The sequence below is a fragment of the Eumetopias jubatus genome, unplaced genomic scaffold (genome assembly GCF_037043125.1).
Source record: "Eumetopias jubatus isolate StellerSeaLion01/CBP00866 unplaced genomic scaffold, mEumJub1_p1.0 scaffold_10, whole genome shotgun sequence".
In the NCBI taxonomy this organism is placed as follows: domain Eukaryota; kingdom Metazoa; phylum Chordata; class Mammalia; order Carnivora; family Otariidae; genus Eumetopias; species Eumetopias jubatus.
The window spans coordinates 116,970,649-117,969,353 of NW_028274816.1; the positions used below are offsets into that span (position 1 = coordinate 116,970,649).

The 998,705-nt window shown below is 40.6% G+C and overlaps 6 protein-coding genes, 1 non-coding gene and 2 pseudogenes across 16 annotated transcripts; 2 read left to right on the forward strand and 7 right to left on the reverse strand.

Annotated features, from left to right (window-relative positions):
* Positions 1–81,572: 81,572 nt before the first annotated feature.
* TBX4 (T-box transcription factor 4) lies at positions 81,573–107,138 on the reverse strand. Of its 2 annotated transcripts, none has more exons than XM_028109390.1 (8): positions 106,938–107,138; positions 106,032–106,126; positions 98,115–98,234; positions 96,670–96,817; positions 86,476–86,628; positions 85,395–85,483; positions 85,016–85,251; positions 81,573–82,189 (listed from the first exon to the last, which is right to left on the reverse strand). In XM_028109390.1, the coding sequence occupies exons 1-8, from the start codon at positions 107,136–107,138 to the stop codon at positions 81,573–81,575; spliced, it is 1,659 nt and encodes a 552-aa protein (XP_027965191.1). The 2 variants fall into 2 exon arrangements, with proteins under 2 accessions (XP_027965191.1, XP_027965190.1); XM_028109389.1 differs by having other exon boundaries at positions 81,573–82,192.
* Positions 107,139–151,952: 44,814 nt separating this feature from the next.
* On the reverse strand, positions 151,953–160,113 carry TBX2 (T-box transcription factor 2). Its single transcript, XM_028109404.2, has 7 exons — positions 159,719–160,113; positions 158,317–158,584; positions 157,198–157,344; positions 155,905–155,981; positions 155,641–155,804; positions 154,549–155,186; positions 151,953–152,405 (listed from the first exon to the last, which is right to left on the reverse strand). The coding sequence occupies exons 1-7, from the start codon at positions 160,111–160,113 to the stop codon at positions 151,953–151,955; spliced, it is 2,142 nt and encodes a 713-aa protein (XP_027965205.1).
* Positions 160,114–167,592: 7,479 nt separating this feature from the next.
* Positions 167,593–765,987, reverse strand: BCAS3 (BCAS3 microtubule associated cell migration factor). 8 transcript variants are annotated; one of them, XM_088028353.1, is made up of 26 exons: positions 765,771–765,987; positions 764,024–764,111; positions 761,423–761,477; positions 755,504–755,579; positions 737,728–737,834; positions 715,523–715,604; positions 684,089–684,161; positions 636,287–636,394; positions 633,088–633,164; positions 615,782–615,858; positions 609,365–609,448; positions 593,988–594,158; positions 577,208–577,301; positions 554,700–554,833; positions 527,824–528,088; positions 500,124–500,274; positions 479,176–479,300; positions 476,646–476,811; positions 474,584–474,684; positions 443,138–443,238; positions 440,446–440,642; positions 421,479–421,576; positions 191,127–191,294; positions 180,735–180,800; positions 171,770–171,860; positions 168,268–168,403 (listed from the first exon to the last, which is right to left on the reverse strand). In XM_088028353.1, the coding sequence occupies exons 1-26, from the start codon at positions 765,805–765,807 to the stop codon at positions 168,367–168,369; spliced, it is 2,829 nt and encodes a 942-aa protein (XP_087884479.1). In that variant the 5' UTR covers positions 765,808–765,987; the 3' UTR covers positions 168,268–168,366. The 8 variants fall into 8 exon arrangements, 7 of the variants coding, with proteins under 7 accessions (XP_027964872.1, XP_087884476.1, XP_087884479.1 ...); XM_028109073.2 differs by lacking the exon at positions 180,735–180,800 and having other exon boundaries at positions 765,771–765,986; XM_028109071.2 differs by lacking the exons at positions 171,770–171,860; positions 180,735–180,800 and having other exon boundaries at positions 167,593–168,403; positions 765,771–765,984.
* Positions 553,414–553,551, reverse strand: LOC114214034 (U4 spliceosomal RNA). The gene has a single exon (XR_015769395.1). It is a non-coding gene; the product is annotated as a U4 spliceosomal RNA (small nuclear RNA).
* Positions 680,152–680,356, forward strand: LOC114213788 (NADH dehydrogenase [ubiquinone] 1 alpha subcomplex subunit 1 pseudogene; annotated as a pseudogene).
* A 9,801-nt stretch (positions 765,988–775,788) lies between the features above and the next one.
* Positions 775,789–839,611, reverse strand: PPM1D (protein phosphatase, Mg2+/Mn2+ dependent 1D). The gene is made up of 6 exons (XM_028109286.2): positions 838,936–839,611; positions 820,206–820,434; positions 811,630–811,754; positions 795,411–795,601; positions 780,170–780,412; positions 775,789–777,275 (listed from the first exon to the last, which is right to left on the reverse strand). The coding sequence occupies exons 1-6, from the start codon at positions 839,405–839,407 to the stop codon at positions 776,718–776,720; spliced, it is 1,818 nt and encodes a 605-aa protein (XP_027965087.1). The 5' UTR covers positions 839,408–839,611; the 3' UTR covers positions 775,789–776,717.
* LOC148163473 (large ribosomal subunit protein uL30 pseudogene) lies at positions 786,842–787,615 on the reverse strand (annotated as a pseudogene).
* A 68,198-nt stretch (positions 839,612–907,809) lies between the features above and the next one.
* Positions 907,810–968,215, forward strand: APPBP2 (amyloid beta precursor protein binding protein 2). Its single transcript, XM_028109278.2, has 13 exons — positions 907,810–908,231; positions 935,589–935,677; positions 937,693–937,844; positions 940,043–940,166; positions 951,347–951,515; positions 955,170–955,259; positions 956,601–956,668; positions 956,749–956,854; positions 957,555–957,679; positions 960,957–961,042; positions 962,551–962,741; positions 964,664–964,829; positions 965,844–968,215. The coding sequence occupies exons 1-13, from the start codon at positions 908,094–908,096 to the stop codon at positions 966,095–966,097; spliced, it is 1,758 nt and encodes a 585-aa protein (XP_027965079.1). The 5' UTR covers positions 907,810–908,093; the 3' UTR covers positions 966,098–968,215.
* A 13,769-nt stretch (positions 968,216–981,984) lies between these two features.
* Positions 981,985–990,584, reverse strand: CHCT1 (CHD1 helical C-terminal domain containing 1). Of its 2 annotated transcripts, XM_088027331.1 has the most exons (7): positions 990,513–990,578; positions 989,293–989,394; positions 988,883–989,058; positions 988,323–988,422; positions 984,675–984,841; positions 983,370–983,398; positions 981,985–982,070 (listed from the first exon to the last, which is right to left on the reverse strand). In XM_088027331.1, the coding sequence occupies exons 1-7, from the start codon at positions 990,561–990,563 to the stop codon at positions 981,985–981,987; spliced, it is 711 nt and encodes a 236-aa protein (XP_087883457.1). In that variant the 5' UTR covers positions 990,564–990,578. The 2 variants fall into 2 exon arrangements, with proteins under 2 accessions (XP_087883457.1, XP_027964822.1); XM_028109021.2 differs by lacking the exon at positions 983,370–983,398 and having other exon boundaries at positions 984,646–984,841; positions 990,513–990,584.
* Positions 990,585–998,705: the final 8,121 nt, after the last annotated feature.

Here is a 998,705-nt window from a genome sequence, read left to right on the forward strand (position 1 = left end):
TCTATAAATATTTGTATATAGTATATGGCTCAATGAGGTTTGTGAAATAACATTAGAAGGTATTTAAAAACAAAAGTTGAAGAGTTGTCGGCAATAAAGCTTGCCAACTTTAACCTAAGAACCTATTTAGAGCCTTCCAAATACCTGAGATTCTGCCATTTCCTCCCTTCCATAATGATGTCTTCAACCAAACCCCCTCTCAAATGAGTCCGAGATTAGTTTCAAGGAGTCCAGGTTTAAAAGTGTTTGACTGCTGATTCTTTATGTTTTCCTCCTACAGCTTTGTTTCAGATACATCTGTAAAATGAACATGAGTGGTAAGGTACAGGCTTATGCATAAACCGCAGTGTATATTTAGAGTATGTTGGCCATTTATCCATTCATTCATTCATTCATTCATTCATTCATTCTCTCACTCATTTTTCAAATATTTATTAAGTGCCTTCTTTGTTCCAGGCATGTGTTAAGCATTGAGGATACAAAATAAAATGAATTTTCTTAAAAGTAATAATATAGGAATGATAGCATTAAACCTAATATTCAGCAAGGTAAATGAGACTTAATAACTTTTTATGTTAAATATCTTTATTTCTAATAATTTTCTCTATTTTTTCTATTATTGATTTGAAATTATTGTTTCATTTATCTTCTGCTTTTCTGGCTTTGATTCAGTTTAAGCTAAGAATTATTTATGGTTTAAACACTGTATTGTATCAGAAAAATATAATCAGTAAATTCATTTAAATACGTTAGGAGAGTTTAGGGGCACCTGGGTGGCTCAGTAGGTTAAGCATCTGTCTTCGGCTCAGGTCATGATCCCAGGGTCCTGGGATAGAGCCCCAAGTCAGGCTCCCTGCTCAGCCAGGAATCCGCTTCTCCCTCTCCTCCTCATCCCCACTCATGCTCTCTCTCTCTCTGTCTGTCTGAAATAAATAAATAAAATCTTTAAAAAATAAACATTTTAAGAGAGTTTAGTGGCTCCTAATTGTTATTCCACTCTAATTTTTGCTCTAAAATAATTTTAGATTCTCAGTGTATGCTTAGGTCTTAGAGTCCCAGAAAAATGGAGGGAAATGGTCTCCACCAACAGGTCTATGGGGCTTGGAACTTGAATGTTATTTATTTAGAGAAGATTATAATAGGTATGAGCTCAGAGACCAGGAGACAGTACGCACGACAAAAGTAAATATGATTATTAATAGGACACATAATAGAAGGTTTAACTGTGTATACATCAGAACTGAGTAGTTGCTTTCCACCCTGGGAGGGACTGGTTGTCTTCTTGAAGGGTGTTCCGATTCAAATGTAGAGCGAAGTCAGGGATCAAATGCTTTCCTAACTAGAGATTAGCTCAGGTGTTTACTTGTAACAGTCTTTCTACTCAGGGCATAAAAAATGTCATGTGAAGATGAAAAAACATTCTATATACTGAAAGAAAATGTTGCTGCTAAATGGTAAGGTAATTCTTACTCAAACTAAAAATGTCTTTTTTCTTTCACTCATACTGAGTCATCAGAACATTTAGTGGTACACTTAAGCCAATAAAAGAAAGAAAGAATAAAATATTCAGAAGTAAAACATGTCCATACTTACATAGTTTCAAGTTAGAAATGGTTGGTTACTTATCTTATTAGGCTACTATCCACTACAATATTTAATGCTTTATATTTCTAAAGCGCTGCACAAATATTAACAAATTGATTCCATAACACTCTTTTAAAGTTTGCTAGTGTTGTTACTGCAATTTCTAAGGCAAAGGCAGAAGAGACCATTTTAGAGTGTGCTTTGAGCTGGAGGAATGACAGCATATTCAAACACCTATAAGTAAGTTAGTCTTGTTTTGGAAGCAAAGTATGCACTTCTGAAACAACTAGGAAATATTGAGCATTGGACATGATTATGTTTCAAAATAGACAGTAAGTGCTATAGATCTGAATAGAGAGGTAAAAAACCAGACCTATTATGAATCTTAGAGCAAGGGCTATTTTACTTCTCAGGAACAGGAAGTATTCATATACCATGATTTTGTCTTTACACCCTGACTACTTCGGTAACTACTTTGAGACCAGAGAAGGTAATTGCCCTTTCTCAGCTAATTCTGAACACATATGGAGCATACTATCATTGCACTCAAAGGCAGGTACTTCAGCATCTAAAAATGGGTGCCACCCTGCTTGTCAAATTTGCCCTAAACAAGAGACAATAAAAACTAGCCATTGCCCAGGAGCAGATCCTCAAAATTAGAAAAGTGACTGAAAGTTTGAAGGGGAAAAAAAAAGAGTTGGGGCTGTCTTCTACGTGAGCTCTCCCCACCATCCCCTACTGCCTTTTAAAAAAAATTAACTCATCATGAGATTTCCAAATGCATTCTTTTAACATATGGTAAGAGTGTAAACATACTGGATTTATTTCAGGGGAAGAAGTAACCTTATTGATTCAAACAGTACCTCAGAATTTATTCAGTAATGTCAAAAGTCACAACTTCTTTTTATCACTTTGGATTCACAAAATTGCATCAGAGGAAGATATATACTTGAGTGTGATTGCTCCCAGACATGCATTTTTCCTCCATCAAGGATCTGAAATAATACCAAAAAGCCAGCTTGTTTTCGTGTGGGTAGTGGCACTCATCCAGAATGATTTCCCACTGAATGTTATGTCAAACTTGTGAAACAATAAGGTTATATCCTGACACCAGTAATTTTCTCTCTGGCATCTAAAATTCAGATCCTTCTGTTGGCAAAACTGTTCTCGAAATTTAACGAGCTATCTTGTATTACTTTTGCAAGGTGAGGGTAAGAGTGCTGAGCAGGCCAGTATAGGAGTAAACATGTGAAAAAATTAGAAGAACGTAAGAAATTGCTTAATAATAAAAGAGTTCTAATACCAGAGGTAATGGTATTCTTACACTTATAAATGAACAATGCAAAAGTCAAAACACGATTAAATTGAATGTAGAGAAAGTATACATTGGGATGAAGTCAGTACTGCTAGGATTAAGTCTTCATTCCTTTTCATTTCTGGGAAGAGTCCCTCCCATGCACACATGTCACCATACTAATAGGCAGCAGGAGACACTGTTGTACTGTTTTCTTCCCACCATGAGAGGCCTGAGGATGAAATCAGAGATCATCTGCTTGTGAATATGGGAGGAAAGAACCCATTTTCACTGCAAGGCTTTAATGTGATGTTGATGGTAAGTGACATGATCACTGAAAACAGATGCCATATGGAGTCTCATTGATTGATGTGCAAATCTTTGACAGCAGAAACTCAGGTTGTCAGTTTGCCTCCATGGTTGTCTTATTGAGATCTAGTCAGGAAAGGATCCTCTTCATTTAAAATGTTGGGACATGAGTCACTCTGACAGAGAAATAAAAGTTTCTTCTATCTGGCCTTATGATTCTCAAGTGTAAGTAACGGGGAATTTTTCACCTCAGGAATTTTGAAATCCCCTTTAACAAATCCTCTTCTTTATTTTTTTTTAAAGATTTTATTTATTTATTTAATTGACAGAGAGAGACAGCAAGAGAGGGAACACAAGCAGGGGGAGTGGGAGAGGGAGAAGCAGGCTTCCCACTAAGCAGGGAGCCTGATGTGGGGCTCTACCCCAGGACCCTGGGATCATGACCTGAGCCAAAGGCAGACGCTTAACGACTGAGCCACCCAGGTGCCCCCAAATCCTCTTCTTTAAATGAAGAATATTTTCACTAAAGTAGTTTACTAGACCCTGTTTTCTTGTTTAAAGCAGCGTTTTTATGATCTTTTTAGAGGGTGGTTGTCACCCTTAAGGTGTTTGCTACCCTTCCACATCGATGTGTGACAACTTTGGTTAACTGGAGATTTTGTGAAATGAGGAATCACAGCCCCTCATGCTTTTGTGTGAGTTTGTATGCTGCCGTAGTACAAAAAAAACACATCACTTTACCATGTGCAGTAAAAAAGGGACTGCCTTGAATTAGGAAACCTCTCCGGAAGCAGCCAGAAGAGCCTCTCCACCTGAACTCCGTTTGGGAGGCTTGTGCACTTTGGTTTTAATTGGTGCAGTCTGATCAAGCAAATCAAAAAAGCTCTAGAGTGAATGGCATTTCTCAGAATCTCAAAGAACTATATATATATTTTTTTAGATAGTAATTATATGTGATGCTGTAAAGAAAAGCACTTGGCAACAACACGAGAAATGATGGCGTTAGATAATGTGTGTAGTGGAAAGGCATCTGAACCCAAAGCCTGCAAATAACTTTATTCCAATGGTAGATCCTAATTCTATTTTCTGAATTGCTCTTTCATTGGTTGGCTCATTTTTATGTTTGTTTTAATAACATCTATTAAAGATTTTTCTACTATAAAAGCAGTACATATTTTTAATTAAAACACTGGATAATATAAGAAAAAACACTCATATTTTTATTAGTTTAAGACAACCAATATATTTTTCTATGTACAGGTATTTATTTTTAAAATTTTTTAAAAGATTTTATTTATTTGCGAGAGAGGGCACAAGTCGGGGAGAGGAGCAGAGAGAGAGGAAGCAGACTCCCCACTGAGCAGGGAGCCCTACACATGGGGCTTGATCCCAGGACCCCTATATCATGACCTGAGCCAAAGGCAGATACTTAACTGACTGAGCCACCCAGGCGTCCCCTACGGTTGTTTTGTTTTTTTTTTTAAGATTTTATTTATTTGACAGAGAGAGACACAGTGAGAGAGGGAACACAAGCAGAGGGAGTGGAAGAAGGAGAAGCAGGCTTCCCGCGGAGAAGGGAGCCCGATACGGACTCGATCCCAGGACCCTGGGATCATGACCTGAACCAAAGGCAGATGCTTAACAACTGAGCCATCCAGGCACCCTTGGGTTTTAATTTTTTAAAAAATATACCACATATAGGGACACCTGGGTGGCTCAGTCGGTTAAGCGTCTGCCTTCGGCTCAGGTAATGATCCCAGAGTCCTGGGATCGAGTCCCGCATCGGGCTCCCTGCTCGGCGGGGAGCCTGCTTCTCCCTCTGCCTCTCTCTCTCTGTCTCTCATGAATAAATAAAATAAAATCTTTAAAAAAATAAAAATATACCACATATAAAATTTTGTATTCTGCTTTTTAAACTTAACATTCTACCACATAATTTTTGTGTGTAAAATTCGTCTAAATTTTTTTTTATTAGATATGATGATAATCGTCAAATGAATATACTATGGTGTTCTTAACCATTCCTTCATTGATATTTACCATTTCTTATCATGATAAGTAAGGTTGCAATGAACATTTCAAAGTTGTATCTCTGGATCTTAGTTTATATTTATGTAATTGGTTCCCAGATAAAATTATTAGGTTAAACTATAAAAACTTTTTAAAGGCTTTTGATTGAAATTGTGAAACCATTTTCCACAATGGTTGTTTCAATTTATACTCTCTCAAACAAAATGTGATAGTATTCATTTCATGGCTCATTTAGATGGCTGATTATTAAAACTTTCTTGGGGTTTCATGAGGCCCAATGAAGTTTGGAAAGATGTGATTGCTGTTGAACTCTTTCCTTAAGCACCCTTATTCTCTGCATGTTCAATTTTCTTCATTGATGAGATGAATTATAAAATATTTCACAAAACCATTGTGTGAAAAAAGTAAAATAAATGGAAAATAACTCATAATTTTAAAATATTTATTAAGTACCTGCTGTGCATGGGATTATTCTACATACAAATATGCTTTTTCAATTGAGAACGCCTAATATATTTTAATTTTCCCTAGACAAAAGTAGTCTAGGGAAGGAAAGGATGAAAACCTTTGGTTAAAGAATCAAGAGACCCATCTCTATTTTACTCTTTTACTGACTTGCTGTGTGACCTTGTATAAATTACTTAACTCTTTGGATCTCTATTTCTTCATCAAGGAGTACAGCGGATTTAATCAGATTATCTCTAAACTGCTTATGGATCTAAGATTCTTTGATGCTATCAAAAGTCATTTTTCCAGAAAAGAATGACCCTTCTAACTACTCCGCCTTTCAAAATCCAAACGGAGTGTGCCTGCAATATTTATTTCTAAAAACTCTCAGGGAGTTCAAATATATATGACTGTACTGGAGTAACTTTCATGTTTCTATTCAGGTTTACTTTAAAGAAATATCATGATGAGAGCATAACCTTTGCTTGATCCCTTTGTGAGTTAAACAAAAACAGATGAAAGTTATAACAAAGAATCCTTTAAAAATATAAGTATACTGCAGAATGTGCCAAATTATGCTCAAAGCTTTGTAGTATAATGGTCACTGTTTTCAGTGGGATTTTCATATAAGTCTTTGAGATTACAATTTGGTGCTCATTACTACAACACAGAAGATGTCTTACTCTAAACAGAGAGCAACATCTTATCTGGGCTACAGTGAGCACTTATTTTATTTCATTTTGTATACTCTTAAATATAGTGCTAACAAGGAAAAAATCACATTTTATTTACTAGCAGGATTTTGTTATGGAAAATTTACATTTTTTAAATAACAACCTTATGATATAATTCATAGTTTTAAAGTGTATAATTCAGTGGTGTTTAGTATGTTCACAGTTTTTTTTAAATTCTTTTATTAAAGCATTTTTTTAAAGATTTTATTTATTTATTTAATTGACAGAGAGAGAGAGAGACAGCGAGAGAGGGAACACAAGCAGGGGGAGGGTCAGAGGGAGAAGCAGGCTTCCCGCGGAGCAGGGAGCCCGATGCGGGGCTCGATCCCAGGACACTGAGATCATGACCTGAGCTGAAGGCAGTCGCTTAACCAACTGAGCCACCCAGGCGCCCCTAGTATGTTCACAGAGTTGTACAACCATCACCACAAGTGTGTTTTAAAACAAAATGGAAGTGTGTAGACAACACATTAATTGCTTCTGTTTATTAGATTTATTAATTTATATATATTTTTTCACTCAAGACCCTGTTTAGTTGTAAGAATTTAAACTATTCAGAGTTAATAAATAATTGGCTGTGTTATGAGCACATTTTCAGTTTAATTTGAAATCTACCATCTACCCAATCCTACTTGGAAATCTTTTGTTTACAGAATATAGAAAAATTAAAAGTGCACGTGTTTGATGGTTTTGCAATACAACTAAAGTGAATAAGAGGCTGAGAACAGTTCATGTGTTTCTGAATTTACTTTATTTTTTTTTAAAGATTTTATTTATTTATTTATTTGAGAGAGAGAATGAGATAGAGAGAGAGCATGAGAGGAGGGAGGGTCAGAGGGAGAAGCAGACTCCCCGCTGAGCAGGGAGCCCGATGTGGGACTCGATCCCGGGACTCCAGGATCATGACCTGAGCCGAAGGCAGTCGCTTAACCAACTGAGCCACCCAGGCGCCCTGAATTTACTTTAAATATTTAAAGTCATTTAAAAATTTTGCCTCCCTCTGTTGACTTAGAATTCTTATGGAGATTAAATATCATGCCTCAAGAAAAAACATCTAAAAAAACATCTGAAGGTGATAGAGGGATAATAGTTGTCTTTTCTCCTTAAGGCATGAAAAAAAATGCTTGTATTTTGAGAAATCATAGGTATGATTTAAAGTGATAGATAATAATATTTTATCCCTAACATTTCATAAGATTGATTTTGAAAGAGTTAACTAGATTTTTCTACTTAAGCCTTTGCAATAAGTTTGCTAGTAATCGTTTCTTAACTGTTTTATAAACAAGATGAATAATTTACTATTACCAAGTGAGTTTTTAGTAACCTGACTCCGGAAGCTATAAAAACATAATACTACCATTGTAAATTTAGATAAAACCTTTTTTCTTTAACACTCCAATCTAAACCTTCAGTATAGCATCTCGTTTTTCTTCCCTGTCCGTGCATGGGTTGTCATAAATTATTTTCTCACTGTTCAATTTGAGAAATTGGTGCTCATTTTCAAATAGAAACTTTATTTTTTATCCAAGTATAATTAACATACAATGTTATATTAATTTCAGGTGTACAGTGTAATGATAAGATGGAAATTTTGAAGTAAACTTCTCACTAGAGAGGTAAAAAAGGAGAGACCTAGCATTCTTGCTAGGACCTCAGTACAGACCTTTATAAGAACCTCTTCTCTAAGTGTTCATACCTTGAAATGACCTTGAATAAGTCATTTAACACTTATATGCCTTATTTTCTCATCTGCCAAATGGCAGTAAAGAGTGGTCTAATTGTGTGGTTGTATATGATAACCAAAAGTAGTTGTATAACATCAAATAGTTGTATATACGTTGTGTCGCTCAGAAAGACGTCAACAAACTAATATTTTTAAGATAACCTTTAAATTTTCTGTGATATCCTTATCCATATTTGGGAAACCAGTTGAACTCTTAATCTAAAATACACAGATGGGGCACCTGGGTGGCTCAGTCGGTGGAGCATATGACTCTTGATTTAGGCTCAGGTCATGATCTCAGGGTCATGAGATCGAGCCCCACAGAGGGCTCTGTGCTCAGTGGGAAGTCTGCTTGAAATTCTCCCTCTCCCTCTACCCCTCACCCTGCGCTCGTGCGCGTATGCGCGCGTTCTCTCTCTTTCATAAATAAATAAATTTTAAAAATTAAAATATACAGAAACCCTATCAGTGTAGTAACTCATATCATAATAACTCATTATGATATTTTAGAAAGATTATGAGCATTGATTTTTGTTATTTTGTCTTTAAGTGAGCATCGAGATATATGAGAAACAAACCTAGCTTGAGGAAAATAGGGTTGACTCATAATGAGACTTAAAAATTCAGAAAAAAAATGTGGGACAGTTAGCAGAGATCAAATAATTAGCTGAGAGAAAAACTTGGAAACAAGTTTGAGACTGGAAATAGTGGGTACGATTTTCATTTTTGTAAAATTGGTTATTTCTGGGAATATTCTGTGTTTTATAAATGTGATTTATATATTAGCTACTTACTGAGGCAGCATTGTTTTTTAGGGAAAAAAGACTTATGCCGCCTGCTGTCATCTTAACTTCCTTCTGCTTGCTGTCAAAACAGGAGGGAAAGGGGAAAACCCATGCAAAGTAGTCAGGGAGCAATACTGGGAAATTCTGGTATCTGCACTGCCCCAGACTGAATCACCTGCCTCTATCTGACCGTTTTATAACTTCACTCCAAAGTGAATTTCCAGCATTATTAGAGACAAACATAATTCTTTTTACAAGATTTCATAGTGATAGAAATGTATGCCTTTGAAATTCAGGAAAACTAATATGAAATGAAAGTATCATTTGTTTGAGATTTCTCCCAGAATGAAACTAAAATGGGTTCATTTGGCAATCAGAGGAAACCTCAGCCAAAAATTCTTTTGGAACAAATGAGTACCTCCTTCCTCAATGAAACAACCTAAAAGGTTATTTAAAGTATATGCTGACTGGACAGACCTAGAATTGTTATTTTTCACTCTTTTATTGAAGCATTTGGAAAATTCTGGCTGTAGATGGCAGCATCACCCTAATGCATCTGTTCTAAAGGCTCTTGGAAAATTTGTAAGATGCTAAAAGCTCTCTGGTGCTTAGAGGACTACAGTTCATTCACTAAAAACCAGCCTCTATTTTTTTTTTTTTTTTTGAGGGTGAAAACTTGCCTTGACTCTGCACGCATCCGCCTCTAAATTTACTACATTCAGACTTATCCCCAAAGTCTTTGAGCATATTCCTTTAGTTGTGGGGTTTGGAAAACAAAATGAATGTGTATTTTATTAGAGCTTCTGAAAATACCAATTGTAGGGCCTCTGAAAACACAGATTTGTCAGCATTTCACATTAATGGGTCTTTTATTTGTTTGTTTTTCTTCCTGATTTATAGACAGCACCCCATTATAGAGGCAATATATCTTAATTTAAATCACTTTCAAGTTATTTATGACTGGCAATGACTTTGAGGCTGGGGTGTTTTACTTTGTTTTGTTTTTGTTAACAGGTTCATTCTCGTGCTAGTGATAACAGTAGAGCCTAAAATAAAAGCAGTTTTACAGAGTTCTGTAGAGTTCTCTGAATGATTGGAATAATCTAGTTAATTGCATGAAAGACCCAAATTTTTCTTGAAAAATCTTTTTTCATTTCCAGCTATATTCTAACTTAAATGTTAACAAAAGAAAATTATAAATAGTCAATAAATGATGACAATTCATTATGTCACAGATACTATGTAAGGTTCTTTTATTTCTCATTTCACTTAACTGTTGTTGCAAACCCACATTATTCTTATTTTGCACATGAAGAAGCAAGGGCAAAGAGATTCAATGACTTGCCCAAGATGTCACAGCTAATAGTGGTGGAGCCAGGCTATAATGGAGGGTTCTTTTTTTATTCTAAGATCAGTTCATTCAAAGTGATGATAGCTGCTTCTCCAAGGAGAAAGATAGTCTGGTAAGTAGGACATGAGAGATTTAAGACAGGAAAATGGATATAATTTGTAGGCACTTGGAATGGGTGGTGGGTGATTTTTAAAATTTGGGTTTTTTCTTCATTCAATAAATATTCATTAAATGTCTGGTATGTACCAAGCCCTGGAAAGGAACCAAGAAAACGCTGACATAGTCTATTATACACAGTTCTTGCCCTTTCAGAGTGTATGGGGGGAAACCAACACACAAAATCACACAGTGATTCTATCCTTGTATTTAGTACATTGTAATATATGGTAATATGGGAACTTAGAGAAAGCAAACCTTACCTGGGGTAGAAGGGAAGAGAGCCTTCCTGAAGTAATTGATATTTCAGTTGAGTCTTACAGGCTAGAATAGCCAATTGGAAGAGATAGAGGAAGAACATTCCAAACAGAGGGGCAGCATAAACCAAAGACAGCATGGCGTGCACATTAAATAACATAGTTCTAATACTGAAGTGAAAAATTTGCATTTTTTAGAGGGGGGAGAGGGAGGAAATCTTAATCTTAGGCTTGATCTCACAACCCTGAGATCATGACCTGAGCTGAAATCAAGAGTCTGATGCTTAACCAACTGAACCATCCAGGCACCCCTGAAGCGAAAAATTTAGAAAATAGTTTTGTTGAGTTCAAAGGGAAGAGTCAGGGTCACTATTTTCTCATCAACCCTTAACTATAACCTAAAAATATTATAATAATACTAAATCTTAAGGACACTTACTTAGATGACAACCTCAACCATCAAAAATATAGTTAAGAACCTGGAAGGGGAAGGAAAATAAGAAAACTGACATTTACTGGGGCACCTGGGTGGCCTAGTCAGTTAAGCGTCTGCCTTCAGCTCAGGTCATGATCCCAGGGTCCTGAGATCAAGCCCCGCATCAGGCTCCTTGCTCAGCAGGCAGCCTGCTTCTCCCTCTCCCTCTGCTGGCTTGTGCTCTCTCTCGCTCTGTCGAATAAATAAATAAAATCTTAAAAAAAAAAAACTCTGACATTTATTGAATAGCACTCATGTCATCTCAATACTGCACATTAATTCTGTGATATTAATAGAAATGTGTCTGTTTTATGACAAGGCTTAAAAATATTGAGGAAGTTTCCCATAGCAAGCTGGGGAATGGTAGAGCCAGAGTTGGGGCTCTGATGACTCTAAAACCTGTGCTCTTTTTTATGCTTTTGTAGGAGAGGGAAAAATATTTCTTTCATCCTACCCTTCCAAGATCTTGACTAGAGCTCTATAACAAAAAACAGATTAACAAGAGAAAAGCATACAAATTTACCTTAATATAAATTTTATGTGACACAGGAGCCTTCATAAGGAAATGAAGACCCAAAGAAATGATTAAACCTGAGTGATTTTATGTTAGGTGTGATGAAGAGTGGAAAGTCATGGGAAAATGTGAGAGGACAAAGAGTGTAAGCTCAGAGTAGTAAACTGGGAGGAACTTAGTAAGGCTTGCTTGTTGACCCCTTGGTGTCCCTCCGTCTTCGGAGATAAGGATGCTCCTTTCCTCCAGGTATAGAGAGGACACCTCTCACATGAGGGTCTTATGACCTGATTCAGGGGAAGGTCAGAAAGTTCTTCCTGCATATGCTGTTTCTCGAATTCCTTCAGCTTAAATTATGCAATATGCCAAGGTTATTTGGGGGTTTATGAATATTTGGGGGTAGCATGTCTTGAACCCAGGCTTTCTTTCCTCATAGTAGCCAAAAGTTAAGCATCACAAAGTCTATACACTATGACTTCTTTATGCACTTTACTCATAGGAAAGTTCCTCAAACTCTGACTCAGGTGGTTTACTTTTATAAATCACAAATCCATTCCCATTGCCCACTCCTCATCATCTCATACACAGATTAAAAATTAACTTCCTAAGGTGCCTGGGTGGCTCAGTGGGTTAAGCATTCAACTTGTGATTTTGGCTCAGGTCATGATCTCATGGGTCTTGAGATTGAGCTCTTGACTCCTGCTCTGTGCTCAGTGGGGAGTCGGCTTGAGATTCTCTCCCCCTGCCCCTCCCCCAACTCATGCGTGTGCACTCGCTCTTGCTCTGTCTCTCTAAAATAAATAAATAAATCTTTAAAATTTGAACTTCCTAACTCTCTCTGCCTCAGTCTTACCACCAGCACCACCCTCCATACCACTGAAGTTGTTCTTCTAAAATAGAACTAGTCATATCACTTATGCAAACAAAAACCTTTACTGCTTTCCAATTGCCTTCATAAAGTTCAAACTGCTTAGCATAGTATTCAAAGCTATTTACTTAGCTCTGTGTTTTTCCACCTATATGTCTGTTTCTTTCCTTCTTCCTGCCCTGCTCCCTCTCCCTCTCTCTTTTTTTCCCTTCTTTTCTTCTCTCTCCCTCTGTCTTTCCCCACCTCTCTCTCATCCCCCCGCTGTCTCTTGCTCTCTCCCTCATCCCCTCCTTTTTCCATGACTAGTCAGACTGGAATATTTATTGTTCCCTGAACATAGTATGTTCTCTTTCCCTAAAACGTACTTCCTATCCTTTTCTATCTGATAAGAGCTGACAAAATCCAATTCATCTTTCAAGGTACAGTTTAAATGTGACCAACCTTGTGAAATCTTTCCCTATCTCCCAGGGTTAAATTAATACTTCCTACTTTATACTCCTGCAACACTATTCTTACCTTTATTTGTGCCCTTAGCATTTTATTTTACAATTAGCTATATACATATAGGCTTGTTAAATTGTGAGCATGCTCATACTTATCTTAGAATATGAGAGTCATAACTCTTCCTCAAAAAAAGTAAAATAGTGGATACTCAGAATGCTTATTGGATGCACAAAGCTCAGTTATCTGAATTCACAGAGGCATTAAAAATAATGAATTAGGAAGAGAAAGATGAGATTATAAATTATGATAAGCATCCTGATTGTAGCAAAAAAATGATGGCTCTGCACAAGGGTGAGATAGAGAACCACATAAAACACAAATAACTAAAAATGCCAATCTGAGCTGACTTGCTGTGGAGTTGAACATCCAGCTTATTTCAGCTTACCCTGAGGTGACACTGTTACTACACAGTACATTTTAATTGCTATTAAGAATAGTAATCCTGTATCATTTTGAAAGCATTTACAATTTGTTCTGTATGGTGTGTTTAAGAAAGCATGATGGCATAAGGATAGACATATAGATCAGTGAAACAGAATTGAGCGTTCAGAAATAAACCCATGTGTCCGTGGTCAACTGGTTTTTGACAAGAGTGCTAAGATTATTCAATGAGGGAAAAATAATCTCTTCAACAAATAGTGCTGGGACAACTGGAGAGCCACATGTAAAAGAATGAAGTTGGGTTCTGATTTCATATACAGAAATCAACTCATAATGGATCAAAGACCTACATATAAGCACTACAACTATAAAACTTTTAGAAGAAAACTTAGGTGTCAATCTTTATGACCTTGGATTTGGCAAAGGATTCTTAGATATGACACCAAAAATGCAGGCAACAAAAGAAAGAATAGATAAATTGGATTTCTTCAAGGTTTAAAACTTTGTACATTAACAGACACTATCAAGAAAACGAAAAGACAACCTGGCGAATGGGAGAAAATATCTACAAATCATTTATCTGACAAGGGTCTAGTATCCAGAATATATAAAGAACTCTTACAATTCAACAAAAGGACAAACAACCCAATTTAAAAATGGGCAAAGGGGGTGCCTGGGTGGCTCAGTCGTTAAATGTCAGCCTTTGGCTCAGGTCATGATCCCAGGATCCTGGGATCGAGCCCCACATCAGGCTCCTTGCTCAGCGGGAAGCCTGCTTCTCCCTCTCCCACTCCCCCTGCTTGTGTTCCCTCTCTCACTGTCTCTCTCTCTGTGTCAAATAAATAAATAAAATCTTAAACAAAAATGGACAATGGTCTGGAATAGACAATGGCCAAAAAGCTCATGAAAGGTGCTCAAAATCATTTGCCATTAGGGAAATGCAAACCTAGACCACAATAAGATAGCACTACACTCACACTAAGATGGCTATATTGAAGGGGGAAAAAAAGGAAAATAGTAAGTGTTGGCGAGGATATGGAGAAATTGCTAGCCTGGATATAAAATGGTGCAGCTCCTATGGAAAGCAATTTGGTGGTTCCTCAGAAAGTTATAGAATTACCACATAACCCAGCAATTCCACTTCTCGGTATATACCCAAGAATTAAAAACATGTATTCGTACAAAATGTTGTATACAAATGTTCATAGCAGCATTATACACAATAGCTAAAAGGTAAAAATAACCCCAAATTCCATCAACTGATCAGTGGATTCAACAAATGTTAGCATTTTGCTATATTAGCTTTAGTTTTGCTTCTCAAGAAATAAACGATTACAGGTACAGGTGAAGTCTATTTTGTACATTCCTTGATCCCATTTCCCTCTCTTCAACCCCCCAGAGGTAACCACTATCCTGAACTTGATGTGTGTGAATCTGCCCCACTTATTTTTGAAGTATTTTTACATGTTGAATCCATAAACAATATGTAGTATTGTTTCATTTGGTTTTTAGATTTTATATAAAAAGTTTCATATCTATCCCACTGCATTTTGCTTTCTTTATTCAACATTTTAAATATTGTAAAATTTATTATGTAATTTAAGCATTAAAAGGACTTTCACAGATTCTCCCTCCCTTTAGTATCCTACTGTCTCCAGTGCAGCCTGTTTAACTATTTCATCAGTCAAAAATTCTAATGAATCAAAGACAGCGGACATAAAAGACAATTCTGTAGTCCAAAAAGATAGTCTTACTATGTTCTGTGTATTTTTCTGTCACTACTGAGATTTCAGAATTTCAGCTATAAGACATAAAGCATTCAAAGAAAACCATAATTAGAAGATACAGTAAGTATCCAAGAATGTTGGATGCTTATGTTTCAATTTCTGGAGAACACTGGCCATATGCATAAGGCAAGAATTTGATAAAAATTAACACTATTGAGAAACACAAGTGCATTGAAAATACTCAAATAATTTGGAAATAAAACTATGTAACAACCATATAAAGTCAATAGTATGGGCTAGATCAAACTGCATTTAGTATTTACACATGGCACTGTATGTTTGTAGCTTTAGATCAGAACTTGCAACGGTTACAGTCTCAGACCAAGACTTAGCCTTCAACATATCTGCTTTGAGAAACTTATTTTATCAGGGGGTGAACTTCGGTGTTTGATGGTTTTATATGTTCTTCAGGTATCCCTACCCCTCACCCCAGTCTCATAACTCACATACGTGACAAATGTAACCTTTCCTTTGACCCAGAGAAGACGTATGTTGTGGCATGGGGTGTGATTGTAAGTCCCTGATCCACTCCTCCCCTCTCTCACTCTACCCCGTTTTTTTGTGTTCACCTCGTCAACTACAATAACTCAAAGATGGACCAGAGGTTTGGCTCCAATTACTATCCTCTGGCACCCGAGCCATTCGGTTGGCAATTCATTTATACATCTTTCCGGCTAACTCATGATCTCACTCAATAGCAGTATTTTTCTGGGTGGTATTTTTTGTTGTTGATCTTTATGCTTAAATATGGGTTCTTATTTTTCTCTGTGAATCATTGTGTCAACATAGGTGTAGTTTGGTTAGGTAAATACAGAGGAGATAAATGAACTAAATCTGAACCTGTAGAAACATTCTATTTTCAGTGCTTATAGTAATGACTTGCACATTTGTAATATTTCTTTCTGGCTTCTTTTCATGGTAGGTATTGAGTCTGGAAATAAAAAAAAAATGGAGAAGAACAGGGAATGCTTCTCACTAAGAGTTCAAGACATCTAAAATGAAAGTTGGCCTTTGAGTAACAAAAATGTACATGAAACCCTTAAAAGAACACAGGTACTTCATAGTTCTCAGGTGGAATTAGTCACTATAATTTTGTAATACCTTCCAAAATGTGCTTCTTTGAACTTTCAGCTGAAATGAGACCTGTATTAATTAGCATGCAGCTTCTTGTCTTGGAGATCAACACATTTAAAAACCCGGTGGGTAAGTCAATTTCAGCGTTAATCTAGGGTGTCTGACACTTCTCTTAGCTTTAAAATATCCAACTCTCTAGCTCTATAGAAAGATAAGTGTTTGTTAAGGAACTTTTCAGCTTGGTTTTGCTTCATTTTCATTATTAGTTTTTATAGAGATAATAGTTCCTAGTAATAATTGTTCCAGTGAAAAGAAGTTCAAGGCAGATTGAAAATCTTTTTGAATGAGCCCAAACAATTTGCAATTTATATGGAGTGCAGTAATCTCTTACTCATAGGTAATATTGTTTAATCATTGTTAACATGCTAGGTATAAGATCAATGATTTCTGCCTGATAATACCTTACACTTTAAAGTGTATTTAGTGTTTACTTACCATCTGGTTATAATGTGGTAGAGTCATAATACATAAAAGAGAATATGCACCAGGCCCATCTTTTGGGTTACACCCATTAACACAAAAGTTGTAATGTTTTCCAAAATGCCTTCATTTAATTACCAGTTATGCTGAACTTTTCACAAGTTGCTTCAATGGTGAGTCACGTAAATTAAAATCCACCAATGTGTACAATAGAACAAAAGAGAGGGGCAAAGGAAGTTTCAGCCTCTAGACAAAAGTAGAATTTTCAAAAGGTACAAAGAAATAACCTTTTGTCAACTTCGCATCCTATAGAAGAGCTGTAAGAAAAATACTAAAGAGTCTAGTACCATGTAAACATTAATAGAAACTAATATTTCAGCAGGTGTGCATGTTGCTTTTTAAATGGAACTCAGTAATCCTTTGATCATGTCTCTGAAAAGGTTTTCTTTCCCAGATATGTTGCAGCAACTTTTCTTAAAGGTATAGTTTCCCTTTCTGGAAATTTCTTCATATCATTATTTTTTGTTTAAAAACATTCCATAAAGTAGTAATTTGGAAGGTAATTTTGGCCATTCTGAGAATACTTGTTTTGCTTTTAGAATTTCTATTTAGATAAATTTACTAAATTCTGTTATTAACCATGTTATTAACTGATATTAAGTCTTATTATAATCAGAATTTACTTTTCCTTACAGTCTACTTCAAAGAGTGACGTTAACATATTTACATGGTATGTGTAGGATTAAAGATATACCTGACACCAAAATAATAGACCTGTAAACCATGAACAATTAGAAAAGTCATTTTAAAAAACTATAAAATTGGTGATACAGTAACGTGTTTTGAAGGTATCACCATTGCAAAAATGTTTTTAACAGTTTCACTTTTTTCCAAGTTCTGTCAATACCCTATAGATACAGCCTAAGGACAAACTTCTCCATCTCTGCTACTAATACTCTAATTCAAATCTGCATCATATCCTGCCTCCTAGCTAGGCTTCCTGCCTCTCTCTAATCTTATCTTCTCCTAAATCTGTCATCTATATTGCCCCCAGAACAATCTACCTACAACTTCCTACTTAAAAATTCAGTATTTCTTTAATATGCATGTAAGACCTCTGGGCCCTCATTGCCCAATCTCATCTTCTGCGTCTCTCCATTAGAATTTCATGCTCTAGTAACACTGGATTTTTTTTTTATTGTTACATATAGACATATGTTCTTTCATATTTTTGGTGCCTTTTTTCTCATTATGTTCCCTCTACCTGGATTGTGCTTCCCATGAATCTTTGCTTGGCTAATTCTTACTCATCTTTTTAAGAACCCAATTCAGGCATCATTTTCTCCTGAGGTCCTAGGTTGAACTAAAAAGTCCTTTTCTTTGTGACCCCATAATGATGTCTGCAAATCTCTATTCAGTATATTACATTGAAATCATTTATGTCTAAATGCAAGGTCTGCCTTACTTCTTTTTTATGTCATTAGTGCCTAACACTAAACTTAATGCATACATTTGCATGTTTTCTGAAGTAAACATATAATAGTTTGTAACAGTAGGTGGAGTTTTTTTCTTGTTTATAGCTTTACTACTTTTTAATTACCTTTGAGCAAATCAGTTGTCCCTTTGAACAGTTTTTTCATCTTTAAAATGAAGATAACAAGTGCTAATATTTATTAAACATTTGCTGTTATTTTTCTAAGTACGTTGCATGTACTTTTCTAAGTACTTTACAAAAGTGCTATGAGGTAGATATTATTATCATCTTTATTTTACAGATAAGAAAACTGCAGCATCAGAAAATAAATTTAACCATTTTGCATAGTTAGTAAATGGGGAAGCTAGGTTTCTATCCTAAGCAGTCTGATTCCAGAGTCTATTCTTTTAACAATTACATTATACTGTATAATAGGAACAAGGTTATAAGGAAGACCGAGTGAGATGCCAACGAGAACACTCCGTAGAGCGTGTAGTATTATGCAAATAATAGTTACTACCATTTTTGGAGCCCTAGTATGTGTTGCACAGAGTGCAAAGGAATTTCCAGTTAATTAATTAACATTATAATTAGTTGTATTGATATCATATTAATTATAATTAACAATGCTAATTGATTGAATCCTAGGTACTGTTGTAATCTCCCCTAAAGATGAGACAATTAAGGCAAAGACAGATTGTATGGCAATAGGTGGTAGAGCCTGAATTCAAGCACAGCAGTCTGAATTTGTAGCCAGCATGCTTAACCACCATGCTGTCCTGCCTCTCACATATCATTATAAATACAGTCACTGAGTGTTCCCTACACATGAATTTTGTCACATAAATCTTCCCATTTATATTGTATGTATCTGAAACTATATGCTTTAATCAAAGTGAATGTATTCCATTTGGAACCAAAAGGAGGTGTTACAAACCAAAGCATGCTGTCATGCAAGTGAGGGCTTTCAGGATTGGCACCTATAAATAACCTGCTTACTTCTTTAATATAGGCATGTGTTTAAAGATAGAATCACGCATACACTAAATGTACTTACACATAGGTTGTAATTGGTAAAGGAAATCAGTGAAAAATTCAATTGGGATTTAGAAATCAAAGTATCCAGTTCATTACTTCTTAAATAAGAAATACCAACATTATATCCTCTTCTGAAGAATTACAGCTTATGAAATAGTCAGAGACATTTTTAAAAAATCCTAAATTGGAATCCACTGCTTAGTGGAAATAGAGAGATATGAGCTCCAAACACCCTGACTTTGGTGGGGTTAGGTGAGAAAATAGAGTGATTTCATTATAGTGCTGGTTTTTAACATTTAATTTAAATTAAATTGTTAAAAGTATAAAAACTTAAACTTTTTATAAAAGTAGTTTGACCTTTGTGGAACATGGGAAATATAAAAAGACTGGAAAAAAAAGCCCAGAGTTTCTTTCCCATCCCTCTAGAACCATCTTCTCCAAAGGATCCCTAGACCAGACCACCTGCTTTAGCATTACTCAGTTGTATTCAGATGGAGAGACTTATATCTTCTAACAGCAAAAATGTAAAGTGAATCTCCTGCATGAGAGACCCACAAGATAATGTTGTCCCCAGGAGCTAAATACTTGGTATAATATGACATGTTTACCTAACAGCTTGCTATGTGCCTAATATGTGAAGTTCCTTTCCATGGCTGTTTGTTTCTGTTGGACTGTACGTGTTAAAAATAATATAAGGTCAAATTCCATAGAAAAGCATGGTTCTGATTGAATTTCCAGTCTCAAACTCTGGACCTAAGCCAGTAGAATCTGGGAATGTGGCAAGGATAGGATGTCTTACATTGCAACACTCAAAAGTGTCTACTTAGGTTGATTAAGTAGTACTAAGGATAGGTTTGGAAAGATATTTCAACCAGACTAATTAGCAAGCAGTTAGATGTGACAGAAAAGTAAGTAAAATATATGCCACCTCTCTGGTAGGGAGCTCAAAAAATGCACTGGGAAAAGATGGAAATAAGTAAATATATGCTGGAGCCATATAGAGAGAAAAGTTAGCTCCATTGCATGACTCATGCTGTTTAAAAATAGAACTGATAGCTCTTAAACATGACTTGAGTTAGACTAAGAGCTTGACCCCTAAATATATGTATTTAGCTATATAATTTTGATGCAATTTATTATAGACAATGTTGCCTTTAAGCCCATTTTAGGATTCAAATTAAGATATGAAATCTTTAAAAAATAAAAAAGCCATATGATGTCCCCAAAACTGTATTAGCCTAAATTTAAACTCTAAAAGGATCAGTTTCTTATCTTTTTCATTTCCTTTGCAAAATACCCAGTAAAACACATGTATTTATGTTGACACTTCTTGGAATTAAGAGTGGAATGAAATGGAATGAATGATCTGCCCAAGAAAACTACCTTTAAAAAATGGATTGTGATATGATAGCTTCTCTTAAATGGCTCAGTTAAAACTTTAGCCATTACTTGGTCACCCTCATACTCAATTTTTGTCTCTTGGATTTTGGTTCTCACTTATATTTCTACTCTGAAACACTTCCTTTCAGTCATCTGCCTGGAATGCCTTTCTCGCCTTTTTAGCTTAATGAAATCCTATTCATCTTTCAAGGAATATTATCTCCTGCAGAAATTCTCCATTTCTTACCCTTCATTCTTCCGAAACAAAATTATCCCCCATGCTCTATGGTTCTGGTACTACTTCTACCGCCATACTTGAAACATTATATTACAGTTAGTATGTGTCATTCTCCCAAACTTATTTGTAAGCTGCTTGAGGGCAGGAACTGTCTTATTTATCCTAGAACACCTACTCTTCATGAGCAAGAAATTAACACGAAGTCTTACACATTGTCAACCCTTCATATTTTTGAAACCAAAGGATATTCAGAGCAGGAATTCTACTTTAAAGTTTGGGTGGGGGTGGGGAATAGAGGGGGCACTGGGAAGCATCCTTCCAAACATTCTTTCTTATTGAACTAGGCTTGCTATTTGCCCACATTCTCCACAATGTAGATATGCGTTTCCCTCTTAAATCTGCAAATCTGTTTGTCAGTTGTTCTCAATATGAGATTGGACATGTTATTTAGGATCTATTTATTTATGCAGAAATTATGTGTTGACCACCCACTATGGCATTGCTGAAATTTTCATCCACATTAACTCCTCATTTTTCTCAGATGCTGATAAATAATAATGTCCACTACTACCATTGTTTGTATAGCATTTTATAGCTTACAAAACACTTTCACAGTCACCATTTCGTTAAGTTTTCCAAAATGTATGAACTGGATAGTATAATCTCAACTTTTAAGGCTTTTCTTAGATTTGCAGCTAACTTCATGAAAGAATGTTTTTGTTTAACCACGTCTAATTATAACATTTAAGATCTCTAAGGGAACTTAATGATCAAATCCTGCCATTTCCTCTTACATATGAGTAAAATGATTATTGGACAGGTGAAGTGACTTCTCTGTCACATATTCTTAATAAGTGGGCAGAACCTAAACTGCAATAGAATCTGTCTTCTGAATCCTAGTTCAATGTTCTAGCCACGACCTACACTGCCTCTAGGTGAAAAAAATTTGAGTACATCACCCTCATTTTTTTTTTTTTTTTAAGATTTCATTTATTCGTTTGACAGAGAGAGACACAGCGAGAGAGGGAACACAGCAGGGGGAGTGGGAGAGGGAGAAGCAGGCTTCCTGCGGAGCAGGGAGCCCGATGCGGGGCTCGATCCCAGGACCCAGGGATCATGACCTGAGCCGAAGGCAGATGCTTAACCGACGGAGCCACCCAGGCGCCCCAATCACCCTCATTTTTGAGAAATGCTATTTGTTCACTTTTGAGGAGTGTCCTTTCTGACACAGTTTTGTAAATCTCGCTCTCATCAGAGTCTTCTTCCTGGATTTGTACTCTCTCTTCCTCTCACTACTATTTGAAGTGGAATTTAGGCATTCCTACACCTATAACAACTTTTTCTATGCAATTTTCTCTCTCTAGTAGATTTTATCTGCAGATTTTAAAGTCTCCTAGCTTTTTGGCCTTTAGTTGTTGTTTTCAATGTTCAGATAGTTGGGTAGTTTTAGAACATTTACTCAAAGGGGCGCCTGGGTGGCTCAGTTGCTTAAGCGACTGCCTTCGGCTCAGGTCATGATCCTGGAGTCCCGGGGTCGAGTCCCACATCGGGCTCCAGTCCCACATCGGGCTCCCTGCTCAGCAGGGAGTCTGCTTCTCTCTCTGACCCTCTTCCCTCTCATGCTCTCTGTCTCTCTCATTCTCTCTCTCTCAAATAAATAAATAAAATCTTAAAAAAAAAAAAAAGAACATTTACTCAAAGGTCTGCTGAGAGACTTGGGTAATGTGGTCTCTGGGCACCATTGCCTGGTATTCCTCCTTTGCTGAAACCCAAAGTTTTAAACTGGAATAATTCTTAGAGCTACTTAGAGGTCTAATTCCATTGTTTTCCAGATGAGGAAAGTGATTCTGGTGAAAAACAATGTCCCTAAAGTTATATAGCCTGAATTCGAGTCCAGGGTTCTAACCATGGCCTTTCTACTACTTGTAGTGCTTGTTGAATGGAAATAGGAAATAAGGTCTCTGAACAAGGACCAGGGCATCAGCTGAGCACAGAGAAGGAAAAGCAAGACGTTTATGCGGACAAGGCCCCCAAATGTGATCATCCTAAACTGGCTAAAAATGTAAACGTTTTGAAGATTCTGTTACAATTCTGTAAAAATTGACCTTAATTTGCAACTAAACCTGGAGAAGTCTTCTGAAGGGCCTAGCAAACCTTATCTTCCTATTACAATTAAATTATTAGAAGTGTAATCAATTTTTCTTTTTCTTAAGATTTTATTTATTTATTTGAGAGAGAGAGAACACAAGCACAGGGAATGGGAGAGGGACAAACAGGTTCCCCGCGGAGCAGGGAGCCTGACGCGGGGCTCGATCCCAAGACCCCGGAATCATGACCGGAGGGAGCTGAAGGTAGATGCTTAACCGACTGAACCACCCAGGCATTCCTCATTTTTTTCTTAAGAAAATGATCTTCATGGGGGCGCCTGGGTGTCTCATTCGGTTAAGTGGCTGCCTTAGGCTCACGTTGTGATCCCGGGGTCCTGGGATTGAGTCCGGCATCGGGCTCCTTGCTCAGTGGGGCGCCTGCTTCTCCCTCTCCCTCTGCCTGCCGCTCCCCTGCTTGTGCTCTCTTTCTCACTATCTCTCTCTCTCTCTCTCTGTCAAATAAATAAGTAAAATCTTTAAAGAAAGAAAGAAAGAAAGAAAGAAAGAAAGAAAGAAAGAAAGAAAGAAAGAAAGAAAGAAAGAGAAGAAAGAAAGAAAGGAAGAAAGAAAGAAAAAGAAAGTGATCTTCATGGTGTGCCTGGGTGGCTCAGTCAGTTAAGAGTCTGCCTTCAGCTCCGGTCATGATTCTGGGGTCCTGGAATCGAGCCCCACGTCAGGCTTCCTGCTAAGCAGGGACTCTGCTTCTCCCTCTCCCCCACTCCTGCTCTCTCTCAAATAAATAAAATCTTAAAAAAAAAAAAGAATCTTCATGTGACAATTTCTTAGCACTTTACACCATTTAACCTTTGAATATAAGCTCCATTATCCTTTTCATGGCCAACATTATAGGGGAATACTGATAGTGTCACAGCTGAAACTAGCTGAGCTTAAACATAGTATGTGAACTCTTTATAATTTTTTAACAAGATTTGAGCATAGAGGCTGATTTTTGTAAGATTTGGTTCTGTGAAACAGAGTCTTTTGCATTGATTTAGGATACCTAAATTCAGACTGAAACTTTCCAGACTTGAGAGTGTTCACATTTTTGTAGCTTAATTGTAAATCATCTTTCATTTAGAAGATTTAAAGACAGGCTAAAGACCTAAATCTTTTCAGTCACCTTCCTAACTAGGAAAAAGCCTCTAGATGAGCCTTATTATGTTTTTTTTTCTTTTTCCTAATGGATTAGAACAAACAGTTTGATAATGTTCAAAAAGAACAAATACCATCACATGAGAAACAACTTTTTCCTCCAAGAGTTAAACGTAAAATTAGGTGTCATTATAGGGCATTTGGAAGACGTTTGAAAGCAGTCTAGCCCAAGCAGGCCAAACCGCTCAACTGTAATGGGCAGCAAATCAAAACCAGAGTGGTAGGCTTGTTGTTCCCCTATTTGTTTTGCTTCATTCTGCTTGATTATTTTGGCAAAGCCAAGCTGAAACGGCAATGCTCTGAAGTTCTGTAAATTTAAGCTTTTAATTAGGTAAAAGACTCTTTTGCAGCTCTTGTTGAGTGCTCATTTTGTGCTTGGAATGCTTTATTCCGTGCTTTGGTATGTTTTGAAAAGAGTTGTGGTACTCTGCTGACTCCCTTCAGTAGCCATGAAAACCCTCCTCCATGGATCCTTTCCGAGTTTTATCTGCTGAAATGTTGTTCTGTAGGTGCCTGGTGCATTTGAACATCTCTGGGATTTTCTGTCCATTTGTGCTGTTAAAAGAAAGTTGAATTCTGCTTAAAGATTTCCTACTTAAAATTATTTTTAAATTAAACAATGTGTAATTAGCCGTGTGTGTAAATGATAGATTTTTCTCAGAAGAGACTATTTTCTACTTTACCTTTTCACAGTATTTTCTCAAATGTTTAACTGATTTGCACGTGTTTTTATGTCTGCTGTTTTAACTTAAAAAATGAAACATATGAGAAAAATTGTTGTCAAATGATGGTACAACACCACAGCTATGTGGTTTTCTTTTAAGAAAAAATTTTTATGGTCTTTAAATTGATATTTTTCATTTGGATACAAAATGTCTTTAAATAATAACTCTCATATGCTAGAGTATTAGAGTCTGTCTTATAAAGAACTCATTTAAACAATCTAAGGATCATAAGGGAAATCTTGATCAAAATCAAATCAGTTAAGTATGTGTATGGAAACATCAGTCACTTTTAGTGTTTTTTGGTACAGGAAAAATCTCTAAATTGGCTTCCTTCTGAAATAGGAAATATATTGCTTATGAATTAGTAGCCACAGTTAGAGAATGGTCTATTTATTTTCAATTAAAATCCAGTCTACTTTTTACCTAAAATATAATATGTATCTACATTATAGAAAAAGCAGCCACCCTTATGAAAACGAATCCTAAAGTATGTGTGTCAATATTCAAATGTCAACAATGTCTACAGAAAATAATTGCTACCCATAGACAATCTTGTCACACTTGTGAAACAGGTGTCTGAACTGATTTGGGAGCTTTGGTTTTATTTTTGTCAGTGTTTAATTTCCTGCCATGCAGATGCACTTTGTGTTAAGGGATTTATGTGATTAAGTGGCAAAATGACAAACAAGGTTGTCTGGTGCTCATCTTCCCTCTTTAGTCGACTAATCACCTTTGGATTCTGGGCTCTGTCAATGAGTGTGTCCCTTACTCAAGTAAGCCCCATTTATCAATCTAAACATTTGATCTGCATATGACCACATTAGCTGGAGGTAAAGTCCAGGATAAAAGTTACAGTTTGGATTTAGGAAGACATTTTATTGTCCTGGGTTTGGAGAGGGTTTTCTTGGTTAGCGTTAAGTATCTTTCCTCCTGGTTATGTTGACAGCACAGTCCTGTACATGCACTTTAGCCTAAGTGGGAATCACAACAGTGTTGCCAAGATTTAAAGCATCAAGGGAGGTAAACTAGTCAAGACCACATTTTCTCATAGCAGTGAGGTGACTTAGAACTCAGAATCATTTTCTTAGAAGCGAAATGTTCACAGGGAAGGCTTGAGGCTTAGACAAAATCATTCTGACACCAGTACTGTAGTTTGCATATCTCTCACTTGCCCTTGACTTGACACACAACTTGAGGGATTTGAGGTGATTAATAGCTTGCTCTTTCTCTCTCTCTCCAAGGTGATGATTACCTCCCTGCAGGTACTATCATCCTAGTGTATTAGTGGTAATAATGACTGGGATTTATGTAACACGGTCTTAAGGAAGATTGCAAAGTATTTGATGCTTATTATCTCCTCCCATTGTGTTACCAGCCAGAATTGTTATTTAGAGCATTCTGGTGGGGAAACTGAAGCCCTGTATTTAGAGGATTTGTCCCTGGGGCCCAGTGATGGGCAGGGGCATAAACAAGGTTTAGATCCTTGATTTCCTGATTGTTAACCCACTTTTCCTTCAACCAGATTACTACTCCCTCTTCATTTTTCAAAGTGTATGGAAGCCATTAGATTTCCCATTCCACCCCAAGCATAGAAAACAACAAAAACCTCCTGGTAATGTGAAAATACATTTATGCACTAGCTTGAATTTGCATTATAGCATATGGTTTGACCTATCTTTTAACAAAAAAGTTTGTGACAGGATGACCTAACTCTGAGTCATCAAAGGTGAGGCATGGGAGCTGTTGAATTTTCTTTGCACAGACTGCCCCAGATGTACATGTTGCATGTTGTGAGTGTGATTGGGTGGTGGTGGAGGTGGTGTGAGCCTCCTTTATGTTACGGGCTTCAGTTTCTCTTGTTTTGATCTTTCACAGGATTCTTTCCCTCATCAGCCCCTACACCAAACCACATATTCACATGTGACTGTAGGAATTACCTAAACTCTTTTGTAATTCTATTGAACTCCTTGTACAAAATGGATTATGCCTTTGGTATTTTATGTGTACAACCAACCCTCTAAAACCCAATTCCTCTGGTCGGTATCAACCCAAATTTGCTTGCCTTTCTTGTGGTAAAAGCACAATCTGACGAAGAGAAAAATTTGGTTTGACTCACATTTGGCTTGAAAATATGTTGTTGATAAAGGACCCCACCTGGTCATATTTTAAAACACAAATAACTCTTACTTTGAAGTAATTATTTAAAATGTCCTTTTAAAAAGAAAGGGGAAGGAAGAGAAGAGAAGCAGATACATTGAGCCTTAATTTTGTATCAGTCTCTGTCATATATGTTTTCATAAATGCTATCTTACTCAAGCCTCATAGAACCTGTAAGATAATTATTTTCTCCCATTTTAATAGAAGAGAAAATTGGAAGAGAGGTTAAGTGACTTGAACAAGTTACTTAGTAATAAACTAACAAATGACAGAGCCCAAATTTAAGCTCTAGTGTGTCTGATAGTTATTATCCAAAATATGTCTGGAGAGGCCCTTGGGTTAGTTTAAATGTTATCAATGAATATCATGGAAATAATGAAACTAAGTCTCTCTGAAGGAAAAGCTTACTATATAGAGAGCCATTTCCATGCAAATATTAAATATAAACAGAAAAGAAACCTTTTCTAACCTTATAGCTTGTGGTATTTGAAGAAAAGCTTCTCACAAAAACCCCAGCTTAAAAAATAATTGCACTGTTTTAAAATCTTCTGAGATAATTGTGAGGAAATCTGAGGGAAAATGTGTGTTGTAGGCTCAATGGCTTGGCAGAATCAAACATCTTTTGGATTCAGACTTTATAGGGAAGTAAACTACAGGAGAATCTTTAGTGCTTTAAGTCAACATTTCAGCATCTGGGTAGATTAAAAGAAAAATTACTGAAAAGAGCAATATTTCAATTGACCATTTTGCATCTCTAAGCACTAAACGTTTTAGATGGAGCTCTTCTCTTTAGAGGCACAGTGTCAGAAACACTCTCCCCTTTCTAAAATAGATAATAAATTAGTATTAGGTAATAGATTACTTTCAACTCTTAGCATCAATGGATTTAAATTGTGTAAACATTAAATTTGTTTGTAATCGTGCCTCAGAAAAGCCTCAGAAAAACTACAGTAATCAAACTCAATAGAGATTCATAGGCCAGAAGACAGCAGTAGGATAGGGGACACCTGGAGATAAAGTAGCTCCAGGAGGTAAGGGGAGACCTAGATTCAACTTTATAAGCATTTCTGCATAAACTTTAGTGACTATCTGTGTGCTTCTGAAAATAATTTCTGAACTTTGGGCGGGGGAGGGGTAGATTTGCACATGCCTGGTTGATGTTTTTCTGAATGTTTAATCCTAACATTGAAGCCATTCATATTCTCAACAGTAGAGGTCCTCAGTACCCTAGTTCTTCAACTAAGATGCTGAAAATTTTTCCCACTCTTGAATTATTTGGCTTTATGATTGCTTGTGGAACTTAAATCATTTTATGTGTACAATTGTCTATTTTTGTGTCATTAATAAACGAAAACATTTTAGTCCTAATTGTCTTAGCTTGTCTTAAATTTTCACAATCTTTTGTAACAGCCGAGATAATGTGTCAAACATGTTATCCAGGTAGGTGGAGGGATGGGTGAAATAGGTGATGGGGATTAAAGAGTACACTTATTGGGGTACCTGGGTGGCTCAGTTAGTTAAGCATCTGCCTTTGCCTCAGGTCATGATCTCAGGGTCCTTGGATCCAGCCTCACATCAGGCTCCCTGTTCAGCAGGGAGTCTGCTTCTCCCTCTCCCCCCTGCTCCTGCTCTCTCGCACGCTCTCTCTCTAATAAGATAAATAAAATCTTTAAAAAAAAAATAGAGTACACTTATCATGATGAGCACTGATTAATGTATAGAATTGTTGAATAACTATATTGTACACCTGAAACTAATATAACCCAGTTTGTTAACTATACTGGAATTAAAATAAAAAATTTTTTAAAAAATGAGTCATTCATCAGTGGAATATTTGAAACCATTTTCTTGAAATTTTGAAATAAAAAGACTGAGAAGCTGTTTAGAGAGGATTTTAAAGGTTTTTGAGATGAAGGACAACAATGATTTGTCAGGAAGACGAGGGGGTCAGTTCTGGTTTTCTGAAAACTGCCAATTTACTTATTGTCTATTGTGTTTAGAACTATGAATCTACAAGCTTTGGGAGGGGTTATTTTTTGGCTTCTGTCTCAGGGATTTGTATTTTTATTTATTTTTATTAGGATCTTCTGCTATAAACATAATTCACTAAGAACATTCCTATTTACCCCCTCTTTTTAACCGAAATCTGACACTGTGCTTAACGCCTCCACATGCATCGCTCTTCATAGCTCAGTAATCACTAAACCTTCTCAATTCCACCTTCTATATATTGCTTGTGCCATTTCCCAACTCTTTAGCCCCCACAGCTCTCAGTTAGGCCCTAACTTAGCTATTGCAACCATCTTCTAATTAATCTAGCTCCAGTCTCCCCTCTTTCTAAACTATTCCCTGTATAGTTACAAAACCAGCTTTCTGAAATGCCATTTTCCTCCTGAATATTTTCAGTGGTTTGCCATCACTCCACAATAAAGCCCAAATTTTCTTAGCGTCACCTGCAAGTTCTTTTATAATTTTGTCCCTAACTACCTCCTTTCACCACAGCCCCAAACCTATGTTCCAATCATCCCCGGAACTATTTAGAGGTCTTCAAATGCATCACACTGTTTCAAACGTTCTGCCTTTACACGCTGTCATTTGCTCAAGTATTACCATTCTTTTTTCTTTTACTCCTTATTTGCATGACAAATACCTAATTCTTCCTTTAAGATCCAGGCCAAGTATAGTCCACTTTGTAAAACCTTTCCTGAATCTCAGGCAGGGTTAGCTATTACCTTCTTGTGCTGATACTCTACTGTATATATTCTTCCACTAACTCGCTCCCCATAGTGTTAGTTACTTCTCCTGCTAGACCAGTGGTTCTGGGTGGGGCGGTGGGGGGAGGGGGCGGGCGGGCAGGAGGGTGCCTTGTAGCAATGTTTGGAGGCAGTTTTTATGGTCACATAGGGGAGGGGGAATGCTACTGGCATCTAGTGAAGAAAAGCCAGAGATGCTGCTAAACATTATATAATGCCCAGGACAGCCTCCCACAACAAAGAGTTATCCAGCCAAAAAGTCAATAATACCAAGGTTGAGAAACTCTGCCAGACTGTAAACTTGTGTCTTTATTTTCAACTTTGGATCCTTACAATGTAGAACAATCCCAGGCAAATTAAGCACTAAGTAAATACCAGTTCAGTGAGTGCAAAATTTCACAGGAAACCATCCAAAGATAGAAAAACGAGATTCTTTGAGAAAATAGCCAAAGCCCAAATTCAATCCCATTCAAAGGTATAATTTGAAACTCACGTTAAAATTCTCTTAGTAATGCATAGTGAGGTTGGATTTAAAATCATGATCTGCTTATGTGCCTACTTCCCCTCCCAAAAAGTCACAAAATGTAAGAAAACATACATTAAAAAGAAGACACAGTTCAGCAGATTAGATATTTTGAAGAATATCTGGCAGAACACAGAGGATAAAAGGAAGGAAATAATCAAAGACATAAGAGAAGAAAGTTTCCTAGTTTCCTAAAGGAAAACAGAAGCCTTCAGATTGAAAGGACCTATATCAAAATACCAAGGATAGAGAGATGAAAAACAATCTACAAAGGAATAGATGTCAGTTCAGTATTATGTGTTTCATTAATAAGGCTGAATGCCAAAAGACAAAGAAACAATTATCTCAATATAAGAAGGGAAAACTATCTTAAAGCTAAAATCTGGTAGGGGGAGCAAAATGACGCCATTTTCAGGCACATCTGACTCTTGATCTCAGCTCAGGTCTTAATCTCAGGGTTGTGTGTTCATGTGAGTTAAACAAAGAAAAAGTTGAAAAAAGAAAGAGCAAATAAAACTAAAGGAAAATGAAGGAAATAGAAGATACTAATAGCAGAAGGAGGAATATAGGAGATAAATCAATGAAATTGAGAGAAATTCAGTGACATTTGGGACACGTGGGTGGCTCAGTCGTTAAGTGTCTGCCTTCCGCTCAGGTCATGATCTCAGGGTCCTGGGATCAAGCCCTGCATCGTGCTCCCTGCTCCTCCAGAAGCCTGCTTCTCCCTCTTTCCCACCCGCCCCCTGCTTGTGTTCTCTCTCTCGCTGTGTCTCTGTCAAATAAATAAATAAAATCTTAAAAAAAAAAAAGAATGAATAGTTAAAGGATTCCTCCCACCTGCATTTCTGTGCATGGAAAAAATTAAGTATCACTAATATTATTGTATCAATCACAGACTATTTAGAAATGGAAACCAATAAACACACAACATTATCAAAATCTAAAGGATTCGGACAAAGTGATATTTGAAGGAAATTTTAGAGCTTTTACTGCATTCCTTAGAAAATAATAGACAGGGGCGCCTGGGTGGCTCAGTTGGTTAAAGCGACTGCCTTCGGCTCAGGTGATGATCCTGGAGTTGGAGGATGGAGTCCCACATCGGGCTCCCTGCTCAGCGGGGAGCCTGCTTCTCCCTCTGACCCTCCCCCCTCTCGTGCTCTCTCTCTCATTCTCTCACTCGCTCTCTCTCTCAAATAAATAAATAAATAAATAAAATCTTAAAAAAAAAAAGAAAATAATAAACATTAGGGCACCTGGATGGCTTAGTTAAGTGTCCAGACTCTTGATTTTGGCTCAGGTCATGGTCTCAGGGTCTTGAGATCAAGCCCTGCGTTTGGCTCTGAACTGAGCGCAGAGCCTGCTTAAGATTCTCTCTCTCTAGGGCACCTGGGTGGCTCAGTTGTTTTAAGTGACTGCCTTCCGCTCAGGTCATGATCCCAGGGTCCTGAGATTGAGCCCCACATCAGGCTCCCTGCTCAGCGGGGAGCTTGTTTCTCCCTCTTCTGCTCCTCCTGCTTGTGCATTCTCTCTCTCACTCTGTCAAATAAACAAAAAAAATCTTGAAAAAAAAAAAGATTCTTTCTCTCCCTCTTCCTTTTGCCCCCCCCACACACACCATTTGCGTGTGCTCTCTCTCTCTCAAAAAAAAAAAAAAGGAAGAAGAAAGATTAAAGACAAATTCATTAAACATTCAACTATGAGAACTAGGGAAAAAAACAATAAAATAAACCCTAAATGGAGGAAATAATTAATCAAGATGAAAGCAGAAATTAATGGGAAGATAAAACAAGTAGATCCAATTAATAAAACCAAAAATTAGAGGGTTTTTTAAAGACTAATAAAATAAACAAAACTTCATCAAATCTGATCCCCCCAAAAAGAAAGCACTAATGAAGATATTGGAAAAGATTTGAAGTTGTACTTACATACCAAAAATTTGAAAGTCTAAATTCAATGGGGGGCGCCTGGGTGGCTCAGTTGGTAGGCATCTGCCTTTGGGTCAGGTTATGATCTCAGGATCCTGGGATGGAGCCCCACCTTGGGCTTCCCTGCTCAGTGGGGAGGCTGTTTCTCCCTCTCCCTCTGACCCTCCCCCACCACTTGTGCTTTCTCTCTATCTCAAATAAATACATAGAATCTTTTTAAAAAAACCTAAATTCAATGGAAAACTTTCTAGAAAAGTGTAACTTAGTAAAATCTATTCCAGAAGATAAACAGTTTAATATACTAAAAATAAGAGAAATTTTAAAAGTGGGAAGAAGTTGGGATGCCTGGGTGGCCCAGTCGGTTAAGTGTCTGACTTTGGCTCAGGTCATGATCTCAGGGCCCTGGGATCGAGCCCCACATCAGGCATCCGCTCATAGCCAGGAGTAGGCTGGTCCCTCTGCCCACCCCCCCCATGCTCTCTCCCTCTCAAAAAAATAAAATCTTAAAAAAAAAAGAAAGTGGGAAGAGGTTTTCCTCTGAGAAAGCATCAAGACTAGTTTTTTTTTTTTAACAGATGAGTTCTAGCGAGCCTTGAGGAATAACTGTTTCCTTTATTAGCTAAAATACTCCAGAACATAAAGAATGAGCTAAAGCTTTCTAACTCAACCTCCAAGCTTGAAACCAAATCTAGACAAGGGCAGCATGCATTTAGATATATATAGGCCAATGTCATTCATAAAAGATTAAAAAATTTAAATAACATATTCACAAATCAAGTTCAGTGATGTATTATTAAGATAAATGCATTATGTCTAAATAAGATTTATCTCAGGAATGCAAAGATGATTTAATAGTCTATAAATTATCAGATTAACAGAGGAAAAATCAGTAATCTCAACAGTCCCCACCTTAAAAAAGAACATTTAACATAACTCAGCTCCATTCTTCATTAAACACAAAAAAGCAACAATTTTTAGTAAATTAGGAATAGAAGTAAATTTCCTTAACTTGACAAAGTTTATGTGTCCAAACTCTACAGCAAACATATAAACATTCCCTTCAAAATCTGGAACAAGATAGGATGCCCACTATAACTACTTTTCAATGTTATACTGAAAGCCAATGCAATATGAAAAGGAAAAGAAATGAGAATTATAAATACTGGAAATGAAGACAACAGTGTCATTGTTTGCAGACCACATGATAGTCTGCTTAGAAAAATCAACGGTTCTAAAAACTACTAAGAAAATTTAGCAAAATAGCTAGCTAAAAATCAATATAAAAATGCATGGATTTTTTTATATCCCAGCAATTATAAGAAATAGATAAATTCCTAGGAATAAATCTAACAAGAAATCTGAAGGACCTATATAAACTACTAAACTTCAGTGAAAGTCATAAAAGGAGAATCAGTGGAGATAAATACCATGTTCTTGGATTGGCAGACCCAACATTATAAAGATGTCAGTTCTCTTCAAATTGCCCATAGGCTTAATGCAATCCTAATCAAAATCCTAGTAAGTTTTTTTCATGGAACTTGACAAGCTGATTCTCAATTATGTATTGAAGAGAAACTGAATGAGACTGTAAGAGAACTATTTGATACACTGACACAATGAAGGGGGAATTGCCCTACCAGATAGGAAAATACACTATAAACTTAGGATAATTAACACATTGTGACACTGGTACAAGAATAAGCAATTTGGTTAATGGAACAAATGTAGTGCTCAGAAACAGACACATTCACATGAATAAACTTAGTCTATGAAAATAATGGTATTTTAAATGAGAAAATACTGCTGGGGTAATTGTCAATTTAGAAAAATAAAACAAAATCATATCACAGTCTCACATCAAATACACAACCCAATTCTAAATAGATTAGAAAGCTAAATATAAAAAATAAATAATTAAATTTGGTCTATAGAAGTCCTTCCTAAGCATTATGAAAAATCCAGAATCCATAAAATAGATTGACAGTAAATAAATATGTTTGTATAACTGAAAACACATAGTTTTTTTTAAATGACATAAGTGTAAGCTTTTATAAAAACTTTTGTACTGTAGGGGCACCTGGGTGGCTCAGCTGGTTAGGCGTCTGCCTTCAGCTCAGGTCATGATCTCAGGGTCCTGGGATCGAACCCTGTGTTGGGTTCTGACGGTGGGATCTGCACTCAGCAGGGAGTCTGCTTGAGACCCTCTCTCACCCTCTCCCTCTGCTCCTCCCCACACCTGCTCATGCACACACTCTCTCAAATGAATAGATAAAATCTTTTTTTGAATAGACAAAATCTTTAAAAAAAATAAAGGTATTAAAAAACCCTTTTGAACTGTATACTTACCATATGTAAATTAGACCTCAATTTTTAAATTTCAAAAAATTTTTTAATTTATTTTTTTTAAGATTTTATTTATTTCTTTGACACAGAGATAGAGAGCACAAGCAGGGGGAGCAGCAGAGGGAGAGGAAGAAGCAGACTCCTTGCTAAGCAGGGAGCTCGATGCAGGATTCGATCCCAGGACCCTGAGATCATGACCTGAGCTGAAGGCAGACATTTAACCCACTGAGCCACCAGGTGCCCCTACTCAGTTTTTTTTTAAAAGGAAAGTAAAAACTGTTGGGGAGAAAATAATCACAACATCTGTAATAAATAAAGATAACATTCAAAATATAAAGAGTACTAAGAGCAATTAAAGAAATTATAAACCAAGAGTAAAAAGGGCAATTGACAGAAGAAATAAAAATGACCAAGTAACATCTGACAAGATGTTCAAATGCACTAGTAATCAGGAAAAGGCCAACACAGCAACAATAAGATGCCAGTTTTGCTCATCTGACTCACCAAAACAAAAAGGTAATATCCACAGCTGATGAGTGAAAGCAATAGTCACTCATGTGAATCACTGAGAACTCCAGAGCTTGAGAGGTGACTTTAAGTTCTCATCAACTATTCTCATCAATGTATCACTTGTTTCTTGCTTTGTATCCTAGATAAATATTTGCACCATATATATATATATATATATATATATATATATGCTGAAATATGTATGAGCGTGTTTATTGAAACATTGTTTATATAGCAAAAAAGAGAGAAATAGCATAAATATTAATGTAGCTAAGTAGACTATGGTTCTATAGATTCATGGAATAAGACCCTATTTGTAAACAAAAAATATGCACATATGTAAAATACAAATATTAGAAAAATGGTCAAGAAGGATGTATGAAACTAGCAATAGTAGTTAACCTAGAAAGGAAGTAGAATTGGGGATAGAGATGGGAAGGAAGAATAATTTTCAGTATTTATGGTACTGCTTACATATTTTTTTAAAATTTCATGAGAATACATTTCTTGTATAAACAATTTAAAATTTACATAAATGTTTGAAATGACATCCTTATAATAAAAGCAATACATGTTTATTATAGAAAACTTAAAAAATTCAGAGAAGGAAAATAGGAAAATAAAATTAGCCTGTAACCCAGGAATAACTGCTATTAACATTTTGATGCATAACCTGTAAATATTTTTTATTCACATACATGCATATATCCTCAGACTAGATTCCTAAATTGCTGGAGGTGTTGATGCTGGGTCAGATATAATACACATTTTCTAGGCCTTTGAAATGTATTTCCACAAGCCTTTCAGAAACTACTATTTAATGCCCCCCAGCAGTGCATGAGAGTACCAGGCTCCCAGGGCCCTAACCAACACTGGATATTGTAATTTTTTTAAAATATAAATTTGATAAGTAAAGTCTGGCATTTTGTGTTTACTCTTTGATTATGCATAAAGTTTAGTATTAAGGATATTAACCCTTTGAAAGTATGTTGCAAATATACATAAACTTTTCAGCCCCCAAGCCATAAACAGAGATTACATTTGATTGCCTTTAGAGCTCTCAGTAATATTTGTTGTTTAAACATGCTATTAAGCATGTATTATGTAGTGTGTGTGTGTGTGTGTGTGTGTGTGTGTGTGTGTGTGTGTGAAATACATCACTCTACATAGAAAAATAACATTACCATCTTGGCTGTGATTGACTCACATATTCCCTCATAAAAAATTAATTTATTTCAATCAATTAATAATGTTTTTAAAAATCAAAATGCTTTCTGGAAAACTACATTCTTTGGGAAAGCTTTCTTCATGAGAGATTAAAATCTGCCTTAGACTTTTACATGGATTAAGTTTTAAATTAGCATAGAAGAATAACAATATGAATCAATTTGATCAAAGAAAAAGTGTCACTAATTATTTAAACAAGACACTTACAACAGGGATTTAAAGGCAAAGAAGCGGATTTCCCTTGCATGTGGATCAAATCAGAAGTATCCCATAATTGACTCTTTACAAGACCCTGCTTCAGTATAATGGACTAGATATTAAAGCTCTAAGTATTTAAAGCTAGTTTCCGTCTTTCTCTAAATGGAGGCCCGCCACTAAGAGCTATTTTACAAGTCTGACACATTAGCTGCATCACGGGGAAATACACTGGCTCTGCTTCTAGGGTCCGGAATTTCAAGTGCTTTCAATAGTTAAATGGTGTGAAATGGGTAACATTGAACCTGTGAGAAGCAATGAGTGCCTAAAAAATAAAATCCAGATGGGAAAGTTGATGAAAAGGGATATAGATACTGTAATGGTTCTTTCAATGAATTAATTCCAAAAAGAGCCCATACATTTTGTGTGTGTGTGCGTGTGTGTGTTTTAGCTAACTTATTTGTGCACATTTTGGGAGAGGGACCCTGTAATTTTTCCCCTTCTATTATTTAACATTGTTTGGAAACAAAGGAGCTTTTGTAAACTATTGCTGTCAGATCAAACACAGGAGTAGAATAAGAGGAGTCATATAAGGAGTATTTTATAACTTTCTTAGAGCAGTAAAGTCAAAAGGGTCAAGTCAAGACCACAGCTCTTCCTTACAGTGTAATTTTAGTCAACTAACTAACTTTTTCATACTTTGGTATTCTCACCACGGGATGGTCGGTACCTACCACTATCCCACACTATCCAAGGAAGCATAATGTGCTTTAAAGTATCAAAGTTGTTTTGGTCTCATGGCATCTTTAGCAGTTCACGTTCAAAATAACTCTGAGGAAGCATTACAGGATCATGAAAAGGGTTTTAATATTTGACTAGATGTGGTTTCAAATTCCAAATTGCCACTTAGTAAATGCACAGTCTGGATCTGATTACTTAATCTCTCAGAGCCTTCGTGGCCTCATTTATAAAACGAGGATAGTAGTCATATCATTAGGGATGTTAAGGGAATTATACAATTCAGTGTCTGAAAAGCTCAAAGCAGAGTGGCTAACTTGGAAGTCCTCAAATGCATAGCTATTTTATTCATAGTAAAAGCTTGTGTTTGAATTAATTTTCTTGTAATTTTTCTTCCCAAAAATCAAAATAAAGACTAATTGGTACCAAAAAGAAGTCCTATTTTGATACTCAAATACTGGCCATTCTTTCTCTAGTACAGAATACAGAATATCGGAAAAATATATATTGGCTTCTACCATCTAATATAATGAATGGAATCGAGCCAAAGCAATATCCTCAGAGTGGGTTTTTTAAAGTTCTAGCTTCCTATCTTACCAACACAACTGCAAGAAACCAACAGCTCCGAGGTACTGCAAGTTTCCATTAGAGTGAGAGTCACACTGGCCAGTGAAGGGGGACTCTGCAGCTCCCCCAGCTCCATTTAGCAGAAACTAACTACTCATAAATGAAAGGTGCGGAGGAGTCAGGATAGGGATCTGGCTCTGACTCTAGTTAAAGCCCTCCATATTTTCATTACCAACTCCATTTTTACGGTTGAGACCCTGGCTATAGTAAGCTCCAGATTGAATAGATGCCTCAAAATATACATCTGAGCCCAGCATTTAGCCTTAAATAACAGTCAAGTTGCCTGCAGATGCATTTTTTGAAATGGAGCATAGAAAAGGTTTAAAAAAATGTCAGGCATCAAGCAGCCTCACAAATCATTTTTACGTGTCTTCCTGGATCTTTGTTTTTAGCAAATCCTTTAACGGGGGGATTGACTCATTTGTGCATTTCTTCAAAGGAAGGATTTTGCAGGTAGCTCTTCATGAGGCCTGCCACTTCTGGGATTTGGGAGAAAGAGAGTTTTAAAAGAGTAGAGATGTTTACTCTTGAGAAGTCATTGTTTGGTACCTGCAGCCATTAGCTCACTAACTAAACCACTGGCAATCTCTGGAGTAAAGTATGTGTCTGTGGAGGCCTGTAGTCCTCAGACTACAGAACTGAGATCCCAGGACTGAGCCGGAGACAGAGTGGTGATGTTTCAGAATCTCATTAGCATTATTAATAAATGGACATGGGTGCCATGTTAACCTAAGAGCTTCTTTTATAAATATAAATTTTATTGTAGGAGGTCTGTTTTGAAAGCAAAACCAGTTAAACACAGTGAAATTATTTTTTGTCCCTTCATGTTGAGTTTTTGAAATAAAAACATGTATGTAATTTAGATGGCGTGTGCCTCTAACTAAGTTAAAATATAAGCAAATCTACTTAGCCAAAAAGCCAAATTTATTCTCATTTTATTAGGCAGGTGGTGTACATATTAGATGATTTCCCTCTCGGGTTTTACATTTATTTCATGTGTTTTTCTCCAAAGAACAGGAGTTATTCTGTCAAAAGTGGGGAGGTGAAACCTCGGTTAAGGGGATACTGCAAATTCTACCCTTTCAGCAGAAGTAATTTATAGTTTCATAATATTCCAGAGTTTCTCTTTGTCTTTTCCATGACAATTTATGACCGAGCTATTTTCCTGTTTCCCTTACTCCTTGCTACAAGCCTGAACAAATAAACTGTGTGCATATCGGGTCTGTTTCCCCATGCTCGTTTCCAGGTATCATTATTTTTTTCTTTCCCTGACCTCAGGTGACATAAACTGGATTCTGCAATGCATTATTTTAATCCAGAAGGCGCGTAATGTGAAACTTAACTAGTGGGAATGAGATTTTGTGTTATTTTGTCTAAAACTATTCTTTAAAGCAATCCAGTTGTTAAAATCCAATATTCTGAATATAGAAAAAAATGTTTTGGCTGCCTAGAGAATATATATATTATAAAGAATGACTTTTTCAGGCATTTGCCCTTGAGTTTCTATAAAGTTTATTATGACATATACAAAACTATGTAAAAAAAATAATACAGCAAACACCTCTCTACTCACTGCCTAACTTAAGAAATGAAACATTAGCAATAAAATTGAAGCCCTTTTTGTGTCCCCCTCCCCAGTTGCATCCTCCTTCCAATTCCCTAGATGAGGAAATCTGGTGTTTATCATTTGCAGGCATTTCTGTATATTTTTACTGCATATGTATGTATTCTTAAACAATATACAGTAGTAATACCCATTTGAAAAACTTTATATAAATATCAGACTGTGTATTCTTATAAAACTTGCTTTTTTCCCTCAACATTTTGCATGTGAGATACACTCACATAGCTCTGACTTATTAATTTTCACTGATGTATGGTATTACATTGCATGGTTATACTACAACCTATTTATACACTTCCTGTAGATAGACATTTAGCTTGTTTAGTATCGTGTGCTATTATCAACATTGCTACTATGAACATTCTTGTGCATACCTTTTTGTGCATACATGCAAGAATTGTTCTAGAGCATATCCTAAAAATAAATAGATATTTACTTTTTCTATTTATTGCCAATTTACTCAACAAAGTGGTAAATCAAATTATACTCCCACCAGCAGGCTCTGCTTCACTATCTTACCAACACTTAGCATTATAAAGCTTTTTAATTTTTGTTAATCTGATGGATGTGAAATATCTCATTTCTTTGATTACTTAGTGAGGTTTAATATCTATTCCTTTAGTGGCCATTCCTGTTTCATCTTCTGTGCAATATAAGCTTATGTCTTTTGTCCTTTTGGGTGGGCAAGGGTATTACTTGTTTTTTTCATACAGATTTGTAGAAATTCTTTTTTTTTAAGATTTTATTTATTTATTTCAGAGAGAGAGCTAGAGAGTGAGCAAGAGTGGGGAGAGGGGCAGAGGGAGAGGGAGAAGCAGACTCATCACTGAACAGGGAGCCTGACATGGGGCTCGATCCCAGGACCCTGGGATCATGACCTGAGCCAAAGGCAGATGCTTAACTGACTGAGCCGCCAAGGCACCCCACAAATTCTTTATATATCCTGAGCATTTATCCTTTGTTGGTTCTATGTATTACTAGTATCTTTTCCTAGTGTGTTTCTTTTCTTTTCACCCTTTTTTATGGTGTCATTTGGTAAACTGAAGTTTTAATATTTAAAATAGTCAAACATCAATCTTTATAGTTTGTGTTTTTTGTGTCTTAATTACTATAGTTTTATAATGAATCTCGATTTTTGGTGGGACAACTTTCTCCTCCCTATTTTTCTTCATAATTATGTCCTTGGATTTTGAAAGTGTGCTTATTCCTGGCTTTTTTAACAGTGTGACTTTACTTTGAATATCTATTTCTAGCCATCTGATGATTTCCACAAATGGGCTGAATATATCTTTCCTGATTCTGTTCCTCCCCTAACTCCATCTCCATCCCAATCTTTCTTCTGCCTTCTCTGATTTTCAGAAAAGTGTAAAAAATTATGGTTATCGCTGTGTAGATTGCCAAATAAATGATCAGTTGCTCTATAAAGAACCAAGATTCATGGCCCCTGGGTGGTTCAGTCATTTAAGCATCCAACTCTTGATTTCAGCTCTGGTCATGATCTCAGGGTCATGAGATCAAGCCTTATATCAGGCTCCATGCTCAGTAAGTAGTCTGCTGGAGATTCTCTCTCTCCTTCTCCCTCTCCCACCCCATTGCTCTGTCTCTCTCTCTCTCTCTCTCTCATAAATAAATAAATAAATCTCGAATAAATAAAGAAAGAAAGAACCAAGATTCATAAACTTTTAATGCTATTTAAAATTTTTGATTCTAAAAGGAATCAAAGAAATTACTGATTAAAACCCCATCATAAATGGTATGAAGATGAGAAAAATTGAGACTAAATAAAATTTCTCTAAGCAATAGGAAACTAACTCATGATCAAGTTCAAAGGATATATGCTCTGGATTCAGGTAGTTCTTCCTCTTATAGATACATTATTCAACCTCTCTAAACTTTGGTGTGCTTATCTATAAAATAGTCTCACAAGATTTTTGTAAGCATGAAATGTTAAGTATCCTGCATGATGCCTGAAAGATGGTAGGTACTTGATATGATTCTCTCTGTACCCTCATCCTAAATCTTCCCCATGATGGTAAGCATAATGCCATGGGAGGAGGTAATGCCTCAGCTAAAGCCTGAAGAATATGTAGTAATTAAGGGTAGGGAAGGACCTTTAGGGTTCCCAGATTCACCAAATAAAAATAAAGGATGCCCTGTTAAATTTGAATTTCAGATAAGCAACGAATAGTATAAGTATGTCCCAAATATTGCATGGGATTTAAATTTAATTGGGCGTCCTGTAATTTTATCTGGTAGCCCTACTTCCTTTTCCAGGTCTCAATTTTCTCATAAGTAAAATGAAGAGTCAGGCTAAATTCCTATATGTCTACTCTTTTTTTTAAGATTTTATTTATTTATTTGAGAGAGAGAGAGAATCAGAGACAGAGAGCACGAGAGGGAAGAGGGTCAGAGGGAGAAGCAGACCCCCCCCTGCTGAGCAGGGAACCTGATGTGGGACTCGATTCTGGGACTCCAGGATCATGACCTGAGCCGAAGGCAGTCACTTAACCAACTGAGCCACCCAGGCGCCCGCTATATGTCTACTCTTGTAATGATGCTGGGCTGTGATGGTAAAATGAGAAAAATCAGCAATATATAGTATGTTTGGGGGCATGTATTGATATAAAGTTGCAAACTGTTCTGTGTTGAGAAGGCCTACCATTTATTGTGAGGTTATTCTTCTACCACATGAATTCATAGCTTGGATGTCTACCATCTTCAGCCCTACTTCCAATTCCATTATTCCAAATTCTGTTACTTTCTTCTTTAGAACCCAAAGTTTCTTCTCCCTCTAATACCAGCAGTTATCAAACTTTTTGGTCTCAGGGTGCTATAATATCTCTCCTCTTTTCATAAAATGACAGGTGTTGTTTTTCTAGTGTCCTTTTTTGGGAAAAATTTATGGTTAATTCTTAAAATTGTTTCAAAATTTTGCTTGTAAAAAAGTTTACTTGTATATAAAATCCAAAATATCAGAAATCACTACACTAGATGTTGTCTAAGTTTCTTCCCAGCTTTAACATTCTATGGACTTTGCCATAGACATCGGAGGCACACAGACTCTTCCACCTGACACCCTATGTGTCTCTAACACAATTTCTTTTCTAAGCCACATTTTCCTCAATATGTAATGTAGAAAGAAAAGCTCTCACTCTCCTCTCCTGCACTGTTACTGGAGAGTGAATGAAGTCATGTCTGGAAAGTGCTCCGAGCTCTTAAGAGAAGTACCTAGAAGGGGAGGGAGGTGCCATTACTCTGTTTTGGGAGCAATAGTTGAGTTTTTAGGGTGAACTGAAAAGCTGAAAATATGTTTAAAGTATTGTTTTTGATTTGCACATCTTCAGTTAGATCCTTAATGACATGTTTGCTATGATTCCAGGAATTTTGTGATCTTAGTTCAGTAATGACATTTTACATCCTTCCCAGGACTTTAAGTACTCTTTAAGGAATGCATGGCTAATGTAGTAGAGAGAAAAATTTTAAATCACACCATATCTCAGAGCCAAAAAGTCCAGCTTTTTATTGGCTTTCAATACTGACCTTAAACAAACATGACTTGTTTTTCTAGAAACACCTGTCAACTTAAAACAAGCAAAAAGGACAAAGCCAGAATTCTTAAGGTTCACTGAAGAGCTAAGTCAGACATCATTTCTATTCTTCCAAAGGTTGTGATTATTTGTTTTTCCATACAATTTCTTAGACTAGCCTTTCACCAAGAGTAAAAGCTAAGTCTGATGCATCATGGGCAGAGAATTCTTGATACATAGCCCCAGAGATTACCTGACTTGATTATTCCACATACTCTGTATTCTCAACCAAAATAGACTTCTTTTTAAAGAGAATCCAATTTCCAATGGGTTTAACCTAGAAAAACAGCAAAAAGCTAATAAAAGCTCGGAAGCTGGTCCAAGGAAAGCATTGTGGCTGCTACACATTTGGAGGCCTGGTCCAGTGGAGAGGTTTGGAGTAACTGCCAATTCCTCTAGTGAATTTGCTGTTCTCTGAGATGTGGGATGGGGCACCTGGTAGACTCCTGGCAAATTCTTGTCCAGGAATAAATTTTACTTGACTGCTTTCCCGTATTGCCAAAACTTGGAATAATTGAGATACTGGAGCTGTTAATAGAATCTTTGGAAAGAAAGATATGAAGATAAATTCTTCTCCAGATTCTTTCTATTCATTCTTTATCACTTAAATTAAGATCGTGGCCAATTCATATTTTGTGGTGCATCAGAGAACCAAACTTCATTAGCAAAGCATATTTTAAATGCCTGGAATAATGTCTACCACTCCCCTAGCCATTCTCTACCATAATATCCCACACTAGGAGTTTTTACTTATTTTACCAAAGAGGTATAACCTATAATCACTATTCAAAGTTGAGTTGATTTTTGTTACCAGTAGCTGGATAATCTCAGCAAGCATCAGCTGGGTAATGACCTTTTTTCTCCCCATACTTATAAGATCTCTGAGTGCAGTGCTCTAAGTTCTATTGTCAGGCTAAGACCCTTGTATCTACATATATCATATGTATTGTATTGTAGTGTAGGGTCTGACTAGGAATTTCTTCTTTCTTTCCTCCTGGGTTTCAAAATCAACCTGTTTTCCTCATTCTCAGCTAGATTGACTAAAGACAAGGAGCTCATACAAATTTGGCTGTCAGAGCTATTAAAATGAGGATTTTTTTTTTTTCCCTGGACTAAGGACCGAGTATGTCCCAATACTTCTCTGAGTTCCAGGCTTTTTGGCTGCTTCTCCATTATCTTAGAAAAACTGATTGCAGCCTCTCTAGATGAGAAGTTCTACCTCATCAGTAAGTTTAAAGCAAACAATTATGAAGCATCATGACCTCCAAGCAGACATCAAATACGAAATAGTAAATATTACTACATATAGAAATCTATTGAGGCATGGATTGAGGCTACCATGAGACGTCTCATTTCTAGGACATTATACACGTGGGATCCTAACAGCAGTTAGTGGCTTGGGAGGGCAAAGGCCAAACAGAGAAGTTTTTGTGTTAAATGAACTGAGCCTGTTGTGTTATGATGGGCCTGAATGACTGAGAAAGACAAATGATTCCAAACCAGCTCCTAAGACAGCTTCATAGAACATGCCTCTCTGATGCCAAGATGAACCTACTAGATCTCTCCCCTGGACCATAGAAAAAATTGACAACTATCATTATTTAAAAACATAACAAAATTCATTTATTGAAGGCTTACCATGTACCAGTAATTATGCACATGTCATTCTTATGACAACTCTGCAAATTAAGATTTATTGTCCCCATTTTAGAAATAAGGAAACTTGCTTCAGACAGATTAAAGGATTTATTCAAGCTACTAAAAGAACTGGAGTTTAAAATCAATCCTATGGTCTTAGAAGTCCTCTAGTCTAAGTGGTCCTCTCTATGCAAATAGGGACATTAAATCCCAGAGGGAAAGAAAATGGAATTCCAATTCCATATTGTTGGTTAGTAGAAAAACCTGGAGTTAAAACCCAGTTGGATGGTGCTTTTTCTATCATATTTGGATTCTCCATGATCTGATGGCTCTTCGGCTATAGCTAAAGAGGACCAGGATAGACCATATGGTAGACCATAAGACAAAAACTTCAATAGACTTAAAAAGAAGAAATATTACAAAGTATGCTCTCCTACCATGATGAAATGAAATTAGAAATCAATCACACAAAGAAATTTGGGCAACTCACAAATATGGGGAAATTGACACACTCCTTAATAACCAATGGATCAAAGAGAAACTCAAAAAGGAAATTAGAAAATACTTTGAGATGAATGAAAAAGAAGACACTACATACCAAAACTTATGTGATGCAGCTAAAGCAATAGATAGAAGGAAGTTTATAGCTTTAAATGCCTGTTTTTTTTTTTTTAAAGAAAGATCTCAGGTGCCTGGGTGGCTCAGTCGTTAAGTGTCTGCCTTCGGCTCAGGTCATGATCCCAGGGTCCTGGGATCGAGTCCCACATCGGGTTCCCTGCTTGGCAGGAAGCCTGCTTCCCCCTCTCCCACTCCCCCTGCTTGTGTTCCTGCTCTCACTATCTCTCTCTCTGTCGAATAAATAAATAAAATCTTAAAAAAAAAAGAAAGATCTCAAGTAAATAACCTAACCTTCCACCTTACAGGAAAAAGGAGAGCAAACTAAACCCAAAGCAAGCAGGAGGAAGGAGATAGTAAAGATTAGAGCTAAATTAATGAAACAAAGAATAGGAAAACAATAGAGAAAATCAGTAAATCAAAAAACCTGTTCTTTGAAAAGTTCAACAAAACTAAGAAAACTTTAGTTAGAATGACCAAAGAAAAAAGGAGAATACTCAAATTACTAGAATCTGAAATGAAAAAGAATTACAATAAGAATTATAATAAGAATAATAAACCTTACAGAAATAAAAAGAATTATAAAGGAATCTATAAACTATGAGTTATATGCCCCTAAATTAGATAATCTAGATGAAATGGACAAATTCCCAGAAACACACAAATTATCAAAACTGACTCAAGAAGAAATAGACAAACTGAATAGATCTATAACAAGTAAAGAGATTGAATTAGTAATAAAAAAACACAAAAAACAAACAAACAAACAAAAAAACTACCCACAAAAAAAAGCTCAGGACCAAATGTCTTCTCAGGTGAATTCTACCAGACATATAAATTAGAATTAAACCAATTCTTCACCAACTCTTCCAAAAAAATAGAAGAGGAGGAAACACTTTCCAAATCATTGTATAAGGCCAATATTAGGCTGATATTATAACCAGATGAAGATAAGACAAGAAAACTATAGACCAATACCTGTTATGAAAATGAACACAAAAATTCTCAACAAAATACTAGCAAACTGAATCCAGCAACTTATAGAAAGAATTATATACCATGACCAATGCGATTTACTCCAGGAATACAAGATTGGTTTAACATTTAAAAATCAATTAATGTAATACACCATATTAACAGAGTAAAAAACAAAACTTCATGACCGTCTCAATAGACAGAGACAAGCATTTGACAAAATTCAACACACATTCATGATAAAAAAAAAAGCACTCAACAGGCTAGGAATATAAAGCAGTTACTTCAATCTAATGAAAAGCATCTACAAAAATCCAAAGCTAACATTCATACTTAATGGTGAATGACAGAAACTTTCCCTCTTAGATCAAGAACAAGGCAGGAATAAGTCTACTCTTGCCATTTCTATTCAACATTGTACTGGTAGTTCTAGCCAGAACAATTAGACAAGAAAAATGAATAAAAGACATCCAGATTAGAAAGGAAGAAGTAAATCTATTTGCTAATGGCATGATCCATGTAGAAAATTCTGAGGAACCCACTAAAAACTATTAGAACTAATAAACAATTTCATCAAGAAAGACACATGATCAATTACAAAAACAAATTGTATCTATAATTGTATGTATAATTTACATATTATATAAAAATCAATTGTGTTTCTATATATTTGCAATGAATAATTCAAAAATTAAAAAAAATCAAGATTTTATTTATTTATTTGACAGAGAGAGACACAGTGAGAGAGCGAACACAAGCAGGGGGAGTGGGAGAGGGAGAAGCAGGCTTCCCGCCGAGCCGGAGCCCGATGTGGGGCTCGATCCCAGGACCCCGGGATCATGACCTGAGCCAAAGGCAGACACTTAACGACTGAGCCACGCAGGTGCCCTCAAAAATAAAATTTTTTAAAATTACACTTACAATAGCACCAAAAAGAATAAAATACTTAGGAATTAATTTACAAAAGAGGTACAAAACTTATACTCTGGAAACTATAAAAATCGCTGAAAGAAACTAAAGGAGACCTTAAATAAATGAAAAAAATATCTCATGTTTATGGGCCAGAAGACATATAATTAAGATGGCAATATTCCCCAAGTTGATCTACAGGTTCAATTCGACCTATATCAGAATCTCAGCTGGCTACTTGGTAGAAATAGACAAACCAATTCTAAAATTTACATGAAAATTTGATGTGAAAATTTCAATCTTGAAGAAGTAGAACAAAGTTGAAGGACTCACACTTCCCAGTTCCAAAACTTACTACAAAGCAACAATAATCAAGATAGTGTGATACTGGCATAAGGATACCCATGGAATAGAACTGAAAGTACAAAAATAAACTCATGTGTCTATGTACAAGAGTGTCAAGACCATTCAATAGAAAGAATTAGACAATTCAACGACTGGTTCTGGGACAACTGGATGATAGCCACATGCAAAAGAATGACGTTGGACCCTTACCTCATATCATATACAAAAATTAACTGAAAATGGATCAAAGACCCAAATATGATAGCTAAAAGTATAAAACTCTTAAGAGAAAGCATAGGGGTAGATCTTCATGACTTTGAATTTGGCAGTGGATTCTTAGATATGGCACCAAAAGCACAAGCTACCAAAGAAAAAATAGATAAATTGGATTTTATCAAAATTAAAAAAAAAATCTTTGTGCTTCAAAGGACATTCAAGAAAATGAAAAGCTAACCCACAGAATGGGAGAATATACTTGCAATCATATATCCAATGAGGGAATTGTATTTAGATTATATAACGGACTCTTACAACTCAGTAATAAAAAAGATAAATAACCCAATTTTAAAAATGGACCAAGGATCTGAATAGACAAAGAAGATACACAAATGTCCAATAAGCACATGAAAAGATGCTCAACATCTTTAGTTATCAGTGAAATGCAAATCAAAACCACAATGAGATGCCAGGTCCTATCAGCTAGGATGACTATAGTCAAAAAATCAGAAAATAATAGGTGTTGGTTTGGTGAGGCATAGAGAAAATCAGAGCCCTCACACACTGCTGCTGGGATGTAATATGGTGCATCAGTTTTGGCAAACTGTCTGGAAGGCCCACAAACCATATGTTACCAGATGACCCAGCAATTCTACTCCTAGATATATACCCAAAAGAAATGAAAACACATTTTCAAAGAAGCCAGTCACAAAAGACCATGTATTGTATGATTGCTTTTATGAAATGTCCAGAAGAGGCAAATCTATAGAGATAAAAGATAATTAGTAGTTGCTTAGGGTTAGAGCATGTGAGAAATATGGGGGCAATAGCTAATGGATACAGGGTTTATTTTTGAGGTGATGAAAATGTTTTAAATTGATTATGGTAATGGTTGACAACACTGTGAATATACTAAAAATCATTGAGTTATACACTTTAAATAGGTGAATTGTATGGTACATGAATTATATCTTAATAAAGATGTATCAGTGGCAGAGAATATTATAATTAGAGTATTTACTCAAAAATTTTCCAAAAGTTTAAAAAAGTATAAAGAAAAAATGAAAAAGAAGAAGCTTAAATCTAAAAACAAAAAAAGTTAAATGAGATACAAATCTGAAAGCTCACAAAATCAAGGCTGGCTAGAATCAAATCACCTACCAGGCTTTCATCTCATGTATTGGAATCTTTATATATATCACAAGGGTTTCCACTGTCAGTTTCAAGTCCTGTGTATCTTCACACTTCTTTCAAAATTTTTGACCAAAGGTAAAAGATTTAGTTAGCGATAACAATGAGAAAAGAGGGAGAATGCCTTCTCAATTTGTTGAGGGGGGCATGAAGAGGGTGATTAAAATCCACAAAGATTTGAGAGCCTGCTCTATGTTTTGTACTAGGTTTTGTAGGGAAAACAAAGATGAATATGTTCACATGGAGGTTACAGTCTCTAGGAGAAATTTGATTAAGTTACCAAGCTATTTGGGCTAGAGAGACAAGAGGGAGGAGGGAATATTTACCTTGAAGTTTTCTGGCAAGTTTGCATGTTTCACAAATTGAAAAAATTGAAAAATACTAATCTGGACTGGATATGGTTCACTACACTGTGATAGATGACCCTTTTTCATTTCTCTGGTCAGTTCGGTCTAAACTTTTAGAGTTTAGACCCTCTAACAGTGCAAAAATCTGTCGGCATTATATGGTTTCTCCTTTCCTCCCCTCCTGTTTTAAATTCATCATCTCATCTCATGTTGATCTCTCCACATCTAAGTGGAGGGCTCAGAGCAGAGTTCTTCCTGACCTTAATGATATCCAGCCCTATCTCCTAGGACAATCATAGTTTACCCGTTGGAGCCCCAAATTGGCCACTTGTTACACACAAGGTTTCTGTTGCTTTTTCTTTTTTTTAATAGAGCCAGTAATGTTCTGGATGACTCTGCGGTTAACTCTGGTCTGACCCTGCACCTTAGTGGTTTTATTAGCTGTGTGTTTGGCTCTGGGATCCTCTCTCTAGCTATTGTCGTTATTGAGACTATTTGTGTCTCCAGTGAATCTCTCCTAAATCCCCTGCTGTTATCTGGCTTGGGTATGTGTGTCTAAGAAGTGAGTGCATTCTTGTCTGAAGTATGTCCTGACTGCCTCTGATAGCAGCCATTTCTGACTTAACTTTACTGGGTACTCGGATTGATATGATTAAGATTAATGAGGCTAACTCTCAGTCATGAACCTACTCAAGGATAAACTTGTAAATCCAATGAATTCTGAAGATGACTAGTAACTACTTACCTTTCAACCTTTAGAGGATTTGAAGGATGATTTATAACTACTCCTTTTCCATCCAACAATGTCATTAGAAAGATGTCGTGAGAGATACTGCTTCACAGCCCACAGATTATCAGTCACAAAAAATGTGCTTTTGTTAACAATAATTCATAAATTATATTTATGTGTTTGTACAAACTCTACCAATGAATGGTGGTTCAATAAAGTCATCGCCAAAAAGGCAGGACAACACACACTGCAACTGAAAAGTGTACAGTTCTCATGAGTACTATGACAAAATCCTTGCTGAATTGGATTTTCTTCAAAATGTCCACTGAGATAACTCAACACCCAAAAAACAAATAATCAAGTCAAAAAGTGGGCAGAAGATATGAAAAGACACTTCTCTGAAGAAGACATACAAACGGCTAACAGACACATGAAAAAATGTTCATCATCATTAGCCATCAGGGAAATTCAAATCAAAAACACATTGAGATACCACCTTACACCAGTTAGAATGGCAAAAATGGACAGGGAAAGAAACAACAAATGTTGGAAAGGTTGTGGAGAAAGGGGAACCCTCTTACACTGTTGGTGGGAATGCAAGTCGGTACAGCCACTTTGGAAAACATTGTGGAGGTTCCTCAAAAATTTAAAAATAGAGCTAACCCTATGACCAGCAATTGCACTCCTGGGTATTTACCCCAGAAACACAGATGTAGTGAAAAGAAGGGCCATATGAACCCCAATGTTCATAGCGGCAATGTCCGCAATAGCCAAACTGTGGAAAGAGCCGAGATGCCCTTCAACAGATGAATGGATAAAGAAGATGTGGTCCATATATACAATGGAATATTACTCAGCCATCAGAAAGGATGAATACCCAACTTTTATATCAACATGGATGGGACTGGAGGAGATTATGCTAAGTGAAATAAGTCAAGCAGAGAAAGTCAATTATATGGTTTCACTTATTTGTGGAACATCAGGAAGAGCATGGAGGACACTAGGAAAAGGAAGGGAAAAAAGAGGGGAGGGGAATTGGAGGGAGAGATGAACCATGAGAGACTATGGACTCTGAGAAACAAACAGGGTTCTAGAGGGGAGGGGGTGGGGGGATGGGTTAGCCCGGTGATGGGTATTAAGGAGGGCACGTTCTGCGTGGAGCACCGGGTGTTATATGCAAACAATGGATCGTGGATCACCACATCAAAAACTAATGGTGTATGGTGACTAACATAACATAATAATATTTAAAAAAAAAAAGTCCACTGAGATGACTATATAAGATCATCTACAAGAAATACAGACATGAGAATTACAATATTGCACGAATGGTAGGGTAAAGTTGGGAAAAGTGTAAGGCTCCAGATTATGTAGTAACTCCTCTGTTATTGTATACCTGCTCATTCTGGAGAGCCAAGTCTTCCAGAGACCGGGGTGCTTGTACACTTTTCCACTAGTTTAACCAATACAATTTCCCTGAATTTTTCCACAGTTATAAATTCATCTTCTTTTGGGGCATCTGGGTGGCTCAGCCAGTTAAGCGTCCAACTCTTGATTTCATTTCAGGTCATGATCTCAGGGTTGTGAGATTGAGCCCTGAGTCATTGGGCTCTGTGCTCAGCTTGGAGTCTGCTTGTCCCTTCCTCTTCCTCTTTGCTCCTCCTCCCACTTCTGCTCACTCTCTCTCTCTTTCTAAAATAGATAAATAAATCTTAAAAAAAAAAAAAAAAATATATATATATATATATATATATATATATATATTAATCTTATTTTAATGACTCAGAGCCATGCCTATGAATGTGAAGGCAACATGACAGTGGAAAAACCACAGGCTCTGAAATCAGCAGACCTGCATTTGACTACTGGTTCCTGCTCTTCATAGCTTCATGACCTTGGGCAAATCTCTTAGTAGTTTTTGAGCTCCAATTTCTCATCCATAAAATGGGAATGGTAGACTCAAACTGAACAGTGATGGGGCACCTGGGTGGTTCAGTTGGTTAAGCATCCAACTCTTGATCGAAGCTCAGGTCTTTTTCTTAGGGTGATAAGTTCAAGCCCCACATCAGGCTCCAGGCTGGGCCTAGGGCCTGCTTAAAAAAAAAAAAAAACCCAAAAAACCGAAGAGTGATGATTTGATAATTAAGCGATACAATGCAGTGGTTTTTCAGTATTTTTCACCCCAAAATTCTTTTTACAAATGAAATCTTATGCAGAGCTGTGTCATGAACAAGTAAAAGTGGAAATGCTCTGCGTTTTTAAAATCGTGTCAGAGCCTGACACTTAGTAGATACTGTTTAAATGCAGCCATTTAGTATGAGCCTCACTTAACATGAAGCTTTTATTCATGTTTATGCTTTTATTCTGTATCTACTTTTAAATGTGGTTTTCTGTCTTGCCATCAAGCTGTCATTTGTCTTTTTTTTTAAGATTTTATTTATTTATTTGACAGAGCGCGAGAGAGCACAAGCAGGGGGAACAGCAGAGGGAGAGGGAGAAGCAGATTCCCCACAGAGCAGGGAGCCTGATGTGGGGCTCGATCCCATCACAATTTGTCTCTTCTCACTGTAATCATTGTACTTGCTCACAAAAACCCTTCTCCCATCTTTTAATTTGCTACTTCTTTCTAATCAGCTCTGGACTTAGAAACCAGAGAACCGTAATTTAGAATTTTGTATAAAGTAACAGCGATCGAGTTCTGCATGAGGGCTGTAGACTGCTTATGTGAGTATGATACATTATCACATACTTTGTCACACAAGCCCTGGTTATTCAGAGACCTTTTCAGAAAAAGTGTAGTGCAGGGGAAAGAATATGAGTTTGGAAGTTAGACCGACCTACGTCTGAATCTTAACTCCTCTCCTTGTTAGTTGTGTGACCATGGGCAAGTTACCTGATCTCTCTGAACCTTTATTTTCTTTAAAATACAAAAAATAAAACCTATATCATAGAATTATAATGATTAAATGTAGAAAGCATATAATGGAGCCCTAGATATCTCAGAGATGGTATATAAAATTTCATTTTCTTTGCTTTGCCCTTTATTTTCCTTTCTTCCTGGTTTTTCACTGTGTTTTTTAATAGATTAAATTGCTGACTGGCTCAGGTGCAGTATATGGTCTAATGGCATAAATTTTGAAGTATGTTAGGAAAGGGGTGGTGGTGAGACCGTAGAAGACTGAGATCATGAGAAGCTGCAACATGGAGGATAGCTATAATTTCCCACCCAGAAAAGAAAAGGGGAAGGGCACCTGGGTGGCTCAGTCTTTAAGCGCCTGCCTTCAGCTCAGGTCATGGTCCCGGGGTCCTGGGATCGAGCCCCGCATCGGGCTCTCTGCTCAGCGAGGAGTCTGCTTCTCCTTCTCCCTCTGCCTGCCACTCCCCCTGCTTGTGTGCTCTCTCTCTCTCTGACAAATAAATAAATAAATAAATAAATAAATAAATAAATAAATAAATAAATAAAATCTTTAAAAAAAAAAAAAGGGAAGAAAAATGCCAAGATGATAAGTCAATTTTGTGAAGGCCATAGCATAAAAAATAAATAATGCAAACATTAGCACACTATAGCAGTTGCAGGTGTGGTGCATCCCTATTCAGGCACTAGTCTGAGCTGTCTATCTTGCCTGCTAATTTGTCACATAAAATCTTGACTCTAGCTGTGAACTGGAATCCAGTTTGGTCAAGTGTCATCAATAGTTAAAGGGTTTTGTCTGTTTGAACTCAAGACTTCATAAAGACTTTTCAAAGTTTCTTTTGAGAATGACTAAAAACATATTATAGAATGAACCATGTTTTATCCAATAGTTAATTTAAACATAAGTCTATAAATACAACTATAGTAATAAAGAATGCAGTTCTGACCTGAAGCACCGGGGGGATGGCTCTCTCCCGGTCCCATTAACACCGCCTTCTTTCATTGTCTGCCCTGTCTACAATGCACTGTTTGCCCACCTTTGGTGTCCCACGCTGTCTTATAGTCATCCCTGTTCTACCTTGTCCAAATGCTTTTAGCCAATCGCAGAGAATTTTCAGCTTTTCTGTCTGCAATTGCTCAAAGTCTAGTCTTTAATTACAGTTCTTTTGAACTATAGTTCCACAGCACTAGCAAAACTGTTCCACATCTGCCCCTGAACAGAACCATTTAAAGCCGTAACATATGAAGGTTCATTTTCTTTTACTGTGCACCCTGCAAAATGCAAGCCACAACCATCCACTCTCTATCTTGTACAGCTGATATCTCTTGCCCTCACTTTCTTGTTTGTGTCCTCTCCCTTTCTCTTTCTCTGTTCCTTTTTTTTAAAGAAAGAGAACAGTTTCCAGGTTGTTACAATCTGAAAAGTCTTCTCCACTGTGCAGAAGAAATGATAGTTCTTATAGCACACCATTTCCTTTCTGGTTGTAGTGAGCTAGAGCTGTGTTGTTTAATTACTTCAGGCTCATATCTATATGGGCATCAAAGATCTAAGCACGTTTTACCAAATTATGAAAAATTTCCTAGCAATTTCCTTTGATTTCATGTTGTTTTACTCTACTGTTTTCTAATTAAATTCTGATCGTGGAGTGAAAGATTTTATAAGACAGTTTCTGAGGAAAAGAAAATGACTAAAACTAAAATTGGAGAAATTGTGAAAGAAAGAGGAATTAAGTTAGTTCCATTTAATTCCATTTAAAAACATGTTGGGAGGCACCTGGGTGGCTCAGTAGGTTAGGAGTCTGTCTTTGGCTTAGGTCATGATCCCAGGGTCCTGGGATAGAGCCCCACGTCGGGCTCCCTGCTCAGTGGGGGGACCTGCTTCTCCCTCTCCCTCTGCCTGCTGCTCCCCATGCTTGTGTTCTCTCTCTCTGTCAAATAAATAAATAAAATCTTAAAAAGAATATGCTGGAATTAAATAGAATAAACATATTCCATTTAAAAACATTTGTACCAATTGATTGTATCAATTCCAGGGTACTCTCTGGGGTTCTCGGTGATAAAGAAATGCGATACACTTTCTTTAGATAATGAGAGTTTTTAAAGGTGTAATGTCAACCTTTTAGAGTAAAAACCCGTAAGGTGGGGGCACCTGCGTGCCTCAGTCAGTAAGCAATCGATTCTTGGTTTTGGCTCAGACCATGATCTCTGGGTCATGATCTTAGGATGGTGAGATCGAGACCCGTGTCAGGCTCTACACTCAACATGGAGTCTGCTTGTCCCTCTCCCTCTGCTTCTCCCCCTGGCTCACACTCACGCTCTCTCTCACTCAAATAATAAATAAAAAATTAATTAAATAATTAAAAAAAAAACATTAGGTGATGATGACTCCACCATCACCATCAGCCATTCCTACTAGTTCCATGAAATCCATAGAATAGTGAAAAGAGCACCAAACTTAGTATCAGGACATGGTTCAAGCCCTGGCTTTTCACTTACTAGCTTTATAGGCTTGGCCAAGTACTTAACCTCTCTGAGCCTCAGTCTGTAAAATGGAGATAACCTACCTTACAAGGATGCTCTGATTAAATTATGAGACCATAAATGTAAAGCAAATCAAATTTTATTCTGAAGTCTTCAATTTCTATCTTCTCTCCCTTGGGTTCACTCATGTGCAATCCTCCCAGAGGCAGTCCTCTTCGTTCCTGACCCTGCCTCTTGATTCAGTCGTATCCTAGTGTCAAGTGCTTGGAGTGTATTACCTCACTGAATCTTCAAAACAATCCCGTGAGGTCGGTACCATGTGGACTTGAATCCAGGCACTTTGACAAAGTCTGCATACTTGAAATCATGCTGATTTGAGGTAACTTTCCGGCAGCCGTCAATACCTATCACTCTTGCTGCAATGAAGGAAAAAGTTTCGGTAGAGGTTTTCTTTCAGGATGATGCAAACTCAGCACTAGCCAAAAGCCACTGGTAAATCCAGGGGGAGTCCTGGATACCTCAGGAATGGTGGCCTTCTGCATCATGGGAAGGAATCCCAGGAAGGTGCTGGCCTGCCCTAGGATGGGAGCGCAATGTAGTAACCTCTCAGGGCCACTTGGGAGATTTTAGACTAGGAGGTCTTGTAGACAGCTCGGAGGCAGCACCACAGAGCTCTGAAATCAGGAAGCCTTCCACAGGCTGGGCTCTGCAGTCAGTCCAAGCATCACACTGAACATCTCCAGATGGGCCTGTATCTAAGCGGCCTTTCCTAGCTGGGCTAGGGGAAGGCTTGGGGAGATCTGAAAGGAGAAAAAGAGGCTCCAAAGTAAGGACAGCTGGACAGGAAGTCTCCTAGCACAGCAGAGGCTAGTAGCAACAAGGGGACAGCGCTACCCCCGCCACCACTCCACGGCCCACGAAGTGCAAAGATTGTGTCAGCATTTCCATTTGAAACCCCTCGTTTCATAGGCTTACAGCTCAAGTCATAAAAATTCACGCTGGGCTGAAGTTTGGCATCCACTCTCTTAGCTGTTCTTCAGCTGTATGCCCAAAAATAGAGATGTTTCTCGTTTCAGACATTTTGGGGACTTCTACAAACATCCCCCCAAAACTTCATTTGGTTAAAATAGGCTTCTAAGCTGTTGGTTTACGATGCATCAAAAGCTTGCCTCTATAAACCTGCAGGAAACATGTTTTGAAAAAGTAGTATCATTCCACCGGAAATAGAGATTCCCTACACCCTGGGCCTGGGCACTGAAAGTGCTGGAATCTACTGTTGCTGTTGGGAGCGCAGAGTAACATGTCACGTAACTTTCACGACCGCTCACCACCTCGGCCGGGAGCTGTTCTTGCCCTACAAGCAAGCCATTTGAATTTCCAACTGGAGGCAGCTTTGTAGACGTTTGGAGTCAGCAACTGATTCAGATTTTTACCGGTTATTGGACCTTGACCAACATGTATTTCAACCTCAATTACACTTTCCTTACAAGTTTGGAACGAACGGAAAAGATAATATACGTCAATACAGCCTGACATATAATAGACTGACCTTTATTAGGAGAAACTAATTGGTATTTTGGAGATGAGAAGGTATCTATAGTAGTCATTGGTGAAAAGTCCTTTAAAGTCTTCATTGTAAGATTTCCACCCATTCTCCTCTTCCCCTAATACACCTCACTGGCCACTGAAGCTATATAGACATTCAAATTGAAACATAAATTCCCAAGAGAAGACTCCCAAAGTTTTAGAAATCAGACAAGTGACAAGGAGCTAATAATTCTACCAGAATGGCAGGGGTGCATAAGAGCTGTGAGAACTCGAATCAGATGACTTCGCTCAGGTTAAGTAATACTCAGGAAACTCGGTGCATTGTAACAGCCTGATCAGAAGGAAATTTGAAGAGTCTGGTCTCCTGAAGTGTTGGGACTTCGGCAGCTAACAAAGAGCAGTAACAGTAACTTCGGCATACGCCCCGGCTGAAGGGAAGGTAGAGCAGGAGCCGGGCAGCCACCATACGGGACCTCCCCGTCCCCGGGGGCAGGTGGTTGCCCGGGATTCCCAAACAGTCAGCGAGACCTGGGGGAGTCAAGGCTTATCTCAGGGGTAGAAAGGGAATGTTTGGCCGTGGCGCCTGGTTTGGGAGCGAAGAGAGGAATCCATGGCTCTGAGCCCCAATCCCAAGCTGCCCATATGATACTATCTCTGGAAACAAAGATTCCATCAACAGAGGGATTTTTCAGAAACATCTTCTTCATTAACAGAGGCACCACTGAAATGTCCACGGAGCGTCTTAGGAGTTGGTCAAACCTGAAGTTTAACTTTTACTTTTTAAATGTCAAAAGCAAACTGCAGATCTACCAACAGTTAACAATTTTACCTACTGCTGTCTAATCCTTTTATCCACTGCAAATTCCATTCCAAAGGAAGTCATTAAGGCAAAGTAAAAGTGATGAATACTAACTGATTAGGGAGGGGAAATTAGTGAGGTCCCATTAAAACTAATGCATTTCTAAGCCCTTAATGCTATTTCTTTCTTCATATTGTTAAATTATGCACTCAAAGGAATGCATATAAAATATGTATCAGGCAGAAGAATAGTAAGATAAACACTTTTGTACCCAAAACACAGACTAAGAAAAAGGACACCATCCATACCACCAAAGACTTCTATGTACTTCTCCCCCATTTCAAATTCTGCTCCCTCTTCCCTGGAGGTAACCCTATCCTAAATGTCATGTTTATTACTCCTTGACTTTCCTTTAGTGTACGGCTCACTCATGGGAGTAAGTATTCCTAAACTATCCTGCTCAGTTTTTTTGTTTTGAACTTCGTAAGAATGGTATCATACTGTATGTATTCTTCTGCAGCTCACTTCTTTCATTCAACATGCTTACAGTATTCACTCATGTCGATATACATGGCAAAGTTCATTTTCACTGCTGTTTAATACTCCATTGTTTGACTATACTGAAATTTATTTAACTATCGTCCTCTTGAGAGATATTTGGGTTGATTCCAATGCTTTGCTATTGCAAACAATTCTGCTTTGAACATTATTGTACCTGCCCCCTGGGTAACATGGCAAGAATTTCTCTAGGGATTTCTTTCTTTCTTTTTTTTTTTTTTAAGATTTTATTTATTTATTTCACAGAGAGAGAGAGAGAGAGAGAATATAAGCAGGCAGAGCACAGGCAGAGGCAGAGGGAGAAGCAGACTCCCCCACTGAGCAAGGAGCCCGATGCGGGGCTTGATCCCAGGACCCTGGGATCAATGACCTGAGCGGAAGGCAGACACTTAACGACTGAGCCACCCAGGCGCCCCCTAGGGATTTATTTCTGCTGAGTCATAGTTTATACATCCTCAGCATCCCAAATCATGCCAAACTCTTTTCCAAATGGTTGTACACCATCGCCAGCAGTGTGTATTTCTTCCGGTTGCTCCATACCCTTTCTGATTCTTGGTTTTATTTGACTTTTCAAGTTTTGGCAATCTGATGAATGTGAAATGTTATCCTTTTGTGATTTTAATTTGCATTTTCTTGACTTCCAATGAGGGTAAGCATCTTTTCGTATATTTATCAGTCAATCTTATTTATTCTTTTATGAAGTGTTTGTTCAAATCTTTCAGTCAGTTTTATGTGGAATTTTTGTCTTTTTCTTACTAATTTGTAGAAATTCTTTACATACATTATATCTTTGTCACTTGATATGTTGCTCATATATTACTGACTTGCCTTTCACTTATTTATGCTGACTTTTGATAAGCAGAATTTTTAATACAGTTATTACTATCTTTGTTCTTTTTTACATAATTGTTTCTCACAGGAGGAAAAATAAGCTGGAATTTGGTTCATCCTTAGTGAGTGGCTCTCCTAGTCCCACTTGGATAGTATTGGTTGGGATGAATCTGGAGTTGATTCAGTTTATTTTACACATTTTTTTTTTCCAAAGCAAGAGTCTGTCTCTAGAGGCCCTCAAAAAGTATGGGCTTTTGTTGATAACTTTCACCTGTTTCTGGGGGAATTCTGCTTAGCATCAAACAACCATCAGAGTCTCATAGAGATTTTTTTGTTCCCGAGAGTCCGTAAGAAATTGTAAAAAAGAGTCTTTACCCTTACTTAGCGTTCATGGTAGTGTGGTAATAGAGAGGGTAATATGGAGCTAACAGACCTGGTATCTAAACCAAGTTCCATTCTGTGTTCTCTGTGTAAGCTCTCAGACCCTCAGACTTCTTGTTTGTTAAATGAAGATAATTGCACTTGCTTTATTCTCTTGTGAGAATCAATAAGATGATACAGTTCAAGTGCCTACATGACACACAGCTCTCAACAGATGTTTGTCCCCTTCGCCTTAGGAAGGAGAGACCTTTTACAGTCAGCCTGTTCAGTCTGTCTGTGACCTTCGGCGAAAAACCTTTCTTCCACGACTCTCCCCAATATCTGCACATTGGGCATAGAGGAAGACTATAGTGGACAAATAACTGTTGGCCAGGGCTTCTTATTTTTTTTTTCCTCTTCTTTAAATACTCAGGAATATTAGCACCACGTGCTTAAGCCTTCCAACTCAACTCAGTCACCTTGTTCCATATATTTGTCAAATGAAAAGCCAGTATTATTTTTGCAAGCACAAAATCTAGGGAGGAAGAACACTTATGACAAAGTACCTTTGGACATACTGATTTTCATTTTGTCAATCACAACGTTTCACTCACAAATGCCACATAGACTTTCATTTGTATTCTCTCCCCCCACTTCTCTTTCCCCCTTCCCTCCTGCTCTTCTCTCTCTCTCTCTCTCACACACACACACATACACACACGCGCACGCACATGCACACGCATGCACGTACCCACGCCTTCCTGCTTCCTGCACTGATATTTCTTAGTTACCATATTCAATGTTGAGTAGCCAGTTATGCCTGGGCATGAATCAGGAGCAGTTGCAGGGAGGCAGAGGTTTTGGTTAAAAGCCTCCAATTCCACCTTCACTGCTCCTCATACCAGAATTTAAGAAGCTTCTAAGGCCTTGATCAGTCTTCCTCAATTGACCTCATCCTGGCTGGCACCAGGGTTTGTGATCTTAGTAAAGGAAGGAGGTGCCCTAGCATCTATGCTGTTTATTCTTTCTTTAGTCAAATTTATTTTGTAGTCATGCACCCATTCAGGATCCCAGACACTCTGTAAGCCATTCATTCCTTTATTTTACAGTCTTTCCTGCTTGATCTGTTGCACTGGTTCATTTATCACTTTCCCATTCTGAATTACTTTAACAAATTCTTCACTCATCATTCATTTAATGAACAAATGTTGCATTAAGTTTCACTTTTAAAAATGTGATCTTAAATTTACTATTGCAGAAATCACCATTACAGTTTTTAGTAACTCATAGCACATTTATCTGTGTGTTGTTGGTATTCATGTTGCTTTTATTATATATGCACTCAGATACTTCTATCTCATTCTACTTTCATTAATATCGAAGACCTCCCTTGATGTGGTGATTTTCCAATGTTTCTGTTCTCCTATTCTGTACTCCAGTAGCTCTTTGTATATACACTAGTCTTATGGCATTTATTTTATAGCGCTTTTTTAAAAGATTTTATTTATTTATTTGACAAGAGACACAGCGAGAGAGGGAACAGAACAAGCAGGGGGAGTGGGAGAGGGAGAAGCAGGCTTCCGGCAGAGTGGGGAGCCGGATGCGGGGCTCGATCCCAGGACCTTAGGATCATGACCTGAGCCGAAGGAAGACGCTTAATGACTGAGCCACCCAGGCGCCCCTATAGTGCTTTGTATCATGATTTTACTCATGTTAATCTCCTTTCTAGAATTGTAAGTGTAACCTAGGTGCCTGCCTGGCCCCTTTCAAAGGTCACTCTCTTCTGATATCCTTGCTGAAGGGGGTTTTGTTTCAAGAAAATAGTCTTGAATCGTCCTCCCTCCACACGCTGCTGCTACCGGCCACATTGGCCTCGAGGAGGGGTGATGTAGCGAAAGCTTCGTTTCTTTTTATGGCCCACACCTCTAGTTTCCTTCAACACCGTTTATGCAAGGCTGTTATGGATAGTATACTTTTATGGGAGTCATAGAAGGGCTAACAACAGCACAACAAACAACTTGAAAATGAACATCACTGTCCTAGAGTCCCCAGGTCAGCCCCATTCCAGAGAATCTCTCAGAAAGAAAGGAACTTTCTTTCCTTTGGTTCTAGCTTACCGGCTATCTTCTTAGGCCCTCTTGTCTCCCCAGCCCCTCTTCGCATCTCTGGACATCTCCATCTGGTGGTTCCACCCCAACTCTTTCACAGTGACTCCTTATAGAAACTCAAATCTTACTCCTTTCTTCCCAGAAATACTCAGCTCTCTCTTTGTTTAGCACACTGAGGCTGTGCTTTCTCAGCCAAAAAGTTCCATCAAAGTACGATAGTGTTATGGACACTGAAAATCAATTTTGCACCTTTCCTGTAAGTAGAAGGGGCTGCGATGTGTGTGTGTTTTTTAATAGCATTTTTTCCTACCACTACAAATGTGAGGATCTTATTTTACATCATTCATAACGCCTTACATATGAGATGGTCTGATTTTGCTATTCCAACCCTTTTGACCTCATTTAATAAAAACACCTGCATTTCAATGGTATATAAAAAGGAGAGGGGAGGAAAAGGAAGGAGACAAAACTAAGTTTTCTTCCTTAGATGACCAGGTGATTGGTAAATCATCAGCTTCTGCTTAGGACACACAGGAGGAGGAGCTTATTTTGTGGGGAAAGGATTTCAAGATTTCAATTTTGAACATGTCAAGCTTGCGGTATCCATCGGGTAACAATACCCAGAAGGCAGTAGAAATACAGATGTTAGTACTCAGGACAGAAGTAATTTGTCTCTTGATTTGGAAATCATTAGCGTCTGAAGTACTGGTTAAGCTGTAAAAGAAATCACTCAGAATACTAAGGAAAAGAGAAAACGAGAGAGCACATGATATATATAGAAGTCAGTGGATAAATGATGCTCCTAGAAAGAATAGTACAAATGGGGACAGATGCAATAATCAGATGTATAATATAAGAAAACATAAGGATAAAATACCAGAAGGATTTCAGTAGAAGTCAGGGTCAAGACAAGAAGGCCCACTATCACCACACTTATTCATCGTTGTTGTTAACATAAATTTTATCCAATGAAAAGATAGAAAGGAAGGAAGGGAGGGAAGAAGCCAGGGAGCGGGAAGGGTTTTATTATTTGTAATATTACCAATATTTGCAAATAATAAGATTGTGTAACTGGAAAACCCAAGAAAATCAAAGCTACCAGAAACAAGAGAGTAATAGTACCCATTTACAAAATAAAAACAGTTTTACTACTACACCTCAGAAATAACCCCTTAGCAAATATAATGGAAAAAAATTGAAATAAATATCATGCACAATAAAAACAAAATAAGGAAAGAGCTATGTTTGGAAAGGCAGAGTAAAGAAGTTAAAGGGACTTCCATCTTATGGCCCATATTATAGGTGGTAATTATATCCCACGTTTTTGCTGTTTGCTGCACGTGTGTCAGTTCTGAGTCCCCAGTCAAATAACAAGCTCCTAGACTATAGGATCATGTCTTCCCTTCTGTTTCTTATCTGAAATCTACCAGAAAGGCTACAACTATCTGATTCATGCTGGGTTCTTTGTGCATTTTTTTCAATTTGACTTAAACTTTAATTAGAGACTTAACAGGAGGAAACTATCACTGTATCAAAATTATTCTTCTATCTCCCCCCACTGAGAACTAATAGTGCCTGTTAAATTTTCTTGCTTTAACTAAGCACATTTTATAAAAAGACCTTTTGAAAATGAATCTGCTAGAATAACCATGAGAACTAGCATTCTCAAATGACTACGGTCAAGGGAAACAGAAAGCAAATTCTTTCAAACCAGAGTTTCCACTCTCCTGTCATTTCTCTCTCCTCATCATCTTGCTGGCTGGGGGATTACCTGGTGCAACAAGGAAAACAATTAGTACATCTAATTCATAAGGAAGCGAGGCACAACAAGGAAGATAATTAACACATCTAAGGCAGACAGAGAAAGACAAATACTATATGATCACACTTACATGTGGAATCTAAAACAAAGAAACAAACAAAACTCATAGAAAAAGATATCAGACTTGTTACCAAAGTTAGAAGGTGGGGGCGGGTAGGAATTGGAGGAAAGTGGTCAAAAGGTACAAACTTCCAGTTATAAGATAAAGAAGTACTAGGGATGTGGTGTACATGATGAATAGCTAACTCGGCTGCGGAAAGTTAAGAGAGTAAATCCTAAGAATTCTCATCACAAGGAGAAATTCTTTTTTCCTTTATTGTTTTTTTTTTTAAATTGTATCTCTATGAGAAGATGGATGTTAGCTAAACCTATTGTGGCAATCATTTCACAAGATATGTAAATGAAACCATCATGTTTCATGCCCTAAACTTATACAGTGCTGTATGTCAATTATTTTTCAATAAATCTGGAAAAAAAAATCCCAGTAAATCCAGAGTGATATACGAATAATCATTTGTTAAGACTTTTTTTTTAAAAATTTACTTATTTATTTGAGAGAGAGAGAGGAAGTGCAAGTGGGGGAGGTGGGGAGGGGCAGAGAGAAATGATCTCAAGCAGACTTCCCACTGAGTGCAGAACCAGACAGGGAGCTCCATCTCACAGCCTGTGAGATCATGACCCCAGTCGACATCAAGAGTCAGACGCCCAACTGACTGAGCCACCCAGGCACCTGAAGACTTTTATAAATCACTGGTGTCCTTTGCCTCATGGTTGACTAAGTCGAGATCCCTGCTTTAATTAGAACAGAGTCACTTGAGAAGTAAAAATGCCTAAGGAAATGCAAACAAGTGGGGGTGTAATAGTGTTGTATTATGTTTATAATTTGCATTTTCCTGATGATCATTGCAGTCAAATACCTTTTCATAAAAGACTTCTGGTTTCGGCAATATTGTGTCCTAGAGAACCTGAAAAGTGTTCCTGCTCAAAAACCTTTTGAAAGATGGATAAGATATAATAACTTTCTGCTAAGAGAGTTGATCTTAAAAGTTTGCATCACAAGGGAAAAAAATTGTAACTATGTGTGGTGATGGATGGTAATTAAACTTCTTGCGGTCCTCATTTCACAAGACAGTTGACCCTTGAACAATATGGCTGTGAACTGCATGGTCCACTTTTACACAGATGTTTTTATAGTACAGTAGTGTATTTTCTCTTCCTTACAATTTTCTCAATAACATTTTCTTTTCTCTAGCTTACTTTATTATTTTTTTAATCTTAAGTTCAGTGTAGGTAACATACAGTGTTATATTAGTTTCAGGTGTACAATGCCGTGATTCAACAGTTCCATACATTACTCAGTGCTCATCATAAGTGTCCTCTTACCCCCCTCTGCCTATTCCACCCATCCTCCGACCCACCTCCCCTCTAGCAACCATCAGTTTGTTTTTTATAGTTATAGCTTACTTTATTTGTAAGAATATGGTATATAATACATATAACATACAAAACATGTATCAATCAACTGTTTACTTCATCAGTAAGACTTCCATCAACAGTAGGCTATTAATAGTTAAGTTTGGAGAGAGCCAAAAGTTACAGGTGGATTTTCGACCACGTGGGGATTGGCATCCCTAACACCCATGTTGTTCCAGGGTCAACTGTATGTACATATATCAAATAATTATGTTGTACACCTAAAGCTAATATAATGTTATATGACCATTATATCTCAATTAAACAAAAAAAAAAAAAAGCAAAGCAGAGGGGCACCTGGGTGGCTCAGTCAGTTGAGCATCTGACTCTTGATCTCAGCCCAGGGCTTGATCTCAGGGTCATGGGCTCAAGCCCCATGTTGGGCTCTACACTGGTAGGCAGCCTACTTAAAAACAAACAAACAAAACAACTTTCATTTAAATATATAACTGAGTTTTAGGAAAGTAAGAAAAATCCTCAAAGATGAAAAATGTAGGAAGGACTAAAGACAGAGTTGTAAATTGAAGCTGATGCTAGGACTACCTGGGGATAAAGAATATATCTTATTAAACCCAGGGGCCTGAATTTTGTTTTTCTCTTTTTGATTGGTTATGGAGTGTCTTTTTTAAATTAACTTTTTTTTAGTAATCTTTTTTGAAGTATGACATGCACAAATCATAATTGTATACTTCGATTAATTTTAGCAACATGAACATACGTATGTAAGTAGCATTTACACCAAGAAACAGACTTCTCTTGCCGGCACTCCAGTAGCCTTCCTTGTGTCCCGTTTAGTCACTACTCACCGCCTCACGGGAAATCCTACCTTCTAACAGCATCAAATTGGTTTTGCCTGTTTGGACTTTGTATAATGAAAACACACAGTATGTACTCATCTGAGTCTGGCCTTTTTGCTTCACATTATGTTTGTAAGATTTATCTACGCTTTTGCATTAAGTTGTAATTTGCTCACTCTCATTGCTGTATATGAGTGCAGTGTATGAATATATTGCAATTTGTTATCCTTTCTACTGCAGATGGACATTTAGGTTGCTTTCACTTTTGAGTTATAATGAATAGTGCTACTGTTAACATGCTATACCTACCTTTTTGTTAGCGTTTGAACATATTTCTTTTCTGTATATACCTAAGAAGGGAATTGCTTGGCCATAGGGTATGTTCCTACATTCCTCCTAACCATAATTGTAGGATGCTGACAATTCAGTAGATACTACCAAATAATTTTCTGAAGTAGTTGTACCAGTTTACATTTCCACCAGCTGTATATGAAAGTTCCACCAACACTCAGTATTGTTTGTCTTTTTCATTTTGGCCATTCTGATGGTGGGCGTATACTAGTATTGTATTATGGTCATAATTTACATTTTCCCGATCACTACTGAAGTTGAGCACTTTTTCATATGTTTCTTGGAAATCTGAATATCCTCTTTTGCAAAGAACCTGTACAATTCTTTTGCCCATTTATTTTTTTAAGGTTATTTGCCTTTTCTTTTTTTTTTAAGATTTTATTTATTTTTTTGACAAAGAGAGACACAGCGAGAGAGGGGACACAGGCGGGGGGAGTGCGAGAGGGAGAACAGGCTTCCCACAGAACAGGAAGCCCAATGCGGGGCTTGATCCCAGGACCCTGGGATCATGACCTGAGCTGAAGGCAGAAGCTTACCGACTGAGCCACCCAGGCGCCCCTTGTCTGCCTTTTTCTTGTTAACTTACAGGAGCTCTCTAAGTGTTCTAGACTTGAGTCCACATATATCCAAAAAATATCTTCATTTTTTTTCCTAATCTCTACTTGGCTTTTCATTGTCTTTTGATGAACATAAGTTTTTAATTCAATATAGACCAGTCTATCAGTTTCTTCCATTATGGTTAGTGCTTTTTATGTCTTCTTTAAGAAATCTTTGCTTAGGACAAGGTCATGGAGACATTCTCCTATGTTTTCTTTTAAATATTTTATTGTATTTCATATTTAGATCACAATCCATCTGGAATTTATTTTTTCTGCATGATGAGTCAGGGGTCAAACTTCATTTTGTTTCAAATGGATATCCAATTGACACAGTACCATCCTTTTCTACTACACTGTCATGTTCCTCATAATTTGGGTACCATAGATTTGCCTGGGTGGCTCAGTTGGTTAAGCATCTGATTCTTGGTTTCAGCTCAGGTCATGATCTCACGGGTAGTGAGATTAAGCCCCCTACATTGGGCTCTGTGCTCAGTAGAGAGTCTGCTTGAGATTCTTTTCCTCAGCCCCTCCCCCCCAATCACACACTTGCCCTTTCTATCTCTCAAATAAATAAATTTGAAAAAAAATAATTCAGGTACTATGCGTGTGTGTGTGTGTGTGTGTGTGTGTGTGTGTGTGTGTGTATTTCTGGACTCTCTGTTCTGTTCTATTGGTCTATCATCTATCTTTGCACCAGTACCATACTGGTAAGACTAGTAAGATAAAGACTGGTGTAGGATGAGTTCTTACAAAATTGCAAAACAATAGAAGAAATCCTATTGGGAAACATCAGTAGACCCAGTAAATGTCATATCAGATGCTTCCCCCAAAACCTCAGATAACAAAATTACCATCTAGAGATTATTCTAAAACATGTTTAAGGTACGTAAAAAGCAGAGATCTCAAACAGAAAAAGCAATTTTTTTAAAAGACTAAACTGATTTTAAAAAGAATCAGAATTTCAAGGAATGTAACATGTATTCCTTAAAATTGAGAGTATTCATTGATTCCGTGCAAGTGGCAAGTCTTAGTTAAATAAATGATCAGTTTTAACTGTGGAAGCATAAACATGACCCCTGATTATTGTCCTTTCCAACTGCAGGCATTAAGCAACCTTCCATCTTTTGTTGTTGCTAATGCCAGCAGACATGAAATAAGCAGGAAATACGCTGAATGGGCTGGGCATCCCTATGGATTCATCTCCAGGGTATTTGGTCTGAGTGACATTTAAACATTTTTTTTATTGGGCACCTGGGTGGCTCAGATGGTTAAGCATCTGCCTTCAGCTCAGGTCATGTTCCCAGAGTCCTGGGATCGAGTCCCGCATCAGGCTCCCTGCTCCTTGGGAGCCTGCTTCTCCCTCTGCCTCTCTCTCTCTCTCTCTGTCTCTCATGAATAAATAAATAAAAATCTTTAAATAAAAAAATAAAAATTTTTTTTAATTTATTATTTATTAGAGAGAGAGAGAGCACACAAGTGGGTGGCAGGGGAGGGGCAGAGGAGAGGGAGAAGCAGGCCCCTCGATGAGCAGGGAGCCAGATGAGGGGCTTGATCCCAGGACCCATCCGAAGGCAGTCGCTTAACCACCTGAGCCACCCAGGCGCCCCTAAATGTGGCATTTTTGTGAAACGCCACCAAGAGGGTAATGCTAAAAAATGACCCAGCGAATAAGCCCCATCTGGCTGATTCAGGCTTAGGCTGTGTTACAGGCAGCTGACATAATTCTCCATACTTACTTTCCCCAACTTGGATAGTGGAACCAGGTTTTGGAGTAAGATCTGTACTTAAATTCTGGTTACATTGGTTATTGCTATACCTGGTCCAGAGTGGGCATCCAGTCCCTGAGGCCTCCCTTCTCCTCCCACTCCAGAAGACTTAACAAAGCCAGAGGCCACACAGATTGTGCTTTTGCCCATCTGAGTCCTAATGACCCTTAGGAAGTAGGAATGGTAGCAACTGACCATCTCTGTGTCAGTCACTGCCCTAGATGATTTATATATGTTACTTCACTTCGATCCACACAATCACCCTGAGATAGATATAGACACAGATATAGATGATTTCCCCCATTTTATTTGCCCAAAATCACATGCTAAATTGTGCCAGAAATGAGATTTGAACCTATGTCTGTTCCCGGTTCTTTCCATAACACTAAATTGCCTGACTTGTGGCTTATTTCGAGGCTTTTTACATCCAGCTTCCTTCTGAACAACATATTTTCATAAAATTTTAAACACTGGCCAGTAAGCAAAAGGACTCGGCTGATTTTCTTCTAGGCGGCTTTGTGGTCTTCGACAGTCGTGGTTCTGTTGTAGGTCTGGCTGCTTCCCTATAGCCTGTGCTTGCTGCACGCTCTTATGTCAACCGCTCACCCAGGACAGGCTGGATTGATCTTTCTTGACGCTGCCTTCAAAGCCAGCATGAGGCTTTGAGAGGGTGGCCAGTAAAAGATGGGATTCTGGGGAGCCATCCCAGGTAGAGTTGTGTTTTCACGCACCAGCACATTCGTGGAGCAACTTTGGTGTAGTCGTAACGACAGCTAATGAGTACAAGTGAAGTTCAGTTCTTTGTGTAAACAGGGAGAGAGCATGTGTCTGAACGTAATTCCGACTGCATCGAGGTCATTTCAGAGCTGGTGGAGCTCTATTTGTCTTAGGAAATCTCGAAAACTTTTATAGGGAATTCGGAAAATATTTTCAGCCGGCAGGAAAGATAAAATCCCTGCTCACAAAGTACAGGCACGGGCCCAGAGACCGAACAGACAGACTGCTGTAAAAGGCCCGTTTAATAAGGCATTAAAATGCCATCGACCTGGACACATTAAAAAAAAGAGAGAGAGAGCAATGAAAACAAATACCATTCAAATAATTAGGATCTTATGCCTGAGGCCAGCCTGGATGCCAAGCAGGGCCTTCCCTGCAGGAATCGGCGCGGGGCCGATCCCCGGAAGGAGGGATCGGCTAAGACAAAAGCGGTTTTGCGCCCCGCTTTTTTTCCCCAGGCCCTCGCGACCGCCCGCCCCTTGACGCTGAAGGCAGGGCTTTGGAAGTAGTACCCCTCGCCGACCTCTCGGGCGGCTTTCCGGCCCAGTGGCTCCCCTGGGGGTCCGGGGCTCTTGGGGGGCGGGGATTGCCCAGCCGCCCCCGGGGAAGGGCCGGGAGCGTGCTCCCCACCCCGCGGCGAAGCTAGCCGCCTCCGGCTTGTGCCTTCCTGCTCCGCGAAGGACAAGGAGGCATTTGAAGGCCTACTTTATTGGGTAAATATGCTCCAAATTGGGGTGAGGGTTGGAGAGTGGACATTTGTTTGCGAAGGTAGCTGTGAGGGGGAAAAAAGCTGTCTTTTCACGAGCTCCTGCAAATACGGAAGCTGCCTGCGAGCTATTTCCTGCCGCCCCGCCTTCTGAATAGTGGAAGGCCAGGTGCGCAGGGGGCCGCACACTTCATCCCCGTCCGCCCCGAGGTAGTTCCCCGAGGGCTCAGCCCCAGACATGTAAAAAATAAAGGACTTGTCCTCTTCTTTCTGCAGGGACCCCGTGTGTGTTTGTGGCACCCGCAGGGTACAAGGCTGCCTGTTGCCAAGCCATGCCTAGCAGATCTTACCAGAGGAGCGGCATCCCGTTGCGTTTTCAATCGCCTTCTGTCTCTGGTACGAATTGAGAGGGCCTGGTATTTTTCGCCTTTTCGTGCACTTTGAAAAACTTCTCATCTGGATTTGTGTCACTGATCAGTAACTTTTGTTAAAGAATCCAGAAGAGAAACTTGTGACTCTCTCTGTTTCTAATGTTCTGTTTCTTCCTCTTCCTGTACCCTTTGCTTTTCTTCCAACAGATTGTAATTGCCAGCAAAATCTGACAGTGAGAGATGGGAGAGAGGGAGAAAAAAAGAGAGAAAGGGAAAAGAATGAAAGAAATATAATTAAAGTCTAAGCATTTTCTGGGGTTAATTTGAATTGGACCAGTTGGTTTTGTTTTGCCATACAAAAGAAAAATTGAGGCCTTAGGGCCTAAAACTTTCATTAAATTCAGCTTTGGTGAGTTCTAATAATACAGAGGTTTATTAAAAGCGTGAAAAATGTCATTGCCGAGGCCTTCCCTAGACAGTGGCCTCACCTCTTGGGTATGACTCATGCTTCCTCCATGGCCGCCTGAGCTGTAAAGTTGTGGGCAGGATATTTAAGGTCCAGTGAACCAGCTCCTTGAATCTTTCTTGCCATTTTGCTGGGATCATGTCCCAATTAGCAATCTTGCCATCCAGAGTGGTAGCCGGACAGCAAAAGCGAGAGAAGGGCTGGGGAGCTGTTGCAAATGATTAATCCAAAAGGGTAGCGTGCAATTTAGCACTTAGTCCCCGGCAGGAGTCTGCCGGAGGAAATGAAGAGATCAACAACATGAGAGGAGCACTGTGGCCGATTGTTCTGACCACAGCCACAGGCTTTTCTGTGTGTGCCGGAAATTGACCTCGTCAAAAGCTGAGGATGCAGGCGGGGCAAGCACACCGATAAGGCAGGTGATGATGCTAAATCATCCACCTCTCAGAGCCGAGGAGATTGCTCCATACCTTGCCAACCTTTCCCCCTCCTTAGTCTATAAAAAGCAGTGATTTTTTTTTTCATGAAAATGCAAACATGATGATGGACTGATACTAACTGGACCAACAGGAAGCATAATAATAAATGAAAATCCCTTTCATTTCTTTTTTTTTTAAGATTTTATTTATTTATTTGAGAGAGAGAGAGGGAACACAAGCAGGGGGATTTGGAGAGGGAGAAGCAGGCTTCCCTCGGAGCAGGGAGCCCGATGCGGGACTCCATCCCAGGACCCTGGGACCATGACCTGAGCCGAAGGCAGACACTTAACAACTGAGCCACCCAGGTGCCCCCCTTTCATTTCTTACTGAGTATTTTCATGCAGGGCATCTCATTTAGCCCATGAAGCAAGCCCAGGAGGCTGGCGGCACAGATAGTACTCATCTTTCTCCGTAAAGAGGAAATCGAAGCCAAGGAGGACTGGGGGACCCCCAACAAAATAGTGGCAGAGTTGGGACTTTCTTTCAGGAACAGAGTAATTCCCAGCGTCCCTGAGTATGGCAATGAGCTTTGAATGAAGGAGCAGAAAGCTCAAGCTGTCTCTTCCTGGAGGCACAGCTGAAGATGGCTAGCTTCTCCCCTGGAGGGATACCCTTTCCTAAATGTCCCTGAATGTTGTCCTGAATCCTAGACGAGCCCCATGCCCCTGGAAGTGTGAGGTGCTCAGAGGGCTGCAAAGACCAGGCCGGATTCTTCCCAGCACGGCCCTCCCACTCCCTTTGGCACTCTATACCTAACTGCTCATAGGCTTTGGCATCTGTTAAAGGAGGTTTAACTATGAGACAGGAGAAGCAATAAAGTCCCGAAAAGCAATAAAAGGAATTTCCCAGAAAAAAAAAAAAAAGTCTACATCTTTTCAGCATCTAAAATGAAACCTGTGCAGACTGGCATCCCATGTTGGGGGAGGGGGACATTAATTGAGCTCAGTTTTATCTGTATTATCTCATTTAATCTTTTCTATAACCTTGGAAGAAAGGGAGCACTTCATTACCCCTAATTAACATACAGGGGTACAGAGGCTCACAGAGAATAGGCATACAGCTAATAAGTGTTAGGCCTCCAGGCCCATTCTCTCTCCACTGCTTCGTTGGGCCTCTCCATCTCTGGTAGGGCATGTGGAGCCCAGACCATCACAGTGACTTCTGCAGCACCCCTTAGCTTCCATACTTTTTTATTTTTATTTATTTTTTTAAAGATTTTATTTATTTAAGAGACAGAGTGAGAGAGAGAGAGCACAAGTGGAGGAAAGGGAGCAGAGGGAGAAAGAGAAGCAGACTCCCCACTGAGCAGGGAGCCTGACACAGGGCTCCATCCCAGGACCCTGAGATCACGACCCAAGCAACCCAGGCATCCCTCCATACTTTTTTTTTTTAAATCTCACCTCCCTTCAGCAAAAAGCTTACAAGCACATACCCCAATGTATTATTTATTATTTATAAATTTATTTATAAATTAGACATATTTACTACTATACTAACCTAGACATTAGATATTTGAAAAGCATGAGATAAATATAAGTAGAGAAAGAAGTTTCTGTATTTCCTGTCATTACCCTTCTTTGGAGAGAGTCCTGCTATAGATTCAGACAGAGTCCTGAATATAACTAAGAAATTCAGGATTGCAGACATTATTCATGGAATTACAGACCGTCGGTGCTGCAAGGGTTATGAGGAGCTGTGCGGGAGAAGGGAAAGGGGGCTCAGAAAAAGGGCGAGTCACATAGCCGGTGAGGGACAGAACTGGGACTAGAACCCGCACCTTGTCACACCCACTCCCAAGCTCTTTTCACTGCTCTACACTGATAATAAGGAGCCAAAAGCTCATTTTCTTGGGCTAGAAAACTCAGGTCTCCAGTGTGACAGGCCATAGCTTAATGCCTGAACCTTCAGTGCCGAGTTTGGAGTAAATTTGGGTCCATCAACTGCCCTGAAGAGATAGCCCATGGCTTTGAGTCTGGGCCACGGAACATGTGGGCCAGGCCATCAGCACGTGGGGGCTAAGGGAAGGAAGACGGCGCTGTGCTGTGTTTGGTGTTATTAAAAGCAGCTCACATACTTTCCATCATGCCTAGTGGAACCACGTCATTTTACAGACCCAGCCCTTGCTTCAGGCACCCTAGCTAGGAATTCTTGGTGTAAAGAACGGTGACTCCAGAACGAGTCTCTTCCAGGTCATCCCGAGGAAGAACTTTGCAACGAGGAGTTACAAAGGCAAGGAAAAGACACCCCGGCTCTGCCACCCCAGCCAAGTGGGACTTGGGGCCATCCCCCAAACACTTTATAAATAGTTGTTTTAGAGTGACCTAGATTATTTACTAACTCTGCTAGTTTGGACCATGCTGTCCCAGCCTCATGGAGAGGATGAGACCTAATGCAGTGACAACTTAATCCCCCGGTAAGGTAGAGGGCAACAAGTTCATGGCCAACCTGTGGTGAGTGGTTGTATTTAGTAGAGGCAATGATAAATCTAAGTGCCACAAATTCTTTACTAAATTATATTTGGAGGAGTCTCCCGCTTCCTTAGACCTAAATCTAAGGAAGTTTCAGATTAGAGCATCCTAAGGAATTTACCTACTCAGGTGTGATGAATTGGCTCATCTGCGGCTGTCCAAGCTCATACAGGCACCTGCTAGGGAGACAAGGCCCAGCTTGCGTAGGGATGAAGGACTAAGGAGCACCATCATTTCCTAAGCATGCACCCTGTCCTAGGTACTTTGTGTAGGGAGCCATGTTTGGGGGCTTCTTGTCTTTGGCTTTGGGTTTTCTCTTCTTCTTTTTTTTTTTTTTAAAGATTTTATTTATTTATTTGAGAGAGAGAATGAGAGCTAGAGAGCACGAGAGGGAAGAGGGTCAGAGGGAGAAGCAGACTCCCTGCTGAGCAGGGAGCCCAATGTGGGACTCGATCCCGGGACTCCAGGATCATGACCTGAGCTGAAGGCAGTCGCTTAACCAACTGAGCCACCCAGGCGCCCTGGGTTTTCTCTTCTTAAGGGAGAGACAAGGCCAGTCCTATCTTGGCTTAGGCTGAGTGGTCTCCTGTAGAACGGCTTGGGAGAGGGGACAATTTGGAATCCCTGAAAAAGAAAGAGATATAAGGACCTGGAGGGCAGATGCTGGAAAGAGCCCCGATCTAGTACTCCTGGGGCTCATTTGCCCCTAGCAAACAATTGGATAAGACAACCTAGAGTTGTCGGTGTGAGCAACACACTCTCAGTGCAAGCCTACTGGGCAGGAGGGTGTTCAGATAGCTTGTGACCCGGGGAGCTAGCCTGTGACCCTACAAAATGAGCCGCAGGAGTGCCCTGCTCTCTCACCACACCAGCTGGCGGCCAGAGCAGGGCAATCAGGCCACACCAAGCCGAAAGCTGAGTCACCGGTGAAGGCAGTACTCCTATGCTTGAGCAGCCCCTTGTCTTCTGCCTGGGCAGTTCCCTGGCTCCCATCTCTGAACAGCCATCACCTCCCGAGCCATGCTTTAGTGCCCTGGAGTGCTGCTCCCTACAGCCCGAAGCTCTGCAGCCTCACATAGCCGACGCTAGAAAGTGCACGGCCCAGGCCCAGGGGTTTGGGGATTTGCCACGATGGCGGACACTGCCAGGCCGGATGGAAGAAAAAGGATACAGATGTAAGCGAGCTTTAGAAAACACAATCTGCCTAAATTAGCATGTGTTTGGGGGTGTGCAGGTAGGGAACTGGAGACTTTGGCTGGTGGTGCCATTTACCAAAACAAAGAAGGCAACGGGATGTTTGGAGAGCTCAGGTTTGAACTGGGGTGGGGGTGGGGGCGGAGGCGGGGCTTGGAGATCCTGACATCTCTTAAATGGAAACATCCAGGAGACAGTCTTGGGAGAGGGAAATGAGATTAGATTTGAGATTTGTCAGCGTATGTCGGTGAAAGACCTAGGAGAGTCCCTAGTGAGAAGACATGGCTAAAGCCCCAGGCCTTGAACAACAGCCGCATTAGAGGCCTGGACAGAAGAAAATATTTCTAAGAAGGAGAGCCCAAGAATCAGGAGGGAAACAAGTAGGGTGAAGGGGCCCAGAGTCTCTGTCCTCGTGACTGAGAGCGGCAACCACTTCCCGGAGTTCCTGTCATAGCACTCGGGCACAGTTTCGTTGACTCTTTTATTCCGGGCACTTCTATACTCATCACTTACTTTTCTTTGTTCCTTAAATGAAATCTTTTAGTTACAGAAGTAATACATGCTCGTGGTAACAAGGCAGATAAAACAGAGATGTATGGGGGAACTATCAGAAAAAATAACTCCTAAACCTCTTAACCCCTACCACACACACACACACACACACACACACACACACACACACACAACGTCACAGACTCACGCATCACACACACACACACACACATATACCATGCACACATATATGCACACACACAGAGGTTTGTTTTTTGCTTTACATTTCACACAAATGGGAAACCATACCTATTACGTAGAAAATTTTTTTCACACAATTTATCATGGAACTATATATTTATATATTTCATTCTCTTGTTGATTGCTATTTAATGATCTGTAGTTTGGCTGCACCAATGTCTTTTTCATTCCCAAATATTCTTGAGATCATACTCTATGTTATGATCCTCTTTTTTCACTTAGTATTAAATCAGTTCCCTGTGTTATTAAATAGACTTTGTAAATATAATTTCAATGACTACATCACAGTCCAGAATATGAGCATATCATAATTTATTTAACCGTAATTTGCTTTCTGCCAATTAAAAATAATACCATAATGAACATTAAGCTATGTCCACATTTCTGGTTATTTTCTTTAGGATATGAACACTTTTTAGAGTCTTTGTCCAAGTTACCAAATTGCTTTTTCTAGAAAGACTATAACAATCTGTTTTCCGACTGGCAATGATTGAGAGGTGCTCCCCACATCTTTTCTTAAGTGTTTATTCATTTGTTAGATAAAAGTGGTGTTTTGTCACTTTAATTTGCATTTCAGAAGATTCGTGAGGTTAGCTTTGTTCAAGTTCTTTATCCCTTTGTAATTCTTTTTTTTTTAAGATTTTATTTATTTATTTCAGAGAGAGAGAGAGAGAATGAGAGATAGAAAGCACGAGAGGGAAGAGGGTCAGAGGGAGAAGCAGACTCCCTGCTGAGCAGGAAGCCCGATGTGGGACTCGATCCCGGGACTCCAGGATCATGACCTGAGCTGAAGGCAGTCGCTTAACCAACTGAGCCACCCAGGTGCCCCTCCCTTTGTAATTCTTAAGAAGGAGCTGATCATGGGCACCCAGGGCCCTCCATTTCTAAATCAGTCCTTCCTCTTTCACCACCTGCCCTACTTCAGATGCTTCTTTCCCACCCTGGGCTCCAGCACGGCCCTCTCCTTCCTGGGTCTGCATCCCTTGCCATCAGCTCACAAGCCTCTCACTCCCTCCTCAGTGCCAGAGCTGGTCTCTGTCATGGCTTCTGTGCTTGGGGGTGCCCTTGCTCTGCCTCCCTGAGCCCCGCTGCCCTGGAGAACTGAACATAAGCCTAGAATTTTCAAGCAGGCTGCCAGGGTCCAGCATCAGACTGGGATCAGTGCTGACCTTGGGCAGACACAGCCAGGGCCCTTCCTGCCTTGACCTGGGCCCCGGGGAAATGGAGGGCCGCCATGGGGGCCTCACCCGCTGCGACTTTATACAACTCTATCTCATCTTTTCCTTTCTCATTTTCCTCCTCTCCCCATTATTCCAACTCAGGCTTTAATTTTCACAAATGATACAATTTGGTGGTTTGGGGTTTCTGCAGGAGAATTTCTGTGATCCTCCGAACGCTGGGACCTGTTTGCCCTTGTTAGAGAAGAGGGACTCTGGACACTCTGCAGACCCCCGTCAGGCTGTGGTAATAAGCAGGGGCTGTTTGAGCTGCAAAGTGTAAACCTGGTCCTTCTTAGTGAGACTTCGCAGAAATCCCACTGGAGATTTTTCTGCCCCTGCCCTGTCTACTTTCCTTCATAATGATAAATGGCTGAAAAGAAAACTATCTAATCTCCAAACTGCACGCTTTTTTCCTCCTCTTTCTTCAAGGAGAGAAAGAAGAACACAGTCACATAAAACAGAGTTCTTCATCGCCTGCTTCTCAGGAGACAGTTCTTTCCCTTTTCATCCCGGGCCTGTTTCTGATCTCTGATGGGCTCGCATTGAAAGCTCCGGGCCCGGCCTCTCTAATCAGCTGCGACAGACGACAGACGCTGCGGTTGCTTGGGTTGCCCATCGAAATTGAATTGATTATCCGGCCCCTTTGCCATTTTGTTCGGCACACAATTGCTTAATAGCTGTCACCTTGGCTTTCAGTCCCAGCCGGCTGCAGGCTGACTGGTTCCCATTACTCGGGATGGCCAGTGCAAGTTCATCACCTTTACAGGATGTCCCTGATTGATTCCGTATGCCTTCGAGACCTGTAATATATTTGCATAGGAGGGAGCACGGCGTTGTTGGGGGACAGAATAGAAGTCTCTCGGCTGCAGGAACTGCCAGGTTTAGCTGCAGGGCTCGCCATATTTGAATCATTACCAGGGCTTCTTGTCAGGAGTCTGGCCTCTGCTGACATAACTGCTAATGAATTTGTAAATTTTTTTTAAAAATACAAAACAACCCAGCCTGTCCTAACCTTTGCTGTCGCCACCTGCTGCCTGGGTGGGGACGGCCAACAGAACCATGCTTTTCCTGCCTGAGCTTGTGCTGCCCTTTTGAAATGACAGTCTCTCCCTCCCTGCTCCCTTCCCCTGCCTGCCAAGCGGGAGAACTGGGGCTCGGAAGGGGACATCTTTCAAGTGAAATCCTTTGCACTGGGAACTACTTCAATTAGACAGCAGGGGGAATGTTAACATGCCCTCCGGCCTTTTAAGTGGGTTTTAATTTTATGTTGTAAGATAAGACACTGCAAGGCTGGGGCTGCTACTTCTCCAGCAGGCTCCATTAGTGGGGCGAGCCGAGGCCTCTTGACCCCCTGAGGCCCAGCCAAGACTGGAAGTTGGTTTGGTTTTTTAACAATTTGTCAGTCTGACCCAGCTTCTCTTTCATTCTCCCTTTTGTTGTTCCAGGCTCTTCTGTTGTTGGAGGGCAGTTGGGTAGCCAAGCTGCAGCTGAGAGCCTAGCCCCGTTTCCCCAAGCGGTCGGGCCTGGGCCGGCGAGCAGAGCCCTGGTTGGGGCGGCGGGGGTGGGGGTTGCTGCCTATGGCCTCACCACTGAATAGTCATTTTTTCCCCCCCTTCCCAGGCAGGGCACTGGAGAAGCAGACACTTTTCATGTGGCAGGTTTCTGGCCCGATGATGTATGACCTGTTGGCGCTACTGAATGGTGCCCTTTGTTCCAGGGTATGCCATGTGCCCCCTTTTTATTGACTTGTTGATGCAGAGGGGCAGGAAAGTTCCACAAATCCCACTGCAGGCCCTGCTCTCTAGCCGTGCCCAGGTGGGGAAGCCCAAGAACTTCATGCTTCCCAGAAAGCTGGTAGGAAGATAGGGGCTGCCTAGAGGCAGGATATCCCTTAAGAGACCGTTTCTCTACCTTGGACTCAGGCAACCGTGTATCTGGAGAGAGCCTGGGAACCCACATCTAGCTCCCAGCCCTCTGTCTGGGGTTCTAGAAGGTGTGGGGTATCCCAGAATGCAGTCTTCACCCAGAAAGAAAAGAGCAGAGCAGGTGGGAGTTAAGGAAGAGCCCACCCCCTTCCCTGTCCCCTAAGCCAGGTTAAGTTTTTCTCTGTGACCAACGAGCCCAAGACAGGAACCAATAGCCAAGGAGAGAAGGAGCTTGGCCTCCTTCTGCAGGAAGGAGTCTCCCCTAGAGAGCAGCCTTAAAGCCACAGGGAAGGACTTGGGGGAAACAGATGACAAGGTTGACTTTTTACCCAGGAGGAAACCTCATCTTCATGAAGATGAGGTTTAAAGAACACCCTTATCCTTGCCTTCTCTTCTCCTGGCTTCCCAGACCAGCCTGCTGTGGAGATGGTGGGTGACAATGAGCAGCTTTGGAAAAGGAACGGCAAAGGGAGGAGGCAAGAGGCAAGGGGTTGTAAGGAGGGGGACCCAACACACCTTCCCACACCAGCTTCTCTTCTAATCTAATAGGGCGAACCTGGACTGAATTTCATCTCCCCTTTTTCCACTCCATCTTACGGCCACACTTTAGGGATCTGGCTGAGGAGTGGGAAGCAGAGGTCTCTTCCGGGCCTTGATTCCTTTCTCTGGGGTGCAGGTGCCTGATGAGCTCATACATCTGACCTCTCCAGGAAGCGCCAGGCTCTCCCTCCAACCTGCTCTTCAGTTCTTTGTCTGAAGAAGCCACACAAATCCCACCAAGAATTCCCTACCTGTAAGACCACCTCCCCCAAATCACCAGGCTGTGTGGTGACTACGGAAAGGGGACGGATTCTGGTGTATTGCCTGCCTTGCCCTTCTGGGGTCTTTGTGGGCCCTGGAATCCAGACCTGTCATCTGGGGAGTAGCACGAGATCAGAGGTACAATTGTTCCATTGGCTCTAAATTCCTTCACTTGAGGCTCAGAGGCTCCATGGTACAAATGCTCAGAGGCACAGAAAAAAATACCAGCAAAAGGGACGCTGAGACCATTGCTGAGCCAAGAAATGACAATTCAGTAGTAAAGAGCATCCACACACTTCACAGTTGTAAAATGGCTTTATGTTCCGGTATGTAAAATAAAATGTCCATGCTATATAACAAAACACTTGAAGTTCCATATCCCCTGTTGGCCATTGTGTCTTCTAATAAAATTTAAACTGTGGTGTGTGTGTGTGTCCGTTTATATATATATATATATATTTATTTATATTTATTTATTTATTTATTATTTATTTATATGTTTTATCTAAACCATTCTTAGTTTTTAACATCAAATGTGTAATAAAAATTTAAATAGATGTCTTTCCAAATACCCCCTCCAGCGTTCATTTTATTAAGTTTATTCGTTTGTAAAAAGCAAAGCTGAATTTGACATGTGGCCTGCATTTGTGTGTGTGTGAGAGAGAGAGAGAGAGAGAGAGAGAGAGAGATTTATTTATTTATATAATATATAAATAGCTATTCAGCATGCAAAGAGTTTAGTGATTTCCCAAATTTGATTACAGAGTTCACACCAGCCACATAGATGGTCTGGTGATATTCAATGCTAAAGAGCTGGGCTGGGGACTACACGATCCACCTCACTGGAGAATTATCCTCGCTTCTCTGAGCTCACTGGCCAAACGTACTGGAAGAAATGAATGTTTTCTCGATTCTTGTTTTTATTTCTGTTGGGCTTTCTTGCTCCAGAGCGAAGACTTTCTGGGAGCAGAACAGGCTCTGCCTGGCAAGCAGCTCCAATGTGGTCTCCTGGGGACGTTGCCAGGTGAAGTGTGTTTCATAATTGCCAGTCATCGGTTGCAGATGGTGCCTGAGAGGCCGAGAGTCTTGTACACCAGAGAGAGTGAGAAACTGCACGTCGGGGGCTGAGGGGAAGGGCTTTGTACCATTTAAGAAAACCTGAATGATGCCAGAGATGCTATTGGTTGCATTTTCCCTCCTCTTGAAGGAAAAAAAATTTTTTTAATACCCATCAGGGGGCACTTAGCACATGACCTTCTCTGAAAGTCATCCCTCAGACCTCAGGACTCCAGGGATCAATTTCCAGGCCACTGACTGAGCCGTGAGCTCTACTCTCAGAGCGCACTTTGTGGCTTAGCCGAGCGCATGTCTCAGATCGTCTCACGGAATCTCCAGGAGAGTGGGCCCCCTGCTCCCCAGACAAGATTTCCAGCTTCCCTTGCTAACAGAAGGCCAGGAACTCAAAGATGTGCACAGAGCCCTCCCACCCCAGCAATGCGAGTCTTCCCCCAACCTTCCCTGTGAGAGAGACCTCACCACCTGGCCCCTGAGTGAATCAAAGATTATATTATCAAAACCTCTGAGTAACTCACATGAACTCTCCACTGCCGTCCCATCCCTGCACCTGTCAAGAGATGTGAGCTAACAGTGGACCTACGTCCTGCAGCCCAAGTCACTTCTTAGATAATTGCGGTTCTTTCCCTTGTCGTGGCCTCAGCGGTACGTCCGAAGGCGGATGCTCTCCAAACGGGCGCGTGCACACACGCACACGCGCGCGCGCACGCTCACACACGCGCACACACGCACACATACACGCAGACACCCCACCCTTTGAAATACCTTCCTGTGTTTCTCGGTAGCGCAGGCCACCCACAGAGGTTAACACTGGATTAACATGGTCCTGGGGCTGTCGCCGGACATGGGAGTCATCCGTCAGTCCAGTTCTCCACAGTTCCCATTCCTGAATGATACTGTAAGGACGCTTCCCGGGACAGGGAGAAGCTCTGAGAGTAGAGAAACTCATTGGCAGCATTCAGGTGTGGCGAGGGGGGCTTCCTCTCGCACACGGCGGGGAGGCCGCGCTCCCTCGGGAAGGAGGCAGCGGGCCCCCGCTCCCGGACCTGAGCCTGTGAGAGCTGATTGTAGACGCTGAAGTGCGTGTTTCCCGGCGGCTGGGAGCTCTGAGCCGAGAGAGTGGGCAGCCGAGGCATCATAGTGGTGGCGGTGAAGTGGGCGGGGAAGGACTGGTAAGGCACAGTCTCCATTGTCTGAACACTGTAGCTTGTGTACGGGGCGACTGACGTCCACATGTTACAGCTCAGGGGGGGTGGGGGCAAGTCGTCCACCCCAGACACCCCGGCAATCTCGGGCCCCGAACCTGAGTACATACAGGCTTCTCTTGGGGTCACCTCACTGCAGTAGGAGGGGCTCAGCATCTGCTGGTCGTAGGGAGGGGGAGAACGGAAATAATGATCCTCTCCCACTGCAGGGGGAGCTTCCAGATAGGATCGCTTGCAAGGTAGGTCCAGATGGCGGGCACTGTCTGCTGGAAGACAAAGAAACCTTCAGGAAGAGCCATATTCCACCAGCCCAGGGCCTGGAACCCTCCTTTTGGATGCCAAGATGGCCTACCATTGTCAGGCAGGCCTTGCCCTTGCCCCGTGTGGCCGTGGCACTTCCAGAATCATTTTAATTAGGTACAGCTTTTATAAGGCGGCAGCAGCCAAGAAGTGGTCAGACCAGACTATGGACCCTGCTCAGAGGCCACAGGGGACACCACATCAGAGGACACCCAGTGATATGGTTAGCCAGGAGGCATATAGCTTTCATCCTTTGCCACCGTGACTCTTAGGGATGGGAAGAGGCCTTAATGTGCACTGGCATTCTTAGGCGAGGCCCACCCTGGCCAAGGAAAGTAGAGGCAATTGCCAGGCTGAAACAGGCCCAGAGGCCACATCTGTCTGAACTAGCCAGAAAATTAAAGCCACAATGTTTCTGCCTTCATCCTCAGCTCCCAGGGAGGCCTTAGCAAGCGAAAGCTACTCGCAGGCACGTTCCTGTTGCTTTTAGAAGAGGAAGTAAACCCTACATGTGTTCAAAGGAGTCCCAGCAGATTGTTATTATACAGAGTCCAACCGAACAGTGTTTACAAAATTAAGAAATGGAGCTGAGGGCGCCTGGGTGGCTCAGTTGGTTAAGCGACTGCCTTCGGCTCAGGTCATGATCCCGGAGTCCCGGGATCGAGTCCCACATCGGGCTCCCTGCTCAGCAGGGAGTCTGCTTCTCCCTCTGACCCTCTTCCCTCTCGTGCTCTCTCTCATTCTCTCTCTCTCAAATAAATAAAAAAAAAATCTTAAAATAAATAAATAAATAAATAACAATTATAAAAAAATAAATAAAGAAATGGAGCTGATAATAAGTAAAAGGTGACTTGGACTTTTAAGGCTCAGCTGATAACTCTCTTTGGGGAAAGATGACATCAGCTGCCCCAAACCACATATGTGTGTGTCTTTCGACATCCTCAACCATGACTGTCTGGAGTGGCACATCCTCCCCTGGGACCCAGGGATGACCCAGGCCTGAGAATTGGCAACAGCCCACTCAACAAATTGAAGGACACTCGTCCAATGGCTTCACTTGGCCTCCCTCCCCTTTCTCCAGGGATTCATTCTGGGAGCTGTGTGTGTGTGTGCACAGGGCAGGGTGGCCTGGGGAGTAAGTGGACTGAGTTTGAGGGCTTGCACTCACCTCTCCCCTCTGCCCCTCTGGAAGCCTCTTCCCTGAGGAGGAGGAACTTGCTTCTCCCTCTTACCCGGCTCTCTCGTCATCCCTCGTTCACCCCTCCTCTCTACCCCCCCTCCAAGTTCCTCCTTTCCCTCAAGAGCACGAAGCTCTTGGACTTGAAACGTGGCCCAGTCACTCTAGGTCAGGAGTGAGCAAACTTTTTCTGGAAAAGGCCGGATAGTAAATATTTTAGGCTCTGTGGGCTGTAATGGAATCTGTTGCAGCCATTTGACCCTGCTGGTGTCACATGAAAGTGGCTACGGACGGCAGGTAAACAAATGGGTATGTCTGTGTTCCAATACAATTTATTTATGGATATTAAAATTCATATAATTTCACATATCATGAAATAACCATCCTTTGATTTTTTTTCAACTCTTAAAAAAATGTCAAACCATTTTTTATGGCTCACAGGCCAGACAAAACCAGACAACAGTCCAGATTTGGATCAAGGGCCAGTTTGCCGACCCCTGTTCTAGGCCATTTGTTCTTTTTTTTTTTTTTTTAAATATTTCATTTATTTATTTAACAGCGAGAGAGAGCACAAGCAGGGGAAGTGGCAGGCAGAGGGAGAAGCAGGCTTCCCGCTGAGCAGGGAGCCCGATGCGGGGCTCGAGCCCAGGACCCTGGGATCATGACCTGAGCCGAAGGCAGCCGCTTAACTGACTGAGCCACCCAGGTGCCCCTAGACCATTCATTCTAATAGGACTGGAGCAGAGGGTACCCAGAGCCCTACCAGCAGCTCCCTAGGAGCTAGGTGGAGAGAACATTCTGGATTCTAAGGAAAAGTCTCCCAACTCATTCCCAAGAGAATTTCAGGGGCCCTGAGAGTTCTTCTGGTATAAACGATAATCATCTGTATTATAGATGGAGAATGTGACACCAGACCCGGTACCAGAGTAGATGTTCAAGGCTCCTCTTCAAAGAAAACGAAAACAGTTCTTTTGCCTGGCTTCCTGGCCCCCAATCTACATCCACATAGCAGATTTCCATTCATAACAATGGAATCTCTTTGCAGATCCTGGTATGATGAGGTGGCGAGCCTGTTCTCATGACTCTGGGTCACCCCTGTTTTAGGATTGAGGGTGCTTTGATAAATGACAGCCCTAATCCCCATACCTCTGGACCCTGAGGCTTCAGCCTCTTCCCAGGCTTAGAGACAGAGTCCACCTGATTCTGTGTGATGTGCCCACCCTGCAGAGGCTCTGAGCAGTGGCTATAAAGAACACCTGGCCCAGGCAGGGGTACCGACCGGGGTTCTGGGGACACCAAGGCCATAAGCTGTCCATGAGGATTCTGAAGGCTGCATTAAAATCAAGAATCAACATCCCTGCACTAAGCCGGGCCATGGCCTCTAACCCTCTAACCCTCCAGGCTTGTTCTCCCAGACCACACGATAACCAGGTGTGTGTGTGTGTGTGTGTGTGTGTGTGTGTGTGTGTGTGTGGTGTGTACGTGCACACATATGCGCACAGGTGTGTGCCCACACAGGCGTGCATGTTCGCACATATGATGGAGAGTGTTTGTAGGAAGGGCTTTACCCCTTGTCTGACCCTCTAGGGCTTCTGGACTAGGAGAGAGCTACCTCGTCTTTTCAGGCAGTGATAGAAGAGGCTTGAGTCCCTCTGGGCCGGGAAGGTGTTGAGGGGAAGGTCCTGTGGCTCAGCTGCAGCAAACTGCATGTGAGCCCCATTCTCATACTGGTAGTGCTGGAGCGCCTGGTGGGCACCATGCAGGGGGCTGACATCAGGCTTGGCTGAGAGCTGAGTGGAGACGAGCCTCTGCCTCACGATGCTTTTGGAGATCACAGGATATTCTTTGCTGGAGAGATGGGGAGGACAGGGACAGGGAGACAGGAAGAGAGTAAAGATACTTGGAGGGCTACCGGGTCTGTGGGCCTGAACCCAGTCTGTGCCCCACACCCCCTACCACCACCACCCCCCCACCGGGCCAGGCAGCCCCACCTCTGCAACCGGGCTACACGCAGGTCACTGTCGTCACTGCCCCGGAATCCCTTGGCAAAAGGGTTGTTCTCAATCTTCAGCTGTGTGATCTGTCAGGAGAGGACACACAGAGTCGCTGGGGTAGAGGACTGGGCTGGCTGCTGGCCCTCCTCCCCTGTCCCAGACCGTTCAGAGCTCCCAGCAGAGTCCCGGGAAGGTGCACGCCCCAGCCCTCAGCCAGCCGGCCGGCAGCCTCGCCACATCCTCCCGGCGCTCACCATTCACGGCTGGCTCCTTGCTGGCTTCTGACCATTCTACTCACTGCAGACCTTCTGATTCCGTCTCCTGTTCTCCTCCCCCACTGGGCTACCTGCATGCTCAACAGCTTCCCATCTGTGTCACCCCGTCCAGGGCATCTGCCACATCAGCTTCTGAGGGACCGTACTAAATGCAAATCTGTCACTCTGAACGCCTGAATGCCTGAAATCTGCCACAGCCTATGGCCCCTCCTCAGTCCCCCCCCAGCCCACCTGGCCAGTCCCTCGCACAATGTGACAAGCCCCCTGAGAAGGGTCGCCCGGGCAGAGGCAGAGAGACAGGGGCGAGTGGCCTGTGCAGGGATCCGGAGGCGGTTAGGGGTGGTCAGGCGGGGGAGGGGGTGTGCTGGGGAGGGAGGTGGACCCCTCTGACCACCGGCTGACCACAGGCTCAGTCTCCGGCCTCCCACACAGCTGACTATGCCCTGAGGCTCCCTTCCCCAATTCTTTCCCTTTTCCTGGCAGGCCCAGAGTCTGACCTTTGAATCCCACCAGGGCGAAGAAGGTTATAGAACAAAATGGCCCAACACTCAAGCCACAAGACAAGTTCCACACTCTTGGTTCTTATAGTTGCCAGCTTCGTCCAATCCCCATAATGACGTTGCCCTGGAGATTTAGGAGTCTGGTCTCTCTTCCTGCTCAGCATTTGCTTTCTCGCTGCTCTGAGGGACAGCCCAGGTGTCCCCGGCGCCTCCACCTCAGTGCAGGGCGGCTTCCCTTCCTGCCTCCCTACTGGCACAGAAATGCCACGCAGGGTCAGTGGTGGGGCTGGGGGGTGGCTGTACCTTGTGATTCTGGTAGGAGGTCACAGAGATGAAGGAAGTCTCTGGGAACACATGGGTGCAGAAGGCTGTGTTTTTGGAGCCGAAAGCGTTGTTCTCATCAGCCTTCACGATGTGCAGCCGTGGCTGGTACTTGTGCATGGAGTTGAGGATGATCTGGAAGAGAAGGGTCTCTTTCTGAGCTCCAGGTCCTCACCCTCTTGTCGCTGGTCTCAGTCAGCTGGCCTTGGGCTGGCTTTCATTCTCCTTAAAGGCCCAGGTTCCAGGGCCTGAGTCCTGGCACAGGCCAGAAAGGTGCTATACATAACTTATCTCCCTCAGGTTTCCTGCTCCAGCTGCCCGCCCCTTCACCCTGCTCCTCCCACTCCTCACCCCTCCACCCCCCCCCCACCCCGCTGCCCTGCGACCTGCCTTTCCTAGAGATGCCTGTCAGAGTATGCAGCATGGGGGAGGAGCTGAGGAAAGTGTCCCACTCCAACTTTTTTCATCTGTTTCAATGCTTGCAGAGGCCTGCTGAAGGGGTTCCCAGATGCATCCTGCCCTCAGACCTGCTCAAGGCAGCTCACAGCCCGGAGGGAAGCTCCATCATGGGCTAGAGTTCCAGGTGCCAAGGTAGGAGATGGCAAAGTTCCAGAAATAATGCCAGAGAAGGCCAGAAGCCCCCCGCACCTATGGGCCCTCGAGGCCGCCTGGGGCTGGGGAGGCGGGTCGCCCCACCCGGCCAGGAGAGCCCAGGAGGCTTGGCCCCGGAGCCCTGGGAGTAACACACAGTAGTTCCTGCTCCAAACCTGCTTCATTCGGCCGTGCCCCCAAACCTGCTTCATTCGGCCGTGCCCCACGGTAGCGGCTGCATCATGTGCCATTAAAATGTATTTTTTATCGTTGACATTTGCCAGACGCCCTCCCCATTGGAGGCAGGACCAGGAATTTGGGGCATTTTATCAGCACCGCTGCTTTTGTTAACCCTTTGGCTCCTGTCCTGGCTGGGCAAGTCTGTGGTCCTCTGGCCCCATTATTCTCTGAGCTCCTTTCTCTCCTTCCTTTCCTTCTAGGGGTGCCCCTTCCTGGGCTAGCCCTTCTGGCTCCAACCCTTCCCGGTTCCCAGGGATAGGCACAGGGCAAGACTAAACCCCTGAGGGACCAGAGTGCCACAAGAAGGGCCAGAACCAGGCTCTTCCACGGCTTGCCCAGGCAGAAGCGTTAGTCTGGGAAGGTGCCACATTTGGCACACCCTGGGGACAGAGACAGCCCAGAGGGCAGGCACAGCTGAGGATTAGGTGGGTCAGGAGCTGGGCTGTGGCCTCCGGCCTTCCCTGGGCTCCTTGGCTTGGCTGGGTCACGCCATCTAGCAGGGCTAGCTTTTCTGCCTTCTGCACTGGCTGCGCCCCCTTCCACCCCCAGTGACAAACCTCTGGATCCTCTCGGGGCAGGTACAGAGCACCCCAAACCCGCAGCCAGGTCCTGCAGCTGGGGACCTACTGCCCAACTGGAGCCTGCCAGATAGACAAACTCAGAGTGGACACAAGTCTTGCCCTGGGAGGCCTCCATGGAAATCTGTTTCCAGGAGCCTGGGGAATGGGTCTTGGGAAACACCTCCCAGTCCCTTTAGGTTACTCTGTCACCCCACACTGTCCCCCAGCTGCAGGAGTCCACAAAGGACCCAAGTCCCCAGAAGACCCAGAAACTACATCCCTGGGAGGGGGTCTAGATGCCTCCAGAAGTCTCCGGAGTCCCACCTCTGGGCCTTTTCCCATGCGGTTCCCTCTGCTTGATCTTCCTTTCCCCTTCTCTCTCACCTTCTAGGGTTATGATCTCAAGGCCCAACCCTTCTGGGAAGCCTTCCCAGATCACTGGGTCCTGTTGTGAACCCCCGATTCTGAAACTTCCTCCCCATGCACTGTCTACTGGGCTGTCGTGTTGCTTCCTAGTGGTTTCCTGTTTCTGCTTGTCCTTTCAATTAAACTGTAAACTCCTCAAGAGAGAAAGAGAAAGAGCCATTTCTTTTACTCCTTTTGTACCTCTGGGCTCCTTTACCCCCAGACAGGAACTAGTAAGTGCAAGGCAGGATTACAGGAGTGCGAAGACCTGGGCCATGACCCCAAACTCTCCATCCCTTCCTCTCCTATCTTCCTTTGCTCGCTAGAAACAAGGTAGCCTCTAAAGCATTTTTCAGGTCAAACCTCAAGGTTAAACCTGTGCACAGACAAGTTCTCCGTGAGCGTGGGCTTGCTGCAGCTCCCCAGCGGCGGGACTAGCCCTGGCCATGCGGGCTCTTGTAGGGTGGGGTGCACACAGACGATGGACTGACAGACCTCAGCAGATGCAGACACCTGCACAGAGAGGCTGGGCTGTCCCTTAAGGACACCGTCAGCCAGGTGACAGCAGCTGCCCTGCTCTTCTGCTACCTGGGGAGGCCTAGGCTGTATCAGTCCGGCCAGAGCCCTGGGTATCATCAACTCCCTGCTCCTTACTCACCTCCAGGTCCAGTCAGTGACCAAGTCCTGTGACTCCATCCACAAGATAAAAGCCTCTCTGTTCCCACTGCCCAGCCCCGATGCTGCCCGCCCCCCCAATCTCTCTCTGGGTTTGGGACCACCTCCTCCCTGTCTCCATCTCCATTTTCACCTGCTACATCAGATCATGTCACTCCCTTGCTTAGAACCTTCCAGTTCATCCAGGAAGACTGTCCACTTGCTAGTATTTCCTCCTCTTGCCCCCCAAGTTCTCCTCCCCCATCCCTGCCAGCATTTAGAGCTCAATAAATGTCTTATATTCATAAAGCCACCTTTGATGGTTTCCTCTTGCCCCTTGAGATAAAAGCCGAACTCCTTAGCCTATCAGGCAAGGTCCTCCATTGACTGAAGTGGAGAGATTGCCAAACACACCTTCTAGGGGAGGGACCCAGACTGGCTGGCTGGCAGGGAAAACTGGGAAGAAAGTGCTAGACCTGCAGGGGCAGGAAGGAGCCACTAGGGGAGTGCAATCCCAGACACAGAGAAGTCAGGAAGGGTCTAGAAGCTTCTGTGGATCTCTGCTCAGCAGCAGCCAGTCTTGCGCAAGCTCTTTCCATCCAGTCATTGGGGTGCCTATCTGTAAAGGGAGGCCTTCGACTAAGAAGTGGTCCCAAACACCCCTCCTAACTCGGACAGTCTGGAACCTGGACAGGTGTCTGGAAGAAAGTCCTGCTCTTTGAACCAACGCAAATTTAAACTGACGCCTCAGCCCCAACAGCCCAGCAGAATGTGAGACCAACTCCGTGACTCATACCTGGCTTTACTCGGAAGTTCCTCAGGCGCCACATTAATTTCTTTTGCCAGAGTCTCACATTTATATGTGTGGCAGAGGACGTTGGGCCAAAGAGACCAGCCACATCGACAAACCCCACTACATGACTGGTCCCATCATTGTTCTACAGAAATGGGATTCATTATATTCTGGCGACAGTTCAGAAGGCTGTTCTATTTTAACAAACTGTGATAGCGCCAAACATCCATCTCCTTGAGAGATCACCCTAGCATGCTTGGTCAATGAGGTTGAGATTTATCTGCATTAGAATCACAGAACGTTAGCACACGGAGAGGCAGACCTTAGAAATCATTCTAGTCCAACCTCCTAATTTACAGATGAGGAACAGGAGGCTTGTAGTGGGGACGTGACTTGCCCAATAACACATAGCTGGTTGGAGACAGAATCCTGAGAAGATCCCAGATGGCCTTTGAGAGAGCACACACTGCTCTCAACAACACGCTCAGAAATTAATGATCAAGTGTCAACCCAACACTGTAAGAGACAAGGATTCACCAGGCCCTAATGTCCATCACAGAACATAGAGTATCTGGATGCTAGCCACACAAATGTGGCTAATGTCCATTGTGTCATAGATTAAAACCAGATTTTCCCCTGTGTCATAATTTTACTTTCTAAGACTACCTTCTCCATCATCCTTCTTACCCTCTCCAGTCCTGCAAAGAGCTAAGGATGGGGACGGGATTCGTCTACAGCTTACAAAGAAAGAGGAGAAAACTGAGACCCAGAAAGGTAAGCGATTGGCTGAAAGACTATCCAAACTAAGACTGAGTCTGGCGGCCCATTAGCCAACTCGCGAGGCCTTGGCCAGATGTGCCTTAGGCCTCACTCCCAGGGCGGCAGCCCAGCCCAGGGGCCCAGAAAGCCTTCTGCTTTCTCTCAGAGACACTGCGGTGTTTACAGAGCATAGCCGATGTGCCAGGCCCTGTGCTGAGGAGCTAAGTACTCTTTACAATGGCCCTATAAAGTAGGCATTATTATTGGGCACATTAGGCACAGATGAGGGGGACTGTGGCTTGGGGAGGTGAAGGCATTTGCCCAACCTCAGACAGCCAGTGGGAGGCGGAGCTAGCCTGAGCTCATACTTGTACCTGGCTGGGGAGCACCAGACCTGATCAGGAGTACCTGGCTGGCGAGCATCAGGCCTGACCGGGAGTTGTACAGGGCAGGTGTATCTCCCAATGCACCCAGCAAGGGCTCGGCATTTTGTGCAGGGTGCAGCAATGTGGGAGAAAAGGAGGAAAAGAGGGAGATCAATAGCCCTGGGTCCCCACTGACACGTTGACAGCGTAAGCTTTGGAGGGACATCAGCCCCTGGTGGAGGACATGCCTTCTCTGGCTAAATCCCATTCCCATCAGCAGGTTCTCTCATTCCCTTACTGCTTACCAGCACCCACTGTGCCAGACCCAGTGCCAGGCACAAGGATACAATGGTGATTTAAAACCTCGTGGTTTCCTATCTAGTGGGGGAAGTCACAACAGTAATCCAAAAATCAGGCAAAAGGAAGTAGTGAGAAGATGTACTGGACCAAAGACTACATTTACCTTTTTATTTATTCATTTATTTATTCTTAAAGCTTATCTATTTTTATCTTTTTCATTTTTTTAAGACTTTTATTTTTTTTTGTCAGAGAGAGCGAGCACAAGCAGGGGGAGGGGTAGAAAGAGTAGCAGACTCCCCACTGAGCAAGAAGCCTGATGTGGGACTCGATCCCAGGACCCTGGGATCATGACCTGAGCTGAAGGCAGACGCTTAACCGACTGAGCCACCCAGGCGCCGCAAGACTACATTTATAATAGTGATGACCAAGATGAAATACCTAGCTGAAAATGTGTAGGTCCTGATGAAGGAAACTTGAGGACACTTTTGAAAGACAAAAAGCAGGCATCAACAAAGAGAGAGGCATTCCTATCCTTCCCTCCTGAAGTCAATTTATAATTTCAAGCGATTGTCATAAAAATACAAATAAGTTTCTTTTTCAATACTATACACTGATTCTAAAGTTCATATGAAAAAACAGATAAGACAAGCCAAGAAAACTCTGCAAAAGAAGAGCAAGGGGGGACCAGCCCTGCCAGACACTAAAGCCCATCATGAAGTCTCAACAGCAAAGGAACTGGCACATGAACAGACACAAATTCATATGGGGATTTGGTGTACAGAAATGAGGCATCCGAAGCCAGGGGGGGAAAGAGAACCAGTCAATTATTGGTGTGAGGACAACTGGATAGCTCTTTAGAAAAAAAAAAAAAAGTTGGATTCACACCTCCTATTGAATGCCAGAATAAATTCCAGAAAGACTAATGGTTTAAATGTAAAAATAAATCCATAAAATATTACAAGAAAACACATGAAATTTTCCTCCTTTTTTTTTTTTTTAAGATTTTACTTATTTATTTGACAGAGAGACAGCGAGAGAGGGAACACAAGCAGGGGGAGTGGGAGAGGGAGAAACAGCCTTCCCGCTGAGCAAGGAGCCCGATGCGGGACTCGATCCCAGGGCCCTCGGATCATGACCTGAGCCACCCAGGCACCCCAAGAAATTTTCCTTCTAAGTCAGGAGTGGGTAAGGGCTTTCAGTTACTCAAAACCCAGAATCCATAAGGAAAAGAGCAATATATTCAGTCAAAAACTTCTGTGTGAGAATACTACTACAGGCAAAGTCACAAGGCAAATGGCAAACTGGGAAAACATACAAGCAGTTCCTATCACATATACGGGCCAGATCTTCCTCATTTATACAAGTTTCTAGAATGGATAAGTGCTCGAAAATCTGCGAGAAAAATGAGCAAAGGGTAAGGACAACAGTTCACAGAAGAGGAAAAAAGATGTTTAACTGCACTCAGAATAAAGGAAATACAAACTGAAACTACAACCAGTATCTATAGTTCACCCGTCTGACTGGGAAAAGCCCAGAACGTCTCTCCCACCCGCTGGGGAAGCTACAGTGGTGGCAGGAGTAGCCATCAATACAACTCCGATGGAGGGCGAAACCACAAATTACAAATCCGAACACCCTTTGAGCAAGCAACTCGCCACAAAGAGATACTTGACACAGGTGTAAAATGATATAGGTACAAGTTTAATTGAAAGAGCAAAAATAGGCATCTTCATTTCTGTGATAAGGACTGCCCACATGATCTATGGAACAATCGCGCAATGAAAGGAATCAAAGGAAGCTCTAGATGAAGGGCGTGATCTCCATGTTATACTGTTGACAAAGCAAGGCGCAAAAAGCGTTTACAGTGTGCTACCTTTTGCATATAAAAGAAAGGATTTGAGATTCTGTATTCTGCTTGTATATGCAAAAAGAAATGCCAAAAACAAATTAGTAACAGTGGTTAGCTGTGGCCGGGATCAGAAGAAACTGGGTAGACGGGGAACCAGAGGAGAAAAATGGTTCATTACAGACATTTTTTAGTCATTGATTTATTTTTAAATCGTGGGACTGTATATTTCCTATTCAAAAACAAATTTGATTTATAAGTATAAAATTCTAGGGGTGCCTGGGAGGCCAGTTGGTTAAGCATCCGACTCTTGGTTTCGGCTTGGGTTGTGATCTTGGGGTCATGGGTGGAGCCCATCATGGAGTCTGCTGAGGATTCTCTCTCCCCCCCTCCACCCCTCCCCCCTAAAATAAATAAATGAATCTTTAAATAGATAAAACCCTAAGTGCGGTAAGTACTAGGACAGAAAGGTGCGTGGCAATGTGGGAGCATGTAATGGGGACCCTGAAGTGCCTCCCTGAGGAAGGAGCGTTTGAGCTTGGATCCCAAGGCTCACTAGGTAGTCAGAGGAAGAGGTGGCACACCGAGGGGACAATGCAAGTGCCATTCGGTGACCAAAGAGCTGCAGCCTACACCCCCAGCCTGGAGCCAACCCAGCCTCTGGAACAGTTAGACTTACTATGTCAGAAATCATAAGCTGGTCTTCCAGCTCAGCAATCTGCGAGTCCTGGGATATAATAGGTCTCTTCTCACACACACACAAACACACAGACCCCACCCCACTGCAGCCCTGGGCTCCCTGCCTCCAGATCAGGAGAAAAGTAAGACCCAGCTGTCTCCATGTCCTGCTGCGGGAGGCAGGCCCTACCTCGGTGAGGCCCTCCTCAATTTCCCGAAGCGGTTTCTCTTACCATTTCATGGTTACCTGGCCTAGGACCCTGGGGGGGTGGGCGGTGGGAGGGGGTACAAGTAGGAGGCAAGGGCCGCCTGCCCATCTCTAGGCAGCTGAACAGAAGTGGAGCTGAATTGGGGCCCTAGGGCAGCAGGTCAGTCCTGCCCAGCCCCTGTGATCCTTTCTGCCCATCCTCTGGCCTTGGGCTTACGCCCAGAAACCAGTGATCATACCCTGAACCTACCCCAGGAAGGAACAGACGGCCCTCCCGGACCACGGCAAACACCCACCAGGAGTTTTCTAGGCAGAACCCGGTCCTGGAACATGTGGGCCATGTGGTCCAAGGGGTCCCTGTTCCCTGTATATAGGACCGGCTGCCTAGCCCAAGCCCTCACTGGGACCCTGGACCCTTGTCCTGGGGGAGGGCTGCAAATGAAAGGCAACAGCTAAAATCCCTGAGACACTAGGAGACCCAAGGAAAAAGTCCAAAGCTCATTTAGCTGAGAAAGTTCCTCGAGGTCCAGGAGATTTTAGGGAAAACTGAAACACTGGAGGTGAGCAATGCAGAAGGAAGGGCTTGTTTGGGGGCAGACTCATAGTCCGACATGGCTCTTTCCCAGGCTCCTGCACCGAGAAGCCGGGCAGGGTGATGAAGGACTCAGCACTCCCGCCGGTGCAGGCCAATGAGCAGAAAGCCCTGGTCCACATGGCTTATCTAGGAATCCATCCTCCACAGCCCTTGCCTGCATGGTCAGAAGCTGCTCCCTCTCCAGGGATGCTCCAAATAGTTGCAGATCCGACAGCTCAAGCCCTGGGCACAGAAAGACGGGTGGAGAAGCTGAAAGAATGCTGGCCTGGGGACAGGTGTGGGTCCAAGACGGCTCCTTTACTCCCAGCCCCTGGGACAGTCACCTCTTCTCCAGGTCCTGCTGCTGCACACGGGGTGCTGTAACCAATAAGCTGCTCGTGCTGGGCAGATGCGGGGGGTGGGGTGGGGGGAGGAAGATGCTCTGCATCCCAACCCTCTGCAGAGGAAGCTGAGTTAGTATGGGGAGTATCCCTATGGCCAAGGAGAGGTGAGCTCCAGGCAGGCGTGGTGAGTATAGCTAGGGCTAATCCCAGCATCACGAGCCCCTCAGGCAGCCCCACCGGCTCAGACTCAAGACCATATGCGGGATTAAGGCAAACCCCTTATGGACTCCAGGAGAGGCACCGGAGAGGCAAGCCAGGCTGGCTCACGCAAAGATCCAGCTCTTGCCAAGCTCTGCCCTGTGCACAGTGGTAGGCAGAGACGTGCCTGCCAGCTAGTCCCAAACTCCCACCACAGAGGCCCTCGTTAACCTCTCCAGGTTGGTGCCATGACCTGGGCAAGCAGAGGAGGCCAGGTAGGAGCCAACGGGGAGCAAAGTCTTGGCCAGGATAGTGCCCAGTAAGACCCAGGAGGCCCTTCTGTCCCTTGGTTAAAAGGCCCCGTGCTCTGGGAGGTGGGGGCTTGGCCTACCCTTCCCATTAGATCGGTGGTTGCCTCCACCCCCAGGAGAAGTTGGGTCTGCCCCTTTCTGCCACACACCCCCAGCACCTGCCTGCCTCGCATGGGAAAACCTGGGCTCCTTGCAAAACGGAAAAATCAGGAGTTCATTACACTCATTAAGCTTTCTCCTAGTTGCTTGTTTATAGATTACCAACTCAGAAGAGAACGGAACAGACTCAGAAAATTAGAACTAAGGGCTGCTTGTCTTATATACCAATCAATCAGAAATGACCCATTGCTGGCATTTTCCATGAGGAACTATGATTCACAGGATTCTGATGTGCATGCAACTCCTCAGGAATAGAACTTAGGTATAAAAGAGGCACATCCCTGCACCCCCTCCTCACCCCTGCGTCCCCTACCACCAGCCGCACCCTGAGGATTACATGCGCAGCCTGGGCAACCGCATCTGGCAGCCTCTACGGCCCCTGTGCTCCACCCCACCCCACCCTGTACTTCCAGAGTAACGACGGGTAGCAGAGAGGGGCCAGGCCTGTGCCCTGGCGGATAATACCAGGTCCCCAGACTTCAGTTTGCCACACACTTGAGCTAAAAATTTCCACATAAAATGCTTTTTGTGGGCCTGCCAGAGCCAGATGGGGAAAGAATGAGCCTCAGCAGCCTGGATGGGGCGTCAGCGGCAGCATCCCTGGGGCTCCAGAGTCTCTCTTGTAAGAGCCAGGCCCCAGGCAAGGCCAGGAAGGAGCGGCCACCGGGGCCAGGGTGAGGCCTTCCCTTCCAGAGGGCAGGGGGTGCCAGGCCCGGCAGAAGGCACATGCCAAAGAGAGGCTTCAGAACTCATCAGTGACTCTTTCCCAAGAAAGTGAACGTGTGTTCGGCTCCAGCGAGGCCAAATTTGGGGAAACCAAAGTGGAGAGATTTGACCCATCATCATTGTCCTTGTGGATAGTTGCCATGTATTTAAAGCCTCCCACGTGCACAGTGCTTCCTGCATATTCTCTCAGGTAATTCTTACAACCACGAAATGTTTTTAGGTAGGGAAACCAAGGCTCAAAAAGGCCAAGAAACTTGCCCAAAGTTACCCAGGCAGCAAGTATGAGGGGAAGGATGTACTGCTGTGGGACTCAGACCCGGGGCTCCTTCCCCAGTCTGGCCCCGGCACGTGCCAAAGCCCGGAGCTGGATCCCAAGAGTGGATTCTCCACAACTCCATCCCTACCCAGCCCACCCCCAGCAGAGCACCAGGGCTGGCTCTCAAGGCCAGGCAGTTTCTTTCTTACATGGCCGAAGGGGTCCAGGTGGTTGTTTGTGAGCTTCAGCTTCTGGAAGGAGACCAGCTGCCGCATCCAGTGGGCCCCAGTGGCAGGAGAATCGGGGTGGACATACAGCCTTCCTGGCATGGCCGGCTCAGCCTTCCCTGCCACCATCCTGCCAACAGAGCAGACAGAACCACAGCGGTTGATTACTCTGGGGTCTGGAAAAGCCCAGATTCCCTGTCCCCTCTGAGAGCAAATCCCCATAAATCTGAGAGGGGGGAAAAAAAAAATCAATGCTCATCCTATACTCTCAATGTCGGGCATTGTGAGTGGGCGTGAGGGTCAGAGGAGAGTGTGCTGAGGAGGGGCAGCGATTCTGAATCTCTTTTATTTGCAGTAGAAAGAGAAAGGGGAGTTACAGACAGATGTGATTATTTCCTTCAAAGAATGGAGCTAATCACAAGTATATTGTGTGGAGATTTAGGCACTTCTGTGTACCCGTTATAGTTTCAATTTTAAAATGTTATAAATTATATCATTTGGAGGGAGCTTCTCAGAGGACCCAGACAACTTTCAAATTACTTGTCCCCAATATAGTGCTTGCCCCCAAAGAAATTACTTGGTAAATGTACCCTCAGCCAGAGCCTGCTTTGAATGATAATCCAACCCGAAGAGAGAAGAAATAGAAACATGGCCCTTGACAGGACCTGGCCACTGAATCCTGCCTCCTCAGCCCGGTCTCTGCTGACCCTACTACCAACCCACTGTGGAGCCCACATTCCAGCCGGCTGCTCATTCATTCAATCCCTCTCTCTCCTTGAGCACTGTCCTGGGCTCTGGGGACAGACAGGGTACAGAAGAGGTGGCCTTAGGAAAAGCAGCCCAGTGTTTATTTGCCTGGCCCCTGTTTTGCCCTACAACCCACTTGTTTCCCCCAACCCCTTGCCAAGGCGTCCTGTCATCCAACCACCAGGCGGCTGCCCTTCACTGTGGATCGACAGCTTAAAGGAAGGGCTCACAGCCAGACAAGGAGCAAGTGGAAAAGCAGCAGAAGATGCCACAGACCAGGTACCTGGGTGCTAACCATCCAATATCAAAGTCCCCCAAGAAAACAGCTCCCACCCTCCTCCCCAGTGCGGCCCGACCAGAGCCTGTATTCATCCAGTGTTGCTGTCCATCTGTCACCCCACAGCATAGTCACCAATCCTGTCTGTCCACAGCTGTAGGGAGAGAACAGACTCTTGAAAGCCACCAAACACTCAAACACAGCAGCTCATTTCCAGCCCCAGCCCCGTCTGCAGCAGGTGGGCAGACATTTGCCGACCCTGCAGCCCCTGCAGGCTCAGTTCCCAATGCTGCACGTCTGGGCAATCACTGGAACTAACTGGTGAGTCCCTGGACCAAACACCAGGTGGTGGGGTGGCTGTGGTGAGAGAAGAACAGGGGATGTGAGGGCCCCAGGTTCTTACCATTTGTTGTCACAGAATTTGTAGCGGTGGTCATCCGCAGGGACGATGTCAATCAGCAGGATATATTTGGTCTTGGGGTTCATGCCTGTGACTTTTACCTTGTAGCTGGGGAACATCCTCCTGGGGGGAGCCAAGGTGTGAGGCAGAGGCATACACAGAGCACCGGAAGAGATGGCACACAGGGGTGAGGGGACAGAAGGCCTTAGACACTGGCCCCTGATCAGACCTGTGTGAGCTGGGTAAGGCCCTTCCCTCTCCGGCCTCAGCCTTCCCCTACACAAGGGAAGGGCCACACCAGTTGCTCTGAGCCCCGGGGGCTGTGTCTAGGAAGAGGGCTTACCTGGCTTCCCCAGTGCAATTCCCTCTTCCCCACGATCCCCTAATATTTAGGCCTACTGGCTGTGAGCAGCTAAAGCATAGAAACCCTCAGGGTCATGAGAGAGGATTTCAACAGCAACCTGGCTGCTTGATTTCCCTCCTGCCCTTTGCCAGTCCATATGCAACTAAAGTTCTGGGCTGCCATTAACAGGGGCCAGAGCAAAAGACCTCGAAGTCCCTGTCAGCTGCTTCTGTAATCAATGGAGTGTCTCCTCCGGGCCTTGCCTCTGTGGAAGCCCTCAGGCCTCAAACCAACTCACAGGAAAACAGGAGAGCGCTGCTAGGTCTTTGGATTCCTTTGGGGTGTTCAGCAGAAGTGTTTAACTGTGTGAAGACCTTGCCTGGGCCTGTGCACACTCACCAGGGACCAGGGGAAGCCAGCTCAGGAGCCTCATGGAGAAAAGATTCTAGGACCACTGTGCCTGGGCCCCACCACTGACAAGTTGTGAGGCGTTGGGCAGCTTGCTTGGATCTCTCTGTGCCTTGGTTTCCTTATCTCTAAAACGGGCATATTACCACCTATCTCACAGGTTGGTGTGTGGATTCACTGGATTCACTGCATCCATTTGTGACTCTTGCCGCTGGCCCTCACAGCACTCCTTCCTCCACAAACCAGTGGGTGACCGACCTCTGTGAAAATGGACTCACCAAAAAACAGGAAGTTTTCCAGTTTCCACAGCCCATGCTAAGACCATCCAGGACCCCGAGGCTCAGTGAATATTCTAGAGAAGGACTTCCCCAGACCCCCCAGCACACACACATGAACAACAGCATGTACACACACCTGCAGGGGCACAGCTCTGCCCCCTGGTCACCAGGTCCCTGACACTGGACCTCCACAGAGGGGCAGACAGACCTTCCTCACAATCCTCTCAGACACCCCCACCCTCTCCTAGCTGATCTCCCACAAAGGTGTTTCCCCCAAGAGAGAGGCAGGATCCAAACCTAACTGAAGACACTAGGGCATCAGGAACCAAATCCCCTGAGTTGGGGACAGTGCCCAAACTGTCCCCTCAAGGAAAGCCATCAAGTGGTCCTCTGCCTCCTCATTAAGCGGAGAGAACCTCAAGGGAAGCTGTCCTAGACACCTCAAACAGATGATTGCAGCCCCCCATTTTGTCAACAGGGGTTCCAGCTTACCTGGACAGGACAGGGCTTCCAGAAGGGTTCAAGGCCTCCACAAGCCGGCAGACCCTACAGCAAGCCCCGGCCAGGACCCTGAGGTGGCAGGTTCAGTTCTACCCCTGGCCCAGCCCCAGTCCGCTCGCCCTCTCTCTTGCGGGAGGAAGGGCCCGTGAGAGCACTGCAGTGGGCCAGGGACGTGGGAGGTGTGTGGCCTGTGTATGCACGAGTGCGTGTACTTGAGTACACAATGGAGTGCGCATGTGTGCACGTGTGCCTGCCTGGAGGGAGGAGGGAAGTTCTAGCTGCAAGTCTAGGGACTTATAAACCGTGTGGAAGAATTTGTCTCAGATGTCAATTGAAAGCATTTTCAAATGTCCACCCCACCCCCTCTCCAGGAATGGGGGAAGTGAGAGGGCTCAGGAACCCGGTCCTGCCTGCTTACCAGCCCCTGCCCGGCCTGGGGGCACAGCTGGAGCCTGCACCACCCTCTTTCCAGGCCCAGCCTCTTCCCTGATAGGCCTAAAGCTGAAGCGGGGAGGGCAGCAGCTGCCTCACCTCCCCTCCTCCCTGGGGGAAGGCCAAGAATCCTGTCCCCTCCAAACCACCATTTTGTAACCGCTACAGAAACTGCCACAAGATGGGGCAGTCCTGGCTGTGCTTGCGCTGACCTGGCACCAGTGCCCCGTTCTTAGCCTGTTTGTCCTATAATCACTCCAGGTAGCAATGGCAGAGGGCAGATATGGCCACCCCCCAGGACAGTATCTACAAAGGCGGCCAGGAGAAAATGGCTCCCTGCCACTGGAGTAGTCTCCCTAACCTGGGCTGAGAGGAGGGTCAAGGACCCTGCCCTTCCCCTTCTTCTACTCCCTACTACGCTTTGTCTCAGCAGCTCAGGAGGCCAGGCTGACATGGGCTAGATGCTTTCTAGAAGGCCCATAAGCAGCCTGTGCTCAGCTCCCCAAGGCATGGAACTGGGGTCCTGTGATTTGGCTTCTCCTAGAAGCTGGCCACAGACTGGACTCCTGATGGAAAACACCCTCAGGAAGGTTTTGCCAGGAATTGGCACAGGGAAGGAAGGTATCCCCCAGCCTCTGCCTCCCCTGCCTACCAAGTCCCCTCTTCCCAGGGCTGCAGCCCTGAGGGGCAGGGACCAGGGATGCGACAGCTGGCCTGAGCCGGGAGCTCAAGAGTCCACTGCTCCAGGCCGAACTACTCAGGCTCAGGGAGCGCCACTGTTTTCGCTGGAATAGGTATCTCCCTATCTGTCAGGGGTCCAGTTTGGTGACTGCTTCTGAGAACTCGAGCGTTGGGGACCCTATCATTTCCCCACCTGCGGGGCTCCAGTAGAATGCAGGGCACACCCGGGTGGGGAAAAGGCTGCGTGTGCGGGAGAAGCACACGGTCCATGCAGCCTGTAAGCCTCCCCTCCCCGCTGAAGGCATCTGCCCTTGGTTCCAGAGGGGGCTAAAGCTGGAGCCCAGAGGCCCAGCAAGGGAGCGTTCCCGGGTGAGCGGGACTCCTGCCACGGCAGGCTGGGTCTGGGAACTGTCACCTCCTCTGGGCTCCCCTACACTGTGAAGGCCCTCTCTCCTGAAACCGATGGCAGGAGGGGGTGCGATGTAAATTGTTTCTGTGACTCAGGATGTAAATGTACCTGGAAACCACCACTGTGGGGGAAATGAACAGCTCATCGGGTCGGGGAGGGAGGGCCAGGAAGAGAGGTTAGGGCTCTGAGCCGCCTGGCTCCCACTCTGCCCCGCCACGGGCGCCGGCCAGGAATCCCGGGCTCGCCTGTCCCGGACACCCCGTGGCCCCCCCACCCCCAGTCCCGCGCCGTCGAGCCCTCTCCCCCACTCTCTCCCTGCGCCCCGCGGGCCTTCGGTCTGCGTCCCTGGCGCCCCCTCGGGGCTCCGGGCCCCGCAGGCAGAGGGGCGCTCTGGGCGCCCGCGGAAACGGCTCCGCCGGGGAATAAACAAGCCGCCCGCCCCGCCGCCCGGGAGGAGATGAAAGCCGGGGGTTTCTCCTCTGATCATGAAACAGGCTCTGAAAGGGTGCGGGCTGGAGCCTTTATCTACTTCATACTCGGAAATGGTTTTAGAATGAACTGCTAAGATAAGCTTCCTTGGACGTTTCTCGGCGTGGGAGGCTTGCGGGGCGCGGGGCAAGGGATTCGGGGCATTGTGATCTTGGCAACAGCCCCTCTAATGCTCGCTCGCTGCTGAGGGGGGACGTGCAAGTTCAGCTGGGCTCAGACAGCTGCGGGGGGCTCCTGGCTCCCCGGCCTAAGCCCTAGCCAAATTCCTGACCTTGACCTACGTGAGCCCCTCACCAATCCAGAAGGGGGGTGCAGGGAGTAAGCCGGACCTAGGAGACCAGCCAGATTCTCTCCACCTAGCCAGGACACCAAACCCCAAACCCGAAGGCACCCGACTTTCTCTGGGGCCCCGGAAACCCCAGGAGCATCTAGATGTGCCTTCCCTTAAACGTAGGCACAAAACCAAATCCAAGGGGTGCGAAGTCCGGAGAGGGGCTTGGGGGGGGGCGGGGAGTGGTGGTGGGGGTGGCACACAAGAGGTTCTCTTCTGTTTCTTTATCTGGGTGGTGCCATGATTGGGGGTACTCCTTTTGTGAAAGTCTATAGAGCTGTACAATTAAGATTTGTTCATTTTTCTGCAGGAATGTTCCACTTCAATAAAACGGACATTGAAAATTATACCCGTGTATATATCATATGTGTGTGTCCACACACACACACACACACACACACACACACACACACACAGTTTTCTAATTCACTCATAGCATTTTTAAGAAATATTTTCCCTGAGGTGGGGGGCAGGAGTGAGGGTGTGTGGAATGAATGCTGTTTTGGAAGATCAGTTGCTTCTCTGATTCTTTTTTAAAGACACTTCCTTCTGATAGACTTTTGCTTTCAGAAAATACTTTAGAAAGAGATCAAAGGACTCTCTCTCCAACCCACTTTCCCAGTGTCTTCAACCCTTACTTGTCTTATCACCCACGCCACTGGGTTCTGACGCTCTGTATACAGAGCGAGGGCAATTGGCTTTGAAGCCCCGGATTAAGCTGGGCCAAATCCTTGCCTCAGAATAACAAACAATACAGGTTCAACAGGAGTTCTCATCGGTAGTTCATTTTTCAAACGCAAATTCACTGTCACTAACACAAGCAACATTGAACTCAACAGGCTATGAAGGCTGATAGTGGAGATTTATCTGGTGGCAAAACCATGACCTAGGAGGAGAGCAGTCAAACGGTTAGGAAATTTTCATTTTGGGGAGGTTTATATTTAAATTTTTGTGGAGCTCACTTTTATCTATGTTTGGGAGAAAATGCAGTTTCTCACATGTTTCAAGCTTGGCAGGGATGTGAAGGAGGTAGAGACAGGAGGGGTCTGCTCAATGCCGTGAATGGCTTAAAACTCGTGAGTGCAGGAGACTGAGAGGGACAGAAACTGGCTGGGAGGGTTCTGGCCCCATTTTACACCTGACATCAGGGGTTACTGAGCATTCAGAAATCGATGTCTCCTGATGTGATTGGCATTTTATTCCCCAGATGGAATGGTTTACGAGAATCCAAAGCCACTGTCCAGTGAAGGAGATTATTCTCTCCTTGGCCTTAAGACCTTCAGGGCTTCAGGCAAGAGGCTTGTGACCAAAAACTCAAACTAGCTTGAGAACATTCTGGGTTCCCCTTTTCCAGGGCCTGCCTCTCCCTCAACCAGACAGCAACGACCATGCCCCTAACCAGCCAGGGTCCCTAGGGTAGAGCAACAACCCCACATCGAATGGCTTTGTAAATAAGCCATAAGGGGAATTTCTCAAAGTTGGGGTTTTGTTCTGGGGGTGGAGTATCATCAGCTTGGCTTGTGTAGACTTGCTTCTGTCTATAAGAACCAAGTGCCTTCCCTTTTCTGGGGTCAGGTTTATGTTCCCCTGGTTCTCCTCCAGCTCAAGCAGTCTAGGAATCTGTGACTCAAGGTTCAGGAGAAGGGTCCAGGCCATCTGCTAAGAAATGCAGGTGTCCCAGGAAGGGTGCTGGTAGAGACACAAAGAAAAGTGGGAGTCCACAGGATGTTGAAGAGCAACCGAGCCCAGGCAAAGCAAGCTACCTCCTGAGGCTGCCCAGGAGAGGGAGGCAGTGAAGGGGGGGTGGTCACGGGGATCAGAACCCTGAATTTGGTCTCTGAGGTCAGGGAGCAGCTATGCAGGAGGAAAGAGGGTCTGTGAGAACAGTGGGGAGGGGCGATGAGGCTAGTGACTTTCTTTAGGACTAGACCTGTTGCACAAATAACTTTCCGCCAGAGTGTGATGAAACCATAATTGGCCAACTTCATCACAGCCATTTAAAAATTATTATCATCATTCCCTGAGGCCCATCTCTAAGCCTTCACTAGGAATCGGGCACAAACATCTGCCCGATGTTGGTCACCTGTAGAAGTGTGTGTGTGTCTGTGTGTGTGTGTGTCTGTGTGTGTGTGTCTGTGTCTGTGTCTGTGTCCGTGTTGGGGGCAGGGAAGGAGGAGGACCCATGCAGATGCAGGAAACCCCACTGAGGAGAATCACAAATGTCTTTTGTTTTAAATGCCAGAGGCCAGGCTTGCCCCAAGAACATGCTGATCATTTATTTTCAAAAGACAAGGTTATTTCTGCTGCCTAAAAAGGGAATTCTGGATCTTTCTCTTTCTTCTTTCCTTCCCTCCACCCCGGCAGTCACCAGAAATAAATTCCCCTTCTTCACACCTATAATCCACTCAACAATTTACCATTCGTAGCTCACAGGACCCCTGGTTTGAGTCTCACAGCGACGGGGAAAGGAAGGATGGCAGGTAAGTCTACAGTCACCAGCTCTGTTTTAGCCAACACCACTGAGCCACAGGAAGCTTAGAGACGTGCCCAGGTGCCCTCAGCTAGGAAGAGGCAAGGCTTGTGACACCTGGCTCCCCACTGTCCTCAAGGACTCTTCTAAGTGGCACCCTCTACCAGGTTCCCTTCATGCATCCTCCTTCCCCATCTCCCAAATGCAGCAAATTCAGGCCCTGATATCCCCCCCCCCCCCCCCCCCCCCCCCCCCCCGCTTCTTCTCCTGATAGAGGCTCCAGGTGGCCTTGCCACCTACCAGGGCGGGGTGGCCAAGTGGCCAGACTTTACTCCCAACAAAACAGAGGAAACCTTGCAAGTCCTGCCAGGGAAAGGACACAAGGGACCACAGGACTACTCCACTACACACTGCAAACTACCAGTTTTTTATTTCTTTTGAACAGCCCACCGTTCGGCAGAGTTCTTTAAAAAAAAAGTAGAAGAAAAATGCTGAGCAGATGCCAGACATTTCTCTAATTACGATTAATTTTAGCTAGCATTTATGGCACGCTTACATGTGCCAGAGCTGTGCTAAGTGCTGTGCATACAACTGTATGTATGGTTTTGCAGAGGGGGACGAGGAGAGGGCAGAGACCCTGCAGCACCTAGCCTGAGGGTTGCACAGAGGCAGGCAGCTGAGGTCTGACTCCCCATCCCTGACCCTTAAGGCTTCACCACCTTATTCCTTGGAAAACCCAATCATGGGCCCGCGGCCAGACAATGGCACATTTTCACACCTTCCCTGTTCCCCTCAGGGACCAAAATCAAATGTGAGTAAGTGGAGAAGGGGTAGTTTCTACACCTGAACTTTCCAGCTTCACTGTCTGCAGCAAACCCCGTTCACTGATAACCGCTGGCCTAGCCCTTCCTGCCCTGCCCGCCCAAGACGCCCAACCCCATTGACTCTCTCTCCTCTCTCTTCTCTCTCTCTCTCTCTCTCTCTCTCCTCTTGCCCCGGCTGCATCTTCCTCCTCTCACGCTTTCCTCCAGGCTCTCTCCCACAGACACCAGTGCATTTTAAAGATGTTTCCACTTTATAAATCATTATTCTGGCAGCCACCCGAGAGCTGCTCCCTAAACAACACACACAGGGCCCTTTCCCTTGGCTGAGGGGGGATGCTGTCAATAGAGGAGCAGCACCCCTGGGTTGAGAGATCTGGGTGCACGCTGCCCCGGAAAAGTTATGGAAATAGGAAAACACAGGTCCCCTCCCTCCATCTGTTGAGGGCCATCTCCGGGTCCCCAATCAATGCAATCCTGAGAAACCAGGCAGGTCCCCAAAAGGAGGAGGACAAAGCAAGATAGTGCTGGAACTGGGACCTCCGACGCCGTGATCCTTATTTGCATTTTATTTGCATAGTGCTGCCCCTCCCATCCTTCCGCCTGCTGGGCTCCTAGAGGAGGATTCCGCCGGTGAAGTTCTGCGCCCAGTCGCAAACCCTGGTAGGACGCGGGGCTAAGGCCAGAGCGTCCAAGGGGATCCCCATCGTTCCCACCAGCCATCTTCCATCCCCCAAGTAAACGTCCCAGCGCTGACCTGCCCGCCTTGGTGATGATCATCTCGGTGCCTGCCTCGTGGAACTTCTTCCAGAGCTCCTTCTCATGCAGGCCCACCTTGATGTTCTCGATGGTCTAGGGATGAGAGGGAAGGGGACTTTTGTCGGCCTGGGCCACGGCTCCACGCGGAGCCCTCAGGACGGAGAACACAGACCCAAGGAACTATGCAGAGTGCTGCCAGCCCCGGGACCTCATGTCTGAAGGTTTCGTTTCATAAAATTACACTGTACCACTGGTAAATTTTTCAAAATGTAATCAGGAGCTGAAACCCACTCCTTCGGAGTTGCACCTATTGTGGTACGCAGAGGACACATCCTGACCGCGACAGCGTAGATGACACACTACACAAACATAAATACTCCACGTGGCGGGAGGTAGCCACAGGCTTTCGGACAGACACACAGACACAGAAGGGACACGCGCACCCGCAGACGCTACGCAGACCTATGCCGGTCGAGGGCGTGCACAGACGGATTCCTTTCATTGCGATCATCAGGTTATCACTGTGACACTCTGAGCGACGTCCCCGCGGCCGCTCCCCGCTCACACCCGGCTGAGATCCGTTCTTCCCTCCCGGTGCCAGGCTTTCGCCCCCCCACCCCCACCCTCTCGGCGTCGTCGGAGCTGGACACTTAGCCCGGGCTCGCCCCGCTGCCACAAGGGTGCCCTCCCCCGCCTGTCCCAGAGCATCCCCGAGGGCGCGAAGCCGAAGAGGGACGCAAGGCAGAGAACGCGAGCCCTGCCCCGCGGAGCAGAACACGCAGTCCGGGACGCAGCCAGGTCCCCCGGGAGCGAGTCCTGTCGTCTTTGGGGCAGACTGGCAGACGCAGGCGGCCCTGCAATCAGAACGACGCCCGACCTCTGCCCGACGGCCAGCGGGCCCTACCTGCTCCGCGGCGGCGGCGGCAGCGGCGGCGGCGTCGGCGCCGGGGCCCGGGGGGCTGCCGAGCGCGGCTCCGCTGAGGCCCGGCGCAGCCAGCGCGGGCTCGGGGGCGTTGGCGGCGTTGGAAGCGCTGGCCTCGCCGAGCGCCGAGCCCGGGGCCCGGAAGGCCTCCTCGCTCTCCGACAGGCCCTTATCCTGCAGCATCTCCTGCGGGCACAGCACACACCGAGTCACATGCCCGGGTCCACACTCGCCAGAGGCCCGGCGGCCCGCTCCCACCCGGCCGGGGGACTTCGGGCCCGGGAGGGAAAGGCGCACGTGGACACCGCCCCCTTCGGAGCTGCGGGAGGGAGAAAATGCGGAGGGTAGGACCGTGGCCTCCTCCCTCTGGGTTCTGGACCTGGGAGGGTCCGTGTGCGGTTCAAGGTCTGCCTGCTCCTGGGTGTGGGGCTGTGTGATGAGCAGGTCTGGAGGAAGGACCGCCCTCTCGGCATTGCCCCAGCTGCACCCCCAGTCCCTCCCTCCTGCTCGGCTCCAGTGGAGCCTGAGGCCTGGGTCTCTTTTCGCTGTTTCCTAATAACTGGGGTCCAGGCTCACTCTTGGGTCAGGGCAGCCAGGACACTTCCTGGGTAAGCACCAGAGGACAGCCGGGCCAGGAGGGCAGGGCCCAGGCTCCTGGGGCTCCACACCTGCAGAAAGAGCCTAGGGCTGGGCAGTCCCTCAGGCCCCTGCTCACCCATCTGCCCTAACCCACTCCCTTAGACAGCAGTCAGGTAAAGCCTTCCTGAACCAAAGGCTTTCACTCCTGCACATTCCCACTCCCACAGACACCTTGTGGGTCCCTCACACAGGCACACACAGCCTCACACCCAGACACAAGCACCCACACAGAGCTTTCTAGTCACTCAAGCAGCCACATTCTCCTAGGGCAGCTCTGATTCAGGCCTTGAACTCAGCCAGGGGCCTCACAGCCTTGCCCACACATTCACATTCGCTGGCTCACTCAGTCACACTTTAGCTCCAAAGGGCTCTGCTTTGGGGCAAAGGACTGAGACCCTTCCCAGCTAAGGACCAGGCCTGTTGGGTGGGTCCAGGTCACAGGCACAACCTAGACCTGCTCTCAGGCACAGCCATGCTTCCCCAAGTGTCTAGAACTATTCACCAGCCTGCCCCAAGTGCCTGCTCCCTTCTAGAAGTTGGTCCTGAGATATCAGGCCGAGAGCCCAGGCAGCAGGACCTGCCTTTCCTGCCTCCATCATGGATGAACCCCTACATTATCTCTGCTTCTCCTTTCCACCTCCCTGCTCTTCTCCCTTCTTTTGCATCTGGTGGGTCTTTCTATGTGCCTGGCTGCCTCTCTTCCTGTCTTATTTCTGTTCTCTCCTGGGTCTCCCTGAGCATCCCAAGGCCCAGGCCTCTGACCATCCTGCCCACTGGCCTCCCTATCCCAGGTCCTAGACATTGGCTCCCAGGGCCTCACAAAGTAAACAAGCCAAGTGCAACTGAGGGAGATAAAAAGGGGCCTGGGCGAGTTGGGGCTGGGAAAAGCCCATAAAGATAAAGCTGACAGCCCTCCCAGGCCTCCAGCCACAGGCAGCAGGAAACAAGTCTTGCCCGGCATGGCTAGCGCCAGTACCCGCCTTGGGCCACGTGCGGGTTCCGAGCCAGGCCTAGGAAACCCGGAGACCCGGGCCAAGGGGACACTGCTCGACGAGGGGAGTTGCACGCTCTGGCCCAACACGCTGGTTCCAACTGTATCTGGGGCCAGCGGGATGGGGCCAGCGGGATGGGCCCGCGCGATCGGCTGGTCCCAGGTGCGGCGGAGCGCGGGGCCGGGAGGACGCGCCGCCTGGCGCAATGCTGTCTTGGCCACTGGGTCCCCTACGGGGCACTTGTCACACCAGGAGCCAGGCAGGGCCAGCCGTCTGACTCACGCCCGGCGGTCTCAGTCCTGTGCACGGAGCACGGCTACGGCCGGCATCCACAGACGCCAGTCCCATGGCTCCGATCCCGGACGAGGGCAGCGTGGTGCTCTCCTTCGTTTCTTCCTTTTCTCTCGGCCCGGGAGACACATCCCGACATCGCGACAGCTGGCCCTCACCCTGGCTGGAGCTCCCCGCTAATTTCCTTTTCTCCCCGCCCGGCTGGCCCAGAGTGGCCGCCCCCATGGTTACCCTCGGACCCGGAGCCCCGGCGCGAACGGCACAGCCGGGTTCCGCACCAGCCGGAGCCCGCCGCCCGCGCGGCCCGCAGCCTCCGCGTTCGCCCCTCTCGCGGACCCCTGAGTGGACGCGGCCCGCCGGCTGGGCGCCCTTTCGCTCGGTCCGTCGCTTTCAGCCAACTCGTTTTCTAAGAAGAGCATTTTACTTTTCACTCTAGATTACTGGTGATATTTTTCTCGCACTGGGGGAAATTAACATTTTGTATTACTTTAAATATTTTAATTATCTCTATTATCAGAGCAGTATTCTGTTCAGTTCAATGACATTAAGGATATCCTAGCACATAAATTATTAGTACTTTTAATTTTTAATACTGTAAAATTAAAGTACTGGTTTGATTTAATTCATCATTATTAAATATGTTGTTGCTTTCCTGCCACTGCTCCGTCATTCTAGGGCCTCCTGGTACCTTAGTGATACTGTTACTAATAGTCAGGTAATTGTTAGATATCGTATTCCAATAGGTTATTGTAATCTATTGTTATTTTAATTTTTATTCTGTACCCCTAAAATGCTTCCATTGCTGGCTCCTCGGTCTCTGTATTTTGTCACAGTTTCAATAACTTGTTATTTACCATTACTTGTAATATTATTGTTCTCAATATTGATGTTAATTTTCTTCACATCCTTATAATACTTCTTGTTATTTTGTCATTTGTTCGAATTGTCCACAATATTCCAGGTATTCTTCATCACATCGTTACAATATCTTGTTACTTTGTCATTATTTGTAATTACGATCTTAATTCGCTGGCTATTTTTCATCACATCATTACTCCTTGTTACTTTGTCATAATTTGTGATATTGCTGTAGTTCCTAATACACTGATTATTTTTCATCACATTGGTACGATACTTCTTATAACTCCACCATTATTTATAATGTTGTTGGGACTATTAATACCTTGGTAATAAATTGTCCTGTTATTCCAGCAATTCTTGTTGCTGTCTTTGTATTAGTATTGCTCTAAAGATTTTGGTTATTATTTAATAATTCATTATAGTATCAATATTAAATTATATGATAGTATTCCATCACTACTACTAATATTAGTATTTCCCTTAATAGTATTTCAATTGTTCACCTTTCTCCTACAGTTTTGTCATTTGTTACTATTTCCTATACTATTATTATTGATTTTAATACAAGGATTCTTATCACATTGTTCCTATATTTGGAGTGACTTTGTCTATAATCCTTTTAAATCTGTGATTACAATTTTCACTTGGTTCTGAAAGTGACCACTATTTTACTCTTGTTTTAAAGTGTGAGCGCTGTTAGTTTTGCTGCTTAGCCCTGTTTCTTTGGTAATTGCTCACATTCTGATAATTCTTGATCATCGATAATTATTTATATATAATGCTCCTTGCTTTAATTTTGACAAGCCTGTTGCATCAAAGGCTCTGAAGTCCAGGTTTCTGATCACACACTCCTACATCGATATCGCTGCAAGTACCCAGGCCCTTTTCTTGGCCTTTCTTATTCTGCAAACACCAGTTTCAAGACCACCACTCCGCTTGTCACGGCTTAACCTTGTTCCTTTGGCGCCGGCGCTGTCGTTTCTTTGCCTTTGGGTCTCCAGACCCAATTCATCCTGTTATTCAGAGGAGATGAGGGCTCGCGCCCCAGAACACTGGGAGTCGGGCCGAGGCGGCAGCCTGAGCTGAAGCACATCTCGCCACCCTCCTGCAGCCTTGCGGGTCCCTGAGGTTCTTACCCCGGTTCCGTTACTCGCCTCTTTTCCAGTTCATCCTCCTCTGCCCTGCAGCCTAACCCTGGGCTCAGGGTGGCCCCTGTCCCGCACGCCCGGCTCACCCCCCAACCCCGCCGGAACCCACACTCACCCTAACTGCGCTGCCGCATGCGGAGGCGCCTGCGGCCCGAGGTCCACCAGGCTCGGGTGCGAGGGGCACAGGACGGCTGGGGCACCGACTCGGGGACGCTGGGTCAGTGTCCCGCTGCCCGCCGCGCCCTCGGGGCCGGACACATCCCGGCTCTGGAGCGGACCCTTGATCTCCGACGCTGCACTTTGGGGCCTCAGCTCCCTCCTCCCTCCCTCCCTCCCTCCCTCCCTCCCTCCGGGGCCGCCACCCCCCTGCGCTGACGTCGCCGCTGTCAATCAGTCTGCGCCCGCCGCCCCCCGGAGAGGGGGGCTCTAGGGTCCCCTGGCTCCGCGGCCCCAGGACCCCGAGCCCCGAGAGGGCCTCGCGCTCCCCCACCGCGCGGCTTGGTACCCTTCCTGCGGCCCTTGGGCCCCGCCGGCCGGGCCCGGGCTGGGAGCCCCGCATGGTTTAGATTAGAGGGGCGGGAAGAGAGAGAGCCGCCGGGCCGGGCCGCGCGGCTCGCACCGAGACTCGACAACCAGGACGGCACGCCCGGAGCTGCGGCGCGGCCCGCGTACTGGGGCGCGGCGCGGCGCGGCCGGGCCTGGTCGGGCCGGGGCCCACTGGCAGACAGCCGCCCTCCGCCGAGCCCCAGGCCGCGGGCGCCCGCACACACCTCCGTCCGAGACCCGCTCCCAGCCGTGCACGCTGCGGCTCGGTAAGCCCACGTCCCGGGGGGCGGGCGCACAGCGCCTCACAGCCCCGCACTCGTCCACCGACCATGCCCCTCACACATTCTCACACCTACGCGCTCCGGCCCGCGCGCTCCTGCTCCCGGGCTCCCCGCGCGGGCGCGACGGCCAGGGCGCGGCCCCTCTGCTCACCGGCCCCTTGCTCGTCCGAGCCTGGCGGGCAGCGGGCGCTGGACCGGGCCTGGCGCGCCTCGGAGTCCGCCGCGGAGGTCACGGGTGAGGGCAGGGCCTTCGCTCGGGCGGGGAGGGGGGCCCCGCGGCCGGGCCTGGAGCGGCGGCAGCGGGGAAGTGCTGGGCCGGCTTCTGAATCCGAGCCGAGGCCCGGGCTTCAAGGTGCCAGGGCTTGGCAGAGTCTCAGGGGGAAACTGCGGCGAGGGCCAAGACTCCGCCAGCAGCCTCAAGATCCCAGAAAGCTGAGGAGGAAGTCTGATGCCTGCTCCAGTCCGGGGAGCTTAGACCACTGCGCTGGGAGCTCTCCGGCCTCTGTGCCTCGGAAAGCGAGGCCCCCCTCACTGTCTAGACCTCCCTGCCCGACCTCTGACTCCACTCCGTCTCCACTTACCTCTCTTTCTCTATGTCTGTCTGTGCCACGCCACAGGACCCTTCAGCTCGACAGGCAGACAGACCCATGTGGACCTTAGCCCATGTCCAAGGCTCACAGCCTGTCACATGCCCAGGATACTGAGGCTCGGCTCGGTCTGCCCACCAGAGTCCCCCTGTCAATGATCCCAGATTAGCCTCTTGGTCCTCAGCATGGGCTGCATCCCTCCCTCCACTGGTGTCCCCAACAGTTCCAGTCAGCCTCTGTTCCTTTCCAGACTTTGACCTCAAGATCAATTTGAAAGGAACAGGACAGGGAAGTTCCTTCCCTGGATGGATCTGTCCCTTTTCTAATGCTAGCTAGCAATGGAGAGCCGGCATTGGGGCCTTCCCCACTACCCTGCACTCAAAGGTGGAAGCAAAACACCAACTCAGAAAAGCCAGCTGCTGTCAGGAGCCTGGACCCCAAGTCCACAGGGCCCACCTCTCAGGAATCCCTATCACCCTTAGCAGTACCAGATTCCGCTACCCTGTCTTCCCTTCACACTTGGTCTCATGGAGTCCCAAACCAGAAAGGGGAAGTAAGGTCTAAGGGATGGTGAAGCTTAATCCTCCCCCAATCCTGCCTTCTCCTGGAGCAGAGAAAGCAAAGGCTCTGGTGTTTCAGAGATGCCTGGAGAGTCATGTTTCCTGTGTTAGGGAGAACTGGATGACAGTCTCAGCTTCTGCTCCCAAGCCCCCTCCCATGCCTTCTCCAACAGCCTGTAGGGAAATCCTTTGCAAATAAATAGTGTACAGATGAACCAACCAACTACTGTGTGGAATGGTGAACAGGGAGGGCAGTGAATCACCAGGTGCCAGGGGGAGACTACATTTAGGCCAGACCCGGGAAAGAATTGGTTGACAATCATTGGAGGAAGTTCACAAAGAGAGCATCTAGAGTTGCTCTTTAAACAAACTAGAGTGGAGACTTTCTGTAAGTGCAAGGCTTTCTGGAGACTCACAGGAGATACTCCAAATCAGTATCACCTAGTTCCTGATGACATGGAGAAATGAGATACAGAAGGGACAGGCAAGGGTTTGGCTAGGAAAAGGAAGGAGCAAGCCTGCCAGCAAGTAGAGAAAAGGGAGGTTATGTATACACATTCTCTATTAGTAGAATGGAATTCTTTGCTTCATTGATTCTAACACACACAATTTCTTGCTACATTTTGACATCTCTGAAATGGGGATGCATTTTTTTTAAAGGTTTTATTTTTTTGCTTATTTGACCAAGAGACAGCACAAGCAGGCAGAGGGAGAAGGAGATGCAGGCTCCCTGCTGAGCAGAGAGCCTGAGGACCTGGGGCTCAATCCCAGGACCCTGAGACCATGACCTGAGCCGAAAGCAGAAGCTTAACCGACTGAGCCACCCAGGTGCTCTGGGGATGCATCCCACAATCAATGGTAGTTTAATTCAATGTAGTGTTGTAGTTTAATTAGTATTTTTTCTTCTTAGTGCTACCTAAAACAATAGAAAGGTATAGTACTTGTTGATAAATGGCCTATGGAGAAAAGAAAAAGACCAGTGGTTTGTTTGTTTGTTTTTCCAAAACAGATTTGAGGAGTTCAAAGTACAAAAACTCTCCTCAACCAGCTAAATGAATAGTTGACCATCTATCACACAAACTTGGGTTGGCTTAGGGGAAAGCCCTCAGGTTTGGTGTCAGGCTTACCTTGGTTTTGAAACATGGCTCTGAATCCTGGCTCATTATTTAGCATCTGTGTGACCTTGGGCAAGTCCCTTAACGCTTAAATAAAATGGAGATAATCACACCAACCTACTAGCTTATTGTGAGGTTTAACTAAATTAATGCATGTAAATTCCTGGCATGCGGTAGGTAGTTAATATGTTAGTTCCCAAGTATTTCTAAAATTTATTTTATCCCATCTCTTTTCCAAAAGGGCTTGAGATGGTTTATAACCAAAATAAGCTAATAAAAACACAAGTAAAAAGATGAAATAGGATTAAGGAAAAAGGAGTAAGAATACATGCTATCACTAAGTGTTGACAAAATTGCTATGATTGAGAGCAAATCTGGCTTATCAGCAGCAGGGCAAACTGTCGTTTTCCATTTCAGAAATGTGGAAACAGTATTTCTTTGGTGAAGGGTGGGGAACAAACTTTCTCTTGGCCCAAGTTTTTATTTATTTATTTTTAAAGATTTTATTTATTTATTTGAGAGAGAGAGAGAAGGGAGAGCACAGAGGGAGAGTGCGAGAGAGAAGCAGACTCCGGGCTGAGCAGAGAGCCCTATGCGGGTCTCCATCTGAGGACCCTGAGATCATGACCTGAGCCGAAGGCAGACGCTTAAGCGACTGAGCCACCCAGGCGCCCCCTGGCCCTAATTTTTAAAGTAGTTTCTTGTGTCAATTTTCATTCATATGTCTGTACAGTGTCTTACCATTTACAAAGTGGTTTCAGAGCTACTCTCCCATCAGATGCTATATTAATTCCATTTTATCTCCATTTGATGGATTCATCCATCCAAAGTAATATTTTTAATCAAGTGCTTACTATGTGCCAGACACACAAAAAAGGAAAGGCCAACTAATTGGTTAGTTTATTAGTTCTATTAGTTAGTCAACTGATTGGCTAACCAGTTACTAAGCACAAATTCACTAATGAATGACCTGCAAACTTACTAATTAGTCACCTAAATAATCAACCCCAAGGGGAGCAGGGTTACAGGGTAAACTGGAGAATCCCAGTCAGTGCAGTAAAGTGGCTTGCTTGGAGGCCATGGGAGGTTTGGTTGAAGATGACTACTTGAACTGGCTCCATAGTGTGGTGAAGAGCAAATTACAATTTTTTTTAAAAACCTAGGTTTTTGGAATATTTAACAAATACCAACGTCAAGATCCACCCCAGACCAACTGAGTCAGAATCTCTGAGGATAGGATCAAAGTTGGAAATCAGTGCTGTATGCCGATCATGGAAATCCTGTTGCTTGCTTTCCTAGTTTCCCTTGCAGCTGGGAGAGGTCACATGATCCAATGTTGGCCAACGAGGCCTAAACAGAAGAATGGCAGGAGGAAGGTCGGGAGGGAATTTTTTGCTCTCTTGATAAAGGGGAAGACATAATCTTCTTTTCTTCTAACGATGAGATCTGTGGAATTCTCACCCTCTCGAGACCCTGATGTAAGGACGAAGGCCAATATACTGAGGATATCCGAACAAAATTCTGATGGCATCAATGAGCAGGTAAACCAGTGCCAGACTGCTTCTTATAATGTGAGAAAAATAAGCCTATTTCTTGACATCACTGTTCGTCTTGGTCTCTGTTACTTACAGCCAAATACACTCAAGAGACATGTGTAAAGGTCCCAACTCCTTGTTGAGTGAATCTTTAGGCACTTCATCATGAAAGATACATATCTGAATGTTTGTGTGTATCCTTGTGTATTTGCACATACCTTCTTGTGCAAATCCAGGACACAAAATCCCTCCCTCCACACCCCGCTTTCCAGCCATGCTATTTAGTGTGTGCTATGACCTAAGGCCTGGGGTCCTTATTAAGTCCCCCAAAGGGAAAGGATGAGTGAGGCAGCATGGAATTCATTTGTCCCCTGTGGCTTTATCCCACTGTGTCCCCAGTAGCCCCAAATCTTGGTTCTAGATTTTCCAGCCCACATCCCATTAGGATTATCAAGCTCAGAACAACTGGGGTGGGAGTGGGAGCTTGAGCTCATTCTGGAAATTGGAGGGTTGAGCAACGGGAATGGGTAGTAGGTGGCAGCTGCTGCAGGTGCTTCCCCTCATACCCCAGGTGCAGTCCTGCTCACCTGACCTCTCACCCTGGCCTCCCAGGCTTTCTCCCACAAAGAGAATTAAGAAACTTGCAGTTAGAAGAAATTGAGGATTGGGCTGGCCTGATCCCTGTCCTGAGTGAAGTAGGCTGGTCTGAGCCCCCTCAAGCCTGAGGACAGAGGCAGCGATTTACCATTTACCAGGTGAGTCCTTCCTATAACTCTCAGTTGGGGCACTATAGAGGTAAGGAATGAATGATCAGATCTGGGTTTTGCGTAGTCAGGGCTAGCAATCTAGGCCTTCTGTTCCAGAGTCCTTAGCCATAGGTGGATTGTCTGCCGAGCTGACTTCCTCCCCCATAACACTACCTGCCCCGGCACTGCCACTTCTTTCCATTTCCTCCAATATGACTGCTCTGAAATACACGCTTAGTTTACTACCTGTCTGAGGAAGCTATCTCTACGAGGGTTGGCTTGGGTAAAAAATATGCCTAAGTCAGGGAATTTATTTCATTATCAAATCCCCATTTTCTTTCTTCCTCTTTCCCCCTCTATTCTTCCTAAGCACAGACTATCCAAATCTGGGTCCTTGGGGTTTTTTGAATTTGGGTCCTCTGAGGGTTGTTTTTGAATGAGGGGCTGAAACAAATTAGGATTTAGAATGAGAGAATATGTGAGCGATCAGCAAGTCCTTGGAATTTGAAGTTAAAAAACCTGAATTCAGGTCTTTAGCCGGCTGTTTACAGAGGGACCTAGAACATGATCTGCTTAAAGCCCGTTTCCTCCTCTGTAAAATGAATTTAAGAATAATAATAGCCACCTCAAAGGATAGTAGAAAAGATGAAGCGATATCACATAGATAGAAGTGCTTGAAGGGCTCACAACAATAGCTAACCTTTATTGAGCACCTGCAATGTGCCTGGCAGGATTCTAAGAGCTTTAAGTGCTTTCCCTCATTTCAACCTTACCAAATTATCAAGTGAGTACTATCATAGTCCTCATTTCAGCGATAAAGAAATTGGGTTATATGCCCAAGATCATACGACCAGGAAACGAAGTCAGGATTTGAACCCAGTTAGTCTGCATCTCCAGTGCCCATGCTTTTAAATATACTGCTCTATGGTCATTTCACCTAACAAAGCTCATTTCATTTGTTAAACAAGGATAACAGTACCTCCCCTACAGTATTGTCAAAGTGTAATATACTGCCTGACACAAAATAACCCTATTATCATTACTGTAAATAGAACTTGCCCAAGGTCTCATGGTTAGAAAAGAGGTCATTGGACCTCTAAGATTCCAGAGCCCAAGATTCTAACTATCATTATTGTTCATTTTCTAAAAAATAAAATACCTACCTAGAGACCAAAGACTTAGTCATCTCTCTTTAGATTCCCAAAAGAAAGACATAGTACAGCGGCACCTGGGTGGCTCAGTTGGTTAAGTGTCCAACTGTTGATCTCAGCTCAGGTCTTGATCTCAGGGTTGGGAGCTCAAGCCCCACATTGGGCTACACGCTGGGCATGGAGCCTACTTAAAAAAAAAAAAAAAGGCAGCCCGGCATTCTTCATGGTCCCAGGAACATCATGCTCTGTCTCCCACTGACCCCCACCAAGCTGGCCACTGGAAGACTCAGCAGGACTTACGGAAATGGGCTGCTCATTCACCAGGACACACTGGTGGTAGAATGGAGAGCACTGTATACAGACTCTACCGCAAGCTTTTCTTATGCAAAGATGGTGCTGATGGCCTCTTCAGCTGGTAACACCATCTTGGCCAAAAAAGGGCAATGTTCACTAAACCAGGCACAAATGGGGATAAGGATAAATGTACTTTCATCTGGAATAAAATCCTCGATAACCGGCCTTCTTCCTTGCTTCCAAGATCCATAAACTCCCTCCATCTAGCTAAGGTGTGGGAAGTGCCTCCTAACATCTAGCTTCAACCCGACTTGCTGCAGTTGGTCGGTTCCCTGTCTCTAAGGGATCAGCGGCTTTCTGGGGCTCTGTCAACTGGTCAGACCTTCACAGTAAGAGCTGCCATTCCCTCGTGTCAGTCACCAAAGCTGTGCGGATGGAGCTGTCCAAGGAGCCCTGAGCCTAAGGGCTATGCCCCAGGGGCACTGAACAGGGCACAGGCCTTGGTCTGTGTTCCTGGGAGGCAAGGCCTGAGGCTGTGGCTCCCCGAGAATTCAACAGACCCTAGAAGGGGAGGGCAGGAAGGAGTCCCTAGGTTCAACCCCCCATGTCCCTGCATTTTCTGAAGTTCCTCCTTTGAACACGTCCCTTTATTTATTGGGCCTCATTTAACCTCAGCCTTGTCCTCCTGAGATCATTTATTTGGTAACTGTCACTCAGCCTGCTGTGGCATTAACTTCATAATCCTATTGATTTCCTCCAAGCCAGTTGGGGGCTTTCTCGACATCTTCCTGGGTCGGTAGGGGCTGATTCCCAGTCCTGGTCATTACCGAGGAGGAGGCCCCAGACTGGTATGGATTTGCCCAGAGGACCATCTCGGCGTTCCTTTCCCACCCTGGCCCTTCCCAGGCTGCAGGAGACGGATTTGTGTAGACTGCCTTGGTTGCTGAAGTGTGAGGTAAAGCGGCCATGGGCCCGCTACCATCACTGGGAGCTCCCTGAGTGGCTACTGAGGCCGTCCTTCAGCTCAGAAGGCCTGGGCTTCACCAATCGCAGCTTTGCTTGGCCCGGAACCCCGCCCCCCTCCGCCATCTTGGATCTGGAGGGGTAAGGGGCCCAATCAGCACAGGGAAAGCGGGTGAGGGTGGGCTGAGGCCGCAGCTCTAGCCCACGTGGCTACCGACCTGCGCCTTCCCGCCACCTGCGGTGGGGGTCTGGCCCCTGTCGAGCTGCAGCTGCAGCTCCCAGACACCACCCCAGCCCGTCGCCAGGGGATTAGTGTCCAGTCTGTGGGTTGGGACAACCTCAGTGGGGGTTGTCCTGGCCCAGATGAAGGCTCCCCTTCACCCTTCCCCAGAACCACTTCCCCAGAGTCCAGTTTGGGCAGAGGGGATTGTGTTGGGGGGCCTGACAGCCTGGGGTGCTGATCTCTCCCAGAGCTGAGGTGTGGGGTGACGGGAGTCCCCCTCCCCACCAAGCCTGAGCCACATGTGCTGGGAAGTTCATTTCCCCTTGTTTTGCAGAACGGGCTCAGGGATTGACCCCAGGAGTGACCCCAGTGTCAGGAGGCATTAATGATCTCCATACGGGCAATAAACAGGCAGACCGGCTGGCTTGGTGTGGAGGTGCCCTGGAATAGGGCCGCCTTATTAGCCTCACATTCACTCATGGGTAGAGGCTTAATTAGCAAGGGCTCCCTCATCCGTCTCCCTCCCCTCCCCCAAACATCCTTGAGCTCAATGGGAACATGGTTGGAGACCCTGGAGTTGTCTGGCTGGTTCCTTTGCTCCTCATGGGCCTCCTCAAGAGGCTGACTCTTGAGGCGTCAGATCAGCCATTTGTCTGCCTCTAACAGGACTTCAGACTTAGTACTCCTGATAAAGTCTCTCTTGTTTTTAAAAGCCCCCAGAGGTCAAGTCCATGCATTCTGAGTCAGTTCACTTTTTTGTCTGTAAGAACCCAGGAACAAGAAGGCCTTACCCTTCTTTAACTTAAATCTCTCCTGACAATTCGAGTTTGAGTTTAAGCCCGTTTTTTCCAAAGGGAAATTTCCCAAGGGAATAAATAGGTAGTTACCAGCCTGTATGTGGGTGGGAGGTGGGGCTAGGGGAAAAATGGTCCTTAGAAACTGCCTAAACGATTAAAAGCACCATCTGTTGTATCACATCTCCTCCAAATCCATTTCCCTTGGGTTGGTTCCTTGTTCTAGTTGTGTGACTTAACCTCTTTGGGCTTCAGTTTTCTTATCTGTGGAGTTCATTTAAGATTCACCAAACACTATATGCTAGGAACAGTGCTAACTGTTAGAGAAATGAAGCAGAGGAAATCCCAGGCCCTCCTTGAGGTGGAGCTCCCAAACCAGTGGGGGAGACAGACTTGTAAAGAAATGCAGTAATAAAATGTGCTCAGGGTTGTCTGAGCACATTTTAGTCCATATTGGGTATGATGAGAGTACAAAAGAGTACAAAAGGGGGAGTTACCAACTCATCCTGCCTTGCTGAGGAAGGTTCCATGAGCAGATACCATCTGAGCCCATCTTTGAAAGACAAATATGTATGGGATCCTGAGGAAGAATGTGAAAAGGGTGTTTCAGGAAAAGGGGAGAACCTGTACAAAGCACCGAGGGCACGTTTGAGGAGCAGCGGGCCTGCTGTGGCAGAAAATGAAGATTTGTGGGAAGGTGAGGCTTGGGAAGGGCCTTATAGACCATGTTAATAACTTTATCTGGACAGCCGTTGCAGGACATTGATTTCCACGGAAATAGCACCAGGGCACTTGAGAGCCAAACAGGCACTGAGTGACTCTGAACCTCATGGAGGAAACATAATTAAACATGGGCAAAGGAGATCCTAAGAAGGATCCTGAGAGGCAGAAAACATCGTGTGCATTCTTTCTGCAAACTTGCTGGCAGGGACACAAGACTAAGCACGAAGATGCTTCAGCCAACTTCTCAAAGTTTTCTGAGTAGTGCTCAGAGAGGTGGAAGACATGTCTTCTAAAGAGAAAGGAAAATTTGAAGACATGGCCAAGAGTGACAAGGCTCCTTATGAAAGAGATATGAAAACCTGTATCCATACCCCCTAAAGGGGAAATAATAGGGAAGTTCAAGGATCCTGGTGTATCCAAGAGGCCTCCTTTGGCCTTCACCTTGTTTTGTTCTGAGTATCGTCCAAAAATCAAAGGAGAACATCTGGGCCTGTCCATTGGTGATGTTGCCAAGCACCTGGGAGAGACGTGGGGTAACGCTGCTGCAGAAGACAGGCAGCCTCACTAGAAGAAGGCCCGAAGCTGAAGAAAAAATAAGAAAAAGATATTGCTGCGTACCACGCTGCAGGGAAGCTGATGCAGCAGAAACGGGACTTGTCCAAGGCTGAAAAAAGCAAGAAAAAGAAGGAAGACAAGGAAGATGATGATGGTGGAAAAGTGAGTTCTAGGGCAGCTTTTATTTCTTGTCCATAAAGCATTTAACCCCCCTGTACCCAACTCACTCCTTTTAGTGAAAAAAATTGTAAGGCCGTGTAAGATTTGTTTTTAAACTGTACAGTGTTTTGTTTTGTTTTTTTTTAATAGAGTTTACACGCTACCGAATGTGTCTTTAGCTACCCTTATCCCCGTGGTATTTTCAATAGCTACTAACCTTGGCAGGAGCAGCATGGGCATGGAATTTTAAAGCAAGTTCCTGTTGGTGCACAGCCCAAATCAGATATATATGGGGATGATAGTTTTTTCATCTTCAGTTGTTTCTGATGCAGCTTATATGAAATAATTGTTTTTCTGCTCACTCTGTAGTTGCAAAAAGAAAAAAGTTGCAGCTGTTTTGTTCACATTTTTTTTTGAGGATTTTATTTATTTATTTGAAAGAGAGAGAGAGAAAAAGTGTGGCTCATGATCGGGGTGGGGGGCGGGGTGGCAGGGGCAGAGAGAGAAGGAGAAACAGGCTCCTGCTGAGCAGGGAGCCTGGGCACAGGGCTCAATCCCAGGACCCCAGGATCAACGACCTGAGCCCAAGGCAGAGACACTTAACCAACTGAGCCACTCAGGCATCCCTGTTTTGTTGATATTCTGAATGCTCCTAAATAAGTACAATTTTTTAAAACGTATTGTCCTTTTCATAGGTCTGAAATTTTTCTTCTTGAGGGGAAGCTATAGTCTTTTGCTTTTGCCCATTTTGGATCACATGAATTATTTACACTATTTATCTTTTCATATAGTTAGCTGATAAGAAACTTTTATCTACACACCTGCATATAACAAGGGTAATAAAAGTTGAAATCAGACAGAAACAAAAAACAAATAAAACACCTCTATCTAAGGGCAATGGGAAGCCGTAAAGTGTTTTTAGGAGGGAACAGGGCTTGACTGATCAGACTTGTATTTTAGAAGATGACTAGTGCTAGTGGGTGAGAAGATTTTGGGGTGAAGAGTGGCAGCAGGGAGACTGCTTATGAAGGCAGGGAAATTATTAAACAGTATTTAGGAGAAATGGAGTAGGAAAGAAGCAGGGCAGAAGTTAAGGACGTTTCTGGGCGGAAATATGATAGACATTTGTCATTTTCACCCCTTGGGTCCACTCCCCTCTCTCACGTTCAGAAAAGTTTATAGTTTTAGGGGAAAGAATCATTCCCACTGAGTATTTTGGTGGGACTGTCAGTGAAGGGGCTCTGTCCATTCCCAGCCAAGACCATGTTAGATGCTCTCTTCCCAGAATTCTAATCTTGAGCATAATGGCAGTAAGAAGGAAGAAATGCGAGTTTAATCATCCTCTTTGGGCCTCAGCTTCCTTATCTATACATATCATTTAAGATTCAGCAAACACTCCATGGTAGGTAACATTCTTATAGTACATTCTTCAGTCCTCATGCCCTGAAGGAGTCACTCACCTGCACCTACTGCTTGGCTCCCCGGAACTGCTCCAACCTCCATCACTTCTAAGCCTGGATCTTCAGCCTTTCCTGCAAGTTGGTGCGTGGATCCGTCCTTCCAATACATCTCCTCTCTGCTTAAGCCAGCCAGAGGTTCATTTCAATCATGACAAGACTGAAGTTGGAAATACAGGAGCTGAAGATTTGGAACACATTGATGCATGGTGGGGGTTTTTTATTGGTAGTTGATGAGGCCACTAAGGGAGAATTCATAGAAAGAGAAAAGAAGGAGACCAAGAAGAGAGTCTGGAGGGTGTGGAAAAGAAGAAAGGACACTGGCAACGCAACCCAAGAAGAGTCCATTAGAGTTGGCCAAGACAAAGTGCAGTCCTGGCAGAAAAAAGAACTTTTTCAAAGCAAAGGAGAGGTCAACAGTGTAAAATACTGGCAAGAGTGTCAAGGAGGAGGATGTAAATGATTAGGGAAGGGGGGCAATTTGAGGTCACTGGGGACATTAGGAAGAGCAGATCAAGTGCAGAGGAGAGACGTCTACCTGCTTCCCAGACTGTAGGAGGATCAATTGAGCTGGCTCTAGTAAATGAGGAGGGGCCACCAAATAAGAGAGGCAGGAGCTCTGGTTTCTCTGGGCTTCTGGAAAGAACAATAGTGCTAGCCTTCTATATCACTCTTTTGCACAGTGACTAAAATTTGCCAGCAAGCCCCTACACACCACTGGAGCCCTCACCCACCCAGAGGGCCTGTCCTGGGGGGCTCTGTCTCAGACTCACTTAGCAGCCCAGGGGCCCAGCTGAGAGACTGAAGACAGCCCTACCATCATCTACTCCTGCTGCTTTAGAGTCAAATATCCTCCTTGTAGAGCACCTGGCAATCACAGCCAGATGCAAAGGAAACAAAAGAGATAACCGCTGTCGACATTTTGCCAGATTACCTTCTTTTTTCCTTTACTTTTAAAAAATATTTTGATAAAAATTATGAAACAAAATAGATCTAGAAAAGCCAGTCTTTGGCTTTTCCGTTGAGGGTCGTTTTGATGAACACCATTTGTGTAACTTTAAGCATTGGTGCCCAATTTTTATGATTTTTCAGAATTTTCTTTTTTCTCCCTAATTAATATTTAACCCATTACTTACACTCTTGACTACTTGTAAGAGCAAAGAGTTGGAACAGCAGAAATGTTACTAAATTAAATTAGGGCCACTTACCATAGTGCACATATGGTGTGACTGAAATTTTTCAAACAATTAATTATATCTGCAGGGACCCACAGCCAGGTGTGATTGGTAGTTATCTCAGACAGGGTAAGATTATGGATGTTCTTCTTTATTTTCTTTGGCTTATGTTTTTCTTTGGTTTGCATGTAAATTTTTTCTACAATGAGTATGTATTCCTATTTTAATAAAAGAAATAGGAACAATAATGATAACTAATAGCTAACTGTAAACTCAGTATGCTAAATGCTTGATGTAAGTTCCCTTACTGAAAGCAACAACAACACCTAAACACTATTATCCACTTTTTATTTATTTATTTATTTTTTTAAAGATTTTATTTATTTATTTGACAGAGAGAGAGAGAGCGGGAACACAAGCAGGGGGCGTTGGGAGAGGGAGAAGCAGGCTTCCTGCGGAGCAGGGAGCCCGATGCGGGCTTCGATCCCAGGAACCTGGGATCATGACCTGAGCCGAAGGCAGATGCTGAACGACTGAGCCACCAAGGCGCTCCTATTATCCACTTTTAAAAAAAGATTTACTTATTTATTTGAGAGAGAGCGAGAGTGCATGTGCACATGAGCAGAGGGGGGCGGGGAAGACAGAGAATACCAAGCAGACTCCCCACTGAGCACAGAGCCCATTGCGGGGCTTGATCCCACGACCCTGAGATCATGACCTGAGCAGAAACCAAGAGTCGGGTGCCCAACCAACTGAGCCACCCAGATGCCCCACTATTACCCACTTTTTAAGATAAACTTTTTATTTTAGAATAGATTTACAGAAAAGCTGCAAAGATAGTACATAGGATTCCCATATTGCTCACACTAGTTTCCCCTATTGTTAACATCTTACATTAATATGGTGTCATTGTCACAACTAACGGATTAATATTGATACATTATTTTTAACTAAGGTCTACACATACTTAATTCAGATTTCCTTAGTTTTAACCTAATATCCTTTTTCTGCTCCAGGATCCTGTCCAGGATATCACATCACATGTAATCATGTCTCCTTAGGCCACTCTTGGCTTGAGACCCTTTCTCCAAGTTTCCTGGTTTTTGATGACCTTGACAGTTTTAAGGAGTGCAGTCAGGTATTTTGTAGAATGCCCCTTGATTGGAGTTTGTCTGATGTTTCCCTCCCGACCAGACAGGGCTTATGGGTTTGGAGGAGGAAAGCCTCAGAGGTGGAGTGCCCTTCTCATCTCATCCTACCAAAGATTTATATTATCGAGATGACTTCACTAATGATGTTGACCTCGACCACCTGGCTGAGCGAGTATTTGCTAGGTTTCTACTAGAAAGTGCCTCTCTTATCCCCTCCCCTGCAGTGGTTGGGAGGAAGTCACTGTGCACAGCCCACCGTCCACAGTGAGGTTATGCTCGCCTCCTTGAGGGAAGAGCATCTGCATACATTATTTGGAATTCTCCTCAATTTATTTATGTATTCAGTCATTTATATCAATACAACCTCATGGATACTTATTTTATACTTTGAGTTAAAATCTAATTCTATGTTATTTATTTTGTCAGTCAGATTGTTCCATTTCCGGCCACTGGGTGCTCTTTCTCTGGCTGGCTTGTTTGTCCCTTTGACATACCACTATAATTATCCAGCTCTTACAGATGAAAAAACTGAAGTCAAGAGAAGATGAATAACAGCCCCAGGGTTATACTACCAGTCATAGGGGGTCTCCTTCTAGCTTCCGGGCAGGAAGTATGACCACTATATTCCACTGCCTCCTCTAAAAAAAAAATATACACGCACACGTGTACTGATATAGTTGACTCTTAACATGAATTTGAACTGTGTAGGTCCACTTATACATGGATTTTTTTTCTTTGATAAATACAGCACAATACTCTAAATGTATTTTCTCTTCCTTACAATTTTCTTAGTAACATTTTCTTTAGCTTATTTTATTGTAAGACTACAGGATATTGTATATATAACAAGCAAAATATGTGGGGGCGCCTGGGTGGTTCAGTCGGTTAAGCGGCTGCCTTCGGCTCAAGGTCATGATCCCAGGGTCCCGGGATCGAGTCCCGCATCAGGCTCTCTGCTCAGCGGGAAGCCTGCTTCTCCCTCTCCCACTCCCTCCGCTTGTGTTCCCCCCTCCCTCTCTATCAGATAAATAAATAAAATCTTTTTAAAAAATATGTGTTAACTATTTATGTTATCAGTAAGACTTCTGGCCAACAGTAGGTTATTAATAGTTAAGTTTTGTATTTGAGGCAAAAGTTATTGGTAGATTTTCAACTGTGCAGAGGTGGGCACCCCTAACCCCCATGTAGTTCAAGCGTCCAAGGGTCACATGTGCTGTAGGAGGTTAGCCTGGGGAAAGAGGTGCTGGAGCAGGCTCTGTATAGTTGGCCCAATGCAGGTTGATTAGCAGCATGGCTGTGAAGTGATGAACACTTACACCCATAGCTGATGTTTTGGAAGTATTCATATGTTTAGTTTCTTTTGAAGTGATTTTGCAACATTTAGGTATTATTAAACATTTCTGTCCATCTTTTTAAGGTGTTTTAAATCTACTTTTATTTATTTATTTATTTTTAAAATGACTTTCAAAAACATTTTATTTATGGATTTATTTATGAGTACGAGTAGGGGGAAGGGCAGAGGGACAGAGGGAGAGGAGAGGGAGAGAGAATCTCAAGCAGACTCTGTGCTGAGGGCAGAACCTGACACAGGGCTCAGTCTCATGACCCTGAGGTCATGACTTAAGAGGAAACCAAGAGTCAGATGCTTAACTGACTGAGCCATCCAGGTGCCCCTAAATCTACTTTTAAATTTCTAATTTTTTAAAAAAGTTTTATTTATTTATTTGACAGAGAGAGACACAGCAAGAGAGGGAACACAAGCAGGGGGAGCAGGAGAGGGAGAAGCAGGCTTCCCGCTGAGTAGGGTGTCCGATGCGAGGCTCGATCTCAGGACCCTGGGACCATGACCTGAGCCGAAGGCAGACGCTTAACAACTGAGCCACCCAGGCGCCCCTCTAATTCTTCTGTAGCTATTTCTTCTCTATGTTGTATATATTAACACAAATTTGGAATAACTGAAATGTCCAGTAATAAACATTAATTGGAACAAAATTAAATATCTAACAAAAATTGGTGGGAACAAACTAGATGTTCTCTCCCACACACATGCATGAGAAGAAAACCATAGCCAAAGATTATAGATGAAGAGAAATTAGAAAAGTTTTGTAAGTGGGAAAAATTTTTTCCAAACTCCTCAATTCCTAAAAACTTCTGGACTTCTTTTTTTAAAAGATTTTTATTTATTTATTTGAGAGAGAGTGAGAGCGAGAGATATCACAGAGGGAGAGGGAGAAGCAGACTCCCTGCTGAGCAGGGAGCCCGATGTGGAACTCAATCCCAGGACCCTGGAGTCATGACCTGAGCCAAAGGCAGACGCTTAATCGACTGAGCCACCCAGGTACCCCTAAAAACTTCTGGACTTCTACACGGCTATGTAGGAGTTCCGCCTCCTTTGTGTGACAGCTATAAAAGAAAGCAGGATCCTCAAAGGAAGGCTCCATGTGCTGCCCAGCACCATGTTGCCCGCCACTCCCCGTCCCTTCCTCCATGCTCCAATCATACCTGGCTGTTTGTGACCCCACAAGGGTTATCCTCCTGCCTCCTGCTGGCCACCTGGGGAACCTGTATGTCCCCACACAGGAGACTACTCTGTGGGTTGGTGCTGTCTGACCTTTGAGTTTTCCAAAACCAGTCACACCCTTCATCTCCCTTGACCCTCACAGCAACCCTGTGAAGGAGGCAAGAGCAGGAACCTGTGCCCAGAGGAGAACCTGAAGAAACCGAGGCACAGACGTTAAGTGACCAAGTCAGAAGTAGAGTCAGCCAGAACTAGAACCCAAGTGTCCCCCTTCAAATCCAGTGTTCCTCCCTGACCCTTGCTGCAGCTGGTCCCAGCTCTGGACACTCCTCTGTGGGAGATACTGACTCAAGACCTTGCTTGACTCTCATCATGCTTGGGTTGGGGCCTAGGCACCTCTTCAAAGGCAGTTGTCTCCTTACATCTGCCGACAAGGGAGGAAGCAGAAGAGAGCAGAAGGGTCCCAAGCATCTCCCCTCTGATGACAATGTCAAGACCAGGACCAAAGTAGGTAGGACAAAAACCAATGCCAGGGTCAACACCGTGGAGTCCACAGGTACAGCACCACAGAGCCTAGACCAGGGTTTCTCGACCTGGACGCAGGCTGACCTTTAGGGCTGGACGATTCTTTGTTGTGGGACTGTCCTGTGCATTGTAGGATGTTTAGCAGCATTCCTGGTCTCATCCTCACCCAAGGTAAAAACCAAAAATGTCACCAAGTATTGCCAAATGTGCCTTGGGAGTCAAAAAGCACCCCTGTTTAGAACCACTGGCCTAGATTTTTCAGGACAGTGTCTACCTTGATTGCATTCTTTTCCAGAAATATAATTTATTCAGTATGTAACTGTGACTTGATTTACATACCTTTAAGGGACTTCTCACATCAATCAATCCACAAATTTTTTTGTCAGGAATGATGTCCTGATTTGGGATTTTAAAATATGGTCACCATGGCAGGTTCTCAAAGAGAGGACAGTGTCCTCTTCTAGGAGGAAGGACAGCAGCTAAGGCCTGAACTCTTGCCTTCTGCCCAAAGTCCTGGCATCCTGGGGAGGAACCTAGCCAACTTTGGGAAAGGCATCTAGTGGCTGCCCCTGGGGTACAAAGTGATTACTAACTGTGTCATAGACCTTTACTGAATGTTGTATCCCCACTGCCACCAAACATCCTCCTGTTGTGCTGAGGCTTTGCCCATGAAAACAAAATGGCTGCCTGCAGAGTAGAAATTTCCCCGGGACACTTGTTAAAAATAAAGATTCTCAGGCCTTTTCAGCAATTCTGAGTAAGTCAGGGATGGGGCCCAGATGTTTTTAGTACTTGGTATAAGCATCTCAGGCAAGGAAGCACAGGGGACACGAATTCTTATTCTTTGCCCCTGGCACATCCTTTCATCCTAGCTCATCTCTCTTTGAGAACTTGGCAAGCTGTGTTATAGCCTTGGGCCTCCTGAGGGCACAACCTGCCTTATGGACTTACCAGTGCCAACCAGATGCCCACACTGGGCTGGTGTTCAATACCTCTCTGTTGTCTAAATAAGTTCTCAGATAGACTTCTCCACATGCAAGATGCATATCCTATTTTTATTGAAATAGAGGATGTAGTACTCAGGGTCCACAGCTTCATAGAACCAGGAACTTCTGGTCTTCCTGTCACCATAGATTAATTTGCATTCTCTCGAATTACATGTAAATGGAATAGTATAATATGTATTCTTTTGTGTCTGGCTTCTTTCATTCAGCACAATGATTTTGAGATTTGTCTATACTGGTGGGTAGATCAGTCCTTTTTATTGCTGAGTAGTATTCCATTGTATGGATATACCACAATTTGTTTATTCAGTCACCTTTTGATGGGCATTTGTATTGTTTCCAGATTTGGCTATGGTAAATAAAGCCTCTCAGACATTTGTGTACAACTCTGTATATGGACATGTTTTCACTTCTCATGGAATTTTCTAGGACTAGGGTAGAGTGGGGACATCAGTAAAACCCCCTCCCTTATCCCTTAAGTCAATAAACTTTTATTTGGACAATGCTGTGGTAAGCCTGCACCACAGACCAAGCAGGACAGAGGGGGTTCTCATGACCTTTGTGGTGTGGTCAGCATTTTGGCAGAAGTATCCTCTGCAGGGTGAGCCAGCCCAGCCAGGGAGACCAAGAGGGCCTTGTAAATCTTCAGATCCGCATTCCCCCAAGAAGGCTTCATTTGGAAAGCAGGTGTGTGAGGGAAGGTTTTTAATGCTCAAATGGAAAGACTTTGTAGCTAAATTATCACTTTTTTCCCACTAAACACCAAGGTAGATTTCCCTGAGAGGTGGGAGTTTCTGCTAGGAGGAGAGAGAAATGTGAACAGACCCTTGCAAGAGAGAGTGAGCCTGGGCAGGGCCTCTGGACAATCAGAAAGAAAGGTGTATTCATTTCCCAGGGCCGCCATGACAACTCATCACAGACTTGGTGGCTTAAACTATAGTCATTTTTATTCTCACAGTTCTGCAGACCAGAGTTGGGAATCAAGTTGCAAGTAGAGCCACACTCCCTCTGAAAATTCTAAAGGAGAATCTTTGCATCCTCATTCCAGCTTCTGGTGGCTCCAGTTCTTTGGCTTGTGGCAGAATAATCTTGAATCTTCATATGGCCTTCTTGCCCACGTGTCTCTCTTTATGTCCTTTCTCTTGTGAGGACACCAGTCATTAGATTTAAGGCCCACTCTAAATCCAGGATGATGTCACTTTGAGATCCTTAACTGAGCCTATCCAAATAAGGTCCTATTCACAGGTACCAGGGGATAGGACTTCATATATCTTTGGGAGGGGGAGACACTATCGAAACTACTACAGAAGGTGAAATATCAGTAGTTTAAAAAAACTCTGGCCCATGGGGCACCTGGCTGGCTCAGTTGTTAAGCGTCTGCCTTCAGCTCAGGTCATGGTCCCAGGGTCCTGGGATTGAACCCCACATCGGGCTCCCTGTTCAGTGGGGAGCCTTCTTCTCCCTCTCCCTCTGCTGTTCCCCCTGCTTGTGCTCTCTCTCTCTCTCTCTCTCTCTGTCAAATAAATAAATAAAATCTTTAAAAAAATAAAAACAAAAAAATAAAAAACTCTGGCCCAGAAACTAATAGTAATAAAAGTCAATATTATTAAGAGTTTCCTATGTGTCAGGATCTGTCCTAAACACTAGCCATAAAATATCCCATGTAATCTTGGCAATTCTGAGGCACGTAAGATCATTAGCTTCAGTCTGACAACGGAGGAAACCATGTGTGGTACCAGGAGCTTCATGAACATATCCATGGTTACATGGATAAGCAGTCCAGCCCCAGAACCACTGCCTCATTTTACCTGCAGCAGGTATTGAGGAGAAGTGCATCCCAGGGTAGGCTCTGCCCCTACAGTTCTTGGAGCTCTTGGACATCTTTTAGGGCCTGGAAGAGTTGGGGGAGGGATGTAAGCAAGGAGAAGGGCTTCTCAGCCCAGGCCTGTGGGCTTGGAAAGGGGGCAGAGGTGGTAGGTGAATCTACTGGCTGGCTGGTTCTGTCCACCAGTCCTGTTCAACCCTTGAGCCTGGGGACTGCCACTGAGGCGGAAGGACCAGGCAGGAACCACCACAGAATCTCAGGAATAGAAGCTGAGGTGACATCTCAGTTTTGAAACATGCATCTCAAGAGTAGGGTGGGAAGCTCCGCATCTGAGGTGTGGCAGGAATGAGGATGCTTGGGGTGCGGCTGGCCTGCAGCTGTGGGGCTGCTTTGGGAGTCCCATCCATCTGGGGCAGAGGTTTTCCGTGCCTGGGAGCCAGGCTAGGCTGGGCACCCATTTCTTGACCTGATATCTGTGAATGGGCTGTGTAAAGTAAGATTCTGATAGCATCACAAGTCACCAGCTAAGAGCTAAAAGAGAAGCAGGAGTAGAGGGGTCCTTCTCCCAGTTCAGCCAGGGCTCTGTCCGCCCACTTGAACTCTTTATACTCTTCTCTTCATTCTTCCATAGTGAATCCATCTATTTTCTTCAGGTAACCAATTTTGAAGCCTACCCATTACCCAGGTGAACCCAAGAAAAGCTAAGAACCAGTAACTGACTAACCCCTACTCCAGTTTGCAGGTGCATGATCCAGCAGTGGTCTGTGAGCTGTTCAGAAGAACAGCCAGCACCAATTCATTACCAGGCGTATTACTAGGAGTCAGTGTTTATTGATCCCTTATGTGCTAGGCACCAAGCTGAGTGTTTTCATGCATTCCCTCTTTAATTCACAGCTACTCCATGAGGTGGGATTGTTATCTTGGTTTCAAAGAAACTGACGCTCAAGCAAGTTAAGGTCTACCTGACTCCAAAGCATTTGCTCTTGTACCTTATGTGGTCCCTGGACCAGGAGCCTTAGTATCACTGGAAACTTACTAGATATGCAAGTGCTGGGGCCCCACTTGGACGTCCTGAATCTGAACTCTGTGGGCAGAGCCTAGCAGTCACCCTCCAGGAGATCCTCGTGCATGCACAAGTTGGAAAACCATTGCCCCACATTATCCCCCTCCCTCAAAGATTCAGGCAGGCCAAAATGATCTCATTTTCTTTTGTAATAGGACGTCCAGACTGGCAGATGAAGGAGATACCCTGTCTCTGGAGTGCAGTAAAGACTTTGGTCTACTTCTTAAGAGATCTTTAAGGACAATGTGGGAAAATATGGAGGAGACTGGTGAGGAAGGAGACAGGACACAGCATGATGATGAGTTACTCCAGATATTCCAGAGGCACAGGTAGGATGAGTGGCAGTTAGATGGCTGTACCCCAAGAGTAAAATCTGGCAGGAGGTCTCTACTGAGGAGCCACAGAGTTCTGCCCAGTTTGACCTTTCAGTCAATGGTGTGGAAGAAGGTGTAGTCTCAGTCCAGTAGGTGTCACAGAGCTGGGGAGATGGCAAGTACACTGGATAACAAAATGAAGACCCAACATGATCTTGATCATCCAGAAACAGATATTAAATCTAAAATCGAGCATGTGGTCACCGCATATGGTTGTGTAATCTATTCCGTCCCCAAGTGCATCTTATAGGTTGAGGGACTAAACGAGCTGAGGGGCGCCTGGGTGGCTCAGTCATTAGGCGTCTGTCTTTGGCTCAGGTCATGATCCCAGGGTACTGGGATCGAGCCCTGTATCAGGCTCCCTGCTCCGCAGGAAGCCTGCTTCTCCCTCTCCCACTCCCCCAGCTTGTGTTCCCTCTCTGGCTGTGTCTCTCTGTCAAATAAATAAATAAAATCTTAAAAATAAATAAATAAATGGGAGCTGAAATGAAGGCACGCCACTCAATTTTGGCCACAGGAAGAGGAACGCTTTTTGAAGTTCACCTTGAAGGTATTTTATGAACTTGCAGCTCTGCTGACTGTTTTTTTTTTTTTTTTAAACTGGGGTAAAATATATACAACATAAAAATTGCCATTTTAATCATGTAAAAAATTTTTAATTGTGGTAAAACATCAATGATGTAAAATTTACCATTTTAATAATTTTTCATTGTATGGTTCAGTGACATTAAGTACATTCACATTTTGTGCAACCATTAGCAATATCTATTTCCAAAACATTTTCATCACCCTAAACAGGAACTGCACCTATTAAGCAATAATTCTGCATTTCCCCCTTCCCTCAGCCCGTGGTAACCTCTAGACTCCTTTCTGTCTCTTAAGAATGTTCCTATTCTAGATACTCTATGAGTGGAATCATACAATATTTGTCCCTTTGTATCTAGCTTATTTCACTTAGCATAATGTCTTCAAGTTTTATCCATGTTGAAGAACTTCATTTCTTTTTATGGCTGAATAATATTCTCTTGTACATATGAACCATAATTTATTTATACGTTCATATGTTGATGGACACTCGGGCTGTATCTACCTTTCAACTATTGTGAATAATGCTGTAATGAACATGGGTATGCAAGTGTCTGTTTGAGACCCTGTTTTCAATTCTTAGGGGTATATACCCAGGAGTAGGATTCCTGGATCATAAGGTAATTCTTTGTTTAGTTTTTGAAGGACTGCCGAACTGTTTTATACAGTGGCTGCACCATTTTAGATTCCCAATGGGTATGCAAGCGTTCCAGTTTCTCCATATCCTTGCCAACACTTGGTTGTGTTTTGTTTTGTTTTAATTCTAGCCATCCTAGTGGGTATGAAGTAGTATCTAATATGATTTTCATTGGAATTTCCCTAATGATTAATAATGGTGAGCACTTTTTTTCATATGCTTTTTGGTTATTTGTATATCTTCTTTGGAGAACTATCTATTCACAATCCTTTACCCATTTTAATTAAGTAATTAAAAAAGTCTTTTTTAGAGAGAGAAAGAGAGCACGTATGCACTGGGAGGGGAAGGGCAGAGGGAGAAAGAGAGAGAAACTTAAGCAGGCTCCATGCTCAGCGCTCAGTGGAGCCTGACGGGGGCCTCCATCTCACAACCCTGAGATCATGACCTGAACTGAAATCAAGAGTCAGATGACCTGAGCAAAATCAAGAGTCGGATGCTTAACCAACGAGCCACCCAGGTGCCCCTCCTTTGCCCATTTTTAAATTGGATGTTTGTTTCTCTGCTGCTGAGTTATAGGAGTTCTTTATATGTTCTGGATATTAAACCTTTATCAGATTTGTGATTTGCAAGATTTTTTTCCATTCTGTTGGTTGCTTTTCACTCTCTTGATAGTGTCTTTTGATGCATGAAAGTATTAAATTCTGTGAAGTCCAATTTATTTATTTTTTTCTTTTGTCACTGGTGCTTTGGTATCATATTGAAGAAACCATTGCCAAATCTAAAAGTCATGAAGATTCCCCCCATGATTCCTTCTAAGAGTTTTATAGTTGTAGCTCTTAAATTTAGGTCTTTGATCTATTTTGAGTAATTTTTATATACAGTATGAGCTAAAAGTCTAACTTCATTATTTGCATATGGATGCCCAGTTTTTCCAGCCCCATTTGTTGATAAGACTGTCCTTTCCTAGGGGAACCCTCCTACACTGTTGGTGGGAATGCAAGCTGGTGCAACCCCTCTGGAAAACAGTATGGAGGTTCCTCAAACAGTTGAAAATAGAGCTACCATATGATCCAGCAATTGCACTACTTGGTATTTACCACAAAGATACAAATGTAGGGATTCGAGGGGTACATGCACCCCAATGTTTATAGCAGCAATGTCCACAATAGCCAAGCTGTGGAAAGAGCCAAGATGTCCATCGACAGATGAATGGATAAATAAGATGTGGTATATATACACAATGGAATATTATGCAGCCATCAAAAGGAATGAGATCTTGCCATTTGCAACGACGTGGATGGAACTGGAGGGTGTTATGCTGAGTGAAATAAGTCAATCAGAGAAAGACATGTATCATATGACCTCACTGATATGAGGAATTCTTAATCTCAGGAAATAAACTGAGGGTTGCTGGAGTGGTGGGCAGGTGGGAGGGATGGGGTGGCTGGGTGATAGACATTGGGGAGGGTATGTGCTATGGTGAGCGCTGTGAATTGTGCAAGACTGTTGAATCACAGATCTGTACCTCTGAAACAAATAATGCAATATATGTTAAGAAAAAAAAAAGAAGAAGATAGCAGGAAGGGAAGAATGAAGGGGGGGAAATCAGAAGGGGAGACAAACCATGAGAGACAATGGACTCTGAAAAACAAACTGAGGGTTCTAGAGGGGAGGGGGGTGGGGGGATGGGTTAGCCTGGTGATGGGTATTAAAGAGGGCACAGTCTGCGTGGAGCAAAAACAAAAACAAAAACAAAAAAATGTCCTTTCCTTATTGAATAGTTTCAACACTGTTGTGGAAAATCAGTTGACCACAGATGTGAAGTTTTATTTTTGGGCTCTCAATTCTACCCCACTGGTCTATACCTCTATCCTAATGCCAATACCACTGTTTTAATCACTGTAATTTTGTAGCGTGTTTTGAAATTGGGAAACATGAGTTTTCTTCTTTTTTAAGATTGTTTTTGGCTATGTAGGGTTCCTTGAAATTCTATATGAATTTTAAGATGGGTTTTTTTCATTTCTGCAAAACAAACAAACAAACAAAAAAACAAACCACCATTGACCCATTACTTTTTTTCTTTTTTTTTAAGAGAGGGAGACAGGGGTGGGAGGAGGGACAGAGGGAGAGGGAGAGAGAGAATCCCAAACGGGCTCCACGCCCAGCATGGAGCCCAATGTGGGGCTCTATCTCACAACCCTGAGATCATGACCTGACCCAAAATCAAGAGCTGGACAATTCACTGACTGAGCCACCCCTGACCCACCACTTCTGATTTAAAAAAAATGTCAGTGTCACTGTCCACAATGGAGAGGTGATGTGGCTAAACAGCAGAACCGATAGAACCAATTTAAGCCAACAATGTTTCATGGCTACCAAAACCAAGAGATGTTGGGTTCTAGTTAAACCAGTGAAGGAGGAGAGAGGCCCCTGTGTTCTGTGCTCTACTCACTGAGGCACACATTTTTCTCGAGGGCTCTTGAGACTATAGATGCTGCCCCCAGGGATAGAATAATTTATTATTATTATTATTATATTCTCACTAATATTCTCATTAATGGAGAGCAGTTAAGGAAATTGGAGAGATGACTGGGTGGGTTAGAGGAAGGGGTGCCTGACAACTTTCAAATATTTGGATGGCTCCCCCTCTGCCTTTCTGTCTACTCTTCCACTTATAATGCAAAAGCTTTCCTACAGATGAATGAAGACAAACAGACAATCAGGGGCCAGCCCAAACTGCTCTGTCTCTAACCATTGGGGATGTTTTTAACCATTAGACTAGTTCACATCTGGAATAAGCTACCTCCTTGGGAGGTGGTGAGTTCCCTGTCATGGGCAATGTCCAAACAGAGGCCAGGTGATGGATTACTGATTTAGTATGGCAACAGGAGTTAATGACCTCAGAGACTCTTTCAATCATGGAGCAGGGCTTATAAAAACTTTTAATCTGAACGTGTGGCTGCCCCCTCCTACCAGGGCATCCTCTCTGTGACAGCTGCTGCAAGGGGTGCTGGGAAGAATCTACTTGTTCAGGTGATGTTTCAATATCACTTTAAAGGGGGGCAGGGGCACCTGGGTGGCTCAGTAGGTTAAACGCCCTACTCTTGGTTTCAGCTCAGGTCATGATCTCAGGGTCATGAGATCAAGCCCTGCATTAGGGAGTAGAGTCTGCTTGAGATTTTCTCTCCCTCTGGTCTGCACCCCTCCCAAATAAATAAATAAATAAATACTTTTAAAAAATAAAAGGGGGCAGGGTAATGTTCTGGGAAGAGCAGACAAACATAGGTTTGAATCCCAGCTGAATCTCTAGTACATACAGCCCTGGCAAGTTTCTTAATCTCCCCATGTCTCAGTTTCCTAATCTGTACAATAGGAAAATTATTCCAGTGATAGCTGGCCATGCAATCTGTTTGCTCCTTCCCAGTTCTGGTGGCACCACGACCCATAGGTCTATCCTATCTTCCGGCTGCAGGGGTAGGCATGTGACCTGGCCTGGCCAATTAGAGTTGCCTTTCTGTCCACTGAGTAGATAGGTGACCTTCACAGGAACCAGTCAGAGTCTCCTCAAGTAGTTTGCTCTACATACAGAGAGCAGACCCCTCTCTTCCCCTGGTATTGAGGGCTATAAAGGACATCTGGGTTTTGGATGCCTTGTGTATCTTTCCCGCTGTGCGGGCAGAATGTGCCTGAGCCAATACAGAGGGGAGTCAGGTTAAGAGCTGGAGCTAAGGGGTGCATGGCTGGCTCAGCCGGTAGAACATATGACTTTTGATTTCAGGGTTGTGAGTTCCAGTCTCGCATTGGGTGTGGAGCCTACTTTAAAAAAATTTTAAAAGAGCTGAAGCTAATGAGGGGCTAGCTCAGTTGGAAGAGCCTGTGTCTCTTGATCTTGGGGTTGTGAGTTTGAATGCCACAATGGATATGGAGATTACTTAAAAAAATAAACTTTTTAAAAAAGAATTTATTTATTTGAGAGAGAGAGAGAGTACAAGTACAGGGGAGGGGCAGAGGGAGAGGGAGAAGCACTCCCCACTGAGTAGGAAGCCTGACGTGGGGCTCAATCCTAGGACCCTGGGATCATGACCTGAGCCGAAGGCAGATGCTTAACCAACTGAGCCACCCAGGCTCCCCCCAAAATAAATAAACTTAAAAAAAAAAAAAAAGAGCTGGAGGTAGTGAGAGATAGCCCAGACTAATCTGACTCCCTGGATCCAGCTATGCCTAAAGTCCACTCCTGTTTTTATTAGTTATGTGAGCAATAAATTCCTTTTTTGGCTTAAGCTAATCTGAGCTGGGCTTCTGTCAGTAGGAGCCAAAAAAGGCCTGACCAGTATATTTTTCTGCAGGGTAGTTGCGTGGATTAAAAGAAATCATATTGCAAAAACCTAGTACCTAGCAGGTATTCTGTGAGAGACCAACAAGCCTGCCTGATTTTCTGGTGTAACCATACCAAAAATAGTGGCAGATGGGAATGGACTGTTGGTGCAGGTGTATGAGGGAAGTGAGCACGTGATCATAGCTGGGCCAAACTGTTTCTCTGGGTTGTTCTGAGGAGAGCAGCAGGGCCACTAAGCTGATTTCCATAGCCAAGCTCCCTGTCCCATGAAGAAGCCCATGTGTGGTAGGAAAGAATGAAACCAACATGCAAAGAAAAAAAAATGAGAGAGGAGAACAAGAGCGGGAGAGCCCAGGACACGTGTGTCTCTGGCTGTCAGCATTCTGAAGACTGGCTGCCCCCTCCCCTGCACTTCTAAGCACCATATGCTCCAGTGAACTGCTCCTTCTCTTCAGCTTGAACTGGATTTCTGTCCCTTGCCACAGAAGGATTCTTGACTAATGTGCCTTCAGAGGCCAGCTGAGATGAGGCCATAAAAGACCCACTGGGTCAGCTCTGCAGCTGGGATGGTCTGTCCTTCATTCCTGGTATGGGAAAAGCCAACATCCTTTCCTGTCAAGCAGCTCTCACATCCAGGGTCTGAGGCAGACTGGGTCCTGGAGGGGGACAGACAGGTCCGACGTGGGGCACTTGACATCAAGTCTACTGCCCTCTCCAATTGCCACCTTTCAAATCCTTGACTAAACTGTTCCCTTGCCTATCAACAGTGTCCTACCTGACAGGTGGGCCTATTGTAATGACTGCATGGGGAACAAACTTGCCTCCCCCACCTTCTGTCTAGCTTAGGGAAGAGGTTCGGTCCCTCTTCACTGTGGTTGGCGAGGGTGAGAGCATTAATAGTTTGGGCTGAGCCGCCGTGACAGATTTGACAGGTGGAGGCAGAGTCCAAGCTCGGTGACACTCGGGGCACCCCTCTGAGGTTTCACCATACTCTACCCTGTGTGCCTAGCACAGTGCCATCCATGTCTTCATTCATGTGTTACTCAACGAACATTTGCTGAGCAGGTGCTAAGTGCTGGGCGCTGTGCTAGGAACAATACAATGAATAAAACAAAACTCACATTCTAATGAGGGGAGACAATAAATAAAGTAAAAAATGCATAGTGTCAGTAATGACAACAATCAGAGAGAGGGGAGTGGAGAGGGTGGGGATGTGTTACAGTTTTGTAAAGCCTAGCTTTTCCAAGCAAGAAATTGGGGAGCAAGGAGGAGCATGTCTGGCATATTCCAAAAATGGCAAGGAATTGCTGATGGGACTATAAAATGGTACAGCCACTTTGGAAAACAGTTTGGCAGTTTCTCAAAAAGTTGAACAGTTACCATTTAACCCAGCAGTTCCACTCCTAAACATCAACTCCAAAAGAAATGAGAACACATGTCCACATAAAGACTTCACATGAAGGACCACAGCAGCATTATTCACAATAGCCAAAAAGTGGAAACAAACCAAATGTCCATCCAAAAGACAAATGGAGAAACAAACTGTGGTATATCCATACAGTGGAGTATTAGTCAACCTTACAAAGGAATGAAAGCACTGATACATGTTACAATGTGGATGAGCCTTGAAAATACTATGTTAAATAAAATAAGCCAGCCATAAAAAAAAACCCACAAATTGTATGATTCCATTTATATGAAATGTCTTGAATAGGCAAATCTACGGAGACAGAAAGTAGATTATTGGATGCCAAGGGCTGGGGGCAGGGGCAGTGACTGCTATTGGGTCAAGGTTTGGTTTGGGGATGATGGAAATGTTCTGGAATTAGATAGTGGTGATTGTTATACAGCCTTATGTTGTAAAACCCACTGAATTGTTGCACTTTAAAGGGTGGATTTTATAGTATGCAAATTATATCTCAATTTTTAAAAAGAATGAAAAAAAAACCAAACAAACCCAAGGAGACCAGGGCCTCTGAGAGAGCAAGGATGAAGCCCGGCATACAATAGCGTAGAAGCTGTTTAATACCTATTTGTTGGAAGTCATGTAAAAGCGAGAAAGTTAAACTCTTCATGGCCTCTGCCTTTTTCACCATGGCTCCCCACATGGTGAGAAGCAGGCCTGGCTAGTTCTGGTGTGTGAACGGGTGAAGGTTCTCCCGCACATCCCTCCTGCGGGGAAAGACCGATGAACTCTGGGGAGGAGCCACCTGAAGCAAGGAAGAGCCAGGTGATTTAGAATGAACCATCTCAAGCTCCATGTTCGGCTTCCCTGGGCTCGTCCTTCATGTTTCCCACTTGTGGAGCCCGCACTGGGCTCTCTGAACTCAGTGTTCCTGCCTGTCAACAGGGGAGAAGGGAAATGACCCCTCAGCCCTGGCCCAGGACTTACGAAGCAATGCCTTTGTGTGATGGGGCAGGGGACTTCTGAGCCTCTGAAGTGAAGCCTTGGGACCCAGGCCAGAATCTGACCCCCAGATGCTGAAGGAAGCTGCCAGCATGGCATCTGGGGGAGGAGACACAGTAAGTTGAATGGGCCCCCACGCAGCATGGCTCCAAGGGAGGGAGCCCTGGGAAGGGTAAGTTTCCACCAGTGAGGTGGGAGAGTGCGAAAGGTTTGGAAAACAGGCATTGTCTGGAAAAACATTTAGGAGGTCAGCATGCAAGGCTATGGGAGGGGGCCTGAGGACAAGCTATACAGATGCCACAAGCCAGCCCTAGGCTCAGGCTCAGCCAGGACCAGGGCCCAGCCTCTGTAAGGAAAGGCAGGGCCTGGGGCGGGGGAGGGCGGTGCAAGGAAAACCAGGAACCACCGTGAGGGGCAGAGCAGGGCAGGGGGACTAGGGACCAGAGTCTACTCCCGGGCCCTTGGGGAGGATAAAGAGTATAACCATTTTGGTAAAATGCATTGGTTCCTTAAACCTTAGGACAACCTGGTGGGGAGAGGGGGTTACTCTCATTACTGTTTCACAGGTTGAGGAAACACTCTGTTCAGAGAGGGGAGCCCCTTGTCCCAGGTGACCCAGCGGAGGGGTGGCAGAGCCAAGGGGACATCAGGTCCATCTGATTCCACAGTCCGAGCTCTTCCCATTCTGCCCCCTGGTAAACCAAGCTGATGAAAGAATTGAAAACTGCCCCCAGTGGGGCACACAGGGAGCCACCTGGCCTTCCAGCCTTATCACAGGTCTTGGCTTCACTGATTCCCCCCTAGGTGGTGGCTGAGGAGAAGATGGGGCATGGTGGGGTGAGGAAGGTGTGGGGATGGGGTCATGACCCCCCGAGAGAGGCTAGAGGAGTCCCAAGCCCTCGCCCCAGCACTGTGGCCAGACAGCGAGGAATTTCAGTTTGGGGTTTCCAAGGAGACCCTCTAAGGAACCAGTTCCTCTCCTCCCCAGGTCTTGCAGCTACCTCCGCCCTCCTGGACCTACCTTCCTCTCAGGGCTGCTTGCCCTGAGTAAGTTCACATCTTTTCCTGAGCTGGGGATGGCGCCCCCCTTCCCCACACCACCCCAGCACTTTGCCCCCGCGCTCTTGAAATGTCCTCCCATCTTTCCAAGTCACCTCTCCATGAAGTCTTCCTCATTTTCTGGCCATGTTTTCGTATGTGCATTAAACATCTTCTCTGTGCCAGAAGCCCAAACCCAGCTCCAAATCTCTGGCCTGAGGAGCTGTTGCCAGCAGAGAGGGATATACCGGGACTGTGGGAGCCCAGGATTGGAGCAGGGAGGAGTCAGATAAGGCATGATGAAGTGAAGGACTTTTGGCCTGAGCCTTAGAAAATAATGAAATATTCAGAGGACATGGGAGAAGGGGCAGAAGGGCATTCCAGGCAGAAGGAATGTGAGGTTGCCCTTTCTTGGAGGATGACCAGCCCAAAACCATTTATTCTCACCTCTCTGTGGACTTGCCATGTTCTTTTTTAAAAAAAAAATTTTGGGGGGGGCACTTGGGTGGCTCAGTTGGTTAAGCATCTGCCTTGGGATCATGTCATGATCCCACGGTGCTGGGATTGAGCCCTGCATCAGGGTCCCTACTCAGCGGGGAGTCCGCCTCTCCCTCTGCCTCTCCCCACCTGTTTGTGCGCTCTCTCTCAAATAAATAAATAAACTTTAAAAATAAATAAATAAAAGCTTTTATTTTTAAGTAATTTCTACCCCCAAGGAGGGGCTCGAACTTACAACTCTGAGATCAAGTGTCCCACGCTCCACCCACTGAGCCAGCCAGGCGCCCCCTGCTGTGTTCTATCCTATTCCTGCCTGTGAGCAACCTGAGGGAGGGGACGGGGCCATGCTTCCTTGGGACCCCACAGGGCCCTGAGAGCAAGGAGCTCCGGGGGAAGGTTGGATGAGGCAAATGGGGACCGCCTTGTGTTCAGTCCCTCCTGGGTCAGCTTGTGAACCGGAGCGATACAATTCCCCACCCTCTCTGTGTGGCAATCAGGGAGCCACGTTTCCTCTTGCCCTTTGCAGAATAAGTAGATACAAGGCCTTTTTTTTTTTAGAGATGAGGACACATGAGGTTCAAGGGGTCAAAGCCACAGAGCGAGACATGCAGCTGGAATTTGAACACAGGACTCTGGCTACACAAAGTCCGTGGTCATTCACTTCCCTCAGCCTCATTGGCTGGCAGCAGGACCTAGCCAGAAATTAGAATGGAGGCACAGGAAGTAGGCTTGGATCCCCCAGAGGCAACAGTCAGGCAGGCTGGGAACCCTTGATCTGAAACAGGCCTAAGGCAGGAGGGGCAAGGACTCTGGGCAGCAGAAGCCGGAGTCCTAGGCTCCAGGCCTGGACAACTCCAGATCTCCATCTAGTGGTAGGAGGTCGCCACTGCCACGTGGCCCAGGCAGCTGGCAGGCCCCACTGAGCAGTCAGGTCACCAGCAAACCACCCTCCAGCAAGAAACATCCCTTTCCTGGGCCTGGGTTCCGTAGGAGAGAGAGGAGGCCCTGTCGAGGGGCATGTGCACTGGGGTTCATGGCCCTCAGGATTTCTCTGCAGCAGCACAGTCGCCTGTGGGGGCTCTGTCCTCAGCCACAGACACCCCAACACACAGGCGCTCAAGTCTAGGCCAGCTTCCCCGGGCTCAGGGACTTGATAACCTGTCACCCCAGGAGGCCAGGTCTCATTGGCCTGTGCTGGCCTCCAGGGCAGGAGGGGTCACCTAACTTTGGTGGGCTGACCCCTGGATGCTGCCCAGGACAGAGGGGAATTGGCTCTATCTCTCGATGGCCCCCAGGACCCCATCCCCAGGAGCCCCTGGGCTCCTCCTCAGGAGGAGAGCAGAGAAGCAGCATTCACTGTTCCAAATAGCATCTCAACCAAAACCAGCCTCGAGCTAGGTACTCTTATCTCCATGGGGAGGAAGTGAAGGGGGAGGGGAAGGTGATTAGCCCGAGTCACTCATTCATTGAATACTAACTATAGAACATTGTGTGTGGGCACCTTACCCAGAAGGGAGGATGTCGAGGGGAAGCTTCCTGGAGAAGGGAGCAGTGGGCCAAGTTTTGAAGGAAGACAGGAAAAGATCCCAGGCAGAGGGAAGAGCGTGTGAGTGTGAGAAGGACGTGAGGCAAGATCGGCAAGATTAACCTAGGCCTGGGTAGGTGGACAGTGAGGGTAGAGCCCTAGGGTGGAGTGGGGGGAATAGAGGGGCAGGGTGGGGTTCGTAGGCAGAACTCACTGCCGGTTTGAGGATTCTGGACACCAAGATCATGGGAAGCCTTTATTTACTTTTTTTTTTTTTTTAAGATTTTGTTTATTTGTGAGAAAGATTGAGCAAGAGAGAGAGCACAGGGGAGAGCAGAGGCAAAGGGAGAAGCAGTCTTCCCACAGACTGGGGAGCCCAATGTGGGGCTCAATCCCAGGACCCTGAGATCATGACCTGAGCTGAAAGCAGACGCTTAACCAACTGAGCCACCCAGGTGCCCCCTTGGGAGGCCTTTAAATAGGGCAGTGACCCCTTCTCATCCGTGTTTCAGGAAAGTCCTGGCTGGCAGGAACCGTGGGCGGGCAGACCTGCTGGGAGCCTCTCAAGGGTCCCGGGTGGAGAGGCTTGCCCTGGAGTTGGGGGTGGCGGGTAAAGTTGTTACTCAAGGCAGGGGCTCAGCAGCAGCAAAGGCCCAGAGGCCGGCGGGCCCCAGAGCCTCTCAAAAACAGAGCATCCTCCAGCATGGCTGGAGAGAGGGGTTGAGGGCTGGGAGGGCTTGGGTGTGGACAGCCTTTAGTCCCCTTGGGCTGCTATAACATAATACCACAGACGGGGTGCCTGAGAAACCACACACATTTATTTCTCACAGTTTTGGAGGTTGGAAGTCTGAGATCAGAGGGCCAGCAGGGCCAGGTGAGGAACCTCTTCTGGGTGGTAGATGTGTCAGTACATCCTCACATGGTGGAAAGGGGAAGGGTCTCTTTTATAACAGCACTAATCCCATTCATGAGGACTCTGTCCTTGTGACCAAATGACCTCCCCAAAGTTCTACCTCCTAACACCAGCACCTGGGTAATGAATTTTGGGATGATACAAAAATTCAGACTACAGCATTCTGGAGTATTTTCCTGCAGAGGCAAGTCCTCAGGCAAGATGTATACCCTCCCTGGGGGTCAGTCCCTCAGGACAGAAAGGAGCCCCTGTTGGCCCTCAGGGGCTCTCTCTGGCCAATGCCAAGTGGACTTGGGGCAGGGGCTTCTGGGCCTGGGCAAGCATATCCTGGAGGGACCAGGTGTGGGCCCTGCTTCCAAAGGGTGTCTTCCTTCCTTCCTTCCTTCCTTCCTTCCTTCCTTCCTTCCTTCCTTCTTTCCTTCCATTCAGCAAATGCTTTATGTATGCCTGCCATGTGTTTGTTAAGCAGTTTTAGGTCTAGGGACCTAGCAATAAGCCCAACAGACACCAGCCTCGCCTTGAGGGAGCCAATGATCTCATAGGAGACAGAGACCTTAAACAAATATTCCCTTCCCAGAGCAGATGTGGTGATGCTGAGGGGTGGGGTGGGAATGGGCTTGGCTCCAGCAAACTGCCCCCCACCCAGGAGCCTCAGAGAGTCTGGAGAGGAGGTTTCTCTGTGGAAAACCACCAAGTGTCTTTGTGTAGGCATATCTCTGCGTGTTGCATGCATGTGTGTCCGTGTGAGTGTGCACGTCTGTGTATGTGTGTATGTATATCTCTGTGTTGGTATGTGTTGTTAAATGAGTGTGCCTGTTGGGGGGAGTCCATACATGTATACATCTGTGTGTCTGGGGGGGGTATTAGCACGCTATGTGTGAGTCTCCATGGATGTGCAAGCATGGCTGTCTATAGGAGGAATCTGTGTGGGTGTCTGTGTGTGAAAGGTAGGGTGCCTACTGGGTGACTGCTAAGGGGTTTCTCAGAACTCATGATATCAGTAATAAAACTAGAACTGCCATGAACACACCAGGACAGCTGTGGGAGGCCAAAGCTGGAAGGGTGGACAGGCCCTCGAAGAGGGAATAAGACCCAAAGTTGGGACAGGGCAAAGAAATGGGCCAGCCAGGCCAGGGCTGAATAAGCACCAGTCCCATAAGAGCCAGCTGCGTGGGGCTGGGCCCAATGCCTGGTGGGACTCAGAACCCCCAGGTTCTGTAAAGCAGGAAATCTGAGGCCTCCAGGAAAGAGCACAGGCTAGGGGGCAGCCAGACCTTGGTGTGGCTCCTGACCTGCTTCTTAGCAGCTGTATGACCTCAGGCATGTCCAAGCCTTGGTTTTCTCCTCTGTAAAATGGGAATAATCCTACCCACTGCCCAGTGCCTAAAACTAATAAGAAAATGTAAGCCCAGTGTGAAGCACACAGTGGGGACCCCACAGCTCCTCCCATCGGCTCCTCCCCTTAGGGCCTGAGGATATCTTATTCTCTTTGGGATGGAAATCAATAATAAGGAAAGCAAACCTGAGCCATGCCTGAGCTAAGCCCTTGCTAAGTGACATCTCAGGTAACCCATGGACACCCCTACTATGGTTTCACACAGAAGTCTCTGCCCCCACCAGGGAGGGGTCCCTGGCAGGCCCTGCTGGGCTGATGTGAAGCAGGGAGGCTACTCAGGCCCTGGTCTCCTGCATTAGGCTCTGAGTCGGGCTGCTTCTTTCATGGACATGCCTTCTGCTGGGTGGGAGGGCATTTGCCCAGATTCTCTGCCCTTTCTCAGCCGAGGCTGACTTTACGTCTGATCCCTTATCAGCTCACATTTCCAAGGATCAGACCCAGGGGATTGCGAAAGACCTCTTCCTTTATTCACTGGCTAGCCTGAGCATCTCCCTTTATTTCTCTGAACCTCAGTGTCTTCATCCCTGAAATGGGGGTTCATAGCCAACACCCTGCCAGTGAAGGTTCAGTGGGAGCCCATGGGTGCAGATGCTTTGAATAAAGCCTTCCACGCAGGTAAGGAATTAGCCTCTCGGGTATCCCAGGTGTGGGGGGCATCCTTCAACATGGGCATTAGAACGTCCCCCCTTGGTGTCCCCTGGTCTCCTTAGGAGCTCAACACACTGGTCCCAGGTGGCCAAGTCACCCTCCACCAGTCTGTGCCTGGCCTACAGTTTGCTCCAAGGTGGAAAGTAAGGGAGGAAGTAACCACGTCCCACAAGGGGTTGAGGCAGCTAGAACCAGTTGCTTCCCCGAGACTTTCAGGACCTGGAAAGCACTTCCCCAGTTGTGAATTCATCCTGGCCACCAGCCCCGTCCCCACACCAAGCACGCCAGCAACAACAGTACCCCTCAGGCTTAGGTTCCTCAAACACTAAATGGAAGTATAGGCCCTGCCTCTTGTAGGAAGAAGTTGAGGTTGGGGATCCCTGGGGATTGGACCCAGGTCGACGGGTCACTCACAGATCCAGTTGATTTTGGCCCAAACCACTTATTCTCAGGAAGAGGATTCTGGGGCCCAGAGAAGAAAGTCACATTGCCCACACAGCTGGAGCCAGAGCTTAGCCTCGTACCCGACTCCTCTGCTAGCAGTAGATGAATGTGTAGATAACTATTGAAGTACCAAAGGTTTGATCCTATCCTGTGTTAGACATTGAAGAGGAGAGAGCTGGAAGCCTAGTGCAGGGAAGACACCTGGCTGGGGTCACAACAAGCTGGTGACTGTGTCCTGTTGGAAATCACCCTAGCTGGTGTGGACTGGGCTGCTTTCTAGCTATGTGCCTTTAGTTAATAATAAAGGAGATGATCTCCCAGAGTGCCAGAGCTCATCCAGGAACGTTAAGGGTCAGCTGGAATCAGACTTCCAAAGCCTTCCCCCCACCCCAATCAAAGTAGCAATCTGGCCTCACATCTTTCCCCTCCCATTCAAACTTGACTCGGGCTGACCGCTGTGCTTTCCCCATTCCCCACCACCTCCCACTGGAATAATGCAGCCCCAAAGCTTCCCCAGGGCTTCTGGAGCCCAGGGGTTACAGCAGGTCACCAGAGCAGCTCCGCAGGGCTCGCCCCAGGGGCCCCATCCTGTACGCCCCCCCCCCCCCCCCCCGACCGCAGTGGAAAAGGTGAGGAGCTGGAGGAAGGAGCTTAGGCTGACTTCTGGGCGGGAGGAGCACTGGATCCCGCCCTTCGGCCACTGAGCTGCCTCAGCCTCCTATCCCGCACCGCTGCACCGTCCAGTAGGCCCCGCAGGCCAAAGCAGTTTTGTCGGGCATGCGGGGGATTCAAGCCCATAACCCCGCTTCTGAAAGGCATGGAAGGCCCCAGCCCAGCCGGGCACACAGAAGGCGGCCGGGCGGTTTTGCAGCCAGGGTCTCGCAGGTCGGCGACCTGGCAACCCAGGACAGTCGCAAGGGGAAGGAAAGAAGCGTCGCTCCGGGCGTGTGTCGGCAGCCCCACCACAGCCCCATTCGGACTCTGCGGAGCCTCTTGGTCCCTCTGGTGCTTGTGCCCGTCTGTAGGCCTGGAACTGCGTCAGTCGTGGCTCTGTCTTCAAGCCCGTCTCTGTGGATCTCTCCGGCCACCTCCTGCTCCAGCCTGGGGCCAGCCGTCCCGCCGCGGTCTGGCCCCTGGCCTGGAGCGCCATCTCGTGGGCACTTGGGGAGTTGTCGCGGCTCGCGGACCGGGCAAGCATCCGGTTTGCTTTGGGCGGGGAGCTGCGGAAGGTACCCAGGGGAGGAGCCGGGAAAAGAGCAGCGGCCGTCGGCTCTGGGAACCAGGTGCTTCGGAGTGGGTATGGGGTGGGGCGAGCAAATCTAGCCTCCGAGAGCTCCAAAGGAGCTCCAAGAGCAAATCAGAATCCCAGAATCCGACATTGGCATCAACGCATTCACCGAGGGGTGATCAGGCTGCACTCCCGAGGGCGCTCTCCGGGGAGTGCCCAGAGAGGACCCGGAGCTCAGGTTCCTTTCCCTTTGCCCTCTTCCCTCTGCTGTCCAATCCCTAGAACACGAGCGCTCGGCCCCTCGCCGGCCCCTGCCTGCTGGCCTGGTGCTTCAAACTTTGAAATCCAGGTCGGCAAAGGAGAGGAAAGAGTGGGGTTGGATGTGGGGTACTTCCCAAAGCTGGGAAGAAGGCAGGCTCAGCGTTTAGACTTCGGTCTCATCGAGACTCTGTCCCTCGAACCATCCCATATCCGGGAAAAGGGGTGTGGGGGGGAACTCGAGCCGAGGCATTCACCTATGTAGGTCCTGGGCAACAGGAAGCTGAACGTTCCCCTCCAGCTTCAAGGGATGCCCTGAGTGGGTCTTCACGGTACACAGGGGAGGCGGACCCCAGTTCAGCGCCTTTGGGTGGCGGGCAGGGCCAGACCACTAATGCTGTACATTTCCTCCGCCGCCGCGTGGCGGGGTCGGGGGGAGGGAATAGCTGGAGGGGCTCGGGAATAGCTGGAGGGGCTCGGGAGACTCGGATTAACCTAAGAGAAATTGAGTTGCTCTAGGTCTCTAGATCCGTGCTACTTCGCCGCTAGGGGTCTCACAGAGCCCCCGCACCCACATCCCCAGTGTCTAAGATCCCGTGAGTCACACTCACCATCCCGCACCCACAAGCACAGTTCCCTCTCTGACCCCACAGCCTCAACACACACGGCCCCGCAGCGACCCAATTCCCAACACCCGAAACAGGCCCTCCACACATATCCGCGCGCAGGCCATTCTGCCGTCTAGGGCCCCTGGTGCCAGGCCCAGAAGGGTTAGGAAGGCCTTCGGGCACCAGAGCGGCGGGACGCGAGGCGCCCGGGCTAATTGCGGATCCCGGGAACAATGAGGGATGTGAGGCAGGGGAGGCGGGTGCCTTAACTGGGCCAGAAAGAGGCCTGGCCTTCGTCTGGGGCAAGGCCCTGCTGCTGGTCGCGCGGTTGCCGCCGCCGAACTCAGGTTCGCAGCTGTGACCCAGTGGAGCGCCGCGAGGGCGACTCCGGGAGGAGACTCGCCGGTGGGGGAACGGGGGGACGACTCCCCAAGCTGCACTCAGGGCCTGGGGCCTCTCGAGGCCCTGCAGTATCACTCCACCCCATCTGGGACGCGGCAACAACCACGCGGCGAGAATGCGGCCGCAACGAGGCCGGCCGTCCTGCCTAGCGTTTGCAGCGACCCTCCTCGAGTTCCCCCCTCTGCGCGCGGCTTGAGGTCGGTGCTGCCCCCTGGTGTCAGCCGACTGCTGAGCCCTTGCCGCCTCTGGCCGGCTTTTCTTCCTAGACGTGCAATGAGAAACCGGAAGTGAACGCGCCCCTGCTCTTCGAATTTTAGGGGCGTTTTGAGCCCAAAGCGACCTCGAATTAAGCACACTGCCACGAGGGATTCTACTTGAGCTGAGAAAGTGGTCTCTCTGGCCCGCCCCGTTCCTGGACTAACCCTTCTCTGTCCTGCCCGCGGAAGGTCAGAGGCGGCGAAGAAGCAGCCTCTTCCCCCCCTCTGGGGGCCGGGACAAACTTCTGCGTCGATTCACTCTCTCACTGGCCAAGCCCCTCACTGAATTCAGCGTAGCCTGGGTCCAGCTCCCTCCCTGGGAGAGACGGACATGGTTCTCTTTCCTTGCGAGTGTGTTGGCCCGCGGAGGTGTCCAGGGCACTTGGAGGCCTGGATACTATCAATTCCAACTCCACCTTCACCCTCCTTCATCTCACCATTCCTGGTGTTCCTGGTGAGTTGGGGACCCGTGCTTCCCGCTCCCCCCCCCCCCCAAGTGCCCTAGGTGGGCAGGCAGCGTGTAAGTCCGGGGCTGCACGGACTCCCAAGGCTTAAAGAGGAGAGAACTGGGAAGGAGGTGGGGGCTCAGTGACGCATATAGACCCAAGGGTGGGTTAAAGGAGTGACAGCCCATCTCCCACCCCTTCCCACTACCAGGATTTGGGGCCGGAGACACCTGTCGGCTGGATGAAGCAGAGATGAGCTCAAAGGATGGGAGGCAGCTCTCCTTGCAGAAGTAGGCCGGGGGTGAGGGGGGGGGGTGAAGAACGTGCCTAATGGAGACTAACACAGTGGGACCCCTAGAGATACCCCAGCTGAGCCCGTTATTATACCAGGGAAAACTGAGGCAGGAAAGGTAGTAGCCTATTGACTCACACTCCCCAAACCTCCAAGAGAGATCTAGATGAGTTACACGGGAGAACTCTCAGGTTAGATTCTGCCACTCCAGTCAACAACCCTGACAAGGAGAAAAGTTTTTTTCTTCTTCTTTTTTTTTTTTTCCTAAGTAATCTCTACACCCACCTTGGGGTCCGAACTCTGGACCTCCTGATCAAGAGTCGCATGCTCTACCGACTGAGCCAGCCAGGTGCCCCGAGAATTGTTTCTTTTTGAAGTTCGGAAGGCAGAGAGATGGAAAAGGATTCTAGGGTCCGCGGTATCGGGTGCACCACGGCCAAGCTCCTCAGAAGGGAGAGAGGGAGTAGGGCAGCTCCACCTACCCAGAGGCGCTGAAAGGGGATGCGTTTCCACTCTGGAGCCCCAGAGAGGGAGCCAGGAGCCCCGGTGCGGAGGGGCTGGGGCGGCGGCCCGAGGCGAGTGGCCAGCAGAGGGAGCCCGGCCCCTGGCCTGGGAGGCTGCGGGCGCGGGAAGCGCGAGGGGGGCTCGAAGCGGCTCGGCGCCTCCCCGCCCAGCCCGCGGCCCTCGCCGGCGCCGCCCGGCCTCGCAGCTCCGCCGGCCGCCCCAGCCCGCTGCCGCCCCCGGGGTGCAGCTGCCGCCGAGCAGGGGGAGCCCAACGTTTTTTCCCGCCTCCAGTCCCTCCTTACGCGCTTGCTGCGCCCCTGCCCCACGCGGCCCACAGAGCGCACAGCGCCGTTCACTTCGCATTGCAGCGTTTTATTGTTTTCTCGCGTTTTTGTCTTTTCGTCTCGCTCCGTAGCGAAAAGTGAAAACCTGAGGTGGAGCCCGCGGGCCGGGCGAGCAAAGCCCGGGCGGAGGGGCCGAGGGGCTGGCGGGGTGGGAGTTCCTCCGGGGGTCGGGGCTTCTCCCGCAGCCAAGGACCCCCCCCTCAGCCCTGTACAATATAGATGCTCATGTAAAATGAAAAGAAATTTTAAATGCTATGAATTAATCTCTAGATATTATGTACACAGCAATGTACACCTTTGAATAAATTAATACCAATTTGCATATTCTGGGAACCTTAAAGCTTATTTACACAAATTACCATTTATTTCATAAATATCTTTTTTTTTTTTTTCCCTGGGGACTCAAGGCAGAAGTGCCACTCCCTCCGCTGACCCAGGGGTGGGAGGGGAGCCTGTCTTTTTGGGGGAAGAAGTGGGAGGACTAAAAGAACAGGTCCCTCCCAGCTCAAGTCTACACTGACTTCAGTCTTCACTGAGCCCAGCATCCCTCACTGCAGATTCTCAAGCGGTCCAGGCCCAAGGCTAGGGGCTCTGGGCTTCTCTCCGAGGCTCCCATCCCTGACTCCTGCACCTTCTGGCTCTGGAAGAGACCGCTGGGCGGGGCAATGAGGCCTGCCCACAGCGCCGGAGGACCCAGAGGGGCCCCTGGCCAATGCCACCTTGCCACTGGAGCAGATCTGGACCATGACCAATGGCTCCTAAGCGACTGCGTTCCCGGCAGCCGGGTTCCTTGTGAGGCCCAGGGAAATGTCCCAGGCCCCGGCTGGCTGGTCGGGCGGGCCTCTGTTCCGGCTGCTACAGCCCGCTTTTGCTCCTTTATGTAAATAAATACCCATTCTGTGCTGTACACGTGCCAAGCAGCAGGGGCAGGCAGCCCGGGAGGTCTGCGTGGCAGCGGAGCCGCTGGGCAGCCCCCTCACTTGGGCGACTCCCTGCCGGGGGAGAGGGCTCGCTGGCTCTCCAGCCCACTCACCAGTCTCTGGATGCTCTGCAGTTCACTGGCCGCCTCTTTGGCTGAGCCGCTGGGTGACAGGGCACCCCGGGAAGGGGCCCCAACCTTGCGGAGAGCCAGCTCCGGCAGCGGGCTGGGCTCCCGGCTGTTGCCGCCGGCAGCCTTGGAGCCCTCAGCCGCCAGCCCAGTGGTGAGGAGGCTCGCACCAGGCGGGAGCGTTACCGGGATCTGGTAGGGGCTGAAACGCAGGCGGGGCCGGGCACTGCCCAGAAAGTGGCTCCGGGACAGGGAGCCTGCGGCGGCGGCGGCAGCGGCCGCAGCACTGGTTGCTGGCAGAGCAGAGGCCGCGGCCGCAGCGGCTGCCATGTACGTGTAGGGGTAGGGGAAGAGGCCTCCGAAAGTGGGCATTGGGATTCCCTGGAAGAAACAGAACAAGACAAGGGTTAGGCATCCTGCCTGAGGTGTTCTGAGGGGAAGCTGGGGGCTGGGGGGTGGCGCTACCAGCACCCGACAGTTCTAGGAATATAAGCCCAGAGCTCCCGGAACTGTAACCCCAAGCAGCACAGGTAGGCATGAGCCAGTATGCTGCAGCCAAACCCCGTTAGAAGGGAGCCCACTTCGGGTGATGAGGCAGAGGTCTGGCGCCATCAAGCTCTGTGCCAGGTATTACAGTACAAGTGAGGGAAAGACATGCCAGGTGGCTGAACTAGCATGGGCAAAGGCCTAGAGCGAGGAAACTGGGCAGGCACAGAGCCAGGTGGCAAGCAGGCAGCTTTGGCTGTCTTGGGAGGTTCTGCTCACTTAGAACAGTGTCCTCCCCAGCCCTGCTTTCTGCAGGTGCCCCCCAAAGGACTGAGGAAGTGCAGGCAAGGGAGGGGAGGAGCTCTATAAATTCTCCTTTTACCTGCCTGCCTGCTCAGGGATCTCCTGCCTGGGCCAGGAGAAGGGCATAGATGCCAATCCGTTTATAAACTGGCCTGGATATTCTACAGAGAACTCCTGGTGGCACCTCAGTGGCAGCTGAGGAAGGAATGCAAAGTCTGCCTGTGGAGAGCACAGTAAGTAGCCAGGAAACCCTGGACAAACACCGTCTGAGTCCGTGAGGCCCGACTTTTGGATTATCTGACCTTTGAGATAATGGCTCACTCCCCAGAGTATGAAGGTATGGGGAGGAGTGCAGGGAGCTGACTGTGCTGGGCTTCCAGGGAGACTCAGGCCTGGCTCAGGCAGGGAGAAGGAAAGAAGTAGCTTAGTCAGGAATGAGAAAATATCCTTCCCGAGAAGGTCAAGCCCTACTGGGCTTTCAGTCCTGGCATCTCAGGTGGGGAGGAAGGAGGGAGGCTTCAGATCCCCCCAAAGCTGGCTCTACCTAATGGCCAGGGCCAGGCTACCCTGGCACAGGAACTTGACCACTAGCAGGATACCAAGTGATGCCTCCTGAGTGCCAGGTACTCTCAACCTGGTCTTGCACCTGTTGCCCAGGCTGTATCTAGAAGCCCTGACTTCCCCATGACCCATGCTGGGGAGGAGGCATTCGCATACACACAGAATCAAGGATGCAGACTAAACCTCCAGCCCTGAGCTCCATTTTCCAGAGGGTTCCTTGCCATCTCAGAGCCACAGATACACGTGATGTGAGTGCTTCACTCACTCGACACATCCCTGACACTGAAAAACCCATTTCAGAACCCCCTCCCCCACTTCAAAAGTATCTGCTTCTGAACCAAAGGAGCCTTCCCAGACCTGAACTCCTATTTTCCTTCCCTTAAGATAAGATCTCAAGGGTTCAATTTGCCAGAAACCTCAGAGGGAAGAAAGTGAATGTAGAGATTCCAAATCTTTCCACAGGGAATATTCCACCCAAGCAACCAAAGAGGCCGCTCTCCCCATTGGATCTCCGTATTTTGCTGCTGGCCAGTTTCATAAAGTCTCCCCTGGGAGCTCAGAATTTAAGCCTGGGCCTGGGGAACTGAGCCCCTCTTCCCTGAGATGTGTGGCTGGAGGAGTTGGGAGACCCAAGGTCAGGGGGAAGGAACAGTCCTGTTCTTTGTCAGGTCAGAGGACTTCCTGGAGGGCCTGAAAGGCGCCAGAAGTATCTGAGAGGTGGGTCATTGTGGCAGTCGATTGTCCAGAAAATATTGCAAATTTTCCTACTCCCTTTTTCCAGGCATCTAAGCCTTTCAGGGACTGACAGTGAACCAAGAGTTTTTGTTTCCAAGAGAAGTGTCCTGAGGCCAGGAAAGTGGACTTCACAAAAGCCAGAGGCAGATCCAGTTTGTCAGAGGAAGAGTCTAATGGGTGCCACTGGGTGCTGGAGGCATAGGGAAGGGACCCCCAAAGAGGGTCAGGGACTTGTCCAGAGTCACACACGAGTCAGAAACAGTGCTCTGACCAGACCCTAGACCTACAGTCTTAGTCTCGCTGCATCTAGGTGTCCTGGAGAGTGTCCATCGCGTCTCCCCAGGACAGAGTCATTGCCCGCGGGAAGCTCAGAGCCCCCGTGGCACCCTCGGGCCCTATGCCCCCCTCGCTCTTTCTCCCTCCAGATCACAGGCCTTACCTGAGATGCCAGCATATGCTGGGAGAGGTGGAAAGGGAAAGGCGCAGCGGTGCTTGCGGCGCTGGCCGCGGGACCCAGCCCGCCTGCGTCCAGCCCGGTGGCAGCCCCTGGCCCGCCTCCTCCACCACTGCCGCCGCCGCCCGCCACCGAGGCCAGCAGGTGACCCATGCCCATGGCGGAGAAGGCTCCGGGGCCCATGGCGAACTGTCCCGGGTGCAAGAAGAGCGGCTGGCCGGCCCCCAGCGGCCCGAAGAACTGCTGCCCGTGCAGATGGCCAGAGAAAGCCAGGCCCGGCAGGTGTCCGGCGCCCAGGGGGGACGCACTGTCCGTCTGCACCACCAGCGGCGCCAGGCCGGGCTCCTTGCCCTCGCCCGCCTCCTTGCGCCCGTCGTCCTTCCGCCTCGCTTCGGCGCGCTCCTTCTCTAGGCTCCGCAGGCCGAACGGGCCGTCCCCGCCGCTCTCGGCCGGCTCCTTGCCCCTCTCCGGGCTGCGCCGCTCCCGGGCGCGCTCAGGGTCGGTCAAGCGAGGGGGGCTGCCGCTGTCCAGAGCCGGGCTGCGGCCTAGCGCCGGCCCCGCGCGCTCCTCGCTCAGCCTCTCCGGCTCTGGGTCGCTGTCCGCGGCGCACGACTTCTCCTCGGCTGCGGGGAGAAGAGGACGCGCGAGGTCACAGGGGCCCGGGAAGAGACAGACGCGAGGCCTCCCCCGGCGTCTGGGCCGGGTCGGAGAGACTGGGAAAGGCCCGCTCTCGGGGAAGGCGCGTCCGAAGTTTCTAGATCCTCGTCGGGCAGGGGGCTGCTGCAGGTCACCTAATCTCAGGCCCCGTATTTACAGCTGGAGAAACGGAGCCGTGTAAAGGAAACTCACTGCCAGAGTCACACAGCGCCCGGGGCCTGGCTCGGAGTCCAGCCAGATCTTCTAGCTACCGGGGACCGCCCCTACCAGGGAAGGCCTGGGTCGGATGCCCCGTGCCAGACACACTGCTGACGGTTACCCGGTTACCCGACGCTGAAAAGAGCCAGCCCGGCGCCTTGAGGAGGCCCTCCCCTCCACCACCCCCCCACCTCCACCCCCGTCCGACCACCCGACCCTCACCTCGGGTCCGATGCAGGCGCAGGGGACTAGGCGCTGACCCCGGGGAGGGTGGCGGTTCCCGCGCGGGGGCAGGTTCGCAAGACGAGGCGTCCGACTCCGCGCCGTCGCGCTCGGGCTTGCAGTGTTCCTCGTACAGCCGCAGAGACGGCAGCGTCAGCTGCTTCCTGGGGATGAGCGGAGGGAGCGGGTCAGAGGCGCGCGCACACAGCCCCGCGTCCTGCTCTCTCGGGCACTCTCCGTGAAGCCGTATGGCTCACCCCTCACCTTTTCTCCCGCCGGCCATTCCCGGTGTCCCGGAAGCCCTTGGCAAACGGGTTGTTGTCGATCTTCAGCTGCGTGATCTGCGGGAGGGACGGAGGGGGCGGCGCCAGGTCAGAAAGCGGCTCCTCCAGCCTGGCCTGGGGCACCCCGAGGTCAGAGGAGGCCGGCCCAGAGGAGAGCCCCGCGAAGGTCCGCTTGGTACCCGCCCGCCTAGGATAGGACGCTCCCAGCCGGAGGACGAGGTGAGGCCGGCCGGCCGGCCTCGCGGGAAGCCACGGTGGTCTCTCCTCCAAAAACATTATTCGAGGCATATTCTCTTATCTTGTACACCCAAGCCCAAAGCCGTGCGTAGAGCCGAGATCTGCCCAAGCATGCACCCAGGGCCACTTCGTCACTCAAGTTAAACAAACGGGGCATCCGAGCAGGCGCGCACAGGGACAGCAGAGCACACGCAAGTCCACACCACAGGCACAGATCACACTCACGGGCCCGCGCACACGCAAGCACACACAGGCAAAACAAACAAGTGCCCACAGAACCAAACGAATCCGCACACCTCCACACGTATCCAAGGCGCCCAAAAGGTTGCCCGCATACCCACATACACATCGTTTCACAAAGACAAAAAGAATGACGGGTAGGGCCCTTGGACACTCTCTGGAGAGGGGTACACACGGGCACAGGCCCAGAGGGAGTGCTTCTCTGCCCCTCTAGAGAGAGAGCGTAGAAAGGCAGCAAGAAGAAAAAGCCCTTTAACTTAAAGGAAAAGTCTCTAAACACCTCCCAAGGGGTTGGGGGCCTGGACGGATGGGGGGGTGTTTTGGGAAGCTGTGTCACCTGTCCCGCCCTCTGGCACCCCCTGGGAGAGCGAAAACTTGGCCCTAGGTTCCTATCGCTGGTTTCCCAGCGGCCGGGAAACCAGGGCAGATTGCCTCAGGCTCCCTCTCTTCATTTAAATTCCCATCCCTGAGCCAAGAAATAAACGAATAAAATGTAAAAAAGTCAGTGCGGTCCCGGAGTCTCTGCTAATTGCTAAGTAAACATCCCCACCCCAGCGAGCGCCCAGCTGTTTGGGCTCCCGGGGAGCCTGTGTGTACGTGTCACCGACTTGGGAGGGAGCCTGGGGGATTTCGGTGGGTGCTGCGTTTACCGATGCAAGACTTGGTGCTGGGGAGTGAGCTGTGAGGGTGCAGGGTGGGTCCTGGGGGCTTGGGGCAGGTGTGAGTGAAGGGTTGGAGCCTGCAGGTGTAAGGGGGCGCCGGGGCAGGGCCTGGGCCCGCTGCCCACCCAGCGCACCTTGTCGTTCTGGTAGGCAGTGACCGCAATGAAGTCGGTCTCCGGGAACACGTAGGTGCGGAAGGTGCTGTAGGGCAGCTTCAGGATGTCGTTGGCTCTCACGATGTGGAAGCGCGGTTGGTACTTGTGCATGGAGTTCAGGATCGTCTGTGGGGAGGGCGCGGGTCAGCTGGAAGCCCCCAGCCTTTGGCCCTAGCACTTCTACTCCCTGGGGACCCAACCTCTTTGCAAGTCTCTGTCTCCTTCTTCGTCTGCCTCCTGCACCCCCTCCTCTGTGATTTTCTCCTGTCTTCTTTGCCCCCTTTCTTGCCTATATTTCTTTTTCTTCTATTTTTTTTCTCAGTTTTCTTTATCGCAGTTTCTCTTTCTCCACTTAAAAAAATTACGCCAGTTGAAAACAAATAAAACAAAATAAAAACCCCATAAAACTCCACTCTTAACCTCTCTTCCTGGGCTCATTGCTAAGCCCCTAGTAACTCCACGGAGAGAAGATGTGGACCTTCCAGGGGCTCAACGACTTCCCTAACTCTGAATGGGCAGTCCCTTTTGCCCCATCAACTCCCCCCTCCCATTCACTGGGGGCCTGGCTCAGGCAGAAACGGAGAGAACCCCCAAACTCCCTCCTCCTGGTGGGGCATCTGCCTGTGGGAGGAGGGAAAGGAGTCTTAGGATGTGAAGGGGGCTGGTTTGACTTTCGAATCTCCTAGTTTGGGGGGAAATGGGGACAGGGGTCAAGGGGAAGGGCGAGGAAAAGCTGAGGTCGGGGGCAGGACTTCCAAGCTCAGCAGTTAAAGACCAGAGGCTGCACAAATGAGTCCCGGTCGCACCTGCCTCCCGCTGGGCTCTAGGAAGAGCTTTGGCAGGCCTGACCCCAGCCGAGATTATGAGCAGCCTGGAGCTTACCGCCCCACAACCCCTTCATTCCCCAGGCCTGCGGAGCCCTGTGGGCCCAGGCTCAGCTAGCACAGGCCACAGGGCAGTGACCCGAGCAGGGGCACTCCGAGGGTTCGGCCAGCGCTCCCCGGAGGGGAATCCCGCCGCCTGCTCTCCCGCCCCCACCCCCTGCGGCACCGGATGCACAGTTTCCGACCCCCTTCCCTGCGCTCGCCCAGCACTCACGAAGCCATGCTTGTCGGAGATGTTGTTGGTCAGTTTCAGCTTGTGGAAAGCCACAGGCTTGGCCATCCACTGCTCTCCCGTGGCCGGGCTGTCCGGGTGGATGTACATGCGTTTGGGCATCTCAGGGTCGGCCTTGCCCGCCACCATCCAGCGCGAGTTATGGAATTTATACCGGCAATCGTCAGCGGCTACAATGTCCATGAGCAGGATGTATTTGGCCTTCTTGTCCAGGCCGCTGACTCGCACCTTGAAGGGGGGAAACATCCTCCTGCGGGAAAGGTGAAGGGGAAGACTCCATGGAACCCGGTTTTATGTCTGAGGACCCCACTCTCCCGGGCACGCACCACTGCCAGGAGCTTCCCCATCTGTGTTTCCCTGCTGTCCTCTGCCTCCATCTCAATGCCTGGGAGACCCCTCCTGTGGTTGTTATTCCTGGGGGATCCCATTTCCGCTTGTCAAACCCTCTCTTACTATAGGGTTTCCCATCGGCCCTATCCTCAGGTCTGGTGACTGTCTTTCTCCCTCATCTGAGATGAAAGCCGATGTCCAGAGAAGAAATCCAGGCCCCCTCTAGAAATACACCTGCTTCTTTTGAATCTCCCCAAAATTCATTCAGGGGATATGCCCACGGGGACTGAAACTCCCAAAAATAAAACCAGAAGATGTTTGCTTGGGGAACTGGGTTACAGCCGAACAAGAACCTTAAGTTTTGGGGGAAGAGGGTGAACCTGAGGCCTGGAATCTGGGTGGCTGAGTCGAAAGGTGGAGGGCTGGGGACTGTGATTTCCTTCTGGCTTTAAGGCCTGGAGCCGTGTGTGAGCTGGGAGCTCCTCGCTACGTGGGCCGGGACAAGGCTCCCAGCCCAGGTCAGGCGGCAGCCGGGCCCGCTCGGGGCTTACTGCCGGAACGGAATGGCGGGCTGGAATCAGCTGGCCTGCCTGGGCCTAGCGTGGTGCGAGTCTCATTCTGGGCTCCAGGGTCAGAGGACAGTCCGGGAGATGCTGCACCTCCCTGGAGCTCTGAGAGTCAGACCCGGAGGCAGGAGAGCGAGGCGGCAGGGCTGAGGAGCCGCAGCCGAGATCTCGGAGACCCGCCCGGGCCGAGCCGCGGGGCCTCCTCGGCTTTGGGACTCAGAAAGGTTGGGACTATTCTTTAGGAGCGTGTTTTCGTTTTATTTCATTCGGAAGATTTTGATGGTTTAGTTTTAAAAAAATTCGCTCGGTGCCAAATGAGAAAAGTCAACTTGGATGTCTGTGGGAGCTAAGCGTGGCGCCGGGGCCGGGGCCGGGGCCGGAGCCGGGAGCCGCGAGCCGCGAGCGGCGGGCTCGGCGCTGGTCGGTGCTGTCGGGTGCCCCAGCCCGCCCGCCCGCCTGCGTGCCCGCCGGCCAGCCAGCCGCCCTACCTCCCAGACTTGGTGATGACCATCTCGGTGCCCAGCTTGTGGAACTGGTCCCACAGCTCCTTGGCCTCCAGCGTCACCTTGGGGTCGTCCTCCACCTCGTCCTCAGGCTCCAGGCTCTTAAGCGAGCGCAGATGAGCGGCGGGCGGGTGCGGGCCGAGTGCCGAGACGTGCAGCCCCGCCTCGGCCGCTGCTGCCGCCGCGGCCGCCGCGGCCGCCGCCCCCGCCAGGCCCGGGTCGGGCAGCGGCTTGGCCAGCGCGCCGGGCGGCAGTGCGAGCGCCGGGAAGAAGGAGGGCTGCGCCGCCGCCAGGAAGGCGGACATGGGGAAGTCGGCCGGCCGTGGCGCGTGGAACGGGTGGTAAGCCATGGCGCTGGCCGCCAGCGCCGGCTCTCTCATCGGGACATCCGGCCCAGGCGCCCAGGGGCCGGGGCCGGGGGCGCGCGGCTCGGACCCCCGGCCCGGGCGGCGGCGCGCGCGGAGGAAGGGCGACCCGGGTGGCAAGCGCAGCGGCGGCTTCTCCCGGCTCCGCGTCCGGCGCACGGCGAGGGGCGCGGGGCTCTGGGCGCGGGGGTGGCGGGGGCTCTGCGCGGGGCTGGGCTGGGCTGGCCCGCTCCGGCGCCGGGGACCACGCGCGACTGGTTAGATCTTGTCGTGATCTCTGGAAAACTGTGACTATCTCACATGTCCTGCCCTGCTCGGATCCCCTGCGCTAACGAGCCAGGCCCCCCTTGATTGCTGATTTTACGCTTTTTGGACCAATTGTGGGTCTCCGGGGGCGGGGTTTTGACAGCTCAAGCCAAGCTCCGGCCGGGAGGGGGGCCCGGGGAGAAGGTGTCGGAAGCCTCAGCAGTAAGAAAACATGTCAACAGAATAAAATATTAACCAATGACGGGCCAGCGGGCCCCGAGACCCCTCCCCCTGCCCCGGCCCCCACCCCGCAGCCCGCGCCCGCCGCTGCCTGCGCCCGGACGGGAAAGCGCGGCGGGGCGACCCGACCCGCCGAAAGGGCCTGAGGCGGGGGGCGCCCGGGTCCCAGGGCCCTGGGGAAGGACCCCCAGCCGCACGCCGGCTCCAAGTGCAAAGCATTGACATGGCCCCGAGAGGAGAGGGGGCGCCCTCCTTCTCCCTCGCCCGGCGGCCCGGCCGCTCTGGCCCGCGCCCCAGCTTGGCCTCCGACCCGGCTCTCCGCTGCGGCGCCGCCCGGGGCCCCTGCACTCCGGCGGGGGCTGGAAAGAGAGGCCGGTGGGCGGGCGAGTCGGGAGGCGCGGGCGGCCGAGGTTCTGGAGCCGAACCCAGGTGGCGGGAGCCGGTGAGTGGAGCGGTGGTAGAACCCCGGTGGGGCCGGCGTGGGCGGGAGTGGGACGCGGCCTTGCACTCGGGAAACGCGGGTACCCCCTAGCCCGCGCCTCCCCCTCACAGGAAGACTCGGGAGGAACGTGGAGTTCCCGGCAAGCCCTGAACTCAGCCCAGTATCTGTCTGCGTCCCGGATCCAGTCCTGAGCCCTCCGACGACCCGGAGAGCCGGTCCTCGGGGCTAGGAAGGTGAGCGCATCCGCCGAGCACAGGGAGGCACGGCGCGGGCTGATCCCGGTTCCCAGATTCTTGACCCGCGACCCAACGAATTTTCGCCGCATCCGGTACCGGAGACCCAGGTCTCCCTCATCCTAAACAGCGGCATCGTCTCTCTGCTTTCCGCCACGTTCTTAGAGTCTGTTTCCGTCTCTCCGAAGCGTAGGTCTCCCAAGTTCAGTAGTTCGAAGCAACGAGTGTGGGGGTCGGAGGGTCTGCGCGCACCTGTGGTTGAATCCACTCGCCCCCCACTCCAGTCTTCGTTCTTCAGAAGACCCACTATTTCCTCCCGCCCCATGGTGTGTGTGTGTGTGTGTGTGTGTGTGTGTGTGTGTGTGTGTGTGTGTGTGGTGCCCAGTACGGTGGTGCCCACTGTGCACGGCGTGAGCCTCAATTTAAGGAGTGCGCTCAGGGAGTGAAGAGGCCACACACCTGCCTTGAATCGGGCCCGGGCGCTGACACTCAGACAGATTCCTGGTGGTCGTGTTCTAAAGGACAAGAAGGACCACATACTACACATGGGTGACACTCCTGCCCGCACAACCTATATAAGTGCGGGCGAGTTCGGCAGGCGAGGGCCCTGTGCCCGCGTGGTAGGCATGTACAGCCCACACCCAACAGTGACCCAGGCAACACTGCCCATCCATTGCGCACTCCCAGTCACAGGGCACCTTGTCGCTGCACACTTGGACCTGGCATGTAAAGCCTGATGGCTTGGAGCAGTGCGGATTAGGGACCGGCCAGAGCGGTTTGACCTCCGCGACCTTTTTTTTCTACTTTTCCAAGCCAGTCCCGGAGCCCTCGCAACTCCCTTACCCGGCTCGCGAACGAGCGCCGCCCCCACAGAGTTTCTCTTCACGACCCTGCTCGTGGCTGGGTCGCTCCTCTCTGAGTGGCTCCTCTCTGGCCAGAACGAATCTTCGACTCCGCGCTGCGCAGTCTACGCAGAAGGGGCAGGATCCGTTGCAGCTTTGCACAAAGTCCTGCAGGCTCCATTTAGGCGGCATATGGCCCCTCAGGGAGGGACGTGTGTGGGCAGGTTTGCGCAGTCGGTGAGGTGACCAGATAATAGGGCAGCGTTCCTGAGCCAGGAATTCGGGGACGGGCTCGGGGAATCCGTGAATACATGTGCAAAGTCGTGCGTGTACACATACTTTTGTGCTCGTAAGAATGTGTGTACACCTAACTGTGTGCAATTTGGACATTTTCCTGGGAAAGGTCCGTAGCTGGTCCAGGGGTCCAAGGCCTGGATAGTTCGAAACACGCCGGCCCGGGTTGTTTGCCGAAAAACCCCGGCGACGGTGCATGGCTGCATTTGGGGACCACGATCCCACCTGGCCACAGCCACTGGGTCACCGACTTGCCCTCCCGCGGCCACAGGCTCTTTCCGGCCAGGCCCCTGTCGTCTGCCCTGCCTTTCCGTCCCGCAACCAACCCGAGGTCTTGCTACAGGCGCTCTCAAGATTCTGAATCTACCCCCCAGCCAAACTCTCTACCGAGGAATATCCTTGACTCTTCGAAAACCCACGCAGGGCAGGCCCAGGAGGCCTCGGAGCGACGCCTTGAGGCTCCCAAGCTCCTGCTCGGCCCCTCCCCCACCTGGGTCTACCCCTCTTCCCCTTCCCGGGAACAGGCGCCTCTAGGGGGGTCCCGGGGCTGAGAGTTCGTGTCTCTTTAAGAGGCCCCGGGGGGGCGCCTCGCAAGCCGCCGGGGGCTGGAGGGGGGAGGGCACGGGCGGGGGCGGCTGGCGCCAGGCGGCCGAGGCTCCACAACAAAGCTCCGGCCCCTGTCACTTCGCATCGGCCGGGCCCCGCAGACAGGCGGGGGACGCGCGCTCAGCTGCCCCTCCCTCTCCCAGGCAGTCCTGGGTCCGGGCGTCGCGCGGGCGCGGGCCTCCCGGCCTCCCGCGGGTGGTTGCGCGCCCTCAGTACGCTCCGCGATTCCCGCAACAAGGAAATCGGGCGGGGGGTGGGGGGTGGTGGCCTGGGCCAGGTGGTGCCTTGGTCCCGAGCCTGGCTGGGCCGCCCGTCCGTCCTTGGCCGCGTAACATTTCGCGGGGTCAAGGCCACTGTTGGGACCTTCCCGGGGTTGGGCCTCGCCGGTGTCTTTGCTCCGTGTGACTGGGCGTGGATCTGAGTGCGCCCGCGTGGATGGCTTAGGGATAATATGGTCAGTGGCACAGGGGACGTGCGTCGGGTAACGGGGCGCTGTCGTGAGACGAGTACTAAGGATATGATTGTGCCCGGGCTAAGCTCAGGTGACGTGTGTGGCCTATGAGTGTGACCAGAAGTGGAGGTGCCACTGGGCGCCTGTCCCCATCGTGGCGCGTTGTGTATGTGTGTGTGGGGGGGGCGGGGGAAGACACAGAGTTGCTTCCCAGTCCCGCGCTTCCCGGCCGGACCCGCGCCTCCCGGAGTCTTGGCGCCAGCCAGCCCCGTTTAGCGGCCGGGCCCGGCTCCCCCGCGGTCCCGGCTCTGGCTGGGGTGGGGGCCGCGGCCTCGATGACCCCGGCCCGCAGCGGCCCGGCCTGTCCCGTCCACTTAGACAAATTGCGGCTGACAGGCGCGCAGTCTCTCTGGAGTCGCCGCCCGCCCGACGCCTCCCTCCCGACCCAATTACCTCGCGCGGGGTCGGGCCAAATGGCTGGGATGGGGGGCGTGGGGAGAGCGGGAGGCGCGACCTCTTCACGGCCCGCGTGGTGGCCCCGGCCTTGCTCCAGGAAAGGCGGCAGGGACACTTTTCCCGGTGAGGTCCCAGGAAGTGCCTGGGCAAACACGGCCCGTGTGGCCCAGTCCCCAGTCTTCCAAGCTAATGCGAAAGACGAGGCCCCTCCTGGCCGCTCGGGTACTGGACGTACCCGGCCTTTGAAGGGGAGTCGCTTTACACCCGAGGGCGAGGTGCGGCGGCCGGCAACCCAGGGTGCGTTCCCTCCGGCCTTTGGACGACTTCCCCGGAGTTTTGGGGACCCTATAACCCTGGGAGCTCCAGACTATTAGCTGCTCTGGGGTCTTAGTCCGCTGGTGGCCGCTGTCTGCTTGGGAGCTGCGGTCGGCCCAAGTGAGGTGTACGTGTGTGAACCTGCGAGTGTGTGGACGTGCACAGCTGTGTGTGTTGGGTTGGGTGTGGGTGCTTGGGATCACGGCGCCGAGAGCAGGCCATGATGCTGCGGGACTTGAGAGAGGGGGGCAAATCTCTTTTTTGGGGGGGGACAAATCTCTTAAAGGACCCCTAAGACCAGCCCACCTGAGAGGGAGGGGCGGGGCGGGGCTGGCCTGCGAGCGCTGGCCAGGATCTGGATTCGCTTTCCCAAAGGCTTTCCCAGGGAGCGGGCCCGGGATTTCCTGGTGCAGCGTCGTCGTCCGGGGCAGCACCCCACAATCAGGGTTCCAGCTGGGTCGTACCCGCCCTCCCTTTCCCGAGGTAGAGCTACCTGGCCTGTCTGGTCAGCCTCGAGGCCTCCAACCAACCTTTTGCCTGTTTAACCGGGAACTTGCTCTCTGCTGGCTTCAGCCTGGTTGCTCTTCTTGGCAGGACATGCACCTCTCCCCCTATTTTACAGATGAGGACCCTGAAGCCCAGAGGGGCAGTAATTTACCCAAGGCCACACAGCTACCCGTGGCAGGGCTGGGATGGGACCTTGGGGCCTTAAAAGAGAGCAAGGCCGTCTCCACTCCTTAGCAGCTGGCGATGTCACTGCTGTCTTGACTTACACAGCAAAGCAACACTGAGACTTCAGGGCCCCACCGTCAGGCTGGGCTCTTGCTTTGAATACAAGACAGACAAGACGCTCTCTCCCTTTGCCCCTAGAGTTTCCGGCTGTAGGTCTGCGGGAGGGGGCCGCCTTCCCAAGGGACAGGGAGCAGCGTCAAACGTCAGCCAGGGGCTGGGCGTGGAAGCTCTTAGGGGTAGGGGATGGAGATGAGTGGAATCAGAGTCTTGGATTGTGTGGGGGCGCAGGACAGGGAGGTCAGCACAGAATCCCGCCCTCGAAGGGAACAGGGCCGAGGCAGCAAGAAGCAGAACGAGGTCAGATTAGCTGTGGGACTTTGTAACCTTGGGCAAGGCCCGGGCCTTCTCTGGGGCTCCAGCTTCTCATCTGCAAAATCAGGACCAAGCAGTACTCTCTTAAGTACTTTCTAGAAAGTTTAGAAATTCTCTGGTCTGTGCAAATCACAAAAATCAGCCCTTGAGAAACCACTTCCAACCCCAGACTGGCAGCTGCCTGCCCTGGCCTCTGCTTGCTTCCAGAGCCCATACTACTGTTGGACAGAGCGCTTGTGTGCCTGGATTTGCCTTGGGACCACTGGGCCTTCTCTCAGATCAATCCCAGACACTGCCCTCCCTCCTTGAGCTGCCACCCCAGCTCCCATCAGCCTCTTCACAGACCATGAAGATATTTTTTCCTCCATCAAATTGAGAGAAAGTCCATGGTAATTTGCCCTTTGAGCAGGTAGCACTGTGAGAATCAGGGAGATCACATGGCTTCCTCAAGGTCACTCGGTCAGGCCACAATTAGATGCATGTTCTGATGGCCTCCTAGGTGATGGCATCATGGAGGTCGGCTGGGCTGCTGGCGGGGGGGGGGGGTGAGGTGGAGATTGCCCTTGGTGTTATCTCTAGAGGATAGGAGGCTGGCTGCTCCAGGGCCAGTGGGCAGTAAGGTCCCCCACCCAGGGGCCTAGATCTCACTTCCAGCTGATTACAGGCTGTGGCAGGGTCCATAACCTCCCCAATTAGCCAGGGGCCAGGCCCAAGGCCTCTCTGATAACCCGAGCCCTGTGGCAGCCGCCATGGGGCCAGCTTATCTGGCCTTTCTTATCCTCCCCCATCCCCCACATACTCAAAAGACTTGCCCTGGCTGTGAGCAGATGAATAACCAGATTGTCCTGCAAGCTCAGCCGGCAAGTCCAGCCCTACACCCACAACTTTCCCTGACTGGAGGAGGCCACAGATGTTTTGCACCCCCTGGAGGGAAAGGGCTGAGCCAGGGAGGACTCCTGACTCTAAGCTCCCAGCCAGTTCCCTGCATGGTTGGAGAGAGCTCCCGGCTCTCCATCTTTTCCCCAACCACGAACCCTCGTGGAGGCAGAGGGGCTCACCTTTCCTAGAGCTCCGGACCCATCCCCAGGGAGCCAGGCCACGGGGCAGCCTGGCAGCACCCCTCTCCCTGACCTCTTTTGGAAGGAAACACTGGTCTGGCGGGGGGTCGGGGCTGTGCCAGGCACATCAAGGTCTCTGATTCCGCCGAAATGGGGGAAAAGCTGCTGCTAGTCTGGCAGCCCCCGGGGGCCGTGCCCAGACCTGCTTATGTTCCCAGCATGCCTCTCTGCAGCCTGTGATTCCTTACCTACTACCATTGCAGGCCCCAGACAGGAGGGACTGGCTTCAGCCACCCTATCTATGTAAGGCCATCTACTCAGCCTGCAGAGCCCACTGTGATTCAGGTCCCGCTTTGCCCAATATGCCCAACTGACCGGGTGGCGGGCACTGACGATGAAATCTCCTCTCAGGTGTCATGGGGTGCACGTGAAGGGGGCACAGACCCCAGGAGCTACTTTGGCTCCAGCTGGTCGGTCGCATGGGAATCCCTGCTTGTGAACTCAACTTTCCCGAGGCTGTTACATTAAACTTTACCCCAAACCACACCTGGCTCATTGGGTTTCCTTTAATCCTCCCAGGCCTCTCTGGGTTCTCAGGGAAGAGGGGGGACTGGGGCTCACATTAATCTCCTTCCTGTTCGATACCCCTTTTTGCTCCTCCTGTTCCCATCTCCTTCCTGCCTTCCACGTCAGGTCTGGAATTGGGAAGGGGTGGGAGAACAAAATCAGGAACCTGTCACCCAAGGTTCCAACCAGGATTCATGAGACCTACCTACACCTGACCATCCTTCCTCCTTCTGAGTTGGAAAAGAGAAGCAATTACAAGGTGCCTGCCCCAAAGATAAGGCTAGCATCCTCAGGAGGCTCTCTGTCCCCCAGCACCCCCCCACCCCCACCCCAAAACATGTCAAGGACCGGTCTGGTCCTGACTGCTGCAGCCGGTGGGGGGGGGGGGGGCTCCTGGCCTGTGTGGGGCCTCCCGAACTCACTGGCTCTGGTAACGCACAAGAAGTTTGGAGAATGAATTTAAATTCGGCCCTACCCAGATTGCAGAGCAAACATTCTCTTTCCCCTTCCCACCCCCTCACTGACCCTCCAATCAGTTGCTCATGTCGAGGCAGGGGGTGCTGGGAGCGGGGACACATGGTCGGGTCCACAGGACTCTGCTCGGGGCTTGGAGAGGACCCTGACCCCAGCAACGCAGGGATGGACACCAATTATAGCGTGATTTATTGGACAAGACGTGCACTTTTTGACAGGGCCTTAATAACCACGGTTTCCTTCACTGGACAGTACAGGACCAGGGTGAAAGGGCTTACAGACAAGAACGACAAATCCTTCCCATGAGCCAAAGGGGAAAGAAAAGAGGAAGGGGGGCTTCTCCTTCCTTCCTCCTTCCTTCCCTAATACTCTGGGCCTCAGTTTACCTCATGCCAGAGGGAGGTTGGCCAAGGGAAACTGGGCAGTGCATCTCACAGCCAGGAGTGGGCTGGAGCTGTCCGCTCAGGGTCAAAACGCCCAGCCAGGCCATCCGCTCTCTCCCCTTCCAGGCCCCCCGTGGGTATGGTTAGAAAATACAAAAGCGGATCCAATGCAGGACATCATGTGCAAACGGAGGAGGGGACAGAGCTTCTGCAGTCTCCTTCAGCCACGGCCCCGCTGATGGGGGACAGAGGTCAGAGTGCGCCAAGGTGCTTGGGAGAAGGGGCTCTTCTCCATTCGGGGAAGGTGGGTGGCTGTTGTCACTAAGCTTGGGGAAGGTGGTTGGTGAAAGAGGAGCAGAGACTGAAGGGTAGGACCAAGAGGGGGGCTTCTCCCCCGCCCTCCAGCAGGTGAGAGGGCCAGCCAGTCAGAAGCAGGTTGCTGGTACTACGGGAAGCCGGTAGGGAAGAGGCTGAGGGGCTGACTCTCATTGGTGGGCAGTGGAGATCGGTAGCCATCGAAGTTTCTTGGGATGCTGCCGCTGGTAGAACCTGAGCTGTTACTCAGTGTCTCGATGCTTCCCTCTCGCTGTAGTTCTGTAAGACAGAGGACAGGACCAGGCCTGGTCAGAGCGGGGTCTGGGGGAGTGAGGCACACCCTGGGCCGGGCTGTCTGCCTGGAGGCACCTTCCACAGGGGGGATCCCTACCTGCTCCCCAGATGGGCCAGGCAGCAGCTCCGGTCACAGGGAGGTCAGCCGAAGGAGGGAGAAGCTCCCTTGGCTGGCAGAGTCCAATTTTAGGCCACAGTCTTTCCCTCGTTGTGGGAACCCCTTTAGGCCAGAAGTCTGGCCGCCCTGCTGATTGGTCTGGACCACACTGCCATACATGGGACACGTGCCCACACCTGCACACATACTCATGCTCAGCCAGCATGCTCCCCGATTCCGGAAGTGGCTCCGGTCCTGGATCTACAGGTCAGGCAGGCAGGAGAAAAGCCCGAACACGGCGAGGACTGCAGCTTCCCTGCCTGATCTGTCCCTGCCTCTCCTCCCTGGCCCTGCCTGCTCCCCGGAGCTTCCACCCTGGCTTAGCAACTCACTTGCTCACTCATTCTGACCCATACAGTCGGCCTGCTGGCCAGGCCACCACTCATCTCTGGCACCTCCTGGAAAGTATCCTGTTTCCCTGCAGGAGGGAATGCCTGGTTGGAGAAGGGCCTATTCCAACGGAGAGAAGGGCCTATTCCAACGGAGAGAAGGTCCCTGCTTGCCTGTAGTGCCTCCTTTCTCCCTTTTAGCCCCCAAGTGTCCTGGGGGCCCCTCGGAATGCAGAGTTGCCCTGGGAAGCAGGTGGGGAGGCTCCCATCCCCTCTGCCGCTCCTTCCCTGGCCCTCCCACAGCCATGCTGCCATCTTGGATACAGCAACTCGTCCTATCTCATTCAGTTGTGAGCACCTTAACTGGCCCCCCCCATCCCCAATCTCTTGACCTATGATAGGTACTGGGGCAGGTGGGTTGGGAATAGACTTCCTTGCATGCTGGATACAAGGAAGAAGGAATTACTATTTGGCTTTTTGCAAGTGGCTAGTTCCTATCCCCTTTCAGTCCCTCAGAGTGAGCTCTGAGATGTGGGCACACACATCCCCGGGAAGACTCTGGGAGCGTACCCCAAGCCAAGATGTGGTGATCTGCAATTTCTCCTTCTCCAAGGTGCACTTGCCTGGGACTGAGAGGGTCTTGCCTGTCCCCCTCAGGAGCTCAGGACCTCAAAGCAAACTTGAAACAGCAAAGTGTGCTTGAATGTTATACTTGTCTGGTCTGGCTTGAGCCCTCTATCTCCAGCCTGCACCCGCTCCCAGGCACCCTGCCACCATATGCATGCAGCACAGCTAGCTTTGATTAGGGAAAGAGTCATGGCCTTCACTCTTGGTCTGGCCATCAGCAGCCAGCCAGGAACTAACCACTGACTCCCACTCCCTACAGGCCACCCCCAAAGCACAGAAGCTGCCCAGCTGTAGCAGCCACAGAATGGGATGGGAGAATCTGTGCTGCCCTACTTCAGAGCAGGCGCCTGGACCCAGGAGTGAGGGGCCTTCAGGCGCACCAGCCACATCTGGAACCTCGACACTGGAACCTCTCAGTAGATAGGGGGCAGTGGAAGGAGGAGGCTGTGGACACAGGCTATGGGCCCGATGATGGTTTCAATCTCCAAGAGGCACTGGCTTCCCTGTTGGGCCAGAGACCCTGGGATATGTCAAGAGTTATCTAGATTATGGACAGAAAACAAGGCAGGTGGCTACCGCATGAGCTCTGTCTTCCCTGCTCGTTCTCTGGTCTCACCCTAATTTGGGAGTACAGACCCTGTGCCAAGAGAGGGAGAAGATGGGAAAGCAAAGAACAGACCCTGGGATTTCTACATGGAAGTGTCAGACTCCAAGAAATCTTCCTTCGTTCCTTTCTTTGCCCACAAGCAAGCCAAGGAGTGTGTGGGATCCCGGAGGCCCCGTTTGATTTCCGAGACCCTTGCCCTCATGCACAGCCGTCCTGGCACTAGGGGGCGCTGACAGCAGGGCCAGGAGGGCAGGAGAGAGGCGCACTGGCAGGGGCAAGGAAAGCAGGGGCTTCCTCAGGATCTGGACACCAGGTCCAAGCAAGAAAGCCCCAGATGAAGGAGCAGGAAAGGCCACTAGAATGGGAGAGGCTGGCCCCTTTCCAGAGCTGGGGGACAGGCCCAGAGTTCTTGATGCAGAGTGCTGACACATCCACGCTGCCAAGGAGGCGGAGGAGACTGGAGCCCAGAACCAAGCACAGCACCCCCGCTGCCCCTTGGCACAGGCCCAGGGCAACCCCCTCAGCAGTCTCAGTGGCCCCACTCCGTAAGTCTGAGTGGACGCACCTCATCCCATCATGTGACAGCGCAGGGACAGTGGCCAAAGGAACTTGCTGCTCTTGGGGGCCAGGTATGGCCTGACCGGCCCGGCTCCTATTTTCTCTTCACCAATCAGGCCTGGGTAAGACGTGAGTGGGCAGACTCTCCCACCAACCCCCCCACGCCCACTTAGGCCTTTGATTCCCACCTAGATGATTTCAAGAACTCCCTACCAGTCTCCCGACCCCCCGGCACCCCCTCTCCAACCCGCCATAGCAAACCAGAGTGGCTCATCTGCGACACAAACCTCATCTTGCTTTTCCTCTGCTTAAAAGCCTTCGTCGCTCCTCGAGTCCTCAGCATCAGATCTAAAGTCAGCACTACAATATGGCCTTTCACGACGGGCCCCCAAGACCCCACCTCACTAATGGCACGTTATTGAATTTGAAGAACCAAAGTAAAATGCCCTTGTGCAGTTTTGGGATCTCTCCAGGTTGCCTCAGGCCCTCCGGGGGTCTGTGCTTATGCCATTCCCTTTGACTGAAAAGCCCTTCCCAGGCTCCCCTGGCCCCCAGAACACCTACTCATCTTCCAAAGGTTAGCACAGGTGTCCACGCCTCTGTGAGCCTGTCTTGTTGCCCCAGCAGCGCTGGCCAGGCCCCACTGGGCTCCATCCTTACTCCTGCCCCAGGCCCTCTAACACTCTGCACCATCTGTCCACGTGTGTGTCCCTACCCGGGGGCAGAGCCCCTCGGGGGCTGCTTCTGGGCCTTAGCTCTGTTTCCCTCGTGCCAACCACAGGGCCTGGAAAACAGCTTGGTGCTCAAAAAACATTTCCTGAACGAATGATGTGGTAAGGAGAGGCGGGAGCTGCTCTTCAGCATGGACTATCAGTAAGAGAACCAGGGGCCTGGCTGGACTGGGCACTTTTCTATATGCCTTCTATCAACCCCCTTCTCTCTTCTGAGAGAGAACAATGAATGTGTGTGGAAGACGAAGTGGAGGAGGGGTGCGCACAGGTTTCCCCCCCCTTCGAGTCACCCCGGCCGCCCAGCCCTAGGAGCAAGCGGCAAATGGAAATGTGTGGCCTTACCTTCCTCCATCCCGAACACCTGCTTTGTTACTGTTGGGTTGCTCACGGACGCTGGGCTGTTGGCATTGTTTTTTTTTTCCTTTTTTTTTCCCTTTTGAAAAGAAAAGCATTGAGGAATCTTTTTGGAAAAGATATGGACAATGATTGAGAAGTACACTGATCTCTGCAAGCAGGTGGAGAGGTAGCTAAGGAGGTGTGGGGTGTCACGCCGCGGGGAGGGCAGGCTGGTGGCGAGATTCTGCAGTCAAGGACAGTGACATGCATGTGTAGGGCGGTGGGGGCCAACCCGTCTGGAGGGCCCCAGAGACTGGTCACTGTGGTGACGGAGCTGAGAGCCCCTCCGGCGTGGGGGTGGGGAGAGAGGAGCCGCACACGGAGCAGGAGGGCAGAGTGGGAAGGGAGAGAAGGGTGCTGGCAGGCACCCCATGCGGGCAGGCTGCCAGGAGAGGGAGAGGAGACAGTGGTAGGCTGCAGAGTTTTGGGGGACACCTCCAGACCTTTGGACTCAGGGGCCCAGCTTCTGGGCTGCTGCCCTCCTCCCCCATTCCCGAGCCCCCAGGTCTGGGCAGCTCTCCTACAGCCCAGGTGGGCTCGTGGGGAGAGTCCGGCAGCTAGCTGCCAGGGCCGCGGGGGAGAGCTGGGGGCTCTGCGTGGGGGTGGCTGGGAAAGCACACCCCGCAGCCTCTCTACTTGGGAAGAATGCAGATTCTGCTCAGTGGGAAAAAGCCAGCTCTAAAAGAGGTTGTTCCCCAGGCCTCAAAGCATGGTAGGGGATGAGGACTAGTTTCCAGCCAAGGGGCTGGGCTCAGAGAGAAGATAGCTTATTGTGCCCTCATATCCTCCAGGGACTCTGTGCACCCGGGAGTTGGGTGCTCGTCTCCCCGTCTTGCAGACAGCAAATCCCAGGAAGCCACCGGCTCTGGGTGTGCAGTCCCCCTGAGAGGGAACTGGGGCAGGTGCAGGCCCCGGGATGGAGATGTCGGCAGGCCCCGGGATGGAGATGTTGGCAACTCTGGGCATCGCTGACTGGCCCGCAGTGCTCCCTGCTGGCTGTGACCACCCACCCCGACTGCTTCTCATTGGGAAAGGGTCCTGCTATCCACAGATGCCCCTCGATGCCATGGCCAGGGTGGGCAAGCCACAGGGGGCAGGGGGACAATGGAAGGAGCAGCAACTATGAGGGAGGCGCCGAGGCTCTCCTAAGTGAAGGAAAGAGAATGCTAAATCCTCAGGTGGCCCCCACTCCCCATGGAGTCTGGCAAAATTCGAAGGTGTCAGAGGGGGCAGGGAGGTGGCTGCCCTTGTTAGGGAGAAGCAGCTCTGGCTCCCTGGGCACGTATGCAAAGGGAGAAGTCACGGTTAAGTCTCTGTGAGGAGGCAGGAGCACGGGCTGGGCCGTGCAGAGCAAGGGAGTCTCTCGGTGGCAGCTCACTCCCTCATCCCACAGCCAGGTACTGCAGCCCCCCTGCAAAGGCAGGGGCCGCGGAGACTGGCTCCTGGGAGCCGTGAGTGGGTGGGTGCGGATGAAGCTGGCAGGATGCACCCCGGGGGGGGAGGCAGAGGATGGAGGCAGACGGTGCCCGAGACGGCATCTGGGGGCCCGGGCACGAGGACACCCCCTCTGTGGCCTTTCCCTGTGGAGTGATGGTCCCCAAGGCTTCTTCGCCCTTGAGGTTTTCCCGGGGGCTGTCCTCTCCCCCGGTTACAGACCCTTCCCTCCCTTGAGGCTGCCCCACATGGCAAGACAGAGACTTCCAGGGACAGGCTGGATAGAAGCCTCTTTTCCCTCATGAGTCACTTTACTAAGTGCCACTGTCTTGGTTCCCCCACACCCTAGGAAACGCTGGGGACATGGGGACTTTGAGCCTCGGAGAAAGCGGGGGAAGCCCAGGTGGGCAGGGGGCCCCCAGTGGGAGGTCAGGAATGAAGTCCTACTTTGGGCTTGACTGTCTCCAGGCCTCTTCCAGGCCAGAGGGCAGTGGGGGCAGCTGGCCAGTCAGAGACCCTGAGGGAAGCCCCTTTGGCTTCTGGTAGGTGGCGGGGGGTGGGAGGGCAACATGGAGAGCCTGAGGCTCAGGACTCAGAGGGAGGCCCGTTTGTGGGATCCAGCGGGGTCAGTGAAGGCAGTGCCGTGAGTGTGTTTGGGAGGAGGGTGCCTGGGACCCCTGGTTCAGCCTCCAGGCAGCCGGGGCACTTCCTCCACCACCGAAGCACAGCATCTACCGGCGGCTCCTCTGGCGTGCTCCGCAGTCAGCCCTGTTCTGTACACTTAGAGCCTCACGATGCTGCTCATTAAAGGGATTAGCGGAGCACGTTTATTGGGCCCTGGCTGCAACCACACACCCCAGCCCTAAACTAACCACCCAAGCGGCTGTGGGGGCGGGGGGAGCATCAGACCTCAGGGCAGAGTCTTACCCTGCACCCACAGCCCGCTTCTGGCAGTGGGAAGGGAGAATGCTCCCCCCACCCCATCCCCACCGCCCCATCCCAAGGCCTCAAGGGCCCAGGAAGAGGGGAGGGGCAGTGTCTGCCCAGAGTGGGGAGGCAGTTTAGGGAAATGGTTGAGAGCCTAGGCTCCAGCCTGCTGCCACGTGGGAGACTTTGGGCAAACATCTCCTGTGCCTCAGTTTCCTGTGCACGAGGATAATAATGTTTGCTTCCTAGTGTGATTGTAGGAATTAAATTAAATAATGTAATGCATGTAGAGTGCATCACAAAGTGCTTAAAGCTTCCAGCCAGCAAATGTGAGTAACTCCTATTGTTGCAATCGTATTAGTGATTGTGATTACCCACAGGATCCTCTGGGTCCCTCTCCGTCTTCCCTCTCCAGCAGGTGCCTCTGCCAAACATGCCCCTATCAGCTGGCCTGCCACTGGAGCTTGGGAAGGATTCTTTCTTTTTAATCAAGAAATGGCCTGCTGAGGAAGATGGCAGATATGCATTTACAGCTTTCCATTTCCCTCCTTGCCTCTTTGTAAATACCCTTTTCCAAGCTGGAAAATAAATTTCCAACTCTGCTGACATGCATTGATTTTTCCCTCCTGCATCTACCTTCCTCATGGGTGGGGCCTGTGGTTAAGCCCCTTGCCTGGGTTGGGCTCAGTGGTACCCCAGGGGAGCAGGTGGCCCCAGAACACAGAGCTGCCAGCCAAACTGCCCCATCCTGCCCACTGCCTGGCTCAGGGGAGGTTTGCAAACAGAAATAGTTCCAATCCCCTTCTGGGCTGGGGAGGGGGGTGGGGGTGGCCTCTAAGAGGTGGGAGATTTTCAGAACTTCTCTGGATGGGCTATACGGAGAGGAGACCAGGGGATCACGGGACTGCTGCCAAGTTCAGCAGATGGATCCAAATGGGATCTGCCCCAAGCAATCCCCTTGGTCAGCCAGGGGCCTGCTGGGACCTGCTGGCTGGGACCAACCAAGCAAACTGGGACTTGGAGAGAGAAAGATGAAGCAGGTAGGGGACTTGAATGCATCCTGTGGGGCTGAGCAGGACTGGCAACCTCCTAATGCTGGGATCCTGAGAGACGGCCCGGATGCCAATCAGGAGGCTGCTTGCCTGACACCAGTCCTGCCCCTGGAAACTACTGCTCACTCCTCTAGAGTGAGGCAGAGACAGAGATGGAGTTGGCGAAAAATGTTTCCAGAAACCCTGACAGCCCTGTCAGAGTCCACACGCTGGGCTGGAGTCAGCCTCAGCGCTGGCCATTTTTAGGAGGATACAAGGCGGCAGGTAAATGGGGTGGCCTGTGGGGGGGCCTTACTTTTCTTCACACTCAGAAATGCCCACCTTGGAGGCTGCCCTGCCTCCCCGACACCCCACCCTGCCCCACCCGGCTCCCAGCCTCACCCTGCGCTGTGGGGCGCGTGCGCTCAGGCAACCCCACAGGCTGCAGAGCTGACAGAGATGCCAACAGACCAGCATGGCGGTCTTGGGAGGATGGGGCCGGGGGAGACAGAAGGATCGCCCTTCCCTTCCAGCAGGGCCTTTGTTCCCTTCCCAGGCATGCTTGTGGAAGGAAGGAGGGCAGCTTCTTGAAGCTGAGGGGCCGAGGATGAAATGGCTCCTCCACAACCAGATAATAGGAACCCCGGTTTGGGCTGATGGAATCTGGACGTAGAGGAGAACCAGGACTAATTCTGGCCTGGTTATCTCCAGACCTCGCACCCATGTCTGAGTGCAGAGCCCTGGCCCGCTGATGTTACATACCTCTGGTGGCCTGACTGCACACAGCCTGTCAGCCTGAGGGCAGGCACGCACCTTCCTTCCTGCCCGGAGTCCCTTTCCACCCCCAGGACTCCCACAACCGTGCTTTTTCTCCCCCTTGCCCAGCTCTCGTTCCTGACCCCCACAGGTACTGAGGCCCAGGACGTCACAGAACGAGGCCAGGACCACCTGGTCTGCCCTGCCCTCCACCCCTCAGCTCCGAACAATGAGGGGAAATATCCAGTGCTCTTGGCTCAGGAGACCAGGAACTGCTTCCCTGGGCCACCAGGGCCATGCACGTGCCTAATAACCTTAGGGTTTAGGGGGAGACCTGAGGCCTAGAGAAGACTTCAGGTCTTCCCAGGCATCCACTGGAAATTTGTGGTCAGTTGTGGAAAGTTGTAGAAAGGATGACGCTTGAGGAGACTAGGCAAGCAGACAGCCTCCATCCAGGAAAACTGGGGAGTAGGCACATCACCTCTCTTCCCCATCGCTCCTTCCCTCCAGTAGCCAAAGAGGAACCTTATTCACGACAGCAGGCCAATGAGGCATTAATGGCATGAGGTAGAGGCACAGAGGTAGCTAGATCCCCAAATTCCTGATGGGGCCAGTAGGGACAGGGGTGTGGCAGGAGCTGAGCATGCTGGAATGTTGGGGAAGGGAGAGTAAACATAGAAAGAGAGGGGGAGGAAGGCCTAATGAATGAGGAGGACTCCAGAGGCCCCTGTTCAAAAGACCAGACTCTCACCACATCCTGCACCCCCTCTCCACTGGAGGGGTGTGTGTGTGTGTGTGTGTGTGTGTGTGTGTGTGTGTGTGTGTGTGTGTGTGTGTGTGTGTTGGGGGAGTGGGGAGAGCAGTATCTGAGTTCCAACAGAGCAAGCAGCTCATGGCTCAGCCCCAGATTCCTTCACAGCCTTTGAACAGCTGATGAGCAATGGCAGTAGGTGGGGTATTAGTTGGAGGGTATGTTGGCCTGGTTGGGGGCGAGAGCCTTTCCCCAGGTCACCCCATAGAACAACCATAATAAGGCAACCAATCCCAGGTAGGGAAAGACTTGAACCAGAAATGCTGCCACACTCCACTCCCAGGAAATCCATGTTACCTAAGCCAAGTCTTGGCTTCAAAGCAGAAGAGAGCAGGAACCCCCACCCGGACCACCTCGACCAGTACCCCGTGTGCAGTGACCCTCTCAGTACCACTCTATTACTCTAACTTTATATCTTGACCTGTCACAACCTATTAGACATGGGGACAGCAAAGGCTGAGTGGACTGGGCTCCCGTTTCCCTGGTTTTGAGGTATTTGGCAAATCTGGCTGAAGCCACGCTTCGGGAACAGCCCTACACTGAAACTCCCTGCGGATGGCAGGAAGGAAGAGTCCTGTGGTAGGAGGCTGAGAGTCCTGCCACAGACAGACGTGCTGAATGACCCGCGCGAGTCACTTCACTTCTCTGCTTCAGCATCTGTCAGGCAGGAGGGGAGGGGCGGCTCCGGCAACCTCACAGGGTGTGTGAGGCTCTAAGAGAAAAGGATGCGACGGGGCTTTCAGAAGCAGAACACACACCGAACACATGGAGTGTCCCGGTTAGGAAATCCGTGTGGCCACCTCTGGTGTTCCAGCAGGCGGAGGCTCCCAGAGGAGAGCTCCTCATGCAGGAGGGCCTGAAAGGGCCTTTCTAGCTCCGGGTCATGGCACGACCCTGGGGGCTGAGTCTTGGCAGACGCCATCTGAGGGAGGCATGGGCGGGGCGGTTCGGAGATGTGTCTTTGGTAGAGAATGCCCAGCCAGGTGCTGTGCGTAAGCTCTTGGGGTGTGTGTGTGTGTGTGTGTGTGTGTGTGTGTGTGTGTGTGTGTGTGTGTCTGTGGGTGTGTCTGTGTGTGGGAAGGATGTGGGTGCTAATGAAGGCCCTGCAAACATGCCCACTCAGCATGACTATGAGGAGGACATGGCGCTTGGAAAGTCTCCTGTGGAAATGGTGCTTGGCAGCCCGCCTGGACCCACCTATCTCCTCTAGCCCAGCCTTGAGGCTCAGGAGACCCCACCGAGCTCCCAGGCGGGGTCTTCCCGAGCTGCCCTTCAGGGCTGAGAGACGGCACAGGGGTCTGCAGACCACAGGAGAGATGCAGCTCCTTGAACTTTGCTGGCCTGACGGGCCAGAGCCACATCTGGTTCTCATTCGAATGTCCAAACATAATTAAATTCTCTATGATGCAGCGGAAGAGTTTGGTAAGATGTGGCTTTTCCCCCCTTTCCATCAAGGTTAAGAAATCAGTCTCTCATTCCACCGGCCAGCCGACTCATTCTCCTCCCTGCCACTGGTCTGTCCCATTCTAGAAAGCAGAGGCCTGTGCTCTGATCTGATTTCTCGAGCTGACGGGGCTGAGGCCAGTGTGGGCTACACGGAGCTCCTCTCCCCCACTGTCTCACTTACCCACCTGAGAGGATTAACAGCTGAGGCCAAAGCAGCAGGCTGGTGACTGAGCAAGTTAGTGCACTGTGGGTTGGGCGGAGGTGGGGAGCTGAGCCGCCATGAGGAGGCAGCTGTTGTACCCAGGCTGTTCCGTGACAAACCAGTGTCCTCGCACTGACTAGATGCAAAAATCCCCTCTCTGTAGGTCCTCACAATGGGAAACCCTTGAGAGTCTCCAGAGTCTCTGGCCTAGCCCTCTGGTCCCTCTCTGGGAAATGGAGCTTTCCACGGTCAGGGAGGGGTGAGGCAGTCCCGCCCCCCGCACCTCTCACCTTGCAGCCTAGGGACGTCGGCAAGGCGGCACCGTGCCCCTGGCCCGCCTCCACATACAAAGGAGGGAGGCAGGGGGAGTGTTGGAGGCATGGAGAAGGCCAAGAGCAGCAGTGAGCCCTCTCAAAGAATCCCTGGGACCTCCATGTCTCACAGGATTTCTGGTCGTTTCTGGCCCGTCAAGGCTCTGAGCAGGCTAATGGGCAGCAGGGTCCAAGGTGCAGTCCTCGGAGATGGAGGGCGGCCTCCTCAACAGAAAGGAGGCCCACTAACCGGAGGCTTCGCTACCTCTGTTCAGCTGCCTGTCCAGGACTGCCCCGAATTCAAGCAGAATATCCTCTAGATGGGATGCTTTTTCTAGCGTCCCTTCCCGAGTATCTTCTGTTTATGGCTAAACTCAGGGATTTATGACTTTCATGGTAATGGGTTCCATTCTACTTCCTCTGAGCCTATTTTTCTAATCTTTGTGGTACAGGCTTTACAAGAGTTTCTTAATAAGTCAGGATATTTTTCCTTTTGAAACAAGTTGTCCTGCAAGTTAATGACTTACGGGTAGGTGTGGATGCTACCCAGAGACAAACAGGGGCTGGGAAGGGGATAACCAGGGTGAGCAGGGGAGAATCTTCTAGATTAAATAGAGCTATGTGGAGGTCCCTTTAAGACCCTTGGCCAACTCCTGTCTAGTGCCCTCCTGATGTTCGCCAACATCCCTATCAGATGGCTAGGACCACTTGCAGGTACACGTGGTGTTTCCATGCCAAAGAATGCTCAATGCTCACCCTGGGGACAGGTGCACGCACGCGTGTGCGCGCACACACACACACACACACACACAAGTTGGTGTGAACCAAACAACCCCAACATTGCTGACCTGGCTCTGAATAGGAATAATTCTGTGTATCTTTTTCAAATGGTAAACTTTTGTTTAGTAATGAATTTAATTAATTTCTTGGTGGCATCAGTGCCAAGGCCACGGGTCTGGTGCCTTCACACCCACGAAGAAGGCTTTAAGGAAACTTAAGCCAGTTCTTAGCCCAGGTGCCCGAGGCCAAGCCTAGCCAAGAGAATGGCGCAATGGGGCCGAGGTCCCCGTTGTCCCTGCTGGGGTCACAGCCCGTGCTCCGGAACCCTTGCTCCCCAGCTGGGAGGGCAGCACACGTCTCAATTAGCTGCTGTGGAGCCGCCTGTCCAGGGCAAAACGCTGAGCGGATGCCGCCTCTGCTTTGTGCTCTGTTCACAGACTGACTGCTGGAGCCGGGGCTCTATTCATTATTCAATTCAGCTGGCTCAGACGAGCCTTTCCATTTGCTCCTCCAGGAGGAATAACAAATCTAGAAATGCAATTCCATTTTGGTGTATTAAGATATCGATTCGCCTGGCGAGGGGAAGTGCATTCGTTCTGTCAGCCCTCCCGTGGGCAGGAAGGGGTTAACCAAATGTTTATCACAAGGCTGGCTTCAGAGTTGAAAGTAATGTGATCAGTAATGAATTTTGTGTTACATTAGGTTGTATAAATGGACAGACAAGCGCAGACAACAAGTGGCCAGGAGTCGGGGCTAATCTAATGATGTAAAAATAGAGACAGCACCAATTATACTAGGGGCCAGCTCCAGGCTCCTGCAGGGACTGCAAATGAATAGGTACAAATCAAATTACTCACTAATAGACGCACTACAAGAGGGGCAGTCAATGGTAAATGCATTAGAGCCTAGTGACCTCTCTGCTCTGCACAGCAGAATCCGAAAATTTGACTTCCATCTTAAAAGTGGGGGGCAGGGAATGAGGTTCTCAAAGAAACTCTTGTTGGGTGAGGAACAGCAACTACGGCGCCCCCCAAACCAGTCCGTTGCCAGAAGGTACCTCCTGTCTCTGCTGACCTCTTGTCCTCAATTCAAGGCCTCCTGAGAGCTTGAGCACCGGGGGATGGGCATGGGGTGTAAGGGAGCAACTTCTGGAGGGACAAACAGAGCAGTGGGACGAAGCCTTGCACGTAGGCAAAGACAGGAGGTTACATACCAACATACTTCACAGCCACGTGTCTCTCAGGGGTGGTGTGTTTTACGGCTACGTCAAGGACTGTGTCTGTATTGAAAATAGAATATTTCTTTAAAGAGGATCACAACGTGGACCTTTCAGAGAGCAGCAAGCGCTGAACCACGGAGAGCCCTGCAAGGGGTTTTCGTGGTCTGTTCCACGACGCAGCACATCCGGGCTTTCACGTAACGCTCACTAGCCTTGACTGCTGTCACCCTTCCCTCTGTTCCTCCTGCCCCGCGCTGTCCACTGAGGGCCTACATCCATGGATCATGGAGACATGCTCAAAGGCAGGAACCGTTCGCTCACATTCAGCTCTCCGTGGCTTGGGGAGGAACACAGTGTGAAACCAAAACATCTCCAAGCCTTCCGAGGACCCAGCCAGGCCCAGATGGAAACAGAACCCTGCTGGGCTTAGTCCACACTCCCCCCCACCCGCCTGTAAGGCCAGCACTATCGCACCCATCGAAGTCGAGACGGCATGCTGGTTCTGGCCAACTGGGGCCCAGAGATGATGGGAACATGCCAGCAGAATGAGCACAGGGAGGGCACAGAGTGGGAAAAGTCACCTGACACAAATGAAGCAACTGGATGTTGATCTTCCCCAAACCTCATTAAGCACATGGAGGGGTGGGAGAGTAAGCTATCAAGCTACACTAAATAATATGGGGGGGAGTTGGGGGAGGTCTGTGAAGCCTGGTGCTGGGGGATTCTGCCAGCAAATTAAAAAATTTATGCTTATGCAGTGGGCCTGCAGGTGCCTGGGGGCAGGGGTGGGTTCAAAGAGAAGTGGACAGGAAGAAATCACCCAACATCAGCGGTTAGGTGGCTGATTCTGACAGAGGTACTTGGCACTGCCTCCTTCTGCTACGTTCAGTCACATTGGCATGGCTTGGCCTTCTTGGTATAGTGGGGCCCTGGATTCCTGAAGGGTCAGAGGGTCATTTCCAACTTCATTTCCTGTGTGTATGTGTGTCTCTCCTCTGTTACCAGCCATCAAGCCTAGGGGCTGGTCCGTACACCGCAGACCATCTCCTGAGGAGGCAGGAGGCAGAGACAAGCGCAGCAGGGAAGATGGGTATTTAGCCATCCATGACTGTGTTCAACTTTGTTCAGATCTCACACCTCACAGAAAGGTCAACGGTTAAAGGTGAATTCTTTGGCAGAGAAGGAAGAACAGAGAGAAACACTCCCTCTGGTTAACCATTTACCTATGTTAATGTCTCCAGAGGAGGGCCCTCGTCTGGGGGTCCAACTGCCCTTCCCCGCCCTCTTGTCCAAGCCTCTTCATTTTCCACAGGAACTCCTGCCTCCATGTTGGGCCAATACCCGGAAAGGGGATTCTGAAGGTTCCCCAATGAAGTCACACTGGCACTTCCTCCTTGCTGACAGGAATTGGCGTGCTCTGGTTAAAGAATTCAGAGTACACTGGGCAACTGAAAACTGTGCAGCGGAACTTCTCAGCCCTAAGCTCCCATTATAGCTCTCCCTCTGCCTGGGACTTCTAGCAGCCTTGGGATATGGAGAGGGAGAGAGAAAGGGGGCGGGAGACAGGGAGAGAGGGGAGAGGGAGCAGGGGAAGAGTGGGGATGAGAGAGACAGAGACAGAGACAGAGGGAGACGGGGGGAGGGCGAAAAGATCTACCTAGAATCAGATTTGACAACTGGCCAGACACTAACAAGTGTGTCCTAAACATGGTAATTTTTCCCATTGCTCTGGCTGGCTCTCATTTACCTCTCAGGAGCCACAAAAACCCATGCAGTCATTCAACAAACATTAGCTGGGGCTCTGCTTGGCTCTTGTTCCCAGTGCTGGATGCTGGGCAACGAGAAGGTTGGTGGTTGGAAGTAACAAAGGGGAATCACACTCCATCCAAAGCACCAGAATCAGGTTAAGACATGCAGTATGGGCAGTGTGGCCGAGGGAGGGGCTGAAGGGACCCCCTCCCAGGGCTGAGGTCCCCCCCCACCCCCCACCCCTGGTGGCGCGTAGAACAGAATCAGACACTGCTAGGTAAAGGAAAAAGCAACAGACACTACTTGTCCAGGGCCAAGTGTCCAGTGAGCAGGTGGGTCAGAAGTTCAGAGGAGAGAGAAAGGGCATTTGGCTGCATGGTCAGGGAGGGCTTCACAGAGGGGGTATGATCAGAGCTCGGTCTAAAAAAGTGACTGGGCAGAGAGGGAGGCCGGAGGGGACTCTAACAGAGCCAGCTGAGCGGGGCACGTGCTGCGGACTATGGGATGGTTTTGACAGGGGAACGTGTCTGCGTGAAGGTGGTGGTGGTGGTGAAGATGAATATGAATAAGGGGTTATTGTGGGCAAGCGAGGGGGAGAGAAGGTTGGAAAGGAGGGTGAGGAGGACCTGGAACAAGCCTTGAAATCTCACTGCAGGAGCTGAGGTGGAAACGTGTGGGCCCTGAGCACGCTGTGAGTAGGGAAATAGGACAACAGAACAGGCCCTGAACGTGAGAGCCCCCTTCCTCTTCTGGGGGTCCCCTCTCATTCTGAATAGCGGGTGGGAGTCATTGAAATACCCTCTGATCAGGTGAGACTGTTGGGATCTTGAGAAACTCCTCCTAGAGAGATCTCTCTCCCTCCCTCCCTCTCTCTCTCTCTCTCTCTCTCTCATCCTGCTGTCAGCATTCTTGGGCTGTGTGAGCAGAGTCTCATTATTTAACGCTCCTGGGCTTCATTTTATTTCTTGTGAGGTTGCAGCTCAGGCTTCTTAACCTCAGCGCCCACTTTTTGGATGATGTGAATACATGGCAAACAATGTAAACTCTTTTAGAGACACTGTGCCTCTCAGACCTGTTTTTTCTACATTTCCTGAGTCAAGTTTATGAGAAGTTACTTTCCTTCTGTTTTGTGTGGATCCCAATTTCACAAATCTTTCTCATGGACAACTTTTATCATTTATATACACACGCACAACCTTATTTTCATTTTTATAGCAACAGCTAAAATAACTAGTATTGTAGGCCCTTGCACAATATTGCTTATTCATGGAGAATATAAGCTTTGTGAGCACTCCAGTGGCTGATGGGTCACTAAAGGGCCCCCACTAGGTGTGTGTTAAATCCCAGACGGAGGGTCACAGCTAGGACCCACAGGTGTGGGAGATCTAACCCAAGGAGCCTGAAGACCCATAGGCATGGGTGTGGGCACATCTGGCCAGGACTGGAAACCACCACCCAGGTTCAGAGCACAACCCCCCCCCCCCACCGCCGGGAGCAATATCCTCTGCCCAGTAAACCCCTGCAAGGAGGTTTGGTTCGAACACCCAGGAAAACATAAGTAGGGTTGCTCCTGAAGATGCTATTGCTGTTGTCCACAGGACAGACCCTTAAGAACTATTCTGATACCAGAATGAAGAAAACTCAGCTAATTCCACTGTTATATAGAGGCTGGGGTTCCAGCACCTCCTCAATATCTCATTTTGATCCTGTATTTTTTAGTTACGATCTGACTTCAAATCTTCCATCTTTCCTCCACTGTGAGTCGGAGAGAGGAACATCTCCCTGGCAGTGTTGTGATGATTAAGGGACATTTCTGTGGCTCGCCTAGAGTCTAAAACATAGAAGCTACTTGGGAGATGTGGGCATTATCATGGAGAGGAGTCACTGAGAAGACAGATACAGTGCTCCAAACAGCAGCACAGCGTCCAGCCCCTAATACACACGGCGAGCAGACGTTTCCACTTGGCCTGACTTCTCCCGTCCATGGTATTGGAGAAGAAACTGAACCAAGATGGGAGAGGAACCTGCCCAAGGTCACACAGGCTTCCCCCATTCCAAAGGCGGAAGGACTTCCAAATGCCGCTGAGAAGGAAAAAAACCAACATTCTTCCCGGTGTCAGTAGCGGGGTGCCTGGAACGGAAAGGACTCTCGGATCTGGTCTTTCCTACCAGTGGAAACTAGCGAGGAACAGGCCATCTGACATCGAACCAAGACACAGATGGCCACGCCAACAAGGCCACCCCCCGGATCGCGGGCAGCAGCGGCTTTCCTGCCACCCTCAGCAGCAGTGCTGTGGCCGCCCACGGTGCTGGGCTCTATGTCTGGGGGCTCCTACGTCTCTGGGGACCCTCAGCAACCATGGGCAGCTGTGACTGGGCAATCTGCAGTTTTGTCTTCACATCCTGAAAAGACCCATCCGGATTTCTGGTCCAGCTCTGCTATGGGTGGGCCCGCATGGGCAGCTGGAGAGAGGAGCCAGAGAGGTGCACACCCACAGCTCGGTCCTGTTGCCTCCTCTGGAGCTTTCACCTCTTTGAGGGTAGGAGGCATGCCTTACTTCTTCCCTACAGTCCAGGGGGGAGGAACCAGCAGGTGTCCACAGAGAGCCTGCCTGCCCACTGCGACCATGGAAGAAGGCATAGGCCCATTGAGGAGGTCGCTGAGAGAAGACATGAAAAGCATTTTGTAGACATACCGTAGAATGAGCAAAATTCCAGGGCCCAATTCGGTAAAGCAAAGGGAAGGACCTAAGCGACAGGCTAAGTTACTTGGATGAAGGTGCTTGCCAGAGAGTAGGGGTGTCTAAAGGATAAGAGCATTAATTCACTGCCCCATGCCCACAATTGTCACCTGAGCGTATGGCAACTTGAGATGGGACAGGGCTAGTATGGCCCCTACTGGAAATGCAGCTTCAGCACAAAAATGTTCCCAGCCCTCAGCAGTGGGGTGAGCGGGAGTTCCAAGGCCCATTGGAAGAGCTAATCTGAGAGGGAGGTGGGAGGGACCAATGCACTGGGTTATTTGTTTTGGGGTACACATCTGGTCAATTCCAATAACAATAGCTAACACTTATTAACATTGATTTCTACAGTCCTGAAATGAAAGATGGTATTAGCATGAGGCCACGCACACGCATACACACACACACACACACACACACACACAAAATGATCTTCGTTCCTCTTCTGCAGAACATAGGTGATCATCAGGTATTTATTAATCAACTTATTGAAACTTTCCTGTGACCATTTAAAAACAGTGTGCAATGTGCAAAATGTGCTTTTCACGTGAAGAAGGAAAAAAGACACAGCCCTTTCAAGAAGTAAAAGTAGTTTGACAAATCTTCGGAAGAGCATTAGTTGAAAATAATCCTAATAATTAATATACAAACAGGAAAACCGAGGGGATTTGGCCGAATAAATTAGAGCACTGTTTTCCAAAATGCAGACTGAAATTGACTGACGTATTGTGAAATCAATTTAGTGGGTCATGACTACGTTCTTAAAAAAATGTAAGAAAATAGAAAGTACTAGAATGCACTGCCTATATTACTGTTTTGTGAAAGTTTTGTATGTTTGGGTAAGGAAGTAAATGTATGTCTGACAGAAGGCAAGAGGCAAAGATTGAGCCCGTAGTGTGATCCCCTAGAGTAACTGTTTCTGAACAAAACAGTCCGTTGAAGAGATTGTAGACAGAAAAAGATGAAGCCTCTTTCCTACCTTTAGTGCTGTGATTATAAAGGAGAAACGGTGTTCCTGGGACTGCAGGAAGCCACAGTCAGGGGGAAGAGACAGTCCCTCTTGACCTTGAGAGCTGACTTAGTGAGCTCTTAAGAGTCAACAGCAGCAAAAGGAGGCTGCCTGCAACAGAGACGTGTCAAGCTGATCGGGGCTTGGGAATGAGTCCCGGGGCTTTTGCCGTTGGACGTGGGAGAGAGCAAAGAAGAAAGAATAAGCTTTAGCTAAAGATGGAAAGAGTTAAAGTCTAAAGAGAAAATGCACTTAATATGTATCCAGGTGTTTATGAAGATTTGTTGGTATTAGGTTATATCTACCTAGACACAAAACAACTGGAGTAAGTACATGTTTTGCTTATTTAAAAAATTCTATTTTTCTAGAAAAGGCAATATTGAAAGGAATGTCTGCTAAGCAGGAATTAGTCAGGTTGTTTTGAGGGGGGCGAGAGAGAGAGGAGGGGCTGTGGGAGACAGCATTCCGGGCAGGAGAAGTAGGTGCAGGGGGCCTGGCGGGCAGAGAGAGCACTCGTGCTTAGGGACCCTCCGGGGAGTTCCGCTTGGCTGGAGCTTGCACAGAGCAACAGGAGAGGAGCCTGGAGACAGGGCAGTGGCTGGTCATGAAGGGCTTTGTACACAGTGAGATGGGGTGGACCGGGAGAAGCCCAGGGTTGCGGGAGAGGAGCGCAGCTTTTGGACACATGGGAATGTCAGTAGGTGCCTGGATAAATGGTTCTGGAGTTCAGGAGAGAAAGCCAGCTTGGAGATTATTTGGAGACATCAGTTCAGCGGTAGTAACTGAGGCCCCAGAAGCAGAGGAGAGTGCCCTGTGCTGACTGAGGGCGAGGGAAGAGGGCCAAGATAGGGCTTTGAGAAATACACTTCAGGCCAACGGGGAAGGAAAACCCAGAAAAGGGACGGAGGAGAAGTAGCCAGAGGCAGAAGACAAAGCAGGAGAGCGAGGTGGAAAGGGAGCTACGGGAGAGCACCTCAAGATCGCAGGGCGTGGCTTCCGGCACTAAAGCCCCCAGCCCAGTGCTGACTTTGGGGGGAGTAGCTGTTGTGGTTGCACAGGCTCTGGAGGCTTGGGACGGCTCCTCCGCTGTGACAGGAGGAGAGGGGGAGCTTGTTGCGGGGACCGGTAGGATCTGGGTGCGTGGAGTCAAGAGATTTCTTGAACAATGACCACCATTTTCTCTCTGAGGGTGAGAGACAAGATGGTGGGGTAAGAGACCTGAGGAGAATGGGGGAGTCTGAAATACTACCCGTGCAGAAGGCAAGAGACTGATTTCAAAACGATGGACGGAGCACATGTGCCATATTTAAAAAAAAAAAAAAAAGCAAAAATGGAAGGAAAATATTAAAAAAGAAAACAAACTCATAGGGGACCAGAGATGCATGGAATCTTGAAGAGAAGGAAACCAGACCAGAAGCCACAGCAGGAGGCAGGGGCTGCAGCAGAACTGCTCACATCTAGGCTGAATGTAGAATTCACTCACTCAGCAAATAGTGACCACGGGCCTACTATGCTCCAGACACTGTTCTAGGTGCTGGTTGCTGGTTTTTGCTGCAAAAGATGAGCACAAACCGAGAACAGGAAGTGGGGCTACTAGAAAAATAGAGAAGGCCTCCCCTGGCTCACTGGAGAGTAGATGCCAGAAATCTCTAGAGGCACCAATCTGAACAGCTTGTGATTCTCCCTCAGCAACCTAAGTGTAAGAGCAGAACTGGACTGACCTTGATTTGGAGTTCTGCTGAGTGGGGACAATGGAAGGCTAACAGGAACAAGGGGCGTGATGATATTGCAAGACAGCAACTCAGCCAGTTATTTCAGAGCAGATTTGCAAATTACACGTGTGATCTAATTAGACTAACTGGTCAGCAGCCCCCACAGAGAGGAAAGAAGTAACACCTGTTTTAAGACGGACCTTGTCAAATGTGCATAGAGATCTTATTAGGATGCGGGTGCAGACTCAGCAGGGTTGGGTGGGGCCCGAGACTATGCATTTCTAACCAGGTCCCAGGTAGAGATGGTGCTGTGGGTTCGCCGACCACTCCTGGAATAGCCAGGCTTTAAAAGGTTTTGCTTTACTTTTGGGGGACCGCTAACTTGCCCATGGTAGCTTACCGGTGGGGTGCTGGAGCCAGCTGATGGCGACATTTTCAGGAATTCAGCTAGCCAACTGACACCGTGTTGATGGCTTGAAACTGGACATAACGCGAGTTTTTATACTATAGAAATGTCCAAAGGCTACCAAGCCGGGCCTTCCTGCTTCCCTCTGGAGAGCTGGTTGGTAAACAATTCCCAGCATGTCACTGGCGAAGCCTGTATAATAGTGGGGCATGCTCTAGAGTGGGCTTCGGTGTTGGGGGTCACGAGAGCATGCTCCATTCAGACCTCGACAAAGAGGCCATCGGTCATGGTTGCGGGACTACACAGAGTGCCTGATGGAAGGCACTACAGGACTGACTCTCTCGATTGCCTCGGAGTACCTGACACAGGCAAACATGTAATGTCACCTTCTCTGTAGGTCCTGTGAGCCACCGAGAGGAGCAGGGTGGTGGGAAGACAAGAGAGGGACGGGCTGCTATGGCAAAGGGTGGCTTGCTGGAAATTCGCATCCAAGTCACACCGCCTGTGCCAGGCCATTTCTGGGTGTGCCGGGCTGCCCCTCCGAGGCCCTGGACCACACCACGAAGCCCGGCACTTCATCTGGAGTTGCACAATAGGACAAGTGATTCTCAGCAATGGCAGAGAGGAAATGAGTTAATTTCCATAATATCTGCTTTACTTATTGACCTTTAAAATAGAGGCAGATTTTTAAAAATTGATACATTTAATATGGTCAGAAAACCCCAAATGAATCCCTTTTTGTGACAGTTTGGAGAGGAAAATGAAATCCCTCTGCTCAAGAAGGGCATCTCTTATTTTCTGACCTGTGGGTCATGCAGTTTTAATTTCCTCTCTCATCTCTTCTTTTTCTTCTTCTTTTTTTAATTTCACAAACCTGCTTAAGGCCACAAAGACACTCCGGAATCCCCCAGCTGTCTGGCCGATGAACTGCTGCCAGGTTTGTTCAGGGTACTGTTTGTGCCAGGCTGAAGTTCTCCAGCTCTGGCCCAGCGTACCTTTACATCTGTTCGCTGGCTGACACTGAGGGGCTCCAAGTACTGTCTGAGGGGAGCTGCCCCAGAGCTGCATGAGCCCCAGCAAGGGTGGCTCCTGGGAAGTGAGTCTGGTGACACCAGGCCCTGGTGTATGTGGCAGGGGCTGGCAGGAGCCCCAGGGGTGCAGGGGGAAGGCGGTGCTGGGGGGAGTTGAGGAAAGGGAAAAGCTTCCCCCCTTCCGCCAGCTTCCAAGGAAAGTGGGGTCAGAGCCCCTGTAAATGGCAGAACCCGCCTCATCTGCAGATGCCGGGAAAACAGTGGCATGGTGGGCTACCATCCACGAGTTGGAGGGCTGGATGACAGGAACAGTGGTGGTGTGCACACATCTGCGCACGTGTGTGCACGCGGGAAGAGGGCATGGCTGGTCGCCGCTTCCAAGGTCCATATCTCCTCTCTCTCCAGGGAAGGAGGAGGTATAGAAGGGGGCTGGCCCTCAGAGAGAGCTGTCCCCTGCGGCCTGGTAAGGCACTTCTCTATCCCCAGGCACACTCCTTCTCTCCCCTCCTCGAGTCCATTCTGTCCATTTGCCCGGTACTGCGCAAGCACCGTGGGCGGGCCCAGAGCTAGCATTGTGCAGGAACAGGAGGACTGAATGGGAGGGGAAGAAGAGAGGGAAGGGCTTAAGTGCCAACTAGCTAAGGGACGGGGAGGGTCCACACGGAAGTGAGACGGATGTGTGATGACGTCCGGCAGTTCAAGTCCTGCCCCAAATGCTTGCCTCTCTAAATCTTGCTGGTCCTGATTTCCTGCCCCAGGTTGTAAGTTTCTCCTCGCTGGGATCCTCTTTCCGGGTAGGCCGGTGCAGCAGGGGCAGTAACGTTCATGGTAAAGAACCAGGCGCCGGTCTATAGAGGCCTCGGGCAAGCAAGAGTGGGAAGGCCCACGGCCAGGATCTGCTTGACCCAGCAGGAAGTTCCTGTCGACCTCAGGAAATGGGGAAGAGGCCTGCTGGGCGGTCTTTCTCGGGCCTAAAAGCTGGGCTAGAGCATGCACAGAGATGGAGAAGGAGGAGGTGCTTCGGAAAAGAGGAGACACAGGCTGTACTGTAACTGTGTGGAGATGGAAGAATCGTGGTCTTTCCTAACTGCATGCTGTGTGTGTGCGTGGACACATGCATGTGTGCATGCATGCACGTGTACGCTGCTTGCTGGGGCAGGGCTCACCCATCTTCTAAGGACGTCTTCTGACTGCTCTAGGATTCGAGAAGCTGCCCCGGGCTCCGGCGGCTGGGCCCTCTCACAGGCGAGAGTGCAAGGGCAAAGGCAGCAGGAGAAAAAGCAGCCTGGGGGCTCAAACCAGCCCTGCCTGCTTCGCGCTTGCTCCCTCCAGGCTGGCAGGCCCCACTGATACTTGCTAGTCCACAGAGCCTCAAGCGTGACAGGAGGTGTGCGGCCTCCACACTCCGAGCCTTAGGGCTGCTGAGAACCTAGGGACGCCAAGGTTGTCCCTTCCCCTGGAGAAGGTGTCCTTCCGGCAGCCGCATATACGACACAGTTGCGTTTATCACCGCATTTTTATATGTGTTATTCCACGTAGGAGGGGTCACCAGGGCCCGGTGCACTCCTTCACACAGGGCTCTCCCAATACCAGAGACTTCCAAACTGAGGGCAGTCAGAGTGCTAACCAAAGAAACACACGGTTAGAACAAATGGACACCCTCTCCCGCCAGAGAAGGTCTATGCCCACACGGGCCCGTCCTGACCGCGTCAGGCTGGGAGTGTGAGGCCACCTTTACCTGTTCCGGATCCCACCACGTCCCGGCTCGGCGACTCGGCCATGGCATCGGCGAGCCGCTCCCGCAGGCCTTCCTCTGTGTGCTCCATGGAGGACATGTGCCGCAGCCCAAAGCCCTCGGGCCAGCTCCCACACACCTCCAGCAGGGTCACGCTCCGGTCAAAGGTACCTGCGGCACACACGGGATATCCGACCTTGAGTCCGTGCCTTCAGAGAGCGGGCTGTTCTTCTGTCTACCCACCACTAGCTGGCCCCACCCCACCCGCACCCGGCCAGGGTCCGCTTCAGCGCTTCTCCAGGCTGGACGCAGGAGATACCACCACGAAACCTGTGTGGAAGGCAGAATGAAGCAGCTCGTGCCACGGGATCAGACAGGGCAGGCTTTCCGAAAAAAGACCTCGGAAGTAGGTCAAGGGCAGAGCACCTCCTTGCCAGGTTCAACCCAAACACCTCTACTTTTCTTTCTTTGAGGCAATAGGGCTTCCCCTAACAGTTCATTTAAAAAACGGGCTACGGGGCTTTTAAAGCTTCAAAAAAGTTTTCCATACCACTCTATCCTCTGCAGCAAACCTCCTCATCTTACATCTGAGGCTCAGAGAAGTTACGACCCAAGATCCAACAGCGGGTTTGTGACAGACCTGGTTCAAGAACTCCTGTCACCTGATGCCTCAATCTGGAGCTCGTTCTACTCGCCGCACGCAGTCCCCTAGCTGCCCAAGGACAGACGGACAACGGGGGCGCCATTTGGGGGATGCCAGCAACGGCGTTGGGTGATAGAATCTTCAGCAAAAATTGTTCCTTAACCCGAAGCTGCTCTCCGATTCCAAGACGTACATGGCGCTCTGCTCAGTGCCAAGATGAGATTTTACATGCAAGATCACTTCAAAGTCTAAATTTAAATTATTCTCCTCTATTATACAGCAAGTCTTCTGTGAAAGCTTATTTCGTCTACTCTCTCTTGGAAGGAGATTATCGTCATGCTCTGTTGCTTTAAGCACATACCATTTTCCCAGTGATTAGGTAACTGAATCCACTGCATTTATTGGGCTAGGTTCCTGCCAGCACCAGGAAGATGGGGAAAAAATGCAAATGCCAATGTTTCCTAAAGTTAAAAGTACGCACAACACACACTTTTTATCAGGCCTTGCTTCTCCTCTTTGATCAGCCGTCAGAAACTATCTTCCCTAGGCGGTCAGGACTGGCCAGCGTCAGCACACACTCTCTGCCAATGACAGGTGGTAATAGAGAGGGTGCGAGCCCCAGCCCCGGCAGGCGGCCCTGCCTCTGATAATGGCCAAAGCATCGAGGTGATAACCGTTAGTAAACACTCCGACAGCCGGTGACTCCATACATCAGCAAAGAGGGCCAGATAATCCTGAGCTCTTCTGACCAGACAAAGGCCCTTGGCCAGCCCGCTGGGATTTATATGTGTGGCAAGGGTCACCACTGGCTCCTGAATGTCATCAGCCAAGTTTGGCTTTGATTTATCTCTTGCCTAATTGTGGGGTAGATTCCTGGTGCTGGGAGGATGGGTAACATCTATAAATGTATCTCCCCAAGAGAGCGAGGCCCACCTTGGGATTGGGTTGCCGGGCGTCGGCTTGTCAGGTGGGACCCAGGAATGGGGAGCTGCCTGATACCACCTTCTCTCTTCATCAAGTAGGGTCAGGATGGATCTGGGGAGCCAGGCACTGGTAGTGGGGGTGGGGTGCTCTGAGCGTCAGCCCTCCAAGGGCCTCAACTGTGCAGCCACGCTTTGGCAGTGCCAAGCCCAGAGCCAACCCCAGACCGGCATTAGCAACAACTCAAAGGTGCCCAGGTCCTAAGGACACACAGGGACTGATGACATAAGCTAAGCTTCTGATACCACTACCCACTCGCTGAGTGATGTTAGGCAAGTTCCTCTATCTCCTTTTTCCATCTCTGAAGTAGAACTAATAACCCTGCCTCGAAGGAATGAAAGATGAAGCCAGGTTCCTGCCTGGAGCCTGTGTTCTCCCCCGGTGCTGCCCCACTCTTAACTGACAAGATCAAGAGCTACAGCATCATGGTGCCTCTGAAGAGTCTGCCTGGGACATGTACGCCTGGTGATCGCCAGATGAGGGAATTAGTAATAAAACATGGACACGCCTCCCCCTTGTACCTTCAGGGCTGCCGTGGCAGCTTTCTTACGGAGAGACATGTCTCAGAGTCTGTCTCAAGAGCGGGGACGCCCTTACCTTCTGTCACTTTACAAGAGCAGCGTGCCTGCCCCTAAAATGTGCTCAGTCAGAGTTAGGACACGCCGCTCTTAGAGGTCAGGGCAGCCAAGCAGATAGCGGGGCCGAGAGGAAGAAGGAAACAAAATAAGCCAGCAAGATGGCAAGAAGCATTCAGGTCAGAGGGTGGGCCTGGCCTACGACAGACAGCAAAGGCCAGTGGAGCATGTGGTATTTTAGGGACAAAACAACAGTAGACAGGAGAAAAAGAAATCATGAGCTGGTGGAGAATGGAAATAGAGCTGGACTGAAATGTAGGCTCTCAACACATATTAACTGCATGGGTCTGGGCAAGTTCTTTACCTTTCTGAGCCTCTGATTCCGCATCCATAAAAATGGAAAACCAATACAACCCTATAGGGTTGTTGTGATAATTGCATTAGATAAATACGCAATCAATCCCCTGGCACATAATGGGTGTGTTCTTGTATACGTTAATAATAGCAAATACGTACAACTTTATACCATTGGAAGCATCATCATAAATGTTGACGGTCACAACAATCCTGAGAGGTAGAGTAGGTACTACTCCAATTATTATGGGAGAGGAGCTGGAAGCTCAGAGAGAGTAAGCGGCCTGCTCGAAGTCTCCAAGAGACAGGCCCTTAATTCTTAGCTTGGAGTTCATTTTATCGGTTTACACTTTGCTTCTCCTGGCTGCATCTGCAGTGGAGAATTTTTTTTTAATTTAAATTCAATTCATTAACATATTGTGTATTATGAGTTTCAGAGGTAGAGTTTAGTGATTCATCAGTTGCATAGAAAGAACACCCAGTGCTCATTACATCATGTGCCCTCCTTAATGCCCATCACCCAGTTACCCCATCCACCCACCTCCCTCCCCTCCAGCAACCCTCAGTTTGGTTCCTAGAGTTACATGTCTCGTAAGGTTTGTCTCCTTCTCTGATTTCATCTTACTTTATTTTTCTATCCCTTCCAGTGGAGAACTGTTACAGGGAGAAATCACCTTTATCTTTCCTAACTTCGGACTCTTGTCACCTTCAACTGATAGCTTCAAAAAATCTTTCCCACTCCCCACCAGCCCAGCTTCCTTGGAGTATCACCGTAATGCTGATGAGTCACCCTGTCTGTTGGATGGCACACGGGAGGGAAAAAACACTGATGGAAGATCTAATCTGTTCTCTCTTCACATGGGCATTGCTAGGAGGGTGCAGGTAGGAGGCTGGGGATACAAACGGTGTCCGGCAGGGGAGCACTGGATCGTCTCTACTGTCCTGAGAAGTCACAGAGAGGACCTATTGTGCTGGAAGGATCCCCTCAGAGGCTCTGCAGGGCCCCCTTCCATGTCCTTGCCTTCCACCCCTGCCGGTGCAGATGAGGGCAGCAAAGGAGCTCATGGACTGTCCCGGGCCCAGAGTGACAGAGCTGCAGGTGTGTGCGTGTCAGCAAGGGCTGGGGTTAAGAGGCCAAGCCCTTGGACAGTGAGGTCACCTCTGCGCTCTTAAGCAACTGTACATCGTGTCACCATTGTCGGCACGGCTATCATTCATCGGGTCGGCCCAGAGACACTCCACCAGATGAGCTGGCCCTCTGAGTCCCATTACGGGAGAAAGGGTCAGTTTCAAGGGGGAGAAGACACTTAGTGCAGGCTGTTTGCAAAGCACAAAATATACGTACTTAGCAACAAAGATCTTTTGCTGAAGCAATGCTCTGTGGGTTGCAAAGCCCCCTCACGTTTATTATTTCAATTAACTCACACGTTCCTCAAATATTGATTAGCATCCACTATGATGTGAGCTAAGCATGGCACTGAGGTACGGGGATACAGAGTGAGCCCCCCTCCCCCCCAAAAAAGTTCATGGTCCTTCACAAAACTCTGGGAAGCAGCAATGGTCACCATTTTACAGATTTGTATTTTACTGAGGCTGAGGGAGAGAGGTGAGGTAACTTAAGGGCACGGGTTTAGGTGTGACAATCTTGCTCTGAGGACTCTTGGGAGCCCCTTCCTTTAGGGCTGCCTCCCACCCTGCTATTCTCTGCACAGAATTTTCTAAGATTTGGTTCAAGTCTCACCTGCTCGGTGAAACCCTGAGTGACCACCCGAGTTATAATGAGAACTGTTCCAGAAAGTCTGTTTGCATGGCATGTTCTTTACCTTTCAGGTGAAGCTGATTAAAGTCCTGAACTTGCCCGAAAAATGTATGTTTGCATACATAAAATTATGTAAGCAATTTCACAGAACGTTGTAAAGCAATTATGGTTCTGTATGGTTCTCTGAAGTCCATCTTCAGATCCCAGGTTAATGGGATCAGTTCCATGGGGTCATTCCCATCCTGCCTTATGTTATTCTCATGATCTGCTCTCCAACCTAGTGTAGAAGCTCCTCGAGGGCATGGATTCCTCCATAATCCATCAGTCTGTAATAAGTACAGGACTTTGTGCATCATGCTTACTCAAAATATGTTTGCTTATCCACTCATTAGGACCATCTAAGAAATCTGACAGTCGCTTTGGAGTCAATACCCTTTGGGTAGGATCCCGGCGCCTAAACATCTAGGGCCAGGATTGGGAGGAATGAGCTGGATGTAGGCAGAAAAGGGAGCTAAAATTAAATAAGAGGAAGGAAGGAGGTTATAAGTGAGCAGAAAACAATGCCACGGTATCACTCTGCTGCCTTCTGTGCATTTATTTTAGATTGGAGACCCCGGGAACTGGAAGAACTGAACAACTTGCCTTGGATGGCACAGAGAGCCGGGCTCATACAGGTGAGCTTCCCGAATCCTGCTTTCCAGCTTGGCATCCTGTGTTACACTCTTTCCCCAGAGGAGAAATGGGTCAGGTTCTTGGGTTTCACAAACCCATTAAAGACATGCTGTGACAGCTGGTAAGCCTGCAGCTCCTGGGGAGCCTAGGGGAACACGTGCTCTGTCTTTTGTATACCATTGTTGAGGGGCAACGGAGCCTGAGGGAAAGAGGGGGCATGGGGGGAGGTGGGGTGTTCCTCTGAGCTGATAGTGTCTAATCACACCCTAGCTATTTAGGAGACTGTGGCACAGCCTTCCCTGTGCCTCAGTTAGGTTTAGCCCAGGATTTGGACTTTGATGAGAGCCTGCTGATCAGATCTCCAGCCACCTGCGAGGCCAGGTAGCAGGAGCAAAACACGTCATTAAACACAGATCTATACCCCTGAAACAAATAATACAATATATGTTAAAAAAAAAAAAAAAGAGAAGAAGAAGAAGATAGCAGGAGGGGAAGAATGAAGGGGGGGAAATCGGAGGGGGAGAAGAACCATGAGAGACGATGGACTCTGAAAAACAAACTGAGGGTTCTAGAGGGGAGGGGGGTGGGGGACGGGTTAGCCTGGTGATGGGTATTAAAGAGGACACGTTCTGCGTGGAGCACTGGGTGTTATACGCAAACAATGAATCATGGAACACTACATCAAAAACTAATGATGTAATGTATGGGGATTAACATAACAATAAAAATTAAAAAAAAATAAACACAAGTCCTTCTGGGTGAGAGCTCACGACAATAATCACATCCATGAGAGTAAAGAAATGGTTCCAGGCAGGATGGAAACACCACCGGAGAGCCTCCTTGCCTGTTCTCCAAACTAGCTCACTCAACAGAGCTGGGGACTGGTACTGTGGGGGAGAGTTCCTCTGCATTACAGGCTGGTTCACATAAGCATAGGCTGAGGACATTAGCTTTACTTGGTACCTGGATGTGGCCGCAGGCATATTTCACTATGCCAAGACTAACAGAGATTGGTTCGCTGTGGGAAGGTGAGAGAATATGAGGACCCTGTCTGTCTCTTTCAATCCCTTAGGGTGGTTCCCAAGGTAACCATGACCTGAGCTGAAGGCAGACGCTTAATGACCGAGCCACCCAGGTGCCCCAATAATTACTTTTTTAAAGTAGGCTCCATACCCAGTGTGGAGCCCAATGCAGGGCCTGAACTCATGACCCTGAGATCAAGATGTGGGCCGAGATCAAGAGTCAGATGCTCAATCGACTGAGCCACCCAGGTGTTCTGGGGTTAGGTCATTTTAAAGGATTTGGTACTCCACTGGGGCGCCTGGCTGGCTTAGTTGGAAGAGCATGCAACTCTTGATCTCAGGGTCGAGAGTTTGAGCTCTGTGTTGGGTTTAGAGATGACTTAATATATAAAACATTAAAAAAAAAAGGGAGGGATTTGCTACTCCAGGTAAGAAGTAAATTGAGCAAGAGAAAGGAAAGGTACCAGCAGCAGAGAAATGCCTTTGCTAATGTTGGCAAGCCAGGAGATGCTGACATGCCAGATGTGATGATGTTATGCACATCTGTTCTCATAGGCCCTTGGGGCCACGGCTGGGAAGGGATTATTCATCATTCATCATAGGTCCACGAAGAGACCGCCCTGTGTGGCCAACATATCAAGGGGTCCTAAGCCAGAGCAGAGGAGTCAACAGTAACTGCGACACCAAGATTTCTTTACAATTTAACAGAAGAGTTGTTCTGGCAACTGCGGTGCGGTGTTTGGCAACCACAAGTGCGGTGTATGATCACAACTCATACTTTAAAGAGGAGGAGACAGACCACAACTCAAGATACCAAGGTTATAACTGGACTTCTCCCATTAACTTTTCTGGCCACTCCAGGTCTTAATTTCCCCACTTACCACATGGACAGGAAATGAGTGACTCCCACATAAGAGGTTCATCACACTGGCATGAATAGTTTCAAAAGTAATTAATAATAAACACGCTAACAGAGTAATGGTGAGATGATGTTTGATCTATCCAAGGGTAAAAGGTACCATATTTCATTTTCCACGAACCAGAAAACATAATTAAGCATTCATACCATAAGTGGTTTTTGTTGTTGTTGTTGTTTTTTCTTACTTAAAGGTATATGGTAAGCAGAAGACCTGGGTTCACATGCCAACTCCTGCCATTTTCTCACTGTATGACCTTGGGAAAGTCATTTGGCCTCTTTGGACCTTGGTTCCTTTACCTGCCATAGTGGGCTGAATCGCACTTCCTCCCAAAATATGCTCACCTCAGAATGGGACCTTCTTTGGAAATAGGGTCTTTGCAGATATAGTTAAGGATCCAAGATGAGAGTATCCTAGAGTTAGGGTGAGTCCTAAATCCAGTGACTGGTATCCTTATGACAGAAAGGAGAGGGAGATCATAGAGCGAGAAGAAGGCCACGTGAAGACAGGCAGAGACTGGACTTAGGCTACAAGATGAGGAATGCCAGGAGCCACCAGAAGCTGGAAGCAGTAAGGAAGGATTTGCCCCTAGAACCTTTGGAGGGAGTGTGACCTTGCTGATGCCTTAACTTTGAACTTCTGGCCTCCAGAAATCTGAGAGAATAAAATTCTGTTGTTTTCAGTCACCAGGGCTGTGGTAATTTAGTATGGCAGCCCTAGGAAAGGAAGACACTTACAGAACAGGGAAATGACTATCTGCCTTCCAGGCCGTCATGAGCATCAAAGCGCACAGGGCCACCCGAACCCAGAGGACTACGCAGCATGGGACTACGTGAGCAGCTCCTCAGAGGGGCACTGGGATTCTGTGAAAGGCTCAGAAAGTGAAGACGGTGGTCTAGGGACACCTCTAGGCCGGAAGACAAGAGCTAGACGAGAGACACTTGGTGTGGGAACTCCATTATTAAAGCCGAGTGGTTCTGTGTGGGCCCTTGATGGGGAGTCCCAGCACAGAAGTGGGTGTGGGACCCCCACTTCCCTGAGGATGCCTGCAGGGGGCACAGGACGGCAGGGCAGGTGGCTCTTAGCTCCCAGGTTGGCGCCCTTCCATCCTCATGATGTCCTTACCTCTCCCTACACCTGCGGGGGATGTTTTGGCTTCTGAATTCTTTAACAAATAAACAGGATCATACTCAACATGGGTAAGGATAAAATGAGATGGACTGTTGCTGGTGGGGAATATTATTGTTAAAAACTACCTGAAGGGCAATTTGGCAATGTGTACTAAGAGCCTTTTAAAAACATGCCCACCCACTGATCTAGGGATCCACCTCCAGAATTCTAGCCCAAGTAAATAAGACGCCAACAAACCTTCAGGCATAAAGATGCCCCTTGCCACTTTAACACCGCCTTAAAATAGGGTATTTGTGAGGTAAAGCATACTTCCTTCTTGCAGTAGAATATTAGGTGGTCATGAAAAATCATGTTTATTATAGGGGAAATTCTTTAAGATACAATGTTAAATAAAAGAAGCAAATAAAACTGTACAGTTAGTATTACCAAGCAATGTAAAGGCAGCAGAGAAAAACGCTTTTAAAAAATCCATGGCAAAGTATTAATCATGGTTGCCTCTGGGTAGCTGGGTTATTGGTGACTCTTTTGTTACGTTATACCTGTCCATATGTTTCCTGTAACTTTGGCAATCAGTATAAAGCCAGTGAACAAACATGAAGAAAAAGCCCAGAGAGAAAAAAACACCCCATGCCAGAAACACGTGTGCTGGGACGCAGACAGTAGTAGCCCCCTGAGGAGCAGCTGAGGGGATGGCCTCCCCGAGCCTGGTCTTGACACGGCTGGGGGCAGGGGGGGCCTGCAGCTCCCCAGCCCGCATCTGACTCCTCTCGCAGTGTCCGTGGCCAGCCGCACGCGATGTTGACTCATCCCTGTGTACATCTGACATATTTCCTTTTAATTTGTGTCAGGAATGTGCACCAACCTGTGTGTGTGAAAACGGCAGAAACGATTCAACCTCTGTACAAATTCCATATATCAGATCAGAAAGGACCAGAAGAGCAATGCTGGAAGAAGTCCATTTTTAAATCCAGTCCCTTTACCTGTCATCTTTGTCCTGCCCGGCCACCCCAGCCCTCAACCTTTCGATAAACAGGACACGGCTTGCTAGGAGACACCCTTTCCTGATTGCCAAGGAATGTCTGAGCCCCTCACACATCATTAGGAGGTCATTGAGCCGGGCCCGTGCCTTTTGCCTGGGAGCCCAGGAGATCAGTCATCACTGCAGGGCCCAATAAGGAGAATTTCGATGGGCTCCCCACTCAGAGCAGACCTGGAGGTGCCTCAGACAGAAGAGCTTTCCCAGACACTGGCATTTCCCAGACAGAATCCCAGAGACCTTTTCCTCCTCTGCTTTAAAACAGACACCATCAAGATTTCTACCCCTCCAAGTGGGAAGAGAAGAATCATTTTGCAGTTAGACTACAACGAAAATATTCCCTGCAGGATGCTCTGCCCTGCTTATGAGGGTGGAGAGAAAATTTACACACGGCGCTCTGTTACAGGATTCCTATGGCAAGGCTCAGAATACACCGCAAGACAAACTATATCCTCGGAAACCTAACATCTCCTTTTTATTCCAACATCTCCCTGAATGGAAATAACTTCGCGGAACTGTATCTCTAAACACAAGTAAGCACACAAACTGGGTTTTCTAGAATAGGCCCGCTCCCAAATAATTCGTCCTGTGATCAGATCAGGTATCGGGGAAGGCAAGAGAACTAACATTTATTGTTTTGTGCCAGGCATGGCCACTTTACAATACATTACCTCACTGAAAGTACCCCCACCTATGATGGTGCTAACATTCCCATTTTATCGATCAAGCAACCGAGGCTGAGAAAAGTAAAATTTTGCTCAAGATGATGATGTCAAGGCTATGATCAAGATTCTGATTCTAGGTCCAAAGCCTGTACTTTCTCCACTAAAATTCATGCCGAATTTTCATTTTGAAAATATGGCTGCAGGACCAGTAAGGGGGTTTCCAGTTGAGCCTTCCTATTGCAGAATTTTTAAGTGGTTCTTGCAGTTGGGCAGTTGGGAGGCAGGACAAACAACCCAACCCAAATCCTGTGTTTGTCTTAAAAGAGATTTCAGTACTCTACAAATAAGCCAAATTTGAGGCTCTCAACTGAGGAGAACTTTGAAGTCTGAAACCTGGGGCTAAGAAGTCTTCTGTTTTTATTAATTAAAGAAGATATTTCAAAATCATGAGATTTATCACGATGACTGAACTTCAGATGTGAAACTCAATATACACACAGACATGCATGGCTTGTCCTTTTGGGTTATTTTTGATCTTCCCTGAGGATCTGCATTTCCTCAGATGAGACCTCTCTGCTTCCTGGGCTGGCTGACATGTCTGGAGGCCCAACTTTGCAGGCCTGAGCCGCTGCTGGCCTCAGGAATTTCAAAGGCCAGGGAGAGAACGGTGGGCAAGGTGGCTCCTACTGCCATTTGTTCCTCTATGCCCCCAAGGCAGTAGCTGTGGGAAAGAAGGGAGGAACCCACTCTGAGCTGAAGAAGGGTCCTGGATGCGCCTGCAGGTCCCGGAGTTGACTGGTTTGACGCCCTGCCAAGTTTTGGTTTTGTTATTTTGGTAGTCACCTAACCACGTGGGCTTTAAAAATGGTGCCCCCAGCTTGGGCAAGAGACATTTCCATTTGTAGCATGTGGTCAGCCTTCCGCTTCTTGCTGCCATCAAAACCCATCAGCTCTCACTCCAAGGGGCAAACCTGAACCAGATTTTCAGCCGCAGGGGTCTTGGGATGAAGATTTGTGCCTGGCCTGCCATTCTGACACAGGGTATATTATATAACAGGATCCCTACTTTCCAGGCCCTTACAACAAAGCTGTTCAGCAAAGACTTGGCCTCAGGGCCTAAGAGGAACAAGATGAGAAACAGCACTGTTTGGACAATGGGGGACACCCACTGAAGCTGGGGTGGTTGGGGACGGTTTCCATCAGTTGTGGCGGTTTGACGTGGGTGGAGGACATTCCACAGTAGGGGGGATGTCTGAGGACAAACACGAAGGCAGGGATGTTCCTCACGTAGAGGCAGTCGGGGGAGTCCACTGGAGTGGCGGGTCCCTCATGAAGAATAATACCTCACGTGGTTTCTCAGAATCGGTGCCTATTTTCACATAGTTATTTCCTTTTGACTGTGGGACCACAGCAATTTGTACCATGGGCAGGACAGATACTGTTGGTTCCATTCTATAGATGAGGATCCTGAGGCCCCCGATGGGAAAATGACTTGCCTCAGTCACCTTAGTTTCTTTACTTTTTTTCTTTTTACTGAAGTATAGTTGAATGTCACCTTACTTTCTTGCCTCCCAGGGTAGTTGTGGAACCATCTGTGAAGGTCCTCAGTGAACAAACTGGCACTACAGAAATATTATCATGGCGGCCTGAGGTAGGCACCAAAATGGGATCACAGGGTAGACTGGTGACTTACTTTGCTGAAATCTTAACTAGTGCTGGCTTGGGCCCCTTGTCCTACAAGGACTTCCTTGACTTTTGGCCTCGTTTCCTGGCCTTGCGGCCCGTGGGGGTGGGATTCAACACAGTTATCACTTGACCTTATCACACAAGGTGTGTCCAGGGCTTGTTCCACACCTGAAACAGTGGGGGTGCCTGGGAATTGTCATTTCCTGCCTCGACATGTCGAAGTGTTTGTTTAGCCTTGGCTGGTCACACTGACTCATCATCCTCAGCCCGGGCATGGAAACCAGGGAGGATGTAGGGAAAAGCGGAGAAGCTGCAGGAACACACAGCGGGATCAGTGAGGTGTAGAAATCTTAACAATGACAATAATCCCTTACACTGCACCCTGCTTTACCCTTTACAAGGTGCTTTCGCTGCCTTAATCCTCACAACACCCTCAGAGAGGAAAGCAAGGCAACTCTTACAAGTCCTGGTTTCACAGCTGAGGAAGTGAGGGCAGGGAGTTACGTGAGGGGCAGAGATGAGTTTGGAGAACCCAATCCCGCATGCTACCCCTTTGCTAGTCCAAGTGTGGGCCACTGGCTGGCACGGCAGTGCCGCCTGGAAGCCTGGGAGAAATGTAGCCCCTTGCAGGCCCTGCCCCAGGCTTAATAAAGCAGAAGGTGCACTTAAATCACTCCCCTCACCCTTCCCGGTCCCTTGGAGTATATCTGGCTCTCTTTACTCGTTTAAAGACCAGGAAATTGAAGCCCAGGGAGAGGATGGGACACGGCCTGTGACAGAAGCCGGAGCAAACAGAACCTTGGTCTTGCAAAGTGGTCCTGGGCCCGCTTAATCGGGCTGACATTCAACTGCCGTGCGCCTTGCCTTTCCTCCTCCCTCCCTGCCCCACAAGTTCAACCCTCAGACCGCTCTCAGCTGCCAGGCCCTCGGCCTCTCCCCTCCGTTCCAGCCCCGTGTTAAGTGTTAACACAAGTTCTAGGGTCTATGGTTAACACTCTATTAAAGCAAACAGGGAAGCTGAGACCTCCTGCAACCGGGGAAGAGCCAAGTGGGGGTGCGGAGAACCTGGCGGCTCCCTGGCACAGCTGCCGAGGGGCAGGCCTGCACTCAGCTGTGTCTGCGCTGCCCCCTGCTCGGAGGCCCTACTGCCTTCAGGAGAGGGCCGGGAACCCCCTGCTTACCTGCTTACCGGGGAGGAGAGGCTGCAGACGCCTTGTAAAATGCCCACTTCATTAGTAAGTGTGGAAAATGCCCAAATAACTGTGTTAAGCTGGTTATGATTTTCCCTGCACTCACTGGTCTCCCTGGGTGCCAAGTTTGGCACCTGTGGGTAAAAGCGATTCCTAGGCCACGGCTGGAGCTCGGGGCCAGGATTCCCCCACCTCCCCCCCACCCCCCACTTCTACTCCATCGAGGCCAATCAGGATGTTATTCATTTCCCTAGCTGAGACGCAAGTTCAAAAGGGCCAGGAGAGCTCCTTGGCCTGCCCCTGTGTGAGAAATGCCAATCTTTCCCTTGAGGAGGAAGCAACGTATTTTGTTTCTGCTACACTCATGCAAGGAGCAGCCCAGAATGAGTGTGTGTGTGTGTGTGTGTGTGTGTGTGTGTGTGTGCGCGCGCGCGCGCGCACACCTAGCTTTTTATCTTTGGACCTATGGTACATAATGGATTCAGAGGAAGATCAGAGTCATCCATAAGGAGAGAGGCAAAAAAAGCCAAGGCGCCAAGAGGCCCCTCGCAGGGGCCTGGAAACCTCATGTTACTATCTCAGATAGACACGGACCTGTCATCCAACCTTGAGTTAGGGCTAACAGCTGAACAAAAGAATTTCTCATTGTGCTTCATTTGAGTTTTAGAAATGCCTTTAGGGTTGAAAAGCTACTTAGAAGAGCTTTCTCACAACCCTCAGACTGTTTAAAAAAAAAAAAAAGTAAATAAAAACCAAGCCTATTTGTTGTAGAAACACCTACCAAATAGCTCAAAATGAACTTGCAAATTCACCAAAACTCTCCTGGGCAAGCCATTAACCCTTTCTGGACTGGACCCCCCTTTAAAATAAAGAGGCCTGGATAAGCGCACTGTAATCTTCAAATGTAGGAAGTGACTCTTCTGTTGTCAAGATCCAAAATGGGTGGTGGTGCCCCATTTACTGAGTGAACCATCCCCCCTCCTTCTCACCCTGCCTGTGGGGTCCACCTTCAAGGCCCAGCAGCAGTGGGCCCGCGCTCTGAACCTAGCTGCAATCCCTTCCTTCCATTTCGTATCTTCTTATATCTTATTTTAAAGACCATTGTGAGATGGGGGTAGGGATAGGCAGATCTCTTGGACAAATGAGGTGGTTATAAGGTCACTGAGCTCTCTGTCGGTAGAAAGAACACTTGATTAAGAATGGGAAACCGAGTGCTAGTTCTGGTGCTGGTGTGTTCTAGCAAGTCACCTCCTGGCCCCTCAGCTTTCTGCACTGTAAAAGAGAAATAATAATGCTAGTTATTAGGGGTGCCTGGGTGCCACAGTCGGTTAAGCATCCGACTCTAGGTTTCAGCTCAGGTTATGATCTCAGCATCATGGGATCTAGCGCCGCGTCAGGCTCTGAGCTCAGCGTGGAGTCGGCTTGAGATTCTCTCTCCCTCTCCCCTTGCCCCTCCCACTCATGCTCTTTCTCTCTAAACATAAATAAAAAAAGCTTTAAAACAATAATAATGCTACTTATTATTACTGCTAGTTATTTATAATCCTCAAAATCATGCTAAGATTCAAATGACAACATGCATGATAGAGCCTTCAACACTACGCTGTGTAACGGGTATGTGAAGTATTGATTTTACCCTTAGAAGCCAGAGGGCTTTATATTGGTGCTCTCACCATTTCCCTCCAGATCCTTTGAGACTTAAGGATATTATCTAAGCTGTTTGGTTTCTGGAGGTATGGGAATGTCCACACAGCCCAGCACACCACTCAACCCTAAAATGGGAATGTGAAGTCACCAATCGTGTCTTCACTGGAGCTCTAATGCTGCACAAGACACTTAACTGCTACCCTTCAGGGTCAAACAGAGCTTACCCTGAACTTATTCTGATGTCCCAGAGATATCTAAGAACCAAGAGCCTGCAGCACAGATCTTGCCACATAATAGGTGCCTAATTGGGGTGCCTGGGTACTCAGTCGGTTGAACGTCTGACTCTTGATTTCAGCTGGGGTCCTGGTCTCGGGGCTGTGGGACCGAGCCCCGCGTCAAGTCCCACGCTCAGCACAGAGTCTGCTTGTCCCACTCCCTCATCCTCTGCCCCTCCCCCTGCTTGCACACTCTCTCTAAAGTAAATAAAATCTTAAAAAAAAAATAGGTGCCTAATAAATGTTTCTTGAATGAATGAAGAAGAAACCTTCGCTATATTTTGATCTGAAGTGTGTGTCATGGGTCTGAAAAGGAGCGCATAAAGGCATTCCCCAGCTACCTTACCTCCAGGCGGCAATACCCTTAAATCTCTCATTCTAAAATAACTCCAAAAAGAAGGGGTCCCTATGCTCCTTGGAGTCACACTCCTTAGTATTCTACTCAGCCGGTACCTTCTCCCTATAATATTAAAATAAGTATAATTAATATCTCTATTTATCCTGGAAAGATAATGTCCCAAGATCAAGTGCTTAGGAAATATTATTTATCCTGACTATTCATTCATGACAATGTTTGAATTTCATAGATTTGCAATTTCACAGACCCTCTGAACCGCTTCTATGCCTAATAAAATACATTTAGTAGAGACAAAGCCCTTATTTATAAAATTGATCCTGAGAATAGTTGTATTAAACATGCCTCATGATGAGGGACAGTGAGCAGTGTTAGGTCTCAAACATATAAACAGAGCCAGCTCTGACCTTGGCAATCACCTAAAAATGTCTTTGTCTACAGATGGTGCCTCTTCCAAACTTCTTTAATAGCTTTTTAGCATATGGTGGGTTTTCTTTCTTTTTCTTTTTCTTTTTTAAATGCTGGATCACCTCCAGGCCCATTATTCCACAAAATGGAGCGGCCAATCAGACTGTCTACACCAGAGGGCAGTGAGGATGCTCTAGTCCAATAGCTCTCAGAAAAGCAGCGCTAGACCAATTATCTGTCTAAATGCAGGATTTCCACCGGACTCCTGAATACTCAGACAGTTGCTCAGAAGCTCTCCTTTAGATCAATGGGTGAGCACTTCCATTTCCATGAATCTGAGGAGAGCCACAGCACCAGTGGCTCAAAGGATGGGGGTTCTCCAGAACCTTAGGTGGAATCCGTCTGTGTGTAGGGTGGGAGGCGGGGGTGTGGTTTGTATAGTTGGAAAAGTTATTAATCAACAACCTCTGGTCTGGAGCCTCATTCCCAGATTTTCCTAATGGGAAGAATCACCTGGGGTGCTGATGGAATGAACGGATTCTCAGGCCTTTCTCCAAGATGATCCAGTGCAATGGTTCTGGGATAGGGTCTGATTCTTACCTGGGAATTTGGGGGACCACTGCTCTAGAGCAGCAGGCCCTCAAATCCAGCCTTATGGAAAAAGCGTGTGACCACCCTCCCCTGATCGTGGTAGCTCAGCCATAATCACGTGGTCCCCTCCGGCAATCCAGATACCACGAAGGACAGCCGACTGCGCTGGCAAATTGCTGACTACTCCCCATGCTTCCTCCTCCTTCCCTGACCGCCCCCCAGTCTCTCCGAAGCCTAGCTTTGCTCCCTTGCTCCTCAAATGGTCATGCTCCTAAGGGTTCCTCCACCTTCACCCTCCTCTCTTCCTTCTCTGTACATTCCACCTGGGTGAGCTCATCCACTCCCACAGTTACAGCTACCACTGGTTGCCCCCACGGCACTTCTGACCCGGTTCTTTCCTGGCCTCTGAATCCACCCATGTCAGACCAAACGTACTCCACAGGCACCTCCGACTCACTAGGTCCAAAGCAAATTCGTCACCTGACTTCTCTGAAACTTTTTCCTTCTCAAGATTCCCTAAGTGAATGGCAACACCCAGACCCCCTCGTTTCCTCACCCCCACTGATCAGGAAGTCCTGTGGGTTTTACTTCCTAAGCCCTGTCCAGTCTGTCTCCTACTCCACTGTCACTGATCTTAGGCCCTCATCAGTCCCCACTGGGATTATTCCAACAATCTCTATACCGGTCTTTCTGTCCCTTAATATAGCTTCCCTTCACTTAAATCTTCTTAGTGCCACCAGAGTGACTTTTCCTACAATGCGAATCTGAACATTTTACTTGTCTATCCTCAGGATAAAGCCCGATCTTCTTAGCACCACCGTCTATCATCCGGCCCTGGCCAGCTCTCCAGACTCCCTGCACACCATGCCCCACCCTGCGCTTTGCCCTTGTGCCTCTGAATCGGCTGCTCCCTCTGCCTGGAATGTTCTTCTGCCCTAGCTAAGTCCTATTGATCCTTGAAGACGTAGATCAGCTGGGGGAGTCTACCACCCTCCTTCTCAGTCTGACTTAGGTCTTCCAATAGGCCCCCCACAACACCCTGGCTTACCTTCCACAGAGCACCCTGGTATAGTCAACTCCACAACAAACACTTATTGGGTGTCTGTTACAGTCCAGCCACTGTGCTGGGTGCTGGCAGTTTTGGAAAAGGGGATGGACTGCAAAAAGGAACAATACCGTATTTTCTGGTCTACCTTTCTCACTAGACTGTAGGTTCCTGGAGGGCAGGATCTGCTGCTGTTTTTGTTTTTGTTTTTTTTTTAATCTCTGTATTCCAAATGTACAACATGTTGCCTCAGTTCTTGGCACTTAGCAGGAAGGAAAGAAGGGAAGGAAGAAACTGAGGTTGTCTAGCCTGGAGAAGAGATTAAGAGAGCTGAGATTCTAGTACTCAAATATCTGAAGCACAACTTTATGGAAAAGGGAATAGATGTATTTATTCATTCTGTGGCCCCAGGGGCCACAGAGGACACATAGAGAAAAGACAATGGGCTGATGTATTTCAGACCAACATGAGAGGAAGCACCAGCTGACAGGACAAGCTGCCTCATACTCGGACTCAAGAGTCAATCCACACGCAATCTCCTCCATGAAGCCTTCGCGGGGTCCTCCGGGCAGGGAATGGAGGGAAGGGTCCCTCTGCTCTCTCCCCACAGCACCTGCACAGCCTCTAGCATGCATACGTGACTGCAGTGACCCATTCTCCTGACTTGCCCTCAGCTTTGTGCTGTGAGTGTTTTGCCTTATTTTTGTATTCATATTGCCTTAAGATGCAGTACAGGAGATGGATGGTTAAAGGCTCAGGCTTTAGGGCTCTTATTCTGTCACTTAATAGTTGCATAATGTTGGGCAAATTAGTTACCTCTCCCGGTTCAATGAATACCTCTTTAAAAGGGACTAATAAAAAATATGAAGGCTTAAACGAATGTGCTCAGCACAGTGCCTGACACACAGTAAATGCTTACATGCACTACCATCCTGCTGGTCCTCATCACAACTTGGTGAAGTTCCTCCGTTTCACAAAGAAGCTGAGGTATAAAGAGACTTTGCGTCAGGCCACAGAGCTGGACCCTGGGGCCAGGATTTTGGATATCTCAGATAGTGTATTTCTTCCAGGCTTAAACTTTTAAAGAAAGTTTTCGCCCTGATTTTTCAACCATGCTGAAATGCGCTGACAATAGAAGGAAGTACTTTCTTCTACAACAGAATACAAATGTTCTTTGCGAATGCCATCATCTCTTCCAAAGGAATTATCAATCAGGAGAGAAGCTCAGAGCTCACAGGAGCTGTCGAGAACAGTGCTTCCCGTCCTTTTCACTCTATAGACCCTCTAAGTCCATCCCTTGACTTCAAAGAAGATTATGGCACGACACCACCATCACCTTCTAAGTAACGATCACTCCAGCCAAATGCTGAGAAAGTGTGATGCTCAGGTGCATGACCAAACCAACACTCCTGGCCTCACAATTCACTGACCTCCACACACCAATGACTTCACCTTCATTCCTGCAACTCACTCACCTGGATCTTGCAATTGCCTCTTCTAGTATTTGAAGCAAGAAATCCCACATCTTGATCATGAAACTTCCTATTTTTTCTCTCCCTCATTTCCTATTCTTCCTAATGATGCTTTTCCACCTCATTGAGCCTGCTAGCCCCTGGAGCCCTTCCTATCATCCCAATCTACTGGTGACACTTCTTCACTGTCCATCCCAGTATTCAGGTTCGTAAGTCCAATAACACTCTCAACACCCGCCTCCCCCCGACCCCGCCACTGCCATCACTGCCCCCCCCCCGTCAACCTGCCCCTCCTGCTTTCCCTGATGCATCCAGGATGATCTATCCACCATCCAGCCACCTGATTCCTCTGCTCCCGCTCCTGGGCTGCTGGGCTGTGCTGGAGAAAACCTCACACTTGCACCCACTGGCACCATGACAAATGTACCAGCTAGGCCCTCCCTGCTCCTCAGCCACCGCCGCCCCCATTCATTCCTGGTCAGTTCCCTCCCATACTTCCTCTTCTTCTCAAACCCCCCAAACCTGTCACAACTCTCTCCCACATTCTCAGCAGATGACCTGCCAACTAACGGCCTTTGGGATTTCCTTTTTAGTTCTTTCTTTTAAAGATTCAGAAGTCCACACATCTTAAAAGCGACCAGTGTAGGAGTGACAAACACAGATCACAGCCCCTGAAGAATCATCCAGTCAGCCAGTCAGGCATACTGGAAGTGGAGTCTCCTCTGATAAGAGAAAGCAGGCAAGGTGTCGGCTGGGAACCAGAGAACTGCTCTCTTCCCGCCTTTAGTTCCCCACTGAATACATTCTGGAAGGATTTTGATTTTGCCCTTGTCACTTCTATTCTTCATCAGGGAGCTGCTGTTGTGTGAGGCTGAGTGGCATCCTGAGGTGGGAGAAAAAGATGATTGCAGCAGGCGAGTGAGCCCGTGCCCAAGCAGATGGCTTATAATCCAGAAATGACCCTGTACTGCCTCCAAATGAGAAAGGACAGGGCAGTCAGCATTCCTGTGAGAGTTGCAGGCTCGCACATGTGTGTGGATGGGTATCTATTTCAGAGTCATCCCAGAAGTCAGAAAATACCTGTCCAAAGGGGCAGAAAGGTGTGAGAGTGACGCCTCCACGCCTTGCCATGGTTGCCAGGCCTCGTGATGACCTGGCCCCAGCTCACACGTCCAGGCTCATCTCTCCCCCTCCTTCCCTGTGCCTTGCAGGAAACATGAGGAACCTCATTCTGTTCCTCCAGTGGACTATGCTCCCTTTCATCTCTGGGCCTTTACATCTTCGTCTTGCTCATCCCTTGATGGCAGCTTAGACAGAACTTCCGGGGCACCCTCCCTGACCCTTCCCTCGATGAAGCCAGGGGCCCCTGCTATGCACCCCCACGGCAGAGCCCCCTGAAGCTACCTCCTCACAGTACACTCCATGAATATTGCTGGTGTGTCTGTTTCCTCTTCTAGAATAGAAGCCCCATGAAGGCAGAGATAGCATCTGTCTTGTTCTCTACAGTATCCTCAAAACTTAGGACCTACTTTCTCTAATAGCTCTATACTGATCCCAGAAAATCAAGGGGTTTAGATGTGGACAGAATACTAGTGTCAGTGCACAGAGGGAAGAAAGTCCCAGTGAAGATGAAGCTGGGCCCGAGAGGGAACCAGTCCTGACAAGACCCAGAGTCAACAGCTACAGGTTTCACAATGCAGTGGCCCCAACTCTCAGCACAAGGTCCTGGATGAAGAGGCCCACGTCTCTGATGAAGTAGAAGCAACTGGTAAGAGTTGGCCCTTGAAGACCAAGGGGACTTAATGTCAAAGGACGATGTGGGCAGGTGAACTTGGGTTCCTCTAAGTAACAAGGGCTTATGTGTTCCAGCTCCTTATGGGTTCCAGTGAGATTCTCCGACTCAGTTGCAGTGCCCTCTGAAATTAGAGTTTTGTGCTGCCCAGCCTGCTGTCCAGGCTCCTGGCCCTAGTCTCCTGCTCTCTGATCTTATTATGGACACTCATCTGTCTTAGCTCACCCAGGACCTTCTTGCCAACCAGATTTCATCTGGCCAGCTATACCAAAGTCTGCATCCAGCCGGGCCCTCAGTCCTGATGGAATGAGCTGACTTCCCCAAAGACTTTGTGGCAGGAAGAGAAAGTTGGATGGGGCGGGGGCAGGGCAAACAGAGAGGGTTCCCCATGGAGGCTGCAGAGCTGAACTGAGCAAAGAACATTGCCACGGATTTGCTTTGCTTGTTCCAGGCAAAATGCCCAACTGGCACTGTTTTCGGAAGAACTAAGCTGCTTTTGACTTAGACTGAGGATAATCACAAGTTCCTGGAGTATACTATTGAGAAGGGACCAGCTGGGAGAGACATTTGATCACACTCAGATCTGGTAGGGGAGTGGCAGGGACATGTTGGTTATCTCGCCATCCAGTTGTTTGGCAGAAATTTCTGCATACACTTCCTCAACCAGGACTTCTCAATGGGGGCTAGGGAGGTTTCCAAATATACAGAGGCACAGGTCTGATCCCAGATCACAATCAGAATTTCTGAGGCATAAGATTGGGGCCCAAGCATGTGTATCCCCAGGGAACTCTGAGGCACTCCTTGTTGCTCTAAGTCATGACCAGATCTCTGCTCCTGTCTAGGTCAGCGTGTCTGCCTTGGCCAATGTGCTCACAAAGGAACATGGCAGAGAGGGCTGACAGAGGCATTTGGTGCCTGCCCTCCATGAATCGACCCACCTCAGTGGCTTGGCAAGCTGGTCAACTAGGATGAGGTGGTGAAGAAGAGCTCCCTTTCTTGGAGTATGCAGGAATATTCTCAACTTCCTTTAAAAGGAAACCTGTTTATACAGCACATGGATAGAAACCCCCAACCATTCACTGTGCTTACTTCTCTAGGGTAGCACTCATCTCTATGTGCTCAATACTATAATGGGTGATCAACACGCACTTGCTAAGTGAATGAGCCACCGAGACCACCTTTGTTTTGTGGGGGGGCTCTCTGCCGAGGGGGGTGGCTGGCCCCATGAAGATGGAAGGATGGGAAAACTCAGCAGTTGGGAGATTCCTAGACTGCCATCCTGCCCACTCACTGTGCGTGAGAGCCAAGAAGGAAACATTCTTAAGAACCAAGCTCTGAACCACCATGGCTTAGGCATGTTCTTAGACACCTCAATTCCTTAAAACTAAAATACCATATTATTTCCATTTAGGAATTGTTATCCAAATTAGCCCTAAAAGGAAATGTTCACTTGTGTCCCATTCCTGGCTGCTAAGTTTAAGATCTTTTGGATATCACAGAGAACAGTCATGAGTATCTGGGAGGATCTGAGAGGGCAGACAGGAGGCCAGCCTGTCTTTGGGTGCTGAGTCCTCACGCCGTGGAGGCGGCTGTGACAACAACACTTGTGGCTTTGGATCCGGTATGGTGTCATGGGTTCTGTGGCAGGCCTACTGGCCTCCTACAGGAAGGCAGCATGATGCAGTGCCAAGAGCACTGAACTTGGAGTCTGAAGGCCAGAATCCACTGCCGCCTAGTTGAGTGTCTCTGCACAAATACCTCGCCTCTGTAAGCTTCGGTGTTCTCCTGCATCATTTGAGGGTAAGATATCCGCCCTCCCTACTTGAGGGGTTGTTGAAAGAACCAAATAAAATAGGAAGTGTATATATACTTCCCGTCTCTGTAAATTCTGAAGTGATGTATTTTGATAAAATACCAGGATTTCCTTTGGGGACACTGCCGGCCCAGAGGCCCTCCCCTGCAGCTGATTTCTCTCCTACACCCCTTCTCGCTCCTCACTGATGCAGACTTCTCTTCTTTGCTTCATACAACCCGCAGCTTTGACTCTGGTGGCCTAAGACTGTACTGCTCCTTGCCCCTCCTCGTCCAGCCTCCCTCCCTCCCTGCCTCACCACACCCTTTATTCTTCCAAGAGATGAGCTCCTGACTTCTAGCGCTCCCCTCCTTTGCTTCTGCCACTCACCGAAATGGCCATTCCTTTGATATAATTAACAGCTGCAAACACGGTCACAATCTGTTACCAAATGATCCCACCTCCACCTCTCCTTTCAGTACCACAATTCCAACAATGCCTTGACCCTACTAAGGTCTCTAATTCACTGATCCTGCCTGCCTTGGGTCCTTCTCCTCCTACCCTATGCAATTGTTTTATTTTATTTCACTTTTAAAGATTTGTTTATTGATTTGGGGGGGAGGAAGGGGGAGGGGCAGAAGGAGAGTCACAAGCAGACTCTGCACTGAGCACAGAGCCCAACATAGGGCTCGATCTCATGACCCTGAGATCACGACCTGAGCCAAACCGAGAGTCAGATGTTTAACCAACTGAGCCACCCAGGCGCCCCTGCAATTGTTATATGCAATCCCTCACACACACTGTACCCCTCTTTCCCTTTGCTATATACTCCCCTGGTGAAATCAAAACCTTGTTAATCTGCCCACTCCCTGTCCCCACGCAGTTACTTGTAGCTGGGAGAAAAGCACACCGTGCTAACCAGTCTTACTTCAAATTTATGATCACTAACTGCAAATGGGCTTTTAATGCTGCCCTCCGATCACATTTCCTCAGTCCATTTGCTCTCCCGCTCTCCTGGCCAGTGACTTCCCATACCTTCTCCATCACTCCCGTGTTCAGCTGAGGACGTCGCTTGCACTTCATCAAGAAAACTGAAGCAATCAGAAGGGGATTTAAGGTCCTAGCACTGCACCTACCCGTCCACCTGCATCTGAGTACATACAGTCTCCCTCCCCTGCAACCACCAAGGCCAATCCGTCCACCCATGAACTAGACCCCATCTCCTCTTGTCAGCATTATGCCCATATTTCCTCTATTAAAAGAATGTCTTGACCCCACTACCTTCTCTTGCTACCGTCCCATTTCTCTCTTTCCCTTAAAATTCCTTGAAAGAGATGTCTGGACTTGCTGTCTACGATTTCCTTCCTCTCTTTGAACCCAATCATGGTGTTGACCCCACCTCTCCACTGAAACCGCTCTTCCAAAGTTAATGACCTCCATATTAACTAAATCCCATGGCCGCTTCTCAGTCATCCGACCCGACCCATCAGCAAATCGAGTCACTTGGCTCTAAATGTTGAGACTCCCAAGTTCACAAGCAAAGGCTTGGTCAGGCCAAGGACGGATCAGAGAGAGTGTCCAGGGAAGTCCCAGTCTGCGCTCCTTCAGGTCCTCCCTTCCCTGTCTTCCTGCTGTGCCCTTATCGCCTGGGTCTCAAGTAAGCCGGTGCCTGGGGGGTCTACTCACTAAACCAAAACCTTTTCTTCACTGGATTTTAAGATATAACCCAGGGATGCAGGAGAGGAGGATGCTGGCGGTGAGGGCAAGGGGCAACTGCCAGCCGTGCAACATGGCTGCCAACTATCAGCTTCTGCAGGCTCCACAGAACGACCTTCCTAGGAGGTCACATGTTGCTCTTGAATAGACCGTAATAAAGTCCAAAAGAACATGAGAAAATGGGAGAACCCGACGGCTTTTTGCAACTTTTTTTTTTTTTAAACCAAGATGTTAAACTCTGGCTCACTGAGAAAGAGTATGAGGAGGGAGGGACGTGACTGCCATGAAGGACAGAAGCGAGGGTTCATTTAATTTGTTGTTTTTCCTTTCTTTTTTGGTAAGGGCACCAGACAGCCTTCCCATTTGAGGACTGATAAGGATTTGCCTTGGGACACTGAAAAAAATAAATAACTTTTCTCAGTGTCACAAGGGAAAATGTATTCTTCCTGGGAAATGGGAAAGGCATTAGTCAGGGTGAGGGCAGAAGGATCTACTCCCACGTAGGCTGGTTTGCCATTTCCAGTGGTGCCGGGTCGCCTCCCAGCCCGGAATGGGCCTTCTCCTCTCAGGCTGGGTTTAGCCTGACTCACAGCTCCCAAAGCCCCTACCTCCACTCGGCAAACAATGCCAGAAAAACATCTGCTACCCCCTAACCCTCCACTTCCCAAAAGAAATGATTAAAAAGTTAAAGAAACACTTCCATATGGAAGAACCCTATCCCAACAGGTCACCACAAAGATACTTCAAACACAATAAAACAGGAAGAGCTAAAAAAAGCAGAGAAGTTCACAGAACCCACACAATCTTTTATATGGGGGGTGCGGAGCCACCCTGAGTAACTACACAGTTCAGAACACCATTTGGCAGTTAAGTATGTCCTTAATCTGCTCAATTTGCTTATTATAGTAAAGGTTTAGGAGAATTTGAGAGTGGTGGCCAAAAATACTGCAATAATCTCTATTCCTAAAGTAAACTCACAGAGTGAATTAACTTCTTCAACTGAAATGCTGTGAAGTTGAAGTCCCTCCCCCCTCGACGTAGAGACTGTCCACAGGGAAGCCATGGTTGCTTAAAGGCAGAACCACTTCAGTGGACTTAGGTTATTCATCCCACAAGTATTTATTGGGTGCCCAAGACAAGCCAGGTCCGGTACTAGTCACCAGGAAACAAAATTAAGCGTAACATTGAATCCACCTTCCCGGTACTTACAACATAGAAGGGATACTGTAGTTCCTAAGTTAGAACTCAGACCTTCCATAGAAGGAGGGATAGAGTAGAAGCAGGGGGGAGAGGCCACCCGGCAGAGAGTGCAAGCTTTGGAGTCACACAAATCTGGCTGCTTCCTTCTTAATTGTGCCACAGAAGTGTGATGTGGAGCAAGGTCTGAACTGAGCCTATGGTTTCCTTAGCTGTAGAATGGGGATAGAAGGAGCTTCCTTGCAGGGTTGCATAAGAATGAACAGAAACGAGGCACCAGGGTGGCTCAGTCGGTTAAGCATCTGCCTTCGGCTCAGGTCATGATCCCGGGGTCCTGGGATGGAGCCCCGCATTGGGCTCCTTGCTCAGCGGGGAGCCTGATTCTCCCTCTCCCTCTGCCTGCCGCTCCTTCTGCTTGTTCTCTCTCTGTCAAATAAATAAATAAAATCTTAAAAAAAAAAAAAAGAATGAACAGAAATACACATAGGTATTCCACCGATTGTTGATACTAGGGAGACTTTTTCCATCTCTAAAGCCCTGTGAAATGCTGAAAGGCCTCAGCTAAGAACCCTGTAGATATTTAAGGCCAGAGGAACAGGGAATGGACAGAAAATGACCTCTAATGAGGGGAGCAAATAAGAAAAAGGAAAAAAAACAACACCAACAAAAAAGTCTCCCCCGGTATTTAGTTTAGGTGGATTAGAAATAGTGATTTTCTTTGGAGAGTAACAAAAACAGAGGTAGTTCACACGGAGTTTGGGCAAATCAAGGGCCAAGGGCAGCCTGTCAGGAGCTCGGCAGAACGATGATGGGAGCTTTTTCTTGCTCCAAGGGGAAGGCCTGGGGCTGAGGGCGCTGGGTAAGGCTGAGCCTCCCATCTGGGAGGTTGCAAGCTGACTTCTTTGGCTACCTCCCTTGGGCCTTAAATTGCTTCCTGAGGCGAGGACCTGGCTAATGGTTTATTAACAACAGGAAGAAGCAATTACCTTGGAGAACAAGGAGTCATATGCCCCAGCATTAGCCAGGAACACCGCACTCTCTACCAATAACCTCCAGAGATATATGAACCAGTGACTGCCCCCACTTCAAGAGTCCAACACCCCTCTCTCCTCCCTACTCCACCCGGGTGAGGTGATTTTAAACAACGTGTGACAAAGGGAGCCCGAGTTGAGCTCTGAGTTAGGAAAGTATAAAAGTTACTTTGGGTTCTGCTGCTGCCTTTTCTCTGTGACGCTGGGCCTTTTTTGTGAGACCCCTGTCCACTGTGGGCAAAATGACATGACATGTTCATGCCCCCAAACTACCTTCCCCCAAAGAATGCTGTGGGTAACATTAAAACAAACAAAAAGCGGATAGAGGAAAACTCCTTGTGGGTGAGTGAAACACAGCATTAGTACAAAGTACTCAGGCCCGGGGGGGTGTGGGGAAGCCAGACTTGGAACACACACACGGTGCACCTCCAAAACTCAAAGGCCAGATTATCCGTTAGGGAAAAATTGGCAAGGCTGCTGCCAAGGAAGCTGGGTGTGGTAGTAGTGTGGGGGGAGGGGCGGGGGGCGTAGGTGGGTAAGGTTTCTAGAAAGACCTACCGAGAATGGGAGGCAAGCTGGAAGCTCTCTATAGGAGGAGGCTGACAAAGACAATGGGAAAGAAGCCTAAGGAAATGCAGGCTGTCTGTTCTGATATTTAATATCCGAGAACTAAAGGCAGAAGAGGTGCAAAAAGCTTAATAGTATTTGTAGTTCAAATTAAAGTGTTCAAAGCCCCGTTATAGAGCAGGATAATGTATGCAATGACATCTGGGACTGTAATCAGCAAAGCGCTTTCAAGAGCTGCCAAAGCAAACAGCCAAATAACAAATCCACTTTACAGATCATCAATCTGGTCCCAGACTTGCCAAGGTAAATAGTACAAGGCTGAAGTTTGCTTTGCAAACCAGGGAGCTGGGAGTTTAGCGAGGCCTTGATCCAGAGCAGCACCGTTGGGGCACGGCCCCTGGAGCCTTGCTCGCATCAGGAAAGCTGACAAGCCCTGCATCTGAGCAGGACACAGAGAGGAGGTGAGAGTCTGGGCAGCCCCCCGGGCCCCTGAGCGGGGTCTGAAGACAGTTGTCAATCTGGGCAGCTGCCACAGCTGCCAGGCTAGGCGGTGACCTCTCCAGGGCCCACTCTCCAGCCAGAGTCTCCCAGAGCCTCGGGACTCTGGCCAGACTGGAGTTTGTGGGCTTCTGAGAAGAAAAAACAGCCCGAAGTTGCTTTTCCTCCCTTTCTTCCAGTCACCATGAAGGGCCATGAATTCCCAACACAATGATTTGTTTAATGTCTGTTTTCCCTCCCAGACTGGGCGGATAGCTTCCTGACTGCTTGAGCTTCTCACTGGGGTACCCCGGGGCCCACTGCAGAGTCTTGTCCACAGGAAGCCCCAGTCAATAGCTGGTCGTGGAGGGGGCAGATGAACGAGAACTACCAAGTACCAAGTACGGAGTACCTTGAATGTGTAGGGCTGCTGGTCTAGGTACGTGATTTAATCCTTAACAGGAGCTTTATGAGGAATTATTTTCCAGGCGAGGACATGGAGGCCCAGAAGGGCAAAGAGTCATTTAATTAGCCTTCCTTCATCACGTCAGTATTAATTAATTAGCACAAATCACTGTTGGTGGGGACATGGCCATTCAGATGGTCCCTCCTTGTGTCTCTGCATTTCTCATTGCATGGGATTCAGAGAAGCACCTAAAGAAACACCTGTCAGAAGCCTGGCAAAGGAGACCAGAGCCTACTCTGCTTATTTCTTATTATGTCAAGGATGTAGGGCAAGAAGAGCTGTTTTGGGTGACAGCGAAAGAAGAGGTATTTCCAAAAAAATCAGGTGCCTTGACTGGGGGCTTCTTGTGAACCAGCCCTGGGCAGCAGGGCTCGGCATGCTGGGCCATAAGGGCTTGTGCCCCCTCCACCTCTGCAAGGAATTTGCTGAGCACACACAGGCCTGAGGATTTTAATGACTAAAAGGGGGCCTCCCAAAGGGAGGTTTGCCTGTGCCCACTTGGTGAGAGAAAGAAACGGGCTGAAAATGCTGTATGTCTACAAGACGATGTGTCTGAGGAGGAACTCTGTGGCCTGTTGGTGTGACACTGCTGGGGCCATTAGAGCTTTATTCTTTCACTGTCTTTTTAAAGTTTATTTATTAAAGTTTGTTTGTTTGTTTGTTTATTTTTAGTAATCTCTACATCCAACGTGGGGCTCGAACTCACGACCCTGAGATTGAGAGTTGTACGCGCCAGCAACTGGGCCTGCCAGGCGCCCCTAGAGTTTTATTCTTGAGTGAGCTCTTGCACTGGAAGCAGGCTCTGGTTCTTTCTACCAACTTCTGCCCACTGACTTCTGCTCGGGAAGCCCAGAGTGCAATAGAGGTTTCAGCCTCAGGAACTAGGGCCTAGTCAGTCCCATAAATGGGCCAGGCATTTACTGGGCACTAATAAATACCACATGCTGTTCTGAGCTGTCCCTGTGACACTTACTTTTCAAAAATTTCAATTCAATATTCTTTGTGGCACCTTTGCTCTCTATGACCTGTTACATTTAAGGCATTGGCTCGATGCTTGAATACATTCTACATTATCCTTACAATAAAACTCTGTAACATAAGCTTTATCATCCCATTTTATAGATGAGGAAACTGAGGCTCAGGGAAATTACACCACTTGCCCAAAGTCATCCAGCTCACCCTTGTCTGTGTCCCACATGCTTTTCCGTGACTTCCAGAACGGAATGACCCCACATTCTCTTTCCTTCAACAGCCTTCAGTGCAGATCACTTTGACAGGAGCTGGGAAGCACTTTGTTGATGCTTCTACTGTTATCACGATCATCTGTATGTACATCTGTCTGCCCTGCTAGATTCTGAACATCTGGGGGGCAGAGAGATTGTATCTGATTACCGTTCTGAATCTCTAGGGCCTGGGGTCCTATAATTGGCATCATGGGGGCCCATCACATCATATGTTGAGTTAATATAAATCAATGACTTGATGAATGCATCTATGCATTCTGACCTCATTTCTCAATCGGGGAGATAAAGGACCAGAAAGGTTTGGGAACTTAATAGAGCTGGATAGCTAGTCTAGTGGTGGAAGAGGGGCTCTCAGGCTCAGGAGGAAGGAAGGGCTGTCACAACGGCGCAGCATGCATGGGACTGGCCAGGGCTGGGGGGCGGCAGGGAACGGGCCGAGAGGAAGGAATGCTACCGGGGATGATGAGGCAGACACCCATCTGTCTCCCCAAATGCCTCCAGTTTGTCCTGGGCCTGGCTTGAGGTCAGGGACAACTGTTGCCTGATAGGAACTGGTGCCTTCTGAAGATCACAGGTGGAGATTAGTGGCCGGGCACAAACCCCTCTGAAGATGGGAGCTTTTGCCAGAGCACCAGCCACAGCAGTGGGGGCTGGTGGCTCCCTGCGCAGTAACTGCTCTTGTTCCCCTCACCAAGATTTTGTTCTTGGTGGCAGGCTGCCCCCGACCCATGCCCACCCAGGTCCAGACACAGGTGTGAGGCGGCACCAGGAAGACAGAAAGAGCCCGAAAAAGCACCCTGACAGGACGCTCCCTCGAAGAGACACGAGACTGCGGGGACAGAAGTCTGGGGAGTGCTGTGCTTTAGAAAGAGCACTGAACTTGGGGTTAGGAAGCCAGGATAAGAGTCCTGGCTCTCTCACTGCCTCTTACTTGCAACGCGCCTCCTCTGTGTTGGAGAATAATTCCTACTTCACAGGGTGGTTGTGGGGATTCATGAAAGTCATGAATTTGAGAAAACTGCAGAATTAGAACACACCCTTCACATGAGTTTTCTTTTTCTGCTGTCAGGTTGTTCTCCCTCCTTTTGCTCTGTAGGCGTAAGCCCTATCAATCAATCTATTTGCTCTCACAGACCCGGTGAGCAAGGGCCCCGTCCTGCTGGGGAAGGAAGCTCATGTCCGGCATGGTGAAGGGACGGGCGGAGAGGACGTTGGTAGTCAGAGCAAGAAATTCAAGGCCTAGAGCATCCTTCACCACGCGCTGCTTGGCTGTAGCTGGGCATACCTGAGGCCCACTGTCCTAGTGAGACTCTGCTCCAGGTGGGTCACCAGGTAGAAGTTGCTCAAAGAATGCCCTCTTCTCATGCTCCTCTAAACTGCAAAGAGAAGCCCATCTGGGTGCCTCTCCACAGAGCCTCGCGGGGGCTATGCCCTTCAGAGAGCCAACCAACGGCCTAGCTCCAGAGCCAGGCGGGCTGGGCAGCAACTCTCCGAGCAACTCTGAGGCAGCCTCACCCTACTCATGGGAGGTCGGGATGCACATGCCAAACCAGACACACATGTGGAGAAGATTAGTCCAACATGCTAAAGAAACAGGCCAGCATAAGACGATACACGGAAAAGGCTGGTTTGGTACAAACCAAAAAAGTACCCCACCCAAACCCATCACAGGTTCAATTATGGGCAGACAAAGCTCTTGTGAGCACCAGCGATGAGCTGAGGGTTCAGAAGGGGACTCACTTTGGGCCGATAAGTACACCTGCTGTGTGCTGAGTACACGCTGATAAGCCACAGCAGATGCAAAGGACAGAAATGTGTCCTCTGTTCATGGATTTCTTGACAAGAATTCCCCTTTTCACCTTCCTTAACTCCTAGGCGTGGGATGTAAGAAGGGTTATATCGTTTGGACCTTTCCTTTCTGCCAAGGTGGGCAATAAGGGAACTCTAGCAGAAAGGGAGGGGGGCATCTGGCTGCTGTCCAGCCCCCCCCCCCCCCCCCGGCTTGCTCCCAAGGAGACTGCAGAAGCTCTAGTGTTCATACCCTGTCAGAGACTCATTCAGGGAACAGGATGCAGCGAAACAAGCCAATGGGGGCTTGCCACGCTCCCACCAACAGCGTCTGAACAAACGCTACAAACTTCAAAGAAAGTCAGTGGCCACAGTTAACCTGCTGTGAACTGACCATCTCTTCTGCAAGAGCTCCTTGGGCAGTTCTGTCTGCTCCATCCCCCCCCCGCCCCCCCCCGCCAGGCTGTCATCCAACTCCTAACACGAGCTCGTCTCTCTTCTCCAACACTGACTCTATTCACTTGTGAATATCTCCCTTGCTTCTGTAGTCCGGCTGCCTCTCCAAATACGTTACGGGATGCCTAAAAGGGACAGAAGGTATCTTTCCATCAGTTTATCGTCATTCTCCCTGTCCTTGTCCAGGGACATGCCTAGCCCAGACATCTCTTCTGTGAAGACCCACAGATCCAACTCTACGGATGTGGCGTCAATCTCTACACATCTCCCTGGAAACCCAGCGGGCCCGAACCTCCTTCTCCACATGACCGGCAACCCTCGGTGAATGAAGTAAAAAGAGCTAAATAAGTCAGAACACCTGGGATCACCCCTACCACCACTTCCTCTCCCACCCTCCCGTACTGACGCCATTACAAGGTCCTGATAGTCGTGCCTCCTACCTATCACCTGCATCTGTCTACTGCTATTAATCCCAGCCTAATCCACGCCATCACCTCCTACTGGACTTCCCTAACAGTCGGCTTCCTGAATGAGCTTTCCAGAACTCAAATACGACTCTCTGTTGTGAACACATTTCCCATCGCTTTTGGAATCAGACAGATCTTTCATGTGAACAGTAAGGCCCCACAGCCCGGCCCCATGCTGTTCTCCCCTCTGGACACCGAGCTCCAGCCACACAGGTCAGTCTTTCACCTGGACCGCTCTTCCTCACCTTCCTCACCCCTGCTTCCTTTGCTGACTTAACTCACCTCGTAGGGCTTAGGTGAAATGTGACTTCCGCAGGGAAACTCTCCTCAGATACCGCTTTTATCTGCTCTTACACCACATGGAATTTCTCCTCTATTACACTTCGCACAACTTATAATTACGTTTATTTGTGAGGTTATTTGATTTGTGTCTTTTTTCCTCCCTGGACCACAGACTTCACAAGCTCCACTGTGTCCACGCCTAGTGCACTGAATAGTACACACAGCAACATTTCAGAGATATTTGATGGATGTTGAACTCATGAATGGTGGGTTCTTGGTAATGTACGACAGCATGATTTTTCCATTTTTTTCTGTCAAGGTTCCCTTGCTCTATATGTTAACCAGATTCAATCAGATGCTGTGAGTTTTTTGGTGGGAGAAGCATTCAGCATGACTGGTTCCCATGTGACAGGCCCTGGGGACCACCCTATACCATTTATCCTGCCAAAGACACCAGGAGAAATGGAGACACTCTTCTCAAAAACCCCTCCTAAAAGAGCCCCTGCTTGGTAGAGTTGGCCTATCTCTTTCTTGCGGGTCAGGCCTGTTACTCCTGGAATCCAGCCAGTCAGTTTTTGAAAAGGAAGCCCTGTCACTTTAAGATTTTAGTCCCTTGCCTGGGCCATATATCAACGTTTCTTGCTGCAGTGGCTATGCTGCCTGTTGTTCAAATTTGTCCAATTAGACACAGCCCCACAGGGCGGAATTTAGTGTGAAATGTGCCTGCCACTGACCAAGAATGAATTGGTGTGTAGCCCTGTTGCTCTGCAAGGCCCTCGGGGGGAGCCAACGGAGGTCTTCCCAGGAATGGCGCACCACCCTCTGGGTAGTGCCCAGCGCCCAGGGCAGAGGGTCACCCTTCCTGCCCCTGTGAGGCCTGAGAACCAGGCAGGGCAGAGCAGGGTGAGGCTGCCCGAGTGAATGGGGGGCAGGGTGGAGGCTGGGAGTCAGCCCCCACAGACATGAAAAGGTCAGGGCGCTGTTTGTATGGCTGAGAGCTCCTTACCATGGTCTCTACTGGGCCCAGACACCAGGATTCTCCCACTCCAAAGGGAGCCTGTGGCTTGTGCTGTGGTCCACGGACACGGAGTCAAACATTCAAGAACCTCCAGCCAGTAACTCAGCTGCGATGGGTACTTCAAAGGCATAGGCAGAGTGCTCACAATGGGACCCTAGTGGAAAGGGGCTTTAAGATAAGAATTTAAAAAAAAAACATATATTTATTTATTTATTTATTTGAGAGAGAGAGAATGGAGGGGAGAGGCAGAGTGAGAGGGACAGAGCGCTCTGTGCTGAGCGCAGAGCCCGACACAGGGCTCAATCCCACAACCCTGAGATCATGACCCAAGCTGAAACCAAGAGTCAGACTCCTAACCTACTGAGCCACTCAGGCGCATGTAAATATATATTTAAATAAAAATATACTTAATCCCAGCTCTAGTTTCCTCTGCCTGATCAATACACACAGCAGCTGTGGGCTTTGGTTTACATCATGTGTACAACGAGGGAGGTTGGGCTGGAAGTACTCTAGGTCCTTTTCATTTCTAATTCATTCATTCATTGAAACATTTATTGAGTGCTTAGCATGGGTCGGGTCCTGGGGCGATGCAGATATGGAAGGGAGGGGTTGTCAGCCTGTAGGAAGAGGGAACCCACAGGATGCCCTGTGTGTTAAGAGCTCCAGCAGAGGTGGATGCAGAGTGCCCTGGGAACACAGAGGAGGGAGGGCCTCGCCGAAGAAGTATGAGGATTCCAGTTGAAAACTAAGGTGTACAAGATGAAAACACCCCAGACACCTTGCAGAACTAACAGTTCTAGTCTTGTCTCCCAACCAAGTTTTGACAGCGAGTTATCATTTTTCTCTGGGAGGAATATGCAAACGAGAAGGGAAAAGGCAGTCTGGGAAAGAGGAGAAGCAAAGGGCCAACAAACCCACACAGGGACCAAGGGTCCGAAGGGTAAGCGAGGGTTGCCTGCTTCTGCTGGAGAGCTGACAAGCAGTGGAGAACAGCAGACGGGCCGCCTCCTTCCTGACAGACTATGCACCGTGGTGATGAATGGTCTCTGAATCCTCGGAGGGAAGTGGGGTCTACTAAGGAAACGCAGACCGACCTTTTGACTGAGATGCCATATGGAGGAAGGAACGGGGGACCTTGGTCACCAAGACTCTCCCCAAATTCACCTCCCCTGCACACCTTTCAAGCTTGTAACTTTGAGAACATCTCAGATATTTCTTAAAGCCCTTTTTTACATCATCAACTATTTTTTTTCTCTCCCAAGCCGATCCTCCAAGGTAGGAAGGATTCCGTTTATTGCTTCATTTTTACAGGGTAGAAAACCCGAGGCAGCTCAAGGCCACTCCAGTGACTGACTCCCCAGCTTCCCTGGGAGTGTCCGAGCAGAGAACGGAACCCAGAGCTAGAACTCCCGCTAGCCAATCTCCTACTGCATTACTTATTTCCATGGTGTAGCTGAGTGTTCCACATATATTCATATTAACCAGTGAGGTTTAGGAGGAAAAAAATCATCAGAATGGGTTATAAATGAGTCCTTTCCCCTGGGGAAGTTTGGGCTCTAGACAAAAGTCTTCTCATCTTTAAAAGACTCCCTTTTGTGAAATGAACAATCTGGCCCGTGGTCATCAGCTGTCTAAAAGACTGCTGGCTTACAGCGAATTTCCCCATGTGATGCTAAGTCCATGTGACTATTATCCTTTTTCTTTTTTAAAAATCAACTGCTTAGCAGCTCAATCAAATTAATTGTGGTGCTTTCAAAAGGCATCAAAATAGCCACAACTCTCCCTGAAAAGAAGGAAGGCGCCTTGTTTTCAGGAAAAGATGTAAAGTCCTCACTCTGGGGGACTCAAACAGATATTCATTCCATGACAAATCCCCCCTTTCTCCCAGAGCCCTTTTTTTTTTTTTTAAGAGAGACTTAAAAATATCAACACCAATAATGAGACTATACTCTCAGCCTACTTCTGGCCAAATTTTATTTTCAGCTTTGAGTAACTGGGAGTTCTTTATGGTCAAGGACAAAAAAAAAAAAAAAAAGAGGCTGGAAAAACCTCCTTAGAAAACTAACTGACACAACTCACTTGTTTGAAATGAAGTGGAGGCTGGAGAGAAGGGAGAAGAAAGGAAAGCAGAGTGGGAAGCACAGCAAGGCCATGTTCTTGGCCAAGCCTCAGGCTGGAGAAATGTCCCAGCCAGATAATGGCTGAGTTACAACCTCGTTCCTAGGAGGATGGCGGAAGGCTTGGAGGGATGGGTGTAACCCCAGTAGGCAGTACTGATCCTCACCAAGAGTGATGAGAGGAAAGAATTCTTTCTGTTCTTAAAAACTGCTCAGTTTGGCAGCTCCCCTAAAACACCATCTTTTAGAGACCAGCACCTTCCCTCAGAGTGAGTCCCTTGCATTTGAGGGGGCTTTAGAATGAGCACAGTGCCTTTCACATGAGCTCCTTCTTGCCTCATAATAATAACCTGAGGAAATAAAGCAGGAATCGGTATGATTAGCCACATTTTACTGAGGAGTAAACTCAGCTGAAGGCTGTGAGACCAAACACCCAGCCCTCTAGGGGCTCTCGCTACTATTCTCCTCTTCCAGCCAAAGCCTGGACCAGAATGAAGAACACTAGACCAGGTTGATTCTCGTAGCCTAGAGTAGCCACAGGGACAATCTGCGGGTTGTTCTTCTGAGAGTTGCCCCGGTATGAAGAATTCCTGATAACAAGGCCTAAACACCAACCTAGTGACACTCAGCAGAGCAAGGTTTCTTGAAAGCACAGGGAGCCTACTGGTCTGCAGGGCTATCCAGATGGCCCCAGGACGAAAGGGCTGCCTGGCCCAAGCCTCCCACACCCTAGGCCAAATGGCCTTTTGTTGGGGGTAATCAGCCACTTACAACCACTGCTTTTGCTCATGGTGTTTCCTCCTGGCTCAGGACCACAACCAAGCTCTTTGAAAACGGGGGTCATGAGCTCCCCCAAAAGACAGAGGATGGATGGATACAGGGAGCGGAGGGTGGGAGAGGAAGGTTGTAGTATCTCTCAGTCAAATATAACCAGCATCTTTCCTCTTTTGTTACTGCTCCATCCTCCTCTGGGTGAGTGAAGTGTGGCCATTTAATTTCATACGTCTATCCAGAGTACTGGATGTTAGAAGGAAACTGACGGCCTACTTTAAACAAGTGAACACAAAAAGGGAAACTGGAGATGCTACAATTTTAGTTATGCTTTGGGAAAAATGACAGGAGGCCAAATACATTAGATTAAGGATTCAGAAGACATGAGTTCCAGTCTCCATTGATATGGGAAAGTATTAAATTCTCTGGGCCTCTTTTTAAAAATCTGTAAAATGAACTAATAGTAATAATTCCTGCCTGTATCACAGCATGCTTTAAGGATCATCGGAGATAATGTATGTGATAGCCTTCCATAAATGTTGAAGCCTTACACACATGTGATCTATTATCATTATGACTGAAGAGTTTATTACACATGTTTCAGGCAGATTAAAGAAATCCTCTCTGCCTATTAACAAAACATATGAAACACCCAAAGCAAATATTAGAAGAAGTTTAATTATACACTCTGGGTCCTCTCACTAAAGCAGGTAAAGGTTTTGTGACTTAAGAAGAGCAGAAGAGAATGGGGACGACAAAAGAATTTACAGTCCAATATTTTCCTTCACCAGTGTTCCCTAGCTCTGAGTCCCAAGGACAAATGAGGAACCCAAGACTTTTTGGGTTGAAGTGTAGCTGTCCAGGAAGAGATGGGCTGGTGCGGAAGAAGAAAACTGTGGTTTAGAGCCAAAGATTTCCAGCTCTGCCAAGTGCTAACTATGTACTTGGAGCAATCTGCCTTATCACTTTGGGCTTCAGTTTCTGTATCTGAACAATGAAGATGAACTTATCTATTTGTGCAGAGTTGCCATAAGGATTTGGAATTACACCTAGAAAGTGACCGGCACATAGCAGATGTTCATCATAAAGTGATCTTGCATCTTATGTATACCTTCTAAAATATCATAAAATTCTAGGGGCTTGCTGAAGAAGACGCTGGAGAGACGATCTAAAGACGACAGTAGAGCAGCGTGGGAGACAGGTTTTGAAGGCCTGGGGTTACTAGCTATGAGACCATGGGCAGCTAACAGCTCAAATTTCCTCCTCTGGAATACGGCAAAAACACTGTACTGTCAATGTAAAGACTACAGGAGACAAACTACGAAAAACTCTAAGATGCCAAGCACAGAATCAGAGATCAAAAACATCAGTTATAGGTACATCTTGTTTTCTCATTTTCCCCCTTTTCTCCCAGTTCACTATGTCTGGAATTTCCCTGTGCAGATATCATAAACATATTACATAGACTTTTAAATTTCATTTGCTAATTGTTTCTTGAGGCCCATGAAGCAAAGTATAGATGTACGAAAATGGCCAGTTGTTTTCCTGGTCTGCCAAAATAGAAAAGGTCTTATTTTTTCCCTTCTTTTGGGAAACATCTAGGGCCTTGGATTTAAAAATAATGGACAACTTCAGTGTAACAAATACAGTAGTTGGCTAATAAATGTATGCTTCTTTGCCACTTCTGTACTGAAGAACGGAACTGAAAGCTAGAAAAATTATAAAGATATATTTTTCCTTTGGAAAATATCTCATAATAAATGCATATAAAAATAGACTGTTCTCTGAAAACTATGAGTTCATACAGAAAGAGACGTTTAAAACCCCACCTTCAAAGATACACGCTACTTTTCATCTTAATGGAATTATAACTATTTAGTCTGACAAAAGGCTGAAAGAGAGATGGTACTGGACTAGAGAGGAAGAAGAAATTACTTTAGTCAATGTCAAAATGACAAGCCATCAAAAATTTGTGGTTTATTAAGAAAAGAAAAGATCTCTTAAACAGACCTAGATGGCCTGGCAAACTTTTGAATTTAATCCTGTGATATACTGTAACAACAAAAGGCCTCTACAGCATATCAAGCAAATTTATAAGAAAGTGATCAATACATTTGACAGATTATTTAATTATAATCTTTAGTGACAGGGCAATATGAAAACCTAGCATCAACATTCTGACAGTGGAATAAATAAATAGATATAATTATTCTTCATACCAATCCTGGCAGCATTGTAAACTATAAGGCCAGACTGCAGGTCTGAGTTCTAAGGTTTCCTTAATAAGATTGAATTTGATGTAGGGGGTCTCATATTGCCAATATTATGCCTTTTTATTAGAACAAAAAGCTCTGAGGAGTTCAGGTTCAAATCATCAGAATGACCCGAGGTTCCCTCTATATTACTAGTATCCACAGGGCATGCAAGATGTGCACATGGAGAAGAACCGTTTGGCGAGCGAAGCAGGGCCAGAGCAGAAGCAGGAATTAGAATAACCACGTTCTCCGATTCTTGGAATCTCAGACTTAGAGGTGGGAGGGTTTCAGAGTCCTGCTAGTCCTTCTCCATCACCACCCAGAGCAGGAAAATGAGGATCCAAGAAGTGAATGGACTGGCTCAAGGTCACACAAACCTGGCAGAACCAGGTCCAAACCCAAGTTCCACGAGGCACGGTACAAAGCTCTTTTCACGTCACCATGGGAGAGAAAGCAATTGCTGAGGTGGTCAGCTAGAACACAGTCCATAGAACTGTGCCTATTATCATGCCGACAGCAGGAATGCACTCTCCTGCAAGGGCCAAGAGAAATTAGAGTTAACATTTAACGTTATGGGACCAACTTCAAAGGCCCCCCAGCTGGACTCTACTAATGGGAGATGAATCTGCTAACAGCAGCAGAAAGTTGCAGGTGGACAACTGGCTGGAAACAGCACACGTCCTCTGAGCGGGAGGGCTCCTCCGAAACCCCACTCGGGGCTGCTGCCTCACGGCAGGATTGGGAGAAGTTTGGGAGAAGAATAACCTTCTGTCCGTTTGTGGTTCACCATGGTATTAAGCCGTCCGGCCCGTGTCAGTGCTACAATGGCCATGTTGGCCATCTGGGGAGGAGAGGAGGGTGTGGCTGCCGATGACAATGGGAAGGGGGCCGGTGTTGCCCTGGTGGGCTTCAAGAAAGACCACATTTCGCTGTGACACCAGGGGAGGAAGAGAGGGGGCAGCTGCTGCTCAGACGTCACCCAAGAGCAGAGACTGGACGCTGCCTGGCCTGGCGCCTGACAAGGGAGGTTCCCCTTCAGTTCATCGGGCTCAGCACAGGCCCACAGATAAACAGGTGATTAAGAAAGGCTTTTTGCTGATAGTGAAAATGACACCATCAGTGAATGAATGAGTGAAAGAGTAAAAGCACAAGACCTATTACTTAGGCAGTGTTGCCTTTATTTTGTTTTATGACATCCTATTCTATCTATAGGTGGGCTCTGGTGAGGAGGCCCCTCTCCCACTGGTCCACTGGCTTTGTCCTGAGCTAGTGAGGGTGGTAGGAAGAGGTGGAACAGAAGCTTCTTAGAAGCCTGGCAATAAATGCACACACTGAGCAAATACCTGGAGGAAAACGCCTAAATATAATATAATGGATTTCATATGTAAATATACTAAATTCAGAGAGAAGATGCTACTCGTAGGAAACCTGAAATTTTTAAGAAAATAAAGCAGGGAATGCAGTTTTTATACATGCTACACCCATCTCAGAATTGTACACGCGTCTCCCGAACTCGAACGGTCTCATGAGTGTCTGCGTGAAAAAGGCGTTTTGGATCATATCCGAGCAGTTTCACAGAAGGACTGGCAATGGCTGGAGAGTTGGCTTCTTGCACAGATCGATCACATACGTGAGGAATTCCTTAGGGGAAAATAGCTAAACATAATTAAAGTCGAAACTGTTAATTTAATAAGCCTAAATGGCAGGAATTGCTGTGTCTTACCCCGAGGAATCCAGCACAGCAGACTCAGGTTGGCGTGTAAGCCTGAGCAGGTGTCTGATGAAGAAGAGAGCCACACCATTCAGAGGGCCTGGAGTTCTTTCCTGAAGAAGTCACCTCCTTTTTTCTGTTTATTTTCTCATTTTCCTTCCCTCCCTCCCTTCCTTTTTTCTTTTATCAGACATTAAGTACATACGGCCCTGTGATTTTATCTTTGTTGCTCTAAGAATGACATCTTAGGTCCCCCCCGCCCCGAAATACATCTCTCATTCAGCACACATTGGCTAAGCACTGGCTATATACCAAACACTGTTCTAAGCCCCAGAGAATCACAGACAAAAAGATGGAAAGTCCTGCTCCCGAAGAAGTTCAGTGAAATAGAGAAATAGGTGGACAAGGGAGGTGGAGTCACCATGTTAGCCATGGGAACCCCTGAGCCTCCCAAGGCCTGAAGGAGGAGGTTGGGCAAAGGTGTTGCCATGGGGGTGCCTGGGTGGCTCAGTTGGTTAAGCGTCTGCCTTCGCCTCAGGTCATGATCCCAGGGTCCTGGGATCGAGTCTTGCATCCGGCTCCTTGCTCAGCGGGGAACCTGCTTCTCTCTCTGCCTGCTGTTCCCCCTGCTTGTGCTCTCGCTCTCCCTCTCTCTCTAACAAAAAAAAAAATCTTTTTTTAAAAAAGGTGTTGCCATGGAGGTGACTCCTGAAGGACAAGAAAGTGGCATCTGGCAGACAGAAGGGAAGAGACGGTGAGGGGAAGGGGTAAGTAGGGTGACATCGCAGGGAACGGTATGAGCAAAGGCAAAGGGCCATGAGACAGAGGTCAGGGAACTACAGGCCAAATATGGCCTGGTCAGAATCCAGTACCCACGAGGGGGAGTGTGGAGTGGGGGGCTCGAGAGGACTTGGGATTAGGTAGAATCATTGGTTTACTGGCCCGTCATCTTGACTCTGTCATTAACCAGTGACACTGTGCGTCTCTTCCATGGGCTCAGTTGCCCTCTGGGGTGAGAGCACGGGTGTCAGGGCCGAGAGTCAGATTTGAGGCTGCGGTGTAGGCCCTCCTGTGCCTCAGAACAGGGAGTGCACGCTGAGATGTGCACGAGTGCAGAAGGGCATGCCACTGGAATGTTTGGGAGAGGATTAAAGGCATTTCCTAGGCAAACCGTTCCTCAGATGGGTGAGGAGGAGTTCCAACATCAGACAAATGCAGTTATTGCTAATAGCATTCAAATCTGGAGTTCTTTCTGGTGGCTGAAATCAACGTTTCCCACAAAGGGAACCTGGACAAGTATGATCTGTAAAGAGCACTGCCCACTCCCTGTGTACCAATTTCTTGGCCCAGAGTATCAGGTTAGCAAGATGAAATAATTAAACCTCAGGCCAGCTGTTTTAGGCAATTAGGTAACATTTTTCATCTAGGAGACCACACAACAGAGAGGAGAGAATACGGAGATAAGACCTGTGTTTTGATTTACTGAGTCTCGGCTGCAGATAAAGCCCAGCTTTTTGGAATCCTTCAGGCAATTACTATTTCAGGCTTGGCAAGAACTTGAGTCTGAAAGCAACTATGGGGCTTGTCTTGGCAAGAGTCAAAGTCACTGTAGTTGTAAGGTTGTCCCAGGCAGTGGTAGAGGGGAAAGTCAGTGGCAAGAGGAAGCCAGGAACTGTAGAGCCATTAGGAGGGCTGTTGCAGGCTTGGAGCTCAGAGGAGGCCAAATTTGGTCCTCCCACAACATGTTCTTGGAGAGGGAATGTGGTCAGATGGTGAAGGCCCAAGCCTCCTGGTTGGGATTCTGCGGTTCCCTTTCTGGCATCTGTTCTTGTCAGTTCTTCGGGCATTACTTACACTCCCTTAGTCTCCTTTCCTGTAAAAGAGGAGGAGGGCTGAGCACTCCTGTGTTTGGGGGATAAAGGAAAAAGACGCGTGACTGCCATGTTGTCAAATGGCGGCTTAGTGCCCATGGGGGGAGGGGCGCGCTGCTAAGGCCATCGAAGGACCTCGACTTTAATCTCCTCCCTGCCAAAAAATAACCTAGCTGACAGAGTGACTTTGGTCAAGTCACTTCCCCTGTCTTGGGCCTCAGTTTCCACAGCATTAAACCAGGGAGCTTGCCTTGAAGAGAGGGATCTCTAAAGACCCTTCTAGTTCTGACACTCTCCACTTCTGAGATGCTAAAGAAGATAAATCGCTGGGCTGAAGGCAAGCAAGTTTTTCTTTGAATGGAAAAGAGAAAAAGCTTATGTGCTGCCAGCTGACATCCCCCACAAGATTCTGGAGCCAACGCTAAGTATGGGGCGGGGAGAGTGGGGCCGTCTGAGGAGACAGCAGGCCCGCGTGTGGTCACTGGCGACACTGTATTGAAACATCTCTTGCTCGAGCTCTTCCACTTAATTGGGAGCTTGCCTTTCCAGTTGTATATTTTTATCCTGCGCCCTGGAACCCAAACCATTAGGTTTGTAGCCAAAGGCTGCTTCTTGTTTAATCGTTAACTGCCTCGGCACTGTAGAGCTCCAGGCCAGCCGGAAACGTGCGCATCCAGATGCCGCACCTCTCCAGCCAGCAGGACTCAAGGGAGGATGCGGAGCTGGACCAGGATTCGAGTCCTGTCCTCCAACTCGGGAAATAAATCCCCTACACTGTCTGGCCCACAAAAATCCCAGTTCAGCCCGGTCTCTCCTGTGGGGTTATTCTGGTAACAAAATGCTTGAGATCAGCAATTCTTTTCTACTCTTACCCACTCTCAGTGAAGAGCCAACTGGGCTATTCCTTAGGCTCCACTTTCCACGTCTGAAATGTGGTTGAAAACTAATATTCCAGATGTTTCCTCATATTTTAAGTGGAACCACAGATTAAGCTTCCTGTAGGAAGGCAGTATGGCATCGTGGAAGGAGGACAGTTTTTGGACTCAGACAGGCGTCTGCAGGGTGGCTCCACCCTCTACTGCTGTATGGCCTTGAGAAAGTATTGATTTTTTGAACTTCAGTTTCCTCTTTCATGGATATAACAGCACGTACTTCTACTCGGCGGTAACCTCCATGAGTACAAAGACTGTCTGATTTGTTTCTCATTCTGTAGTCTAAGCCTAACACACACATTTCTCAATTAATACACACTGAGTCAGTGATTAAAAACCTCACAGGATTTTGAGGAGATGAACGAGATTAAAGTAATGTGAAGTGCCTGACCTCGTACTTGGCACCGAGAAAGTGCTTATTTCCTTGTCGGCCTTGCCTGGAGACACACTTCTGTCTGAAGGAAGTGGATGCTCAAAGAAAAATACTGGCCCTTGGTTATGCCCGCTTAAGTAATGAAGAGGCCAACTCCTGGGAGAAAAGACAGGCTCTTCGATTTGTGGATATTTTCCAACCTGACCAGTTGCGACCCAAAAGCCATTCGTAGCTCACCTTCTGGCAATGGGAGAAGCGGCCAATCAGATACAAAGTCACTGATGTCATGGAGGGTAGTAGGAGGTCCCTCAGGAATACCAATGGCTTCCTGGCCTTAGGGTCTTCCAAGGAGATTCACAAAACTAGACCCGGGCGTGGAAACTGGATTTTCGAGGGCCCCTGGTACACTAGACTATTGTTCCAGGACAGAAACAACTCAGAACGAAATGATGAGTGGGATTTTCCTTGCATTGGCCACAATACATATGTTTGTTCAAGAAAAAAAAGTTGGAGCAAGAAGACATGGACGTCTGCTAGTAAAGAAAAGCCCATTTGTGCAGCCACAGTGGTGAGATTGTTCGGGGAGTTCATCTTGAAAGTCCAATTACCTCAAGAGCATGGCCAAGATCAGTGTCATTATGGGGTGTGCCAACATGCCAGCCTCTCAGTACCAGGTGTGAGTTACACGGGGTATCTGCTTTGTGGGAGAACAGGCATCCACCAGACTTGCTAGCCCATCTGGGTTGACATCACCTTTCTCCCTGCTCCCTTCCATCTCCTTGGACACACCTGTCTAATGGGTACCACCTTAGATACCAAATAACTATGAGATACAGAATCCTGGGGTTGGATCCAGATCTGTTGTTCCTAGGGAGTGAATCAGGGAGAACACTAGCAAGGAAGGGCCAGCACCTCTTCCTGATGACCCAGGGCCCACATCCGAGGAGCAAGAGATCAAAAGATCCTCTTGCTTTGTTTCTAACAGAACTCCCAGACACTACACCAATCTGGAGAAGCACAAGTCTTATAAGGCTGACACTTGACTTAAAATGCATCTTTAAACACAGGGTGCCAAGTTCCCTTCCACCCTACGTGTCAGAAGGATTGAAGAGCAATAATTTACCTACGAGTTCTTCAAGCAGCCTAGAAATCAGTATACACTGATTTCTCCAAACAGTGAATAATGTGTCCTGATACGGATTTCAAAAACAAATACCTAAAATTCTCATAAACTAAATAGCCTGAATAGAGATCCTAAATTCAGACTTTGAAGGACGTAGGTTCATCAACCACAGCAAGATCCAATCTTGAAGAGGTGCCACCACATAGAATCTCCAATCTCTGATGGGGCGAGTCATAAAATTTCTCAAAAAAAAAGTTGATTTTAAGTTAATGTCTTAAGATAAATCTATATGTGCTGATATGGAAAGCAAGTTAGGCTCTCTGTATAGTGTGAGCTCAAGTAAGAAAAAAAGGATAGTTACACATAGATGATATTTATATACATTCACACAAAATACGTGAAAATAATAATAACAGCCAATATTTATATAGCATTTACTGTCAGGTAGTATTTTTTGTGTGGTGGGCAGGTAATATTTTAAGCATTCTGCACATATTAACACATTGAATCCTCACAACAACCCTAAGATATCGTTTATATTATTTTATGGATGAAGAAATGAGGCACAGAGAGGTTAAGTAACTTGTCCATGGTGACACAGCTAGTGAGAGGCAGAGCTGGGAATTGAAGTCAGTGTGGACTGTTCCAGAGTTCACGTTCTAATCTGCTGGGCTGAACTGCTCCTGGTGTCCTGAAAGATCCTCAGAAGCCATTTCGAACATAGCCTTCTACCCTGCTCCCAGCTGTTCAAAAGAACTGGGTGGGTTGTGGGGGGAAGCTTTCCCTCTCTCAGTATTTGCCACTTGAACCATTTGTTTATACAGAACGAGCCTGGGAGCTCTCAGAGGACAGGGTGTGGAGGCCTCCCTCTTGTCATGCATCTCACACCTCTAATATGTGGTTCATAGCTTGGCTTAATTAATGGGGTTCAGGGGAAATACTGGTTTCTGAGAGATGGCTCGCATGCAGGCTAGAGAGAGAGATCTGAGAGTTCTTTAGATGGCTTCATTCCTGATTACTCAAATGACCCTTCGAAAGAGGGATTCATGGGTCACAGACAGGGAAGCTCATATGCATATATGCATAACAGGGAGGAAGGCCTGGAAAACTGGAAGCTGGAAGAAGGAAGAAATATGATTTCTTTTGATCCATGCACCTGGCAAACCTATGGCAACTCCCCCTGATCACTGAGAACCAGAACCAGGTTCATTAACGTCTGAATTCTTGTATTTATTATTATTAACCACATGGACAGCAATGACTAATTCCTGACACATGGCTAGAATATGGCTTCCTTATTAAGGAAACACAAGGAGGTAGCCTAAATGCTGTAGTTTTGACAAAGAAAATAGCTTTGAGCATATAAGTTTTCCCCTTAATTTTATACCTCCATCTTTAACCACTGGCATTCTCATTCGCCAGTGCTCACGGCTTCGTTTACAAATTGTTTGACTTCACATCTGACGTATGAGGGTTGTATAGATTCATGGGAGGCTCCTTCCTCCTTAACCCATAAATAGGCCCCTACTTTCCCACAGCGGCTGCCTCACAATTCCAAAGCAGCTAGGGTCACCTCTGGAGCTCCAGACTTTCCTCAGAGGGCCTTACATATATGGAGGTAGGACACACTTTGGGAAGAGGAAGCGGCATCCATCTGAGATGAGAACTGTGCTTTCTCAGGGAGAACAATCAAATCAAAATATGCTTCCATGCTATGATGAAACTGGGAAGCAGAGGGTAAGTGAGGCAGGAAAGGGTCGGGTCCACACTGGCCACACCACAGTCCATCTGACACCCATTTCAGGTCCAGGTCTGCTTCTCTCAATGGCTCCCTGCTGCCTTTCCTACAAAAGGGCAACCTGGGGAGTGATGTTCTAGAGTTTAGTACTCAAACAGACTACTACACACCGGTTCCCTCCACAAGTTTACATTACCTTGCCATTATCCTTCATTATGGAGGGGGAGGAAGGAGACTCTGGATATCTTTTCCATCTTGAAAATTTTGAGAGACGTTTGCAAATCGGTAGAGAATTATCTAATTCCCCTATAAACATTCTCACACAGGCCAAGGTTCTTTTCTCGCCTGTCACTAAACCCAGGGCTGAAAGGAGCATTACTCTTTGTTGCAGGGGAGGGGGCAATGAACCCTCATTTGGGTCAAGAACCAAGGACTCCAAAAGGAAACAGGATTCCATGTTGAAAGCACTCAGGGGGTGGGACAGACAGGTCCTCAGCCTCTCTGCTGGAGGAGTCCACATAGCCGGAGAGAGGGCAACGCGACACACATCTAACACTCTCCGGGCCTACTTATACTTGGGTGTGTAAACTTCATTATAAGTACAATGTTGCCAGATTCCGGTGCATAAAAAACTGGCTGAAAAACCCAAACCATAAATAATGCCAAGTAATAAAGGAGGTGAATGTTTCTGTTATTAGATTCTTTCATTGTATAAATCTGTTTAATAAGCTGGCTAGGAATCACTGATAGAAAACAGACTTAGTATGGTGTTACAGACCAACCCGTTCTAAAAGGCCAGTATGGGAACTCATGCCAAGTTAGAGTTTTCTTTTCTTAACCAATGCAACTTAAAATGCAATTGTTGTTTCCCTATTCAAAAGTGGAAAATGTCTTTCGAGGCCGTGTCTAGCGGGAGTAGAAAAGGCAGGCTTGGTGCCACTCCTCGCCCCCCACCCAATGTTCTTCATTTGAAGGCACTTGACCGTATTTATAGATCATGCTGCCTTTTGTCTTACTCACTGAGAGGGGCTGGGGTGTGTGTATGACTCCTACTTTTTAGAGTCCTATTTCTCAACATTTACATGCGTGTGTTTAGAAATATCCCTCCAAATATCCTCCTTTTGACCCAAGAACCATAGCAACCACTTTGGCTAAAGAAATTCACTGAACATTAAAGGGGGTGGAGGGGGGTGGTAGTGGTGGTGGTGTGATGAGATGGTGGAGCGGCTGGAATGGAGGTCTCTGGGGTCACATTCATCTTCCAACACTATGGTTTCTAACGGCTTGTTGATGTTTTTCTGGGGTTGGTTACTATCATCATGATGGGCTGTAAAATGAAATGCTATAAACTAGCTGAGGGCTTAAGGAGAAATATTTGCCAAATGGCATAAACAACAACACCAGGAGTCCCCACATACTCAGTCTCACTCACAGGGCTTGGCCATTGTACCCAAGCTGCTGTTTACAGCACTGTGATGCGTAAACTCCACCGCCTGGCCAGGCTGCTTTCGGACCCCAGTTCCCAGGCCCCTTTTTAGGAGGCCCACACACAGCTAAATAGATAAAACAGAGGTAATTGGATGAAATAGGTATTTATCCGCCCAACTGAATTAGTGTTTGGAAAATTTAAGTCTCAGTGGTATCAAGGTACATCGGAGTTGTTTGTAACCATGTTGGTTACATTTATAACTATGTATCAGATGCTTTGCTATGCATTTTATGTAGGTCATATGGAAGTGCCTACAGAAGGTGCTCCAAAAAATTAGTTAAAAATTGGAATTAAATACTTTTGATTTGGTTATTTTCCTACAAGTTAGCCATTGATTCCTTAGTCAGGAACGTGACTCCTAGAACACTGTTTACATGGGATAAAGTAATTCAATGTAGAGCACTTGGGACATGAAACTAGAGGCTTTTCTGTAGTTTCTGGGATTCATATCATTCCTTTTGCTCTGAATATTAATTTTGGGGGACAACATCCCATTGAGGAAGATTGGGATTATTCCTATTTTACACAGGTTGATGCCAAACATGGAAGATGAAGTTTAAAAGGGCTGCTTAGTAATGTACAACATGATAACTATAGTTAACAATATTGTATATTTGTAAGTTACTAAGAGAGTAGATCTCAAAAGTTCTCATCACAAGGAAATAAAAAGCAACTATGTGAGGTGATGGATGTTAACTAATCTTATTGTGCTGATCATTTCACAATACATACACAGATCAAAACATTATGTTGTATACCTTAAATTTATATAGCCCTATACGTCAATTATATCTCAAAACTGAAAAAAGGGACGCCTGGGTGTCTTAGTCGATTTAAGCTACGTTGATCAACCTTCAGCTCAGGTCATGATCCCAGGGTCCTGGGATCGAGTCCCACATCGGGCTCCCTGCTCAGTGGGGAGCCTGCTTCTCCCTCTGCCTGCCGTTCCCCCTGCTTGTGCGCACGCTCTCTCTCTGACAAATAAGTAAATAAAATCTTTTAAAAAATTATTTAAAAAATTGAAAAAAAAATAAAATGGGCTGTTTACATGTTGGCTAGAGGCTAAAGAAAGTTAATTGCACATGGGTCATACTTGCAGCTGTGGGAAATGCAATGGGAGAGGAAAGGATGAGTTAGATGTGTCTGAGGTTACTTGCAAGGAACTTAAATAAAACGGTAGTAAATGCTAGTGAAAGCGGGGGGGAGGGCGGGGAAATGGGAAAAATTATCAGGAGTATTCTTTGTTCCCCAAAGAGCAAATGAAAACTGACAGGAAATTTTCCTTCCGGGACAGTCCCAGAGGAAGTTCGCAGCTGAGGTAGACAGCAGTGTGTTCTTCATGACCGCAGGGACAGCAACCAATATTCGGCAAGTGCCAACCCAAGCCCAACACTATGCTAGGCCCTCAGCTTCATCCTTCCTCTTCTAATTCTGTGGCTTATGCAGAGAGAAGTAAAAGAAAACCACAAGGACTCAGCGGGAATGATTCTCTGACAAACGCTGTCAGACTTGGGAGAGAATCACAGAGTCTGGGGGAAATGGGCCTGGAGGTTCTGACACCAAACTGGCTCAGAGATCCAGGGCTGTTCCTAGAAAGATCTGATGCCAGGAATAACAGAGTTAGAAATAACCATCCTACTTAAGCCTGGGGAAAAATCCAAAGTTCCATTAAGGGATGACTAATAGTGAAGATCTACGGGCTTATAGTCAAAGAAGTGTTTGAAAGAAAAAGAGCTTCTTGAATTACCTTTGAAAATTAATATCTGGTGATACTGATTATGTGGTGGGTTTTGCTTTTATTTTAAAAATGAAACAAAACCTGCTCATCTCTAATAGCTGTATTTAAGGCTGAAGTCTGACAACTAAATAGCTATAACCAAACCAGTATTATAGTGTCAGAGTACTCTCACTGTAAGCAAAGCGGCTACAGGGAAATAAAAAGCATCCAGCAATAGAAAGTTTCATCTATCTATAAAGAACTTATCAAACTCAACACCCAAAGAACAAATAATCGAATCAAGAAATGGGCAGAAGACAGGAACAGACATTTTTCCAAAGAAGACATCCAAATGGCCAACAGACACATGAAAAAGTGCTCACCATTGCTCGGCATCAGGGAAATCCAAATCAAAACCTCAATGGGATACCACCTCACACCCGTCAGAATGGCTAAAATTAACAAGTCAGGAAACGACGGATGTTGGCGAGGATGCGGAGGAAGGGGAACCCTCCTACACTGTTGGTGGGAATGCAAGCTGGTGCAGCCACTCAGGAAAACAGTATGGAGGTTCCTCAAACAGTTGAAAATAGAGCTACCATATGATCCAGCAATTGCACTACTGGGTATTTACCACAAAGATGCAAATGCAGGGATCCGAAGGGGTACGTGCACCGCAATGTTTATAGCAGCAATGTCCACAATAGCCAAACTGTGGAAAGAGCCAAGATGTCCATCGACAGATGAATGGATAAAGAAGATGTGGTATATATACACAACGGAATATTATGCAGCCATCCAAAGGAATGAGATCTTGCCATTTGCAACGACGTGGATGGAACTGGAGGGTGTTAGGCTGAGTGAAATAAGTCAATCAGAGAAAGACATGTATCATATGACCTCACTGATATGAGGAATTCTTAATCTCAGGAAACAAACTGAGGGTTGCTGGAGTGGTGGGGGGGTGGGAGGGAGGGGGTGGCTGGGTGATAGACATTGGGGAGGGTATGTGCTATGGTGAGCGCTGTGAATTGTGCAAGACTGTTGAATCACAGATCTGTACCTCCGAAACAAATAATGCAATATATGTTAAGAAAAAGAAAAAAGAAGATAGCAGGAGGGGAAGAATGAAGGGGAGTAAGTCGGAGGGGGAGATGAACCATGAGAGACGATGGACTCTGAAAAACAAACTGAGGGTTCTAGAGGGGAGGGGGGTGGGGGGATGGGTTAGCCTGGTGATGGGTATTAAAGAGGGCACGTTCTGCGTGGAGCACTGGGTTAAGTTATGCACAAACAATGAATCATGGAACACTACATCAAAAACTACTGATGTAATATATGGTGATTAACATAACAATAAAAAATTTAAAGATTATAAAAAAAATAATGTCCTACTTGGTAACATAGATTTTGGATAAAAAAAAAAAAAAGAAAGTTTCATCTACACGTTAATCTCATGGGATATTTACAACTCAGGTGCAGAGAGCCTAAGGGATGTACCTGACGCCATTCAGCTGCCAAAAAGAGAAACCAGCACCCGGACTCAGGGATACCACATTTTTTTTATACTATGCTGCTTTTCCACATACAGGATTGGGGGCTTTAGCCTGTCCTCACTGACTGTTTGAAAACTGGAAACGCATACTAGGATGTTGGAGGCCTCCTGAGTCAGAAGCTGTCCAGTGCTCTGGATTAGGGCACTGCGATGGATTTGGGGGATAAGCCTCAGGGCCAAATTCAGTAAAATGAGAGGGACACACACAGACCTTAGGGATTACCTTGTTTTCGATGCTCAACAATGTCTTTCTGGTGGAACCAAGACAGGGAAAATGACAACAAATCACCTACTATGTGCCGGTGACTCTTCTAAGCATAGAACATATATCACCTCATTTAATCCGGTGTGTAAGGTGTTATATGCATGCTTACCGGAGAAGGAAGGAGTTTAAGGAAGTTGCTCAAGTTTCTACAGTAAAGAGGGAAATAATGGGTCTGAATCCCGTGATTTGTATCTAGTAAGGCAGGCTTTGCTCCTGGCTGCCCTCAGCACCCCTTTCAGCACACCGCCCCGTTGGGCAGAGTGTGCCGTGCTCTGCTTTCTCCATTCCTCGCCCTAAACCTGGGAGAGACCGTCCGCCCAGCTGAGCAGCTGAGTCAGAGTTCACTTGATTCTTCATTCACCACTGGGTCATCTGGCAACCCCAAGATGCTTCCTCATCCACTGAATAAGGCCAGTATGCCATCGTTAGAGGAGCGAGGCCCTACAAAAATGGCAATCCTCTTAAGGTCACGCATACCTGTTACTTCCATCCTAATATGAATAAAAGCTTTAGGAAAGGACTGAGAGGGGAAATGGAGAGAATGTGAGAGTATTAGGCAACTGAAAGAGACATGTTGGAGGTTCAGTACCCTATGGAAGGGTCTGTCAGGGTCAGGTACACAGAGGTGCGCATGGGGTTCTATGAAAGCCCAGAGGAGATGTTACATATCCACCCTCCTTCCACCCTGCCTCCCTCCCTTCCTTCCTTTTTTCCTTCCTCCCTTCCTCCTATCCTCCCTCCCTCCCTCGCTCCCTTCCAAGGAGGCTTCCTAGAGGAGGTGACATTCGTGCTGCATCTCACAGTAGGCCTGAGAATGGAAAAAGCAAAAGTGAGAGAGAAATTCTGCGCATCAAGTAGTGTAACTAATACGGAGAACTACAAAAAGTCTGGTGATGCTGAAACATAAAATTCGAGGAAGGAAGTGGTCAGAGCTGTGGATCTAGAGGCAGGCAGAAGCCAGACCAAGGAAAGACTTTGTAGAGTAGGCTAAAAAAGCTTGGGCTTTTTGTTGTGGGCCAACGGGGAGCCTTGGCAAGGCTGTGGACAGAGTCGTGACACATCAGAGGAGCGATGTCACGGGACAGGTAGGTGGATGCCAAAGTGAAGACAGGAAGTCTAGGTTAATTCCAATGATCAGGCGATGAATTAGGTAGTGGTAATATGAATGAAAAGGAAGAAGGACAAATCTGAGAACCATTTAGAGAAGCAATCAGCAGAAGCTGGCAGTTTCTTTGTGCGGAGAAGCGAAGGAGAAGGAGGTAATGGTAAGGATGCCCCCCCCCCCCCGTATTTCTAGTGTTACTTATGGGGTGGATGGGGGTGCTACAAGGTCAGACCAGGAAATATGGACAAATGGCGCTTCTGGAAGTGGAGCCCGGTTAGGGTGGATCGGGCTAGGACAACGAGATCTACTCTTTAGCCAGCCATTCAACAAATATTAAGAGCACCTACTAAGTGCCAGGCACGGAATTTGGTGCTGGGGTCACAGAGACAACTTTTCAGCCTCTGCTGTCCAAGGGGCTTATAATCTAGAAGGGAATCAGAAAAGTTAATCAGGGGCGCCGGGCTGGCTCAGTCGGAAGAGCGTGCAACTCTTGATCTCCGGGGTGGTGAGTTCAAGCCCCATGTTAAGTGTAAAGATTACTTAAGTTAAAAAAAAAAAAAAAAAGAGGGGTGCCTGGGTGGCTCAGTTGGTTGAGCGTCCAACTCTTGGTTTCAGCTTGGGTCATGACCTCAGGGTCGTGGGATCGAGTCCCACATCGGGCTCTGCCCTCAGTGGGGAGTCTGCTTGAGAATCTCTCTCCCTCTGCCTCTCTGCCCCACGTGTGCTCCCTCTCTCTCTCTCTCTCTCTCAAATACATAAATACATCTTTTTTTTTTTAAAGAAAGAAAGAAAGGGAAATGTTCATCAGAAAACTAAAGCATGGTGTGCCAAGGGCTCGGTACAGAGGGAACCGAAGAGGATGGGGCAAACACCGATGGCACCTCAAGCCGGAGACAGGGTAGGGTGGAAGGGAGCCTGAGCGCCGACCCACACCCGGGCCCCCTTCCTGAGTGCTCGTCACTCCCCATGCACTTACTGCCCTAGAAAGAGGTCAAGGACAGAAATGAGAAATGACAGCAGGAGGAGAGAGCACCAAAGTCCAATTCACAACAGGTGGTAAGGCTGTCAGTTCGCATCGCCGTCCCGGAAGTCAAGACGATCTGAGGCTGAATCTAGAGCAGGATTCAAACTCCATTATACCTATAACACTAATCGCTCTGGGAAGCCCATGTGTTCCTTCTCAGCCAGCGGGTATTTCCCTGGCAGTTCAGAAGTTCCAGGCTGCTGCTGTGTTCCCCACACATAGGCATTCTTTCCCTAGTCTCACAGATGAGAGACTATTTTTTTTTTTTCTCTCTCTCTCTCTCCTTTTTTTTTTAGGCAGCTCAGAAGATGCCCACAGATGGGGTCTCCTGCAGCCGTATGCAGCTCTGGTTCCCCATAAATCCTCTCCATTTTGTTTCCATCAGATGACATTCAAATATTATTTGAAAAATCAATAATCTCCCTGGCTTTGCTGTATCAGCATTGCTGTTCAGCATACAGGCCAATGGCCACTGCTCCATCTCGGAGGTCCCACTGCTGGGCAGGTCTTTGCCTTTAATGGCCAGCCTGGAAGGCAGGCTGGGAGCTCATCCCAGGTTGGGCATTTTCAGCCATCCTTTGCTTTGAATATGCTAGAATTTCTGATGGTTACATGGCACTGGAAGGGGCCTTACAGAGGGTCTTCTCGCCCCAAGCCCTTATGGCCTAGATGAGAAATTTGGGAAATGATCCAAATACTAGATCCCCTGAGTTTATGGTCAGAACCACTCCATTTCACTGTCTTCCTCTCTCTTAGATAAAAAAAAAAAATGCCCAGGGGCCATAGCTAATCCTGTAAACGAAGGGTCATATAAAGTAAGGTTGTCTTTTCTTTCAAAGCTGGAAAAAAGATAAATGAAGTCTGGAATCCCCTCACTTATCAATGTGACCTTAACTCTGTATATCTTCGTTTTCTTAGCAGTAAAATGGCAATAGTGACATGGACCTTGTGAGTCTGTTGTGAGGATTAAATAAGATATCTTAGGGCTCCTGCTAAAGAGACTATTTAAAATTAGTGTAAGAACACAACACATTTTTATTTCCAGTTCTCAATTCATAATAAAGAGGATATTTCATTCCTTCAGAGTCGAAAAATGACCATACTGAAAAAAAAGAAGGGCAGAAAAATTTGCATTTCATTATTGGAATGGTGTGGTTAGCATGTTGAAGATTCTATTAGATGGTACCAATTTTCACATTAAGTGGACATGAGTTATTGCTGAATACTTGAGGCTGTCTCTGGAGAATAAGACATCATAGCCACATTAAATGATAAAGTCAGATCCCGTGGTATGTCTTGATGTGACATTAAGAGACAAGATAAGAAAAGTCAAGTTATATACCACAGAGGACAGGAGAAGCCTCAGAGGAGGGGGCGGGGAAATTCTGGCTCTTTCTCCTCGTGGGGCAGGAGTGGAATGGGGCAGTGGTAATGAGTGATTATATGTGTAGAGAATCTCCAATTTTTCTTAGCATTAGCTGACAGAACTAGCTTTTCCCAGAAAGACATCCCTCATTATAGGGATGATCTGACTTCTTTTTCATTTACTACCTAAAAATCCCTTATATGAAAATGAGAAGTTGCAATATATAACTTTGTAAGAGGAGTGGAGAGGGAGCAGATTTTCCACACTGCAAAGAATTCCTTCTTTCTGCCGAAAGTTCCTTTAAACTGTAATCCCATTCAGAGGTTTCTGGCCCTGGGGGCCACTGGTCCCCAAGGGATCCATGGACAGAATACAGGTGGTCCATGGATTTGGCTGGAAAAAAAAAAAATCCACCTACATTTTTGCCAACCTCTAACTGAACTTTAGCACTTCTGTCAATTATGAAAATTGGCAACATTAACCAGTGGTTCGAAGTACCTGTGACTGTCACCAAATAGAAATCTGCTTTTTTATTACACATTACTATTGTTGCAGTTTACACCAGGGATTGGGAAACTTTCTCTGTAAAGGGCCAGATGGCAAATATTTTAGACTTTGAAAGCCATATGATCTCAGTCCAACTATTCAACTCTGCTGTTGTAGCATGAAAGCCATCAGAGACGATATGTAAATGAATGAGCGTGGCTGTGTTCCAATAAAACTTTATTTACAAAAATGGTCTGTGGGCTATAGTTTGCTGACCCTGGTGTACACACATTATGACTTTAAAATTATAGTAGTAACTAATTCTGGTTATTTGTTAAAAAAATAAATATGTATTACTATATCATAAATGTGTGGGCACATAAAATATTTTAGTACTAGTGTTCTTATGCATTTTATTTTATGCATTGAAAAATATTCTGAGAAGGGTTCCATAGGCTTTGTCAGATTCCCAACAGTCCATGGCATAAAGATTAAGACGCCCTGTCATAGATATAGCGCTTGTTTACAAGTTACTCCTGGGTAGAGACTAGAAGTAACAGGGAAGACAAAAGCTGGCGAAACAAAATCAGAGTGGTAGATGGCACTGTCAATTGAAGCTGATCAGGCAGGAAATAAAAACCTCCCTGGACTTCTTAGGGCAATCAGTGGAAACATGGGATTCTTTTCCCTATTTTCAGCTACTGCATAGAGTTTCGCTTTTTGTACATTTCTTCTCTCTGGTTACAAAGGCACTCACGATTCCTATCCTGCCTTCCCTGCCATTACTTCTTACTGCCACTTATTTCTCTGAAGCGTTTACAATGCCCATCTGTTACTAAAGCACAAGACGTTTATATACCCCCAAAATGCATCTTGCCCTCCTGATGATGTCCTTCCCCAAATGTCACCTGAATGATGCCTTCCGGGATATTAGGGAGCAAGTTTTTCTCTTTGGAATTTTCTACATAGAAACCTGAAGTTGAAGGATGGGGGAGTTGAAGGAGAGGAGGCAACATGGGGACCAGGCTTCCCTGTGCCTCATCAAGGTCAAAGCTCTCTGAAAATATCCTTAGGGTCTCGGAACAGTGAAACCAACTGGGAATATATGCGACAAGTCACATCTTTCTCATGGAGGGGAGGCTGTTTTGTCTTTTAAGGGGAAGCCATATTTACTTCTAATAATACAACCGCAAAATATAATGTGAGGAGAAAGCACCTTCTGCTTCGTCCTGTACTAAACAGCTCTGGGTTACATTTACAATTTTAATAAACTGATTTGTCAAAACTGTCAGAATCAAGGGAGATCATCTGGATACCAGATGAACAAAAATATCTGTAATTATAAGTTGTCCATTTTTCTCTTTCATCTTCTATATATGTATCTGTGAGCGGCTACATATTTTCATGCACATACGTACACATAAATTTTAGATCATTTAAAAAAACCTGTCATAATAGAATTCAGGAGAGTAGAAAATACAGTTCTCCTGGGATAGCAATGGGGCCCAAAGGCTAAGCCGCACTCCCCATCCTAGGAACAATATCCTCTTGCTGAACTCTTCTGTCAGAGCAAAAACATTTCAGTATCATTACCACCTGCATTGTTACCAATGCTTGCTGATCACTCACTTGCTGTGTGACCACAGCCAAGTAACTAAACCTCTCTGGCTCTCTGAGATCTGTGTGTGAAATAAACATTTGGATACATGTTAACCGGCCCCCCCAACAACATAAGTGGCATAAATAGTAACGAGATTCTTTTGGGCAAGAACTCCAAGCGCTCTAAAGAATGCTATGAAATATGGCCATGAATTTGTCATGAATTAATGAGTGAGTTCAAATACGTATCCCAAGTTTAATCAGAATTCTGTCTTTTACAATGCAAGTGGTAGACTATGACACACGACGACTTTGAACTGGAAGGCAGCCCGCAGTTGAGGGCACTGGAATCTATTCCTGGGGAAGGGATGGGAGGGATGGATAGACAGACGACGGGACGCAGCCTGAAACACAAGAGACTGAAGGAGTGTGAGTGCCACCTCAGAGGCTGGGGGACATCCCTGCTGGGGGCCTGGATCTCACTCCCTTTGGGAAGTAGTTTGGAAAGGCAGTAGCAATAGTCATCAATGCTCTTTTCCGTCATTATTCCTGGGGTAGAGAATTTGAGGTAGAGAATCAACTCACACGGAGAATGAAGATGCTCGGAGAGCCAGCGTCAGCACAGGCAGAAAGATCAGGACATTTGGGAGAGTTTCCACATCTTAGAGCTCACCATCCTTTTCATTTTATTTTCTTTTTATTTGAAGATCAATAAGGAATGAAGCCTCTAGATGAGGCTAGCTAGGGAGCTGACTTTGGTGGGGGGGGGCAGTATAGATAGTTGATTTTTAAACCTGACATTTTAAATGACCCCTGATGGGTTAAGGGCTGCAGTGAGTGTCTCTATGGCAATCTTCCAGCCCTGCTACACACCAGGCATAAAGTGTGCTGGGAAGCACAATTTACTGAAGTATTTTGCTGATATCCAGGCCTGTGCCTTTGGTGAGTGAGAAGAATCTGCCACTCTAAACAAGCCTTGAGCTTGTTTAGTCCAGAAATGGATACAGATATGGAAAGATAATGCTAGAAGTGACCCTAGAAACCTGCTAGGATGTGTTACTTAACTTTCTCAAGACTCCACAGTGAGCTACTAATGCAGCTAGAGGGGGTCCCCACATCAGTCTCCAGACTGCTGATCCAGCACACATGCTGTGGCAAAATGCTAATCAATGGTCCTTCTTTGATACTATTCTGTCTGGACTACTTAGAAAGTCTGAAGGGATGAAACACTTGACTATAGAGCCAAGGGGAATGTGTTACTAATAATGGATAGAATAAAACATTTTTGGAAGCCTAGCCATTGGGCAGAAATTACTCTCCAAATGAACACAAACATCTGCACTTGTTCTAGACTCCCTTGTTTCACCCTCTTCATCACACCCGGCGCTTGCCTTGTTTTATCTCTGGCCATCAAGCCCTGGGGACCCACATCGCAGTGACCTTTCTAGCAAGAACACCTGGGCTTGGCTTTCTCTGTAGGCTTGCTCCTTTGCCCATCCCTACAGCAGGCTAGGTCTTTGCCGACTGCTGCTTTAATCATTTGTTAATTTGCTTAAACATCTGGTCAAATTGTGGAAATAATCTCAACAGAAGGGTTTATGCTAACTTCTCTTGGATGTTGAGAGTTTCCACATGCCTCTTCTCCCCCTCCTCCACCCCCACTCACATGCACAAACAAATCACTAAGGACAGTGGGGCAGTCTAAGGCAAGAAAGAGAAAGTCAAGGAACATGACTTTGGCCACCATGTCTCTTGGTTGTTCCTTGGGCTCTTTAAATTCAATAGGTTATGAAGTAAACATATCTTTTCTCCTCCATCCCCCACCCTCTTTCTGTATGAATGGTACTGCCTTCTACTCAGTTTGTCAGGCTTTGAGTATTGTCCCGGACTCCTCCCTCTTTATTACATTCTGGGCACAATATGCCATTAGCCCTCATAGAGCCCCCCTAACTTTCTCTCACATTTTGCACACTACCTCAGAGTTGGGACCTGATGATTTTCCTGAATCCAGCCTCACCCCAACTTTAACCCATTTTCCACACTGTAGCCAACGTGGTTTTTCTGAAGCACATGTCTGATCATATTGTCTTGCTTTAAATTCCACAAGAGCTCCCCAAAGTCTTCAGGCTCCTACCATGACATCTAAACTCCTTATGACCAACCTTTTCTTTCTCCCCACCCCATCTCCTATTTGTGACCTACATCCTGGCCTTCCCAAACTAAATGAAGCTCTACTGGTGCTCCGACCTCTCTTATCTGTGGACTTTGTCCATGCTGTTCCCTCTTCACTGCTGCCTGGCTAACTCCAACTTACTCTTCAAGACTTGGTTCAAGCCATCATTTCTCCAGGAAGCTTCCCCTGGCACATGGTTGGTGCTCAACACATTTTTTTTTTTTTTTTTGAGTAAAGGACTAAACAAAACAAAATGGTAGAAACATGTTTTATAAACACATCTCTTTCCTACAAAAGCATGGTAATAAATGTAAAGGGAAAGGAAAGAATGTAGGCTGGGAATGAGACTTTGGGCTGAAGTTGGCATCAACATCGTGGCGCGGGCAGAAGCATCCTGTTTCGCCTTTGTCAGAACTGCCTTTTCAAAAGTGAGATCGAATCCTAAAGGCCAGTCTTTCTATAGAAGCCCTGGAGCCCGGGGGGTGGGGGGGCGGTGAAGGAGTTGTGGAGGCAAATATATTGTTTCATATGGTGATGGTACACATTGAGATTCTGTGTCCCTGGGGGGAAAAACTGGGGGAATAGTTTACTAACTATCATCAGCAAAACAAAACCCATTTTTGGAAGAAAGAGACACTTTTCACGACCCTCTTGGGCCAATGCAGGAGCTGTCTCAGCAACTGTTAAGTTTGTTATGTTTAAAATGGTGACGGGATCTTCGGAAATTTCAAATGGTGACCACAGGCATCTCGATAAGATGAGTCTTGAACTGAGTGGTATCAGAGACCAGCTTTCCCATAACCATGTAGAGAACAGACAAAAGAACCTTCCCCTTGAAGCCACTGCGTTGGCTCTTGGTGGCAGCAATGTCACAGAAAAGGCACCACCTTGGAGACACAGAGACAGATACTCTTCTGAAAAGACTCTCAGTCTGTCCTTTGCCTTGGGAATAATGCTGGGCATTGTTAGTCTCAGAGATAGAGGTTCTCTACCCCATTCCCCCCCCCACCCCCCCGGGGAGCCAGACTGCTCTCACAAAAGTTCCCATCACCAACACCTCCTTGCCGCCATCACCTGCTCCTTATAAACCTCTTCACTTGAGAATTGAGTTTTAGGAAGGAGGCTAACGGGGCTGCCTAGTAATCCAGCAAGATCATTCCAGATGTTGTGACTCACTTAAAGGGAGCTCCTTGTCTGGATTGCCCATCTCAGGCAGCTTATTAGGGAGTGTGCCCTCCAAAGGCTTAGAGATAAGTCTCAGGGGGGAGCACATTCCCCAGTCAAGACTTCATCACCCAGCAGGGACTATTTAGAAGCTGGGTTCCTCAGCTTGTCTCCTCTGTAGAGCGACACCAAGACCTTCCTGTCAGCCACAATCTTGATCAGTGATGTCATCAAAGGTTTCGGTCATGTGGGTGGAGGCAGTTCTATGTTTTCCGAATTACTAAGGTGACTATGTGCTTAACTGACCTGCCATATTGAAAGCACCACAGGAGCAGAGAGAACTGGCTTCAGGGTGAAGACGTTAAGAGTAAGAGGTGGACCAGAAGTCTCAAGAGAGATTGTCTTATGCTGTTTGGAAAAGACTGATTTGATCCCCAAGCCCAGCTGCATTAAATGCAGGGGACTGGCCGGAGCCTGGCAAAAAGGAATGGCTCTGCCTGACTGGGTTGAAGTAACAACACGGTCCTGAGAATTCGGACCCACACAGGGACAGGAGAGGTGGAACAGAAGAGTAGTAGCCAATGGGACCAGGCCTCGCTGCCAGCCAGCCTCGGTCTGAAATTCAACCATGTTAATGACTCAAGCAAGGCCTTTCGAAGCCAGTTTGCCCACCAACACCTGAAGCAGAGCGTTAAAACAGCACTAGACAAAGCCCTCTATTTCTTAGCCCTCCTCAGACTTCCTGAACTCATACTACCAGTGTGGAATTTTTTAATAACAAAAGGAATTCCAAATACCATGCTGTGGGTAGCATAACTCTGTTTGCCCCTTGGATGGCTTAATCAAATGTTTAAAGACACTTAGAACAGGTGATTCTTCCCAGGCTGGTGAGAAGTTCCACGTGTCTCAAACGGGAGAGGTAAAGGGCTTGCGAGTGTGGGGGCATGACAGAACTTCCAGTTTACCTGTGGGCCCAGGGGAAAAAAAATTAATATTACATTCCAGGTCTCTTTTTAAACAGGACGAGTGACTCCACAGTAGCTGGGCATCTCTTGTATACTTTTCTTTTTATTTTTTTTAAGATTTCATTTATTTATTTGACAGAGAGAGAGACACAGCGAGAGAGGGAACACAAGCAGGGGGAGTGGGAAAGGGAGAAGCAGGCTTCCCGTGGAGCAGGAAGCCCGATGGGGGGCTCAATCCCAGGACCCTGGGATCATGACCTGAGCTGAAGGCAGACGCTTTAACAGCTGAGCCACCCAGGCGCCCCTATACTTTTCTTTTTTCAATAACAACTTCTCGTAGTGACTGGAAAATACAAGAATGAAATACTCTAGTCTCTGACTTAACTACTTTGACCACAGACACAACATCCTACCCTGCAGCAAAAGGAGTTGCTACTTCCAGTAGATCTCCTGAATCCGGCTGCACATCATGGAATTGAAGCTCATGACCATAGCTCTTCATACCATCTCACCAGTGACATGGTCATTTCTCTTTCCTGCTTGACCGCTGTTGACCCCAGGTTGGCTTAGAAGTGCCTGATTCAGGCTGTGACAGAACAAGAAGACCTCATTCTGTTTTCTTCTCTAGGGGTTCCCCAGGCCCTACTTTTCTCATCTGAAAAATGAGGTGTTTTTTTTTCCCCCTTCCATCTCAACGTATCTGAGAGATCGGCATCTCCCCCAGTAAGAGTTTGCAATTGGGGCGGGGAAGGTGAGAAATAAAAGTGATCAGAATCCCTTGGATAGGAGGGATAGGGGGGTTTTCTCAAACTCTAAGTGAGATTTCCAGCCAAAGGGTTTCTCATATCCCTTCCAATATGATACTCTGACCACCTCCACACCCCACCAACCCCTTAATTTTCTCTCCATTTGTTCCCCAGTGAGGCTGGGGCCACTTCTCTCTTAAGATTACATCAGTTAATATTTTTTGTTAGTGGTCTCTGAGCTTGCTCACAGAACATGAGTTCAGAGAAAGCCCTACTGGTTGCCAAATTTGAGCAGTAATTGGCATTTATACTTTGAGAATCGTTATCAAACATCTTATACATATATCAAATAAAGCATTTGTCAAAAATAACTCCCCATAAATGATTTTTTTCCTGGCATATATGATCATAGGTTATTGCTTAAGTTTATATGATTTAATTGGAGATCTTTAATCACCGAGGGTTCAACTTTGCAAATATTCTGTATGTACTGATGAAAAACAGACATCTCCGGGCAGATTTAAAAAAATGAAATCCACATACTTTGTTACTTACATGACATCATGTAAGTGATAGTTTGCAAGGCTATGGTAACTCGTTCGTCAAGTACAAATACTAGGGGCACAATCAGGGGGTCCTCCGTGTTCTTCCAGCTTGGCCTCATCTACGCAATTCCCAAGCACGCAGGACCGCCATCCCACCCCACTTTGCTTTCAATCAAACTAGGGTACTGTCCTTTTCTCTTAGTTCTCTGAAAACCTACCTGAAAAAGCGAGAAATCTAAGAACTGCTGTGAGAAGTTTCAGTGACAAAGAAGGAACGTGGGGGGGTGGTGAGGGGGTTGGAACTCATCTAAAGAAAACATTGGGGTGATCCTAGAATCCTATCCCCTAGAGGTGAGTGGGTGCCAAGTTCTGCATTTCTCCTAAATGATCCCAGCAGCTGCAGCACGTTATATGGGGCAACTTTTTTAGGATCTGAAAGGGTTTTCAAAGTCATGCTGGCAGCTGCCTCCTGTCGCCCCACTCTGTAATGATTGAACCTCTTGTTCCTTTTATAGAGTTGTTCTCTCCTAATAAAACACTAAGTGCTGGTCTGAGCAACTGTTCCAGGATCCCTCAATGCGATCCTCCCTCCCTCTTCCACCCCACCCTACATGCCTTTTCTTTTCTGGTCACAATGGACCCCTGTGTGAATGGTTCCAGGGGGGACTTACGGCAGCAGAAGCACGCACGCAAGCTTGGAAGTGCACGTGTGCGCGCACACATGAGCCCCACCAATCCCATTTCAACCAAACCTGAGCTCCACAGCCATTTTGGGCTATTTTAAGAGCGGCTACTTTAAAAAACCGGGCAGCCGTCCTAAACACATGAGAGCATGCATGAAGCACCAACTGCCGTAAATGAAGAACTGCAATTCACCATGTCAGGAGCCTGCAGACACGACACCTTCAAGCTGTCTGTCAGAACCAAAAGCTGTGACTTGTCAGCTTTTGGATGGGAAGCCCTGCAAAACAAGCTATTTTTTTTTCCTGGCAAATATGAACCATATTTTAAAGGTGTGAAGATCTTCCAAACGTCAACATGCAGATGGAAAGAGCACAGTGCCCCTCCAGGATTGGCTGGAAGAGGCTTCCTTGCTCATCCCAAATCTCAGTCCCTCTGCAGGCCACAACCTGGGAGCTACAGCAAGCAAGCACGATTCCCTTTCCCACATCAAGTACGGCAGCATTTCCAAGTGGGCTCTGCCTCTCAGGTTTCAGGCCTAGTTTATGTTTAATCTGCATTTTTATACTTCCATTGAAGATTGTAAAGCTTCCCAAGAGCGGGAGCCCAGGTTACCCGGCTTTTTATCACTGGCAGCTAGCAACGTGCCGGAGAGGTAGTGGTTGTTCAGGAAATGTTTGCTGAATACGTAAGTGAAATCCTGAAAACAAAATGAACTTGGATCATAGGTGCTTGCAAAACAGGCCGACTATAAAAGTCCCTAGATCCCATTTATTCCCAAGATTTGGAACGTTTTTTTGCTGGGCTTTTAATGAAGGAATCCTACCTTTTTGAAATAATTCTATTTAAGCAATGGCCATCTGACTATAAATGAAAAAAAAAAACAAAACAAAACAGAAAGAAGCTTCAATCTCTAATGGGTAGTACGCAAATTAGGGTGCCCAAATTTTCGGTGCAGCTTTTATCTTAAAGATCTCTCTGAAAGTATAAATAAAAATGCTGTAACTGGTGATTTAACATTTTGGCTTACAGTGGTTCGTGTGTGTGTCTTGTGTGTTTTTCTATTGAGTGCTAAGCATTTTACTAAAACAGATTTATTTATTTTCTGTTATGAAAACATTTTTAAATATATAAGCAGAGAAGATGGTATAACGAACCCCATCCGCATGTCACCGGCTTTAATGATTATCGATTCATGGCCCCTCTTACATCATCTATATAAATTAGTTTTTAACTTGGCTTTTGTGACAACCCAACTTTTGCCTCGAGCTCCCCAATTAGTTTATAATTACTACGAACTTTTTAGTTTTGAGAAACCTCCCACTCAGAAGGTGGAAGTTTTGAGCCAAAATATGACATTTGACATGGGTGCAGCTGCTTAAAATATGTCTTCATTAAAGTCAGATGAAGGGGATAAGCCCGGTCTCGGCCTCCAGTGGAACACAGTCAACGTTTGCATTTTTTCTTTTAAGTATAAAAGTAGAACTCTTTCTACCACCACACTCCCTCCCGGGCTCCCTCCCTCACACACACAGACACACACACACAATAGCTCACTTGCACACAGTAAATACCCTAGTTCTGAACAATTTCCTTAAGAGTGTGTTCCTAGTTACCCTAGTTCTGAACAATTTCCTTAAGAGTGCGTTCCTAGACTTTTTGGTCGTTAGCACCCACGCCTCCTGTTCCCAGTTTCTGCATCACACTCTGAAGGACCTGAAGGCAAGGACATGGGGCAAAATAAATGCTCAAACAAATTGATTTTAAGAAACAGACCTTTATACATCTTTTCATTTTTATGGCTTAAGATGGTGCAAAAATGTTACTTACTCCCTAAACAGTTATTAGCCTCTGTAATGTAACATAGCAGATACTTTCTAAATCCTTTTAGCCTTCTCCCCTTACTGGAAAGATCATCATTTTTTTTTTATTTCAAAGTGGATTTAATAAAGAAAAGGAGTGCTGTTAAAGTAATACGTGAGGCTTTGACATTAAGCAGCGCAACCCTGCGGAGTCGGCAAGAACAGGGTCTCTAATCTCCAGTGATTTATAGAGGCTCTTCCTTCATCTCTGTACTTGGGGAGGGCCAAAAAGTTTAGAGACAGCCTGGCGTCCCTCTTACTCCACACCACTAACTCCTGCTGGCCAGTCTGCCTGCTAAAACTTTTAACTCTTTAGCTGCTAGCTGAGAGCACATCCATTAAAGCCAGTTTATTTGCTTTCAGAGGACAGAGTGGTTTCATGTTGCAGTAATGCACAGGGAGGTAAACATCTACATCTGATACTGGGAAATTATAAGCAAAGAGTGGGAAAAAAAGCTAAAAACCAAACTGGGCTCGTTCGAAGATGTTTGGAAATGGTCACAAGAGAAGCCCCTTTCCATGAGTGAAAGAGAATTTACTGGGTTGGCACCCTTACCCCACCCCCACGACTTGGGAGCGAGCCTGCCGAGTTACGGTGGCTGCATTCTCTTCTAAGTAATGCTCAGTACTTGGAAATATAACTCAAGGTCAAAGTCAAAGTTCCAGAATATGATTAGAAGGATCAGACAACATTAAGGGTCTGAAACGAGTTGTTCTAACCAGCAGACTATGGGGTGAGAGGAAGGTATACTTGTACTGGGCCCTGCCCGGGAGGAAATGCACATAGACAAGGCAGCCGGGCCTGTGTGGTCCTTCTGGAATGGGAGGGACGGAAGGAATGATGCCAGGAAGCTGATACTAGTAATTTCAAACGTTCCATTGGCTGATAAATACTATGAGCATATTTCCTCACCTCTATCCCTAGCCTCTAAAACCAAAATCTTCGGGTCCCAGGCTCTCTTTAACACCAAGGTACCTGAAAACACCAGCCACCACATGGGCCTAAGCAGGATTCGATGGTTCTCAGTATAGTACTTTCACCCAGGGTTTGGGTGCAGTGCCTCTTGAAACGATTGGCAGGTGAGGGAGTAGCTCCTTTCTAGGCATCTCTGCATTAAACCCATCAGGGAAACTTCCTGGACCTCTGCAAGGCCATATTTTGTGGTTGCCTCACACTTGGTTCCCTGTCCTTACCACTGAGACAACGAAGCGATCCTCCTAACTCTTCAGGAGTGAAAGAGAACTTACCTGCGTCAAGGTCTTGGGCTGAACTGCATCTATTAAAGGATCAGCACTGCCTTTGTCAACAAGGCCTGACAGGGGATCTAAAGGAGAAAGTACACGCTGATCCAAAGCTAGGACACTGTATATCAGAGATATACAGAGATATCAGAGATGGCCCCAGGGCAAAGCCCTTGTACTTGATACCATCAGGCCCCTGCTGCCTGGGCCACTTACGACACAGAAAGGTAGAGGGCCCTATTTTAAGAGGCCTTCTGGAATCAAGTACACAGGTCAAGAAGACTGACAAAGATCAATATCACTTTATGGCCGGCAGATGACAAGTCAAGGTCACAAAATTCACAACTGATAGTAGCAACAGCAAACAGAAAAGACCTTACTCTTTCCCTAGCCACACCCCAAGTGTTTTCTGTGATTCAGGAAGCCGGGTGAGTGCCTCATTTGATGGTGAGGCTAGGGAGGGAACTGAGGCAGGGACAGGAAGCAACTTGCTCAAGAGCTCACTGCCTGTTGGTGCAAAAGTCAGCACCAGACCCAGAGCTTCAGAAATTTGAGTTCTGGTTCCTATCTCTGGTAAGTTACTTAGTTCCCAAGCTTCAGTCTACTCCTCTTAAAATAGGAATCATAAAACTGTACCTATATGATGATGTAAAGATTTGACTGAGAAAATGAACAAAAGCCCTTAGAATGGTAACTGGTACACAGAGCATACTGAACAAATGTTCTTAATTATTGTGTTGTTGTTGTTGTTGTTCTTACTATTTTTTATTTTCAGAAATTCCCGCTCAAGTGAAAGGGGTAACAAGTGCACTTTTTTTGGAATAGCACATGGCCCTCAAGCCAACTCCAAGCTGCTCTGAACCAATGCAGTATGGCAGACAGTCTTCCCCATGACAGCCCACCACCATATGCTTCCTTACTTCTGACACAGCACATACCACGTTTGGTTGTAATTTAGCTCTATCCAGATCCATTCCCCAACTAGATAGAGCTCTTCTGGGGTAGAGTCCATGGCTTATTCCTAGTCACATCCCCAATGTCTGGCCCAGGAGGTGGCCCACAAACATTTACTGGATGAGTAAGCGAATGGATGTCGTTTATAGGGCCTAGGAAGCCTTCCTTGTCTTTACTCACTCTGCCAGGATTTCCAGAGTGTAACTTGTCTAAATATGCTACCTTCTCACTCTAGTAGGCCCAGGGCAGAGTTTAGACACCAAACATATTTACAGTCTAACCTTCTCTGAAGGTGACACGGTCAAGGAGTCCCTCTGTGATGCTCTGGGCAACTCTTTCACCGGGCTGTGAAGTGGGTATTTAACACATCACACCTCTTAACAGCATTCCCACGGATCCTGGCATCCTGTTAGCGCTCTCTGTTAGTGTGAAAATCCCTATTTTGTCATGTTATTTTTTGGTCCTGTACCAAGCCACAGCACGCTAATGTGAGAAAATCTGGAGACACTCCTTCTAGGTCACAGTGCCAATGGCCTACAGGGTCATACACACCATGTCACAGTCCTTGTCTGGTGGCCCTTTCACCAGGCTCGCACCAAGCAGAGGCTCTGCCACATGCCAGACTTCACCAGGTCGGGACTAGGAGCTAACATCCATACAAATTCAACTGCTGCTGCTTCATCTCGTCATGGGGACCTTCAAATGCAGAAGGAGAGTTTGTGAGCAAGAAATGTGTCCCATTTCCCATCCAGGCTCACCAAGATTTCATTGAGAAAATGAACAAAAGCCCTTAGAATGGTAACTGGTACACAGAGCATACTGAACAAATGTTCTTAATTATTGTATTGCTGTTGTTGTTCTTACTTTTTATTTTCAGAAATTTTAAATTCAGAAAGTCTGCAAAGACTTTCCCCTTGAATACTACAGAGCAATCCTGGAGGAAGACGTGTACAGAGTGAAGCCTCGGGCTCTTGCCTCATACTCACACGCTGGAAACTCTTTGGAGAAAACTTGCCACAGGTTGTTTCCTTTTATGAAACATCTCTGGTCAACAAGTAACAAAGGTGTCACAATATTCTGACAGCCAAGGCCTGGTGCTGGTTTCAGGTCTGAACTTCCATTAGGCAAAGATCACTATTCACTTGACTTTTTTTCTTTTTTAAGACAAGCTTCCCAAGTCTTGAAAATCAAAAAGTGGTCAAGCTCGAGAATTTAACGGATTAAGCCGATTTGCCCAAAGTAGGGACCAGAAATGGGAAGGAAGATGTCGGAATCAGGAATCTTAGCCTCAGGCTCTTTACCTCTGGAAAACTGCAGACCCCTAGCTCCCCGCTCTGCTCCCTCGGCACCCTGGATAAACAAGGCTTATCGGCCACCCACACTACTTCAGTTAGTAAAACGGCTTAGGAATGTAAATCACACTGGAGTGAAGTGTGATCCTAATTTGCACTTAATCAAAGCCAATTAGAGGTACATTATTTACACAAAGCCCATGCATCTCAATTATGCCTCGCACAGCCCAAGACAGTTTTGAGTCCAGACCTTAATTCTGCTTAATTAGAGAAGTAAACATTTTCACTGAGTCAATCCTCCAGTCTAGTCTAGACGCAGAGCTCCCCACTGGAGGGCCAAGAAAGTGTAACTGACACCTGTTGGAAATCAGCAGAAAACAAAGATCAGTATTCAGACCTGGGCACTATTCTGCACGGAGCAAGTAGCACCGGGTTCTCTGTTTGACACATTTCTTAGCATCTCCTGTGCCAGGAACTAAAGAGCATATTTGTTTCTCCTCCTTTCCTGTATTTTAGCAAGATAAACCACAATCTAGGAGAATGGGAAAGCAAAGGACACTGTTCAACTCTTAGGTGATACTTTTCATTTCTCTGGTTCATGTGGTCCCTGGTCTCCTGAGGTGGAAGCAAACTCAAGGTAGCTGCTTTGAGTCAGGAGGGGGCACAAGAGGCCCTGAGGTCCAGGCAGGAAGCCAAGAGGGAGCAGCTTAGTCTGAGTAGAGACTGAGAACAGGGATTGAGGGCAACAGGGCTTCCAAAGCCTACAGGCCAGAGAGCCGGGAGAGGGTCTTGGTGACAACCGCTTGAGAATGTCACTCACCCAACCATTCAATGAACAGGTGCTCTGCACTGAGCTAGGGGCTGAGGAGGCCTCAGGTCACCATGCTGTGCCCTGCAGTGCCTGGACAAATGCTCTGACTTGCCCGGTGAGCCGAGGGGTGGGGGGCTCCCCCGGCACTGACCCCGATGGCACAGCGGAGGGGACACCCCTCTCCATGTTGACAACAGTTGGCATGGCCTCATGGGGACAAACAGATGCCTAGGCGGGCGGAAGAGCCAGCAGGGTGAAGCCTAAACAGCAAACCTCCAGAGCTCTGCCAGAGAGAGAGAGAAAAGGCGCAGAGAAAGGACATGCAGCTGTGGCCCACGCTGCGAATTCCAAGGAGCCCAACGTGGCAGAGCTCGACAGGCTTCTGATCGAGGCACCGAGGGGACGATGCAAGCTGCCCAGGTGAGTGAGGTCCAGTTCTAACTTGAACTATGGTTCTCAAGCTCTAACGGCTCAAAAATCTATTTATGTTTACGTTTCATTTTGGTACAGCTCCCCTCTCAATGCACTTGCCCATGCCTCTGCCACTTGCGTGGGATGAAGACAGGGAGAAGGCAACAAGGACCATACGCCGTGCCTGGTGTGCATCAGCTGTACGAAACCAAGACAAGTTCGATTCCTTGGTACTTTTCCAGCACCAACAGTCCCATGTGTATTAAAAAATAAACTAGATGGTAAAGCTGTTGAAAGAGCGAGGCAGCGCCATGGAACGTCCTGGTAGCCCAACTGTTCTCAACACATAAAGGAGCAAAGGGGAGTGAAGTAACCATCACAACTTCCAGTATCACAATAGCATAGTATTATTTAGATATAAAATGCCATGGGCTGCTTCATTTTTAATATTAAAGGGGGAAATCACAAATATATACATTTATATATTTATTTCCAATTGTTAGAATTTATTTAATTACATGTTTAAGACCTGTACATTTCACTGTATGAAAAATTTACCTCAATAAAAAATGCTTAGGTTGGGGTGCCTGGGTGGCTCAGTCAGTTGGGCATCCAACTCTTGATTTCGGCTCAGGTCATGATCTCAGGGTCCTGGGATTGTGCCCCATGTCGGGCTACGGGCTCAGCAGGGAGTCTGATTCTCTCCCTCTCCTTCTGCCCCTCACCCCACCATGTGGTGCATGAGCTCTCTCTCTCTCAAATAAGTAAGTAAATCTTCAAAGAAAAACACGCTTAGGTAGATAAAGGGAAGATGCAATTTGACTAACTCATTAAACCAGGATGGAAACAAAAATAATAGTGTTCCAAACAAAATAATAGTGTTCAATTCTTCTCAGACTGAGGTACAGAAACTTCTGGAACGATTTGGTCTACAGGACTCTGTGTCAACAGGCTTCCTTCTTTTTCATTCAAACCAGCTCTTCCATTTTATTAACAAGGACCAATCCAAACATAACTTTCTATAACTTGGGCCCTTAACATGTCCTGCAGCCTTGTAGGTCAAGCTAGGGAATTTTCCCTGGCTGACATAGGAAGTTACATCTATCCAAGAGTAAACCAACTTTAGTTCCCAAGAAATATTTTGCTTTTGAACTCTTTCAACACAACCCGAATGAACTGGGTTCTCTGTCCTTGCATATTAGCCAAATGTCCTGCCCACTTTTCCCAACCATTCAATTCTTAGAAATTACTAGTCTGGACACTTGGGGAGAACCTCTCACTAACGGCCCATTAGCCCCCTCTTTCAGCTGCCAACTCAGAGGCTCAGTAAAGACTTCACATTGGTAAGATATTCCCAAAGAAGCAATAAAGGAAATTTCACATTTATGAGGTTTGCTTTTTCCTAGAGACAAATTTTATTTCAAACCTGAGACCAATTAGGGAGGAAAAATAACAAAAGCATGCATCAAAGTCAAACAATCTACCCCTGAGCTATGCCCCCAACAAAAGCATGTATGAATGCGTTCACTGAGACACCATCCCGAACAATTCTTTTACAGTTGAAAAAGCTCTTTCTCATATTTATTTCATTCGATCTTATTAGATATTCACAAAAAATCCAAACGGCAGATAACATAGTAAAGAACTGGTATATATGTGGTACAGTCAGTCAATGAGGTCTTCCCAATCCAAATTCAATGTTTCCTCCTCTACCTGAAACAGTCTAGATTGAAACAGTTGACAGAAAAAAAGTTCTTGAGCATCTTTTATGTGTCTAACCTCTGAAGGAGGTAACATGGAAAAGAAAGTAAAGATATCCTACACATGAGCTAATATTTTACACTGTGTGTTAACTAACTGGAATTTAAATAAAAACCTGGAAGAAAAAAGATTTACCATGAAAACACAGGAGAACTTTTTAATCAGTAGAGAAGGAGAAAGTTATTCTGAGTATGATGCAAGCCCGAGAAACCATTAAAAATTGCTCATAAATTTAAACACATAAAAATTTAAAATATTTTATGACCAAAAAAAGTATCGCAAACATGTTAAAAGATATTGACAAACTGGGGAAAATATTTGTAATACATATGAAAAATAAAATGCTAGTTTACCTAGTATGGAGAAAGCTCCTCCAAATCAATATGAATAAGACTAATAACCCAATAACTTATAGAAACATGAGCAGAGACCATGAACAGAGAATAAAAGATAAGCAATTTAAATATGAGAAAAGATGCTCACAGCCAGTCTAAGAGAAATGCAAATTAAAATCACAATGAAATATCACACTGAATCTGGTAGACAAAACTAAAAAAATCTGATAACATGCCATATTGGAAACGTATAGAGAAATAAGTGCTATCACATATTGTTGGTGCGAGTATAAGTTTGTAGAGCAACTATGATGGGAAATTTGGCATTTGCTAATATAATTACAAATGGGTGTACTCTTTAACTTGGGAATTTTACTTCTAGGAACTAATTGTATGGTTTCGAATTGAACATTCCACAAATGTTCAAAGATATAAAAGGATATTTACTTTAGCATTGTTTGTAACAAAAAAAGATGAAAAACCATCTATACGTCTGAAAATAGGGGTTCTAAGTAAATTATGGTAAATCATTGCAATGAAAAACGATGTTGTATCTAAAAAGAACAAGGAAATTCGTAAATACTATAAAAGGACAAATATCCAAGATATATGATTAAACTAAAATACAAAAGAGTATGCATAGTAGGGTGTCCTTTTGATGGAAAGAAAAAAGGATGTTTGTGCACAGAATATCCTTGGAATGACACATGGGAAATTGGTAATAGTGATTACCTCTAGGGACAGACCAGGAGTTAGGGGTGGGAGACTTTTCACTCTACACCATTTTGTGCCTAATTTTCTAATTACTTCCTAATAAGAATTGCCATGCAATTTCCTAATTAAATTGCACGGCATGTAATACCTATTCAAAAAGCTGAGATAGCATAGGAATAAAGTAGACCAATGAGTTGAGACCTGCTGGAAAAAGCTTTTGATCTGTTAAAGGTCCAGATATTCCCATATGGCTCCATCTTTGCTGCCCAAGTGAGCAGGCATGTGTGAGGAGAGCTGGCAGAAGCCTTGGCTCTGGTCCTGCCCATGCAAACACTATCCTAAGAATGTACTTGGAGGCCACTTCTTGCTGAGCACCCGCACAAACACACACATCTACAAACAGTACCGATCTTTTCATGGGAATGCACCTTTTGTTCCGAGTTACAAGAAGCTTTTATATCCATCATTTCATCAAATCTTTACATGTTCCAAGGCAGGTACTTTTATTCGTTCCTGTGACATAAATCTGTACACTGTACACTGAAGTTCAGAAAACTTAAGTTCTCACCCCAGATGTAAAATCAGTAAGTGGCAGGGCTGTGATTCAAACCTACATCCTTTGATTCCAAATTGGACCTTCTTTCTGCCATAACGACTACCTCCCATTCCCTTCCAAAGATAAATTGTGATTCCTCAGTCCCCAAGCTGTGCTGATTACAAGCTATGAAGTATTTCTTCTGCCTCTACAACTCCCTGGTTTTGGGGCATCCAGTGGCCTCCTGGATTTAACAAACCACAACTGCCGTTCTCTGGGCATCCAGGGTGCTCAAGTATAAAGGAGGGAGCTTCGACTATAAGAATTCTGAGATTCCTTACATCTCCAATCTTCAATGAAATAGAATATTTCTTGAGTTCTGCTGACTGTGGGGAGAAAATTACCCCAGAGATGAGCATTTAACTAAAACAACAACAAAAAAAGAGTACTCCTAGCTCTGGAGCCAAGCTAGAGTTAACGCAGAGAGAGACTGGGAGAGGGAGAAAGAGTGAGCCAAAGGAAGCTTAGCAAAACTCACACCATCACAGTCATCTAGCCAGCATGGAACAGCCAAGCCCAACGTGGCTTGTGGTTACCTGCCCGGTTTTTTTCACTCAAGCAGAGGGGTCAGTGCCACCTCACCACAGAGTCCCAAGGGCTTGGCCCATTATTTTACATATGGTTTGTGGTCTATGCTAGGATGGACTGAACAAGTCTGTGTTCTCCAAGGGATTAAGAGCAAATGTAACATAGGCTAATCCCAACAACAGGGATGGGGACAAGTGAACAGACATTGGGCCACAACAACATTAGACCCAAAAATATCCTCTGCAAGGCCCCAGGGCAAAGTTTGCAAAATACAAACAATGCCTAGTGAATCTCTTCACTGCAACAAGCTAGGTAGAAGCTGCCATTTAAGAAGAACCCAAATGATGAGGAATGGAATATAATTCCCCATCTGCTCACACACCTGCCCACAAAGGGAATTACTGACTGAGGGAAAAAGGAGAAATAAGCAAGAGATTCTAATCTGTTAAGTGTATCAGTCCTAGGTCGCCTCCCACCCCTTGAAACAACAACAGCTTTACTGAGATATAATTCATCTACTGTACATTTCACCCATTTACATAGTACAATTCAATGGCTTTTAGTATATTCATAGAATGTGCAGCCATCACCACAATCTATTCTGGAACATTTCAATTATTCCAACAAGACATAGCCATCATCTCATCTCTCAAACTTCTCATCCCCCCAGCACTAGACAACCACTGATCAACTTCTGTCTCTCTAGATTTGCCTATTCTGGACATTTTATATAAATGGAACCACACAATCTATGGTCCTTTGTGACTGGCTTCTTTCAGTCATAAATATTTTTAAGGTTCATCTATGTCATGCATGTATCAGAACTTCATTGCTTTTTATGGCCGAATAATATCCCGCTATATGGACATACTATATTTTGTCCATTAATGTGTTGGACATTTGGGTTGTTTCCATCTTTAGGCTATTTGTGATACTGCTGCGATGAACAATGGTGTACAAGTTTCTGTGTGGACATGTTTTCATTTCTCTTGAGTATATACCCAGGTGTGGAATTGCTGGATCATATGGTAACTCTATGTTTAACCATCTGAGAAACTGTCAGACATTTTGCCAAAGGAGCTACACCGGGTTTACATTCCCAAAGGCAGTATATTAAAGGTTCTGATTTCTCTACATCCTTATCAACACTTATTATTATAGTCATCCTTGTGGGTACAAAGTGGCATCTCATTGTATTTTTGAGTTATAGCTTCCTGATTCCTTTTCACCTATTGGTGATTTGCATACCTTCTTTGGAGAACTGTCTAGTCAGATTCTTTGCCCACTTTTTTCTTTAAGATTTTATTTATTTATTTGACAGAGAGAGAGACAGCGAGAGAGGAAACACAAGCAGGGGGCAGCAGGAGAGGGAGAAGCAGGCTTCCTGCTGAGCAGGGAGCCTGATGGAGGGCTCGATCCCAGGACCCTGGGATCATGACCTGAACCGAAGGCAGACGCTTAACAACTAAGCCACTCAGGCGCCCCTCTTTGCCCATTTTTAAATTGAGTTATCTGTCATTTTATTATTGAGTTGTGATAGTTATTTCTATAGTCTAGATACAAATCCTTTATCAGATATGTGACTTGCAAAAATTTTCTCCCATTCTATGGGTTGTCTTTCCACTTTTGTGATATTGTCCTTTCTTTTTTTTCCCCTAAGATTTTATTTATTTATTTGACAGAGAGAGACACAGCAAGAGAGGGAACACAAGCAGGGGGAGCGGGAGAGGGAGAAGTAGGCTTCCTACAGAGCAGGGAGCCTGATGCGGGGGCGGGGGGGGGCGGGCTCGATCCCAGGACCCTGGGATCATGACCTGAGCCGAAGGCAGACACTTAACAACTGAGCCACCCAGGCGCCCCGTGATATTGTCCTTTGAAGCACAATAGTTTTTCATTTTGATGATGCCCAGTTTATCTATTTTTTATTGTGTTTGTGCTTTTGGTGTCATATCTAAGAAACCCTTGCCTAATCCATGGTGACAAATATTTATTTGTCATAAATACATAAGGGGACAGTAAGATTATGTTATGTCCCCAAAAACATAAGAAAACTTATGTTTTCTCCTAAGAGTTTTACAGCTTTAGCTCCTATATTTAAGTCTTTGATCCATTTTGAGTTAAGTCTTATATATGGTATGAGGTACAGGCCCAACTTCATTCTTTTACATGTGGCTATATAACTGTCCCCATCACCATTTCTTGAAAAGATCATTCTTTCCCCAAGAATTGCTTTGGCATCCTTGTTGGAAATCAGTTGACCATAAACGTGAGGGTTTATTTCTGGAGTCTCAATTCTATTCCACTGATCTATACGTCTAGCCTTATGTTAGTTAAGACGCCATCTTGATTACTGTAACTTAGTAAATTTTGAAACTGAAAAGCTGAAGCCTATGTTTGTTCTTCTTTTTCAGGATTGTTTTGCCTATTCTGTATCCATTGCATTTTTATGTGAATTCTAGGATCTGCTTGTCAATTTCTGGAAAGAAGTCAGCTCGGGTTTTTATAGGGATTTCCTTGAATATGTAAATCTATTTGGGGAGTACTGCATCTTAACAATATTGTCTTTCAATTCATAACATGCCTTTACATTTAAGTCTTATGTAATTTGCTTTTAACATTTTGCATTTTCCCAAGTATCAAGTTTACACCTCTTTTTAAAAATTTATTCCTAAATGCTTTAATCTCTTTGACGCTATAGTAAATGGAATTGTTGTCTTAGTTTTCTTTCTGGTTTGCTCATTACTACCATAGATATACAAGTGCTTTTTGTGTAAAGATTTTATTTATTTGAGAGAGAGAGAGAGAGAGAGAGTGCATGTGCATGAGTGTAGGAGGGGAGAGGCAGAGAGAGAGAAGGAGAAAATCTCAAGCAGACTCTCAGCTGAGTGTGCAGCCCAATGTGGGGTTCAATCTCATGACTGTGAGATCATGACCTGAGCCGAAATCAAGAGTTGGACGCTTAACTGACTGAGCCACCCATGTGCCCTGTGTATTGTTTTTATATTCTTTATCCTTACTGAATAAGAATTTGTTCCTAAGGCTCTTAAAAAATAATTAAGTATTGTGGTAGCTTTGTACTGAGTCAACTGATAAAAGCTGGAATGACATTTCCCAAAATTTCCTTTCCTATAGGACTGTGAGTTAGGCTTGTCTGCAAGAAAGATTTATGTCAGATTCAAAAGATGGGTGTGCGGCAGCCATCATTACACCCTGAAGGTTAAATGTTGGGCACATGGCACTGTGGCATCATGTGCGTACTACTGCTCATGTGCTGGCCAACCCACCAGGTCTGCATGTCCCCCCAGCTCTCACCAGACATCCTCCTTCAGATTCTTTATGTCCTGGGCCAAGTGCATGTGCAACTCTGTAATGAAGAATGTCAGCACCTGTTGCAGATTGCCCGTTTCATCACGGCTAACAGCCCTGAGAAACAGACCTGGGTTCCAGTTTGCCTCATGGCTTAGAGTTGGTCCTTTCCCTCTGTCACTTTACATTGAGCTTTCTTCCCAACATCAGCCCTGATCTATATTCAGGTCCATCATGAGACTCAAAGGCAACAGACTTCTTGAACAGCTACCACAATCACACAAGGTCAGACACAGATCTAGTCCCTATAAGGGATCCCTGATTCTATACCAGTGGTTCTGCTTCTGTGATGAAAAATTTCTGGAGATCTATTGTGCAACAATATGCATAAGGTCAATACGACTGTACTGTACACTTAAAAATGATTAAGATGATAAATTTTATGTTATGTGTCTTTTTTACTACAAAAACAATAATGTGTGGGGGCACCTGGGTGGCTCAGTTGGTTAAGCATTTGCCTTCGGCTCAGGTCATGATCCCAGGGTCCTGGGATCGAGCCCCGCATCAGGCTCCCTGCTCAGCAGAGAGCCTGCTTCTCCCTCTCCTGCTGCCCCCTGCTTGTGCTCTCTCTCTGTCGAAAAGATAAATAAAATCTTAAAAAAAAATAATGTAGATCTGGTAAAGGGAATGCAAAAGAAGACTAAAAAATGTCATGGTGAGGGGGGTGGTTGGTGGTGGTGATACAAAAGGAGAGGGAGGGACCAACAGGCAATATATTTCTGTCTTCCCAAATGGAATAAGGATATCCCTTGAAGAGAGAGTCTATGTCTTATTCATTTTCATGTCTAAGGAGTCAAGAGACTCTTTAGTTAATAAAAGTACTGACTGACTGACCGACTGACTGAATGAATGTAAAACAGGCAGGCGTGGAACAAGTGAAGGTGCAAACAGTTCCCCAGATCAAATATGACTAGGGATGCTGAATCTTCAGTAAATGATAGAAGATCTGTGGCTTGAGTGACATCTACAAGTGAGTAACAGTTTCTCTCCAGGCACAAAATGTAGGACATGATATTAAATATTTAAGAGATACATGACCTAGTTTTGGGAGGGGTGGGGGGGTGTTGGGTTTTCAGTGAGCTCTGAGCATACATAGACCTATATAGGACAGGTTTGTGGACACAGAGGAGAACAACAACAACAAAAAGAGCAGAATCTTTTACGCTATGGTCATGTTTCAGGTCAAACAGTCCTTTCTTACACAGCCCTTCCTGGCTATGCTCTGGAAAATTCCATGTTTCACCTCCTTGCCATCTCTGTCCTTGAGTTCAGAGTCAGTGGGCTTCCCGTGGTTCTTCTTCTTCTTCTTCTCCTTTGTAAAAAAAAGCATTTCCCATGCTTCTTGCCAAGGGTAACACTCTTGGGCAACACAGCCTTCACCCAATTATTCACTCACTCGCCCACCAACCACAGCTAAGTGTTGGGAATTTACAGTTCAGAACTGGTCCCTACCATTGTAGCTTTTGGTAAGGGCCCTGCACACGACTGAGAGACCACCAGTCCATCTCCTGGAGAAGTTTCCAAAGAAATAAAAGCCTTGACATCACTACTGATTCCCTTCTAAGTTACCAACCACTGGGGCAACTTAAAAATTAACTTCCCTGTCTTAGTAGAGAGGGGATAAGAAGAAAAGAACATTGCTTTTGGAATTCTGGCTTTATAAAGAAAATTTTGACTGTCCCCATTTAAATGTATCTCCGGCCGGAGATAGTTAATCTCTGGCAACAAACAAATGATGTGCGTGTGTGAGGACACTGTTTATTCTAGCCTTTCTGCAATTTACAAATCGAAACAAATAATGGTGGAGACATTTGCAACTATGGAAAAAGGGTGTTTACAAAGTGGGAGAAAACAGACTAAATAGGCTTAGACTACAGAAAACTTCTAACACGGCATGGGACGGACTCCACAACAACGGAAGGTGCAAAAGGCTATGAGTCACACTTATTGTAGCAATTAGATCTTCTCAGAGATTTCCTAAATATGTCAGTTTCAGAAAACAGTATCTACATGCAAGGTCGTCTTGGTAAACCCTGGGGACACTAGACGGGAAAATTTTCCTAGGCCTCCTGTTTCATCTCTCCACCCTTAGATATAGCTTCTCAGATACCAGGTCTTAGTTTAAGTGTTAAATCATTCAAGCTCAAGGTGCTTCTCACACTTTCCTTTGGAAACTAATTCTTCTTTCCCAAACCTTTCCTTAAATGGCATTGCTCACAGTGAGTTTCCTTGTGAGGAGCATGAGAGAAAGAAGATCTCCTTTAAAAATCCACACCAGGTCATTTTGTTTGCCCACGATCTTTCTCTCTGTTTTTAAAGCCATCCGTCTCCTTTACCATTGCAGTTTTTCTTCTTAACACTGAATGTCATATCTAACTCCCCAAATACTAGAGTAAAAAAGAGGTCAAATCCTAAACTGCAATTCTTAATTTGCTATCTTCATTGTCACATAAGTGTTCATATGAAAAACATCAAATGGCTTGTTAATGATCAAAGGGGATCGGCCTAGAATAGATAAAATTTTAATGACAGTGAGGACAAGTTTCCCCCATGTAGAAACTGACCCTGACTACACGGGCTTTCATATGGATTTCATATCTTTACAAAAACAATAATCAAACAGGAACTCATTAGAGATGAGGAAAGGAAATAGTTTAGTATCCATGAAAAGTAACACTGGGTTTTCACAAGATAAAGACATTTATCTTTTATGGGGCAGAGGGGAAAAATTATTCCCCAGCTCGGCTAGCGAGAGAAGGTGTAAGTTCACAAGTAACCTCTTACAAAAACAGTATAGTCAAAGATTTCTTAGGATAAAGGTAAGGATTGTGGTCATTGGCTCTTCCTCACACAAAGGAAGTACCTCCAAGACAGCACCACACACCCAGACGCTGGGAAATTTCATACTTGATGAACAACAACAACAAAAAAGAATGATGATTTTATGCAGTGAGATCCTGAAGTTCATTTCTTTATCAAATGAGCTTGTTTCACTAAGTTTGGGCATGAACTGACAATGCTTACTTAGAATCACCATGAACTGAAGCCAAGACAAGAGTGTGGAAACCAGGTCCACAGAAGCAGAAATACGGTCTAGAATATTTTCCAAGGAAAATGCTGATTAGACTTTTTCTTCCTTGTATGAGAAGGAAAAGAATGGAACAATTACTGAATGTCTCTTATGTATCAGGCACCATGCTATGTCATGTACAATATGCTATGCTATATTCAATATAAAAAATATAATATATTATGCTATTATACACTATATATGCTACATGTAGATCTCATTTAAGCCTCAAAATATCCCAGTGAGGGAGCTGACGTTAAGTAACTTACAGAAAGTTACAAATCTAATTCTTAAAAAAAGTGGAATGGAACCCAGGGCTGTCTGCCTACAAAGACCATATACTCTTCCCTCTACAAGGTAGTTTCTATCATACTTCTAGTATCTCTTTCATATTGTTAAAACCTGACCATGACTTACTGCTTAGCTCTCTTTCTTTCTGGTTCAGATTTCTTAAAAGATTGGTAAAGATATCAACTATTACAGATAGAGCTGAAACCTCCATGTACCTTACTCCCCCGCCTCAGTTCTCCCTCCCACTGCCGCATTGGTCCCGTTCCTCTGCCATCATTTTGTTCCTCAACGTTTTAAAGATTTATCTATGTTGCCACAGATAGCTTCTCTATATAAAAATGTACCATGATTTAAAGAAAAAAATCCATGCTTTTGTTCATCTGTAATGAACATTATTATATGAGTTTTCTTCTTTTTAAGATTTTATTTATTTGAGAGGGAGGGAGAGAGAGAGAGAGAGAGAGAGAGAGAGAGAGAGAGCTGGGCAGGGGGAGGGGCAGAGGCAGAGGGAGAAGCAGACTCTCCGCTGAGCAGGGAGCCCGATGTGGGGCTCGATCCCAGGACCCTGGGATCATGACCTGAGCTGAAGGCAGACGCTTAACTGACTGAGCCACCCAGGCGCCCTTATATTAGTCTTCTTTTATACAAGCCAGTACTTTTTCTGGATTATCAAACCTAGGGGTAGAACTGCAAGATCCTAGAAATAATAATACTGATAATATCTGATACTTAAATAGTGTTATTTTGTGTCATTGTCCTAAGTGCTTTTTATATTAACTCATTTAACTTTTACAATAACTTTATGAGGATTCCGTTACAGATGGGAAGTAGTCTGGCTCTAGAATCTTTGCAACTGTACTAGACATTGCAAATTACCTTCCGAAATGATTACATCAATTTATATTCCACCATCAGTGTATGAGATTCCACGTCTTTGCCAGCACAAAGTTTTTAGTTTTTGCTATCCTACTCTGAATTTTTCCTAATTTTTTCCTGTATGCATAACCATTTGTCCCAGGACAATTTATTGAGTAGTCTACTTTACAGCACTGATTTCTGCTGCAATCTGTATCATATTTCAAGTTTTCACATACATGTTGATTTTATCCTACTGTTTGTCTACCCCTATCTTAATTATCACAGTTTATAGTACATCTTGATATCTGACAGACAGAAATTAAATGAGATTCTAATGAAAATCATAATCGGTCTGTTCCCCAAAGCTTTGGTCGTCCATATGAAGTTGACTATCACCTTGAAAATATTTATGAGAAGACCTGTACTGGATATTCTCTGATTGCTCCTTCAGATTCACTTGCCTCTTTTCCATCTTGCTCTATCCCCATGAGGCTGTCCTCTAGATGGACAGCATACACTGGGTCCCTTCATCCTAGATGCAGCCAATGAGAGTCAATGACAGGAGAAAGAAGAGTAAAAAGAAAAACAGATACTTTCCCCCTGGGCTCTCTTGCTGTGACGCCGAGCGAGGGTAGCAGTGGCTATTTCTCTATGGAAGCTTCTCCAAAAGCTCCAGCTCCAGCACTCTCTGCTCTACCCCTTGCTGTTTCAGACCCAGGGGTGCTCGAGGCTTCTATCTTTTGATAGCTTAGGGTAGTTCTCCTTTCCCCCTGTTGGCTTCTTGGTTTCCCTAAGCTTTATCTAAACATTTGCAAATAGGTCCTTCATTAACTCTCATCAGTAACCCCTTCTGTGTGCACCACTGGTTTCCTGCCATGCCTTTGACTGATTCAAAACCTATAATGATTTTGATTAGAATTTCATTTCTCAATTAATTTGAGGATAACTGACAACTTTAATATATTGAGTCTTCTCATCCATGAGTATGTTCTATCCATTTATGTTTTCTTTCATCCCTTCAATTTACTTTTACAAATCTTCTGTAAATGTTTTGCATATTTTTTCAAGGACTACTCCTGCCTTCTTTGTGCTTTTTGATTGTTATTGCAAATAGGCCTTTTCTTTAATTGGCTATTGCTGGCATGTAGGAATACCATCAATTTCTGTATTCAGCAACCCCGTTGGACTCTTATTAATTCTGTTCATTGACTCTCCTGGATTTTCTTTTTAAAGATCTTATTTATTTAGGAGAGAGAGAAAGCAAGCAGGGGGAGGAGAGGGAGAGGGACAAGCAGACTCCACACAGAGCCGACGTGGGGCTTGATCTCAGGAGTCTGAGACCATGACCTGAGCCGAAACCAAGAGTCGGATGTTTAACCGACTGAGCCATGCAGGCGCCCCTCTCCTGGATTTTCTATGTAGCAAATCATATCATCTGCAAATAAGATCAACTACGTCTCCTTCTTTCCAATTCTTGTATCTCCTATCTTTGCTCTGACTTCATTCCGTCGGCGAATACTTCCACATGATGTTGAATAGAAGTGTTGTTAATGGGCATCCTTGCCTCATTTCCCTTAGCTTATTCTTCGCTAAGTAAAACCACTGTAAATCCTAAAGCTATGGCTCCCAAGCTTCCATTTGCCCTTAAATAATTATATTCAAATTCAAGTGCTCAGGAGTCACATTAGCCAAAAAAGTCATGTGACTACTGTGCACCCTGGAGAGTCTGCTATAACATTCTAATGTAGCAATAGCAAGTCCTGACAATCGTCGTCTACACGGAAAGAGCAGTATGTGAGTCGTGAGTTCTGGCTTCGGTGGAGCTAATTTAAACAATAAGGTTCAACCGATTCCTATATAAGCAACCATCCATTCACACACTAGAATTTGTGGAGATGGTCTTATCAAATGTCACATGATTTACCATTTTAGGCTTTTGAAACTGGGAGGAAAACATGCCGAAAAGAAATAAACAGCTTGCTCTCTCTTTTTTTTAATGAACGTAATAACAGAAGAGTAATGAGGTTGGAAAACAGATGTGGACAAAGGGAAAGCGCATGCTACAGTGTGGCCCACACAATCTGGAAAGGAATGATAAAAAAAAAAACTTTACAAGCTGTTCTGAGTCTTGAATTAAAAGAAGTAATCAAGCGAGCCTGACTTATAAAGGGTCAGGGGGTAGCATCCTGCAGCAGAGAATAAGCAGAACTCCTTTTCCTTAACTGTCCCCTGCCCAGCTAAGTACGGGAAGGAGGATTTTCCTGGGTAGCAGCCTCTCTGAACATATTCTTAATTCAGTGTTTAATAACTGCCATGTAACCTCCTTTCCCTGCCCACCCGCTCCCCAGGGAGGTACTTCCCTAATGGGTTGGCTCTTTTTAGTCTGGTTTTAGTCTCTGGCTCTTTATATTCTGACGGGGGCACCACAGTCTCTTTCTATGACTTCCAGGCAAAATGTGTCAAATTAGATAAATGTGTTCAATGCTGGTTTGGGAGAGCTCTCGTTCTCTAAATGATTTCTTCCCACACCCTCTGCACCATGTTTGCTTCCCAGAGTCAGTCAAAATGTGTTTCACGAAAGAATCCTAACTTGAGAGCATCTAAATCCTCAGAGAGAGGTTTGTTGTTGGTGTTGTTCTGTGTTGTTGTTGTTTTTTTTTTAAACTTCTAGAGAATGCACGCCGTAGAGCAACAACAAGAGGCAAATGCAGCATCCTGGTAAAAGGCAGATAAAGCCTTATCCTGTTTCCAAGGAGAGTAACCACACACAGATAATTGTCTTGCGTTCCTACGGGCACTGGTCTTACTGGTGTTTTATGGCAGAACTGTCAGACATCATCAGTGGACCAAACTATGTTAGTCTGTACAAAGTGTCTCTCGAAGTGGCACTGTGAGAAAGCAGTCTGCTGCACTTGTCTGACTCAGCCTCTGAAAGCTTTCAAACTCAACTACTGAAGTCCGGCCAGCATCTAATTTTACCCGTGAGTTCCAGGAGAGAGGAAAGCTGGTGGGAAGATTACAGAGTTCCTTGGAGCTCTGACCTACAACAGGAAGAGAGTTGTCAGCCTTCATGTCTCTCACCCTAAATCCCAAGGCAAACAACAGTGGCAGGGCGTTTTATAACACGTTCCCATTGTAAAATTGCATATTTCAGAAACATGCTGCTGGCTCCCTCATTTTCCACAGACTTCGTGTCAGTATAAACAGAAGACCTTAAAATGAGTATATATATATATATATATTTTTTTTTTACTTAAGCTTTTCAATTCCAATTTCTCCAACGGACTTGGGCTTCTCTGGGTTTTCTTGTAAAACTGTGGAAATCTACTGTTTTCAAATTGGCGAATGCCTCTACACATTCAACTTAGATCACTTCATTAATGTCCTGGGAATTTCTGGTAATGTTAGTATGAAATACCACAGGGATTTCAGAGTTTCAGGGGCATTTTGAGCTTACTGTAAACAGAGGAGAAAAATAGGGCTTTGAAGTTAAGTCTTGGCTTTGACATATAGTAACTTGGGCAAGTTGCTTAATTTCTCCCATACTTATCTATAAAATGGGTGTCATGATACCTACTCTAAAGGGTTGTTGGGAGGATTAGTGACAACCTATGTTAAGCGCCTTGCACAGAGCCAACTCACACAGCAGTTCAATCAACAGTAGCTTTTGCCAGTCCAAAGTGAAAGATAGCAAACCCACAGTTTGATTCAGTAAAGATGCCACAGAGGAAAGATGCCACCCCCTAGGGAAAAAATGACCTCAGGTGCCCTTAAAAGCACAAGGAGGATCAGCCAACAGGAGAGCAGAAGTGATAGCAAGTGTCTGGTGTCTAGGGAGATCTCCAATATGATTGTCCTAGGCCAATAATGATGGAAACTGCCCATTCTAAGGCTGGTTCCCTCAGAAAGAATATGAGCCTCTTCTTGGAGGTAGGCTGATGAAAGGGGGGAATAAACAAAAACCAAAAAATACAAGAGAATCAGCTCCTGTGGGTGGAAAACTTAAATGGCTTCATTAAAATTCTTATGCTGACCAACCTGCTTTCTGGAGTAGCAGTTCACACAAGAGCCAGTCACCTAAGAATGGACCAGACTTAGGCACCCTCAGCTTCTCCAGTGTTAAACAGGTGATCTGTTGTTCTTGACCCCTATGGATAGGACCTGACAATTGGTGTGCTATTAAAGTCAGAGCTGGACTCTAATAAGAACAAAGCACAAACCGTACCAGAACATTGACCATCTCTGGGTCATTAACTGGCTGAATGTCAGCATTCTCAAAATCTACGTGCCCTTGGGAAGAGAGATCAACACAGATTAGTTATGCTCACTACTCCCAACCTCTTCCAAAATAAAAGAGTAAATAAAAAGCAAAGATCATACTACTATTTACTCAGCAACTACAAAGTAGCATATACTACTACTAACACCACTCTTCTGTCTACTAGAAGGAAACCATTTTAGAAGGGGCTCAGATACTAGAAAGTTCCTTTAGTATCCAATAGAAAACAACAAGTTTACTTCTGACATTTAAATAAGCTGTTTAGGAGAGAAGGGCAGTGTATATTTAGACCTTTGGGTTTAAGAAGGAAACTCATCTTTTAATCAGGAATGAAATAAGAATCCCCAAGAGCTCAAGGCTCACCACCACATCTGTCAGTTTAGAATGGATTAACAAAATTAAGAGGTATGGTAAAATCTTATCTAGGGAGAATTACAAATACCAATCCATATGCTGGAATGGGATGGAACAGTCAGTTGTCAATATTTAGCTGGTGTTCTGTAATTCTTTTACAGAGCAACACCTGCCTTCCCAAATAAACCACAGAGCATGTATACCAGTCTCCATTACATTAGATGAATCTACTAAAATTATTACCAATAAATTCCTTGTTTAGAAAATCATGGCATGAGTGAGCATCACCCTAATTACTTAATCCATTTTTAAAATTGTGATTAAGGGAAAGAATCTAACATTTATTAAGTGTCTATTTAGTGGCAGGCACTCTAAATATTACTTCATTTAATCCATACAATGGTACCACGAACAAAGTATGATTACCTGCATTTTAGAGGTTCAGTTGGTGAAGTAACTTGTCTAAGGTCAACAGCTAGTCAAGAAATGGCAGACCCAAGATTCAAACCCAGATAAGCCTTCCTCTAAAATTTGTGCTCTTTTTTTTTTTTTTAAGATTTATTTATTTGTGAGAGGCAGGGGGAGGGGCATAGGAGAGGGAGAGAGGATCAAGCAGACTCCATGCTGAGCGTGGAGACGAATGTGGGGTGGTCTCATGAGCCCGAGATCATGACCTCAGCCATGAACCAAGAGTCGGATGCCTACCCGACTGCCCCACCCAGGTGCGCCTAAACTTTGTGTTCTTTTGACCATACCATACAACCTCTCAGGAATCATGCTATGTATTATGTGAGATATCTGGAGGCAAGAAGTTATAATCTCTTTCCACAATGAGTTTAAAGTCTGAGCAAAAGATAATCAAGGTACATAAATAAAGACAACCTAAGACAAAACACGGTAAGTGCCACATGAAGGCAGTGACTATTAAAGACACGGACATTCAGAGAGAGAGACGATTTCTGACTGCAACGATCAGGAAAGGCTACCAGGAGGAGTGGTATTTGATCTGAATCATGAAGGATAAGCCGACATTCTAGGTGGCGAAAGAGGAGTGTATGAAGGGTTACTCAGAGGAAGGGGACAGCGTATCCAAATATATGAAGGTGGGAAGACAGAAGGCATGCACAAGAGATGATAAATAATGAAATCTGGCATGAGCAGAGGGTTCATCTAAGGAAGAAATGGGAGGTAAGGTAGAAAAGGTCGGTTTGAACCCAAGTGAAAATGGGAAAGGAGCCTTCAGTTTATTATTCCGTATGCCAGGCACTGTGGTGTGTCAGTTCATTTAGACTGGTTAGAAGAAAGAGAGTAAGTGAAGGCCTGGCGTTTATTAAGGAACGGAATCATGTTTTGAATTATTTGATGGCTCCTAAATTCCTCTGTTTCTCCCACAGCACCATGTCACCTTAAACAAGAATTTAATGAATTTGGATTTCTATTATTTGAAGGTGGCAATACTTTGTTAAAGTTTTTGAGGAGGAAAATATTTCAACATGGTCAAAATATTTGTTATTTTGGGAAAAAGACTCTCCTGGGGCCACTGAAGTATTTCATTCAAAGGAAGGTAACTTGAGGGGTGCGCCTGGGTGGCTCAGTCGTTAAGCGTCGGCCTTCGGCTCAGGTCATGATCCCGGGGTCCTGGGATCGAGTCCCACATTGGGCTCCCTGCTCCACGGGAAGCCTGCTTCTCCCTCTCCCACTCCCCCTGCTTGTGTTCCCTCTCTTGCTGTGTCTCTGTCAAATAAATAAATAAAATCTTTAAAAAAAAAAAAAGGAAGGTAACTTGGTAAAAAGTATTCTTGAAGGAATGACTGAGGACATGGGTTGAATGCCAGAGTTCTGCCCTTTGTCAGAAATGTGATCTTAGAGGAGTTTCTTTCGCTGTAAGATGGAGAGGACAACACCTACCTCACAGGTTTGGATTTAAAAGGATATAATGTGGGTGGAAATGCTCTACAAGTATAAAGCATAATTTAAATTTTTAAAAAATCCAAATTCTTCATTTGTTAGAGAAAATATCTTAAGCAGAACTTGAGTTCACTCACAGGAATTGCTCAGAGACATACTTATATGTGCAATAATAAGGCCCACCCCTTACTTGTAGGTTTCTCAAAGTCCATCTGAAGGGTTTGGGGTTGATGGAGGCTGAGTAAATTACTTTGGGTTCTTGTGCCAGGGGATACAAACCATCTGAAAACCCTTAGGTCCCTTCTGAAATAGTTATTTTTGGGTAGCTCTTTCTCTTGTTCACCTGTATATCCTACACATCGCCCTTCAGCTCCAAGACTCAATGGTTTTAAAGGCAAGAAGTGGGCATCAACGTTGGATACACAGCACTTCATAAGCCAAGATACTACATTTTTAAAAAATTAACAAAAAAGAAAATACCCCTTGACTTGAAGATATAAGGCTGATGATGCCATGTAGTCTGGTCCAGCTCAGGGTCACTTTGAAGGCACTTTGAAATATAGTACTTTCATGTTAAAAAGGAAGCCTCAACTATATAATGATCCATTGGTCCCCTTATCCTATGACTACCTGTAGAGGTTGGCAGGGGGTAGGAATCATTTACTAACTGCAAAAAGTAAAAATCAAAGTCAGAAAATAAATATGATATACTTGTGCGAGTTTCAGAAAATAATCTCTCAGTTTGATGACTCACTTTTTAGGGGAAAAAGGATGGTGTGGCATCTCCTATTCCCAGAGTCTAGGAGCAAAGTTTCATAGAGTTGGCAAGAAAACCATCAATGCCTCAAACTCCCTTAGAGTCTAACCCGATCCACTTAGTAATTTATTAGGTGTTACTTAATGAACATCTAAACAATTGACAGGACCTTACTACAAAAAAAAAAAAAAAAGGTTCAGGGAAAACAAAGCTGTGGTAAGGTTCTCCACATGAGCAGCTCTATCAGGAAACCATTCATCCCCAAACCCTACACACAGCATAGCTAAGCAAAAAATGTTTATAAAAGTATTCCAAAGAATGAGTACTCTGACGAAAAAAACTTCACCTAATCCATATACTACACTTAAGCCAACTACTGCTATAGACACACAAAGCCAAGTCTACTTTGATTTCAGGACTCACACCAACACCAAAGGATGCAAGAATGTGTCTGTCCGCTGTGGTTCCTGAGAAGGGTGGGAAGACTTACGGGTACTGATGACATTCACCAGTCTTTGCTCATTGGCTGTCACCACCAGTTTCCCATGATGCTTTCTAGACATTGTCAAACTAACAAGAAATTTAGCAAAGTGACATGTGGAAACTAAAAGTATATTCTGGAAGTGTTTTAGAGGCTATATGGGAAAGAAACTCGTGTGCACACATCCAAGCTCTCTTACCTGGTCAGGTGACCTTGAGATGAATAGTTACCTTTCGGGCTTTGTTTTTATTCTTTGGAAAATTAGAAGTGTGATTAGCTGGGAAGGGTATTTCTGACAAGCACCAGAGAAAGGAAAACTTTGATATTTTCATCCAACTCTGGGGTAGAGATGAGGATGGAGAATCTGTTCCAATCTCCGGTGGCTTCAAACAGAGCAAAATCTGAAACTTCAATAAGTCATTGTGCTCTTTCTGTGACAATTACAGCTCTTTGAAAAATCTGCTTTAGTGCCTTCAGAACAAATTTAGATTAATGAGGCCAAACAGAGTCCTAAAGAGAAAGGTACCAGGCAGGGGAAAGTGGGATGACACACATGGGGCTGTTTCAACGTGAGCAGGCAATGCCAGAACTTAAAATCTTAAAAAGGAAAAGCTAAAATGTTCTAATTGAAGACTGGGATGAATTTATGGTTGATTTTTCTAGGTAAATAATCACTGGTGTTGTTATAGCACTGTTGTGGGTTAGTACACAAGACCTTTCCAGTAACCTAATACCAGACTTATTTTCTAATTTTACCAAGTACTTGATGAAACATTTTAGAAAAACAGAAAAACCAATTTGACATGAAGGCAAAGGAGAGTTAAAAGCTCAAGGAAAAGACAACCGAGGCATAAACTAAGAAAGTAATTTTACTGTCTAAACCAGGGAGCCTTATATTAAGCAAAGAAATGTGCTTGTCGTAGTTTTTAAAGCAATCTGAAAGTGTCTTTTGAGTTGTCCTGTGTGAGGCCTCCGTTGCTCACAGAGGACAGGGTTGTGAGTAAGGCAGTGATGGCCCAACAGGGCTGCATCTCTTCAAGGTTTTAAATGGAAAACAAACATCCACTTAACTTGTATAGAGGATTGTTCTCTATAAATACCTAAGGAAGGGGCTGGATCTCTTGGATTTTTCCCTGGGGTTGTCTCCATGCTCACTAAGGAATATAAGGTCACAACTGGGGTTTTAAATAAGGTGGCAGTGGGCCTGATGTAGAAGAAAGGCCAAAGGATTTAGGTCTTGTGGGTATCACCCTAAAGTTCTTCTCCTACAGTTTTCCTTTTATATATAAACAAGATGAGAGCTCTAGTCAATTGTGAAGTTAGGGTAACAAGACATAAGGCAAATCACTTTATCTTTCTGAGTCTCAGTTTTCCCACATGTAAACTCAGGAGACTGAACTATAATATATCATTACTCAGTCAGCTCTAAAGTCCCTTTCAACTAAAATTACATCACAAAGTTAGAAAAGCAACCCCCCCACCCTAAAACAAAAACAAACAACAACAAAAACACTTCTAAACCTCTGCTCTTCCACCGGAATGTGACAACAGGACTTTATGAAGCATTGGCCCAGGAGTATTCGTGACTCATCACCCCCTCTACTTTGCCCTTCCATACTGGGTGTGACAATCTACGAGTGACAGAGCTGATGTCCCTTCCCCCAGACCCCAATTCCGGAGGGTGATACCAACGTAGCAACTGTTGAAACAACAGTAGTCATGATAATGAAGCTACAAATGACAGTCACAGGGCCAATATATGCTATTATTAATGATAATACTAGCAAACATTACTGAGCCCTTCTCCAGGGCCAGGTACTGGGTTACATGTATTTATTCAGGCAGTCCTTCTAACAACTCTACAAGGACTGCACCCTGATATTATCCCCATTTTGCAGATAAAGAAACTGAGGCTGAGACATAGCGCAGTTAGGTGAGTAGTAAGAGCAAATGGTAGAGCAACAAATAATCGTTGGACAGCCAAAGTCCACGGAGGAGGGTGTCCACAGGGCCCCCAAAGAGTACAGCAGGCTGCTAAGGACAGGACAGAGTTCCGAAGACAGAAGGCTCAGCCCATTGAAGTGGGAGCTGGTGGGTTCAGCAGACCGAGAGCTGAGAGCTACAGACTCCACCACCAGCTCTGCCCCGATGGCTGAGGCAGGTCCATTTCCTCGTCTATCAGACGCGGGCAGAGGAGGAGATAACCTTTACAGCCCTTTTCAGCTCTGACATTCTCCATGAGGGAGCATGTTCCATAAGGACTCAGCAACTGCTTGATTCCCAGGCTTTTTTTTTTTTTTTTAAGTTCTTCATTTCTATTTTAAAAAATTGCATGTTCCCGTGGCCCTGGAATGCCTGCCTCCGGCCCCTTTGGAGCCCTGGGTTATGTGAAAGCAGCCGTGCCAAGCTGGCCCATGGGCGGGGCTGAGTCTTCCTGGCTGGCTTGTGACATGTTCCTGACGTACTGTGTGGTCAAGGAGCTGGAACTGGGGGGGCTGAACAAGGGCCAAGCCTTGCACTTCAGCTTCCTGACCTGGCAGCCATTCAGAGAGACCCCGCTAAGTGCTATTTCCTAAATACACTCTCTTTTCATAACAATCTTACCACATTGCTTTCCTTTACAAGCGCTCTTAAAAAAGGGAACTGGACTCCTTCTGGTTAATCTACACAGACTACATTTGGAAACCATCAGAAACTGAACTCTAAACAAAACGTTATTAATGCGTTGTAATCAGCCCTCTATGTTGCAGATGAAAAGAAAATGTTTTATAGTTTCAGAGCATACGTTTTAATTGCCTTTTAAGAGTGCATATACTTTTAGTACTTAGTGTTATAAAACCGTAGTATCTGTTTCTTGATAACTGTTGAGTGATCTCAGCTATTTTTATTAGTTTTTTTCCTTATCCTTTCCTCCCTTTTTCTCCTAAACTGCCACCCAGGCGAAGTTCCTTTAGATCAAGCTTGATACAGGGCTCACATATTTGAGATCTTCATTATAAATAGCTTCTTAACAACCTCCACCTCACTATAAAACACTTGTTCCTGAAAATGAGTTCTATAAACAAAGATGGAGTGGGTGGCTTTGTCTCCTAATCCAGTATAGCTGGGAACCTAGCAGTCGAACCTTTTCCCACTTGCTATGGCTTTTTTATAGGGGCCAGATGACCTACAGAGATCTGATGCTCTTGCTACTTTTCTCAACTGTACAGCTTTGTCCCAAGAGACTAACATATCAGTCATCAACCCAGAGGTTTCAAGGGCAGACTCTTGGACACACCAGGATCCGGTCTTCTTTTCAGCAAGGAATCCCAAATCCATTAGAATCGGGCCAAAGTTAACTGAGGGACTCGACTCTCCTGTAGCTTGTTACTACCAGGCTGACAAGCCCCCCTGGAAGGCCAGGTCACTGACAGACTCTGCAGAGGCCGAGGCCTCCATTGCTCACCTTCCAGTTGGGCAAACAGTGCCCAGCTTCAGTGATATAAGGCTGAATCACAGACTGACAGGAAATGAAGTGACCTTTCGAGCTAAGAGTCTGTTGGGCCAGGGGCAGAGGAGGAGGGTGTCTGGAGATCTGAATTCCTGGCTAGGAGGAAACAGGAGCACTGGGCACTGGTATCCCCGAATAGTCCAAGCTGTAAGTGCTCCCAATGATAGGAAGCAACCACAAATGATAAAACCTTTTCAGGTAAATCATCCAATGTAGGATACTGTTCAAAAAACCAGAAGAATATCAGAGGCTCCGTGGGCCAGAAGGGCCCAGAGAGATGATGTGGTCCATCACTCATTTTCAGGTGAGGAAATGGAAGTTGAGATGGGCAGTAACTTGCCCAAGGTCTCATGGCTGAGGTGAGCTTCAGAGCCCGGTCTCTCGCTCTCTGTTCTGGCACTCCACCATCTACAGGATGCCCATCAGTAAGAAAAGGAAGCATCACTAAAAGCAATTCCCTTTAGTTGTCCGAAAATGAGAGCTCATGCCCTTTAATTCCAGTTTCTTTTCAGAGATAGTTATCTTCCTTATCTCAAACATTAACTCCAATGTTTCATATGGTGTCTCCAGTGCTTCCCTAAAGCCTTCATGACTCACTGGCTATTATGGCCTGATACAGCACAGAGCGGTGCTCAGTTAAAACCTTGGTTTCTGAAGCAATTTTTATGAAAAACAAGCCTTCCCCTCAGCCCCCTTCTCATCAAAACTCACATGATATATTGAGAATTCTCCTAATGGCTTAGCAGGCCTTATATCCACAGTGCGTCAGAATTTACACTGTGTGTGGGGCGCCTGGGTGGCTCAGTCAGTTAAGCGTCTGCCTTCGGCTCAGGTCATGATCCCAGGGTCCTGGGATCGAGCCCCACATCGGGCTCCTTGCTCAGCGGGGAGCCTGCTTCTGCCTCTCTCTGCCGCTCCCCATGCTTGTGTTCTCTCTCTCTCATTCCCTCTCTCAAATAAATACCCTTGGGGCCAGGGTCTGAACTTTTCTAAAACTCTTCAAACCCATGGAAAAGACCTTCCCTTTAGAAAGACAAGGCCTTCCACAGTCTTCTCTAGTTCTACAATAGCTGCTGTGACTCAGCACCTTGTTTTGGGATCCTCTTCAAATCACGGATTCAATTCGATTTCTGATTCTTAATATTTGGGGCAGGTGACACTTGAATACCCCAAGAAATCAGCTGAAAAGAAAACTCTAAAAAATTGGTCATGACATTTTTGTCTTCCCTGGGTCTGTCAGCTCGATATAGCAAGTCTCTTCATTTCAACAGATCACAGATTAAGGAGTGGTGATTATAAAAATATCGGGCAGAGAAGAGCAAAATATCCCTGAAAATAACTCCCTCTGCCACCATTTTACAGCCACCTCTTAGAGAATTCTCTTCGGAGACACCAGAAACAGCATGAAAAAAAGAGTTTTCCCTTAGGTTAAGGGGAAGGCTTTTCATTCGGTAGCTTTTGTATTCATTGGTGCTCCTAAAACAAACCGTGTCTTTGGCCAGGGACACAATTCTATGTTGGGATAGGAGAGGCCATCTCTGCTGCTCAGATGTCCTTAAGATTTCAGCAATACAGTTTTTGGGTGTGTTTCATGACCTTTTGTGCTAGCAAATAAGCCTTTGGAGGATTAAAATTAGCTTTTCTCATCCTACTTTAAGGAGTGCTCTGCCCTGGGAACATTAAAGAAAAAGAAAAAAAGAATAAAAAAAGTAAAGCCCGAGTCCTGAGCCAAATACCCAGTCTAGCGGTACTGATAATGCTTTCAAGGTTCTTATTTTAAAAATAAATTTTTGAGAGAGAGAGGGAGACAAACTATAGGAGACTCTTAAGGACAGAGAACAAACTGAGGGAGATGGGTGGGGGATGGGCTAGAGGGGTGATGGGGATTAAGGAGGGCCCTTGCGGTGATGAGCACTGGGTGTTGTAAGTGATGAATCACGAAATTCTATTCCTGAAATCAATATTGCACTGTATGTTCACTAACTAGAATTGAAATAAAATCTGAGAATAAAAATGAAAATAATTTTTTTGCAGGACTACTCTAGGAAATAGGGAAAGCATATGCATTAATTTAAACAAGTTCTTCTCTTTAAGATCAAAGAAGAATGAAGTTTTATGCCACAGGTATTTGAGAGTATACTACAAATTTGAACTATTCCAAGTGGTTTGAAATATTAAAAGTGAATACATGGCTTCAAACTTCTTGACCTATAGATCTAAAGTAGTCACTCACCTTATCCTATGTACCCTTTTTTTTAAGATTTTATTTATTTATTTGAGAGAGAGAGAGAGAGAGAGAGAGAGAGCATAAGCACGAGTAACTGCACAGGGAGAGGGAGAAGCAGGCCTCCTGCCGAGCAGGGAGCCTGATGCGGGGCTCCATCCCAGGACCCTGGGATCATGACCTGAGCCAAAGGCAGACGCTTAACGACTGAGCCACCCAGGCGCCCCATGTTCTGTGTATCCTAATATGAACTAAATACAATATTCAATGAAGTCTACGTTATCATATGCATTAGAGGCCTTAAAATCAGGCTATCAGAATTGATCATCTGCCACAAAACTGGCTAGATACATTTCCACAGTGACACACCCCTGGTATGACAATCACTGCTACTTCTTCCCTGCTGAGGAAGGACAAAGTGGGCAAATTCTCACCATATGGCCTTTGCCCTCTGATCTTGTATCTTACCGGCCCTCCCTAGGCCCAAAGCTCTGTGGAAATTCAGGCCAGACTGGGGTTTAGACCCTCAAGTGCCATTATCTTTTGATTTCTTTGGAAGGTCCCAGGGAATAGGCTGCAATCACTGAATGGAGTGGTTCTTTAAATTTCCATTAAAAAAAAAAAAAAGTAGTATTAGCCACAACTGGAAAATCTATTCCTTTATCTCTGTACAAGGAACACAGAGAAAAACTGTATTAAATCACCCAATCCAACTCTAAAGCAAAACCAGGCCTTTAAAGTGCTTCGGTTTTCAGGCTCAAATAGGTACCATCCATGATAAGTACAAAGAGATGGGATCAGAAGAAGTTCCATTGGCTGTATTCATGGGGAAGGATTCAAGAAGTGCTCAGGGCGGCAGAAAGCGCTCCAAAAGAAGCTAATTCAAAAGAGATTTCCAAGTCAACATCCAAACCAAAGAGATGTGGAAAATTTCAGAAAAGCATCCTAACAAAATAGCCCAACAAAGTACCCTGACTCCTTTCTGCAAACCCACAACTGGTACGAGCAAAGTTCCAGTGTGACAGCCTTTTTTAAAGCAGCAAGTTGCAACCACAAGTGTGGTTCCTCTCCCAACATTATTATTACTATTATTATTATTTTGAAAAATTACATGGGTGGGTAAGGAAGCAAACCCAAGAGGACTGCAGTTTACAAGTCCCAAGGCCAGAAAGTGGGGGCCTCATGGTAGAGAGAAGGAACCTAACCTTATTGCCCAAGGTGGCTAAGATCTCTGGCCGCTCATCAGGCAGAGAATACTGCTCTATATTTGCAAAACTGTTCAATAAAATTTTACTGGCAAGGCAAAAGGAGAAACATCTGCTCTAGTCAAGAGCAGCTGTGGTCAGCAATACGGCAGAGCTGGCAGAGGGTCAATGCCGCTCTTGCTAGTAGGTGGTATTGTGGTCACCAGTAATGACTTTGGAGAATTTCATGGAGTCAAGGGTAACTAAATGGACAAAGAACATTTTATTTTACTTTCTATCTTTAGCCCAGGAGCAAAAATTGTGACATATTGTACAGGATTCAGAAGCCCAATGCAATCCATATTTTTCATGGCAGAACTTCTTACCTCAAAGACTGGAAACCCTTAAATGTAAGTATTTCAAACAATATGTTCTTGACAAGTGACCTCTCCACTCATTATTTCTGATTGAACAGTTCCTGTAGATTGCATTAGTCTTTGAGTGTTTCCTTCTGAAAGATATATTACAGACTACTATAAAGAAAATGTGAAAATTATATTTGGCAAATCAATAAATGGCGCAAGTTTTTAAAAACCTCATCTTTATCACATCTGCATGGTATCTGCAAAGTTAAATAACCACACTGAATGAGAATTTGGAGAGTAAATAAAAATCTGTTCAATGCATGCAGTTGTGATAATTTTTCATGGAATGATGAATGTCAGAAAGTAGCAGTTAAATTAATATACACTGTACTTAAAAAATTAAACACTTGGGAAATAACCTTTTGAGCCACTGGAAAATGACAAAGTCTAAGATATTTCAATCAAGTTAATTTCAGTACCAAAGTAATGCATTTTTCCCACCAGAAACTATATGAAAAAACAAATTAACCAAAATGGGTCTCCGAATGATGGGATAACATCAGGCTCAAAGAGAACTTCATGATTGCTTGTCAATTAGCTTATTCTACACACACACGCTCAAAAGCAAAACTAGCCACATTCATTTTAAATAATGTCAAGGCTGAATGGCTGATATTATATTAAAATGAAAGCATGACTTGCATTTCAAAGAGGAAAAGGAAATTCTTTTACCAACCAAGAGAGCTGACCTGCAACAATTGGTATAATTCAGGTACACAAGCTCCAATGAGGCCATGCCAGGTAAGCCATGCCCAAAGGTTACTGGATATGAAGTCCCTAGTCTATCCCTTGAACACTGGGGCTCCTAGAACTTCTTTTGGATAGTCTCGGAAGTGGAAGGAGAGACCCAGGGACTAATTTCAGCCTCTTTCTAACCTATTCTGACTCAACCATCTCCAGATTGCCACCTTAGACTCAAGCCGGGGTCATGTTAGGTACTGGGCTCTCCCAGAACAGATAAGAATCCCAGGTCAGTAGGTGAGGCAGGCCAAATATGGGTGTGGGAAGGCCGGCATTCTAAGTATCAGCTCTCTTAGTCACTGTGGAACCTTGGGTAGCTCACCTGAACCCTTAGAACTTAGGTTTCTTTCACATGTCAGAGGGGGAAGCCTTCCAGCTTTAACATTACATTGAGTCTCTAGACCCTAAAGAGCTGCCTGCCATTCATGACTTTGTACCAGGCAGTAAGAGGTACCTAACAATCTCCTGTTGTTTCTTCTTTCAATGAGACCTTCACTACCATTAAAAAGAAGTATTACATTTAGGAGTTCCCTTAGGAACTGCTTTTTATGATAGTCCAACATCTCACGTTGTTACATTAAAGCGTACCATCTGAAATCACTGAACAGCAGGCCGAGAAGTACTTTCTCTAACTTTGATTTGTACATACAAAATTTCCTACCAGAGAGAGAAACTGATTGACATTAGATTGTTTGGAAACAACTTTTCCACCTTTAAAAATAAACACCTTTCTATAGATCAATAATTTGCTTAAATACTGCCTAAAATATAATCCATCCCACTGTATTTGGGAAGGTGAACAGTGAAATCACACACTACTATGCAATTATAGTTAAGTCTTAAAAAATACAGCTTCTCCCCTGCATATCACATTTCGTAAAACAGAGAATATTCTAAGCCTGTGAACACTAGGCATTTTTAACACTAAAGTAAGATAATCGTCTGAATTTTACCTATTGTTATTCTTTTAGGACACATATTTTTGCCAACTTCTAGTCACCCTGCTTCCAAACTCGTATCTTTGCCCGTGTTATTTCCATAGACTGAATAGACTTTTCCTTATTTTTTTTTAACCTATTGAAAACTTACTTCTGTGTCTTCTAAAGACATGACCTTCTAAAGAACTGGCTAAATAAATCCTGACATATCAAATGATGGAATAGTATGTACCCATTATATGAGATTGTAAGTGAATTTCTCATGAGTCTGTTGAAAGAAATTGGGATTCATTTGTAAAGGCAGTGAGGGCCACAATAATCCTTAGAAAACTGCGATCAACACTATTCTTTGTACTCAACATTGGCTCAGAAAAAGTGGGATAAACCTCTTTGCAAACAAGCAGGGAGACTGGTATAAGAGAGGCTCTGAACATGAATTTTCCCTTTAGCTCTTCTTGAATTCCACACTTTGCATCTCATGATATTGTAACTATAGGTTCCGCCACAGCTCCTTGCAACAATTTGCATTCAGTGAGGTCATTCTAATTGGAGGAAGAGTCTAGGCATCACAGGCTAGTCAGTGAGGAAGTTCTTGTCATGTCTAAAGCATCAAATATAAAGAGAGAAGGGCTGGAGGCTAGGCCTAGCCACATTAACCAAAGATGGATTGGGACTAAAATAGACTTGAAAGTTACTTTAACACCACTATGAACATCTTTATGTGTTTTGAGGTATAGTGATCTGTCAAAGGACTAACCAGGACATATTAAAGGGTCACTTTTGGGTCAGATACTCTATACGATCTTCCTCGTGTGTTTGGCTTCTTCCTTTTGAATAACCAGGAGCCACTCTGGTGCTAGATATACTTATCACTGGGAAACCATTCCCTGTTAATGAAAACACACACACACACACACACACACACACACACACAGAGTGAACTTATTCCATTATCATGAAGGCTCTTGGTTTTCTTAGAAAATTTAAACATTTATTGAACAAACTTTTAAAAATACCTAGGTGCTAAATGCTATTAGTAGGGGGAAAAGTATGATTTTAAAATTGATTTTGCCTGAGAACTATTGTTTCATTAGGGCTTATTTACTTTCTCTTCTCTTCCATTATTAGCATAAAGAGATGGTTAAATGGTGTGTGTTTTAAATCATGGCATGAGATGACAAGTAGGGAACAGCAGAGCCAAAGGGAGGTGCAGGTGCTGGGTCGTCAAACAGACTGACCCTCTGGCTTTTCCGCCTGCTCCTACAAATCAGTAGCAACAGCAAATTCCTCACTGACTTTTGGAATCACTTTTTCAAATAGTCAAACGTCTAATGTCAAATCTACTGCTTCAGTGTGTCTACTCTATTGAGGGTCCCCTGAAGAAAGCCTAATTGTATTGTAATTTGGGGATGGATTCCTTTAAAGGGTAAGAGATGGGGAGGGAGCAGATGGTTTCTCATAGCGAGAATTCTCTCATGCCCGACGGAAAATTCCCAAGTAAGAGTGGCATATTGAAATCTAATCAAATGTCTAACCTATTTTTGCCCTTGAATTCATCAAAATCAGAAACCACCACCCTTGGTACCTCTTATGAATGCTTCTTTTGGCGGGGAAGGTTTTAGTTAAGATATACTTCAGTGTGTTTTAAGGCTGGTTTAAGAGAAATGAGCCCTTTAGTCTTAGGGCTCCCTGCCAGAGGTAAATGAATTTGGTCTGCTGAATAAGATAAGGTCGGTTTTGAACTGCTTAGGGTATGTGTGCTAAGTTTTAATGAGCATCAGCTACAACTTATTCGTTCTTAATATTAGGGTAGAGTGGGAAGAGTATGGACTGTGGAGTCAGAGAAACCTGGGTTCAAAGCCTGTCCCTATCAGTTATCGTCTCTTTGGTCAGTTCTCTTACTTGTGAAATAAAAATACTATTCTACCTGGCAAGACAGTTGTGAAGATAAGAAATTATGTATATAAAGTGACGATCATGGAGTAGGTAATTGAATAAATGGGAGCTCCTTCTATTACTATTATTTTTAAATTATTATTATTATTATTATTTGAGATGGCATGGGTACAGTTCCCAAGCATCCAAAGGTGTTGGCATGCTGCCTACGCTAAAATACTGGTCAGCAGGACAATGTAACCACCCTCACACAAAACTCCAATCAACATATTTTTATCTTATACCTACTTAAAACTCAAGTATAAGACTTTGAGAGTCCTGTAAACTTTCAACACAACTGTTATGCCTTCACATACCTGAGTGTGTTCTTTTAAAAAAATATATTCACATTTAAAAGGTCAAGTTGTAAAGCCATTTGATTAAAATAGTAATGAAAGAGTAAACATTAACTCACAATTTCTCCTTTGGTCTTTACCATGCCAAGTGGTACCACCTCCAGATTAAGTTGCACCTTAAGACATTTTAAGATTATCTTGATTAAAATCTTTAAGTCCTTAATTTTAAGTAGGGAAAACCTAATCTCCAAAAGCCAAGTTTAATACTTTTAGCATGATCTAGATCTTAACAGTAGCAAGTTATCCCTCTGCTGCTCCTGAAACATTAACACATTGAAACATGATCACCCAAAGTAAATGAAGTTCCCTTTTTATATTAATCTTATAGCCACTGATAAAATGCAAAGAATTAACATTAGAAAGGAAGAATTACTCATATATGGCTACCCTCATGTCCCAAAGCATCCTAAGTCATAGAAAGCTTGTCTCTAGAATTTCAACAGTTTTCTCAAAGGCTTCAGAGCTATCTGCTAGAGGCCTGGTGCACTGAATTAAAAAACAAAACAAAGCAAACAAATGACCCTCTTCCCCCTTCCCTGCCCCCATGTGTATGGCTTTCTTCTCGAGTATGTAACTATCCTTCATGGTGATGCTGTTCCAGCTAGTGTGTCCTATGCAGAGAATTTGTTTTAAGCCAAGCTAAATAAGGATGCTGGTGTCAATTAACTTCCACTATATAACATGCTAACCTGCTACTTTATTCACTCTTGCTTTGGTTTTTTAAAAACAAGCTCACTAAAGCAGTACCTGATCTTCCCATAAGAACTGTAAACCCAACCTATCTGCCATACATAGGAAAAAATGACACAGAAATATGCTATATTGCTTTCATTGTTAAAAATATCCACTAATAAATTTAAAAATCTGAAGTATCCCAAGCATTTGGATTTCTTATTTGTTTGCCTGGACGATCTGCAATATCCATTTCGATTTTTGCTATTTCTAGCCATGAAGCCATCACAGGAGTTGGCCTCGGGGCCCTGAGAGGAAATCTGGCTTCCACCTCTGGGACACACGTTTCAGTGCTTATGTCTGACTGACCCTGCCAATCACCCCTCCCAGAAGCCACAAACCGGGCTTACAATAACAGAGTATATCAAAGAGGACAGGAAAGAAAACAAGACAGTGGCAGGGTCAACAGAGGATAAGAATACGGTGAAGATGCCCTGTGGAAACTGGAAAGGGGGGAACCATATTCTAATGGTATCAAATGCATTTCTCAGAAAAGGCAACGTCATCAATGCATAAGACCTTAACTGCCAATGTCAGCTCTGTCCTACTGTAAAATTGCTGTCAGGAGTCACTAGGAGAGCAGATTGTCTTGTTGGATGGAATTGGTCAAGAAGAAATACTCTTGTTCACACGAACTTATTACAACTCATATGCTTAAACCAACTCAAAGTGTTCATTGTCACTGTATAACTGATCTCCGACATAAAAATCATCCCATGTAAAGTAATTCTCTTGACTCTGGCCATCTAAGTCAAGAATAGTGATAATCCATTAGATCCAAGCTTCTTGCTTCCATATAAAAATATGCCTAATCCATCTGGCATTACGATCATAAAGCCGGCAAATTAAAAAGGTGTAGAGAGTAGAACAGAAAAGTGGTTGAGAGCTGGGCCGTGGGGGTGGGGGGTAGCTGTCTATACTCAGCCTACGTTTGAATCTTGACTCTGCCACTTCTGGGCTGTGTGATCTTGGGAAAGTTCCATAGCTTCTCTGAATCTTAGGCCTGAGGAGAGTTATTGTGAGGACTCATGGTCCACAGATGGTAGACTTTTAATACATGTTAACTTATCATTAAAGGCAGCTATGTAAAAATGAAAGATAACTTTTACTGGCTTCTTTTTTTAAAATCTTTTTTTCTTTTTAAGATTTTATGTATTTATTTGACAGAGAGAGACACAGCGAGAGAGGGAACACAAGCAGGGGGAGTGGGAGAGGGAGAGGCAGGCTTCCCGCTGAGCAGGGAACCACCCGATGCAGGGCTCGATCCCGGGACCCTGGGATCATGACGGGAGCCGAAGGCAGATGCCTAACAACTGAGCCACCCAGGCACCCCTTTACTGGCTTCTTGATGTACCAAATAAAGGCCACTCTCCTAGCCCTGGCATTCTCGGTCTACTTTTAGTCCCAATCTACCTCTTCAGCCTTCTCTGCCTACTTCCCTTCACATCCGCTCTCCAACTCTCCTGCCTCCATTCTTTTATTTATGCTGTTCCCCTGCATAAAATCACCTTTAAAGATTCAAGCCTACCTTCCCACAAAGTTAGTTCAAGTGATACCTTCTTCCAAAAGCTTTTATCTTCCACATCGCCCTCTAGCTAAATTACTCATAATATTTTGTAACCTTTCCACAACTGATTGTTTTCTGCCATCTATGACAGCCTTCTAGACACAGGCAAACCGCGGAGATACTGCAGGTTCGGTTCCAGACCACTGCGATAAAGCAAGTCAAGTGACTTTTCTTCATGTCCCAGGGCATGTAAAAGATATGTTTACACTCCACTATAGTCTATTAAGTGTGCAATAGCATTTTGTCTAAAAAAACAACCAAACAAACCACTGTACATATCTTAATTTAAAAATACTTTATTGCTTAAAAATGCTAACCATCGAAGGAGCTTTCAGCGAGTCAAAATCACTGATCTCAGATCACCATAACTAATATGATAACGATGAAAGTTTGAAATATTGTGAGAATTACCGAAACGTGACACAGAGACACAAAGTGAGCAAATGCTGTTGGAAAAATGGCACCAATCGACTTGTTCCATTCGGGGCAGCCACAAACCTGCAATCTGTAAAAAACACAGTATCTGCAAAGTGCAACAGAATGAGATATGCCTGTATAAGCAGAGTATCTGGCAGAGGCCTTTGTCCATAGGAGCGCTTAATAGATGCTGGTTAAAGGAATAAATGGGTCACAATTATTCTCTCTCCAATATGAAGTCTAAGAAAATGAGCAACTTGCCTTCACCACTCCCCTACAGAACACCACGAAAATGCCACTGCCTATTAACTCTGGCAGGATGGGAGACAGAGGTGGCCGGGAGTCCAAAGCCGTGATAGTTGGCACTTTTCTCTCTGCATCCAAGGAGTTAAACTGAGTCCCAGGCAGATAAAAATCTCTGGTTTTATTGTTTAGTGAGGCTGCCTGACAAACGAAGATCCAGCTGCAATTGTAACATTCCAAGCTCATAAGGCGCCAAGTTTTACTAACTATAATTTAACTGGTCCAACTGCTGCAGTCCAAATTCTTGTTTGGATAATCAGCCTTTGTTTGAATATGTTCAAAAACAGCACAGGCTAGCATTAGCCTCTGGGTATGTCATGTGAGCTGATTACCCCGTGGCTCCCAGTAGCAGAAACTCATACACAAGAGGAGGGTTATTTTCCTAGTATTACTGTTACGCTAACATATAATCAGCCCCTCCCTCTCCCCCCCCCCCCCCGGCCTCCACAGCTCTTCCACAGCCTCCCCCGACCTTTTTTCTCCTGTCTTTCCTTCTTCTTTTTTCTTTCTTTTTTTTTTTTTTTTTTTATCATTCAAAAGTCTTCTTTCCAAGTTCAAACAAAGTTTAAAGGTGAAAAGGTCAAGAAAGTTTCATGGCTGAGGCTGTTTAGAATGGGTAGGACTAACTGGGGTCTCCAGCTCAGCCTCTACTAAAGGCTCAAGAATCTCATATTTCACTGTATTTCTGCAGCACCCAGTTGCCTTGACACAATCTGTTTGGAATGAAATTAAGCCCTTGTTAATAATTTTTAACATAATAGAATAATAATAACTCCACCTGCCAAGCAATCATTTCGTAACTAAGCAACTCAAGTGGCTCATTTGTTTAAAAAAAAAAATCCAGATTCTCAAAATTGTACATTTTCACTGAAGGGCACTCTTTTGGGATCTGCCCAGCCCGCCTGTCTACAAGTCATTTGGCTCTAACTAGCCAAGAAGGATTCTGGAAACTCTGCACCTATCCTGTCGCTTGGGCCTTGGTCTGGCCATTCTCAAAGAGCCCCCGTGAGTTAACACATTTAAAGTGCTTAGGACAGGTCTTGGCTGACAGAAAATGCTAAACAGTATTTGCTATTATTATTTTGGGGGAGAAATCCTGACTCAGAGCTACAGATCTAACAATCGGTGGAAAAACTGCTGGCTGGGGAAGGCCAAGGCTCAGAAGAGGCCGGCATGATTAGCTGTTGGTACACAGGTTGGCGAAATGCTGCAGACAGGGAAGGTAAGGTGGGAGCTCTAAAGTGGTCTGGAATTGTCCGAGTAAATCTGGCCCCAGAGGCTCCCGCATTGCTAGAGGGAAGCCCACCAAAGGAGAAGGAAAGTCTGCTCCCTGGGAGGGAGATCCGTTTATTTTGCAATTAACAACAGCAAAGGAACCCTTTCTGAAGTTTTTCCTGGAAGGCTCAAAGTTTAATCCTCTACAACAGTTTGGTACTGAATCTGCAAGGTCTTGGCGGAGATGATAGGTAGAAATCAGAGTGCTTTAGATGGGGCTCTGGTTAGAGAGAGAGAAAGAGACGTAGGGAACCAGGGAGAGCCCTTCTGGGGCCCAAATCCTGAACCATGCAGTCATCTGGGATTTGTGAGAGAAGAGGAAGGATAAAGAGGGGGCTGTACACGAGTACTCCACGGGAAATATATACAAGTGAGGCCTACTGGTTGAAGCTTTATCATTCATCTGCTCCTCTGCATTCTTGCTCCAAGCATTTCGGGGGCAAAGGAAGAGGGTTTCTATTGTGAATTTCCACAACTTGTAATAGTCATATGTTTAGACTTGTATTCATCTTTAATATCAATGAATTATATCTTCTACTAACTTAAATCATGCTGAAATTTAAGACCATTTTTTCCCCCTCCCTGCTGTGGGTACTAAGGGAGGGAATAAAAACCCAGATCCACTGATATTAATAATGCTCAATTCACATTAATTAGAATTATAGAATGCCACAGCTGGAAGAGCTCTTAAAGAAAGATCAAATAAAGTAGAAATGCCTCAGGGCCCAGAACTGAGGCCAGAGAAGGATTTTCCCTGAACCCTCCATTAACGAAACATCTCCACTTGTGTCTGTTTTATATACTGGGGTCCTGCCTACAATTTCACTAGAAAAAAGGCTCTGCCGTTGGTGAGGAAGGTTTAAGAGGGAGGTCTGAAAATCAAAGAGCTGGTCCAATCCTTTTATTTTAAAGTTAAAGAAACATGGGGCAAGGAGGTTATGACTTGTCCAAGGTCTCTCAGTGAGTTGAGGACAGGGTAAGACAAGACTCCCTTTCCAGACTTCAGTTTCTGTTACCCATGGTCAACCACAGCTGGAAAGCAGTTGACCCACTTTCTGACCCCAGCCTCACTCTATGCCACATGCTTACGTCATTCATCTCACTTCATCTCATCACGTAGGCATTTTTATCATCTCACATCATCACGAGAAAAAGAAGAGTGAATACAACCTAATGCGATATTGTGTGTGTGTGAGAGAGACCACATTCACCTAACTTTGATTACAGTATATTGTTACAGTTATTCTATTTTATAATTAGTTCTTGTTAATCTCTGACACTGTGCCTCATTTATAAATTACATTTTATCACAGGTATATATGTATAGAACAAAACGTGGTATATTTAAAGGGTTCAGTACTATCCATGGTTTCAGGCAGTCCCTGGAGATCTTGGAACATATCCCTCTAGATAAGGGGGGACTACCACATGCTTCATCTTCAAATCCTGTCTGTCTACTTCACCTTGTAGGGAAGCCCTCCGTTTACTATGTTTTGATTACAAGACTGCAACCTAAAAAGAAACACTTCTTAGAAATATTTTATTGGTGCCGTAAGTCACATTAACAATCATTTTTGGATCTGGACAAGGAACTATGACAAGTCTGGTTGATGGCCATCTTTAGTTGTAAAATCACTTCTGCTAAAGCCATTAGCCACAGAGTGTTCTGGGCAGCTCGCTTTTTACAACAAAACCTGTAAAAGCCTGGGGTCAAAACTCTTCCCTGGGGCTCAGAGGTGTGAAGCTTCCGAAATGAAGCTTGGGCATTCAGAACTTTCCCAACCAGTTCTAATCTTCACCACCTCCTTTCCGTTATCCCTCAAAGAGTGTCGTTAGATAATATGGAGGGAAAAAAAAACACACCAAAAAGAAGTATTTTTAGCCTCTTCTTAAGTGGTGACAAAGTTTATCACACTCCCACTCAAATTAGTCACACAGGTTAGTCCCAGGAGAGAGCAGTCTGGCTACAGATCATTGCAAAGGAATGACTTCTTGGAGGCCTAAAACAAACACTTAGGCACATGGTTCCATCTGGAAATATAGTCAAATAGAAGCAAATTCCATGAAATTCCCAACTGATGCAGGCAACATAATTTTGTATCTTACAATACCAGTTCAGGCTAGCTGCTGTGGTCTGCTAAATGGATATATGACCATGAAATACTAATAAGGAAAATAGTTATTTTTAATAATAATTATCATTGTTATTATTATTTCCAATATGCATAATCACAAGGGCTGAAGGTGCCAATAAAGCAGCAATGGAGAAGACAGAGAACAATTGAGAATAAAATAGGACTTGCAAAGAATTTCCCACCATTTTAGTTCTTTTTCCTTTTAAGAAAGAGAGAATTTGTCCCGGATCCTCAGGAGGAAACTCGGAACTTAAGGTTTTTAAAGATCTTCTTCGCAAGCAATAAGGTTTTCAGGGCAGAACTGGATCGGCTGTATTCAAGGGTCTGCCAAACTGCCATAAATGCAACGAAGATTTCAACTTGAGACTCTGTTTCTCTGTCCATAAAAGAAAAACACTCCCTACCCTTGCTAGATACTGATTTTGAGTGAAATTAGCCCCCTACTCTTGTTTGCCAAAAACAATGAAACATTACCACCAGTATCTACAGTTACATAAAACATACATGCTTATCCAAAATTAATCGTTTCCAAGCTATCTGGGAAACTAAATGCACTGCACAGGAATAACTCATAATCACTAACTTTGTGGAATATTTTAACACCTGCATTCTTATTTCTTTTGAAGATAGGATTCCTTAATACCCAGCATGGTTTTGTATTATAGCTTTGGAGCTCAAGAAAGACATGGGTTAAAAACAGCTTTGCTGCTTCGTAGTTTATAAACTGGAGCAAGTGCCCAAACTTTACAAAACCTCTTTCTTATCTATAAAATGGGAACAAAAAAAAAGCAATAAAAAAAAAAAAAACTACCAGTGCTTGTGTTGTTGCACTATTTCTGAGGGTATGCAGTGGTGGGCCAGGGAGAGCTGATTTGCTTGGAAATTTTAGGGAAAAAAGTGAAGTAATTTGAAAATAATTTAAATATTAAAACATATATATTGTGGAAGAGAATATAATACCAACACTAATTTGAAGATAAAACCCTAGCTTCCAGAAAACTTTTTGGCTGGTAACAGACAAGGCTGTGGCTCTAGAATTGGGGACTGCGTAAAGAGGACACATAAGCATCCCTCCTCTTCTATGCGATGCGCGCTTTTTTTTTTAAAGATTTTATTTATTTATTTGACAGAGACACAGCGAGAGAGGGAACATGAGCAGGGGGAGTGGGAGAGGGAGAAGCAGGCTCCCTGCGGAGCAGGGAGCCCAGTGCGGAGCTCGATGTGGGGCTCGATCCCGGAACCCTGGGATCATGACCTGAGCCGAAGGCAGATGCCCAATGACTGAGCCACCCAGGCGCCCCTATGTATGTGATGTACTTTAATGGAGAAGCTTCAGAAGCACAAGAGTGTGGTTCACCAACTTAGACTGGGACTGCCTAGAAAAATTATTGTATTTAGACACAGAAAATAGATCTGTGACTTCAAAGGTGACACCTTTCATTCTTTAGATGACATCCAGTGATTTTGGAAGAATACTGTAGTTATTGGACCTACTATTTTAGTACTTTCAAATCCTTTTAAAATATGCTGTAAATTATGGTTTCCTGTTAAGGCAGCTCCGCTGGTTAAAGACTTCAGTGTGTCTATAGTCTCCTTGATAATTTCTCAACACTACACAGCCTTAAAATCTCAAAGCAAAATAAGAAAGGCCTCCTGAAACTGTTCAAGAGCCAGAAGACTGGAGCTCCACACAGGAGTCACACTTGCCAAAAGGAGGAAGGTCCTACTGCCAGTGTTGACTGGGCCTGCGGGCAGGGGGTGGGGGGGCGTGAAGCTAGAACAGGCAGGAATGAGTGTAAAGGAAGAGGTATTCTTATGAAAACAAGATGCAAAACCTCTCGGGGTTGAAAATCCAAAAGAAGAGTCTCCAGGGGAGAAGGGAGTCTATGGCTACACCAGTGGCTAAACCTTTCTACTTTATGTCCTGGGGTAGGGGGTTGTTGACTCACAAGGAAGTAGAACAGTGCTGCTAACAACACAGGAGCTGTCCTTCCCTTAATAAAGGCTCAAGGATTGATTCGCCAAACCCCCCTTTCTAGGCTGACCTTAGTGCACATTTTACATAAAACCAAGGAGAAAGCAAAAGCAAATCATTATAGAAAATATGCACAGCAAAGCAAGTCATGTGTCCCAAGTATAGGTTTCTGATTCTGAAAATCTCTCCTCAGAGCAAGAACGGTCCTGAGTTCAGGCCAGTGTGCTCGAGCCTGACGGACTGGCGTTAACTCTACAGGACCTCTGCCTGATCTCTTCTTTCTTGGCTTTGGCCCTTCTCTCAGGCATGTGACCTCCAGGCACAAAAGGACTCCCCGGCATCTGGGATTGCCTCTACTGTCTCCTTGTTCATCGCGTCTTACTCAAGGGCAAATAACGAACATTACACCCACCCGCACCCCCCCGTTCAAAGCTAAAGCCTTTGTCTGTTTCAAATCTCCCACAGTCCCTACAGCTCCTCTGTCCTCAATGATCATTTCTGGTCTAAAGGTTCCAGTTGTAACAGCACTGGTGACTAACACCTACCCACAGAGGCCAAATGGACTATCTTAATCTGGGGTCCAGGGATGGATTTCAGGGGGGATCCTGGAATCCCAGACACCATATGTGACATTTGTATGAGTCTCTGTACATTTTTTCCTGGAGACAACTTGTAAATTTCACTAGCTTCTCAGAGCAGAACCAATGACACCAAAATACTAATAACTGATGGCTTCACCTTTCCACATTTAAGTTATGGAACATGCACCCTTCTAGAACAGGCTGTGAGGACTCATTCAGGTAATTCCTCTATCCCTAGGCGAAAAACTGTTACCCATCCTGGCTCACAGTATAACTCACTGTAGAGTGACTAACTGTAACCTATATAAAAGGGCAGGAGCCTACCCAGGTAAAACACCTCATGAATGCCCAACCTAGAACCCCTCTCCCGTCTTCACCATTCTTCACCCGGAGGCTCACGTCAGAAGGACTCATCAGAGGATACTTTATCATATGCATGACCTAGTTACCCAGACTTCTGGCCGCAAGAACTGGAAGCAACAAATTCAAAAGGAAAGGAATGATGGCAGCAGGTGCATGGACAGCAGTAAGAAAACAACTTCATCTCTCTGAGCCTCGATACCCTCCCATGTGAAGTGGATATGGGGACAGCTATCTCCTGGGGTCACTGTGAGGACTGAACGTCCAACATAAAGCTATGTGCATCTGGCACATGTTACATAGTCAATAAAAGATTTTGTCTGGCTCTCTTCCTCTTTCTCTAAGAGATAAGGTTATCAGTCTTGATGGCAGAAAAGCAAAGAAAAGTTTTTTTCTTTGAAAAGAAAAAGGGAATATACACGAGCACTGAAGCTATTTTGCATCTGAGCAAAGAACACAACATTAAAAAAAAAACCCTCAACATTTAAGATTTAAGCACCAGTACAATACTATAAGCTCATAACAATGAGTCACTCAACACAATTCCACAACTGAGACCTGCACGCATGTCTGTTATGGAGAGGCCCTGTCCTAGATCAAAGTGTATTCAAGAAGTAAGCAAGCATAAAATCCACTTGAGAAAGATCTTCATACAAAGGGTTACAGCATTAAGAAAAGTTATCTGAACATGTTCTTCTCCAACTACGCACAAAAAGACGAAGTGTTAATATAATTTAAATGCTTTAAATATTGTCAGTCTTCTTTCTGACAAGCTGGAGTTATCTGGAAAGTAGGTATCACAGGACAGATACTTCCTGAATTCTCTACAGAGAGGATTTGAACATAACAGCAAGAATGTTAAAATGTATACAATAGACACTATTTGTGACCAGCCGGCATTTTAGAAACCATGCTGTATTTTTGAACATACAAGTATCAAATCAGAATTAGCATGTGATAGAGAAAAAAGTGAACCTTAATTGGCAAAGGTAGAATCATATATTCTGTAGCTGATGGCTAGTAGTCTCCATAATACCACACGTAAAGGAAATAGATGCTTTGAACAATCACTAATAATTAAGCTCCCAACCTCATACCCATTTAAAATGGAATAAATATCCCCTACCTCACCATACTAGGTCCTGCTAAGGTCTTAGGTAGAAAAAGAAGCTGGGAGAGTAAACTGATTACACATGCATCAAGTACAAGCACAAAGACATGTTTCTGGATTGTAGGGATAAGATGCTGTGGGCTTATTACTGCTCCTTGATCCAAAGAGATTTAAAGATCTGGTTTCAATTAGATGCTTTAAGCTGGTAAAACTACATCCATAAAGATACATATAGAAGAACTTAAAATGAAGATAATTAAGATGCGGGGGAAACTGAAGAATTCCATTCTTTCTCCTTCTCCTTCTTTATCACCCATTTGCCATCCAATTGAAAGAGGGAAAAAAGTGCCTTATGATTTTATGAATTAACCAATGGCGGCAAAATTAAATAAACTAATCCAGAGGGATCCTAGCAAACTGAGCATTGATACAGTGAATCTATGGGGAGGAAGTGTACAAGTTCATGACCTTTGACACAGTGGTCACTGGCTAAAACCAACACAAGTATAAAAGGTAAACTTCAGAAGCAACTGGAATTAGATCAGTACAGGGGATTCGGATGGTCATGCCTTAAATAAAAAAGGGTAACTGCTATATTGAGCACATAATCTGTGTTCTTCTAAGGTTGTTAGACCTATACAACGGCAGGCTTGGTCAGGAAAGAATAAAAGGAGAGATGAGTCTTACTCTTCATGCCAGAGCAAAACTCACATGTCCCCCAGGATGGATTTGTACCAGCGACTGCTTTCATTCTAGATAATTGCTGACAAATCTCTTGTGACTGGCCAACTGAGAACAAAATTTATTTGGATTAACTTCTTCTGTCATGTCAAAATGTAAGTGGTAGCTATGGATATCAGCATGGAATGACTTTTGAGTTCAACTTGAATGTCTTTCTCTTTGTGTTCATAAAACCAAAGGCAGTAGAGAGCTGAAGAGAAGATTCTAAAGGCTGTGGACCTGTGCTGCCAATGTGTGGCTGTTGAGCATTTGAAACATGGCAAGTCCAAATTGAGATGGGCTGGTAAGTATAAACTATACGGCAGATTTCAAAGACCCATCATGGAAAAAAAAGAATGTAAAATATGCCATTAATAATTTTTATATTGAGTAAATCTTGAAATGGTGCTTTATGTAGACTAGGTTAAATAAACTATAGTATTAAAATTCATTTTGCCTGTTAGATTTTACAGACCAGGAAACTGAGGTGCAGAGATGCTAAGGAATATGCCCAAGGTCACAGTGTAAAGACGTGGTAGAAGTAAGATTCAAATCCTGACGGACCAATGGACTCTAGAGATGTATGAAACACTGCAAAGTATTTAAAAGCCCTACACTCTCTAGTCTTACTTTTCAGATGTTCTCTCCTTCTCCTCTCTCGGTCACACCCTCTCCTCCAGGCACGCCAAATCATCTGCTTTCCCTGTATGGACACCACGTTTTCTGAGCATTGTTCTTCCTGCCAGACCGACTTCCCTTTCCTGTTCCCATATAACAAAACTCAGCTCAAATGATACCTTCTACAAAGCCTTTCCTGAATTTCAAGTGGAAACAGATTTCCCTTCCCTCTGAATGCCACCCCCCACCCGCTGCTTCACCTGTACTTCAGTGTTACTTTAGAGTCACAGGTGTCTTCCGCCTCTTCCTGCTGATGAGAACTTTGGTTTATGCATCTTTAGATCACCTGTGGTTCCTAATGGAGAGAGGCACATGATAAGTGCTCGAAAATTCCTTTTAGGAATGAATTGAGCACATAATAAAGATACAGGATTAAAAATAAAAACAGTTTTCTATCCTCTGTAGGAATCAAGGACAGGAGGAAAGATGGACTATCAGACTGATAGAAAGCAAACGCTTCTTTGCCCTCAACTAGAGGTGGCTGAAGGGAACTGAAGGATGGCAACTTCACTCTCACCACCTCCCTACGTTCAAATCTCAGCACATGATGATACTTGGCAGACATCCTCCAGGCATGATCAGGCTATAACTGAGTTCTAACTATATTGCCTGGTTGACATCTGTAGCAACAACTTTACACACGGCAAGGAACCCAGGCTTAGGAAATGAGCTGTTTGGAAAAAACTTGACCTGAGTCTTTCATTACACAGCCACCTCACCAACGGCGCTCAGGGATGCAAATATCAATTGCTCCATGCGGTGTTCTGAGAAACCAAGACATTCCTCCTTTTAAGTGTATCCTAATTGCTTCTTTTAAATTTTTAAAAACTTTACATCATGAAAAGGTACTTATGCAGCCCTTTATAATAACTCATGGTCAAAGAAATCTTGTAGCTACACATTGGCAGGTGGTATATAAAATAAGGAAACCCACGTGCATGAAGAAAGACAGGACCTAGTGCAGATGGGAGAATGACTGAGTTCGGCGGCTCGCTAGTCCTCCAGAACCTGGTTACATGTGTCTCTACTAACTTTTAAATTGTTTTGAATATTTATAAAAACCAGCTCTGAAGCCTGTGTCACATACTGAAAGCAAAAATTTGTATTTGTGAGGGTTATACTCCACAAACCCCACCTCCAGTTATGATTCAAGAAAGGGAGATACCGCACTGGTATATAAGGCAATATTTTCTTTAATTTGCGACAATCTTATGAGTGGTTTATAACTCTCATAATAATTTTCATTTTAGAAATGAGGAGGCTGAGGCGGAGGGAAGTAGGTCTACGTGCTAGTTAGTGATGTGGTTAGCTTTCTCTCTAACACTAAAGTTTATATTTCACCATTCCACTCTCCCACAGGCCATTTTCTTATGGTTTTTCCTTTATACGATGCAGCCTCCTGCAGTTTTCTTCACTTAGTGCCTTACAGAAGATCCCAAATACAGGCACATCTAAGGAGCCTTTCCGACGATGCTGGTTCAGGTAAGAGTCCCGAAAGCAGGAGAGTGTCAGCAGGTTTAGGAAAGGTGTGTGGCAGTGAGAAAGCAAAGGATAAACAGGCTCGGGCCTTGCCAAGAATCCATTTCTGAATGTGTCGCAGAGGTGTACTGGCTTTTTCTCCCTCCCGACCCTGATAATCAGATTTATGCCTTAATAGCTAAAGTCATGCCTCCGCTGGTGACGAGAAGTTAAGAATCTTAAATCTCTGAAGGACACATGATAACCCAGTACTATCAGTTTGGTTTGGGAAGAGAAGGCTGTGAAATGGCTTTAAGTGTCTGATAGGAGATTCTTCTCAGGCAGCCTGAAAAGACTGTGGAGAGTGATGATGACAAAAGCCAATTCTAAGCAGGTAGAGCGTGAGGTGAAAGCAGCCTCTTTTTCCCATTAGAAGGAAGTATTCGCAGATCTCCTTCAAACAGGGCTAAGCAAACTACTGTTTCTCTGTCCCTGAGAAGGGAAGGCGATGGACAGAAACAGTTACCACGGCTGATGTCTGCACTGATACTTCCAGACACGGGGATTCTACTAAGAACTAAACTTTCGGGGTGCCTGGGTGCCTCAGTCTGTTGAGCGTCTGACTCTTGGTTTCAGCTCAGGTCATGATCTCAGGGTTGTGGGACTGAGTCCTGTGTGGGGTTCCACGCTCAGTGGGGAGTCTGCTTGTCTCTCTCCCTCCCCCCCTTCCCGCTCCCTACACCCCCCCCCCGCACTCTTTCTCTCAAATAAATAAATAAATCTTCAAAAAAAAAATCTTTAAAAAAAAAGTACTAAGCTTTCTAAATGGAACAGAGACATATTCTCCTCAGGGGGGCCCTCCTGATTAGTTCACTAAAAACTTTATTTTGGCTACCATTTTTTTCTTCCAGTCTCATCATGTCTCCTTTTGAGTACCCTCGTTGACCCTGGGCACAGAGATCAAGAGCTGTCTTGGCACCACAGCTGGGAGGTCAATGTAATGGTTTTTTTTTGGCCTCATTTTACTACTTCGTCTTAAGTAAAGAAAACTCTACGAAGAATGGCTATCCATCCCCTTTCATCCTAGGAATTGAGGTTTTAAGTTACTAGCTGGGAATCCAGTCACTTTGTTGCATCTATAGATCAAGTAATGGAACCAAAGTAAATGAAGGAGCATTAATTCACTGTGCTTTAACCCTTGAGATGTATTTCATAATAGTAGAGAAAATCCCAGGGTATCACAAAATAGTCCGAAACTGTCTTCATGTGCGGAAAGGGGCCTTCCTCGTTTGTGTGCCTGTCAGCAATTAAATAAAACTCGAAAATGTGGGAAAGCTAGAAAACAGGGGCTCTGGGCCTGGCATTCTCCAAATAGATTCTTGTGACTCCATCAGATGAGAACACTTTAGTTTTAACGACACACCAGGACTTTTCTCTAAAAGGTTCTGGGAATGGCAGACTTATTCCTGGTTAGACCCTCTCTCTTGCCCTACCCCCCCACAACCCGCCTTATTTTTCCTGCCCCCAACAGGATGGGAAGAAAATGTCCTTAGGAGACCTTTCCTTTTTTATATTACACAATCTCATCTCTGGAATTCAAGTCCTAGTTCTGCTCAGCCCAAATAAGAAGTGCTTGTCACCAGGAAGGCGGCCATCTAAACAAGCAGCAGCTGGATGAGAAAAGAGGGCATGTCAGCCTGGAGCAGCAGAGAGGGTTTCTCACGGCAGCTATTTGCAACCCTCCAAGGAGCTACAGAGGCTGCCCATTAAAACCCTGTTAAAACACTTCTGATGTTGTCAGCAGCAGAGAGCTGAAATAGCACAGTGATCACTGAGATGCTATCTGTCTCAAGCAATTCAGTGGTACTGTCAATACTATGAGCAAGAAGGTACAAGATAAGTAACAACCTAATTTCTACATCAAAATTTCATAAACTCCCTAAGCTGGCAACACCAGTGATGTGGGCACCCAGAGACCAAACAGATAGACCACCTTGGGGAGAGAAGGACCTTTAGATTGAGATCTGGGCCAAAAGTCCTGAACCTACACACTGCTCAAGTCTCAATATTCCCAAGGAAATCTGCCCAGAAAGGAATTACTGGAATGTTCCTCTCCGGGGCACCACTGGGCACCACATGAGGCATGGGAATTCTGGATAAGGTTCCCTTCTCAGAGGTTCTATGTTCAGAAGACAAACTGCTCCACCATCATCTATCCACCTTTGTCCCCCAAGAGTCAAATTTTATTGAAAAGGCTACAGAACCTGTCTAATTTCGTCCTTTGCTGTTTTCTGATTTCCTAGGAAAATATTAGAGACCAGAATCTTCATTCTAGAGCTCCTTCCTTTGTCAGCAAACATAAAGAAGAAGACACCTTATGATTTTGGGGGGTTTGAATAGAAAACAACAGGCTAATTCTAATGCTTGAGAAGCACCCATCCTGGTATCATTCCAGTTAGTGGCTCTTTCTTTTGGCTCCTAAGTCTAACACTGGGTGATAACCAGGGTGACCGTCATCCAACCAGCTACACTCATAACGGCGAAATGAGTTGCACTGATAATTAAACTGGCCCAAGTGAAAACAGGACCTGGGCAAATCAGGGCCTATGGTCACCCTAGCTAAGTTCCTGTCCTCACAGCAAACTGAGGCCCGAAAAGTTCTGTGATGAAACAGGAAATGAATAAGTGGCTATTTCCTCGGAGAACTAACAGGCAGCATGGAATGGAGATGCTCAGCCCACCAGCTGGATGTCTTGCTTGCTTAACAACAAACATCGGGTTGTTTGATCCATGGTGTTCTCGCACACAACTGTGCCGACAGGGCCCTGACTCCTTAGTGAGTGGAAGGAGGATTGACCGAAGTGATTACAACGCAGTTGTGATGACCCACTGCAACTTTATGTGCAGGCTCCCGGGAGGGCGAGCAACACATTTCTGTGAAATTCACCTGAAGCCAAGAGCATGCTGGTCTTAGGGTCCTTTTCTCTGGCTCTAAGGACAGACTCTAGAGGACAGATAGACTGTGGTTTGGACATTTGCCACTTCAATGGAAGAGAAGGGATGAATTTAAGATAATCCCCCCAATTCAGGATATAGTCTTCAGTTAGGGAAAAGAGTATTATCTAACCTTCTGCGGGCTTCTAATTACTGTGATAACAGGCTCATAGCAGCCTAGGGATGGGGTAGTATGGAGGGGACTTCAGACTGAGAAAGTCAGCACAGCCAGCTCCATGAGAAACAAGAAATGAAGTGCTCAATCTAATCTCTCACGATCCAACATTTTGCATTTCTTCCTTTAAACATCTCAGTTCTTGTTCTGGCCAGATCAAGACCGTGACAGCATAACTAGATTGCAAGTATAACAATATTAAATGAAGAGCCACCTGGAGAAGATGGGATAATTCTCAAGGATTCTGGCTACACAGGCTGCCCATGAAAACCCTATTAAAACTTTTTTTAATAAATATTGCCTTTTGTTTATTATTTATACCATGCCCCGGTTCCAAACAGGATATAGGGGAGCAAGATGGCTTGGAATAGCACTGCACAGGGAGCCCTAAGGCGTTCAGGTCCACTGAGAGATGCTGGTTTAGGAGCCTCTATCAGGAGAGAGGGGTGCTAAGAAAAGCTGTGGCATCCTGTCCTGCCTCATCTTCCATCTCCTCGCCTGTAAGCCCTAGCTCAGGAGGAAGCCAAAAACTGGTGGGAGGGCGAGGTTAGCAGTAAAGCAGGAGGGTTAATACCCAGAGAGGTACCCATCCCACCGTCCTTGCCTCCCCCGGTGCCTGCTGCAAGTAAGGAGTCCGATCTTCTCTGAAGGGCTCTGGTTGGGCCTAGGGTCTTCTGTGGAGAAGGGCCAGCTTGGTCAATCTGTAGATGGAGGCCCACTGCTAGCTGCAAGCTCCAGGCTCTGCCCCTCATCAGTCCCAACCTCTTCCTCATCAGACTGCTTTGATGAGGGCATGTCTGCTCTCCCGTCACTGGGATTTGGGATGCGCAGGTTGGTGGAGTCATCAGAAGACAAGGAGGAGGTGCAGGATGCAGTCCTGTCTGGCATGGGCATTGGCAGGCTCCGCTCGTCTGGATGGTAGTCCACCCCAGATGTCTGGGAGGCTGGTGGAGGGTCTTTGCAAGGCAAGAACGTGTCTGCTCCATCCTTGTCTCCAAGGTCAATAAGCTCTACCTGCTCCCGTGCATCTGGAGCATTTAGCCCACCTAAACTTTCGGGGGTCAATGACAGCAGTGTTCATGCAAAAGCATGAAGGCCTCTCAGAGGAGCAAGAAACTCAATCACCGAGACTATTCTAGAGGAAGTGTGGTATATTTCTCATACAGTTTATTCTGTGCCTGTCATTAGAAATGTTTTAAAAGGCAAGAAAAGGGTAAGGAAAAAAAGGCTAGAGGAGTGGAAGCACAGCAGTATGGGATGCTACCTGATCAAAAGCATTTCTCAAGCCAATGAACAAGTTATTAATAATCTGCTTAATGATATCAGGTCTATAAAACCTAACTCTGGAGTGAGCCTAAGTCCTGGGAATATGCCCTTCCTTTATTTATCCATTCACTAGTTCCAAATAACCATGACAGGGTAAAAAGCATTTCAGCCCTTAGTTCCTGTTTATCTTTTCCAAGAAAGGCTTCCTATAATTTACAGTACTGGAGCAAACCAAACTGAACCACAATGATTTCTGGGCCACAACATGCTTACCAAATGCTTCCAAACCATTGTAAGGACTGGAAATCATCCAGGTGGGAAAAGGATTTATTCTTTTCAGGAATTCAGATTTTTCACTATCACAAAAAGCAGAGGACACTTTAAATATAGTGTCAACTTTAAACTACACGTGGTAGGCAAACAACTTTGCAGATTAAGGACCTGAAATTTAGATAAAGGAAAACCTGCATGAGAGTGCCCAGATTCATCATTAACAAATGCACATTTAAATTCTGTATCTTGGTGGAGCAGTGTATTTGAAAATTAATCTTACTTCATATAAAATCAACAAATATTTAGCGAATTGCCAAGTCCACAGATACAATGACATATGCTATAATCCTACATGAGTTTTAATTTGGTATCTCCTTTCTGAACTGCTTTTTTCACTTTACTTTTAAAAAAAATTTTTGAAAGATTTTTTTTTTTTTAAGTAATCTCTGTATCCAACGTGGGGCTTGAACTCACAACCCCAAGATCAAGAGTTGCATGCTCCACCAACTGAGCCAGCCAAGCGCCCCCTTTTTTTTTCACGTTAAACTTCATTTTGGGGAATGCCAATTCTGGAAGAAAAAAGCTTCAAAACCTTGTATATTTGAGTGAAGGCAAATCTGACAAACAGTAACATAAGTCCATTGAGCAGTATCTTCTGTTGTAAATGAACACATATCGATACCACCTTAATCCACTCATGTGTCTCAGGCCACACAATTTCTGGACATCCCATGGAGTAGTAAGGAGTCCGAGCTTAATCACAGGAAATGGGAATAGAAAATTCATGTCATGTTGCCTCACCTGAAACCATGCTGTACCTCCAAAAGAAGGGAAACGGCTATCAAGAGAGATCAGTATGGAATAAAATATATATTCAGTAAAATACTTAACAAAATGTTCTGAAATATAAGAGATCCACTACTGGGAAAACCAACCTAAAAACATATTTTAATATATTAGAAGAATGGACTTTACATATTATAGTCTGAAAAGTGAAGAGATCCAACTAAGACTGGAGGTTTTCAAATTTGGTTGCTCGTTAGAATCATCCAGGGAATCTGAAAAATACTAATGCCTATACTCCAAGCTCAACTGCTCTGAGTATGGCCTGGGTGTAGAGATTTTTTGAAAGGTCCCCAAGGAATTTCTAATGTACAGCCAAGGTTGAAAGCCATTGCACCAGGAGTTGATGTTCACATCTAATGAAACCTGGATACCATGAATCGAGCAGTTGGCAAATTAAGGAGGTGAATGTGAAATAGATGGAAATTGGGAGAAGTTAATGTTAATCCAACACATTTCTTTTAATTCTAACAATTTTAATTCAAGCTCAAGTAACTTTTAAAATATGTAAAAATATGTCCCTTTGTATTTGAGAGCATAATAAGCGACACTGCTTCCCACTCTATGCAGAGGGAGCATCGCATGCAAGTGTTCGGGGACAGACATTCACATGTTGTCTGCATTTCTCAAGTGATGTATCAGTAAAATTACTACAGACCTACAGGAGAGGTTAGGAATCATCTAGTTCAGATGCTTCACAAAATATACTTCGCAAACGGAAGATTCTTGTCCCTTGTCCCCTACTCTCAAGAAGGTCTGAGCTGAAAAAAATTACATCAGGCCAAGAAGTAGAGTAGATTAAGAAAAACGATAGTAATAGACAATATGTGAAATGAATCCTGGTTAGTTACGTGTCCTGCTTATCTTCTCCAGCTATCAAAAGAGATCTGAATTAGTTCCTTAAATTTTATCTAGTGAGTGAAAGAGACATGTAGGCTGTATGTTTTTTTCCTTGGAGGGCAAGCCTGTGTATTAAATATACACAAGTGGTAAATTTTCTGAGATGAAACCAACAAAAATTTGTTAATGCTAGATACTACTTAGCATCTGTAGAGTGCGTTCACAGCCAGGGCATATCCTTTTGAATAGTTAGTTTGCAGTATTTTCCAGAAAAGGAGTGCTTCCACCAAAATAGTCCTATATTTGGAAGGAGCTTTGAAACAAGCCATCCGTGTGGTTAGTCAGAGTCTCTTGCGCGCAGTTATACATCAAGCAATCACTCACGGCCATCTTTCTTTTGTCTTTCCCTCTAGGAGGCATTTGGCTGCCAGAATTCCTTACTCATCCCTCTGTACTACATTACTATAACCGTTCTGTGACAATTATAAAAAGGCAGAAGGGAGAGTTTAATATCTCATTCAATTCTTCCCTGCCTGCTTCCTTCACAATCACATGCTGGGAGCTGCCAGAGTTTGGTATTAAAAAAAAAAAAAAATCACATCCAAAAACTTCAAAAATTGTGAGTTCTAATCCAGTTGCTACTCCAAATGTCTGTCCATTCATCCTCCATTTTTCTTCTACCACTTTCAAAAGCAATTGTGATTTAAAAAAAAAACATTCAAATGTAAGACAACTAAAAGTCTGGGAGAGAGATGAGTCATAACACAGAGGAGTGGCAAAGAGATCATTCTTCTTGACATAAGGTGGTTACTGTAGTACTGTTGCTTCAAATTTCCTGTCAACTAAACAAATAATAAAGTTCTCTTCCTGCTTTACTTTTCTCATATGGGAAATTTATGGATAACAATTAAACATGTAAAGGAAATTAACACCTATTTATGCCCTGAACAGTATGTTTTAAGGAACCCAGAAAAAGCATGACGTGGGTCCTGCCTCAAAGAAGTTAACAATCTTGTTGGGAGTCAATTCTAAAACATAAACACATTTGCACACAATATAATAAAACAGGTATTAACTAAATAAGAGATGAACTCTCAGGAAAGGGTTTTGGAAGGAAGGACCAGAAATATCTAGAGATACGGCAAAACTTCCCAAGGGAGCTCATGAAAACAATGCTAAGCAAATGCAACCAGCTAAAAATGGGACATCCACTAAGCCCACTTTATTTTCTAGTGTAATTTCAAAGAATTGCTGAGAAATGGAAGTTGGAAACTAGCACCAATGAGTCTCATAATTGTCCTGGTGACAGTTAACGGCTGGTGTAATCTCACTGCCTAAAACAAGGCAAGTGTGAAGGCGTCTTTGCTCCCTCCACTGAGCTGAATACACATACACACATATATTTTTGTATTAGTTATGTTTATATATTTATACATACATTATTTTACTATATTATTACATATAATTTTGTATGTTCAAATGCATATATAAAGTATATGGGCTGAAAAAATTAATATTGTTGAAATGTCCATACTACTCAAAGCAATCTACAGACTCAGTGAAATCTCTCCCAAAATACCAATGGCATTTTTCACAGAACTAGAACAAATAATCCTAAAGTTTGTATGGAACCACGGAAGACCCTGAATAGTCAAAAACAATCTTGGGAAAGAAGAACAAACCCAGAGGCATCACACTCCCTGATTTTAAGCTATACTACAAAGTTACAGTAATCAAAACAGTATGGTACAGGCACAAAAACAGACACATGGCTCAATGGAACAGAACAGAGAAGAAATAAACCCACACATACATGATCAATTCATCTACAACAAAGGAGGCAAGAATATACAATGGAGAAAAGACAGTCTCTTCAGTGAAGGTGGTGGGAAAACCAGATAGCTATCTGCAAAAAATGACACTGGACCACTCTTTTACACCATATAAAAAAAGGAGGCAAGAATATACAATGGAGAAGGAGGCAAGAATATACAATGGAGAAAAGACAGTCTCTTCAGTTGAAGGTGGTGGGAAAACCAGCTATCTGCAAAAAATGACACTGGACCACTATTTTACACGATATAAAAAATTAACTCAAAATGGATTAAAGACTTGAATGTAAGACCTAAAACTGTAAAACTCCTAGAAGAAAACATAGGCAGTAAGTCATTACCAATGACTTTTTTTGACCTGATTCCATAGGCAAGGGCAAGAAAAGAGTTTTTGCATAACAAAAGAAACTAGAAGCAAAATGAAAAGGTAACCTACTAAATGGGAGAAAATATTTGCTAATTATATACCTGAAAAGGGCTAATATCCAAAATATATACGGAACTCATACAGCAAAAAAACAAACTATCCAATTAAAAAAATGGGCAGAATATCTAAATAGACATTTTCCCCAAAGAAGATATGAAAAGATGCTCAACGTCACCGATTATCAGGAAGTGCAAGTCAAAACCACAATGAGATATCACCTCATACCTGTTAGAATGGCTATTATCTAAAACCCAAGAAATAACAAGTGTTGGCAAGGGCTGTTGTCATGCACTGTTGGTGAGAATGTAAACTGGTACAGCCACTATGGAAACAGTAAGGAGGTTCCTCGAAAAATTAAAAATAGAAGTACCTTATGATCCAGCAATTCCACTTCTGGGTATTTAGCCAAAGAAAATGAAAACACTAACTTGAAAGTTACATGAATTACATGCACCAAATTATATGCACCCCTATGTTCACTGCAGCATTATTTATAATAGCCAAGATATGGAAGCAACCTAAGTGTCTATCAATAGCTGAATGGATAAAGAAGATGTGGTATATATACACAACAGAATATTACTCAGCCATAAAAAAGAATCAAATCTTGCTATCTGCAACAACATGAAGGAAGCCTGAGGGTATTACGCGAAGTGAAATAAATTTGACAAGAGAAAGACAATACCATATGATTTTACTTATATGTGGAATCTAAAAATGAATGAAACAATCAAACAAAACAAAATAAAACCAGACTCACAGACACAGAGAACAGACTGATGGTTGCCAGAGGAGAAGAGGGTTGGGGGGTAGGCCAAATGGGTGATGGGGATCAAAGGTACAATCTTCCAGTTGTAAAATAAATAAATCATGGGGATGTAATGTACAGCATGGGAAATGCATACAATAATGTTGTCTTAACTCTGTATGGTGACAGATGGTAACTAGACTTATGGTGATTGCTTCGTAATGCATATAAATGTTGAAATTCACTATGTCGTACACTTAAAACTAATATAATATTGTATGTCAAGATACTTCAATAAAAAAGTAAAAATAAAAATAAATTAAAAAATAAAATGCGTGTGTGTATATATAAATACTTTATTCTATGCCTTGTCTTTGCTAATATAACAGGCTTTAGATAGTTCTTTAAAGGTATAGACAAATTCTTTCCCGAAGACAAAGAATTTAGGGGCTTATTATATATATCATCTTATTTTAAAACTATTTGTGCTTCAAAAGGGGATATCCTCACAATGGAACAGATCTTTTCACAGGTATGCTTTTTGTACGCAGGATATGGATAGATAGTCTTTAAGGAACAACAAGTTGAGGATATAAATCTGTCAAGTCTAGAATATTCCTATTGAGTTTTACAAATGACAGAAAACAATAGTGTACCAGTTCTTTCTAACATTAGCTGCTTTGTTCCTCCTCATAGCCTTATAGAAAAGATTATTTGCAACTCTTCACATCCTTACAAAATATTCAGATTCTTCAATGAAATGAGGTTCCCACATTGTGGATTCACCCACACAGCGAACTGCAACAGTGAATGAAACAGATTATAGTCAGATCTTTGACAATATTAACTTTATGCTACAGCCCTGCTCTGGTGGGCAGCTTTCCCTCCAAATCTATGCCTGAAAAATTTTACCCAGTAAACACACCCTAGACCTTCAGAGAAGCTGCTGAGTGGTGATCTGAGTCATAACATTTCATGTGTGGGAACAGCCTGGTGTAAGTACACGGATGGTTCCCCGGCTGAAATGTCAGAGGCATTCTTGGTAGAGAAACGACCTGGATGCAAGGAAAGGATCCCGAGTCTAATGATGCATAATTCCTACTACACCAATGCACATCTGCAAAACCAGCCTCGGGAGAGCCTGCCTACCTTCTGCGGCCACCTCTGCTGCTCTGGATAGTGCTCTTTTCAGCCAATAGCTCTTACGGGGAGCAACACTCACTTTAAATCAGCTTTCAAACAGCTATTCATCCAAGGGAGGCCAACTCAAAAGGGCTCAAATTGGGCAGCTAAGAAATTTGCGGCTAGAGATGTGATGAAAGAGGTCAGAAGGGACCCCGTGGGAGGGTGGCTCTCAAAGAGGCCGGGAAGTGTCTGGAGGTTTAAATCCTTGTGTAAGAAGTCTTCCAGGGCACAAATACAGTCAGTACAGAGGCGCAACCCCTTGGTGGCCAACTGGGCTCTCACGTGAACTAACCAGGCAATAATTCTTGATTCCAGAGGGGGGAAAGGTGAAGGGGAGCTGGTTCCAGCATTTCTTGTAAAGAACTTTAACATCACTCTGTTTCTTTGTCAGAAGTGAGAACCCTTCAGTCACCCTACCCCCACCCGACGGCCTTCTCTCTTCTTCTCCATCAGAGGCGGACCCTGGCTCCCAGAAGGCCACGGCGCAGCTAAGACTCTCTCACTTCCATCACCTCAGTGGCTGTGGGTCAGGCTGGGCTAAGATGAACTGGAGAGAAAAACCCTTTCGGTTCTGCTGAATGAGTTTTACTCATTCCTTCATTTCCCTGTGATAACCTACACCTACCTGCAAAGAAGAAAATGCCCAGGAAAAGTGGATTCCCTCTTTCTTTTGTGGCACTCCTGGCTGCAGAATGGGATCGTGTGTTAGTGGCTGAAAAAGCTCCTTCTCTTTCACTTCTCATGCGTCTGTGTTACAGCTCAGAGTTAGGAAAACACTTTATGATCTGATTTAATAGCTGCCTCTGAAATTGCTTCTGCCAAGTAGCTCATGATTACCACCACCACGAGGAGAAATCCCTGCTTAGCACCTGGTTACAGAGCAATTTCAGTGACAGATCCTAGATTAGAATTTAGTGAATCTGAGGCTTTCGCTGATATTATATTACTCCTGGCCACCAGGTATGAACTGGAAGAAGTTCAGAACCCCTACTTCTTAATGCTGGCCCTGTCTTTCGAGACTTCACTCCAATATTCACTCCGTTAGGAGTTCTGGATATCATTGAATAAAGGTAAAATAAATTGACTGTAAAGGTCAAACCTCTAAATGGTTCCAAAAGGAGTCTTCAGAGTTAAAAAGCCACTCTTTCACAAAAACTACAAATGTCCTTATTATGTAGCGAGATCAAATCCACTGGGTTACTGCACCTTCCGGGGTATAATTACTCCCATGCCTGTTGGGATGACATTAATTTCCCCAGCAACAACACTGTAATCACATATTAGGTCAGTAGGTGCCAATATTCCTGATGATCCACTTGATCAATCTGAACCTTCCTCATATTCTATACTTTTGCAAAATGTGACACTTACTCTCCGCATCTGAGGGCACCAATTCCCAAACCTGGTGAATCTCGTGTCTAATTAAAGCACTCCCCAGACCTTCCTGCATAGGCTGAGGACTGGACCACATTCAACTGGGTTTCTGTTCAGCCTCTTTAAGAAGCAGTGGCAGCAGCTCTCCTACAAAATGGTCCTGGGAAGCCACCTACAAGGGTGGGTGATCTTCATAAATGGACAGGAAACAGAAAAGACGAATGTTGGGCGGATGACAGATCCCTTAACTGGCCTTCAAGATACGAGCTGTTCTATTAAACATAGGGCCATTATGCTGGCCGGCCATCCACTTTAAACCCCAGAGTGATTAAAATGCTGGCAGGAAATGAAAGCTCTCTATTGAAGGTCCTTCCCTGAGGTCCTAATTTCAAACCAAATTTTACAGCACCGCACAGGAACAAAGGAAGCCCAGTCTTCCAAGTCTTCTTTTTGTCACTTTGGACAAAGACACCCCCTCATACTCTTCAAAGAACAATGGCCTCTGCAGAGCCACAGCCACGCCAAGAATGGGCACAAACCATACAGAAACACATTTTAAAAATACATTTTACACTGCCCTTGACATTTCAGATAAATAGAAACCACTGCACTAAAATTCCAAATATTTCATCCTTTCCCTCCTCCCTTCGCCTTTATAATGAGAATTTTCCTATTCTCCTAATCTACTTGATCTTTGACATTTTGGCCTCTGTGAATGGAGGACACAGTAGAGTAGCCAAATAAATTAATTATTCAGATAATTGCATTTTATTAAAGTAATCACTGTAACTGAGACAATCCCATGATTTTCACCAACAGAAGACAACGAGGGTGCCTACAAATCTTTTTTAATTGAAACATCTCCAGAGCCATTCCCGCTCCCCAGTCCACTAGAAGAAGCCAGGGAAAATACATTATCAGAACAGGGATTTCTTTTTTTTGACTTTACTAGCTGTTGTTTCGGGGTGGCCTTCCCCCCCCGCTTCTTCTTCAGCAAAAACAGCTTTTATGTTTTTACTGAACCACTTCAGATTCACTCTTCCACACAGTGGATGTTTACTTGGATTTGGCAGGCCGAGAACAGCTGGTTGTTTCCTAACGAATGGAACATGAGACCATATGTTTCAACATTTAAGCAATTTTGAACCAGAGGTATAATTCTGAGTGTCCTTTGTTGAAACTGTACATTAAATACCCAAAGGATCTGAGCTATACAAGAGATACATCTTCCCCTATGTCCCCCCGCAAGCACTTTTCCCTTAGCAAAACAAAACAAAACAAAACAAAAAAAAAACCCGTCCACACTACTTCTATCATAGACTCGTCCCAAGTTTGCAGGGAGCACTGGTGAGCTGACAAACGGCTCTGCTTCAGGGGCAGCTGTATTTTAAACAGGAAAAGACAGCTAAGCAGACTTTTTCCTTCTAATTCTGTTTGGGAACAAAATGTGTCTGAGGCCCTCTCTGGGGAGCGTCAACAACATGGATACCTGCTTTCCTCATAGAAGCACGAACCTAACAGATTCATAAAAGAAGGGCCTCTGATATTAGCATTTAGGCTGATCGTGCGCTTTGTTTCTCCCTCTGCCTTTTTAGAAGGTCCTCAAAGTTAAGCTAGGCTAATGAGATTCAGGCTGAACTTAAGCTGGAGATAAGAAACGGCCCAAACAAAAACTTCTCATGAAACTTACTATCTCGGCTCTCTAATGAAACTCTCGCATTTCCTCTCTTTGGTGCTTCAATATTAATCATTAATCGTGTTTAAAAAACAGAACTATGGATTTAAAGGCAGGCTGAGTCAGAGCATTAGCAAGGCATTAGCAGAGAGCATCAAGAAGAAAACTCTGTTCCTGGAAGAAGAGAGTTCAGTTTTTGAAAAAACAAACAAACAAACAAACACAGTGAAAAGTCAAATATACTTAAGTAGGCGATCTGGTCAGTGACATACCAAGCACAGGGAAGTGGAAAAGGAAGCCACCAGCCTCTGGAAAGTCTGGGAGTCCATGAAACCTCCCGGTGTTGAATTTAGACTTGAGGTAGTAAGTTGAAGTCAATAAATGTTTTTATAGATCATTTTCTAAAACATTAAATGAGAGTTATTTATTTAGATCTAATATGTAAGAGGTAAAACCATAGGTGAAGACAGGTTATTTCTACCCTAGGTTCACAGAGGCATTCCTCTGACCTTGTTTTTGAGTCCCTAAGTGTGCCGGTCTAAGTCCCTGCACCTATGGCTGGATATACTTTTGGAGGAGGATTTTAACAATAGCCTCACTTATTATCATGACTACGTATTTTAAAGATAACTTCAAGAGGTGATCAAGATGACCTCCTGTTTGTTTTTGTTTTCTATCGAGGTTCCTATGTAAAGAAGATTAATAATACCAGTAACACTTTTCTTTTTCTGATTCTACTTAAGGTGCAAGGACCTTATAGCGAATTTTATAAAGCCCATGTTTTCAGCCACTTTACTAGTAACATGTCAGCAAAACCAGAAACATCATCCCTCCCCACCCCTTCCCACCAAACAAGACGCAAATACATTAGTTGGTCTTAGTTTAAATCTTACAGCTCTACGAAAACTTTTTGAAAAATGGATCCTAGCTGAATTTCCTTGAGCCATGGGAGAGGACAGATTTTCCCCATTTCTGGGTCCTGCAGCAATGCAGGGACTGCTTGGGGTAGGAGTGGGAGGAGAGAGCGGTTATATCCACACTTTTAAGATTCTACTCAGTGCACAAGGAAATACGTACAAAGCTGCAGCTTTGCTTGGACAAGCAAACTTTTTGAAACAACTATGACAGAGAAGCAGTCAAATTAACTGTAACACCTCCATACAACAGAATACTGTCGAAAAGAGCTTCGTGGGCAGAAGTGCAGGCTAAGGAACCAGAGTGTCCTGTTTTGAATCCAGCCTTGGTTTTTAGTGTCTTTGTCACTTTGGACGTGGTTGTCACCTTTCTTTAACTCAATTTCCTCATCTATTGATACCTAGACCCTAAAGTTATGGTGCAGACTAAATGGAATAATACACACCTGAAATATTACCCATTATTATTACTATGCAGCCAGTAAAAAGAATGAGGTAGATAGGATGTAGAATCTGTACTGACAAGGAGATGTCTATCATACAAATGGGTGAGAGGAAAACATGGGCTGCAGAGCAGTAGGTAACAGCAGTGTGAGAGCAGGGAAGGGAAATCTGAATTCCTGTTCTTTCATGCACGTGGCAGATAAAAGGTTAAAGAACACCCCTGCCATTTTTTGGCACACTGCAAGTTTATGTGCAGAAAACTTGGCAAAGGTAGTAAAAACAAATATTAATATTGTATCTCCAAATGAAGAGATCCTCAAAAAACATACTCCTTTGGAAGCCTACCTGTCAACTATTCCCCTAATATGTCTGTCCCTTTCAAAACACAATTATTTTGGATCTATATAGAGTTCTTGGAGTTAAAAAAAAAAGAACTAGATTAAAAAAAAAAAAGAACTAGATAGAGTCAAAGTAAAAACTGGTACATCCATGCAGGAAACCTCCCCACAATTCTCTAATATAAAAAAGTAGTTTCAGGTAACATGGTAAGTCATTCACAGTGTCATAAAAGAACTAGAATAATTTACAGACACGTGGGGTGTGTGTGTGTGTGTGTGTGTGTGTGTGTGTGTGTGTGTGTGTTAACCAAGATAAGATATAGCCTTACTTACTGTAAAACACAAAGTGATTCCCAGCACTCAAGAATCATCTACACAGCCCCAACTCAAAACGTGTGGGAGCACTGTGGACACGACAGAGAATGCCATGGAGTGCCCTGAGCACGTCAGCTATTCTAACACGTAGTCACACACCAGGGTATGTCAAAGTGTACAACGGCACAGAAGTAATATATCAATTTTAGGCTAAAAATCAAAGGCACAATATAGATTGGAGGTCCTATTTTAAAGGTGACAATTTGATGGTGTTGAGTAAGGCTTTTGTCAAGATTATCACCTACTGTATACATCTTGAATTGTGCAGCGTTCACTCATTCATTCATTCACTCAGCATTTATTAAATACCTGTAACTACAGTGCTTGAAACAGTCAAGAGCCTATACAAACTTTTACTGGCTGAAACCTGTGTTCCCCAGATATATTAAAAACCTACAAAAGTAAAAGAGTAGTAGAATTCAGAAATATGCTCCTTTCAGTTGACTCTTTAGGTGGGAAAGAGATACTGTTTTTCCTTTAAAAGCACAGATTCTATTGGTCTGATGGATACAGAAAGTGTAAAGCGCTTTGGGGCAAAAATTATCTTTCTAATGGAGCATCAAAGCTGTCTTTCCGATTGTGTCAGCCTTAAACTCCGCTCCTAAAACAGTTCATACCCTAAGAATACAAAGACTATTCATCTATGAAGTACTTGGGTAAGACTAGATACGCTCCACAGGTCCTACAAAGCTTCTAGGCAACTTTAAATTAGCCATTTTAAGACTAACCAGACTGGGAAAAACACACTGGGCAAGGGGCTACAGAACATACAAGAAGCATATTCTCTGATGAGTAGCCTTTCTCCTGCCCCCTTCGCTCTAGACCAATGGCAGGGTTAGAAGGCACGACAGCATGTGGTAGCAATCACAAAGACCAATTTGTTCTGAGCATGTCAAGGTCAATGACATTATGGCTGAGGAGACGGTCTTGAGCACTGAAGTCTGCAATAGTTCCTGAATGTCACACAGGATCACCTATGGTGTTTGTTTGCCATTTCCTTCATACTAGCTCTCTTAAGAGCTATCTTTCCTGTAGACTTAGAAATATGCAGAAATGCAAAGACCTCATTCTGGTGGTCTTCTGTTGGTCAACAAATAAATGTTATTGATGTTGACAACGTGGGAGGCCCACCAGGAAGTCCAGATGGATTTGTTGAAATAAAACAATTTTTCCTTACTAAAATACATGTTATCAGGAAACTGGTCTCTGGCTGTATCCAGCTGAGGATATACTCTGTCTGTTCTGGCTCTAAAAGACAGAGGAGGAGGAAAGAAAATAATACCTGTTTGGTTTTTTTCTTCCAGTTTCAACCTTTTTTTTGACAGGTAAAAAAGAGAAACCTAATATTTCTTGCATTTCCCAGACAGGTAAGTTCCAAAGAAAGTCACTTTTGAATAAGAGAGTCTTATGACTTTGCCACCACTTTAACAGTGGGCTAGGAAAATGAACGGGTAGGGGAAATCGGTTGTGTATTTGTCAAAACTTGCTACTTAATCTCTTCTTAGTGTGAACCAGAAGTTTGCTTTTGATTTCTGATGGAACTGGACTTCCTAATCTTTATCCTATCATTCTTTCATTTTTCTTCACATTATTCTTGATGTTTATTAAGTCCCAAGGCATTTTTTTCCCTTCTTAGCCAATGTAAAGACTGAACAATACAATGGGACTTAGATTTAAAGAAAAAAATCCTGGCATTGTGTTTTCAAAGGTAATTATGTTCTAGATATATTTAATGTAAGGGCTCTAAACTCTGTTTTAAAGAAAGTTACAAAGATGAAGCAACAAGAAATTTTGTTATTTTTAACATGGGTATTTTAGTTTAGAAAGATTCCACTCAATGTTTCCCAAATTCAATGTTTCACATAATGGTCAGTCTTAATATGAATGTGGGAAAAAAAGACAAATCCAAACATGGAATATTATTTTCAAAAAACAGTGAACTAAATGTAAAGGTCCAGTAAAATGTGATATCTAGATTTTTCTGAACTCGTTCACATGACCTTCATTCTATTTATAGAAATGCAGCAATTCCCATTTGAATATAGAGCAATACCTTGTAGGAGAATTTGGTTTAGCACAAATAAACTCGGGGAAAGTGTTGACTTAAAAATAAAACGCTGGAAGAGGAGGGAAGGTTTTCTCCCCCACCAGCCTCTGTGAAAATTTCCGGAAAAGTTGTAAACAAAGGCAGGTTTGGCTCAGACACTGAGTGACTCTGGTGAGCTGAGGAGGATGAAGAGTATATCAAATCTCCCAGAGTGAGGAAATGTTTGTAAAACAGTTAGTAAATCACAGGCAGCCAGGGTCACCATGCTGAACAACCCAAAGGACATGCAGCCAAAACCCCAGCTGTGAAAGAAGGGGGCTGGGCACTGTTCACAGCTTGAACCCCATTTTGAATGATCTCTTGGATCATTCTTTGCCCTTTCCCCTCCGTCACTCAGAGCTCTGATGGCTACGCATTTAATTAGCTCTGGGCCACAGGGCAGTGCTGACTATCCCTCTCCTGATTGACAAGGTGAGGATACCAGTACACTGAAAATGTTCTCTGCAGAGTGATACTGATCGAGCCTTTAGTCCTAGGGACAAAGCTGAAAGTTCCAGCTGGGAAGAAAGAATCACACTCAACCTGAAAAAAAAAAAAAGTTGACAAAGATAAACAGAAGGCAAAATATGTTGCTGGAAGTTTCCATGAATTTTGAACTATATGTTCAAGCCCCCTTTGATCACTGTTCTCCTTAACTATTCTATGATACATCTGTTAATTATTCTTTTTCTGATTTTACACAGATGACAATGTGGAAACCGTTAAGTTCTTCATAAACCATCTCTTTTGTGCCCCCATTGTCCCCCAGAAGTCAGGAAGACAAAAATAAAATAAAAATAGGAACGAAGAACTGCTAAGGGAGAGGGAAGGGAGGACGCACTTTGGAAGCCTCTTCTCAACTACTCTGCACAGAAGGTTCTTCCTGACTGGATTTACATTTAGTTCTCTTCATTAATCTTTACTCTCCAAAAATAATTTTTTAAAAAACTCAGGTTCTTTCTCTACACCAAACTCAAGCTGCTCACACAGAGGATGTTACTATGCACTTAAACTATGGTATGAATGAAGGATAATTATTAATGAGTTAAAATTTTTCTTAAAAATGAGAAGTGTGGTGATAAATAAAAGTGTTTGTTTTTCTGTTGGCCAACTGAATGTAAATAAAAAGTAAATAAATAAGGAGGGCACATGTTGTGATGAGCACGGGGTGCTATATGCAACTAATGAATCGTTGAACACCACCTCCAAAACTAATGATGTACTATATGTTGGCTAACTGAGCATAATAAATAAATAAATAAATAAATAAATAAATAAATAAATAGTGTTTCAAATATTGAATGAAAAAAAGGTGGAATAGACAAAAGCATACACCTGCTGATTACAACCAACAGAGACCAAAGATAGGCACAGTAAGGTGTTTACACCGTAGGAAGGAAGGAAGAGAGGGAGGGAGGGAGGAAGGAAGGAAGGGAGGAAGGAAGGAAGGAAGGGAGGAAGGAAGGAAGGAAGGGAGGGAGGGAGGGAGGAAGGAAGGAAGGAAGGGAGGGAGGGAGGGAGGGAGGGAGGGAGGGAGGGAGGAAGGAAGGGAGGGGGGAGGGAGGGAGGGAGGAAGGAAGGAAGGGAGGGAGGAGGAAAGGAGGAAGGAAGGAAAGCAGGAAGGAAGGGAGGGAGAGGGGGAGGAAGGAAAGGAGGGAGGGAGAGAGGGAGGGAGGAAGGAAAGGAGGGAGGGAGGGAGGGAGGAAGGAAAGGAGGGAGGGAGAGAGGGAGGAAGGAAGGAAAGGAGGGAGGGAGGGAGGAAGGAAGGAAGGAAGGGAGGGAGGAGGGAGGGAGGGAGGAAGGAAGGAAGGAAGGGAGGGAGGAAGGTAGGAAGGAAGGAAGGAAAGCAGGAAGGAAGGGAGGGAGGAAGGGAGGGAAGGAAGGGAGGGGGGAGGGAGGGGAGGGAGGAAGGAGGGAGGGAAGGGAGGGGGGAGGGAGGGGAGGGAGGAAGGAGGGAGGGAAGGGAGGAGGGAGGGAGGGAGGGAGGGAAGGAAGGAAGGAAGGAAGGAAGGAAGGAAGGAAGGAAGAGAAGTCTTGAAATTATATAAAAAACTCTTCCCTTTTAGACTGAGGAGGTACAAAAAAAATTTTTTTTAAGAGAGAGGTGATAAACACAGGCATTACAGCAAACCTCGCCAGCAATCATACACAATTTTATATGAGCCCTGGTTCACAACAGAGGAGGAAGACCACCTTAGTCTCAATGCTGATGGTATAAATAGAAACCTGCTTAGAGAAAATACCTTGATTACTTAAAGTGAAACAGGATAGATACATAAGGGTTAGCTTCACTGCTGAAAAGCTACTGGCTCATTATAAGTTATTCAGGCTGTTTATTTCTACCACGGCACATTACTTTTATCCCTTTTGGATCCTCAGACCATGTAAGAGCAACAGGGCATGTGCCGCTGAGTTGTTTTTCTGGGCTGGCTGGCATTGAGTCAGACACACTCTTAGCTCATCTCTCACACTTCTGTCATAACAGCAGGTTGATGGTGATGCCATATAATTCTCAGTTTTGCTTTGTAAAAAATTCACTTGGCCCATCCAGAGACCAAACAAAATTTGGGGCCCAATGCATTCTTATTCTAACTAATGGAGTAATTAGCCGAGACAGCCTAGAGCAGAAAAACAAGGAAAATCGAGAAGGACTGTAAACCGTGTTGAGAGCTCTAGTTAATGCTTTCAGTAATACTTCAAGGCATTTGAGAAAAGCATAGGCTTTGGAACCAGATCTGGGATCAAATCCTGACTTCCATCTCATAACCTGTGTTACACTGGGGACACTATCTATCATAAGTTTCCTCCTCTGCAAAATGGAATAAAAAAAAATCACTACCTACTAAGCGTGCTGGTAGAATGAAGTGTGATACTTCTGAAAGTACCTGGAATGGTATCTGACACATTAAAAATACTCAAAAACATTAGCTTCCTTTTCCCAACTCTCCCCTCATTTCACTGGAAAATACAGAAAAGCTTTCTTTAAAAGTTCATGGCTTTTTCAGACAGAACGTGGAATGTGCTTCATGAAGGGAGCCACACCGTTCTCTCTCACCATTAACCACATCCTGGGCAAACTCTCCAGGACCTCGAGTCTCTCACCTCCTCTAGCACCACATCTGTTATAGTCTAAGTCAAAAGGACTCTGTTAAGCCTCACAGAAGAGAGTGTCCCCGCAATAATAAATGGGCTTGACTCAAACTTTGGATATTTAGCTATTTAAACATGTTGCTCACAGCTCATGTTCTCAGCTTGAGGAATTCCTCTTGGATCCTTTCTTCAGTGGCAATGGAAGGTTTCCACATTACATGCTTTGCCCCCTTATTCAGCTGGCAAGTCAGATAAAATAAAAATAAATTCAGAATAAATACACACACATATACACACTTCAGTGCTATTGTGAGTCAGATAAGTATGTGATTAATACAGGATGGATGTATGATTATCTTTCAGAAGGCTCCTCCCTCCGAATGTGATACTAGTAAATACTTGCAAACGTCAGTCTGCATCCGAGAAGAAATACTGCTGTCATGTTTGATTTTAGGTTTAGGTTAAACTTTATCTTAATTTTTTAAAAGCAAGATCTCATAACTTTAATGGGACTAAAAGACATCTGAATAATGACTTATAATTTTTTACCATCTGTCCTTTTTTGCTCTGTCTGGTGGATGAAGAAACAGTACTTCCTGAGTAAGGATCAAGGACAAATACCTGTCCTGTGAAATGACTCAGAGCTTCCACCTTGGCTTTAAAATCCTATGTGAGGGGTTTTTGTGGTTTTGTTTTGTTTCCTAGGGGGGATATTCATGGACTGTGGCAGGGGTGGAGAGAGGTATCCCATCAAAACAGAGCATGTTCCAATTCTCTTTGGAATTTCAGCACTTGAGTATTAGCTCAGAGAAGTTGCTTCATATGGAGAACCATAAATTTGGTCTACCTGTACCTGGCCCTATGGTGGCAAAGGAACAAAACCCAAATACTGGCTGAAACAGAAGCAAGATAATACTAAAAAGATACTAACATAATGAGAGCCGGTCAGTCACCCCACCCTAGCTGAGAATCGGAAGAAATCTGCTCTACTTCTAAATCCCCTCCAATAGGAATGGCTGGTTGCAAAGGATCAGGATGCAGGAGGCTAACAGTCCACACCAGCCCTGCCATGTATCTTCTATCTGGCCCTGGACAAGTTGAAGACCTTTTCTGAACCTCAGGCTCCTTTGCTATGAAATGAAGATAATCTTCTCTAAGTTGATATGGCTATAAAGTGATCAAGATGACGATGCTTTGTCAACAGTAAGGGCCATAGGGGTGTTAGCTCTTACTATTGTCCAACAGTATGCTGACCAGGAGGGCAAGAATAAGTGAAACAACTATGTTTATTAACCCAATTCTCACTCACTGAAACCACTCTGACTCCCTCTGATACCTCAAGCAAGTTGTGGTGACCTAAATAAAAACTTTATCATGAAGTCAACAGTAAATTCTAAGGTTCTCTGTTTTTCGTTTTTGAAAGGGAGCATACAAAATAAGGGCCTCAACTTCAAACTGGCTTAGACAGGATGCTGTAGTTAGTTCTGTTAAATTTTTCCCAAGCATGTTTCTATTTAAAATCATCCTTTTGCATTATTCTGGAATAGAGGGCAACCCTTATCTCATCCAAAATTGGTGTTTCCAATTTCCTTATATAACAAGGCTTGAATGTTGTGGAGGAAGTAGGCAAAAACTAAGGAACCAAGAAAGATCAAAAAGCAGGAGACCTATAACCTGTAAGGTTAAGAGGTTATGACCCTAGGGCCCTGAAGTAAGGTGGAAGTCTAGAAAGATGTTTTCAGGTACTTTTAAGCAACTAACTTTCCAGGGCTTTTTGAAAACGGAGATAGGATCTAATGTTTACGACAACATTACTGGCATGAACACACTTAGAAAGATCATAGGGATCCCATCAAAATTAACCTGTCACTGTTGTCTGAGGAAGGAGGTATAGTATTAGTAATTCATTACCCTTTGCATTCACTGTTTGAAATCAACATCTGTCCATCCTAGAAGTATTTCTTTTGACTTACTCATCATAGTTTTTATCCTAGTCCCAAACCTTTGGCAAGGCAGAGTCAGGCCACAAAATTAAAAGAATAAATATGATGAGATAACCACATTGCATCACATGCACACCTAAACAATGGTGTCAATCACATCCTAAGTTTGGTTGTGATAGGTACTATTTGCCTTTACACTATGAGAGGAAAGCTGCTGTCAGTATAATGTCAGGATGTCATCAATACAACACCACATAGTGGTCTCCTCCGTTTTCCTACTAGTTGATAGGGAAGTAGCTATAGCTGTGGCAGAATGGAGAGGAAAGAGTAAGGCTGGCTGGTGTCATATACATTCTGTCCAACAGAACAGATACAAACATATGTCTTAAATGGTTGTACATGGTACACAAGTAGCTAAAATAGGAGGAGGAAACAGAAGGAAAAAACACCTTCCTGGGATATCCCAGCAAGACCACAATGTATTATGGCCTGGGAAAGTTTTAAGAAACATAAAAATAAGATACAGAGTTGCTTTAGCTAAATTCAGAAAGCTTCTACCAAATAACCTTTTTTCACTAAGAATTACAAAATAGAGAAAATGTTTGTTTCAGTTATATAGCACTAGTAATCAAAGTATGGTAAAATATATTCATAGTCTTTGGAGCTTGTAAACATATATTAAAGACATCAGCCATCAGGGAAGAATCAGTGATTTCTAAGTATCATTATCTTAAAAGCTTTAGAAACATTCACCTTTCAAACTTCCAATTATGTTAAACTGATCTGCATCAATCTAAGGAAATGTTTAGAATCTCAGAGTCAGGAAATTGAACCACTAGTTCTTAAATTCTGAGCACACCTCTAAGCCTCTGTCTTGCTTTTATATTTCGTGTTTGTAGATAAGTGCTAAAAAAATGTTTCAGATGAACAATGTATTCAAATTAAACAGATTAACCAGAAGTAAGTGCACAGAAACTTCTAAAAAAAAGGGCCAAATACCAGCATAACAATGACAACTTGCCAGAAACACCTTCACCATACTCTCACTCTCCTACAAAACATAACCCAACTGGTATGTAAATTAAGGTAATAAAAAGTAGCTCCCCCAACAAAATTTAGCACAAAGTGGCTGTAGGTAGTCGAGAAAAAAACATTTAAATGACAGAATGATTTCAAAATCAACATTTCGTGTAACTTATTTAAATTTCACATCAGCCAACATCGACTAGACACTCATATATGCAAGACTCAGTGGATACAAACATGAGTAAGACCTAGTTTTCATGCCCTCCAAACGCTTAAAATCTAGTACTACCACATAGCAGGGATAGACTCCTAACACAGTCCTAACACACTTACTTTATTACTTATCCATGGAAATACCTGACTAAAACATAATCTAGAAGCCATCAGAATACTTAATAAAATGTTGATGCTTTAGCAACATTTGCTTTGATATTCTAGGGCCACAGAACAAAGTGGGAAGCAAGTGCGGTTGCATAGTAAATCTGGGTACATCTGGGATCAGCAGACGGCACTGATGATTTCAGGCTTCTGCAGGTCTTTATCCAGCGTGGCCTAGCCCACTCTCCTTCTTCAGTACAGGGTCTGTATGCACGCATACCTGACTAGGGGTCCGCAGCATCCTCCAGCTGCACATTCTACCTTGGTGATCTCCAATACTCTGGCAGTAAGATGAGAGGAAGTATATTAGATGATCACTAAAAGTTCCTTCTAGCTGTGACATTCTATGAATAGAGCTAAAATGTTTGTTTCAGGCGGATCATTACAAGAAAGAAAATGTATTATTTAACTTCTGCGTCAGACGAGCATTCTCTAAGACAACGTCTCCTTTTTGGCAAAAAGACCCTAATTTATGTCTCTTTATGGATTCCAATAGCATGAGCTCATCCTACACCTAAAAAATGTATTCATTATGTAAGCTTTCCCTTAAGCAAATAGAGGGCTGGAGAGGAGGAAAGTGCTGCTTGCCATTCAATTTGGCTTCAGCAGAACTTTCCATTATTAGGGAGGAGGCTGCCCATTTCTAGATAATGAGAACAAATTTTTCATCATCATGGTGGTGTCTTTTATTTCACTATGTCACTCTGGAAGAGTTTGAAAGTCATATACTCTCCACCTTTGCCTCTTGTAGCAACAACAGGTTATAAAAATAGTACTTTGTCTCCTGGTATGCAACCTTAAGATGAACTCGGGAAAATGGTATTCGTTATCCTGTTGGATATATTAGATGTGCAATAACGATGTATTATAAAGCAAATCAAATTACAAAAATGAACCCTATCCCTTGGATAAAGTTCTGGGAAGGAGCCAACACCACAATTATTATCTTCTCTAGCATTGAATGTTCTACATAAGTGTTTGGAAGATGTAAACAGGATATAAATCTGAGATCGGTTCTTCAATCTGTCTACAAATAACCATGACATTATATATAAACTCGACTTTAGAGCATATATGCTTTCTGTTTAAGCAGTTAAGAAGTGTATTAGACACTATGATAAACAGAAAAAAACTGAATACCGATAAATGCAAGCCTTCCGTCTCGGAAAGTCTTCCCTTATTTGATTAAGCTAGGTGAAAAACAGAGCAGTCATGCTTGTAGCCTTTCTTCCTTTTTCCTTTCCTCTCCTCTTTTCATTTCTAATGCGAATCGGAAGTCTATGTGGAGCAGTCTGGCTAGCCCCAGTCTAACCTCCCCATCTGGAAGGGGACTAACCAGCCTTGGGGCTACTTCCAACCCTTCCCAGCTGTTGGGTTGGGGTTTTTTGTTTTTGTGGGCTTGAGAAAGCATATTTATATAAATGATTGCCATATCCTTTGCCAGCTGTTGACCCTGCTCTTGTCCCGGTTGGGGCATGGTTTTCATTTTTAGCGGCCACAGACTGGAACTGACCCTGATAGAGTTAGCACGCTATGCAAACAGCTTTACGCGCTATTGCTGTGACAGTTCAGACAATGGATGCACAGTGTAATCCAAGGGACCGGTGTTTCCCTTTGGGCAAATGTCACAGAATCCAGAGCTGGAAGTATCAGTTGAAAAAATAAATTCTGAGATGCACTGTGTTATGGAATAGCTTCTCTTCAGTAATTCAGACTGCAGTGATCTCAACTAGGGTCAGAGCAAGAATTTATCAGCAGCAACATGTATGAACATGTTCATGTATGAACCCAAAAAGTTCTCTAGATGGATCCGGAGAGGCAACTGCCTGTATACTTATGTGAGAGGTAAAAAGAAATTGTATTTTCAGTTTGAAGACTATGTCTATCTGCTTCCGATGTTACGGTCCATAAATTTTAAAAAATTAAATTCTTGTACTTGAATAGGACAAAAAGAAAAATCAGTCTGGGTTTTTGATCATTACTATAGCCTACCAATAATCATTCCTAAAGATCCAATCAGATCACTTCTTATGCTCATAACCAACCAGAATAAATTCATGTTTAATCTGTGGATAACTGTAGACACAGTGAACTAGAAAGTTTAGAAATATTCTTAGGGAGAGAACAATTGGGAGAAGGGGACCCACAGGGATGAGGGAAGAGTATTCCAATTAAGGACAATTTATCCTGAACAACGAATATTTCGTCTGCAGTTAAATGGGAATAAGAGAATGAGCAGCGTATTTTTACAACTTTCATAAATTGTATTAATTCTTTCTGGCCATAAGGACCAATGGCATATGTGGAGAATGGAGACATTTAATTAAAAAGAACATGATTGTTGATGCTTCAAGTGATACAACTACCGAAACGAGTTTTCTAATATTTGATAATTTACCAGGTCATTTAGTCATTGAAACAGATTATTATTTAGAGAGTCTAACTGTAAATGAAAAGTAGCAAGATAGCTTGTCAAAAAGGTTTTCCCCTTCTCTGCTGTCAAGCCTGCAGGCTGGCTGGCTATGGCAGATGGAGACTGCCATACGTAACTGTAATTAAAATGTGAACCCCATCTTAGAGGTCAGAACAGAATAGTTGACAAATAGGGAAGCTGGGAGATGGAAAGAGAAAATATTTCCTGACATAGACATTTTCAGTCTTTGAAAAACAATCCAAAAGGAAATTTAGCCTATGAATTTAAGCGTCACATACTTAGTATATCTTTTTAAAATCCTCAGAAGCTTGAGGTCTGGAATTGCTTTAAAGGCAGCTCAGAATTTCAATCAGCTTTAGCACAATGAAAATTTCAAGCGCTGGTGGAATTAACTGATGGGATCTTTGAAGCTTCTATGAGCTCTGATTAACTAATGACAAAATCTGTGAAATTACAAGGCAGTATTTTCTTTCTCTGACATAAATCTATGTTGAATAATGAGGAAAAGAAAATGCAGCCATTTGTTGCTTACAGCTCCTGACTGAAATTTCACACCACTGGTATAAGCTAATGGCACAATCTCTGGATATACTTCTTTTGTAAGCAAAATATAATTCGATTTTTAAAAATTCAGTATTATATCTCCGGTCTTTTATATTAATTATTGATATATTTGGGCTTATTTCTACCATCTTATTTTGTATGCTCTGTTCTTCTGTGCCCACTATTATTACACTTTATTTATTTACTTTATTTCTATTGCAGTTTTCTATAATCATTTTTTCTCTATATGTTTGAAAGCTACAGACTTTATCTTTGTTAATGGTTTACCCTTAATTTTCATCATACTGCACACAACTATTAATTTCCCCAAGTTATTCAATAACACAGTATTTGTCCTAAATATGCTTTAATTGCCACTGAACAGCACCATGCCTTCCTTGTCATTTTGTCTGGGGTTTTAGTTTCATACCAATATATGATCACATGAAAGTTACTATTATTATATTACTAACATTCAAAGTTAATTACCAACATAATTCTCTACAGTGCATGTAACACTTTACCTCTGTATTCACATTGTTGTGGTGAAGTACTTCTTTAAAGGGTTTTCTTTTCAGCAAGACAGTGTGGAAGTACTGAATGATAACTTTAGCTGGGTATAGAATTGTAATTTAAGAATTATTTTTGCTCAGCACTTTGGTATATTATTCCACTGTTTTCTGGCATCTAATGCCATCCAATGAAAGTCTATGATCTATATAATTTTCATACCTATGTAGGTAATATGTCTTTTCTATCAGCTTTTTAAAAATCAATGGTCTTTAATTTTACTATAAAGTATATAGATATGAATTTATTTACATATATTCTGCTCAACACTCAAGTTACACCTTCTTTTTTTTTCTTAAAGACTTTATTTATTTATTTATTTGAGAGAGAGAGAGAGAGAGAGAGAAAGCATGAGCAGCGGGGAGGGGCAGACGGAGAGGGAGAAGCAGCTCTTCCCCCCTGCCCCTTACCCCCCCCCAACCCCGGGCAGGGAGCCCGACACAGGGCTTGACCCCAGGAGCCTGGAATCATGACCTGAGTTGAAGGTAGACGCTTAACTGACTGGGCCTCCCAGGCACCCTCAAGTTATACTTTCAATCTGAGGACAAAATCTCTCCAATTCTGTAAATTCTTAGTTATCATGTGAATATCGCTTCTTGATCATTCTATCTTATTATTTGGAAACTCTTATTAGGTATATATTGAAGTTTATAAACTCCTTGTTTCTTAACTAGTCTTCTACATTTTTTTTTAAAGATTTTATTTATTTATTTGACAGAGAGACAGTGAGAGAGGGAACACAAGCAGGGGGAGTGGGAGAGGGAGAAGCAGGCTCCCCGCTGAGCAGGGAGTCTGATGCTGGACTCGATCCCAGGACCCTGGGATCATGACCTGAGCCGAAGGCAGATGCTTAACTGACTGAGCCACCCAGGCATCCCAACTCTTTCACATTTTTTACCTCTGTGCTGCTTTCTGAGAACTACTATCTAAAGATACATTCTGAAATTGTTACTGAGTTTTAAAATGTCAATGTCTTTACTATTTTATTGCTAATATTTTGAAGTGTTTTTTAATATTCACTTGTTCTTATGTCTGCTGGCTTTGTTTTATAATTTCTTGTTTTATAAAGCTATTCTTTTATATTTTTAAGAATCTGAAATATAAAGAGTTTTTTCAGATTATATTATTTTCCTTTCATCTGAGTGAATTCATCTCTATCTTCTGACTTTATTGTCTGTCTTTTTTGGTATTAATGCATTACTTTATTTTATGGATTTTGACATTTGATCTGTAGGCTCATCTTCAGTCTGAGTTACAGTGAATTCTTTTCACTTTCTCTATGAGTATACCACTCCCTATCTTCCAGTTTAATGGTTACCTCTATGGAATTCCTAAAACTCCAGTCTAGAATTTGGTCTTATATTGAGTAACTAGGGATCAGATTCCTTGCTAATATTGGGGAAAATTAAAATCAGAAAATGAGTCAGTTCCTAAGGCTGTCATTGTCTTCTCACCTCCCTGGGCATTCAATTTCAAATAAGCCACAGCTCTTGGCAGCAGTCCCCAGCAGCTTTCATTAGACATTACTTGGTCCCAAATGGAGCACTCTGCAGAAGCCTAACTCCCAGCCACTTGAACCATCTTTCAGACATTAACACCCATACTCTCCACGTCTTGGCCCTTAACATTTCTGTTCCAACTTTGGTCCATGGAGATGTTTGTCTTATTTTTTTTTTAAGATTTTATTTATTTATTTGAGAGAGAGAGAATGAGAGATAGAGAGCACGAGAGGGAAGAGGGTCAGAGGGAGAAGCAGGCTCTCTGCTCAGCAGGGAGCCCGATGCGGGACTCAATCCCGGGACTCCAGGATCATGACCTGAGCCGAAGGCAGTCGCTTAACCAACTGAGCCACCCAGGCGCCCTGTTTGTCTTATTTTTGAGCTTTGTCATGGCTTATACGTTTTCTTTTCTGTTGTTTTCCCTCTTTTATTTTTCTAATAGTTTATCATCAAGGTATAGACTTATAACATCATTTTACTGAAAGAGTTCCCTCAACCAACTTTTTAGTAGTCTCTAAGTCATTAACCTTTTGATTTTCTTCTAAGCCAAGAGGGCCTTATTACTGCTATATCATAGATACTTAGATATGCAAGCCATGCTGAAAACTTCTTATAATTTATAATTATAATCAATTTCTTATACTCTTCATTATTCAAGTACTGAGTGAAAAACACTTTCGGGGTGCCTGCATGGCTCAGTCAGTTAAAAGTGATTGACTCTTGATTTCAGCTCAGGTCAGGATCTCAGAGTTGTGAGATCAAGCCCCAGGAGTTTAAGATTCTCTCTCCCTCATCCTCTGCCCCTCCCACTCCTCTCTCGAAAGAGAGAGAGAGCTACAAAGAGAGAGAGAGAAAGAAAGAAAGAAAGAAAGAAGAACGAAAAACACTCAAAATATATCCTCTTAAATGATCAAAACAAATAAAACGTATTCAACATCAAAAAAATGCAAACTTAAAGCAAAAGACACCACTTTTGCATAATGGGTTGGCAAAAAGCTCAAGAGAGAGAGAGTAAAGAGAAACCATTCTCTTACATTTATATGGCAGCACAAACCTGACAACTGTTTGAAAAGTGATTTGGCTAACATACATCACAAGCCCTAACAGAACACATACTTGATGGATCAGCCATTCTACTGCTGGAAAATTTATCCTGAGAAAATAATAACATAAATGTACCAAAATGTACAAGGAATTCATTGTTTATAAAAGCAAAAAACAAAGCTAACAATAGCAAAACAAACAAAAGCAAAGGAACAAATAAAGTATTTATTAACAAGAGACTGGTTAAATAAATTACAGAAGACTACATGGTCACTTTAAAAATATACTCATACACACAGATGAGAGGCGAAAGGTTATACCAAAATTTTAACTCCGGAAGTACGTTAATGGGTAACTTCTATTTTCTTTTTCTATGGCTACGATATTAAAATTTTTATTGTTACTGGACCATGTATGTATATCTCTATAAAGAGTAAAAATTAAGCAGAGGTGAGAGGAGTAATTACTCTTAAATGCACAGAAGGCAAGTGAAGGGAGATAATATGAGCTTGAGGCCAATCAACTGAATCCCTCGACTGTCTTTACCTGTAAATATATCCCCATCCACCTAGAATTATTTCTTCCTATTATATAAACCAGAGTTTCCTTCTTTTCAAGATCTCTAACCCAACCTCCTCCTGGTTGCTCAGGATCTTGCTCTGTCAGGCATCTGATCTCTCTTTCATTTCCAATTCACTGCTCAATTCTGCATCCTTCACTCAGACTATAAATAAACTCAAGTTTTTTCAAAGAAAAAAAAAACCTCTTGAAAATGACATCCCATGTCCTATTTTCTCACTCACTACTCATTCCAATTCACTCCATAATTAGTAGTAAGTGTGGCTCTCATTCTGACTGCTATACTTGAACTATTCTTGCTAATGCCTCTCATGACTCGCTAATTGCTAAATTCAATGTATATTTCTATCGTTATCATCCAGGACCATTGTACTATCCTATATTTAATGACACTGCTGGTTGAAATCCACTCCCTGACCATGACTTTCGGTGGTAACGTATTTTGGGTTTTAGTCTTGATTCTCTGACAGCCCGTTCTGAACAAATCATCCTTCGCAGGCCTCTAATATCTCGCTGATACTCAGGGTCTGCTTGTGACCCACTATTTTTCTCATTCCATACACTTTTCTCTTTCATCTACACTGATAACTCCCAAATTTTTACTCAGGGCCAGGTAGTCTACCTTGGTTCTTACAGGTACATCACTTTCAATACTCCTAAAATTAAAAATATTGAGTTCCCCCATTAATCTGCTTCTCCCCTTATATCTTCTCTTCCATTCAATTAGCGTAAACAGAAACCTGAGACTCATATTAAACTCCTCCCCCTTCCTCATGTCTGATATCCAATCACCATGTCTGACAATGTTTACTCCTAAACACTTCTCAACTTTCTACTCTTCTCCACTCTCTTTTCATTTCTGCTTACCACTGACCTAGGTCAGGTCAATACTATAGGTGGTCTTCCTGACTCCGGTCTTAACCTTTCTTCAAATCTGCCTTCTCTACAGCTACCAACTGGAGCGTTTTGTAACGTATATAAGTGCTAAATCATTATGCTGTACACTTGAAATGAATATATGTCAACTACAATTAAAGATTTTAAAACGATAACAAATAAATAATAAAATCAAAAAAGGTCAAAAGAAAAAACAAAATAAAATGCAAGCATGATTATATCATTCTTCTTCTGTTTGAAACCCTTCTCTATTCCTTATAAGATATAATCCAAACTTATTAACTAACACACACACACACACACACACACACACGCAGTTCTGGATTCATCTCTTTTAACTCTCTGCCTAGGAATTTATATTATGGCAACGTCAACCTCCTTATGAACCCTTTGAATACACTGTTACTTTTCTCGGCTCTATAACTTTACTTATGCTACATTCTCTACCTGGATTGCTCCTCATTCTGGGTATCTTATCTCTAGAAAGCTTTGCTTAAATATTCTCTACCTTCCTCAACACCAAGCATGTAACAGAACTTAACAACAAAGGGCCTACCAGATGAAATCTACTGTTCTTTACTGTATATCATATTATTAGAAATCCAGTGGATTTTAATCTCTTACCATAGGTTTGATATATTTGAAATTTTTATGTATATATGTTACCTCCTCTCCTTCTTTTTATACGTTAAGCTCAACACTGCACTCTGAGAAGTCTGCATTAAGGAACTTTCCCTGCTTGTTATACCTTTCACCCACAGTGTACTCATTATACGCTTATTCACAGGCTAAGACCTACGACTAAGGTTACAGAGAGAAACAAGCAAATCACCAGTAGCAATAAAGTTTTTTAAAGGCAACTAAAATCTCCTTCTAGTAATCAAATGAGCCAAGACATAAGAGAAACAACTTGGGTATAAAAGACCTAACAGTGACCAAGCAGCCAGAGCAGGCTTGTGGTTTATACCAAGATATAAACCAGGAATTGTGTGGAAATTCTCATGAGGAAACTCCACAGAGAACACTTATTACATGACAGTTGACGAAACTACATTATAACAGGTGATTCTTTTTGCTGAAGAGTAGAGAGAACAGGAAGGTTTCAGATATCAGGGCACCAATTAAATAGATCCCTAAACTTGAAAATAACAACAACAACAAAAACTGCCAGTTTAAAAGCTGGACATCATTTAATAGCAACAAGAGCAAGGAGAAAGGCTGTCTCAGGAGAGAACGCATCTCTGAAATCCTAAAATTCTGCTTTGTGTTGGTTAGTTTGATATGTAAATATGTAGGGGGAAAAAAACCTTAAAAGTTGAAAACTATAAAAAATAGCAGCATTTGTATGCTGGGAAATGGATGTTAAAGGATACAAAATTTTTTAAATCTTAAAAAAAGTTCACATTGCTTCATGGACTAGGAAGAGGGGCTAGAAAGAGATCTGGATAGAAAAAACACCTCTATGAAAACTTAAATAAATAAAATTTGATCAGAAAAGAGAGATTCTTTTAAAATTGGGAGAGATTAATCTGGCATGTTACACAAATAGGAGGAAATCTACTAAAAAGAAAAAAAAGAAAAAAAACTTAGCTGCTAATCTTAGGTTAATAGCAAATGACCCCATCCACTCTTAACCTCAAAGACTGACCTCTTGACCCACAGCCAGTGGCCCTGTTCAGAAACATGTTGCCACCAGAGTAAATAAAAAGAGAACATAACGTGCTGAAATTGTTACTGCTAATGACAAGTGACACACACTTTATCCTTCCAATGAGCAAAACCATCAATAAATAACCCTGAACATGTTTAACAATATTCTTCTGGATTTTAGTTTCCTCTCATGTGTTTGTTAAGTTTTTATTTATTTATTTATTTATTTATTTATTTATTTATTTATTTATTTATTATGGGGAAATTAGTATTCTTAGCCCTGGGCATTTCAGAAGGAAGTTTTTTTGAGTACAGACTATAAATGTAAGGGAAAATCCCCATGGCAGGATGTGTTGCTGATCAGTCTACTCAGTAATTCATACCCACGCTCTCTTTCACTGGGCATGGTCCATACTAAAAGATAAATAATAAGACAGGAGTTTCACAGACATACCAGAATTCTAGCCTAGAACACACGTCACAGACATAAAGTCCAGAGATAGGAAACTCTAAAAGCCTGATATTTTAAATTCTTAAAATTTCCTACTGAAGAGTCTATCTTGATGTCACCGATAATGCTTAAAAGCTTAGATATAGTTGATGTTGCCAAGGTGATTCTATAAAAATCAACATGTAGAAACTGAGAGCACTACAATATTTTTGAAATTTTGAACACCCCCCCATTTATAAATAAAGTTTACTTCAGTTTTTTTTCCGCTCACCCAAATATATATTGCATAAAACATTTCTTGAAGGATAAAGAAACTGATAGTATTGTTGGCCTCCAAAGAGAGAGGAATCGGGTAGCTGGGGGACAGGGGCAGAAGAAAGGCTTTTCATTATGTACTCTTTTGTATGTTTTGAATTTTGAACATTTAAATTAAAAACATGAAAAAATTTTTAAAAATTCAAATGAATAAATAACACAAACTATGAGCCTATCTATAACCAAATTCAGAGAGCAGGAAAAAACATATTTAAGTATGAAAAGATATGAATTCCAAACAGGAAGCAGGCTCTGAGCTAGGCAGTATAGATTCGCATGGGTAGACTAGTGAAAAACAGAGGTACAATATAGGGACAGATAACTCATTTTAATAAAGTTAAACCTTAATACAGGCCAACAGGTTAAAAATGACTTTATAGAATGTATATGAATCTGCACATAAGATGTAGTACAAAAAATAATAATTTAATGGAATAGAAAGAGTAGTACTACATTTTTCAAAGTAGCTGCCTCTTAGGTGGAAAATAAAAATTACCTTTCACCCTCCACCCTGTCCCCTCACCTCTCCACCAGGAATACTATGTAGTAAATGTACAGATGGAACCAAACTGTGTATATACAATTGTGAATGGACTATTTTCTTCTATTTTCTTCTTACGCAGTATTTCCAACTTGAAGATAAAAAAAAAAAAAATGAAGGCTTTTGACCACAGTTATAATTGTAACCAAACACGAACACATAAAGTAATATAATCCACAGTTCTCAGAGATAAAGTTATGTTTAACTGTAAAAAGCAACCAGTTTCTCTCCATTTCTCACTCAAATTTTTATTTTTGTAAAATGTTTTCTGCTTTAAAGTTGTTCAAGAGTGAAAGATGCTTTGACATGCTTTTAATTGATTCGTTTTACACTCAAAGGGAGGATAACAGTGATTTGTGAAAGGATTTTTTTTTTCTGTCTTGCACACATCTCTCATTTGTCCATCTTAATTCAATTAAAGGAAATAAGGACAGTTTGACCGATGAATGAACCATATTTTAACCGAGGACACTTCTATTTAAACTGGAGTGTATCAACCACTGTAATTGTCAGTTAGTTACTTCCGATCTCTAACTTTTGTTTTCAGAGGTCACAGCATGGTCATGGAAGAGAAGAACATACTAGAATATGGATAAGTATTTAAACCATTAGCCCATCAGCTATTCAAAGAAAGAAAAATTTTAATTATTACTGGTCTTACATGGAGATAACTCCACCCAACTAGTAGCTTTTGTTGTGCTAAAGGCCTATAAATTCAAATACAAGAAAACTTGTACTTGTTTTCATTGAAAAAAGTAGGCACAGTTTTATTATGCTGGGCCTTATAGTTTCTGGTTAAGTTTTGTTGTTGTTGTTGCTTTAATTAGCTTGAGAGGGGCATTAATTTACCTTCAATTAAACTTACCTGTTTTAAGTGTTGACTTTGATGAGGGTTTGTTTTTTTTTAAAGGGTATATAACATGTAATCCATCACCACAGTCAAGATACGGAGTATTTCCAACACTCCAAAAAGTCTGCACATGCCCCTTCGGAGTCAATTCTTGTCCCCCCAACTCCTGGCCCCTGCCAATCACTGATCTGCTTTCTATCTCTATGGTTTTGCCTTTTCTAGAATTTCATATAAATGGAATCATGCACTGTGTGTTTTATGTCTGTCTTTTTTTAACTTAACCTAATGCTTTTGCAATTCATCCACGTGGCTGCATGTATCATCAGTAGTCCCTTTTATTGCTAAGCAGGGACAGAGCACTGTTTGGTCTCTTCACAAACTGATGAACATTTGGTTTGTTTCGAGGTTTTGGCTATTATGAAAGAAGCTGCAATGAACATTTGAGTACAAGTCTCTGAATAAACATATGTTTTCATTTCTCTTGGGTAAATACCTATGAGTGGACTAATGGAATCATATGGTAAATGTATATTTATAAGGACCTACCAAACTATTTTATTAAGTGGCTCTACAATTTTTCATTTCCAACAATAATGTATAAGGGTTCTGCAGTTTCTCCACATCCTCATCAACATTTGGGATTATCAGTCTTTTAACCTTTAGCTATTCTCATAGTGTATAGTTTCATTTTCCTCGAGTCTAACGTCAGAGCATCTTTTCATATATTTGTCACTTTTTTATCTTCTTTGGCGAAGTCTCCTTGCCCATACTTCGAATTGTGTTTCTTGTTATTGAGTTATAAGAGTTCTTTATGTATTTTGCACATGATTCCTTTATCAAATAGAATAAATTGTTGTTGTTTGTGGGACTTATGTTCCAAAAAGTCACCTGAACACTAAATAGTGAATACTGAAATTTCCTAAGGGAAAAACACAGCAAGCTTCCTGTGAGCTTCTGGTCACAATATTTTCATTAAATAAAATGCCATTCACATTATATGGTTCATTTGCCAATGTCTCATCAGCATTGAAAACTAGTCTCAAAAGCACTGAATGGCCAACAGGCAAATAAAAAGGTGCTCAACATCACTAAATATCAGGGAAGTGCAAATCAAAACCACAAGATATCACCTTATACCTCTAAGTAAAGCAATTATAAAAAAGACAAAAAATAACAAGTGTTGGTGAGAATATGGAGAAGAGGGAACGCTTGTACACCATTGGTGGGAACACAAACTGCTGTAGCCACTGTGGAAAACAGTATGGAGTTAAAAAATAGAGGGGCGCGTGGGTGGCTCAGTCATTAAGTGTCTGTCTTCGGCTCAGGTCATGATCCCGGGGTCCTGGGATCGAGCCCCGTGTCGGGCTCCCTGCTCCGCGGGAAGCCTGCTTCTCCCGCTCCCGCTCCCCCTGCTTGTGTTCCCTCTCTCGCTGTGTCTCTCTCTGTCAAATAAATAAATAAAATCTTTAAAAAAAAGTTAAAAATAGAACTACCATATAATCTACCAATTCTACTTCTGGGTATTTATCCAAAGAAAGCGAAAACATCAATTTGAAGTGATATATGCACCCCTATGTTCATTACAGCATTATTTATAATAGCAAAGATATGGAAGCAATCTAAGTGTTCATCGATAAATGAATGGATAAGGAGGATATATATTCATATATACATGACTCACCCATAAAAAAGAATGCCATTTGTGACAACATGGATGGACTTAGAGGGTACTATACTATTTGAAATAAGTCAGACAGAGAAAGACAAACACCACAGGGTTTCACTTACATGTGGAATCTAAAAACAAAACAAACAAACGAAACAAAACAGAAACAGACTCATAGATACAGTAAACAAACTGTTGGTTACCGGACGGGTTGGGGGGGGGGCAGGTGAAAGGGGTTAAGAGGTACAATCTTCTTCCAGGTATAAAATAAAGAAGTTATGGAGATGTAAAGTACAGACTTCTGGTGGGGATCATTTCATCATATATTAAAATACTGAGCCACTATGATACACACCTGAAACTAACAGGATATTGTATGTCAATTACATTTTAATAATAATAAAAAAGCATCTGAAAACCTGCTCATCTACTTAACCTTTTCCCTAATACTTAGTGGATATTTTTTAAATTCTTCTGTAACCTTCCAATCTGCAAAACCGGCTTGATTACAAATTTAGCATTTTTGTGCTGTACAATCTTTTGAAATATGCAAGCCAGCCAGCACTAGTCAAAATGGCTGTAAGGTTTTCCTGCCCGTGGGTAACACGACTATAAAGCTCTTTTCAGTTTTAGCTCTTACTTTAGATTTAGATGATAGAATTAATATTTTAGAATTAATTTTTATATAACTGTACCTGTGATTCCCCAGGGGTAAATGACCTTTTAACAATACTGTCCACCACAATTTTTATCAGTGTCATCTCCTAAATCCACAACTTTAGCTGCTTGTCCATCTTTTCCAGAGCTTTACAAAGCACTATAGATGCCAGGGCAGTCGTACGTACTCATCAATGAATTCCTTTTCTTTTCTCAATATGTATTGTATTGTTAATTCGTTAACATTGTACTCATGGCCAACAGAACTATAACTCATACCTGAACCAAGTTTAGGTAACATACCTATTTTTTTCCAGAAGGCACCTTGCAGCCTTCTCGCTCTCAGGAACACTAGACAACACTTCAGCACTATGCTTGGGTGTTGTTTTAAACAGCAAATCCCCAGCAAAAGCACAAAAGTGCAAACAATGTGCCACTAAATAGATCAGAAAAAGGACACCTACCCATAGCATAAGAGTTCAAACAAGAAGGCAGAGCAAGTGTTCCATTGTTTGAAGTCAGCCAGGAAAGTGCATGTCAGGCAACTGAAATGTTTTGCAGCTTTACCCCATCTGCCCATGAAAGCACAGCAAACGAGTATTGTTATGGGGTTATAAATTAATTTCAGTAAGTAGGTGAACTCGCAAATACAGAATCTGTGAATAAGGGGACCAAATGTTTATGTTCTGCAAAGATTTTCTTCCAGTATGTGGCTTGCCTTTTCATGTTTTTTACAGATTGATTTATTTATTATTTTAGAGAGAGAGAGAGCATGCGGGGGGGGGGGTGGGGGGGGAGGGAGAGAGAGAATCCCCAAGCAGACCCCCACTGAGCCTGGAGCCTGACAAGGGGCTTGATCCCAAGACCCTGAGATCACCACCTGAGGGGAAATGAAGTTTAACCAACTGAACCACGCAGGTGTCCCACCTTATCATTTTCTTAACAATGGTTTTCCAAGGGCAAGTATTTGCAATTTTGCCTTATTATCAATTAGTTTTTCTGGTTCAAGGTTTTGAATCCCATCTAAAAATCTCCGCTTAATTAAGAATAAAAACATATGCGGGGCACCTGGGTGGCTCAGTCGGTTAAGCATCTGCCTTCGGCTCAGGTCATGATCCCAGGGTCCTGGGATAGAGCCCCACATCAGGCTCCCTGCTCCGCGGGAGGCCTGCTTCTCCCTCTCCCACTCCCCCTGCTTGTGTTCCCTCTCTCGCTGTCTCTTTCTCTGTCAAATAAATAAAATCTTTAAAAAAAAAAAGATTTATTTGAGAGAGCACACAAGCAAGAGAACGAGAGAGAGAGAGAGGGAGGACGAGTGTAGGGGGGAAGGGCAGAAGGGAAGGGCAGAGGAAGAGGGAGAGGGAGAAGCAGACTCCCCGCTGAACAGGGAGCTGGACATGGGGCTCAAACCCAGGACCCTGAGATCATGACTGGAACTGAAGGCTGAAGGCAGAGGCTTAACCACCTAAGCCACCCAGGTACCCCAAAGAGAAAGCTCTTTCTTACTAATATGAAATAACATACTGAAAACACATTTGTCTAACGGCGCCTGGCTGGTTCAGTGGGTAAAGCATGTGACTCTTGATCTCAGAGTTGTGGGTTCAAGCCCCATGTTGGGTGTAGAGATTACTAAGAAAATAAAATAAATTTTGGGGAAAAAAGAAAACACATTTGTCTAAAAAAATCACAGTTAAGACCAGGTTTAAGCCTTTGTTTCTATGAGGCTCTTGCCAATGAATTTTCCTATCATGAACACCTTGGCCACTGATACATGAAATGTGTAAATGTGCAAATAAGTAAAGTTTTCTAAAAGCCAGAAACTATACATTTTTAAATGAAGGAAATTTCTTAATGGAAAACAATAATAGCAAAAAATTTTAAATGACATTTAATACTTGAAGAGTAGGAGGACCTCAAAAGGTTCTTCTATTAAGGAAACATTTCCTTCAACAAGTCACAATTAGAACGAACACATGGAAAAGGTGAGTTCATTAAAACAAACACAAAAACCCAATCTCCTTTCCCTCTAAAATGACACTGAAAGTACCAGTATATGTTGGTGTTCGGCACACAGCCCGCAGACTCAAGCCAAGATAAAGGCTAAGAAAGCTGAAATGAACAGGGTCCACAGCCACAAGAGGAATATCTCAAAAAGTTAAGGGACCATGATGAGCGCGGAGTACAGAATTATTGAATCACTATATTACACACCTGCAACTAATATAACACTGTATGTTAGCTATACTGGAATTAAAATTAAAAACTTAATAACATTAACATTTTTTTAAAAAAAAAGTTAAGGGAACAAAGTACTTCTATATTGAACATAGATGAACCTCAAAGACATGCGAATAAGCCAGACTCATCAGCCTACGTATCATATGATGACATTCATATGGAATATCCAGAAAAGACAAATACATAGAGACAGAAATCAGATCAATAACTGCCTACAGCTGGGGGTGCGAGCAAGGATTCATTCTTAAGGGTTATAAGGAAGCAAATTAACTGAGCACACCTGTCCTCCCCTTCTGTTTCATACTTCACTTTTCATATGCTTTTTCTTTCCTTCATCCTCTCGATTATGCCCTGAACCTTTTTTCAAATTTTATGTTTCATTCATCTCTTGAGGCATCTTCGCAAGCCAGTGAATGTGTAGTCTACTCCCACAATGGGTCCCCTCTCTCTGAGCAAACAACATGACCTGAAGAAGCGGTATCTCAGACCAGCAGGAAGAAGGTGATCTTCACTGACTTCATAGTGTAACTCCCAGCTTTGTCATCACAAAGCTTCTCAAAAAGAAACACCAATTTGCAGATTTTTTTTTCCAAAGAGAAAAAAAAATTACTTTCGATCATAAGGAAATAATTAGAATAGTTAACTTTTTGGGTTGTGTCAGTACACAAGATTGTTTCTGGGTGTGCTGATCCATAAATGGTTGAGCAAAGGTTCAAAGAGAACAGACCTGGCAACAATGGATAGCTTCTCCGTTCTGAGTTGTGGTCAGCATCGTGTCCTGGCAACTCCATATTTTGTTCTGAGCTGCTTAGCATCCTTCCTTTGACCACCACCAGTGGGCCTGCAGTGTTCTAGGCCTTACCATAGAAGCATGGATTCAGGCCCAGATCTAATCATCTCTTGCCCCTCACCAGCCATACCAATTAATTAATTAAAATTCTATAACAAATTGCCATTTTCTGCCAGGACTGTTCCAACTGCTGGGAATTCAATGACAGAAGATAAGGCACCATGCAGCATATATTCTATCCTTGGGCTCTACATGGTCATCTTACTTCGCCCTCAATTCAAGCGCTGCCTGGCTAGGATAATTTTATTCTGTGCCTAAAGTACAAAGCTAACTGTGGGCAAAGCCATCTATGAGGTTGGACTGTTGCTGTTTGGTCCACTGCATGGACACACAGCATGGGACCAATGCTCCTGATAAAAGTAGCAAGCATCAGCCGAGACTGGCCATCAAGGCCCATCACTTGCTGTAAGAGCCCTGAGTTATCTCCTCATACTTGTAAGGCACACCTGTTCTTTGGTGATACCTGGGGGCACATGACAACTTTCACTGTTTCTCTCGCATCCTCTGACAAAACAGGGTCCAAATTCAAACCACATTATTTCTACCCAGTGGCTCCCTGGCTAACAGTATATTGGCTCAGTATTTACTTATTACAGCTTGTTGGCTGAATAACTTGATCTCTTATCTGTGGCCATAATCATTTTGTGTCTTCATTTATCTTTCAAGGTTTTTTAAATGAAATAATATATCTTCTCAGACTACTCATTAGGAAAAAAAGAGAGAATATTGTAAAGCTCTTGGGATTAATATAAAAATGTACAAAGGCCTCTCTGAGCTTTTAATCGGTCCCTCACTACAAGTCTCCTACACTAATGACTTAATGACGTTTGGCAAACCAGGGAACACTGAATCTGGTCTCAGACACTAGAAAATTCTCAATACTGAGAATTAATTCCATAGCAACTCCGTGCAAGTTAAGTGTCTCTTAAAAAAAAAAAAAAATCCTAGATAGCTACAGCTTGCAAACATGTTTTTATGAACTCTCGCAGCAAATACAAAGGGCTCTCCATGATGTATTACTGGATTTCCTGCTGGAAGTATCAAAAGTGAGCTCTTCCAGATGATGTATATGCCCCCAGGCCTGGACCAAGTTGGGCTTCAACAAAAGGACAGTGACATTTCACCTGCAAATTTCTAGCAAGGACAGACATCCCGCCTACCCTCCAGGGCTCAGAAGGTTATTCTTGTGTTAATGACCTCACACAACAGACAGATCCAGTCTTTCTGCTTCTCCTTCTCCCTAGAATGATTTCCTTAAAGCCAATGTTGGGCAAAATGCCACTAATACCACCATAAAGCCCCCACAGTGCTTGAAGGGGGAGGCAAGAGACAGAGGGTTAGGAGGTAATCAAGCTTACAGATTAAAGCTTACTAAAGCTACAAGATGAGCACAGCTCCTGGTGTTTATTGACTCTTCTAGTATTGAGCACCCCTCCCCCATCCTCATGGCACAAAACACAAAGGTCTTTTCATCAATTGACCTCAAAGGCTGGTATGCTTTAGCGTTAGACTTCCAAGAACAGCATCTCTACTGGGCTTTTCTTTGGTATCCACCACAATCAGGCAACCTTTCCTGCCTTTCCATACAACATTAAAATTATTCATAGCTGCAGACAATGCAATTTTGCTATCCATGAGCTGATATCTGGGAGGGCCGAGTATGTACAATATTCTACACACACACACACACACACACACACACACGTCATTTTCTGTGACAATAGGAGACAGGAATAGGAAAAAGTTAAAATAACAAAAATCAAAACAAAATAAAATACTATTTTAAGAGCAAAAAAAAGACTATATTTACTTATAATTCAATAGTTTATAGCAGGACCTTTTCTACTAATCTACCCTGGTAGAGGTGCTCTAAGGATTGATTTTTTTTCTCCATAAAATGTGCTAATGTTAGGCTGATTGGCTCAATCTACCTGCAACCCATCTCAGTCACTTAGCACATTAACCCACAACTCTTTCCTACCTCTTGAATTCCTCAACCCAAGCCCAGGAAAACAGTAGTCACTTAATTTTTAGAATTTAACAAACTACAGCACTTCTGTAATAAGCTAATGCTCATTACTTTGCAAACCTCCAGCATCTTCATGTAGGATATATAAACTTCTTTCATTATTTCCACTTTTTGACATCTTGGGGCTATACCCAGATTGCTAAATTTGGGAGTACTAATTCCTGAGGGATATTTATTTGATTTTAAGCCACGAAAAATATCCCACTGCTATTTGATAAATTATATTGCTTCACCCTTGCAACTAACTTAAAAGTTATGTAAATTATCCAGATGAACAAAAACAATTTACGATTATAACATTGTTAACCGAATTAGACAGCAATGACTACAGCTTCCCAATCGCAGTTTGAGACAGATAAATTTATACTTTATTGATAGCAGGAGCAGAAAGCCCTAATCACTAAACGCCGGCACAGTCTGGTTTCTGTAGGGTAATGACCCATCTCTCTATTCAAAACAACAATCTCATTCATCATAATTCACATAAAAAAAAGAACTCTAGTCAAGCTAATGGAGGAAACGTGTGAAAAGTGATTGGCTGGGTAAAACTCTGTATGCAGCTGGAGGGTCCTAATTGATTATATTGTGCTGCAACTAAGCCTTCTGCCTAGTACAACAGATCTTTATCTAACTACATTTCAATTGATTTTCACTGATAGTCTTCTTTCTTATGTCTAAGGCTTAAAGTACTAAACTAATAAAAGGATAAAAGACTTTGTAATACAGATTTTAAAATACAATGTCCAAGCAGGACTTCCAAGGAATAAGATGGCAGAATGGGTGTGTATAGCTCACCAAACATACAAGAGCCAGAACTGGTGAATTTGGGAGGTAATCTTTTTTTTTTTAATGTTTAGGATTTGAGTCTGTATTTTATTTAATTTATTTATTTATTTATTTATTTAAAGATTTTATTTATTTGACAGAGAGAGACACAGCGAGAGAGGGAACACAAGCAGTCGGGAGTGGGAGAGGGAGAAGCAGGCTTCCCATGGAGAAGGGAGCCGGATGTGGGGCTCCATCCCAGGACCCTGGGATCATGACCTCAGCCGAAGGCAGACGCTTAACGACTGAGCCACCCAGGCACCCCTTTGAGTCTGTATTTTAGAGTCCAAAAGCAAAACACTAACCTAAACATTCAAAGATACAGTACCTAATGTTCATTTTACTATAGGATGTAGAAATGTAAGACAAAAGATTACCCATTTAGTAGGTATTACATGTTTCTTAATATATCCATTTTATTGGATTAGTACAGAATCAAAATGCCCTGGATTTGGTTTTCTCATTAAAAATAGTGATGGGTTGGCACACCTGGGTGGCTTAGTTGGTTAATCATCTGCCTTCAGCTCAGGTCGTGATCCCAGGGTCCTGGGATGGAGCCCCTCATTGAATCCCGAGCCCTGAGCTGGACTCCCTGCTCGGCCGGGAGTCTGCTTCTCCCTCTGCTCATACTCTCTCTCTCAAATAAATAAATAAAATCTTTAAAGATAATAAAATAAAAATAGTGATGGGTTTGGAAAGAAGGCAAGTACAGTGGCTAGATAATGTTTACTTCCAGGTGAAAGAACTACTAGAATAACTGGAACACTAAACTAAAAATCTAAAAATAGCAAAACAAACAAAAACCCCCCTCAAAACAGCATTGTTGAACAGAATTTAGAGTGAGGGTATACACTGCCATCCTTGAAAATTTAACAGTTTAACTGACATACAAGAAACTGTGCATATTTAAGGTAGACAATTTAATATTTTGATATATGTATAACCTATGAAACCATCACTGCAATCAAGATACTGAACATATCCATCATTGCCAAAGATTTCCTTATGCCCTTTTGTGATCATCTCTCCCCTCACCCCATCTACATATCCAGGAAACCATTCATTGGTTTTATATTACCATAAATTTGTTAGCATTTTCTAGAATTTTATATAAATGAAACCATACGGTATGCATTTGTTTGGTCTGGTTCCTTTTATTTATTTGAGATCCAACCATGTTACTGCATTTATCAAAAATTCATTCCTTTTTATTCCTACATAGTATTCCATTTTATGGATGAACAGCAATTTGTTTACCCACTGACTTGATGGACATTTGAGTTGTCTGCAGTTCTTGGCTACTACAAATATAGCCACTGTTAAATTTTGATGTATGAGTCTTTGGGTGGACACATGCTTTCATTTCTCTTGGTTCAATACTTAGGAGTGGAATGGCTAGGACATATGGTAGGTATATGTTTAATCTTTTAAGAAACTGTCAAATTGCTTTCTAAAGTTTTTCTGTGATACTAGCTTTCCAGTCATGTGTATGCGAGCTCTAGTTGCTCTATGTTCTTGTCAAAACTTGGTATGGTCTGTAGTTTTCAATATCAGACAATCTACTAAATATGTAGTGGTATCTCATGGTTTTAATTCGCAATTCCCTAATGACTGCTGATGGTGATCATCTTTGCATGTGCTTATTTGCCATCTGTATTTCTTCTTCAGTGAAATCTGTTCAAATCACTTGCCCAATTTTTCTTTGGCGGTTTTCTTATTATTGAGTTTTGAGTTTTCATATATTTACATATTCTTTTATCAGATATATGATTTGAAATATTTTCTCCCAATGTATGGCTTTCAGTAATATCTTCTCCTAGTGTTGGCATTCCATTAATAGTATCAATATAAGAACAGATGTTCTTAATTTTGATGAAGTTCAACTTATCAATTTTTTCTTTTATGGACCATACTTTTAGTGTCAAAACTATAAAACTATACTTATATTGATTTTCTCTATTGTTTTTCTGTTTTTATTTATTTGATTTACACTTTGATCCTTATTCTAGTTTATCAAGATGGGAGCTGAGATGATTGATTTGAGATCTTATTTTCTAACATGGCATTTTCATGCTATAAATTTTCCTCTAAGTGCTGCTTTAGTACATCCCACAAATTCTGATATGTTGTGTCTTAATTTTCACCCAGTTCAAAATAATTTCTGATTTTTAAATTTCTTCTTAGATCTATTAGTTATTTAGAAGTGTTAGTTTCCAAATATTTGAAGATTCTTCCAAATATTGTATGGTTATTGATTTCTAATTTAATTTCATTGTGGTCAGAGAACATACTTTGTATGATTTAAATTCTTTAAATTTATTGAGGCTTGCTTTATGGTCTAGAATATGGATTATCATAGTAAATATTTTGTATGCCTTGAAAAGAAGGTGGTTCAGCTGGTGGTGGTGAAAGAGACATATACAGATAGACAGACAGACAGATGATAGATAGATATCAATTAGACTAAGTTGGCTATTAGTGTTACTCAAGTCTTCCATGTCCTTGTTGATTCTCTGTCTATTCTATCAATCATTGAGAGAGGGATGTTGAAATCTCCAACTGTAATTCTGTGTTAGGCTAATTTTGCTTGTAGCTCATTTTTGTTTCATAGGTTTTGAAGCTCTGTAATCAGGCACATAAACATTTAGAATTGATAGGTCCTCTTCATGAATTAGCACCCTTAGACTACAAATGTTCCCTTATGCTGTACTAATATTCTTTCTTCTGGAGTCTTTGTCTATTAATATAACCTTTGCTGTTTTCTTCTGACCAGTGTTATTGTTACTTCCACACCTTTATTTTTATCCTATTTGCGTCTTTATGTTTCAGTGGGTTTCTGATAGGAAACATACAGTGGAATCTTCCTTTTTTATCCAAGCTGATAATTTATGTCTTTTAATTGGGTATTAGGCCACTTATATTTAATAATGATTCTGTTTTAAATCAACCATATTGCTATATGTTTTCTATTTGTCCATATGGTTTCTGTTCCCTTTTTTTTTCTCTCTCTCTGACTTCTTTGGATTGAATATTTTTATGATTCCTTTTATCTCATTTGTTGGCTTATCAGCTATATAAATCTTTGGTATTTTAGTGGTTACTTTAGGGTTTATATCATATATTTGTACTTATCAAAGTCTGCCCTTAAGGAATATTATAACACGTCATATATAGTGTAAAAAGCTTAGGAATTTGATTATGATGTGCTTTTAAGCTTTGTTAGGCAGGCCTGGAAAATAGTCAAGGAAAAATTTTGCCCCACTGTGGAGACAAAATCCTTCTGAGTATTCTCCCCATTTGCCTGTAAATGATAAGATTTTTTCCACTGTGGCTGGTGGGAATAGAAACTTCTTTGCAGCCCTGTGTGAGTTCCAGTGAATAATTCCCTCTTTTTAGGTGGTTCTTTCCTGGGCCTTGGGTAGCTTCTCATGTGCCGAGCAGTTCTCAGCTGAAGGCTAGAGATCTCTGCAGATCTCTGGAGTTCTCTCTCCGTGCAGCTGTCTCCTCTCTGGTACTCTGCTCTGTGCATACCATACACCTTGGCCTCCCCAGACTCCCAGCTTCATCTCTTCCACTCAGAGAGACTGCTGTGCTCCACCTGGATCTTCCCCTCCCCAGAATGTGTATTGGCTATGAGCCAGTACAACTGTGGGACTCACTTCATTTGTTTCCCATCTCTTGGGGATCACTGTCCTTAACTACCTGATACCCAATACCTTGAAAGCCACTGTGTCATGTAATTGTCCAGTGTGTTTCAGGTAGAACGGTAAGTCTGGTACCTCCATTCATTAAAGGCCTTATAAAATTCAATGTATGGAATATCCAATTAATACTTAGAAAAATGAATGTTAATTATTTCACCTTTATTAAAATCAACTTACAGAAATTGAAAGGAACATAATCTATCTTAAACGAGATTAGGAAAAAATTGTATGATATCCACAAATATCCTTAGCTTTAAAAAACGCCAATTCATAATCTTATCACTAATACCACTCTCTGCTTCTCAAATGGTCTTTAGCATCCGTATAACAAATGAAAAAGTATATTGGTTTTTCGGATTTTGTGTTTCTTTATGAAGGCTGGTGTTGAGAATTTCTAAAGTACACTAGGAAATCCTTAAACAAAAAAATCCTGTCTCATAATACAGTTAGGTTAGCCACATGCAGAACCCCAAACCAAGTTATTATACAAAGGAGCAGATGCACAAAATGTTATCTTCATTCTAGATTTCATAAAAACTGTTAAGTTTAAAGTGATTTACCATTTTACTTCATGTGAAATATTTAAAAAGTCAGTTAAAAGTGGGCTTACTAGCAATTTATGGTCAAAACAACCTATGGTATTGTCTAAACATAGGAATGAAATGGTTATTAGAATTATTGAGAAAATACATTCCTTGATTGTGAGGTCTTAAAAAATTAGCATGAAATACATTCCAACTTTTAATAATGTATCAGCTGAGAGCACAATGAGAATCCCTGTATTAAAACAGATGACCACTTTATTTTTTTTTTCAGATGACCATTTTAGATAATTAGGTTAAGAGCAGGCCCCTGCCTGATGTGCGCCCATGGATGAGGACACATTTATTAACACACATCTTGAGGGGTGAGATTTTCTATTGGCAGGCACTAGAAAACTAGGCAAAATGACCAGAAATTAGCTTACACTAGTGTAGATCTTTCAACATCCTACATCAGTCTACGGCATTACTGAAGTGAACATAAGTCATTTCAAAACTGTACTGTATTATAATTAGAATATAAGGTATGAGAAGTCATATTTACAATGACTATAAGCCCTCAGAGGAAGTTAATGAACTGAGGCTGACCTTGATCGCTGACTCAGATCCTGCAGCACAGGGCAATACCTGCTCCTTCTCCCACATTTGCCAACCTTTGCTACAACAGTAATCAATTTGCTGTCTTGATCTCTCAAGCATATCATACATTTTTTTGATCCATCATTAAGCCTCAAACTTGTGGCCTAATTAAATTACTGAAGAAAGACACTTTGAAATTCTAGACTTTGGCAGGAGAAAAATTAGAGATAAATATTTGAATAAGGTGAGAAAATTAGGACCTAATCTCCATGCAGTCATTAATGATTCAAAATTGCTGTTTGAAATAAATTAACTTTTACTTGATTGCTTTTTTTTTAAAACACAAAATGATGTTAAACCATTTTGCAGCATGATAATTACATCCTAAATACAATATGTAAGAAGAGAGAAACAGAAAAGGCTCCAGGGACAAGACAGCTCCATGTAACAGGTGTAAATAGATATGGAGTTGGTGTCTAAGAATCATCAAAAAGATCTTCTGGACTGTAGAAGTTACATGGAAAAACTGTGGAGGGATAGGAAAAAAAAAAGGCCTAGAGTTAGAGAAATAAAAGACAGAAAAAGGAAGACAGATCAGAGAAAAGTCAAGCTTGATGCAGCCAATGAAATAAGCTAATGCTGAATTTTGTCAATGGGCATAAATTTCAGTTGTTTCCTATGAATGATAAAAGCCAATGGAGAAATCAAATTATTTCTAGAATCAGGAGACAGGCAGTGCCATATTATACCAAAGAGGAGAGAGAGTAAACTTCTAGTTACATCAAATATAAAAAAGTAGGTTCTACAAACAGACTCTTAAATACAGAGGACAAACTGGTGGTTACCAGAAGGGAGGTGGGTGGGGGAATGGGTGAAACAGATGAAGGGGATTAAGAGATACAAACATCCAGTTATACAATAAACAACTCATAGAAAGTACAGCATAGGGAATATAGTCAACAATATTGTAATAACGTTGTATGGTGACGGATGGTAGCTACACTTATCATGGAGAGCACTGAATAATGTATAGAATTGTCAAACCACTGTGTTGTACGCCTGAAACTAATGTAACATTGTATGTCAACTATACTTCAATTTTTTAATAAAGTAGATTTTAGCAAGGCAAAACCCCATTAGAAGCGGCTAAGATGGTGAAAAACAGGCATGGGGAACAGATGAGATTAGAATGAGTAAAGGAAAAGAGGAATTAATTGTGAAAGCACTAAAAAACAGAGAATAAATCACAGCATTTCTCTTTGCACAGAACGCCCTTCCAAAAATTACCACCCATTCAGACATATCCCCTACAAGAAGCCATAGTCCCATAAACAGGATTTCTCCCCTTACTTCTGGGCTCCCAGAGCACTCCATATATGTAAGGCTCTTGTGCGGCATTTGTGTAAGTTTATCTTGTAACCCAGTTAGCGGTAAATATTTCTACCCCACTGGATTGTAAACTACTTATGTCAGGGGCCTTTTCTTTAGTACAGTACCTAGTACTTCATGCCCAAGACGCACCGGGGTGGCTCAATGGATAGCTGCTTAAAAGCTACCTGTCAGAAGCTTAAAAATACTGATGGTGAGATTTCATTTCTCTCTCAAAAATACAAGTGATTACAGATCAGGGAGAGTGGAATTCTAGATATGGCAATATCTTGTTATATAAATTTAAACCTGTATATTAATCTCACTGAATTTTACCTTCTCTTAAGGTGGTAGGACTTGATAAGCATCCTCTCTGTGCTACAGTTCTAAGACAATGATTCTCCCTTCCCTGAATGCAAAGCATTTATTATCTGTACCATTAATTTCGCAACTGATCATTTAATGCCTTGTGGTATTTCTTCATCTTTCAAAGTAATTCATATTCATTTATGCCTCATCTTTCTCAACTAAAGCGCCCTGAATGGAGAAAGGAACAAAATTTTCTCATCTCCCACACTGCTAAGAACACAATAAAGATTCAATAAACATCCACCTAGTTCACAAAACAAGAAAATGCTCCTTGGGCTGCAAATTCCCATTCTGAGGCCCCACTGCAAATTGCCTTTTAACTAGAAGTACACAGTTGGAAGGGAAGACTGATGAAGCCATCAGTTATACAAGCAAGTTTACAGGACAAAAATATGACACAGAAGAATTCAAGGCTTCTGCTTGTTGATAACCTGCCAAAAGGAGCTCCCAGGGTTTTGTTTTGTAAGGATGAAAAGGAACTGAGCAGGGGCATCTCCTAAACCAGCAATAATAGGGGAAAACTTATCAGAGACTTAGTTTCTGTTGTTCACTGAGAAGCCCAAGGAGCAATTACCTGCTTTAGCCATGATCATTACCATCACAAAGAATCAGGTAGTGTCCTAGGGTGGAAAGACAGTATTTGGCTTTATAAAACTTCCATTTGACTCCCAGCTCTAACACTTGGTTACCAGGCTGAAATTCCTTAACCTTGCTAAGTCTAAAATCATCAATACAATATAAAGTACTAATTCCTGCCTGGGTTCTTTCAAGGATTAATTGAGGCAATATAAATGAAGAATGAAGAGTTCTCTATAAATTAGAATGTTTCAAAAAATCACATGTCATGCTCAGAGTGCATGACACCATTGAAGTAGGGGTGGCTAAGCTCAGTAATGGTGGCCAGTAAGGGTAAGTTATTTTCTGCAGGGCATCTGAGTTCTTAGGTGTGCCTGTACTAATTTCTTTGGATCCCAAGACTTCCTTTTTTTTTTTTTTTTTTCCCCACTTCCTTTGGGTAAAGGTCTCTAAGTACTCTGGAACCTAACAGGGCTTCTTTTGAAACAAATCAAGTAACTGAAAAAACTACAGGGAGAGAAAAGGCCATTGTAAGGAGTAAGAGGCTAGTGGGTAGAAACTGTCATGGCATGCATTCTTCCATGGAGGCCTGCTGAGCTCCCTGGTTCTTGGACAGACATCGCTTGGAGAACCAAGGAGGGACTGTTGCCTTTCAATCTCAATGCCCATGGTAGGGTTTATTTGTTTCAGCATTCTCAAAACAGATCATAGAAGTAGTCCAAACAAGAGAAAACATGTTGGGGTTAACAGAACATTCTTACTAATGAAGAGGTATCATGTCTATATGGATACAAGGTTATAAGGAATTGAAAAATTATGAATCATGCCTAATACAAAAACTATACTGAATATATTTTTTTGATGATTTAGAAGACAGTTCAGTATCATGTCACTATTTCAGAATCACTATACATGTGATTTCATGATTTTATTGCCTTCTATTAAGGGTTTTTTAATTTCCCATTATCGAGGTCTCCAAAAGTTAAAGAAGTCAAGTCCTTATCATCGATTTCAGTGTCTAAGGATACGGTCCCTTTAATTAAAACTTCAGGGTTTTTTTGTTTTGTTTCTTTGACTCCTAGATACATGGTATATTACCATTTCTTAAACTATATTCCAGAAGGGACTCTGGAATACAACCTTTAAACTGAATAAAGAATCTAGGGAGCTCTGCATTGGAATAACGTGCTGTAGCTATTCTTTCAAAACTAAAATATCTTGGTCAAATATTAAGAAAAAAGAAACCCTTCTATCTCCCGATACTTAAGAAGAGTCGACCCCCTAACTTTTAGTGTAGAAGAAATATGTTATTCAGTAATATCTACCATGTGTGCTATAGCGCTTCACTCATATGATGGAAACAACATCTACTCTGGCAAATTCATCCTAGGTATTCACTATCACATCACACAAATAGGGGTTCATTTATTAAATGAATGTGAATAGAACACTGCCCCGGTCTTTCATAAAGTAAGACTAAACTTACAGAACTATGTACAAAACTTGAACAAGATAGGTATGTAATTTTGAGGAAAAAATTCTAATACTATGATGGTCCCCTTGAATGTCTCCATAATAAGAAAAGGCAGGAACAATACGGATGTAAACAATACCCTGTTCTTTCTCATATTCCACCAGGGGTGGTTCCTCGGGTTCCAGCCTTGGCCAGAGATACAGCTCCTCCCCAAGGAGGGCACTATGACATGGAATCAGTTTCAGAAAGAGAAATATATCCCTGAGCTGGTTTACTTATTATTTTTGTTTTCAACAACAAAAAGCTGAAAACTGCAAAAAGCTATCAGAGAAGTCTGCTAAAATAAATGCAGAGTCCAAAAAAATCAGTGAACCATACTAAGAAGGTTTCTTACTGGGATCATCTTGGTCTTAGCTGCTGTATAACAGACTGTGGCACAGGAAAAGATAGTGAGGAATTCTGTCAGGACCTCTCTGAACAAAATACGGGGTGTGTATCTGCCCTTCCTCTGTAGCCAGATAATAGGAGAAAATATGCAAATGAAACCTCTATTTGTTGGAAATAAAAAGAAACCCCAGGGCTCAAGAGCACTTCTGCAATTCTACTGTGAGTTCTCCCTCACGAGATGATTCTCTACCTAACCCACCCCGCATCCCACTACGAATCACAGTCTTCACGGGGGGCCTCCCCTGCTTACGTGAACCATACACACAACTCCAAGGATGGCTGCCCCATGCACATACCAAGGAGATTTTCCAATAACAGATGAGTAGTTTTTACTTTTAAAAAAGGTACAGCACCAGCATACATACATAATTATTTGGGGTAGTAAAACCATCCACATACAGACTAAATAAACTATATATTCTAGCAACCACATCTACATTCAGCAGGTAAATATAAATCAGCTCTACATTTATCTATTATACACAGATTTAGGATTTCTTAGAAGGAATCCAATTTAGTTATGGCATCAAATATGTGCTTTTTTCCTCTCCGAGACAGTAACATAATTGAATTCTGTCCATCACGGCAGATCGGTGCTGTTCATCTTTGTCCAGCAATCATGTTTATAAAGGCCAGGGAAGGCAGTACTGATACTTTTCCAGCACAAGCTACTAGTTAAATATCAGCTGAGGAGAATGAGTTCAACCAACCAGACAGCAACTCAGGCACCATGAAACTGGATTTGCGGAGGCTGGTGTGTGTGTTAGGGGGAAGGGGTGGATGACTACCCTCAACCAGCAACCACCCTTGCCCTCAGCTGACATCACCTTTCCAGATGGCTTGCTCAACCACTGCTTAGGTGATTCAAAATAAAGGCATTGTCTGTCTTTTCACTCAGAAATGTGTACACTGAGGTACAAAATGTAAAAAAAAAAAGAAGACACTAATAAAATCACATGATCGATCAAATATTGCCTAGACCTATAGGCATATTCTGTCTCTGCCTTTTAACGAATAAATTGAAAAACAGTGTGCTCTGTGATAATGAAATCAGGACAACTGCTTTAAATTAAATATAACAAGTAAACCTTGTAACATGACCGAAATCCATCCCAGGCTTTTTCTAAATTCCAAAGGCACCAAATTCCTCCTTAACAATATTTGATAAGAGATGTTTAACACTTTTCATATATTTCCTGTAATTACACATTTATAACCAAATGTGGATTTACTTGGCAGCCACACCAAAATGTTTCATATTGCTCTTCAATTGCAACCCTTGCTGCTGAAATACAGTATACTAAAAATGAAATAACTTTTCCATTTTAATGTGGTTATAAGCTTCCTGCTAGGCAGCAACCTAATTGAGACTTTTGATGTTAGCTTTTTTAAGACATGCTATCCTTCATCATCTGTAGAGTATTTTAACTATAGATCTCTTGCAGTCTTCCTAAAGTTGACAGAGGGAAGGGGGATGGGGTGGGAGGAGGAAGGCCACTTTATCAAAGTCAATGGAAATACAAGGTATTAATTATGTTAAATGAAGAAATATGGGCATTTGGTTACTTTTGTGGGTCAGAAATATTTTAATCTGTCGCTGCCAGCCAGCTGCCTCTCCCTGAACACCCCTGCATTTATATCAGTTGCAGGAACACATCAAAGTTCCAAAAAGTGAGGAAAGCAGCCACCAAGTAGGGCCTTTCCCCACCCCCCTCCCAAGGTCACAGTTTTAACTAGCACAACCACAGCGTTATCCACTACAATCGTAATAAGGCCATGACCTTTTTTTACATTTTGGAAGTATAGATGTTAGAAAAATCGGTAAACCCTTGGCCCAAGGCAATTAAAAAAAAGGCCCTCGTGAATAGGAAATAAAACTTTTGTGATATTTAGAAAAGAAAACAAATGGTGTACTCAATTGCTCTCAGTCAAAGCAAAGTTGGCTCACACAGATGCAGCTGACTTCTAAGCTTTGCTAAGACAGCCAAGCACACGGTCCAGAAGTAGAGTTACAGGGAGGGAAACATAAATGTCGGCTTCCATGCCCAAATGCATTTTATTAAAGCAACACTTGGAGATTCTGCATATGAACAGTCAAGAAAGCCAATAGCTATTATGTAAATGCAACATATTCTCTATAAGACCTGGATAAGGACTTCTTCAAGGTCACCCAGCAGCATTTTAAAAATCCACTATTTTACAGTTTTTCTGATCAAGGAATCAGATATGCAATATAATATAGTGCAACAATTGTGCAAATAAACAACACAAAAAAACCAACCCAACCACCCTGCTTTTGACCCAAAAAGCAACTTTTTTGTGAACTATACTTCCCTGCACTCACTTTATATTTTTTAATCTAGTCACCTATAATGGTTTTGGACAAATGTATTTATAGATGATACTAATTTCAATATATATTTTTACTTAAATCAAAGATAACTACCAATTTTCTCTTCTACTTCAATTTCAGAAAATTCTCAAAGGAATTAATTTAACTACAGTACTAATTAAAAGAAGCGGATCCTTTCCAAATAATAGGCAAACAGAATTTACCTGTTCTAGGACTGGGTTTTGAGAGTTCTCAGGGTAGAATTTTTTAAAACAGGAATTCATCAGAATAAGGCACCAAAACCCTGTGATTGTCTTTAAGCTTATATTACATGATAGGTGAAGAGGGGGACATCGTTTAGGTAAAAATCCCCCCCCCAAAAAAACCCAAAACACAATAACTAAGCCCACAGCACTCAAGTGAAAAGACAAAGGCCCTCCCTCTCCCTGCCTCTGAAAAGAAACGATGAAGCCAAGGACCTTTTCACTATCGTTGAGTCACTGCGAACTTCCTGAAATGTGTGCGCTTCACTATAGCTCTCCTGCGTCCTCAAGGATGTTAAAAATACACAAGATTTCTATGTAAAGATATTCATTACAGAGTTGCATGTACTTTTTCTAATCTTAATTCAATAAAAATCCACATACCATGAGTCAGGCTTACCAACTGGTGTTAAGTCAGGAATCAAAGGATTTAGAAATACATTCACCTGCAATCACCTCACAGTTTTCTTCCTCATTTTACATACTACTTCTTGGAATAAAAACGGTGTGATAGGAAATTTTACTTTTGTTGATAATTAATTGTTGCTAGAGGTAACAACTCCCGCCACAAGGAATTTCCAAGTAAACGAAACGAAACCTCTTTAAGCTGACCCTGGCTATACCTTCTCTGATATTAAACCACAGCAACATTCAATTTTGAAAATAAGCAGAAGTAAACATATTGATTTTCTGTTCCTATGTGTAATTCTTATTGAGTAATCAAAGGCAAAAAAAATTCCTAGCTTAGACAGTGAAGACTATAACTCTATTCTCAGGCTCTAAAGGAGAAGATTTATGAATACATATGGATTTGTAACTTTGTGCTTTAAATGAGAAAAATTATGGTTACATATATTTTGATTTGTTGATGCTGAATTGTGTCAAGAAAATATGCAAGCTGATATATAAATAATTTCTCCCTATATATACATAAGAAAATAAATACATTTCTGACAATACAACATGTGAACTTCCTATCAAATTTCTGAGCTCTGAGCATTTTGGTTATCTGCTAACTTCTGTATTTGTTTGTATCTTTCAAATACATAAAACCCTTATTTTAAACAAATGTAGTCAGATTAGCCTGGCTTTTCCACTGATGTCTAAATAGAATTCCTTTACTGGAGCTTCCTTACCGTCTCACGTATACGCTACCCCTCTCTCCCTTTAAGCAAATAACAGTTATCAGTCAACCGGCTATTTGTGCAACTTGAATTTCATTGTTAGGAGAGGAGTGTGGAAATTATTCAAAAGTCTAGATAAAGACAGCCTGATATTTAATGCAATATTAATGCAATCTGTCTAATCTCAGTTGAAGATTCACTACTAAACATTACCAATTATAATAGCTACATGAATTCAGTAAAATACTTTTGAAAAAGGTACCAGCCTTGTATGTCTAACTTGATTTTCAAAATGACTCAGAGATTTAGCTTAACTACATGAAAGCGGCCGACGTTGGACTAAAACAAATACCAACCACAAAAAGCCATGCACATATTCTAGCACTCCTTCTTTAAAAAAATGCCTGAAACACTTGAAAAACTTGGCATAAGGTACAGTACTAACATTACAAGACATTTGATGGGTCATGTAAAGAGTAAGAAATCATCTCCTAGATTTGGAGGACAGGAAAATAAATCTTTCCGTGGATGTAGAAAAAATATCCAAGTATAAACAAAATATCCATGATAAAGTAAAACTTTCGGTGATTAAAATTGGCTAGCATTTTACAATATTAATGCTAATGGTTCATCATAGTCTTGTTGGTATGTTTAACAGCTCCCATAAAAAGAAAAAAAAAAAAAGAAGACGACTTGCAGGAAGGAGAAGCAAAGGGAAAACTAAAGTCATACATGGTTAAGGATGGAGATAGAAGAAATATCCCATCAGCCAGAATTAGACAATAGCAGTTTCCAATGTTGGGTCAGGAAATAAGGTAGTCAGAGAAAAGCTGCAATCTAAAGAGAAAACACTTTTAGGAAACGGCAAAATTAAAACAGAAGTAGATATGTAAAAGAGATGAATGAAGACAAGGTCTTCCTGCACCAAGGGAGTTGTTTAGGAGAAACAGTGTCCGTTTGTGGCCAGCGATAATACTTTCCATTCAATAGAGTTTGCAGCTTGCTGATTCATATGATTGCAGGCTGGCGCCCTGCTGGCGAGCCTCTCCACTGAAATTAAATCCACTCTCTTCAGTTATAAATTATAATGCTCTATAAACAACACTCCCATTGGGAATGGGGAGAGCGAGAGAAAGAAAGGAAGAGAAGGAGAGGGGAGAGTGGAAAAACGATGGAGGGAGAGGAGGAAAAAAAGGAGCTGGAGAGGGAGAGCATTTCTGCATCGTCCACTCACTGTTTAATGTTCTGCTCTTCTGCAAAAACAAGGAGAGCAAGTCTTCCACAGATAGCACTCCTGCGGTAATTCCTACACTGTTTGATGTAGAGCCCAGAAAGGAAAGGGGGATAGTAATGGGAGTCTACGAGGAAAAGCACTTAGAAATCAATGAGTATGCAAGGAGAAAAATAGATTTTAGACATGGATTTTTCAAACATATTATTGAATGTTTATCTCTGGGGTCCCAAAGGAGACCCAAAATAAAATTCCCCATTCTACTTAGATAAATTAGATCTACACGTTGTGCATCTTTTGATATCCAAATCCATCAGTGATGGTCTCTCAAAATGCAAGGGGGTGGGGAGCAAAGGAAACAGGAAAGTGAAGACAAAAATACTCATGCCTTCACGGCCACAGACAAGGAGTCTGGAGCAAAAAGAAAGTTCAATGATTTGATCACCCACAGCACCCAGAGATTAACCATACTTCTTGGTTTTGTTTGTTTGTTTGTTTTTTATGAATACCTATTTCAGAATTCAACGCTAAATTCACAGGAAAGTGAACCTCAGTTGTTTCATGTTGAAGAGGTTTTTGTTTTTGTTTTTTTAAGGTGGTTTCAAAAGGGAAAAAAATGGCAAATATTCAGTTTTGTCAATTAGCTAAATAACTCGGGGAAGAGCCCATCACAGGGCTGTTCCGAATGCAGCAGCTTCGGGGCAGTAACTTCTATCCGTAGTCCAGGTTTCTTTGGTGTGTGTGAATCTTCTTTAGGAGGGATTTATGCTGCGAAGCAGGGAAGAAACGATTATTGTCATATGCCAATCAGCATTCTGAGGAATCACGTTCACGGGTTACTCATCAACTATAAAAGGACATGGTTCTGTATGAAGAAAACATCTTGGAAATTCCTTACCAGATGATGAGCCTGGACATAAAAATGGAAGGGGAGGCAGGAGCTGAAGGGGTGAGAGGGGGAGGGGGGATGTGGGGAGAGGAAGCCTGTTCAAACCTAAGTCTGAATGTGAGTTAGGGAAAGCAGCAAACCTTCAAAGCCCCAAGGTGCGTTTCAGGTGAGGAAACTCCCGGAGAAACAAATCCTCCACAAACACAGCCTTCCATTTCTCTATCTCATTGAGGCGAACCGAATATTGCTCTGATTTTCCTTCCAAAGCAACACGATAAAAGCAAGCTGCAGCTTTTCTACTGAAATCACGGCGTGAAGAAGGAAAGGAAAGGTGACAGATCACAGCTTCAGACCTACAGTAATTTTACCAGGCAAATTCCAAACCCTGAGGAAAAAGGCTTCAAAATGGAAACACTGACCCAAACCTTAACTAGAGAATTAGGTTTAGGAACGACTCAAGAGTTTATTCTCTCTCTCTCTTTTTTTCAATGTGTCAGGCTGACTGTCTGTCTCCGTCTCCCTGCTTTTGGTTGTGGTGCATACCAAGTAAATTATTTGCTGATAGGTGAATCTCAGCAAATGCGTTTCTTCCTTTGAATGCCTGGTGAGCTTGTTGGGAAAAGTCATTTAAGTCACTTAAAACAATCCCATGAAAAGTAAAACTCAATTCTGAAATAAGAGTATAACTTAGAGCTTAAAAATAAATTAAATAAAGGAAACATTAAAAGATAAATGGAGCAGGATGCTCTGTGGCTGAGGTAATCTGAGTGGAAAGGGAAGAAGGAGGGTTACGTTAATAAATGATTAAAAGGCCTTAACAAGGGCCTATCAGGTTGACCAGGAAAGCATTCTTCTCTTCGGCTCCTCCTCGAGACCACCTTTTTTACATTTGTTCTCAATGCTGATCAATATGGTTTTCATTTGCTGATTTCCATAATGCCATATGCGATCTGCCAGCCTGACATAATGAAGCTGGAAAGAGCTGAAGTCATTTGAACATTCTCGCTTATATGACTGTCGCCGGTTCACCAAATGCCTGGTATTTGAAAGCCAGGATTTTTCTTTTGCTTATTGACAAGTACCAGAGGAGTTTGCCCCTAGACACATGTAAAAACTCAGCATTGGGTGGCAAATTTAAATTAAGATTCAAGTTAGGCACTACACTTTTTTCTGCATTTTTTTTCCCACCATGCTTAACCTGTAATTTAAACTTGATTAAACAAAGAAAGACAAGATTTGAGTGTGAATTATCCATTTTTGAGCACAAATGCTCCCTTTTGCTGATAAAGCAAGAAATCACAAAGAATAAAGCACAAATATTTTCTGATGCCACCAGAGGTTCAAGACATATTTTGTTCCTGTAAAGGAATCAATTTGGTTGGCCCGCTCTCTAAAAACTTTCTCTAAAAACTTTCCCCAAAATTCACATCAAACTATGTTGACTAATTTTTTACTCTGTCTTTTTACTCTGTCAAAGTTACTTGAATCCATGCTGTAGGATGCTGAAACAACTTTATCATGTATAAGTTTCTTACACTTTTTTTTTCATTGCACAGTAAAATGAGCTTGTTGAGGTCATCTAACAGGAGTGAACCACACAAACCTTCCATGAAGTCTGAAATGTCTCATTAAAAATTCTGTTTTGTTTATTGGGCACATTTCCATACTCAAAAGACCATTTCAGTGCAGACAGGAACACATTTCTGAAATGACTTTTTAAAGTCCTTTGCAAGCCAAAACCAAAAAAAAAACAAAAAAAGATTGCATTCAAAGGAATACTTCAAATTTACCTTTAAAAAATGAGATTATATTTAGTGCCAGTACCTTCATTCACAATAAATTGTATTCCTTTTTACTACACTGGACACATTAAGTAATAAATATTCCAGTGATTAACCAAAGTCATGTTTTAGTTCTCAAGAATGTGAAAAGTCTGTGGTGGGCAGTTCTGTCCCGGAACTATGAAAACAAAATCGCAGAATTTCGCCAAAAAATTTCCCTGAGTTTTCCCAAAAAGGTGAATATGTCATGACTGAGTCAGAGCCCAAAGTTTTAAAAATAGTTAGATATCTCCAAATATTTTATTTGTTCCAACTCTTAGTTCACAATCTCTGGTTGCTGTATTACATGAGTCCATCGTCCCTTCCTTCCTTCACCCTTCCCTTCCCTTTTTACACAAGCTCATCCAGCGAAGGGCATGGCTGGCTCAAAACAAAACAAAACAAACCTGAAGGAAGGCAGTGTGACAAAAATCTAAAGGAAAGGTTCTTAAAGAGAACCAAGTGGTCCTAGGGAATGAACAAACACCATGCTTCCTTACTCAGTCCTTGCTTCCCATCTCTAAAAGAATGAATTATTGTCTGTTCATTCTCCTTTCTCATAATTCCATTATCAATGAGAAAAGGACACTAAAATGATGAGCCCTTTAAACTGGCTAGTTTCAGAACATGGATTGTTCAAATTTGTTGATGGTGGTGGTGGTTGTTTGTTAAGTCCTTTGGAAAAGAGTAGCAGGGTCTACTCCCAAATGGGAAGACAGAAGTTCGAACATTGCTGTTTACTAAAGAATCTTATAAATGCTGTTGAGTTCTGATATAAACGTTGATAAGAGGTAAACAGTGAAGTTTAGCGAAAAACCAGAAAACAAAAAATATGAGGATTCTAAAGGCATACAGTCGTGGAGAGAATGCATTTCAGGGACCTTTCTCTGGGGCTCTGAAACTTTTGGATTAAGGTAAAAGCAAAGGATAAAAACATGCAGTCTGTCTAAAAGTACCAAGCTATTTTCTCTTACAAACTCTAAGGAAATACGAGAGGTCACATTACTTTAAGGGTCTGGTGAAGTCAGATCTTTTAAGCACACAGAGTCATTGCTTTCCCTCTGATATTCATAGTAAAATAACCTAGCAAGCAGACACAGAGAAAAGGTAATCTTGCCTACATATGAATGAAGAAACGCAGGAGTGATATTCTCAGTGGCAGACTATCCTACTAACATTTTGCTTTACTTGAACCATAATTACCACACTGAGAGGTCAGATTAACACTCTCCTACATCATAACATTATGGTAACAATAGGTTAGTCAGAATACTTTGAATAGACTCTCATAAAAGATGTAATCACAATCAGAATAGACTTCTAAAGTGAGGTAAGGGAGGGGGGAGGCAAAGGCCACTCGTATTTGCAGAAGCAACAGGAAGGGAAAGAGGGCTCCATGTACAATTGACAGGAGAGAAAACCATCCAGGTTCTTTTGAGCTCTAGTGAGCTCGGAAGGATGAGAAAAACTGAGTTAAGAAGAGGAAGACAGAAGAACGTTTTTTAAAAAAAGAAGGAAAGGAAATCTCTCCTGCAATGTCCATATAGCACAAATAACAACAGTTCAGTAGCAAGTGGTTCCCTTGCAGAGAAAAAAAAAGTCTCTGGGAGGTTGGCTGTAGATCCGTTGCCTCATCCAGGGTAGGGCAATCATACCTTTCACTGCTTTGTAGAAGAAGGTGTACTCATCAAACTAGAGGGCACCTTTCTTTCCAAAAGGAAAATGACCAGTAATCTGCAGTATTGGGATAAGTTGTGGTCTTTTATGATTTTAAACATACCCTCAAGATCTCATACTCTTCATAACAAAATGAAACATGAAGCCTAGAACTGGATGTCTGGGGGCGCCTGGGTTGGTTCGGTCGGTTGAGCATCTGACTCTTGGTTTCCGCTCAGCACAGAGTCTGCTTGGGATTCTCTCCCTTTGCCCCTCTCCCTTGCTCAAACTCACTCTCTAAAATAAATAAATAAAAATAAATCTTAAAAAAAAAAAAGAACTGGATGTCTGGCTCTTCTTTTTATCTCCTCCCAGTTCAAAACGCTTGCATCTCTTACTAGCCAACATCCTCTGAGATCTGCTCTTAGGCTCAACACATTCAAACCTCAGCACTATCGTCTTGGTTGAGTTAGCCTTTCCTTGGGAAAATCGACCTGGCCTCCCCACCATCGCCACTCTGCTTCCTGTCGTGACACCGCTTTCCATGGGCAGAGGATCCTTGCCCTTCCTGTGCTGTGTTGTGTCACTTTGTGGGGTGGGTGCCTGCCACACTTCTTACGGCAAGTCAGGCAGGCTTAGGACCGTTCACCATGTTCGCGGGAGCGCGAGCAGTGCACCCCGCTGTGGGCTGTTGTCACCACCGCCGTATCCGCGGCACCTGCAGGGGTGTCTAGAATAGAGCAGCCATTCAAAACGTGGATGCTGAACGACGGGGAGCTTTCGAAGCGATGAGAGGAGCTGCAGAAGTCCTTAATATATATTTTTTTGAAGTAGCAGCAGTGAAATTAAAGGAGCAGAAGAAACAGGAGGAAGTTAAGTCGTAGGCAGTGGTCCTTGTGGTTACCACAGCCTTCAGTGACAAGCTAGAAGTGGAGGTGAAATCCAGCGGTCTGGATGTGGCTACACGGAGTTCTGTGGCTCGAGGGCCTTATCATCAGTGGAGATTTACTCCCCTTCACCTGGGCTCCCAGGGAACTCTGAAGGGTGGGATACCAAGACCTTGAGTAACGGAAGGATTTATAGTCAAGTTTAGCGAGTGAGAAATGAAATGATGAAGTAAGTACCTTATTAGTAATGCTCAGGTCAGGACCAGGTCAGGGTTGGGTTAAGACAGAAGAGCCCTCTCTCAAGCTCCAGAAGGCGTCTCAATGGTTTAAGACATTTTAAAGCAAGGCCTCAGTTTCCTTAACTCTAAAGTACCAGTGACCCAATCTAACTATTAGAAGTCATACAAAAGCAAACCCTGGTGTTATCAACCAGCGTAAATTATGAGGAGATGAGAAACAAATCTGTTGAAGGCAGAGAAAAGAAAAGACTGCCGATCTCTGGAACAACTGTAAACACTCTGCTGGTAGTGGAATATCTATTTCTAGAGCAGGTAGGGTCCGACTGTTGCCACCTTCCAGTCCATGTGGGTGGTGGTTATTATTTTTAATGTATTCCTACTTCAATAAGTCATAAATAAGCTTACCTATTCAAATGACCATAATAAATGATGAGAAATAGCACACTGACCCATAAGCAGCAAAGACCCAGAAGGCAACACTTAAAACATAAACTGCCAACAGCAACCTGATCAGGTTTCATAAATCAGAGCAGCAATGGCCCTAAAGAGTGGGAATGAGAGCTCCGGTAATTGCAGCCTTCTGTCTGCGAGCATACTGTAAAAACAGTCACAGTAAGCACTCCTCCTGACCAATCAATAGACTCCTATTAACCTCCTGGCCAATTACAGGATGATTGGCTAAGCAAACAAAGAATTATTGGCTGTTTAGTTGGGACTTTATTCAGGCCTCTCTCTTCCCCTGTTTCTCATTCTTTTCCTGCTCTGCTCCCCACCCCCTTTCCTGTTAGGAAAAAACATCTGCAAACACCTGATATTCATCTACGTCTCTGCAGTTGTACAGTCTTGTTAAATTGTTACCACCTTTTCCACAAGCAGTTTTGGCAATTAACCTCATGGCCAGGGACTTCAAAGAAAACAACTGTTGAGTTTAACCTCTCTGAGCTACCATAGATTCTTTTATGATTTTTCCTGAAACACTTTCATCCAGAGGAAAAAATGCAGACTGATAAAATTAATGTTTATTTTAATATTTGGTTAATTTATTAAGAAGATAAACGCCTCAGACGTTGGCCGTAACATGGCGCACTTGCTTCTCAAAGTCTCCAGCAAGTGAGGTTTTATTTTAATTTACATTCCCAACACATGTGTGCTTTTCTCTGCTCTTCCACAAATCCTACATTTGCTGGAATCCAAGGATTTGATACATTTGACCCTCTCTTGCCCCTGTTCACAAATCTCTCATATGTTTCTCAAAACTGTTTAAAAGTTCAGAATGAAAAATGCATGTAAAATTAATGCTAAGAACCAAAGTTGCCATTAAAAATCTATTTTCATTTTATATTTTTGCCCTCATAGATACACTTTTTACATTAAAAGCAAGGCTAATCCCCAACTCTCATGAGAATAAACTACTAGCAATAAAGATCAAAATATATGACTGAACAAGCAATACAATTCTTCTTGAGTAATCTCGTGGCCTAAGTGTTTCAATGCAATTTATGCTACGTAACCAGCTTTTTACAGCTGTATATAATAATAATAATGGGCCTGATCTTACCAGCTGAAAGCAGGTTTGGGGAGGTGTGTTAACTCCTTCAGGCCACGAAGTTCATTTAGAATTTTAACAAAAGTGCTTAAATATTTAGTAGATCCTGAGAACTAATGATTTCTCCGCTCTCTCTGGCAAGGTCAGGCCTTGTAAAATTGCCACTAATACTTTTGCCACTCTTCGTGAAACTTGACGAACTCTATAGACGATTTAGTGTATTTGCGTAGCTTTTCCAGAAGTACCATGAGGTTGAAATAATAAATCAGCAGCAAAGGGCAACAGAGCTTTTGTTTGATATTTACAGTCGCCAACACCTTCATGTTATCATTAATCCCCCCCCCCAAAGGCATAAATAATTGTTCTCTGGAAGATGACACTCTGGTACACTACTATCTAATGTGATAATTTTGATAAGGGCCTGGCTTTAACCAAAGAGCACTTTTCTGCCAAAAAACTATCACCAGCACCACCCTGGTGAATCTACGGAAGACAGGAAAGAGCAGAGTAATGCTGCAGCTTTTGGACAGACCCTGGGTAGAGTTACACTTTTGCTGCTTATTAGCTGTGTTCAAGGTGGGTGAGTACAAATAATTATCCCTATTTTGCAGGGATGTTGTGAGAATAAAATGGAGTTGAGTATACAATGTAAAAGTCACAAACTTTTACTTGGCCTATACTGTTTTTAAAATCAGGAAATATCCATAAAAATGTGAATTTCCTGTCTCTCTTGACTAAATAGAAGGTCTGGCGACGCCAAGCCCACATTTCTGCAGCGGTGACATGGCACTGCAGTAGCAGGAACAACCTGAAACACACGTCATTTGCCATAGCCCCTACCGCTTAAACTCAGCCATCGGAGAATCTGAGTTTCTGAACCCTCCATGTTTTAAACCCTCCGTTTGAAACAGAGTTTGGAACAACGTCGGACACAAAATGTCTGGTACATAATAAACACTCAATAAAAGGAAGGTATTATAAGAAGAACTACCACACCAAAACTGAAGGAGGTTTCACAGATACCAAGTAAACATTTTATGTGGCAAACAATATATCGAGCTCTGGAAATAAAAAACAAAAAACTTCCCATGTGTCGACATATATGCATAAGTGTTGTTTTCCAAACCTTCCAAATAATATCTCTACTGGTCTACAATTCCTATAGCATTTACTTTTTCTAATGCTTCTTCTGGAATTTTGCAGAGTACTACCTTGTATTGGTATTTGCATCCCCAACCAACTTGTAAGCTCCTTAAGTGTGTATTCCCAAAGCATTGTTGAGAACATAAAAATACCTCTAATTCAGACAACTAGAGAAATGGCCGGTCTCAAACAAGGAAACAGGTGAGTTATACTTAAGAAGAATACTTGTTGAGTGGCAGAAGTCTGTTAGAGCTACTTTGAGAGAAAAAACACCTGCAATTAGCAATGCTGTATATAACGAGCTGCGTAAATAGAAGTGTTTGAAATGCTTTCATTTTCTTAAGTGAATGGCCTCCTCTGAAATATGATTTAAAATACCATTTGCATAACAAACTTTACTCACAGGTAGTTCAAAGATCAGCAACAATTGAGCATAGTCACATTCTGAATCAGTGGGATCCAAATCAGGAACTTGATTTTGTTATCAGCCATAATCCCATCCTTTTGCTGTGACTGTGAGGGTCACAAGGAAAGAAACCTTGAAGAACAAAGTCAGTGGAAGAGCAAAGCCTAGAATTCAAATCTGCCTCTCTAGCTCAGATTCTGGCGTTTTTGTTGTTACTGCTGTTGTTGTTGTTTTCTTTGGGGGGGTGGAGGGAGAGGGAGAGAGAGAATACTAAGCAGGCTCCATGCCCAGCATGGAGCCCTACATGGGGCTCAATCTCACAACCCTGAGATCACGACCCGAGCCAAAATCGAGTCGGACACCCAACCGACTGAGCCACCCAGATGCCTCCAGGATTCTGTCATTTTTACCTTAATTATAGTTTTATTTTCAAAGCCATGAAAACAACCTACCAATTTAATTAGGTCGCTTTAGACATCTGGGGAGAGAGTGGGTGGAAATACTAAGAGGTCAGTCATTTTAAAGAATCTGTGTTCGAAAGCAATTTTTGAGACTGACCCAAACTGGTACACAAGCACCTAAGTGACCTAGTGTTACGGCACAGTAACGGGCCAGTGCCTGCCTGGGGTAGACTGGCCACAGAGGGATGAGTCCTCGGTAGATGAGTCAAGCCGCTGCAAGGAAAGGAACAAATATATGTCTCTACCACGAGGAAGATAAAAGGCAAGCTCAAATTCCTGGAGTATCTTCGAAGCAGCCAGGGACGGTCTGGTGTTTTTTTGCGAACAAGTGGCCTGGGCTGAAATTTGTGAGAGAAGGGAAAAATGAAATATGTCATGTACATGAAGTTCAAATCAAACCTAAAACTTCCTCTGTCCACTCTTGTTAAGAGGACTTTCATACTGAACAGAACTCTCCAGAGAGGAAAGAGATTTCTGGTCATTCTCATTGCAGTATTTAGCTTTTTTATTTCATATATATATATATATATATATGTTCATTCTTTGTCAACTTAAGTAAAAGGGGAGGGATATTTGTGCTGAACATTTAAGCACAATTTTTAAAAGAAACATTAAATGACACAAGGTTCTGGTGCTAGGCTGTACAGTTCAATGAACTCCCGCACAGATCAGCAAGATGGTTGGAAATGCCTCTCTCCGTCTGTTTTTCATCTCCAAAGTCTGTGTACTCAGTAGAGTGTGAAGAGAGCCTCTCTTCTCTTCAGAACATTCTCCCAATGGTCCTGCCCCATCCCCCACTCCCTCTCCATAGCCCCTGCAGCAGAGAACAGGAACTAGAGCAAATGCTTTTGTGAATTAAGAGATCTTGTGAGCGTAAATTTGGTCAGGCTGCTCCTTTCTGCAGGCCAGCCCCTGCTGCTGCCCCAGGATGTGAACTGTCAGTTTGCATAGCTGGTGATGAGTTGCAGAACCATCAGCAAAGGTGAAGACGGCAGAAACAAGAAAGATTCAAGACTGGTGGAAATCATTTCACAAGGAAAATTTCAGCCATCAGTGGGAGGAAGCTTTGAAAAATGCTGCCATTTCCGAGTCAGAATGAAGGAAAAATTAAATTACTGCCGGTGAGGCGAGCCAAAGTTGCATCTCCCTCCAGGGAGAGTTTTGATAATGGTAAACATTTGACAGCTGGCCCGGGGTTGTTATCTTGTTCTAACAGTTGTTATGGTCTAAATGAGTATTTCTGATAAGGAAACTGAAAGAAAAATTTAAACACTTTTATATTTTTATGTTTTAAACCTTGTGGTGGCGAGCCAAACAGGTTTAGAGCAATTTGTCACTCAGGGCCTACTCGAAATCCTGTAATGATCCTGCTCTGGAAACCTTACCGGTATCCTAATTTCAGTTAATCTACATGAAGTAATTCTTTGATGTAAATCAACTTACTAAGAAATTATCTTTAACCTCTAGCTTCCTCAGCAACTCAAAAACAATTCCAACCGTTGATGTGGGGAAGCCAAGAAAATAAAGGGTTAATTAAGGCAAACTTAAATGCTCAAGAACTTAAAGCTCCAGAATGGGTGAAGAAATGCTGTGTTGTTAAAGAGCTCCAGGGTTTTTTTTAGCTATGGAGGGTCAACGTTAGAAAATTCTAATCTTTCACGGATCCTGTTATTTTCATGAAAAATGTTGGGCCAAACATTTCAGAAAGGTAACACATAAAGGAGCCGACATTTTAAACTTAATAAGGACTGCTTATTGGATGCCTCCTGAGGGTTTCGCATCGCTAAGATGTAGAGTGCATGCAGAGATACTTCATTATAAAACACTCGCTCGATTCCTAAATATAGCACAAGAAAACAAGTCTGAGTTATTGTCTGAAGTGTTCCAGGTCTTCACAGGCATTGGATCTATTATGGTATCTAGACATACACGTAAGGAGGCTCAGAAGAGGAGGGAGGGAGTCCCGTTGCCTTATATGGAGTTGTTGATGGATGTGTCTTCAGAGAAAGGACTGAAATCCTGAGAATATTAGAACCCCCTCAATCTACTTAAAAAATTATAGCTACCCTCCTACTTTACTGCCTCTGACATTCTACTAGATGGGAGTTTACCGGTGGCCAAAAAATAAAGACAAGGGCAAATGAGCAAAGAGAAGAAAGGAATCAGGAAACAGCCCCCCTCTGGAATGAACAAAAACTTAGAACTTATTTTTAGAAATTAGAAGATTTGAGCGTTGCTTGTCTAAAATATAATTGACACAATGTTATGGGCACTTCGCGTTTACCAGTCAGAAACAAACTCAACTGGTCTTTATCCTCAAGCGGTAGGAAGGCACGCAGGCCGTGGGAATCAGCCCCCCTAACTGGCCAGCATCCTATCTTTCTGTGACTTGCATACTTCAGAATACGTTTGCAATCATTATACCTGACCAAAGGAAAACTGAGCCCAAACTCTTTCCCGACTTTTAAAAAGCAAAATCAGAAAATCTACCTTTATTCCTATAGTTGTGGGAAGCAAGAGTTTCATTACTTTTTTTCCCCAGGGACGCTGCCCTGCTTTAATATGAAAGTATATAAATCGATATTAAAGTATGGTATTTTGAGAATGTTTCAAAGTAAGGTCAAACTGGTGTTAAAAACCCTACTAGTGAAGGCTAAAATAACAGTCTGGCGGAACAGTCTTAAGTGCAGCTGACTCCAATTACTAAGTACATCCTAGCGATTTTTTTACTAACAAGAACAATGCAAGCAAGTCTTTGAGTTCAAAAATAATGTCAAAGAGAAGGCACTCATAAGAGAAATTAGATAAATTATCCCAAGACTGCAGCCATGTAGGCAGCTGCCAGTTCACTTCACCTTCAGCACTGGCAACGTTGAGTTCTTTCTTTAACAAATAATCAGAAAAAGAGCTAAAGGACGTTCTAAGAGGGAACAAACGCTAGGAAAAAAAACGAAACAACTTCTTTTGACTAAAACATCCAAGAGAGTTTTGGATAAGAAAACATATACATCATCTAACCACTAACAAACTCATGAAAATAGTGCTTCCAAATAAAAATTTTAAAAACATTTTATTATGGAGAATTTTGAACATACACCAAAATAGCCAACAAAATATAATAAAACCCAAGCAGCCGTTGCACAAGCCAACAACCATCTAACCATGGCCAATCCTGCCCCATCCACATCCACATCCACTTCCCTCCTCCGGTATTATTTTGAAGCAAATCACAGACGTCATCAAATCAGACACAGTACATGAAAAAGCAGAGATCCTCCAAGTATGTGATTCCACAGACCGCCTCTTTCTGCCTTCATTTCCACCCACAAATCAGTTTTTTTCTGAAGATGACTACCTCCCCCACAACACACACACACACACACAGAGGATGTTGTTATTAGTACTAACTCTTACTACTCAGGGCACTGTATGAATCTAATTAAGTAGAGAGCACTTCTCAGATACACAGGACTTCTGTTTTACATGAGGTCTGGTGACTTCCATATACCCTTCCATTCTTAAAATTCTATGACTCCTCTGTGGAAATATCACTTTGGACCAGTGTTCCTCTATTACCAAAACGGGTCACAGCATCTGGCACCAAGGAAGGCACAGTGGTTAAGGAAGTATAGTGGTTAAGACAGTGGCTTCTGTCATTCAGGTCTGGTTTTAAATCTGGCTCTGCCAATTACTAACTTTGTGTCCTTGGGCAAGTTACCTACCTAACCTCTCTGAGTCTCTGTCTCCTAACGGCTAAAACTGGAATAATACTACCTCCCAGAATTGTCAAGAAGAGTAGATGAAATAATATGTACAGAATGCTTATTAGCCAAGAACCTTAATAATAAGTGATAGCTCGTTTTTAAAAATTAAGCAACAGACTCTTACATGTAATACATAAAATAATGAGAAGGGGTATGTATACAGTGAAAAGGAGGAAGGAAAGGAGAAAATGAGAGTAAAAATACTCCATTTTTATAAACTGTACTCTCAGCTAACTTTTAAGAACTTGAGTATCTCAGTATAATTGCTTAATGGGATTAAAGATTATAATTGTTTAATGGGATTAGATTAAGCTCATAATCGAAAACACAGGTGATTCAACCTGTCCATAAATATCGATCCTTAAAAAATCAAATGTCCCATACACCAACATAAAGGGCTTTGGTTAAAGAATGTAATACTGATATATTGATATAAAGACTCAGGGTAGAGGGTGATGAATACTCACTACCTTACCTAAATGAACGCGCCCCGTCCATTTGTGCAGGTGAGCCGGAGTAAAGCAAAGAGAAGTGATAGTGCTGACAATGAAAAGTAGCAGCGGCAGCCATGGGCCTCTCACTTGGCTTCACTCCTGCACCACTTCAGTATTATACTTTTGAAAAAAATCACTCAAATGAACAAAGGGCACAGGGAGGCATGCTTTTTGCTTACTTCACATTTGTCAGGACATTTGCAGATTAGGCCAAAATGTACCTTAAATCGCGCACTATCAAACCACTGCATTACCATCTGTAATGTGCCCAATGCCATATAGTCATTTCATAAGGAAAAGAACTGACACAAAAGTTGTATATAAGATCTATTTATTAAATAAAAAATCACAAGCTAGCGTTTCACTGACTTTGTAATGAAAGTGTTCTTCTCTCTCTCTCTTTTTTGCATCCCAAAGTTTTATAAAGGTACGCTAAGGTGGCCACATGCCAGAGCACTATTTCTCCGGGAGGCGGTGGGGGGAACGGGAAAGCCTGGCAACTTTTATGTGGTTTTACAAATTAAGCCTCAGTTGGTGTGATTACCTGATAAATGTTGGATTATGATAACCACTTAATGGTTTTCTTTAGTCCTTCCCACATCTATTCAATACTGCTGCTCAGATAAGCTTTTTTTTATTAAAAAAATTTTTTTTAATTTTATTATGTTATGTTAGTCACCATACAGTACATCATTAGTTTTTGATGTAGTGTTCCATGATTCATTGTTTGTGTATAACACCCAGTGCTCCACGCAATACGTGCCCTCCTTAATAACCATCACCAGGATAAGCTTTCTAAATTCATCACTCAACCCACCTCAACAACCTCTCATTCCTGGTCCCCTCTCCCAACTCTTCCACCAGCACGTTCCTTCCATGGTCTGTCCTCACCTCCCTAGATGGCTGGGTCTCCCACAAACTCCCTTTCCATAGCCTTTCTCATAAATCAAAGCCTTGTCTTCCATTAGTCCAGTATGTGTATGCCTTGGTGCCTTTGTTTCTTGCCAATAGGAGCCCGTTTTCTCAATCTTTACCTATCAAAATTCTAACGATTCCTCAAATTCTAGCTCAGATGGCATCTTTCCCACCCTCTCTGACTTACCCCAGTTAGAACTAGTTTTTCCCTCCTATGCACTCTAAGAGGACTTGATCTGCCTTCTATAGTCACTAGAATTTTATCCTTATCACCTGAATGCCGAGTTTCTGGGAGTCAAGAAGCATGCTTCCTTCATTTTTTGTACCCCCTAGAGCATAGGGTGTGGCAACTTTTAATCGCACTGAACTGTGCTGCATATTTGAGATCTGGGAAACTCGTCAATAATAGCATTTGCATCTTTTCTGATAAGCAGTCCACACAAGGAATTCTTTGAGGAAATTTCTTAATTGGTTCACCAACTCCTGGACATTGTGGTTTCTGCTACAGACAAAGCCCCTACTGAGCCCATCTGTTAATATGCACAGAATCCAAACAGAGCAGCCAATCCTCTCTGGACAGAGTAAGAAACTGAAGAAGGAAGACACATGTGTAAGAGGAAACACCAAAACCACAAATATGGAAACAGTATTTGTGAAAGTCTTTTGGCCAGATCACAGACATCTTTAACCTTATCATACTTCCTTAAAAGGAGCAAGTCAGGAAAAGGGAAAGGAAAAAAATATCTTTAAGCTTATTTTTAAGTCTTCCAAATTTTTAGATTAGATCATCTGTAAATTCTAAGGAGAATAATTAATAATCTTTAAGAATGCACCTACTGCTTCTCTGCCTTTTGGCTAAAATCAAGTGACAAATGTATCTATATTTCAAAACTTCAGTACTAGCAATTCATACAAGCTAAGTGCTGGGACAAAATGAGTGTAAATAAAAATTAACAGCAACTCTTGAAAATGCAAGAATAATAAAACTCATCTCTGTCTCCATTATAATTAAGTTGTTTTTTTCCTAGGTCCAATAGATTTAATAAACAAACACAGGCAAAGGCATAAAATGGGTTTAAATATAACTTGCCAAAAATTACAGATTAATTAATTTAAGATGGCCTTTGAAATATTTTTCTCCTTTTTAAGAATATATTGCTATGAAAATATATCAACGTAACATCATTTTTATCCTCATCACCATAAGTAAAATATTATGGACATGAAAAGAATATTCTAAAACACTTCATCTTCTGAAATACTCAGCAGTATACTCAAAGAAGAAAAATTTTGTTAGTTTCCTGCTGAATTTCTAAAAGTAGCTGTCATTTGGACCAAGAGCCAAAAAACAAATATTCTAGTAAAAAATTGTAGAATTTCAACAAAAAGTCCCTTACTGCAAAAATAATTCTTAAGCACCTAAAACAATCAAACACATCGCATTATTTGTTTTATTCCTCAATGTCTCAACATTGCTCCTTAATGGATAATTTATCACTACAGCAATCAAGTCAAGAGAAAAATATAAAATTGCTTACTAGAAGATGTTCATAAATGTTGAATTAGCACTGCAATGTGAGTTTACTCCCTACAGAGTAGTTTTCTCCTCTATGAGTCACATACCTGATGTATAACAGTAACCTTTTTAAATTGTACTGTGAAAATACATATCCTACACTCTTCCATATGTATTCAACACTGGTAATTTATTCAGTCTGAAACCGGGGTCTCTGACCCTGAAGATATTTGCTGGGTTTAAGCTTAGGTTTGTGGTTTTATTCAAGCTAAGACTTCTAAAGCTATGCTGTCCAATATGATAGCCACTAGACACGTACGGCTATTTCAATTTTAATTAACATTAAATAAAAAATTCAGTTCTTCAGTTATATCAGTCATGTTTCCAGTGCTCAACAGCTACATGTGGCTATCACTGGAGAGCACAGAGATCTAAAGGGCACATATCTATCACTGCAGAAAGTTCTACTGTACAGTACCCTCCTAAAGATTACCAGTGTGACAGGTTATATTTGCTTTAGCGCCATTGCTCCAAGGCAAGGTGAAAGATGGAACCCATAATGCCACCTATTAATTTTCTTTTCTTTTTCTTTTTTTGGATAAAAATTAGGTCTTTATGATGTTTTAGAATAGATTCCCCACCACCTCAGGATCTAAAGATGTGGAAGAAAAATCAGTGTCCCCTTGGTGTGCTCAAAGAAAACAAACAAACCAAGACAACTACAACAAAATAAAAAAACCCACCATAGAGTATGTGTGCTGTCCTACTGATAAGAAACTCACAGTTCAGTATTTTGAATAAAAATAATGCTCCCATTATTTAAACACTGTTCATATCTACTATCTACATGCATTGTCTTTGGTAGGTGCATGCATTTTCACCTGACCTAAGAAGTTAGGCTTCTTGTGGCTAACATCTGGCTTGTGGAAGCAACATGGTCAAGAGATATGAACACAGGTTTGGTTTTGTTGTTTTTTTAAAGAGTTTATTTATTTATTTGTCAGAGAGACAGAGAGAGAGAGCACAAGCAGGGGGAGCAGCAGGCAGAGGGGGAGGGAGAAGCAGGCTCCCCACTGAGCAAGGAGCCCAATGCCAGACTCGATCCCAGGACTCTGGGATCATGACATGAGCCGAAGGCAGATGCTTAACTGACTGAGCCACCCAGGTTTCCCTAAACACACGTTTAAAGCCAGACAAGAGCTGAGTCCTCTATTCCGTCATACATACTCACTAATTACATGACTTTTGAGTAAGTTACAAAATCTTTTTATGTCTGCATTTCCCAAAACAGTAACAAGCAAAACTCAGGTCAACTTCTCAGGCTTGAAGTCAGTACTAAATAAGATAACATATATTTGGCATCAACTAGTACTGTATATGACATTATCAGTGCACCGGCAACTCTTCTAGAAGACAAATAAAAACCACCATAATAACCCCATTAGTGATAACTATTAGTTATTAGTAAGCCAAATCTTTTTATTAAAAAATAGCTTTATTGAGAGATAATTAACACACCATACAAATCATCCATTTGAAGTGTATGATACGTAATTCAACATTTATTCAGTATTCACTATGGGCTGGTGACTGTGCAAAGTTCTAGGGCAGTGGTTCTTAAATGGGGAAAATTAGGACCACTGGGAGACATCTGGCAATGTTTGGAGACATTTTTGATTGTCACGATGGGACAGGGAATGGGGGAGGCTACTAGTATTTAGTGGGTAGAGGCTGGTGATACTGCTAAACATCCTACAGTCTCACGAGACAACCCCACAACAAAGAATTATTGAGTTCAAAAGGCCAACAGCGTGTAGGCTGAGAAACCCTACTAGGGCTACAAAGATGAACAGGAGGCAATATCTGTCTTATAAGAGCTTGCTGTCTGGTGAAGGAGCATAGGTGGAAAAGAACACAGAATGCTAGGTAGGGCTGCAGAGAAGGGGAGCTTAAACCAAAAGAATGGAAGACCAGTGCTAGGGGTACTCAGGATGGAAAGGAATGATGTCATGCAGAGGGAAGAGCATGTAGAAATACTTAGATATGTAGAAAGCAGGTCAGAGTCTTAAGAGGTTCTGGTAATTCAGAATGGTTAGTACAGAACGGTTAGACCTTAGGCTGCTTATCAGAGAGAAAGAGTACTAGAAGATGAAGCAGGAGAGGTATGCAGAAGCCAGATCATAAAGGTTTTGTACACCATGGAAAGAGTTTGGATTTGATCTTATAATCAGTGGTTGGCAAACATTTCTGTAATGAGCCAGACAGGAAGTATCTTTCGGCCATATGGTCTCTGTTACAACTACTCAACTCTGCTATCACAGTGAAAAAGCAGCCCTAGACAATACATAAATGAGTGAATATGGCTGTGTTCCATTAAAACATTATTTATAGCCACAAAAATCTGAATTTCATATAATTTTCAGGTTTAATAAAACATTCTTCTTCTTTTGATTTTTTCTACCATTTAGAAATGTGAAAACAATTCTTCACCCATGGGCTGTGCATAAACAGGTGGTAGCAGTCGTTTGCCAAGCCCTGCCAGAGTGAATACATAAGATGCCAAGGTGACAAGTTAGCTGATCCGATAAAAACGAAGCAGGGCATTTCCCTTCAGATCTCTAGAAGTACTGACCATCCTCTAGCCATCTCCTGCTCAGGAACAAATGGACGTGGGTCTCAATTTTGTCAATGGTTTGTTTATAATACTTACAATGAGATGGTATGCTAACTAAAGGAATAAATAGCTTATTTCAGGCTCCTGTGGTGTAATGACATTTATCTAATGCAGATACAAATTTCTTCATAATTAGTGGGCACCTGACACTGATGTAATCTGATTACTGCAGAAAAGTCATCCTTAAACTAGCTCCCCAGCACTAACGGAGTATGTCCTTAAATTAAGACAATTAGGGCTAAGAGACAAAAAGCACCAACTATTAAGAAACAGCTCTGTATTTATAATCATTTGTTACAATGAAGATAATACCAAATACCTGACAGTGTCACTATGAGAAACAGAAATAGGGTGCATGACATGTAGCTTAGGAGTCCTCACTATCTCAGATGGTCCTGATGTTATCCCCAGTTAGATTCTGAAGACTTCAACCTACCGAAAACTTCATACCTTTAATTTGGACCTCTTTTCAAGAGAGAAGTCTAATAACATGAATTCAAATTGTGAAGAAAATGTATCACTTTTAATCAATTTTTAAAATATTTTATTAAAAGAATTACCATATAATCCACTAATTGCACAACTGGGTGTTTACCCCCCAAAACCAAAAGCACTAATTTGAAAAGATATATGCTCTCCTTTGTTCACTGCAACATTATTTACAACAGCCAAGATATGAAAGCACCCCAAGCATCCATCAATAGATGAATGGATAAAGAAGCTGTGGTGAATACATATACTGTAGAATAGTACTCAGCCATAAAAAAAAAAATGAAATCTTGCCATTTGCAAAACATGCTGTATCTAGAGAGTATAGGGTAAGTGAAATAAGTCAGAGAAAGATAAATACCATATGATTTCACTCATGTGTGGTATTTAAGAAACAAGACAAACAAAGAAAAAAAGGGACAAACCAAGAAACAGACTCTTTATAGAGAACTGGTGGCTGCCACAGGGGAGGTGGGCGGGGTAGGGGGAAATGGGTGAAATCGATGAAGGGGATTCAGAGTACTCTTATTGTGATGAGCACTAAGTAATGTTTAGAACTGCTGAATCACTATATTGTAGACCTGAAATTAACAGAACACTGTATGTTAACCATACTGGAATTTATAGTTTAGTTAATTAAAAATATTTTATTTAAAAAAACTGCGTAAGGGAAAAGTACAGACTACTAACCTGGAGAAACATTTCCTTAAAAAACCTGTTGCTTCATGATTCCAATTTTTTATTACTTTTAGGAGTCACAGTGGTGTACTCTGATAACTAAAGCCATTTGAAATCTAAGCAACTGTCTTTTAAATCTTTGATATGGCTGACTCTTTATGAATATTTATGATCTTTTTTTTTAAGATTTTATTTATTTATTTGACAGAGAGAGCCAGCAAGAGAGGGAACACAAGCAGGGGGAGAGGGAGAAGCAGGCTTCCCACGGAGCAGGGAGCCCGATGTGGGGCTTGATCCCAGGACGCTGGGATCATGACCTGAGCCGAAGGCAGATGCTTAACGACTGAGCCACCCAGGCACCCTATTTATGATCTTTCTTAGGGACACAAAACCTATGTAAAAAGGATTGTTTTGAGGATTAATTGAGCTGTTTGTAAATTTAATTACATGGGGCCTGGTATAGAGTATACGCTGAATTGATGCTAGGTTATCATTAACTTGAAATGGTATTACAATCTCTACTTGAGTTCCTCTCAAATGTTTTACTGTGACGAGTTCTCCCAACTTTATAATACTCTCCTAGAAGTAGAACCAAAAGAATCTAGAAATTGTACAGTTCAACTCTCATGTTATCTAAATGGATCGACTGACCAAAGTCACACAGGGAGGTAGGAGAGCTTGGTATAAAAGGCGAGGGCGCTGGAGTCAGACAGGCTGGTTTTGAGTCCTGGCTCAACCAGCACATCAGCTGAGTTAATTCTGGCAAAACCTCATTTTTCTTATTTATAAAATGGGGATTAAATAAGATAATGATCACAAAGTACTGACCACAGTGCCTCACACTGATTTTTAAAAATCAATAAATAAATGTTCTCTATTATTACTGATCCTCCTATCATGTAATTATATTTCCTTGCTTTGTCTTTTGAAGAAAGGTATGTCAACTGCTGCGATACTGAACTTGACCCCTATCTAACCCTACTGGCTGACCATATTGAACTGAAGCAGACTATTTAAAATACGTATTTTCCAAATCAGGCAAACTCTACCTCCTCACCCTTTTCTGTGTGTGATTCCTTCCTTAGTACATCTCTCAATTTCAAATTACTTTCTAGTCTTCTAATGCTTCAGTCTCTCCCAACTCTGGTCCATGGATCCTGGGAATACATATGTGAAAGTCATGTGCTAAATATGTCTGTGAAATACTTTGTTAAAGATCATACAATAAAGAACAAAAGATGGTGTTTTGGAGATTCGGGGCAGTTGTGGGCCAATGAACGTCACAGAAAGCATCCTTCCAATTCGCTTGCTTCAAAAGGCTAAGGAAATAACCTATTTCCTTTTCCCTCTTTTCTATCTGATTTCTCTGATGTGTTCCCAGATACTCAAAAAAAGATTCAGATATCCATGAAATCTTAATATGCCTGTTTGAAGCCAGGAAAAATAAAGAACAGTATGCCAGTATTTAAGACCAGGAAGAGTCCATCAGTACTTGGGGGGAATTTGGTGCAGGCTTGGAAATTACTAAAAGAACCTTTCTTCCGCAGTTAACAGGGAAGTAATGTCAAATGGCTCTAATTTGCATGGAATTCTACTACCCTGGAGCATGCTCCTGAAGTAATCCCACGATCTTGGCCATCAGTCCAGCAACCTAAATCTTCATCTGTTGCCAGATGAGCTGCAGCAGTCTTTGGCCTTTCCTACAGCCCTTGTACTTGACATCATTTAGCCTAGATTCAGACCTTGACCTCGCCTTTATAGCTGGGGGAAGAGTTCAGAGGGACCGAACCTCAACAGAAACAACCTAAGTGTGAAAGGTTTTATCCAAGTCTTCTCTCAGCGAGTGCTCTTTATCTTCAGTGTTGATCTTTAATCTCATATGTTCATCAGAATGGAATAACCTCTAATACTCCCTGATATCTGAGAAACGTTAAGCTCATAATTATTTGCTGTTGTTGTTTGTTTCCTTGTTTTTGTCTTGCCTTAGGACAGAAGTAAAAATGCCAGAAAGGCCACAAGCGTAACTTTAAAAGGCTCTTCTTACACTAATGATTGTTTTAATCAGCTTTGTTCATCTGATAGGATTAGATTTAAATTTTCCTTTAACCTTGGATATTTGACAAGGTTCTCTAAGTACACTGAGACTCTCTCCGCCAAAAGGAATCCACTTGATTCAATGAGAAACCGCTACTTGCCTCTGGAAATCAAAACTTTTGGTAGGTCAAGTCAATCAGGGGTGGGCTGGCATTTTCTGAATTTTGCTCGGGTTCTTCGATATTTTCCTGTTCATGCATGGAGATCTGCTAAGGAGCTTCTTAATGACAGGGGCGGGAGGCAGACTCTGTCTTCTATGTCTCGCCCTTCCCTCTCTCCACCTTGAATACTGCATCTTCCTCAGCACTCAACTAAGTATGCAGCTCACCAACCAGGTGCATGCAAAGTGGTTTGCTCCTGCTCACTAGAACACCTCATAGCTTCCAAGGTACTTTATCTTTCTGTGTGTTCTGAATATGATATTCTGACCATTCAATGTGGTTCAGAGGCTCATTTTGTAAGCCTGTCACAAACAATCTAGATACTTAGCATTAATTCCAATGTTAGGGATTCCTCTGAAAGAAAACAGGATTTCGGTTAGGTCGGCCCAGGGCAGCTCATAGGGCCACAGATGGTGGGACCACTGATTCGGTCATGCCCAAAGACCCAGATCAAGTCATGACACTTATTTGCAAAGTTCCCACCTAGACTCAGGTAGCTCAGTAACAGTGTCTTAGGTTATGGACGTAACGCTGGATTTGAAACTTCTGATCTAGTTTTGATTAAAATTACCAAGTGAATGAGAATTTGTTTCTTCCACTGGCATTCCATCTTGTAAAAACAAGAAGAAGGGAAGGTGATTATAGGCACCTACCTAATATCAAATTTAGTAAAAATCATTGGGAAAAAAACAGAAGGGTGATTTAATGATCTGAGAAATTAGGCAAAAGTGTCAAGTCTGAAGAATTTAAAAATGGTGATAGGTCAAAGCATTAAAAACTTCTTCGGGGATGGAGTGGCTATAAGGGGAACCTGGTGAGGAATCTGCCAGGGGTTAATTGCAACCCTGCATGAAAAGCAGTTAACAAGTGAGAATTAGAACACCCAAGAGGAAAAGAAAAATGTTTCCAGTGCCATGAGAAATAAACAACAAAGGAGAAATATTTCCTTTGGCTACCACTACCTCCTTTTCAAAAGCTCAGAGGAGCTACGGGGAATGCCAAGGACTGGTTTTCTCTCAACTCCCTCTGAAACATTTGTCTTCATTACCACTCTTTTTAATCAGGGCTCCTTCATGAGTGTTTCTGCTCAGCCCCTAAGGGGCAGCTCTGGTCTGCGATAAATCAGAATCCACACCGCAAGTCACTAATCAGCACTCCCAGGGAAAGAAAAACAGAGACGTGCAGACCACGATGCTTTGAAAACCTAGGGGCTCACAGGCCTCAAGGAAGAAAGGCCTTTGTGGAGAAATAGTAAGTTAGTGAAGGTAGAACAGCACTCCTATGTTTAGGCTTTATTTTAAAATCTCAAAAATAAATTGTTCACACTTAATGGGGAGAGTCTGGGACGTAATTTTGTTTTCACAATGGAAAAGAGATTATGAGTTTGCTTAATGAATTGTAATTTGTACCCTACCTTGACGATTTTAATACCTAATTCAAAGCTGAGTAAAACCAAGGCAGAGGGACAGGAGATAAATTTTAAAAATTAAAACAAAGTCGGAAACTCCTTCCCGCTTCTGGTTTCAGGGATGTCATTAAGAAATGAAACAAAAAATGCCAGGTGAGAACTCTCTAATGTCTACGATATGACTGTTACTTTGCTTCAGTGGAATTAGGATCATAAAATCATAAACACATTGTAGTTTTTCCCTGGAAAGGATCTTAGAAATACTCTAAGAGAAAGATTAAACGGACTTGTAAAAAGTTAGCATATAGCTGGCTGGTAGCAGAGCTTCCTCTAGAACGTAGAATTCCAAATATCTTATACAACTACAGATCTCATGCACGAGGCAAATACTGAAATATCACCACTAACAGAGAGAGCAAAGTGAAGAGAATGTAAGTCAGGAAATGTGGGCTCTAGTCCTAGGTCCACCACTCACTGGTTTACCTTGGCAAAAATAGTCTGAGTCCCAATTTCTTCATCTGTAAAATGGGGTTTACATCTTTCCTGAATATATTATAGGGTTGCTGCAGTTCCCCATAAACTCGAGGTATTATTAAATTATTACAAACAATTTTTCCAAGAGCATTAATGGGCTGAAGAGCTAACAGAATTTACTTAAAACAGAGAAAATGCACTTTTCATGGGAAGATAGATCCAGATGATGGCAAATACTTGCAGGACTCTTGGATGCAAGTAGAAATAGGCAACCACACCTTAAATACAAGCAAAAGTTGAATCCATGGTTTCCAAAATTGATGCTAACTGTTCTACTGACAAAGCTAAAACCTACTTTTTATCTATCTGCCTACAACAGAGCGCATATGGCATGGACTCCAGAAAGAAATCATGGGTGACACTTGGCCAAATACATGATTCCATCTGGGAATAAAGGCAACACACCTGCCTGGGAGTCAAGAGCTACTACTGTTCCGGCTCTGCTGGTATTTTATTGCTTGTTGTGTGTGAAAGTTGATGACATAATGATATCATCCCATCATGGCCTGACCCATATGGACCCTGTCCTTACACAGAGGAGCCCCTCTGAGGCAGAGTCACATCTATCCCCAAATGCTAGTTTTCCAACACTCCAATAGTATTAAAATATAAGGAACCAGCATCCATCAAAGCGATGAACACTTCCTGAATCTAACGGCATAAAACAGCCTCCTGCTTTTCCTGTTTCAACCAGAGCCCTTGTCTGTCACCGACTTCATAAAGAAAAACTCTCCTAAGACCTCAGGAGACATGTTTCTTGATACTGACTTCAGGAGCTAGGATCTGAACTGCTTGGAGACTGACTGAACCAAAAAGGTCAATTTGGCTAGAGTGCGGGTGCTTCCAGAAGGGACAGACAAGAAGCATGGCCAGAATTGTGAATCTTCATTCATAATATTTAGACTTCATGTTGTAAAATGGGATGTAACCAAAGGTTCTTGAAAACAGAGTGACATAAAAGCAGTACGTGAGGAAGAAGATTCTATCAGCATTACGCAGGATAAACTGTAGGAAGCAGCAGGGTCAGAGACCAGCGTTTGTGGGACCAAGCTGGACCATGCTGTAGTGTTCCAGGCAAGAGGTAACTGAGAATCAGTTTTGTGCTATTCTGATGAATGGGCTTCTTCAGGTGGTACTACTTGTTCTTTTGGATATTAGAGAACTAATAATGGTAAGTACACCGTACAGATTACTTTCTCACAATTAACTGGAAATAAATTTTATTTGTTGGTTTTTAAGGAGCTTTGGAAATGAGCATTGAGAGAAATACTTATGCAATTATTATTAAGTATTAATAAGCATTTGTAAGAGTTTTAGATTTTAAAAAAAGTGCTTGCAGTAAATTTAGAATTAGTCATATAAATTTAGTAAAGTTGAATGTGGGTTTTTCAGCTGTCTACCAAATATGTGATTAGAACAACTGGACAGATGCTATGAGGGCATCATCCATATGCTCTCTCTGGGGCCTGCCAGATGTCTGAGCCACAGAAGCAGAGTGTGGGTGAAGATGCGGTGGAATACAACACTGCTTTACAAACAAACCAAGAATCACTCTCGGTCAAGAGAAAAGGGTTGGCAGCATTTGTTAAATACGGATACGGATTTTATTCTTCTTTTAAATGTTGCAATGAAGCAAGATACAATTTAATGATCTGCTGTGAGAAACAAACAGGTCTGCCTTATGCACAAAAATGGCTTCTGCAGACCCTGCAGAGTGGCTCAACAAAAGAAAGAAATCAAATTGCAGTCTCTAACATATGGGAACAGAAGAACGTGGAGAAGTTCATGGGAGAACGAGAGGTGTCACACAAAGGCTCTACACCTCCCTACACTGGACACTCAAGGTGCCACCAACGTCACACACAAAGCTCCTCCTCTCTGTTTCCAGAGTGCTTTAAGGAGACTCAAAGTCCTGGACGTTGAAAATCAAGTCTGGCTGCTATAAAGCAGCCCCTCTCAGACATATTCTCATTCCTGACAAATACCCACCCACCGGCAGGCCTGGGAGACACATGGCGACCAGAGCGAGTTGTCAAAACTTATCATTATAAAACGTCCATCTTCCAAAAGTACAACCTTTGCTCAATACAGTGTTTTCCTTGGAAGACAGCTCTTCTGAGAGCTATAAAAAGGGGGGGTCAGAATTGATGAGGTTAGCTCCTGAAGTCTCTGCTAACAATCCTGTTAAAAATGTAAAGGTGAATAATGATGGTGGAATGTTTTGCCAAAAACAAAAGCAACAGCAACAACAAAATCAATTATGCTCCCCTACTTCAAAGAATTTCATAATTTTTAGCATTCCTCTTAAGAAAAGAAAACCGCCCATGAGTTACATGGCTCTCCTCCTTTCATTTCCTTTCTTATCCTCTACCCTCAGGTGGCTAGCCTGGTGCTACACGGCCTAGGCTACGCATAAAGCTCACAGCCCTTTGCCTGATCTCATGATCCTCTATCAAAACAGCACTTTCAAAACAGTTTCCTGTCTAGCGCTGCCCATTGCATGAGTGTTTCCTTGGCTGGACCAGCTGCCAAATTAAGTCCCTTTGGTAGAGGACCGCAGAGAACTCGCTAGTGTCCTCTCCCGCCTCCACCTTAAGGCTTGACATCCGGAAGTGACTTAGGAAGTACTCTAATGGTTACCAAATTTGGGGGAACTGATTTAACTTTTCTGAGCTAAACATATGTTTAGGGGAGGCTGCATCACCAATCATCACTTGACCTTGTGACAGACCAAAAGTTGCTGAATTTCTTTTCCTTAAAAAAAGAAAAAAACAACTTTTCCCAGCTAGCACAGTGATGTAAATGCAAAGTCATGTTGTGGGGTGACTGCAAACACACTGATTTCCAGATGTTTGACAAGACCGTGCAGGAGCACCAAGAAGGCTGGTTCACAGTTTGTCACAAATTCGGCTAGGTTACTTGCATTCCGGAGATTTTGCATAGCTGTCAAACCACTTAGGATAGAGAAGCACTGAGGGTCAGTCTATTACATATCAAATTTTAATCCATCGATTATGGGTTAAAAAGAACTTTGTCTTGGAAAACAGAGAAAATGTTCCAAATCTATGATTATTACTGCGTTCCAGAAATAACTGTAGTGGGCTTTTGCTTGAACATATATTTACTGTTGCCCCAACATTCACTTAAATAAGCTTGTACACCAATCAAGTAAGATATGAATCTTGACAAAGCCCCGCACATTCCACTAAATATCCCCTTTGTATATCAGCCATAGATAAAATCTGATTTAAGTCAAAACATAATATGGCTCAGGCTGTCCTTGATGTATAGGCTTCTTTTTTATGTACTCATCCTTGATTCTCACTATTCCTGGTGGAAGCCTTCCAAAAAAAACCAGATTTAGTTGTCAGATTTACAGTATCAAGGAATCTCTAAAATGAATGGGTTCTTTAAAAGAAGAGCCAAACTTCGGGTAATTACATTCAAATTCCTTAATCACATTTTCTGAGCTCAATGGGAATTGTGGTGTTTCTTTCCAGAGTCACACGAATGTAGTACAGATTCTTCCTTCAAAAGGATATCTAACAGGAGGACTCCCCTTTGGCAAAATGTTAGTTTCAAGTGCATGTTTCTTATGTTTTCTTTTTCACGCAGTTAGAAGCAGTGTATGTGTGTATCTATCAATCTCACCCTTTTCACTTTTTACACACACACACACACACACACACACACAGGGAAAAAGGATTTAGAGCATCTCAGGGTGTATTTACAAGCATATAATTTACCAATGGTGGTAGACATTATTGCAGTTCAGTAATATCTGCTTCTTCCCCACCTCTGGGCACAGGACTGTACTTCCCCATCCCCTTAATATTCTACTCTAGTAGCCTCCAACAGAACTTCCTGTGATAATGGAAATGTTCTATGTTTCTGTTGTCCAATATGGTAGATTTATAATGCGGCTAGTGCAACTGAGGAGCTCAATTATACATTTTATTTAATTTTCCCTCATTCAAATTTAGATAACCAAATGGAGCTGGTGGCTATCATACTGGACAGCACAGTTCTAACCCATGAATTATGAGACATGACCAGAGTGAGACCTCCAAGTGTCTCCCCCCAGCCCCAGCCACCCTCATCACCTACAATAATTCATTGCTGAAGCCTCAGTTAACCTAGGTTCCTGAGTGGAAAGAGCATGAAGTTGACACCCCTGCAACCTGTAACGGACAGTCACTTAGCCAGAAAAGCCAAAAAAATAAACAAGAAAGAAAATACAGTTCAATCCGATCTTTGTGAAGAATGCATTAGTCGAAGATGACCCATGAAAATAATGTCAAGAAGCTCCTACTTCACATGTACAGGTGGTAGTGGAATAAGATAGGGAGATGTAGCTGTTTTAGCAGACTAAAATTATTGCATCATAATATAAAGGTGCATTGATAATATAAAACTTAAGCACCTGTGATAAGGGATAGATAACGTTGGGCACTGTACTACCAGCTGGAAAAATAACTCAAGAAGAAATCATAACACCTTTTATGTTGTTGTCACCATATAAGCCACTCTCGTATCCAAAGTAGTAAAGATATGTTTGTTAGCAATATTTTTTCCCACAAAGAGAAAAGTTCCCCGGTCGTGAAAGAGTTAAAAGGGACCAAAATTAGACACAGTTCATGTTAAAGGTTAGAAGAATAATCAGTCATTTGAAAAACACTACATAAACATTTTTCCGGATGCAATTTTCAGTCCAAGGATACATTTCCCAGTAGAAATCAGCAGCTAAAAAGGAAATCATTTCGTCTCCATAAGTGCCAAATTGTATCCTGATTTTTCCTGGTCTGGCTCAACTTTCAAAACTAGTGGTTCAACTTCTGCAATCTTTCACCCAATGACTATGTAAACACATCTTTATAAGACAGACATAATCCTTGGGTGGGCCAATTTATGTTGGATTATGAAAATACTTAAAATACAAAATCGTATAATGACTGTTGTCCTTTGGTTTTTCACTAAAAGGAAAGAAAAAGCCAGTTAACATAGGCAGTGGTTCAGCTGAAGATAGTAAGGGCACATATACATTGCTTTCTCTTTTTCTAATATCTTGGAAAATATTCCTGACGATTCAGTAAAGGATGGCCTCATATTTTGGCAGCGTGATATGTAAATTAAGAATTTGTAAATATGCCTCTGATATACTCATATCACATGCTATCCTGCACCACACAATCAGAATGAATTTGACTACTCACATGGGGCCAGGAAAAATTCTCACCCTTGCAAGTACTTTGGATCTTCTGTATTCGGTCAGAGGTTATAGAAACATTAGTTTTAAGGATAAAGTAATCTAAAGTAAAAACCCAAAGATTCATTCAGAATTTATTACTGCCTCTGATACATATATATCTTACATTATTCAGAACTCTCCATAACACAATTCAAGCAGAATCTCAACCCTATAGCTAGGAGAAATCATAAATTTTAAATCTTCATAGAGAAGTAAACTCTGCTTTTTCACTTCTCCCTTGAAATCCTAGAGCTTTTATAGTCAACTACAAAATGCATCATGAAAAGCCTATCTCCATCATTTAGCATGTGGAAGAGAAGAATTTTAACTTTTCCTCCAATGGATAAAGTTATGTAAAAGAAGACACTTGGGGAGTCTTTGGAGAGTGCAGAATAAGTTATAGCGGTAAGATCTAGAAAAGTCTGGTTGAACGTTAAGAGATTTTCACATCTGTGTCTATACACTCCTGTCTTGGGAATAATGTATCTCCAAAACCATTCACAGAAAAATGTTGTAAAGCACTCCTTCCTTCAGTAAGCAAAACCTAAGAGCTGCAATCAGAAACATTTCATCATATGCTGTTGACAATTACATCAAATATCTATAATTATATTCACATAAATAATTTTTGCCAATATGTTACTGCAAAGCAAAGAATTTAGAATAGCTTAACCTTAAAAATTCCTTACAATTTATAGTATGGCTCTGAATAATTTTCTAATGGCTAGATTAGTCCTTCATCTTTGTTCCCCAGAAAACAGATAAGATGTCACTGAAGCAGTAGGAAAAGACTATGGAAATGAACACGGCACAGCACACATTTTCCTTCCTATGCGAGGAGAGGCTGAGGAATGATACACTTTTTTAATTCACAGAATTTTAACTGAGTGCAAGGACAGATTAGGATTGCATATGCCTCTTCAAATGACTTCTGGTGCCCAAATCAGCATGAAGTGTTTAATTAAATATTTTCCTGTAAGTCTAATTTGAAAAACATAAAGCTTTTAACTTCTTTGCCAAAATTAGAAAATCTTCAGTTCTTCTGAATATACATCTGAAGACATTCAAAACTAAAAATTGAAAGTTGATTATTTAAATCTCGCCTTTAAATTAAAATATTTTGCATTCCTTTCTGACTTAAAACACTCTCCAATGAAAGCCACCATTATTTCTAAGTGAAGAAAGAAAAGGGAATTTGTCTTACTTCTCTCCACTCCTCACTTTGCCATTGTCACCTGTATCTATTTCCAGGAAGCCAATATTCATTAGGGTTAATCTGCCTACTAAATGAATAAACAAAGGATTTCTCTGTCACTAAGAGGCCAGGTGAGCCGATAGCATCTTCCAACACAGAAAATCATCTGTACCATACAGCTCAGGAAATTACCTGCTGCAACCCCACACCTGGGATCATTTGGCAGGCAGATCACTAATGTTGAGTAATATACGGAAAATGGGCAATGGCCATTTTTTTGAAAGACTGAAAATCTCACATATTTTAAAATAGAAGAACATTTTTATGTAATTAACTGTCTCACTCACCAAAGAAAATGAGTGGGGGAAAAAAAACCCAACTAGAGACCTTTTCCGTGTTTTTCCCCCTAAAAAACAACAGTGGATATAAGAACTAATGTCAAACTACCAATAGGCAATGAAATAAGAACTGGTACAACAGTACCAGTATTTCTGTGGATCACAAGATCTTTTTTTTAAAGATTTTATTTATTTGACAGAGAGAAAGACAGCCAGAGAGGGAACACAAGCAGGGGGAGTGGGAGAGGGAGAAGCAGGCTTCCCGCCGAGCAGGGAGCCTGATGTGGGGCTCGATCCCAGGAATCATGACCTGAGCTGAAGGCAGATGCTTAACGACTGAGCCACCCAGGCGCCCGGATCACAAGATCTTAAAAATAATCTAACAGTTCCAGAATAGAATATAGTCAACAAACTAAATAAGGTATATTGTTCTGATCCCTACCTTTATAGACTGAGAAATTCAGACCAAGCAAAGCTCAGTGGTTCAAGACTCTGAGGAAAAGAACCCAAGACCAATTTTTGGTTAATACATTAAATTGATATTATTCCCTCTGCATGTTTTCCTTCATGGAGCAAAATCCCGCTCTTGCTTCCCTGTGGAAATCATCTTTTTCCAGCGAAATCATCCAATAGTAAACCACTGGTGGTAAATAAACAAGCACAAAAGAAAAGAAAGGAGGTCAAAGACATCTCACCTCCCTCCATATGTGGAGGGGGAGAGTAAGAGAGAGAGATCCAAGATACTAGTTTTAAATAATATTTGATAGCCTGAAAACTATGTGATATAAGCAGATAAAAACCAACTGGAGGAGGATTGATCTGATTAGGCACATGACACTGTAGTGAGAAAACTCATTTGTGAAACATGAAAACAAATAGTGATTAGGGATTATGACCTTCTCAGAGTGATCCTACAGGAGGGCTGAGTTGTGACTCGGAATGAGGTAAGATTAAATCTATCAGCTTGTATGCCAATGAGAACCAACCAATGTGCTCTCCTTGGCACACAGACCAAGAAGTAGCTGAGCCTAGGGTTATCTTTATTCAACTTTTAATAATCTACTTGCACAGAAAAGGAGCCAAACTCCTGGGCAGATGATATATCATGCTCTAGAGGGACTAGAGATTGGAGAATGAAAAGACTGAAAGAAAGGGTTAGTCAACATTAAATGAGTGCCTACTGTTTGTCAAACCCCATATGAAACAGGACTGGGTTTGCTCAAGGGTGATTAAAAAACAGATCCAGTCTCTATACACAGTGTGTGTTGGTGGTGAATTTCTTAGCTTCACAAGTGTTCCCTGGCTGTTTTTAACTGAATGTGTCACATACATATCAGATCTACAAAACTGTGGGAGGAGGTGACCATGTGGGGGAACAGTGTTATCAATGGAGAATTAGCAAAAATGAGGAACCCTAGCCCCATGCACATTGCACCTAAGGAAATGCAGAATAGAAACAAATAAAAAGGCCTTATTGAAAATGTGGGATCTTTCACAGTTTTTATCTGTGGGCCAGGTTTTCTGAGATAAGCCAGTGAAACATAAATCAAAGTATATGTAGACTGTATGTGACTCCCAATAGCCATCAGGTTATATTGTTGTATTGACAACAGATGCTAAAGATATGAATGTCATATATACATATTGCTAACTTTATTTTTGCTGAGAGGGTTTTTTGGTGTATGTGGGAAAATTCAGCATGTCAGTCTAAGGAAATGTATATGATTTCCCTTTCAAGATCCTACAAAAACATATGGGAGCAAGATAATGTTTGTCCTGACCTGCCAAAATCCTGGGGAGATCATCTCAAATCCACATCACATTCCTGAGTACTAATGCTCACACTGGGGCTTTGCATTAGCAGATGTGTGAAAATGCATGTACTCAGAGAACTCCCTCATGGCTCCACATCTAAAGAAGCTCCTCGACAATAGCTACTCCAGCCAAAAGCTGAAATGGTATTTCCAACTTAAGTATACCTTCATTTAAGCCAGTGTCTGGACAGAAAAATTCAACTGAAGGGTTTGTGATTTGGCTCCGAACCAAGAAGAGCCTGAGTGAATGTTGGACAGATTTTCAAGAGGCCTCCCATGTTCTACTCCCAGACCTCAGATCATATCAAAGACTTCAGTAAATTTTTCCTCACTCATGTAACAATTTCTAGCAATCACATTTTCCCATTTCAAACCTATCACTGGAAGAGTCATGTGTACGCTTCTAGTTGTGATTCAAATTGGGGGGCGGGGGGCCGATGTGCAACACTGTCCCTAGCTCATTATTTAGGCTGTGGGAAGAAAATATGCTGAAAACATTAAGGAAACCAAACTACTTTGCATACTTTCTTTACAATTTTCTTCTGTAAAAATAATAGGTTTTTGAGCCTCATAAAAGTAACACAAGCTCACTGTAAAAAACTTTGGGAAGACTTTAAAGAAGAAAATTTAAATTACCTATAATCCCATCACACTTTTTAAAGGTTAAAAACTATTTACATTTTGGTCTGTTTCCTTCTAGTTTCTCAAATACCTATATCTATAACAGTGTCTATAAACATACTGGTTTTTTTTTTAGCATAATACTTTATACAGTTTGGTATCCTTCTATGTTCATAATAACAAAGTGAAAAGCAGTGGTCTCAATCTTAATTAAACAAAAGCACTACACAAGAAAAAAAAAGACACTTAGAAATGTTAAAAAGGATACCTAGGTATATTATATTTATTCTATAATGAATCCTAACAGTTATGCATATCTACATATCACATAACATTGACACTGTATAGAAAAGCTACATAATATAAGGAGAAATAAAGAGAAAATTAGTAGCATGAGACTGTAATTCACTTTTCTAAGTTCATGATAAGAGAGATGTGTGTGTGTGTGTTTGTGTATGTGTAAACTTAATAATATATACATATGGCATCAGAAGATACACAATTAAGGAGGTAAATCTAAGTAACATAAATGTAACTTTATGTCCAAAAGACAGAGAATATATCCTTTTTAGGTGCCCGGGACATAAATTCATAAAAAATAACTATTTTCTTGCCAAAAGTAAAATCCAATCTAACCAATCTTTTAGATGTAATTAACAATTTACAGGAAATTTCAGAAACCAAAGAACACCATGGGGATGAAATTAGCAAAATTCCGTCTGTGGGAAAGGAAACACTGTATGATAAATGGTCCTATTTCTTCAAAAAATATGAGGTGACAAAAGGAAATGGAAGAGAAACCTATATATGAAGAGAATCTTATGAGATATATCAACCAATTGCAATGTAAATAGGTCTTACTTGGAACGTGATTTTTAAAAATGAGACAATCATTTGACATGGAATTTGACATGGGTTGGAAATTTGATCTTAAAGAATTATTGTTAATTTTGCTGGCCTGATAATACTATGCTTTAAAAAAGGACTCCTTATATTGTGGAAATATGTACTGAAATATATAAAGGAAATAATATGATGTCTGAAATTTGCTTCAAAATAATCTGGGGGGATTGTGGGGTAAGGCTAGTTTGGCCAAGAGTTGAAGCTACCTGATGGTCAGAGGTTTGTTATGCTATTCTTTTTATGTTGTATATATTTGAAATTTTTTATAATAAGGAGTTAAAGAGAAGACACACGCACACAGAAACTGATAATAGCAAGGACAGATAATTCTTTTGAGGAGTTAATGCTTTAAGGGAAAGACATGGGTCTGTAGCTGAGATCATCCTTAAGACAGACCTCACAGTTCATTCATTTTTGTTTAAACTTTATTATGGCTAGAGAGTTATTATAAAATGTTGGCAACTGTTTAATGAGAATGATTACACATTTGTTGTATTAAATTTTTTCTGTAGGTTAGAAATCTTTCATAATAAAATGTTGTGTAGTAAAGTACTTACTCAGTGCCAACCTGAAAAATTATCTCAGCAATTCTTGCCTGTTTATACTTTCAAATGCACTAACAAATAATTTTGAGACACAAATAAAATCCATTGGTATTCTGACTGGGACTGCATGAAAGTTCTGAATTTTGGGATACCTGACATTTTTTACCATTTTTATGATAGTTTCCTTATTCAGAAACATGACATATTGTTAATGTATGTAAATAATTATATTTCTCTGAAGAATTACAGTTTCCCTTATTGTAGACTTTGCATACTTCTACTTAAGATTTTCCCAAATATCTTATGTTTTCTGGTACTATCAGGAGAGAAATTTTTTAAAGAATTAGCTCATTTAATTCATTTTTTATTGGTTCAGAGAGATCATATGGATATTTTGCATATTAATCAAGTATCTGGTCAATATCATCAGTTCCTTAAAAGTTGATGCTCTTGAATTTTTCAGATCAGAAGTTATATTGTCTATAAATCATAACTTTGTAATTATATCTTCTTTATGGTTTAATATTACTGCACTGTCTGGAATTTTCAGAGTAACTGTATAATAATGGGCATGGCATGATTGCCTTATTCCCGATATTAGAAGAAATGCCAATAATATTCCACATTAAAAATGATGCTGGTGGTTGGTTTAAGATAGCTATTCTTTATTATTTAAAAGATTTATCTTTCTATTCCTAGTTATCGCAGAATAAATCTCATGAACAAACCCTGAATTTTATGAAACGCCTTTTCTGCATCTAGTGAGATTATCATGTTTTCTTACTGGACCAATTAATATTATATATTATAACAATAGATTTTTCTAACATGAGATAAATCGTATCTGGTCATGGTAAGTGATTCTCTTGTTGTAATGTTCAATTTGGTTTGTTGGTATTTTATTTGAGATTTATGACTTGAGATTCTAACGTAAGACTGATGCCTAGTTCTCTTTTTTGTATGTTACGTTTGTTAGGTTTTAGTCATTCATTTTTAAAATCCTCCCTTATAGGGGGTTATAAAAATCCTGCCCTCAATAGGTGTTAAAAAGTTCCTGAATGCTAATGTTATTTGTTATGAAACAGGAAAAGGCAAGAGGCCCCAGCCTGCAAGTGCAAAGGTTAGATAATGCCCTCCACAGCACTTAACTGTCAGCCTTACTTAGTGTGAAGTGTTGTGTCTAGAGACTCCCAACCAAGCAACCATTTAAAAATACATAGAATATTAAAGTAATTGACAAACATAAGAACTGTCAACTTTTTGGAAGGTAATCTAAAAACCATAATGCATCTTTTTTCAATGTTAATATGGAGTAAGAAAAAATAAAACCGGGATAGAAAACAAGCAAATAATATATATTTCAAATAGTAGCACCAGAATTCTAAGAAGTTAGTTCCTACTTTGGGAAATGTTATTGAACATTTCTAGAGCTCACTGGAATCCTTGGACTTAGTACTAGTTTGCAACAGATTCTAGCAGTTTGTGATAGAATCTACACAGTGAGCTGAGGAAAGAAAATACTTTGATCTTTGGGATAGGTTCTTCATTTTATAAGGTGTACTATGTCCCTGAGTAATGACATTGCAATTGCAAGATATTCAGAACACAAAGGAACGAAACAGGGGCAGTAACTCAAATCACCTACCATATGAAAGAATACCATCTCATTTCCAAGGAAGCCGGAGTTTGAGATCTCTGCAGGTTTACTAGTAAAGTGTCTAGCAGAGAAGAGATTGGTCTACAAACTCTATTTTTAAAAGAATAAAGCCAGATAAAAGAAATGGAAAGAAAGCAAAGCTTCACCCAGACTTAGCAAGTCTCAAGATTCCACAGACAAACCCAATCTCATACTTAGTCAAGGCACATTCTATGGCCCTCATGGTTTCAATGTTTTTCTTTCCCCGTTTTTTGCAACATATTTCAAAAAGAGAAACAGTGTCGGCAAACTTTAGCTTATTTTATTGTAGATGAAACTTCTAGCTTGGTTTTCAGCTTGTGTAATACCGAACATGATGCTCTTAAATACTGGTAAACTAGAAGGAATCAAGGAAGAAATGAAAAATTCAAATGTAACCTACCATTATAGTATGGCCTTCAAAGTCTAAAATATCTACTGTATGGCTCTTTAGAGATAAAATCTGTTGACTCCTGATACTGACCAAATCAGGGACAAAAGGTTGACTTATAAGATATATGATCTTTTTCATATACATACAGACTGACATATACAGTGTATTTTTGCTGCAAGATTTGAGTAAATTGTAAAAGCTGATTCTACTTAAGGGAAGACAGTAGATGCACATTTCTCCTGCTAGGGAGAAACAAAAATTCTGGACATTACACATAAAACAAACATCAGATGATTTTGAAAGGTGGAGAAAAGAAGGTAGTCAAGCTAGGCTCTTCAGGACACAAGTAATGATACAAGGAACATGGAGTCCTTGGGTTTACTTTGTGCCTCAACTATCCCAGCCTTGGAGCTGCAGAAGCCAGAAACCTGAAAATGCCAATGGATAAGGACAAAAAAAGTCTAAACCGGGGCACCCAGGTGGCTCAGATGGTTAAGCACCTGCCTTCGGCTGAGGTCATCATCTCCAGGTCCTGGGATCGTGCCCCACGTCGGGCTCCCTGCTCAGCAGGGAGTCTGCTTCTCCCTCTCCTTCTGCCTCTCCCCGTGCTTGTGTGCTCTCTCTCTCATGAATAAATAAAATCTTAAAAAAAAAATGTGTGAACCAAAACCAGATCTCTCTAGCCAAAGGAATATGAAAGGGGCAGCCTCACAGGATGGAAACTTTCAGAAAATAATGCACTACTCTAGCAAACACCACAGGAAAAAAACTGGCTCTACCACTGCCCATGCCAGCAAAGGCCAAGTGGGGAACCTAGACATTAACCCTTGTGAGGCTATAATAAGATGCCCAACACCTCCATTGGGATGGTTTCAGAGCAAGCTAAGTAGGAGTGAGGAGGTTTGAAATCAGGAAACATGATGCCTCCACCTTGTTCTTCTTTCTCAAGTTTGCTTTGGATACTCAGGGTCTTTTGTGGTTCTATACAAATTTTAATATTGCTTATTCTATTTCTGTGAAAAATACCATTGGAATTTTGATAGGTATTGTATCGAATCTGTAGATTGTTTGGGTAGTATGAACATTTTAACAATATTAAATCTTCCAATCCATGAGCATGTACTATCACTCCATTTATTTGTGTCTTTAATTTTTTTTAATCAATGTCCTATAGTTTTTGTTTACAAGTCTTTTACCTTGCTAGTTAAAGTCATTCCTAGGTATTTCATTCTTTCTGAAGCAACTGTAAATGAGATTGTTTTATTTCTCTTTCTGTTAGTTTGTTATTAGTGTATAGAAACCAACTGATTCTTATATACTGACTTTGTATACTGCAAAATTTACTGAATTCATTTATTAGTTCTAACAGCATTTTGGTGGAGTCTTTAGGGTTTCTACACATAATATCTGTCATATGCAAATTATGACAGTTTTATTTCTTCCTTTCCAATTTGGATACCTTTTATTTCTTTTTCTTGCCTAATTGCTTTGGCTAAGTCTTCCATACTATGTTGAATCAAAGTGGAGAGGGTGGGCATCCTTGCGTTGTTCCCAATCTTGGAGGAAAATCTTTCAGCTTTTCACCATTGGGTATAATGTTAGCTGTGGGTTCGTCACATATGGCCTTTATTATGTTGAGGTACACTTCCTCCATACGCACTTTGTTGAGAGTTTTTATCAAGAATGGAACGTGAGGGGCGCCTGGGTGGCTCAGTCACTAAGCATCTGCCTTCAGCTCAGGTCATGATCCCAGAGTCCTGGGATCAAGCCCCACATCGGGCTCCCTGCTCAGAGGGAAGCCTGCTTCTCCCTCTCCCACTCCCCACTGCTTGTGTTCCTTCTCTCGCTGTCTCTCTCTTTCTCTCTAACAAATAAATAAATAAAATCTTTAAAGAAAAAATGGAAGGTGAATTTTGTCAAGTGCTTCTTCTGAATCTACTTAGATGATATGATTTTTGTCCTTTATTTTGTTAATGTGCTGTACCACATTGATTGATTTGTGGATATTAAACCATCCAAGCATCCCTGGAATAAATCCCACTTGACCATGGTATATGATCCTTTTAGTGTACTGTTGAATTTGGTTTGCTAATAGCTTATTAAGGATTTCTGTATCTATGTTCATCAGGGATAATGGCCTGTAATTTTCCTTTCTCATAGTGTCCTTATCTGGTTTTGTTGACCTTGTAAAATGAGTTTGGAAGTGTTCCTTCCTCTTCTATTTTTGGAAGCATGTGAGAAGGACTGATATTAAATCTTCTTTAAATGCTTGGAAACATATAAGCCAAAGATTTATATGTAAGAATTTTACTTATTCTTAATTAGTATGGTAAAGAAATCAGAAACCAAGAAGTTTAATGATAGAAGACTAGACAAATGATTCAAAAAAATGTAACTATTAAATTATCTATGTTTTGAGAAATATTTAATTATTTGAAGGAAATCTGATAATAAATGAGGCAAGTTAGAAAATACTGTTTAATATATTGCCCATTTTTAAAACCTTTTAAATAAAAAAGGAACTAAGAAGTTATATGCCAAAGTGTTAAGAATAATTACACCTGAGTTTTTAAATTTTATTCTTTATAATTTTCTGTACTTTCCAAATTTTCTAGAACGAACATATATATACAAGTAGGAGAAAATTTTTTTTAAAGATTTTATTTATCTGGGTGCCTGGGTGGCTCAGTTGGTTAAAGATTTTATTTATCCATTTGAGAGAGAAAGAGAGTGAGCACAAGTGGGGGTGGGGGATGGGCAGAGGGAGAAGCAGACTCTCGGCTAAGCAGGGAGCCTGACACAGGGCTCGATCCCAGGACCCCGGGATCATGACCTGAGCTGAAGGCAGATGCTTAACCATCTGAGCACCCAGGCGCCCCAGGAGAAACTTTTAAATAAAGCACCTATAAGGGACAAAAGAACTCAACCACACTTTCTTTGCTCCCTTGCTTTCCCAAAGTGGACCACCCCTAAAGCTCTTCCACCTTCCTCGTTTTCTTTTCTCCTGAACACTGGAAGCAAGTAGTGTCAGAATTCTGTCGCTTTTCCTCTAGTGTCAGCAGAGTCATGGCTTTTCACTGGTGGTCTTCTAGCCACACTCTACTTCACTTTTATTGAAAAACCTCACAAATGAAACTGGGTTCCTCCTAAGTTTTTCTGTGATGATTTGGTTTAAAGAAATTAAAAGTCTGAGTAAAGCGAACTCCAGGTTTCGGGGTAAACCAGCTGGCTGGAAAACTGGGCTGGTGCAAGGCAGTTTTTCAAAGTGCTATGCCCTGCGGCAGGGTAGTTTTCAATAAACGTTAAGTTGAGAATATTTAAATAGCACCCAATTTAATTTTTATTCCCATAAAAAGGGAGGGATGAAAGAGTGGAAGTGCAGGAATGGCTCCATTAAAATCCAGTTGAGCCAACAGCAAACGGGCAACCCATGGAGGTCACTGGAAGTATGTATTATACAGTTTGTGATGATAAAAAAATTCACAACTCTTCTTCTTCTCAGATATGTCTAGGTTTATGTTATATTCTGAAACCTTACTGAAGGACACTGCTTGCTTTGGCCAGGAAATCCTTAAATTTCTTCAGCGGTTTCTTGTGGACCCATCAGAAGCTTAGACCTATTGGGCTCACATTCAGAATGCTCTGCTTCAAGGCTGGACAAAGTAACTCTGATAAGCAAAATGTAAAGATAAAAGTATTTTAAGTATTATTTTCAGGGAGAGGGCAAATAATTTTCATTTCAGTTAAGCCTTCAGATACCTTGGGAAAATGAAGATGCTCACATCAAGTCCTTTCATGAAGCAGAAACAGGGGCAATGCAGAGAAACTCTCAAAAGGTGACATGTCATGCCTGATTTGGAGCTCAAGGCGCTGACCTGGATGCTGAGCAAATGAGGCTGGTATTTGATCCAATAAATGATGAGGTATGAGATTAAGTACAGATCTCAATTCCCAAAGGTGGCTTGAAATAGTAATTACTGATGTTCCAAAGCATTTGTCCTACATTATATAAATGAAAATAGTCAAAAACAGCCTGCAGTATTCTGTCCTTACTTCCATTTCGACCGAAAACATTTCTTTAAAGTAACAGCAGAAAAGTGTGTCTTAGTTATTCCTTGGTCAATGATTTGCCTCCCAGAAGTCTGGAATTATGCTTAAAGCTCTCAGCATTTCTGCCAACGTGAGAGTGTGGGTAGGGAAAGAGTGGGAAGGAGGACATCAAGCCCACCCAACTCCCGGAAATTTCAGAGAAAAGACAAAACTTTCCAAGAGAAATAATCATTTTGGTAAGTGAAACCATTTGTAACCTTAGAGGAGTTTTTTTCTTTCCCTCCAACATATCATAAGAAAATTCCGCACTGTGCACTAATAAGCTATAAAGCTTCGGTTTAAAAAGAAGGGTCAACAAGAGCTAAAACCACTAATGTCATACTTCAAGCAGGAAAAGTGGAGGGCAGTGATGCCCCAACACTTTCATGATCCCAATAAAAAGTCTCCCCCAGGCTAAAAACTATCTGCCAAATTTATGCCAAGAGCAAGCTTTACAGCCAAGCTAAAATCTTCTGTGCATTTAAGGAGTGCTATAAAAATAATGACATATTCAGCATCCTGGGAGAGTCTTTCACTTACAGAAATAAAGCAGAATTGTCCAAATAGGAAGACAGAAGCTAGGAGGGAGAAACAGAAACAGAAGACAAACTGACACAGAGACAGAGGGGGGAAAAGAGTGAAGGAGAGGCAGTGACGGTTCAAGACAGAGTCAAAAGCAAATGTAAATAGCCAATCTAACACACTCAGGAGTGTCATCTGCTCCCCTGGCACACAAGACAGCTCCATTTTTTAAGACTGAGCAAAATGTATTTACACACAAAAACAAGTATCACTTAAGTCAAATCCATTTGGGCAGACCTGTTTTGAGGTTCCTTTACCCCCGTCCCAAAGATTTATTTATTTATTTTAGAGAGCGAGTGCACCAGTGAGGGGCAGGGCAGAGGGAGAGAATCCTCAAGCCGACTCCCTGCTGAGTGCGGATGCAGGGCTCGATCCCAGGATCCATGAGATCAGGATCTGAGCCAAAACCAAGAGTTGGCTGCTTAACTGACTGAGCCACCCAGGCGCCCCTGACGTTCTTCTTTTTAAGGAGCGAAGAAGCTTATGGAGTTAATTCTGTAGTCCCCACCAAAAGCCCCACAAAATGGCTAATTTCAGTTCAGTAGAGAAGTCAACGTATTCCTTTTTAAGCCAGGGTGATGAATCCCTTTCCCTTAAAGTACTATCAGAGCTGCCTCAGAATACTGCAAATATAACCAAACAATATAGGATCACAGATTTTAGAATCAGAAGGGTCTCTGAATATCTAATCTAACAAACTTCCTGTAGGAATCAAGTGAGTATCAGTAAAGAAATTGTCAGATTGTCACAATCTAAAACTGGAAGAACTAGATGGGGGATGGGTGGGATAATCATTTCTGAGACTTAAACTGTTGCCTGAAATATCAGAATCTAACCTATTGTTATTGGAGCATATCCTCAAACAAAATCACGTATTAGTTCAGAATACAAGCTCTGGAATGAGACTGCCTGGCCTCCACCATGGGATCTACCACTTCTCTAAGTCTGTGTCCTCAATCATAAAATGAGGACAATACTATAACCAGTCCTCATAGGTATATAAACATATATAAAGAGCAAAACAAAAACTTTGGGATATAGTAAGAGTTATTGCCATTATTAATATTATTGAAATAAAGTAACAAGGAGAGAACATTTAATGAGTCCTTGTTACATACCTGAACTATGGCCAGAAGCTTTACAAATGTCATCTATTAATTTTCACAATATAGGAGACAGGTGTTCTTATATCCTTCTGAGGACAAAGAGACTCAAGGTCATACACCTGGTTGGCTATAAAGATAGAACCTACATTTGACCACAGAGTTCATGTGCTTCCACTACACACCTGCTTATTCTAAAAATGCATCTATCAAAAATATATTTGGGACGCCTGGGTGGCTCAGTTGGTTAAGCATCTGCCTTCGGCTCAGGTCATGATCTCAGGGTCCTGGGATCGAGTCCTGCATCAGGCTCCCTGCTCGGCAGGGAGCCTGCTTCTCTCTCTCCCTCTCCCTCTGCCTGCAGCTCCCCCTGCTTGTGCTCTCTCTCTCTGACAAATAAATAAAATCTTCAAAATACATAATGTATATGTTTTTTAATAAAGAGCTGTACAAAACATGTTCATGACAAAGAAATTCAGATGGCACTGCCAAAGTGGAAGGTAGTACAGTGTATGTAATTTTTATGAGCCATAGCTCCTTACTCTGAAGAAAAGGAATTATAGTTGACCTTGAACAACATGGATTTGAACTGCATGGGTCCACTTAAACATGGATTTTTTTTTTAATAAATAGAGTATAGACCTATAAATGTCTATTCTCTTCCTTATGATTTTCTTAATAACATTTTCTTTTCTTTAGCTTACTATATTGTAAGAGTAGAGTATATAATATAGATATATATATAAAACATGCAAAATATGGGTTAATTGACTATTTATGTCCTCAGGAAGGTTTCTGGACAACAGTAGGCTATTTGTAATTAACTTTTAGAAGAGTCAAAAATTATACGCGGAGGGGCGCCTGGGTGGCTCAGTGGTTAAGCGTCTGCCTTTGGCTCAGGTCATGATCCCGGGGTCCTGGGATCGAGCCCCGCATCAGGCTCCCCGTTCTGTGGGAAGCCTGCTTCTCCCTCTCCCACTCCCCCTGCTTGTGTTCCCTCTCTCACTGTGTCTCTCACTGTCGGATAAATAAAATCTTTAAAAAAAAAAATTATACGTGGATTTTCAGCTGCACCGGGGGGGGCCCAACACCCCTAACCCCCATGTTGTTCAAGGGTCAACTGTATAACAATACCTTTACCTCATGAGAATTTTGGGAAGAATAAAGAAGCTAATGTATGTGAAGTACTTAGCACAGTATACTGAGCAATCAAATATAAAAAAAACCAGTATTACTCATTATATATAAAATTTAATATGCAGCACAGGAACTGTATGGGCTGCATGTAACTCAAGATTTAAATAAAGATGTTAAATATCCTATTTATTATCTTTTAATGTTACAACTTTCCCTAAATACACAGTCCAGTTAGGTTTTCTTCGGAAGTAAGGATGCACGTAATTCAAAATGATGATAATTTTCAAGATCACAACATGAAAATATTGTTGTCTCAGTCAAGGACATCTACTAATTTGCCTCTATCTAGTTTTGTGAATGTGAATTGTTCTGTATTCACTAAAGTTCCTTAGTAACTTTTTTTATTCTTAAGACAATATTGTTAAAAAATAAACCATAATAAACCAAAAACAAACCATAGTGTTTATTCTTGAAACCACAGTGAACAAACTACAATGAAAATTCCACCATCAATAGAAGGAGCTGACGGGGTTATCAATCCAAAGCCTTTCAGTTTACTAGTATTTTGTTCATATCAACCAAATAGAAGGCAGTATTTAGTTACCATTTTCAAGATGAAAAAACGGAGGTACAAAATGGGCTGGTTAAAGACCCTATAGTTCTCAAGCATTAATGGACAAGGAAAGCAAGCAAATACATTTATCTCTCAAGTATACTTTCACATTTGAGCTGAGTTCTTCTTTCCACATCTACTGGAAGACCAAATCTTTTTTTTTTAAGATTTTATTTATTTATTTGACAGAGAGAGAGAGATAGTGAGAGCAGGAACACAAGCAGGGGGAGTGGGAGAGGGAGAATCAGGCTTCCCCCCGAGGAGGGAGCCCGATGTAGGACTTGATCCCAGGACCCTGGGACCATGACCTGAGCCGAAGGCAGACGCTTAACGACTGAGCCACCCAGGCGCCCTGGAAGACCAAATCTTATTTTTCAGAATTTGAAGTGGTAGTTATTTCTGAATAAACTATACAAAACAAACCAGAATAATTTAAACACGTGAAAACACAAGTCCAGTGGATGAGATCTGAACACCCTTATAAGTTTCAAAGTGGCTAAGAACTCTTAGATCTTTATAGTAATAAATATTGTAGTGTACAAAGGTCCTTTGGGAATCCCCACTCATATGGTATGCCATGATAGAAGATCAAGGTGTCAGGTCCATTTAGGATCAGGGCATTTTTGCCTTCTTTATGCTTTAATTCATATTTTGAAAAAGCAATTAAAAATATTTCTAAGAGAAATATAATCACTTTGTCTCCCTCTCCCCTACTCCCAAATATAGAATAAATTATGAATTTCAAACACTAATATTCTGTTAGTTTGCATTTGCCCACAAGTAGATGGAAAAGAAATGTGACCTTGGGCAATCACTACTCTTTAGTGAAAGCCTTTTTCAGCTTGAGAAAACATTACCTGATTGATAGTGGCTTTCCTAGCTGAAAATAAATGTCTACTGCTTAAAGGCTAAGAGTCTCTCTGCAAGCAGCAGGGATACCTAGGGGAGCCATGGGTAAAAAACAGTCTTCAGTCATCAAAACCCTATCAAGGAGGTCTGGCCAATGGCCCCTTAAAATAGACATGCCACTCAGGAGCGGAGGCGCTGTATTTGATGACTTCTATGATGTACACAGTATATACTATAAAGAATAAATAAGGACAGTTCCTAGGTCAGATATAATGCTGCTACTTGCTGATCATATGAATGAAATCAAGGTAGGTTACTGTGACCAAGATGCTGTTTAATATTCTGGAAAAATGAAGGTCTCACAGATTTATATCCTTGCTCCAATGCATGAGCTATATGACAATAGACAAGTTATTTAACATCCCTTAACCTTACCTGCAATGGTAAACTGTCAAATGCTGAAAAATATGTTTGGTGTTAAAAGAGTTTCATTTATGTTTTGTGGATAATGCATGCACATGTTCTAAAAGACTACAGTGGGGAAAAAAAAAATCTCCTTCTCATTTCTGTTCCCTAGCCACTCAGTTCCTCTCCTAGAAGGCAGCTACTGTGTCTAGTCAAATGCAAAAATTTGGTTTCAATATTCCATGCTGAAATGTTGAATTCATTAACATTTATTGAGTGCCTATTATGTGTCAGAGCCGTTCAGCGTGCTGGGGGGAGTACAAAGATGAGCTCACGGTCTAGAAAGGGAAATGGTTCCCAACTAACTTTAATATGAGGCGATAAACACAACAGTAAAAGTTTAAGAACAGCGGAGAAAGTAATTAATTTAATCAATGGGGTGAATTGGAATAAAGAGTAAAATTAAGAACAGGTTTCAAGGCAAATGAAAAGTTTCAGGCACCATACCAAAATTTTACTAAGGTCTCTCTAGCTTAGGCCCCCTGCTTCAGGAATTGGGATCCTACCATGGCTATAAAAACTCTATTTAAAGGTATTCACTCATGGCTAAAAATTTCTGACACAGGAAAAGTCAGCCCAATAGCAGAATGTCAAAGGGACTAGTATGGATGCTGTAAGTGTCCCCTTCAGGTAGAGAGAAACAGAAGGGTGAAACGAAAGTCTTTTCTCTTCCCAATCATGCACACATTCTTCATTTGAAAAGTATATAAACTCATCTAAAAAAGGCATTACTAACTGGGGAACTCAATTAAAGTTTCAAGGGTAACTTTGGTATTCTCTCTGATCTCAACACGGAGCATTTACAGAATAATTGTGGTCTTTCCAATATTCTTAGCACACCAAAGTAAAAGCAGTTTAAGACTAAGATACCATGTCTCGCAGGGCTGCCTGGAGCATAAGTACAAGTCACTGAACTGTAATGACATTGCCAAAATGGTGGCAATTCTTCAGCAAAATATTTTGGTTTAATGGAATTTAAGTCAGATCCCTATATGCTAATATCCTGGGTTCATGTATAAAATGGGCGAGCTTAAAAGACAGCACCAAATAACCATACAATGATATGTCTAAAAGTTAGCCTAGGACGACCAGAAAACAAAAGCAAGTCCATTCTCTTCGGTGGATGTTTGCCAAGCTTGACATCAGATTCCAGAAGATGGGAATTTGCTACAGTGAAGGCTTTATAAAGATAACCTTAAAACACAAATTCACATGCTATCCTAGTAACACCAAAACACAACTGATTTGAGGGCCATAATTCCCTTATTTTTATTATCTGGTGATGTAAAAGCTATCAAAGATAAGAAACATACTACTTAAACATAATGCTTCTTTTAAAAACGACATAAAAGATGATTTGAAATACTCTGCCCAGTATTCCAACTGATCACACACAGTTTACCAAAGGCCCAAACAAAGAAATAGTGATGATAAACATAGTCTAATAAAGGACTCTAGGCCAAGATCACATTTTCTAGGTTTAAGCGAGGTAATGGAGATATGAAGATGTGGCATTATTAAATTTTAATCAGTTTATGGTATATTTAAAGCCTTATGCTCTTTTTAAATTCTAGTTAGTTGACATACAGTTCAATATTGGTTTCAAGAGTAGAGTTCAGTGGTTCATCATTTACATATGACACCCAGTGCTCATCACAAGTGCCCTCCTTAATGCCCATCACCCATCTAGCACATTCCCTACCCCACTGCCCTCCATCAACCCTGTTTGTTCTCTATAGTTAAGAGTCTCTCATAATTTGTTTCCCCACCTCTCTCTTTTCTGTTCATCCGGTCTGTCAACAATGCAACAAATATTGATTATCTGCTCTGTGGCGAGCACTGATACGAGGCATGAGAACTATAAAGACAGCCCTTGTTCTTAAAGAACCTTTATTTCAAGGCATTACTTTCTCCCCCTTTTTCAAGGCATCCTATCCATAGGGTAATCCAACAATAATGCCAACCAGAGTTATCTTAAGCCAAACAGTGACAGAGCAATCAGGATCCACATCTCCTGTTAGGGCATTTCATGCCTCTTTTTCACTGTTTTCACAGGCAAATTAATCTTGATCATGATATACTTAAAAGCATCAGTACAGACAGTGACTTAGGAACTGCTACCAGTGTCATCTCAGACTCACTCCTGCCCAGCAATGATCACAGATGCTTACCCGGCTTCTGTTTTTCACCATACACTTAGCTTCCGGAAAATACCAGACTCAAATGTGTTATTATTTAAAGCTGCACTTCAAATCCAGGTCCTTGGACCAATGAAAAAAAAAATTCTCTTTTGGTATTCAAAAACTCACATGAGTCACAAGCTGCAAAACATTAAAGTCACAACTTTTGCAGGGTATTAGGATCACATCAGAGGTAAGATTTAAACTTCAGCACCCCAAATCCTGATGATACAATGTTCTAATCCTTTAAGAATACCCTGGTCTGTGATTACTCTAATAGCCTCCTAAATACTGTGAAGTATAGGAAAAGGGACAAAGCTCCTATTTTTCTTCTCTCCATTCACAACTTAGCCTCAAAGTTCTGAATATAAGCATTTTCTGTAACAACAAGCCACCTTTATAACATCCAGATAATTATAGGTTCAGGTCAAGAACTCTAGACCATATTGATTACATCTCTAGGCAATCAGGACCCTCCAGCACTGTTTGTATCCACGATAACAGGGGCAGCTTTTAAGTATCTGTGACACTAAGAATTTTCAGTCCTATCAATGCCAGAGCTGGAAAGCCAATGACCAGTCAGGCCTGTCAGTTGTTGCCTGAAGCAATAAGGACAAGCTGGGAATTCATCATACTGGAACCTCATCTGCCAGCGGCAGTCACACATTTTCACCACCTGAATAGTTGATTCTCTTCAACTCCCACGTGGCTCATTCCAGCATACAGTGTTTTGAAATGAATATTTGATCAGGCAGGGTAAAAAGAGGTTTGGACTTATCTGAGGTGTCACCCTAATGCACTTTACGTAATTCTAAGTATCAGGAGCTAGGTGTCTTTAGGTCCCGTGCTCTGCATATTTCTGAAATGGACCTGTGATCCTAATTAAATATGATTAAATGAGATAAGCCATGTAAAAACACCTGGCACAGTGTTGGGCACAATGCTGTTTATCAATAAACATTGGTTCTCCATATCTTTCACTTCTATCTAATGGTGAATACCCTGAAGATTCCTCCTAGATCACTGGGAGATGGGGATCTCAGAATGCCAAAGAAATTTAAGAATCACCCTAGTTCTGTCAAAATTCTAAACCCTCACCCAAATATAAACCTAAGAAATAAAGAAATATAGTAGAGTTATTAAAACTGCTTCATGATTTCAGGATATCAACAGTTTGACTCTGATATAGCTAGGTATAATTTTCTTTGTTTTTATCCAATGGGGTACACTGAGCTTCTTTTTTTTTAAGATTTTATTTATTTATTTGACAGAGAGAGACACAGCGAGAGAGGGAACACAAGCAGGGGGAGTGGGAGAGGGAGAAGCAGGCTTCCTGCCAAGCAGGGACCCTGATGCGGGGCTCGATTCCAGGACCCTGGGATCATGACCTGAGCTGAAGGCAGATGCTTAACAGACTGAGCCACCCAGGCGCCCCTACACCAAGCTTCTTGAAACTTTGAGAGTTGATGTATTTAACTAATTTTGGAAGATTTTCAGCCCTTCATTTATTTCTTTGCCCTTTCCCTCCTTGTCATCCATGTGTAATAATCACACATACATTAAACAATTTAATACTACTCCACACACTCCTCACACTGAGTTCTTTTTCTGAGTCTCTGATCCTTTCTTCTTCTGCATCCAGTCAGCTATTGAGCCCATTCAACAAATCATTTAAGATATATTTTTCAGTTTTAGAATGTGTTTTGTTCTTTTATGGATTTTATCCATTTCTTCCTAATTCCAATAAAGGAATGATATAATATTAGAATGTAAGTTTTCATTTTAAAAACTACATCTAACATTAAATTTAATAGAGAAATATTAAACACTTCTTTCTAAGATTGAGAAGAAGACAAGAATGTTTAATATCTTCACTTCTATTCAACATTGTACTGGAATGTCTAAGCAAGTATAATAAAGAAGAAAAAGAAATAAAAGGCATAAAGATTAGAAAGAAATAAAACCACCTTTATTTGCAGATCACAGGAGTGCATAGTAGAAAATCCAAAGGAATCTACTAGAACACATGAATTTAGAAAGGAGAGCACTTGTCATGATGAGCACTGGGTGTTGTATGTAACTGATGAATTACTATATCCTACACCTGAAACTAATATTACTCTGTATGTTAATTAATTGGGATTTAAATAAAAACTTGAAGATTAAAAAAAAACTTGGAAGGAAAAAAGAGAAAGGTTTCTGGATACAAAATCAACATGCAAATAAAATTATTGTATTCTATATACTATGAAAAAAGTCTGAAAAATGAAACACAATATGCTACTTGTACTAGCAACAAAACATCAAATAATTGAAATAAATTTTACAAAATATGTTTAAGACTTCTGCACTGAAACGTAACAAATATTAAAAGAAATTAAAGAAGGGCTAACTAAATGGATAGATACAAAAGGTTCATGTGTTGGAAGATTTAATATTTTTAGATGGCAATTCTCCCAAATTTGATCCACAGATTCAATGAGATTTCAATCAAATCTCATCTAAATTTCTGTAGAAATGAATATATATTTAATGTGTATGTGTATGAGGATATATTTATGGCTCAGTGGTTTTCAAACATTTTTTGAGTCAGGACCTCTTCGTGCTCTTAAAAATTGAGATCTCCAAAGAGCTTTGGTGTATGTGTTTTATAGCTATCAACATTGAAAATGTTTATGTACTAACTCATTAAAAGACAAGAAACTATGTATTAACATAAATGACATTTTTTACTTAAAAATTTCCAAACTAAAAAATAATCTTGAGAAAAATGACATTTTTAACTTTTTTGGACAATAACTTTTATAATAAACAACAGGTCGACTCTCATATCAACTTATGCATTCAATCTGTTGTGATATGTTGTTTTGGTTAAGTATGTGAAGACAAGTTGGCCTCATTCAAAAATATAATTGGAAAAGGATGGAGCATATGAAGATCCTGAGCCTTTTCAGATTCTGAGGATATTCTTCTTTGATATGACACTTAACAAGTTAGATGCAATTATACCTGAAACTATATCAATTAACTTTTGTTCTCTGTTACATGGAAATCCTTTGTCCTTTCTTGCACTTGGAATGAGTCTATTACTCATATATACTTTTGTGATATCATAAAATTGGTCTTTTGGAAAATATTTTAGATCTTCCAAATGTGGATTTATATTATTATATGATATGAAAGTATGACACTAGTTATTAACACCACCTATCTCATCAGAAATGTCTTTAAGTACCGGGAACCTGTTAAGCAATGGTAGATACATGGATACATGGTTTCCAAATTTCCAATTTGTAATTGAAAATAAGTTTTATCAGGGGCGCCTGGATGGCTCAGTTGGTTAAGCGTCTGCCTTTGACTAGGTCACGATCCCAGGGTCCTGGGATCTAATCCTGCATTGGGCTCTGGGCTCAGCGGGGAGTCTGCTTCTCCCTCTGCCTGCCCCTCCCCCTGCTTGTGCTCACTCTCTGTCTGACAAATAAATAAATAAATCTTAAAAAAAAAAAAGAAAATGAGTTTTATCATTGTTAACAAATATTGTCAGTTGTTTGACGTGACAGCTTATTTTATTTTTGAGAAAATTTCTGCCAAATACTCAAGTCTGAATAAACAAAGTTCATCAGTTGTTCTTTCCTGTAAAATGGTATTCCATGACAGATGCTAGCTCAGTTCACAATAATCACACAAGGTCATTTTGTCCAGACAACTATCATGCATTAATTCCACTGTGACATACAGAATACTAAAAAGAAGGACACAAGCAGCAAAATTTAATAAAATTGTCATATGTCAATGATTTTGACTGTATCATAGACATTCCCTTTTTTTTTTTTAAAGTAGGCTCTGTGCCCAACATGGGGCTTGAACTCACAACCCTGAGATCAAGAGTTGCAGGCTCTACAGACTGGACCAACATTATAAGTAACTGTAGTTTTTTTCTTTCTAACTATGAGTGAATACCCTTAGCTAGAAGCATAGTTTGGTGCCACTGCTCTTACTGTGCTAAGACACCATCAGTTTTATCTACCATTGCTTCTGCACCATCTGTACTTAATGTCAACACAGAATAAAAAAAGAAAGGCAAATAGTAATTTCACATTACTATAAAAATAGTTTTCACGCACAGACCCCTTCAAAGTGTCTTGGGGATTTCCAGAGGTCAGTGGACCATGCCACAAATTACTAGTACGTATACATATACACATGTGTTTGGAAATGCAAAGAACCTAGAATAGCCAAGACATAATGAAAAACAAAAGTGAAGGCATTAGACTGCTGGTGACTAAAAAGCTACAGTAATGAAGACAGTATGATAGTGGTGTAAAGACAGATACACGCACCATATATATCAATGGAACAGAATAGAGAATCTAGGAAAAATACGTTTTTTAAAAAGGCATCAATGAAATCGTTGGAAGAAAAGCGTATCTTTTTGATAAACAGTGCTAGAAGAAACTGCATGGAAGAAACTGAATCTTGATCCTTGCCTCATAGCATAATAAAAAATAATTTGAAAAGGATCATTTACCTAAATGCAAAGGCCAAAACTACACAATGACTAGAGAAAAGCATCACTTCAAGACTGGGTGAAATGGCAAAAAATTCTGTGCAAAACACAAAACATAAAAGGAAAAGCAATAAAACTGGACTTCTGCCTGTCAAAAAATACCAATAAGAAAGTGAAAAGGCAATAAACTGAAAGGAAATATTTGTCAAATATCTGACAAAAGACTATATCCAAAATATTTAAATAATTTAAATTCAATAAGACAACAGGCCAAATAAAAGTTGGTGAAAGACTTCATAAGTACATTACAAAAGAAGATATTCAACTGGCCAGTAAGTATATTCAAGGTGCCCAATATCAGTATTCATCAGAGAAAAGCAAATTAAAAACTACAGTTTACATTTACAAGAATGGCTCATACATTGCTAAGAATGAAAAATGGTACAGTTATCTTGGAATACTTTCTTGGAGGTTCCTAATAAAGCTAAATACATGCCTGCTTTGTGAGCCAGCAATTCTAGTCCTAGGTATATGCTCAAAATATATGAATTCACATGCAAAAAAGATGCAGAGTCAAAAAAAGACTTGTACAGGAAAGCTTATAGCAACTTTATTCATAAAAAGCTAAAAGCTGAAAACAATAGGACAATGGATAGATAAACTGTGTTATATTTATACTACATTGCAATGTAAAAAAATGAACTAATGTCACATGTAACATGTAGATCAATCTCAAAAACATTAAGTTAAATAAAAGAAGCCAGACACAAAAGAGTATCTATAGGATAATTTCATTTACATGAAGTTCAATATAGATAAAACTAATTTATGATGATAAAAGTCATAGTGATACAGGTCTATACCTCTGAAACAAATAATGCAAAATATGTTAAGAAAAAAAAAAGAAGAAGATAGCAGGAGGGGAAGAATGAAGGGGAGTAAATCGGAGGGGGAGATGAACCATGAGAGACGATGGACTCTGAAAAACAAACTGAGGGTTCTAGAGGGGAGGGGAGGTGGGGGGATGGGTTAGCCTGGTGATCGGTATTAAAGAGGGCACGTTCTGCGTGGAGTACTGGGTTTTATGCACAAACAATGAATCATAGAACACTACATCAAAAACTAATGATGTAATGTATGGTGATTAACATAACAATAAAAAATTTTTTTAAAAAGTCATAGTGATCACGTCTAGGTCAAAGGTAGTATATTGACTGGAAGGAGCATGAGGGAACTTTCTGGGATGATGGAAATATTTTAATTTGTTCTGAGTAGTAATATATACAGGTATAAAAATACATCAAGTTGTATGATTAAGAGATATATATTTCTGCTATATGTAAATTATACCCTCCTTAACTTAAAAAAATTCTTCAAAGGTGACCCAAAGTACACATTGATCGATTTTTCAACCTGGAAAGGGCTTTGGAAATAATCTACTTCAATTCCCTCATTTCTTATGGGAAGAAAGCCTTGGGTTTCGAAGCAATTTACCAAACAGGTAATTATAGGCAGAGTTGAGACTAGAACCAAAGATTCGTTAAGTTACTAGTCTCTATTCTTTCCACGACACCAACTTTCCAAAACAAGACTTTTCCGGGGAACAATTATTTTCACTTAGATTATTTGCTTTAGCTTTTCTCTGACAGTTTTCAACAATATCCAGGGGACTATCACGAGCTCTGGTTCCGACTAGTTGCCCGGGTGAGGTCCCAGGCTGCTTTTTAATTGCTCACTGGGCTTACATATTCAATGGAGAGAGACTCTTTTGTTTCTTTCTAAGTTTATAGATGGCACCTATAAGCATAAGCCTCTCAGGCTCTTGGACACAATTTAAAATAGTGCGGCACTAACCGTTTGACACTAATGTCACTAAGACAAATGGAATTCCCGGTTCAGACTTAAACAAATTCTAATACTGCCCCCAATATTGTCCCTCTGCCACCACAGTCTCAGGCAACAGACTACATAAACAGTCCGGCCTTGTATTAAAGATATAGTAATAAAGGTACAAAAAAGAGAAGTTGGGTCCTTTGGCCAAAAAGCCCCTTGTAAATATGTGGTACCCCAGTATATCAACAGTGGGGAGAATTCCATCAATTCCTTCTCAAAATGCTTAGGAAAGACTTAAAATCATGTCAAGGACTTGGTGCTTGCAATAGAGAAAGCAAAGGCGAGGTTTTAGTTGACACAAAGATTTATTCAAAGAAGAAATGTGTCATCAGAAAAAAGCTTTCCCAACAGCTTCTTCTACTTCTGTTTACAATTTCTTCATCTTCAAGTGGGGCAATCTTTTTTTTTCTTAATTGTGCTGAGCTAAAATTTTCCACATTGTTAACTTGAATTTCATCTTCTAACATCCTATAAATATTAGAAAGAAGAATGAGAGGAATATTTAAACCAGAAGGAGAGGGATGTGGCCGATCACCTTCCTCCTGGGCAAAATCAGGTCTTTTCCCTATACTCTTAATCTCTAACACTTATTTTTGATACTATACAGACAAGTAGGTGTTCGTTAGATTAAAGTTGAAATAATGCATAAATGTCCTCTCTTCTAATAAAAAAAGCCAATATTAACATCTGAGTTTGAATATTTGCTAACTGTTTCAAGTGGAAAGAGTGTCAAAGTAAAATTACTGACCTCCTTTTTCCCCTCTGAGGGACTGTTCACAGGTCACGACTAAGCCTTCTTTTAATTTCGCCCTCATCCATAATCCTCTTACTGATCCCACACAGGCTTTGAATACTCAAGGTACAAGTATGCCTGGGCTTTTCGTCACCTTATAATCACAAAGAATATCTGGAAGTCTACTAAATGAAAACCACATCATGTATTCAAAGAAATACTCAAAATTTCTAAAGAACTTGATATCCTTATATCTGAGAATTATTTTAAGGAATAATGAACACATCCCTGCCCAAAAAAGTGAAACAATTTTTTTTGCACAGGGAACCTTAAATTCTTTTCACAAATGCAGAGAAGATTGGATAGGTAGGAAACATTGCTTGTTGAAAGTTTCAGCCAAATGTTCAAGGCCATGATTACAAGGTCATGGTTCTGTTGTTCAACTCTAGTTTTTAAAATCATGGCGCTAAGTAACCTCACCATTGGATGACTAGACGGTGTTTCTTACAAATCTCTTTGCTTCTTACCACCAGCATCTCTTACGTCTCTGATGGCTGTAAGACACAGTGACTAAGTCTTTCTGCCTCAGACTGGAATGACAACTGTAGATACAGTGAAATATAATCCTTAGGGATATTCTTCCCCCAGCACTTCAGAAAAATCTCTGTAAAATAAAAGTATGCTTCTATATGAACGTCCCTCCAGCAGAGATTTGACTTAAATAATCTCCTTGTTCCCTACCCAATCATACTTCTTTAATAAGTATTATTTTGTTTTTTTAAATGTCCAGTGCACCAAATGCCAAATACATAAAGGAGGCATAAATGACCATTATAAAATTAGTCAAAGCAGGCATAAATGATCATTATAAAATCAGTCAAATAAAACCTGTTTGGTTTTTTTAAGTGTCTCATTTTCTTCAGTAAACAAATGATTTTGATAATGGGAAAAACTGGGTGCTGAAAAATATCTCCTGGATTAATGAATTTCTTAGAAATTATTTAGATTACTTCAATTGTACAACAAAAATAATATTTCTCTTGAGTCAAGAACAACAACAAATACCAGGCCTCGAGTTCTGTCCCTATTTATAGAAATGTTTATTGTAACACTAATTCCTGATTTATCAAAGCCTGCTCTAAAGGATAAGAACTCATTTTACATAACTGTCACATTTTTCCTTCTCCTACTATCATCTTCAATAGGAATGTACATAAATGCTGCCCCCACCACTTCCAATAACGTTTTCAATGTTACAATGTTTACTCTCCTAGAGTTTGACAAAGATGTCTGCTCTCTGCATGAGCCAGGCGTAAGTCTGTCTTTCAATCTCAGTTGCTTTGAGTTCTTTCTTGGTAAACATCAATTTCCATAGTAAAACCACAAACCAGGAGAAACAAACTTAGGATGAACTAGATCTTTCTAGGCTTTCTGTCTGGATGACTCAAAAGCGACCTCAGAGTTGTTATTAAGTTACCCAACAGGTACAGCTCACAAGTCTGGGAACAAGAGGATCAGTCACCAAGGTGGTAAACAAAGTTTGAATGGGGCATGCACAGCTATCTTTCTACTTTCTCTTCAGAGGTCCTACACACCTTTATCAAAAGGACACATGTTAAAGAACAAACAATGGGAAGAAATTCTTAGATAGCTAACCAAAAGGAATGTACAGAGAAAAAAAGTATTTTGTCTAGAAATGTTATCTATGATTCAGAGACACTGATGTTAATGAAAAATGGAATGGTTCCTTCAAATCTCCTTTGTTCTGGGTAGCCTGTGTATAAGGGTAAAATCCTATAAAGTATCTTTCCAGAATGGTCTTCTTCTTAGTCAAGAAGGGAACATCTCAATAATTATCTAAACTCAGAATTTTAGGTAGGATAGTACCCTTTTGAATCACCAAAGGTCAGATGTTATGGGAATGACATCCACTTAGAAAGCAGTTACAGATCTGCCTGTCTAAATACACATATTTATATAGAGACAGTAAGACGTTGGTTCATAGGTATCTAAAGGCATAGGATTTATGTCATGCCTAAATCACTGAAGTCAGTAAGTAAAAACACACACATTTTAGTAAATGTTCATCTATGTGAAGGAGTGAAGAACAGATATACTAGATGATCAAGAAATTATAATAACAAAATTTCTTAGCAAAAGTGGTACAAGGCTCTGCTGATCTCTTTTAGCTTCAGTAGAATAACAGTGCCAGCTAAATATATAGATATCTAAAACATAACAGGCTGGCCCAAGGTATAAATAAAATATTTTCATTTTGAACACTGTTACAACTGTCAAAAAATTTACTCACATCACATTAAATTTCTAAATTCTATGCCTCTGAAAAGTAATCACATGAAAAGTAATTATACCATCACTAGTTTAGACAGGTCAAGAGCTGTCACTGGAACAGAAGGACAGTTATAAAATGTGCCACAGGAACAATTAAAAAGGCAATACACTGAGTTGTATTGCATGAAGGTAAGACAAAGCAATGAAGCCCAATAAGAGGAGGTGCCACAGGAGTCGTATCTCGAAGCAAAAGCAATCAAAATGCCAGAAAAGCATCTTCGTCATATGCAGCTGACTCCAATGAATGGGTCATAATCAGAGAAGCACTTCCTGGGTCACGAGCACTTGTACAGATTTATTAGACTCTTCTTAATCGAAGAATCTAAAGCAGAATTTTCCCATTATTAACTTCTTTTTATAAGGAACCCAAACCATTTAGTCTCTGATCTTCCTAAATAGCAATAGAAAAGTCTGTTACAACAGTGGTCCTATCAGATAAAGTAGATTAAGTTTCCCCAACAAAACGTTATTCACTCACTTAAAAAAATGCGTTGAACAAAAGGGATCCAAACCATTGGAGAAGTAGAGAATTATTCGTAACAGCCCAATTCTTCACTTATAGGGTTTCTTTAGCTCAAAGTTAGGGAGAGCAGCACACACATTTCATTGCTCTGTCTCAAAGGAACCATGGCTTTCTGGAATGAAAATAGGCTTAGAAAAATAACAACAGAGCTTAGTCACCAAGAAGTCCTTTCTCTACTCAAAAGATTAGTACTTTCGGGCAGAGGCTCACAGCTGTAGAACAAAATCCTAGAATCTCCCTACAATGTGTCTCTGATGCAAATGTAAGTAAATCAAAGGCAAAGATCTAGTTCCTTTTTCAGGCATCAATTTAAAAACCCTTCTCGCAGCAGATTTACATCAAATGACAGTTGCCAATAGCTCAATGAAATTCCTCTCTGTGGCATGAGATGTAACTTTACAGAGAGCTAAAAGTGAGACAGTGCTACATGATAAATATGGAGTATTACCTCAGAGCAGAGTGCTGAATATGGCAACTTCTAATAACACCAATAACTGCTTTAGTGACATGTGTTTCACTTGACTGGGCGTCACTTGACTCTAAAACATTCATAATATGGTAGTTTAAGAATGTTAAAAACCCCCCAACAAAGGCTACTACTGTAATCTTGAATCAAATACTTTAGGTTACAATACATAGTTTCCAGAATGAACGATGGTTAAATGGTAATTCCAGATGAGCAGGATCTGTTAGCATTCTCAGATTGAAACCATCAAAAAGATTTATTGTTTAAGTTTCCCATCTCAATATTTCTTTCAATGCAGGGAAGCAAGGATAAAGACTTCACACATTTCTGTGCTTGTTTCCAGGGGACGAACCATGGTTGCCAAGAGAAAGCAGAGGGACAAGTATGAGCTTTCTCAAGTAAGAGTCTACATTAAAAATGAAGGCACAGTCCTCGATGTGGACAACTAAACCAGACACCAGGTACAATCCACTGACAAAAAAAATCAGAAAGCTAAGAAAACGTACCAAACCATTTAGCTTTCAAACTTCAAAATACATCCAGACACAGAATCAGAAACAGAAGCTTTGGTCTTTTAAAAGTGACCTTCACAAATCAGTTTTGTGTTTGTTTCCATTTTCTTTCACAGTTTAAGCCTCAATCAAATCAGCAGTCTCTGGGGATTTTGAAATTGCTATAGATTAAAATCCTCTCTGACTCAACTGTTTGACTAATGCCAAGTATTTAATAATTCTACTCATAAGAGACTTTTTCTTGATGAAACCCTGCTGTACGCTCTCTTCAGATGCTCTGCAGCTGCACCATAACAGAAAGCATCACTGTCCTTATTTTATCAATACATGCAGAGATGAAAAATGTATTACTATACACAGGTCTATGATTTGGCAGACGCGGCAGAAAACAGTTTGACAATACTAATGTAGCAACTATCACCTACAGAGGCAAAGATCTACTCCCAGGTACTAATGATACATATTCATGGCTTGGTTCCAAGGACAGGAGGTTAATAACTGTGATAGATAGACTAAAGTTAAGTTAATGAATTTCTAAACTTTATGCTTTCAATAATAAAACCATTTAAGCTACAGCATTTGGACTCTCTACTTCCACAGATCAGGCACTTTGATACTCAACAGGTTGAGTAAATTGAATCCATATATTGTATTTACGTTCTTTGTCAAGGTCGCTTCTCCACATTTGAGAGATCAAAGGCAAAACAGTCATCAACCCTGTAGCCTTCAATACTGTGTTCATTACATTTAATCAAGTGCCAACCCCACCGCATCATTCACAACCTTAACAATATTTAAATGCATAGCACTGTTTAGCAACAAATGTAGGCACAGTACTGTTTTAAAAAACACATACACGTATGCATGCACAGCATGCACGCACATCCCAAAACAAACAAATAAACAAAAAAAAGAGGAAGGCAAAAAATATCATTCTCTCCATTGTGCAGGAAAAGAAATTGAAAATGCACAGAACTATCCAGCACACATTTTGGAGGTGGTTTTCTACCTGAGGCAGCATCAATCACGGTGGAAATTCCCCTTCGATCAGAGACTGGACGGGATGACCCTGGCATGCTGACTGGGTCAGAGCGGACCGGCTGGATCCTGCAAGGCAATTTAATTTAATTCACATATGTTACTGGCATCAAAACTGTCGCGTGCTACAACAGACCTTAAATCAGGAATGCTGGATTAGGCCAATCCATTAAAGAACCATTCATTCTAAAACAAGACAAAGAGGGGAACTGCAGTCCCTAATTCTTGCACAAAGCTAACGCACTGCAAACATTCCCTACACTCCAGACCTCTTCTCCTCTTTGTAAATTACTCAATAGATTTTAAGTAAGGGGTTGAAAAATTGACATTAATTGAAAGGGATAAATTTAGTAGAATGGGAAAGGAAACAAAATACTTTACACCAAAACCTCTGACATTTCCAAGGGACAGATATGAAGAGTTTTGACACTCTTCAAATTGATGAATAGCACCATAGCTAGTAACACCTACCATAAAAAGCAGCATATACTAGATACAAAATTTTGAGGAACTCCCTTACAATCCTGAATGAAAGTTACTTTATATATGACAAGAAGCATAGGAATACAAAGCTGTGCTGGAATGTGGTGGCCACAGGTTTAGCTAGAATCACTATTATCTGAGTTACCTCCATAAAATTACCAATTAGTATGTAAGAATCAGAGTCTCAGCAAAACTGCAATTTACTACATATAATTTCAAGTTGCTTAGGAATGATAAATCTATAAATGCCAAGAGTCTCTCTCCAGCTGTATTAGATACATACTATTAACATAAAAAAATCTGTATGACTAGAAAATCTGAGACCCCCAAACAACTTAGAGGAAAAAAGACCTGTTATAGGAATATAAGCATGCATTTTTGGTAATTCATTCATTCAATGAATATTTGCTGAATATTAAACATGTGTCAGTATTATTCTAGGGACAGGCAGAAACAAAACATGAACTAGAAGGTCTATGTGTGGATATGTGGTCTAGCACATGCACATTCATGACTGATGCAAAAGAAAAGTGTGAAAATGAGTGAAACAGGCAATAAAAGCTCAGAATGAGAAAACGGGGTAATGAATACATGGTCCACAGCAGACTGGGAAGATCTTATGGAGGTGGAACAGGAATTGGATACGTATGCAGTAATAGGATATGTATATATGCAGAGGAGCAAGAAGTGTTCCTTAAGCATAGAATGAAACAAGCAGACCCTTGGATTGGTAACTAAGCCTGACAAATGCAGGGCAGCTTGAGGAGCATGATTTGGCTGAAGCATAGAGTTCCCAGTGGATCCTGGTGGACGATAAGAAGTTGATGAACGCCATGGGACAGATTATAGAAGCCTGAAATGCCAAGAATAGACTGCAGAAAAAGAGTAGTTCCTGAAAGCACGGTTTAAATATTTGTGTATTTGTTGTGTGAAAAAAAGAACCAGGAGGCAGGTGAAGGACAAAGCATTTGATCCAGCGCTGGAAGCCTGAAGTACTGAGAACAAAGACTCTCATTGCTGCTATTGCAGACATCATGTACCACCTAATCTTTGTTTTACCCCAGCTGATTTTGCTACACCAGTCATGGTAATCCCATCAGCTCACGGCAGAGATTAATTAGCTCCAGGATGGGTAGGCCTAAGCAAATTTGGGCCAGTGAGAAAAGAGGAGCCGTTTCTTTGAAATCTCTGGAGAAGATGTTTTCTGGTTCTTAACAGAAATAAGAAGGTAGACAATTACAAATGGTCAGTTCAACCAAAGTAAAGCCCCCTCCCGGTCTAAACAACTTAAGTGAACTAATAAATTTCCCATTATTAATTCAATTTATATCAGGGTTTCTGAATAATCCAGAGTTGTGGGTGAGGTGAAAGAAGGCTGGCCATGAATGGATGTGTTGAAGCTGGCAACAGATACAAGGGGGCTTATCCTATTATTTTCTTTAACTTTAAATATGTTTATATATGTTTGAAATTTTTCCATAATAAAAATGACAAAAACAAAAAACTGGTAGAGGTGATGGAAATGTTTTGGAATTGGATAGTGGGGATACTGCCCAACATAGTGAATATAATAAAAACCGCTGAATCATACAGTGAATTTTATGTTAGGTGAATTATGGATCACTGAAAAAAAATAACATGAATAAGGTCTGAGGATCAAATGATAACACGATGACTATAGTAGATGATGCTGTACTATATAACTGAAATTCAATGGAAGAGCAAAACTTAGATGTACTCACTAAAATAATCACAACACATATATACTAAATATGTGAGCTGAGGGGGGCGGAGCAAGATAGCGGAGGAGTAGGAGACCTGGATTTCGTCTGGTCTCAGGAATTCAGCTGAATAGGGATCAAACCATTCTGAACACCTACGAACTCAACAGGAGATCGAAGAAGAGAGTAGCAACAACTCTGAACAGAGAAGCGACCACTTACTGGAAGGTAGGACTTGCGGAGAAGTGAATCTGAGGTGATATTCGGGAAGATAGACGGCGGGGGAGGGGGCCTCCGTCGGCCGCTTCTGGCAAGTGACAGAGCCGCGGAGCACAAAATCGGAACTTTTAGAAGTCAGCTCCGGTGAGGGATGTTGCTCCAGTGGCTAAGCGGGAGGTGGAACCCTCGAGGGACAGTGTGGTCTCAGGACCCTCGGGGTCAAAGAAAGACGGGGTGCCTGAGTGTGGCAGAGCTCCCAGGTATTGGAGTGGGGAAGCCGGCTGCAGAGATGGAGCCGAGGCGCGGGCTCTCAGCTCGGGGTTGCCATAGACTGTGATCCAAGGCCCAGTGGGGCCACTGCTCCTCCAGCAGGGACCCAACAAGCAGCAGAGCTGGGGAGACTCTCCTTCCTCCCCAGGGAGGAGCGGCACGAGAGCACACTGCAGGGATCTGCTGGGTTTGGAGACTCCACACGGGGTCGGGTGCCAGAGATAGAAATGCTCGGTCACAGGCCGGGTGAGCACGGAGTGCGGCCGGAGACCAGGGAGACGGGAGTGACTGCTTTTCTCTGGGGGCGCACTGAGGAGTGGGGCCCTGAGTTCTCAGCTCCTCCGGGTGGAGATTGGGAGGCCACCATTTTCACCCTGGTCCTCCAAAGCTGTACCGAGAGTTGCAGGGAACAAAAGCTCCTGAGAGCAAACCCGAGCAGCTTGCTGACCCCGGACTGACAAGGGTGGGGCAATTCCGCCACCGGCAAAGACATTTGGGAACCACAGCAACAGGCCCCTCCCCCAGAAGATCAGCACGAACAGCCAGCAAGCCAAGACCAAGTTTACCGTTCAAGGAGAACGGGAGAAATCCAGTGCTAGGGGAATACTGCACATAGAATTCATGGCGTTTTTTTTTTTTTTTTTTTACCATGATTCATTAGTTTTTCAAAGTTAATTTTTTTAATTGTTTTTTTAATTTCTCTTTTTCCCTTTTTCAACCAACATCTTATCAATGTCTTTTGTAAAAAAATATTTTTTTATTTTTCATTTTAGAGTCATATTTTATTCCTTCATAGTAGTTACCCTTATTTTTGGCATATATATATAAGTTGTTCTCTCTTTAAAATTTTAAGATAGTTTCTTCTACCAGATCAAAATATACTCTAAATCACTAGTGTATGGCTTTGTTCTAGTCTCCTGCCTGATCACATTCTCTCCCTTTTTTTTTTTTTAAATCTTCCTTCTTTTCTCAAACAACTTATCAACTCCTTTTATAAACTCTTTTATAATTTTCATCTTTACACTCATCTTCCATCCCTTCATTGTATCAACCCTTGTTTTGTACATATATAAGTCTTTCTTCCTTTAAAATTTTAGGAGGCACTTTTTTCTAACAGACCAAAATGCACCCAAAATATAGTCTGTGGCACTGATCTATGCACTAGCCTGATCATATTTGATCATATTCGTTTTTTTTTGTATTCTTCTGTTTTTGTTTTTATCTTTTTCTTTTTGTTTTTTTTTTTCTTTCTCTTTCTTATTTCTATCTTTCCCTTTCTTTTGCCCTGGTTTCAGGTCTCTTCTGATTTGTATACAGTATATTTGCTGGGGACATTGTTAACCTGCTAGCATTTTGTTCTCTCATTCATCTATTCTCCTCTGGACAAAATGACAAGACGAAAAAAATCACGTCAGCAAAAAGAACAAGAGGTAGTACCATCAGCCAGGGACCTACTCAATATGGACATTGGTACGATGTCGGACATAGAGTTCAGAATCATGACTTTAAAGATACTAGCTGGACTTGAAAAAAGCATGGAAGTTATTAGAGAAACCCTTTCTGGAGAAAAAGAAGAACTAAAATCTAACCAAGTCGAAATCAAAAAGGCTATTAATGAGGTGCAATCAAAAACGGGGGCACTAACTGCTAGGATAAATGAGGCAGAAGAGAGAATCAGCGATATAGAAGATCAAATGATGGAAAATAAAGAGGCTGAGAAAAAGAGAGAGAAACAACTACAGGATCACGAGGGCAGAATTCGAGAGAGAAACGATACGATAAGACGAAACAACATTAGAATAATTGGGATCCCAGAAGAAGAAGAAAGAGAGAGAGGGCAGATGGTATATTGGAGCAAATAATAGCAGAGAAGTTCCCTAATGTGAGGAAGGAAACAGGCATCAAAATCCAGGAGGCACAGAGAACCCCTCTCAAAATCAATAAAAAGAGGTCAACACTTCGACATCTAATAGTAAAACTTATGAGTCTCAGAGACAAAGAGAAAATCCTGAAAGCAGCTCAGGAGAAGAGATATGTAACCTACAATGGTAGAAATATTAGATTGGCAACAGACCTATCCACAGAGACCTGGCAGGCCAGTAAGGACTGGTATGAGATCTACAGAGCACTAAAGGAGAAAAATATGCAGCCAAGACTACTATATCCAGCTAGGCTCTCACTGAAAATTGAAGGAGATAAAAAGCTTCCAGGAAAAACAAAAACTAAAGGAATTTGCAAACACGAAACCAGCTCTCCAAGAAATATTGAAAGGGGTCCTCTAAGCAAAGAGAGAGCCTAAAAGCAGCATAGATCAGAAAGGAACACAGACAATATACAGTAACAGTCACCTACAGACAATACAATGGCACTAAATTCATACCTTTCAATAGTTACCCTGAATGTAAATGGGCTAAATGCCCCAATCAAAAGACACAGGCTATCAGATTGGATGAAAAAACAAGACCCATCAATATGCTGTCTGCAGGAGACTCTTTTTAGACGCAAAGACACCCCCAGATTGAAAGTGAGGGGGTGGAAAATAATTTACCATGCTAATGGACACCGAAAGAAAGCTGGGGTGGCAATCCTTATATCAGACAAATTAGATTGTTTTTCTTTTTTTATTGTTATGTTAATCACCATACATTACATCATTAGTTCTTGATGTAGTGTTCCATGATTCATTGTTTGTGCATAACACCCAGTGCTCCACACAGAACGTGCCCTCCTTAATACCCATCAGCAGGCTAACCCATCCCCCCACCCTCCTCCCCTCTAGAACCCTCAGTTTGTTTTTCAGAGTCCATTGTCTCTCATGATTCATCTCCCCCTCCGACTTACTCCCCTTCATTCTTCCCCTCCTGCTATCTTCTTCTCTTTCTTTATTCTTAACATATGTTGCATTATTTGTTTCAGAAGTACAGATCTGTGATTTGACAGTCTTGCACAATTCACAGCGCTCACGATAGCACATAGACTACCCAATGTCTATCACCCAGCGAACCCATCCCTCCCACCCACTAACGCTCAGCAACACTCACTTTGTTTCCTGAGATTAAGAATTCCTCATATCAGTGAGGTTATATGATACATGTCTTTCTGATTGACTTATTTCACTCAGTGTAACACCCTCCAGTTCCATCCACATCATTGCAAATGGCAACGATCTCATTCCTTTTCATGGCTGCATAATATTCCATTGTGTGTATATACCACCTCTTCTTTATCCATTCATCTGTCGATGGACATCTTGGCTCTTTCCACAGTTTGGCTATTGTGGACATTGCTGCTATAAACATTGGGGTGCACGTACCCCTTCGGGTCCCTACATTTGTATCTTTGTGATAAATACCCAGTAGTGCAATTGCTGGATCGTATGGTAGCTCTATTTTCAACTGTTTGAGGAACCTCCATACTGTTTTCCAGAGTGGCTGCACCAGCTTGCATTCCCACAGGGTAGCAGGGTTCCCCTTTCTCCACATCCCCGCCAACATCTGTCGTTTCCTGACTTAATTTTAGCCATTCTGACTGGTGTGAGGTGGTATCCCATTGAGGTTTTGATTTGGATTCCTCTGATGCCGAGCGATGTTGAGCACTTTTTCATGTGTCTGTTGGCCATTTGGATGTCTTCTTTGGAAAAATGTCTGTTCATGTCTTCTGCCCATTTCTTGATTGGATTATTTGTTCTTTGGGTGTTGAGTTTGATAAGTTCTTTATAGATTTTGGATACTAGCCCTTTATCTGATATGTCATTTGCAAATATTTTCTCCATTCTATCGGTTGTCTTTTGGTTTTGTGGACTGTTTCTTTTGCTGTGCAAAAGCTTTTTATCTTGAGGAAATCCCAATAGTTCATTTTTGCCCTTGCTTCCCTTGCTTTTGGTGATGTTTCTAGGAAGAAGTTGCTGTGGCTGAGGTCGAAGACGTTGCTGCCTGTGTTCTCCTTTAGGATTTTGATGGACTCCTGTCTCACATTTAGGTCTTTCAACCATGTGGAGTCTATTTTTGTGTGTGGTGTAAGGAAATGGTCCAGTTTCATTCTTCTGTACGTGGCTATCCAATTTTCCCAACACCATTTGTTGAAGAGACTGTCTTTTTTCCATTGGACATTCTTTCCTGCTTTGTCAAAGATTAGTTGACCATAGAGTTGAGGGTCCATTTCTGGGCTCTTGATTCTGTTCCATTGATCGATGTGTCTGTTTTTGTGCCAGTACCATACTGTCTTGATGATGACAGCTTTGTAATAGAGCTGGAAGTCCGGAATTGTGATGCCGCGAGCTTTGCTTTTCTTTTTCAAGATTCCTCTAGCTATTCGGGGTCTCTTCTGGTTCCATACAAATTTTAGGATTATTTGTTCCATTTCTTTGAAAAAAGTGGATGGTATTTTGATGGGGATTGCATTGAATGTGTAGATTGCTCTAGGTAGCATTGACATCTTCACAATGTTTGTTCTTCCAATCCATGACCATGGAACGTTTTTCCATTTCTTTGTGTCTTCTTCGATTTCTTTCATGAGTATTTTATAGTTTTCTGAGTACAGATCCTTTGCCTCTTTGGTTAAATTTATTCCTAGGTATCTTATGGTTCTGGGTGCAATTGTGAATGGGATAGACTTCTTGATTTCTCTCTCTACTGTCTTGTTGTTGGTGTATAGGAATGCCACTGATTTCTGTGCAATGATTTTATAGCCTGCTTCTTTACTGAATTCCTGTATGAGTTCTAGCAGTTTTGGGGTGGAGTCTTTTGGGTTTTCCACATACAGTATCATATCATCTGCAAAGAGTGAGAGTTTGACTTCCTCTTTGCCAATTTGGATGCCTTTGATTTCTTTTTGTTGTCTGATTACTGTGGCGAGGACTTCTAATACTATGTTGAATAGCAGTGGTGATAGTGGACATCCCTGCCGCGTTCCTGACCTTAATTGAGAATGATATTCGCTATAGGTTTTTCATAGATGGCTTTTATGATATTGCGGTATGTACCCTCTATCCCTATACTCTGAAGAGTTTTGATCAAGAAAGGATGCTGTACTTTGTCAAATGCTTTTTCTGCATCTATTGAGAGGATCATATGATTCTTGTTCTTTCTTTTGTTAATGTATTGTATCACGTTGATTGATTTGTGAATGTTGAACCAGCCTTGCATCCCAGGGATAAATCCCACTTGGTCATGGTGAATAATCCTTTTAATGTACTGTTGGACCCTATTGGCTAGTATTTTGGTGAGAATTTTTGCATCCATGTTCATCAAGGATTTTGGTCTGTAGTTCTCCTTTTTGATGGGGTCTTTGTCTGGTTTTGGGACCAAGGTAATGGTGGCCTCATAAAATGAGTTTGGAAGTTTTCCTTCCATTTCTATTTTCTGGAACAGTTTCAGGAGAATAGGTATTAATTCTTCTTTAAATGTCTGATAGAATTTCCCTGGGAAGCCATCTGGCCCTGGGCTTTTGTTTGTTGGGAGATTTTTGATGACTGCTTCAATGTCCTTAATGGTTATAGGTCTGTTCAGGTTTTCTATTTCTTCCTGGTTCAATTTTGGTAGTTGATACATCTCTAGGAATGCACCCATTTCTTCCAGGTTATCTAATTTGCTGGCATAGAGTTGCTCATGACATGTTCTTATAATTGTTTGTATTTCTTTGGTGTTGGTTGTGATCTCCCCTCTTTCATTCATGATTTTGTTGATTTGGGTCATTTCTCTTTTCTTTTTGATAAGTCTGGCCAGGGGTTTATCAATCTTGTTACTTCTTTCAAAGAACCAGCTCCCATTTCGTTGATCTGTTCTACTGTTCTTTTGGGTTCTATTTCATTGATTTCTGCTCTGATCTTTATTATTTCTCTTGTCCTTCTGGGTTTAGGCTTTATTTGCTGTTCTTTCTCCAGCTCCTTTAGGTGTAGGGTTAGGTTGTGTATTTGAGACCTTTCTTGTTTCTTGAGAAAGGCTTGTATTGCTATATACTTCCTCTCAGGACTGCCTTTGCTGTATTCCAAAGATTTTGAACAGTTGTGTTTTCATTTTCATTGGTTTCCATGAATTTTTTTACTTCTTCTTTAATTTCCTGGTTGACCCATTCATTCTTTAGTAGGATGCTCTTTAGCCTCCATGCATTTGAGTTCTTTGCGACTTTCCTCTTGAGATTGAGTTCTAGTTTCAAAGCATTGTGGTCTGAAAATATGCAGGGAATAATCCCAATCTTTTGGTACCGGTTGAGACCTGATTTGTGACCTAGGATGTGATCAATTCTGGAGAATGTTCCATGGGCACTAGAGAAGAATGTGTATTCCGTTGCCTTGGGATGGAATGTTCTGAATATGTCTATGAAGTCCATTTGGTCCAGTGTGTCATTTAAAGTCTTTATTTCCTTGTTGATCTTTTGCTTAGATGATCTGTCCATTTCAGTCAGGGGGGTGTTAAAGTACCCTACTATTATTGTATTGCTGTCAATGTGTTTCTTAGCTTTTGTTATTAATTGCCTTATATAATTGGCTGCTGCTATGTTCGGGGCATAGATATTTACAATTGTTAGATCTTCTTGTTGGATAGACCCTTTAATTAAGATATAGTGTCCTTCCTCATCTCTTACTACAGTCTTTGGTTTAAAATCTAATTTGTCTGATATAAGGATTGCCACCCCACCTTTCTTTTGGTGTCCATTAGCATGGTAAATGGTTTCCCACCCCCTCACTTTCAATCTGGGCGTGTCTTTGGGTCTAAAATGAGTCTCTTGCAGACAGCATATGGATGGGTCTTGTTTTTTCATCCAATCTGATAGCCTGTGTCTTTTGATTGGGTATTTAGCCCATTTACATTCAGGGTAACTATTGAAAGGTATGAATTTAGTGCCATTGTATTGCCTGTAAGGTGACTGTTACTGTATATTGTCTGTGTTCCTTTCTGATCTATGCTGCTTTTAGTCTCTCTCTGCTTAGAGGACCCCTTTCAATATTTCTTGGAGAGCTGGTTTCGTGTTTGCAAATTCCTTTAGTTTTTGTTTGTCCTGGAAGCTTTTTTCTCCTTCAATTTTCAATGAGAGCCTAGCTGGATATAGTAGTCTTGGCTGCATATTTTTCTCGTTTAGTGCTCTGTAGATCTCATACCAGTCCTTACTGGCCTGCCAGGTCTCTGTGGATAGGTCTGTTGCCAATCTAATATTTCTACCATTGTAGGTTACATATCTCTTCTCCCGAGCTGCTTTCAGGATTTTCTCTTTGTCTCTGAGACTCGTAAGTTTTACTATTAGATGTTGGGGTGTTGACCTATTTTTATTGATTTTGAGAGGGTTCTCTGTGCCTCCTGGATTTTGATGCCTGTTTCCTTCCTCACATTAGGGAACTTCTCTGCTATTATTTGCTCCAATATACCTTCTGCCCCTCTCTTTCTTCTTCTTCTGGGATCCCAATTATTCTAATGTTGTTTCATCTTATCGTATCGCTTCTCTCTCAAATTCTGCCCTCGTGATCCTATAGTTGTTTCTCTCTCTTTTTCTCAGCCTCTTTATTTTCCATCATTTGGTCTTCTATATCGCTGATTCTCTCTTCTGCTTCATTTATCCTAGCAGTTAGTACCCCCGTTTTTGATTGCACCTCATTAATAGCCTTTTTGATTTCGACTTGGTTAGATTTTAGTTCTTTTATTTCTCCAGAAAGGGTTTCTCTAATAGCTTCCACGCTTTTTTCAAGTCCAGCTAGTATCTTTAAAGTCATGATTCTGAACTCTATGTCCGACATCGTACTAATGTCCGTATTGAGTACATCCCTGGCTGACGGTACTATTTCTTGTTCTTTTTGCTGAGGTGATTTTTTTCGTCTTGTCATTTTGTCCAGAGGAGAATAGATGAATGAGAGAACAAAATGCTAACAGGTTAACAATGTCCCCAGCAAATATACTGTATACAAATCAGAAGAGACCTGAAACCAGGAGAAAAGAAAGGGAAAGAAAGAAAAAAGAAAGAGAAAAGAAAGAAAGAAAAAAAAACCAAAAAGATTAAAAACAAAAAGAGAATACCAAAAAAACCGAATATGATCAAATATGATCAGGCTAGTGCATAGATCAGTGCCACAGACTAGATTTTGGGCGTATTTTGGTCTGTTAGAAAAAAGTGCCTCCTAACATTTTAAAGGAAGAAAGACTTATATATGTACAAAATAAGGGTTGATACAATGAAGGGATGGAAGATGACTGTAAAGATGAAAAGTATAAAAGATTTTATAAAAGGAATTGATACGATAAGAAGTTGTTTGAAAAAAGAAAGAAGATTTAAAAAAAAAAGGGAGAGAATGTGATTAGGGAGGAGACTAGAACAAAGCCATACAGTAGTGATTTGGAGTATATTTTGATCTGTTAGAAGAAACTATCTTAAAATTTTAAAGCGAGCACAACTTATATATATATGCCAAAAATAAGGGTCACTACTATGAAGGGATAAAATATGACTCTAAAAATGAAAAATAAAAAATGTTTTTTTTTAAAAAAAGGGATTGATAAGATGTTGGTTGAAAAAGGGAAAAAGAGAAATTAAAAAAAAAAGTTAAAAAAATTAACTTTGAAAAACTAATGAATCATGGTAAAAAAAGCCATGAATTCTATGTGCAGTATTCCCCTAGCGCTGGAGTTCTCCCGTTCTCCTTGATCGGTAAACTTGGTCTTGGCTTGCTGGCTGTTCATGCTGATCTTCTCGGGGAGGGGCTGTTGCCGTGGTTCCCAAATATCTTTGCCAGAGGCAGAATTGCCCCGCCCTTGTCGGTTCCAGATAAGCAAGCTGCTCGGGTTTGCTCTCAGGAGCTTTTGTTCCCTGCAAGCTTTCCGTACGGCTTTGGAGTATGACAGTGAAAATGGCGGCCTCCCAATCTGCACCCCAGAGGAGGCAAGAACTCGGGGCTCCGCTCCTCAGTGCGCCCCCAGAGAAAAACAGCCAGTCTCTCCTGTGTCCCCAGTCTCCGGCCGGACTCCGTGCTCACCCGGCCTGTGACCGATCGTTTCTATCTCTGGCACCCAACCCCGTGTGGAGTCTCCAAACCCAGCAGATCCCTGCGGTGCGCTCCCGCGCCGCTCCTCCCAGGGGAGGAAGGTGAGTTTCCCCAGATCTGCCGCTTGTTGGGTCCCTGCTGGAGGAGCAGTGACCCAACTGGGCCGCGGATCACGGTTTATGGCAACCCCGAGCTGAGAGCGCGCGCCTCGGCTCCGTCTCTGCAGCTGGCTTCCCCGCTCTGATACCTGGGAGCTCTGCCGCACTCAGGCACCCCCGGTCTTTCTGTGAGCCCGAGGGTCCTGAGACCACACTGTCCCGCGAGGGTTCCACCTCCTGCTTAGCCACTGGAGCAACATCCCTCACCGGAGCTGACTTCTAAAAGTTCCGATTTTGTGCTCCGCGGCTCTATCACTTGCCAGAAGCGGCCGACGGAGGCCCCCTCCCCCGCCATCTATCCTCCCGAATATCGCCTCAGATTCACTTCTCCCCACGTCCTACCTTCCAGAAAGTGGTCGCTTTTCTATTCAGAGAGTTGTTGCTACTCTCCTCTTCGATCTCCTGTTGAGTTCGTAGGTGTTCAGAATGGTTTGATCCCTATTCAGCTGAATTCCTGAGACCCGACGAAATCCAGGTCTCCTACTCCTCCGCCATCTTGCTCCGCCCCCCGACAAATTACATTTTAAAACAATGACGGTAATAAGAGATGAAGAAGGACACTAAATTCTACTTAAAGGGTCTATCCAACAAGAAGATCTAACAATTGTAAATATCTATGCCCCGAACATAGCAGCAGCCAATTTTATAAGGCAATTAATAACAAAAGCAAAGAAACATATTGAGAACAATACAAAAATAGTGGGGGACTTTAACACCCCCCTGACTGAAATGGACAGATCATCTAAGCAAAAGATCAACAAGGAAATAAAGACTTTCAATGACACACTAGACCAAATGGACTTCACAGACATATTCAGAACATTCCATCCCAAGGCAACGGAATACACATTCTTCTCTAGTGCCCATGGAACATTCTCCAGAATTGATCACATCCTAGGTCACAAATCAGGTCTCAACCGGTACCAAAAGATTGGGATTATTCCCTGCATATTTTCAGACCACAATGCTTTGAAACTAGAACTCAATCACAAGAGGAAAGTCGCAAAGAACTCAAATGCATGGAGGCTAAAGAGCATCCTACTAAAGAATGAATGGGTCAACCAGGAAATTAAAGAAGAAGTAAAAAAATTCATGGAAACCAATGAAAATGAAAACACAACTGTTCAAAATCTTTGGAATACAGCAAAGGCAGTCCTGAGAGGAAGTATATAGCAATACAAGCCTTTCTCAAGAAACAAGAAAGGTCTCAAATACACAACCTAACCCTACACCTAAAGGAGCTGGAGAAAGAACAGCAAATAAGCCTAAACCCAGAAGGACAAGAGAAATAATAAAGATCAGAGCAGAAATCAATGAAATAGAACCCAAAAGAACAGTAGAACAGATCAACGAAATGGGAGCTGGTTCTTTGAAAGAAGTAACAAGATTGATAAACCCCTGGCCAGACTTATCAAAAAGAAAAGAGAAATGACCCAAATCAACAAAATCATGAATGAAAGAGGGGAGATCACAACCAACACCAAAGAAATACAAACAATTATAAGAACATGTCATGAGCAACTCTATGCCAGCAAATTAGATAACCTGGAAGAAATGGGTGCATTCCTAGAGATGTATCAACTACCAAAATTGAACCAGGAAGAAATAGAAAACCTGAACAGACCTATAACCATTAAGGACATTGAAGCAGTCATCAAAAATCTCCCAACAAACAAAAGCCCAGGGCCAGATGGCTTCCCAGGGAAATTCTATCAGACATTTAAAGAAGAATTAATACCTATTCTCCTGAAACTGTTCCAGAAAATAGAAATGGAAGGAAAACTTCCAAACTCATTTTATGAGGCCACCATTACCTTGGTCCCAAAACCAGACAAAGACCCCATCAAAAAGGAGAACTACAGACCAAAATCCTTGATGAACATGGATGCAAAAATTCTCACCAAAATACTAGCCAATAGGGTCCAACAGTACATTAAAAGGATTATTCACCATGACCAAGTGGGATTTATCCCTGGGATGCAAGGCTGGTTCAACATTCACAAATCAATCAACGTGATACAATACATTAACAAAAGAAAGAACAAGAATCATATGATCCTCTCAATAGATGCAGAAAAAGCATTTGACAAAGTACAGCATCCTTTCTTGATCAAAACTCTTCAGAGTATAGGGATAGAGGGTACATACCGCAATATCATAAAAGCCATCTATGAAAAACCTATAGCGAATATCATTCTCAATTAAGGTCAGGAACACGGCAGGGATGTCCACTATCACCACTGCTATTCAACATAGTATTAGAAGTCCTCGCCACAGTAATCAGACAACAAAAAGAAATCAAAGGCATCCAAACTGGCAAAGAGGAAGTCAAACTCTCACTCTTTGCAGATGATATGATACTGTATGTGGAAAACCCAAAAGACTCCACCCCAAAACTGCTAGAACTCATACAGGAATTCAGTAAAGAAGCAGGCTATAAAATCAATGCACAGAAATCAGTGGCATTCCTATACACCAACAACAAGACAGTAGAGAGAGAAATCAAGGAGTCGATCCCATTCACAATTGCACCCAAAACCATAAGATACCTAGGAATAAATTTAACCAAAGAGGCAAAGGATCTGTACTCAGAAAACTATAAAATACTCATGAAAGAAATCGAAGAAGGCACAAGGAAATGGAAAGACGTTCCATGCTCATGGATTGGGAGAACCAACATTGTGAAGATGTCAATGCTACCTAGAGTAATCTACATATTCAATGCAATCCCCATCAAAATACCATCCACTTTTTTCAAAGAAATGGAACAAATAATCCTAAAATTTGTATGGAACCAGAAGAGACCCCGAATAGCCAGAGGAATCTTGAAAAAGAAAAGCAAAGCTGGCGGCATCACAATTCCGGACTTCCAGCTCTATTACAAAGCTGTCATCATCAAGACAGTATGGTACTGGCACAAAAACAGACACATCGATCAATGGAACAGAATCGAGAGCCCAGAAATGGACCCTCAACTCTATGGTCAACTAATCTTTGACAAAGCAGGAAAGAATGTCCAATGGAAAAAAGACAGTCTCTTCAACAAATGGTGTTGGGAAAATTGGACAGCCACATGCAGAAGAATGAAACTGGACCATTTCCTTACACCACACATAAAAATAGACTCCACATGGTTGAAAGACCTAAATGTGAGACAGGAGTCCATCAAAATCCTAAAGGAGAACACAGGCAGCAACCCCTTCGACCTCAGCCACAGCATCTTCTTCCTAGAAACATCGCCAAAGGCAAGGGAAGCAAGGGCAAAAATGAACTATTGGGATTTTCTCAAGATAAAAAGCTTTTGCACAGCAAAAGAAACTGTCCACAAAACCAAAAGACAACCGACAGAATGGGAGAAAATATTTGCAAATGACATATCAGATAAAGGGCTAGTATCCAAAATCTATAAAGAACTTATCAAACTCAACACCCAAAGAACAAATAATCCAATCCAGAAATGGGCAGAAGACATGAACAGACATTTTTCCAAAGAAGACATCCAAATGGCCAACAGACACATGAAAAAGTTCTCAACATCGCTCAGCATCAGGGAAATCCAAATCAAAAGCTCCATGAGATACCCCCTCACACCAGTCAGAATGGCTAAAATTAACAAGTCAGGAAACGACAGATGTTGGCGGGGAGGCGGAGAAAGGGGAACCCTGCTACACTGTTGGTGGGAATGCAAGCTGGTGCAGCCACTCTGGAAAACAGTATGGAGGTTCCTCAAACAGTTGAAAATAGAGCTACCATACGATCCATCAACTGCACTACTGGGTATTTATCACAAAGATACAAATGTAGGGATCCGAAGGGGTACGTGCACCCCAATGTTTATAGCAGCAATGTCCACAATAGCCAAACTGTGGAAAGAGCCAAGATGTCCATGGACAGATGAATGGATAAAGAAGAGGTGGTATATATACACAATGGAATATTATGCAGCCATCAAAAGGAATGGGATCTTGCCATTTGCAACGACGTGGATAGAACTGGAGGGTGTTATGCTGAGTGAAATAAGTCAATCAGAGAAAGACATGTATCATATAACCTCAGTGATATGAGGAATTCTTAATCTCAGGAAACAAACTGAGGGTTGCTGGAGTGGTGGGGGGTGGGAGGGATGGGGTGGCTGGGTGATAGACATTGGGAAAGGTATGTGCTATGGTGAGCACTGTGAATTGTGTAAGTCTGTTGTATCACAGAGCTGTACTTCTGAAACAAATAACACAACATATGTTAAGAAAAAAGAAAAAGAAGAAGATAGCAGGAGGGGAAGAATGAATGGGAGTAAGTCGGAGGGGGAGATGAACCATGAGAGACGATGGACTCTGACATACAAACTGAGGGTTCTAGAGGGGAGGAGGGTGGGGGGATGGGTTAGCCTGGTGATGGGTATTAAAGAGGGCACATTCTGCGTGGAGCACTGGGTGTTATGCACAAACAATGAATCATGGAACACTACAACAAAAACTAATGATGTAATGTATGGTGATTAACATAACAATAAAAAATTAAAAAAAAATAAATATGTGAGTTGATGGAAGTGTTAAGTAACTAGATGAGAAAATAAAATAATAAAGTAAAAGGAGCTAATCTTGAGTAGAGAACTAGACTTTCTATCTTAGCTTCTTTTACATGATCTCTTTCTCAGATCTAAAAATAAATATTTCATTGACCTTTTTTACAGTTTAAATCCCTGCTCCAAGTAAGGAGCTGTCATGAGTTTAAGCCATCCCTGATTCCCTTATGGACATGACAGTCAACTCTATACCTGCCTGCTCCCCACTTAGGTTAGGATATAAGGAGGCAGAATATCACAGCACCACATCATTCTTAATGATATCTTATGGAGTACAGGTCAGGGTACCAGGCAGGTGTAAAGGGTCAGCTGAATCAAAAACATCTAAATAAAGTTTTTTTTTACAGTCTGAGGGAGAAAGTAAGGCTAACAGCCATAGTACCATTGTACATAAACCTAAAGAAATGTAGAATAGAGGTGAAGCACTCAGAGCAATAGGAAAACAGGAATGAGGAGAATATAAATAGCTGGATTTCTAATTGGATGCTGGGCAGGAAATGGTACTAAAGAGGCCCCTTATAATTCAAATGATGTAAGTCAAATCTGAATTTCCCATCAAAACCGTGTTCTAATGGAGTTAAGGTTTTAACCAAGGGTCTATATGCTCAGATTTTTAAATATAAATTACAAGAGCAATCAAAACAAATGTATACGCCTGTGACCCCCAATAAAGGTATCTAAAGTTTAGATGTATCCAATAAACAGGACAATATTTGGGGCGCCTGGGTGGCTCAGTCAGTTAAGCATCTGACTCTTGGTCTCAGCCCAGGTCTTGATCTTGGGGTCGTGAGTTCAGGCCCCATGCTGGATGCGGAGCCTATTTAAAAAACAAAACAAAACAAAAAGGACAATATTGTAATCAAATATATATAGTTTAAAATCAATTAAATGACAAATACTGGGAATGGGCTTTAGCATAACAAAAAGGAAAGCCCCTGAGGAAAATTCTAGAATGAATTTAGGACAATAGCTGTCTGAAGAAGCAAGTTAGAGAGCTCTTAGATGAAGGGCTATGTCTGAAGTAAAGAGTCATTAAGCAAGCTGGAGGTCACAAAGCAAAGGAACAGAGTGGCATATATAGGAGACTAGAGATCCCCTCCAAAGAAGAGGGACAAGGGCTTATTTTAGTACCAGGTGACAGTCATCAGAGGAAAAAAAAAAAGAAAAGGATTTTGTGAATAGTTCGATAAAGAGAATAAACATAGTTTTATGGGCATCTATTTTAAATGCCTTATTATTAACATCTGAGTACCCAAATGACTTGTAAACATGAATGACTACACACTGAATCATTAAGTTGAGGACTGACAACTTCATGAAAATGGACTATCGACACCAGATTACATTTTACAGTTGGTACCAGTGAAAACTGGTCTAGCACTCAGTATTGTCACTATGCTTGACGTCTTGGGGGGAAAGTTCCACTTCTGAAAACGTGGAAGACATGCTAGGTTTAAAAAAAAAAAAAAAAAAAAGCAAAAATGTATGGAAGAAATAAAGTACAAAGCAAACAAATAAAAAATTAAGACACTGAAAAAGGTATTATAGGAGGCATCTTCCATTACATGAATTACTCTTTTATTTTTAAAGCAAGCTCTACACCCACTGTGGGGTTGAACTCATGACCCCGAGATCAGGAGTCCCATGCTCTACCGACTGAGCCAGTCAGGCACCCCATTATTACTCTTAAGGAAGAAACATCTAGGCCTAATCTACCTCTGCAACAGCTTTTGCATTGTTAGACAAACAGATACTGACAAAAAGATATATAAAAACATATTTCCAATATATAATTGGGACACATTTTTCCATAACTTTTAAAGAGATATAAGAAAAAGGTCTATTTTAGATTCAAGTAAGATACATTACAGAATTTTTTATAAGAGAAGACAAGGAAAGGGAGATTACATTGCATTAGACTGAGCCTTTCATTGTTATACCAGAATGTGTCAGGTCTGGATGTAACAAACTGGTAAGCAAACCTGAGACTACAAAAGTCAAAAAAGTTCTCAGCTTCATTAGAAAAAAATCTTTAATAACAAAAAGCATATTCTGTAAACCTTGTACTATGATTCTTACAAGTGAGGGTCAGAGAATATATATGATGATTATATATATATGATAAACTGTAAGTGAATTTATATCAATTCTTTCTCATCCAAAAACTTTTTAAAGCCTAAAAGAATAAGCAGGATTTAGATGAAGGTTAGTTGAAAGATGAAGTGTCAGTAAGATCAGGAAAGGAGGGTACCCTCAGACTTTAAGCAGTTATAAATATGAGGAACGCAGCATCAAATGAGATTTTTTTAAAAAAATGCACTGAATATTAGATTTGGGGAAATACAATCTGAAACACAAATATTTAATGTAGGGAGATCCCACATAAGACCCCCAGCAGTAATAATGAATCACAAGCTACAGTGGATGTATTTTGCACCATAAAACTGTGCCAAAAGGGAAAATGTCAATATTAGCTAAGATGCTCATTAAAAATGCATATATTAATCTAGTCAAATCACTCCCTAGTTCTTATTTCTTACCTGAGACTGTTGAGATCAAGATCATCTGTATCAAAATCCAAAAGGGGCTGTGGAGTATCACTTGGACCGTGAGACTGCAACACAGATGAACTGGATGATATGACTGTGGTTTGGCCTGAGGGATGGATGGTTTTGAACTGGAACTGGGGACCCATCCACAGACGTCTGTGGGGTCCAGTGTGTGTTACAATTTCTACCTGGAACAGATTACGAATCATGATTTAAACGTCTTATGACCTCCTTTGAAGAGCCTTTCGTGATCCCCCCATACTGTCTCCGAACACCCTCCAAGCCCATCTTAACCAAGTAGGAGAGGTACAGGGCATCCCCAATCAAAAGGCAATGATAGTCACAGCCTATATACACATTCTCTACATCCCTCCACTGATTTTTACCAAAATAAACAAAAAATTCACTTTGTGTGTGTGTGTGTGTGTATGTATTTATATGGGTGTGAGCATGCACACGCACATGCACACACATTCCACACATATACAACACTAAAGTCAAAGAGTAAAAGGACCAGTTGCCTGCCTCATATAACGAGCATCAACTCCCTAGGGGCTACGTTTTTTCATTCTAGACAGTACTTACCACTTCGTGGGCATGCACTGAATACTACACCTATCAATCCACAGATTAAAAGTAATTCCTTCACTGAGGATCAAGCTCATGACAAACTTGAAGTTGTTCTTGAACTATCCAAGGAAAAGAAAAGATCTGAAATAATTTTCAACACCCAAAGCCAGTTTCTTTCCAGTAAATATTCCATCATATTTACTATGCTACCCTCAAAAGCCCGTCAACTTTTAAATGAAGAGAGTATTATATACTTTCTCTCAGACTAGATTTGTCTTCAAAACACCATTATTTAATTAGAACGTTTCCTCCACTACCATGAACATTGACACAGGTATTTTAAGTGCTGCAAAACAGTGATACTAAAAGGTTTATGAATTTCATGCTCTATAGAGGGGATAGGGAATGGCGCCAATATTAAAGACTTCAACGACAGAGCAGAGAGTAGAGGATACAGAATGAAACCTGAAGATAAACATATCATATGATTTCATACATGGGCAACTTGATGAAGAGACTAAATATGCAAACGTTTGGTGAAAGACTACCTCTCGAAGTCCTTAACTGCTACATCCACGTCTGTATATACACTTTACAGAACTGACTTCCCCTGTGCCTTAGTTTTGCCCTGAGTTCTTTCATATTTAATCGCATTTCTCTGATTGCGGTGATTAATTCTTAACAAAACATAACTGAAAAGTTTCACAGAGTGCAGCTCTGCGTTTGGTAAGTCCTAAAGGGCAAAAGCATCATGGTCTTAGAACAACATTCGCATTCCCACTAATCACAGGGCGAAAAATACTCAGATTTAGGACAGCGATTTCTGATTCAAGTAGTTCTATCCTGAATGTAAATTAGGCCACAGATAAAGCATTCTGTGTATTTTAAGCTCAGAACCATCCGTGTCACAGAGCCGAGAGGTAAACAGATGCCTATACAGTTTCACTGAGGCGATGACCAGATGTTCCTATTCATTCTCCTAGTGTGTGCAGTACAAACATATTGTCTATACTTTCACACTGACAGCACACATTACCCCTTCTTCTAATTGAAAAGTTGAAGTGAAGGACAGTGGTTTCTTTGCCAGCATTTTTTTTTTTTTACTTTACCATGGTATCCTCAAGAAAGGAGGCACCTCCACAGACCAGGAATCGAAGCATCAACCCTCCTTCAAGGAGCTTCCCGTGAATGCTTCAGGTGTAATGAAACGTATGTCACCTACACACAATCTGATGCTTTGGCTTCCAAAATTCCCTTTAGTTTGTCAGACTACCCTCCCTGAGAAAGCAGGGAAACTGCAAGAGCCTCCACGGAGGCACCTGTCTGATGAAAAGCCGCTTGGATTGGTAATCTGAGACAGGTCATTAACTTCACCAAGTGATGTCAGACTTGAGGCAGACATAACAGCATTTGTAATGAAGTCATTCGTAATCTCATCATTTTGAAATCTGCCCAAGTATCTTTTATTTCAAAGCCCTTGCAATGAAGACAGCCTCACCTGGCAAGGGGAGGAAGGGTCAGCTGGAGCTGTCACAGGCCTGGCTTAGAGACCACTGGAGGCAGCAGGACGAGAGCCGAGGAAAGGAACCCAGCTGGGCACAATCAGGACATGGGCAGAGCAGAAGGCTGACCTCTTCTAATCCGAGTATGGGCCCAATCTTCAGAAAAGGTTGGCTCCACAAAACATAGCCCACACATTGTTGAAAGGCTTCACGGTTTCAACAAGGGCAATTCTCATTTTAATCCAAACAGTCCATCTAAAACCCAAAGGTTCTAAGGGATATACATGGATTGTTTGAAAGCTATGCATATTTTATGCCCTCTGTATGAAAGCTAATGTACACACACACACACACACACACACACACACACACACACACACATATACAATACATAAAAAGGATATGTATATGTATCCTTGCAGCAGGATTTATAAGAAATTCTTCGTATGGAAAGACAACTGATTAATTCTTGGTGATCCCACAAAGAGTTCCCAATTCTGCCCATTTTCCTCTAAGGAAAATAATTTTTAAGTTTTTAGAATTGAAGAATAAACACAGACAATGGATTTGTTTTCTTTCACTTTAATAGGCCAAACATTTTAGAGTTTTACCTGAGAAAGCCATTCTTCATCTTCCTGTCCACTGTGGTCAGAAGCTAAACTGTCATAGGACCCATGCCGAGTAATGGGCCCTGGACTTCCAGGGGGAGCCACTGTAGGAGAAAGAAAACATATTTAAACAACCTTAACCCATGCAGTGGAAACATTCACGTGGTTGCAACCATCCTGGACACTGTGTTGAATTTTAACATAAAATATGATGTTTAATGCACAAAGGCGATTCAAATAATTAATGAACAAGAAAGGCTGAATTTCTTAGGAGTAAGAAGGATCTCCAATTAAGAGTACCCTTTAAAAAGTACAGGAATTTCATCAGACAGATATCAGCGTAAAAGAAATAAACAACCAGCTGCACCTTAGCAGCCCGAGTACAGTAAGGAGCAGTGAAAATTCCATGACACCTGCTCGGGACTCAGGACATTTCAATCATCTCCAATTAACAAAGAAATTAATTTGACGCACTTCCTATAGTTTGGGGAGGAATTTTTAAAACGAGTGTCAAGATTCTCTGAGAGTCTATTTAGTAGTTTCATATCAATTAAAAGGCATAAATATGCATTTTTAACTTAAAAACACTTCTAGTTCCTGAAACATTTCATTCATCCAAAGAAATATTTCATTTTCTTGGATACTGTAGTTTCCCCAATTCTTAAGTGGTAGAATATAGTCTTAAAATACAAAGAAAAAAAATACAAGAGGCTATTTTCTTATATAAGGAAGAACCTTTGCTTCGTCAAAGCAATAAAATTATTCAACAAACATCTATTGAGTTCCTACTATAAACCAAATATTATCCCAATAAAAACTTAGCCTCTTCTTTTTAAAGTCCCATAGTATTTATTTGCTTATATTTATTACAAAATGGACTTTATTTTTTGGAATACTTTTTTTTAAGACTTTATTTGAGAGAGAGCGAAAGAGAGAACACAGAGGGACAGGGAGAAGCAGACTCCCCACTGAGCACAGAGCCTGACATGGGGCTTGATCCCAGGACCCTGAGATCATGATCTGAGCCAAAGGCAGACGCTTAACTGACTGAGCCACCCAGGCACCCCAATTATGTGGAATACTTTTAAGTTCACAGCAAAACTGAGCAGAAGACACAGTGATTTCTCATATACGCTCTGCCTCTATCTATGATTTTAATACCAAGAGAAATAAAGCAGTGAAGTACTGGGGAAAGTAGAAAAAAAAAGGCAAAAAAAGGAGGAAGTATGTGAGTATTAAAAACAGAATACAAAAGAATGAGAAACAGAAAATTATCTCATAATTTCCATCACCCAGAGATTTGTGTGTATGCATCTACATGTGCTACATTCCTAAAAATGAAATAAAAGGATATGCACATATTTAAATCTCTTAATGCTGATTAGGAGTTATACAGGTATATAGTTCCTTCCCGAGCAGTGACTGAGAATATTGCCAGACAAGGTATTCCGAAGACCTAAATCTGAGTGAAACAGATTCAAATCAAGTAGACAGAGGCAAAGAACCTAGGGCAAGATTTTAAAGGATGCGTGCTCAAAAAAAAACCTAACTTAACTTGCTGGCGGAGAAGTGGTACCTAAGCCATCAATTACCATTCAGAAGGGGGTAAACAATATTAAAGTGTTAAGATTTGCAGTGGTGAAAACGATTAGCCACTATTTTTTCAAAATCATAGTTCTAATTTGACAGGCATGCTGGCATTTGATCACCGAAGCAAAACATGTAATTTCTTATGATTCTGAATGGTTATCATGAAGAAAAGAGTATCATAATAATTATCTCATTAATATTTAAGCATCCTCTTGGGAATAATTTTGGTGTAAATTGCAAAACTGTTAAGTAAATTTATGTTTACAAAAGGCTGAGTTGTTCCTAAGCCATTTGTTATCTTTTCAATAAATAAATTTTATTTTTATTTTTTTTAAGATTTTTTTTAAGATTTTATTTATTTATTCATGAGAGACAGAGGGGGGGAGAGAGAGAGAGAGAGAGAGAAGCAGAGGGAGAAGCAGGCTCCCAAGCAGCAGAGAGCCCGATGCGGGACTTGATCCCAGGACACTGGGATCATGACCTGAGCTGAAGGCAGACGCCTAACGACTGAGCCACCCAGGCACCCTCAATAAATAAATCTTATATTGAATTCTTTTTTAAGAAGATTTATTTATTTCTTTTAGAGAGAGCAGGGGGAAGGGGCAGAGGGACAGGGAGGAGAGAATCTCAAGCAGACACCCACCCACTGAGCATTGAGCCCAACGTGGGGCTCAGTCTCACAACCCTGAGATCATGACCTGAGCTGAAATCAAGAATTGGATGCTTACACCGACTGAGCCACCCAGACGCCCCTGTATTAAGTTCTTAATACAAAACAGAACAAGTGGATCCTTCAAAACCTCCATAAATAGTAGTCAAGAAAGTGACTAAGGACAAATATCTAAAGGTTAGGACATACTTTGGAAAGGAATTGAGGGTGGAGAAGATTTTAAAGAGGTGAATGAATAGGCTATGCAGATATGTGAGGGGAAAGTGTTACAAAGAGAATCTCAAGTACAAAGATTCTGAAGTGGGAGCAAAAAGAAAATGTTTTGGTAATTATTAGGAGGCTGACATAGTTGGGTGTGGTGAGGCAGGTTGAAAGTGGAAGATGAGTTCAGTAAAACAGAGGGGGTGGGGAGGGAGGACCAGCAGATGGCTTAGGGCTTTTTTCCCCCAATAAAGCTAGGGTAATGTGATGAAAAGATATTAGAAAGTTGTAAAGAAAAGTGAGAAATTACATCCTTGTATAACTACCTACCATTTAATGAGAACTTTTCCAAGAGTTTATGTTGCATTCTATATATGCTGACCCCAGGCTGGGACCGTCACAGTATAAGCACTCTATTAGGTATTAAGTGAATGGAATTTTGGATTCTGGACTAAACGAGGAGACCAGAATGGTGGGGCATTTATTTATCCATTATCAAAATGGGATAAACTTAAAAAGAATACAGTGTCAGGGAAGGGGTAAGGAGTAGGATTGTAGATGAAACAAGATTAGTCATGAGTTGATCGTTGTTGAAGCTGGATGAGGGAACATGGAGAGTTATTATACTATTGTTTTCTTTTTTTTTAATTTTTTAATTTTTTTTTAAAGATTTTATTTATTTATTTGAGAGAGAGAGAATGAGAGATAGAGAGCACGAGAGGGAAGAGGGTCAGAGGGAGAAGCAGACTCCCTGCTGAGCAGGGAGCCCGATGTGGGACTCGATCCCAGGACTCCAGGATCATGACGTGAGCCGAAGGCAGTCGCCTAACTGACTGAGCCACCCAGGCGCCCTATACTATTGTTTTCTAATTTTGGCATTTCCCATAGCAAAGAGTTCAAAAAAGAAGAAGAAAAAAAGAATTCCCCTCCTCCCAACAGTCCCCCTACTTTCCAAAGTGATAAAAATACCAAATACATATCTATGAAACATTAAATCTGAATCCTGAATTCCTAAATAGAGATTTTAAGAGTTCCACACCTTATGTTCACTAAAAAATAGTTTTCCGATAACTCTGAAGCATCCAGAAGATTCACAATATAAAATACAAGTCAGATGGGATAACATTTTCAACATCAAATAAATATCCTTCCCTCTCCCTTACTTTGTGTTTAAAAATTTTCCTCAATCCAGGTGGGAAGTACATTCCACGTTCACTATGTTAAGGAAGCAATGACATACCAAGTCACAATGAAAAAGGAATTCAAAACCTTGACACTGGCATAAGAAAAAAAAACTGAAAGTACGATAATTAAGAGCAAGGCTTCCATAATCTCTAACCCGCCAATTATTAGGAAGGATTGAGATTAAAGCAAGAGTGCCATCAGCAAGAAAGGGGTAAAAAGAGGGTCCTTAAGGAAGGGAAAAAATGACTGAATCCCAGGAGGTTGCGGGATAAAACATCTGTGAAAAATCCTATCTTCGTTCTTGGGTAGAGCTCAAGGAAGTAGCAAGAGATCCCACGTGGTTCAAGAGAAGAAGAGGTGTGCACACGGTGTGTCTACACAGTCAAGTCTGTGATAACCTCTCCAAGTTCCCTGTGGACCAGCTGAGAATAGTATTTCATATGTGTACAAGAGGAACATGGACGAGAGCCAGAGAACTGACAGGCTTTGAAAAGGCTTTGAAGTAGAAACAAGGATGGATGCTGCAGAGACCTAGAGGAACCAGTGACCAGTGATCAGGCAGGGGAACTGGGACATCCCAGTGGTGACAATAAGGATAAAACGTCTCCAACTCTCCCATCTCTTACCTTTGCACTCTGAAAGTCCTATAGAATTTAGAAGCAATTTTGGAGGAGGTATAACTGATTGAGATTAATTTTTCCACACTTGCTAGAAAGAAGGCACAAAAGAGAATTACGTAAGAGAATTTGTTTATAGAAAAAAATTAAGTTCCATGTCTCATAAGCCTGAGTTTAATGGACCAACATAGACACCTTTCTATATAAAGAAAAATGTTTAGTATCTTTTACATGTACCAACTATTCTTAGATCATTAATAAACTTGAGACAGGAAAAGAATATGGAATTCTGTAATAAAAATCTCTGCCATGTTCCTTCCCTTCCTTAGGGACAGTAATTTAAAACAAACCTATCCACCTAACTAGAAAGGCTACCCTGCCAATTTACTTTAGAGAATACAACTTCAAAAGTACTGCCTCTACACACAGGCATTTGGTAAGTATAGATCAACAAGCAAGTACAGGATGAGCAGATCATTATGAGGTAACTGTGAGCCAGACTGTTTATACTGTGTTTTCGGGAAAGCAGATCATGCTTCTAGTGAGTAAATAAATGCTAAAAAAAAAATCACGAAGTGTATTTTGCTGTCTTACAGTGATATATGGGTGTGTCTATGTATACAAATGTGTGTTTCTATGTATATATTTATATATTTTAATATGTGTTTATGTGCAAAGCAAACAAAAACAAATCTGTTTCGGTACCGACCTTTGCAAATTAGTCCTGTTAATCTAAACCCCAAAAACTGCCAAGTCAGTAGAACAACATGAGTAAAATTATGAACAGAAAGATGAAATGCTACTTTGATAACGACCCTAAGTCTGAATCCCACATAACAAAATTCTCAATATTATAAAGTGGAAAAAGTCAATATAATATAACTTCTCAGATATGTAAATGGTTTGCACAAGTTCTCCGGTTTTGAAATTTTAGATGTCTTCTGCTCTACAATGTAAGGATCAATCAGTATAGAATTTTTACAAATTACCCATCTAAAATATGGTATTTCTGAGTTAGAGAAAGTTAAAAGTATTAATTTAGATGCTGTTAAACTAAGCTACAAAGTATTAAGCTACTCAAATAATAACGGCTAAATTAAAGAGTTATAAACATTGTATTTTTTTTAAGATTTTATTTATTTGGGGTACCTGGGTGGCTCAGTCAGGTAGGCGTCTGCCCTCAGCTTGGATCATGATCCCAAGGTCCTGGGATCGAGCCCCGCATCAGGCTCCCCGCTCAGTGGGGAGCCTGCTTCTCCCTCTGCCTGCCACTCCCTCTGCTCGTGCTCTCTCGCTCGCTCTCAAATAAATAAATTTATTTGAGAGCGAGCGAGAGACAGAGCGCCCGCGCGCGCACAGACAGTGGGGGGGGGTGGGGGCAGAGGGAAAAGCCAACTCCCTGCCAAGCAGAGCCCCAATGTGGGGCTCCATCCCAGGACCCTGAAGTCATGACCTGAGCCGAAGTCAGACATTTAAACCCACTGAGCTGCCCAGGCACCCCAAGAGTTATAAACATTGTATTAATAGACATCCAAAGACACTCTAAAGTCTTCTTTTTAACACTGGTTAATAGAATGAATATAGACTATGACTTGTAGGTTAGCATATGTAAGATTAAAAATCAAGGTTCCAAAAATGAGTTATTACTAGTCCTAGAGAAATTTAAACCTCTTGACATTTCAGGATGTTTCCCCCAAAACAAGAACAGTATAGCCTCAATTCCAAGGAACCAAATTCTTTCTAAAATATCCACAAAGTAATAACTAGATCTCAGTAACCTAGATTTGTGGGCAAAATATCTAGTCTTCCAGTTAGAAAATAAGTTTTTACCATTAGTATGTTGAGTATATTAGGGCAGGTAATTATTTTTCTTAGCGTATTGGGCATGGTTTAGATATTCAGAAAAAAAGCCAGATCTCTTTTAACTGTGGAGTTTACAACACAGTGCACAGAGTCTAGGTATTCTGTTAAGATGAAAGAATAAATGGAATAATTATTTGCTCCCACCATCACCTGCTTTTAAAGCAATGAAAGAAAAAAAGATTTGACAATGCATATCGAAATAGATAAACCACTTACACGTTATAAGCATCCTTTTTACATAAACTAACACAAAACATACTACTGAACAATGAGCAGTGCTTAAATGTGAAGCCAATGAAGGAAAAATCCATTTGGTTCTGTTCTGTTCTTGTTCTACTCTTCCCTGCATTTCTTGATCTCCCAGTAATAAATTCTCTTACACGGAGCTCTGGAAGCTTTGGAAGACATAGCTAATCAACTACAGGTTCTGTTGCCAGTGAACTCCACACTCCCAGCTCTAGGGGATGTTAAATAGCTATTCTCCTTGAAATGAACCTCAAGGCTATTGGAATCAGGGAAATCTGCTTCTCAAATAAGGGGCAAAATGCTAGTCCAACTGGTATCTAGTTTTTTATGTGAGATACAACTTTCTGCCTTAGCTCTTGTTGAAAAACCTACAGTATGTTCATAAGCTGAACATATAAATCTAGAAAGAGGCTTAGGGAGTCTTTTAATAGAAAGAAATGAAGGTGGATCCAAAGATTTTCATTTGGAGAAGTGAGTGCAAGCCAGGTCATACCGGCGGCTGTGTGGGCAGTGAGGCAAAATATTCTTCGCAAGATTCAAGACCAAATGCAGCTTGTTTCCTACTCCCTATCGTTACCCCACCAATCCGCCGCAAACAATAAAACCTTCGCCATGCTGAAGTCTTCAGTGGAGACCTGAGAAGTGAATAATGTTGTGCCGGCATTATTCAGTCCTTTTAGTTACTTAGGGGAACAACATTCCTTTTTCTAGCAAAAGAGAAATTTGTGAGTTAAATGACATCATGTTGCCTTGAATGAAACAGCTCAGGCTCAAAGTTCACCCAAAGGCCAACAATGATAAACTCTCATCCAAGGACAAATTTCAATACGTTTTTGGTACTTATTAAAAAACAGCATTTATATAGCAGCCATACAATAAGAGAGGGCTCTTTACCAAACTGTTTCTGATCAGAAAGCACTCGGGACCTGAGGAAGAAACGCTGGTTGGGAATGCAGTTTCCGAGCACAGAAACCAAAACTTGCCTTTTAAAACATAAGGCTCAAAAGACAATCTAAAAGCAAAGCAGTCGACGGCATTTCCCAATGAACAAGCAATTCACAAAAGAGGTAATACAACAGCCAAGAAGCGCATGTGAATAGTAGTAATCAGAGACTTGGAATTTAAACAAGTCAGGCTTTCCTACTATCAAACTGGCAAAAATTAAACCCTGGCCTTTTAAAAAATATTTTTTTTATAAAGGGAGAAGGCTCTCAGGTCAAAAATAACACACCTAAATACACTGAGAAATGGGAAGCATTCTTATTCTTATTAAGGAAGCAACTAAGCAACTCTATTTCTACTGAAGTCTAAAAGGAAGTTTTTCTCTGATTTACAAATGTTTCCATTAAAAGTAAAGTGATTCACTGAATTTCATACACAGAGGGGTTAAGACAGCAGCAGCACAATATATTACTGGCTATTCTGTTTATTAGGAGCCAAACTCTTGTGCCAGAGCAACAACAGCTGAAGTGTTACAATACATCAAAGGGAACAACTTTACCTACGTTATGTACTAAACGGATCGATGATTTTCCTTGCACCCTGACCCTGCGGCACCATAGATGTTCTCTAATTAATTATTAAAGTTTTCTAACAGTCAGTCATTGTACATCTCTGGTTTCACTTTCCTTTTATTCCACATTCCCAGAAGAACAGTCACAGGCAATATATAATGAGAAAAATGACATATCCTCATTGCCTATGAGATAATAGATTTCACTGAATAACCGACAACACTGGGTACATCTCTTCCCCGCCCTGCTCCATCTCCTTTTCCCTACCCCCACGGTATCATATAATATCCCCACAGAAGACATAAACTAAGGAGCTTTCATTTGTTATTCTGGCTGCCATAATGGTCATTTGACAAGTAGCATCTGGACAAGTTATACCTGGAGGTAGTCTGCAAGGGTTCACAATTTAGTTTTGCTCAACATCACCGTAAATACCGTAGAATGAAGAGAAAGAATAAAACATGCTGGCTTCATGCTATCAGCAAGATCAGTTATTCCACTAAAAATTTCACACTGTCCCAATATACTTCTGAGAACTAAAATGACTGCAACAATCCCTTCAAAACATTTGCAATTAACCTCAAGGTGGAGTTTATTTACCTGGAAGGATGAACACAGTGCCTATTTGATGTGTATTATGGCAACTCAACTCTTTTTTTTTTCCTAAAGATTTTATTTATTTGACAGAGAGAGACACAGTGAGAGAGGGAACACAAGCAGGGGGAGTGGGAGAGGGAGAAGCAGGCTTCCCGCCGAGCAGGGAGCCTGATGCGGGGCTCGATCCGAGGACCCTGGGATCATGACCTGAGCCGAAGGCAGACACTTAATGACTGAGCCACCCAGGCGCCCTGGCAACTCAATTCTTAATACAACTACATTATATATACATTAAAACAACAGATGGACAGCTTAAAAAGTCCACCCTCAGTATTTTAAAAGATCATATTATGACCATGTAATACCTTGCCTGTAGTTTATGGATAGCAACTTTGTCTTACTACAGATTGTAGAATCTAGCCAGACATGTAAGGCCAAATAACAACAAAACCATTCTTACCAAAGCCCACCTCTACAAAAGGGTAGAATACAAGGCACCACTTAGAGCAGTTGCCTCCTAGAAGGGGATGAGGATGGCTGGGGACAAGAACAGCTTATTTTTCAGTAAATACTCCTTGATACCTTTAATTGTATTTACCATGTCCTATTTAAAATTTGTATTTATAAAAAGTCACGGAATAAGCACACTCCAATTGCTATGGTTAGTGCAGTCAATCCAGGAAGTCAAGAAAGGAAAACCAAGAAATCAGATGCGTATCAATGAATGATGGAAACCAATGTATGAAATAAAAGTTGAGCTTACTGCATAATGAGTCATGTATTTCCCCCACTATTTTCTTAGGTTCAGTGATGCTTTCTTTAAGGGGGGGTTGTGGAAGTGCTTATATACACTCATTCTCCTACTCATTCCACATATAGCCATTTATCATTATCTCTATTTATACACACACATAGCAAATATAGGACCAGGTTTAGCAACTGCTCAAGGACACATGGTAGTATGTGTTTCTGTTGATGGAAATGACTATTTGCTGGAAGCCAGGTCTCCTAGTGCTAATTCTATGTAGAATTGTGAGCTGTAATCCTTCAGTAGTGGCAAATGTATTCTTACAGATAACCCTCTATGTTAGATGCATTTCTTTCAAGAATAATCAATTCCCCATTCTAAATTCAAGGAACACTATAAAATATAATACCTTTTACAAAGAGACTAAGATGAGTAGAGGATATGCAGAAAGTTTATTTACCTGGAAGGATGATGTCTTGAAGGTAAAAAAAAAATTCACGGTTTTTGGTCATTAAATTGTGTTCAGTTATCAACGTACCAATCTGTACAAGTAGGCAATAGGCCAGTTATTGTAAACTTACTGTTCTTGGTCCCATCTATAATGGCATAGTTGAAAAGCAAACACTCTAATGTAGTTAGTCCAGCCTCCACAATAAAGTACAACAAACAAAAAATAAAGGGGAGGAAGTTGATTGTAAATGTAAAAATGACAAATATTTTTTTAATTTTATTATGTTATGCTAATCACCATACATTACATCATTAGTTTTTTTTTTTTAGATTTTATTTATTTATTTGAGAGAGAGAGACAGAGATAGTGAGAGAGAGCACAAGTGGGGAGGAGAGGGAGTAGCAGGCTCCCCACAGAGCAAGGAGCCTGATGCGGGACTTGATTCCAGGACCCTGGGATCATGACCTGAGCCGAAGGCAGACGCTTAACCAACTGAGCCACCCAGGTGCCCCATCATTAGTTTTTGATGTAGTGTTCCATGATTCATTGTTTGCACATAACACCCAGTGCTCCATTCAATACGAGCCCTCTTTAATACCCATCACCAGGCTAACCCATCCCCCCAAACCCCTCCCCTCTAGAACCCTCAGTTTGTTTCCCAGAGTCCATAGTCTCTCATTGTTCATCTCCCACTCCAACTCTCCCCCCTTCATTTTTCCCTTCCTACTATCTTCTTCTTTTCTTTAACATATAATGTATTATTTGTTTCAGAGGTATAGGTCTGTGATTCAACAGTCTTACACAATTCACAGTGCTCACCATAGTACATACCCTCCCCAATGTCTATCACCCAGTCACCCCATCCCTCCCACCCCCCACCACTCCAGCAACCCTCAGTTTGTTTGCTGAGATTAAGAATTCCTCATAGCACTGAGAGCATATGATACATATCTTCCTCTGACTGACTTATTTCGCTTAGCATAATACCCTCTAGTTCCAACCACGTCATTGCAAATGGCAAGATTTCGGGTTTTTTGATGGCTGCATAATATTCCATTGTGTATATATACCACCTCTTCTTTATCCATTCATCTGTCGATGGACATCTTGGCTCTTTCCATAGTTTGGCTATTGTGGACATTGCTGCTATAAACACTGGGGTGCCCGTACCCCTTCGGATCACTACATTTGTATCTTTGGGGTAAATACCCAGTAGTGTAATTGCTGGGTCGTACGGGGGCTCTATTTTCAACTTTTTGAGGAACCTCCATACTGTTTTCCAGAGTGGCTGCACCAGCTTGCATTCCCACCAACAGTGTAGCAGGGTTCCCCTTTCTCCACATCCTCGCCAACATCTGTTGTTTCCTGACTTGTTCATTTTAGCCATTCTGACTGGTGTGAGGTGGTATCTCATGGAGGTTTTGATTTGGATTTCCCTGATGCTAGGTGATGTTGAGCACTTTTTCATGTGTCTGTTGGCCATCTGGATGTCTTCTTTGGAAAAATGTCTGTTCACGTCTTCTGCTCATTTCTTGATTGGATTATTTGTTCTTTGGGTGTTGAGTTTGATAAGTTCTTTATAGATTTTGGATACTAGCCCTTTACCTGATATGTCATTTGCAAATATCTTCTCCCATTCCGTCAGCTGTCTTTTGGTTTTGTGGACTGTTTCTTTTGCTGTGCAAAAGCTTTTTATCTTGAGGAAATCCCAATAGTTCATTTTTGCCCTTGTTTCCCTTGCCTTTGGCGATGTTTCTAGGAAGAAGATGCTGCGGCTGAGGTCGAAGAGGTTGCTGCCTGTGTTCTCCTTTAGGATTTTGATGGACTCCTGTCTCACATTTAGGTCTTTCAACCATGTGGAGTCTATTTTTGTGTGTGGTGTAAGGAAATGGTCCAGTTTCATTCTTCTGCATGTGGCTGTCCAATTTTCCCAACACCATTGGTTGAAGAGACTGTCTTTTCTCCATTGGACATTCTTTCCTGCTTTGTCAAAGACTGGTTGACCACAGAGTTGAGGCTCCATTTCTGGGTTCTCTATACTGTTCCATTGAACTATGTGTCTGTTTTTGTGCCAGTACCATACTATCTCGATGATTACAACTTTGTAATAGAGCTTGAAGTCCAGAATTGTGATGCCACCAGCTTTGCTTTTCTTTTTCAACATTCCTCTGGCTATTCGGGGTCTTTTCTGGTTCCATACAAATTTTCGGATTATTTGTTCCATTTCTTTTAAAAAAGTAATGGTATTTTGATAGGGATTGCATTAAATGTGTAGATTGCCCTAGGTAACATAGACATTTTCACAATATTTGTTCTTCCAATCCATGAGCATGGAAAGTTTTTTCATTTCTTTGTGTCTTCCTCAATTTCTTTCTTGAGTATTTTATAGTTTTCTAAGTACAGATTCTTTGCCTCTTTGGTTAGGTTTATTCCTAGGTATGTTATGGTTTTGGGTGCAATTGTAAATGGGTTTGACTCCTTAATTTCTCTTTCTTCTGTCTTGTTGTTGGTGTATAGGAATGCCACTAATTTCTGTGCATTGATTTTATATCCTGCTACTTTACTGAATTCCTGTATGAGTTCTAGCACTTTTGGGGTGTAGTCTTTTGGGTTTTCCACATAAAGTATTGTATCATCTGCAAAGAGTGAGAGTTTGACTTCTTCTTTGCCAATTAGGATGCCTTTTATTTCTTTTTGTTGTATATGCTGTCTGCAAGAGACTCATTTTAGACCCAAAGACACCTCCAGATTGAAAGAGACGTGGTGGAAAACCATTTACCATGCTAATGGACACCATAAGAAAGCTGGGGTGGCAATCCTTATATCAGACAAATTAGATCTTAAACCAAAGACTATAATAAGAGATGAGGAAGGACACTATATCATACTTAAAGTGTCTATCCAACAAGAAGATCTAACAATTGTAAATATCTATTCCCCTAACATGGGAGCAGCCAATTGTATAAGCCAATTAACAACAAAAGCAAAGAAACACATTGACAATAATATAATAATAGTAGGGGACTTTAACACGCCCGTCACTGAAATGGACAGATCATCTAAGCAAAAGATCAACAAGGAAATAAAGACTTTAAATGACACACTGGACCAAATGGACTTCACAGATACATTCAGAACATTCCATCCCAAAGCAACAGAATACACATTCTTCTCTAGTGCCCATGGAACACTCTCCAGAAGAGATCACATCCTAGGTCACAAATCAGGTCTCAACTGGTACCAAAAGATTGGGATCATTCCCTGTGTATTTTCAGACCACAATGCTTTGAAACTAGAACTCAGTCACAAGAGGAAAGTCGGCAAGAACTCAAATACATGGAGGCTAAAGAGCATCCCACTAAAGAATGAATGGGTCAACCAGGAAATTAAAGAAGAATTTAAAAAATTCATGGAAACAAATGAAAATGAAAACACAACCATTCAAAATCTTTGGGATGCAGGAAAGGCCGTCCTAAGAGGAAGGTATATAGCAATACAAGCAAGTCTTTCTCAAGAAACAAGAAAGGTCTCAAATACACAACCTAAACCTACACCTAAAGGAGCTGGAGAAAGAGCAGCAAATAAAGCCTAAACCCAGAAGGACAAGAGAAATAATAAAGATCAGAGAAGAAATCAATGAAATAGAAACCAAAAGAATAGTACAACAGATCAACGAAACTAGGAGCTGGTTCTTTGAAAGAATTAATAAGATTGATAAACCCCTGGCCAGACTTATCAAAAAGAAAAGAGTAAGGACCCAAATAAATAAAATCATGAATGAAAGAGGAGAGATCACAACTAACACCAAAGAAATACAAACAATTATAAGAACATATTATGAGCAACTATATGCCAGCAAGTTAGATAACCTGGAAGAAATGGATGCATTCCTAGAGATGTACAAACTACCAAAACTGAACCAGGAAGAAATAGAAAACCTGAACAGACCTATAACCAGTAAGGAAATTGAAGCAGTCATCAAAAATCTCCCAACAAACAAGAGCCCAGAGCCAGATGGCTTCCCAGGGGAATTCTACCAAGCATTTAAAGAAAATTAACTGTTCTAAAAAAGAGAAATGGAAGGAAAACTTCCAAACTCATTTTATGAGGACACCATTACCTTGATCCCAAAACCAGACAAAGACCCCATCAAAAAGGAGAATTACAGACCAATATCCCTGATGAGCATGGATGCAAAAATTCTCACCAAAATACTAGCCAATAGGATCCAACAGTACATTAAAAGGATTATTCACTACGACCAAGTGGGATTTATTCCTGGGCTGCAAGTTAGTTCAACATCCGCAAATCAATCAACGTGATACAATACATTAATAAAAGAAAGAACAAGAACCATATGATCCTCTCAATAGATGCAGAAAAAGCATTTGACAAAGTACAGCATCTTTTCTTGATTAAAACTCTTCAGAGTATAGGGATAGAGGGCACATACCTCAATATCATAAAAGCCATCTATGAGAAACCCACAGTGAACATCATTCTCAATGGGGAAAAACTGAGAGCTTTCCCCCTAAGGTCAGGAACGTGGCAGGGATGTCCACTATCACCACTGCTATTCAACATAGTACTAGAAGTCCTAGCCCCAGCAATCAGACAACAAATATCATTTTCTGTAAAGAATTAATGCAGCTTCTTCCCTGCTTCACTTATTTAATATCTAGTTACATACTGGATAAGTCCAGATCATTATACAGCAGGAAGAATTAAGTACAGATTTTCTCTTGCCTAAGCAAAAGAGGTAAAGTTCTCTTGGCATGGAGAGTTAAAAGCTTTTAGACATGGAAGACATCAACGTTTGCAACCTATACTTAATATAATAAAAATCTTTCCAATCATTAAGGATCCAACGATGTGTTCCACGCAATGGAGAAACTACAAGTTCAAATTTTTACCTCTAAATGAATCAGAAAATTCACAGAACCAAGAAGATAGGAGAAAAAATGAGACAGAGAATACTAGCCCACAACCACCACAGGGTTTTCTCTCTTTTCAAATGCAAGAGAACAGTTTCAAAGGCTTGCTCTCCCCTCTACTTCTCCACAGTGTAAAACTACTGGAAAGAGTTACCTCCATAAATCATTGCCACAGCGTAAACTCCATAATATGTAATGGCATAGTAGTTAAGTTTTTTTTTTAAGTCCTTATCATTAGATACATACTAAAGTATTTGTAGGTAAAAAGATACAATAGTGGGTCTCATAATACTTTATCTGCCACACATTAAGGAAAAAAAAAAAGATTTTGGGGCACCAACCTGGCTGTCAGTACAGTGTGTGACTCCTGATCTTGGGATTGTGAGTTTGAGCCCCACAGTGGTGTAGAGATTACTTCAAAATAAAATCTTTAGGGGCACCTGGTGGCTCAGTTGGTTAAGCGTCTGCCTTCGGCTCAGGTCATGATCCCAGGGTGCTGGGATCAAGCTCTGTGTCAGGCTCCCTGCTCCATGGAGAGTCTGTTTCTCCCTCTCCTTTTGCCCCTCCCCACCCCCCACTTGTGCACACTCTCTTTCTCTCTCAAATAAATAAATAAATATCTATTTATTTCTCTCTTTCTCTCTCAAATAAATATTTTTTAAAAAATAAAATAAAATCTTAAAAGATTTTAAAGGAACAGAAGAGACAAGAGAGGAACAGTGTTGTTAACTGTTGAAGCTAGATAATAGGCAGATTTGTTATACTGGCCACCGTCTTTCTGTGTATGCTAGAACATTTCTATAACTAAATTTTTTTAAAGACTGCTGTGTGAAGGCTTGAAAAAAAACTGGGCAGACATTTCTTGATCTGCAGACTGACTCAGAGTCATCTTGATTCTACTCTTGGCTAGGGTATGAGATGTCTGAAGTATTCAGAACTATGTTGTTTTCACACAGCATTGTATGTGTGAGAATCTTTCATGTTAATTCCTTTAGCTGTGGTTTACTGGATGACATTTAATTTCTATTCTCAATGACAAATTGAAATAGTCTGTCCCTCCTTCCTCTGTTCTTTCCCTTCCTTCTTTCTTTTCCTGCCTTCCTTTTTCCCTCCTTCCCTTCTCCTTCTTCATCTTTCTCAGGACTTTCCAAAAAAAGTTTTTTGAAAATCACCTAATTAATATTATATGAATACATGCTTATTATAAACCTCAAAGAACATGAAATAAAAAAAATGAAAGGTTTACTGGAATAGTGAACAATGATTCCAATGATAATCTTTCAGAAAATCAAATGTTCTTCTGGCATTTTAGAAGTCTTAAGGTTGAGTCTTACATTTTTAAGTAAAAGTTTCAGAGTCTTAAGGCAACTATCACAAAGGACTTCTGGGGTAAAGCCTTTTAGAATGCAGTGAAAACCCAGAAAAATTTCACTCCCTATAAAATTACTAAGGGAATGAAGATACTCAAAACAAATAGGTCTAAAAGAAATTTTCAATTTGCATCAATAAATTAGAATTGCTAAGTAAAATGTCTTTCTATAGCTTTGAAAATGTACACGTTAGAGTAGAGCCCCACTTACCCAGATGACCATTTAAGAACAGAAGAGATATGATCTAGCACAAATGTTTTATCTTCACTGTTGTTTGTTAACAACAAAGCATCTTTAACTGTGCCATCTGGTAGTATCTCAGTCATAAAGCACTTGGAATTGAGAGAGGCAAGAAAGACATCCAGAGGGAACAAGGATACCATTTCTATTAACACCAACTACAACCAACAGCTTTCTTTAGTGCGTTTTTATTCTATCCCAGATAATGTGTGAATATTTTTGGATAAATAATCTTATTTAATCTAACAACGATCCTGTAAAGCAGGTATTGTCAATTTCCCATTTCAAGGACAGGTAAACTAAAAAGCCCAGGGAGGTTAAGTTATTTGCCCAAATTCACTCAGCTAGCAGTTAGTAGAAATGGAATCTAGAAATGCAAACTCCAAAGACCATGATCTTAATCTGAAGTATAAACTGCCTCAATTTATCATGACCTTACCTAGTGAGCTCATTATTTTAAATTAAAATTTTCATATAAACATGTGAAAGATGCTTATCCCCAAATACCAACTATATCATTGATTCAAAGTCTCCATGATTCGTGTTCTATGTCTCCCTAATTTAATATAATCATTATTATCATCTTAATAAACACCTATGTATCCTGATCTGAGATACCATACAAAGCTATCAAACAGTGGAGAAAAGTTACCTTGAGACCAGAAGTTCACAACACAAGGAAGTTATAGACATTCAAGGAAACTTTACATATAGTGACAGAAACAAAGACAGTACTTTGGGTGACAGTTCTACATTCTCTGTAATATCCCTGAGGAATCAGAAGACTTCATTTAGAAAATACTGAATTGGTTTTATATTTAAAAGTATATTGACATAACCATGGAGGGACCACTGGCACCTGGACTATAGCCTTGGAAGGCAGCAAAGTGCCCAAGAGGGGAAAAAAAAAACACCACTAGCTTCAAAATACTCCTTATAAATCTCAGCTCTGACCCAGACTTGACATCATATAAGAGTGATTCTGATGTTCTTCATGTGGTCATAAAATACAAAGAAAGCATAGTAGAAAAGGCAAGAAACTGATGGTATAAAAGCAATGAAGGCAATTCAGTGTTTCTCGTCTCTCTACCAAGTTCCGCAAAATCACATGGCAAAAAGCCTCCTGTCATATGACAACAATAAGGAGAACAGATTCTAACTGTAGAGAGACAATCTATGGCATTCACCCACCTCCTTTATGCCTCGGTCACTGGGTGGTTACCTTTAGTAAGACAGATCATGAGAAAATTTTTTTCCTAAAAAGGAGAAATTCAGTGATGATAAAAAGCCTATACAGCATCAAAGCAAAAGTAAGGCTTTGACTTAAATAAAATGAGAATGCACACATAAGATGGACAAATAGAGATAAAATGAAGAACTGAGCAGAAAGGCTCAACTACAGAGTTTGCCTGGTTTTTTCCACTTTTCTGGAATAATAACTAAAAACTGTTTTGCAGTCAGTACAGCCTGAAACCTGTAACACAGCAGAAATTATTATTATTTTTGTACCAGTTAAAGGACAGTGGTAAGAGCAGTCCTTCTATTAATGGCAAAGAAGTGTATATACACACATAAGTAACACTACCACAAAGTAGAGTTTTTTGTTTTAACAAAATCCATATTTATGTGATTATATTTCCTATGGTTGAGAGCAGCTATAATTAATGGATTTCCCTCCTTCTCTTAACGCAGCCATTTGTCAATTCAAATACAGAATGTCCAATCAATTTTGATGTATTTAGTAAGCAATTTGTCAAATGGTGCTATAATCCAGTTAATATATTAATTCTTGTCATGGAGAGAGTTCTGACAACTACAGTTGACCCTTGAGCAAAACGGGAGTTAGGGGTGCCAAAGCACCCCCAGTCAAAAATCCATGTATAACTTTTGATTCCCCCCCCAACTTACTACTAATTGCCTACTGTGACCGGAAAGCTTACCAATAAATAGTCAACATGTATTTTGTATGTTATATGTATTATATACTGTATTCTTACAATAAAATAAGCTAGAAAGAAATATTATTAAGAAAATCAGAAGGAAGAAAAAATACGTTTACAGTACTATACTATAAAAAATTCACATATAAGTAGACCCATGCGGTTCAAACCCATGCTGTTCAAGGGTCAACCATATGTGGTTTTCCATAACTGGTTTGGAGAGAAAACTCTGTACTGGGACTCAAAGGTCATTCTCTGGAGATAACACCTCTATGTCCCAATATCTGAGAGCATGCTATAGCACATCACTTAACAGGAAAACTATTTTGCTGGAATAAAAACAGCTGGGTTCCCCTGGAGAGTGTGGCTGCTGATTCCTTGTAATCAGCTGGGTTTCTCTGAATCTCTGTGTATCTCATATGTTTTTAATAAAGTCAGCAAACCAATATATGTGACACTAAATGCAAGGTAAGTACACTTCTCAGAGAGGAACAAGGCTTTACCGGTGAAATGTATGAATTTTAAACTTAAAAAATATTTCTATAAACATTTCCATGATTCTAAAAATTCTTTGTATGGATTGCAAAGGAAGTACTCTCGATCCTTTATTTTTTCCTATCCCCACATTCTTCAGGCAAATACTCCTACCAGTACTTAACACAGACACTGTACTAAGGCCACACAGTTGGTTACTGGTAGTCAAGCTTCTTGGAAGGCTGACCTTCACTTTACGCAGTGTGAAGCTCTGGATAGGACAGTTTTCTTGCTCTGTAAATATATTTCATCCACTCATCACTATACTATCTCCATCTTTTTCCAGGTCTATCTATACTCCAGGAGCTAGAGATAGAACAAACAGATGTGCCAGGCTTTCTGGTAGGGGGTCCAAGTTCATATCACAGAAGAAATCTGGACTATAATGACCAAGAAAGGTCAAATCCTTTCCAAACTTTTCTTTTTCCTTCCTTCCTTCCTTTCTCCCTTCCTTCCTTCCTTCCTTCTTTCCTCCCTCCCTCCCTTCCTTCCTTTTTAGAGAGAGAGCGAGCCAGCGAGCATGGGGTGGTGAGGGGAAGATGGAGGAGAGAGAGAATCTTAAGCAGGCTCCACACCCAGCGCAGAGCCCAACGTGGAGCTTAATCTCACAACCCTGAGATCATGACCTGAGCTGAAATCAAGAGTAACTAACTGAGCCATCCAGGTGCCCCACCCAAACTTTTCAAAGAGAGATTTCACCACTACCAGTTTGGGCAGAGTAGAGGACTAGAAGACAGGTTTTTAACATGTCACAGATAACCCCCACAGCACCTGGGCATATCTGGCAAACACTTTCCAAAGATGATGGCCCTATCCATGTACTACATCCAAATCTCTACATTTCTCCAACAGAAAATACGAAAGCAGAGATGAAGGCAAACCCTTTCCAGAAAACAAAACTGAAAAACATGGCAAAAAAATTTTTGTAATTAATAAGAAAGAAAAGGAACACTATACTCATCTTCCAGGCATCAGACTCTCCTCAGCCCATTTATGAACCATGCAGGAGCAAAGAAAAAAAAATTGCCAAAGTGATTTGGTACAAGGCTGTGTATTTTAAAACCTGCAATGTGTACAAGGCCTCCAGACTACCAGACGTCCCATTGTTTCATGTGTCTGCTGAGAAAGGTGCCCTATGTGTCAGAAAAGCACACTGAATATTTTTCAATGACCCAGGGGGCAAAGGTCACTTATTATAAATGGATAATGAGACCTAATGCAGTGCTCTGAGTATGGACAAAGAAAGGGTCTATCTGTAGCCCCTGGTGGGTTGGTCATTCAGGCTTTTATTTCCTCTCCACACTTAATGGAGTCAAACAATTGACAGAAATTCTATAGAGAAGGCTGAAACTGAGAGAAACAACTGTATTCTAACTCTGATAGACAGATACAAATAGCAACCCTGAAATGGCGCCAGAACTCCTGTTCCCACTAGCATAACAGACGGCTGTAGTATTCCCCCTAAAGTCCCATTTAGTCATTTGTTAGCAATGAACCTTACTGATGGAAGCAATGGCACATCAAACCGCAAGCTCCTGCCAATATCAACCCATTACATTATCACAGGTAAGCAGACACAGATCATTCTGTTCTAGCTCCCTATTTTTGAAAAGGGCAAACAGATATCCCCATTCCCTCGCTACCCAAGTCACAAAATGCACATTCAGGGATATCAGTATCTGAATATATGAACCTTAAACTCAGATGGGATAGAATAAATGACTCCAGAAGCAGAGGTATGCATAGATTAGTGGCTTTATGACCTATAGATTATTTTTCTTTAATCTATCAGAATCCATGTCCTATCCTAGTCAAATCTGCCAATCCGATGCTAAGAAACAGTACCAGTATCAGTGGAAAAGAATGTGTACTCCCACCTGTACCTGAAAAAAAGCAACTCATAAAACAACCTAAAGAACATGAACATACTAATATCATTTACAATTTTGTAAAATACAGGATGACATTTAAAAATATAAAACAGCCCTTTATAAAAACTTTCCTTTTGGTTCTTTTCAATTTTAAGGACAATTAAGACTGGAAGGTGGACTGACATGTAAACTGTTTTTTTCCCCCAAATGGTACATGCTAAAGCAAATGACAGAAATGCCAAGATTTACTTCACAATGGAGCAAACAGGTCATTAGAGTGTAACAGAAAGGACTTCTGATGTTGAAACATCTCGACAATTAATCAGCAATGACAGAAAAACCCAATGAACTATTCCATAGATGTGAAAATCCACGTACAGACTTGGGTATCAATAAGAAGTATGTCTCTCTCAGACACAAAAAGGAAGAAGGGAAAAGAGTAGTCTAATCCAAACTTTTCAATCCATCATTTATAAAGTTTGCAGATTGCCAATGGTACTTTCATTTAACTATTCAACAGCTTTTCACTGAAGAAAAGGTATTTAATTTCATAATGTTCTCCAAGTTATACAACACATATACAGCTAAATTCAGGGTTACAAGGCCTTAAACTTTTAGTCTCTTAAAGAAAAACACCATTCATTACACTAAAATTATCTCGCTATGGATGGACATGTCAGTTGATAAAATAAGAGAAATCATCAAATATAATTCAGTCTGAAGTGGTTTCTTAACTACCTCAGATATTCAGACCTGGACAGAGCAGTATGACACACCCAATGGCCAACAATGGACTATAAATACTCTTTAAATAAGTCCTACATTACAAGTTTCCTCTACAAGAGAAAAACATTTCTTTTTTCCCCTTCCACCCTACCCACTCTTGGGCAAATATTTATTATGGACAATGCAAGGAAATATTGTTGAGTACCTCCATCATACTTGGTACATACCACAATAGCGATGCAATCCAGGATGTTAAGTTAAATCTAATGTGACATTCGAAGGAGAGCAGCTCAGAAAAGTGCTGCATATTTAATTGCTTTTCCGGGGCACTGACAATGACCATGGTAGATAAGACCAATGATTTTTTTTTCCTTTTTGTACCAATACGTTCATTGTAAAACCAATAAAACAACAGAATAGTAAAATATCTTCAAATACTTCATTCTAAACTCCAAAGTGTGACTTTATATTACAAGGAAAATATTTGCCATTTCTCTTCTCATGATTATAGCTGGTAGGACAGCAGTACAAAATTTAACTAGGAATCAAGATGTCTAGAATCCAATCTTAAGTGCACTGTTGCCTTGTGATTTTCATACTTTGATATGTAAGATAAATCTCAATACCAGCTTTAGTTACTATCTACTTCATTATGTATAAAGACTAATTAAAGTGCTAGTGAAGTCCAAGAGATTAGTAAAGCAATAACATTTTTTAAAAGCAGATATACCAATAGAGAGCCCAGCTATTCAAAAGAAACTCAGAACTGACTTAGTTCTCTTCAGGATAATAAAAACCAAGATTTTTGTTAAAGCAATACTAATACTTCAAAGTAAGGTTCTGGCTGGAGCTTTTAGAGTGATTAATACTGCCTCCTTCCATGTCATGCTATCTAGGGTATCATAATGGAGCCTCATCACTTCTTTCTATACTCTCTCTGGGATAAGATTATTTCATAGAAAGTGTGCTTGAATTACTAATTACATACCAAAAAAATCTCAGAAGGGAGCTGAAATCTGTAAACACACATGGAAGTTTGGGGGTTATTTCTAAAAGTCTACTGAACATTACTACCAGGATAGAGAACATGCACCAAAATAGAACCCACACTGCAATTACCAATTCTCTGTCTTACTCTAGGCAACAAAGTTCCCTTAATGTTGCAATGAATGGCATAACCTATTGCCCAAGCCAGTCCCCCTTTCCTCGTCGCTTTTCTTCAGTCACCTCACGCAGTCCCAAATCCCCAAAGGTGCAACCTCCTCAGGCACTGCTCTCCACCCTCACTAATAATTAACTTCTTCCTTCTTTGAATTTCTATACCAATTAATTCAAGCTATTAACATAGCATGTATCACAATGTGTTATAGACACTCACATGTATGTTTCTTATTTGTATTTATGTTACAGACAAAAGTAAAAAGAGCCAAAAATAAAACTGCAGAACTGGTGTAATGCAAGCTTAAGATAAGACATAGGATTTAAGCATCTGAGGTTTAAAAAATAATTATGATCCTACATTTCCAGTACCGGCCACATAAGAGAGACTAGATTTACATTATCTCCTAAAATAACTAAATTAGGCCTAAGCAAAAGGATATTTTGAACCCTCCATAATAAGGCTTAAGAATAAGCATGGAAAGAATCAAATTTATTCCAAGTAATATGAATGCATCCTAGGAATAAAGAACAATCCACCACTTAACAACATGAAACTGAAAATGCCCAGCATCCTATCAAAAATCATTAGGGATATAAAGAAGCAGGAAAACACAACCCAGACATAGGAGAAAAATCAATCAATAGAAAAACCTCTAAGAAACACACAGTGGTAAAAGTACTTAGAACATAGGGATTCTAAAACAGCTATTATAAAATAAATGTTCCATATGTTCAAACATGTACATGATAAGGAAAGAAATGAAAGACATAAAAAAGATCCAAATGGGACTTCTAGAGATGAAAAATGTGATATCTGAAATGAAAAAACATGTTGAATGAAATTAACAGCGTATTACGCAGAGTAGAAGACTTGATGTATCTAAATATGTAGAAATACAAATTATACAAAGTCAGAGAGAAAAGAAGAATTTTAAAAATTGAACAAAATTTAGTAAGCTGGGAAAATATCAGGTGGTCAGCATACATATAATTGGAGTCACAAAAGGAGAGAAGGGGAGTGACAGGAAAAAATATTTGAACATATAACTGCATAAAAATGTTCAGATTTCAGGAAACTATAAATACACAAATCCAAGCTTCCCACAAACCACAACAGAAGAAAACCACCCCATGACACTATGGTTTAAATGATTTTTTTCTGTTTTTCTATATTATTTCTATTTTTTCTATTGTTATGTTTTCTGTTTTGCTGATTTCTACTCTGATCTCTATCATGTCCTTTCTTTTGCTTTAATCTGCTCTACCTTTTCTAGTGTCTGAATGTGGAAGCTGAGGTCATTGCTTTCAGAACTTTATCTTTCATAACATTAGGCATTATTTAGTTCTATAAAATTGCTCTTAAATACTGAGGTAGCGCCATTCCACATACTTTTCTATTTTTCTTTAAAGTTTTTATTTTGAAATGATTACAGATTCATGAGAAGTTGCAAAACAGTACAGCTCAGTCTTGTACAGCCTTCACCTAGTTTCAAAACCAGGAAATCACCATTGGTACAATCCACAGACTTTATTCACCAGTTTTATATATGCAGTTTTACATACACTCATTTTGTGTGAGGGTGTGTGTTGTTTGTGTGTTTGTATAGAGTTCTATCCAATTTTGCCACAAGTTTATTTGTGGAACCTCTACTACAATCAAGATAGAGAACTATGTCATCACAAGGATCTACCTAACCCTTTATAGTCACATCCAACACCTTCCCTTCCATTCTGTCTCTAAGTCCTGGTCAACACTAATCTGTTATTCATCTCTATAATTTTGTCATTTGGAGAATGTTATATAAATGGAATCCTTTCTTCTCTTGGTGCTTTTAAGATCTGTAGTAAGCAAACTTTTGAGATTGGCCTTTTCACTTGGCATAATGTCCTCAAGATTCATCCAATTTGTTGCCCTGTATTTATACTTCAAACCACTTTTTTTTTCCTCTGAAAAAGTATTCTTAGTATTCTAAGATATGGATCTGTTCTGTTGTCATTTTCATTCAGTTCAAAATAATTTCTAATTTCCCTTTTGATTTCCTCTGTGAACCATGTATTATTTAGAAGTATGTTGTTTAGTTTCCAAATATTTGTGGATTTTCCAGAGATCTGTTATTCATTTCTTATTTAATTCCACTGTGGTCAGAGAATATATACTTCGTATGACTTGAAAGCTTTTCAATTTATTGAGACTTGTTTGATGGCCCAGAAGATGGCCTATCCTTGTCACTGTTTGCTGTGCACTTGAAAAGAATGTGTATCCTACTGTTGTTGGGTAGAGTAGTCCATGTAGTCTGATATTAATGTAGTAACTCAGGGTTTAAAGTATGTTTCTCCTAAGCAGCAATATAGTTGGGGCTTATTTTTTATCCAATTTGACAATCTTTGATTTTTTATTAGGATGTTTAGACCATTTATAACTAATATGAGTACTGATATGCTCAGGGTTACATCATCTTGCTTATATGCTTCCCTTTTATTTCCTTTCTTGGTGTAGATTGTTTTGGCTTCATTACATACATCACATACATTTCATTATACACATCACAGTTTACCTTCAAGTGATGTTATACCACTCACATACATTCTAAAAACCTTACAATAGTTCCATTTCCCATACTCCTGGCCTTAATGCTACTATTGTCATGCATTATACCACACACACACACACACACACACACACACACAAAATATATACATATATGCATGTGTATATACATCTATATGTGTATTTTAAAGACTTCAATACATGGATACTATTTTTGTGTTAGCAGTAAATTTTATGTATGTATGTATGTATTTAGAGAGAGCATGCTGGGGAGGGGCAGAAGGAGAGGGAGAGAATCTTAAGCAGGCTCCACAGCCAGCATGGAGACCGATGTGGGGCTCAATCCCACGACCCTGAGAGCATGACGTGAACCGAAACCAAAAGTCAGACGCTCAATGGACTGCACCACCCAGACACCCCAACAGTAAATTTTAAAAAGACATAAATCATTACCAAAACCCACATATTGACAATCTTTGATTTTTTATTATTGTATATTTTAACCATTTTCAGTGTTCTTCATTTCTTTCCAACTAGTATCATTTTTCTTCTGTTTGAAGGGACTTCCTTCAACATGCCATACAGAACATGTCTATTGCTGATCATTTTTTTTAATATTTTGTATATCTGAAAAAAATGTTCTCTCATTTTGAAGGATGGGGGAAAGGGCATAGGATTCTAGGTTAACAGGTGCTTCCTTTCAGTACTTAAATCTGTCATTCTTATTTTTGCCTTGGTATATAATGTCTTTTTTCCCTCTGGCTGCTTTTAATTTCAAGATTTTCCTCTTTTTAAATGATTTTGAGCAATTTGATTACAATGTACTTTGGTATGGTTTTCTTCAAGTTTCTTGTGCTTGAGATTTATTGACCTTCGTGGATCTGTGAGTTTATAGCTTGTATCAGGTTTGGACATTTTTTGGCCATTTCTCTTGTCACACCACCCCTCCTTCAGGGACTCTAATTTCAAGTATAGGTTATCCCACAGCTCAGTGAAGCTATTTAAAATACTGGTTTTTTCTGTGTTTCACTTAGGATAATTTCTCTTCATCTATCCTTGAGTTCACTAATATTTTCTTCTGAAATTTCTAATTTTTCCTCAATCTTACCCAGTGCAGCTTTCATATTTAGGCTTTCTTATCCAGAACTTTGATCTGAATCTTTAAAATCTCCCATATCTCCGCTTAACTTTTCAAATATACAAAATACAGTTACAATAGCTGTTGTAGAGTCACTGTTCCAGACCCTGTGGGGGCTCTAGGCTCTATGCCTTCTAGGACTCTCTGATGGTTGCTTCCTTGGCTTCAGGCATTTTCCTACAACCACCAGTACTGTGTTGAATACTACAGGAGGACCCTCTGCAGATCTTCAGAGTTCATATTCTGTGCAGATCCCTTCTCTCTGATGGCGTATCCAGCAAATTCTAGGTTAGGAGTTAACAAATAGTAAATAGGGCTTTGTGGGTCATGATGACTCAAATCTCTGGTTATAATTTTAAAGTGGCCATAGACAACATAGAAATGAAATGGTGTGGCTGTTGGAGTAAAACTTTATTTACAATAATAGTTCATAAGAGTTTCCGATGGGTGCTCTTCCTTAGTCTTACTAGACTCTCTGCTCCGTCTGCTCTGTATTCCACTTGCACCCCCACCCCACTGCAGCACAGTCCCCAATCTCTTTCAAGGCAATTGTAAGGCTTGCCTCATTTGTTTCCCATCTCCCAGGAATGACTGCCCCTCATTCCCTGGTGTCCAGTGACTTGAAAACAGTTGTTTTACGTATTCTGGTTTTTGTTGTTGTTTCAGGCAGAATGGGCAATCTCAAATGGAGCCTCAAGAAATACCCAATAAAGAATATTATTTTCACACACACAAAAAATTTTAAATCCACTGAAACGTACATGTGTGAAATATATTATGTTTTAACTATCTTCTGTGTTTTTCATTCCTTTCCATATGGTGTCAAAGGTTCTCCCCACCTTTCCTATAATGCTTTTAAAGGTAGAGGAAAACAGTTATATCCCCAGTGAAACAGAGAGGTTCTATGGATCCTGATCACCTTTCTATTGTATATCAAAGCTATGTTTCTGTTGAATGATCTCGTTACCATTTAACAAAGAAAACTCAATGAGTTTAGGGAGGAACTTCTCACATACGCAGGGATTACCTCAGAAGTTCAAAGTCTGACCTCCCCCCCAACAAAGCTAGTTAATGTCAGCAACTTAAAAATGCTGCTGCTGCCAAATTACCTGGAAGAAAAGGAGGAAACATTATTTCTCCCCTAAATAAAAATTTCCCAAGTCAACTCAGTAAGCCCTATCTTTAATTTACAATTTGGGAAGCTCTGAAGCAGACAAAAGAAAAAGTTACTGTCTATTTTGGGATCATATTCAAAGCTAGATGATATTTGTTAGTCTCTCCTAATGTTTATCTTTGTTTTCGGCAAAGTAATACACTGAAATAAAGTGCCTATTTTAGAAAAGGTAATTACAGTATGGAATTTTTTTCATAGGAGAAAAAACGGTGTTAACACAAAAATTACAAATCTCCTCTGCTACAGTCTTTTTATAAACTATTCCTGAGATTTCTTATGACCAAAGCAAAACATTTTTTTGGTATTAGATTCTTGACTTTTACCTTTACTGTGCTATACAGCAAGATTAGATTACCATTTGTACATTCACTTTGCACATTTAAATTAATCAATCTACTCAATTAAACCATATGAATTTGCTGATATTTGACTCCTGTTTTACTTACTCAAAATGGCAATTTCTATGGTTCAACCTAATAACAAAGAAGACACCTCGGCCTCCATTGTGTAAGGAACATTCCAGTATGAGTCAATTTCTGATAGACCAAAATGCCTTAATTTTGTATCATTCCCATTCAATTAATATAGGTCGGAAATGTGATGACAGTTAAGAACACAAAATTTGGGGCGCCTGGGTGGCTCAGTTGGTTAAGTGTCCTACTCTTGATTTCGGCTCAGGTGGCCATCTCAGGGTCGTGAGATCATAGCCCTGTTGGGTCTCCCTGCTAGGTGTGGAGCCTGCTTAAGATTTTCTCTCTCAAAAAAAAAAAGATTTTCTCTCTCCCTCTCTCACTGCCCCTTCCCCGCCCCACCCCACACTCTCTCTGAGAAATTAAAAATTAAAATGAAAAAAAAAAGAAAACAACATTTTGGAGTTTTTACTTCACTTTAAAATTAGGTGAGAAGTCTTTAGCGTTTCAGGCAGGTTTCTCTTCCCCTCCCCCAACCAGTTACCCTTTTGCCACATATGCAGAACTTTGTTTATCAACTAGCAGTGTATTTATTATGATTACAGGGCTGGAAGGGGAGTGGGGATTCCTTGCTAAACATCCTGCTCTCCTACTCTCTTCTCCCTGAGACAAAGTCTCTTTCCCATCTCCATTTACATCATGCTTTGTCTACTATTATTATAATTTCCGGAGTTTGTACAAGTCTGCTTCATTTGGTCCACAGATCCAAAACACAACACCAGTGAAAATGCTGGCAACATCTGAGAAGTTTGCATTAGAGTTTTACTCCAAATGGTTGTATCTGAAAATACTTCCAGTAATATATTTATCAACTCTTCAAGTTGAAAAATAAGAGGGGATTTTCAATATGGTTAAGTAAAACAAAAAACTTCCCGGCATCAGGTATGGTATACTTGTGTTTTAAGAGGTCACAGCAGCTTTTCAAATGGTTTCAGTAAGAGGAACTGGAGAGAAAGCAGGAGGGTAATAAGAATGTCTTTTTCTTTTCTTAACGAGGCTCTAACTTGCATAAAGGACTGAACAGATGGGCAGGTAAAGACATTCTCTCTAAACTGGCTCCAGCATTGCTTTTACCAATTGTATTTCAGGTTTTTACTCCCCTGACGCAGATGTCCATCTTTTGCATATTTAATCGCTTCAGTCCTGTAATATACAGCATGTCCAGGACTTCCAATCAAATCGTCTTTCTTTATCTAAGGAAACGGGGGACTTAAAAATCAGGCTAATTCTGTGTCTCTGCCATCAATGCAAAGAAGTAATATAATAATTATTACAGAATTACCTATCGCTTAGGTTTTTTTTTAAACCTATTAAATTATATCAGTGACATTTCACAAAGTAAGAGAAAACAAATTAATTACATCCATCACTTATATAGCAGATATTACAACATGACCAGAATCACATAGTCAGAATAGGCATTCCATTATTAACTCCCCGAAGTCTAGTATATGAAAACCAGTACTTTTGAGAAAAGATACAGAATGATGCTTACGCTGTTATACAGGTTTTTTTTTTTTCTTTTTCCTTTTTTTTTTAATTTAAATTCAAGTTAGTTACCATATAGTGTATTATTAGTTTGGGTGTTTAACAATTTTTACAGGACTTTAGCATCCCTTCATTCACCATAACACCACCTTTATAAGAGCAAGTATTGTTATTAATATTTTATATTTATCAAATTATTGAGAGGCGGTTTGGAACTGGAACTCAGGCCTTTCTATCCTTGTCCCAGTGCTAGTCCATCTGGAATGGTCTAACATGGAATGCACTCATATGATATATTTTAATTAGAAACCATAGGATCATCAGTGACTCCTTTCTTTCAAATTATCTCTAATTCTTTTCTATTCGAACTCTGCAACATCTCACAAGTTTGTCCTGTCTTCTCCGTAATACAGACTTAATTAAAGCCCTCTCATCTTGCTCCAGGATCACCAAACCTCCGCACCCCTCCCCTCCTCTGAATCTCCCATTACAACACTGCCAGAGCGATCTTTCTAAAATGCACTTCTGACGGTGTCACTCCAATGCTTGAAAACATTTGGCAGCTTGCTACTGCCTACAGTGGTGGTTCTTAAACTGTGCACCTGGGATCTCTGTAATTCTGAGAACTGGACAAAGGTGTTTAGAGCTGCTAAAATCAAGTAACGTCAATCAGCTTAATTTGCCGGAACACAAAAATTAAGAGAAAGAGCTGCATTTGATTTTTGCCCCTATCTTTGTCCTACATATCTGTCTGCCTACTGGACACAATAAATAACAAAACACCAAAATAACGAAACAAAGCAAACCAAGATTAATTCTGAGTCAACTCTACTTCATTCAACAACTAGTTATTTTCACCCCTGTTGAGAGGTAGGGGGAAAATGTTCTTATGATTTAAATTTGATATTATAGAAGTGTCATTTTTTTCTAATTCAAATGATAAGAACTAAATATATGCTTCAATAATCTAGAACCTAACAACATCTACAGACTCTGCTTCTTGAACCCAAAACCACTTATATATACCCCTCTGTGGGGGCTCTGGCAACTGAAGTTCTGCACTCATAGTTCACTGATATACCCATCTCATCTAATTTTACTTTTTTTTTTTAAACGCCTGTCTCCTGAATTAGTGAATTCACTGAGCACAGAAATGACATGCTATTCGTGTTTAAATCACAAGTGCCTGACACATAGAAGTCACTCAGTAAATCCATGCTGGGAATAATCAGTGAATTCAATTTTATAAGAGAGCAAGACTGCCAACTATAAGTTATAATTATGGAGTTTCAGAAATTTCGAGCAAAGTCGGTAAATTTTTCCTGTTTCCAGTATAATACATAACACATTACAAAAATAAAATAAAATAGTTTTAGAACTATTTCACTTCATGCTGCATAAAACAGCCAGGCAAGATAGTAAGTTCTATACAACAGAACTCCATTAAAAGCATGTCAGTGTTGATTTTTAGGAAGTTTCTTAAAAACATACAGCACTCACAGCCATCAAGTTAAATTAAGGATCCAGTCAATCCTACAAAATTAAATTATAATTGTAAAGAATTTTTAATTCTATGACCATAAACTGGCCAATAAATATTAAATTGTCTTTCCATGCCTCCCCTACAAAATAAGCTGTTTCTAGCTCAATGTACATGTTATCCTCAAGTGAAAAAAGAATGTGGATCAATTTCTATAAATGTTAGGGCTTAGATATGAAAGTAAACAAATACCCAACGGAGTTGCAATCATTACTTCATTGTTCCCAATAAAATCTACAGAAAGAAAAACCTACTGATACTTTTCACAGTGAAACGTGCTTATTTTTTTTTTATGTCAGAAACAGATAACAAGTTTTATGAAGTTTAATATATCCTAGTATCCTCATTTTTTTAAAAAAAACTTTTGAGACCACCAGGTATACCCCCATGAACTTGTATAACTGCAGGAGTATATCTCATGGCCAAGGAATATGAAAAGCCAGAGGCATACTTAATGTGTACGAAGGCTTGTGGTTTACATTTGTATTAAATATCTTACTTGCCTCAATCTGATTTTTATGGCCTATGGCCTGTGGACCCGTGGTAATATGCATGGCTGCATTAAAAGTGAGCATTTTAAGATGAAATCTCAAAACTGTACAGAAGGTAAAAAAAACAATGAGAACTACTTACGGCCAGCAAGCAGGAACTGGTAATACTGGACTGCATCTGCAGCGAGGAGCAGAGGGTGGTTTGCATTAAATGGTGGTTGCAATTCATTCCATTGAGGAGTTCTAAGGAAACGGCAGAAGAATATTAATATTTAAGCTTAAGAGATGCGATGTAAATCACCATCACTGTCACCACTTACAGACACTGATATAAACTCACACTATCTTCATAATCATTAAAGTGAACTTGTTAGGAGTGCTGAAACCTGAACTACAAGGCCATCTGATTAAGAAGAATAAAAAAAGGTGGCAGTGAGTCATACAATTACATAGAGCTGATATTAGTTTAATAGCAGAAGACCTTCCAATAGGATAGACAAGACATTCAAAGCACTGGACAGAGAAGAAGTACAGAATTCAATGTCACAACTAAGTAGCTCTAATTTTACCTAATTTCGGACAACTGTTGGAGCTCACTACTCTCAGAATATGTGTATATTTTAAAATAAAATAAAGCAGGTAAAAGTGCTTTAAAAAAAACCCACACAGTGGGTTTTTTTGTCAGATCCAAAGAGACAGAAAGTAAATTAATGGCTGACTTATTATAGACCTAATTAGAATGTGAGTTCCAAAATAAGCCATTTATTTCAACAGTGATGGTGCAGTAATTTTAATTAGATCTGCCTGTTCCTAAATAGCTTGATAAATAAGATATTGATCAGATCAATCTAGGCCAGTAAAGTAGTAGTAAAGAATGCTGGAGCCTCCAAAAATCAATATAAGAATATTTTAAAATGTCAAAAGGAGAGGGATCATTTTCATATCCATTTTTGTCTGTTTCCTTCCACACCTGTCAGGATAAATTTTTCTCTGCCTCTTCTGTGTTGAACAGGTTTTATTCTAGATTTTATTTCTCTCTCTTGATACTTGTTTATAAAGACTCTAATGATCATGTACTTTTGAGAAGGACTCTGATTCTTAATAAATATTTCTACAGTGTTTAGCCATTATATCTTGGGGAAACCTTCCAATCAGTTTATATTCATTTCCAGTCCCCTTAATGGCTATTCCAATGTACTCTCTATTTTCAGTGAACATGAGACTGGAAATAGAGGAAGCACTAAAGCTCTATATGTGGGATAGGAAAAAACCCCAAGTTCTGGAAAATGTAATACAAAGATGCAAGGACAAGGTAATTCAAAAGGAGGCATAAGGCAAAGACAACTGAAAACATGATCACACAAAAATTTGTACATGAATGCTCTTAGCAGCATAATTCATGACAGCTAAAAAGTGGAAATGTCATCTACTGATGGATAAACAAAATGAATAAACAAATGGACACAAAACATGGTATATCCATGCAGTGGACTATTATTTGGCCGCAAAAAGGAATGAACTTCTGATACATGTTACAACATGGATGGATCTTGAAAACATTATGTTAACTGAAGAAAATCAGATGCAAAAGGTCATATTTTGTATGATTCCATTCATACAGAATCTCCACAGTAGGCAGATCTGATCCAAAGAGACAGAAAGTAAATTATGGTCGCCTAGGGTGAAGGGTTTGGTGAAAATGGAGAGAGACTGCTAATGCGTATAGAGTTTCTTTTGAGGGTGATGAAAATTGAGTGTGGTGATGGGTACACAACCTACCAAAAATTCACTTTAGATGGGTGAACTGTATTACATGTAAATTGTATCTCAAAAAAGGAATTACTGATACACGCAATAACAGGGATGAATCAAAATAATTTTGCTGGGTGGAAAGAAGACAAAAAAAAAAGAGCACACATACTATGATTCCATTTATATAAAATTCTAGAAACTATAAACTAATCTCTAATGACAGAGAGCAGTGGTTGCCTAGGGCTCAGTGGGTGAGGCAGGGATAAAGAAGGGCAGGAGGGAGAGACTACAAAGAGGCACAAGAAAACATTTGGGGGTGATGGATATACTTGTAATGTTAATCACAGTGATGGTTTCACAACTGTATACAGATGTCAAACTTGATCAAATTGTACATTTTCAATATTTCACACTTCAATAAAGCTGCTAAAAACAATGGAAGGAGGTCCTACCTAACCAGAGTCCAGCTGGCTCGAGGTGAGGTCATCACTTCCAGTGGGGTGTCATCACTAATCTTGAGGGCAGTGCTGAGCGGCCGCGGCTCCATCATGTGCTCCACTAGGGTCCCATAGCAGCTAATAATGTAGAGAGACTCAACTACAACTTGTTTGGACTGATCTACAAACAGAAAAACAGATCCTGGTTGTGTGAAAATGGCATAAAATAAAATGAGAGAGAAAATACGGCAGGAAATGTTTCACATGGTGCCTGCCCCCTGCCTAAAGGTTGCTTCTTAGAAGTGGATGCTAATGAATATGAGAATCTCTGTACTATCAAACTATGTTTAAATCTTAAGCAATTTATTTCAAAAATGATGAAAATATCCTCAAAATTCTAATACAGTGAAACAATATTTCACAGCCTTTTGTATTTTTCTGCCATATAATTTGTTCCCCATTACAAAAAATGAATGCTAGCAGGTGGGATAGGGAAGGACTGACTGGAAAGGCACACCGTATGGACTAAGATGTAGTTACATGGGAGGTACCAATTCAACCGCACGAGAGGCTCCCTGTGTGCTTGCATCAGCTTAACTTCTCTACTTTCTCTCAGAAAACTTTATTTTTTTTAAAGATTGATTTGTTTGAGAGGGGGAGGGGCAGAGGGAGAGGGAAGGAAAGAATCTCTGGCTGACTCCCAGCTGAGCAAGGATCCTGACACAGGGCTCGATCTCATGACCCTGAGATCATGACCGGAGCCAAAAATCAGGAGTCAGACACTTAACTGACTGAGCTACCCAGGCATCCCAAACTTTGTTTTTAAAATCTGGATTAAAACAAATAAATGAAAAACATGCACGTCTTCCTCCCCCAAATCCTCTTTCCCCTCTCCTCTCCATGAATCACGGGCCTCTACGTAAATGAAGACCAATCATACTTTAAGGTCAGGTGCTGAATATGGATCTAATCAAATGACTTTATAAGGAAGTACACATGTCCTCACTACGAAAACAGGTTTAGTCCTGTATCTTGGGTTTTACAGTAAACCTAGGAGCATATAAAGTCACTCATGAATGCTGGGTGGGTCACCTTATCTCCATGCCAGAGGAATCAATTACAGCTGATTTGAGAAAATGGCTAACGACCAGTCAGCGGGACATAAAGGAGTAGTTAAGTTAAAAGGGTAATTAGAACAGAAGGGAGAAGCATTTGAAATCGAGCTTCAGAGAGGGTTTTAACTAGTAACAAAAAGTCACTTTGATAGCATCATTAAAACTAAGGAGGTAACAAAAAAATAGAGATGGGATAAGAAAATGGAAGGCTTGCATACTTTACTGTATCCTCTCCCACTTAGGCAAGGAACCTGCTGTGCCTGAGATCCTATTTCCAAGGAAAGGGTCACAGAAAGGCGATAACAACGGATAGGGCTGATGTCTGACTGCCAGTACTGAGCGTAAAGCAGGGCCATTTTGCCAAGAACAATACAGCCTGTGGAGCTGGGCAGAGAAGTGCCTCACTAACAACTCAGTTTGCGACCTACTTTAATAGTGCTGAAATAATAAGGGCACAATCTTAACATTCAAATTTAAGTACCAGGTCCACGAATGCTGGCACTCCTCTGCACACAAAAAATAAGGAGTAACATACTAAAGCAGTAATTATATAAAAATTTTTGGTATTAATCTTGGCTATCAAAGCAGGGATTTAAAAAAAACCACAATTCTATAAACTCAAAGGAGCAATGGTTACCATAAAAGATGACTCTTAAGGGTGCCTGGGTGGCTCAGTGGGTTGAGCGTCTGACCCTTGATTTTGGCTTAGGTCATGACCTCAGGGTCATGGGATCGATCCCCATGTCAGGCTCCGTGCTCAGTGTGGAGTCTGCTTGAGATTCTCTCTTTCCCTCTCCCCTTGCTTTTGCACGTGCTCTCTCTCAAATAAATAAATAAATCTTTTTTAAAAAAATATGACTCATTTCTGAGCAGGAGCCTGTTTTTATCTTATAATATGGCAAAGTTGGTGGTGGTGGGTTTTTTGTCTGTTTGTTTTTTAAAGTCAAGATGGAGCTTTAGAAAACCTGGATTCAAACTCGGATACCATCACTTCCTAACTGGTGCTTTTAGCTAAGATATTCAAACTCGTTGATCTCAAGCTCCTTGTCTCTAAAGTAGGGATAACAAGGGTTTTCCTCCCCACACCTCAGAGGCAATGGCATGGAATTAGCTTGTCAAAAATGTTTAAGTATAAAATAATGTAAAAATGTAGAATGGTATGGCATTAACAATGTTGAGGACACTGGTAGATTGTCACCAACAAAGCAAAATACAAACATTCAGATGGGCAATTTATTTCACATTTATAGTGAGAGGGTAGCCTTTCTCCTTAATAAGGCTTGAGTAGTTGAGAAGAGACATGCTAACTGAATGGAAAAAATGGGTTCAGAGAATACTGGGTTCAAGATTATTCAAGAAGAACCACTACGAATTTCCCTCAAGAAACAAAAATTACAAGTGGCAAGTTTAAGCTTCAGTAAGCTCCATACCTTTTTCTCTTTTCAGACCTGCATTATTTGCAAACCACGATCTGGATGTCCCGAACATTGCAGCCACACAAAATTCTCCGCCCATTGATTTGCTGGGTGAAATTTGTGGAGGTGGTTTAACTTTGCTTAAAAAATAAAATGATAGTAAAAAAAAAAAAAATTACCATGATGGAATCACAGACCTATTTTCTTTAAAAATTGTGACATTATTTTCTTTAAAATTCCACCCCTAAGTATTCAAACCCTCCAATGTGGACATGCATTTTGCCTTAAGTAATAACTGGTGGTGTGAGACTGTGTTCTGCAGTAAAAGTAAAATTAGTGCAGAATTTCAGAGTATTATCACAACAGTAACATATAAAAACAACAAAAATTAACCCCTTTTTGAAGTTTATGTTGGTGAAATCCAAGTCACTTCCTTTCAGATGGATAACATTTCTCTGGAGATTTTAAAGTGGAAGAATAGAACCAGGCTAAGTATCTCACAATAATAAAATTGTTTATCATTTCATTTTGATTTATAAGACGTGGGATCGACAGGGCAGTTGAATGGAGACGGCACATACGAAAATGACAAGATGATACAGAATGAAACCCTCTGAATGGTTCAGCCACAATGCTACATAGTTAGACAATGTATGGGGAGAAGATCGAATGCTCTAATGCAATTATATTCACCAATCCATTTGTTTATTTTTTCTTCTTGGGTTTGTGAAAATGATGTGTCTATTTCTGTTCTGTTCTTCACACGTTTGAGGATGCCTTAAGTCAATGATGTAACTCCCATAAAAAAGTACTTGCTTTCCTGTTTGTTTTCTCCAAATTAGCTTTTATACCATGAACTTCTAATATCAACCTTTCATCTTCTGTGAAATTGTATTATTTCTCTTCTCTTTTGATTTGGCAAAGCCTTCCCCAGAGCTCACTGGCAATTCTGCTGACCACCTCAGATAAACGGTGGTAGTTCACACACCAGAAAACAGCCTCACTGCATCCTCGTCAAGATCACAGCCCCTCTGGACACCAGAGTTCTGATGTTCCTACTCTGCTAGTCAGTCTCCAATGTCAAATGACATTATTTCTACCTTCTTTTGTTCACTGTCCTTTACCTCTTTATCTGATAATAAAGTATGATTAGGTGGAGAAAGATTGGGTTTGGGAGCCAGGAAGAAACCTCCATGCTGCCACTTCCTAGCTGTGTGACTTATTTAACTTCTCAGAGCTCAGACTGCTAATATGTAAAATAAAAATAGTAATGCCTACTTCATGGGGTTATTTTAAGCATTATTTGTTATTTGTTTTTGTTATGTTTGTTATTATTTGTTATTTGTTCTCTAAGTGGGCTCCCTGGCTAGAAGTACCACCTGAGAACTTCTTAGATAGACAAATACTCATCAAGCCACACCCCAAACTCTGGGGGCGAGGCCTAATAATCTCTGCTTTGTTTTAGTTTAAGTAATTTTTTTTTTTTTAACAAGCCCTCCAGGAGATTCTGGTACATGCTCAGGTTTAAGAACCACTGTATTGGGAAAGTGCGTAAAGCAATCAAGGCAGCGCCTTCCCGTATTCATGGTACTCAACAGGGTTAACTGTCTTCTACGTGGCACACCGCCATCACCTAATTTTCCAAAACATCAAACTATGCTTTGGTAATCTCAGTTTCCAGGTCCTTATGACACCTGAAATAGTCTTCCACATATTTTATTTCCCCAGCCTCTGCTCTGACATCTTCCTGCTTGGGAAAGCAAAAAGTTTGGGTCAGAGGCCATTGTGATTGGTCTCTTTGGCTCTCCCTTTGTGCCAAATCTATGGTAATGCACATTGCCATATATGAAAAGGCCTCTTCTTTCCATCATTAACATTTCTTAACCACTTCACATCATTACTCATAAAAACCACACCCTTGCCTAGCATATCAACACCAGTCACAGTCAGACTTCCACTGACAGGGAATAAAGACGTAGTTTTTAGAAAAAAGTTTCTGAGAGGAAATGAATCTGGTTCTACAAATAGTTTCACATCTTCCTGGTTGCATCTGCCACAACTACAATAACCTACCAACAGAGAAGAAGACTCCCCCACCCTGACCCCACCTACCCCAGAACAAATACACACCTTTCCTCGCCATCAGATTATCCTTCCCGGTTACGATGCTCTGCATTGTAATACCTTAGAGTGTAAATTCTCCTTCAAAGCCTTTATTTCTATCACTGAACTGCTATCACTGAGCTAATAAGTTCCTATAACTAGCATCTTTTAGTTCCTTTGGTCATTTTTAACCCTTAGGAGTTTGGGGAGGTTGGAGAGAGAAGGAGAGAAAAGGCCATTCTAGAATTTCTTGAAAGGTGTTTCCAATTATGTAACTATGTGTTTTTACTAGAATCACCAGCAGGGAACAATAATACTACAATGTACAAATAAGCTTCACAGGGACAAATTTAAAGCTCTTTGCAAATTACTGAATGCTATTTTTATTTTGTTTTTTTAAGGCATGTGGTAAGCAACAAGAGAGAAAACAAGTGGGTATGACACTTCTTCAGAGATACTATGGCACATATAGTGTGCCTCCTAAACAGACTTGAAAATCAGTTGCTATTAGGCAAGATAGTTACCTTGATAACACAGTAATAAAGAGTAGAAATATGGTAAGAAACCAATTTAGTCTTTGGCCATGCAAAAATATACTCTGTATGTGTTTATTAGCTTCTAGTCTAATCAGTCAATGTCAAAAGCTAAAACCTCTTACACTTCCATAATGTGACACATAACTCAGCTTCTGAACACACAACTAAAAAGCATCAACACAGTATTATTTTACGCAAACTCATTATCTCCTACAGAGAATAAGTATCTTATGGTAAAAGTATGCTTAAAATTATGTAAAGAATGATCATTTTCATTTTTATACACTATTTCTTCTCTTTCCTCTGATGGGGCCTTAATAAATCACATTAGTACAAGTTTGTGTTTAGTAAGTGATTTAAAAGAGTTTTCATCCCTTGAGCGCCTGGGTAGCTCAGTCGGTTAAGCGTCCGACTCTTGATTTCAGCTCAGGTCATGATCTCAGGGCTGTGAAATCGAGCCCCACATCGGCTCTGTGCTGGGCACGGAGCCTGCTTAGGATTCTCTCTCTCCCTCGCTCTCTCTCTCAGCATCCCCCCCCAAAAGAGTTTTCATCCCTGAGAATAACTTGCTATCTCCTACATGGTGCAGTGCTGTGTACTGGGGAGGGAGCATATTTGATGAACATACTCATCGCAAGTCATTTCTACCAGCAATCTACATTTGGAATGACTTTTAACAAAACAGAATATAAAGATATGTGTCTAGAAGACTTTCAGAAAAATTAAAAGGAGAAATAATCTAAAAAAAAGATTACTACTAATTAAGTATTCCTACCCAAGGGGAGACAAATTTCACTTTGACTCACTTTGCCCTTTATCCTAAGTTTTAAAAAGACTAACAAGGAATTTGGAATGGTGGCAGAATTGAGCTTTTTCCAAAATGACCCAGAACACTTCTATTGCAAAATAACCTTTTGTTGGCAGAAAACTAAAACACTGAAAAATGACACATAGGTGGAAGGAACAAAAGATAAAAGCACTAGCCTTGTAAACCATGCTCACTTCTATACTGGTGACCCAATCCTTTTAGAAAAGCATTCCAAAACTACCTTTTTTTTCTTTCTTCCTCTCAATATCTCCCTTTATCCTCCAAAAGGGGCTTAATAAATCCCCTTACAAAACCTTTGCAAGTTTAAAAAAGAATACCTCTGGGTGTTTGGAGTCCTTCCCACATTTATTAATTTATTAAATAGTCTGATATAAAAAATAAAATTTCAATGTATATGGCGCCCAGGAATTCAATTGTGTTGATCATGGTTTTCAAGAAGAACAAAACAAACTGATGGAGCTGATGGACTCCTTTCTCCTGGGAACTTCTTACCCCCCTGAGCCCATCATAAATAGCCTCATGTCCAAAAAGGAAAAGGAAAATTTGGCTTAACTTATGAGCAGTGTGTAAAAGAAAAATGGAATGAATTCAACTTGCACCCTATCAGGCAAAATAATGATCATAAAATATCATATTTACTAAACTTGATACAAGAGAACTACATAATAAAAAGTAAAACAAACATACAAAGAAACAAACAAACAAACAAAAACAAAACAGGGGCGCCTGGGTGGCTCAGATGGTTAAGTGTCTGCCTTCGGCTCCGGTCGTGCGTGATCCCAGGATGATCCCAGGGTCCTGGGATCAAGCCCCACATCCGGCTCCTGGCTCAGCGGGGAGCCTGCTTCTCCGTCTCCCTCTGCCTTTCCCCCTCCCCCTGCTCATGCTCTCTCTCTGTAACCCTGTGTCTCAAATGAACAAATAAAATCTTTAAAAAAAAAAATAAGGTACTAAATTAAAACTCAGGAGTTTCACTCGTTTTCACTCCTTTTGGGAGACTTAATCATCTAACTATAGCATGAGAATCATTTTCACTGCCATCAGAAGTTCTGGGGACGTTAACATTATGACGTCTTTCAAAATACTTACAAAGACTATTGAAGTTAACCATTGGCTTTTACTGTATTATGTAATCCAATCAGATTAACATACTGAATTTCTCTTGCCTTTTTTTTCTCTCCACCCTACTGCAAAGAGAAAAAAAGCAAAACTCTAATAATATCTGCTTTAAAATTACAGAAAAATTAGGTCCATCTGGGTAAACCTACTATGTCCCACAGAATAGGACGTGAGTGGGGTATCCGTGCAAGGCATGAAAAGCAGCAATGAGGTCCATTGCCTTGTTTAGAAGGACATAAGCATGGAAAGAGCTAAACTGAGATAGAAGCACCGTTTCTTTCGTTTTCCACTTTAAATGTTAGACACAATATTGCTGTAAGAATTACAAGTGGTATAATACCTTTGTGTATAAGAAAAAAAATCTTTTCTTTATATTCCTCACTGTGACTGAGCTTTTAAAAGGAATTTAGAAGTTTTCTCTCACTCTCAACTTTATTTTTCTAAGAGAAGAACTAAGAGGGAAACTGAAAGTATTTTATTTTAAAGATATTAATAATATACCTAAAATTATTCTATCATAAATTATTCTTAAAGATCTAACAGATTTATATAAACTTTACAAGTAAGAAGATTCTCCTCTTTATATAAGTCTTTTCTTTCAAAAATGAATTTATAATATTTTTAATATTCTCAAAAGAACAAGATTAGTTTAAATGAACTATTTACATATAAACTGAATGGTCTCAGCACTAATTAAAACTTTAATTATAACTTGAAATGTAAGTTTTAATTCTTATTTAAGATTAACCTTATATAATACAAACACAGGTTATGAGTATGGGATATATTCAAATGGGCTACTTTTGTCTACACTATTATGTATATATTTTTTCTTTTGATAAGCAATTAAAAAATAACAGCAGTTTAAACATAATACTACACGTACATTGGGAGCTCAATAAATACTTATTACTTATTTGTAATACTGAAAGCAAAATCAATCTTAAAAAATTCACAATGGCTATTTCTTTTAAAATTTCTATGTTAAAAAAGTATTATATGCGTGATTCTTTTACAATATTTTAAACAGTCATTCAAACTCAAATATCCTGGAGGATGCATAATCCCCAGAGTGGATAAAATGGCTAAAATGTCGAAGACGGTCTGAATAACTTTCCAACAAGCTTATTTTGTTATCAAAAGGAAAGACATTATTTTAAACTGACTCACTGCAACTGCATGAATTTAAGCAAACCAGTTTATCAAAGAATGAAGAATTAGTAGACATTGTGATCTACCAAAAGCAAAATCTTAGCTAAATACAAAGGTTGTAACTTGAAAGTAATAAAAAAAAATTGTATGAAATGTCCATTACATTTGAAGAGGAACTATAAAAATTTCATATTCTTCCAAAATACAAATATAACCCTGCAACTGGAAATACTATAAACATATTTATTTGGCATAATGTTTTATTTCACAAGGGTGAATAAAAACAGTCTCAGGTTGAATGCTAAATATCATGGAAAAATAGCGAAAACTGTTAAAACAAAGAAGCTCTTATAAACAAGCTAGGAGAAGTTGTCAAATTTATATTCATTTTGCTGCCTTAATTTGAGGTTTCATTAAGATCTTAATGGGAAAAACATGCACTACTAGTAAAGGAACGTATTTTAAAGGAGGATCTTTTAGGCTAGTATAAGTGACTAAAAACGAGTTTCTTGTGAGCTAACGATGGCATCAAACAGACCACAAAGCAGTCTTCTAAAAGACAGGCAATGATTTAAAAGTCTACTATATTTCATATATCCCTTTCTTTAATCTGGCTCTTTTAATCTTGTTTCAACCTCAAATCATTTCTGGTTGACAAGTGCTTTTGCTTAAATTTGAGGAGCACATAAGCTGTTGAAGGAGTTTTCTGATTTAACATACAACATTTGTTACTCCATCTTCTATGCTAAAACTTCAATCTCTATTAACATACTAAAACTCTTTCCTTTGTACTCAGAGAATGAGAAATTTATCCTAAGATGGAATCTAATTCTAAGTTTAGTCTACAAAGAAATTTTGTCGTATGTTGAATCTGGGGGCATTTAAAAACTGACTGCTCATCTAAGCCTCTAAGTAAGATCCACGTATCTTGTTTGTTTGGGGAAGAAATCTTGTTAACAAAAAGAATAAAGATTGACTTGCATGGAACTTTTACTCATTTATACCCTGAATTTCTTTAGAATAGTTTCACAATCTGTGTCCTAATTTTGAGGCTGCATTTCAAGGAGGAGGTTTTTATGATTGGTCGCCCTATTCTTATATGATAATGAAATTTTCAGATGTTCCTGTGGCAGATGACCACCGAAATTAGTTTGCATCAAATTATAGTGTACCTTCAAGAACTATTTCAGTTTCTTTTTGTCTAGGAGAAAAACGGTTGGAAGGTTTTTTTTCTAGGATAATGGGACAGTATGAACAATTCCCAGTAGCACTTATGAGAACTACACACACACACGTGCAAAACTCTTTTAAGTATTCCGACTACATTTATAAAATTGATATACTTTACATTCCCCCAAATTTCCTTTTGGCTCACTTAACTCTTAAAAGTAAAAAAAAAAAAAAAAGAAAGAAAGAAAGAAAGATCTAATTTAAAGAAGCTTCTTTTCAAAAATGGCATTTTTCCCTTAAAAGAGAAATAGTAGCAGAAGCATCTAATATTTACTGAGCTCTTACTGTGCGCCAGGCACTGTTCTAAGCACTATATTGTCAGTTCATTTCATCCTCACAATGAACCTATGCCGTAGGTGCTACTGGTAACTCCATTTAATAGATAAGGAAACCAAGAAACAGAAAGGGTTTAGAAAATTACACAAGATCATATAGGGAGGGAGTGTGTGAACTGGGGTTTAGGACCTTGATGGTCTGCTTCTGGAGACCTGACTCTTAGCCATATGTTAAACATACCAGCTCCTAAATATATTCTACTTCACATCTTTACCTAAAAGTATTAAATATGCTCTGTTTCTTTTCCATGACCATCATGTCTAAGACTGACAAAATTGTATTTTATGCATTGTAATATAAGAATTCACTAAATAAATAAGTTATGGTGAATAGGTGCCAATAACTCAAAATAATAAATTATTCAGGAGTTCTTATGTGAAACACAAATTTCCTCATCATGTAGATCTTTAAACACCTAAACTCTTCAAAACAGAACTAACTCTATTCCTTTGGTACCAAATAAAATGCAATAAAAATTTATAGGGTATTTTTAGTAGACCTTAAATATATTTATATTTCAAAATAAATCATATCTTTGAATGTTCAGCACAATGTGTAGGGAGCTTCTCTCCCTATCATACTCGAAGCTTTAAATTTGGGTGTTAGCCTTGTCTTATACGCTAGCATTATGAGAGAATCCTTCTAACTTCTTATTTTTAAATATTAATCTGTGATTTTTTTTTTTACCTGACTCTTCAAGAAATGAAGTGAAACCAAAAAACCTGCTCTTTTAAAGCTTAAATATCAACATTCATGTCCCATTCTACAAATTATTCAGTAATCTGGTGCATCTGTCTGTGATCAGGCCATGCAACTGAAAACAAAAGTACAAAACAGAGTTACTTTCTGAGAGTACAGCAAATGAATTAGGCATGCGGGACTGAACTGGGACTCACCATGGAGCTTTTATGGAAAAACACCCCGCTCCAAACAGATAAGGCCTTCATGGAAAAGGGGGGAAAATGCACAAAAAATTAGAGGAAATCTCATTTCACATTAACAAATACATGTATATCATACTGTTATAGAGTATGGATAAAATAACTGAAAAAATAAGTAATCATTTGCAATTCTACTGTAGATACTAACGAGTCTGATATAACCAATAAACAGAATGACGTGAAATAACAAGTCCCTTAATTTTCATAGGATTAGCAATTTCAAATGGTCTCTTTCTCCCCCTTTTCTGGAGTCCCCCTGTAGGGTTTCTAAAGTAAAACAAAATAAACTTCACTTCAAAGGCCCTTAAAACAAAGTACAGGTTAAATGGAATAATCAGATGGAGAAAAGAGTGGGATCAGTAGCAACAGATGTGTGGTTGTAGGACACAAAATGTTTAAAATCAGCTAGACAGAACACAATAAAAAGTTTGATAAGAATTATTCGCTCTTCACTGGTTGTAGCCTCACAGCCATGGTGAGAAAGCACGTCCTTTCCAAGCTACTTATGTAAAGTATGTTGAACTGTGTATTGCTGGCCAAAGGAATAAACACTAAATAAAAGTAGTATGATTTAGTTCCATGCAGGGTTGCATTCCCGAAAGTCAGCATTTCTCTTAATAGTGATAGAGGTTGGCTTCTTCCACCTGGCCTGCTTTGGGCTAGGTTGGAATACCGGAAATGACAGACACAATTGCTTATTTTAAATAGAACTGGGGATGCAAAATCAGACTTCATGGTTACACGTATTTCTTATTAATATTCTGTTCACAGCCATTTCAGACATGCTATGCATATTTGCACACAAAGAAGATGGGCTGATTTAATTGTATCCCAAACCAAATGTTGCTATAGCATCTGACATGTGGAGGTGAGACACAGATTGAGAAGGAAAGCACACTGGCAAAACCTGGATATTTTCTTCTTCAACTTTGGGGCTAAAAACACCTTAAAAATAAAAATTCCTGCTAAGTGATTAGCATTCGTCTGCCAGTGGATTGAGTTTCACAAACAGAAACTTGGGTAAAAGGTTTTCACAACACTGAGCACAATTCTGAGGATTGATGCACAGAAGAAACAAAGCAGGGAACAGAAAAGAGATACTAGTTAGAGAAGAGCAAGGTGGAAGAACTGAGATATTGAAGAAAAAAGAAAAGAAACTTCAGGAATGTTGTCAATGCAAAGAAATCTCTCTTGCAGTTAATACGACCACAACCAAAGATAGGATGTCGTTATCCACGTTGAAACAGTGGATGTTCAGACTTTTTTAATCATGACCCAGAGAAATACATTTTAAGGTGCAAGCTGGTGTATACATGAATATACATAAATTGAAACAGTAATTTAATGAATGTGGCTTTTGTCTGTCATCAACTTTACTATTTTCTATTTCAATGTATTATAAACATTAATGCTGGGATTTTGTTACAATGAAGATCATGCATACTCTGGCGGGGTAGGTCTGAGTGGGGCCTGAGATGCTGTATTTCTAAGAAGCTCCTATCTCATGCTAAAGCTGCTTGTTTGCAGAACCAATAGCAAAACTGCATTTCATTTTATTCCATTTCATTAATGAAAAAAAAGTTAGTCACAATCCCCTTATCTGATTTCATGATTCACAAATTATACTGGAAACAAAGTGTTACTGGGAGCTCACACTGCACTCTGACAAACACTGATTTAAATAACTGAGACCACTCGAAGACCCCAATCTCAATAACACTGTAATGCCATGCAGAAAGGATCAGAAAATGGAAGCTTCCATATGTTTCCATGTGCCCACAAATGTTTCTGAAATGAAGAGGTTATTGTTGCCATACAGTACCCAACATCCTTTAAGTTTCTTCATTAGGAAAGGGCACACAAAATAGTCAAACAGTTCAAATGATTCTGACACAGGCGCTGACCATCTGGAACATCTAGACATGAGTGGCTCTTCAGTGTATATTATGTCAACACTGAACAGTCTCCCATCTCATTCCGAATATCAGACTACAGCTAATTTGTTGTAAAACATTTGAAAGTTTTATCTTCATCCTTTATGCCTTAAAAGGCTTCTCTACCGACCCCCCAAAAACAACCAAACAAAAATGAAACAAAACCTTAAAGTTTCTACATTTCAAAAGACCAGCTGATGTTCCCTACCTACAGAGCCAGTAAATACCCTTTTCTAGGTTAAGGTTTCCTTATGTCTCAAAAGGAAACATGCATTTGCCAAACAAATTAAACACAAGCTTAAAAAAATAATAATAAAATCTCCTAGATCTTCCTTTCAAGGCAATGGCAGTTTGTGTTATCAACGAAAGATTTCAACAGCCATTTCCTTCCCCACAATCCTAAAATGCACGGTTAACTCTCCAGACACTGTAGTAAACAGGCCTGTACTAAGCAGCCTTGTCAGATTTAAAGACAATACAGTTCTCACTGTTCACAACCAAACCCAATTGTGTGAGTTAAAAGTAACCCTTCTTCAATCAAATAAGGATCAACTGGCTAACACAGCTCAGGGAGAAAACAGAGGGCTGGGAGGAACTGAATGAGGACCCACTTTAGTATACGCTTGGCATGTTCCCAATCTCCACTTACCCACTTCTTAGCCACCCCTACAAACTGGACCTCTGCCACATACATGTAAAAGAAGAGCCACAAACTCCAAAGAATTAGAGTGACTGACGTAATTACTGACTCTGTATGGGTAGTGTCAGCTGTTCTTTTGAAATGTGCCTGCTTCATCTTTCCTCAGTAGCAAAAGAATGAAAATATAAAGTCACAAAGGACAGGCCCATGATCCAGCTGTCTTCACCTATGACTTCCTTTCCCTCTTTAAAATCCCACAGTTGTAGTTTTATATGAGGGTAGTTAGAAGGAGGAAGATAGTATGTGAGTGGGAGTGTATGTTGAATTAAAATGGTCTGTATTAACATATGCAACTCCAATTATGATGTTTGGATATTAAGAATTTCTGTGTTTTCTAAGTACTATTAAGTTTCAGCAGGTTTAACAAGCCTGCCATATAAAACCTATTCACTCTGCCACAATTATATCCTTTTTGAGCTGAATTCTGATTGAAAAACATCAGGACTGGCCAAGAGATTAAAAAATCCAGAAATATTTTTTATAGACTTATTTATAGCACAACGTGAAACAACTTGACCATTAGTTCTCAACGGATTTCTTCTGGAGATTCTCAGAAGACAAGAAGGAATTGTGTTTTATATCATAACAGGAATGCCATGTAAGTCTTTAAACGCTGATTCATTTTGTTGAATGCCACATAATACCACAAAAGCTTTGTTCTTACTAGCCGAAAGGAAAGCAAACGTGAAGATTTTTTAAATGCAAGGGAAAAATAAAACTTGATTTGATTTTGAATGCACTGAAGTCTTCTATAACCTGACCCTATTGCTAAAAGGTATAAATGATTAGGTTCAATCATCTTTAGAGTTGGAGTCTAAGAGAAAAATTCTATGAACATACTCTGAAAGTCCTATTTTTCAACTGATCATATCTTACAAGAATTCAGACATTATCACAGAACAGACTTCAGAATGAGCCCATATTTACTATGAACAACTATATACCAACAAACTAGACAATCTAGATGAAAAGGAAAAAATTCTTAGAAATACAACTTACCAAGACTGAATAACAAAGAAATAGAAAATCTAAATAGACCAATTATTAGTACGGATATTGAATCAGTAATCAAAAATCCCCCAATGAAGAAAAGCAAAGGACGAGATGGCTTCACTGGCTTCACTGGCAAATTTTACCAAACTTTTAAAGAATTAACACCAATCCTTAAACTCTTCCAAAAAATCAGAGGATGGAACACTCCCAAACTCATTTTGTGAGGCCAGCATAATCCTGATATCAAAACCAGAAAATGACATGACTAGAAAAGAAAACTACACGCCAGTATCCCTAATGAATATAAGATGGAAAAATTCTCAAGAAAGCATGAGCAAACCAAATTCAGCAGCACATTAGAAAGGATCATTCACAATGATCAAGTGAGATTCATCCTGATGATCCAAGGATGGCTAAACATAACACAAATCAATCAATATGATACATCACATTAGTAGAATGAAAAAAAATCCTCTAACTGACACAGGAGAAGCATTTGACAAAATTCAACATCCATTCATGGTTAAAAACTCGTAACAAATTAGGCTTAATTAAGGAACATATCTCAACATACTAAAGGCAAGCACAGCTAATTTTATACTCAATGGAGAAAGGGTGAAAACTTTTCCTCTAAGATCAGGAACAAGACAATGGCACCCACTCTTACCACTCTTTTTCAATAAGTACTGGAAGTCCTAGCTAGAGCAATCAGGGAAGAAACGGAAATAAAATGTATCAGGGTTGGAAAGAAAAGAAGTAAAACTGTCTCTGTTTGCAGATGACATAACTTCATGGAAAACCCTAAAGACTCAACCAAAAAACTGTTAGATCTAATCCATGAATTCAGGAAGTTACAGGATATAAAATTAACATACAAAAATCAGTAGTGTTTCTATACACTAACAACAAATTTTCTGAAAAAGAAACAAGGGAATCAATCCCATTTCACATCAGGCTCCCTGCTCCTTGGGAGCCTGCTTCTCCCCCAGCCTCTCTCTCCCTCTCTCTCTCTCTCTCTCTGTCTGTCTCTCATGAATAAATAAATAAAATCTTTAAAAAAAAATTCTCTACAATAGCATCAAAAACAATAAAACACTTAGGAATAAATATAACTAACAAGATGAAAGATCTCTACTCCAAAAACTATAAGACACTGATGAATGAAATCAAAGAACAACACAAATAAATGGAAAGGGATCCTGTGGTCGTGGATTGTAAGAATTAAGGTTAAAATGTCAATACTACCAAAAGCTATCTATAGATTTGATGCAATCCCTATCAAGATTCCCCAGGCATTTTTTACAGAAGTAGAAAAAAACTTCCCTAAAATTTATATGGAATCACAATAGACCCCAAATAGCCAAAGAAATCCTAAAAAAGAACAAAAGCAAGAGGCATTGTATTTCCTGATTTCAAGTTATACTATAAAGCTATAGTCTTCAAAACAGTATGGAGTTGGCATAAAAACAAATAGACCAATGGAACAGAATCATGAGCGTACATGGTTCGCTAATATTTGACAAGGGAACCAAGAATACTCAATGGAAAAAATACAGTCTCTTCAATAAATGGTACTGGGACAACTGGAGAGTCACATGGAACAAATGAAACTGGACCCATATCTTACACCACTCACAAAAATTAACCCAAAATGGATCAAAGACTTAAATGTAAGACCTGAAACCATGAAACTCCTAGAAGGGAACACAGGAACAAAAGTTCCTTGACATGAGTCTTAGTAATAATTTTTTTAAATATGACACCTAAAGTACAAGCAAGAAAATTAAAAATGAATTTAAAAGCTTCTGCACAGCAAAAGAAACCATCAACAAAGTGAAAAGACAACCTACAAAATGGAAAAAAATATTTGCAAACCATCTACCTGATAGGGGGTTAATATCCAAAATATATAAAGAACACATGCACTCAATGGCAAAAAACAACCCAATTTAAAAATGGACAAATGACTTGAATAAACATTTTCCCAAATAAGACATACAAAAGGCCAACAGGTTCATGAAAAGGTGCTTAACATCAGTAGTGATTAGGGAAATGCAAATTAAAAGCACAATGAGTTACCGCCTCATCTCTGTTAGCATGGCCATCATCAAAAAGACAAGACAATGGACTCTGAAAACAAACTGAGGGTTCTAGAGGGGAGGAGGGTGGGGGGATGGGTTAGCCTGGTGATGGATATTGAGGAGGGCACGTTCTGCATGGAGCACTGGGTGTTATGAACAAACAATGAATCATGGAACACTGCATCAAAAACTCATGATGTAATGTATGGTGATTAACATAACAATAAAAAAATTAAAAAAAAAGACAAGAGATGACAATGCTGCCATGGATATGGAGAAAAGGGAACCCTTGCACATTGTTGGTGGGACTATAAATTGGTGCAGCTACTATGGAAAACAGTAGGGAGGATCCTCAAAAAACTAAAATGAGAACTACCCTATGATCCAGCAATTCCACTTCTGGGAATATACCCAAAGGAAATAAAAACACGAACACAAAAAGATATGCACCCCCATGTTCATAGCATTATTTACCACAGCCAGGACATGGAAACAACCTGAGTGTCCACTGATGGATGATGGATAAAAATGTTGTGATTTATACACACACACACACACACACACACACACACACACGCAGTAGAATATAATCCAGCCATAAAAAAAATGAAGAAATCTGACCACTTGAAACAACATGGGGAGACCTTGAAGGCAATACACTAAGTGAAATACGCCAAAGAAAGACAAATACTGTATGATCTTATTTATATGTGGAATCTTAAACAAACAAACTCATGGAGAAAGAGATCGCACTTGTGGTTACCAGATGCACAGGGTGCGAGAAGGGGGAACTGGAGGAAGGTGTCAAAGGTACGCGCTTCCAGTTATACGATAAATAAGTACTAGAGATGTGATACACAACATGGTGACTACAGCTATTACCCTGCCATGTGACAGATAGGAAAGCTGTAAACAGAGTAAACTCTAAGAGTTCTCATCACAAGGAAAAAGGTTTTTTCCTTTTTCTTTTCTTCTTTCTTTTCTTCTTACCGTATCCGTAGAAGATGGATGTTAGCTGAACTATTGTGGTAATCATTCCACAATATATGCAAACCAAACCATCACGCTACACACCTGAAACTTATATAGCAATATATGTCAATTATTTCTCAATAAAACTGAAAAAGGAATAAGCTCATATAAATATCGAATGTACTAAACACCAAAAAAATAGAGAAAATGCTATACAACACTGTGTAAAATTGTAAAGTAAAACCGTATTCTCTGCCAATATATTCTAGGAACTTTAATGACTCTGCTACATTCTGTGGAACCCCATAAGTAGCTACTGAAATGGACACACAAGTCCCACATGCATATGAGCAAATCAGTCCTTGTGTCATTTTTTCAAGTGTCACTTTTAAATTTTCATTCATCTAATTTTAATCATTCCCTACTAAAGAGACCAATAGTACTGCTAGCTCTCAAAGTAGTGGTCTGTAGGGAAAATCGAAGCTGAAACAGCTACACTACCTAATTTGAGAAATATTCAATATGCAAATTTAAATTACAAACTCAAGATTTTCATCAGGAAACATTAGATAATGTTCAAATTCTGTCAGATGTTGCAGAAAAGAGACTAGAGTAGCATAGACTGTCAAGTTTCTGTAGAAAGTCACACCTGCTGATTTTTAATAGTAGACTTCATTCAAAAACCACAAAATCCACAGATTTATGGTGAAGTGGAACAAACATATGCAAGTAAACATATGCAAACCATAGGTGGACTTTAAGTACTCTACTGATGGAATACAAAAATTGTAAACTCAAACTATGGTGAGTATATTGTACATGCAGATCTATCTATATCCATTCTAATGAAAATACACTGTTATTTTATATCTGGAACCAAAGATTTATAGCTTAGCAATCCAAAACTAACACCTATACAAGACAGGGCTGGGAAGTGGAGAATTATGATCTACTACTGTATCTGGTGAGTCTTTCTCCAAATCTTTCCCATTTAATCCTTGGAGCTCCCACTATAAAGTTTAGGGCTCAGGCCAAACTGTGTAGATAAGCCAAGGTAGACCTAACTGAATTAGAAGAAGAAGGAATAGACCTTTCTTCAAGGCCTACTATATGCTGATGTCATTTACTGACTTAGCAAACTCTACAGCAAATTTGGTCTACAAATTTCAAGTAGAGATAATCAAATAAATGCTATGAAATATTTCCATTTCTAAATAAGAACAATCATCTATGTTTTCCTAATGAAGCTCTCATTCAGCACTGGCCTAGGACGGTGATGGGGCTTAGAAATTTGGTCGTTAGGCCTGGTGGGAACTCATACAATGTACAGCTGAAAGCTCATCATCCCTACATATAAACTTGTATTCTTCAGATGAAGAAGCTTACCTAGGACACACTGGTTAATAGGTAGCAGAACCAAATGAGAAGTCAGGGCATCGCATTCCTAAGTCAATAACCTTCCCCTGCACGACCAAACCTATTTCTACAGAGTTGGTCCCAAGGTTCCTAACACCCACGTCAGATTGCTCCCAAAGAAATGAATAAATCTAAAGATGGGGAGAGAGAAAAGGAACAGGAGCTGCTCCACTTAAGAAAAAGGAAACTTATGAAAGACAAAAAAATCATCTCATGTTTACTTCACTAAAAATGGTCAGTTAGTTAAGAGCAAGGAAGTGACTTCATTACCAATGTCTGCATTTTTCATTCCCATGAAATTATTCTGATCTCTTTTTGAAATGTACTGCTGTTTGTGCCTAAAAAATGAGGTGTATATATTAATAACTTTAGGTTTGCTGTACATAAAACTAAGCATACTGATGAAAAATTACCTACTTAGTAAATTTTATATAGGAAGCCTTCAAAAAAATTTTTATCACTTACTTGATTCATTAACTCAACCAAACACCTATCAAATGCTGCTTAATAAAGCCCTACTACAAATACTTAACACTCCAAAATAATGAGCAATTCCTTAGCACCCAGTTTCACTTTACTAGATGAGACCTATTCTTATTTACATATCATAAAAACATGATGGAGGTCTTTCCAATCCTCCAGTCTTCGACTGGAAGAAACTGGACTCTGTTTGAATGAGTGATTGTTGGACCAAATGATTTCTAGCACTTCTTTTGCCTTCATCAGTGTATACTGTAGTCAGGTTAAGCAACAGCTGTTGCCAAAATAGGCCTTATTTCCTCTAAGTGCTGCTTCAAGGTACAGAACATGAAGGTGTAAATACATCTGTCTTTTGCCATTGGTAGCTCTACTAGCCTTGTGCATGTCTTGGAGTAAGACAGATGGTCCCTGACACTGCACAGGCTTCCAGGGATATATATTTCCAAAAATAAGAAGGCAGATGTGAAATATGGTAAGCACACGTTTTATCCCCTCAAGGTTTGAACTGAGGCTTCTATCTCAATTTGAATATTTAAACATAGGATCTTAGGCAATCCTTAGAAATCTCTGTGCTAGAAATATAACTTTTTATGCTTATTTTGCCTTTATGCCAAATATCTAGGACATGGAATAAATAAATGCTGATCTAACTGAGGTAGGGATATAATTTTATTAGATACATTATCAGGTATATTGGAAGTAGTCACAGAACTTACATGGCTATAAATGAGTCAGCTCTGTATTCTATTTCTACATAATCCATGTTAAATACTTCCTGTTAATTTTATTTTTAAAATGTTAGCAAAGGCATGCCATAGAAGCAAAGTTAGAGTAAACTGGAATTTCCAGAACAAAAAGAGACCTGGAAAATGAAAAGCCCATTTGCTTATCACTCTGGTGACCTTAATATGGCAATCAAAATTCTCATTAAATACAATAAAATTTAATGGAAATAATGCAAATTAGCTAACTGCAGATTTAGAATTGGTCATAGTAAAAAAATTTTAATAAAAATAAAACAAATATAGCCTTTAAAATCTAATGGGATGAAATCTAATGACATGAAATGTATGGGATTTGGTTCAAATCTCAGTATATATCAAAAACAGAAACTAAGAGAATGTATTTTGTTCTCATAAAACAAATACTACTTCTGGTAAGGCAAAATACATGTATTTCCATGAAAATGCTCAATTTTAAGATAATAAAAACCACAAATTGTATTCTTAAAATTCTATGACCAAATGTTGGGGTGACTTAGAGTAAAAGAATTATAAGGAAAGTCCCCTATAGCAATTTCCGGATATAATCAACAAACTCTTCAGAAGGTGGCTTAGGGGTATGAAGTCTTGTAATCTAGCAGTAGCCAACTATAAGTTACAAATACTATTCTCAAAGTGTTTATAGGTCACTGTGATCTGTGTTAATAGGAAGCAAGAGAAAGAATAGAGGGAGGAATGGGAAAAAAAGAATTGTAGGTAGGGAGGGGAAAAACAGTAGGTGGGGCAATTTGTGTGAACTAAAGGCTTTGACACAAATATAGAACTCATTACGGACAACAACTACATAAAAAAACGAATAGTGAGTTTTAAAATCTCTTCTTTTGATAACTATACTACGGTTACAGAAGAGAATATCCTTGTCTTTAGAATTTATATGTTGAAATTTGTAGGAATAGGGGTTACTAAGTCTACAAATTCCTTTGAAACAATTTAAGAAAAATATGGGGGATGTGTGTGTGTTTGTGTTGTGTGCCTGCACACACGTGGGCAGAATGAGCAAGTGTGAATGATAAGGCAAATAAGTTAGACTGTTAACATTTGGGAAATCTGGATATACAGGAATTCCTTTTACTGGTCTTGTAACTCTTTGTAAACCTGAATCTATGTGAACATTTTAAAAATTACAAACCAGGTATTCACCGTGGGACAAATATTATTCTCTTTAAACACTTCAGTACAGGACATGCTAAAAAGAATTCAAAAACTCAGCAAAAATAAAATGGTCTGAGAATTGAGATAAGAAGCCAAGTCAACAATGTGATATGTGTATCTTGAACTAATATTAATTTCAAAGTACGTAGCTCCAATTCACATAATTTATTAATCATTAATAAATAATTACTAAATTGTCTATAAGGGGGCATAATATACGTACTCTAGGAATTGAGGAATTTTGACTTTAAAAAGAAAAGGAAACAGAATTTATCTAAGTTCATAAAGTATGGCAGCGGAAGGAGACACCAGATGATTAATAGTTTCTGCCCTTCTAAGGGCATAGAGAGAGAGTAGCAAGAGAGTGTGAAAGAGTAAGTGAGAGACTTTTTATTGTGGAAAATTTCAAATATATACAAAAGTAGACTTAGTTTCCACTCCTCCCCACAACTATATTGAATTAAATTCTAACATCATAGGATTTTATACATAGAACCTCAGTCACTATTTTTATATATAGAAAAGCTTATTCGAAAAAGGGAGCTAATTCTTTGCATTATAAAAACAGCATAGCTCTTAAGTTTTAAAAACAACAAACACCAGACACAAAGCTAGAATTAATTTCAAGAAGACCAATTTTGCATATTCTTTCACTGAGATTCAGGAAACATACATAAAAACTCGTAAGTACTTTGCAGCATTGATAATGCTCAGTGGAATCAAGAAAGTACAATTACATACTGACTTCTATGAGTAAAAAAAATTATGACTCAAGATTTATCCAATTTTTATTTGATTCTACATCCCAAAAAGTAACATCATACAAAGAAAAAATGAGCTAATTGTAAATATAAGTTCATAACCTCTTTCTTATTCATAGACACTCCTACTTATTTTAAAATAAAGAAACTAAGAGGAAAGGGAAGTCAAAATTCTATTTAAATCACTGAACATAAAGAGTTAAAAAGCTGAAATCAATTTAAAAAGAAAGGAATATAAGCCAAATGATCTATATCATAACATGTCCGATTTGGGGCCTAGGTATGCTCTATTTTTCCTTCCCCCCACCCTTAACATGCCACAAACTCAATTTTATTTCTGCATTCAGCAATAAGATCATTTTGTATACAAATACTACTCCACTACGTAGAGTGTCCATTTCTGTGCCATGGTGAAATCTGGAGCTCAAAAGACTTACCCCTGAGAATGAGCATTTCTTCTCACAAAAGTGACTTCTACAAACACTTTACCACCCACCCAGCACAAAAATATTAAGACCTTTTGATATAGCAGCCAAATAATTTACTCTATTCCTTTTGTTGGAAAGACCTTTAAGACTATTTGAAGCCAGGACTGGGTTTTCTCCGGGACTACCTGAATACGGAATTTAAGACAATTGTTTCATTTCAAATTAGGCTAAACCTCAGGACTGCTTACTGATGAAATAGGTAATTTGCCGGTAGACATATATATTTTCTGGTACAAAACGGAATTTCAGAGTCATCACATGATTGATCATCTAATGATACTTTAGATATAGCACTTTATTTTCAGGAACCCAAAGCGGGGATAATTAAAAATTTTTTTAAATAGCTAAAATAAGCACAGACACATCAACTGAGTCATCAAATGTCTTTGAGGATGCTAATGACCAATCGTGAGTAAAGCCCAAATCTCAGGACTCTGGCTTTTGAAAACTACCCATAACATCACATTGTCCTGACACTAATGACAGATCATTATATGTAAATTACACCACAATATAGGTGATTTTTTAACTATTAGAAACACGGTTGTCATCTGAAGTTCTTTCCTTAGTATTTGGGCCAGTTAAAATTTGGTAGTCATTATAAATCCAGATGACAGTGGATTTTGTCCACAAAAGCAAGAAACTGACACTGTACTTTCAGACAAAGCCGCAAGGCAGCAAGTGTGACACCGAGAAGATGGATCTGGTTTTGATTAGCCAATACTAATTTTCACAACTTGTCACTGCTTTGTCTTTGCGATGGATATATGTGTACATGGTTGTATTCAAGTACGTTTGTGCATGTTCTATACTTTGTACTTAATCTGCTGCCATTAAGTTTCATGTGGGCTGGAAATGAGGAGCTAATTAAACCACCCAAAGGAAATGTATGTTTCATTTTTATGTATCCAATCCTCTGAAACAGCTATTTTAAAAAGTATCAAGCCTAAGGCCTTACCCTGTTCGTTTGGTGATAGTCCCCAATGTCATTGGCTGCTTGATTTGTGCAAGAGGCGTCAGTACCATCAAGCTTGGGAGAGGAGAGAGCCGGGGGTTGCCAGGGTTGTTGTTGGCAAAATTATTGTAGGAGTCTTGGCTGTTTAGTTTCCCTACAAAGAGAAAAACAAAGAAAAGCATCAGCAAGGGACATCTCCTTCTCTGATGGAGTCTGCACTCACCCCACTAATCATTTTAAAAAATTGTCAAAGGCAGAATTGATTTGAAAAGAATCATGGTTATATGGATGGGAAACAAAACACAGGATACTGATAACACCAAGTGTGACTTGATTATAAACAGAGACTGTAGGAGGAATGGAGAATACAGAATTGGATAGATGTTAAATGGTTATACAAATAATTAGTATAAAATTTAATTATAATTTTATGGTGTTATGAAGAAATATAGGATAGCTAAAGAAAATAAAAGAGGAAGATGTAAAGTAGTCTAGAGGAAGCATGGAGCATTTCTCTGAACAAGCTTGAGAGTAAGTGGGTAGAATATTCCAGCCACAGCAGCCTGTGAAGGCTGGGAGGGTGAAAGAAATGTGAGTCATGAGATGAGTATCCAAAGGCAGGAGCATGAGAGATACCGGATGAGACTAACAAAAGTCATAGGCAAAAACATCACCTTCTTCCCAATATCCACCACTCCTCACCACAAAATTTAAAAACATCAAATCAGGGCACCTGGGTGGCTCAGTAGGTTAAGCGGCTGCCTTCAGCTCAGGTCATGATCCCAGGGTTCTAGGATCGAGTCCCACATGGGGCTCCCTACTCAGCAGGGAGTCTGCTTCTTCTCTTTCTGCCTCTGCCCCTCCTCCCTGCCCATGCTCTCTCTCTCAAATAAAATCTTTTAAAAAAAATAAAAACATCAAATTAACATTTCCTTTTATTTTATGTGGGGCATTAATATAAAAAAATAACAAGAGTCATTATGGCTCACTAATAACTAGGAAAAACAAACTCATCTGTGATATAAAATCTGATCTGCAGAGGGAATAATTACTCTCAGCTCACCAGGAAGCCAAACTCCTCCTATGTACTTATCTTTTCTCCCTCTCCATGGTTTTGTATTTTCCAGACTGTCCTATAAATGAAATCACAGAATAGGGAGCTTATTGGGTCCAGCTTCTTTCACTTGACAATAAGCATCTGAGATTCATCCACTCTATATTTTCCCAAAAGTATTAATAGATCTTTCCTTTTTATTCTTGAGTATAATCCTATTATATGGAACAATTTCAGTTTGTTTATCTAGTCACTGGTAAAAGGACATTTGTTTCCAGCTTTTGGCTATTATGAATAAGGGTGCTATAAACATTTATATACAGGTTTTGTATGAATATAAATTTCCTTTTTGGATAAATCATCTAGGAATAGAATTGCTGGTCATAGTAAATGAATGTTTGCATAGACATCATGACTGTATGTTTTAAGGTTATAAGAAAATGCCAGTTTGACAAAGTAGCTGAACCATTTCGCATTCTCACCAGTGAAGTATGATAATTCCAGATCTTCCAAATTCTCACCAGCATTTGGTATTGTTACTCTTTTTATTTTAGCTATTCTGGCTTTTATTTGGATTTCTCTAATGCACAATAATGTTTAACACTTTTTCTGTTCATGCATTCATTTGTTATCCATATTTCTTTTTTGATAAAGTGCTCAAATCTTTTGCCCATTTTAAAAACTGGGTCACTGGCTGTTATACACAAGCAATGAGTCATGGAACACTACATCAAAAACTAATGATGTACCATAAGGTGACTAACATAATAAAAAAAAAACTGGGTCAATATTTTTTGCTGAGATATAATTCATATATTGTGAAAGTCACTCTTCTAAAGTGTACAATTCTGTGTTTAGTATATCCTACAGAGTAGCACAACCATGACCACTATCTAATTTCAGAACATTTTCATCACCCAAAAAGAAAGCCCATACCCATTAGCAATCACTCCTCCTTTGGCCCACCCCTCAGCCTTTGACAATCAGAATCTTCTTTCTGTTTCTATGGATTTACCTATTCTGGATACTTCATAAATCGATTCATACAATGTGGCCTTTTGTGACTGCTTCTTTCACTTAGTATCTCTTCAAGGTTCATCTATGTTGTGCCGTGTATCAGTAGTTTGTTCTTTTTTTATAACCAAATAGCATTCCATTGCATGGATATACCACATTTTATTTATCCATTTATCAGTTGATGAAAATTTGAGTTGTTTCCACTTTTAGGCTATTATGATTAACGTATCTATGAACATAATTAAGTGCACAGGTTTTTATGAAGACATGTGCTTTCAGTTTTCTTAGGTACATACACCTAGGAATGGAATTGTTAGGTCTATATTTAACATTGTGAGGAACTGCCACCCTGCGGTTGCACCAATGTATGAGGGCTCCAACTTCACATCTTCAACAGTACTTGCTATTGTCTCTTATTTTAGCCATCCTAGTGGGTATGAAGTTGTGTCTCATTGTGGTTTTGATTTGCACTTCCCTAATTACTAAGGATGTTAAGCATCTTTCTCATGTGCATTTCAGTAATTTGTGGAGCTTCTTTGGAGAAACGTCTAACCCAAAACATGTGCCCATTTAAAAACTGGATCGCCTTTTTATTGTTCAGTCATAAGCATTAATCATATCCTCTGGATGCAAGTTCCTTGTCAAATATATGATTTACAAATATTTTTCTCCTATTCCATGTGTTTTCTTCTCACTTTCTTCACGGTGTGCTTTGAAGCATAAAAGTTTTTAATTTTCATGGAGTTTACTGTGTTTTTTCTTTAGTTGTTTTTGCTTTTGTTCTCAGATCTAAGAAATCAATGCTGAATGCAGGGACACAAAGATTTATGGCTATGTTTTCTTCTAAGCGTTTTATATTTTCAGCTCTGATCTTGAGGTCTCTGATCCATTTGAATTAATTGTTATAAACGATGTGAGGTAGGGGTTCAACATCATTTTTTTGAATATTGGATATCTACTTCTTCCAGCACCATTTGTAGAAAAGACTATTCTTTCCCACCTCAATGGATTGTCCTGGCACCCTTGTCGAAAATCAAATGGCTACCAATATAAGGAATTATTTATAGATCTTACTCTCACATTTTAAAAGTTCTTTATATATTCTGGATATAAGTCTTTTGGAAGATACAATTTTCAAATATTTTTTATCACCCTGTAACTTGTCTTCTCATTCTCTTACAGATCTTTCAACAAGCAAAAGATTTTTTTCCCCATAAAGTCCACTTCATGAATTTTTTTTTTATATGTGGTGTTGAACTGATGAATTATTTGCCTAACCCCAGGTCAAAAAATTCAATCTAAAAACTTTTAAGTTTTATATTTTACATTTATGCATATATATGATTTATATTATATGATACAGTTAATTTTCTGTAAGGTATGAGATGTGATTTTTTATGTAACAATGAAATGAAATGAAACAAATGAAAGCAAATAAAACAAAAATCTCCAAAGCTTAAGTGAAGTTTATCACAACTTTACAAGCAGGGGTTTAGGATTTTTTTTCTGTTTATTTTTAAATCAGTGCCCTCAAAATATTACTGGTAATGTCTATTATTCCAATATTATGATACCTGAAGCCTGAGGCAAGGCAGGATCCATGATCTCTGTAATTCTTTCTACTTAACTGATATGTTGGCCAAATGACAAATTTTGAGCTAAATATTGTTGAACTGAAGTGTTAGGCCAATTTGTAGTGCTTTCCTGACACAAACAGAAACCACATATAGTCACTGGGAAAAAAAAAGAGAGAGAGACCAGCGTATCAAAAGGGAACATACTATATTCTGGAGTGGAAGCACCCACTTGGACTTTTATTATTTCTGTATTATTTGGTGTCACCACCTTGTGGCCTACAGCTACAAAATTCAAGTAAGTTACAAATCTCACAGAGAGTAGGGTATGAAATATAAAGGCAGAAATTGTTATTACATTGTCAAAGTCCTCTTCAAATTCAAGTCACACAGAATTGGAAATTTTAGGTCATTTTGTTTGTTTTTCTGAATTTCCATGTTTTGAATCTTAGGAATTAGGTTTCTAAACAATGTATAACTTCTAAAATAGACAGTACACAAATATCTGCCCAAATACACACAGAACTCACTGCAGATGATACTTTAATTTTCAAAACTCTGAGAACCCCTGTTCAGTCACCTTTTTCCAGGGAAGAATAATGATTGTGAAGCATCTTTGTAACAGTAAATAATGGTTGTTCAGAGGAACTAAAGATAGAATAGAGAAAAATCATTGAATTTCTTTTCTTTTTAAAAACAGCCAATGGTTTGATGCCCTTCTTCAATGGGCCATTATATCCAACAAAACTTGCTGCTTCCACCTATACCTTGTCATTATCTGCAAAAATGCCAGCTAGGATTCTGACTGGGATTGTAAGAAGTCTGCAGATCAGCTGAGGAACCACTGCCATGTTAACAGTATTTAGTCTTCCCAGCCAAGAACATGAGCTGTCTTTTCATTTATGTAGGTATTCTTTCATTTCTTTGCACATTATTTTGTAGATTTCCGGGTACAAGTTTTATACGTCTTTGGTTAAATTTACTATTTTTTCGATGCGACTTGTAAAAAGAATTTTCTGAACTGCACTTTTCAGATTGTTCATGGCCAATGTAGAGAAATACAATCAATTTTTGTACATTGACCTTGTATCCTAAACCTTGCTGAACCTGCTTATCTCGGTTTTTGTGTGTGCGTGTGTGTGGATTCCTTAGGATTTTCTATATACATGATCATGTCATCCCCAAAGAAGAAAGTTTTGCTTCTTCCTTTCCAGCCCAGATGACTTCTATTTCTTTTATTGCCTAAAAGCCCTAGTTACAACTGCCAGTACAATATTGAATAGAAGTGGCAAGAGTAGACCATGATTCATTTTGAGTTAATTTTTGTATATGGACTGAGGTATGAGTTGAGGTTCATTGCTTTGAAATTGGACATCCACTTGTTTCATCACCATTAAAAGGATGGTCCTTTCTCCATTGAATTGCCTCTTCATCTTTGTCAAAAATCAACTGACCATGTTTACGTGGATCTAATTCTAGATTTTGTTCCATTGATCCATGTGTCTATCCTTTTACCAATACATTTTTTTATTACCGTAGCTCTATCGTGATTCTTAGTAATTCATGCACATACACAGAAACTTTATAGAAAAATTTCCACACTTTCCATGTTATAAAAATGACTCCAGTGTTTATAATTCAACAACTCTTCCATACAGAAAACACCTGATTGACCCAATGTTTTTTTCAAATCATTGTTCTTGACTTCTTATAAAAGTTACCTGCCCTGGTTCTGTGGTTAACAATAAATACGGTATTTTATAAATAACAGCAACAGTAAACACACACTTTTTTTTTACTAATTTGAATTAAGGAGACAAATTTATATTAAAAAAAAAACCCAAAAGATCTTAATGAATATCTTATTTCTAAATGACATCCTGAAATACATTTTTTTCTTTTTTAAGTTTTTATTTAAATTCCCATTGGTTAACATAAAGTATAATATTAGTTTCAGGTCTACATTACAGTGATTCAGTACTTCCACACATCACCCAGTGCTCATTACAAGTGCCCTCCTTAATACCCATCACCTATTTAACCATCCCCCCACCCACCCTCCCTCTGGTAACCACCAGTTTATTCTCTACAGTTAAAAGTCTGTTTCTTAGTTTGCCTCTTTCTCTCTTTTCTTTTCCCTTTGTTCATTTGTTTTGTTTCTTAAATTCCACATATGAGTGGGATCATAAGATATTTGTCTTTCTCTGACTTATTTTGTTTAGCATAAAACTCTCTAGCGCCATGCATGTGGCTGCAAAGACAAGACTGCATTTTTTTTTTTTAAGATTTTATTTATTTATGTGACAGAGAGAGACACAGCGAGAGAGGGAACACAAGCAGGGGGAGTGGGAGAGGGAGAAGCAGGCTTCCCGCAGAGCAGGGAGCCCGATGCAGGGCTTGATCCCAGGACCCTGGAATCATGACCTGAGCTGAAGGCAGACACTTAACGACTGAGCCACCCAGGTGCCCCAGGACTGCATTCTTTTTATGGCTGAGTAATATTCCATTGTATATATATATATCACATCTTTTTTATTATTTTTTTATTATGTTCAGTTAGCCAGCATATAGTACATCATTAGTTTTTGATGTAGTGTTCGATGATTCTTCTTCTTTATGCATTCATCAACTGATGGACACTTGGGCTGTCTCCATAATTTGGCTATTGCAGATAATGCTGCTATAAACATCAGGGTGCATATATCCCTTTGAATTAGTATTTTTGTATTCTTTGGGTAAATACCTAGTAATGTGATTACTGGATTGTAGGGTGGTTCTATTTTTAACTTTCTGAGAAACCTTCATACTGTTTTCCAGAGTGGCTGCACCAGTTTGCATTCCCACCAACAGTGCAAGAAGATTCCCCTTTCTCCGCATCCTCAACAATACTTGTTGTCTCTTGTGGTATTGATTTTAGCCATTCTAACAAGTGTGAAGTGATATCTCATTGTAGTTCTGATTTGTATTTCCCTGATGATAAGTGATGTTGAGCATCACTTAGAAAAATGTCTATTCATGTCTTCGGGCCATTTTTAAATTGGATTATTTGGTTTTTGGGTGCTGAGTTTCATAAGTTCTTTATAGATTTTAGATACTAACCCTTTATCTGATATGTTATTTGCAAATATCTTCTCCCATTCTGTATGTTGCCTTTTAGTTTTGCTGACTGTTTCTTTTGCTGTGCAGAAGCTTTTTATTTTGATATAGTTCTAATAGCTCATTTTTGCTTTTGTTTCCCTCATCTCAGGAGACATACTTAGAAGTTGCTATGGCTGATGTCAAAGAAGTTACTGCCTGTGTTCTACGAAAGACATTCACTTTTAAAACAGCATGGATTCACTGAGTACAAGACTGATGAATCACGGATCTGTACTTCTGAAACAAATAATGCAATATATGTTAAGAAAAAAAAAGAAGATAACAGGAGGGGAAGAATGAAGGGGAGTAAGTCGCAGGGGGAGACGAACCATGAGAGACAATGGACTCTGAAAAACAAACTGAGGGTTCTAGAGGGGAGGGGGGTGGGGGGATGGGTTAGCCCGGTGATGGGTATTAAAGAGGGCACATTCTGCGTGCAGCACTGGGTGTTATGCACAAACAATGAATCATGGAACACTACATCCAAAACTAATGATGTAATGTATGGTGATTTACATAACAATAAGAAATTATTTTAAAAATAAAAATAAATAAATAAAACAGCATGGATTCAGTATAAAGGGGGCACTACCACACTGTAGCAAATGGTAGCTTCAGATGTAGTAGAAAGGTAAGAAGCTCTTTTTAAAAAAATCATTACAAGATGAAAGTATCTTTAGAGTTAGCATAATGGCTTAACCAAGTATGACTTGTTTGGGGGAACACAAATCTATGGAATCAACTTAAACACTTGATATCTCTTCAGCAAAATAAGATAACAAATGCACACAAGTACTTCTCTCTCTCTCCCCAATTTCCAAATCAGAATTCACATTAAAGTTAACTGAAGTGACCCCACCCTACTATAGGGATAATAAAAGGCAACAATCAGAATGTACATAAGATGCTTTAAGCCATTTAATAAATTACACAATAATATCTACACTCACATAACACAGAACCTTATAGGTAATATGAAAAGTGGAATCCCATTACAGTACTTGATATTTATAGAGGAATAACAGAAAAGTTTTTATAGTTAAATCATTCAAACTGATTTGTTATGACACTCCTTAAACCAGTGTAGATGTAAATAGATGCAAAATTCACCATTAGTCAACTACAGTAATACTAATTTGAATCTGAAATCAGACTGCAGCACTAAAATGTCACAAGCTAATGAAATTCAAGGACTGTTTATAACACACGCATTTCACAACTAGTAGTCAAATATTTGTTGAGTAACTTAGCCCAAGATTACATGCTGTGAAGACTTGCATTCCTTGTAATCACGAAGCTTATAGTCTAATATGCATGAAACAGGAATAATTTAAATGCCAACTGCCTAGAACTAAAAGGTAAGTATAAGTGGGATCAACTATTTGGAGAAGAGATCATGGACCAGATGGGACATAACCTAGGCTTTGAAAGATGCACAAAATATGGATATGAGTAGAAGAGAAGAAATATTCTGAGCATGAAGGATAACATAAATAGCAGAGAGTGTAAAGGGATACCACATTTGTGAGCAATAGTAAGGAATCTCTAACTAGAGGAGAAGATTATAATGGAAAGCAGTAGGAAGATAAAATGATTTGGTTTTTTTTTTTAAAGATTTTATTTATTTGAGAGAGAGTGAGAGAGAGAGATCACAAGCAGGGGAGGGTGGGTAGAGGGAGAAGCAGGCTCCCCACTGAGCAGGGAGCCCGATGCAGGACTCGATCCCAGGACCCCGGGATCATGACCTGAGTTGAAGGCAGATGATTAGCTGACTGAGCCACCCAGGTGCCCCAAATGATTTCAGTTTTAAAAGAACTTTTTAATTGAGCCAGAGGAGCAGGAACTTAGGTAAATTCTTTAGCAAGGGAACAGTACAGATTTTGAGATCACTGAACTTTATGGATAGGATGAGCGGTCTAGAAAAATGAAGTGATTCACTGAGAAGCTCCAAATCTTGTGATTTAGTTAGTCATATCTTAAAACCCTTCACTGGCCCACCAGGATGAAGTGCAACCTCCAAAGAACATGACAAGGTGCTTCAGACCTATCCCTCTCAGTCCCCTACTGTATTGGGTCAAGCAACACCCAAGTTTGCGGTCATTTACTCTCCGTGTCTGTGTTTATGATGTAGCTTCCAACACCCAGCCCATCTGAAAGAGTAAAGTAAACTGGGTAGATTTATGTTCACATACGGGTATCATCTGTCTTATATTTTATTGGACATGGCAAGCAATTTATAAAAATAGCTTTAATGAAAGAATAAATGGATTAACAAAACCCTCAAGGGTGACAAGGTTCAGGAAGGTGAACTCAGAGAGAGCTACTAACTCTGGTAATCTTCAGTAGGGTCATTTCAGACAAAAAGTGGGAAAGTCAGGTGGAAAGGGATAAGTAAAGGAAATGTTGATAGGAGATGATCAAGGGAATGGATATAGAACACAGAATTAAGAACTTTGAGGGCTGAAATGAAGACATTCTTTTGATGTCTGTAGACATCAAGATGAGATACTGTACCAAACAAAGGTTTCATCAACATTCATGCTTTCGCCTGACATTTTTTGAGCCTTATCAGTATGAGGCCCTGTTCTAGTCCTGGATGAGTAAGTCCAAGGTCCTCCTAAAGAGTTCATAACATAATGAGACAGAAAGTATATAAGTAAAAAATTTACAATGGGAAAAACATGGTAACAAAGATATTTGCAAAATGTTTCAGGAACAAAAAAAAAGAGATATTTTCATTGTTGTTTTAAAGGGACAACTTAGAAGATAGGTATACAAATTTTAGGCACAGAGGAAGAAACCTGTATCTTTATACCGTTACTTTTCAAGTAGAAAATAAAGGATAAGATGAAAGATGTGTGAACATCAGCAGTTAGTAAAATGAGGGAACTGGCTCAGACAAGAAATATCATTAGCTGACATATAAGGGATCTACATGTAAAAAATATAGGTTAAAGACACCAAATTTAAAAATGAAAGTTCATACTCAATAAATTAAACACACAAAAATTATGACCCTAGGGGCACCTGGGTGGTTGTCAGTTAAGCGTCTGCCTTCAGCTCAGATCATGATCCCAGGGTACTGGGATCGAGTCCTGCCTGGTCAGCAGGGAGCCTGCCCCCCCTTCCCTGCTCCCCCTGCTTGTGAGTTCACTCTCTCTAATAAATAAAATCTTTAATAAAAAAATTATAATGATCCTTTCCTTCCCTTTTTAAAGTGTTCAAAGTCTTTGGTTAAAAATAATTTTTCTCTATCCCTTGTGTCATGGATTTTCTTTGAAAACACAGCTAGAACTAATGAACCTCCAGATTTATCCTCCAGGAAATCTGGAGACTCTTCCAGACTAGGAGCAGTATCTTACTAATTGTTGATAGCTCAACAGTTTACCGAATGAATAAATCTATTTTTCCCATGTCCAGGAAGCACAGGAAAATACAGCCCCATGATCTATAGAAAAAATTCATTTTGGAGGGGACACAAAACTTCAGAAGACAGCCAGATGCTGGAATCCATGGCTTCAGCTATTCTGCTTAGTCTCATGTTGACTAAGCAGGAGCCTAGACTTGATAACTTTTGAACAGATCTTCAGACACTTCCTTATGGTTATATCAAGCCTAAATTTCCAAGCCAGGATTTTTTCATTAGGCCTAAAGCCTCTTAATATAATGAAGTTCAGCAGGAAGAAACTTGTAGTAGCCCAAGTCTTGGATGAGGATTAAGTCTGTCCCTCTGTTTTATCCTTCAATTTCCCTTTGGACAGAGAGAGATAGTAGCACTTTTTCTTTGCTCCACCTCTCAGGCATATATAGGACAGTAACAGTGAAATTAAAAATGTCCAAGATCAATGAAGAGTCACTATACAAATGTTAAATGTCATTTTCACTAACTGTTCTTTACTATACCTTTCTCTTAATTGTGTAAGTACAATGAAAATAGCAGAGGTTGTTTAATTGGAGTTTTAGTAGTGAGATTCATGAAACCTTAAAACACATATAATATTTCCACACACCATTATACTTTTGAATTCCAGCTGGGACAAGACCTGTAAGTGACAAATGCCATGAGAATGGATATTCTCACAGTATTTCTGGCACATCCAAACAGAGGAAGTCCCAAAAATCTCATGAGAAAATAAGCCCTTCTAAGACTCTCATCCCAGTTTTTTGGGCTTACTCTATATAGATAAACTTCTATAAGCCTTAGGCTTTTGGGTCTTTATCCAAATCCACAAGAGCTTTGATCCTTTAGAGGTTTACCAGTCCCCAAGATAGACAGAGTTCTCTTGGGAGAAAAAAATCCCAAGTTCCAACAAAATGGTTTCTCAATAAATTAAAGCAGGAATTCTACGTGGGAATAGAAAATCATTTAAAAATCAGAATTTATGAAACATCCCTTGATGCTTAAAGCTATGATATTTTGTTGTTTTCAGTTGTTTATTTGTTTAATTATTATTGTTTTTATTGTTAGAATACAAAGCACTAAACCAGAACAGTTCACACTGGGGTTTAACCACTGACTTTCTGTGTCTACTTGAACAAGTTTGCATTTTTGAAAAAGGAGTCATGAAAACAACCTCATGTGCTCTTTTTTTTTTTCCTTCTACCTTCTGTTAGAAGAATACTTGCAGGTACCTTATACTGAGGAACTCTCCATCCCCACGCTAACACATACATAGCACCACTGTCTGTGTGTCAAGTTGACTTGGTATAAGGTGCTTACTAGAAGTTTTGCTAACTTCAAAATGCCATCTTATCATTTAGGCATTGTCCCCAAGTACGTTTTCCCAGACATTCTACCCTATAAAAACACAGAGGAAAAATGGATTAAGTTGAGGATAAAAGTAAAGAGACAAAATAACAATGGGCTTTGTTGCTGCACTAAAGGAACAGCTTGCCAGGTCAGCTTTGCAGAGAGGCATATTCCCAAACCAGTCATCATTAATGGACTCATTTCCACAGGAAAAAAAAAAAAAAAAAAAAGACAGAGTCTGAAAACTCCGGACAAAAGAAATCCCTGCAGACAAAGTAAAAACAAATTAAAAGACCCATTATAAAACACAGATGCTACAAGGAAAATAAACTTTGCAAGATTTACTGGGCTTTGACAAACGTGAACATTTGTGGAAAAGACATCAGCAACAACTCTCAGGTAATGCGGTTGCAAAGCTAGACTCCTTTCTGTTTTATCTTTACCCTGTCTGCAGAAGCTGCCAGGCTGGTATTCTTAGCTTCTGAATGCAGTGATGTGAGAACATGTGAATGTGGCAGAGTGCCAGCTTCAAGAAGTTTCTGCGGCCAGCAAGATCCCGAAAGTGTTGACCATTTCAGATTACGCTAAATATTAAAGTTAATGTCAGTGTATCTGTGAGTGCATACGTTTCTTCTCAAATGCAATCAAGAAGTAAGACATAAATGTAATTATATGCCTTCTCCCCTACTTTAAAACATTTCCCTATCCTACCGTACTGTGAGCCAAGGTGAATAAAAGCAGTTAAAAGGACATTAGGCAATCAAGGAATCAGAGCTGTAGATCAGAAAATACCTTAAAACAGTCTCATTTCAGTGAGAAAGAGAAAACTTTTTAGGGTAGGTTTCTAGAAGTACAAACTTACAGTCTGTTGCCAGTGGCGGTCAAAGGAGTCTTCTAGGAACAGAAGGTGTAAGAGACTAAGAACTATAATGGAATGAAGCGAACCAAGTGGAGTTTTTGGAGGATAAAGGAGCATTGTCTTTTGTTGTCATTAGGGATGCAGGGCTAAATACAAAATGGCAAAGATACAGTTGTGAAAAAGCAAAAGGACATGCGGTGGTGTTGATGGTACCCTATGGGAAAGCACTGTGATTAGGAGGCCTGCATTTTCTTCTCACTTGTTGATCCTTACCATGGACACAGACCTTATTCATGCCAAGTACTCCATTTTTCTGCAAGTTAACCGTAAGAAACTTTCCTATATGTTGGACTCCTACAATAGTATCAAATTCTCTTCTCATCACCTCTCCACACTCATCTATAAGATCCACGCTCGGTCTAGGATAGAAGCCTCCCTGTCAGTGTCCTTGGTCTGCTACTATTTTCAACCACCACATTTTGTAATTGGATTGGTGATGCCCACTGAAAGCCGATGTCCATGTAACAACCTGGCACCCCCAAGAAGGCAATTCCATAGGAAGACCTCCATTTCCAAACATCCCATTATTATTGTTCTCGTTCCAATGATTTCCCTGTTCTCAGACCTCATATAGATGTTCTATCCCCTACATATCTTTCCAAATAAAAACCAGGTAATGAGTTTGTAGGGGGTGTGCACACACACACTCATGCTTTTTTGCTTTCCACAGACAACCAAAACTTTTGGTCTGCTTTTAATAACCTGCTGTGGAACTGACAGGGATAAAAATCCAAAATATACCCGTGAGTTTAACTAAGTTAACTCCGTAGTTGAAAAGCTCCCGACTTCTTCACTCTGTCAAAAAGAGCACAATGGTAGCTTGTTTTGAAACAATCGCTGGAAGTCTGGGTTCCAAAAAGTTAAAAACACTGCTTAGCTCTCGCTTGCCATCTAATTTAACATTAAAGCTTTCTCAGCCAAACACTCGATAATTATTTAATCAGAACCAAATAAAATCCTTTCTGAGTATATAAAAAGTATCCTGTGCAAATGGGAATTTCCTGAATGTGGGTTGTTTTGGTTGGGATGGGAGTCTCTATTTCTCTATTTTGTTCTTTCTCTTGTTCTTTTTTTTCCCCCCTTTCCTAGATGAGAACGACAAGCTTCCCAGCTGCCGTTCCAGGACTTTCACCCTCCTTTTTGACCTTTTCTCAGGCGTATTCCAGCATAATCCGTAATCTACTCAAGTAGGAAAAGGAAGCAGCAGTGCCCTGGTGAGGAACACTGCCTTCTGACCCACATACCAAACTGGGCGGAAGCAATGCTTGTTCACAGGAGCCAAGGAGAGTAGAACACACAATTAGAAGAAAATGAATAATATACACATATTTTTTTAAAAGACGTTAACAACAACCAAACGGTTTACAGTGACAAAGTTCAAGACAGAAAAAGAGTTCAAGGACGATTCTCACTGGGCATTGACTTGTGTCTCCCTGTAACATTTTTTGGGGGGAGTGACAGATGATGAAATAAAAATACTGCAAACCTGTATGCATTTCAAGCAAAAACACCTGTCGCTCTTCAACTAAACAGTTCGTGGCTACACAGACATAGGTATTTGGGGGAAGAGTGGGAAGGAAGAAGGTAAAAGAAGTCTCCCACAAACCGACTTGAAAACAAGACTGTAATCTTTTTTTTTTTTTTTTTGCAAGATGGGGGTTGAGGTTTTTAATGACATCATCATCACTTCATCCCACTACATACAAGGTAGCCTGCATGGAGCTCTGCACGAGTGCTTATGACACATCAGGAGAATTAAAACTTCATGTTCTGGAGAACTGAAATTCTACTAATTACTCAATAACTATTTATAAATTTATTTCTTATATATTTACACAAATTTATGTTTATAAATAATTAAAAATCTGCGAGGTGGTTTTCCTTTTGTAGTCTGAATACATTTTCACCAGTTTATTATCTTAATGTGCTCACAAGTATCATATGTAAGTCTGATTATTTTTCTTTCCTGAAATCTAAAATAAAGTCAATTAAATTTAAAAAGTTAAAACCTAAAAATTAAAAATCAAAAGGAATGAACTGTTGCTAAACTGCATGTACAGCAAGAACAATCTAAGCTACACTGAAAATATACCACAGCATGCTTAGAACAAGGAGTCCTGGAATGTAAAAATAAGCCTGGACAGGGAGATGAGATCAAGAGTTAGAAACATTGTTTGTAAGATGCAAGAATACAAACAGGGGAAAATTAAGAAATATGTCCGAAAAGTTTCAAAGATAAAGTAAGGTATATGGGACAGGCATTTCTGAAATATATTGTAGGAAAATCTTTTGCCTACATTTCTCTCTGCAATTTAGTCTCAATCACACAGCCAACCCAAATTTATAAAATGAATGAAAAAAGTCCCCCCCAAGTGGGAAATTCATTAGTTTATTGTTCTTGGAGCACTCCAAGATTTGAGATGAAAACTTATAAGAGCTGGTACTCTTAATATTTAATAAATTCGAGCAAGTTTTAATTCATTTTAAACATTAGGATTGCCTGCTACTCTTACAACAATGAAAAACCAAACAAAACAGTAAATAAACTATATTTAACACTAGAGATGACAAAGCAAACCCTTTTATAAATAAGGAGAATAAAAGAAAAGGCTCCTGGGTCTTTCACTTTAAGATTCAAATTAGTCCTAAATCTAATATAGTTAAGCAGCCTCAAAATTTCCCACTCTTCCAAAACAAGCTCAAATCGCGTTTTGAGATTAAGCGCTCAGAAGTGAAGACTTTTAAACCTGGTGAAAAATCTCCATAATCTAGCATCACTTAGACCAAATTTGGGGTGCCATGAATTTCCCAAAGTATAAATAAATCCTCACTGAAATTCTTTTGAAAATATACTACGCCCATATCCCCCCTCCTTATCTCACAATGAATTTTGCATCATGTCAGCAAACAGAAGGATGAACTTCGTTATCCAAAGGAAAAAAAAATACATAAACTTATCTGCATCATTCAACAAATACAACTTTATTACTGAAACTGTTGAACATATAGCATGTGGAAGAATTGGGAGTTGGCTCTGAAATAAAAACAAACACAAAACAAGGCAAAATATTAAATAAGTTGCAAGATTTAAGAAGCATTTGTTTCAGACCTGGAGGATTCAAAATGACTTAATTCAACATTTGCAAAACTTGCCTTTTTCAAATAAACATCGTATACTTCAGGAAAAATTAAATACAAGTCAAAGTATTTTCTGTTGACAGCATAGTAGTAAAATGTAAGCAACTTTCCTAATAATCAAAAAGATGTAAACTGGAATATCAATAGCAAAGATGCCCTTCTCCCTACAACGTCCTTCCTGTTCCCCACCCCCACCACACAGAAGCTTTCCTTCTTTTTACCCATGACTGTTAAGGATATTTTCTGGCTCTATTTCAGCATCATGACTCAGGTCATGAGAAGTGTCAAAGATGCATTTCCTTCAGATGGGAAAGAGCAACAGATTTTAACAACCATACAAAGTTGGGAGTACAGTGCAAAAGGGCCAAGTCAGCATTTTTGACAGCAGGGAAGATAAAACCTTTTATATTCACATATATTTTATTTCCAGCTTAAAAACATTTAAATATCTTTCTATCAAAATATGCTTACATGTCCTGCTCAAGAAGAAAACAGGAAACCCATACCCAATTTAGCTGCCTAAATTATCAACAATTTGTGAAAGAACAGTTCACCCAAAAAAAAAATAATAATAACCCAAAGTACACCATGTAAGTGTTAATAAACTGTTCAAGTCCTTGTCTTCAAAACTTATTTTTCCAAAAGCAAGACCAGGAATTTATCTGTGTACATAAAAACTCCCTTGATAGAAAGTCTTTGAGGGTGAGAACCACAAAGAAGAGTGATACTATGACCATATCCGGGCACCATATCCTTCCCTGTAATTCTCCTGCCTTAGCAGAAACACTTTTTCTTAATCAGCTGGATCATTTCCAAAAACCATATTCACAGTACTGTCATTTTATATTTTCTCTTATCCATGATTTTATCAAATGAGGACACACTTCAATCCACTCCAAAATTAGGCAAGGGTGAAATATTATTGAACATTCATTAAGCATTCCCTACTAAGGATGAAAATGGAATAGCCTGTCTCTTCTGAAGCTGCCAACAACAACAATGCCCACATTAATTCCAGTCTATCCATTCGGAAATAGTTTCACTCCTGTGCCTCATTCTAGCTTCAATATTCTCACCTGCAAAAACACATCATCCAATGTTAATAACTCTTTCAATGAACCTTAAATCCCTTTCCTTTTCTCATCCTCCTCCAAATTCTAAGCATCATTTTATGCTAAGAACTATTATGCTAAGAACCATAATAGTTTCTATTTCTCAGTATGTGTAACCCTGCCACAGCCCTAACCCCACTCTCCCTACCCTTTTGTAGCTTATAAACTATGGGCCAGCAATCAGATTTTTATTTCCTGCTCAGATTTTAAGTTCAAGAGTACTCACGGCTGCTACTCCCAACTCTGATAAATTTCTAAGTCTGTTTATTTGGGTCAATCATTCAGACACTGGTCATTATGTATCCTAAGAAGCCTAATTTCTACTCTCTTCTCCATCTCCATTTTTTTCTAAAACCAAATTTTGAAAAAAAAATGTTTCAATGGAATCTGAGCCAGAATTTCTTACTTAATTGTCTTCCTGACTGGAAAAGTAAGGCAATGGTAACATGCAAATGGGTATTTCAAATCCTCTTGTTATTCTAATCACTAGACTGAAGTAAAAGAACTCCCTCAACTCCCTGAAAACTGACTTCTAGGTTGATTGTCAGAAAGTCTCCACCCCCCCCCAAGCCCACCCCAAACAGAAGATTCCTTTCTGGGAAAACTGACCAGTCTAAGTGAAAAGATCTGCAAATACTACTGACTGGGGATTCCCTAATACAACTGCCAGTCCCACCTGAGGGATCAGTGGGAGCTAGAAGCTGGCATGACCTACTCATGCTCAAAGAACTCCCAATCAATCAGCTCTTTGGTATGGATGTGGTGATTGGCTGAATAAAAATAAAATAATGAAGTAAATTAATAAATAATAACATTTCAATAATAAAATAAAAATAAGAATGATCACCAAGTCCAAAAAAAAAAAAAACAACCAAAAAACAGAACGATTGCCAAGGATTCCTAGACGTTCAGGTTGATATTTTGGATTAATCAGTCTGAGGCTGGGCCTAGGCATCAGTACTTTATAAATCTACCCGGAGTAAATTATAATGTACAATCAGGGTTGAGGACCACTGTCCTAATAGGAAAAATAATGATCATAACAAAAAAACTGAAAAAGGAACTCATGTGAAATAGAGATAATGCAAGAAGCAAAAAAAATGCCTCCAAAACTGTATCTATATCTCAGAGAGATAAAGAATATTCCATCTATAAAAAAAGACATGGCTGTGATAAGAAAAAAAATCATTTGGAGAAAAGGATATTCTAAAATATGTTGCAGAAATAAAAATACAACAAGGTTAGAAGACAAAGTTGGGGATATTCTCATAAAGTAAAACAAAAAGACAAACAGAAAAATAGAAAAGGAAGTGACAGGTTCAATGTCGGAGATCTATCATCCAACTAACATGATTTCCAGAAAGGGGCAAAAAAGAAAACAGCAAGGAAGAAACTACGAAGAATGGAAAGAAGGAGCCTCTGGGGAATGACACCTAAGAATGGAGAGGGGTAGGGCAAGAGAGTGCCATTTTTCATTGTAAAATTGTGGTCTTATTTGATTTTTATAATAAATGTATTACTTTGATAAAAGTTACATTAGATAGGTAAAGAAAAACAACAAAACACCAATCAATGTAGAAAAGAGAAACAGAGATTAACTATAAACTCTAATAATGCCTCAATGGTAGAGTTTAATCACTCTGGTCCCATAAAGTATGGAGATAACAAGTCCTAGAACAGCAATATGTAGAGAATCGAAGAAAGGAATTTTTAGAACATACAGACCCCACTTATTCAAATGATTAAAAAGTTTGCCTCCACTCAACTACCTGAATTCATTCATAGAATCTAGGTATCTGGATGGAGTACTAAAAATGGATTTTAATTAATAGTAATATATTTCACAAGTCTGATTCTCTAAGAAGACCTTGAGGAATAAATCATAGAAAACATAATAAAAAGGAAGCCAGGTTATTATAAAATGTTCTAAGACATCAACATCCATAGCACACCAGGTTCATGCCAGGGTTGCCATGATTACAATCATAGGAAAGTTTAGAAAAGATCGCCCTCTAGAGGCATGTCTCATTAACCATTTAAAAGCAAAACTATAAAAACCTGTAGTTTGATTTGCCAACCTAAAAAAGAGAGAGAGAATGTATTTCATGAGCAGTAAAAAACAAAAGAACAAATTCCAGGTTAGTTTCAATAGCTAACCATGTTGTGTGGCACTTAAGAGAAAATTTTCACAGGGAAACAATGTGGCATATTCCAAATGAAATAGACAAAAAGATACAATGTTCTAGCAGAGTTCAATCCGTTTTTATAGCACTACATTTTTAACATTTATTTTAATGGCAATACAAGAGTTTTGAAAGATACGCCACAGGTCATTTTATTTACCTCAAAAACTATGCTATCTGAATCTCCCTCTCAATTTTGCTATGACCTAAAACTGCTCTATAAAATAGTCTATTAAAATAACTTTGCTATCTTTATTTAATAGATGGTGTCTTCAGTTAGTGCTTCTGAAATGAAAGCATCTTATTTTCAGTAAGGTACTAATTATGAGGTCTCTCTTTTCCATCCATTTTCCCTAAAGAACTCATCTGCTCTCTCTGAGAAACAATAGGAAGTGACATGAAAATATTTAAAATACATACGATTTTGGTGTACATAAAGGTAAAGACTAGCATAATATTGTAATTTTGCAACACCATAAAAAGGATGATAAAAGAACTTAAAAGAAAACAAATTCACTAGGAACACTATTAGATCTAACAAGAACAAATTAGAATGAAAACTTCAATCTGAACTAAAACAATAAAGTCCACATAACCAGTGAAAACCCAGGTAAGTAAACTAAGAGAGCCGAAAAGAAGGTTTCATCCAGTTAACATGTATATACCATGTATATATACTCTGTGTGAGATGAGGCATAAAATTTAAAGCAGAACTACGGTGCACATGATTGATTTTTCTTGGCAAAAATTAAAACATACAAATGGAAACTTCAATCCACAAGTAAACAGTGTTGTGGAAAGAGAAGTCAAGAAACATCACATTATTATTGATTGTCTTAAGTAGGTGAAACTGTATAAGGCTGAAATGTGTGGTTGTTTTGTATTTACAATTGTGATGTGGTCTGAATCGAGAAAACTACTGATCAACAAAAGCAAGTAATTACAAAACCATCAAATAAAGGCTATAAACAATTCCTGAGTGGTAAAAAGAATGCATCCTACAGATGCTTTAAAAAAAAAAAAGTGATGCTACCAGTTATTTAAAAGCACTTCACTAAAACCTGGAGGCTTCAAGTCCAAGAACTCGGAGGCCCCTCTAGAGGTCTCATTCTCATCAGCCAGCTCCATTTGGAAGAAGCAGAATCTGGAATTCAGATGCCAAAAGCTGTGACTCAAAGAGGACTCCTCTCCTGAGGAACAATGAGTTGATGGGAAAGGAGACACTTCCGGAAACTCTGGAGAACTGCAGAAGTGAATCCAAAACCCCTCTGTTAACTCAATGGAAACAGCAGGATTAAAAAAAAAAAAAAAAAAAGGCTAGCCCTATCACATAATGAATGCCATATTCCTGGACCTATATTGGAAAACTAGTTTGTAAAGTAAAGAAATGCAAAGACTCAAGAATAGGTGAATAAATCAATCAAATTGTATTTCCTGATGTAGGATATTAAAATGAGCAAAAACACATGCAAGAGAAGGAATGCTACTGCTCGTACTTTCAGGTTTGTGTTGGTATCTCCCTTCATTTCTGAAACAATATTAGAAGTCCACTTATCGGGATGCCTGCGTGGCTCAGTCAGTTAAGCATCTGCCTTCGGCTCATGTCATGATCCCAGGGTCCTGGGATCGAGTCCCACATCAGGCTCCTTGCTCAGCGGGGAGTCTGCTTCTCCCTCTGCCTGCCGCTCCCCCTGCTTGTGCTCTCTCTCTCTGTCTCTGTCTCTCTCTGACAAGTAAATAAATAAAATAAATAATATAAATAAATAAAATTAAAAAAAGGTCCACTTATCAACACTGAGTCCAATAATGCTATAAAAGCCTCTACATAATAGTCACAATTATATTTCATTTACTCATTATTCAGTGAATTATTCATTTATTCTGTCAAATTATTTATTTATTCATTTATTCTGTCAAATTATTCTTTTATTCTGTCAAATTATTTATTTGGGACTACACCAAAGTATGAAAAATGAATCAGTCCCGCATACCCCCTCAATAATAAACAGTATCAATAACAATAATCATAGCAGCTAATCTTTTACTGAGGATTTGATTATGTACCAAACACTACTTAAAGTTGCTGTGATCTGGACAGTAAATCTGTAAAGGTAGGTAATATTAGCCCCCCATTTTATAGATAGAAAATTAAGGCACGGGTATATTAAGCAAGATTACAGAGTTAGGAAGTCATGGGGGATATAGTCTATCACAGGTAGTCTGACTCCAGGTCTTCTAACTGCCTCCCCAAGCCAGTTACAACTTTGTAATGGAGATCATGGAAAAAAGAAGAAAAAAGGTAGAAAGTAGTAACCAATAAGTACAGATAAAGAGCATACAGAAGGAGTAAACACATAAAGTTAAACCCTTTATGTGAAGAGCGAGAAAGTGCATCATAGGCTGAGCTGAGCTTGACAGATGCATTCATCATTTACCTGAAGAAATAAGCAGAAAGCAGTTCAGGGGTAGGAACAAGGTGTCGGAGCTGGAAAGCAAAGGCAAGTCATTAAATTTGCATGGGGCGTAAATAATAGTGGAAGAAATGATTTCTTTATTCATCACAAATTTACTAACTGGTAGAAGAAATGCTGTTCTCCTAGAGGACAAATTTCTGACCCTTTTCTTTAAAGCTCCCAATACCTACCACCATCCTCACTTCCTGATTCTATAAAGAAACAAAAGCAGTCTTCTCTTTCCCCTCCAACTCTTCCCCCATTTCCTTGCTCCCTTTTATATCAGTGCTTCTTGAAAGACTTATCAATACTGGTTTCCCAATTTCTCTCTTCCTGTCCTACCAAAATCCACTCCCATCAGGCCCCTAACTCTACCAAACTGCTCTTATCCCAGTCACATGCCCTCTACGTTACTAAATTTAATGGTATTCTATCTTTTTCTCAGTCTTTATCTTAATTGACCTACCAGCAGAATTTGACATATGGTTCCCTCCCTTTTCTCAGAAAAAAACTTTTTTTCATTTGGCCTCCAGGATTTCTCATGTATGGTTTCCCTTCTATGTCACTAGCCACTTACTGGTGGAAGGCCCAGGGCTCAATCCTGAGACATCGTCATCTTCTTTTTTTTTCATACTCACTTATGCCTTCCAAACATTTATGTTCAGCCTGGTCCTTTCTACCAAACTCCAGGCTTCTAGGACCAAGTATCCACTTAATATCACTAGGACGTCAAAGACACATCTTAAACTAAACATGTCCAGAACTTCTGATCCTGACCCTATCCCCAAACCTGCTTTCTCACACTGTGTTCTTCATTTCACCTGAAGGTAACCCCGTCCTTCCAGCTGCTCAGGCCAGAGGCCTTACCAGTCATCCTGACTCTTCTCCTCTCATACCCGACACAACATATACCAGAATCAAAAATGTATCAAGAATAAAATTTACTACTCACAATCTCCATTATAAACAATTCAGTCTAAGCTTTGTCTTCTCTCACCTGGATTTTTGCAATACTCTCCTAACCAGTCTCACTAGGCTTCTACCCTTGTCAAGCTAAGACTATGAATTCTCAATACAGATCTCCGTTCCGATCCTGCTAGAACACAGGCTTTTTCTCAAAGCTCTCCACAGCTTCTCTGTCTCACTCTGAGTAAAAGTCCGAGGCTGACATGATCTGACCACATTTCCTCTGTGACCTCATCTTCTAGTATGCACCTTGCACACTGAGCTTCAGCCACACTGTCCCCTTTGCCTTTCCTTGAACACTTCAGGCACATCCTCAGTGCAGGGATTTTATACTGGCTGTTCCTTCTACCTTGAACTTGTTCCCCAGATACCTGCATGACTTTCTCCCATACTTCCATCAGATGGTTGTTCAAATGTTACCATCTCAATAAAGCCTGAAGGAAGCTTTCTAATTTCAAATTGCAATCCTCCTTCCATTCTTTACTTCTCTCCATAGCACATAACACTACCTCCCAATCCATTCTGTTCATTGTTCATATCACTCCACTAGAAAGTCAGCTTCATGGGAACAGGGATGTTTTCCTCTTTTGTTCACTGCTGTATTCCTAGGGTTCAGGAACAGTGTCTGGACATAGTAAACACTAATTAGTAGTTGTTGAATAAATGAATGTATCTCACAGCTGTTAAAATGAAAAGCAATGTTACCATGAATGAAAAGCTCTTCATTCTGACAAGTAATGATTTAAATCTCTATTGTCTTTATTAGAACGTCTAAAGATGTTTGAAAATTTTGGCTCGAAGCCTTAGAGTCTACATTTTACCAATACTACGCCAAGTGTCAAGATACAAAATACAAACAAGAAAAAGACCCTATCTTCACGGAGGTCAATCTATTGGGAGACACAGGCATGTCAATGAGCAAGTAACATATTATAATATGTTAAGAGTATCTTCAGAGTGCCAATATCAAGGCTGATACAGATGACACCACATCAAGAGATTTTTAAGAGAGGCTTAAGAGATGAAGTAGTATTTTTAGCTAGCTCAAAATGAAATGGGGTTTTAGTAGGCACTCAAGGAGGGGAGGGTGATAATTACTTCAAATAGAGAAAAGTATATAAATAGGAAAGGGGCCAAGAAATGAACACATGTGGCATATTCAGGGAAGGGTACAAAAAACTAGGTACGGTGGGACAAGAAGTTAGAAGTAAGGTGGGATCTTCTCTAACATTCTCAAAGAATGATGAGACACTGAAAGATTTTAAGCAGAAAAGTAGAAGATCATATTTATCATTAACAAAGGAAATGCTTGTGATAGTCATAAAAGGTTGAAGGCTACTGAAACAGATGAGGTAAGAAATGATGATCAGGTATTCTTAATCATTTTTGTGTCAAGGACCACTTGGACAGTCTGGGAAAGCCTGGGGACTCCTTTTCAGAATAATACTTATAAATACATGGAATAAAATAAATAGAATCACAAAAAAAAATTTTATATATATAGAAGCATAGTCATCATTATAGTCTAAAAATTAAGTTCTGCTATAGTATTATATGTAATAAATATTTAAATCAGTAATATTATTATATAACTACAAAGCAATGATGAGCATATTTCAAAATATGTTGTGTAATTTAAAACATTCCAAGATATATATTTTTTAAATATAATGTGATATGAAAACATGTGTTTTATTGGTGACAATGTCACAAATACAACTAATATTACTGTCATGTGTTATCTATATTCAAAATAAAAAGAAATGCTTAATTTTGGTTAGAGGATAGTAAACACAAAGATATAATTTCTCCCTATGCACATTCATGGATCTTAAGTTAAGAACCCTCAGAGAGACTAAAGTCCAGGCAACAAGATAGGAAATGAAGGAGATATTTAGAGAGAATATATTTCAAATAAATCAACATCCTCTGTTAAGTAAAAAAAAAAAAAAAAAGGCAAATAGATAAAATAATCCTAACCTAAACTGGATTGACTCCAGAGAGTAAAAAGGAAATATCCCTATATCAACTGTTATTTAACAGTTTCCTTTCCTTTGCTAAAAAGAGCACAAACAACGGTAATACCGCCAAAGCATGATTCATTTTCAAGATGAATCCCTCCCTGTTCAAAGGTTTACATTGTTTTTGACCAGCATCAGACTGTTTATCCACACAAACTGTAAATACATCATTTTTAGAACTAACCAACAACAATGCCCATTTTGTTTTGACATGTAAAACACAAAAAGAACATGGAGAAAAATGACCATCACTTGAATATCTACGCTTTAAAAATGAGAAATACTATACAGAATAATGGGGTGACATTCCAACATAATAAAATTTTAACACGTGATCAGGAGGAAAATGCCTCCTGAAATTCCTTCTTTCGAAGGGTCTGTTAAGTACAGCAGTACTGTCAAACAGTATAATCTCTTCTCTGAGACGCTTTCTGTTAGCTTCATGCAAGAAAAGGAAGAGAGCTGTGAAAGCCATCAAGCTGAGAGAAAATCATACATTTTTACTCAGAAATCAAGTATTGCTCTTCAACTATGTGTTCTTTCACAAATGACAAATCCTTAATTGACTGGCACCTCGCACCCTTCTACAAAAATACACTGAAAATTATTTATTCACAAAAATTTAGTATCTGCCTTTTCCCTTGGACTAGAAGATAATACACGAGAGCAGAGATTACCTCAAATTTTTGTGTACATTATAACCAAAGCCTAGCACAAAACCTGGTATGTGGTAAGCTTAAAAGGGAAGAAAGAACAGGAAGAAAAAAGAAGCTCAAAAGAAGACTTTCTGGATATATATAAATGTGAGGACTAAAAATCCTTCCTAATTTTTTACTATTATATCTGTTCTCTGGTCAACCCACATGCATTCTGAATCTTTCTCCATGAAGTGTTTGGTGAAATTTAATTGGAGAAAAATACTCAACACAAAGAGAAAGGTCCTCAAAGAACCAATACTATGAGCTAATTATATGACAAAATAGTTATACCTAAAAGTTTAAGTAATTATTTCTGAAGTAATATTTCTTGCAAATGGCTGAAAATACAAATATCCCATAGCTTACTAAGCTTTTTTTTTTTTAATTCCAAATGCTTTTTTAAATGACTGTTTTCACCTAGGACTGATTCTGAAAGATTTTCAACCTTGAAGATCATGGGTCACTAGTTAAATTAAGTAAAAATAAATAACAACTGTTCTTATAAAAATAATGGGGCCAAAGCATAAAGCATCATCTAAAGAGAAAACAGAAGTCTTGAATTTTTTTTGAGTTACAGAATTTCTCCCCAGGATCCATTTTCCTACATATGTTTTCATTCTATCTTAAAACTTCCTACAAAAAATACATATCTAGGATTGATTAGGTATTACAAAAGGATATATGTTTAAGCAGAAGCTAAAACAAATAAGGATGGGTATATAGCCAAAAGATCTACAGAAGTACTCAAACAAATACTTGCATACCCATGTTCATAACAGCACTATTCAAAACAGTAAAGAGGTGGAAACAACCCAAATGTCCATCACTGGAAGAATAGTTAAAACTGTGGTATATACATACAGTAGAATATTACTCGGGCATAAAAAGGAATGAAGTACTGATAAATACTACAGTGTGGATGGACCTCAAAAACATACCACATCATATAAGGCAGAAACAAAAGATCACATATTGTATGACCGCAGCTACATGAAATATCTAGAGCAGGTAAATCCACACAGACAGAAAGCAGATTGGTGGTTGCTAGGGGCTTAGGCGGAGAGGAATAGGTAGTAACTGCTTAAGGAATATGTGGTTTGGGGGCACCTGGGTGGCACAGTCAGTTAAGCCTCCAACTCTTGGTCTCAGCTCAGGTCATGATCTCAGGGTCGTGAGATCAAGCCCCACGTCGGGCTCTGCACCCAATGAGGAATCTGTTTCAGATTCTCTCTCTCTCTCTCCCTCTATCCCTTCCCACCACACATGTGCTCTCTCTCCCTCTCTCATTCAAATAAATAAAGAAATCTTAAAAAAAAAAAAAGAACACATGGTTTTCTTCTTGGATGAGGAAAACATTTTGCAACTAACTAGAAGTGGTGGTTCATTGTGAACACACTAAATGCCATTGAATTGTTAACATCTAAATAGTTAATTTTATGTTATGTAAATTTACGATCAACTGAATAAATAAAAATTGATTTCTGTAGTAATCATAATCTCTCTCTATAAAATTCCTTATTCTTAAAAACCTAAATTGGTCATCTGTCAAGGAGAACCTGCAACACTTTAGAAAAAATGTCATTTAATGTAAACAAATAATTTTTTGTCATTCCAGTGGAAATAAAATGGTACAACTATTCTGGTATTATCTTCCAAGGTCAAGATTCACATACACTCCCAGCATTTCCATTAAAAAATGAGTACACATTTGCAACAAGAAACAAGTGCAAAAATGTTCACTGCATCACTACATATAATAACCCAACACCAGAAACCTGTCAAATACATATCAACATCAGTAGTAAAAAGGATAGTTAAATAAATAAGTAGAAGCATATTTGTACAATGGACTATGTAAGAGCAATGGAAATAAATGAAGCAAACCTACACAGAACAACATGAATTAATTTCACAAACATAATCCCATAAAGACATATTTTAAAATAAAACGCAAAGGGTGCCTGGGTGGCTCGGTCAGTTAAGCAGCTGCCTTCAGCTCAGGTCATGATCCCAGGGTCCTGGGATAGAGCCCCGCATCGGGTTCCCTGCTCAGCGGGGAGCCTGTTTCTACCTCTCCCTCTCCCCCTGCTTATGCTCTCTCTCTCTCTCTCTGTGTGTCAGATAAATATATAAAATCTTTAAAAAAAATAAAAATAAAACGCAAATGCTGCTCTAAAATACACAACTCATGACTATTCTTCTCCAACAATGAATATTTCTTAATGAACTATAGTACCAACTCTGGATAAGACAGAGTTTTCTGGAAAAAAATCTATAGGTATGTGATTGAATCTATAAATTTATGAAAATAGTCTTGAACTTCATATTCCATACATATGACACAAAGTATGCCTTATATATTAAAAAAGTTAGCATGGCCAAGATCACCATTCCTATGTTGGCTTCAATTTATTAAATGACTTAATAAATTTAGAATGTTCTCGAATGAGGGGCGCCTGGGTGGCTCAGTCGTTAAGCGTCTGCCTTCGGCTCAGGTCACGATCCCAGGGTCCTGGGATTGAGCCCCGCGTCGGGCTCCCTGCTCAGCGGGGAACCTGCTTCTCCCTCTCCCACTCCCCCTGCTTGTGTTCCCTCTCGCTGTGTCTCTGTCTCTCAAAAAGTAAGGATAATAAGAGAAGGATGGTAGGGGTCAGTGGAGAGAGGAAAAAATTAGGTTTACCATGCAGAGGTGATCCAGAAGGGCTACTTGATAGACCTGGAACAGGGCTACAGCGACCTCCTTGCTTAGACGTCAGTTCTTGTTCAATTTCTTCCAGCCCAGCACTTTTCTGGAAACGGCTCATACGATTCACAACTCGTGGGGACATATGTGTTCGAACGCAAGGCTGGCCACCATAAGGGTTGATGGGGAAAACATGGGAAGTCCCCCGGAGAGTACTAACCACAACCCAGCGACAGTCGTGGCTGAAGCAGATGTCTTGTACCTAGAAATGGATAGGGAAAAACACAAACAGGACTGAAACTATTTGGATTAATATGTTAATTAATTGAATTTAAATTTTTTTAAAAAGGGGTAAAAAAAAGAAACCATTTGGATTTATCTAGTATCACACACATATCACCAGATGTAAATAGAAATACTTGTCTTGTTAGCAAATTTACCTTATATCAAGTTATAAATTAAAAATTTTATTCTACAGACGAGTTTCATGGTGAATATTGATCAAAAGACATGTACCATATGACCTCACTGATATGAGGAATTCTTAATCTCAGGAAACAAACTGAGGGTTGCTGGAGTGGTGGGGGGTGGGAGGGAGGGGGTGGCTGGGTGATAGACATTGGGGAGGGTATGTGCTACGGTGAGCGCTGTGAATTGTGCAAGCCTGTGGAATCACAGATCGGGTGCTCGCTTCGGCAGCACATATACTAAAATTGGAAGAATCACAGATCGGTACCTCTGAAACAAATAATACAATATATGTTAAGAAGAAAAAAAAAAAGAAGATAGCAGGAGGGGAAGAATGAAGGGGGAAAAATCGGAGGGGGAGACGAACCATGAGGGACAATGGACTCTGAAAAACAAACTGAGGGTTCTAGAGGGGAGGGGGGTGGGGGGATGGGTTAGCCTGGTGATGGGTATGAAAGAGGGCACGTTCTGCATGGAGCACTGGGTGTTACGCACAAACAATGAATCATGGAACACTGCATCAAAAACTAATGATGTAATGTATGGTGATTAACATAACAATAACAAATTTAAAGGGGAAAAAAAAACTCCCTATCAGGGATTTGATACATTTTAGAAGCAGAGAATTCTGTCTCTTGCAGCACTGAGTGCCAAGTCAAAAATCAGGACCTAGGCAGTTTCACCCTATAGAGCTACAAAAAATTTATATGAATCAGGTTTATTTTTCTAAATTAATTTGCCTCCTAATAAACATAAAATAGTAAAAATAAAAACAAACATTATATAATGTAGGTGAAGTTATTAATCCAATCCTTCACTAAACAAATATTCATGAGGTTCCATGCTAGGCGCTAGAAATAAAGAGGGTAAATAAGAAATAATCTTTGGGAAGAGTCAGAGGAATGAGCCAGACTTGGTCTCATGGTCTGGAGGAACAACCCTGCACACATCTGCTTGTTCTTTTCCGTGCATAAGATTTTTATTTAAAAAAAAGAAGAAAGAAAGAAAGAAAGAAAGAATCTTCAGGCTCACAGCCTAACAGGAGAAAAAGACATGTAAGAAATTTGTGAGAATGTAATAGTACAAAGTGAAGTAACTGTCTTATATACCAGGCACAGTGGTTAAGAAAAAGGAAGAAATATATGAAGTTTCTGTGAGAGGTAAAAAGGAGATGGTGAAGTTGGAGGTGTAGGAAGTGCCTGGATTCTGGAAATAAGTTTTGATGTAGGATATACTTACAGAGAAGGAGAGAAGGCACTCCAATTTAGATATATTCAGATATTCTACATTAAATATAAATGCATAGAGAGAAGATGGAAATGATGAGCAAGTAGTTCAGCATATCCAAAAAAAAACCATCAGACTTGGCAAAAGCCAGGGCAAGAGGTATTTGGATTTTATTTAAGAAATAGGGGAGTCAAGATTTCAATTTTGGAAGGATGACTGTGGGAGTGAAATGTAGGGGAGTGGATCTGCAGTTGGGATAAGGGTAGCTGAAGGAAAACTATGAAAAAGTTCCTTCACTAGTCAGGGATATAGGAGTCTGGAGAAAGGTGGGATGCAGAAGAGAAAAGGTATCAAAACACCCTAATCTCACCCACCCCCCTCTACCCCCTGCACCCCACACACAAAACTCATATATCTCTAGTGGTTGGCAAACTTTGCAGGCCATCCAGTCTCTATCTTCTGCTATAACTACTCAACTCTGTCCTTCTAGTGTGAAAGTAGCCATAGAAAATATGTAAATGAATGAGTGCAACTATGTTCAAAAGAAAACTTTATTTACAACAAGTGGTTGGCTACAGACTTGATTTAAGGAAAGTTAGTTCCCTAATTTGTATGACACTTAACAGGCGCTGAATACAGAAGTTCCATTATTTTCAAATTAGCAAACTTAATTTCCTACTTTCATCTTGATATCAGTATAATGATAACAACTTGAACAAAAATGGCCCCATTTACTTTTATCCTTAAAAAAGAAAGTCAAGTAGGGGCACCTGGGTGGTGCAGTCAGTTGACTATCCCACTCTTGGGGTATTGGGATCGAGCCCCACGAGGGGCTCCATGCTGGCTTGGGATTTTCACTGCCCCTCCCTCTGCCCCTCCCTTCTGTGTGCACGCACACTCGCTCTCTCTCTTTCTCATCGATAAATTTAAAAAAAGAAAATGTATGTATGTATATACCCATATATATGAATCCGTGGTATATTAGCTACCATTATAATATGAGCTAAGTAAAACTCCTTCAGTGGTCAGAGAAGCCCACACTTTCCAATACATTAGATCTTCAAATAAGCTTAAATTCAGATGAAAATCATGACTGATATTTCAGAAATATTTCACCAACAAAAGCTATAAGTACACATCAAAGTATAAGTCTTTAAAAGAGCCCAGAACCTTTGAAATAAAAAAAAAAAGAAATTGTAGTCTTATAGATCAAGAAAGGTACTTCATTGCTAGACTATTGCTAGACCAAAATTATCACTACATGGATAAACCCAAAATTCAACTGCATGCCTGTCCATTTCAATCACTGTGATATATGCCCTAATGACACGTTAATGTTATAATTAAGGAATCTCCTGAAAGCTGACAAATTTAACTCCCAGGGGTTCTAGAATTATGAATAAAAAGCCAGTCCACAAATGTTTTACCTCCATAGCTGGCCTATAGTCAGTTGCCTTCCAGCTGAATTGACTTATGGAAAAGCAAGAGACAGGCAAGGAGTGGGCCAAAAAAAAAAAAAAAAAAAAAGCGTAAATAGCAGAAGCAGGAGAAAAGAAAAACAGTTTCAGATAAGTTTAATATCGTACTACCAAATGCATTAACATAAGCCAGAATCAAATATATAAAGAAAAAACACCTGTAGACCTATGGAGTAATTTATGTCCCATCCACAGTGCAACTAAATCACATTATCTAAAACCTTGTTCCGAAACACTTATAATCAAGACTGCTTCCTGGTCTGTCAGTGAAAAGAAGTTTCTTTCTTTCATTTTAAAAATACTTCTGATATGAAGTGGTGCTAACAATCAGTATCAAGGCAGGAGGAATGCCACCTCAGTGCTTACTTAGAGAAGTGATTCTGCTCTATGACCTGGAGGACACATGAGGATACTTAAATGAACAGAGAAGATATTAGCTGTCAAGGGACGGAGAGAGTTTAATCCTTTAAATAACACAGAGGATAACAACTGACCTACTCAAAAATGCACAACGATATAACTGTCTGTGTTATCAAACAAGTTGGGTGGTTTTTCCCACATTATTGAAGACAAGAAAGACTATATATAATGGCAAACTAGTAATAAAATGATGACATCATCTGCATGATTTTTGGACCTCAATTTTGGAGTGATATTTCTAGTAAAGATTTTCTCATCACAAAACAGGAAAGCTACCTGGGAAGTGTATCTCTGGTTTAGTGCTACAGTACCAAATATCATGGCAAATAACATTTAACCAAGTACAGGCCAGGCGATTGTTAGAAACAGAAGTTTAAACTAAACAAGTACAGGTATCAAAAAAGTACTATCCAAATACCTACCCTCAAATTTAGGAAGCAAGCATATTTAAGTAATTGTGATTTTTAAGAATTATTTACTATATTCTGAACTCAGGAACTGACCCAATCCAAGCAGATCTGGACAGCAAAAGATAGACCATATGGCTCCGACTTAGCATTTCAAACTGGTATGAAGTTTGGAGCAGAGAATGAATGTGAACATGGGACAAGTACAGGTTTCTTCCAGAACAAGGGTCAGCAAACTTTTTCAGTAAGGGGCCAGAGAGTAAAATTTTAGGCTTTGCAGGTAAGAAAGCAAAACCAAGGATACTATGTAGGTACTTAGAATAACAAGAAAGAAAACAAATTTTGACAAAATTTTTACTGAATAGAATTTTTTGTAATGTAAGTCTACTAAATAAGAAGAATGGAATCTGTTTTTTTATAGGAGATAACATTTTGTTTATTTGGGGTTCGAAGCTAGCATTATTATCATCAAATGGATCCCAAGGCTTTATATGTTTATAAAAACCATTCTTGGCTCATGAGATGTACAAAAACAGACAGAGGGCCACATATGGCCAATGGACCACAGTTTGCTGACCCATTTTATACCACCACCATGGTAGTAAATGTAAACTTGTCAAATCATCATAAACTTCAAAGCAGAAAGGACCTTGGAAATCTAAAGTCAAAGTAAAAAACACAGTAAGACTCTCAGGTCAATATTATTTCTATGGTTTATAAGATACTCCACAGTAAAGAGAGGGAAAACTACAAAGAAAGCCTTCCCCATAAGAAGAATCCATGCAAGGTATTAGTTAGGAACATGAGACCAATGAGATTATAGTTCTTTTCTAAATTCAACAGCAAGAGGACGTTCTGTTTTGTCTTCAAGATGAATATAGCAGTATTCTGTTCAACATTAATACATAACTACTAGAGAAAGTCATCTGAGTTGAAAAAAAAAATCACACATACACACATAAACCCCACAACCCAGAGATAACTATATCAAGTTATCCTGGACATCTCAATGCATAGACAGGTATGTACAGATATTTATGTGTATATTTATGTGTACATATGTGTGTATGTATGTGTGTATATATGTATATATATCACGTAAACACAAATATAGATACATAAAGACATGTGCATGCACATACACATATTTTTCACTGGATAAGAATAACCAATTTGAAATATAAAATAATCATTAAACTTCAATATTATACAAGATAGTGAAAACACATGGAAACAGCACTATAAGTATAAAGACTTTACATGTGATTACAGGCTTTCCCTACAGGTAGCATGTAATGGTAAATATATCACTTACTAGCTACACAGCCATAGAAACGTTAGTTAACAACTCTCTGCCTTATTTCTTCATTTGCAAAATGGGAACAATAATGCAAGTCTCATGGGGTTTTAGGTTTAATGAATTACCATGTAAAGCACTTAGAACACTGCCTATCACTTAATAAGCACTGAACAAAGATGTTTGCTGTAATTATCATAATTACCATAAAAATACATCCCTACTCTGTTCAAACATCTCTGTTTTCACTGCTAACAACATAGACTAAACCACTATCATCACTTCAACAGGTTACTACATTAGACTCCTAACTGGACTCTTACTTAAGACCACCTACAAGCAATAGAAGACAAAGTAGATAAATTGTACTTACTCAAAATTAAAAACTTTCCTGCACCAAAGAATACTATCAAAAAAATAAAAAGACAACCACAGACTATGAGAAGATATTTCCTAATAATATATCTGATAAGGGTCCAGCATGTAAAATACTTAAATAAGTCTTTCAATTCAACAACATAAAGACAAATAATTCAATTTAAAAAAAGTAAAAAAAAAAATTGAATATTTTTCCAAAGAAGATATAGAAATGGCCAAAAAGCACATGAAAAGATGCTCAACATCTTTAGTCATTAGGGAAATGTAAATAAAAAACACAATGAGATACCACTTCATACTGAAAAGAATGGTTATAAAAAAAGATAAAATAAGTGTTGATAAGGATGTGGAGAAACTTGAACCCTCATACATTGCTGGGAAAAAGGAAAACAGTGCAGCCACTTGGAATTCCTCTAAAAGCTAAACATAGACTTTCATCCTTAGATACCCAAGAGAACTGAAAACATGTTAAACAGAAACCTACACACTAATGTTCATAGCAGTATTCCACTTTCCTTAGTGGAAACAACCCAAATGTCTACCAACTAATAAGTGGAAAAAAATGTGGTCTATACATACAAGGGAATATTATTCAGGTACAAAAAGCAATAAAGTTCTGATACATGCTACAACATGAGTGAACTTTGAAAACACGATGTAAAATGAAAGAAGACAGACAGAAAAGGCTACCGTTATCTGATTCCATTTATATGAAATGGACAAAATAAGCAGATCCATAGAGACAGAAAATAGGTTAACAACTGCCAAGGGCCAGGGAGAATAGAAGGGGGAGTAGCCGCTCATGGGTAACCAGGTTTCTTTCCAGGGGGATGAAAATGTTCTGGAATAAAATAAAATAGTGATTGATATACAAGTCTGTATACTAAAAACCACAAAACTGTACACTTTAAAAGGGTGAACTTTATGTATGTGAATTATGTCTCAATAAAGCTGTTAAAAAAATGAAAAAAACTAGTTAGGTCACTGAAAGGTAAGTTCTATAACCTCTTTTTATAGTTTGTGCTTTCATTTAACTGTCCTTTAGTTCTTTGAAATGTCTCTATTGTTCTAGGCTCAAAAGAAGATAAGCAACTGCTAAGAAGCCTAAGCTAGCAGTTTAGCTGTGTCCATCTTGGCTCACTTCATATCTGGGGTTGGGGTAATATGGGGAAACACTATAACCAGATGTTCTTATTATTAAGTTTCCCTCCATTCAGCAAAGAAGTGTGGCATAAAATGTTAGAAAAAAAATCAAGCGGAGTACCTGAAGTAGTATGGGACTCCTCATTAGACACTCACTGTAATCATTTAGAGCTTTCAAGTATACAAATGTCAGGATTCTTAACTAATGGGATATGAATTTAAAAAATACGGACTGCTTAATTAAACGTTTTGCAAATCTGTATTAGGCTATACAGTTTATTGTTCATTAAATGGTTCCTGTCTTGTTTGGAATATTGATAACATCTCACACTTGTTTTCTATTATAATGATGTAAAATTTGGCTATCAGAAACCATTAGGCCTCTAGAAAGCTAATATATTTGTTCCTTAAAATATAATGTAGCTATATTCCAATAATTCTAATTTATACAAATATTTTTTGACAAACTGAATTATCCTTAAGTATTTTGTTGATTTAATAATCCAAAACAATGATATTTGGAGTAACCAAATCCAATATAGCAGACATACACTCAGAACAATTATGTCCATTTTATCAAAACCTAAAAAAACCCCACCCCAAATGTATATTTAATTCACAAAACAGGTTGAATTCAAATTACATATGACACAAGAGTATTTGAGCACTAGAATTAAGTGGTACCCCATTTAAGCATCTAAGATATAGAAATCAGCATTTTACAGGGCTCCAATTTATGCCACAAATTCACCACCAAAACCCAATTAACTAATAATGGCGATAAAGGTATAGGGTTATTATTTTTTTCTTTTGAGAGGGAAAGCGAGGGAGGAGGCAGAGGGAGAGGCAGAGGGAGAGGGAGAATCCCAAGCAGGCTCCACACCCAGCAAAGAGCCCAATGCAGGACTCGATCTCACAATCCCAAGATCATGACCTCAGACGAAATCAAGAGTCAGACACTTAACCAACTGAGCCACCCAGGTGCCTGCCCCAAAGTTTAGGATTATTTTGACATCCTAAAATCTAAAGTGAGTTCCTCAAACTTTAGTGTGAAAAGAAGCACCTAAGTAACTTGTAAGAAGTGCAAATAAGTTGATCCCCCCTTCAGGATTATGATTCTGCAGGTATTGGGAGGTAAGAGAGACATGACCAAGAAATTTGCAGTTTCAGAACACTCAGCTGATGACTCTGCCACTAACCTAAAGTCTGTAATACAGAGCCAGAAAATAAAGTGACCAAAAATGGCAGTCCCCCTAATTCCATAGCAAATGTTAAAAAGCATAAAAAGATATATTTTTTAAAGATTTTATTTATTTACTTGACAGAGAGAGAGAGAGAGAGAGTGAGAGCAGGAACACAAGCAGGGAAGTGGGAGAGGGAGAAGCAGGCTTCCTGAGGAGCAGGGAGCCCGATGCGGGGCTCAATCCCAGAACCCTGGGATCATGACCTGAGCCGAAGGCAGTCGCTTAACCAACTGAGCCACCCAGGTGCCCCTAAAAAGATATTTTTTTAAAAAAACAAAGTAATATCAATGATTGCCTTAGGGTAAGGGTGAGGCAGAAAATTTTAAAAAGCTGTAGGAAGTTTTCTGGGATGATGAAAATGTTGTGTAGATTGACTGTAGTGATGGATATATGGATGTGACTAGTAAATGGCAAATCGAACACCCATCTCCAATGTTTCCTCCCTCACCTGACACCAGGAGCTTCATATGTGCTAGCCCAGCTTCTCCAATAGCCCAGGATGCTATTGCAGGATTCTGGGAAAGTATTCGCTTTCTGATATAAGAAATTAACATCACTGAGGCTGTCCATACTCCCCATCTTAGCGCCTTGAATTCAGAAATGATGCCCAGAAGAATGGCAATTATATAAAGCCATCACAAGGGAAAGAACAAAAAAGTCACAAAAACATTGCCAAACAAATGTACCAAACCAGCAATAGCCTTCTTATAACGTGACAAAAATAAACCCTGATTTTTTAAAACCATCGTTAAATGTGATTTTCTTTCTGTAGCCAAACATACGCCTAATGATTCAAATACCAATTTGTTCTCCAATTCTTTAAAAATTCTCTTTAAAAAAAAAAAGGAAAGAAAACCCAAAAGCAGACAGTACATGGATAAAAAGTCTACAATCCAAGACTATTATAGTTTCAGAAGCCTGTAAAAATGGCAACCAAAGCCATAAAGACAAGTCTCATATAGCAAATATTAACTGGCCAATGTCCAAGTCCTCAGATGATGTTATATTTAATGAAAACTTACGGGAAAATAAGAAGCTATCTGCTTAAGAATTAATATACGAGTTCTAGAGACATACCCAACACAACATTTCAACAAATTTTATCCTTCAAAATCGATATAGATACTTTCATTTAAAATACTGTAATTCTGACTATCATGACAAGGTTAATGGCAATAAAAGTTTGCTTGGGAATAAGTTGCTTAGAATGGAAATGTGTTGAAGATGGATAATCCACACATAGCCTCTAGCCTATCTGCCCACTCCCTCCCTATGAATTCTTCAAAATCATTCAGTCAGTAAATATTTATGGAAAGCTTCTTACATGTTTTACGCGCTTCTAAGTGCCAAAACTTAAAAAATGAGCTAATGCTAATAAGTAGCCTGCAATTATCCTCTGAACCAACAACTACACTTTTGGGCATCTACATCAGAGAAGTGAAAACGATGTTCACGTAACATATTCATTATAGCCCCAAACTGTAAATGGTCCAGGTGAATGTGTGAACAACCTGTGTGAGTTAGGTCTACTTATAAAAGGGCAACGTGAGGGAACTGTTCAGTATCCTCATGGACACACACACCTACAGAGGTGATTAAATCGTATACCTAAACACACACATACACACTCATTTCCACACACACAAATGCACAAACGAGTATAGGTAAATCTAGTGAAATCTGAAAAAGATCAGGGATTGTACCAATGTCAGTATCCTGGTTTGATATACTCTAGTTTTGCAAAATGTTACCCATTGAAATATACTGGACCAAGAGTACACGAGATCTCTTAGTACTATTTCTTACAAGTCCATATGAATCTACAATTATTTCAATAAAAATCTGAACTGAATATAAAGTGAATATGATGCTGCACACATACCACAGAGCCAGCAGGCTAATATGGCTGGCTCCTGCTGTGATCTGACCTTGAGAGGTAACAAGGATGGGGGGTATCCAAAATGCCAGAGGCTGCAGGGGTGAAACTTGGCAGTGTTGAGAGAGTGGGCAGAAAACAAAGGGGTGGTGATGCCTGGACACTCACTGGATGCTGGCAAGTAGCACTACTGGCCATGGGGAAATAAGTGGCACCCACCCTAGGGAACAATCACTTGGCAAGTGAGAGAAAGGCCAACACTTCTGGTTGCCCCCAGACTATCTACAGGCCAGCCTCCTCCGCCAACAAGACGGAGGATAACGTGACCGCCGGGCAGCTGTTACTAGAACAATGGACATGTGCACATTAAATACATTAGTCCATGTTCTCCTGTAGGGAAAAGTAGTCCACGTCCTGGTGGGGGATGGGGCGGAGAATATCCTGGAAGGACGTGTAAGCAAAGTCTGCAGTAGGGAAGAGAAGCTAAAGTGACCTGGTAGGAGGACTACTGCTGTGCTTCTCCTGATAAATGTGTAACTGGTATTAATGGTTTAACTGATTGTACTCACATGCTTTTAAGTGTCAGAGGGTATATCCTCTGCCATGCAGACTGAAATGATAATGCAGAAAGCACACAACAGACCACCTACTAGGCTTCCAGTTCCTTCCCATGTTATACAATAGAAACAACAGAATCCCAGTAAGAAAAAGGCAGTGACTTAATGGCTGCTGAAGTACTCAGGTGTTAGCCCAGTACAACATCGCCACCTGCCTGATCCAGCAACCAAATACACTCCCTTTTTCAGATGGTGGCTCCTAACCTGCTATTCAGTTCTTGTAAATGAACAACTGACCCAGGAGGCCTTGTGATTTTCCAGACCAACACTGGGTTGGGTCAACTCAAATTTGATGGTAAACATGGTGGTGAGGGCCCAACAGAGCTTGCTAAGTCAAATGGAAATGGTATGTTCCACAGTACGTTCCAGCCCAGCCCTCAAAGCATCTTGTTTTTACAGCTACTTTATCAGCTACTCCACTGCCTAAAGCAACGCCACTGGTTCAACAGACCCTTGGTTCACAGAACTTCCTCTGAACGCCTGCCTGTGCCTGATTCCCTGACGGCTTGGCTAAGATGAAGGCTGATGGTGCCCACTAGCCTGTGGCAGCTGCACAACCCCAGCAAAAACTCTGCTGGGACAAATGAAGTAAAGCCCGATCAGCACAGTAGGATAATGGAAAGCTGTCACTTCTGTTTTAATTGACGGGCCACGATAGCTGTGGGTTTACGTATTGTCTATGATGTTTTTGTACTGTAATGGCAAAGGTGAGTACACAGAATACATACCGTGCAGAGTTTAAATATTTACTACTAGCCCTTTACAGAAAAAAGTTTGCTGACCCTGCTCTAAACAAGACTGCTGACACTTTGGGAGCTGCCAATGGCCTAGCCAAACCTAGTGTGGGTTGCCATGAGAAAGACTACATACTGGCAGATTGCAGACGTCCCTTCTTTTAGGGCTAAGAGCTGCACAGACAAATCGCGGCTAGTAAATGAACAATCTGGGCCACTCTCACCCAAGGTAAGATGCCATCCACTGATGGGAAGGACTAGAATCAAGCTGCTCATCAAGACTGTATTGCCCTGCTCTGCAGTATGATTCCCAACTAAATCCATCAATAATAAATGTCTGTCTGGGGTTTACATCCCATCTATTATTCGCTGTTTCATAACCACTAATTGTATATATGATGTCATAGTTGAAAAGCATAAATATACTGAAGGTGTGTTATAAGATAGTGTAGTATATTATACTATAATATATATAAAATAATATATTATATATAATATAGTATATATAAAATATACAGTATATACATAAGTATACTATAGATTAGTTGCTTACCTATTAAGACAATATGGTTGATATGGTTCTCAGATATTTGACCTTTTTCACCCTATTTGTTCTATCAAATATTGAGAAAGTATTGTTAAACTCAGTTTTAGGTGTGTACATATTTTAAATCTTCCTGATAATTTGACTCTTGGACATTACTCTAGAAATAGGCTTTGTCTTAACCTATTTTACTTGATATTAATATGGCTGAATTTTCAACATTATTGTATTATTTGCATATCTTTTAACATGCCTGTACTATCATTATATTAATGTATCTATATGCAAAGTGAATCTCTAATAGGTAATTCCTTTAGACTAGAATACAGTAATATTTATTTTTTTATTTTTTTAATTAACATACAATGTATTATTTGTTTCAGGGGTACAGGTCTGTGATTCAACAGTCTTACATAATTCACAGTGCTCACCATAGCATATACCCTCCCCAATGTCCATCACACAGCCACCCCATCCCTCCCACCCCCCTCCACTCCAGCAACCCTCAGTTTGTTTCCTGAGATTAAGAGTCTCTTATGGTTTGTCTCCCTTTCTGGTTTCGTCTTCATTTTTCCCTCCCCTCCCCTACGATCCTCTGTCTTGTTTCTCAAATTCCTCATATCAGTGAGATCATACGATACTTGTCTTTCTCTGATTGACTTATTTCGCTTAGCGTAATACCCTCTAGTTCCATCCACGCCATTGCAAATGGCAAGATTTCATTTTTTGATGGCTGCATAATATTCCATTGTATATGTATACCACATCTTCTTTATCCATTCATCTGTTGATGGACATCTAGGTTCTTTCCATAGTTTGGTTATTGTGGACATTGCTGCTATAAACATTGGGGTACAGGTGCCCCTTCGGATCACTACATTTGTATCCTTGGGGTAAATACCCAGTAGTGCAATTGCTGGGTCGTAGGGTAGCTCTATTTTCAACTTTGTGAGGAACCTCCATACTGTTTTCCAGAGTGGCTGCACCATCTTGCAGAATACAGTAATATTTAATATAATTATTATACTGTGGTTGAATTTTCATGTACCATTTAATATTTAGTTTTTGTTTATCCTGTTCCTTGTGCCTCTGTTCCTCCTCGTCTGCCTAATTTGAATTAACTGAACATTTTTTAGAAATCCATGTTAACTGAATTATTGTCTTTTTAGGTAAAACATGTTGAACCTTGAAACAGTATAGTTCCATGTATCTGCTTCCACCTCTCAGCACTCTAGGTCCATTATGCTATACTTAACCATAAGTATTACATATACACATGATATAATCCCCAGAAAATAATATTAAAATTTCTTATACATAAATATTACAATTTTAACATTCCTATATATTTTTAAATAAATTTAAAATAGGGAGCAACTGGGTGATAGGCATTAAGGAGGGCACGTGATGTGTTGAGCACTGGGTGCTTTATGCAACTGATGAGTTACTGACCTCTACATCTGAAACTAATGATGGATGGTATGTTGGCTAAATGAATTTAAATATAAAAAAATTTTCAACAGGAAAAATCATCCTTTCCAATTAGAAACTGACCATTTCTCAGATATTTCATTACTTCTACAAGATCCAAGTTTGCTCTGGTATCATTTCCCTTTAGCATAATTTTTATTGTGAATGCACTGGCCTTATTTCTCACTCCTTCATTCTTGAATGATACTATTGCTGGACGGAGAATTTTTGATCATCTGTATTTTTCTCTTTCAGTCCTCTAAACATGCTATTCCACTGCCCTCAGACTTCCATGGTTCCTGATGAGAAGTAACTTGTTTGTTGAGATGTTATTTCCCTGTGTACAAGGGGTTATTTTCCTCTGGCTATGTTCCAGATTTGCTCTCTACTTTGGTTTACAGAAAGTTGACTATGATGTTCTTAAACTGGGGTGTTCTCATATCCAGTCCTATTTGGTGTTTGCTAGTCTTTTTGGAAGATTTAAATTGCATCTTTCAACAAATTTGGGGGCTTTCCATCTTTATTTCTTTCTATTTTTTTCTGCCTCATTTTCATTATATCATCCCTTCCCACACTGATCAAGGCAAATTTTGCCCCAGGATGGATCATATATAGAGTCTCAATCATACCTGATTTGGATGATTTAGATGATGACATTGGAGCTTTTGGGCTAATGATATTTTCAAGAGATTTTAGAGTATATGCTGCCATGCACTGAGACTTTTAGGGATGTTAGTATGGGATAAATGTATTTTGCATATGGGATGATCCTGAATTTGAGGGATCAGAGGTCAGACTGTAGTGAGGTTAACAGTGGCTTAAAAAAAGACATATTCCAATCCTAATCCCTGGAACCTGCATATAGTACATTATAGACCCAAAGAGTGACCATAACCTTATATACTAAAATGTGATTGAGTTATAGATCTTGAGAGTTTATCTTGGATTATAGGTGTAGGTACTATATGTATTCACATATAGTCTATAAAACACACAGAAGAGAAGACACAGAGAAGAGGAAGAGGAAATGTGACCACAGTGGCAATGGCTGGAGTGATAGAGATGGCTGTAAGGCAAGGAATGCTGACAGCCACTGGAAGCTGGAAAAGGCAAAGAACAGATTCTGCTTAGAGGTTCTAGAGGGAGTGTGGCCTTGCCAACACTTTAATTTTGGACCTTTGGTCTCCAGGATTGTGGGAGAATCAATTTCTGTTATTTTGAGCCCCTCCCCCAGTTTCATGGTAACTTGTTAAGACAACCGTAGGAAAGAAATATATAGCAAATGTGGATATCCAGAACAATGAGAATTCCATGTTGTGGACTGCCCAGGACTGGAGTTGCTGGGTGGTATGGTAAGTGTATGTTAAGACTTTAAGAAACTTCTATTTTCCGGAGCGGCTGTACCATTTCACATTCCCAACAGCAATGTATGAGAAATCCAGTTCCTCCAACTCACTGACTTTTGAGAGTTCCTTAAAAAGGTGTGGTAGGTACAAGACAGTTTGTGCCTTTTCATTCTATTACCAGTGTTTCTCAAAGAGCAGATATGTTTTGTTTTAATGAACTCTAATTTATCAGTTTTATTTTCATGGATTTTGCTATTCGAGTCATCTATGAGAAATCTGTGTCTAACCCAAGTCACAAAAGGTTTCTCCTTTTTCCTCTAAAAGCTTTAAAATAGTAGGTTTCACATATAAATCTACAATCCAATTTGAGTTCATTTTTGTATATGGGATGAGGTATGGATTGATGCTCATTTTTTTTTGCACATAAACACCCAAGTGGTCCATCACCATTGTTGAAAAGACTAGCCTTTCTCATTTTGCACCTCTGCCAAAAATCAATTGTTCATATGTACGGGAATGTTCCTGGGTTCCCTGTTGATCACTGTAGCTTTAGTAAGTCTTGATATCAGGCAGTAATATCCCCCCAAATTTGTTTTTCTTTTTCAGCATTATTTTGCCATTATAAGCCCTATGTATAGGGCTTTGTTTGTTTGTTTTTTATCCTGCTGGGCTTTTCATGGGGATTGCATTGAATATACAGATCAATTTGGAGAGAACGGACATCCTAACAATATTAAGCATTCCAACCCCAAAACATGGTTTAACTCTCCATTTACATCCTTACTCTCAGCAATGTTTTATAGTTTTAAGGGTACATGTCTTACATATGATAAGTACATATTACACACTATTTTTTACCTTTAACTCTTTTTTAAATTATCAATTACCTATTGTTTGTTCCTAGTATATAGAAGTGCAACTGACTTCCATATATTGATCTAATACCCTGAAACCTAATTAAAATCACTTATTCTGTTTTTGTAGAATTCCATTAGATTTTCTATACAATCATATCATCTTTAAATAAATATAGTTTTACTTTCTTCTTTCTGATATGCCGATGGTTCTTTGCAAGGCCTCAGATGTCCTCTGATCTCTCTCCAGCACTGTGTCCTGAGAACTCTATGATCGTACTCTTAGCAATACCTCATCAACAGAGGGAGTCTATCCGGCTCCAGTTGGGCTCCCCCTTCCTGCACGACGAGCTGGAAACTCTGTCAAGGCAGTAAGCTGGGGCAATCATAGGGTTTTTCTCATTTGTTTCCCATCTCTCAAGGATCACCATCCTTCATGGCCAGATGTATTATATCTAGAAAAACACTGTTCTTTGATTGCTTCAGGTAGGAAGGTAAATCCGGTCCCTCTTACTCTAGGTTATTTATGCTGATTTGAGTGTTATCTAGTTGTAGCCATAAGACAAAAGAGAGCTTAGCATCCTCCTACCCCACCCTCTTCCCACCAACCTCTCCCTCTTAATCTACAGTGACCCAAAGTGAGGTCATCGTATTAACTCTTTGTCATTTACGGTGCCAGCTGTTTTACTAAGTACAGTAAGACACAGTTTACATCTATTATTTCTGACATTTCCTAAAATAAATGCTATGAAATAGTCTTTGGCCCCATTTTACAGATGAGTAATTAAAGCTTAAGGAAAATAGAAAATGTATCCTAGGTAATAGAGTTACTCGGCAGCATCCAAGTATATATGGAAGTTGGGGATGGGGAATGGGAAGTGACTGCCAATTGGCAAAAAGTTTGTTATAAAAATGTTCTAAAAGTAGGTCCTGGGGATGGTTGCATAGCTCTGTGAATATACTAAAAAAAAAAAAAAACACCGAAATGCACATTTTTTAAAAATGAAATTTATATTCTAAGAATTATATCTCAATAAAGCTAACATTTTGGGGGGAAGGGAATTGACAAAAATCAGAGCACAGGGTTATATGTAGGATTGCGAGGTTTAGCAAATAAAAATACAGAGAGTCCAGTAAAATTTGAATTTCAGTATAAACCTAAGTAGGCAATATCTGGACATCCTCATACTAAAATTACCTGTTTTATTTGAACTGACCATTAATAATATTAAATAGCTAGATTCTTTTGGCATTGAGAATTAAACCTATAATCTTACCATTTTATAGGACTATTCCGATAAAAGTAACACTTATCTGATGTGCAAATGTTTCCGAAGCAAGTTGGCCATTTACTAAAATTAGCATGTTAAGTACTAAAATGACTTGTATCTGCTTGAGTAAGACATTATGGAAGTATATGACAAATATTGTAAGGTTTCACTATATACGTGTGTGTGTGTGTGTATATATATATATATATGTATATATATTCCTGTTGAAAACTACGAATATTTTTCTAACTGCATATGTGCCTTATGAGGAAAATTACTGTCAGATGCAGAGGATATCCCAAGTCATAGATCACAAAACAACTTAATTCAACATAATTAGATCCACATACTTGAATTTTTTTCCTTGCTTGATTAAAGTACCCTCAGAGTTTTTGGAAGAATCCAGAGTGACATGATTTTGAAGTACTCAAAGACAGTTAGATAGATCATATGCCATATAGATTTCATAATCAGTGCTAAATTTTATATATTGTTTCAAAATAATTTTCAGTAGAAGCTTACAGAAATTAATTTTATGGTCATTAGGTGAGTTTCCTTAGATCTTAATATTTGGTGTTTAGAAACTCCCAACCTCCTAAATTACAGAGTATGACATAGAACAAAATAATTTTAATAATTTCTATTTGGTTTCCCTACATGTTAAATAGGCATAGCATTGGCAGCAGCAAATATTTATACCTACAAACATTTGCCCATGCACAGGGCACTGTTCTAAGGATGACAGATACCAAGAAGGTTAAGCATGATCTCTATTTCCAGGTTGGATGTATAGGTAATTAAATGATAAATAATGCTGATGCAAATGAGTTACCAAAAAATAGGTATAAGCAAAAAAAAAAAAAAAAGAAAAAGAAAAAAGTATAAATATTTAAAATACTAAAATTCTAGGAAGTTATAGCTGAAGCAGAGCAGACAAGTGACTGGCGAGGACAGAATAGGTATTATAAAAACAGAGTTAAGAAATCAAATGTAGGGGCACCTGGGTGGCAGAGTCGGTTAAGCATCTGACTTTTGGTTTTGGCTCAGGTTGTAATCTCAGGGTCCTGAGATCCAGCCCCACATCAGGCTCTGCGCTCAGCATGGCGTCAGCTTGAGTTTCCCCCTTACTCTCTCTCTCTGCTCTTCCCCAACCCACCCCATCTCTCAAATAAATAATTTTTTTAAAAAAAGAAATAAAATGTGCCAGCAGCACATGAAATACTGAATCTTCACTAAAATGTTCATCCAACTGGAAACTTCCAACAAAAGAACCAAATACGAATGGTAACTAAAATAAGAATAAGCAAGTTTAGTTGTGCCAGAAGGTAAGGACGTTGTAAGAGAAATGGAGATATGTCAAAGGACACAGATGTCAAGTTGATAGGTGCCACTGGCCAAATCTGGGATATTCTGAGCTTTAAGATATATAGTTATTGAATAAATATAACCCACTGAATAAAATAGGACTCTATTAACCAAATGATATATATAAATAAAAGAAGTGTTACAAATTTTGGGGGGGGGAAGGGATATTTACATAATTTAAAATGACTTCCTGTATGAGCTAGCAGTTTTGGGGTAGAGTCTTGGGTTTTCCATATAAAGTATCATATCATCAGCAAAGAGTGAGAATTTGACTTCTTCTTTGCCGATTCGGATGCCTTTTCTTTCTTTTTGTTGTCTGATTGCTGTGGCTAGGACTTCTAGTACTATGTTGAATACCAGTGGTGATAGTGGACATCCCTGCTGTGTTCCTGACCTTAAGGGGAAAGCTCTCAGTTTTTACCCATTGAGAATGATATTCGTTGTGGGTTTCTCATAGGTGGCTTTTATGATATTGAGGTATGTACCCTCTATCCCTGAAGAGTTTTGATCAAGAAAGGATGCTGTACTTTGTCAAATGATTTTTCCGCATCTATTGAGAGGTTCATATGGTTCTTGTCCTTTCTCTTATTAATGTATTGTATCACACTGATTGATTTGCGGATGTTGAACCAACCTTGCAGCCCAGGAATAAATCCCACTTGGTTGTGGTGAATAATCCTTTTAATGTACTGTTGGATTCTACTGGCTAGTATTTTGGTGAGAATTTTTGCATCCATGTTCATCAGGGATATTGGTCTGTAATTCTCCTTTTTGAGGGGGTCTTTGGCTGATTTTGGGATCAAGGTAACGCTGGCCTCATAAAATGAGTTTGGAAGTTTTCCTTCCATTTCTATTTTTTGGAACAGTTTTGGAAGAACAAGTATTAATTCTTCTTTGAATGTTTGGTAGAATTCCCCTGGGAAGCCATCTGGTCCTGGGCTCTTGTTTGTTGGGAGATTTTTTATTACTGCTTCAATTTCCTTACTGGTTATAGGTCTGTTCAGGTTTTCTATTTCTTCCTGGTTCAGTTTTGGCAGTTGCTAGAACTCTAGGAATGCATCCATTTCTTCCAGGTTATCTAACTTGCTGGCATATAGTTGCTCATAATATGTTGTTATAATTGTATTTCTTTGGTGTTGGTTGTGATTTTTCCTCTTTCATTCATGATTTTATTTATTTGGGTCCTTACTCTTTTCTTTTTGATAAGTCTGGCCAGGGGTTTATCAATCTTATTAATTCTTTCAAAGAACCAGCTCCTAGTTTCGTTGATCTGTTGTACTATTCTTTTGGTTTCTATTTCATTGATTTCTGCTCTGATCTTTATTATTTCTCTTCTCCTGCTGGGTTTAGGCTTTATTTGCTGTTCTTTCTCCAGCTCCTTTAGGTGTAGGGTTAGGTTGTGTATTTGAGACCTTTCTTGTTTCTTGAGGAAGGCTTGTATTGCTTGGAAGAACAAATATTGTTAAGATGTCAAAGCTACCTAGAGGAATCTACACATTTAATGCAATCACTATCAAAATACCATCAACTTTTTTCAAAGAAAAGGAACAAATAATCCTAAAATTTGTATGGAACCAGAAGAGACCCCGAATAGCCAGAGGAATGTTGAAAAGAAAAGCAAAGCTGGTGGCATCACAATTCTGGACTTCAAGCTCTATTACAAAGCTGTAATCCGAAGGGGTACGTGCACCCCAATGTTTATAGCAGCAATGTCCATAATAGCCAAACTGTGGAAAGAGCCAAGATGTCCATCGACAGATGAATGGATAAAGAAGATGTGGTATATATACACAATGGAATATTATGCAGCCATCAAAAGGAATGAGATCTTGCCATTTGCAACGACGTGGATGGAACCGGAGGGAGTTATGCTGAGTGAAATAAGTCAATCAGAGAAAGACATGTATCATATGATCTCAGTGATATGAGGAATTCTTAATCTCAGGAAACAAACTGAGGGTTGCTGGAGTGGTGGGGGGTGGGAGGGATGAGGTGGTTGGGTGATGGACACTGGGGAGAGTCTGTGCTATGGTGAGCGTTGTGAATTGTGTAAGGCTGTTGAATCACACCCTGTACCTCGGAAACAAATAATACATTATATGTTAAAAAAAAAAAAAGAAGAAGATAGTAGGAAGGGAAATATGAAGGGGGGAAGTTGGAGGGGGAGACGAACCATGGGAGACTATGGACTCTGAGAAACAAACTGAGGGTTCTAGAGGGGAGAGGGTGGGGGGATGGATTGGCCTGGTGATGGGTATTAAAGAGGGCACGTATTGAATGGAGCACTGGGTGTTATATGCAAACAATGAATCATGGAACACTACATCAAAAAATAATGATGTAATGTATGGTGATTAACATAATAAAATAAAATTTAAAAAAGAAAATAAAATGACTTCTACCCAGGGCACAGAACAGAAGCAGTAGACAAAAATGCCCCTCTCCTAGACTATCCTTAAAGAGATATATTTTCATTCTTTAAAAGCTGCTGCCTGAGAGTCCAGCTTCCAATCTAGATGCTCCATCTAGATGCTGACTGAGAGCCACACATTAACAAAATGAAGGATAAAAATCATATGACCATCTCAATAGATATGGAAAAAGCATTTTAAAATATTCAACATCCATTCATGATGAAAACTCTCAACAAAATGAATATAAAGGAAATGTACCTCAACATAATAAGGGCCACCTATGACAAGCCCACACCTAACATCACACTCAACAGTGACCAGATGAAACCTTTTCCTCTAAGATGAAGAACAAAAACAAGGATGCCCATTCTTACCATTTTTTTCAACATGCTACTGGAAATCCTAGTCAGAGAAATTAGGCAAGAAAAATAAAGAAAGACATCAGTCAATGTGATATAACACATCAAGAGAAAGGATAAAGACCGTATGATCATTTCAATAGACACAGAAAAAGCATTTGACAAAGTATAACATCCATTCATGATAAAAACCCTCTGCAAAGTAGGTTTAGAGGGAATATACCTCAATATAATAAAGGCCATATATGAAAAACCCACAGCTAACATCATACTCAATGGGGAAAAACTGAAAGCTTTCTCCCTAAGATCAGGGACAAGATAAGGATGTCCATTCTCACCACTTTTATTCAACATGGTACTGGAAGTCCTAGCCACAGCAATTAGACAACAAAAAGGAATGAAAGGCATCCATATTGGTAAGGAAGAAATAAAACTTTCAAAATTTGAAGATGACATGATATTATATATAGAAAACCCAAAAGACACCACCAAAAAACTACTAGAATTGATAAATGAATTCAGTGAGGTCACAGTATACAAAAATCAATGTACAGAAATCCGCTGCACTTCTATACACTAATAATGAAGCGAGAGAAAGAGAAATTAAGAAAGCAATCCCATTTACAATTGCACCAAAAATAATAAGATAACTAGGAATAAACTTAACCAAGGAAGTGAAAGACCTGTATTCCGAAAACTATAAAACACCGATTAAAGAAATTGAAGATGACACAAACAAATGGAAAGACATTCTATGCTCATGGACTGGAAGAACAAATATTGTTAAAATGTCCATACTACCCAAAGCAATCTACACATTTAATGCAATCCCTATCAAGATACCAATAGCATTTTTCACAGAACAAGAACAAATAATCCTAAAATTTGTATGGAGCCACAAAAGATCCCAAATAGCCAAAATAATCTTACAAAAGAAAAACAAAGCTGATGGTATTACAATTCCAGATTTTAAGTTATACTACAAAGCTACAGTAATCAAAACAGTACGATACTGGCATAAAAATAGACACATAGGTCAATGAAACAGAACAGAAAACCCAGAAATGAATCCACAACTATATGGTTAACCAATCTTTGACAAAGCAGGAAAGAATATCCAATGGGAAAGAGACAGGCTCTTCAATAAATGGTGTTGGGAAAACCGGACAGCAATATGCAGAAGAATGAAACTGGACCACTTTCTTACACCATATACAAAAATAAACTCAAAATGGATTAAAGACCTAAATGTGAGGCCTGAAACCATAAAAATCCTAGAAGAGAGCATAAGCAGTAATTTCTCTGACATCAACTGTAGCAATATTTTTCTAGATATGTCTCCTGAGGCAAGGGAAATAAAAGGAAAAATAAAGTATTGGAACTATATGAAAATAAAAAGTTCTGCACAGCAAAGGAAACAATCAACAAAACTAAAAGGCAACCTACTGAATAGGAGAAGATATTTGCAAATGATATATCTGATAAAAGGGTAGCATCCAGGATATATAAAGAATTTATACACCTCAACATCCAAAAAAAAAAAAAAACCCACAAATAATGCAATTAAAAACTGGGCAGAAGACATGAAAGATATTTCTCCAAAGAAGACAGACAGACAGACAGACACAGGAAAGTTGCTTAACATCACTCAATATCAGGGAAACACAAATCAAAACTACAATGAAAGACCACCTCACACCTGTCAGAATGGCTGAAATCAAAAATGCAAGAAACAACAGGTGTTGGCAAGGATGTGGAGAAAAAGGAACCTCTTATACTGCTGGTAGGAATGCAAACTGGTGCAGCCACTCTGGAAAATGGTACAGAGATTCCTCAAAAATTTTAAAATAGAACCACCCTACAATCCAACAATTACACCACTGGGTGTTTACCCAAAGAATACAAAAACACTAATGCAAAGGGCTACATGCACCCCTATGTTTACTGCAGCATTGTTTACAACAGCAAACTATGGAAGCAGCCCAAGTGTCCGTCAACTGATGAACAGATAAAGAAGATGTGTCACACACACACACACACAGGAATATTATTCAGTCAAAAAAAAGAATGAAATCTTGTCATTTGCAAAGCCATGGATGAAGCTAGAGAATATAATGCTAAGTGAAATAAGCCAGTCCAAGAAAGACAAATACCATATGATTTCACTTATTTGTGGAATTTAAGAAACAAAGCAAATCATCATAGGGAAAAAACAGAGGCAAACCAAGAAACAGACTCTTAACTACAGAGAACAAACTGATGATTACCAGAGGGGAGGTGGCAGGATGGGTGAAATAGGTGATAGGGATTAAGGAGTACACCTGTCATGATGAGCACTGGGTTACTAAAATAAGAACTTAAAAATAAAAAGAGAAAAATCATAAGAAAGAGAAAATACATTTACAGTACTTACCAAAATAAATCCACATATGAGTGGACCCATGAAGTTCAAACCCATGTAGTTCAAGGGTTAGCTATATTTGTTGTAAGAATCAGGTCACTAGAAAACCCAGAAATGAACCCACAACCATATGGTCAATTAATCTTTGACAAAGGAGGAAAGAATATCCAATGGGAAAAAGACAGTCTCTTCAATAAATGGTGTTGGGAAAACTGAACAGCAACATGCAAAAGAATGAAACTGGACCACTTTCTTACACCATACACAAAAATAAATTCAAAATAGATGAAAGACCTAAATGTGAGACAGGAAACCATCAAAATCTTAGAGGAGAACACAGACAGTACCCACTCTGACATCAGCTATAGCAACTTCTTACAAGATATGTCTCCTCAGGAAAGGGAAACAAAAGCAACAATAAAGTATTGGGACTTCATCAAGATAAAAAACTTCTGGGTAATGGGTTTTAAGGGGGGAACTTGTGTAGAGCACTAGGTGTTACATGTAAGTGATGAATCACTAAATTCTACTCCTGAAACCAGTATTACCCTATATGTTAATTAACTAGAATTTAAATAAAAATTTGAAAAAAATAATAATAATATGGTAAAGTAAAAAAAAAAAAGATAAAAACCTTCTGCACAACGAAGGAAACAATCAACTAAACTAAAAGGCAACCTTTGGGAGGGGGAGAAGATATTTGTAAATGACATATCTGATAAAGGATTGGCATCCAAAATCTATAAAGAACTTATAAAACTCAACACCCCAAAAACAAATAATCCAGTTTAAAAATGGGCAGAAGGCATGAACAGACATTTTTCCAAAGAGGACATACACATGAAAAGATGTTTGTATTAGGGAAATACAAATCAAAACTACAATGAGACACCACCTCACACCTGTCAGAATAGCTAAAATTAACAACACAGGAAACAACAGGTGTTGGTGAGCATTCAGAGAAAGGGGAACCTTCTTACACTGTTGGTGGGAATGCAAACTGGTGCAGTCACTCTAGAAAACAGTATGGAGTTTCCTCAAAAACTTAAAAATAGAACTACCCTACAATCCAGCAATTACACGACTGGGTATTTACTCAAAGGATACAAAAATACTGATTCTAAGGGACACATGCACCCCAATGTTTACAGCATCATTATAAACAATGGCCAGATTATGGAAAGAGCCCAAATGTCCATCGACTGATGAATGGATAAAGAAGATATGGTATATATACACAATGGAATATTACTCAGCCATAAAAAAAGAAAGAAATCTTGCAATTTGCAATGAGGAGAATGGAGCTAGAGAATGTTATGCTAAGCGAAATAAGTCAGAGAAAGACAAATACCATATGACTTCACTCATATGTGGAATTTAAGAAACAAAACAAATGAACATAGAGGGGAAGAACAGAAAGACAAACCAAGAAACAGACCCTTAACTATAGAGAATAAACTGATGGTTATGAGAGGAGAGGTGGGGGGATGGGTTAAATGGATGATGGGGATTAAGGAGGGTACCTGGGATGAGCACCAGGTATTATATGTAAGGACTGAATCACTAAATTCGACACCTGAAATGAATATTACACTGTATTCTAACTAAATAAAAACTTTTTAAAAATCAGGTCACATTTTTAATGAAGAACATCCCACATTCTAGATTTGGCTGGCTGCATTCTCATGGTATTGTTTAACTTGTCTATCTCCGTCTTTTATGTAAAGTACTAATTATATCTATGGGCTGAATTAGATTCAGGTTTAATTTAGAGGATTGGGCAGAAATATTTCATAGATGATATTGTATACATCCTATTATATCAAATCAGGAAGTACATGATATCTGACTGTTTCACCATCAGCTAAAAAAAAATACAGATGATTATTGCCTAAATCCATTGTTACATTAGGGGTAGCAACAATGGTGATTCTTAAAATTCTGACTTTTTTTTTAATTGAGGTATAACTGGCATACAACTTTATATTAGTTTCAGGTGTATGGTATAATGATTCAGTATGTGTATATATTGCAAAATAATCACCACACTAAATCTAAATTCTAACATTTTTAATACTGGAATTCTTCCATAAAGAAAAACTTACCCTCACCAACTATTCAGTTATCTTATTAAATTGATATAAGAAAGACAAGTTAAATGCTTTAGTTATCAATTTTCAAAATGATGAGTTAGTAAACAAGCAACCTACAGTTATGTCCAATACTTCCTTTTTAAGTTTCATTATAAACTCGTGGACTTCTATATATTTAAGATGTTTCATTCCATTACAGAAAATTCTAATGGAAACTTATGATAAAAAGCATTTTAGACTAGTGGGAAAAGTTTTCAATTAGCAATAATCACACCCCGGATAAACCTCATTGGCTATGATACTGCCACTGCGCAAAGCTTAGACCAGTGGGAAAGGATGGACTAGCTAATAAATAGTGGTGGGTCAATGAACTATCTCTCAGGATAAAGGATATACAGTAGCATACTGGTAAATGCATTCTTTTGGGAAACAAAAGAATGAATAGTTGGAATTTTAGCCTATTAAGCTAGCTCAGTATCTACCAAGTGATATTAAGAGTACATGTAAAAGCACTTAGCATGGTGCCTAGTACAAATGCTTAGTAAGTCATGTATGTGCATGTGGCTGTGTGTGTGGATGTTGTGTGGATGTGTGTATACGTGCAAGCCCATACGTGCATGCACAGTGATGTGCTGCTAAATGTTAAAAACTGGCTCCATAGGAAAAGAAATAGTTCTGACTTGTAGTGTTTGTCAATTTCCATTATATAAACACTCCTAGCATAGATGATTTCATGCCACCAATGTAATGTCACTACATCCAGAGTTGGGGACAAACGTACACAACTCATTCTCACTAGCCACTGTGAGCTGTCTCCTGCATACCACTGAATATTACCCATAGAGTCATACATTATAAAATTCAATTATTTTGTGTATATGCGAACACATGTTTACATGCATATGTGTGTGCACGTGTCCATATATGCATGTATATAAAACCAAAACACACATAAAAAGACCGGGAGAGATATCCAATGGATGATAGGGTTTTCGCTGGGGGAGGAAATGGTATAGGGTAGGAGGAGAAGGATATATAGAACTTATGTTTTATCGGGGCGCCTGGGTGGCTCAGTTGGTTAAGCGACTGCCTTCGGCTCAGGTCATGATCCTGGAGTCCCAGGATCGAGTCCCACATCAGGCTCCCTGCTCAGGAGGGAGTCTGCTTCTCCCTCTGACCCTCCCCCCTTTCATGTGTTCTCTCTCTCCATCTCTCATTCTCACTCTCTCAAATAAATAAATAAATAAAATCTTTAAAAAAAAAAACTTATGTTTTATCAACTTCACTGACTTGTTTGCCTACTGCTTACGTATTTATTGGGTCAAAATAGGATATTTTATGTTCTCACTAATATTAACATTAAGCTCCAATATGACATAAATAACCAGCTAAATTAGATGTCATATTACACACACACATACACACAACACACACACACAAACACCTTCTAAAAAATACACAACTTACTTTGGCTTCAGTTTCTCCCCTGTGAAGAGTATATAGATGATGGACAGCACTTTGTGATGAAGACCAAGGATGAGTCAGAATTTGGAAGACGTGAAAGTCATGGCCAAGGGTGTCTGTTGTGACTAGAAGCATTCCTGAAAGACACACCAAAAAGAGAGTAAAAATAAAAACAATTATGTATGTGGATGAAATATTTTCACAAAATACTCATTATACTTTAAAGGAAAAAAATTACCAAAGATGTAAAAAACTTCCCCCAGTAAAAAAAATTAAAACACAGCATCTTTTTCCTGTATGAACACAAAACCTTCATGCCACATCAGTATACATCAGTATACATTTAGTAAGGACGCTAACTGTAGTTTTCTGATGTTCCCATATGACTAGGAGAGAAAGGTTTACCAAGAGTTCACAAGCATTTTAAAAACAGCCAATCTGATAACAAAGAATGTGAAAATGACTTCTCTCCATGGAACTAAAACCTGCTCCCACTTTTTACCATTTCTCAAAACCTGAATTTTGAGTTTCAGTTTATCTACTAATACCCTACCTTAATTCACCAGTTTAAAATGTGTCTCTACCCTAGCATAACATTTATCCAAACTGCCTACAGTGTCTCACGGAGCAAGTTTTTAATTTTGACAAAATGTCATAGCGAAGAATTCTTTGCCTAATCCATGGTCACAAATATTTTGTTTTCTTGTCAAAATTTCAGAGTTTTATATTTTAGATATAGGTCTATCATTCATTTTGAGTTAATTTTTGTAAAAAGTATGAGGTGTCACACAAATTAACATTTTTGCAAATGACGTCCAATTGTTCCAGCAAGATTTCTTCTAGAGACTATTCTTTATCCACTGAATTCTTTATCCTTTATTTTTTATCCATTGTCAACTTGTCAAATATCTATGGCTATATCCGCATAGGCCTTTTTCTGGAAGTATTATTCAAGTCCATCAATTTCTGCATCTATGCTTTCATTAATACCACACTTTTTTTTTTTTAAGATTTTATTTATTTGTCAGAGAGAAAGAGGGAACACAAGCAGGGGGAGTGGGAGAGGGAGAAGCAGGCTTCCCGCCAAGCAAGGAGCCCGAAGCAGAACTCAATCCCAGCACCCTGGGATCATGACCTGAGCGGAAGGCAGACGCCCAACCGATTGAGCCACCCAGACGTCCCAATACCCCACTTTCTTGACTATTGTAACTTTATAGTAAATCTTGAGATCAGGTAAGAACCTTTTCAACATTATTTTGGTTATTCCAATTCCTTTCCAAACACAGAATCAGATTTTGTTATAACAAAAATTCGTAGGATATTTTTTGGGAGGATTATATTAAGTCTATAAATCAATTTGAGGGTGATGGACATCTTAACAATATTGAGTCTTCTGATTTATGAACACTTCGTATCTCTTGATATGTATCTTCTTTGACTTTTTTTTCTTGTTCAGCACACAAATTGTAAATATATTTTCCTAGACCCATTATAAATGGGACTCTTTATTTTATCTTAATTATCAATTTTTCCGTGCTGGCATATAGAGACATAACTGACATTTTTTTATATTCTGCCAGTTCTAGGAAGGGTTTTTTTAGTAGATTACATGGAATTTTCTTTACAGACTATCATGTAGTATGTGAATAGACATAATTTTATTTCTTCCTTTCCAAATTACATGCCTTTTTTTTCTTTTTCTTCACTTACTACATTTGCTGAGAAAAACAGAACTGGTGAAAGCAATATTCATGCCTTCCAAATTTTAGGAGAAAGTATTCGATCTTCAAGTATGATATTAGCTTTAGGATTTTTCATAAATGCCCTCTATCAACTTGAGGATGTTTCTTTATACTCCTAGTTTGCTGAGAGCTTTTATAATGAACTAATGTTGAATTTTGTCCAGGGTTTTACACCTCTGAAGTGATTACGTGGTTTTCTTCTTTACTTGATTAATATGGTGAATTTTACTAATGAATGATAATGTTAAACAAGCCTTGCATTCCTAGGATAAGCTCCACCTGGTCAAAATCCTTTATTATATGCTGCCAGATTCAATTAGCTAATGTTTTAAGATTTTCATGATGTGTTCCTGAGGGATATTCGTTTGTAGGTGTCTAATCATGTGTCTGTTTTTGGAATCAGGGTAAAGCTAGTCCTGTTGTGAAATGTTCCTTATATTCTTATTTTCTAGAAGAGATTGGGGAAAACTGCTATTATTTCTTACCCTTAGATGTTCAGTAGTATTTGCCAGTGAAACTATGGGAGCCTTTTTGTTGTTGAATGCTCCAAAATCATTTTAATTTCTTTGTAATTTAAATTTTATTACTTTAAAATGGAAATTGGGGTGTTTAATTTAAATGTTCTTGGGTGAATTACTTTAACTCAAGGAAATGGAATTTTTAATATCTGTAGGATCTTTGGTGATGTCCACTTTTTCATTGAGATTATCAATAATTTGCCTTCTCTCTTTTTTCCCTTGGTCATTCTGGCTAGATGTTTTCAAGGAAATCTATTTTGGGTGTCACTGAGTTTTTCTTTTTTCTTTACTTTTTTTTTTTAAGATTTTATTTATTTTTTGACAGAGAGAGAGACAGCAAGAGAGGGAACACAAGCAGGGGGAGTGGGAGACGGAGAAGCAGATTTCCTGCTAAGCAGGGAGCCCGATGTGGGGCTTGATCTCAGGACCCTGAGATCATGACCTGAGGAGAAGGCAGACGCTTAACAACTGAGCCACCCAGGTGCCCCAACTGTCATTGATTTTCTTTCAATTTCACTGATTCATCTCCTATATTCCTCCTTCGGGTATTAGTATCTTCTGTTACTATTTCCTTCATTCTCCTTGCTTTAGTTTTATTTGCTCTTTGTTTTTTCAGCTTTTTCTTTGTTTAACTCACATGAACACACAACCCTGAGATCAAGACCTGAGCTGAGATGGGCGCCTGGGCGGCTCAGTGGGTTAGGCGACTGCCTTCGGCTCAGGTCATGATCCTGGAGTTCCAGGATCGAGTCCCGCATCGGGCTCCCTGCTCAGCAGGGAGTCTGCTTCTCCCTCTGACCCTCCCCCCTCTCATGTGCTCTCTCTCTGTCTCATTCTCTCTCAGATAAATGAATAAAATCTTAAAAAAAAAAAAAGACTGAGCTGAGATCAGGAGTCAGATGCTTAACCCACTGAGCCACTAAGGCGCACCTTTTTTCAAATTTCTTAAGGTGGAAGCTTAGATTACTGTTTCAGGAACTTTCTTCTTTTTCAGAGTAAGCATATATTGGTATAAATTTCTCTATAAACCTGCTTTAAAATGGAATGAATTCCAAAAATTTGATACTGCCTTTTCATTTGCATTCAGTTCTAAATGTTTTCCAGATATTTCCTCTTTATTCATGGGATATTTAATATGTTGTTGAGTTTTTCCAAGTATTTGGGTATTTTTCAGGTATCTTTCACATACTGAGTTTTAGTTTAATTCCACTACGACAAGAAATTTGTTAAACCTTGTTTTATATCTGAGACTAGATTGCAGTGACTGTTCCACACACACTTGAACACCTGCAGTGTTATAAAGGTCAGTTAATTCAAGTTTATTGAGAGAGTTGTTAGGATCTTCAATATCCTTACTGATTGATTGCCTACTTTCTTGTTCTACCACTGAATAGAACCAAACATCTCCAGGTATAATTGTGGGTATGTTTATTTTTTTGTTATATAATATGCTCCTTAAATTTTAGACCTTTTTTTTTTTAAGTCCATACACATTTAGGATTATTAGGACTGCTTGGTGAACTGCCTCTTTCATCGTGATGTCCCATTTTAACTCTGGTATTTTCCTTGTTCTGAAGTCTACTTTTTCTGATACTGATATCATCACTCTAGCTTTGTTCTGATTGGTGCACACATGGTATATACTTTTCCATTCTTTCACTTTTATAATCAATATAATTGTATTTAAAATGTGTTTTAGACAATAATTGAGGTCTAATTTGGGGTTTTCTTAAATTCAATTCTGGACTTTTTAAATTGGTGTCTATAGTTCATTCACATTTAGCCGAACTTACTGGTAGGGTTGAGTTTATAGCTACCGTTTTATTATTTTTTTATTATTTTTCTGATGGTTTCCTTGCTTTTGTTGTTTCTCTGTTCTTGCTTCCTTCCCTTTTCCTAGATAATTTCAATACTTTTAATATCCAATTTTAATTTTTCTATTAACTTTTTAAATCTCTCTCTTTATATTAAATTTCTGTCGGTTGTTTCAGAAACTATAATACACATATCTAAATTTATGTGTGTTTGTTTATATTTTGTCCAGAATTTATATTTGTTTTCTGTGGGAAGAATGGTTTATTAGCTCACTCTGCTAAGCCAAAAGCAGAATCACATTTTTTAACTCTTAAGACTTTTCTCAGTTGAAAAAAAAGATATGAAAGAATATTAAGCGCTAGTGGAAGATAAGGTCGGCATTTAAATGGAAAGACGAAGCATATATGAGTTTGCTATCTACTTGGCTAATATAAGGTACAGCTCTAGTCACTATGTCAAATTAAAAAATACCATACTAGACACCAGTGTCCTGACTACTTCCAAGAGAATACATTTTAGATGATGAAAAGTGTCATTTATTGAGATCTACTTCAAACACATAACAGTTTATACAACATTGCCTCCCATTCTGCACCCAGCTATGGTCATGGGGTCACTCACATACTTTATATTCTTTCCATATTATTGTTGTTATCCAAACAATAAATTTCTAAGGTTGAGCATGAATGCTTAGTTGTCCTTTTGTGGACAATATTTCTTCACTCCTCCTACTTTTTGCTGAGTTATACTAAGTCTGAATTATCACAATTCTGCTACTATGTTTTGATTTTACTTTTCCACGACAAAATGATTTTCTGCACATGAGAAACAATTCAATGGAAACATTCTGACAGGAAAATGATGAACTTATAATACAAATATATGACTCACCTTCTAAAGATAAACTTCATTTCTTTTAGAATCATATCAATATTTTACTCATAATAAGCACTGCAGTAAAAGTCCCTGTTAGCCAAATCAAGACAATTACTGTTTCTCATGTGAATGATAATCACAAATGAATACTTTTCAATTGGTTCCCAGCTTTTCAAACTGACATTAACAACTGTCTAGTTTCTAATATGTAAAACGAATTCAGATTTTTAGAGAAATAGGCCACTGAAAATTTATCTTCATTAGATTCTGTGTATCCTATCTAAAAAGTTTTCTTTTGGGGTGCCTGGGTGGCTCAGTCGGTTAAGTGGCTGCCTTCAGCTCAGGTCATGATCTTGGGCTTCTGAGACTGAGCCTTGTGTAGGGCACCCCACTCAGTGAGGAGTCTGCTTCTCCCTCTCCTTTTGCCCCTCCCCCTGCTCATGCTCACTCACGCACTCTCAAATAAATAAAATCTTTTTAAAAAAGTTTTCTTTTTCCACTTCCCCATGTAAATGTGGCTTCTATAATCCACCAATGAGCTTTTTTTGATAAAATTTTAAAATACTAAAAAAAAAAAAAAAGAAACTGAAAGAGCAGAAAGGAAAGGAAGAAATAAATAACTAGTATAGTACTATACAATCATGTGCTTTCTTTTCATTTATAATTTCCTCTCTTGCACACATTCTGCTGGGAGAAATGACAAGCTTTTTTTTTTTCCCCAGAACACAATTTAAAAAGCCGATATACATAAAAGGAAAAAGTCGTACAGAGTAGACTGTGGCTTGAGAACTATTTATGCAGCACCAGAAGACTAAACCAGACTCTAGCCTGGCCATAAACTAAACCCACGCCCCAAATGAGGTGCCAAGCCACAAAAAGCATTTGCGTCATCTCGGAATACAAGGAAAAGAAGGGCTTCTAATTATAGGGCCTGGAAGCGGAAGCTTAGAGTGATTAGCTGTTTAGGCACTGCTGTGTGTTTATCTGGAAGCTTCCTCTCCCTCACTCTCAGCCTCAAGTTTGATAGATGAGCGTTAGCATTAGAGGGTGGGGACTGAAGCTGCTGATGGTACATGGCGTTCTCCAAAATCCGAGGTAGCTGGAGACTGAACATTAAGGCTTTTGCGGCCTCATAAGAACATAAATCTTTTCAACTGGGCGTCAGCTGGTTAGCCCAAAAGGCAAAATTAAAGAGGAGCAAACCTCCACTGGGCATATGCTATAAAATCTTGGAAACATGAGTAGGTATGTCTTTTTTACCATATCCTATTTATAACACCTCCCTAATTGTATGGTTCTTTATCACATGCACACATATGAATTGGAAAACAAATTACCAGCTATTCACACTCTCTTCCAAAAAGAGATATAAACACTGATATGCTGGGGTAAACAGAAATCGTTACAGGAATTCAAAATATATCACTCATAAAATAATTTTACATTTTGGTATTAATTCTTGTGAATTTAATACTTCCCCATCAATACCTGTACAGATTAAAAATTAGAAATTATTTAATTCTCTTTTAAAGTTACTAGTCAGATTTGTAAACATAAAAGCAGAAAAACAAAACCTTAGTATTGATCAAAATCTTTTAGGTCTTCAAATTACATAAAACCACAGTAATAACCTATGAAAGTCTGATTAATAAAACCTTTAAAATAAATGTGAATACTTGAAAACAACGGTCTCAAAATTTCCCTGTGGGCAGCATCAATGTTAGCACATTTATGTTTGAAGATGCTGATAATCAAACTCATTGCTGTATTTTTCTACATTTATGGCCCAGGGTATATTAAGTCTTTCTTAAATTTAAGCTCAAAATCACTGTTAAAAGCACTGCGGTACACACTGTCAAACATACAAAAGACATGATTCATTTTATCCCTTCCTAAAGTTGCATATATCCACAACCAAGATAAATTAGACCAAAATCTCTGACATGGTTCTTACTCATTTGCTCCATGTGGGAAAATCTAAAATCAATAGTTGGTTTTCTAGCTCACTTATTTTATAACTTACTATTTCTATCTTCTTGCGTTTTTAGGAGTTTCAAGTTAAGTGTCCAAACATCTATACTGGAATAATTAATTTGTTTTCTTCCTTTCACTGTGCATCATATAATATTTAGGATTCTGAAGACATCTTTGGCCATATCCAATGGATTTTCATATTAAATTTTCTAATACTCATTGTTTTCAATAGTCTTTTCATCCAAGAGACATATACGAAAGTGGTGCATGTCTATGTATTTTTATTTTTCCAAGCGGTTGAATACATTTTTTGTCAGATGCCAAAATAGTTTTTAAGCTTTATTAATCTTCATTAATGTACAATTTATTTACAATAAATATGTACTCATCTTAAAACAGTTTGATGAGTCTGACAAGTACATCATCAAGATAGAGCACATGCGAAAAAAATTCCCGTGTGTCCACTTGCAGTCCATCCCCTCCCCATTGTGTGGCCCCAGGCAACCACTGACTGGCTTTCTGTCATTATGAATTAATACTGCCTACTTTAGAATTCCACGTAAATGGAGTCACACAATATCTTGTTAAACCTACTGCTGTGGGTAATAGTACTACCTTCGTTTATTTATATTACTGGGTAGTATTCCATTATATGGATATATGATCATTTATATATCCATTCAGCAGTTGTTTATAGTTTTTGGCTATTGTGAAACAAACTCCTGTGTGGACATATGTTTTTATTTTTCTTAGGTGAATATGTAGGAGCAGAACTGCTGGCTCATATGCATGTTTAACTTGATAAAAAAAGAAAAAACTGTAAAAATGTTCATCCAAAGTGGCTGTATAATTTTAACTTTCCCATGAGCTCCATAATTCATTAGCATTTGGTACTGTCAGTTTTTTTAAATTTTAATCATCTCAGTGAGTATTTGGTGATTTCTTACGGTTTTAGTACGCCATATTCCTTAATGATCAGTGATGTCGATTAGCTTTCCATGTGTTAAATGGCTATTTGCATATTTTCTTTTGTGACATGATTGTTCAAATCTTTTACCCAACATTTTTAATTGTTTTGTCTTTTCATTACACATGCATACTTACACATATGATCTATGACTATATGACTATATACATATATAACACTTTCTCCCAGTTTATTGCACCCCACCTCATTTACTTGACCATATCTTTCCCAAGGTCCTTAATTTAATGAAGGCCAATTTTATGGTTTGTGTTTTTGGTGCCCTATCTAAAACATCTCTCTATCCCTCCTGGGTCACAAGGATATAATTTTTTTGTTTTCTCTTTGAAGGCTTAGTTTAAGCTTTTAAGTTAAGTCTATAACCAATTTAGAGTTCATTTTTGTGTATGGTATTAAGTAAAAGTTTATTTTTTCCCCACGTGGATATTCCAGTTGTTCCAGTGCCATTGCTGAGACAACTATACTATCCATAGTGAGTTACTTACTATTTTGGTCCCATATCAGGTGACCATGTGCATGTGATCAATTTTTGGATTCTACTCCATCCATCTATAACTATATTTGCCCCAAACCATCCTTTCCAGATTACTATACATTTAGAGTAGGTCACCCACCTCTTTCCAGTTGATTTGACTACGGTAGATCCTTTGAATGTCTATATAATTTTAGAGTAAGTTTGTGTTGATTACTTTTGGTTTAACCATTCACTTTTAATAAAGCGAACCATTAGTGGACAATATTAACACAAAACACTAATAGGACATCAAGGCATAAAGTGATTAAATATTTTTATAAAAATATAATTTCTTTCATAACTGAATGATTTTTCTTACCCGACCATACTGTAATACCACAACATGGAGAGTCCTTACAATGGCAAAAATGTAAAATTTTTAGATAAAGTAGAAGAACTGGGAAGGTAAGGAAGTATTGTTTGGGAAGATTAATTTGACTCCTAACTTTATTCAGGAAAACAACGTATCATACAATTTCAGAGTTTTATGACTCTAAGGACCTTAGAAATAGCATGCCTGACTTCAATTAATAGATATGATTACTGAAACCCACAGTGAGAAAACCAAAATTAAAAGTCTAAAAAGTATTAGCTGTTGTTGTCTACTATTAGTACCAATACAACATTACTGACCACAGAGAAGAATTATAAACACAGATACACACACATACAACTATCACAGACAATCACTGCTAAAAGTTCATAATAAAATACATTTCAAATTGAGGCTAATAGGAATTTGGTAGGGGAGAGGGAAAAAAAAGTAAAATATCATGAAAAGCAGAAGACAGAAGGAGAAGTAAAGAGGATATGATACAATGCAGATCAGTCTGCTTGGAACAGATATTTTATGTATTAGGACTACAAAATATAATTTGAAAGGTAAATTTGGAAATTGGGTATTACCAAAGGAATGCCTTCTATGTACTTCAGAGATGTGTAAAACAGAATTTTTTAACTTTTTGGGTAGAGCTTATACAGGGGTGTGTTTGTGTGTGTGCACCAAACTACTTAATATATACTTAATATTCATGCAATCTACATTATGTGAGCTACAGCTCAATAAAAATGAAGACAAACCAAAACAAAAATAAGGGTAGGAGAACAAGATAAAATTGGTGGTTTTATAGAGAGTGAATGAATGGAGAGAGAGAAAAGACAGATGCTAAACAGAGCAGTTAGAAAGTTAAAATCCTGCCCCTATGGGGTAGGGGTGGAGGGGGACACAATAAAACCTAAAAACACAGCAGTCAGAGAGGGATGCATAAGAAATACAGATACATGGTGAGGGGTCAAGAAAGAGGTCAATGAGTCTCAGATGTGCAGCTTGGCCAAATGGGTGGTCAAAGCACCATGAATCATATATTCCAGAGCATACATATGACACTCTAACAGACTTCAGTCAAGGTTTGTTCTAGCGGGGGAGATCAGAAACTATGTAACAATAATTATTAGATGAAAAATAAAAGTGTTAATCATTTAGCATTTTTATTTTGGGTATATTTGCAAATAGGTCAAATATTAGCAAATTACCAAGTGTCTCTGGAAATTAGATTTCATTACCTATCTGCACTATTTCAAAACATGACTTCTTAATTACATTTCAGAAACTATTTATAAGAACAACCACTGACATACAACAAAGATTACTGGGCACCAAGGTAGGGATTCTTTGTACAACCTCACTCTACATATCTATATAGATAAATGTAATGGCTTCTTAGCCCATCAGAAAGATATGGCTTGTGGTGGCTCAGTCAGTTAAGCGTCTGACTCTTGATTTTCAGCTCATGTCATGATCTCAGGACTGTGAGATCGAGCCCTGTGTCAGGCTCTGCTTGAGGTTCTTTCCCTTTCCCTCTCCTTCTGCTCTCCCCCCGCTCTCTTTTTCTCTCTCAAATAAATAAATATCTTTAAAAAAAAAAAAGAAATGACTTGAATAAAGAGACCAAAAACAACAACCATCAAACGTCCCACAAATCAAAGCTGGGAAAACCAAAAGATCAGTTCATTTTAAATTAAATAATAATTTTATTCTCTTCTATACTGTTGGTACTCTAAATTGTTGTGGGTTTTTTTTTTTTGTAAAACCCATTATATTAATTCTGAATACTGATATGGACTACTGTTTTTACATGTTTCTTTTCATCATCCATTCCAGCACCCAGTCCCCATTCCCATCCCTTCCCATCATAAGTACTCACCCTACTGGGTGTAATGTATGTCCTTTGAAATATATGTATCCTTGAGAAATATTTGCACTGTTTTCAGAACAATGTTCAAAATAATTAACATATGGCGAGAGTATAGACAAATCTGAACCCAGGGAAGGGCCAGAGCATTCTAGAGGAGAGGAAATGGGAAGGGACCACAATTATTCAAGTACTTCACTGCTTAACAACCAGTGAAGTTGTCCTGATAAGCAAAAGTTTAATTCACCGTTGGCTACTTTGCATCTATGTACTTGGCTATAGATATTCTTCTTTACCTTCTTCAAAATTGAATCCTGGATTTCTACTGTTATAGTTACATCTGTTAGAGGTAGTATAGTGTTATAGGTATGTGTGGGTATATATATGTTTGCTTAACATTCTACATAGCATATATATATATATATGTATTCACATCTTTCATTAGTGTGTTTAGTGCTAACTGAGCACCTTTGCTTAATTAACTAAAAATATTATGGCAGTCATGGTGGGGAAGGAGAAGGGCTCCTCTTTACTAGTGGACACCAAGGACTCGGGGCTACATTAGGACTTTCATGGGCTCTGGGCATTTTTGCCTTTATGGGCCCCCTCTTCAATGAAAAAATATTTAAAATTATATTTTATGATTACAGTTGCTGGTTTTAAACATATATTAAAGTATCCCATTAGCTTGAAAGTTTTTGTAGGTTTTTTTGCTTTCTTAAACATTTTGGTGGGACCACAATACTAGCGTGGGCCCTAGGTATGATGCCTACCTACTATACTTTATGGTAAGTCGAACCTGCAAAGTTACCACTGACTCTCACACGAGTCCTGTGCCACAATGAACATAGAGCAAAGAGAACAAATTCTGCAGGGAGTAATCCATTACATGAGTAAAACACGTCATTTTATGAGATGATGACAGAGGAGAGTAACTACAAATCTAGAATGGAAACAGCTCCTTCTTCGGGGGAAAAAAAATAAAAGCAATAAACTCTTCAAGCTGCGTTTGCATTGTTAGTGATACAGTATAAGTGACTGGCAGTAATAAACCAGAAGCTGTCAGATGAGAGGAAAAATCTGAAGCCACATAATTCTGTAAATCTGTGAGGCATTATATATGTTAACAAAAATCAAGATAAGGTATTTTTCTGACCACTCACTGCGATCAATAGGGAAAACTGCAAAAGAAGAAAAAATCCAACCTAAACTTTTTAAATGATTAACCCAAGACCACCATCACCTTTCAATATATAGCATTTAATTAACCAGAAAAATTTCAAGTCTGTTAAAGATGCAGTCAAGCATCCAAAGAGGTACATGTTTAATCTACTTTACTACAGACCCAACATTCATTTTCCTCTTATTAATGGATGGAAAAGCAATTTCCCTGCCAAGGAAGGGCAATTATTTAAAATGTAGATGTGCTGTACTTCACAGCTCTCAGCTGGCAGAAATAACGCCTCTGGAAAACAGATCAATTATTTACCAAACTAAAGACAACAGGTCATTTTAGAAATGTCAGGCTTACTGCAGGGAGTTGAGTATTTCATTATTCTGTTTCTAATTTCCAATTAAACTAATAAAAAATACTTGCCTTCTTTTATGTCAAAGACAATATACTTAATAATATGCCAATCTAGTGTACTTAGTTACAATATGATACAATATGATACATACTTAGTTAAAATATGATACATTTTCCACAAGATATTTTTAACATTTATGTTATATATTTCAATCTTAAATTTAAGTGATATGTTTCTTCATTTAATACAATTTGCCCTCGGGGATCACTCCCACAATTGAGGGGAAAAGACAATTCTTGCTCAAACCACAAATGAGAAATAACTTGGTTTTATTCAACAAATGAGTAATTACATTGAATTAATGCCCTTATCTCTGCCCTGCCATAGTTTTTCCATGATTATAATGATAGAAAAAAATTAATGTAATTATTCAGGTGAAAATTATGGGCTATGTGAAAATTACCAGGCTAATAATAAATAATACCTGGGGACAAAGTAAAAGCTTACCTCTAGCAGAAGACATGTTCAAAGGATACTCTCGATGGGTATAAATAAATTTAAACTAGGATAAGGTAGGTTAATAACAATAAAAACAATGCCAGCTAAATTTTGTGAGGCCTCACTATGTTTTTGGTATTGTTTTAGGCACCATTATCACCCCTCATTTCATTGATGAGCAAACTGAAGTTCTGGGGGTGATCCAAGCAGATTAAGTAACTTGCCCAATTAAGTGGCAAGTTGGGAGGGGCATGACATTTTATTTAGAGTCAGGCAGGTCTTTACAAAATGATATTTAAAGTGGGACTCAAGAGATAAAGAGGAGTTATCCCAGTAAAAAGAGGATTTCAGGCAGATGAAAAAGGATGTAACATGATTAAGGAGAAAAACAGTGTGGCTAAATGTTGGAGGGAAAAGGTAGGAGAACAGGTTGAAGCAGTAAAGTTGTGCTGGGTTATAATACTTTTAGACAGCACAATACAAGATGACGGTCTCATTAACGTTTAACATTTCTTCCAAAATATTTGAGTATCTTAAAAATGGAAGTAAACACATGGGAAAAGTATGATACAACAATCACAAACAGAAGAACCTAGAATTGGGCTGTGACCAAATAAGATTTTTTAAAAACTAAGAGTAACTGAATGGTTCTTAGATCTACTGTTACGAACCCAGTATTTGTGTAGCCCCCAAATTCCAATATTGAAAGTCTTAGAAACCCAGGCTCTATTTGGAGATGGGATCTTTAAGGAAGTAATTAAGTTTAAATAAGATGATAGGGTGAGACCCTGATCTGATATGATTAGTGTCCTTAGAAGAAGAGCCATCACAAACCCTTGTACACTACTGGTGGGAATGTAAATTGGTGCAAGCACTGTGGAAAACAATATGGAAGTTCCTCAAAAAAAATTAATAATAGAACACCCATATGACATATGCACCCCTATGTATAGTGCAGCATTATTTATAATAGCCAAGATATGGAAGCAAACTAAGCGTCCATCAATACATGAATGGATAAAGATGTTATATATACTTATATATAAAATAAGGAATATTACGGGCGCCTGGGTGGCTCAGTTGGTTGGACGACTGCCTTCGGCTCAGGTCATGATCCTGGAGTCCCGGGATCGAGTCCCGCATCGGGCTCCCTGCTCAGCGGGGGGTCTGCTTCTCCCTCTGACCCTCTTCCCTCTCGTGCTCTCTCTCATTCTCTCTCTCTCAAATAAATAAATAAAATCTTTAAAAAAAATAAGGAATATTACTCAGCTATAAAAAAGAATGAGATTTTGCCATTTGTAGCACGGGTCTAGAGGGTTACTATGCTAAGTGAAATAAGTCAGAAAGAGAATTACCATACATCCCACTTAAATGTGGAATCTAAAAAAAATGAAACAAATGAACAAATAAACAGAAAACAGACTCTTAAATACAGAGAACAAACTGATGGTTGCCAGAGGGGAGGTGAGGGGAATGAGCAGAAGAGATAAAGGTTAAGAGGTACAAACCTCCAGTTATAAAATAAGTAAGTCAGGAAGATGAAAAATGCAGCATAAGGAATATAGCCAATAATATTGTAATAACATTGTATGGTGACAGATGGTAACTACACTTATCACAGTGAGCACTAAGTAAGGTATAGAATTGTCAAATCAAGATGTTACACACCTGCAACTAATATAACATTGTATGTCAATTATACTTCAATTTAAAAAAAGAACAAAAATTAAAATTAAAATTAAATAAAAATTTAAAAAGAAAGAAAGAGACCACAGAACTAACCTTCTTTCTCTCTCTCCCTGCTCCCCTGCACCAAAGAAAAGCTATGTGAAGACACATTGAGAAGGGAAGGTGACTATTTGTTAGCCAGGAAGAAACACCTCACTAGAAATCAAATCAGCTGGAATCTTGTTCTTGGACTTCTAGCCTCCAGAACTGTGAGGAAAAAAAATTCCGTTGTTTAAGCCACCCAGTCTATGGTATTATGCTATGGCAACCCGAGCTAATACATGTACACAGGTTACTGTCTACATCTAGTGGTCCTCGAGAACATTTTACCTGCTCCAATAACCAGCAAAGAGGATTTCGGGTTGAATGTGTGAAATCAAAAGACTGTTGCTGTTACCCTATAACAAAAACAAAACTGATAAAAAACAAAACCAAAGTTCTTTAAAAATCTACTTGTAAGTTCAATACAAAAAACATAAAGAAAATTAGTTTCTCTTACATCAGGCAGAACAGCAGAAGGAAAAAAAATCCACAATATGTGAGGGTAAGAAGAACTCAGCAACCTTTTCAAAAACTTGCAATGGCTCTATTGAGCTGACACCACAAATTAGAATGCTGCCCCCAAAAAGTGCAACTCTGTACCCAACTAATTGAGAGGATCAAGATTAATAATGCTAAATGGGACACCTGGGTGGCTGTCATTTAAGCATCTGCCTTCGGCTCAGGTCATGATTTCAGGGTCCTGGGATTGAGCCCCACGTCAGGCTCTGTGCTCAATGGTGGGGTCTGCCTCTCCTCTCTCTCTCTCTCTCTCTCTCTCTGTGCACATGGTCTCTCTCTCTCTCTCAAATAAATAAATCTTTTTAAAAAGATTAATAATGCTAAAAGCTGTGAACAAAGAAAGAGAGCTGACAGTTGCTAGCAATTAAATAGACAACTGTCAAACTAATCTATCCTATCTAGTTGAAACGTTCCTGAAAATTATGGGCAAAATATAGATATCTCCATACAGAAAAAAGCTAAAAAGTCATCTTCATCAGAGAATCCAGAAATATCCCACAGAAGTATGTTACTTTAATGAGAAAAGTGCAAAAGAAATTCAATGAAGAATGGGATCTTGAAAAAATGATGAAGTATCAACTGTATATCCATAGCCAAAAAACAAAAGCAGAAACAAAAAACAGATGAACCATGACCTAATCCAACACATTATACAAAAACTAACACAAAATGGGGGACCTGGATGGCACAGTCGTTTAAGTGTTCAACTCCTGACTTTGGCTCAGGTCATGATCTAAGGGTCATGAGATCAAGGCCTGCATCGGGCCCTGAGCTGGGCATGGAGCCTGCTTAAGATTCTCTCTCCCTCTTCCTCTGCCCCACCCCCAAAAAATAACACAAAATGATAAATTTAAATATAAAATGTAAAACAAGAAAACTATTAGAAAATCACACAGGAGAAAAATCTTCAGGTCCCAGATTGGTGCACATTTTTTAGGCATGAACACGAAAACCCAACTAATTTTTTTTTATTGATTTGACAAAAAATAAATAATTTTGCTCAGCAAAAGACCCTGCTAAAAAGATAAAAACACAAACTCCTCACTGGGAAAAAATATCTCCAAATCACCACTATTACCCATATCCAACAGTATTTATAAAATAAAAAATGGTGAGAATAGCAAATACCAGCAAGGATGCAGAGAAAGCATGTCTAGAGGATTAAAGGAAAGTATGAGAACTATGTCTCACCAAGTAGAGGATATCAATAAAGAGATAATATTATAAAAAAGAAACAAAGAGAAATTCTGGAATTCAAAAGTACAATAACTTCAATAGAGGGGCTCACATAGCAAATTTGAACCTGGCAGAAGAAATCAACTGAAATTATCTAGTTTGAGAAAAAAGAATGAAGAAAAATGAACAGAGCCCCTGAGACCTATAAGACACCATCAAGAGGGGCGCCTGGGTGGCTCAGTTGGTTAGGCAACTGCCTTCAGCTCAGGTCATGATCCTGGAGTCCCGGGATCGAGTCCCGCATCGGGCTCCCCGCTTGGCAAGGGGCCTGCTTCTCCCTCTAACCCTCCCCGCTCTCATGTACTCTCTCTCTCTCTCTCTCATTCTCACTCTCTCAAAATAAATAAATAAATCTTAAAAAAAAAAAAGACACCATCAAGAAGATTAATCGATGAGTAGCAAAGAAGGAAAAAGAGGCAGAAAAAATGTTCAAAGAAATAATAACTGAGAAGTCCCAAATACGATGAAAAACATTTAGGCAATGAAACTATTCGGTAGGATACTACAAAGGTAGGTATTTGTCAATTTTAATTTGTCAAGACACAGAGAATGTGTGAACACCAAGAGTGAACCCTATGGTAAACGACAGACTTCGGTCAATATACGTTCATCATCTGTAACCTTACTCCCACTGTGGTGTGGAATGTCAATAGTATGGGCAGTCTGGGGTGAGGGCAGGATTATATGAGAGTTCTCTGTACTTCCCAATTTTGCTGTGAACCTGAAACTGCTCAAAAAAATAAAGTTCATTAATTTAAAAAAAAAGCTCTCTAGAAAACGTTACTCATTGTGTATTTAAATCATTAAAAGCAAGAAATTTACACCACCCAAAGTGAAATCTGTCCAGATTTAAGCACTGCAGGTCTCTCTGGTACTTCCAACCAAATCATAAATGTTGCCACTAAAATATTTGTTTTAATTCAGGACTCACAGCCACAGCTAATAAACAAGAATGGGAAGGAGAAATTGAAAAACAAACTGCGTGCAGCTGCTGAACTACAAGTTTCACAACACTATTTAATGGCAGCCCTTAATTTCTTTGCTGAATAGGCCCCATACAAGACCAAATGGACCATGGACCAAATGATCATGCAGTCAAACAACCTACATTTTCTCCGTAGGAGAAATGGAGTGTTATTTCATTGTGTACATTTTACATTGCTTCTAAAACAACAGGTATGGTTTCTTCTCGAATTCTGATGTATGTCCAGGATATTTTAATAATTCTGTCATCCAAAAATATGCCTTTCCAAAAAAAATAAAAGAGACTAAGAAATTTATTTACATTCATAAGTATAACAGGGATATGTTCAGGTAAAGTTGTTAGAGAAAGATCAGGTTCAAAAACAAAAATACACCATCAACATTTTTGTTACGTTTTGTTTTGCTTTTTTTTAATGAACTTCCCTAAACTTGTAAAAAGTATTCTAACAAGCACTATTGTTATTACTGGCCACACCATATACCCCATGGAAAAGCCTTTAACCAAGTAAAAGAATTATTAAAGGAGTAAAACTGTTAAAACTCACTGATAGAAATAAATTTAGAAGCACGTATGGATACATGTAAAGAAAAACTGGAAGGTGTTACTAGAGGATCTACAAGTTATATTTTGAAAAGGCCCAATTAAGTAAAAAAAACTGTAAGTACTGTGTTAAGGCCCACTTAAATTACATACCTTTCCACAAAATACCAATTGATAAAAGTTCAGAAGCTAATAAAACTAATTCAACCAGAGAACAGAAAACTGTCTCATGTTATAACATAAGTAAATTTATTGGAGGATTTAAAGATCAATAGAAAATACATCATTTGATCTCCCAAAAATATTTTTTAAAACTGTAACATAAGTAACTAAAGGGGAAAATAACAACCACTAAGGTATCCATGCATTTACAAATGGCAATGCAGCCTCTTGCTTCAAACATGTCGTATGTATGTAGGTATATATGTCTCAATCTGAGAGGGTTAAGATAAAACAAGAAATGTAATACAGAAACTATACAAGCAAAATAAAATGTCACAATCACAGGAGCTGGATAATCATTAGCAGCCACAGCTGAATCCAATATCATTATATAAGAAACTCAGTCACCAGTTTAAAAAAAAAAAAAGTTGAGGCTTTCAAATCAGTGAGAATTGAATCTTTTATAGACACACTCACTTATACTCAAGCCATAACAGTCATATTCTGAGTAGCAAAAATACTCAGAGCTGAACAGTAAATAACTAAGATGAATTGCAAGCAGTTGCATGAAATCTCCACCATCTTCTATGAAAGATTTTGCAAACCAATTTTGTGAGTGGTTGCTGAGTTATGAACCCTCCATTTAATTCAAATATTTAAACAGGTACAAAGCATTTATAAAATGTTGCAGAAATGATGACACATTGAAAAATATATCTGCCACATAATAAACGGATGAGTCCACTGTATAGACTCTGCTCCACAATCTATGTCAAATGCGCCATATTTTTCTTGCCTCATTCATTCAACTAATATTTATTTATATACCAGACACAGAATCATTATTCCCTAGCTAACCATCTTTTAGGTTACAGATTAGAACTGACTTCCTTTGAAGAATGTTCCCCAGTAGTCGAAACCAAATTAATATTCATCTCCTGGCATCTGTCCTTACTCTACAAAGGATTTTCCTTCCTTGTTTTAAGTCTCTATCACATCCACAGATTCCATGAGTAGGGAATGTCACTTGTTAACTCAATCACCAAGCCTGAGCCAGGCAATGTGAATGGCATCTCCAGTGAGAGTGCTAGCTTCCAATGTGTTTAGCCAGGTGAAATCACACCAAACATAAACCTTTGGATAACAGGCTCTTAAACATTCTAGCGCCATGAACCTTTTTAGCAACATGGTGAAGCCTAGGAACATCTTTCTCAGAATAATATATTTTTAAGACAAAGTAAAATACTTGTGATTTTAAAAACTGACATGCAGAATATGTGCTTTTTGTCATATATTAAAATATAGGGTCTACCATAATTTTGAACCATAAGCAATATTGAAAGAATTATATAAATAAGATAGAAATGATATGAAAACATCTGTTATTTTTATTGCTCATAAACTCATCAGTACAACTAGTATTCCATTGGTTTATTTTACATATTCATAAGTGAAGGAAATTTTCATCAGAGATTAGAAAAAATAAAGATGTAGTTTTTTCCTAAGTCCACATACTCTCTGAATTCTATCCATGGACTTCCCAGATCTTAGATAGAAGTTAAGAAGCCTCATTTGAGATTCAAGAAAAAAAATAAAAGAGATCTTAAAACTCATAAAATAGTTCTCACAAAATGATCTTCCCTTCAAGAAATTACAACAGTCAATGTAAGATTGACTTAAGAATACAACAGCAGAAGAATGTCAATTTATATGTTTTAAAGAGGTTATATACACACCAAAGGAATGATCTATAAAAGAAATAACTGATAAGCTGGACTTCATTAAAATTAAATAATTCTGATCTTCAAAAACACTTTCAAGAGAATAAGAAGACAAATTAAAGACTGCAAGAAAATATTTACAAAACACATATCTAATACAAGACTGTTATCCAAAATATACAAAGAACTCTTAAAAGTCAACAATTAAAAAATGAATCACCCAATTAAAAATGGACAAAAGATCTGAACAGACACCTCATCAAAGAAGATACACAAATGGCAAATAAACTATGGTATGTCCACACAATGGAATGTTATTCAGCACTAAAACGAAATGAGCAATCAAGGCGTGAAAAGACATGGAGGAGATTTAAATGCATATTAGTAAAGGAAGGAAGCCAATCTGAAATAACTATATACAGTAAGATTCCAACTATGTGACATTCTGGAAAAACTGAAACTATGGAAACAGTAAAAGGATCACTGGTTGTGAAAGGTTGAGGGAGGGAGGGATGAACAAGAGCAAAGGGGATTCTAAGGGCAGTGAAACTGTTCTGTATAGTACTATAATGGTGGATACATGCCATTATATATTTGTCAAAACTGACAGAATGTAGAACACCAAGAGTGAACCCTAATGTAAAGCGGAACCCAGAGGTTAGGTAAGGAAACAAGTATTTAAAGAAATGATTATCCCAAGATAAATTATATCATAGAGTTATACAACTAGTGCGTTAGGAACACAAAAAAAAGTAGGTGTAAATATAAAAATTATTAATCTTACCATAAAAACACAAATTTGGGGATTCAAATAGAAATAAAATAAAAAATGTACATCAAAATTATGAAATCATAGAAAACTGGTTTTCCAGAACTCACTGTTAGACAATGAAAGAAATAACTAAAACATTCCTTAGGTTATATAGGATGTTCTTATTTTAATGGAAAGCCACAGGCAGGAAAAAAATACAGCTTCCAATGTCTGAAACATTCTGACTATGGTAATATGAAATATACATTAATACAAAGGAGATTTGACATAACAGATGGACTATCAAAATGGGTCATACTGGTTACTCCAAGTGGAGTGCTGTAAGTGACATAACTTCCAGATTGTTTCTTCAAATTTAACTTAATTCCCATAACATTCAGAGCATTTCCATAAATCTTTGTCTTCATTAATTAAATCAATCCTACTGATCAACAATCACTGCAAAATCTTCCTCTCTATCAAAAATGACTAATTAAGATATTAGAAGGGAGATTATTCAAAATACTCTATATTATCCTCTTACCATCATTCTTTATTTGAAAAGATGAAAAGGGAAAAAAGATGGGTCTTTCCATCAATTTTAACTAATAGGATCATTTCTGCAGAATAAGATAAAAATGACAATCTCTTTAGATCCATCAACCAAAGGGATAAGATCAGAAAAGATTGTAAGTTTATGAAGATTATTTCAGCTCTGAAAGCAAAAGAGCAATTTATCTTTCACTTAAAAACAAAGTATTTTAAAAATAGCTCCACTAGAGTGGAATTATACCACTCTAAGTATTAAATCAATTCCTAACCATGAAAATCAGTAAAGAGAAAGAATTAAACGTGTATCTTGCCCTTTACATACACGAGAACTATGGTTCATTCCTGGTTGATGAGAAAAAACTCTTTTTAATAGAAGAACAGCAGTTAATCATGCAGAAAACATGACAGAATTAGAAAAACCACCATTCTACAGCCTTCTACACCATTCTACAGCCCTAATAACAACACTATTAAATAAAAAGTTGTTTCAGAAATGAAGCCAAAATAACACTCTACAGATTACTTGCTAATCTCCACAAGAAAAACCTATCTCCAAAATGTAGATATTTTGATGGGCTACTAACATATCCATGTGATCAAACACAGTATCATATTACATTATTTTGCAGGACACATTTTTGAGATAATTGGTAAATTTTAGATTATGGCTTGGATATTAGATAATATGATGTGTTAACTTTCTGAACTACAGTATCTGCTTACATGGGAAAAGGTCCTTATTCTTAGGAAATGTATGATTAATTTGTAGTCTGGTGAAATGTCATCAAATATGTAACTTAAATTCAAATGATTCAACAAAATACAACATGCCTGTGTATATATATTACACATACACGGCTGTACAAGTATATTTATATATACATACGTATACATATATATTTATTTATTATACATATGAAATGTGAACACCTATTTATTCACAGGTCATTATTATATTATCTTTTAAATCTATTTTTTATCATTTTGATATATTTTTATTTTTTTTTATGTTATGCTAATCACCATACATTACATCATTAGTTTTTGATGCAGTGTTCCATGATTCATGGCTTGTGTACAACACCCAGTACTATCTTTTAAATCTATTTTTATGTTTGAAACCTTACATAACAAAAAGTTTGGAAAGAAAATGAAAAGTAGTAGGGCATTCCATATACTATAACATCTCTCCTTATCAAATGCCTTAAGAACAAGCAGAAAAACAGAAACTACCACCAAAAAACAGGGAAAAATACAAATAGTTTATAATATGTTACAAAATGAAAAGGAAACTTGAAGTTACAAAGAAAGTGCCACTTACATACATTAATATGTAGTCTGGAATATTGAAATTCTTGGCTTAATTATGATACAGAAATTAACGTAACTCAACAGCATTGTTTACCACCTTCTTGAGAGCAAAACTAATACTTAGAGGATTTCTAAATTTTTATTTTAAATTCATTCATTCAAGAACCACTTACTGAACACTACTTACTTTTTTGATATACACTGACCCATATAAGAAAAGTCAGATTCCATATTTCATATTTTCCATTTCTAAAAAAAAAATTGGTTGAAAAATCCATGATATAAATGGCAAAAAAAAAATTTTTTTTTAAAAGAACATACCACTTGTATTAAACGCCATACAGCATACTGGTTTTTCATGAGCAGGAAAGTGGGCCACAATACCATCACTGTCAGAATCCTCGCTCACAAGCACCTTTACAGAAAGAAAGAAGGCAAATGGAAGTTAAGCTTTACTCACCAATCACTGAGCCTGAAGATATACACAACTACCCCACGACACCCCTGACCAAATAACATGCTTCCACTATATTGGAAGATTATTCTTGTCACTATAAGGTGAGAAGGCCACTTTAGGACTGAGGAAAAGATATATGCCCCAGCAGATCAATCATAGAAACTCTAGAAACAGTTGACTGGCTTTACTGTAAATGACAGAGACAATAATTTCTTGAAGTAGAGGTTCAGAAGAAAACAAAAAGCATAAAGTCAGCCATGGAGAGCTTCATCCAAAGAACATACAGTTCTCATTGTGTTATGGCCTGCTGGAAAATGCTTGCTCATGACTAGATCATTATCAGGCCATGATATTCAGACATAAATAATTTAATCTAGAAATATTTTTTAAGATTTTATTTGTGAGAGAGAGAGCACGCGTGCGCGCAGCACAAGCGATGGCAGTGGCAGGCAGAGAGAGAAAGAGGATCCCTGCTGAGCAAGGAGCCTGATGCGGGACTTGATCCCAGGACCCTGAGCTGGAGGCAGATGCTTAACTGACTGAGCCACCCAGGCACCCCTAAATAATCTAAAGTACACCAGGAACTAATCCTACACCGGCAGCATTAATTTTCCTTTTAGTGTTAAAAGTTTTACAAAGGTATGATTCACATACCATTAAAGTTGCCTATTTTATGTTTATAATTCAATGATTTTATACAATACTATAACCATTACAACAATCCATTATACAGAAATGTCTAATTTGTCATCCTTTCCTATCTTAATGCTTTAATTTTCTTGCCTTATTGCTCTGACTCAAACCAGCAATTCAGTGAAGCCACAGATTTATCAATTTTTTGTGCACAGATCATTGTTGCCATCTTAACAATATCTGAGTGTTCAGTTCAGTATATTAAGTACATTCAGACTGTTGTGTAACAGATTTCTAGAACTTTTTCATCTGCAACACTGAAACTCTATACCCACCAAACTCTATACCCACCCAACTCTATTCTTTCTCCTCCCTTCCTAGCCCTTGGTAACCATCTTTCTATTTTGTTTCTATGATTTTGAGTATTTTAGAGAGTCAAAATAATGGAAAGAATAGAGTATTTGCGCTTTTGTTACTGGCTTATTTCCCTTAGCAAAATGTCCTCAAGGTCTGTCCATGCTGTAACATGTCATGAGATTTCCTTCCATTTTAAGGCTGTACAATATTATTATATAGTATGTATATATCACATTTTTCTTTATCCATTCACCCTGAGATAGATATATGGATTGCTTCCACATCCTGGTTACCATGAACATGCTGCAATGAACGTGGGTGTGTAAATATCTCTTGGAGATGCTGCCTTGAATTCTTTTGCATATTAACCCAGAAGCCAGATTGCTGGATCATATGATAATTCTATTTTTAACTTTTTGAGGATCAATTTTGTTGATCTTTGCAAAGAACCAATTTTGAATTTTCCCCAATATTGCACTGTTTGCTTTTTTTTTTTTTTTTTACTTCTGTTCGTATCTTTAGTATTTACTTCATTTGTTTTGCTTGGTAATAATTTGCTCTTTTTCAGATAAGAAAAAGGGAAAAGCAAAGACTATTAGTTTCAGACCATTTTTCTTTTCTACTGTAAGCATTTAAAGCTAAGAATTTCCCTCTATGCAAGAGAATAGCTGCACTTATAAATTCTGGTATGTTCACTTTTTATTTTCATTCCATTCAAAATATTTTCTAATTTCCTAGAGATTCCTTCTCTGACCCATGAGTTATTTATAGGTAGGTGTGTTATTTTATTTCCAAATATTGGGAGATTTCCATAATTTCATTCTATTATTGATTTCCATAGTTCACAGGGAACATACTTTGCATGATTTTAATTGTTTTAAAGCTATTTAGGTTTGTTTTACGTCCAACCATAAGGTCTATCTTGGAAAACATTCCAGATGTTCTTGAAAAGAATACAAATTCTACAGGTTTGGGGAGGGAGTGTTACACTGTGCTGGTTGATAGGGTTAATCAAGTCTTATATATCTTCACAAATTTTGTCTAGTTTTTCCTATCAATTATTGAGAGCAAAGTATTTAAATCTCAAGCTGTAAATGATAGCTATAATTTCTCCTTTTAATCTGCTGGATTTTGCTCAATGTTTGTTGGGCTATGCTGTAGGTGTTTACACATTAATATTTGTTTTATCTACCTATTACACTGGCCCTCTTTTTATTATGAAATATCCTTCTCTCTGGCACTATTTCTTGACTAAGGTATTTTGTCTGATATTAATATAGCCACTCTCGTCCTATTACGGTTATTGTTTGCATGGTACATTTCTCCAATCCTTTTATTTCAACCAATTATATCTTCAAATCTGAATGATTCTGGTCTAATAATCACTGTTTTTTAACTTGAATCCATTTATAGTTAATATAATTATGCACATAATTGGATTTAGGTCTGCCATTTTGCTATTTATTTTGTCTCAAGTGTTTATTGTACTTCTGATCCTCTTTTTTTGTGTTAATTATTTTTAATGTCACCATTTTAATTCCTCTGTTGATTTTTTGGAGTAATTTTTTAGTGGTTGCATAGGTTACAAGGTGCTACATGGATTACAAGATTGTCCATTAATTACAAACTTAATTGCAATAAATTATAGCTCCTTGCTCCAATATAGCTGTATTTCCTCCCCATTCCTTTATGCTACTGTTGTCATATGTATTATCAACTGAGAAACAGGTTATAATTATTCCCTAAAACAACTGTCAACTTTTTTTAAAAAAAAATTAATGGAAGAGAAAGATAAATATTTATATATTTCATTTCTTCAAATGTCCTTCTGACCCTTTATCACCTCTCTTTCTGAGATCCCAATTACACAATGTTGGTACCCTTGATATTGTTCCAAAGGTTTTGAGGCTCTATTTATATTTCACCAACATTTTTCCTCTCTGTTCTTCAAATTGGCCCCAAACTGAACTGAAATCTCAGGCTAGCCGAGCTACACATTATCCCTTACTCATCACCTACCAAGTTTACTACTTTTAATGGAAATATTTTTGGGCTTGGGTTTTAACATACTACTCCAAATCAAGTAAATCTCCTGCCTAAAAGAGAAATAGCTTGTTCATCTGGTCCACTTAACTCTGGTAAAACTATCACACTCACCAAACTCCAGGCAGATGTGAATAAGAGCAGCCTCAGGCAAAAAGGCCATTTTCTCCTTTTACTGTTATCAAAACTCTAGAATCTTTACATGTTTATCATTTCATTCTTAGTTTTTGGTCAATATCCAGAGTCCCCAAATAGTAATTTTTGAAAATTCTTTCAAGTAATGTACTTATTTTCTAGGGAGAAGATTTGCTTATCTCTTCACCATAACTAATAGTCATTCCCCAATCATCAGTAAATTTATACATTGAAATCACCCATTTAATACATTTTAATAATGTATAAATTTAATGCTCAGTAAGTTTATACAACTGCATAACCATTACCACATTCTAGATATAGAATTCTTCCATCACCCAAAAAATGTCTTCATATTAACCCTATGGTAGATCTCTAACCTTAAGCCCCAGGCAAACCCTATGTATATTTTATCTTTTTTGCCTTTTCTAAAATTTTGAAAATTTTTCATGTAAATAGAATCATGCAGGGACACCTAGGTGGCTCAGTCAGTTAAGCGTCTGCCTTCGACTCAGGTCATCATCCCAGGGTCCTGGGATCGAGTCCCACATCTGGCTCCTTCCTCAGCGGGAAGCCTGCTTCTCCCTCTGCCTGCCACTCCCCGTGCTTGTGCTCTCTTTCTCTGACAAATAAATAAATGAGATCTTTAAGAAAAAAAGAATCATGCAATTTGCCTTCTATTTTCTTTCTCTTATATAATTTTTATAGTCCAACCATGTTGTTTCAGGTATCATACATTTCTTTATATTGCTGAGTTGTATTCCACTGTATGGAGGTATCTCACAACATGTGGGTTCACCCACCAATTCTTGGCAATTTGGATTATTTCTAGTTGATTACTATTATGCATAGTCTGTTATGAATATCTATGTATACATATTTTTGTGAACATGTTTTTATTTCTCTTGGGGAGAGACCTAGAAGTGAATTTGCTCAGTGATACGATAAACATATGCTGAACTTTTAAAGAAACTAACAGTTTTCCAAAATAGTTACATCCTTTTATATTTCCACGAGTAAAGTATGAGGTTTCCAATTTCTCCACATCCTTTCCAACACTTTGTATTTACTCTCTTTAATTATGGGCAATCTACCAGAGGCAGAAATCAGAATGATGGTCACCAGGGACCGTGGGGCAGGGGGTTGGGGAGTTACAGTATAATGAATCCAGATGATAAAAAAGTTCTAGAATGGAGAATAGTGACTGTTGTATAGTACGGTGAATATACTTATGCCACTGAATTGTAAACTTAAAAATGGCTAAATGTCAAATTTTATGTTATGCATATTTTACCACAACTGGCGGAAAAACATGCATTGTAAGTTATTTTTCTAACCTTTCTTTTTAGTTGTTCGATTGACTTTCTTTTTTTTTAATTATTAACATATAATGTATTATTTGTTTCAGGGATACAGATCTGTGATTCATCAGTCTTATACATATTAAGTGAGAAAAATAAGAAAAGGAAAAGAAGTCTTATAGGAGTAGTCTCCAGGAAAGTGTGTTAAACCAAGTTTGTTAAATATACTAAGGGTTTACTCTGGGATATATGGTATATTCACATAATTGTAGAACCATCACAACAACCAAATCTAGAACATTTTCATCACCAAAAGAAACCCCATAATCATTAACAGTTTCCCTACATTTCCCCATTTCTTCCAAACTCCCAGCCCTGGGCAACTATAGTCTATTTTCTCTTTCTATTGATTTGCTTCTTCTGGACATTTCATATAAATGGAATCGTACAACATATACTCTTTTGTGACTGGCTTCTTTCACAAAGCATATTATTTTCAAGACTCATCCACATTGGAACATGCTTTTTATTGCAGAAGAATATCACATTGCATGTATATGCCACATTTTATTTATCCATCTACCAATCAGTTGATGTACATTAGGGTTGCTCCTACTTTTTAGCCATTACAAATAATGCTGCTATGAACATTCATGGACATGTATTTTCATTTCTTTTGGGTATATCTGGAAGACAAATTGCTAAATCATATGGTAACTCTTTTCCAAAGCACCTACACAAATTTACATTCCCACCAACAACATATGAGGGCTCTCATTTCTGCTTATTGGCCCTTGCCACAAACAGAGCTCTCCCAGCTTCTCCCGGCCAACAGCAGGGACCCATTGGGACCCGTGGATTCCGGGCCCCAACAGGCTTCAGAATAAAGTGGAGCCCAGGCCAAGATATGGCCCCTTCTACCTCTGGCCTTTGGGTTTATTTCCCAGTTTGGTGGGGGCAAAGAGGAGGGAAGTGGGAATGGTTGTGTGGGTGCAGAACAGTTATAAGTGTATCCATTGTTTACCTTCCTAATCACATGGCTCACTAGGGGCTGTGGCTGGGCCACTGCTGCCCAGCATCACAGGAGAGTACTACACATGTATCACTGAACTGGGGAAAATTCAAAATTCAAAGTACAGTTTCTACTGAATTTATATCACTTTCACATCATCGTAAAGTTGAAAAGTCATTAAGTCAAGATATTTTAAGTCAGGGAAAATTTGTATGTTTTATTTTTTTCTGTGAAATATTTGTCTTTTCCCCATTTCACTGTTTTAACTCAATTTTACAAGATTCCCTTTCCTTACATATATTATAACCCTATATATCTTCCTCTCCAACATAATTAGTAGTTAGTACTCTATTTAATGGTATCAATATAGAAGCTGTCTAGTAAAAAGGCACATTAATCTCAGGGCACAGCAAAGCCTCATAAACTGTGTAATATTCTTTGTATCTTCTCTTTATGAGCTTCACAAATACAACAACCAGATACTTTTGGAAGGATTCTCTCCATTGCATTATCACCTTACCTAAAACATCAAATTAGTAATAGAAAAGATACCCCCTACAATTGTCCTAAGACATGCACCTTTTACTCACCGGTTAACTAAGCAGGCTGAACTTAAGTATATGTAATAACAACTTGACTGTATTAAAATTCATCAAAGCACTTTAATTGATACAAGGTGGATAAGACTTTATCATGTGAACAAAAAGACAAAAACACTTCAGGAGCCATTAAATTATTATGAATAACAGCTGTACCCAGGGAAAGAAAGAGCTCAAGTTTATGTCATCATTCTGGAGCATTTTCCTTTGATTAGAGACTTTGCCACACTGCTAACTTCAATTATATAAATGTGTAAAGGCATATTATACCACTTAGTTTATCTTAGCCACAAAATGCTTTTAAATAAAACAAGTAACACAGATTTAAAAATGGATACGAAGTCAATCAAATCCACTCTTCCTTAATGCAGTTACCACACAATGATCCCGTCAACATAAAATCAAACTAATCAATTTAGCATTAGAAAGATGGTGAATCAAATTTTATACGATGCCACTGTAAACATGAAAATATCTTTATTAAAGCCTCAATGGATTTAAACAGCAAAAGTGAACATAATGTCAGCTTCAGCTCCTGAGATATATATGGAAAAAGAAAAACATTACAGCTAAGGTCAAATATCAGTTGGAAAGGGCTAGAAGTGATAAATCTATGACAATAACCCCTGAAGTCTTTTTAATACAATCCAGCATAACCTAAAAACAGCCCTGTACTCCAACTGAACTATGTATCAGAGACAAAAATGTCTTCTTGACAAAAAACAGATTCACATTAATAAAAGAAAGGAGGACAGTATTATACTCAGGAAATCTTGTTGCTTTAAAAAATATTTATAATTCTTTCAAAATGCACATAGCAACTTACCATTTATTGAACATCAATTTATTTCCTGCTTTATAATAGAACCTTAAAATCAATTAAAATTTCAGAACATTTTAAGTGGGAATGAAAAGAGATTATGATCTCAACAAATATAGAAAAGATAGCATTTTTCAGGTTGGGCAACACTTTTTAACTTTTAACTTTTAAAAGCTAACAATTCTGTAACACTTATTTCCTAATAAACAACTTTACTTGTTTCAAGTGTTAACAATTCCTTTACCAAGGAAAAATGAACTTTTGCAACTCCACAACCTCCAGTTCATTTCCATATTCGAAATCCAAGAATTCCATTTTAAACTTTAAAAAATAAAGAACGGGGGCGGGGGCGACATTTGATGACATAAGGCCTAATGCTATGCTTTTTAATATAATTAAAGATTTTCTTTTTACATGTTCCTACACTTAAATATAATAAAAAAAGTTGAGTTACACCTCTGTTTCATGAAAAATAATGAGATAACATTTTCTGCTTCTAAATGACTACAAATCTGTCTGTCAACAAATGGTAGATGCTTAACAGACTTCTTAGACTCACCGAACTCAACAATGTTGAGGAGGACTGTTACTATGCAGTAAATGTGGGTGGCCTTGGAGGTAAATTAATTAAGAATCAAAGGACAAAAGAAAATATTTTTTACCTTAACACTCATAAAATACTAAGGGTTTAAATATTTAATTCCAATTAAGAAAGAAAATTAACATTTGTGTCTATCAACTTGAGCTAATTAACACAACTTAAAAAAAGTCATTAGTCAACTGAAAAGTTTGCTAGCACATCTTTAAAAAGAGTTTTAAACAAGAATACAAGCCTGCACTACAAGGTATTTGGTGAACCACAAAGTTAACATGGGAGAGGTAGAAAATGACTATTATTCTGATTTCAAATAAAATACAACAGCTAAATTCAATAACCCAGAATTTCAAAGATTTTTTTTTTATCTTTTCACTGCAGTAGAGTTCACGTGCTTTTGAAAGGCCACTTGATCTTACTACAGGAACCAGTACATGAATAGTGGTCAAAGGTGATCTTTCATCAGATATAGAACCATATATACTGGAAGCAGATTTTCTAAAAACAGCATGCAATATTTAGGGTTAATACTTTTAAGACTCACATAGCTTCTAGACATTATGTTCTGAAAACAGAATTAAATATATGTTATAGATAAAATATTTTTTTAAAGATTTTATTTATTTATTTGACAGAGAAAGACAGCAAGAGAGGGAACACAAGCAGGGCGAGTGGGAGAGGGAGAAGCAGGCTTCCCGCTGAGCAGGGAGCCTGAAGCAGGGCTAGATCCCAGGACCCTGGGATCATGACCTGAGCCAAAGGCAGATGCTTAACAACTGAGCCACCCAGGCGCGCCGATAAAATAATTTCTATTTCACAAATGTTGCTCTACTCCTATACTATTCTAATAATCAATTTTAGGTTAGATTTTTTGTAGTAACGATCACAAACTATTAGAATTTTGAAATTAACTTCCCTTCAGAAATATATTTTAAAATTCAAGACTATTGATACAAAAGAAAATAATTTTTATGGGTGCATGAGGGGAGGAAACAAAACCCAACAGGTTTCTCGCCAGCAAGATTTACATTATGTCACATATTTTTCCATGTTTATAATCACTCCTTCTAAATGTTTCTGCATTATCTGAAGATATAGGATGTGATAATATGCATTACCATGAATGTATACTAATATACACTTTGCGACTTTGAGAATTTTTTCATACCTATAAATAAATGTGTAATAAAATTTGATATTATTTACATTATTGTCAATTGTAACCATCATAATTCATCAATAATTTTTTGTTTTGTTTCTATTTAATATTTTAAATTAAATTAGATGGTAAGTATGCTCACACCATTTTCTTCTCAATGACAGTGATTTTTCTGCATTGTTTACTAATGTGTCTTTTTTTTAATCAACATATAATGTATAATTTGATTCAGAGCTACAGGTCTGTGATTCATCAGTCTTGCACAATTCACAGCGCTCACCATAGTACATACCCTCACGGATGTCCATCACCCAGCCACCCCATCCCTCCCACCGCCCTCCACTCCAGCAACCCTCAGTTTGTTTCCTGAAATTAAGAGTCTCTTATACTTTGTCTCCCTCTCTGGTTTCGTCTTTCATTTTTCATTTTTGCTTCCCTTCCCCTATGATTCTCTGTGTTGTTTCTCAAATTCCTGATGTCAGTGAGGTGTAACTCCTATCACTTCTCTTTCTCTGACTGACTTACTTTGCTTAGCATAACACCCTCTAGTTCCATCCATGTTGTTGCAAATGGCAAGATTTCATCTTTTTGATGGCTGCATAATATTCCATGTATATACATCTTTATCCATTCATCTATTGATGGATTAGGCTCTTTTCATAGTCTGGCTATTGTGTACATTGCTGCTATAAACATTGGGGTGAACATGCCCCTTTGGATCACTACATTTGTATCTTTGGGGTAAATACCCAGTAGTGCAATTGCTGGGTCATAGGGTAGCTCTATTTTCAACTTTGTGAGGAACCTGAATACTGTTTTCCAGAGTGGCACACCAGCTTGCATTCCCACCAACAGTGTAGGAGGGTTCCCCTTTATCCGCATCCTCGCAAATATCTCTCATTTCCTGACTTGTTAATTTTTGCCATTCTGACTGGTGTGAGGTGGTATCTCATTGAGGTTTTGATTCGTATTTCCCTGATGCCAAGTGATGTTGAGCACGTTTTCATGTGTCTGTTGGCCATCTGGATGTCTTCTCTGCAGAAATGTCTGTTCGTGTCTTCAGCCCATTTCTTCATTAGATTATTTGTTCTTTGGGTGTTGCATTTGATAAATTCTTTATAGATTTTGGATACTAGCCCTTTATCTGATATGCCATTTGCAAATATCTTCTCCCATTCCATCAGTTGTCTTTTGGTTTTGTTGACTGTTTCTTTTGCCGTGCAGAGGCTTTTTATCCTGATGAAGTCCCAATAGTTCATTTTTGCCCTTGCTTCCCTTGCCTTTGGTGATGTTTCTAGGAAAAAGTTGCTGCAGCTGAGGTAGGAGAGGGTGTGGCCTGTGTTCTCCTCAAGGATTTTGATGGATTCCTGTCTCACATTTAGGTCTTTCACCCATTTTGAGTCTTTTTGTGTGTGTGCTGTAAGGAAATGATCCAATTTCATTCTTCCTCATGTGGCTGTCCAATTTTTCCAACACCATTTGTTGAAGAGACTGTCTTTTTTCCATTGGACATTCTTCCCTGCTTTGTCGAAGACTGGTTGACCATAGAGTTGAGGGTCCATTCCTGGGCTCTCTATTCTGTTCCATTGATCTATGTGTCTGTTTTTGTGCCAGTACCATACTGTCTTGATGACTGCAGCTATGTAATAGAGCTTGAAGTCCGGAATTCTGATGCCACCGACTTTGCTTTTCTTTTTCAACACTCCTCTGGCTATTTGGGGTCTTTTCTGGTTCCATACAAATTTTAGGATTATTTCTTCCATTTCTTTGAAAAAAGTGGATGGTATTTTGATAGGGATTGCATTAACTGTGTAGATTGCTTTCGGTAGTATAGACATACAATATTTTTTTCTTCCAATCCATGAGCATAGAACGTTTTTCCATTTCTTTGTGTCTTTCTCAATTTATTTCAGGAGTATTGTATAGTTTTCTGAGTGCAGATCCTTTGCCTCTTTGGTTAGATTTATTCCTAGGTATCTTATGGTGTTGGGTGCAATTATAAATGGGATCGACTCCTTAATTTCTCTTTCTTCTGTCTTGTTGTGGGTATATAGGAATGCCACTGATTTCTGTGCATTGATTTTATATACTGCCACTTTACTGAATTCCTGTATGAGTTCTAGCAGTTTTGGGATGGAGTCTTTTGGGTTTTCCACATACAGTATCATATCATCTGCAAACAGTGAGAGTTTGACTTCTTCTTTGCCAATTCGGATGCCTTTTATTTCTTTTTCCTGTCTGACTGCTGTGCCTAGGACTTCTAGTACCATGTTGAATAGCACTGGTGATAGTGGACATCCCTGCCACATTCCTGACCCTAGGGGGAAAGCTCTCATTTTTTTTCCCCATTGAGAATGATATTTGCTGTAGGTTTTTCATAGATGGCATTTATGATATTGAGGTATGTACCCTCTATCCCTATACTCTGAAGAGTTTTGATCAAGAAAGGATGCTGTACTTTGTCAAATGCTTTTTCTGCATCTCTTGAGAGGATCATATGATTCTTGTTCTTTCTTTTGTTAATGTATTGTATCACGTTGATTGATTTGCGGGTGTTGAACCAACCTTGCAGCCCAGGGATAAATCCCACTTGGTCGTGGTGAATAATCCTTTTAATGTACTGTTGGGTCCTATTGGCTAGTATTTTGGTGAGAATTTTTGCATCTATGTTCATCAAGGATATTGGTCTGTAGTTCTCCTTTTTGATGGAGTCTTTGTCTGGTTTTGGGATCAAGGTAATGGTGGCCTCATAAAATGAGTTGGAAGTTTTCCTTCCATTTCTATTTTTTGGAACAGTTTCAGGAGAATGGGTATTAATTCTTCTTTAAATGTTTGGTAGAATTCCCTTGGGAAGCCATCTGGCCCTGGGCTTTTGTTCGTTGGGAGATTTTTGATGACTGCTTCAATTTCCTTAGTGGAAATAGGTCTGTTCAGGTTTTCTATTTCTTCCTGGTTCAATTTTGGTAGTTGATACATCTCTAGGAATGCATCCATTTCTTCCAGGTCATCTAATTTGCTGGCATAGAGTTGCTCATAATATGTTCTTATAATTGTTTGTATTTCTTTGGTGTTGGTTGTGATCGCTCCTCTTTCATTCATGATTGTGTTGATTTGGGTCATTTCTCTTTTCTTTTTGATCAGTCTGGCCAGGGGTTTATCAATCTTGTTGATTATTTCAAAGAACAAGCTCCTAGTCTCGTTGATCTGTTCTACTGTTCTTTTGGTTTCTATTTCATTGATTTCTGCTCTGATCTTTATTATTTCTCTTCTCCTGCTGGGTTTAGGCTTTATTTGCTGTTTTTTCTCTAGCTCCTTTAGGTGTAGGGTTAGGTTGTGTATTTGAGACCTTTCTTGTTTCTTGAGAAAGGCTTGTATTGCTATATACTTTCCTCTCAGGACTGCCTTTGCTGTATCCCAAAGATATTGAACAGTTGTGTTTTCATTTTCACTGGTTTCCATGAATTTTTTTAATTCTTCTTTAATTTCCTGGTTGACCCATTCATTCTTTAGTAGGATGCTCTTTAGCCTCCATGTATTTGAGTTCTTTCCAACTTTCCTCTTGTGATTTGAGTTCTAGTTTCGAAGCACTGTGGTCTGAAAATATGCAGGGAATAATCCCAATCTTTTGGTAGCAGTTGAGACCTGATTTGTGACCTAGGATGTGATCTATTCTGGAGAATGTTTCATGGGCACTAGAGACGAATGTGTATTCCGTTGCTTTGGGATGGAATCTTCTGAATATGTCTGTGAAGTCCATCTGGTCCAGTGTGTCATTTAAAGTCTTTATTTCCTTGTTGATCTTTTGCTTAGATGATCTGTCCATTTCAATGAGGGGGGTGTTAAAGTCTCCTATTATTATTGTATTATTGTCGATGTGTTTCTTTGCTTTTGTTATTAATTGCCTTATAATTGGCTGCTCCCATGTTAGGGGCATACATACAATTGTTAGATCTTCTTGTTGGATAGACCCTTTAAGTATGACATAGTGTCCTTCCTCATCTCTAATTATACTCTCTGGTTTAAAATCTAATTTTTTCTGATATTAAGATTGCCACCCAGCTTTCTTTTGATGTCCATTAGCATGGTAAATGGTTTCCCACCCCCCTCACTTTAAATCTGGAGGCGTCTTTGGGTCTAAAGTGAGTCTCCTGCAGACAGCATATGGATGGGTCTTGTTTTTTAATCCAATCTGATAGCCTGTGTCTTTTGATTGGGGCATTTAGCCCATTTACATTCAGGGTACCTATTGAAAGATATGAATTTAGTGCCATTGTATTGCCTGTTAGGTGACTGTTACTGTATATTGTCTCTATTCCTTCCTGGTCTATGTACTTTTAGGCTCTTTCTTTGCTTAGAGGGCCCCTTTCAATACTTCTTGTAGGCTCGTTTGGTGTTCGCAAATTCTTTCAGTTTTTGTTTGTCCTGCAAGCTTTTTATGTCTCCTTCTATTTTCAATGACAGCCTAGCTGGATACAGTATTCTTGGCTGCATATTTTTCTCGGTTAGTGCTCTGAATATATCATGCCAGTCCTTTCTGGCCTGCCAGGTCTCTGGATAGGTCTGCTGCCAATCTAATATTTCTACAGTTGTAGGTTGTAGACCTCTTGTCCTGAGCTGCTTTCAGGATTTTTTCTTTGTCTCTGAGACTCATAAGTTTTACTATTAGATGTTGGGGTGTTGACCTATTTTTATTGATTTTGAGAGGGGTTCTCTGTGCCTCCTGGATTTTGATGCCTGTTTCCTTCCCCAAATTAGGGAAGTTCTCTGCTATAATTTGCTCCAATATACCTTCTGCCCCTCTCTCTCTTCTTCTTCTGGGATGCCAATTATTCTAATATTGTTTCATCTTATGGTATCACTTATCTCTCAAATTCTGCCCTCGTGATCCAGTAGTTATCTTTTTCTCAGCTTCTTTATTCTCCATCATTTGGTCTTCTATATCATTAATTCTCTCTTCTGCCTCATTTATCCTAGCAGTTAGAGCCTCTGTTTTTTATTGCACCTCATTAATAGCCTTTTTGATTTCAACTTGGTTAGATTTTAGTTCTTTTGTATCTCCAGAAAGAGATTATCTAGTATCTTCTATGCTTTTTTCAAGCTCAGCTAGTATCTTTTAATCATCATTCTGAGCTCTAGTTCTGACATCTTACTAATGTCCGTACTGTTTAGGTCCCTGGCAGTCAGTATTGCCTCTTGTTCTTTTTTTTGAGGTGAGTTTTTCCGTCTTGTCATTTTGTCCAGAGGAAAACAGATGAATGAGGGAACAAACTGCTAAAAGGGTAACAACGACCCCAGAAAAATATACACTAAACAAATCAGAAGAAACCCAAAACCGGGGGGAAAAGAAAGGAAAAAAAAGGAAAGAAAGAAAAATTAATATGATCAGGCCGGTGAATAGAACAGAGCCACACACTAGATTTTGAGTGTACCTTGGTCTGTTAGAAGAAAGTGCCTTTCAAAATTTTAAAGAGAGGAAAACTTACATATATATAAAAATAAGGGTAAATATGATGAAGGGATGGAATATGACTGTAAAGATGAAAATTAAAAAAGATTTTAAAAAAGGAATTGATGGGCGCCTGGGTGGCTCATTTGGTTAAGCATCTGCCTTCAGCTCAGGTCATGATCCCTGAGTCCTGGGATCAAGTCCCACACTGGGCTCCCTGCTCAGCGGGGAGTCTGCTTCTCCCTCTCCCTCTCCCTCTATGTTCTCCCTCTCTCTCAAATAAATAAATGAAATCTTAAAAAAATTTTAAAAAAGGAATTGATAAGATGTTGGTTGAAAAAGGAACGAAGAAAAATTCAACTCAAAAATTAGAAAAAGAAAAAGAAAATTTAAAAGATTAACTTTGAAAGACTAAAGAATCACAGGGAAAAAGCCATAAATTCTATGTGCACTGGAGTCTTGCAGTTCTCATTGATTGGTAAACTTGGTCTTGGCTGGATGTTCTTGCCGATCTTCTGGGGGAGGGCCCTGTTGCAGTGATTCTCAAATGTCTTTGCCTGAGGCAGAATTGCACCGCCCTTGCCAGGGGCCAGGCTAAGTAATCTGCTCAGGTTTGCTCTTTTTAGCTTTCCCTGCAAGATTTCTGTACAGCTTTCGAGGACGAGAGTGAAAATGGCGGCCTCCCAATCTCTGGTCCCAGAGGAGCCGAGAGCTCAGGGCCCCACTCCTCAGTGAGCCCTCAGAGAAAAGCAGTCAATGACTCCTGTCTCCCTGGTCTCTGGCTGCACTCCGTGCTCACCTGGCCTGTGACCAAGCATTTCTAACTCTGGCACCTGACCCCGTTTGGAGTCTCCAAACCCAGCAGATTCCTGAAGTGCTCTCCCATGCCGCTCCTCCCAGGGGAAGAAGGGGAGTCTCCCCGGATCTGCGCTTGTTGGGTCCCTGCTCGAAGAGTAGTAGCCCAACAGTGCCACGGATCACAGTTTATGGCAACCCTGAGCCGAGAACCCACTCCTCGGCTCCATCTTTGCAGCTCGCTTCTCCGCCCTGATACCTGGGAGCTCTGCCACACTCAGGCACCCCCAGTCTTTCTGTGATCCCCGAGGGTCTGGAGTCCCAATGAGGGTTCCACCCCCCCCACCCCACCCCTGCTTAGCCATTGGAGTGACATCCCTCAGCAAAGCAGACTTCTAAAAGTTCCAATTTTGTGCTCCACTGCTCTATCACTGGCCAGTAGCCAGCTGACGGAGGCTCCCTCCCCGCATGGTCTATCTTCCTGAATATCGCCTTGGATTCACTTCTCCACAGGTCCTACCTTCCAGAAAGTGGTCACTTTTTTGTTCATAGAATTGCTGCTATTCTTTTCTTTGATCTCCTGTTGAGTTTGTAGGTGTTCCGAATGGTTTGATAACTATCTAGCTGAATTCCTGGGACCAGAGGAAATTTAGGTCTCCTACTCCTCCTCCATCTTGCTCCTCTAGTCAATAATTTTTTAAATTCCCTCCAAAATGTGGAAGTTCCTATTGACTGCTTCTATGAGCAAGCCTCTACCTTAAAAATCAATTATTAGGGGCACCTGGGTGGCTGAGTCGTTAAGCATCTGCCTTCAGCTCAGGTCATGATCCCAGGGTCCTGGGATCAAGCCCCACATTGGGCTCCCCTATGGGGAGCCTGTTTTCCCTCTCCCACTCCCCCTGCTTGTGTTCCCTCTCTTGCTGTGTCTCTGTCAAATAAATAAATAAAATCTTAAAAAAAAAATCAATTATTAAAGGGTGCCTGGGTGGTTCAGTTGATTAGGCATCTGCCTTCGGCTCAGGTCATGATCTCGGGGTCCTGGGATTGAGGGGCATCTGCTTCTCTGGTCACGGGGGCATCTGCTTCTCCCACCCACTTGGCCCCTCCCCCTCAACTCATGTGCTCTCTCTCTCTCTCAAATAAATAAAATCTTTTAAAAATCAGTTATTAATCTTCTGATATAGGTTACAACAAGCATCATTTTTTTTAAAGATTTTATTTATTTATTTGACAGAGAGAGACACAGCGAGAGAAGGAACACAAGCAGGGGTAGTGGGAGAGGGAGAAGCAGGCTTCCTGAGGATCAGGGAGCCCAATGCGGGGCTCAATTCCAGGACCCTGGGATCATGACCTGAGCCGAAGACAGACGCTTAACAGCTGAGCCACCCAGGTGCCCCAGAACAAGCATCATTTTTTAAAAAATCATATTATGAACAGAACAGTATAAAGAGATATGTAATTATTTATTTGTGAAACAAATGTTCTGATGAAGAGATAACAAGAACTCCTTAGAACCTCAATTTTACCTTCAGGTTTGAAACATTAATAATGTTTGAAATAACAGGTTTTAACATGTTACTCATCATTTCTTGAAAAAAGAATTCTAATCTGAAATAACCTCAGTTGCTAGAATTCCAAATTAATAATCTCCAAGGCCAAGTGCATTTGGCTGTTCTTGATCACAAATGATATTCTTAGTCACCCCATCCTTTGCAGAAAAAGGACATTACCTATATCAGAAGTTCTTACCTGACCCTCTCCAACTGTTTCAGTGTCAATTACTGTGATGATGCCTGGAACCAAAGGACTCCGCCTGGAATTACTATGGAGGGCAACATCATCTTCGGTCACACCTGAAGGCAGTGTGCCTGTCAGCTGAGTCACCACTTTCCCAACCATTGTCAAGCCAGTTTTCAATGTCTATACAATGAAATGTAAAACATATGACTTCACATCAGTATTTGGATTCCAAACAGAAATATGCATCTCATTAATTCTCCTACCTTTTAAATTCCTTATTCTCTTACAAGTCTATATATAGCAGTGACTGTCACAGAAATTCAGTCTGACTTTTCATATGATCTTAAATTTTAGTTAGAAAATCAGTATTAATTTGAGTGAATGCTGTCAGTAGAATCCCCAAAGTCTTTATAGTGAGAATAAAGCCATAAGCAAATAATTTTTTTAAGCCATAAGTAAATCATTAAAGAGCTTTGTTTCACATGAGGGAACAATTATATTTTTATTTAAAACAAATATTTCTTCTCTTCCCTCTTCTTAATGCATATAACAATGGCAAGATTTCATTCTTTCTGATGGCTGAATAATATCCCATTGTGTATATATACCACATCTTCTTTATCCATTCATCAGTCAATGGACATTTGGACTCTTTCCATAATTCAGCTATTGTTGATAGTGTTGCTATAAACATCGGGGTGCATGTGCCCCCTTCAAATCAGAATTTTTGTACCCTCTGGGTAAAAACTTAGTAGTGCAATTGCTGGATCATAGGGTAGTTCTATTTTTAACTTTTTGAGGAATCTCCATACTGTTTTCTACAGTGGTTGTACCAGTTCACTTTCCCAACAACAGTCTAAGAGGGTTCCCCTTAGTCCACATCTTCACGAACATCTGTTATTATTTTTTGGAAATATTATAAATCTAATTTTAAATCTATTTCTTAGCATTAAAAAGACTTACCAATGGTAGAATGCCGTTCTACCAGTTGTAGAATGAAAAAGACTATGCTTCCAAAGTAAATCTATAATACGTTGTTATATAATATTGTGCATCAAGATCAGGCATGTAGATACCTATTCCTATGCCACAGCCACACATCACACATGGGCCAGACAAGAGCCCCACATACTCCCATGTCACAGCCATAGCCCTACCAGAGTAGGTGGGCAGACAGGTGCAGCTCACACAGGAGATACCCCTTGAGCGCCTGGCACTGGTGGCTAGGAGGAATAAGTGCTTCTGAGCCCCACAAGCTATCTCCTACAAAGGCCACTCCTTCAAGACTGTTAGAGGTAGCTGATGTGCCTAATACATAGAAACAAACACAGAAAGGCAAAATGAGAAGACAGAGGAGTATGTTCCAAAGAACAAGACAAAAGCTCAGAAAAAGACCTTAATAAAATGAGATAAGAAACAGAGTTCAAAATAATGGTCATAAAGATGCCCACCAAACTCAGAAGAATGAATGAACACAGTGAAAACTTCAACAAAATGAGAGAAAATATTAAAAAGTATCAAATAGAAGTTACAGAGCTGAAAAATACCCTAGAGGGGTTCAACAGCAGACTAAATGAAGCAGATCAGTGAGATAGAAGGCAAAACAATGGAACTCACTCAGGACAAAGGAGCAAAAAGAATAAAGATTTAAAAAATGAAAACCTTGGGAGAACGTCAAGCAGAACAACATTCACATTATAGGGTTCCCAGAGGAGAAGAGAGAAAGGGCCAGAAAAATTATTTTAAAAAAATAATAGCTGAAAATATCCCTAATCTGGGGAAGGAAACAGGCATACAGGGGGGAACCTCAGAGAGTTCCAAATAAGACAAACCCAAAGAGATCCACACCAAGACACATTATAATTAAAATGGTAAAAGTTAAAGAGAGAATCTTAAAGGCATCAAAAGAAATACATACAAGGAAATGATATAAGACTATCAAGATTTTTCAGCAGAAACTTTACAGGTCAGAACATGACCAGCATGACATATTTGAAGTGCTAAAAGGAAAAAACTTCCAACCAAGAATTCTCTACCCAGCAAAGTTATCACTCAAGAATTGAAGGGGAGGACGCCTGGGAGGCTCAGTTGGTTAAGCGACTGCCTTCAGTTCAGGTCATGATCCCAGAGTCCTGGGATCGAGTCCCACATCAGGCTCCCAGCTCAGCAGGGAGCCTGCTTCTTCCTCTGACCCTCTCCCCTCTCATGCTGCTTCTCTCTCTCTCTCTCTCTCTCTCAAATAAATAAATAAAATCTTTAAAAAAAAAAGAATTGAAGTGGAAATAAGAATTTTCCAGATAAGCAAAAACTAAAGGAGTTTATCATTGCTAGAATGGCCTTACAATAAATGTTAAAGGTACTTCTTTAAGCTAAAAAGAAATATTTAATATTTCATAACAAGGAAACATACAAAAGTAAAACTCTCATTAGAAAAGATAAGTCTATAGTACAGACAGTGGATCAATCACTTACAAAGCAATTATGAAGGCTAAAAGAGAATAGGAGTAAAATTAAAACTACAGGGGTGCCTGGGTGGCTCAGTCGTTAAGCATCTGCCTTCGGCTCAGGTCATGATCCCAGGGTCCTGGGATCAAGCCCCACATCGGGCTCCCCTGCGGGGAGCCTGTTTTCCCTCTCCCACTCCCCCTGCTTGTGTTCCCTCTCTCGCTGTGTCTGTCAAATAAATAAATAAAATCTTTTTAAAAAATTTAAAACTACAATTAAGGGATGCACAAAATAAAAGATGTAAAGTATGACATCAACATTACCCTGATACCAAAAGCAGATAAGGACACTAGAGAAAGGGATATTACATGCCAATATCCCTGACAAACATATATGCAAAAATCCCTAACAAAATATTAGCAAACCAAATTCAAAAACACATTAAAAGGATCATACACGATGATCAAGTAGGATTTATTCCAGAGATGCTAGGATGGTTCAACATCCACAAATCAATGTGGTACACCATGTTAACAAAACGAGGGATAAAAATCTTATGATCATTTCAATAGATGCAGAAAAAGCATTTGACAAAATTCAACCTCCATTTATGATAAAAACTTTCAACAAAGTGGGTATAAAGGGTACATACCTCAACAAAGTAAAGACCCTGTATGATAAACTCATAACTAGTATCATACTTAATAGTGAAAAACTGAAAGCTTGTCCTTTAAAATTGGGAACAAGATCAGAATTACACTTTCTCCACTGTTATTCAACATAGCATTGGAGGTCCTAACCACAACAATCAGGCAAGAAAAAGAAATAAAAAGCATCCAAATCAGAAAAAGAAGTGGTAAAATCATCACTATTTGCAGATACACAGAAAACCTCCATCAAAAAACTGTTAGAACTAATAAACAAATTCAGTAAAGTTGCAGAATACAAAATCAATATACAGAAATCTGTGGTGTTTCCATACACTAATAACAAACTATCAGAAAAAGAAATTAAGAAAGCAATGGCATTCACAACAGCATCAAAAAGAATAAAATACCTAGGAATGAATTTAACCAGGGAGGTGAAAGCCACATACACTGATGAAAGAAATTGAAAAAGAAATAAATAAATGGAAAGATAGTCCATGTTCATGGATTGGAAGAATTTACACTGTTTAAATGTCCATGCTACCGAACGCAATCTACAGATTCAATGCAATCCCTACCAAAATTCCAGTGGCATTTTTCACAGAACTAGAACAAATAATTCTAAAATTTGAATGGAACCATAAAAGACCCAGAATAGCCAAAGCAATCTTGAGAAAGAACAAAGCTAAAGGTATCGTGGTCCCTGATTTCAAACTATACTACAAACCTATAGTAATCAAGACAGTATGATACCGGCATAAAAAAGACACACATATCCATGGAACAAAATCAATAGCTGAGAAATAACTCCCCAAGTATACAATTAATTTACAACAAGGAGGCCAAAAACATACAGTGGAGAAAGGGCAGTCTCTTCAATAAATGGTTCTGGGAAAACTGGACGGTTATGCAATGGAATGAAACTAGACTTAGAGATGTATTTGTGGACCTGACTCCAAAAGCAAGGGAAACAAAAGCAAAAATAAACAAATGGAACTCTATCAAACTGAAAAGCTTCTGCACAGCACAGGAAACCATCATCAAAATGAAAAGGCTTAATGGAAGGAAGACATCTGCAAATCATATATCTGATACAAGGTTAATATCCAAACTACATAAAGAATTCATACTACTCAGCAACAACGATAACAACAACAACAAAAAAAATAAAATAAAAAAATGAGCAGAGGATCTGAACATACATTTTTCCAAAGAAGATACACAGATGGTCAAAAGACATGAAAAGATGTTCAACATCACTAATCAGCAGGGAAATGCAAATCAAAACCATGATGAGTTATCACTTCACACCTGTTAGAACGACTAGTATAAAAAAAAAAATAAGACAAATAGCAAGTGCTGGAGAGGATGTGGAGAAAAAGGAACCCTTGTTAGCTGTCGGTAGGAATGTAAACTGGTGCAGCCAGTATGGAAAACAGTATGGAGATTCCTCAAAAAATTAAGAATAGATCCACCATATGATCCAGCTATTCTACTTCTGGGTATTTACACAAAGAATAGGAAAACACGAATTCAAAAAGATATATACACCCCTATGTTCACTGAAGCATTATTTACAATAGCCAAGATATGGAAACAACCTAAGTGTCCACTGATAGATGAATGCATAAAGAGGATGTGTTTTATATATATATATTATATATATATAATTCTATACACTAATAACAAACTATCAGAAAAAGAAATTAAGAAAGCAATGGCATTCACAACAGCATCAAAAAGAATAAAATACCTAGGAATGAATTTAACCAGGGAGGTGAAAGCCACATACACTGATGAAAGAAATTGAAGAAGAAGAAACAAATAAATAGAAAGATAGTCCATGTTCATGGACTGGAAGAATTTACACTGTTTCAATGTCCATACTACCCAATGCAATCTACAGATTCGATGCAATCCCTACCAAAATTCCAGTGGCATTTTTAAGTAGTAACAGGAATAGAATACAAGGCAATACTGGATGGTGGTTGAAATCAGGCTTTGGAGATAGACAGTCTAATTGAACTGAAATATATATATAATATATATATAATGGAATACTACTTAGCTACACAGAAGAATGAAATACTGCCATTTGTGACAACATGGATGGACCTTGAGGTTATTAGGCAAGGGAGATAAGTCAGACAGAGAAAGACAAATACCATTTGATTTCATTTATATGTGGAATCTAAAAAAACAAACAAAAGAATATAAAAACAAATTCACAGAGAATGGATTGATGGTTACCAGACGGGAAGGTGACTGGGAGGTGGGCAAATGGGTGAAGGCAGTCAATTTGATGGTGATGAATGGTGACTAGACTTTTGGTGGTAATCATTTTGTAGTACATACAGATGTCAAATTATAATGTACACATAAAACGTATATGTTATATACCAATTTTACCTCGATTAAAAAAAAAAAGATTTGGCATGTGGAAATACAGTCTCCATCCAAGATACCAATTACTAGATGAATAAAACATCACAAAAGATTAGCTAAGAAGGTTCTTTTTTCTCTGGTAACAGAAAACAATTCAGCGTAATGCTTCTAATATACTATTTCAATTAAAGACAACTTAAGATGTTTTATAATTACGTTTTAGTTCCATTTCATTCGAAGCAAATAGACAAAACTAACTCATGTGAGTTTTTTCTTTTATGTGAATCTTATCTGATTACTGCTATTTGCATTAACAAACAACAATGTTAAAGTAATGGGTTGTTGTGGGGTTTTGTCCCACAAAGAGAAAAAAGCTACAAGAAAGAGAAATGCATGTAATTCATAAATACCTAAAAAAGATTTAACCAGCAGAGTGAAAAGAAGTAATCTAGATTACATGGACATATCAAAAATTATGTAGAATACACACATTCAGAAATAATTTTTTTCCAATTCTCAAATTGTGAGAAAAATTTTTTATTAAAATACTGCAAACTAATCTTTAATTAAATGACTCTCTCTTTTCAGAATAATCATGGAGAATATGCTCACCTATATTCTGGAATATACTCACCTATATTCTGGCATATGCTACAGCTAAATTTTAAAATGAAAATTATTATACATGTGGTATTTCAAATACTGTTTCATAAAAGATAGGCAAAGAAGGTACTTTATAAAGGCCTAAATGTGCTTTAAGCAACAATTAGATTGGAATTAATAAGGAAATGTATTTTCCAAGGAAATTTTCCATTAAGACACCATATAACTAACACTAGCAATATACATATTTTACTGTAGCTATGTCCCGTGGAATCTTTACTGTGAACTTGTCAAGGCTCCTAACATAAATGATCTCTACAGATTTCTTCGAACACCTCAGGTTTATAGAAGAGAAAATTGAGGCTACAGAAGTTAAGTAAAACAGCAGCTCAAACAGCTAACTGATGACAAAGCCAGAATTCAATCAATTCAATTCAATTAGACTATCTCCAAAGCCTGATTTCAGCCACCATCCAGTATTGCCTTGTATTCTATTCCTGTTACTACTTAAGATCTCACACTTCATGAATTCAGGACACCAATGTATGGGGGGGTAGGGGAGGGGGGAATAAGGAAAAATGAAGACTATAATAGTGTGTCCTAATAAATACTTAAATAAAATGACCATCAAAGCCATTTGCTGAACTCAAGCAAAAAGATATAACTTACTGCTGACTGAAACCATGAAAAAGCCACAGATCAATTGTAACTCTTCTATTTAGCGCTAAAAACTCAAACTGCAGTGATTATAAAACACACTAGCGTTCCTCAGTTAGCAGCCGAACAATTTTTTTCAATAATTCACAAGCAATGACTTACACAAAGTCTGTTAGAGCGTTGTCAAGAAGGCCTCTGAAGGACCAACAAAATCAGGCGCCACTGTGTATTGATGTCAAAGCTGGCTAGGAAGCCTGATTAACCTCTGAGATGCCTCAGCTGCAGTACTTACTCCATCAATGCTAATGGAGATGTTCCCACTTAAACAGAGCTATCCCTTTATCAAAGGAATCCGCCTTTCAGGTTTAAAGTCTGGTTGTATATCCTCCCCATTTGCCCTTGAGCCTATTATTTCATGCTTTTATATCAATGAATAGGAATAAAACTAAAAGAACTGGAGCACACAGAAAGTGGGAAGAAGTGTACCAAAAAGACCACAAGATAAAAAGAAAAGTCAATATAAGAGAACTAGGAAAAAAAAACTCCAGAAAGGGGGAAAAGAGTAGTATATTTCACAGTCAAAGGCTCACATCACATCAAGAGTTATTGATAATTCTCACACACATATACCAAGAAAACTTACAACTACCATTTTATTAGTGGACAAAAATTTAAGCCCAAAACTTAACAGTCATCAAATCTGCACTTTGTACAATAAGTGACAAGATAGCACTACCTATCATAGCTCATTAACTTTCAAAATAAGGTACAATGCAGGGGGTGAAAGGGGTCCTGGAAGTTTCTTGCATCAGTAAAGACCTTTGCTTCTAGAAGAAATTTGTTTCCATGTTAGAATCAAACACACTGATAAGAACTAGTGTCCAGAAGAAATATATAATGTTATTCAATAGTGTTCACCTACCATATTTAGATACCTAAATCACCTCAGAGTAATTAGTCTTTTGATTAGATTTTAGCCAAAAGAGCCTGTACGTACCTGATGATTCCCTCGACATACCAAAAAGGATGAAGACCCGGTAAAAATTAGAAATAAAAAAAATCTAATTTGGCCAAAGGGAGAATATTAAATTAGATTGAGTGTCTTCACAGTCTGAGGTAGCTAAAAAGTTTATTATCCCGACAAATCTTAACAAGACTTATTCACAGAACTAAATTTTATCTTGTAGGAGAGCTGAATGTAAGGCTATACCAACTACATCAGATAGTCCACTCTGATCAAAAATTCAAATGAGCATGGTACTTATTCTGTTCTGTGCAGACAGATTTGCCAAAGGGTCACTAGTCATCTTTAACTTTCTCATGTCATATCAGTTGTCTTCCCTGTCCATTAGCGCTAATGGTGCTGCTCTCACAAAAGCTGTTAGTTGTCATTAAGAAGTTATCAGATAACCAGGGAAAAAAGGAGGCATTTTTATTAAATCAATTTACCACATTGGCATTAAAACACATTAAAAGGAAAAATCAAATAGGACAGATATATGGTAATTAGGAAATACGGACCAAGATTTTATAAGTGTATCAAAATAATGCAATTTGAATTATTTCAGTATTAAACTTTTCCCCTTAGCACTGTCACAGAGAATTCATCACCATTATATTCTAAGGAAAGCCACATAAATTATTTGGAAAAGCAAAGGGAAAAATCTAAAACTATAAAGATTAATTTTAAGTGCTATTTGAAAATCCAGAAACTATAAAAAAGATTATTTCCTCTAAGGAGACTCAAGTACATATACAATTAATATATTTGTACTTACAACTATATGATGAGACAAAAAATAAGAATAAAAATTTAATAATTAATCCTTCTATATAACAAAGCAGTTAACCTCTTAGGAGTCATATAAGCAGGTGTCATCAGTGAGAGAAAAATATTAATGATTACTCTTTGAGAAAAAGGGATTTAACAAGCAAAGTGAATATTTTAAGATTAGTATTTTCTTAAGGAGCACATACGACATGGCTTTTTAAACATTTTCATGTTATATCTCAAAAAATGTATTATCTAGAAATGATAAAAATGGTAAGAAATATCAAGAAATTTTATTTTCTATTTTCAATAATGGCAGGCTAGGCAAATCAGGTCAACCCTACCAAAGAAAACAAGTAGGGTAACTGGGGAGAATTTTTTTTTTTCAACTCTGCTTAAAGGTACTAAATATGTAACAAGATAGTAAAGAGTTACTAGATCCAAATCCAAAAGAACAAGAAAATCCAGACATGTGATCAGGATAGTTAGGCCTAGATGCATCTCATGATTCTAGAGGAGGCTTCTAAGAGACTGAGTGGTGCTTTTGATGGACTTGTGGTACTAGGTGGTCATGTCCAAAGAAGTCTACCTGGTGACTTTCAAACCTCCATGTTTTTTGTTTTGTTTTGTTTTGTTTTAAATATTTATTTAATATTTTTCTTTAAAGATTTTATTTATTTATTTATTAGAGAGCGAGAGAGAGAGAGAAACAGCATGAGAGGGGAGAGGGTCAGAGGGAGAAGCAGGCTCCCCGCTGAGCTGGGAGCCTGATGTGGGACTCGATCCCAGGACTCCGGGATCATGACCTGAGCCGAAGGCAGTCGCTTAGCCAACTGAGCCACCCAGGTGCCCTAAACCTCCATGTTTTTGGCTAAGACACAAAGGAATATACAATAGAAATAAGAGTAAACCTGTAGCAATCAGGATCTCATAGCTATTTCAGGTGAGCTTTATTTAAATAATTTAATTAACTCAATCCCTGAAATTGGAATTAGAGGACTGATAGTGCCACCAAACTCTGGTATCTCAAACTCAAAATTGTTTCTAGGATCACTACATCAAAAACTAAGGTGACTAACATAACATAAAAAAATAAATTCTGGCAAGCAAGGAGTCAAGACATCATTAGTGACAACCAGCAAAAATACCAAACAATAAAAATACCCCCAAAAGAAGCCAGACACTGGAGTTATCGGAAACAGACTTTAAAATAACCGTGCTTAGTACATTTAAAGAGTTTGGTACTTTGAGAAAAAACTGAATTCAATGAACCAGAAACTATCACTATTTACTAAAAGATTTTATCAATGCATATGTTTGATTTTATCAAACCCTTTTTGTATATATATTAAGATATATTATAATTGTTCTCCTTTTATTCTGTTCATGTAGCAAATGATATTCATTGATTTTGAGTAATAAGCCAGCCTGTATTGGAATTATCCCACTGGACTGTGACATTATCCTTACAATATATGTTTAATTTTTTTCTGCTAATATTTTGCTTAGGATTTTTCATATTCATGAGTAAGACAGGACTATAGTTTTCCTTTTTCATAATGCTCTTGTCAAGTTTCAGTATCAAGGTGATCCTGCATCATAAAACAAGATTAGGCACTATTTGACTCTTTTATTCTCTGGAGGAGTCTTTGTAATATTGCCATTGTTCACTCTTAAATGTGAGCATTCTCTGGAGGTTTCTAGGTCTGAAGATCTTTGGTGAGATTGTTCTCTTCTTAGTAAACTTTTATATTCCCTTATACAGAAAAGTACAGGAATTATAAGTGTATATCATGATGAATTTTCACAAGTGAATATGCTAATAGAAGTATAATACATAATGTAATAGTAACAAAAACAAAAAATATATTTGTAATTACACTACTTAATTAGAGAAGTCATTTTGATGTACTTATCGTGGAAAACTACAATTACTTTATACCTCAGAAGGCTAATTTACCCACAAAGTTTCTTATATCTAATAACTTATTAGGAGAAATTATCATTTGGGAGGTAAAATCATCTCAACTTTCCAATCTTTCCTATATATAATATCCACACCTTGGAAGTGAAATGAAGGATCATTCTATTTCTGGGAAAATAATTAAATACTAAACACTAATACTAAATACCAAAATAATTTAATATTTTTAAAAGAAATGTCAAAATATTCATGCTAACACAAGAGTCCATAAGTACATAAACATTATATAAGAAAAATGTTTAAAAAAATTAGAAAAATGTTTTCAAAAATATTTCATGGCATGGGGCACCTGGGTGACTCAGTCAGTTAAGCATCTGCCTTCAGCTCAGGTCTTGATCCCAAGGTCCTGGGATTGAGCCCCAGACCAGGCTCCCTGCTCATCGGGGAGTCTGTTTCTCCCTCTCCCTCTGCCCCTCCCCTTGCTCCTGCTCTCTCTCTCTCTCTCTCAGATAAATAAAATCTTTAAAAAATATTTCATATAAGTTACACATAAGATTAAAAAAAAAAGCAGTATGTAGGGGAGCCTGGGTAGTGTAATCAATTAAGCATCCAACTCTTGGTTTAGGGTCAGGTCATGATCTTAGGGTCATGGGATTGAGCCCCACCTCGGGCTCTGCACTCAGCATGGCATCTGCTTGAGACTCTCTCCCTCCCCTTCTGTCCTTCCCCCCTCAAATAAATAAATAAATCTTAAAAAAAAAAGAGGTGTATATGATTGGATTTAACTATCCAGTAAGTCCAAAAAGACTATCAAGAAATAGGTGACTTTACAATGGAAAAAGACAGTCTCTTCAACAAACGGTGTTGTTGGACAGCCACATGCAGAAGAATGAAACTGGACCATTTCCTTACACCACACACAAAAATAGACTCAAAATGGATGAAAGACCTAAATGTGAGACAGGAGTCCATCAAAATCCTAGAGGAGAACACAGGCAGCAACCTCTTCGACCTCAGCCGCAGCAACTTCTTCCTAGAAACATCACCAAAGGCAAGGGAAGCAAGGGCAAAAATGAACTATTGGGACTTCATCAAGATAAAAAGCTTTTGCACAGCAAAGGAAACAGTCAACAAAACCAAAAGACAACTGATGGAATGGGAGAAGATATTTGCAAATGGCATATCAGATAAAGGGCTAGTATCCAAAGTCTATAAAGAACTTATCAAACTCAACACCCAAAGAACAAATGATCCAATCAAGAAATGGGCAGAAGACATGAACAGACATTTCTGCAAAGAAGACATCCAAATGGCCAACAGACACGAAAAAGTGCTCAACATCACTCGGCATCAGGGAAATACGAATCAAAACCTCAATGAGATACCACCTCACACCAATCAGAATGGCTAAAATTAACAAGTCAGGAAACGATGGATATTGGCAAGGATGCGGAGAAAGGGGAACCCTCCTACACTGTTGGTGGGAATGCAAGCTGGTGCAGCCACTCTGGAAAACAGTATGGAGGTTCCTCAAACAGTTGAAAATAGAGCTACCCTACAACCCAGCAATTGCACTACTGGGTATTTACCCCGAAGATACACATGCGGTGATTCGAAGGGGTATGTGCACCCCAAAGTTTATAGCAGCAATGTCCACAATAGCCAAACTGTGGAAAGAGCCAAGATGTCCATCGACAGATGAATGGATAAAGAAGATGTGGTATATATACACAATGGAATATTATGCAGCCATCAAAAAATGAAATCTTGCCATTTGCAATGGCGTGGATGGAACTAGAGGGTATTATGCTAAGCGAAATAAGTCAATCAGAGAAAGAGAAGTATCATATCTCACTGATATGAGGAATTTGAGAAACAAGACAGAAGACCACAGGGGAAAGGAGGAAAAAATGAAACAAGATGAAACCAGAGAGGGAGACAATTCATAAGAGACTCTTAATCTCAGGAAACAAACTGAGGGTTGCTGGAGGAGGGGGGGTGGGAGGGATGGGATGGCTGGGTGATGGACATTGGGGAGGGTATGTGCTATGGTGAGCACTGTGAACTGTGGAAGACCTGATGAATCACAGACCTGTACCCCTGAAACAAATAATACATTATATGGTAAAAAAAGAAGAAGAAGAAGATCGTAGAAAGGAAAAATGAAGGGGGGGGGATCGGAGTGGGAGATGTACCATAAGAGACTATGGACTCTGAGAAACAAACTGAGGGTTTTAGAGGGGAGGGGGTGGGGGGATGGGCTAGGCCGGTGATGGGTATTAATGAGGGCACATATTGCATGGAGCACTGCATGTTATATGCAAACAATGAATCATGGAACACTACATCAAAAATTAATGATGTAATGTATGGTGACTAACATAACATAATAAAATTAAATTAAAAAAAAGAAACAGGTGACTTTACAGATGGCTAACAAACACATGGAAAAATGCTCAACATAACTCATCATTAGGGAAATATAAATCAAAACCACAATGAGATACCACCTCACACCAGTCAGAATGCCTAAAATTAACAACACAGGAAACAACAGGGTTGGTGAGGATGCGGAGAAAAAGGAACCCTCTTAACACTGTTGATGGGAATGCAAACTGGTGCAGCCACTCTGGAAAACAGTATGGAGGTTCCTCCAAAAGTTGAAAATAGAGATACCCTATGACCCGGCAATTGCACTACCAGGTATTTACCCAAAGAACGCAAAAATACTGATTTGAAGGGGCACATGCACCCCAATGTTTATAGCAGCATTATCACAATAGCCAAATTATGAAAAGAGCCCAAAATATCCATCAACTAATGAATGGATAAAGAAGATGTGGAACAGGGGCGCCTGTGTGGCTCAGTCAGTTAAGCGTCTGCCTTCGGCTCAGGTCATTATCCCAGGGTCCAGGGATCAAGCCCCACATCGGGCTCCCTGCTTAGTGGGAAGCCTGCTTCACCCTCTCCCACTCCCCCTGCTTGTGTTCCCTCTCTTGCTGTCTCTCTCTCTGTCAAATAAATAAAATCTTTAAAAAAAAAAAATGTGGAACATACGCACAATGGAATATTTCTCAGCCATAAAAAAAGAATAAATCTTGCCATTTGCAGTGAGGTGGATGGAACTAGAGAGGGAGGAAAGAAAAGAAAGGAAAGAGAAAGAGAGAAAGAGAGAAAGAGAGAAAGAGAGAGAGAAAGAAAGAAAGAAAGAAAGAAAGAAAGAAAGAAAGAAAGAAAGAAAGAAAGAAAGAAAGAAAGAAAGAAAGGAAAGAAAGAAAGAAATGGGTGACTTTTTTTTATGTCCGTGGTTTTATTTTTACTTCATTTTGTAAATTTATAAACAGGAGGATGAATAAGCATTAAAATCAGACAAAAGCAAGTAAACAAAAATAAATATTAACTACTTTATTCAAGAGTTAATGGCAGAATTTTATCAACTGCTAGAGCTAACAATGAATTTCAATCAACACCAATTTCTTTAGGGACCAACTGCTTCTGGAAATTGATGGGATTAAAGTGCTGTCATCATCATTTCTGAGAGTTTAAATATTCGAGACATGAACTTATCCCTCACAGTTCTCAACATGTGGTGTAGAAAAGTGGGGAGTTCACACTTGTTCTTTTCAAAGCATATTAAGTCTAACCTCATTCCAGCATGACCACATTCAGCTAACAGTTAAACAGCAAAAACGGTTACTGCATGAAGCAGGTCACTTTCCTTTTATGTAGGCACACAAACACGTGATAGCAAAGCAAGCTGAAAAGTTGTCCTCCATCACGTAGGTGAAAATTATTCAAATGATAATACAATGAGCTATCCTGATGGAAGTATACGGCACAGATAAATCTGAAAGGACTCTAATACTTGAGAACTAGATCTACTTGGTATATTTTGTGGATCTATTATAAACTAACTGAATAACACTGATGCTGGCTAATTACTGTCTCAGATTTCTCTTCTTTGAAATAACCATGATAATTCTTGCTTACACAATGGAGGAAAGTAAGCAATTTTTATGAAGATTCTAAAATCTAAAATACACAGTGCTGTAAGCATAAAGACATTCAGCATTTCCTTTCTGAGTAAAAAATATGTAATGCTTCTCTCATCAAACCCAGGAACACATTCTAAAGCCCATCATGTAAGCACTTGTGATCAATCTTGAAGTATTTTTGTATTTGTTTTACACAAAACAGTGTGACCTTTCTTTCCCTCTCTGTGGTTTGCTTTAAACTGTTGTTCTTTTCTGAATAGTTGTGCTTTTTATTACATGCTGTCATTTAGATTCCCTATGTCATCCCTATTATTAGAATTGTTTTGTTGTATACTTCACAATTCAAAAGGATAGTGATTATAAGAATACCTTATAATCAGCATAAAGTTTACGAGCCATCATCGGATTAACCCTCGCGCGCACACACACAGAAAGAACTCACTTGACAAACACGCAGGGGGCAGCCCTGTGACATGAAAGAGTCTTTGAATGTGCCAGGGGTTTAACTTAAGTTTTCTTAAAGAATAATATTCTTTTTACGTCAAGAAGATTCACAAACGTTCAAAGATACAAAAAGATGTCAGTGTAGGTAGAATGATGCAATGCAGAGAAAAAGAACCCAGAAGTCAGGACTGAAAACATACAAAGCTTCTTTCAAAAGTCTTATTAATTAGATAAAAGACCTCAATCAAGCTAACAGACTTACATTTTTTAAATTGGATGACTACAAACCCTACAATCATTGCAACAGAAAATAATATATTATTTATGAACCTCAAGAGATTAAATACCTAATCATTTAGTCAGCAATCCTCATGACTGGCAAAATAATTCTGATTACTTAAGTGTATTCCGCACTGCTGAATGAAAAGGGAAGGGGTCGTTTCAATACAACTCAGGAGAGAAACCTGATAGTTACTCCACAGAATCACAGCTCCCAGGGACTACTCAGTACTTACTTTAGCAGCACTAATGACGGTGGCAGTGTAAGACTGAATGTTGTCTCCACAGGCTCCACCACGGGACTGATGACATCGAATCAGCTGGAAAACGAGAGAGAGAGAGAGAGAGAAGCCGGAGAGTCATTTCTATTAAACTGTTTAACTCTACAGGCTATTAAGACAGAGTTTATTTACCATGCACAATGATGGCGGTGGGTGGGAATGTTTGTACAAGTGTTTCAGACAAACAGCTAAAAGCTCTGCAGAGACACTCCCCACCTCCCCGCCACTTTTTATAATCTACTGGTGCCACTCAGGCAGTTTCATGCTCAAAATACAATTTTTAATTACAAGACGAATAGTTTTTAAGAATTCATAAACTCTGAAAGGGTAATATTGGGGATCTGGCCGCCTTTCCACAAATAAATTTTAAAAACATAATCAAAGGATTTAGACTTGACTTCCTAACATCAAATATTTAACATGCTAGCAAACTGGAGGTTTTGTCCTCTTAATTCCTCCATAAAGACTGTAAAATAAAACCAAAAAATAAAAAAATAAAAAAGAGAGAGAGAGACAAAAGAATTTGTCATATTTCCATTTTCAATTAACAGTGGAAAAGTAGCACAAATTATGCATAAATCAACCACGACACACAGAGTAGCTGTCCACTTCAGAGGGTTTATTAGTATTACCATTAGAATAAAAAAGACATGCCCTTACTCATGACTGACGTAAATAAATCAACCTGTCAATTTTCCAAGTGAATCACTAGTTTGACATGCACGACTGCCTCATGTGCTAAGTAACACACCAGAATTAAATTCTCCACTGCTCCTATACTTCCTAAGTTTAGGCTTTTCTTAAAAAAAAAAAAAAAACTCATTAGCCAGATTTTTACATTTAAAATTTTTTAAAAATAAAATGACAATAATAGAGTACTAGAACAGCTCCACATCATGTTATGAATTATTTTAGAGTCCTACAGAATTCAGATAGAATCTACCTCTTTCAAAACATAAAAACAAAAAATGCTTATATAATTTAAAACATGACCATCTGATAAACATTAATACATAAAATTTTTGTACTTTTATTCTAAAATCAAAATTTTGGGGGCGCCTGGGTGGCTCAGTCAGTTAAGTGTCTGCCTTCAGCTCGGGTCATGATCCTGGAGTCCCAGGATCAAGCCCCACATCAGGCTCCCTGCTCAGTGGGGAGCCTGCTTCTCCCACTGACCCTTCACACTCTCATGCTATGTGTTTCTCTCGTGCGCGCACGCGCTCTCTCTCTCAAATAAATAAATAATCTTTAAAAAAAAAAGGAAGAAAATCAAAATTTTCTTCATCAGTGACACTGTATTAAAAAACAATCCCTCAAAGCAATAATAATATGTTAAAATGGAATATCTTTAGAAGTCTGATATGAGATGTCAAACTGGCACATGAAGCAGATTTCAAGGTCAGTAGTGAGGGATTTTCCAAATGACAGGTGATCGCAAATGTGGTTTCACATAGGGGAAAAGAGAATTTGAAAGTGATCGTTTTAACTAATAAAAATCCCTCTCACTCATTCACTCATTCATTCATTCATTCATAAATACATATTCAAAGAATTATGAAAGTTATCCCTCTGCTGCCTCCTGCCACATGTGCAAGGAAAAACAGTATCTTAGAAACACTACCATTTTTTTCTCTGCTTCACGAATAATCAGGAATAAATATATGAAAGCAAGCAATCCTATCACTTTTTCAATTCAACTAAAACTGACTCAGCATTTCTACACAAACATAACTAAGTCCGAAATTTTTGTTTAAACTTTAGGCTTGTTAGAAATTACATTTGTATCCCAAGTCATCAAAATTAAAGATAAATCAGAAATTTCTGTAGTGCAAACCTCTATAAGATGGACTAATTTCCAGAAAATATAAGTTAAAAAGGCAATGTACAAAAGAGTACATGTGTTATATTATCTTTTGGAAAGAAAGGGAAATATAAATATATAACATAATGAAATATATAAGCATGTAAATAAAATATAAATATAAAAACATTATTTAAAAATTATTTAAGGGGTACCTGGGTGGCTCAGTCAGTTAAGCATCAGACTCTTGGTTTCAACTCAGGTCATGATCTCAGGGTCCTGAGATCAAGCCCCGCATCAGGCTCTGTTCTCAGTGTGGAGTCTGCTTGTCCCTCTCCCTCTGCTCCTCCCCCTTCTCTCTCTCCCCACCTCTCTCTCATAAATAAATAAAATCTTAAAAAGTTATATATCAAATGAAAGCTGTAAAAACAATGAAGGAAGGCATAAAGGGAGAGATAAAGGACAAACTAATCAAAATAATATACAGAGACAGTATTTGACTGTACATCTTCAGTTTTAGGCAGAATGGGAATGGACAGAACTGCAAGAAAATCCTGAACTCTTTTAATTTGGTTTGTTATTTGTAGTGGTGTGAGCAAGCAATTCTGGGATTACTTTTTCCACTATAGGATTCAACAAATGAAGTAAGTGTGCTGATATCAGAGTCTCCCATGCAAAACAAAGGACATATAAATAGGACATGGAGGATGAAATGAAAGAATCCTATGGAAATACCAATGTGTACTCTTCATTTCCAAAATATGTGTGTAAGTGCATAAGTATGTGTGTATATGTATATTTGCCAATTTATGTACATATAGAAGTATGTGTATGTATGTAATAATGCAGTGTTTCCAAACTTTGTCCACTGAAAGTGTCTAGAAGCAAAAACAGCCCCATAACAATGAGCACATCTACTGGGCAAAGCTTAGTATCTAAAGCCATGGCCCATTAAAAGGAACAGGGGAATCAGAAGTAGCAGATTCCAGGGCTGAGAAAGGACAGATACTAGATGAACCTGAACTTACGATAGCAAGTAAGGAAATAGAAAAAAGTTTAAGTAAAAAATTGATGGAGGCATGTCACTATGTCACAAGAACCAGCCTAAAGGGCTCTCCTTGGTCAACTGTAGGACAGTTTGAAAGCCACAATAATTAAGGACAAAAAATTACAAACCATTACGAAATAGGAACCCATGAGTCCATGAAAAATACAGATACAGAAAGACAGAGAAAGGAAAGTTCTTGATTACAATAGAAAGTCAAGTGCCTACTGGTTATGCGGAAAGTGAAAGTGAAAACCATTATTTTGCAATCCTCATAGTAAAGATTAGCTCAGGTAAGAATCATCAATGGATGCTAAAATTAGGCTAAAATTTTGATGAAAAGCAGGATATATTCATGGTCTTTCCAAATTACCTATTAGTTACAAGGGAAAAAATAGGGATTATTCACTTCAGAAACTGGACAAAATCTTGACAAAATTAGTATCACCAATAAAGGACAAATATATATCATGTGCCTCCATCTATGACACTATGAGAAATACAGAACAATATTCTTATAGTATTCTAGCCAAAAATATATAACCTGAATATAATCAAGAGAAAACATAAAAAAAAAAATCAAACTAAAAATCATTCTATTAAAAAAGGGGGGGAGAGGTAAAGGGTAGTGGTAGGGGGCTGTATTCTTCAAAATCATTGATGCTGTAAAAGACAAAGAAAGACTGAAATCTTCCATATTAAAAGAATCTAAGGGGACATCCCAACAAAATATAATACCTGATCCTAGACTGGATCCTGCACTACAAAAAAAAAATTCTACAAATGATACGATAGGGTTAACTGATAAAATTGGAATATGGATGGTAAATTAGATAAAAGTATTTTCTGAAGATTACATTGGCTGATAAGTATTTAGGGGTAATGTGATATATGCAACTTACTCTGAAATAATTAATAGGAGGTCATTTTGAGTAAAAGGTTCATGAGTGTGCTTTTTGTTATTTGTACTGTATTTATTCTTAGAACTTTTCTGTAACCTTTCCTAGTTAAAAGTACGTCTAAAGAGAGGCACTGAAAAACAAACCCCTTAAAAATACAGCTACCCTATGACCCAGCAATTGCACTACTGGATATTTACCCTGAAAACACAAATGTAGTGATCTGAAGGGGCACCTGTACCCCAATGTTTACAGCAGCAGTGTCCACAATAACCAAACTATGGAAAGAACCCAGATGTCTATCGACAGATGAATGGATAAGGATGTGGTGGGTGGGTGGGTGGGTGTGTGTGTGTGTGTGTGTATACACATACACAATGGAATAGTACTCAACCATTAAAAAAAATGAAATCTTGCCATTTGCAACAACAGGGATGGAACTAGAGGGTATTATGCTAAGTGAAATAAGTCAATCAGAGAAGGACAATTATCATATGATCTCACTCATTTGTGAAATTTAAGAAATAAAACAGAGGATCACAGGGAAGAGAGGAAAAAATAAAACAAGATGAAATCAGAAAGGGAGACAAACCATAAGAGACTCTTCTTAATCATAGGAAACAAACTGAGGGTTGCTGGAGGAGAGGGGCGTGTAGGGATGGGGTAACTGGGTGATGGACATTAAGGAGGGCACTTGATGTAATGAGCACTGGGTATTATATACAACTGATGAATCACTGAACTCCACCTCTGAAACTAATAATACATTATATGTTAATTAATTGAATTTAAATTTTAAAAATTAATTTAAAAAAACAATCAGTACATATGGCCTCTTGCTTAAAATTTTAGTCAAAGAGATTTTCATTGAAAGAGACTGATACTCCAAAATTCAATTAAATTTTGCAATTCCACACTCAGCCCAAAAACCAAAACAATCAGAAACTGTTACCAAAGCAATCAGAAACTATTAATAAATACTAGCATTTATGTAAATACTATGGAAAGACATTTATCTGAAGGTATTTCTTTCAAAGGATGGTACAGTAATCTGATTAGCAAACGCCTTGTGAATGCCATTACACTTTCTGGTGTCTGTATGTAATGTTAGATATTACTGACACTTATCTCAACAAAGGCAAGACAACTGGCACACACCCAGGTATGCATCTATGAAGGGAGTTCCTTCTGCTAGAAAACAATATATAACTATTTGCATAACACCTACAATTCTAAATGGGTAGTTTCCCACATGTGAGAATACATCTACAAGAGCCAAAGGACAATTTATACATCTTCTTCTCGGATGCCTCCAGCACTCAAGGAAACATATCAGATAAAAACATTAGAAGACACCATTATCTCACCACATTGAATTGTATGCCCCTTGTCTTGTTTGAAAAGAATAACTTGAAAAGAGCTATTTTTATGAGATATAGAAAATCAAGAGAAAGAACAGAATGGAGCATAAATATGGCATTCAGTAAGATGCAAAATACCTATCTGTAGCTAACAGAATTTCGGAAAAAGTATCAAGGAATTCATCTACAAAAATAACTTTTTTCAGTAGTTTCTTGATTTTGTGAATTCCAGAGACTAAAGATTTACATGCTCTGTGGTTTCTCCAAATATTTACTGTACTTGCCATACTGAGACTTGTGTCAAGAACTCTTCAATAAATATTATTTTCTATTCTTAATATGTAATAGCTACATAAGCAAGCGAAAATGAAACAAAAAACAATAATCTTCTCTGAAGGCTGTAATATTTTTTAGATTTCATTCCATATTCACATGCAGAGTACAACATGGCATAAAACAGATTTCACTTTTTCTTTCCGAAAATTCAAATTTGTCTTTGGCTTTGAATTGGACATAAAAAAAAAACTCTTCAACGTATAAATATAATATCTTCATTTACTATTATGACCTTAATAGACAAATGAAATTGATAAGTAACCGGAAAACTCAACAAAATGTGATCACCTGTGATTTAATTACTAAGACAAATGGCTGAACCCTTGTTTAGATTTAGCTGTAGACACATAAAGTCAATTAAATTATTCTATGGCTCAGTTCCCAATCTACCAATAAAAACAAAAGTCATTCCTGCCTCCTGATTTCTAGCTCCACAGAAACTACTAAGGTAATATCAATGCTGTGCCTAAGATTAATGGAATAAAGCTCTCTCTATAAAACTAAGCTTAGAAAATGAAGGTTGAGCCCAAATACTGATCCTAAGCAATAAGGGAAATAGGATAATTACTGGATGCCCAATTAAAATAAAAACCAGGGGCACCTGGGTAGCTCAGTCGTTAAGTGTCTGCCTTCAGCTCAGGTCATGATCCCAGAGTCCTGAGATCGAGCCCCATGTCGGGCTCCCTGCTCAGCAGGAAGCCTGCTTCTCCCTCTCACACTCCACCTGCTTGTGTTCCCTCTCCCGCTGTCTCTCTCTCTCTGTCAAATAAATAAATAAAATCTTTAATAAAAATAAATAAATAAAATCAAAACCAAACCAAAGAAAATAAACTAGTAAGTTAAATATTCATTATTGGTTGGTAATCACCTTTGGAAAATTCTTCAACACTTGCTCCATTACAAATAATCCAAACATGAGCCATGCCTTACCTTGTTTTCTGCATAAGCAAGCCATCGGCTCCCAAGAGCAATAGGATTCATGTTGGGCCCTGGACAAGGATAGCAGCCTGAAAAATTTGAAATAGCAATACTGAGATATTTCTTAATAAATTTTCTGTTGGTGCATCATATTTTGATGCCATAAAAACAAAAGAGCCAAATGGTTTTATTTTTTCAAGTCTCACATAAAATTCCCATAAAACCAGTCATTATTTTAATAGCTAAGTGAAGTTCATTTTTTTTCTCCTCTACAGTTTCCTTTTGGTTTGATGCTGTTCCAATAAGAAACAAATCTGCGAAGAACTGGTAATAACTTTTAGCAAAAATTGGGTATTTTATACAGTTATTCCTAGAACGAGAGAGAAGCTAAAAGGAAACAAAGTTTATAAGTCAAGCCACAGTATTGAGAGGAAAGAGAAAGGATACAATTGGTTCAGGAATTTAAAGGCAAAAGATAACAAAGACACCTAAAAGGAAATGATGATACACTGGTGGGAAGAGAAAAACAAAACAAGTACTGAAGTAAGGCACCAATGAAGCAAAGTAATTCACAAAGAATGCCTCCACAGAAAGATGATGGAAAACTAATGTACATACTCCTATGTATTTATATTAAGCACTCAATTTCATTCTTCTTGCTTTCATTTCAGTCCAGCCAATAACAAACTAGTAGGAAGGATTGTTTTGTGGTTCTCTCCTTTCAAGAAGAATAAATCAGTCATGACAGTGAACACCTTTGATGCATGGAAACTCCGATAAAATCTTCCTGAACTCTACTAACCAAGGCACAACACGATTCAGTCAAGTAAGTGATGCCTGTCATCCTAGAGGCTCTCCTTTCCCCTCCTGGCCAAGCCAATAAGGTCTCTGAGTCTAATGCCCTCATCTGTCAACTACACAAAATAATATTCCACTGTCTCACAAAGCTTTAGAGGGACTACTCAAAGGCAAATACAGAATCACACAACATAAAAAGCCTAACATAAAGAACTGGTTTCTCATTCCACAAGTATCTGGTGAATATTTTTACAAATGTTTTCCTCTAAAAGGTACACCAGAGGATCAAACTGAAGTATTCTATTTCACAGTTTAGGTCTCAATTTGGAATCTAAATTTGTACAATCATGAGACAGACAAGATTCCATAACAATAATCTTTTCTTCCTGTAGCAAAATAGACAAATTACATGAATCATGTGAGCATAATAGCAAAAAAATAGCATGACCTGAATTGTAAACTGCACACCTGACAATTCCCTACACAGCAGAAAGTCCCAGTCTATGTTACTAATCCTAAGAGGAACAGAATTATCAATGTATGATCATGTTTTATGCAAAAGCATACTTAATGAGTAAAAGAACAATAATGAACTACTTTAAGATTTACTTTCAAACAGTATGGAGGTTCCTCAAACAGTTGAAAACAGAGCTACCCTACGATCCACCAATTGCACTACTGGGTATTTACCACAAAGATACAAATGTAGGGATCCGAAGGGTATGTGCACCCCAATGTTTATAGCAGCAATGTCCACAATAGCCAAACTGTGGAAAGAGCCAAGATGTCCATCGACAGATGAATGGATAAAGAAGATGTGGTATATATACACAATGGAATATTATGCAGCCATCAAAAGGAATGAGATCTTGCCATTTGCAACGACGTGGATGGAACTGGAGGGAGTTATGCTGAGTGAAATAAGTCAATCAGAGAAAGACATGTATCATATGACCTCACTGATATGAGGAATTCTTAATCTCAGGAAACAAACTGAGGGTTGCTGGAGTGGTGGGGGATGGGAGGGATGGGGTGGCTGGGTGATAGACATTGGGGAGGGTATGTGCTATGGTGAGCGCTGTGAATTGTGCAAGACTGTTGAATCACAGATTTGTACTTCTGAAACAAATAATGCAAGATATGTTAAGAAAAAAAAAGAAGATAGCAGGAAGGGAAGAACGAAGGGGAGTAAGTCGGAGGGGGAGACAAACCATGAGAGACGATGGACTCTGCAAAACAAACTGAGGGTTCTAGAGGGGAGGGGGGTAGGGGGATGGGTTAGCCTGGTGATGGGTATTAAAGAGGGCACATTCTGCATGGAGCACTGGGTGTTATGCACAAACAATGAATCATGGAACACTACATCAAAAACTAATGATGTAATGTATGGTGATTAACATAACAATAAAAATTTTTTAAAAAATGGATGCTGTAAAAAAAAAAAAAAAAAGAATTTGTTGTGTTCACTGCTGAATCTCCACTGCCTAGAATAATACCCAAACACAGCTTAATAAATATATTTGAACAAATTAAGAAATGCACCTAAATTAATGAAAGCATGTTTATATGACACCGGCAAAAAAGTCATCTACATAAAAAAACTTTTCAAATACTCAAATAGTGTGCTCACCTAAAAGATCTTTCATTTTAAACTATTTTTTAAAAAATAGGAATCTTTTTAAAAAAATAGGTATCTTTCTCAAACTTGTATCACATGTTGGGTCACCTGGGTGGCTCAGTCAGTTAAGCATCTGCCTTCAGCTCAGGTCGTGATCTCAGGGTCCTAGGATCGAGCCCTGCATCGGGCTCCCTGCTCAGTGGGGAGTCTGCTTCTCTCTCCCTCTCCCTCTCCCTCTGCCCCTCCCCACTGCTCCTTCTCTCTCTCTCAAATAAATAAATGAAATCTTAAAAAAAAAAAAAAAAGCCATGTATCACATGTTTTCTGATTCAGAAAGCCTTGTGTGTAGCAATGGTTGGCATCCTAAAATGCTAGTGTCACGGTGTTCACGGGCACTAAAGAAGCACACACTGCTGCTGCATCCCTCACACAGTTTTCTTTCTTTCTTTTTTTTGGCTTTTCTACATTTTAATTTTATTTTTTAAGATACTACCATAGAGAAATGCAACTGTTTTTTTCCTTACAGCATTTTTTAATTTAAATTCAATTAACCAACATATAGTCCACCATTAGTTTTGATATAATGTTCAACGATTCATCAGTTGTGCATAACACCCACACAGTTTTCATTTGAGCTCCTTCAATTGCCATCTATTTTGAGTTTTCCTTTTTATTTTTATTTTTTTTAAAGATCTTATTTATTTATTTATTTGCCAGAGAGAGACAAAGCGAGAGAGGGAACACAAGCAGGGGAGTGGGAGAGGGAGAAGCAGGCTTCCCGCTGAGCAGGGAGCCCAATGCGGGGCTCGATCCCAGGACCCTGGGATCATGACCTGAGCCAAAGGCGGATGCTTAACAGACTGAGCTACCCAGGTGCCCCGAGTCTTCCTTTTTAAAGAAGATAAAGAACTTCTAAAGAAGATAATGGCCCTAAGAAAAAGTCCGTATGTCATATGAAATACAAGGTATGAGCTTTCTAATTTTTTACTCATCTTTTAAAAAAAAAAATTTTATTTCAGGGTTTAAAGGGTTCTGTTTGGGATGTTTTGGGTTTTGGGAAAACTGACCTCTAGGTACCTTCGATATTACTATATCCACTGATGCACATTATGGACACATATTATGGACACATACAAAGGATGAAGGCACACTAAAATAGTGCAAAGACAATACACTCTAACATATGTCGTACAGTATTTACATAGATTTCATTATTACACTCCCACTGAGTAACCTAATTCATACACATATTCCATAGATATTTTCAGAGCTGAAGAAATGAATATAAATATGGCCTATAAGAAAACTTCACCCTTTTAAATATTTTTTTGGAAAATTTCCCCCTTTTAAAATGTCATGAAAAGAAAAACCAAATGAAAAACAGAAATAAATACTTGTGAACTGCAGCATTACATTAGAGGTAACTAATCTCCTAAACTTTAAAGTCAATATAATCTAACTCTCAATCAATTCTGATATTCATCTCATCTCAATAGATCTTAGTAAGTATATTCTCTGTTCCAAATACTAGAAGATACTAAGGAAAAATGTAGTTCACAATTCATTTCACTTTTTGAGTCAATGTTTTTCGAAACTCAGTGGACCTCAAGAATTATAGTGTATTGGAATGAAAGCAAATTGTTTTTCTGCTCTCAAAAAAACATTTTACAGCTGGAATCAGCAGACCATCAGCCACTCAGCACTATCCCAACTTTATAAGCATGACTCCTTTAAAAATTAACCATTGCCTCCAGCTAAACTTCGAAACAAGGAGGGGGGAAAAACCCAAATCCCTATAATACTAGGACTTAATTCTAACATGTTTACAATGTTTGTGAATAAAGTAAGAGAGGTGGATATTAAAAAACAAAACAGAACAAAAAAAACCCTGAGATTTCTAAATTTAAATATAGGTAAGATCCAAGAAAAGCACACTCAATGAAGATTCCTCCATTGCCACCGAAATATTTTAAAAGGCACAAGAGACTGATACAATTTTCGATGGCATCCTCCCTTAATGTTGGTCCCTAGCGGGGAGGTGACCTGAACCTATTTTGAAAAACAAAGGACTCAACTACTCTCTGTAATACTCTGCCTAATTTTTCTTGGTAAAGATGACTCAAAAGGTTTCAGACTGTTTTGAAAAAACAGATGTCTGTATTTATGGTCATCTGACTCTCAACAAGGGTAGCAAGACAAGGAAATGGGGAAAGAATAGTCTTGTCAACAAATGATGATGGGTCAACTGCATATCCATATGCTAAAGAATATAACCCTGACCTCACAACTGCATACAAAAATTAACTTGAAATGATATCAAAGACTTAAATGAAAAAGTTAAAAGTCCTGCTCTCTTCCCCAGCACCACCTGCAGAGGTAGCAGCCATTTCCTACTTGGCAACATGGCCACCCTCAGACCTCTGGGGAAGCCCAAGATCGTTAAAAACAGGACCAAGCAGTTCATCCAGCACCAGTCAGACCAATATGTCAAAATTAAACTCAACTGGTGGAAACCCAGAGGCATTGACAAGAGGGTGCACAGAAGATTCAAGGGCCAGATCTTGATGCCCAACAATGGTAATGCGAGCAACAGGTAAACAAAGCACATGCTTCCCAGTGTCTTCTGGAAGCTCCCAGTCCACAATGGCAAGTGCAACAAATCTTACTGTGCAGAGATTGCTCACAACGTCTCCTCCAAGAACTGCAAAGCCCCCAGGGAAAGAGCAGCCCAGCTGGCCATCAGAGTCACCAATCCCAATGCCAGGCTGCGCAGCCCAGAAAATGAACAGACAGCTTATGTGCACATTGTATTTGTATTAAAAAAACAAAACAAAACATAAAACTATCAAAAAATGTTAAAGTACTAACCTCTTGGAACAAAACATAGTGGTAAATCTTCATACCCTGAGATTAAGCAATGCTTCCTTAGATATGACACCAAAAGTGTAAGTGATAAAAGAAAAAAAGGACAGGGGCGCCTGGGTGGCTCAGTGGGTTAAGCGTCTGCCTTCAGCTCAGGTCATGATCCCAAGGTCCTGGGATCGAGCCCCGCATCGGGCCCCCTGCTCAGAGGGGAGTCTGCTTCTCCCTCTCCGTCTGCCCCTCCCCCCCATTCCTGCTCTCTCTCTCTCTCTCTCAAATAAATAAAATCTTTTAAAAAAAAGAAAATAGATAAATTGGACTTCGTAAAACTAACACGTTTGCGCTTCAAAGGACATCACTAAGAAAGAGAAAAAACAGAATGGAGTTTTATAAAACATATGTCTGATAACTGACTTGTATCCAAAATATAAACAGAACTATTACAACTCAAAAAAAGAAAACACAAATAACTCATAAATTTTAACAAAGAAGATATACGTTAGTGAATGAACACATGAAAACATGCTCAATATCATTAGCCATCAGGGAAATGCAAAGCAAAGGTATAATCAGATACCATTTCATGAGACATCAATAGGATGGCTACAGTCGAAGAAAGGTAGTAACAATCAATAGTGGGAACGTGGAGAAACTCGAACTTCCATACACTGCAGGTGGGAATGGAAAATGCAGTCACTCTGCCTGGCAGTTCTTCAAATAGTTTAGGATAGAATTACCATATGACTCAGCAATTCAACTCCTAGGGGCATACTCAGGAGAAATGAAAACATATGTCCACACAAATACTTATACCCAGGAGAACTGAAAATACAGTTGACCCTTGAACAACAAGAGTTAGAACTACACATGTCCACTTATACATGGGTTTTTTTATAAAACAGTACTGTAGATATATCTTCTCTTCCTTATGATTTTCATACTAACATTTTATTTTCTCTAACTTAATTATAAGAACATAGTATATAATACATATGATATACAAAATATGTATTAATTGACCATTTATGTTATTGATAAGTCTTCTGGTTAACAGCAGGCTAAGTTTTTGGAGAGTCAAAAGTTGCAAATTTTTGACTGTGCATGCATTCAGCACCCCAACCCCCCGACCCATGCTGTTCAAGGGTCAACTGCATATGTCCCCACAAAAAACTTTCATTCATGAAAGCATTATTCATAATAGCCCAAAAGTGGAAACAAACATCCATCCCCTGATGAATAGATAAATGTGGTATTACCCATACAATTAAATATTATTCAGCAATAAAAAGAAATGAAGAATAACGTTCCATTGTCTGGATATATCATAGTTTATTTACCCATTCACCCACTGCTGGACATCTTGGGTGCAATGTGAATAAAGTTGCAATAAACAACTGTGTACAAGTTTTTTAAGTGGACAACCATTTAAAATCCCTTTGGATAAATACCGAAGAGTGTGATTGCTAGATTGTATGGTAAGAGTATGTCTAGTTTTGTAAGAAACTGCTGAACTGCCCTCCAAAATGGCTGTATCATTTTGCATTCCCACCAGTAATGTATGAGAGTTCCTGTTGCTCCACATCTTTGTCAGCGTTTGGTGCTGTCAGTGTTCTACATTTTGGCCAGTCTCATGGGCATATGGTGGTATCTCAATGTTTTAATTTGAATTTCTCTGATAACATATGATGTGGAGCATCTGTTCATATGCTTATTTGCCATCTGTATTATCTTCTTTGGTGAGCTATTAAGGTTTTTGGCACATTTTTTAATTGGACGGTTTCTTTTCTTCTTCTTGAGTTTTAAGCATTCTCTGTATATTTTGAATAGCAGTCCTTTATTGGGTGTGTCTTTTACGAAGACTTTCTCCTAGTCTGTGGCTTGTCCTCTCATTCTTTTGATACTGTCTTTTGCAGAGCATAAGTTTTTAATTTTAATGAATTCCACCTTATCAATTATTTCTTTCATGAATTGTGCTTTTGGTGTCATATCTAAAAAGTCATCACTATACACAAGGTCATCCAGGTGTTCCCTGGATGTTATCCCCTACAAATTTTATGCTTTTGTGTATTACATTTAGGTCTGTGATCCACTTTTAGCTAATTTTTGCAAAGGATGTATAGTCTGTGTCTAGCTTCAGTTTTTCGCACGGGAATGTACAGTTGTTCCAGTACCATTTGTTGAAGAGACTATCTTTGCTCCCTTGTACTATCTTTGCTCCTTTGTCAAAGATCTATTTCTGGGCTCTCTATTCTGTTCCAATGATCTAATTGTATATTCTTTTGCCAGTGCCACACTGTCTTGATTACTGTAGTCTGATAGTAGTAAATCTTGAAGTCAGGTAGCAAATGGCAGAAACTTGAATCATATTACTAAATAGAAGTCAATCTGAGAAGGCTATATACTATATGATTCCAACTGTATGACAGTCTAGGAAATGCAAAACCATGCAGATAACAAAAAGATCAGTGGTTGCTGGGGGAATGGGGAGGGCAGAGATGAAGAGGCAGAGCAGTGGGATTTTTAGGGCAGTGAAAATACTCTGTAATACAGTGTACAGATATTACAGTGATGGATATATGCCATTATATATTTATCGAAACCCACAGAAGGTATAAAACCAAGACTGAACCCTAAGGTAAACTATGAACTCTGGTTGATAATGATGTGTCAATGTAGCAAATGTACCACTCTGGTGAGTAACACTGAAAATGGGGGAGACTATGCAGGTGTGGGGATGGTGAAATCTCTATCTTCTGTTCCATTTTGCTGTGTGCTTAAAACTGCTCTAAAAAAATAAGCCTTTAAAAAAAATTTTTTTAAGATTTGTTTATTTTAAAGAGAGAGAGAGTTGGACAGAGGGCAATGGGAGAGGGAAAGAAGCAGACTTTCCACTGAGCATGGAGCCCGATAAAAGGCTCAATCTCACCACCCTGAGATTATGACCTGAGTCACGAAACCAAGAGTCAGATACTCAACCAACTGAGCCACCCAGGAGCTCCTAAAAAAATTTTTTTTGAAGAACTGATAGGGGTGCCTGGGTGGCTCAGTCGTTAAGTATCTGCCTTCGGCTCAGGTCACGAACCCGGGGTCCTGGGATCGAGCCCCACATCGGGCTCCCTGCTCAGCAGGAAGCCTGCTTCTCCCTCTCCCACTCCCCCTGCTTGGTTCCCTCTCTCGCTGTCTCTCTGTCAAAAAATAAATAAAATCTTACAAATAAATAAATAAATAAAATAAAGTAGAACTGATAGATTCTACAACATAGATGAACTATGATTATCTATATTCAGTAAAAGATACCAGTCACAAAAGACCACATATTCTATGAAGTCCAGAAAAAAACTACGAACACTCTCTCCAGAAAGACATATAAGCACATAAAATATTAAACATCACTTCAGGGATTTATTTGACTATCTTACAACTGATTAATGATCCTCTTAAAAAGTTCCATGAGCTTTCTGATTTATTTTTGCTTTATTCTTCATATACATAAACATATCATGAATTTTTTTAAAGATTTATTTATTTGAGAGAGAGAGACAGAGCGCATGGGGGAGGGGCAAAGGGAGAGGGAGAGAGAGAATCTCAAGCAGACTCCCCACTGGGCACAGAGCCCAATGCAGGGCTTGATCTCATGACCCTGAGATCATGAACTAAGCTGAAATCAAGAGTCGGACACTTAACCGACTGAGCCACGAAGGTGCCCCAAACAGCCAATGTGAGGTTCAATGGGTAGGTTATTATGTGGCAAGGATACGAAAATTACAAGTGATTTCATTGCACATATATTCACTGATTGTCCACTATGTACCAGGCACCTGCCCAGGCCATGAAACATTGTAGCAATATACAGATGGGAACCCAAAAGAACAGGGGTAGATTTGACTTTAACTTAAACTGGGCTCAGATCTCACATTAACCTGCCAATCTCTCCTAATAAATGTTACAAATTTGCTTCTAAATATTTTAAAAAGGAAACCTCCTCTTTCCAAAACTAAAAATAATTTTGCATTTTTAAGATCCTTTAAATTACTTTCTTGTAATTGTTATCAATCATTAACGTAAATGAAGAACACACATAATAACACTAAGAAATAGCATTAGGATGGTAAGGAATAAATTTTCCTCTTTGAAGTTAAAAACAGAGGCCACTGGAAAGAGTTACTCACTGCCCAATCCTTTGGTCTCTCCAGAGACTTCATATCTAACTTTCAATTTAAGCACACTGGAAATGACTGCTAATGACATCTATCGGTGTTTGTCTTTTGTTTTCTCCATCATACATGGGTTTTGAATTTCCACATCAGACAGCTGCTCAAGGCCACCGTTTCTATACAGGCAAATACAAAGGTGTCTCCTTTCTCATCATACTGGCTGCGTTCCCTTTCCAGTTCTCTATCAGCTCTCTTTACCTGATCCTTCCACCCTTTGGCACAAATTCCCATGATGCTTTCTCTGATGGACACAGCTGTCTCTACTTATTTTACAGCCCCATCATTGTATTCATACATAACTGAGGCACTCACAATTGTATTACAAAAGAGCTTTCCAAACAACGTTAGAAATCAAATGCCTGCACCATCAAAACAATATCTTCATTAAGTGGAGAATTTGTCATTCTGTGTGGGCTCTGGTCCTAATTCTTCAAGAACTAGAAACCAATCACTGGAGAAAAACTATGTGGCTTAATACTTTAAGGCAAATGGGCTACAACAAATGCTATTCTCAGTATGCCTACTGCCTCTGCAACATCTTTTTAGTGCCCCAGGCAAACTGGCTGATACACATGGGCTAGCCCAAATTCAGAGAAACACATAGAAACATGACTCGTTCCACCTGCTGAAAGTTTCAGTCTGTGTAAAGGAAGTGGGGAGGGGGGAGATGCTGTAATTAAAGAAAAAGAAGCTTCTTTCAAGTTAGGAAATGGCTCATTTGTTCCTTGATCTTAAAAAATTAGGCTATGTGCAATTTTGTTCAATATGTTGATATAAATCACTTTAGGTGAAGCTGTATCTCAGAGACAGGAAGCTAAATTCCTTCATACAAATATTTGCCAAATATCATCAATCTTACCAAGCCTACGTCACTCACATAAATCCAATCTCTAGGGTTTTCCAGTCAAGTAAAATAATATGTAACTAACAATGAGATACTTCTTAACAGAAGTACCCCACCATAGGTTGGGGTATTCACAGGTAAAGGGGTTGGGAAGAGCTGTTGTGGAATGCTACAAGAGACAGGACTCAGAGCATGAGAGAAATCACAAACTTGTGTTGTTGTTACTGCTGTTGATGCTTTCTCAACTGTTTTTATGTAAACTATATATTCAAATATAATAGACATCCAGAAGCACCCACATCAACAAGGTGAACATACACATACATAAGCAGTGCCGAAAACAAACAAACAAAACCCCAGGACATTACAGAATCCCAAAAGCCCTCTTTCATATACCTTTCCAGCCCTCTTCTCCCAAGGCTACAAACTACCCTGCCTTCTGACAACTATACTAAACATTTGTCCTCAAAAGACATCGCTGGGTTCTAATACACAGTTTATCACACTTATTTCCATCTTTTATCACCAGAAATGATAGTTGTACTTTTATATTACCCCATTTTTCAACATTTTAAGTAACATACATTTCAGATTTAATGAAATACACAATAAATAGATGTTATGGTATCCCCAAATCATGAGAGCCATTTTATAAATACTATACTGAAAGAAGAGGAGATAATCCTAATGGATCAGGTATTACTAAAAATTCACTTCTGGGGGCCTCAAGCCACTTGACCAGGACTTACTAATAAAACTGTATGTCACTCATAAAGCACCTGAGTGACACTCATAAAGCATCCTTCCAGATCTCTTCTTCTTATCATAAACAATTCACAGAATACGAGAGAGCTTAATACTTTAATAACACTTATTTCAATTATTGAGTGGGTCCAGCAATGCAGAGGGAAGCATTCAGGACTACATGACAAAGATGTCCCAAAGGGGGCACCTGGGTGGCTCAGTCGATTAAGCATCTGCCTTCAGCTCAGGCCATGATCTCAGGGTCCTGGGACAGAGTCCCACATTGAGCCTCCGCGTTGGGCTCCCTGCTCAGCGGGGAGTCTGCTTCTCCCTCTTTCCCCTGCCCCTGCTCATGTGCTCTCTCTCCCTCTCTGTCTCTCAAATTAAATAAATAAATAAATAAATAAATAAATAAATAAGATGCCCCAAAGGATATCAACCAAAAAAGAAAGAACAAAGGCATTAAGAAAGAGAAATAATGATTCACTCTCCCATTCATTTTTATCAAACTTCACTCATAGTTTGTACTTGCTAAAGGCTCATAAAACAGAAGCTCCTACTCCCAAAAGGGGAAACACTTCAGATACTGGAGAGACACTCAAGAGCTGATGACTACAAACATATAATTTTCAAATTTCAGATTTTCTGGATTTACTCCAAAACAACATGTAGGAGAAACTTCACTCATATATGCATACATATATTCACTTCTTTAAATATCCACCAAACACCATTAATTTCCAGCTCAGACCTATATATCATTTTTCCTAGAGATTAGTACTGATCTTATATTAATAATTTTTTCCTCATCTGATGACTTTTAACAGAGTTGCACTACATTCTAAACCATTTTGGCTAACTAAATATCTTGGAAAAGGACCGCTAATGCTTTGAAACCAGAAAATCATTGTGATAAATGTTTTTCATCTTCAGCAAATTGAGTTTTATTCTTACAAGAAGCAAAAATAAAGATCAGTAATATTTTTAAGTTAGCTAGAACATAATGGATATATTATACTTTCCATGTGAACCTTACTTCCTTCATCCAAATCAAGCTAGATAACTTTGCTCTCAAGGAGATCACTGTCTAGGTGGCAGAAACAGAATAAACAGAAAATGTGTACAATAACAGAGGCAAAGATTACATGTTATAAAAGTATTCCCAAAGGGTGTTAAGTAATAAAAGAGGTTTGTAATCAAATAAATATGGGGAATATACAAATGCAGTAAATAAATTTAAGCAGGTTAAAATGCTAGTCACCATCGCCATTTTCCAATAGAAGGCAGCGTTTCCTGAGTATATGTGACCAGGGCACCCTGACTCCCACAGCATGTTGAAGGTCTAGTGTTCTGCCAAAAGACTTTGGGAACTGCTATCTTTGGGGACTTAAAAGAAGGCGAGGTTGTTTTATTTTATTTTATTTTTTAAGATTTTATTTATTTGACAGAGAGAGACACAGCGAGACAGGGAACAGAGCAGAGGGAGTGGGAGAGGGAGAGGCAGGCTTCCCACAGAGCAGGGAGCCCAGTGTGGGGCTGGATCCCAGCACCTGGGATCGTGACCTGAGCTGAAGGCACACGTTTAACGACTGAGCCACCCAGGTGCCCCAAGGCGAGGTTGTTTTAAGTTAAAAGTGTCAGGAAATAGTTCACATAAGAACTAATACAGACACTCAGCCGAGAAAGATATACAGGATTAAGACATTCTGGGAAAGGAGGGTAGTGGTGTAAAGGCCAGTTCAGACAGGAAAACAAAGTGACAGTGCACCTGCAAAGAAATGAGAATAATGAATGGGGTTCTAAGTAAATGTAGCGTAAGCAGCATGAAAAGGAATTGTAGAAATAGTTAACAAGGATATTGGATATTGACAAAGAAGGTTTTTGTGTGTGAAAAAACTTGGTAATTCAGATGGTAAGAAATGTACAAGATACATTTCCCTGTTGTCCCAGGACATTTCCAGTATACATGTTGACCAGACTTGATCAGAATTAAATTAAGTATGGCAGTTGTTCAAATCGAAAGACCTCAGTTTAGATGATAAATTATATGTAGTCATTTGGAAATGACCTTTGGAAAGGTACAAATGAAAAAGTCTGTCCATGAATTGATAATTGTTGAAACTAGATAGTACGTGGTGGTTCATTATACTATTTTCTTTAAATAACGGTATGTACTTCCCAAAATAAAAAAAAAATTCTTCAATGACATTCATAAGAGATGAAACAGTATTTCTATGACATTAGTAATTTAATAAAACACATTATTTTCACCATATCACTCAATGTTTATCAAATAAGAAAAATCATTAAAAATCAAAAACACATTTAACCATCTTAAGGTGAGTAAAAATTCATCTTCTTTCTGTAAGAACTTGAAGATTTCAAGTAAGAATGAAAACTAAGAAGAATACATACTCTAGTCGCTCTTCTTTTGCTTAAAGATATTTTCATTCTTATTTCCACTATAATGGTTTAATTGAGAAATTATAATAAAATCCCAAGAACATGTGAAATTTCCTTAATTTTGACAATGTGCCACTTTCCATACTGATTCTGCCAACTGATTCAAGAGTTTTATATATTTGTTTTTTTTTTGTCAGACAGAAAATCTGTAAGTTGACCCAAGTTAGAACATTCCACAAACAAAATTCTATTGCAAAATCTCAAGTTGCAAAATACTCCTCCAGAAAATTGGCAAAAATTGTCAATGTACAAAAAACAAAGCTTTTTAAAAGATAAACTGTATTTATAGCCTACAGTATCCTAGGTTTTTAAATTCCTATATGTAGGTCCTTATTCAAAGGGATACATGCACCCCAATGTTTACAGCAGCATTATCAACAATAGCCAAATTATGGAAAGAACCCAAATGTCCACTGACTGGTGAATGCATAAAGAGGATACACACACACACACACACACACACACACACACACACACACACACACAGGAATATTACTCAGCCATCAAAAAGAATGAAATCTTGCCATTTGCAATGACATAGATGGAGCTAGAAAGTATTATGCTAAGTGAAATACGTCAGAGAGAGACAAATACCATATGATTTCACTCGTGTACGGAATTAAAAAAAAACAGATGAACATGGGGCGGGGGGCGGGGAGGCAAGCCAAAAAACAGACTCTTAACTATAGAAAACAAACTGATGGTTCCTGGAGGCGAGGTGAGCAGGGGGATGAGTTAAATGGGTGATGGATATTAAGGAGGGCACTTGTGATGAGCCCTGGGTGTTGTATGTAAGTGATGAATCACAGTTAACATATGTTAACTAACTGGAATTTAAATTAAAAACTTGAAGAAAAAATGAAACAAACACATTTCCATCCCTGGTTAAATAACAGACACATGTTAGAAGAAACAAATTTCACTCATTTGTAAGACATATACAATTAAGGATATAAGGTATATCTACATCATTTTATGCGAAATTTTATTAGACCATCTAAGCCTAAAAGTTACTATTATCATCTATAATTTTGCCCATTCTCCATTAAAACATAGTACTCTGAAAGGTCTATTCTCATTCTGGTGTATCAAAAATATTACAAAGCCCGTGTCCTTCAAATCTAATTATAAATTCAATACATAAATCTAGTGATCTTATGCTAAGTGAAACAAGTCAGTCAGAGAGGAACAAATATCATATGATTTCACTCATATGTGGAATTTAAGGAACAAAACAAATGATCAAAGAAAAGAGACCAAAAAAAAAAAGACTTAAATACAGAGAACAGACTGGGAGAGGGGAGGAGGATGGGGGAAATAGGTGAAGGGGATGAAGAGTACACTTATTGTGATGCGCACTGAGTCACGGATAGGATTGTTGTATTATTACATTGTACAGCTGAAACTAATATAACACTGTATGCTAATTATACTTGAATTTAAAAAAAATCTTTAAATCTATTGATTTTAAATTGTTCCTTTATGATAAAGCTTATTTTTTCTTTTAAAATTCTATCCTGGGCATTTAATTACTGAAAATCCACACTTTTTTATTTATTTACCAAAAAAAAACTACATCATAAATATGCTCCATAAAATAAAGACTTCTTTTATTAACTTATTTGTATTTATTAACTTCTATTTAGTCACTGTAACAACTGACTTTATACCCAACATTATTACAAAGAAAGGAACAGATCTATTGACAAGTACGATATTACTTTCAGCCTAACGTTTAAATAAGGTTTAAATTTCAAAACATACATTGCCACTGAAATAAACACCTTAACAAATAATGTTTGGGATGTTTTTCCTCCAATTTTACACTCAGCTGAGGAAGCAAAAGCTATCGTTATGTTTTAAAAAGAAAAAAGAAAGTAGCTCTAGGTTCCTAACCTTATTTTAAAAGGGAAAAAAGCAGCTACCAAGGAATACAGACTCTAAGTGTAAAATTAATACGGAGTCACAACAGAGATATCTGACTTTGCAGAAGCCAAGACACACATATCTTTGATTAATGATGAAGGGCAGAAGACCACTGATAAACACACTCAGGAAAACCTAGAATCTGAATCTGGCTGAAATGTTCATACTCTGTCCTGATTCACTGCTCTGTAGCCCACATACTACCCATAGACGTAATAGATTCATACATGGTTCCTTAGATACATTCTATTTCTCTAATTCTTTTAATTATAATAATGAGTAATATAAATATAATGTAATATATTAATGCATAAGACCTGTATAAGAAGAATATGCTAAAACAGGCCATGAAATATCCAAAGGTGCCCATATTATGTATAAAATACATTTGTGAATGCAGATGTTATTAACAAAAATATGTTCCTCAAAAACTTTTTAATTTTTTTACATGCAGATGTGACAATATAAGATCCTGCCTAATGATCTATATTTAATAATTATTAACCATAAATAAATTTGAGTACCATAAAGTCAATGATAGTTGTATTAATGTACTCATTTGTTCAAGAAATATTTAATGAGAGCCTACACTGTGCTAGTTCAATGTCCCAGGGGCTAGAGATATAAATGGTATACATTAGGGTTTGTGAGAAAACAAAAAATATCTCAATGAACATGATCTCCATTATTATCTTTGTAGATCTCTGAGAGACTACTGTAAGCTCAAGAAGACAAATTGTCGTAATTCTTCTTCCTAGTCTACCAAATTATAAACTATGCATTATAATGAATATATATATAATATATATATAACATTATGTGTTATGTATCATATATAATGTATACAATTACACATAAATGATAATGTATTAGTTATCTCAGGAACATGACCTTTTATCAGAAAGGATAATGTCTACTATCCAGGGCTTAATACATAGTAGATATTAGGTAAACACCTAATGAGTAAATATGTAAATAGTTGTGATATTTCAAGAGCGACAACAATATGAGTTGGATTCCCTAGTTATAAAAAAACTGAAATCTGTTCCAACAAAACTATCTCTACAGCACATGCATAATCAGACTCTGAAAAAAACAGCTAGAGCTTTGATGGAGAATTATAGAAGTTAACATCCAAGAATGAAAACTACTGTTTTGCTAGTGTGTAGTGAAAAACAAATTCTAGTATATGTGCTGCCGAAGCAAGCACGAAAAAAAATTCTAACTCCAGACTTTCTTTGGACTCCGTTCCTGCTGGAGTCTCCACCCTGTTGTTCTGCCCTACAAATCTGGGACTTGCCAGCCCCTACAACTGCATGAACCAATTCCTTTCAGAAAAAGAATCAATCAGCCAATCAGTGAGGTATGTATGTGGCTCCAGATTCCTGCACTTTCAAACAGTACTGGAAGTCGTGGGAGGTGGAGTAAGAAGGAGGGAGAGAAAGACAGACACTGGCACATTTCTCTAAGTTTCAAATCCCTCATGTATGATAATCCGTTATCTCTTCAAGTATGTTATGTTAATGAAATAACTTAACAACAGCTTTGAAAGTATGGCATGGCTACATGAACCTAAATTAATCACAATTACTCAAGGAGAATATGTAAGAAGAAACTGAGGCAACACAGTACAAGCCTTGCTCAATAACAGGAAAAGAATGTGTTGTGGGTTGTAAATACATACCATAAAATGAGAGTAGTAAGCAAGAGATCCACAGAAACACAGAAATATCATAACAATTGAATAACCATGAAATACTGATGTAACGATTACACTAAGTTTGCTGATTCTATCAAACAGCATAAGCTCAAAAGCGTATTGTAAGAAATAAACCAAGTTGATACATACTTGTGACAAAAAATTTTTTTGTGAAAGTACAGCTATCAAAGGCAGCAATTTTCTCCTGCAAGACTACAACGAGGATCCTAAAATCAGAGGAAAAAAACAACAAAAATGTGAACGTGAAATTCTGTAAATTAAATCATTAAATTTAAAGAAGTATCTACCAATGCAATTTAGGCAAGAAACATCAGCCTCTTAAAATGTAAAAGCAGAACCACAAAATCCTTACTGTAATCAAGAGAGACATGATTAGAAGAAGAAAAGTAACAGAACAAACTACAGCTCAAAACATTATTTTCCTCTAAATAAAATTTTATTTTCATTCATTATAAATCAAATAAATCTATCTTCATTAGGAAGGTATGAAATCAATAAACTGCTGGCTATTTACTAAAAGTGTTTTTCCAGTGCTGGCTCAAAGTCATGGAATTAAACACAAAATGGATTTATGTAACCTGTCACTTAAAAGGATTGCCGAATTTCCCAACACAAGAGCGAAAGAAAGAAAGAAAGAAAGAAAGAAAGAAAGAAAGAAAGAAACTCAGACAACTGTTATTCAGTATAATTGAGTAATTTCTGATTGACTTGATATATTAAAATTTAAGCAGGATATGTATGAACTATATTTCTCCCAAAGCCCAAGATTTATAAAAAATTAGGCAGTTAGTTATAAAATATTTTATAACCAAAATTTCTAAAATGCATCCAAAACTACATTATTTTATAAATTAATATTTTGAGTACTTCTCTTTGCATAACATTAGTGTAAAGACCCAAATTTCAAAGTTATTTTAATAATCAAATAAAAGATTATAATTGTTAGATATTTAACATCTCAGGGTATTTTTCCAAATTTGGGGGAGATAAATCTGAATAACATGTTAATGATGAGTGGGAAAAAAGAAAATGTTGTCTTTAACATGCATGCTTTATTAATCTTGTTCATTTGCTAATGCAGAACAAAATCCTTAACACAGCTGACAACACATAATAAATGATTCTGTCATGGCACTTAACATAAGAAACTAACCAATCATCAGACCCAGGTTAAAAGGCTTAGCGAATCCATAATAAGGTGACAAACTCAAATGAGAGAAAATGCAGAGAGACAAACAGAGATGAAAAGGTTTTCTTATAATCAAGCAGCCCCTCCCCATAATATAGTAACATACAAAATCATTTCCACAAGGACAGTTTAATTTATTACGAATATTGCTAAGTCCAGAAGACTGTACCTTACAGCTGATATGCAAAAACAAATGCAGAATTAACCAGGGAAAATCAGATTTGACATTTTATAGAGCAAAATCTAAGCAGTATCCTGACAACCACACAATAACTTTTCCTCTAACTTTTACCACATCTGAACTCATGCAACTTCTAAATGGAAAATCAATTTTTTAAAATTACATAATGTATCCAAATCAACAGATTTTTTGTTGTTGTTGGAACATATCTTCAATGGTTTTTCTTTATGAACCTTTGCTACATCAACCAATTTTCCGGAGAATTTCATAATCACTTTTCATTAATGACATCTCATATTCATAAATCACTTTTATCTGCTTTTACTCCTACTCAGAAGTTTCACAATCATTAATCACCTATGATGAGCACACAGATGACTATGAAAAGATTAACTGTATTAATTTTCAAGATAATTTATATATGTTAAAATATTAAATGTGCTCATTATTTCACAGCTAAAATTAAAAGTAACAAACACAAAAATATTTGTTATAAGAAAAGGTGACCTAACTGCATCATCCAGAAACACAGTACTTGGAACAAGTGCAGATTTACTATAAAAGTTTAAAAAAATAATGCAAGAAATACTTTTTTAAAAATTTAACTGCATTGTGTTGTTCTGTTTTCTAGCCTATTTGTGTATTTGTAATACAAGTAAATTATGACCTAAAAATCTTATTTGTACTTAATCTCCCTTTTCAAGTGTGTTCAATTTTCTGTTTGGCTAAATATGTACGTAATCTATTTTGTGGGAGCGGAAAGGACACTTGAAGAAGAGCTTTCATTATATTTTCCCAGGCTAAATATATTACTCACTGGATCCACCCATTCAATAATATTGATTTTGAATAATTTGATGTGTCACTGGATAATTACATTATCCCAGCAATAATATTTCTGTTTCCTATAATTTTGAGTTTGATATTATTTGAAGTATAAATATGCATAATAATTAGATCTCCACTATGAACTGCACACTATCACTGAACAGCTTTTCTTTGTCCTATTTCATGTTTTTGTACTTGAATTCAAAGACTTTTATCATTAGTATCAAAGCCCACATGTTCTTTTAGTTTGTATTTGTCAGGTATGTCTTTACCTTCTTTTTATAGTCAACTTTTCTGAGTCATTCTTTGAATCTCTTTAAAATCTAACCCGAGAGTCTTTTATTACAAAATTTATTTTATATTGACACAGCATAAATTACTGTGTTTTCCATGTTCCATGTGTTTGCTTTTTGATGAGATGTAAGATTTACAGTTTCCATCCGTGACCTCGATCAAGACATTTACCATTGCAAGGCTGCAGTTTTTTCAAATGTAAAAGGAAGTATTGAGTAATAGAAGATTCTTAAAGCCCCTATCTCCCCTAATGTTCAACGGCCATAGATTAATTCTTCATTATCGTTAGGTAAGGTTCAACCCAGATCTGAGTTTTCCTAGAGATATCAACAAAATAGAATTTAAAAATGGAAAATCTATCTAGTCCATGTTTTAGCTCTACTGTTAAATATAAAGAAATAACAATATTCAAAAGCCATTTTTATTGTTCAGAATTGCTTCATTTTGATGAATGCTAATAGGAAAGTTATACTGCATATCATAAACCACAGAAGCACATATATTCTATCTATTAAAAAGTTATGTTATACATGTAAAAAAGTTCTTCAAAGCAATATTTAATCTTTGTACATTTGCTCAGATACTTTTTATTCTTTTCCATTTCAGTTTTTAAATGCTAGTTATGACTCACTAAACTTAATTCATTCATGGGTCAAGACTGGAAGTTTGAAAACATTCATTCAGAAATCTTAACAGTTACTCCATTTGGCAGAATTCAGAAGGTATTTTGTGACTTCTTTACAAAATAAGTCAAAGATGGTAAATGATACTAGTAGAGCTCTACCTGCCCAGGAGGTATCTTACCTTGAACAAGAATCACAGGAAGAAATTCTTACCGTTTGTTGCAATGGAGATCATAGATAGGTGTTTTAAACTGAATAGACTTGACCATCTCCCCAGTACGAAGTGAATAGAGATCTACACAACAGTAAGGTGGACTTGTGCTAAAAAAAAAAAAAAAAAAAAAAGACAAAAGCCATTGTTTTTTAAAATGTGGGAGGGCCAGTAAACTCTACATTTTCCAATGATTCACTATATACTATACAGTGGCTAACTGAACATAACAAAAAAATTAATAAAAAATTTTTAAAAACATGAATTATTCATATGGATATGAATAAAATACATGATTGATCAATAAAAAACTCTACATTTTCTTATTAACCTGACTGTAAAACCCCTAATTAACAAGGAAATTGATATGAACTATTAAAAATCATAATATATCCCAATTAACTCATTTCAAAAATGCAAAATTTGGGAAAAAGAAAATTAAACTCATTCACCAAATTATTAATATAGAAAAGAAAAAAATCATAAGATTTTTAATAAATCTTAATAAATGCAGAGAAGTATTTGATAAACTTAAAAAACTGTTCATGATAAGAAACATTTCATTAATCTGATCAAGTACAGCAACCTTAAAACTAATAAAAACTATCAATCATATGAAATGGTAAAACACTGAAAATTGTCACCTAAAATCCGGAACTAGACAAGAATACTAATGAGTATTCTTTACTCACATGAGTATTTATTCAATACTCACTAATGAGTATTCTTCAAACCACATATACTCAACATAGTATGGAAGCTCTTGTGCATAAGGCAAGAAAATAAATTACTATATGGAAGAAATAAAGCTGTCATTATTTGCCGAGAACTTGACTGTAAGTATAAAACTCAGTAATACAAATCTGTATGTCAAAATATACATAAAGACAACCCCATAATAGGGGTGCCTGGGTGGCTCAGTTCGTCAAATGTTTGCCTTCAGCTCAGGTCATGATCCCAGGGTTCTGGGATGGAGCCCTACATTGGGCTCCCTGCTCAGCAGGGAGTCCGCTTCCCCCTCTGCCTCTCCCCCCACTCATGCTTGTGCTTTCTCTCTCTCTCTCTCTGAAGTAAAATCTTAAAAAAAAAAAAAAGACAACATCACAATAGAGATGAACCATTAATATATGGATTGTTAATATGGGTTGTTAATTAATTGATATATCAGTCTACCCGGGTCACTAATACAACAGCACCTGTATTTTTATAAATTAAGCACAAACCATTATAAAGTAAAATTTTAAAATATACATGTTGAATATATGAATATACTGAATATCTTGGAATAAATCTAAGACTTTGACATATTTACACAAAAAGAAACAAAACAAAACAAAGCAAAATAAACTGAAGTATATACCATAGGCTGACAGACTTTCTAAACTGATACAGTTCTACCCTAACAAAAAAATCGAAGAATGAGACCTCATTCTAAAATGTATATAAATACGCATTCCACATGATCAGACTTATATTGGAAAGGTATAGTAATTAAGACACTGGGTTCTTGACACTAGAACAGATAAAGAGATCAATGTTTCCATCTTAACAAAGTAGGAAAAGGAGAGCAAGTTAAATCCAATAGAAGTACAATGAGGGAACTAATAATACAATATGAAATGGAATGAAAGTGGTATAAGCAAAAGAAAAAAATCTATGGGACTAAAAACCTCGTTTTCTGAAACCAATCTAAACCAATCTATAAAGAAACAATCTGAATATCCCAGTATCTATAAAAGAAACTGAACTCATAATTTAAAACTTCTCACAGTGAAATCCTCAAAAATGGCTTCATTTGTAAATCCTATCCATCATTTAAACAAAAATGTTTAGATACCCTGCCAAATAAAAACTTAAAAAAATAAATAAAAATAGCACTATCATCCAGCAATTCCACCTCTGGGTATTTATAAAAAAAAAAAAAAACACAAAACACTCAAAAAGATGCACTATGCACGGCCATGTTCATTGCAGCACTACTTACAACAGCTAAGACATGGAAGCAACCTGTGTCCATCAATGGATACATGGATAGAGAAAATGTGTTAGATAGAGATACAGATATGCAATGGAATATTATTCAGGCATTTTATATTTAAAAAAAGGAGATCTTGCCATTTGTGACATGGATAGACCTTGAGGGCATTATGCTGAATGAAATAAGTCAGACAAATACTGTATGAACTCACTTACATGCAGAATTTTATTTTTTTAATTTTTTATTGTTATGTTAATCACCATACATTACATCATTAGTTTTGGATGTAGTGTTCCATGATTCATTGTTTGTGCATAACACCCAGTGCCCCACGCAGAATATGCCCTCTTTAATACCCATCACCAGGCTAACCCATCCCTCCACCCGCCTCCCCTCTAGAACCCTCAGTTTGTTTTTCAGAGTCCATCATCTCTCATGGTTCGTCTCCCCCTCCGATTTATTCCCCTTCATTCTTCCCCTCCTGCTATCTTCTTCTTCTTTTTTTTCTTAACATATATTGCATTATTTGTTTCAGAAGTACAGATCTGTGATTCAACAGTCTTGCACAATTCACAGAGCTCACCATAGCACATACCCTCCCCAATGTCTATCACCCAGCCACCCCACCCCTCCCACCCCCCACCACTCCAGCAACCCTCAGTTTGTTTCCTGAGATTAAGAATTCCTCACATAAGTGAGGTCATATGATACATGTCTTTCTCTGATTGACTTATTTCACTCATACATGCAGAATTTTAAAAAACAGAAAACCTGAACTCTTCAATACAGAGAACAGACTGGGAGTTGCCAGAGGTATAAGGGTATGCAAAATGGGAAAAGATGGTCAAAAGGAACAAACATCCAATTATAATATTAACAAGGCCTGCAGATGTAATGTACAGCATGGTGACTAGAGTTAACAATCCTGTATTATATATTTAAAAGTTGCTAAGAGAGTAGATCTTAAAAGTTCTCACCAAAAGAAAAAAATGGTAACTATGTGGTGACAAATGTTAACTAGACTTACTGTGGTGATCATTTTGCAATATATAGAAATATCAAATCATTATATCATATACCTGAAACTAATATAATGTCATAGGGCAATTATATCTCAATTTAAGGGAAAAAAGGTATTATGATACTGGTCTGAGCACAGACATACAGGTCAAGGGAACAGAATAGAGAGTCCATAAATAAACTCACACATATGGCCAAATGATTCTGATCAAAGGTACCATATAATTAACTGATGAAAGAACAGTGTTTGAACAAATGTTGTTTTTAAAAATTAGATATTTTCATGGAAGGATTTAAAATTTCCCCTAACTTATATACAAAAATTAACTCAAAATAGATCACAGTCCAAGAACATAAGAACCAAACATAAGGACCAAATAGGTCTAGAACAAAATTTAGGTAAAATTTATTGCTTAAACAAGAAACAGAAAGCCTGAACACAGACATAACTGACAACCCAAAATTATCAAAATCAACTTTTATTTTGTAATATATCAAAAAATGAACAAGCAAGTCCCATATTGTGAGAAAATATTTTCAAAAGATGTATCTGACAAACGGTTTGTATCCAGAACATAAAAAGAACTCTTATCATTCAATAATAATGAGACATACAATGCATGTTTTAATGGCCATAATATGTTACAAGACACTATACCAAGATATACAGATAGCAACTAAGCACTTGAAAAGATGAAGTGAAATGCAAGTTAAAACCACGAAACCACTAAGGGATATCACTACACTCACTAGAGTGGCTAAAATTTAAAAGACTGGTAATACAAGAATGCAAAGTAATTAAAATGTCATACATTGCTGTTGGGAATGCAAAATGGTACAGTCATCTTGAAAAATAGTTTAGCAGCTTTTATACATTAAAAGTACCCTTACCATATGTCACATCTAGGTAATTTGTTATTCATAATAAGACAACACTTAATGTAGATCAATAGATGAATGGACAAATGCACTGTGATATACTGAAGCAATGGAATATTACTCAGCAATTTTAAAGAACGAGTTATCCATATAACATAAATGAATCTCAGAACCATTATGAAGTGGAAAAAGGCCAGATACAGAAGTCTATGCACTGCATGAGTCCCTTTCCATGAAAAGGTAAAAAGGGAAAACTATAATTATAGGAAGCAGATCAGTGGTTGCCACAGGGCAGGGAAAGAGGGAAGTGCCGTGAAAAAATGTAGTGGATGATGGAAACATTGCTGTGTCTTGATTATGGAGGGTCCTTACACAACTGTATACAACTGGCCAAACTGGAGGTGGGGGAGAACCTAATTAAAACCTGAACTTCAATCTCTAAAACTGACACAAGGCAAAAATTCTTTTCTTAATGTTCCCAAGTAATTAATCCAGTCCTCCGCTGAGAAGCAATGAGTTAATAATGAATGAAATCTAACATTTTGCCAGACCAACTGGGAAGAAAAAAACAGTGTGTCACCTTCAATTAACAGCTCATTATACCAACAGTGCACTAGAAACTTGAATTCTGATCATTTCACTGGCATCCATACAATGTCACAACTGAGATTCTTCCTGCACAAAACCTTCAATAGAAGTGGACAAAACAAATGCTCTGAAGGCTCAGTGTAGAGTTGACCGAACGAGGCTTGGTAGAATTGAAAAATCTATTTATATACGGAAAAAAAAACTTATTCAATGCCTAACAGAAAAAGATAATTCTTTTAAAACAAGAGTTTTCAGAAAGTCACACATTCATAAAGGAGTCATGCTATTTGCCAATAGCACAGTTATGTACACGCCTGACATATCCTTTTGTTTTTCTCTCTTTTTAAAAGCCTTGACTATTTCCCTGGGACACAGCAAGACAATCTTAATTTTCCTCATGGATAGGCTGATGAGAAAGCTTTCCATAACATCAGCAGTATGCATGCCCCATAACAGAAAGGATACGTGTTAAACTAAAACTAAAATATACAGACATGAAATAAGCTTTTACTTTGCACTCTAATATGCACCAGATAGTGCCACAAGAAAGTTGTATAGAGAATGAGTCTTCATTAGATCTCCAGAACTCAAGTGGGTTAACATTTTTACAGGTTTGTGTCTGACATTTAAACATAAAGCTATCACTTAACTTTACAATAAACCTGATTAACTCCTTAAGAAAAAAAGTTCCATGTAAAAATGTTGAGAGCCAAATTTAAAATATAACTAAATATATTGCAAGCAAACACCAGAGGTTGGAGAGAAAGGAGGAATGATGCAATTTGTATTATTAAATGGTTGGTTTAGGAAGTCTAACTTATGGCCCCAGCACCTCTGTCTTTCCAATACATAGATATCAACATACATAGTATAAAGTTCTGTTGTACTTTTGATCATAAATATAAAATAGAAATAAACACAAACGGTCCTTAACTGACCTTCTCTTTACCTAAGTAGCTTGTTTTATGGTGAGTAACCAAGAATATTAGCTGAAAAATTTTGTATCAGTATAATCTGTTACCTATTGTACCCATGACCTATACCCATAAGGGAAATTACTAAGCTTTTCTTAGGGAGGAAAAACTCTTCCCACAGCCAATGGTACAGTATTTACACAGTTCATTCATTTCAGTGAAGAGTGTTGATGAGAACTATTTGAAGGGCAAATTTTTTAAAAAGTTTCCATTATTGAAAATGCAATGGTTAAATTAAGCAGTAAGGAACTATAAAACAAAAGAGATTTCTTAAAAGAAAAAATATTGAAAATATTATAAATATAGCAGATAAACAACAAGAAAACACTAAACATTTCCATCTAAATACCTTGCCTACTTCAGTACTTCTTACTTTCTCTGTCATACTTTTCATCACATTAAAAAATATTGTTAATATAAATATATTTAATAAATTTTTTTTATTTTTAGAGTTTTTGCTTCACAGCAAAATTGAGACGATACAGAGATTTTCCATATACTCCTCCCACCATTCATGCATAGACTACCCTTTATCAACATCCCCCATCAGAATGGAATGTTTGCTATAATTGATGAACTTACAATGATATATAATCACCCAAAGTCCACAGCTTACATAAGGGTTCACTCTTGGTGTTGTACATTCTATCGATTTGGACAAATTTATAATGACACATATCCAACATTATAGCATCATAAAGAATAAATTCATTACCCTAAAATTCCTGTATGCTTTGCCTATTCATCCTTCCTTCAACCACCCTGGCAAACACTGATCTTTTTACTACCTCCAGTTTTGCCTTTACCAGAGTAGAGTTGAAATCATAGAGGATGTAATCTTTTCAGATTGACTTCTTTCACTTAGCAATATGCATTTAATTTTCCTCCATTTCTTTTTACGCTTGATAGCTCATTTTAGTCCTGATTAACATTCCATTACCTGGATGTACCAAAGTTTCTTTATTTATTCATCTACTGAAGGATATCCTGATTGTTCCATGTTCTAGCAATTATAAATAAAGCTAACATAAACACCTGAGTGCACTTTTTTGTGCAAATATAAATTTTCAACTCCTTTGGGTAAATACCAAGCAAGGTAATTTCATGAATCAGATGGCAAGATTTTACCTTTGTATGAAATTGCCAAAATGTCTATCAAAGTGGTTTTACTATTTTGCATTCCTACCAGAAATGAATGAGAGTTCCTGTTGCTCCACAACCTTACCAGCATTTGATGGTGTCAGTTTCCTGGATTTTGGCCATTCTAATAGGTGTGTAGTGGTATCTGATTGTTGTTTTAATTTGAATTTCCCTGATGATATAAGATATGGAGCATATTTTCATATGCTCATTTGACATCTTTTGCCCAATTTTTAATCAGGTTTTTCATTTTCTTATTGTTGGGTTTTAAGAGGTCTCTATATATTTTGGATAACTGTCCTTTGCCAGATATGTATCTTCCAAGTGTTTTCTCCCAGTCTGTGTTTCATATTCTCATTCTATTGACAGTGTTTTTGAAGAGCAGAAATATTTTAGTGATATCCAACTTTTGTTCAGAAAATTGAATCTGTGAAGTATAGGATAAACCTCAGAAACACTTCCACAATGAAGAGGAAATGAATAAAAGGGATGAAATGGAAAAGAGCAGATAAAAAGAACTAAACAGAGATTCAATTAATGGAAACACATATTATTGAAGAAATTCTGCCTTAAGACTATAGCATCAATCCCCGCCTGATGTTTCCAGCCTACCAGCCTACACTATTTCACGGTAAGCCCCCACAATCATGTAAGCCAATTCCTTTAAATGAAAATCATGTTGAATCACTGTATTTTATACCTGAAACTAATATGACACTGTATGTTAACTATACTGGAATTAAAATAAAATTTTTTAAAAAGAAAGAAAACCCCAGAAAACAGTATTGCACTGTATGTTAACTAACAAAATTTAAATTAAAAAATAACAAAAAAAAAAAAGAAAATGAAAAAGACAAATCATGTGTGTGGGTGTGGGTGTGTACACTGAATCATATACTGGGTTATCAAGAATATAATACACATGCCCAGAGCTGGATGTTTGCTCAAAAAAGAACTGCAAAGACATGACTTGCATCTTTGGCTGGGCCTTTGAGTCTGCAACAAGCTGGAGATGAAGCCTAAGGCAGTGTTACAGATGCCATCACTATGCACTCATGGACTATCCCAGCTCAGTACCAATTTGCAAATGTTAAAGTTTTTATTTTTTTCTTGTTGGTGTCTGCCACTTAAGAAAATCTGTCAGGTCACTGCCTGACTGCCAAGATAATAGAGATTTCAGTAATCACATAAGACAATAAATATAGTCTTTACAAAAAGAGTTTGGAAAAGCCACTAAACAATGGGCGGATGCAGGCAAAAACAGCATAATCCGAGGAGGAGGACAACCTGATCTTCAGAGTTGCAGATTACAACATTCAAATGCCCACTGCTCAACAAAAAATTGCAAGGCACACACAGAACCAGGAAAGTATGGTGTATTGACAGAAATAAATGGAGAGAAACACTGAGAAAATCCAGATATTGTACTTAGTATACAAAGAATTTATATCAATTGACTTAAATATCATGCTCAAAGAGCTAAAAGAAAATACAGAGAGGAGGATAAACTAACAGATTGAGAATATCAATAAAGATCTGGGAATTAGGGGCGCCTGGGTGGCTCAGTCATTAAGCATCTGCCTTCGGCTCAGGTCATGATCCCAGGGTCCTGGGATCGAGCCCTGCAACAGGCTCCCTGCTCCACAGGAAGCCTCCTTCTACCTCCTCCACTCTCCCTGCTTGGGTTCCCTCTCTTGCTGTGTCTCTCTCTATCAAATAAATAAATAAAATCTTTAAAAAAAAATCTAGGAATTATGAAACAGAAACCACATAGAAATAATGGAACTGAAAAGTACAATAATTAAAATGGAAAACACCTATAATTAAAATAGAAAACACCTAATGGTTTCAGAAATCTGAATATCAGAATAGGCAGAAGATAGAATGTGCAAACTTGAAAATAAGACAACTGAAATTACACATCAGAGGAAAATTTAAAAAGGATGAAGAAAAATTAACACAGCTTATGAGCAACATTATAAATCAACTAAATGTAATCAACTTATAGAAGATTCCACCCAACAACAGAATACACATTCTGTGCACATGGAACATTCTACAGGATACACCATATGGTAGCCACGTAACGAGTCTCAATAAATTTAAAAACAATGAAAACAAGCTTTCTAACCAAAATGGAATGAAATTGCTAATCAAAACCAGAAGGAAAACTGGAAATTCACAAATATGTTGAATTAAACAATAACCTCTTAAATAATCGCTGGGCCACAAATATGTGGAATTAAATAATAAACTCCTCAACAATCAACACCACATTAATGGAATGTGGGGAGGGGAGGGGGAGACACATGTTTGTCTCAACTGATAGAGAAAAAGCATTTCCCAAAATTCAACATCCTTTCATGATAAAAACATATAAGAAATTAGGAATAAAAGAAAATTTCCAAATATGATAAAGGACATTTATGAAACACCCACAGCTAATAGTATTCTCAATGGTAAAAGACTGAATGCTTTCCCCCTAAGATCAGGAAAAGAAAAGGATGCCCACTTTTAACACTGCTATTCAACACTGTACTGAAAAATCTAGCAAAAGCAATTAAGCAAGAAAAAAAAAATAAAAAGCTCCTAAGTTGGAAAAGAAGTTTTACAAACTCACACTATTCACAGACAACATGATCGAATATATAAAAAATCCGAAAAATCCACAAAATAATACTAGAACTGATAAATTCCGGAAAGTTGCAGGGTCCAAGATCAACACATATAAAACAGCAATTATCAATCCAAAAGAGAAATTAAGAAAGCAGTTCCATTAACAAGAGCAATGCAATCTCTATCAAAATTCCAATTTCTGCCTTTTTTTGCAGAAATGGAAAGCAAACCTAAAAGCAAATGGAATTGCAAGAGGCCCCAAATAGCCACACAGTACTGAAAAAGAACAAACCTGGCAGACTCACATTCCCAATCGCAAAACTTACAACAAAGAGATTTTAATCAAAACACTGTGATATGGACATAACATCAGATATATAAAACAATGGAACAGAATTCAGATTCCAGAAATAATCTATGATCAATTAGTTTTCAAAAAAGGGGCCAAATCTATTCGATGGGGGAAAAAAAGAGTATCTTCAAGAAATGGTTCTGGGTAAACTGAAAGTCTACATGCAAAAGAATGAAGTTGGACTCCTATCTTATATCATAAATAAAAATTAACTCAAAATGGATTAAAGACCTAAATATAAGATCTAAAACTATAAAACTCTTAGAAGGAAATATAGAGATAAATCTTCATGACCTTAGATTTGGCAATATTCTTAGATATGATACCAAAAGCACAAGCAACAAAAAATACATAAATTGGTTTACATCAATATTGAAAACTTTTGTGCATCAAAGGACATTACCAGGGGCACTTGGGTGGTTCAGTTGGTTAAGCATCTGTCTTCGGCTCAGGTCATGATCTCAGGATCCTGGGATCAAGCCCCACATCAGGCTTCCTGCTCAGCAGGGAGGGGTGTCTGCTTCTCCCTCTCCCACTGCCCCTCCCCTGCTCATTCTCTCTCTCTTTCTCTCTCTCTCAAATAAATAAAATCTTTTTAAAAAAACAAAACAAAGGACATTATCAAGAAAGTGAAAAAACTGGGAGAAGATATTTGTAAATGACATATCAGATAAAGGGCTAGTATCTAAAATCTATAAAGAAGTTATTAAACTCAACACCCAAAAAAGCAAAAAATCCAGTCAAGAAATGGGCAGAAGACATGAAGAGACATTTCCCCAAAGAGAAGACATACAAATGGCTAACAGACACATGAAAAAATGCTCAACATCACTCGGCATCAGGGAAATACAAATCAAAACCACAATAAGATACCACCTCACACCAGTCAGAATGCCTAAAATTAACAATTCAGGAAACAACAAATGTTGGCGAGGATGCGGAGAAAGGGCAACCCTCTTACACTGTTGGTGGGAATGCAAACTGGTACAGCCACTCTGGAAAACAGTATGGAGATTCCTCAGAAAGTCAAAAATAGAACTACCCTATAACCGAGCAACTGCACTACTAGGTATTTATCCAAAGGACACAAAAATAGTGATTTGAAGGGGCACGTGCACCCCAGTGTTTACAGCAGCAATATCCACAATTGCCAAAATATAGAAAGGGCCCAGATGTCCATCGATGGATGAATGGATAAAGAAGATTTGGGGTGTGTGTGTGTGTCTGTGTGTGTGTGTGTGTGTGTGTGTACACACGCAATGGAATATTACTCAGACATCAAAAAGAATGAAATCCTCCATTTGCAACGACACAGGTAGAACTTGAGTGTATTATGCTAAGCGAAATAAGTCAGTCAGAGAAAGACAAATACCATATGATTTCACTCATCTGTGGAATTTAAGAAACAAAACAGAAAACACAGGGGCAGGACAGGAAAAATAAAATAAGATAAAAACAGAAAGAGAGGTAAACCGAAGGACTCTTAACTCTAGTGAAAAAACTGAGGGTCGCTGGAAGTGAGGTGAATGGGGGGGTTGGGATAATTGGGTGATGGGCATTAAGGAGGGCACATATTGTAATGAACACTGGGTGCTGTATGCAACTGATGAATCACTAAACTCTATCCTGAAACTAATAATACACTATATATTAACTAACTTGAATTTAAATTTAAAAAAAGAAAGTGAAAAGACAACCTAAAAAATATGAGATAATATTTGCAAATCAGAGATCAGATAAGAGTCTAGTATCCAGAATATATTGAACTCTTACTATTCAATAAGAAGAAGACAAACAACCCATATTTACAAAAGGGCAAAAGATACAATAAGACATTTCTCCAAAGAAGACAGAGATATGGCCAGCAAACATATGAAAAGATGCTTAACATCATTAGTTATTAGGGAAATGTAAATCAAAACCACAATGAGATACCACTTCTCACCCACTAGGTTAGTCATAATAAAACAACTGAAAAAGAACAAGCGTTGGCAAGGATGTAGAGTGGAACCCTGGTCCATTGCTGGTGGGAATGTCAAATGGTGCAGCCTCTGTGGAAAACAGTTTGATGGCTCTTTAAAAACCTACACACAGAACTACCATATGACCCAGTAATTCCATTCCTAGGTGTATATCCATGAGAAATGAAAGCATATGTCCACAGAAAAACACATACATGAACATTCATATCAGCATTATTCATAACAACCACAAAGTAGAAATAACCCATACATCCCTTAACTGATGAAAGCATAAATAAATTGTGGTATACATATATGATATTATTTGGCCTTAAAATGGAATGAAGTTCCAATTATATGACATTCTGGAAAAGGCAAATTTATGGAGACAGTAAAAAGATCAGTGCTTGCCAGAAGTTAGGAGAAGAAGGGATGAATAGGTAGAGCATAGAGGATTTTTAGGGCAGTGAAAATACTCTGCTTGACATTATAATGAAAGATACATGTCATTATCCAATCTGAGAAACATAGTAATATTATTGAACAAGACAGTCGGTGGGGGCATCTGTGTATATCTATTCAACCATATTGACAGAAAAAGCTGATAAATAAACAGAAAGGGAAAACTTAACCCAGAGAATAGAACAGAGGACGGAACCTTGGGAAACAAGGACATTTCAAAAATATTACAATATTTTATGCTTATTAAAATTATTTACTTTCAAGTCTCCAATATAGTGTGATCTTGTTCAAGCCACTAATGACAACATATCATTCATTTCTCATGCCCTCGTCATGTGCCTAGAACATAGTATCCCACCAATAAATATTTTTGAAGGAGTAATCAGAGTGGATGAAGGAAAAACAAGATGTTCAGCAATAGAGTGTAATGAGCAGTGCCCACAATTAGGGACTATAGGCATGGGGATTTGTGATCTATTTCACTGTATCACACTCAAAGGTTACCAACTTAAAAATCTATCTACTTTGCCATAGTAATCCTCCTAAACAACACCTCTAATTATTTATTCCTGTTTCAGAAACTATCAAAGACACCCTTTTGTCATAAAGCTCAACCTTTCATCTAAGCAAATAACGCCCTCCACGATACAGACTCAATTTTTTTTTAATATTTAGTTGACACTCTCTTCTTTCAACTTGTACTCTAGCCCATGTACCATTAGTGCCTTTTTTCCTCATGGTCTCTAACTACCTGGCTCTCTTTCATTACTATCTCTACACACCTATATCTCAAAAATTCTTCAGACTGATTACAATGGCATCCTCCAAGCTTGAAGTACTTGCTTCTTTCTTTGAAATCTCATGATACTTTTACCAATCAGGTCAATTAAATGATCTGCCAGCCATAATCAACTTAATAAGAAATGTCCTACTAACCATTTTATGAGTAGTCAGGAGTCTTCATGCTCTTTACTACAAAGGCCCTCCCCTTATATGACCAGAGAAGGTATCTAACATAAGGACAAGAAACTTATGGATAGGTATAATTATAAAACTGTATCCATATAGAGATATACCACAGCACCTTAAAAAGGAAAAGAAAAAAACTAACTATATTCAAAGAACAGAGGATTACAGGTGATGGCAAATATCCTAACACCTCATATATCACACATTTAAAATGGTTAAACAAAGACAAATAAATTTATAGAGCAATATGGAAGTAAACAATGAACAAAAAACAAAGTGTCAAAATTAGGTTTTACTCTCAAAATGATGGAAGAGAATCATTGCCTTTTATTTTTATTAATGAATTCATTAGATAAATTTAATTAGTTATCTCTGTGCTAGGCAATCTGAACAAAACAGACCAAAGTTCTTTCCCTCACTGAGCATATTCTAGTAGATGAAGACAAACATAAACACATAAATAAGTGAAATAAACCAAATGATAAGTATTGATGAATAGTATAAATAAAGAAAGGTTAAAAGAATAAGTGCAATAGGATCCAACAGTACATTAAAAGGATTATTCACCACGACCAAGTGGGATTTATCCCTGGGCTGCAAGGCTGGTTCAACATCCGCAAATCAATCAACGTGATACAATACATTAACAAAAGAAAGAACAAGAATCATATGATCCTCTCAATAGATGCAGAAAAAGCATTTGACAAAGTACAGCATCCTTTCTTGATCAAAACTCTTCAGAGTATAGGGATAGAGGGTACATACCTCAATATCATAAAAACCATCTACGAAAAACCTACAGCAAATATCATTCTCAATGGGGAAAAGCCCCCCTCCAATGGGGAAAAGCTGAGAGCTTTTCCCCTAAGGTCAGGAACACGGCAGGGATGTCCACTCTCACCACTGCTATTCAACATAGTATTAGAAGTCCTAGCCACAGCAATCAGACAACAAAAAGAAATCAAAGGCATCCAAATCGGCAAAGAGGAAGTCAAACTCTCACTCTTTGCAGATGATATGATACTTTATGTGGAAAACCCAAAAGACTCCACCCCAAAACTGCTAGAACTCATACAGGAATTCAGTAAAGTAGCAGGCTATAAAATCAATGCACAGAAATCAGTGGCATTCCTATACACCAACAACAAGACAGAAGAGAGACAAATCAAGGAGTCGATCCCATTCACAATTGCACCCAAAACCATAAGATACCTAGGAATAAATTTAACCAAAGAGGCAAAGGATCTGTACTCAGAAAACTATAAAATACTCAGGAAAGAAATTGAAGAAGACACAAAGAAATGGAAAAACGTTCCATGCTCATGGATTGGAAGAACCAACATTGTGAAGATGTCAATACTACCTAGAGCAATCTACACATTCAACGCAATCCCCATCAAAATACCATCCACTTTTTTCAAAGAAATGGAACAAATAATCCTAAAATTTGTACGGAACCAGAAGAGACCCCGAATAGCCAGAGGAATATTGAAAAAGAAAAGCAAAGCTGGCGGCATCACAATTCCGGACTTCCAGCTTTATTACAAAGCTGTCATCATCGAGACAGTATGGTACTGGCACAAAAACAGACACATAGATCAATGGAACAGAATCGAGAGCCCAGAAATGGACCCTCAACTCTGTGGTCAACTTATCTTCGACAAAGCAGGAAAGAATGTCCAGTGGAAAAAAGACAGTCTCTTCAACAAATGGTGTTGGGAAAATTGGACAGCCACATGCAGAAGAATGAAACTGGACCATTTCCTTACACCACACACAAAAATAGACTCCAAATGGTTGAAAGACCTAAACGTGAGACAGGAGTCCATCCAAATCCTAAAGGAGAACACAGGTAGCAACCTCTTCGACCTCAGCCGCAGCAACTTCTTCCTAGAAACATCACCAAAGGCAAGGGAAGCAAGGGCAAAAATGAACTATTGGGATTTCATCAAGATAAAAAGCTTTTGCACAGCAAAAGAAACAGTCCACAAAACCAAAAGACAACCGACAGAATGGGAGAAAATATTTGCAAACGACATATCAGATAAAGGGCTAGTATCCAAAATCTATAAAGAACTTATCAAACTCAACACCCAAAGAACAAATAATCCAATCAAGAAATGGGCAGAAGACATGAACAGACATTTTTCCAAAGGAGACATCCAAATGGCCAACAGGCACATAAAAAGTGCTCAACATCGCTCGGCATCAGGGAAATCCAAATCAAAACCTCAATGAGATACCACCTCACACCCGTCAGAATGGCTAAAATTAACAAGTCAGGGAACGACAGATGTTGGCGGGGATGTGGAGAAAGGGGAACCCTCCTACACTGTTGGTGGAAATGCAAGCTGGTGCAACCCCTCTGGAAAACAGTATGGAAGTTCCTCAAACAGTTGAAATTAGAGCTACCATTCGATCCAGCAATTGCACTACTGGGTATTTACCCCAAAGATACAAATGTAGGGACCCGAAGGGGTACGTGCACCCGAATGTTTATAGCAGCAATGTCCACAATAGCCAAACTGTGGAAAGAGCCAAGATGTCCATCGACAGATGAATGGCTAAAGAAGATGTGGTATATATACACAATGGAATATTATGCAGCCATCAAAAGGAATGAGATCTTGCCATTTGCAACGACGTGGATGGAACTGGAGGGTGTTATGCTGAGTGAAATAAGTCAATCAGAGAAAGACATGTATCATACGAACTCACTGATATGAGGAATTCTTAATCTCAGGAACAAACTGAGGGTTGCTGGAGTGGTCAGGGGTGGGAGGGATGGGGTGGCTGGGTGATGGACATTGGGGAAGATATGTGCTACGGTGAGCGCTGTGAATTGTGTAAGACTGTTGAATCACAGATCTGTACTTCTGAAACAAATAACGCAACATATTTTAAGAAAAAAGAAAAAGAAGAAGATAGCAGGAGAGGAAGAATGAAGGGGAGTAAGTCAGAGGGGGAGACGAACCAGGAGAGATGATGGACTCTGAAAAACAAACTGAGGTTTCTGGAGGGGAGGAGGGTGGGGGGATGGGTTAGCCTGGTGATGGGTATTGAGGAGGGCACATTCTGCATGGAGCACTGGGTGTTATGAACAAACAATGAATCATGGAACACTACACCAAAACAAATTATGTAATATATGGTGATTAACATAACAATAAAAAAATTTAAAAAAAAAAAAGAAGAATAAGTGCAGGGGAGGAAAGGATATGCATCACTGCCCAGAAAGTCTTACGAGGATTAGAGAGGAAGAATTAGAAATGACCTGGGAGTACTGGTTTCTTCTGATGACTAATATGAACCTATACAAAGGGCACAATCTGTCATGATGGTCACAAGGTATATAACAGCGGTGTGACTAAGAGCATAGAGAGAGAAGAGCAAGAGAGCACATCTCGTCTGGAGTATGGAAATGGGATCTCCTCTTAACTTCATTGAACAATGATGCAGACACTAGGGAAAGAGGAATTATATGTCTCAAGCCAATTAAAAAAAAACAAATACTACATAAAACAAAGCAATCCAAGAAAGCACATAAAAATTAATAAAACTAAGAGAGTACAAAAATCAAATTAAGGGAGTATTATTAGGAAATTTTGTCTTCTGAAAGAAAACCAGGCTGTAGATACAGAGGAATTTACTTTCAATACGATGGCGGAATGCAAGGATATAAAAGAAAAGAGCCTAGAAACTGGACACGAGTAGGAATAGGAAAGAGGGAGAGGGAGAGGACACTATATATCAATAAAAAAAAAAAAAAAACAGAAAAGTGGAGGAAGGAACTATGTCCCACCATGAGAAGTCACAGAGAAGCTCTATTCCACAGAGTATGTGGAATATTGGGAAGTAGAGGGGAAAAGGGCTTAGAACTAGCTATGGTCAGGTTCCTAAATAGAAAGTTGAAAAAATTGCTTTAGCACACTTTCTATTTTCTATAATCATATAGACAGGGGGCATCTTGGCCCCAGAAGTTAGCACCAAAGTAACAGGGGCCAATACCACTACGTATGTTATGAAGTAGCATTCTTACATTATGAATGATTACAAGATTCCTAATAAATTTACGAAATAATGTATGGTTGTCCACTACCAACAAACTGAAATTCCATTGCAATCAAAAAGGGAGGTGGGTGAGGGGGATGGGTTAAATAGGTGATGGGGATTAAGAAATGCACTTGTGATGAGCACTGGGTGTTGTATTTAAGTGCTGAATCACTAAATCGTATACCTGAAACTAATATTACACTGTATGTTAACTACCTGGAATTTACAAAAGAATTCAAGAAAGATCTCCTATTTTAAAAGGTTATTATCTAATGATCTGTGGTTAAACCGTGGTAGGATTTACCACTTGCTTCTATGAATAAGTCATATTGATCAAAGAATTAATTCCAAAGTAGAAAAGTTGAGGAATATGAGAAAAATAGGAAAAATGTTAAAAAATAAAAATACATTGAAAAATCTAGCAGTCACTGGAAGTTGTTTTATGTTTTACAATTATTTTTAAATAAAGATAACTGAGGCAAACATACATAAAAGAGTGTACAGTATGGTGAATTTTAAGATGAACATCTTGGTGAATTTTCAGAAGGTAGATAACATATGTAACTCTACATAGCATTTCCAGTATCTCAGAAATGTTCCTCATGCTCCCAACCATTACTAGTCCCATCCTCTCAAAGGTCATCACTATAGTCTTTCCTTGGTGGCCTGATTAAGTAATTAAGACGCCATGTGGGAGAAAGCCCCATGCCCAGGAACTGCAGATGGCCTCCACCGCATGGCCAGCCATACATCAGAGCCTTCAATCCTGAATCCACAAAGAAATGAACCTGAGTCAATTCTGGAGTGGGTTCTTTCCCAGTCAAGGCTGCAGATAAAAACCCAATTCTGCTGATACCTTCACAGCAGCCTTTTAAGACCCTAAACTAAGGGCCCATTTAATTTTGCCTGGAAGGCATCCATTTCTTCCAGGTTGCCTAATTTGTTAGTATATAGTTGCTGGTAATAATTTCTAATAATTGTTTCTATTTCCTTAGTGTTAGTTGTGATCTCTCCCCTTTCATTCATGATTTTATTAATTTGGGTCCTTTCTCTTTTCTTTTGGATAAGTCTCGCCAGAGGCCAGAGGTCCATGGGGGAAAGGGAGGGAAAACTGCAGGGGGTAGAAATCAGAGAGGGAGATGAACCATGAGAGACTATGGACCCCGAGAAACAAACTGAGGGTTTCAGAGGGGAGGGGGATGGGAGGATGGGGTCACAGAGTGATGGGTATTAAGGAGGGCACGTGATGTAATGAACACTGGGAGTTATACACAACCAATGAATCATTGAACACTATATCAAAAACTAATGATGTACTATACAGTGGCTAACTGGACATAATAATAAAAAAAATTGTGCCTGGACTGCCAACCCATAGAAACTATGCAATAATAAATGTCTATTGTCTTAAGACATTAAGTCTGTCATAATTTCTTACACAGCAATAGATAACCAATACAGACCTTCTCCCTCTTTTGCACACAATGATCTTTAGATATAGTACAAGCCCAGTGAAAGAGCAGTAAGATTTTTTTTCTAACTGGAATTTAAATAAAAACTTAAAAAAAGGAGGATTTTTAGTGGAAATATAAAAGTTTAAATTCTTCTGCCATTCATTGTACTACTTCAAAATAACATGAGGTTGTCTTTTCACTTACTGTATTTGAAGAGTAAATTTCAGCAATGTAACCAGAGTTATGATTTACTGTTTACTAGTTTATTAATTTCTTAAAGTAGAATATGGATGGGTTAGCCTGGTGATGGGTATTAAGGAGGGCACATATTGCACAGAGCGCTGGGTGTTATACTCAAACAATCAATCATGGAACACTACATCAAAAACTAATGATGTAATGTATGGTGACTAACATAATAAAAACAAATAAATATATTTTAAAAGAATATGAATAATTATGCTAAACCAATACATATTTAATTTTTTTAATTTTACCAATATAAACTATTCTGAAACAAATATGAGTGGACTTCCATTTCTCAGGTTCTTCTGTTAACACACTATCATTGTTGGTATCCTACTTACTTTCATTAAGACAACAGAGACAGTTTCTCAAATAATAAAACTGGAAAACTACTGAGCATTAAGCACTTTTAATCAAAAAGTTATTTTAATTTTCCGAGGTTATAGCATTAAATTGTTCTCAAACTGAGGTTGTACAGTTAGTAGATTTGGCCAAGTGTATATAACCATATCCTTTGGTTGAATGATCATCAGAACTCTCAACCCATTACACCTCAGAATTGTTTTATATACAAATAATACTACACACATTATAAACATGGGAAAACATTCTGACAGTCTGTTTCAGATTCAAAAATTACTACGTAGGGAAAAAGCCAACAATACAGTGAAGCCTAGCCAAATGAACCACTGAAAGGAGCATGAATTGGCCAAAGAGCAGAAATTAAATAAGATTTTTAGGTCTGTACAGTTAAGTCCTCCTCTTGAAATACATCTTGCCATGGAAGAATCAGTAATACCTTCCCCTGTCAAAAACCAGGTTATTAGCATCTAGAAAATGAGGAATGACCTAGGTATCTCAGGGTTTTGTGAAGATTTAGTAGGATACTGACTACTTTAGCATTTTTTTAATAATGCAGGAACAAATGATGATGTCACGACTTTATCTTTAAAACTTAAAGACTGACTAAAAATGGTATATTAGACAGATGCAAAAGTATCTATCATGCCTGATGGAAAATAATAATCACAAATAATACAGTATTAAGCTCCTAAGCTCAAATTTATAAACCTCTATCAAAAATATTTATTTTTAGTTTTAAATCTATTTAAATTCAATTTAGTTAACATATAGTGTATTATTAGTTTCAGGTGTAGAATTTAGTGATTCATCAGTTGCATATAACACCCAGTGCTCATTATATCAAGTGCCCTCCTTAATGCCCATCACCCAATTACGCCATCCCTCCACCCACCTCCCCTCCAACAACCTTCAGTTTGTTTCCTATAGTTAAGAGCCTCTTAAATTTTGAGTCTCAGAATCTACTTTCAATTTTTATAACAATACATTTTTTATTTTCATGTATTTTATTAGAATCATAGCCATCTCTTACCATGGACAATGTTTTCAAAATAGTTTTTTTGTAATGCAATACAATGAGCATCACGTTAAAGCAATGTGAAATATGGCTTTTGTGATTTGAAAATTCTAAACATTAATACCATTTTCCTTTACAAAGACTTTTATTATTTTTATTCATGATATTTAACAGATTGAACCAAAATTAGGAAAAGCGGAACAAAGTATTTGAGAAAGTGACATTTTCCAAGAATGTGCATGTATAAAGTGAAACACAAAATAGCAAAGACATTTTAAATCTACCACAAATTGCAAGAAGCATGGAAACACTTATTTTTAAATGGGAAAAAGCTGCACAACCTTCAACATGTGTTACTAAATCTAATCCTTTAAATATAAGAGGAAAATTTTTGATAGTATTACATTATTTGTATTCTTATTCAGCTCCTAAAGAACAAAAGCCAGCTGGTCACGTTTTTTATTAATTAAAAAGAAAAGCAAAGAAATGGAAACTTAACCATATTAAAAGCTAAATTTGTGATTAGCCTAGTTAATAATAACATTTTTCTTCTGTAAAGTGCTGAATAAACACTGGGTATTAAACCTTCCAACACTCCCATAAGTTGAGAGAGTGATATTAATGATGCTTTTACATGGAGAGGTAATCATGCAGGAAGGAATAGGAACTCCACATAAAAAATAGGAGGTAATGTTAGAATGAGGGTTGGAATCAGATGTTCTTCAATAGGAATCCTCATCTCACATACCATTAGGAGGAGGCCAAAGGCATAATACACTGTATTTTTTAAAATAAGTTTCTATTGGGGCGCCTGGGTGGCTCAGTTGGTTAAGCATCTGCCTTCAGCTCAGGTCATGATCACAGGGTCCTGGGATCATGCTCAGGGGGAAGCCGGCTTCTCCCTCTGCCTGCCCCTCCCCCTGCTCATGTGCACGCACTCTCTCTTGTTCACTCTCTGTCTCTCGAGTAAATAAAATCTTTTTTAAAAAGGAATATTAAAATAAATTTCTATTATTTGCACTTAATGAATTAGAAATACTCTACCTTCAAGGAGATGTTTAAATAGGGGCTCCTGGGTGGCTCAGTTGGTTAAGTGTCTGCCTTCGGCTCAGGTCATGATCCAGGGTCCTGGGACGGAGCCCCACATAGGGCTCCCTGCTACGCAGGAAGCCTGCTTCTCCCTCTCCCACCCCACCCCCGCTTGTGTTCCCTCTCTCGCTGTGTCTCTATCAAATAAATAAATAAAAATCTTAAAAAAAAGATGTTTAAATAATCAGTTATTTTTTAAGAAAGGATAGAGAATAAAGTTAGAATACAAGGAAATACATGAAAAATAAATATAAGGGAAATTCAAATTATGGAAAAGATATTACAGGAACAAGTCTGCAGTTTATTTCATATATTCATATATATATTTTATATACTTTTTATATACATAATTTATATACTTATGATACTATTTTCCACTATGCCTACACAATCTTTGTCCACTAAAGACCATTCATAAGGGACACCTGGGTGGTTCAGTCAGTTAAGCGTCTGCCTTCAGCTCAGGTCATGATCCCAGGGTCCTGGGATCGAGCCCCACATCGGACTCCCTGCTCAGTGGGAAGCCTGCTTCTCCCTGTCCCTCTACCCCTCCCCCATGCTCATTCTCTCTCTCTCTGACAAAGAAATTAAAATCTTTTTTAAAAAAATAAATAAAAACCATTCATAAATACAGCACTTAAAATTTTATTTAGAAAAAATTTTCAAAACTTACAGTGTGTAGTAGATAACAGCAAACTATGTCCCAAATCCAACGCCTACTGCTAGTTTCACTGGAACACAGCTACACCCATTTATTTATTTATTTATTTATTTATTTATCTATCTATCTATCTATCTATCTATCTTCTAAGGCTGAGTTTGGAAGTTGCCACAGTGACCATATAATCCACTAAGCTGAAAATATTTTCTATATGGCAAAAAAGAAAAACTTTACTGACACCAGATCTATAGTTTTTTTATTCTAATATAATTGAGCTGCTTTACACAGTTTTTCTCAAGGGTCTTAAATTATTTGCTTCAGTTGTTGTGGGGGAATATGAGGTGAGCCTGAGTTCCTGAAATATAGGAACTGTACAATGATATATTTTGGGACTCACCATTCTGATATTTGACATTTCCTTCATTGTCTTTGCTTCTCTTATTTGGGAACTATGCAAATGTTCTAATTTTCTTTCCATTTTGCTCAAGCTCCCATTTTTATTCAGTTTTCTATCTATTCTCCCTTCTGTACCTTCCAATTTCTCCATCAATCCTGTGATAAATTTGTGGGGGTTTTTCCTTCTATTTCTTCCCCTTCTATTATCTCACCCTGTCTTCCCTGAGTCCTTGTATTTCTGGTTTGTGCTCTTCCTTCAGAGAGAAACTTAGTTTATTAAATTATAAAAAATAATTGCAAAATATTTATTTACAGTTATCAACTGCTCCATTAGCAGCATTATGCTACTGATTGTTCTTCATTTACCAATAACTTTTAACTGAGTTAAGTTCTCCATAGTTCTCAAAGATAAAGTTGTTCATAGTATTGTTTATTATCCTGTAATGACTGTAAGATCTGTAGTAATGCCCCTACATATATTCTTGATATTGGTAATCTGTATGTTCTGTTTTTCTTGATCAGTCTCACTAAAGTACTATCAATTACATTGATGTTTTCAAAGAACTAGCTTTTGGCTTAATTGATTTTCTCTGTTGTCTGTCCATTTTCTTTCACTGATTCCCACTTCTTATCTTCCTCCTTTTAACTTATTTTAGGTAAACTTGCTCCTCTTTTTTAGATTCTTAAGATGAAAGGTTTTAGACCTTTCTCCTCTCCAAATGTGAAAACTTAGTGCTATAACTATCTGTTCGTCCCTGCTTTAGTTACATCCTAAATTTTTGACATGCTATGTTCTTTTAATCACTCAGTGCAAAATCAGTTCTATTTTTTCATGATTATGCTTGACCCACAGTTTAATTTCCAAACATTGTACAGATTTTATAAAGAGATCTTTGTTGTTGATTTCTAATTTAATTGCATTGTGGTTACAAAACACAGTCTTGCTTTATCACCCAGCATATGATCAGTCTTGGTAAACGTTCTATGTGCGCTTAAAAGGTATGTACGTAATATCAGTTCAGTCATATTGATACTGTAGTTCATGTCTTCCACATCCCTACTGATTTCCTCTCTATTTGTTACACTAGTTCCTGAAAGAGGAGTGTTAATCTCTAATTTTAATTGCTGATTTCTCTATTTCCCTTTCAGCTGTATTACTGCTTCATGTATTTTGAAAATTTGTGTATTCTGAAACACATATTTGGACAGTCACTTTTTTTAATATTTACATATTCAAGAAAGAACATAGGTTTGCCAGTCATCTCCCCTGGAGAAATAAATGTTCGGTGATCAGATACCTTTCAGAGATGTGATAAGCAGGTATTCCTTTATAATATAGGCATAAGTAAGTTTAGAGGCAGAGGAGAAAGAATCTAAGACAATTCCAAGTAGACTGGATTAAAGTTCTAGTGAAGTAAATAGGTGATGGGGATTAAAGAGTGCACTTGTTGTGATGAGCACCGGGTCCTGTATGGGAATGTTGAATCACTATATTGTACACCTGAAACTAATATTACACTGTACGTTAACTAACTGAAATTTAAAGAGAACAGGTATGGTAATCTAAATATGAAATGGGCTTAAGTTATGAATGTTTATAATAGCTAGTTCACCATCTTTTGTTAAATCTATTTATTAAATACATACACCTACTAATATGAGTTTCACCATCCAAACCTAAATAGTTCAACTTTTCTGGCATCTGCTAAAAAAAGGTAAAATTTCCACTAGATAAAAGGAAAGCAAAGTTAAAGTGCAATCACTTGAGAATAGAAGAAAATCCTCCAAATTTCCAAGAAGTTAACAAGTCTCATTTCCCAAAAACACAAAGTACAAGTTTATAAGCCTGTCAAATATCTCTCCTAAATTTAAAATCTAAGGATCTGCCCCCCATACATAACTCAACAATATCAATACAAATTAGGACATTTTAAAACTTCTCAACAGGTTTTAATTAGACTAATTAGGTACAAGTGAAACATTTTTTCAAGTGAAACATATTTTAATTACTTTCCTACATAACCTGACCTAATATGAAGTAGTATATAACTATGTAGAGATTATAACTAAAACCCTAGCACACAGGAAACATTTTATTTCAAGGCTATCATATGCCATTATATAAATCTAAAAATGATATATGATGATTCATTATATACATGTGAGATATTTATAAATAACATTAATGATTCATATTAATATCTGCAACATTTCCAAGGACAATAGAATTTTTTTAAGATTTTATTTATTTGTTTAACAGAGAGAGAGAGAGAGAGAGCACAAGTAGGTGGAGCAGAAAGTAGAGGAAGAGGGAGAAGCAGGCTCCCCGCTGAGCAGAGAGCCTGATGCGGGGCTCGATCCCAGGAGCCTTGGATCATGACCTGAGCCAAAGGCAGACGCTTAACCAACTGAGCCATCCAGGCGCCCCAATAATAGAATTTTAAACGTATAATTAGTTTATTCTAACAAATGAGGAAAATAACTGTCCACTAATTCTCCCAGAATATTTCATGTTTTTTTAATCATCCAGAGATATTAATACATTCTTAATGAAGGAATGCAAACAAAGGGACTAAACAAAGTTAGTTAGGGGCGCCTGGGTGGTCCAGTTGTTAAGTGTCTGCCTTCAGCTCAGGTCATGATCCCAGAGTCCTGGGATCAAGCCCCGAATTGGGCTCCCTGCTCAGCAGGAGGCCTGCTTCTCCCTCTTCCACTCCCCCTACTTGTGTTCCCTCTCTCTCTCTCTGTCAAATAAATAAATAAAATCTTTTAAAAAAATAAATGAAGTTAGTTAATGTCATCTGTTAGTTAATATTAGTTAATTTCATAGACATATCAGCCCTTTCATGCAAAAGAACTGTAAGTTTTGCAGAGATTGCATCTTGCTTATTGCTATATGTTGAACACAGCACTATTTGTTAAAAGAATCAATTAAGAATTAAGAAAACTGGGATGCCTGGGTGGCTCAGTCATTTAAACGGCTGCCTTCGGCTCAGGTCATGATCCCAGAGTCCTGGGATCAAGCCCCACATCGGGCTCTCTGCTCAGCAGGGAGCCTGCTTCTCCCTCTGACTGCCACTCTCTTGCTTTCTCTCTCTCTCTGACAAATGAATAAATAAAATCTTAAAAAAAAAAAAGAAACCAGCTAACTAAAAAAAAAAATTAAGAAAACTAATCAATGTTAACTACTTATTATCAATTAATTATTCTACATGATACTATAATGGTGGTATATATCATTACACATTTGTCCAAACCCACAGAATGTATAACACCCGAACTAAAACCTAGTGTAAACTATGAACCTAATGTAATTATGATGTGTCAATGTAGCTTCATCAAGTGTAACAAATGTACCACTCTGGTGGAGGGTGTTGATAATTGGGGAAGTTATGCATGTGTGGGAAGCATGTAAATGGGAAATCTCTGTACCTACCCTCAGCTAAAATTTGCTGTGAACCTAAAACTGCTCTAAAAAATAAAGTCTATTTAAAAAAAAATTAAAGACTAAATAAATTCAAGAGAGACTTGGCAAAATTCCATTTCTAAAATAAAGATATGAAAGTGTTCGACATTCTACCTTTTGTGAATCTTATTTTTCTAATAATAAGTCCCATGTTTGTGGCAACTCTGTTATTTTGATTACTGTGCGTTTGATAAATACCAGCTATTGTTATAAAGACATCACATGTATTATTTAATTTTAACCATTATGATGATCCTGTGATGTAGGTAAAATTTTATAGAGGAAAGCTTTTCTTTAAGCATTTATTTCATTCTTCAAAAACAATTTTTAATATTCAGCAATAAAAATACCATGGGAAATGTTTCTATCAACAGCAAAGATTTCAAATACTAAATAGTTAACATTTTAAGGTGCTGATATTCATTTACTGGTTGATTAGAAAAGTAACTTATAGACATAGAAGAGAACAAAGATAACAAAGATTGAAAGCTGCAACCTTGCTTTTATCAGTATGCTTCCAAAAACCCAAAAGAAAACAATAAATCTGCCTCTGGTATTCACATAGTAAATATTATAATTAGCCACAATTATATTATACTCTAAGTGTAATATAGTATTCTTGAAATTAATAGTTCAGGATATTAAAATCTCACTTTGTAATTACTTATGTAAAAAATTATCTTTCTTAATAGCAGAAAAATTAATAAATCATTCACTATTTTATAAATTTGAAAGATATATTAATTTAGTGAGTCTATTAAAAATTTTAAATGTAACTTCCTATTTTTTTCCTTCCCATGGACATTTTCCTCTAAAATAAGGGAAACCACTGAGAGAGGGATACAGAACAGAGGCAAACAAAAAAAAAAGAAGTTAAAAATTAAAATTTTATTTAATGATTAATATACCATAAATAAGTTCCCTAATATAATGAAACTTTGAGTGGTAACTAAAGACTGTATCAAGGAAAATGTATGTGTTGTTTATGGCAGAAGCAATAATGCTCCCACAAAACAAAGCAAAATCTTGCTTGAATTTTTCTCCCTAATAAGCAAGCTAAATTATAATTGCTTACCTGTTATGATAAACAAAGTATATACAGAATCACGGTACATATCAAAAGACATGTAAACCATAGCTTAGATGAGAAATATGGGATACTTGAAATGAGAACACTAAAGTCTGGCTCAATTCACAAAAAGATGTTAATTACACCAACTTCTGCCAAGCCAGCACAGAGGCCAAATACACTATACTGTGTAAAAGCATATCTGCTTTTATTATGCTGGGATTACCCCAAGACTTTATCAATGTGCATGGAATCAATACAAACCAACATATTAAACATATCAAGGAAACCAACAAATCATCACATCATTTGAGACACCTTGAGAAAATTAGGAAAACTAAAGTTAATAGATTATATGAAATCTATTTCTCAAAATCAAAGAACATGAAAATGTACTGAGATGTTTTAGAAAAGAATATGTGTAAAATCTATTACTTCTATGTTTTCCCTTCTCAATTCTTAAAATGATAACAAAAATCTGAGCATTTCTTTTATTTTTTAGAGGAAAACTAAATATATTGTCCTAAATCAAATCTTCTGATTTGACTTACTGAAGTTCAAGAAAATCATTACTTGTACACCACAGAGTGTGTTTGTTTGAAAGGTGAAAGGAATATTTACACTCAGTTTTGCTAAATGTTTTTATATTCCATAGTATGTAATAAAGCCACATTGTTGTCATTTCTTTTTCCTGAGGTATCAAATTTAGGCAAAAAGCAGATGAGATTTTAAATACTTCTCATAATAATATGCAAAGTTACTTTATAATGAAGTATAAATCAAATTGCAACAGCACTAAATGCCTAAAAATATAGACGTAGGTAAAACATAAGTGGTCTTCCAGTTTTAATAGTATTATTACAGTAAAAGATACCTTTATAGAATAGTTAGAAGAAAAATGTTTTTCTTATTTGTCTGTCCTTGTAAAGATAGGTGGAATGGGCAGGGGGAGAAGCAAAGGGAATCAAGCAACAAAACAAAAGTTGTAAAATACATATATTGTGGGTAATCATAATTTCAAAACAATACATTAAACTGAAAATGTATAATTGCCTTTCACTAATTAAAAAGTTTTTACAAACATATGTACTAAACAAAATAAAAATAAATTATTTGCAACATAATTTTGAAACTGGTAATTCAAAAAACTAACCCTCATTCACAATTCACAAATAAAACTATTTGAATGGTCACAGATGCAGTGCAATATACAATTTGTATACAATATACAAAATACTAAGGTTGTATTGGAGCAACTGTAACCACAGCTTAACCACAGCAAGATGTGAATTTGTGACACAGCCTTATAAGAGATTTTAGATTTCATTATATGAGGAATAAAAATTACCTTTATTGCCCAGGATCAAGAAAACTAGTAATATACCACCTTTATAAATTAAAGCTATTTCTATACAATACCTACTAAAAGACTGCCAAAATACATTTCTACCCATGTGAAACCACGAATTTATTTGCATTACAAAATAACAGTGCAATTAGTGTTTTCAAGAATTATCTACAAGGTATTTTAGATTAGTAAAGGGCTGGAGCTGGAGATACAAGTTATGCACAGATGTTCATAATTGAAATTTGGATTGTCTCAGAACACATAAAACTCAAGGTCAATGTATTTATCCTATATATAGTATAGAAACACTGATTCTAAAAGCAAAGGATGAAAAGCAGGTGGTTTTCACAAAACTTACTCTTTTCACTTCAAAAATATGTACAAGGAGCCAGAAATTGTATGACAGATAAATGGAATGATGTAAAGTTTCAGAAAAAATAAAAAGAAAAGTCTCAAAGGTTCTGGTCCCAGTCAGATGGAGAGTTAAAAAGGGAAACTGGAAATTCCCATTTCAACTTCCAGGATTAAGCAATTCAATAGTTATCAGTTCAATTCTACAAAAGTTGTTAGACTTCATTTTCAAAAACATACTTTAAAGATCCAAATTCTCTTAAGAAATGGGCAGAATGTTTTTTCCTCACTTATCAAAAATAACTTCTAAAAAAATAATAACTTCTTTACATTTGAACCTAGATTTTTAAAATAAAGGAGAAACAAAACAAAACAAAAAAAAGCCTACCTCAGGCAAGCCTCAGTTCACTGGATCTATGTCACATTGATTTATAACAGTTATTTCTTAGAGGGGAAAAAAGCACACACAGATGCAAACAATTACTCTATTTTTGTAGGCAACAAGTGAGGTGGGTGGTAACTGAGAAATTTTTTTAAAATCCTGTCACAATATTCTGCTTTTTCTTAAGAAACCCTCCTCACACAACAAACGTTTGCCACATCAGAGAATTTCCAGGGCCCGCAGCACCACTTTGATTCCAGACCGCTGCAGGCATTAGCAGGAGGTAATTAGGGTAAAAAGTTCAGCCACGATTCCATGTCTAGAGTCCTGCCAGAAATAAATTTCCTCTCTATTCACTGGTTTCTACTGTACCCTCCCTAAGAATCATATTGAAAACATATTTATCTTTGTAGAGTTTGTTCCTCTTCTAATTAACATTACGGCGTTTAGTGTTGAATAATTTCAAGCGGCCCCAAGCGCAGCAGTTTTGTCTGCGAGAGTGGAGGGGGAGCGTTACATTTTGCCTATATTGCTGCTTCATTTGACAAGGGACTCACAGAAGTATGCACTGCGACTGCTTTCGTCAAGCTATCTGGTCATCATAAACTTAACTTTTATTTCCTTGTTTGAGAATGGTGCCTGGACAAAACGGACAGATGCGTTCAGACTGTGTTCTTGAAATTTTTCAACGAAATGAGAAGATGCTAAGAAAACAGGGTTCAAAACGAAATAGGAACTGTTACTTACAACATACAAATTCCTTATATCTCACTGTTTCCCCAGAGAGAAACAGTATCTGCTACATTTGAATAAGTGATAGAACTTAAGTACACCACATGTTTAAACCACTTACAGCACTTAGAGGTTTAAAAAATAATAATAACTCCAAAGGGACACTCAAAGTATTGGCTCTTGTGCGTCTCTAACTGCACGCCCCTCCACAAGCACATTCAGCCACACCCAAGCAGGAGGTGCTAATTAATATGCCGGCTATCTCGCAGGAACTCTTCGGGCCTTCTTTTTATTTTTTTATTTGTATCAACATGTAATTTATTTATTATTGATACCTTTATTTTTATTTATTTTTTATTATGTTACGTTAATCACCATACATTACATCATTAGTTTTTGATGTAGTGTTCCATGATTGTTTGCGTATAACACCCTGTGCTCCATGCAGAACGTGCCCTCTTTAATACCCATCACCAGGCTAACCCATCCCCCCACCCCCCTCCCTCTAGAACCCTCAGTTTGTTTCTCAGAGTCCATAGTCTCTCATGGTTCATCTCCCCCTCAGACTCCCCCTCTCCATTCTTCCCTTCCTGCTATCTTCTTTCTTTTTTTTAACATATAATGTATTATTTGTTTCAGAGGTACAGGTCTGTGATTCAACAGTCTTGCACAATTCACAGCGCTCACCATAGCACATACCCTCCCCGATGTCTATCACCCAGCCGCCCCATCCCTCCCACCCCCCCCACCTTCTTTAGACACTGTGTTTGAAAAACAAGATGTTAATAAAATTACTTGAATGCCAAGAAAAACCACTTGTTATAACAATTGTGCCCAACAACAGATAAAAATCAGTTAACATTAAGATTATAATGCACTCAGAAGTCTTTAAAAAACAACAAAAATAAATCTTGCCTCTGGAATAGTATATTGATTGTGGCAACTACCTTACTGAGGAGAGAAAGTTTATTTTTAAATAATAATAATCTGTTTATAAACATAATACTTCAAGTCATTTGTAATTTTTTTCAAGTTTTTCAGCAGTTTTAGTCCAAAAGGAGTTTTTCCCCACCCTTCAAAGTATCCTAAGTTATGACTAACAGTTTTACATTTAGAAATAAACAAGAAAACTGTCCCTCTGTATGATCCTGCACAGATGACAAAACCCAGGATTTTAAAGCATTTAAAAAAAAAATTTCCTACCATTTCATTTAGCATGCCCTTTCAAAGTAACGAGCCAGGACTTCCTCTTTGTCCTTTTTCCCCCTCATGATCTGGATGGCTGGAAGGATTTCTGCCCTCTTTCAGGTAAGTTTTCCAACCAGACTTGTACAACAGTATCCTGTTTTTTACCATTACAATTAGATCTACATTTCTCAAACATAAAGAACTGCTACTAAGGTGTTCAAAGCCGCCTGGGTGGCTCAGTTGGTTAAGCGACTGCCTTCGGCTCAGGTCATGATCCTGGAGTCCCGGGATCGAGTCCTGCATCGGGCTCCCTGCTCGGTGGGGAGTCTGCTTCTCCCTCTGACCCTCCCCCCTCTCATGTGCTCTCTCTCTCTCTCTCTCTATTCTCCCTCTCTCAAATAAATAAAATCTAAAAAAAAAAATTCAACTACAATGCATTTAAAAAAAAGTGTTCAATAATCGGAATACTAGGAAGAGAAATTAAGAAAAAAAGGAAATTTTTTAAAGCACTAGAAATGGAGAAAAAGCAAATTCAAGATTTCAAATCCCAATATTTTAAGACAATCTTATAGGACCTGCGGTATCACCAATATAGGAAATGATGCACATTCTACTATACTGTCCTCATTAGATGATAATTCCATATACTGACATTAAATAAAGGCTTGTGGAATAATAAAAACCTAGCTTTTCATTGCATTTACACAACAGGCTATCATATATTCATGATATGCCACCAAATGAAGCAATTTTCTGTGTAATATTGAAACCAAAAGAATACAAATCTTTAGTCAGCATTTATTATGTTCTGTTTAGGGAACATCTGCCTACCTTAAAATCATGAAGATAATTCCTTTATCTTCAAATATTATGTTTTTCTCTTACATTAAGGTCCACAAGACATCTTAAGTTGATTTTTGCATGGTATAAGGTAGAGAATACAATTCTTCATTTTCCATATGAATATCCAAATGAACCATACATGAATCCTCAACTTTATCATAAAAATATGTGAATCTGTGTCTGGACTCTCTATGTATTCAACGAATCTAAATCTTCTCCTTATGCCAACGTAACTTATTTACTGCCACTTCATAAGCTGATATCAAGCAGCATAACCCCACCCACTTCTTCAAAACTGTCCTGGCTACTCTTGGACCTCCGTATTGATGCCCATGTACGTTTTATGTTCAGCTTCATTACCTTGGGGTAAACAGGATTCAATCATAAAAGCACTGACAGGGGGCACATGTTAAAAGGATTCCAACATGCAAGCTGCTGCAACCACTCTAGAAAACAGTATGGAAGTTCCTCAAACAGTTGAAAATAGAGCTACGATACGATCCAGCAATTGCACTACTGGGTATTTACCACAAAGATACAAATGTAGGGATCCGAAGGGGTACGTGCACCCCAATGTTTATAGCAGCAATGTCCACAATAGCCAAACTGTGGAAAGAGCCAAGATGTCCATCGACAGATGAACGGATAAAGAAGATGTGGTATACATACACAATGGAATATTATGCAGCCATCAAAAGGAATGAGATCTTGCCATTTGCAACGACGTGGATGGAACTGGAGGGTGTTATGCTGAGTGAAATAAGTCAATCAGAGAAAGACATGTATCATATGACCTCACTGATATGAGGAATTTTTAATCTCAGGAAACAAACTGAGGGTTGCCGGAGTGGGGGTGGGGTGGGAGGGGTGGGGTGGCTAGGTGATAGACATCGGGTAGGGTATGTGCTATGGTGAGCTCTGTGAATTGTGCAAGACTGCTGAATCACAGATCTGTACTTCTGAAACAAATAATGCAACATATGTTAAGAAAAAAGAAAAAGAAGAAGATAGCAGGAGGGGAAGAATGAAGGGGAGTAAGTCGGAGGGGGAGACGAACCATGAGAGACGATGGACTCTGAAAAACAAACTGAAGGTTCTAGAGGGGAGGAGGATGGGGGGATGCATTAGCCTGGTGATGGGTATTAAAGAGGGCACGTTCTGCGTGGAGCACTGGGTGTTATGCACAAACAATGAATCATGGAACCCTACATCAAAAACTAATGATATAATGTATTGTGATTAACATAACATTAAAAAAAATTTTTTTAATTTTTTAAAAAAAGGATTCCAACAAACAAATTAGAAAAAGACATATAATGCAAAAGGAAAACAAGCAAGACTTGGACAGGCACTTCAGAGGATACTGAAACAGCTTATAAGTACATGTTAAAGTACTAAGTTCATTAGTTATCAGTAAAACGCAAACAAAACCACATGTGATACCAATGTATACCCATCAGAATGGCTAAAATGAAGACCATCAATGCCAAGTTTTCACAAGAAGTACTACAACTGGAACCCTTATGGACTACTGGTAGGAAGGTAAAACACTTTAGAAAACTGCATGGTACTACCTAACAAAGCATAACTTATGATCTAGCAATCCCACTCCTAAGTATATATGCCAAACAGAAATGTACACCAAAAAATGTATACATGTGGACACAAATGTTCACATCAGCTCTATTCACTATAACCCAAACATCAGATTATCTAAATGCCCATCAAGAACACAAAACCCTGCCCTGTCCAACATTACCTAACCACATGATCTAGTAGTTTTTACATATCTCTTGCCACTATACTACTTTACTAATTTTTTTCTCTCTATGATAGAATGCCAGCTCAATTGGTGGGTAGATTTTTGTCTCCTTAGACACAAGTTTCTCAACCTTGGCCCTATTTATTGACATAGGCCGGATAATTCTTTATTGTCAGGGGCTGATCTCCACATAATAGGATGTTTAGCGGCATCCTTGACTCTACCCACTAGATAGGACTAGCTCCTCCCCATCTCAAGGTGTAACAACCAAAAATGTCCCCAGGCACTGCCATGTGTCCCTGGAATCAAAATCACCCCCCTTCTCCCCTCAGTTCAAAACCATTGCCTTGGATTACTACTGAATTCCCAGATACTGTAACAGTAGCTGAAATGATATTAAAAGAATATACAGGCGCCTGGGTCAGTTAAGCGTCTGACTCTTGGTTTCGGCTCAGGTCATGATCTCATGGGTTTTGAGACCAAGCCCCTCTCGTCGGGCTCCACACTCAGTGGGGAGTCTGCTGTAGGATTCTCTCCCTCTCCCTCTACCCCTCCCCTACCATGCTCGCACTCTCTCTCTCTCTAAAATAAATAAATAAATTTTTTAAAAATATAATGTTCCTTGTTAGAATAAAAGAGAAAAAAACATTAAAGCTTTCTTTGAAAATAGCAGCACAGGTAATCTATAGCAAACATTTTTTATAGCAAACATTTTTAAATCATACACATACAAGGTATGATTTACCCAGAAGCAAGTAAGGATTCCTTACATCTCACTGAAGTGTGTAGTAATTTACTGTCAATTATATCAACATAGCCCTTGATTAAAACATATTTAAAATATATTTAAGTCTTAAAGCAAATTACCTTTCTCAAATCCCAATACTTGGATTCAAGAAAATCACCAAGTAACACAACTAGTGACATTTAACAGGATTGTATTCTGGCTAAATACCATAGAGCTACATCAACAAAATGTTTTTTCCCAAAATTATGCAGGATTACTTGATTTGGAAACTGTCATGGTTCTTCATAATGAATTACTTAATTTTCATCATCAATTTTGTCTTTAAGACAAGCACAACAGAACAGTGATCTCTTTATAGGGCTGATTCACTGTGCACATGCCCTGTTCCACCAGAAGTACAGTAAGCGTGCCTGTATGGAATTCCACAAAGTCAGAATCTATGCAGATGTTCTTTCCCTTTTGGTTTTCCTTTAATTTGCAAATCTTGTAATCTAAGCCTGAAGTTGACCGAACCAACATTTAAACCAGTATAGAAATATCAGCCAAAAACTCAATCTGTTTTCTATTTATATGTCAAGACTGCATCCTTTTGGTGGCTGAAAAAAATTTGTTTTGAAATGATTACACAGAGAAACTGCAAGCCCTTTAGTAGTTTTATGAACTTGTCCTAGATAGAAAGCTTTTCTTTCAAAAGGCCTTTAGTTTCAAAGGTAGAGAAGAAAAAAACAACTTTGAATTAAAAACTCCTACCTTTATGTTTTTAACTATCGATTAAAGTCATCAGAAACTACATGGCAGCAAAGTACCTCCCAAAAAAAGACCCCAGTGATACTCAGGGACTTAATACATAAAAATGTGCTTCTTCTACTCCCTTCCTACTGGGAGGGGCAGCAAGGAAGCATTAAAAAGGAGCATGAGAAAATTATCGTGGGTGATGGATATGCTCATTACTTTGGAGTGCTGATTTCATGGGTGTATACATATGTCAAAATTTAGCATACAAGACACTTTAAATATGTGATTTGTTGTATTTCAGCTTCACCTATTTATATATTTATATGTAAATGTATAAATATAGCATGAGCTTCTTTGAGGAATATAAACAAATAACCATTTTCCAATGAAAGTAAAGGGCCCCTGTTCATCAGAAATATACAGTACTGGGCCGACATGAAGCCTGACAAACCTGTAGTACGAGTACTGGGTAGACTAGGCAGAGCCACATTTCTCCAATAGTCATACAGGCAAAGCTTCCCCAAAACACTACCTATATACATGCATGCATACGTACAAAGATTTGTCCTTCATATAGATGTATATATGAGAAGAAATTCCTGGTAGAGTATTCCCTGGCTCTTCATATCTTTCTGACTCAAATAATATGAGGTGCACCTAATATGCACCTGACACTATACTAAATACTTGAAAACATTACCTTATTTAATCCTCACAAGAACCAAGCACAGTAGTTATATATCAGCACCACTTTACAAATATGAAATTGAGCCTGAGAACTGTCGAGTAATTTACTAGTTTATGCAGCTAATAATTCAAATCTACATCAGTGTGACTCCAAAACCTTTGTTGTTTCCAATATTCTACACTTCTTTCCATGGGTTCTTGGAGTATCCGTGAATATTACAGTGCACCAACCTCAGCATAAATGCTTATAGAAAGGAAATTATAGAACCAAAAATGAAGACCAGATCCATTAATCACAAATATCACAATAGGCAGAGTCCTTGTTAGATTAACACTAAAAATGCTGCCACTGAAGGCTCAATGTCATCCAGAATACCATAAAGTCAAAGTTTGCTTTGAAGGCTTCTTTCTTCAACTCTACAGTCTAGACTACTATCTTCTGGCAATCTTTCCTGATACTACATTTCCAGAACTCTGTAAATACTCCTGGCTAACAGCTCAGGAGAAAAAAATTTATAGATCTGTACATGTAGCAAGAAACTGTGATGATTTTCCACAAAGAGGTCATCAGAAAGAATCCAAATGTATACTGTAGCCCAAAATAAGGTTAGAGCAACACAAATTCAGTAAAAAGATAAAGTGAGCTACACATCTAATGTTAAATTTTGTAGTAGCTATATTAAACAAAAGTAGAAATAAACAGGTGAAATTAATTGTAATATATTTCAACATAATATAGCCACAATATCAGCATTTCAATCGGCACCAACCATGTTTAAGTTGCTCAGAGCCAAATCTACTTGAATAGCTCAAGAAGAGAATTTCTAGTCAGTCAATACTTAAGTATACAGATCCTAAAGAAAAGTGGTAACACGTGAAAACATCCAAGAAAAAGAGGTAACATTCTCTCAACTCCTTATAATGATGGGATTTCAATACTTGCTTTCTGAATAAAGGCTCAAAACAGTATGGGTTCGTTCCCCAAGGACTTCTATTAAAATCAGGCAGAACCACCATGATAAGAACTAAATGTAACTCTTGGAAAATATACATGTCTGCAACACTGCTACATGAAACATACACGGTAGTAAAATGGCAGGAGAGATGGGTTCCATTTTATTAAAATTTGTGGCTAATTTTTGCTTTCGAGAACAAGCCTTTCATAAATGCTTTCTTCTTTGCCTTACCACCATTCTCTGACACAAAACCTTACAAAGCTAAACATGGGATCCTTAGACCTGGTGACAGCACATGATGGTCTACTTTAAGCTTTAAGCTTCCTATTTATGATCAATAATTTAAAATATATATATTAATGGAAGATATATACAACGAGATAATGTGCATGAGGTAACACTAATGATCACTGTTAAATGAAAACACACCATAAAATGTTAACAAAAGTAAAAAACAAGCAAGGTGCAGATAAGAATGGTGTGATCCAAATATTTTTACAAATGTGTTTGTGTGTGTATATACGGCCATCTCTCAATCTCCAAATACCTTTAAAAAATAATATATATCGACAAGGAAAGCAAATGAAATTGTTCCTGAATTGCACTATAGCATAACTAAGAAAAAGAAAAACCAATAAATTTAAGCAGCATTTACACAGGGGGATCAGAAATATTCAAAATCGGCAGAGCCTTCTCCTAAACTGGCCCAGAGCTGAGCAGGGATTACTTGGAAAACAAGTAGAGAGTGCAATGGTCCTATTAGTGGCAGAACAGAGATAAAATCACCTAGGATTTATTCCCAGACGCAGGGAGTCTCACCTAAGCAGGGAATTACTAGAAACAAGGTCTCAGATCAGTTGGAGCAAAGTGCTGGCAACTAAGGAATCAAAAGAAAGGGGCTGAGAACAAGTGCAGGACCAGAGATGCCAGTCAGAGGGAAAGTGTCAGAGAGGCATCAATCACAACAGACATGGTATGTGTCCTCAGGAACTTCATGAGAAAGGAAGGATGGAAGAAAGCAGCTGAAGGTAAAAGATCTTGTCAGAAAACAAGAGGAAGGACTGAGGCCATTGCCCCAACGTGCCATTTATTAAAGACTCCCTATACTACACCAAATCTACAGAAAAAGACACACTCCCACCAGGAAACCAGACAAAGCACCTGAACCCCTCCAAACCACAACCCCTAACCTCTATAAAACTGATTGTTAAAGCTGCCCCAAAAATATACTGAACAGAAAAAGGAATAATAACATTCACTCTAAACTACTAGAAGAAAAAAACAGAATTTTATCTTAATGAAAACATCCCCCCCAAATCCCACAAAATAAAAAACTATAACAAGTACAAGGTAACCGCCTAAACACGCGTGACTCACTCAGTGACTTTAATTTGTTCCTGAAAACTGCCACTAAATGGAAAGGCATCAGATGGAAAATCATTTCCATTACTTTTAATGGGAAAAACTGTAATGAGTTCTATTCCAGTCCATATTTTCACAGAGAAAAAGATATTAAATACTAAAAATGAGTTTACATGATAAACATTACTCTGAAAGTAAATATAGATTGTACTTTAATTATAAAACAATGAAAGGTTATCATACTAGTCAAAGAAAGACTTGTGTATAAGTGGTTGTTGATAAAGAAGGGCATCACGGTGTCATTTCTTTGAAGGTGAATCTCCTTTCTGGTGATCTACTTTCAGGTGGACATTCAATATCAAAATCAGGCATGTTTGATGAGAATTATCTTTTCCTTCATACTACGATACTAAAAATTTTTTAAAAGCCTGACATAGCCATAAAAGAGGACTCTGTATGTAAAAAAAAATAATAATAAAATAAGGTGTAAGCTTGACTGACTTCCGACAGTTTGTCTCCATTTAATATACCACATACATTTTAAGTTTCTCAAGTATCATGACTACTTCTCATGACATGATGTAATTTCCTAGAGTATACAGCCAGGTCAATCGTTAGCTAACTCTAAAGAAAATCCCCTTTTTAAAATTCTATTTCCATTTTCAATCCTCTTTATAAAAAAGACCATCTTTTGCTTAATGATTTACGTTTTTTTCCTTTGCTTCTCTTTTATCTACACCATTCTCCTCACCAATTTTTCAACCTTTTGGGGGATTCATGAATCCTTTGCTCTCAAATCACACATTAAAATAAAATCACAGCAGAGGAAAAACTGATTAGGACAAAATAAAAGCTAAAAGCAAAAGTGTTTTCAGACCAGCATGGCTGACGGGAGCCAAGTGCCCCGGAGCCGCCCAGAGAACACGCGGCTGGACAGCGAGTATAACTGGGGTGGCCTGGAGCCTAGTGACACCAGTTCTTGGCAGCACAGGAGCCTGGTGCCCAGCCAAGACCGAGACTGGATCTGTGGGGCAATGCCAACTCGGAGGGTTTGGAGTCAGAGAGCTGGCCTGGATGAAGCGTGCGGAGCATTAGCGGGAAATGGAGGCCAAACGCGCTAAAAAGAAGACAGCCATGGGCGCCATGAAACTGGGACCCCGGAAGCTGGACTGAACGGCTGGTGTGGGTGCTTCCGGCCGTGGAGAGCAGGCCCCGCAGATGTATTTCGGATGTATTTATCGTGTGAACCATGTGAGCCTGGCTGGCCCAGGCAGATGTATCTCACATGTTCATGATGGGAGCCACAATACTTTTTTTTTTTTAAGATTTTATTTATTTATTTGACAGAGAGAGACACAGCGAGAGAAGGAACACAAGCAGGGGGAGTGGGAGAGGGAGAAGCAGGCTTCCCGCTGAGCAGGGAGCCCGATTCAGGGCTCGATCCCAGGACTCTGGGATCATGACCTGAGCCGAAGGCAGACGCTTAACGACTGAGCCACCCAGGCGCCCCAGCCACAATAAATTCTACTTCACAAAATAAATCAAATAAAATAAAGACTATTCCCAAACATATAGAAGCAGTGACTGTGAACACACAAGAGTCATCTTCTCACTAGGTATATACATAAATGGTTAATATGGTTCATGTGTCTATTGCTGTATGACAAACCACTAGAAATCATAATGCTTTAGACCAATAACTGCTTTATTTCCAATGACTCTGTGGATTGGGTAAGTGGTGGTTCTGCCATTCTCTCCTGTGCTCATATTCCACCTTCTGAGGTGGCTGAGTATTGGGCTCATCTGGGAAAGTGAGAATGGTTAAGTGTCTCTTCCCATGTGGACTTTCGCCCTCATAAAATGTTGGTGACGGTGACTTAACATAGGAACCCCGGCAGGCAAATATCTATCAAGCATGTGATTATGGTATGTTTCCTGACAGATGAGTTAAAGCAAGTCCCACAAACAAGCTTGGATTCAAGTGAAAAGAATGAAATCTTACCAACGAGGTGGATGGAACTAGAGTGTATTATGCTAAGTGAAGTAAGTCAGTCAGAGAAAGGCAAATACCGTATGATTTCACTCATATGTGGGATTTAAGAAACAAAACAGATGAATATAGGGGAAGGGAAAGAAAAATGAAATAAGATAAAGGCAGAGAGGGAGGAAAACCATAAGAGACTCTTAAATATAGGGAACAAATGAGGGTTGCTGGAGAAGAGGTGGGTTGGGGGTGAGGTAACTGGGTGATGGGCATTAAGGAGGAAACTATTAAGGACTAGAAATTATTGTTTTGATTAAGCTGCAGTGGCAGCTTCACCTGAAACCATATGTAGAAATATTACTCTTAATTCATATTCAATTACCCTGTGTTGTGTGAAAGCTCCATTATACCAAGAACAAAAAGAAAGGAGAAAGTTGTATGGCTTTTCAAGAACCATTACATACCCTAAGTCAATACTGCTTATCGCTTACAAACAATAATGTTTATTTAGCAATTAAAGATTTGCAAGACAAATTTGTATTTGTACAATAAGCAATTACAGATTTGAAACAATACTATGAATCAGAAAGTCACAAACTCAGAATGGTCAAATATTAAGATATGAAAGAAGAGTTAACTGAATTGAAGATTGAGAATTTTTTAAAAAATTGGTAATGTATAATGTACATCTGGGTGGCTCAGTGGGTTAAGCGTCCGACTCTTGATTTAGGCTTAGGTCACGATCTCAGGGTCCTGAGATGGAGCCCCACATCAGACTCCATCTCAGTGGGGAGTCTGCTTGAGATTCTCTCCCTCTCTCTCTGCCTCTTTCCCCACTCTCTCTCTCTAAAATAAATAAATAAATCTTTTTTAAAAATTGGTAATGTACAAAGTGAAACCATAATGAGAAACCACTACATATTTCTCAGAATGACTAAAATTAAAAAGACTGATAAAGCCAAATGTTGGTGAGGAAGTAGAACTAAAAATCTCATATACTGCTGGTAGGATTATAAAAATAAGACAACCACTTTGAAGAACATACTCCTAACATGTGATTCAGCCACTCTACTCATAGGTATTGGTCCAAAAGAAAAGAAAGCATATGTTTATACAAATACTTGAAAATTATGTTCATAGCAGCACTATTTGTAAAAGCCAAAGCCTACAAAACAACTGAAATATCCATTAACAGGTGAATGGATAATCAATATTCATGATATGATACTAGTCAGCAATAAAAATGAATGAGCTATTGATAAATGCAACAACATGGATGAATTTCAAAATAAATAGGCTACATAACAGAAGCCTGACCAAAGATGCTGTATGATTCCATCTATATAAACATTCTAGAAAATGCAAACTAACCTATTGTGATAGAAAGTAGATCAGTAGTCATCTGAGGAAAAGGAGCCAAGAGGGAAGAGTTATAAAGGGACACAAGGATTATTTTGGGGGTGATAAATATGTTATCTTGTTTGTGGAGATGGTTTCATAGGTGTATACATATGTCAACCATAAAATTGTACACCTAAAGTATGTAAAGCTTATTTTATGTCAATTATACTTCAATAAAGCTGTTAAAAGTGTGTACACACAGGTTTTTTGGTACAATTTATGATTCTAAATGGGGAGTAACGTCAGTATATCAAGGAAACTGTGTTAATAAATAAAACTGACAGCATTTTAATTTTTTGTGCTACAATATAACAGCAATTGAATACAAAGTACATTAGCTCAGTTGAACACAGAAAACCAGGAGGAATCAGGTTCTTCGTGGCTCAGTTTGACCATGTGCTCAGGCTACAATGTACTTAGAACTTGTTTCTATATGGTCTTTGTCCATTTTGCTCTTTTCTCCCTGTCTCGACTCTTCCTTACACCCCTATTCCAACAAAGTATCTTCACCTTCCCTTTTCAGTAAAATTATTTACTAGTATTTATTTACTATTTTTTATTAGTATTAACATTTTTATTTAAATTCCTAACTTTTAATCAGGATTATTGCTCTGATTACAATACGGCATAAATTTCCGCCACACTTGTTTTCCCCATAAACTCTGCTTTAGTGTGAAATTTTACTGAATGTAAGCATGCTGTTCCTCCAAATACACTCTGTATCGTCTGCACCCTGCTCCCTGCCTTGGGAGACTGACCCCATACAGTACGGATTGCTTCAGTGGGATCTTGGAACCTTCAGAACTCAGCCTCTGGCTTTTGGCTGGGTTCAACCTGAGGGAGCCATCTACGGGAATGAAAGTATGGTTGGAATACCCTTGAGTGCTCCACTGTCAGGTAATTACAAGTACACCAAATCCTTCCACCAGAGGTTCTGCATGTGACCCTTTTGATAAGGCTCCCCCTTTGCAGGTTCTGCTAATGGCTCTCTCCCCTTGTTAGAAATGGTAAAAGGTCTCAGCTCCCACATGTTTCATTTTAACTTTCCTCAAATTACTCAATTTGAGTATTCATCTGTTTCCAGCCAGGATCCTAACAAAACAGGTTTTCAGGGATACATACAGCATATAATAGCAAGTAAGGAAGTTCTTTAAAAATTAAGTCAACATTCCTTTGGTTTCGTCACTTACATGCAACCATTTTGGTGGGCCTTTTGAGATTTGTACCAATTTCAGGATCACAAGGAACTATACAGGAATGTCTGTCAATATGACCTTACAACACACCACTTAGGAGTGTCCATAGTTCAGGTACTATTTTTTAAAATAAACATATTTTTAAAACTTTCCATGGTTAAAATATTACATAATAATATGTGTCTCAGTTTACAGATTTGTCCACCATGTGTTTTAAAACTTTGTGTGAGCCAAGTGTGTAATATTCTGGCTCTCTGCCTTCCCCCTATAGGAAAATTAAAAATTTGCTTTAAGCAAGTAAGTGAATATGGTAAATGCTGGATAATTAACATTCATGCTAGTGACTTTTGTTTACTAAAGGCAGTACAACATTTCAAGATATATAAAGTATATCTCTAAGCCACATGAGAGAAAGTACTTAAGTAGTAAAAGTAATGTCATCTTATTTCCTTAAGATTTCACTATATCCCCAATCAGATGAACAGGGTATACTTTGATTAATACTAAAGTCCAGAGCCCTATGAGCAATCCATGATATTGGATACCCAACAATGCTGACCCATTGCATTAAAAACTTCTGTGCCAATGTGGCAGCTCTGATAAATGGTATTTCGAAGATGTAAAAGCCCATTCTCTGAAAGCAATAAAGAGAGCCACAGAGCCATACAGAGAACCGGAAGAAAATGCAGAACACCCACAAGAGTGAAAAACACCAGAGATGGGCAAGTGAAAGACTTGGTCCTTGAAGGAAGGCCAAGGAACTGTTTGGAAAGCCCATGTATTAAAGCACTGAAAACTGGAAGAACAGTATAAATCTCGTGTTTGCGTCTGCAGAAGTTAATACCAGCCCAAAATGTGATTTCATCAGACCTCATGAACACAACAGGATGAAAATTAGTCAAAACTCAAAATACGTGCTATCATATATAACATCATCTGTGACATTTCATGACAAAAAGAAACATTGCATACCTATTATCCCAAGTAATCTCCCTTCTGGTTTTCATTAACAAAACTTTTATTTACTTTATACACAACTTGAAATAAAGTCTCTTCAGTAACACTTCAGGACACTGAAACAGTGCTTAACCTCTACCTAAATAACTACTGCTTTCAGGCAGTAGCTACCAAATACCAGTCCCATGGAATTCTGCTAATCCAAGATGACTCTAGCAGTCTGCAACAAAACTGCAAAAAATTAATACTGTGAACTAGCTGTATTATAGTTAATGAACAGTCCTTAATTTTCAAATTAAGTCTTTATTCTTATTTAGCTAGTACACTTACTTTCTTTTTCAAGGTGACTTTAAGATGATAACAGATATTTCTTTGAATATTAGTAGGGAACCTGCCCTGTCTTGTTATTACTTTGTTTTGGACAAAGGCTGGTACTGCACTTCGTTAAATAAGAGTGTTTCTTGGCCTTGGCAACCGCAGCACAATGTGGTTCAAGATTCTGCCCAAGATGGGTGTTATGGCTTGTTCATTCTTGGCATAGCCACTATGCACATCCACAGGTTCACTGATGGGGGCAAGGAAGAGAGGGTTGCCCATTATTCATATTATTGGAGTCTGATAGAAAGAGATAAGGCCTCTCTGGAATTCATCATTATTATGTGTCAAAGGACTTGGAGAACATCGATTAAGGAAGCATTTTCTTGGTTAATGAAAAATAATTCCTTTATGCTCATCTACCCCTTCTAGAAGGTTATGCAATAATGTAGTGCATAATAAAAACAACAAAAACAATTTTTAAGTATTTCTTAAATTAGCTAGTTCTATTTTCCAATGTCCATGTCCTTTGTATATGACTGCTATCATGCAAAAGAGATCCCCTTCGCATTTACTAAACAATGTGTTCAAATGAAGAAAAAACAAATCAGGGAGGTCCCTTTACACTCTGAAAAATTCCAACTAAGTAGCTGCATAACGGTATGTATCACACTATTTAAAACAATAAAAGTAAAATCAACAACAAAAGTATATTCCACTTCTGGGATGCCTGGGGGACTTAGTCGGTTAAGCGTCTGCCTTCAGCTCAGGTCATGATCCCGTGGTCCTGGGATCGAGTCCCACATAGGGCTCCCTGTTCAGTGGGAAGCCTGCTTCTCTCTCTCCCCCATTTGTGCTCTCTCTCCCTCTCTCTCTGACAAATAAATAAAATTTTAAAAAAATATAAAAAATATATATTCCACTTCTACAGAAATACTGAGACAAAATATGCACATAACAAAAAGTCTCCTAAGAAGTTACTGTTTAAGTAAGTATGTAAGTACAACTTACTTGCCACATTTTAAAATAATTCTTTATTAACTCTAAAAATAACTGGCCCGAAAACAGAAAAGTAAATTTAATACATGAACAGGAAGGTAGAGCACCCTAAATGCAAAGGCATGTTCCATCTATAGACCTGGCAAATGGGCAAAGGTCTGGGTCCACAACTGTGATTGAACCTCACTTAATTTTGGTTTCCTCATGGATAAAATGAGGATAATACAATCTCCTTCCAGGCTTGTTTTAAGATTAAATGATGTAACATAGTAGAAAATATTTAACAGACCTAATAACATAGTAGGCATTCAACATTTGCTTTCCATTCCCCAGTGCTATATTAGCACAGTCAACAAGCATATGCCTCATAAAAATTTTGGGTTATAACTTTTTTTTAAATCTCAGAATCTGGGAAACAGATTCTAAAAGAATTGACCTAAACTAGATTTCTCTGTTATTATATTCAACTTTGGAGTTATTAAAAAGTGTCTAGTCTATTCAACATTACCATCTGCTAACCTACTGCCCACTTAGAATAACTCTTAAAATATATACATACTCACAAAGCACTAGCTCAGATTAGAGGATATTCTATTCACCAACAATTGTAACACTTGCAAGAAATGTAACACAAGCCTACATGAAAATGTCCTTCTTGAGACTATAAACAGTCTAACAAAGATGCTACACACAACAGTTGTTTATTGTAATAACAATAAATAAGTGAAAACAATATGAGTATTTCCTGCCATTATCTTCCATTAGAAAGAAAGGTATAAAACAAGAGAGAAAAAAAGACAGCATGCAGGCAAGAGAGAGCTTATACCCAATAAAAACAGGATATATCATGCTAGAAGTTACAGTCCATGAAATGACTTATGAACTTAATTCAAAAGTATCTTTGCATTTATTCATCCATAACAACTCTTAAAACAACCCAGCAAATGATACTAACATATAAAAGTCTCTTACTAGAATGATTCCTCTACTATGAAATAATTTAAGGAGCAGAAATGAGAGGAGGAAAATAAATATCTACAATAGACTTTTTTTAAATAGGCAAATGCTATTTTAATTAGGGCTAAATTCACTGCCCTTGTGGTGATTAATTTTATATGTCAATAGGGCTAGGCCACAATAACCAGATTTGGTCAAATAATATTCTAGACGTTTCCGAGAAGGTAGTTTTTACATAAGATTAATATTTAAATCAGTAAAGTTTGAGTTAAGCAGATTATGCTCCGTAATGTGAGTGTGCCTCATCCAATCAGTTGAAAGCCTTAACAGGAAAAAAAAGCTGACCTCCTTGGAGGAAGAGACAATTCCATCTTTGCACTGGAATTGCAACTCTTCCTCAGTGTCTAGATTCTGGACTTGCCAGTCTTCACAGTCATGTGAGCCAATTTCTTAAAATCTTAATCTCAACCTCTCTCTCTCTCCCTCTCTTTCTCTCTCTCTCTCTTTCTCTCTCCATACAACCACATAGATATATACCCCACATCAGACTGGTTTTGTTTCTCTGGAGAACCCTAACTAATATGACCCCCATACCATTAAATTTATCCCCAATAAATGATCTCATCACCAAATGCATATAATCACCTTATCCTTCCTTTTTGCCTTATTTTTTTTTATAAAGTGATACCTCAATAAATGATTCTTGTAAGAACAAAAACAACCTTCTTAATCATACTAACATTAGCAGGGTTGATAAGGAGTGGAAAATCTTTCAAAAACTGCAAACCCAACTCAGCAGGTAGGTGAATGCCTTCCACGAACACATCTTCTCGTGGGGTTTCCACAGGTCTATATGCACCTGAACTACAGATGACTAAACATTAGGAAAACTGAAGTCAACAAAGTTTCCCTTTACCATAGAAGCTTACCCTCCTTGTGGCTCCCACTCTTGCTCAGCACCTGTCAACACATCAGTTCTCTAATTCTCATGCTGGCTTGACTATGGTATTGAGTCCCTCTAGTGATATTATTATTTCACTTTTTGCATCTTTTCAACTCCAGAATTTCCATTAGGGAGGGGCTCTATTTGTTGAGTCACTGTTACCAAACTTTCTTTAATTTTAGAAACACGACTCATCTACCTCTTAGAACATATTTTAAATCCTTATCTGTAAAATTTAACATCGAGAGACTAACAGAACAGTTTCTACTGCCTCCCTTTTTTCCTCAACATGCCACACTTCCTTGTTTCTTGGAATGTGTCCTAACTTTATGTTGAAAACTCGACATTAAAATTATATAAATATAATATGGTATTACAACTCTGTAAATGTCTTCCTCTACAACGTGCAGTTAGTTACTAATATCTCCGCTCAGTTTTACTTTTATTTCTTGTTATTTTAAAGCCTGGTTTCCTAGGGTTGCCCCATGTCTATGCAGCTCAGTGGTTAGTCAATGATTCAACAGAGAATTTACTCAAATACTCAATAAAGGCTGTCATCCTTTCCAAAAGGATGTGTGTGTGGGTAGGGTGCCACATTCAACATTCAGAACAGTTTCAAGGCTCCCAGATTTTAGTTTGGTCTCCATAAAAGTTACTAAGATAAAAAACACATAAACTAAAAAACATTTTTCTTAATGATGCTAATCTTTTATTTCAAGACTGAATTCTGAGAGGGGGAGACGAACCAGGAGAGATGATGGACTCTGAAAAACAAACTGAGGTTTCTGGAGGGGAGGAGGGTGGGGGGATGGGTTAGCCTGGTGATGGGTATTGAGGAGGGCACATTCTGCATGGAGCACTGGGTGTTATGAACAAACAATGAATCATGGAACAGTACACCAAAACAAATTATGTAATATATGGTGATTAACATAACAATAAAAAATTTAAAAAAAAGACTGAATTCTGATCTATTGCTTGTTTTCTTTTGTCTCTTGCTATCACCCTGCATATGAGAAAACAGTAAACAGAGAAATAACAAGGCCAGAGCCACAGGAAACCCTAAATATGTTTTTAATTCCTTTCTCTTCTCCCTTGTAAGAGCATTGTCTTATGGTAACAAAGATTTTAAGATACCAAAATTCACTCTCTGAAATAACAATACAAATTTTTAATAGTGGTTCAAAGAATTTTTTAATTTCCTTACCCAGAAGATCCAGCGCTCTTACAAACACCAAGGAGAGGCCTTTTTTCAGCAAAGTTGTCACACTTTTGAGTACCTGAGAAGGAACATAAAATAAAACTTTGAGAAGGATTCTTTTATATTTTCCATTATTTTCATGCTCTCAAAATATTTGCAGCTAAAGAGACAGCAAAACATTCATTACAAATTGACATAATACACTTGAACAAAAACAGAACAGCTTTAAATAAACCTATAACTATTTTTAAAATTGAACCAGCATTTAAAATATCTTTTTTAAAAAACTGGCACCAACTTCAATCTTATACACATTCTCCATGAGATCAGAAACCACCCCCAACTCCACTAACTAATTACCTAAGACTAGTATAATTTTCATGTCAAAATGAAAGGGAATTATTTAAAGGGAAGTAAGGACAGAAAAATTATAAAATTACAGGCCATTATCAATATACATAAATGCAAAAATCCTTTTAAAAATAGTAAACAAAATAGCAATATATTAGAAAAAAATCTCATAACAAAGTTGGATTTACCCAAGTAATAATTTCACATTACAAAACCTACTAATGTAATTCATTATATTAGCATTTCAACAAATGCCAAAAAAGCATTTGATTCTATACCTGGTCATGATAACAACAAAAGAAAACAACAAGAATAAGTTTTTTCCCAATGATTATTTACAAAATATTCTATAACAAAACTGTAGGTAATGCTTTAGAGCATTCCCATGAAAATCAGTAATAACACAAGGATACCCAATTAACTGTTCTTATTCAACCCTATACTGGAAGTCCTAGACAGGATAATGACAATAAATGAACTCAACAATATTACTGGATATAAAACCAATATAGTAGCAACAAGCAGAAGAATAAAGTCAGGAAATACAAAAAGGCTCAGAACCACATAAAAAGATGCTCAACCTCACACGTAAGAGAAATTCCACTTAAAACTAGAAATTCTACTTAGAACTATATTGAAAAACTATATTGAAATTTGCTAACTTTTTAGAAGTGAAAATGGTACTATGGTTATAATTTTAAGATTCTTTGTCTTTCGGAAATAAATAATAAAATATTAACCAATAGGCTGGTATGATATCTGGGAGGGAATAGTTCATAATATTCTGGTTGAAGGAGAATAGATGCTAATGAAATAAGATTAGCCATAAAATGATGGGTAATAGGTTCTTAGAGATTGTCATATTATTTTTACTACTTCTAATAAGTTAGAAATTCTCCGTTAAAAAACTTTTAATTATATTGATATACACTGACCTTTACATAAGATCTTCTCAAAAAAATCCAAAAGTTCTGTAAAATTCTCTGACCATATCAATCAAAATTCTAAATGCAAATAGTCTTTAACAGAGAAATATCACTGCTAAGATTTCACCCTACACATATACTCAGCCATGAGGAAAATAACTTGAATACAAAATTATTCACTACAGCATTGTTTGTAACAGCAGAACACTACGTTCCAAATATATAATGAAGTATTTCCTACAGCTATAAAAAAATAAATGTATACTCTATGAAAACATGAAATGAAATCCAAAATATAAAGTGGAAAAATACATATACAAAAATAGAAAGATACAGAATACTATTCCCATCTTTTGTATAACACGGAGAAAGAAAGACTTATTTGCATATATACATACCTACACACTCTCTAAGGATACATAAAAAATCCTAACTAATGGTCACCTATGGGAGGGAAAATGTAAAAAGCAAAAGACAGGGAACAAAAATTGGGAAAAAAGTTTTCATTGTCCATATACTTTGTACTTTTTAGTTTTCAAACTATATGAATATTATTAACTTCCCCCAAAATTTTGCTTTGTTTTTAAATAAGGAGACAAATGCCAGAAGAGACAAGTAAGTGGTTTCATCTCTGAGACAAGCTAGTAGACTGAAGACACACATTTCATTTTATCCCTTCTGAAAATTCCAGTTAAAGTACATTAAATCAAGCAGGGTTGAAAACTATATAATAAAATTTGTGGGCAACAAATTTTGGAAACAGATGAGTAATGACTAACTTAGCAGCCCTAAGTAAAAGTTCAAGCTACTGCTAGGGAAAAAAAATAAAATCTGAGACTCAAATGATTTGACAACTGATTACATTAGGTACACCTGAGATTTATCCTGATACAGTTAGGAGATTATAAAGGAGCTTGTGAGCTTTCTCCAGAGAATTTAACAAGTCAGTCCATGAAGAAAGACCAAAAGACACTGTCAATCAGAAGGCTCCAACAAAGAGCACAACCAAAGCACCAAACAATAAATTAAAAATTGACAAACGAAACACAGAACTTTTGATCAGGTTTTTAGTTTGCCACTTACAAATATGTGCAGACAAGGAAAACAATCATCTGCAAGGGGCTAACTCTATACAGGAAGAAAAACATTACACACACACACACACACACACACACACACACACACACACACACACCCCACTAATAATTTGTAAGATACAAGAAAAGATATTTTAGGCATGGAACAATATGAGAATACAATGAAAAATGGACTCTTGGAGAATAAAAGGGAGCTCCTAGAAATTAAAAAAAACAAGGTAGATTATTTAATAAACTCAACACAAGGGTCAAAGGTAAAATTCAGAAAATTTCTCAAAGAGTAAAAACACAAAAACTAGAGGAAAACAGCATTAATCTACACACACACACACACACACACACACACAAACACAATATGTTACAGGTGTTCCTGAGAAAAGGGGAAAAAAAAGAGAAGAAAATAGAGAGGAAGAAATCATCTATGAATTATTCCAAAAATTTTTCCCAGAACAAAGAATATAACTTTATAAGCCCTTTGAAGGTCTGGAACAATAGATTCAACAAACCAACCCCAATGTGCATCGTTTCAGGATAGTGGTAACAAGAAGTTTCTACAAGCCTCCATGGAGAAAAAAACAGGCTATTTACAGAATCAGGAATTCCAATAGCTGCTCTAGGTATTACATAATATCAGTATTATGTAAACCTACAACTAACCTCATATAGACTGAATGCTTTCCCCCTGGGGTCAAGAACAAGGTAAGAATATCCACACTCATCACTGCTATTTAACATACTACTGGAAGTTCTAGCCTAAGCAATAAGACAAGAAAGAAAGAAAAACGGTATACAGATAAAAAAGGAAGAAATAAAATCCCTAGGTACTAATAATATGACTGATACATAGAATCAAAACCAAAACCAAAATCAAAACAAACAAACAAACAAAAACCCTAAAGCTAGTAAGTGAGTTGGTCCAGCAAGGTCACAGGAGACAAGAGCAACATACAAAAATCAACTGTATTTCTTTTTTTGTTTTTAAGATTTTATTTATTTGAGAGAGAGAGAGAACACAAGCGGGGGTGGGGAGAGGCAGAGGGAGAGGGAAAAGCAGACTCCCTGCTGAGCAGGGGGCCCAATGACACAGGGCCTGATCCCAGGACCCTGAGATCATAACCTGAGCTGAAGGCAGACACTTAACTGACTGAGCCACCCAGGTGCCCCAAAAATCAAATGTATTTCTATATACTAGCAATAAATGTATGAAAAATGAGATTAAAGGTACAATAACAATTTGTATACCTGATATTAATATTACACTGTTATTACACCAACTGGAATTTAAAACTTTTTTTAAAAAGTAAAATAACATTTATAACTGTTCAAAAGAAAATTAAATAAATAAATCTAACAAAATGTGTAGGACATATAATGAAAACTGCAAAATGCTGATAAAAGAAATCAAAGAGAATCCAAATAAATAGAGATATTAATTGATATGATACACAGATTAAGGAAATAGAAGAGTACCCACAAACAGATCCACACAAATATGGCCAACTAATTTTTATAAAGGTGTAACAGCAATTAAATGGAGGAAGAACAGTCTTTTCAACAAGTAATCCTGGAGCAACTGGACATCCATAGGAAAAAAATAAAACTAGACCTAAACCCTACACCTTATCCAAAATTAACTCAAAATAGATCATAGATTTATATGTAAAGCTATGTAACTTTTAGAAGAAAACCTGCAGGACTTAGGGTTTGGTGAAGAGGTCTCAGACACACAGACTATCAAAAAGTATAATGCAGGGGCACCTGGGTGGCTCAGTCAGTGGCTCAGGTCATGATCCCAGGGTCCTGGGATTGAGCCCCGCATCGGGCTCCTTGCTCAGCAGAGAGCCTGCTTCTCCTCCTCCCTCTGCCTGCCTGCCACTCCCCCTGCTTGTGCTCTCTATCTCTCTCTCTGTGGCAAATAAATGAATAAAATCTTAAAACAAAAAAAAAAAAGGATGATGCATAGGGCCAAAAAAAAATCAATAAACTGGACTTAATTAAAATTTTTAAAAATAAGCAAAAAAGGGCGCCTGGGTGGCTCAGATGGTTAAGCGTCTGCCTTCGGCTCAGGTCATGATCCCAGGGTCCTGGGATCAAGTCCACATCGGGCTCCCTGCTTCTTGGGAGCCTGCTTCTCCCTCTGCTTCTCTCTCTCCCTCTCTGCCTCTCATAAATAAATAAATAAAATCTTAAAAAAAAATAAGCAAAAAAATTAATAATAAAATAAAAAGCTACACATTGGGCAAAAAAACACTTACAAAACCCATGTCTGACAAAAAACTCATACCCAGAAAATATAAACTCAAACACAACACTGAAAAAACATACAATCCAATTAGAAACTCGTCAAAAGACATAAAGAGATACTACACTGAAAAGAAGATATGGATGGCAAGTAAGACATATGAAAAGATTGTCAATATTACTAGCCATCAAGAAAATGGAAATTAAGACCAAAATGAGATGTAATTATATACCAATTAGAATAACTAAAAGAGAAAATCATGATAATAACAAGTGTTGGCAAAGATGCAAAGAAACTAAATCTTTCATACATTCCTGGAAATGTAAAATAGTATAACCCCTCTAGAAAAAAGTTTGATGTTTTCTTTAAAAACAGCAGCAGGGGCACCTGGGTGGCTCAGTTGGTGAAGAGTCTGCCTTTGCTCAGGTCATGATCCCAGGGTCCTGGATCGAGCCCTGCATTGGGCTTCCTGCTCAGCAGGGAGTCGGCTTCTCCCGTTCCCTTTGCCCCTCCTTCCTGCTCATTCTTTCTCTCGCTCAAATAATCTTAAAAAAAAAACAAACAAACAAAAAACAGCAACAACAACTAAACATATACTGACCATTCATCCCAGCAATCACAGTATTGGGCATTTATCCCAGAGAGCTAAAAACTTATATCCACACAAACCTGTACACAAATTTTTATAGTTTTATTTGAAATAGTCAAAAAGGGAAACCATCCCAGATGTCATACAACAGATGAGTACCTCTATACCATGTAATACTAATTAATACAAAAATGGAACCGTTCATATGCTAAACAACTTGGATATAATTCAATAACATTGTGCTAAGTGAAAAAGCCAATCTCAAAACTTCAAACGTAATTCCAGTTATGTAACAATCTTGAAATGACAAAATTATTGAGATGGAGAGCAGATTGATGGTTCTCAAAAGTTAGGGAGGGTGGAAGAAGACAGCATGAAGGAAATCATTGTAGTGATGGTCTAGATTTGAATCTTGCTTGTGGTAGTGGTTAAAGTGACTTACACGTGATAAAATGTCACAGAACTATGTGCACACATTCCACCATCGATTTCTTGGTTTATATATTATTCTATACTTACATATGAGGAAACCATTGGGAAAAACTAGGTAAAGGGTATGCAGTACCCCTCTCTAGTATTTTTGCAACTTCCTGTAAATATGTAGTATTTCAGAAAACTCCTTGCTAGGATTGGTTTATAAGTGTTTTTCTATAAATATTAAATAATTTGGGTTTTGCTCTTTAAAAAGTTGCATATGTCAAAAGAATGAAAAGACAAGCCACAGTCTAGGAGAAGTATTTGCAAAAGACACATCTGATTAAAGGACAGTTATCTAAAACATACAAAGAATTCAGACTGAACAATAAGAACGCAAAGAACCCAAATTAAAAAGTGGAAAAAAGATCTGAACAGATACCTAACCAAAGATGATATACAGATGGCAAATAGGCATATGAAAAGATGCTCCACATCATATATCATCAGGGAAATTTAAATTAAAACAACAAGAAATCACAACACACCTATTATAATGGCCAAGATCCATAACAATGACAATAACAAATGTCAGCAGAGATTTGGAGATTATTCACTGCTAGTAGGAATGCAAAACGGTACAGCCACATTGGAATACAGTTTGGCCAGTTTCTTACAAAACTAAAGATACTCTTACCATGCAATCCAGCAATCACACTCCTTGGTATTTACCCAAAGGAGTTGAAAGCTTTTGTCCACACAAAAACTTGCACACAGATGTTTATAGCAGCTTTGTTCTAGTTGCCAAAATTCGGAAGCAATCAGGATATCCTTCAGTAGGTGAATGGATAAATAAACTGATATATCCAGACAACGGAATATTATTCAGGACTAAAATGAAATGAGCTATCGATCCATGAAAAAAACACAGGGGAAACTTAAATGCACCACTCAGTGAAAGAAGTCAACCTGAAAATGCTACCTACTGTGCGACCATCATATGACATTCTGGAAAAGGCAAAACTGTGGACACAATAAAAAGTTCAGTTGTTATCAGAAGTTTAGAGGAAGGAGAGATTAATTCATAGAGCATAAATGCTGTTTAAGGCAGTGACACTATTCTGTATGCTATTACAATGATGGGTATATGACATTACTCATTTGTCAAAACCCATAGAATATACAATACCAATAGGGAATTGTAATGTAATCTATAGAGTTTGGGTGGTAATGATGTATCAATTTAGGTGTCAACATGGAAGGATGTGGATAGTGGGAGAGATGGGGGGTAAGGCAGGGTATATACAGGAATCCTCTGTGCTTTCCATTCAATTTTGTTACACAACTAAAACTGCTCTTAAAATATTAATTTAAAAAAAGATGTACCAAGCTCTTAAATACTCATGTTTATTGCAGCATTATTCACAATAACCAAAAGGTGAAAGCAACCCAAAGGTCCATCAATGGATTGAATGGATAATGAAAATGTGCTATATAAACACAGTGGAATATTATCCAGCTTTTAAAAAGAATGAAATCCTGTTACATGCTACATATGGATAAATCTTGAGGACATTATGCTAAGTGAAATATGCCGGTCAAAAAAGACAACTCCATTACTCTACTTACACAAGGCATCTAAAGTAGTCAAACTCATAGAAAGAGAAAGTCAAATGCGGTTACCATGGGCTGGGGGCTGGGGGCGGAGGGAGAGATGGAGAGCTGTTACACAATGGATACAGAGATTCAGTTTCACAAGTTGAAGAAGTTCTAGAGATCTGTGTACCTACTTCACACTACTGAACTGTACTCTACAGATGGTAAATTTCATGTGATTTTTTTACCACAATTAAAAATTTTGAAAAAGGTAGAAATAAGTTGAGCACATGTGTAGGTACACCAGTGCAAGCATGCACATGGATGTGTAGTTACATACATACACACATAGATATTTAGTTACATTACATACTAATCACATAAACATCAATTTCAAAATAGGGATATACCTCTTAGGGGGTTAGGATGAAGGTAATATTTGGAAGAGGTAGCCAGGGGACTTCAGCACTCTATTAACAATGTCTCATGTTTCCACTGGATGATAAAAACAGCTGTAATGTTAAGAATCCATGTTAACAGAACGCTCCAAAAATAATGGGGACTGATCCAGAGAAGACAGATTAACGGTTACATGTTAGATTGTGACATGATGTACCTAATATGACATTTTTAAATTGTGAATATAATTATACAAAATAGGTTAAGACAAATTCTATCATCCCTTGACAGACTATATTAACATCTGAATATGATAAAGATCAAAACTAAAAACACAATTAGTGTTTATGAATAAAGTTCTATTTAATTTTTTAGGAGCTTATAACAATCAATGTATAAGTCTTTACAAATTTTTAATTTACTATAGATTTGTGCTGTTACCCTTGCTCAACAAATAAATCAAATTTCACAATTAACAATACAACTTGTATGAAACACAAGTTAACAATTAACTGGTCCAAAGCCCACAATATTTATGTTCCAAATTAATTATAGCTGAACTTCATCTATGCAAGCCCAATTCTTCACTCCTACATATTTCACCTTCACCTGCAACAATAACCACTTTATTTCTGCTTCCTGGTGTCTAGAACATTTTTACAATTTGTACCTGTATTATACATAACAATTTGATATTTTGATGAATGAAACATCATGTCTTTAAAATGCAAATAATACTGGTGAGAATGGTTTGATTGTTTTGCATTCTCAAACCTGAATGGAAGAACTCCATTGATTTCAGCTACCTAATGGGTTACAATCAGTACTCCTAACTTTGCACTAGAAGGTCAGCCACCTGACACTTACTGAAGACTTACATTCTTCACGGATATTCAAAGAGAGCCAAACAAAAATTTTAAACACAAAATAAAATCATAACTTGCAAACAGCATAACTTCCAACACAACTACTACCAAAACCAGGCAAGCAGAAAAGACCAGAGTCAACAATAAGCAAACAAATAATAACGGAATCTCCAAATGTATTTGAGGCATGCACTTCAGTTCTAGAGGGGAGGGGGATGGGAGGATGGGTTAGCCTGGTGATGGGTATTAAAGAGGGCATGTACTGAATAGAGCACTGGGTGTTACACGCAAACAATGAATCATGGAACACTACATCAAAAACTAATGATGTAATGTATGGTGATTAACATAACATAATCAAACAAATTCTAATTTCAGAGTTGGAAAACTAGGTAACAAAATCTTAACTCTGCTTTAAATAATGTCATTGTGGATGGTTTGAATAAATACAATTTTTAAAGTGTTAGTATAAAAATTCTACAATCTCATGAACACTGTAGCTATTAACCTGATTTTTCATGCAGTATAAATAGGAGCATGTACTCTCCATGATGCCTAATGGAGTCATCACCCTCCCATAATGTAATCCTCCAAATTGTAGAGGATTAACTTTTTATATATAAAATTGTGTTTATTTGCATGTACAATAGAGAGAATGACGTTACACACACCTGTTCTACAGCATTTAACAGAATGTAGCATGAAGATTGAAATGAAAAGCGGCTAGCCAAATCCATCAAATATAAAAACTATTGCAATCCTGTTGCAAAGTCCTTTTGTTAAACTCCTTTTATTCTAAATCCTTTTAATTCTGTCCTCTAACACTAAAACATTTATAAAAAGCTTAAAATCCTAATAAATCGCACAATTAAAGTAATGAAAATGGGCTTGCCCACCAAGTAACAACTCCTTTTTCCCTCAACAAAAATCAAGACAGTTTGCATGTCAGAAAATGTTAAATAATATCTCTCACCATACATACCATTATAAACTCATCTGAACCAGAGAGTTTAAGCTCATAAATCAGCCTGAAAGATTTCAAGACATCAAACAGAAATCACTTCTGTGAGGATCCAAAAGAAGATCCAGAGGCAAATACAAATCCAACTGATAATGAAATATTCCAACTCTATTCTTGATATGGAGAATGATGTCTTAAATATAAGGATTTTATATAAAAGTATGCTAATACTAATAAAATTTAACTGAGAAAGTATTTTGCAGAAAGATCCCACTGAACAATTTAATTCATCTTATCAGTTAATTAAACCATTTACAAGCCTTCCACCACATTTTTTATTTTGTTGAAATAATTTTCTTTCAGAAAAGATTTAATTCAACCAGTTTATCCATGTCGTTTTCCTTATAAATTCTCTCAATGTGAGCTTCAAGTTGTAGTCACATTTTGCAGATCTAAATTTTAGCTAGAAAGTATGATTCCATTGTCATTGATAATCAAATTTTATTGTATGTAATTTTCGATTCTGTCAGGATCTTTTCCCACTAAAAGGTTCTATTCTCTTACAAAATTCCTTTATGCTACAAAAAAAAAAAAATCCCCATTATAAACTGGGTAATCCTCATTTTTATTTCTTACCTAAACAGAGAAAAATGCAAGGAATTTTTTAAGACAGAGAAGACAGAGATGGAATAAAGGGGAGATGAGGAAGGAAACAGATTCAGGAAACTAGACGGAGGTTGGAGGTCCATCAACCAACCACAAGAAGGAGAAACAAGACAGAAATTGTATTTTCTTGAACAATTTTCTCTAAATATGACCACCAAAGGCATTTTTGCCATTTGCCTCAAATATCCAAAATGTGTGTATACATTTTAGCCTCCACAGTTTCAAAAAGTTTAATATATTAAAGACATTTTTTCATTATTGCTAGCCTTACTACCTTCCCCCATAAGTTAAAATGTTCGATATGTGAAGTATCCCTTAACATTTAGTGGTATCATATTATTTCACTTTGATGATCTGGCCGTTGGGGCTCTTTCACAGTCTAGACTCATCAGACCTTAACAAGCACAAAGTACAAACCATCCACCTGACATCAGAGTTAACTGATAGGAAGAGAGGTTAAATAACTTGTTGAAGTTGTTGTGGTACTAAATGCCACATGTGAACCTGAAAAACAGTCCCAATTCTTTCCTGAATTGGCCACTGAAAAAAGCTACTGTCAGAATATTAGGATCAACTTCTCTGCTGAAAAATAAACAAAATTATTGACAAAGGCTAACGTATTTAATCCCTTAGTGCTTTAATTCTCTCATCTGTAAAGTGAGGATAAATAACATTACCTCACATAGGATTGTTGTGAGGATTTAAAAAGATAATAAATGCAATGGACTAGGCAAGGTGCCGCAACACGTAACAACTCAGTAAACTTGATGCAATTATTACTGTTGCTGGCAACTCTAGGATGGTGAATCCATTCATCTACCTTTCTGGTGAAAAAAAACAAAAACAAACCTGTTCACATCCTTGACTTCCCTTTCTCTTCTACCATGGGGCCAATATCTCTTTGACCTAACTCTGTCTTGTTCACCCATGCAGGAAAATGCCAAGCACACTTCTGCCTTAGGAATGCTGCATTTTCTGCTCTCTACTTAGAAATACTCGTTATGCCCTACTTATGTGCATAGTTCACTAGCATGCTTTTTTTTTTTAGGTCATGCTAAAACATTTTCCAATCAGAAAGACCACTACCAGTCAGGTTCTAGTTCCTTATCCCGATTTATTTTTCTTCAAAACACTTAACAGAGCCTCATATTCTACATGTTCTATTGATTTGTCTCAGCACACTCAAATGGGGACTCAAACTCCATGACACAAAAAGACGTGTATAAGAATGTTCACAACAGCTTTATTCCTAACAGCTCAAAACTACATTCAACCCAAATTCCATCAACAGAAAAACAGATAGTTTAGTATATCCATATAATGGAATATTACAATAATAAAAAGGAAAGATACACTGATACATGCAACATCATCAAGAACAGGGAAAGCTACTTCCTCCAAAGTGAGAGAAATCAGAATAGATGCCTCTGGAGGAGATGAGGGTGACTGTGAAGGGTGTGTGAGAACTGTCTGAGGTGATGGATATGACCTCCATCTTTATAGAAGTATGGGTTACAGGAGTGTATGCATCTGCCAAAACAAACTGTAACACAAAAATCTCTGCATTTCTCTATTGTAAATTATACCTGCCATTAAAAAATTGAAGCAAATGAGAAATTTGTTCAGTGGCAAAGGAAATAAACTGTGTGCATAACATTGATAGTGGTTGATTAGAGTGGTTGATTAGAAAAAGCCCACTAGAGAGAGGTGGGCTTTCTCCTCTTGTTTATCTAAAATGTGACCAAAATATTAATAATTAGTCAGAGGTTTATCATCCTACTCTTTCTACCTTTGTGGGGGCTTGATGTTTTTCAAAATAAGAAGTTGGAATATATATGCATTAGAATAAAAAGTAATCCACTTCATTCAAAATGTTAATTACTTCCACTTTAGAAGCAACTGCCAATACTACAAATAAGGATTTAACAGGGTGCCTGGGTGGCTCAGATGGTTAAGCGTCTGCCTTCAGCTCAGGTCATGATCCCAGGGTCCTGGGATCGAGTCCCGCATCGGGCTCCCTGCTCCTTGGGAGCCTGCTTCTCCCTCTGCCTCTCTCTCTCTCTCTCTCTCTCTCTGTCTTTCATGAATAAATAAATAAAATCTTTAAAAAAAAAAAATAAGGATTTAACAAATTTTACCCTGACCTTTTTAAAGAAAGGTTGCCTAAAAAGCCAAATAACCTCAGAATAAGCACAAGGGTGGGGCGCCTGGGTGGCTCAGTCGTTAAGCATCTGGCTACAGCTCAGGTCACGGTCCCAGGGTCCTAGGATTGAGCCCCGCATCAGGCTCCCTGCTCTGCAGGAAGCCTGCTTCTCCCACTCCCCCCGCTTGTGTTCCCTCTCTCGCTGTGACTCTCTCTGTCACATAAATAAATAAAATCTTTAAAAAAAGAAAAAAAGAATAAGCACAAGGGATAACTAATCTCTTTCATTTGAATTACTGAACCACAAATATTAATGTGATCATGTACAATCCCATATCAAAGTCAAATAATGTTTACAATTTTAAGATTATTTAAGTTAAATTCAACAGAATGGGAAGATAAATTTAACAAATCCTTCCCAAAATATAGAATAAGTGGAAATTTTTTTAAAAAATTAAATGAGAAAGTTATAGATGTCCAATATCTAACTTGTACGAGTCCCAAAAAGAGAGAATAGGGAAAACAGGAAGAAATTATAAATAATAAGAATTTTCCAAAACTGAAGAACATAAAGCCCTATACCCTACCCTCTATTCACACAGCAGATAGCATGAGTCTATAAAAATACAAGTCTGATTGATGTAATTGTCAAAATCCTCTAGTGGCTTCCTATCTCAGACATAGAAAGTAAAAGCCAAAAATACTTATAATGGTTTATAAGCCATACAACCTTTGGTACCTCATTTATTTCACTCTCGTCTATCTCTTAATACCCCTCACCCATTCTGCCTCAGCCTCACTAGCAGCCTCCCTCAAGTTACCCAGATATACAATCTTCCCTCCTTTGGGTCTTCACTCTGCCTATGAAGTAGAGGATGACTAATTTTTGTCAAGCCCTGGTTATCTGACATTTAAAACTAGGTATATGGGTGATTTATTTAAAAAAAAACCCTGAAATTTCAATAAAAAGGAACCTCTGTTGTTAAATGAATACCCATTTAGGATTGTCCTGTCCTCCAAAGAACTGGTGTTTTTTTTCATTATGAAATGTCCCTCTTCATCCCTGGGAATACTTACTCTAAAGTCTTTACCCAATATTAATATAGAATTTAAACTTTCTTATGATTAGTTTCTACACCTGATTAAATATATTGGTATCTTTATATTTAACATTTATTTTTTATAGACAGACATATAATTAGGTCTGGTCTTCTTCTGGATTAACTAAGTCTTGTTTAATATTCTATTTTATCCCTTCTATTGTCTGATGAACTCCACTTGTTTGGTTTTTGTTATCTGTTCCCTTTTCCTTCCTTGGTTGCTCTAGGGTTTGCAGTATGTGTCTAAGTTATTTCACTCATCATCAGGGAAATACAAATCTAGCTTCAAATAACATAGTATTTCACATGTAATGCAAGACTCTCCTAACAGTCTATTTGTTTTTTAAACACCGGTTGTCCTCATATGCTGCTCATTCTTAATTTTCAGTTTTTATTTAAGGCAAAAACAAAAACAAAAAGTAGCTGGTGTGGATTTCTTTTCCTTTTGTGAAGGCTAGCCTATTTTCTAGCTAGGTTATTCACCTGGTGTTGAATTCTTGACAGAAATTTCTATATGGAACATGGTAAAGGCAATGACAGAAGGAGGACAGAAATAATTAAAAATACGATATTCAAAGAGATAAGAAGACAATTTTCCAGAATTATATAAGGGCAACAATCCTGTGATCCAGTAAGCTTGATGAATCCGTAGTAAAATAGAAAGAAATTCACACCTAGGAAAAAGCCTGGAAACACCTACACCAACTGTTAATATATTCCCTCATGAAGAAAGAAATGGAATTAAGGAATACCTGTGCAAAAAATATTCATGTATAACTATATATAATTCATTTTTATAACAACATTTTTAAAGACTAAGAAAAAAGAAAGGTGAGAATAAGACAAGACAATATGAGGAAATATGTTCCAAATAAGTATAAGATAGAATAAAATCAAGAAGAAAAACAAGAAGAAGGAAAATTCTTTGGGAGAGAGGACTTAAAATTCCAAAATTAAAAAAAAAAAACTTTAGGGGCACCTGGGTGGCTCAGTCATTAAGCGTCTGCCTTCGGCTCAGGTCATGATCCCAGAGTCCTGGGATCGAGCCCCACATCGGGCTCCCTGCTCCGCGGGAAGCCTGCTTCTCCCTCTCCCACTCCCCCTGCTTGTGTTCCCTCTCTCGCTGTCTCTCTCTGTCAAATAAATAAAATCTTTAAAAAATAAAATAAATTTAAAAAAATTTAAACATGGTGGTAAAATTCTCTTAAAGGGCCAATATTTAGACAATTTCCATGTATGCCTAACAAAATATCTACAGATATCATATAATTAGCTTAGAAGTGTATCTCAAAAAATGCCACACTGAGCCAAAATTCTAAGAAAGATACAAAGGACCCTAACCTAGATACACAACCAACATACAGAAATCTGTTGCATTTCTATATACCAATAATGAAGCAGCAGAAAGAGAAATTAAGCAATCAATCCCATTTACAATTGCACCAAAAACCATAAGATATCTAGGAATAAACCTAGCCAAAGAGGTGAAAGACCTGTACTCTGAAAACTATAAAACACTGATAAAAGAAATTGAAGAGAACACAAAGAAATAGAAAGACATGGGGCGCCTGGGTGGCTCAGTCGGTTAAGTGTCTGCCTTCAGCTCAGGTCATGATCCCTGGGTCCTGGTATCCAGCCCTGCATCAGGCTCCCTGCTCGGCGGAGAGTGTGCTTCTCCCTCTGCCTTGGCCTGCCACTCCCCCTGCATGTGTTTGCGCTCTCTCTCTCTCTCTCTCTGTCTCTCGAATAAATAATCTTAAGGAAGGAAGGAAGGAAGGAAGGAAGGAAGGAAAGAAGGAAGGATGGAAGGATGGAAGGATGGAAGGAAGGAAGGAAGGAAGGAAGGAAGGAAGGAAGGAAGGAAGGAAGGAAGGAAGGAAGGAGAAAGACATTCCATGCTCATGAATTGGAAGAACAAATATTGTGAAAATGTCTATACTACCCAAAGCAATCTACAGATTTAAGGCAATCCCTATCAAAATACCAACAGCACTTTTCACAGAACTAGAACAATCGTAAAATTTGTATGGAACCACAAAAAACCCCAAATAGCCAAAATAATCTTGAAATCAAGAAAAAAAAAAAGAAAGAGAAGAAAAGATCGAGGCATCACAATTCCAGACTTCAAATTATATTACCAAGAACACTTTTTAAAGAGCTTTGAACCATCCCTGTATGATTTAGAAAAACTCTATTTGTGGTGATAGAATAATGCGGTTAGAATCAAGGCACCATGGAGACGAATTAAAAACATTAATACTGTATTAACCAAAAAGTATACTGTAAAAAAATATATTTAGGTGTTTATTCAATATCTGCCTAGAAAAAAAGTACTTTGGACACAAAGAAATTTCATAATAAATATGTGCTAACATGTACATAGTCCAGAGTTTATTCTGCCCACCCAACCATATGCTACTTATAACACACACCCAACACACATGCGTGAACCACTCAATTCTAGCCAAAAGAATAATACTGCCTGGTCAAATGCTAGGGTTGGTCTTTTTACATGATAGGTAAGTTATATACTCATAAAGGGACAGAAAACCTCTTATAACACCCAGGGATCAACTATATCAACTAGGAAATTTTGAGATTTATCCAGTTCCTTTAAGGATTTGCAGACTGCAGGGAAATAAATCTTGCTGAGCAACACAGAGTTCTTGCTGAGTAAGACCAATTTCCCCAAGCATAACAATATCTGAGAAACAAGAACCAAAATACAGAGTATCAAAGTTAATAATGTGTAGAAGGATCTCTATTACTCTGTGCCAAAATATTCCTGAGGAAATAATCTTTCCATTTGAAAATAAATGATTAAACTTTATATAAACTGAGAAGATGAAAAGATAAGCCACAGATAGAAAAAAAGCATTTGTAAATCACACATCCAACAACGAATGTGCATCCAGAATATGTAAAGAACTCCCTAAATTCAATAGTAATTGGCAAAAGACATGAATAGACATATTGTCAAAGAGATACAGGGATTTTAAGGAAGCATATGAAAGATGTTCAACACCTACTCTATTAGGAATCTGAAGAGTGGTACTACATAAAACCACACACACACACACAAAAATCTTCGAAAATCTGAAGGTAAAACTAAGAAAGACTGCAACATGGAGAAAGGAAAAGAACATTCTAAAAGAGGTTGGTTAAGGATATAGGGGATTTTGCAGATGACAGACAGTGACTTCTAGAGGACCCAGTCAAAAAGTTTCAGGAGTTGGGGTGAGTAGTGGAGGAGAAGGGGAATTAACAGAGAGATCTGAAAAGTCTGACAAGTGAATGCTATATGCCCAGAGTATAAGGATGAGAGAGGACCTTTAGGCTTCTCATGGTGATTGAGTTAGCACAAGGATAAAGGACATAAGGAATTTAGTTCCCATTGGCTCAAGATAGTGATGGCAACACTGTGAGCATAGTATGAGAGGGGCAGGGGGAAATGGTGATGCGGGAGACACTAAGAATTCTGGAGTCACTTCTTTTCTCCTGTCAGTAGTGGAGTAAGGGCCATGGGGCTCCCTTTTGATACCTGCTCAGTTTAGCCACTTTGTCAGTGAAAAAAATTGCTTTAATTATATTTTACTTCTGGAGCAAGTGGCTGGCTCAGTCAGAAGAGCATGCAACTCTTGATCTCGGGGTTGTGAGTTCAAGCCCCACACTGGGTGTAGAGATTACTTTAAAAAAATAAAATCTTTAGAAAACAATTATACTTTATTTTGTTTATCATCATGAGAGTTCTGTGAGGTAGGTTAAAACTTTGGTATATAGGTTAGAAGATCAATTTGAGATAATACTTCAGTGGCTCTTGCAATAAATAATGTGAATAAAAATACCAAGAGCAGACGTTAGCTCAATACATTCAGCATTGTTCTGGTTAGAGGAAGAAAAAAAAAATATATATATATACACACACATATATATACACACATATACAATATATACACACACATATATACATACATAAACACACACACTTTTAAAACAAAGAACTGATTTAATACTACTAAATTTAAAACATTAACAAATTAAGGGTGCCTGGGTGGCTCAGTTGCTTAAGTGGCTGCCTTTGGCTCAGGTCATGATCCTGGAGTCCCGGGATCGAGTCCCGCATCGGGCTCCCTGCTCGGCGGGGAGTCTGCTTCTCCCTCTGACCCTCCCCCCTCGTGTTCTCTCTCTCTCTCATTCTTTCTCTCAAATAAATAAAATCTTTTTAAAAAAATTAACAAATTAAGACATATATTCTTATGCAAAAAAATAATAAATCTCTCAAGGCAAAATACATAGAGAATTATCCCTTTTATTTCTTTACTCTAAACTTATAATTCTCATTTCTGATTTCCATTTCTGTCCTAGTAAAGACTGCTATATTCAGGTTCTCTTGCTTGCATCTTTCCCCACTGTACCCAGGGGACTGAGTACAAAGAATTAGACCATTAATAATCCCTGGTTTATTTCTCTTCGTTAATGCTTGAATCTCTCCTTTATGTTTTAATAACATACTAACCACCTATGAACCCACCACCCAAGATGAGAAGTAAAACGTTACCAATAATTCCCATTTACTTATATAGATTCATACATCCTAAACCCTGTTCACTCACCCACTACCAGGTAGCCATTGTCCTAAATTTTGTGTTCCTCACTCTTGCAGACATATACACCCAAAGTTGTATTTTTGTTTTTCACATTTTAAAACCAGAGTTTTGATTAGTTCATTGACAGGTTGCTGCTGTTAAATATAAAGCTATATAAATTCACTTGACTTCAAATTAGATTCTTTCCATGTTTACACAAGTGAAAATAATGGAATTCTAAAATATTCCCTAAGTAAACCCATATATACATAAAAACTGCAAGGTACAGTTACAGCAACAGGAGGGAAATTTTCAGTGAAACCTAGGTTAAACAGAAGGTGCCAAGAAGATACTTCAAATGATAACAACTGAGGCTCAATCCTCTTGTTTTTAAGACTAAAAGCATCACAAGCAAAGGGAAAAAAAAGATGCCATTCTCTGAAAGCCAAGAATCACGGTAGTCCCCTGGTGACAGTAAAAGGGGAAGGAAAGTTTAAGCCTCCTTTACCTATTCATGAGATCAAAAGAAATAAAGGAATCCCTTGGTATTTTTATCATTTTCTTTTGCTACTACATCAAGCACCAGAGAGAAGAAAGCACAATTAAGACTACAATACCTCTAAAAATTCCTGTATAATACCTGCAACTTTTAAAGGATCTGAAATTCAAGGTCTCTAAAGATACATTAAATTTTAAACTATCCTACAAATAAAATCCAAATCCAATTTATTTCTTTGCTTCACTCACAAAAATTCATATGGAGCTTTTGATACATACTAGACACTGTTCTAAACAATCTTTAAGAAAAATTATCCAAAACTTAGAATTTCTCCCTCTCCCTCTGCCCCCCTCTCTAAAAATACTTAAAAATAAAAATAAATAAGTAAATAAATTAAAAAAAAATTTTTTAAGAGGCACCTGGGTGGCATCAGACTCTTGATTTTGGCTCAGGTCATGATCTCAGGGTCTTGAGATCGAGCCGCATGTCAGGCTCCACACTCGGCATGAAGCCTGCTTAAGATTCTCTCTCTCTCTCTCCCTGTGCCCCTCCCCCCTCCCTCTCTAAAAAAATTAAGGAAGGAAGGAGGAAAAAAGAAGGAAGGAGGAAAAAAGGAGAAAAGAATTAAAGAGGCAAAATGCCGAACTTACACATCTAGCCATAATGAAGTAACAGGGAGTAAATTTACCCTCCTACTCTAAAACTAAGAAACAGATAAAATGTATAAAAAGACATTTTCCAGACATTGAACAATAGACAGCACAGGACAGTAATCCTTGAGACAAGGGAGTCCTATGAATGCCCCAACATACTACTCATTTATTTAGGTACTCCCAATAGCTGCTTTTGCACTATGATGGCAGAGATGAATAGTCATGACAGATACTATATGGCCCACAAGTCTACAATATTTCCTATCTAGCCCTTTACAAAAAGGTTTACACACCCCTGCCTTACAGTAGAGGCCAAACATACCAAACAAAAAGTCAAGTAATTTAAGCATCCTAGACCAAGGTCCCAAAATACTTAAAGGAATACAAAACACCAGCCATGAGCAATATAAAATCCATAATGTGTGGCATCTAAACAAATATTTCAAGACATGCAAATAAGCAAAAAAAAAGACCCATAAGTTGATAAAACAATCAACAGAATAAACTGACATTTAAACTGCTATGAGAAACATACTCTATTCAAGAAAGCAGAGGAAAGTGTGAGCATGTTAGAAACACATGTGAGATCTCTCCATACAGATAAACACACACTTCTAAAAATGAAAAATGCAGCATCTGAGGTGAAAAATACACTGGATAAGTTAACAATATATTAGATACGTTAGGGCAAAAGATGAGGAAACATGAAGAGACAGCAATAGAAATTACTAGAAACAAAAAAGGAGAGAAAAGACTGAAAAAAATGAACAGAGCCTTAGTGAGTTGTGAAATAGCATGAGTGGGCTAAAATAGAGAACAGAAAGAAAACATATTTAAATATGCTCTGGGAAAGATGCTGTCAAGAGAATAAGACAAGTCATTGGCTAGGAAAAAATATTTAAAAATATATGATATATCTATCACATATGATTTATATATATGATAAAGGGCTGTTTCCTAAAATATACAAAGAACTCTTAGAACTCAACAATAAGAAAATAAACAACTTGGGCTAAAGACTTGACAGATATCTTACTAAAGAAGAATACAGATTGCAAATAAGCATATGAAAAGATGCTGCTCTACATCATACGTTATTAGGGAAAAACAAATTAAAATGAGATACCATTACACAGCTAGATTCTACAATGGCCAAAATCCAAAACACTGACAACATCAAATGCTGTCAAGGATGTGGAACAATCCACATATATTCAGGAAATATATGGGAACTCTCCATACTTTCCATTCAATCTTTCTGTAAATCCTAAACTGCTCTTAAAAAATAAAATCTAGGAAGAAAGAGAAAGAGAGAGAGACAGAGAGAAAGGAAGGGAGGAAGGAAGGAAGGAAGGGAGGGAGGGAGGGAGAGAGAGAGAGAGAGAGAGAGAGAGAGAGAAAGAAAGAAAAGAAAAGAAAAGAAAAGAAAAGAAAAAAAAGAAAAGAAAAGAAAGAAAGAAAGAAAGAAAGAAAGAAAGAAAGAAAGAGAAAGAAAAAGAAAGAAAGAAAGAAAGAAAGAAAGAAAGAAAGAAAGAAAGAAAGAAAGAAAGAAAGAAAAAGAAAAGTCAGTCAGTCAATCTAGGGGCACCTGGCTGGCTCAGTCAGTAGAGAATGCGACTCTTGAATTTGGGGTCATGAGTTCGAGCCCCATGTTGGGTGTGGAGCCTACTTAAGAAAAAATAAAATAAAAATTTAATAATTTGATTTAAAAATAAAGTCTATTAAAAATATATATATAATATATATATATTTGGGGCACCTGGGTGGCTCAGTCAGTTGAGCGTCCAACTCTTGGTTTTGGCTCAGGTGGTGATCTCATAGGTTGTGGGATTGAGCCCTGTGTCAGGCGCCAGGCTCAGCAGGGAGTCTGCTTGAAGATTCTCTCCCTCTGTCCCTCCCCCTACTCATGCACACGCTCTCTAAAATAAGTAAATAAATCTTAAAAATATATATTCTATTTTTTAAATATTTAAATAAATAACTACAATTTTTCATAAATCCACTGTTTTTGAGAAACCACCATATCACTTTCCACAGTGGCTACACTATTTAGTGGCTACGCTTAAACACATGGGTTCCAATTTTTCCATATCCTCACCAACACTTGTTATGTTTTATTTTGTTTTTTAGTAATAGCCATCCTAATGGGTATGAAGTAGTATCTCATCATGTGTTTCTTTTTTTTTTAAGAATTTATTTATTTGAGAGAGAGAGAGAGAGAGAGAGATGGCTAGAGAGCACGAGCAGGGGGGAGGAGGGAGAGGGAGAAGCAGACTTCCTGCTGGGCAGGGAGCCCAATGTGAGGCTCAATCCCAGGACCCTGAGATCATGACCTGAGCCAGAGGCAGATGCTTAACTGACTGCGTCACCCAGGCGTCCCTCATCATGGTTTTGATTTGCATTTCCCTAATGATGAGGGTAAGCATCTTTTCATGTGCTTATGGGGCCTTTTTTTTTTTTTTGATGTAGCGTTCCACGATTCATTGTTTGCGTGTAACACCCAGTGCTCCATTCAATACGTGCCCTCTTTAATACCCATCACCAGGCTAACTCATCCCCACCCCCCCGCAGAACACTCTGTTTGTTTCTCAGAGTCCATAGTCTCTCATGGCTCATCTCCCCCTCCGATTTCCCCCCCTTCATTTTTCCCTTCCTACTATCTTCTCTTTTTTTCTTTTTATTAACATATAATGTATTATTTGTTTCAGGGGTACAGGTCTGTGATTCATCAGTCTTACACAGCTCAGAGCGCTCACCAGACCACATACCCTCCCCAATGTCTATCACCCAGCCACCCCATCCCTCCCACCCCCCACCACTCCAGCAACCCTCAGTTTGTTTCCTGAGATTAAGAATTCCTCATATCACTGAGATCATATAATACATGTCTTTCTCTGATTGACTTATTTCACTTAGCATAATACCCTCCAGTTCCAACCACATCATTGCAAATGACAAGATTTTGGGGGTTTTTTGATGGCTGCATAATATTCCATTACACACACACACACACACACACACACACACACACACACCACATCTTCTTTATCCATTCATCTGTTGATGGACATTTTGACTCTTTCCATAGTTTGGCTACTGTGGACACTGCTGCTATAAACATTGGGGTGCACGTACCCCTTCGGATCACTACATTTGTATCTTTGGGGTAAATACCCAGTAGTGCAATTGCTGGGTCGTACGGTAGCTCTATTTTCAACTTTTTGAGGAACCTCTATACTGTTTTCCAGAGTGGCTGCACCAGCTTGCAGTATGGGGCCATTTTTATACCTTCTTTGGAGAAGTGTCTATTCAAGTCACATGACCATTTTTAAATAAAGTTTTTTGTTGTTGTATTAAGATTTTTATACAACATGTGAAATGGTATATTACTCAAAAGTAGGCTACGATGAATTAAAGATACATACTATAAATCCTAAAGAACCAATAAAAACAAAACAAACATAATTAATAGACACAATAAAGGAAGGAGATAAAGTGGAGTTATAAAAATAGTCCAAAAGAGGGCACCTGGGTGGCTCAGTAGGTTAGGAGTCTGCCTTCAGCTCAGGTCATGATCCCAGGGTCCTGGGATGGAGCCCCGCATCAGGCTCCCTGCTCAGGGGGGAGTCTGCTTCTACCTCTCCCTCTGCCCCTCCCCCTGCTCATGCTCTCTCTTGCATGCTCTCTCTCAAATAAATAAAATCTTTAAAATAAGATCTTTAAAAGACAAATTTTTAAAGGCTTACTTTACAATAACTATACTTAGAAAATTATGAGTTTTCATTTTCACACCTAGGAATGTGTTATGATAAATGAACACAGATTTCTAAGACCACAACTTGTCCAATTCACTAAGACACCCACTTCTTCTTTACAATTCTACAGTAAAAAGCATTTAAGCTGTACTGATAATCATCAGCATCTCCATTACAAGTCTGTTTATTTGGGTCAGAATCATTAAGCTCACATGTAATTTAGTTGCTTCGTGTTACACCTTTGTTTTTATCTGATTCAAGATATCCGTCACTAACCCTTTTGATGTACTTTCAGGAGTTTATACCAAGTCCTGTAAAAGGGAACCAACATTTCTTTTCAACAGCTGACTTAATTTAAGGTGAATGTAACTTGAATAGACTACAGCTGTTTTTGTGACATACTCTATCCTGACAGCTTAAAATTTTAAATGTAGTTATATTGGATAACGGCTTTTCTATCTATTGGTGCTCATACTGACTATTTTAATTGCTCTTCACCCTTAGACTAAACAACCAAGGACTGCAAATACAATGAAGACACTAAGACAACTGAAGATACTTTAGACTTTCAAAATGGAAGAAAATACAGAGAAACAGAGCTACTTTTTACATATTTCAATGAATACACAACAGTTTGATTTCTTCCATAAGAGACGAAGCCTAGAAACACCTAGATTTGGTAAACGTGTTTCTCTGTAATCATGGAGACAGTGAGGCCTAATGATTAAGAGGCCAAGCCTTAAAGTTCAAATTCCAGTTCTACCACCCATCAGCTATATGTCTTTATGCCAGCCAATTACCCTCTTTGAGCTTTAAGTCTCCTTACCTATCAAACCAGGTAATGGTACTCACCTTTGCAGACTAGCAGTAAAGTGATGATAATGTATATAATCAACCTAGAATTTCATCTGAAAAATATCAAGCATTATTATTCACTTCATTTATAAATTTACTTCCTTTCTTTTCTGTTCAATACACTTCCCTCTCACTACAGCCCTCATAGGAAAAGCCCTTAACTGCAGGGTTCAAATGGGTATAAACCAAGAATACTCTTAGATCAATGTCTCAAATTGAACACCATGACATCACAAAACTAAAAAACTAAAAAAGGAGCACTTCTAAAACAGGTATTCTCTCCTGGAAACACTGTTTCTCCAACCAAAAACATTAAAGAAATTTAAGAGGAACAGAATATATGTTTCCAGTTATAATTTACCTAAATCACAGGCTTAGCAAAATTTTGTAAAAACCTAAATGATTCCAAGTAGTAAAAGCCCCAGTGATAAAGAGGTGTTATTAAAAAAAAAAAAAAAATACACAAGGCAAACTGAGAAGTAATTAGAGCAGAAAACATTAGGGAGGCCCTAAATCTCATAATTTGGCCATTTAAAATGTCAATAAGCCTGTTTCCTCTGCAAAATACTGGTGATGACTATAAGCAAATGTCAGTTGGCCTACTTTTGGAAGGTTGCTGGTGTCTTGGCTGAACAGACTGTGTGTGTGTGTGTGTGTGTGTGTGTGTGTGTGTGTGTGTGTGTGTGTGTGTGTGTGTGTGTGTGTGTGTGTGTTTACAGGATTTACTTAACATTAGAACTTTACAGCAAAAAAAAAAAAATTATAATAAACCCTTCTGGAGAAGTTAATCAAAATCCCTGAATTCACACAGCTGAAAAATCAAACAGCTCTTCTCTGAATGTGATAAAAACCACATTTACATCATTTGAAAAGGATGAAACTGGTAGTTGTACCTTATGAAAAATAATGAAAACTCGACACCTAGAAGCATGTGAAAATTTACAAAAATAAGCAAATGAAAAAAAGTTTAACAACTCTAAAATTATTCTGCTCATGTTTGTTTCTAGAAAAATAATTCTAACCATTCATATCATAAAAAAACAGCAACAACTGGTATTCTTGACTGCATGGGTGGGCTGTTTATAATGTTATAAGCTTCAGAAACTACTTGGCATTTACACTCCAGTAGGAAAAAATGGGTTGGATCTTAGGGGTTTTTCTTAAACCTTTTTTTTTATTTTATTTTATTATGTTATGTTAATCACCATACATCATTAGTTTTTGATGTAGTATTTCATAATTCATTATTTGCATATAATACCTAGTGCTCCATGCAGTACATGCCCTGTTTAATACCCATCACCAGGCTTACTTTGAGATATTAAATTGTAAATTCCTTATTTAACAGGATGATAAATAATAGTACCTTTCTAGCAATAAGTAATAATAGAAATAATCTAGAAGAAATAAGCCAAGCTGGCTACCATTGTGGATGAGTAACAGAAATTAGGCTTGGAGACATTTAGGAAACTTTATCTCCAGAGTCCTATTCTAGGACTAAGATCCTAGCTTATAAGAATTAGTTCTAAGACATTCTTATATGAAGAAAATTCAGGTACTCAGTGCACTGGACTCCTAAGGATAATGAATAAGATTGAATCTGCATTTCTAAGAAATCTGATTCAAGTCTGAGACCAAAATGATCATCTTTCTCCATAACCAATAAGGAAACAGCATGAGTATAAGGCTAATATAACTCCTAAATGAGTTACAAGCTCTATTAGAGTTAAAAACAGCGTTATTCATTTGGTCACTGATAAATGATAAAAATACTTTATACAAAAGCAGAATTCTGGTTTCTCTTCTGTCAAATACAGAATAAATTCATTTTGGGTCACTACTCATATTGCATATAATCAAGCAAGGCATTGCATAGGATGAGGTGATTAGTAAATTACTGTTCCCGTGATTCCAAAGAAATACACTGTAGTATGGGAAAGACCATAAAAAAGGAGAAATTTCCAAAAAAAAAAAAACTATGAAAATCAGAGGTTGGCAAGGAAAAATCAAGAAAATATAAAAAGAAAACAAATAACAAAAAATTAAATTCAACTTTAAAGGACAGTCATGATTTAGACATGGCTATAAAATACGCAAAGATTTTCTTTGCATGAAACTAAAGACATATAACATAAAATCTGATAGATTTCACCAAATAACATGACAAATAGCAAGCTATACATGAAGTATATAGGATACATATCCATAACAATGTATCACACTAATAATAATAAATAGTTCAATCAATAAGAGCAAAGAGTACAAACAAGCATGGTATTAATTAGAATAAACAGCAAAAACATGAATATTTTCCATTCTTCCTAGCACTCAAAAGACCAAAAATTACAAATGAAGAGGATTTTCCTCCATCAGATATGCAAAGACTAAAAAGATTCATAATAGCCAGTAGAGGACAGACTTGGAGAAAAAAGGAATTTTCATGTATAAATGTCAGTATACCCTGAGAAGCAACTTTACAACATTATCAAAATTTTACATGTATATATTCTTTGACCCAGTAATTCCCTGCTAAGAGTTACCTTAAGAAAATAATTCCTTATTTTTTTTAAATATACACATATAGATGTAACAATATAACTTGTTACAAGGAAAAGTTAAAATTAATATAAATGTTTATACAAAGGAATGACACACACACCCAAGAGCCAATACACGCAGCACATGTAAAGAACATGAATCAGGTCCTGGACATAATACAAGTTAATTTCATGCATGTTAAGGGGAAAAGACAGGAAATGTATACTCTAAGCTGTGAATACATGCTCAGTATCTGGAGGAAGGAAGAAAAGGAAGGAAAGAAGTAACCTAGGTTTATCTGTGATAACAAAGAACCAAGTGAATTTTCACTTTCTACTTTTAGTATTCCTTAAATTTTTATAATAAATATTTAACTGGTTAGAATTATATGATCTTTATTTTATATGATCTTTATTTTAAGAAATTAAAAACATATTAAAGTGAACGTGTTTTCTGATCCCACTCCTTGGAAATAACCATTATTAGCACAAAGTTTATAATCATATAAAATTTCAACTTGCACATTAACACATACATATATTTTATTTCACATGTGAGGTATTGAGATACTAAAAACCACAATGGCTACTGAGAGTAATGAATATGAAGAATTTGCTTTACTTGAAATAAGTTCTAGAAAGATTTGAAGGATAATAAAATTTTTATCTGATATAAGAATACTAATTGATTCTGCGTGGAGCACTGGGTGTTATGCACAAACAATGAATCATGGAACACTACATCAAAAACTAATGATGTAATGTATGGTGATTAACATAACAATAAAAAATTTTTTAAAAAGAATACTAATTGGTCATAGTTTTCTGAAGCACTGTCTAAAAAATTCTGAAAAGGTATAGGTTCATTAAGAAAGTAATCAATTATTGATAGTGACCATGAAGAAGTAGGAAACCATAAACTATGCTGATACAAGTAAATGCCCATTTATACTATATTTAATGATGATCTTCTGTGGAATAAGATGCTATCCAAATCCTTCAGATTTTCACTTTTAATTAAAGGACAGACCTTCCACAGAAATACCTAGAGAAAGGGAACTTGCTTTTCTTCCAGGTCATAATTTTCAAAAGATTACACCATTTAGCAATTTCAACAAATATTTATTAATACCTTGTAACAAGTACTTGGTGAGGCACTAAAGATATGAAGACAGACTACAAACCTAGCAAGAGGTATGGGGCCCTCAGCTGGCTCAGTCGGTGGAGCATGCGACTCTTGATCTCAGGGTTGTGAGTTTGAGTCCCACATTGAGTGTAGTGATTACTTAAAAATAATAAAATCTTTAAAAAAAAAAAATCCAGCAAGAGGTAAATGAGCAACAAAAAAAGAAAGAAAGAAAGAAAAAAGTCAGTAAGTCCTGGGGCACCTGGGTGGTGGAGTTGATTCAGCATCTGACTCTTGGTTTCAGCTTGCCTGGGTCATGATCTCGGGGTCATGAGATCGAGCCCCCACACTGAGCCCCAAGTCAGCTTCATGCTCTGTGTAGAGTTTGCTTGGGATTCTCTCTCCCTCTCCCTCTGCCCCTTCTCCCTGCACACACACACTCTCTCTCTCTCTCTCTGCCCCTCTAAAATAAATAAATAAATCTTTAAAAAAAGAAAACAGTAAGTACTGTAAGAGCATATACTATTAACATTGAATATGGAGCAAAAAGGGTTAGAAGGACATGAAAATTCTAGAAAAGGAAATAGCAATGAAATGACCTTAAAGAGGATGGATCATTTGAGGAAATGAAAGTTCAGTAGAACTATCACAGAGGAGTACTATTAGGGTAAGGAAGGGGAAGATGGGGGAACACTGGTTAAGGATGACTGAAAATGATGCTGGAAAAACACAGTGAGGGGATCAGTTCACAAAAGATCTAATGCACCTGGTATGCAACAGCTATACTAAATTTACTTATTAATTTTAACAGTTTATAGATTCTTTTGTATTTTCCATATACACAAATTATCAATGAATAAAGACAAGTTTACATCTTTCATTCTAATATTTACACCTTTTATTTATTTTTCTTGCCTTATTGTAATGGCTAGGACCTACAGTGAAAGATAAATAGAAGTTATGGTAGAAGCCATCCCAAATCAACAGGAAAGTAATATATCACTATTGAGTATGATGTTAACTGTAGATTTTTTTATAATCTTTATTATACTGAGAATGTTTCTTTTTATCTTAATTTGCTGAAAGTTTTTTAAGATTTTATTTATTTAGAGAGAGAGCGAGCGAGGAGGGGGAGAGGTAGAGGGAGAGAGAGAATCTCAAGCAGACTCTGTGCTGAACAAGGAGCCTAATGCGGAGCTCAATCTCACGACCCTAGATCACGACCTGAGCTGAAATCAAGAGTCAGACAACCGACTGAGCTACCCAAGCACCCTGCCGAAAGTTTTTTTAATCATAAATGACTACCGAATTTTATCAAAGGTTTTTTTCCACTTCTAATAAGATGATCATATGGATTTTCTTTGTTCTATTAATATGAATTACACTGATTGATTTTCAAATGTTAACCAGCCTTGTATTTCTGAAATATCCCTTACTTGGTCATGATACATAATTCTTTTTATATATCAATGCATTCTATTTGGTAGTATTCATATGTAAATTACACCAAGAAAGAAAAAAAAAGAGAGAGGGGAAGGGAGAGGAAGAGGGGAACAGGCTGAGAGAGAGCGAGGTGTTGGGTATGAGAAGGTAAGATTAAGAAAAACGCGATAATAGAAAGAATTATTCAATAGTTAGTAATCCACATTGAGACAATCTCCCAAAAAGAACATGAAAGAAATTATTTTTTTTAATTAATCATTAATCAGTCTGGGGGGGTCTAAGAGCCAAATAATATAAGTACCAAAAAAAGAGAACAAAGAAAACTTAAAAGAAATCATCAAAAAATTAAGAAATTTTCTCAAAACTACACGACTTGCAGGGGCACCTGGGTGGCTCAGTCATTAAGCATCTGCCTTTGGCTCAGGTCATGATCCCAGGGTCCTGGGATCGAGCCCCACATCGGGCTCCCTGCTCCACGGGAAGCCTGCTTCTCCCTCTCCCACTCCCCCTACTTGTGTTCCCTCTCTCGCTGTCTCTCTCTCTCTCTCTGTCAAATAAATAAATAAATAAAATCTTTAAAAAAAAAAAAAACTACACAACTTGCATTCTCACATTGAAGGGGCCCAGGACAATGTATGAACTAATAAACAACAATGTAAAGTTTCAGAACACTAGGAACAAAGACCAACATTCTACTAACTCCCAGAGAGGAAAAACAAGCCATAGAACAAAGAAAAAGGTATCAAAATGGCTTCAGACTCTTCAATCATAACACTAGATCAATGCCTTCAAAATTCTCAAATAACATCATTTACAAACAAGTATTTGTTACCCAGCCAAATTACCAAACAAGAATTAAGAAAGAATAAAGATGTCTTCAGACAAACAAAATTTACCACACATCCTTTTTCAGAAAGCTACTAAAAGACTTACTCCATCAAAATGATCACACAAAGCAAACTGGGCAAAAGAGAGAGATGGGGTGTTCTATTTTCCATTACAAATTTTATGTGATCAGCCACATGTAGGACTTCAGTAAAAACAAATCTTAAAAATTAATCAGATACAACAAAAGTGACATATATGTAACTTTTGAATAAAAGAACATTTAGCTATGTGAAATTATATTTCAAATCTAATTTTTAGAAGTATAGTAGAGAGAAATCTTTTTTAATTAGACAAAATAAATATACTCAAATTCTACTAGTAATATTAACTTTTATAGCTTTATACTCTCTCATGAAGTATTTCTGCCCAAAGTAGAAGTTGAGAAAAGTTGAACATTAATAAATGGCATAAACAAAAGAGCTTCATAAATGAACTGAAGGGAGAAAAATCGGCCTATGAATTACATACAAAAGAAACAAAGACATAGCAAAGTCTTTTAATAATAAAGTTGTTCTTGAGTCCAACCACCCAAAGAGAAAGCTGGCTATTCCATAAACCTTCTGGAAAAAGATGTTTCACAATCTTCCTCCTTAAAGGATTTCACCAAAACTCAAATGCAACAAAAAACAGAGCAAGAGAGAGAGAGAGAGCAGAGACAGCTGGACTCTGGATATACCATATAGTCCAATAACAAGGAGAAAAGTCTCTACATGACTGCAGGATGTTATTGCCTTGTTACCTTCACCTTTCCATTTCAATTAAGCAGACTTAACTACTAAAATAATCCCTGACATTACTTATGCATATGGTTGGTGCATAATGCACATGGTAGTAAGTTTTAACAAACAGCATTCTTACCAGTTTAGAGAATTAACTGCTCAATGAAGTATTATAAGGAAGATTACCCAACTTCTGGAAAAACTTTAAAATACAATAGAATTAAAATATTTTAATATCCTTTTTAAAAGATTTTAAAGTATGCAAACAAGATTTAATTGACTGTGTTTTTATTGCTCGTGCAAAAAAACATTACTGAGTGAACACAGGCAAGTTAATGAGAAAACACAACAGAAAGCTCAGATCATTAAAGAGCCAGGAGTTATTCAGGGACCCAAAGAGCAGGTTTAATTTAAACATGTATTTGATTTTTTTTAAATAAAAACAAAACATACGTAATATTTAAATACAACATTAAGCATTAAGAAGTATTCATTTTTAAAGCAGAGATCGAAGGTCAAAAGCCCGATACTGTACTTCTGACATCACTGGAAATGTAGACAGCAGACTCCTCTATGAGCGAGATAATGGTGAAAACCAAGCTCTCCAAGGCGAAGAGCAAAGACATGAGAACAAGAGAGACTTGGGGAATACCCACAGAAGAAAGCTAAGCCAGAAACGTAACAAAAGCAGCACAGTCAGCAAGGAAGGGATCTGGGAAGAGTAATGCCAAGCAAACCAAGAGAGAAGAAGGCTTCAAGAAAGAGCCAGCAAAGTCAGAGGCTAAATCGAGATCAAAGAGGATGAAGATAAATCAAAACCACAGTAGAATGTGAATGGCCATATTGAATTGGTTAAGATTACCTATTTCCATCTCAACTGACAGAACAAGAGTTTATCTTGTGGGGAGGAAGGCAAGGGCATGGACACTTGGAGGAAAATAGACTTTAGTTAGCATTCTTGCTGTCGGTAGTCCAGGACCAATAAAAGAGAAACTCCTGAATGATTTGTTTCTTAAGGGCTACACTCACCAAGCTGTGGAGCAGGCAAGATTCTAGCCGCTCGAATGGGGCCATGTCGGACAGAAAAGAGCTCCTGTGCTTCCCCACTGATCTGCATGAGAAGACAAAAAATTTCAGTAAATGAAAACGCAGGTCAGAACATGATCATAAGAAAATAAAATCTCCTAAATTTTGTCACAATTTTTCGTCTGAAATACAAGATATGCACACACGCACACAGACACACACATTTATGATTGTTCATACACATGAAGTAATATTCATGTTTAAATTACCACAAATATTTTGAGAAAATGGTAAGAGCACACACTTGATATAAATAGGAAAATGAATGATCTGTTCTTAAAATCTACAATTCTTATCTTTAATAAACTACTATAAGTCTGCTCAGTTCTGCATGATTGCCTTTCATTTTAGAGCAAAGCAACTATGATTTTTTAAATTAGTATGAAGTTTTCCATGTAAGAAAAAGGTAAATATTCTTAGTATTCTGAAAAGCAGAACTTAAATGTGGTACTAACTTTTGTAAATGTGTTGTAAATGAGAAAAAGCAAAACATATTGCAAAAAACACTGCAGTAAATGTGAATAACCTGTGTACCCTGTCAGGGTCCTGCAACTACCTACCTGTTAACCACCTTGAATAATCATTTAACATCTATAAACCTATATTTTTTTACCTTTTAAAATATATTTTGAGTGAAAATTGTATTTATTTAAGGTGTATGACATGATGATTTAACATACATACATGATAAAATGATCACTGCAGCCATCTCCTCAGTTACCTTGTTTGTATGATGAGAGCACCAGTTTTCCAGTATTCAATACAGTGTTATTAACTATAGCCATCACGCATGAACATTAGCTCCCTAGACCTACTCATCCTACATAACTGCAACTCTGTACCCTGTGACCAACATCTCCCCACTTCTTCCCCCACCTCCCCTCAGCCTGTATTCTTCTGCATTTATAAACTGAAAAGGTAAAGGAGCTAAAGGACCTCAAAGATACTTGTAATTTCGATATTCTTTTTTTTTAAGATTTTATTTATTTATTTGACAGAAAGAGACACAGCGAGAGAGGGAACACAAGCAGGGGGAGTGGGAGAGGGAGAAGCAGGCTTCCTGCCGAGCAGGGAGCCCAATGCGGGGCTCGATCCCAGGTCCTGGAGATCATGACCTGAGCTGAAGGCAGCCACTTAAGTGACTGAGCCACCCAGACACCCCAATTTCAATATTCTATGAATTACAAAAGTAATATGTAAGCATCTTTAAATGTCATCATTTTTATTATACAACCAGATCAAACACCGCGTGAATGTTCATTTTGAGTCATATCAGATTTATTCCTCACATATAAAGAGTACCGTAGTCTATTAGTCCAAAGGTAAAAGGCATATGACAATATATGTGTTGAGCGTGAAAACAATTGCTTTTCAAAACTAGTGGCTCAAGGAAACACTCTGCTGCTACCTTTAGTTTTGAGCAGATTAAATTAGAATTAGTTAAGAAAGGCTTTCCAGACTGCTTTAAGTGGTAATGTAGTTCAAAATACATTTTCCTAATTCTCAAGTTTTTGACGGAATATGTAATATCAGACAGGGAAAATGGCAAAAAAGATAAAACTAGTTCTAAATACCCAAGAACTGACAACAGATATAATAAACAGTCAATAGAGGAAACATGCTGATGGCAGTTTTTTAATAGGCCTGCCAAACAAGCAGTTTAGAATATCAACAATACAAGATAAATGGCTTCTAAAGCTTTCAATATTTGTGTATTTGCAGAGCTGTCTTTAAGATTAACTGCTTGTTCAGATCTTCAGCTTTTCTTCAATCCATACTTAAGAGCTGCAAATCACAAATATTTTGTTTCTTATAAATGTTAAATTATGATGATACCTAAAGATACATCATAGTCATTTGGCTTATAAAAATTATTACAACTCATTCACGGGCCACAGTGGCAAATCCTTCTGGAACACTTGGGATGCAGAAGATCTGAGGAATGCTAGGCTCTTCACACTAACTGTGCAACAACAGCACCACCTATCACCGATTAAACATACCAAAGCCATACACTCAGGACAGCCAAAGATAAGAACTGAGCTCTCTATAAATTCCTTTGTGAACATTAATTTTCCACATGGAAAACATGGCCATTAGATACTGTAGCTCTTAAGTCTATAGTTTACTATTAGAGAACAGAATTTAAAATCTAGAAAAAGTCCTAAAAGGTCACTTTGTTCAACCTCCCACCCAGTACAGGAATCATACATTCTCTGAAATCTAAAAATCATGATCTCTTTGATCTTACGCACACTTGCACTGAAAGGTATATCGCTAATGTAATCCAATTATATTATGGAGTTATTATTGGCTATCTCCATGAAAATGAAGATATAAGAATGGATAAATGATATTCTTCTTCAATATACATACTATTTCTATTAACAAGGAAATAAAAAATAAATTATAAAACAACACCGTAGAACTTGCACTGAAATTGTAATTCAGAGCAACGAAAAACACTTCTCACTATAACAGATATAAGTTCATACCTATAACATCATAGTATTCTGACACAAAGTCTGCTCTGTACTATTATTGCCATATGCCACAGGTCTAGCACTTAGCTTTTGGTTCTATAAAATAAAGTTAAATAATTAAAGTTTAAAAAAGTCTAATGTTTAATTCAGCTATGTACTAAATTACACTAAATAATAAAGAATAAGGCAAACTTGTCTTGGCATTCTCACAATATGATAAACGCTTGTTAACACTGGATTTAATGTACAAGAGCTTACTCTGACATCGAAAAACATTTTGAAATCAGAACACACCATGCTCCTCAGCGTAACAGCTTTCAAAACAGACCTAAATGCTCTATTCTATTCCTAGCTTCTACTCTATTTTTTAATTTAATCCTATTTTTAATTTTATTTTATATTATTATGTTACGTTAGTCACCATACAATACATCATTAGTTCTACTCTAAATCCCTCTTCAAATGTACAGCAACAGGTAAGAAAGAACATGAGGAATGATTACAAAATGCATCCTGCGTTGGTTACCCATCATTTATTACCTCTAAGTTAAATCCCAGAATCTTTCATTATAACACAAGGGAAGGGAGGGATAAAGAAACATCCTGTCGCCATAGATATTTGTGAGTATGTTAAAAAGATTGTTAGAAGCCTAATTCTAAAGTACCATAAGTGAGTCACAAATGTCAAACTTCCGAGAGGAGCGAACTCTCCAAACTGTGTGTGCAACTGCTACATTGGAATACTATTTCAGAATAAAAGTGCCAACAAAGTATATACAGATAAAGACATGATGTGTGCACATTTTAGAAAGAACACAAGATGGATAAGTCCTTACAGGCTCGGCTTTAGCTGCCGCTTTCAATTGCCTCTAATAATTTTATACAGTATGTTCACTGGTAATTCTGCTCTCAAATAAATGAGTGTCAAAACTGATTAACTTTTTTAAAGGCTTTCACGGTGATTTTTACATCTCTTAAAAAAGAGCTCATTGAAAATGACCAAAAAAAATCTCAGAGATGAGGATTTTATATATCCTGACATGAATTACCAGGAGCTGTAAGTTCATTTTTAGACCAACAATAATAATAAATACAAGGGCAGAACTACAAGGAAGGAGTGTACCAAGCAATGTTCCAACTTCCTGGCAACGGTGGTAACTTGGGGAGAGGAGCAAACAGGGAGGAAACCTCTCCAAGAGTTCCTCATGGGTCTCTGCCTTTGTTCTTACTGGCATTTTAATTTCTGATGACAGACTTTTGTTGTTTGGAGCATAAACCGGACGTACCAGTTTGGAGGCACAATAAGGAGAACAAAGAATGATTTGTTCACACTGTAGGAAAAAAATCTTTTCCAACCATAGAAAATAGCTTTCGCATGGTGAAAATATGCAAATTACATACCAAACCAAAAAAGTAGGGGGGGAGTACAAGTTTAGAATCTCACAACTCAATCTACGGCAAAAGGAAATTATAACAGCCGAGACAATAATACACACAGAGAAAGGGCTATAAATGTTGTGGGAGAGCTTTTTAACTACTGTTAAGAGAATTCTAAAAGCAAATGAAGGTCATCTAGCCCTCAGAACCAAACTTGTCTCTGAAATAAGCGATGACTTTTCAAAGGTATCTGACTACAAAAGAGAAAAGTCAATCAAATATCAACAATAATAATAATGCTCTATAATGACTCAGAATCAAGACAAGAGTACATATTTACACCCCCAACTCCCCTTTTAGATACTGGCCAAATTGAAGAACTGTGTCTGCAGTTGATTCTTTTTAGCAAACTTTGTTGAAAATAACAGACAAAGAAATAACACATAAATCATACATATATGTGCAGCTTAATGAATTTTCCATGTTAATATACCTCTGTTACCAGCAGAGAAACAGAACATGATAGACACTCAGAAGGTCCCTCCACACTCCTTCCGAGTCACAAACCCAACTCAAGAATGACCATAACCACTAACACATTACATGTAAGTTTTACTTGTTCAATTTTATGCAAATAGAATCACACGGTATGCACTCTTTCGTGAATGGCTTCTTGTGCACATTATATGTGTATGAATTCATTGGTATTGTTGCATATGATTGTATGTTTTTCTTTTTTTATTGTATTTTTTTTAATTCCTGTTGCTATACAGATTTCCATTGCATGAAAAATACTACAACTTATCCATTTTACTGTTGGTGGACTTCTGGGTTGGTTCTAGTTTTTGACTCTTAAGATGTCAGGAGAAATTGCAAAAAAACTTTCAAGTGAGAAAAGAATTACTCTATGTCCTTTCAATGGATTACCAAGTGTGTCTAGTGGACCCTTTGGGGTTATCTGATTCTATAGACATCTGCACCTTTGTTTTGACTGGGTTATTTTGCAATTCTGTAAGTTATAGAAAACCAATAGTAATGCTACTGCCTCTTGTCCACAGAAATGCAAATGAATTTTGTCTGGAAGAGATACAACTCAATTGCATTCTATAAAAGAGATGATTCTAGGCAGTACATTTTAGTTTCAATAGTATATTAACCAAGTTTGCATCTCATAACAAGTTCATTTCAGTATTCCCCTAACTGCCTGAATCGGTTCTTAAGATTCTCCTTTGATGCAGCTGTAACAACTTGCCAAATAATACCTCATTTATTAATGTGTTAAATAAAATCGATGACATGTGTCCATTTTACAGTTGTTTGAGAGCCATGATTTTACCATTTTTAATATAACATTGTAAAGAACACTGCTACGAATATTCTTGCACATTTCGTTTAGCGAACACACATATGTATTTCTTCTGGGTATATGTCTACTAGTACAATTGCTCCTATGTTAGGCATATGTGCACATTTTGTAGATTTCAACAAAATAGTTTTCTACAGTGATTGTACAAATTTACACTTCCACCAGCAACGTGAAAGAGTTCTACCTGCTCCAAATCCTCACCAACTGTTTGTATCAGCCATTCTGGTGGGTGTTCAATGGGACCGTCACTGTGGTTTTAATTTGCATTTTCTTCACGACTGAGGAGATTTATCGAATGTCTTTTCATTTGCTTACTGGAATTCAGTAGTTATACTATTCCATGAATGATGGTTAAAGTCTCCTGCCCACTACAGTTGCCTAATGCTAAGGGATTATGGATTTAAATCTATTATGCACAGTGAATGAAATGCAGATCAGTCTCCTCTGAAAAGCAATGCTGCCTCAAACTATATAAACAGTCTTTATTATAGTGGCCCTCCATCAAGGCAAATGATGTAAGATTTTTGTGCTGAAGGACCTTCGATTTCCAGATGTATATATGATAAACAGTTCAGAATATGAATGAGATTCAAGAACTCATTTCAAGAAAAAGGTAGAACTTTTTGTACCTAATCGAATTCATATCTTAATTCCAAATCCAGTAATGAGCAACCTTTCCCCCAAACTAAGGTATGATGGTTTAGTTATAGCAAAATGATATCCATCTCTTGAAGTGGAAAAAATTGATTTGTAAAAATTCATACAAACATTCAAAGCAGATTCAGTCCCTGTTTAAGATAGAAAACATACAAAAATTACTATATCTTTCCCTATAACTCAAGTCAGCTCAAACAAAAGATAATGATTAGTAGTATTTTTCTTGATAAATACTGAAACAAGTTTTCACCTTTAAAATAAAAAAATTAAAAAGAGGTATTAATTTGCCTATTTTTTTCAAAATGGCTACAGCATATATAGCAGATGATTTCCAGGCCAGAAATACGAATCGAAAACCAAGACACCAGACATGAAAGACAACAGAAGAAAAAGTATTCCCTGTGTTTACCTCATGCATATCCTGACTTTCAATCAAAAATATCTTTCACGTCAGAGTGCTCCAGACTAGTAATGGCTCTGTTTCCACCTAGGAAGTCTGAGGGAGGAAAAGCAGCCAACAGGGGGGACCCTGGCAGTTTTATTCTTTTCCCAAAATCATGGCCTATGGCAACAATGCCAAGTACATAACAATAAGCCAGGATCATCAGTGACAAATATCACACATTAACAACATCAAATATTCCAAAAGTTTATTTTAGTCGAAAATAACTTATTAACTATACAAATTTGCTAACTCTGAGTCTGGCTTTAAAATAAGGGGTGACGATACATCTACCTAACAAGGCAACTGTGATGACTAAATTGTGTATTTAAAAGATGCAACATAAAACATAGTTAAATCAAGAAGATGCCTGTTGAATGAATGGATGAATAAATGACAGGGTCTGTATCAGTCTCATTATTCAATCTTGATGGTATTCAGCATAAACTGGACTTACCCCCACTGTTCTCAAAGCATGTTATTAACATGTCGTGTCTGGAAATGTGTTATAATACCGTATCATAAAAACACATTTGCTACAACTCATACTTAAGCCCACCGGTATATTACTTCCTATGTTTTACAGCTCTCAGTAAAAGGACTCTTACCAAGGTGGGAAGGAGCACATCATCTGTGCTGCAGTTTTTATCACACTAGTCTTCACACTTCTACTCAAGATCAAGGCAGTCTCCACCATCTCTGGCAAATATCCCACACTCATTCCAACCTTTACGTGTTTATATGATGTTTTTACCTGCGACAGGTTTTCTTACCACCTGTGATGTAAAAACAGCCCATTTAAATATGCAAATGTAGGGCTAGCAATCTTTCTAATTGTTCCACATGCACTAACCAGACAGACATAACTGAAATGAAGTTCCTTAAAAAAGAGCATCATTTCACTAGTTTTAAACTTAAAAGGTAACACCAAATAAAAAAAAATTTTTAACTAGGGAAAAAATGCAAACTATAGACTTAAGTTATTAATAATTTATCAATATTGGCTCATTAGTTTTAACAAAGGTACCTTACTAAGGCAAGATGTTAACAGGGACAAATGGGGTGGTGAGGGGATATAGGAATTCTCTGTACCTTCTACTTAATTTTTATGTAAATGTATAAAAAATAGTCTATTAATTTTTATTTATAGAGATATGGATAGAGATATGGAAAAATGTGGAGATTCCACAAATAAAGTTTAACCTTCCCTGATAACCCCCCAAAAAATAAGGATAAAAGGTAGAAATACAGAGTGAGAATGAAAAAGTGATGAGGTCTAACACTAAGGAATTCAGTTCTTAAAGCAACAACAGGAACTCACTTAGCCAATTTAAATGTACAAGTGTACAGTTACCACTTCACTAATTGTTACATATGTGCTAATCATACAGACCACACAACTGAACTGATGATGAAATTCTTTAAAAAGAAGATTGCTTCATGAGTGTTTTTTTAACTTAAAAAGTCAAAATAATTTTTTTTTAATTAGGGAAGAAAGGTAAAAATATAAAGGGAGATAGGGAAAGAAGTGAGAAGTATCATCTTATACTGAGGTATTCAGCTAAGAAGCAACAAAAGACCGCACCAGCTACATGAGTAACTATTACAACTTCAAAGCAATCTCCAGTAAGAGCTGATAGTCTCTCTCCAGAATCACCCTGTGAGTCAATTTGATGATATATTTTCATTTTAGATCTGAGGACACAAAGAACAATATTCCCCCAAAATGACCAGACAAGACAGGCATGAGATCTCCTATTAATATACTGTATTCAAAACCATTTTTAAACTCAGGCCCTTTTTTCACTAACAAGTCATTGCCAGGGCGTTATTTTCTGTGTCACAGCTCTTTCCAACAATTTCAAAAAGTTTAGATAGCGCAGTTTAAAGAAAGTATTCCTAATAGTAAAAAAAAGTCATTATTTTGAAAGCTCCTAACATTAGGAGGAAGACAGGGACAGGGTTTTTGTTTTATTTTTGCCTAACTAACCACAAATGATTCAGTTAATGTCAGAGTGTCAGTATCTCCGTAACCTACTCTGTATGCCATCAAGAAAAAAATGCAAACCACAAAAACCACCTAAAACACATATTTTTGAGGACTAACAACTTATAGAGCAGATATTTGCTAACCACATAAAGCAGACAGCAACCGAGTCTGTATTTTGGTCTTGACACTAAATTCAAAATACAAAACTGGAGGCAAGAAGGAAGTGAGTTTCAAGAACAATATGAAAACCACAGAACACAAATAATGAATGGAACTTGTAATCATATTTTCATACTTCGAAATTTTCGCACACACGGAGAGGAGTATTTTTAGGGCGACTTTCACCTTTCTCCTTCAGCCTGATTTTTGAAAGGAAGATCAAAGGAAGGCCAGTTAAACTCACACGTTCCTTTGGTTACGCAACACAGATTTAGACATTACACTTCAAAACCCCAGCCACTACTTCGGCACCACCAGTCCAAATACCATTCCGAGCTTTGAAGCAGCCCTAATGGTATCTTCCATTTGCAAGTAACACTTCGGTAGTCAAAAAGATCTTACTCAGGGTAGATGTTAATGTAAAACCACTCAGACTACACAGACGCACAAGCCTGGAGGCAGACTGGAAGGTGTTCAGAAGTCAATGTAACACCATGACAGAGAGTGTCAGCCTAGCAGCCGTCATAAACACTTCACCATCACTCACCCACAGATTGGATTCCCTTTGACTTGTTATTTTATTTTGTGCGGAATACATGTCCAATTGGAAAGAGAGAAAACAGTGCTACAGATAAGCCGATTTGGGCTTACAGCCTTTTTCCACTTCTAAAAGGCTGAGTTTGTCATATTTTATTGGCCTTGTAAACCTATCCTGATATAATCTGTGGACTGAGGATAGTTTTGCAATGGATATCTAGCCAAAGAGAAACATTATATTAAATAGAAGCCTAAGGTTTTTTGTCTGTAAAACAGATATCATACGAACTTGTAAGATTGACAAGATGATAAAAAAACCGACTGACAACACCAATGGTAGCAGGAAGTAGAGCAACGAGAACTCTCAGATATTGTAGATGGAAGCATATAATGATACAACCTCTCTGAAAAACTGTCAGCAATTTCTTGGGTTTTTTTTTTTAAAGATTTTATTTTTTATTTATTTGACACACAGAGAGAGAGAGCACAAGCAGGGGGAGCAGCAGGTAGAGGGAGAGAGAGAAGCAGGCTCCTCAGTGAGCAGGGAGCCCGACACGGGGCTCAATCCCAGGACCCTGGGATCATGACCTGAGCCAAAGGCAGACACTTAACTGACTGAGCCACCCAGGCGCCCCTACTACTGACCTTCTGACGATACGTCAGAAGGATGATCATCTGGTTCTGGACCACAGTTGACTGTGGGTAACTGAAATCGTGGGACGTTAAACCACAGATGAAGGGGGACTACTGATGTGGAATGTTGAGAGTGGAGAGGTTGTGAGTTTGTAGGGGTTAAATATGAGCTTTAATTTTTTTATCTATAAAATGAGAATAACACTAAAAAGTAAATTGAGGGGTGTGTGGCTGGCTCAGTCAGTGGAGCGTGCAACTCTTGATCTCAGGGTTGTGAGTTCAAGCCCACACTGGGTGTAGACATTACTTAAAAGTAAAAAAATCTTTAAAAAAAATCATAAAATTGACAGGATAAGAGAGAATAATAGGTAAAGTGCCTAAAAGAATGTGTGTGGTATATTCACATTATCCCCATTATAGATGCTATTATTTATATTAACATTATGAAACTTCATTAGGCAGCACAAGTGTCCAAACTCCCCCAGGCATGTCATCACTACTCAGTGCTCTATAGCACGCTATTCATTCCTCCACTGTAACACTGATCTCACAGGCCAGGGTTTCTCAACCTCAGCCCTACTGACATTTTGGAAGGGACAATTCTTTATTGTGGGAAGTTGTCCTGGATATTGTAGGAAGCTTAGCACCATCTCTGGCTTTTACCCACCAGAGACCAGTAGCAACTCCCAATCGTGACAATAAAAAATTTCTGCAAACATGGCCAAATGCCTCCTTGGGGGCAAAAGTACTCCCATTTGGAAAGCACTGACACAGACTGCAATTAAGTAGTGAGATCTCACATAAGCAGACTATGATCTCCTCAAGGCTTAGGTCTTAGTTGTATTTGTACCCTCTTATACTTGTCATAGGCCCTAAAGTTTCAATGTGGTTGAATGGAAAAATTATGGTGCTATTAATTAATAAAAATAGAGATTTTAGGAAGAAGAGATAGATTAGGAATGGAATAGGTTGTGAGCAAAAAGCAAATGATTATGAAATTTAATTTTGGTCTTTCTGAAGTAGAGGAAACTATTCAGCAAAAGACTGAAATCTTGAAACACATTTACTAAACATATATACATACATATGTGTACATATACACATACAAATATAAATGAACGCATACAAATAACCAACTCACTGCCAGACAGTGTACTTGGCACCAGATATATAAAGACCATTAAGATATGACCACAGTGCAGGGAGCCTGAGTGACTCAGTTGGTTAAGCAACTGACTCTTGGTTTCAGCTCAGGTCATGATCTCAGGGTCATGACACTGAGCCCCACATTGGGCTCTGTGCTTAGTGCAGAGTCTGCTTGAGATCTCTCTCTCCCTCTCCCTCCGCCCCTCCCCCGTCTTATGCACCTCTCTTTCTCTCTCTAAAAATAAATAAATCTTAAAAAAAAAAACAAAAACACATGACCACAGTTGTAGAGAGGCTTACAAACAATTCTCCCAACTGCAGGACACCTGGGTGGCTCAGTCCGTTAAGCGTCTGCCTTTGGCTCAGGTCATGATCCCGGGGTCCTGGGATCAAGTCCTACATGGGGGGGAGGGGTCCTTGCTCAGCGGGGACCCTGCTTCTCCCTCTGCCTGCTGCTCTCCCTGCTTGTGCTCTCGCTCGCTCGCTCTGACCAATAAATAAATAAAATCTTTAAAAATAAATAATTAATTTAAAAGAAAGAAAGAATTCTTCCAACTGCTAATACAAAATCAAGATTCCCAGAAAATACTAGAACTCATAAGCTAAATATATATATACACACACACACACATATACACAGTAAATCCCTGATATTCTTAACTACACACAACTTTTCCCCTTAAATTATATATATCTAAGCCAGTGGTTTCAACCAGAATTTTCTCTATAGAGTTGTGGTTCTCAACCTGAAGAGGTTCTAGAAGGGGAGGGCATTTTTAATTGTCACAGTTATAGGAGTTGCTTTGGGCATCTAGCAGAGGCAACAGATGTAGCTACATATCCTGCAATGTACAAGGAGAGCCCCCCATAACAAAGAATCATCTGGTCTAAAATGTCAATAATGGCAAGATTGAGTCACAAACATATATATTTTATATTTGCATGTTTTCATGCCTTATAATTTTAGATAATTTCCTATTTAAAATAATGTTAACCCTCTAAAACAATCTTTTTTTTATTTTTGTTATCACTTCTGATTAGTTCCCATCAAGCTGACCAATACTTTTTAAATCAGGAAAGTATACATAAAGAAAAAGGACAGAAAGCAAAGGCATAGAGTATGAGAACTATATGATCAATGTACACTCTTTCTCTAGTTGTCAATAACCCCCAGACCAGATTTAAAGAATATTAATATATGGCCAATTCAAAAAAATCTGGGACTCAGTTTCAAGATTACTCATTGTTTCTACAGATGAAAATCTGATTGGGCTCATATCCTATAAGTCCACTTAGATGTAGTTCAAAACAGGCAAAACTATCATAATTTATGGTGCTAAAAATCTACGTAGTAGGTCAATTATATCTATATAAAACTGGAAAAGACAAACTAAAATATTTTTAAAAATCAACGTAATTGTCTATTTCCTGGTTTTGACACTACACTATAGTTTATATAAGATTCCACCTTTGGGGGAAGCTGGGTGAAGGGTATACAGGATTCTAAATAATATTCTGCAACTTCCCATGAGTCTATAATTATTTCAAAATAAAAAGATTTTACAAATCAATTCAAAAATAGGTAAAAAATAAACAAAAGAGAGGGCAAAAATTACCCACACATATATGGTATTACTGCAATTAAGAGGGGAAAGTATGTTCTTTTCAGGAAATGGTGCTGAATCGATGAATTTTTTTTTTTTAATTTTAAGTAAAAGGAGCCTTGACCCGTCTCATACTATACACAAAAAAATTTCAAATGGATCATAAAACCAAAGATAAAAACCACCTCTAACAGAAAATCTAGGAGGGTGCGCCTGGGTGGCTCAGTCAGATAAGCATTGGGCTCTTGGTTTTAGCTTAGGTCATGATCTCGGGGTAATGGGATTGAGCCCCATGTCGGGCTCTGTGCTCAGTGCAGAGTCCGCTTGAGATTCTCTCTCTCCCTCTGCCCCTCCCCCAGCTCACGCAAATTCTCTCTCTCTCAAATAAAAAATAAATCTTTAAAAAGAAAATATAGGAGAATATCCTCATGGTCTTAGAGTAAACAATGATACAAAAGGCATTAACAGAGTAAACCACTTAAAATTTGATCCAGATTTCTGTCATCAAAAGACAACATTAAGAAAGTGAAAATGTAAGAATACCTACAAAGGAGACTATTAAGACAAATGATGAAATCAGAAAATGGATTGTAGGTTATATAATAGTATTTTATCAAATATAAATGTCCTGGTTTTGACAGTGCTATAGCTGTATAAGATAATGTGGTTGTTCTTAGGAAATATATAATGAATTATTTCTGGAAAAGGGGTACATAATTTCTCCTACTGATAAATGGTTCAGAAAAAATTCTGCACAAATAAAAAAATTGAGAGACTAATACAGCAAATGGGGCAAAATCTCCATAAGTGGTAAATCTGGGTAAATCAAGGAGTACCTTGTAAAATTCTCTAGAAGTTTAAAATTACTGCAAAACGAAAAGCATCTTTAAAACTCCACAGTGAGATACTGGTACATACCTATCAGAATGGTTAAAATTTTAAAAGCTGAAAATACCAACAGCCAATGAGAAATAGAAAGCAAGTGAAACTTTCATACATTGCTAGTGGACATACATATTGGTAAAACTACTTTGGGAAAACTGGCTATATGTACTAAAGTTAAACATACATCTACACTATGACACAGCAAATCTACTCCAGGTCTATACATCCAAGAGAAATGGGTGCAGTGTACATCTGCCAAGAAACATATAGAAGAACGTTCATAGCAGCTTTATTCATAATACCCAAAAACTGGAAACAACAAAAATGACTATTGGCTATATAATGGACTGTTTAAAATGTGTTGTATTCATGATAAAATACTACAAAGAAAAAAATAAGAACAAATTACTGCTATGCACAAGAACATGAAAGAATCTCACAGCCATACAGCTAAGCGAAAGAAGGCAGACATAAAAGAATACAGACTGTACTATCTACGGCCATATACATTTTTTTTTTAATATGAAGTTCAAGAACAGAAAAACTAATCTCTGGTGACAGAAGTCAGAATACAGGTTACTTGGAGTTACAAGGAGGACAATATTAACAGGGAAAAGGGACTCTTCAGAGTTGCTGGAAATGTTGTATATCCTCATCTGAGTGATGTATAAAGTTTATATACATACACAAAAATTCAATCTGTACACTTAAGATCTGTGCACTTTACGGCACTTAATATATTCAATAAAATTTATAACAAGAGAATTTATAACAAAAGAAAACACTACCTTCCACAAATGTCTACTTCTGTCCAAAGAATAACCTTCTGCTTTAGAGTAGAAAGACATCAAAAATATTTCAAACAAGAAAAATTCCAATTTACAATAATAAATTTCAAACTCAGAATGTGTATATTAAATCAACAAAGTCAGATAAAGCCACTATTAAAATAAGGTGAGATTAAACTTCAGATGCAAGATTTCTCTAAAGTGACACGGTAAGAAACACACTCTAAGCAAAAGTATTTTTCTCCATTAATACAGGTGGATTCTAGAAGTTATTTCAACATTACTCCTCATTTTTGCTTTTACTCACTTCATGACTCCCAAAGCTCTTCCGCTGTGGATGACTAAAGAGCTGTCCTTTATTTCCCTTCCCAGTAACATGAGACTAGACCAAACAAAATAAGGCCCCACTCTCAACGAACGCTATTTTTTGATTCAGGTCCATATTCAAACTTTCTCTGCTTGCCAGTTACCCCAAATCACGGACCTTATATTGCTCGCAAATGAAACTCATAAAAATTGTTTCCTGGCTAGCAATCTTGACATGGCAAGGTCTATTGGCATCCAACTTCTAATAAATAATAGATTAACTGGTATTTACCTCAACTATGCCCTTGCATGTTTCTCTAACACTGTGATGTAAAGCTACTTAAGCTATAACCTTTAGGGCAAACACTTCTTTCAAGGGACAGCTGCACTTTTCTTAATGCAGTATGTTAGCGACACCTAGCGTCATTATCTTTGAAGTACATCCAAAGCTCCAAGAAAGCACTCCAAATGTTAAGTTACTGAACCTAAACTATACATGAGTTAACATCTGGTGCTTTCCTGGAGCTGGAGGGGAAGTGTGGGGGGTGGGGATGGGCTAAATGGGGGATGGGTATTAAGGAGGGCACTTGTGATGAGCACTAGGTGTTATATATAAGTGATGAATCGCTAAATTCTACTCTTGAAACTAATATTACACTGTATGTTAACGAGAATTAAAATAAAAATTTGAAACATAAAAAAAACCTCTTTGAAACTAAATAAATAAATAAATATACTGTTTCATGCAAAGCAACTGTCATCTTCTAGGTGTTGTAATGAACACACTTGAAAGATTGTTTAAGATATTAAGAATTTCAAAAGAGCATGATAAAACTAAGCAGCCATTCAAACACATAGCAAAAAAGTAGGGAAAACTATCAGGACTTTTACAAAGGTATGTCTCGGGTTTCTTAGCTGCTGAAAATTTTAAATGAGAATTCTTTATTACTTACACTACGTAATGCAATTTTTGCCTTATATAATTTTTAACATAACGCAAGTCTAAGTCTAATAATAAAATTACATTTCTTCTAAAACAATGCCATCTTACATACCAGGTAGCACCAGCCCCAGGTCAGAACCCTGGGAACATCTTTGACTCTTCTCTCCTCTTAATGTATTATCAGATACCACAATAAACAATTCAGGCTCACAACATCCCACATTTGGATAATGTTGAAATTGACTCCTAACTGGCCTAATAACCTTTTCTTTTCTTATTCTCCATCCATCCCACCATCATTGCAAGAAAAATCTTTATTAAATATGGATTTTGGAATGTATCTCTTGTTACTCAAAGACTTTTAATGAGTTCATACTGGCTGAAAGATCAATAAATCCAAGTCCTCATCCTGCAATTCAAATTTCCTCCCTGAAACTTCTATATCTTATTCTATGTCCAGAAAGCATATAACCACTAAAATGAATGTTAATAATCATAGAAATGATTGTCTGTGTTAAATGAAGTAACACATGACTACACAACGTCTAAAACATACCCATTGTCGTAACTCCTCCTCCACCTGGATGCCATGTTGATAGTGTTTGGCAAACCATGTTATGAATGCCCGATTATCTATTTTTTAATTTCCATTCTGGCACAGATACTTCTGTAAGCAACAAACACATATTTGGATAATGTGCAACTGGTAAATAGCTGTCAATGTCTAAAAGCTTACTCTCATTTTCTGTACTTATTTTGTTGCATACAGTAACAAACATTTCACTACGACCAGCACCACCAGTCCACGGTCCACAAACTTAAAACCAAACTCACTATTCTTCCACTCATATTTGCTCTTTATCATACCTTTCCTACTTTTGTAAGCCATATCACTGTCTAATCTGTTCAAAGTCCTCAAATGGCTTCTCCAACTCAAGGTTTCTGTGGGCAAATAATTCCTAAAAGATATTCAAATGGCCAACAATACATGAAAAAGTGTACCAACATCATTAGTCATCACAAGGTACCACCCATCAGAATGGCTAAAATTAAAAACATGGACAACACCAAATGTCGATGAGGTTTTGGACGAAGCATCCACTGCTGGGGGAAATGTAAGATGGTACAACTACTTTAGAGAAAGGTTTGGATGTCTGTTATAAAACTGGCCACACTCCTACCCTATGAAGCTGTAATTCTACTTGTAGGTCCTTACCTAAGAGAAATGAACACACTACTTTACAAAAAGACTTACAGAAGATCTTCACAGCAACTTCAGTCAGAAAAGGCAAAAGTTGTAAACAGCCCAGCTATCCATCACTAAGAGAAAGGATAAACTATGGTATGTTCATACACTAGAGTATTATTCAGCAATAAAAAGGAACCAACAACATGGGTGAATCTCACAAACATGCTGAGTGAAGGAAGCCTTACACACACAAAAATGTTTATCGTATAATAGCACAGGAAGTTCTAAAACCGGCAAGACTAATCTATCGTGGGGGGAAGACATGAGAACAGTGGTGGCCTCTGCATGGGATAGAAGAAAAATTAATTGGGAATAGGCATGAGGGAAATTTCTTCAGTGATAAGCATGTTCTATATCTTGACAGAGATTTGGGTTACCTAGGTGTATACACTTGTCAAAGCTTAGGAAATTGACATATTCAGATTTGTGTATCTAGGGGCACCTGGGTGGCTCAGTCAGTTAAGCGTCTGCCTTCGGCTCAGGTCATGATTCCGGGGTCCTGGAATGGAGCCTCACATCAGGCTCCCTGCCCAGTGGGGAGCCTGCTTCTCCCTCTCCCCCTGCCTCTCCCTTTGTGCTCTCTCGCACACACACTCTCTCAAATAAATATAAGAAAAAAAAAGATTTGTTTATCTAAGTGTGTGTATATTTTAACAAAAATTAATCAAATATTGAATTCTAGTCAATGATATGCATGCAAACATGGTGGGGGGAAAGTCTACTGATGTTTGCAATTTACTTTAAAATGTGTTGAATGAGATGGATATGAAATAGAGTAAGTATCGTAAAATTTTAATGGTTCAATCTAGGTGGTGGATATACCTGTTTTAACTGTAAAATTGTTTCAACTTTGCTCTGTATTTACAACTTTTGAAGTCTGTGGTTGACCAAGCTCTAGCCCACCACCACCTCTCAGGCATCATGCCCCAACATTCTTCACCTTGCCCACCCACCTCCAGCTGAACTGCCCCCTGCTGTTCTTGAATATAGAGGAAACGTAATCCTTGCATGGAGTACTGGCTTTTAATGCTCCTCCCTCAAAAACCCAGAAGGATCACTCCTCCACACTTCTGCTCAAAAAATCTTTGAGAGAGGCTTTTCCAGACCACCCTGTATAATACAGCAACCCACCACAATATCAACCACCCCACCCTAACACTTCTCACAGCTAGCATGCTACGTGTTTGTGTATTATCATCTTCCCCACCTACCTAGAATGGAAAGTCCGCAAGAAGAATGATTTTGTTTTGCTCATTGTTGTTTTCCCAGCACCTTGAACAGGGTCTGGCTTGTAAAAGGCAATCGATAAATCTTCACTGAGTGAATGAATTAATAAATAAATGGGGTAAATATAAGTGGCATGGCTTTACAAGAATGCAATCTGGTAAATCTATCAAGAGCCTTGGTGTATCTACTTTTATTGATCTCTCCAAATTATATGATCATAAAGATATTTATCTCAATATTCTTTAAGAAGAAAAATACTTAAGAAATCTAAATCAAGGGGCACCTGGGTGGCTCAGTCGTTAAACGTCTGCCTTAGGCTCAGGTCATCGTCCCAGGGTCCTGGGATCGAGCCCCGCATCGGGCTCCCTGTTCAGCAAGAGGCCTGCTTCTCCCTCTCCCACTCCCCCTGCTTGTGTTCCCTCTCTCACTGTGTCTCTCTCTGTCAAATAAATAAAATCTTTAAAAAAAAAAAAAGAAAGAAATCTAAATCAATGTCCAACCATAGAGGAAAGAACATTTCCACCTCAGAGCCACTGACTACTGTTCTAAGCTTACCCTGGCTAAATTTTAATTTCTATGCCACTTCCTTATAATTATGATCTCTTATTCTTTTCATCATATTACAATTTAAGTTGTATATTTATTTTTATTTAAATTCATCTTTCCTACTAGCTCCATTAGAGCAAACACCATGTCCGTTTTGCTCAAAATACATATTTTATCCCAGATCTGTGCTGAATAAATGAATGCCTTTTTTTTTCTTTTTTTAAGTAGGCTCCATGCCCAGCATGGAGCCCAACACAGGGCTTGAACTCACGACCCTGAGATCAAGACCTGAGCTGAGATCAAGAGTCGGACGCTTAATCAACTGGCCACTCAAGAGCCCTAATAATGAACACCTTTTAAGTCCTCATTGTTCATGGCATCAAGTCATTCTATGTATAAGACTGGGAGAAAAGAAAAATCAGAATGTACACAGGACATATTAAAATGACTGAAATAAAAACTGAGATAGCAGCTAATAGAATTCAAGGAATTGTGAAAGGAAGAGTACAAAACTGCTTATTTTTTCATAGGAATCACATAGAACTATTCGATTTTTAATCCACGTACAATCTTGATTTTTTTTTAAGTTAAGGATTTTAAGCAAGCGAATCTATATTTATATTACCAAAAAGACGCAATGAGATTGTTAGGCATGAGTGGGAAAAGGGCCTGTTCATCCAGAACATCAACAAATAATCCTGCTTTCTTATGTGGCATCAGATGTGTTGAGATAAGGGGCCTGACAGCCTGGGAAAAGCTGGGAAGGCTGGTGTTTTCCTCCAGCCGCCCCATATACAGAGTGGTGGGAACTGGGCAGCAGAACAACTACTTCCGGGCGGTCCTGCTTCTGAGCGAACTCCACTTAACCATATATCGAGGCACCATCTGGGCCTTGTTCAAATTTGTGCAATTCGTAAATAGACAATTTTTTAAATGTGTAACCAGGATCTGTTTACTTTCTTAATCTGAGACTCCCAGGTTATATAAAATCAAGAGGAGGGAACCCTGTTCACAAACTTGAAGCAAAAAAAACCGAGCTGTGGCTTGGATAGGAGTTGACTTTCTGCTCACTCACACGTACTTCAAAAGCAAATACGATTTATGATCTGCAAAGATCCCTAAGAGCCAGGATTATTTCTAGGTTGACCAACGTAAGTTCCCCACTGTCCAGCACATGGTAACACTTCAATGATTACTGAATAGCTGACTAGTGATAAACAAGTTTTGGAAGGGTTTAGTTAGTAATGGGTATCAGTCACAGTACTCTATAAAAGATGAAGAGTTGAAGGCGCACCATAACCTTGTATAATGAAAACTAAAACTGAACCGCCAAGATACTTGCATGGCGTATCTTTTGCGATCACATTTGGTGAGTAATGAAGTACAGCTCTGAGATCATAGGCTTTGAATTTGCGGTCAGATAGAACTGGGTTTGAATTCCAATTCCACCTCTTACAAGTGGTATGACGTTACCACCTGTAAAACAGGATAGCTTCTACCTCACAGTGCACAACAGATGAGATTCTGTGTCTATAAAATGCTTTGAACACAATAAGAGCACAATCAATGCAACAGAGCTCATTTTCCCAAATTGCCTCCTAATTCTTGAAACAGTCCTCATGGGGCTATAATACTACAATAGCAAACAACCAGCTAATGAATATTGCATGAAGAAAAGACTATTCGAGTCTCTCAAAATGCAATCTGGACATAAGAATTACTTTAAACAAGTAATTTAAATTACTCAGAAGACCTCTAAGTCCCTCAGAGCTAAACACAAGTTAAGTTGAAAACTATTAAAAGTGATACCTCTAATTATAACCGGAACAAGTGGGTAGCCTGAGTACCACCAAAGGAATGTACTCAGTCCAGTCAACACCCCTAATCACACAGGCTCAAGCTTCTTGTTAAAGCTCTAGCTTCCCCTCTGTCTTCAAGTCTTTGGATCGGGGAAGCCTGCTTCTCCCTCTCCCACTCCCCCTGCTTGTGTTCCCTCTCTCACTGTGTCTCTATCAAAATAAACAAATAAAATCTTTAAAAAAAGTCAACTACCCACCCCAAAAGGCAAAAGAAAGAGGACACTCATTTCATGACATACCAGGATTCTTCCACCTCTGCGAAATAAAGCCAATCTTTAAAAACAAACCCTAACCCTAAAAAACTAATAATATCATACATAATTATATGATTAGATGAAAGACCAAAGTTCATCATCAGTGACTTATCAAAGACTAAATAACTTTTTATTTAAAATATTAAAGAATTCTGGGCACCTGGGTGGCTCAGTTGGTTGAGCCACTGCCTTCGGCTCAGGTCGTGATCCTGGAGTCCCAGGATCAAGTCCCACATCGGGCTCCCTGCTCATCAGGGAGTCTGCTTCTCCCTCTGATCCTGCCCCCTCTCATGCTCTCTCTCTCATTCTCTCTCTCAAATAAATAAAATCTTAAAAAAAATAAAATAAAATATTAAAGAATTCTGAAGTCCAATGTGATCATTACTTAATAATCTTTATGCCACTGAAGCCAAATTCTGTACTCAAGAACGTCCTGAATTCCTTTAAACTTGACATAATATACTATGTTTTCCCATAAATCTTTTAAAAAGGAATGATATTACCCGACAGAACCAAAAAGAGGGGGGAGAAATTCTAGCTGAAACACATACACATACACCAGGGGCTTCAGACAATTTGGTGGAGTAAATTTTTTAAAGGTACAAATAGCCTTGAGCTTCCAACTGCAAAAGAACCACACAACAGAAGCTCCCCTCCCCACCCCCCCACCATCTACTGGAGAGATCCAATATTTCAGCCAGGCCAGAATGTAAGTACAAGCCAAAGTACGCAATCTGTATTACAGTTCATTCAGCTGTGATCCTACGAAGCCTCTTGGTAGACCATCCCAAAGAGGAACATGTAGGATTTAAGAGGCAAACTGGGACCAATATTAGGCAATTTTAAACACTTATCAAAATTGAAATTTATCTTATACAGATGCACAGACATAAAATAACCTTTGTTCAAATTCACGTATTACATCATTATGTCTAATAGTAGAAAAAAAAGAGACATTCAAGTTTTTTCAATATAGGGAACAAATTACAGAAATTAAGGAAAATCCAAATAATGGGATTATATGCAGCTATAAAATTCAATGAAGAAGCTCTCTGAATACTGACATTATGAGTAAAACATAGCAAGGTACAGACTAAGTTGTATAATGTGCTCCCATCTGTTAGGGAGAGCAGGGTGGCAGAAACAAATTTATTTATGTTTTTATTTGCATAAAACAGAGCTATAAGGATACATAGGAAACTAAAAATCCGGGTTGCCTCAAGGGAAAATGGGGGACAAGGGTGGGAGGGAGTTTTTTAACCTTTCATAACCTCGAGAACTTTGTACCACATGACTGTTTTAAACCAATTCAAAACACTGATTTTTAATGACTGCTAATTTTAAAAAAGAAAAGAAAAAGCCTTCTGTAAGTCTGTTTACTCTTCTGGAAAATGGGAGGGAAATAATAATAATAATACCTACTCAATAGAGTTACTATGACAAAAAAAAATGAGATCTTGCATGTAAATTGATTCCCACAATTCCTGGCCGGGACATCACAAATCAATTATAGCCCCTCTGCCCCCTCACTTGCCCGTTGTTCTTCGTGCCTTGCACAGTGTTACACAAACAGCAGCCTCTTAGCAAATGCTTGTGAAATAAATGGATGAGAACTTACAGAAAGTATGGCCAGATTTCACATCAGCTAGCATGCTGGCCAGTGTTATATCTTAGGGATTCATACACACCAGACTTACCGGAATGCTCCAGACCTGCATTCCATCACTGTAGCCGATCATAATCAACAGAGGTGGCTCATTCCCAGTGCTGTGTATTTCATGAAATTCCAGATTTCTTGATGTATCTGTGTTAGAATTTAGCCACAAAGAAGCAAATTAAAAAGAAAACTACACTTCTTTAATATCATTAGTCTAACAATTGCTTAAACTGTTTTTCAGTAGAAAGTATTTGGAAGACATCATTTATAAGAAAGTGAACAGGAAGCTGAAATTATAAAACTAGTAGTTTTTTTTAACAGTACCTATAATTATCTGCACAAGTAAGACTTTAAAAAAAAAAAAACTCTCACTGGAGAACTTGGGAATATTAATACCAGGAACAAAACCATCTGCAAATGATACATAAAAAAAAATTTTTACCAAAATTAATTAAATATAAATATGAGTATAACCTACTAGAATTTCTAATATTTGTAAAGCTAACAGTGGAAGACAAGTTACATTCCTTCATGTTTAGGAATTGAATTCTGATGTACCCGAACACCAGGCATATGGTCCACTACAACAGAATTATAGGTACCTGTCTAATCGACTTCCAATTCACATCACTGAATATTAAGCATCTGTTATATAATCAGTATTATGAAAGATATCCTTCCTGAACAAAACCACTGCACCTCACAAAACACGAATTCAAGCATTCTATTCTCAAATCACGACCTTTTCTTCAGCAAGTTTGCTCAACCACTTCCATTATGATCCATTCTCTGACTTCATTAGGCCTTCTGGTCCACCAATACCACTGCCTTCTCCCTATTCTTCAGACCACCTTATATTGACTCTCCTTCCATCTTATGGTCTTTGATCAATCATCTAACTTCTGCCAATAACCTACAGATTCTGATCTCTTTTTATGGGATTTCTGCATGGCACCCATCTCGCAAAATCTCAATCCTAGACAAACCCAACTACCCACTATCTTCATACATTCTATGGCAATCAAGTACTGCTACAGGAATATCACACAATTAGACAGAATTGGTACCACTATAAATTAATTTATCTCTACAAACCTCAACTGGACCCTCAAAACAGCACATCACATTTACTCTATTTTCTGGAACTTCACCTATAATTTCTTCAATGACTTTCTTAAGCTTTCTCCAAGCCCTGACTCCACCCAATCTCTCCTTACTCAGCAGATAATGTGTCTGAGACTGCACAGGGAAACTAGAAATTTCCTGTTGCTAAAGACCTGAGTGCACTGGTACCACTCTGTTCTCATTCCATCTCATTACAAACCGTTGTCTTTCCTTCTGTCTAGACTAAATCTCTCCATCTATGCTTTGGATCCCACTCTCCCCCACCTTCTCAGGAGCCTTTTTCTAATCATTTCTTTCCTGTATCTTCAATACCTTCCATGCTACTAGATATTTTCAATGAGCATTTAAACATGCTGAAGTGTCTCCTACCTTTTAAAAAATTTCAAATAAATCAGTGCCAGGGGAATTTTAGATGTAAATAACAAAGGTAAAATTAGGAAAACATGCATGGATAATGTAGAAGCACATTTTCATCATCATGGTACAGGGAAAGAGTTCTTAATAGGACACACAAAAAAAGTCTTTGCATGAAAGATTGGCAAATTCTACTCCATTATCTCCTACATTAAAATGGAGAATTTCTGTTAATCATGAGCCACCCTTACCAGAAAAGTGAAAAGGCAAGCCACCGCAGGGGAGAAGAGACTTAGAACAATTATAACCCCACAGGGACTCATCTTGTACATGTAACAATTAAAAACCAATATGAAAAAGTAAGTCACTAGAAAAACAGGCTGGAGACATGAAAAAACACTTCAAAAAGAGGACATTCAAATAAATCCACCATCAATAAATATGAAAAGTGGCTCAATCTCATTTGTAATTAAGCAAGTATTGATTAAAGCCACAATGACAGGGGTGCCTGGGTGGCTCAGTCGTTAAGCGTCTGCCTTCGGCTTGGGTCGTGATCTCAGGGTCCTGGGATCGAGCCCCACTCAGGCTCCCTGCTTGGCGGGAAGCCTGCTTCTCCCTCTCCCACTCCCCCTGCTTGTGTTCCTCTCTCGCTGTGTCCCTCTCTGCCAAATAAATAAATAAAATCTTTAAAAAAAAAAAAAAAAAAACCACAATAACAAAACCAAGTGTTAGCAGGATGTGGAATAAAGTACTGCATATTTACTGCTAGGGAATGTAAATCAGTACAACCACTTGAGAAAACAGTTTGACAATATATGCCCAAGTTGAAGACACAATGCCCTTTGACCAAGTAGCTCTACTCTAGGTTTACACTCAGAAAAAAGGAGCGTATATACACCAAGAGACAAGCACAAGAATATTCACAGCCACATTATTTGTGGTTTCTTTTTTAAGATTTCATTTTTTTTAAGTAATCTCTACACCCAGTGTGGGGCTCAAGCTCATAACCCCAAGATCGAGAGTCGCATGCTCTTCCAACTGAGCCAGCCAGGCACCCCCTTAGCAGCATTATTTGTAAAGAGCCAAAAGCTGGAATCAATCCAAATGTCCATCAGAAGGAAAGCAGACAAGCACAGCGGTATACTGAAACAATGGAATACTATTCGCCACAGAAAAATAATGAACCGCTGCCATACATCATAACAGGGATGAACCTCACAAACATGATGAGCAAAAGAACCCAGACAAAAAAAACTATATAGCAAATAATTCTATTGATATGAAATTCAAAGTCACTAAGCAATTAGGTAACAATATTCTATCTCTTACCCTAGGTGATAGTTACATAGGTGCTGGATTTGTAAAACTACATTCATTGATCTACCTTTTGTACTATTTACCATGATATATTTGCACAATAAATAAGGCTTTAAAAAAATCATAAATTGAAACAACACTATCCTTCTCTCTTTATTTGACTTCATTACTCTCCTCTCCTTCTAGAAGCTGAATTCCTTGATTAAGTTGTTTGTAACTGTCATCTATACTTTATCTCTCATTCACCCCAAATCCATTTCAAAATGGTTTCTGCCCCAACACTCCTCCCAAGTGACTTCTGCTGTGGTCACCAATAATCTCCAAGTTGTTAAATGCAATGTATGTTTTTTAAGCCCATCTTGCTAGACTATTTAGCAGCTATAACCAACGTTCACCATTTTCTCCTTAAAATATTTTCCTTTGGTATTCCAGGTATAATCTTCTCCTACTTTTCCTCCTATCATACTAACCCATGACCATTTCCTGCACTGGCTCATCCCTTTCCTCCTACTCTTTAGACACTGGAGTTGTTCAAAGCTAACTCCTAGACTGTTCTCACAGTATAGCCTACCATGGGTCTCATTCCATCCACTGCTTCTCTTAGTATCTGCTAGTGACTTCCAAAACATAGGTTTTTGGAGCCCTCAGCAGAAGATCAAATTCCACTCAAAGATCATGATTTCCTCCACAAACCTGATCTTCCTCCACAAACCTGATCTTCCTCCAAGGTTCTCTATTTTGGTGAATAGCATGATTATCTAACCAGTTGGCAAAGTTGGGAATCACCTTCTTCCTTTCCTCTAACAATAAATCTATCATTAATCTATCACCTGTGTCTTTCTAAATAGCTCTCTTCTTACACCACCACTATGCTGTCCATTATAACATCGACTCTAAAAGCATAAAATGGCTTCCTGCATCCACCATTACCCCCAAACTCCTACAAAAGAGTGTTTTAAAAAATATAAATAATGGCATATCTCCTCACCTCCATCCTCTATATTAGTGACTTCCTATTGCTCAAATATAAAGATCAAAATGTTCAACACAGCTTATAATCAGTAATTTTCTAATACTTTACTTTTCTAATACTTTTCTTTTGACAGGAATTCACTGGCATAAAGTTAATAAATAACACATGATTCTATATCCAGGAAAATTCAGAATTATAAACTTATTTTCCAAGGGCATAATTCTCTTTCTACCTAGCATTTACATGGTCTTTTGTAGTTTTCAATGTGCTTTGGTATACAGATCAGCTAATCTGACATACAACAATCCGGTTTTATGTGCAGAGCAGGAGCCAATTTCATTTTATCATTGACAAGAACAAGTTAGGTATAGTGTACTCAAAGCTGAAGGGAAATCTCAGGATTCTTGACACTCAATCTAGTCGTCCTTCTACTACAGCTACCATCTTGATCACAGGTTGCTACTTTTAGAAGGGCTCAAACGCCACATATAAAACCCTGTGGTCATTATATGAACAAAATCTCCTTTCTCTTATTTTAGATTCTGCTTAGTCACTTGTACTATTTTTCATTCTCTAGATGGTGCTACAGCAGACTTCATCACTCTGGAATGAAACTCCTAATTTTGTAAAAATTGTAAGTTATTCTTCAAAACTGTTATAGCTTTAAGTAATCACTATTCTTTGACTTTTCTTTATATCCTCTCTTATACCATCACTAGTTTTTCAATCCAGAACTGTTCTTTATCTCCTTTACTGGTTTCTTTTTTCTTATTTCCCCCCTAAATATGGACTTTACAGTCTTTCCTATAGAGACATGTAGCATTCCTTTGTGGTTTTAGTCAACTACAACAGCCTCCTTTTATTCGCCCATCCTCCAAAACCTTGTCCACTCCTCCGTATACTCCCCCTCCTCAGAAAAATGTTTGCAATTGGGGGCGGAGGCCTACTGGGTTTTCTGCTCACCTAAAAAAATCGAGGTATAAAGTGAAATTAGATCTTTCTCCCAAACCAGCTGCTTCTGTATTCCATGTGTGTATTAATAGCAGCAATGTACTGCCAATACTCAGTCTAAAACCTGGGAAGTCATTTTTAGTTGATGCTAATAGGTGAATGAGGATTAAGGCAGGAAAGAACATTTCAACCAGAAGGCTCCCTGTACAAAGGTCCTGAGGCATGAAAAGTTCTGTGCCATTAATGACCTGAAAGCCAAGCAGGGTTGAAGCATAGTTTTTGAGGGGACATAGATGGGGAAAGGACCAAGAGTTTGAAGCACTTGTGAGACATCTAAGTGAAATGTCTAGGGCGTAGCTGACACGTGGACCCAAGCACACTAGAGCAAGAGAGGCTTGCAGCAGCCATTATCTTTGTATGCCCCACACACTTCTTACTCTATGCCGCCCCCTTTCCTGGTAACTGATCTTACTCCCCATCGAGCACAGGAATAGGCACATAACCAGCTGAGCCAATTCCAGTACGACACCCTTGGCCCACTGCAACTATTCCAGTAACTGGAAGGTAACCTTTCTGGACACCCAGTGAATACTTTTACCTCCTTGACCACATAGCATAATCATAAAGGTATGATCAGAGAGCTTTGAGCAATCACCACTCCAACCTCATTAAAGGTTGAAAGAAATCAAAGAAGAGAAGCAAGCATTCAGAAAGAAGTAGTGACAAGAAGTGAATGACTAATGGAACACTACATCAAAAACTAATGATGTAATGTATGGTGATTAACATAATAATAAAAAAATTTTTTTAATTTAAAAAAAAGTCATGAGGAAGAAAAAAAGAAGAAGAAGAAATGAATGACTAGAAGTTTCAGGACACCACCCTTTCCAGCTATATGATGTGAGTAGGTTAAAAAAAATAGTAATTCCCATATGGAAAACAGTACGGAATTTCCTCAAAAAAATTAAAAACAGAATTAACATATGAGACAACAATTCCACTTATGGATATATACTGAGAAAGAATTGAAAACAGAAACTCAAAGAGATATTTATACAATAATATTAATAGCAGCATTATTCACAAAGCCAAAAGGTGGAAGCAACCCAAAAGACCATGGGTGAACAAATAAGTAAGATGTGATATATACATACAATAGAAAATTATACAGCCTTAAAAGGAAAGGAAATTCCAACACATGCTACACATGGATGAATCCTGACATGCTAAGTGAAATAAGCAAGTCACATAAAGACAAATGCTATAGGATACCACTTATGAAGTACCTTGAATAATCAAATTCATAGAGCCAGAAAGTAGAATGGCGGATACCAAGGGCTAATGGGAAAGAGAGAATGTGGACCTATTTATAATGGGTACAGAGTTTTAGTTTTACAAGATGAAAAGAGTTTTGGCATTGTTTGCATAACAATGTGAATGTACTTAACACTACTAAACTATACACTTAAAAATGGCTAAAAAGGTAAATTTTATGTTATGTATATTTTACCACAATAAAAATTTTTTTGATTCTCTTAAACCAATCACTTGCAACTGAAAAAAAAGCCTGTTGAATATAAAAATGGATACCTAAGTATAGTGAGTACTATACTACCGCATAGTATATATAATACGCAATATAACATATGTAACATAGTACTATGCTAGTACTTTTACATTAGAATTGACCAAGTCAGGATGGGCCAGGGGGTGGCAGGAATTTCCCCTCACAGACTAGAAGGTTGGCAGTTCTTATTATGCTGGAGCAAACCAGCTGGTTAACAAGATTCTGGGACTGAAATTATACACTCACCTTTAAGGAATCTGATAGAAACATCAGAGTGTTAAACTGCTTTGGCTACTTACATCGTTTTCAGTATGGAGGCTCAAGAGAAACAAGTTTAGGTATAAGTCAGACTGCCTGGAAGCAGAAAAAGAACAGTGACAATGATACAATAGGACTTCATCCCCCTCACGAATGAGTTCCAAAAGCAGTAGTCTCCACCTAACACCAAGCCAAAGTCAGTACAATAATTAGGAATGGAGATACCTAAGAGAACCCAGGATTGGAGAATTCCAGTAAGCCAAGTCCCTTAAAATTATCTCCTGTTAGTCGTTGCCTAGTCAACCCCCAACCACAATAAGCCATAATCAAATGGGATGCAGCCTGGAGGCAAGGGGCCAACTGGTATCACTCTATCATTCCAAGCAAAAAAAGCAGAGCTCCCTGGCCTATTGGAAAGACTAGAAAGCAACCACTAGAACAGAGTTTTCAATCCAAACACTGCAACTTTTAAATTAATTAATAACTAATAGAGTTTCATTAAAAATATAAAATAACTTAAATCTATAGACAGCTAACAAACTTCTAAATTGTTTTGCCAGAAAAACTCCAGGTCTGGCAAAGAGAAGCCTAAATACCTAATACCGTCTCCAGGTACCCATAACTGCTCTACAAAGAATTCTGCAAGTTGCTAAACTAACATGGCTGCAACCAGAAGATTCCCTTCCACTATCTCCCCTAGGGTATCATGAAAGACAAAAGGCAACGAACAAGGAATTGCACCCCAGGTACACCAGGCACCAGGGAAGGGCAGACTGTCTGATCAAGAAACTCCAAAGTGAGGGAAAAGTTAGCCCTTGTTAGCCTTCTTCAGTGAGATGCTCGAATTGCAACCAATCAACCCTACTTTTTTTCTTTTCCACAGCCAAATTTTCTTTCAATTGTAAACATCTCAGGTTTGCTGCATAAAGACCTAAAAAAATATATATATTCTCGAAGAAAGAACACAAATGGGGCATCTGGGTGGAGCAGCTGGTTAAGCGTCCGACCCTTGGTTTCAGCTCAGATGATGATCTCGGGGTCATGAGATCAAGCCCTATGTCAGGCTCTGAGCTCAGCGCAGAGTCTACTTAAGATTCTCTCTCTCCGGGATGCCTGGGTGGCTCAGTCGATCAAGCATCTGCCTTCAGCTCAGGTCATGATCCCAGTGTGCTGGGATCGAGTCTTACATGGGGCTCCCTGCTCAGCGGAAGTCTGCTTCTCCTTCCCCCACTCCCCCTGCTTGTATTCCCTCTCTCACTGTCTCTCTTTCTGTCAAATAAATAAATCTAAAATCTTTAAAAAAAAAAAAGATTCTCTCTCTCCCTTCCCCTCTCCCCACCCCCACTCATGCTCAATCAATCTCTCTCTCTCTCAAATAAATGAAAGAAAGAAAGAACACAAACAGACAAATTCAAGAAATGCTGTAAGAGACTGAGGAAGTAAGGGGGATCAAGTATCTTGGTAACCTTTACTACTGCCTTAAAACTTAAGAAGTGTACACACACAGTCCTAGGGTCAGAGACAATAAAAAGTACATCGATTAAAAACCTGGGCCAAAATCTCATACAATGTATAGAAAGGAGAGACCAAAGTACATGTGAGTGTGCTCAAGTATTTAACAGGAAAATGTATACATTTAAAAGTTTAATAAATTAACTGGGATATGGGATACTACATTTAAAACAACCACTATAAGTTCAATAGCACACATAGACTAAAATAATTTTCAAGCAGGATCCATCTACATTTCCAGATGCATTTTACTTCAGTAAAGCAAAGGCTTTATGGAATATTATGCTAGCAATTCTTACTTGCTATTAAAAAAAAAAAAAACAGAAAATCATGCCTAAGTAAAGATTATTTTGAAGAAATTTTCTAAATGTTAGTTTTGTAATATTAAAATCACTTTCTTTTTTGCTGCTGACATGAAACTATGCCCTTAAAAATTTTTTTTAACATTTTTGCAAGCTTTTGTTACTATCTGCACTAGTATTTCCAAGACTGTGACCACATTTACTTTGTTATCAAAGCAAGAAAGTTCTCTAATGGGGCACCAGTCTGGCTCAGTCAGTGGAGCATACAACTCTTGATCTCAAGGTTGTGGGTTCAAACCCCACATTGGTTGTAGAGATTACTTAAAAATAAAATCTTAAAAAAAAAAAGTTCTCTAATACTTTCTGACACACACAAAGCAAAAATATACTTCCAGAAGAGAAAGAAGAGTCTGAATTCAAGAGGAAAAGATGATAGAAAACAAAAGATGAATAATTACCTAGTTATAAATAAAGAGGGAAAAGGAGAGTAGGAGGACCCAATGCTTGCCTCATCTCTTGAACACAGCCAGATAAATATCAAATCATTCTGAACACCCAGGAAATCGATCTGAAGACTGAGAGAACAAACTGCACAACTAGAGGGAGAAAAAAGGCCACATCGTGAAAGATAGGAGGTGCAGAGATGTGATTTGGGGGGGGAAAGAATCGCTGGTGCTACAGAGAGGAGAGAGCCCTGATCAGGGAAAGAGGCAAGAGAGAGAGAGACAGAGACATAGAAGAGTGTGAGAGAGAAACAGAGAGAGAGAAAGAGAACAGAGCTCAGGGCATTGCACAAGAAAAACACTTCACCAAAACCACTGACGGGGAAACAAGAGGGGCTGATTATTTCGAGTTTTTACAAGCAGTGGAGCTCAAAGTCTTAAGTTTGAGAAGTCTGCACCATCACCAGATGGAGCCTGGAGGGCACAGAGGTGCTCCTGTGGAGAAGGAAGGCAGAGGCCCGGGAGCGGACAGCATGGTCTGAGGATTCCCTGGGTCACATTGGGAGAAACAGTTCCCCTTGTTGGAGTGTATCTGGGAGAGGTGGCACTGCCTTGTGAGGACAAAAGAGCCAGTGGGCGTCACTGAGCTGTCCCATTCATTAGCATAGAAGGAGCAGAAGCTGCTGCTGAGGGCAGCTAACCTGGACACCAACTTTCGGCTACACTCTACCATAAACTCCAAGCCTCTGCACGTTTGTGCAACTGACCTTCTGGGACAAACCAGCACGAGCCACAGTGCAGCAAGACCCTCACCCAGAGGATCAGCGTGGGTCTGTGCTGCACCAGGTCCCTAAAATTTGGAGTTTGAAACCCAGCCAGTGGGCCTGAGATAAAACACAGGAGCACTGTGCCACCGGGTGAGCAGATGGCTTGGACACAGATAGGATGAAGACAGGGAACCTGATGGAAGCTGGGGACAAAAGAGGGGAGACTGTTCACACTTCTGTGAGGGCTTCCTGAAAAGCAGAAGGCACAAACTCCCCTCTCCAAGGACAAGAGAGTCAGCTGATGCCATTTTTACCCCTGTCCATCAGCAGGGATGGACTTCAGTGAGCAGCACAGTGCCCACAGTGGAGGCTTGAGCCACTTACATCAAGCCCCGAACCCCACACTGTGCAGGTGCTTCTTTACTAAGACAAGTGTGCCTGAGAGTCAAAGAAGCAGCAGGCCCCTTCCACAGAAGACCCGCACAAACCCCCAAACACACCAAGCCTACTGACCATAGAGTACTGCAAAGCTTCAGCTCCAGGGGAAATAGGATCCAGCCTCTTTTAACAAGCAGACCAAAACACACTTAGTTAAAACTCGCCATACAGTGGACAAGGTCCAAACATTCCCAACTGCAGGCAAGGAGAAATTCTACAGAGGACTGACACATGGGAAAGAGCAGCCAAACACAGCAGCAGAGTACACCAGAAACACTTCCTGAAGCACCAGGCCCTCGAGAGTATCGGACCTCTTAATATAGCCATTACTCTCAGGAGCAGGAAACATAATAGGCTTTCCTAACACAAAGAAGAGAGAGACCTAGATAAAACGCCAAGACAGAGGAATTCATTCCAAAAGAAAGAACAAGAAGAGATCACAGCCAGGATTTAATCAAAACAGATACAAGTAATATGCCTGAACCAGAATTTAAAACAGCAATCATAAGGATACTAGCTGGGCCTGAGAAAAGCCCAGAAAGGACACCAGGGAGTCCTTTACCACAGAGATAAAAGACCTAAAAACTAGACAGGCCAAAATAAAAAATGCTATAATAAAGATACAAAACTGATTGGATGGAATGACCACAAGGATGGAAGAAGCAAAGGAACTAATAAGTGATACAGATGATATAATTATGGAAAACAAGCTGAAAAGGAGAGGGAAAGAAAAATATTGGACCACAAATGCAGACTTAGGGAACCGAGCAACTCCCTAAAGCATAGTAACATTCATATCATAGAAGTCCCAGAAGAAGAAGAGAGGGAAAAAGGGGTGGAAGGTTGATTTGTTCAAATTATAGCCAAAAACTTCCTTCATCTGGAGAAGGAAACAGACATCCAAATCCAGGAGGCACAGAGAACTCCCATCAAAATCAACAAAAGCAGGCTAACACCAAGACATATCATAGTAAAATTTTCAAAATAAAGAGATAAGGAAAGAATCCTGAAAGCAGCAAGGGCAAAGAAATCCCCAACCTACAAGGGAAGACAAGGTTAGCAGATCTCTCCACAGAAACTTGGCAGGCCAGAAGAGAGTGGCATGATATATTCAACGTGCTGAATGGGAAAAATGTGCAGCCAAGAATACTTGATCCGGCAAGGCTGTCATTCAGAATAGAAGGAGAGATAAAGAGTTTCCCAGACAAACAAAAACTAAAGAAGTTCATAACTACTAAACCAGCCCTACAAGAAATATTAAAGGAGACTCTTTGAGTGGGAAAGAAAGACCAAAGCAACAAAGACTAGAAAGGAAGAAAGAAAATCTCCAGAAACACTAACTTTATTTACAATGGCACCAAAATTCATATCTATCAATAATCACTCTGAATGTAAATGGACTAAATGCTCCAACCAAAAGACATAGGCCATCAGAATGGATAAAAAAATAAGACCCATCTATATGCTGCCTCCAAGAGACTCATTTTAGACCTAAAGACACCTGCAGATTGAAAGCCTGGCGGGCTTAGTTGGTGAAACATGCAACTCCTGATCTGGGGGTTGTGATTTTGAGCCCCATGTTGGGTGAGGAGCCGACTTACAAAACAAAATGAGCATTTATCATGCTAATGGACATCAAAAGAAAGCCAGATTAGTCATATTTATATCAAACAAACTAGATTTTAAACCAAAGACTGTAACAAGAGATGAAGAAGGGCACTATACCATAATAAAGGGGTCTATCCAACAAGAAAACCTAACAATTGTAAATATTTATGCCCCCCAACTTGGGAGCGCCCAAATATATAAATCAATAACAAATATAAAGAAACTCCTTGATAATAATACAGTAATAGTAGGGAATTTAACACCCAAATTACAATGGACAGATTATCTAAGCAGAAAATCAACAAGGCAACAATGGCTTTGAATGACACACTGGACCAGATGGACTTAACAAATATATTCAGAACATTTCATCCTAAAACAACAGAATACACATTCTTTTCAAGTGCATATGAAACATTCTCCAGAATAGAACACATAATGGGTCACAAATCAGGCCTCAACAAGTACAAAAAGACTGAGATCATACCATGCATATTTTCATACCACAACACTATGAAACTTGAAGTCAACCACAAGTAAAAATGCAGAAAGACCACAAATACATGGGGATTAAAGAACATCCTTCTAAAGAATAAACAGGTCAACCAGGAAATTAGAGAAGAAATAATAAAAAAAAAAAAAAACCTGGGAGCAAATGAAAATGAAAACATGACAGTCCAAACATCCCAAACCTTTGGGATGCAGCAAAAGCGGTCATAAGAGGCAAGTACATAGCAATACAGACCTAACTCAAAAAGCAAGAAAAGTCTCAAATACACAACCTAACCTTACACCTAAAGGAGCTAGAAAAGGAACAGCAAATAAAGCCTAAAGCCATCAAAAGAAGGGAAACAATACATATTAGAACAGGAATAAATGATATAGAAACAAACAAACAAAAACAGTACAACAGATTAATGAAACTAGGAGCTGGTTCTTTCAAAGAATTAATAAAACTGATAAACCCCTAGCCAGACTTATCAAAAAGAAACAAGAAAGGACCCAAATAAATAAAATCATGAATGAAAGGGGAGAGATCACAACCAACACCACAGAAATACATTTAAAAGAGAATATTATGAAAAATTATATGCCCACAAATTGGGCAATCTGGAAGAAATTCATAAATTCCTAGAAACATATAAACTACTAAAACTGAAACAGGAAGAAATAGAAAATTTGAATACCAGAATAGAAATTGAAATAGTAATCAAAAATCTCCCAAAAAACAAAAGTCCAGGGCCAGATGGCTTCCCAGGGGAATTCTAGCAAACATTTAAAGTGTTAATACTTATTCTTTTCAAACTGTTCCAAAAAAATAGAAATGGAAGGAAAACTTCTTCCAAACTCTTTCTATAAGGCCAGCATTACCTTGATCCCAAAACCAGACAAAGACCCCACCAAAAAGGAAATTACAGACCAATATCCCTGATTGACATGGATGCCAAAATTCTCACCAAGACACTAGCCAATAGGATCCAACAGTACATTAAAAGAATTATTAGCCACAATCAAGTGGGATTTATTCCTGGGCTGCAAAGGTGGTTCAGTATTTGCAAATCAACCAACATGATACACCACATTAATAAAAGAAAGGATAAGAACCATATGATCATCTCAGTAGATGCAGAAAAAGCAACTGACAAAATGCAGCATCCATTCTTGATAAAATCCATTCTCAACAAAGTAGGGATAGATAGAATGTATCTCAACATCACAAAGGTCATATACAAAAGACCCAGAGCTAATATCATCCTCAGTGGGGAAAGACTGAGAGCTTTTCCTCTATAGGCAGGAACAAGACAGGGATGTCCACTCTCACCACTGTTATTTATCATAATACTGGAAGTCCTAGGCGCAGCAGTCAGACAACAAAAAGAAAGACATCCAAATCGGAAAGGAAAAAGTCAAACTTTCACTATTCACAGATGACATGATACCCTACATAGAAAACCCAAAAGACTCCACCAAAAATTTGCTAGTACTGATACACAAATTCAGCAAAGTTGCAGGGTACAAAATCACCATTCAGAAATCTGTTGCATTTCTTTTTTTTTAAGATTTTATTTATTTATTTGAGAGAGAGAGAGGGAATGAGCAGTGTGGAGGGGCAGAGGGAGAAAGAAAGGGAGAAGCAGACTCCCTGCTGAGCAGGAAGCCCGACACAAGACTCGATCCCAGGACCCTGGGATCATGACCTGAGCCAAAGGCAGACGCTTAACCAACTGAGCCACCAAGGTGCCCCTGTTGCATTTCTATACACCAATAACGAAGCAGCAGAAAGAGAAATCATGGAATCAGTCCTATTTACAATTGCACCAAAAACCATAAGATACCTAGGAATAACCCTAACCGAAGAGGTAAAAGATCTGTACTCTGAAAACTATAAAACAATTATGAAAGAAATTGAAGATGACACAAGGAAATGGAAAGATACTCATGCTCATGGATTGGAAGAACAAATATTGTTAAAAAGTCTATACTACCCAAAGCAATCTACACATTTAAGGCAATCCCTATCAAAATACCACCAGCATTTTTCAGAGAGCTAAAATAATCCTAAAATTTGTATGGAAACAGAAAAGACCCCAAATAGCCAAAGCAATCTTGAAAAAGAAAAGAAAAGCTGGAGGCATCACAACTCCAGACTTCAAGGTATATTACAAAGCTGTAGTCATCAAGGCAACATGGTACTGGCACAAAAATAGACACAGATCAATGGAACAGAATAGAAAACCCAGAAATGGACCCACACTACATGGTCAACTAATGTTTGACAAAGCAAGAAAGAATATCCAGTGGAAAAAAGACAGTCTCTTCAACAAATGGTCTTGGGAAAACTGGACAACCACATGCAGAAGAATGAAATTGGACCATTTTCTTACACCATACACAAAAATAAATTCAAAATGGATGAAAGGCCTCAATTTGAGATAGAAAATTATCAAAATCCTAGAGGAAAAAACAGGCAGCAACTTCTTACTAGACATGTCTCTGGAGGCAAGGGAAACAAAAGCAAAAATGAACTACTGGGACTTCAAGATAAAAAGCTTCTGCACAGGGAAGCCTGTGTGGCTCAGCCCATTAAGCGTCTGCCTTTGGCTCAGGTCATGATCCTAAGGTCCTGGGATGGAGTCCCGCATCGGGCTCCTTGCTCATCAGGGAGCCTGCTTCTCCCTCTGCCTGCCATTCCTCCTGCTTGTGCGCTCTCTCTCTTGCTCTCTCTCTCTGATTTAAAAAAAAAAAAAAAAAGCTTCTGCAAAGCAAAGCAAACAATCAACAAAACTAAAAGGTGACCTACTGAATGGGAGAAGATATTTGCAAATAACATATCTGATAAAGGGCTAGTATCCAAAATCTATAAAGAACTTACCAAACTCAACACCCAAAAATACAAATAATCCAGTTAAGAAATGGGCAGAAGACATGAATAGACATTTTTCCAAAGAAGACATCCAAATGGTAACAGACACATGAAAAGATGCTCAACAACATTCATCATCAGGGAAATGCAAATCAAAACCATGATGAGATACTGCCTCACACCTGTCAGAATGGCTAAAATTAACAACGCAAGAAACAACAGGTGTTGGTGAGGATGCAGAGAAAAAGGAACCCTCCTAACTGTTGATGGGAATGCAAACTGGTGCAGCCACTGTGGAAAACAGTATGGAGATTCCTCTAAAAGTTAAAAATAGAACTACCCTACAACCAAGCAACTGCACTACTACATACTTACCCAAAGGATACAAAAATACTGATTTGAGAGGGCACTTGCACCATGATGTTTATAGCAGCATTATCAACAATAGCCAAATTACAGCAAGAGCTCAAATGTCCATTAACTGATGAATGGATAAAGATGATGTGGTGTCTGGAAAACAGTATGGAGGTTCCTCAAAAAGTTGAAAACAGAGCTACCCTACGGCCCAGCAACTGCACTACTGGGCATTTACCCCAAAGATACAAATGTAGTGATCTGAAGGGGCACTTGCACCCCAGTGTTTATAGCAGCAATGTCCACAATATCCAAACTATGGAAAGAGCCCAGATGTCCATCAACAGATGAATGGATAAAGAAGAAGTGGTGTATGTATGTATGTATACACACACACACACACACACACACACACACAATGGAATTTTATGCAGCCATCAAAAAAATGAAATCTTGCCATTTGCAACAACGTGGATGGAACTAGAGGGTATTATGCTAAGCAAAATGAGTCAATCAGAGAAAGACAAGTCTCATATGATCTCACTGATATGAGGAATTTGAGAAACAAGACAGAGGATCATAGGGGAAGGGAGGGAAAAACGAAACAAGACGAAACCAGAGAGGGAGACAAACCATAAGAGACTCTTAATCTCAGGAAACAAACTGAGGGTTGCTGGAGTGGAGGGGGGTGGGAAGGGTGGGGTGGCTGGGTGATGGACACTGGGAAGGGTATGTGCTATGGTGAGCGCTGTGAATTGTGTAAGACTGATGAATCATAGACCTGTACCTCTGAAACAAATAATACATTACATGTTAATAAAGAAAAAAAGTTAAAAAAAAGGATGATGTGGTGTGTACACACACACACACACATACACACAGAGGAATATTACTCAGCCATCAAAAAGAATGAAATCTTGCCATTTGCAACAATGTGGCTGGAGCTAGAGTGTATTATACTAAGCTAAATAAATCAGTCAGAGAAAGACAAGTATCATGATTTCACTCTATGTGGAATTTAAGAAACAAAACATGAACAAAGGGGAAAGGGGAAAAAAAGAGGGAGGCAAATCATAAGAGACTCTTAACTACAGAGAACAAACTGAGGGTTGATGGAGGGAGGTGGGCGGAAATGGGCTAACTGGGTGATGGATATTAAGGAGTGCCACTTGTGATGAGCACTAAGGTATTATAGGTAAGTGATGAATCACTAAATTCTACTCCTGCAACCAATATTACACTATATGTCAACCAACTAGAATTTAAATAAAAACTTTTAAAAAAAAGGAGAAGAAAAAGGAAAAAAGGAGGAAAAATACACTAAATAAGGAAATTTAAGTCATAAAAAGAAAAAAAATAAAACTATAAGCTTTCAAAGAGAAACACAGGAGGAAAAGTTTATATGTCATAAATAATCACCCATACAAATGAATATTTTATTTCCCACAAACAGGGCCCAACAAGTTGCCATTATTTGAGTGAACTGCTAATAAAGAATCCAAAATTCAAAAGAAGCCCATTTGCAGAAGTGCAACTTAGCCTCTCTCTCCTGGACAGTAGCTTTCAAAAATGTATATCGCATCACATTCTTAAACTCTTAGAGGAGATGAAGACTCAGGAGTAGGATATCAGTCAAAATCCAACTAGAGAATGAGAACAACTCAGTGTGTTCATAACTGGGGATTTGATGAAGACAAATGGTTACACAGATGATGGAAGAGCTGAGAAACCAAAAAAGAAACCGTGAGGCTACCTATTGCATTAGCAGCAGCAGGAAGCCATGACTGCCCTCAGGCTAGAGAGACAGTGGAGTGCGGGGTGCTGGGTCACCTGGCAGCAGCTGGAACACCAGTGGAGCTACCTAGAAGAAGCCAGAACCACAGAGGAAATGCAGCCAGTAACAGAGAGGGGACAGGGAAGTGTACTCTCCCCTTTCTTCCATCCGCTCCTTCATTTCTCACCAGTGCCTCCCAAACTCAGCAGAAGACAATAGACATGGTATCGTGGGAAACAGACAAGGGACAGCCACCTAGCAAAACAGTGCAGGAAGGAGCAATGAAATGGAATGTAGGAATGTATCTGAGAACAAAAGGGCCAATCCAGACATAAATTCTGTTCAGGAAAAATTAATTCTAAAGTCTAAAACATTCAACAGTAATGACAAGTGTGCAGTTATAAATCCTAGACATCTGATCAAACTTGAATTAATAACTTCTTTTCTAAGAAATCTTTATGTCCTAAAGTTTAGGGTAAGGCACTACATGTTACAGTTACTTTCAGACTTGTACAATACAGTATCAGTTCTAATGAAGTTTCTGTACCGTGGTTATATTACTTTTTAAATTAAAAATGAATTTATTTTGAAAACTAAAAAGTTACTGTAAGAGAAAGTAATCTGACTAAAGTAAGAGTTCTCATTTTGGAATCAGGTCAACCTCAAACAAACATTTAATTTGTATGTCCCAAAAAAGTTAAAACCATACCATTTAAATCTGCATTTTCAAATCTGACCCAGACTATTTTCTCCTTTTCTTCTGTTAGAGGTGTTCCACTGTAAGCCTGCATAGTAAACAGAAATGTTTGAATAAAAATGTTTTACAGCTCTAATATTACTGATGTTCAAGACAAAAAATAACTTAAACAAAGCCAGCCCTATCCCTCTCCAATTCCACCAATCCTACATCTTGGGAACCAATTTTGTAATATTTTTACTCCCAAAGTTATCCCGGAGTCTGATAATCTTGGTTAAAGGAATTTTACCTATTAAAGAATTGCAGAAACCTAAAATACAATGATCATAGTCTATTAGAAAGCATCACTACAAAGCAAAAGCACTCAATAAACTAAATCATGCCCTGTATTGGCCAACAAATAAGAAGGCTTAAGAAATAAACTAAACTACCACATGTATCTATTTAGTCCCAGGTATTTATGATCGGGTAATTACACACTATCTAGAATTTTCAAAAGTATTACTACCAGCTTGCCTTCAATTCCAGGTGGAAGGCAAGGGCCAGAGTTGGGGGTGAAAAAAAAAATGTACAGTATGACTTTTTCAGTCTTTTGTCTGGCTCCTAGACCCAACCTATTAGCTGGGTTTCTACAGACCTGCAAGGTTGACAAAGATGAGCATAAACTGCCATGAAATCATAGGGAAAGTGTCAATGGTATCCATCAGTATTCAAAGGGAGTCATTTCTTCATAAAGCAAATGTTTCTATTTAAAAGTTTTAAAGACTGGGGCGCCTGGGTGGCTCAGTCGTTAAGCGTCTGCCTTTGGCTCAGGTCATGATTCCAGGGTCTTGGGATTGAGCCCCGCATCAGGTTCCGTGCTCCGGGAGAAGCCTGCTTCTCCCTCTCCCACTCCCCCTGCTTGTGTTCCCTCTCTCCTGCCTCTCTCTCTGTCAAATAAATAAAATCTTTTAAAAGTTTTAAAGACTGTATATATTAATGAGCATTTAGAATGTCAACAAAAGACCTGCAATATTCTCAATTATAAAGTGAAAGTTCACAAAACAATGAATACAAGCTATACCAAAAGCATACAAAAACTACCATCCTGCATATAATTTGTGTTATACGTAACCTGCTTTAAATTTCCATGCCAATTTACAGCCCCTGTACTGTATCATACAAGGTATTAACTTGTATGGTAATTGAAAATCATCTACAATGAAAATACTACTAAATGAATTACTTTAACAGATTTACTATACAACAGAAATTATCTTACAAATCCTTAAAATTGCATTGTCTTTAAAAAAAAAAAAAGAACCACCAACCGACTGAGCCACCCAGGTGCCCCTGAAAACTTTTTTAAAAATAAACTTTAGGAGGGGCACCTGCGTGGCTCAGTCGGTTAAGTGTCTGCCTTCGGTTCAGGTCATGATCTCAGGGTCCCAGCTCCCTGCTCAGTGGGGAGTCTGCTTCTCCCTCTCCTTCTGCCCCTCCCCGCTGCTGGTGGTCTCTCCCTCCCTCTCTCTCTCCAAATAAATAAATAAAATCTTTTAAAAATAAATAAACTTTAGGGACACATGGGTGGCTCAGTCAGTGAAGCCTCTGCCTTGGGCTCAGGTCATGATCTCAGGGTCCTGGGATCAAACCCTGCATCAGGCTCCCTGCTCGGCGGGAAGCCTGCTTCTCCCTCTCCCTCTGCCTCTTCACCACCCACCCCCACACCCACCCCTGCTTGTGTGCGTGCTCTCACTCGCACTCTTTCTCCTTCTCTCTCTCTCCCAAATAAATAAAACCTTTAAAAAATAAATAAAAAATAAACTTTATATTTTGGAATAATTTTAGATTATTAATATAGTACAGAGTTCTCGTGTACCCCTCAGCCAGTTTCCCCTAATGTTAACTAACCAAATCCGACCTTGCCATGGTACATTTGTCAAAACTATGACACTGACATTGATGCATTACTATTAATTAAGCCTCAGACTTTATTTGGATTTCATCAGTTTTTCCACTAACGTCCTTTCTCTGTTCCAGCATCCAATCTAGACTAGCACAGTGCATTGAAGACAACTTTTTTTTCCCCACATCACGTTCTCCTTTAATCTGGTAAAGCAATAACATTTTTCAAAATTTTCCTCAGTACAGCAGATTATAAGGCTGTTTATCACCTGCAGCATTATTCAACATTCTCCCAATTCCTTTGCAACACTTGCAGGATGCTCTCCTTTGATTTCTGAGCAATATGCCGAACATAACAAAGTTGAATGAGGTCTTTCACTATACTGGGATTCTTGAACTTCTTTGCTTTCCCCTTCAGGGGAAAATAAGACTTTCAAAACAAGCCCTGTATGCTTTTGCTATGTCTTCAAGTTTTCCTCTGTCCTTAGAAGACATGGTGTTCTCTACCAAGCCTTCTTGAGAAAATTCTGTGAAACCGACTGAGACATCTGAGTGCCACTTCTTGCGTGCCTTCCTGAAGGTTTGCACAGAGAAGGCACATGTGGGTATTTTCTTCTCAGTGAGGCACATACCCACCCACTGCCCATCCAGCTTTCACTTGGTATCCTAATAGAGGTCAGTGTACTACTACACCAGAGGTTTCCCCCACCTTCCAGCGCCGATTATTCGCCCTCCTTCTACAACCAAGATCCAACTACTTTAGCCCTCTCATTTAGAATCAAAACTTTACCCCATTATTGACAGGATTTATTTATTTCTCCTTTTATTCCTTATCAGGTTTCTAATGCATAAACACATTCATAAGCATAAAGTTATTGTTGAACTTTATTTTTTTATTGCTGAACTTTAAAAGACAGTTACAATCACAGTAGATATGCTGTATTTATATGTTGGATGTACATATTTTATTTTTTCACTGCACAGAAAACCACCTCCATTGTGTCCAAAAGTATGTAATTTCTAACTATAGCAAATAATACTATAGGGATCACATACCATAATTTGCTTGACTACTATTGACATTTGGGCTGGCTACAATTTGTTACACTGAAAATGCAGAACTTTCACACACATACACTGAAATGACAAGTTCTGAGCTTTACCTTTCTTCTTTGCTGAATTATTTTTTAATAGATTTCCATAAGATTATTAGCTCAAAGAACACAGCTAAGGGCATCTGTAGCCATCAATAACATCTGTTAAACACACCGGGAATTCACTCTATCTGTAATAGCTGAAGAAGTGGACACCAGTCTAACAACGCATTTTCTCCCTTTTGTGGGTACCTGGAAACCCAGAGGATAATTCCTAGGCTCCAGGAATTCGACAATTTCCAGAATAGGAGTTGGAACATAACATCAGCAAAAAAATATAATTTTCCAAATGGCTGACTGCAAAGTACCACAGGGGGATTCTGGATTAAAGGTGGAAAAAAAGAGGCCAGAGGTCACCAAAATGGCCCACCACCTGTGTTTATAAATAAAGTTTTATTTTAGCACAGCCATGCCTTTTCCTTTAGATAAAAAGCAGTGCCGAGTAGTTGCAACAGATATTATATGAACTGCAAAGCTTATCTGGCCCTTTACAGAAAGTTTGCTAACTGCAGCACAAGACCATGACGCCTTAAGGAAAGGCACCAAGTATCCCTTCAACTTAACACAGTGCCCGACCCATAGTGGGTGCTCAAGTAAATGTCTGCTGCCTGAATTTTTGCTTTCTTTCCAGAGTAAACAGAATAATGACCTGCATAACATAAATGTCTTGAATGAATATTCTTTTTTTTTTTAAAGATTTTATTCATTTATTTGACAGAGACAGAGACAGCGAGAGAGGGAACACAAGCAGGGGGAGTGGGAGAGGAAGAAATGGGCCTCCCCCCGAGGAGGGAGCCCGATGTGGGACTCGATCCCAGGACCCTGGGATCATGACCTGAGCCGAAGGCAGACGCTTAACGACTGAGCCACCCAGGCACCCTTGAATGAATATTCTAATTCTTAGTTCCATGACTACAACCTTACTTCCATAGTTACTACTCTGATCCAAATCTTCATAATCAATTGCATAGATTATCCCCTTCCTAATGTTTAATGCTCAAAAAACTAATCTTTTTTTTTCTGAATTAATCTTCTACCTTCCAGCATTTTTACCTTACCAATTTTAACAGCGCCTATTTTCAATCTATTAGTCAACCTGGTATTCTTGTTTCTCTAGCAAACTCTCTATTCCCTCAAAGCCTCTGACCACAGCCTCTCTCCTCCCACCAATAAAAACTGCTTGCTACACAGGGTTTCCACTAACACAAAAGGTGCCTTTGTAAAAATGTGATAAAGAGGCACTCTAGGGGGGCGCCTGGGTGCCTCAGTTGTTAAGCGTCTGCCTTCAGCTCAGGTCATGATCCCGGGGTCCTGGGATCGAGCCCCACATCGGGCTCCCTGCTCCACGGGAAGCCTGCTTCTCCCTCTCCCACTCCCGCTGCTTGTATTCCTGCTCTCGTTGTGTCTCTGTCAAATCAATTTAAAAAAAAATCTTTAAAAAAAAAAAAAAGAGGCACTCTAGGGGCAGGCAAATTACAAAAATTTTTAAATGCCCCTTCCTTGGAACCAGCCTCATGCCAGGGCTCAGGGCTTAAGAGAAAGAGCAGTTTGGAGAGACCAGGTTGGATTTCAGCCCCAGGTTACTCTCTAGAACTGGCATTCCGTGCAGAGTCCAAGATGCTCTTGGACAGCAACTCTGTTGCCCGCCATACCCAGCTAGCCAGTTTCCTCCAACATTCAATACCCAACCTTTCCATTCATTTCAACTGCTATTTCCAATGTCCTTTAGAATTTGACTTTCACTCTTTCTCTGCTACTCATTCTCTGAACAATTACATACTCAGTCTGTATTCTCATTTATAAACCTTACTGAAATGCTACTGTAGACTCTGCTTGTTTCAGCAATTTGACTTCCCTTAGTAACCAAGTTCCTCAAAATAGGAAAGCATTTATTATCCCTTACATGCCCCAGAGACCTTGTCATTGTGACCCATTTCCATTAAAGTTATCTGAACATGATAAAGGAGTATCAACATTTCCTGATACTTTCCCTTATTTGATAAATACAACTTACATAATATAACCGAAATCTGGATTTCAGACTTTTCTAGGATGCTGTCATAAAGCTGGGACACTGGATCTATGAATTCCTTTTGTCAACAGCAAGGTTACAGATAGCCTGGCAGTCAGGAAACACTGACATCACCACAAGGAGAAAATACCTTTCCTTTCAGTAGTCCCACTGAACAGAGCTTCCCACAGCCACTGTTTCACAAGAATCCCCGGAGGTTCTCACTACACACACAAGTTACTGGATGCCACCTCAATTCCACTGAGTCAAACTCTGGGACGGGGCCTGGAAATGATTATTTTTAACACACGTGCCAAGTGATACTTATGTTAAATCTGGGCAACAGTGCACTAGATATGATCCCAGGAGGGTTGCTCTCCTTCTTTATTCTTACATTTATATAGAGAGAACTCAGTTATAAGTTAGAGTAACAAAGTATACCCTACTTGGCATAAAAATACTGCTCACCATGAAAGACATGTAGATTTGTGCTCAGTGTAGTATTTAGCTACTATAATATCTAGTTAATGAAATGCAATGATCACTTCAGACAGGCAACATTTAACTAGGGCAAGAGAAAGATTCTGGAAATAGAACCCAACTAGAGAATCCCAAGTCCCATCTCTCAGCTAACATCTCACCTGATTCCTCTTAGGAGAGCAAGTCTTGAGGAATAATAATTGTGCACTATTAGCATAAAACTAAGGCACATGTAACACTAACACGTATAGTTCCTACCCTACCAATGTTCGGGATGCTAAAACATCAGAAGTCTTTCTGAAGTTGATGATACTAGTGTCAAGTTTAGGAAAGAGAACATTTCAGAACTTTCCTGGCCAATGGTAAAATCTACTATATTTCTGAAACTACACAGACACTTACCTGTGGCACAACATCCTGTAGAAAAGTCACAACACTTTCCATGTAGGACTGCTCCCTGAAAAAGAGTGAAATGGATAAAATTTACCCTGACAGCTTAAAACAAAACATGGAAAAGTTCTTTCTACAGGGCCTAAGAAAATTACTCACAATATTAAAAAAAGAAAAAAGACTAACTCTCATCAACTGATAATTCTGCTAAACTGCTTTCTGGTTTCTTTGTATATGTTATTAAATGAAATGCAAATGAGATATTAATCTTTTTAAACATCATCTCTTCTTAAAAGTCATGCTCTCTTAATTTGACATAGATACTCTAACTTGTATTTGAAGGAATGATGACACAAGGCTAAGGCAGGACTTTCCTCTTGAGTCAAAGCGAAAGAATTCCCCAGTCAGAGCAAGAAAAACTGTGGCTGATGACTCAGTACTTAGTGACCTTCTCTTTAAATTGGTTATGTACCTAGTCCCTTACCTGTATATAGCAAAATCAATTTGCATTTTGCTGCAGGCACAGGCATTAGGAGATACTAAGAAATCCTCACAGAATTTTTGCCATAGACAAGACATGGGAAAATATTAAAATGCATAAAAGTGAAGAAAAATGATACTGTTAAGGTCACTAAGAGATTTTAAATGGGAAGTATATGCATTTCAGCAAGTGGAAAAAAAATTCTTCAAAATACCAAATCAAATTAATTTCATGTGAAAAATTACATTTGAAGAAACTCATATGAGTTATCCTAAATCCTATAAAAAAGCAATATGCCTTAGATAGCTACAAAAACTGATTAGGCTGAAAAAAACAAAAAACACACACACAACAATTTGATTAGGCCTGCCTCTGCCCTCTCGTTTTTCTGCCACTCTCTTCACTCTGCTTCCGTCATCTGCAACTTCCATTCCTAGAACACACCAAGCTCTTTGAGTCAAGACCTTTACGCCAGCTTTCTTTCTGCCTGGATTCCTTCCCATACTCTTCCATCCCTTTCATTTCTCCAGTTTAAGTGTCACCTCCTCAGAGAGGCCTTTCCTGACAGCCTGAAGTCAGCCTCCCCACTGTCATTCTCTATCAGAGCACATCAGGTGCTGATCAGAGCCTGTAATCACTTTACTCATTTACTGTTTCCCCCCCCACACTAGAATGTAAACTCTACCACAGAAAGGACTCCAACTCTCATGTTTACCTTCTATCTCCAGAATCTCTAAACCAGTACTTCAGGCATGCAGTAGATGCTCAAGCATTATTTGTTAAAAGAATACAAATAAAAGATTTTTTAAAAACACTAAAATTACATATTGAATAACAAAAAGCAATATAAGTTGGATACCACATATTCTATGGTGAGGCAACATAGAACACTGCCGAAGTGCAGACTCTGGGGACAAACTGCCTGGGTTTGATCCAGGTTCCCCTTCTTGGCTATTCCCAAGGACAATTTAACTAATTTCCCCCTGCTTTGGTTTTCTCACCAGTAAAATGAAGACTGAAAGAGTACCTAACTCATAGCTAATAACATGCTTAACTTGTTGACATGGTCCATAGTTAGCAAACAAATATGGCCCAGGGAAACGCAGGAGGAAAAAAAAGGAAATATTATAGCAAAATACTATATTATACATATACTTTTCTTAGTCTGAGAGGGCAGTCTTTATGTAACATGCTAAACTGCCCAAGGGAATAATATAAAATGCTACAATTCCCTTATGAACATTTTAAAAGGTAGAAAACGAGTTTTACCTCCTTATCCAGATAATGAAGGATGTTCACTGTCCACCCTAACCCACTTTATATAGGGCAACTTCCCTATATTTCATTTATGAAAAGAGTTTGCCTTACCCACATCTGCTCACTCATTCCCTTTGTCTAAAATGTACCTTTGATTCTAAATGCCCAAACTCTACTCAGCCTTTAAAGTACATTAAGTTAGCTTCTTAATAAACCCTTCAGGATCTAAAATACTAAAATATTCCCACTAAATACTCCCACTAAAATATTCCCTCCCAATTCTCATGGTTTGCTGGCACCTTTTTTTATTGGTTACAGTGATCTCAAGTATACATATCTTAAAACCACATTAGATCATATGCTTCTAGAAAGTATAAATAGGCTTTGGCAAAGAATGCTTAAAATACAGAATGTACTCTTTATGACACTGACTTTGAAACCTTCTGACTGAAACCTAAATAAGAGATACATTTTACATTAGGATCTGGTCAACATATACATACATATGAATAGTGTGTGTCACAAAAGAATATTCCCAACTATATTTTCTATAATATGCAATTTCATTTTTTAAATAATGGTCTTGATCCACTGAATTGATCTAATGAGCCATCAATCTTTGAACCTGGAGTTTGAAAAAACATCAGTCCTTAGGATTTAGCACAGTGCTTTTGATGTACCCTATAAATGTGAATACATTAACTTGATCCTCCAGTTATTCCTTTTATTTGGTCTTGGCAATATTTATCATCCTGTGAGGCCAAAATTAAATAGATTTTACAAAAGTAGTGAATGTTCAGAAAGGAACCCTGAATGCTAGCTACTATTCTGAACAAATTTTCTTTAGCTTTTAGGCTTATCTGAAATTTGCTTACGTGACAGCCTGGGGGCGAACCACAACTCCACCAGTACAACGACTGGGTCTTCTGGGAGAATCTGTAGCCATAGCTTCATTTGCTAAACCTGTTTCCAGCACAGAGAGATAGGGGGAAAAAAATGGATTATTATTGTTGTGGGTAGGGGTAAGGGTTTATGGTTCCTCACTAGAGATCCCTTATGGAAAATGCCTAAAATGTAGGAAACCTTCCCAGCAATCCCCATTACAAGAAAAAGGGGGTAGACTGGGGGAGGAAGTAGATAAAGAAGTTTTCTAATTATCATGAAATTTTTTTTATTTGGACTAAGCCTCAGAACCACAGAACTAGTTAAGACTCTTTCTTTCTGGACCCTCTGATCCTCTGTTAACATAAGCTAGAAAGGTAAGGGATGGAGAGTCTAGCACAAGATTTCTTAATAAAAACAAATGTGCCATCTCTGTGAGCCGAAATTAAAGAATTGTACTAAAATCCTGAAATAGCGAAAATACACATGGCACAATATTTCAAGACCTAATGGACAGTGAAATAATTAATACCTTCCAACTAAGACTGTTGGGAAACTATGAGCAAGGCTGCATACTGTAACTATGTATAGTGATAAATGTTAACTAGACTTATTGTGGTGATCATTTCACAATATGTACAAATATCAAAACATTATGTTGTAAAAAAATTATGTTGTACACCTAGAACTAATATAATGTTATATGCTGATTATAGGTATCAAAAAAAAAAAAAAAGGACTGCATGGTCATAATATAACAAGAGTTTTTAAATCATATTTGTCAACCCACTGCTATTGTAACCTAAACACCAGAGCCTAAATAAGCAACAAAAAACTTATATGACATTAGAAGCCCCTTATCCTTTCCTGTCACATCACTGAATCCCGATCCTTGAATGTCCAAACGGCATCTGAATCACCTGGAAGGTTTTAAGAGCTTGGAGTGTACTTGGTTAAGGTTAAAAGAGGATTGACAGCAATAGTAACGATCTCTTTCAGGGCTCAGGAAATCCACAGCCTGGAAGCAATCTTGAAAGCCCCTAAAACCATCACTTCCAAGTAGGGAGGATCCTATCACCTTATTTGAAAATTCCCAAACTGATGAGTCTCATCTGCTACTACAAAAACACCCTTTGCCCCACCTAGCCCACGCACCCCTTCCTCAGTAGGTATCTTCACCACCAGCCCCTCAGCCCTCTCATTTCCATTCCACCCTTTATTTCCCGAAACACAGCCTCCCAAGAAATGTCCTTTAACGGCCCTGTCTCCTGAGGACGACCCTCGCCAGCCCCTCAGGCCCCACTCTCCTGAAAGACACTAGCACAGCTCTACCCACTTAACCTCCAACGCGGAGCCACCGCTGCCCCCGGCCGCCCTCTGGCCCCTTGCCCTTCCTCCCCTCCCCCTCCAATCTCGCTAGCTCTCCCTCGTCGAACCCCTGCCAGCCAAGCCCTCTCCCCTCACGCTGCTTGCCCCTCGTCCTCTCCAAGCCTCCCCAAAGCCACAGCCCCACCAGCCCTCTCACCCGCCGCCCCGCCGGTAAACGCTGTTCTCCAGCTCAAGGCTCACTGTTTGGAGTCTCCCTTTGTGATTGACGGCTACCACTTCCTACCACGCCTCAGCGGAACTACTTTTCTAGCCAATCCCAGAAGGAAACTGGCTACGGCCGGGCACCGCCCTTGGAGGTCAGCTTCGCCAACCAGCAAGTAGAAAAGAGGCGGACCCGCCTCCTGAACTTACCCAATCCGCTGGGGCTCCAGGGAAAACAAAACAGCATGTAAGTTCGGCTGAAGCCGAGGTGTCAGGTTCGGTTGCGAACGCAGGCAGGTAAGGAGAGTTACGAACACGTCTGTTTTTCTTTGCAGACAGCACACCTACGTGGCTTTGTCGAAAACAATCATGCCGCAGACTCCTGTGCACTTCAGCTGAGCGTCTCGGGCTGGCAGTCGGAGGTCGGGGGACCGGTCTGTTTACATCGAATTCTCGCGACAGCTAGTTCGAAGCACAAAGCACGTGGACATGGCAGCTGCCAATCACTTTCTGCTGGCCACTCATCCATCCCGAACCCGCCTTCTGCCCCGCCCTTTTCGATGTGTTTACCTTCCGGGAGCCTAGGCTGGCTGGCGCGGTGGGCAGCCTTAGAGCCAAGGAGGCATTGATCTAAATGAGGGGTGCGGCCGGTGATCCTGTCAATTTGAGCGAGGTTTCTGGAGCCCGCTCGACTCCTTCCTTATCTGTTTCCATCTCCCCTGCGGAAGAGATCGCGATTTCGCTAGTGTTATTGCGTCAGTTATATTTCTTTTATAATAATGATAACATTTATTGATTGATTGAACAAACGCTCAGCACAGTCTCAGCACTTCATAAGTATTATCAAAAGTAATACGGCAGTCCCATGAGGCTATAGCTTATTAATAGGCAGAGGTTTGTAACAAATTAGCTGACACAGCAGTAAAAATTCTAAGGAGGTTTTAAGCACAATGGAGGATGGAAAAGATTAGTAGAGGAACTACCTCAATACCTCGGATATATGCAGTTAATCGAGTGATAGATACAGGTACAGATACAGATTATAGCCAAGAAACCACCCATTTTCTCTTGAGGCTCTATCAGTGCCAATAAATAGCACATCCAAAGTGCTATTTATCAGGTTAGTGTTTGAACATTGGCTAATAAAAGATTCTGATCATTTGTCTTCCACTACACACACAAATTCCGAGTACCATCGGCCTTTTAAGATTTGCTTCCTACACTAAACCCACTAACGGAAGAATCTTTCCAACATTCTAAATTCCTTTTGCTCTTATTGCTTTCTATCACTGTTACTTCTTTGTTGTATTTGAAATCTTCTAGAGTTTCTCTTGTGCATATCTCATTTTCCCCAACTAGAAAGTTAAATTCTTCCTAGACATTAGAAGACTATAGTTTTCACATTGTTCAATCCCTTTTAACACTTAACAGCCCCGAACACAACAGGTATTTCAAAATTCAGACTTATTCGAATTAAATAATTATTGTTTTCATGTTGTCCAAGCCCAGAGCAGGAATAAAGAGGAAATCCAGAGGAAACCAATAGGTCATAATCACAAGCGGGATAACCAGCATTTGTATAAAGTTATTCAGTTTAAATAGCTGTTTCATATGCATTGTTAAACTTCATAGCTCTTTGACTATTCCTCTACAAAGGAAAAACAAAGAAACAAAAAATCATAAAGACTACCCTTTGTACACGAGTTAACTCGTTCGTTCATTCAACAAATATTTGAATACCTATTAAGTATCAGACATGTTCTAAGCTCCAGAGGTACAGCAATAAACAAATCAATCAATGTGCTTACCTCAGCCAGAGAATTTACATTCTGATGTGAAGACAGAAATAAAGAGAGAAATTCAAGTAGTGTAAAATGCTATGGAAAAAAATATAATAAGCCAGACAAATAGATGGCTTAATTTAGGTAGTGTCATCGGGGAAGGCCTCTCAGGAGATGACATTTGAACAAAGACTTTACTGACTTCAGTAAAGTGAAGCAGTAGAGGTGAAAAGTAGCCAACTTCAAAATATTTTGGAAGAGAGAACTGAAGATCTTGATATTGGGTTGGTTGTGGGACAGAAGAAAAAAGAGAATCAAGCATGATGCCTATGTTTTGGGCTTGAACAACTAAGCGATGACATTTATGGGTAGGATGAACACTGGTGAAGTTTTACATTTTTAGGGCGCCTGGGTGGCTCAGTTGGTTAAACGACTGCCTTCGGCTCAGGTCATGATCCTGGAGTCCCGGGATCGAGTCCCACATCGGGCTCCCTGCTCAGCGGGGAGTCTGCTTCTCCCTCTGACCGTCTTCCCTCTCGTGCTCTCTATCTCTCATTCTCTCTCTCTAATAAATAAATAAAATCTTTAAAAAAAAGTTAAAAAAAAAAGTTTTACATTTTTGGGGGGGTGAATTTCTGTGCTTTGGTTTCATCCTTTATAAATTGTAAAAAAGACTATTATGAACCTCCTAGGATTTTTATGAGGAGTAAATAAATTTTAAATTCTTAGAACCAGTTAAAAATTTCTCCAAATTAACTAGTTCCAATTATGAATTAACCAGCTATGTCTAATTACTCCACTTTTTTCTCCACAAAAATGGTGTGAGATTCTCTCATGAGACTTCAAATAGAGAGCAAACAAAATTTGTGGAGATCATTTTTTTTTGAGTGGAAGTAACTTGACAGCACTTAGTACATATTGCCAGCTTATGAGTCATTTCAAATACTGGGATGTGGGGAAACTTTTCAACAGTCTGTTCTTGTGGCTGAGCAATACCAGCTAGGAAACTGATTTTCGGTGTAAAAGAGGGACTTTGAGCCAGAATTCCATCTTCTTCCAGTTGCTACAATGGTACATGATAATAAATCACTAACGACTAAAATTGCCTCTCCTATGGCCCTGCAAATCAAAGCCCAAAATCTCCAGAAAAATCATCAAGGAATTATCCATATGAAAACCAGTTTCAAGATCAGTTTATACTTTATTGTGAGTTTTCATTTCAATAGGATTAAGATTCCTTTTTAGCTTCAAGCAAGCCATTTCCTCACTTACCCTAGCCACCAAAAACACCTGAACAATAATCACATGATTTAAGCAGTGGGGAAATAATCTGATTTCACACAGAACAATGATAAACATTAATATTTTAGTTTTTAGTCAAGTGAAAGGAAAAAAAACCCAAAGAGGTTAAAAAAAATAACCATCATCAAACATAGGTTCATCAGTTGTATCCTTCTGATTGGGGATTTTGATAACAAGGGAGACTGACTATAAACGTGTTATCACAGTAGAAAGTGATAGGAAACTAGTTAGGAAAGGGCATATATGGAATATCTGTACCTTCTGCTCAATTTTGCCATGAACCTAAAACTGCTATAAAAAATAGTCTATTTTTAAAAATCACATTTCTCTAAAATCCTCTAATTGTGAGGTAAAATTATACTAATTACTCACTATATAGACTTTCTTTGGTGCATTTTTAGGTTGAAACTTTTGTAGTAATCTCCTAAAAAGTAGAATCTAAACTTTGTAGAATAGCAAAACCAACAAATGTCGTATCACCTTATATCTATCTAATTACAGGAGTACCTGCCATTTTTCTGTCCTGCATGTTATGACATAACTGGCTTCTAAAACAGCATTTTCCCATATTTCTATTCAAAGTTCTAAGTGTTTCTTTATTATGTTGGGGCCCTTCAACCTCTACCCAGCTCATTCTCAGGCCTAGCAAACTTTCTGAAGATATGGTGATTGCTTTCCTTTCATTCTCTTGAAACTTAACTAGTATCTATAAAGTAGCCATGTAATTTATCATCCTAACCAGAGGCTCTATTAACAATTATACACAAGCCCCCCCCCAAAAAAGTAAAGTAGGACTGTCCAAGGCAAATCATGAAGTATGGTTTCCCTTTATCTCTGACACATTAGTACTACTTTGTAACTTTTCTAGTCGGTTAATGTATAATCCTATTGTCTGTTTAGCTAACATGTAAACTTTTTAGCAGAAGGGATTATTTGTTTCATTTTTATTCGCCACAAAGCTGTATTCATTAACAGGAAAAATTACATGTCAGAACCCAACAATTTATCCTACAATCTGGAGCTTGTATTTATAATTAAAGTTACCAAAAAGTAAAACTATTGACAAAGACCAAAAATTAGTTTCATTAGCTGTTTTAGTGATGGTCAGGGCATAGTTTACCTTCCCCATACATGCCTAAACGTAGATAAAAACTGCTTTAAAATCTGAGAAAACGGAATCTGTATTAACAGTTTTGAGAAGGTAAAATTTAATAAAAATAATATTGGGTAACATTTATTTAGCTCTATATGCCAGTCATTGTAGTATTACTATCTACATTTTATAGATGAGGACCAAGACACAAAGATGTTAAGCCATTGAGCTCCAAATGTAAGCATTTGGAAATGCATGGTTCCTAAAGCCCCTGCTTTCTGCCCAGAGAATTGAAAAGGGAGTCCCAGAGAAGGGGAAAGTACCATGGAGACTGTAGGGAGGGAGGAGCTCAGGAGAATGACCTCACAGAATACATTAAACAAGGATCAGGCCCTAATTAGCATATCAAAGACTTGGAGAACTTTGAAAGAACCAGGAAAACCTAACTCACATAGAAAAAACAATCAACATGGGGTGCCTGGGTGGCTCAGTCATTAAGCATCTGCCTTCGGCCCAGGGTCCTGGGATAGAGCCCCAAGTCCGGCTGGCTCCCTGCTCCACGAGAAGTCTGCTTCTCCCTCTCCCACTCCCCCTGCTTGTGTTCCCTCTCTGGCTGTGTCTCTCTGTCAAATAAATAAATAAAATCTTTGTAAAAAAAAAAATCAACTGATGCTCACAAACATCACATGATTTAAGCAGTGGTGTAATAATCTGATTTCACATAGAACTATGATAAACATTAATATTTTAGTTTTCAGTCAAGCAAAAGGAATACCTAAATGACACAGATTATCTGACACACTTTATTTTTTTTTTAAAGATTTTATTTATTTATTTGAGAGAGAGAGAATGAGAGAGAGAGAGCACATCAGAGGGGATAGGGTCAGAGGAAGAAGCAGACTCCCCGCCGAGCAGGGAGCCCGATGCGGGACTCGATCCTGGGACTCCAGGATCATGACCTGAGCCGAAGGCAGTCGCTTAACCAACTGAGCCACCCAAGCGCCCCATATCTGACACACTTTAAAGCAGTACTGTAAAAAGGTTCCTGCAAGCTATTGTGAACTCTCTTAACATGCACGAAAACACAGAACATCTCAAAAAAGATATAAAAAGAAACAAATGGGGAAAAAAATCAAAATAACCAAATGGAAATTTTAGAACTCAGAAATATAACATCAAATGGTCTAACAAAAGGAAAAACAAAGAGTTACAAAGAAAGAAGAAAAAGGGGGCACCTGGGTTAAGCGTCTGCCTTTGGCTTAAGTTATGATCCCAGGGTGCTGGGATCGAGGCTCATGTTGGACTCTCTGCTTAGCAGTGAGTCTGCTTCTCCCTCTCCCTCTGAGCTCCTTCTCTCTCTCAAATAAATAAATAAAATCTAAAAAAAAAAAGAAAAAGAAAGAAGAAAAGGAATGTGATGCTGAAAAAAAATTGGGGGAGAAAAATGCCAAAAAACTCCTAAGTTTGGTGAAAGATATAAACCTACAGATTCAAAATGCTCAGCAAACCTGGAGCAGAAAACCTCAAAGGAATCCATGCACAGGGACTTCCTAATCATACTGTTGAAAACTGAAGACAAAGAAAAAAAATCTTGAAAGCAGCCAAAGAAAAACTATGCATTACTTACAGGGGAACAATTTGAATGACTACAGATTTTTTCATCAGAAACCAGAAAACAATACTGGAAGGAAACCTAGAATATCAGGAATGTATAAAGAGCAATAGCAATGGTAAATATCTGATGAATATCATAGACTGTTCTCCTCTTGAGTTCTTTAAAATGTTTGATTTTTGATAGCAAAAATTATAGCATTACCTGTTGGGGTTTTCAATATATACAGACATGACAACTATAACATAAAGAGAGGAGGATAATACAGTGGTAAGTTTTCTTTTCTTTTTTTTTTTTTAAAGATTTTATTTATGTATTTGACAGAGAGAGACACAGCAATAGAGGGAACACAGCAGGGGGAGTGGGAGACGGAGAAGCAGGCTTCCTGCCGAGCAGGGATCCCGATGTGGGGCTCGGTCCCAGGACCCTGGGATCATGATCTGAGCTGAAGGCAGACGCTTAACGACTGAGCCACCCAGGCGCCCCACAGTGGTAAGTTTTCTACATTGCACTTTAAGTGGTAAAATAGATTTAAGTAGATTATCAAAGTTTGTATATTGTCATCCCCAATGCAACCATTCATACAGTCAACATATTTTGCCTCAAAGATTAATATTTGGGGTGCCTGGATGGCTCAGTCGGTTAAGCTTCTTCCTTCAGCTCAGGTCATGACTGCCGGGTGCTAGGATCGAGCCTGCTCAACGGGGAGTCTGTTTCTCCCTCTCTCCGCCCCCACTCGTGTTCACACACTCTCTCTCTCAAATAAATTTTTTTTTAAGATTTTATTTATTTATTTGAGAGAGAGAGCATGAGAGGGGGGAGGGTCAGAGGGAGAAGCAGACTCCCTGCTGAGCAGGGAGCCCGATGTGGGCCTCGATCCTGGGACTTCGGGATCATGACCTGAGCTGAAGGCAGTCGCTTAACCAACTGAGCCACCCAGGTGCCCTCAAATAAATTTTTTTTTAATATTTTTTAAGAAAAGACTAAAATTTAAGTTTTCAACTTTTCTAGTGAAATAATATATTTAGGGGAAAAAATACACTAAAACACTTCCCTCCATTAGAGCACTATCCTCCAGAGATCTGGAAAATGAAAATAACATCATTCATTAATGTTAACAAAACAAATCTAATGCACAGCTTATGAAGGCAGTGCTAAAAAGCCTGTATTTTACATGACTAATGCTTTTAACTTCTAGATTCTGATAGACTGCCTCCAAGATGGCCCTTAATGACGCACATCTGCTAATACTCATGCCGTGTAGTTGCCTCCTACACTGTATCAGTTTGGTCTATGCAACTAACAAAACAGAATTGATATCTATTTTTGAGGTTAGGTTACAAAAGACATTGAGCCTTGTTCTTTCTCCTATCATTTGCTGTTGGGGAAAGTTAACGAATATGTTGTGAGAAGCCCTATAGGACACATGGGACAAGTAACTGAGGCGTCCTGCCAACAGATAGGTAAGCATTGTGTAAAGCGTATCCTCCAGACCTAGTGAAGCCTTTAGATGACTGTAGCCCTGCTTGGGATCTTGATGGCAACATGATTCTGTAACCTAGCTTAGTGGTTCCCAGATTCCTGACACTCAGAAACTGTGAAGATGTTTGTTGTTTTAGGCTACTAAATTTTGAAGTATTATGCAGCAGTATATAACTAATACATATTTTAATCTTTGAGGCACAAGATAGAGAACTGTTTTACAAAATATTGAAAAGAACCAGCGTGTGGATGTGATACTGTGATATAATAAGAAACACGTATTTTGGCCTTTGTCCCAGGCTCCTGGCTAGAGAACCTAGGTTAAACCTTTGTAATTTCTTAGGTGATAAAGGCGCTAGGAACAACTTTTGTTTTTGGTCACTGACTTATTCCTGACACACAGCTCCTAAATCCCTTGGAATTTCCCGGTAAGAGCATTTTTTGTTTTAATGAGACAACTCTTTCTTGGTGGGCTCACTACACACACTCTTTTTCTCCTGAGAGGGAAGAGGTTTGAGACTAGTAATTGATCACACCTAAATGACAAAGCCTCCATAAAAATCCCTTAAGTATGGGATTCAGAGCTTCCAGGTTGGTGAACATACTCACGTGCTGAGGGTGGTGCACCCCAAGCCAATGGGGTCATAGGCTCCTCTGTTTGGGCTGTTCTGGACCTTACCTGATATATATTTTTTATATAATAAATTTTTTATCTTTTTTATATGATAAGCCAGGAAACGTTTCCCTGAATTCTTGTGAGCTGTTCTAGCAAATTACCAAACTTGAGGGGGTTGTGGGAAACGATTTACAGCCAGTCGAACACCAATGTATGTGATAACCTAGGACTTGCAATTGGTTTCTGAAGTGAGGGCAGTCTTGTAAGACTGAGCCCTTAACTTGTGGGATCTGATGATAACCCTAGAAGTGTCAGAACTGAATTGAATTGTAGAACACCCTATTGATGTCTACAGAAAATTGGAGAATTGCTTGGTGTAGGAAATCTTACACATTTGGTGTCATTAAGTATTGTATGAGTAAAGAAGAAATGTTTTCCTTTCAGTGGATGTGGTTAAGTTATGCACAGTTAAATAACATATCCATAGATGAATACTAAAGATTAAGGAGGCTCTGTGAAATACTGACAGAGAAAAATCTTCACAATTAAGAGGCATAGATCATCACTAAGAGAACACAAAAAGGGGGAAATGTTGGCTGCCTTGGGAACTGAGTGCGAGTTTTTCATTATGTACCATCTTATACATCGTAAGTTTCTCATAATGTATTATACTACTGATCTACATTACATAGGCAAATAAGATTAGAAAATAAAAGACAAACATTAGAACATTACTTATGATTGCATAGCATCTTCAGCTCCTTAAATAGGCCTAAACACAATCCTAGGAACAGATACAGAAAAGGGCTAATCTTAGCATTTGCAGTTGTGTCTTAAACCAAAAATGTTTCTAGTATTAATAGCTACTACTATACAGAATTGGGATTCCACTGCACTAAAAATGTGATCTAGGGAAGAGTAACATTTTTACATTAAAAAACTGATTTGAAAAATAAAGATTACATAATCCATTACTCTAATCAAGTAGAAATTTTAATTTCATGTAGATACAGGATTTACAATCACTGGCAGAAAAAGTAGCTAAATGAATTTTCTTTTAATATACATTCAGATTTGTTGAATTTCTACTTGGTGCAGTGAATGGTATCACAGGTCTAAAAGATGGGAAAAAAAACAAAAAATAAAAATAAAAAAATAAAAGACGGAAAAACCCTTCACGATAAGTTGACATAAAAAGTGTCTACTAGTTGCTATGTCTGTCTTGGAAAGATCTGAAAAACTCTTCAGGGTGCCTGGGTGGCTCAGCTGATTAAGCCTCTGCCTTTGGCTCGGGTCATGATCTCAGGATCCTGGGATGGAGGCCCACATCGGGCTCCCTTGAGTGGGGAGTCTGCTTCTCCCTTTCCCCCCACTCATATGCTTTCAAATAAATAATATCCTAAAATAAATAAATAAATAAACTCTTCAGTAACTAAAAAATCTTTTCTTTTTTTTTCTTTTAATTTCACAAAGAGAGACAGCGAGAGAGGGAACACAAGCAGGGGGAGTGGGAGAGGGAGAGGGAGAGGCAGGCTTCCTGCCGAGCAGGGAGCCCGATGTGGGGCTCAATCCCAGGACCCTGGGATCATGACCTGAGCCAAAGGCCGACGCTTAACGACTGAGCCACCCAGGCGCCTCCACTAAAAATCCTTCTTAAGAGCTAGTCATGATTATGTTTTACCTGGACCCCTGGTTCTCATCTTATCACTGAAAACCGGTATGCTTCCAATTGTGCAGTTCCCAACATAATGTGGATATTGAATGCAGGAATTAACTCTTCAATCTCTTAATAAGAGGTCTTGTTCTAAATTAATAAATTTAAATTTTTTCTTATTGTAGAACAATTCATCACACCAAAATGACATACTTAGTGTCAGTTTTTTCCTATATTACCAAAGTATAGTTTTATTCATTTTTAAGTGCAACATATTTCATCAAATGTTTGTAAGCCATAACTGACGATCATATTTTTTTTTAAGATTTTATTTATTTATTTGAGAGATAGAGAATGAAAGACAGAGAGCATGAGAGCGAAGAGGGTCAGAGGGAGAAGCAGACCCCCCGCTGAGCAGGGAGCCCGATGTGGGACTCGATCCCGGGACTCCAGGATCATGACCTGAGCCGAAGGCAGTCGCTTAACCAACTGAGCCACCCAGGCGCCCTCTGACGATCATATTCTTAGCCATATTCTGTTGTTGGATATTTAGCCTGTTTCGATATATTCTAAATTAAAATTAAAAAGTCAAGAGTGCAAAAATAAACATTACATGTATTTTTAAGTTGTTACTCTAAAGCATGATCAAGGCAAAACAGAAAGTTTGTATCATTAAAACCAACAAAAATCCAGCAACATCAGGAACAGTTTTATTAGATGAACAAACATATATCCATATAATCAATGAAAACTGTACGATATATAAAATAATTTAAAAAATGTTGGGAATTAGCAGCACCATCCGTTATTGAAATAGCAAGAAAAACTTCACATATTTTATGCAAACACAAGAAGAGAGTAACGACTTTAAGACTTAATAATGCCACTGAGTGTCTGGGATGATTGAGAAGGGCACCTTTTTAGGCAAACACACCTCCTTCTACTCCAAAGATTTGGGGAGTATATCTAATGATTAATGTTTCAGAAAAATGCTACTGAATTAAGAGATACTGCATAGTATTTTAGTTAGAACAGGGAGACTAACACCAAGCTACTTTCAGCATGGCTCAACACTTCTGCTATGAAAAATTTAGTTCTGAATTATGAAATTAGAAATAAAAAATAATTTTTAAAAGACACTAGCTGTCTCTAAGAAACATTAAGTGGAACACAGGTCACTATGAAAATACATCACTCTTCCAGTTTGCTTAATAATTTACTTTAAAAAGTTGTGTTTTCATCACAAGTGACTTATACAAATTTCTGAATAAGCATTTTTAAAAGTTTAAATGTATTTCTAAAATCTAATAGATTCTTTTGATTTTTAACCTTTAGCCCTGTTGTTACATTTACTGTGTATCAGAGTAAGAGACTGAGTTTGTGTGAAGTATACAAATTTACACACGTTTTAGAGCAACTTATACCCTAACATCTACAAAATTCACATTTATAATACAAGCAAGTACAAGGCCAGGATAAAACTGTTGAATTCCAAAAAGTCAAACTGTATACTATTTTTATTTTGTCCCCTTAAAAAAAGTTCAAGTTCGGCACCAACTTCAAAAAAGCCCTCTTAAATCCTAAGTTCGGGGGGAAAAAACACTTTTCAGATACATTTCAGCAGACACAAACAGTTTTTCTGTGCTGATGAAGTAAAGGATTTCCAATTTTCTTCTGGCCCCGAAGTCTGCGTCTCATGGTAAGCTTAACAGAGGTCTTTCGCTGTGAGCCTGTGGGTAGGCTTGCAGGCTGAGCACCACTACTTCGACTTAAACCATTTCGTCTATGCTTCTTCATAAGAGGGCCAGAGTTGGATTCTTCTAAGGTCCTTTTAAAGTTTGCTGGAGGGGTTCTTTCAACTTCTTGGGCTTTCATTTGACCTGGAGTTGACATCTTTAAATTTTTTTGGTCCATGATGGTATTTGTTGAATTGGTAGGCACAAGGCCAACTGACAGGCTATTATTCAAAGAATCATGTATCCTTAAAGTCAAGGCTTTAGTGCAATTTTCTTCAAGTGGCTCTGGATCTTTTGAGGGTATGACTGCCACCTGGACATTCCCTCGAGCTATCTCAGCTGGGACTTCTAAATAATTCTCTGAGAAGGCATTACTACGAACAAGGGCAGGTACATGGCCCTTAGAGTTCAGCCGTGGCCACGGGTCCTCCTCCAGTGACTGAAAAACAAGAAAGTAAGCCAAATAAATAATTTATCCTAGAATTCAGCTTAACCATTAGGGAGATAAAGAAGTTTCATTAGAGGGCGCCTGGGTGGCTCAGTTGGTTGGGCAACTGCCTTCGGCTCAGGTCATGATCCTGGAGTCCCTGGATCGAGTCCCGCATCGGGCTCTCTGCTCAGCAGGGAGTCTGCTTCTCCCTCTGACCCTCCTTCCTCTCGTGCTCTCTGTCTCTCATTCTCTCTCTCTCAAATAAATAAATAAAATCTTTAAAAAAAAAAAAAAGAAGTTTCATTAGAATAAGTGACAAATTTGTTTGGTTGATTTCCTACTTTCCTATTTTTTTCTATATTCTTATTTCTGAATATTCAGTAGTACATAAAATGTAAAGTGTAACATTAAAGCAATGTCGTCATACTGCAAACTCATACTGTTGCTTTGCACCTATCTCCCAAACACTAGAGTCTGTTCTAGGACTTGAGAAAAGCAGGATGTCTGGGAACCTAGAGAGCATGGCTGAGGCAACTCTCAAAGAAATAAGTGAAAATCATATGGAAACTTTCAGGTACTGTTTTTTTAAAAGTTTGACAAGTCATTCAGATATGCACTACTCCTTTAGATATAGTGCTCTAGATCTACATATACTCAGAATATTTTTCCCATCGCTAGACAGATTAAGAATATTTTTCCTATCAAACCCAAAACTCTCATAGTACTAATATTTTATAAAATCATTGTCTTAATAGTTTCTCAAGAACAGAGTTTATGCATAAATACTGTCTCCCTCAAGTATACAACATTTCTCTTAAATCTTTTTCTCTTTTAATCAAATCATTTTTTAAAATATTAGTACATTCTGAAGTAAACTCTTTTGGAGAAGGGTAAATGAAAACATATTATCCCGGTCTTCCCCTGATATAAAAATCCCTTAGAGGGCACCTGGGTGGCTCAGTCAGTTAAGCGTCTGCCTTCAGCTCAGGTCATGATCCTAGAGTCCTGCAGGCTCCCTGCTCAGCGGGGAACCTGCTTCTCCCTCTCCCTCTGTCTGCTGCTCCCCCTGCTTGTGCTCTCTGTCACATAAATAAAATCTAAACCCCCCCCAAAAAGCACTAAATTTAGTTTTGCCCTAAAAAAAGGACAGAGAAAAACGTATGCCAGAGTAATATATCACGAAAACAGAGGTATTTCTACCATATCCATCCCAAAACAAAGATCTGACTACTGGTATAACCTTAGGATCCATACAGAAGTTTCCATGTCTATAAATAGATAAACCTAGCCTCAAATGCCTACTCTAAATGTGGGAAAGTGTTAAAAACCAAACTGACCAAAATGTCATTTTATTTACCTAAATGTTACTAAATATGGGATTATTTTAACAAGAAAATAAATCAAATTATGTGTGTAGTCATGGTTGTCAATTAAGATAAAACAATTTCTTCAGCAGAGATTTGTCTTTATTTACTTGTTAGGTCAGAGGTAACAACTCTAATTATTCTGAATGGCTCCAAATATTTTCCTATACTTTGGTGGGGCCAATTGGTTAACAAACAACCAATGCCTAAATATAAGTTAGTACATACATAAATCTCCTTATCTTTATTATTAGATAGCCAGATTTTTAGTAATAATTTTAAAAACATTTTATGTGGGGCACCTGGGTGGCTCAGTCAGTTGGGCAACTGACTTGGTTTCAGCTCAGGTCACGATCTCAAGGTCATGAGATCGCGGCTGGTGTTGGGCTCTGCGCTGGGCGTGGAGCCTGCTTAAGAGTCTCTCGCTCCCTCTCCCTGTCTGCCCCTCACTCGCAAGCACTCTCCCTCTCAAAAATAAAAAAATAAGGGACGCCTGGGTGGCTCAGTCAGTTAAGCATCTGCCTTCAGCTCAGGTCATGACCCCAGGGTCCTGGGACCGAGTCCCACATCAGGCTCCTTGCTCACTGGGGAGGCTGCTTCTCCCTCTGCCTGTTCTGCCTGCTGCTCCCCCTGCTTGTGCTCTCTCTGACAAATAAATAAATAAAATTTAAAAAATAAATAAATAAAAATAAATAAATAAGAGCACATTCTCAGAAGTCCCAAGTATAACAAAGCAGTTATCAATACTACCAATTTTTTTAAGATTTTATTTATTCGAGAGAGAGAGCACACAGAGAGGGGGAGGGGCAAAGGGAGAGAGAGAAGCAGACTCACCACTGAGCAGGGAGCCCGACACAAGGCTCAATCCCAGGACCCTGAGATCACAAGCCAAGCTGAAGGCAGATACCCAACCAACTGAGCCACCCAGGAGCCCCAATACTACTAATTTTTAGTAGGTAAATCCCGGGATGAAATCAGAAAAAGGGAAATACAGTACCATTTAAATTGTTTATTTCATAGCATATCTTAAACTCTTTCAAAATTATCTGAGTAAGAAGAGGAATAATGGTTCTTGTCCATGTTATTAGACAACCAGTTCTACGATCTGATATCCTAAGGTCCACTTCAATCTTGAGTCTGTATGATCTTATCCAAATTGCTTAATCTCTCAGTCTTATGATCTATAAGACGGAATAACATCTGCACTAGTTACCTATTCTGTTTATGAGGTTCAAATGAAATATATATGAAAGTACTTCACAAACTTAAATGTTTACAAATGTATTAGAAGGGGACTGTTAAAATATTGTTAATGTACATCTCCTTTCGATTAGGTGCTGTACACACACCTGGCTTTCAGAACAGTATTGATGTGAAGAGAATCAATGATAATAAGTTACATGACAAAGATCCATAACTTTCTTGAACCTAGTTCAAATCCCAAATCCTATGATATGAAGAATCTGAAAAACTTTTTAAGCAACATTAACCAAAGAAATTCTATTTAAAAAAGCTCAAATACTATAGAGAACTGTATACCTTGACTGGTGGTGTAGAACTTGGGGAAGGAGTCATCATGCAGGTGTCTTGACTATTATAGGAAGGACTATCGGTCAGGTTCAGATAGAGCTCATCTTCATTGGTGAAATTTCCCTGGCTGTCCACTCCTGGAGAGATGCAGATTACGATAGCACTAGTGTTATCTGCTCGAAGCATACGCTGCCTCCAGCGGCCTAGTGCTCGATTCACAAGCATTTTGGCACAAGACTGTCCATGCTCACCCTGTATTTAAAAGAACAAGGAGAAAGAAGGTTAACTCAGATTTAGTTCCCACTACATCTGTATCAAATTAAAAACAAGGTATTCAATATGGCTTACATAAATTAAATTTCCAAAATTTCAAACATTATCCATAGTCCCCCATAACTATGTTAAAATAGTACTGCTCTAATTTTTTTTAAATAGTAAGACAAGGCCTTATCCTGGGGTTAAATTTTACCTGTATTTTTATCTTTTTGGTAGCAAGAAACTCAGTCTTCACTGTAACCTTAATTAGGAAAAGTTATACAGAAGTTATCTAAAATGGGAAGTAAACATCAAGTTATTACAGATAAACAATTCACAAACGAGATAATCAGGCATGGCAAAAAAAAAAAAAAATCCTCATTGCAAAGGGCCAATTTCCTCCTAATATAAGAGCTTCTGCACATCAATGACCCAACATAAAAACTGTCAAAGAACATGAACAAAATTCAGAGACAAGAAAATATAAACAACTGTTAAATATATACAGCTGACCCTTGAACAATGTGGGGTGTTAGAGGCACCAACTCCCCCACACAACTGAAAATCCATGTATAACTTTTGATTCCCTTCAAACTTAACTACTAATAACCTACTGTTGACCAGAAGTCTTACCAATAAAACTAAGTTGATTAGCACCTATTTTGTATGTTATCTGTATTATATACTGTATTCTTACAATAAAGCTAGGGGAAATAAAGAAAATTATAGGGAAGAGAAAATACATGTACGGTGCTGTACTATAAAAATCCATGTTAGTGGACCCACATAGTTCAAACTCATGTTGTTTAAAGGTCAACTGTGTATGAAAATGATGTCACTCATGAGGAAAAAAAACAATACAATAAGTGGCTATAGTATGGAGACCAAATACATACCAACAGAAAGAGTGGGGAGGGGAACCCTTAAATGATCTCATGTTAGGGGCACATGGGTGGCTCAATCAGTTAAGTGTCTGCCTTCCTCTCAGGTCATGATCCCAGAGTCCTGGGACTGAGTGCCATGTAGGGCTCCCTGCTCAGAGGGGAGTCTGCTTCTCCCTTTCCATCTGTCCTTCCCCCTTGCTTATGCTGGCTCTCTCAGATAAATAAATAAAATCTTTTAAAAAAAATGATCTGTTATCCAAAATAAATGTAGCTTGGAATAAAACTTTTAGCATCATATACATATTTAATACATGGATTCAATAACTACTAAGTTTCAAAGAATGGAAATGAAAATGATGTGCTCCAGACTACAGGGCTACATATCTTAAAAAGTAGCTCAAGAAATAACTGAATGATGAAAATGAGTGGAAATATCATGAACTCTACATAAGCAGAAAAAATGTTTAATGTTATTTTATGTAATGTGATAAAACAATGTACTGTAAATACAAAAATATTAATATATAACATACTATAATGTATACTATATAATATATAATGTATTAAAAGCACTATATTAAAAAATAAGTAAGCACTTGAAATCATTAGATTGTCTTCGCTATACCTTAAGTTTATATATTCAGAATGGATAAAGAACTGTGGTTTTTTCATCCTTTCCTTGGGAAAATGGGGAATCATCTTTCTTTGGGGTTAACTGATCTTGGGTATATTACAGTATTCAAACACATTTTTTTTCAAGATTTTATTTATTTATTTGACAGAAAGAGACACAGCGAGAGAGGGAACACAAGCAGGGGGAGTGGGAGAGGGAGAAGCAGGCTTCCCATGGAGCAGGGATCCCAATGCGGGGCTCGATCACAGGACCCTGGGATCAACACCTGAGCCGAAGGCAGACACTTAACGACTGAGCCACCCAGGCACCCCTCAAACACATTATTGATGGCAAACTGCAAATAATTCCTCTCAGCTGCTTTATTAAAACCCCAAGGGCGCCTGGGTGGCTCAGATGGTTAAGCGTCTGCTTTCGGCTCAGGTCATGATCCCAGGGTCCTGGGATCAAGTCCCGCATCGGGCTCCCTGCTCCTTGGGAGCCTGCTTCTCCCTCTGCCTCCCTCTCTCTCTCTCTGTCTCTCATGAATAAATAAAAAAAAAAATCTTAAAAAAAAAAATAAAAAAATAAAACCTTAATAAACCATCCTTGCATTCCCAAGATAAGTACCACTTGTAAATCTGTAAATGATTATTTTTTCAACACTGCTTTTTTTCCATATCCATATGCACTTCACAATTGATGAAAGGCAGGATTGATCTCTAATTCATTAATCTATCACATTATCCAGTACCAGTTTCATCACTCCATCATCCAAAAACTAGCTCACTGAGAACTCCCTGAAGGACTCCCTTTGCTTTCACTTTTTCAGTGTGCCTCTGTTTCCCTTCCCAGCAAAGCTCTATGAAAAAGAAATCTATACGATAGTGCCCCTTATCTGCAGTCTCGCTTACTCAGGGTCAACTGTGGTCCAGAAATAGATGATACTTCTTCTGACATATCATCAGGTCAGTGATAGCCTAATGTTAGGTCAGTATCCCTAAGTCATTCACCTCACTTCACGTCATCGCACAGGCATTTTGTCATCTCACATCATAAGAAGGGTGAGTACAGTATGTTATTTTGAGAAAGAGACCACATTCATATAACTTATTACAGTAGTCATAACTGTTCTACTTTATTGTCGTTAATCTCTTACTGCACTTCATTTATAAAAAGAACTTTATCACAGGTATGTATGTACAGAAAAAACAGTACATATAGCGTTCGGTACTACTATCTGTTCTTTCAGGCATCCACTGGGAGTCTTGGAACGTACCTGCCATGGATAGGTGCGCGGGAGGGAGGGAGGAGTTCTGTATAAGCCATTTCCACTACTTTACTTGCATCTTCTCAGTTCACTGATTTCTGCTGATTTGGATCCTTAATATCATGTCCTTTCCTTCCACCCTACAGTCTCACTACGTGATCTCATTAATTGTCGCAGCTTTACCTAACTCCTCTTAACAATCAAATTAGTATTTCCAGGCTTCTCTCTCAAATATTTCTGCCTACTGAAAATAACTATCTAGATTAACCATAGGCACCTCCAATTCAACATGCCTACATCTGAACTATTACCTCCCCTCCTCCCCTGAAAAATGTGTTTCTTCTTTTTCTATTGTTATGTTAATCACCATATATTACATCATTAGTTTTTGATGTAGTGTTCCATGATTCATTGTTTGTGCATAATACCCAGTGCTCCATGCAGAATGTGCTCTCTTTAATACCCATCACCAGGCTAACCCATCCCCCTACCCTCCTCCCTTCTACAACCCTCAGTTTGTTTTTCAGAGTCCATCGTCTCTCATGGTTCGTCTCCCCCTCTGACTTACTCCCCTTCATTCTTCCCCTCCTGCTATCTTCTTTTTCTTTTTTCTTAACATATGTTGCATTATTTGTTTCAGAAGTACAGATCTGTGATTCAACAGTCTTGCACCATTCACAGTGCTCACCATAGCACATACCCTCCCCAATGTCTATCACCCAGCCACCCCATCCTTCCCAACCCCCACGACTCCAGCAACAGTTTGTTTCCTGAGATTAAGAATTCCTCGTATCAGTGAGGTCATATGATACATGTCTGTCTGATTGACTTATTTCACTCAGCATAACACCCTCCAGTTCCATCCATGTCATTGCAAATGGCAAGATCTCATTCCTTTTGATGGCTGCATAATATTCCATTGTGTATATATACCACTTCTTCTTTATCCATTCATCTGTCAATGGACATCATCACTCTTTCCACAGTTTGGCTATTGTGGACATTGCTGCTATAAACATTGGGGTGCACGTACCCCTTCGGATCCCTACATTTGTATCTTTGTGGTAAATACCCAGTAATGCAGGGGCGCCTGGGTGGCTCAGTTGCTTAAGCGACTGCCTTCGGCTCAGGTCATGATCCTGGAGTCCCAGGATCGAGTCCCACGTCAGGCTCCCTGCTCAGCAGGGAGTCTGCTTCTCCTTCTGACCCTCTTCCGTCTCGTGCTCTCAATCTCTCTCTCTCAAATAAATAAAATCTTTCAAAAATAAATAAATAAATAAATACGCAGTAGTGCAATTGCTGGACCGTATGGTAGCTCTACTTTCAACTGTTTGAGGAAACTCCATACTGTTTTCCAGAGGGGTTGCACCAGCTTGCATTCCCACCAACAGTGTAGGAGGGTTCCCCTTTCTCCACATCCCTGCCAACATCTGTCGTTTCCTGACTTGTTAATTTTAGCCATTCTGACGGGTGTGAGGTGGTATCTCATGGAGGTTTTGATTTGGATTTCCCTGATGCCGAGCAATGTTGAGCACTTTTTCATGTGTCTGTTGGCCATTTGGATGTCTTCTTTGGAAAAATGTCTGTTCATGTCTTCTGCCCATTTCTTGATTGGATTATTTGTTCTCTGGGTGTTGAGTTTGATAAGTTCTTTATACATTTTGGATACTAGCCCTTTATCGGATATGTCATTTGCAAATATTTTCTCCCATTCTGTTGGTTGTCTTTTGGTTTTCTGGACTGTTTCTTTTGCTGTGCAAAAGCTTTTTATCTTAAGGAAATCCCAATAGTTCATTTTTGCCCTTGCTTCCCTTGCCTTTGTGTTTCTAGGAAGAAGTTGCTGCAGCTGAGGTCGAAGAGGTTGCTGCCTGTGTTCCCCTTTAGGATTTTGATGGACTCCTGTCTCACGTTTAGTTTCTTTCAACCATTTGGAGTCCAGTTTTGTGTGTGGTGTAAGGAAATGGTCCAGTTTCATTCTTCTGCATCTGGCTGTCCAATTTTCCCAACACCATTTGTTGAAGAGACTGTCTTTTTGCCATTGGACATTCTTTCCTGCTTTGTCAAAGATAAGTTGACCATAGAGTTGAGGGTCCATTTCTGGGCTCTCAATTCTGTTCCACTGATCGATGTGTCTGTTTTTATACCAGTACCATACTGTCTTGATGATGACAGCTTTGTAATAGAGCTGGAAGTCCGGAATTGTAATGCCGCCAGCTTTGCTTTTCTTTTTCAAGATTCCTCTGGCTATTCGGGCTCTCTTCTGGTTCCATACAAATTTTAGGATTATTTGTTCCATTTCTTTGAAAAAAGTGGATGGTATTTTGCATTGAATGTGTAGATTGCTCTAGGTAGCATTGACATCTTCACAATGTTGGTTCTCCCAATCCATGAGCATGGAACGTTTTTCCATTTCTTTGTGTCTTCTTCAATTTCTTTCATGAGGATTTTATAGTTTTCTGGGTACAGATCCTTTGCCTCTTTGGTTAAATTTATTCCTAGGTATCTTATGGTTTTGGGTGCAATTGTAAATGGGATCGACTCCTTGATTTGTCTCTCTTCTGTCTTGTTGTTGGTGTATAGGAATGCCACTGATTTCTGTGCATTGATTTTATAGCCTGCTACTTTACTGAATTCCTGTATGAGTTCTAGCAGTTTTGGGGTGGAGTCTTTTGGGTTTTCCACATACAGTATCATATCATCTGCAAAGAGTGAGAGTTTGACTTCCTCTTTGCCGATTTGGATGCCTTGGATTTCTTTTTGTTGTCTGATTGCTGTGGCTAAGACTTCTAATACTATGTTGAATAGCAGTGGTGATAGTGGACATCCCTGCCGCGTTCCTGACCTTTTTCCCCATTGAGAATGATATTCGCTGTAGGTTTTTCATAGATGGCTTTTATGATATTGCGGTATGTACCCTCTATCCCTATACTCTGAAGAGTTTTGATCAAGAAAGGATGCTGTACTTTGTCAAATGCTTTTTCTGCATCTACTGAGAGGATCATATGATTCTTGTTCTTTCTTTTGTTAATGTATTGTATCATGTTGATTGATTTGTGGATGTTGAACCATCCTTGCAGCCCAGGGATAAATCCCACTTGGTCGTGGTGAATAATCCTTTTAATGTACTGTTGGATCCTATTGGCTAGTATTTTGGTGAGAATTTTTGCATCCATGTTCATCAAGGATATTGGTCTGTAATTCTCCTTTTTGATGGGGTCTTTGTCTGGTTTTGGGATCAAGGTAATGCTGGTCTCATAAAATGAGTTTGGAAGTTTTCCTTCCATTTCTATTTTTTGGAACAGTTTCAGGAGAATAGGTATTAATTCTTCTTTAAATGTCTGATAGAATTCCCCTGGGAAGCCATCTGGCCCTGGGCTTTTGTTTCTTGGGAGATTTTTTTTTTTTTTTTTGTACTCTACTTTGTAATTATATTTCAAGTTCCTTCTAAAACAAGGCCCCAGGAACCCCCGGGTTCAAGTACGTCCCTGAGCTTGGTCCACTGCTGTCTTGTATTCATGCTTGGGTATTCGTTCACCAACTTTAAATCCCAAGATAGACGATGCGACACAGCAGGACTCCCTCTTCTGTGGCAGGAGTCCCCCGCTGACTTCAGAGGTGGTAGGGGCAGCCAATGTGGAAAACACACTGGAACTCTCCCTTGGAACTGGGCTGTGATGACAAGTGCTTGCCAGGAGCATCATCCTCTTTTCCTTGACCCTCTCTCTACTTTCTGGGTTTAATTCAGCTGCCGAATGAGCTGACTGATTCGTTCACCTCGATAGCCAGGTAAGCCCACCTCCTTAAGGAAACCCACTCTATTCTTGGTAGCATAACGGGCCACTGAGAGATGGAAAGGACGTAAGAACGCAGAGATCTCCTGGGAATTCTTCCCCGGAAAGGCGATTTCATGAATGAGGCCTTCCAAGCAAATAACACCATACTTCCCCAGGTGCTCCTCAATCACTGTGTTGTCCGTCAAAGGGATGGTTTTATTCTTGACCTTGGCTTGTCCACGTTTCAAGATGAGTTCCCGGACAGACTTCAGATTTGGAAATCCCCAGGTCACATAAGGTTCCACTACACGCAGCGTTTTTATGGTCTGGGGGGTCACTCTGAAAAACACACCACTGAAAATCTTCTTCAGGTGAAGCCATGCAATGGTCCTCTGCACCAGTGAACTCACCCCATTATTCCTTTGGATGCGGACAACAAAGGCCAAGGAATGTTTATCTGGCACTTCCAGGCCACGAGGTTTCACTTCTAGTCGGCTGAGGCGCACCCTGTCACGTTGCTGCCGCCAGGAGTCATGTAGAAACCATTCCAGTCGCTTAAACTTGAGCTGTTTTCCTTTCTTCTGCTCCCTCTTGTCCAAAAAGTGCCTGCTTTGCTTGAGTGGCTTTAAGGGCCTGATACAAGAATGAGCGGCTACTGCTCATTCTTGGAAGATTTTTGATGACTGCTTCAATTTCCTTAGTGGCTATAGGTCTGTTCAGGTTTTCTATTTCTTCCTGGTTCAATTTTGGTAGTTGATACATCTCTAGGAATGCACCCATTTCTTCCAGGTTATCTAATTTGCTGGCATAGAGTTGCTCATAATATGTTCTTATAATTGTTTGTATTTCTTTGGTGTTGGTTGTGATCTCTCCTCTTTCATTCATGATTGTGTTGATTTGGGTCATTTCTCTTTTCTTTGTGGTAAGTCTGGCCAGGGGTTTATCAATCTTGTTATTTCTTTCAAAGAACCAGCTCCTAGTTTCGTTGATCTGTTCTACTGTTCTTTTGGTTTCTAGTTCATTGATTTCTGCTCTGATCTTTATGATTTCTCTTCTCCTGCTGGGTTTAGGCTTTATTTGCTGTTCTTTCTCCAGCTGCTTTAGGTGTAGGGTTAGGTTGTGTATTTGAGACCTTTCTTGTTTCTTGAGAAAGGCTTGTATTGCTATATACTCTCCTCTCAGGACTGCCTTTGCTGTATCCCAAAGATTTTGAACAGTTGTGTTTTCATTTTCATTGGCTTCCATGAATTTTTTTAATTCTTCTTTAATTTCCTGTTGACCCATTCATTCTTTAGTAGGATGCTCTTTAGCCTCCATGTATTTGAGTTCTTTCCGACTTTCCTCTTGTGACTGAGTTCTAGTTTCAAAGCACTGTGGTCTGAAATTATGCAGGGAATAATCCCAATCTTTTGGTACCGGTTGAGACCTGATTTGTGACCTAGGATGTGATCAATTCTGGAGAATGTTCCATGGGCACTAGAGAAGAATGTGTATTCCGTTGCTTTGGGATGGAATGTTCTGAATATGTCTGTGAAGTCCATTTGGTCCAGTGTGTCATTAAAAGTCTTTATTTCCTTGTTGATCTTTTGCTTAGATGATCTGTCCATTTCAGTCAGGGGGGTGTTAAAGTCCCCCACTATTATTGTATTGCTGTCAATGTGTTTCTTCGCTTTTGTTATTAATTGCCTTATATAATTGGCTGCTCCCATGTCAGGGGCATAGATATTTACAATTGTTAGATCTTCTTGTTGGATGGATAGACCCTTTAAGTAGGATATAGTGTCTTTCCTCATCTCTTATTACAGTCTTTGATTTAAAACCTAATTTGTCTAAGGACTGCCACCCCAGCTTTCTTTTGGTGTCCATTAGCATGGTAAATGGTTTTCCACCCCCTCACTTTCAACCTGGGGGTGTCTTTGGGTCTAAAATGAGTCTCTTGCAGACAGCATATGGATGGGTCTTGTTTTTTAATCCAATCTGATAGCCTGTGTCTTTTGATTGGGGCATTTAGCCCATTTACATTCAGGGTAACTATTGAAAGGTATGAATTTAGTGCCACTGTATTGCCTATAAGGTGACTGTGACTGTATATTGTCTGTGTTCCTTTCTGATCTATGCTGCTTTTAGGCTCTCTCTTTGCTTAGAGGACCCTTTACAATATTTCTTGGAGGGCTGGTTTCGTGTTTGCAAATTCCTTTAGTTTTTGTTTGTTCTGGAAGCTTTTTATCTCTCCTTCTATTTTCAATGACAGCCTAGCTGCATATAGTACTCTTGGCTGCATATTTTTCTCGTTTAGTGCTCTGAAGATATTTTGCCAGTCCTTTCTGGCCTGCCAAGTCTCTGTGGATAGGTCTGTTGCCAATCTAATATTTCTACCATACATATCTCTTCTCCCGAGCTGCTTTCAGGATTTTCTCTTTGTCTCTGAGACTCCTAAGTTTTACTATTAGATGTCGGGGTGTTGACCTATTTTTATTGATTTTGAGAGGGGTTCTCTGTGCCTCCTGGATTTTGATGCCTGTTTCTTTCCTCACATTAGGGAAGTTCTCTGCTATTATTTGCTCCAATATACCTTCTGCCCCTCTCTCTCTTTCTTCTTCTGGGATCCCAATTATTCTAATGTTGTTTTGTCTTATCGTATCACTTATCTCTCGAATTCTGCCCTTGTGATCCTGTAGTTGTTTCTCTCTCTTTTTCTCAGCCTCTTTATTTTCCATCATTTGGTCTTCTATACTGCTGATTCTCTCTTCTGCCTCATTTATCCTAGCAGTTAGTGCCCCCGTTTTTGACTGCACCTCATCAATAGCCTTTTTGATTTCGACTTGGTTAGATTTTAGTTCTTCTTTTTCTCCAGAAAGGGTTTCTCTAATAACTTCCACGCTTTTTTCAAGCCCAGCTAGTATCTTTAAAGTCATGATTCTGAACTCTAGGTCCGACATCGTACTAATGTCCGTATTGAGTAGGTCCCTGGCTGATGGTACTACCTCTTGTTCTTTTTGCTGAGGTGATTTTTTTCGTCTTGTCATTTTGTCCAGAGGAGAATAGATGAATGAGAGAACAAAATGTTAACAGGTTAACAACATCCCCAGCAAATATACTGTATACAAATCAGAAAAGACTTGAAGCCAGGGGAAAAGAAAGAAAAAAGAAAGAGATAAAAACAAAAACAGAACAATACAAAAAAAGCAGAATATGATCAAATATGATCAGGCTAGTGCACAGATCAGTGCCACACACTAGATTTTGGGCGTATTTTGGTCTGTTAGAAAAAAGTGCCTCCTAAAATTTTAAAGGAAGAAAGACATATATGTACAAAATAAGGGTTGATACAATGAAGGGATGGAAGATGACTGTAAAGATGAAAATTATAAAAGATTTTATAAAAGGAATTGATGTTTGAAAAAAAGATTTAAAAAAAAAAGAAAAAAGGGAGAGAATGTGATCAGGCAGGAGACTAGAACAAAGCCATACACTAGTGATTTAGGGTATATTTTGATCTGTTAGAAGAAACTGTATCTCAAAATTTTAAAGAGAGAACTTACATATATATGCCAAAAATAAGGGTAACTACTCTGAAGGGATAAAATATGACTCTAAAAATGAAAAATAAAAAAAATTTTTTTAAAAAAGGGATTGATAAGATGTCGATTGAAAAAGGGAAAAAGAAAAATTAAAAAAAAAAGTTAAAAAAGATTAACTTGATGAACTAATGAATCATGGTAAAAAAAAGCCATGAATTCTATGTGCAGTATTCCCCTAGCGCTGGAGTTCTCCCGTTCTCCTTGATCAGTAAACTTGGTCTTGGCTTGCTGGCTGTTCGGGCTGATCTTCTGGGGGAGGGGCCTGTTGCCGTGGTTTCCAAATGTCTTTGAGGGAGGCTGAATTGCCCCGCCCTTGTCGGTCCGGGCTAACCAAGCAGCTCCGGTTTGCTCTCAGGAGCTTTTGTTCCCTGCAAGCTCTCGGTACAGCTTTGGAGGACCAGGGCAAAAATGTTGGCCTCCCAATCTCCACCCGGAGGAGCTGAGAACTCAGGGCCCCGCTCCTCAGTGCGCCCCCAGAGAAAAGCAGTCACTCCCGTCTCCCCGGTCTCCGGCCGCACTCTGTGCTCACCCGGCCTGTGACTGAGCGTTTGTATCTCTGGCACCCGACCCCGTGTGGAGTCTCCAAACCCAGCAGATCCCTGCAGTGCGTTCCCATGCCGCTCCTCCCGGGGGAGAAAGGGGAGTCTCCCCGGCTCTGCCGCTTGTTGCGTCCCTGCTGGAGGAGCAGTGGCCCGACTGGGCCGCGGATCACAGTTTATGGCAACCCCGAGCTGAGAGCCCACGCCTCGGCTCCGTCTCTGCAGCCAGCTTCCCCGCTCCGATACCTGGGAGCTCTGCCGCACTCAGGCAACCCCGGTCTTTCTGTAACCCCGAGGGTCCTGAGACCACACTGTCCCGCGAGGTTTCCACCCCCCGCTTAGCCACTGGAGCGACGTCCCTCCGCGGAGCCTTCTAAAAGTTCCGATTTTGGGCGCCTGGGTGGCTCAGTTGGTTGAGCGACTGCCTTCGGCTCAGGTCATGATCCTGGAGTCCCGGGATCAAGTCCCACATCGGACTCCCTGCTCAGCGGGGAGTCTGCTTCTCCCTCTGACCCTGCTCTCTCTCTCTCTCTCAAGTAAATAAATAAAATCTTTAAAAAAAAAAAAAAAGAAAAAGAGAAAGAAAAAGAAAAGTTCCGATTTTGTGCTCCGTGGCTCTATCACTTGCCAGAAGCGGCCAACGGAGGCTCCCTCCCCCGCTGTCTATCCTCCCGAATATCGCCTCGGATTCACTTCGCACGTCCTACGTTCCAGTAAGTGGTCGCTTCTCTGTTCAGAGAGTTGTTGCTACTCTCCTCTTCGATCTCCTGTTGAGTTCATAGGTGTTCAGAATGATTTGATCCCTATTCAGCTCAATTCCTGAGACCAGACGAAATCTAGGTCTCCTACTCTTCCGCCATCTTGCTCCGCCCCCGCCAATGTGTTTCTTCTTGATAACAGCTATCACCAGTCAGAAATCTGGGCATCATCATAATCTCTGTCCTTAAAAGCCCAAGCTCTATCAATTCTACTACTCATATATTTCTTTTGTTATTGTGTATCTATGTATTCGTTGTTGTTTTTGTTGTTGTTGTCTTTTCACCACTGCTGCCTTAGAGCAAGCTTGCAAAATTTCTCATTTGGAGTGTAACAGTAGCCTCCAAAGAGGAAGCTAAATGATAGACCATTAAGAGAAATCAATCAGTTACACTGGCAACAGAATCAACATGTGAAGAAAAGTGGAAGAGAGACCTTCTAACCATAACTCTACTCATCAAAATTCACCTCTTCTCAGGAATTCTTCAGTAATCTTTGTTGCCACCCATTCTCTGTCATTGCCACCTTTACATTGGTAATTTTGTTAAGGGTCTAGAAGGTTTTCCTACAGCTACTAAAAGAATCCTTACATTCATTATCAACTATCCTCTATTTTATATTCCACCCTGCAATGAGTAAACTTTCTAAAATGCATATTGAAAATGCAGCTTTTCAGTAACACTCCACTAAGTGAATATAAAGACCTAACTTCCTAACAGCATTTAAAACCATTTTGTCTCCTCTCCTCCAGTCACATCAAACTACTTGTGAAATGATATAAATGTAGGGATCCGAAGGGGTACATGCACCCCAATGTTTATAGCAGCAAGCAGCAATGTCCACAATAGCCAAACTGTGGAAAGAGCCAAGATGTCCAACGACAGATGAATGGATAAAGAAGATGTGGTATATATACACAATGGAATATTATGCAGCCATCAAAAGGAATGAGATCTTGCCATTTGCAATGACGTGGATGGAACTGGAGGGTGTTATGCTAAGTGAAATAAGTCAATCAGAGACAGACATGGATCATAAGACCTCACTGATATGAGGAATTCTTAATCTCAGGAAACAAAGTGAGGGTTGCTGGAGTGGTGGGGGGTGGGAGGGATTGGGTGGCTGGGTGATAGACATTGGGGAGGGTATGTGCTATGGTGAGCGCTGTGAATTGTACAAGACTGATGAATCACGGATCTGTACTTCTGAAACAAATAATGCAATATATGTTAAGAAAAAAAAAAGAAGAAGAAGATAGCAGGAGGGGAAGAATGAAGGGGAGTAAGTCGGAGGGGGAGACGGACCATTAGAGACGATGGACTCTGCAAAACAAACTGAGGGTTCTAGAGGGGAGGGGGGTGGGTGGATGGGTTAGCCTGGTGATGGGTATTAAAGAGGGCACATTCTGCGTGGAGCACCGGGTGTTATGCACAAACAATGAATCATAGAACACTACATCAAAAACTAATGATGTAATGTATGGTGATTAACATAGCAATAAAAAATTATTAAAAAAAAACTAGTTGTGAAACCTGAATTATGTCAAATTTGTCTCTCTTCTTTGACTTTACACATTTTTATTCCTTTGCCTGGAAAGCTTCTCTCCTCACTTACCTATTTACCTGGTAAATTCAATCCCACCTTTAAGACTTGCTCAACTATCACTCTTGTCTATGAAACTTTCTTATGCAATCTTCCCAGGTTTCCAATCTCCCTCTCAGTTCTCATAACACTTGTTCTAAATGTTGTTATGTAAATGCTTCCTTCAATATTCATTCTAAAACCACTTTGGTGTTTATGAATAGGTTCTCTCTATCTGGCTTATGACCTCATCATGCCACTGAAATGTTTCTTTCTCTCATCATTAAAGAATTTTATAGACAAAAGAATCTTTATTTTGTTTATTCTTCTTTTACACCTGATGTCACTAACCAAATGCAACACGTTAACCCCAACACTATAAAAATGAATCAAGACACAATTCTTACCTTTAAACAACTCACAATCAAGTAGGGTTCCCAACAGCTATTTACATATCCTATTTGTAACAATATGGTAAATGCTGAGCAAGGACCACATTCTATTTACCTTTACCACCCCTGTACTTAGTACCTCATGTTAGCTGGGTAAATGGCAGCAATTTAATAAAAATTCTTTTATTTTTTACTCCTTTTCATGCCAAAAGATAGCTTTACCATTCCTCCCATCTGAGAGAAAGATCATCTTTTCCAAGGACAGCCCCTCTCCTTGATTCCAGTTAAACTCCTCATCCTCTTCATCCTTTTATTGAAGGTCACTAATGAAAGATCCTAACTGTAAAACCCAATATCCTGTTCTCATACATCTGCCCCTACTTCTTTGAAGAATTTGACATTGCTGCCTACTACCGCCCAAAACACTCTCTTTCCTTGCCTTCAACACCATCACACTCTTCCAATTTTCCTTACTTTGTCAGTGCTCAGAATGAAAAGGAAATCAATTTGCAAGCAAGTCAGGAATGAAAGAAAAGGATTTTCTCATTGATGGTTGTTTCTTGGCTAATAAAAAGATGGGTGACATAATTATCATGTAACTCAGCAATTCCACTCCTAGGTATATACCTAAGAGAACTGAAAACATGTCCACACAAAAACTTGTATGTGAATGTTCACAACAGTCATTCATAAGAGCCCCAAAGTAGAAACAACTCAAATATCCATCAACTGGTAAACGGATGGATAAATTAAATGTTGTATATCCACTGATGGAAATTATTCCAGCCCTTAAAAGGAATAAAGTACTTTTATTTACAAGCAACATGGATGAACCTTGAAAATATTATGCTTAAGTGAAAGAAGTCAAGTACAAAGGTCACATATTGTATGATGTCATTTATATGAAATATCCAAAACAGGCGAATACACAGAGACAGAAAGAACAGTGGTTGCCAGTGGATGGGGGGTAACAGGAGATAATGAATGACTACTGGTGATTATGGGTTTTGGAGGCAGTGATAAAAGTGTTCTGGAATGAGACAGTGGTGACGGTTACACAACTTAGAGAATATACTAAGAACCACTGAGTTATACATTTTAAAAAGGTAAATTTTACGGTATATGAATTATATCTCAATTTTTAAAAAAGGATTAATGAGGTTTCATAGGCCATTAAGTTAAGGGCTATTCATAACAAAGTCTGTGGTTGTGTGTTTTGTTATCTAGTTTCATTTATTTATATCCTGTCTCATTCCCCTGATGAGCTGCAAAGTTTGTTTTATGTAATTCTAGAGCCAGGCAAATGCAAATATCTACTCAAAGTGAACATCCTTAGACCTCGGACAAAGTAGCAGAACAATGTGTAGACAACAATATCAAATTATTGGGGCGCCTGGGTGGCTCAGTCATTAAGCGTCTGCCTTCAGCTCAGGTCATGATCCCAGCGTCCTGGGATCGAGCCCCACATCGGGCTCCCTGCCCAGAGGGAGGCCTGCTTCTCCCTCTCCCCCTCCCCCTGCTTGTGCTCTCTCTCTCGCTGTGTCTCTCTGTCAAATAAATAAATAAAATCTTAAAAAAAAAAATATCAAATTATTGAATTACTTCTCACCATCAAGTATTTTTTCTCCTCTTGGTCCTGGCACATTGAGATGGCATCTTGAGGTGGAATCATATTCCAAAGTCCATCACTCCCCAAGATAATATACTTGTGCTTCTGGGGGTCAAGAGTGTGGACACTTGTGTCTGGTTCAGGTGACACCACAAACTCACCACTGAAGAAATCATAGCTCCACAAATCACCTGGGGGGCAGAAATAAGAAGCAAGAAGTGTTATTTCCAAGCTAGTAATATCTTGTCAACAGATTAAAGGAGAAAATCTACACATTCAACTAAATAAATGCAGAAAAGCAATTGATAACATTCAAAATCCTTACATGATTTAAAAAAAAACAACTTCTTGGGGCACCTGGGTGGCATAGTCAGTTGAGTGTCTGACTCTTGCTTTGGTTCAGATCATGATCTCAGGGTCATGGGACTGAGCCCTGCAACACGCTTCCCACTCCTTGGGGAGTCTGCTGGAGATTTTCTCTCCCTTTCTGTCTCCCTCTACCCACCCCACCCCCCAGCTTGTGCTCTCTCCCTGAATGAAAGAAAGAAAGGAAAGAAAGAAAAGAAAAGAAAGAAAGAAAGAAAAGAAAAGAAAAGTAAGAGAAAGAAAGAGAAGAAAAGAAAAAAGAAAAGAAAAGAAAGAAACCATTTACATTACTTAGGGGAAAAGCTCTCAGCTTTTACCCATTGAGTATGATATTCGCTGTGGGTTTTTCATGGATGGCTTTTATGATATTGATGTATGTACCCTCTATCCCTACACTGTGAAGAGTTTTAATCAAGAAAGGATGCTGTACTTTGTCAAATGCTTTTTCTGCATCTGTTGAGAGGATCATGTGGTTCTTGTTCTTTCTTTTATGAATGTATTGTATCACATTGATTGATTTGTGGATGTTGAACCAACATTTAATTTATCCATCAGTTTACCAGTTGATGGGTATTTGGGTTGTTTCTACTTTGGGGCTCTTATGAATGACTGTTGTGAACATTCACATACAAGTTTTTGTGTGGACATGTTTTCAGTTCTCTTACCCCTAAGCAGAACAATATAACTTTTCTTTTACTACCCAAAACTGGGAAAAGAATAGACAAAAAGGAGAAAACACTAATCTCTGCCTCTTTTGTTTGTTGGGAAATACTCTGGGTAAAAACCTAAATTAAAAGCAAAATGTTTGGGGTTCCTGGGTGGCTCAGTCGGTTAAGCATCTGACTTTGGCTCAGGTCATGATCCCAGGGTCCTGGGATCAAGCCCCATGTCAGGTTCCCTGCTCAGCAGGGAGCATGCTTCTCTCCCTTTTCACTCTGCTCCTGCTATCTCTCTCTCTCAAATAAATAGATATATAAAATCTTTAAAAAAATAAAAGCAAAAGTTTTCAAACAAGAGAGTGGTTTTTGCACTCTTTCAGCAGGTCTTTTTGCTAAACAAGAGGAATCTCTTTGTCCTTTCTCTGCCTTACTTAAACTTCCCCCCAGTAGCTCCCATCAAAAGTACTGGCCAATTCAAACACATTCAGAGTCTAAGGAAAGAATAATTAAAATAAATTGCTCTACTCTAAAACAGCAAAATTCCTTGCCAAACCAGCCCCTTGAAAGGTAAAGTGACAATCCATCCTTCAGAGTAGCAAAAGAGAACACATATGGGCCACCTGGCTGGCTCAGTCCATGGAGTGTGCAACTCTTGATCTCAGCGTTGTTGGAGCCCCCATGCTGGGTGTAGAGATCACTTAAAAAGAAAAAAAAAAAAAAGAACACATGCAACCACTAAAAGCTAATTATAATCCAGGTCGGTTCACAAAGATGCATTTACTTCTTTTTTTCTTAAAGATTTATTTGAGGAACAGAGAGAGAGAAAGATACCATGAGCGGGAGGGGCAGAGGGAGAGGGAGAGAGAATCTCAAGCAGATTCCACCAAGAGTGTGAAGCCCAACTCAGGGCTGGATCCCAAGACACTGAGATAATGACCTGAGCCGAAAACAAGAGTAGGAGGCTTAACTGACTGTGCCACCCAGATGCCCCATATTTACTTCTTTATGCTAGCAAAACAAAGTTCTCTGGTAGGTGAAATTATAAAAATGAACATGGAAACAGTTAAGATAAATATTGAGGTAGCAATTACAGAGCTCATTAGTGATGCTAAAAGTTTTCCAAAATTCTCACCAAAATACTAGCCAATAGGATCCAACAGTACATTAAAAGGATTATTCACCACGACCAAGTGGGATTTATTCCTGGGCTGCAAGGTTGGTTCAACATCCACAAATCAATCAATGTGACACAATACATTCATGAAAGAAAGAACAAGAACCATATGATCCTCTCAACAGATGCAGAAAAAGCATTTGACAAAGTACAGCATCCTTTCTTGATTAAAACTCTTCACAGTGTAGGGATAGAGGGTACATACATCAATATCATAAAAGCCGGGTGCCTGGGTGGCTCAGATGGTTAAGCATCTGCCTTTGGCTCAGGTCACGATCCTAGGGTCCTGGGATCGAGTCCCGCATCGGGCTCCCTGCTCCTTGGGAACCTGCTTCTCCCTCTGCTTCTCTCTCTCTCTGTCTCTCATGAATAAATAAATAAAATCTTTAAAAAAATATATATCATAAAAGCCATCCATGAAAAACCCACAGCGAATATCATACTCAATGGGTAAAAGCTGAGAGCTTTTCCCCTGAGGTCTGGAACATGGCAGGGATGTCCACTATCACCACTATTCAACATAGTACTAGAAGTCCTAGCCTCAGCAATCAGACAACAAAAAGAAATAAAAGGCATCCAAATCAGCAAAGAAGTGAAACTCTCACTTTTTGCTGATGATATGATACTTTATGTGGAAAATCCAAATGACTCCACCCCAAAACTACTAGAACTCACACAGGAATTCAGTAAAGTGGCAGGATATAAAATCAATGCACAGAAATCAGTTGCATTTCTACATACCAACAAGACAGAAGGAAAGAGAAATTAAGGAATCGATACCATTTACAGTTGCACCCAATACCGTAAGATACCTAGGAATAAATCTAACCAAAGAGGCAAAGAATCTGTACTCAGAAAACTATAAAATACTCATGAAAGAAACTGAGGAAGACACAAAGAAATGGAAAAACATTCTATGCTCATGGATTGGAAGAACAAATATTGTGAAGATGTCAATGCTACCTAGAGCAATCTACACATTTAATGCAATCCCTATCAAAATACCATTCACTTTTTTCAAAGAAATGGAAAAACTAATCCTAAAATTTGTATGGAACCAGAAAAGACCCCGAATAGCCAGAGGAATCTTGAAAAAGAAAAGCAAAGCTGGCGGCATCACAATTCTGGACTTGAAGCTCTGTTACAAAGCTGCAATCATCAAGACAGTATGGTACTGGCACAAAAACAGACACAAAGATCAATGGAACAGAACAGAGAACCCAGAAACGGACCCTCAACTCTATGGTCAACTAATCTTTGACAAAGCAAGAAAGAATGTCCAAGGCAAAAAGCCAGTCTCTTCAACAAATGGTGTTGGGAAAATTGGACAGCCACATGCAGAAGAATGAAACTGGACCATTTCCTTACACCACACACAAAAGTAGACTCCAAATGGATGAAAGACCCAAATGTGAGACAGGAATCCATCAAAATCCTTGAGGAGAATACAAGCAGCAGCCTCTTCCTAGAAACATCACCAAAGGCATGGGAAGCAAGGCCAAAATTAACTATAGGGACTTCATCAAGATAAAAAGCCTCTGCACGGCAAAGGAAACAGTCAACAAAACCAAAAGACAACCGAGAGAATGGGAGAAGATATTTGCAAATGGCATATCAGATAAAGGGCTAGTATCCAAAATCTATAAAGAACTTATCAAACTCCACACCCAAAGAGCAAATAATCCAATCAAGAAATGGGCAGAAGAAATGAACAGACATGTCTGCAAAGAAGACATCCAAATGGCCAAGAGATACAGGAAAAAGTGTTCAACATCACTCGGCATCAGGGAAATCGAAATCACAACCTCAATGAGATACCACCTCACACCAGTCAGAATGGCTAAAATTAACAAGTCAGAAACGACAGATGTTGGGAGGATGCAGAGAAAGGGGAACCCTCCTACGCTGTTGGTGGGAACGCAAGCTGTTGCAGCCACTCTGGAAAACAGTATTCAGGTTCCTCAAAAAGTTGAAAATAGAGCTACCCTATGACCCAGCAATTGCACTACTGGGTATTTACTCCAAAGATACAAATGTAGTGTTCCAAAGGGGCACATGCACCCCAGTGTTTATAGCAGCAATGTCCACAATAGCCAAACCATGGAAAGAGCCTAGATGTCCATCAACAGATGAATGGATAAAGAAGATGTTGTGTGTGTGAGACACACACACACACAAATGGAATATTATGCAGCCATCAAAAAAATGAAATCTTGCCTTGCGACGACATGGATGGAACTAGAGGGTATTATGCTAAGCGAAATAAGTCAATCAGAGAAAGACAAGTATCATATGACCTCCCTGATATGAAGAATTTGAGAAACAACACAGAGAATCATAGCGGAAGGGAGGGAAAAATGAAACAAGACAAAACCAGAGAGGGAGACAAATCATAAGAGACTCTTAATCTCAGGAAATAAGCTGAGGGTTGCTGGAGTGGAGGGGGGGTAGGAGGGTTGGGGTGGCTGGGTGATAGACACTGAGGAGGGTATGTGCTATGGTGAGCGCTGTGAATTGTGTAAGACTGATGAATCACAGACCTGTACCCCTGAAACAAACAATACGTTATATGTTAATAAAAAAAATTTTTTTAAATAAGTGATGCTAGAAGCTTTCAAAAGCAGTTTTTCCTCATTATTTGGGATTAATATTGCCACTCCAAGTAAGAACATAAATTTATATAAAGCAGAACCCCTAATACATCTAAATTTAAAATCTATTAAAAAAAGAAATTCCAATTTTCAATCTAATGCAGATTACATGACCTTGAAAAAGGGCCACAAGTTCTCATGTATAAACTAATATTAATATCTGTATAAATTTAAAAATATTTTTAAGGGCATCTGGCTCAGTTGGTAGAGTGTGGGACTTCAGGATTTTAAGTCTGAGCCCCATACTGGGTATAGAGATTACTTAAAAATAAAATCTCTGGGTCACCCGGGTGGCTCAGCCAGTCAAGCATCCACTCTTGGTTTCGGTTCACTGGTCTTGATCTCATGGATCATGAGATTGAGCCCTCCAACAGGCTCCATACTCAGCAGGGAGTCTGCCTGAAGATTCATTCCCCCCACCCCTTCCCCACACTCACTCTCTCTCTCTCAAATAAATCTTTAAAAAAAATTAAATAAATAAAATCTTTAAGTAATTTGTTCATTTGAATAAGAAGCACAAAGTGTCAGTTTGTCCCATCATTGGAAATGCTAAGCTTGACCATTTGGTTAAAGTGCTATCTACCAGCACTGTAAAGGTGCCCTTTTCATTCTGTGATCGATAAGTAATCTATAGGGTGACAGCTTTGAGTCTGTGTGAAATATCCTGTTGTCCACCAAAATATGTCATATTTTAGCATTCATTAATGATTCTTGCACAAATCAATTGTTACTATGATGGTTGTAAACTGATGACAGAATTAGAACACTCTTAATTACATTTATTAGTTGTCTTTTCTAAAGAAAAGTTTTCCATTCTCCCCTACCTCTTTATAATCTTTTTAGTATCATTATAAGCTTATGGATTCTTTTTTCTTCAATATGTTATAAATTAATCCTGTTATTGTTTTGTTTTTTGAGAGAGAGCATATGTGCAAGGTGGGGGAAAGGGAGGAGCAGGAGAGGGAGAGAATGTTAAGCAAGCTCCACACCCAGCGCAGCGCCCAATGCAGAACTTGATCTCACCACCCTGAGATCATGACCTGAGCTAAAACCAACAGGTGGTACTTAACTGACTGAGCCACCCAGGTGCCCCCTGTTATTATTGTTTTGACGCTCAAGTTGCTTTAAATTTCCCAGTATAAAGTTCCTGGAATGTGAATTTTTAACAAACTCACTAGATGAGTTGTATTCATTGCCAGATTTAAGAACATATGATATAAGCACAGTTCCCTTATTCAATCAGTTTAGAGAATCTATGTGGCTTTACCTGAGATCAAATGAGCAAGGATCAGAATTGGGTCTTGAACTAAGTGTTTCTATCTTTGGCCTATTGTTGGTACACCAAAATAGGATCACAGATTATCATTCCAGTACATACTGAAGGGAGGGCCCTCAGACATTGTGGCAGATGTTGTTAGTTGCCTACTTGATGGCCATTTCCCTTTTGTTCTCAGTAGGGGCACTGGACAGACACCAGAGGAGAAAGAGGCCTTTCTTCTGGCTCCAGTATGTTCTCTGCTGGCTTCTGTGGCACATGGCAGCCCACAATGCACAGATACCCAGTGCCTTTACCCCCAGTGAATTCCAACATTTTCCCCCCACTCTTATGGGTGGCTTCCCATGGAGCACTTTCAAACAACCTCACCTAACCCATTCTTTAAACTGCAACCAAAATCATCCCTTGAAAACAAATTTAAGGGGCGCCTGGGTGGGTCAGTTGGTTAAGCACCCGCCTTCGGCTCAGGTCATGATCTCAGGGTCCTGGGATTGAGCCCCACAACCGGGCTCCCTGCTCAGCAGGGAGTCTGCTTCTCCTCCTCCTTGCTCATGCTCTCTCTTGCCATCTCTCTCTCTCTCTAATAAATACAATCTTTAAAAAATAAATAAATAAAACACGTATTTAAGATGGACGGTGATGGTTGCACAATATTGTGTAAATGAACTTAATGCCACCACTGACCTGTATACTTAAAATGATTAAGACAGCAAAATCATATATATTCGCCATAATTAAAAACATACATACACACAAATTTAGTTGTTTCCACTCTTACTCTGCAATAGTTTAGTCTTGTTCTTAAGATACAACTCTTAACCACAACCTAAAAAAATGCAGTATGTTCTCATTATCTATGCCTCTTACTCCCGTATCTCTGTTCCAGCTACATTTGCCTTCATCAGAGTTCCCTATTATATTCCTTCTTCATATCACAGAGCTGTTTGCAGATACAATTCCTATGCTTAGAACACACATTCTTCCTCTCTTAACAACTAGTAATTCTTTGAACTTCAGCTCAATACCAAATATCTCTTGCCTCTCCAGCTAGGTATAACACCTATTTTAAGTTCTCATTAGCACATATACAAGTATTTAGTGATGCAATTTTTCAGCTCTTTTTGTGATCCGATGAATGTTTCTCCCCTTCTCTAAACTATAAGCTTCCATGAGGACAAAGACCACATAATGCCCTCAGTAAGTATCTGTTCAGGAATAAATGATTTGCAAGATTCACATACAATTCAATCAGGCAGCCACTAGAAGGCACCTTTGCTACATCTGTACTCAAGTAATTCTAATCCTCATGAGTGCCTAAAAATGGTACCAATTTCTGTTAACCAAACTTCTCTTTCCCAAAAAGCTAGATGAAAAATTGTCATAAATCACAAGAATGGTGCTAAATTCTGTAATTTAATTTACTATGAGCCAATAAGTATTTTACCATGCAACAAGTTAAACTTTATTTTATTTTTTTTTAAAGATTTTATTTATTTGTGGGACACCTGAGTGGCTCAGTCAGTTAAGTGTCTGCCTTCGGCTCAGGTCACAATCCCAGAGTCCTGGGATCAAGTCCCACATCGGGCCCCTTGCTCAGCGGGAAGCCTGCTTCTCCCTCTGCCTGCCACTCCTCCTGCTTGTGCTCTCTGACAAATAAATAAAATATTTTTTAAAAATATATTTTATTTATTTGAGAGAGAGAGAGAGCAAAAGTGGGGTGAGGGTCAGAGGGAGAAGCAGACTCCTTGCTGAGCAGGGAGCCTGATGTGAGCGAGACTCAATCCCAGGACTCCGGGATCATGACCTGAGCCTAAGGTAGATGAGTAATGACTGAGCCACCCAGGCACCCAACAAGTCAAACTTTAAAAAGAAAACTAAAGCCACAGTTCTTTTTTTTTTTTTTTAAAGATTTTATTTAGTTATTTGACAGAGAGAGAGAGAGAGAGAGAGAGAGTGAGAGAGGGAACACAAGCAGGGGGAGCGGGAGAGGAAGAAGCAGGCTTCCTGCGGAGCAGGGAGCCCAATGCAGGGCTCCATCCCAGGACCCTGGGATCATGACCCCAGCCGAAGGCAGACGCTTAATGACTGAGCCACCCAAGCACCCCTAAAACCACAGTTCTTAATAAAATTTTTTCCAATTGCCAAAATAAGGACTGGAAAAGTAATGTGACAAAGCACTTTTTAGCTTAAGTGTTCAAATCTAAAAGCTATTAATATTTCTGAGGAGAAAATACATGATAGAAAAGTAAAATCAAGAGAAAAAACAAGCAATTTTTTTTCATTACTAAAAGAATTGCATCTCTCCCACATCAGTCTTTTTATATCAAAAGATGCATTCATTTCTTTATATATGCTTACAAAATTATATTAAAATAAAAGTAACCTTTGTAGGACATTAATATAGTAATTGTTTTTATATTCTACATGGAGTTTTCACAGTTCTAGTGGACCTTTCCCATCTATTATTTCTACCCTTTTTAAAATAACAGTGGCGGGCGCCTGGATGGCTCAGTCGTTAAGCGTCTGCCTTCGGCTCAGGTCATGATCCCAGGGTCCTGGGATCGAGTCCCACATCAGGCTCCCTGCTCCGCGGGAAGCCTGCTTCTCCCTCTCCCACTCTCCCTGCTTGTGTTCCCTCTCTCGCTGTCTCTCTGTTAAAAAATAAATTTAAAAAAAAAAATCTTAAAAAAATAAAATAAAATAACACTGGCAAACCCTCTCTTGACCCTTTACTTTCCACTCCAACTAAATTCCATTTCTCTCCTTCTCTTTACAATAAAACTCCTAGGAAGAGTGTCTAAACTTGCTATATCAAATTGTCCTCCTCTTGCTCTTTCTTGAACCAACTCCAATCATGACTGTGGTCTCACTATCCCACCAAAGCTACTTTGTCAAGATCATCAATGACCTCCACGTTGCTAAACCCAATGGTCACTTCTCAGTCTTCCCTTTACCTAATCCATCAACAGTATTTTAAATACTCCTATCTATGCTACTGGCTCCCAAATTGGTATCTCCTACCTAGACCCCACCTACTGTCAATTTTCATAACCAGAAGCCAAATGGACATCACCACTTTTGTGTCCGATAAGCACCTTGAAGGTAACTTGCTAAAAACTGAACTCCTGACCTCCTTTTACAACCCATGTTTCAGGGGCGCCTGGGTGGCTCAGTTGGTTAAGTGGCTGCCTTCAGCTCAGGTCATGATCCCAGGGTACTGGGATGGAGCCCCGCATTGGGCTCCCTGCTCAGTGGAGAGTCTGCTTCTCTCTCTGCCTCTGCCCCTCCCCCCTGCTCATGCGCTCTCTAATACATAAAATCTTAAAAAACAAAAAAACTGATTGTTTCAGTATTTTCTGTATCAGTTAACAGTAACTCAAACCTTCTAAGTTGCTCAGTTTAAAAAAAAAATCATTAAGGGCGCCTGGGTGGCTCAGTTGGTTAAGCGACTGCCTTCAGCTCAGGTCATGATCCTGGAGTCCTGGGATCGAGTCCCGCATCGGGCTCCCTGCTCAGCGAGGGGCCTGCTTCTCCCTTTAACCCTCCCCCCTCTCATATGCTCTCATATGCTCTCATTCTCGCTCTCTCAAATAAATAAATAAATCTTTAAAAAAATAAAATAGAGGAGACATATAGTTAATTTAAAAAAAAATCATTAAGTAGTAAGGACACCTGCATTTGTTGTTCCTTCTACCTAAATTCTCTTGCCCCAGATACCCATAGGCCTCAATGCCTCATTTATTCAAATGTCATCTTTTCAGATCTACTCTAACCACCCCACTTAAAAATTCCTTTTCAAATGAAATGCCATGAAAGCAGATGTCTCCCAAATAATGTTCTGAACTTAAGCCTAGCACTCTATTTATTCCTATTAAGTTTCATATTATTACTGCCAGCCTATTTTCTAAAACATTTTATTTGAGGGTCACTGCAAATGTATAAAGTTACAAAAATAAAAATAGGACAAAAAACACCAAAATGCTCTTCCACTCTACTCAGATTCACCTATTGCTGACATTTTATCTCATTTGCTTTATGGTTTTCTTGTCTACATATATATAAACATTGTGTGTATATGTTTAAAAAAAATTTTTTTTAAAGATTTATTTATTTGACAAAGAGCGAGAGAGCACAAGCAGGGGGTAGTAGAGGGAGAGGGAGAAGCAGCCTCCCTGCCAAGCAGGGAGCCCGATGCGGGGCTCGATCCCAGGACCCTGAGATCATGACCTGAGCCAAAGGCAGATGCTTAACCATCTGAGCCACCGAGGCGCCCCTGTTTAAAAAATTTTTTTAAAGATTTTATTTATTTTGGGGGGAGGAAGAAGAGTACACGAGTGGGAGGGGGGGCAGAGGGAGAGGGAGAAAGAGAATCCCAGATTCTGTACTGAGCTCGGAGCCCAATGTGGGGCTCAACCCCAGGATCCTGAGATCACGACTGGAGCTGAAACCAGGAGCCAGACATTTAAACGACTGAGTCACCCAGGTGCCCCTGTTAAAAATATTTTAAATCATAGCCCTTGGGAGCCTGGGTGGCTCAGTTGGTTAAGCGACTGCTTTTGGCCCAGGTCATGATCCTGGAGTCCTGGGATCAAGTCCCACATCAGGCTCCCTGCTCGGCGGGGAGTCTGCTTCTCCCTCTTCCCTCTCGTGCTCTCTATCTCTCATTCTCTCTCTCTCAAATAAATAAATAAAATCTTTTAAAAAAAAATCATAGCCCTTTACCCCTAAATACTTCAATGTATATTTTCTAAAAACAAGGATATTTTCTTATTATCAGATGGCTTAATAGCGTCTTTTATAGGCTTTAGCCTAGGATCAGGAATAGCATTTACTTGTAACATTTCTTGAGGTTATACAGTCTTGGCCAGAATACTACATAGGGAATATTGTGTAAGTCTCAACATTATTCCTCACTAGTGATGGTAATTGTGATCATTTAGTCAAGGTGCTGCCTGATTTCTCTATTCTCTAATTACTACTTTTTTCTTTTTTTTTTAAGTTTATTTTTAGGGACGCCCGCTTAAGTGTCTGCCTTTGGCTCAGGTCATGATCCCCGCGTCCTGGGATCGAGCCCCACATGGGGCTCCTTGCTCAGTGGGAAGCCTGCTTCTCCCTCTGCCTCTGCCTGCTGCTCCCCCTGCTTGCTTAGTCTCTCTCTCACACACACTCTCTCTGACAAATAAATATAATAAAAATCTTTAAAAAAAAAAAAGTTTATTTATTTTTAGTAATCTCTATATCCAATGTGGGGCTGGAACTCACAACCCTGAGATCAAGAGTTGCCTGCTCTTCCAAATGAGCCAGCCAGGCACCCCTAATTACTACTTTTTCTCTCTTGCAACTAAAAGCAGTCTACGGGGAGATATTTTAAAACAATGCTGATATACCACTGTCTAAGTACTTTTGAGTATCTGTGTAGTATAAAAAAGTGAGGACTGTACACTCTATTTCTTTCTCTAGGTAGTTAACAAATGTTCAATCAAGCTAAGGAAAAAACATAGATGGGGTGCCTGGGTGGCTCAGTCAGTTAAGCATCCGACTCTTGGTTTCGGCTTATGTTGTTCTCAGGGTTGTCAGATCGAGCCCCACATGGGGCTCCACGTCAGCACAGAGTCTGCTCGGGATTATCTCCCTGTCCCTCACCCTCTGCCCCTCTCCCCACTTGTGCTCTAATAAATAAATTAAATAAGTAAATAAATAAATCTTAAAAAAAAAATAGAATCACATCAATCAAGATCTCTCTCCAAATACATGAATCAATACCTTTTGGACTCACTATATAAGAAGCTCATTCAATGCTGCTATTATTCAGTCTCCCCACCCTCACATTATCCCAATAAAAACCAAAGTGTATGTAATAGAGAAATCTGACTAGTAGCAGTTCATAAGAAAAATATCTAAAGACTGGAGCTATTTCAATAAACCAACAAATGTGATATGATTACTAAAGCTAATGAGAGGATTCCAGGACTCTACTAGCATAAGTACAATGCTCAGGTAGCAGGAACTAAATATTTCCATTATACTTCAAACTGGTCAGACCACATCTTGCAGAATATCCTCAATTCTAGAACATTTACTGAAGGAATAAAGGAATATGAAGGGTCTGAAATTAGCCTAGAGGAAAGACTAGAAAAACATGCTGGCTAATTTTGAATAGGTAAATGATGGTCATAATGCAAAAGGCAAAATAAGTACACTGCTCTGTTTTTGTTTCAGCACACAAAACATCTGAAAGATTCATGGTGGCAGATTTTAACTGACAGTTAATTATGCAAGCATTTGTACTTTGAAATATTAAGATTTACTGAAGATATTCAAGCAGGAGTTGAATTACTTCTTATCTGAATTACTCTAGCGATATCTCAGAACAGGGTAGGAATATCTGAAACAGAAAAACCAGTTGCTTTTCCTGCTCTTTCTGCCAGTCCACCTGTTCCTTCTTTTCCACTACACAATCACTTATGGGTTTCAAGGCTTAAAATGCCTGGCACACACACTTCATTTATACAAAATAATTTGGCATCTACTTTTCTAAAATGAAGGTTAACCTTACTTTTTGGGTTTTTTTTTTAATTTTTTTTTTATAAAGATTTTATTTATTTGAGAGAGAGAGAGCACATGAGAGGGGGTTGGGTCAGAGGGAGAAGCAGACTCCCTGCCGAGCAGGGAGCCCAATGCGGGACTCGATCCCGGGACTCCAGGATCATGACCTGAGCTGAAGGCAGCCGCTCAACCAACTGAGCCACCCAGGCGCCCTAACCTTACTTTTTGAACCTGAAGTAAAACCTTGCCCTCAGTCCAATTAGTTGAGTTCCCCATAAAAAACCCTGTTCTTGGGGCGCGTGGGTGGCGCAGTCAGTTTAGTGTCTGACTCTTGGTTTCAGCTCAGGTCGTGATCTCAGGGTCCTGGGATCAAGCCCCATGTCGGGCTCCGCACTGAGCATGGAGTCGGCTTGAGATTCTCTCTCCCTCTGTCCCTCCTGCTCCTGTTCTCTAAAATAAATAATCTTAAAAACAAAACAAAACAAAAACCTGTTCTTTAGTAATATTAATTCCTTGCCAATTATCACATTCCTCCCTCTTTTTCCTTGCTAACAATCCAAAGATCTATTATATCACATGCTTATACTATGAACGAATAACCTGGGAAACACATAGCCTTTGAGTTCTGCAAAAATCTACAAAATATGTAAAGTGCCTGGAATACTGCTACAGGCCCCCAATAGTACCCTTGCCTCCAATTTTATTACCCTATAATTTTAACCACTACAGCAGCCAAAATGACCCTTTAAAAAAAAAAAAAAAAAAACTGGGGACGCCTGGGTGGCTCAGTCAGTTAAGCATCTGCCTTTGGCTCAGGTCATGATCCCAGTGTGCTGGGATCAAGTCCCTCAACAGGCTCCTTGCTCAGTGGGAAGCCTGCTTCTCCCTCTGTCTGCTGCTCCCCCGGCTTCTGCACTGTCTCTCTCTCTCTGACAAATAATTAAAAAAAAAACTGGATGTCACTGCCCTACTTCAATAAACAGCAACAATAACATTTATAGAACACTTATTATGTGCCAGGCACTATTTTAAACACTTTACATATATTAAATCATCCAATACTCAAACAGGATGAGGCAGGTACCATTATTAGCCCCATTTACAGCTGAAAAAAATGTCATATATATTAAGTAATTTACATATAGTAAGTGATTTGCCTTACAGTAAGTAACAGCATTGGCACTGGACCCTAGGAATTTTGGCCCCAAAGTCTATCTTTTCACCACTGTGGTATACTTCCCCTCCACAATTACTTCCCAAAAGTATTTAAAATAAAACTCCTTATCATGGTCTAGCTATAAAGCCTTGTAAGGTTTAGTTCTTGCTTACCACCCATAATGTCTTCACCAAACTCCTTATCTAACTTAACCTGCATGCCCCGCCCCCTTTTTTTTAAAGATTTTATTTATTTGTCAGAGAGAGAGAGAAAGAGAGCATGAGCAGGAGGAGTGCAGGCAGAGGGAAAAACAGGTTCCTCGCTGAGCAAGGAGACCGGTATGTGGGACTCAATCCCAGAAGCCTGGGATCATGACCTGAGCCAAAGGCAGACGCTTAACCTCCTGAGCCACCCAGCCATCCCTGCATGGCCCTTCTTAATTGGGTCATTGTCCCCATCTACACCTTCATTTTATATCTCTACCTCCCCTCTCTCATACTGGTTTCATTCATGCTCCTTAAAGACATCAAGCCCTTTTCTTCCTGCATTAGAATTCTTTGCTTGCAAACAACAATTTTCAGCTCAGGTTAACTTAGGCCAAAAAGGCAACTCAGAAGAAAATCAAGTAGTTCACGCAACAGACAAGAAGTGGAGAACCAGGCATGGATACAGGGCAATTCTAAGCCTTAGGCAGGAAAACACAACCACATCAATGGGCATTGCTTAAGGAAGTCAATATCACTAGGATGAATTCATTCCAACCAGTTTGTTTTTAATTTTTGTCCTTACTAGATTCAGAATTCAAAAATCCTAGAATAGAGAATCTGACTGACCTAGCCAAACTTACCTATGCTTTACAAAAGAAAGCTGAATAGGAATGTCTAAATTAAGACTGCACATATTAGGGGAGATGTAATTTCCAAAATTTCATTATGTTATTTAGGTAGGAAAAGAGAATATATGCTAGAAAACTCCTTTATCCCCCATCCCAAATCAAAAGTCTGCTAATTGCCTAACAGCCTTTTGGGAATGCTATAGTTCTGCTTTGTTATTTTCCTTGCCCCCTTCTCCTCCTTCAGGTCTTAACTCAAATATTACCTTTTTAAAGAATGTTCCTTGATCATCCTCTTTAATGTAGCTTTCCCCTGTCACCTACTATCCGTCCCACCAATTAAAGGTACATCATCTTGTTTAATTCCTTTATGACAAATTTTAGAACAATCTTCTTATTTGTTCATTTATTATCTATTTCCCCCACTAGATTATAGGTTCCATGAATACTGGGTGTACCTGCATTTGATCACCAAAGATGAATAAGAGACAGTAAAATGGTAGGTAGAATAATCTTTTGAAAATGCAAATCAGATGGTGTTACTCCTTACCTTAATATCCTTTAATGTTGCCCAGTATACTTACACTGGAATGCAAATACCTGCTATGATGTGACCCAGGTCTGCCTCATTAACTTAGCCTTTTGATAATTCCTAGAACATGCCAAGCTCTTTCCCAATTCAGGATCCATGCCTAGAATACTCTTTAACAGGTTCTTCACAAGAACAGCTCCTTCTCAGCCATCAAATCTCAGCTAAAATAACACTTCCTAAAAGAAGCATTTTCATCACACCATATAAAATAGTTTTTCCCTTCTAAATTATTATCACAGAACCCTATTTCTTTCCTTCATGGATTTCTTAATCCATAATTATTTCATTTACAAGCTTACTTCTTTATTGCCTATCTCCCCAACTATATAGTCTTGCTCCATGAAAGCAGACAGAAAATATATAAATAATCAGTAGTATCTCTCCAAAGCCTAATTCACTGCCTGGCACTAAGTCAGTACTCAAGTATTTGTTAAAGGAAAGAAAGAAAAAAACTGGTGTTTTCTAAAAGAAATTTTCTGTACATAAAATTTAATCAGCATATCCAAGATAAGATATTTCTACAGCTATAATCCTCAAGCCTTCCATCCAAAACCAGGTAGACCAGAACATAAGTGTTTTTATTTTGTCATGAACAATTTATTTTGCTAGCTAATGAGAAAAAGAGCTTTGAAAACTCTTAAGAGAAATATGAAAGGCCGAAGTAGGGAAGCTCATTTAAAAATAATTTTAAGGATAACACCAAGCCTAGACATACACGTACTTCCTTAAATATAGGTGTCAATCAGCAAAATATTGAACAGGACTCATGATTAAAGAGCAACTGGCATTGAAATCCGTATTTTAACCTTCACCTCCATTAAGTTTTAAAGCATTTACTATAATAACAGCATATTTCTACCCCCATTATCTGTCAAAAGAGGATTTAGTTCTTAGCCTCCTCTTTTATGTTTCCACCATACATTGTAGAAAATCCGGTATGATTTCACCAAATGTAAGTCCTACTTACCAAGTGCTCTTGCTACTGCCAGAAAAGGAATCTGGTCAATAACTGTGCTCCTTCTAACAGGTCCATTGTGAGTAAGCCGAGGTCGTTTCCAAACTACACGATTAACCCCAGACTTGTTCATCACACTGAAACAGAGTTCACAAAAATACTCTAAATGAATAAAATATAACAACTAAGGTAGCTCAACGTGTACTAATACAGATTACATGATCATGAAATAATGACTTATCTGTTCCAGACACAAAGATGCATAAACCAAAATTCCTGTTCAGAGAGGAAAGACAAAATAGGGTAGATTAACATGAGAATTGAGATTGCTGAGGTAGTTTAGACATAACAGAGTAGAAGTAATGAGAAGAAAAATGAGTTGATAGCATGTCAGAGAAAAAAGCAAGATAATGTGATAACTAAGAAAACGGAGGAGAGGAAGAAGAGGTTATAAATAAATAGTGATAAAAAAAATTGAAAAGGAGAGGTTATATAATTTTTGATGGATTTGAGGGTGCTGAAAACAGTACAAAGTCAGTTTCAATATTTTTAATTTGAGGTTATACCTCAATAGAAATATCTATGTATTTAGATATTTCTGTAATTAGAAGTATGACAATAGACTTTGGAAACAGATCAGCTGTAGAGATACAGATGTGGGAGTTACAGAATAAGAAAACTCTTAGAGGGCGCCTGGGTGGCTCAGTTGTTAAGGGTCTGCCTTCGGCTCAGGTCACCATCCCAGGGTCCTGGGATCGAGCCCCACATCAGGCTCCCTGCTCCTCCCTGCTCCTCGGGAAGCCTGCTTCTCCCTCTCCCACTCCCCCTGCTTGTGTTCTCTCTCTCACTGTGTCTCTTTCTGTCAAATAAATAAATAAAATCTTAAAAAAACAAAACAACAAAAAAACTCTTAGAAAGGAATTTGGCATAGGAGCAACAGAAATCTATTAATTAGTACTCAGAAAAGTTAGTACATGCTAGGGTGCCGAAAACATGGAAATACGGTCAAATCTTTAAGCAAAAAAAAGTAATAATCAAAACACAACAGAAGGGCACTGGGTGGCTCATTCGGTTAAATGTCTGCCTTCAGCTCAGGTCATGATCCCGGGGTCCTGGGATCAAGTCCCACATCAGGCTCCCTGCTCAACAGAGAGTGTGCTTCCCCCTCGCCCTCTGCCCTTCCCCCCTGCTCGTGTATGCTCGCACTCGCACACGCTCGCTCTCTCTCTCTCTCTCATAAATTAAAAAAAAAAAACCACACACAATAGAGATGGTCTCTCAGCAGGCGCCTGGCATGACTGAAATGGTAAACTGACCCTTCATTTAATCATAATCTGCCTGAGTTTAAAAAAAAAAAAAAAATCAATGAAAAAAAAATGTTCCCCTGGAAGGCTAGAAAAGTTGGCGGGAAGAGCAGCAGAGAGAATTTTCAAGAAACAGTATTAGCCTAACTGATATTAAGTCCTTCTGACAAGATACATGCAAAAGACGAAGTTGATTCCCAAGACTCTGAAAGACAGATGACACTAAAATAATCTAATTAGTCTTCTCATTTAGAGCCCCTATGCATCCAGAAATCCTTTGATTATAATCTGAAATTTCATTCATCTACAGCAGGCCAGCTGATAAATAATATATGGTTTCCTTGTCAGTTACTTTTCTCATGATTAATGAGTACTAAGACATCCTGATGTATACATGAGTGAGTCCTTTATTAGTTTATTATGTTGACCTTGAGTAGCATGACTCTATCCTCCTAAACTTGATGAACACTGAAATGAAACTGGCTTCAAATGCGGAAAGCTGAAGACAGGACAAATAATGGTGACCACTCTCAAAGGAATGTCACTATAAAATGCCATACCCCTCAGCAGCTGCTAGCCAGTTAACCCCCAACTATGGCTTTGCTATCTCTGCTTCAACTTCAAAAGAATGAAAATACTAGAAAAAAGAGAGAGAGATAACAAATGGAAAAAAATCCTAAGAGAAGCAAAATAAAGGCATAAGCCTTATAAATGAGAAACAGCCACTCTTACTCTGAGCCAAAAAAAACATGAATATGGCAGAACAGCCTCAACCTTCTTTCTGAAGTAGAAAAAAAACTTATCTAACAAAGGCAGGCCAGGAGATTTGAGCAGCTCTGTCTCATGAAACTCTGCAATGATGGAAATGTTCACTCTGCCCTGTGTGGCTACTGAGCACTCTAACTGTGGCTAGTGCTACTGAGGAAGTGAATTTTTTATTTTCATTGTAATTAAATTATATTTAAATTTAAACAGCCATATGTGGCTAGTGGCAACTCTATTAGATAGAGAGGAGGAATGAAGCAAGTACAGAATGGTCACTAAAGGTTGTCAATAATAACACAGAAGAGAAATTCGAGAGTTGTTTGTTTACTATCCCTTTTGAGAACCCACTTAGTTTAATTCACAATCCTTAAAGCAACATTGTTCTAGGTCACAGCAAGCTAGAATACCAAAGGCAGTCATTTTGTTATTTTATGCTTTCTCCAATGCTGCTCCTCAAAAAACAAACATAAGGAGAGACACAATTGTTCTGCCTTCATACCACCTTAAGTCCTATTGTTCTTTCCTAAACCTACTCCCTAATATGTAAGGCTTAATACTTAGCTAATTACAGTAGCTACCCAAATTGTTTCCATTAAAACTCTTAAGTAGGTGCTCTCTTGATATTTAATAGTCAAAGATATTATTGTCTCTATGCTTCTGAGGAACAAAAAAACAAATAATAGAACTGGTTAAAACAAAGTTTTAAATCCAGTATCAAAAAACCAAAGCAATATTATAAAAGATGCTGCTTTTATTGCACTCCCTGCTGTTGTCCTGTATGATTAAAAGGCATACACAAAGGAACAGCCTGATATGCAGAGAGCTGACTGAGCAGCAACAGAAGGCTGGAAAAACAGAGCACTGGCCAGTTGCCTAGGGTGAGACACAGGGAAAGGAGGAGATAACTTATAATAAAACAGCTCAATTTGTGCAAAAAGACACCTGCTCCCAAATGGCAAAGAGCATCTGTCCAACCATCCAGATGGTATTTTAAGTGATAAGACAAAAAAAATTAACTCTCAAAAAAGTTATTAAAAATCAAAGAATATAAATTTAATAATTCATATAGAAAAATAAAGAATAGTCAAGCAAATATTTTTTAAAAGATTAATGAAAAGGGATCAGGACTACCAATATTAAAAATTATAATGAAGCCACAATTTCTTTTTAAAAAAATATGCTACTGGTACATGAACATACAGTATAAAAAATAGAAAACCCAGAAAAAGACCCAAATATATACAGGAATTTAGTTTATAATTGCAAAGCCCACTTTGCATGACTATGAGCAGTGGTCTCAGATACAGACTGACCTTCACACTCATAGGATCAAACAGATGACAGCATGAAACCAGGCTCATTTAACTTTGTAGGATACAGAACAGGGAACAGTATGCCTGCATGGCAGCTTCAGTTATGTTGTCTCCAGCAATCATTCTTAAGAGAAATCCAAGAGCCATTTTCTAAACCCCATAAACAAGCTTCATGTGCCACAGGTAAACTTCATATACCCCAAAAATCAGTGTCTTACAATATTCCGTGACTTACCGGTCCCTGCACAAGTCAAACTGCATGTATATAGGGCAGCTAATAAGGTCTGTATAGTCCACTCAAAATCTTCTCTATCCAGATACAGTTCCAATTTAAGGATCATTCTACCATAAGCAATGGTACCTTATAACAGAACTGACATTCCATCTTAACCAGAAAAACAGTGCTAGACGAGGGTAAACTCAAGGAGATCTTCCCACTAAAGAGGGGTTTTATGCCTGGTTACCCTTCTAATCAGTAAGAAAAAGATACATAATTGTTCTGGTGGCTATTTTTTTTTTAAGATTTTATTTATTTATTTAATTGACAGAGAGAGACAGCGAGAGAGGGAACACAAGCAGGGGGAGGGTCAGAGGGAGAAAGCAGGCTTCCCGCTGAGCAGGGAGCCCAATGCAGGGCTCGATCCCAGGACCCTGAGATCATGACCCGAGCTGAAGGCAGTCGCTTAACCAACTGAGCCACCCAGGCACCCCTGTTCTGGTAGCTATTAATGGCCATTGAGAAAAAAATATTAACTTGTATCCCTACTACACAGCTCAGATTTAAAAATTCCAAAGAGACTGAAGGTTAAAATGTACAAGATGAAACCATCTAAGTACTAGAAAAGTGGTTCTCAAAATATGGTTCAGAGGCCCCTGGGAGCCCCCCAGATCTTTACAGGGGGTCTGCTAGGTCAAAATTATTTTCATAAGACTATGTGTATACAATGGAGTTTTTAAAAGGCTACAAGATTTGATATGACATTATATAATAAAATGTGTCAATATCTGGATCTGTGTAACTCAGCAAACCAGTATTTCACAAGTGACCAATGGCTATGTTACAAAATCACACATGGGGACTATATACTACATGTTTCCAACTATATGATCTTCTGGAAAAAGCAAAACTATAGCGACAAAAAGAGACCAGTGGTTCCCATAAGTAAGGAAGGAGGAAGGGATAAACAGGCAGAGCACACAGGATTTTTAGGACAGTGAAACTATTCTTATGATACTATAATGGTAGATACATGTCATTATATACCTGTCAAAACCCTAGAACATCCTTAATGTAAACTATGGGCTTTGGGTGATAATGATATGTCAATTTAGGGTCACCAATTGTAATAAACATACCACTCTGGTGTAAGTTGTTGATAGTGGGAGCTGTGCATATAAGAGGAGGCAGAGAATACACAGTAACTCTCTGTACTTTCCATTTACTTTTGCCGTGAACCTAAAACTGCTCTAAAAAATAAAGTCCATTAATAAAAAAAATCATTTAACCAATGGCTCTTAACTGATACACCTATGGATCTGGAATGTAAGCACATAAAAAGGTCATTGATATAATTTCAGACACCACACTATTATTAACCTTTAAGAAACTACCTCTTTGAGTTTTAGAACAGTATCAAAGAAGAATATCCTCATACATGAAAAAGCTATTTAAATACTCCTCCCTGGGCGCTTGGGTGGCTCAAATGGTTGAATGTCTGTCTTGGGCTCAAGTTATGATCCTGGGGTCCTGGGATCGAGTCCGACATCGGGCTCCCGGGGAGCCTCCTTCTCTCTCTGCCTCTCTCTCTCTCTCATGAATAAATAAATAAATAAAAATATTAAAAAAATACTCCTCCCTTTTCCAGTTATATATCTATGAAAGACCAGTTTTACTTCCGATACTGCAACCAAAAAAACATAACAGATTGAAGGCAGAAGCAGATATGAGAATCTAGATGTCACCTATTAAGCCAGACATTAAGGAGACTTTATAAATGTAAAACAATGCCAAGTCTCTCTCTAAATATGTGTTTTGGGAAATAGCTATTTTTTCATTTAAAAAAATGTTCTTTATGTTAACACAATGGGTTTTTAAGATTTTTATTTATTTATTCCTGAGACAGAAAGAAAGAGAGAGGGAGAGGGAGAAGCAAGCTCTCTGCAGAGCAGGGAGTCCGATGCAGGACTCGATCCCAGGACCCTGGGACCATGACCTGAGCCAAAGGCAGACGCTTAACTGACTGAGCCACCTAGGTGCCCAACACAATGGGTTTAGTATTGTTATTTTTTCAGGGGCCCCCTGGGTGGCTCGGTCATTTGAGCATCTGACTCTTGATTTCAGCTCAGGTCATAATCTTATTAGGGTTCTGGGATCCAGCCCAGGAGTCTGCTTGTCTCCCTTTCCCTCTGCCCATCCCTTCACTCATGCACTCCCACTCACGCTCTTTCTCTCTCAGATAAATAAATCTTTAAAAAAATATTGTTATTTTTCAATGAACAAATATTTGAAAATGCTTCTATTTTTAGTTTCTAAAGTCATTACATATAGCCCATACAAACAAAAAACTCTGAGGTCCTCAATTATCAAGAGTATAAAGGGCTGCTAAACCCAAAAATGGTCATAACTGCTGTACTAGAATATAGAATACTTTTTAATAACCTCAGAATGAGAGAACTATATGTACAGCCCAAAAAAATGAAAGTCGTAAGAGAAGAGACTAAACTAAATTAAAACAAACTTCCATGTGGAAAAGAAATTCCAGGGCCATAACTGAAAGTCAAATTGTGAAAACAACACCTGAAACACATCACATACATCAGACTAATTTCTCTAATTGTATAAGCAGCTCTTATACATTAATTAAAAAAAGGCTAACAATCTTCCCCCTAAAATGAACAGAGTATAAACAGAAATACACAGAAAAGGAAAGATAAATAGCTATTAAACAAACAAAAAGATATTCAACCTTTCTTGTAAGACAAATTAAAATTAAAATATCACCAAGTTTCCCCCTTTTTTAACCTAAAAGTCAATATGATCAAAAAGTTCTAGAAGTATGCTGTCAAGGGCATCCACATACACAGATGACATTAATATAACTGGTACAACCTCCATGGAGACTAATAGTTATCAATATTCAAAACATACTCCTCTTTGGCCCAGCAATTCCTTCTAGGAAATGATCCCACAAATATATATGTACAAAAAGATACATGTACAGGATTTTTCATTTTACAGTAGTGTTTGTAATAAAAAAAATTAGAAATACTCTTCAACAGGAGAGTACTTAAATAAATGATAGTACATCCATATATGGCACAGCTTCATATCTGATCATGTATGAATCTCTATCAAAGGATACAAAGTAATACTGGTTTCTTGAGGGGGAGAGGAACTGGGTGGCCTGTGGGCCAAAAGCAGTTGAGAGACCTTCTAAAGTATATCATTTTATGCTACCTAAAATTTAACCAAATGAATGCTACCATTAAAAAAAATGTGTGTGCATGTGTGTGTAAATCATCATACAGAAAATCTAATTAACATCTGGTGTTTTTCTATACTACTCCTATTTCTCTGCATAGTTGAAAATCACGCTACAAATATAATTTTGTGACCAATAAGCATTAACCTATATTATTAAAAATTCCCCACAGATGTGGGAGTTCATTATACTACTCTTTCTACCTTTACCTATGTTGGAAAATTTTCGTAACACCGTGATTTTAAAAAATCTATCTATAAACATTATTTTTAATGGCTATATCATATTCAGTGTTATAAATATGTATTATATATACTTAACCATTCTTCAGCTGTTGGGCCTTCAAGTTATTTCCAGCCTTTAACAGTCTTTAAACATTGTTGCCACCAATAACTGTTCAGATATTCTGGTCCACATTTCAGATTTCTTTAGAGTACATTCCTGAAATTACTGAGTCTATAAACATTTGAAGCTAGTGGGTATGAATTATAGTCTATATAGGTCATACCAATTTATAATCCTACCAACAGGATTCCCATTTCAACAAAAATATTGAGAAGTATCTTTTTTTTTAACTTTGCTAACCTAACAAGAGGAAATAGTTTCATTTTAATAATTTTTTTCAAATGTTTTCTACTCTTCTGCATTTTTGTTGTTGTTCAAAAGTCCTCTATTCACCTACTGGGGGTGGTTTCTTAGTGTTTTCTTACTGATTTTAGCTTATAGTTTAAGACGTAAATTCTTTCCCCCAGTTAGTTCATTAATATTCTTAAAAAGTCTATTTTGATTTAACAGAAGGAAAATAAAGGAGGCAAGTAATAATATCAATGGAAAGGCTTTAGTTAGAATAATTATTTAGAAAATACTGGATTCTGGGGTGCCTGGGTGGCTCAGTTGGTTAAGCAACTGCCTTCGGCTCAGGTCATGATCCTGGAGTCCCGGGATCGAGTCCCACATCGGGCTCCCTGCTCAGCAGGGAGTCTGTTTCTCCCTCTGACCCTCTTCCCTCTCGTGCTATCTCTCATTCTCTCTCTCTCAAATAAATAAATAAAATCTTTAAAAAAAAAAAAAGAAAATACTGGATTCTATTTAACTTGCCTTATACCTTCAATTTTTAAAAACTTAATATTGGGATAAGTTTTACATTTTCTCGTGTTATTCATTCCTCTGATTTTTAGAGTAATCTTACATTTTAGTTTGCATCATAAAATATTATGCTGAATCCACTTTAGTTCATAGTTTACAAATTATACATTGAGACAAGAACTTGAAACAGACAAAAGAAAATAGTAAGAAAGGTTTGCAGCATATCTGAGGTACAAATCAAAGAAAAAAAGCTGAAAGTTAATTGTAACAAAATTCTACTCCCAAAGCCAGATTCAAATTCTTCTACTCTGCAACCCTAAGGGCTGCTCTGTCCAGATTCTGAAAGTCATACTGCAGTACTTATGTAAAAGGTGATCAATAAATCCTTGGTATGTATTATTTGACTCCCATTAAAATATTATTTCCCTCTGGAGCCATTATCAGAAATGAAACAGTCAACTCAAAATAATGAGGTAAATATGAATGCAGATGGGTACTTTAACAGGCAAACTAAAAACCTGCAATACTGAGAAAGTAACTTCACTAAAAGGGAGTAATAGGTCAATCTGGTTAGTAAAGCAGAAAAGAACTAAATAGAACCAAGAGACGAAAGACAAAAAAAACAGCACAATGATTACCTCCCACCAAGTCCTTCGATTCGTTCTCTTTCCTTGGGAAGTTCTGGCTTATGGTCCTGTGTCACCTCCACAGCTCTGACAAAATCATCCTTCGGGTCATCCTGAATTCCAAGAACCACCCCTGAGTCACCCACGTGAGCTACATACATCTTCATGCCCCGTATGATGACCACACTGGCAGTTGTCCCTGACGTGCTGGGAAGACCTGTCATAGTCTTTGGCCATTCTGCTGTAATAAGAAATAAAATATTTTACTCTTCCAGATTTAAACATTAATATGGTATCAGAATAAAAATGGCAACGTGTGCTGAATTAGCATTGTTAAAACTTGAGTTAGCATAGGATAAAATTTAAGAACATTGTTAAAGCTATTCAAAAAGAACTGTGTTAATTTCTTCATCAATATATTAAAAAATTAATTTTATAAATAATATAATTTTATTACAACCATCAAACCAATCCCAGGAGAAAAATATTACAGGACAGATTTACTAGTTCCACATGTCTTAGTCCTAACTACATTTAGTGGCAGGTATGTGTTCAGAGTTTTTTTTCTATAGCCTGTAGCTTAGCATCTATTTATTAATCTCTCTTTTAAAAGATTTTCAGAAAAAGCTACTTTTCGAAATAGTTCTTTTGAATATTTAAAATCTAATAAATAACATTTTTATTCAGCACTTACTGTGTACCAGGTTCTGTGCTAAGAGCTTTACATGTATTATCTCAAATAATACTTGCAACAAACCTATAAGATAGGTAAAATTATTCCCGTTATTTTCATTTTACAGATAAGGAATCAATAGTTTGAATAGTTAAGAAAGTTGTTTAAGATAACTCAAATATTAAGTGGCAGAGACCCAATATATTTAACTCCAAAACCTTATATTGACTAATTACATTCGTCATTTAAATATTCTGAAATATTCTGTAATATTAAACAAACTACAATTTACAGTTCAAGATAGCCAACTGAATCCAAACACTGACACAGTCTCTTCACCAAAATCCCACTGAAAGGACAAAATATAAATATTAGAAAAAGTCCACAGCAATCATGAAACACAGAGGAAGGTCATACACAAATCTGAGGAATCCCTGGAATCTTAAAGAAATGGAATTAAGGGAAAAATCAGAATACAAAACTTGTAGTCCAGTATAAGTGAAAAGCACAGTCATAAAGGCAATACATCAGTTTTCCCTGTTAACAGAGTCCCTGAAAAGCTCAAACTCAGAGACAGTGGCAAAGGCTGAGACAGGAATGGATGGTAGAAGCTTGACAGATTTATTTATAACTGCAGGAGCTAGGTCAGTGCCTAAACTCTCCGCACAGTAAAAAGCAAAACATTCTGGTTCCTAAGTGACATTTTAGTTCCTATAATACCTCTCTTCAGGAAAGTGATGTATCTGTTGATAGAGACAACAGGGTCTCAACAGGGATGAGGTGGAAGAAATAGGGCCTAAAAACCTGGATGGGGTGCCACACAACTTTCATAGCCACAAGGCATCTCTAGCATATTCAGACTAATTAGAGTTCTTTTCTTTATTACATATGCCGAAAAGATATTTCTTGAAACCTACAGCGCATCTCATCTCATCCTGCAGATGGAATCCACCCTACAGAATGCCCTGTCACTCACAACAGAGTGACATATATATATATACTGCTTGCAGTATATGAAATAATGACCCTCACAATTGCTGAGGGAAACAGAATGGTTACCAATATTGATGAACCCAGAAATTCATATACATACACATGTAAAAACCACCTGCACAGTACCAGACACATTGTAAGTGCTCAATAAATTTTAGTTTTGTTGTTATGACCTTTATTTAAGAAAAGCAAATAGCCAGGGCGCCTGGGTAGCTCAGTCGTTAACCGGCTGCCTTCAGCTCAGGTCATGATCCCAGGGTCCTGGGATCAAGCCCCACATCGGGCTCCCTGCTCAGAGGGAAGCCTGCTTCTCCCTCTCCCACTCCCCCTGCTTGTGTTCCTGCTCTTGCTGTCGCTGTCTCTGTCTCTGTCAAATAAATAAATAAATTCTTTAAAAAAAAAAAAGAAAAGAGAAGAAAACAGCCTAAGAGGCATCAAGAGTATACAAGAAGAAAATGGCCCCCAAGAAAACATCTGTGGAAGAATCAAAAGCATCTGTAGACTGGCAATGATAAGGTTCAGTAAGGTTACTGAATATAAAAATTGTTATATTAAAAAAAAAATGCTATTTCCCTAAGCCAGCAACAAAAAAATTACAAAATGTACCTTTTAAAAAAAGATATCATTCACAACAGCAGCAAAAGGTATATTATATCTGGGAATAATGCAACAAATCTCTAACAAGACTTTTATGGAAAAGTTGTAAACTAGTGGACCAAAAGAACAGAATAGTGAGCAGAGAAACAGACCCATGCATTTTTATTTATTTATTTTTAAAGATTTTATTTATTTGAGAGAGAGAATGAGAGAGAGAGAGAGCACATCAGAGGGGATAGGGTCAGAGGGAGAAGCAGACTCCCCGCCGAGCAGGGAGCCCGATGCGGGACTCGATCCTGGGACTCCAGGATCATGACCTGAGCCGAAGGCAGTCGCTCACCAACTGAGCCACCCAAGCGCCCGAGACCCACGCATTTTTAAACACTTGATACATGAATAGTGGAGAAAAGATTAACTTCCTTTTGATTGACTGAGCCTGGGTGGCTCAGTCGGTTAAGTGTCTGCCTTCTGCTCAGGTCATGATCCCAGGGTCCTGGGACTGAGCCCTGGGGTCGGGCTCCTTGCTCAGTGGGAAGTCTGCTTCTCCCTCTCCTTCTGCCCCTCCCCTCCCGCTCATTCCCACACCAAAAAATAAAATCTCAAAAAAAAAAAAATTGACTTTCAGTACATGGAATTGGGACAAGATTAAACAAAACAAAACAATAAAACCCCAACTCTTTGGGTCCCTGATGCCAAGCACAAAAAAAAAATCAATTTCAGACATTAAATGACCCAATATGAAAAGCAAAGCTAAAATGGTTAGAAAATATACAGGAAGGTACATTCATGACCTCAGGATAGGAAGGGATTTCCTAGGGCGCCTGGGTGGCTCAGTTGGTTAAGCGACTGCCTTCGGCTCAGGTCATGATCCTGGAGAACCCGGATCGAGTCCCACATCGGGCTCCTTGCTCAGCGGGGAGTCTGCTTCTCCCTCTGACCCTCTTCCCTCTCGTGCTCTCTATCTCTCATTCTCTCTCTCTCAAATAAATAAAATCTTTAAAAAAAAAAAAAAAAAGGAAGGGATTTCCTAAAGACAAAGGATGAGCTAAAGAAAATGATTAACACCCTTTCCCCTTCTCATCCCTATGCTGGCAATAGGAGATGCACTAGAAAATCTGAGTCTTAGAGTCAATGAATAAAAGGATGAGTTCATCATCTTCATAGCTCTTTTTAAAAAGGATGCTTACAATTTAAAGGGTGTTTTAATGAAAAGACAAGGGTACAGGGTGAGAGGCTGTTTCACATTTTAGTCTATTAGTCTTTGGCAGAGCCCAATCAAGGCCAAATTCACCTAGGATGCCCAATGGCTGTGGAGGAATTGACTTTTCAGCTATATATACATATATCTAAAGCAATAGCAGACTAGAACTGAATTCTTGTCTACACTGTAAAATAACAATTGTGCAATTACAGGAATTCTGGTGATGATATTAAAGTGAAATAACCAAAATACAAATAGAAGACCCCATCTTAACAACTGATGTGAGAAGAAATTTTAATGAGAGAACCTCTAACTTTTTTCTGGAAATGTTTTCCTACCAAATAAGGGCTTTTCCCCCTATCATTTAAGGAGCCAGATGAATTAGAAGCCGTAGAAAGAGGGAGCTATAGAATTTGATCTTCCAAGTACCCCATGTACCTTTATTGAACTTAATCATAATACTGTCAAATTTCCACGATCTCACTAAAGGATTTCTATCGCTGTCAGTTACAACCCCAAATGTATTTTTATTCTTTCTACTGGGTTGTCTGTTTTCTTTATAAATGCAGTACAATAAACAAATTATTTAATAACCAAAAAAATAAAAAAGAAAGAAAATGATTATGAAGCTATACTACCATTAAAATTAAAAATTTCTGTTCATCAGAAGATACCATTACTAGAGTTGAAAAGACAACTCGCCGAATGTAATTTGTAATAACACACCACAGAAATGGTATCCAGAATATAAAAATGCTCCTACAAAACAAATCAACAAGACAAACTATGCAACAGAAAAATGGACAAAAGGCTCAAACAGGCCTTTTGCAAAAGAGGAAATCCAAACAGACAAAAAACATGCAAAGGTGTTCAGCTTCTTTAATAAACAGGGAAATACAAATTAAAAACCACAATGAGATACCACTATATAATTATCAGACTGCATAAATTAAAGTCTGACAATAGAAACTGTCATTAAGAATGTGGAACATGTTCTATTAACTACTTGTAAAAGTATAAACTGATATAACCACTTCAGAAAACATCTAGGCATTATCAAAAAATGAAGATATGTATATACTTTGACCATTCACTATCCCTAGATATATACCATGAATTAATGTACATGTACACACAATATATATGAATGTTCAGAGCTACACTGCTTATACGGGCTCAGGTCATGATCTCAGGGTCCTGAGATCCAGCCCCACACCCGGCCCCACACTGGGTTTGGAGCCTGCCTAAGATTCTCTCTCTTAAGATTCTGTCTCCCTGGGCGCCTGGGTGGCTCAGTTGGTTAAGCGACTGCCTTCGGCTCAGGTCATGATCCTGGAGTCCCGGGATCGAGTCCCACATCGGGCTCCCTGCTCAGCAGGGAGTCTGCTTCTCCCTCTGATCCTCCCCCCTCTCATGCGCGCTCTCTCTCTCTCTCATTCTCTCTCTCAAATAAATAAAATCTTAAAAAAAAAAAGATTCTGTCTCCCTCTTCAATCTCTTAAGATTCTCTCTCTCCATCTCCCCCACCCCACAGGCTCTCAATCAATCAATCAAATCTCTCAAAAGAAAAGAAGTAAACCCCAACAGAACTATCACCACAAAAGTCAGGATGACGGTTACCCCTTGAGAGAAGATAAAAATATGAGATGAGAAAAGACATATGGGAGCTTCTGTAGTACAGGCAATGTTCTCTTTCTTAACCAGATGGTGTTCATTTTACAACTCTTCATTGAAGTGTACATTTATGTTTTATGGCCTTTTCTATATGTATGCTATATTTCACAATTTGTTTAAAGTTAAAAAAAAAAAAAAAGCAGCAGCAGCAGCAGCAGCAAGAAGGCATCAATTTTACAAGCACAGATCACAGCATACAGCTCCCCAGCCCATCTAGCTTCCCAGTTTGGTTACAGATATTATTCCTAGAAGCTTAGCCTAGAGTATGTTGAATGTTTCTTTAGGCTTTTCAGTTATTTTGTGGGTTAATTATAGATCTTGCTAAAACCTTTTCTTTTCAAACTAGCTTATTGCTTTTTTGCAGCTAAGCACCTAAAAAAATAAAAATCTATTATCATAATAAGTATTAACGAGGTGAACTCCCAGAAAAAAAGGTTCTTAGGCACATTCAGAAAACAAAATTTACCTAAGATCTACCAGTAGGTTGCAAAAAGCACATAAAACAAGATGGAAAAGAAGAAAAAGAGCTTTAAAAAAAAAAATGATATTCAAAGATACAATATTAATATTTAAATCACATTTTTTGGTCAAAAGCCCTAATATGTGCAAAGAGATATTCTGCAATGATCTAAAAATACCCCACAATCCGTGCTTTCTTCATTTGAAAAGTCACCTTTTATCATACGCTACATTTTGCCTCAGATCTATTTCTAGACTCATTCTACTAATCTATTTATGGTTCTTTTCAATAATTGGGAGTTTAAGTATCCCCCAATTATTCTTCTTTCTCAATACTCAAGAATTTTTCCAAATAAACTTTAGAAGCAACTTGGAAATTAAACAAAAACAAAAACAAACCCTGGGGCGCCTGGGCAGCGCAGTCGTTTAATTGCCTGACTCTTGGTTTCGGCTCAGGTTGTGATCCCAGGGTCGTGAGTGAGATCGAGTCCCACATCTGACTCCGTCCTCATCGTGGAGTCTGCTTGAGATTCTCTCTCCCTCTCCCTCTGCCCCCCCCACTCAAGTTCTTTCTCTTCCTCTCAAATAAATCTTTAAAAAAAACAAACCCTGTTGAGGTTCTGATTAAAACTGCAATACATTTATATATTAAGGAATCAAGATCTTTATAATTTGTCTTTTTTCTACTTTACATTTTAATCTTTTAATTTTTAAAAAATGACATAAACAAATGTCTTAAAACTAGGAGCATATCGGGCGCCTGAGTGGCTCAGTCAGTTAAACCTCCGCCTTCCACTCAGGTCATGATCTTGGGGTCCTGGGATGGAGTCCCCCGTCAGACTCCCTGCTCAGCGGTGAGCCTGCTTCTCCCTCTCCCACTCCCCAGCCTGTGCTTGCTCTGTCAAATAAATGAAATCCTAAAACAAAACAAAACTAGGAGTATATTAGAAAGACAGTATTAGTACATGATTTGTAACTTACAGAAAGTATTTTGAAGCAAGAAAATATGTATGAGCCATTAAAACAAAGACTAATAAATTTTAAAACAAAAGTATGAAACTTCTAGGGGCACCTAGGTGGCTCAGTCAGTTAAGCATCTGCCTTCGGCTCGGGTCATGATCCCAGGGTCCTAGGATTGAGTCCCTCATCAGGCTCCCTGCTCAGCAGGAGTGGGGAAGTGGGTCTGCTTCTCCTTCTCTTTCTGCCTACGTGTGTGCACTCTCTCTGTCAAATAAATAAAGTCTTTCAAAAAAAAATTATGAAACTTCTGAATAAAATAAAATTATTATAGGGGCGCCTGGGTGGCTCAGTTGGTTGGGCGACTGCCTTCGGCTCAGGTCATGATCCTGGAGTCCCGGGATCGAGTCCCACATCGGGCTCCCTGCTCAGCAGGGAGTCTGCTGCTCTCTCTGACCCTCTTCCCTCTCGTGCTCTCTATCTCTCATTCTCTCTCTCTCAAATAAATAAATAAAATCTTTAAAAATAAAATAAAAAATAAATAAAATAAAATTATTATAAATAAGTACAGAATGTATGTTTTTTTTTTAAAGATTTTATTTATTTATTTGACAGAGAGAGACACAGTGAGAGAAGGAACACAAGCAGGGAGAGTGGCAGAGGGAGAAGCAGGCTTCCCGCCGAGCAAGGAGCCTGATGTGGGGCTCGATCCCAGGACCCTGGGATCATGACCTGAGCCGAAGGCAGACGCTCAACGACTGAGCCACCCTGGCGCCCCAGAATGTATGTTTTTTGTAATAAATTTAAAACTTGAGGAATTTATGTACTTACCATGTACCAAATAATATGTACCAAATTATTTAACTCTCAGGAGGGAAGTACTATCATCATCTCTATTTTAGAGATGAGTATGCTCCAGATCAAAGAAGTTTTACCCAAGGTCATACAGATAGTAAGTGGAAAATCTGGGATTCAAACCCAGGCAATATAACATACTCCTAAATCACTATGCTGAGAGTTGTTACAGAATTCTAATGCCAAAGTAGTATGGAGATGTAAAGCTTTCAGGAAAGCAATTTGAAAACAAATACCCACAACCATCAAAAGATGGACATTCTTTAAACAAATAATTCAGCTTTGAGAATTTTTTTCCCCTGAGGGAATAATCCAAATGAAGCATAAAGCTATGTGGCTTTCACTTGAGCCCTTATTTATAGTACTAAATATAGTGTGCACCTGTCCAGCCCCCCATCCCTCCCCCTAGTATTAGCATCCCAGTTTTGTTCTGGAGTACACAACCTCCCCTGCATGCAGTCTTTCCCTAATGTAACTGAAAAACTTGCTTGCTCCTAGCCTAGAGGGCAAATTACCTAAACCAGATCAGACTCTTTCAGATATTTGCATCTTAGAAAGGCATAATGCCAGAAAACTGTGGAGCTGATCCATCCCAGAGACTAAAACCTTTCAGTGAGTGTCCACTAATTCCTATCACCTAGAGCCCCAGAGGTACCCTAACCAGGTTCTGTCCACTCTGAGACCTGGTTTAGTCCTCCAATTAATTCTATGACCTACCCAATGTCCCGCCAATAAATTCCCATGTTCTTTTCCTTCCTAATGTAGACCAAGTTAGTGTTACTTTCAAATAACTAATACATAACTTGTATCACAAATAGCTTGCAGGCCACTAACCCTCAGAAAAATGTCAATTAGTTATGGAACCAGTAAGGGATAGAAGGCATCAGGGCTCTCGTTCATATTCCAGATGGTAACAAACAGCCCATGAGTATACAGTGGTAAGATAAGACTACGAGCTAAGAACTGTGGTTATAAAACTTTTCTGGGTCAGCTAATGCAAACCTAGACTCAAACCTGGCCAAAGAGGCCATATGACTCTGAAAAACAAATTTGTTATGACTGACTGATATGATTTGGGATGATGGATTATGGATTAAACTGTGTCCCTTCAGAAAAGATATTCATAATAAAAAAATTAAAAAATTATTTTAAAAAGGAATTAACCCCCCAAAAAACAGTAAGAAAAAAGATATTCAAAATCCTAACACCCAGTACCTCAGAATGGGACCTTATTTGGAAACAGGGTCTTTATGGAGGTAATCAAGTTAAAATAAGGTCATTAGGATGGGCCCTGACCCAATATGACTGGTGTTCTTATAAAAAGGGAAAATGTTAACACAAAGACAAACACACAGAAGGAAAATGACGTAAAGACACACAGGAAGATGATGACCATTGGACTAGAGTAATGACACATCAACAAGTCAGGGAATGCCAGGGACTGCCAGTAACACCAGAAGCTAGAAGAGGCAAGGTACAGTCTCCCTCAGAGCTTTCAGAGTTGAGTACAGAGAGAGCATGGTCCTGCCAACACCTAGATTTTGAACTTTAGGCCTCTAAAACTGAGACAATAAATTTCTTTGGTTTTAAGCCACCAATTTTTGGAACTTTGTTACAGCAGCTCTAGAAAACAAACAGTGAAATAGAGGAAATAATTAATCTATTACCTGCATATGAATCCCATATATCCATCCCCAAGAAAGATTCAGATGATTTTCTTCAACTTAATGTTTATGGAAGTAATTAGGTAAACACCAAAATCTTTTATTTTTTTTTAAAGATTTTTTTATTTATTTGAGAGAGAGAGAGTGCACATGAGAGGGGAGAGGGTCAGAGAGAGAAGCAGATTCCCTGCCGAGCAGGGAGCCCGATGCGGGACTCGATCCCGGGACTCCAGGACCATGACCTGAGCCGAAGGCAGTCGCTTAACCAACTGAGCCACCCAGGCACCCAAACACCAAAATCTTTTAAACACATTTTATTGACTCCCCTCTAGGCAAGGAATACTAATGAAAGAGGCTAAAACTAAAACTGGTTCCCTGATCTGTGTGCGGATGGCAGAATCCTGAGGTGACAGATCAGACAGGAGTAGTTAAGAACCCAAAGCAAAGTTGGTAGGGTTACCTTACCTAACTGACAACAGGGTAGAAGAAATAATGGATCTCCAGAACGGTCACTCACACAGCCTTATTCGATTCCAAAAACAAAACAAAACAAGAAACAAAACAAAAACCAAAAAAACCTTCCATGTTTAGTTAAAGGAGTACTGTTAATCTTCTACAAAATCGTATGTGGCCATCTTCACATATAGCTAGCTATACACTGAGGAAAGAGAAATACATCATTGAGTAACTACTCAAGGATGGCTCTAAGATAAATCTGGAGCTAACAGAACAAAACCACAGTCCACTGATCAGAGCTAAGGTTCGTGGAGGTCAAGTACTAAGGAAGACTTTGAGTCCAGTCCACCTGAGACTCAGTGGAATCCCAAACCTATCCCACAGGTAGTTTAGTCCCCAAATAACTGCAGCAATGAACAGTTTCCCCTCATTGCTCTTAATTGATAGGTCAGGAAGTCTACTATAGTAGAAAAGGCCAAGTGTAAGATTTTGGAGCACCCCTCTAATGATACTCTCCTCCAAAATAGTAAACTAAAAGCATTACTTCCTCTCTCAAAGAATCACAAAAATTGGCTGTCACCATTAAAACAAGAGAGAAGGGGCGTAAAGTCTGATTGCTCTTGGAAAATGACAATGGATTATATTCAAATGGTGACCCTAAATGCAGCTGCAGTTTCTGATTTATCCTCTTTAGAGTGAAACAAATAAATATAGTCTTGGCTATCTGGTATGCATGTAGCAGCAGGGCTCTGATGAAACTGCTACCTAAATTCCCGGAGATAGATTTCTGAACTTCTGAGACCTGTTACTTCAGGTTTGCCTTTTCTGTTTTGCAGGAATAATTCAAAGAATTTCTTTTTCTTGAACTGCTAGAGACTAAATGGCCAACAAGATATGCTACAATCCCAAATACAATTACATTATCTAATTCCTATAAACAAGGGCATTCTACATGTCCACAATCAACCATCAATATCAGAAATCTACATCTAATCTGGGGCACCTGGGTGGCTCAGTCTTTAAGCGGCTGCCTTCGGCTCAGGTCATGATCCCAGGGTCCTGGGATCAAGCCACGCACTGGGCTCCCTGCTCAGCAGGAGGCCTGCTTCTCTCTCTCCCACTCCCCCTGCTTGTGTTCCTGCTCTCGCTCTCTCTCTCTCTGTCAAATAAATAAATAAAATCTTGGGCACCTGGGTGGCTCAGTCGTTAAGCGTCTGCCTTCAGCTCAGGTCATGATCCCGGAGTCCTGGGATCAAGTCCCACATCAGGCTCCCTGCTCAGCGGGAAGCCTGCTTCTCCCTCTCCCACTCCCCCGCCTGTGTTCCCTCTCTCGTTGTGTGTCTCTCTGTCAAATAAATAAATAAATAAATAAATAAATAAATAACAAATAAATAAAATCTTAAAAAAAAAGAAATCTACATCTAATCTACAGATCTCATTCAAATTTTTATCAATTATCCTAATAATATGCTTTAAAATGAAAGGATAAAATTCAGGACCACTTTATTATATTTACTCATGTCTCTTTAGTCTTTCAATTTGCAACAATTCCTCTGTTTCCTTGATGCTTTTTAAGAATACTATACCAATCACTTTAAGAATGTCTCTGCATTTGGATCTGTTTCATGTTTCCTGTTTGTATTCAGATTATGCATTTTTGGAAGGAATATCACAGAAGTGTTAAATATGATCTTTTTTATTGCAGGTGGTATACGACTTCAATTTATCCATTAAAAATGATGCCACCTTTGGTCACTTGATTAAGGTGGTATCTACCAGGTTTCTCCACTATAATTTTTTTCCCCTTGTAATTAATAAGTATTTGTGGGAAGATAATCTCAGATAATACAAAAATCCTTGTAGTGGGTTGAATGGTCCCCCCACCCCGATGAAAGACAGGCCCACCCAGAACCTGTGAATGTGACCTTATTCAGGAAAAGGGTCTCTCCAGATGTAATTAGGTTAAAGATCTTAAGAAGAGATCATCCTGGATTAGAGTGGGCCCTAAATCCAAAATCAGGTGTCCTTAAAAGAGAAGGGGAGAAGACACAGAGGAGGTGATATTAAGACAGTGGAGACTAGGTAATACATCTACAAGCCAAGAAATGCCAAGTATTGCTGGCAGCGACCAGAAGCTAGGAGAGAGCATGGAACAGATTCTCCCTCAGAGCCTCCAAAACGGAGGCTAACACCTTGATGTCAGAGTTCTGGCCTCCAGAACCATGAAGAATAAATTTCTGTTGTTTTAAGGTACCCAATAAGAAACTAACATAGTAGGGGCGCCTGGGTAGCTCAGTTGGTTAAAGCGACTGCCTTCAGCTCAGGTCATGATCCCAGGGTCCTGGGAACGAGCCCTGCATCGGGCTCCCTGCTCGGCCAGAAGTCTGCTTCTCCCTCTCCCACACCCCTGCTTATGTTCCCTCTCACGCTGCCTCTCTCTCTCTCTCTGTCAATTAAATAAATAAATAAAATCTTAAAAAAAAAAACTAATATAATTCTGTTCCTCAAATTTTCACCCACTAGTTTTAGCATTCGCTGATGTTTCTTGACTGAATCATTATGATGGTTACTGAATATGATTTTCTAAAATACTATCATTCCTTCTACATTTATTAGTGGCCTTCTACTATAAAGAAAAACTTTACATCAGTTTTATTTGTAACAGCCAAAACTGCAGACAACCCAAAGGCCCATCAACAGGTGAATGGATAAACAAATTGTGGTGCACCTATACAATGGAATACTACTCAGTAATAAAAAGGAATGAACTATTGATATATGCAACATGTGATAACAGATTATCTAATACTGATCAAAAGTAAAAAATGGTTAACAAAAAGAGAAAAAAATCAGTACTTGAAAAATATGGCAAACTCTTACAAACATGTGATGTGTGAGAGGGTGAAGGTCCTTGAAAATAAAAAATGAGAAATACCAAACTAAAATATACAGGTTTAAAATTCTCTTGATTTAAGAGAACCCTTCTTCAAATTTAGTTCTATCTCACTGTCCCTTGTCTTTCCCTCTACCCCTCCCATTTTCTTTCTGTTTCAGTATCTCTAAATTTTAAGGTAACAAAAACTACCTGCCAAACCTATAACCAACAATTTAGGTTAAGACCAGCCCTTCATAATTCTTTTGGTCATATTCTTTAAAGTAAATGCTCTGATCCTCAGTCACACTAAGGTAACAAAACTTCCACTTTAGTTTAGCTATACTGGAATTAAAATTAAAAACATAATTAAAAAAAGAAAAATTTTAAAAATCTTTTTAAACATATTCATCACCTACATTTTATTATTTTGGAATCATTTTAAACCAGCAAAAGTAACACACACATCACACACACACACACACACACACACACACACACACACACACACCCTCTCTCTTGCAATTTCTGAAATACTGATAGTTTAATAATACTGAAAATCAAAACAAAGGGGAAGTAACACTTAGTCCCTCAAAAAAAATTCCCTATTTCATCTTCTCCTACAAACACTGTGGTAGATTTCCCATAATCACATCAGAGATCACATTTATTTCAACAACATACTGTTATCTTTCCAGAGGCTTTCTTGGTAACATAAGTAAAACATGATTCCCAATAACAGGAATTAAAACTGCAATTTGTTCACTACTTTCTCTGAACTAGCAAAAGAAAGAGGCAAAGAGAACATTATTTCAAATGAACAAACCTAAAAAAAGCATAAACTTTAAAACATTATTTCTTAGAAGGCAAACATTAACACAAGAACAGTAAATCCATACATGTGAATATACATAAATTAGACCCATACAATAACTTGAGATCAAGAAATAAGAAAATAATATGGAAAAAAAAGGACTTTAATTCCACTTCTAGGGTTTCTACCCAAAAGAACTGAAAACAGATTCAAGCACTTACATATCTTTGTACACAGCAGCATTATTCACACTAGCCAAAAGTTGGAAACAACCCAAATGTCCATCAACAGATGAATGGATAAACAAAATGTCATATACACAAAGGATAGAATATTACTCGCCATCAAAAAGGAAAAAATTCTGATACATGCTATATTTTGGATGAAACTTAAAGACAGTATGCTAAGTCAAATAAGACACAAAAGGACAAATATTGTATGATTCCACTTATATGAAGTACCTAGAATAGGCAAATTCATAGTGACATAAAGTAAAACAGAGGTTACCGGGGGCTGGGGAAGAGGGTAATGGGGAATTACCATTTAATGATTACAGAGTTTCTGTATGGGATGATGAACAAATTCTGAAAATGGACAGTGGTGATGGGTGCACAATACTGTGACTGTACTTAATACCACTGAATTGTACACATAAAATTAGCTAAAATGGTAAATCTTATGTGTATTTTACCACAACTTTTAAAGGGGGAAAATTATTTTTAATTAGAAAATAAAAGTAAGGGACGCCTGGGTGGCTCAGTCGGTTAAGCATCTGTCTTCGGCTCAGGTCATGATCCCAGGATCCTGGGATCGAGTCCCGCATCGGGCTGTCTGCTCCGCGGGGAGCCTGCTTCTCCCTCTGCCTCTGTCTCTCATGAATAAATAAATTAATTTAATTTAATTTAAAAAAAGAAAAGTAAAAAAGACAACTTAATCGTTTCACCCACAGAAATTCAACTAAACTAGCAGCTACTTTGAGCAAGGACTCAGCTCTAATAGATTAATTATAAAGTATATAAGGCACCCCCCCAACCAAAGACCTCAAGATTTATCTGAGAGGCAGATAAAACATAATGGTTATCTCACAATGGTCTGTGTGATCTCTACAGGAATTTCACAAAGCCAAAATTATTTTCATAATAATTCTAAGAGTTTATTTGCCCTTTTCACTGTGTTAACATTTGCACCGATGGTTCAAAAACAGTGGTAAAACTGCTGGTTTTAGCAGGAATCAAGGCAGTAACACCAAACTGAGCTAGCAGTCACTGTATTCTCCAGAGCCACCTACTTGCAGTTAAAAAAAAAAAAAAAGGCAAACCAATTTTACTTAAGAATGTCCTTGATGTCGCAATAAAAATTAATTTTATTAAGCCTCCACCCATGAATACACATCTTTTTATATTCTGTATGACAAAAAGGGAAGTATGTACAACAGGCTTCTGTTGAACAGTATGGCTATCTAGAGGAAAAGTACTTCTTACTCTGTGAATTATGGAATGAACTAACCCCATTTTTCATGGACCATCATTTTTACTTGGAAGAATGATAGTAAGACTTAGGCATTTGGCATACATTTTCTTCAAAATAAACAAAGTGAGACTCTCTTCAAGAATAAGAACTGATGGGGTGCCTGGGTGGCTCAGTCAGTTAAGCGTCTGCCTTGGGCTCAGGTCATGATCCCAGGGTCCTGGGATTGAGTCCCACATTGGGCTCCCTGCTCAGCGGAGAGCCTGCTTCTCCCTCTGCCTGCTGCTCCCCCCTGCTTGTGTTCTCTGTCAAATAAATAAAAAAAATCTTCAAACAAAAATCTCTTAAAAAAAAAAAAAAAGAAAAGCAACTGACAGTATCTGCTGCCAGTGATAAATTTCTAATTGATGCTTAAAAACTTACATTTGGAAAATGAGTATCCACTACAGTGAACTTGATAGCTTCCCAATCTTAAGACTTTTTTGATGAGATCAGAAATATTAACAAATGTGTCTTCATATTGCATAATACATCAATATTTAGAAGATCTGCATAATTCAGTGAAATATTATTTTCCAAATGACTAATGTACCATGTCATAAATTACACATAGGTAAAAGATTCATTCAAAGTGCAAGACGGGCACCCAGGTGGCTCTGTCAGTTAAGCGCCTGCCTTCGGCTCATGTCACGATACCAGGGTGCTGGGATCCAGCCGCAAATTGGGCTCAAGCGGGGAGTCTGCTTCTCCCTCTGCTCCCCCCTTTGTGCTGTCTCTCTCACTCTCAAATAAATAAGTAAATAAATCTTTTTAAAAAGCACAAGACAGACCAATGGATTTTAATGTAAAACTACAAAAAGTCCTATGATAAGGTTTCAGATTCCATTTTTACTAACCTTAAGAAACGATCACTTTGGTGTAGAATATCCAGAATTATCTAAAACACTACTGAACTATTCCTCCCTTTTCCTACCATACACGTGAGGCTGCCTTGTTTATATACTTCAACCAGACAACACAGCACAATAGATGGAATGCAGAAGCAGTTATGAGAATATTTCTTATTTCAGTATTAATTTCAGAAGTGACTTTTCATTTAAATTATATTAATAAGTATTTATTGAATAGATATAATGAATTATGAATAGCACATTCACTTAAATATATTAACATATATTTAGTTCATTTTTAATAGATTAATATTTTTTATTTTTTTATTTTTATTTTTTTTAAGATTTTATTTATTTGACAGAGAGAGACACAGCCAGAGAAGGAACACAAGCAGGGGCAGTGGGAGAGGGAGAAGCAGGCCTCTCACGGAGCAGGGAGCCCAATGTGGGGCTCGATCCCAGGACCCTGGGATCATGACCCGAGCTGAAGGCAGACGCCTAACGACTGAGCCACCCAGGCGCCCCTAGATTAATATTTTTTAAAAGACTTATTTGACAGAGAGAGAGAGTGAGAGCAGGAACACAAACAGGAGGAGTGGGAGAGGGAGAAGCAGGCTTTCCACTGAGCAGGGAGCCCGATGTAGGGGTCGATCCCAGGACCCCGAGATCATGACCTGAGCCAAAGGCAGACGCCTAATGACTGGGCCACCCAGGTACCCTAGATTAAGAAATACTTTTAAATTTTCCTCAGTTTTAATTTCTCACAGAGTAAATATGACAGATGTAGCCCATATAAACAAAAGCTCTTTGGGGTCCTCGATCATTTAAGAGTAAAAAGGGTTCTAAGAACAAAAAGTTTGAGAAGCACTGCTATAACCTAATAAGCACTAAAAAGTAGAAACAAAGGATGCTTAATTGCAAAAAAAAACAAACAGAAGTCTTCACAGAAGAAAACACACAGACTTAGAGATTGAGGAGTTTATTTTTCAGTTTTTTTGGGGGGGGAATTCAAGAAAATGGGGTATCTCAATGTGCCCTGGGAAAAAAGTTAGTAGACTGTGTTAGAAATGTGAGTAACAGATAAAATTGACTAGGGAGTCTAAAGTTGGAGTGGAAAGGGCTTGACCTGCACATTACAAACTGTAGAGTTTATTTTATAGAAAATGAGGAGCCACCCATGAATTTGGGACTGAAGTACAATTTTTTTTAAAAACCTGCATCTCCTGTGTCAAGACTTTCATATACTCAGCTTTTTTTTTTTTTAAGTTTTGAGGATGGAGTACAAGTTTATGGAACAAAGCAAACTTGAATATTTGTTTGGTATATAAGGTTCTAAACCATGCCTCATAGGAGTTAAAGTTTGACTCAAAAAGCACGTGTATGTAAAAAAAAAAAAAAATACACATTAGCATTTGACGGCACAGTCCCTGCCTTATTAAAAAATGCTCAAGGGGCGCCTGGGTGGCTCAGATGGTTAAGCGTCTGCCTTCGGCTCAGGTCATGATCCCAGGGTCCTGGGATCGAGCCCCGCATTGGGCTCCTGCCTCAGCAAGGAGCCTGCTTCTCCCTCTCCCTCTGCCTCTCTCCCTGCTCATGCTTTCTCTTCTCTCTGTATCTCTGTGTCTCAAATGAATAAATAAAATCCTTTAAAAAAAAATGCTCAAGTAACAGGGTTTATTCTTTATCCTTTTAGCTCAAATATATGGCAAATTCATGCTGCTCCAAGTGTACTGCAAAATAAACAGGACTCTTAATAGTTCTTTGTGTCTAATCTTCCTCTATCTTGTTATCTTGGTGTCCACTCCTGGTTGCCGTGCAGGGAATGAAATGACATATTTCTGGAATATACTGCAGTGCTTTCAGCTCTGCTCTACCTACACAAAACAAAACAAATAATAGGGGCCTCTGGGATTGGATGGGAAACGCCTCTGACAGGAGGACTGGTTGTTCCATGAGTCAATCAAACAATTTTTGGCAGAAAGCCAGGCAAATAGAAAACAGACTTTGAAAGAAGCTAGTCTACAACTCTATAACAATACCTTTTTAAAAAATGTTCTCTATTTGACCAATCTTTACACTCTTCTCTCTCTGTCCCTCTGTCAAAAATAAAGCAACATTATGGTACCATTAAACAAGAGAATTTTTTTTAAATGACAGAAGTTATTATCTTTTCTCTAGAAAAGATTCATGCCATTCATACAGAGCAATGCATAAGCAGCTCTAAGTCTGTATAATAACACATGTTGGGTACAGAAACACTGGATGCTTTAGAAAACTAAAGTTTAGATGAAACTACAACTACACCGAATTTTTAGAAAGTAAGCGATTTCCTTTTAATGTATCAGTAATTTCTTTTCTCTTGTTACTTTGACGGGCAGTTACAACTTTTAACTAGTAACTGGTGAGAACTGTCTGACAGCAATTAGCTATGGCAACTAAAAAAAAAAAGTGTACTTTTTTAAAAAGCCCTAGTACAATTTAACACACAACCCTAACGTGGGGCCAGTTTAAGACGTAACAACGCATACCTCGCTTTTGTTTTTCATAAGCAGTACAAGCATAAAGATCCTAAAACCATTTTATGATCAACACAACCGATTTCCTCCCAAGACTTTTAAGTCGCTGGATGATTACATTTGACCTTCTTAAACTAGTCTACAGCATACTTCAACTACCAGCCACCGGGGGTCAATTTGGTGACCTGACACCACCGGTAGGAGGCAACCCGACAGCGACAAGTCCTGCAAGAGCAAAATTATGACAGATTCTAAGGAAACACTCTCATTTCTGCCGTCTCCGGCTTCCTTTGCGTGGGACTCAGGTACCAAGCGCTCTGAATTCATCTTTTGGCCAAAATCTGGCGCCAGGTTTCAAACACGTATTCGCAGCCTGCCACCAAAGTGAAGCCGGGAGAGGACCGGTTCCCTGGACTCTGGCCGGGTGGAAATTAGACGCGGGGCGGCTGCGGGATACAGCGATCCGATCTCTCCCAGGGCCACTTTGGCCGGCCCTTCCACCCTGGAAAGCGCTACCGGACCGAGGGGACACTTCACTTCCACCAGTGTGCACTCTGTAGCGCTCTCGGAGCCGGGGGCCCACGCGGTGCTGGCGCTCTAAGAGCCCTCAACTGCCCGAAAAAGAGGCGGGCGGCAAACAAGCAGGGAACTTACCCAGTTTTTTCCACATGGCGAGGTGACAAGCGAGGAAGCCTTTGCGGATGGCAGCGCAAACCTTCGCCGGCTCGGACGAGGTGAATCCCTTCTGCTTCTTGATGAAACCCCACAAATGCTCCCGGGCAAACTGTGCCGCCTCCCGCCCGCCGTGCCCGTCGCACACAGCGAAAAATGCCACTGAGGAACGGCGGCGACAGCAGCGACCGGGAGCTGGCGAGGCCGCGGCGTCCGGGGGAGGGTCGCGAGCCTCTCGGTCTGCCACCGCTGGGCCCTTCCCCGAGACTTCGCTGCCAGCAAGAGCCGGCGGTGACGGCTGCGGAGGCGACGGCTGAGAGAGCGACCGCCGCGGCCAGGGCTTTTCTTCAGCCGTCGGCTCGGGCTCCACCACGATTTGAGTAACGTCCTCCATGTACTTCCTCCCGCCCTGGTCGGAGAAGACGCTCACTCCCAGCGAGTACAGCCCCGCCATGGCCGGCTGGCTGGGATCCCGCCGGTCCCACGCAGCCCGCCGAATTCGGCGGCGGGAGACACACTCCGCGCCCGCCGGCCAACTATTGTTTATCTTCGACGACGCCGAGAGGGGGGAGGGGGCGGTCCCGGAGGGGGGGGCGCGCGATGTCGGGACTTGTCCGCGAGAGCTGGGCCGGAGCGCTAGGGCGAGAAGAGCCGAGCAGCTGCGCCTGCGCAATGCGCTTCCCCGCCTCCCCGCGCCCATCACACAAATCAGACGTTCTCCCCGGCTGTCGTCACTCGGCTCTCTGGACCCGACCAATCCGGAGCCGAGTTGGAGCAAGCTCGCCCTCCGCCCCCAACCCTCGCTCCTCCCAGGGGCCGCCGCGCTTCATTCTGCGCGGGCGCTGGGCCCGTGGGCCCCCAGCTGGGCTTTCTCTTTTGATTTGGGTGTTTTCGCTCCGGGTTTTCGTCGTACGCATAGCACTTACCGAGCAGCTCGGGTTGTCACCTTGTGGGCTCGGTCGCCGGGATCGTAATGCAGCCTACTGCCCTTGGCGTTACGCTGCTCGCCGTGCGGGGATAGCCGCGTAGGCTCGGGCCTCGGGGGGCGGGAAGGAGACCATCCGTTCCTTGAAGTGAAATGGCGGGAAACCTCGCTTCGGAAGGTCGTTTGTGAGCAGGCTGGAAAAAGTGTGGCACTCTTGAACTGGATTTGGGTGGGGTGTATCCGACTGGGAGTTGAGGCAAGCAATCCAGTTTGTGTTGTTAAGGAAACTTAGGAAAATTTCCACCATCCGCTGAACAGTCTTGTTTCACATAAGTCGGTATGTCGGAGACTTAAAAGGGTTATATTTTAACTAATTTTGAACAGATCTTTTCAGCTTTTGTTAAGCCTAGTACTTTTTCCAACGAGCCCTGGGTAAGCATTTTACTCCTTTGGTGGTTTCACTTCAAGTTATCACTTGAAAATAGTTTACGGAAACTGTCAAGCGCTCTAGTGCTCTAGTTAGTTCCCGCCACTTCGCACAGTACGCTGTATTCTAAGCACTGAAACCTTTGCACCTATTTCCACAAATGAAGCCTCAGGGTAGGCAGGTTAGTATGTTCTCGGCAGCAAACGTCCTTGCAGTGAATCAGTTTAAAGTTCACTTTTTCCGGTTTTAGCCACTTCACCATTAATTCTCCGGTATGCCCTTTCCTGTACAGTTTTTGAGAGACTTAAATGGATGATACTAATACAGAAATAGGAGTGAGGAAAACGTTCATCCAACGATTGGCACCAAAAAAAAAAAGCACAAGAAGTACAAATAGAAAAACTCTTTGAACCAATAAAAATATGAATAACCAAATCAGCTCAAAATGTAGAAAATCTGAATTACATAAAATTACATTTATGTAGAAAATGAAAGTAATCAAAGTTAAGCCCCTACATCAAAATACATTAGACCAGATAGTTTCAAAGTGAAAATACTTGGAAAAAGTCCCAGCTTGTTTTGAAAGATGATCACAATCCAGTTACCAAACCTAACAATCGTTAACCCTAGAAGGAAACGTACAGACTATATTTTGTAACTGTAAATGCAAAAATCCTAAATGAAAAATTAGCAATTCTAATCTAGTAGCCTCCAAACCACAAGACCTGGGAGAACAGGTTGTGTAGCTCCGTATTATGCATCTTCAACAGTTTACCACCTTCCCTCACTCCCTAGAGATTACAAAAAAGATAATTCCACCATGCTTTATAATCCTTTTCACTCAATCACAACCAGTAGTCTCCAGGTCATACACCATTACCCTGATTAGCATCTCCATGCTACCCTCTACTTCTATTAATCTGATTCAGTGTCTACTTTTCACCAACCATCCTAACCATTTCACTCCACACTTTAGATTTCAAGATCTGTTAACAGCCATTTCCCCTTTATTCTTCACCTCTTCTCTAAATGTTCCCATCAACTTCCTGTTCCAAGTGAAAACTGGTTTATCACCTGGCAAAACTACCTCTCTTGCAACTTTCCAAGTAGAGGAGATTGTTTTACTTCTCACAGTTATTCTTACCTTCAAACCTGCTCTTCATGTTGCCTCCAAATCATTTCTTTCTTTGTCCTTCAAAAAACCCAAGCTCTTTTAAAGTTATTGCCAACTGCTACTACACCAAGATGTCATCACCTACTGATCCCTAGGAACTACTTTATTTGTTCATGGTTCACTGTCTTCCTTTCTTCCACTATTTTTGTCACTTCTCAGCCACTTTTTCAAAATGATATCCACATTTTCCATCCAACACCCTGGCTTCTCAGTTCCTCATTTTCCTCTTCATGAAGTGGCCTTGCTACTGTTAAAGGTAAACTCTCCGTTTGTATTCCAGATCCTTTCTCTTCTCTCCTCCAGAGCTTTACTCCACCATTTATCTTTTCTTGCTCCTACCTCATCAGTTTTTCCTTTCCGATGGGGTCATTTCCATCTGCACACAGATATGTTCTGATTTCTGCTTTAATTAACAACAACAACAACCACAAAAACTACCTGACCCCCTACACTACCCCATTTCTCTGCGCCTCTTCACAGGAAGATTTTTTTGAAAGAGTTGTCTCTATCTAAATTCTACTTCTAAATCCTACCTCGTAATTTCTCCTAAATCTATTCCAAACAGCAACCGTCCCCATCATTCTTTTAAGACCATTTTTGTGACATAACCAGACTTCTTTTTTCCAAAGCTAATGATGACTTTTCTGTTATTGACTCTGCTCCAAATTAAGAAGTAAATAGAACCACTGTTTCCTTCTTGAAACTTGGTAACAAGTAAAACCATCACTTCTTTTTTAAAACTTCTTCTCTTGGCTTAAAAGTACCACACTATCCTGGTTTTCTTCCTACCCGATTGATAAACCACACCTTCTCATTTTCAATTGCTGGTTTCCCCCTAGCAGACCTTAAATTGTTGGGAGAGACCAGGCCTTGGTCCTCAGCTCTTTTCTTTTCCTATATGCTCCCCCGAGGTAACACCATCCAGGACCATGGCTCTCCTCCCACGGTCTTCCCCACATCTGTAAGCATCACTAACCACCACGCTGTTCAAGCCGAAAAATCCTAAGAGTTGGGGCGCCTGGGTGGCTCAGTGGGTTAGGCATCTGACTTTGGCTCAGGTCATGATCTCAGGGTCCTGGGATCGGAGGCCTGTGTCAGGCTCTGTGCTTAGCGGGGAGTCTGCTTCTCCCTCTCCCTCTGCTCCTCCCCTCGCTTATTCTCTCTCTCTCTGAAACAAATTAGTAAATAAAATCTTTAAAAAAATAAAAACACACAAAACCTAGGAGTTTTTTTATTCTTTTTCCTCCATTCTCCTCCCCACTCCATCCTCCCACCAATTTCCAATCCTAGTTCATCAGCAAATCCTTTTGACTAAATCTCCAAAATCAGTACTGAACCTACCACTTCTCACTACCCCCACCACTATCATCCCAGTCTAAGACACTATTACCCCCCACTTGGACCACTTCATAGTCTCCCCACGAGTCTCTTTTCTTTCACTCTTGGCTCCCTGAAGTCCTTTTTCCACTGGCTACTATCATGATCTTTCAAAATCATGAATCAGATCAAGTCATTCTGCTACTCACTACACTCCAGGACTTCCCATCACATTTAAAATAATATGTAGGGCGCCTGGGTGGCTCAGTTGGTTAAGCGACTGCCTTCGGCTCAGGTCATGATCCTGGAGTCCCAGGATTGAGTCCCACATCGGGCTTCCTGCTCGTCGGGGAGTCTGCTTCTCCCTCTGACCCTTCCCCCTCTCATGCTCTCTCTCTCTCTCTCATCCTCTCTCTCAAATAAATAAATAAAGTCTTTAAAAAAATAAAATAATATGTATGGGGGGTGTGGAGAGAGATAAAATAAGTGAAGGAGATTAAGAGGTACAATGTTCCCGTTCTAAAATGAATAAGACATGGGCATGCAATGTACAACATAGGGAATATAGTCAGTAATACAGTAACAACTTTGTATGGTGACAGATGGTAGCTAGATTTTTTTGTGGTGACCATTTCATAATGCATATAAATATCGAATCAACTATGTTGTACATGTGAAACTAATACAATACTATATGTCAATTATTCTTTAATAAAATGAAATAATATATAAACTCCTTATGAAAACCTACATGAGGGACGCCTGGGTGGCTCAGTTGGTTAAGGGTCTGCCTTCAGCTCAGGTCATGATCCCAGGCTCCTGGGATCGAGCTATGTGTCAGGCCCCCTGCCCCGCTTGTGCTCTCTCTCTGACAAATAAAATCTTAAAAAAAAGAAAGAAAGAAAACCTACATGATTTATTTGGTCCCTAAATGTTTGTCTAACATTGTTTCTTAACAGTTTTCCCCTTCCGCACTACACTCCAGCCTCAATGGCCTTCTTTCCGTTCCTTGAACCAACCAAGCTATTTAGTGGCCTTAGGACTTCTTGCATTAGCTGTTCCCTCTCCTTAGAATGCTTGCCTCACCTCTAGCAACTTAATGAGGATGGATTCTTGCTATTCAGACCTCAGTCTAAATATTAAGAGACTTTCCTAGCCATCTAGTCTAAAATAGCCACCCAGTATCTCATAACTGTGGTGTCTCACCACTTGGTTGGATGTGGGAGACAAATGTGGGGTGATGATCGGGTGAAAGCCAGTGGTGCAGGCGATGAAAGGATTCACCCCAGGCAGAACAAAGAAGAAAGAAGTTTATTGAATACACTGCAAGGGAGCATCAGGCAGGACAGCAAAGGAGAGACCATCTGCCATGAGGCCATGGGTGGGGGCTGTATTTAAAGTGGGAAGGTGAGGGGCGCCTGGGTGGCTCAGTTGGTTAAGCGACTGCCTTTGACTCAGGTCATGATCCTGGAGTCCCGCGATCGAGTCCCACACTGGGCTCCCTGCTCAGCGGGGAGTCTGCTTCTCCCTCTGACCCTCCCCCCTCTCGTTCTCTCTCTCAAATAAATAAATAAAATCTTTAAAAAAAATAAAATAAAAATAAAGTGGGAAGGTGAGGAGGTATGGGGACATATGGAATTTTCCCCTTTTGGTAACTGTGCCAGGTTGTAAATAGCCCATAGGTCAGCTAGGGCTTGAGGATATTTCTTTTTTTTAAGATTTTATTTATTTATTTATTTGAGAGAGAGAGAATGAAAGAGAGAGCACATGAGAGGGGGGAGGATCAGAGAGAGAAGCAGACTCCCTGCCAAGCAGGGAGCCCGATGCGGAACTCGATCCAGGGACTCCAGAATCATGACCTGAGCCAAAGGCAGTCGCTTAACCAACTGAGCCACCCAGGCGCCTGACCATTTTTGTCAAATAGAATGTGGGCTCCATAAAAACAAGGAAGTTGTCTTGTTCATCACTACATTCCCTGAACCTACCACAAAAAGTTGTTCTGTGAATTCATTCATTCATTCAGCAAGAAATGTGTAAAATTGATACGAAGAAAACCATGAAATTTTCTGAGGGAAAAAATAAATCTCTGAATAAGTGGGAAAACATGCGCAATTCCTGGATGAGAAGCTTAGTTTGTTCCAAATGAATCTACAAATTTATTATCATTTTAATCAAAATCCCAACTGGTTTTTTTTTTTTAAGTAAGTTCTACACCCATTGTGGGGCCTGAACTCAGCACCCTGAGATCAAGAGTCACATGCTCTACCAGCTGAGACAACCAGTTCCGCACCCCCCACAACTCGATTTAACTTGACAAGTTGATTCTAAAATTTATCCAGATGAGAAAATGGATAAGAATAGTTAGGATGTTATTGAAAAAGAGAAATATTAAGATGGTTAGATGCCCTGCAGATATCAGAATATTTTATAGGTTGGCAGTAGCATATAAATGTCCAAATGGAATTGCAAAATGGAACCAAGAGTCCAAAAAGGGTCCAAACCAAGGTCCAAATATATACATGCAAAGGAGTATATGATGGATGTGGCATTTCAAACAATTGAGGAAAGAAGTGATTGATTATTCGCTGATGTTAGGACTCCCGGCTATCCCTTTGGAGGAACAACTCACTATCCTGAAGGGGGAAAATGGTGAAGTCCTTAACTTGGACCAGCCTTAAAATAAAATGACAAGTGGATTAAAGAACTAAATTAAGAAAAAAAAAGGTAGAAGTGCAAAAAGTAACAATGAGATATCTATCAGATTGGCAAGAACCTTTTAAATTTGGTAGTATGTAGGGCTGGGAAAGGTGTGGAGATAAGCACTCTCATTAACTATTAATGGGAATATAAATTAATATCAATACATATCAACTGATATTTAAACTAAATATATTTTTTGACCTAGAAGTTCCACTGCTAGGAACTTACCATGCAGGCATCTTTGCAAAAGGTACATATGTAAGGACTTTCACAGCAGCAGTGCTTATAATAGTAAGGGAATTTTAAGTACTAGAAGAAAATATGGGACAGAATATATTAAAACACCGCTTGAGATTTCCATTCTTGTATTTCCAGTGATGTTATGCTTAAAATGTCCTTTTAATTTTTGAGATCAGTTAAATAGGACTAAAATTTCATATTTTCAGGCGCCTGGGTGGCTCAGTTGGTTAAGCCACTGCCTTCAGCTTAGGTCATGATCCTGGAGTCCCAGGATCGAGTCCCGCATCGGGCTCCCTGCTCAGCAGGGAGTCTGCTTCTCCCTTTGACCCTCTTCCCTCTCATGCTCTCTCTCATTCTCTCTCTCTCTCAAATAAATAAATAAAATCTTAAATAAATAAAAAAAATTTCATATTTTCTTCTAGTATTTTTTTTTAAAGATTTTTTATTTCTTTATTTGACAGAGAGAGACAGCGAGAGAGGGAACACAAACAGGGGGAGTGGGAGAGGAAGAAGCAGACTTCCTGCTGAGCAGGGAGCCCGATTCGGGGCTCGATCCCAGCACCCTGGGATCATGACCTGAGCCGAAGGCCAACGCCTAACCACTGAGCCACCCAGGTACCCCTCTTCTAGTACTTTTAATGGTTAAAATGTGTTTTGACATTCAAATTTCTCCGGAATTATTTTGGCATGAAGTGAATTTGAATTTCTTTCAAATAACTGTGTTTCCCAATGTCTGTTGTGAAATGATCCATTTTGTATCTGTTGGTTAGTGATACTCCGGTTATTAGATAGTAGGTTTTTATACACCCTTGGATCTATTTCAGGGTTAACTATTCCTATGCACTGATTTGTTGATTCGGGAGTCATATCTTGCTTTTATTGGGTTCAAAGTCTTCAAATGTAGACTGTAAGAATTAATCTTAGCAGCAAAATAAGAATCTAATTAATTTGCTATTGTTTCTTCCCATATCTAGAAAATTCAGTAACACCTACTAAGTATTAGTCTGTTGTTCATCTATTAGAGCCACCTGTTTGTTTAGAACCGTGAGATAATGTGTCTCAAGAGGTTAGATAATGTGTCTCTGCCTTTACTCTGGCTCTGTTGTTTTGCAACTCAGTATTTGACAAAATAATCAGTCTAATCTGGCTACCACTGTCACATTCATTGTGTGCAAATGTAAATTGGTAGGAGACAAAAAATTAGACTCATTGCTGCCAGAGTCCCAAAGGTGTCAAACCTGTATCTGTTCTTAATTAGCCATGGAAATTCAATCTGTCATGTTTTCTGCAGATAACTGGTTTTAGAGTCATCAATGTGGAAAGAATATTCTATTTCTCTTTGGATAGCTCTACTTACACTCAGCTTAGCCTTTTCTTCTAAAGAGAACTACTTTTGAATTTATTGCTTTTCCTTGATGAAAGTTCCATTTTTTTTTCATTTTCTGATAAGCCACACAAAAGTTACTTAAGTAACTTGGAAAAATCTTTTTTTTTTTCCTGAAGTAACTACTGTGTGCTTTAGTTTTACTCAGCAACACTGTTTACTGTGTTTCTGTTGGAGAAAAGTTTAAGCTCCCAATAGAGTGCCTTCAGAATTAGAGACAAAATCAGAGACCACCTTTAATATAGAAACCAGTAAAATTTAAACATTACACTTTTAAAAATTTTTTATTTTCTTGAGGGGGGGCAGAGGGTGAGAGAGAGAGAGAGAGAGAGAGAGAGAGAATCTTAAGTAGGCTCCAGACTCAGCATGGAGCCCAACACAGGGCTCACTCTCACAACCCTGAGATCATGACCCGAGCTGAAATCAAGAATTAGATGCTTAACCAACTGAGCCACCCAGGTGCCCCCATTTGTTTTTAGATGTTAACAAGATCACTTGGTTTCTGAGGTAGGGTAGAGCAGATTATTTAGAACACTCACTGTATCCCCTATGCTGAGCTGTTAGGCATAACATAACTTTTTTCATATTTTCTTCATCCAGTCTGTGGGACTTGAGTGAACTTAGAAGGGACTTCAGAACTGACTTTTAAAGGTGAACTTTTAAATCACCTATGTGAAGAGGGGAAACTTGTACAATTAAGTGAATATTGGCATGAACACTTAATAACTTATAGTTTGCTTTTTTAAGATTTATTTATTTATTTGAGAGAGCAGGAGGAGGGGCAGAGGGAGAGAGTCTTTCAAGCATACTCCCTGCAGAGTGTGGAGCCCAACACAGGGCTTGATTCCAAGACCCATAAGATTGTGACCTGAACCGAAACCAAGAGTCAGTCACTGAACTGACTGAGCCACCCAGGTGCCCTTAGTTTGCTTTAGATTTAAATCTTTTATAATTTTTTTCCCTAGAATATTCTCTGGTCAGAAAAATCTTGAGGGACGCCTGGGTGGCTCAGTCGGTTAAGCGTCTGCCTTCGGCTCAGGTCATGATCCCAGGGCTCTGGGATGGAGTCCCGCATCAGGCTCCTTGCTCAGCAGGGAGCCTGCTTCTCCTTTGCCTGCAGCTCCCCCTGCTTGTACCCTTGCTCACTCTCTCGCTCGCTCATGCTCTCTAACAAATAAATAAAATCTTTAAAATAAAAAAAAGAAAAATCTTGAGTTTTTTTTCCCCTCAGCATGTGCTTTAACAGAAAAATCTATTTCACTTTCTACCTGTTTAATTTGGTACAGACTATGTTGTACCTACCTCCTAAGTTGTTTGTGAGAAAATAGTGCATGGAAAATGTTTAGGATAGTGCCCACATACAAGCATTCAGTAAATGTTATCTCTTACCATTTCTTATTTTTTTAAGATTTGTTTTTTTTAAAGATTTTATTTATTTATTTGACACAGAGAGAGAGAGAGAGAGAGAGAGAGAGGGAGAGAGCACAAGCAGGGGGAGTGGCAGGCAGAGGGAGAAGCAGGCTTCCTGCATGAGCAGGGAGCCTGATGTGGGGCTCGATCCCAGGACCCTGGGATCATGGCCTGAGCTGAAGGCAGCGGTTTAACCAACTGAGCCACCCAGGCGCCCCCTAAGATTTGTTTTTTAAAAGACTTATTTATATATTATTTGAGAGAGAGAGAAAGAGAGCGTGGGCACGTGCACACAAGCAGAAGAGCAGAAGGAGAGGAGAGAATCTCCAGCAGACTCTCCACTGAGCATGGAACCCAATGTGGGGCTCAATTCCACGACCCTGAGATCATGACCTGAGCTGAAATCAAGAGCCTGACGCCTAACCGACTGAGCCACCCAGGCAGCCCTCTCACCATTTGTTAATAATGATTTATTTCTATTAAGTTTCTTGATTAATTTTTCTCAATACAGTAGGTTTTTTTCTTTAAATTTTGTATTGTTATGTTAATCACCATACATTACATCATTAGTTTTTTATGTAGTGTTCCATGATTCATTGTTTGTGCATAACACCCAGTGCTCCACACAGAACATGCCCTCTTTAATACCCATCACCAGGCTAACCCATCCCCCCACCTCCCTCCCCTCTAGAACCCTCAGTATGTTTTTCAGAGTCCATCGTCTCTCATGGTTCGTCTCCCCCTCTGACTTACTCCCCTTCATTCTTCCCCTCCTGCTATCTTCTTCTTTTTTTTTTCTTAACATAAATTGCATTATTTGTTTCAGAGGTACAGATCTGTGATTCAACAGTCTTGCACAATTCACAGCACTCATCATAGCACATACCCTCCCCAATGTCTATCACCCAGCCACCCCATCTCTCCCACCCCCCCACCACTCTAGCAACCCTCACTTTGTTTCCTGAGATTAAGAATTCCTCATATCAGTGAGGTCATATGATACATGTCTTTCTCTTATTGACTTATTTCATTCAGCATGACACCCTCCAGTTCCATCCACGTCGTTGCAAATGGCAAGATCTCATTCCTTTTGATGGCTGCATAATATTCCATTATGTATATGTACCACATCTTCTTTATCCACTCATCTGTCGATGGACATCTTGGCTCTTTCCTCAGTTTGGCTATTGTGGACATTGCTGCTATAAACATTGGGGTGCACGTACCCCTTCAGATCCCTACATTTGTATCAATACAATAGTTTTATTTTTCACCTTACTCTCCTATAATCTGGACTCTGCCCTCTCTACCTTCCTGAACTATTTCTTACCTCCTACTTACCAATTTCAATTCCAATTCTCTTGCTCATAGACCTCTCTGTTTAATTTGTAGCTTTTGCCACACACATACATGCATACCTTAAATATTTATTTTAATTTGCGTGAACATACATTCATTTGCTTATCTTTCAAAGTAGGGCCAAGACCTTTACTTTGCATATGAGTCCACTGTTTGAAATTCAGCATCCCTTCTTTTTTCATAAACCACATCAATAGTGTATCACCTAAGACTTTCAGTTTTGACTTCTTTAAAGTGGAACAAGAACTTAAAAACATATGCAAAATGCTTGCAATGCAGAATCCTTCTGAGTTTTATAATTTACCTAAAACACCATCAATCTTTTACGGTTGTCACACATATACCTAATTCACAGCAGTTTCTTTTATTGATTTGCCTTTATTAAATCTTTCTAAAGCATTGAATTTAATTTTCAGGGAGATAAATTATTTTTCCTCCCATTCCTATTTCATCATGTTGCACGACATTTAATTAAACAAGAACAACTGGAATAAACAGGTTTGTGAACCAGCATTGACTCACCATGTGGGAGCAGTGGTGCGTGGATGTAACAGAGAATTAAAATCTAGCCCCAAAAGGATGTCAAAATATCTGTGATATTTTATTTTATTTTATTTAAATAGGTCAAAAAAGTGTGAGGAAAATATTAACAATCTTCAATCCTCGGTAGTGAGGACACAGGTGTTCATTTTAGTGTTCTCCACGTTTTCTGTATTAAAAAAAAGTTCTCAGGGCGCCTAGGTGGCTCAGATGGTTAAGTGTCTGCCTTCGGCTCGGGTCATGATCTCTGGGTCCTGGGACTGAGTCCTACATTGGGCTCCCTGCTCAGTGGGGTGTCTGCTTCTCCCTCTGCCACTCCCCCTGCTTGTGCTGTCTCTCTCTCTCTCTCAAATGAATAAATAAAATCATTAAAAAAAAAAGTTCTCAAAGAGAAAAGGCAAATGATTCTTAGGCTGTATGAGGAGGAAAATTAAAGGAGAAACTAAAGATCTTAGATAGTGGTATGTCCAAGAGAAGGTTATCCTGTGCCTGGTCCTCTCTGTGAACTAAGCCTGGGGGAAGTCAATTGAATTCCTCCATACAGTTTGAGGATCAGATGCTCCAGAGTGTTTGCCTCATTTTCTTGGGAAGGCAGTCAGCAACCTCTAAGCCTTACTTCTCTACTCTGTCCACCATGGTGGGCATCAGGAGAGTAGAAATGGCTGCCTTGGGATTTGGGAAGATGTATCCACGGCCCTTTTCACCACTCAGATTAAGTACAGCCTCATGTATGGGAGACTCTGAAAGGAATCAGCCCATCTGAATTATTTGAAAGAACACCCAATTTCCTAAAATCGACAACACCAGAAACAACAGATGTTGGTAAGGATATGAGAAAGGGGGAACCCTCCCACACTGTTGGTGGGAATGCAAATTAGTGCAGCCATTCTGGAAAAGAGTATGGAAGTTCCTCAAAAAGTTAAAAATAGAACTATCCCGTGATCCAGCAATTGCACTACTAGGTATTTACCCAAAGAATACAAAAAATACTAATTCAAAGGTATACATGCACCCCAAAGTTTACAGCATTATCTACAATGGCCAAATTATGAAAATAGCCTAATAGCCAAGTGTCCACCTACTGATAAATGGATAAAGAAGATCTGTATATATATATATATATATATATATATATAGAGAGAGAGAGAGAGAGAGAGATAAAATGGATTATTACTCAGCCATAAAAAAGACTGAAATCTTACCATTTGCAACCACATGTACAGAGCTAGAGAATATTATGATAAGTGAAGTAAGTCGGTCAGAGAAAGACAAATACCATATGATTTCACTCATATGGAATTTAAGAAACAAAACAAATGAGCAAAGGGAAAAAAAAAAGAGGGGAGCAAAACAAGAAATAGACTCTAAACTATAGAGAACAAACTGATGGTTACCAGAGGGGAGGTGGATGGGGGGATGGGTATAATAGGTGATGGGGATTAAGGAGTGCACTTGTGGTGAGCACCAGGTGATATATGGAATTGTTGAATTATATACCTGAAACTAATACAACATCATATGTTAACTAACTGGAATTTAAATAAAAATTTAAAAAAAAGAAAGAACACTCAATTTATTAAGATTAATTTTTCATTAACTTGGGGAAATAGGGGCATTAAATATAAACATAATTATAGAAAATAAGTTTACATTCCCCCCAGACCTGAGTTTGTATAATGACTCTATCCAGATGTCTTTGATTTTCCCCAAGACATTTTGCAAAATATTAGGTAAGGATGTGTGATGCACTCTATAGATTCTTGTTTTCTTTTCCTTTTTTTTTTTTTTTTGGCCATCTTAAGCTCTGTTTGATTTTTGCATTTCCTTTAATAAATAAGTGTCTTTCTTCTGATGCAATTGGGAAGGAATTTTTAAACCCTTTATGGGAATCACTATCTGAAAAGAGAAGGCCAAGAAATTATCTAACACTTTCATAAACTCATAGTGGGGATAGTACACACATACGAAGGAAAAGGGAGAGGGAGAAAGACAGCAGCTAAGCACTATCTCCTATTCAGATATCCTTTCCTTGTACCTTATCTTGCTGGAAAGTCTTGAAGGTAGTTGTCATAGTTGTCTTTTCAATACTCTCTCAAATAAATAAATCTTTTTTAAAAAAGGAATTCATTGTATAAATATAGGGGTATCTTGTGGAACCAAAGGGCAGTGGTCTATGGTTTATCCAAGTTCTAAGTAGGACTTCTAGAGAAGATTTAAGTGATCCCGAGGGTATAGAGAAGTAACAGGACTGAAAACCATGTTTATGATGAAACAAGATATTCTGCCTAGAGGAGTGTAGTAATTTGCTAAACATAAATTCTGTAGTGGCAATATTAGTGGATCTGCCATACAGATGTATAGAAATGTGGGTATTCCTTGAAAATCCATTTGAAATGATAGGCATGGTCATCCATCTCTGTGATTGGTGAGCAGTGAACTCAGAGATTCTCTAAGAATCTCTAAGATTCTTTCATGCTATAGACACATGATGTAGGTACAACACAAAGTCTATTGTAGAAGAAGTTTATAGAGAGTCAGTAGAGTGCACACAGTTCCCTACGGTCTCATTATCCCATGGAGAGGTAAGGTTGGGTCAGGCACAGCTGAACATTCTAGAAATAGTGCTCCAGGAAAACACACACACACACACACACACACTTTGCCCCAAGCTGCTCTATGTATTCACAGGGAAATGGGAGGAGTAGGGAACACTAATCAACCAGAGTTTTTTAGCTGGAGGAATAGCCATGAATACAATAGGGACATTCTGTGGGACAGTTGTCTAAAGGAATTCAAATCCCAGTGCTGGTATCTGCTAGTAGTAGTGTAGCCCTTTTTTTTTTTTTTTAAAGATTTTATTTATTTATTTGAGAGAGAGAGAATGAGAGATAGAGAGCACGAGAGGGAAGAGGGTCAGAGGGAGAAGCAGACTCCCCGCTGAGCAGGGAGCCCGACGCGGGACTCGATCCCGGGACTCCAGGATCATGACCTGAGCCGAAGGCAGTCGCTTAACCAACTGAACCACCCAGGCACCCGTGTTGTAGCCCTTCTTACGGAGGCATATCATTTCAGCTGAGCCAGTTATTTGCCGGGCTACTTTAGAGGGGATTGCCTTTGCAATCCAGCAGATGGTTTTCAATACTCTCTCAAATAAATAAATCTTTTTTAAAAAAGGAATTTATTGTATAAATGTAGGAGTATCTTGTGGAACCAAAGGGCAGGGAGCCTACCAGGCCTAATTAGGACCTTGAATAGGGACTTGTCAGAAACCAAACCAAGGCACTAGTTCTCTTTATCTTCCTAGGGACATAAAGGGCCTCAACTATGCCTTTCTCAGCAGACCGGCCCTTTAATTGCTCATCAGCACATTCACTCAGCAAATACTGACTGAGCATTACCATAGACTAGGACTCTTCTGTTCACTGGGGATAGAAAAGGAATCAAACAGACCAAAAATATGTATTTCCAAAATGTTCACTCATGTCCCTCTAGTCTGTGTGTCCTTTTAATCTCAAGGACCTGTAATTTTTGGACTTCCTGTTTCTATTTCTCAATTGCAATTCTCCCACAGGATTAAATGGGAGGTCTTGGAACTCCAAAGAAAATTGGTTTCAGGTTAGAATCATTCAGCCTCCTGACCTAGTATCAGCAGAGGATACCACTGAGCCTCAGGTACAGAAAAAGAGAGTTCTGGAGCCCAGCCAGACCTCTTTTCTACTTCTCTGTTCCAGGTGTCCCTTCAGCTGTTCAGAGAGAGTTGTTTCTGAGGTTTCAGTTGAGGCCTAGGAGCTGGGAGTCATCATTACAGTGGTGAGGTGGCTGGCCTCCATGCAAAACACGGAAAAAGAAAAATTAGTGTCCACTGGGAAACTAAAGTAGAAAACCAAACAGACAGTGCAAATAAAATGTCAGTCTAAAGGGAACGAGCTGAGAGAGGAAAAACAGGTATGAGGAAATGAGACAACAGGAGGCAACAAGATGAGTAAGTACATTTGGGAGGTATATTATTCAAGATTAAATCCAGAGAAAGAACAGACCTTAGGACTGGTTGATCCAGTGATTCAGTGATGTCATGAGACTGCTCTCATTCTTCACCCAGAGTTATAGGATGGCTGCCTGTAGCGATCAACTTACATGCTTCCCCCATATAGTGGGAGAAGAGGAATGGCAAGTACAGAATTTTCCTAGAAATCTTCAGGAAGCCTCTCTTAGTGCTTACTAGAACTAGGTCACATGGGATTACCTTTAGACCAGTGGTTCTCAACCACGGGCAGTTTTTTCTCCTGAGAAGACATTTAGCAATTTCTGGAGACATTTTTGGTTGTCACAACTGGGGGAGGGGGCGTGCTACTGGCATCTAGTGGGATAGAGCTCAGGGAGGCCACTAAACATTCTGCAATGCACAGGACAGCACCCACAATAAATTATCTGGCCTAAAATGTCAAGAGTGTTGAGACTGGGAAAGCCTGTTTTAGACCAAGTAAGCCCACTCCTCTGAAGTACCCAGACTGGGTGTGGGAGGGTACATACCAGAGAAAGACTGATAACAAGTGGCCAGAGAAGTAAGAGAAGATGGAAAAAATGGCCTGTTCAAAAGCCGAAGGAAAATTTTAAGGAAGATATGGCCAGTAATATCAAATGTCGTAGAGAGGTCAAGTAAGTTTATGACTGAAAACCACCCAGTGGATTTATCCATAAAGGGGTTACTTGTTACCTTTGCCTGAGAAGTTCCAGGAGGGTGATAGGGACCAAAGTTAGGCTGATATGGAGAGGTGGTGACCAAGATATCTTAATTATGGTGTAGGTAAATCATTCAAGAGGTTTGTGAATGGAAGGAGAGAGAGAAGTAGCTGAAGGGTCAGGGAATAATTTGTGTTACTATTATTATTATTATTGATTTGTTTTTAAATCATGAAGAGACAGGATCGTTTTTAAAATGCTGACAGGAAATATCCAAGAGAGTGAAAAGGTAAAAGAGAGGGACAAAGGAGACTGCCATCTACAGCATGCTTCTCAAACTTTAATATGCATATGAGTCACCTGGGGATCTTGGAGACACCCGTGGGAGTCAATTAGAGGCATATTCCTTTTCAGTAAGTCTGGGGTGGGGCCTACGATTCAATAGTTCTAACAAGCTCCCAGGTGACATCAGTGCTGCTGGTCCATGGGCCCCACTTTGAATAGTAAGAATCTACAGAGTGCTTCTCTAACTGAGGCATGCATCAGAATCACCTTGTGAGCTTTGTTGAAACAGAGGTTGCCGGGCCCCACACCCAGCCTTTCTGATTCAGTACATCTGGGATTGGGCACAAGAATTTGCATTTCTAACAAGCTCCAAGGTGCTGCTGATGCTGCTAGTCCAGGATCACACTCTGAGAATCATTGATTTCGTCTATATGTGGAGAAAATCACCTTCCAAGAAAGATCACTTCACCACTGAGAAAATAAGGAAAAGGCAAAAATTGACAGGGCTATAGATAAGTTGGTAGGTTTGGGGCGGGTAGAATGTGAAGAATTTACTGCTTATTGGCCTGTATCTTCTCTGTGAAGTAGGAGTACAATGATCAGCTGAGAGCAAAGAGAGAGGATACATGGATAAGGAACTATAAATATTAGGTAAAGCTTATTGCCCTCCAATTAGCTCTCCTCAGAACACCATACAAAAAGTCTATTTGTTTTTTGGGGTGCCTGGGTGGCTCAGTCGTTAAGCGTCTGCCTTCAGCTCAGGTCTTGATCCCGGGGTCCCGGGATCGAGCCCCGCATCGGGCTCCCTGCTCGGCGGGAAGCCTGCTTCTCCCTCTCCCACTCCCCCTGCCTGTGTTCCCTCTCTTGCTGTCTCTCTCTCTGTCAAGTAAATAAACAAGGTCTTAAAAAAAAAAGTCTATTTGTTTTGTTACTTATTAAAGGAATGTTTTGCAATTAATTCACCCAGACAAGTTGACCAAGAAGTTATGTGGTGCAGTGGAAGAATTAGCAAGATTTTCCTTTGGCTGGTAACTAGAAACTCCTGCTTTGGAAATTTCCAAGCTCAAATCTTGTTGACAATGTGCTTTGATGTAGAAATGTAGGAATTCAACTGGTTTTAAAAGGCAGAATGACATAGAATTTATGAAGGGGTAGACTCTAGGATGAGAGGCTCTGGTTCCTTTTTATCTTTTTTTAATTATTATTATTTTTTTAAGTAGGCTCCATGCCCAGTTCAGATCCCAACTCAGGCTTGAACTCAGGACCCTGAGATCAAGACCTGATTTAGATCAAAAAGTCAGATACCAAGTGACTGACCCACCCAGGTGCCCTGAGGCTCCGGTTTCTTTCTTTCTCTCCCCCCCCCTTCTTTTTTTTCTTTCTTAGAGCGCACAGGCCTGTGAGAGGAGCAGAGATAGAGGTACAAGCAGACTCTGCACTCAGTGAGGGGCCTGACACGGGGCTTGATCACAGGACCCTGAGATCATGACCTGAGCAGAAACCAAGAGACAGATGCTAAACCAGCTGAGCCACTGAATAATGGGAATAAGAATGGGAACGGTACCTCTACCACAGAGTTTTGGGGAGAATGAAACAAGATAATGTATTAAGTACCTGGCACAGTGTCCGTCACAGGAAATGCTTCAAGTCAGTTTCTCATTTGAATCTATTGCACGAAGATCTTTTTTTTTAATTTTTTTAATTTTATTTATTTTTGAGAGAGAGAGAATGACAGAGAGAGAGAGAATGAGAGGGATGAGGGTCAGAGGGAGAAGCAGACTCCCTGATGTGGGACTAGAGCCCAGGACTCCAGGATCATGACCTGAGCCGAAGGCAGTCGCCCAACCAACTGAGCCACCCAGGCGCCCTCACGAAGATCTTCTGAGGGGATTGAATTAAATGGAATCTAGAGGGGCGTCTGGGTGGCTCAGTTGTTAAGTGTCTGCCTTCAGCTCAGGTCATGATCCCAGGGTCCTGGGATCGAGCCCCATATCCGGCTCACTGCTGGGTGGGAAGCCTGCCTCTCCCTCTCCCACTCCCCCTGCTTGTGTTCCCTCTCTCGCTGTGTCTCTCTGTCAAATAAATAAGTAAATAAAATCTTTTTTTAAAAATAAATAAATGGAATCTAGAGCCGCACCCATCTTCATCCACAATTCCCAGTGACCATTCATATGAAGTTGTGAAAAATGTATAAATCATTGTTATTGTAGTAGCTAAAATTTATTGAGCCATTTTTTCGTGTGTGCTAGGCATTGTTTTAAGCCCTGTACACTTATGAATTCAAGTGACCCTCACAATAGCTCCATGAGATGAGTTCTATTATTATCCCGATTTTGTAGGTGAGGAAACTGACACCTAAGAAAATACTCAAAGTCATGGAACACTACATCAAAAATTAATGATGTAATGTATGGTAATTAACATAACATAATAAAAAAAAGAAATAAAAAAGAGAAAATACTCAAAGTCACACAGAAAATAAGTGGTAGAGTTTGATCCCACACAGTCTAACTCCAGGGCTATATTCCCAACCACCTCACAGTATAGACTCTTCAGGGTTCCACAATGTAAATTCAGTTCAGATGAAGTGTCAAATAAGCAGATCAAATGAGGCACCTTTCATTTGGTATTAATAATTTAATTAATAATTTGGGGATTCCAGAGCTAGGAACAACTGTTTTCAGTTTTGTTCAGATCCCAAGTGGTGATCACTAGGTGTATGTAGTACCAATTCACCACAGATTAGCTTTAAGCATATTACTTCACACAAACTCTCAGGTTTCCTCTTTAAGTCACCAACTAATTATTCTTACTCAACTGGACTCCTATGATACTTAAAAAGTATAGTTTAGGTGGAATGAAAATTTTAATAATGGTCACTATTTGTTTGAATGGAATGCCTATTTTCACGCTGGGTTCCTCATATGCTCTAGCCTTAATACAACAGCTCTGCGAAGGTAAATACCCATACCACCATTTAACAGATAAGAATCTGAAGATAAAAATTTGCCGGGAGGGGCGCCTGGGTGGCTCAATCAGTTAAGCAATCGACTCTTGGTTTCAGCTCAGGTCATGATCTCAGAGTTGTGAGATCGAGTCCTGCATTTCATTGGCTCCATGCTCAATGGGGAGTCTGCTTGAGATTCTTCCCCCGCCACCCTCCTCCTCTGCTCCTCCCCCTGCTTGCTTACACGTTTGCGTGCACGATCTCGCGCTCTCTCTCTCTCTCTCTCTCTGAAATAAATATAATCTTTAAAAAAAATTTGCTGGCAGTCAGGAAAGTTTCCCTATTTCCCATACTGTAGAATGAAAATAATTATTTCCAAAAAAGTAGTGTACATTGATCTCTTACAACTTCAGGGTCTGTCAATCTCTCTAACAGGGCTTTACCTTCGGTTTATAAGGTGTTATTTACATCTGGTTCTGGGTAATTAATGATAATCCTACTCAGTACCTTCTGGTCTGCAGCATAGTAAAGAGAGGAGGAAACAAATGAATAAACAAACATATAGTACAAAATAATAAAATCCCTGAAGGACAAGTGACAATATCGTTGAGATTAGATCCGTGGAAAAAGATCCAGACGATGAAGTGAGGTGAGGACATGTGAGAATCATAGGTTGATTAGATGGAGGTGATGGTAGGGAATGAGAGGGACGGAGAGATTGTTTAAAAGACATTTCCTCCACTTCATCTGGTGATGGAATGATTTCCCTATGTTCCTTTCAGAAGCTTCAGTCTCATAGACTTTTCAGTGAGTGACTTTTGGACATGTTTCATGGTTTGGAGTATAATGAATTCTCCCCTCCACCTCCTCCTCAACAAACACACCTTCCTACCCAAGATTAAGTTCATCTGGTCCATACCCTTGCCTTTGGGCAAGATAGTCTGCCATTCCAATTCTCTGAGGTAGCCCACTCCTATCCCACCCTATTCCCCAGTCCTAGGACTGTTGAAATGGGACAAATATTAAACACCCACTATATACAATAACTTGGAAATTATTGAATTATAGAACCAAACTAGACCAGCTCCCACATGACTACCCCAGCTCCCCAGTTTGGATATCATGATACAGAATCCACTGAGACCTTATCTGAATACAGCCGTCTCAGGAGATCATTTGAAGCCAGACACCAGGATTTCATCTAGAGGCCAGCTGAACTCACCTATCATTCTTGGATTTTACCCAAAATACAGGCAACTCATCATTTAGCCACTCTTTTTGTTTGTTTGTTTTCTATACTTCCAAACCAATAGCACTTTATTCTCTCTTTCCTGACTCATCATCCCACTGCTCCCTTTCCTAAAATATTTTTCCACTGTGCTTTCTGGATATTTATTTCCATTATAAACGAACTCCCCCACACTCTCTTCTCTCCTGTAATCTTCCCTTCCTCCTTTCCTTCTTGTCTTATCCTGAAAATCCTGCTCCTGGTACTATCCTTTTGAAGTTAGGGGGCTTATGGTCTCCCCTAATCCACACACCATAGGGGCTGAAGGGAACTTTGAATTTCTCTCCTTTCCATTATTATCAAACCAGTGTTCCTCTCAGATGGGTACAAATCAAATCCTTCTACCACTTTTCCTTCTTATCTTCCAGTTTATGGTTACTATTCTACATTTATAAGAAGAGCCTGTAGCACTAGGCTCTTATCTACCTCTAAACTCCATTTTGTGCCAGCACTCTGGTAACTTCACTTCTTTGGGAAAATTAAAACCCCAAACCTCACACTGTCATGGCTTACTCCAGTGACATACGTCCTTCACTCCAGGTCAACCAGACTGAACACATGAACGTTCTAGAAACTGCTTCACGATAGAAATCTTTGATCCAGTGGACTTACCATTCTCTATCTTCCACCTCTGACATGCTCAAACTTTCACCACTACTGTTCTTAGGTCATACAGAGACCTATTGTTTCTTTTCTTTTTCCAACTTTATTGAGGTTTGACTGGCAAATACTTATAGGTTCTTGAGCTTTCTTCTCTTCCCAACTTCTCCACCCCATCATTGCCTTGCTTCTTTCACTCTTTAGTCTGACCTCCACAACTTGTCACCTCAAATACTTTCAGAAGCACTCTCACCTCCTTCACATCCCTTCCTTCTTCAATCAACCTGCACATCAAAACACCATCTCTAAAATAAATCCTGTGCCCTACAGAAGACATAAGCAGACATTTCTCCAAAGAAGACATCCAAATGGCCAACAGACACATGAAAAAATGCTCAACATCACTCATCATCAGGGAAATACAAACCAAAACTACAATGAGATATCACCTCACACCAGTCAGAATGGCTAAAATTAACAAGACAGGAAATGACAAATGTTGGTAAGGATGCAGAGAAATGGGAACCTTTTTATACTCCTGGTGGAAATGCAAGCTGGTGCAGCCACTCTGGAAAACAGGATGGAGGTTCCTCAAAAAGATAAAAATAGAGCTACCCTATGACCCAGCAATTGCACTACTAGGTATTTACCCAAAAGATACAAATGTAGTGATCCAAAGGGGCACCTGCACCCTAATGTTTATAGCAGCAATCTCCACAATAGCCAAACTATGGAAAGAGCCCAGCTGTCCATCGACAAATGAATGGGTAAAGACAATATGGTGTATATATACATACAGTGGAATATATCCTAGCCTTCAAAAAATGAAATCTTACCGTTTGCAATGATGTGGTTGGAGCTAGAGGGTATTATGCTAAGCAAAATAAGTAAGTCAGAGAAAGACAAATACCATATGATTTCACTCACATGTGGAATTTAAGAAACAAAACAGATGAACATAGGGATAGGGAAGGAAAAATAAAATAAGATGAAATCAGAGAGGGAGGTCAAGCCATGAAAGACTCTTAACTCTAGGAAACAAACTGAGGGTTGCTGGAGGAGAGGGGGGCTGGGGGATATGGTAATTGGGTGATGGGCATTAAGGAGGGCTCTTGATGTAATGAGAACTGGGTATTACATGCAACTGATGAATCACTGACCTCTACCTCTGAAACTAATAATATACTATATGTTAATTAATTGAATTAAAAAAATAATAAAATTTAAAAATAAAAATAAAATAAAATAAAATAAAATAAATCCTGTGCCTTTTTCTCTGCTCCATACCAAGACTGATGAGGAATGCCATGAGGAAAAATTCTGGTAACAAATTTCTGCATCTGCAGATGCAGAGTAATGCTCAAGAACCTCATACTTTGTCCTTGATCGAGTCCCCTCTTATTTTCTCCCATCTTTCCAAGCTTCCCCCACTCATTTCCAGCCCCCTAAAATGCAGAGCTACTCACTCTGCAGCTCACTCTTTTTTTTTTAAGATTTAATTTATTTATCAGAGAGAGGGAGAGAGAGCACAAGCAGGAGGAGCAGAAGACAGAGGGAGAAGCAGGCTCCCCGCTGAGCAGGGAGCCCGACGTAGGGCGTGATCCCAGGATCCTGGGATCATGACCTGAGCCGAAGGCAGATGCTTAACCAACTGAGCCACACAGGCGTCCCTCTGCTGCTCACTCTTGACGTGTTTTTATTTCATTTTCATGTTATGTCTTTGTACAGATTTTTTTGGTTGGTATTGGTAATTTTTATTTTCTTCAAATCTTTCACTTAATCCAGATTTCTGACACAATACTCATTTCTTTTATCTTACATCTGCAGAAGGAAAGTGACTGAATCATAGAGAAAAGCTGAGGAAAGAGATGGGATGAAAAGATGATGTTGCTCCTCCTTTTGAGCCACCCATCCTCAGTTATCTGAGCTAATAATCTTTTCCTACTTAAGCTGGTTTGAATCAGATTTCTGTCATGACCAAAAGTATCTTAACTAACATATCTATCTATTGTGTATGCTGTTTACCTTTCTTTTCTATGTTTCATCAGAGTCACAGGCCCAGTTGTTTTCTGTCATTATTCATATTTGAGTGAAGTTAAGTCTAGATCAGCAAACTATAGCCCACGGGCCATATTTGGCCAGGCACCTATTTTCTTTTTACAGCCCACAAGCTAAGAATGGTTTTTTATATTTTTTAATGATTATGTTTTAAATAATTTTATAAGTATCTGTATAATAGCCTTGGTTGTATCTCTTGGCCCACAAAGCCTAAAATGTTTACCTAGTTGGCCCTTTAAGAAAACCCTTGCCGACCCCTGATTTAGATAGACATGATAATTGACTAAAAATATTGTGCATTTATTTTTCTTGGGTCCCTCACTATTTACCTGGCTACTGTGGGAATCCTTCATTATGTGGGTTTAAATCATCAGTTCAGCATTTCAGCATCCTAAACAGGACTGAGAGGAAGTCAGGATCATGGATCATCTTATCCAGAAGTTTGTCTTGGTGAAAATTTCCCCACTGTTTGTTCAAATTGCTGCTCCAGGTAACAGGTTTTGGTATCAATTTTCTGTTTGGCCTGGCTTCTGCTTTGGGTTCAGGTGTATGGCTTCCTTCCTGGCTGTTTTGTAAGTTAAGAGTAGCTGCCTCATGGGGTCAGTTGCCCCTAAAAACAAGGAAACTTCTCCCAGTGGTGACATGAACTACCTACTCTAATGACATGTACAGTCAGGGAAAACCTCTCCACAAGTTTTTCTGTTTTCATGGCCTCCTTTTCTAAACTCTGCACCTGCCTTCAGGTGCTATTGATCTGTGGTATCAAAAGAGTTTCCAAGTAATAAAGGCCCTCATCACTCCAAAAAACAGCTTTTTCTAGGAGATTCTATTTCTTTAATTAGTAGGTACTCATGTAGATCTGCCAGGATTTCCTCTGCTTAGTTTTCATGATACTGCCCTATTCTCTTGGAAATTATATGTGTGGGTTTTTGCCTTTCATTGAGTCCTCAGGGACGATTATCCAGCAGAAATTCTTCTGTGATTATGGTATATATCTCTGTCTCCCTTCCATCATTTCATCATTGGTGTAATTTTTCTTTGATTATTTCAATCAGTTCCATAGAGATAGGGGAGAGTAGATGTATATGTCTCAATCATTGGAGGATAACAAAAACTCATTGAAGACAAAAAGCTTTTGTCAGACTAGCGCCTAGGAACCCCAAAAAGGCACAGTTCATGTCCCAGAAGTAAAGTCATGAATGACATAGAGATGATATGAACATCTGATCCTCAGAGGAGGGACTGAGGAGTTGGCTCCTCTAATTGGATTGGCTCCACGAATGCCAGGTGTAAGTTCCAGAGCTAAGTCGGAAAGATTAGCACTCATTCTAAATAGCCCATATGCTTTTCCCTACCCAAAGGTAGCAATGATGGATCAAGAACACATCCTGGATGATAGGATGGATAAAAAACAGAACCAGAAGAATCTACTGGGATTTGTTTCAGCCAGAGCAGTTGTACAGAGAACTTGACAATACGCCAGTTACCACCTTCTGTCCAGGGTTTATCAGTAAGCAATCTTCTATTGCCCAGAAGGCTAGTAGTATGCTCTTGATGAGATGTGTTCCAGCAACCTCTGGAAGTTCCATTTAAGAGAACCATACACTTTAAAGGTAACTGGGGTATTTCACATCAGAGTAAGTTTAAATTACGCTGTGACGAGGACTCACAGTCTGAGCTTGAGTCTGGTGGAAGCGGCACAAACTTTAAATAAAAGCTCGGCTGCGGTGGTGTAGGATATGTGCAAGGAAGAACCGTGTTTAGGAATGAGCTTGCCTGGAGATCAACTTCCAGAATGGCAGAAGGAGGACCTCAGCGAACTTGCTTTTCCACAAAAACAATAAAAACACCCGCAAAACAACTAAAATGAACCATTTTAGAACTTTGGAAATTAACCAGAGCCCCAGAACAAACTGGAAGTCATCTATCCAAGAGAAACTACTGAGCTTCGGTTAGAAAGTGGGATCTGTGGTATTTTAACTTGTGGATGGGATGTTATTCCCATCCACACTCCCTCCCCAGCTCCATTTGTGGTAGCCACAAAAAGCCATCAGTCTTGCAGCCAATGGAGAGGACTGACCTCTTGTGGAGCTCAGTTAAAGGCAACGTCCCCAGAGTACAGTCAATATCTTGTCCAAATTTGCAGCTCCCTAGAAAATCTCTATCTTTAGTTAGTTCTGGCTATTTGATTTGACTCAGAATTCAGCTCAGTAGAAAAAAGAAAAAAAAAAAGCCCTACTTAGAGGGCATTTTCAAAATAATAGCCATCTATTGGCAACTCTGCTGCTGCATAAAGCTATGCTTTTCGTTGGGGTTAGCAAGAGACAGGATGGGCATTTAAGAATACATCCTGAAGAACTAGATAACCATGGGGAACTCTGAAAAGCTACATCTTATTCCAGGGGGACTAAAAGGCTGTGTAGGGCACCTGGGTGGCTCATTCAGTTAAGCATCTGCCTTCCGCTCAGGTCATGATCTCAGGGTCCTGGGATCAAGCCCTGCATTGGGGTCCCTGCTCAGAGGGGAGTCTGCTTCTCCCTCTCCCTCTACCCCTCCCCCCTGCTCATGCTCTCTCTCTGTTTCTTTCTCTCTCTCAAATAAATAAGTAAAATCTTAAAAAAGAGAAAAAGGCTGTGTACGGGTACCTGTTTGGCTCAGTCAGTAGAACAAGCGACTTTTTTTTTTTTTTTTAAGATTTTATTTATTGGGGCACCTGGGTGGCTCAGGAGTTAAGCGTCTGCCTTCGGCTCAGGTCATGATCCCAGAGTCCTGGGATCAAGCCCCACATCTGGCTCCATGCTCGGTGGGAAGCCTGCTTCTCCCTCTCCCACTTCCCCTGCTTGTGTTCCCTCTCTTGCTGTGTCTCTCTCTGTCAAATAAATAAATAACATCTTTAAAAAAAAAAAAGACTTTATTTATTTATTTGACAGAGAGAGAACACAAATGGGGGAGAGGGAGAAGCAGCCTTCCCGAGGAGCAGGGAGCCGATGCGGGGCTCAATCCCAGGACCCTGGGATCATGATCTGAGCCAAGGCAGACGCTTAACGACCGAGCCACCCAGGCACCCTAGAAGAAGCAACTCTTGATCTCGGGGTCGTGAGTTCAAGCCCCACCTTGGGTGTAGAGATTACTTAAAAATAAAATCTTTAAAAAAATAAAGAAATAAAAATAAAAGGCTGTGTAAATGCACAAGGCTGTGCACATGCCCGGGAGAGACATGGGAATGGAAAAGGTCCTAGTTACTAACTTCAGGCTGATTTTAAGGCTCTTTTCAAGTAGAAAGTGAAAGCTGAGGCTGTCTTGTAGACTGTAGAAGACATGCCTTCTCACACAGATTCCCTTGGCAAAGACATTCAAGTAAAGAATACCTCTTGTTCCTAATGGATTTTAATTTTTCTTCGTAAGTTTAAAGAATGAATTACAGGATCAAGGACCCCATTCCCAAGGAGTGCAAGAAAAGGGGAATTACTCCTCTGGACAAATTAGAGGGGAATGTGATATAATCTTGTGATCCTGTAAGGGTACAAAAGTGACCTGGCACTGAGGCTGGGCCACAACTCCGGAACTTGAGAATCAAATATACAGGGTGAAAATGAAGAGCTCAGTGGCTTTTGCCTTCCTCTAACCTATCATGAAAGTCTACCTGATGACCAGCTAGGGGTATCAAGAAAAGCAGGGAGATAAGGGGTTAAGGAAGGGTAGAAATAAGCTAGGGATCCTTGGGCATAAGGCCTGAACCATGCACTCCCTTCTCTCCTTAGAATTTTCATACTTACCATATATCATCCCTAGAATGGAGAGAATAGCCATTACTGCTTGCTCCTGCAAGTGGCTGGGGCTCACAGAATCCCTGGAGCTATCCGAATAGAAAGGGGGAGGGGCTCCTGGGTGGCTCAGTCGGCCTTGGGCTCAGGTCCTCAGGGTCCTGGGATCAAGCCACATCAGGCTCTCTGCTCAGCAGGGAGCCTGCTTCTCCCTCTCCCACTCCCCCTGCTTGTGTTCCCTCTCTCGCTGTGTCTCTCTCTGTCAAATAAATAAATAAAATCTTAAAAAAAAAAAAAAGAATAGAAAGGGGGAAAAATATGTCAATGTAGCCTGAGTACAGTCTTGAGCTAGTCTCCTTTCTAGAGTGAAGGTGTGTGCTCCTTTTCAGATTGTCCAGGATCCCCACCCACCCTCTTCCCCATTCCACCAACACCCTTCCTCTTCTACCTTGTCCACGTCTGAATTCTTTTCTCTCCTCCCTCACCTGTCTCTGCTGCAGTTTATCCCATACTCAAAACCATCCGTTTGTTCCCACATGCCCCCAGCCATCATTCCCTAGAGGGACCAGGTGCCAAGATATCCAGGTTCCTGTAGAGAGAACTGAAATATCGATGATGACTCTTTGGTTCACCTGAAAGCAGAGCCTGCGACAAGGAACTGAATGAAGGTAGTTTATTTGGAAGATTATCACAGGAAGGGCTGAGTAGAATAAAATAGAGAAGGAAAAGAGCATGTAAGGGCCATTATCTAGGTTGTTTCTGTGGGTGACAGGGGCTCCAGTTAGTCAGAGCCTCCTGAGAAACTACAGGATGCCTCCCAGAATGATCCATCTAAAGGACAGGAGGGTAGATCATCATCCCTTCTCATTTACCTTTGGATGAGTTTGCCCTGGACTGCATTTGTATGGGTCTAGCAGACTCCTGCGGCATTGGAGACTGTTCTGGGGCAGAACACGCAAGACGCAGGGCGTCTGGGTGGCTCAGTCAGTTAAGCGTCTGCCTTTGGCTCAGGTCATGATCCCAGGGTCCTGGGATAGAGTCTTGCTTCGGGCTCCCTGCTCAGCGGGGAGTCTGCTTCTCCATCTGCCCCTCCCCCCTGCTTGTTTGCTCTCTCTCTCTCAAATAAATAAACTAAAAAATTTAAAAAGAACACACAAGACACACAGTATATGATCATGGGCACTGTCAGTGTTAAGCAAGTCTTAGCTCACACAGAACTGTCTACCACAGCTGTGACTGAAAGCAGAGATGGGTCAAGAGGTTATAATGCAGAAGCCAGGAGGTCTGCCATAGACCCTTCCCTGATTTTTAAAACTTTCTCATCAGAAACTATTATTGATGACATAACTTGTTTTTTGTTTTTTTTTTTAATGTTTTATTTATTTATTCATGAAAGTCAGAGAGAGAGAGAGAGGGGCAGAGGCAGAGGGAGAAGCAGGCTCCCCACCTAGCAGGGAGCCTGATGCGGGACTCGATCCCAGGACCCTGGGATCATGACCTGAGCCGAAGGCAGACGCTTAACCATCTGAGCCACCCAGGCGCCCAATGACATAACTTGTAATGGTGTTTACTTCTGTCACTTCCTCCAACTGACTATATTCAAATATGAAATTCCTGGTTGGGAGAGAGGGAGAAATTTACTATTCCACTCAACCTAGGATAGATCAACAAAAGGGAAGAAACACAAAAGGGCTTCCATATGACTCAGTAAAAGTGCAGCCACTGATAATTTGACATTTCAAGTACTTGAGTAAGTTTCACATTGTTTTTCTGTTTAAACCCAAATATCATTTCAGTTTTACTCTAACATTTTTCAAGAGAAGATTTCAAGGATCTTGTCTATAACTGTTCAATGTCTGACGTCAAGGAATGCTTCTTACCTTTTTTTTTTAAGATTTTATTTATTCATTTAATTGACAGAGAGAGAGAGAGACAGCGAGAGAGGGAACACAAGCAGGGGGAGTGGGAGAGGGAGAAGCAGGCTTCTTGCTGAGCAGAGAGCCTGATGCGGGGCTCGATCCCAGGACCCCGAGATCATGACCTGAGCCGAAGGCAGTCGCCCAACCAACTGAGCCACCCAGGTGCCCCGGAATGCTTCTTACCTTTGAAAGACTTCCAGAGGGGCGCCTGGGTGGCTCAGTCGTTAGGCATCTGCCTTCGAATCAGGTCATGATCCCAGGGTCCTGGGATCGAGCCCCACATCAGGCTCCCTGCTCAGCGGGAAGCCTGCTTCTCCCTCTCCCACTGCCCCTGCTTGTGTTCCCTCTCTCGCTGTGTCGCTCTCTGTCAAATAAATAAAATCTTTACCAAAAAAAAAAAAAAACCAAAAAACAAATAAAGACTTCCAGAGCTTTTAGTTGCTACTCTTATGGGTGGGGAGAAACAGCCATAATTTATATTTTTGCAAACAATAAGGCATCTATTGAATTCTTACATGATATATAGGATTTTTGGTTTAGTGCTTTTCCTGTTGGGTACGGGCACTCTATGCTGTTGGAGAGTGGATATGCTAATTACTAACTTCCTGTAATTGCCTAGCACCTGAACCTTTACTGCATATACCCAAAATATCTTGCTACCACAAGAGCTAACAACTTGGACAGCATGATTAACATGAATTGGAGCAACAAATATTTTCCTCTTAATGATGTATTGTGATTAATTTAGAGGGAAGCAGAAAAGACAAGAGAAAAGGTGGTGGTCATCAAAGGCCATATTGGCTGGACTATATGGTGAGTAGCCCCAAGTGGAGGGTTTGTTCACACCCTGTGGGCACTCTTATCCCCAGGGACTTTGTTTTGACAGGTTTTTATAATGGCAACTATACTAGTTCTGTCCACCAGGGGGCATTTTCAAAATAGAAGGGATAAAATCATGTTTCAAGATTTGTTCTTGCCTAATTGGGGAATGATCCAAAGTTCTAAAGTTGACATCCAGTTTCAGAGATGGTGTGCCTCTTCTGAGGAAACCAGGTCCTTTGAGGACACTTGTTAGCAGAAAAGAAATATATTACATATCATCAGGATGTAAGAGAGATTTCTGTTGCTAGTCTACAGTAAGCGATAGAGACTCAGGTGTCACCTGGGTTCCAAATCTTAGTACATGATGGACTTAATGATCCTGATGTTTCAGAGGATGAATAGGCAGGTTCTGTTTGGTTAGGAACACCGGAACTAACTCCGCTTCTTTTCTCTCTGGGGGGACATTAGGCACTAGGTCTAATGCTTTGATCCAAAAAAGGGAATTTTCTTTTCTTTTTTTTTTTAAGATTTTATTTATTTATTTGAGAGTGAGAGAGAGAGTGAGAGCGAGCACAAGCGGAGGGGGGAGGGGCAAAGGGAGAGGGAGAAGCAGGCCCCCTCTGAGCAGGTAGCCCGATGTGGGGCTCGATTCCAAGACCCTGGGATCATGACCTGAGCGGAAGGCAGACGCTTAACCGACTGAGCCACTCAGGCACCCCCAAAACAAGGAATTTTCTTATTGCCTCACAGAAATCCTAATCCACCCAGTGGACAGGAAAGTACCAGGAATGAACTTATTACTTATCTCTAGCAAATCAACAAGAAAATAGACACCTCGATCAAATTTATACAGACCAGATAGGTGGTTTCTTTGTGGGGATCCTCAAGTACTGAAGTACTTACTGCTTTAATCTGCTTGGCGTCTCTGCCATCACTTTCTTCTGGTAGCGGACTCAACTTCTAGGCAGAAGGAATATGACCAAACCAGGCTAATCATAACACTTCATCTGCAGGGATAAGGCCACCAGCGGTCATGAACATGTGCAGATTCTATCTCCCAGGAATTGCAATCTTGAATGGAGACACACAGAAACAGTTTAGAATAGAGATGCCCTTGTGGCAGCATACCAATGAGAAGTTCTCTGAGGTGCCTGGGCTGCTCTAGGGTCTATTCTTTCTAATCTAGGTAGAGCATTTAAGAAAGAAAAAGAAATAAAAAGTATCCATATTAGAAAGGAAGAAGTAAAACTAGTTCTATCTGCAGATGGTATGATCTTATATGTAGAACATCCTAAAGAATCCACAAAAAATGGGTGCCTGGGTGGCTCAGTCGGTTAAGCATCTGCCTTCGGCTCAGGTCATGATCCTGGGGTCCAGGGATCGAGTCCTGCATTGGGCTCCTTGCTCGGCGGGGAGTCGGCTTCTCCCTCTGCCCCTCCCCCCTGCTCATGATCTCTCTCTCTCACAATCTCTCTCTCTCAAGTAAATAAATAAAATCTTCAAAAAAAAAAAAAAAAGAATCCAGGGGCGCCTGGGTGGCTCAGCTGTTAAGCGTCTGCCTTCGGCTCAGGTCATGATCCCAGGGTCCTGGAATCGAGTCCCGCATCAGGCTCCCTGCTCCGCGGGAAGTCTGCTTCTCCCTCTCCCACTCCCCCTGCTTGTGTTCCCTCTCTCGCTGTGTCTCTCTCTGTCAAATAAATAAAATCTTTAAAAAAAAAGAATACATAAAAAAACTGTTAGAGCTAATAAATTATATTAGTAATATTGCAAGGTACAAAATAAACACACAAAAATCAGTTCTGTTTCTATACACCAGTTGGTGGAGCTACAAATAGCTCATGGGAATGTCATGTAGAGCATAGTGACTATAATTAATAATACTGTATTGCATATTTGAAAGTTGCTACGAGAGTAAATCCTGGAAGTCCTCATCACAAGAAAAAAAATTTTGGTAATTAAGTATGATGACATATGGTAACTAGACTTACTGTGAGGATCATTTCACAGTATATACAATTATTAGCTCCTTCCTCATTAGTTTAGTGGTCAGTATCCCCACCTGTCACAATGTATACAATTATCAAATTGTTATGTTGTACACCTGAAACCAATATGAAGTTATATGTCAGTTATACGTCTATTTAAAAAAAGATTGCTTTTATATATACACTCCTAATGAACAGTAAGCTCCTTGAAAACAAACAAAAATTCTGTTTACAATAGCATCAAAAAGAATAAAATACTTGGGAATCGATTCAACCAGGGAGGTATAAGACTTATATACTGAAAACCATCAAACACTGGTGGATGAAATTACAGACCTAAATAAATTGAAAGACATTCCATGTAATGGATCAGGACACTTAATATTGATACGATGTCAGTACTACTCAGTGATCTACAGATTCAATGTAATCCGTAGCAAAATTCCAATTATTTTTTGCAGAAATGGAAAAAAACAAGATTATTTTATCCATTATAAGTTTTCTGATATGATCACATTTAAGAAAGTTTCTAAATCACATAAGGAATCAGTAAAAAAATAAATGTTACTAAAAGATTAAATTATGGAAAACAGGATGGTGGTTCCTCAAAAAATTAAACACAGAATTACCCTATTTTCCAGCCAATCCACTTCTGGGTCTATGACCACAAGAATTGAACACAGGGACTCAAACACATATTTTGGGTTTTTTGTTGAAAACATTATGCTAATGAAATAAGCCAAACACAAAAGGAAAAATATTGTATGAGTCCATTTATATGAGATACCTAGAGTAGCCAAATTCATAGAAACAGGAAGTAGAATAGAGGTTACCAGGGGCTGGGAGTATGGGACAATGGGGAGTAATTGCTTGATGAGTACAGAGTTTCTGTTTGGGGTGATGAAAAAGTTTTGGAAATAAAGAGTGACGTTGCACAATATTGTGACTGTAATTAGTGCCACTGAATTGTACACTTTGAAATGTTCAAAATGGCAAAAAAAAAAAGACTACTATTTTTTCTAAGACCTGTGAGCTGCTTCAACATTAAATTTCTTTTCTTTTCTTTCCCTTACATGTGGCAGTCACTTTCTGTTTACATCCAAAGGAATTTAACTGATACACCACCACCACTTTCCCATTCACTGCTGTTTAGGAATTCTGAGTGGTTGTTAGATAAGCCCTTATACTTTCAGGTTTCAGACATCCATGGCATCCACAACAATGAATGGAATAATCCATGGGAACCATGCGTGGCTTCTTGAAAAAAAGGTGGGAGGAAAATGAGTGACATTTTTGGCCTTTAGGTTTATGAAATTTCATTTAAAGAGAATCTGGATTTGGAATCCTCAGCTTTATTGGTTAGGTTGAGAGACATGGAGGAAGGGCCTCTGGCATAAAGAAGAATGACTGTAGGAAATTTTAAACAAAGAAACAAACAGCGATTTTTTGTTTTGTTTTTTAAATTTTTAAAAATATTTTATTTATTTATTTGACAGAGAGAGAGACACAGCCAGAGAGGGAACACAAACAGGGAGAGTGGGGGAGGGAGAAGGAGGCTTCCTGCGGAGCAGGGAGCCCAATGTGGGGCTCGATCCCAGGACCCTGGGATTATGACCTGAGCCGAAGGCAGATGCTTAACGACTGAGCCACCCAGGCACCCCAAGTTTTGTTTTGTTTTTTAAGTGGGCTCCACACTGGGCGTGGAGCCTAATGCGGGGCTTGAACCCATGACCCTGACATCAAGACCTGAGCTGAGATCAAGAGTTTGACACTAACCGACTGAGCCACCCAGGTACCCCCAACCAGCAGTTTTTTATACAGATTTGGCTGAGGGTAGACTAAGGGTTATCAGGATGTGAGGGAGGAGAGGACCCTATCAGAAGAAACACTGTGCTCGGGATCCTGGGTGGCTCAGTTGGTTAAGCGACTGCCTTCAGCTCAGGCCATGCTCCTGGAGTCCCGGAATCGAGTCCCACATCGGGCTCCCTGCTCAGCGGGGAGTCTGCTTCTTCCTCTGACCCTCTTCCCTCTCGTGCTCTGTATCTCTCATTCTCTCTCTCAAATAAATAAATAAAATCTTTAAAAAAAAAAAAAGAAACACTGTGCTCTTACAAGTGAAGAGACGTACAAAAAAGCCTTTACTCAGCTATAACGGTCTTGGAAAATAGGCAGTCCATCATTGTCACTATTTCAAGGAGGATTTGGGACCCCAGAGATTTAACAAAGGAGGAGTCAAGTAGTACTTTCAGAAGTAGCTGGATCTCCTCCCAGAAAAAGCCAAAGTTCAGGAAATTGTTGAAGGTTACCCTCCGAGGGATGCCTGGCTGGCTCAGTTGGTAGAGCTTGCAACTCTTGATCTCAGGGTTCTAAGTTTGAGCTCCACATTGGGTGTAGAGATTACTTAAAAATAAAATCTTTAGGGGCACCTGGGTGGCTCAGTTGGTTGAGTCACTCTTGGTTTCAGCTCAGGTCATGATCTCAGGGTCGTGAAATTGAGCCTCGTGTCAGGCTCCTAGCTGGGCAGGGAATCTGCTGGGGATTCTCTCCCTTTTCTTCTCCCTCTGTCCCCACCCCCCACCCCGGTTGTGCCCTCTCTCACACTTGCTCTCTAATAAATAAATAAATCTTTAAAATAAAATAAGATCTTGGGCGCCTGGGTGGCTCAGTTGGTTAAGCGACTGCCTTCGGCTCAGATCATGATCCTGGAGTCCCGGGATCGAGTCCCGCATCGGGCTCCCTGCTCAGCAGGGAGTCTGCTTCTCCCTCTGACCCTCCCCCCCCCATGTGCTTTCTCTCTCTCTCAAATAAATAAATAAAATCTTAAAATAAAATAAAATAAGATCTTAAAAAAAAAAAAGAAAGAAATTTACCCTTTGAAAGCAGCAACTAAAGAGCCGGGCTTGTACTAGGGTGAAGTGAGGCACTGGTATGTACAATTAAGGAGCCTCCTGCAAGTTCAGGCTGCATATAACACAGAGCTATTCTCTACAATTCAGCTGTACTTTCTGACCTTGAGTCCCCAGCCTGCCCAAGGCAGAAAACAATCTTGCCAATCTAAGGCAAACAGTCAAATTCAGTCATATCTTTTTTTTCTAAGATTTTTTTTTAATTATTATTCATTTGAGACACAGAGATACAGAGAGAGAGAGAGAGAGAGAGAGCATGAGCAGAAGGAGAGGGAGAAGCAGGTTCCCTGCTGAGCCATGAGCCCGATGTGGGGCTTGATTCCAGGACCCTGGGATCATGACCCGAGCCGAAGGCAGACGCTTAACCATCTGAGCCACCCATGCGCCCCAAATTCAGTCATATCTTAACTCATGTTTAAAATATAGCGTGTTTAGGTTTGTTTCTACTTGGTCCTTCTTCCCTTTGGAATTTTTCCTCCTCCCAGGTGGGGATGGGAAGGCGATGATGGGAGTGAGAAGTCACTACCTGGTCTTCTCCGCTGGCTATTTTTATCGACTTTCTTACTATTTTTTGCTTTATAGTACAGAAAAGGCCTTTGAACTTACAAATCCAAATTTACTGACTTTTATTCCTGATACGGCACAGTGATGTCCCCATCTCTTCCCCTGTTTTCCCAAAGCAACAGGGGAGTGAGAGCTAATTGTAGGTTGTGGAAAAATCTCTTCTGGAAAAAGCAAATAAACAAATAAATAAATAAAAATAAAAGTAATAATGATAGGGACGCCTGGGTGGCTCAGTCGGTTGAGCGGCTGCCTTCAGCCCGGGTCGTGATCCCAGGGTCCTGGGATCGAGTCCCACATCGGGCTCCTTGCTCAGCGGGGAGCCTGCTTCTCCCTCTCTCTCCCTCTGCTTGTGCTCTCTCTGTCAAATAAATAAAATCTTTAAAAAAAAATAATGATAATGATAATAATAATTTTTTGGTGTGTGATCTGAAAGGTAAGGAAATACACATTAACATTTGAAATATTATAGCCCATCTTACACCCAAAGACATATGCTAAAAGCAGCATACTTAGGGTGCATATGAGGCCGGGCTTAGAACGTGAAACCAAGGGAAACCACAGGTGTTAAGAGGCACAAAGTGGGAGCCAGACAGCACCACAAGTGACAGCACCACGAAAGGTAGTGTGTGAGCCTGGGTTGGATCCTGGGCTAACAGCAGAAGGCTAGTTCCCTGAGAGCTCCTCCACCAACGAGGTGCAGGGTTAAGAGGAAGTGTTCAGACCTTAAGCTCATTGACTTCATATCTCAGTCTAGAAGCTCACCACCAGACAGGAGTTAGAAGAGTCTATGACGAAAAGAACTCTAGGGGCGCCTGGGTGGCTCAGTTGGTTAAGCGACTGCCTTCGGCTCAGGTCATGATCCTGGAGTCCCGGAATCGAGTCCCGCATCGGGCTCCCTGCTCAGTGGGGAGTCTGCTTCTCCCTCTGACCCTCTTCCCTCTCGTGATCTCTATCTCTCATTCTCTCTCTCTCAAATAAATAAAATAAAAAATCTTAAAAAAAAAAAACTTAAAAAAAAAAAAAAAAAAGAAAAGAACTCTAAGTGCCCGTATTCATTTCCTAGGGTTACCGTAGCCAATGACCACAAAGTAGGGGTTTTTAAACAGTAGCTCCCCTTGTGAAGAAATTGACCATTGCTTCATCTTTTCATCACTCGATCAAGGCTCAAATTCCTGGGTAGTTGCATTTGTTTGGTTCTGTGTTCTGGCTGCTGGGAAGAAGGAGGAAGGGAAAATATGCCTCTTTGGTTTCTTTCGTGGGAGGTGAACTGCTACTTCTCACCATGAAAGAGGTTGGAAGATGGACAGGGAAAAAAAAATGCCCATTAGTCTGGGTCTTAGGAGTACCTATTATAAATTTCCTTTTCCTTTTTCTTTTTGCAAAGAGACAAAAGTAATTTACATGCTATTGTCTGGGAAGGGAAAGATTATATGCGAGGCAAATTTTTCTTCTCAGGCCACAGGAAGCTTAGTGTCACAACTTCTTATAGTGGACGTCCTCCCACTTGAGCTATAATTTCATAGGTGGTGTGTTCTGAATATCTGGAAGGGACTGATAAGATTCATGGCAAATCTAAAATGAGGAAGCCCTTTCTTGTTGTCTCTACCCTCTGGCCCCAGCAACGCAAATTCTGCTAGATTGGGACCTAGCCTGTGGATTTAGATTGCTGCTAGATCATCAAAAACACTATTGCTTAGGAAACCAAGTTTTGTGCACAAGGGGATTATGCTGAAACATTTTCACAGGTCCTTCTAAAACTCAGGAAAAGTACAGAATTGGATTGGAATGTTCTAGGAGGAGCTGGAAGAACCACAGTGGGTCTAATGAAAGATGGATAGAGCTGCAGTTGTCAAGAAAGAACCCTGATGATAAGGCCCCTGAATGAGACCTTTCCAGTGAAAGCCCAGAATTGGGAAAGGGAAAATTGGGTGATTTTGATTTTTCACTAGGAGTAAGAGAGTTTCATTTTGGAGAACATTAATTTCTCTTAAAACAAGGAAAAAGGACATTAAATTCCAAATGTTATGATTTTTTAAAAATAGCTGGCATAGTATTATTTGGGTGGCATCATCTAATAAACTAGACTTGAAAATGTAACTAAGCAGGAAATAATGTGTGACTTCTTGGATAGTATATAATGTGGCTGTTGGATAAAAAGTGAATGTTCTGCCTTGACCCATTTCAAAGGCTTCAGAGGCCAGTATCAAAGAGGCATTCATAAAGGCCTTGAGGAGCTAGACTGCTTGTCTCATTTGCTCCAGACCAGTGTCTGGGAGGCCAGCCCAGGATGTGTGGGCAGGACTTGTCTGATATTACCTTGATCTCCTCCCCTAGAACATCCACAGGGTATACCGTGTTCCAGGAAAAACTGATAAAAAATGGTCAGCACACAACAAATTCTGAAAAACTTGCCTACTGGACTTCAAGTCTGACAAGATACTAGAAACCATGAAAAACACAAAATAGAACACACAGAAATTTAAACTTCTTCCAAGGCCAAAAATCATCATAAATGAAGACAAACTCCAAAGGACAAACCAGGAGAAATACTTTGCACCACTTGATAAAAGGGTTCGTGTTCTTTTTTTTTTTTAAAGATTTTATTTATTTATTTAATTGACAGAGAGAGAGAGAGGGAACACAAGCAGGGGGAGTGGGAGAGGGAGAAGCAGGCTTCCCGCCGAGCAGGGAGCCCGAAGCGGGGCTTCATGACCTGAGCTGAAGGCAGTCGCTTAACCAACTAAGCCACCCAGGTGCCCCAAGGGTTCATGTTCTTAATATATAAGAGGTAGGGGCGCCTGGGTGGCTCAGTCGTTAAACGTCCGCCTTAGGCTCAGGTCATGATCCCAGAGTCCTGGGATCGAGCCCCGCATTGGGCTCCCTGCTCGGCGGGGAAGCCTGCTTCTCCCTCCCCCACTCCCCCTGCTTGTGTTCCTGCTCTCGCTGTCTCTCTCTCCGTCAAATAAATAAAATCTTTAAAAAAAAAAATCATACTTGAAAAAAAAAAGAAAAATTAAAAAATTATAAGAGGTAAACCACTCCCTAGAGGGAGAAAAGGAGAAAAACATAAATAGGAATCTCATAAAAAAATAATACACAGATGGCTAAGAATATGAAAAGTTTTTCAGTATCACCAATAATTTAAAAATACAAAACAACAAAAAAAAGAATGCAGAAGTGAGAGGCAGCAATGTAAAAGACCAATACTACTACCCAGTGAATTTCCAGATTATGGATATCAAGCACTCGTGTCCTGTTAGTGAAAATGCAAAGTGGTACAGCTTTTTTGCAAGGTTATATGACAATGTTCATCAACCTTTACGACATGTATTCCTTTTAAAGCATCACTTCCTTTACTAGAAATGTATCTTACAGGCATATTCATACACATAGAAAAAGATATATACAAGGTTGTCCACTGCAGCATTATAATAGGAATAAAAAAACCTTTAAAACCCCCTAAGTTCAAGGTAAATATCCAATAAAAGGGAAACAGTTAAATAAATTAGTAAGTAGCCATCTGATGGAAGACTCTGGAGCCATCAAAAATAATGAGATCAATATCTTTTTACTACATCAATGTTCAGCTCAATAAATTATTGCAAAGTACCCACACACAGCCCAGATGCCTCTTCATACACCTTCCTAGTCACAGGCATCCTCTCCAGAGGTAAACACTCCCTGATTTCTATCACTATAGATTCGTTTTGCCTGTTTTGAACTTTATAAGTGTAACCCTACAGAGTATTTTCTTTTGCGTCTGGCTTCTTTGGTCATCACTGTAAGATGTAGTCACATTGAATCTTGCTATAGTTTGTTAATTTCTGCTTTTACATGGTATTTTTATTAAATATACCAAAATTTATTTGTGCAGTCTACAACTGGTTGTCTCTAATTTTTATTTATTATGAATAATATTCTATGATTGTTTCTCTTATATATTTTTTTAGTTCATATATATCTACATTTCTGTTAGGTATATACATACCTAGGAGTAAAACTGTATACATTTAAGTCCTTTAAAAAAATAATAGAATTCTGGGGTGCCTGGGTGGCTCAGTTGGTTAATCGACTGCCTTCGGCTCAGGTCATGATCCTGGAGTCCTGGGATCGAGTCCCGCATTGGGCTCCCTGCTTGGCAGGGAGTCTGCTTCTCCCTCTAACCCTCCCCTCTCTCATGCTCTCTCTCTCTCTCAAATAAATAAATAAAATCTTTAAAAAAAATAATAGAATTCTTTCTCTTTTTTTTAAGATTTGTGTATTTTAGAGAGAGAGAGAGAGTGTGTGAACAGGGGAGGGGCAGAGGGAGAGAGAGAGAGTCTCAAGCAGATTCCTTGCTAAGTGAGGAGTCCGATGCGGGGCTGGATTCCATGACCCTGAGATCATGACTTGAGCCAAAACCAAGATTCGGACGCTTAACTGACTGAGCCAGCCAGGCACCCCCAGCATTATTTCCTTTTTAAAAAACAAATATGTAGTATTTGTCTTCCTTTCTATATTCCATTGATTTTATAAGTTAAAAAAGCCAAATCTTAAATAGAAGGGCAGAGATCTGGTCCAAAGAAATGGAAAAGATAATCAGGCTAATTAATAAGAGTTAGTAATAACAGTTCAGTGAGTAGATATCAAATTTAACTTTGAGTTGCCTGACAGCTCAGGCAGGATATGTTCTGAATAATTCAGGGTAAATAGGTATTCTCAATATTGATAAGGTATGTCAAAAGCATGATTCATCATGTGTTGCCTCATGAGACAGTGGCCAGTTTTTTGGCGTAGTTGAAAACTGGATTTCAAAAAATAGGAAAGTGTGGTAAGAGGTAGGATAGGAATAATGAAAGAAGTGGAAATGTAGGTTTGGATTAGATTGTGAAGGGTTTTAAAAGCCAAATTAGGAAACTGTAGACTTTATGATTTGTGCATAGATGAATCACCAGAGGTCTTTAATCAGGTAAGTGAAACAATATATTTATACTTTAGAAAAATACTCTGCTATCAGTAACTATGTAACAGTAAGCCAACAGCCCACCTTTCTATTTCTGAGTAATATAGTTTACTAAAATCATTGGCACCAGGAATCAAGTCTCTACTTCTCCATCCATCCAGTGGAACAACAGAACAATGATGAAGCAGAAATGAGCCCCTCTAGTCTCCAGTCAATTATTTTTCAAACCAAGTCTGAGAAACAGACCCTAATTCTCTTCCTCAACAAAAAGAATCCTTTGGGACCACCTCTCTGCATGTCCTTCTTCATCTTGAATCAATAGAATAGGGGCACCTGGGTGGCTTAGTCAGTTAAGTGTCTGCCTTCGGCTCAGGTCATGATCCCAAGGTCCTGGGAATGAGCCCCACAATGAGCCCCGCATCGGGCTCCCTGCTCAGTGGGGAGCCTGCTTCTCCCTCTCCCTCGGCTGCTCCCCTTGCTTGTGCTCTCTCTCTCTCTCTCTAATAAATAAATTAATTAAATTAAATTAAATAAATCAATAGAAAAGCTCCTTCATCTGGGAGCTACTCAAGAGGGAGGATTGGTTCCACTTTGGAGGTGTTTCAAATAGGGCTTCACCAAAGGGATGGGGGGAGGACTTGAGATATAGCTACTGCTGTTGGAAACCAGATTCATCAGGCCCAACAGAAATTTGGGAGAATAGAATTTGTGGCTTTAATTTATAAAAGGAAGGGAATTTCATTTTTGACTGATTTCTCTGCAAGAATGCCTGACTGTGTGGGTCACAAGATCTGAATTCAGGCCTGCAATAAGAGTCTGTATTTTGGCATCAGACCCAAGCTAAATTATAGTTTAGCATTGGAGTAGTAGGATCTTGTCCATATTAATGGAATTGTATTTCAATTACCATTTGAACAATTTTTTTGTGTGTGCATATTCTTCATTAATCAGAATTTGGGTAGAGATGGGGAAAGGAGCATCCAAAATCTCCAAAGATTCAGTTCCTGAAAGTGTACAGTGGTATTTTTTTGAAGAAAATCTGGTAATATTTATCAAACATTTAAATGTACATACTCTTCCACTCAGCAATTTCATTTCTAAGAATTTATTTTATTTTTTATTTTTTTAAAGATTTTTATTTATTTATTTGAGAGAGCGAGAATGAGAGAGAAAGAGAGAGCACATGAGGGGGGGAGGGTCGGAGGGAGAAGCAGATTCCCCGCTGAGCGGGGAGCCCGATGCGGGACTTGATCCCGGGACTCCAGGATCATGACCTGAGCTGAAGGCAGTCGCTTAACCGACTGAGACACCCAGGTGCCCTTTAAGAATTTATTTTAAAGATAATGCACAGGTATGTAAAGATGTAAGGAATGTTTCTTATTTATTAATAATATTAAAAATTTGAAATAATTTAAATGTCCAAGGACAAGACAGGTGAAATATGGTACCTCCATTTTATACTATTACTATTCTTCTGATAGCATTAAAAAGAAACAGATTCTGGGTGGTTTGGGGATGGGGGGAAGTGAGAATATACTAAAAATATCTTGTATTTCATGAAAAAGAAGGAAAAGTTGAAGAATTAATACTCAGGAATGTATGGAATCAGGGCAGTTTCAGAGAAAGAGGGAGTTGTCCTATTTACTTCACATAATTCTGTAGTGTGTGTGTATGTGTAACAAGAAGGACACATTATGTTTATAATTTTTAACACTTTAAGAAAGAATAGTTGTTTTTTTGTTTTTCCCTTTGCAAAACCTAGAGCAGAACCTGCCCTATTCAAAGGGCAGCAGTTTAGATTTTTTTGGCCTAGTTTCCTATATGTATAAACCTTGAGTTAACTCTTTCAAAATTCTCCTGGCCATAGTATATTAGTCATCTATTACTGCAAAGACTATAATCCCCAAATTTGGTGGCTTAAAATAACAAATATTTCTTATGTACAGTGTCAGTGGGTCAAGAATCCAGAAGGGGCTTAGTGGGGTGGTTCTGACTTAAGATGTATCATCAGACTGCAATTCAGATGTCATCTGGGGCTGCAGTCATTTCAGACTTGCTAAGCATGGAGAATCCATGGCCAAGATGGTTCACTCACATGGTTTCTAGCAGGAAGCCTCAGCTTCTTTCTGACTGTTGGCTGGGGGCCTCAGATCCTCACTACATGGACCTCTGTGTAGCGCTGCTTGAGTATCTTTACAACATAGCAGTGCCCCTCACCCCACTCCCAGTGAGTGATCCAAGAGAGTGGTAGGCAAAAGCCATAATGTCTTATTATACCTGAGCCTCAGAATGGACATACCAGGGCGAATGGGTGGCTCAGTTGGTTAAGCGTCTGACTTTTGGTTTTGGCTGCCCAATGTAGGGCTCCACACTCAGTGGGAAGTCTCCTTGAAGATTCTCTCCCTCTGTCCCTCCCCCCACTCACTCTCTTTTGCTCTAAAATAAAATAAATAAATCTTTAAAAAAGAAAAAAGAATGGACATACCATCATCTCTGCAGTATACTGCTGGTCATATAGACTAGCCCTGGTACAGTGTGAGAGGGGACATACATAGGAGTTGTTAAGGGAAAATACACTGTTTTCTACTCTACTTCTGGTCAAAAAATATATGGGGGGGTTTCCACACACTGACAAATACTCCAACTTTAGCTGGTTGTCCTACAATTCAATTCAGTTCTGACACTATCTACTTGGAGTTAGCATCAGATCCCATAAGTTAGGGGCTCAGTCCTACAAGACCATCTTCAAGACTTCAGATGTCAATTGCAAGTCCCAGCTTGTCACTTATACTTCTGATGACTGAAGCTATAAATTGGGGTTCCCATGACCCTATCCTTAGGTTTGATAATTTGCTAGAATAGCTCACAGAACTCAGAGAAATACTTACTTATGCCTACCATTTTATTATGTAATGAAGGATATGATGAAGGACACAGATGATAGCCAAAGAGATACATAGGGCAAGGTCTGAAAGGGTCCCGAGTGCAGGAACTTCTGTCCCCGTGGGGCTTGGGTGTGCCACACTCCCAGTATCTGGATGTGTTCACCAACCTGGAAACTCCCTGAAACCTGTAGTTCAGGGATTTTAATGGAAGCTTCCTAATGTAGGTATAATTGATTATTAACTCTTCTTCTTGGATAGGGGGTGGGCCTAAAAAGCTTCTAATCATGGCTTGGTCTTTATGGTGATCAGCCCCCATCCTGAAGGTATCCAGGAGCACACTGAATCAACTCATCAGAAAAAAAGCTACTCTTATCACCCAGGAAATTCCAAGAGATTTAGGAGCTCTGTCAAGAATCAGGGTCAAAAACCAAATATTCAAACAAAAGATACTCCTAGCACCTTTATCACTTAGAAAATTATAAAGGTTTTAAGACCTCTGGCCAGGGATTGGGATAAAGACCAAAATATATGCTTCTTATCACATCACAATATGAGAGGAGCATATACCAGGAGGCATGGATTAGGGGAGGCCATCTTGGAGGCTGCCTACCAACATACCATTTTGATTGCTTCTGGAGAGGGAAAATGGATGGTATGGGCTAGGGAAGGAAAGGAAGCTTTTCACTGTATATGCTTTTGTACTTTAAAAATTTTTGAACCATGTTGAATGTATTAAGAAAAAAATTTTGGGGTGCCTGGGTGGCTCAGTCGTTTAAGCGTCCCACTCTTGGTTTCAGCTCAGGTCATGATTTCAGGTTGTGAGATCAAGCCCCACAGCAGGCTCCTCATTCAGTGGGGAGTTGGCTTGAGATTTTCTCTGCCTCTCCTCCTGCCACGTGGGCTCTCTCTCTCTTATTAATTTATTTATTTGAGAGAGAGACAGCACACACACACACACACACACGCACACACACACACGAGCAGTGGGAACGGACAGAGGGGGGAAGGAGAAGCAGGCTCCCCACTGAGCAGGGAGCCCGACTCAAGGCTTGATCCCAGGACTCTGGGATCATGACCAGAGCCAAAGACAGATATTTAACCAACTGAGCCACCCAGGCGCCCCAATAAATAAATCTTAAAAAAAAAATTCTCCCACCAATTTCCCATGATTTAAAATTAAAGGAAAAAAGATTCTCCTATCAATTCCCCATGATTTAGACTAATGGTTCTCAAATTTAACATGTAACAGAATCTCTGAAAGCCTTGATAAACGCAGATTGCTGAGCCACACCGTCAGATTTTCCAAATCAGTAGGTCAAGGGTAGGAATTGAGAATTTGCATTTCTAACAGCTTTTAGGGTTATGCTGATACTGTTGCAGGACTGTTGAGTGTGAAGTTCAAGAAAGAATTCTTGAGATGTCTTACAATGCAACTTGGTACGTTTAGTTAAATAGCATGCAGACAGGACCCATTGGCAGAAAGAGCGGCACTTTGCTCTATGAAGCTGGTGGTTATATGCTTTCGTGCTCAAGGGGGAGGGGCGTGCAGATGATAAGGGAGCAGAAGGCAAGGTGAAGACAAAGCATAAGCTGACACTCTGCAACTTACCCCCGACCCTCCACTCCTGGGTGGGACCTGTGTGACTTTCTTCCAGGAATCTCCCAACTATCTTAATGTTAATACCTTGCTAGAGGTGAAAACAACCTTAACAATAGCAAGGCCTCTGGTATCTTGTAGGTATCTTGTAGGTTGGTTGTCTTTAGCATATGAAAGTTCTTTTGAGGGGCGCCTGGGTGGCTCAGTTGGTTAAGCGACTGCCTTCGGCTCAGGTCATGATCCTGGAGTCCCAGGATCAAGTCCGGCATCGGGCTCCTTGCTCAGCAGGGAGACTGCTTCTCCCTCTGACCCTCTTCCCTCTCGTGCTCTCTATCTCTCATTCTCTCTCTCTCAAATAAATAAGTATAAATCTTTAAAAAAAAAGTTCTTTTGATACCCCCCTTTTCCTTACTTCCCCCCAACATCCGAGTATATAACCAGCCACCCTCACAACCCAGGTGCAGCAGCTCTTTCTGCCCACGGGTCCTGTCCCCATGCTTTAATAAAACCACCATTTTGCACCAAAGACATCTCAAGAATTCTTTCTTGGTCATCAGCTCTGGACCTCACCCCACCGAACTTCACTTATATTCTAAAACCACATCACAGGGAGTATTAGATCATAAATGTTGCTTCATATTTCTACTCATAAAACTACTTTCACAAGATTTCTCTGCTGTTTATCATTCAGTTCAATATTATCAGTGAAATTTATAGGCAGTCATGAGATCCTTTAAGAATGTAGCAACCAGCACGTATTTGATCCTTATCGAAACTATGTAGGCTATAGGTCAGCCTTCTGAGCTAAAGGTGAATGTTTTTCTTTTTTTTGTAATTTTATTTATTTATTTGAGAGAGAGAGAGAGACAGAATGCACAAAGGGGAGGAAGAAGCAAACTCCCCGCTGAGCAGGGAGCCTGACGTGGGCCTCTATCCCAGGACCCTGAGATCATGACCTAAGCTAAAGGCAGATGCTCAACGGGCTGAGCCACCCAGGAGCCCCTAGATGAATGTTTTTCTGCTTCTATCCCTCATCAATACTGCTGGTCCAGGGAGCACACTTTGAGAAGCACTGATTTAGACCCACTCTGTCCAATACGATCGCCACTAACAGCAGGTGACTATTAAGCACTTCTAATATGTCTAGCCCAAATTGATTTGCGTTGTAGGTACACACTGGATTTGAAAGACTTAGTACAAAAGAATGTAAAATATCTCCTTAGTAATTTTCTTCATTAATTCTACATTGAAATGATAATATTTTAGATATATTGGGTTAAAAAATTATAAATAATTTCATATGTTTCTTTTTACTTGTTGGTTACTGGACAATTTCAGCTAACATATGGCTGGTATTACATTTCTATTAGTGCTGATTCAGACAATTCTTTGTTCTCTTCAATGCTTACTATTCCTGGTCCTTTAACATCAGGATTTTGCTAAGAGACCAGATCTGATAAACTGAATTGTTTATATTGTTAATTGTTAAATCGTTAATAAGTGACTTAGTAAATTAGCTCCAGTTAAAACCTGTTTCAACTGGCTATCCACATATAAAAGAGTAACTAATAGGATGAATTTTCTGACATCTTGACAGCCAAGTGGAGGAGACTCCTTCGGTTGGGCAGACCTTCTCAACCTTTCTTGGCTTCCACTGAGCTCCAGCTACTTATGTGGCTTCAGAACAGGGAAGGACAGGACCTGCCGGCAAAAGAATTCATTCCCTTTTCTTAGGCTTAATAGGAGTTTTTTTTTCATAATGTCTGTTAAAAAAGAAAGACCAAATTAATATTGAACTACAGGATACCCGTTTTAAAGGTCTTTAAGTCACCACTTCATGTTTATCAGCAAATTTAATGATGTGATAATCTTTCCAAATTTACAAATGTAGAATATATTTATAGAATCACCTTCAGATAGCTTCAGTGCAAAGATATACATATAGTACACTGTGATAATTATTTGTAAAAATAGGAGACGGCATTAAGTAAAAAAAAAAAAAAAAGACACAAGACAGAGTTTCCATGGACATTTCCAACTATAGGCAAACTGGGAAAAATATATATATATTTTTTTTTAATAAAGTACTGAACGTTAACTTTCTCTTCATCTGTTTGTAAAAAATATATGTGCAAAAATGTGTTTCTAATTATTCCCTATCTAGCTGGCATGGCTATACCTCAGAGTCTTCTCTAACAAGGGTTGCGGTGTCTATGAAAGTGTCTTCTGTCGCAGTGTAGGTTGGCACTGGGCCTCTCGGAGAACTTTTAGCGGGAGGAGAAGGTGCTGGAGTTGCAGTCACAGCCTCGCCCTCCTTCTGTTCATTCTCCATCTCTGCGTAGATTGGATTTTCAAAGTTGGTGGTTGGTTTTGGTTTTCGTTTGAAGATATTCCATATTGTTGCCTGAGTTCCATCAGCACTAGGGGAAGTCGGCTTTGTGTCCGGGGCTATTTCAGAAGGGTTTATGGGACTTCCATAGTTCTGGTTATCCACATTTCCAGATACAGTCACCTGGGCTGGCTGAACCACTTTGACATCACTGTCCCTGGATGCATACGTCGGGTTTTCAAATATTATGGGCTGCTTCCCCATTTCCACGGCAAAGTTTTCACTCATCACCATTGAGCGGTCAATAACAGACTCAGGCCCAAAACCAGATACTCCAATATCCATGTTAACATCCGCTCCCGATCTGAAGGTCACCCCATTTCCATTTTCAGAGGATTTAACTAGAGTGCTTAAGCTTGGTAGCTTGGGCAGAGAAGGCAAAAGGGAGCCAGTTCTCCTGTAGTGGAAAAATCCTAACGCTGCCAAAGCTCCAACGATGATGATCAGGATGACTGTCAAGAGCAAAGCCACTGTTGTTCCTGGAGGGACGCCTTTTGAAAGCCCTATTTCACAGTATTTTCCCATATAGCCACTGGGACACTTGCATTTGGGGAGGTCATTCTCATCAAAATAGCAATTTCCTCTGTACATACACCTGCATGGGGGGGGCATGTTGATAGGACTTTCGATGGCTGCGTTACAATCGGTGCTGCTCCCTGCGATGAAGGTGGAGCCTTGGGGGCAGGCACAGCTGTTTCCGCCAGGTCTCAGGAGGCAGAGGTGACTGCAGACATTTTTACAGCGGTTGGGCACTAGAGAATCTGATTCAAAAAGGTTGGGTGAGGCCTGAGAGTCTTGCATTTCTCACCAACTCCAATAAGATACCAGTGCTACTGGTCCACAGCACACACCACCAAGCCCACACATTGTCTTTTTTGTGGGTCAGGGGAATTTATTTAAATATTTTTTATTTCAATTAATTAATTAATTTTTAATTTTTTAATCTCTATACCCAACATGGGGCTTGAACTCACAACCCTGAAGTCAAGCGTCACGTGTTCATCCGACTGAGCCAGCCAGGTGCCGGTCAAAGGAATTTATGAATCCATACCCTAGTAAACATTTTCACAACATTTTAACTCAATCACTTGCTAGTTACGTTATCAAGTAGAAAAATTAGCTTTTAATTTCCATTTAAGAATAATAATTAACCAACTAATTTGGTCATCATGAGTCATTTTATTTTTAACATAGTACCACAAAGAGAATTACATAAAATATTTTATAATTAGTTTTTTCAAAGTTATACATTCACATAATTGAGTCAAATAATTCTACAAGTTTTATTATTTAAAACAGCCATCCTTTCCATTTTCTGTTCTCAGTTTGTTTTAGATTGAAAATAGTTTTCCCTCAAAGTTATTCACCGAGTCTATACATTAATCAACAGTTTCCCAACAACGTCTCTTTTGAAAAGCTTAATACCTTTGTTACTTGTTTACCCTTTTTATGAAATATTTTCCCAAGAGACAACCAGTTTTCGACTTCTTAGATGATTCTTTTGGAATTTACCTCCTTATCTCTAAAATAACATACATTGAGGGGCACCTGGGTGGCTCAGTGGTTAAGCGTCTGCCTTCGGCTCAGGTCATGATCCCAGGGTCCTGGGATCGAGCCCCACATCGGGCTCCCTGCTCAGTGGGAGGCCTGCTTCTCCCTCTCCCACTCCCACTCCCCCTGCTTCTGTTCCCTCTCTTGCTGTGTCTCTCTCTGTCAAATAAATAAATAAAATCTTAAAATAAAATAAAATAAAAAAACATACATTGTTACTCCTTATTTTTCAAATTCAGGTATTATCTATTGTTTTCCTTTCATGGAAGATGAGGATTTGATTCTTTTGCTGTCCCCTACCATGTCACATATGTGCCCTTCCCATTTCCTTATCCTTTTCATATATTGAAATAGAATTTCAACAGAACACCATACAGCATATGCTTTATTATGGCTGAGTAAATGTTGTTCTTGTACACTCATCATGATGAACACTGAGTGATGTGTAGACTTATTGTATCAGTATGTTGTGCATCTGAAACTAATATAACACATATTAACTATACTGGAATTAAAATTTAAAAAAATTTAAAAACTGAATAAATAAATCCTATTCTTATCAAAGTTAGTATTATACCATGGTTACTTTTCCTTTCTTTCACATTTTGCCTATTATGAGATTATCTTGGTTTTTCATTTATTAATTTAACCCCAAACTTCCTCTAGTTATATATAAATCTGTTCTTGATACATTCAAAAACATTGGTATTCTAGCAATAATATTTTATCAATTTAATCTTCTTTAGACATCTCTTCCAGAGCTTTCTGTTTGGCTGCAGTCTATACTGGTTTCTTTCTAGACCTGTACCACTGTTTTACTGGTCTCTGTCTTTACCGTCATCCTAGGGGTTTACTTTAGCTCTGTTTCGGTTGGACCCTCAATTTTGTATCATATTTTCCCCCCTTCTTGGTTTACTCCTTGATTTTGGTGGAGACCATTTTCTAGTTGTTTTTGAGAAAGGGTAAATGGAGAACAATTTTCTTTTTTTTAGATGTCCTATATCTGAAAATATTTTTACTTTACTTTAACACTTAATTGATAATTTGGCTGAGTAGAGAATTTTAGTTGTTTCTTAGAGAAGTTTCCTGAAGCTGTACATGAATAAATATTTTCTTTTTTTAAAGATTTTATTTATTTATTTTAGAGAGAGTGAGAGAGCAAGCATGCATATGAACAGAGGGAGGGGCAGGGGAGAGGGAGAGTGAGAAACTCAGACTCCTCACCCAGCTCTGAGCCGGATCCCACGATCCTGAGATCATGACCTGAGTCAAAATCCAGAGTCAGACGCTTAACCGACTGAGCCACACAGGTGCCCCTATAAATATTTTCATAATAGTGTTCCTACTGAGAAGTTTGATGTCATTTTGATTGTGTTTTAAAATCCTGCAGAAGGATTTATCCTTCTTCCTTGGTGTTTTGAAATTTCACAGTGATAAACCTTGGTGGTAGTCCATTTTCATCCATGTTTGCTGGGCACTTGGTAGGCCTTTTCTGTCTGGAAACTCATGTCCTGTGGTTTGGGGGAAAAAATCCTAAATTATTTCTGGGTTATTTTATTCTTCCCTCTATTTTTCTCAATTCTTTTATTTATTTTTTAAAGATTTATTTTTTTATTTTTATTTATTTATTTATTTTTTAAAAGATTTTATTTATTTATTTGACAGAGAGAGACACAGTGAGAGAGGGAACACAAGCAGGAGGAGTGGGAGAGGGAGAAGCGAAGCAGGCTTCCCGCGGAGCAGGGAGCCCGATGTGGGGCTCGATCCCAAGACCCTGGGATCATGACCTGAGCCGAAGGCAGACGCTTAACGACTGAGCCACCCAGGCGCCCCTTTAAAGATATTTTATTTATTTATTGGAGAGAGAGAGAATGAGAGATAGAAAGCACAAGAGGGAAGAGGGTCAGAGGGAGAAGCAGACTCCCCACTGAGCAGGGAGCCCAATGCGGGACTTGATCCTGGGACTCCAGGATCATGACCTGAGCCACCCAGGCACCCTCGATTCTTTTAAAAACAAAAAAACAAACAAAAAAAAAAACCTCTTACTATTTGAAAATGTTATTCCTCTCAGTCTGATCCTACATTGTTTTTCTCTTCTAATCTCTTTTTTAGTTTTTCTTCAACTTTCTGGGAGATCGTCTCAACTCTGAATTCCAAAACTACTATTGATTTTTTTTTTTCTTAAGAAAGAGAGAGCGAGAGAGTGCTAGCCAGGCGGAGGGGTTGGGGGTAGGCAGAGGGAGAGAGAAACCCAAGCAGACTCCACACTGACCGCAGAGCCCAACATGAGGCTGGATCTCAACTGAGGCCAAAACCGAGAGTGGGACGCTTAACTGACTGCACCATCCAGGCGCTCCTAGTTACTATGTTTTATGTTAGATGCTTTCATCTAATGCCTGATGTTGTGTGGCTAAGTGCTCATATTTAATATTGAGCTTCCTCTGGGCTCTGTATGTGAGTGGGGCTTGTTCACTGTGGCCTTTACTGTATGGTAACCTGACTTAGTTGTTTAGGCGAGGAACCTTTGATGGCACTTCCTTTAGCTGGTTTGGGCTGATCAGACTCCCTAGAGAAGTCTCTTCTCTTGAATGACAGGTATGGACCTGGATGTCAGCATTCTGAGATCTGAGGCAGGAAGAAGGACAGGGAGTAGGGGAAGTATCTTAACATTTATTATAAAAATTTTCACTTAGTATCCTTGTTTTTAGTGTGAAACCCCTACCTTCAACTGAACCTGGTATCACCTAGTCCAGACCCTTCATTTTACCCTCTCTAAAGAATAAGCTTCCATTCTTCTGCCAGGATGGAAGAAGCAAAAGTTGTTTGTCAGCATTTGTGTGGGGGAACCCCTGAGAGCCTAAGGTTTCCTAATCATATTTTCAATCTTTCTGGTTTAGCCCCTTATTTTCCTCCAATTCAGAAGTACTTGGCATCACCAACTTCTGAGTCTTTTATGAGTTCTGTAATATATCAGATTGACTCTGTTTTTTCTGTTGCTGGCTTAAGATCTACTAAGTCAGTTAATACCCATCCATCTACATTCCAGTTGCCAAAATATTATTGCTGTTGTCTTTATTTTTGTTTTCTTGCTGGTTTGTGCCCCTTTTTATTTTATTTTTAAAATACCTTCATTGTTTCTGCAATGGAGTTCTGGCAAGAGGGAACTTTTTGGCAAAAAACACAGTTGGAAGAGCATGTGACTCATGATCTCAGGGTTCTGCACGTTGGGTGCAGAAATTACTTAAAATAAATAAATAAAATTTTTAAAAACCACAGTTGTCCAAAGTACCTTTTAAACTAGAAGTGAGGAATATTTTAAATATTGTTTAGTAAAAAAATTAATAAAAAAACACATGTTGAATTGGCCAAGGTGGTGAACAAATCACACACATTCTATTTCCTATCTCTCCCAATTTCCTGATGAAATGATTCAAGAATTATAAAAAGAAAATTTTTGTTTTGCTTCTAGAAACTAAAGAGGAACCCCTTTCCCACCTTAGTCTTGAAGTAATTTCCATGGAGCTGAATCAGATGAAAGGTTTGGAGCAGAGAAGCAACTATATAGACAATTTTTTAAAGTTTGGAACTATCTCATTTGGAGATGAAAAAGAAGGCTTTTGCATTGAGAATTTCCCAAAGATTACCTCTATTTGGGAAAAAAATATAAACTGGTATTGTCTTTATTTTAGGTTACTAAAAAATAAGCCACATCTAGATATATCCTATTCATTCAATTCAACATTTTCATTGAGCACCTGCTATGTGCTGGATACTGTTCTAGTCACTGGAAATTGGACAATGAACAAAACAGACAAAAATCCCCACCCTTATGCAGCTTCATTCCAGCAGGAGAAGAGACAATAAACAACTCACAAAATAATTACTAGTATATGTAACATGTTAGAAGACTGTAAGTGTTATGGGAAAAAATAAAGCAGAGAAAGGAGAGGATCAGGAGTAACTGGGTTGGAGAGCTAGTTATAACATTATTTAGAGTGATCAGTGAAATCAAGGCCTCATTTGAAAGGTATCATTTGAATAAAGACTTGAAGAAGGTGAGAAAGTTAATAGTAAAGTTATCTGTGGGAAGAGCATTCCAGGCAGAGAAAACAGAGGAGCAAAATGACCACTGTGGTTGGAATAGAATGAAGAAGAAAACAGTAGGAGATCAGGTCAGGGAGGTGAGGTGGTGGGTGGGGGACACTTCAAATCCTGTGGAGTCTTGTTGGCTATTGTAAAGACTTCTGTTTTACTTTGAGTGGAATGGGGAGCCTTTGCAGGGTTTTGAGTAGAGAAATGACAAGAGTGAATCTGGTGAGATCATTTTAGGAAACTACCTCAGCGTCCAGAGGAGAGATGATGGTGGCTTTGACCAGGCTGGTAGCAATAGATATGCTGAGAAGTCATCAAATTCTGCAAATATTTTGAAGGTAGAACCAACCGGATTTCCTGGTGGGTAGGATATGGAGTGTGAGAAAGAAGGGAATCAAAGATGATTCCAAGTGAATCTTGGTGACTTTTCTATATTCCAAAGATAATAAGAAACTCACAAGTTTCCATGCATTCTCATATGCAGCAGTAGATACAAAATGACACTGGAGCAGGGTTAACCGTTTTAAGGGGAAAAAAATCATGATTCTAGATGGTTATACCTAGCTCTCCCTGAAGTGGCCAGCTGGCTGAGATCCAACTAATTTAGGCAACCACAACAAAGAAAGAGAAAATTAGTTTAAAAAAATGCTCAGCACACTAGTCAAATGCCATCAGTGAAATACCTTAAGCCTCCACCTCCTATGCTTTCTTGCCTGGGAAGGTCTTCTCTTGCAGATCTGTTCCAGGCCCATGAATCACACCAAAGGTAAAACCTGCCAGAGAATTCTGCAGCCTTGAAGTGGGAGGCCTAGCTCAGGGGAAACCGAACAGCTCAGTGACTGGCACAAGTTCTGAGGGAGTGCAAACCATCTATCAACACAGATTTTTTTCCTTAATAAAAAAGAATCACAATAAAAAGCTCAAAAAAAATAAAGAATGATACATAAGAAACAGTGATAAACAAAGAAATTGGCAAGCTTACAGTTAAGTATAAATAGCTGTTGATAAAGTGATTTTGAAGTTTAATGCAATTCCTCAGAAGAGATTCTTAAAATAGAAGAGACAAAATAAGAAAAATTAATGGCAATCTTGAACCAAATCACAAGAAATTGGAAGTGGGGTATAAGACAGGGGAGAATAAAATCTTGCTAAAAGTATCCTCTATAATATGCAATAGGCAAAAGACAGTCTCTTCAACAAATGGGGTTGGGAAAATTGGAGAGCAACATGCAAAAGAATGAAACTGGACCACTTTATACCATACATAAAAATAAACTCACATGGATTAAAAACCTAAATGTGAGACCTGACACCATAAAAATCCTAGAAGAAAGCACAGGCAGTAACCTCTTTGACATCAGCTATACCAACTTTTTTCTGGACACGTCTCCTGAGGTAAGGGAAACAAAAGCAAAAATAAACTACTGAGACTTCATCAAAATAAAAAGCTTCTGCACAGTAAAAATAACAATCAACAAAACTAAAAGACAACCTACAGAATGGGAGAAGATATTTGCAAGTGATATATCTGATAAAGGGTCAGTATCCAAAATATACAAAGAACTTATACAACTCAACACCAAAAAACCCCAAATACTCCAATTAAAAAATGGGCAGAGGACATGAAACAGACATTTTTCCAAGGAAGACATCCAGGTTGTGAACAGACACATGAAAAGATGCTCAACATTACTGATCATCAGGGAAATGCAAATCAAAACCATGATAAGATATCACTGCACATCTGTCAGAATAGCTAAACTCAAAAACACAAGAGACAACAAGTGTTGGTGAGGATGTGGAGAAAAAGGAACCCTCGTTCACTGTTGGTGGGAATGCAAACTGTACAGACACTGTGGAAAGTAGTATGGAGATTCCTCAAAGAATTAAAATTAGAGGGTGCCTGGGTGGCTCAGATGGTTAAGCATCTGCCTTCGGCTCAGGTCATGATCCCAGAGTCCTGGGATCGAGTCCCGCGTCAGGCTCCCTGCTCTTTGGGAGTCTGCTTCTCCCTCTGCTTCTCTCTCTCTCTCTCTGTCTCTTATGAATAAATAAATAAAATCTTAAAAAAAAAGAATTAAAATTCGAAATACCATATGACCCAGTAATTCCATTACTGGGTATTTACCCAAAGAATACAAAAACACTAATTTGAAAAGATATACGCACCCCTATGTTTATTATAGCATTATTTACAATAGCCAAATTATGAAAGCAGCCCAAGTGTCCATTGATGTATGGATGAAGAAGAGGTGGAATCTACAATGGAATATTACTCAGCTATAAAAAAGAATGAAATCTTACCATTTGCAACAACATGGATGGATCTAGAGGGTATAATGCTAAGTGAAATAAGTCAGTCAAAGAAAGACAAATACCATATGATTTCACTCATATGCGAAATTTAAGACACAGAATAAACAAAGAAAAAAGAGAAAAACAAAAAAACCCAGACTCTTACACATAGAGAACAAACTGATGGTTACCAGAGGGGAGGTGGGTGGGGGGATGGGTGAAATAGGTGAAGGGGATTAAGGAGGGCACTTATCATGATGAGCCCTGAGTAATGTACAGAACTGTTGAATCACCACATTGTACACCTGAAACTAATGTAACACTGTATATAAATTATCCTGGAATTTTTTTAAAAATTAAAAATAAATAATTTTTTTAAAAGAGGAGATTAGGACATAGACATGCAGAGAAGGAAGGCCATGTGAAGACACAGGGAGACTGTGGCCACCTGCAAGCCAACATGAGAGGCCTCGGAAGACATCAACTCTGTTGACATCTTGATCTCAGACTTCTAGCCTCCAGAACTGTGAGAAAAATAAATTCCTGTTGTTAAGCCAATAAAATAAAATAAAATAATCATCTATAGGGGAACAAAATTATAGATAATGTATCTTGATGGTCATGAAAAATATTGGTTCATATTATAATTATTAACAATTTATGGGTGACTACAAGTAAAAGAGAAAAAGGATTTAAACAGAAATTGCAAAGCTGAATGGCCACAGGGGTCGGGGAGGTAACATAGAAGTGGGCAGTCTTACTTTTTTTTCTTGAAACATGGCTATATTTTTCAGCTCAGGCCACCATAACAATACCATAGACTGGTTGGCTCAAACGGTTTCATAGTTCCAGAGGCTAGAAGTCAGTCTCAAAACAGGGTGCTAGCATAATCTGGTTCTGGTGAGAGCTCTCTTCCTGGCTTATAGATGGCTGCCTTCTTGATGTGTCCTCACAAAGAGCAGAGAGAGAATAAGCCCTCTGGTATCTTTTCTTATAAAGGCACTAATCCCATCATGAGAGTCCCACCTCATGACTTCTTCTAAACCTAATTATTGCCCAAAGGCCCCATCTCCAAATACCATTACATTGGGGGTTAGGACTTCAACATATGTATGGGGGGCAGGGGACACAATTCAGTCCATGGCAACGGCCATCTTAGGTCTTTAATAAAAATGATCACACCATGGGAACAGAGGCATATTCTACCATAAGAAAACAATAGTGTAAGCAAAGATTATAAATATAAACTGAAATTTACTTTCCACTTTGAAACACACACACACAAAATGGTAGGGACTATGGTGAACCAGAGGGCACACACTTCTTCCAGGGCGCCAGCCACTAGTTAGTTCTAGATGATTGTTGCCATGTGAGAGTAGGAGCCCCTTAGTATAAATCTTTTGGTTTTTCAAGTGTGGCTAGATAGATATCTGAATTTCTGTGTGAAATAACCATAGTTTTAAATATTAGCTCAAAAAATTTTAAATACTCTATGAGGTCAAAACAGAAACAAAAACAAAACAAAAACCCCAACTGTATCTGTGGGCTGAATATAAGCTATCGATTTGCAACCCCTGATGTAGGACTTCAAAATTACTAAAGAGCAAGAAAGTAAAATACATAGAATGCATAAGCCCAAATAGCAAGAATATGATAAATGTATGATTAAGCACAATAAAAGCAAGTATAGTAAATTCCCCCATTCATAGGCAGTCATGGTGAGGAAAGAAAAAAACTGAGCCAAAGATATACCCAAAATAATATAACTAAAAAAGTTTGAAAATAAAGAGAGCTGTTTTATATCAAAACACATGCTAACAAAAGAAAGCTTTTGTGACTAAAATGATGGGCTCATATAACTGAAAGGCTAAAGTTAAAGTGGGATTTACAGCTATTTCTATAGCTCAATAATTTCATCAAAGACCCACTTCATTTGGTCTAAGTAATTTGCCCCCTGCAATATTATATTCATCTTAAAATTGGCTTCCTTTACGATAACAGGATAGTTGCCAGTTATAATCTGAATGTAGGTTTTCATGCTTATGGGTAAGTGGAAGAGAGTTTAAAAAAAAAAGAAAAAAAAGAAGCCTGTCCTTTGGTTGATTTGGGACAGTTTAGTAACATGCCTGTTCCTAAACTAATAAAGTTTACCTGGGAATGCCATGTTCTCATTGGCTTAAGTCTGGATTCCTAAACCAATCTTCTATTAGTTATCTATCGCCACATAACAAATTACCCTAAAACTTCGTGGATTAAAACCACAACAAACATTTATTATCTCTCAAGGTTTCTATAGGTCAGGAGCAGCTTAGCTGAGCAGTTGCTGGCTCGGGATTTCTCATGAAGGTTCGGTCTAGATGTCAGGTGGAGCTGCAGTCTTCTGGAAGCTCAACTGAGACTGGAGGAATCCCCTTTCAAGGTGGCTTGCTCACTCTTTTTCACAAGGCTATATGAGTATCCTTACAACATGGTGATTGGCTTACCCCAGAATGAATAATTCAAGGAGAATGCCAAGCAGAAGCTACGTCCTTGGAAGTCACATAGCATCATTTCCACCATATTCTATTTGTTAGATTTGAGTCACAGCAGAGAAAGAGAATTTCTCTTTCCCGATAGTTTCAACCAAAGTTCCAGAATTGTTTTCCATGAGCCTTGCCTGGGTCATCATCACTGACCAAACCTGCATCTTGCACTAGTTCTTGGAGCTGAGGGGTGGTGCGGTCAGTCCCATCTGAAACACATGGACTTAAAGTGAGGGAGAGAGAATGCTCCAAAGGGAAATCAGGGTATTGTTACCAGAAAAAGAAGAAATAGATACTGGATACGCAAAAATGTAAGATGGTCCACTATGGTGCCCATGTATTAATTGAAATTGTACAGGAAGTGTGTGTTACTTCCTTAAAAAAATTTAAAAACACAAAAAGTTTAAAGATGTTAGCAGCGGTTATGTCTGCATGGTGGGATTACAGTAAAATTTTTCCTAGTTTTCTATGTATTCTAAACCTCCTTTCATATGTATTACTTTTATAATTAGAAAATAACAATAACTATTATTTTATAAAAGGTAAAATTCACCACTCTAAGAATGGAAATAGGGTGCAGTACTTCAAAAACAACAGATTTTTTAAAAAATGTATTTAGCCAAAGTCAGGGACAAGGAAAAGAAAGGAAACAAGAATATTCAATGGTAGAAAATGTAAAGCATGATGGCTGGTCACAATCATATATACCAGTTATTAATACGTGAATATATATATGTGTATATATATATATATATATATATACACACACATACATATATATATATATACATTTTTTTAAGGTAAAGTCCAATTATATGCTGTATTGACCATAAAATTGACATGGCATTGTTGGGGCATGTGGGTGGTTGATTAAGCATCTGACTTCAGCTTGGGTCATAGTCTCAGCGTCCTGGGATGGAGCCTGCACATTGAGCTCTGAGCTCAGCAGGGAGTCTGCTTCTCCCTCCCCCCTCCCCCCACTCCAGCTTGTGTGGTCTCTCTCAAAATAAATAAATCTTTTTTTTTTAATGACATGGAATTGTTGAGAATAAAGTAGAAATCACATCATTACCATATTGTCTTTCTCTCTGGGAATAAAGCATGTCCCTCTTTTCCTTAAAAGAATCTTTAAAATGTAAAAGATAATCTTTTTTACATCCCTTGATCGTTTTGTGGCTTTTCTGACATAATCTTTTACATTTCTTTTTTTTTTTTAAAGATTTTCTTTATTTGAGAGAGAGAATGAGAGAGAGCACAAGAGGGAAGAGGGTCAGAGGGAGAAGCAGACCCTCCGCTGAACAGGGAGCCTGATGTGGGACTCGATCCCGGGACTCCAGGATCATGACCTGAGCCGAAGGCAGTCGCTTAACCAATTGAGCCACACAGGCGCCCAATCTTTCACATTTCTTATTGACTCTATTCTTCAGTTGTTTATGCTTTTATTGCTCTTACAATCTTTCCTTCCATTATAAATATGTATGTATGTATGTATGTATGTATGTATGTATTTATTTTCAGCAGGGCTAGGGGCAGAGGAAGAGAGAGAATCCTAAGCAGGCCCCACACCCTGCTCGGAGCCTGACACGGGGCTCAATCTCATAATCGAGATCATGACCTGAGCCAAAATCAAGAGTCAGACGCTTAACTGACTGAGCCACCCAGGCACCCGTGTTATATTTTCTTTTTCTTTTTTTTTTAAGACTTTATTTTGATTTTATTTATTTATTTGACAGAGAGAGAGAGACAGCGAGAGAGGGAACACAAGCAGGGGGAGTGGGAGAGGGAGAAGCAGACTTCCCGCTGAGCCAAGAGCCCAATGTGGGGCTCCAACCCAGGACCCAGGGATCATTACCTGAGCCGAAGGCAGATGCTTAACTACTGAGCCACCCAGGTGCCCCGTATTTTCTAACTTGCTATGATTCTTATATAGGAAAATCACCACCACTACTAGCAGAAATGTAAATTAGTAGAGTACAAAGTACTTAGAAGTTTGGTCTTCAAAAATGATTGTATCTTTCCAAACTCCTGGATCTATGGGAAGGAAGGTAAGAGCATGAGGAGTTATAAATAAGCAGGAAAATAGAAAAGACTGTTTTCTTTCTTCTTGTAATTTATTTAAAAGACAATGTTTAAAACAAAAAAATGTAAAGAGGGGTTTATAATAAATGTAGAAGGAAAACATATGAGAACAATCATACAAAATACAGGAGGGCAGGTAAATTTATTTTAAATTTTTATTTGTTGTCAACTTATTTCATTGTGAAGCAGGAAGTATCACATGAGTAGGGGTAAGGGTTAAGTAGAAAGTGGGAAGTGGGAAAAGATACAGTATTGACTCTAAATAGACTCTAATTAAGAATACATTTTAGGGCGCCTGGGTGGCTCAGTCGTTAAGCATCTGCCTTCGGCTCAGGTCATAGTCCTGGCATCCTGGGATCAAGCCCTGCATCAGGCTCCCTGCTCAGTGGGAAGCCTGCTTCTCCATCTGACCCTCCCCCTGCTTGTGTTCCCTCTTTCGCTGTGTCTCTCTCTGCCATATAAATAAATAAAATCCTAAAAAAAAAGAATACATTTTATTAGCCTTATAGAAAACACTGAAAAAATAAAAGAGATGTATAGCTAAGAAGTTAATAGGAAATAAAATGAAATATTTAAAAATAATAGATTGTTATTCCATTTATATGAAATTCCCAAACAGACAAAACTAATCAATAAACCTAGAAATCACATCAGTGGTTGCCTGGGTTGGGGCAGTTGGGGAAACTGACTGCAAAGGGGCACAAGGAACTTCTGGGGAAATGGAAATGTGTACCTTGATTGGGGTGGTGGTCAGCATCTTCAAGATGATCAGTGTCCTATTTAGATCTTTGCCATGGTCCAGGCCCATCACTGCTGTACTTTTCTCCTTTTGGATCTCAGAGGTTCTTTTTTTTTTTTCCTTTTTCAGAGAAAGAGAGAGAAAGAGCACACATGAGCCGGGGTGGGGGTAAGGGGGGTGCAGAGTGAAAGAGAGAATCTTAGGCAGGCTCCATACCCAGCACAGAGCCTGACCTGGGGCTCGATCTCACAACCCTGGGATCATGACCTGAGCCAAAATCAAGAGTCAGCTCAAGACTGAGCCACCCATGCACCCCTGGATCTCAGAGGTTCCTTAAGAGACAAATTTCTGTCTCCTCCCTCATGGGCACTCTCCAGTACTTTGGAATTGTCAGCCCCTGTGACAGGTTGCCAGGGACTGGCTCTGGGAGGCCAGAGCCAGTCTCGGGTACAGAAATCATTCTGAGCAATACTTGGGCTGCTCAAAGTCCTTCACAGATGCTGGTTACCCCAAGGTGATTAAAATGAATCATTCTACTACTCCCTTATCATGCAGGGGGGCCCTGTGACATTATCTTAGGCTCACATGCGTGGGCCTATCAGCCAATCATTCCCACTATGCATTCTTACTGCCTTTGTGGACTCTGTTTATGAAAGTAAACCCTCTGCACTCAGACCACCATAAACCTTTTTTATACCTACTCTAGGATCCATATGGAGGTGTGGAGGTAAGTGGTAGTTGTGGTCAGGGGACAGGGTGTAGGGCACTTCCTCCACTATCGGGTTCCTATACTTTTTACTTTGGGTTTTCCCTCTTCTTTCTCTTTTCCAGGGAAACTGGAAGGGAGGGAGAAGCTCTATTCATCAAATCTACTGTGTTGTCTATGCATATAAGTTCTTTGTTTCCCTGCAGGGCCCAGACTTTTAAAAATGCAAAAGTAAAGAAAAGGCTCCTTGTTTCCCTCTTCTGTGTCCTCTCACTAAAAACAAAAGGCATAGAACCGTTCTATCTGCTGTCTCAGTGAGGGGAAGGGCTGCTCTTCATATTGAAACTGATTAGCACATAAACAAGCTTTATGAACATCCTTATACATATGTCTATTTGAACATGTGAGGAATCATCTATAAATTAAGTTGAAATTTGCACATTTTTTTAAGCCTCTTGATGTGTATTGCCTAAATGTTTTCTCCAACATAACTTTAGCCTCTTCAACTATGTATTTAATATACTTTCTCTTCTGTTTCTTTTAAGATTTTACTTATTTATTTGAGAGAAAGAAAGAGCACGCACAAGTTGAGGGGTAGGCAAAGGGAGAGGAAAAAACAGACTCCCACCGAGCAGGGAGCCAGATGCAGGGCTCAATCCCAGGACCCCAAGATCATGACTTGAGCCAAAGGCAGACGCTTAACCGATTGAGCCACTCAGGCACCCCTATACTTTCTCTTCTTATCGGGCTAGCTCATCATTCTAATGTGAATTTTGGTGGAACATAAAAATATTTTAATACACTTCACAGCCATTAAGATGGCTATTATCCAAAAAATGAAAAAAAAAAAAGGAAAATAACAAGTGTTAGTGAATACATGTAGATACTGAAACCCTTGTGAGTCACGGGTGGGAATATAAAATGGTACAGCTGCTGTGGAAAATAGGGATGCCTGGGTGGCTCAGTTAGTTAAGCATCTGCCTTCAGCTCAGACCCAGTGTCCTGGAATAGAGCTCCACGTCAAGCTCCCACTCAGCAGGGAGTCTGCTTCTCCCTCTCCCTCTGCCCCTTCCCCCTGCTTGTCCTCTTGCTCTCAAATAAATAATCTTAAAAAAAAAAGGAACAAACTAAAGTGTATGTTTTTGAAAAATTGAGTGTAAAGGAAATAGATATTTTGCAATGCAACCAACTGTGTGGTTTTTCCCCCTGAAGAGAGGTAGGAAGGCCTATTCATTTTTTAATCTAATTACTAAATGCTCACCTTATGTCTGCACTAGGCTTGGTATCTGAAATACATAATATTTATTTTCTAGTCTTAAAGATGTTTATGGGGTGGCGCCTGGGTGGTTCAGTTGGTTAAACTGCTGCCTTCAGCTCAGGTCATGAGCCCAGGGTCCTGGGATCGAGCCCCACATTGGGCTCCCTGCTCATGCAGGAAGCCTGCTTCTCCCTCTGCCTGCCACTCCCCCTGCTTGTGCTCTCTCCCTCTCTCTCTCACTATCTCTCTCTGTGTGTCAAATAAATAAATAAAATCTTAAAAAAAAAAAGATGTTTATGGGCCCGTTGGGGAGATAAGGCATCCACACATGATATAAGTGACATATGACATTATTATAAGAAATGTTACAGGGTAGGGCCCCCGGGTGGCTCTGTCGGTTAAGCAACTGCCTTCAGCTCAGGTCATGATCCTGGAGTCTCTGGATCAAGTCCTGCATCAGGCTCCCTACTCAGTGGAGAGTCTGCTTCTCCCTCTGACCCTACCCCCTCTTGTGCTCTCTCTCTCAAATAAATAAAATTTTTTTAAAAATTTAAAAAAAAGTGTTACAGGGTAGATTATAATGTGATCTCTTAGTTTTTTCTTTTCTCTGGAATACACATTCTTTCTTTTAAATACTCTCTTATCTTAAACTATCATAAAAAATTATCAAGGTTTGTTTTTTTTTTTTCCACACTTGAAACCTTTCCCAAGTTGGTCTATGTATCTTTTAGACACATCATACTTAAAAAATCCAAAACTGGGGGGTGCCTGGGTAGCTCAGTTGGTTAAGTATCTGACTTGATTTTAGCTCAGGTGGTAATCTCAGGATTCTCTCTCTCCTTCTCTCTCTGCCCCTCTCCCCAATGCTCTCTCTTAAACAAACAAACAAAATCCAAAACTGGACCCAAACTCTCCAGTATGCTGTTAACCTCAGTAAATGGGTTCACTCTAGGTTTTGTCACCTAAATTAAATATCTGCATCATTTGTATATTTTTTAAAATTTATTTTAATACAAGTTTTTTTATTTTTTATTTTTTTTAAAGACTTTATTTATTTGAGAGAGAGAATGAGATAGAGAGAGCATGAGAGGGGGGAGGGTCCGAGGGAGAAGCAGACTCACTGCTGAGCAGGGAGCCCGATGCGGGACTCGATCCCGGGACTCCAGGATCATGACCTGAGTTGAAGGCAGTCGCTTAACCAACTGAGCCACCCAGGCGCTCAATACAAGTTTTTTTTAAAAAGGTTTTATTTATTTGAGAGAGAGAGAGCATGAGTGGAGGGAGGGGTGGAGGGAGAGGGATAAACAGGGAGCCCAACGTGGGGACCCTGGGATCATGACCTGAGCCAAAGGCAGACGCTTAACTGACTGAGCCACCCAGGCACCCCTCATTTGTATATTTTAACTAAAATGTTTGGTGGGGAGTTGGATCCTACTCAGGCAGGATAATAGTATTTCTCTCGGATTGGCTCAAGAGTTATTATTATACGACTATATTACTTTGCATATGGCTTACCTTGTTCCTATTTCTATCTCATTGAAAAAGTCAAAACTTGGGTGCCTGGATGGCTTGGTTGGTTAAGCGACTGCCTTCAGCTCAGGTCATGATCCTGGAGTCCCGGGATCAAGTCCCGCATCGGGCTCCCTGCTCAGCAGGGAGTCTGCTTCTCCCTCTGACCCTCCCCCCTCTCATGTGCTCTCTCTCATTCTCTCTCTCAAATAAAATAAAATCTTAAAAAAAAAAAGTCAAAAATTTTCCTGTCACAATTAAAGAACTACAAGTTTGTTTCACATATTTTCCTGTATTTTTTACATTTTTTTTTAAGATTTTATTTATTTATCTGACAGAGAGAGAGTACAAGCAGGGGGAACAGCAGGCAGAGGGAGAAACAGGTTCCCTGTCGAGCAAGGACCCTGACGCAGGGCTCAATCCCAGGACCCTGGGATCATGACCCGAGCCGAAGGCAGACGCTTAACCGACTGAGCCACCCAGGTGCCCTTGTATTTTTTACATTCTGATAATTAGAAAATTTCTCAGAAATTAGAGGTGTAATATAATGGCAAAATGAACCTATTTATAACTGTTCAAGTAAATCTGTTCAAGTGTTCTTTTCCTATAAATTTCATTGCAACTAAAAATACTTTGAGAACTGACCTACATTGGAATCGTTATAGCATTACTACATCCCAAACCAACTCATTATCTCCTCTTTAGCACTCCCACAATGTCCTGTGCAAACTATCACGGTATTTCTCACACTATATTATTATGATTATGTGTCTGTCTTTCCAAGAATAACCTTTAAGCCTTTATTATATACACTGGAATCAGCACAAGTTTTCTACGGATATGGGTAATAGTACAGAGGAATGAGAACTGGGCCGAATCTCCTATCTGCATTATTTCCCCAAGCAACAAGAACTTGGTAACAAACCCTTGTTCTGTTCTTTGGTGATTACAAGTTACAGGACCCAGTCATTTTGCCTTTATGATGTGTGGTGCCATACGTGTGCCTTGACAATCTTATTTATGAGGTCCATGTGATTTTGGTCTGTGGCTAATGGGTGTTGAATATATGGATTTAGACTTGGAGGGCCCTGAAAAAGATTCTTCAAATGTAGGACAAAAATCATTGTCTCTACGCTGATGCTCTATGGTTAGGCAATTCACTTTTATAAGTGGTATAGCAGAGCCATCATCAGAAAGTTAGGAAGATTGTCCAGTATGGCTTATGAATTGTATCATTTTCATGAATGCATTTATATGCTTAGCAATATGTAGCCCTGAAAGGGAATAGGTTCAATATGTAGTCTAAGGTGATGGGTTCCTGAGAACTTTAGTGATCTACTGTGGTATAATAACCCACCCACCCAATCCAACTTTAGTGATACATTAACAACCATTTTATTTTGCTCCTGTGGGTCAGAAATTCAGATGGAGAATAGGGATGCTTATCTCAGCTCCATGATGTTTGAGCCCTCATCTGGGAACACGAGTGGCTGAGGGTGACTCAAATGTCTTGGAGTTGGAATCATCCAAAGTTTCTTCGCTGAAATAACTGGCGCCTGAGCTGGTATGACTCAAAGTCTGTACTTACCTGGAACTCTTGACTGGAGTGCTTACACATAGTCTTTGCATGCGGCTTGAGCTTTCTGAAAGCATGGTTGCCTCAGAGTGGTTCCTCTTTTTAACATGGTGGCTCAGGAATCCAAGAATGAGAATTCCAGAGAACAAAATGGACTCTGTATGGTCTTTTCTGACCTAACATCACTTCTGCTGGACTCTACTTGTGAAAGCAGACAACATCTAACCAGATTCAAAAGAAAGGCACTTATGGGGCACCTGGGTGGCTCAGTCAGGTAAGCATCCGATTCTTGATTTCAACTCAGGTCATGATCTCAGGGTCCTGGGATAGAGCCCAATGTCAGGCTCCACACTTAGCAGGGAGTCTGCTTAAGGATTCTATCCCTCTCCCATAGCCCCTCCCCCCACTCATGCACTTGCTCGTGCACTCTCTCCCTCAAATAAATAAATCTTTTTTTTTAAGATTTTATTTATTTATTTGAGAGAGAGAGAATGAGAGATAGAGAGCACGAGAGGGAAGAGGGTCAGAGGGAGAAGCAGACTCCCTGCTGAGCAGGGAACCCGATGTGGGACTCAATCCCGGGACTCCAGGATCATGACCTGAGCCGAAGGCAGTCGCTTAACCAACTGAGCCACCCAGGCGCCCCTCAAATAAATAAATCTTTAAAAACAAAACAAAACAGGGGTGCCTGGGTGGCTCAGTCGGTTAAGTGTCTGCCTTTGGCTCAGGTCATGACCCAGAGTCCTAGGATCCAGCCCCACGTCAGGCTCCCTGCTCAGCAGGGAGTCTGCTTCTCCCTCTGCTCCTCACCCCACTCATGCTCTTTCTTTCTCATTCTTTCTTTCAAAAAATAAATAAAATCTTTAAAAAAACAAAAATAAAAATAAAAACAAAACAAAAGGAAGGTACTTGGACCCCACATCTCGATTAAGGGAGTAGCTGCAATTTAAAAATGATCATGATGTATATCGCCTCTTAGGATTCTTTTTGGACCAGGTTCAGGCCTCATCTAGATCTGTATACTAGAAGGCCTCCTACCAAATTTGAGGCTACCAAGGCTTAAAGGGGATTTGGTGTACTGTAGGGTCAACTTTGTGATACAAAGAACCTCTGTCCATCAAAATGTATAGGTGGTCATGACAGTTTAGCAGGCCTCTGCTGTATTCTTCCTTCCCATAGCTAAGAGTGCATGATTCTAGACCTTCTTCTGGCTCTTCCATCATATGATTGCTGTCTTTTTTCTGACACACAAATCTGATCCTTTTACTTCCCTGTTTACAATCCTCCAAGGATTCCCCATCATCTCTAAGACAAAGTTCAAGGCCATTAGCATCACCTATAAGCCCCTTTATGATCTGACCCGGACCACTGAAAAGTCAGATGCTATGCTATTGTACAAAATATTGAAACACAGTGTTTATATAATTACTGAGTTCAAATCCCAGTTCTGTTGGGACTCATTAATTTCCTAGAGCTCAATGGAGAACCTTTCTTCCCTCAGTTGATGGTAGTGTACAACAAAAATGGCCTAGTTGCCACTGGTTTCTTTGGTAAGCCAGTTCTTGATGGCCCAAACCTGCAGGTGGGTTCTAGTTCTGGAGTAGTGCTCCCCTTCGATGCTTAGTCCTTTGTACTGATGCCAGCTATTGGTCCCGAGTCTTCCAACACTTAATTCTCAAGGGCCCTGACTTCTCCAACATTTAATTCTCAGGAGTCCTGCCCTTTCAGGTAATCTGTATGCCCTTGGTCAGGGCCTCCCAGACCATCACACACATTTTAATAACTTTCAATCTCAAAACATTGAAGAAGGGATTAAAAGGCTCCTTTGTCCATAGAGACCCGTCTATGGACAAAGATGCCCAACAGCATCTAAGGTCCATATAGCAATTAATAAGTGTGTCTGACACAGCTTAACCTGTTTATAGGAACAGAGCCCAGGTCCTGATTCAGCCAAAATGTCCTAGAACATCTGCATTCAATTTCAGGGTATTCATGGATCCCTTGAGGTAGGGTTGCTGGATAAAACACAATGCCCAGTTAAATGTGAATTTCAGATAAACAATGTATAAATTTTAGTATAAGTATGTCCCATGCAGTATTTCCATGGATAGGATAATTATACATATTTGTGGAAAGAGGTCCAAACAGCGTCAAAAGATCTAAGGCAGACGCTTAACAGACTGAGCCACCAAGGCACCCTTAAGTGTATTTCTTTTTTTACCAAATTATTTATCCATTTAACATAGAAATACCAGGGTGAACTGGAAGAACCAATTCCAATTCCTTTAGCTCTAAACGTCAGGACATATTATCGTCTTTGGGTTTTACATTGTTACAGAGTGACTATGAGACAGTGATGAGACAGTGCCATCAATTATGGCCAGTAACTTCCTTGTTAAATTCCTAGAGCGGAAAGATATTGCCCAAAGTTCTTGAGATGGCCCACTTGGAAAGTTAAGTTACATAAATAGCAGATGTTCAGCCTGACTAAGGAAGGGAGCTGAAACAAGTACTCTCAATTACTCAATAATCCCCTGAGGTTGGGACTAGAACTATGAGAGAAAATTGAAATCTTCATTTTCATCTTACCATTAAGTCCTGACACAAGCCAACAATTAACCCCTTTCTTCTCACCACTATTTGTAATTCCATTATCAGGCTAACCTTCCTACCAAATTCTTCTACAGGAGTTCTTTTATTTATTTATTTGTTTTTGTTTGTAAATTTTCTTTGGAAAAAAGAAATATGGTAAAAAAGTTCAAACAGGGCGCCTGGGTGGCTCAGATGGTTAAGCGTCTGCCTTCGGCTCAGGTCATGATCCCAGGGTCCTGGGATCGAGTCCCACATTGGGCTCCTTGCTCAGCAGGGAGTCTGCTTCTCCCTCTGCCTCTCCCCCTGCTTGTTCTCTCTCTGTCTCTCTCGCAAATGAATAAATAAAATCTTTAAAAAAAAAAAGTTCAAACAATGCAAATGGTTATACAATGACCCATGATGACCCTTAGCTCCCGGACCGAAGGTTCCTAACTTGGCTTAGGGACCGGAGTCTAAGTTAGACTGTCTAGACCCATGTGAGATCCCTGAATGCATGATTTTCAATGTACTGATAATGTGCATTTTTGTGAGGAAAAGGATCCAAACTTTTACCTGAGCCTCAAAAAGGTCCATGCCTAAGAACTCTCGAGGCAGGATTTGCTGAAGGGACTGACGCGCCCGCGTAATTCGGCACGGGAGAGGGTTACTCGTCCCAGTGTAAAAAGCCCACCCCCATCCACTAACTCCGGGCCCCTGAGAAAGTGCGTTCTCTGTGGAAAAAATCACGGCTCTTTCCTTCCCAAGTTTTCCGCCTGCCGCATTCCTTCCCTCCCGCGCGTCGGCGTGCGCTGACGTCATGACGCCGCACACGCAGCCCCGCCCCTGCAGAGCTCCGCGCTGGGACGGAACCCGGGTTTCTCTCAAACACGGAATGTGAGGCCTGGGCTTGGCTTTCTCTGGCTCCGTGCCCCGCTGTTTACCCGGGCCTGCGTGCGCCGCTGCTACCCTACAGCTCGCCCGGGAGGAGCCAGGGCGGCCGTGCGCTTCTGCCCTGCGCCCGCGTGGCTGCCGCCGCCCGTCCGAATCCTCCGGGGCCGCTGAGGAGTTCGCTACGGAGGGAGGCGGGGGCCTTCGGGAGGAGGAGGCGGAGGAGGCGGAGGAGGAGGGAAGGAAGATGGCGGCCGTGGAACTAGAGTGGATCCCGGAGACTCTCTATAACACCGCCATCTCCGCTGTCGTGGACAACTACATCCGCTCCCGCCGAGACATCCGCTCCTTGCCCGAGAACATCCAGTTCGATGTTTACTACAAGGTACGGGCGGTGGGCCTGCTCCCCGCTCCCCTGCCGCAACCCCTGGGGCCGCACCCCCTTCCACGTCTGCGAACCCCCGCAGTTAACCCCTCACCCCTCGTAGCAGGATCGCCTCCCGAGACATCTGGTGCGGTCTCCGGGTTGCAGTATAGGAATACCCTGTCTCCATATCCTCTGACTTTCAAGCTCTTGGGCCTTGATTGGTATCTCTTCCTAATGAGTCTCTCCCGGTTTTTTGGTGTTCCCTCCTACACTGTGTCCCCCCACCAGGGGTAGGCCTTTTGCGTGGATTTCCTCTATTGTGCCCCTGTCCCACTCAGTCCACTTCTACCCTTTGCCTTCAGGATATTTTCTGCCCTTTCTTACCCAGATTAAGTGTCAGCATTAGCTGAACTTTTTGATCTGCTCTTATCCCCCCTTCCTACTTTCTCCTCTTGCCGCCTCTCTTCCCAAGTATTTTTTTCTGCTTCGTGTTCTTCGTTTCTCCTTCCTCATCCTAATCGTGAGGGAATTGAGGATTTACTGGAAATAGTTGTGTGCTTTATTCGCATATTCTTTAAAGCTTTGGTTTTTGTTTATACTTGGGGTTGAATTGGGGATTTTGTTAATATGTGAGTAGTGATAAACCATTTGAAAGGAAAGGAGGCAATCTTTCCTGAAAGGAAAAAAAAAACTTTAAATTATGTTCAGGTATTTGGAAGTTGCAATTTTGCATCATTCCTAAATAGCTCCCCCTCAGAAATCTGAACAAAAAGTCTCCCAAGTCACTCTCCAAGGAGTTTCAAGGGTAAGTATCTTAGACGTGGACGGTTTTTTGCAGTGTTTGGAGAGGGAGGAGAACTTTATGGACTCGGAGCCTCCCTCCCCCCCACACACATTTGAATGTGAACAGTGGACTTATTATTCAGTCCTCATTGCCTTGAATCTGCGTGGATAACTCTCCAGTAGCCACCCGTGCAAAATGTGACCAGAAGTGGAGTATGATTTATTTTTTAGATCTTAAATACTTCCTCTTGATTAGTAACTTGTCTAGAACACAGTGTAAACTGATATTTAACAGATGTGTATGTTCTTATATATATATGGTGTTTTATGGCAGTTGTTTTATTGGGAAGATTGCCCACTTTCTCCACCCCAGCATATTTTTTCAGAAAGCAGCTGACTTGCTACATTCTACTAAATCCAGCTGCATTACACCAATTCTAACAATTCAAATGGTTTTTTCCCCCATAAATATTTGGAGAAGATTTATTTTGATTATTCATTTTATTATTTGGCCCTGGGGTAGTGAAAACCTCCCTTCATCCCAAGTCCCTTTGATAAATTGATTTACTTTTGTATGTATCTAAGGAAATTTTGTATATTTAAGATTCATTCCTCCCAAGGTAGGGTGACTTTAAATTTGTCTTTCTCAGCCTGGGAAACTACAGCTTTGTGTGTATGCTTACTCTGTCCATTCTATTAAATCTTATGTAATCTTTTACACACTCCTAAGAGGAAATAATTGGAAATTGAAGCAAAGTACAGTTACTGCTTGAATTCTCTCAGAGTATACTTGACCATCTTCTAGTCACTTTTGGTCCTAATTGAAGCTTTTCATTTGCAGATTATTATTACTAGTATGAACAGATAGTGCGTTTGCCACATTTTCTGTTTCACATAGTTCACGAAGTTTTGTTTTGTTTTCCACAAAGTTTTAATATTGCTTCTTTTTGGTACATTTCTAAATAGTTCTTTGTTTAGAGTGTGGCATTGTGCTAAAGTGAATGAAGGAAGGTATTTAACATGTGCCTGGAACTGTGTTAAGTGCTTTTACACGTGTTGTCTTGATTAAACTATAGAGTAAGGCATAACCCTATGTTAAAGGTGATAAAGTTAAGTAATTCAGTCAAGGTCTAATACTTAGTATTTAGGTTCCTGTGTTCCTTGTTTTCTTGCTTGAGAAGATTTTGCATTTTGAGGTAATTGATGAAAGACATTTATAGAACTAATTCCTGGACTTGAATCTTTGATGGAAATAGAAGGAACTTTTCTTACTTTAAAACATGGTATCAGTACATAAATATAAATACCTTTTAAGCATTTTAATGCATATGAATATAAGATACTCATCCCCTGCCCAATTTGTGAACATTTTAAGAGGCTGCTTACAAGTTTCCAATTTTATCTAATTCCAATTTTATCCAATAATATCTAATATCTTATCTAATTCTACGAACCAAGGAGAAAGTCATAATCAGATTCCTTCAGCAGTCCCAAGTTCCATCAATAGGCATAGTCACAGACAAAATTATAATATTTGTGGAATCAAAAAAACCCCATTCCTCTTAAATGTTGTCCAGTATCACTGTGTTAATTTTTTTGTGAGTAGCTTCCTAAAGCTTTAGGAGATGGGGTTATGGAATGAATGGGAGGTGAAGTAGGTATGCTGACTGCTCCCTAAGGAAGGGAAAGGAGAGAGGTGTTGATACATAGAGAGGGTAAAATGTAAAGGGATTTTTTTTTTTTAAAGAATGGAAGACATTAGAATGTATTTATTGGCTGAATGGCAGAAACCAAAATGGAATGAGAGTTTAATTGTACAAGTGAGGTGGGAGATGAATTATGAAGCAGAGTCCCTGAACAGGAGCATTAATTAATGAGTCTTGCCTCTTCCTTCACCGTGCATAAATTAAGGTATTGGTTGGGGAAAGAATTGAAGTTGGGGAAAGAATACTTGTTCCTCTAAGATCAGATGGAAGGAGTTGGGGACATAAAATATCAGCATAGTTAAGTTTGCAAAGAATGGTTGTTGTGAATGGTAAGGTCATCTGCTGAGAGTAAGGGATAAGAATGGTCGCTTCTACGTAGGAAGGCTAAACTGAAGTTGGAAATGGCTGCTGATGTTTATGGGAAGGGAAGTTCACTAAAAATGTGTTTTAAAAAATGACAGGTGGGGAGCACCTGGGTGGCTCAGTCGGTTAAGGGTCCAACTCTTGATTTCGACTCAGGTCAGGATCTCAGGGTGGTGAGATCCAGCTGGGTGTGGGGCTCTGTGGTCAGAGGGAGTCTGGTTGGGATTCTCTCCCTCTCCCTCTGCCCCCCCCATGCACTGTCTCTCTGGTTCTTAAATAAATAAATCTTTTTTTTTAAAAAATGCAGGTGGGGGTGCCTGGGTGGCTCAGTCGTTAAGCATCTGCCTTCGGCTCGGGTCATGATCCCAGGGTCCTGGGATTGAGTCCCGCATCGGGCTCCCTGCTCAGCGGGAAGCCTGCTTCTCCCTCTCCCACGCTCCCTGCTTGTGTTCCCTCTCTCGCTGTCTCTCTGTTGAAAAATAAATAAAAAATCTTTAAAAAAAAAATGCAGGTGGAAAAAATAAAATTTTTAAAATGACAGTATAGATGGTTCAATAAAAATCCATATATTACAAAATAATGTCTTTGAATCTGAATAGCTTTTAACCAAGGGTGCTCAATCATTTAGGTTTAAGAAATGGAAAGATAAATAGAAGGAATTGTAAAATTGTATACCAAGTGAACGCAAATAGAGTGAAGGGCTGGGTTTTTTAAAGAATGAAGTTTATGAATCTTTCAAACTGCTGAATGGTCTATTTTGTGTCCTATTCCAATTACAAAATTGGCCATAGAGTTAAGTTTTGGCTAGGTGAAGTGTTTCCGTAATGTGTTCTATTTATTATTTTCAGTCTTAACCTTAACAATTTTGGTTTTTATTATAATTGTAAGTCTTATGCTGAAAACCATACAAGTTAATGCCTGACTTTAGAGTTAATTTTTTCCTTTTCTGCATATATTTCTATTGTATAGCTATATAATGCCTCAACTAATATTCTGATAATCTTTTGTTAACAAATTGAAAAAAAAATTCTTGCAATATATTTACAGCCAAAGAGTTAATGATGTTTTCATATAAAGAGTTCCTGGGATTAATAAATTGAGAACTAAAACTATGGGGGAGGGGCATAAAAGACTGTAAATAGCCCACCATACCGTGTATCTCTGGATGGTAAGGTAATATGTTATAAATAATGTCAGCTCATCTAGGTTTAAGCTGTGAATTTATCTGATATATGAATCAGGCACTCAGAATTTTATTGGTATAGGAAAGTGATTAAATATGAAGTTCATCTGGGGGAATTGATTATTGAGAATAAATGAGTCAAAAAATTTTGAAGATGTACAATGCTTAGGAGAGATGTGCGTTATAGTAAAGTATATGAGAAAGGTACCTATTTTAAAACATTGCAGCGTTGGCACAAGAACAGCAGAGAGATAAATTATAGAGCATAGTAAGCAGTCTAGATAGAAATCAAAGCATATTTAAGAATTTGTTAAATGATAAAGTTATGAGACAATGCTATATTTTAAATGGGGGAATATCTAAAAATACCTTGGGCAACTGGCTGTTTGGGGATCTCTACGTCACACCATATATTACAATGACTTCCAGGTGAATTAAAGATTTAAATATGGCTGGGGTGCCTAGGTGGCTGTCTCTTAAGTGTTCGACTTTGTTTCGGCTCAGGTCATGGTCTCAGGATTGTGGGATCAAGCCCTGTACTGGGCTCTGCTTTGTTTGGAGTCTGATTAAGATTCTCTCTCTCCCTTTTCCTCTGCCCCTCTCCCCACTTGCTCTTTCTCTCAAATAAATGGATAAAATCTTGAAAAAAAAAGATTTAAATATGGCAAATGAAATCATAAAAGTATCAGAATAGGGGTGCCTGGGTGGCTTAGTCGGTTAAGCGTCTGACTCTTGATTTCAGTTCAGGTCATGAGATCGAGCCCTGTGTGGAGTTCCAAGCTCAGCGCACAGAGTCTGCTTGTCCTTCTCCCTCTGCTCCTCTCCACCCTCCCCCCATTAAACAAACAAATAAATGAATAAATAAACTCTTTAAAAAAGTATCAATAAATTATTGGGTCAGTGTCTTGGAGTGGGAAATGACTGAAATTTCTTCTTTAAACAAATTATCAAGGGCACCTGGGTGGCTCAGTCGGCTAAGAGATTGCCTTCAGCTCAAGTCATGATCCCGGAGTCCCGGGACTGAGTCTTGCATCAGGCTCCCTGCTCAGTGCGGAGTCTGCTTCTCCCTCCGCCCCTTCCCCTGCTTGCATGCACGCATGTTCTCGCTCTCTCTCATATAAATAAAATCTTTAAAAAATTATTAAGGTACTTTACAAATTTAAAAAATGTCAAACATTATAAAAATAAGTAATAGGCAAAGTTCTCTGTTACAGTGGCCAACATTGTAATGCTATCTTGGCACGGGGAAGGCTTTTCTAAGCATGAAACCAGAACCTGGAAGGAAAAAAAGAAATTGATACTTTTAAGTACATAAAAAAAATAGGGGGAAAATTGTAAGCATTTTTTAAAGACTATGGAAATGACAATATTTGACAGATAAGGGGTATATTTTCTAATACAGAAAGATCTAATACTAATCAGTATGTAAAGAATAACCAACTCATTTCCAGAAGACCTGAACAGACAGCTCATAGAAGGGGAAGATACGAATGGCCAATAAACATCAAAAGATGCTCAACTGAAATGCAGAATCAAGCCAAGGCAATCATGAGGAAGAAGAAAGAAAATCTGGAGAACTCACACTATCAAATATCAAGCCATAGCAATTAAAATAATATGGTATTGGCACATGGATAGACAAATAGACCAGTGGAACAAAACATTCCAGAAACAGACTGATACATAAACCATCACCTGACTTATGATACAAGTGACACTGTGGTACAGGAGGAAAGGAAAGTCAAATTAATGGTATTGGTCAATTAGGTATCCATTTGGGGGAAAAGTATATGACCTTACCTTACACCATACACGGTAATCATTTGTGGATGGCTTGCTGACCTAATGTGAAAAGCAGTTTTTTAGGAAAAAAGTTTTCACTATGTCAGCAAAGGTTTATTTAATAGTATAGAAAATGGCCTAAATATAAAGATAATTTGATAAATTGGACTATATTAAGATCAAGAACATATGTTCATGAAAATATACCATTAAGAAAGTGAAAAGCCAAGTACAGACTGGGAGAAGTGGGAGAAGATACTTGCAGGACATATGTCTAAATCAAGGACTCATCCTCCATCTAAAGAACTAATACTAAGGAAATGAAAAATAACCCATTTTTTTTTTTAAAGATTTTTTTAAATTTATTTATTCATGAGAGACAGAGAGAGAGGCAGAGGGAGAAGCAGGCTTCCTGCTGAGCAGGGAGCACGATGCGGGACTCGATCCCAGGACCCTGGGATCATGACCTGAGCCGAAGGCAGACGCTTAACCGTCTGAGCCACCCAGGCACCCAACCCATTTTTTTTTAAGATGGGGAAAGAACTTGACTCTAAAAAGAGTATATTCAAAGGGCTGATCAAACTTTTTTTTTTTAAAGATTTTATTTATTTATTTGACAGAGACAGGGAGAGCAGGAACACAAGCAGGGGGAGTGGGAGAGGGAGAAGCAGGCTTCCCGCGGAGCAGGGAGCCCGATGTGGGGCTCGATCCCAGGACCCTGGGATCATGACCTGAGCCGAAGGCAGATGCTCAACGACTGAGCCACCCAGGCGCCCCTGATCAAACTTTTGAAAAGGGACTCAACCTCATTTTGTCATCAGGGAAATTGCTGTCTTACTGTGCATTCCTCAGAATGACTGAAAAAAAAATGTTAGTAAGGACATAGAGGAATCAGAACTCATACATTGTTAGTGGGAGTGTAAATTGATGTACTATTTTGGAAAACTAGCATTGTCTACTAAAACAGCATATACATACCCTGTAACACAGTAATTCCACTTCAAGAAATGTACACTTAAGAATGTTCAAAATGGGGGTTCCTGGGTAGCTCAGTTGTTTAAGCGTCTTGACTCTTGATTTTGGCTCAGGTCATGATCTCAGGGTCCTGGATCAGCCCTGTGTTGGGGTTCTTGTGCTTGTCCCTCTCCTCCCCCACCTTCTCTCTTTCTCTCTCAAATAAATAAATAAATACATATATCCTTAAAATCTTTTTAAAAAAATCTTTCAAAACAAAGGAAAAAAGACTTAAATATAGAAAGCAAACTGCGGGGCCTGGGTGGCTCAATTGGTTAAGTATCCTGACTTTTTTTTTTGAAGGTTTTATTTATTTAATGGACAGAGAGAGTGAGAGAGGGAACACAAGCAGGGGTAGTGGAAGAGGGAGAAGCAGGCTTCCTGCGGAGCAGGGAGCCCAATGTGGGGCTCAATCCCAGGACCCCGGGATCATGACCCAAGCCGAAGGCAGTCGCTTAACCAACTGAGCCACCCAGGTGCTCAAGTGTCCTGACTCTTGATTTTGACTCAGGTCATGATCTCAGGGTTGTGAGATCCAGCCCCATGTCAGTCTCCGCACTGATTGGGGAGTCTGAAGTTTCTCTCCCTCTGCTTCTCCCCCCACCCTCACCAAGCATGGGTTCTCTCTCTCTCTCAAATAAATAAATCTTAAAAAAACAAACTGAAGGTTACCAGATGGGAGATGGGTGTGGGGGGTGGTTAAAATAGGTGAAGGGAATCAGGAATACACATTGTGATGAGCACTAAGTAATGTATAGAAATGTTGAATCACTGTTTTGTACATCTGAAACTAATACAACACTATATAAACTAAACTGGAATTAAAAGTTTAAAAATTCACACACACAAAAAGAATGTTCATAGCAACACTATTCATAAAAGCCAAAAAATATAAACTGTCTAAATGTCCATCAATAGAATTAATTAATAAATTGTGGAATAGTCATGTAGTGGAATATTATGCCATGAAAATGAATGGGGTCACCTGGCTGGCTCAGTCAGTAGAGCGTGTGACTCTTGATCTCAGGGTTGTGAGTTCAAGCCCCAGGTTGGGCTTGGTGCCTACTTAAGAAAGAAAAAAAGAAAATGAGTGAACTGCAACCGTTAGACACAATATGAATGAATCTCACAACTGATACTGAGTATAAGAAGCCAGTGACAGGAATATACACCAGAGGCTCCCAGACTTTCTCCCTTCCCAGCAGTTGGTTCATGGCACTCCTAGGCCGAAAGAAATACCTAACGGTTCTATTTTTTAAGTAGTAGATACAGATAACCTAATAATACTTGTGTCCTAACAACTTAAGAGCCATTAAAAAATAATGCCCAGAAATTGAAAGAAAAAATAGTATTTTTACTTTATTGTTAAACACAGTTATATTTTTTAAGATTTTATTTATTAGAGATTGAGAGCATGAACGGTAGGGAGGGGCAGAGGGAGAGGGAGAAGCAGACTCTGCTGAGCAGGGAGCCAGACACGGGGCTTTATCCTAGGACTCCTGGATCATTACCTGCCTAGCTGAAGGCAGATGCTTAACCAACTGAGCCACCCAGGCACCCCATAACACACTTATTATTGGGATGTGTATGTTCAGCACTGTACAACTTCTCAAATCTTGGAATCCGGTTGGACACCCACCACCCTCCTTGTCTGTTCCATGATGAATTTTTTTTTAAAGATTTTATTTATTTATTTGAGAGAGAGAGTATGGGGGTGGGAGGAAGGGCAGAGGGACAAGCAGACTCCCCACTGGGTGCAGAACCTGACGTGGGGCTTGATCCCAGGACCTTGAGATCATGACCTGAGCTGAAGTCAGACACTTAACCGACTGAGCCACCCAGGTATCCCTGTTCCATGTTGACTTTTATACGATACTTATTATTACAGCAACCACTGAAAATGCAGCTTATTAACAAAGATTAGACATCACTGAAAAGAGTATAGCAATCTAGTAGTTGTTATGGTGTAATACAGATGTTGAGTATCATTTCTCTCAAATTTAAAGTTCCTTGACTTTCCCCAGGCGCCCTTGGTGCAATTTGGAAAACTCTGGGTATATTGTATATGATTCCATTTATGCAATGTACAAAAACACGGGATGCCTGGGTGGCTCAGTTGGTTAAGCATCTGACTCTTGATTCCAGCTCAGGTCATGGAGTTAGGCTCCATGCTCAGCAGGGAGTCTGCTTGAGATTGATTCTCTCCATCTCCCTCTATCCCCCCGCCACTCCGTGCGTGCGTGCTCTTTCTCTCAAATAAATCTTTTTTAAAAAATGTACAAAAACAAGCAAAATTAATCAAAAGTGTTGGAAGTCAGGAGAGGTTACCCTTGGAGGATAGTGATTACACCGGGGCACAAAGGGAGGTGTCTGAAATTCTTCCTGATCTGGATGTTGGTTATGTGTGTGTTCACTTTGTGAAAATTTATTGAGTGTTACATTTTAAATATGAGTTATATGCTCTCTCTATATTTCAATAAAAAGGTTTTAAAAATATAACATCCAAGGTTTAAAATTGAAATCACTCATACCGCTTTTTTGTTTTTTTTATTATGTTATGTTAATCACCATACGTTACATCATTAGTTTTTGATGTAGTGTTCCATGATTCATTATTTGCGTATAACACCCAGTGCTCCACGCAGAACGTGCCCTCTTTTAATACCCATCACCAGGCTAACCCGTCCTCCCACCCCCCTCCCCTCTAGAACCCTCAGTTTGTTTTTCAGAGTCCATAGTCTCTCATGGTTCATCTCCCCTCTGATTTTCCCCCCCTCATTCTTCCCTTCCTGCTATCTTCTTTTTTTTTTTTAAACATATAATGTATTATTTGTTTCAGAGGTACAGATCTGTGATTCAACAGTCTTGCACAATTCACAGCGCTCACCATAGCACATACCCTCCCCAATGTCTATCACCCAGCCACCCCATCCCTCCCACCCCCCACCACTCCAGCAACCCTGTTTGTTTCCTGAGATTAAGAATTGCTCGTATCAGTGTAATCACTCATACCCCTTAACCACAATACTATTTAGAGATTTTATTTTTCCCTACAGGAGTGCTTGTTGAGTGTGGAGAAAGTTCTGTACAGGGATATTCACTACAATTTTTTTTATGATGGCAAAAATTGGATGCAAACCATATGCTATTCAAACAGGAATGGAATATCGTACTGCAGTTATAAAGAATGAGGATGCTGCATATACTGGGGTAGAGATGCCAGAGCACATCAAATTGGGAGAATAAAAAGCTTGCTACAAAGTAGTATGAATAACATCTTCTTTGTTTTTGTTTTTGTTTTTTTAAGTGGGGGAATATATGTGTCTGTTTTTGTTGTGTTTTGTTTTGTTTTAAGTAGGCTCTATGCCCAGTGTGGAGCTTGAACCCATGACCTGAGATCAAGAGTCAGACGCTCTACCGACTGAGCCACCCAGGTGCCCCGTATTTGTTTCTATGTGCATTGAAAAAAAGCTTCTAGAGGAACACAAAATTTTAATGGTATTTATTCAAGGGGTAGGATTGCAGTTGCTTTATACTTTATACATATATCCTTTCTGTTTTAATACTTGGATTTTATTTATTTATTTTTTAAAATATTTATTTATTTGACAGAGAGCGAGAGAGGGAACACAAACACGGGGAGTGGGAGAGGGAGAAGCAGGCTTCCCGCAGAGCAGGGAGCCCAATGCGGGGCTCAATCCCAGGACCCTGGGATCATGACCTGAGCTGAAGGCAGACGCTTAACGACTGAGCCACTCAGGCGCCCCAGTACTTGGATTTTTATAACCATGTATTATTTTGATATATAAAAGAAGTAAAATAGAATTTTTAAGATATCTGGACACAAAATTGTGCCAAGAGGAGAATAGCCTAAAAACTGATATTCTCAAATATTTGTCAATGTGAATAAGAACTCCATGTGGTTTCATTAAAAAATAAATAATTCAACTAAATAGTTGATTCAATAGCTAGCCAAATCAAGAAACATGAGAGAAAGCTCTCATTCTCAAAAACAGATACAATGGAAAGGGGGAAAGTAGCTTTTTCTCTTTTTCTTTGAAAGACCTTATTTATTTATTTGACAGAGAGAGACACAGTGAGAGAGGGAACACAAGCAGGGAGAGTGGGAGAGGGAGAAGCAGGCTTCCCGCTGAGCAGGGAGCCTGATGCAGGGCTTGATCCCAGGACCCTGGGATCATGACCTGAGCCGAAGGCAGACGCTTAACAACTGAGCCACCCAGGCACCCTGAAAGTAGCTTTTTTTAAAAGATGTATTTATTTATTTTAGAGAGAACATGAGCACACAAGCAGGGGGAGGGGAAGAAGGGAGAATCTCAAGCCAACTCTACACTGGGCACAGCCTGATGCTGGGCTCCAGGTGGGACTCGATCGCACAACCCTAAGAACATTGTCTGAGCCAAAATCAAGAGTAGGCCGTTCAACCCACTGAGCCACCCAGGCGCCTTGGAAAGTAACTTTTTTTTTAAAGATTTTATTTATTTGACAGAGAACGTGCAGTGGGGTGGGGCAGAGGGGGAGAGAGAGAGAGAAGCAGACTCGTTGCTGAGCAGGAAGCCCAATGCGGGGCTCTATCCCAGGACCCACAGATCATGACCTCAGCCAACGATAGACACTTAACCAACTGAGCCACCCAGGCATCCCAGAAAGGAGCTTTTTTAATTGTAGAATGGCTTCTTTAGAAGAGCTTGTATAATTCGACGCTAATCTGTCTGAAAGCCTTACTGAAATTACGTTTCTAGGAAAATACAAATGACCAAATGAGAAGTTAATAGATTAAAAACCATGAAAGAAATTGAGAAATTATACTTCTTCCTTTGTCCATGCCTCCTCCCTCAGCAAACAGACAAGAACTCCCACTGACTTCAGGCACTTAAGTTGATGCTACTGATACTTAATTTGTTCCAAACCAACCTAATTCTTTCCAATTAAAAAAAAAAGTAGAGGTCAACATAACACTGGTACCTAAACCTAAAATAGGAGCAAAAAGAAAGTCTCTAGAAAACCTCACTTGTGAATCATGAGGCAGAAATTCTAGATAAAATAATAACAAATGGAAATGAGCATATCTTTTTTTTTTTTTTAAGATTTTATTTATTTGACAGAGGGAACACAAGCCGGGGGAGTGGGAGAGGGAGAAGCAGGCTTCCTGCGGAGCAGGGAGCCTGATGCGGGGCTCAGTCCCAGGACCCTGGGACCATGATGGGATCATGACCTGAGCTGAAAGCAGACGCTTAACGACTTAGCCACCCAGGCACCCCGCTTTAGACTTTTTTTTTTAAGGTAATACTTTTTTTAATTTTTAAATTTTATTTATTTGAGAGAGTGAGAGAGGGCACAAGAGGGGTACAGTCAGAGGGAGAAACAGACTCCCTGCTGAACAGGGAGCCCGATGCGGAACTCGATCCCAGGACTCAGGATCATGACCTGAGCCAAAGGCAGTCGCTTAACCAACTGAGCCACCCAGGCGCCCGACTTTTAATAAGAAATATAGATTGATATTATAAATATACATCCAGTCAAAAGGTAATACACATATATAAACAAGAATACTCAGTGGTGAAACATTTAAAGCATTCTAATTAAAATCAGGGCTACAATAAGGTATCTTCCATTATTCATTATTTTTTGTTTCTTTTGGCCACTGAAGCCAGACTGATTTTTTTCTTTTTTAAGATTTCATTTTTTAAAGATTTTATTTATTTGACAGAGAGCCTGAGAGAGTACAGCAGGGGAAGAGGGAGAAGCAGGCTCCCAACTGAGCAGGGAGCCTGATGTGGGGCTCAATCCCAGGACCCTGGGATCATGACCTGAGCCATAGGCAGCTGCTTAACTGATTGAGCCACCCAGGGGCCCCTTAAGATTTTATTTTTAAGTAATCTCTATACCCACTGTGGGGCTTGAACTTATAACCAAGAGTTGAATGTTTTACCAAGTGAGCCAGCCAGCTGCCCCAGACTGATTTTTTTCTTTTCTTAATTGAAATATAGTTGAGTGTCATTAGATTTTTTTTTTTTTAAGTAAAGACTTTCAGACTTATTTCCAGAGCTGTATACTGAATATTCAGGGTTCCTGAAGTGCTGATTAGTGCAATTAGAATAAAGAAATTAAAAAAAAAAAAAGAATAAATAGCCAGGAAAATCAACTGAAAAACTAGAGCAGTAAGATAATTCAGGGCACTTGAGTGGCTCAGTCAGTTAAGTGTCCAAAACTTGATTTTGACTCAGGTCCAGATCTCAAGGTTGTGAGATAAGCTGGCGTCAGACTCCAAGCTCAGTGGGGAGTCTACTTGGGATTCTCTCTCTCCTTCTCCCTTTCCCCCTGCTCATACTCGCTGTCTCTTTCTCTCTCTCTCAAATAAATAAATCTTGGGGCACCTGGGTGGCTCAGTCGGTTAAGCATCTGCCTTCGGCGCAGGTCATGATCCCAGGGTCCTGGGATCGAGCCCCATGTGGGACTCCCTGCTCAGCTGGGAGCCTGCTTCTCCCTCTCCTCCTGCCTCCCCCCCCCCTTCTTGTGCTTTCTCTCTCAAATGAATAAAATATTCTAAAAAAATATATTTTTATTTTTTTAAAGATTTTATTCATTTGAGAGAGAGTGAGAGAAAAGATAATTCAGTGAGGGGGATCATTACACATTTATGATTTAAAATTCTATAATTTTTTTAAAGATTTTATTTGAGGGGTGCCTGGGTGGCTTAGTTGTTAGGTGTCTGCTTTCGGCTCAGGTCATGATCCCAGGGTGCTGGGATCGAGCTCCGCATTGGGCTCCCTGCTCCACGGGAAGCCCCTGCTTCTCCCTCTCGCACTCCCCCTGCTTGTGTTCCCTCTCTCACTGTCTCTCTCTCTGTCAAATAATAAAAATCTTTAAAAAAAAAAAGAAAAGGATTTTATTTATTTGAGAGAGCAAGAGAGAGCATGAGGGAGCAGGGAGAGCATGATGGAGAAGCAGACTCCCCGCTGAGCAGGGAACCTGATGCCAGGCTCGGTCCCAGGACCCTGGGATCATGACCTGAGCTGAAGGCAGATGCTTAACCGACTGAGCCACCCAGGTGCCCCTTAAAATTCTATAATTTTTCTATCTGCAATATAGGAAAGAGTGTACTCAAAATAACAACAGGAAAAATGCTGTGGAGTAAATCTAAAAGGAAGTGTACAGAAATCCAGAAGTTTTCGGTAAATGTAGAAGAGACATATTTTGTTTCTAGTTTGAAAGATTCAGGATTTTAAAGATTTCTCTCTGAGGGTGTATATTCAGTGTAGACTTAAAATCCCCAGAACGTATTTTGGAACCAAGTTTAAGAACTTAAAAATGTGAAATGGAAGTAAAAGTTCCTAACTTACATAGTGGAGTATTGAAGTTTATGAAACACACTCAAAACTCCTACAAATTAATAAGAAAAAGAGGACTAAAAAGAAATGTGCCATTATGTTGACAGTGGTTTTTTCTAGATGATACAATTGTGAATTTTCTTTTTTATAAATTCTTTTCCATATTTTCTAATTTTTCTTTTTTTTTAATTGTTTTTTTTTTAAGGTTTTATTTATTTATCTGAGAGAATGAGATAGAGCATGAGAGGGGGGAGGGTCCGAGGGAGAAGCAGACTCCCTGCTGAACAGGGAACCCGATGCGGGACTCGATCCCAGGACTCCAGGATCATGACCTGAGCCGAAGGCAGTCGCTTAACCAACTGAGCCACTCAGGCGCCCTATTTTCTAATTTTTCTAAAAACATGTAGTTCTTCTGAAATCAGAGGAAACAAATTGTTTAAACTTGGTTATCTAGAATACAGAATGAGGGCGCCTGGGTGGCTCAGTTGGTTAAGCGACTGCCTTCGGCTCAGGTCATGATCCCGGAGTCCCGGGATCGAGTCCCACATCAGGCGCCCTGCTCAGCAAGGAGCCTGCTTCTCCCTCTGACCCTCCCCCCTCTCATGTACTCTCTCTCTCTCATTCTCGCTTTCTCAAATAAATAAATAAATCTTAAAAAAAAATAGAATACAGAATGAGTTTTCTTTTTTTATTTTATTTTATTATGTTAGTCACCATACATTACATCATTAGTTTTTGATGTAGTGTTCCATGATTCATTGTTTGCATATAATACCCAGTGCTCCATGCAGTACGTCCCCTCCTTAATACCCATCACCAGGCTAACCCATCCTCCCAACCCCCTCCCTTCTAGAACCCTCAGTTTCTCAGAGTCCCTAGTCTCTCATGGTTCGTCCTCCCATCCGATTCTACCCCTTCATTTTTTCCCTCCTACTATCTTTTTTTTTTTTTTAACATATAATGTATTATTTGTTTCAGAGGTACAGGTCTATGATTCATCAGTCTTACACAATTCACAGTGCTTACCATAGCACATACTCTCCCCAGTGTCCATCACCCAGCCACCCCATCCATCCCACTCCCCACCACCCCAGCAACCCTCAGTTTGTTTACTGAGGTTAAGAGTCTCTTATGGTTTGTCTCCCTCTCTGGTTTCATCTTGTTTCATTTTTTCCTCCCTTCCCCTATGATCCTCTGTCTTATTTCTTGAATTCCTCATATCAGTGAGATCGTATGATACTTGTCTTTCTCTGATTGACTTATTTTGCTTAGCATAATACCCTCTAGTTCCATCCATGTCATTGCAGATGGCAAGATTTCATTTTTTGATGGCTGCATAATCCATTGTGTGTGTGTACACACCACATCTTTATCCATTCATCTGTTGATGCACATCTAGGCTCTTTCCATAGTTTGGCTATTTTAGACATTGCTGCTATAAACATTGGGGTGCATGTGCCCCTTCAGATCACTATATTTGTATCTTTGGGGTAAATACCCAGTAGTGCAATTGCTGGGTCATCAGGTAGCTCTATTTTCAGCTTTTTGAGGAACCTCCATAATATTTTCCAGAGTGACTGCACCAGCTTGCGTTCCCACAAACAGTGTAGGAGGGTTCCCCTCAGAATGAGTTTTCTTATAAAGACAGAAGGTATTTCTTAGAACTCTGCTACTGTTTATCTGTTGCCTCATGGGTACACCTAATTTTCACCACAGATTGGTAATGAAATTCTAAGAAAAGAAGCTAAGAAACTTCTTACCCAAATACGGAGATCACGGACACATACTGAGTTATATATGGCTGGTGGTTATCGTTGTTACCATTGTTAGCTATTACTATTAACTAGATTTTTTGGTCTTCCATTTGTATCATGGTAGCCTCTTCCAATGTTAACATAATCATGCAAATTATGTGATTGACCCATCAAATGAGGGATAGAGTTACAAGATTCTGGATACTAGACTTAAGTTCATCCTCATAATGATTGGGGGAAAACTCTTAATTTCTTGTTTAATGGGTGTGGATCTAATATCTTCTTATGTGGACAGCATTTTTATTTATTTTATTTATTTTTTAAGATTTTATTTTTATTTATTTGACAATGAGAGACACAGTGAGAGAGGGAACACAAGCGGAGGGAGTGGGAGAGGGAGAAGCAGGCCTCCCGCTGAGCAGGGAGCCCGGTGCGGGACTCGATCCCAGGACCCATGGATCATGACCTGAGCCGAAGGCAGCCGCTCAAACAACTGAGCCGCCCAGGCGCCCCTGGACAGCATTTTTAAACTTTAGTTAAGGTTTGCCCTCTTACTTGAGTGTCAACTGCTCCTTGTGCTTTTTAGTAATATGAACATGTTCACTTAACCTTTTGGCTTACTTAGCAATAAGCAAAGCATTTGCCCTGCATGATACAAATAATCATATGTTGGTCAGTTGTATTAAAAAAAAGTATGCCATAGGGGCGCCTGGGCGGCTCAGTCATTAAGCGTCTGCCTTCGGGCTCAAGTCATGATCCCAGGGTCCTGGGATCGAGCCCCACATCGGGCTCTCTGCTTGGCGGGAAGCCTGCTTCTCCCTCTCCCACTCCCCCTGCTTGTGTTCCCTCTCTCGCTGTGTCTCTCTCTGTCAAACAAATAAAATCTTTAAAAAAAAAAAAGTATGCCATAGAACCAATGAGTGTAGAGCATAAGAAATTAAAATGTTAATAAGAAGCAAGACATTTAAGTGTTGGCTTACCTTCAGAAGAAAGCATTTACCTTTTAATTACATGTGTGTTATGTTGAAATACTTCCATGGTACTTGCTTTAATCCAGGAATTTATAGTCTGAGATTACAGTGTAATCAGTTACAGAATTTTACATATAATATACAACATAAGACCAAAGGAGGAACTAGAGTATATTATGCTAAGCAAAATAAGTCGGAGAAAGACAAATACCATATGATTTCACTCATATGTGGGATTTAAGAAACAAAACAGAGGAACATAGAGGAAGGAAAGGAAAACTAAAATAAAAAAAAAGAGAGGGAGGCAAACCATAAGAGACCCTTAACTATAGGAAGCAAACTAAGGGTTGCTCAAGGGGAGGTGGGTGGGGGGAATGGGGTAATTGGGTGATAGGCATTAAGGAGAGCACTTGATGTAATGAGCACTGGGTGTCATATGCAACTGATGAATCAGTAAATTCTGTCCCTGAAACTAATTCTACACTATATGTTAACTAACTTGAATTTAAATAAAATCTTTTAAAAAAAGGACCAAAGGAAATGAATATTAAGTTATATTCCAATGTGAATTTTTTCACAGCTACATTTCAGATGAATTTTGAGATTAGAGAACAAGAATAAATGTATCTTATAAGTGAAGATAGTACATGTGTATTTAATAAAACAAACTTGCTAATTTTACTTATTTTAGAGATAAAGGATATATTTGTTTGCAGATAAAGGATACATTCTTTTTAAAAACCTTTTATTGAAAAAATTAAACACAGGGGCACCTGGGTGGCCCAGTCGGTTAAGTGTCTGTCTGCCTTCAGCTCAGGTCATGATCTCAGGGTCCTGGAATCGAGTCCCACATCGGGCTCTGCTCAGCAGAGTCTGCTCTCTCTCTCTTTTTTTTTTTAAGATTTTATTTATTTATTTGACAGAGAGAGACACAGCGAGAGAGGGAACACAAGCAGGGGGAGAGGCAGAGGGAGAAGCAGGCTTCCCACTGAGCAGGGAGCCCGATGCGGGGCTCAATCCCAGGACCCTGGGATCATGACCTGAGCCGAAGGCAGACGCTTAACAACTGAGCCACCCAGGCGCCCAAGTCTGCTCTCTTTTACTCTCCCTCTGTGCTCTACCTCTCTCTCAAATAAATAAAATCTTAAAAAAAAAAAAAACACTTGAGTGAAAAAATGAAACACAAAAGTAGATAGAGTAGGGGCATCTGGGTGACTCAGTCAAGCATCTGCCTTCAGCTCCGATCATGATCCCAGGGTTCTGGGATAGAGCCCCATGTCAGGCTCCCTGCTGGGCATGGAGTCTGCTTCTCCCTCTGCCCCTCCCCTTGTTTGTGCGCTCTCTCTCTCTCAAATAAATAAATAAAATCTTTTTTTAAAAAAGGTAGATAGGGGGCGCCTGGGTGGCTCAGTTGGTTAAGCAACTGCCTTCGGCTCAGGTCATGATCCTGGAGTCCCAGGATCGAGTCCCACATCGGGCTACCTGCTCAGCAGGAAGTCTCCTTCTCCCTCTGACCCTCTTCCCTCTCGTGCTGTCTCTCATTCTCTCTCTCTCTCAAATAAATAAATAAAATCTTAAAAAAAAATAAATAAAATAAAGGTAGATAGAATAATGGACCTCCATGTGTCCATCACCCAGCTTTAACAGTTAATTTTTGGCCAGTCCTGTTGGTAAATCTGTTCCCCTACCCACATCCCCCTTTCCTGTACTATTTGGAAGCAAATCTAGCAATCATATAATTTCATCTGTAAATGTTTTAGTAGCTACCATACTATTATAACACCTAAAAAAATTAATAGTAATTCAGCTTATTATTAAATATCTAGTCATTGTTCCAGTTTTCACTTTCACATGTCAAATATTTTATGCATTTTTACAGTTTGCTTGTTTGGATCAGAATCCAGATGAGTTCTATACCTTGCTGTTGGTTGATCTCTCTCTTAAGTCTCTCTTGATCTGTAGGTTCCCTTTCCATCTGTTGTTTGCAATTTATTTGTTGAAGAAACAGGATCCTTTGTCCTATAGACACTACAGAGTTTCTTGCAGTCTAGATTTCAGTGATCACGATATAAAACATTTTCATTATCCCTTGTAGGTGTTTTAGCTTTTGTCTCTGTGGGAACTTCATGGGTTTCACTGGTTTCAGACCAGTTTTTAATACCAGTTCTGGGTTTGGGGTCTGTAAATTATTTAGGAAGTATGACTTTGGACTGGTTATTCATATGTCTTAGATTGGAGGTTTCAGTTTTTCATAACAGACTTTTAAGGCTGTGGATGTTCTTGACTTTTTTATTCCTGGCTTAGGTGGGTAGTTCAGCTCCAGGTCCCTTTGCTTAACAGGATCTGCTGCCTGGACTCCTTCCTATCTGGTGTTTGCACTCTACCCACACCATTCAGAGGTATAACCTATTCTGTTTTTCTTCCTTCCCAGCTGTTTTTGAGTTTGTGTCTTCTTAATTTTTGACAGCTGTGAAGTTTTTGCTCTTGGTTTCACACTCAGCTCTTTATCCAAAAGTTATTTTCGGATACTCTATTTAGCATTTCCCTTTGTTTGAAAGGGAGCTGGAAGGTTTTCATAATGTGTCACTGCTATCTGCCCTATGGCCAGAAGCTTTACTCCTGTTCCTCTTCAAAACTCAGTTAAAATTTTTCTTAGAGTAGATATAGATATTTTATTTGTGCTACTAAAACACTCTGCTTACCTCCATTGTATAATCTGTGAATATTATTTTTCCGCTCTGACAGATTCTAAATTTTTTTTTGCGATCACAGGACAGTTATTACTGACTTTGTATTCCTGTAGTGATAGTCACCACTGTATATCTCTAATACCTAGCACAGTGTCTTACACAAATGTTCCTGGTATTTACTATCTTGATAAAAACAGTAAGTAGAATATTCCTAGCTGTAGTTTTCTTGCCTTTGATGTGAAAAATCACAAAGATAAAACAGGTTCAGTAAGCTAAGAGTTTCATGTACTGAATATGCCAGTAAAAGATCTTGGTAAAAGAGCAAATGTTAAAGTATCTTGGTAAAAGATCAAATGTTAAAATAGGAAACACCTTTTTTATCTATAAATTTAAGCAGCTGTTATTTAGATTTTGTTCTTGATTTTTCCATTTAGGTACTGGCAGTTTGTTCTTCATCACTGGCATATTAAGTTTGCATTCACATTTGTTCTCAGAGTTTATTGCATGAGCACTGTTCTGTACAGAGTCCTATAGAGACAGGACATAAGATTATGCCTAATAAGGTGCTTACAGTGTGGTTGGGGGACAGTAAGTAACTATGTATGAAGTTGGGGCTTTTCCCTAAGTGTCAGCTTCTTTAGATGAATTTGGGTGCTTTGAGGTTCAGTTCCGTCCAAAGTAGATCACTACCAATTTAGATTATGGATTCAGAAAGCACTGAACATATATCTAATGCTTGGTGCTTGTGCTAGGTATTGGGGATATAGTGGTAACAGTGGTCACTTCATAAAGTGTAGAGTGTAATGGACTGACATGTTTAACAAGTTGAGTGAATGTGTACTTGCATGTCTTGATGCTACTACAGAGGAAAAAATACAATATGCCATGAGAAAGTATAACAGGGAATAGAATTTAGATTGGGAGTCAAGGGAAGGTCTCTGAGGAAGCGACATATTAGTTGAGACCATTAGGGAGAGTTACAGATTAACCAGGCAAAGAATCTAGTGCTTCTTCAAAGAATCTAGAATCTAGGTACTAGTGCTTCATGTGGAGGCTGTAGCGTATGTGTGCAAAAGTCATGAGGTAAGATAGCGCTGAAAGAAAGCTAATGGGGCAGGAATGCAGGGGACGGGGGAAAGAATGGGAAAAGATGAGGTTTGAAAAATAGGAGTCAGGACTTTCAGAGACTCACGGACCACATTAAAGATTTTAAATTATGTTCACATTGACATTGTCATTGAAAAGTTTTAAACAAGGAATGGCATGAAATAATTTACATTTTAAAAAGATGATTCTGGCTACTGTTTGGACAATTGTTTAGAATTGGACAAGAGTGGTAATGGAGAAGCCAGTTCTATGAAACCTTTGTATTAATCCAGGTGAAAGATTTGAAATAGAAACCCTATCTTGGGGGCGCCTGGGAGGCTCAGACGGTTGGGCGTCTGCCTTCGGCTCGGGTCATGATCCCAGGGTCCTGGGATCGAGCCCCACATTGGGCTCCCTGCTGAGCGGGAAGCCTACTTCTCCCTCTCCCTCTGCCTGCTACTTCCCCTGCTTCTTGTGTTTGCAATTTATTTGTTGAAGAAACAGGATCCTTTGTCCTGTAGACACTACAGAGTTTCCTGCAGTCTAGATTTAAAAAGAAAGAAAGAAAGAAACAAACCTTATCTCATGGGTGTACAGTTCATTGAATATCGTCCAGATTTTTAAAAAGCATACATATATATAATGGTAGATATACAGTTTAAAAACAAAAGTGCAGTTAGAGTACTCAAAACTATTCTGAAATTTGTTCATTTTATGTGTCATGGTAATTTTTCCTTCATAACTCCTTTTCATTTCTGAAGATTTTTGCTCTTTAATGACTCTTAAAGAGGGGGTGATAGTTCAAACATGAGTGAGGTACACGAGTTTCATAGATTGTGTCTGTGTGTGACTTTTCTTTCTTTTTTTTTAAGATTTTATTTATTTGACAGAGACACAGTGAGAGAGGGAACACTAGCAGGGGGGAGTGGGAGAGGGAGAAGCAGGCCTCCTGGTGAGCAGGGAGCCCGATGCGGGGCTCGATCCCAGGACCCTGGGACCATGACCTGAGCTGAAGGCAGACGCTTAACAAATGAGCCACCCAGGCGCCCTGTGTGTGACTTTTCATAGTTACTCTTAGACGGTAGTTTGAACGCAGTTTCTTTTATATTTTTTTCTAAACCTTTCCAAGTTTTTGTTGTTGGGAATTAGCCTAGATTATTTTATATGCTAATCTGATGTCAAAACTAAGCTGTTCACTCTTAGCCTGTGGTGATTTTGAATTGGCTGGGAAAGCAGCCATGCCAGTTAAAAATCCCTTGGGTCAAGGAAGGCTCTCATCCCCATCTTTATCTCCCAAAGAGTTTCTGGGTTTGGGGCTGTTTTGCATTGCCCTTGCAATAGTTTTTGCTTTGGTATGTCATAAGACTTTTACTCTAGTCTGTGGAAGCCTTTGCTTCTAAAACATCACCAGGAGTTTCATCCTTTTGTGTCTTAAAGATACTAAATCTTATATGTGTGTGTTACTAATATTTTACTCAGTTTTATTGTATTTATAATTGTTTATAATATTTATGGGTATTTTAGGGTTTTATGTAATCTCTTATTTTATGAATATTGCCTGTGATACAATGTTTCAAAAGGCAGTGTTTATCAGGTGACTTTTAACACTACTGTGATTTAAGTCTGAAATTTATTTTTGCTATATTTTGTCAGGAGGCATCTTACTTTGTTTCCCCATTTGTATGTAGTCTTTATTAGCTACTTCAGTGATTTAAAATTTTTTTCTTTCATAATATGTTAATTTTTTTTACACATACTGAGGTCTGCTTTTGTTTTGTTTTTTTTTTTTTTTAAAGATTTTATTTATTTGACAGAGAGAGACACAGCAAGAGAGGGAACACAAGCAGGGGGAGAAGGAGAGGGAGAAGCAGGCTTCCCTCTGAGCAGGGAGCCCAATGTGGGGCTCGATCCCAGGACCCTGGGATCATGACCCGAGCCGAAGGCAGATGCTTAACGACTGAGCCACCCAGGCGCCCCTGCTTTTGAACTTTACATTTTGTTACATTGGTTAGTCTATGTTCATGCCTGTACAGTATTGTTCTAGGTCGGGTTTTTTTTTGTTTTTTTATTTTTTAAGCGGGGGAGAGGGGTAGAGAGAGAGAGAGAATCTTAAGCAGACTCCACGCCCAGCATGAGCCCGATGTGGGGCTTGATCTCACAACCCTTAGATCGTGACCTGAGCCGAAATCAAGAGTCAGACCCTTAACCGACTGAGCCATCCAGGCACCCCTGTTCTAGTTGTATTTTATTGTCTGTTTTCATATCTGTTGGGAGGTAATTTACCTACTTCTAAAAATAAATTACTTTTCCTTATTTTCCTTAAAGAACCAATAAATAGCTAAAAGTAATTGATAAGAGTCCTTTAATAGTCTCATTATTCATGGGCTGCCTTGGGCTCAGGTCATGATCCCAGGGTCCTGGGATCAAGTTTCGCATGGGGCTCCTTGTTCAGCAGGGAGCCTGCTTCTCCCTCTGCCAGCCACTACCCCCTGCTTGTGTGCGCTTGCGCTCACTTTCGTTCTCTCTCTCTCTGGCAAATAAATAAAATCTTTTTTTTTTTTAAAGATTTTATTTATTCATGAGAGACGGAGAGAGAGAGAAGCAGAGGGAGAAGCAGGCTCCCAAGGAGCCTGCTGAGCCACCCAGGTGCCCAAATAAATAAAATCTTTAAAAAAAGAATATGAAGCACTGTAATAATGAACTGAAATAAGTCAAAATTTTAGAAATCTAAACAGAATCATTGCCAAGGAATCTGGAGCCTCAGTTTCCTTTTCTCCAAACTCTGCTCCATAAGCTGAATGAATCTATGAAGGAATTATTCTTTAAATCTTCTATTCTATAAAGTGTTAAACATTACCCTTTTATATGTACTCTTCTTGATAGATTATCTTCAAGAGGCAGTCTAGTGTAAGTTATTAAGAACATGGATGTAAAGACAGGCTGCCTGGGGCCAGATTTGTACTTTACCACTTTTTAATTGTGTGGTTTTGAGCAGGTTATTTAACTTTATATGCCTCAATTTCCTTAACTGTGAAAGGATAGAATGAGTTCCTTGTGAAAAGCACTTAGAACAGTGCCTGGCAAATGTTAGATCTTTGTAAGCATTAAATGCTGTTTTTATTCTGAATCAATATCCAGAAATCCTGTTCATAGAATGTGTAAATTTGCATTTTTTGCATAAGCCTGATAAGGATAATTTGAAACAATTAAGTCATTACCCTCTTCCCAGAATTTAAATGTGAACCCATTTTTAGCTAGAAAAATTGAACAGCTGAGTAAAGGGGGGGTTTTGTTGATAAGGGCATATTTACGATATATTTATAATTGTAACTAAGGAAGCAACTTCTCTAAATTTTAGTTTCAAATCCCATTTAGTATCAAAAACTAATGATGTAATGTATGGTGATTAACATAACAATAAAAAATTATTTTAAAAAATCCCATTTAGTAGGATATATCAATTTTTAGTCATTAAAGGGATATTGTGAGTTGTAGAACATAGAAGGTTATTTGTCTTTATTTGACTAGTGAGTATAGGCAAAAAAGTTGTACAACTTGGGGCGCCTGGGTGGCTCAGATGGTTAAGCATCTGCCTTCGGCTCAGGTCATGCATGATCCCAGGGTCCTGGGATCGAGTCCCTCATCGGGCTCCCTGCTCCTTGAGAGCCTGCTTCTCCCTGTGCCCCCCCCATGAATAAATAAATAAAATCTTTAAAAAAAAAAAAAGTTGTACAACTTGTTTTCATTTCTCCTATCTTAAAAGAAATTCTAAGCCTTAAGTGTGCTAATGATGAGTTATTTTGGTAAGTGAAAATTTTTTTGTTCTATTCCTTTTTTGGAGTATGTGTATATATTTATTTTGTTAACTGCATTTGTTTTTCTGCCCAGATCAAAAACTTAGCACACTGTTTTTTTTTTTTTTAAACTTATCACATTGTTAAGCCCCCAAGTAGGAATTAGGTTATAAATACTTAGATTTATTTTCCCTGAGTTAGTCTCTATTGGTTAATAGTCAAAGTAAGTATGACAATGATTAATAATACTGAATTTTACTGTGTACATTCCTGGAAACTCTTTCTATAGCAGAAAACATAATCATCTCCAAAATTAGCAAATCTTTCCTTATAAAGATTTACTGATAATATGACTGTCTAACCATTTTAATGTAAAAATAACATTTCTCCCTTCCCTTCCAGGGCATGTGGTGGTCCCTTGTCTCTTCCCCCCTTCAGCAGTTAGAGATTTTTCACAGCTGTCATTATTGATTTGCATTAAAGTATCTACCTAATTTGACCTGGCTTCCATTGTGACTAGTGATTTATACCCAAGAACTAGCTGACGAGTTTGTGGTATATTTTCCCAGCACAAAGTTAACTGGCCAGTTTGGCAAATGAATTCTAAATTTATGTTGTCTTCTTTCTGAAACCCATGTTCTGTCAACTGAGCTAAGACTTAAATGCCTATAAAGTGAGTTAATAAAACAAAATTCCAGCCTTCTAAGGCACTGTATTTATAAAACATATAAATTCAAAAGCATTTGGTGAAGCTGGAATGGGGTAGTAGTATTTGTCTCTTTTTAACTGGGTGCATGTATTAATGGTGATAAACATTTAACACATTTGTTAAAATGTTATTTTTCTCTTTTCTTTCTTTTTTATTTAAGATTTTATTTTTAAGTAATTCCTACATTCAGTGTGGGGCTTGAACTCACAACCCCAAGATCGAGTTGCATGTTCTACAGAGCCACCCAGGTACCCCTAAAATGTTATTTTTTAAAAGAAGTTCTAGGGGTGCCTGGGTGGCTCAGTCAGTTGAGTGCCTGACTCTTGCTTTAAGATCAGGTCATGACCTCCAGGTCATGAGATCGGGCTCCTCCCTCACTCAGTGTGGAGTTGGATTGAGATCCTCTCCCTCTCCCTCTGCCCCCCCCACTCACTCTTGTGCACGCGCGCTCTCTCCCTCAAATAAATAAATTTTTAGAACAAAAGTTCTAAAAAGTCAGGCAAAATAAATGATTGTGACATGATTAGAAATCCTGCCACCTTGGATTATTTTTGTTTTTATTTTTTCATCCTGGATTACTTTATTCACTTTATTTTTTTTAAAGATTTTATTTAAGGGAGTGCAAGAGAGCACAAAGGGGGAGGGGCAGAAGGAGAGGGAGAAGCAGACTCCCCACTGAGCAGGGAGTCCAATCTGGGGTTTGATCCCAGGACCCATGAGATCATGTCCTGAGCTGAAGGCAGATGGTTAACCGACTGAGCCACCCACGTGCCCTCATGGATTACTTTATTTTTATTTATTTTATTTTATTTTATTTTATTTTTTTATAAAGATTTTATTTATTTATTTGAGAGAGAGAACAGAGGGAGAGTGAGAGGGAGAAGCAGACTCCCCTCCGAGCAAAGAGCCCGATGCGGGGCTCGATCCCAGGACCCTGAGACCACAACCCGAGCCAAAGGCAGACACCCAACCGACTGAGCCACCATTTATTCATGAGAGACAGAGAGAGAGAGACAGAGAGAAGCAGGCTCCCAAGGAGCAGGGAGCCCGATGCGGGACTCGATCCGAAGGCAGACGCTTAACCATCTGAGCCACCCAGGCACCCCTTCCTGGATTACTTTAGATGTCTGTTAGAACTGAACTGAGATACTTGTGGTGATCTGAGGAGCCTTTTAGTGGGCCTATTGACCATTCTGGCTTCTGGACATTATCTGTGCTATTATTTGGATAATTTTACATTAAGTATCCAGTTTTGTTTAAATATTTTATTTATGTATTTGAGAGAGACAGAGAGAGTGAGAGAGAGCTTGAGCAGGAAGGAGGGGGAGAAGCAGACACCCTGGGGAGCAGGGAGTCCGATGCGGGGCTCGATCCCAGGACCCTGGGATCATGACCTGAGCCGAAGGCAGACGCTTAACCATCTGAGCCATCCAGGTGCCCCTATCCAGTTTTGTTTAAGGAAAAAGTTAGTTTTATAAGTTTCTTGAATATAACTTTCTATGTTTATTTAAAGATTTTATTTATTTGAGAGAGAGAGAAAGAGAGAAAGCATGAGCAGGGGGAAGAGCAGAGAGAGAGGGAGAAGCATAACTGAGCAGTGAGCCTGACATGGGGCTTGATCCCAGGACCCTGAGATCATGACCTGAGCCAAAAGCAGATACTTAACCAACTAAGCCACCCAGGTGCCCCATAACTTATAAAGTTTATTTAATAAATAATTATATAGCACTTTGTAGTATTTAACATGAACCAGATACTATTTTATAAATATTAATTTTAACTTTATATACAACTATTAAAATGTTTTATATGAATTGTAGAAATTTGTTAATTTAGGGGTGCCTAGGTGGCTCAGTCAGTTAAGCATGTGACTCTTGGTTTGGGCTCAGGTCATGATCTTAGGTTTGTGAGATTGCGCCCTGTGTCAGGCTCCACACTGGGCGTGGAGCCTGCTTAGGATTGTCTCTCTCCCTCTGCCCCTTCCCGCCTCTAAAAAAAATTGTTAATTTAGTGTTATATTTCTCTTAGACAGCAGAAGTATGCTTCCTGATCCTGCTGTGTGATAATACTGACTTTGGGTAGTATCCATTAAATAATCAAATATTAGGCCCATCAAATTATATCCATAAGTATAACTAAAGTAGAAATTTAAATTAACATTTTTAAATTCCCTTTTTCATTTTCATTTCAGCTTTACCAACAGGGACGCTTATGTCAACTGGGCAGTGAATTTTGTGAATTGGAAGTTTTTGCTAAAGTATTGAGAGCTTTGGATAAAAGGTAAAATTACTTTTTCTTAAAAATTATGGTAAACTATACATACCTGAATTGTACCATTGTAACTTCTTAAGTTTACTTCAGTGGCATTAAGTGCATTCCCATTGTTGTGAAACCATCAGTACCTCCTTGTTTTTTGTGTTCAAGAGAAGGAGATTGAATTCATCTTTCCCATTGTAGCTGTTACCATATAGTAAGAGCCTCCCCATACAGGTATAGTGACACAACCTTTGATTATACTTGCTATTCTCTTTAGCAGTCTTCCCAAAATTTGCTTTAAAAGCCATTCGTTTTTCCTAACCCTAGGAAAATAAGAATGTAGTTTTTATAAAATATTGCTGATTTCTAATATGAATATTGCCAAATTGTTCCATTTGTTCAACAAATTAAGTATATACTTGTTGAATGCCTAGTATGTGTTAGGTTTAGGTACTGTTCAAGATGCTGGGATTACGGCAGTGAATAAGATCTACAACATCTCTTCCTGTAGATTTTTTATTTTAGAGAAGAATGATAAAATAGTAAACAAGAAAATAACATAATTTCACTGTTCAGGGGTAACTTTGAAATGTGTCCTTTGTACTATAGAGAAACTTTTAGTTGAATAATTAAAATTAATCCGTAAAAAAAAACAAACACATAAATGAGAACTTCATTTTGGTAAAAGAAGGCTACAGAAAAACTTTTTAAAAACATTCTTTAAGAAAAGATCAGCTTTCTGGGATTTGAATTTCTCTATACAATTCTAAACATGGCCATTATAAAGATTTATTTTAGTGGAATACCTCTCTCTTATCTCTCAGGTTATCTTTCACCAAGTCCAAATCCCTTGCTAAGTGTTAAATATATTTGTGAAACTAAAAGCATGTAGTTTGACTTTTTCCCCCATTATCCAAAGCAGTGATTCCGTTATTTACAATCTTTTTATTTAAAAATTTTTTATTGGGATATAATTCACATACCACCACATTCACCATTTTAAATTGTACAGTTCAGTGGCTTTTAGTGTATTCACAAGGTTTTGCAACCATCACCACTGTCTAATTCTAGAACATTTTCATCATTCCAAAAAGAAATCCTGTACCCATTAACAATCACTTCCTATTTCCTCTTACCCTGGACTACTATTAATCGACTTTCTGTCTCTGAATTTACCTGTTCTAGACACTTCATATAAAGGGAATCATACAATATATGGTCTTTTGTGACTGGCTTCTTTTACTTACAACGTTTTGAAGGTTTATTCATGTTGTTGCTTGTATCAGTACTTCTTTGCTTTTATGGCTGAATAATTTCCATTGTATGAATATACTGTTTTGCTTTTCTAGTCATTTGTGGATGAACATTTTGGCTGTTTGGCTCTTCTGCTAATGCTGCCATGAACATTTATGGACAAGATTATGTGTGGACAGATGTTTTTAGTTCTCTTGTATATGTAACTAGGGTATATACATATGATCACCCTATGTTTAACTTTTTTAGTAACCTCAAAACTATTTTCCATAGTGGCAGTACCATTTTACATTCCTACCATCAATGTATGAGAGTTCCAATGTTCACATATTTTGCCATCACTTAGAATAGTAATCACATCCTACAGGGTGTGAAGTGATATCTCGTTGTGATTCTGGATTGCATATCCCTAATGATTAATGATGTTGATCATCTTTTCATGTGCTTATTGGTCATTTGTATATTTTCTTTGGAGAAATCTCTATTCAAATCCATTGCCCATTTTTAAATTGGGTTATTGTTGAATTATAAGATGATTTGGTTTTTAAAATTAGTTTCTTTACTGCCATTAGTTTACACATAAAGAATCACTCAGTAATCTACTGAATAAAGATATTAGGCTAAATTGTGGATTATTGTAGCCTCATAATTCATAAGGCAAAAGGTTTTTTATCTTGTTCCGTCTTGGAAAGTAATGGTACTGTTATGTTTTAAAAAGCAAGCTAGCACTTCATAAAACTATAAAATATGTTACCTTTATGAAATAGCCTTTTCTTATCTTGCAGACATTTGCTTCACCATTGTTTCCAAGCTTTGATGGATCACGGTGTGAAAGTTGCTTCAGTCTTGGCCTACTCATTCAGTAGACGGTGCTCTTACATAGCAGAATCGGATGCTGCGGTAAAAGAGAAAGCCATTCAGGTTGGCTTTGTTTTAGGTAGGTAATCGTAAAATAGAGGAGTATTTTGTCCTATAGTATGACTCGTATTAAACCTACTAACAGTAAAGGATTCAACCAGGGCATTCCCAAAGTCTACATAAGGAGGTTATGAGAAAAACATCAGAAAAATTAGGTGTGATTTATTGGATGTTAACTTTGGGCCAAACGCTACAGTAGGCATTTATTTATTTATTTTTGAAGATTTTATTTGTTTATTTGAGAGAGGAGCAAGAGAGCACAAGCAGGGGGAGCGGCAGAGGGAGAATGAGAAGCAGGCTCCCTACTGAGCAGGGAGTCCAATGTGGGGCTCTATCCCAGGGACCTGGGATCATGACCTGAGCTGAAGACAGACGCTTAACCAACTGAGCCACCCAGGTACCCCTACAGTAGGCATTTAAATGTTATCTTGGGGGAGGGGGCCGGGCAGAGGGAGTGGGAGAGAGAGAATCTCTGTGCCCCTGACAAGGGACTCAGTCTCACAACCTTGAGATCATGACCTGAGCTGAAATTAAGAGTGGGACACTTAACCAACTGAGCCACCCAGGTGCCCGTAAATGTTATCTTTCTAAATCCTCACAACATTTCAGTATTGTGATGGCATTAATAGCACTTTACAAATGAGGAAGGATTCAGAAAAATTAAGTAACTTGCTCTAGGCACAGAGCTGGTAGTGTACTGTAAGTTTAGACTCCTGTGTCTTTCCATCCCTACCATATACATTTTGCTATGTGTCATGCTGCCGCAGCCTCTTTCACCAGCTTACCATATGCTGTGACATGGGACTTCATCCTTTTGCGGCCTCAGTTTTCAGGCTCTAAAATAAGGGTAAACTTGTACTTCCTCACGGGGGGATGTTAGGAAAATACTAAAAACATACATGGGAAAGGAATCTGCGAAGTCTTTATATGTTACATAGAGAAAAATGTTTATGGTTTATATAATATTTTATATGCTGTTTACAAATCTACATAGATAAGTACGTTTCAGGCAACTACTTATTAAAGTTGTTGCTACCCTTCTTGTTTTCTTTTAAAAAAATTTTTTTTTAAAGATTTAGTTTATTTATTTGGCAGAGAGAGAGCAGGAGAGCACAAGCAGTGGGAGCGGCAGAGGGAGAGGGAGAAACAGGCCCCCTGTCAAGCAGGGAGCCCGATGCAGGGTTCGATCCCAGGACCCTGGGATCATGACCTGAGCCGAGGGCAGATGCCTGGCGACTGAGCCACCCAGGCGCCCCCAGACTCTCATGTTTAACTTCTCACTTGCATGTGCATGTTTTAGCTGTTTTACACGTGCACATATATTTTCTTTGCCCAACACATTTTCACGATCATTTCCTTTAGTCTTAGAATAATTCTTTGTATTCATAGTTGCTGGAGGAACTTCAGAACTTTTTTTTCTACAAAAAAAAGCCACTCAGCATTTATCCTTTGGTAGTCCCATGGAATATAAACTGCAACCAAAAATTGTGACCAGAGAATGTCTCTAACAAGGGAGTGTGATCTTGATGAATGTTAAGGTTGGCATCCCTTTAGTCCTAGACGGTCGTGTAAAAATCTGTGGGAGAACAACTTTAGAATCAATAAAAGTGAAAGGCAGGAAGGTTGGTGTTCATTGAGGTCCTCTGTCATCTCCACAAACATTTATTATATCAGTATCTGGCCATTGTAACGAGCCAGATTGAAGAAATATCTTGGCGATAGAACCAAGTTCTAACAAACTCATAATTACATTTTTGGTCTGGATCCTAAAATTACCAAAACAGTGAAAAAAACTTCATACCAAAAGTATACAGTGATAGAGATAATTTTTTTAAAGATAGCTTTATTGAGATATTCTTTGAAATTGGGTATGGAGAGTTGAAAAGTTACGTTTACCCTGCAACTTGAAAATGTTTGGATCATTAGAATATATGGCTAATTAACTGGAAAATGTCATTTCTTAGGCTATGGAGTATTTTTAGAGGGTTAAAACTCTTGACTCCTTATTCAAGGCCTCAACTTTGATCTAATTCCCCCAGTTTAAAAGTTTTTGTTTTGTTTTGTTTTTTATTTCACAGTATCTTTATTTTGGGCCAAACACAGAACTTTAATATTATGAGTGTTTTCATTTTAGATGATACTCATTTTAAGCATGTCACTTTAGCTTTTAAGTGATTTATTAAATTATTTAAAGTACCTGGTTTTCTTGTCCTTTAGGTGGCTTTCTTTCAGATGCAGGCTGGTACAGTGATGCTGAGAAAGTTTTTCTGTCCTGTCTTCAGTTGTGTACTCTACATGATGAGATGCTTCATTGGTTTCGTGCAGTAGAATGTTGTGTGAGGTAAGTCGGAACAGATCCTACTGTAATGGTCCTTAGTGGCTTTTACAGTTTTAGCTCTTACACGCCTACTTGAATAAACCTCTGCGGTGATATTTATATGTCACAGTTTCATTAGTCTGGACTCCTCTCTCTCATCTCCAAAATATAGTTAACTTGCTGTAGTCATCTTAGTGTAATATTTTTTGCTTTGTCATAGAGCTTGTGTGTTGTGTTCACTCACCAACTGTTTATCGAATGCCTCAGTGTACTCAGAACTGTGCTAGGCACCGGATGCTGGTAAAATAAATATATGTTTTCCTTGGGTGTCATTTTTTTACCCTTGCTGTTGACACTTCTAGAATTGTGTATAAGAAGATTAGGATTTTACTTATAAATAACTTTTCTTTTTTTTAACAGATGTACTTAAAGGAAAGGCAAGCAAGTCTAGAAGTAACTCTTGTTTTTACTGTCTTTATTTTTTCTATGCATGTAACAGAAAATTATGAAGAGAATCAATATTATCTATAATCCTATTACCCAGAAATAGCCACAATTATGGTATTGGTGTATTTTTGGAATTTTAAGTGTGACAGCGAACTTCCTGAACTGGTGAGGGAAAGACTTGATTCTAGATTTAAAAAAAACTCTGAGCCCTACACAATTGAATGTCCTAAAATCAAAGAATACATAGAAAGTAGAAGTGTCTCCGTTACTGAGAGAAAACACTATACTTCACCAACTTCTGGGTAAAATAAAGAATTTTCAAATATATAAGGATGCAGTATACTTCCATGTTTTTGAGCTGAGGAAAATACTCAAGGAATTTCTCTAACCAAATAAAAGCTCAGTAATAACACTTCTCAAGATAGGAGAAGATACAGAAATGGTGGTAAGCAGTGAATATTGTAATATATAGTTACATGTAAATGAAGTAGAAAGAGAATGAAGAACAAATTGGGAATTTGTAGTATGTCTTAAGTAAGGATTTTTTTTCAAACTGGAAATGAAAGGGAGATTTTAGAAATAACACAAAACAGAAATTCTCAATTACCACATACTATAAAATGTCAGGTAAGATTTTTTTCCCTGAAAATGAACCTTTAGTAAAGAGAGTTGCCTTACGAAGCCCCTCATGTAATGTGATGTTATTACATTACATAGGGTTCTCTTTTGAGCAACACAGTACTGTTTGAGAAAGAAATGTTAGCCTGAAAACTCAGCCAGTGCCAGTGTCAGGAAGCTCATAGAGACCACCTGGCACAATTTTCATTTTGAGGAAATAATGGGATTTAACACATTCAGAATTATTCTGGAGGTCATAATCTTACAGTTATGTTAGATATTTCTATTAACTCCCTTTTTAAAGTTTATGGGTATTTTCATAATCTCTATACCCAACACGGGGTTTGAACTCATGACCCCAAGATCAGCAGAGATCAAGTTGCATGCTCTTCCAACTGAGCCAGCCAGGCACCCCTTAACTGCCTTTTTTTAAATGCTCCTTTAAAACGGGATGCAGTAAAAGTGGTTTGGTTGTAGAGATTATGGATATCTACTTGCCTTAGGGGTTTGGTTGTGGAGATTGGGGATATCTACTTGCCTTAGGTGAGTCAGAAAAGTCCAGCAATTTTAATGCTTTGCAAATGGTTATGGTATTTTGGATAAAATTTCTGGCAACATCATACCAGACTCAAAAAGTGCTGATTTTCAAACAAGTAAAAACATTTTACCCTGAAAAACTGTTAGATGACTCAAAAACTAGTTATGGTGATGATGAAGGTAAATGTTTTTAGATGTATGTGGATAGTTTGGATAATATTTCATAAATTGCAAGGAGAAAAAACTTAAAAATTTTTTAAATTTTTAAAAATTTTAGATTTTAGATAGGTATATATAACATAACATAAAGATGATTTAAATATTGTAAGTTTAAAAATGTTATCCTATATATCCCTAATACTTGATATTTTCAAGTTAGCCAAAAAAAAACCTTTTTGGGTAGAAAGTGGAGGCTCTTGTTACTATATTCAGGTTGCGTTATATTGGGCATATATGATAGCCTTTTAAAAAATAAACATTTGAGAAAATGTAGTGGTACAAGAGGGTATTATAAAGGTCGCATCTTGGTGAGTGGAGTAGGAATGTCTATCATTATTTAATGTTCAAACATTATCAGTGCTAGGGATAGATACATAATGACTTATATAATGGAAAATATGATAGACATTTTAAATTAGGGTAGTGGGAGTAGGGGTAAGAATGATTGGAAAATTGTCCTAACTAGGTAAAAACAAAGAGAAGAGAAGAAATAACTGCGTATGATAAATGAAAAAAAGCTAACTAATGACAAATGAAAAATAGTATGAAAAGCTTAAAACAAAATATAACATCACAATACATGTGATTGGGTTCAGTTCCTCTATGTAAAGGTGGTATCTACCAAGAGGGTTAAAAAATGAAATCCAGCTATATATTGTTAAAATACCCCTAAACAGGGGCACCTGGGTGGCGCAGTTGGTTAAGCGACTGCCTTCGACTCAGGTCATGATCCCAGGGTCCTGGGATTGAGTCCCGCATCGGGCTCCCTGCTCCTTGGGAGCCTGCTTCTCCCTCTGCTTCTCTCTCTCTCTCTCCCTGTGTCTCATGAATAAATAAATAAAATCTTTAAAAAAAAAAAAAAGGAACTAAATTTTTTCCGTATATCTGCTTCTCTGTCCTCGATGCTGGTTTTGACTTTGACCAGCTCCCAGGTGGTTGTAAGAATGCTGCCATGGTTTGAAATATCACATGCAGATTTCATATTGTCCAGCAGAAGAAAGACTTCCTTTCCAAGCTCCATATTTTATCTTTAATGACAGGGAACCTTTCTCAGGACCCACCCAGCCTGCTATCTCGGAGTCTCATTGGCCAGAGCTAGGTCATTTGGTGACTTCTGAATCAATGACTGGCAAGCAGAGTAGGACCACTACACTGTGATTGGCTTAAACTACTCATGATTTATTCTTGAGTCCTATGAGAAAGGGGTCAGTGCCTAAACAAAACCAGGGTTCTGCACCAAAGCATGAGGTGGGGAAAACAGCTGTTACAGAGCCAGTGGTGTCTGCAGCATCTCACAATGCTTTGCTCCCACACTTAAAATTAAAACCACACTAGACTGGGGGGGAAAAAGATGCAAATGACTAAAATCAGAAATACAAGTCAAGGTATCACTACCAACCTTCCAGAAATAGAATCATAAGAGAACCCTATCTACAGCTGTATGCCAACAGATTAGATAATGTCGCTGAAATAGACAAATTCCTAGAAATGAACAAATTGTTTAAATTGGCCCAAGAAAATCTCAGCAAACCTGTAACAAGTAGAGATTGAATCAGTAATCAAAAACTTTCCAACATGGGACACCTGGGTGGCTCAGCTGGTTAAGTGTACAACTCTTGATTTTGGCACAGGGTCTTGATCTCAGGATTTGAGCCCCACATTGGGCTCCACAGTGTTCATGGAGCCTACTTTAAAAACAAAACAAAAAAACCTTCCAACAAAGAAAACTCCAGGACCAGAAGACCTCATTAAGTGAATGCTACCAAACATTTAAAGAATTAACACGAGACCTTCTCAAAGTCTTCCAGAAAATTAAGGAGGAAGGAACACTTCCTAACTCATTCTTTGAGGTCAGCATTGCCCTGATACCAAAGTCAGAAAAAAGAAAAGAAAATTACAGGCTAATATCCTCTGTGAATACAGATGTAAAAATTCTCAACAAAATACGAGCAAATCAGACTAATAGCATATAAAAGGATTATACACTATGACTAATTGGGATTTATTCGAGGAATGCAGCAATGATTAACATGAAGTCAATGAAGCCAATAAGCCACATTGAAAGAAAGGAGGGATGCCCGGGTGGCTCAGTCAGTTAAGCATCTGCCTTTGGCTCAGGTCATGATCCCAGAGTCCTGGGATTGAGTCCCTCAGAGGACCCCTTGCGCATTGGGGAGCCTGCTTCTCCCTCTGCCTGCCACTCTCACTGCTTTTGTGCACACTTCTCTGTCTCACAAATAAACGAATTAAATATTTAAAAAATAAAAATTTTAAAAAGGAAAAAAACAATCTTCTCAATAGATACAAAAGACATTTGACAAAATGCAACGCCTTTCATAATCGAACATTCAGAAAACTGGGAACAGAAGAGTCCCTCAGTATGATAGCATTTGTGAAGAACCCACAGCTGACATCATGCTCCATGGTGAAAGACTGAAAGCTTTGTCCCTAGGATCAAGAACAAGACCAAGGATGCCTGCTTTTACTACTACTCTTACCCAACATTGTCCTGAAAGTTCTAACTAAAGAAATTAGACAAGAAAAAGAAAAAAGGCATCCATATTGGAAAGAAAGAAGTAAAACCATCTCTGTTCACAGGTCAGTTGGATTTCATCAAAATAAAAAGCTGCGTGCATCAAAGGATGTTATCAAGAAAGTGGAATTGGAGAATTGGAGAAAATATTTGCAGATCATATATCAGATAAGGGTCTCGTATCCGGAATGTATGAAGCACTACAACTCAACAACAACAAACCTGATTAAAAAATGGGTAAAGACTTGAGTACACATTTGTCTAAAAAGAGGATAAAACAGCTAATAAGCACATGAAAAGATGTTCAGCATCATTTTTCATTAGGGAAATGAAAATCAAACAGATACCACTTTACACATACCCAGGATGGCTGAAATTAAAAAAAAAGTGTTATCAAGAATGTGGAGAAATTGGGATCCTTGCTAATGGGAGTGTAAAATGGTGCAGCTGGGATAAAAGGAGAATGGGAAGCGATTGCTTGTTACAGAGTGTTTATTTTTTGGAGTGATGAAAACGTTTTGGAAATAGACGGTGGTGATGGTTGCACAACGTGGTGGATATAATGGTACTGAATTGTATGCTTAAAGTAGTTAATATGGCAAATTTTCTGTTACATATTTCACCACAATAAAAAAGAATATATAAGTCTTTATTATCCAGTCCTCCCTTTATAGTCTGTCATTTATTTCCAAAATTCTTTTTTTTATAAGAGACTTTTTTTTTTTTTTTTTTTTAACAGAGAGAGAGAGACACAGCGAGAGAGGGAACCCAAGCAGGGGGAGTGGGAGAGGGAGAAGCAGGCTTACCGCTGAGCAGGGAGCCCGATGCGGGGCTCGATCCCAGGACCCTGGGATCATGACCTGAGCCGAAGGCAGTCGCTTTAACCAACTGAGCCACCCAGGTGTCCCTATTTGCAAAATTCTTAAATAGTTCCTGGAGACATGCTCTTATAAGCAGGAGAGAGATTCTTTTCCTTCACATTTACTTTTTTTTTTTTTTTTAAGATTTTTATTTATTTATTTGACAGAGACACAGCAAGAGAGGGAACACAAGTGGCGGGGTGGGAGAGGGAGAAGGAGGCTTCCTGCTGAGCAGGGAGCCAGCCCCACGTGGGACTCGATCCCAGGACCCTGGGATCATGACCTGAGCCGAAGACAGATGCTTAATGACTGAGCCACCCAGGCGCCTCCTTCACATTTACTTTTAATGTATTTATTTTTGTTGTGGGATGAGGATCTAACTAGTCATCTTGCTTAGTCTTACAGTGAATATATTCATAAACTAATGACTTTTAAACTTGTAGGGGTGCCTGCCTGGCTCAGTCAGTAGAGCATGCAACTCTTGATCTCAGGGTTGTGAGTTTGAGCCCCACATTGGGTGTAGGGATTACTTAAAAATAAAATCTTTGGCTCAGTTGGTTAAGCGTCTGCCTTCGGCTCAGGTCACGATCCTGGAGTCCCGGGATCAAGTACCGCATCGGGCTCCCTGCTCAGCAGGGAGTCTGCTTCTCCCTCTGACCCTCCCTCCTCTCATGTGCTCTCTCTCTCTCTCATTCTCTCTCTCAAATAAATAAAATCTTTAAAGATAAAAAATAAAATCTTAAAAAAAATTTGTGTATTTGCCATTCAAACAATGAATCGTTTAACGAATTAAATAATTATTTTTGACAGTAGCTCTCGATCGAGTAGATGTGATTGTATTTTAAAAATAACATACTATGGGAAAGGGTATATGAGAAATCTTTGTATCTTCTGCGCAGTTTTACTGTGAACCTAAAATTGCTTTTTTTTTTTTTTTAAAGATTTTATTTATTTGAGAGAGAAAGAAAGCACGAGCCAGGGGGTGTGGGGGTAGAGGAACAGGCAGACTCCCTGCTGAGTGGGGAGCCCCAGACAGGGCTCGATCCCAGGATCCCGGGATCATGACCTGAGCCAAAGTCAGATACTTAACTGACTGAGCACCCAGGCGCCCCTAAAACTGCTCTTAAAAATAAAATCTTTTTGGGGGGCGCCTGGGTGGCTCAGTGGTTAAACAACTGCCTTCGGCTCAGGTCATGATCCTCAAGTCCCGGGATCAGGTCCCACATTGGGCTCCCTGCTTGGCAGGGAGTCTGCTTTGCCCTCTGACCCTCTCCTCTCTCATGCTCACTCTCAGTCTCTCTCAAATAAATAGATAAAATCTTTAAAAAAAATTTTTTAATCTTCTTTAAAAATAAGAAAATACTGTGCTTACATTGGAGAACCACATTTGGAGAACCTTGAGAACTTGCCTTTTCATTAGGCTGAGTATTAACACAAAGTTAGATCCTCAGTTGGACCAAAAGTTCCTTGGATCCTTCATCCTGCTCCGTGTCAGCCCAGATGGATATACAGACCCTGAAGAGTCTCCATATGTTTAATTTGCCCTTTTGTTTCAATAGACAGCCATCACGGACTGGAGAAAAGAACAAGCTGTGCTTTTCTGGCTTAAAATACTTAGTTTGCTATCCCATTATATGCCAATTATTAAATAATTTCTAGAAATCTATTTTTAGGAGGAATATCTACAGTGAATGTTGTTGGAAATGCAATTCTTAGTATTGTAGACATGAGAGGTGACTACTGTTCTTTTCATTCTGTGAATTTACAACCTATGCTTGAGTTTAACCTTTTCCTATTGAACCAGTTGGGTAACTATCAACTCTCTCTCTAATACCTATCCTTTTTTCTCAAGGTCTTTTTTTCTTCTGGATTATTGTAATACCTCTGTCCAGATTGCCTTGCTTCCACTCTTGGCTTTATTGTAATCCATTTTCTTTTTTTTTTTTTTTAAGATTTTTATTTGAGAGAGAGCTAGCGAGAGAGAGAGCACGAGGAGGGGGAGGGGCAGAGGGAGAAGCAAGCTTCTCGCTGAGCAGGGAGCCTGATGTGGGACTTGATCCTTGGACCCTGGGATCATGACCTGAGCTGAAGGCAGCTGCTTAACCAACTGAGCCACCCAGGTGCCCCTATAATCCATTTTCCACAGTGTAGCCAGAGCAATCCTTCTAGAGTTGCACTGTCCAGTATGGTAGCCATCAACCATATATGACTATAAAGTTAAAAATTAAAACAGTCCTCAGTCACACTAGGCACATCTGAGATACTCAGTAGCCAGTTGTGACTAGTGGCTACCAGATTGAGCAGAGCAGATTCAGAACATTTTAGAAAATTCTGTTAGTGTTGTTGTAGGGGATAAATCATACATCACTATTACAACTAAAATTTCTTGCCCAGACTGGCAAGGCCCTATAAAATCTTCCTAATCTCTGTTTTTTTTTTTTTTTAAGATTTTATTTATTTATTAGAGAGCACAAGCAGGGGGAGCGGCAGAGGGAGAGGGAGAAGCAGGCTCCTCGTTGAGCAGGAAGCCCGACATGTGGCTCTGTCCCAAGACCCAGAGATCATGACCTGAGCTGAAGGCAGACGCTTAACTGACTGAACCACCCAGGTGCCCCCAATCTCTGCTTTTTCATCTCTTTTTATATAATCCTTTATTCATAATACCTCAGACAGGTTGGTCTTTTGTCTCTTCTTTGATTATGCCAGAATTTTTTTTTCCTTTTCTCAGGGCTTTGCACTTGTTATTCCTTCTGTTTGAAGGAAATTTTTTTTAAGGTTTATTTATTTTAGAGAAAGGGGGACAGACAGAGGGAGAGAGAGAGAACCCCAAGCAGACTCCCCTCTGAGCTTGGAGCCCCACAGGGGGCTTGATCTCATGACCTGAGCTGAAATCAAGAGTCCGACACTCAACTGACTGAGCCACCCAGGCACCCCAGTTATTCCCTCTGTTTGAAACATGCTTCCTCCCATACCTTACGTGATTGCTTCTTCATCATTTAGGTGTCAACTAAAATGTTAACTTGTCAAGAGAATTCTTTCCTGTCTACCCTGAGAACCTCCTTTAAGACGTTCCTTCTAGGGGTACCTGGCTAGTTTGCACTCTCTCTCAAATAAATCTTTTTTTTTTTTTTTTTTAAAGAAGTTCCTGATCATTGGGGCACCTGGGTGGCTTAGTTGGTTGGACATCCAACTCTTGATTTCAGCTCAGCTTGCTATCTCGGGTGGTGGGATCAAGCCCCACGTTGGGCTCCATGCTGAGCATGGAGTCTGCTTGAGTTTCTTTCCCTCTGCTCCTTCTTGCTGCTCATGAGCACACATGCTCACGGTCTCTCTCTCTGTCTCTCTCAAATAAATGGATAAATCTTTAAAAAGAAGTCCGGGACTCCTGGGTGGCTCAGTTAAGCGTCTGCCTTTGGCTCAGGTCATGATCCTGGAGTCCTGGGATCAGGCCCCATGTCAGGCTCCTGCTTCTCCCTCCCGCTTCCCCTGCTTGTGTTCTCTCTCTCGCTGTGTCTCTCTCTGTCAAATAAATAAATACAATCTTAAAAAAAAGAAGAAGTTGTTCCTGGGGCACGTGGGTGGCTCAGTTGGGTAAGTGACTCAGGTTCAGCTCAGGTCATGGTCCCAGAGTCCCAGGATCGAGTCCCACACTGGGCTCCCTGCTCAGCAGGGAATCTGCTGCTCCCTCTGACCCTCCCCCTTCTCGAACTCTCTCTCTCTCTCTCTCTCTCATTCTCTCAAATAAATAAATAAAATCTTTAAAAAAAAAAAAGGAGTTCCTGATCATGGGGCTCCTGGCTGGCTCAGTCAGTAGAGCATGCAACACTTGATCTCAGGGTTGTGAGTTTGAATTTATTTAAGAAATAAAATCTTTAAAAAAAAAAAAAAGAAGCAGCTCCTGATCATCTTACCTTATTTTTATGATATACATAGCATTGATTTTTATTTATTTATTTTTAAAGATTTATTTATTTGAGAGCGAGAGAGAGAACATGAGTAGGGGCAGAGGCAGAGGGAGAAGCAGACTCCCCTGCTGAGCAGGGAGCCCGATGTGGGACTCGATCCCAGGACCCTGGGATCATGACCTGAGCTGAAGGCAGCTGCTTAACCTACTGAGCCACCCAGGTGCCCCCATAGCATTTACTTTTAAATGAAAGTCTTACTTATTGGTGTGTTTGTCTGCCTACCCTCATACTCCTTCCCCCTAGAGTGAAGCTTCTTACGGTCTTATTTACCACTACATCCCTTTCACCTAGAAAAATGACTGGTACATTATAGGTGTTCAGTCAATAATTGACTGTAAGAGTCTTTCAAAACTTTGTCATATGAACTACATATTTCTTTTTCAGGTAATCTTTTCCTAGATTTCAGTTCTATTTTCCTACACGTTCCCATTGTGACAGATCATTGCAGACTTCTTGGTTATTAAATCAGCAATTCGGCCATCAAGTGACATTTTTTCTTTATTCTATACCAGTACACTTATTTTAGCAGGAAAAATTTTCTGTATACCAAAACATTTTTTCTATTATATTTCTGCATAAAAATAGGAATCCAATCAACTCACCATTCTAGAGTAGCCTGAAAATTACTATATGTATTTCTGCTTTAATTTGGAATTTGGTAATGTAAAAGATACTCCATTCAGAATTTTTGGTTAGCCTTAGTATATTTTGCTTGAGGGTGTTTTAGTCTTTTCTAAAAGCAGATAACTGTGAGTGTTGGAAGGAGGCACGCTGGCATTGTATCTGCCACTTATTAAATAGTCTCAGTTCATTTGAAGTTATTCCATCTGTTTTCCCTGACTGTACAAAGAAATGATAGTGATTTGAAGATTGTTAGATGTTTCTCATCCTGGGTCATTGATCTGTTAATGTTTTTGGTGTAGATAGAAAAAAAATATCTGTTTTTATATTCCTAAAGAGTGCTTCCCAGATTCTCCATAATCAGTTTCTTTTAAATGATTTTTATACCCTTTTCCCCCTCAGGGCTGAGCATTTTCAGAAAATTGTATTGACATGATGACATGCACATAATGTTCTAGCCAGCATTATAATAGATACATAAATACATGTCTGGTCCTCACTGTTCTGTTTTACATAGCCTCTGCAGATGTATATAGTCTGTTGGTATCACAGTCTGACCTGCTACTCTTGCATATCATTAGTCTAACGTGGTTTTACTTTACTACTCTTGCATATCATTATATAGTCTTAACATGGTTTTACAGTTACTCTGCATGAAAAACTCTTTATTTTTCCACCATAGAAGATAAAGGTTTTAAAAGAAATAGGTGACAATACCACTATTTTCAGTGAACTTACCTTACTGGAAAGATAACAAAAAATTAGCATTTATGAAGCAACATGAGATGAGGTTCCTGATCAGGTGTTGCACAAATATACTAGAAAAAAGAATGGAAAGTAATGGTGGGTAATAGTATTTGGTGTTGATTTTATTTTTTTTAAGATTTTATTTATTTGACAGAGACATAGCAAGAGAGAGAACACAAGCAGGGGGAGTGGGAGGGGGAGAAGCAGGCTTCCCGCTGAGTGGGGAGCCCGATGTGGGACTTGATCCCAGGACCCTGGGATCATGACCTGAGCTGAAGGCAGATGCTTAATGACTGAGCCACCCAGGCGCCCTTTTTCATCGTTTTCTAAATTTTTTTATAACGAGACTGCAATCTTTTCGATTTGGAACAAAAAGTTAAGTATTAAATGTAGCACATACTGAGTGCACAAAGTATACAAAATAAAGAAGAAAAAGAATCATAGTTGGGTGAGATTAATCATGGGTAGTTTTCTGGAAAGAGCATATACTCTTTGTGTGTTTTAGTCAATCTCGGTTTGGGCCAGACCATTATTTTCCAGTGCTACCTTCCTTTTTGCATCTAATTTCCTTAACTCATTTGGGTACTAAGTAGTGATCTGTAAGAGGACCATGGTGGAAATATCAGAAATAGAGGAATGTTATTTCTGCTTTTGCAGGTTGCTTCATGTGCGAAATGGAAACTGCAAATATCACTTGGGTGAAGAAACATTTAAGTTAGCTCAGACATATATGGATAAACTTTCAAAACATGGCCAGCAAGCAAACAAAGCTGCACTATATGGAGAACTGTGTGCACTACTCTTTGCAAAAAGTCACTATGATGAGGTGAGTATTTTGAAGTGCATTTTATTGTAATCAGCAAGTAGCTATAAACAGAGGGTAAAATCAAAACAAACATAAACAAAAAAAACAGAGCAACCTGAGCAGGAAGTGATGGATCAAGTAGGTAAAGGCTATTAAGAGGTACAAAGCGTCCGGTTACAGAATAAGTGATAGTGATGAAAAGTACAACATAGGGAATATAGTCAATAATATTGTAATAATGTATGGTGACAGATGGTAACTACACTTACTGTGGTGAGCATAGCATAATGTATAAAATTGTCCAATCACTCTGTTCTACACCTGAAACTACTATAACATTGTGTGTCAACTGTACCTCAATTTAAAAGGGGGGGGGGCACTTGGGTGGCTCAGTTGTTAAGCATCTGCCTTATGCGTCAGATCATGATCCTGGGGTGCTGGGATCGAGCCCCACATCGGGCTCCCTGCTCGCCGGGAAACCTGCTTCTCCCTCTCCCACTCCCCCTGCTTGTGTTCCCTCTCCGTCAAATAAATAAATAAAATCTTTTAAAAAATAAATAAAAAATATAAAAAAAGAAATCATACATCTTCTATTTGTCTTAATAGATCTTATTCTCACATGTCAGGTTTACTTTAAAGCACTACACATTTGTAATGGAATATTTAAAATGAGGCAAAAAGAGTATACCATGAGATGTATTTCAAACATACACATGTATGGTTTATGGCCTGTTTTTTTTTTTCTTTTAATTTGACCAAATATATATCTGAATTATTTTCATGGGTATGTTCTGTCAAATGAAACCTTAATAGATGCTTTTTTATTGGATGTGTAGCTCTGGGTGAACTCTCAGACCTGAAGGCATTCCTTTTAATGGGAAGCTAGATTTTATTTATACTTTTTTGCGTTGTTTTGCTCCTGCTTCTCCCTTACAAGAAAGATAGCTTCACTCCTGTCTTTATGCTATTAATTTCATGCTTCAGTGCTAATGAATATATAGTTGAGAAGTGAACTATGTCTGTTTAACTCTTTTACTTGGTGGTTTTCTTTATGGAAGAATATTATAATTATTTTATATTGCCACATAGATGTTATTTAGCTTTCATATTTTATAATTATCCCTGTCTTGATTTTTGCCTCATTAATATTCCTTATTTAAAGGAAAATTATAATTAGAGGTAAAACTAGAAAATCCTAGAATGATTATAAAAGTGATGTTGTGCAACCCTGATGCTAGGATCATCCTTAATATCCATATAAGAAGGCATCAAATCTATATATAAAAATCTAAAATCCTTATGAGCATGCCTACAGTTTCTTAGGGGGGTGTTAGGTATGTTCTTCTGGTTATTTTTGAGGATGAATTCCTATGTCTGCTGAATTAGCTCTGTTGATGGATTGTTTTGCTGCCCCTTCTGTGCAGCGGTTGTTCCATAGCTTATCAACCCAAATATAGAACTCAACCTCTTATTTTCACACACCAAGAACAAAGAACCCCATTCACAGAAGGCCTTTGTGTGGATAGCTGACTTTACTGGAAATGAAAGTACGATATACAACAGTTTATTAGAAATGCCAACCTTAAAAGTTACTCAGGTACCCCACCATCTTTATATATCTATGCATAGAACTCACCTTTTTTTTTTTTAAAGTAAACTCTGTGCCCAGTGTGGGGCTTGAATTCATGACCCCAAGATCAAGAGTCACATGCTCTAGCGACTGAGCCAGCTGGGCGCCCCAGATAGTTTATTTTAAATATAGATAAGATTCGGGATGCCTCGGTGGCTCAGTTGGTTAAGCGTCTGCCTTCAGCTCAGGTCATGATCCCAGGGTCCTGGGATTGAGCCCCACATCAGGCTCGCTGCTGAGCAGGAAGCCTGTTTCTCCCTCTGCCTGCTGCTCCCTCTGCTTGTGCTCTCTCTCTCTGACAAGTAAAATCTTTTAAAAATATATATAGATTGGGGCGCCTGGGTGGCTCAGTCGTTAAGCATCTGCCTTTGGCTCAGGTCATGATCCCAGGGGCCTGGGTTCGGGCCCCATTTCGGGCTCCCTGCTCAGCGGGAAGCCTGCTTCTCCCTCTCCCACTCCCCCTGCTTGTGTTCCCTCTCTCGCTGTGTCTCTCTGTCAAATAAATAAAATCTTAAAAAAAATAAATAAATAAAAATACATATAAATAAGTTTGTCGTTGATAGCTACAGAAAAGTACACAAATATTGAGGATATAGTTTGATGAATTATCACCATATTTTGATATTAACATGGCCGAGGCTATGCTGACAAAATAGTAGTGACATGGAAAAATAAGTTTATTTCTTACTCATGCTACATCCTTTCTTGGGATGCCTGTGGCTCTGCTTAACATTCTGTTTACACTTTGATCAAAACACCATGTGATGCAGCATCCTCCATCTAAAACATTACCAACCTTAGAGTAGAGGCAAAAACATCATGAGGAAGTACTGCTTGCTCTTAGAGATTTTTCCCAGAAATTGCTCATTTCACTTTTATATTTCAATTAATTTTTTAATTGACCAAAGGACATCACTTGACCACTGTCATCTTTGATGTGGAAGGGAAGTATATCCTTCCCCAAGGAAGTAAATATTTTAAAGAAGTATTACAGTCTACTACAGTTCTAAAGATTTTAACTTACTACTCTGGAACAAAATCTGCTTATTTAACATCAAAAACAAACCAGGTTTTTTGGCCTAAATCACATACATTTCATTTTTACATCAAAATTTCTTCTGAATATTTTAGGTGGAATGGAAGAGAAGGAAGCTTGCAGAGGAAAACAGATGTTTGTTTTTTATTTTCTAATTTTTCCTTTCCCCTCCCCCATTCTTTATGACTCTTTTATGGTATTTTTTAAAGATTTATTTATTTATTTATTTGACACAGAGAGAGAGAGAGAGCAGTGGGAGAGGGAGAAGCAGGCTCCCCACTGAGCAGGGAGCCCAATGCGGGGCTTGATCCCAGAACCCTGGGATCATGACCCAAACCAAAGGCAGATGCTTAACTGACTGAGCCACCCAGGTGCCCCTATGTTTTATTTCTTTGAAATAGTTCTTAGTATCCAAAGTAATTTGTTTTCCTTTTTTTTTTTTCTTTGACACATACTATGTTTTATTTCCCAGTAGATAACCTAAGTGCTAGCACATTACCTGGTACCTAACCTCTCTGCACCTCTGTTTTCCATAATAGTATGCATCTCATAGGACTGGTGTGTCAATTAAATGTGTTAATGCACATAAAGTGCTTAGAACAATAACTCTCACAAAGTAAGCACTCAAACAGGCAATTAAGATACAAAATAATAAGCATTACAGTAGGGGAAGAAAGTACAGGAAGCCTAATCTAGGGCTGAAACCTGGAAAATAAGTTATATGGATTTAGTTCAGGGAAGAGGAATGTATATAAGGCAGAGGGAACAGTATATGCAAAGGCTGTGGGTAAGAGAGAACATGCCCCTGATTTCCTGTGTGTCACTTATTCAAAGAAAGTATAACAAACTTACACTTTCAAGAAAACTTAGTCTCAGAAAATTGTAAGTGTAAATACTTCATGTGTATTCTTATTCAGGTACTTGAAAGTTTGGGAGAAAGATACACAGTCATTTCATTAAATACTGTCAATTTGATTTATCAGTTTTTGCTCTTTAAATATTTTCTTAGGCTTACAAATGGTGCATCGAGGCAATGAAAGAAATCACAGTGGGCTTACCAGTCAAAGTTGTGGTGGATGTTTTAAGACAAGCTTCTAAGGTGAATATAATAAAATTATTAATGTATTATAGGATTTAGCAAGCTTTAAATTTGTCTTAATTAACCTGTTATTTAACAAGTTAGATATTGTGTACTCCATGGACTCACAAGGTTTATTTTCTGAGTTTCTCTGGCTCAGTTGTAGAAATCAGATTTAGAAATCTACATATAGAATTGAGCTAATTTTTCTATACCCAGAAAACCCATGAAAAATATCATTTTGAGAACTCAGCTTACTGAACTACAGATTGAGGCAGTATTTTGGTGCTATTCTAGCTTGAGTTTGCTTTTGTTTTTCTTAACCTTTCCAGCAACCTGAATTCCTCATGCCACAATTGTATGGATTTTGGCCATTTTCCTCCTGAAGGCTAGCCTAGTATTTAATCTTTGAGTGATAGCATTGCAGCCTCACGGTGTCACAGATTCCTGTTCTTGAGCTGCTGGGTGACACTTGATTTTCCCTTTAGTTTCTTCTTATTCTATAGATAAATGCATTCACTCTCTGAAGCCATTTATTTTTAAATTGCTGGTTTGGTGTACTGAGGCTTTAAAATATTGATGTGCTTTTCAAATATATTCTTTCTACCCAGAGTTTTTTTGATTTTGAATATTTCATTTTGGTTGGTTTTAATCATGGAAATTTTAATTAGAAGAAAGATTCTAAAATTATAGGTTTATAAGAGTCCAAGATTTCTGTGAAACTTCCTAGGTAAGTTATTTTAGAGAAGTACATAGCATAACTGTTCAGATTATCAGAGCTAGAAGAGAGATATTAATATGTTTTAATTAATTTAAGACGTTCGATATACCATTAATATAAAGACAGTTATGTGCAAGATTTGTATATTTATATGCAGATAATATTTAAGAGTTTGAAAACTACTGGCTATTTTCATGAATCAAAATATTTTAAGAATAGGAAAACTTGAAATTCTGTGCATTTTAAAACTAACAGATGAAGATTACAAGATACTTAAGCCACTCTAGAACTAGGATATAAATAAGTGGCTTAGAAAATGCTATGTTGAACCCTCCCCCCATTTACTTATTATATAATCTGGAATGTATATACCAGCTTTGTAAGGTAACTTTGTTATAACAGGTTTGTATTGGGCATGAATGTCAAGATTTTAAACTTTATAATTTCCCAGGATATGTACAGATCTGTTTATAATAGAATTTTCGAATACTTGGAAGGGAAGAAATTACAAATAGAACCCTTATATTTATGTTTGAGGATTTTTTTTTTTTTGATAATCATAGTCTGACTATATAATCTGTACTTAGTTTAGCACACTAATTAACTGAGAGTTACTTAATAATTTTTCACTTTATCCTTAGGCTTGTGTTGTAAAACGTGAATTTAAGAAAGCAGAACAGTTAATTAAACATGCAGTGTATTTGGCACGGTAGGTGATTGTTACTAAAAATACCATTTCAAATTGTCTCTCTCTACTTTATATCCTAATAGTTTTATATCTTTTTATAGGGATCATTTTGGATCCAAACACCCAAAATATTCTGATACACTGCTAGATTATGGGTTCTACTTACTCAATGTAGATAATATCTGTCAGTCTGTTGCAATTTATCAGGTATGTTAACAGTTAACACTTTTTTTCTTTCAACCTGAATTGACTTGCTTACCTGTATTTGTTTGCGGTGTATAACCCACTCTCTAAGAACAACTCTTTCTGAGCCCCTCCTTGTATATGGGACAACATTCTTTTACTAAATAACATGTAGAAGGGTTAGAAGTAAATGTTGTAGGAATTACAGAAAACCATTGAGGAAAAGAATTTTTGGCTTGTGGGCTCATATATAAGAGTAATTTTCCATTTTTCATTTGCCCAGAGGATGACCTATCTTCATTGTTGATTTAGCATGAGTCATTATAGCTGTTCTTTGTAATAGCAAGGAGGGTTGATAACAATTATTTTAGGCCTCCCATTAGTCATTCTTAGGTAAATGTGTTACACCATCACTCTGGACAAGGTATCCTTGATTTTATGGTTCACTTACAAAGAAGGACATAGAAAAACACTGCTGTGATTCTCAGACATATGAATAATTTTTATTACGAAACCATTGTCTTTTAAGTTAGATTCAGTCTTCAGAAAACCAGGCCTTTTGGTGACTTTTATGTTCTTGTGTGATTTAAATACAGCAGGACTTTTGCTTCAAAACTGATGGTATTGATATATAGAACATATATTTAAATTACTAGGATGCTTAGTATTACTGGTAGTGTTATCTAAGGATTTATAGTAATAATAATTTTCATGACTCTTTCAGGCAGCCCTTGACATTCGGCAGTCAGTGTTCGGTGGCAAAAATATTCATGTAGCAACAGCTCATGAAGACTTGGCTTATTCTTCTTATGTTCACCAGTATAGCTCTGGGAAATTTGACAATGCACTGTAAGTTCCATGTTCCTTTTCAGTGAGCGATTAAATGGTGTTGCTATTGTTTTTCCTAATGCAATAGTATTTAATGTATTTATAGATTAAATTTGTCTTCAGAAGCTTTTTTTTTTTTTTAATTTTTTATTTTTTTTTAAGATTTTATTTATTTGACAGAGAGAGATAGCGAGAGCAGGAACACAAGCAGGGGGAGTGGGAGAGGGAGAAGCAGGCTTCCAGCGGAGCAGGGAGCCTGATGTGGGACTCGATCCCAGGAACCTGGGATCATGACCTGAGCCGAAGGCAGACGCCCAACGACTGAGCCACCCAGGCGCCCTGTCTTCAGGAGCTTTAACAAGATGCCTTAACTGTTCTTGAAGTCATTTATAAGCCATTTATTTAGATGTTATGTGGTTTAATATTGAGAGTTATATATCTTCGTAAGGAATATGGCTTATCTTCTGAATACTTCAGTAATTTTTCTTTGGGTAGTATAGTAGCCTCTGGCTAAATGACAAACTTAACCTAAAAACATTTTGCTCAAAATATGCAGAAATACTGAGTAAAATATAACAGTTGTCTTTGTAAGTGCATAAATGAGCTCGCAGGAGAGAAAGAAAGACCCCAAGGGCCACTCATGGACTAAAATCCAATAGGGTAGGCATGAACTGTATGGTATAACTGCCCTAGGGTGATGGGAAAGCTTAGTAGTTTGTGTAAACCTTGGTTGGACAATAATCCTGGGTTTAGGAGATAAGGCATTTAGTCCACAGGAAACTATGAGTTAGAACTGAAACCCTCACCTGAAGTCAAGATCAAGCCTGCACCATCAGGGAAAGGGAAGACTAGGAGGAAAACAAAAAATTTCCCACTGGCAAGAAAGAGGACAAGGAAACTCATTCATCTCAGGTTGGGCTCTCAGTTAACCAAAAACAGCCTCACAGTGGAATTTATAATTGCATCATGTATTCAAGAATCCCCAGGGGCACCTGGGTGGCTCAGCCATTAAGCGTCTGCCTTTGGCTCAGGTCATGGTCCCAGGATCCTGGGTTCGAGCCCCGCATCGGGCTCCCTGCTCAGTGGGAAGCCTGCTTCTCCCACTCTCCCTACCCCTGCTTGTGTTCCCTCTCTCGCTGTGTCTCTCTCTGCCAAATAAATAAAATCTTTAAAAAAAAAAGAATCCCCAAACTGAGGAAAACATTAAAAAGTTCTTTGGGACTGCTATTTCTCCTTAGAAGCCTTTTGGGAGAAAATGCAAAACTCTTGGAAATTCTCAACCCAAACCAAACAGACTTCCCATAGATCTAACTCTACCTAAGATGAACTCACCATTAAAAAATTTCAAAATAAAGTAAGGAAACATTTCCTCTATTAATGAGAATCAGCAGAAATAACAAACAGGATTAGAACCCAAAGAATATTGGCTAACAGAACTTCTTGGTTGATACTATAAAGTAAGTATCTTTAAATGATTAAGCATATAAAATGGGTTAGCAAACTGTGGCCTCTAGGGAAAGTAAAATTTTATTGGAACATAGCAATACTCATTCACTCATGTATTGTTTATGGCTGCTTTCATGCTACATCAGGAGAGTTGAGTAGTTGAGACAGTGTGTGGCCCACACAACCTAAAATATTTGCTATCTGGCCCTTTACAGAAAAAATTTGCTGACACTGATGTAAAAGAATGAATCAGTAATATTTTGGAGGGAAAATAAAGGGGGGTAAAGAGCAGATTTAAAAATAAAATAACTGATACATGCTACAACCTGGATGAACCTTGAAAACATTCTGCTAATTGAAAGAAGCTAGTCACAAAGGACCCCATATTGTATGATTCCTTTTTTTTGAGATGTCCAGAATAGGCAAATGTATGAGAGACAGAAAATAAATTTGTGGTTGCCATGGGCTCATAGGGTTGGAGGAAAATGGTGAGAGACTACTAATGGGCCAGTGTTTCTTTCTAGGGTCATGAAAATACACTGAAATTGCTTGTGATGATGGGTGCACAACTCTGTGAATATACTAAAAACCACTGAATTGTACATTTTAGTGGGCGACTTGTGTGGTATGAATTATATCTCAGTAAGAGCTGTTATAAAAAAAACGTAGCTAGAATTAGAAAATAGTCATTTACATTAAAACTCAGTAGACAAGTTAAACAGCACATTGGACACAACTAAAGAAACAGTGAACTGGAAAACAGATCTGAGAAAATTAATAATTACCTGGCAGATGGAGATAGAAGACTTGGAGTTACTTGAAAGAAACTGGTAGATAAAATAGGCAGCTTGCCTTCTGTTTGGTGAGATGGGCCATAAACAAGTAACTAGACATAGCAGCTGAGAACACATATATGTGAAGAAGATTAAGGTAAACTAAGAGTAAAGAGCTGTGGTAAATTTTTTAGGGACTTTTTTTTTTTAAGATTTTATTTATTTATTTGAGAGAGAATGAAAGAGAGCATGAGAGTGGGGAGGGTCAGAGGGAGAAGCAGACTCCCCGCTGAGCAGGGAGCCTGATGCAGTACTCGATCCTGGGATTGCAGGATCATGACCTGAGCCGAAGGCAGTCGCTGAACCAGCGGAGCCACCCAGGCTCCCCCTTTAGGGACTTTTGTATAAGCTGGTCTGGAAAGGCTTCTCATTGAAGAGTGAGCCATGTGGGTGGATATTCAGGGGGATAGTATCCCATAGAGACGGTAAAGTAAGTGCAAGAGTCCTAGGTGAGAGTATGCTTTGCATGTTCAGAAAACTGCGAGGCCTGTGGCTGGAGGAGAAGGAGAGGGCTTTTTCTTTTCTTTTTTTTTTAAAGATTTTATTTATTTATTTGACAGAAAGACAGCAAGAGAGGGAACACAAGCAGGGGGAGTGGGAGAGGGAGAAGCAGGCTTCCCGCAGAGCAGGGAGCCCGATGCGGGGCTCAATCCCAGGACCCCCAGATCATGACCTGAGCCGAAGGCAGATGCTTAACGACTGAGCCACCCAGGCGCCCTGAGAGGGCTGTTTCTGAGAATGGTAGATGAGGTCAGACAGGTGGCGGGGGAAAGAACATGGTGAGACTTGTAGGCTGTGATAACAAATTCACAGTTTATTCTGTAGGAGATAGAAATCCAGTGGATATTTTAAAAGTTCAGTCCACAACAGATTAGAAATTTAAAAAACAAAAAACAATACCTTTACCACAGATTGGTTTAGAAATTCCATCAGTATTATAAGTTGTAAGGGTTTTTTTAAAATGCTGTAATTATTTATAACTAAAAAGAAATGCCAGAATATATTTGTCTATATTACAGATTTCATGCCGAAAGAGCTATTGGTATCATTACCCACATCCTACCTGAAGATCATCTTCTTTTGGCTTCTTCAAAGAGGGTGAAAGGTACCCTTTGCAATTAGTCTCCAGTATACCTGTATATATATGTTTTTTAGATTTCTTTTGCTGTCAGTTGTACTAGATGTCTAGTCTCATATATTTTAATGATACATAGTTTAAAATAGAGTTGTTTGTTTATTTCTTTGGGTAGTAGCATAGGATTAGACTATATCTGCATATTACTAAGATAGCCAAGTCACTGATTTAAAGTATCTGCCTATAACTCTACTTAAGAATTTCCAGTGGTTCATAATAAAAGGTTCGCTTCTCTCATATAGCATTGTTAATAAGCCAGAATATCTTTTGTCGCTTTTTTTTCTTCTTCCTTCCTCCCCTCACCCCCTTTTCCTCTCTGTAATGCCTTCATTCATTCATTTCTTTTGAGGGGAGGATGAAAGAAAGAATAACATGATTGTTGCACAGTAACAGGTTTTTCACGTACCTTCAGCTTTATAGTGCAGGATTTTGAAACTCAGTTTTGTATCAGGTTACCCTTAATGTTGCAAGGCTCTTACCAAATACCACTTTCTTCTTTTCTTCTAATCACTACCAAAGCCCTTTAATTTAAAAAGCATTTATTTGCCAACATCACTGGGTCACCCATGTGGTAATTCCATGCATGCTGGAGAAATTTTACCTTAATTCTTGAACTGGTTCTTTTCCCCCCTCTGGGTTTGGATTTTAAGTTAAACAAGTAATACATAATTGTTGTAAAAATTAAAAGTTAGAGAGAAAAGAGAAAATAATGAATTAAGTCACCTGAAATCCCACCAATCCAGATTCAGCATTTTGGCTTTTTTTCTCCCAATAATGGAATGAATGAATTTTTTTAGTTTTATATTCTGCCTTTTTCACTTAATACCTTACGGACATTTTTTCATTGCAGTACATATGGATATATATCCTTTTATTCTTTAAAAACGCTAAACTAAACCTCTTTTACTCTTGTGCATATGGACAATTTTCCTAGAAATAAAATTACTTCGTAAAAGAATATGTGTTTTTAAGACTTTAAATGGAATTTGAAAGTCTTTTATGTGACTTTGAAATTGCGCTGTCTTCTTGCCTGATTTGGTTGGTCAAGTTAGTAGGAGGAAACCAGTTCTTTTAGTTGTATTTGGTTAAAGGTTGTATTTTACAGTGTGGTTTCAAAATGTTCAACAGTGCTTAGGTACTCCTTGACACAGTTTCATAACTTTAAAATTTTGCCTTTGCCTTGTCTTACATTGCTTTCAATAAGAAATTCACATCAGCAAAATATAATAGTCTAGTAAAGTAGAAATTCTGCACAATATTTGATGTATACCATTGTTTTTCTTAAATTTGAAGTTCATTATACTATGCAAACTAGAATGACCCCCAGAAGTATATTTTTTTCATTATCGTGGAATTCATCTTTACCAGTTCTAATCCATAACCACAAACATTTATAGAATTTAATTTTAAATTATATGCTCTGATTAGCTTTGATAGATGGTTTGGAAGTATGCTAATTTTATTGCTTTCTTAATCAGCCCTTATTTTAGAGGAGATTGCAATCGACTGTCATAATAAAGAAACTGAACAGAGGCTGCTTCAAGAAGCTCATGATTTGCACCTGTCTTCACTTCAACTAGCTAAAAAAGCTTTTGGGGAATTTAATGTACAGACTGCAAAACACTATGGAAACCTTGGAAGACTTTACCAGTCAATGAGAAAATTTAAGGTACAAGCATGTTTTACTATCTTTTTCTCTCACTAAATAATTTTAGGTAGTAAAGTATAATCTTAAATAATACATCTTCATGGGGCGCCTGGGTGGCTCAGTCGTTAAGTGTCTGCCTTCGGCTCAGGTAATGATCCCACGGTCCTGGGATCGAGCCCCGATTGGGCTCCCTGCTCTGCGGGAAGCCTGCTTCTCCCCCTCCCCCTCCCACTCTCCCTGCTTGTGTTCCCTCTCTTGCTGTGTCTCTCTCTGTCAAATAAATAAAATCTTAAAAAAAAAATAATACATCTTCAGTAACCTTCAGTAATAAAGTGTACGTTTATTATACTCCTACCTTATTCCATGAAAGAATTGAGAAAATAGCTAGTATAAAACAACAGAGTCAAAATATAAATAAAATTCAAAATCCAAACCATGGAAAAATAAGACATAAGATCAAACCACAAAGGCTGATACGGTTATTATAGTTAGACTTAAAACATAGCTACTAGCGGGCACCTGTCTGGCTCAGTCAGAAGAGCATGTGACTCTTGATCTCAGGGTTGTGAGTTAAGCCCCACGTTGGGTGCAGAAATTACTTAAATAAATAAAAAGTTTAAAAAAAAGAAAGGGGGACGCCTGGGTGGCTCAGTCAGTTGAGCATCCAACTCTTGGTTTCAGGTCAGGTCATGATCTCATGGGTTGTGAGATCGAACCCCAGTTGGGCTCCCCGCTCAGTGGGGAGTCTGCTCAAAGGTTATCTCCCTCTGTCCCTCCCCCAACATGTGCGCACACACAGTCTCTCTCTCCCACTCAGTCTCTCTAAAAATAAATAAATCTTAAAACAACGACAACAACAACATAGTGTTAGTTATGTTAAGTGTAGCCCTTAGCAGGGGCGCCTGGGTGGTGTAGTCGGTTAAGCATCTGCCTTCAGCTCAGACCTTGATCCCGGGGTCCTGGGATCTGGGGTCCTGGGATCTTTGGGCTCCCTGCTGAGCGGGGAGTCTGCTTCTCCCTCTGCCCCTCCCCCAGCTCATGGTCACTCTCTTTCTCTCTCTCTCTCTCAAATAAAGAAATAAAATCTTTAAAAAAAAAAAAAAGTGTAGCCCTTAGCATAATGTCTGGCACATGGTAGGTATGCAAGAAATGTCAGATATTGCAAGTATTATTAATTGTGGTGATAAAAATTTACTGAATTCTCTTTTAAAATTTTGGGTTATAAATTCTTTTTTTTTTTTTTTAAGATTTTATTTATTTGAGAGAGAGAGAAAGAGAGCACACGAGAGGGGGGAGGGTCAGAGGGAGAAGCAGGCTCCCCGCCGAGCAGGGAGTCCGATGCGGGACTAAATCCATGGACTCCAGGATCATGACCTGAGCCGAGGGCAGTCACTTAACCAACTGAGCCACCCAGGTGCCCTGGGTTATAAATTCTTAATGTTGTTCATTTTAGGGTCACAGTAAGGAAAGGATGAGAGTCACTGCCTAAGACATTCTTTTTTTACCTGAAAATCCATTACATATCCCTCAATTAACCTGAGTTTTATTGTCAAAATTCCAAAAAATAAAGCGTATACCTATATAACTGAACATACGATAGTATGAAGTTTCTTAACAAGGTTTAAATTTTGGAGCATGTTAACAAAGAAATAATTGTCATTTTAGAAAGTTTTGATGTTAATTTCTTCTAACAATTTTTTATTACCAGGACAGATTTTGTCATCATTTTTGGCATAGGACACTCACTGTCATCAGCTTGTGTGCATGGCTTCCCAAACTAGTAATCTTCCCCTAGGCAGCTTTTGGATTAACGTAGTATGTCCTCTGATCTGATTATCTTATGCCATCCATGTCTTGGCATTTAGAAGAGTCTTACTCGTTGGCTGAGAATTGTTAATATGAGAGTATAATCTAATGGCTAAAACAGCTTAATTATTTTTCAGGAAGCTGAAGAAATGCATATCAAAGCAATTCAGATAAAAGAGCAACTTCTTGGTCAAGAAGATTATGAAGTAGCCCTTTCAGTGGGACATCTGGCTTCTCTATACAATTATGACATGAATCAGTACGAAAATGCTGAGAAACTTTATTTGCGATCCATAGCGATTGGTATGTTATTTTAAAATTTAGTGAATTGATAGTATCAACATGTCAACATGTCTTATATGTTGTGTAAGGGAAGTGTAATTACAAAGAGTTAAATGAGTTTAGAGCTGCTAAGGATATCCAGAAGCCACCCAAAAACCATCTGAAACATTTTGCTAAAGATGATTTATTGATGTTGAAGCCAGTAGTAAGTGACTGTTGAGGCAGAGTGTCAAGTATAGGCAAAAGGAGTTATTCTAAACTAGTTGTGTAGTTACTACTCCTTCCACCTCCCTTTTTGAACATGTTACCAATGGAATCATGCAGTGCATATTTTTACATGTCTGGTTTCTTTTGGTGAACATGAATTGTGAAATACATCTGTGTTGTTCCATAACACTATCGCTTATTAATTTCCAGTGCTGTATAATATTTTATTGGATTAGTATATCATTTATCCATTCTATGTTAATGGACATTCAGAACATTTGGATTGTTTCCATTTCAGGAAATAAGATTACAGAATAACGTACTGTAGTCATCATCTAATGTGCCTATTAAAATTTTTCCCTGTTTTGGGGGCACCTGGCTGGCTCTGTCAGTAGAGCATGTGACTCTTGATCTCAGGGTCATGGGTTTGAGCCCCATGTTAAGGGTAGAGTTTACTTAAAAAAAAAAATTCCTCCCTATTTTTATATTGAATTGTCTGTCATTCCTTATTGATTTATATAAGGTCTTCATATACTATGGATGCAGCAAGCCCTTTGTTGGTTATATATGTTGAAAGAGAGATAACTCACTCTGCTCCTTGTTTCTAAATGGTGCCTTTCAAAGAACAGAAGTTCTTAATTCTAATATTTATCTTGTCTGTGGGTACCCAATCTCATTAGTTTCTCATTTAGCCTAGGAAATAAAATAAAGCCACCTTATTTAAAGAATTGAACTTGTGTTATTTTTTTAAGAACCTCTTGTTTCATTATTTGAGCTTTCTTTTTTTTTTTTTCCTTGTGCATGTGTGTATGTGTGTTTTACTTTCAGGGAAGAAACTGTTTGGTGAAGGCTACAGTGGACTAGAATATGATTACCGAGGTCTCATTAAACTTTACAACTCCATTGGAAATTATGAGAAAGTGTTTGAATATCACAATGTTCTGTCTAACTGGAACCGGTTGCGAGATCGTCAGTATTCGGTGACCGATGCTCTTGAAGATGTCAACACCAGCCCCCAATCCACTGAAGAAGTGGTGCAGTCCTTCTTGATTTCTCAGAATGTTGAGGGACCGAGCTGCTGAGGGAGGACCTCAGTTAATTAATTTACCTTTTCCCAGATTCCAGGGAATTCATACTGTGAAATCAAAACCATGTTGTTTTTTGGGGCTGGAATTTGCATTGAAACACTGGTCCAGTCCATTGACCCTATTTGGGTGATCCCTACCTTGCAGAGTGTCCGTAGGAATAAGCATATATTCAGTTATATTCAGCATGTACCGCATGTATAAGTAGTCTGGCCCATATTTTCAACCTAGTAGAACAAACAACAGGAAATCTTTTTTTTTTTCCATTTTAAAGAATAATTCATTTTGCAGAAAGCCTGAAAAGAACCCCTAAATAAAACTATTTAAGAGTTTAAAAGAGTTGCATTCTTATTATGTAAGGATGATTTTAACAACTTTTTAACATATTCTTCCTTGTGGAGGTATTCAATACTGTATTGTAAAGAAATTTTATGGGGAAAATCTTTATATGCAGTATAGAAAAGTTAACACAGTACTAGTAGAAGAGGGACATCCTGACTTAGGTTTGGCTACCTTACCCAGAGAAGTGGATACAACCACTCCAGAGCTCTATTACAGGGAAGGATTGTCAGATTCATCTGAACTGGACCAGTGTTGATCTGTAAGTAATAGAAAAGCTGACAGACCAGCAGTTTTATTAACCCTTTGGTTGTTTCAGGGTTTTTTGGTATAACAATGCAAGATGCTCTGAAAGCATTTGTGAACAGGACCAGGAGGACTTAAAAAGGACCAGCCTAATGTAGAAAGGGGTTATTTGGACCAGAGGCTTTAGGTAATTATTTTAGCCCCTGCATATACTTTTATCAGTAGAATGTTTCATTTAGAGGTATAATGAAAAGTGATAATGCAAAAATTATATTCATGTAATTAGACACCAAACTAGGGAGATTTGGCAGTTTCGATGGTGTATCTTTAGTCAGTGTGCACAGATGGCAATGCCATAAGCAAGTCTATAAATATCTGCTGCAACCATCCCCCTCATTTTAAATGTTACCCTAATAATCAATGCAATTAACAAGTATATTGGCTAAGAGTCGTGAAATAGCTCATGGGTGGGAATTTTAGGTTACTATATGGTTTGTGGGGATTAATGGAAAAATGAATGCCCAAAAGAAGCAATTCTTAGAGATCCTTCATTTTTATGGTAAATAATAGTACAGCTGTGTCATTTTATTTGAAATTCAAGAGTCAAATGCAGAGATCCCCTAGTTATATATCTGTTTCACTAACTTGTCTTCCTGTTTATTGGGTTTTGATTTTTGTAATCTTAAGCCAGTCAGGTTATTTAATATTGAGGTAATTAATACTCAGATTTGGAAAGTGACATGTAGCAATTAAGAAACAAAAAGGTCTTTTGCTGTTACCTCAGTTCTTACTATAGTGGCCTATGTGGTGCCTCTATAGTTAAGAATCAGGGTTTTCCCCCCTATTTTCAGGGGTTCATGACTTGGCTGTCAGAGATGTTGCTCTTAGCTAATGCTTGGAGTAGTCTGTGGGTGAGTGGATGTGTGTTGAATTTTGGTTTTCTTTTAACATGCACGCTGGGGTTGGAGGGGGGAAGAAATCTAAACTGCCACATAGAGTACAGAAAAATTAATTGGAGATTTCAGGTAAATTTGATTTTCAACACTTTTTTGAACTTCCCAAACCTAATCTTGTTTAAAACTGTTACTTTCAGTCTTGTTAGTTATGAGCCAGTGTTTTTAAGTCCCCAGGAGGGGATTGACTGGGGGAGGTACAGAAAGAGATGAAGCAAGCCCAGACCCTAATATTGTAACCATGATTTCAAAACCTGGGTTTATTCCTCAAATTGAATTATTTTCTTTTTCATTTTAAAAAGAGTACATTGGCACACCTGCACCTCCCCTCCCAGTTAATTGCAGTCTAATGCCAAGAGGCACCTCTTTATTAATTACCAAATAGTCTGTGTGACCAAGGACTAACATTTATTAAGTTACTCAGCTCTATCCTTACAGGCCTATATATTTAATACCTCCAAAGATATTTCCAGGATAGGCTTTGTATACTTTTGTTGGTTATTTAGAGTCATGTGGTATGTTTGTGGTATAGGAATGTCATGGTAAATTGTTTTTCAATAAATATTTTGAAACTTAACGTTTCCATATGAAGTTTTTTTTTTTAAATCAATCTGTATCTTTTGGTTTTGTGCACATACAGCATTTCCTACGATAAAATCAAGCAAATGACTTAAGGCCTCATCCTCTCTTAATTCAATTTGAGCTCAACTTAGCTCACACTCAGTGATAAAACAACATGGTATTTAGGAGCCTAAGATCACAGGGTGATAATGTTACGTGGCAGCCAGTTTTTCTAAAAAGCATTGGTAGTTTCCCTTTATTACCACTGCTTTAATGTAGTTTTCTATAAGTCCGTACACTTTGATTTAATGCAAAAACTGTAGGCTGAGAAAAGAGATTGACAGCTTGTTAATGATATAACAAAGAGTATGCTATTAATTCTGGTTGTAATGAAGAATAATACCCTAATGATTCTAAGTGTGGGGTTTATCCTTTATTCCTAGGGATGTTTAGGGTAGCTTAGAGAGGTGAATATTAGTACTTTATGGGGTTAAAAAGAATCTCAAAAGAATAAAATTTACCTCACAGTAACCAATAGCTTGCACAGACTTTTCACATATGGTGGGGGTTATGTGTAAGGAAGCCTAGACCAACTTAAAGATTTTTCTGGAAGTTCAGCAAAGTAATGTTAAATAAGGGGCCTTTGGTCTCATCCTTCCCTGACTTTCATTTCTTCTCTATTACCCAGTCTTTTTCCCAACGTTGGTGCTACTCAGATTGGGTGCATCTGGGGGCTCTCCTGTGCCACACAGATGGTCAGTCACTCCTGCATCCAGTGTAATAGAACCAATTGGGTTTTTTAGACCACAGGTTTTATGGGTCCCCAAAGCTTTAGGACCCTTCTTGTCATTGATGCTCTGTCTCTCCTTGGTTAAAAAACAAACTCACTGTTGCTCTGTAGTAATCCATGTGCAGGTACGTGGTTAATTAATTTGTGAAATTAAAGATTTGACAAAGGCCTTTGTTCCTAGCCTGTTTGGGAAGAGTTCATAATGTTGTGAAAATTAAGTACAGAGGCTGCTACCTTATAAATAAATGTAGAGTGCCATTTGGCAACTCCTTACATGCACACACAGTGCTCAACAGTCAGCACCTAAAACACAGCGGAAGCTTTTGGCCATACTTTACAAATTGAAACAATGGTTTGCTTAGTTAGCAGGTACTCTTAACTGCCACTTGGTCTTTATTTTTTCCCCAGAATTTGTAGCCTTGCTGCTTGCAAACTGTTCCTTTTCTGGACGACAAAGTTACTACTGGAAAAACACTTATTTATATAAGTACGAACTTTTTTAAGAGTTTTATTTTTGCTTTAAAAATTAATGTATATATTTCACCTCTTGGCTTTGGAGGACCTCAGTTCTTGCTAGGAAAAAAAAATTTTTTTTTAATCTGACATTTGGATTAATCTCCAGCTTGAACACTAGTAGTTGTATTGCCCACAAATCTCAGGAATGTGTTAGGCAGAAAACTGGTTTTACCCTGTCGGTGATCTGAAGGAGTGTGCTTTAGGATTTCTTAAATAATACTATTCTTTAATTGCAGTCCTAGGTATCTATAGCATGAGTGGCCTTAGTGAGTTTGTTGAAGTACACATTTTTTTTCAAAAGTAAAATTTAAGATTAAAAATATATGCTATATATAGATATCTAGAAAACCTGGTTTGTGGTGCACAAGTTAAGTGTTGGATCACTAGATAATTGTTGCAGGTACCGTTTGTGTAACATTACTCATTTCTGTATATTCCTTTTATGGAAAGATGTTGCCATGGTAACTAAAACTTTTCAGTTTAGTTCTACTTTTATGATGTGAATGAATGCTACCTTTTATTAAATATTACCAAGTCAGTACTATTTTTATACTTTATTAAGCAACAGGGGATTTTAGTTTAATAGGCTCAAGAGCTCTTAATGAAACAAATTACTAACAATTCTTTACATGAAAATCCCCACTAATAGTGCCACAGTAATTTCTATAGAAATATCTAGGGTCATTGAGATTTTTTTAAGACAATTGTTCATTGTGTCAGAATGACCTTTCATATCATCCTTTTAACACAAACTTGTAGTGCCCACCATTATTTGTAACCATTGAACCATACTAAGTATGTTTGTAACCAGCATTGTGATATATTCTGTACTTGTATTGCTAAAAATGAATTACTGACCTAATAAATATAGTGTTCCTGCATTCATAGTGTATCTGTTTCCAATTCAGTTGTGATCACTTTTGGTCGGGACTTGGGATTATTATTGCAACCTGGGTTTTTTTGTTTTTTTTTAAGATTTTATTTATTTATTTGACAGAGACACAGCGAGAGAGGGAACACAAGCAGGGGGAGTGGGAGAGGGAGAAGCAGACTTCCTGCCGAGCAGGGAGCCTGATGTGGGGCTCGATCCCAGGATCCCCGGGATCATGACCTGAGCTGAAGGCAGACGCTTAACGACTGAGCCACCCGGGCGCCCTCAAATTAGGTCTTTAAGAAAATCTGCCATGAAACAGTGAATCGTAAGCACGCAGAACAGCTGGTGCTGGAAGTGAAGCCAAATTTTAAGTTAATATAAAGAAAATTAACATTTCAACAAAATCCCACCTTCACTTGCAATAGTCAGCACTGGGTTGATCTCACATGCCACCTGCAATGAGACTGCTTAAATTTTTCTTTTTACATTCCCATGACTTTGAACATGCTGTTCTCTCTTTTGTATGGAATGCCATTTTGTGCCTAAACTTTTATTCATCTGTCAAACTCAAAGGACAAGGAAGCCTTCCCTGAAAGTTTGAATTGCCTCTTCTTGGTACTTAAGCCCCATTTTATTTAAAACTTAGTTAAAAAGACATTACCCTATGAACATACAACTAACATAATTAAAACTTTACAGCTTACAAACGTTGCTGATTGTGCATTTAACAAATTTTACATAGAATTTACTCTGTAGCAGATACTATTCTAAATATGTTAGCAAACCACACCCACTTACTTTATACACATCTATTTCTACAGTTCAAAAATTCAAGGCAAACTCAAACTCATCAGGATGGTTGTTATCAAAAACAAAAGCGTTGGCAAGGATGTAGAGAAGTTGGAGACCTCATGCATTTTTTTTTAAAGATTTTATTTATTCATTTGAGACACAGAGATAACAGCACGAGCAGGGGGAGAGGGAGAGGGAAAAGCAGGCTCCCCACTGAGCCAGAAGCCAGACGGGCTCGATCCCAGGACCCTGGGATCATGACCTGAGCCGAAGGCAGGCTTAACCATCTGAGCCACCCAGGTGCCCCGACCTCATGCATTATTGATGGGGATGTAAAAAGGTGCATCTGCTATGGTAAACAGTAAGGTGGTTCCTCAAAAAATTAAAAATAGAATTACCATGTGATCCAGCAATCCTTCTTAGGGGTATATGTTCAAAAGAATTGAAAGCAGGGTCTTTCATTTGTACACCATGTTCATAGCATCATTATTCATAATAACCAAAATATAGAAGCAACCCAAATGTCCATCAGTGGATGAATGGATAAACAAAATGTGATATATCCATACAATGCAATATTATCCTGAATGATAATAACCCAGGGACCTGGGATCGAGCCCCGCATGGGGTTCCCTGCTCGGCGGGAAGCCTGCTTCTCCCTCTCCCTCTCCCACTCTCCCTGCTTGTGTTCCCTCTCTTGCTGTGTCTCTCTCTGTGAAACAAATAAAATCTTAAAAAATAATAATATTCAAAATAAGAATTATTTCTTAAAAAGGAAAAAATTTCTTTTTTTAAACTTTTAAAAAATTTTATTTATTCATGAGAGACGGGGAGGGAGAAGCAGGCCCCCCACAGAGCAGGGAGCCAGATATGGGGCTCGATGCCAGGACCCCAGGATCACGACCCGAGCCAAAGGCAGACACTTAACCAACTGAGCCATCCAGGCGCCCCAAAAGGAAGGAATTTCTTTTTTTTTTAAGATTTTTTTTTTAAGATTATTTGAGAGAGAGAATGAGAGATAGAAAGCACGAGAGGGAAGAGGGTCAGAGGGAGAAGCTGACTCCCTGCTGAGCAGGAAGCCCGATGTGGGACTCGATCCCGGGACTCCAGGATCATGACCTGAGCTGAAGGCAGTCACTTAACCAACTGAGCCACCCAGTCGCCCCCAAAAGGAAGGAATTTCTAACACATGCTACAACATTGAACCTTGAGGGCATAATGCTAAAGTGATATAAGCCAGGCACAAAAGGGAGGGGAGAGTATACTGTAACTGTTAAGTATGAATCTACTTACATGAGGTATGTGGTCAAACACAGAGACAGTAGAATGGTAGTTGTCAGAGCCCGGAGGAGCTGAAAATGGGGAGTGGTCGCTTAATGGGTACAGTTTCAGTTTTGCAAGATGAAATGGTTCTGGAGATTCATTACACAACAATGGACATACTACTACTGAACTGTACACTTAAGATGATACATTTTATGAGTTACCACAGTTAAAATTTTTAGGACAAACTTTCCAATTGCATTAGCAGTTATATAAGACATGATAAAGTATGATAAAGTTTGAAAAAATCTGATCACTTCCACTCAGTGCCTTGATAAAGCTTGAGTACAATTTATTTTCTTTTTTTTTTTTAAGAGATTCTTTTTTTTTTTTTTTTTTTAAGATTTTCTTTATTTATTCATGAGAGACAGAGGGAGGGGGAGAGAGAGAAGCAGGCTCCCAAGGAGCAGGAGGCCCGATGCGGGACTCGATCCCAGGACCCTGGGATCATGACCTGAGCCGAAGGCAGATGCCCAACCATCTGAGCCACCCAGGCGCCCGAGTACAATTTATTTTCTGAATTAGAACGTTGATAGAACATGTCAAACTTGATTTGCATTTAAATTCCTGCTCAGCACAGAATCAGGCTTTGTCCTTGACTCTTGCTGCTCCTAAAGTCGTTTGAGTATTTTTCTCTTCTGTTATTGGCTCTCATCACAGCACATGTTCTGCATCTGGTATGTTGGTGTCAGAGTAACTAAATTACACAAGACCAAACAAAGAGTCATTATTTAAAAACCACCCTTAGGGGCGCCTGGCTGACTCACAGTAGAGCATGCGACCCCTGATCTCGGAGTCATGAGTTCGAGCTCCACATTGGGTAAGAGATTACTTAAAAACAAACTGGCGCCTGGGTGGCTCAGTCCATTAAGCGTCTGCCTTTAGCTCAGGTCATGATCCCAGGGTCCTGGGATCAAGCCCTGCAACGGGCTCCCTGCTCAGCGGGGTGTCTGCTTCTCCCTCTCCTTCACCCTCTGCCCCTTCACCCCGCTTGTGCTCACTCTCTCAAATAAATAAATAAAATCTTTAAAAAAATAAAGAACCTTTGGTGCTTTTTGACTGGGATGAAGTTTACCTAGTATATATTTGATCATTCAAATCTTTTAGTTTTTAGAAACATGATTACCGAGAGTCAAGTTTTGGGGCACCTGGGTGGTTCAGTTAAGCGTCTGCCTTCGGCTCAGGTCATGGTCCTGGGGTCCTGGGATGGAGCCCCACATTGGGCTCCCTGCTCAGCGGGGAGCCTGCTCCTCCCTCCGCCCCCCACCCCCTGCTTGTGCGAGAGCTCGCTCGCTCTCTCTCAAATAAATAAATATTTTATAAATAAAGTCAAGGTTCATCTGAAGGTGAGAATTCTAGGGAGGCAGGGTGCTTACAATGAGAACAAGGACTTAAGAGTCCAGAGGAGCTGCTTTTTACTAGCTTGGAGGACTTAGGCAAATTCCTGACCTTGGCTCCTCATCTTTCAAATGAAAAGGACACTACCTGGCTCTTGGATTATAATGAAGATTAAATAAAATGAATGCAATGCCTGAGTCAGTACCACGCCCATTATAGACATTGTGGAAATGTTAGTTCCTTTCTCCCTTGCTAGAGGATTATGGAGGAGAAGAAAGAGGAGCCTGAAAACCTCCCTTTTACTAAATACGTGATGATGCAGCATGCCTAGCCAGGTGACTCCATCTGCCAGGATGCACCTGTAAGACTCAGCTGGTACCCAGCACCATAGCAGTTACTCAGGATTTGGATAGTAAGTAGGGTTGAGCTAAGCTCTTGGCTTCAGGTCAGGTTTGTGGAGGAAGAGTGTTAGGAAGATTGCGTCCTTCTGAAGGTTGGTTCCAATGACAGAGAAGTCACTACAGGTGAGAAAGGGAGGAGTCTGAGAAGAGAGAAGTTGGAGGAGGGAGTCTATCAAAGCCTACCAACATTTCCAGGAAGCTCACAGTTCACTAGCACAACCCAGGCCAGAATGGTAGTGTGGACAGACTCACTCAAGCCCAAGATTGCTCTGGGTCCTCAAAGATCTCTCTGCCCCTAAGGACATCCCATATCTGTTTCTTAACATCTCCCTGATGGAGGGTTTATCATATCCTAGAGACATCTCTAGTATGGTTTAGAATGCAGACTTTGGAGCTGGACCAGAATCCTACATCTAGCAAAAAATGCAACATGACCCGTACAGCTGTGCCCTTGCCTCTGGTCATCTCAAAGCCATAGATATCACCAGGCTCTTTGGCTGCAGACTCCCAGGGCCAACCTGAGAATTTAGGACACTACTCTCCCACACCAGGAGAAGCTATACCACAAGGGGTGGGGGGTTGTGGGGAGAATGTTAAATGAGTTCACACAAACTTTAGGGAAAATCCAAAGAGGAGACTATGAGACCCTTTTTCTAGCCATACTAACCCTCCCACTGAGCAAAAGTGAGGGGAGGGGAGGGAGCCCCATGAGGTGGAATGGGATTGATAAACTGACATCGAAAAACCAAATACTTTTTTTCTATCTCATACAGGTGATGTATATTAACTATATATGGAAAATACCAAAAAGTCTTTTTTTAAATACTTGTAATCTTAAGAAATCAAAAATTACATGAAAACAAATGAAAATGAAAACACAACAGTCAAAAATCTTTGGGATGCAACAAAAGTGGTCCTAAAAGGGAAGTTTTTTTTTTTAAGATTTATTTATTTATTTATTTGAGAGAACGAGAATGAGAGAGAGAGAGTACATGAGAGGAGGGAGGGTTAGAGGGAGAGGCAGACTCCCTGCTGAGCAGGGAGCCCGATGCGGGACTCAATCCCGGGACTCCAGGATCATGACCTGAGCTGAAGGCAGTCGCTTAACCAACTGAGCCACCCAGGCGCCCCCTAAAAGGGAAGTTTATAGCAATACAGAGCTACCTCAAGAAGGAAGAAAAATCTCAAACAACCTAAACTTATACCTAAAGGAGCTAGAAAAAGAGCAGCAAACAAAACTCAAGCCCTGCAAAAGGAAGAAAATAATAAAGACTAGAGCAGAAATAAATGACATAAAAACTTAAAAAAAAAAACCCACAATAGAACAGATCGGTGACACTGGAAGCTGATTCTTTGGAAAGATCAACAAAATGGATGAAACTCTAGCCACACTCATTAAAAAAAAAGAGAGAGGACCCAAATAAAACTACTAATGGAAGAGAAGAGATAACAACCAACACCACAGAAATACAAACAATTGTAACAGAATATTATGAAAACCCATATGCCAACAGATTAGACAACTTAGAAGAAATGGATAAATTCCTAAAAATTTATAACCCACCAAAACTAAAGCAGGAAGAAATAGAAAACTTGAACAGACCAATCACCAGCAATAAAATTGAATCATTAATCAAAAAACTCCCGAAAAACAAAAGTCCAGGACCAGATGGCTTCACAGGCAAATTCTACCAAACATTAAAAGAATAGCTAATACCCCTTCTTCTCAAACTACTCCAAAAAATACAAGAGGAAGGAAAACTTCCAAATTCATTCTATGAGGCCAGGATCGCCCTGATACTAACCAGATAAAGACACACACAAAAAAAGAGAACTACAAGCCAATATCTCTCATATATGTAGGTGCAAAAATCCTCAGCAAGGGCGCCTGGGTGGCTCAGTCGGTTGAGCATCTGCCTTCGGCTCAGGTCATGATCCCAGGGTCCTGGGATCGAGTCCCGCATCAGGCTCCCTGCTCCTTGGGAGTCTGCTTCTTCCTCTGCCTCTCTCTCTCTGTCTCTCATTAATAAATAAATAAAATCTTTAAAAAAAATCCTCAACAAAATATTAGCAAACTGAATCCAACAATATATTTAAAAAATCAGTCACCACGATCAAGTGGGATTTATTCCCAGGATGCAAGGGCTTAATATTTGCAAAACAATAAACATACTTCATATCAATAAGAGAAAGGATAAAAACCATATGATTATTTCAGTAGATGCAGAAAAACATTTGACAAAGTACAGCATCCATTCATGATTAAAGAAAACCCTCTGCGAAGTAGGTCTAGAGGGAACATATCTCAACATAATAAAGGCCACTTATGAAACACCCATAGCCAACATCATACTCAATGATGAAAAACTGAGAGCTTTTCCTTTAAGGCAAGGAACAAGACAAGGATGTCCACTCTCACCACTTTTATTCAACATAGTACTGGAAGTTCTAGCACAGCAATCAGACAACAAAAAGAAAAGTCACTTAAAAAAAAAAAAAAGAAAAGTCACCCAAATTGGTAAGGAAGAAGTAAAACTCACTATTTGCAGATGACATGATGCTATATATAGAAAACCCTAAAGACTCCAACAAAAAATTACTAGAACTGAAAAATGAATTCAATAAAGTCGTGGGATACAAAATCAACATAGAAAATCTGTTGCATTCCTATACACTAATAATGAAGCAGCAGAAAGAGAAATTAAGAAAACAATCCCATTTACAATTGCACCAAAACCAATAAGATATCTAGGAATAAACTTAACCAAAGAGTTGAAAGACTTGTATTGTGAAAACTATAAGATACTAATGAAAGGAATTGAAGATGACACAAAGACATGGAAAAACATAGAAATTAATTAATTAATTAAAAATGGAAAAACATTCCATACTCATGGATTGGAAGAAGAAATATCATTAAAATATCTGTACTACCCAAAGCAATCTACAGATTTAATGCATTCTCTATCAAAATACAATAACATTTTTCACTGAGCTAGAACAAACAATCCTAAAATTTGTATGGAAGCACAAAGACCTCGAATAGTCAAAGCAATTTTGAAAAGAAAAAAACAAAACTGGAGACATCACAATTCCAGATTTCAAGTTATATGACAAAGTGGTAGTAAATAATATGGTACTGGCATAAAAATAAACACATAGATCAATGGAATAGAATAGAAAATCCAGAAGTAAACCCACAATTATATGGTCAGTTAATCTTCGACAAAGGAGAAATGAATATACAATGGAAAAAATACATCTCTTCAACAAAGGGTGTTGGGAAAACTGGACAGCCACATGCAAAAGAGTGAAACTGGACCACTTTCACCATACACAAAAATAAATTCAAAATGGATTAGAGGCATCTGGCTGGCTCAGTCTGTAGAGTGTGCGACTCTTGATCTTGGGGTTGTAAGCTTGAGCCACACATTGGGTGATCTCTAAATAAATTGATCTCTAAATAAATAAATAAATAAAATAATTTTTGGGCACCTGGGTGGCTCAGTTGGTTGGGCGACTGCCTTTGGCTCGGGTCATGATCCTGGAGTCCCGGAATCGAGTCCCATATCGGGCTCCTTGCTCAGCAGGAAGTCTGCTTCTCCCTCTGACCCTCCCCCCTCATGTGCGCTCTCTCTCTCTCAAATAAATAAATAAAATCTTTAAAAAAATAATTTTTTTAAAAGAATCAAGAGTCACATGCTCTACCAACTGAGCCAGCCAGGTGTCCCTTATGTACTCTTGCTATGTTAGTATATTTTTCTGCTTTTTCATTAAAATTCTACATGGACACAGATGAATGGACCAGAACAGAACGTTCAGAAATAGACCCAAATAAATCGGGCATCTAATGTATAAGTGACACTTCAAATTAGTGTGGGAAAGATGGATTTTTCCCCCTATCCTATAAATATACTCCCACATGTGCAAGGACAACTGGTTAGCCATCTGAAAAAAAAATATGTTGCATTCCTATTATACAACTTATACCAAAATAAATTTCAGATAGACCAGAGATTTAAATGTAAAAATTGAAACCCTAGTGCTAGAAGGAGAGACACAATTTTAAATATTCTCTGAGTGGGGAAAACCTTTCCAAGTCATAAGCCATTAAAGGAAGGACACTGAACTACATAAAAATAGAAAACGTCTGCATGCACAAAGGAAAAATCATAAAGTTAAAACATAGAAGCACTGGGTGTGGAGCCAGGAGACCTGGAAAGTCAGTATTTCAATTCAGCTGGCCCAGCTCTAAGTTGCTTCCATGTAAGACTTGGGGGAAAATATCCACTGTTCTCTACTGGAGGGGCCCTCCTAGAGGGCTCCCTGGTCTGGCTCTTGGTGAGGCCTTTTCCCTACAGTGAGACTACCCCCTAAGTCACCATAGGCCAAAGTGTAATTGGGGGGTCCCCACCTGGGCACTTCATCTCCAAATAGCCTTCCCCAACCACCTGCTTCTGGTGTCCCCAAGTCCAGCTTGGAGAGTCATACTTTGGGTAGAGATACCTTAGCTAAGAATATACAAAGTATCAGAGAACTAATGCATTGAGTCTGGTGGGTTGTTTGTGGGGCATGAGCATTTCGGCCAAGGGCAGGTGGACCATGTGTCATGGGTGTATGGGAAGTGTGCTGGCCCAGGGGCATCAAGTTTGAATAAGTCCCAATTCCAGCGTTGACTTCCTGCCCAACCTCGGAGAAGTCAACCTTTCTTCTTGGGCCTCTTTTTCCCCCCTCTGAACCAGGAAGTGGTGGGACTAAATGCTCAAGTTGGGTTCGCTCATTCGTTCATTCATTCTACAAATGTTTGTTACGTACCTGCCACATGCTGGGGGTACTGCTGTAATTGCTTGAGATACAGCAATGAACAAAACAGACAAAAGGCTCTGCCCTTGTGGAACTTACATGTTAGTGGGAGGATACCATCAACAAACGAGAAATATAATCATTAAATTATATAATATTTGAGAGGCATAAGTGCCTTAGGAAAACAAAAGCAGAGTAAGGGATATTCAGGGTGTGTGTGGATGTTGGGATTTAAAATGAGGGTACAGGGGCGCCTGGGTGGTTCAGTCGTTAAGCGTCTGCCTTCAGCTCAGGTCATGATCCCAGGGTCCTGGGATCGAGCCCCACATCGGGATCCCTCCTCGTCAGGAAGCCTGCATCTCCCTCTCCCACTCCCCCTGCTTGTGTTCCTGCTCTCGCTGTCTCTCTCTGTGTCAAATAAATAAAATCTTTTAAAAAAGTAAAAAATAAAAAATAAAACGAGGGTACATGCTACGCTACACCAAGAAGGTGACTTAAAAAAAAAAGATTTTATTTATTTATTTATTTGAGAGAGAGAGAGAGAGCACGAGTGAGGGGGAGGCACAGAGGGGGAGGGAGAAGCAGACTCCTCGCTGAGCAGGGAGCCAGATGTGGGGCTCCATCCCAGGACCTGGAGATCATGACCTGGGCCCAAACCAAAAGTCGGACGCTTAGCCAACTGAGCCACCCAGGCACCCCTTAATATTTTATTTTTTTAGAGCAGTTTTAGGTTCATGGCAAATTTGAGCAGAAGATTCAGAGATTTCCCGTACACCACCATCCCCACACATGCACAGCCTCCTCATTATTCACCCCCCGCCCCCACCGGAGTGATACACCTGTTACAAGGACACATCATCACCCAGGATCCATAGTTTCCAGTAGGGCTCACTCTTGATGTTGCACATTTTATGGATTTGGACACGCGTATAATGACACATATCCACCATTCTAGTATCACACTGAGTATTTTCACTGCCCTAAAAATGCTTTGTGCTGTTGGAGGGTTTTGAGTGAAGCAATGTCCTGTGATCTTTTTTGGAATTCTGAGATCCTACTAAATTTGAGGAAAGAGTTAAGAGGGCCTCAGAACCAAGACTGTTGCCTATTTTGCCTTCCAGCCTCCTGCGGTCCGAGGGCGGATATAAAGTTCCCAGCCCTCCCCCTGGTCTCCGCCTCTGCTCATGCCCTGCCTCAGTTGGAAGAATGAGGCTGTAGAACCCTGTCGTTCCTCTGGGTGGTGGTGCTGCATCACACACAGGGACACCTCCCTTTTCTGTTGTGTTCCCAGAATGGCCAGCCCTTTCCCTGGGACCTTGTCAGTGAAATCGCTCAGGAGTGGAGAAAATTGGAGAGGCCCTCCATCATCAGGGACATCCTCCAGCCAGCTCACCCTTCTCTGGTAAATCCTCCTCGCGTTGTCAGGACTGCCAGGGGCCCCTGGAGCGAGGCCAACCCCCAAGCCCGTACTCTCATCTCGCCACTTCTGGGAAGCAAAGAGTGTAAACAACAAAGAGAGAGCCAGGGTGTTTTTTCCCTCTTTATACTTCCGTGTACTTGTTCTTCAAGTCTAGATTGATATTCATTTTGACACTTAAACATTGTGATGATGCTCACTCCGGAATATGAATTGAGGGAGGGGAGGAGAAAGGGTCACACACATATGGGGCACCTCGTATGTTGCTGCCTCCTGTGCTTTTGGAAAATGATTGCACCTGTGTCCCCTCCTGGAGCTGACCACCAGCTACATGGTCTTTCTAGCTAGAAACAAAGTACCATCTTCACTACCTTTCTCCTCCCTCTTTTATCTCTCACATCTGTCACCAAAACTGTCCGTTTTATCCTAAGTAATGTCACAAATTCACCCCACCCCCCTTTTTGCGCATCTTCACTGCCTTTGTATATCCCCAGGGTAGCAAATATGAAAAGCGAAACGAGTGAAAGGGAAGAAGGCCAGAGTGTGAGGCAAGAGGGAAGGGTGGGGACTGCCGTGAAGCCGAAAGAGTATCCGTGAAACCTGAGCCACGTGCCCTTCTGCGGGGAGGCACATCCACATGTGGCAAGTTGTTAAAAGCCAGAAATCTGTTGCTGTTCGTTGTTTTTAATGTGAAATGTACCAAGTTAATTTTGGCAACTGATTTTTTTTTTTAAATGTTTTAAACACTAAGTAGAACACAAGGGGCAAACAACACACCAGTGGTCCGAGTTTCGCAGGCAGCGGCTGATTTTTGACCACCGGTTTTAACCACCATCCTAGCTACGACTATTGATGTGGCTTCCTCTACCGCCTCCGGCCTCTCCCGTCTCTCACTTCCGTGCACTTTGCTTGCGGCCTGCAGAGCATCTCCCCAGGCGCCAGGTCACACCAGCTCGTTCCCACTGCTTGACGGCTCCCTTGCCATGGTCCCCCCCCAGGTTACTCAGGAGACCGAGTGCAGACAACTGAGGCAGGCTGCCGGACTTCTCCCTCTCTGACTCCAGGCCCGCTCCCCACCGTGCCCCCCGACACTGCGCCCTCCCTGGGCATACATCACTCCTTTGTTACCGGCCAAGGCCTCCCGCGCACCTCTATTCAACTGTTGTAACATCTCTCCACGTGTGTCTCCTGCTCTAGGTGGCGATGGACGGCCATGGACGCAAGTGACCACCCCTTATTTGTCTGTGCTCGTGTGGGGCACCTGCCGCTCAGAAGGTAGCTGGCAAATATTTTTTTTTAATAAATTACAAAATGAATGAATGATGACTGTTAGCCAAGTAAGGTAGAACTGTCTTAAGGATGTTTATTTCCCCACCCCGTTTATACATAACTAAGACCTGATCATCCTTCTGACAAAGACAGTTCTCTTCTTTCCCCTCATTGGCCCCCAGCCTCCAGGGTGCAGAGGTGTTGAAGACAAGTGCTCTGGGAGCCAGGGCCAGCTGCCCCTGCCCCTCCTGCCTGGCTGTTCTTACGGGCGGGTCCCTGGAGTCTCTGGGGCTTCCTTAATCCTCTTTCTCTTGAGTTTTGTTCTGTGAGGAAGTTTCCTTAGAGAACCTGAAAAGGGAAAGTGACACAGTCCTGATAACATAAGCAGTAAGAGAATCTCAGCCTGTAACATGTCAGGGGGGGTGGTAGGGACAGAAAGGAAGAATGACAAAATCTTATCTTCACTTGCAACCTCTGTCCCTTCCTCTTTTCTCACAGAAACCCTGTGGCGGAGGAAGACTGTATCACCCCGATTTACAGATGAGGGATCTCACCCAAGCGCAGAGCCCACCCTGCCCAAAGCCTTAGGCAAGAGAGGGGCAGAGTCAGGACCAGACCACATTTCTTGACGCTGAGACCTCCCCACACCCGTCTCAGATTCCAGGCCCTGGTTCCCAGGACTTGGCTGCCAGACGGTTTGCCAACCCCTGCCATCTTTTTACTTAAAAACTGACTTATGAACATGGTGCCAAAGAAACACCAGATGGGTTACCTTTAATATCACAGATGGACTCAGTGATTGACCAGAGCCCGTTCATGGTGGGTCCAGCAGACAGCACGTGCTTTGTCATATAACACAAGGTGAAGAACACAACCTTGTCTGTATCCCAGGCAAACAAATATTTAACAGGACTTCATCAGGACTTTTGATCTGAAGTCCTGTTTATGCACAGAGGAACAAGCTTAAAAAAAAATGCCAAAAGGAAGCAACAAGTGTCAAAAGTGGAACATTCTGCAGAACAGTGACCTGATCTCTTCAACAAGTCAGGATGTGAAAAAGGGGATTTTGTTGGGTTCAAAGGGATGGAAGAGACATGACCAGGTGCAATGATGCATGAGTGGGAAATCGGTGCAAGAAAGGTCCTGGACTACTGGGAAAATTTGAAGAAGGAGTACTTAATCCAACAATTGGATGAAAGGAAAATATTGACATGGAATGCTGATCTAATTAACTGAAAAAAGCAAGTTCCAATCAAAATCCTATACGCAGTGAGATCTCATTTGGCTAAAATACATGTATTGATATGTATAAAAAACATCTGGAAAGTGCTAGCAGTAGGGAGGACAATGTGATGTTTATATTTTCTTATTTTTGCTTGTCGGTATCACCTTATTTTCTATGCTACGCTTCTGTTTGTAGGAATAAAATGTTATTTTAAGAATTACATAAAAGCCAACGTTCTTAACCCACCATCCAAGGCTTTTTCCTATTACCCCTCGTCCTGCACTTCTTCAACCTGCTCTTCCATTCACCTCCAGGCCCAGACTGTCTGCTCATTGCCCCTCATCTCTGCACACACCTTTCCTTCCTCTCCTTCCCTCCCTTACCCCTCCTCCCCTCCTTCTCCTCTGCCCGTTCTTTAAAGCCCGTCCCAGAATTACCTCCTCCAGCCAGCCTGTCCTACCCTTTGCCCTGTGGCCTCGGATGGCTCATTCGTAAAAGGGGGGTGATAACACCCATCTGAGGATGCCGGAGGGGTGAGGGTTAGGTGAAATAAAGATACCAGTCCCCTGGTATGGAGGAGGCTGGCCCCAAAGCCCAGAGCTCACTTTCCCTATCTGATTCATGAACTGCGTGGCCTACATCATCTTCATCATGGACTGGCCTTCATTCCATTGGATATTTTGCTTCCTCAATTTAAACTATAGGTACCAGGGCCAAGGGCCCTCACAGAGCCCAGACAGAGCTCTGGGCCTCAGTAATTGCCTGACACGCGCCCACTGCCCCTGCCCCATTCTCCCTCCTGCTCTCCCCTCGGGGCAGCTGTGACTGGTGGGCGAGGCCCCGAGCGCCGGGGGGCCTGCATCAGACCCAGCCAGCCCGACCCTCAGAGGAACACCTGGGGCCAATTTAGGACCACACTCAGAGATCCTAGGCCACTCTGTTCACCTTCACTTGCTCCCCCAGTAGTAAAGCAAGAACAGCTAAACTGTGGTCCCCGAAGCCGGATCCAGAAGGGAGAAGGGTAAGTGGCTCCTACATCTCTTTGTACCTCAGTGCACAGGAGGGGCCTTCATAGCTTCCAACCTTGGCTGGGACCCCTCACTGAAGAGTCTCTGTCCCCTCACCCCACAGCCTCTGTCCAGAGGGCCAAGCAGTGCAGTCGTGGCAGAGACCAAGGCTGCCGGGAAGGCCAGTCCCAGGCCATCTGACTCGACTTTCCCCCTGCTGTGGGAATGAACCACTTCCTTAGTCCACAGCCCACCCAACACCCAGAGCAGGCTTCCCGCCTCTGCTTAGACACCTCCTGGGAGTCCCCACTCCTGACTGCCAGCGATGGTCTCTGCCTCTACTCCTATGGGCAAGTGGCTTCGTTTAAACTGTTCATTGAAAAACGCAGGATCCCAAACTGTATGCATCATGAGACCTCCAGAGGGAAATCATGCAGAATGCTGAGGGGAGACACGCGAAACCTTTTACCGGTCATGGCCTTGGGGGATGGGTGATTTTCCTCTCTCCTGTTTTGCACTTATCTATACATTTCAAACTTTCTATGATAAGCACCCCCGCAGGGAGGGGGACAAAAAAGAGAAAAGAAGAAAGTGCAGAAGGGGAAGGAAAGATGGACCGAGAGAGAAGTGTGGGGTTAAAGGGAAGATGGGAAGGGAGGGCTGTCAATGCCCCCACACCTAAGGGCATTACCTTTCCTGCCCAGGCCCCGGGGTGGTGGCTCCCCCAGCAGGGAGGCCTCTCGGCCGGGCACCTGCATCTTGGACAGCCTCTCCTTCATGCAGCTGATGTTGTTGTGCAGCCCCCACGCACTGCACAGCTTGGGCAGACTGTCTTCCCGGTCGGCCAGCAGGGAGCTCTCCAGGGTGTCCAAGGGGCAGAACGTCACCTGCAATGGGCCCATAATGTTGAGGAGAGCGTGGAGAAGAGAGGGCCCCACGTTCCAGAGCCCCAGCCCTGCCCCCGTGAGGAAATGACCGTGGTCTGCCTGCACCTCACCCCCCCTGCCTAGCCAGCAGGAGGCACGAGTCACAGACGGGGGAGAGGAAGGACCGTGGGGGCACTGAGGCCAGGCTGCCAACCGTCTTTTCTTGGGTGCTTCTTTACTTGGATATATGTCCTCCATCTCTTTTTAGAGTTATATATAGTGTCTTTTTTAATTTGCTTCGAGGTTTTATTAAAATTCTAGTTAACATAGTGTAATATTGGTTTCCAGAGTAGAATTTAGTGATTCATCACTTCCATACAACACCCAGTGCTCCTCACAACAAGTGCCCTCCTTACTCCCCATCACCCAGCTGGCCCATGCCCCGCCTACCTCCCTCCAGCGACCTTCAGTTGCTATAGCTCTCTATGGCTCTATAGTTAAGAGTTCTCCATAGTTAAGAGTCTCTTATGATTTGCTTCCCTTTCTCTTTTTTCCCCTTCCCCTATGTTCATCTGTTTTCTTAAATTCCACATGAGTGAAATCATGTGGTATTTGTCTTTCTCTGACTGACTTATTTCGCTCAGCATAATACACTGTAACTCCATCCACGTCATTGCAAATGGCAAGATTTCATTCTTTTGATGGCTGATATATATATATATATGTATATCTCATATCTTCTTTATCCGTTCATCAGTCAATGGATGTTTGGGCTCTTTCCATAATTTGGCTATTGCTGATAATGCTGCTATAAACATCGGGATGCATGTGCCCCTTCAAATCAGTATTTTTGTATACTTTGGGTAAATACCTAGTCGTGCAATTGCTGAATCATAAGGTAGTTCTATGTTTAACTTTTGGAGGAACCCCCATACTGTTTTCCACAGCGGCTGCGGAAAGTGTTAGGAGGGTTCCTTTTTCTCCGCATCCTCACCAACACCTGTTGTTTCCTGTGTTGTTAATTCTAGCCATTCTGACAGGTGTGAGGTGGCATCTCATTGTAGTTTTGATTCCTATTTCCCTGATGATAAGTGATGTTGAGCATCTTCTCATGTGTCTGTTGGCCTAGAGTTATAGTGCCTTATGCATTTGTTTGTAATGAAACAATGGTATTTGTTTTAAAGTCTTTGGCAAGATTAAAATTGAGAGCCTAAAAATATCTTTTGAAATTTTCCTGGCCAGTGAAATCCGGGAATCACTAAAATGACAACACCTCATATTCAGAGGAGGATTCCCTGAAATGATCCACCCATTCATGTTCAGAGGAAGAAACAGAGACCCAAAGGGGGAAAGGATTGGGTTAAAGATGCGTAGCTAGAGTGGGGTGGGGTGCCGTAGTTAGAGCAAGGCTTTCCCCTGAGCCAGATTACGTTTGAACCCGGCTTTTGCCCCCACTGGCTATGTGGTCTGGGTCATGTTACTTTACCTCTCTGCATCTGGCATCTTCATTTACACACTGTGGACACTAATTGTAATTACCATGTAGGGTTACTTTTGAAGATTCTAGGAGGGAACATAAAGGGCCTGGCACATAGAAACTGTTACCTATGATTCTTATTTTGAACCAGTGATTCCCAAAGGGTGCTCTGTGAAACCCTGGGGACCCCTGAAATATTTTGATCCCGCTGACCCCCTGCAAAGTGGGGTCTCCTCAAAGTGCAAGAGAGAAACCAATGGATTCTAATGAACCTAGTGTGAAAAGGTCATTGATACAAATCTGAGAAAGCTACACACTGTATGATTCCAACTGTATGACATTCTGGAAATATTGAGATGGTAAAAAGATCAATGGTTGCCAGGAGTTTGGAGGGAAAGGATGGAGGGATGAATATGTGGAGCACAGGATTTTTACGGCAGTGAAACTATTCTGTACGATACTGGAACGGTGGATACATGTCAGTATGCATTTGTCAAAACCTATAGGGTGGCTCAGTTGGTTAAGCGTCTGCCTTCGGCTCAGGTCATGATCCCAGGGTCCTGAGATGGAGCCCCGCATCGGGCTCCCTGCTTGGCAGAGGGCTTCTCCCTCTCCTCCCTGCTCGTGCTCTCTCTCACTATCTCTGTCTCTCTCTCTCAAATAAATAAATAAAATCTTAAAAAAAAAAACCTAGCATGTACAACACAAAGATTGGGCCCTAATATAAACTATGGACATTATTTAGTTAATAATGTGTCATAAATAATGTGTCAATACTGGCTTAGCGATGGTAATAAATGTACCTCTCTAATGCAAAATGCTAATAATGAGGGCAACAGGAGGGGTTAGTATACGGGAAATCTCTGTACTTTCCACCCAAATTTTCTGTAAACCTAAAATTATATATACGTATATAAACATTCATTGATATGGTTTCAGATTCCACATTGCTAATAAGTAGCTGCCACTTGTTGGGTTTTGGTGTGGTATCAAAGAAAAATATCCATGACTCTCTGAAAATGCTAGTAAAATACTCTTTTCTCCAACTACACATCTGTACAGCCTGGGTTTTCTTCACGTCCTTCAGCCAAGTCACATATCATAAGAGACTGCAGAAGCAGCTGTTTTCTATTAAGCCAGACACTAAAGAGATTTGCGAAAATGTCAAACAATGCTACTCTTCTCACTACATTTTTTTGTTTTGAAAAAGATAGCTATTCCTTGTAAAAATTATTTATGTTAAAATGTAATGGGCTCCTTGTTTTGATTTTTAAATGGATTAGTGAGTACATATTTAGAATTTTTTCTTTAGTTTCAATTTCTTTTTTTTAAGATTTTATTTATTTGACAGAGAGAGACATAGTGAGAGAAAGAACACAAGCAGGGGGAGTGGGAGAGGGAGAAGCAGGCTTCCCGCCGAGCAGGAAGCCCGATGCGGGGCTCGATCCCAGGACCCTAGGACCATGACCTGAGCCGAAGGCAGACGCTTAACAGCTGAGCCACTCAGGCACCCCTAGTTTTAATTTCTAATAGGGCAAATATCAGTAGCTGTAACCTACATAAACAAATGCTTTTGGGGCTTCTCAATAGCTCTTTAAGAGGGTGAACATGACTTGAGTCCAAAATGTTTGAGAGTCACTGTTTTTGAACAAAGTCAGGCCAGGCTCTGATAGTCCTCAGAGCCTTCCCCAAGCTGGCTGTGCCTCTCTGCCTGGCTTCCACCATCCCCACCCGTATCTTCTCGGGAATGTCCCTGCACCTGTCAACATCAGGGTGTGGGTGTGGAGAGTGAAGAAATACCAAGAACTTGAAGCTGAGCCTCTGCCCTCTTCAGCCCCACTGTGCCCCCTGTCGGGGGTAAAGGTAGGGGCAGTGGGGTCTTCCTGAGGCAGTGAGTGTGGAAACAAGTCAAGGGATGCTGGCGGTATCAGAGGGCCCCCTCAGCCCCAGGCCTCCCCCCACAATCTAAGAACACACCAGCCAACCCTCAGCTGGGCCCGGGAGGAGCTTTCCTGAGCGCCTCACCAGGAACTCGGCCGTCTGGTTGCTCTTGGTGTACTTGTAGAGCCTGCGAAGCTGTTTCGCCTCTAATTCTGAGAAGAGAGAAACAAATCGCCAGAGCATCCTGCGGGGGGAAACCAAGGCTGAGGGAGGCAGAGCACAGTCCCTCTCCCTTCAGCCTCTGTCTTGTGTCCATGACCCACTCAGGGAGAAATGGACCACATCCTGCCTCCTTGGATTTGGTCAGGGACGTGGAGAGGTGGACATTTGCTATACCTTGAGTACCCCATCCTGGTGCTGGCCACCCACACCACACAGCAGTTTTTCGATCAGAGGTCATTCTCCACAGGGTCAGGAGAGTTCTTTGTCCACTGCGTGTGCAAGCTGCCATGAATCAGTGCTGCCCTGAATAACTAGAGGCCCCTGTTCTCTCCACCTCTCCTTCACCACGCTCACTCCAGGATCCTCACTCTTTCACATAAAGGTGAAGGACTCAGGGATCTTGACTGAGGTGTGTCCTTGAATGGGGTGTGGGGTGGGGCCCAGGAGTGGGTATAGTGGGAAGGGCAAGAAGGCTGCCCTACTTCCTCCAGTGCTTGATTTCCCAGGTTCGGCAGTAGTGCTGCAAAAAGGTGTTGATGTGGTCGCCTAGGACCACCAGGCTCTGCTTCATGTACTTTAGCTTCTTCTTCTGGGGAAGATCCCTGGGCAGGTGCAGCTTTCGCAGGAACTTCTTCAGTGGCCTTAGATATTCTTTACACTGAAGAGGCAACAGGTGAAATGAGCAACCATAGGAGAAAAGAAGAGGCAGATGGGTAGCCCCAAGTAACCAGTAGCCCTTATGGGCCACGAAGTGTTAAGTCGGTTAAGTAAGGAGGCTCTCGTCAAGGTCTTACTTGACATGACAAGTGGGACAGTAAGCTATGGATCTGAGGCCTGCCAATTTCTGACCCAGGTCTCCTGGCCTGGAGGAGGGACAAGGTCCCTTACTCACAATTTTGAAGGTGTCCTGGCCCAGGCCCTTGGCATGGCGTACAAGTGAGTCTCCAGTGGGTGTGGTGCCGGAACTCTTCTCCAAGCAGGGTACATCTGTCACCTGGGAGGAGGCAGGGTGCCGCGGTCAGCTGGGGGGCTTAGGTGCGTGCTCCTGAGGGGCAGTGCGAGGCAGCCAGTGGTCCAAACTCCAACCAAAGCCCTTCTCCGTTTTCCCTAGGACCTCTTCCTTGGCCCAGCCCTGAGGCAAGTAAGCCCTCAGCAAAGAAACCCAACCCTGAAGATCCCTGCTTAGAAAACCTAGAATGCCCTGCCCATTTCTTTTATAATCATTAGAGCACAGTATTGTAGCTAATTTTGCAAAGCACTTGATAAACACGAACTCATTTTATTCTCCCACAAATTCTTTAAGGTGAGACATCATTATCCCTGATTACGGATGAGAACACTTTGAGGCACCAAGCGATTTAAGGGACTCCTTGGGGGAGGGAGCAGGGAGTCATTCACTCATCCATTCAGCAAACATTTATTGAGCGCCTAAGTCCCAGGCCCGCCTCCAACCCTTAGCATCAAGCCACAATAATGAGCACTCAGAAAAGCATGTGACAGTGATGGTAATGAGAAGAAGCTCTCTGACAGCAAACGTGGGGCCAAAAAAAAAAGCTGAAAATTAATGAAGACAAAGTGACTTTGAAATAATACTTGAAGTCAGAGCACAAGATTAGGTTGACACAGTAGGATTTGCACCTGACTTTGCAAAAGCCTCTCAGAAAAGTGAGCATTAATTCCTGCCTGTGTTCAGGAAGACTCAGGCCCAGACCACTCTGAAGGCGGAGACCAGGGAGAGGGTGGAAGGGAAACGGAGAGAGTATGGAACCCAGGCTCCTCCAGGCCCCAGAGCGAGGGGACTCTGGCAGATCGACTCCATAAACACACCAATCCAGCACACAGACCATAACTCAAGTGCACACGCACACACACACACGTGCACACACACACAAACACAAGCACTTGTCTCCATAACCAACAATCATCTTGCCAGGAATGTATGTCTTTGAATGAATCAACCTTCTCTTGTTCTTTCGGTCTCCTGCTAGCTCATGTACATCACCATTTTTCCTTCTTCTTTTCTTCCCTGAATCTCATGTTCTCTGCTTTCCAAGACCAGCCCCTCAAGGACCCTCCTTTCTTCCCTCCCTCACCTCCCTAGCCCCACTTCACCTTGTTTAGTGGCTTGTCCCCTTCAGCCCCTTGCCCATCGGAGGCCTCCATCTCAACAGGTGCACTGGCGGCCTCCAAAGTGGCCTTCGTTATGTCCCCTCAGGCTTCTGACCTACTGCTTCTGTGACCTGAGTGTCTCAGGGAGTGGGCAGGTTGGCTCCAGAACTCGGAGCAATACCATGGCAACCGCCAACACAGAGCCTAGCTCCCCTCCCCCTCCCATGCCCTCGTTCTTGGGGGTGGCCACCAGCCACCTCCTTCAACAGGGAACAGAACTCGGGAAGCGAGCAAGATGTGCCGAGTAGACCCAGGACTTTGTCAGAGCTCAGCGCTGGCCAGGTGGGGCTGTAACCCCTGTTCCCAGGAGAACCGTCAGATGCCGGTGATTGTGACCCCTGGTAAGAGCTTCGGAGTAACTTTCCTGCATGTGTATCGCTGATGACTCCTCGGTTATGCCGTGGGCTCCCCGTGATGAGGGCCATGGTTTATAACGCTTCTTTCTGGTTTGGGGACAAAGGTCTAGAGGGAGCTCGGAGAGAATGGAATACAGTAAGCCTCTTCTGAGACGGATCTCCTCTTCTGTTCCTCTGTAGCCTCCGGGAAGTCAATAAGCCAGTTGTGTTGGGCGATGGTTAAGTGGTGGTAGCGTTTTTCGGGAGGGTGCAAAAAGTACAAGCTACCATGTAATATCTCAATTGAGCCTCGCAACAGTCTTCTCTGAGGTGGGTACCGCAGTGACCCCATTTCACAGAAGAGGAGCCGAGACGCAGAGAGGTCCGGTGACTTGCCTTAGGTCCGCGGCCACTAAGTGGGGCGCGGGGCATTCGGTCGGATCCGGACCGCTCTAGCCTTTCCCACCCGCGCCGCCCTCCGGGGATCCGAGGCCGCAAGAGGCATTGCTGCGGCCGGAGTCCCGGCGTCTGCCTGGCCGGCTCGGCCCGGAGGCGCTCGGAGGTGCGGGTAACCAGCCGCGACCTCGCCCCTGACTCGGCCCAGCGCCCGCTCGCGACCTCCAGCGGCGCACGGCGGGGTTCGGCGCTGATGGGAACGTTGCAGCCTCCGCTTACTCAACCTGTATCTTCTTCCCGGGGACGCTGAGCTCCACGTCCTGGCCCTTGCTCTCGTGTCCTCTAGGCCCGGGGTCCCCCCCACTCCACCGCTGCAGCCCCCAGTCCATACTGCCCACTTCCTCCCCTGCCCTCGCCGGCACCGGGTCGGACCACAGTGGCCAACGGAGCCGGGCTGGGATCCCCACCCCGCCCCGCGAAGTCCTGCCAGATCTCCCTCTCGCCATCTGGCGGTGGTACCCGCACACGACAGGGACACTGTGGCTGACGACATGCCTAGGGGAATGTGGCTCCCCGCCAAACTGGAGAGCCTGGTGTGTTTGAGCATTAATCCGGGACTACTTTGCGGCTATTAAGAAGGAAATTGTATTGGCAAGAGTAAGGGAAAGGGGGCTCTCTTACACACTTCTACTGGGAACAATGAAGAATGTTAAATGTACATTCCCTTTGGCCCACAAATTCTACTTCTAGGAGTTGGTCCTAAGGAAAGATGATGTGTGCATAAGGACTGTTACAAGGGTGACAATTTGGAAACAATTGAAGTGTAATCAGTAGGAAAGGGTAAATCAACTGTGGAACACCAATACTTAAAAATACTACTCTATTAAATAGTAAATAAAATTAATTTAAAAAATACTTTACTACTGAAATACTATTATTAAAATATTACTCTGTATCTACATAATACTAATTAAAATTTTTTAAATTAGTACTTTATATTTAATGACGTGGAAAACAAGGACTAAAACAACATGTCTGGTATGATTCCATTTTTTTAAAAGATTTTATTCATTTATTTGACAGAGACAGACAGCAAGAGCAGGAACACAAGCAGGGGGAGTGGGAGAAGGCGAGCAGGCTTCCCGCGGAGCAGGGAGCCCGATGTGGGGCTCCATCCCAGGACCCTGGCATCATGACCTGAGCAGAAGGCAGCCGCTTAACGACTGAGCCACCCAGGTGCCCTGATTCCATTTTTGAAAGTATGGATTTATATATGCATAGAAAAAAGTCTTGAAGGATACACTTCAAAATGTAAAGGGTGATTTTTCACCTTTTTTGCATATTGTCTGCCTTTCTAAAACTAATGAATATGCTTTACATTTACAGTCAGGAAAAAAAAGGGAAAGCTGAGTCTGTTTTTAAAAGTTACTCATAAGATGGGCGCCTGGGTGGCTCAGTTGGTTAAGCAACTGCCTTCGGCTCAGGTCATGATCCTGGAGTCCCGGGATCGAGTCCCACATCGGGCTCCCTGCTCGGCGAGGAGCCTGCTTCTCCCTCTGGCCCTCACCCCTCTCACGTACTCTCTCTCTCATTCTCACTCTCTCAAATAAACAAATAAATCTTTACAAAAAAAAAAATAAAAGTTACTCATAAGGAATAAACAACATCATTAAAAATGTTATATAATGCTAAGTTTAAAAACACAAACCAAAAGAGTATTACACTATAGCTCTGAGAAGCCAACATGAATATGGACCAAGACTGGAAGAAAACAGTAGAAAAAAGAAACAAGGAATTGAACACAGATGTAGATATTATATATCTATTCGCCCCCCTGCCCCAAATAATATTTACAATTCAAAAGGGGGAAGTAAGTCAGAACCTCAAAGTTTATCTGTCCCTGCCTGCTCCCTCACCCCACTCCACTTCTCCTCTTCCCTCGCAGAGCCTCCAACAAGTCCTGGACTCTGGATGCCTGCCCTGTTCCCATAATGGTTTTATTATCAGCCATAGGGAGTAGCCTGAAAAGAACATTGAGCCTACCAGCAACTAGGAATGACTCAACACTCAACATAAAAACAAAAATCCATTGCCTTTGGGAGACATTCTTCAAAATCCAATTGGTTAGCATAAAATGACACTATAGGGCAAGTCAACTCATTGAACTGAGTCATTCCTCCAATATTTAATTTAAAAAAACCTCTATGTGCCATGTACTTCAGGCAGGTGGCGTGGGGAAGGTGAGGGTGAGGGTGTTAATTTGTTCACCCTCCACTCTATGGAGGTTGGCATATTCCTTAATGGTGTGGGCTGGTTTCATTAATCATTATGTCTCACCCCTACCCACTAGTGACAAAAATCTTGTTGTATGTCCTAAATTCAGGGGACAAGGAAAATGACTCTTGGCATCTACTGCCTACACTTCCTCTCATAGACTTGAAGATCTTTTCATCTCTCTCCCTGGGTTCAACAGTGACTCAGAGACTTTTAATTCCCTTAAAGAACTCTCTCTCTATCCCTTTCTTTTTTTTATTTAAAAAAATTTTTTTAAAGATTTTATTTATTTATTTGACAGAGAGAGCAGCAGAGGGAGAGGGAGAAGCAGGCTTCCCACCGAGCAGGGAGCCCCATGTGGGGCTTGATCCCTGGACTCTGGGATCCATGACCTGAGCTGAAGGCAGACGCTTAACCGACTGAGCCACCCAGGCGTCCCTCTTTTTTTTTTTTTGTAAGATTTTATTTATTTGTTTGACAGAGCATAAGCAGGGGAAGCAGCAGGCAGAGGGAAAAGGAGAAGCAGACTCCTCCCCGAGCGGGATGTCCGATGCTGGGCTTGATCCCAGGACCCTGGGATCATGACCTGAGCCGAAGGCAGATGCTTAATGCCAGAGCCACTCCGGTGCCTCTTTATCCCTTTCTTTACTAAGAAACCCAAGGGTATCTTAGCATTGCCAAAAGAAACCCCTTGATCTTGTTCTAAATTATCCAATTAGAATTGTATCAAGTCTCCAAGAAAAGGAGGGCCATTTAAATTCCCACCGTAGCTGGAATGCTGGGTCTGGAGGAAATGTGACAGTTTCTAGCTGAGGGCCAAGGCATCCCTAATCCAAGGCCACGAGGGATTCTATCACTACCTAAGGCAAAGTCTCTTAACATGGGGTGGACTAATAAGCCTGAGAGAATCAACAAACCCACTGAAACTCTTAACTAGCAAGTTAAGGACTCATTGCCTTCATCAGGTAGTCAGAGAGGTCTATAGCCTAAAGAAGTTAAGAACCTAAAGGTGTAGACCTTCTTCTCAGCCGTGGTTTTTCAGATGGGTCTTTAAATCTGAGCTCAGGGAAACCCGCAAATGGAGGTTGTGTGAGAAATGCCAGAAACACAGTTAATCTGGAGAGAAACAGGAAAAAGGAAGAAGGCAAGGGGGTTTTCGGTCTAACTAACCATATTCCAGACCAGACCCAAGAAACCAGCGACTAAGGAGAAGGCCACTGAGATCCTTGAGCATGTCCAGTAAAGGTGATATACCGCACCCCCTGTGAGCAGCCTGCACCCATCCCTCACCAGCGGGAAGGAAGCTCCGTCTGCACTAATCCGAGGGTGAGAGCCTGTCGAGACGGAGTCTACAGGCGTGACACCTTCCCTCTCCCCCTGGCAGGACATAGGCACATCTCTGCATGCTGATCAGGAGCATCTGTTCATCTCCTCTCCTCTCAAAATAGTTCTCAAAAATATTTGGTACTTTTTCCTTCACTCCTATCTGCTATTTACTGTAGTTTTCCATTTATGGAGCCCTGGTTTAATTTCACTTCGGTTTTTTTTTTTTTTTTGTAGCAATGTTTTAATTTGGGCTTTATGGGCTCTAAAAATATCTTGTCAGGATATCAAAAGTAACACCACAGAATGGAAAACTTATAACTTCAGAGCATGTTTCTAAACAATTTAATGATATGCAAGCTTCTGAGATGGTGTTAAATTACTGGGCCTAATGATTTCCACTTGCTTCTCTCTGGAAAGTGTTGTTTCCTAAGATGGGAGGCAGGGAGATGTGCAGGAGAAAATTGTATGGTCAATGAATATTGGAGCTGGGAAGGATTTTGGAGAGGAAAAATGCCACCCCTAAATTTGCTACAAGTTGGATGGGAGGGACGGGGTGGCTGGGTGATAGACATTGGGGAGGGTATGTGCTATGGTGAGCGCTCTGAATTGTGTAAGACTGTTGAATCACAGACCTGTACCTCTGAAACAAATAATACATTATATGTTAAAAAGAAGAAGAAGATAGTAGGAAGGGGGAAATGAAGGGGGGGAATCGGAGGGGGAGACAAACCATGAGAGACGATGGACTCTGAGAAACAAACTGAGGGTTCTAGAAGGGAGGGGGTGGGCGGACGGATTAGCCTGGTGATGGGTATTAAAGAGGGCACGTTCTGCGTGGAGCACTGGTTGTTATATGCAAACAATGAATCATGGAACACTACATCAAAAACTAATGATGTAATGTATGGTGATTAACATAACATAATAAAATAAAATAAAATAAATTTGCTACGAGTCCTGCAAGTTGTCCCCAAAGGACTTACTCTCACTGTATCTCCTTCAGGGCACCATAGTTGTACCCCCTGCCTTTGGCCTAGATTTGGTAGTACTGGGGGCCTAATCTCAGGTTTTTCAGGCTGAGAAAAATTCCGGTGAGAAAAATCACCTCACCTTGGACTTTCAGAAACAGAATTTCCCAGGAGGGCCTGGGAATCAATACTTTGATATATCCGAGGCACTTATCATTAGGCAAACTTGGAAGATGCTGTGTGGTGAGGTGAATCCTGAATTGGCCCTTGTTTAAACTGAATTGGGTAAATTATGGACTCTCCAGTGTTGTGTCAGAGCTGGCTCTAACAGGCTCATGAGAGCAGATTATTAAATTTTTAGGAATTTTGCCAGCTGTTTGTTAAACACAGACATTATTAAATGATATTGAAAGCAGGGACTCGGGGCGCCTGGGTGGCTCAGTCGGTTGAGCGTCCCTGCTTCGGGCTCCCTGCTCAGTGGAGAGCCTTCTTCTCCCTCTCCCTCTGCTGTTCCCCCTGCTTGTGCTCTCTCTCTCTCTCTCTCTGTCAACTAAATAAATAAAATATTAAAAAAAAAGAAAACAGGGACTCAAATACATACTTGTGCACTAGTATTCAGAGCAACATTACTCACAATAGCCAAAAGGTAGAAACAACCCAAATGCCCATCAACAGATGAATGGATAAACAAAATGTGGTCTATGCATACAATAGAATTTTATTCAGCCATAAAAAGGAATGAAATTTTTATATGTGCTGCAATATGGATGATCCTTGCAAACATTATGCTAAGTGAAATAAGCCAGATGCCAAAGAACAAATATTATATGATTCCACTTATATTAAATATCTGGAACAGAAAAATTCATAGAAATAGGAGTAGAATAGAAGTTATGAGCATCTGGGAGGAAGGAAGAATAATTACGGAGTTTCTGTTTGGGATGATAAAAAAAAGTTCTGGAAATAGATAGTGGTGGCGGCTATACAACATTGTGAGTATACTGAATGCCACTAACGTGTACGCTTAAAAAAGGTTAAAATGGTAAATTTAATGTTATGTATGATTTGCCACAATAAAAAGTTAATTCTGTAAAAATAAAATTAAATATCAACTTACAATTAAAGAAATTCTATTGAAGACAAAATAATATTCAACAGTCAGCCCTTCTTGGTTATTTTTCTACATTTAACAGTTATCTTTGCCCTGGCAGTTATTTATGTCTGTCGTCCTGGTGAAGTAGAAACATTATACAAACGTGCGCTGCCAAGCACATCTTCCCAAGTGCACATGCAGCGATGTTATATTGGTCACTGGATATGGGCTGTAGAGGGAGTATTTACACAACAAAAATCAAAACCAGTACAAATCAGGGTCCTTTTCTCCCCGCCCAACTGCTCATTAAGCATTTACCAGCACACCACTCTTTCCAAACCATTATTTCCTCAATGGCAAAAAGGAAATAACAAAACTTATTGCACAGAGTTTCTCTAAGGATTGAAGATAGTTCACTGATGGAGGTCAACTAAACTGATTGTGGTGATCATTTATATATACACATATATATGTCAAATCATTATGTTGTACACCTTAAATGAATACAATGTTATATGTCAATTAAGAATTAAAAATTTTTTTAAAGATTTTATTTATTTATTTGACAGAGAGAGGGAGTGGGAGAGGGAGAAGCAGACTCCCTGCTGAGCAGGGAGCCTGACGCGGGGCTTGATCCCAAGACCCTGGGACCACGACCCGAGCGGAAGGCAGATGCTCAATGACTGAGCCACCCAGGCGCCCCAAGAACTAAAAAATTTTTTAAAGATTTTTCAGGTGAACAGGCCCATCAGTGTGCCTGCCACATTGGAAGTGTTTGGTTAGCTTTCACCTTTCACTGGAGACCATGAGCTCCTCGAGGGCAGAATCCCATTCAAATTAGTTTTCTATCCTCCAAATCTCTACTGTAGGAGCTCAGTAAATGTTTATGGAATTGAATACATGAACGAATGGATGGCTGTTCCCAAGACAAATGGAGAAAATATTATTACCTTAACCGCGAGCACCAGAATTACATTTAGGAAAGGAAACAACTTGAGTAGCTGGGGGCACAAGGTGAGAGCTGAGGCCAAGGCAGGAGCCTTATCACCAAAAAGAGAGAGCTAACTAAGCCGCTTTGGAAAGAGAAAATGAGAATTTGGCCTTTGGTTTTGTTTTTGATCTAGAAAAGGATGTCAGAAGGGAGAGGAAGAGAGAGGAGGCATTATAGAGGAAGAAACCCGCAAAACAGATGATGTGAGGCTGGGTCACCATGGGATGAGGTGGAGGCTGGGTAGGCTGGGCGAGACACTTCCAGTAAGGCATGCCTGGGGAAGGGAGAACCATGGGATGAATATGGGCTATATTCGTTTGCCATAAGGTATGAGATGCAACATTTCATTAGAACTCTCCGTGTCAGGATGCCTGGGTGGCTCAGTTGGTTAAGCGTCTGCCTTCAGCTCAGGTCATGATCTCAGGGTCCTGAGGCTCCTTGCTCAGTGGGGAGCCTGCTTCTCCCTCTGCCTGCAACTCCCCCTGCTTGTGCTCTCTCTCTTTCTCTGACAAATAAATAAAGTCTTAAAAAAAAAATAAACCCTCTGTGTCTACCCTACTCGACCCCTTTAGATTTGTGTGTTTTAGAATGAGATGAAGCAAAAAGAAGCTGGGCTATCCTATTTTGGACCCAGGCTGCCAGTGAGAGATAAGGAGCAGCAACAAGATATGGTACAGAGCAAAAATGGTGGCAGAGGCAAGAAATGTGATCAGAAGGGACCACCATGATGACATAAATTCCTGGGAATTTGTG

Excerpts from the sequence above, each read along its gene's own strand:
- BCAS3 (XM_088028353.1), bottom strand. The coding sequence starts at position 765,807 with ATGCTGTTTTGTTTTCCCTGGAGCCCCAGCGGATTGG. Across the intron at positions 577,302-593,987 it reads AAACAGTTGGAGAGGGTCAG|GTGCTTGTGAGCGAGGATTC; the intron begins GTAAGAACTTCT and ends CTTTCTGTAAAG. Across the intron at positions 479,301-500,123 it reads ACTATCACCAAACGAACAGG|CAAAGTTAAACCACCTCCAC; the intron begins GTAAGGCCTTAG and ends TTATTTTTTAAG.
- TBX4 (XM_028109389.1), bottom strand. The coding sequence starts at position 107,138 with ATGCTGCAGGATAAGGGCCTGTCGGAGAGCGAGGAGGCCTTCCGGGCC. Across the intron at positions 96,818-98,114 it reads AAATTCTGTGACAACAAATG|GATGGTGGCAGGGAAGGCTG; the intron begins GTAAGAACCTGG and ends CTCTGTTGGCAG. Across the intron at positions 85,484-86,475 it reads CCTCCTACCAGAATCACAAG|ATCACACAGCTGAAGATTGA; the intron begins GTACAGCCACCC and ends CTCTCCTGACAG.
- APPBP2 (XM_028109278.2), top strand. The coding sequence starts at position 908,094 with ATGGCGGCCGTGGAACTAGAGTGGATCCCGGAGACTCTCTATAACACC. Across the intron at positions 908,232-935,588 it reads AGTTCGATGTTTACTACAAG|CTTTACCAACAGGGACGCTT; the intron begins GTACGGGCGGTG and ends TTTTCATTTCAG. Across the intron at positions 956,669-956,748 it reads CATGCAGTGTATTTGGCACG|GGATCATTTTGGATCCAAAC; the intron begins GTAGGTGATTGT and ends ATCTTTTTATAG.
- PPM1D (XM_028109286.2), bottom strand. The coding sequence starts at position 839,407 with ATGGCGGGGCTGTACTCGCTGGGAGTGAGCGTCTTCTCCGACCAGGGC. Across the intron at positions 811,755-820,205 it reads ATCGAAGGACTTGGTGGGAG|TGTGATGAACAAGTCTGGGG; the intron begins GTAATCATTGTG and ends ACTCTGTTTCAG. Across the intron at positions 780,413-795,410 it reads AGGAGAAAAAATACTTGATG|GGTGAGCATGGACAGTCTTG; the intron begins GTGAGAAGTAAT and ends TTTTAAATACAG.
- TBX2 (XM_028109404.2), bottom strand. The coding sequence starts at position 160,113 with ATGAGAGAGCCGGCGCTGGCGGCCAGCGCCATGGCTTACCACCCGTTC. Across the intron at positions 158,585-159,718 it reads GTCATCACCAAGTCTGGGAG|GAGGATGTTTCCCCCCTTCA; the intron begins GTAGGGCGGCTG and ends CCTTTCCCGCAG. Across the intron at positions 157,345-158,316 it reads TCTCCGACAAGCATGGCTTC|ACGATCCTGAACTCCATGCA; the intron begins GTGAGTGCTGGG and ends CCCTCCCCACAG.
- CHCT1 (XM_028109021.2), bottom strand. The coding sequence starts at position 990,563 with ATGGAGGCCTCCGATGGGCAAGGGGCTGAAGGGGACAAGCCACTAAAC. Across the intron at positions 989,395-990,512 it reads GGGACAAGCCACTAAACAAG|GTGACAGATGTACCCTGCTT; the intron begins GTGAAGTGGGGC and ends GCCTCCTCCCAG. Across the intron at positions 988,423-988,882 it reads GAAATCAAGCACTGGAGGAA|GATGCTCTGGCGATTTGTTT; the intron begins GTAGGGCAGCCT and ends TTCCCCCCGCAG.